The sequence below is a fragment of the Diabrotica virgifera genome, chromosome 7 (genome assembly GCF_917563875.1).
Source record: "Diabrotica virgifera virgifera chromosome 7, PGI_DIABVI_V3a".
Lineage (NCBI taxonomy): Eukaryota > Metazoa > Arthropoda > Insecta > Coleoptera > Chrysomelidae > Diabrotica > Diabrotica virgifera.
In genome coordinates, this window is record NC_065449.1 from 39,928,797 (window position 1) to 41,032,253 (window position 1,103,457).

Consider the following 1,103,457-nt stretch of genomic DNA (forward strand, 5'->3'; position numbering starts at 1 on the left):
TAAGATGCAGGTTATGTTATGTAAACATAAACAATTGTATGTAGTAAATAAAATTAGTTATTAAAATGCAGTACTGCAAGCAAAATACAATTAATTAAATTTACCTTTATATAATAATTGCATATCATATCATATCCAGGGCCGGATTAACACTTTTGCCGCCCATGGGCCAGAGGTCTGCCTGCCGCCCTAGCGGGGGTGCAACACCGGGGGGGGGGTCCGGGGCCCCCCCCCGAAAAAAATTGAAATTTAGAGGCAAAATAACGCATTTTGGGACATTTTCCAGCGCTCAACTGTCTCTTGATATTGTAATGGTTTTAGTACCTCTCATGATGAAAACAAGAAACTATGTCCTAAAATTGCGTTTTATTAATTAAAATAAACTATTTGACAAAACTCCGTTAATTACGAAACCATTTTCTACAACCGTGATATTCCATTACTTAAGATTACAATAATAGTAAATAAAATCGTTGTTGATATTATTTTGTGAAACATCATGCAGCTCGTAATTCCCAAACTCAACAATTCTTTTATAGTTTTATGACTATTTTGGCTGAGAATGATTGATTTGGAGTGAAGTGAAAATTCGGCTTCGTTACTCGGCGACGGCTCACCTGTGAATGTGCCCGCAGGCTTTGAGCCATAATCGGTCATTGCTGTCGATTTATGGGCAAAAACAGGACAGTTAGGAAGGGGCTAAAATTAGTAAAAGGTGTACAGAGTAAGACTGCAAAATAAATGATAATTTCTGTATTGAATATAGGATAATAACAAATATATACAACATCGAAATATAACTGTTCAGAGCATACAAATCACATATCCAAACAAATAACTTACTCACTAAATTAGCTTTGTTAAAGTAAATATAACTTAAAACTTCTTCTTTCTTGCACGTGCATTGGAAAAATCATCAACAACTGCACTGAAATCGAGTTTTGTTGTCAGTTCATGTTCTATGGCTAAAACAGCCAGGCTGACGAGTCGTTCTTGAGTCACTGTTGAACGCAGATAGTTTTTTACTCTTTTCAAGGTCGAAAACGATCTCTCAGCAGAACAGTTTGTAGCAGGAGTTGTCAAAAACATTTTCAAACCAATAGCCACGTTGGGAAACAAGTCCTGTAGATTTTTTTCTATCAAAAATCTGTACAAGTTTGATAGTGAAAAGTCTTTTTCGGCTTCTTTGTAGTTTCCTCGGATCAGAAGTCCTTTCAGATGGATGCACTCGCATATAAACTCTGACTCTTCAATGTCTTCAATATAGATTTTCTGCAAAGACGTCGCGTTAGCAGTAATTTCTTCGGTAGTTAGAGTCTTTAATTTTGTTAGAAATGAAAACTTTGCAACGAAGTCTGTGTACACAGAGATCCTTTTGTCTAACTGAAACTGAAGTGTTTCCACGATGATGTCATAACTTTGTTGAAGACAATTTCCCCTAATGTCATCATCCTCATCATAAGTTCTTTCTTCATCTTCTTCTGAAGATTCATCAAAGAACCTCTTTCTTTTCGCCTTTCTTTTTGGGCGATCAAAATCTTGCTGCACCTGCGGCTGCGTCTCTTGTGGAAGTTCTGGCTCATCGTTCTGTCTCATTTCACCTTGCGCAATTTGCAGTTTTTTTTCGCCCTCTTTCTTATAGTGGGTAAACATGTCTTTCATGTTCATCACATACTCTGTGAGTGAGTTGTACAGGATTACAACGCTGTCCACGGTCATATTTTCAGCCTGGATCTTTTCACTGACTGAATTAAATTTTTGAAGTACATCTCCCCAAAGGGCTGCCATGAAACATGTTTCTAGAGACATTAGTTTTCGCAACAACCCTTTGGCTTTGGATTGTGTCTGTTTGTTTTCATGATTGCTTGAAGTCATGTCTATCAGCGTCTTGACCATGGGTTTGTAGTCTTTATTAAGGCTTTTGCAAGCTTCTTCCCTTGCAGACCATCTTGTAACACTGAGAGACTTCAACGACGTGTTCTTGTCCTTTCCTGTGGCCGTGAAATTTGACAGAAGAAGATTCCACCTGTGCGTAGAAGACGAGAAAAAATTGTACAATCCTTGCAAGAGATCAAAGAAATGTTTTGCAAGAGAACAGCATTCTGCTGCGCTTGATCCCACTAAATTTAGTGAATGCGCTGAACAAGGCACATAAAATATCAAGGGATTCTTTTCTTTAAGTCTTGCCTGCAACCCCGAGTACATTCCTGACATATTTGACGCGTTGTCATAGGACTGTCCCCTACAGTTTTGTATGTCCAATCCTTTCGACTGTAGGAAAGAAAGCACTGAGTTCACTAGTTCTTCACCTGTATGACCTTGATTTTTCATAAATTCAACAAAATGTTCTTCAGGGATTCCCAATTCATTCACATACCTTAATATGAAAGACAATTGATCAATGTGTGTTACATCAGGGGTGGAATCTACTATTATAGAATAGTACTTGCTTTTCTTAGCATCATTCAAAATTGTATCAATAACGGTTTTTGCCATTATTTCGATGAGTTCTTCACAAATGGTTGATGATAGGTATGACTGTTTGCCTTTACCCGCTTTCCCATATTTTTCAATGTGTGCTTTCAAAAATGGATCAAATTCGGCAATCAGCTCCAAGCACATCATATAGTTGCCATTTGAAAAAGAAACAAATTTTTCGTCAGTCCCCCTAAAGGCAAGACCACGCGAGGCAAGTTTTTTTATTACGGCCACCACTCTCTGGAGAACTGCCTTCCAATACCTTATTTCTTCTTCCACTTGGTTTTGTAGAAGCTTATCGATCCTCCCGGCTGCTTCTGCTCTTTGTTTGTATACTATTACACTATTGTAGTGAACGTGCGAGTTTTCATGCTCTTTTATTCTCGCTGATGCATGTTTCCAATCACTGAACCCATTTTCAGTAAACTGAGTAGAGGTCGAACTAAACAATTTGCATGGACCACAGAACAAAGAGCCTAAACTTGGTGAGTAAATCAAGAAATCTCTATTTACAATTTCGCCATTTGCAAGTTTTCTGTCGAATAGCCATTTAGCCAACACTCTTTTCCTGTCTGGATATTGCCTTTCAGATTTTTTAAAATCGCAATCTTTATTTTGATTCCATCCATTTTTAACAAAATATTCCCGCGTCTCTTCATTCACTATCCATAAAGCAGGATCATAATTTGGTTTCAAATGGACAGAAGAGTCAGGTTCAGAGACTGTTAATTGATCTTCAATCTCGTCAACAACAAAAGTTAATTCGGATATAGCTGGTTTGATCTTGTCAGTATCAACACATGACGAAGCTGAAGGTGCTGATGCTGAAGGGGTTGAGGGTGAAGCTGAAGGGGTTGATGCTGAAGCTGAAGGGGTTGATGTTGAAACCGGAGGGGCTGATGCTGAAGCTAAAGGGGTTGATGTTGAAGCTGAAGGGGCTGATGCTGAAGCTGGAGGGGTTGATGTTAAAGCTGAAGGCACTGATGCTGAAGCTGTTGAAGCTGAAGGCGTTAATATGGAACATACTTCTAGTTCTACTTCACAAAATTCTTTGACACTTTCTAAAAGCACTGGTTCTGGTGGCACTGGTAGGTTACTTCTTGTAAAAAATGTATCAAGCTTCGCAGTTTTATTTACAACTTCTGTCAATTTTTTTTTCTTCTCTTCGGCTACTTTTTTGTATTGCCACCCACTGAGCCGTTTGCGTCCATCCATTGGTACAGCTGCTTGTTATAGCATCAATGACATCGGAAGTAAAGGTCTGACTGTAAAAAAAAGAATATCTGTATAATTCAAAACTGTAGTACGATACGACAGGAAAAATGAAGCGAAAAAATGAGGGAAGCGAATTTCCTTCCATTACTTATTCAACTCATTGTGAAACCTATACGTATGGCAACATGCCGAATTACATTTTTCCTTATAGAGAACGGAATTAGCTAGAAAATCGAAATTTGCCTTAACATTTTCAGAAAAATATGCTCTACACGAATTTAAAACATAAAGAAGAATTTTTCCCATACGGGCCCCAAAAACCAAAATTTTGGGGTAAAACCCCCCCAAAAAGGGGGTAAATGTTATGGGATTCTTTTGGCTAAATAACTTAGCCGAGATATTGCAAAAAGGAAAGTGTGTGCGTGTGCCGAATTTGAAGAAAATCGGTCAAAAATTGCGACCGCTACAGCGCGGTCTATATTAACTTACATTACCATTACTATAAACAAATAAATATTTCTTACCTCACAAGTTACAATTTCAAAATGTTACTCCGCTCAAAACAAATTACAAAAACGTTAAACCTAAACAGTTAGACAGACTGCAGTACGTGGAGTTGAGACCAGACAACCGAATGACAATGGCGCGTGGCGGTGATGGAGTTGGTGGGGGGAGGGAAGCGGCAAGGCGACAAGACGCCTGCCATCAGCCAATGCTAGCAACTACTACGATCCCACAACTAAATTTCCCGTGCGTAGCGTACGATACAGACTGCCGCCTCGCCCCTTCGACTCACTTGGATAGAGTGGCGTAGCGTAGTGTACTGCGACACATTACACCGCGCAGAGTGTCGCGTTATAAATAAATAATAAACAATAAAATAGTTTTTTAATATTTAATGCTCAGGTTCACTGGTCTTGATAATCGATAATAAAGCTTTATAATCAATCAAAAATAATTACACTTTTTTTTTCTCAAATCCGCCGCCCCAAAATTTTGCCGCCCTGGGCCGCGGCCCAGTTGGCCCGTGCCTTAATCCGGCCCTGATCATATCATGTCAATATTGTGGAGCAATATATAATTATTCTGCTTCAATGACAGAAGGTATGAAATATACGTCAATTTGACAATTTCAATTGACAATATGAATTATTTAAGATAGTTGCAATATTTCTCCGCGACTCGCGCACGGCCTTTTCTCGTTTCCCTTTCCAAGTACTTGCACACCGCGAATACAGGAACGAGATGAAGTTCTGGATGTAAGTAAAACCGCCAACCCAAATTTAAAGCGTTTTATTGACATTAATCCGGTTTAAATGACGTAAAGCGTGTGGACCTCTGGCTTCAAGTTTACTGACTACTCTATCTCTCTCTCTCTTATCTGTTACGTGCTTTTGTAAATGATTTATGAAGTCAAACTCCACGCTTCAAGCCTAATTATAAATATGTACAATAAAACAAAGAATTGCTACAGTTTAACTTTAACAACATATCTGTGGCAAATAAAGAAAATTGTGGGCTACACCTGCCATATATGCAATAATATTTGAGAAAATTAGAGATACACTCGCGATCATAAAAAGCGGGTCACTCGATGAGTTATTCAAGTTAGATTTCTCGAATTTTCTAAACCTGTTGTCCGATTTGAGAGATTTTTTTAATGTGTTATAGCCTTATTCTTTAACAATATCGCCATAATAATATTGTTGCTAGACAGGTAAATTGTCATTGTATACCGGGTGTAACAATGATACTGGTGTTTTATCCTCAAAGTTCGAAACACCCCGTGGAATGTTTTAGCATAGATAAAATATTGAAATTAAAACTCGATTGTAGCCTTAGGCTTTCTTAACATTTTCTTTTTTGATTTATGTGTTTATGTTGGATAATAAAAACGTTAGGCACCTTAACAACTAACCATGTTCTTCATCAATACAGGGTGTTTATAAATAAGTGCGACAAACTTTAAGTGGCAATTCTGCATGAAAAAATAATGACCGTTTGCTTTATAAACGTATGACCGCAAATTCTTGGGTTTCGAGATACGGGATGTTGAATTTTTTCTTACAAACTGACGATTTATTTATTGCTCTAAAACCGGTTGAGATATGCAAACAAAATTTGGTAGATGTTAAGAAGTAGTTATGGCGCATTTCTGACATACAATTAAGAATTTTATATTCACCATTGGCGTGCATACGGGATGAATCTAAAATGTTTATACCCGTATGCACGCCAATGGTGAATATAGAATTATTAATTGTACGTCAATAAATCCACAATAACTGTATCTTCAAACCTACCAAATTTCATTGGCATATCTCTATTGGTTTTAGAACAATAAATAAATCGTCAGTTTGTAAGAAAAATTTCAACATCCCGTATCTCGGAAACGAAGCATTTGCGGACATATGTTTATAAAGCAAACTGTCATTATTTTTTCATACAGAATTACCCCTTAAAGTTTGTCACACTTATTATTTAGAAACACCCTGTATTGATGAAAAACATGGCTAGTTATTAACGTGCTAACTTTTTCATTATCCAACATAAACAAACAAATCACAAAAGAAAATGTTAAGAGAGCCTAAGGCTACAATTTAGTTTTAATTTCAATATTTTACCTATGCTAAAACATGCCACAGGGTGTTCCGAACTTTTAGGAATAAACACAGTATGATGGTTACACCCGGTATACAATGACAATATACCGGTCTAGCAACAATATTATTATAACGATATTGCTAAAGAATAAGGCTATAACATACTAAAAAAATCACTCAAATCGAACAACAGTTCTAAAAAATTCGAGAAATCTAATTTGAATAACTCATCGAGTGACCCGCTTTTTATGATCGCGAGTGTATATTACACGAGGTAATAAATCCATTGCGATACGCAGTAACGACACTCGCCTTATAAAAAATGTGTTCTGGGAAAGGCCAGATGGAAGGTCTGTAGGGCGGCCTAGAAAAAGGTGGAAAGATGCTGTCAAAGAAGATCTAGAGAAAATGGGAGTGCGACAATGGGAATTAGTGGCACAGGACCGACAAACATGGAAGGAAATAGTAAACGCGGCAAAGACTCACGAAGAGTTGTAGCGCCATTGATGATAATGATGAATAAATCCATTGTTTAATACCTAAATTATATTAAACAAAACGTATGAAAACAACTTGGAAAGCTTTATATTTTGAATAGACTACAATATAAATAGAGTGTACAAACATCGGGCAGTAGGCATAAATCGCCAAACAAGACCAATGTTGAAATTTTCGGTACGTCTAAAATAAAAGCCACAACGTAGTCTCACGCCTCTATTCTAAAAAAAATTACTTTATTTTTATAGTGTTAATACTACAAGAGAAAAATATAGAACATCCAAAATGATTCTTTACGTGTAGAAAAAGAGTTTCTTGTAAACTTATTCAAATTGTTTCAATGATAGGATCTATGATGCGCATTTTAAACTGTATATTAATATTACCTAAAAATTAACTTTGGAAGTAGAAATTTAGAGATGTTAGAATAGTAAGTGTAGAATGTACCTATTCCAAAAATTGCTAATTACTTCGATATTTCCATGTTCGCAAATATAGCAAGACCATTCAAACTTAAAGTATATTATTAGATGTTAGAGTATTGTAATTTTATTTGAATGGTATTAAAAAGCTGTAAATATTATTTTTAAGTGGAACATGTAACACATACGAAATGTACATTTAAATAGAAAAGTATAGTTTTAAGTTTTAGATCGAAACAGATGTAAGAAATTCCCAAATTGTATTTTTTAAATTCGAATAAAATTATTGATACTACCAAATTTGGAGTTTTATTCAAATATATAACACCTTCTTCACCTATCAGTCCTCCGTTATACCCACTATCAAATAGTTTTCCCCAATATCATCTTTAGACCAGGGCGGATCTGTTTTGAGGTGAATGTGAGAGGTGGCATTCGGATTTTTGCAGATAAAGTTAGGTGACAACTTCAATAATTATAATTGACTTATGCTCCGTCTCAAATATGCCCGGAACATTAATACAAAAATTAAAATATCTAAAAATTTCGAAAAACATCGATTTTTTCTATTTTCTTTGCTTATAACTTTAAAACGATTCATTTTGGAACAAAGTTGTACGGAAATAAAATAAAGATAATTTGAATTTTGTATGATATACGGCTGGTTAAAAATGTCTTAAATTATTACCCTTTCTGCAAAATAGCAATAAATACAAAATAGGTGGCAAAATAAGCCTGTTTTTATTCAAAGTTTTTCAGCCACTTTGGTTGCACTTGGAATTTTCTTAATTCGCTTAGAAAATTCTTACAACATACCTAAATCGTCCACCAAATTTCATTAAAATCGACCTGATAGATTTTGCATAATAATATCGCAATCTAATTTTTTTTTAAAAAGTTGAAATTTTTTAAAAACTTTCTGAAGAAAAAGTAGACCATTTAGAAGTTTGCTAATTTTTTTACATATAAAAAGACGCTATAAAGAGGTGGTTCTCTACCCATCTAATACACTTTACAGAATTAAAATCGGATTATTTAAGCGGCCTCAGCACTGTTTTAAAGTTATAAACAATGTTTTGCCTTATAAACAAATACAGTGAGGACGTTTAAGTTGGAATAAATTCATTTTCTTGATAATGGGAGACTCTGGAGATAAATCCCGATATAGATCGATTTTTATTTTTAAATTATAATTTTTTGGCATAAATATCATACTAGTGATGTCATCCATCTGGGTGTGATGACGTAATCTAAATATTGGAATTAATTTAATTTAAATTTTTTTTTAATTCAAACCCTTTATAAATAATTATGTTAATGTTTATATTAGTGAATACAAAATTGAATAGCGTTTCGATCGGGCTATCACACGGCACCTATTCTCATTTAAAACAAATAGTGACGTTATCAATCTCAAACGCCCAGATGGATGACGTCACTAGTATGAGTATGATAGATATACCAAAAAATTAGAATATAAAAATAAAAATCGACCTGTTTCGGGATTTATCTCCAGAGACGCCTATTCTCGAGAAAATTAATTTATGCCAACTCAAACGTTCTCACTGTATTTGTTTATAAGCCAAAAAATTGTTTATAACTTTAAAACAGTGCTGAGGCCGCTTAAATAATCCGGTTTAAATTCTGTAAAGTGTATTAGATAGGTAGAGAACCTCTTTATATGTAAAAAAATTAGCAAACTTTTAAATGCTCTACTTTTTCTTCAGAAAGTTTTTAAAAAATTTGAACTTTTTTAAAAAAATTTAGATTGCAAAATTATTCTGCCAAATCTATCAGGTCGATTTTATTGAAATTTGCTGAACGATTTAAATATTTTGTAATAATTTTCTAAGCGAATTACGAAAGTTCTAAGTGCAAGCAAAGTGGTTGAAAAACATTGAATAAGAACGTGCTTATTTTGCCCCTTTATTTTGTATTTATTGCTATTTTGCAGAAAGGGTAATAATTTAAGACATTTTTAACTAGTCATATATTATACAAAATTCAATTATCTTTTTTTTTTATTTATGTACGGTTACAACCATTTACAGAAAAAAAAAACAATAGATTAAAATATAAATTACAGACAATATAGAGAACAAAAAATACATACTATCAATATAAATAAAATATGTTACCAATACAAATTACACAAATAATCATACTAAGGACATTAATTAGTGTGGTCGGAGGACATAAGCAGACAAGTCACTTTTGAGTTTATTATTATTATTTTTACAGCACAATAAGTCTTAGTTAATGTTTACTAAAACCTGACTCAGGAACTTGCTATAAGTTTGAAAAAGGTCAATGTTAAGGTGCTGGTTTGCTAGTCTGGCAGTTCTAGTGAGGAAGTTGTTAAGACCATAGTTAGTACGGTGGATTGGGTAATGGAAACTAACTGTAGCCCTGGTTGTTCTTAGTGGGACATGAATATTAATTTTTTGAAGAAGCTCTGGAGTTCCAGTTTTTCCATGTAGGATGTTGTAAAAAGTGATGAGATCCCTTCTCTTATGACGAGCAGTGACCGGTGCCATACCCAGGATATTAATATCTGCATCATTGTAGTTGTCCAAGATATTGAGTCTATAGGCAATTTGCTTTAAAAATTTATGTTCAACTAACTGAAGAGCATTAGTATGCACTCCATAAAAAGGAGACCATACACAGGAGGCATACTCAAGATGGGGACGGACCAAGGCACAGTAGAGGGTTTTTAAAGCTGTAATATTTGTGAAGTCCTGGGTGCATCTTCTAATAAAACCAAGCATCTGGAAATCCTTATTAACAACATTCTCCAGATGATGAGAAAGCTGTAAGTTTGTATCAAGGGTGACCCTCCAAGTCTTTAAAAAGGGAACTTCTTTCAAGAGTATAGTGACCAATATTGTAGTCAAAAACAATAGCATTTCTGGAACGGGAAAAAGTCATAGTTTTACATTTAGTTGGAATAAGTTACATGCCATTTCTTTTACACCACTCTAGCAAGTTATTTAAATCGTACTGTAGTTTTTCAAAATCCTCTGGGGATTTAATCACACAGCTTAATTTTAGATCATCAGCAAAGAGCAAAAATAAACTGATTGCGAATCATTCATTTATGTCGTTTATGAAAACTTCTCTCTCAAAGAAAAGTCTCTACGACTTTGTTATAAAATGAATCGTTTTAAAGTTATAATCAAAGAAAGTAGAGAGGACCAAGACAGCATGACATGATGCGGATGAGAAATCTCCTTCGCAGTCGATCGTGGAGGATGACTACAGACCAAACGAATGAAGAGGTTCGCTGAGGGAGAGCAGAGCTTGAATTTGGCTGTAGAGTCATAGGATGCATGGAAAACTATTAAACACAGATTAATATTAAATATGTATATTATATTCGCTATAAATACAAAAATTACAAATAATTACACTATTCTTCGTTTTTAGTCTCAGACTTAGGTTTAACTTTCTTAGCGAATTCAGATAAGTCTCGTCTCATGGAATATGCATCTTCACCATCTGCATAATATTTTGGCTCAATTTCGACAGTTTCAAATTTCAAAGAGTTTTTGTATAGATTTAAAGCGGCGCGATTGCTTTTACGAACATGCAGCGAAACATATTTTGCGTCAAAACATTCGACCATGGCTTCTGAAGCTTGATCCATCAGTTTCTGGGCTAGCCCTAATCGCCTGTGGGATCGCTTCACTGCCAGGGAGGTTATGTGACCATGCTTGAGATCTTCTTGGTCTTCTTCCATTTTTGCTAGGACATAACCAACTATGTTACCTAAAAACGAAACATATTAAAATATAAACGCATATTTTTATATGATAGACAAAAAATACACACACCGGTAAAATTAAAGGAACACCTGGGGAAACACCTGGAAAAATGGGACATGTTTGATGTCATGAATCTCCTCAACCAGTTGTCCGATTTGAGTGATTTTTTTGGTATGTTGTAGCCTTATTATTTAAGAATATCATTGTAATAATATTGTTGCTAGACAGGTAAATGTCATTTTATATCGGGTGTAACAATCATACTGTGTTTTTTCGTTAAAGTTCGGAACAATCTGTGGAATATTCTAGCCTATATAAAATATTGAAATTAAAACTTTATTGTAGCCTTAAGCTTTCTTAACATTCTCTTTTTTTATTCATTTGCTTATGTTGGATAATAAAAAAATTAGGTACTTTAACAACTAGCCATGTTCTTCATCAATACAGGGTGTTTCTAAATGAGTGCGATAAACTTTAAGGGGTAATTCTGCATGAAAAATAATGACAGTTTACTTTATAAACATGTCCGCAAATGCTTCGTTTCCGAGATGCGGGACGTTGAATTTTTTCTTACAAACTGACGACTTATTTATTGCTCTAAAACCGGTTGAGATATGCAAATGAAATTTGGTAGGTTTTAAGAGGTAGTTGTTGCGCATTTTTTGACATACAATTAAGAATTTTATATTCACCATTGGCGTGCATACGGGATATATCTAAAATGTTTATACCTATATGCACGCCAATGGTAAATATAAGATTCTTAATTGTATGCCAAAAAAATGCGCAATAACTACCTCTTAAAACCTACCAAATTGCATTTGCATATCTTAACCGGTTTTAGAGCAATAAATAAATCGTCTGTTTGCAAGAAAAAATTCAACATCCCGTATCTAGGAAACGAAGCATTTGCAGACATATGTTTACAAAGTAAACTGTCATTATTTTTTCATGCAGAATTACCCCTTAAAGTTTATCGCACTCATTTAGAAACACCCTGTATTGATGAAGAACATGGCTAGTTGTTAAAGTACCTAACTTTTTTATTATCCAACATAAGCAAATGAATAAAAAAGAGAATGTTAAGAAAGCTTAAGGCTACAATAAAGTTTTAATTTCAATATTTTATATAGGCTAGAATATTCCACAGGGTGTTACGAACTTTAACGAAAAAACACAGCATGATTGTTACACCCGGTATAAAATGACATTTACCTGTCTAGCAACAATATTATTAAACCGATATTCTTAAATAATAAGGCTACAACATACTAAAAAAATATTCAAATCGGACAACTGGTACAGGAGATTCGAGACATCAAACATGCCCCATTTTTAAGGTGTTCCTTTCATTTTGCCGGTGTGTGTACAAGAAATATACAGTGCTAGTTAAAAGTCCGTACCTCCCCTCGTATCTTTTGAACGGTTATACCTATAACAGTGAAATTTGGTGGGAGGAAATAAACGGACCTAAGCTTCTTAACTAGTCATGACAGGTGACTTAATAGTGACGGATGACTTTACAGCGCCGCTGTGACAGACAATTTTAAATGGGACCTTATGGCAAGTGATACTTCGTTTGAAAGGTATTAAAAATACCTATTCAGTCATACTAATTTTGTTTCAGTTTAAGCTAATTTTGACGAATAAATGAAATAAATATAAAATTGTAGTTTCGCATTTAATTAATAAAAATTAAAAATTCTGCATATGATTACTTGTCAAAAAGGTTGATGTTGACGTAAAAACTACTAGAGAATTGAAAAACGTCAACTTTTTTGACAAAAAAACCATAGGCGAACATTTGAATTTTTATTAATTAAATGCGAAACTACAATATTACATTAATTAAATTTATAAACCAAAATCAAAATCAATTAAAATCCAAAAAAATTAGTATAACTGAATAGGTATTTTGAATACCTTTCAAACGAAGTATCACTTGCCATAAGGTCCCATTTAAAATTATCGGTCACAGTGGCTCTGTAACGTCATCTGTCACTATTACGTCACCTGTCATGACTAGTTAAGAAGTTTACGTCCGTTTATTTTCTCCCTCCAAATTTCACTATTATAGGTATAACCGTTCAAAAGATACGAGGGGGGTACGGACTTTTGACTAGCACTGTATAGAGTAATAACTGGAAGAAATAGGATAGAGGAGGAAAGAAGAAAACCTAAAAGATGAAAGAGATGAGGTAAACAGAACAGACGAGGGTGAAGACGAACCACCAACGATTCTTGCAGTTAACCCGGCATTGGTCGCTAGGTAGCGACCAATGCGCGATAGGTTTGTAAGCGAGTGGTCGCGCATGAGATTTTCTCTCACATATCCAACTGTTGGCTTAAAGTTAAGTTTGGAATTGTCGAACGATTTATAAGATGAAGTTTCATCAACGATAAAGCCAATTCCTGTAAAAAGACACGACGTTCTTCTGTTTTATTATTATCTTTATATACAATGTGACTGGTGATGCCGCCAATATTTAACATTGAAAAATATATATGGTCAGTGGCCATCTAAAACTAACCCGTGAAACAGAATATAGGGTTTTCATTTCATCGAACACATCCACTGCGCCTTTTATTACATTATAAAAGGATATTATTTCAGGTTTTAAGTGAAAAAATAAAATTAATTTTTTACACAGTTGGTGGCGCCAGTGGTCGCGCGATGAGAAAATGTCTCACATGAAGCGCACTGACTCAACAATCTGCTGATTCTAAGTAAACTGAGTCACTATCTGAGAGGACAAGTCTATTAGATTGTCGAGGGAGGATAGTTAGGAGGCTAGAAGTAACTACAGCGCGTATAATTTCCCAGAAAAAAAGTTGTACACAATTTTCTGAAACCGTGAGAGAAAATCTCATATAGCGACCACTACCGGGTTAAAGATGCAGTAAAAACGATTATTAATTAGGTAAAACTTTAAGGGGTTGCTACATTCCAATAGAGATTTAAAAATCTTCCAAATGATATGTTGCAACAGCAACATTTCTATTTAAAAACCTTAATGTTTGTCTTTTACAGTAACGTATTATGCACCATTATTCTGTAAAATCGAATTTCCAAAAAATGTGCTGTACATTGTGAGATGCATGAGGCTTTATCAATTAGTTTTTCAGAATTTTCAGCTATCCAGTTTAGTGTTTTCTTTATTTTTTGTTATTTCTAGTTAGTTCTCTTTAGTCTCTGTGTAAGAAAATGCGAGAAGTAATCTCACGTTGTCTTCATTAAGTTATTACAGTAGACTCTCTCTATAACGAGAACTGAAATGGCGGACTAATTACCTCGTTATAAGCGGATCTCGTTATATTAGACAACAATAATATTGAAATGTTTTGATACCTCTTACGTAGTTTATTAGGTGACTAGTTAGGCCTTACTAAATCCATAGAATACTATCATTTTATAATATACTATACTCTAATATACTATACTATACTATAATATTGCACTTTCGTTTAGAACTTTTTAACCAGAAATAATTTTCTAAGGCACGTCGAATAATATATCGCTTATACTATTTTAGTGATTTTAAAACGGTACTTCCATCTACTACTCAAAAACCTTATTTTTGAGATCTCAAAATTCTCACGTTTTGAGTACAAACTCGCACCCCGTAACAAATACGAAAGTACGCCACTGACAAGAGTCGAAATCGGTAAAAATAAATCGCAAAAAATTTAAAAAGCTCATGCTCAAAAGTGCAAATCTTATATTGCCCTCCCACGCGTATCCTAAACTCGCACCTTTTAAAAAATACGAAAGTACGCCCTTGACAGGATTGAACTCGGCACAAACAAAATTCGGAAAAAATTTAAAAAGCCTAAACCTCATATTGCCCTCCCACATCTATACAAAACTCGCACCCCTGAAAAAATACGAAAGTACGCCCCCAACAGGTTGAAATTGGCCCAAAAAATTCTTAAAAAATTTAAAAGCTTATATCCAAAAGCAGAAACCGCATATTGCCCCCCACACCTTTACAAAACTCGCACCCCTTAAAAAATACAAAAGTACGCCCCTCACAGGGTTGAGATCGGCACAAAAATCCTTAAAAAATTGAAAAAGGTTATATCCAAAAGCACATACCTCATATTGCCACCCCTATGTCTATACAAAACTCGCACCCGTTAAAAAAAGACGAAAGTACGCCACGGGCAGGGTCAAAATTAGCACAAACAAATCGAAATAAATTCAAAAAGCTTTAGTCCAAAAGCACAAACCTCATATTGCCCACCAACATCTAAACAAAACCCGTACCCCATAAAAAATACGAAAGTACTCCCCTGAGAGGGTTAAAATCGGAACAAAAATTCTCAAAAAAATTCAAAAGCTTATATCCAAAAGCACACACCTCATATTGTCCCCCCCACACCTATACAAAACTCGCACCCCTTCAAAAACTCAAAAGTGCGCCCCTTACAGGATTTAAATATGCAAGAAAAAATCGCAAAAAATCAAAAAGCTTAAATTCAAAAACACAAAGCTAATTTTGTATTTTTTTTTGAACATTTCAGCCCTATGCAAAATTCGCACGCCTTAAAAAATCCAAAACGACGCCACTGACAAGGTTAAAACCAGCACAAAAAATTCGCAACAAATTCAAAAAGCTTGTGCGAAAGCACAAAACTATTTCGTGAGTTTTTTGAAAATTTTACACCTCTGCAAAATTCACACCCTAAAACATCCGAAGGGACGCCACTGACAGGGTTAAAATAGACACGAAAAATTCACAAATAATTCAAAAAGCTTAAGTCCAAAAGCACCAACCCCATTTTGTGGTTTTGTTGAAAATGTCCCCATTTCCCCCCTTTTTTCTCCCCATGGATACGCCACTGATTTATACTTGGTTTTTCAAATCCACATCAAACCATTAACAACGATAAAAGTTTGGCCAAAATAATGGAAGCCATACTGGCGGAGCTATGTCATTTTTTCTGTTTCTTTTTTATTTGTTTTACTTTTAATTTTTTTTTGACATTTCCTATCAAAAATTGAAAATTTCGATAAACGTATATTTTTCGCCTCGTCGATGCGCAAATTTTGATGCCTCGCGCGATTCGAAACGTTTCGCCATAAGTTGACAAAGTTGATGAAAAAGTTGACCCCAATTTGGTAGCCAGTATCCACCCCCACCCTTATCTTACGGATCGGAACGTGGTTCTTAGTTGCCTGGCACATAAAAACTGTGAAATATTTTGGCCATTTCTAAAATTTTGCAAACATTTAAAAACTCCGGGTACTTCGAGGGGTGAGTTCGTCATTTTTGGCCATTTCTTCAAAATTCCCCCTTTGCGAATTTTTTGCGCAGCCTCTGTTCGAGCTAGCGGTTCCAGTCAAAAAAGCACACTTATTCCTAACGCTTAGCGTCAAAACGCGCTAAAATTGTTTCGCGTTCGACCAACACACCCCCACCCCTATGAAAAACTCGCTCCCCTTAAAAAAAATAAAGTACGCCTCTGACATGATCGAAGTTGACACGAAAAAATCGCAAAAAATTCAGAAAGCTTAACCAAAAGCACAACAATCTTCGTTTAAAAGCACCCGATTTACGTCCATCTGAAAATTTTTTCCCCTTTTTTGCCATTTTTTTCAATTTTTTCCTGCAACCCGCAAGTTTGCGATTTTTTTGTGACGTCCCTGTTCAAGCTAGCGCACTCCGGTCAGAAGTGACACTAATTCCTAACTCTTGGCTTTAAAACGCGCTCAAATTTTTTCGCCCTTGTCAATCGCACCCTCTCCCCTAAGCAAAACTCGTACCCCTTAAAAAATCTGAAAGCACGCCTTTGACCGAATCGAAATCCGCACCAAAAGTCATCAAACAATTTAAAAAGCTTAACTCAAAAGGCACAAATCTCCAAGCCTCTTACTTCCGAAACTACAAAACTCCCCAATTTGAATTATGTATATAGATAGAAGATAGAAAGGACGCCCCTGATAGGATTAAAATCGGCACGAAAAAATCTCTAATAATTCAAAAAGCTTAAGTATAAAAGTACAATGCTCGTGATGTGTTTGTTTGTTAAATTTAAGCCCTATGGCAAACTCGCACCCCTTAAAAAAATCCGAAACCACGCCACTGACAGGGTTAAAATCGACACAAAAAATCGCCAGAAATTCTAGAAGCTTATGTATAAAAGCACAAACTTCATATTGCCATCCCCACCCCTATTAAAAACTCGCACCCCTTAAAAAATACGAAAGTACGCCCATGGCAAAGTTGAAATCGGTACAAAAATTCTCCAAAAATTTTTAAAAGCTTAAGTCCGGAAGCCGAATCTTTGTATTGCTACTGACACCTATACAAAACCCTCACCCCTTAAAAAATCCGAAACGACGCCACTGACAGGGTTAAAACCGGCACGAAAAATCCGCAAAAAATTCAAAAAGCTTGTCCAAAAGCATAAATCTCATTTTGTGGTTTTTTTTTTAAATTTCACGCCTATGCAAAATTCGCACCCCTAAAAAATCCGCAACCACGCCACTGACAGAATTCAAATTGTCACGAAAAATTCGCAAACAATTCAAAAATCGTAAGTCCAAAAGCATCCATCTGATTTTGAAGTTTTGTTGAAAATATCGCCCTTTTCCCCCCTTTTTTTCCCCATGGATGCGCCACTGATTGAAACTTGGTTTTTCGAATCCGCTACGTCAAACCATTTACAACAATAAAAGATTGACCAAAATCGCAGCTATGGGAGCGGAGCTATGTCATTTTTTCTGTTTTTCTTATTTTTTTTTATTTTTAATTTTTTTTGACATTTCCCATCAAAAATTGAAAATTTCAAAAAACGTATATTTTTCGTCTCGTCGATGCGCAAATTCTGATGTCTCGCGAGATCCGATACGTTTCGCCGTAAGGGTGCTACTGGGCCCTGAACTCAAAAAGTTGACCTCATTTTAGTAGCCACCCTCACCCTTACCGTAGGGGTTGGAAAAAAATCGAAGTTTTGTGGAGTATGGGAACTGTGGGATATTTGGACTATGGTGGAAATTTTACAAAAGTTTGAAAACTCTGGGTACACGAGGGACGACATCGTCATTTTTGGCCATTTCATCAAAATTTCCCCTTTGCAAATTTTTTGTGCAGCCCCTGTTCGATCTATCGGCTCCAGTCGAAAATCACACTTATTTCTAACCCTTAGCGTCAAAACACGCTAAAATTTTATCGCGTTTGACCAACCCACCCCCAACCCCTATGAAGAACTCGCTCCCCTTAAAAAAAGGAAAGTACGCTCCTGGTAGGGAAAAACATTCAAATAAAAAATCGCAAAAAATTAAGAACGGTTAAGTCCAAAAGCACAACATTCTTCTCTGAAAAGCACCCGATTTACGTCCATCTGAAATTTTTTTTCAACTTTTTTGCCCTTTTTTTCAATTTTTTCCTTCAACCCGCAAGTTAGTGATTTTTTTGTGACGCCCCTGTTTGAGCTAGTATTCCCGGGTCAAAAGTGACACTTATTCCTAACCCTTAGCTTTAAAACCCAATGAAATTTTTTCGCCTTTGACAATCGCACCCCCCTCCCCTAAGCAAAACTCGTACCCCTTAAAAAATCCGAAAGCACGCCCCTGACCGAATCGAAGTCCTCACCAAAAATCATCAAAAAATTCAAAAAGCTTAACCCAAAATGCACAAACCTCTCCGCCTCGTACTTCCGGAGCTACAAAAACACCCCAATTGAAATTATGATATATGGACGAATGTACGCCACCGACAGATTCGAAATCGGGAAAAACAAATCGCAAAAAATTCAAAAACCTCAAAGCTCATATCGCCCTCCCACGCCTATACCAAACTTGCACTTATAAAAAATACGAAAATACGTCACCGACAGGGTCGAAATCGCCAAAATAAAATCGCAAAAAAAATAAAGATTAAGTCCAAAAGTGCAAACCTCATATTGCCCTCCCACACGTATCCAAAACTCGCACCCCTTAAAACATCCGAAACCACGCCACTGTCAGGGTTAAAATCGACACAAAAAATTCGCAAAAAATTCAAAAAGCTTAAGGCCAAAAGTACAAACCTCATATTGCCATCCCCACACCTATTCAAAACTCGCACCCCTTTAAAAATACAAAAGTACGCCCACGAAAGGGCTAAAATCGGCACAAAAAATTCTCCAAAATTTTTAAAACTTAAGTCTAACAGCACAAACCTCATATTACTACTTACACACATATATAAAACTCGCACCCTTTAAAAAATACGAAAGTACGCCCATGACAAGTGTTAAAATCGGCACAAAAAATTTTAAAAGCCTAAGTCCAGAAGCAGAAACCTAATATTGCTACTTACACACCTATACAAAACTCGCATCCCTTAAAAAATCCGAAACGACGCCACTGACAGCGGGCACGAAAAATTCGCAAAAAATTGAAAAGCTTAAGTCCAACAGCACAAACTACATATTACCGTCCCCACATCTATTCAAAATTCGCACCCCTTAAAAAAACGAAAGTACGCCCATAACAAGGTTCAAATCGGCACAAAAAATTCTCAAAATTTTTTAAAAGCTTAATTCCAGAAGCATGTACCTCATATTGCTACTTACACGCCTTTGCAAAACTCGCACCCCTAAAAAAATCCACAACAACGCCACTGTCAGGGTTAAAATCGACACAAAAAATAAAAAATTGAAAAAGATTAAAACCGAAAGTAAAAACCTCATTGCAATCCCCACACCTATTCAAAACTCGCACCCCTTAAAAAATACGAAAGTACGCCCATGAAAATTCTAAAATCGGCACAAAAAATTGTCAAAATGTTTTAAAAGCTTAAGTCCAGAAGCGCAAACCTTATATTACTACTTACACACGTATACAAGACACGCACCCTTTAAAAAATTCGAAAGTACGCCCATGACAGTCTTGGAATAGACACAAAAAATTCTTAAAATTTTTTAAAAGGCTAAGTCCAGAAGCACAGACCTCATATTGCTACTTAAACACCTATACAAAACCCGCACCCCTTAAAAAATACGAAACGACGCCACTGACAGGATTAGAAGGGACACGAAAAATTCGCAAAAAGTTTAAAAAGTTTAAGTCCAAAAGCACAAACCTCATATTACCATTCCCATATCTATTCAAAACTCGCACCCCTTAAAAAAACGAAAGTACGCCCATGATAAGGTTGAAATCAGCACAAAAAATTTTCAATTTTTTTTAAAAGCCTAATTCCAAAAGCACCTACCTCATATTGCTACTTACACACCTATACAAAACTCGCTCCCCTTAAAAAACCTAGACGACGCCACTGACAGATTTAAAACTGGCACGAAAAATTCGCAAAAAATTCAAAAAACTTGTCCAAAGGCTGTTATATCTCATTTTATGTTTTTTTTTTTAATTTCACGCCTATGCAAAACTCGCACCCCCTAAAAAAATCCGCAACCACGCCACTGACAGAGTTAAATTCGACATGAAAAATTCGCAAAAAATTCAAAAATCTTAAGTCCAAAAACACCAGTCTCATTTTGAGGTTTTGTTGAAAATATCGCCATTTTCCCCCCTTTTTTCTCCCCATGGATGCGCCACTGATTGAATCTAGGTTTTTCGAATCCGCCACATCAAACCATTTACAACAATAAAAGTTTGGTCAAAATTGAAGCTATAGGAGCGGAGCTATGTCATTTTTTCTTTTTTTTTTAATTTTTTTTTAATTTTTTATTTTTTTGACATTTCCTGTCAAAAATTAAAAATTTTGAAAAACACACATTTTTCGTCTCGTCGACGCGCAAATTTTGATACCTCGCTCGAATCGATACGTTTTGCCATAAGGGCGCTACTGGGGCGTGAAGTCAAAAAAATGGCGCCCCTTTGGTAGCCACCCCCACCCTTACCTTAGTGGTGGGAACGTCATTCGCAGTTGCCTGGTACGTAAGAACTGTGGAATATTTTGGTGATTTCGAAAATTTTGCAAACACTTAAAAACTCCGGGTACTTCGAGGGATGAGTTTGTCATTTTTGGTCATTTCATCAAAATTTCCCCTTTGCAAATTTTTTGTGCCGCCCCTGTTCAATCTAGCCGCTCCAGTCTAAAATCACACTTATTCCTAATGCTTAGCGTCAAAACGCGCTAAAATTTTATCGCGTTAGACCACCCCATCCCCCACCCCTATAAAAAACTCGCTCCCCTTAAAAAAAAGGAAAGTACGCCCCTGGGAGGGATAAATATTCCATCAAAAAATCGCAAAAAATTTAGAAAGCTTAAGTTCAAAAACACAACATTCTTCTTTTAAATCCACCCGATTTACGTCCATCTGAATTTTTTTTTCAACTTTTTTACCCTTTTTTTCTTCAACCCGCAAGTTTGATAATTTTGTGTGACGCCCCTGTTCGAGCTAGCGTCACCGGGTCAAAAGTGACACTTATTCCCAACCCTTGGCTTTAAAACCCAAAGAAATTTTTTCGAATTAGACAATCTCACCCCCAACCCCTAAGCAGAACTCGTACCCCTTAAAAAATCCGAAAGCACGCCCCTGACCGAATCCAAATCCCCACCAAAAATCATCGAAAAATTCAAAAAGCTTAACCCGAAAAGCTCAAATCTCCCCACCTCGTACTTCCGGAGCTACAAAAACGCCCCAATTTGAATTATGTATATAGAGATAGAGATGGTTGACCTGAACAATGGGATGTAAATCGTAAATTTCCTGCAATATTCAATATCGGTCGATATAAAGGAAGAAGTTTATTACAGGCGGTGAAGTTTCTTACAGCACTGGCCTCGATAATAACGCAGATGTTGGACATTTCCATATACAGGCAGTTGGGGTAGTTATTTATAACTGCGCTAAAAAACAGGCAAAGAAACATATTCGATTTCATTTTTCCTCGTTATAACCAAATATACCTCGTTATAGAGGTGTTATAGTTCAATAGGAATTTCATGGGACATCTAGTGTACCTCGTTGTAAGCGAAACCTCGTAATATCAGTGTTTATTATAGAGAGAGTCCACTGTAGTTGGTTTTTTGGGTAATTTTATAATTTCATCAAACATTTTAAACAACCTGAGCAAAGATAGTGATAGTGCTAGATATGATAGATGTCAAAGGGTCTATATGCATTTTTAAATTTACAAACCGTCTCTTCAGAAGCCCTTGCATTTGGAAAATCGTAGCCCTCATGCAACAATTGACTTAATAACAATAAATAAATAAAAATTAAAATTTTCTATTTACTAATTCTATCATTATTCTAATATCGTCAAATTAGTAAAGAATGGGTAAATTCAAAAACAATTTGGGACAGTTAAGTTAATGATCCACTAATTATGGTAGAAATGAACATATTTATCAAAACAAAACAATAAAATAGTTAAGACCTTGAAATCTAGTAGTAAATAGATATGATTGGTTATCCAGTAGTAACCCATTAAAAAGAAATGATTGGTTATAGTAGTTTGTAACAGGCAATATGGTAGATAATTTAGTAATAAATTGTAGAATAAATGTTTTGTTCTACTAAACTAAAGTCTTAACTCAATTGACTCAAATGTGTAAAGGTTGTAGGCTATGTTATTAAAAAATTATGCATATCTAACAATATCAGTCTAGAATGTCTTAATACCTTTTATATTCTTTATTAAAATCATTTTTGGTGGATCAGCCCATTTTTAATTTTAATTTTTTTTTTAATTTCTTTCACAATCTCCGGTGTATTTTCATTTTGATCATTGTTGTCTCCAATGTCTTTCTATTCTTTCACTTCTTTCTTATGTTTTGTACCTCCGTCATTTCAAATTTAGTAATAAATTGTAGAATAAATGTTTTGTTCTACTAAACTAAAGTCTTGTTAACTCAATTGACTCACATGTGTAAAGGTTGTAGGCTATGTTATTAAAAAATTATGCATATCTAACAATATCAGTGTAGAATGTCTTAATACCTTTTATATTCTTTATTAAAATCATTTTTGGTGGATCAGCCCATTTTTAATTTTAATTTTTTTTTTAATTTATTTCACAATCTCCGGTGTATTTTCATTTTGATCAGTATTGTCTTCAATGTCTTTCTATTCTTTCACTTCTTTCTTATGTTTTGTACCTCCGTCTTTTCAAATTCTCTTCCTGGTGGTGTCCATTCCACAATTTCTAACCAAATCTGCCTATTTTCCTCATTATATACCCATAGGATATAATCCTTTGAAATTGAAATAATGGATGCCTTTAATGAGTGCCTTTTATTTGTACCACAATAAAAAAATTTATTGTACTCAGGGCTGGCAAAGCGATAACAGGCCTGCAAGGGATGCACTACAGGCGGGCGTCTATGCTAGTTTTGCAGACGGGCACTTATTAAAATAATTGCATTAATTAAACAGTTAGATCTTATATAAAAACAAAAAAACTGTTGCCACAGTTGAATCAATATTTAAAACACTTTTCAAATGATATACAAGGTGTCCCAAAAAGATTGGTCAAATATTATACCACAGATCCTGGGGACAAAAATAGGTTGATTGAACCTAACTTATCTTAGTACAAATGTGCACATAAAAAAAGTTACAACCCTTTGAAGTTACAAAATGAAAATCAATTATTTCCAATATATCGAAAACTATTAGAGATTTTTTATTGAAAATGGACATGTGGCATTCTTATGGCAGGAACATCTTAAAAAAAATTAAAGTGAAATTTGTGCACCCCATAAAAATTTTATGGGGGTTTTGTTCCCTTAAACTCCCCTAAACTGTTGTGTATGTTTCTATTAAATTATTATTGTAGTATTACTAATCAACACAATATTTTTAAAACTTTTTTGCCGCTTAGTACTTTCTCGAAAAGCCAGTTTTTATCGAGATATTTTGAACATTTGTCAAATCCACCACATATTTTTGTATTTTGTACGATTATAAAGACCTGGTAATAATATGAAAATTTATTTATAATTTACATTTTTAGGTATATTTTAAACCATATTTAACAAAAAGCGACATCTCGATAAAAGGTGCCTTAGCGAAAAAATACTAGGAGGCAAAAAAGTTTTAAAAACACTGTGTTTAACTAATGGTACTGCAATAATAGTTTAATTGGAACGTACACAAACATTTGGGGGGTTTAAAGAAACGAAACTCCCATTAAGATTTTTTGATATATGAAAAAAAAAATATTTTCATTTTGTAACTTCAAAGGGCTTTAACTTTTTTTGTGTGCACTATATTGTACATGGGTGAGGTTCAATCAACCTATTTTTGACCCCAGAATCTGTGGTATAATTTATGACCAATCTTTTCGGGATTGCAACACCTAACATTTCTATTAAAAAAATTATCTTTTTTAAAAATGTTTTTGGTAAATTTCTCATACCAAAAGGTGATAAAAAGCTCATTTTTGTCATTGTTGATAAGGGTGAAATCAAAAACTTGAAGCTGAATTCAGTATGATACTACTGAAGCACTGTGGTGGATGGAATAATGTTTTGATTGCAAAAGTTTAGATCCAATACATTTGTGAAACATGAGATTTCAATGACACTGGGAGGCATTATTTTTTGATACGGATCTTAGTTTTAGAAATGTAATACCAAGACAATGAAATGGGAATCAAAATTTACTACAGACAATGTAATTATTCCTGAAGTCTTCCATAACTGTCAGTTTTATGTGAATTTCAATAAATTAATTTTATTACACATATATTTACATATTCCTCAGGCTTATATTTTGTAATCTTATTACACTGGTAAGTTATCATACACTGCTTTCGTGTCTTTATGCAAATGTGCACTGTTAATTAGAATTTTCTTAGTATGGACATTTTCTTAGTATGGGAGTATGAATCTGTATTAATACAAAGAATACATGAAAATTATTTTTGGATTTGAATTATACAAATGTCGGTCTAGACAGTCCAGTTGACAGAGGCGCAGTCGATCGACAAGTTTAGTGTATTTGCCATCGACGGTTCGAGCTTCATCCAGGTCGTGAAATTAATAAAAGGCCAACGCCATAGTAGAAAATTCAATAGAATCTATGGCTTGGTCTGGAATAACTGGCGTCTGATCGGCCTATTAAGGAGCGGTACAGCAAGGGATAAGGGCTTGAGGCTTGGTGATACTCCTCCATAGACCCCTACCGAAGGGCATTAACGCCTAAGAACGGTGTATATATCTGCCGTGCTTAGCGAAAACGCTGTATCTGCAAAAATCTGAAAAAATTTAATTTGTACTTCTTTCTAACCCAAATGTGCATATCTATCTTATTGGCTTACTAAAAATGACGTAAGTTAAGCCAAAACACATTAAACACACCACATCTTCTGCCGTATCCTGTGTAAATGTATACGAATTCTTAAACAAAAATCGATTTTACTCAAATGTGATGTCTCTGTAGATACAGCGTTTTGGCTAAGCACGGCAGAATATACAGGGTGTTTGGTAAAGAATGGGTCATAGCTTAAGCGTAGATTCCTGAGGCTAAAATAGGTCGATTTAAGCTAACTTAACTTAGTACAACAGTTGATAATAACCGAAATACAGGGTGTCAAACTTTTATTTTATTTATTCTTGAATATTTCCTGACAGGTATGGGATAACAACACAAAATTTGGTAAGCAGCGGTTTTCTGGGATGATAAATTTAAATTTGCCACCAAAAATGATGTATTACCCAGAGGGCGTCACATACGTCTTTCAGTGCTCATTTAATACGTTCAGTCTTTTTTTATCCCCCACTCTACATACTTTTTGAATCAAAACTTTTATTCTCTTAACTCTTAATATTTCTACTTAAAAAAAGTATACTACATTCATCTCGCTAAACTCAACTGTTTTCGAGATAAACGCATTTTAAATCTGCGATACAACATATTTCTGTGCATAATATCATTGTAGTTAGACCCGAAAAATAAACTTGAAACCATAATAATTGTGCCAGTTCTCATATTTATGTGATTGCATCGCAAATTCCATTTGAAGAAATTTGTGATACATTTTTGTAAATTTTTATGGTTTTAAGTTATTTTTCGAGTATAACTACAATGACAATATGCAAAAAATTATGCTGCCTCACAGATTTAAAATGCGTTTATATCGAAAACAGTTGAGTTTAGCGAGATGAATGTAGTATACCTTTTTTAAGTAGAAATATTATAAGAATATAAATTTAGATTCAAAAAGTATATAGAGTGGGGGATAAAAAAAGTGAACATATTAAATGAACACTGAAAGACGTATGTGGCGCCCTCTGGGTAATACATCATTTTTGGTGGCGAATTTAGATTTCTCGTCCAAAAAAAAACCCCCGCTTACCAAATTTCGTGTTGTTATCTCATGCTTGTCAGGAAATATTCAAGAATAAATAAAATAAAAGTTTGACTTTGACACCCTGTATTTCGGTTATTATCATATTTTGTACTAAGGCAAGTTAGTTTAAATCGACCTATTTTAACCTCAGGAATCTAAGGTTAAGCTATGGCCCATTCTTTACCAAAACTCCCTGTATATTATACAAATATACATAACATTAAAATTGTTTACTAATGCATCTGGCAACTTAATGATGTTTCTTTAAATATTCAATTTAAGTCATTGCTTATCTGATAGGAACTTTCCTGGTCTCTGATAATATTGGTTTACTGTAACAATGAAGTACTCCAGAAATTTATCATTTTCAAGAGGGAATTTTCAAAATTTGCAGTTAGAATGCCCTAATTATCAGTATATTGTTATAACTGTGGGGTTAGCACACGAAAGCAGACAAGTTACTTTTTAAGTTTCAATTAAATTTAAAATTGTGATTATGAAAAAGATCACTATTGGATACAGAACTACACATATAACACTTGAATTCTTGTTGTATTTCAGCAGTAGATAATTCCGTAAGTAGTGTAATTCCGAAATATTTCCATTAAGTACTTGTTCAATAGTGATGCCATCAATTTCTCTTTTATATCTGATTGGTTCTTTGCTGATTTCTATTATACATACTTTCAATGGTATTCCATATTTTTCAGACAAGACATACTTCCCTCTAACTTCGACAAGATTTATTGAAAAAAATATTTTAATGTAACCTTCAGACCACAAGATAGACCCAAAATTTTTTATGTAAAAGAGTCCATTTTTCTATGTAAAAAGAAGCACCTAATAGTCCAAAACAGATGCCAAATACCTAAATAACTTCCTACCAATGAATAAGTAAGTATGTAATTAAAAAAATAGCATTATTAAAGGAATTAATCAACTAAGCAAAAAGAGTAGCACTAATGAAGCCAAAGACACAAACAGAAGAGAGAAAAAAAGAGAGATCTCAATTAACATCATTTCCATAAGATTCAACAGCATCTGTTGATATATACCTAGACTACCTAAGATTCACTAATGACATCATGATTATAGCAAACCCATTGCGAGAAACTCACACACAGCTCCCAATATGTCGGCCTAAAAATGAATATGACAACAAAAACACTGACAAACACAGATGACCCCAAACATATAATTATAAATAGTGAGATAGAACAAGTCCATGAATATATCTATCTAGCGAATGTATTAGGTATATATAAATTTAGCGTTTATGAAAAATTTTTCAGTAATAGCTCTTTTATTAGATGTTGAAGCAGCATACGAACAACGTTAATTTAAATATACTATATAACAAAATGATACAAATAGGTCTGCCAGAATGTTTCTGTCAAAAAATAATAAAATTGTATGACTGTAGAAAAATTTATATATCGGTAAATAATAACACATTTCAAGACTAGCGATGGGTGGTTTACCTCAAGGAGGAATATTAAGCTCTTTGTTATATTTAATTTACACTTCTGATATAGAAAAAAATTTTCAACAAAAATTTTAGAATTTGCAGATGATATACCTAGTTATTTATCAAGAAAACATTAAAATAGAAAATGCAGTCAAATCCATTGAAGAAGGAGACAAACATATTAAAATATGGAGTGAATTACATGGACTAAATATCTGATTCCAAAACCAAATTATGTATTTTTACAAGAAAACGAAAAGAAATACCTAATCACATCTTAATAAACAATATCTCCTATCCAGTACAAAGTTATGTTAAATATTTGGGTATTACTCTGGATAGACAGCTTCTCTGGAAAGAACATATAGACCATATAGTTAAAAAAACAGAAAGAGGAATACACCTTCTTCGATTCGTATCACACTTACGTTGGGGAGCAGATCCAAATATTTCTTTGTTGTTATTTAAAAATAATATAAGAGCTATATTCGACTACGGATCAATATTATACAGTGACGCATCACAGTGTCATTTAAATAAAATAGACAAAATCATTAATAAATTCCTTAGATTGTGTATAGGAGCCCTAAGAAGTACACCGATAAATAATCTACAAGTTGAATGCTGTGAAATGCCGATGGATATAAGACTTGACATAAAAATATTGGATAAAAAAGAAAACTCTAAATATAGTAGATTTATATATAAAAATGACAATATATGATAAACAACTTTATAAATATGACATAAACCCAAATTAAAATATTGACTTTAATACTATGGAACAAGTTCAGGTATACTTTTTAAGGGACTATAGCAATTTGCCTCTATCTTTAAGAAAATTAGTGTTTATCTCCGACAGTTCACAAATATTCAAAGATTGTTGTATGCTATATACAGATGCATCAAAAAATATTGAAGGTGTGGGGTGCCTATTGGGATAGCAGTAATAAAATTAGTAAATTGTTTAAACTAAATTCTATTATGAGTATATACACAGCTGAATTAATAGCGATAATGGAAGCACTAAAATATTTATCTAATATAAATCATTCAAAGTTTATAATTTATAGTGACAGTAAAAGTTCTCTAAGTAAAATTAGTGCTATAAATCCTAAATCAAAAGTGAAATACATTGAATTATATATAATAAATAAAATTCAAGAACTTCAGCAACATAGTCCTGTCGCCAGGGGGGGTACAACGGCCTCCTGTATTCAGATGGACTTACCCAAGTTTTTTTGATGTATTTTGACCTGTAGAACACGAATTTTTTGGGTAACAGTTGATCCGCATGTCGATAAGATTGTTATAAAATAAGAAGTTGAGGAAGCACATAACAGCGATTTCTCACAAAACAAAACATTTTTTTTGTATTTTTTGGGCCATTCTTACCAAAAACTGTTCCTACAAATTTTTTCGTAGGATGCATAGTTTTCGAGATAAACGCGGTTGAACTTTCAAAAAATCGAAAAATAGCAATTTTTGAACCCGAATAACTTTTGATTAAAAAATAAAATAGCAATTCTGCTTACCGCATTTGAAAGTTCAAGTCAAATTATATCGGTTAAATTATATCGGTTTTAATTATTGTATTGCTAAAAATTTATTATTTTATTGTTAAAAAAAGCTATAAACACCTAGTGCTTGAGTGATGTTTTCAATGATTTCTCATTTAAAATCGAACGAGTAGGTAGAAGAGGTAAAGTACAAACGGGGCTATTTCTACGTAGCATGCATTAAAACGCATGTATTAGGCACGGGAAACACTATGTGCTTATAGGTTTTTTTAAACAATCAAAAAATAAATTTTTAGCAATGCAAATATTCAAAACAGATATAATTTGACTCAAACTTTTAAAGGCGGTAAGCAGAATTGCTATTTTATTTTTTATTCAAAGGTTATTCGGGTTCAAAAATTGCAATTTTTCGATTTTTTGAAAGTTCAACCGCGTTTATCTCGAAAACTATGCATCCTACGAAAAAATTTGTATTAACATTTTTTGGTTAGAATGACCCAAAAAATTTGTTTTGCGAGAAATCGCTGTTATGTAATTCCTCAACTTCTTTGTTTATAACAATCTTATCGACATCCGGATCAACTGTTACCCAAAAAATTCGTGTTCTACAGGCCAAAATACATAAAAAAAACTTGGGTAAGTCCATCTGAATTAAGAAGGCCGTTGTAACCCCCCTGGCGACAGGACTAACAAGGAAAGTCTGTTAAGTTATCATGGGTTAAAAGCCACTGTGGAATAACTGGAAATGAAATGGTAGATGAATTGGCTAAAAATGCGGTGACACAAGGAGTATTAACACATTATCTTTGTACGTCTACAGATATTGAATCAGATTTATTCAAAGAGCTTAAGAAAGAAAGGTATATTGATGAGAACATACATACAGGAAACCACTACAGATCAATCAGAAACTATATAACAGATAAACCATGGTTTTCTAAAATGGAGTCGACAAAGGATATGACAAGAACCATATGCAGAATGAGATTTAACCACTGTCTTACACCATCATATATATTTAAACTTAATATAGCTGATAGCCCACAATGTATTTGTGGTCAGTTGGGTAACCTACAACACAAAATTTTGACCTGTTCTCTAATTTCTAATCAAGTTAATATGTTTTTAAATCCACTGTATTCTTTGACTGATATCCACCATCCCATTAATTTAAATTATTTATTAACATTAGAAAATAATGAGTTGGTATACCGACTATTGTATAAACATTTTAGATTTTAATCTTAAATTGTAATTGTAAAATGTAGAGTAAGTATTTCTTGTAAATTGTTATATATTAAAAGAAAAAAGAAAAGAAAAAAGATATAAATAAAAAAAAAATAAAAAAGAAAAAGAAATATAAAAAAATAGATACAAAAAAAAATATAAAAAAAATAATAGAAAAAAAATATAAAATAAAAAAAATAAGATAAAAAAATATGTAGATAAAAATGAATGACGAACTTTGACAGTCCATAGTAAAAAGCTTTCCAATTAAGTAGAGGGCTAAAGAAGAATGTTGCAGTTTTTGCTGTGGAACTCTGAGAACATCAATTAGAAAAAAAAAAAATAAAAAAATATATAAAAAATTATTAAAATAAAAATAAATACAAAATTTGTATTAATTGTTTATTAGAGATTAATATTAGTATTAGTTTTAGGATAAGATACGAAAAATGACTAATAAAATAAAAAATAGTAAAATTGGCGAATGGATTTAGTGTCTGCAGTCATATAAACCCAAATAAACAACAATATCTATCTAGGCCAAATACTGAACCTTGAGACAAAGAAAACCAAAGTGCGGAAATCATTAGAAGAGTAAGACTGGCATGGGCGGGATTTTGTAAGTTGGATACAGTCAAACCTGCCATATCCGGATCAATGTGGCGATAGACCGATCCGGATATCAGGACCACTACTTCTTTTATAGTCTCTGAAACGTTTTCTCCTTCATACATTCCAGTAATCAACACCGTCAATAACTTTTGTCGATAGACAAGTTTTATAGATTCTATAATACATTATTTCGCCATCTTTTAGTTCTTCTTTTATTGCATTGTCCAACAGCAGGACTGTCTTTCTCGGTAGATCCGGACGGCGCAGAACCGTCTGGATATGGTAGGTTGTACTGTACTTAAGAACTGCAAAATACCTCAATATTTGAGGAGCAGAGAGTGTTCAACACATAACTCCTTCCTATCATGACCTATAGATGTCAAACATGGACCATAACCAATATGAATAAACTAACCACAACAGAAAGAGCAATGCTAGGTATACGACTATCAGATAAAAAGAGGAACAACTGGGTATAATCAAAAACAAAATTCAAGGATATTTCAACAAAATTTGCCAAACTCAAATGGAGCTTCGCAGGCCACACTGCTAGGCAAAAAGACCAACGTTGGAATGTCACAATACAATATTGGAGACCTTACGAAGGTATACAACCAAGAGGAAGGTCACATATGAGATGGGTAAATGACAAAAACAATAGACAGAACAAAATTGGAAGTACAGTAGAACCCCGTAAATCCGAACCCCACGAATCCGAACTTTCGGCAAATCCGAACCAACGGAAAGTGAAAAAAATTAAAAAATTCAAGACAAAAACTTAAAAACATGTTTATTATACAGAGTAAAGCCAGAAAATTGGACAATGTAGGATTACTAGGACTTTGACATTTAAAATTTCTTAAAAATAAATATTATACTTTAATATATAGGTTTATAAAGTGTTTATAAAGGTTAAACACAAACTTACTTTGGTTCTTTCGTAGTCAACTTGAGTCCAAAAATATTGTCCACACTCTTGCGAGAACGTTTGGCTACTCAAAATCACAATGAAAGCTTTGAACTACTAGTTAAGGCTAACTTTCGGATAATCCGAACTTTTCGGAATCCAAACAGGCTGTCCCCCCAATTAGTTCAGATTTGCGGGGTTCTACTGTACAGTAAAACCTCGATATAACGGACTAATTGGGGGGACGGAATGTCTGTTAAAGCCGAAAGTCCGTTGTATAATAATAGGTTTAAAATCAATTAAAAAATAGTTTTTTGAAATTATGTAGGTACCTACTGTATTTAGATAGAGTATACAAATCTGTAAGTTAAAAAAGGAATAAAGCTTTGTTCTCTACTTTTTTACTTTTCTACTTAAGAGCAAACAGTAGCGATCAACAGGTAGCAATAAACGCGTTCCAAGATTGTGGCTCTAATTTTGAATATTTTGTCGAGATATTTGGCACACATATTTGTAATATAATAAAGAATGGCGGTACAGAGCCCAATTTTAGAAATATGTTAGTATGTGGAAATTACTCTATAACCAAATAAAATATTGAAAAAAGGAGCCTGTACCACCATTAAAAAAGACAAAATAATACACTTTCTTCAAATAAACTTTTTTATCCCGTGCCTAGATTTCGTGTCACATTGAAACTACTAAAAATCGATTTTTTATAACAAGAAATCGAACGTCACTGACTTGGCAACATTTCGCGCCTATGTGTAAACATTATTGTTTTTGATATTATAAACGTCACTGTCAGTGTCAAATTACCGACGCAGTGTTGCCTCACTTTTGAAAGTTCGCAGAATTTTCGCAATCTTGGACAGCGTTTGTTGCTACCTGTTGATCGCTACTGTGTGCTCTTAATTTAAAAACTTTCTGCAATATACTTACTCATTTGGTTGACAAAATTATTCACTGATAAATGGGTTGAATAAGCAATGTATTTTTTGGCAAAACATACAATTAATGTTGCCCTCTTCTGAATTTAGAATACTTTCAGGAGAATTAGCAGGAGCTTTGTTTAAAATCAATAAACATTTTACCTCTTTAGGCGATATTACGAGTTTCTTCTCTTGAAATTTTCTCACTGCAGGTACAAATCCTTTAAAAACTAATTTTTGACAATATCTGTGGTGAACCATGCCCTATTAGAGCTATGAAACGGGCAGATGATGCCATTTGATGATTATATCTTTGGCAATACTAGGTTTACGAGATTTAACAACAATTATAGTAGTCAATCCATGAGATCCATCGGCGTTAGCACAAAGCAGTGATGAGATCCTGTCCTTTTTGTTTTTCCTTTTAGAATTCGTTTTTTCATATTTTTTTGCATTCAATTGTTTTTTACATTCGATCTGATTTTTTGTCCGTTATATCCGAAGTTTGTTAAATAGAGGTCCGTTTTATCGAGGTTTTACTGTATGTTCCTCAGGAAAGAGATTGAAAAACAGAGTTGGAGAGGCCTACATCCATAAATGGAAGATAGAAGGCTAAGAAGACCTGCACTTGATACTTGAAGTAACAGGCTACTTTTTTTTATTATCTTAACAATGTTAAACTTACCTTTTTCGTCTTCAGCTACATAACTTAGTTGGGGCCAACTAAGGCCATGATAAAAGTAATATTTCATCTGATAGTTTTCTGGTAGACATAACAGATTGCAGTGCTGCATGTTCATAAGATCTTCTGGTTTTGCACATCGAATATTCATTTTGAGAAGATAAATCAGTCCTTTCTTGTCCTCTTGAGTTTACTCCTAGTGTTTTTCAATTCCGTAATTGTAGAGTCACTTGCTCCCTTCAACAGTTCTTTAATAAAACGGAATCTACTTAGAATGAGCTTCCAGACAATAAACCATCCTAAAACAATAAAAAATAAAATACTTAATACACAATGCAGCAGTTAGTAACAATTACCAAATAAAACAAACAGTATAACAAGAATAAAACTTGCGACAACCGAGAGAGCAGCCAAAGCAATATCTTTCATTATGTTTAAACACTTAAAAATCTAATTCTTAACTATTACAAAAAGGCAGTGATGTTTATCAGTTCCAACATTTCGCCATTTTGTTCCTAACTAAACATTTAGGTCAAAGGCCGTCACAAGTGCATATTTTTTTTGGAATCAAGTTATATACCTAAATATGATTAGATATTTAAACTCAATGCATTAATGGGTCTTGGAATTAGGCAATTAAGTAATTTGCTACACCACAATTTTCCAAAATACTTTTAAAACCATGAGTTAAATTTTTGACAGATGACATTGATGTTTCAGCATGGTATTTGCAAAATTTTACAGATCGAACTTTAAAAGAATCGAATAATGTTCACAGACAGATATATTATGTGTATAAAAGTTTTCTAAATTTATCTACTTACGAGTAGGAAGTAAAGTGTCCTATTTTAATTTATTAATAATTCTTATTTTTAAGTGTCAGAGCACAGTGTTTAATTTGACTTATTTAAATGAAATGAAATATTAAAATCGAATAGGTATTAGGTATTACAATCGATGTTTCACATCAATCCAAATAATCGATGTTACTTCGTCGCTTTATGTGTTGTCAAAATTAAGGGGTTCAAGTTTATCGCTTCAATTTAATCTGTATGTAGTAGATGAAACTGCGCTAAATAATAATGTAGGAAACAAAGGTTGAACCTCGCAAACTGGCCAAAAGTCCGGTTTTATATTTTTTCTGGTATATCAAGGGGTGCTTATTATGACACTAATTTTTTCTTAAAAAATTTCGCCCCGAAACCCCCATCATTTTCATCCCTTAGGGGGTAATTTGTGGTTTTTGCGAAACGTAGCCATTCCTGTAGGTTTTGCAAAAAAAATTCCCTAACAGAAATATGAAGAGGGCTATATTTCCTACAATTTATTCCCAGACAGCATATGTCTATCACCCACCGTTTAACGGGGGTGGCGCCCCAAAGGTGATAAGTTTTTAAAAAATATGTTTAAAAAAATAATAATTTTTCCCTAACTGTTAAGATTTTAAAGTAACCCCCACGCCACCTCCGTGGGGGCTCGTGTTTAATGTCATTCGATAGATTTTTCAAAAGTTTTGAACAATTTGAATTTTTCAGTTTTTCGATCTGATGTTCATTTTGCGAAATATCGCGGGGTTCTATTTAAAATTTGTTAGCCCCCATACCCTCCATGGGGAGTCGTGTTTGATATCATTTGATAGATTTTTTAAAACTATTAAACACATATTTTTCAAAAATGTATAAACATTTTCAATTTCTTTGCAACACGAAAATGCAGCAGCTGCGTAATACTCTGGTTAAATCGGAGAGTGCAGGAAGAGTCTATACCGGTTTCGGAGGTCTTTTCCCCCTCATCAGTACATAGGCGTAACCAGGATGGTTTTCCCTGCAAGTCTTGAAGCTGAGCTATAAAATATTTGAATTGCACTACTTCATCTTCAATTTCAGAATGAGTACCATCAGGAGAGTTTTCATGTAGAATTGAAGCATACTCCTTTATTTGAGTATCACTCAGTTTTGGAAAAACACACAAAAACACTGAGTTCACTGACACTACACTGTCAACCGACGACTCAGCTCAGTAATTAGCTTATCCAAAATTGGTAGATGCGTGTCAACCTTTAACTTTTCTCCATCCTGTAGAAAAACTTCACTGGAATTAGCATTATCAAAATATAGTTTTCGTGCTGGATTTCGTTTATTCTCGTCGGAATATTAAGAGTATTGTAGATCGAAGGCCTTCTGCTCGTAGTAAGCAAAAATTATCAAAAATTATTAACCAGAGAAGGTTTCCATTGTTTTCAATCTGGTGGGATGTAGAGTACCTAATATTTTTAGTGTTATTTTATGTGCTATTAGATTGAAAACTAATAGTCCAGGGCCGAAAAATAAAAACGGCAAAAAAATCAATACAGGTATTTGAAGGTACTAAATCGTAGGGGGGGACATAGTTAATTAAAGATACATACAGAGGTACTCGTAAATCGACCTCATTTTTTTTATAAACAAAGGTTAAAGTCAGAAAATATTGTTTTTTGACTATAGCATTTTTAGTATCATATTTACAGCAAAAGTTGTTTTATGAAAGTTGTGTATCATAAAAAAAAACGATTATTTTGAATTTTTACAAGTTAAAATCCATAAAGAATTAACCGAGGTAACTGCAAAAAACCACGTTTTTTGCACTATTTTGTAAATGTTAATAACTTTTACCAAATAGGTCGTAAGGAACTTATTATACCTTGATCATGAGGCAATTAAGTGCCTTTATTAGTGTACACAATTTCAAGAAAATCTGTTTGTCAGTTTACGAGTTATGTTAAATGTTTATCCCAGACATCGAATGTTTAAACAATCATTGTTGCCCTAGGAGTATTTTCAGAGCTTTTTGGCAAAGTGCAATGAGTTCTTAAAGACTAAAAGTACTAAGAAAGCTAAAAAAAAAGAATATATTTGTTTCTTAATTGTTGTTGAACAGGTCGATACAAAAATGGTGAGTTTTTCCTTATAAACAATTAGAATATCTTTGTTATTTTTTCTGATAAATAATTATAATTGGTTGTATCAAAAAGCTGTTAAAAAACACACATTAAAAAAGAAAAAAAACAACTTTCTAGGACCAATAATAGTCAAGTTATACTTTTTTTTTTGCAAAATCACATCTCGATTGTTTATAAATATTAAGAGTTGAAATTTTTACAAAATGATAATAAATATCTATATTTTATATTTTAATTGATAAGTACGGAATATCTTCTATTTAAAACGACTAATAACCCTTTAAATTGAAGTTACTCACGCTCTGAGCTGGGACCATGTGATGGGGAATATTGTCGGAGTCCAGTTCCGCGCGTCGAGATTTTGCCATAGAAAGTTCAATTTGGAGCGCTTGAAAATTTTTATATCTCAGCTTCCAGAGAACGTAGAGCCTTCATTTTTTTTAAATGTGGGTAACTCGACGAAAGAATAACAACTAGCTCATTATCATTTACCGGAAAAATCGGAAAATTCTGGTAAATGGACTTTTTTTATTCAACATCCATTTACAATGTTAACACTAATATATTTTGATAAATATTTTCATAAAATATTATAAATTTGTAAATAAATATTAAAATATAATTATAGTATATATCTATTTATATACAGGGTGGTTGTACGGAAAACGACTTGATTTTTCATAGACATATACAGGGCAATTAATACTACAATCGAAAAATAATGTGAATTATACAGGGTGCTACAACAAAGAGTGGTATATCAAAGATATATTTTTTTATGGAACATCCTACAACTGATGAAATTTTTAAATTGCACTTAAAAAATAAGCTAGACTATACCTAAATACAGGATATTTTGATTCATTTAAATTTTTACAAAAATATAAAATTTTAGAAAAAAATAAATATTTACAAATCTAAGAGTCGGTGACAAATTTTTTCTTAGATCTTCATAATAGACTATTCAGCTTTTTTAAACAGATGTTTATTGTGTAACAAAATTTATAATTACTTAATAGTACATTTTAGATTTAAAAACTAATTGAAAACAAAAACCTTCTCAAATTGAAAAAAAAAATTGTGTATAGATTATAATTATTGATCTTCGTTAATTCTACACAGTTTATGTACAGGTTCATTATTTTCTTATTTCTTCAACACTATCCCTAATTTTTTGAAACAAATCTTCTTCAACTTCCACTTTCGTCATCTATAATAACTGTCAAAAGTTGTAGCATCTTTTTTCGCCAGTGTCATCTTTGAAATTTATGCAAAGCTCTTTGAACCTGTACAAAAACTGTGTAGAATTAATGAAGATGAATAATTATAATCTATCTATACATACTTAATGCTTTTTTAATTTGAGAACGTTTTTGTTTTTAATTAATTTTTAAATCTAAAAATGTACGATTAAGTAATTATAAATTTTGTTACAATAAACATCTGTTTAAATATGCTGAATAGTCTATTATGAAGATCCAAGAAAAAAATTGTCACTGATTCTTAGATTTGTAAATACAGTAGACTCGCGATTATCCGAGTCTCGGTTATCCGAGCCCCTCGGTTAACCGAGGCAAAAGTCATAACTGGTGTGTTACAACTTTTAACCTTGGCGCAATTTTGCCCCCTCAAAAAAAGGAATGAAGCTTACGCAAGAATCAATCAAAGACTTTTTTAAACAGTAATATTGATAAGGTAAATGTTTTTATCTTTTATAGACAGTACTGTATTAGTTTTGTCACTAAAATATCCACAGTTATGGTTATTTACGTGTTTTTCTATCAACACAACCAATCTCAGTGTTAACCGAGTTTTTCCGTATCCGAGGTAGTCACGGTCCCAGTTACCTCGGATAATCGCGAGTCTACTGTATTTATTTTTTTTCTAAATCTTTACATTTTTCTTCTTCTTCTTCTCTTCTGAGTCCGACGCTCTTATAGGGCATAAGGACAACGAGAAGAAGAAGATTTTTCTAATAATTGAAATAAATCAAAACACCCTGTACTTAGGTATAGTCTAGATTCTTTTTTAAGGGCAATTTAAAAATTTCATCAGGTGTAGGCTGTTCCATAAAAAAATATATCTTTGATATACCACTCTCTTTTGAAGCACCCTGTATAATTCACATTATTTTTAGATTGCAGTGTTAATGGCCCGGTATATTTTTTATGAAGAAATTTTTTTTTAAATCAAGTCGTTTTCCGTACAGACACCGAGGCGAATAAAATGAACCACCCTGTATATAAATAGGTATATACTATAATTATATTTTAATATTTATTCACAAATTTATAATATTTCATGACAATATTTATGAAATTATATGTGTTACTTAACGTTGTAAATGCATGTTGAATAAAAAAAGAATGTGTGTGTACTTCGTACGGACGTAAGAAGTTATACTTCTATTATATGATTTCAACGAAATTAATATACTTTAAACAGTTTATTTATATTTTATTTAAATATTAAACTAATTTTAATACTTACTACTTCTCAAAATTTTTTATTTAAACAGTGCCAAAAATTAAAATAATAAAAGAATAAAACACACACAAACAAACACATTGAAAAATGCCACAAATGATTTCTGAACAATGTAGGAAAAAATTTTAACTAAATACGTATTTTCTGAAAAAAAAAAATATATAATAAATAACCTTACAATCATAAAATGTATAAAAAAATAAAAGTTTCCATGTGGGTTCGAACCCGCTTATCAGCGCTGTTAGTATTGAAACTCATTCACCTTAAACTTTTACCCACGGAGACCATGTGTCATCATGAGCGAAGATCAACTAACTAAACGGATTAAACTTTTGACGGTTCTGAATTTAACCAAATTATTTTGATTTTGAATTGAAATTATTTAGAATTGAAAGAAATATTAAAATACAACAAAACATAGAGTAAAAAAACAGTATATTAAGTGAATATTGATAGAAATTTTGATGGTAATCAAATTATCTAAATCAAAGCATTACATACTAGTTTGGTAGGTTCTTTTTAAATTTATCAAATAGGTAGATACCTATGAAAATTTTTATTAGGATACTGAAACATTTACAATTATTACGTACCTGTCGCTTTTAAAAACTATTTAAAAAGTCACTACAATATTATAAACTTGCTTTTTTCTCTGCCATCACAACAATTAAAACTAATATAAAAAATAACATTTCAATATACTTGATTAATTAAAACTAATATACACAACATTAATTTGTTTATCCAAAATCTCCATATTGAACAATTATTGACAGATGATTTTAACATCCAATCAGATCCCGTATAACGTTTATACTATACTGTCGGTGTGCGCATGCGCCCAGTAAAATGAAAAATTTACCCTCGTGCCTAACGAAGTATAACTTCAAAAAGTGCATTTTCCAGAATTTTCCGATTTTTCCGGTAAATGAAAATTAGCTAGTTGCTATTCTTTCGTCGAGTTACTCCAATTAAAAAAAAAATGAAGGCTCTACGTTCTCTGGAAGCTGAGATATTGTAAAAATTTTCAAGCGCTCCAAATTGAACTTTCTATAGCAAAATCTCGACGCGCGAAACTGGACTCCGACAATCTTCCCCATCAAACGGTCCCAGCTCAGTCAGCGTGTGTAACTTCACTTTAAACGGTTATTACTCGTTTTAAATAGAAGATATTCCGTACTTATCAATTTAAATATAAAATATAGATATTTATTATCATTCTGTAAAAATTTCAACTCTTAATATTTATAAACAAAACATAACTCGTAACTAACAAATAGATCTTCTTAAAATTTTGTACACTAATAAAGGCACTTAATTTCCTCGAGATCAAGGTACAATAAGTTCCTTACGGCCTTTTTGGTAAAAGTTATTAACAGTTACAAACTAGTGCAAAAACGTGGTTTTTGCAATTATCTCGGTTAATTTTTTATGGATTTTAACTTATAAAAATTCAAATTAATCGTTTTTTTATGATACACAACTTTTGTAAAACAACTTTTGCTGTAAATATGATACTAAAAATGCTATAGGCAAAAAACCATATTTTTTGAATTTGGCCTTCTTTTATAAAAAAATGAGGTCGATTTGCGAGTACCTCTGTATGTATTTTTAATTAACTATATCCATCCTACCATTTAGCACCTTCAAATACCTGTATTGATTTTTACCCTGAAATCGCTCATATTTATTTTTCTACCCTGGTCTATAAGTCTTTTGCTAGCAGTTTTCGTTCGTTGCAATCCGTAACTGCAAGCCGGGGTTTGTCCTGGTTGGGTCAGAGAGAGCAGCATATGTGCCTTCTGATGAGAGACTAATAAGTTTCGAAACCGGTAGAGGTGCTTGTTGCACCCTCTGATTGAACTAGAATATGATGCGGCTGTAGTTTCGTGTTGCAACGAAATTGAAAATGGTTATTCATTTTTGACAAAAATTATCTCTTTGGAATTTTGGGAACTCTAAAAGTGAATTTCGAAACAGAACGGCAGTTTGAAGTGAAATCCCTTCTCTACGTTTGTAATGATTCACTGACAGCGTTGATGCGTTCTAAAATTTGTTGACAAAAACTCCTTCAATATGAATGCTTCTTTTTTTGACATTTATTTTAATAAACACTTAGTCTCACGAACTGTTTCAACTTTCTGATTAGTGTTATCAGCAAGAGTATGAAGAGCAGATTTGAAGGCGGTGTAACCTTTAGACAAAGCTCTTGTTGCATTAGCTCTTGCACTTCATCTAGTGCTGCTTGTTCTGTTATGGACTAGATCGTGGCGAATCGCTTAGTGGAGTTTAATATAAGCATTTGATCATAACTTCCCAACTCTGGGTACCTTACTAACTATTTGATGAACTATGCACCTAACTACATGAAAACAGTCATTCTCTTCCAAAGAACAAAACTAAACTAAGAGGAAATAAGAGGGTAAATGATAAATTTCGCGGGAAACTAGAGCGATAGGCATGGGTAGTGGAGGAGAGGGTAGGGAGGGAGACCCTGCAGACTGACAGTCAGCAGTGGCGACGCGTGACTTTTTCTAAAGTGTTACCAAAACCAGATGCAAAAAATCTTATTTAAAAAAATGAAGATACATATGGCTAAATGTATATATACACTCACCGGCACAAAATTCCTCCACCCAAAATTTTTGATTAAGTTTGACAATCTATAACTTTATTATTTGTACTTCGATTTTCAAGATTCTTGCACGAGTTTGTAGGTACATGTATTAATGTCAATTGCTATTATTCCGGTAACAAAAATTTTTTGCTTAGATGGCATTATACGGGAGTGAATGTAAGCGTTGTTTTTTCTCCTAACTTTAAAAAATTCTGTGGAAAAATTGGAGGGCAGATTTTGTTTCATACCCTTTTTGTATTATCCTGGAGGTATCACTAAGGTCTTGTTTTTTGAATTATGTGAATATCTCTTTTCTTGTAAGAGCTGTAATTAAAAACACTGCTTTGAAGGTTTATTTAATTAAAAATATCAAACGCACTAAAATTAACAAAACAAAACAAATTTAACAAGAAAACAAAACAATTCAATAGCGGTTATGTCCACCTCTTGCAGCAATGACTGCTCGCAATCTGTTTAGCATCTAATAAAGATGTGTTTTCCTTGCTTGGGGAATAGCCCGATATTCCTCTACAAGAGCCATAAATGTACCAACTTTTCTGGAGGCCTAGGATGACGGCAGATAGCTTTTTTATTCATCCCATAAATGCTCAATATGATTGAGATCTGGGCTGCATGCGGGCCATTCTAATCTTATCAATCCAACCTCAATTGTATGAGTCAATCAGTGTTTTTATTTACAAAAAATGGTACAGCTCTTACAAGAAAAAAGATATTCGGATAATTCAAAAAGCAAAATGTTGGTGATGCCTCCGGAAAAATATGACATGACTATGAAACAAAATCAGCTATTCCATTTTTCCACAGAATTTCTTAAAATTAGGAGAAAATACAACGCTTCCTTTCACCCCTGTACAATGACATGCAAGCAAACATTTTTGTTACCGGAATAATAACAAACAATATGAATACATGTACCTACAAACTGGTGCAAGAATCTTGAAAATCGGAGCACAAATAATAAAGTTATAAATTGTCAAACTTAATCAAAAATTTTGGGTGGCGGAATTTTGTGCCGGTGAGTGTAGCTTCAATAATATCATTTTGTATATGACTTGAAACTATCGAAAAAACAGATGTTTCTATATGTTGACAAAATTTTTGATCTTTTTTTTTTGTGGCAATTAATGTTAACAATTCCCCGTAATTGCCTCGATTGTCAGAGTCGTCGCACTCAAAATGATCACGAAACGCTAGTTCTTGTTTGGCCCAAAAACATACAGTATCTCTTATAAGTGTGCTAAGGATATACCATATACCTATCTATTTTTGAACAAACTCATTATGTTTAGCAATATTTGCTTTAAAAGCTTGGTTAAGAGAACTTTTGATTTTTGTTTTGCCAAACTGAATCAAATTGGGTATACATCTTACATGTAGGTAAGAGAGAAATTTCATGTCTCCTTTTTAAAAATTTAACACCATTTAAATCGTGAACCTGGTCCACCCATTTTTCTGTAGAAACCAGAGGAGATGCCCTACAATACAGTATATTTTTCTTGCAACGATAATATAACCAAGGATTTTCACTGTAATAACTAAATTTAAAATATCGAACTACTTTTGTTGATTCCTTTTTTAAATTGTTTTAAATAGGTCTTTCATTTTTAATAATCTCATTTTTTGCTTCAAAATTATACAAGGAGAATTACTTTTCAAGTAGTTGATCGATTAAGAAGCGACACTCATCTATGGTTAACTGCACGCACACTTTTTATAGGTACTCTGTCACCAATTTTAAATTTGGTAACAGCCCTACTGATACACAGCGCGCTTATGCTGTCGCTTCTTCAAAATTTTCAGTCACTACCCGGTCCCGAGCGCCAGCGTGCGTATATTGTCACCAGAAATGAGTCTGGTAACAGAGTATAATAAAGTGCAACGGAGTCACATAAACTCGCCAATATTTTCGTGTCTACGAGTAGTTGGCTATTTAGTGAGATATTTACTGAGTTAGGTACTATTACCACATAATATAATAATATATTTCTATTGGCAAAAATATTGGTAAATAGAATTATTCATCGTCATAAAATATTTATTTGCAAGATTTTTAACTGTTACCAATGGTAACAGTGGTTACATGGACGCTTCGCCAGTGACAGTCAGTACTGTTCCTTCTACCAAACGGCTTCTACATTAGCGACTAATAGTGACTTCTTAGAACATAGGCTTTATATGTCAACAAAAGTATTCTTCTTCTTATTTTTGTATAGACATGACTCTGTTGTCTGTTTTTTCAATGTGCCTCTAGTAAGTTGTTCCATCGTTTTCGTGGTCTTCCCACTGATCGTCTTCCTATTGGGGAACCGTCTCTCGCTCTCCTGACTATCCTATTTGTTGCCATTCGGCTTATATGGTCATTCCATTCTATTCTTCTGTTTCTTACCCAGTTATTAATGTTATACACCTTGCATCTCCGTCGTATATCTGTACTTCTAGTATGTAAACAAAAGTATGCAGTGTAATGTAGTGTAATACGTCCACCACGACTTTTATGGTATTGCGCGATATTTTAATTTCTTAACATAATATGATTTATTTTTCAGTTTTTCTTTAATTATATTTATTATTAATGTTGTTCTGAAGCTATTTTCTTGTGGCATTTTTATAATGAAATATTTTCTATGGGAAATAAGAAATAATTATTATTTTTTCGTTTTGGGCTCTGCGAGGCCCCTTTGGGGCCGAGGCCCCTAGGCAAGTGCCTACTTTGCCTAATGGTTAATCCGGCACTGTTTAAAAGATTCATAACTTTTACTAGAATAAGACTAAAAGCTGAAAGCAGAAACCATTGTCTTCAAAAAAAGTAAGCGATATATAGTGTACAAACTTTAGAAAAAAAAAATAGTAAAACGGACCAGAGTTGTAGCGAGCTAAACGCAAAAAACGTGATTTCATCTTTTTTATTTTTAGGATACAATTGAAATTTGGACAATATACCCTAAATTAAAATTTAAAATAAATTTCATTTTCGTTTTCATCACGGTCAAAAACATAATCTAAGACCAAACTTAGCCATTCACCACCCATGATCAATATCTCGAAAAATAAGCGTTATATTGGGGATTTCTAATGTAGACATTAAAAGTTGCACCATTTTTTTCTATAAAACATTTTGATCTAAAACTTACCAGAAAACTTCTTTGTACTCTCTATTTTAACATAAAGGTGATTAAGAAGCTAAATTTTAAACTTCGTCACATAACTTTTGCGATTAAACTTTGAAATGCACAAATCTGTATATATATATACTTATTTATACAAATATACTGTACATTTACAGTATATTTTACAAATATACTGTAAAAATTTCAGAAAAAAAATATTAAAATAGAACAGAGTTGTAGCGAGGTAAACGCAAAAAACGTTATTTTATTTTTTTGTTAGTTTTAGGGTAAAATTGCAATTTTGACAATGTTCCCCCACACGAAATTTAAAATAAACCTCAAAAATTAAGCTCATTTTCGTTTTCAGCACCATCAAAAACATAGAGTATGACTAAAATTGACCATTCACCTCTCCGTGGTCAGTATCTCGAGAAATAAGCGTTTTTTTTGGGAGTGTTCCACTCGTTTACTGGATGTGCGCCAATGATAAATATAGAAATTTTTAATTGTATATAAACAAAGATTTGTTGCACTTATTTACTAACACCCTGCAACCCAATTTGAAAAAGCTGCACATATGTTGATATGTATAATAATGAAAAGGAAAGAGAACACAGTTTACACACCAAAGTACTGTAAAATTAACGAATATTTACTTTTATGACAACAGCTCCATAGGCGGTAGAAAGTTTATTAAGTTGGTTAGTTCAAGGGTTCTCAATCTGTGGTACATGTACCACTGGTGGTACATATCATTACGTGCGGTGGTACACAAAACGCAAAAACACAGCCAAAATCCAGCATTTGTAGTTAATTAGATTACCTTCATCCATAGGTATTTCAGTTAGGTGGAACCAAAAATAATTTTATAAGAATTTTGTGGTACATGATTCTAAAACATTGAAAACCACTGGGTTAGTTCATACAATGATAAAAATCTTAACACAACGTAGTTAGACCACTACATAGTAAAATTACCACGGTACTGATCGTATCAGCTCTCTAGCTTAGTCGAAAGGGGGACGCTTTAGTACCTCTATGTTAAATTTCTTTGAACCGTGTCATTTTACAAACAACTCACGGGAAAAGTCGCGACGCTTTACAGGACAAGAAAAATAGGGCACAGAAGCCCTAAATTAGGGTTCGGTATTAGCTTAAGGACTGTGGCGTAACTAGTCTGACCTGCGCCCCAATGCAAGTATTCCTCGTGCGCCCCTATTCCCAGACTTATTCTCCACCCCCCTCCCAACCGCCAACGAAACTAACAACGACATTTCTTCAGAGAGAGATTATACAAAGAAATATAACAGTAATTTGACTCCCATATTTGACTTTGACTAACAATCCTGACTCACTTTGAACATTTTTTATGCTTTCAGACCGATGCCCTCTGAAAGCTAGATTACAGGTTGATATTGTTATGATAACATCAAAAATTCTCTTTATTACTTTAACCAGTTTTCTTCTTTGTCATAAAAAAGCATTTTGATATCTCTGTTATTTTTTTCTCATTCCATAAGCGATACATGCATTAATACGGCACTTACTCAATTCGTGGTCTTTAATGTTTGTTGACAGATTTCTCCAATCATTGATCTTCCCCGTAGTCCATGCATTGTTAAAGTTTTTATCAAGTCTGTTAGTGAACAACCAACATGGTTCACAATACACTCCATTAAAAGACGGAGAGTAGCAAAGCCAAAAACGCTCAATTTTTTGACCAGTTTTTGTTTCGAATAAATAATAGTCTTTTGAAAAAGATCTATTTGTTTGAATGTCTTTAGCGAATGGCCTTGAGGTCTACATGGTTCGGAGTTCAAAATACGAGATTTCAGTTCCTTTATTCATATCTTCTGAGAAAAAAGCTATGTCTGTATTCTCTACATTGCAGATTATACCTATGTCATCAGTATTTTCTTGTACTGTACTACTTATGCCAGTTGCTGATGTAGAAGGATATGTAATATTTAAATCAGCAGACTTACTCACGTTTTGGTGGACTTCTGAATTTTGGTTATCGGCAAGAAAATGCAATGCGACGATCTCTTCTATCGTGGATATTTTGTCCCCACGCTCACATTCACTCTCACCAACACCATCGTCACCTGATTGACTTTTAGAAGTATCAGCAAAATCCTGTTTTTTTAAAAACATGTCAATCTTTGGTAGTTTTTTCACTTTTTCATCTTCTTGTTTTTTCCTTTTTCGGAACTCAGCACCACTAGGTCTTTTTCTTTTATTTCCGTTCATTTTGTTCACACTAAATCCACTAAAACGCACAAATAAACGGTCCACTTATTTCAATTGTATAACAAATACACCGACAAAATTTGTTTTGTATTTTTATGTAACAAATAAAGCTACTGAACCGTACGATCTTACAACAAGGACTGACACATGACAGGGACACGTTGTTCTAGTTACTAAAATAATACTAAAATATTTTACCTGAATATCTTTGTAGCTAACAACGATAAATAAACAAAAGCAGTTGTGATGAGAAAGCTATAAACACGATGACTATAATAGTAAACAAAAGAGTCACCAACATTCTGTTGTGACTGAACGGAAGTGAGTGGACCGAATAAAATACCACGAATATTTTTTTACATTTTTCATTTTCGGGAAGCTAAACATTATATTTGCTTCAACATATTTTTTTTTTGCTAAAATTTTTCCAGAATATCAGTTTTTTGCGCCCCCCTACGGCCTGCGCGCCAATGCACTGCATTGGTTGCATTGGCGTTAGTTACGCCACTGCTTAAGGATCATAAACAAATTTTGAGAGAAATTTCGCGATTTCACGTTGCGTTGAATCCCGTCCTTAGTTTTTATCTTTCTCTGTTATATCTTTCTATTTATTTCATCCTACCGCGCCACGTTTCGTTGGAATTCTTTTTAATATTTTTATTAAGAAAAACGAAAAAAAAGAAGAACAGTAAATAATGAAATAATTCTTCCCCGGTTTGCGAAATATTGAGTAAATAAACCGACACAATAGGATTTTAAAGGACCCAATAGAATTCTTGAACATAACACCAGTACCTGTGTACAGGGTTATTCGTTATTCACTATATTTTGACCCCCTGTAAACTACTTCATTTACAGAATTAGAAAAAAAATGTAAAATACAAAAGTTATTCGATTTTTTAATTATGATATTTTGACATATATATCGTACTAGTGACGTCATCCATTTGGGCGTGATGACGTAATCGACTATTTTTTTAAATGGGAATAGGGGTTGAGTGCTAGCTCATTTGAAAGGTTATTCAATTCCCTATTCAGTAATATAAACATTAACATGATTAATTATACAGGATGTCCAAAAATTTTTTTTAAATTAAATTAATTGTCACAAAAAGAAGCATGTATGTAATTTATTTAATTCAAAATACATTCATAAATGTTTATTGACCAAATAAACATTACTTTTCACTTAAATTCAATATTTAAGCTGCCACCCATCTGCATCTTGGCAGTTTGAACATTGAATTTAAGCAAAAATCAATGTTTATTTGTGCAATAAACGTTTATTTCTGTTTTCTAACAGCAGTAAAATGTATTTTAAATTAAATAAATTACATACATTCTTCTTTTTGTGTCAAATAATTTAATTTAAATTTTTTTTTGGACACCCTGTATAATTTATCATGTTAATGTTTATACTACTGAATAGGGAATTGAATAACCTTTCAAATGAGCTAGCACTTAACCCCGATTACCATTAAAAAAATAGTCGATTACGTCATCACGCCCAAATGGATGACGTCACTAGTACGATATATATGTCAAAACATCATAATTTAAAAATCGAATAACTTTAGTATTTTACATTTTTTTCTAATTCTGTAAATAAAGCAGTTTACAGGGTCAAAATATAGTGAATAACCCTGTACATGCCTGTACTTACCAAGTTTCAAATTGTTCTGAAGCTATTTTCTTTTTGCATTTGGAGACCGATTTCGGAAGTGGAAATCGAAAAAATAAAAATATTGAAACCCAAAATTGGGGCTTATCCCAGTAAAAATATTATAAAGTTTTGAATTTTCTTCAGACTTAAGCTTAAGTCATTAAGAACTTTAAGTACTTTTTGTTAAAGAAATAGAAAACACGAAAGTTTGAAAAAAAAAACAATACCAGTTGACCATTGAATCAATAGAAATCTTCCAAAACTTAAGTACAAAGTTTCAAAACTCCAGGAATGTTGCTTTAACCCTCCGTTAGTCGCTATCGGTGTCACACACCGACGACAGAGTTATTCATTCGGGATTTAAAAAATAACTGGTTTTTTCTATCGCCACTTTCTGTACCTCTTCCTATCAACTAACCTCGTGTTAGTATACATTCTAACCTACTTGGGCACAGTTGTACGAGTTTTATAGCTATTTTCGGTGCAAGACTCCGTAGCGACTAACTGTGTGGTTATTATTTTATTGACATAACTTGCAGTTCAGGTAAAGATTTAGCATCTTATTATTGCATTTTATCGGTAAGTTTTGGTCAAACCTTATTTATAGATGTCCTTTGAAGCTGAACAAAAACGTTTTTTGGAATTATGGGAAATGGTTCCTGGCGAATATTTTTATATCACAAATAACAATATGTATATTGTTATACTAGGGTTTTTCATTTTATATCTGTTGTTTTTCAATAAAACATTTTCAGTCATTCCTATACACAATATAAAATATTTGTATGAATTTTATAGCAATAACTATTTTTTTAATTGTCGGTCTCTGACATCGTAGCGACTCTTGATGCTCCGTTTATCCTAGCGACTAACGGAGGGTTAATAAAATAAGGAAAGTAATAAAAAATAATAAAGTAGCAAAATTAATGCACGTATTTCCAGCGGGAAACGTACATACTATACTAATAAAAGATTGATAACATCGAAATTATTAGACAAAGGAACCAGAATGACTATCTACAAAACATTGATTAGACCCGTAGTAACCGATGGTCGTGAAAGCTGGTAATGACGAAAAGGGATGGAGTCAGAACACTTGACAGACAAATAATGAGAAAAGTATATTATGGCCAGGTGCAAGAGAAAGACGGCACATGGAGCATCAGGAGAAACAACAATGTTCTTCTTCTTCTCCTTCTTCTCAACGAAGCCCAACAGTTTTCTTATTGGTAGTTTTAGGATCTCTTCTGGTTCAAACCTCATTTGACCAGTGAAGTCCTGCCTTACATCACCTAGCACACTGTAATGGCATAGTATGTGTATGGCAGTCTCTTCTTCAATTTCGCACTTTCTGCACCATGGTTCATTCACCTTACCTAGTTTGTATAGGTTATTTCTTAAGCGGCAATGTCCAGTCACCATTTCAGTGACCGCTTTGATCTCTCGTTTCTTGAGGTTCATCAAATTGTTAGAGAGTTTTTTATCAATATTCTTGATTATTTTTTAGTCTGGATTTGCCCTTGAGTGGTTCTTCATTTATTTTGACGATTCTTTATCAGCCAATTCTGAACCTCGTTTTTCGTAGCATCTTATTGATGCCACAGAAAGGTTCTGGGCCTTCAAAAGTTTATCTCGAGCCTTGTTTCGCTAACAGATCTGCTCGTTCGTTCCCATGCCCCTTCATGACCCGGCATCCATATTAAAGACACTTTATTGGCTTTTGCCAGGTTATTGAGGAGATCTTTGCAGTTTCTCACCAGTTTTGATTTGGTGATTTGGTGAGAGGGTTCTTTACAGCTAGAATAGCTGATTGGCTATCTGTGTAAATGTTGATTCTCTTAGCTTTAGGGTCTTCATCAATAATTTCATCAATACAGACCACCAAAGCAATAACTTCAGCCTGGAACACCGTAGTATATTGACTAGGCTGTAAGATTAATTGTAGTTACACCTTTGCTCAAAGACTCCTGATCCAGTACCATGGGTAGTTTTAGATCAATCAATGAACCATAATAAGTCCCCATTAATATTTGTGACTTTTTGTTTTCTAGATGGTATAATTGTGTTAATCTTCTCAGTGAAGATTAGTTCTGGTGTCATCATATCTGAGTTCATCATAAAGATGGATTCCTCAAGTATCCCAGTAGTGTCCCAGTAGTGTTTGTGTGGCTATTCAATACATAATTCGGCCTCCAACTATTGTTTGCTTTGAGTCTCAGGATGGTCATAAAGGCTACCGCCGAAATATATAATTTCAGCAGAGGGAGACCTGTGATGGCCTCTAATGAAGCCGTTCCTGTACTATTCAAGGCTCCTGTTATATTTAGAAGCGCTTGTCAACAACAAGGTTAATTAATTGAACGAAGGTTACGATATTGTACAATTTGTGAAAAGTCAAAGACTGTCATGACTGGGACATGTGAAGAGACAAGACGATGAAAAAACAACAGAGAATATTATAATGGAAGCCGATAGGAAGGCGAAAAAAGAAAGACCAAGAACGAGATGGTTGAATGACGTGGAAGACACCTGAAAACCATGAACATAAGACAATGGAGAAGGGCACAAGAGAGATCCGAATGGAAGGACATAGTCAGACAGGCAAAGACCCATCCAGGGTTATGATGCCAAAAGAAGAAAGAAGAAGGACTTGTGCTTTAAGAGTTATCGCACGAATGGACGGAAGGACACACAGAAAACGACACGATTTTATTAATAACTTTTTCGGGCTCTTTATAAACTCCTCTTAATTACTTCTAACAGAGAAGATTATATTTTAAAAGCATTTTCAATATTTAATTTATTTAGCGGCAGATAAAAACAATTTTTATAATCAATGGAAATTTCCTGTGAGTTCAGAGAAATAAGGAAAAAATATCCTGGTGGTGACACAACCCCCTCCAGGCCGAAGCCAAATTTTTTGAGTAGTATGAACATCTAGAATAATAACCTATATGTTTCCTGCAGTCGATTTTGATGATATACATCATGATAAACAAATGCAGATAAAAAAACGGTAAATTTTCGCTTTTTTCGTCTATTACCAAAAAGTTAAGCATTTTAAACAAATTTGAGAGTAAGAAACTCATAAATCTTATAAAAAACTTTAATATAGCTTTCGCTGAATATGTCTATTCTTATTGGTTGCTTAGAAAATTGAAAAATAAATCATAAATTTTGAGTATTCATAAATATTCATAACTTATGTAAAAATTAACTTAGTACCTTCTTATTACACGGAATGCTGAGATTTCTCGTGCTTAAATAATCATACCCTAAATTTCAAAGCAATTGATAAAATAGTTTAAAAGTTATTTAATTTGTTTTTCCCAAATTCATTTTTTTGCAACACTATAAGTCAGAAAATGATGTTAAAGTTATCATACAGTAATACTTTGGCTAGTTTATGAAAGAAGAAGATTTACACTATTAACTTATCAAAAAAAAATGACAAAAAATAATTCTAAATATTGCAAAATTATTTTGCAAGAACATGTGAATTAAAAAAGGGGGGGGGGGGTAGCTTCGTCCCTAATTGTCCTAGGACAATTGTTTTCTTTCTAAATGTGTATAAGAATTCAGTCTTTCTAAATATGAAAAAATAATTTTCCTACGGGTAACGGCTAAATATTTATTCTAATTGTTTATAAGTAATCAAAAGATCGACACGTTTTTGCACAATAATTTTACACTGTTTAAAATTACTTTTGTCATTTTTTTAAATTAGGTTAATAGTATAAATGTTCTTCTTTCATAAACTGTCCGAAATATTACTGTAACCTCATAATTTTCTGACTTATATTGTTGCAAAAAAAATGAATTTGGGATAAACAAATTAAATAACTTTTAAACTATTTTACAAATTACTTTGAAATTTAGGGTATGATTTAAGCACCAGAAGTCTCAGCAATCCATGTAATAAGAAGGTTCTAAGTTAATTATTACATAAGTTATGAATATTTATAGAAACTCAAAATTTATGATTTATTTTGCAATTTTCTAAGCAACCAATAAGGATAGACATATCCAGCGAATGTAATATTGTAGTTTTTTATACGATTTATGAGCTTCTTACTCTCAAGTGTGTTGAAAATGCTTAACTTTTTGGTAATAGACAGAAAAAGCGAAAATTTACCGTTTTTGATCTTCATTTGTTTATAACTATGTATAATGTATATCATCAAACTCGGCTGCAGGAAACATATAGGTTATTATTATAGATGTCCATACTACTGAAAAAATTTGGTTTCGGCCTGGAGGGGGATGTGTCACGAGAAAAATCTTATTTCTCTGGACTATGTTGTTGTTTTGAAACTAGCCGACAGAATTCCAGAATATCTTGAATTACACTGGTAAAAGACAAGAATTTGTAAAAACGTGTTCTTCATCTTAGAAAGGATTTAATAGCAGTTACTCCAAATTAAGAAATGAAAGTATCCTACTACAAGCTGCGAGTTTTTTACTTATCGATTTCGGATATTCGGAACTAGTTTTATATTTCGTAGAACAAGGAAATAAACACAATTTCATTATACGTGACTGGATTACTATCAAGAATAACGGCTCTTTCTAGTATAGAAGGACTACTGGTGTTAGTTTAGTAATCATATAAACAATAAAAGTTGTCATAAACATCCTGCTAAATTTTACTCACACTACAACACAGTATGAATACCTAATAAATTTTTATAAAATATTGAAGGAGTAAGATATTGCTTCAGATGAACTCAGAGACATGTTAACCGTAGACAAGGCTAGTCATATGCCACTCAATGCATCGGGGTGTAACGCCGATATCAAGGACGCCTTTGGTCAATATTCATTTTGAGTCGTCTAGCCATCTTTGTCCGTCATAATATGAGCGGTATCGCTTAGTAAAAAGAGATAGATAGAGCACCGATCGACTGCCGCGCGTTACGCTTTTTTGCTCAGTATGTCTTGTCTACGGTTGGAACCTCTATATACTGTGCTACGGTTAACATGTCTCTGGATGAACTACTAACTACTATTAATTTACTTATGGTATGGGAGCCCAAGCGGGGATTTTGCGCGTTACTTGAGCGCTTCAGAAAATCACATAGAGAGAAAACTTGTACCCCTACCACATCTTCTTCACGTGCCATGTCGACATTGAATGACCGATATTGGCGATCAGCACTGCGAAGGCTTCTCAACAGGACAATTATTGTCCTGCATTTGATATCTCAGTCCATTCACGAATGTTTTTCAACCAAGAAACTTGTTTTTTTCCTACACCTCTACGGCCCTCTATTTTGCCTCCAAGGATCATCTGTAATATTTTATATCGATTTCCGTCACAGATAAGACATTTTCCGGTGTTTTTATTATTTAAATTAACATGTGACATCTATGGTCATTAGCACGAGTTACAGTTTACATGGTAATATATAATATTATAAATTACAAATAGTATAGTTAACATTATTTAACATAAGTAAAAAAAAATCAGTTAACAATAATTATATTTTGTTTAACAGTTGATTCTTCTCGAGGAATTTGATAACCTTGTTGATTTGGTCTGTGCTGTTGAGGACATCTTTGAAGTTAGGACTGATACCAAGGTGTTGGCGTTCTTTGGCATAAAAAGGACAGTCAATAAGTATATGTCTGATTCGGAGAGTAGTATTGCAGTGTTGACATTTTGGTAGTGGCGATGATGTCATCAAATAGCCATGTGTTAGACGGGTGTCCTATACGCAGTCTCCGTACGATTGCCATGTTTTTCCGAGATAAACGAGGGCAGGTAAATAGGTTCACTGAGGGCTTAATTTCATGCAGTGCTGAAGTAATTTTATTCCAGTGAATTTGCCAGGTGGATAGATTGTGCTTCTTCAGTCTAGCTTTTAGATCATTGCAAATTTGTACATTAAGTATGGTATCCATCGATGATGCAGCTTTTTTGGCAAGGCAATCGGATTTTTCGTTACCACTAATCCCAACATGGGATGGTATCCATAATAAAGTGACTTTTGTATTTTGATTTATAAGAAGCTGATAAATGTCATGAATATCTTGGACAAGAGGATGGTTGGTGATTATAGTATTGATGGAGTGTATAGAGGAAAGTGAATCAGTACATATGGCTATGTGTGTGTTTGGATATTTTTGAGCATGTTTGAAAGCAGACAAGATAGCTAGCAGTTCTCCAGTGTGAATACTACACCAAGGAGAAATTTTACAGAGTTCGATAGGCTGTTAAAGAGTAATTAGAGAATATCCAACTCCACTTTCAGATTTTGACGCGTCAGTGTAAAGAACTATGTTATATTTATTTTTGTTTATGAGTTATAGGAAGAGACTTCTTAATGTGTTAACACTGACATCTTTCTTGTTAAATTTCGTGAGGGACATATCATGATGAGGGAGTAGGTTGGTCCAATAGTGATTATTGGAGAATGGTAGTTCTGGTTTCAGCCAAATTTATATCTTTTAATAACGGCTTTTCCGGTGTTTGACAGTCTTTAGTAGTTCTATAGCTTTGTTGACCCTCCTTAATACTTCTTCATTAGTTTTTCTTACTGTCCAAGGTATTTTCAGTGTGGTATTATAATATCACCCTGTACAAAAGATGTTTTATTGAAAGTAAATTGTCCGCCCTTGACCAAGGCCGACGCGTGAGGTTGCAAAGTTCATTCTAATATATAAGTAAACGCCTGATGATATGATACCATTATTATTATTATTGTTATGATTATTGTAATAGTTAGCAGTAACCACGTTTAAGATAGGTCGTGATTATAAACAAGTTATTATGATTTAGTCATCGATATTGTAAACCAAAAATATATGTATTTGAATAGAAATAAGAGTCTTAATTAATTAGAACCAAAGAGGCAATAACATCACACTATTTACGACATGGCGTTCCTGTAAACTAATTGGAGAATCTTCTGTAAGGAACAAAGATGGCGGCACCAGCTTGGAAGTATAGACGGCGAAAATGGACCAGGACCCAGGAACCAAACCCAGTGGAAAAAAGACACGAGTGGTAAAATGTAAGTAAGGAATTTAGTCTATCTTTATTGAAAATGCTTCCCTCGTTTTTATATATACATATTATTATTGAACATTGAATATTTATCTTTGCTGATTTTTGAATAATTTATGAAGTATCGATTTTTTTTAAGAATATCTATGAATTTTGAAACATGAAGTGATTTTTGAATTGAATATTTTTATCAAAGTTTATTATATATGTTTGAATTTTTATTGAATTTTGAATATTTATTGAATTTATTTGAGAAATCTCTATCCGATTTCGATTTTTAGTATGGTTATTTTTGAATATTTTATGGAATATCGAATTTTTACAAAAATGTCTATTGAATTTTGAACTGATTTTGAATTGAATATTTTTATCTAACTTTTGCATAGGCTATTATTAAATTTTTATTGAATTTTTCTCGAATATGTATACTATTATTGAATCTTTATTAGCCAGTTGTTTTATTATTGATATTTATTGAGTATATTTAGTACATTTTAATCGATTCTGTGTTAAATTTTGTATGATATGAACCTGAATTAATAATTTTTTGTGTGATAAATGATTTTTTTTAATGAATAATGATTAGTGATGACATACGTTGATATAAGAGCTTTAAGACAAATATTGCTATAAGCAAGAGATATATTTTTAACGAACCGACCTGATGAGTCGAGATAAGGAATTTGAAGAAGAACTATATAGATTAGAAGAAGAACTAACAATATTATAAGCTAAATATTATGAGGCAACTAGAGATAATAAGAAACCCACTGCTCTTGTCAAATTAGGAAGGTACTAAGTGATTTATAGAAGCTTGAAAGCTTATTAGAGACCCACTCTGTGTTTTGAAGGGTACCTATTTTATTCATAATTATTCGTGAATAAACAATGGCCCCAAAGCAAGAGATTGAGGTTATGAAATATGTAGAAGAATTTGAACCGCATAAAATACCTATTTCGTGTTTTGAGTTAACTATACCACCTCAATGGTGCGTACAGATCAGGGCGAAAATTCGGGTTAATATTGGCGGAGAACTAAGACATCCGAGTGAAACCTCTTTTATTTAGGTAAAACGAAGGTATCGGAGCTAGTATATGAAGTGATGATTATGATGTTATATGAAATGATATATGAGATAAATGATATATGATTGTTATATGAAATATTTATATGAAGATGAACTATGTTCATTGTAGAAGTGCTATTATATGAAGAAAAATGAAGAAATATATAGTTGTAGTACCAGACAAGAAGAAGAAGAGAAAAAAAAGAGAATTTTTATTAAAATATGTGGGAAAAATGAAAGAAGACACAAAAAAAATTGCAAGAAAACAAGCAAAATTAACGACGTTCTACACCTTCGTTGCGGGGTATGCCTCTCAGAGGAAAGGGGGGAAACTTATATGCAAGCGAAAGTTGGTAACAATGCATTTATAGCAGAATACTCAAATCATATGTTTCAGTATTGAATACTTTATAAAAATAAATTATAATAAATTACGGAAAATACGGAATAATTTACGGAATTAATTATAATAAATAAATTAAAATAAATGGTACGGTAAACAATTCTCATTTTTTAATATGTTATTCCTTACAAAAAAACCTTTAATTTAAGCACAAATAATTAAAAATCGTAAATTTGGGTCAAAAGTTATTAACTTTTTAAGAATTCCCATAAGAGCCCATGTTAAAACTTAACTTTGACCCTTAGTAATAATTAAACGGCAAGGTAAAATAATTTTTAAAAAATCAAGTCTTAGTTTTTTGAAGTAAACTATAATATACTAAAATTTCATGCAAATCTTTAATTCTTTGCCGAAGGTGTAGAACGTCGTTAAGAAGATACTAATCAAATAAGTAGCTAATCATTGAATTATATTTAAGAATTAAGCTTAAATTTTTTTTTTGAAATCTCTAAAGTATATATATATATATATATAATCTAAACCTTTCTACCTAACGGTGTAAGGTGTTTAAAAATACATTTCATACATCTACATCATATACAAATCGTCTCCAATCTTGCTTATTCTTGGCCCTTCGTTTCGCTTCAGTCCACGTTGTATTTTTCGTCCTCAGAATTTCTACCACTTCATCGTTCCAGGTTTTCTTTGGTCTCCCTCTTCCTCTCTTGTTTCGTACTTTTGCCTCCCATATGCGTTTTACCTGTCTATCATCGTTCATTCTACACAAATGTCCAAACCATTTAAGTTTATTCCTATCTAATATTTGTGTTATTGGTTCGACTTGTAGTTCTTCTCGCACACTGCTGTTTCTTATTCTATCACGTCTTGTAATTCCTTTTACTTTTCTTAGGTACTTCATGTCCATGGAGTTTATTCTGCTTTTCGATGATGGTGTTAGCACCCAGCTCTCACTACCATAGGTAAGGATTGGCCTGAAGATTGTTTTATATACCATCATCTTTGTCCTGCTGCTTACTTCTCTCTTTCCAATGAATGTTCTGTTTAAGCTGTGGTACATTCTGGACGCCATGGTTATCCTTTCGTTGACTTCTTCTTCTGATCTTCCTCCATTCTCTATTTTCACACCCAAGTATTTATATGTTGTTACTTGTTCTAGTTTCTTGTTATTTATCTCTATATTTACTTGTTTATCTTCATTCCCCATGACCATTATCTTTGTTTTCTCCATGTTTATTTTCATATTTCTCTCTTCCAGCTCCTCTTTCCACATTATTAGGTTCCTTTTGAGGTCATCTTCGCTGTGTGCTAGTAACATCAGGTCGTCTGCAAATGCACATACTGAAATTCCTATAGGTTCTAGTCTGTGGTAACCAATGTGTAATTTGCGTGTCTTTGCTTCCATTACTTTTATGATGTCATCCATGAGTACGATGAATAGTGTGGGGCTCAGTACTCCTCCCTGCTTCAGTCCATCATTTATCTCAAAAGTTTCACAATGGGTATTATCTTTCCTGATGTAGCATTTGTTACGTTTATATAAGCTTTGTATAGCCTGCCTCAGTTTGGGTTCAATATTTCTTCGTTCGAGACTTTCCCATACTTTGTATTGTGAAACTTTATCGAATGCTTTTTCTAAATCTATAAATGCTGCATATACTTCATTTTTAGTAGTTCTCGTTTTTTCTGTTACTTGTTTGATCGTAAAGATGTGGTCTTGGGTACTCCGGCCTTTCCTGAACCCACTTTGTGGTTCTGCTAGGTTGTGTTCAACTATTGAACTAAGTTTTTTGTTTAAAATATATTCGTACGATTTTGACACCACACTTAACAACGTAATACCTCTGTAGTTGCCGCAATTTCTTGTGTCCCCTTTCTTAAAAATGGGCAATATAATTCCTGTTTTCCAATCTTCTGGTACAGTACCCAAGTGCCATGCTTTGTTGAGAATTTCTGTTAACATCTCTACCCCTGACACCCCTAGATTTTTCAGCATCTCTGGTGTGATCTTATCATGGCCTGCTGATTTTCCTACTTTTAGATGCGAGATGGCTTCCAGTACTTCATTCTTATCGATATTTTCGTCTTCGTCGTCGTGTTCTACGTTGGGGGTGGTCGTTTGTTCAGGTGACTCATTACTGGTGGTTGTTCCATTTAGTAGATCTTGGAAATGCTCCTTCCATCTTTTCATAATTTCGTCTTCATCTGTCAGTAGTACATTATCTTTTGATTTGATTTGTCTTATGTTTGGTTGTTTGTCCTTTCGTAGGTTCTTCAAAACTCTGTAGAGTAACTTCTGATTTCCTTGGCTATTTTCTTCTAATTTTGTTCCAAATTCTTCCCAGGATCTCTGTTTGGCTCGGGTTACTAGTTCTTTGACATTAGTACGTTGTTCTTTATATAGCGTGTAATTATTGTCTGTTCTGTCTCCGAGGTATTGTTTCCATAAACTTTTCTTTCTTTTCACTTGATCTTTAATTTCTTCGTTCCACCACCTTGTCTGTTTTATATTTTTATTTACTACTATTGTACCACATGTTTGTTTTGCTGCCTTTAGGATGGTATCCTTAAATTCTAGCCAGAGTTCTTCTAGATTCAGACTTCGCCATATTTGTCTTCTGTTTTCGATGTGTGTTTCTGTAGTGTTTTTATATTGTTCAGCAATCTTTTTGTCTTGTAACTTATAGGATCTAATTGATTCGTTCCTATTCTTGTTCTGGCTTGTCATTTTTGTTATTTCTTGATGGTTATTATCCTCAAGTTTCCACTTAGCTACTAATAAGTAGTGGTCACTGTAGATTTCTGCGCCTCTATTAACTTTCACGTCAGTTATTTCTTTTCGGTTTTGTCTGTTGATTAGTACATAATCTATTATTGATCTTTCATTTCTGCTTCTAACTTCTCTGGTATATTTGTGTATATCTTTGTGCATGTAAAACGTATTCGTTACTATCAAGTTGTTCTCCATGCAAAAATTTATCAATCTATTTCCATTGTTGTTTCTGGTCTCCTCTCCATGCATTCCAATTACATCTATTGTGTCATTTCCTTTTCCTACTCTACTGTTAAAATCTCCCATGATGATTAGTCTGCCATTTACGTTTTCCACTATATCTGTCAGCTCCTCCCAGAAGTCATCTTTTTTACTTGCAACTTCATCTTCACCTGGTCCATATACAATTATTATTGTTGTGTTACTAGTTTGATCTATATTCATTTCAATTTTTAATATTTTCTCAGATATAAATTCCCATCTTGTCATGTGCTTTATATGTTCTTTTGCTATAATGCAACCAACCCCTGCGGCCGCTCGTATCTCTGGTTTTACTCCACTGTATAACAGTAAATGTCCCCCTTCTTGTTCTATGGTTCCCTGTCCTTTCTTTTTTAATTCTGTTACTGCTAGGATGTCTAGTTTGTAACTTTCAAATTCCTGTATGAGTTCTCGTTCTTTATCGTTGATACTTCTGATGTTCCACGTTGCTATTTTCAGTATTTTCATTTTTGTGTTGCTCGTTGTTGTGTCTGTTAAGATCATATCCTTATTCATTTCCTTTTTCGTTGCCATTTGTCGGTCCATTTCTTCGTCTATTATCATCAGTTTTTTGACCCAAATTTTTGTTTGTCCGTAGGTGAGTGTTTTTCTAATCTATTTTCATTTTCAATCCAATCGAATTGTATGTTATCAACCCATAATTTTTTATATCCAATTCTCACTCTTTTTCCTTTATCTCTTTCCTCTGATGCCCTCCTTTTTATTATAGATTGCGTTTCTAGTTCTTTTTTAGTGAGGTCGTGGTCAATATATATTCTCTTATGTGGATGGTTCTTCAGTTTCTTTTTGGCTTCCATTACTCTCAGTTTGTCTCCGAATGATTCTAATTCTATGATGCATTTGTTTTTCCCTATGCTATATACTTCTTTCAGGTCCACTTGCAGTTCTAGCAAATCTGTCATGATACTTTTGGCTTGTTCCTTTAGACGTTTATTACCGACGTTGTCTGTCTCTATACCAGTAATGACAATGTTTTTTCTCTTTTTGTCTCTTTCGTTCTTTTCTACTTTTGTTGCGAGCAGTTCTATGTCTTTTTTCATTCTGAAATTTTCTTCAGTTAAAACTCTGTTCATATCAATTAGTTCTGTTATCTGTTTAGAATTTTCCTGCTTTATTTCCCGAATTTCGGTTATGAGGTTTTCCAACATTTTCATCATTTTATTCAGTTTTTGTTCGCTGTCGTCTCCCATATTTAATTGTACACGATGTTTTATTCAATAATTTACTATTGCTGAATGGTACGCCACTGGTGATAGTAAACACGTGATAAATACGCTCCGTAAGAAAATTTCGAAACAACGAAAACTTACGAGCAGAAAATTGCGAAATTGTGACCATTGGTAAACTGGAACAATAAGCAGTGAATGTGAGTGAAATCAGAAGCTAAAACAAGATAGTAAGTCAAAATCAGTAATCATTAGTAAAAATAGATATAACCTTGAAAGTACGCCGGAATAGATATTCTGACATCCGCACGGTTGAAGTGTGTCAAGTGTCTTACGCCTGACGTACACAGCACAAACAAACGTAACCACAGAACATATTACATATTTGCATCTATTACGCCCATAGAGTAGGCAACACATAAACGCTGATAGCATAGGCAACACACAATTCAGCAATCTCTAAAGTAACGTAAATTATAAATGACTTAAATTTTAAATGTAGATAAGGCATTCAGGTTAAATTTTCGCGGAAAATGGAAGTGTTTGAATTAAGGATAGAAAATATCTTACAATAGTGTTAGTAGATAGTAAGCAAAGGGACACAAAAAGTGAAGTTCTTAGAGAGATTACATTTTTATTATAGGTACAATATTTTAAAGTTAGTAAGGCGTATATAAATAAATCAAAACAAGACTGAAATAATAAGATGAAATAGTAAAGTAACGTTAAATTCTTTTTTTTATATACCATTTTATAGAAGTTTAGGTAATATTTAGCTTAGCTTAGGAAGTATTAAATTCGAGATTTTATTACAATTAGATTAGTTACGGCTTATAGGCACTAAAAGACTATTTAAAAGTTAGGATCAATTTCATTCACTGTGGACACTGTTTTGATGAAGTGAATTAGTGAACGAAAAAAAGGACGAAAAGACACGACGTGAAAGTACGTGAACTAGTGATAGGTTATAAAATACCAGTTTAGTATAGGGAAAATATGAACTTTTGTGTAGAATAGGATTTTTTAACTATATAAGTAATATAAGGTCTATCTCCTAAAAGGCGATGATGGAAAATCAATCTCATTTTAAAAATATGTAATTTTAACAAAACGGGGAGGTGTGGTATTATAATATCACCCTGTACAAAAGATGTTTTATTGAAAGTAAATTGTCCGCCCTTGACCAAGGCCGACGCGTGAGGTTGCAAAGTTCATTCTAATATATAAGTAAACGCCCGATGATATGATACCATTATTATTATTATTATTGTTATGATTATTGTAATAGTTAGCAGTAACCACGTTTAAGATAGGTCGTGATTATAAACAAGTTATTATGATTTAGTCATCGATATGGTAAACCAAAAATATATGTATTTGAATAGAAATAAGAGTTTTAATTAATTGGGACCAGAAGGCAGTAATAACACACATATTTGCGACATCAGCCTCCATCTGTGAATCCAACCCCTACCATAATGGACTCTTAATACAGAGCGTGCGTTGAGGGCAGTCCGTCAAACTAGTAAAAAAAATATATCCTCAGAAAAACTCGAGCGCGTCAGACTAAGCGGGAATTTTCAAGACGCAGTTTAAGACAAGGTAAGTTAAGTAAATCAAGAACAGTGTTTATTTAAAAAATCTGACGATTTGAGCTGTGCGTAAGGAAATGGGCGAGTCGCAAAGTTGTAAAAAAGCGTCATCTTGAAATACTCGAGAGCGATTGATTTGTTTTATTTTGAAGGAAATCTTTTAAGGATTACGGAAAAAATATAATCTGACGATTTTCATGAGGCGATGTAGCTAAAACCATATCCAGTGTGTGTCAAAAGTAGTGTGATGGTGCCCCCCACTCTGCTGGGAGGTCGTGTTTGGTTTCGGGTAACTTTAAAATCTTAAATCTTTTAAGGCAGATTTGGATTCCTTACGTAAAAATATGTAACTTTTATTTGAGACATATTTTCGAATTGTCGATAGATGGCGCTATAATAGAAAAACTAACGATTTTTGACGATTAGATACCTATGACGCATTAGTAACTGTAAATTTAGCCTTCCAGACTCCCCTACTATTATACTGTACAATAATTACATAGCCAAATTAGAACTGGCACATCTGTCGCAAAACGGTTTTTTAAAATGTGTGAATACAATCCTTAATCTTCAATGTAAACGCTTGATATTTTCTCATTAGGATAATCTCTAAAAAATCGCCAAATATTTTTTCTGCAGTCGTTTTGTATGTTAAAAATAATCTTATGTATAAACTTTACTTATGAACTTTTATTAAGAGCAAACAGTAGCGATCAACAGGTAGCAACAAACGCGGTCCAAGATTGCGAAAGTTCTGCGAACTTTCAAAAGTGAGGCAACAGTGCGTAGGTAATTCGACACCGATAGTGACGTTTATACTATCAAAAACAATAATTTTTATACACATAGGCGCGAAATGTTGCCAAGTCAGTGACGTTCGATTTCTTGTTATAAAAAATTCGATTTTTAGTAGTTCCAATGTGACACAAAATCTATGCACGGGATTAAAAAGTTTATTTGAAAAAAGTATATTTTTTTGGCTTTCTTAATGGCAGTACATGCTCCTTTTTTCAATATTTTATTTAGTTATAGAGTAATTTCCACATACTAACATATTTCTAAAATTGGGCTCTGTACCGCCATTCTTTATTATATTACGAATATGTGTGCCAAATATCTCGACAAAATATTCAAAATTAGAGCCGCAATATTGGAACGCGTTTGTTGCTACCTGTTGGTCGCTACTCTTTGCTCTTAAACACTTTAATTATGACAAGCGTTGTCATAATAAAATACAAAGTTGATGTTATTGTCAAAGTCGTTACCTAGCTACCCAAAATCGTCCCGAAAGTAAAAAAAAAGCGCCCGGAAAGTGAAAAAATTAGTCCCGAAAGTAACTACTTTCGGTACGAGTTGTGTAAAATGGTACTTTCGATTTAAAAAAATCATACCGAAAGTTTTATTTTCAGGACGCCTGCAGAAAAAAGGAATTTACGTAACAAGTTCCGAAAGTGATATTTTACGAGACGAGTAATAAGTTTTGTTTGTTAAAAAGAATATATGGATAAACTTTACTTATGAACTTTTATTAAACACTTTAAAGTTATTATCGTGAATTCAACATTAGAAAAATCTACTTATGAATATTAATTAATAACACAATTATAACAATTATTTACATTGATATTTAGTTTCCCTAATCTCATCTGGAATCATTTCGGCTTCACCTTCACTGTTGATTTCCATTTGTTTGAATTGAAAAACGAAAAACTGAACGAAAACACACACGAATCTTAAAAGTCAAGCGTTGTTATAATAAAATACAAAGTTGATGTTATTATCAAAGCCGTTACCTAGCTACCCAAAATCGTCCCGAAAGTAAAAAGAGCGTCCCGAAAGTGAAAAAAAAAATTCCGAAAGTAGCTACTTTCGGTACGAGTTGTGTAAAATGGTACTTTCGATTTAATAAATCATACCGAAAGTTTTATTTTCGGGACGGCTGCAGAAAAATGTATTTTACTAAACAAAAATAAAATAAAAAACGAATTTTCCGGTATATTAATACTACTGCTACTACTACTACTACATAATCTCTTTAATAGAGTAACACACCTTTGGTTTCTCTGTCTACAAGTCTGTCTATCTGCCATTCGTTTTCACTTAAATTTGATTCTGACATTGCTTTACCACTGTTGAGCTGCCCCTCCCCAACTATTTATGAGCTTTCATATAGACTAGGCAGGAATTTAATATTTTAGTTGACTCAGCCTCCCCCCACTACTTAAAAATAGAGTTATTGAATCGATATTTGCAATAGAATTACGAGCTATTTATGAGCTTTCGAATTGATATATTTTAGATTTTTGAGCCCATTCCCTTAACCGCCCAAACAACCCTTTAATTGATTCAATTAAAAAAAAAAAGTGTTGACAAAAATTAAAATAAATATCGTATTGCGGATATAATTCTTATAGCGTATAAATTCTAAGAATAAACTCTTAAAATAAGCGCATTTCAATTATTGAGCTACAACACCTTCGCAAGTAAACCTCCCCACCTTCCCGGCTTAAGAGAGAATTGCACTTTAAATGAATAAAACTAATTATTTTGCGACTACATAGGTTACTTTGCGATTACATAGGTTACCTATCGTTTACTAAAATTCATGAGCTCGCAAAATATGCGCATCTCGATTATTGAATTGCAATTTCTTTTGTATAGTGCAGTCACTGAGGGTAAAAATCAACTATTACCTTCGATTTCGATGAACTTCCATCGATTTTCATGAAAATTGGTGAGTGGTTAGAGAATACCTCAAGAAACAAACGTGATATGGTGCTAACTTGCGCTTTTACCCTGGGGACGGATGCCACCCCATTTCGGGGGTGAAAATTACTTTATTAAAAATAACCCCACAATTCGATAGAGGGACAAATTCTAAGCAAAATTTGTTATTTAAAATTATGAAAATAAATCAATACTTTTTGAGTTATTAAAGACCAAATATTTTAATTTTCGTGAAAAAAATCCATGTTTTAAAGCGGTTTTTCATAAATAACTCAAAAATTGTAAGTTTTCGCAAAAAGTTTTTTCTACCAAAATTGAAGCTAATAAAAAATAAAATAAATTCCTTTTAATATTAATTTAAAGTGAGTTATAGGTAATTTAATGTATATATTTTTAATTAGAATACTCAAATCTAAGGAATCAACCTTAAATAACGGGAAAACAATGGATTTTATAACATACTTACTAAATACTTGTCAAAGTACTTTGAAATACCTAGCAAATGAGCTCCAGAAGAAGTTGATAGCATCAAAATTTATACTCCAAAATTTTTTCCAAAAAGATGTCATGTTTTTTTTTTAGAATAACTCCGTTAATTTTTATATCAGGCTCATTAAAAACTATTTGAAAGGTAATTTCAAGACCTATAAAACTGTATTAGATTTAATCTTTTACATCCTTTATTTTTTTAGGATAATAGGTTACAATGTTCTCGCAGTAAAATTTAGGCTTTAAACGTTTCTATCTTGGTTATTTTGATGCCTACAAAAATAAAGAAAGTAAAAGCTTTGCTAATGAGAAAACTCAAATTTCGTTTTTTATCATTTTTACGTGTATTGAGTATTGTTGGAGTTACATAACATTATTAAAAGAAAATAATTTTGGACAAATTTGAAAAATTATAAGTTTTTTTAAATCATATATTTTTTTTTTCAAAAATATGCATTCTAAACCGGTTAAAATGTTTGAGGTCATTACTTATTACAGGATTCAAAACAAATTATTTTGGACACACTGCATAACTAATTAGGTTAATGCTTAAATTATTGAATAGATAATTAAATAACCTTTCAAATGATCTAGCAAGCTATCCCTAAAAAAATCATAGATTACGTCATCATGCCCAGATGGATGACGTCATTAGTATGATATATATGCCAAAAATCATAAATTAAAAATAAATGTCTAAATTTTCATTATGAATGGGACAGAAAAGATTAAAATATTACAACGAGAACAAAACTTCAACATAAACGCATTTTCAATTAAAATTGTTATTTCTCATTAAACATAAAAGATAACATTACCATTTAACGAGCTATACATGAAAAAGTCAAATATAGACCAGGACATTTAGCACTAAAATCACCAGAATAAATCGATTTTTAAATTAAACTGTATCAATCATTATCAAAGGTCATTGGAATGCCCAATCAGGGCAAACCATCCGCTGTCCTGCGCGTAGCACCAATAATTAATGTTTATTTAAAAAAATTCCTGACGCCGTGATAGTTAACCGATTTTAATTTTGCAAATTGGAAATGAAAGTTACTTTACACTTATATAAGTAAAAAAAATTCAACTTGTTATCTCCTTTATTTTCAGTCCTGTAACATTTTCAAAAAATGAATTTTTTTTGCGAAAGCTGGATTGCAAAATTTATTTTGCAAAATATATTAAACCGATCTTAATGAAATTTACAGTATTGTTTTACTGTATCATATAGTTTTTCTGGATGAAGCATGAAGGTCCTAAGTGTATCATAAATGGTTGAAAAACGTAAAATGCGAATACTTATTTTTGTATGGTTTTTTTTCGCAATTATTGCTATTTTGCAACAAGGGTGACTATTTTTTAAATTTTTAACCAATTCTATATTGTAGAAAATTTAGTTACACAACTTTTATGCTAGTACAACTTTTCTGTGAAATGAGTACTTATTAAGTTATAATCAAAAAACGAAGAGAAAAATCGATTTTTTCCTTAATTTTTTGACATTTTAATTATTTAAACAATGTGCCGCACCTTTTTGAGAGGGAGGATAACTTAAATATTATTATTTGAGCTATTTTTAAGCAATTTCTGCAAAAAAATTTGAGTCACCTCTCAACGTCCAAATGTACTAATATTTTTACAAATGCGCCCTGGTCTACTAGTAAAATACAAATTTTTATTATATCTTTATTGTATCGCAAATTTGAAACGTGACTTTTCATGAGATAAGGTTTATACCCAGTGTAATGTATTTGCATTTTAACATATCATTTTTGTTATTATTTGAATTGAGAAAAATATTTCCGTTGTTTATGGTTCCACCGGTACCCAAACAAATGCGCCTGCAGATTATTTTTCAGAAAAGGGTGTTTTATTAGATTTTATGACTTCTTTCAAAATTCTTTGGAAGCGGTTGTCGTGTAATTTAGTGTTGTACTGATGGCTTAAAGTTTAGAGTTAACAGAAAAAATAATAAATAATAAAAAACATTTACAGACTAAATACAATAGGGGGGTCCATGGACCCGTTGACCCCCCTTCCTGTATCCGCGCCTGTCTCTAGGTGCTGTATTTAAAATTAAATTTATTTTTTCCTTTATGCCCAGGTCTATTAAAATATCTGTCATTTTAATTTTAACTGTGTAGCTTTAAATTTCAAATAATCTATAACAATAACATAATAATAAGTATACGAAACCAGAAGAAAATATATGCTCCGTACAACGTACAACCAACGAAGAACTGATAAAGGGTCGGATAAGAGGATGTCCGGTCGACGTACTCTTTCGCTGGACGTTTCGCTGCCGCTGTCGCTCCTCATAGCTTCTCGCCGTTGACTGCAAGAAGTGGATGGCGGAATCACGTGACCGCTAACCCGCTAACGCTTTCTTCTTTCTTCATTCTGTCGCGAACATTCACGCCGCACAGATACTGTTAGGACAGTGTGAGTTGCGCGAGTTTCAGTGCATATTTTTGTGTTTTTTGTTACATTTGAGTGGATTTTGTTGGGGATTTGCAGTGTGTAGTGGCTAAATATAAGGATTGACAGTTTCTAAGGTAAAGTTTATGTTTAATTACGGTTATTTAAACATGACTTTATTTGACCTTTATTCCATAATGTTGATAAGTATTGCCTTTTAAAATATTTTCAGACTAACAAACAAAATGATACTTGGCATATTTAAACGATAAAGAAATTTTATTTTAATATACCAACCTACTAGTTTGTATAACATTTACCATACATTAAAAAAACAATGATGTCTGAAATAATGACAGATCATTTGCTGTTGATCCGTCTTAATACAAGAAGATGGCAAATTAATATTAATTTTGAATTTTTCTCTATTAGAACTAAATCCCGGGTACCAAAAAAGTTGATTAATACCAAGCTGAAAATTTGTTAATAGCTTAACGGTGTCTAGTCGGACAAATTTTGATGTACGGGAACACTGGACCAGGGGAAGTTTTAATTTTGGACCAGTTTAAAAATTTGGAACGTCAGATTACGAAAACGTCCCATGTATTTTGTCACATCCAATTGATTTGTTAACCTTTCATTAAACTCTCATGCAAAAATCAGACTGCTATTACTAACCAACATGATTTCTGTCATTTGACATGTTCTTCGTGTTCCACTCATTAAAATGCCCAGTTAGTGATAAAAACCAGTCTGATTTTTGCATGAGAGTTTAATGAAATGGTAACAAATCAATTGCAAGTTCTGACAGATAAAATACATACATGGAACGTTTTCGTAGTCTGACGTTCCAAATTTTTAACCTCTTCCACAATTAAAACTTCCCCGGTTCCTTAACCTGTTCCACAATTAAAACTTCCCCTGTTCCAGTGTTCCCGTACATCAAAGTTTGTCCGACTAGACACCGTTAAGCTATTAACAAATTTTCAGCTTGCTATTAATCAACTTTTTTTGGTACGCGGGATCCAGGTCTATATCTTAGTATATATACAGTATATCCACATAGAGCTATACAGAGAGTTTGAACTATATAATATCAACTGAATCAACACAAATTATATCTTTTAATTAAAGTAAAAAAGCCATCAAAAACTTCAACAAATTCAAATACCTACTATTTGCCAGAAAGTATAGTTGTGCTCACTACGGAAAGCAATGGGTTGTATCCTCGCTCCGACCCTTGCTCCCTGATATTAGGTTTGTTCTAGCATCAGTTTCAAACGGTTTGAAACCATCAGCGAATAGTCGACCAGCGCGAGTAGAGGGGATAGCACTGGTGACTGTATTATGTTCTCTCACTGACCAACTGTTTGCTGACGGTTTCGGACTAGTTTGACTGTTTGCTAGGACAAACCTATTTATATTCGTTATATTCGTGAATTCTGGCATTTAAACTAAATACATTATTTTAAATGCGAGAATTCACGAATATAAATACCAGGCAGCAAGGGTCGGAGCGAGGATACAATCCATTGCTCTCCGTAGTGAGCCAACCCTAGAAACCAATGTGCTAAGCTAACAGGGATTATATCTTCTATCATCGCTGCTTGAGATTCTAGAGCACTGCACCAAATGTTCAACGTTTAAATCAGTTTTCCACTTTGTTTGATGATTAAGAAATACCTGTTTATTTATTTATGTATTAATTATGATCTTATGTGAAAAGTCCCAAAGTAAGCATACCTTTTCGTTTACCTTTTTTGCTATTCTCATTACCATCATCATCATTCCTCAACCTCTTGCATCCACTGTTGGATATAGGTCTGCTCCATATTCTTCCATGCATTCATTATTCTAATTGGGAAATAAGCCACAGTTTAAGTTGAAAAAATGATTTTATTTCGACTTCCACTTCGGATGTCGTTATCGAAATACTTAAATACATCCGAAGTGGAAGTCAAAACGTCAATAAAATCATATGTCAACTTGAAATGTGGCTTATTTCGCAATTAGAATAGTAAATTACATAAATGCCACAAAGAAATAGCTTCAGAACAATATTATTCTTCCATCTTTGTGTCTTCTGTATCAAATTTTTCACTGTTTTTCTCAAGTCATCGATCCATCTTTTTGGTGGTCTGCCTCAGTGCCTTTTATCTTTTCTAGGGCTCCATTCTATGAGTCTTTTGGTCCACCTATTAACATTTGAATGTGCTACATGTCCAGCTCATCTCTATTTGGCTTATGCAATTTTTGTTATGACATCTGTCACTTTGGTCCTCCCTCTCATTATCCTTTTTGATACCATATCTCTTCTTGTTATTCCCAACGTTGCTTTTTCAATTTTCCTTTGGATTATTCTCAATTTATTTGCAGAATGTTTACTCAAAGTTATGGTTTCGGAACCATATGTTATTACCGGCAGTATGCATTGGTTATAAACTTTTCTCTTCAAGTAAATCGATCTCATTACCATATAGTTGGTTATTAGAAAATGTCTTTTGTCAATTTTTCTAAATAAAATTTATTTTTAACGTTAGACCACGTTAGATATCGTGGTGGCCACTTAACTTTGTAGGCATTTCCAGATTACTACCTGGAAGACCCTTTGTACCATCTATGTTTTAAAGTCCAAAATCCTAGTTAAAAAAATTCTAGTTTTAAGAGAACAAGTTTATCCCTTTTGGAGTTCCGTTTGCTATCATTCTCCTCCTCATTCCTTGAGCTCTTGTCAGACCATGGTGATACTCTAAATATTGTTAGCTTAGCTTGTTGTTTCCATTGGCTAGAGATCCTGTGTCAGATGGGTGGCTTATGCAGGGATTTTCCAACCAGAGTCTTCATTTGATCTGCTTATGCATGTTGCAGATCTTTTTCTTGGTCATCGGCCTTCTACTATTGCTTCTACTACCAATACTTCCATGATCCTCGTTTTTATGTGGCCAAATTAACTTAGGTTTGCTCGATTTACTGTTTTTTAATAGCCTGTCTTTTATATGAAGCTCTTTCGAAGGCTTCAATCTTACTTCTATCGTTTTTTTGAGAGTCCGTGTTTTAGATGAGTATGTAGCAGTGGGAAAAATAAGAGCATTGATCAATCTCCTCAATCTCCTCTGATCAATTGAGCTTAGCATTCCTTATTATTGTTCGACCTATCCAAGTTTGAATTAATTTAGCTGTTGCGGTTTGGGCCACCGCTAGTCTACGCTAGATTTCTGAAGATCAATTGCCGTTCTTGGTTATCAGGGAGCCCAAGTATGTAAATCTGTCTACTGCTTCGAAATTCACCACTTCGCCACTCGAAATGTGTTCTAACTTTTCCTTTGCACCTTTTCAGGATGTGCATGTTGGTCTATTCATTGTTTTACGATGTTCTAGATTAATTTTTTTAACAATTTTTTATCTTTTTAAGTATTTCTAATTTTAGCCAAATTGTATATAATATTTTATTCTTCTTCTTAGCCTTCTATCGTCCACTGTTAGACAGATGACTCTCCTAACTCCTTCCATCGATCTCTATCCTGAGCAACATAGTTTCAATTTGTTCCTGCTATATTTTAATGTCATATATCCATCTCATCTGTGGTCTTCCTCTTGTTTGTCTACCTTTGTAGGGTTTTCAATGTTGTATTGTGCTGTTCAAATGTTCGTGTTTCTGTCCAACAGTGTAGCCTGCGAAGTTCCATTTGAGTTTGGCAATTTTTGTTGTGAATATTCTCGACTTTCGTTTTTGATCTTACCCAGTTGTTCCTCTTTTTATCTGAAAGTCAAATACCTAACATTGCCCTTTCTGTTGTGGCTATTTGTCTTGGTTAAGGTCCAGGTTGGACATCTATATATTATTATCATGATAGGAACGATGCACTGGTTGAACAGTTTGCTCCTCAAATATTGAGGTATTTTGTGGTTCTTAAGTATCCAAATGAGGTTTACAAAAACTGACTTATGCCAGCCTTGATTTTCTAGGAATTTCCGCACCTTGATTCTCTTTGTCAAATCTGAAAATTTGCCCTTAGTGAATATATTATTGGACTTCTTTTAATCTATGGCCACTTATAGTTAGTTGTACATCTGGGGTCGTCTGTCGTTGTTATCGTTTTTGTCATATTAATTTTTAGGACGACGTATTGGGAGCTGTTTGCGAGTTTCTTCATCATATTTTGTAGCTCCTCCAATGTGTTTACTATAATGACGATGTTGTTAGCAAATCTGAGATGGTTTAACTTGCTGCTATTAACGTTGATACCACATGCTGACTAATTTGTAGTTTGGAGACGTCTTCTAGGACTAAACTACGCTTTTATATCTTTGAACCCTCTTTAGATTATTTCATTATTGTTCCATGTACCCGCTAATCCATACTGAATTGTTAAGCAAAGTTGTCTTTGCTGCCCTTTTTATATATTGTTAAAATGTAAGACTCTTATTTCGACTCTGCCGGCGTTTCAGCTTAATACAGCCCTGGAATAATTGCGTCAGTTGGTGGATGAGCCCGCCTTACTTCCATATTTTTTTTACCCACAGACGAAACAATATTAAACAACATGCAAATAACAGGTTCTTAACTAAAAAACATGAATGTAACATTATTGAATTCGTTTCAAAAACAACTAAACGTGTTTTCGGTACGAGTAATAAAGCCCCACGGATGACGTAAAAACCAGCCTGTCCTTATATTTAAACTTTTTCAATAATCGGTAAAATACAAAGTTAACAAAACAAATTGTGCATTATATTTATAAAAGAGTGGTGCAATTTAAAATATAAAGGCACGTATCCACTACACTTGCTCTTCGGACTCCTGTAACTGCTGCACATAGTGTAAATGTAGTGGATACGGGCCTTTATAGTTTTATGATCGGGGTTCATCTTTTTGTTTTTTTGGGATGCAAAGTTGCCGATAACTTTTTTTCAGGGAAATAGCATAGGCAAATCACATAAACGTTGTTTGGCTATGATTTCTATGTTGAATTTCGGCAAGAATTATGTCCTACAGCTAATCTTAGTTCTTCTTTTTAGCATGCTCCGTAGCTTTCTTCTTCTTCTTGACTACGATCTTGCTCTTTTATTTCCCATTGTTGTGCCCCAATCCTAGATAAATCGGCTTCAACATCATCCTTCCATCTTTTTCTGGGACGGCCTACTGATCTTCTACCGTCTGGTCGTTTAAATATACTGGTTTTAACACTCTGTCTTCCTCTGATCTTACCACATGACCTGCCCATCTGATCCGGTTAGCTTTTATATGTCTGACGATATTTTTAATACCATAAAGAGTCACAAATTCAGCATTATGGCGCCTTTTCCACCCTTCTGCTAATTCTCTTTGAGAACCAAATATCAATCTGAGGACCTTTCTTTCAAATACCAGCAGCTTATTTATTTCCCGCTAATGGATAGTTCCTGTTTCAATTCGATTTGTAACAACTGGGCGAATAATTAACATGTGCAGTCTTAAGTTAAATTTCCTTTTTAGCAGCTTATATCTTAATAATGATGATAGGGAGTATAATGCTTTATTCCTCGCAGTTATCCTTGCTGAGACCTCTTTTCATATGTGGTTGTCATCTATGATTACCGCCCCCCAGATATTTAAACTCGTTTACTACTTCGAAGTTGTGGCTATTAATAGTTATGTTAGTTAAATACCTTAGCAAAATTTTTTTATTATTAAATTGGGGATGACATTGGCTTAATAATAGAGCCACCGGTGATGTTGAATCATAATAAGGATTTACAGAATGTTTCCTGAAAAATTTTAAAATCGAAGAAGTAAAACAAATTGTGTACATTGAATGTATAGTAATACAGTTGTTAAAAATCTTTTTTTATAAAATGGAAATCATAATTAACCAATAAAGTGAATAAATAGTATTTTATTTTTCTTTTGTTCTATTGTCGTCTGACTTCCTTTGATTCGTTGGTGTTTTGCCCATTATTGCTTTGTCCTCTGTTGTGTTAATATGCCCTCTTCTACTTCCAGTTTCTGCTTGTGTTTATATTTTTAATCATTTACGTTTTTACTTGCATATTATTTTTAAAGGATTATAGTATTTTAATTTTAAAAATATTCCCACAGCATTATTTAAAATAATTTTAAATTTATATTGATTATTTAACCAAAAGTTAGCCAGACCATTAGGAATTTAAATTAAAAGGTGACAAATCTAGGCAAATTAAGTCTATAAAATCTCATAATATAACAAACTGGGGACGACTCTAAGCTGAGAGATTCTTTTAGATTTATTCTTAAAAGACTAAAGTTCAAACTGATTCATCTGAGAAAACAGCAGTTGCAAAGAATTTCGCTTGCTAATATATTAACATTTTAAAACAGGTGAGCTTTTGTTTTGTTGTATATTTTATTATGTAGTATACATAACGCTAAATATCAGAATTTAGCAGCAATCATTGGTGTAGCTATTCGAATTTACAATTAGAAATGTCTTTGATGTCGGACCGAAATATTTGACTAGGTCCAGGGCTGCTTTATCCATTAGGCAATATAGGCAGTTGCCTAGGGCGGCACATTGTGAGAGGGCGGCAAAAATACTGTACAAAAAATATTTGTATATACAGTAGAACGTCAATAATCCGGATTAATTGGGACCGGACTCCATCCGGATTATCAAATTATCCGGATTATCGAAATTACCTCAAAAAAAGGCCAGTATACACATTAAAGTACAACAAACGTTTTAAAATTTTATGTTTTCTCTTGTACAGTAAAGTGTCTAGAGGTGAAATTAATCAAAACATTTTTTTATGTTTATACACTGTATTGTAATTAATTTATAATAGCACCATGTGTACAGTAAAAACATCAGACACTATATGGGCTTTTAAAAAAATGTGTAAAATATTTTTGAACTGCGGTAGAGGTTCGTTTTTCGCTGCTAAGTTCTTAATTTATTTTAAAAGAATCAGATATTTGTGCTAGATACAAATCCTGATTATTGACGGTCCGGATTTTTGACATCCGGATTATCGACGTTCTACTGTAAAAATTAAAATCGAATAACAAGTTTCATATAATATGTTCATCCATCAATGAAATAGAAGTGGGCAATCATTTCTAAATAGAATGAAACAAATTGCATTCATAACAAAAATAAAACAAACATAGCATTCTGTTATCTTAACACTATTCATTCAAAAAAGACGGAAGCCATAAATTTAGTGATTATTTGACCGCCGGCAGCTGGGCAAAGGCGGTGGGCCATTGAACACTTCAATATTGCACATTTTGCAGAAACTAAAGTTTTGACTTCTCTACAGTAGGACATCGAGTTAGAGTTGGGATTTTCAAACTGTATTATTACAAGTAGATAAGGTTCGTGTCGTCGCACAGATATACTCCAGGGAAATAAGCAACAAATAGACCATGTTCGGGACACTGAAATATCGAGGTAGCTGTCTACTTTTTTAGTTATTGTTGACTGTTGACCTATATGATGAAAACCTACATGTTTCCTGCCTAGAGTTCGCGTCCGTTTTTTAATTATTAAAAATTTAGTGCAATCAATGCGATTTTTTCCATTTTTGGCACTCAATTAAAAAGCTAAATAGTTGACAAAATTACAAAATTTATTTTTTTAGAACATTGAAGAACCTTCAAAATGACGATTTTTGAAAGTCAAAAAGTTAATTGTTGCTTTGTAAACTGCAAAATAACTGAAAATCGTTATTTACTAATAACTTTTACTAAAACTAACTTAGAACTGTAGTGTTTCACTCAAAGTTGGCTATTATTTGAGACCGATCCATTAATTAGTTTAAAAGTTATTCTATTTGTTTATCCCAGAGACCTTTGTTTTGCAATAACAAATGACAGAAAATAATGAAGATAGGACAATTCTGCGTATGCCAAATGAAAGTAGAAAAGTGATACTATCAAAATGTATTAATAAAAGATAAAAAATTATCTAATATAGTAAAAAATACTAGTTTATAAACATTTAGAATAACTTTAAAAATATTGTCCGTAGAAAACATCTTTTTACATATTCGAAAAGGTGATATTTTACTCGAGTTTTTAAAAATTTAGTTCAAATGGTGACTAGTCATGGTAAGTCAAGGGGGGCTACTGCTTTGATTGCACTAAATTGTTAATTAAAAAACGGACGCGAACTCTAGGCAGGAAACATGTAGGTTTTCATCTATAGGTCAACAATAACGAAAAAAGTTGTCAGCTACCTGGCGGGAGCCGACAAATGCATGAGTTCAAAAACTAAAAAAGCAACTTAAAACTACTATAATTTTCTATATCTTGGGATCTACTCAATGGATTTTGATCTTTCTTCTTTTAATTTGTATGTACTTTTGTGTACATTACAAATAAGCAATTTGTGTAGACATTTATTAATTAGATAATAAACAGTCTAATTTTTTTAAACAATTTTTGAAAAAATAATTTTTTCTCGACCCGGGTACAACGGCCTTCTTATTCAGATGGACTTACCCAAGTTATTTTTATGTGTTTTGTCCCGTAGAACACGAATTTTTTGGTTAACAGTTGATCCGGATGTCGATAATATTGTTATAAACAAAGAACTTGAGTTGTTTTGAAGCTATTTCCTTGTGGCATTTTTATAATTACGTATTTTTTATGGGAAATAAGCCACAATTTTACTAAAAAATGAATTTATTAACGTTTCGAAACCCAAATTGGGTTTCGAAACGTTAATAAATTCATTTTTTAGTAAAATTGTGGCTTATTTCCCATAAAAAATACGTAAAGAACTTGAGGAATTACATAACAGCGATTCTTAGAAAAACAAACCATTTTTTCTATTTTTTTGGGTAATTCTAAGCAAAAAATGTTATTACAAGTTTTTTCGTAGGATGCATAGTTTTTGAGATAAACGCGGTTGAACTTTCAAAATATCGAAAAATTGCAATTTTTGAACCCGAATAACTTTTGATTAAAAAATAAAATAGCAATTCTGCTTACCGCATTTGAAAGTTCATGTCAAATTATACCGGTTTTGATTATTTGCATTGCTAAAAATTCATTTTTTTATTGTTAAACAAAGCTATAAACACATAGTGCTTGAGTAATGTTTTCAATGCATCTCTCATTTACAATCGAATGAGTAGGCGCGCCTACAAACAGGCAATTTCTACGTCATTAAAACGCATGCATTGGGCAAAGGTCAAAACCCTCAAACATACTTATAATAGTAGCATGTAACATTACGCCTGATGTAAAATAAAGAATATTTTTAACACATATCCAAACATTATTTGAAGAACCTAATATTCTTATTTAAATAAAAAATTCTGCTTGCATTTTTTTTTCGCAAAAATGGTACATGTTTGAAGGGCGGCTACTAGAGAATTGCCTAGGGCGTTATTTGACCTAAACGCGGCCCTGACTAGGTCGTGAATAGTAGGAATGTTTTTTTCAGTAGATTTAAATAAAATCAGCCAAACGCTGGAAATTTAACAAAGCATTCTTTGGAAAATAGTAAATTTTTGCTTATATAACTTGACTTAAGAATAAATCGAAAAGTATTAACTTTCATAAAGGACAAAAGTTGCTTAATATTAGCTGATATATATTTATTCCCGGTATTATTTTTAATAAAAAAAATTAACCCCGAGAAGCGTAAAATCACCCTATGTATGTTACAGAGTCAACTTTGAAGTATAGTGTAAATAGCAGTGGCGGCTCGTGATTTTTACAATAGGGGAGGCTATACCTAACTGTAAAATATCTAGACAAATTTACATTAGCAAAAAATGCGCCAAAAAATGTAATTTAAGGCCCCATTTTTTGACCATTTTTTATTTACATTTATATTTACATAATATCATCCTAATTCATAATTTCATGATATCATATCATTTTAAAAATAGTTAGCCTAATTGTAAAAGTTTAATACCAAAGTTTGTGTCGTTTAGTTGTTAACAATTCCATCTATTTGTAAATAGATACCTATGCATATCAAAATAAATACAGATTTGAAGTTTTGCAGTCCATACATAATGAAGCTTCAAATTTTTTAAGATACGATAAATGACCGATATTTTGCTTTGAGTTAGAGATATCGGAAAAAGTTATTTGAGCAAGTTGTTCCAAATATTATTATAACCCCACATACCAAATTTCATAACAAAATTCGCACTTTTAGATTTTTCATTATTTTTAGTCAGGACCCTAAAATTCGTTGTCCCGAGACGCACGCAACCACGCAACGGAGCCGAGAAGCTACTCTGCCTCCCTTGGTATATCTCCGGGCAGCGTGTGACGGCACCGTAGATGCCACTGTTAGGAGACCGGGTCTCCTTAAACCCCTGCTGCGCTGCACGGAGCATTAGCAACGGAGACTGCTGGGCTTCTCGGCTCCGTGCTTGCATCTCGGGATAACCCAGGGTCCTGCCTACAATAATATGTAATAAAACTGAGACGCGATCATGCGTTCTAATGCTAATGCTCCATACGTATGGATAATTAATGATAATATGGAATTTACACGTTGTATAATAGTGAGAGTGATTGCTGTTTTCGCGATTCATGATGTACACTGACAAAACAGTGTAGAGTGTGTAAAAAATTTATGGGGAGGCTGAGCCTCCCTTGCCTCCTCTGACGAGCCGCCACTGGTAAATAGTACCTATGGCCAAATTTTGGTCAAGAATATGGTCTGGTAAATGATCATTTTCTAGACTAAATACCTTTTTTTTCGAATTACCGCGGACTCAAAATTGATTTTGGACCCATGATTCCTTCGCTAATAAGTGTAATAATTTTTTAAAGCCTCCTTTAAGTGATATCTTAAACATAGGCCTGGTGCCATCACTATCATTATTGGGACATCTTGGATATTAGTGCACCCTAACATGTCTGTGTAGATTTTGGCATTGAATCCGACCATCACTTGAAACACCGTTGCCGTATCCTCTATTTTTTCATACTATCACGTTACAATTTTTTGTGATATTATACACGAGCGGGACACCCTCAAAAAAGCGCTTAGTTTTCGAGATACTGACCACGGAGGGGTGAATGGCTAATTTTATTCATACTTTATATTTTCGAGGGTGCTGAAAACGAAAATGAGGTCTACTTTGAATTTTATGTGGCGGAACATTGTCAAAATCGCAATTTTAACCTAAAAATAAAAAAAAAATGAAATCACGTTTTTTGAGTTTACCTCGCTACAACTCTGTTCCATTTTAATATTTTTTTCTGAAATTTTTACAGTATATAGCTCTAACATTTCTGAAGACAAAAGTGCCTGCTTCAAGTTTCTATTCTTATCATGATAAAGGTTATCAATTTTTCAAAGAAAAAGGTGCGGATTTGTGCATTGCAAAGTTTAATCGCAAAAGTTGTGTGACGAAGTTTAAAATTTAGCTTCTTAATCACGTATATTTGAAAGTAGAGAGTACAAAGAAGTTTTGTGGTAAGTTTTAGATCAAAATGTTTTATAGAAAAAAAGTAGTGCAACTTTTAATGTCGAGATTAGAAATCCCCAATATAACGCTTATTTTTTGAGGGACAGACAATCTAGGTCTAATTTCTCACCTTTAGTACTATCCTTGGATTATAAGCTTTCATTTGACACCTCATTTGTCATTCTACCTAGTATAATGACGGAGAAGTAAACGTTCTTATTCTATTATTCTTGTAGGTACATTTAACATTGATTGAAATTATGAAAGAAATGGCATGGCAACACTGTGACGCACAAACATAAGATTCAGCTGTGCGTTACATAGGGTGCACTAATATCCAAGATGTCCCATTATTGTATATTTTAATACAATTATCGTGTAATCTAAAGGTTTTTACAACCTCAAATGTGGCTAGTTTCAACTAATCTTAAGGTGTTTCGCTTATGCTGGTCCAACTGGATCGAAAACTTTTTGAAGATATTTATAATCTATTATGATAATTTTTAAATATTTTATTTAAAAAATCTACCATTATACATTCGAAATTTTTTAATTAATTAGTTTGTAAATACAGAAAGCTATTGAAAGAACCCCATTTGAAAGTCATAAAAATATTAAAAATAACAGCTTAATAGGCTACTGATTATGTATTTTAGAAAGGAACTACAACGTTAACGGGGTTTTATTGTTTCATATAGTCAATGGACTTCTAAATATGAAAAAACCGCGGAGTGCTACCATTTAAAGGGGTGCTTTTTTGAGAAAGGGGTGAATTAGTCCCTAGGCACAGGGCGAATTAGGGTGAGTTCTATGCACGTTTGGTACAAACACGTCTACAGGAAAAATTTTCCAGGTTAAATTTACTATCGAAATACCACATTTTAAAGTCAGAAATATTTTTTTTACAAAAATATATTCAATAGAAAAGCAAGAAAAAAACACGAAAGGTTGCATTTTTGTTTCTTGCCCTATAACTTTTTTCTACGGGGATATAGGTATAGGCATTGCTTCACAGAAAAAAACTTCCATCCTTCTTCTTTAAAATGACGTTTGACGGAAGTCTTTATGGGTTACAGTTTTCAAAATATGATTTTTCAAATTTCGCCACTCACAACAATTTTGGTCCATTTTCCTTGTTACTTCGCAAACATTGTTCTGTAACTTTTTTTACGCAGCTTCAGGTATATGCAGTGTTCCATTTAGTAGGAAGAAAAGTCAATTACCTTTAAAATGGGATATCGTAGAAGGCTGTATGACTATTTTTAAGTAAGATATGGTTTTTCAAAATTTTATACTTTTAATGATTTTTGATTTATTTTACGATTATTTTTAATTTCTCATTATAACTTTTTTATTGTATATTTAGGTATATACATTGTGCAATAAAAAGGAAAGCTTATTTTCTTTACTTTAAAATGGTGTACTGTAAAAAATTCTAGGTATATTTTTAAACAAGATATGCTCTTTCAAAGTTTGACATATACACATGCAATAGGTCCCACTAAGTTGGAACCATATAAAAAATTTTATTATTAACTTTATGAAAAAAATTATTCTTTATAAAATGCTCTGCATAGCCTAAAACCTAAGATGTAATCATCAGATATAAAGTTTTATCAATAGTGTACTAGGTATGTTAAAAAATATGAATTTCGCTCAAGAGTAACGTACCTTCATATTTCATAACATCGAAAAGTGTTAGTAAGAAAAGTTATTTGGAATTAAAAATTATGTTACAGTATGCAATTATATTCTTCTAATTGAAAAAAATTAAAAAAATTAAAATTTTTCTCAAGTTACGGATACCCTTGGATATCCATCGGATATCTTGTTTAAAAATAGTCCTAGAGGTGATTACAATACACCATTTTAAAGTAAAGAAAATAAGCTTTTTTATTTCAGAATGTACATACCTAAATGTACAAGAAAAAAAGTTATAATTAGAAATTTAAAAAATAATCATAAAAAATATCAAAAATAATTAAAAGTATAAAACCTTGAAAAATCATAACTTGTCTAAAAATAGTCGTACGACCTTATACATTAGACCATTTTTAAGGTAATTGAATTCTCTTTCTACTAAATGTAACATTACATATAACTAGAGATCCGTAGAAAAAAGTTACACAACAATGTTTGCGAAATAATGGGGAAAATGGCTCAAAATTTCTGTGAGCGGCAAATTTTGAAAAATCCTATTTCGGAAACTATAAATCCTAGAGACTTCTACTAAACTTTATTTTAAAGAGAAAGGATGAAAGTTATTTTTCGCTGAATCAATGACTATACCTATATCCCTGTGGACAAAAATTATGGGGCAAAAAACAAAATTGATTTCTTTCGTGTTTTTTTCTTGCTTTTCTTTTGAATATATTTTTGTAAAAAAAAATACTTTTGACTTTAAATTACGATATTTCGATAGTAAATTTATCCTGGAACAATTTTCCTGTAGAAGTGTTTGTACCAAAAGTGCATGGAACTCACCTTAATTATTCACCCTGTGCCTAGGGACTAATTCATCCCTTTCTCAAAAACGCACCCATTTAAATGGTAGCACTCCGCGGTATTTTCAAATATGGAGGTCCGTTGACCATATGAGACAATAAAATCCCGTTAACGTTGTAGTTCCTTTTAGCTCTCTAATTTTGAACATCATCAATAGCCTATAAAGTATGTGGACGATTAAGCTTATAGATACATTAAAAAATATTGTATCAAAATAAATAAAAATGTTTACTAGACTTCTGACAAAAAACTAAGATTAAATGTCAGTTACACAATCTTTATATACTAAATATATTTTTAATCCTAATTTATGATTCCATACTTTGTACCTAACAATTAATAAATGTATTTTTTTTATAAAAAACTATAAAACATTTTCTCATAAATAACTTAATTAATATAAATAACATATTAGTGAGTTGAAAAATAAAAGTCACATATATACTGATTTCTTGATAATGTTTTTGTTAAAAGTTTATATTTTATCTCTAATTTATCAAAAATTATATAACAAGCTGTCGAATAGAATGAGAGGAAACTCCACCACACTTTGCAGAACACTGTTGTGATGATAGTATGCTAGCGTCGTGTATATTATAAACAAATACACTTATCAGTACGAAAACAACAGGCCAAAATTTGTGACAGAAAGGGCCAATTTTTTAATTTGTTTCCAATAATTTGTGATCAATAATTTACATTGAATATATCTAATGTTTCCATTATGACGTTTCCATTATAAATAATTAAATATTGTTATCCTGCTACCTCAAGAACAGATACAAGAGCTGCATTTTTCAGAAAATAAAATCAAATAAGTCTTTTTAGGAAATTCTTAGTTTAAAGTTTTTATCTAAAATTTGACAAACAAAAACACTTAATTTACTTTTTTTTAATACATATAATATGCCCTCTATTAGTATAATCGCCCTTTTTCAAGCGAAGGATAAAATTTGAAACAGGTATAGAAAAACCCCAAACAGATATAACCTGATAAGATAATCAAATATAAACTAATATAACCGTATACAAATATTCTCGTCCCAAGAAGTTTTGCTACAACAGCTTTATTGTGGTCTCCAATTCACATAAAAGCACTTAAAAGACCTATGGGACCATAAAACAACGTACTTAAATTTAAAAATGTAACAAATTATACACAGAAGTATTTTTACAGTTTGTTAAGTTCTCTTATACAGTTTAACATGTTACCAATTTATTTCATATTGGAAAAGTAAATTCTTGGCAGCAAAACGATCAGAGTATGACCTTTGATATTATAAAATAAATGATGCCAAATTACTGTTTTTGCTAAATCCATTATATGACCAGCAGATAATTCCATTAACATTCATAGGAAAAATCGATCGGGTTACAAAAATTAAAGTTTATAATTATTGTATTACCAGAGAACGGCAGTTCTCGCCAGTGGCGCACACCCACACCCCCCTACACGCGACACTAAATATATACACGAAATTTCTGATTTTATAAATCTGACTGAATTGAAAATTAGACCAACTCCCATCTTAACGTTTAGGGAAAGACTCACCTATTCATATGTCAACCATCCATTTTGGTCCAAGGGGGTGAATTTACGGCCCTTCCTATTTAGGGTCTATTTTTCGTTCTCGTCCCCAAAACTTCCAAAAAGTTCAAAAATTTATGTCTGAACTTTACGGCTTCTAATAGTACTGATCATTACCTTTCCAACGCATGTCTAATTTTGAAAATCGGTTATACCATTCAAAAGTTAACGAGCTCAGAAATATGACTCAATTTCTAATTAGAAAAGGGAAAATGTTTGGGGATATGTATGTATGTATGTATGTATGTATGTATGTATGTATGTGTGTGGAAAAGTTAAACCGATCTGAATTTTTTTTTCTGTGTTTGAAGAGGGGGTCAGGGCCAATTCAGAACCGGTGTAGTTTGTGACTTTTGACCACCCATAAGCCAGCTATAGGACTTGGTAGGTACAAAATGGCATATTTTTTGGGGGTATATATCTTCGGTTCAAGAAGAGACAGGAGAACCGCAAATACACCACATCAATAGTGTTGAGTTAAGCTTTCAAACGGTTTGTAAGCCGTCAGGATTAGACATACACACGGCTAAGTATAGCCGAAAAACTGAAAAACTAAACTTTGAAAATTTTGGTTTTTCGACAATTACTCAAAATTTCAACCTACGAATTGCGCCAATAACTGAGCGATTGTAGAAGAACTCTAGACAAATCTAACGGTGTGTACCTCATATTTGGGAAAATTCGAATTTTTAAGTTATAGGCTTCATATGTAAATATGATCAAATCTATTATATGGGAAAAACGGTTCAAGATCAATAATTCCTGTAATAGCTTCAGTTATCATACTTGACCTTAAATGCAACAGATACTACTTGTCAATACGTTTCAAACTATGTTTAGTGATAAAAATCGGTTAAGCCGTTAAGAAGTTATTAAGCTACAAAAGTATAATCCAATGAACGATTATTTCCGAAATGGTTTATGTAGTTGTAGTGATTACGACGCTAAATTTGATCTGGCAACGGGCAATCCGAGTTTATTTACCGGCCATCCAAATATTTTTTTTCAATCTACTTCGAATAGAAAAAAAATTTAGTGTACATTCGATGGACACTAGATTATTTGGGAGGTAATGCGACAAAGGCGTGTAATCGAGAAACACTGCATTCAACTTCATACATTTAATTTATAAATAACTTTAAAAAACTCCCGATACAAGAATAAAAAACCGCTAAACGCCGTAATAATGAGTGGCGCATACAATATTTCAGCTACAAAAGATCTGATATTAATATTACGTGGCGCAAAAATGTATTTTCATTTTGATGCAAAACAAAATTCTAGTTTTACTTTAAATGATTTTTCCATAATATTTGCTAAATTTGAAGTAAAGTAAACGCGCCACAAAAGAGTTTCAAAATTCAAACTGTATCAAGGTTACTCTTTTGTGACGCGTTTACTTCAAATTTAGCAAATATTATGGAAAAATCTTTTAAAATAAAACTAGAATTTTGTTTTGCATCAAAATGAAAATACATTTTAGCGCCACGTAATATTCATATCATCTCTTTTGTAGCTGGAATATTGTATGTGCCACTCATTTTTACGGCGTTTAGCGGTTTTTATTCTTGTACAGTATACAGTGATGGGCGGCTAATAACCGGCAAAATAACGTATTGGCAAAATGTGGATTTTTCGGATTGACATAACTTTGGTTTTCTTAATGTTTAAGTTAGATGCCTCTTAATGAGTTGGTCTTAATGCACATTTAAATACACCTTTCTGTAAAAGCAAATATTACCTGATGCAACTTGTAATATTCGAGGAAAGATTTTGTATAACAAATTTATTTTCTGATATACACTTCACACATTTAATGATATACACTTCATTATATTTCTTTTTAGGTTTGAAATCCAATTCATTATTTTTTGAGGATGATAATTAACTTTAAATCTTAATTATATCAATCACACGTTTAGAACATATCTAAGTTACCAAATTAAGAAAGAACGTTCCAAATCTAGATACCGATGGCCTTTGACGATAAGCCGTAGCCTACAAAGAATTTCACAAATTTATAATTTTATATTTATGCAAATATAAATATGTTTCAACTTGACTTAAATATTTACGCAGTGATTTCTTGGATTTCTTCACAAGGATGTTACTGTCTTATCAGTTAAACATGTTTGAACAACCAAGAAAAGAATATTTCACCAGACACTGCAGGTACCTATATAGAAGATTTTTTTATAGTTAAGATATTTTTAAGAGAAAATAATTATTGTGAAATGTAAAAATAGAAAGTTTATTTGTTTAGATTATTAATAAGGATATTAATAATATTAATGTTTTGTTTGTTTATCGCAAGAACATTGTCATAAAACGTTTTGTACAGAAATATATGTTCACTGCTTAGATAGCTCAATACGCTTAGATAGCTGAAATTTTTAAAGTGACCTTCCTTCTGCTGACTATAAGCCTATGTTCTCAACCTACCAAAGCAATAACGTCACCTCTTATAAAAGTCCCTTCATCTGATTTAATAAGGTTTGTAGACGTTGTGTAAAGGCTTAAAAGATGGCAGGCGTATATCCAAGAGATTTTTGGACAAAAGAACGAATACTACTACTAGAAAATGAAAATATCGACAACGGTGTAGACATAAGAAAAGATGAGGTATTGGAACCGATAAAACGAGCAAGGAACAACAAGACAACAGTTGATCAACGACTTCTGATCAAGTACCGGTATAAATAGTAAAGCTAGCAGAATATAAGCAGATTCAGCTTCTTTTCAATATCTTTTAGATTCTTTTCAAAAAAGAAAATCTTTTAAGCGTCTCTTATCTTTTCTTGAAATTTGCAGAAAATTTGTTTTCCAACGAAGACAATTTATCATCAAGAGAAGATAATTTATCATTCACTTCAGAAGTGATCTTCGAGATTTCCAAAGAGGTTTTAGCAGAATTTGAATACTATAGATACTATATATATTATGGCATGTGATACTCGCAATTCTGTCTAAAATATTTAAAAGATGAAATATGGCAATTATTAAAAAAAAGTTGTTTGGCGCCAACTTTAATATTTTATAGTAGATTTTTTTGTGCGGTAATTATCAAATATAAAATAACCTTATATCTTTTGGACATTTTACATGTAATTATTCAGCTAATTATTTATAATTAATTACAAAACCTTGTTTTTGTTCAGTCAGAGATGAAACATAGTTGTAGACTAGGTAATCCATAAATTTAATCACGTCTGTCTACAACTATTTCGAATAAGGTGATAAAATTTTAACATAACATTAATGCTATACCTACTTATGACCCTCATAACATTTTTACCCGACTTTCCTGTACGAAAACCGTGTTGCTCATGTGCTAAGTTTGTGAGCTGATCTTTTGTTTTTGCAAAATTTTAGTTATGTTTCAGGATAGAATTTGATATCTCATTAGTTTTTTGGTTGTTGCTTATCTTCCTTTTTGATACTAAGATTAGTTCTGTCCTACATTCTTCATTGTTAATCAATGTTATTAGTTGATCTGTCATTGCCGTTCCACCACCTTTCAACAACTCATTTGGTATCACATCTTTACAGTTTATGGTAATTTCTGGTGTTTATGGATTTAATGTCTCATTCGATAGTGAATCCATCCATCCCTTTCGATGTGGTTCTGGTCTATTAATTCCTTCGCTCTTTGACCTCTTATAAAGCGCCATATTTCATTTTGTAAACCATGAAAATCATGCTCCAATTCTTTTGAGAAGCATCCCCAGTGTTCTTTTTTAATTCTTCTTGCAGGAGCATGTATTTCAGGTAAGATTTTTTCCCTTGTATTTTTCTTTCATATCTGTACTCTGTACACAACAACACATATTTTCTCTTAGGGAGAGACTTGCTTTCATTTACCTTTCTTTTGTACAGATCTTCATTAGCTGAGTTTAAGATGTTTTCTTTAATTTTTGTCCAGCTTTCATTAACCCCAGCTCCTTGGATGATATATGTGTTTCTGATTTTTTCTGCTATTCTTTTTTGTCATTTTGTTTTGCCATCCTGCAGATTTTCAACTTTTTTATTTTTGTGGTGTACCTATTCTTTAAGTTTATTTTTATGATACATGCCTTTCGATTCGGTTTTTGAATACTACTAGCTTATGATCGCTACCTACCTCTGCTGATGTTAGTGTCCCTATATCCAAAATTTGGGAGTATCTAATTTAATATAAACACTACGGTTTTAAGTTGGTAACAACTTTCTTGTAAAGGTGAAGGAACTGGCAGTGGAAAAGGAAAAAATTTACAAAAAATAGTAGAGCACAGGATCTTCTAATAATAAAAAAATATTTATTAAAAGAGCTAAAAATAGAAAAAAGAATATTTTGTCACATATAGCAATAGGCAATTAATCTTTTAATATATACCAAGTGCAATAAACTATGAAAAGGAAACTAATTATTCGTACTTGTGAAGTATGAAAATTTTGCCCAAGAACTAACTGTTCTTTTCACCAAACCAAAGGCTATACCTTTCTGTAATTTAGACTGTTAAAAATATCTTAGTGAGCGTAGGGGGGAGGGGCACAGGGGACCGCTTAAGGAAATTTGATGTATATGTATTTCTAAAATAAAATTACAAAAAACCAGTAAACTTAACTAATTCTAGTACATACATTACTTTATTGATTTCCAAGCATACATTTGATATTACGAATAGTCACAAAAAATGACAGCCATTTTTTTATGGTTAACACTGGTATTCTGTGCCCCTCAGTACTGGGGCACATAGGACCGTGCTTCTAATAATTAATTTTGAAGTACTTTTGACAAAATAAGCTAAAAATAGTGTGTGTAGAAATTATATATTTTAGAAACTTTACAGTTAGAAAATAAATATTAATTTTTAATGTTTATTTTTCGAATGTTTTATCATTTCCAATGCTTTTGTCATAGTTTATTCTGTCCACGAAGGTTCTGGTCATTTCTTTATGTAGTTTCTTACCATCTAAAAATAACAAACGTATATGATAATATAAAGAAGTAAATAATAAATGAATACAATTATTTTGGAGCACTCAAAACCACCTGTGAGGCAGAGAAGACCGCAAGAGGACCTTTGTGCCCCAACGTAACAAATGAATTTGAATTGGTGCTACACGACTCAACGTTTGTTTACATCTAGTATTATCAGCTTGTTCCATAGTAAAATATTCGTGATTTTATTGGGTAATGGAAGATAATAGTATATAAACAATTACAGGATAATCAGACAATAGAGAAAAAAAGAGCTAAGAACAAAGATGTACACATGGCGTTTATAGACCTTAGGAAGGCATACGACACCGTGCCAAGGAAAGAACTGTACAAAGCAATGACTAAAATAGGGATACCACCTAACCTAACACAGCAATCAAAAACATGTACAGTGGAAATGAAGTAAATATAAAAATCGGAAACAAAGTAGTTGCTAACTTCAAAACAACAAAAGGATTACTACAGGGATGCCCAACGTCACCGACTCTATTTAAAATATTTTTAGAACACGCACTAACAACTTGGAAGACAAAGTGTAGGGGTATGGGAATACCGATAAGGGACGATTATCTCTACACATTGTGTTTCGCAGACGATCAGGTGGTGATGGCTCAAGATGAAGAGGATATCAGTTACATGGTAAGAAAACTAAAAGAGGAATACAAAAAGGTGGGCCTGGAAATACATATGAAGAAAACGGAATACTTAGTAATATCGGAAGAAGACGTAAAAAACTTAGAAGTAGAAGAACAAGTTGAAATAAAAGGAACGAAGAATTTTAAATATTTGGGCTTTATAATGTCGAAAAACGGAACAACAGAAGCAGAAATAAAAAGTAGATTAGCACAAACAAGATCTTGCATCAGACAACTCCATAATGTAATCTGGAATAAGAACATAAAGGGAAAAACAAAAAGAATGATATACCAAACAATAGTAAGAAGCATCATGACATATGCCGCAGAAATTTGGGTCATAAACAAAAAAACCCAAAAAAGCATTCTGGCAACCAAAATGGAATACTGGAGAAGATGCTGTGGTCTCACCAGAAGAGACAGAATAACAAATGAGGAGATAAGGAGAAGAATGCAAGTGGAAAAAGATGCCCTGCAATATATAGACGAGAGAAGACTGAAATGGTACGGCCACGTACGCAGAGCAGAAAACGCTTGGATAAACAAGGTTGCCGAATGGAGCCCAAGAGGAACGAGAAGAAGAGGACGACCGAGAAGATCTTGGAAAAATGAAGTCGACGAAGCCATGTCTAAGAAAGGATTGGAAGACGGAGACTGGGAAGATCGGAAATAATGGAAGTCCTGGCTGACGGAAGGGAAACGGCATTAGCTGTAGACAACCCTATATATATATATATATATATATATATATATATATATATATATATATATATATATATAATTTTAAGTTTCTGTGGGTTGGAGTCAATAAAAAAGGGCTTTTAGAAAACTATTTTATATCTCTCAAGCTTTCGAATGTTAATATATATATATATATATATATATATATATATATACATATATATACAGGGTAATCGCACCTGATTTAGATATAAAATATTACATCACTCACCTTTAAAATCAATATTTTTTTCACAGTGACCTTCACACTACTACGACAATGTTGCAACTGAAATAGAATACGAAGTTCACGACTACCTTGCTATTTTTGGTCATATCCAAAAGGTGGGGCTACCTGTAATGAAACAAAGTGGATGGACCTATGTGCCCCGCCGGTCCCCTGTATCCCCTCCACTCCTACTATTAAGGAGAGAGTCTTCCCGTTGCGTTTTAAGTTATTTAGTAACAACAAAGATCGACGGATTTGGATAGTCTTATTATCTAATTAAAATTCTAATCTGTGATAAGATACTGATTCAAGTTAGATTCTGAGTTATAAGCTCTTGTTTTTTCTTATGTATGTATAATATTTTTTTTTCGGTACATGCTCCAGTACCAGCCTTCAAAAAGATATTAACGAAGGACTGGAACAGTAACCCGTTTACAAGTAACTTCGCCAAAATCTTAACAAACGTATTTATGTAACAATTACATAATATACTGGGTTGGGATAAAGTATGGAACCAGGCAAATACTTTGAAACGAAAAGAACAACATTTATGAAACTTTGCATGCAAGTACAGTGACGCAAAAGGCATCTGTTGCCATAGTTTTTGTTACTACTCCACTTCCGATTTCACCGGAAATACCCTTAACTTATTTAATTTAAATGGGACACCCTATATATTTTTGCGGATTTTAAAAGAACTTGTTATTTTTAATTTATGCATACCAAATTTGGTAGAAAAAATTTGTTAAAAAGTGTCTGTAGATAATTTTTTGTATTAATACAACATAGTAGGAAATAAACGAGTACCATCTATCTATAGTGTAGACTAAAATTGTTGTTTACATGCACTGCATGACTTATTCGAGTTTAGTATAGTAGGTAAAACTGTTACTGAACTAATTGACAGAAATAAGTTGTATTAAAAATGGTTCATTTAAGTGAAAAAGATCGTATTGAAATATTAATGATAATCGGTTATGGTGAATTTTCATTTTTTTTTAAGTGAATTTCCCAAATCGATGGATTGGACGTAGAGAATTCATAGAGCGCCCCGCTCGTTCTTTGGACCTTAACCAGTTAGATTTTTTTGGGGGTTATCTAAAATCACGTGTTTACGTTTGGCGACCAAGATGCTTGCAGGATTTGAGACAAAGAATAATTGATGAATGTGAACTAATACGTTAAGATATTGGTCTAACGTAAATAAATTCTATTTTTTAACTGTAAAGAGACTTATTTCTTATTTTAATAGTTTTTTCTTCCAAACTTGGTATGTATGAATTAAAAATAACAAGTAATTTTAAAATCTGTAAAAATATACAGGGTGTCTCATTTAAAGTAAATAAGTTAAGGGTATTTCCGGTGAAACCGGAAGTGGAGTAGTAACAAAAAATATGGCATTAGATGCCTTTTGCGTTTGTACTTGCATGCAAAGTTTCATAAATATTGTTCTTTTCGTTTCAAAGATATTTGCTTGGTTCCATACTTTATCCCAACTCTGTATAGTAACAATTTTTCCACAGCGTTTTAGAGAAATATAAATAATCGTTGGCCTATTGTGTGCGTTGACTGTGTTTCGATACAGAACGCTTGGCTGATTTAATCATCAGTTGCGCACCTGCTCCACCGCAGATGTCAATTTTGCTGCTGTCCATTTAGATTAACAGTAAACAGGTGTTTCCATTCTATGTAAACTTTATTATAAATAAAATATTGTAGTATACTGACCTTACCAAGAAATCTTTATTAAATAAGTTGTAGACAAACTGTTGGTCTTCAACAGATTAGTGCCGATTTCAGGGTTAAAATTGGCCTATTATTTAATTAAATCATTTTTAGAATACTTTTTCACAAATGAGTCATGATAAATAAAATTTTTCAAGAAAACAAAAGTAATACTAATAGCTAACTAATATCATTCTAATATATTATAAGAAGTATACATAAGTTCAAAACAGTAGCGATCAACAGGTAGCGAAAACGCGTTCCAAGATTGCGGCTGTAATTTTGAATATTTTTTCGAGATATTTGGCACACATATTCATAATATAATAAAGAATGGCGGTACAGAGCCCAATTTGAAAAATATATTAATATGTGGAAATTACTCTGTAATTAAATACAATATTAAAAAAAACAAGCCTGTACCGCCATTAAGAAGAACAAAAAAATACACTTTCTTCAAATAAATTTATTTATCCGATGCCTAGATTTTGTGTCATTTTGGAACTACCACTGAAATAAAAAATTTTAGTGGTTCCAAAATGACACAAAATCTAGGCATCAAATAAAAAAGTTTATTTGAAGAAAGTGTATTTTTTGTTCTTCTTAATGGCGGTACAGGCTCGTTTTTTTAATATTGTATTTAATTACAGAGGAATTTCCATATATTAATATATTTTTCAAATTGGGCTCTGTACCGCCATGCTTTATTATATTACGAATACGTGTGCCAAATATCTCGAAAAAATATTCAAAATTACATCCGCAATCTTTGAACGCGTTTTTGCTACCTGTTGATCGCTACTGTATCACCTTAAGAAACCGAGCAAAATTCGGGTTTAATAAATTCTCTATAACATATGTTTTGGAAGAATTGATCCTTTGTGATAAAATATAAAAATAAATACCAAATCACCAAAGTTATTCATTATTGTACTCATTTGCGGCAGTAAAGTAACACTTTATGGTACTGAAAGAGGAATAACTTTATCTGCCCGCAAATATTAATCAATTTAACCAAGATTGAATGTAAGTAGTCGATAGCAGTAATCGATTATTTATTTGAGTGAACTTAAAATTGATTTACTTTAATAATTAAAAATATTCTACAAAATTTACGTTATTATTAATTAAATTTATGTAAAAAAGTAAAATTCTGTAGTATTTTGTAATTACATTCATGTAAAATAAATCAAAACTTCACTGATTTAGAACATAGAGGTATATAGTGAGCCTTCACTCCGCGCGTCCTGACGACAAGATTTCTTTGACTGGTTTGCGCTATCTCTTTCTAGCACATTGTACCGAGAAACTAAGATGACAGTAAGGTGTGAGTATAGCCACGGAAGAGGAGGACAACTGTCGCAGCTTTACTATGCGTAAGAGTGAAACAACACTAATCCAAAGAAAAAAGATGGTGTCGTCACTTCGCTTTGAATGACACTCTCTCTGTCAATATATACCTCTATTATTTAGTAATTATTTAATATTGATAACTATCGATTAAAAATCGAAAGCGGCCATTATGCAAAAGTCATCTGTCATCACTGTCATATAAATTTTTTATTATTTTTCTTGTATGTTTATACAATAAAAAGATTTAACAAAATATGACTATTTGTTAATGTTTTTTATGGTTGGCGATAAAATTGTGTATGCATCACGTCAGTAAAGACTCTTTATCGAACTCACCTCGCTTGCTCTGCTCGTAATATCAGACTCGTTCGATAAATAATCACTTTACCGACTTTATCCATAAACATCTATTAAAACACTCAAGAAAAAAAACGACGGTTCGGACTTAAATGTCTTATTTTTTTGGTACGCAGAAGCCATACACCAAGTTTCAGACAAGTCGGAGACACAAAATTTTTTTGGATCGCAAATAGATTGTAACTACCCTTCAACTTTTTCTGACATAATTAGTAAATATTAAATGCATAATGTTTGTAATCCACACATTTTTTCGTCAGTGAGGTTTAAGTGGAAACGCCTTTCATTCGATATCAAACTATGGTATAATTTATCAACATTCCAGCGTTAATATTCTTGAATAATGACCAGCTTCTCGATAGTAGCTCTATAAAAATGCTATAACCTATAAATATTTTTTATTAATTGCCGGCAAATTAACGCTTAAGAGCTTAGACTTACTTTGTTGCGATCTTAGTGGCATTAGTCATGCACTATTCTTCTAAACTAAACGATCTTGAAAAGTGTTATAGTATACCTAAATTGACATCAAGTCCTGATCTTTTTATGACTACTACTATTAGCTATTTTGGACGTTTGATAACAGTAACTGATATTTGTTATACGTCATTTAATTTTAATGCCTACAGTGTGGCAAAGCCAAATGGAATAAGTTCATGATTTCGCAAACCGACATTTTTAAGGAAAAATCCTTAAACAGGTAGATTTTATTTTTAAATTATGATTTTTGGCTTATATATATCATATTAGTGACGTCCTCTATCTAGGCGTGATGACGTAATCGATGATTTTTTTTTAAATAAATAGGGGTCGTGTTATAGCTCATTTGAAAGGTTGTTCAATTCTCTATTCAGTAATATAAATATCAACATAATTATTTACACAGGGTGTGAAAAATAATTGTTTTAAATTAAACTAATTTACACAAAAAGAAGAATGTATGTAATTAATTTAATTCAAAATACATTTTACTGAGACATACATTTTTTTCATGATTCTGAGAGCAGTAAAATTTATTTTGAATTGCATAAATTACTCACATTCTTCTTTTTGTGTCAATTACGTTAATTCAAAACATTTTTTTTAAACCCTGTATAAATAATATGTTAATGTTTATATTGCTGAATAGAGAATTGAATAACTTTTCAAATGAGCTAACACACGCCCCTATTCTCATTAGAAAATCATCGATTACGTCATCAAACCTAGGTGGATGACGTCACTAATATAATATACAACCGACCTGGATTTTTTCTTAAAGTTGCTGGTTTATGAAATAATGAATTTATTCCATTTGGCTTTGGCACACTGTAACGTATAATAGATTTATCACCAACAATTTTGAGGTTGTGAAGTCTTGAATTTACAAGTAAAAAAACAAGGGCCATTCATCGAGATAATAAAATCTTATACCTAAGTTGGAAAAATATTTTCGTAAAATTTCATCAGAATTGATTCAGTGGCTTCGGATGTTAGCGTAAACAAACATCGTGAAACTAATTTACCTTTTTAACAAAAAACCCAGTACCTAAAGGGTAACTTTTGTTTGGCTTCAAAGCCCTATTCACTCCATATGTAGGATCATGGGCATTATTTTAGTGGGTTTCTTCTTTAAAATTAAATACGATATGTTCGTGTCAAGACAGCCGTCAGTTCCGGTTGGATGTAACATAAGGTTTGTTCCAACTCGATACAACACCGTTCTTGAATCGTTACGAGCATGCGCAATAACGAATAATTATGCGCAGTAACACATTTTTCATTACTGCGCGGTTCACGAACCGTTCAAGAACGGTTTTGTATCGAGTTGGAACAAACCTTTGATGATAGTATGCGTTGGTACGTACATATTAAGGGTCTTCACAGTTGTGTAAACACCAAGGGTAAAGCTACAAACATTTCGTGCACAAGCATTTTATCATTGTTGTTACAGTGTGGCTTTTTTAATAATAATACGACAATACCTCAAGACATGGTTTATTCGCAAGGAACAAATGAATTTCCTGTATTCGGCTGTATGCCATATATCACATAAATTTTTGTTAAAAAATCCATAAAATATATTTAGTTAAAAACACTCGTTCGGACTAAATCACAAAACGTTTTCGGAATGAATCTATCATCTTCAGTGCTGCTACTAGGTATTCAAGTACATGCTTAAAGGTTAAAATTTCGGGATTAAAGGTTAACATTACATGGTTGTTGATAATTTTACAGGATGTTGAGATTTTGACTAGATTAACTTCATGACAGAACTAAGAACTAAAAAAGGATACCAAATGGAAGAGAAAAACTTAAAATAATCTGCTATGCCGACGATGCAATACTAATCTCTCAAAGTGAAGATGATTTACAACGTATGCTGCACCAATTTAATCGAATAAGATGTAAATTGGAGCTGGAGGGCCAGATAATAGAATAAGTGATGGAGTTTAAATATATAGGCATCACATTATCTAGCTCGAAACAGAAGTGGCATATCAAGCGAATAGAGCAAATAGAGCCGCAAGTTGGCTGAATGACACAATATGGAGAAATAAAAATATTGGTAAAGAAATGAAAGGCAGAATTTACAATCATCAGACCAATAATGACCTAAGCGGCAGAAACACGACCTACATAGGACATAAAAAGCAAATAAAAATTCAACAAAAGTAATCCATAGATTTTCTAGGTTTAAAAATTATGAGACCTGAAAACAAATATATAAACAACCTACGTTTCGCAGATGACACAGCTCTTCTTGCAAATAGTCAAGCAGAGCTGATTGATCTTATACGACTGGTTGAAGACGAAAGTCAAATATTTGGTCTGCAATTAAACATATCAAAGACAAAGATCATGATAGTGGATAGACTACATAACAATCATCCACATATAACCACAATTGATCGGTTTGAGGTTGTGAACTCATACTTATATCTGGGATCATTAATCACAAACACAGGGTCACTACAGGAGGAAATAAAACGTAGATGTGATCTAGCAAAAGTCGCCACAGCAAAAATGACCACAATATGGAAGGACTGTCAAATTTCAAGAGCGTTAAAGATGAGGTTGATCAACTGCTTAATATTCCCAATACTGACTTACGGATGTGAATCTTGGACCCTGAGAAATTCGGAAAGAAGAAAGATAGACGCCACTGAAAAGTTCTGTTGGAGACGAATACTACGAATTCCTTGGACCGACCATAGAACAAATAATTCAATTTTAAGAGAGTTAAAAGTTAGCCAACGACTCTCCAGTAAAGTCCATCTCCAACAATTAAAATACTTTGGACATGTTATGAGAGCCAACACAGAAAACATGGAAAGACTCATTATACAAGGAAAGGTGGAAGGCCGAAGATCACGAGGAAGATCCCCAACAAGATGGATCGATCAGATTACATGAATATGCAAAAGACCTATGCATGCGTTAAAAGAAATGACCAGAGACAGAGATCTTTGGAGACGGACAATACACGACATCACGTCGACCACTACACTCCCTCTGGGGGGTCAGGATTGAAGAGAGAGAGAGAGCAGCAATTCCCATATCAAAAAATAACTTCACGATAGAAATTAATATCGTTAAACAAATATCAGTAAACAATGGTTACAAAGAACAAGCAATAAACAAAATTTGAAATCAAAAACTACAAAACGAAAGCCCTAAAATTAATTTTCCCACCAAAAAAGGAAAAAGCCAATACCTTTTGCTCGATTACATATAAGCAAGATATCAATAAAAATAGCAAACACTGAAAAAAGAAAAGAATAACACCAGTTTCCAGAACTAATATTACCTTAATCAAATATATTAAGAACAACAAGAGCCAAAAAAAACACTTACGACTTACACAGTGGTGTATACAAAATTACATATGGTGACCGCCCAAAAACTTCATTGGTCAAACTGATAGAAACTTTAACAAACGTAGAGCTGAACACAATAGGGCTTCAATAATAGAAAAACAAATTCTATGTACGATTTACCTTCTAGATCTAGACCATAATCATTCATTTAATGATCAATTTAAAATACTCCATATTCAAAAAAATCTTCTAAATTAAAAATAGGTAGAATTTTGAATGTCCAACTTGACAGAAATAGCTCTCTCCTCGCCAACTTATTCAGTTTAAGGCTATACAGTGTAGACGCATAGTAAAAATACATCACTGGAGAAAGGCACTGTGCCGAAACAGTTGTAGTAAAAATAAACTGTAATGTTCTGTAGAAATGTAGAAAACAAAAGTTTTAAGTGATTTATTGTATGCCCTCTAAAATATTTACAGTATCCTGCCAAAGTACGGCTAAATTAACATCCTATATCGTTTCTAATCAGTAACCTTACTACAAAAAGAAGATAAATCACCAACAAATAAAAATTCAATCCATATTCCTATTCATAATCAATTATATACACGTCCTGTATCGTTGAAATCTATTTTACTGCTTATCTCAAATAAGATAACAATAAATTACCATAATTAAATTTTAAGACGCTCAAAAACAACACATTTATCTCTCATATCCATACAGCAATTAAAATGATATATAGATACACGTTTCGAAACCAAGCGTCATCAACCTTGTATGAGTTTCTTTAAATTAAAACATTTTCTAAATTTAACTATTACTCAAAATTTAAGTAAATGATCTCGCAAACATATAATTAACTGAAAAAGATAAACGTTGCTAACGTTTATGTATGAAACTTTTTTTTGGGAAGAGTTTGATCGTGAAATAGTGAAATTAGAAAGTTTATAGGTAAAGATTGTATTCTCTCATTGTCGTATTTACAAAGTCATTTGATTTTTATGATAAATATACATTGTAAAAAAATAGCGTCTTTGGTGCTATTACGTCTAAGTAATTATAGTTTTTTTTATTATATAAGGACCAAAAATAACATATTTTAGCGCAATACATATAAGTTACGTACAGTAATCATGAGAGCGCTAAAATCTGCATTTTGCCCCATGTATACTACAATCGTGTTTTCTATAATAGTCCATTCTTTCACGGTTTTTGCTCTAAATTTTAAAGAACCTCTTGGATTGACATACAATTTGGCATACGCATAGCTAACATGTCATAGAAAAAAAGTGATATGGTGCCGATGTGTGCTTTTGCCCTTTGGGTGACTTTCACCCCCTCTTGGGGGTGAAAAAATATAAGTCTAAAATAAATCCGGAAATGGATAAACTGGCTAATTTTAAGTAACTTTTGTTCTATAGAGCTTTTTCGCCAAGTCAACACTTTTCGAGTTATTTGCGAGTGAATATGTTTATTTTTCAACAAAATTACTACATTTTTAGACGGTTTTTAGGAAATAACTCAAAAAGTAAGTATTTTGTCGAAAAAAACGTTCTTAGCAAAAATATAGCCTGTAAAAAAGTAAAAAAAATGGTGTACGCGTTAGGTCTCTGGACCTCGTAAAACCAGAGTTATAGCCAACGAAAAATGGATTCATATTCACCAAATTTCAAATAGAATACTTCGAAGTGAAATATCCAAAAAATTAAGAACTTTTTGGGGAAACCCATTATAACTTTTTTAAAGTGGTTAAAAAAAGCTTTATTTCTCTCTTTACAAAAAGTTTTTAGCGTTAAATTTAAGCAAGTTACGCTCAAAATAAAGTTGGTCGCTTTTGTTTTGGCAAAAAAAATCGGGAAAACCACCCCCTAATTAGCAACTTAAATGAAATTAATCGTTACCGCTCTACAAATTATTTTATTTATATTGTGTTTATATGATCTGTAAGTTTCATCGATTCAAAGTGCTTATTTTGGAAAAAATTTGGTTTTAAAATAAAATTTTTAAAAATTTTAATTTTGAAAAATATGCTTATTTTCAAAATAACTTAAAATTTGTTAGAGATACCAAAAATCTCGAAAAACAAAAAAAGTCAGCATTACTTTCCTGAATATCATGTATTTTTTTGTTTTTCTGTTAGACAAAAATTGATTGAGATTTGGTGTTTCTAAATTTGCATACATTCGTGATGAGTGACTCGTTCAACCCCTTTTAACTACAGCCCTTTTAAAAATAAGGACTTTGAACCGATGAAACTTACAGATCATATAAACAATACATACACGGGTCAAGAAACTTGTGAAGTCGTAACGATTAAGGTCATTTGAGATACTAATTAGGGGGTGATTTTCCCGATTTGTTTACCAAAAAAAAAAGGGACTAACTTTATTTTGAGCGTAACTTGTTTACTTTTGATGCTAGAAATTTTTTTTATAAAACAAAAATGAAGCTTTTTTAAACACTTTAAATCAGTTTTCTCTGAAATGTGCTTCATTTTTGGTTATTTCACGTTAAAGTGTTCCATTTGGAATTTGACGAATATGAACCTATTTTTAATTAGCTATAACTCTGCTTCTACTAGGTACAGAAACGTGATATATACACCATTTTTTAAAAAATTTTACAGGCTATATTTCTGCTATTAATGTTTTCCGACAAAATACGTACTATTTGAGTTATTTGCAAAAAACCGTCCAAAAGTGTGGTTATTTTGTTGAAAAAATTAACATATTCACTGGCAAATAACTCGAAAAGTATTGACTTAGTGAAAAAACTCTATAGAACAAAAGTTACTTAAAATTAGTCAGTTTATCAATTTCCGGACTTACTTTGGACGAATACTTTTTCACCCCCAAGAGGGGGTGAAACGCACCCCCGGTGCAAAAGCACACATCGGCATAATATCACTTCTTTTCTTTGACTTGTTAGCTAAGTGTATGCCAAATTTCATGTCAATCCAAGCGGTTCTTTAAAATTTAGAAGTTTTGCAATATTTTACCGTTAAAGAACGGATTATAACTCGCGAGAAACACCGAAAGTTTCAACAATTTTGCCGTAAAAAGTAAAAACAAAATATATTATCAAGAAATAATCAGCAAAGAAGGGGACGTTACCTGGGTTGCAAAAGAGACCTCGTTGGAAATATTGCCCGCAAGATTTAAGAAGTTATACAGTGTGTCTGCGTAACTTGGAACCATATGGGAAACTTTATTATTATCAATTTTACAAAAAAGTTATTCTTCATAAACTCCTCTGCATAGTCTAAGACCTAAGATGCAATCGTCAAATATCAAATTTTATTAACAGTTTACGAGGTACCTATGTCAAAAAATATGAATTTCGCTCAATAGTAAAGTACCTTTATATTTAAAAATATCGAAAATTTTTATTAAGAAAAGTTGTCTGAAATTAAAAATTATGTTATAATATGCATACAACTGCAGAACACACCAGAAAGATAAAAGTTAAAAATCTGCAGGATGACCCAAGGTATTTATACCAAAAAATAAAGATTCGGAAACACATATATGATCCACTGCGATGGATTCGAAGAAAGCTGGGCAAAAATTAAAGAAAACATCTTAGTCTCAGCTAAAGAAGCTGTGGTTAAAAGAAAGATAAATAAAAGGAAGTCCCTTCTAAAGCGAAAAACTCCGTGGTTCTATACATACGTGAAAGAGAAATGCAAGAAGAGAAAAAGATTACCTGAAGTATGTGTCAAACAAGACACAACAAGCGTACGAGGATTGAAAGTGAATAAGAAATAAAGCACATGCACTTGTAAGAAGAATTAAAAATGAGCACTAAGAACGGTTCTCAAAAGAACAATAGCATGATTTTTACGGTTTATCAAAAAAATATGGCGCTTTGTAAGAGGTCGAACACTGGAGCTGAAGGCATTAATAAATCCAAAACATGGAAACTAATCCATGTCTACCTAAAAAAGTTATATATAAAGGAACAACAAATGACGTTGAAATCGCAAACATCAGAAATTACCATAAACTAAGAAGTTTCCGTAAAACATGTAATGCAAAAAACACCAAAGAACAAAAAAGCTGCAGGTAAAGAGGGGATTAAATTATTAATACCAATATATTAATTAACAAGATTATAAGGTACAATAAAATGCGAGAACAATGCAGTACAAGCGATCTACTTTTACTTTTCAAACAGCCACAAGTATCAATTTGCTAAATATTTTTAATACTATTTTGAAATTTAAAACTAAAATTTTGCAAGAACAAATAAATCAGCTCATAAACTCAGCAGATCAGCAACAAGGTTTCCATACCGGATGGTCATAAATATACAGATGCAATCATAATTTTTTGTTTTTTTTTATGCCAGATTTGCAATGTCTGTATGCAATGTACAATTCTGTACTAACACTTTGCAAATAATTTAAAAAATGTGATTTTCACTCGATTTATTTAAATTACTTGTACATTAATTAAAATGTGTTAATTAATAAATACAATTTATTATTGTTCAATATATATGTATATGGAGAATTAATTATTTACACCTTAGAATATATTGTGTTAATATTCTGTAAATTTAATGAACCTATAAATTATTTAATTGAATAATAAACCCAATTTTGACTCGGCAATCGATACAAATCTATTATATACCAGCAGTTTCTAATTGTCTTTAACAATTTATATTTTATTTTATAGATATCGTTTAATGAGGTGAATGCTAAACTATATTTTATTGAAAGGAAAACTTTTATAGTCAGGTTTGGGAAAATATACTCTTGGAGTTAGCATGGAATGTATAAATAAACTTCTTCGAGTGTTTCAATAGCAGACAAAAGTAGGGATTCAATTTGTGTTCCATTTAATTGAGTACATTTTAAGAAATCAATGAGAATGATTTTGATCGCCGATCGACCACAAAATTTACACGAATTAAAAATAGAATTAAAATAAATCAACTGAAACAACGGGTTTTGCTCTTTCTATTGAAATGCTTTCCACTATTAATTATTACATCATCATGGCAAAAATTGTTGCCAATATTACCACCATTCAAAGACAACTTCCTCAAAGATAAGAAGCTTACTCAGAATACTAAACTGAAAATTTACAGAATAGAAATTAGACCAGTAATCACATATGGTGCTGAAATAATGTGCCTAACTCAGAAAGATGAAGACATATTGAGGATGCAAGAGAGAAAAGTAATTCGAAGAATAGCAGGCCCACTAAATTTACGTAATGATGAATTTATAAAACTGATGAACTACGAAATAAGCGAACTCCTGAAAGGAGAAGACACAGAGACTCAGATGGATGGGACCATCCATCTGAGTTATCAAGAAAATCAAGGTTATGGTTATCAAGAAAATCACCAAACGAAGACGAGTATCAGATGGGTGCACCAGATAGTTGGAGATCTTAAGAAGATGGGAATTAGAGAATGGGTAATCAGAAGAAAAAACAGGAACGAATAGAGAAATATTGTAGAAGACGTCAAGTCATACAATCTCCAAATGTTAATACGGACGAAATGTTAATCACTGCGCTAGGAGTGTAGATGCCATGATGATGATTGCCACCACACTGCCAACGATTTAAAAATCAGTGTTACTTCGGGAGTAATTGAGCTACCGAAAGACAAAAATCTTCGAGAGATTTTGAAATATGGTGCACGGGAACGGATATTATGGAAATAAAATGTTTTATTTAAAAATAAAATTTTATAGGGAAATAAAAATATTTCTTTTAAAATGTCTGACGAAAAAGTTGTAAATCACGTTTCTAGTTGTACAACGATAAATTAAGAAGATAATGATGACGTAATTGCAATTACTCAAATTGTTTGTCAATTTAGAAAACAATAACTGCGAAACAACTTGGATATAATAACAGCTCACTAATTTAAAATAATCTTTTTTGAAAACAATTTTTTGAGTGGAAATTGAAAAGTCAAAAACAATTATTATAAAATGTAATTTTCATTATGAACATGCTACAAGAAACCAGTTTCAGAACATGTTCTATATTATTTAAGATTACATAATTGGGAATATCTAAAAACCCTTCACACCAAACTTTCAGATATTATGTCAAGTTTCTTTAAAACGCCTACTTGGAACTTTATTTATTTATTTATTTATTTATTTATTTATTTATTTATTTATTTATTTATTTATTTATTCATAGTAAATACAATTGACCTGGCCTCTTGAGACTAATCCTTTCCTGATGGGATTACAGTAGTTGATACACATAATTTTTATTTTAACAGTTTTCTAATTTAATTTAACTAATTAATAATGGCCCTAATCTATTACTAATTCTGAAAATTATAAATTACAAATAATTCTAATAAATAATTCTAATAAACAATTTTAATAAACAATTCTAAACAATTTTAATAAACAAAATATAATTTTTAATTTTTTTTTATTTTAAATTTAAATTTTTTTTGTGAAAATATAATTTTTATAGTGCTTCCAGTTCTCATTCTCAGATGAAAAATGCCAGCACAATTAATCTAAAAATAGTTAGAAATAATTGTAAGTGTAGGTATATTTGACTTGTATAATATTATTCCCAATGGTATTTTATTTTATATTTAATATTAATTTTTTATTATATAAATATTTATTTAGTTATACCATTATTTTACTCCATATTTTTATATATAATTTTACTTTTTGATTTTATAATTTCTTATTCAAATTCATATAGGTTGGATATTTACTTGATTTCTTCTTCGTCTGATATTATATAATTCGAATTGTTTCTTTGATATTATGTCCGCTAAATTATTTAGTGTATATAATTCTTCATTTTGTATTTTTTTTTCTATATTTATGCCAACAAGGTCTCTTCTAATTCTTTGTAATTCTTGTGTATTTGTTTGGCTTTCGCAATTAAATAATATGTGTTCTGGTGTGTATTTCTCCACATTCAAAGTATTCATCATCTTTTAAATTAAATCTATGCAGGTATGTAGGGTACGGACCGTGCCCTGTAATGAAATGTATTAATTCTTTTTTTGGGTTAAAATAATTTGGTATATTATTTAAATTTGGAATAAAATGATAGAGACGTTTTGCTTTAGGAAAATTATCTCATTCGTTTTGCCATTTTCTATATAATATTTCTTCTAATTCTCTTTTTGTTCTTATTTCTATTCCCATTAATTGTATTATTTTTTCATAATTTTCTTTTCTTTGCCAATATGTATCTACATGCACGTTTTTGTGCTTCCAAATGCATGGGCATTACACCAGTCAAGACTGTTAAAGCTGTTGTTTCTGTAGAACTGAAGGCTCCTGTCATTCTAACAAGGAAACCTCTTTGTGCTTTATTTAGTTTTTCAATATTTTTATTATTTGTTAGTCTGCGTGCCCATACACTGGCACCGTACCCTACAATTGAGGCAAGTGTCGTACTCAGGTATACGCGCATATGCTGGAACAGAATTCTATACTCCCTTTGTGTTAGGCTTGCAATGCAATGCATGCCTTTCGCTGCCTTCTCACAGACTCTATTTATATGGTTTCTAAAGAGTCTTGGTTCATCGATTATGATACCAAGATATCTAGTTGTTTTTGTTCTTTTTATTGCTTTCCCTCTTATTTGGATACTTGGATTTCTTTCAAGATTTCCTTTTATGTTGTTTTTGTTTCTGATATAGTTAGTTTAACTTTTTTAATCCATTCATTTATATTTTCAAGGACTCCATTTGATTTTATTTCTAGTTCTCTTCTTGAATTAGCATCTATGATAAGCAGCAAATCATTCGCATGATTCGCTCCCCAGAACTTCAGGATTCACAGCTAACCGTTCCAGCAGTTCTTCTAACATTATGTCCCAAAAAATAGGTCCACACACTGAACCTTGTGTGTTTAGTTATATGTCTCGTTTTTTATCTATTGTACAACTTAAGCTGGCATATCGGTCTTGACAATAGTTTCTGATACTTCCGTACAAGTTTCTGGGGCAATGCATATGTCGAAGTCTTTCGAATAATGCCGGCCACCATAAATTGTCAAAAGCTCCAGAAACATCTATAAAGATCATCAAAACACACTTCTTTGTGCTCTCTTCAATTATATTAAAACATTATAGCATCTTCTGTTGATTTTCCTTCCCTAAAGCCATATTGATTTGGATGAAGTCCAGTTTCGTGTCTTATTTGATTTAGTCTTTTACAAAGTAGTTTTTCACGTACTTTCCCCATTGTATTTAGTAAGCATATTGGTCTATGTCTATAAGATTTAAATAAAGTTGGATCCTTATCTTCTCCTTTACTTATAATTATAACTTCAGCTTGTTTAAAGTTGTTGGGATATAATAAAGTTGATCCGCCTACTTGGAACTACCAAATAATCATCGTGTACAATTTGGTTCATAACCATAACTTCTTCTTCTTCTTCTACGGCACTACAGCCCAAATTGAGCCTTGGCCTCCTTTATTTTTTGCCTCCACCCCTTGACTCCTAAAAGGGCTTGGGCGTCGCTGTTTACTGTGTCTTCCGAGCGCTTTCTTGGCTTTCCAATCGGTCTCTTTCCCTGTATTGTACCATTCAGTGCTCGTTTTGGTAGCCTCATAACCATAACGCATTATCTTTTTTTTTGTAATTATTATAATTTCTAGACAATTCTAGATATAATATTATTGTATATTTAAAAAAAATCTGCATAACGGATACAGGTATGTAAGATCTACAGAAAAGCAACCTAACTGGACTAGTATACTAATAAAACAAGTGACATTTAAAAGAGACAAACATCAATGCCAGCTACTCTTGCAGTTTACTGCTTTTTTTATCGCGTGACATAATATTACATAATTAAGTTTTAACGGCAAAACACAAGACTGCAATTAATTATCATTTGTGTACGATTGCTCACATTAAAAAAAAACAACTGAAAATTGCGCATTTCTCAATTTATAGACAGAAAAACACATGTATATATTATGACTTATGGTCTAGTGACTTTGTGATATCATGTTGTATCTCCTTATATCTGTTATCTGTTAGTGTCAGTTGTAACTTCTTCTATCTGTTACCTTTTAGTGTCAGTTTTGGTTTTACCCTAATATTCCTTTATAGACCAGGGCGGATCTGTTTTGAGGTGGATGTGAGAGGTGGCATTTGGATTTTTGCAGATAAAATTAACAACTTCAGTAATTATAATTGACTTATGCTCCTTCTCAAATATGCGCGGAACATTAATAAAAAAATTAAAATATTTAAAAATTTCGAAAAACATCTATTTTTTTCAATTTTCATTGCTTATAACTTAAAAACGATTCATGTTGGAACAAAGTCGTAGGGAAATAAAATAACGAATAGGGAAATTGAATTTTGTATAATATAAAATATTAAAATTAAAATATATTAAATTATTACCCTTTCAGCAAAATAGCAATAAATACAAAATAAGGGGGCAAAATATGCCTGTTTTATTCAATGTTTTTCAACCACTTTGGTTGCACTTAGAACCTTCGTAATTCGCTTAGAAAATTCTTCTTCTTTTGCCCTTTAATTCGTCCAATTCTGAACATAGGCTTCCCCCAGTTTCCTCCATTCGCTTCTGTTTAGTGCTTTCTGTTTCCAGTGCGTTCCTCCTATCTTTTTAATGTCGTCTCCCCATCTCATCTGGGGTCGTCCTCTTGCTCTCTTTCCTGTCCATGGTCTCCATTGTTGTATCGTGCTATTCCACCTATTGTCCGTTTGTCTAGCGTTATGACCTGCGAAGCTCCATTTTAGCCTGGTTATATGTTGGCCTGCGTCTTTGACTTTTGTTCTATTTCTGACCCAGTTGTTTTGCTTTTTGTCTGTCAATTTTACTCCTAACATTGCTCTCTCCATGGCTCTTTGTGTCTTTATTATTTTATCCATGTTTGCCTTGGTCAAGGTCCATGTTTGGCTTGCGTATGTGAGAATTGGGAGTATGCACTGGTCAAACACTCTTGTTTTTAAGTATTGTTGTATTTTTTTATTCTTTAGGACCCATTTTAATTTTCCAAATCCTGCCCAGGCTAATCTGACCCTTCTTTTTACCTCCGCTGTTTGGTTTTCCTTATTTATTTTTATAATCTGTCCCAAATATATATAATCAGAAAATGTTGTAAGAAAATTCTTACAACATACTTAATCCGTTCACCAAATTTCATTAAAATCGATTTAATAGATTTTGCATAATAATTTTGCAATCTAAATTTTTTTAAAAAAGTTTAAATTTTTAAAAACTTTCTGAACAAAAAGTAGATTATTTAGAAGTTTGCTAATTTTTTCACACATCAAGAGGTGCTCTGTCTATCTAATACACTTTACAGAATTAAAATCGGATTATTTAAGCGGCCTCAGCACTGTTTTAAAGTTATATACAATTTTTTGGCTTATAAACAAATATAGTGAGGACGTTGGAATAAATTCATTTTCTTGCGACTCTGCAGATAAATTCCGAAACAGGTCGATTTTTATATTTAAATTATAATTTTCTGGCATATATATCATACTAGTGACGTCATCCATCTGGGTGTGATGACGTAATCTATGATTTTTTTTTAATGTGAATAGGGGTCGTGTGCTAGCTTATTCGAAAGGTTGTTCAATTATTTATTCATTATTATAGACACTAACATAATTATTTATACAGGGTGCCCAAATTTTTTTTTTAATTAATTGAGAAAAAAGAAGAAAGTATATAATTTATTTAATTCGAAATACATTTTACTGTTGTCCTAAAACAGAAAAAAATGTTTATTTGATAAATAACTGAAAAATGAATTTATTCCAACTCAAACGTCCTCACTGTATCTGTTTATAAACCAAAAAATTGTTTATAACTTCAAAACACTGCTGAGGCCGCTTAAATACTCCAATGTTAGTTCTGTAAAGTGCATTAGATAGGTAGAGCGCGAGCGCCTCCTTATATGTAAAAAAAATAGCACTAATGGTCTTCTTTTTGTTCAGAAAATTTTTGAAAAATTTTAACTTTTTAAAAAAAATTTAGTTTGCAAAATTATTATGCAAAATCTCTATGATTTAGTCGATTTTAATGAAAGGTGGACGATTTAAGTATGTTGTAAGAATTTTCTAAGCGAATTAAGAAGGTCCTAAGTGCAACCAAAGTGGTTGAAAATAAATAAGAATATGCTTAATTTGCCCCCTTATTTTGTATTTATTGCTATTTTGCAGAAAGGTTAATAATTTAAGATATTTTTAACCGGACGAATGTGATACAAAATTCAATTATCTTTATTTTACTTCCCCACTTTTTTCCAAAATGAATCGTTTTAAAGTTATAAGCAAAGAAAGTAGAAAAAAATCGATGTTTTTCGAAATTTTTATATATTTTAATTTTCTTATTAATGTTCCGGTCATATTTGAGGAGCATAAGTCAATTATTATTATTGAAGCTGTCACCTAACTTTATCTGCAAAAATCCGAATGTCACCTCTCACATCCAAAAATAGACGTTTTTTCACAGATCTGCCCTGGTTTTTTCACAGAAATGGCCCGTTATGCTGGTAAAGTTAATAGCACATTCTCCCAATACTTGAAGCACTGTCGAAGACAAGCAAAATTCCGTTTTAACTTATAATATATTTTACATTCATTTAGAATATAGAATATACAATAATTACATATTAGCACAAAAACAGAAAATTGCAAATACTATTGTTTTTAAATTGTACTAATAATCATTTATTCATAAAATAATAACAATAACACTCAACATTTTTCTTAATGAGAAAATAAAAACATATTACCTTACAGCGTACGCATGATATCTGTCGTCGGTATCTTCATTTGGGATGACTGGGTTAATTACTAAAATGTTCAGTGAGCATGATCAGAGGAAGGACGTGTTCCTATGCTTTTTAGATTACGAAAAAGCGTGTGATCGTGTCTAATAGAAGTTAACGCAGATCCTTAAAATACTTGATATAGACCAAAACGACATAAGATGCATTGAAAACTTGTACTGGTATCAAACAACACAATTAAAAATATGCAATTCTATATCCAAACCCATACATATAAGAAGTAGTGTTCAGTGTTCGACAGGGATGTGCGCTTTCTCCTCTTTTATTTAACATTTATTCGGAAGCCACATTTCAAGAGTCTTTGGAAGATGCAGAGATGAGAATCAAAGTGAATGGAGTATTGATCAACAACATACAATATGCTGATAACTGATAATGGTGTCTTAATTTGGGACAACACAGTCGATCCTCAACAACTTGTCACTATAATCGGAGAATATAGTAAGCGAATGGGATTAGAGATTAATACCAAAATGACCAAATTCATGATCATCTCCAGAAACTTGGATGCACTTGAAAACTCCAGCATAACACTGAATACCAAGTCCATTGAAAGAGTAAGCAAATTTAAATACCTGGGAATGTGGCTTTTTGAAGACTGGGCATGGGGCAGGGAAGTAAAATGTCGCATCGAGCAAGCTCGACAAACTTTCATAAAATTCAGGAAGGTGCTATGTATAGTCGGTGCTGCTATATGGCGTAGAGGGCTAGACACTCAAAGCGAGGGATATAAACAGATTAGAAGCCTTCGAAATGTGGCTTTATCGCCGTATCCAGGCGCGGATACAGAGGGGGGTCAACGGGTCCATGGACCCCCTATTGTATTTAGTCGGCCGCATATGAAATGCCTCCCGAAAAAGGGTATCTTACCTGTCGCCAAAAAGGTCACATACGAATTGCCTCCCAAGCTTTAAATAAATTACATGCTTCCAATCTTTATGTGAAGGTGAGACGTTGCCACATCTCCGTCCCTTTGTAAATTTTTGGCAACATTGTTATTTTGTTATTTAATTTATTTTATTTTCAACCCTGATTGTATTAAACATTATTGGCACTAGGCGGTATTTATAAATTTCAACTAACTTATACATATGTAATTAGGTTTATAACCATTATAATATATTTTATAATAAGCAATATTTTTTGTTATTAATAATTTAACAAAAAATGCAAAAACATAATAAATATTTTATAGATTTAAATAACATCACAAAAAACTTATTTGGAAAATATTACAAAATATGTATATAAATATAAAATTACAAAATATTTTTCCACCTGCCTCTATCGAAAGTATACTTTTCCAGACCTGATTGTAGGGAGCAAAGTTGTACTTTTCCTCCCTAGGGAGGAAAAGTAAAAGTGACGTCATGGTATTTCACTCATGAAATATAACTTATTGACGCCCTGTACAATATCTATTTTCTATTACGAAGTATCTATACATTTTAACGTTTATTTATAAAACACCCTGTATTTTGCAGAATGGTAAAAAACAGTAAATTGTTATTTTGATTTAACAATGTTTACATGTTTAATTTGACTTATATTTGACAGTTGACAGTTATATTGTACATACTTGTTAGTTTTAGTTCTAATAAATTTTGTTGGTTAGTTACATAAATAAATTAAGTAAAAATGAAAAAATGACTTGTTATTTGAGGAAGGTGGAAAAACCATATGTATAACATGGGAGTAAAGTGTCTTTTCCTCCCTTGAATGATTACTGCCCTCCGCTACGCGCCGGGCAGTAAACTTCATTCTCGGGAGGAAAAGTTACACTTTCCTCCCTTGTTATACAAATAGCTATTTCCTAAAGTATCCCGCACAAACCTTATGGAAATTAGGTTAGTGAAAATAGTGGATTTCGTTCATACTTGGGGAAATACTCTTTGAAGTATCCTGATAAAAAGTTCTCATGGGCACAACTAAATCGTCTGAAGGATTTTTAAGAGATAGAGGCACAAACTCGGAAAATTATAAGATTTACTGGGTATTCCAATTCCCTGAGTTACTGGTTATCTGGCAACATGTAGAAGTTTGGATCAAGGAAAAGTACTAGTAGTCTAGGATTTTTTCCTGACTATCCAATGGCGACCTTTACTTTGGCCTTGACCTTCAACGGACGTCATCTTCTACAGTTTCGAGGATTTTCGAGGATTAAATTATCGTATTTTCACATCCTTGTGTTTTCACAAATGATTTGCAGGTTTTTTAGTACATGTCCACCGTTTTACTGTATCTTTGGCCAACATTTTTTGAAAACCGAATATAAAACCATCAATTGATAGTAAAGGCTTGCTCTTTTGACTGACATTTATCGTTGATTCCATTATTTCGGATGTTATGACTTAAACACAATTTGATCTTGAAATCGACGAACTGACAAGCTTGAAATAGACAAACTGACTGATGCAGGAACTAATAAACTTTCAAGTATTTATACAACATTTAGCCCATTAGCACAATTTACAAAAGAGAATATAAACAAACAAAAAGATTAAGGTAAAAGTACCTATTCATGGAATTATAAAATGGAATTATAAATATGGGAGAGATTAGAATCGGAATTGGAATTATCCAGAAAAGCTGGATATTAGATTCTCGGGTAACAAGTTTCTTTTCTAAAAAGAAATATGTCGTACTGTGAAATATTTATGTGAAACAAATTTTATGTACACTGCAATAAGAATTAGAAAAATCAAAATAGATAGATACTACCTATTTAAATTATGATTTGGCAACATTGTGTCATTATACAGAGATTAAATAGACAAAATATCAGCCTAAATTATTAACTAAACGGAGACATTTCGATTGTACCTGGGAGGCATTTCATGTATGAAAATATTTACCTGAAAAAGTGGGAGGCATTTCGATAACGCCGATTTAGTCTATAAGTATTTTTTTATTATTTTTTCTGTCAACTCTAAACTTCAAGCGATCAGTAGAACATTAAATATGCACGACAACTGCTTCCACAGAATTGAAAGAAGTCATAAAATCCAATAAAAGCAGCCTTTCCTGAAAAATAAACTGCAGGCACATTTGTTTGGGTACCGATGGAACCATAAACAACGGATATGTCTTTCTCAATTCAAATACATAATAACAAAAACGATATTTAAACACGCAAACACGTAGAAAGGTTAATCTTAACACCTACAATTGGAAAAGGCCATGTTCTGAAGTAAGATCTCGGTCTACTATGGGTCTACTAATGTTGCCGATGGTAATAATAGGCTTATGTTAACGTCAGGTGTCGGACACTGCAGTATTGGTGTAAATATATTTTAACCAGAATTAATTACGTGTGATATAGTCCGTTCTTTAACGGTAAAATATTGCAAAACCTCTAAATTTTAAAGAACCGCGTGGATTGCCATGAAATTTGGCAAACACATAGCTAACAAGTCAAAGAAAAAAGTGATATTGTGCCGATATGTGCTTTTGCCTGGGGGTGGTTTTCACCCCCTCTTGGAGGTGGAAAAATATTCGTCCAAAGAAAGTCAGGAAATGGATAAACTGGCTTATTTTAAGTAACTTTTGTTCTATAGAGTTTTTTCACTAAGTCAATACTTTTCGAGTTATTTGGCTGTGAATATGTTCATTTTTTCAACAAAATAACCACGCTTTAACCAGCCAATAACTCAAATAGTAAGTATTTTGTCGAAAAAACATTCTTAGCAAAAATATAGCCTGTAAAAAATTTAAAAAAATGGTGTATATATCACGTCTCTATACCTAGCAGAAGCAGAGTTATAGCTAATGAAAAATAGGTTCATATTCGTCAAATTCCAAATGGAATACTTAAACGTGAAATAACCAAAAATGAAGCACATTTCGGGGAAAACTCATTAGAACTTATTTAAAGAGTTTAAAAAAAGCTTCATTTTTGTTTTATAAAAAAAATTCTAGCATCAAAATTAAACAAGTTACGCTCAAAATAAAGTTAGTCCCTTTTGGTTTTGGTAAAGAAATCGAGAAAATCACCCCCTAATTAGTATCTTAAATGAACTTAATCGTTACGACTTCACAAGTTTCTTGACTCGTGTATATATTGTTTATATGATCTGTAAGTTTCATCGGTTTAAAGTCCTTATTATTGAAAGGGCTGTAGTTAAAAGGGGTTGAACGAGTCAATTATCACGAATGTATGCAAATTTAGAAACACCAAATCTTAATAAATTTTTGTCAAAACAGAAAAACAAAAAAACACATGATATTCAGAAAAGCAAATCTGACTTTTTTGTTTTTCGAGATTTTTGGTATATCTAACAATTTTTAAGTTATTTTGAAAAAAAAGCATATTTTTCAAAATTTAAACTTTTAAAAATTTTACTTTGAAACCAAATTTTCTCAAAAATAAGCATTTTGAATCAATGAAACTTACAGATCATATAAACACAACATAAGTAAAATAACTTGTGGAGCGGTAACGATTAATTTAATTTAAGTTGCTCATTAGGGGGTGGTCTTCCCGATTTTTTTTGCAAAAACAAAAGGGACCAACTTTATTTTGAGCGTAACTTGCTTAAATTTAATGCTAGAAACTTTTTGTAAAAACAGAAATAAAGCTTTTTTTAAACACTTTAAAAAAGTTATAATAGGTTTTCCCCAAAAAGTGCTTAATTTTGTGGATATTTCAAGTCGAAATATTCTATTTGAAATTTGGTGAATATGAATCTATTTTTCATTGGCTATAACTCTGGTTCTACGAGATCCAGAGACCTAACCACCAATTTTTTTACTTTTTTGTAGGCTATATTTTTACTAAGCACGTTTTTTTCTACAAAATACTTACTTTTTGAGTTATTTGCGAAAAACCGTCTAAAAATGTGGTTATTTTGTTGAAAAATGAACATATTCACTCGCAAATAACTCGAAAAGTGTTGACTTGGCGAAAAAGCTCTATAGAACAAAAGTTACTTAAAATTAGTCAGTTTACCCATTTCCGGACTTATTTTGGACATATATTTTTTCACCTCAATGAGGGGGTGAAAGTCACCCCCAGGGCAAAAGCACAAATCGGCACAATATCACTTTTTTTCTTTGACATGTAAGCTATATGTATGCCAAATTTCATGTGAACACAAGCGGTTCTTTAAAATTTAGAGCAAAAACCGTGAAAGAATGGACTAATACAGGTTCGGCAGCCCCTAATTATAACGGTATCGGTTGCTTTGTGGGTAACGAAAAGTGCAGTGGATCTTTGGATTCTAGTGAATACAGCTTTATAAAAGACATGGACATGGAAAGAATGGACTAATACAGGTTCGGCAGCCCCTAATTATAACGGTATCGGTTGCTTTGTGGGTAACGAAAAGTGCAGTGGATCCTTGGATTCCAGTGAATACAGCTTTATAAAAGACATTAGAATCGGGATACTCAGGACAATTCCAGCTTATGTGGTTAAATAAATTCCCGTCGCTATCTTACAGCAAGAAAGATGAAGGTGCTTAATGCCGTGTGTGTGTTTTATTCGGACCTAAAGAGGGGGTCAAAGCAAAATCGCGTTACAAAACGTAGTTACTAAGTCACTTCGGAAACCCAAGAAAGCGTGTAAAATAATAATGAGCCATTCTGATAATAACTGTCACAAAACGGCTCAATTAAAATGTAACAACTTTAAAAAAGTGTCTGAAAATATGACAGAAAACATTATCTTTCAATTGAATAATGAAGTTGCAAAAACAGTAAACGAAAATCGAATGAAACTTATTTCGATTGTAAAAGCAATATTTTTGTGCGGTCGACAAAACGTTCCTTTAAGAGGGCACATAAATGATGGTTCTATTGAGTTGGAAATGGAACCGTCTGAACTAATCAATAATTCAAACGAAGGCAACTTCAGGGAACTTCTTAAATACAGAGTTGATGCAGGTGATCTTATTCTGGAACACCATCTCAAAAATAATGAGCTCATAGACTGTTGTGGCACTGTTATTGAGAAAAAAATTGTTGAAACGGTTAAGCGAAGCAAATATTTTTCTATTTTGGTAGATGAAACAACTGACATCAGCTCCAATGAACAATTAACATTATGTGTGCGATATGTAGACAAAGAAAAGTACTGTTTAAAAGAAGATATTTTAAGATTAGTAGTGGTGCAGGATTTAACTGGAGAGACATTGTCCAGCGTTATAATATGTAAACTCAGAGACGTAGGGCTAGATATTTCAAATCTTCGTGGGCAATGTTACGATGGCGGAGCTAATATTCCAAGAAAGTTACGTGGTGTGCAAACTCGAAATTTATAACAGCAGCCTTTAGATATGTATATGCACTGTGAATCAGCATTGCATATTTGGGATGAATGAACTTTCCCCTTTGAGAGAGTGTGGGCCGTATCGCCAAATTTGGAATAATAAAGCTGTACTACTCTTAAAATTCAGATGTGTAAGAAATTTTTTGGAAGACACTCCGACGTAGTAAGTCACCTACGGCTTGATAACACGAAAATGGTCCCACCAGAGCTCAATCGTAAGTCTTATGGCTAAATCTGGATAATATAATATTTGCGGGGACAATGAAAATCACAGATTTAGATGCCCTTAAAAGAATCAGCCAAGAACGCCAACTTTTCGAAACCATCAAGAAAAGGAAAACAGCGTATCAGGCTCACATCATACACCAGTCCCTTCAACTTATAATCGAGGGTAAAATTGAAGGCAAGAGGGGAATAGGACGCAAGAAAATGTCCTGGCTCCGAAACATAAGGCAATGGACAGGGATTAACGACATACAATCTCTGATACACATTGCAAGAATCAGAGAGTTAATGAAAAATGTGATCGCTAACATCCATTAGTGGATTTGTAGCTAAAGAAGAAGAACACATGAATTGTTATATCAAAAGGGTCTTCTATAAATAACTTCTTATTAATACTGTAAAAAATTATTTATTTATTAAGCGCAAAGGCCTTGTAGGCCTACGGCTAAAATGTTTACATTTCTGATTACATAAATAATAAATAACTTAATATAACTAACATAACTTTTAAATTGTATTTAATTACACTTCAGTCTTTTTATACACTTCTTCACCACCTCCCACCATCTCCTACTGTCCAATGCTAGTTCTTTCCATCTCTTAATGTTACTTTTCTTCAAATCTTCGTACAAACTGTCCTTCCATCTTTTCCTTGGCCTGCCTTTCCTCCTCTTTTGTATTGGTCTTCGTGAGAGTACCATTTTTGGCATTCGTTTACTTCCCATTCTCTCGATGTGCCCCAAATATCGTATTCTCTGTGCTTTGATCGTCGTCGTGATCGTTGGCTCTTGATATAGTTCTTCCAATTCTTTATTGGTTCTTCTTATCCACTGACCTTCTATTTTCACACCTCCATATATTGCTCTTTGTATTTTTCTCTCCCATCTTTCTAATAGGTCTGCTTCTGACTTTTTGAGCACCCATGTTTCGCATGCGTATGTTACTGTAGGTCTAATACCAGTCTTATAAATTCTTATTTTTGTTTTTCTTGATACGTATTTGGATTTCAATAATGTGCGTAATGCTCCATTTTTTTATTTCCTTTAGCTATTCTTGCCTTTATCTCCCCTTCTTCATGACCATTTTCATCTATTTTGGCTCCCAGGTAAATAATTTCTTTGGCTCTTTTGAACGAGTATGTTTTTCCTCCATCTATTTGTACTATGATGTTATTCTCTTTTTCTTTTTGAATCTCTCCCATTATCATATACTTTGTCTTTCCTTCATTTATTTTAAGTCCGAATTTTTTGGCTTCTGTTATTATGTTCTTCATTAACTTTTGTAGTTCTTTTTTGCTTGTTGATAATAGCATCAAATCATCTGCAAATGCTATGCATTGGTGGACGTTTTTAAATATCGTTTCTTGCATGTTTATTTTGCTTTTCCTGATTATTCCTTCCAATGTTAGATTAAGTGCAGTTGTTGATAGTGGGTCTTCTTGTCGTAATCCTTCCTTGGTTTCAAACTTTTGGATGTATACCCTTTCCAAGCTATTTCGTTTGTTGTGTTTTCCATCGTCATCTTTACCATCCTGACAATTTTACTTGGTATCCCCAATTCTTTCATCAGTTCGTACATCTGCTGTCTGTTTACTGTATCGAAGGCCTGCTTAAAGTCGATGAACAAAGCATATAGTACTGTTTTATGTTCGTAACAGGTAGTCTGTATTTATTTTAAGGCAAATATTTGGTTAGTCGTTGATCCGTTGTTTCTAAAACCTACCTGGTATTATCCCAGTATTTTTTCCGAATATTGACTTAGCCTTTTTCTTATACGTTGTGCCAAGATTTTGTAAACTATTTCTAGTAGTGCGATGCCTCTGTAATTTTCGCATAGCATTCTATCACTTTTTTTATGTATAGGATCCTTGCTATGGTCCTATCTTCTGGCATTTTTTCTACTTCCCATATTCTTTTAATCAGGTCATATATCTCTTTCTGTAGTCTTTTCTCTCCTGATTTTATCATTTCGGCCGATATTTCTCTTATTCCTGGGCTTTTGTTATTTTCCAAGCTCTTTATTTCGTTCTCTGTTTCTTGTTCTGTGGGTATTTCTATTGCTATCTGATCATCTTCAATTTCATGGTTTGTTTCCTTTTGTACTTCGCTCTTATTTAGCAATTCTGTGAAATAGTTTTGCCAGTTTCCCATTATTTTTTCCGGCTCATTTAGCAACATCCCTTTATCATCTCTCAAAATTAAAAATCATCTGTAACAAATTACTAGAGCAATTTACTTTGGTACTTCTTATGCTGTACAGTAGAGTGTAGCGACCATTGGATTTTCAGTGTACCTATAGCGATAATCCAATACAGTCACAAATTCATGAAATATACTTGAGATATGATGTTATTATTTATTGGATAACCTACAACTAAAAAATACATAGAGGTCTTTGGCATCACAGAATTTGTGGTACTCATTAGACAGTTTGTCTACGCTTTCCACTACTGCCCACATTTTGGCTAATTCCGTACATTAGTGTCAAAAATTATAACGGTATTTCATCTCGTCAATTGTTATAATATAGAATGCTTTAACATATCTGCGATCTTAATTGTATGCTAATTTATTAGGTCTATTTACATGAAAAGTCAATAGACAATACAACTGTTTATTAAACGGATAATTACAGATTGTGCTGTTATTTAAAAGTTATTTAAAAAGAGAAAGGAATAAAATATTTAAATATCTTACAGAGTGAAGCAAAATTATAGTTATCACAATGAGTCTGCAGAAATGTATGCAGTATAAACATTTTATAGCATTTCATAGCAATTTTTAATTTATTTTCTGTATGTGGAACAATATCTGAATGAATGTGAACACACCAGATGACACCTCAAAATTATTGGTGCTACAGGATTCTAAATTAAGGTATACACAGTAAGTTATAAAGTAATCTTTTTCTCATAGGCATCTTTCAGTGAGTCACAGTTTTTCGATTTCTTTCTAACGCATTAAATTGTATGTGACAGAAAAAAAGGCACGTCCGTGATTACAGACATTTATAACATTTATTCTAGTTGTCGATAGATGGCGCTATAATCTAAAAAAATTATTTACGAATTATATAATATATCTACGAATATAATCTGTACAATTTATAAGATTATACAAATCAAAGAAAATACCATTTTATAAATGCAATAAACACAATTGATCTGTTTTTATGCCAAATTGCAAATAAAATGTGACAACTGTCAGATTTAAACTAAAATGTCATGTTAGAATGTTATAAATGTGTATTATCACGGACTTACCTTTTTTTCTATCATTTGTGACGCACTGAAAAATGCCTATGAAACTCAATATATAACTGCCTATATCATAACTCAAATTTCTTTTGAAAAAGTACATAATAATAATGTGTTGTAAATCGGTTTAACATATTTAATTCCTAGCTAAGCTCTTTTGATTTACAAAGCTATCTTCAAAGCTACGGTCAAAATTTAAAAGTACCACCAAACAATGATCCCATCCAAGTGATCAGAAAAAAAAATATCTAAAAGACAGCACATTAAGAAACTGTACAAAAAAACACATTAAAATTTTGTTTAGGTACGGGTGCAAGCACCTAACTACATAAGTAAATTGGAGTCATTCAAAATGTGGCTTTACAGACGTATTCTAAAGATTGCTTGGATGGGTAAATCACAAATAAAGACGCACTGGACACAGTAAAAAATTTTGAAAATAGTTAAAAAAGAAAAAACCTGCATCTATAAATATATTCATAAGTAATGAGATTGTACAAGAAACCTACTAGCAAAACACGCATTTTTTAAAAATATTTGAGAATACATCACCTAATTTTCCTATACTTATGTATTTTTTCGTCTACAATTGAATAATTATGTAGACATGCCAATTGCATTTTCCTATTAGTAACTATCTTCATTATAAAATAGTTTCGTGCTGTCTGTAACAAAATGAAATTTTAGTACAAACATACTGTTCTAAAAACGTTAATATTGCTAAAAAGAAAAATTTGCTAACGACAATTTCACTGTTAAGATGTTATTATGCCATTAGCACGTTGTAGTTTGTACTTTACGTTCTGTAAAAAGCACAATGACCTGAATTGTTTCGCCAAACCAATACATTTAGATCTATTTACTTTATTAATAATAAGTCATCATCATAAACGTTTAGTGGGTGTCATATGCGGTTTTGATGTGGGAGATAACAGTTCTGTTAGAATATCCTTTTAGTAATCTTAAGATGAATTAAAAGTATGGTTTAATAGGTACATTAAGATTTGTCAACATAAGTTCAATGCCCGTTGTACTAGGGCGGTCTGAAAAATAATTAGTCTACAAAAAGAAAACGAAAATTTTGGGAAAAGCGGTGATTTATTTTTGAATATAGTTTCCATTTAGCACAGTATACTTACTTAGCGATAAGCGATAACCAACCCGTCTGAAAAATACGTTTTCTCGAGGTCTACAAAGTGGTCTTCCGTAGCGGCGATGAACTCTCATTCGCCATAAATTTCTGCCCGACGACGAATGATTTTTCAAGATGTGAAATAAGTAGAAGTCATACAGGGTCAAATCTGAAAAATACATTGGATGGGATAGCACTTTGTAGCCCAATTCAACCAATTAGGCCATGGCGATGGCGAAGATGTGAGCCGGTGTGTTGTCATTGTGAACGAGCACCTTTTCTTCGCCAATTGGGACTGTTTTTTCTGAAATTCGGCGTCTAATGGCCCAATAATTAGCCATACTAAATATCTGTGACCATTTGACCTTTTCCAGGAAGTGGATATACAGTGGCGTAGCTAGCCCCACAGGGGCCATATATCAAAGTTTGTCGCGGGACCCTTTTTCACGACTGACATGGAATGGTGCTAAAAAATGATCAACAAAAGAAGCAAAAACGCTTGTATAGAATAGAATGGGAATATGCTTTGTTGTCACAGAAAATTTTACAATTTTATGGACAAAGCTTACAAAGAGTCGAAAAAAAAACAATAACAAATACAGTTTACTGAAATTACATAAATCGTCAAAATTATTACAAAATAAAAGATAATAAAATAAAACAAAACAATCTATTGCAAAATTTAAATAAATTGAAAATTACATAATACAACCTTAGGAACTATGTAATAAGTTCTGCATATAACATCCCAATGTAGATAATAATAATAAACCTAGTAAACTCTACGAAAAATAGATTTGAATTGTCGAGACTCATTGTTTGAAAACAGATTCAGTTTTTACAAACCAAGGATGAATGGACATTGAAAATGAGCTTGCACACAGAAGCTCTGTTCTTATGGTATAACGGCGAGCGGACGGCAAGTAGATATACCTAAATATAATTTATAGATAAAGAACAGAATATACGAAAATATACCCAATCAATACACATTGTTACAAATACTCAAAGGTAAATCGATTACAAACATTGCAATTTGGCATTATACATTATACAATGTCTCACACACAGCCAACGGTGAATGCACAATGAAAGGTAGCTTAAAAACAAAGCTCTGTTGTTATAGAATAACGGCGAGCGGCAGAGAATATAAAATAGATAAATATAATTTATAGCTAGTTAAAGAATCCATTACACGAAAATGTCGATAACCAAATAATATACACTGTGTTAATAGTGAAATAATTGTAAACTTTTTTAAAATGGAGCCTTTGTGGATATAGATCACATCTTTTGAAGCTCAGAAGACCGTGATTATCACCTTTCAGGCCGATATAACAATCTTCGCTTTCTTCCGAGCAGGTTTGCGGGATAACGTCCACTGCTTCGACTGTTGCTTGGTCTCTGGTGTATACCAGTGGATCGATGTTTTGTCGACGGTTATGAAACAATGTAGAAATTCCCCTAGATTACGCTTAAACAGCCTCCAACAGTGTTCTGAAGTGGTTTCATGTTTGCGCTTGTTGTCGTGAGTGAGCAAAGACGTCACTCATCGCGCCTACAGCCTTCTTATGCCCAAAATTTTATGTATGATATGACCTACGCGATCTTGTGAGATGCCTACTGTCTCAGCTCTTTCGCAAACCTTCAGTCAGATGTCTGCCGATACCAGATCGTGGATATTTTTCACGATATCTTCCGTGTTAGCCGTTTTCGGGGCACCTGGTCTTGACTCATAATAAACAGACGTGCGACCATGATTAACTCACTTGTAACACAAATAAACTACGTTTATTGCAATAAAATTAAAACATGAACTTAAATATTCATTTATATTTTATTTTAATTATTTATTTCTTCGAATAAAAAACAAAAAAAAATAGTGTTAACTGTTGATGTAGATAAGTGACATGGTTTATTCAGTGAGGCGCAATGTTACTGTATTATTATTGGTTTAACCTTTAACTATATCCCTAACTTATGCCTCACAGTTTATTTACAGTTTTTTAAATTAATTCAGTTATTTTTTCTTCTATAAAAACTCATATCGCCGTTTTTCAAGAATGTAAAAACAGTTATTTTAAAAAGCAAGGTTACCTAATCAAGTATTACATAAATGCGCCGATAAAAATAAATATTAATTATACATTTTAATGGAATTTACCTGTATTGGACACAATAATTGGTGACACCAATACATGACCATAAAAAATCTCAAGGGCTTTGGTAAAATTTACACTGGATTAATAAATATCTCGCAAACGTATTAAGAGTAGTTTAAAAAAATATGGGCTTTAGAAAAGTAGGACAGCAATCGATTTTTGTTTTCTCGTGCAGTCTTCGGTAATTATAGGAAGATATAAACAGTTTATGTATTGTTCTCAAGTTTTGTTCGGTCTTATGGTTTTGTAATTACCGTAGAATGAGTATTGCACATTATAAATCTAAAATTGATTTCCGTTTAATTTTTTGAGCATCTAGTCTCAAAAGCTATTTAGAAAACCTAAATTTAAAACAATAAATTGTACTAAATATACAGGTTGTCCCGAAAAGATTGGTCGTAAATTATACCACACATTCTGGGGTCAAAAATAGTTCGATTGAACCTAACTTACCTTAGTACAAATGTTTTAGCTCATAAAAAAAGTTACAGCCCTTTGAAGTTACAAAATGAAAATCGGTTTTTTTCAGTATATCGAAAACTATCAGAGATTTTTTTATTGAAAATGGACATGTATCATTCTCATGGCAGGAACATCTTAAAACAAAATTATAGTGAAATTTGTCCACCACATAAAAATTTTATGGGGGTTTTGTTCCCTTAAACCCCCAAACTTTTGTGTTCGTTCCAATTAATTCATTATTGTGGTACCATTAGTTAAACACAACGTTTTTAAAACTTTTTGCCTGTTAGTATTTTTTCGATAAGCCAGTTTTTATCGAGATGCGGCTTCTTTTTTAATATACATATTTACATACAAATCTTATGGGGATTTTGTTCCTTTAAATCCCCCAAATGTTTGTGTACGTTCCAATTAAATTATTATTGTGGTACCATTAGTTAAACACAGTTCTTTTAAAATTTTTTGCCTCTTGGTATTTTTTTGATAAGTCACCTTTTATCGAGATGCAGCGTCTTTTTCATACCTAAAAATGTAAATTATAAATAAATTTTCAGATTATTAACAGGTCTATAATCGTACTTAACCATATACAAATATGTGGTGGATTCGACAAATATTCAAAATATCTCGATAAACACTGGCCTATCGAAAAAGTACTAAGAGGCAAAAAAGATGGTGCCACAATAATAATTTAATTAGAGCGTACACAGAAGTTTTTTGGGGGGGGGGGGGTTGAAGGGAACAAAACCCCCATAAAATTTTTATGGGGTTCACAAATTTCACTTTAATTTTTTTTTAAGATGTTTCTGCCATAAGAATGCCACATGTCCATTTTCAATAAAAAAATCTGTAAGAGTTTTCGATATATGAAAAAAAATCGAGTTTCATTTTGTAATTTCAAAGGGCTGTAACTTTTTTTGTGTGCACTATTGTATATAGGTAAGTGAGGTTTAAACAATCTATTTTTGACCCCAGAATCTGTGGTATAATTTATGACCAATCTTTTCGGGACACCCTGTATATTTGTTATACTGTAAACATATTTGTTAGAAGCGAGATTTGTTGCCAGAGAAATCTTTGTAAGCCCAGAACCATTGTCTGGTATCATCAAAGATACGAAGCACAGAAGTGGCTGATAAGGAATCATTAAAAAAAATGAAAAGCCACTTAAGGGTCAATCCAGGATAATAAAAAAATTAAGAATATTGATAAAAAAATCACAATTTAAAATAATTTAATGAACATCAATAAACGAGAGATTTAAGAGGTCAAAAAATGGTGACAACATTGTCGTTAAGGAAAATATCTATAAAAAATAGGTAAGATGAATAAGCCATGGTACAGAAAATGCGAAATGAAAGAAGATACTGCCATACACATGCTATGGTATTGCAACGTGCTAAGTGACAGAATGGATTCAGAAAGCAGTTACTGATAAACTAAGTAATGGACCGGAAGAGATCCTAAACTACTTATTAGGAAACTGTTGGCCCTCGTTGACGCCAATGACCTTAGATTCGTAGACGATGCTGTGGTAATGGATGAATCTGAAGAACATTTACAGACACTAATAAAGTCTTGTCCAAATCGATTGCCAGAATGGGACTGAAATAAACTAACCAAAAATCAAAACTGTAGTTTCTGAATAGGGAAACTACATGCAAAAAAGCGGGAAAATAGTTATCTACGATATTAAACTTCAAAACGTTCTCAGCTGCATATGACTAGAAAGAGAAATAAACACTCAGCTAGACCACAGACCACTCAAAGATATGAGACGCAGTGAAATTTTAAAATAGGTTTTGTAAACACGAAAAAATTTCTATGCCACCCGAAGTCTTCGGATATTAAAGTGCTACGTTTGGTCCTTATAGCTGTATGAATTTAAACCGTGGGCGATGAATCAGCAGGATTTAAATAGGCTCCAAGCGTTTGAAATATGGCTCTACAGACGTTTGCCTAGAATCAGCTGAACCAGAAGAACGATTAACGCAGAAGTCTTAAAGAAAATAAATATCCAGTCACAGGTAGTCCGAACTATTAAGATGAGAAGACGGCTTACCTCGATCATATCATGCTCCACACTGAGTACAAACAGCTACAACAACTAATCTTAAAACTTAATACTAACCTAATACTCGCAGCACAGAATAGAAACAAATTTCTCATAGTCGTCAACCGTAAAAAGATGGCATATGGGAGGAGAATTTCTCACATTCAATAATAAGTGAAAATGCCATTAACATGTCCTTTTAATGTTATTAGTTATCCTTTATACAATATCCAATTTATACAATATACAAAAATTTGGCAGTAAACTTACATATTAAAAATATATTCTTGTTAACCATAAAACTTCAATCAAAATCTATCTATAAGCAAGGTTCCTATAGCCTTTGCCGCTTCTCGAATTTTGACTACCATCGTTTTCTGTCCATCCATTCGTCTTCTTTGATGGCTCTATCTCTCATTATGTGCCGTACATTTTTTTCCCAGGAAACTGAACGTCTTCCCCTTCTTCTTTGTTGTGTAATGTAATTTAAAGCTTTCTTTGGCCATCTATCTTCATTAATTTTGTGACATAGCGTGACCATACCATGCTAGTTGTCTCGTTTCAATTCTATCTACACTGGAATATACAGTATTTGTCCTCCTAATATCTTCGTTCCTGATGTGATCTTTTTTGGATATACTATACGCTCTCCTTAGATAATCCATTTCTACTATTTACTTCTATTATTTTTCTATCTATTTTCATGATCTGCCAAACTTCTGCTCCATAAGTCTTGGCTCTACCAAGGTTCGATAGATTGTCAATTTCGTTTTTTGTCTTACATCTTTAGACCATAGTAGAGAGCTTAGAATGTTTACCGCTTTTTTACCCTGCTGCGTTTTGTTTTCAATGCCTCGATTGGTAGTGCCTTTTTAAAAATAAATCCGGGACATTTTTATATTCTTTACATGTTTTTGTAGTTCTAATTTCTAACTCTGGATCTTCTTCATCATCCCCTATTTTAAGATAGTCTGTCTTTGACATATTCAATTGAGGCCCCATTTTTCATATTCTTTCTTTAGTTTTCTAAACATGTACTTCATGTCTTCCTCCTCAATATAAGATAGCAATCAATATATGATAACAAAATTGTAAGGTAATTACATAGATTACAATCTATCACAACAGACCTTTTTCATAGCACTTAACCTAACCCAACAATTTTTTCTATCCTTAATATACCAAGGATGAAAAATTATCCATTAGTGAACTTCTTTCAAACATTTAATAAATACAACTCATCATTGACAATAAAAACCATTAATTTGTTATAATATACATTCCAATCAAGGTTGCAGTGAAGATGTCCGGTGCTCAAGTACAGTTGGCTGGCGACCTAGTAAAAATATATCTATTAATTAGTTCTAATTGCCCCAAATTTACAAGTTAGGAAAGATGTGATCTTTAAATGAAATATTCTTGAGTATTTCTGTTGCTAATAACTATTGACGGAAATGGGAATAAGGTAGGAGTATAATGAGGAATAATTTATTAAATTATTAATATAATATAATAAATCATATAATAATATAATATATAATAAATATTTTAATACATCGACAACCGGACTATTCGGAATAGCAGCAAGCAAAGTTAGGATAGCCATGCTGATCGCCAGCATCCGGAACGGATAGGCACCTTAAGAAGAAGATAATGAGGAACTTCAATAAGAAAATTAAAAGAAAAAGGAAGTGAGTTCTTGTGACTAGTATATTAAAAATTACACTGAAAAAAAGACTAAAAGAAGTTTAAGTTTAACGGTAGACAAAGTTTACAAGACCTGCAAAGACTCATGAGTAAAATAGTAAAGTGTAGTAGGGAGTACGGACTCTCTCTCAATATCAAAAACACGAAGTTTATGAAAATTAGTAAAAACAACCATAATACTAATGAAATCTTGATAGTAGAGGGCCAGCAGATCGAAAGAGTAAAAAAGTACACTTACCTAGGAACACTTATAACAGAAAATAATGACAATACTGCAAAAATCAAAGTCAGAATCGAAAAAGCACTTTCTAATTTTATGAAAATGAAAAAGGTCCTATGTAGCATAGATTTAACATTAGCTCTTAAAGTACGCCTTACAAAATGTTACGTATACAGTGTACTATACTATGGAGTTGAATCATGGACGTTAAATGTAGAGACAATGAAACGACTTAACGCCTTTGAAATGTGGACCTATAAAATAATTATGAGGGTTTCCTGGGTAGATAGAGTTACGAACAACGAAGTACTGAGAAGAATAGGTAAAGAGAAGGAAGTTGAACTTACAATTAAAGAAAGAAAACTACAGTATCTCGGACGTGTGATGCAGGGCGAGAAGTACGTCATCCTGCGACACATAATGCAAGGAAAGATAGATGGCAGAAGAAGACGAACTTCATGGCTGAAGAACCTGCGAGAATGGTTTGGATGCAGCTCAAAACAACTATTTAGAGCTACTGCATCAAAAATTAAAATAGTTATGATGATTGTCAACCTCCGTAGCGGAGATGGCACCTAAAGAAGAAGAAGAAAGTATTGCTATACTTCGTTCTATAACTTTTATTGAAACGGCAAACAATAGTACAATACTTAATAAATAACCACTTTAACTGAAAGAGAGAACTATTCAAAAATTGAATTACTACTGCTCCTTAAATTGTCAACTTCCTGATTATATACATTTCCCGATGATCCACATCTTACGAGACATTTCTGGATAATTCGATGAAATCTAGAACACTCTAAATTATGAATACTACTTGTTTTTCGTCAGCGAACTTTTTCTATATTATGGAATAAATCTTACCTAACCGTCGTCGTCGTAACACTGCACGTTCCTTTATAGTTATTCTCCTCGAATAACTGGTCTATCAAGGATCGACTGCTGTCAACAGAGTACATTTGGTATGAAACTAATCTCTTGATATGAACTATCTTTGGTTTACTTCTAGGCGAAATCTGGATGCGATAGATTAGGTCGTTTATTTCTGCAGGGCGGGCGGTATACGGGACCACTCAGTTTCGGATAAAGTCCTTTATTATATTTGGGATTGTATATCCATACTCTTTTGAAAGTTGTCCCGGTAGCATCTATGTCGAGCTTGGTCTTGGATCTATCACTTTTACGAACAAATTCAAGGGCCGGTATTTCAACAGCTACTTAAGCTTTTGCTTAGCTAAGCCTCTGTCATAAGTTAAGGAGAAGCTTAAGCTGGGTGCCGTATTTCCATCATTTCCTTAACTAAACTCGTCCTCAACAGTCAAGTTAATTGGTTTGGTACCTCTGAATACGTCAAAATGCCAGATCTAACTGTTCTGTGGTAAAAACCACTACTGTTGACATTTAATTTTATCTCGTCATTTGTCATCTGTGTCAGTCTTATTTTTACTTCACTTAATTTTTGTGTACATGGTAAATGTGTTGTTAGCAAGTTGTTAGTATATTGTGAACATATATTATTATTTTCTCTGGTTATATTTTTTATTGGTATTCTGCATAAGCAATAGATCCATCTTTTAATTTTGTTTATTGGATTTATATTCCTTAAAATGTCAAATTGAAATGTAAGTTTACTTTTGTAAAATAAATATACCAAGCATTGTAGAAATAAATAATTTTCATATTCCTACACCTTCCAAATGGAGTAAGAATTTTATTTTAATAATCGTTAATAATCCAATAATAATGTTATTACGCAAAACTTGGTTTTCAAGATAACTCGAGAATTATTAATCTATAGAAATAACCTTAAAAAACAGAAAACAAATTTTAAGCAAAGGCTTAAACCAACTCCCGCGCGAGCTTAAAATTATTTTGTTTAAGCCTATGCTTAAGCCTCAAATTGAAGTGGAAATACAGGCATCTAGGCTTAAGCTCAGGCTTAAAGTAAGCTTTGGCTTAAGTGCGGTTGGAAATACTGGCCCTACGACCTTTTCCAGTTTCCAAGTTTTCCAAGTACGTCAGGGATGAACGTGCTTCTTCGCAGGAGACAATCTTCCCAAAAATAAGCTCTTGATGAAGCTTTATTTATCGTTCATTGATCATCCGAGAATAACCGGTCGCTTCATGTTAGGAACTTATATAGGCTAGTCGAAAGAAAGGGATCATTCCAATTAAATTCCAAGAGAAAAGTATTCCAATATTTTTGATTATCAGTGATAAACATGGCAAGGTATTGAGAAACAGTCAATACATTTTAAATTAATATGTCTTTCTACCATTCTGTTGATTATGGATACATATTCAGGCGTATTGCGAGTTTTCTTAATATCCAAGATTTTTATCAATTCTTGCCATAATTCTGGATTCAAAAATTTCGTTCTTGATCAGAGTGTACTTATAAAGGAACTCCATGACTAGATATGACGTCTGGTATAAATGCTTTTGTTGCTGTAGTCGCTTCTTGAATAGAAAGGGGTGCTATTTTAGGACATTTTGAAAAATAATTCATTGCGATCATTAAATACTTAATTTCTCTGTGCCTATAGTGGATACGTTTGGATACGTACCTTAAAGGTACGTATTCATACAAGGGTGATCCGCGCTCGGTGTAGCAGCTCATCATAGTGGATACGTTGGTGATCGCCGCTCGGCACTCGCCCTCTTTGATTCAACCGGTTTGCAGTTTATATGTAGGGGAGCGCATGCCGTATCCACTTGAGCAGCTACACCGAACGCGGATCACCCTTGTATGGATACGTACCTTTATATATCTCTCAGTGTAAAGGTGTCTCTAAAATATTCAAGCCAACATGGGCTCTGAACTTGCAACTCTTCAAACCATCTTGAAATTCTTGTAATTGTTGATTTAACACATTGTGTAATATTGACACCTGTTCTCTTACCTTTTCTTTTTTTTTACTTCCATTTTACTCTTATCTGCCAATCGCTAGTTACCCCTTCACATGAACAAAGTTTAGATTTCAGAGTATATTTTCTTCTCTGGGGTCATTTGTGGGAATTATTTCTAATGGAGCTGTGTCACGCTCTTGCGAAAGTCGATTTGACGACCCTCTGGCCTCATACTTTGGTTCTTCTTTCCCTTTGTAGGATAGGTTTCTGCAATTATTTTACCAATGTCCTGTTTTTCGGCAATAAAAATATCACCTGTTGTCATTTTGAGATTTTTGTTGAAGATTTTGCAGTATGCTTAAAATTTGGATATTGGTTATCTACGGTAGTGACTTCCACATTTTCTTGAACCTTTATTTCGTTTCATTTTGGACGAGATCTGTAAATACTTGTCTCTGCTTCATATTTTTGGGCTGAGATTAGTGCTCCATTAATCGTTATGTGATGATGTAATCGGAGAGCTTGCTCTTTTTCAGCATCCTGTCTAAAACTTGAACAAGAGAGATATAACAAGCTACATTTCTTTCTCTGTCCAATCATGCAGCTACGAATTGAAAACTAAGTTTGCCATGTTGTTAGATCATCGAATGTGGGTAGAAAATTCTTCTAGTTATAATTGTGTCTGGTTTATCTATGGAAGATAAGGCTGTCTATTCAGATTGGACATTGGTTACTGAATAGTTATTTTCCTAACAAGTGCAGAAAGTCATTCTTTTCCGCACGCGACTGCAGTTTGCCGAACGACGCGAAGCGGGAGTTCGGCAAGTAGTCGAGTGCGGAAAAGAGACTTTCTGCAAGAGTTAGGAACAATATTTTTTCTAAGAGTTTTTAAAAAATTACCAAATCTTAATCAAATAATTTAATTAATATGAAAATACATATACAAATTAATTATTTGACAAGCTTGTCAAAACCAAACTTTCAATATAATTAGTTAGCATGACGACGATCTTGGTTTCCATGACGATGATTCAAAACGACTGTTATTGTCTACCGATTTGACTTTCGAGTATTATGTCAAAATAATTTTATTTCATCGAATTGTCGAGTTAATTTCATTAAAACAGGAACACAATAAGATATATTTGAAATAAATTAGTAAATAATATCTAAATATTAGTTTATTGCATGTATTATAATTACTTTAAGGCCATATTAACATATCTAAATTAACACGCGTGCGGAAAAGTAAAAACCGCGTGCGGAAAAGTAACACGCGTGCGGAAAAGTGAAACTAACTAAACTAAAATGCGTGCGAGAAAGTAGACATTTTTGCACGCTCGTAGAAAAACATAGATACAGAAGATTGGGTACCCGTTTTTCTTTCTAACTCAGCTATTTGTCTTTCTAAAGTAACCTTTAAATCATATTGTTGCTGTACCTACTATTTTATTTTTTAAATGGATTAGTAATTGTTTTGTTGTTGCACTATTTTATTTCGAAAAGCACACAACTTTTTTGTTGACATGTTTCCTATGCGTATTTCAATATTTCATGACAGTCAAATCGGTTCTTTAAAATCCTGAGAAAATACCGTGAAACAATGGACTAATAGAGAAATATTTCTCCCATTATGGTAAGATTTTGATAAAATGATACCAACTTATCATTCTTTAAAGCAATAAAATTGGGTACAACCTGTCAACTGGAACATAGAACGTCTCTTTATTATAATAGTTACTGGAGTAACAAACTAATAGTACCTATTCTTCAGATGATTTTAGATTTTATGAAATATACTACTCTTTTCTTGAAGTATTATTCAGTAACTGTATATTTGATCTTAAATCTTTCTTACGACCATTTGTCATCTGCTCTAATCAACGGCTTTAGTCGACAACACTTTATACCCTATATATTTCACAGGCGTTATATAAAATTCTAAATTGCACACTGGTAGTTAATGCTATAGAAATTGTATGCAGGAAATGTTGAACCAGTTCAGTTCAGCTGCAGCTTGTATGCATCTTTATCTATAAATTATTAAAAGTCATATTTTCCTAACAAGGGATATCCTTGTCAACATGAATAATCTTCTAGATCCGCCCATACGTAACAATAAATCCAAATCACCGTAATAAATATAGCTACAAGAACGATAAGAACCCCGTATGCTTACATTTTTTTTATTAAATCGAGTGACTTGGCTGAATATCAGTACCGGTCTAGGCTATAGGTACTTTGTTTTCACAACAATAAGATGGCTTTATTTTGAAAACCTTGGGACTAAGTGCCGTTTTAAAATTTTAATTGCTGTTATACATCTCAGAATATTTAAGGCGTATTCCTCTGACATTGTTGCTTTGATTCTATAAGTTGATTGTTTAGTATTTTGGCATTGATTTCCTTGCACCTGCAATTTTATCTGTCTGTTAACCTTCTAGTTGCACTCTTATCGTTATTGCCAGTAATTGTGGTACTTCAATTCTCTTGGAGACATTACCTTTATTGCAGATGTCAAGATATTAGTTGTGATTGGAATTTATTTGTACATAACCATCATCCCCTTTGCCTAGCCCACCAATGATAATGACAAGTTGTACACACGTATGCCACTCGCTTCCATCCATTTTATCTAGCCTTCTCTACTATTTTGTCAGCGCAGGTGCAGAATTAACGCCATCTTTAAATTAATATTTTAGATGCTCTATTTTGTTCTCCTAAGCCTTAAACTTTGCCATAGCCCAGTTTCAAATCTAAGATGAGAAAGGAGGAGGATCAAGAAAGGTACATACTATTCCCTCTTGCAAAGAAGCAACCAGTTATGAAAACGAAACACATTCCTTGGATAGGGACGAACCTTTTAAGACGGCAAAAGAGACATCAAAAGGCAATGAATATATAGAAACCTGGAACGTACTAATCCCATATCGGTTGGGTGCTCTAACTTACTGGTGGTCAAAGAATTTGAATACATAAACATGGACATGGAACCTTATAATAGATTTGGTGGACTGAAGAAGGCATACTAAAACTAATAAATCTGGAGTATTTGTCAGAGGAGCACCAATTCAGCACTGGTCAAATAAAGTCTTGTAGGGTCAGTCATAACCTTCAAACCGTTAACGAAAGGCTCTGTTATATCAGACTAAAAGGACAACTTCATAACTATTCCCTAATTACTGCTCATGCACAGACAAGGAAAAAAAGAGCAAGTAAAAGACAACTAACTTCTTTAATAAACTAGAGGCATGACAAATAATCTTCCCAAATAAGACATGCATATTATCTTGGGAAAGGGAAATAAGAGCAAAAATTGGAAAGGACGCAGCATACAGACCAACAATAGGTAACCATGATGTTAGTAACGATAATGGAACAAGACATGGTTTATAGACGTTGCAGCATCAATAAAAGATAGACCAATAAAATCAACTATGTTTGGACACAATAAAATACACAAAAAAACGTTGGCCTCAAACGACGGCGTTGTGAGAAATGAAACCGATCATGTTCTGGTAGATGCCAGGAGGAGTACTAACTGCATATTCGTAAGAAACCTGAGAGGGGCGAAAGGAGACACGGATCATTTTCTGATTAAAACGAATGTAAGAACAAGAATAACGTTCCAAAAAATCTACTAGTATACAAAACAAAAGTTTTAAAAAGCTGTACAAATAACACTAACACAGACAGAAGATTATTAGGACATATAATCTGCTTTAAGACCTGAAAGAAATGCCTTTATTAACGGTTAAATGACAAATTTCTCACACATCTACATCAAACAAAGAATTATATACAGCTGAAATAGAAAACCAATACTGAGACCATAACAAGGAACAAGGAAAAAGGGCATTGTCAACCAAGGATCAGAAGTGCTACCGGAAATCACAATAGACGAAATAAAACTAGCCAAAAGAAAAGCTAAGAATACCAAATCTTCAGGCGAGGATTCTGTAGTTACTGATGCAAGATGCAATCAAAATCGGAGGCACTTGTCTTCTTAAGAAAATAAAAAACCTTTTTAACATGTGCCTTTTAGATAGTAATATACCCGACAAATAGCACAATGCTAAAGTAATTCTATTGTACAAAAAAGGAGATTCCCATGAATTATAAAATTACAGACCTATAAGCCTTCTTAGTCACTTATACAAACTCCTTACAAGAATAGTAACGAATCGCCTTGAGAAAAAACTTGATTTCTACCAGCCAATGGAGCAAGCGGGATTTCGTACCGGATTTGGAACAAATGATCACATACAGAGCATTAAAACGGTAATAGAAAACACTATCGAATACAATCGACCACTGTTTTGGCTTTTGTAGATTTCCATAAAGCCTTTGACACGGTAGAATTTGACAAAATTCTGGAAGCACTACAAGCATGCCGCATTGACTACGATACACAAGGTTAATTTAAAATACATACAAGAACGCAACTATGTCGGCAGAGGAGTCCGACAGGGCGATACCTTATCGCCTAAACTATTTACCGCAGTACTAGAATATGCTGGTAAAAAACTTAACTGGGAAGAGCGAGGCCTGAATATTGACGATAGAAGATTAACAAATTTGAAATTCGCAGACGACATAGTTTTATTCTCTGACAACCTTAAGGAGATATGTACAATGCTACACGAACTTCAGTTAGTGTGTGAGAGTGTAGGTCTTAAAATAAACATTTCCAAAACAAAATTCATGACAAACCTAGTACCTAGCGGAAATATCAATATTGGAGACAACGAAGTAGAGCTAGTGGAAAAATACATATATCTTGGACACGAAATAAAGATTACAAGAGACAACCAAACATGCGAACTACGAAGAAGAATAAACCTAACATGGGCAGCCTATGGAAAACTCAAAGACATCTTTAAACGCGATATACCAATTTCTTTAAAACGTAAAATATTTGACCAATGTGTGTTGCCTGTGATAACTTATGGTGCCGAAACTTTGACATTGACAGCTACAACTTCTAAAATGCTGCAAATAGCCCAGAGGAAAATGGAAAGGTCAATGCTGAGTATATCGCTTCGTGACCAAGTTAGAAATGAAGACTTAAGACGAAGAACAGGAGTTACCGATTTAATTTCCCGAATTGCCACCCTAAAATGGAACTGGGCCGGACACGTCGCCCGAATCAGTGATGGGAGATGGACGAAGAGATTACTTGAGTGGAGGCCGAGATTAGACAAAAAGAAGTAGAGGTAGACCACCTACTCGTTGGACTGACGATCTCAAGAAAATGTCTAGAAATTGGATGAAAAGTGCTCAAAATAGAGCACAATGGACAAAAATGAGGGAGACCTATGTCCAGCAGTGGTTGCAAAGGGCTGGATGATGATGATGACTGAGACCATACGAAGAAATAATTCAGGCAATTAAAAAACTTAAAAATAGCAATGATCCAAGCAGCGATGGTATACTCGCAGAGTGCTTAATTGTGCTGAAAGCTACAATAAATGAGACAAAATCAGTGTATTAAATACCGTGAAGTAATGTTCCTAAAAACCAACTACAAAGGGTGGCTCCTTATCACCATTCTGATAGAAAGAACCAAAACCTCCACAGAAGAAATCCTTGGGGATAAAACTCGTTATTCTGTTTTTTCATCGTATTAACTCTAACGAACTACGAGCTGGATTAACTAATCCAGAGCGCAGATATTGTTAGATTTGTAAAGTCACAAAAACTAAACTGGCTTCGTCACTTAGAAAGAATGCCAGATAATAATGTAAAAGTAATCTGACGCTCAGAATCCGAATGATCAGATGTTATGTGTTTTCTGTCTTACTGTATGGCTGTGAAACTTGGACAATGTACTCTGAAAAAGAAAAAAAAAATACATGTCTTTGATGTGCATATATACAGACGGATGCTGAGAATTCCATAGGTACAAAAAGTTTATAACAATGAGGTATGTACTTCAGCGCATGAACAAACAAAAGGAATCACTAATAATAATCAAAGAAAGCAAAATACATTACTTGGGCCATGTCTTGAGTGGGGAAAGATATGAAATACTTCAACCATATTAGAAGATAAAGTACAGGACAAAAGATCAGTAGGAAGACGCCAGAACTAGTGGCTGAAAGACCTGAGAAGATGGTTTGACCGCTCATCTGCAGAAATTTTTCGTGCGGCAGTTTTCAAAACTGCAATTGCCATTTGGATCGCCAACCTTAGAAAGGAGACGGTGTAATAATAATAAGAAGAAAACTAATTCACAGATGGAAGCCTCAAGGAAATAGAACAAGGGGAACGCCCTGTAAAAGATGGATAGACGACTTAGAGGAAGATCTTAAAACCATGAACATCGGGCAGTGGCGAAGAAAAGTACCCGACACGGCAGAATGGAAGAACATTGTTAAGCAGACCAAGACTCACAATGGATTGTAGCGCCATTAGCAGAACAAGATTAACTCTAACGAGAATCGTAATATAGGTATATGAAAAATTTCAGCTTCAAAATTGTTTGAAGGCAATAAAATATTTGTTTATACCTAGTACCGACCCTGGATAATGGCAATAAATATCACGTTCCGAAAGCTACGAGCAAACTTATTGTTACGGTCTAGATTGACCCACTTACCAAACAGTCGTAGACGGCAATGGTTTACGTAACCCGTATTTATAATATTGACCAAAAATAGTGAAAACGAGTCCAATAGCAACGACTAAATGTAGTGTAAAGTCTTGGTAAAGTACCAATCAAATTAATTTGCAGTGTGCTCTACTCCCGCTCTGGAGATTCATGAAAAAACTCGTTTGGTCTTAGAAGTACTAACGCTCACTATAAATAACTTCGTTCACGGTTAGTTACTTTGTAATTACGTGGGCGGATCTAGAAGAAAACAAGCATAATATACATACGGTAATACGGTACTAATAGGACATATTTGGCTAAGTACCAAAACAAAATAGCTTTAACATATCGGTACCAATATCTATATATGGTAATTTTAAAGCTTAATTGACAGATTTAAAAATGTTGTGATTCTACTTTTTTGCTAAGCTATTATTGTTAAGAAGAATAATTATTTATGTATAGGGCTGGGGAGCTTTCAAGTTAATGAAGAAGATCTATATCTAATTCTCTTTCTTTCAGCTTCTTCTTATGCTCTATAAAAGGCGTCTGAAATAATTATAACTATTCTCTTATCATTTCCCTACTAGCGTTTTTCGTGTATATGATACCAATCAGTATCAAATTATCTTTATATTTCTGTTTCTATTCTAAACGCCACGTAGCATTTCTTACTTGCCTCTGTTGTCTTTTCTATTATGCATGCAAAGAACTATATTGTCTGTTTGTGCTCTTCGTTTTCTGTAGGATGCTTAATTTGTTTCGACCATATCCTACAAGGTATCTTAGTTTTACTTCTATTATTCTCGGATATATTTTAGTGCCATTTCTGTTAGATATACAGGGTGTCCCGAATTCATCATTTTGTGTGCACTGTGTCACAGTGTGCACTGTTTTATATAGGTAAGTGAGGTTCAATCAACCTATTTTTGACCCCAGAATGCGCGGTATAATTTATGACCAATATTTTCGGGACACCCTGTATAGTTAGACACTTGCTATAGTTGTAATATTGGTGTTAGTAGGTTTTGATGAGGTTTTAAATATCTGCTGTTTATATTTGTTGTCACATGTCTTAATTTTACCTTCAATACTTCGTTTTTGATATCTTTATAGCATCTTGTGTAATATCTACGATATTCTATGTCTTCTGTCATTAACCATTTGTTATGTGCCCTTATTTTCTCTGCTATCTTTATTCTAATATCTTCACTTTACCATTTTTTATATTCTTTCGATCTAATGTTTGTTCTAGATTATCATAAATGTTTGCTAATAGGAAGAGGGTTGGTTCTTTACAAGATATTGGTTCGTTTTAAATTCTGCCTCTATATTATTATAAACTCCGATATCGTATGTAGCCGGGAAGTCTATCTAGATATAATTTGATTGTTGATTTTTGTTATTTTTGCTGGAGTGTAGGCCGATTCCTACACTCTCCTATAGGCTGAGTCCTATATGAAAAGACTGTCAAATGTCAAATGGATTCGAATCGTGGCCCTGAGACAATCAGAAAGAAGAAAGATAAACGCCACTGAAATGTTCTTTTCGAGACGAATGTTAAGAATCCCTGAAACACAGAACAGAAAACATGGAAAGACTTTAGGAAAGACATGGAAAGAAAAATGATTAAACAAGGAAAGGTGGAAGGCCGAAAATCAGGAAGAAGATCCCCAACAAGATGGATCGATCAAATTACAGGAATATGTAAAAGACGTATGCATGAGTTAAAAGAAATGACCAGAGACAGATATCTTTGGAGACGGACAATACATGATATCACGTCGAAAACTACACTCCTTCGAGGGGGTCACGATGAAGAGAGATGCTGAGTCCATGTAATTAGTGACGTATTTCTATGAGCCTATATACATTATCATTTCCATCCTCCTCTCCATACGGCCCGACAACGTCGTCACTTGTTCAATATCATGAATGCCCATTAAAGCTTCCCTAGAAGCAAAAGAGGGTGTTATGCTACAAATCTCCCAATTGGGCGTCAAATCCTTGTGACGACCTGTCGAATTTGAGAGTAGGTACTTACAGCTTACAAGATTTTGGGTGCAGGTGACTGGTTCTGTTGTCTTTTCTTGTGGGAGTGAAATTATACGCTGCATTGAGTTTTTAATGTAATATAATAATTACTAAACTATTATACTGCCGATACTAACAACCTAGATATTAACAACCTATCCGGTACCGAGATCACAATTAAAGAAATTACTAAAGCAATAAATACTTTGAAAGACGGGAAAGCAATTTGACCTGATCAAATTTCTGTTGTTACTCAGATTGTTAGATGAAGAGGGAATTACGATACTTCAAAGATTTTTCAACTAAATCTATAAAAAAGGAAAATTCCCTGTCCAATGGCTTGTATCTACCTTTATCCCTTTGCCAAAAAAGAACAATGCAACGAAGTGTCAAGACCATCGACTGATAAGTTTGATGAGCAATTCTTTAAAAATATTCCTCAAAGTTCTTCACTACAGAATCTCAACAAAATGCGTTAAGGGTATTGGTTGCTCACAATTTGGATTTCGAAAAGGCCTGGGTACCAGGGAAGCACAAGTTGCAACCCAAATGCTAGCTCAGAACTGCTACGATCAAAGGAAAGATGTAATGATGTGCTTTATAGATTATGAAAAAGCATTGATGATCGAGTACAACATTCTAAACTCGTACATATACTAAAACAACTCGACATAGATCAAAAAGACATTCGCTGCATAGAAGCTCTTTACTGGAATCAAACAGCTGCCGTCAAGGTGAATAATTAAACAACGAAAGCGCAAAAAATTCTCAGAGGTGTAAGACAGGGATGCATTCTCTCCCCACTACTGTTCAATCTATATTCAGAAAGTATCTTCCAGGAAGCTCTTGAGGAATGCGAAAGCGGTATTAAAGTAAATGCTACCTGGGTCAATAATATGCGGATGATTCGGTCTTAATAGCAGACAATATAGAAAACCTCCAAAACCTTCTTAATAAAATTGGAGAACATAGCGAGAACATGGGACTTAGCATCAACAGAAAAAAGACGAAGTTCCTTATAATCAGCCGTCAATTATATCAACATCAAAATGCAAGACTAGCATATAACAACCAAGATGTAGAGCGCGTAAGAAAATTTAAGTACCTGGGAACCTGGCTATGTGAGGACTGGATGTCGGATATGGAAATTAAATGTCGGATAGAAAGGGCCAGAAATGCATTCATGAAATTTAGAAACGTCTTTACGAACTCTGACTTTGACCTGAACCTAAGACTAAGATTCACGAAATGCTATATATATGGTCGGTGCTCCTATATGGCATGGAAGGATGGCCTTTAAAAATAAACACAATGAATAAGCTAGAGGCATTTGAGATGTGGATTTATCGACGAATCCTTTAAAGTTCCCTGGACCGCTAGAATAACAAATGAAGAAATCCTGAGAAGAATTGGTACAGAACGACAACTGCTATACACAATTAAACAGAGAAAAACGGCATACCTGGGGAACCTAATTAGAAATGAAAGATACCAGTTTCTGCAAGCCTTAATTGAAGGAAAGATCTAAGGAAGAAGGGGAGTGGGCAGGAAGAAAATGTCATGGATCCGTAATGTCAAATAATGGACAGGACTAAGAAATATAGGGGACCTAATACATACTGCAAGGGATAGAGAAAACTGGTCAAACGTGATCGCGAACATCCATTAGTGGATTGCATAAGACGAAGAAGACTGCCGATTTATTATTAATTTCAATGTGAAAAAAATTATAACTTAATTAAAACGACTTTGCTCTTTTTAACGTGAGCGAAAGAGAATGAAAACTAAACTTTTGGAGTAGAAACGGTAAAAAATACTAAGAGCGAGAGAGCATGGTAGCTTTACCTTTTTCTATAATTTTTTGAAAGGGCGGAAGTGGAAGGGATTTTTCGGAAGTGAGTGGAAGTACGTTTTTTGAGGAACCGGAAGTTATTTGATGGGGAGCGTGGCTTTTGAAAACATAAAAGTATTTAGACATTTATAAATTTTTTATAGTTGGTTTTTCAACACTCCCAACATAAATATTTCCTTTCTGCTGCTGATTTTATCTGAAATTTGACTTAGTTTTTCATCGTGTTTATCTTTAGCGGTAACCGTGTCATCATTCGATGGTTCATAGACCCGTATTATCACTATTTTATCACCTTTTACTATGAGTTCAACATTTATTATGTGGTCATTTACAGCATCCTAGGCTTTCTGCTGACTAACTTATTGTGAATGAATATACGAACGCCAGTCTTTGCTTTCTAATCCTTATTTACACCAGTATATAGATGTATATACTTAATTATCGGTTGTGGTCCCCTGCCTTTCTTTTTCGTTTCAGCAAGAACTTAATTATGTCCATTCGATGAGCGTTTTAACCCTTAAGATACTGAATTAATTTATTTAGAAAATTTTATTTGAGCAGAAATATAAAATATTTCCGATTATAAATTTTTCAAAATAAAAAACAAATACAAAACTAGATAAATGAAAAATCATAATCAAGTTATTCTAGATGAAAATCTATGTTGCACTTGATGCATACTCCCACATTGCACTTGCAACTCATGGTACTCACATATGAACTACAGCATTCATCTGCAAAACGTCTCCTTTTCTTATCAGAAATATAGTCAGATGATCAATTTTATCATAGCATCTATTGTGAGCGGCCGTGGAGTAACGGCATAATCGCTGGCCTCATACGCCAGTGCACGTGGGTTCGAGCCCTGCCAAAGACAAACCATTTTCATTTCCAATAATGACACGAGCCGTCTCACCGTGCCTCGGAGAGCACGTAAAGCCGTCGGTCCCCCTGGGCTAGTGTACATCGGCACTAGTTACTTAAAACAGGAAAACAGGGTTAAAGATGTAAATGGCGCCGGAACTGGCCGAAAAGATCTCCCCAGCAAAAATGCCATACGATATTATTATTATTATAGCATCTATTATGTCCAGTTATGTCCAGCATCAATGTATATAGACCATTATGTCCATAGTTATAGTTATGACCAGCATCAATGCAGGGCCGGACTGGCGCCTAAAAAAGGCGCCAACCCAAATCCTAAAAAAGGCGCCAACCTAATCTCTAAACAAAGGCGCTAAACCTCCCTTCTTTACATCAAACTTTTTTCAAATCCTAGCGCATGTAAAGTAAATAAGTAAATATTACTTGTGATTTTTTTAAATTTAATTTTAATTAAAATCCATAAAGTAATTTCCTATTTTTGTTGGGAATAGTAAATTATATTAAGATACTCTAAAAATATAGCTTCAGTTTCCCAGTATCCCTTTAACTACGTTGAATTTTTTGGTGCTCTGTGGAGACTCCAAACAAATTTTTGAAAAATTTGAGTAATTTTTCAACCGCTTCTACAGAGGAATTTACTGGTTCAAAAACATTTAACAAAAATCATGATTGGTGTTCAATAGAAGTCACTTTTTGAAATTTTTCAAATTTTTAGAGCGCTATGAAACTCTATATAATAGAAGAGCAAACCTCGATAAAAAATCCGCAACCACACGGTGTCAGACGATCCGTGCCTGAGTGGTGAATGACCTAGGTCAGACGACAGCAAACGGAGCCCTCGAAAAACTGACGAAACCCTTTGAAATTCAAGCCTTAGCGTGAGCAAGGGCGCACTGCCTCGCCGGACAGTATAATTCGCCCCTACTCGTGGGAACTATATGGATAAGTATTTAATCACGTAGGAAAAAATAAAACAAAATGAAGGGACAATTGAGCGAGTCACCAGTGGTGATGCAGCTGGAACAAGCTATGAAGGAGATGATAATATGGTGTTCATAAGTAGTGAAGAGAACAAAGGGTAAGTACTCAGCGAAGAAGAAAAGAGGAAGGAGCAGACTTCAGAAAAAGGGGATCTGTTGAAAGAATTCCGGTCAGGGACCTGAAAAAGACGGATCATTCAGCGGAGGCAACCTTGCAAAGGAGCTGAAAGGATAATTAGTGAAACTAATGTTCGACCATACAAATGCGAAAATCAAAATCAAGAATGTGGTAAAAACCTTAAAAGAGTCACCGAAGACATGGAGGGCACTTTCAGAGAAGTCGCCCCACACAGAAGAGAAGTCGCCTGTGTGTCCACACAGAAGAAGAGGTCTTCCCCCAATAACTTGTGAAAGAAAGAGACAAATGATCGCAACGGTCCTGAACTCAGGGGAAAGAGGCTTTTAAAAAATTAACGACACTATAAAGTCGAGTTGGAAGATGATCACTTTACTCTACGGCCGCTAAACCGAGAAGAGGAAATAAACTTGCAGGCGACTTAGTAGTGGTCTTGGAACCTGGGCTGTTAGGTGAGGGGGAAAGGTCCCACGACCTGATCAGGAAAAACCGAAATTGGTTGTATGTACAGGAGATACATACAGATCAGGAGAGATACCTCCAACTTAATTATATGATTACAATTACAAGGTAGAGTCAGAAAAAAGAGAACCGGGGAAACGTCAGAATATTTTTATGGTCCCTGTAGAGAAAGGTGTGACGGAAATGGAAAGGGACAAGACGCTACTGGCAATTATTTCTAAATTGTGGGAAGACATGGAGACACTGGAGACTAGAGAGGCGTCCCTAAGAGTATAGAGGAGGCTACAGAGGTAGGAACCTCAAGAAGCTCCTGGAAGTCGTCTTTATGGGTATGGACCTTCACCTCGCGCTGGAGGAGTATGAACGTAGTGACGCAGAAGGTGATCGTGAAGGGAAGTCGAAAATCCTACGCAGAGTAATCCTCAAGCTAAACTAAAGTAGTGCAGACACGAGGAAGAGTCCAATTGGCGTCAAAAGCGCAAAGAAGACTAGGAACGGGACCTAAACCTCGAAGTGGCACGGAAAGAACATGCTGAGCCTCTAAAGAAGACAATCGTGGCCCGCACGGAGGGAAACGTAATAGAGAACGTCCGGGACTGTCAGGACCAGTGAGACATATTTGATATAGACAGGGATATCACAAAGGAAGAAATCCTGAGACAGGTTCGAAGGTATACCGGCAGCAGAAAATCTCACACATCAAACCTACGTTCGGAGAGAAGTAATAGTGAATCCTTTCTGGACATCTCGCTGGTTTCAACGTCACTTCTAAATACGGTCATAATTTGGACTGTTTTTTAAGAAGAATCGCTCAGTTTACATAAGTATATGAGTTTTGAACTAACGAGCAAACGGAAGAAATGGGAAGATGGGGATATCGATCTAAAAAGGTTTTTTAATGAGGAGGTTTTTTAGAAGGATGCTTTCGGCACAGTATATAGAGGTTCCACAGTAAAACCACTCCTCTGTCGGCGCTTTGATCTCAAGAAGTAATACCGGCAGTACGCCATTGGTAATTCACCAGTGGTGAATGCGGGTTTTCCCTGTTAAAATCCGTACGTCTCCATGCGACTAGCAATGCGAGAGTGGGGCAAAAGCGACTAAGAACATTGCGCGGTCGCCAGGCGCGACTACAGATTTTACTTCCAATTTTTCGGAGAGTGGTTCTACTGTCCCTCTTTATACTGTGCTTTCGGCTTGATTGGTCAGAGATGCGAGGATATGAGTAACATAAACCGTGCTATTTTCGAGCTATGTGTGTTAAATTTTGTTGTATAGTCGGCTCTGAAATTCGCTAGAAAATTTAAACCGAATATAACAAAATTCAGTTTTGCAACATTTTGTGAATCCAAGTCCTCTGATATCAACAAAACCGTAATTTAGTCCAGACAAATTAATATATTTTTTTACCAACAAATATGAGATATTTTAACCAAATAGCGTTTCAAAAATGATGTGTATAATAATTTTAATTCGGTTTCTCTAATGAAATTGGGAAATGAAATTTTTGTCCTTAAAAGTAGAAAAAAAGTTAAATTTGTCTTGCTTAATAATTTACTCTTTAATAATTTTAACTGTACTAATATGCAAGTTGACTACTAATGATTAATTGGATGTTACAATATCGGCAAGCTCTTATTTTTAAAGGCGGCGTATCGAATTTCTTAACATTTATACCAAACATTAAAATGGCCACTTTTTGCACATTCTGACAAAGTTGCGTTTCTACTATGCCCACTGGCTTCATTGTGTAAGATTGTAGGGCGCACCAATCCTATATGTATAATGTAGTTTATTGAGCGTAGAAGACTGCACTCAGATTTTAGGCCAATTGTAAGATGTAACACTCTTATATTGTAATAGAAAGAGCGGATATTGATACCTACGAAAGGCGCCTGAATCGTAAAATTGGTCTTCGACGGCGCCGCGCGTCGCATCTAAGCTATTTGATTATGTATTATCTAATACCTGATACAAGGTTACAAGTTGTATTTTGTTGTACCCACTGGCTTCGTTACTTAGGATTCTGGGCACAACAATCCTATATGTATAATGTAGTTATGGAGCGCAGAAAACTACACATATCTATTATAGGTTAATTGTGGGATGTAACACTGTTTGTATCAAGTATCAGATAATCAAATGGCTTAGATTCAACGCGCAGCTCCCTCGAAGATCATTTTTATAAGTAGGTAATATAAACAGCGGAAATTGATACCTACGAAAGGCGCCCATCACGTAAAAATTATCTTCGAGGGCGCTGCGCGTCGTATCTAAGCTATTTATTACAATAGAACAGCAGATTTTGATACTTACAAAAGGCGGCAGAATCTAAAAATGATCTTCAAGGGCGCTGCGCGTCGTATCTAAGTTATTTATTATAACAGAAACAGCGGAAATTGATAACTACGAAAGGCGCCCCAAATCGTAGGAATGGCTTTCGAGGTCGCCGCGCGTCGTATCTGTGCTATTTGATTCTGATACCTGATACAAGTTATATTTTGTTGTACCCACTGGCTTTATTATATAGGTTTCTGTAGCAGTTTATGTTTCTTCATTAAGTAAAAACAGTTTTTAGGGTAATTTTGCCGCCTAAATTTTGTGTAAAGATTAAAAAAAAAAATTTCAGCGTTTAATTTTTTTAATGGATAGATACTAACGGAGGTAAAAGGCGCACCGGCCCGCGGGCCGGTGGGCCGGCGGCCCAGTCCGGGCCTGCATCAATGTAAATAGAAACCACCACCATTTTTTATAGCAAATTCCTACTTGGTATCTAGCTACATTCTGGTCCATAAGATCAACTTCAACTTTTCTTTCACTAGTTTTTTAGCTTTTGCTTATGATCTGTAAGGCTGAGCCTCGTTAATATCATCATAATATGTCGGAATCTCTTTCACTATTTCGTAAAACAAGTTCAACAGCTGCTCTAAGAATTCTCTCAGACAGCCTGTTAAAATCATTATATTTCTCATCACCAGACTTCTCGTCTGTAAGCACATTCAATTCTGGGGGTTCAGTACCTATATGTATGTATATAGCATCAACGTCAAGCATCTCCAGCGCTTCTTAAAGAGAAAACCCTTATCTGGAAAAAAATACGTTACAATTCTAAAAGTGCCGATTTTTACTCCCATATGTTCCTAGGGTTACATATATGTAACACCAAAAATTAGAGCCATGTTTTACAAAACCAGGATAAAATTTCTAAAAATTTATATTGTCAATAAGAAAAGACATTAACTGATTCTCAATTAAACACACTTTAAACAAAATATAATAAATAAAGAACAGTAAAAATATATTTACTCAAACTTGAGATCAATTTTTACCATAAATAATAAACACCGTCACATAAAACACTCAACTTAATAAACAGGTTATATCAAATCCTCGAACCAACTGCTGAAAACTAGTAAACAAGTGTCCCTTGAAAGTATTGCATCGCCATCTAATTAAAATTAGAATCACTTCCCGAATTTAAGGCTTAATATTTAAGCGGTTTCTGCGTTACATATATGTACCGCTAGGGGTTTAAGGGTTAAGCCGGCCACTCACGATACTGCGGCGTCGTTAAATTTTGTCGAATTCGACTAATTGGCAAAAATTTTGATCGTGTGTGACCGCGCATCTAACAATATATCATCACAATTTTACCACAGAGAGACTGGCCTATCTGCTGCAGTAATGCGGAATTGATATCATGGACGATCTTGCCGAAAGACACTGCAGTACCGTGAGTGATCGGCTTTAGCTCATCTATAACCTCCTTCTTAGCTCATCTTTATTACGTAGTACTTTAATTTTTCAGGTTCCAAAATTCATAATCCTTTTTCGTTTGCCAAGTGGTCTTATGTTAAGTCCATCTGCAATCTTCTCCTTACTAGGAATTTTATCGTGTAACTTTTTAACTGTTATAGCTACCATGCTTTAGCCGATTTGTTACAGTTTTCCAGAGATTTTCATTAGCTACATAGTGTTAACCCATTGCACACCACACATTGTCCAGACGGGCAGACTGCAATTGCGCGCAGCGGTCAGGGTTTCCAACAGGGTGTCTAAGCCAATGGTGCAATTGCGCGCACGTCTTTAAAAAGGTATGCTGTGATTGCGCGCAAAGTCGTAAATTATAGTAAATGGAAGTTTTATTTACTTCTTATTCGTTTTGAACGAAAATTTTGCTAATTTTAAAAAATTAAGATAATAACAAGTGAATACTACATTGAAATAGTTGTGATAAAAAACTAAATAGTGTTTCTTTTATAATTAATATTTATTGTATTAAATAATGTACATATGTAGACATTTAATTTGAACATGCCTTATAACATATAGTTTTAACAAATTCTATTCTGGATATTTCTTTATTTTTAAATTTCTCTATCAAATTTGTTACATATTTTAATGTTCTTTCATAATTAATATTTTTAATTTTTTTTTTGTAAATGTAAGCTATTTAATTGCACATAATTCATTAAAAAATTAATATATTATATATATTATATATTATACAGTACAATTTTCAAAGGAGGAAGACCTAACCCTTCGGTCCAAACCTAACTTTCGGGTATTAGAGCTGCTGATATATACCGCTGCGCGCAATCACAATATACCGTTTTGTTTACCTGCCTTAATCCTTCCGTTGCGCGCAATCACAGCAACCCTCTTAAAGGTAAATTTCAGTACCCCAGGAGGTATCTGACCGCTACGAGCAATCACAAACCACCCGTCCAGACGTCACGAACGTGGACTTAGGAGTAGGTTTTGCTGGGATTTTCTGTTAGTATTGCGGGCATTTTTTAGAGTTTTAGCAGAGCAAAAACTTCAGCAAAATTTGCTATGTCTAAGACCCAAACCAATTTTTGGTTTCGTTTCGTTTGGTTTCGTTTAAGATACATAATATGTTCTTCACCTCTAAAAATAATAACTACACTAAAATCACAATAAAGATGCACCAGAAATAAACAAACCAAGACACGTTGAATGTTACGAGGATCACTTTTAAGTCCTGATTTACAATGTAAAAACTTTGTAGATCATGATTTGGGATTTAAAATGTAGGTATATATATGTACATTGTAAATCATGATTTGGGAGTGCTCCTTGTAACATTCAGCGTGTCTTGATTTGTTTATTTCTAGTGCATCTTTATTGTGATTATAGTATAGTAAAAAACTTTATAATCAGTATAAAACACTTCTTCAGAAGTATCAGGATAACGATTATTCCGTTAACAATTAATAAGTAAACAATTCTTCGTTCCGTTATTCCTGCTTAATGTTTTTGTCGTGATATTGTTAGTGAAAGAGTCGGACGTAAAGGTCGAGGTCAATTAACTATTGAAAATCGTTTAATTATTTACTATTGACGTGTTTTGTGTATCGATTCTTTCGCTAGTTTGAGGTAGTTTTACCTCGATAAATATTTTATTATTCAATAAAGGTGAATTGTACAACGCTGCTCTACTTAATTATATTTGATAAATGAAGAACGACATAAAGGGTAATATATCTAATGGTTTCGAAATTACTACACGAATTATCTTTTAATGGAAATATTACGAAAACTGTTCGATAACTGCAAGGATTAACAAAGACCGAGCAAGGTTTTCAATAAAAACTACATATTTGATTTTTTAATATAGACTCATGATTATTTAGTGCAGTTATTTCAAAGACATTTCAAATTAGCAATATCTTCACAACCGCGATTGTGCATCAGCTTATTGATTACAAATTGCTTACGTTTAATAAACCGCTTACCAGATCCAAAATCAAGAATCTTTGATTCAGATCAGAATTACTTTAGGAGGTTTTCGTATCTCCAAATAAAAAGCCTACATAGCAAATAGAGATTACAGTTGCGGGATCCAGCATCCAGAAATCCAGATGGATCCAGCGCTTTTTTTACATGCTGCATCCAGCAAACCGTGCTGCATCCAGCAACGCGGATCCGTAAACGTGTCAAATTCGAAAAAAGTTACTTAATGTCTTCATTAGCCTTTTTATTCAAAGCCGTTAGTCGGAAACTTGCTATTCTATCGCGCTAGCAGTGTGTAGTTCAGTATGCTGGAAAGTTTCTACAACTTAAAAGTTTAAATAGATAAAGCGTTGATAGATATTGATTCGGCGATAATATTTCCGCTGGCGAGTGGTCAAATCAATGACTTGATCGCCACTCTTTAACCGGTAAAACTGGCTGTAGAAGCTCTTTGGAGAAGAGAGTCCACTTTGATAACGGCCGGCACAACCATGAAATTTGTCTTAGACAAACTAAATAGCCAATACTCGAGCCTTCCTCTAGCCAGGAATCGCGGAACGGCGCCTCTCTGAAATTATAGGTACATTAGTGTACTTACAAAATCCAAAAAAGTATGACGAAGGACTAAGCAATCCTGGTTATTTCCCCATGCCCAAAATGAATGCAATGCGACAAGAGATGAACAATTTGTTGTATAAATAAACAAATGGTTGTGGAACCAGTGCAAGAGGACATAATGGAAGAAGATGGGCCAACTAATCCGGAGCCCGTGAATTTTAATTTAGAACAAGAACTTGAGATTTAATTGAAACGAGAAAGAGAAAAAATTTATAACCAAAAAAAAAACTGGTTCTCTAAAAGATTACAAAAAGATTTTGGAAAAAGAAAGGGCCATTTATGAGACAAAGGGTGAAAGGCGATCATTTGTCCATGGTCCGGATATATGTGCAGTTTGCGGTTTCCTCCGCAACTGGATATATGTGCAGTTCTGTGCGATGTATGTATGTTAGTTAGACGATAGATAAAAAATGTCTTTTAAGGTCTTACTTCCAAAAAACTAAAAAATTCATGTTTCTGTTGTTTATAAATTTAGAATACAGACAAAAAAACATTAAAATCGTGTTTTTATTTTTATTCGATATTTTTCTGGATCCAGCTGGATATAGGCCAATCTTGCAAAAATCCAGCTGGATTGAAAATGCTGCTGGATTGCAATTCATAATAGCGAACAACCGTGAGTACCTACAACATATATGCATTTTCCCCAAACCGACGCAAGACAAATTAATTGCACCATGGCAAAAATAAAATCCACTGACTCTTGTCCAACAATTGACACAAAAGTACCTATTAACACATCGGTAACACCTGCACTACCGTAGATTGAAAATCAAGCCTAATACCCTAAAGGTCTTTTTGTTCTTCTTCTTCTTAGCCTTTTATCTTCCATTTTCGTATATAGGCCTCTCACAACCCTTCCCTCCATCGCTATACTGAGCAATATACTTCCAATTTGTTCCGGCTAGCTCAGCCACCAGACAGCTAGACGGACTATGTGGAATAATAAAATAACAAAAGAAAATAAAAGAAGAAACAATAATAGAAAGTATTGGATTGTACTGGGAAATAAACGAAAGAAACAAATAAAAAGTTAAGGCCGTGGAAATGAACTATTGGAGACAATGTTGCCGGCTCACTAGACTTGATAGGGTGAGAAACGAAGATATTACGAGAGAAATGGAAATTGATCTAGATATAATAGACACAATTAAAGCCAAAACACTCGAGTGGTATGGAAACTTTCAGAGAATGCTTGAACATGGATGACAACTAGAAAAATGGACTCCACCCACTAGAAGAAAACGAGGTAGACCAAGACGATCCTGGAGAGAAGATGTCGAAGATGTTATGACCGCCAGATATCTAAAAACTGAAAATTGCTTCGACAGAAAACTCTGTAAGAAGACTCGCTTATTATTATTATATTATTTGTTCCGGCTATTTTTTTAATGTCATCTACCTATCTCATCAGAAGCTGTAGTCTTCCCCTTGGCAATCTACCTTTGTACGGTGTCCAATGTTCTAATGTGGCATTTTAAGCAGTGTCACCTGTGAAGCTCTATTTGAGTTTGGCAATCTTTGCTGTGATACCTCGACTTTTAGTTTTTGATCTTACCTAGTCCTTTTTCTTTCTATTTGACAGTCTTATAGTTTTGCTGTTTCTGTTGTGATAGGTTTGATCATATTTGAATTAGAGTCTAGGTTTGACATTCATATATCATGATCGGAACGATGCACTGCTCTTTAAGAATCGAGGTATTTTACGGATATTAAATATACAACTGAGTTGCCCAAATCTTGCGCAAGCCAGGCCTCCTCTTCTAGAAATTTCTGCAGTCCTCTACAGTGGTTCTCTTTGTTAAGTTCAAAAATCTGGCCTAGGTAGATATGTATTATTGTGTATCATTTTGTCAATCAAAGATAGAATAAAATTTTTATTTTTTTTAATATAACGCGGGCACATAAATTTGATACACCCTGTATATTGATTTATAACTATTTATTATAAGTTAGTTTTTAAGCAGTGGGTTTATCCTTAATGAGTTATTCCCTGAAGAATTAAAGACATTAGTAAATAAAGTGATATGAATAGACAATTTGTTTCGGGATGATAATTTTAAAACGGTTGCTTTGTTACGTGCGAGGCCAAAAGCCACAGGTAATTATTATATATTTAGAAAAATAATATAGAGAAAGTTGGAATTTTAAGCCTCTTTGTTTAAGCCCCAAGTAAATTTGTAGAATTCCCGAAAAGTAATTATCATGAGTAGAAGTAATTGTTTGGAAGGATGCATGGGTTTTTCGAATGAAAAAAGTGGAATGGGGATGAGAGAAGGTGGAATGTTCAGATAGTGTGGAATAGGAGATTATTATGTGACCGGCATCGGAGAAGAGCAGTCAAAGTTTTCGTGAACAGTTCAGAAGTAAGTACCAGTGGTTGTTAGATAGTGAAGAGTGTAGCTGAAAAGTGGAACGAGAGACAGATCAAATTGAGAAGAAATACCTCTTTGATTCTGTAAAGTCCAAGGGAGAGAATATTATTGTGAGAAAGAGAGGAGAGAATTTTGGAGTTTTTTTAACGAGTACTGGTCAAAAGAGGCCTGGCTCGTGTTTTGGAGAATTAGTTGCTGGTATGCTGTTGGATTGATGCTGAGAACGGAAAGGGCTTTGATGGGTAGCCTAACATAATCAACAAGGAAGAGCTGTTTGTGTCAAGAGGAGACATGTGTGTGAATCAAAAGGTCAGTCAATAATTTATGTGATAGTTTTTCTTTATGTTCAGAAGTTAATTTTTTTGAGTAAAAGCATATGAACTAAGATTCCAATATTTCAAAAATTTAATAGGAAGTATAAGTAGTTTTACGAATATCTAAATTTATTTGTTTAGATTGTTTTATCAATGTTATCAAGAACAAAGCGATAAATATTTGTTGAATTAAAATTAATTTATGTGGTAAACGTTTCATTGACAGTTATGCCAACAGGATTTGATTCATAAATTTTCAGAGTATTGCTTTTCATTATAAAAGATATTTGTATTTGCTTATTTATGGTATTCCTATTTATTTCCTTTTTCCTATTTTATCCCGATAAGGATCAACTAAGAGATACTGAAACCACGAGAAAGGATAAGTATAACCTAAGATAATGTAGTTATTTTTTTGTATGATAAAAAGGCACCCTGAGATTTTTCTTAATTTTATGTATGATTTGCGACAATTGAATAATTAATTAAATAAATACTAATTAATATAAAAGTAAGAGAAAGCATATCATAACAGTATACATATTACTGCACTGATTCTATCTTTAGATAGAAACGAATTTGCAATGTTTATAGCCAAACTTCATTAGTGGAGTCAATACTAGAAGAAGAAGAAGAAGCAAGTTCTATCTCAATTCCATTTCTAATTTTCATTTCAATTCAATTCTACGCATTTTCCTAATTCTTTTGATCTACAAACTATTTATTAATGAATGACTCAATTAATAATTACTCAAAACGGTAAAAAACTCATGATTTTATAAATATTTAAAAACATCCATATTCGTACCGCCAATACTGAAAAACAACTTATTTGTTGATTGGAAAGTGATTCAACACAAAAGGAAATAAAATCAATAATAATGATTTCACTGCTAGTGGCCTAGATTATGTTCACGAAAGTAATATGGTCAATAATTTTTTCAGAAGGAATAATAACAGATGTATTGTACGCCAGCCGTTTATTTTCTTGCTTTGTTTGCTTTAAGGAGTGTAACAAATCGTTTGGAGTAACGGCGAAAATTTCACAGCCCAAAGATATTTATTAATTTAGGTAGAATATTGTAGTAATTGATACTAAAGTCTAACTGGCTAGTGAAAACCCTAATGATGGCTTCTTCATTATCTGCTATTTGTGTACAATACAGTGTGTCACATGTTACTATCTCTAGTGTGTCCCATGTTTGATAAAATTCCCGACGTTTTTTAAGTAAAAATTTTCAATATAATAATTAGACCTTCATCATTATCTTTCGGGGAAAACTTGGGATCAGTGTTCAAATAAAAGGATCTTTTGAACCAAATTCAAGAGTGCCACGTTCTTCTTCTTCTTCTTCTTCTTCTTCTTGTTCTTCTTCTTCTTCTTCTTCTTCTTGTGTAGGCATGACTCTGCCTGTTTTTTAATGTGCCCCTCTGTCTGAATGTCTGAAAATCGTCTCTCACCGTCTTTTACTACTCTATTAAATGGCCTTCGCGGGTAGCGATTTTACAAAATATACCCACTGTCAGCACAAGCTCCGCCTTCTACACATACGTCATCCAGAACTGTAAGTATCCTTACCCGCTATTAACACATGTTACAAAATATACCCGATTCCAGCACATGTGGTGCCATTTGACTCCACTGTGTTTTTGTATTTTAACTAAATCTTTCTATCCATTTATTGTATTGCACATATAATCTATCTCGGTATTATTTCGGTTTAGATTTGTTCGTACGCACACGTTAAAGTTAGCATTATCAGAATATTATTCAATCTCTAATACATCTTCATCGTGCAGTTTTAAATATTTCTCAAATATAATTCAGATATTTTTTGTACGTATTTAGATGAAACGATGACCACCAACAAACTGACGACCACATGTGCTGGAATCTGGTATATTTTGTAGATGTGTTAATAGCGGGTAGCATCTAAACATTCCGTATATATATTTGGCACCTAGGAGTTTTCTATTGGTTCCTTGCGGCACGCGGTCATATTTCAACCAATACGCGGCGAGGTGCCAAACGCATATACGGAATGTTATTCGGTGCGAAATTCATATATGGAATGTTAAAAATATTCGTAGATGGAAAAAGATAATTTTTTATTAGGTCAAAACGGCAAACAGGTGTATGTTTTCAAAAAAACTTTTGATAGTGTGTAAAAAATATTTTATTATCAGCTAAGTACTTTCGACACATAACGTGTCATCATCAGAGCTTTGTCCTCTTATAAAACCTTCATAGAAGAGCAATTGCTAAACAACACAATAAAAAACATCGATACTGGCAAAAGCCACAGATATAGGGTATAATAAGTGAATAAAATCACATCTAAATTCTTTTATTAATTAGTAAGACAACATGGCTGAGTCAAACCATTTTGAGCCCACGTGAACAGCAGATCAGCTGAGGAAGACTGTCCTCAGTTTTTTATTAGTCAGTTAAAAGGAGATTGATTTTAAGATACTTGTTAATGTATTATTAAATAAAAATAAAACAATTATAGTATTTGGAATGTTATTTGGTGCGAAATTCATATGCGGAATGTTAAATATTCGTAGACTAAAAAAGCCGACATTTTACTAAGTCAGTTAAAAAAGACTGATTTTAAAATATTTTGTTAATGTATTATTAAATAAAAATAAAACAAGTATAGCATATGGAATGTTATTTGTGCGAAATTCATATACGAAATGTTAAATGTTCGTAGATAAAAAAAGACGACTATTTTCGTCTGGTAGCACACACCCCTAAACTTCAACAGAACTAACACAATTAAATAGCTGAAACATAAATCTAAACATACTATACAACACGTGCAAGCCATTAAAAATTCTGCGAAAGCGAAATAGTCAAATAAAGAAATAATAAAATCGTTGAAATCTATACCATACCATTCCATTTATAAATTTCGCATCAAATAACATTCCATATAGGTAATAATTGTTTTATTTCACATATTTACAGTCTTCTTTAAGGGGGGGGTATGGTTTGAAATATTTAATTTTTTTTATTATTTCAAGTAAAAGTGCATACTTTCAAGAATACTCTCTAAAAATTTCAAAATAATCGGAGTAAAATTACCAGGGATACAGGGTGTTGAATATCGCTACCTTCGACTCGCGTTGCCGTGGCTTCGCGCCAGCACGCTTGAGCGTAGTGAGAAACGTTAAACAACTGTTCGCCTTCTGTTTTGTAGACTACTCCGCAATTCAAAAAACATATTTCAATGTTCATCACTTTACGATTTGGCAGACAAATAAGAAGATGAAGATGCAGTTGTCAAAACTTTAAACGTATTTTTCTCAAAACTGCTTTTTCAAATGCGGTGGACATTGTAACTGAAAAACTACTTGACCGATATACCTGAAATTTTGCATAGATTTTCTTTAGACATTTCGTGAGGTAACAACGTCGAGATATTTTTCGTTTTCTGCTTATTTTTTGTTCAACAATATTAAATCTCTCGGTTTTCACAAAATTTTTATCAAAAATTTCGTATTTTTGATTTCTGAGTGATACCAAAAATTCAAAAATCATTAAAAATAAAAAAACTCGACGTTATTACCTCGCGAAACTCATAAGCTAATTAAATCTTTTTGAATTTTTTGTTTCATGTGATCCAGTGATGAGTTCTGATGTCCACCGCAAAATCCATTTTTTTTGAGCTGCCTGCCAAAATTTGTCGCCAATGGCCTATTTTTCAATATTTTGGATTGAATTTTTTCTTAAATATTTTTTGAATTGTACTTAATATGTTTGTTTAATTTAAAAATAAAATAGTTCTACTTGATATGGTGATTTCAAACCATACCCTCCCCTTAACTGACTTAAAGTCGTCTTTTTTAGACTACGAATATTTAACATTCCGCATATGAATTTCGCACCAAATAACATTCCAAATACTATAATTATTGTTTTATTTTTATTTTTATTTAATAATACATTAACAAGTATTTTAATCAATCTCCTTTTAATTGCCTCTAATGAAAAGTGTCTTTTTCGGTCTACGAATAATTAACATTCCGTATATGAGCTTCGCACCGAATAACATTACGTATATGCGTTTGGCACCTCGCCACGTATTGGTTGAAATATGACCGCGTGCTGCAAAGAACCAATAGAAAACTCCTAGGTGCCAAATATAGTCGGTTCGCTAAACTCAGACGCAACTGGCTAGATATTTTAGTCGATAATTTTTTTGTTTTTTTGCCAATTTTGCAAAAATTGGCAAAATTACTAACTATCTAGTGATTATTAACTATTTAGTAATTATTTTTTGCCAATTTTAATAAAATTGGGAAAATTACTGACTAAAATATCTAGAAAGTTGCGTCTGAGTTTAGCGAACAGACTATACATATACTGAATGTTTAGATGCTAGCGGCAACGGATACTTCTTTTCTGGATGACGTATTCGTAGAAGGCGGAGCTTGTGCTGAGAGCGGGTATATTTTGTAAAATCGCAACCGGATAAGATGATGAAAAATGCCCTCAACGCGATTTGAATTCCAAATAGGTCACTTTTTAGCAAACACAGAGAAACTCACTAATTAGGCTTTTTAGGTCTTTATTTTTTATCCCAGCCACATCGAGAGCTAGCGAAAAATTTTAAATAAAAAAGTTGTAGCTTTCAAAAAGTTCTATCTGAATTTTTTTTATATTTTGGCAGAAAATTTGAATTTTTAGAAAATTTTTAAAATTTTAATTGAGTGTGAAAAAAAAACTAAGATACTTGTTCTCACAAAAAAATATATAACGTGTATTTTTGCACAATATTTCACCCTGAATTTTTTCAGATTTTTAAAATTGGCGAAATGTACTTTTAAAAATAAAACAACCGCATTTTTTTGTTTTTTGGATACAATTGGTATTGTATCCAAAATTGTATTTGGATTTCAAGCTACTGGGCGTTGAAAAAAAAAATTTACACATTTTTTACGATTTTGCCGAAACCACTGGCAACATTGTAATAAAATTTGGCGGGCTTTCGTCTCAAAATTCAAATTTTCCGCCAAAAATAAAAAAGATCACTATGAATGAGACAAGTCTATCACCATGATTTTGAATCAAAACTAGAGGCTAAAGAATGGTGTGAACCTGGTTTTTCGGTTCAGAAATGAATTCGTGTCCAGAAATCCGTCAAAAGGTGTTAGCGTAAAATTTAATTTTTTGGGACGAGAGAGGAATTTTGTTGGATTACTTGCAAACTAGTAAAAGAATAAATTCTGGACAATATTGTAAACTTTGAGAAAAAATTTCACCTGAAGAAAAATAATTGTGAAAACGAACCCGGTTTGGAGAAGAAAAAAATCCTTTTTCATTGGGACAATGAACCTTGTCACATATGTAAGTATTTTAACGACGGCTAAAATGCATGAATTAAAGTTCGACTTATAGAAACATCCACCTTATTCATTAGATTTGGCTCCTAGCGACTTCCATCTGCATCAATACCTAAAAAAATGTATGCGTGGAAAGCGTTTTTCATCAAATGATGAGTATATAACAGCTGTGGAAGCTGTCCTTGCAGCCCTTCCATATTCTCACTTTAGGGATAAAATTTATAAATTGTAATCTCGTTTGAACAAGTGTATTAATATTTAGGGAGACTATACTGAATAATAAAGTGGTTGATTATATTGGAAGAAATATATTAGTCTACAAATAAATTTAGTCGGTTCAATTCTGGTAGATTTTACGAAAATACATTTTTCTAGTACCATTCCATTCTACACACATATTATATTATTTTCTACTAGTACCTACCATACCATTCTTATTACATATTATTTAAGTAAGATTATTTAACAACCTGTAATTGTAAGTAATAATAAAATATGACTGATTGCCAAGTCTGGTAAGAGCTGTTAAGCTCCATCTTTAGAAGAACGCCTTGACATTTAGTTCATAATAAATATATAATCGTGATCATAATGACTTCAAAGGAATGAGTTTTGTGAAATGTAATAGCCTTTCAATATATTTGAACTCTATCTTAGAATCGGTAATATTTTCTATAGTGTTTGTAAAACAAGAACCTGTAAAATATTAACAATAACGTATTCCATTTATTTCACATTTTATTACATAATATATCTCTGTACCAAGCAAGCAATAAAACAACCAATAATTACAAGACAATAGTTAGAAGGTAAATATGAAACATCCATATTTGTTTTGAATAGCTGTCAAAATAGAATTTTAAAGCATTATAAAGTTTATCCCACTGAAAGTCTAGGGTCTAGATCCAGCATTCTTAATCGACGATTTTCGCTTCTTGTTGGAAGCATCATCAGAGAGGCATAGGTTTGGTGTTCTCTACCCCAAGTGACAAACTACCGAGAGTCGTGCTCGCATTGCAACTGTCTTTATGGAGTAGGTGCCTAGCGATATCTGCTAAATGAAAGACAAAGTTTTTCAACCTAATAAAAATATTTAATAAATATTTTTAATAGTTATGTACCAAGTCAGTAAAGTGGCTCTTTATCGAACGAGGCTTGATATTACGAGAAGAGCGAGGCGAATAACAGACGAGTTCGATAAAGAGTCTTTACTGACGTGGTGCATACAAAATTTTATCGCCAACATCATTTGATTGAAAATCAACTTGAAATTTGAATTCCGATGGTTCGCACCTTAAAGTTGACTACGGAAGAGTTTGGGCTCTGTAATTATTTAAAAATAATATATAATTTATAAAATAAATTGAATAAAAATCTGTCGTTTATTTAACTTCTTTAAAATCTCATTATAACACTACACAATTTTTTTAATTTGATTATCTTCATTATTTCATAAAACTAATCATCTTTAATTTTAATAATCCCTGAATGAAAAACTGGAAATGAAGTACTAAAACCTTGACAGGTTGGATAATGCCAAAATATATTTATCTACAATTTTACTTTCTACAATAATTTGATATTGGTTTTAACACTTACTTGCAATTTACAATTTAAGAACTTTTTAAATTTTAGACGTCATAATAATTTCATGACAGTGCTGACTTGCTGACATAACTTTTGCAAGATGGCCGCTTTCGATTTTTAATCGATAGTTATCAATATTGAATAATTAATGAATTGGTAAATTTTTTATTTATTTTATATGAATATATTTACAAAATACTACAGAATTTCACTTTTTGACATAAATTTAATTGAGAATAACGCAAATTGTGTACAATATTTTTGATAACTAAAGTAAATAAATTTTAAGTTCACTCAAATTCTCGCCATTCGATTACTGCCATCGACCACTTACCACTTACATTCAATCTGGGTTAATTTGATTAATTGCGGCAGGTAAAGTAAAATTCTTCTTTCAGTACAATAAAGTGTTACTTTTCTGCCGCAAATGCGGGCAAATGAGTACAATAAGGAATTACTTTAGTGACGGTTGGCGATAAAAGATATTTAGTTGAAAAACTTATCGACCATTTTTCTGGTGACACCTCCATGGCTTCTAAAAGTTGCAAGCCAGATGGATGCTGCAGTGAAGACAAGAGAGAATTCTAAAAGCTCTAAATATCCATACTACATAAGTAACAAATATGACAGTTTTGTCTTCGCATTGCAGCTGAATAAAAATGGTATACATTTTTAATTCTTTTTGTCTAACCCATTTGAGAAAAAAGGTCATTTTCAAATCGCTGTACAGGAGCTTTTTTAATATTTAGAACGGCTTGTTGATCTACTTCTCTTTCTGAGGTATCAGAGAACAAAGAGATACATTTTTTCATTACATTTCACATGGTGCATTTTGTTTTTTTTTTGTAAAGGTTAAAACGGCGCAGAGGAATTGTTTACAAGGGAAAAATGGTACTTCTTTCTGCATCTATGATTTGAGAGTAAACAATTAAAAATATAAAAGAAACTAATCGTTTTCGTTTTGATTCAATTCGAGTCTCTTGCCATCCTCTGACACCGTGTTTCGGGGTCTCTACCCCTTATCAAAGAGGCTATGCAACGAGACTGAATTGAATCAACTCGAAACGAAGAAGAACTGCATATATTAAAATATCTGCAGCAGAGTGTGGTTAGACTGTCCTCTAACGGGGAATGACAAAATAAATAAAAATAAATTTCGACCACGAGTCAGGATTCTGATAGTACTATCGTATCTCGGTTAACAGAATCCTGACTCGTGGTCGAAACTTATTTTTATTTATTTTGTCATTCCCCGTTAGAGGACAGTCTAACCACACTCTGCTGCAGACATTTTAATATATGCAGTTCTTCTTCGTTTCAAGTTGATTCAATCCAGTCTACTTGCATAGCCTCTTTGATAAGGGGTAGAGACCCCGAAACACGGTGTCAAAGGAAGGCAAGAGACTCGAATTGAATCAAAACGAAGACGATTATTTTCTTTTCTTTTTCATACCTTACTCGGTTTAGAGTACAAAATGACCACGTTTCGTTAAAGTATTCTGAGACGCATTGTTGCAGTGCTCCTCCTAGCGGCGCCGCTTGGTACTATCGTATCTCGGTTAACAGAATCTTGACTCGTGGTCGAAACTTATTTTTATTTATTTTGTCATTCCCCGTTAGAGGACAGTCTAACCACACTCTGCTGCAGATATTTTAATATATGCAGTTCTTCTTCGTTTCGAGTTGATTCAATTCAGTCTACTTGCATAGCCTCTTTGATAAGGGGTAGAGACCCCGAAACACGGTGTCAGAGGATGGCAAGAGACTCGAATTGAATCAAAACGAAAACGATTATTTTCTTTTCTTTTTCATACCTTACTCGGTTCAGAGTACAAAATGACCACGTTTCGTTAAAGTATTCTGAGACGCATTGTTGGAGTGCTCCTCCTAGCGGCGCCGCTTGGTACTATCGGATCTCGGTTAACAGAATCCTGACTCGTGGTCGAAATTTATTTTTGTTTATTTTAATTAAAAATATGCTTTTTTAAAAACATGAAAGTTTGAGACCCTACAAAGAGAATGAGATAAAAAAACCCTCTAAATATTAACAAAGCACAAAATACCTGTACAACCATTTGAACATAACCTTTTTATTTCAAATGGGATAAACAAATACAAACCTACTCGACGGATCGGGCCCATATTTGCACATATTGGTAGGGGAGTTCAGATGAGAATTTTTGCAGTTACTCGAGCGCATCAGATTATCATATGGGGAGAATCCTGATAATACCATGCAGATATACCTCTACCATATACTGGCTCTTAACACAGAGAAGTTCGTTAAGGGAGGCCCGAAAAAAAATCTATCCTTAAAAAGACTCGAAATTGTCAGATTAAGATAAGGTAATTTAAGTACATTGCAAAAAAGTGTATATTTTAAAAATCTGACGATTTGAGCGGGGCGTAAGGAAATGGGTGAGTCAAAAAGTTTCACAAAAAAATCGAACATTTTGCGAAATGAACGTCAGATCCAAAAACTAAAAAATACGCATTGAATATTTTTCAAAACACTGTCGAATGATACTAAACATGACTTCCCACGGAGAGGGGTAGGGGGTAAATTTAAAATTTTAAATATAAACCCCGCGATATATCGCAAAATAAACATCAGATCGAAAAACTGCAAAATACACTTTCAAAATGTTTTTGAAAAATCTATCGAATGGCACTAAACACGACCCCCCATGGAGGTGGTGTGGGGGTTACTTTAAAATCTTAAATGGGACTCCTAAATTTTTATTGCAGATTTCGATTTCACACTTGAAAATAAGCAACGTTTATTCAAGAAATTTTTTCGAATTATGGATAGATGGCGCTATAATCGGAAAAAACGATTGTTGGAAATGGAAAATTAAATTAAAAAATGGTAAGTCCCTACTAAAATGGAAAATTTTACTTATCTTTTTTTAGTTTTAGAACCTACTCTTCACAACCCAATAGGTCCCCATAACGCTCGAGTGACTGCAAATTTTTCATACTTTGCTCCCCTACCAGTAGTAACTATATAAACAATCACTTTGTGAAATATTCTTTAAATATTTTATTGTTTATTTTAATTATTATAAACAATTGAAAAAATCCTGACTTTCGGTTTTAATTTGGTATAATTTTTTTGTTTATAAACGTAATTTAGAAAATCTAATTTTACAGAGCAATGTTTCTAAGAAAATGGTCTGTCAACTTTTTTATCTATACTTATCATCTATTCTATTATATTATATTATATTACTTATATTATATTAATATTCATCTAAATAGGTAGTTTTTTTTATAATATTGAAATGAGTTAATAAAAAAGTACATTTTTTCTATAATGTTAAAAACCATGACGCAGTAAGAATTTCGATACCCATGATATGGTATTTTCTATTGAGTTCCCCCAAGTATTCCAGTTAAAAAATAGCGGCCAGTAATTTTTCGATTTTTCAGGTGCCTATTAAGGTAGGTACGATTCCGACATCGACGGCAGGCGGCAGACTGCAACGGCAGACGGAAGTTGCAGTTGTCACCATGACGACGTCATTACTTTGCACTATTAATTTGTATATTTATTAAAAACTGACCGGCGTCATTTCCTGGGGTATAATAGTTAATTACGATATTATTTGAGCAATGTAAAAGACTAGCAAAAATACGGTTTTAGCCGATAATATACCTAGTTTACATTCATTTATAGTCCAAGTAATAAAGCTTATAATAGCACAAATAAGTAGTTGATAGTCCAAAGATCAAAATCTATATGATGCCGAAAGGCGCTTTTACCACGGGGGTGGTTGCCACCCCATCTCGGGGGTGGAAATTTTTATTATATTTTGACCGCAAAAGTTGGTAAAAACATTCATTCTAAGCAAAAAACGTTCTATACATTTTTTTGATAAAATTTATAGTTTTCGATTTATTCGCTATCGAAAATGTTAGTTTTATATCGAAAAAATAAATGTTTAATTAAGTTAACTAAGTTTTCTGCTAATAACTCCAAAAGTTTTTGTTTTATCAAAACAACTTTACTTAGTAAAAATGTACCTTTTGAAAAAATAAACAAAACCATTTTTTTTTTAATTTTCTTTAAGACCAATAGTAATCGAGCTATACTTTATTATGTTAGCTCTTCTTCGTCAACTGCTAAATATTGTAGTTTCAAAGTCAAAAGACTTTTCGAGGAAAACTTGTTCGAACTAATTTAAAGTATTTAAAAATATCTATCTCCTGAAATTTAAAAAAAGTGTCTAGCTCAAAAATTAAGTGACTTATAATCATAGGCGTAACCAAGATGATCCTAAGGGGTGGTTACAACTGCTGGAAAGGGGGGGTTACAATTACTGGAAGGTCTCTGAGGGGTATGGTGTTAAGCGTATAGAGCTCAAAGTCCATCCCAATTGGGGGGGGGTTATAACTCCCAAAACCCCCCTGGTTACGCCTATGCTTATAATAAAAAGAATGTCATTCCCAATTTTTTTCAGCGAAAAACTGATTGGAAGCAACCCTTAATCACCACCCTAATTAAAATTAGTCATTGGCTTTATTTGATCTTCTTTATTTATGTATTATTCATAGGTTCTAGAAGTTTAACCGGCTTATAATAATTAGTTAAAAAAAATGGAGTTAAAACCGAATAACGAATTTTTGTAGTTTGGAAAAAATGGCTCTTTCTTCAGAATAGAAAGATTAGCAGTAGAGATACAAAAAATAGTTAAATATGAAATTAAAGCTTATTTAATTCCCAAGAACCTGGTTTGAAAAAATTTTTTCTACGGTAAAAATTGAGTGAGCTATTGACAATTAAACCTTGTAATAACATGCAAAAACCACCTTTATGAACCCTTTCGAAATCACCTCTTTTGGCGACTAAGAATTTAAAGAAGATTTAATATTAATGGGCTTATAGATCTTCTACAAACCTACAAAATTCTTTTTTACCAAACTTTCGAAGATAAAAAATAAAAAGCTAACGGCTAAAGATCAATATATTTTTTTGAAAAAAAAAAAAAGGAGAAATGCAATTGGAAGCATAATAATGTAAGTTAGTGGTGTTTTAATTCATTGGCCTTATTCATTCTTCTTTATTTACATATTATTAATAGATTCTAGACTTTGACTGGCTTAGAATGATTAGTTTTTAAATAACTGGAGTTAAAAGCCAATAACGAATTTTTGTAGTTTGGTAAAAAGGCCATTTTCTTCAGAATAGATAGATTAGCATCAGATATACGAAAAAATATTTCAACATGAAATTGTAGGTTATTTAATTCCCAAGAACTTGGTTTGACAAAATTTTTTCTACGGCAAAATTTAGTGAATCGTAAATGAGTATATCGAAAAACATTGATTTTTTCGATATAAAACTAACACTTACGATAGCGAATAAATCGAAAACTATTAATTTTATCAAAAAATGTATAGAAATTTTTTGCTTAGAATGAATATTTTTATAAAATTTTTGCGTTCAAAATATAATAAAATATTTCTACCCCCGAGATGGGGTGGCAACCACCCCCATGGTAAAAGCGCCTTTCGGCAACATATAGATTTTGATCCGTGGACTGCCCACTACTTATTCTTAAATTTTCAAACAAATCGATCCATTCTGTAAAAATTGCGAGGTGAAAAGTTTCGGTTCTTGGACTATTATAGAAGTAAGAAATATATCTTTTTATTAGTGCAAAAAATTACAAATTCTAATATTCTAAATCGTAGTGGTAATCATCGACTGATAAAATAATAACGATAATGCTAAAAATAATTACAATAAGTTAATAAAAATATGATATTGTTCTAATTTGGCGTGATAATAACTTCCGCCGGTATCATCGATTTTTCATCTTAGAAGAAACATACGTTTGAACATCTATCCATTCCGCGAAGATTTTTAATGATACGAGTTAATCATTGTCAATGTCACTTTCACTGACATTAACCTTATATGTGGGTTTGTTCGGTAACTTTCATCTGTTGAAACATTGAAACATTTATAATATTTTTGTTTGTCTGTTTTTTTTTTTAATTTGTAAGGCTGATCTTTAACACTGATTTAAACACTTTGTTTTTAAGACATATTTAATCAATGGAAATTGATTAGAAGATTTAAACAAATCAAATTGTTCATTAATTGATCTATTGAAATTTTCAACTGTATATTATCCAGTAAATAATAAATTAAAAATTAATCTGGGCATTGAAAAAGTGGGTGGGGATTCAAATATAACCATTACTGTTGATTTATAGAAATAATCTAGAATTTTTAATACCTGGGGCACCTACTATTTTCTAATTCTATTTAACTAATTCTATTTAATAATATTACATTATAAATTCTATTTATTTTGGTAAAAATTAACAACTATTTGTTTTTTATTTTGATGTACAATTTTGAAGTCGTCAGAAGTTTTGGTAGCAGCATTTAATTTTGTAGGTATATTTTAATAGTAACTCGAAATAGAAGGAAACTTATTATGTGAACGTTATTACTGGGATATTAAATAGAACACCGTATTACAATACTATGCGATACTTATAAAAGGTCAATCAGTTAGGTCAAATGCCGCATAAAGGATATCTTGGTTAAATTTTCTCAGCAATAACTTTCTCTCTCTCTCTCTCTGTCTCTGTCTCTCTCTCTTTTCTCTCTCTCTCTCTCTCTCTCTCTCTCGCTCTCTCTGTTTTTGCGTCTCAAAGGTGGAATCATTGCATCGCGATGTTTTCCCTTAAATAGGCAGGGTGTTGATATTTTTGGTTTAGAGTTGTGACTGCATAGCTCCACTGAAGACGCATAGATGCTGAAATAGCTATATGGAGATGGGGGTCTAACTCTGAATCAAATCCAAACAAAAACTGCCTTTACTTTTTTAAAATGAAAATTATTGACATAATGAATTATTGAGAATTCCTAAATACATACACTTAACCAAACTTGGAATCACTATGAATTTGAAACGTGTTTCTTTTGAAAACTGTATATGTATTTTAGTTAAAACGATAAGAAGAAGAGTTGCCGTGCTCAAGGACTATATAGCAGGAGAAACTTACGGGATCCCGAGTTAACCAGGCAGCACAAGATTGATTACGTAAATTGATGTTTTCAACACCAAAACTGGAACATTAGAAAATGGAAAAGTGTGCTATTTGCAAACGAATGTAGGGGATATGTAAAATCGAAGCTAGGACAAATAATCCCTGGACAAATAATCCCGGACTAAAAATCCTCACAAATTATCCCTGGACAAAAAATCCCCGGACAGATAATCGCCGGACAAAAAATCCGCACAAAAAATCGCGGACAAATAGTCCCCGCAAATTTTTTTGGACAAAATATCCCCACAAAAAATCCTGGACAAAAAATCCTCAAGAAATATTTGCTGTCGAATAGTTCTCTAAAAAATTATACATGACAAAAAAGTGTGAGTTTTTTCAAAAATCGTGGAAAATATGGGGAATGAGCTAAGGCACCGTTTTCATGACAGACGCTTAACGCGCATTTTGATAACGTGCGATTACAACTACATACATTTTACTTGAGACCGTTTACAACGCGCGTCTTAATGACCTAAAATGCACGTTAGCATGTGAATGGTCTTCAGTAAAATGTATGTATAGTATTTTTACTACAAAAGCGATATTACGTAGGTCAAAATTTTTGACGTAAGAGAACTGTCAAAACATTAGAATGTGACTTTTCATTATTGTCATGTTTTTTATAAACATGGCAATAATCAAAAGTCACATTCTAATGTTTTGACAGTTCTCTTACGTCAAAAATTTTGACCTACGTAATATCGCTTTTGTAGTAAAAATACTATAGTTGTAATCGCGCGTTATCAAAACGCGCATTAAGCGCCTGTCACGAAAACGGGGCTTAGCTCATTCCACATATCTTCCACGATTTTTGAAAAAACACTCTTTTGTCATGTAAAATTTGAGGTTTTCAGCATGGAATTGGAATTCGAAATTTGTTAAAAGGAACAAGGCAACACTCCTTATGGAAAAGTGGTCCCGGTCAAATTTGATGAAAGTTTGGTCAATGATACTTCTTGATGTGTAGATTAAAAAAGTCCATGGCACCTGGGTCTGAATAACTACTATTCTCGAGTTACAGCTTTCTGAAGTTATTGGATTCGGGTGCTCGGTTTACGTTAAGTGCACTAATTTACGGTCAAGTGAACGAAAATATTTATTATTAGAAAAAGAGAAACTCATGTTCTTCATACATACTTGCGTGTTGTATATGAATTTGTGGTCAAAAAGAGTTGGATCGTATTTTAGTCTTCAGAAAACCTCCGAAAAGTCTTCAGAAAACTAAAGAAGTGCGGTATAAAATGTGCTGCTAGATCGATATAAGCACTATCATGTTTTCATGAACGCTTCTCAGTTATACAATACACCAGCAAAACTGCAGTCCGGCTTTATCTGTAGAAAACTAATGAACAGTGGCGGATCTAGGGGGGATAGGGGTAATTCCACCGGTAACATGTTCCAGAATTAATGAAATAACTCTATTTAACGAAAATGAACGAGATGGAGCCATCAAAACACATTTATAACCAAAAAGCGGATAGTGTGACGAAAAGACGTAAGCCCAGAGCACGGGCGCCCATATAAAAAATTTTAGGGGGTGGCAAACGTGAAGATGTTGCACATTATATTTTGTATACTTTGAATAACCCTATATAATTCAAATCACCCGAAAAGCCAGGGGGGTCAGGGCCCCCCCCCTGCCCATGGCCCAGAGTACGATTTAAGGACCAGAGAAGATGAGTTACGGGTGTTAAGAGTACGAAATTGGAAAACCAAGGCGGAGGATAGAATGGAATTGAAGCTGATTCTCGAACAGACCGAGGTCCACCAGGGGTTCTAAAGCTAATGATGATGAGCTTTTTAATACAAAATATTATGGAGAATAATTTTGTAGGGTTATTTTTATAACAACTATAATATTCATACTTAGGTATAATCAGATAGAAGAAATGGTCAATGGAGAAGGCTTCATAATCATGATTTTGCTAACTTTCCTGTTTTCGACTTAGACTACCTAAAAGACCCTACAATTGGGATATATCAAATTAAACTGGCACCATCTTACATACAATATAAAATAATAAGAGAAAATGACGAAGAGTTTCAAATTGATGAGAATATGGATGAACCGGGATTCATAAGAGTTCCAATATTTTCTAGGTTTCGGCAAGCTACAAAACACCAAGTATTCATTTCCTATACGGTTGATGAAGATAATGATGAAGATGAGCCTGTAGAAGAACCGATTAACGGGTACTACTGTACCTGTCAATCTGGTGCGAGAACTGTAGGTACTTGTGCTCATATCACCAGTGTGTTATGGTTTTTAGGCTTTGCAAGACATCAACCCAATGTTAAGTATCCTGATAGGTCGTTAGTTAACACGACATATGATGCATCTAACCGATATCAGCAAAATGTTAACATACGAATAGTCAAAGATGATTTAAACCCGATTTTTCCATAGACAATTGTAATTAATATTTAGCATTTACAAACTACCATTTACTTTGTTTTTTTTGTATTGAAATCAAGTCCATGTTCTCTACCTGTCTTAAATCTGATATGCGGCACAAGTTTTATGTCAATTAATGTATTTTTTTATGTTTCAACAATTTTTTCTATAATTATTCTGGAACATGTTACGAGTGGAATTACCCCATCCCCCTAGATCCGCCACTGTTCAGTAGTTTTCTAAAGATAAGTCGGAACTGTAGTTTTGCTGGTATTCCATAACTGATAAGCATTCATGAAAACATGATAATGCTTATATCGATCTAGCAGCACCTTTTATACCTCACTTCTTTAGTTTTCTGAAGACTTTTCGGAGGTTTTCTGAAGACTAAAATACGATCCAACTATTTTTGACCATGAATTCATATACTACAAGCAAGTATGTATGAAGAACATGAGTTTCTCTTCTTCTAATAATAAATATTTTCGTTCACTTGACCGTAAATTAGTGCACTTAACGTAAACCGAGCACTCGAATCCAATAATTTCAGAAGGCTGTAACTCGAGAATAGTAGTTATTCAGACCCAGGTGCCATGGACTTTTTTAATCTACACATCAAGAAGTATCATTGACCGAACTTTCATCAAATTTGACCGGGACCACTTTTCCATAAGGAGTGTTGCCTGGTCCTTTCGGGAAAACTTTTAGAAAACTATTCGGCAGCAAATATTTCTTGGGGATTTTTTGCCCGGGATTTATTGTGGGGATATTTTGTCCAAAAAAATTTGTGGGAATTATTTGTCCGGGATTTTTTGTGGGGATTTTTTTTCCGGGGATTTTTTGTCCAGGGATAAATTGTGGAGATTTTTTGTCCGGGATTATTTGTCCGGGGAGCATATTTACAGATGCTTGCGTGTGTAGACACCAGGGTGTTGAAATCAGTTAGGGTTTGGAAAAACATCATATTTACACATGCTAGCGCGTGTTGACACCACGGTGTTGAAATCAGTTAGGGTTTGGAAGAACAGTACGTTTACAGACGCTAGCGTGTGTTGACACTAGGGTGTTGAAATCAGTTAGGGTTTGGAGAAACAGTACAGTTACAAATACTAGCAGATTTGGACACCAGAGTGTTGAATCCAGCTAGCTTTTTTAGTAATTAATATACATGCATAAATGCTAACGGCTATTGACTTTGATTTTATATACCTACTGCTGTGGAAAAATATTTAACTGATTTAGGTATTAGTAAATAATTAAACGTTGTTGGGATATAAACAATAATATATTAACACAAAAGAACAAGATAAAAAATAATGTTGCTCTGAAGCTATTTACTTGTGGAATTTTTATAATTAACTATTTAGATGGGAAATTATGCCACAATTAAATTGAAAAAAATAATTTTATTAACGTTTCGATGCCCAAATCGGGTGTCGTTGTCAAAATAAAAATACTACTATATTAAAAAAAATGTTGTTGCTTAGTAAAAAATTCTACTAATAATTTTTTTAATCTGATTCATTTATATTGGCAAGTCATACATATATTAGACATTTTAAAGTATTTTTAAAACCTTTTTATATACTTGGGTTGGTTGGTGTCACGGACTCCGCAAATTTTGTAATCCATTTTAAAAATAGTTCTAGGCTACCTAGACACCTGACATTTTCAAGATAGCTTAGAACTAGCTAACAATGCAATATTTTACTGCTCTTATACAGGGTGATTAATAATTAGTGGGGTGAAGCTCCGTAGATCCGTTATAGTAATGTATAGCGATAAAACTTAATAACAAAAATTGTAGAAAACTTTGAGCTTCACATTACAAAATTAGTTAGAATGTTACAGGGTGTTCGATAATGTAGTGGCAGACCAAGCTTAATTTTTTTAAATAGAACACCCTGTATTTTATTTTATATTCGAAATCTTCGTAACTTTTCGATTACAAAAATATAAATGTTTGGTATGTTATACGGGGTATTTACAAAGTTATCACCAATTTTATATGAAAATCGTAACAAGTTTAACTACCTGTATAAAGAAAAGCAAGCACAAGGTCAATGGTTTGTTGACGTCATATTTTTTTATTTATTGTCAAAATTTTCGTAAATTGTTGTTTTGCTAATTTTCTTTATATTGAATACAGGGTGAGTCAAAACGCAAGTACATTATTTTCTCAGTAATTTTAAATAGGACACCCTGTATTTTATATTATTATCGAAAAGTACCATTACAATACTTTTATATAACATTCCCTATGTGTAAATTTATTAGTTTTCGAGATATTTTCATTTTTCAGAGCAAAATTATTAATAATTACGGGTCTAAATATTTCCAAATTTTAAGTAAGCCATGACTGAATAATTGTCTAAAACTTACAATTTACGATTACTGATTATCAATCTGTAATCAAAGTGGGCTACAATTTTTGTTATTAACTTTTATTACTATATATTACTTATAACGGATCTACAAAGCTTGACCCAACTGACCAATCACACTGTATGGATAAATCGATTTTTTTATTTCAAACTATGTATTTTAAAAATGTGACTAATGCAATGATATTTTAAACTACGTTAATAAATCGATATCTACAAATTGATGGTGCCTCAGTGGCATTAGACTGCAGATCGAGATGTCCCCAGTTGGAACCAGGCTGTTGCGTATCTTTTTTTAATTGTTTTAGTAAATAATTAAAAAAAGACTAAGTTTTCACTCTAATGGCATATAAATCAACATAATGCTATTCTATATCCTACCAGAATGAAAACAATGGAAACTTTCTCTGGTTACACCTCCGAGGCTTCTACAATTTGCAAGCTATACGGATGCTGAGACTAAGGAAGATGAGGGAATCAGGGAGAGCAGCATATGTGCCTCCTGATGAGAGACTAATAAGTTTCGAAACCGGTAGAGGTGTTTGCTGCACTCTCTGATTGGAGTAGAATATGGTTCGGCTGTATTTTCGTTTTGCAACGAAATTGAAAATGGTTATTCATTTTTAAATAATTAAAAGTTTATATACTTAAAATTATATATACCATTTTAAACAACCGTGGTATTATAAAAAATACTATTTTATACTAGTGTAATTTTTGGAATCATAATTAGAAACAACAATTAATAAACCTACTAAAAATTCATATTTTATAAGTTAATTATTCTTTCCAAACATGTTGTATCCTATATATGTACAATAACAAAACCGTGATATTATAAAAAAGTACTTTTTTATTAGAGTGTAATTTTTGAAATTTGAAGCATGTTATCGTTAAATCGTTTATCGTTAAATTATTTTATATTCTTTCCTATAATTAATAAAAAGGTTTTATTATAAAAAAGTTCTTTTTTATAAAAGTGTAATTATTTACTAAACAACAACATTTTTGTTTAATTTATTAGTATGTATTTTGTATTTTGACAACGACACCCGATTTGGACGTCGAAACGTTAATAAAATTATTTTTTTTAATTTAATTGTGGCTTATTTCCCATCTAAATAGTTAATTATAAAAATGCCACAAGCACATAGCTTCAGAACAACATTATTTTTTATGTTGTTTTTTTGTGTTAATATACAGAGAGAGTCTGTAATTTGGAATAAATTCAATATCTCAAATACTAATTGTTTTTTTGAAAAATGTTCAGACCCATCGATTAGTATTTTAAATTGTCATTTATGACATATAATAATAATGTATACAGGGTGTCCCAATTTAGAGATATGACGTCATCATTGATTTCCTTAAAAGGCAATACTGTCATTTTGATAGCTATTTTGATAGGGTGTGTAAAGATATACACAACTGCCGAATTTCAAATTTTTATTCCCTACCGTTTACAAGATAATAAAAAATAACAAAGTTATGAAAAACAAGTAATCAAATAATAATTGAATTTAATAATTATTTCAATTAAGCAAATACTCATAATGTTGTCATATTGTCAATTATTGTCATATTGTCAATGGGCAACGTTATGAGCATTTGCTTAATTGAAATAATTAAATTCAATTATTATTTGATTACTTATTGCTTTTCATAACTTTTTTATTTTTTTAATCAAGTATATTCAAATGGGAAATAAGCCACAATTTTACCTAAAAATGATTTTATTAACGTTTCGACGCCCAAGTCGGGTGTCGTTGTCAAAATACAAAATAATACTAAATAAATAAAAATGCTGTTGCTTAGTAAAAAATTCTTCTAATAATTTATTTAATCTGACTCATTTATATCGGCAATTCAGACACGTATTATACATTTTTTATTTTTTATTATCTTGTTAATGGTAGGGAATGAAAATTTGAAATTTTGCAGTTGTGTATAACTTTATACACCCTATCAAAATAGCTATCAAAATGACAGTGTTGATATTTAAGAAAATCAACGATGACGTCATATATCTAAATTGGGACACCCTGTATACATTATTATTGTATATCAAAAAGGACAATTTGAAATACTAATCGACGGGTCTGAGCATTTTTCAAAAAAACAATTAGTATTTTAATTATTGAATTTATTCCAAATTACAGACCTAACTTTGTTATTTTATATTATCTTGTAAATGGTGGAGAATAAAAATTTGATATTTTGCAGTTGTGTATAACTTTACACACCCTATCAAAATAGCTATCAAAATGACAGTGTTGACATTTAAGAAAATCAATGATGACGTCATATCTCTAAATTGGGACACCCTGTATACATTATTATTGAATGTCAAAAAGGACAATTTGAAATACTAATCGACGGGTCTGAGCATTTTTCAAAAAAACAATTAGTACTTGAGATATTGAATTTATTCCAAATTACACACTCTCTCTGTATTATTGTTTATATCCCAACAACGTTTAATTATTCATTAATACCTAAATCACTTAAATATTTTTCCACAACAGTAGGTATATAAAATCAAAATCAATAGCCGTTAGCATCTATGCATGTATAAGCACTAAAAAAGCTAGCTGGTTTCAACACTCTGGTGTCCAAATCTGTTAGTATTTGTAAATGTACTGTTTTTCCAAACCGTAACTGATTTTAACACCCTAGTGTCAACACACGCTAGCGTCTGTAAACGTACTGTTTTTTCAAACCCTAACTGGTTTCAACACCGTGGTGTCATCACGCGCTAGCATCTGTAAATTTACCGTTTCTCCAAACCCTAACTGATTTCAACACCCTGGTGTCTACACACGCAAGCATCTGTAAATATGCGTCCGGGGATTGTTTGTCCGGACCCCGTAAAATTAGATAATTAACGAATTCATGTACTTAAAGGACGAGGAAGATAAGTAAGAACGGAAACTGAGAGATTTGTTCACAAATATAAAAGAGGAACGGTCATGTTCTGGGGAGGAATTATGACCGGTAAAAAAAGATCCTTTAATGTTCATCCAATCAACTTTAATACCTCGCAATTACGTTGATTTGGTTCTATAACCAGTAGTTAGACTCCAGAGGGGTGTAATGAAAGAAAATTAAATTTAGCTTTATTTCGCTTAAAATAATAAAAAATATCAGATTTCATATCAGTTTGGTTCAGTGTATAAAATCGGTGGCGCCCAAAATCCCGGCAGCAAAAATCCCGACGGCCAAAACACTGACACGCCAGAATCCCGACATGCAACAACCCTCGCATAAGCAAAAATCCCGACCACTACATTTTGAATATTTAATGTTTCCTTTTCAAATGCAATACCAAATCATATTATACAGTATTGAAATTGAAAAATTAATTACTTACTAATAAGTACGGGCACTAATTATTATGTATTTTAAAAGAAAAAATCATTGAACACTTCAGTTTATAATATAAAAGCTATACTTACTGAAATGGAAGGTTGTAAGTGACATGATAATATCTATTATATGAAAGTAAACTTAAATTCAGGATATTATACATATATGTATTATTGGACTATATATTGGCAAAAAAAATAATTTAATTCATATACCCATGTTAGAAATTTTATTTAGAAAATTAGTTCATATTAAATGGTAAATACTTTTGTTTAGTAACAAATAATAAAAAACAGATTAGCCTAATAAAATAAAAAAAAGTCAAAATGTGAATTCGTACAGGTTAAAACAAGTTTTATATCAAAGTTTATATGGGTACAAAACATATTTTCAAGAAAGTATCCAAATCATACAAGGGGATCAATGTTTAAATAATTAAAAAGAGGCCATTTTTGCAAAAAAAAAAATACTTTTTTAACTGCTGAGGTAATTCACCCATTAATGAAAGTCTATGGGATTTTTTTCTGCAAAGTTGAAGGGTAAATATTTCACATAAGACTTACTAAATTAAATTTGACCCCCTATTTATTTAAATAATTGTATATAAATCTTTAAAAACAAATTTGAAAAAAATTATTTTTAGCACATTAAATAAGCACTATAAAATATTTTATTTTACAGACTAAGTTGCGCTATGTTACCACTATAAAGCAAAAAGAATTGGTCAAAAAATATTTAATATTTTTTAAGATATTGAATTTGTTTATTAAATGTTACTATATTTCCAATTGCAAAAACGCGGTTGTTGCCGAAGAAATATTCAGCTGCTTAAGATATCATTATTTTTATTTTTATGTATGTTTTGAATAAATGTATTGATAAATTCAAATTTCAATTAAACTCCCCCTTAAATAGCATTTGAAAATTATTCTAATTTGTTTATAATTTGTTTTTTTAATAACGTCGCGGGGATTAAGTATTTTGAAATGCCGTTTCGATAATTAGGTTCCTGGGAATTTTTTACTAATTAACAAAATTTTTTTTCGTTTTTTCTTCTTCTTTTTTTCTTGGAGTTAAATTACTACGAGCCCTTTTAGGGTTAAATTTTATTAAGAATGTCGAATCTCTGAGTTGTAGATTCTAGACCTAAAAATATTAAGATTTAACTAAAATCTCTTAAATCAAATGTGGCTACTTCCTGAGTTACAGGGTGTTTTATTTAAAAATTTAAAAATTATTGTTACTAAGTATTTTTAAACTATTTGACGTATCCTTATCACACTTTGCAGAAAGTGTGGCTATTATACACTCCACTAAATTGTGATTAATAAACGTTCCTAGCTAGTGCCAGAGGCGTACGACAGGGGATAGTGGATGATTGACCCTTCCCAAATTCTACGCCACTGAGTGAATTACTATTTTAGCGAAATTTTTCGATTCTCCAATACTTTGTATGTAAATAACTTTATTGGTATCGATAAAGTCATCAGTTTGAGAGATATTGGAAGTTTAAAATGAATGAATGAATGAATGAATGAATGAATCAAAATAACTATGCCGTTTCATTTTTAACGTCCAATATCTCGAAAACTAATGACTTAATCGTTACTAGTAAAGAGTATATTATTTACATAGAAAGTATTGGAGAATCTAAAAATTTCGCTAAAATAGTAATTCCCTCAGTGACGTAGAATTTGGGAAGTGTCAACCATTAACTATCCCCTGTCGTACGCCTCTGGTAGTAGCTACAAACTTTTATTTATCACAGTTTAGTGGACTGTATAGTACCCACATTTTTGTCAAGTATGATAAGCATACGTCAAATAGTTTGAAAGTACTTGGTAAAAATAATTTTTAAATTTTTAAATAGAACACCCTGTAACTCATTAAGTCACCACATTTTATTTAAGTGATTTTAGACCAATCTTAATATTTTTAGGTCTAGAATCTACAACTTAGAGATTCAATATTCTTAATGAAACTTAACCCTAAAAGCGCCCGTAGTAATATAACTCCAAGAAAAAAAAAAGAAGAGGAAAAAAAGACAAAAAAATTTGATAAGTAGTGAAAAATTCCCAGAAACTCAATTATCGAAATGGCATTTCAAAATATTTAATACCCGCGACGTGATTAAAAAAACAAATTATAAACAAATTTGAATAATTTCCAAATGCCATTTTGGGGGGAAGTTTAATTGAAATTTGAATTTATCGAAAATATACATAAAAATAAAAATAATAGGATTTAATACAGGTGAATATTTCTTTGGAAACAACCGCGTTTTTGCAATTTAAAATAGAGTAACATTCTTCTTCTTCTTCTTCTTCTTGTAATAGGACTATGTCCTGTTTCTTCTGTTACAGTCTTTGCTGCGATCCGGAGCTCCAACTCTCGTACCATCGTTTTTTGGGTCTTCCTATGGGTCACTTGGTGTTGGGCTTCTGTGTTTTCGCCCAATGCGCCATACGTTCAGGGTCCATCCGATCTACGTGGTCCCTCCACATGCGTCGTCGCGCTCTTGTCCATCTCACTACGTCCTGAACGCCTAGCTCTCTCAATGTGTCTTCGTTTCGTACTCTATCTCTGAGTGTGATACCTCTTATGGATCTTAGTGTTTTCATCTCTGTTGTTCTCATTATCTCTTTGGTCTTTGTTGTCTCGGCCCTTGTCTCAGCTGCGTATGTCAGTACGGGTCTAACACATGTCTTATAAATGCGGACTTTGCTTTCGGTGCTCATATATTTATTCCGTCAGATTATATCCCTCAGGAAATCAGATATTCTCGCTGCTTTCATTGCCTGCTGTTTTGATTCTTGCCACAGATGCCTGTCGCTAGATATTTCCACACCTAAGTATCTGCAATCCCTTACCTGTTCGATTATATGGTCGTCCACTACTAACTTACATCTAATAGGGAACTTGCATAAATTTTTAAATTCGAAAAAAATGTTATAAATCACAACAGAACATAATTTAAAACATGTATCAAAGATAAAAAAAGTTTTGTTTATCTTTCGTTTGGCCCCTAAAGACGATTAAAAATTCAAATTAAAACAGGTGGTCCAAAACGCATCGTGACGTCATATAGTTGTGCATGTACATTCTGCACCAACAAAGTAAACAAAATTGTATATAATTTTAAATTAGACACTATAAACGTCAGTAGAAAATACAGTTATGTAACGTCACAAGCGTTTTTTATCGTTTGAACTATTTTACATTGGCTAAGGGTTCTTCTAAACCAAGGCCAGAAAACAGAAAAAAATATATAGATTTTAAATTATCTTCTAAGTTATTATGAGGTTTTACCGCGTGAAAGTTTGGAAATATTATTTTTAAAGGAAACTGAATAATATTACGTAATACAAAAATGTGTAAGTTCCCTCATAGGTTTGGCATTCGTTTTGACACTGACACTAAGTTTTATAAATATATTTGATAATTTCTATTTCTGATATATTTGAGTGTTTTTAAAATATATTTTTTAAAATGACCGAAGAGGGTTTTTGTAAAGGGCAGTCTGATAACTTAACCTATAGTTGATATGTGTATGGTGGCTACATATTTTCAAAAGAGTGAAAATTTTTCCGTCGGAGAAGTTCGGGGAGTTAAAGCAGATAAGTAAGTACATATATTATGTATATTATACTCCCATTATACCTACTAATTTTATACTGTGATTTTATTCTGATTATTATTCTCATAAGTATTTAACGATAAAACTTAGTAGGTACACACTTCCTATTAAGTATAGTGATAAAAAAATGTCATTACAATATAAATATTGGATAGCAAGCAAATCTTACAGCTTTATATCAGTCCTGACAAATTTATAAATTCAAGTAGTTAAAAGTTGAAATATAATTTAATTTTTACATTGTTTGCAAGATAAAGTTTAAATGTGACAGCGTGTTAAAAAACCAACGATTCTGTGAGTACAAAACTGCATTATTTATATCTAACCATAAAATCAGAAGTTAAAAGGCAATATTTTATCGATTTCAATCCAAATTATCGATTATCGACAACAACTTTTTGCTGATTCAAGTAATTAGGCTGCCGTCTAATTTTGTTAAGAGGCCAGGTCCGGCTTCAGATCCGCTGTTCCAATGCATGTAAATTTTCAACGGGACGATGGCTGAACCGGAATTAGCTACTACTTCACGAAATACACCGACTACGTCACATATCTCTTACTCTCATGCATTAAACAGTTTTAAACATCCTTCAAAAGACCAAGGTATCATACTTTCAACCATACAAGGAATACAAGTTTTCGAATATGTAAAAGCTGTTGGATCAATAGTACAGCCCAAAAACGTTATTTGGGCATCCAGAATCGCAAACAACCGCATCTGCATCTACCTCTCGTCTAAATATATAGTTGACCAATTTCTTAGCTCCCACAAACATGTAATTATTGACGGCAACCAAATTGAAGTAAGAAGTATAATAACTCCTGCCCAGAGATTAATCATATCAAGTGTATGTCCTACTATACCTAATAGCATAATTGAAGACCATCTAAAAACTATGGGTATAAAATCCGTCTCCAACATGACGTTTCTACGAGTAGGCATGCAAGACCCGGAATACAGCCACGTGCTTAGCTTTAGAAGGCAAATCTTCATAAGTCCTTTAGAAAATGCATCGATTCCTGACTCATTCCTAATTTCATTCGACAATACATCATATAGAATATACATTTCCATAGACGGTTTAAACTGCTCCAGATGCAAGACGGTCGGACATCAAGATTCTGACTGTCCTTCTTTATCATCATTAAGTAGTCCAATTAATCAAACGGAAACTGACCATCAAGTGAACGTACTCAACTCTGCCAATAAAGAATATAGCCAGCCAGAAGAACAACCACGGAAAGAACACGAAGAAGGTACCCAGACATTAAAGGAACCGAAACTTAACATCACAAAAAATCACGAATTAACATCAGCCACAAACGACCAAACCACTTCCTTACAAACAAACAAAGAACTACAGATTTCGTCACAACCACAAATATCCCAAGATTCAGTAATTGAAAGCGATAGAAAAATCTCTGAAGCTATTCATGTTACTAAAAGACAAATTTCCACTTCTCCCGAAATCCTTGAAAATGACCTACCTCCTCCCACTACTGAAAAACAAAAAAATAAAAAGCCTAAAACTCAAGATTCTATTCCAGATATTCTCAATGAAATTAAAGAAAAAATTGAAAATAGAATCCCTTCCTTCACACTTTCTTTTCATGAAATATGTGATTTTCTGTCAAATTCCCTTCACTCAAAACATCCTGAACTTATTGCTAAAAATTATTCAAATGAAAGCGATGAAATCAAAGAAATTCTAAACTTTATATATTCTCAAACACAAAATAAAAGTTTAAAAAACAATATTACCAGATTGAAGAAGAAACTACTTCTAAGCAGTCTTTCTTCTACTGACGAAACTGACTACGAATCAAGTTCTCAAGTAAATAGTTAAAATGGCCAATAATACATTCATATTACAGTGGAACCTCAATGGTTATTTTACCCATATAGAATCCATCAAGCTTCTTATAAACGATTATCTTCCTTTAGTCATATGCATAGAAGAAACCCATTTCAAACATCAAAATGTAACATTAAAAAATTATGTTCCTTTTCTAAGAAACCGAGTTACAGATCATTCAAGCGGCGGAACAGCAATTTTCGTAAGGGATGACATAGAGTCAACCGAAATACAACTGCAAACAAACCTGGAAATAGTTGCAGTGTCAGTCACCCACAAAATGAAAATCAATATTTGCAACGTATACTTACCTCATCCTACTGATTTAGATATAACTGAACTAAGCAATGTTTTAAACCAAATTCCACACCCAAAAATAATATTAGGCGATTTTAACTGTCACAACAGTACCTGGGGAAGTAACAAAACCGACAAATGTGGTAATCTCTTAAACAATCTCATCGACAATTTAAATTTAGTGTTACTGAACACTGGCAAATCTACTAGGTTCAATTCATACAATGGTACATTTTCAGCTATAGATCTCTCTTTATGCAGTCCGTCGCTAGCTACTTTATTATACTGGGACACATTGGGGTATTTATATGATAGTGATCATTTCCCTATCACAATAAACATAGATACTAATGATATATTGACTTTTCCAATTCACCAAACATGGAAAATAAAGTCAGCTGACTGGGATTTGTATCGAACACTTATAGAAGGACAAACAAACAACTTTAATTTAACCAATACCGCAAACGAAAATCTGGAACTATTTAATAATATTATTATTTCTGCAGCAACAATCGCAGTGGGAAAAACAAAATCTAGTAAAAGGCAGCCAGTTCCTTGGTGGAATAACGAAATTGCGCAAGCACTTACTTTGTCTAAACACGCTTTCAACGTTTATAAGAAACATAAAACTATCGATAACCTTATAATTTTTAAAAATCTCAGAGCAAAAAGCAGACAATTGATCAAGAAAGGAAAACGAGACAGTTGGAAAAAGTATGTGGCTTCAATTAATCCTTCCACTCCCATAGGCGACATATGGAACAAAGTACGCAGAATAAAAGGAACAAAATACTTCCGAGGCATAGATACGCTATCATACAATAACCAAATGCATTCAAACAAGGTAGCTATTCCAGAAATACTAGCAGATATATATTATGAACTTAATTCTAGTGATTCCAACTATAGCATATCTTTTTTAGAATATAAAAATCTAATGGAATCGTCAAATATACAAATCACCGAGAGCGACAATCCAATAAACAAACCCATAAGTCTTCAAGAATTAGAATTTTGTTTAAGCGCAAAAAATTCGACGCCAGGACCTGATGATATCCACCCTCTTTTCTTACGAAATCTTCCTCTAAATGCAAAACTAATATTAGTTGATATTTTTAATAATATTTTCATTCAGCACGACTTTCCTGATCTATGGTCGCAAGCAACTATAATTACAATCCTTAAATATAATAAACCAAAAGACGATCCAAATTCCTATCGTCCAATCTCACTTACTTGCTGTACCTGCAAACTTTTAGAAAAAATCCTTAATTATCGTCTTAAATGGTATCTCGAAAACAATAACCTAATAAGTATCAGACAAAGTGGATTTCGTACGGGTAGATCCACAACAGACAATCTAATAACCCTTGAATCAGCTGTACATGAATCTTTTCTGCACAATCAAAAACTTATTGCCGTATTTTTTGACATAAGAAAAGCTTTTGACACAACATGGAGACATCTTATACTAAAAACACTTCAAGAATGGAATGTCCAAGGGCATATGTTGTCGTTTATTAAAAATTTTCTAGAAACACGAACTTTTCGAGTTAGAGCCAATGGATTCACATCTTCCAGACGAGTACTGCAAAATGGCACTCCACAAGGATCTACTCTAAGTCCTACACTCTTTCTGATTGCAATAAATAGTATTATACATCAAATAAAGCTGCCTGTATTTACTAGCCTATATGCAGACGACTTAGTCATTTATCTAAAAACAAATAATGTAACTCTGGGATCACATATATTGCAAACGGCCTTACATACAATTGAAAACTGGTCGCAAAACACGGGTTTTATATTTTCTGGCGAAAAGACACGTTATTTAATTTTTAGCAAAAGGAAAGACTATCCTAATATTCAATTAACACTTAACGGAGTTATGCTGAAGCAGTCAGAAGAAATAAATTTCTTAGGATTTCCTTTGGAACGTGACTTAAAATGGAAAAACCACGTAACGAATCTGCAACGTTCTTGCCAATCCAGAATTAACCTACTAAAAATGCTGTCAAATACCTCTTGGGGGGCTGATACAACAACTTTACTTAATCTATATAGATCATTAATAAGAAGTAAATTAGACTACGGCTGTTTATGCTACGATACTGCTAACAAAACATCTTTAAAAAAACTTGACTACATTCAAAATACGTGCTTGAGATTGGTTTTAGGTGCCACAAGAACTAGTCCAGTAAGTAGTTTACAAGTTCTGGCTAATGAACTCCCTTTAAGCCAACGAAGGCAACTTCTATCACTGAATTACGTTGCCAGAATTTCAGCAAAAAAAAGCAACGTAACCTTCTCAACAATATTCTACAGAACAAATATATCTTCTGATCATTACGAAAACATTGCAAGAAATATGCTACCATTTCCTGAGCGAACAAAACGTATTGGTTTTAATTTAGAACAGTTCAGTCTCACTATACCCATTCATGTAAATTTTCCTCCCTGGATGATCAAACCTCCAAAAATAGATATGTCTCTAAAAGATCTCCCTAAACATTCCACACATCCTTTCCTTATCCAGCAAGCTTTTAAAAATTTAATTTTCAAATACCCAACGACTCATCGAATCTTCACTGATGCTTCCAAATGTGATGAAGGACATGCTGCAGCTTATATCTGCGGAAACATCAAGTCTACCGTACGAATCCCAACAAATTGTTGTATATATACCGGAGAACTTACAGCAATTCACCAGGCAATGAAAAAATGTGGTTCTATCCATGAAAGCAAATTTGTGATTATCACCGATTCAATGAGCGCATTACTTGGGATAAAACAGTTATATACAACTCACGCTATTCTTCTCAAAATCAAAGAAGAATTATCTTATCTACAGAATCAACAGAAAGATATTTTCTTCATCTGGGTACCTTCCCATATGGGAATAATTGGCAACGAGGAAGTGGACTCTCTAGCAAGCAATGCAACTACCGACCAAAGTATTTCTATCACAGATCAAATACCTTGGACTGATCACAAAGTAAATATCAAAGGTCATGTCCACAGAACGTGGCAAACTACTTGGGATCAGACTAACAACAAACTAAAAGAATGCCTAAGTCAAGTAGGAACTAAACTCATGTTACCAAGTAATGGAAAAGACCAAGTCATCATCAACCGACTCCGAATAGGACATACGTTACTAACACACAAGCATATCTTCAACAAGGAGGCCGCTCCGATGTGTACCAATTGCAACACGCAACTGACAGTGAAACATATAATTATCGAGTGTCCAGTGTACCAGAAAGAAAGGATCGCGTGTGCTCTTAGTGACAATATTAAAAGTGTACTGACTTCAAACCTAAACTCCTTATTAAATTATCTCAAAATGACTAAACAATACACCAGATTGTAAAGCATTTTTATATAATAATATGTATCTTACTGTTTGTGTATGTCCCCCCGCTAATAACCCTTAGTGGTTGATGCGGGTTTATTTGTGTAAAAAAAAATATAAATATTTTCCCATATTTCGCGACGATGCTGTGGCCAAATACCCAAGTAGGTGGAGGCCAATAAACTAAAGAAGAAGAAGAAGAATATACTTACATATAACCCTCCCACATCACTGATATAACCATATAAAAAACTAATGTAAAACTATGTGACGTCACGGGCCGTCTGAACTACTTTAAAATAAAGAAGACTTAAAATTTGTATTTCTAAGTTATTATGAGTTTTTGAAGCGGGAAATTTTGGAAATCTCATTTTTATACAAAACTGAACATTATTATGTAATAAAAAAAAATGTGCAAGTTCCCCATTGGGTTCCTGGATATTACCATCGATTGGGTTTTCTCTTTGGATAGTGTCAGGTTATACTTTTCGGCGGTTATTTTGAATTTTTGTAGTAGGCGTTGTAAGTAATCTTCGTTCTCGGCTATTAAGATTGCATCATCTGCGTAGCAAAGTATTCTCATGGTTCGGTTACCCATTTTGTATCCCTGATTCATTATGTTAACACTACCTATAACTTCATCCATTATTAAATTAAATAGGCATGGACTGAGGCTGTCCCCTTGTCTAATGCCTGCATTGATTTTGATTTCTTCCGTGAGCCCGTGTGTGGTTTTAATTCGTGTTTTGTTGGATCTATTGAGCTCTTTGATTATGTTTCTATACCTCTGACCTATGTTTTTCTTTTCAAGGATACTGAGCACGTCCTTTAATCGTACTCTGTCGAATGCTTGTTTCAGATCTACAAAGCATGTGAACATGGGCTTGTCGAATTCTATTGATTTCTCAACTAATTGCCGCATTATGATAATAGCGTCTATTGTAGATCTGTTTGGGCGAAAACCCTGTTGTTCTTCCGATACACCGGCTTTCTTATATATTTTTTGGGATAGAATTTTTGTCAATAGTTTTGATGTAGAATTGAGTAGTGTAATTCCTCGGTAGTTCGTAGGATCTGTCTTTACGCCTTTCTTTATAGAAAGTAACATTTAATAAACAAATTCAATATCTTAAAAAATATTAAATGCTTTTGGACCAACTTTTTTTTATTAATACTGATAACATAGCGCAACTTCTCCTGTAAAATATGATATTTTATGGTGCTTATTTAAAACGCTAAAAATAATTTTTTGCAAATTTGTTTCTAAAGTTTTATGTATAATTATTTAAATAAATAGGGGGTCAAATTTAATTTAGTAAGTCTTATGTGAAAGATTTACCCTTCAACTTTGCAGAAAATAATCCTATAGACCTTCATTATTAATTAAATGACCTCAGCAGTTAAAAAAGTAGTTTTTTTTGCAAAAATGACCCCTGTTTAATTATTTAAACAATGATCCCCTTGTATGATTTTGATACTTTCTTGAAAATATCTTTTGTAGCCACCTAAACTTTGATATAAAATTTGTTTCAAACTGTACGAATTTACATTTTGATTTACATGTAGTGTAATTTTATTTTACTAGACTAGATGGCCATAAACAAAAAACCAGAAATAACTGTAATTACGGCATGTGACAAAATAAACAGTACTGAAATTCTTATGCCTCAAATTTGTATGTGTAATGTGCTGAAATGTATTGAGTGGTTTCTGAACATTGTTTTAGTTATAACGTTTGTCAATATCATGTTAATGTTAGATACTTCAGGATGGTTCTCAGTTTTGCAGAAACATTGTTTATAGTGGAGTACTAAATATTTTCGGCCATATGGAAAAGGTCACGAAAACGGCCCAAGCCTAAAATCAATAATGGTTTTAGCAGGACGAGATAACCTGTCACCCTGCCAGTCGAATACTGTGCGATCATTTTTGGAGCTGTCATTCACCAGAACTAACGCTACCAGATGCGTACATATGGGGAATGCTGAAGGGGTCACCGTCTGTCATTTCAGAATTAAGGACTAGAATTAAAGATTTTTTTCATGCCAGAGGCAGTGGCGGATCTAGAAATTTGCCTTGGGAGGGGGAATTTGCCTTAGGTGGGAACTTCCAATGAAAAACCAACCAAAAGACAAAAAAGATAAACTTAGATTACATAAAAGACATATAAATAATATTTATTAGGCATTAAGTTCCCTTAATTTTCCAAACTGGCGTTTATGTTTGAACAATTTTTTTTCTTTATTGTTGGACCTTGTAGGAGTGGAATTTTTCTCATTTTCCCTACCCGTAGATCCGCCACTGGCCAGAGGGCATCTTTAACATCTTTTTTTTTTGGAAATGTGCGTCGTGGTGAATGATGTTTGCAAGACTATATCATGTACATATTATAGATATATAAATAATCATAAACATTTCAATATTCATTTCAGTACTGTTTTTTTTGCCGCATACTGTATATGTTAAAAAGGAGCTTATCAAACCTGTCGGGATTCTGGCGTGTCGGGATTTTGGCCTGTCGGGATTCTGCCGAGTTGGTATTTTGGCCGTCGGGATTTTGGCTGTCAGGTTTTTGGCTGTCGGGATTTTGGGGTAAAATATGTACTCATATCACAAAGACACTCTTCTGAAAGGTGCAATAGATCCAGTGGTTATATTTAACCAGTACATTTCCAGTACAGATAACGCATTTCTCTAAAATAAAACACTGTAAATGAGCCAATACATTTTTATGCAAACGAAATTTTCGATTTGAGCTGCTCTATTAAAGTTGGTATTCTGTATATCAAGGACACTAGCAGATGCCGTTTGTTTGCACTCTATGACTAATATGCTTAATAAAATGCGTATAATTCATGAACACTGGTTAAACGAAAGCAACATGCTTGTTACTGCAAGACCCAGTAATATTATTCTAATAACATCATTAATTTGATTTGCCACTCAGTAATTTTAACGATACGAAACTTGCAATTAAGATTAGTTATGCAAGTGTGTTTTATGAAGGTTTTTTAATAAAAGTTTGCATTTTTTCTCATTAAATTACTCGTGGAATTTCGTAATGTTTCAAAAAGATTGGGAAACTGTACATGAGATGTCAATATAAATATTTTTTGCAAAAACTCTGCGTGATATTGCGTGGGAATTGTAATTAGTTCTTTGGTGAAATTATCTTAACGGAACTACACGATTATTTTATTAAAGTTAATACAGATACAGACTTCGGAAAGAAAGTATAAGTGTATTAGAACTGTATTAGAATCAGAAATGAAGACATATAGCGACGATGGTTAGCCTCAATATTTTAAAATGTTCCCCCCACTGGACTGCTTGTAGCCAGTTTTACTATACTTTTTTCACATTGTCGGTCCATCAAGTCAGTCTCTTTCAGTTCAGTGTCAGCATTTCGCCCCTTTTGGGTTCTTAATACGGCTCCAAAATCTCCTATTATCACTTCTTGTTCGTCTTTTTTCTTTTCGAGTTTGCCATTAAATCTCCCAATATCAGATTTTAATGGACCGGTTCTTGTTTTTTGCTCTATTTTTACCTTTGTAAACACTGATGGGGGCGTACATCTGGAGTATCTTCAGATTGCATCTTTTTAGTTTTAAATTTATATACCCGTACATAATACTGTATGTTTTGTTGTTCTGAAGCTATTTTCTTGTGGCATTTTTATAATCAAATATATTCAAATGGGAAATAAGCCACAATTTTACCTAAAAATTATTCTATTAACGTTTCGACGCCCAAATCGGGTGCCGTTGTCAAAATACAAAATAATACTAAATAAACAAAAATGTTGTTGCTTAGTAAAAAATTCTTCTAATAATTTATTTAATCTGACTCATTTATATCGGCAATTCAGACACGTATTATACATTTTAAAGTAGACGACTTTAAAATGATATTGCCAATATTGATGAGTTGCGTTCCTGGGACGACTTTACTAAAAGATAGTTCATTCGATTACATGAAATCAATCCCAACTCAAGAATATCCGCCACAAAAAATCATAGCATGTGATCTGTCTTTAAAAAGACAACCAAATGCAACGGTGGCACTGAAATTCTCGCGTTAGAGATTCCATAGTAAATCACGAGGGAAAACCAGGAAAAACCTCGTGATACTATCCCGACATCGTAAGTATTTGGGTTTACATTTGGTAGAAAAAGTATAGTATTCTACTCGCATATAATGGCTATTACTCACTCTGATGAATTACAACACTCGCCTACGGCTCGTGATCAACTTCTTGATCGTGAGTAATAGCCATCATTACATGCTCGTTGAATAATATACTATTTTAACACGGTTGTAGAAAAAATTTATTAATAATTTAAAATTTAGTTTGACTTTGACGGATCTGTCAATAAACTCAAACGTAAACAACGTACGCTTTGTTGATACAGACATAATTTATTCTTATTTGAATATAAAGTATCTATATATAATTTGTCTAAAATATACATAATAAATAAATAATAAAATTTTAGAACAAAAACCTAATACTTCGAAGTTAGTTACTGTCCTAATTTATAAGATTAGATTTTTTAAGTTTCAATGATATGTAATATGTAAAATGACTATAAAATTAATTGATACATATATTTTTTCAGGTACGTGTTTCGATGTCTTCATTGTAATTCTTCTAACAATAATGACTGGCCAAATTTTAAAGTGGTAAGTACATTCTCCTTCTTCAAGAGTCACCTCTACAGTTTAAATAATAATAAATACTATGTTTCGTATTGACACCGTTGCAATATTTGTTATTGTAAACTTTGTTTCATGTCATATTGATCTATTTTCAACTTTATTTCCTTGTATTTTAACTTTTATTTATATTTTATTTCCATACAAATATCACTTTATATAGTTTCAAATTTGATTAGTTATCACAACCTTTTTTTAGTTTGTCTTAATACTTTGAGATATCTATTTTATTTTCACACATAATATCCACAATATATTCGATATATTCAAAATTCTTTGTAATATTTTTATGTTTATGTTATATGTTTTTTAAACCTTTTTGCGCTGCCTTATTTTAACTTTTACAATAATCCCATTATCAAATATAACTCGTGGATTCTGTATTGATTTTGAATTAAAAATTTTTATTTTTTCATTTACACATCATTTTTACTGTCCGCGTCCGGTGTTGAGAGTATCCGTAGAAGGGAGTTGAAGGGTACATATTCATATATCGCCAAATGATTTTTGTTTTAAAAACCGTCCGTATAGAGGAGGTGCCCGGCGAAGAGAGTTGTCCGTTAAGAGAGTGTTTACTGTATTATAATTTTTTGTAGAACAATATAGAATTCTGATATATTTTTTTAGTTAGGAGTTAATAATTATAATATGGAAAACCTTACATTTTTTTACAAAAAAGGATAACTTTAATGTAATAAACGGATTTTGGTAAATTTGTGGGTTAGGCCACTTTGCATCTCATAGCCTCATATATAAAATTATAACAACCAAAAACTTGCTGTTGCGCGGACTAGGGACTTGTTTCTGATGTCGTCCACTATAACACAGAGTACGTTTCAAAAGTTCACTAATTAATGGGCTATTATTAAATACGGATCAAAAATGATGTTAAAGACATATCAAACACTATGTGGAAATAAGCCGAAGACTGGGTATAATCGGTAGACAATCAGACTCACGGGTTTACAAATTAAAAACTTATGAATTTTTTATGTGTAGGTAGGTATCTAAGTAGCGCTGAGAAGGAAAGTTGGCATATATTTCCTTTATTAGCATGTCACAACATCGGGAACATCTAATTCATTACCTTTATTACTTATATTGTAAATTTATAGCACATAATTTTTATTTAAACAAAGTGCAATAAATATTAGACAATAAAACACAAAAGAGCCATATTAGTGAACAAGAAACGTTTTCTGGTTTATAGTTGCTAATATTTTTACAACTAACACTAGAGTTTCACATTTCATACTCATAAATAAATCATAAAGGCCGATATTCCATTCTCAAATATAAACGATGCTGTATAATTTTGAAATTTCTCACGCTTATCTTCACGGTTTAAAATGCAGTATTCCATTCTGTTCTTGAATCGATATACTTATGGTGTGCCAACTTTATTGCACAATAAATAAGGCAATTATTGTCTAACGATTCCATTAAAAAACGCATATTATTGCAGTGTATTAGTAGGTACGTCTAATAGCAATTAACTACCTTTCTATTTATCATATTAGATGATTTTTTCTGATAAGAATTAATAAGCTGTTAATTGTCCAATTACAAGCAGATGCAAAAAATAATTCGATCTATCCTTATTTTATAGTGAGTAAGACACAATATCGTTAACACAGGCCACAGCAACAAAACTTAGAGTGTCCCAAAGAAGAATGAAACGGTCAATACTTGGACCTACTCTGAGACAGAGGGTTGGAAACGAGGAAATGAGAAGAAGGACAGGCGTCATAGATGTCATACAGCGAATAGCTTTGCTGAAATGGAATTGGGCGGGCCATGTAGCCAGAATTAAGGACGGGAGGCGGACCCAAAAAATTACAGTGTGGAGACCAAGAGCAGACAGAAGAAGTAGAGATAGACCACCTACACGATGGACAGATGACGTAAAAAGGATTGCTGGAAATTAGTTGCAGGAACTGGGAGAAATTAGGGGACGCCTAAAAGATGATGATGATGAAGACACATTTTTGTAGATGCCACTTATACTGATTGCACATATTAACCCGGTCTATATAGACATTTCAAATAACAAAAATTGCCGGAGAGCCAAATTTTGGTGGAGATCTAGGGTATACCATAACAAATAAAGTTTAAAAAGTCCCCATCGATCCCATGTGTGCGTCAAAAGTTATTCGGGGTCAAAAGTCAAAATTTGAGATTTTTTGGATTTTTTTCGAAAACGGTAAGTTTTATCAAACAAAAACCTTAAACCAAAGTTGTAGATCTTAAAATTCTCTACAAAAATAGTCCTTACTATTTTTTTCCTAAGAGTTGCCATTCCTGAGATATCGCGATTCAAAGAGTCACATTATATATGATATGCACACGTTTTCACACCACCTGCGAGGTAGTGTCCTCGGCGCGTTTTTTTACCGTGGTTTCCCCTGTAGGCCTACTCCACTAACTGTTTTGACAATTTTAGGATAATTTAAGGAAACAATACCGGTCAAGTTCTAGATATTACCTTATTATTGATATTGATTCTTGATATTGCTATTGAATATTAGGTTAGCTATTGTTTTCATTTCTTTAGATATTTTAATCAGATTCATATTCTTGAAAGTCTACTTCAACAGTCAAGTCTTCTTCGATTTCATCTTCTTCCTCTTCCTCTTGCTGGATGTTCAAAAATTGTTCAAATGTGACTGAGTCATTGGTCTCTTCATTAAAATCACAGGAGTCTTCCTCCTGTGATTCTTCCTCCTGTTGTACTAAACTGGACATTTGAGCAAGACTGACCTTGGCAGTTGGTACACACTAGAGAACACAGCAACCCGACTTTTTTACATCCACATTTGGCACTACAACCTTTTTTGCAATTGCAAAAAATAGTGTTAAGGAGTTTTTCTGGAGCAGGTGGGAGTAAGGTTTTAATCGGTTCCAGAGTATTATCTATTAATTTCCAACCCCAGTCTTCTGGATTCAATTCATTGCCTAGCCATGTTTGAACTTGGTAATATACTCGATACAAATGTTGAAAAGCAGATGCTGATGTTGGAGGAAGACATGATAGTTGTACTTGTTTCTTGTTTCGCGTATTTTTTACAAAAGTTAAGTATCGGTATTTATAAAGACAAATAAATTTTTGGAGCTCCATAAACCGCATGAAGAAAGCTGAAAGAAAGCTGAAATGTTAACTGACAAATTAACAGCTGCGAATATTGAAGTGAAACAAGCTAAAAATGACGCAGATCTCCTTATAATTGAGACAGCAATTGAAAAATTTAACACAACAATTGTAGTTGGTGAAGGTGTTGATTTGTTGGTACTGATTACTGCAAGGACTCCAGTAGATAAAGTTATTTATTTTCTGAAACCTGGAAGGGCTCAACAGCGAACAGAGATATATTCTTCATGCGATAACCGGCTGCGACACTACGTCCGCAATGTACAGAAGGGGCAAAACGTCAGTACTTAAATTATTCGAAAAAAAAAAAAAGATTTGACTGACTGCTGTAAAGTTTTTACAGAACTTGATTCTACACCGCAAACAATAATTACGGAAGGAATTCGCTTTCTTCTTGCGGTTTATGGAGCTCCAAAAAATTATTTGTCTTGATATATACCGATACTTAACTTTTGTAAAAAATACGCGAAACAAGAAACAAGTACAACTATCATGTCTTCCTCGAACATCAGCATCTGCTTTTCAACATTTGTATCGAGTATATTATCAAGTTCAAACATGGCTAGGCAATGAACTGAATCCAGAAGACTGGGGTTGGAAATTAATAGATAATACTCTGGAACCGATTAAAACCTTACTCCCACCTGCTCCAGAAAAACTCCTTAACACTATTTTTTGCAATTGCAAAAAAGGTTGTAGTGCCAAATGTGGATGTAAAAAAGTCGGGTTGCTGTGTTCTCTAGTGTGTACCAACTGCCAAGGTCAGTCTTGCTCAAATGTCCAGTTTAGTACAACAGAGGAAGACTCCTGTGATTTTAATGAAGAGACCAATTACTCAGTCACATTTGAATAATTTTTAAACATCCAGCAAGAGGAAGAGGAAGAAGATGAAATCGAAGAAGATTTGACTGTTGAAGTAGACTTTCAAGAATATGAATCTGATTAAAATATCTAAAGAAATCAAAACAATAGCTAACCTAATAATCAATAGCAATATCAATAATCAATATCAATAATAAGGTAATATCTAGAACTTGACCGGTATTGTTTCCTTAAATTATCCTAAAATTGTCAAAACAGTTAGTGGAGTAGGCCTACGGGGGAAACCACGGTAAAAAAACTCGCCGAGGACACTACCTCACAAGTGGTGTGGAAACGTGTGCATATCATGTATAATGTGACTCTTTGAATCGCGATATCTCAGGAATGGCAACTCTTAGGAAAAAAATAGGAAGGACTATTTTTGTAGAGAATTTTAAGATCTACAACTTTGGTTTAAGGTTTTTTTTTGATAAAACTTACCGTTTTCGAAAAAAATCCAAAAAATCTCAAATTTTGACCTTTGACCCCGAATAACTTTTGACGCACACATGGGATCGATGGGGACTTTTTAAACTTTATTTGTTATGGTATACCCTAGCTCTCCACCAAAATTTGGCTCTCCGGCAATTTTTGTTATTTTGCTGTCTAAGTAGGCTAAGCATTTTGATGTCTAAGTTGACCGGATTATATATACCAGTAAGGATCTGCGAAAAAACGTCTATTTTTGGATGTGAGAGGTGGCATTCGGATTTTTGCAGATAAAGTTAGGTGACACCTTCAGTAATAATAATTGACTTATGCTCCTTCTCAAATATGCCCGGAACATTAATAACAAAATTAAAATATTTAAAAATTTCGAAAAACATCGATTTTTTTCTGCTTTCTTTGCTTATAACTTTAAAACGATTCGTTTTGGAACAAAGTCGTAGGGAAATAAAATAAAGATAATTGAATTTTGTATGACATACGAGTGGTAAAAAATGTCTTAAGGTATTACCTTTTCTGCAATATAGTAATAAATACAAAATAAGGGGGCAAAATAAGTCTGTTGCTATTCAATATTTTTTAACGACTTTGGTGGCACTTAGAACCTTAGTAATTCGCTTAGGAAATTCTTTGTAATATACTTAAATCGTATACCAAATTTCATTAAAATCGACCTAATAAATTTTGCATAATAAATTTGCAATCTACAGTCCGAAAAATGAAAGAATACCCATGAACGAATATATAAAATACGCTGTATTTTCCTGTCACCGTGTCACAAAGAAAATTGCGCAGCGCAAGTACATGTAATAATAATTATTACATGTACTTGCGATGGCCAATTTTTTGTATGACACGGTGCCAGGAAAATACAGCGTGTTTTATATGTTCGTTCATGGGTATTCTTTCATATTTCCTACTGTAAATGTTTTTAAAAAAGTTCAAATTTTTTAAAATCTTTCTGAACAAAAAGTTAACCATTTAGAAGTTGGCTAATTTTTTTACATATAAAGAGGTGCTCTACCTATCTAATACACTTTACAGAATTAAAATCGGATTATTTAAAGGGCCCCATCAATGTTTTAAATTTATAAACAATTTTTTGGCTTATAAACAAATAGCTTTGATTAATAATAAAAAAATTAATTTTTAGCAATGCAAATAATTAAAACCGGTATAATTTGACTTAAACTTTCAAATGCTGTCAGCAGAATTGCTATTTTATTGTTTAATCAAACGTTATTCGCGTTCAAAAATTGCAATTTCTCGATTTTTTGAAAGTTCCACCGCGTTAATCTCGAAAACTATGAATCCTACGAAAAAACTTGTGAGAACATTTTTTGCTTAGAATTACCCAAGAAATACAAAAAAATGTTTTAGTCTGCGAAAAATCGATTTTATGTAATTCCTCAAGTTCTTTGTTTATAACATTCTTATCGACATCCGGATCAACTGTTACCCAAAAAATTCGTGTTCTACGGGTCAAAATACATAAAAAAACTTGGGTAAGTCCATCTAAATAAAGGAGCCCGTAGCACCCCCTCCTGGCCACAGCACTAATTTGTTTATAAGCCAAAAAATTGTTTATAACTTTAAAACATTGCTGAGGCTGTTTAAATAATCCGATTTCAATTCTGTAAAGTGCATTAGATAGGTGGAGTGCTTCTTTATATGTAAAAAAATTGACAAATCTTTGTATGTTCTAGTTTTTGTTGTGCAAGATTTTAAAATTTTTTATTTTTTTAAAAAAAGTTTAGATTGCAAAATTATTATGAAAAATCTAGTAAGTCAATTTTAATGAAATTTGGTGTACGGTTTTAGCACATTACAAAAATTTTCAAAGCGAATTAGGAAGGTTCCAAGTGTAACCTAAGTGATGCAAAATCATTGAATAAAGACAGGCTTGTTTTGACCCCTTATTTTATATTTATTGCTATTTTGAAGCAAGGGTGATAAATTAAGACATTTTTAACCAATCTCATCCGATAGAAAATTTAATTATCTTTGTTTTATATGAAGAGGACTTTGTTCTAAAATGAATAGTTTTTAAGTTATAAGCAAAGAAATTAGAAAAAAACGAAATTTTTTGAAATTTTTAAATATTTTATTTTTTTTTATTAATGTTCCGGGCATATTTGACAAGGAACATAAATAAATTATTATTAACGAAGTTATCACCTAACTTTATCCGCAAAAATCTGAATGCCACCTCTCACATCCACCTAAAAACAGATCCTTACTGGTCTAATATTATATTTAAGTAGGAACATTAAATGGAAATAAGAAACAACATTTAAGCGAAAAAATTATTTACTTATAAAAAATATGGCAATATTCGATAATTAAAACAATGAAAAGTAGCTTTCTTGATAAAAAGCAGTTTCAATAAGTTTTTTGTCGTTTGTCATTCTAGTATTTATTCCTTCGGCCCTTATAACAGCCTGTGTGGTGTTAATTAAATTTTGAACATGAAGTGGGTCAAATTTATCTCTGGCAGTTTGGGCGGGGTAGTCGAACTTAAATTCGTCTCCCCAGTATGTTTCATAGATATTCGATTAGATTGAGGTCGGGGCTGAAAGCTGGCCAATTCCTACGGAAAATCCCAACGTCTTCGAAGTATTCATTGAAGATTTTATCACGGTAGGGACGTGCGTTATCGTCAATAAAAATAAAATTACATCACATGAATGGCGCAAAAGGTACAACATACTTATATAAAATTGTAGTTATATACCCCGTTATTGTCGTAGAACCTCCATCCACAAAATTAAACCAGTACGGACCAGTGATATGGAAGGTACGGACATCGGAACTTACACCAGGCCAAACCATAACTGAGTCTCCTTTTTGAGGTTATCTTGTCGACAATATATTTTATTGCATCAGACAAATCGTTCTCCTTGTCTTCTCTAGATTCTTTTCTGGAAAAAAGTATCTATTTATTTATACAGGGTGAGTCATGAGGAACTGTACATATTCCTACCTCGTATAGAGGCTCCTATGGGGAATAACAAATGACCATTAAAAAGTGTCTGCTCCCCTTGTTTAATAATATACAGGGCGAGTTTCGCATTTTGACAGAAATTTATATTCGTCATAATTTTTGAACGGTCAGATCGATGTGTCTCTTATTTTTGTCAATCGTTACACTATTACCACCTAATCAACTGATTTATTCAAACTAGAAAAAAATCAGGTCCGGCCTTAAAAAATTAGTTCGTTTGGGTCTTAGAAAAAATTTCACCCTGTATACGCTTTTTGAAAACTCTAATATGAATTTTACAAATTAGACAAATAGGCAATTAAAATGGCATATTTATTTTTTTCCCCACATGATTACTTAATTTTTTATAAAAAAAATTAAATTTGACTATGAATAATAATTAAAAGTTTGGTAAAGTGAACCATAGATTTAAAAAAATTTACTTTTATTACAAAAATTAATTTTTTTTGAACAAATATTTAATTTATGTTACCACCCAACTAACTGATTTATTCAAACTAGAAAAAAATTAGGCCCGGATTTAAAAAATTATTTCGTTTTGGTCTTTATTACGATTACTTAATTTTTTATTAAAAAATCAAATTTGCCAAAATCGGAATTTTAACCTAAAAATGAAAAAAAAAAAAAGATGAAATCACTTAAATCACTTAAAAGTTATGAATTTAAAAAAATAAAAGGTCTATTTGATCACGTCTATGTTAAACTATAGAGTCCAAAGAGAAGTGTTATGGGGAGTTTTAGATCTAGACGTGCTATAGAAAAAAAAATGGTGAAACTTTTAATTTTAAGAAAAACGTTGTTTATTTTTTTTTATTTTTATGGTAAAATTCCGATTTTGACAAATTTGATTTTTTAATAAAAAATTAAGTAATCGTGTGGGGAAAAATAAGTATGCCATTTTAATTGCCTATTTGTCTAATTTGTAAAATTCATATTAGAGTTCTCAAAAAGCGTATACAGGGTGAAATTTTTTCTAAGACCCAAACGAACTAATTTTTTAAAGCTGGACCTGATTTTTTTCTAGTTTGAATAAATCAGTTGATTGGGTGGTAACATAAATCAAATATTTGTTTAAAAAAATTAATTTTTGTAATAAAAGGTAATTTTTTTTAAATCTATGGTTCACTTTACCAAATTTTTAATTCATAGTCAAATTTGATTTTTTTATAAAAAATTAATTTTTTAAATCTATGGTTCACTTTACCAAATTTTTAATTCATAGTCAAATTTGATTTTTTTATAAAAAATTAAGTAATCGTGTGGGGAAAAAATAAATATGTCATTTTAATTACCTATTTGTCTAAATTGTAAAATTAATATTAGAGTTTTCAAAAAGCGTATACAGGTTGAAATTTTTTTTTTGGGCGAGAAAGACCCAAACGAACTAATTTTTTAAAGGCTGCCCTGATTTTTTTCTAGTTTGAATAAATCAGTTGATTAGGTGGTAATAGTGTAACGATTGACCAAAATAAGAGACACATCGATCTGACCGTTCAAAAATTATGACGAATATAAATTTCTGTCAAAATGCGAAATTCGCCCTGTATATTATTAAACAATGGGAGCAGACACTTTTTAATGGTCATTTGTTATTCCCCATAGGGGCCTCTATTATACGAGGTAGAAGTATGTACAGTTCCTCATGACTCACCCTGTATTTTCAGTGTGTGGAAGGGCAAATGTTTGAGCTGTGTGAGTTTTATTTCGAATATCGTTTATTATGGACAAAGTTTCTTTTGCAACACTTTTATAGATTATCAGACGATTTTGATTGTTAAATTTTTTTAGCGTATTTTACAAGTTTTAAATAGGTTGCCTTGTACTAGATGATATATTCAGTGACAGAGACGTTGGTAGTAAATTTCTTGATGTACAGTAGTAAACGTATATTCTTGGCTGATATGAGTATAGCTTTGGTAGCCCAGGGTTTCTTTGGAAATACTTTCGCTCCCCCAGTATCTATTTAAAAACTTATGCCAATTTTTGCATCAAAGTCTTACATCGTCATCTTAAAATGATTCCATCAAACATTACATTTGCAAATGGACTCTCTACCTAATATAAATCATTAGATATCTAATGTATACAAGAATTTCAAACGTTCTTTGCGGAAAAGTTGTCCTAATGAGACGATCGTCGAGAGAAAACTACGCGAGTCTTTTACGTATATACTTTAGAGAAAAAGTGTGAAACCGATTATTCTCTCTTTAATAATGTTAAATTGACTTTCAAAGCGGTTTTGGTTTTGATATTGTTTGAAAATGAACAGAACGTTTTACATCCTTTATTTGTTTAGACAAAAACAAGTACCGCATGCCGTGCACTATTTATTAACTATTATATTCTTTGTGGTTGGCTCTTTTAATTTGAAAGATTAATATTCAGTAACAAGAAACTCGTAAGTTGTACATAAGAAATTTTGTGGTAACTCATTAAAAGCTCATACCTGTCAAGAATATTTTACTTTCGATATCATCATTTACAGTATTCTTGCAGCTGTAGCTGCAATTATTAGGTGAAAGCGACTAGACACCAGAAAATACGGAAATATTGCAAATTTTTTACGTATAGTTTTTCTCCATTTTCACCTTACGTATGTTATTATTATTCTTAATTAAGCGTATGCCTCGAAAACGAATAGCCATTTGGATGGTAATGTTGATTTCACATTCAGATAGTGTAATATACAGTGTGTGTGTTGAGTAAATGTCTTGTTACTTAGCAAAGTCGTCATTGTTTTTGCAAAGAGACGCTAATTGTATCCGAACGTCTGCAGTCCCTCCGGTGAGTACCGATCCCACAAGGATAGAAACTATTTTCATTTATTAATTTTTAATAAATGAGACATATGGTATTGATCTCTACATATTTTGTAGAGGACATCAGGAAAAATATATTTAATTGGGACATATTTTTGGATTTAGCTTGTTTTTATTTTTTCTTCATTTTTGTTTGAATATTGGTTTTTGAAGTAAGTATTGAAGTGAATGAATGTTCAATTGTTTGACTGGTTTCAGGGTGATTTGTTCAATTTTTTAAAAAAATATAGTGCGACAAATGTTTTATACTTTTATACACGTTGGGGTGGTTTCAACCCTGTAGGGGTTGATTTGTTCATTTTTTTTAAAGTAAAGTGCCAAACATGTTTTTATGGTAAAACTAAAGATAGATTGCAGATTTTCTATGACTGGATGGCTTCGATGAGGTTTTAACCATAAAGGTGTGATTTGTTAATTTTTTTCAATACATAAATTTATGTTTTATAGTAAAACTAAATATTGATTCCGAATTTTATAATTATTTGAGTTAAGGGTGCCTTTGGTGTTGATTTGTTCAGTTTTTTCAAAGAATTTAAAGCGACACATTTATTTTATACTAAAACTAATTACGAATTTTGAATTTGGGGAAAAGTTGTCCTAATGAGACGATCGTCGAGAGAAAACTACGCGAATCTTTTACGTATTATCTTATTATTCTATTACACCTTAGAGAAAAAGTGTGAAACCGATCATTCTCTATTTAATAATGTTGTTAAATTGACTTTCAAAGCGGTTTTTGTTTTGATATTGTTTGCAAATAAACAGAACGTTTTACATCCTTTATTTGTTTAGATAAAAACAAGGGCCGCATGCCGGGCACTATTTATTAACTATTATATTCTTTGTGGTTAGCTCGTTTATTAATAAAATTAAATTGCAAAGATTATTAAGTTATACAGTATCAAGAAACACATAAATAGTACGTAAGAAATTTGTTGGTAATTGACTAAAAGTGTACACCTGTTAAGAATATTTTACTTTCGATATCATTTGCAATATTTTTGCATTTACCGATGCAATTATTAGGTGAAAGCTACTAGACATAAGAAAATACGGAAATATGACATATATTTTAATTTGTTGACAGTTTTTCTTCATCTTCACCTACTACAATGTGGTATGTTAATTATTTATGAATATGCTTTTCTAAATAGTTGACTGCTTGATTGATCTCTACAGGAAATATATTATTGGCAAATATTTTTGGATTTGGGTTAGATTTCTTTTCTTTTATTTTGGTTTCGATAGTTTGTTGGTAGTTTAATTTTTGTGTTGCGCTTTTCTTAATCTTGACACTTTCGGAGAGACACCTTCGTGTATTTGAATACTATTACTTCTTTCTATCCTTTTTATATGGTCATACCAAAAAATTGTCTTTTTCTACATTATTTTATACACTGTTTTTTGTTCAAAAAAGCTCAAATGTCTTTCTGTTAAGTTTCAGTTTTATGCATTGCCTAGTTCATTTTAAAGATACCTATCCATTTAAAAACCATTTTAAAGGAAATTTGAAGTACTATAAAACATATTGAATGCAGTAAAACCTCCTTTAACCGAAATAATTGGAGGGGGGGGGAAGCCGTTTCGGATAACAAGAATTTCGATTAAAAATAACATTGATTTTTGTATTCTTCTTGTGTCAAATTGCATAGTATTCTTGGTCAAAGATAGTATTAAACAATACTATGAGGTGATTTCGTAATGTGTTGTACCTATATTTAACTGCGTTCTTTAGTTGTATGACAGCAAAGTTGACAATGTTGACAAATTAGCATCGAATTGTTTCCGCTTTTCGATAAAAATTTACTTTTTATTGACGAAATTATTGAAAGTGTCAGCCGTCTCGGTTAAATGATGTTTCGGTTAAAAAGGTTTCGGTTAACGGAGGTTTTACTGTACATCAATTCAAGATCTTTAGTGTTTAAAAGGTAAACGGTTAAAGGACGCAAGAAAGGTGATACTTGTGCTATCAACCGAAATTAAAGTATGTAGTGATAGCATAAAAGGTAAAAGCCAACTTTTCCTTTCTCTTTGTGAAGACAGAGAAATCAACTCAACCAGCCACATACACGTGGTATAGTCATATCATGTTTTGAGGTATATCTTGTTTAAATGTCACCCATCGCCAGGGTATAATATATAACACGCCAATGTAAGACTTTTGGTCGGCGTTTTAAGGGTTTTAACCCATGTATTTTTGGTGGCTTAGCATGTAGAGCTTGCTGAGAACACTGATGATGCTCTCTTTAGAGCGAAAACGTTCTGTCTTTTAATATAGCCCTTTATTGGGGTTTTAAATAAATATACCTTTTACATAGAAGATTTTCTTCAATTTTTGTAATTAATGGTATACAGCCAGTTACAGGAAATTTTTCCTTATGGATATTAACTGCTCATTTTTTCTTAAAATATGAGTGATCAATCTTTTTTGCACTGTTATTTTTCTGGTATTTCAAGACCGATTCGAGAATTCACAAAAAATAGTCTACTTTTACCTACCCTATCTTGCTTTGTATTGCAACTAGAACACTTGTGAAAAATAAATCTCTTCGATTTTTTATAAGCTATAAAAATGTTTGTTGCTCTTTTTTTCGTAGACGCATAGTTTTTAAGTTAGGTATTCGCCAGAAACCTTCTGAAAAGATGCCATTTTTTATTGAAAATAATTCAAAAAGTGTTAAGTTAAATAAATTATACACTATATTTAGCTTCGAATTAGGCCTTCTAACAACAACCAGGGTTATTTTCATCATCATCTTCATCATCATCAGTCTCTCTCAATCCACTGCTGGACATAGGCCTCCACTGTTTGTCTCCAAAGTGTTCTATCTTGTGCTTTCTGTATCTAGTTTTTTGTTGTCTTTCGTAAGTCGTCTTGCCATCGTGTTGGTGGTCTTCCTCTGATACATTTATCGGCTCTTGGTCTACATTTCACTAGTTTGCGAGTCCATCTTCCGTCCTTCATTCTGGCAATGTGTCCAGCCCATTTCCATTTTAAGTTACAGCTTCTTTCAATGACGTCTATGACTTTGGTCTTAGCTCGTAGATCTTCGTTTCTAATCCTGTCTCGCAGAGTGGCCCCTATCATTGATCGCTTCATTCTTCAGTTTTTGTACGTTTTTCTTTGTGAGCGATAATGTTTCTGCACCATAGGTCATCACCGGTAGCACGCATTGGTCGAAAACTTTTTCTTCATATTAGTTGGAATCTCACTCTTAAAAACGTTCCTAGCTAAGAGCTCCATATGCTGTCCATCCTTGTATTATTCTTCTGGATACGTCGGTTGTTTGATTGTCCTTACCTATCTTAATTTCGTGACCCAGATATATAATATATTTGTCTACCAGTTCTATGTGTTCATTTTGTGTTTCAAGGTGTTTACTTGGTACCAAGTTCGTCATATATTTTATTTTTGTTGTATTCATTTTTAAGCCTATTTTGTGACAGGCTGTACTAAGTTCTTCCAACATTTTCTTTATTTGTCTCAAATCGTCTGCAATCAGGACTATATCGTCTGCGTAGCTTAGGTGGTGTAGCATCTCTCCGTCGACATTTATTCCTTTGTCACCCCATTCGAAGGTTTGATCGCTTTTTCTAGAGCCGATATAAAAAGTTTAGGTGACAACGTATCACTTTGTCGGATACCTCATTGGATTTTTATTTGGTTGCTGTTAGCGTGTAGTTGTATCGAAGTTGTCGAATTTTTATATATTATTACATATTAGCCTCGAATATCGGCTATCAATGTGGCTCTCGTTTAGTGCTTCTATAACACTGTCGAGTTCTAATGAATCGAATGCTTTGTGGAAATCTATGAATGTTAAAACTAAGGGCTTGTTATATTCTATGGATTTTTCAATGAGTTGTTTTATTGCTTGGAGGTGATCGTTGGTTCAACAGTTTGCTCTGAATCCAGCTTGTTCTCTACTTTGATATAGGTCTAATTTCTTGTCTAATCTTGTGGTGATTACTCTCGTAAAAAGTTTATAAAGATGGTTTAACAGACTGATTGGTCGGCAATTTTTCAGATCAGCTTTTTCTCCTGTTTTGCGCAGAAGAATTGTTTTGGCTCTATTCCATTCAGATGGTATGGATTTCTCTGTCAAACATAGATTAAAGAGATCTTTTATTTGTCTCATTAGAGGTTCACCGCCATTCTTAACAGCCTCGATCACTATTCCATCGTCTCCTGGTTGATTTATTGGATTTCATTTTATTCATCGCTTGTCTTATTTCACTGAGAGTCATTTCTGGCATGAGTTCAGAGGCTTGATTTAATTATTGTTTTGCTTATTGCATCTTTTAGCTGTGTTTGGTTCATCCGTCTGCTTTTATAAAATTCTCCATTGAAGTCTTCTACTATTAAAATAAAAATAAAAATGTATACCTTTTTATTCAGTTGCAATGCGAAGGCAAAACAATCTTACTTTTCAATTAGAATACGGAGTGCAGTCCAGTCCCTTGAATCGCGATTTTCGGCTCTTATTGGAGCCTTCATCGGAAAGAACGTAGGCACTGTTCTCCATATTTTAACTGATTCGCATCGAGAGGTTTTCCCACCCATTGCAACTGAAGTGATAATAGTAGGTGGCTAGCGCCATCTGGCATTGAAAGACGAAGTAGTTTTCAATCCTAATAGTAAATTATTAATATTGAAAATATTAAAAATATTACTAAAAGATTTTTAAATTGAAAACTTATTGGTACACTTTCCTGGTGACACCTCCAAGACTTCTACAATTTGCAAGTCAAATGGATGCTGCAGTGAAGACGAGAGGGAAGGAATTCTACACTATGCAATTCACATCTCCCGTCTGCAGCTGGTAAAGTTCCAACGGAAAAAAGCACCTAGTTACTCTACGGAGTAATACGACTATAAAATAAAAATGTATACCATTTTTATTCAGTTGCAATGCGAAGGCAAAACAATCTTACTTTTCAATTAGAATACGGAGTGCAGTCCAGTCCCTTAAATCGCGATTTTCGGCTCTTATTGGAGCCTTCATCGGAAAGAACGTCGGCACTGTTCTCCATATTTTAACTGATTCGCATCGAGAGGTTTTCTCACCGATTGCAACTGAAGTGATAATAGTAGGTGGCTAGCGCCATCTGGCATTGAAAGACGAAGTAGTTTTCAATCCTAATAGTAAATTATTAATATTGAAAATATTAAAAATATTACTAAAAGATTTTTAAATTGAAAACTTATTGGTACACTTTCCTGGTGACACCTCCAAGACTTCTACAATTTACGAGTCAAATGGATGCTGCAGTGAAGACGAGAGGGAAGGAATTCTACACTATGCAATTCACATCCCCCGTCTGCAGCTGGTAAAGTTCCAACGGAAAAATGCACCTGGTTAGTCTACGGAGTAATACGACTATAAAATAAAAATGTATACCATTTTTATTCAGTGGGTGAGGGTTATTCAGAGGGTGGGAAAACCTCTCGATGCGAATCAGTTAAAATATGGAGAACAGTGCCTACGTTCTTTCCGATGAAGGCTCCAATAAGAGCCGAAAATCGCGATTCAAGGGACTGGACTGCACTCCGTATTCTAATTGAAAAGTAAGATTGTTTTGTCTTCGCATTGCAACTGAATAAAAATGGTATACATTTTTATTTTATAGTCGTATTACTCCGTAGAGTAACTAGGTGCATTTTTCCGTTGGAACTTTACCAGCTGCAGACGGGGGATGTGAATTGCATAGTGTAGAATTCCTTCCCTCTCGTCTTCACTGCAGCATTCATTTGACTTGCAAATTGTAGAAGTCTTGGAGGTGTCACCAGGAAAGTGTACCAATAAGTTTTCAATTTAAAAATCTTTTAGTAATATTTTTAATATTTTCAATATTAATAATTTACTATTAGGATTGAAAACTACTTCGTCTTCTACTATTGTTAAAAGCTCCTCTCTATTTGTTGTTATTTCGCCCTTTTTGTTTTTTAATTTAATGATCTGGCTTTTTCCATTATCTAGTTTTCTTCGCAGACTTTTTAGGTCTTTATTATTTTCTATGGTTTGTTCGATTTTTAGTGTATTATACTTTCTTAAGTCTTTTTTTATTGATTTCTTGACTTCTCTGTTTATTTTTCATTTTTCTTCTTCATTTAGATCATTTCTTTCTGTAATAAGATTTTTTTGTTTCATTAAATTCCTGGTGTCAGTACTAAGTTTTGCTTCGTTCTTATTTCTTGGACAGTGTTTTCTCATGCTTTCTCCAATGGCTTGCGTTATTTTGACCAAAATTAAATTCTACCCCCGAGAAGTGTAAACCGCCCCCCAAGATAAAAGCGTATTTTGGCACAGAGTAGACTTTGTTTTTTGAGTTATTTGCTACTGACTGCGAAAATATTGTCAATTGATTGATAATAAAGTCAGTTGATGCTTTAGGACGGATGAAATACCCTCATTGACTTAACTTATAATTAGAGTTTTCTTTTTTTTTTGTTTGTGTTCTGGCGTTGAACCCTTAGCCACGTAATTACATATTCTTATAACTAGCTCAGGGAGTAATGTGTAGTATGTGTGTTGAGTAAATCTCTTGTTACTTAGTAAAGTCCACTTCATTGTCTTTTGAAAGAGACGCTAATCGTATTCGAACGTCTGCGGTCCCTCAGGTGAGTACCGATCAGTACGCTTTTTAAGATCCATATGAATCAAACCACTAGGAAGACTTTTTAAAAGCGTACAAGGGTCGACCTAGGGTCTTCTTCTTCTTATGGTGCCTATCCGTTACGGATGTTGGACACTAACATGGCTATTCTGACTTTGTTGACTGCTGCCCTGAAAAGTCCGGTAGTGGTTAAGTTAAACCATTTTCGCAGGTTATGCAGCCAGGATATTCTTCTTCGTCCTGGACCTCTTTTCCCATGCACTTTACCTTGAAATATGGTCCGAAGTAGGTCATATCGTTGTTCATTGCGCATTACATGGCCCATGCATTCCAGTTTGCGACGTTTTATGGTTACGACTAGTTCGCGCTCTTTACCCATTCTATGTAGAACTTCTTCGTTGGTAACTCTGTCTATCCAGGAAATCCTCAACATGCGTCTATAGCACCACATCTCAAATGCTTCAAATGAACGGAGAATACAGCACTTTAGTAAACGAATTTTTATTTCCAATTTTATATCGTGATTGTTAAAGACTTTTTTCATTTTGACGAAGGCTGATCTTGCCTTCTCGATCCTTATCTTAATTTCCGTCGATTGGTCCCACTGTTCATTTAGGTTTGCACCCAAATAACAAAAGTTGGTGATTTGTGTTATAGGTTGTTGGTTAACTAGTAATTGACCGGGTGGTATCCTATTTCTCCTTATAACCACGTATTTTGTTTTTTTGATGTTAAAATCAAGCCCAAACCTGCTACTTACTTCTGCCACCCTAGAGACAAGTGTCTGCAGACCTTCAAGACTGTCTGCAAAAATGACAGTATCATCAGCGTATCTTATGTTGTTCAATCGTTCTCCGTTTATAAGTATTCCCTCGTCTATGTCCGTTAGCGCTAGGTTCATAATGTGCTCTGAATATGTATTGAACAATAATGGGGACGATATACATCCCTGTCGCACACCTCTTTTTATCTTTATGTCGTCTGTTAACTGATCCCCTACTCTAACAGCTGCAGTTTGTTCGTAATTGATATTGTTTATTATACGGCGATCTTTGCTGTCTAGACCAATTGAATTTAATATTTTCATCAGTTCGTCATGTTTTATTCTATCGAATGCTTTCTGGAAATCAACCTAGGGTCTAATGGATGAAAAAGAATAAGATATAGATAATCATACAGATAATTTTATAATTTATTTCAAATTTGTCAGATATCTTGGGAACTAGAGATATAGTCCAGACAAATAAGATTTTTCTCGTGACACATCCCCCTCCAGGCCGAAACCAAATTTTTTGAGTAGTATGGACTATCTATATTAATAACCTATATGTTTCCTGCAGCCGCTTTTGATGATATACATAGTTATAAACAAATGAAAATCAAAAAACGATAAATTATCGCTTTTTTCGTCTATTACCAAAAAGTTGAGCATTTTAAACACATTTGAGAGTAAGAAACTCATAAATTGTATAAAAAAACTTCAATATGGCGTCCGCTGAATATATCTATCCTTATTGGTTGCTTAGAAAATTGCAAAATAAATAATAAATTTTGAGTTTTTTTTCGAATATTCATAACTTATGTAAAAATTAACTTAAAGAACCTTCTTATTACACGGAATACTGAGACTTCCTGTGCTTAAATTATATTTTAAATTTCAAAGCACTTGGTCAAATAGTTTAAAAGTTATTTAATTAGTTTATCCCAAATTCATTTTTTTTGCAACATTATAAGTCAGAAAATTATGAGGTTACAGTAATACTTTGACAGTTTATTAAAGAAGAACATTGATACTATTAACTTAATTAAAAAAAAAGGACACAAAATTTTAAACAGTGTAAAATTATTTTGCAAAAACATGTCGATTTTTTGCTTACTTAAAAACGATTAGAATAACTTTTTACCCGTTACCCATAGAAAAATTATTTTTTCATATTTAGAAAGACTGAATTTTTATACACTTTTAGAAAGAAAACAATTGTCCTAGGACAATTGGGGACGAAGTTAGCCCCTCTTTTTTTAATTCACATGTTCTTGCAAACTAATTTTGCAATATTTAGAATTATTTTTTGTCATTTTTTTAATTAAATTAATAGTGTAAATCTTCTTCTTTCATAAACTATCCAAAGTATTACTGTAATTTCATCATTTTCTGACTTATTGTAATAGTATAATTGACATATTGAAATTGTATAGTGTTGCAAAAAAAAAATAATTTGGGATAAACAACTTAAATAACTTTTAAACTATTTGACCAATTGCTTTGAAATTTATCGTATTATTTAAGCACCATAAGTCTCAGCATTCCGTGTAATAATAAGGTTCTAAGTAAAATTTTTACATAAGTTATGAATATTTATAAAAACTCAAAATTTATGATTTATTTTGCAATTTTCTAAGCATCCAATATAGATAGACATATTCCGCGAGCGCCATATTGAAGTTTTTTGTAAGACTTATGAGATTGTTACTCTCAAATTTGTTGAAAATGCTTAACTTTTTGGTAATAGACGAAAAAAGCGAAAAATGACCGTTTTTTGATCTTCATTTGTTTATAACTATGTATGTATATCATCAAAATCGGCTGCAGCAAACATATAGGTTATTATTATAGATGTCCAATGTCCATAATAATAATAATAATAATAATAATACCTTCATGTTCAAGTTCATGAGCAGATTCCTGAGCTTGCCATACAAGAAACTCAACCTGACAATACAGAGCAGGAAAACAACGAGCTATATGATAACCTAGTAAGCGAAATGGCACGTGCTGTACAAGAGTTTAATGGAACAAACCCACTTAGCAGACCACCGCTACCACGAATAAACTCTTGTAAGAGACTAGGTGTGCTGTTACAAATTGTGAACACTGAAGTCCTACCCAATTATGTCGTAGAAGCCCACACATTAGAGTATCTGCACATGCTAATCTACTGTGCAGCAACAGCAATTGCTAATGTAATGGGCATTAAAATCAGAACACGACGGGGTACTAATAATGGAAGGACTGGTAGCAGAACTGCACCCTGGGAAAAAAGACTGCTCGGAAAGATTGAATTGCTGCGTAGGGATATTGGTCAAGTCACAGAATATATACGAGGTGTAAGAAGTACAAGAGTCATCAGGAGAGCTGAAGAAATAATACGGAATACTGCAAGACACTCAAGATACGATCCAGAAAACAACACAGCCCAACAGTGCCTGGATACATTAAAACAAAGACTCTCAGTTTATTCAGGACGACTAAGAAGGTACAAAGTGAGTAACAACCGAAAATCCGACAATGCCCTTTTTGAGGCTGCTGAGAAGGCGTTCTATCGAAAACTCAATTCCACCGTAGAAAATCTCGATAAGTCTTACCCAAGCCAAGAAGAAATTCATGAGTTTTGGGGAAATCAACTTTCCACACCAGCTGCTCTTAACAACAATGCTGGATGGATAGAAGATACGGCACAGAACTGCCAACACTACACTACTACTCTCTACGAACCCTTCACCACTGAAGAAGTCTCAACTATCATCAAAGAGCTTCATAACTGGAAATCTCCTGGACCAGACGGAGTTCAAAACTTTTGGCTCAAGAAGTTTTGGAGTGCTCATGAATGCTTATCAACACTAATTAATCATGTTATTTCTAATCCGCAGGATATACCATCATTCCTAACTCAGGGAACCACTTATTTAATACCGAAGGATCAAAATAACACCCAAGATCCAGCAAAATACCGCCCAATTACTTGTCTTCCAACTTTGTATAAATTGGTCACATCCTGTGTAGCCCGGCGTATCTACCAACACTGTGCTCTGAACAATATCATAGAGCCTCAACAGAAAGGATGCGCTAAGGGTTCCATGGGTTGCAAAGAACAACTTATCATCGACTCAGTCATTTCTAATCAAGCATATTCCAAAAAGAGGAATCTATTTACTGCTTTTATTGATTACAAGAAGGCCTTTGATTCAGTCCCGCATGAATGGCTTATAGATATACTGAGAATATATAAAGTCGATGATAATATAGTGACCTTTTTACAACATATAATGACAGAGTGGAAAACTAGAATTCATTTTCAAATCCCTGGTGAAAGTAACATCGAAACTGAAAATATCGTAATCAGCCGGGGCCTGTTTCAAGGAGATTCGTTGAGTCCTCTGTGGTTCTGTCTAGCTATGAACCCACTATCTCAGCTATTGAACTCCACAGATGCAGGTTTTAGCATCAAAAATAACAACAATGTGGTGGCGAAGCTTAATCATTTATTGTACATGGATTATTTGAAATTAATGGCTTCCACTCGAAACCAACTCGACGAGATGCTAAAAACTGTAGAAACTTTTTCTAATGATATTAGTATGCACTTCGGACTAGATAAGTGCCGTATTTTAAATATAGTCAGAGGAAAAGTACAGCCCGGAGGATTCGATATGCAAAATGGCCAGAACATCGACGCCATGGGTGAAAACGATATGTATAAATATCTTGGAGTAAAGCAAGCGCGGAAAATTGACCATAAACAAATGAAAACAGAGATAACTACTGAGTTTATACGAAGGGTAAAACAGCTGCTTCGCTCACACCTTAACAGTAGAAATTTGTTTAAGGCACTAAACACCTACGCATGTTCCGCGCTTAGCTACTCATTTGGTATTGTTAAGTGGACAAAAACAGATATAGAAGCTCTTCAGCGAAAAGTACGAACACACCTCACAAAGGCACAAAAACACCATCCGAAAAGTGCAGTAGAAAGAACAACATTACCACGGAATCTAGGAGGAAGAGGACTTATGGATATAGGTGAGCAATTAGATAAACAAATTGCTAAGAACTTATTTTCAGATGCAGGCTGAGACATCTACTCTACATCGCGCTATCTGCGCAGTAGATGACACAACACCGATCAAACTGAGGGAACCAGAAATACGCATAAACCACCTTACTAAGGACGAAAAAGTGCGCGCCTGGATGGGTAAACCTCTGCACGGGCGACATCCCAATGAGGTCAGCCAAGATTATGTCGACAATATAGCGTCGAACTACTGGTTGACATCAGGAAAGATGTTCCCTGAGACGGAGGGTTCATTACTGGCCATTCAGGATCAGGTTATACCAACAAGAAATTACCTGAAATATATCATCAAAGACCCTCAGGTTCAAAACGACAGATGCCGATATGGATGTCAAGCCCAAGAAACCATCCAACATCTTACAGGGGGCTGCCAGGCATTTGCTGCAACTGAATACAAGGAACGGCATGACGCAGTGGGAAAAATCCTTCATCAAGAGATAGCTATCAAGCTGGGACTTCTCCAAACAGACCATCTCCCGTATTATCAATACGTCCCTGAGAGTATGCTTGAGGATGGCAACTACAAGCTATACTGGGACCGCACTGTGCTCACAGACCAAACAGTGGCACATAATAGACCAGATCTCGTACTAGTTAATAAATTAACAAGACAAACAACACTAATTGATGTGGCGATACCTAACAACAATAATCTACGTAGTAAATTTACTGAAAAGATCGGCAAGTACAGAGATCTAGAAATTCAAATACGAAGGCAATGGAGAATGGAAAGTACCCAGACGATACCGATTATTATGTCTACTACTGGAGTCATTCCGAAGACCCTCCTCGAAAGCATAAAAAAGCTGGGTCTGAATGAACATCTTTATAAGACCATGCAGAAAGCTGTACTACTCGCGACGGCCAGATGCGTACGAAAATTTCTGGGAGATACACCTGCATTCCAAGTCACCTAGGGCTCGATAACACGGAAAGAGTCCCACCAGAGCTCAATCCTTTTGATACCGTAGGTATCTGGGATGAGTCAATTTTCCCCTTAGAGGGAGTGTGAGCCGTATGGCTAAATCTGGGACGATAATAATACTATACTAATACTACTCACAAAATTTGGTTTCGGCCTGGAGGGGATTGTGTCACTAACAGGATATTTTTTCCTTATTTCTCTGAACTAATATTGCAAATTTCATAATATTTTACATAACACTTTAATATGCATTTCTGAAGTTCATTAGCTTCTGAATACTATCTATAAGGATCAATAACTGTAGAAAGTAAAGCGTTTAGATATTAATATATATATGCTGAGCACTCCTACATGTTTTGTCTACTCAAAAGTTAGATTAATGTGTGAATCGATAAAGTGATCATCTGATTATTATTTTCTATTATTCTAATGAGGTGAGAGTGCCATTAAACATTTTATGTCCAATCGTTTTTAAATAAAATCAGATTAATGTATTTATATGGACCGTTTTTTTTAGAAGTGGGCACTCTATATTTTACGAATTTTTGTTATGTAAGACGACATATGGTATTCGAGCTAAAATTTATAATTTAAATTTGAAATATTGTATAAATTCGAAATTGTAGATTAGTGAGAGCTACAGATATACGTAATAAACCAAAATAAAAAAATTAGTTTCAATAAAAAATGAGACAGTTTTAATTAAGTTTATACGTTTCCGTAAAAAAATCAATAAATTAAATATTATTCTTATTATATATTAGTATAATTATATATTATATTATATATTATATTACATAGTATTATCTTGTAACAATGTAGAACCTTAGTGTACCCGGCACTCAAATTTATTTGTTTGTCCTTTGTTAAGTGTATTTGTAGTTATATGTTAATCTAAGTTGCCACCAAAATATTTTCATAATAAATGACATTCGAGGATACCTTCATTTTATTAACGAAATGCCCCTGAAGATGCTCTAGATAGCGAAAGTATACTTGAGCAAGATTAAATAAATCCAGTGCTCGATATCTGCCTTTGCCTTTGCAAAATTCATATAAACTGCTCGTCAAAAGTTAGGGATATAGAAAATTCTTCTGATTTTCATAGTTGATTTTTTCGCGAACAGACAGCTATTTTTTATTACAGTCTTTTCTTTAGTATTTAAACAGTTGCGCAAAGGTCTACTCAAACTTATTTTTTGTACTTATACCGGGTGGAAGAAAAAAATATGTTTTTCTTGTGTTAAGTTTGAGACACCCTGTAGGGAGAACGAGGTACAAATGTGAGTATACATCACAATAATATTGTAGTCTTATGTTTTGTGAACATGCTGTTGTTTGAATGTCCCTGATATCTTTAACATGTGTTTTAACCGAAACAAAAGTTTGAGACACCTTGTAGGGAGAAAAAGGCACAAAGGTGAGTATACCCCGATATATATTATGTTGTAGTCACATATTTTTTAAATATTTTATTTTTTTAATTTCTCTGTTATCTTTAATAACAAAGAAACTAGACGGTATTACTCTTTAATATGTTTTTCTATGTTTCACATGTGATGTGACGCATGTCGTCAGTTAAAACACATATTAAAGAGTAATATCGTCTAGTTTCTTTGTTATTAAAGATATCAGAGAAATTAAAAAAATAAAATATTCATAAAATATGAGACTACAACAAAATATCGAGGTATACTCACCTTTGTGCCTTTTTCTCCCTACAAGGTGTCTCAAACTTTTGTTTCGGTTAAAACACATGTTAAATTACAAAACCGTCTATTTTTTTATTTCTAAAGATATCAGGGACACTCAAAAAACAAAATATTCACAAAACATAAGACTACAATACGATTTTGATATATACTCCCATTTGTACCTCGTCCTCCCTACAGGGCGTCTCAAACTTAACATAAGAAAAACATTTCTTTTCTTCCACCCGGTATAAGTACAAAAAAAAAAGGTTGAGTATACCTTTAAATAACTGTGTAAATATTTAAGAAAAGTCTAAAATAATATAAAAAAAAATAGTGGAATCCGTTAATCTGTTCACGAAAAAATCTACTATAAAAATTCAGCAGAATTTTCTATATCCCTAACTTTTGACGAGTAGTTTATTCGAGCATTCCACCATTTCCTATTTTAAATTAAATATTATTCTGGATGATGATTCGGCTATAATAGTATATTTGACAAAAAAAAATGGTTGAATAAGTTGAATGGTTGATATAAGGATAATGAAGCTTAGATTCTTTAGATTTGTTTGGATTTTAAGATGGAAGTCTATATTAAAGAGGAAATATATGATTACAAGAAAGTATTTTCTTCCATAACAGTTATAAAAATAACATTAGCATTAAAAGACCAAAGACACATATATATGTTGTCTTTGGTCACATTTTTTGGTATTATATAAGTATACAGGGTGTTTGGTAAAGAATGGGCCATAGCTTAATCTTAGATTTCTGAGGTTAAAATAGGCCGATTTAAGGTAACTTACCTTAGTACAAAGTTTATAATAACCGAGATACAGGGTGTCAAAATTAAACTTTTTTTTTTATTTATTATTGAATATTTCCTGACAGGTATGAGACAACAACATGAAATTTGGTATGTGGGGTTTTTTTGAGTCAAAAAAACTAAATTCCCTACCAAAAATTATGTATTGCCCAGAGGGCGCCACATACGCCTTTTAGCACTCAATTATTACGTTCAATTTTTTTTATCCCTCACTCTGTATAATTTTGACATTAAAATTTGTATTCTCCTATTAGTTTTACTTAAAAAAGTATACTTCTTTCATCTCCCTAAACTCAACCGTTTTCGAGATAAACGCATTTTAACTCTGCGATACACCATCATTTTTAGCATAATATCATTGTAGTAACACCCGAAAAATAAGTTAAAACCATAAAATTATCCAAAAATGTATCGCACTTCAAATGGAATTTGCGATGCAATGACATACATTTGAGAACTGACACATTTATTATGGTTTTAAGTTATTTTTCGGGTGTAACTACAACGATATTATGCTAAAAATTATGGTGTATCGCAGATTTAAAATGCGTTTATCTCGAAAACGGTTGAGTTTAGGGAGATGAAAGAAGTATAACTTTTTTAAGTAAAACTAATAGGAGAATAAAAATTTTAATGTCAAAATTATACAGAGTGAGGGATAAAAAAAATTGAACGTAATAAATGAGTGCTGAAAGGCGTATGTGGCGCCCTCTGGGCAATACATAATTTTTGGTAGGGACTTTAGTTTTCTCGACTCAAAAAACTCCCACATACCACATTTTATGTTATTATCTCATACCTGTCAGGAAATATTCAATAATAAATAAAAAAAAAAAGTTTAACTTTGACACCCTGTATCTCGGTTATTCTAAACTTTGTACTAAGGTAAGTTACCTTAAATCGGCCTATTTTAACCTCAGGAACCTGAGGTTAAGCTATGGCCCATTCTTTACCAAACACCCTGTATATTATATACTTACTTACGTTCAACGAAAAATATTTTTTCTAGAATTATTCTAGACTACTCTGGAAATAAACGACATAAAAAACAAGATCCTTATTTTGGGGGTGTCAAAATTATTTAGCAGCCATGGCATTAAAATAAAAATGAATTCAGATATTTAAAACCAAGATTTGTTCAGAAGAATATAAAGCATTACGATCAATACGTAAAGACGGCTAACTAACGTTATGCTAGTATACAATGTGTCCCAAAAGTAACGTGTAAAATTCAAAATTTTGTTCCCGACAAGGTTTGAAAAAAACAGATCATGGGTCGATTTCTAAATATAAATATTTTTTTAAATCTTTTATGGCTTCCTGTGCCCCATCTATTAACCTGTTTCCCTAGATCGACGAACATGAAGATCTAATTTATAATTTGCTTGTTTTCCTCACAAAAGTTATTGATATTTTAGAGACGTAATAATGCTAGGGGGCCCAAGCAAGGATTTTTGCATTTACTCGAGCGCGTCAGATTATCACATGGGCAGAAACCTTGTACCATGTAAATGTACCCCTACCATATATCGCACCTTGAAAACCATATGGCAATATCTGCAATTTTTTCATGAAATGACCTTTAAATGCAGTCTAATAGGAAAAAAAATCTATTTTTTAATGCTATATAGCTGCATCTGCAAAAAAATTTTAAATTCGGCACCAGAAAGATACGTCCCTATGGCTTTTTTTTAAAATCGATTCTTCTTTTTATAACATCAGGCATTATCTGCAGTTGATGCTCTACGGTTCTAAAATTGAAACAAAAACTCAGATCTATATGGCAATATGTGCAAAATGTGACCCACGCTCGTAAAATAAAAGCAAGATGTGCTAAGGAAAAATCCTTTGAATGCAACAAAACAGAGTGCTGCATAGAGATTTCATTGCAACACTGGAAATAAGCGACAAGACAAGACTATAACAAGTTAATATACAGCGTCGTACTGCAGATGGGTTTATCCCAAAAGAAAAGCGAGAAACTCATAAGAATGGAAAAAGAATCAACGAAGTCGTGAAACAAAACATAATGATTTACATCGAGTCCATTCCTAGAGTGGAATCTCACTACCTAAGGAAACAAACTACCAGATAATTCGTCAGCGATGACAAAACTCTTGCTGATATTCATGGCGATTATATAAAATTTTGCAAAGAAAAAGGTTCGGTGTTCGGAAATTACGCTACGATGATGACCATATTTCACACGGAATTTAATATAGACTTCTTTAAGCCCTAAAATACCTTTGCTTGCTGTGAGAAAGTTACACAAATGAATTAGATAAATCGACATTAGAAAGCCTATAATACTCACCGTCAGGAAGTGGAACTCAATAGGAAAGAGAAATAAATGACTTAAAATCTGCAAATTCCAACAATTGCATCACTTCTTGTTTTGATTTACAATCATTACTACCAACGCGTTCAGGCGAAGTTTCTTTATTTTATTACAAAAGGAGATTATCAACATTATTTAATTTCACAATTTTTTACCTGACCACAAATGCAGGACACTTCTGTCTTTGGTTCGAGCGAATTGCTAATCGTGATTCAAATGAAATAGCGTCGTTCATGTTACAATTTCTGAGGAACCATAACAGGGAAAAAAACTCTCTCTCTTCAATCCTGACCCCCCGGAGGGAGTGTAGTGGTCGACGTAATGTCGTGTATTGTCCGTCTCCAAAGATCTCTGTCTCTGGTCATTTCTTTTAACTCATGCATGGGTCTTTTGCATATTCCCGTACTCAGATAACTACTGTGGGTAAAATAAGAACAAGTACAATATGCAGTACACAAATCGAACATACATAAATTTTTGATAACGGGTCACTCCCAAAATACGGTAGATAACGCGCATTCTTTGATTGAGAAACCAAAAAGAAGGCTTTAAAAGATGACCAATTTACGTGGCTGCGCAATGGTTCACAGTAGTTCAAACAGCGAAAAAACCAGGTGAACCTTATAAAATTAATGAAAGGTGTACATCGGATATACTGGACTTAAAAAAACGATGTAAGGAAATGGGGAATAATTATAACATTGACCAAGAAGGAAATCAGGTCGTCTGGAATGGCATAAGATGAGCTAGGTGGAGAAGACATTTAAAAATAAGTTTCAGGTTAAGGCAAGCTTCAACGATACAGAGTTCAGAACCATTAATATAAGGCAAAGACAACGAGGGATGGTGGCTAATATGGAACTAAGTAAAGCATATTCGCATCCACCAGGAATATGCAATCTCAAAAAACAAGATGTAGACTCTCACTATGTAAGGCTAATCTTATTCAAGAGCACTATCATAGGTTTTAAGCAGATTTACACGTGACCAATGCAACAATAGAAACCGAACAGACAGATTATAATATGCAAGACTTTGATTGAGTGTTAACACTAAAAATTTGTAATAAATAAGTGCAATCTTAAATAAAAAAACTGTTATTTGATATGCATTTTTACTGCGTCATTTGCGAAAATTGATATATTTTTTAAAACCATATGGCCCTATGTGCTAAAATACCTATTTCCTGGAGGAAATTTTATGTACTTCTTAATTCATATAAAAATATGCAAAATTAAAGACAAATATACCAAATATCAGGTTTGTAGCTTAATTTTTGGAACTACAAGAAATAAAATGAACTTTACAAAAACTTAAAATGCTCATAACTCGATACTATGATTTTTGCAGTTACTGCCCTATGGTTTTCAAGGTGCGATATTGGCTCTTAATACAGATGAGTTCGTTAAAGGGGGTTCGAAAAAAAAAATCTCCTTAGAAAAACTCGAAATCGCCAGATTAAGATAAGGTAAGTGTATATATTTCAAAAATCATGACGATTTGAGTAAGGAAATGGGCGAGTCACAGTTTCACAAAAAAGCCAATATTTCGCGAAATGAACGTCAGATCGAAAAACTGAAAAATAGACATATTCAATATTTTTGAAAAATCTATCGAATGACACCAAACACGACCCCCACGGAGGTGGGGTGGAGGCGTTACTTTAAAATCTTAATTAAATAAGAGCCCCCATTTTTTATTTCAGATTTGGATTCCTTGCGTAAAAATAAATAACTTTTATTCGAGACCTTTTTTCGAATTATGGACAGATGGCGCTAGAATCGAAAAAAACAATTGTTGGAAATGAAAAATTAAATTTAAAATGTCCGCCACTTTACGGAAAATTTAACTTAAGTTTTTTGGTTTTAGGACCTACTCTTCACATCCCAATAGGTCCACATAAAGCTCGATTAACTGCAAATTTAGCATACTTTCCTCCCCTACTACAACAAATTTAATTTAAATCAAGCAATAGAATGAACTATAAAGAAATAAATTCTACCACACAGATGCTATACGCTGTAGCTAATTACTCAATATTATTTAAGATTATAATATACTATTCTTAAATCATTTCTATTGATTTCATTATACACAAAGAAATCCCATAAAATCGCTAATGTCCTAAGGATTACATATGGGTAAGGTACTACTACCGTCATTAGTCATAGCGGTACTCTTTGGTGGACTATGAGATAAAGAACAGTTAGATTAAATTATGATCGTAAGTTTTTTACGTATCTGTGATCGTATGAATGCTTTATTGTTCTGTATACGCAATCAGTTGAAACTGTTAAGTAATTGATATGTATAGTTTATAGATTTTTATTACATAATATAGATCAGTGGGATAAGTTTAATATTATTTCCGATAGATTACGGACGTAATATTGTTATTTAATTTAAGGGATCAATGTTAAAACAAATTTATACATATTTAGGTTTTCTTATCAAATAGGAAGAAAGTAGGTCACAACTACTTTTTATTATTATTAAAATTGCTTTTTCTCTCATTTTTTTTTAATCGGCTTTGCCTGTTTTAAAAACGTTATAATCCATATATTTTTTAAAGGCTTCGTTTTTATCTTTTCCATGAAACGTCAGTTATCACGTCCGTGGAGAGTGGACCATGGATCAGTTATTAATTTATATACGCTTAAAGTTGTCACAAAATATTTGTCATGTCCGTGGACCTACTTAATACATTTAAAAATTCGCGAACATATTAAATTACTACAAATGTTTACGAGATGACGAAGCAAGCATAAAACCAAACAAATTGTTAAACGCATCAGTGAAGTTATTTCAACAGGCATTTTGCGTATAAAGAGTGATTTGTTTGGTGAAATCGGTTTCGTCAAGTCCTTTTGTCACATCTGTGGCCCCTAAAAAAATAAATGTAGATTTAGATTTCGATTTTAGGACAACACTGTAACTAAAATATACAAAGCTGATTATATTATCACACAGTCAAAACATTATCTAATTTTAAAAGTGTGATGTGTAGATTGTTCATCATCATTAGTAGCTCGACCACCCTTTTTGGGTCCTGGCTTGTTCTAGGATTTTCCGCCTTTCTGTTCTGTTCCTTGCTTTGTTCTTTCAGTGGGTAATCTCAAGTGTTTTCAGATCTTGTTCCACTTGTTCTATGTATCTAAGTTTGGGTCTTCCCTTTGACCTTCTCCCTACTGGTGTTTGCTTCATAATATGTTTTGGTGTTTCGGTCTCCAACATTCGTTCAACATGGCCCATCCAGCGCAGACGTCCGATCTTTATGGATGTTATGAGGTCGGGTTCGTTGTATGCTGCGTATAGTTCAAAATTATATCTTCTGCGCCATATGTCATTTTCTTTCACCCCCTTATATATGTGTCTAAGGATTTTTCGTTCAAACGTACCTAATAAGTTCTCATCGCTTTTCGACAGTGTCCATGTCTCTGATCCATATATAAGGACCGGTTTTATCAGGGTTTTGTTTATTTTGCATTTGGTTTTTCTCGTGACGTCGTTAGATCTTAGATGTTTAATGAGTCCATTATATGTTTTATTAGCAATATGTATTCTTCTCTTAACTTCTTTGCTGACATTGTTATCTGCGGTAACTAGTGAACCTAGATATGTACAATTTTTTACGCTTTCGATGTTATAGTCTCCTATTGTCAGATTCTGTAGGTTTCTTTGGCCTGTCGATTTGCTGGCCTTTATGTATTTGGTTTTATTTCATTAATATTTAGGACACTGTTTTGTGCCGCTCTTTCTATAGCATTAAATGCTTATATCATTTCTCTTTTGCTTCAAGCTATGATATCAACATCATCTGCAAATGCCAATAATTGTACACTTCTTGTTATTATAGTTCCTCTGGTGTTGACTTTTGACTCTCTAATTATTTTCTCTAATGTGGTGATGTTGAATATAATGCAGGATAGGGCATCTCCCTGTCGTAGACCCGTTCTAACATGGATTGTATCTGTTAGTGCGTTTTGAATTCGAACCCTGCTTTGTACTTTAAGTGTTTCATTTACTATATCAATGAGATGAGTTGGAATATTAAACTCTTTCAGGGCGTTGATCAGAAATTCTCGATGAATACTATCATAGGCACTCTAAAGTCAATGAAGAGATGATGTGTTTCTATATTAAATTCACTAATTTTTCCAAGATTTGTCTCAAATGTGCAGATTGTTAGTAATGTTTTTTTGTCACGCCCGTACGTCACGTCCGTGGATTCTTGTTTTCCACAGACGTGGCAGAATATCCACGGACGTTATTTATTTTATAAGTTAGATTATATTTTATTTTAAAACAGGACCACACGGTAACTAAAATAAATACAAAGCTGATTATATTAAACAATTAAAACATCTTCTTCTAACCTCAAAAATGTAATGTGTAGATTGTTAGTAACGTGTTTTTCGTCATATACGTGGAAGTTACGTCCGTGGATTCTTGTTTTCCACGGACTATATTTCACGGAGCGGAATATCCACTTAGTGGTAAAATCTGCCAATTTATTAAGAATGGTCCATTTATAATATAATCTTCTGATTATTTAGATGCCATTATTATAAGAAGTAAAACGCTTTATTAGATCAGACAGTATATGTTTTTAGTTGGTTGGGAAGGATATAAACGCAGTTTTTTTTTACATAAGTCACATAACATACACATAATTTCACTATGCGTGAGTTTTGGAAAGTAAAATTAAGATTTTATTAAACATTATATTAAAAAAAATTTTAAAATCAGTAGTTTCCTCGTTTTTTCTTATAATATCTCAGCAACTAGTGGTTTTAAAAAAATTTCAAAGCGAAATAAAAGTTGTAATTAAATTTTACATACTATAATAATGTATTTGCAATTCTTAAAAAATGTTATTTTTAAAAAATACTAAAAATCACAAAAATAGTTAACAAAAACCCGTTTTTGGAGATTTTATTTTTTACACTTATATTACACATACTCGTAGGTCCTTAACATGCCGTGAAAGAAATCTTTAGTATATTCAATCATCACAAAAAATTTCAATAAAATCATGAATAAATAGTTTTTGCACAATAATTTTGCAATTTAACTCTTGCTTTCTGAAAAAAGGTAAACATTTTCAAATCTATTTTTTAAAATTAATATTTGTCAATTCAATTAGAAGAGCCTAGGGATATATAGTTGCTTTAGTTTCAAAATTTATAATATTTCTTCTGAAGCAACAAATAAACAAACTTAGTAACAAACAGAAAAAAACCAACGATTGTATTTTAAAAATAATCTGTGAATGAGAAAAGTTTTGGGCGAAAACATCAAGACCATGCTTTTTTAAATTCGCATCACATCCATTTTCCTAACGGGTATTCTCAGGTTAAAGTTAATTTCATGTAATCAAATAAACTGTCCCCCAAAAAAGTCGCCCCAGCAACGTACCTCAGAAATATTGACAATAGTCATAATATTTTTTTGTGAAGAGAGTTTATTAGCAAGCGAGTTGGACGATTGTTTTTGTTTTACTTTCTCAATTAAATCCAAATCTAAAAAACTGTTTCTTACGTGGTTAATTTAGAACAGCGGTTCTCAATCTTTTTGAGTCATGTATCATCTAAAGTTTTTTTTATTATATTTCTATATTTTTAGATTGTATAATCAAGACTTACTATGTACTACTATTTAAGTTTTTGTGTGTTTTGTGTACCACCGCAAATAATGATATGTACCACCAGTGGTACATGTACCACAGATTGAGAACCGCTGATTTAGAATGTTTTCGTGACAATTTTTTCGTCATTACGTGACAAAATCGTAAATTAGATTATAGAACGTTTTGAGGTAATAATATCGCTTTGGCATCGGATTACTTCAGGAACATCTGCTGTATCATATTTATTGTTTATGGAAATGTAACAGACCGCTTGATTTTTTCCTGTTATGAAAATCACCATGATATTGGCGACAGTTATTTGTATCAGTTTTATGTTGGGTTTAAATAGTTTCTTTAATGAACTTTATTAGAGCATGTCGAAGGATATTAAAAGAGTAATGCCTTTGCAAGGATTGTCAGCGCTGTTATGACAAAACATGCTTTATTTAATACAATTTATTTGGACGATTGAAACTAAATAGAATTTTAATTACTTTTGTCATTATACGGTAGTAATAGTTTTCTTAATTTTGAATTACTAATGGAAAACGTCTTAGAATTGCATTTTATTATCATTGCTGTGTAATATTTACTATTCAGGAGAGGTATACGTACAAGGAAGTACTTACTTAAAGAAATACAAGATTGCATCTGTCAAATCCGTAAAATATAAGGTAAACAAAGATCTAAAACAGTGATGATGCCTCTTACCGACTATATGTAAAACTTACTACCCGGACCATGCCTTAAAACTCTGGAAGAGGACGTATAAATACACACCCAAACTTATATGGAATTACCATGTATTTCAAAGTAATATTTATTTCTTTTGAAAAAGCGAGTTATTGTTGCGAAGAATAAAGGTTTTTATTGAAAATAAACAAATCTATAAGACAATCAGATAGTACAGCTCGGTACGGTATAGGTTATTTGCTTGAGTTGCAAATTGAACAAAAATAAATAAACTAACTTTTGCGTCCAAAAACGAAAATATGCCGCATGTGGGGTTAGAAACAGAGCCGTGCGGTACATCTTTTCAATATGATGCAAGTCTTCGAAATGCCGCCCCTTAAATATGATTGAAACTTAACTTTTATTTTTATTAAATGAACCTACACAAAATGAAGGACAACTTTTATTTTAAAGACAAAAACTACTTTAAATTAAATGAAATATGTATTAACATTAAATAAAATTTACAAAAATTACAATTTTGCCCTTCTTTACTGACTTTAATTTTGGAAAACTCGTCAATCACATTGGTTAAAGTAGCAGCTAGTGAGGACTCTATTGAAATGAGTGCTATATTTGTTAGTTTTGTTTGTCTTATAGACTTTAGAAAATAGTTTTTAATAATTTTTAATTTTGAAAAACTTCTTTGCCCACTAGCTACCGAGACAGGGAGTGTTAATAAAATTCTTAGTGGTACAACTATATATGGGTATAAGGAAATTAGGTTATTTTGGCACAAACAGTTCAAAACCTATGTTCAATTTTTCTAGAATATCATTTGACTCTATATATGAATCTTACTCTTTTTCTATTGAAAGTATCGAATGAAGATTCATACAATATTTTTCTAGTGTTTTATCATCTATTTTCCTCCATTAAAATATCATATAAAAATTTAAAATTTTTATTATGAGTTTCTAGAAGCGAAAATCGGCCATTCAAAGAATTAATGGCAATGTCTAAAATATTGATGAAACATTGTTTATTTTAAATTTATCTTCATCCGCTAAGAACTCATCCACAGATTTTTCGTAATCAAATTTGCTATTTTTTCTCCTTGCTCGAATTTCATTTTAAACTGGAAATTCGGAACTTATTTCAAGATTTTCTGCAATTCCATTAACAATAATTTTCATTTGGTCTTAGCCAGATTGTCTGTAACTTTTCATTTTTTCTGTAGTTTCAGACAACATTTTTACACAATCTGACAAATTTATAGTTACATGTTACAACATCTTCAAGACTGAATTTATATGAAATAGCCAAATGCCAAAGAACAACACCACATATAACTTTATAATTTTTAATTTTTAATTAGTAGTTTTTGCTAATCCTCGTGCTTTGACTTTAGTTTCTGGATCTTTGTTGATATCTTCTATTATTTCGAATAAGGCATCATATATTTTACAAAATTTAAATCTTAAAGATTTAAACTTGACTTGATCTAGTAATACTCAACGGTTTTAGAGTTAGTTTGAAACATGTTTTTTCAGAACTTTCCAACGCTTTGTAGAACCAGAAAAAAAGTGCACCTACAACAGTTCTTGTATATCTATCTAATACAAAAAAGGTTCTTGTTTCTATAGAAGAAGACGCTGCGTCAATTATAACTAATGTTAAAGAGTGGCATACGCAGGGCACCTAAAGCGCCTCGGATATTTTTCAAGTAGGTATTCTATTTTGCACACCCTTTCTTATTCCTTTCATATCGGTCCCGTTATCACAGCCTTGTCCTCTAAGCCATTCTAACTCAAGACCTTACTTTTCCCAATTTGTCAAAATAAGTTCCGTTGAACCTTCACTGGTTGTACACTAGCTTCAAAAAAACCAATAAAAAATCCTTCGATATTATTGTAGGTATTTGTTCTGACAAGAATTAAAAGCGACAACTCTTATCGTCAATGCGAGCTGTTCAATATGACTTACGTCTGGGATACAATCGGCGATTATCGAAAAATATTTGGCGATTTTTGTTATTTCGACAATTTTGTTTAAGATAATATTACCCATTAAACTTATCAATTCATCTTGCCTACTGTTGCTTAAATAAGTCACAAACCATGTATCTCTTTGAACTATCCTGATATGTTCTTCCATTACTGGATCAACCTCAGAGAGCAATTATACTAACTTAAAAAAGTTTCCATTATTAGGTAGAAACAAATGATCAGTTGTTCCACGAAAAGCTAAACATTGTGTGGCCAAAAGTCTAATTCTTTTCAAAACTTCTCTCCAATAATATTGCATTATCTATTATTATATTAGATTTTACTGATTATGCCGCCCCCCTTGTGATGCCGCCTGATGCGGCTGCCTCACCGCATCATAGCACGGCCCTGGTTAGAAAACTTACAACGGGGAAATATTATTGGTCTTGTGGAGCAAGTAATGTTCTCAGAGGGACATAGCGGTAGAGCTAGGCGTAACACGTTCTGTCCAAAACCTATGCTAGGTAACAGCAACTACGAAAGCTCAAAAATAAAGCAAGGGAAAGTCTTCAAAAAGTAATAACGGCTCGCCACGATCATTTATTTGTCCAATCAGCTCGAAGACACGCAACCATTTCTCACCTGCAGCTCCAAAGCTCCAAATCCACAAAGTGTAAATTTTCCGGTCCATCTTAAAAAAATTATTAGAACTGAAGTTTTCGTAATACTTTTTATTTTACTTAAAATAAATTTTGCGAGTCAGTGTATGTATTTAAACTTAATTTCACTATTATCATAACCATTACTAATCTATTTAAAAATATTTCATACAATATTTTCACAACAACATTTATTGTGTTGACATTCCTAAATTATCAAAAAGTTATGATAATTGTCACGCAAAAAGATTATCACACAGTATTCGGCTGCATATAAATACGGGTCTGTCTTTTTTTCGATACCGAAGCATGAAGAAATTTGAAATGAAAGCCGACCGCAGCAGGCACGGCAGAAAATTAGCAATTTTCGGGTAACGATTTGTTAAATTGTTTACAGTAATGATAATGATATAAAAACCAATTTTTATTCGACTGTGAAATACACAAATACATAAACGGTTTGAAACGGTATATTGTATTTGTTTATTTTATGTTTGGAAATTACTTTTATCGCCGACCAAAATTGTACAAAATGTGTTCGAAATGAGGTCATTAAACATTAAAATAACGTAAAGCTTGTTTTAGAGTACACATAAATATGTGTTAGAAAAGATTTTCCTAGCCTAGTAACAATGGTTTTTTTACACCTGTTATAGACCTGAATCCCGCGTACCAAAAAACAGTTGATTAATAGCAAGCTGAAAATTTGTTAACAGCTTAACGGTGTCTAGTCGGACAAACTTTGATGCATGGGAACACTGGAACAGGGGAAGTTTTAATTGTGGAACGTGTCATCCTGGCAATTTTACGATTGTGGAAACTAGCAGGTTGTTTTTAGGTTTATTCAATAGCAAACTTTATATAATATATGAGAAAATATTTGTTCGACAGATATGTTGGGCATTTTAGTAGACAAGTCCGACACGTAGACCATGTCAAATGACAGAAATTATATTGGTGGTAAATAGCAGTTTGATTTTTGACTATTAGCTCCGATGATGACGTTTATGTCGAAAGCGCTCAGCTAAAGAAATAAATTATTTACACACTTTGACATACTACATTTTTTATTTCCGTTAAATAAGTGTAAGATCGAATACTTATTGTATTAGATCCGAAGCTGCAGATTTGAACTTCAGTTTAGAAGAAGAAACTATTAAGATTTGTAAGCCTTAAGTTGTAAGACTTTTAAGACTGTTTAAGTGCAGCTAATATTGGAAGCGATCACAACCCAGTACTTGGAAAAATCAGAATAGAGCAACAAAGAAACAGGAAAGAAGACCCTGTTGAATGTGAGACAAGAATAAAGGTAGAACAGCTACGAGACTTGTTAACACGAGATCTATACCAGAGAAGACTGCAAAAAGTACTAAATGAAAACTACATAACACCGGATGAAGACAAAGAAGAAAGTTGGAGGAAGATCAGAGATAATATCAAAATGGCAGCAACGGAAGCACTTGGAGAACGTAAGATAAGTAAACATATACGAAAGAAAAGGAGAACACCATGGTTCTGTGAAGAAATAAAAATAAAATGCCAAAAAAAAAAAGAAAATCTACCTAGAATACAAGTCCAAAAGAACGAGACAAACATATGAAGAATATAAAAGATTACGAAATGAATTAAACTCAATAGTAAGAAGGAAGAAAACAGAACATTGGGAAGCATTTTCAAAAGAGATGGAGCACGACTTTTATGGGATGCAAAAGGAAATAGGGAAAATGATAAGAGGTCAAAGAGCAGAGATGAAGGAATTGATAGAAGTAAAATATATTGATACAAATACATGGACAACTTACCTAAAAAACCTTATCAAACAGCTAGTCACGAAGAACTGGAAATACCAGGATAAGAATCGGATGAGCAAACAGAAATTAAAGAGGAAGATATAAAGAACGCCTTAAAAAAGATGAAAAATCGAAAAGGTCCTGCGAAAGATGGAATAGCTAATGCACTTTTAAAATACGGAGGAGATAGATTTCACAAAGAACTGAATATCCTTATAAGTAAAATACTAAATACAGGAAGATTTCCAGAAGAATGGAGAACCACTCAAATGATAGCGTTATTTAAGAAAGGTGATAGGGCAGACCCCAGTAACTATAGAGGGATAAATTTACTGAGTATGTACTATACTGAAACTCACAGCAAAAATACTTATGGAGGAAATAATGGCGTGCATAAATATATCGGATGAACAACAAGGATTTAGAAGTGGAAGATAATGTAACGATGCAGTTTTTGTGATAAGGCAAATAGCCGAGAAATAATTAAAATATAACAAACCAGCCTTTTTCTGTTTCATAGACCTAGAGAAAGCGTTTTTGATAGAATCCAATTAAAAGATGTGATACAACTACTATATGACATAAAACTGATAGAAAACATATATGTAAGAAATAAAATAGAAATGAAAGTCAACGGAATAATAACATAACCCATAGAAACAAACACATGAATCAGGCAAGGAGATTCACTAAGCCCTCTACTGTTTAACATAATGTTGGATCCAATAATAAAGCAAGTGAAGAAAAAAAGAGGGTACAAAATGGGCAATAGAGAGATAAAAATACTCTGTTACGCTGATGACACAGTAGCAGAGTGCGAAGACGATCTACAAAGATTATTGTACGAGTTCAACATTAACGCAAAACAAATGAATATGAAAATATCAGCCCAAAAAACAAAAAGCTTAGTAATTGCCAAAGAACCAATAAGATACAAATTGGAGTTAGACAATCAAATTATACAACAAGTAATGACTTTCAAATATCTGGGAATTAATCTATCAGCCGACAACAATATTGAAGAAGAGGTAAAATACCAAATAATTAAAGTCAGTAGAACGGCCGGATGCCTAAACGACACAATTTGGAAAAACAAACACCTAAGGTTGAAAACGAGGGCCCGAATATATACAAGTCAGCTATTAGGCCTGTTATGACTTACACGGCCGAAACAAGACCAGCTACAAGCAAAACACGAAGACATCTGGAAACCAACGAAATGAAGAGACAAGTTACCGTTAGGCAGGAGAAGTATATAGGACGCCCAAGGAAAAGATGGAATGACAACTTAGGGGCAGAATGAAAGGCACTGTTGAAGAAAAACAGGCAGTACTGCCTATATAAAAGAAGAAGTAGAAGAAGAAGAAGAAGAAGAAGTTGTTAGACTAAGTTATTAGGCTCAATGATAAGACGGGCTGTTACCTACTTGTAAGAAATATATAGAAATGAAAATAACACGGGGAAAACAAGCCACTCGATGGAGTGATATGGAATAACACTCTAACCAAAGAAAAAAAAATGGATCTTTCAGAGCATAATAATGAATATTATCCTATATGGACCGGAAGTATGGCCAATGGCAACATCAATACGAAATAAAATAAGAACCAAACACAGACTTACTCACAATCATTTAATAAAGCGTTGACGACCGGTTTCGATCTCTACACTATTCAGATCATCTTCAGGTCGGCGTTACAAGTAGTTAAATGCTACAATTAAAGAAAGCCAGAGTTAGAACATTGTCTGGTTGTACAAACGCTAATAGAAAGCCAAAATTTGAAAAGTATGCAACTGTTGACATTTCAGAACAACAAACTGATACATATATATGCACATATATGAGAAACAGATACTCATAAGCATGCATACGCACATGGATATATGCGGTTTATGACTATTTGTTGAACGAGTTGAAATTTTAAAATTTTTTAAAAAACATTAAAAATTATTAAAAAACTTTATTAAAAGTTTTTCTATCAAAAATAATGCTTTCAAAATTCAAAAAATAAATGATAATATCATTTTGATCTACATCTAAACGTCCAACTTATGCTAATAGGATAGCTAGGTGAGGGACAGGGTAAGCGGACATGCTTCGTAGGTCAAAACATAGTGAAATTTGAATGGATCCTGAAGGAAGATGTGTGTTGAGAAACAGAGAAACAGAGAACAACATTCTCTGTTTCTCAACACACATCTTCCTTCAGGACCCATTCAAATTTCACTATGTTTTGACCTACGAAGCATGTCCGCTTACCCTGTCCCTCACCTAGCTATCCTATTAGCATAAGTTGGACGTTTAAATATGTTATCGATGAACTTGCAACACATCCCTTGTAACGGCATGTAAGTAGATCAAAATGATATTATTATTTATTTTTTGAATTTTGAAAGCATTATTTTTGATAGAAAAACTTTTAATAAAGTTTTTTAATAATTTTTAATGTTTTTTAAAATTTCTTTAAAATTTCAACTCGTTCAACAAATAGTCATAAACCGCATACATCCATGTGCGTATGCATGCTTATGAGTATCTGTTTCTCATATGTGTGCATATGTATCAGTTTGTTGTTCTAAAATGTCAACAGTTGCATACTTTTCAAATTTTGGCTTTCTATTAGCATTTGTACAACCATACAATGTTCTAACTCTGGCTTTCTTTAATTGTAGCATTTAACTACTTGTAACGCCGACCTGAAGATGATCTGAATAGTGTAGAGATCGAAACCGGTCGTCAAAGTTTTATTAAATGATTGTGAGTAAGTCTGTGTTTCTTTACTTCATTTAATATGGATTCACATATGCAACCCATTCAATATTTAAAATAAGAACCATTGAACTGAACTTTTTGAGAAGATGTTTACAAATCACTAGAGAGGAAAGAATAGGAACAGAGGAAATATATAACAGAATGCAAGTAGAATTCTCAATTACAAAAATGTTGAAAAACAGAGAGGTGAAGTGGTGTGGGCATGTACAAAAAATGCCAGAGCATAGGTGGCCGGAAAGAATATTGAACTAGGACCCGCTGGGAAGAAGACGGAGAGGAAGACTTGCTACAAGATGGAATACGTACGCAGGAAATGCTATGATGGATAGAGACATCAGAAAAGGTGACTGGTAGAATAGAGTGCTATGGAGGACGAAAGCGGCGTACTCATAATGGAAAAAAGCCAAAGAACAAAGAAGAAGAAAGTGGTACTGCTCCCGATATCCAGATGCGTAAAATATTTTGAGAGATACCCCCTTCAGAACGCAATCTCTTTGATAATGTATGGGATAAGTGAAATTTTCCCTAGAGGAAATGAGTGCCATGCAGTGGCGTGCGGTGACTTTTTCGAAAGGGGAAGCGATTCAATAAGGATATAAAAATATTTTCTTAAGGGTCGAGGGTCGAGCAACTTTCCACCTGATAACACTCTGATGCGCAGGGGCTCTCTATCAGCAAAGTACTTAATTATGTGAGACGTCCTGCGTACAAGGACTCACACACTAAATCCGTGACGCGTGAATGCGTGAGGCACTCTATTCCCGCTATTTCTAGTGACTAGTGGCCTATCATTGGTCTGTATTGCTAGCTCGGGCCTTGAGTCCTCGCGCCGGGCTTGGTTTTCTAAAGAAGAATCATATTTTAAAAAAAATATACTCCGAGGCATTTTCCACAACACACAACTTTCACTAAAATGACACTTATTTATACTCGAGTTCTATTCTCCTATCAACTTCTGATAATTGTTGAATGCAGTCTTTTTTAATGGATAATAGGGCTAACTGTCAAAGTCTGTCTTCGCTTGTTGAATTTCTTTTAAACTCTTAATTTGAAATTTTAATGCATCTTAATACTGCAAAACTTCGTTCAACTGATGCACTTGTGGCTGGGATAGTTAGTAGTACTAATTCACACAACTTGACCACTTCACACAGCGACTTGTTTAAACCAGTAGTTATAAAGAAATCCCAAATTTCTGGGTATTTCTTTATCATTCATGTTAGTTGTTTCATAAATGATACTTAACTGAGAATGCAAAGCTGGGATATCAAAAATTTTCATTATTTAATCGTAATGACATAAATTCCTCTGTGGGAAATTTTGATGAATTATAATTAGAAATATTAAGATTATATATAATTCTACAAATTTTAAATCATTAAAATTTTGAAAGCTAGAATTCATTTGTTGTAGAATATTATCAAAAGGTCTCTTTGTTTCCTCTGTTTTCTCTGTCTCTCTGTCTCCGAAATTATCAATCTTCATTATTTTTCTTTCATGTTCAAACCCCATATGTTCAGTTTTATCCCAAATATTTTTAAACTGCTCTCGTTTTTTTAATTATCGTATTAATAAAGGCATCAATTTGTCTTATACAAAATGCAATACCATTTGATTTCTGTAAAATGTCAAATAAAAGATCAGTAAAAGGAAATATCTCTGCAAAAAATTTAAATCGAAATATTCTTTAAGCGAATGTATGTAATACCTAAGCACCCATTAGCAGCAGTAACAGTCGGAGCATCTCACTTTCGGGAAGGCGATACGACGAGCGCTTCCATGGCATACCAAAATTCGCGCGACTAGTGGCTGCGGTCATTGAACCCTGACCAATTTTAAAAGGGACAACTGCAAGACAAGCGGCGATTTTGAGATGCGCTTCTGCCAGGAGTGGACCAAATAGTTGAATTGTGTGCATATTGAGTTCGTTCGTACGCGATTAATTTTTAATATTTTTCAATGCCTATTGGCTAGGTAATATGTAGATTATTTGGATTAGGGAAAAAATTTTATTATTAAATATTAATTAATAATATATTTTCTTATATCGACGAATAAATAGGGAAGCGGCGCTTCCCCCGCTTCCATGGACCGCACGCCTCTGGTGCCATGTGGTACTGTAGTTACTATTTTGTCTGCACTGTAAACCATTTCTTAGAATTTTTTGTAACTAATTTAAAATCTCACTTTGGAATAAGATTGAGCTTAAAATATTAAGCGGGCTCCACACTCTCGGCGAAGTTACTTCGCCAAAGTTGACCGAAGTCCGAAGTACCTCTCTACACACTCGTTCTACTTCGCGAGAAACACATTTAAACGGTGCGGTACCGACAAAGATCCCTTTGACTCGGACGCACCAGACCGACAGAGAACGGAATTAGAACGAAGCGAGGCAAAGTTGCACAAGGTGGTGGTCTACACTCTCTTACTTGTCGAACCTCGATCTACTTCGGCGAGAGTGTGGAGCTCACATTAGGAGTAGGATACACCTTTTTACATTACTTGACTAAAAACTTAAAATGACGCCGAAGTATAATATTAGCATTATTCCTGCTCCGTATAGTAGCGTTTTGTTTATTAATTAATATGTACTTAAAGTCTTAGCGTAATGTTATTCTAAATCTGAATGCATAAATTTAATCCCATTTAATTACTTTAAAACCTTGAAATCTCTGCTGCCTTCCGGGTAGATTTAGAGAAGAAATATTAATATCGAGTAACTGATATAGTTATGCTTCGATTACTATATTATATCATAAGTGGTTACGGTCTGCAGAGAACTGTTCTTTATTATTTATCAGTTCGAATGAAATTACATACCCGGTTGAGGTAAAATACTAATCATTTCTTAGAGTGGAACCAAATAATATTTATTAATGTGCTAAGAATAACTTTACTATACACGTTGGAAGAAGAGCGTCACATCTCAGAAATAGTTAAAATTGGAAAAAATATAAGGTACATAGATCGATTGATATTATCGTTAATACATATAATAAGATATATGTTTGTTGGTCCTACTAAGTTTTTAGGCCATGCTTCAGCTCACTTGAAGCACTTTTTAGTTTGACTGTACTGCTTGAAAAATGTAGAGACCAGCGCAAAACATTTTTCTATGCTTCATTGATTACCAGAAAGTGTTCGACTGTGTCAAACATACAGAGCTAATAAAATTGTTACAAAGTAGACTGGTAGAACAGACCGACTTAAGATTCTTTAACACCTTGGCTGCGTTACGAGACAAATAGACCTTGTATTACCAAGAAAGACGCTTTCTCTGTAACAGCTATAGTTAACTTAAAGAAAACAGAAACAAATAAGAGTCAGACCATAGAGACTTGAGACTTCTCTGGGGTGGGTTAGAAAACATAAGAAGGAATCATTTTAGTCTGGCCTAAAATGATTTATTCAAAGTAGATTTTAGGAATATCTAACAAACAGGGCGCCAGCAAAAATATGTGAGAATTATAAATTAAATACATATAACTTTATTACCAAAACAGTTACAATGTTGAAATAAAAGAAAAACGATTGACAAAAAGTCACCTCGAAGAGGTTTCAAATAAGTAGGTCCCTAAGGGCTCTTTACATTAGTTTAAAATAAAACGGTTAAATAATTATTTTTATATGACTTGAAGTAATAAAATATTATTTATCTTAGGAACAGATAAATCAGGGTTGGTTGAAGTATCTCTCAAAAAGAACAAATGAATAGTCTTTTCTACGGGAAAGTAGCTAGAAATAATTTTACTAACCTTGCGTTCCCAACAATTGAAAGTCTTTACAACTTTACACCATCAAAATTCTTACAAAGAACCAAAAGAAACAGTTGCATCCAAATAAAAACTCGTTACTTTGCAGTTCGGCAAAAATCAAATCGCAATAAATATGCGACTTCAGCGGACAAAGGTCTCCAACTAATATTTGCAATATAATTCACAGCCTCTATACCAAATTCTGGAAGATCCATGCGGAAGCAACACGTGGTTTTTTTCTTCATTCAAAAAATGGCTAACGAAGGCTTTCACAGAGACTAGATTCTACAATTCAACAAGGAATCGGAAAACTAAGTCCATACTATGTTCCATTTCGTTTGGTATTCCATCCTTACCTGCAGCTTTTCTGTTCTTCAGCTTTTCGAGTGTTTTTCGAACTTATTTCGAACATCTTTGTTTGTGGTCATTTCTGGTGTTTCCGGTTGTATCATCATCATTTGTTCTTCCTCTGCATAGAGCTTTTTTAGATAGTCCATCCATGTATCCTTTTCTATGTGTTTTGGTTCTATAAGTTCCTTTACATCCGCTCTTTCACCTCTTATAAAGCGCCTGTTTTCTTTTGGAGACCATAAAAATCATGTTCCATTTCTTTAGAAAAACGTTCCCAGTGATAATTTTTTATTCTTCTTGCGACTGAATGTGTTTCGTTTGGAATAGGTATCTTGTGGAGTCGCCCTGTAAGCTGTCGACTTTTATCTTGGTGGTGTATTCTGCTGTTTTGTTATCAAGTATATGTGTTTTCATTCTGATTTTGCACAATACCAATTTATGATCGCTTTCTATTTCTGCTGATGTTAGTGTTCTTACATCTAAGATTAGAGACGGGTGTAGCTCTCTATTCGACAGATTATAGTCTGTTATAGATCTTTGTCCTCTAGTGTTTTCAAAAGTATATTTGCATTGTTCTTTGTGAGGGAAAAATGTATTGTCAACTCGTATTTCATTTATGCTGCAGAGGTCCGTCAGAAGGTCTCCGTTTTGATTTCTGATATTTTCATTATATCGCTGTTTTATTCCAGGAACTATGTCATTGCCAACACGGGTATTAAAATCACCCATAATGATTATATATATTCATCATTTGGGATCTCATTTATTGCAGCCTGAATGTGTCCATAGAAGTTTTCTCTTATGGTGGCTTCTCTGTTGTTCTCTGGTGCATAGATTGCTATCACATTCAGAGGTTTCACATCCAGTTTCACTTTTACACTAACCAGTCTTTCGGAGATATATCGGCACTCTTGTACTTGGTGCAAAAATTTTCTGTGGACTAGCAGTTCGACTCCTTCTTTGCCTCTCGTATCTTTTGCAACACCACTGTAAATCATCGGATAGTCATCCAGCATAATTTGACCCTTTCCTTTTTTCTTGGTCTGTTGTAGTGCACATATGTGTATATTTTTTTCTACAAGCTCTTTTGTGATTTCCTGCTCTCTTGTGTTTAGAGACTTCTCACATTCCAAGTACCGATACGAAGTTTATTTTTAGTTTTCCATAAATTCGTTGTCCTTTTTCTCGCTTTGGTCGTCGTAATGAAATCATTCCTGTTCCGAGGCATAATCCTGTTACTATGAGTTGTAGGGTTTTAAAGTCTATCAGTAGGGTGCTAACCTGGCTGTTAGCAATTATATTCATACAAAATTTTACAGATTTAGTAATTAGGTATTCAATATTGATAACAACTATCGATTAAACATCGACACCGGTCACCATGCAAGAACATTGTTCAAAAACATTCATTGTCATACGAAAGTTTTATTTCGTCTAAAATTAAAAAAAAATCATAAATCTTTTAAGTTAGATTAATGAAAATAATGTGTGAAACAATGATTTTGTTAATTCGATTATATTTATATAGGACGGTGATAGATTTACTGATAATTTGCTAGTAAACATATTTATTTAGTTTTATACGATTCATCAATACAATACACAGGAAAGGTAATTGCGGAGAGGTTACAGTTCTTAAACAATGACGTAAATATTAACGTTATTTTTATTTTTGTTAAAATTTTAAGTATTAAAATTAGTTTAATATTTAAATAAAAATACAAATAAACTGTTCAAAATATATTTATTTCGTTGAAATCATAATAATAGAAGTATAATTATTACTCATTAGAAAGATGTAATTAAATAAGTATTAAGTAAATGCTAATGATTTTATGATTAGCGATAAAATTTTGTATGCACCACGTTAGTAAAGACTCTTTATCGAACTCGTCTGTTACTCGCCTCGCTCGTTTCACTCCCTCTTCTCGTAATATCAGACTCGTTCGATAAAGAGTCACTTTACTGACTTGGTACATAAATAACTATTTTAATTCTGGTTATTGTCCCCTCCGTGGCTCAGTGGTAAGAGCGCCTGTCTTTGGATCGAAAAAATCCGAAAGGTTGTGGGTTCGAATCTTACCAGGGTCAGAAATTTTTCATTTATTATAAATTAATAAATGAATATAGTTTCTGTCCTTGTGGGATCGGTACTCACCGGAGGGACCGCAGACGTTCGGATACAATTAGCGTCTCTTTGTAAAGACAGTGACGTTGACTTTGCAAAGTAACAAGACACTTACTCAACATACACACTACACATGACACTAATACTCATGTTGTGACTGGCTGAATGACATAAAGTCCATGCCATTAAAAAAAAAACTCTGGTTATTAATTTCATAGATGGATTTGCTATTCTCTAAATGTATCCGGTACGGAAACGGCAATATTCAAGCAAAGTTCTAATCACGTTAATTACTATTCACAGCAAAATATTTCCGGGATACTTTTAATCATAAATTAGAGGCATGGTATCTATTCTTATTAAGATACCAATATAAAAGTACCTTTGGATATGCTAAATGGTTTGGATTTATGTTTCGATTAATAGACCAGATTAAGAAGAAATTTACGGTTTGAGTAAGATAATTTTATTATCTACTATCCTTATTTAACTGTTATATAATTATGGTTAATTGCTATTATAGCAGATGCTAAAGTGCACTCTAGCTATCTTCGATGTGTTGCCGATTCAAACATTTATTTCTAGGTAATATTATACGGACAAAACTTAAAAAGTCAATATACAGTGAGCCCGTAAAGGTTGAAATAAATTCAGTTTTTCATATATGAGCGTTTTTGTAAATAAATCACAAACCAGGTCGATTTTTATTTTTAAATTAAGATTTTTTGGCATATATATCATACTAGTGACGTCCTCCATCTGGGCGTGATGACGTAATCGATTATTTTTAAATGAGAATAGGCGTCGCGTGATAGCTCATTTTAAACGTTATAAATTCTCTATTCACTAATAGAAACATTAACATAATTGTCGTAAAGGAAAGAGAGACGTATTCACAAACAATTTATTTTACAACTGACGACCGGTTTGGCTGTCTATACTTTGCACAGCATCTTCGGTTCCCGGTTAAAGTAAAATTAAATGCTATAAACAACAAAAAAACCAGAGTTAGTTAAGTGGTCTGGTTTAAATCAAAGGTTAATGATCAAGCCAATATCAAAGTACAGAGTTATTCACTATATTTTGACCCCCCTGTAAACTGCTTTATTTACAGAATTAGAAAAAAATATTAAATGCAAAAGTTATTCGATTTTTAAATTATGATTTTTTGTGACGTCATCCATCTGGGCGTGATGACGTAATCGACTATTTTTTTAAATGGGAATAGGGGTAGTGTGATAGCTCATTTAAAAGTGTATTTAATTCTCTACTCAGTAATATAAACATTAAGATAATTATTTATACAGGGTGTCAAAAATTTTTTTTAATTAAATTAATTGACACAAAAAGAAGAATGCATGTAATTTATTTATTTCAAAATATCTTCTACTGCTGTTAGAAAACAGAAATAAAAGTTTATTGCACAAATTAAGATCGCTTTTTGCTTAAATTCAATGTTTAAACTGCCAAGATTGAACATTGAATTTAAGTGAAAAGTAATGTTTATTTGTTCAATTAACATTTATTTCTGTTTTCTAACAGCAGTAGAATGTATTTTGAATTAAATAAATTACATACACTATTCTTTTTGTGTTAATTAATTTAATTAAAATTTTTTTTTTGGACACCCTGTATAAATAATTATTTTAATGTTTATATTACTGAATAGAGAATTCAATAACCTTTCAAATGAGCTAGCACACGAACCCTATTCTTATTTAAAAAAATAGTCGATTACGTCAGCACGCTCAGATGGATGACGTCACTAGTAAGATATATATGTCAAAAAATCATAATTTAGAAATCGAATAACTTTTGTATTTAACATTTTTTTCTAATTCTGTAAATGAAGCAGTTTACAGGGGGGGGTCAAAATATAGTTAATAACCCTGTACATATATTTATATATACATATAAATACCCACATGTACGTACGTATGGTGTGTAACCCTCACACTCACATTAACATAATTATTTATACAAGGTGTCAAAACAAAAAGTTTTTAATTAAAATACTTGGCACAAAAAGAAGAATGTATGTAATTTATTTAATACAAAATACATTTTTCCACCTACCTCTACCGAAAGTATACATTTCCTGGCCTGATTGTAGGGAGCAAAGTCGTACTTTTCCTCCCTAGGGAGTAAAAGTTCTTTTCCTCCCTAGGGAGGAAAAGTAAAAGTGACGTCATGACATGTCATTGATGAAATAACTTATTGACGCCCTGTACAATATTCTATTATCTATTACGTAAGTATCTATACACTTTAACGTTTATTTATAGAACACCTTTTATTTTGTAGAGTGGTAAAAAACAGTACATTGTTATATTTATTTAACAATGTTTACATTAATAATTTGACTTATACTTGACAGTTGACAGTTATAATATACCTACTTGTTAGTTTTAGTTCTCTAATAAATTTTGTCAGTTAGTTACATAAATAAATTATTTAAAAATGAAAAAATGACTTGCTATTTGAGGAAGGTGGAAAAATCATATGTATAACATGGGAGTAAAGTGCCTTTTCCTCCCTTGAATGATTACTGCCCTACGCGTAGCGGAGAAACTTCATTCCTGGGGAGGAAAAGTAGCACTTTCCTCCCTTGTTACACAAATAGCTATTACTGCTTTCAGAAAACAGGAAAAATGTTTATTTAACAAATAAATTTAGTTTTATATAAATATACTGCGTCTCCAATAAAGATCCTTATAAAACCTTTAAAATAGTACTCCAGATACTAGTGACACGAATTTAGCAGTTTCAGAACATGTCCCTGCCCTGATTTTAATTTGTTTTTATAACATATTCTCACTGTCCCTTTAGCATGTGTATTTTAAACGGTATTATCTAGTATTTAACTATTCATCTATTTTATTTTGGAATCAAATAAAGAAAAAGAAATATATCAGAAAAAACAGAAAAATAAGTCTAAAACCTGTTTTGAATGAAATTTTTTGTGCTGTTATCCTTAGGATCCTATGTGTCATAGGAATAGGATTTATTTTCCGAATGCAATGTTTAAAGTATTATATAAATTGGAAAGAAATCCTTTGTAAAAGGTATAAAATTTTTTTATTAAAAATCCCTTAAAAGGGCTACATCACAACAAAACGTTTTCGATTTTTATAAAAAATCATCATCAGTGTTCGATCTAAAAATAAGTATAACAAACTGGATGCTAGCTGAGCCACAAAAGAAAAATATTTGGGTAAAAACCCTTTACATAAAATATAGATGCCTTAAAAGTGCATACTTCAGTAAAAAGGCCTGTGATGGTCACATGGCAAACAGGATAATGCCCTAAGGTAAGGTATACAGGTTTCCCAACACGTGGGATCCAAATTGAGTTGATCTTGTTGAGGCCTTTTTACTGAAGTATGCACTTTTAAGGCATCTATATTTTATGTAAAGGGTTTTTACCCAAATATTTTTCTTTTGTGGCTCAGCTAGCATCCAGTTTGTTATACTTATTTTTAGATCGAACACTGATGATGATTTTTTATAAAAATCGAAAACGTTTTGTTGTGATGTAGCCCTTTTAAGGGATTTTTAATAAAAAAATTTTATACCTTTTACAAAGGATTTCTTTCCAATTTTGTGATTGATGGTATACAGCCAACTACAGGAAAACCTTTTCTTTTCCTTGTGGATTTTATTATATAAATGCTGTATTCGGGTTTAAATCTGATCTGGGCTTTATGCTGGTCAGTATAATTTTTAAATTGAATCTTATTAAGGTAAGTCTTCACTATGCTAGCGATATGAAGAGGTGCATTAACATCAATATCCAATATAACTTTTAAATGGCAAAACATGATGTTCTTAAATGTTTTAATATACACATCAGTTGGAATTCGCCTAATCACCTACACGTGTTCGGTATGTCCTTTCAAAGCAATACCGCTCCGTAGCACTATGCCGCCACCACCAAAAGTAACGCTCTGTATGAGGTTACAATTAACATACTGTTCGCCAACTCTTCTGTAGACGAAGTTTTGTAAATCTTGCTTCCATATAACGCTATGTCAGATGTAACCTCATACAGAGTGTTAATTTTGGTGGTGGCGGCATAGTGCTGTGGAGTGGTATTTCTTGGAAAGGAGACCCGGTAACGGGCCCCGGTAACAAGTGAAGATTGGGCCCCGCAAAAAGTAAAGAGCGCAAAAAATTGTTTAATTTTTATAAAAAATAAATTTATGAATAAATAATAAATAAAAACAAACATTTCAAATATAAATTTTATTAAATTTTGATTATATTTATAATAGGGAAAACTTTTATAATACAGGTGCTTTTCGAGTTTTCTGATTGGCAAAGATTTCTATATTTTTCAAAAAATCGCATGATTTTACCAAATCATTATCAATGCATCAAGTTGCTAAGAGAGTTAACGGATCCTATTTCATTGTTAGTAGATCTCATAACATTTTTAATGCGAGAAAGACAACTTAGAGAATCTTTCCTCTTCAGCGGGTTAAAAGTGCTTAATTATTATTGCTTAAATAATCTATGACAAAATTAAATATTTTACAGCGAAATATTTCGTCAGGCTCAAAATTATCAGTGGTGTCACTACTAGGCCCAGGCAAATCATCAAAAATTCTGGCAAGCTTCTTGCGCCGTTTTTAGAATAAAACAATAAAATATATTTCAAAATAGAGGTAAATCTCATAGCCGTGTTAATTAAACGCATTATGCACATAAAGTGAAAAGCAAAAAAAAACGGGAAACATTTCTTTGGTCTAGTCGACGCGCGCCGGGCCCCTTACATCGCCGGGCCCCGGTAAAATGTACCGGCTGTACCCCCTCTCGGCGGGCCTGCTTGTGGAGGTGATTGGTTTCATGACAGCTGATATGTACATTAAAAACGTTTTGGAAGATCATGTTTTGCCATTTGCCAGCCATATTGGATAACAAATTCGTGTTAATACACCATGACGCAGGTCTTCATCTCGGTAGAATATTGAATACATACCTTGATCAGATTCAATCTAAAAATTATATTGGCCGCCATTGCCCATATCAAATTTAAATCCGATTATACCATTTATATATGATACCTCAAAACATCACTTTCGGAAAAGAAACCATATTCCTATTACACTGGGAGCAGAACAAAAAATGTATTTCACACGTTAATTTCAAAATATGCCACATTTTTGTCCTTGAGTGTAGATATAAGAAAAGTGATACATAATATAATAAAAACTATACATGTATTTTTTCGTATAAAAAACTTATCCCGCAGTTTAGCTACCACCACTGTAAAAGCAACTCACTCTCCCAGCAGTACAAAGATGGAAATTGTGTAAATATTACCTCTTGCCTTTTAAAACTATAACCTCTGTTGTCGGATCTACGGGCCGTTGAACTCTTTTAACCTATATTCTAGGTAATACGTAACTAGAGTTATTGTATACTGCTAAACTTTTCGTTACATTTACCATTTAGATGTAATTAATAAAATGATACCGCTAATTAATAAGCGTGCTTGTTATTTATACCGTCGATGTCCATTTAATCGTGGGAGTGGTTATCAATGTAATAAATATGTGTAAACAGACTACAAGTATTTAATTAATAAAATAAAACAATTTTTGTACGTATGAAATACGAAATGATATTGCTAATTATCAAGTACGACAATAATTTATTGTTCAAAAATGCTTTATTAGTTTATGGTATCAACACATTAATTTGCTTATTTTTATGTATGTACATCACATTAAGCCTTTTTTATAGGAGTTTCCGACATTGCCTTCTGAATGCCGCCTAGCCAGGATTGTTTCGGCCTTCCTCTCTTCATTCTTTCCCTTGTCGTCCCTTTTAAAATTTGTTTTGGGAGCCTGTCGTCGTCCATTCTTTCTACATGACCATACCAGATCAGTTGTCTCCTTTGAATTTCGTCTATGATGGTTGACTTGACTTCCATTATATTTCTGATTAGGTTATTTTGTATTCTTTCAAGCTTCATAAATATTCTTGAAAAATTTAAACGCAGAATGAACGATTACATTATGACCGAGGGTCGAAAGTCACTTAGAATTAATAAAAGGTTTCTTTTAAAGAAATTTAAATTTTAACAAAATCAGAAAAATGCTCTGCACAAGAGATTTGAAGCTGGAGTTGGAGCTAAGAGTTAGGTTGGATAAGTGCTACGTTTTCTCGACTTTGTTTTATGGTATGGAAGCTTGTATCTTGAATACTGCATCAATGAAAAAACTAGAATCATTAGAGTTGTGGGTGTACAGAATACAGAAGAATTCTGAAAATATCGTGGACAGAACACGTCACAAACAAAGAGGTTCTGAGAAAGATGAATAAAGAAATGGAAATCTTAAATACCATCAAAACAAGAAAATTGGAATATCTCGGACATATTACACGTGGAGAAAGATACAACTTGCTCCAATGTGTTATGTAGGAAAGGATTCAAGGAAAAAGAAGCATAGGGAGATGCAAAATATCACGGTTGCTCAACCTGAGAGAATGGTACGGATGTACAGTCACAATCACTGAACAGTTTACACCTTAATTTTTATATTGTAATACTGTAAAATCGCAGTGTCGTACGGATTTACTGAAAATGTCAAATTTCTTGTCAAAAATTTTAGTGCGTATTGAAAAATAAAATAAGACGTTATTAAAAGCGTCCAAAATGCCGTTTATATCACGCGCAAAACCGAAAGTAATTGCCAAACTCAATAATTTTAACTCAATTTTATTTAAAAAAAATGCCTTTCTATACTTTGTTCCAACGGAAAATGGACCTAGTTACTCTATAGGAGTAATACTAATAAAATAAAAAAATGTATACCATTTTTATTCACCAAGCCATACCTTTACCAAGCTGCAGACGGGGGTTGTGAATTGCATAGTGTAGAATTCCTTCCCTTTGTCTTCAATGCATCATCCATTTGGCTTGCATATTGTAGAAGCCTTGGAGGTGTCACCAGGAAAATAGACCAGTAAGTTTTCAATTTAACAATCTTTTAGTAATATTATAATAATATTTGTAAATATTAATATTATTGCTATTAGGATTGAAAACTACTTCATCTTTCAATTTAGTCCTGTCGCCAGGGGGGGTACAACGGCCTCCTCTATTCAGATGGACTTACCCAAGTTTTTTTTATGTATTTTGACCTGTAGAACACGAATTTTTTGGGTAACAGTTGATCCGGATGTCGATAAGATTGTTATAAACCAAGAAGTTGAGGAATCACATAACAGCGATTTCTAGCAAAACAAAACATTTTTTTGTATTTTTTGGGCCATTTTAACCAAAAAATGTTCCTACAAATTTTTTGGTAGGATGCATAGTTTTCGAGATAAACGCGGTTGAACTTTCAAAAAATCGAAAAATTGGAATTTTTGAACCCGAAAAACTTTTGATTAAAAAATAAAATAGCAATTCTGCTTACCGCATTTGAAAGTTCAAGTCAAATTATATCGGTTTTAATTATTTGTATTGCCAAAAATGTATTATTTTATTGTTAAAACAAAGCTATAAACACCTAGTGCTTGAGTGATGTTTCAATGATTTCTCATTTAAAATCGAACGAGCACGTAGAGGAGGTAAAAGTGCAAGCGGGGTTATTTATAAGTAGCATGCATTAAAACGCATGTATTAGGCACGGGAAACACTATGTGTTTATAGCTTTTTTTTAACAATCAAAAAATAAATTTTTAGCAATGCAAATATTAAAAATAGATATAATTTGACTTAAACTTTTAAAGGCGGTAAGCAGAATTGCTATTTTATTTTTTATTCAAACGATATTCGGGTTCAAAAATTGCAATTTTTCGATTTTTTGAAAGTTCAACCGCTTTTATCTCGAAAACTATGCATCCTACGAAAAAACTTGTAGGAACATTTTTTGGTTAGAATGACCCAAAAAATACAAAAAAATGTTTTGTTTTGCGAGAAATCGCTGTTATGTAATTCCTCAACTTCTTTGTTTATAACAATCTTATCGACATCCGGATCAACTGTTACCCAAAAAATTCGTGTTCTACGGGTCAAAATACATAAAAAAAACTTGGGTAAGTCCATCTGAATTAAGAAGGCCGTTGTACCCCCCCTGGCGACAGGACTAATTGCCAGATGACGCTAGTCACCTAGTCCATTCACGTCAGTTGCGGTGTGGGGGATAAACTCTCGGTGTTGGTCAATTGGAGTATGGAGTAGCAGGCCTACGTTCTCTCCGATGAGACTCCAACAAGAGTCGAAAATCGTCGATTCAGAGGGCTGGACTGCGCTCCGTATTCTAATTGAAAAATAAGATTGTTTTGCCTTCGCATTGCAACTGAATAAAAATGGTATACATTTTTATTTTTATTTTATTAGTATTACTCCTATAGAGTAACTAGGTCCATTTTCCGTTGGAACTTTACCAAGCTGCAGACGGGGGTTGTGAATTGCATAGTGTAGAATTCCTTCCCTTTGTCTTCACTGCAGCATCCATTTGGCTTGCATATTGTAAAAGCCTTGGAGGTGTCACCAGGAAAATAGGCCAATAAGTTTTCAATTTAAAAATCTTTTAGTAATATCATAATAATATTTTTAAATATTATTAATATTGCTATTAGGATTGAAAACTACTTCATCTTTAGATTTATTTTATTTTGATTTTTTAATTTTAATTAACCTATTCTGGGTCCGCCACTGGTAACGTCACTTTGACGTCAAAGGTGCGTTTAAACGAGGTAAAAATTCAAAAAATTTGCCACTGGATATTAAAGGGTGTAAACTATTCAGTGATTGTGACTGTACATCAAATGAACTTTTCAGAGCAGCCGTCTCTAAATTACGAATAGCTATGATGATTGCCGATCTCCGTCGCGGAGATGGCACTTAAAAAAAAAGAAACAAATGCGTTTAAATTTTTCAAAATATTTATTATTTATGTCAGAATTCGAAAAAAATGAATGCATTTAAATAGCATTAGACCAAGATCTTGCGCCTACCCATTTAAATTTTCTCATCTCAATTTTGACTTTTTCAAGCTATGCCAAACTTTTTTAAGACATCTATTTTTATCTATGCAATTCAGTCGACATAATGAAATTAACACCTTTTATTCTTTTTCAGAAGAGGTAGAGAGCGGTTTTAAACAGCTACAACACTACACAAGGTAAGTTCTTTCTTATGCTTTCTTAACAATAATTTCTTTCATTATCTACGTAATAAATTCAATTCATTAATAAATTTTATTAGCTTATGGGTTTTTCGAGGTTTCTTAGTCTTACCTATCGACTTTTGACTTTTTGATATCACTCAGAAGTCAAAACAACGATTTTTTTTTCAAAAAAGGGTGAAAATCAACATATTCATTATTTTTAAACAAAAAATAAGCATAAAACAAAAAATATCTCGACACCGTCTCACCGTTACGTCAAGGAATGTCTAAAGAAACTATATACAAAATTCTAGCTGGGTCGGTCAAGTAGTTTTTGAGTTACTATGTCTACAGCCTTTGAAAAAAGCCGTGTGAGGAAAAAGCGTTTAAAGTATTGTCAACTTTTATAATTAATTTCTTTTTTATCTGTCAAATCGTAAAATGATTCACACCGGAATATCTTTTTGAATTGTGGAATAATTTACAAAAAAAAATGAGAACAGCTGTTAACCGTTGTTCACTACGTTCAAGCGTGCTGGCGCGAACCTGCTCCAAAGCGAGTCGAGGGTAGTGAGAAACAAACAGCTGTGCTCATTTCCTTTTGTAAATTATTCCGCAATTCAAAAACATATTAGTGTGTAGATCACTTTACGATCTGATAGACAAAAAAGAAATTGAAAATAAAAGTTAACAATACTTTAAACGCGTTTTTCTCATAACTGCGTTTTTCCTAGGCAAATATTAGACCGAAAATAGGGACAGTATCATGAATTTTTTCATGATTTTTCCTTATCATTTTCACTAGTAGTACTAACAAGAGAATTTTTCTTTAATGATTAGTTTTGTAATTGTCTTTTAAAAAGACCAATCACATGATATCATTATTTTTTTGTCAAGTAGTCTTAGTAAAAGTTGACGCCATGAAATCTAAAAATATTGAAAATGTCATTCTAAAGTACCTCACTGCAAAATGTAAGATATATAATTAAATTGGTATTATGAATGAGGCAGATATAATAAAAATAAACTATTAGGAGATTTCGTTTATTTTCAATTGGTAAAACGCAACAGTTTTTATTGTTTGTATTATTAAAACTACTTCGGAATATGCTTCTGAAACTATTTTACTATATTTCACGGGAATTATTTACAATTTTCATTGAAAATATGTTCAGATTAAAGTCTTACGTTTAAATAAGGTAATGGTTAATGTCCATGAAATCTTATATACGAATTTTGAGGTAAAAAGCGAAACGTCAAATAATAATTAAATAACCACTAATTACTAGATGACATAAATTCGAACACTCACCGCTATAAGTTCTTTTTTCTACAACCGTGTTAAAAATGCAATTTTTAACACTCCAGGAGCGTTAAAAATGCTACTTTAAAGCACTAGTGCTCTAAAGCACTAGTTAAAATTTTAAGGCACTGCAGTTAAAAGTGAATTGTCAAATTGTGAGACGTCAAAATATTTATATTTCATTTATTAACATTAATATTAAGAGTATAGTCGGAGAGATAGAAGCGGATTTTGTGCGTGATAAGTAATATGGAAAAACTATACGGGGATATGTTGAATTGGTTGTGTACATGACTTTCACCAACGGCCGGAAACCAGAGTTGGGGCCGAGGGTAGTTATAAGGGGTCAAAGTCGCGGTTTTTATTGTTCTTTTTGTGACGCTCATGATCGAGATAGTGCACCAAAATTTGGGAATAAGTAGGTCATGACGTAACTAAGTAAAATCTCTAGGAACGGAACGCTGCGTGGCCGACAAAGGGGTGGGGGTAGGGGTGAATATAAAAAATATAAAGGGTTTTTGCGACGTTAGTGATTGAGATAGTGGACCAAAATTTAGGAATAAGTAGACCATGACATTACTAAGTAAAATCCCCAGAGCCGGAAACCAGAGTGGGGAACGAGGGTAGTTATAAGGGGTCAAATTCGCCGTTTTTGTTATTTTTTTTGTGACGCTCATGATCGAGATAGTGTACCAAAACTTGGGAATAAGTAGGTCATGAGGTAACTAAGTATAATCTCCAGGGGTAGAACGCTGCGTGGCCGAAAAGGGGTGGGGGTAGGTGTGAATATAAAAAATATAAGGGGTTTTTGCGACGTTCTAGATTGAGATAGTGCACCAAAATTTGGGAATAAGTAGACCATGATGTAGCTAAGTAAAATCCCCAGAGCCGGAAACCAGAGTTGGGGATGAGGGTAGTTTTAAGGGGTCAAAGTCGCAGTGTGCATTATTTTTTTTGTGACCTGGCACAACATTTGTCCCCCACGCAGCGTTCCGCCCCTGGAGATTTTACTTAGTAAGGTCATGATCTATTTATTCCCAAATTTTGGTGCACTATCTCGATCACGAACGGCAAAAAAACCCCTATATATTTTTATACTCACCCCTGCCTACCACCCCTTTGTACCCCAAGTAGCGTTCCGCCCCTGGAGATTTTGCTTAGTTACATCATGACCTACTTACTCCCAAATTTTGGTGCACTGTCTCCATCATGACCGCCACAAAAAAAAATAATAAAAACCGCGAATTTTACCCCTTATAACTACCCTCATCCGCCACTCTGGTTTCCGCCTCTGGGGATATTACTTAGTTATATCATGGTCTACTTATTCCCAAATTTTGGTGCACTATCTCAATCACGAACGTCGCAAACAACCCCTTATATTTTTTTATATTTACCCCTGCCCCACCCCTTTGTCGGCCACGCAGCCTTCCACTCCTGGAGATTTTACTTAGTTACGTCATGAAGTACTTATTTCCAAATCTTGGTGCACTATATCGATCATGAGCGTCACAAAAAAAAATAATAAAAAACGGGAATTTGACCCCTTATAACTACCTTCCTCCCCAACTCTGGTTTCCGGCTCTGGGGATTTTACTTACTTATGTCATGGTCTACTTATACCCAAATTTTGGTGCACTATCTCAATCACGAACGTCGCAAAAAGTCCCTTTTATATTTTTTATATTTTTTATATTCACCCCTACCCCCACCCTTTTGTCGGCCATGCAGCGTTGCGCTCCTAGAGATTTTACTTAGGTACATCATGACCTACTTATTCCCAAATTTTGGTGCACTATCTCGATCATGAGCGTCATAAAAAAAATAATAAAAACTGCGACTTTGACCCCTTATAACTACCCTCGGCCCCAACTCTGGTTTCCGGCCGTTGGTGAAAGTCATGTACACAACTAACTTAACTTATCCGCGTATAGTTTTTCCATATTACTTATCACGCACAAAATCCGCTCCCAGCTCTTAGACTAGTACAATTTGCGCAATTTGAAAAAGGTGGGTTAAAAGGTTTTTTAAAATTTAATTTAAACAGTATTATTGCATTTTTAATACGTTTGTAGAAAAAAACTTTTAAAATTTGTTAGAATATACAACAATAAAAGTAGATGTTATTCCATAGTTGTTATGATTAACGTATTGACAGTATAGGCAGTTTTGATGTAATGTCAAGAAAAAGATAAAAATGGCGTGTTCAAGTAAAAGTTTTTGTAGATATTGTCCTGTAATTGAGAATGAATAAATTATAATTGTGAATTGCAGAATTCGCTTCGCTCATTCTGCAAACTTTCACATGCGTGCCTTAAAATTGTACTTTTAACACTTATATCATAAATAACTATTATTCTGAAAATATTTTTTACAATTATATAGGGTAGCATAACAAACCAATGATCAAAATTTCAAAATGATTGAAATAACTTACAGTGTGGCTGAAAAAAAGGCAAAGCTGAGAATTTAACGATCAATTTGTTCTCATCCCAACTGGTGTTCATGTTCTCTAAACCTTGGTTTTGCAATGAACTTGTTAGTGGAGAAGCGGTACCTTAGGTATCCTACACATGACAGGATATCCCTTATGTATATAGGGTCTTAGGGCTATAGACCTTAGTAGGAATTATAAACCACTTAAAAAAAACAATAACCGCACACCGCTTAATTTTGATAAGTACTAAATTTAAGAGTGAAAATTTTTGTTTTACTTTGGTATATTTTAATTAAATATGTGATTTATCTCCATTAAGTACCGTAGATATTTCCCACTCTACAAATTTTTGATACATATAAAGACATCCAAGATCTGATCTATTCCTTAATTTAGTTTACTTTTGTTTGTTTATATGTTTACATTCCAAATATAAATTCAAAAATCTTTAGTTTTTCGGTTGTTTGTTCTATTTTTTACATATAGTGAACCGATCCGCGACGTCCTAAAATTTTTGTACAGAAGAACATTCAGCATTAAACCAATGGTATTCATTATTGGCCATTTATTATAACAATTGGCCATGTTGGTTTTTTTTAATAACTAGCTTAGTCAGCAATTCGTAAGCAAGAACTTTCGTTTTCACCTTTTATAAAAATCCAGTTTCTTTCCAATCATTTTATTTTAGTGCTGTTACGAATATAACGGGGTAAATCCTTGCTGACTCATATGTGTATATGTATTTAAAATATCTCTGAAGGCATCTGATGCATTATACAAAAAGAATTTGGTTACGCAAGGCATTGAACTCAGACCACACCGTGGATATTATTTCAGATAATGATTTTCTAAAAATATGAATATATTTCGTAGAAAATGATAAATTGTATTGTCAAAATTCTTAGGTCTTATCAGTAGTAGTGTTTTTATGGTTCATTTCAGACTTTTATTCTAAATTTAGTATAGTCGCAACATAGGGGGTCCCGTGGACACTTTTAGGTCGCCGCGATTTGAGGGTGGTATTATAGGTTTTTGGGGCCGCTGAATCCAATGGAAGTGGTCTGGAAGCCCAAATGTGGTGCGTTTAATTGTTATTAACAAATTATGGTAAAATTAGGTGTTTTTCAGGAATTATTAGAAGCCCTGTAAATAAACTGCTCAACAAATATACGTCCGGCCATTTATGAAACTCTCCGAAAATAAAAATGTGTCATGAGCATGAATCACACTCGTCTCATTGGCAGGCGGACTTTGAGATTTGTTTAGCAGTGTTTTCTTTTCATGAAACCTGTTTTTCGTTTCATGTTTCTTTGGTGTGCGACTTGCCTTAGAACGAAAACACCGGAATAAATCGATTTTTAAATATAGCACCTATCGACTTACTTATTTGGCTGTAAAAGTTGAAAGAGGATTATGTTAAACATGAAGAGGGTGATGTTGAAGATGAACTGAAATATCTTACCCAATAACAAATTATAAAGCCCTAAAATTTAAAAAGTCCATAAAATCATTGGCAATAAATTCTTTGTAGAAATTTATTTAAAATTAAGCTTCTTTGTATTGTTTTAAAACTGATTTTTGTTCGTAAAAGTTTTCATGAACTTACTAAGAAATTAGTCTTAAAATTCTTTCCGGAAGAAGTACCTATCATATAACACGAGTTATGCGGGTGTGGAGCAGTTTTTTTACGTCCTTGGTATCTCATTCACTCACTACAAATGCAAATCTCTTACAGAAGCAACCTTCAGTCACTTTTTACCAGCACATTACAATACATCCTGCTTTAGATATCGACCAATATATTAGCTGTTTGTAGGTCAACTAAACTGCACAATCAAAGTAAAATATGAAATGGAAACATTTCAATTACCAAGGCTGTATTTATATAAAAAATTAAGAGATGTTTATCTCCGATAGTTGGTAGTAATGGCCAATTGTGAAGGTTTGTATGTAGATGCGGGTCGTCAATGAGTGAATGTTGGATAATAGGAGAAGTGTAAATACTGTAGGCCGAAATAAAGAAGTACATTTTTTAGTTGAAAATAACTTTTTGTTTTTGGGCGATTTAATTTCTTTTTGCAGGGCTCTTAGCCTAATATGTCTTTAATATGACTGCAAATTTGGAAGCAAAAATAACGTACAGGGTCGGACTTAAAAAATTATGTAACGGCGCATTTGAGCTCGTTGCAAATGAAAACTGCCTTAGCTAAAATTGAACTAATATACTCTTTTGGTAGGTTAACTATCCAGAATTCTTCAGTAAAAAGAAATTTTTCAAAATTATCGAATTTAAAAATTATCATTTTTTTATTAAATTAGGAAAATATAACATTTTAACAAATAACACATTTATGAAAAAAGCTGAATAATTTTAAAACTTAAACTAAAATATTATAAACGTATCCCCCATTATTGTTTATCACTTCTTGAAGTCGTCTGCGCCATAAAGTGATAACCCCATTTATTACACCCAGTTCAAAACTGTTCCAAACAAACTGCATTCTTTCTATGAGCTGTTCGATGATTTCAAATTGTTGTCCGTCATACAAATTTTGTTTGAAAATTCCCCAAACTAAATAGTCAACCGGATTTAACTGTGCTGTTAGGTAACCACATCTCTGGCTCAATATAGTACGGACAATTTTCATTCAAGAATATCCTTGTATTGTGGGAAGTGTGCGAAGGAGCATCATCCTGCTGGAGAGTGTAATCATCACATACTTCTTCAATTTCAGGTAATAGGTGCTGCAAGATTTGTTCTTGATATGTTTCTGAACTAAGTTATACCCCGGCATCAACAAAAATCAGACGAGATATTCCCAACATGGATACTGCAACAGAGACCATTACACCTTTTGAGAAATGACTGTTTTCAATTAAAAGATGCTCTAGTGGAATTTCTCTCTTAAATTGTACGTCAGAATATACCCTATTATTTTGGGTATTTCTAGAAGGCCGTAAATAAAACATGTTTTCATCTGAAAACCATATTTTCCTAATGTCTTCACGAGAGCGGAGAATCTTCTTAGTAGCAAATTACATCTTTCCAGTCGTTTTTCTCGTATATTAGCAGTAAGTCTTTGACAGTAAACTTTTTTAAATACTTTAAGATGGCAATCTTCTTCCAATTGATGTGCGGGAAATCCTAGTTTCTTTTGCGATTTTCCTTGTTCCAACAGATTGTCCAGGTTGCATATTTCCTAAAGCAACCCTTACTCTAGCAATATTTTCTTCAGTTCTTGAGGTTCGCTTCCTTCCTCTTCCACTTTTATGTTCAATAGACCCATGGGTTTCACTTAAATGTCTTAAGAACTTTCCTATCGTTTTAATATGCCAATTTTTCTCAGGAAATGCATTTACAAATTTTCTTGCACCATAATTATATTTTTCACGGTAATATTTAATTAATATTCTGTCCCCCCTGTGCTTAAAAGTGGCATTATCATCTGGCCAATTTACTTATTTAACTATAAATGTCAAACAAATTCCATAGCTACATAAGCAGTCATGGCTTACTAAGTAAAATTGACATATCTGAGCGTTTGAGAAATTCTTAAGACATTTACCAAAAATTACTGCTAATATGAGACAAAAACGATGGAAAATATGTAATTTAGTGTTAAGAAGGTTTCGTTCTGGTGAACATTTAGAAAAGTACTCGAATAAGATTTCCTAATTTAAGTAAAAAATAATATTTTACAAATTCGGGATTTTTTAAAATTTTGTGGGGCGTGTTTCTAAACATTATTTAAATAAAAAAAATGATATTTTGCGAATCCGGTAATTTTGAAAAATTTCCTTTTTACTGAAGTGTTCTGAATAGTTAACCTACCAAAAGAGCAAATCAGTTCAATTTTAGCTACGACAGTTTTTATTTGCAACGAGCTCAAATGCACCGTTACATAAATTTTTTTATAAGTCCGACCCTGTACGTTATTTTTGCTTCCAAATTTTCAATCATGTTGAGGACATGTAAGGATATTAGCCTGCAAAAAGAAATGAAATCGCCCAGAAAACAAAAAAGTTATTTTAAACTAAAAAATGTACTCCTTTATTTCGGTCCACAGAGTATACCAGGTTCATAAATATAATGCCTAGACAAAGAAATTATTAACACCTAAAGAACATAAAATTGGCTTACTTCGACTACGTTATCTTCTTTTTTTGGTGCCGAAACCACTACTAAAGGTTGGCTGTAACTGTAACCATTGCAAATTGATCTCTATCTTCTGCTTTTCTGGAAAGCGTCTGTGGGCTTAACCCTGTCCAATCGCGAATGTTTTTCAGTCAGGATATTTGTCGTCTACCAGGACTTCTTTTTCCTTCGATCTTACCCTTCATGATCAGCTGTAATGACTCATACTTGTCATTTCTAAGTCTGTGCCCCAAATATGCTGTTTTTCTCTTTTTAATGGTGGTCAAAAGTTCTCTGTCTCTTCCCATTCTGTGCCACACCATCTCGTTTGTAATATGATCGGTCCACAGTTTTTTCATAATCTCCTGAAAAGCCACATCTCAAAAGCTTCTAGCTTTCTCATTAAGTCAACATTAACAGTCCAAACTTCGACATCATAAAGAAGAATAGAGTGGATATAACATTTTACCATCCGATATCGTATTTGAAAATTGAGTCTTTGGTTACTCAGAAATTTTCTCATCTTAAAAAAACTACTCTTCATTGCTCTATTATTGATTGAATTTCTAATTTCGGATTTAGATCTTCCTTAATCCAGGCTCCTAAGTATGTCTTTTGCCCACTTTTTCGATATCTTCATTTTTTATCTTGATCCATGTTATGGATTACTCTCCTCGGATCCTTGTTATACCCCTCTTGCTGATCACCACGATTTTTGTTTTTTTTGAAGTGAAAACTTATTTAGGCACGTTGTGCGATTTTTGGATAGGGGAAAAAGCATTTAATTCGCGACCGTCATCGCGACTGTCATTGCGACCGTCATCATTTGTACTATATATTATTTGTATGTATATATAAATTGTATAGAAGTATTTAAATTTAAAATAAATGTAAAACCCATTTTACGATGAGGAAAAAGGATTTATTTCGAGACCGTCATCTCTTCAGCGAAATAAATTTTGTACGTATCTATATTATGTATATGTATACATAGATTGTATAGAAGTATTTAAATTTAAAATAAATGTAAAACCTATTTTTGGATTGGATTGATTTATTTCGCGACCGTCATCTCTTCGACGAAATACATTTTTTACGTATATTTATTGTGAAAAACAAAAAGTGAAAACTTCTTGAGGGACGTTGAGCACTTTTTGGATGGGAAAAAAATATTAAAATATTCGACGAAATCAATTTTTGAAATGAAAATTTCTTTAGGGACGTTGTGCACTTTTTAGATGGGGAAAAAGTATTGAATTAGCGACTGTCATCGCGACCGTAATCGCTTCGACAAAATAAATTTTTGAAGTGAAAACTTCTTTAGGGGCGTTGTGCACTTTTTGGATGGAAAAAAGTATTAAATTAGCGAACTTCATCGCTTCGATGAAATAAATTTTTGTAAGTGAAAACTTCTTGAGGGACGTTGTGCACTTTTTGGATGAGGAAAATTATCAAATTATCGACCGTCATTGCTAGAACGAAATAAATTTTTGAAGTGAAAACTTCTTTAGGGACGTTGCGCACTTTTTGGATGGAAAAAAGTATTCAATTAGCAGACTTCATCGCTTCGATGAAATAAATGTTTGACGTGAAAACTTCTTGAGGGACGTTGTGCACTTTTTGGATGGGGAAAATTATTAAATTAGCGACCGTCATTGCTAGAACGAAATACATTTTTGAAGTGAAATCTTCTTTATGAACGTTGTGCACTTTTTGGATGGGGAAAATTATTAAATTAGCGACCGTCATCGCTTCGACGAAATACATTTTTGAAGTGAAAATTTCTTTAGGGACGTTGTGCACTTTTTGGATGGGAAAAAATATTAAATTAGGGAACTTCATCGCTTCGACGAAATAAATTTGTGAATTGGAAACTTCTTTAGGGACGTTGTGCACTTCTTGGACGGGAAAAGTATTGAAATTGCGACCGTCACCACATCGCTGAAATAAATTTTGTACGTATATAATTTATGTGTCTGTACATGTGTCTATACATAAATAGCATAGAGCATACACATCGCGTATATGATATAGGTATAGCACTTCTTTTTGGATGGGGAAAAAGCATAAAGCTCGTAATTTATTTACTATAAGAAGTTTTCACTTCTGTCGGCACTCCCACGAGTGCCTTCATTTTTTTTTGTTTATTGTTAAACCAAACTGTTCTCCAGTATCACAAATTGTGTTTCAGATAATGACTGTATGGTCGGCATAACGAATGATATTTATATTTTCACCACTTATCTTGATTCCTTTTGTGCTGTTTTCAAGTGCTTTTGTAAATAACTCTTCGTTCGGCCACGTTATGCATAATAGTAAATACCGACTTCTACAGTTGATTCTACAAGGCAAGATCGAGAGTAAGAGAGGACCTGGACCTAAAAGTCAACTGATCTATTTCGAGATCTAATGCCAGATGCGTTCTATATTTATTTATTTATTAAACTCAACAGGTTTTGTAGGCCTAGGGCTAAAACGTTTACATTTCTAATTACATTTTATTTTAGTCTTCAAAATTTTATTTAATTACACTTCAGTCTTTTTATACACCACCAACTTCCTTCGTCTCCTTCTATCCAATGCTAGTTCTTTACATCTCTCAATGTTACTTTTCTTTTTGACTTCGTACACACTGTCCTTCCATCTTTTTCTTGACTTGCCTTTCCTTCTCTATTGTATTGATTTTCTTGAGAGTACCAGTTTTGGCATTCTTTTACATCCCATTTGATCGTTGTCGTTATCGTTGGATCTTTATACAGCTCTTCCAATTCTTTATTGGTCCTTCTTCTTCTCCACTGACCTATGTTCAAACCTTCATATATTGCTCGTGGCATTTTTCTCTCCCTCTTTCTTTTCTTTTGCATCTTTCTAAAAGTTCTGTTTCTGACTTTTCAGCACCCATGCTTTGCATGCGTATGTTACTGTAGGTCTGATAACAGTCTTATAAATTCTGATTTTTGTTTTTCGTGATACGTATTTGAATTTCATTAATGTTAGTAATGCTCCATACTTTTATTTCCTTTAGCTATTCTTGACTTTATCTACCCTTTCTTATGACCATTTTGAGCTATTTTGACTCCCTGGTAATTAATTTCTTTGACTCTTTTGAACGGGTATGTTTTTTCTCCATCTATTTGTAATATGATGTTATTCTCTTTGACTTTTTTGATCTTTTCCATTATCATATTTTTGTCTTTTCTTCGTTTATTTATAGGTCCCAATTTTTTGGCTTCTGTTATTATGTTTTTCATTAACTTTTGTAGTTCTTTCCTGCCTTTTGCTTATAGTGTCAGATCATCTGCAAATGCTACTGGCCGTTTTTAAATATCGTTTCTTGCATGTATATTTTGCTTTTCCTGATTATGCCACATGTGTTCTATAGGATTAAAACTAGAATATGGTGGCAGTCTTAAAATTGTATGATCCGTTTTATGTTCTCAAATTTCTCAGTAATTTGCTTTATGTTATTTTCTAATGCTAATCTTAGAAGGAATAATTGATGGATATCTTCTAATAATTAGAAGATATCCATCAATTATCCAAGAATTACTCTTCTACTGGATGGACTTCTAATTCTAATAACAAAACAAAGTAGTAATAACCAACAAAGTTTTTAAATAAATAATTTTTAAAAATATCTAAACAAACTAAGACTTTTGAGTTTGTGTATTTTCCACTGTATTTTAACATTTTAAAAGAATTCATGGACCTCACGGTTTGAGTTTTGCGTATCTACATAATAAACCGTTATTTAATTTGAACTAAACATCGGATACGCTGTTAAAAACCACAGATTAAAACACTTTTCATAATTATACTCATTCACCCAACCAAAAATTTCAATTAAAGGATGATTGCCTTAAACTGTAAACTGTTACACCTTTAGCATATTCACTTTTTACTTAAAAGAATGAAAACTGCAAATAATAACAAGCAAATAATATTCATTCATAATACAGGGTGTCCAGAAACTCTCCCGACAAACGAAGACAGGAGATTCTTCAGATAATTTTAAGATAATTTAACTCAATTCATCTAGTCCAGAAATGCTTCCTATAGAGCTCTTTTAAGATGGTGTTCTGTAATTAGTTTTTTTTTTAAATAGTTCCAGAACGCTTCTATTTAAATAAACGAAAACTGGTACGCCTATTTATCTTCCAGAGATAAATCGAGTTTATCAAATGCAAATTTCTAGTACTAGTCGTAGGCGTCCGTTGTGGGGAGGACAACGGTTATTTTATCGCAAAATTTTTTGTCTTTAACTTTTAAGTATTTTTGATTCTGGATTATTAAATTCCTAGGTATTTTACCACTAAAAGATACTTTTGCTTTAAGTCCGTGGGATATATCGATTTCTAGAAAAATCGATTTGAAAATTTTTCGTTTTTTGAATTTGATAAAAATTTTAAATTTTTTTTTAAAATAAAACGGTATAAAAGAACTAAGTTATCAATCTAATACTACATAATACAACATCCAAAAATGTTATTCTACATCCTACCAGATTGAAAACAATGGGAACCTTCTCTGGTAACACCTCCGAGGCTTCTACAATTTACAAGCCATAACGGATGCTGAGACTAAGGAAGATGAGGGAATTTTACAATTTATAATTCATGTCCCATCTGCTCAGCTCGGTAAAGTTCCAACGAGAATGGTTCCCTTCGTACTCCAATCGGAGTAAACATGTAAATCAAAAATGAATATTCCGATGGGTGAGTTGCGGAATTTAATTAAAAAATGAATATAATAAAACAAACGGTAATTTTATTATTGGAACGAAAATGTGTTTTGTTTAGGTCTCTCGGAAGAAAGGTCGATTGTTAAAAATGAGAGCGTTTGGTGCGACCCAAAGCGGCTGCCTGTCGAGTTGTTACTGAAAAGAAATACCACAACGATTACTGTTATCGTTCTTCCCTTTTGACCAGATGACTGACTAATAAATCATTTATTAGGTCTGGTGTATGCTTTCACAGTTACAACAAAAAACACTCGAATACATAGTGAGTTGTTGACACACTTTATGTGGATGAGAAAACAGATGGTGACAGGTTAAAACCATGTTTTATATTTGAATGTGCATTTCGAATGACTAACGTTGTTTGGTTTTTGAGAAAAAATAAAAGAAATAAGATAATATAATTAGCAGAAATAGTAATTATAGCGTAATGCTATATGAATATCCATTTTCAATTTCGTTGCAACACGAAACTACAGCCGCATCATTATTCCAGTTCAATCAGAGAGTGCAGCAAGCACCTCTACCGGTTTCGAAACTTATTAGTCTTAGTCTCTCATCAGGAGGCACATATGCTGGTCTCTCTGACCCAACTAGGACACACCCCGGCGTGTAGTCACGGATTGCAACGAACGAAATGGCAGTGCCCTAGCGGCAACTGCTATCAATTGTAGAAGCCTGGGAAGTGTTACCAGAGAAGGTTCTCATTGTTTTCAGTCTGGTAGGATGTAGAATAGCATTTTTGGATGTTGTTTTATGTACTATTAGATTGAAAACTTAGTTTTTTGATAGCAATTGCCGCTAGGGCATCCCTGCCATTTCGTTCGTTGCAATATGTGACTTCACGCCGGGGTCTGTCTTAGTTGGATCAGAGAGAGCAGCGTATGTGCCTCCTGATGAGAGTCTAAAAAGTTTCGAAACCGGTAGAGGTGCTTGCTGCACTCTCTGATTGAACTAGAATAATGATGCGGCTGTAGTTTCGTGTTGTAACCAAATTGAAAATGAATATTCATTTTTAAAACGGTATATATTATCGACTTAAACCCAGAGTATTTTTTAGTAGTAGAATATCTCATAATTTATTAATCTAGTGTCAAAAATGCATAAAAGTTAAAGGCGAAAACCATAAAGCGATAAAATAATCATCGACCTACTCAAAACAGATGCCTTTGGCCGGTACTAGAAATTCTCAACAAAAAACTATTTAGAAAAACGAAAACTGGTACGTTTATTTATCTTCCAGAAATGAATCGATTTTATCAGGTTTGTTCGTAGTACGATCCAATCGATCAGAAACCGTTGCCAACCATCAGACGCATGCGCAGTTAACAGTTAGCGCTGCGCAGTTAACAGTTCGAGTTCGTAGACTACGAACGCGCTTGCGTCTGACGGTTGGCAACGGTTGCTGATCGTTCTACGAACAAACCTGATAGGTTTGCAACCGTCTTGCTGATCGTCTGACGGTGCCAACCGTCAGACGCAAGCGCGTTCGTAGTCTACGAACTCGAACTGTTAACTGCGCAGCGCTAACTGTTAACTGCGCATGCGTCTGATGGTTGGCAACGGTTGCTGATCGATTGGATCTTTCTACGAACAAACCTGATAAAATCGATTCATTTCTGGAAGATAAATAAACGTACCAGTTTTCGTTTTTCTAAATAGTTTTTTGTTAATTTTTTTTTCAAATTAAAAAACGAAAAATTTACAAATTGATTTTTCTAGAAAACGGTGTATCATACTTACTTAAAGCAAGAGTACCTTTTAGTACTAAAATATTTCAGAGTTTAATAATCTATTGTCAAAAAATAATTAAAAGTTAAAGACAAAACAGTTATGGAATAAAATAACCGTTGCCCTACGCAAAACGGATGCCTATGTCCGGTACTATAAATTCGCAATTGATGGAATCGATTTATCTCTGGAAGTTAGGCTTACCACTTACTAGTTTTCGTTTTTCTAAATAGAACCGTTCTGGAACTATTTAAAAAATGAATTGCAAGACACCATATTTAAAGAGATCTAGCTCCCTTGGAAGCATTTTAGGACTAGTTGAATTTAGTTAAGTTCGACCATTTTGTGTTTAAGTGACTTTTGAACGAAAAACTCCACTTCAAAGTGAACTACATTTAGTATGTATATATACCAGAGAATGGAAGCAAGTATGTCGGACAAAATGCCTACAAAAAATTGGTTCGTAAACCTACAAAGAATATTTTCTCCTTCAATTAAAACACCAATTTTAGAGGAAAAAATTTAAACATTTTTAATGCATCATTGGAATTTCTTTGGAATTGGGTATAAATAAACTAGGCCATGTTTTACTAAACTTTATTAAATTCAGCTACTATTAACTTTTAATAAGTTGACCTTCCAGCGTAGCCTTTAGGCCAGCACCGCTACTGTTATCCCACGTAACTTTAATTGCTCGCAACTTTTTCAGAGATCTGATCCGATTTTGAGATATAACCTTGGCTGAATTTGTCTGAACAATAAGAGACTTTGAGATGGTACTAGATCGTGAGAATGATGAATGATAGACATAAAAGCGCAAAGAAAGTGATTAACAGCTTCCATTAACTGTTATTGTTAAAGTTTACTTGATTCAATAGTGCAAGGTTAATTTAATAGTAAACCCAAATTACTTCGATGTGATTTAAGGTAAATGTTACAGAGACATGTAGTTCAAGGGTAGTGTAAATAAAGTGTTCAAGTTTTTATTAAAAGCAATAACACAATAATTAATCATATAATTGCATCATAGATCGTTTTCAGCAACAAGTAGGTGTTTAATATTGTGTTATAGCTTTATGTATAAATAATATGTATCTGAATAGTTATTTTATTTTTACAATATTTTTTCTAGGGCCGTACGTTTGGAAAAAAGCAACAAAAATAGAGTTATTTTAATTTTTATTTAGAAGTGAAGATACAAAATAAAAAATTAATTCTTTGACAAGGTTGTCAAAACCAACCTTTCAATATAATGGGTTACCACGACGACGATATTGGTTTCCATGACGACGATTCAAAACTATTGAAATTGTCTACTGATCTGACTTTTAAATATTATGTCAAAATAATTTTATTTCATCGAATTATCGCACTAATTTGATTAAAACATGAACACAATAAGATAAATTTGAAATAAATTAGTAAATAATATCTAAATATTCGTTTATTGCATGTATTATAATATATTATAATGCCATATTACAAGGTATTTTACTTTTTCTACAACCACTATTCAAAGTGCACTTTTCTGCATGGTTTTATGTTAGCAAACTTGATATTTTCTCACAGTATAAGATATTTGACATTAGTGTGCAGAAAAGTGACGTTTCTGTGCCGCAAAGTTCTTTTCTGCACAGTTGACTACCTCATTCTGAGTAACGTTATATTCTGTTTACATCCGTGGACTACCGCATTCTGAATAACGTTATATTCTGTTTACATCCGTGGTTAAACTTTAGACAAATATATAACCTATAAGACAATTATTATATTTAACTATAGCATAGAAACTAAATTATGGATGTTACAACTGTTTTATTTTACAATTTTATTCTTATTAAACATTTTATAATTATCAAATAACCAATAAGGATTTAGCAACCTGTGCAAGAGACGTCGAATGAAGTAGGTTTTGTGTAAATCCGTGACTGCATAAATATAATGTCAATAATGTGTAATAATTGTTTAAATTTAAACAAATAAGGCAGTGCATTAATTTTTTAACTGATTTCTGTGCAATTTATTTAGGTATAAGGAATTTAAATTGATTAGTAGGTATTAATTAAATACAGTTTAAAATTTATCACATAGGTACCTATTATAATTAATCGTCGTTTGGAAATTGTGATTTTTATTTTTAGGAAAAACTGTGCTTGTAGAAAAAATATAGTGTGAAACACGTGCAGAAAGGTAATTTCTCACTCGTTTGAATTGCGGCACTCGCTTGCGCTCGTACCGCAACTTTTCAAACTCGTGAGAAATTAGTACCTTTCTGCACTTGTTGCACAATATACTATTCCCGCACACCGTGCGGGAAAATTTACTTTCACGCACGCCGTGCGGGAAAGTGCAACGTTCGGAAACGAAATGTGTGCGTGAAAGTGGCTCTTTTAGCACGGCCGTAGAAAAAATATTTTTTCTACTAGCGTGCAAAAATGTCTACTTTCGCGCATCCGTTTTTGTTTAGAAAATTTTACTTTTACACACGCGTGTAGATATTTTAATATGGCCTTAAAATAATATAATACATGCAATAAACTAATATTTAGATATTATTTACTATTTTATTTCAAATGTATCTTATTGTGTTCCTGTTTTAATGAAATTAACGCGACCATTCTATGAAATAAAATTATTTTGACATAATATTCGAAAGTCAAATCGGTAGACATTAGGTTTGTTCTAGCAAACAGTCAAACTAGGCAAAAACCGTCGGCCAACAGTTGGTCAGTGAAAAAACATAATACAGTCACCAGTGCTATTCCCTCTACTCGCGCTGGTCCACTATTCGCTGATGGTTTCAAACCGTTTGAAACTGATGCTAGAACAAACCTAATAACAGTCGTTTTGAATCATCGTCATGGAAACCAAGATCGTTGTCATGCTAACTAATTATATTGAAAGTTTGGTTTTGACAACCTTGTCAAAGAATTAATTTGTGTATGTATTTTCATATTAATTAAATTAATTGATTAAGATTTAGTCATTTTTTTAAGACTCGTAGAAAAAATATTGTTCATAGCTCTTGCAGAAAGTCTCTTTTTCGCACTCGACTGCTTGCCGAACTCCCGCTTCGCGTCGTTCGGCAAACTGCAGTCGCGTGCGGAAAAGTATGACTTTCTGCACTTGTTAGGAAAATAACTATTTCGACTACTTTCAGGTAATTGTATGAATTTTCTCACACGGAGATTGTTTGGGATGATTATTTCGATGTAACTTCGATGATTTTGAACCCTTTAAATCGTGACAATTTTACTGTTTTACTCAGTATATTATTTTTGACAAGATGATATTTTCGTCTGGCTTCGTTATGTTATGACAGACAGGACACAATAATTGAATACCCTAATTGAAATTTTTTTGAGTATTTTATATTTTAAGCATTTAAAAAATAGATTATGAAATAATTTACAAACCACAACTTCGTGACTACCAAATTCATTATCTTGATGTTAGTGCTAGCAGCTTTGAAGGATGTCAATGTTGGAGTTACTGGCGGTTCCCCAAAATTGTGCACCATAGGTCGACACAGGTTTGAGGTCTCATACAACAATAATTTGTTGTCAAATGATAATTTAGATTTGCGTCCAATACGCCAATACATCTTGCTAAATTTAAGGCCTAGCTGTTTTCTTATGGTGAATATATGCTTCTTTCAAGGCAGCCGTCGGTGCGTCGGTCGGTCCAAATGCATAATCAGCATGTGGGGGTGGACAGTTATTGATTTTTACTGGTAGACATGTTTCTCTGCGTGAAGTGCATATCGTGCAGATTTCGTTTCATTAACTCTGCTACGACATGTTTTTAGCCAGTTTTGGATTTTGTTAATGTTTGTCTGAGGTTCTTTGAGGCTGAGGCCGGATCGGTGTGAGATGCCAAGACCGCCGTGCCATCAGCGAATGTTGCTACAGTGGGGGTTCTTGCTCTTGGCAGATCAGCTGTATAAAGGAGGAAAAATATTGGTCCCAAGACGCTACCATGAGGAACGCCAGAATATATTGGATGTAATGCAGTAAGTTAACTCCTTTGTTTCACGAAGAAATGTTTATCTGATAGGTATGATTTTGGAAGTAGATGAGATGTATGAGGAGACGTCTCTATGAGGAGACGACCTCCGGGTTTGGGGATCCGTTAGTATTCCATCGCAATTATGAAAGGCATTAGGGTACGGACATACCGAAGATACATGGATGAAATCACCAGTTTTTGGATCATCATATAGATAAAAAAAGACAGTATCTCAGAGAATACCATCACCTATTTAAAGAGCTTAAGAAACAGCACTCAGACAGATTTTATGCTTATATTAGAATGAGTCTGAACACATTTCAGTATATTTATGGTAATCTCCGGAGAATATCACGTGGTTTGAAAACTACCTATAAACTTGTAGTAGATGGGTCCATACGACCATAGGTCGTGAGGGTGAACGAGTGAAACATTCTTGATATATTTGTTTGCTTGAAAATGAAGGTTTGTTTTGACATCGATATAGCGAACGCGACCGCGTCCTCCACCGCGCACTTCCATGTATCTTCATTCTATTAGAATCCACCAAGTTCAAGAAATACATGAAAAATGGATCTACAAAAACTATACGAATAAAACTAACACCGCAAAAATTACCTATTTCCCAGATTACACACTAATCTTTTCATCACATTTTATGAGTTGATTTTTAAGTACTATACGATGTAGAATGCTTCTTATAAGTAAGCTTAAACAGTTTTAAAGACTGTTTCTTGCACTCTGACGTATCGTGAGAATTTGTAATGGTCATGATGCAATAACCGAAAAAAAACGTATGCTAGGAATCTTATTATTTTCTCCACAATAGGCGTTAACTTCGTATCAACGATTAGAGCTTATTAAAAATTGATTACTGTACACGACTTTTGAAAATTACTTTATCATCGTATTATTACCAACAATGGCTTTGCAACTGCAAGCTAATAGCTCAATTACTTTACAGGATTCAGAAGGAAAGAAGCGGTTTTTAACAGCGCCACTAATTAAATATTATTTGTAATAAATTACGTGGACAGGAAAATTATAGTTTATGACGGTAGACTTCTATAACCTTTACAATTTTTGACCAAATTAATATAAAGCTACTTTATTTCTTCTCTAGATAATAGTCATCTTTGATGTACTCATAAATAAATAATTATGGCTGTTCAATAAGTTTTTCCGTACGCTAAGAGAGGACGTTGCTACTAGCTTAATTTTACTTTGTTAGGTTGGTAACTCTTTATATGAACGTGTGTGAAGTTTAGTTTTAATATGTCAATTCATTCTTTGTTTACAAGCCATTTAATATTGGCGTGACAGAGTATTTTTTACAATGGAAACAATCAAGTATCTTGCAGTGGTTGTATTTTTATTTGTGGGAGGTTTAACCCTCGCAGGACCAACCTTTTAGTAGATAAGCCGAGGACCAAGGAGGGTCAATAAATGTCCACACATAAATTAATCAAAAACATAAAATCCTTTATAAAAGGTATATTTGTTAAAATCCCTATACAGGGCTACATCAAAGACAGAACTAGTTTTCAATCGGTTGACCGATCATCATCAGTGCAATTTTAGAATCTACATGCAAGCCACCAAAGTAAAAATAACAGGGTAAAAACCCTTTACAATTGATCCGTCATCGGATAGGGTTTTTACCCTGTTATATTTTTTACTTTGGTGGCTTGCATGTAGATTCTAAGATTGCACTGATGATGATCGGTCAACCGATTGAAAACTAGTTCTGTCTTTGATGTAGCCCTGTATAGGGATTTTAACAAATATACCTTTTATAAAGGATTTTATGTTTTTGTAATGGTATACAGCCAACTACAGGAAATTTTTCCTCGTGGATAATCAAAAACGTGCTTCTTTATTTAAACTAATTTAAAAATAACACTTTTATAATATTCCTAGACGTTAATGGAACAGTTAAAAGATACGAATTTATAATTTACCCGGAGTCTTCGGCTTCAGTGGAATTGGCATCGTCGTAGGATACAGAAACATTTTTGACTTCTTGCTGTGCTTACCGAATACATACTTGCATTTTGAACAAACTATGGCTGTTTTTGCCCACTTATTGGCCGTTTTTCTTTTAGATTTTGCTAATTTGACACATGAATGATATCGTCCCTTTCCATTTTGGGATGGTGTTGAAGGTATTCAAGGGGATTATTTATAGTGCACTCTCAAGTTTTTATAAAAGTATGAGGAAATGAATTAAATTATAGAAATGCTAATTATACCATATAATAGGGCAGTAGTACGCCGACAACTACTAATTATTTGAGATTTTTAGGAACAAAGGTATTTAGAAAATCGGATGTAATGCAATGTTGTGGACACTTTTCAACCCTCTTTGGTCCTTCTAGGGTTAAAAGCAAAGGAAATGTATGAACGAATGTTGAAAGTGTATAAGGACTCTTCGTATTCAATTTGAACAGTAGAAAGATGGGTTGCTGAGTTTAAATGTGGTGGTAAAATTCTTGAAGACGATTCCACGCCAAGGACTTCCAAAAACAGCAACAACACCAGAATTATTTCGAATATTCAGTATAACCGTGTCATCAGCATTTTATAACGTAGGATTTTGAATTTTCTTCCTCCTATAGTTGCTCCACCTCCTTAAAAAATTTACGCATAATGTGTTCACTTTATATATTGAATAGGATCGGAGGATATTATACATCCCTGACGAATCTTTGTCCAGATTTCAATTTGAAATTAAGTGTATCACTTGGGTTAATTTGGATGTCTCTTGATATAACTTTTTCGATATGGTCTTATATAAACACATAATAAGTAAATAATTTATTTACATATCTATAATTTCTTCAAATGTGGTGTTTGACATTAATATGCCACACTGCACATCTGCCACCTATTATTACTAACACGGTTTACTAATGCTTTTTATATTACTCTTGGGTCTAAGTAAAAAGGCAGTGAAGCCCATAGGATGATTATCATACAAATTATCAGGAAATTGTTAAAAGAAAATTAAAACTTCTAACGATGTTAACTTCCTTTTGTTCTTTTAAAGTAGTTTTTTATCTGTGTATAGTTAAATTGTACATCGAAATAGGACAAAGTTATTATAATTGAATAAGTGTATAACTCGCAATACATATCTAATCCAATAGAACTTGAACCGCGTGACTGATTTACGGCTAAAGAAAACTGCATTAATTTTATAACTAAACAAAGTCACCTAGTTCTGTTTCCGTTTGCACAACAATTGCATGTTGTTATCGATATTACTACAGATTTGAATAATAAAAAATACTACTTAATTGTTTCCTTATCGCAATAACGACAAGCTACTTTTGGTAATGTAATAACCCAAGTAGCAGCGAACGGGTTTATTAAGTATTTTAAGAATGCTTTAAAACTGTAGAATTAAACTAAAATTAAAACCATTTGGTTTTTAAGCAGTGCCGGATTTACCACTGGGCCAACTAGGCCGCGGCCTAGGGCAGCAAGCAAAAGGGGGCCGCAGCCTTTTTTTTTTAATTGAATTTTTATTTCCTAAAATTAATTAATAATTACCACTACTGGCAATCGTGTACATTACTTTTGTATATAAACAATACAATCTAATTAAAATAACCAACGTTCATATCAAAACATTCTTGTATTCTTAATATTTTTATTTTTGAGTACCTTAGCCTATTACTATTACAGTTCATATTATTTTTCTTGTTCTTTGACTTATAATGTCTTTCCAACTCGGTCTTTTGTTGTCACCTGTACTTTTCCCCCTGAATGAAACAAATGTTATTTAACTTTAACAATAATTAACTGCAATCCTAATTTATAATATAATAATTTTAGCAATGTTAATATTTTTACAAATAACTGCTGTTTGCTAACCTTTTAAAGTAGGTAGGTATAGTATATTTTTTATAAATATAGAAATTGTTGTAGTAGGGGAGGAAAGTATGCTAAATGTGCAGTTAGTCGAGCGTTATGGAGGAAACCTATTGGGTTGTGAAGATTAGGTCCTAAAACCAAAAAAAGTTAAGTAAAGTTTTCCATTTAAGTGGGGAACTTTCCATTTTTTAATAACAATCGTTTTTTCCGATTATAACGCCATCTATCCATAATTCGGATACATGTTTCGAAAAAAAGTTAGTTATTTTTACGTGAGGAATCCAAATCTACAATAAAAAAATGAGGTCCCTATTTAATATTTTAAAGTAACCTCCCTCCCCACCTACGTGGGTGGTCGTGTTTGGTGTCATTCGATAGATTTTTCAAAAATATTTAATACATGTATTATGCTGTTTTTCGATCTGATGTTGATTTCGCGAAATATCGCGGGATTTATATTTAAAATTTTAAATTTACCCCCACTCCTCTCCGTGGGGATCGCATTTAGTGTCATTCGATAGATTTTAAAAAAATATAGAAGACTTATTTTTTAGTTTTTCGATCTGACGTTTATCTCTCGAAATATTCTCTTTTTTCTTGCGAAACTTTGTGACTCACCCATTTCCTTACCTCAAACCGTCAGATTTTTGAAATATACATTGTTCTGCATGTACTTAACTTCCTTTTTTTCGGGCCTCCCTTTTTATGAACTCCCCTGTATTAAGATCCAATATATGGTAGGGATACATTTACAGGGTACAAAGTTTCTCCCCAGGCCATAATCTGACGCGCTCGAGTAACTGCAAAAATCCCAGCTTGGGCTCCCCTACCATTGAAACTGTTTTGGAATTTTATCCAAATTTGTAAACCAAGAATATTCAATTAGTGAATACAACTTTTCAACCTATTTATGTAGGTACCGTATTCAAATAGAACATCAGTGCCATTTCTCTTCATTTGTGTTATGGTTTGTATGTTGTACCAATTTTAAAAAGTAAAATTAAAATAAACGTTATGTATTAATATGAAATGTGCTTTATGCTTTAATTACATAATCGTGAAGTTATCGGGGGCCGCTAGGGGTAATTTGGCCTAGGGCCGCAAGTATCCTAAATCCGGCACTGTTTTTAAGTAAACCTTAAGGTTGCAATAAACCCGGTTTCAGCATAAAAGGGCTCACACTAAAGGAGGTCAATAAAACCAAAAATAAAAACCTTAAAATTTTGTTTAAAGTAATTATTTAATCTAAGCAACTCTTTTTCAACCTGCCGTGGAGGTACTTTTAAAACCATGTTAAAAGACACTTTAAGTGCACGCAGTTTTATAGCAAACTTAAAAAGATTTCTTAAATGGAGACTTTTAAAGACAATTTACCTATATAATAGCCCGTTATTTAACGGTAAAATATTGCAAAACCTCTAAATTTTAAAGAACCGTTTGGATTGACATGAAATTTGGCATACACATAGCTAACAAGTCAAAGAAAAAAAGTGATATTGTGCCGATATGTGCTTATGCCCTGGGGTGGTTTTCACCCCCTCTTGGGGGTGAAAAAATATTCGTCCACAGAAAGTCAGGAAATGGATAAACTGGCTAATTTTAAGTAACTTTTGTTCTATAGAGTTTTTTCACTAAGTCAATACTTTTCGAGTTATTTTGCAGTGAATATGTTCATTTTTTCAACAAAATAACCACGCTTTTAGACGGTTTTTCGCAAATAACTCAAATAGTAAGTATTTTGTCGAAAAACCATTCTAAAAAAATATAGCCTGTAAAAAATTTAAAAAAATAGTGTATATATCACGTCTCTACACCTAGTAGAAGCAGAGTTATAGCTAATGAAAAATAGGTTCATATTCGTCAAATTCCAAATGGAATACTTTAACGTAAAATATCCAAAAATGAAGCACATTTCGGGGAAAACTCATTACAACTTATTTAAAGTGTTGAAAAAAAATTTTTGTTTCATAAAAAAAATTCTAGCATCAAAATTATACAAGTTACGCTCAAAATTAAGTTAGTCCCTTTTGGTTTTGGTAAAAAAATCGAGAAAATCACCCCCTAATTAGTATCTTAAATGAACTTAATCGTTACGATTTCAAAAATGTCTTAACTCGTGTATATATTGTTTATATTATCTGTAATTTTTATCGGTTCAAAGTCCTTATTATTGAAAGGGCTGTAGTTAAAAGGGGTTGAACGAGTCACTGATCATGAATGTATGCAAAATTAGAAACACCAAATCTCAATCAATTTTTGTCTAACAGAAAAACAAAAAAATACATGATATTCAGAAAAGCAAATCTGACTTTTTTTGTTTTTCGAGATTTTTGGTATCTCTAACAATTTTTAAGTTATTTTGAAAAAAAGCATATTTTTCAAAATCTAAATTTTTAAAAATTTTATCTTGAAGCCAAATTTTTTCAAAAATAGGCACTTTAAATCGATGAAACTTACAGATCATATAAACACAACATAAGTAAAATAATTTGTGGAGCGGTAACGATTAATTTCATTTAAGTTGCTAATTAGGGGGTGGTCTTCCCGATTTTTTTTTGCAAAAACAAAAGGAACCAACTTTATTTTGAGCGTAACTTGCTTAAATTTAATGCTAGAAACTTTTTGAAAAAATAGAAATAAAGCTTTTTTTAAACACTTTAAAAAAGTTATAATGGGGTTTTCCTAAAAAGTGCTTAATTTTTTGGGTATTTCACGTCGAAATATTCTATTTGAAATTTGGTGAATATGAATCTATTTTGCATTAGCTATAACTCTGGTTCTACGAGATGAAGAGACCTAACACGTACACCATTTTTTTTACTTTTTTATATGCTATATTTTTACTAAGAACGTTTTTTTCGACACAATACTTACTTTTTGAGTTATTTGCGAAAAACCGTCTAAAAATGTGATTATTTTGTTGAAAAATGAACATATTCACTCGCAAATAACTCGAAAAGTGTTGACTTGGCGAGAAAGCTCTATAGAACAAAAGTTACTTAAAATTAGTCAGTTTACCCATTTCCGGACTTATTTTGGACATATATTTTTTCACTCCCAAGAGGGCGTAAAAGTCACCCCCAGGGCAAAAGCACACATCGCTACGATATCACTTTTTTTCTTTGACATGTAAGCTATACGTATGCCATACGTATGCTATACGTAAGATTTCATGTCAATCCAAGCGGTTCTTTAAAATTTAGAGCAAAAACCGTGAAAGAATGGACTATAAACATAGACTCTAAATAATTAAAATTATTTTTTAACACCATATACTCCATATATATAGGCCATGTTATGTAGTAGTTATGGTAGGTAGGTACGTATTTGTAACCATAAAATAATAAAAAGTACTTAGTTGTTTCGGACTGTCAAGGTAGAAAAATACTTGCCGAAAATACTTGAAAATACCCAACTTTATTGATAATGTTAACAAAAATAGGTCTAAAAAACTCACGCACCCTGAAATTTCGATTTTTCGACTTTTTGCGATTAAGAAATAATAATAGTAAAAAAAAATTAAATCCGAAAAATATGAATTTAAAAAAAATTATCTACAGTTTTAATGTTCTAATGTTAAAATAAATCGAATTGATTTCTATAAGTCACTTATTTATAATTTTTATATAAGCCTTATATTGTAATCTATCATGGCTTTCAGCTTCTCGAGAAAGCAATATGGCCAAAAACAAAATAAAACTATTTAGTCTATTAACAGAGAATTGTTAAGAGGATCGGTACGTATTTTCGGCTGCAATGCTATTCAAATGGGGATTCATTTTTTTCGAATCCTGAGAAAACTAATAAGTATTTTTGAAAAATTTAAACGCAGAATGAAAGATTACGTTATTAGCGAGGGCCGAAAGTCCCTGAGAACTTCTATAATGTTTATTTTAATAAGTTACAGGGGTGAAAAACTAAGAGAAAATTTAGTGTGATTTTTAGTTTCAAATATATCATTCAAAATAAACTTTTTATTTATTCTAAGGGACTTTCGGCCCTCGGTAATAATTTAGTCTTTCATTCTGCGTTTAAATTTTTCAAAAATATTTATTGGTTTTTTCAGGATTCGAAAAAAATGAACAGAATGCCGTGGTAATATTTTCCAAATTTATCTTTGTCTTACAACGCACTCAGCCGAATATAATATTGTCAGCATATTATATTGTCAGTCAGACACTGACAATCAGTGACAATTTTAAATATTTGACATTGCATCGGGAACATGTTGAGTTATTGATTAAATATTATTGATATATAGTGTATTTGATAAATAATTGATTTAAGACATGAACTTAATAAAAAGTTATTTATTGTGTATTATTTGTGGAAGATCCAAGCAGAGAATACATCAGGATAATATATTCTGTGATCCAAGTATTTTGTTGTTAAAGATGTTCAAAATTGTAAGCGTACCATAACAATATATTATTAAAAAATCACTTTAACACTGTTCCTCTTTTCTCGATTGAGTATTAGCCTTTGTCTTACAAATAAATTATTACAATCACTGAATACATAGTTAGTGAAAAAATTATCAAATTTATTAACTGAATTAATAATTTGCAATTATAAAATAACAGTTATCCAAGAACATTCAAAACCCATCTCTTTAAATTAATGATGACATTTTCAAGTAGAATGACATTCTAGTAATGTTTACATATCCATACCAGTGTGAATTTTACTACACGTAATTTTCCGTGTAAAGACAGAAAAAGTAGGGATACACGTAAAATATTTGCGAATTATGTACCCATAGCCTTAAGACCAAAGGGTTTTATTTTATACTTTTCCAAGAGCATACTACATAAAAGCGTGGTAAAACCGTGCAGTTTTAATGCTACTGTCAATAATGCCACTCGGTTTTAATGTGAATCTAACCATAAAATCGAGGCGTAGGAGTGCTTTGTGTGTTGTATTCTTTGAAAATACGCCGTAATAACCAGTTCGTTTATATTTTAAGTACTTGCGACTTATTTTTTCCATACTAACTGTACTTCCACGTTTTACAACACACTACATCACTGTTTCGCTCTAAAACAAATGGCCGACCATTTTATGCATGAAAGAAGAGGGAATAGTCCAGAAAGCCACTGCGCATCCGCTAGGAAAAATATTCTAATTCGGATTTTTTGCACAATCTTACTCAAAAAGGACTCCTTTTAACAAATTTGCACGTTGCCAGGGCCAAAAGGTGGTCAAAAATTTTTTAAACGTTTTTTTTTTGTTTTTTTCCTAAAATTATTTTTTTGCATGGAACAAAGTCTTTTTTAGGTTTTTTGGACCATTCCAAACAGAAAAGGTCTTTAGTGATTTTTCTCTAAAAATGATAGTTTTTGACATATAAGCGATTAAAAATTGAAAAATTGCGAAATCGGCCATTTTTAACCCTCAAAAACTATGTGAAAAAATTAAAATTTGAATGTTGCCAAAGTAAGTAGATATTCTTTAAACATCGATTCATGAAATCCCGAAGAGTTTTTTGCAATACAATATTCAAAACTCCTTTGTTTTTTAATTGATAATCAAGCGTGCGAGACACTATTTTCCACCGACAGTATGGTGCAAATAAAAGGAATAAATTCGTTATTTCGTAAACCGGCGACTTTAAGGAAAAATCCCGAAACAGGTCGATTTGTATTTTTAAGTTACGATATTATGGCATATATGATATACTAGTGACGTGATCCATCTGGCCGTGATGACGTAATCGATGATTTTTTTAAATGAGAATAGGGGTCACGTGCTAGCTCATTTGAAAGGTTCTTCAATTCTCTATTTAGTAATATAAACATTTATATAATTATTTATACAGGGTGTCCTTCTAATTCTTTTTTATCAGATAATTTAATTTAATAAAAATTTTTTGGACACCCTGTATAAATAATTATGTAAATGTTTACACTACTGAATAGAGAATTGAAGAACCTTTCAAATGAGCTACCACACGACCCCTATTCTGATTTAAAAAAATAATCGATTACGTCATCACGCCCAGACAGATGAAGTCACTAGTATACCATACATGCCACAATATCATAACTTAAAAATAAAAATCGACCTGTTTCGGGTTTTTTTCTTAAAGTAGCCGGTTTACGAAATAACGAATTTATTCCTTTCATTTGCACCATACTGTATACACATGCAACGGTGGAAAATAGTGTCGCGCACGCGTGATTAGGAATTAAAAACAAAGAAGTTTTGAATATTATATTGCAAAAAACTCTTCGAGATTTCATCAATCGATGTTTAAAGAATATCAACCTACCTTGGCAACATTCAAATTTTCAGTTTTTCACATAGTTTTTGATCGTTAAAAATGGCCGATTTCGCAATTTTTCAATTTTTAATCGCTTATATGTCAAAAACTATCATTTTTAGAGAAAAATCACTAAAGACCTTTTCTGTTTGGAATGATCCAAAAAACCTAAAAAAACTTTGTTCCATGCAAAAAAAATAATTTTAGGAAAAAAACAAAAAAAAAAAAAAACGTTTAAAAAATTTTTGACCACCTTTTGGTCCTGGCAACATTCAAATTCGTTAAAAGGAGTCCTTTTTGAGTAAGATTGTGCAAAAAATCCGAATTAGAATATTTTTCCTAGCGAATGCGCAGTGGCTTTCTGGACTAGAATGAGTTTAGTTTTATTATTTCTAACAAGAAGCATAATCTAAATTTAAAATCAAGGTGCAGTAGAAATAAACAAACCAAGACACGTTAAATGCTACTAGGAGCACTCCCGAATGATAATTTTCAATGTATAAACTTTGGAAATCATGATTTGGGATTTACAATGTATATACATTGTAAATTATGATTTGGAAGTGCTCCTAGTAGCATTTAACGTGTCTTGGTTTGTTTATTTCTACTGCATCCTGATTTTAAATTTAGTATAGTTTAGTCTTTACGATAACTAAACTGATTCAGTTAAGACCGTTCGGTTTTAATATAGCCTACAAATTGTCTTTAAGAAAGCAACTTTAAAGATAACTAAAAAAATAATTTTAATGCATATGATTTACTGACATAATAGTCTTGAGATCAAGTAGATTTAATAATAGGTTTTATTAGTCATATTAGGGCAATCTTTAAAACAGCAAAAACTACAACGTTACAAACTAGAATCTAATGAAACCAAACAGTCCTAGAAAACTAAGTAATTTTAAAGTTAACAGAGAATAAACCAATTTAAAACTACAATAAGGCCAATATTATCTATTAAGATTAATTACTCTTATTTGATAATCTTATTAGATATTTAAAACCTAGTGACAAATGCTTAACGGTTTTAAAGTTCTGGCAGTATATCTACAAGGTAACTTTAAAACCATTACCTTCTTATTTACTACAATAAAACCTTTTTAAACATTAAATAAACCTAAAATGTTTTTATTGTGCTACTTGGAAAGGTTCTGAAACAGTTTCCTTGTGGCATGTCTAAGTTAAATATTGTGATTGAGAGACTTGACTCTGTGTTTCACGTGACAAAACGCAAAATTTCTTCAGAATCCTGTAGGGGGGGGGGGTTTCAACTTTGATTCAGTCACTTTTTGACTTTCATAATAATAACTTTTAACCGAGTTATTAAGCCTTGAAAATGGCCATTTTATTGATAATGTTAACAAAAATAGGTCTAAAAAACTCACTGTTTTTCAAATTTTAAATCGAGTATAACTCAACAACAGTCAATTTTAGAGAAAAATTACAAAAGACCTTTTTGGCTCATAATTACCCAAAGAATAAAAAAAAATTATACGAAGTGAAAAAACTGATTTTTTGAAGTAAAAAAATTGATTTTTTGAATTTGTTTAAAAAATTGTTTAAACGATTTTCCGACGGCGGCTCCTCCTGGCACTCTGTATATTTGTTATAAGGAACTCTTTTAAGTGATTTTGTTTGCAACAAAATCGAATCGGAATATGTTACCTAAGGGGGCGACGATACAGCCTGGACTATAAGCTAACAACAAGAATTCAAATACCGGTCTCCAGTTACGTCATGCGATGCGCGAACTCGGACGTATTTGCGCTTCGGGAAGATACTATCTTGTTATTTATACTATCATGGCTAATACCATATCCTCTGGGAGCGTTAGCTATGATTAAAGGTCACGTGGTGCACTCTGTTGACGAGGGAGACGATCTTATGTGTAGGTATGGTTTATGTGTGATTTACAAAAACAAGAGATTATTTAAAATTTTACTATTAATTCCGTGCTAACGCATTGATTCATTACCTAATAGAAATTTGTTATAAATACTCAATATGATCGAATATGTCTGATATAATAAATATAGTTTCAATATAGAAAAATACGAAGAGAATTTAGGGATAACAGCCGAAGTGTGACGTCACGACTGTCATATTATTATTATTATTATCACTTCGTAAACAAAAGTTGAAAAGCCAGGATTTGCGAATCTAAAGCCTTTCTAATTCCTATAAAATTACAATGTTGCTACCTCTGCTGTTTTTTCTGCTTAAGTACCTATAGTGGTTTTAAGATAATACCACCATAACTCGGTCTTAAATTTCTATGAAATATAGGTTTTTAGTGATATTCACCAAGCAAAGATTAGCAGCTTTTTTTGGGGCCCATTGTGTTTTGCATAATAAAAATGATAATGTGCTTTGCCCAGGATTGTAAACACTATAGTGAAAGATGGATATGTAGATTCTTTGTGATTCCAGAAGATCTGATTGAAAAGAAGAGGTGGTCTACCACGGCTTACAAATTGTGCCATCATGAGAAGCACTGTCGAAATGTCATATCCCCTCCATGTGAACCCTCCCAACGTGTAGACACAATATTCACCTTGCCACAAGGAAACAGTTTCAGAAACTTATTATTTAAACACGTTTCATCTATGTTCAAGAACTACTCGTAATACTGATCAACATAATCAGATTAATTATAAGGACGAATTGCCTTCTCCAATAATAATTTGTTTCAGTGTACTAGTTGCGTTACGCTACGTCGACCCTTGGAAAGGAATGCATCGCTACTTTCCAAGTACTGTCTGCTGTTATCGCTACATCGAAATGTCATAGAAATAGCGCAGCGTCGAGTTCATTAGTATTAATAATATTAAATACCAAGTTGCACTTTCAAACACAAGACACGTAGGTAGAATTTGGATTAAATATTACATTTACTATCATATTATTCAATTTTAGAAGCAATCTAGCATTAACTTGTAGTTAAAATAGAATTTATCTATTTTTGAAAACTTTTCATTATACAAGGTGTTACTAAAGAAATGCGACAAACGTCAAGGGGCAATCCTATATGAAAAAATAATTCTAATTAACTGTATGTCCGCAAGTGCTTCGTTTCCCTGATACGGAGTGTTGAAATTTTTCTTAAAAACTGACAATTTATTTCTTCTCCTTCTTCAAGCTGTGTTCGTCCACTGCTGGACATAGACCTCTTCCATTTGCTTCCATCGATTTCTACTCTTGGCAATTATCATCCAGTGCTTACCCGCGAGTTGTTTGATATCATCTGTTCACCTCTTCTGCGGTCTGCTTACTCCTCGCCTGTTCTCCCTTATTTTCCAATTTGTTAATCTCTGTGTCCATTTTTCGGGATTATCTCGGGCAACATGTCCTACCCATTGCCACTTGAGCCTTGCTATCAATTCTTTACAATTTATGTATGTTTCTGAAACTGGTTAGAATTTTTTGACATACAATTAAGAATTTTATATTCATCATTAGCGTAAATACGGATCATTAGCCATTTTTTTAAAGAAAAAAATAGTACATACGCTACTAAAATTAAAAATTATTTTTGAAACCCTCGTTAAATTTGTAACAAAAAAATTTCTTGCTATTTTTCCATAAGAGGTGCCGTTTTTATGAAAAAAAAAATCATAACGTGTACCTTTCATTTCTATCTAATAAGCAGTGGTGTCATGGTGGGGATCGCCGTTCCGACACTGGTTAAGAAAAGAAAAAAAAATAAATAAAATAAAGAATTTAGATTTTGTAAATAAATCACGGAATTTTTGAATTAGGCAAATGCATATACATTTTAAAATATGCAGACGTAACTTGTATTAAAAAAAACATAGAGTAATATTTTATGTACTTGTAAAAAAGTTAAGGAAAGTGCGTTCCTGCACTGCGTATTTTGCCATGACACCACTGCTAGTAAGCTACTGTTCCCATTTATCGGTAATTGTTTTCAACTATTTTACAACATTTAAAAAAGTGGTGGAAACCTTGAATTATCCATCTCTGTCTGTACGTTTGTCTATCTATCAGTAAACACAACTTCGATATTAGAACAGATAGAATGACAAATGATGTGTCGAATGAGTGCGGATGGTATAATCCAAAATGATAATTAAAGGTGAGAAATTTGACCTCGGATTCCGGTTCCAGAGTTGCAACCGGAATTAGTGTTTTTAACTCGCCGAAATAGTACAACCGATATATTATTCGACGCACCTTAACCGGAAGAGAATGAGAACAAATATATATTTGCGGGTACAAAGTTATGACCGAAAATTTGACAAAAATGACACAAAGTTAGTAAAATCGTATACCAGTCGACTTAAAGCTATTGACTTTGTGCTGTTTCACATTATAAGAATTTTGATCGTGCGATGGTTAAAATCTACATAGTGGCTCGAGCAATCATATGGAATATTTCTCCCTCACCGCTTGAAACGTTCGGAGAAGGGCAAGCCACTATGTAAATTTCAACCATCGTACCTTCAAAATTCTTATAATGTGAAACAGCACTTTTTCGGTTCAACTTCGGTCACGTTGGGTGAAAACCTAGGGCTTACGAAGTCCAATTTCTTGGTTTTTCTTCATTATTAAGCTTTTAGTTTGTTATAACATTATTAGAAAGAGTGAGGCACTAGTACAACTACCTCGGCACCATAATAAATGAAGAAAGGAGCAATAACCAAGAGATAAAAGCGCGCATCGGATAAGCTAGATCAATCTTCAACCGTATGAGGGCCTTTTTCAAGAGCCACAACCTTTCTCTTGGTATAAAAGTAAGAATGCTGAGATTCTACGTCTTCTCTGTCCTTTTTTATGGTGTTGAATCATGGGATATGTGTCGAAAATTGGAAGCATCTGAGATGTGGCTATATCGGAGAATTATTAAAATCCCATGGACTGATCGGGTCACAAATGAGGAAGTCCTTAGAAGAATGGGGAAGAACTGAGAGGTACTGACCACCATCAAATCTCGAAAGTTGGAATACTTTGGACACATTATGCGAAATGAATCCAGATATGAACTTCTACAAGTCATTCTGCAAGGAAAAATATTTGAAAAGCGAGGTCCAGGAAGAAGAAGAAAATCCTGGTTCAAGAACCTCAAAACCGGGTTCAACACAACATCTGTGCAGCTTTTCCGCGTTGCTGCAGATAAAGTGAAGATTGCCATGATGATCGCCAATATTCGTCACGGATAGGCACATCAAGATGAAGATATCATTATTGTTACAGATTAACTCTGATTTTTTTTCGTTTACAGAAAAAAAATAGAAAATTTTGCAAATGCGAAATTGTCAGACATGCATTTTATTTATCATCGAAGTAATAGAAGTGGTCGACAACTTTGACGATTGTATGGTGAGATGTATTCAGGACATAGGTTCCATCACTCAATATTTGCTAATCTTCACCAACGTTGGTACCAAAATGGTTCATTTAAGAAACAAAAAACAACATCAACGGTATCCGTCTTAAATTCAATGTGTGGAATGGAAGCTCTACTACCTAGGAACTTTTATGTGCCTAGTTTTTTTCATGTGAATTCTTGATCAAATTTCTCGATCCTAATTTATTCAATGACGTTCTATTTACTAACGAGGCTACTATTAAAAAACGTTGACATATACGAAACTTCCAAACAATCATTTTGTGAAACTTCCAAACAAACCCCCCGTGTGGGGGATAAACTCTCGGTGTTGGTCAATTGTAGTATGGAGTAGCAGGCCTACGTTCTCTCCGATGAGACTCCAACAAGAGTCGAAAATCGTCGATTCAGAGGACTGAACTGCGCTCCGTATTCTAATTGAAAAATAAGATTGTTTTGCCTTTGCATTGCAACTGAATAAAAATGGAATTTTTATTTTATTTTTATATTGGTCGTTACTTCTTTGAGTAACTAGGTCCATTTTCTGTTGGAATTTACCAGCTGAACAGACGGGGTCGTGAATTGTAAGTTTTTGAATTCCCTCTTGTCTTCTTCGCTTCAGCATCCATCTGGCTTGCAAATTTTAGAAGCCATGGAGGTGTTACCAAGAAAATGTACCAATAAGTTTCAATTTAAAAATCTTTTAGTAATATTTTAATATTTTTAAATATTATTAATATTGCTATTAGGATTGAAAACTACTTCATCTTTCAATTGCCACCTAGTCCATTCACGTCAGTTGCGGTGTGGGGGATAAACTCTCGGTCTTGGTCAATTGGAGTATGGAGTAGCAGGCCTACTTTCTCTCCGATGAGACTCCAACAAGAGTCGAAAATCGTCGGTTCAGAGGGCTGGACTGCGCTCCGTATTCTAATTGAAAAATAAGATTGTTTTGCCTTCGCATTGCAACTAAATAAAAATGGAATTTTTATTTTATTTTCCAAACAATCACTTAAGCTGAAGAAAGTCCACATATTATAATCTTTAAAGCTCATTTTCGTTGCATATCTTCTCCCACAACGACTAATTGGCGAATCTTACCTTATTTTCCATAGAAATAATTGCCTATTCTTTTTGAAGAAATTCGTCTACAGATGAGACTACATTCCTTAGCTGTTTATGGTTTAACTATTCTTACATGGTTCATATATGATGGTGCACTTTTAGGATTTAAGTACGCCATCACTTATATACAGTACATATATCCAAATCATTAGGGAGGTAGGAGATTTACATTTTGGGTTTTCTTAAGTCTTTAGTTTATTTCACTCCCTTCAGAAATATTGACGGCCTGAGGAATCACATTATAGCCGGCTGTGAGACAATCAGAAATACACCAGAAATATTAGCCCAAATACTCAATGAGGAGAAGAGTTGAATTTTGTGTCACGTCTGAGGGAGGTTATTATGAACCTTTGTTGTAACTTCGCGCCTAATTAAAATATTTCTGTAGTCTAAAAAAAGTGTTACTTTCTGTGATTGTCCTGGTTCAAAATTATTGTATTAGATAGTTCTCGATAATGTATTAAAGAAATGAAAAACGCGCTTCATTATTTTTTTATATAATATCGGCGCAGCGCCTCAAATGTAAAAAGGCAAGAAAGGTTTTTTTGTCACAAATTGAACGAGAAATTAATAACACAGCTTTTTAAAATTGAGAGAAATTATGAAGGAGTAGAAAAGCGATTTAGTTTAGTGGGAAATATTGTGGGGAATTTTCCCTCGATTAAAGAATAAGGGCAAAGGTCAGCCATTGAGTTACGGCCGCCATCGGACTTCTTTTTATTGTAGAATTTAATTAACTTCGAATACCGCCCATCATTTTTTCCAATTAAACAATAATTTACCAACGATTTTCCTTATTAAGGCACATATTGGATTATTGCACCCTCCTGTAGATTAAATAGACGGTGTATTTATAGATCAGGGCAACACTGTAATAAATCGTTTTTTAAATGCAGTACCTAGAGACTTACAACTTTTTATATTGTGTTTTCAGCATTAAATTGACTCAAATAGATTACTGGGTCAGTTGTTGGGATTGCTAAAAACGAATACCTTATCAGAAACGTCACCCGGAGCACCTGGTGTCTAGGGTCACGTTCTCTGCTGGAGCTTTGAGGGATTCCGGTACTAAATTGATGCAAACAGATTACACGACGGGTTTTTGGGATTATTGACCACGAATACGCCATCAGTACGTCATCTTCTGGAGTTTCAAAGGCCACTGGTAAGGCATGTTATCGTCCGAAGTTTGGAGGGTTTTTGGGGACCAGGTGCACTGGGAGGTCGGTTCCCAGGCAACCAAACTACGTTTTTATAACGTAGATAACACGTCATAAAAATGACCAATTGAGGTGTTTCTATGACGTAGTACTGACGTTGAAAATCACGTGTATTTATCTCATCGATTTGACGTTATAATTGTGACGATTTTAAAACGTCATGGTACCTACGTTTTTTATCACGTCGAAATTGTGACGATTTTCAAACGTCAAAAAGGTGACACTTTTATTCGTCTGTAAATTCACTTACTGTGTCAAATTTAAAAGAACATATAAACTAATAAGTAATTTATTAACAAACTATCCAGCCTAACATCTTAATTTAACGCTGTCCATTAAATCAAAAAGAATCACTAACTCATTGTTGGGAATACCTGTATACGCTAGTACATAAGCGTCACTTTTCTTCACCATCTCATAGCTAAATCGTGTAGACTGCTGAAGCAATCTTAGAAGGCTAAAAATTAATTTAATTAAACTCAATAACACATAATTAGTTCATTAACAGAAAATAAACACCAAACACAAATAAATATAACCTCAAATAGTTGTCAAGAAAAATTACTGCATTAAACTAACTCACTGACCAAAAACGAATAAAAATCTCTTAATTTACATGTTTCTTCAGCTAAATATCTAAATGAAAATTTTTATTTTACCACAGAAGACACAAAGCACGTAAACAATAAATGAGACATTTCTTATGACCATTTAATGTTAGGTACCTACATATACAGGAAGTTGTTTGGAGTCAATAGAAGCTTTAAGCTCCTCCCAATTTGAAATGACACCGTTCTTTAAACGTACTTTAACGTCACGAATCTTACGTATTTAAAATCACCTACAAAAGACGTTTGTATGACGTAATATTCAAACACGTGTATGTATACAGCCAAAAACTGACGTTTCCTCGAAGTTATTAACGTCACTTGGTTGTCTGGGTTCTGATAGCATATTCTTATTAAACGACCTCAAAAACCACCGAAGATAACCCTCAAAACTTCAGATGACGTACCTTACTCGTGGACCTGGGCACCAGGTGCTTCGGTGGTTAGTTCTGATGGCGTATTCGTTTTCAGCGACCCCAAAAACTTCCTAGTAACAAAATCAGGCCCTTAATACACTTATTTTGACATGTTTATGCACTTTTGGGTGCATTTTATGCACTTTTGGGTATATTTTATGCACTTTAAAATGCAACTATGCATTTCTACCGTTTTTCTATACGCTGTGAGCTCGTACGTAGAGGGGATATTTACAAATTCGCGAGCGCCAGTAGTGGCAAGTCTGTAAACGTTTACCGGAAATTTGACATAAATGTCAAAGTGATTAATTTAAAATTAAAATGAAAAACATTAATTATAAAAAATATTAGATGGTAAAAGCTGTGGTATATATTTTTACCTTAAATATACTTACGTTTTAAATACTGAATTTAAGTTTTTTTAATGTTCCATAATATGTAATTATAATTTAATCTAAAAATCTTAGCGCCATCTACACGATAATTGTGAAAGTATCCGAAATAAGAAATTCATATTTTATTAATAGAACGTCAAAATGATTAGCAAAATCTTTAAAAAATCGATTACAATTTAATTACTTTTTTGTGTTTTAAATGTTAAGCGATAACAATTAAATAATAAATTTAAAAATTACCGGTGAAAGTTGAATTAGTAATCCGCTAGGAGCGCCACCAGCGAAGCTCAGAGCGTATACGCTCTGAGCTTCGCTGGTGTCGCTCCTAGCGGAATAGTAATACAACTTTTACCGGTAATTTCTAATTTATTATTTAATTGTTATCGCTTAATATTTATAACGCAAAAAAGTAATTAAATTGTAATCGATTTTTTAAGACTTTGCTAATCATTTTGACGTTCTATTGATGAAATATTAATTTCTTACTTCGGATACTTCCACAATTATCGTGTAGATGGCGCTAAGATTAATAGATTAATTTATAATTACATATTACGGAACATTAAAAAAACTTAAATTCAGTATTTAAAACGTAAGTATATTTAAGGTAAAAATATATACCACAGCTTTGACCAACTAATATTTTTTATAATTAATGTTTTTATTTTTAATTTTAAATTAATCACTTTGACATTTATGTCAAATTTCCGGTAAAGGTTTACAGACTTGTCACTACTGGCGCTCGCGAATTTTTAAATATCCCCTCTACGTACGAGCTCACAGCGTATAGTAGACTTTTTTTCTGACATCATCCTGAACTTAATGCAAAAAGTTGGAAGTCTCTAGGTGCTGTATTTAAAACACGATTTATTTTTTGCTAAATACTAATTTAAAAGAAACGGAAATATAAAATAGGCCCTTAAGTCACCTTTAAAAATTGTGCTTTAAAAATCACATAACCTGAACACTTTGTGAATTGTTTTGCATTTAATTTTTAAATGCTTACTGTCTTAACTAAAATAATCAAATAGTATAATTTCCACCGATCATATTTATTAAGATCAGATAGCAATATATCTCGCTACTATTGACTGTTAAAGACCGTTTGTAAGAGTTATTACATCACAAGACGAGGCTGGCCCGACGACCTGGATCGCCGTCATCATCATAGGTCAACTTTAACCATCGCGCACCACGTCATACGGTTGTTTTTCTTTCTTGCATGACTTGATGCAAACAAAGAGCGGTCTGATGATGGCCGAGCGAAAGATCATTCTTCTGCAACAGTGGAAGAACCGCGTAGCGTCGATAGAGGTGGGCATTGTTATATTAAAGTAGTATTCGTAGGATGGGGAATATAATTATTTTTTGCTTTGCTCTTGAATATAGGTAATTTAATAAAAGATGCATTCGTATTATACAATACTCTAAGTGGTGAGCAAAGTTATTTTACTTACCTTTAACGTATACTTAACTACAATAAACAATGTACGATTTTACTCCTTACCTTGGAAATGTATATGAGAAGTTTCAGTTTTTCTTTAAATCTTTTACACAAATAAGAAATTATAAATAGGAGGCGTAAATAGTAACAATAATTATTTTTCCTACTTTATAATTAAAATCAATTTTGAAAAAAAAATCAGGGTTACGAGTACTTACACTGACTGGGATGTGAAGAGCAGGTACTAAATGTTTTTGACTAGAAATTTATAGTTATTAAGGTACCAAGGGTATTATAAGGATAATAACGCTTGAGGTCAATGGTGTATAGACCGAGGGCCTTCGGCCCGAGGTATATACGTTGACCGAAAGCGTTATTATTATAATACCCGTGGTGCCTTCAACGTTTAATGTCCGACTAAATTATTCTTTATATGCAAAAAATTTGAATGAATTTTGAATGAATTAGTTTTCAAATAAGTACATTTACCAGAAATAGTCGTAACGTAATTGTGGTAACCATAGTTTTACTTAGAGTTTTATTTGTCAACGTGACAGCATTTAACTCGTTATTTAAATTTAATAGGCCCTAGGACGTTATTTTTCAATAACACGCCCTTGGGCGTTATATCGTACTTAAGAGCAAACAGTAGCAACAAACGCGGTCCAAGATTGCGAAAGTTCTGCAAACTTTCAAAAGTCAGGCAACAGTGCTCCGGTAATTCGACAGTGACGTTTATACTATCAGAAACAATAATTTTTATACACATAGGCGCGAAATGTTGCCTAGTCAGTGACGTTCGATTTCTTGTTATAAAAATCGATTTTTAGTAGTTCCAATGTGACACAAAATCTAGGAACGGGATAAAAAAGTTTATTTGAAGAAAGTTTATTTTTTTGTCTTTCTTAATGGCGGTACAGGCTCCTTTTTGTAATATTTTATTTAGTTATAGAGTAATTTCCGTACAGCCATATTTCTGTACCGCCATTCTTTATTATATTACGAATATGTGTGCCAAATACCTCGACAAAATATTCAAAATTACAGCCGCAATCTTGGAACGCGTTTGTTGCTACCTGTTGATCGCTACTGTGTGCTCTTGATAGACTTCGAGATAATGTCATTGTCAATAATGTAGTTTGTCAAATAATAGACCAGTCGGACATTAAAATATTTAAGATTACAACGTTCTTTATCAGCTTAATTAACTGGTATACCTATAAGTCAAAGTACTTAACTGAACATCAAATAAAATTCAGATTAAAGAAAAAATACGAAATCAATGGTGATTTTAACTATTAAAACTAGTTGAAATTAAACGTAAACAAATGCTACTTATGGTAGGGGAGCCCAAGCGGGGATTTTTGCAGTAACTCGAGCGCGTCAGATTATCATATGGGGAGAAACCGGATACCCTGTAGATGTACGTCTACCATATATTGGCTCTAAACACAGGGGCGTTCGTTAAGGGGGGGGGGCGAAAAATAAATCTATCCTTAGAAAAACTTGAAATCGTCAGATTAAGATAAGGTAAGTTAAGTAGAAAAGCGAAGAAAAAATCAGCCGAACACAGTTTGGTTTTCGAAATGCAGTGCGTACAAGAGAGGCTCTATTTAGTATACAAGTGCTATTTCAACGATGTAGAGACGTGAATTGCGATATTTATGCATGTTTCATTGATTACCATAAAGAGTTCGATACAGTAAAGAACGACAAGCTGATGGAGATATTAACCAATATTGGAATTAACACCTGTGATTTAAGGAGTATCAGCAATCTGTACTAGAATCAAACATCATCTATCCGGACAGAGGCAGGAGAATCCGACGATATCAAAATCAAACGTGGGGTCCGTCAGGGATGTATACTATCCCCCCTGCTGTTTAACATCTACTCTTAGGAAATCTTTCAAGAAGCAGTGGATGATGTTGAAGCCGGAATTCGAATTAACGGATAATGTACCAATAATATAAGATACGCAGACGACACTGTGGTATTCGCTGACAGTTCTGAAGCCCTACAGGAGTTAATGAACAGAATCGCGGAGGTCAGTCAGAGATACGGACTTTCACTAAACACTAAGAAAACAAAATGTATGATTATCTCTAAGAACAAACAGCAATTTGGATGAATCAGTGTAAATGGTCAACAAATAGAAAGAGTAAAGACATAACCTACCTTGGTACGAACGTCAATGAAAATTGGGACCATTCTATAGAAATCAAATGTAGGATAGAGAAAGCAAGATCTGCATTTCAAAAAATGGCAAAGTTGTTCAAATGTCATGATTTGTCGATACCCATAAAAGTCAGATTACTACGATGTTATATCTTCCCTATACTGTTGTAAGGAGTTGAGTCGTGGACTCTCACAGACGCCACCTGCAAGAAAATTGAGGCTTTTGAGATGTGGCTTTATCGTCGAATCCTGAAGATATCTTATACCGATCACATTACTAATGAGGGTGTTTTGCTGAGAATGCAAAAAGAAAAAGAGCTGTTAATCAAAATAAAAACAGCCAAAATCGAATACCTCGGTCACATCATAAGGAACAGTGAAAGATATGGACTGCTGCAACTGGTCTTACAGGGAAAAGTAGAGGGAAAGCGAGGACCAGGAAGGCGAAGGATTTCGTAGCTGAAAAATCTACGTACTTGGTTCAACACAACCACTACAAATCTTTTCAGAGCAGCAGTGTGCAAAGTACAGATTGCCATGATGGTCGCCAACATCCGAAACGGATAGGCACTACAAGAAGAAGTTAAGTACATCCAAAACAGTGTATTTTTCAAAAATCTGACGATTTGGGCGGGGCGTTCGGAAATGGGTGATTCACAAAGTTTCACAAGAAAAAAGCGAATATTTCGCAAAATGAACGATAGATCTAAAAACTAAAAAATACGTGCTCAATATTTGTCAAAAATCTATAGAATGATAACAAAGAGGACTCCCCACGATATTTCGTGAAATGAACATCAGGTCGAAAAACTGAAAAATATACTTATTCAATATATTTGAAAAATCTATAGAATGGCACCAAACACGACCCCCCACGGAGGTGGGGTGGGGGGTTACTTTAAAATTTTAAATAGGAGCCCCCATTTTATATTCCAGGTTCGGATTCCTTAGGTAAAAATAAGTAACTTTTATTTGAAACATTTTTTCGAATTATGGATAAATGGCGCTATAATCGGAAAAAACGATTGTTGGAAATGGAAAATTAAATTAAAAAAATGGAAAGTCCCCACTAAAATGGAAAACTTTACTTATCTTTTTTTTGGTTTTAGAACCTACTCTTCACAACCCAAGAAGTCCCCTAAGCGCCCGAGTGACTGCCCATTTAGCATTTTTTCCTCCCCCAGTATTATATATGATTTTCATTATTGCTGTTAGTTTGGGACACTGATGTTTCTGACATTATTATCCACATATCGCACCCTCAGTGCAAGACTGCAGTAACTCAAAACTTTATGAAAATGAAGTAATCATGGAATTCGATTGTAAACATGTATATCTATCCCCTGTAAAACTTTAGTAACTTTCAAATGCTTAATTAGCTAAATATTACAACAACAACAGTTTAACTATTTTGCGTTTTTGACCAAAGTCCCGTGCAAAACTGTTGTAACTCTAATGGAACAGAGTTACAACAGTTTTGCACGGAACATTGCAACGGATTCGATAACAAGCAATAACAAGCAATGAAAAAAGCAAGATATTTGTTATTTTAATATCTATATCTGTGGTGTTTAATTTTAATATACAGCGCGTCTACGTAATCCATTAACGGCTGAGACAATAAACAAAGATTTTCGAGAATAATATATTCATGTAAATTTTATGTCCTTTGTGTGATATTATATTTATTTTCCATAAGATGTGTGCGATGTCGTTTGACCATTTATTTGTTAGATTGGATTAAAACCACATAAATTAAGACTAATTATTTACGACCAAAAAGTATTTTTTCTCATGAAAGGAAAAACAGTTATCTTAAAACTTGTGTATTGACAATACTGAGAGGTCAAAAATATCTATTCTCAGAAAACTTGACAAAGAACAGTCAAAAATTCAAATGGCCAAAAAGAAAGATTTGGTATTCTTATGCCATTCGGGTATGATACCAGAAGCCCACCATAGTTTTTATAAAAATATTTTGGCACAAAATGATGTACGAGAAGAGGACAACAACTACGGTAAAACCTGTCAGCAACGTCCACTACAAATGAAAGAAGTATTGGCCGATATAGAAAGGTGGCCGGTATTGCCAGTTTTTGTAGTCTAGATATACACAATTGGTTTGGGGAGTTTTTAAACTGGCCGTTATTACCTACAGGTGGCCGATGTTGGCAGGTGGCCGGTAACACAGGTTTTACTGTAAAAGTAAATGTGTCTACACTTTTTACAATTTTCTCCGTGCAAAACTGTTGTAACTTTGAAATTCTAATACTAAGTGTGTAGTGATTAACAATTTTTTCCGTGCAAAAGTGTTGTAACTTTGAATTTCCTAATTTTTTTTGCATTAATATTATTTTATTTAAATTTCTGTTTTTGGTTAATGTAATATAGGCTGAAAAGCATGCAAAATCATAATTAAATGTTAATTTTTCTTAAAACTTGTGTCTTATTTCACCGATATTAGCACGAAAATAAACAAAATCGTCTTTATCTCGAAACTTACTTATTTTGACTTACTGCAGTCTTGCACTGAGGGTGCGATATCATCTTGATCTTGGTCTACTTCTTCGTCTAGCTCTTTCGAATTTTTCTAAACAATATGTGAATATTTGAATATTAAATTTTTATTACCCCTTTCTCTCTCTCTCTCTCTCTCGCTCTCTTTCTCTCTTCAGTTCTAACTCTATGGAGGGAGCGTAGTGTAATGTCCCCATGTCGTGTAATGTCCGTTTTCAAAGAACTCTGTCTCTAGTCATTTCTTTTAACCAATGCATAGATCTTTTGCATCTTCCTGTTATTTGGTCGATGCATCTTGTTGGGGATCTTACTTGTGATCTTCACCCTTCTACCTTTCTTTGGATAATGTCTTTCCACGTTTTCGGTGTCTGCTCCCATAACATGTCCAAAGTATTTCATTTATTAGAGATGGACTTTGCCGGAAGGACGTTTGCTAATTTTTAGCTCATTTAAAATTGAATTATTTGTCCTGTGATCAGTTCACCGAATTCGTAACATTCTTTTCCAACAGAACATTTAAGTGACATCTATCTTTCTTCTTTTTGCTTGTCTTATGGTCCAAGATTCACATTGGGATGTCAATACTATTCATAATTTTATTACCAGTAATTACATATACATGTATGGATTCTGTTGCTTTCGTTTTACTTATTGTATGGCTCTAAATTAAATCGATAACACCAGTTTTATTTGTGGTTTATATGGGCTTAGTATTTTTCTGAATAGTTTTCTCTCGAGCAGCGTAAACCTTTTTTCTGCAAAAGAAATAAATATTAATGCTCTTTTTTTACTTTATATTAGATTACTTTATATTAGATTATAATATTGTGTGACAAGATCTGTCAAGTCAAGTTATCTGCGCAGTCCGATAATTGAGTTTTTATTAAATGTATACCATGTGTATAATGCACATAGGGTTTAATTTTACATCTACTATATCTTTTCCTAGGGCAAATTTCCTTATCTAGATTCCCTATGTTCAGAGTACATATCTATGAATCGAATGTATGAATCGAATGAGTAGTATCGAGTGTCGAATGAATGAATTGAAAAGAAAAGTAATTTAAAGCAATGTAAAAGTTGTTTAAAAAGCCATCTTCAGAGCTATAGCCAAATTAAAAAATATATTCCTAATCAAAAGAAATTTCTTCTTTTGATTATTATGTTTATGTTGAGTTTGCTACTTATTTCCGAAAATATATATAATTGGTATTGGTAGACCCTTATTGGTATCCGATATAATTATTACAGCGTCATCTGTAAAGCTGAACGTATTAAATCCTTTCTTCTTCTTCTTCTTTAAGTGCCATCTCCGCGGCGGAGGTCGGCAATCATCATAGTTATTCGTATTTTAGAGATGGCTGCTCTGAAAAGTTCATTTGATGTACATCCGTACCACTCTCTCAGGTTGCGCAGCCACGATATTCTGCGTCGCCCTATGCTTCTCTTTCCTTGAATCTTTCCCTGCATAATCAATTGGAGCAAGCTGTATCTCTCTCCACGTGAAATATGTCCGAGATATTCCAATTTTCTTGTTTTGATGGTATTTAGGATTTCCATTTCTTTATTCATCCTTCTCAGAACCTCTTTGTTTGTAACGTGTTCTGTCCACGATATTTTCAGAATTCTTCTGTACACCCACAGCTCGAATAATTCTAGTTTTTTCATTGATGCAGCATTCAAGGTCCAAGCTTCCATTCCATAAAACAGAGTCGAGAAAACGTAGCACCTAGCCAACCTAACTCTTAGCTCCAACTTCAAATCTCTTGTGCAGAGCACTTTCCTCATTTTGTTAAAATTTGCTCTAGCCTTTTCTATCCTGATTTTGATTTCCTGTAAGTAATCTCCTGTGGAGATGATCATTGTTACAAGGTATGCATATTGATCGACTCGTTCGATATTGGATCCGTTGATGACGAGATTTTCGTTATTTCTGCGACAACACGCATCCCTGTTTCACTCCACGTCTGATTTCGATTTCCTCCGACAGCTGATCGTTAACACGTACTTTTGCTCGTTGCTTATAGTATAAATTCGATATAATCCTGAGGTCATTGTAGTCCAGCTTCCTTGATTCCAGAACATGCATTAATTGTTCATGTCGTACTTTGTCAAATGTTTTATTATAGTCAATAAAACATGCATATATATCTTGATTGACGTCCAGGCACCTTTGTATAAGTATGTTAAGTGAAAAAAGAGCTTCACGAGTTCCCAGGCCTTTGCGAAACCCAAATTGCGTATCATTAATGTCTATGTCTAGTTTATGATATATTCGGTTATGGATGACTTTCAGTAGAAACTTTAGCACATGGGACATCAAACTAATGGTGCGGTAGTCGCCGCATTCTCGTGCGTTTTTCTTTTTAGGGAGGCAAATAAAGATCGACGTCAACCATTCTTTGGGTAATGTGCCTGAGCTATAAATTTTGTTCAAGAGTACCACTAAAATATCAATATGCTGCTCATCTATAATTTTTAAAAGGTCGATAGGAAGCATGTCAGGTCCTGGGCTTTTTCTGTTCTTCATTGTTTTTAACGCATGTATTATTTCTTCCGTTGTAATATATGGATCTATTTCTCCTGAAGTAAGTTCTATGTGTTCCAGGTACCCTCTTTCATCATCGAACAGTTCAGCGATGTATTCTGCCCAACGTTGTACTTTCTCATCGGTCTCTGTTATAGCGACCCCGTGTCTATCCAGAAGTGCACCAGTTAGATTTTAAATCCTTTGGTATTCATTATTTATGCCATTTTGAAAACGGTAACGCCTTCTTTCATTTTATCATTACAAAATTTAAAAATAATTGAACTGACTTATCTCCTTATTTGATTCATATGTGTGTGAGTATTATGTTTATTTTTGTTGCTGTTATTATTTTTGTGGTATTATATGCGTTTATCCTCATATTATTTTTATGGTATAAACGAGTTTTCCTTGTTACAATAGGTATAGTTTATTATCAGTCATATTCTTGATGCTCTTATTGAGTATATTATTTTTGCTTCTAACAATTTTCTTGATCCACCTCTAACATAATATACTTGTTTGATTTATTTCGTTACCGAGGAATAAACAAACATCATTGTGATAATGATGATGACCTTTCCTGTGTAGGTAAATTCCAACTGTTGTTTTATGTACTTATTGCTCTAGGACGGCTACATAGTAACGTACGTTTTTGGAGATGTTGATGCTGGTTAAATAACGGTAGGCAGAAGAACAATCACGTAGGAATGTAAAATATCTTCAGAGTTTATTTTTTGAAGTTTACTTACTTCCTACAATCTTTTAAGCTGAAATATACTAGAGAATACATACTACAAAATCTGGCGAACTACCATTATACTGGTATATATCGGGAAAATAAAAAAGAAACAGAAAAATTATCATCTCATTTTCCTATTATCCTTTGTAGGGGAGTGCAATTAGAACGAAAAGATACAATGTTTCGGAAAAAATCAAACAAGCTTATATTTTTCTAAAACATTTTTTGTTAGTTTATAAATATGTTAAAGTAAAAAGTTCTACTCACAAATTTCGCCGCTAACTGTTTATTAATTGTTTAAACAATAACAATTGTTTTGTATAAATAATGTTAAGAATATGGGTGAATTCAACATTTTATTTTGATATAAAATGTTTTTATTTTAGCTTTAATTATGCTGAACCCGAATTTGACATTACAATTTGCAAATTCAAAATGGCGGATTCAAAATGGCGGATTTTTCCTAAAAATCCTTAAAAAGTAGTTGTAAAATCCGAATTTTTTTTATAAAACGTGTTTGTCTACATATATGTGGATATTTTTGAGAGGTTGCTGAACCTGAATCAAATTTTGATAATTTAAATTATAAAATGTCAGATCCAAAATGGCGGATAACTTAAAAAATAGTTGTAAAATCAAAATTTCTTTACAAAATGTATTTATTTCTACATAATATATTTATTTTTGAGAGCTTTGACAAACCTAACTTAAATGATAACATTATAAACTATAAAATGGCGGATCCAAAATGCGGATTTTCTAAAAAGAACATAAAAGAACATTTTTCTAAAATATTTATTGTCTTTATTTTTAACAGGTTGTTGAATCTGGATTAAAGATTAAAAATTTAAATTTCAAAATGTCGGATCCAAAATGGCGGATATTTAAATGAAGAACAAGTAGAATCCAATCAAACAAATATGGAATTTTATTCTTCAAAAAAAGATAAATAATTTTCACAATAATATTAAAAATTAAAATGTATTAGAAAGAATATTAAAAAAAACAAATTTTCGATTAGAAGGATATAATTACATATTGGAACATAGTTTTTAATTCCAAACAACTTTTCTTTATAAACATTTTCGATATTATGAAATATAAAGGTACTTTACTCTTAAGTGAAATTCATATTTTTTGACATACCTCGTACAAAATTTACAAAATTTGATATTTGATGATTGCATCTTATTTTATATACGATGCAGAGTATTTTATAAAGAATAAGTTTTTTTCGTAAAACTGATATTAAAAAAGTTATCAATAGGTTCCAAGTTACGCAGACATACTGTATAAGAGCTAAAAAAAATTTTTTGTTAATCATTTATTATTGTTGAAGCTTATTATTAAATGTATTTTAGGTAAGTTTTACAGAAAAAAGTTTTGATCACTCTGTATATACATTTTTTCAGCTGGTATTTTTCGGTTTTTTTATTCCATTTTTGTTATCTTTCTAAGTTTTCTCAAAAAGAAACTGTTTATTTCATTTTTAAACTAAAACAATTCAGTGATTTTTAAAGATTACATCCCAAGCTTTAAAAAAATAGCAAAAAAATTGTATTACATTTATTCAAACTTGAGTAATACCGTCTTAAATGGGTGGGAATTCTGTAAAACTACGAAGTTTTTAAATATTACATTTTTTGAGACATCGTATTATTTGAATTAAATTTTTGAGATTTTTTTTGAATAAAACATCGTTTAGTAAGATCATTGAGAGGTAAGTTGTGCAAATTTGAGAGTTTTATAAGTAAAATTGTATTAGTTACACATTTTTAAATCATTTTTAAACAAAATTCATATAAGGCTCACTTTCCGCCCACACCGTACTTATGTCCATACATTTTATTTCTTTATATTACAACCATAAGATAGCTTGTTTCATCTTCTTTCATGTCCAATTTGTAAAATTTCTTTTGATCTATTAGTTAAAGAATTACATTAAAAAAACTCAACCGTGCAATTCTTTCAACGCTAGTTTACAGTGCGCCAATGTGTGTGAGAAGGGTGACTTTAGCGTTATAAATAAAAAATTACAGAAGCTAGAGATTTAATTTTAGAAAAATCTTTATATAAAGTTTTTTTTGTAAAATTTTCTGAGTTTTTCAATGGTCAAATCATCTTTTTTCTAAAAATTATATTTTCGGAGTTATTTAAAAAAACATCTAAATTCGCTGTTCCTTTGTTTAATAAAAAATGAAGCACCAACTTCTCGAGTAGAACTTTTTGATATGTTGTTTATTAAACATTTCTTAATGAAATTACAAAAAGTTTTATCTTGTTTGATTTTTTCCGAAGTGAAAATCTAAATGCACTCCCCTATTGTATCTATTTTTACTTACCATTATAATTTTTCGTCCTGTATTTTTTAATTAGCCTCATTTATTTTGTTAATTTTCATGTTTTTATGCTAAGTTGTTGATATTTTCTAGTTGACATCACTCTCAGAAAATCCTTTGTTTTTCGATGTTCAGTGCTACTGTTGCATCGACTAACCACCCAATATGTTAAGAGGAAGCCCACCACCAGGAGCTGACGAACAACCCCGAATCCAAAACAGGATAATATTCATTGAGGAGGGTAAAAAAATCGAAACAAGGATTTTTAGGTGTGATATTTCCCTTTAGAGTTAATCAACTCATACAAAAGACAATCTTATAAAAAAGGTAAATAGTGCAGGCCCTGGAAGCATTTGAGTATGCAAAACCTGAGGACCGACAACTATGTTCGGATTCTTTTACCTGAGACTTTGAACAATTGAACAATGAAAAACTGAATCTTGGCCGGAGCGATGGTGCCTTGTTCCCCCCCCCCCCCCCCCCCCCTCCGTATGTTAACGGCAGATCAAAAGTGATTTTTCGCAAAAAATACTGTTTTTGTATTTTTTGGGTCATTCTAAGCAAAAAATGTGATTACAAGTTTTTTCGTAAAATGCATAGTTTTCCAGATAAAAGCGGTTAAACTTAAAATAAATCGAAAAATTCCAATTTTTGAACCCGAATAACTTTTGACTAAAAAATAAAATAGCAGTTCTGCTTGCAGCATTTGAAAGTTCAAGTCAAATTATACCCTGTTGGATTATTGGCATTCCTAAAAATTAATTTTTTTTTATGTTAAACAAAGCTATAAACAAACAGTGTTTGAACGTTTTGTCGCATGTTAGCACCGCGCCAAGGAAGTCCTACCTATATAGTCCAGGGTAATAAGGATTTTCTCGGGACACTCAAAGATCCATGCAGCTGACCACTTTTTTAGTTATTTTCGACCTATAGGAAGAAAACCTACCTGTTTCCTGCCTAGAGTTCGCGTTCGTTTTTTAATTATTAACAATTTAGTGCAAAAATCGCGATTTTTTCGATTTTTTGCACCCCATTTAAAAGCTAAATAGTTGACATAAAATTACAAAGTTCAATTTTTTAGAACATTGAGAAACCTTTAAAATGCCGATTTTTAAAAGTTAAAAAGTTAGTTTGTTGCTACGCAAACTGCAAAATAAGTGCAAATCGTTATTTGTTAATAACTTTTACTAAATCTGTCTTAGAACTTTATTGTTTCACCCAAAGTTGGGTATTGGGGTACTTAACAAACCTTTAAAATTTGAGACGGATCCATTAATTAGTTTAACAGTTATTCTATTTGTTTATCCCAGAGACCTTTATTTTGCAATAACATAAGACAGAAAATAATGAAGATAGGTCAATTTTGAGTATGCCAAATGAAAGTAGCAGAGTAATAGTATCAAAATCTATTAAAAAAAGATAAAAAATTAATCAATATAATCAAAAATCCTAATGCCAAATTTTTGAAATTTTGTAGTTTATAAACATTTAGAATAACTTTACAATTATTGTCAGTAGGAACAATCTTTTTATATATTCGGAAAGCTAGTATTTTAACACGAATTTTCATATAAAAAAAATGCCTGGGTTCATTAGGGACAACGTTAGCCATGTGTTTTTTTAATTCACAGCTAATTTGTTTATAATAATTAAGAAATTTCATTGATGCCATTTTAAATAATGGGATTTGTATTTTTTGTTAAAAAATTTGCATAAACATTGTATCATAACAGCACCCTCTACGATTTTTGAAAATTGTAGTTCAAACGGTTACTAGGGGGAACCTACGAATCCACCGAGTTAAAATACTGAAAAAGCAATTTTAAAACTAATACAATTTTCTGTATCTCCGGATGAACTTAATGGATTTTCATCTTTCTTTTTTTAATTCGTATGTAATTTCTACGTACATTACAAATATGCAATTTGTTTATAAATTTATTAATTAATAATTAGTCTAATTTGTTTAAACAATACTTGAAAAAATATTTTTTACAAAAATCTATTTTTTTAATCATAGTATCATTAATGATCGTACAAAAAGGTAAAGTTCACTTTAATCAATAAAATATTTTTATTAGATAATTATTTATTGAAGATCATTTATTTATTAAAGTATACCTTAACTTTTTGTATGATTAATAATGATAGTCTGATTAAAAACATGGATTTCTGGGAAAAAAATATTTTTTTCAAAAATTGTTTAAACAAATTAAACTTTTTATGAATTAATAAATGTCAAATTGCAAATAGACGAATTACATATGTGTAATGTAGAGAAAAATTACATACAAATTAAAAAAAGAAAGATTAAAATATATTCAGCAGATCCCGAGATATAGAAAATGATAGTAGTTTTAAGTTTGCCTTTTTTAGTTTTTGAACTCGTGCATTTGTCGGCTCCCAGCTCCTCCTTCACTTACCACGACTAGTCACCAATTGAACAACATTTTTAAAAATCCGTGTAAAATGCCAACTTTTCGAATATGTAAAATGATTTTTCTACGGACAATATTTTTAAAGTTCTAAATGTTTTTAAACTACAAAATTTAAAAAATTTGGCATTAGTGTTTTTGACTATATTATGAGATAATTGTTTATCTTTTTTTAGTACATTTTGATAGTATCACTGTTCTACTTTCATTTGAGATACGCAGAATTATTGCCTTATCTTCATTATTTTCTGTCTTATGTTATTGCAAAATAAAGGTCTCTGGGATCAACAAATAGAATAACTTTTAAACTAATTAATGGATCGGTCTCAAATTTTGAGGGTTTGTTAAGTACCCCAATACACAACTTTGGGTGAAACACTAAAATTCTAAAGTAGTTTTAGTAAAACTTATTAACAAATAACGATTTTCGCTTATTTTGTAGTTTGCGTAGCAACAAATTAACTTTTTACCTTTCAAAAATCGGCATTTTGAAGCTTTTTCAATGTTCTAAAAAATTAAACTTTGTAATTTTATGTCAACTGTTTAGCTTTTGAATGGGGTGCAAAAAATCGACAAAATCGCGATTTTTGCACTAAATTGTTAATAATTAAAAAACGGACGCGAACTTTAGGCAGGAAACAGGTAGGTTTTCTTCCTATAGGTCTATAATAACTAAAAAAGTAAAAGGGAAGTTCCCTAGGTTGGCTGTATACCATATAGTTAAAAAACTCTAACAAGGAGTAAAACCACTTCTATGTAAATTGGTATATTTATTAAAACTTAAAAAATCCCAATGGATTGAATAAAATATGTCCAATTCAGAACGTTTTCAGACCTATCGGTCCATCATCAGTGAATCTACAATAAAATAAGTAATCCCACTATTAGAATTGAAAGATGGTTGAAATTTTTAAAAAGCTAAAAAAGTGTGGTTAGATTACTTACGTGCATACTTGCTAAATAGCCCCAGAACCAAACAATGGTTGAATTTAAAATTCAATTTACATTATTTAAAAATAATATTAATCAGGCTAAACGCCGATGTTAAAGGATATCGCCTATGGGAACATGGTGAAACCCTACCAAAACCTCAATCAACCATCTTAGGCCAACTTTGACTATAAAGTGTCACAAGTGTGTAAGGAACTGTTTGAAGTGACATTGACAGTAAAGAAAAAGGTAGTCGATTTTCAAAGTTAATAAACCAAAAGGTCATGACCCACAATAAATGATAAAATTTTTTAATATCTGAAAATGTCTAACATTTTAAATCTATTGGTTTTTGAAAAGAAATTGTGATATACAAAATTAATTTAGAATATAAGATTATTTATATTGACTGTATATATATTATTATATTGACTGTTATAGTATACAGTCAATATAAATAATCTTATATTCTAAATTAATTTTGTATATCACAATTTCTTTTCAAAAACCAATAGATTTAAAATGTTAGACATTTTCAGATATTAAATTTTTTTATCATTTATTGTGGGTCATGACCTTTTGGTTAATTAACTTTGAAAATCGACTACCTTTTTCTCTACTGTCAATGTCACTTCAAACAGTTCCTTACACACTTGTGACACTTTATAGTCAAAGTTGGCCTAAGATGGTTGATTGAGGTTTTGGTAGGGTTTCACCATGTTCCCATAGGCGATATCCTTTAACATCGGCGTTTAGCCTGATTAATATTATTTTTAAATAATATAAATTGAATTTTAAATTCAACCATTGTTTGGTTCTGGGGCTATTTAGCAAGTATGCACGTAAGTAATCTAACCACACTTTTTTAGCTTTTTAAAAATTTCAACCATCTTTCAATTCTAATAGTGGGATTACTTATTTTATTGTAGATTCACTGATGATGGACCGATAGGTCTGAAAACGTTCTGAATTGGACATATTTTATTCAATCCATTGGGGTTTTTTAAGTTTTAATAAATATACCAATTTACATAGAAGTGGTTTTACTTCTTGTTAGAGTTTTTTAACTAAAAAAGTATTCAGCTACCTGGATCTTTGAGTGTCCCGAACATGGTCTATTTCTAGCTTATTACCCTGGACTAATAGTCTAATCGCAACATAGGGGGTCCCGTGGACACTTTTAGCTTGCCGCGATTTGATGGTGTATGGATAGTATTTTTATACGCTAAATCGATTGTCACTAGTCGTGATAGCTTAAACCACGTTCCGACTTTGTTATTAATAAATTATGTAGTAAATTCATAATAGAATTACTACACAACAAGCCAAAAAATATCACATGAAAAGAGGAGGTGACCCTAAAAAAGGTTGTTTTTATGATAATTAGCAAGAAAAAGATAACTCTACAAAAAAAGGTTCACTCCACATCAACCAAACCCCAGTAAAAAGAGTAACGTACTTTAACACCTCGGCACCATAGTAAACGGAGAATGGCCCAACAAACATGTGATGAGTTAGATCCACCTTCAACCGGACAGGGGTCTTTTTCAAGAGCCACAAATAGCTCTTGGTATAAAGCATTGCTTCCGGATGAAGCGATGATACGTCTTTTCTGTCCTTTTTATGGTGATGAATCGTGTACCTTGAACGACGATATGTGCAGAAGATTGAAAGAATTTGAGATGTGGCTGCAACGGACAATACTAAAGACCCCGTGGACTTACCGATTCACAAGCGAGAAAGTCCTCAGAAGAATGAAGTAGATCCAGAACCTAGAACTCAGAAACTTATTTCTGACACATTATACGAAGTGAATCCAGATATGCCCTCCTATAAGCCATCCTGCAAGGAAATTTATTTGGAAAGCTAGGTCCAGGAAGAAGAAGAATATACTGGTTAAAGAACCTTACAACTTGGTTCAACACAACATTAGTACAGCTATTCTGTGCTGCTGCAGATAAGATAAAGATTGCCGTGATTATCGCCAACATTCGTCACTATTCTGAAGTATACTTGAATTAAGTGCTTTTGCAGGAAGTGTTAAGGCCTTTATATGCTATACCTTATTGAAAGTTTAGGCCACATGCAAGAAGATAGTTGAGTGGACTTTTGTCCTTTTCAATAATATTAGTAACTTTGCAAAATATCTCATCAATGGCTCTTTCTAAGAATTGACAGCATTATATAAGGTAAAAACAATTATGATTAAGCTAAAATTGGCAAAAAGGACACAATAAATGAAATAAGTCATTTCAAGTAAACCTAGTTTATATACTAGTATTATAATTAAATTTGGAGCTTCTGTAAAGATTATATTCCGTTATCTGAATCATATTCGCATTGCATTTCCCATACATCGTTAACGGTACGGATAAGAATAGGAATCCACTAATGACTAAAATTGACGTCCATAAGACTTAATAATGGTACCTCGAAAAACAAAAACATAAACAAAAACCTAAATATGGGTCATTATCACAACTAAACATTTTATGTACCGTGAAGAGAGCTATGTCAACTAATAAACAAGTTTGCGGTTCGCTTTTTTTGTTAATACCTCATCGTTCAATGTCTTACAATATTACTCAGGTAGTTGACTCCGTAATTGGCTTCCGGATCGGATAATGGAAGTGCGTTTTAAAAGACGATTTACTGCCAGACTGGACGTAATTTCGATTTCAGCGGCACTCCATGTTGAGCAGTAATATATATATGTATAAGAATTAAAAATGTTTAGGTCAGACTACTCATATGGATTTTTTTTTATTATTGTTACAAACGTCATCTGTTTATTTCAAACCATAAACACTTAGAATTTTTGTTGAACAGAATTTTAACATAAGAGTGATCGCCCAGTGTCTGTAACTCTATTGGTTGAATATTTTTCTAACTGGATATACATTACATTGGTACTCATATGGATAATGTTAGGAATCTTTTTGTCAGTCGCATCTCATTTTTAGGACACATGGAAAGTAACAAAGTGATAAAATGTCTACAGCGTGTCTACTTAAGTTAGAAACAAATGGAAAACTTTTTTTTTCTAATTTTACGAAAAAAGTTATACTTCATAAAAAGTTCTGCATGGTCTAAAACCTCGGATTCAACCATCAGATATCAAATCAAATGTTATCTATATTATGCGATATGCGATGTATGCGTATGTCAAAATATGTAAATTTCGCTCAACAGAACAGTATAAAAATCAAATATTAAAAATTGAATTGAATTTAAATTTCGCTCTCAATATTAAAAATTGTTAGTATGAAAAGTTGTTTAGAATTAAAACTATGTTTCAATATGCAACTACCTCCTTCTGATACAGCTATTGTGATAGGTCTGGATCCCGCGTATGAAAAAAAAGTTGATTAATAGCAAGCTGAAAATTTGTTAATAGCTTAAGGGTGTTCAGTCGGATAAACTTTGATATATGGGAACACTGGAACAGGCGCAGTTTTAGTTGTGGAACAGGTTAAAAATTTGGAACGGTCACACTACGAAAACGGCACATTTATTTTGTCCGACAGAACAGACTTAAACTCTCCGAACAGAGATTAAACTCTCATGCAAAAATCAGAACGCTATTTATCACCAAATGGGCGTTTTAATGAGTGGAACATGTAGAATATGTCAAATGACAGGAATTATGACAGGTGATAAATTCAGTCTGATTTTTGCATGAGAGTTTAATCTCTGTTCGGAGAGTTTAAGTCTGTTCTGTCGGACAAAATAAATGTACCGTTTTCGTGGTGTGACCGTTCCAAATTTTTAACCTGTTCCACAATTAAAACTGCCCCTGTTCCAGTGTTCCCATATACCAAAGTTTATCCGACTAGACACCCTTAAGCCGTGACCCGTCAAAATAGCCCGGTCAAAACAGCCCCGTCAAAAAAGCCCCGTCAAAATAGCCCGAACACAAAATAGCCTCGACAAAATAGCCCGCAAACAAAATAGCCCCGACAAAATAGATCGCACACAAAATAGCCCCGGTCAAAACAGCCCCGGCTAAAATAGCCTCGGCTAAAACAGCCTCTTATAAACAATTACATAATTACTTATACAAGGTGTCCAAAAACTTTTTTTTTTAATTTAAATTATTTGACAAAAAGGAAGAATGTATTTAATTTATTTAATTTAAATGCATTTTACTGTTGCCCGAAAACAGAAAAAAATGTTTATATCATAAATTAACATTGATTTTCGCTTAACTTAAATGTTCAAACTTCCAAGAGGCAGGAAAGACAGGACTCGAGTTCTCTGAAAAGACAATTTTTATTTAATGTGGTTAAGATAAACATCTGAATAGAGGATAATTACCATTTCCGAAAAAATGTATTTTTAAGGAATTATTTCATGATGAATTCTGAAGGGAGCTTTTTTTTCGGGGCTATTTTGTCGGGGCTATTTTGTCGCCGGGCTATTATTCCGCGGCTATTTTGTCTGCAGGCTATTTTGTCGGAGCTATTTTGTGTGCGGGATATTACGTCGGGGCTATTTTGTCGGAGCTTTTTTGACGGGGCTATTTTGACGGGGTACCCCTTAAGCTACACACACCGGCAAAATTAGCCGAACACGTTAAAATGGGACATGTTTGATGTCTCGTATTTCATAAACTAGTGGTCCGATTTGAGTGATTCTTTTAGTACGTTATAGCCTTATTATTTAAGAATATCGGTGTAATAATATTGTTGCTAGACAGGTAAATGTCATTTTATACCGGGTGTAACAAGCATACTGTGTTTTTTTCTTAAAGTTCGGAACACCCTGTGGAATATTCCAGCATATATAAAATATTAAAATTAAAACTCGATTGTAGAATTATGCTTTCTTAACATTTTCTTTTTTGATTCATTTGCTTATGTTGGAAAATAAAAAAGTTATGTGCTTTAACAACTAGCCATGTTTTTTATCAAAAAATCCTCATGTAGGGGAGAAAAGTATGCTAAATTTGCAATTACTCGAGCGTTCTTGGGACCTGGAGTGGATTGTAAAGAATGGGTGGTACAACCAAAAAAAGTTAAGTTAAGTTTTCCATAAAGTGTGGGACTCTCCATTTTTCAATTTAATTTTCCATTTCCACCAATCGTTTTTTCCGATTATAGCGCCATTTATCCATAATAGGAAAAAATGTTGCGAATAAAAGTTGCTTATTTTTACGCCAAGGATCCAAATCTGCAATAAAAATTGGGGGCTCCTATTTAATATTTTAATGTAACCCCCGATCCCACCTCCGTGGGGGGTCGTGGTTGGTGCCATTCGGTAGATTTTTGAAAAATATTGAATAGGTGTATTTTGCAGTTTTACGATCTGATGTTCATTTCGCAAAATATCGCAGGGTTCGTATTTATAATTTTTAAATTACCCCCCACCCCTCTTCGTGGGGTGTCACGAGCCTCCACGGAGGTGGGGTAGGGGATTTAATTTAAAATCTTAAATAGGAGCCCCCAATTTTTATTGCAGATTTGGATGCTTTACTTAAAAATAAGCAACTTTTATTCGACATATTTTTTCGGATTATGGATAGATAGCGCTATAATCGGAGAAAAATGATTATTTCAAATGGAAAATTAAATTAAAAAATGAAAAGTCCCCCATTTTATAGAAAACTTAACCTAACCTTTTTCTGATTTTAGCACATACTCTTCACAATCCAATAGGTCCCCATAACGCTCGAGTAACTGCAAATTTAGTATACTTTCCTCCCCTACTATGAGGATTTATTGATGAAAAACATGGATAGTTGTTAACGCACATAACTTTTTTATTATCTCACATAAGTAAATGAATCGAAAAGGAAAATGTTAAGCAAGCCTAAGTCTACAATCTAGTATTAATTCTAATATTTTACATATGCTAGAATATTCCACAGGGTGTTCCAAACTTTAAGAAAAAAACACAGTATGATTGGTACACCCGGTATAAAATGGTATTTACCTGTCTAGCAACAATACTATTACAACGATATTCTTAAATAATAAGGTTATAACTAGTGATGTGAGTTGTAAAATTACATAACTTACGTTACATAAATTACACGTAACTTACGGTAATATTACATGATACCCGTAACTTAATGTAATTTATGTAATTTTTGGAATTTACGTAATTTATGAAATTTAACGTAACTTATGATAAATTTACATAAATTACCGTAATTTATGTAATTACTGGTAAAATTACATATATTATGGCAACTTATGCGCGCGCAATTGTCGTAAGTGCGGTGCGCCGGTGCCGGCGCGCGCGAACCAGTGGGTGCTATTACGCTCGTCGCTCGTTAGTCGTTCCTTAGTCTGAGTCAGGCAGGTTATGTTTACATTTCTGTTATTGTATGTGTAATGTGTATGTATAAGTTAGTTTTCGACTGTTCTTTCTCTATTCATTCACGCAGCGTTGGTTACTTTACATTTATTTATAAGGAAGCACAGAAACTATAAGGTAAGAAATATATTATTTCTACAAACAGCAAAACACGTGCCGGTGATGTCCATAGCAACCTTAGATTGGGAAACACAGGGGCGGGCCTATCGCATATCGACTGTACGTTAAATCTAACGCGCGTCATTTTATATGTGGCTACAGTACTTAATTCTGAATTCGGTTTACCAAGTTTTATTCGATTTTTTAGATTAGTTTACTGTACAATAACTATAAGAATGATAGGAGCAACGGGGTACTTGTGCATGTAGCATGTGTAATTGAATTACACTGACATAACTTACTAAATAAAAAATTTTGATAACGTTGAGGGCAAAATAATGTAGTTGTCCGATCCAGTATTCTGCTTATTCGAATTTCATTAAATTGTTACACAGATTCAATTTTAATCTTTCTTCTATTTAAGGATGCCTAACAATTTTTTATGCCCTCGTGCCCATCAAATACTTTGAAAAATAATGTTTTTTCCCTTCTTAATGTTTAAGTCTACCTGAATATTTTTTTTAGGTCATAAAACATGGTGAAACGTAAGACAGATATCTGGCTTTATTTTGAAGTGTTACCTGCGGGTTCTTCTAATCAAAAGACCATAAATGTGAGGTGTAAATTTTGCAAGAGTGTACATGCAAAAAATGCTACAAGAATGAAATCTCATCTTCAACAATGCACTTATGTGCCGCATATGATAAAACTTAAATTCAATATTTTAACTCCAAAGTCAAAGGGGAATCACTCTAAATTTCCATTTGAAACATCCATGAAAAAGATCACATCGGCAAAATTGGATAACGATAACACTGATGCTGCTTGTACATCATCAACGGTTTCCACAGCATCAACATCTGCTTCTGATAACATTCATGTGGAAACACCTGTTTGCACAAAAATCAACAGAATACAATCATTTTGTGATCGAATGACACACGAACAAAATAACGAATTGAATATTTTGCTTGCTAGAGCTATTTACACCAGTTCAGCACCACATTCAATTACCGAGAATGAAGATTGGAAATTGTTTTTTAAAAAAATTAGACCTTCATACACCTTACCATCGAGATATATGTTATCAAATCGTCTCCTGACCGAAGAGTACGAGCGAGTTGAAGTTCAAGTTAATGATAAAATTAAGCAAGCTGACAATTTATCATTGCAATGCGATGGTTGGTCCAACTTGCGAAATGAAAGTGTAATTAATTTCATTGTTACAACACCCGAACCGTTATTTGTCAAATCAGTACTAACAAAAGCAGAGAAGCATACCGCAGAATATATAACAAAATTAATGGTTGAAGTTCTGGAGGAGTATGGACCTAAAAAATTTTTCGCTATTGTGACTGATAACGCAAAGAATATGAGGAAGGCTGTGAGACAATGTGAAGAGATGTATCCCCATCTTGTATCATACGGCTGTTTAGCGCACACATTACATTTATTGTGCAGCGATATTTTGAAATTATCTTCAATAGAGACACATTTGTCACATATTATACATATCGTTAAAACTATTAACCAGTGTCAAGTACTGAGAGCTCAATTCACAGAAATAAGAAATGAGATGAAGTGTGGAGTGTCTCTTAGCCTACCTGTAAAAACAAGATGGGGTTCACATGTAAAATGTCTTCAAGATCTGACTAAATGCAAGTCCGTCCTACAACGTCTAGCAATATCTCCAGATAAAACAATTCAAGATAGAATACGCAGCGCAAAAGCAAATTTACTTGATGAAGGATTCTGGATAAATTCTAGCGCTCTTGTTGAATTGCTTAAGCCAATTACTGAAGCAATAACACGTCTTGAAGGAGATTCTTCGTCAATTCATTTGGTTTGTGAAACTTTCGCGAAAATCGGTAGTAACATATCTACTCATTTAGAATGCGTGAAACTAACGGATTGCGAAAAAACAGAAGCGATGGATAAATTTATATCAAGGAAGGAATACGCCCTTCAACCGATCCATTTTGCCGCAGACTTACTAAACCCTCGGTCTGTTGGTGCAAATTTATCATCAGCCGAAAGGATTGAAGCGATGAAATACATTACTACTATGTCAACCACGACCACGATAGAGATTGGTGATGAAGGAGTGTCAAAGATTACTGAGGATTTAGGAAACTATTTAGCTAAAACAGACTTTTTTGGCGAAACATTTTTATGGAACATACTCGATAATGTCTCTTTGGTTACATGGTGGAAAGGATTTTGTGGACATTCATGCCTCTCCAAAGTTGCAGTCAGGATATTGACAATGCCGTGCACTTCTGCGGCAACAGAGAGAAGCTTTAGCTCCCAGAGCAGCATTCATACGAAGAGAAGAAATCGCCTAACAACTCAAAGGGCAGCAAATTTAAATTATATACAATATAATTCAAAATTGCTGAAACGTTCACGACAACATCACATACAAAGTCAATATCCTATAGAAGAGACTGTACAGAACAACGTTTCGATAGAAGGTAGAAACTTACAGAAGGAGATAGAAGTAATTGAAAACCATATTTCCGAAGAGGAAGAATTAGACGAGGTAATTTTAAATTTAGGCATTTTTTAGATATGTGATATGTGCATGTGATATATGCAGTTTGCTTCTTTTCCGATTTTCCAATGCATTCCACCGTTTTCGAATAAAAAATTATAAATCTTATGTTTTCAGACAATATCATCATGGCATTCAAATACAACAGGAAATGGAAATTCCGACGATGATTTTAATTTTGCTGACTTTGCAATGACCGATGATGAAATTGATCAAAGAATGGAAACTAGGGAACAGAGACCAGCACGCATTTTGAGACAAAGCAAAGTGAACATTTTAGAAAACGTCTTAATGAAATCGGTAAATTAGTGTAAACACATACATATTTATTGTTTATATTCCAAAATTATCAATTTCAGGGTAAAGGCACAGAACAACCCCAAAAAAAAACGGAAGTCGAGAAGGATACTTCAGATGCCGAAAACAAGGTAGTTAGATCTGTATATATTATATTATAAACCCATTATTTTTACTCTCTATGTTTACACTTTCCTATTTAATTTCAGGATGCAGTTCTGGATTTGCCGGAGATAAAAAAAATTACACAAGGCTCATTGGAAGAGCAAACAATTGAAACTTCGACGTTTTATAACAAGAAGGTCTCCAGTTGTCTGCGAAAAAGGAAGTTGTGATTTATAAAAGCCGCTTAAAACAAAACTAAAGAACCTATGTTTTCATTTCTTTATTATTTGTATGTATTTCTTATCCACTTTTCTTTATTTCATAAGTATGTAGTTACTTTGTGTTTATTATATTCAATATGAATGCAAACAATTGATTTTTTAATACAATGAACATAAATTACATAAGTTACATAAATTACATCTGGTTTGTAATTTTTGGGTAATTTTACACGTGTAACTTACAATTTCTGAAATTACACGTAATTTCACATCGCTAGTTATAACATACTAAAAGAATCACTCAAATCGGACCACTGGTTTATGAAATACGAGACATCAAACATGTCCCATTTTTAACGTGTTCGGCTAATTTTGCCGGTGTGTGTATTAACAAATTTTCAGCTTGCTATTAATCAACTTTTTTTTCATACGCTGGATCCAGACCTAGAACTATAAAGACACTTTCATTTATACTTGAACGAAATTCATATTTTTTTTACATAGCTCGTATAAAATTATAAAATTTGATATACGATGGTTGCATCTTAGGTCTTAGAACATACAGAGAGTTTTATGAGGAAAAACTTTTTTTCGTAAAATTAATAATAAAAGAGTTAAAAGTCAAATAATTCAGGAAATTAAATTCGAAATTATTTATCCTCTGAGATTTTTAAGTTGGAAAAATAAAGCATAACAGAGTGGCGAAATACTCGACAAGGGAAATCTAAATTGCATTTCATCTAAATCATTCTAATCTGAACCATCATTTCTTTTCTTTTATTTTATTTTAATAAAAGATTATTTCATGTGTAATAAATAAAAACGATGTTAGGTGTCCATAATTTGAGAAAATTTTGCAAATTTTTATTTATAAGCATTTAATTGCATATCTGATCATAGTTTTTAATTACAAACAAATTTTCATAATAAGAATTTTCAATATTGAGATAAATAAAGGAACTTTACTCTTGAGCGAAATTCATATTTTTGACATAGATATTTGAATCTTAGGTTTTAGACCCTGAAGAACTTTTTATGGAAAATAACTTCCATTAAAATTAATAATAAAAAGTTTCCCATATGTGTCCAACTTAATGGTAGGGGAGCAAAGTATGCTTAATGTGCAGTGACTCGAGTGTTATGGGGACCTATTGGGTTATGAATATTAGGTCCTAAAACCAAAAAAAGTTAAGTTAAGTTTTCCATAAAGTGGGGACTTTCCCTTGCAAGCCGAAGCTAGGAAGTAAATATTGTCATCCAACTCCCAGCAAATGAAGCAAGAAGTAAATATTATCATCCAACTCCCAGCAAATATTTTTACCTCTGCTACGTTTTGTCTGTGGTGGTGGCATTGGGGTTTCGGTATATTTTAGTGATTTGAATGGATGATCAAATGATATTAATCTAAGAACATGAGGTTCTAGAATTATGGCCTGCAAATAGGTACTACTCATTCGATTCATACATTCGATTCATAGATACTCTGAACATAGGGAATCCAGACAAGGAAATTTGATCTAGGAAAATATATAGTACGTAGATGTAAAATTAAACACTATGTGCATTATACACATGGTATACATTTAATTGTGTGTGTTTGTGTGTTATTGGCACTGGTTTAAGCAACCAACAGTCAAGTCGAAGAATAAAAATAGGGTCTTAATATGGTGGTGTAATTAGATATTCTGTATATTTTAGTGATTCCAGAGGATGATCAAGGCATTTTAGTCAAGAACATGAGGTCCTATAGATGACCTGCAAAGTAGAAGAATAAAAAATAGGTTCTTAAGGTAAATATATGCAAAAATGAATAACCATTTTCAATTTCGTTGCAAAACGAAAATACAGCCGAACCATATTCCAGTCCAATCAGAGAGTGCTGCAAGCACCTCTACCGGTTTCGAAACTCATTAGTCTCTCATCAGGAGGCACATATGCTGCTCTCCCTGATCCAACCAAGAGCACTCAGCACTCTCTGATTGGACTGGAATATGGTTCGGCTGTATTTTCGTTTTGCAACGAAATTGAAAATGGTTATTCATTTTTGATTTACATTTACTCTGTGTGGAGTATGAAGGGAACCAGTCTCGTTGGAACTTTACCGCGCTGAGCAGATGTGACGTGAATTGTAAATTGTAGAATTCCCTCATCTTCCTTAGTCTCAGCATCCGTATGGCTTGCAAATTGTAGAAGCCTCGGAGGTGTAACCAGAGAAGGTTCCCATTGTTTTCATTCTGGTGGGATATGTTATATGCCATTAGAGTGAAAACTTAGTCTTTTGTAAATATATGCGTATAGAAGGCAGAACAGAAACTCTGTACAAATATTTGGGCATCAATTGACATATGATGGGACCCTGGATGAAGCAATAAAAGACAGAAAAATGTAAGGAGGAAATCATAAAAATGGTGAACGGGAGCTGCGAGACAAAAATATCTCCAAATAAAACGAAATATATATTCCAGACCATTATGCTCGGTATGGTCATATGTTTCAGTATTTGGTAAGTTTGACCACTAAAAATAAAAGCAGAAAATACACTTCTAGCCACGGAAGTGGACTTCTGGAGGGGGTCACCTGGAAGAACACGTCAAGAAAGAGTCGAATGAGGATATTCGCAGAAAACACAATGATTGACCACATAAAATACAAACAACTGAGTGGTACGGTCAGTGAAAAAAAATAGAAGTTCGAGTACCAAAGCAGATATTAGACTAGACTCCACAGGAAATGTATAAACTTTGTAAATCAAGAGTTCGGATTTACAATGTATATATGTAAGTTGTAAATCATGATTCGGGAGTGCTCCTTGTAACATTCAACGTGTCTTGGTTTGCTTATTTCTAGTGCATCTTTATTGTGATTTTAGTATAGGGACCCGCAAAATTATCATATCGTTAAAAAATTTGAAAAATGTATATACAACATTGAAATTATTAATAATCTATTTATAGATTCCTTTAATTTGCAGGTAACAAACAAAATAATTTATGCAGTTTGTATTTTAAAAACGGTTTTAACCCTCCGTTAGGCGCGTGGTCTACAATCGTAGACCACTCTCCTTTAAGTTGTCGCCAATTGCATAAAACTGCACATGTGCACATACGCCCCCATCCCGCTTAGTAGCTGTCACTAATACTTCCAACTTACTCTTCAGTTTGCTAAACGCCGCCGATCTGTTTGCATTATTTTTTTACCATTATTCAAAGAGCACTGGTCTACAACCGTAGACCACGCGACTAAGCGCGTTCCAGTTTTTAGTTGTATATAAAGCTAATATGTAGCCTGCTGTGTATATAAAGCTAATAACATAAATGAAAATAAAAGACAAAAGACTAAGTTTTTCAACCTAATAAAAATATTTGTAAATTAAATATTTTTAAAAGATTTTTAATTGAAAAACTTTATTGGCCCATTTCCTGGTGACAACCTCCAAGGCTTCTACAATATGCAAGCCAAATGGATGCTGCAGTGAAGACTAAAGGGAAGGAATTCTACACTATGCAATTCACAACCCCCGTCTGCAGCGTGGTAAAGTTCCAACGGAAAATGGACCTAGTTACTCTATAGGAGTAATACTAATATAAAAATAAAAATGTATACCATTTTTATTCATTCAGTTGCGGTGCGAAACCAAAACTGTCTTAATTTTTACTCAGATCAGAGAGTGCAGCCAGCACTCTTATCGACGATTTCACCTCTTGTTAGAGGTTCATCAGAGACTGCATAGGCTGCATTTCTCTGGCCCAGGTAAAAATCTTCGACATATCCATCTCCCACCGCAACTGACGAGATGGTAGTAGGTGCCTAGCGGCATCTGCTAAATAAAAGGCTAAGTTTTTCAACCTAATAAAAATATTTGTAAATTAAATATTTTTAAAAGATTTTTAATTGAAAAACTTTATTGGCCCATTTCCTGGTGACAACCTCCAAGGCTTCTACAATATGCAAGCCAAATGGATGATGCAGTGAAGACTAAAGGGAAGGAATTCTATACTATGCAATTCACAACCCCCGTCTGCAGCGTGGTAAAGTTCTAACGGAAAATGGACCTAGTTACTCTATAGGAGTAATACTAATATAAAAATAAAAATGTATACCATTTTTATTCATTCAGTTGCGGTGCGAAACCAAAACTGTCTTAATTTTTACTCAGATCAGAGAGTGCAGCCAGCACTCTTATCGACGATTTCACCTCTTGTTAGAGGTTCATCAGAGACTGCATAGGCTGCATTTCTCTGGCCCAGGTAAAAATCTTCGACATATCCATCTCCAGATTCCAGATCATCCAGAAAAACTTAGTCTCTTATTTAGCAGATGCCGCTAGGCACCTACTACCATCTCGTCAGTTGCGGTGGGAGATGGATATGTCGAAGATTTTTACCTGGGCCAGAGAAATGCAGCCTATGCAGTCTCTGATGAACCTCTAACAAGAGGTGAAATCGTCGATAAGAGTGCTGGCTGCACTCTCTGATCTGAGTAAAAATTAAGACAGTTTTGGTTTCGCACCGCAACTGAATGAATAAAAATGGTATACATTTTTATTTTTATATTAGTATTACTCCTATAGAGTAACTAGGTCCATTTTCCGTTGGAACTTTACCACGCTGCAGACGGGGGTTGTGAATTGCATAGTGTAGAATTCCTTCCCTTTAGTCTTCACTGCAGCATCCATTTGGCTTGCATATTGTAGAAGCCTTGGAGGTTGTCACCAGGAAATGGGCCAATAAAGTTTTTCAATTTAAAAATCTTTTAAAAATATTTCATTTACAAATATTTTTATTAGGTTGAAAAACTTAGTCTTTTATTTAGCAGATGCCGCTAGGCACCTACTACCATCTCGTCAGTTGCGGTGGGAGATGGATATGTCGAAGATTTTTACCTGGGCCAGAGAAATGCAGCCTATGCAGTCTCTGATGAACCTCTAACACGAGGTGAAATCGTCGATAAGAGTGCTGGCTGCACTCTCTGATCTGAGTAAAAATTAAGACAGTTTTGGTTTGGCACCGCAACTGAATGAATAAAAATGGTATACATTTTTATTTTTATGGATGAAAATGTTTCAAGAAGCGACTTCATTGAAAACTTAGCATGGGAACTAATCAAACAGCAAATTGAATATGGATCAACTATGCCTTCCCTGCTAAGAGAACTTAGACGACGAGCTCGCGTACTGCTCGGAGTTCAAGAAGTCGTACCCCCTTCCCCTAATATTCCAACAAATTACTTGAGACGAAGTTGTATTTGTGCATGAATTTGCAATATGTCAACAAGAAGGGCATGCCAAAGATGTGACACATTTGCATTTAAGGATCATTTTGGGGATATTTGCACTGAATATTTGACGGACTAAAATTGTGCCACTTTGACCATTTAATAGTTTTGTTCTTTTTTTACTTTTTAGTTCTATTCTTTATCATTTATCCCTATTGGTCATTCTATAAGTTCAAAGATAAAAAATATTTTGTGTTTTTTACTAAATTGAGCTTATTTTTGTGACCATTTTCATTTACTTGCGAATAAAGACCCAAAAAATCATGACTTGGTTTTTAATTTTACCACTGTCAAAATGAGAAAAGCCAAGGAACAAAACTTATCTAACATCAAAGTGCGAACATAAATAAACATGTTATTAACCACTAATTTGTTAATTTTGCCAAAATCCGGTATTATACGACAAAAAACTATTGGTCTACGATCGTAGACCACGCGCCTAAGCTTGTCAGCAATAACGACGCGCCTAACGTAGGGTTTAAACGTATAACGTACAACGGAGAAGTATAACGTATTATTAAATTGTAATACCAGTTTATTTCCATTAAATAGAGTAGATATATAATTACACGAGGAAATAGTTTTAGAGACAAATTTCCACACTACCTTTTTGTTACTAAGAAACATCTTAAGATAATTAAGCATAGTTACGTCAGTAAGATATCAATTCCTACTGGCCAGATCATCTAGGCACATAATTTCCTCACGAAAGCGAAAAGAGTAATAAACTGTAGCCACGCTATAAGCCGTTTATTAGTACAAAAACAAAATTTTAAAGGAGTATTTTATTGCATTCCTGCAACAAAAACATTAATGTAATTCAGTAGCGGTGCAACTCGTTTTCAATCTTGCATAAGTAACAATAACATGAACAAAAAAAAATATTTCATGAGAAAATAGCTTTTATGTTTACTACCATTTTTACTGATTTATCTTTAATTACTTACACACTGAAACACGCAAATGAAGAATTGTGAATCTATTTGTGAATAAGGAATCGAAAATTGCGATAAGTAGGTCATACGTTGAGAAAACAGTGACAAACAAAGTGAAATCGATGTTAAGGAAGAAGGTATCAGACCAAGCCGATCATGAATATACCAAGTTAACATGCTTAGAGTAATCGTTGAACAGTCACAGAAATTCAACTCTCCACTATTGGTATGCTTTGTGAACTTCAAGAGCCTTCGACACACTCACACATATGGCCATATGGACGGCACTAAAGGAACAAAAGAGAATATCAGAAGAAACAATAAATTTCATCGCCGAACTCCATAGTGATACAGAAAGCCAAATCCTACACAACGGCATACGATCTGACGCAGCAACTGTGCCAAACAAAGTAAAATAGGGCATTGTTTTATACCCCCTGCTATCTAATATTGTACTGGACTCCGTACTAACGGAGGTAAACTCGAATAGAGGAATTTACTGGGGATTAACCAAAGGCTGGAAGATCCAGATTACGTTGATTATATATGCTTCTTCTTCTTCTAAAATGCAAGTCTACGTCCAGGGCCTCTTGTGATCTCAATCTTGCCTTGTAGAATCAACTGTAGAAGTCGGTATTTATTATTACGCATAATTTGGCCAAAGTAAGCCAATTTTCTATTCTTTACGGTGTTAATAATTTCTTTGTTATTTCTTAGTCTCTTGAAGAATAGATCTCTATAATCCGAATAGAAAATATATCATAACAAGAGAGAAGAAAACATATGATTAGAAAAGATGAATACATATAAACGATAAAGGCAAAAGTGATGATACAATATTTTAAATGGAAAATAAGCCACAATTTTACTAAAAAAATGATTTTATCTACTCTGTCATATTATGTATAAGTTTTTAGTTTGTGAAAACTGTCATTATAGATAGCAGTGCGTGAAGGATTTAAAGTGTGCGTGAAGTAACCTATTTTAAATGGGTTTTACTTTTTCGCACTGTTTGTAACTTCCGAGTTGTCATGGTGACAATCCTTAACTTTCGCGTTGTCATGGTGACAATTCTTAACTTTCGCGTTGTCATGGTGATGACAATATGAGCAATGAATTACAACAAAAGTTTTGACAGCTTTGTGGTTTGAAAGTAGTTAAAATTTTTAAATGTCAAAGTTCTAAAAATTGTAGAATAGAAATGAATTCCAGTGACGAAGAGTTACAGCTTTTTCTATTTGTTTATCGTAGATAAAATATTGTATGAAACTGTGCGTGAAGTACTTTTTGCGAACTTACGTGATATCGCGTGAGTTCGCAAAAAGCATACTTCACGAACTGTTTCATAAATAACTATTATTAACGGCATCCGATTTGGACGTCGAAACGTTAATAAAATAATTTTTTTTTTAGTAAAATTGTGGCTTATTTCCCATTTAAAATATTTGATTAGAAAAATCCCACAAGGAAATAGCTTCAAAAGTGATGATGATGAAATGTGACACCAGCTTTATTTTATAATGAATACAATTATATCTATAAGCTATGAGAGTGACCAGCTATGATGATAAAAATCGGGGTAATAATGGTGAGGAAGGTAACAATAAATAAATTATGATCGTTATAATAAGGATGAACACCGACAACTTAAAATTGTATTCTAATATAAATAGTATGATATAATTGATCCAAATAATGGCATAACCCAGACATCCAAAGTGAAAGTTATCCTCAAACACCAAATTGTTCTATATGGTCCACATAATGTTCAGAAAAAAGTCACACCATTTTGAGCGTCGGGTTTGGGGGGAGAGGGGGAGAAATCGGTAAATTCGTAGTTTTTTAGGTTTTTCGTCAATATTTCTAAAACTATGCGGTTTAGCATGAACAACCTTCTATTCAAAAATATTCTACATTAAATTTGCAATAAAAAGGTCATATGCATAATCCTTCTAAAATGAACGGTTCCAAAGTTACGGAGGTAGTATAATATAATTGGTCCAAAAAAGGCCTAACCCAGACATCTAAAATAAAAGTTTTTCTCCAACACCAAATTGTTCTATATGGTCCACATATTGTTCAGTAAAAAGTTACACCATTTTGAGGCGTCCGGTTTGGGGGGGGGGGGGGAGATGGGGGACAAGTTGGTAAATTAGTAGTTTTTTACGTTTTTCGTCAATATTTCTAAAACTATGCTTTAGCGTAAGCAATGGTCTGTACAAAAATGTTATACATAAAATTTAAAACAAATAAGGTTCGATACATAATTGTTATAAAATCAACGGTTCCAGAGTTACGGAGGGTGAAAAGTGGAGGTTTTCGATACTTTTTATATTATCTGGGCAATTGATGATGATTTTGGGTGGTGAGGTTGACGTTTCTTCAAGGGATTATCACTAACATATCATCGGCCACTGAAATAGCAAATTTTATTTACAAAACACAATCCTGTTAAATTTCTATAAATTGCCCAAAGAATATAAAAAATATCGAAAACCTCCACTTTTTACCCTCTGTAACTCTGGAACCGTGGATTTTATAACAATTATGTATAGAAACTTTTTTGTTTAATTTTCACATAGAATATTTTTGTATGGAACATTGCTTTTGCTAAAGCATATTTTTAGAAATATTGACGAAAAACCTAAAAAACTACTAATTTGCCGAATTTTCCCCCATCTCCCCCCCAAACCGGACGCTCAAAATGGTGTAACTTTTTACTGAACAATATGTAGACCATATAGAACAATTTGGTGTTGAAGGAAAACTTTTACTTTGGATGTCTGGGTTAGGCCTTTTTTTGGAACAATTATACTATACTACCTCCGTAACTTTTGAACCGTTTATTTTAGAAGGATTATGCATAGGACCTTTTTTATTTGAAATTTAATGTAGAACATTTTTATGTAGAAGTTTATTTATGCTAAACCGCATAGTTTTAGAAATATTGACGAAAAACCTAAAAAACTACGAATTTACCGATTTCTCCCCCTTCTCCCCCCCAAACCCGACGCTCAAAATGGTGTGACTGTGTGACTTTTTTCTGAACATTATGTGGACCATATAGAACAATTTGGTGTTAGATGATAACTTGCACTTTGGATGTCTGGGTTTGGGTCTAGTTATACCATACTAAAAGTATAAAATATTAACAAATGGAAAGCATAGTAAAATTACTATACGTGTATTAATAGAATTTTTGAATTTAATCTGCAATGAAGCAACTAAATTCATAAATACAGTAATATATTTCTATATCTCAAAGAGCTGTATCATTAATATACAATAGTAGCTATTTAGATTTATCCTAGCAACCTTAGTTCTGTAATAATAGAATCCCATTTTATAATCACTACAAGAGTAAAAAGACACAATCAGACGAAAAGGCATGAATTAGCGTTAAGAGCTATTTTTAATGTTTATGTGCAATTTGTAATGGGTATTTTAATGATACCTTCCCGTAACTTAAAGAATGCAAACACTGGTAGCTAAAGAAATAAATAATTGTTATTCGACATCCTTCAAAAGAGATCTGAATTGTAGGTAATTTAGCAGCATGCAAGCGGCCATCTCAGATATATTTACGTTAATAGGTTTCTGTTTCTTTTTTTTTATTTCAATAAAATCATACCATCGCTGAAATATTATATTTGAGAGAAGCATTGATGAATATTAAGGACTGAAGATTATGGTTGATAATAATTAGGATGATAAAAGTATTATACGCAATAAATTGTCTCACTTAAGAAGGTAATACGATCACGTAAGACTTCTAGAGTAGGGTATATCAAAAGGTATTGTACGTCCAGGATTATTTCTCACCTTTAATCCCATATTTGGATTAGAAGCATTCGTTCGACACCTCATTTGTCATTTGATCTGTTCTAATAACTGAGGTGTGGTGTTAACGGACAGACAGACAGACACGGATAATGCAAAGCTTTCATATTTTAATATTGCAAAACTAACATCTTTCCTTTTTCTTAAGAAAATTCTTTCTTATATATCTTTCTCAATATATCAAGCACATTTATGTGAATTTTTTCAAAGCTATGATAGAAATATTTTATTTTTAAATTTAGTAAACATATTAAGTACATATCGAGGAATATTTCAAAAAAAATTAATCCAAAATATTGAAAAATAAGCCATTGGTGACACATTTTGACACGCAGCTCAAAAAATGGATTTTACGGTGGACATCAGAACTCAACACTGGATCATACAAAACAAAAAATTCAAAAAGATTTAATTAGCTTATGAGTTGTACGAGGTAACAACTTTGAGTTTTTTTATTTTTACTGATTTTGAATTTTTGGTATCACACAAAAGTCAAAAATACGAAATTTTTGAAAAAAATTTTGTGAAAATCAAGAGACTCATTATTTTTGAACAAAAAATAAACACAAAACGAAAAATAGCTCGACGTTATTACCTCATGAAATGTCTAAAGAAAATATGTGCAAACTTTCAGGTAGATCGGTCAAGTAGTTTTTCAGTTACAATATCCACCGCATTTGAAAAAGCAGTTTTGAGAAAAATGCTTTGACAACTGCATCTTCATCTTCTTATTTGTCTGCCAAATCGTAAAGTGATGCACATTGGAATATGTTTTTTTACTCGCTGAGTAATCAAAGAAAAGGCGAACAGTTGTTTAACGTTTCTCACTACGCTCAATCGTGCTCGAGTCTCAAAGCGAGTCGAAGGTGGGGATATTTAACACGCTGTATCTCTGGTAATTTTACTCCGATCCACCTGAAATTTTCAGAGAGTATTCTTGAAAGTATGCACCCCCCATCTTAAAGAACAATTATTTCAATTTTTTGAAACTACATGTTTTTTTTGCTTTATTCAAATACTATTTGACATTTTAGCTGCGTTATAGATCTTCAAACAAATAAAGGTTGAGAACCGCTGATCTATACGAAATATCTCTCGAAAATTATTTAAGGCCTAAACTAGCGTGTATAATAATAGACCAGGGCGCATCTGTAAAAATATTAGTATATTTGGATGTTGAGAGGTGACTCATATTTTTTTGTAGAAATCGCTTGAAAATAACTCATATAATAATATTTAAGTTATCCTCCCACTCAAGAAGTCCGAAACATTTGTTTAAATAATCAAAATGTCAAAAAATTAAGGAAAAATTCAATTTTTCTCTTCGCTTTTTGATTATAACTTTAACAGTATTCATTTCCGAGAAAAGTTGTACCGACTTAAAAGTTGCGTAATTAATGCCCGGTTGCACCAACAGATCTTAAGCTTAAGTCGAGAATATCATAAGAATTAATATAATTTAATTATAATATATTACAATAAGAATACCATAATATAATAATAGATATTGATAATAAGGTAAGAATCTAAAATTATGGTGCAACGTAAGTGATACTAAGGAGGCTCTATCTATAAGTAGAGCTTAACTAAGCTGGAGCTTAAGATCTGTTGGTGCAACAAGGCATTAATTTCCTACAATAAAGGAATAGTTAAAAATTTTAAAAATTGTCAGTCTTTTTGCAAAATAGCAATAATTGCGAAAAAACCATAAAAAAACCAGTATTCGAATTTTACGTTTTTCAACCATGTATGCTACACTTAGGACCTTCATATTTCACCCAAAAAAACTTTATGATATAGTAAAACAATACTGTAAATTTTGTTAAGATCGCTTGTCCAGCCGCATAAAAAAATCAATTTTTCAAAATGTTGCAGGACTGAAAATGAAGCAGACATCACGTTAAATTTTTATTTTTGCATATAGAAGAATACTGTACCTTTCATTTTCAATTTTTAAAATTAAAATCGGTTAACTACAACGATATAAGAAATTTTTTTAAATAAACATTAATTTTTGGTGCTACGCGCAGGACAGCTGATACGTTTGCTCTGATTGGGCAATCCAATGGCCTTTGATAATTATTGATAAATTTTAATTTTTAGTACATTTCGATATAAATAAATAGATGTCTTTGTTCATATATTTTTACTTAGAGAATAAAAGTTTATTAGTTTTAAACATATGCAATTGCTTAAACAATATTTCACAAACAATAATCAAATTAGTTTGATTTTTGTGGAATTAAAATATTAAAATACAACAAAATATGGAGCACGAAAATAATATATTAGATAAAGATTGGAAGAAATTTTGGTGGAAATCAACTTGTGTGAATCGAACACAGCTGTCCTGCGCGTAGCACCAAAAATTATTTTTTATTTAAAAAAATTCCTGACGCCGTGTTAGTTAACCGATTTTTAAATTTTGCAAATTACGAATGAAAGGTAGAGTACTGTTCTATATGTAAACAAAATTTCAACTTGCTATCTGCTCTATTTTCAACCCTGCAACATTTTGAAAAAATGAATTTTTTTTGCGAAAGCTGGATTGCAAAATTTATTTTGAAAAACCTATTGAACCGATGAAATGCAATTTTCAGTAATATTTTACTATATTATATTGTTTTTCTGGGTATAATATAGGGGTCCTATGTGTAGTATAATTGGTTGTAAAACGTAAAATGCGAATACTTGTTTTTTATGGTTTTTTCGCAATTATTACTATTTTGCAACAAGGGTGACAAATTTTAAAATTTTTAGCTAATCCTATATTGCAGGAAATTTAATTACGCAACTTTTGTGTTAGTGCAACTTTTCTCGGAAGTGAACACTTTTAAAGTTATAATCAAAAAACGAAGAAAAAAATCGAATTTTTCCTTCATTTTTTGACATTTTGATTATTTAAACAATGTTCCGGACCTTTTTGAGTGGGAGGATAACTCAATTATTATTATATGAGTCATCTCTCAACGTCCATCTCAAAACAGATGCGCCCTGGACTATAATAACAATAAGTTTATCTTAGAATGAAGTTTAAGATTTTGCGCGATGAACTAAATTTAATAAGTTATGTAATTGTGTCTAATAACAAAAAGTGGTTTTGTCGATCGAAATAGCTGTGTTGCTTAATAAGTCTTTTGTTTTTTAATAGAATAGTCGGCATAGTATCGTGATATAATATGTAGCTGTAATCTTTTGTTTGACTTCCTTGTTAAAAAAAATGGGTAGGTAAGCTGAGATCTTGATGATATGAGTGCCTGTAAATTACAAATAATGTAACATTTGTGCAATTTAGTATTTTGGGTAAACATACATTAAGATTTGCAGATAAAAGAAAGACATTGCAGATGCAAAAAAATTTGATTTACTACGTAGGTACTATTTGGACCTTTTTTTATTAAATACAGTACATATGAACAGACATTTATAACAGGCCTTGTAAGTAGGTCTAGGGCTAAAATGTTTACATTTTTGATTACATTTAATTTTAGTCTTAAATTTTTTATTTTAATTACACTTTAGTTTTTTATACACTCCTTCACCACCTCCCTCCACCTCCTTCTTTCCATCTCTCAATGTTACTTTTCTTCGGGTCTTCGTACACGCTGTCCTTCCATCTTTTCCTTGGCCTGCCTTTCCTTCTCTTTTGTATTTGTCTTCGTGAGAGTACCACTTTTGGCATTCTTTTACTTCTTATTCTTTCGATGTGCTCCAAATATCGTATTATCTGTGCTTTCATTGTCGTCGTGATCGTTGGCTCTTTATATAGTTCTTCCAATTCTTTATTGGTTCTTCTTTCCTCTGACCTTCTATTTTCACACCTGCATATTTGCTCTTTGCATTTTTTTCTCCCATCTTTCTTAAAGTCTGTTTCTGACTTTTTCAGTTCCCATATTTCGCATGCTGTAGGTGTAGATCATAACAATCTTATACATTCTGATTTTTGTTTTTCTTAATACGTATTTGAATTTTACGAATGTGCATAATGTTCCATACTTTTTGTTTCCTTTAGCTATTCTTGCCTTTATCTCCCCGTCCTCATGCCCATTTTCATCTATTTTAGCTCACAGGAAATTTATTTCTTTGGTTCTTTTGAACGAGCATGGTTTTTCTCCATCTACACATTTGTACTATGATGTTATTTTCTTTTTCTTTTTTGGATCTCTCCCATTATCATTATATTTTGTCCAAAAAGAGACAAATTTGAACTGTAAACTCGTAAATCAATATTCTTATATAAATTCGAACCACGAGTTTTATTTAAACATGCTACAGTACATTTAATTCATTTGATATAAAAAATAGTTACTTCATGAAATATGTATACTTCATGAAATATGAAACATATATTAAAAATATTTACTTCATAAAAATCAAATATTTAGAACAGAATGTTGGCAACCCTTTATACAATTTTGAGAAGAAGAATTAGACAGCTAACTAGCTTGTTCTGACACTTCTTACTTATTTATTGACGAATTTTAAACACAATGTAGGTAACCCCCAAAAATTTTTTATTATTATTCCTTTCTGTTATCTGATTCAATAATTTATTAAAATTTCTTCACTGCTTATATCATTAAAACATAGTCTAAATTTAAAATCAATTACTTTCATCTGAATATTAATTCCTTTCTTTTCTTTTCTTTTCTTTTCTTTTCTTTTCTTTTCTTTTCTTTTCTTTTCTTTTCTTTTCTTTTCTTTTCTTTTCTTTTCTTTTCTTTTCTTTTCTTTTCTTTTCTTTTCTTTTCTTTTCTTTTCTTTTCTTTTCTTTTCTTTTCTTTTCTTTTCTTTTCTTTTCTTTTCTTTTCTTTTCTTTTCTTTTCTTTTCTTTTCTTTTCTTTTCTTTTCTTTTCTTTTCTTTTCTTTTCTTTTCTTTTCTTTTCTTTTCTTTTCTTTTCTTTTCTTTTCTTTTCTTTTCTTTTCTTTTCTTTTCTTTTCTTTTCTTTTCTTTTCTTTTCTTTTCTTTTCTTTTCTTTTCTTTTCTTTTCTTTTCTATTTCCGCCCTTTAGTTTATATCGCAGTTTCATGTACCTACATTGTTGTCTATCAATTCACATTTATTATTGTTTTATTATATGATTGCTAATACAATCATTTAGCTACAATTTTTAATCTTTCCGACTTTTCATCCCTTATGCGACCACTATTCCTCTCATTAGAACATCAAGGAGTATTGACCTTAACAATTTGGGTTACAGCTGCACGTCCACAGCTAACATACATATTAGATATCAACCCCTTTTTGATCCAAACGTTGTCAGACTTACACTAACATGTACATTAATAAATAGGAGTCTTTTAATAAATATAAATAAAAATCTTTTAATAAATAGAAATAAAAACCTTTAAAACTATCACATATTAAAATTATGTATATGACATTCACTTTGGTCTACTTCACGAACAAAATAACTGGCACATATTTGTTGTTTGTCTTTCACCAACTATCTCATCACCCTCAAGAATTTCCAATTTCCATAAACGTGTTAACCTTTACAACATTCTCCGTCTATTCCACCATATTCCGTTAGCATAACTTAAGCAAAATATCATGTTAATGAATACTCAGGAAGTAGTTCCTTGTAACCGAATGTAAGTACGACACGTTATCATTGCATGATTGCAGACGGCATACATCTGCATGTGTTTGTGAGCTTGGGGACGTTTGTTACCGCCCCGATTGTACATGCATATGTATTTGTCTGCTGTCTTAACTACTCTTATGTATGTTGTTCAATATTGGCTTGATCTTATGGATCTTTAACATCTTTTACAACCAGACATTGTTCTAACTCTGGTTCTTATTTGTAGCATTTAGTGACTTGTAACCGTAGACCTGAAGATGCTCTGCATACTTTAGAGAGCGAAACCGGTCGTCGGAAGTTACAATAAATGATTAAGAGTACGTCTGTTTTTTACTTCATTCAAAATGAACTCTCACATGCAACCCATTCAACATTAAAAAAGAAAATAGATTTAATTTAAATACTAACTGCGTTTATTTTTGTTACAGGTATGTATTCCAGAGTAACCCGTAACCACGTAACTTCCACCGTACCTATAAGTAGGTATTTTTTTGACTATAACTGGCTATAACACTCCTAATATAAGATTATAATATAAGATTAGTCGTTCATTCTGTTAGAGGTCTGTTTCTATTTCTGTACGCTTGAACTATAGAAAACCACTCCGTTACAATTTGATGGGCAAACATATCAAAAGGCGGTACATATGGAGATATAAAATATATCAACATGGAAAGAGTGGAGATATAAGCGCAGTATAGAATAGCCGTCTGCAGAGTCAGAATTACCATGATCATAGATTTTTAGAACATATTTTTTCACTTTTGCTGCCATGGCTGTCAATTTTTTTGTCCAATAATTTAATCTATGAAGTTTCATGAAATTTTAAAATAATTGTTTTTGAAATCGCCGTAGTCTCTCATCACTAAAACAGTAATTTACTCTTTTTGCTTAAAAACCATCTTTATTGTAGAGATTTTAAAACACATCAAACAACTGCCAGCTTTATTAATATAATGGATTTTACAAAACTTTTCAAAAGACGTCAAGCTATTGTTAGTTTTATGAACTAATGTTAAAATCATAGCATTTTATATTTATTGAATTATTTCATTATTGTTTTTATTTCAATTATTTTAATTGTATAAAAGTAGTAACCTTTGCATCTGGGGCTTTTCGTCTTCCTTGTATTACGAGAGATGTCGCTGTTTTGCGTCTCAAAAGGTGAATTCATTGCATCGCGATGTTTTTCCTTAAATAGGCAGGATTTGTTGATTTTTTTTTAGAGTTGTAACTGCATAGCTTCACTGATGATGCATAGATACTGAACTAGCTATATGGAGATGGTGGTCCAACTCGGAATCAATGAAAACACAAACTGCCTTTATCTTTTTCATCTTTACTCAGATTTGAGTACCTGAAACTGCCTTTCGGTCCTTTTCCTAGACGAAAAGAATGTAAATACGTAGCCTAAGTGTCCTTTATTTGCTATCTTCTATATTCGTCGTCTCTTGTGCTTATATATTGTAAAAGCCGGAGATACGGGATGCAGCCAGAAAGCAGTTTCTTAACGAAAAGTCTTGTCGCTGTTTTGCGTCTCAAAAGGTGAATTCATTGCATCGCGATGTTTTCCCTTAAATAGGCAGGATTTGTTGATTTGTTTTAGAGTTGTGACTGCATAGCTTCACTGATGATGCATAGATGCTGAAATAGCTATATAGAGATAGTGGTCCAACTCTGAATCAATGAAAACAAAAACTGGCTTTATCTATTTCAAAAGTATTTCGTCCTATTAGAGGTAAAACTCACTAACTGCACTTTTTTGAGATTTTGACATTTTCATCAATTTGAACTCAATACGGTACTGCCCAGCCCTGGAGAAGTTACTGGGGCTCTAACCCTTCTAATTTCTGAGATAAGTGATGGTACAATTCACTTTCACTAAGTGCATTATTGTGAATTTCGGAGTCAGGGCAAAACTCATTAAAACTTATTATTGCACTAAGTGAATTTTTCCTTACAATCTGGAATGCCGAATGAGTACTTAGTGATTTTTCAAACAATACATTAGATAACAAAGTATTTTGCGCGACTACTATTAAGCAGGAGACTGATGTGTTATATGTACGGTGACCATATGTACTTATTTAAGTAGGACAGTACTTATTTTTAAATATTGTCCTAATGTACTTTAAAACCTTTCTAAGGACACGCGAATGTACTTATTTTTTTCTAAAAAATGAATATTTTTATCTTTTACTACTTTTAAATAAATTTCTTTGTATACTGTTCCAGGTATTGCAGCTTTTGTGTCTTGATGGTTTCCAATATTTCCATTCTTTTGTTGACTCTTCTCATGACTTCGTTGTTTGTTACAGGCTCGGTCCATGCTATCTTCAGGTACCTTCACCCACAGTTCAAATGCTTCCAACTTTTTATAGTCGACGCGTTAATTGACCATGCTTCTATCCCGTAAAGCAGAGTCGAGAAAATATAACACCTTGCCAGCCTAACTCTCAAGTCTTAATTATTTCAGTTCTCTTGCACAAACTACCTTTCTCATTTTATTGAAGTTGGTTCTTGCCTTCTCTATTCGAACTTTAATTTCTTTGGAGTAATCGTTTGTGTGACTAAATATTGTGCCAAGATAGTTGTAGTTTTCAACTTGTTCTAAAGTCAGGCTTTTATCATTACTTTGGGTTTTTGATATCCTCATAAATTTAGTTTTCTTGATATTTACTGATAATCCATATTGTTCTCCATACTCAACTATCTTGTTCATTAGCTTTTGGAGGTCTTGGAGGTTGTCCGCTATTATGATAGTGTCGTCCGCATATCTAATGTTGTTAATTGGCGTTCCATTTAGGTACCTTTATTCCTGCTGTTTCTCCCTCAAGAACTTTTTTCATAATTTCTTCAGAGTATGCATTTAATAGTAGTAGTGACAATACACACCCCTGTCGCAATCCTCTTTTAATTTTGAACTCTTCTGATGTGTGTTTGTTAATGAGTATGTGTGCCTCATCATCATCATCATCATCATCAGCCTCTCTCAATCCACTGCTGGACATAGGCCTCCCCTGTTTGTCTCCAAAGTGTTCTATCTTGTGCTTGCTGTACCCAGTTTTTTGTTGTCCTTCGTAAGTCGTATGTGTGCCTGCTGTTTATAATATAGATTTGTTATAATTCAAAGGTCATTGTATTGTAATTGTTTTGCTTTGAGGACGTCCATTAGGTCTTTGTGGCGGACTTTATCGAAAACCTTGTTGTAATCTATGAAACAGACGTACATATCCTGGTTCACATCCAAGCATCTCTGGATTAGTAATGTAAATCCAAAGTGGGTTTCTTCAATATTCATATCAAGTGTGGTAAATGCGTTTATGAATGATCTTTAAAAACATTTTAAGTGTGTGAGACATCAGGCTTATGGTGCGGTGGTCGTACACAAAACTTCACTGCACAAGTGAAACATTTTTACACAAAATATGTAACCTACCTAGAAAACTATAGTACAAATTTTCATGAATTTAAACTATTCAAAAGCATAGATCTAAAGTGGGCTCCACACTCTCGGCGAAGTTACTTCGCCAAAGTTGACCGAAGTCCGATGTACCCTCTCTACACACTCGTTCTACTTCGCGAGGAAGTGCGATACCGACAAAGATCGCTTTGACCAGACCGACAGAAAACGGAAGTAGAACGAAGTGAGGCAAAGTTACACAAGGTGGCCGTCTACACTTTCATACTTGTTGAACCTCGATCGACTTCGGCGAGAGTGTGGAGCTCGCATAAGAAGTGAAATAACATGCAACGATGTTTGTTATTCTCTCGAAGCTTTTAAATTGTATATCAAGGCAACCATGTTAAACGAAAATCAACTCTTTGACGAACTGGGAATTTTTAAAGACGTGGCTACAAGTGAAAAAATTGCTGAGTGGAACAGAAAAGAAAAAAATAGTCAGGATCGATGGCTTAAAGTTTTCAAGTGTGTAGATCAATTCAAACTGAAAAACTTACAAATATTATGCGAATTTATTTTTTCACTTCCGGGTACTAGTGCGGCTATCGAGTGTTTATTTTCTGTAATAAATAAAATTATTATTGGACGTCGGAAAAGTCACAAATGTCCATATCCACTTTCAAGGCAGCGATGCTGGTGTACGCAAATTATGATGAGACTTGTATGAAATGTTTCATTTACTTCAGTCGAAGCCGGACCTTCTTAAATTAATTTTAAGTTCAGAAAAATATGAATGATGCAAAAAACCGGAAGAAGATGAGGCTATTCCAGGTCTCTCATCTAAAAACTCTTAATTACAGGCTTGTAACTTTTTCAAAGTGAATGTAATGTGTTATATTTAGTTTAATTGATATAATTTTTTATGTTTAGCTACATAGTTCATTTATTTTTATTGTCAAAAAGTTATATTTTCCAATAACAAGATAGTCCTGTCGCCAGGGGGGGTACAACGGCCTCGTTAATTCAGATGGACTTACTCAAGTTTTTTTTATGTATTTTGACCCGTAGAACACGAATTTTTTGGGTAACAGTTGATCCGGATGTCGATAAGATTGTTATATACCAAGAACTTGAGGAATCAAATAACAGCGATTTTTGGCAAAACAAAACAATATTTTGTATTTTGTGGGCCATTTTAAGTAAAAAATATTTCTACAAGTTTTTTCGTAGGATGCACAGTTTTCGAGATAAACGCGGTTGAACTTTAAAAAAATCGAAAAATTGCAATTTTTGAACCCGAATAACTTTTGATTAAAAAGTTTTAAAAAGTTTTAAAAGTTTAAAGTTTAAAGTTTAAGTCAAATTATATCGGTTTTGATTATTTGCATTGGTAAAAATTTATTTTTTTATTGTTTAACAAAGCTATAAACACGTAGGGTTTCCCGTGCTTTTACATGCGTTTTAACGCATGTAACGTAGAAATAGTCTTGATTGCACTAGTACCTATTCTACCTACTCGTTCGATTTTAAATGAGAAATCATAGAAACATCACTCACGCACTAGTTGTTTGTAGCTTTGTTTAACAATAACACAATAAATTTTTAGCAATGCAAATAATCAAAACCGACATAATTTGACTTGAACTTTCAAAGGCGCTAAGCAGAATTGCTATTTTATTTTTTAATCAAAAGTTATTCGGGTTTAAAAATTGCAGTTTTTCGATTTTTTGAAAGTTCAACCGCGTTTATCTCGAAAACTGTGCATCCTACGAAAAAACTTGTAGAAATATTTTTTGCTTAAAATGACCCAAAAAATACAAAATATTGTTTTGTTTTGCCAAAAATCGCTGTTATTTGATTCCTCAAGTTCTTGGTCTATAACAATCTTATCGACATCCGGATCAACTGTTACCCAAAAAATTCGTGTTCTACGGGTCAAAATACATAAAAAAAACTTGGGTAAGTCCATCTGAATTAACGAGGCCGTTGTACCCCCCCTGGCGACAGGACTAAGATACATTTTGCGTTTTTAATACATTTTTGTTTTTTGTACTTTTTTTTCTTTAAAAAGATATGGTCACCGTAGTTATATGGTATCGTTTAAACTGTTCATTATATTTGTGTGCATTTTCTGTTCGGCAATTGATTAAAGAAATATGAGCTTAAATTTTTTTGTAACAGTAATAGCTTACATAAAGGATAACATAATCCATTTTGCGATTAAACAGGCGACTTTTATGGCTGTCATAAATGCCGAAAGAATTGCATTTATTTTAAAGAACGAAACTTATTGCTCATTTTTTAAATAATATACTGTTATTTTGATAGTTTGTGATTTGTAAGTCAGCGAAATTTTATGGAGACAAATTCATTAACTTCTCAATATCCAATAATTGTGTTCAGGGAAAAACTAATCAAGTATAAAGTGTAGTTAGTGAGTTTTACCTCCAGCAGGATATCAATATCCAATAATTGTGTTCATGAAAAAACTCATTAAGTACAAAAATTAATCTATTATTGTATTATATCATAGTTCCTGTGACAAAGCATGGCTGAAAATATCTGTTTTTATTTATTCTTTAAAGTTGCATTAAAAAAATTTTAATAGTTAAGTCAGGTGAATTTTGAAAAACAATTTATACCTTTAAATCGATTTTTCTCCACTTTTTGAAAAGTGTAGTTAGTGAGTTTTACCTCTAATAGGACGATTTGGCACTGAGAAGTTTTATTTATTTAAGACTATCGTGACTAGATAAAATGATATGTATTATATATGGTTGAAGTCGGTTGAACCCAAAAAGGACGCATATGACCAGTGACCAGTACTAGAAATTCGCAGTTGATGGAATCGATTAAGATAATTGAAGCGTCCAGGAGGTATTTAAAATAAACTAATTCCAAGGCGCCATCTTCAAAGAGCCCTTAGGAAGCATTTTCGGATTACATAGGTGAATTGGGTTTAATTGTCTTAAAATTATCTGAGGAATCTACGGTCTTCGCTTGCAGGAGAGTTTTTGGATACCCTGTATATGCTGTTGAATTACAATAAATTTAATTTCTCAACAAATATTGTATGTTCTAGAGGTTAAACACTAAGGAAAAAATGTTCGCAATTTAAAATTTGTTTCATGATGCCGAACTTAACATAATACATAATTAAACATTTACAACATCACTATTAAGTTATATGATGAGGTTTCAAATAAAAAAGCAAATGTATACTATTTCCTGCTAATAACATACACTGAGCATGTTTGTTGTCCGCTATCTATGTCTAACGTAGGCACATATCTGCGCAACGTGTATAATTTTAAATTTTGTGCTTATCAACGCAAAGTATTTTTGTCTCTTCGTTCCTTGTTTTGTTCTTGGTTGTAGGTTCTCGGACGGAACTATGGTTAAGGTTAAATATTTGTGTGGATTACCATTTGGAAAAGTGTAGAAATGGCAGTGCAGTGTTGCCAGTTACATAATTTTTGTCAACACTTAATCGTAATATCGCCATTTGAAACAAATTCATAAACCAGTGGATTCTAAGAAGAAATATATTGGGAGCATCAAAAACATTGCTCAAGGGATAAATTTAGAGGATAAAGAAGATTATAGAAACCATTTAAGAATGTCCAGAAAAAAATTCAACGAACTGCTGTCAAAAGTGAAGGATGCCGTAAAAAAGATACAGCAATATCGCCAAAATTAAAGCTGTAAGTTGCTTTAAGATATATAGCTACAACATATTCATTTGCGACGTTTGCGTCCTTGTACCGAGTGTCTACAAATACCATCTAACATTTTATGAAAGAAGATATGTTAAAAAATTTATTAAAGTATAAGTTTTTTAACAAAAGTAACTAAGTTATAGTCTATTCTATACAGTCTATCTTAATTATATTAGATGACCTTGAGGATTATATCAGAGGTATTAGGATCAAGCATCCAAGTACCTCTCTTCAAAAAGGAGACAAACCGGACCCGGAGAATTACAGAGGAATTAACTTATTAAACACAAGATTAAAATTATCAACCAAAGTGATAACAAACAAACTGAATGACATTATAACATTAGCAGAAGAACAACATGGTTTTAGGTCGGGAGGATCATGCACTGACGCTATATTTATAATGAGGAAAGTTTAAGATAAATGGTTAGAATACAACAAACCGGCATATTTATGTTTCGTTGACCTTAAGAGAGCACTTGGCAAGGTCAAATTAAAGGACGTTATCCATTTGTTATACCTGAGAGAAATATCTATAGGAATAATTAAAACGATCGAAAACATCTACCAGACAAACACAATAAAAGTAAAAGTGAAAGACGAACTAACTGACCCAATTGAAACTGGCAATGGGATAAGACAAGGGTATTCCCTGAGTCCTTTATTGTTTAACCATATCATGGATGAAATGATAAAAAAAGTATAAACCTAAAAAGGACACCAAATGGGACAAATACTGCTTAAAGTAATCTGCTATGCAGACTATGCATTACCTACTAATCTCTTAAAGTGAAGATGACTTACAACGTATGCTGCACCAATTTAATACAACCGCCAGAAAATCCAGTAAGATGTAAATTGGAGCTGGGGAGTCTGATAATAGAACAAGTGATGGTGTTTAAATATCTAGGCATCCCACGATCTAGGTATGGAGATCTCGAAACAGAACAGAAAGATCAAGTGAATAGAGCAAATAGAGCAACAGGTTGCCTGAATGACACTATATGGAAAAATAAAAATATCGGGGAAATAAGAAAGGCATAATTTACAAAACAGTCATCAGACCAATAATGACACACGCGGCTGAAAAACGACCTGACGCAGAGAGGACAAATTTATTGCTCGAAACAGCGGAGATGATAACCTTTCAAAAAATCAATGGTAGGACACTACGGGACAGAGCTAGAAGTACAGATCTACGATTAAGATGCAAGGTAGAGAACATTAATAACTGGATTAGAAACAGAAAAGTAGAGTGGAATGACTACATAAGCCGAATGACAATAAATATAGTTGTAAAGACGGCGAGCAACGGTTCCTCAATATGAAGACGATCAGTGGGAAGACCACGAAAACGATGGAATGACAACTGACTGAAGGCACATTAAAAAACTAGACAGATTCATGTCTATATAAAGAGAAGAAGAAAAAGAAGAAGACTTTGTGAATTTTCCCTGCATTGTTGTATTTAGTGGTAAATGGTTTGAAACTAAATACGATGAATATTTCAGAATCTTTTTGTGTATATTTTCCTTCCATGTTGGTTAAACCTGCTGAAGATTGAGATTGACCATTAGATGTCACAAGGTGAAAACGCTGAAATGACAAAATGTGTACCAGAGCAGCTTTCAGAGTCAACAAATGTTGATTTCTCAGTCCACACATTTCATGACAAGCTTCAACTTAAAAACAATTCGTGGTGATTCAGTACTTGAACAATAAAAATTTGACTGGGTCAATCTTTTCTTGATCAACTAGAAAGTTGATCAATTCCGTTGAAAAAAAGGTCCTTACTGCAGTTTTCATTTAACGTTTTTTGGTCACATAAAATTGATGAACCAAACTTGATTTTTAAAAAATACGCCTTGGTAAAGGTATTAGACAAAAGTATTCCACCAAAGCGTTTTACCTCAGCATTGGAAAATATATTAAAACAGCTCGACTGGGAGGAAAAAGATCTAAACATTGATGGAGTGCGTTTAAATCATTTGAGGTTTGCGGATGACATAGTATTATTTAGAACAGATATCAATAAACTGGAGCAAATCTTGAAGGAATTAAACCAGCAGTCAAATAAAATAGGTCTCAAAATGAATCTTCAGAAAAAAAAATCATGAGTAATTTACAAACTAATGTTGTTATTGACAACGTCAGTCTTGAAAATGTAGAATACTATATATATCTTGGAAATGCCATTAAAATCGGCACAGAAAACTAAACAACCGAAACAAAAAGATGCATACAATCTGATTTCGGTAACTTTCGGCAAGTTAAGTTTTATTTTCAAGAATAAAGATATACCAATACCTTTAAAACGTTAAGTTTATGAAAAATGTATCTTGCCTGTAAGTAGGTACATATGGACTGGACATCATGGTATTTAAAAAGAAAACCTTAGAGCAGCTCAGTAAAACCAAAAGAGGATGGACAAGGCCATGCTAGGGATTAGTTTGAGAGACAGGATTCTAAATATCGACATTCGTGAAAGAACAAAGATTACTAACGTCGCTTAACGTATAGCAAGGCTCAAGTGGTAATGGATCGGGAATGTTTCCCGAGATAATCCCGAGAAATGGACACAGAGATTAACAAACTGGAGACCAAGAGAGAACAGGCGAGGAGTACGCAGACCGCAGAAGAGGTGAACAGGTGATATAAAACAATTCGTAGGCAAGCAGTGGATGAGAATTGTCAAGAGTAGAAATCGATGGAAGCAAATGGAAGAGGCCTATGTCCAGCAGTGGACAAACATGTATAGTAGAAGAAAACTTGATTCGTGAGAACACGCCTTTACTGTAAATTCCGCGTGCATACTTCTTTCTGCTATAATTTGATGACAAAATTTTGTTTATAAATAGTGTGCAACGAACTTGAAAAAACGAGAGTACTAGACGTCATTGCAATTATTTTTTCATTAATTTTAAACACAATTTAGACAAAGGCTAGTTCGCTAACTGTTATATCGTGAAAGTAAAAATTAAAGCGACTACCTGGTATTTAACTTTCATCTTTTAAAGAAGAGTATGTGTATAGATTAAAAACATAGATTAACCATCATAACGTGCTTTACTGTGTGATTTTTTGCAGTGATTTTCTCAGCCTAAATTGGAGACCTTAACCCAAAGATGAAGATGTTAAAATTTAGAAATTAAATTTGTTTTAGATTGTAAAATGAGCACGAATTTGATTCAGAAAATTGGATAATGATACAGTACATTTCCTTGTTCAAAGCAGTAAAAAAATCTTATTAAATTTGTAACTTTCTTAATTAAAATATATTCAAAATAAAAGTAAATATAGAGTGCATCAAAATTCAAATTAGAATGGTTAAAATTTTTATCACGATGGTGCCGTTATATCTATAGAAAATAAAGATAGAGGATTGCAGTGATTCGTGTATTATGAATAATTGAAAGAGAATTAATCAGGAGTCAGGGTAACGAAAAAAATCTATAATCCTACTCAAATACCTGGTAGTAGAGTTAGATTTATAAACGAGGAAGAAACAAAATCGATGTGGGTTGCTAAAAACTGTTAAAATTTTCAACAGAGAGTCCAGATTAATAATTATACCTTTGAGAAAGTCAAAGAATTCACATATAAATAAATAACAAATACGAGAAGCGACAAAGTAAAAAGAAGCATGGCAATAGCAACCAGAACTTTCCACGGTCTTCAACAACATCTGAAAAATAAAAACCACATGGTTCGGCAAATCGGGTCTACGACGTTTCAACGCCGCCAGTTCATCGCCGGCCGATTCATCGCCGGCCCATTCATCGCCGGCCGATTCATCGCCAGTCAGTTAATCGCTATCTAATATATTTCCGAATTTTCGACACTTACATTTATTAGGAATTCTAGGAAATGACCATTCCCGTTTCCATACTTAATCTTTTAATAGACTTTTAAACTTTTATAATATAAAATATATTATAATGATAATCTTTTAAATTTCACGGTCAACATTTCCAACCAAGAGAAACTGTTTCTTAAATTCGAAAAGAACCCAAAATTTCTGTACAAAAATTTAAGGGAAGTAGAAAAGTAAATATAATAATATTTTTTATCTTTTTAATTGTCATAAGTTTTGAACTGAATTTAACGTGTCATCTCCCATAATACAAAATGAACTGACTAACTGGCGATGAAACGGACGGCGATGAAATGGACTAGCGATGAATCGGAGGCGATGAACCCGCGGCGATGAAACGTCCCATTCCGGGCAAATCTCACCCAAAAAGGTAGAAAAGTTTATAGGTATAAGGCCAAAAAACTAAAATCAAAAGCCTTCTAATTTCGTAGTTTAAATCAACTGCATATTATGTACTTTTAGTAAGGTTGGTTTTAAAAGTTTAGTAATTTGAATTAAGTTCTTGAAAGAAAAATATCAAAAACCAGCTATGGTCATTAAAAAATAATTGGAGTGTTACCTAAGTTTAAAAAAATGAAAGAATAACGTAATAACGTGATTAAAAGTTGCTATTTCTATTTATTTTTAAACTACAGCCGATACTAAGCAATAGAATTGATTGCTGATTGAAAAGTGTGCACGACTATTAAACATAGCGGAAAAAGTGTACCAGTGAACAATTTTATACACTATATTCGTGAAACTTACCTATCGGTATCACAGCCATGTTTATCTTAATTATCACTAGCGACAATAATAAGATACCAAGACCACCATAATTGAAATAGACCTGGATCCCGCGTACCAAAAAAGTTGATTATTAGCAAGCTGAAAATTTGTTAAAGCTTAACGGTGTCTAGTCCGACAAACTTTGATGTACTGAAGCAATGGAAGAGGGAAAGTTTTAATTGTGGAACAGGTTAAGAATTTGGAACGTCAGACTACGAAAATGTTCCTTGTATTTTGTCGGACACAACTTGTAATTATTGATTTGTTACCATTTCAATAAACTCTCATGCAAAAATCAGACTGGTGTTAATCACCAACTGGGCAATTTATTGAATGGAACACGAAGAACGTGTCAAATGACAGGTATTATATTATTGATAAATAGCAGTCTGATTTTTCTATGAGAGTTTAAGGCCATCGGTACCTAATTCGCAAATATTTTACGGCTATCCCTACTTTGTCTGTCTTTACACGGCAACTTACGTGTAGTAAAATTCACACTGGTAAGGATATGTAAATATTACTAATAGGATGTCATTCTACTTGACAGTGTCATCATTAACTTTAAAGAGATGCCTTTTGACTGTTCTTGGATAACTGTTATTTGTATAATTGCAAAAATTATTAGTTCAGTTGTTGTTGTTGTTTGTTTGGGTTTATATGGCTGCGGACACTAAATCCATTCGCCAATTTTACTATTTTTATTTTATTAGTCATTTTTTCATATCTTATCCTAAAACTAATACTAATACTAATCTCTAATAAACAATTCTACTAATAAAAAATAATTTTTGTATTTTTTTAAATATTTTTTTTATAATATATATATTTTTTATTTATTCTTTTTTCTAAATGATGTTCTCAGAGTTCCACAGCAAAAACTGCAACATTCTTCTTTAGCCCTCCACTTAATTCGAAAGCTTTTTACTATGAACTGTCCAAGTTCTTCATTCATTTTTATCTACATATTTTTTTTATTATATTTTTTTAAATTATTATATATTTTTTTTCTATTATTTTTTTATATTTTTTTTTGTATATATTTTTGTTTATATTTTTTGTTTTCTTTTTTGTTTTTTTTATTTTTTTTAATTTTTTTTATTTATATTTTTTTTTCTTTTCTTTTTCCTTTTAACATATTATAACAATTTACAAGAAATACTTACTCTATATTTTTTTATAAATGTGATAATTTTTTCACTAACTATGTATTCAGTGATTGTAATAATTTATATGCACAACAAAAACTAATACTCAATCGAGAAAAGGGGAAAAGTATTAAAGTGATTTTTTAATAAATATTGTTACTATGGAATGCTTACAATTTTGAATAACTTTAACAACAAAATTCTTGGCTCACAGAATATATCCTGGTCAATTCTCTGCTTGGATCGTCCATAAATAACAAACAATTAACTTTTTATTAAATTCACGTCTTAAATCAATTATTTATCAAATACACTATCCATTTAATCAACAACTTAAAATATTCCTGATGCCATGTCAACTATTTAAAACTGTGACTGTCTTGTCATCATATTCTATTTGACTCAATGCGTTGTATGACAAAGATAGCGAATGTTCGATTTGGAAATTATCACCAAGGACATGGTGTCCATTTTTTTCGAATCCCGAAAAAACAAATAAATATTTTTAAAAAATTTAAACGCAGAATGAAAGACTAAATTATTATCGAGGGCCAAACGTTCCTTAGAATATATAAAAAGTTTCTTTTGAATAAGATATTTGAAATTAAAAATCACACTACATTTTCGCTTAGTTTTTCACTCCTGTAACTTATTAAAATAAACATTGTAGAAGTTTTCAGGGACTTTCGGCCCTCGGTAAGAACGTAATCTTTCATTCTGCGTTTAAATTTTTCAAAAATACTTATTAGTTTTCTTAGGATTCGAAAAAAATTAATCCCCATTTAAATACCATTGCAGCCGAAAATAGGTACCCATCCCCTTACTGAAACGGTAACAAATCAATTGGAAGTTCTGTTCGACAAAATACATGGGACGTTTTCGTAGTCTGACGTTCCAAATTTTTAAACTGTTCCACAATTAAAACTTCCCCTGTTTCAGTGTTCCCGTACATCAAAGTTTGTCCGACTAGACGCCGTGAACCTATTAACAAATTTTCAGCTTGCTATTAAGCTACTATTTTTTGGTACAGGGGATCTAGGCCTAAAACATAAAAATTTAAAAAGTAAACAAATTATTTGTTTAAAAACTAAAAAAAAACGATTTCTAATTTTGCATTTATGACTAAGTCCTCAAGTATATTAACATAATAATTAAAAGCTAAAAAACCACAAGAAAACATAATTCAGAATATTTGTCTCGATATCACCGAAAGAACCACCCACAAAAACACCTATTGTACATGTTCCTGTGAAGGTTCCTCAAGAATGGTACAACTTTGAAGGTATTCTACTATTCAAAAAGGGAGTCAAAGCGAACATCAAGTATTACCGACCAAAGTACTTACTATCAGATCTGTATAAATTACTAACCAAAATCATCACCAACCAAATGGCGTTTGTGGATTTTCAAAACGCATTCGACTCCATCGAATTGTGTGCTTGAATCTCCAAAAAAAACGTACGTATAGATTCGAGATACATTAGTGTAATTGAAAACACATATCTGAATGCAAATAAAGCTACAGAAACGCACAAAAACGAATTCCACATAACTACAACGGGGAGTGAGACAAGGAGACACCATATCCCCCAAACGGTTCACCCTTGCGCTTGAAGATATTTTTATCAAATCAGAATGGAACAACATGAGTATAAAGATGTAACAAATGTTACAACAATTAAATTAAAATTTCGGGAGTGGTAGACTTAAAAATTAACTACGAGTACAGTTAAAACAAAAATAATGAGCCATGACCAGACAAATATAACATCACAAAACCATATCATAAAAAGTGTTAAAAATTATGTATAGTTGGGCCATGTCATCAAACCGAGAAAAAAAAATCAAGATGATAAAATTATTAAAAGACGAACACAAGTAGCATGGCCATATCCTGAACAACACCTTCATTCAGGAGGTGTTTTTTGTTACCGAAATTAACAAATTTAATTATTTCAAACGTCATGCGTCAGTGGTATATTTTACCAGGATCCCCACACCAGGATCCATCTCACCTTTGTTTCGAGCTTTCTTCTTCATCGTTAAATTCGTTGTATATTTACTTTCAAATATATTCGGTCTGTTACAAAATTTGACCCCCTCCCCCCCCAGACAGAAACCAAGAGCTTCTTCAACATTTAAAAAAACACGTCAATTTCAGAGGGGGACGAATTTTCATGCAAAACTCATGTCCTCAAATCATCAAATCATCAAATCATCAAACACATCATTTGCAAGGTATTTTTTTTTCTCTACACGGCACCATATTTTTTTTTAATTTGCGTAATAAGTTTGAAGATGATTTTGGACTTAACCAATTTATTATAAATTAGTTAAATGCCAAATTATCTTTAAAGTTATCTCGCAAATAAAAAAAAAATAGAGTGTCGTGTAGAGAAAAAAAACCTTTCAAATGATGTACCACTTGACTACATTTGCTAAAAAAAACTGGGTGTTGATGCGAGGCAGTAGGGGGTTACATTTGAGGAAATGAACTTTGCATGAAAGTTCATCCCAATTTCAATACAAATTTAAATGTTTTTTTTAATTGTGATGAAACCCTTGGTTTCTGTGTTTGTGGGGAGGGGGTCAAATTTTGTTGGAACACACTGTATAATATTTTTTTATTTACAGTATTCCGCAAGTTGTAGCGACCCAAATATTAATTATTATTTACTGAAAGTCACCAAATACATATTTAACTAAAACTGTTAGCAACATTAAGATCTAATCACGGAAATGTCGCAAAATTGAATGCATTCTTTCAAGGACATTTAGAGTTTGTCTAACATGTGAGGTAATTATTAGATTATGAAACACCATTGCTTAATTATGTTGTTACTAACAAATTTATCTCTAAATAAATAAACAAGCAGAATGTAGGTGCATTTTAATTATATACCAGTAGTTCAGTTCAACATTGCATGAAGTTTATGTGTGTTTTTTTTTTGTTTTCTTGATTTTTTATCCCAGTCCTAATCTTAACTGCTGTTGTATCTAGTTCCAGAAGCTTGTACTTTAGACATTTTATTGCGTTTTTTCTTTAAAGAAATACATATATCACAAATTAATATTAGAGTTATTCTAATACTGGTCTCAGTTAGAAATAAGTGTAACATTGGTAAAAGCGGTGGAATAAGAGATATTGAGAAACGGTTAATGGTTAATACAAGTAAATACAATTGATAAGTCCAGATCCCTGCATCGTATTCAGAAATGGAAGAGGAAAATTAGAAGCGTGGGCAAGAATAAAGAAAAGGAGAAAGAGGAGAGGCGTAGAGAACTAGATGTAGAAATCATAAATAGTTTATCTCAAATTCACGAAAATTTTAAGTCAGAGAAAAGTCAAATTACTAGCATGAATGAACAACTTAGAGGAACAATTAAACTATATATAGAAAATATAATAAAACACCAACAAAACAATTTAAAATCTAATTTACAAGAAAGCATAGTTGACTTAACTAGAAAGAAAAATTGATACTCAAGATTTCGTATCTAATATTGTTTCAGTGATTAATGTCAAATTTGAACAAACGGCGTCATAATTTTCCATAGCTAAATCCGGCACAATAAGAACTAGTCAAATTTTAAAACCTGAAATTTATCGTTTTCAATTCGAAGCTGCAGCTAGAGAAAATGGCTGGAAATAGCAACCGTTTCTTTTCCACATCCACATTCAATGACATTTTCTTCCTCAACATGCATATAGTTATTTATACCTCTCTCGATTAAAGTTTAGATACAAAACATGACCTTGATTTGCCTATTCGTGACGAATGTTAGTGATCACCATGACAATATTTATCTTCAAAGCTGGACAGATATTGTGTTGAACTAGATTCTGAGGTTTTTTAAACAAGATGTTATTTTTGTTCATGGACCTCGCTTTCCAAATATTTTTCCGAGCAGGATCGCCTTTAGGAGAGCATATCTGGATTCATTTCTCGAAGCTAGAACAAATAATCCCCGGGCAAAAAACGCCCACAAAAAATCCCTGTCGTTGTGTGTGTGTGTGTGTGGTTATGATATTGACTGCGAAACCTAAGGCTTCATTCGCCTAATCATATTTACCTTTGATTTCTTATAACAAAAAATAAAATTTATTAAATTCCCCAACGTTTTTAGACAGAATATCCCCACAAAAAATTCCGGACAAAAAATCCCTTTGCTGCCGAATAGTTCTCTAAAAGTTTTCCTGTGAATGCAATCGACTCAAACGGTTTCAGTCTCAGTGCATAGAGTTATAGTCTGGGCTGATTATCGGAGAATAGGCCATTTTTGGGAAAAGTTATTTACCAGCAATTTTATTGCTGGAATCGAATTATAAGATCCTATATATTAATAATATAGGTATGCAAAGTCCTCAGATAGTGTGCTACTTTTTTTATAAACAAAATGGCGCACGAAAATCGTGTTTTTTTCAATTATCGCTCTATAACTCCGAAGATTTTAACTTTACAACAAAAACACTCAAAAATAAATTCACCGTGATTAAATTCTGCATAGAGACGTGTTTTTCCCGATCTGCTCCGACGAAAATTTTCTTCGGAAAATGCGGGTTTTCCCAACAAAATCTTTAATTTTCAAATAAAATTTTAGATAAGTAATTATGTACCAATAATTAAATAATTTAGTGACTTAAAAGCCTTTTTGGTTTAGATTATAGTTCCAGAAGCTGGTGAAAATTAAACGAATATTTAGCCTCAATTCAATTGTAAATTAATAATTTTGGTCGCAATAATAACCAAAATAATTATGATACACTAATTAAACTTTGAAATCTTATAAAGATGAGATGCCTATTTAACATTTTGTCGACAAAATATAAATTTTTTATTTTTTTGCATAATATTTAAATGTTAAAAAAAATAGTTATAAACAAATTAACGTTTCTCAGAAAGTTTTTATTATATTATAATTTTAAAAAATAGCTAAAATGTGCATTTCAAATATCTTGAAAATGAATGCTTTAAAACTTTTTTGCAACCATTTGCAAAAAAGTTATGAAACGGCAAAATTAACATACGATTACTACGGTGTTTATAATTTTTTTTAATTCTTTAAAAGCGTAGACGTTACTTTAAAGTACAAGCTAATTATGTACAAAAAAATATCGATTATAAGTTTAATGGTTATATTTTAATTAAAGATTATAAATATATTTTTTTGTAATTTACGCGCGCGAAAGTAGAATAATACAGTACTGTAGCTGAAATTTTCACTCGGAGCGACGACCAGCGGCCGCGCGACGTACACTTTTAATAAATAATGTATGCTGCGTGTTAGTCGCTTCGAGTGAACATTTTAGCTCCGACTCTGTATCTGGCCCACTTTTGCGCTAAAAATTACAAAAAAAGTATTTTTAATCTTTGATTAAAATATAACCATTGCACTTATTTTTGACATTCTTTGTGAGTAATTAGATTGTACCATATACTCACTTTTAAGCTTTGAAACAAATAAAACAACTTATAAACAACGGAGAAATCGTATATTTACTTTGCTGTTTCATAACTTCTTTTGCAAATGGTTGGAAAATTTTTTTAAAGCATTCATTTTCAAGACATATGAAATACGCATTTTAAGTATTTTTAAAATTAGAATATAATAAACAATTTCTGAGAAATGTTAATTTGTTTATAACATTTTTTTTAAGTATTTAAAGATTATGCAAAAAATGAAAAATTTATATTTTGTCGACAAAATATGATATAGGCATCACACCTTTATAATCCTTCTAAGTTTCATCAATGTCTCATGATTATTTTGGCTGTTATTGCGACTGTAAATTGTTAATTAACAATTGTTTTATTGCTAAAGTATTCGTTTCATTTCACCGGCTTCTGAATTTATAATCTGTACCAAGAAAGCTTTTATTTCACCAAGCTATATAATTATTGATAAATAATTACTGGCCCAAAAAAATTATTTAAAAATTCAAGATTTTGTTGGGAAAACCCACATTTTCCGAGGAAAATTTTCGTCGGAGCAAATCGGGAAAAACATGCCTCTATGTAGAATTAAATTGGGGTGAATTTTTATTTGAGTGTTTTTGGTGTAAAGTTAAAATCTTCGGAGCTATAGAGCAATAATTGAAAAAAATACGATTTGTCGGCGCAATTTTGTTTATAAAAAAAGTAGCACACTATCTGCGGACTTTTCATACCTATATTGATAATATATAGGATCTTATAATTCGATTCCAGCAATAATATTGCTGGTAAATAACATTTCTTTGTACTTTACTAATTAGACCAGCGTATTATAACTATTTTTTTTTCAAAATTTAAAGATTATGCAAAAAAAAAGAAAAATTTATATTTTGTCGATAAAATATTAAATAAGCATCTCATCTTTATAATCTTTATAAGTTTGATCAATGTATCATGATTATTTTGGTTATTATTGCGATCATAAATTGTTAATTAACAATTGAATTGTTGCTAAAATATTCGCTTAATTTTCACCGGCTTCTGGAATTACAATCTATACCAAGAAAGCTTTGATGTCACTAAGTTATTGAATTATTGATTAATAATTACTTACCTAAAACTTTATTTGAAAATTAGAGTTTTTGTTAGGAAAACCCGCATTTTCCGAGGAAAATTTTCGTCGGAGGAAATCGTGAAAAACATATCTCTATGCAGAATTTAATTGCGGTGAATTTTTATTTGGGTGTTTTTGTTGTAAAATTAAAATCTTCGGAGTTATAGAGCAATAATTGAAAAAAATACGATTTGTCGGCGCCTTTTTGTTAAAAAAAAAAGTAGCACACTATCTGCGGACTTTGCATACTTATATTATTAATATATAGGATCTTTATTTCGATTTCAGCAATAAAATTGCTGGTAAATAACTTTTCCATAAATTTTGCTAATTAGCCCAGGGTATTATAGCAATCGCCATGAGACCGCACGAAAATATTAATTAGCAGTTAATATTAATTGTTATTTCGATTATCAAATTTTGAATTCCAATTCCATGTCGAAAACTTCAAATTTTATATAACAAAAGAGTGTGAGTTTTTCCAAAAACCGTGAAATGGCAATGACCTAAGGCTGTGAGAATCATGTTGTAATTCGCTTAAATCTTTTGCTCACTCTTCTTTGAATAACTATGTTCAAAACATTGTCATTGTTCAAAAAAATTTATGGGGATTATTTGTCCGGGTTTTTTTGTGGGGATTTTTATGGGGATTTTTTGTCCAGGTATTATTTGTCCGGAGATTATTTGTCTGGGGTTCTTTTGTCCAGGGATAATTTGTTAGGATTTTTTGTCCGGGATTATTATTTGTCCGGGGATTATTTGTCCAAACCCCCATATGGCATAAGGTATCTAAAGTGTTGTAACTTTCAAGGTCCACGACTCAAGAAGGACAGAGAAGACTTAGATTCGAAGCATTCTTACCGTAGAGGCATACCAAGAGAAAAATTGTTGCTCTTGAAGAAGACCTCTATCAAGTTGAAGAACAAACCCTTTCTAGAAGGGTTTGGTTAAGTAAGAGTCGACATTTTATTATCTTTTTCCTGCTAATGCTCATAAGCTTGGTCTTTGTTACGTTTATATGGAGTATACCTAAAGATTTTCTGGAACAAATTGGTATACAGATCTTCTTAGATGGACTTAGATGTTGAAATGTAAAAATATTTACATTGATGTTGTCACTAAGAAAAAGTTATTTTAACTGAACTAATCAAGTTCCAAGAGGGTAACGACGTAGAGCCAAATGAAAATTATCTAAGGATAAACGAGGAAATTCCAACGAAAAAAGAAATAGCTGAAGCAATCCGGCACCTAAGGAACAACAAAGCAGCGGGAATGGACGATATCCCAGCAGAACTGGAAAGGGGACACTGAGAGAACCGTGGAGCTAATAGCACCACTATTAGCAGCTATATGAGCTGAAGAAATTCTACCTAAGGAATGGAATAATGGAATTATAGCTTCCAAAAAAGGGCACGTACAGCTATGCGAAAACTGGAGAGGAATATCGCTGTTATGTTCCATAAATAAAATATTAGCATTTATTGTTCATCAAAGAATCAACAATATATGTAATAGACAAAACTCTCAGAAAAGAACAAGCTGGTTTCAGAAGGGGAAGATCCTGTATAGACCAAATTTCGACGGCAAAAATCATCATAGACGAAACTATAGAGAAGAATGTAGCCTTGATAATGGCCTTTATAGACTTTGCTAAAGCCTTCAACAGCATAAAACATACAGCTCTGTGGGAAATCTTAAGGCTAAATAGATTACCTCCTAAGATCATTGGAATAATCAAAATGATGTATCAGCAAACAACATGTCAGGTATTGCATAAACGGCAAATGATAGATAAAATACCAATTGAAGTAGGTTTAAAACAAGGTTGCATACTGTCACCTTTGCTCTTCAATATATGTCTTAATCATATACTGGAAAAAACAATTGAAAGAAAAAATGGGATCCCTTGGAACTACCTTCAGAACAAGAAAATAGCAGATATGGAATACGCAGATGATATCTGTTTCATAGCGAACACAATAGATGATATGAAGAGCATGTTAAGGAAGCTAGAGGTGAAATCGGCAGAAGTGGATCTTAAAATCAACACGAACAAGACAGTAGAGATGAGAACAGGAGTAACTAACTGTGACAAACTATACATCAACCAACAAGAAATAAAACAGGTTCAAGAATTTTGCTACCTAGGCAGTATAATCAGTGCAAAAGGTGGAGCTCAAGCAGATATTAAACAGAGAATACGAAAAGCACAACAAGCCTTTGGAAACCTCGCAAATACGAGTACATGGAGATCAACACAGATCATCCAAAATGCTAATATAAGGCTATTTAATAGTAACTTGAAAACTGTGCTACTTTATGGGACTGAAACATGAGCAATAACTGACGGAAATGTAAATAAAATCCAAGTTTTTGTAAATAGATGTCTACGTAAAATTCTAAAGGTATATTGGCCCAATACCATAACAAATATAGCACTATGGAAAAAAACCAAACAAGAACCCATCAGAACAACAATAAAGAGGAAAAGATGGAACTGGCTGGGACACACACCGAGGAAAAAAAATGCAGACATAACAAAACAGGCACTCAAATGGAATGCAGTAGGACGAAGAAGCAGAGGAAGCCCGACCAAAACATGGAGGAGTACCGTTGAAGAAGACCACAAAAGTATGAAGAAAACCTGGGGAGAAATAGCAACCATGGCCAGAAATAGAGGAGAATGGAGAAGCTTCGTGGATGCCCTATGCTCCTTCACGGAGTAATAGGATTGGATATATATATATATATATATATAATCAAGTAGTAAGGAGGGTGAGAGGCAAGCATTTTCAAAAGAAACATTGGTACTCAAGCTTTCGTATCAAATTTTGTTTCATTAACTAATGTGAAATCTGAACAAATAGCCTCATAACCTTCCATAGCTGAAACAGGTACAATTAAAACTAGCAAAATTTTAAAACCACCCACATTCGATGGTCAAATAGAATGGGAAATTGATCGTTTTCAATTCGAAGCTGCAGCTAGAGGAAATGGCTAGACTGAGAAAGCAATGGCACTTCCTTGTCAGTGTCCTTTCGAGAATAGGCAGCAACCGTCTTGCAATTTCTTCCCCAAGATGAATCAAGTTATACTTACTCGTTTAAGCTTTAGAGAAAAGATATGACCGTCTAAAGCAGATTCCAAAGTCAGCTGAAAGTTCGGAATCAAAAACATAGCGAACACCTGCAAGAATTTGAAGCTGATATTAAAAGTTTATTGCATTTAGCGTACTCTCAGGTAACTAAAAAGTTTCTGGGACAGATGGATATTCAGGCATTCAAAGGTGGTACAGTAGGAAAAATGAAAGGATACCCATGAACGAACGTATAAAACACGCTGTATTTTCCTGTCACCGTGTCAGACAAAAAATTGGCCAGCGCAAGTACATGTAATGATTATTGTTACATGTACTGCACTGGACAATTTTCTTTGTGACACGGTGACAGGAAAATACAGCGTGTTTTATATGTTCGTTCATGGGTATTCTTTCATTTTTCCGACTGTATATAAGATATTATTGAACTGTAATAGCTATTTGTATAACAAGGGAGGAAAAGGCACTTTACTCCCATGTTATACATATGGTTTTTCCACCTTCCTCAAATAACAAGTTATTTTTTCATTTTTACTTAATTTATTTATGAAACTAACCAACAAAATTTATTAGAACTAAAACTAACAGGTAGGTACAATATAACTGTCAACTGTCAAATATAAGTCAAATTATTAATGTAAACATTGTTAAATCAGAATAACAATTTACTGTTTTTACCATTCTGCAAAATACAGAGTGTTTTTAAATAAACGTTAAAATGTATAGGTACTTACGTAATAGAAAATAGATATTGTACAGGGCGTCAATAAGTTATATTTCATGAATGAAATACCATGACGTCACTTTTACTTTTCCTCCCTAGGGAGGAAAAGTACAACTTTGCTCCCTACAATCAGGTCCGGAAAAGTATACTTTCGATAGAGGTAGGTGGAAATAGTTATTTTCCTAACAAGTGCAGAAAGTCATTCTTTTCCGCACGCGACAGCAGTTTGCCGAACGACGCGAAGCGGGAGTTCGGCAAGCAGTCTAATGCGGAAAAGAGACTTTCTGCAAGAGTTAGGAACAATATTTTTTCTAAGCGTCTTTAAAACATTACCAAATCTTAATCAATTAATTTAATTAATATGAAAATACATACACAAATTAATTCTTTGACAAGGTTGTCAAAACCAAACTTTCAATATAATTAGTTAGCATGACGACGATCTTGGTTTCCATGACGATGATTCAAAACGACTGTTATTGTCTACCGATTTGACTTTCGAATATTATGTCAAAATAATTTTATTTCATCGAATTGTCGCGTTAATTTCATTAAAACAGGAACACAATAAGATATATTTGAAATAAATTAGTAAATAATATCTAAATATTAGTTTATTGCATGTATTATAATTACTTTAAGGCCATATTAATACATCTAAATTAACACGCGTGCGGAAAAGTAAAAACCGCGCGCGGAAAAGTAACACGCGTGCGGAAAAGTAACATGCGTGCGGAAAAGTGAAACTTTCTAAACTAAAATGCGTGCGCGAAAGTAGACATTTTTGAACGCTCGTAGAAAAAAATAATTACATGGTTGTTGTCACGAAAACAATATCATTTTCAATGAACTTATCAACGACTACGGAGGGTGATAGGGAAACTTCTGTATAATAAAAATAAGCATGAATCCATGGTGTCGCAAAACTTATGCGTGACATCCTTTTTAAGACACATAAACGTAATAAGGAGAATTTTTTTTATAATAAATAGGAATAATGGCACTTGAAAACAAAATTGTTTAAAATAGTTTATTTATTTTTTACTACGTGTGCCCAATAGTATAAATTGTTCATTAAAAAACCTCTCATGTTTTCTTTTAGAACGAGACTCGATGCAACACGAAGAAAAGTGGAATCTGTTAAAAAAGTTACGAATCATCATCAATTATATCCGTTACCTGCTAATGATATATAAAGAACTATCTACTAGATCTAGTATCTAGATAGATTAGATATCGTTAGAAAAGTATCACGGCTTTTCACATTTTATTTGCAATGGTCATAAATTACATTAGCTTCTCTGAGAAAGAATTAACATAGTTTTATCTCCTTTATCGTATATACGAGGTAATTAAATGGATTCCGAAGCATTTCTCTGAAGTAAACAAACAATAATATGACTTTTTGTTAATTTTAATTTGACATTAAAGGGTTATGTGTTGTGTTAACAGAATTAAAGAGGGGCGAACAAAGAAAATTTCTGATTAGTGCAGGCGGGATATGTCAAAAAGTATACCATAATGGATATTTTCCGTAGGAGTCTATTTTTGGGAACAATATCTGGAAAGGTCGAAAAGTACACCGCACAAACCTTATGGAAATTACGTCCCAGTGGATTTAGTTCATACTTTGGGAAAATACTCTTTGAAGCATTTTGATGAAATGTTCTCATGGGCACAACTCGATCGTATGGAGGATTTTCAGGTATAGAGGCACAAACTCGGAAAATTATAAGATTTACCGGGTATTCCAATTCCCTGGGTTACTAGTTATCTGGCAACATGTAGAAGTTTGGATTAAATAAAAATACTAGTAGTCTAGGATTTTTTCCTGGCTATCCAATGACGACCTTTACTTTGACCTTGATCTTCTAGAGCAGGGGTCACCAATTATATTTCCTGAGGGTCCGTTTCGAAAACCTATGACACTTCCGGGGTCCGGAGTTAACACTACCCGTCTGGTGGTTCCAAATCGGTAAACAAATCAGAAGGGTGCAGTGCGAAATTTTTAGGTAGAAATTGTTTTTAACAGTTTATAAAAAATCCAAAACATCACCTTTTTTGCTCCCGAAAATATGTTTTTACCATTTTTGGGTCATCTTAAATAAAAAAGATTTTCTGTCATTTTTGTCAAAACTTGATAGATTTTAAGTTTTAAGCGATTTATAAACTGAAAAATGAGAAAATAAGCATTTTTGAAGCTTAAAAATTCATGTGTACATTATTATTTTTGCGGTTGTCAAGTGCCTAAATTGAAGTTTAAACATTCAATTTCAAGATTCTGAGAAGTCATCGGGGCTTATTTCAATTTCGACCGTTTGTTTTTATTGGCGTATTTAATTAGCACATTGGCAATAATTAATTGAAAAAATAAATAAATCATTAAGGAAAAAATATGTTATTAATAAATGATAAAATTTTAATAAATGTGAAGTATATGCATTTTTTGCATAAGTACGTATAATAATATGTATAATAAGTGCGACAGAGACAATAGTGCGATAGAGACAATAGAGACATAAGTGAGATAAAGATGTGCGGCGACTTAAAGGTCGAGTGGACTCGCATAATTAACAATTAAAAAACAACGTTAGAATCTTGAAATTGAATTTATAAACTTCAATTTAGGCACTTGGCAACCTGAAAACTAATAATTTACATAGGAGTTTTCAAATCTCGAAAATGCGTAGGTATTTTCACATTTTTCAGATTTTAAATCGCTTTTAACTCGAAAACCATCAACTTTTGAAAAAAAATGACAAGATACCTTTTTTTTAAATACAATTTTCGGGGCTAAAAGGTAATTTTGAATTTGTATAAAAAGATTGCTTTGCCCGGCATCCTGGGCCCCTTCTGATTTGTTTAAGGGGGCATTTTTAAAGAGGAATCCACAAAAAAAAAACGGATCAGAAAATTTGTCATTCTTTACAAAATTAAATTATCAGTGAGAAAAATGACATTTTTTATTATCTACAACCTGTCTGAAGTTTGGAGTGAGTTTGGTGCAACTGATTCTCATTGGAAAGTTGAGATATTCATCTGTTAGCTGAGATTTGTACCGATTTTTAATGAAGTTTATTCTTTTTAAAGTGGCTTCGCACACATAAGTTGAGTCAAACATAATATACAATTTAATGGCCAAACATTTTCAAAATTGCCAAACGCTATTAGGCCAGAGAAATAAGATTTTTCTCGTGACACATACCCCTCCAGGCCAAAGCCAAATTTTTTGAGTAGAATGGACATCTATATTAATAGCCTTTATGTTTTCTGCAGCCGATTTTGATGATATACATAGTTATAAACAAATGAAGATCAAAGAACGGTAAATTTTCGCTTTTTTCGTCTATAACCAAAAAGTTACGCATTTTAAACAAATCTGAGAGTAAGAAGCTCATAAACCGTCTAAAAAAATTCAATATGGCGTTCGCTGAATATGTCTATCCTTATTGGTTGCTTAGAAAATTGCAAAAGAAATCATAAATTTTGAGTTTTTATAAATAATCATAACTTATGCAAAAATTAACTTAGAACCTTCTTATTATACGAATTGCTGAGACTTGTGGATCTTAAATTATATTTTATATTTCAAAGCAATTGGTCAAATAGTTTAAAATTGTTTAATTTGTTTATCCCAAATTCATTTTTTTTGCAACACTATAAGTCAGAAAATTATGAGGTTACAGTAAGACTTCTGACAGTTTATGGAAGAAGAAAATTTATACTATTGACTTAAATAAAAGAAACGACAAAAAGTAATTTTAAACAGTGTAAAATTATTTTGCAAAGACACCTCGAATTTTTGCTTACTTATAAACAATTAGAATAACTTTTTAAGCGTTTCCCGTGAAAAAATTATTTTTTCATATTTGGAAAGATTGAATTTTTATACACATTTAGAAAGAAAAACAATTGTTCTAGGGCAATTAGGGACAAAGTTTTTTTTAATTCCCCTTTTTTTAATTCACATGTTCTTGCAAAATAATTATGCAGTATTTAGAATTATTTTCTGTCATTTCTCTTTAATCAAATTAATAGTATAAATCATCTTCTTTCATAAACTATCCAAAGTATTAATGTAACTTCACCATTTTCTGACTTATAGCGTTGCAAAAAAATTAATTTGAGATAAACAAATTAAATAACTTTTAAACTATTTGACCAATTGCTTTGAAATTTAAAATATAATTTAAGAACCACAAGCCTCAGCAATTCGTGTAATAAGAACGTTCTAAGTTAATTTTGACATAAGTTATGAATATTTATAAAAACTCAAAATTTATGATTTATTTTGCAATTTTCTAAGCAACCAATAAGGATAGACATATTCAGTGAACGCCATATTGAAGTTTTTTATACGATATATGAGTTTCTCACTCTTAAATTTGTTTAAAATACTTAACTTCTTGGTTATAAACGAAAAAAGCAAAAATTTACGGTTTTTTGATTTTCATTTGTTTATATAGGTTATTATTATACATGTCCATACTACCCAAAAAATTGGGTTTCGGCCTGGAGGGGGTTGTGTCACCAACACGATATTTTTTTTCCTTATTTCTCTGAACTATATATGTATTCTGAATTTAATGACCGTCCGCATAAAAGTAGCTCACGGTCCGGATGCGGACCGCGGTCCGCTAATTGGTGACCCGTGTTCTAGAATTTCGAGGGTTTTCAGCATTAAATTGATATAAACAGATTACTCATGGGTTTTTGGGATCGCTAAACACGAATATGCCATCAGAATTGACCTCCGGAACACGTGGTGGCCAGGGCCACTGCAAGGGACGCCATCTTCTAGAGTTTAGATGGTTCTCGGCATTTAATTGCTGCAAATGAAATACTGGAGGGTCTTTTGAGGTGGCTAAACACGAATATGCCACCAGAACCGACTCCCGGAGCACCTGGTTTCCAAGATCAATGAAAGAGGCTCCTGGAGTTTTGATGGTCTTCGGTACTACATTGATGCCAATGAATTACACATAGGTTTTTGGAGTTGCTGAACACGAACACCCCATCAGAACAGACGTCGGAGTACCTGGTGCCTAAGGCATGTCATGCTTTGAAGATTCGAGAGCTTTCGGTACTAAAGTGATGCAAACTGATTACTCACAGGCTTTTGGGGCTGCTAATCGTGAATATGCTATCAGATCCGACCCACGGATCACCTAGTGGCTAAGGCAGGTCTTCTTCTAGAGTTTCGACAGGTTTCGGCATTAAATTGATGCAGATGGGTATTACTCATGGGTTTTTGGGGCTGCTCAACACAAATACGCCATCAGAACAGACACCGGGGTACCTGGTGCCTAAGGCAGGTCATCTTCTGGGGTTTCGGTACTAAATTGATGCAAGCGGATGACTCTTGTGTTTTTGGGGTTGCTAAACACGAATATCACTTAGATAAAATACTCTGGAGTATCTAGTGACCACGATAAATAACACTATCAAAATAGAATATAGTAAATCGATCTTAAAATAAATTAAGCAAAAACATTGTCAGATATGAACTGAGTTTATATTTATAAATAATTAAAACAATTGAATAGCAAAATATAATTATTTTAATAAAAATCTACAAATAGCAAAAAACTTTTCACCAATTTGTACGCTTTCTTTGAACAGAAACTCAGAAAACCTCCGAGTACTCGGTGTATAGCAATCCGTTTGCATCAATTTAGTACCGAAAAATCTCGAAACTGCAGAAGATGACGTGCCTTAGGCGATAGGTGCTCCGGTGTCTGTTCTGATTTCGTATTCGTGTTCAGCAACTCCATCAAGCCAGGAGTAATCCATTCGTATCAATTTAATGCCGAAAATTCTTGAAACTCGAGAAGTTGAATAACCTTAGACACCAGGTGCTCCGTGGGTCGGATCTGATCGCGTATTAGCGTTCAGCGACCCCAAAAACTATGAGTAATCCGTTTTTATCAATTTAATGCCGAAAATCCTCGAAACTCCAGTGATTCGTGGGTCGGATCTGATAGTATATGCTTGTTCAGCAACTCCAAAAATCTAAGAGTAATCCATTCAATTCCTCCACTTGCTTCCTCCGAAATTCCAGGAGATAACCTGCTTTATGCACCAGCTGCTCCTGTGTCTGTGGTGATCACGTATTCATGTTCAGCAACCCCAAATACCTCGTTTGCATTAATGTAGTACCGAAGACCCGCGAAACTCCAGGAGCCCCTTTCATCCGGGAGTCGGTTCTGGTGGCATATTCGTGTTTAGCGACCTCAAAAGACCCTCCAGTAATTCATTTGCATCAATTAAATGCCAAAAACCGTCGAAATTCTAGAAGATGACGTCCCTTGCAGTGGCCCTGGCTACCACGTGTTCCGGAGTTCAATTCTGTGGGCATATTCGTGTTTAGCGATCCCAAAATCCCATGAGTAATCTGTTTCTATTAATTTAATGCCGAAAACCCTCGAAACTCTAGAAGATGACGTCAGTTGAAGCTCAAACTCAAAGTAAAGGTCGCCATGAAGAGAAGTATCCATTCTCAAATGTGGTCTCGAGGTAAGAAAGTAGAAAACTCAAAGAGGTACCACAAAAATGTATATTATAAAAATGTCATACAAGGACGCGTTTCGGCTCTTACCGAGCCATCATCAGCTTGAAATACAGGAGCAAAGTCTAAAACTGTCCTACAATATAAAAAGGAAATTTTTAAGCATGTGGTGATCACGCCCACCTCGGCAAAGGAACTTACCAGACCAGGAAGGAGGAAGAATCTAATAGCTTACATTGTATTGGGTTCTGTAGGTTTCATTCTAAGTTATAAGTAGTGTATTAGACATTAAGGGTATAAAAATTCATTTTAAGATTTAAATGACTTCCTCTTTGAGAGAAACCATCTTGCGAACAGATCAGGTGCAAGGAACTTTTCGGTGAACTGTCAAATTGCTGTCAGTGATTTATAATCAAATATTTTTCAAAATTTTCAACTAGCAACTTTTGCCTTCTATCACTAAAAACGTGTTTGGACACAGAAAAACTTCGTTCTACATCTACTGATGTTATAGGACAATATTTTAATTTAGGCAGTAATCTAATTTGTCAAGTCGTAAGATCTTCAGAAAAGTTGCCTTCAAAAATACGTACAACTTTCCTCAAACAATCGAAGCCCTAATTTTTTTTAAAACATTTTTTAATTTATTTCTAATTGTAATCCCTGTATGTCCGGTAATTTTTTGACAATGAGCAGAAAAAGTGTTAACAAGATTAACCGAATCACTTAATTGTAAATTCCTTTGTTCTAATGACTTTATTAGATCTGGTAAAAAACTAAAATTAACTTTTATGAACATAAGTTCTTTAGCAATTTGTACGTTACTTAAAAGTTCTTGACTTTCAGTTATACACTGCGAGTCATTTTGAATATCTAACACAACGTCTTTTATGGCATCAAAATGATTTGCGTAGAAAATTGCTGCTTTAATCCATGTTCCCCATCTTGTAATTACGGGCTCTGGAGGCAAGTTTACACCTTGTAATTTTTCTTTATACATTTGCACACGTAAAGGTGCTTTCAAAAATACTTTTTTAACGTTTGAAATTAATTTATTGACTAAATCAAATTCACCTCTAAGAACTTCTGCTACTCTGTTTATGCCATGTAGAAGACAAGTGACGTGTACCATATTTGGGTAAAATATTTTCAAATTTTGTCCTACCTTTACTATATACGGAGCGGCATCTGATATAAATATTAAAAAATGTTCACTTTTTATTTATGTTGGCAAAAAGAAAGCAGAGAGTGTTTTCTGAATGAAACGGCTTACAGTCACATTATTGGTTTTCTCCAGTTGTTTTGCAGCTATTAAATAAGGTTTCCCTGGTTCATCCTCTTTTAAGGCGCCGATTATAAGATGCACCATATATCGACCACATGCATCTGTACTTTCATCGACGATTACGTAAAAGGTGTTATCGCTTAAAGAAACTTTAATTTCCTCAATTACTCCATCATACAATGCATTCACATTGCCCTTTCTTAGCGTTGCCTCGTTAGGAATATTGAAGTTACAATCTTTTTGCAAAAATTGCCTAAAATGTATATTTTGTAATTTTTTTAACGGAATGTGTGCTGCCAACAAAGCTTTACACAGGTCTTGATTAAACAAACGTTTTTCTTTTTTGATTCATCTTGATCTTGAACATTTTGAAGAGATGTATGAATGGACTGCTGAACGGGTCCTAATGCAATCTTTTTTAGCTTCAACTTATGAGTAGCAGTTTTTAAATGTTGTTCGACTTGAAACTTCTTCTCACAGAAAATCTGTAAAAGAAAAAAAATGTTCAAGCACCAAAAAGAAATCAATTTTCATACGAGAAGCTGAAGAACAAAAGCGGAATTGTCTACAATTTGATGGATTTTTGTATTTTGATGCTTCTCTCTATGTCCGTCTTTATAGAAGTAAAAGCGAATTTGTCGAATAAAAACACTCTTTCAGAAAAATTTCTTTTATGGGACATGATGCTTTTGTTTGTCAGTTCCTCATTTAAAAAATGAAATGTGAAAATGAATGTAACTTACGATTTTGGAACAGGCCTTGCAAAATACTTTGTCTCCACTTAGCTTTAACTCGGGAAAACACTTTATCCAAGCACGTTTTTGAATGGTAGACATATTTAAATTTAATATATACCAATCACTTCAAAAACACTAAATACGATACAACGTTTACTTTAAATAAATGTTGGCCGGAAACTGACAAAATAAATATTAGACCCTTAAAAGCAGGTAGGTACCTACGACTTGCTACGCTAATAAAATAATATTTTTCTGGGAACACCCATAATTGTTAAATTCAGGTAGTAATGGGAAAGTCCAGATAGATAATAATGAGCGATAGATAGATAAATAACGAGCTCGTTCATATCGAAGTTATAAAATTCCAACTAAGAGAGGAAAATTTTAAACTTTTATATAATTTATTTTTAAAATATGCAAAATAAATCGTGTTTAGCTTAAATATGCAATGTTGTGTTTGTTGTCTGAAAATATGCAATATATGCATCTATATGCACTTTGCATATATTCCGCTCTCTAGAGCTCTTCGATGATAATAGATCCGAAAAACCTTCGTTATCAATGACCACGTTTAGCAATCACATTAGATGAAGTGGAAAAAGCAGTATCACATCCAAAAGATCGCCAGATATTGGCTCTTTTCCTAGACGAAAAGAGAATAGATACGTGACCGTTGTCCTTTCTGCTTTCTTCTATATTCGTCGTCTCCGTGCTTATAAATTGTTAAAGCCGGAGATTCAGGATGCAACCAGAAAGTAGTTTCTTTTGACAAAAAGTCTTAAATTTAAAATATATGGTTTATTATTTTATTTCAATTATTTTTAATTGTTTTATTACAGTAAACTTTGTATCTCAGTCTTTTCGTCTGCCTCCTTTTTAATAAAAATATATTTCGTTATTAGATTATTTCTAACACCTGCACGCCACTGTTTTAAGACGACAATTATTTCACAAACTTTGTTGAAAAAATTAGACCTTCTTACACATCTTTTGATTATGTGGCTACAGTATCAACTGTGAAGAAATATGTGAGGAATGTTTCGTAAGAATCCTCACTAATTAATTGCTCTTACCATATTTGCATTATTTTAGGATTTAATGAAACCAGAATTTGTATAAAAAACAAGAGGAATGTTATGCAATAAGTAGATGGTACTGCTAATGGCAAATCCCCAGAGTATTTATTTATATAGTTTTAAATATTTTAATTAGAAACAGCACATGAGATAATTAGGTGCCAGAAGAAGAGCCATAATTAAAATAGAACTGTAGGAATTTAGAACGGGTTACAAAACATGCCACAAGGAATGCTAGAATTAAAAAGAAAAATATATAAATAACAAAAACAAGACTTCACTTGCAAGAGTTAGATCATTTAAAAGGCATTAAAGATTTTCGATGTTATCTGTCACCATCGCTGTGTCATCGGCATACCTGATGTTATTACTAAATATGCCGTTAAATTTAATACCCTTATTAGAGTCTGCCACTGCTTCTGTGAAGGCTTTTTCGACGTATAAATTGAACAACATTGGAGACAGTATACAACCTTGTCTTACTCCTTTTTTAATTAAGAATTCTTTTGTTTCGTTGAAATTTTGAAGATGTACTGTTACTGTCTGCTTTGAATACAGAATGGCGATAATTCTTATGTATTTCGCATCCAATCCCAGATAATCCAAGACCTAGACCTAGAAGTAAACCTTCTTTAGACTAAGTTTTCAATCTAATAGCACATAAAATAATACTAAAAATATTACTCTACATCCCACCAGATTGAAAACAATTGGAATCTTCTCTGGTTACACCTCCGAGCAGTGCCGGATTAAGGTGGGGCTATGGGACTATTAGCCCCCGGTGGTAAATTTTGAGAGGCGGTACGTCGCTCCCATCACGTTTTAATTCTATATGTGGATATTTCAAATTTATGGGGTCGATTTTCCGAAATAGCATGGTATTGTCCTTTTCATGAGCAGTTTTCAGTGCGTAACAATTGATAGGAAAAAGGGTAAGTCCGTGATAATACACATTTATGACATTTATTCTAACATGACATTTTAGTTAAATCTGACAGTTGTCACATTTTATTTTCAATTTGGAATAAAAACAAATCAAATGTGTTTCTTGCATTTATAAAATGGTATTTTCTTTGAAAGACTTGAAGAAAAGTAACATTGAGAGATGGAAAGAACTAGCATTGGACAGAAGGAGATGGAGAGAGGTGGTGAAGGAGTGTATAAAAAGACTGAAGTGTATTTAAATAAAATTTACAAGTTTTATAAGTTATGTAAGTTATACTAAGTTATTTATTATATTATTTATGTAATCAGAAATGTAAACATTTTAGCCCTAGGCCTACAAGGCCTGTTGCGCTTAATAAATATAATTTTCTTTGATTTGTATAGTCTTATAAATTATACAGATTATATTTGTAGCATTATTATCTAATTAAAAAAAATATTTTTTTATTATGGCGCCATCTATCGACAACTAGAATAATCACCGAACTAGAATAATTACCAAAGTAATCACCGACGTGCCTTTTTTCTGTCACATACAATTTAATGCGTTAGAAAGAAATCGAAAAACTGTGACGCACTGAAAGATGATCATGAGAAAAAGAATATAAACCGATAAGATCCGTGCCTGCGATAGCAGGTCGCACAAAAATACGTTTCATGTTTCCGGGAAATCGGCCAGCGCCACTGCTCCTGGCGGCAGCGTCGCAGCTTGTCCGGCTCCATGTCGTCAGTCGTGTTAGCGCAGTTTTCGAGACCAGTCTCAAATTTTACTTATTTATGAGTGAAGTGTTTTCGTGACGTTTCTAAAAATGAGCGGAAAGGAAGGAGGTGCATTTTGGAAACGACAAAAGTTAGAAAAACAACAAAAATTAAATGCAGTATTAAAAACAAACCCAAGATTCAGCTTTTTTTTACCAAATCCAGACAAGATAGTGTACTAACGAGCACTTCTCTTCAAGACAATCCAATTGCAACAGTTTCAGATGTTTTAGAAGGTAGGTTTATTTGACTGTTTTAGTTACTTTTTTAATAAAATAAAAGTTGCAGCAGGATCTTCATCACGTCAAGATGATTCATCCACAGCAAATTCAGACCCACTTTGTGATATCGAGTTACATCCTGAAAAGAGTTCTCCTGAACGTTAAATTCTAGTCGAAAGTGGTGTTAATCGAGTTGGTTTACAACATCCAAAATTCTGGCCAAGAAATTGTGTAGATGAAGTGCTGAAAGAATTCAAAACACAGGATCTTAATTCTTTAGACTTTCAGTCTTCAAAAAGAAAAATAGGGAAACAAAACAAGTACTGCACTAAATCACTATTCTATAAAATTTTAAAGAATGCTGAAAAAAATTCGGCGTGACTGGTTAGTTTATTCCAAAAGCACAGGCTCCTTATTTTGCTTATATTGTCGACTCTTTTCAAGCGAAAATTGCACTTTTTCCTTTTGTACTGGATTTGATGACTGGAAAAAGGCTAAAGAAAAATGTGACAGTCATGAAAGGTCAGTCGTTCAGTTAGACTTTTAATTTCAAGAAATTCATTAAGTATGCGAAAGATCAACTCACAGTGTTACTTTTGTGATGGAGCTTTTGCATAAAAATAATATAATTGCAACCTTCCCAAACGTAGAAATAGCATTAAGAATCCTCTTATCGTTGATGGTTACTAACGCAACTGGTGAAGTATCATTTTCCACTTTAAAACGGGTCAAAAATTATTTGAGAAATACGATGACGGAAGAAACATTAAATTCGTTGGCTGTTTTAAATATTAATAATGATCTGCTTACAAAATTAGATTTTAGTAAACTCATCGACCTGTTTGCAAGTAGGAAGGAAGTCCAGGAAAATTTGTTTGTAAATAATTATGTTAATTTATTTTCTAAGTTGTGAGTTTGTGTCTTTGTGGCTTTTTTGTATATTTGTAATAAATTACCTAATAATATTAAAATAGTTTTAATGAATTGTTAACCTCAGACGCATCTACACCTACTGGAGAGTGGCGGTATAGTATGACTTAGGCCCGGCGGTCCATGAACAAAATCCGGCACTGCCTCCGAGGCTTCTAAAATTTGCAAGCCATAACGGATGCTGATGTGCCTCCTGATGAGAGACTAATAAGTTTCGAAACCGGTACAGGTGTTTGCTGCACTCTCTGATTGAACTAGAATATAATGCGGCTGTAGTTTCGTGTTGCAACTAAATTGAAAATGGTTATTCATTTTTGATTTACATGTTTACTCTGATTGGAGTACGAAGGGAACCATTCTCGTTGGGACTTTACCTCGCTGAGCAGATGGGACGTGAATTATGAATTGTAAAATTCCCTCATCTTCTTTAGTCTCAGCATCTGTTATGGCTTGCAAATTTTAGAAGCGTCGGAGGTGTAACCAGAGAAGGTTCCCATTGTTTTCAATCTGGTGGGATGTAGAGTAATATTTTTAGTAGTATTTTATGTGCTATTAGATTGAAAACTTAGTCTTTTGCTAGCAGTTACTGCTAGGGCATCCCTGCCATTTCATTCGTTGCAATCCGTAACTGCACGTCCTGGTTGGGTCAGAGAGAGCAGCATATGTGCCTCCTGATGAGAGACTAAGAAGTTTCGAAACCGGTAGAGGTGCTTGCTGCACTCTCTGATTGAACTAGAATATAATGCGGCTGTAGTTTCGTGTTGAAATTAAATTGAAAATGGTTATTCATTTTTGATAATATTTCTTTGTTTCTGCAATACTTTATAGTATTTTTTTAGAGATGTTTTTTTTAAATTTCTTGGTAGAAATATAAGATTATTTGGACAAAAATGTTTAGAATTTGATTGTATTTGCTTTATCCATATTTTTCTCAAAATACTCGAGTCTAATGGAAATCAGTCCAATGGAAAAAATGAGGAAAAGACCAGTCAATAATTGGAAAAATAATCAAATAAAGGACACAAAAAGATGCCAAAAATAGAGGTAGATTAATAAACGTCTGCAAAGATTTTCTACGAAAAAAAAAGAGCATGCGTTGATCTGCCCAGGTCGCCCATATACTACTTTATTATCTTTGTTTCTCTTTTGCGGTAGTTACATTATTAGAAATTTAGAAGCATCCAGTACTCCAAAAGGGTAATGGTTTTAGAGATACGGTCATATTTTTAAACTTACTCTTAATTACATTTATTAGAATCAAATTGACATAGTTCAAGCACAATTGTTTAGTCAGGCACATCTTGGAAGTTGTTTTATATGTTCTAGTATCACTTTAACCACCATTATATTAAAATAAGTAAACTGTTGTCAGGCCCGGTCTGGCCAGGGCGGCTGGTCGGCGATTGCCGAGGGCCTCCGGCTCAAGGGGGCCTCCAAAAGCCAAAAAATTCAAGTAAACAAAAGTTTTTTTGTTATAAAAATTATTTTGTTTTACTGTTTCACAGCGACGTAATACAGCAAAAACAATTTTAAATAAACAATAACCTACTTTTTATTAAATTACAGCTAAGGGTAACCCCTAGGTTACCGAGGTATAATAAAAAAGTAATAGTAAGTCGCTCGGTGCTCGAGGTAGTCACCGATCCCACCGCGCCGCACCGTTCGGCTTAAGCTCAGCGCTCAGCGGTAGTGACTCGACAGCGCCGCTATTGGACTACGCTATTGCTTGGGATTTGGTTCAAACACTGCTTAAACAGATCAATGAAAAAAGAAATGACAAATATTTTGAATTTTTGTACACGAAAACAAAAGAGTATGCGACTGCTGTTAACAGTAAATTGGAAGATAGCAATATTGATTTGGAATTACAATTGGACTTTACGGAAAGAAGAATTTCAAAGAAAAAACGAATGCCTGGGGAACAATCAAGTGATGATGCTCCTGAAATATCAGCAGCTCAACATTTCAAGCATGTATTTTTCAATATGTTAGACTGTGCTAGAACAAGCATAGAAGAAAGATTTTCCCCAAACAGAGAAATTTTAGAGGACTTTTCTTGGTTAAATCCAAGAAAATTTAATGACATAATGACGATTAAAGACTTTCCGGCTGGAGTCCTCTCTTGTATCTCAAAACTTTGCAATGTTGAAAGAAGTATATTATTAATAGAACTTAAACAATTTGCAGATCAGTACAAAAGTTTCATAAAAGTTGTAAACACTCAAGATGAACAGATCCCAGACGAAGAATCAAACAAAGCAAAAGAAATTTTAAAAGACCGTGAACTCGATTCGGAACCTGAATCAGAACAAGACAATTTTCGTGGTTTCTGCAATGACAGCAAAAAATGTTTCAAATGTTTGTCATGTGCCTTCTCAGTTTTTCTTGAACTCTCTGGATCAGGATTGTTCACTAACTTATATGTAGTTTATAAATTTATCCTAACGATACCCGTACACAGGTTACATGTTACATGTGAACAGGTTACATGTGAACGTGTTTTTTCTAAGCTAAAAATAATAAAGAATCGTCTTAGGGCTAGTTTAGGCCAAGACCTTATGTCTAGCCTTATTTTTATGAACATAGAGAGAGACTTGTTTTCTGACATCGACAAAGAAGAAATCATTAATGTCGTGGCCAGTAGTAGTGACGAACTTAAAAGAAAACTGATGGGATAGGCTAAGCAATCGTTGATAAGGCTACTATCACTATGGTAGGAATTTTTGTCGTGTTTATACGGTTAACACATTTTTTTTTTAACTTCTTTATGTAATAATTATTTATGTTATACTTATACTTCTATTACACTAGGCCATATTTTAATATCAACGTACACTAGGGCGTTGCATTAAAGTTTTGTTTAATATAATGCAGCGTTTTTTTGCCTTGTGTTTTTATCGACACTAGGCCATATTTTAGTATCAATGTACACTAGAGTGTTGCAATAAAGTTTTGTTTAATGTAAAATGCAGCGTTTTTTCATTGTGTTTTTATTGTCATGTTAGTAGTTGACCTTTCATTTAACTATCGTTCTGTTTTAGTCAACCATTCTTAAACAGTACTGCATTTAAAATTGATTTTTGAAGTAGTTACATTTATTAATAAATTAAAATTTGGTGCTGATGTAAAGGTAAAATATTTTAATCATTTTAGCCTCTGGATTGTTGATATACAATGTCAATGTCATTTAGAGGTACAGTATTACCTAAAAAAATAGAATCGCTAAGATCTTCAAATTGCATTGTAAAATATTTAGCAATTATTCAATTTCAACCAAATTATTAAAAATTTAAAAGCATTTAAAACCACGTTAGCCGCATGCAGCAAACATAGGCTAACTATTGTTGCCGTGAGAGGACCCCATGGTCCTCGTTCTATTTCCGGGGGGGGGGGGGGGCTCAAATCACCATCTAGCCGAGGGCCTCCAATGGAGCCAGACCGGGCCTGACTGTTGTATGAATATTAAATGTTTCGTCGAATGGAAACTACATAAATTATAATATAAGTGAGCGAACAAATAAAAGTTTACCGAGATCATATCTAGTTAACATTAGAAAACGCTAAAATTACAACTACTAAACACAATCGGTATTAAAACAAGTTTTATTTCAATTCTCATAGATTTACAGTGACATACGGATCTCTTGTCTTCATTAAGAATACCAACAATGATTAACGTGAGTGGTACCTGTAGATGGGAATTACTAACTTTTTACATTATTGTTCATCTTCACTTTTACTTATGGGGTGTAATGATAGATCGCCTCCACGTGGTGCACCCTGGGTAACGCTAAATGGTCTATCAATTTTTGGACGCCAAACTAGCCGCTAAGCTCTCCTGGCAACCAGTACGATAAAGAAAAGCAAGGAAAGGAATCTCCATATAGGAATATGGAAAACTACAAAGGTGTTTATCAACACCATTTGACGAGACGTATCGGACCAACCCTCCGTATATGTCAAATAAACATAGAGGGAATTAGTAGATCAAAATCTGAATTTCTTTCAAAAATACTAATCGAAAATAACGTTGACGTCATAGCTATTCAAGAAACTCACGCACCATCAGAAACCGAGCTTCTTAAGAGGGGTAAAATTCCGGGATATAGCATGATTGGAGCCACTTACAGCAATGTTTACGGAACTGCAACTTACGTGAATAACAGTATACAAAATTCCAAGGTGAAGGACTGCAGCTGCGAAAATAGTGTATCCATAATCTCTACAAAAGTGAATGACATAACCATAAAGAACATCTACAAACCACCATTAACTAAATGGCCAACAAATGTAATCAAAACTGAGGACAACCAACCTACAGTTTACATAGGGGACTTTAACAGTCACCACAACAAATGGGGGTATGAAAACAATGATGAAAATGGGGAAAAACTCCTGGAGTGGGCCGAAGAAAACAATATCCACCTTATCCATAGTCTAAAAGATAAACCTACTTTCTTTTCTAGAAGATGGCGCAAAGGCTACAACCCTGATCTATGCTGGGTTTCGAGTAACTCACAGTTACAACCACTCCCAAGCTCCCGAACTGTACTGCCTAGTTTCCCTCGCAGCCAACATCGACCTGTCATAATCGAAATAGGCATACAAATTTCTATCGTTGAATCCACGCCGAGACCCCGTTGGAATTTTAACAAAGCAAATTGGCCTGAATACACCAAAGAGCTGGACACCTGCATTCGCTTCATTGACCCAAAGGCCAACAATTACCACCGTTTTTTAGGAATGGTTATCTCTATCGCCAAAAAACATATCCCCCGAGGTTTTCGAAAGGAGTACATCCCAGGCTGGACGGAAGAAAGCCAAAAACTATATGAAGAATTTTTGAAATCAGAAGATCCCGAAATCGGTGACAACTTACTCAAGTCACTGGATTCAACTAGACTTAATAAATGGAAATCTACCGTAGAACATATTGATTTCTCCCGTTCCAGTCGGAAGGCATGGGGACTGATCCGCAAACTGGGCGAAGCAAGCAGAGCACAACACTTAAACAAATCAACAATTGAGCCAAATAAGATAGCCAATAGAATAATTGAGAACTCTCGAGCTCCATCTGAGAAAACTCATACATCGATGGTAAAAAAAGCTCTTAAACAACTTAAATCAAATACCCCCACAACATCAGAATACTCACGTGCCTTCTCATTGGATGAAATAAACGAAGCGCTTAACCAAACCAAAACGGGAAAAGCAGCTGGTTTCGATGGAATATATCCTGAGTTTATAGTCCACACTGGTACAAAAACAAGACAATGGCTCAAAGAATTCTTTAGCGACATTGTGACTACAGCTATGCTTCCCCCAGAATTTAAAAGAACAAAAATTATCGCAATCCAGAAGCCTGGCAAAGACAACAAGCTGCCTGAAAGTTACCGGCCTATCGCCTTACTCAGTTGCTGTTATAAATTACTAGAACGACTCTTATATAATAGAATATGTAACACCATTGAGGACGCTGTACCAATTGAGCAAGCTGGATTTAGAAAAGGACGAAGCTGTTGTGACCAAGTGCTGTCCTTAACTACATTCATCGAAGCTGGCTTTGAAAGACGTGAAAAATCTGCCATAACATTTATAGACCTTACGGCTGCCTATGACACTGTGTGGAGAGAGGGCCTTATTTATAAGTTGATGAAAATCATACCCTGTCTCAAAACTTGTCAGCTGATAAACAATCTACTAACTAACAGACTGTTTCAGGTATATATAAATGATGCACGAAGTAGCGTTAGAAAACTTAACAACGGCTTACCTCAAGGCTCAGTGCTAGCTCCTTTATTATTTAACCTTTATACGGCGGATATACCTGAAACAAAATCGAGAAAATTCGCTTATGCAGACGACCTGGCCATTGGCTTCCAAGATAATAGTAAGGAAGCTGGAGAACGAGCTCTAAACGAGGACCTAACTACACTTAGTAACTACTTTAAGAACTGGCGCTTACGTCCTAACACAAGCAAAACTGAAACCTGTCTCTTTCACCTGTCGAACCAACTTGCGGGCGATACCCTCAATGTAACTCTAAATGATGCAGCTATCAAACATAACAACAACCCCAAATATCTAGGCATCACACTTGATAGAACACTCACCTTCAAAAGCCATCTTACAAACGCAGCCGGTAAACTGAGAACAAGAAATAATATAATAACAAAACTTGCTGGAACAACTTGGGGTGCTTCTGCAGATACTCTTCGGACCTCTGCTCTAGCTTTGGTTTTTTCAGTGGCAGAATATTGTGCACCAGTATGGTTAAATAGTGCACATACAAACAAAATCGATGTCCAACTTAATCAAACCATGAGATTAATCACTGGAACAATAAAATCAACCCCAGTGAGATGGCTGCCTACTTTGAGCAATATTGCCCCACCAGATCTACGCCGTACAGCAGCATTAGTGAGAGAGTATCAGAAAATTGTAGCCAACATACAATTACCAATCCATCAAGACATACCAGACATCTCAAAAGAGCACCAGCGACTGAGGTCTAGAAATCCTCCAATCAGAACTGCCCGAACAATTGGTGATTCCTATGATATACAAAGGCAATGGTCCACAAGATGGATGCCAACAATAGCAGCAGACTATATTCAGATATCCACCCCAACCCAGGGTTTCATCGGATCGGGTCTGCCCCGGCCCACCTGGACGAGACTTAATCGCATACGTACCGGACATGGTAAATGTGCTGATTCAGAAAGTCCACAGTGTGATTGTGGATCGCTTAGACAGACCATAAGTCATTGTGTTTCAGATTGCCTAAATCGGGCCTACCGTGGAAACCTCCAGGACTTTGTGGAATGCTCCCCAGATGCAATTGAATGGCTATGTAAATTGGACATTAATATTTAGATTCATTCATTATGTTTTGGTGTTTGAATAATATATGTGTATATGTGTATATATGTGTGTATATATGTATATATGTATAATATATATTATATTTGTGTATTTATCGTACTGAGAAAGTCCATACGCTAAATAAATAAAACTTTTACTTATAGTACCGAGAACAGAATAAAAAAACTTGATTGTTAATAATTAAAGGATACCTCAAGAAAGAAAAGTGATATGGTGCCAGTTTGTAATTTTACCCTGAGGATGGAGGCCACCCCTGCTCAGGCCGTGAAAATTATTTTATTAAAAATAATCCGATAAATCCATAGAGAGATAAATTCTCAGCAAAATTTGTTACAAAAAGTTATTAGAAAAAATCAAAACGTTTTGAGTTATGAAAGATCAAAAATTTTAATCTTTATTGAAAAAAAAACATGAATATTTTAATACAGTTTTTATAAATAACCCAAAAGTTTTACAAAAAGTTATCATTACCCAAATTCATACTTGAAATATCTTGAAATGATTCACATCATTCATTACTTGAAAAACCTATATGAATTATGAATTCATAGTGAGTTATATAAGTCCAGGAACCGAAGATTTTCATCTCATAATTTTTACAGAATGTATCGATTTGCTTGAAAAATTGAGAGTAAGTAGTAGATAGTCCAAGGATCAAAATCTATATGATGCTGAAAGGCGCTTTTACCATGGGGGCGGTTGCCACCCCATTTTGGGGGTGGAAATTTTTTATTACATTTTGACCATAAAAGTTGATAAAAACATTCATTCTAAGCAAAAAATATTCTATACATTTTTTTGATAAAATTAATAGTTTTCGACTTATTCGCTATCGAAAGTGTTAGTTTTACATATTATATCGAAAAAATCAATGTTTTTCGATATACTCGTTTACGATTCACTCAATTTTTGCAGTAGATTTTTTTTAAACCAAGTTCTTGGGAACTAAATAACCTACAATTTCGTATTAAACATTTTTTCATATCTCTGATGCTAATCTTTCTATTCACAACAAAATTGCATTTTTTACCAAACTACAAAAATTCATTATTCGCTTTTAACTCCAGTTTTTAAAAACTAATCATTCTAAGCCAATCAAACTTGTAGAATCTATTAAAAATACATAAATAAAGAAGAGGGAATAAGACCAATGACTAAAAACACCGCCAACATACATTCTTATGCTTCCAATTGGATTTCTCCTTTTTTTTTTCAAAAAAATATATTGATTTTTTAACCGTAACTCTTTTATTTTTTATCTTAAAAAGTTTGGTAAAAAAAGAATTTTGTAGGTTTTTACAAGATCTATAAAACTATTAATATTAAATCTTTTTAAAATCCCCAGTCGAAAAAAGATGTGACTTTGAAAGGGTTGATAAAGATGGTTGTTGTATGTTATTACAAGTTTTGATTGTCAATTGCTCACTTAATTTTGACCGTAGAAAAAATATATGCAAACTAGTGTTTTGAGAATTAAATAGGCTACAATTTAATATTTGAACATTTTTTCGTATATCTTATGGTAATCTTTCTATTCTGAAGAAAATGCCATTTTTTTTCCAAACTACAAAAATTCGTTATTCGCTTTTGACTTAATTTTTTTAAAAACTAATTTTTCTAAGCCGGTCAAACTTCTAAAACCTATTAATAATACATAATAAAGAAGACCAAATAAGGTCAATGACTAATTTTAATTAGGGTGGTGATTAGAGGGTTGCTTCCGATAACTTTTTCGCTGAAAAAAAATAGGTCTGACATTCTTTTCATTATAAGTCACTTAATTTTTGAGCTAGAGACTTTTTTATTTCTAAAAATAGATATTTTTAAATACTTTAAATTAGTTTGAACAAGTTATCCTCGAAAAATGCATAGTTTCCAAGTCTTTTGACTTTGAAACTACAATATATAGCGTTTGATGAAGAAAAGCTAACATATAATAAAGTATAGCTCGATTACTATTGGTCTTAAATAAAATTAAAAAAAAGGGTTTTGTTTATTTTTTCAAAAGCTACATTTTTGTTAGGTAAAGTGGTTTTGATAAAACGAAAACATTTGGAGTTATTAGCAGAAATCTGATTAAAAACATTTTTTTTTTCGATATAAAACTAACACTTTCGATAGCGAATAAATCGAAAACTATTAATGTTATCAAAAAAATGTATAGAACGTTTTTTTTTTAGAATGAATGTTTTTACCAACCTTTGAGCTCAAAATATAATACAAAATTTCCACCACCGGGATGGGGTGGCAACCACCCCCATGGTAAAATCATATAGATTTTGATCCTTGGACTATCAATTACTTATTCTTAAATTTTCAAGCAAATCGTTCAATTCTGCAAAAATTGCGAGGTTTTGTCCTATTTTAAGCTTCATCACTTGGACTAATAATAGCGTTATAGGTAATTTGATGTATATTTATTGTGTTTTTCGGCCAGTACTCAAATCTAAGCATTCAAGCTTAAGAGCATAGACGCAAAATTTGCTTGCAATTCTTTTTCAATTAATTTTTTTCAAATTCTGAAAAAACTAATAAATAATATTATTGAAAATTTTTAACGCAGATTGAAAGATTACATTATTACCGAGAAAACAAAGTCCATAAGAATAAACAAAAGGTTTCTTTTGAATAAGATATTTGAAATTAAAAATTACACTCAACTTTCTCTTTTTTACCCCTGTAACTTATTTAAATAAACATTATAGAGGTTTTCAGGAACTTTCGGTTCTCGGTAATATGGTAATCATTTATTCTGTGTTTAAATTTTTCAAAAATTCTAATCCGTTTTCTCAGGATTCGAAAAAAAAATGAATACATTTAAAAAGTATTACAAGCAAATTTTGCGCATACCCACTTAAATAATGAGAAAATATTGCATTTTATAAAATAAACTTACTAATTACTTGTCAAAATATTTAGAAATGCCTATAAACTACAAGAGATGATGAAAATAAGACTACACTTTCGAATTTTTTAGGAAAAGTAAAAATAAAACATACGCAATTTCCACATTTAATTAGCATACCTAAGTGATGACCTCAAAAATTTTGACCGCTATAGAATTGATATTTTTGAAGAAAAAAAAAAACAAATAATGTAAGCAAATCAGAATTTTTCAAATTTTGGTTAATTTCATGTAACTTTCAAAAATATTTTCTAAAAATGATTTTTAGATGAACCTGATATGATAAAGATTAACGGAGAAAACATTAACATTTTTTTTGAAAAATTTTTGGAGTATACATTTTGAAAATTTTTTGGGGCAACTCCTTCTGAAGCTCATTTGATAGCTATTTCTGAGTACATACTTTGACAAGTATTTTTATAATCATATTTTTGTAATGATAACTTTTTTGTAAAAACTTGTAGTTTTTGAGTTATTCATGAAAAACTACTTTAACAATGCATTTTTTCACGAAAAATTTAAATTTTTGATCTTTAGTAAGTTTATCTTTAATGAGATTTATTTGATTTATTGATTTATTTTAATAACTTTATGTAACAAATTTTGCTTAGAATGTGTCTCTCTATCGATTGGTGGGGTTATTTTTAATAAAATAATTTTCACCACCTAAAAGGGGTGGCATCCACCACCAGGGTAAAAGTGCATATTATCACTATGTCACTTTTGTTTTTTGAGGTATCCTCTAACCACTCACCAATTTTTATGACAAGCGATGGAGGTTCGACGAAATCGGAGGTTATAGTTGATTTTTACGTTCATTCACTGTAGTAAAATAAAAGTTTAACGAGATCGTATCTCATCAACGTTATCGTATCATTAGAAAACATTAAAATTACAACTATTAAACACAATCGGTATTAAGACAAGTTTTATTTCAATTCTCATAGATTTACAGTGACATACGGATCTCTTGTCTTCATTAAGAATACCAACAATGATTAACGTGAGTGGTACCTGCAGAGTCAGAGCCATGTGAATTATTAATTTTTTTACATTATTGTTCATCTTCACTTTTACTTATAGTAACGAGAACAGATTAAAAACTGGATTCATGAATCGACCTTTGTTAGGTCTGAGATAATAAGAGAAAGTGAAGCGACATTTGACCTGGCCTCAATTTGTATTTCATTACAACTTTAAATGGCTTTATAGCAATATGTCAATACAAAGTTATTATCAAATAAGTTTGAATGGAATTGAAGTAACTTATTTATAAAGTGCAAACTAAAATTACTGCAGAAGAATGCACAATGTAAATATAAAGGCAGATAAAACGGATACTATGGTAATTTTAAATTAAAAATATATTATTAATTAAATATTGTAGGTGCCTAAGCTGTTTGATAAATATAATCCAGAACATGAAGTGATATGTAAAATTTACCAGACTAGAAATAACTTCTGAAACATCTGTGACTGATATCTTACTTCCTGAAATCTGTATAAAAGAGTAGGCATTCTTGTTCCGAGGCATAATCCTATTTCTATGGGCTGTATGGTTTTAATGTATATCAGTAGGCCCCCCTCATACTTTATCTGGGTTTGGGACCGGCAATAGTTCTGTCAAGCTACTCGACCCAACAAAACTGCAGGCGATCTCATTGAGCCCTATGCTCTTCAATTTAATTTTCATTTCTTCAATGGATGAAATCATCAAAGGTGTCAACAAATGAAGAGGATACAGAATGGAAAACACAGAAGTAAAAATACTTTTTTACTGCACGCGGAGTATTATCTTGGTTCCGGCAGAGAGAAGAGCATATGGATTTCCTGATGGGTGGCTAGGTAGCTGCGAAACCGGTAGAGATTCTTGCTGTACTCTCTGATTAAACTTAAATATAACACAGGCCTACAGTGTTTTTGGTGCCAAAGTGTTTAGAGCTGATTTTAGGTATATTTGGGGTGCTGATTCCGAATATGGCTTTAGTTTTGCGCTAGCAGCTCTAGTTTTCAAGATAACGTAGGTCATGCCAGCTTTTATGCATTAAAATACGAATATGCTGATATGGATATACTAAATTGAAATTAAAACCACACAATTAAAAAATACGTATATTTTAAGTCATTTCATTATCATCGTCCAGCCCTTTGCGTCCACTGCTGGACATAGGCCTCCCTCATTTTTGTCCATTGTGCTCCATTTTGAGCACTTTGCATCCAATTTCTTGACATTTTTTGAGATCGTCAGTCCAACGAGTAGGGGGTCTTCCTCTACTACTTTTGTCTAATCTCGGCCTCCACTCAAGTAATCTCTTCGTCCACCTCCCATCCCTGATTCGGGCAACGTGCACGGCCCAGTTGCACTTGAGGGTGGCAATTCGGGAAATTACATCGGTAACTCATGTTCTTAGTCTTAATTCTTAATCTCCAACTCGGTCACGAAGCGACATACTCAGCATTGACCTTTTCATTTTCCTCTGAGCTGTTTGCAGCATTTTAGAAGTTGTAGCTGTCAATGTCAAAGTTTCGGCACCATAAGTCACCACAGGCAACACACATTGGTCACATGTTTTACGTTTTAAAGAAATTGGTATATCGCTTTTAAAGATGTCTTTGAGTTTTCCATAGGCTGCCAATGCTAGGTTTATTCTTCTTCGTAGTTCGCATGTTGGGTTGTCTCTTGTGATCTTTATTTCGTGTCCAAAGTATATGTATTTTTCTTCTAGCTCTACTTCGTTGTCTCCAATATTGATATTTCCGCTAGGTAATAGGTTTGTCATGAATTTTATTTTGGAGTTGTTTATTTTAAGACCTACACTGGCACACACTAACTGAAGTTCATGTAGCATTGCACATATCTCCTTGAGGTTGTCAGAGAACAAAACTATGTCGTCTGCGAATTAAGCCATTTAACTACAATAAAACCCTTTGTACAATGAAACAGATATAGTATTTTTACTACAAAAACGTTAGTACGTAGGTCAAAATTTTTGACGTAAGAGAACTGTCAAAACGTTAGAATGTGACTTTTCATTATTGCTATGTTTATTATAAACACGGCAATAATGAAAAGTCACATTCTAATGTTTTGACAGTTCTCTTACGTCAAAAATTTTGACCTACGTAATAACGTTTTTGTAGTAAAAATACTATATACAATTAGTTTTGAGAAAAAACTAACAAAATAGAAAAAAATTTACTTCACGTAACGAAAGCTTCGCTTGCGTTGATTTCCTGGAATGAACTTTAAACAGCCTCTCTTAAAACCCCAGCAAAAATCTGCCACCATATGGGTGTCCATATTCCTTGGTAGCGGTCCTCAATAGTTTTTATCTCTAGGTGAAGTCTCTCATCTTGCTCCTCACTTGTGTCACAAGTTTTCAGGGAAACGGACCAGGTGGCTGTGAAAATAGTTGACTTGATGCTCATATTCCATCCAAGTGATTGGAAGTTATTCAGCAAACGGTTTACCAGCTCAGTATAGTTTTCACTTTTGTGATTTCCCAGAAAATTTTTCATAATGACCACAAATGAAAACCGAGCTTTTTTCTCTTCCTCATTCATTGACCCCACAAAAGCCGGATCCTTTGTAAGAAGTCTGACCTGTGCTCCATCAAATATTCCAGCTTTAAGTTTTTCCATACTTATCTGGGACAGCTTCCTTTCTATGTAGGCGAAGCATGGTCCATGGGCTATGAGCCATTATTAGGTGGAGGCTGAATGGGTTTACAAGTGGTAAATGTATCATTTTAAAAGTTTAAAAATACTCTTCAAGCTGTTTTATTTCCTTATAAAATAGTAATGTAACGACATTAAAGTATTATTTCTTCCATAAATAAGGCATAATACAGTGAAAACAACAAATATATACTGAGGAATAAGTTTAATTAGCAATGCATATTCCTTTGAATAGCATACTCTTCATTATCTCAAATATTAAAACTCTAATTTCGGAATTTGTCATATCCATAAAACTAGAGCTGATACAAAAAAAAACGAAATCCATATTTCGATTTATCGCCCCAAATATAGTAAAAATCAGCTTAAAGATTCACGGCACCAAAACAAATTTTTTTTTCTGTAGGCCTGTGAACATAATACGACTGCAGTTTCGGGTTGCAACGGCATTTAAAATGTATAAACATTCTCAATTTCTTTGCAACACGAAAATGCAGCAGCTGCATAATACTATGGTTAAATCTGAGAGTGCAGGAAGAGTCTATACCGGTTTCGGGGGTTCTTTCCCCCTCATCAGTAGTCCCATATCCTCTCTCAGATTCTTCCACGTATCACACTTTGGGCCTTTCCGAATTGCAAAGAAAGAAATGTCACGAATGAACTAGGGCCATCTACCGAAAAACAAAGTAAGTTATCAATCGAAGTAGCACAGAAAACGACAATAAATATCATCTCCATACCACGAGATTTTCAAAATTTATAAATCTTACAGGATGCCGAGGAAATTAAGATGAGAGAATTTTAAATAATTCACAACTCATCTGCTCAGCGTGTTAAAAGCTCCAACAAGAAAGATTCCTTAATACTCAAACAAGAGAGTAAATGAATTAAAAATGTATAAACATTCTCAATTTCTTTGCAACACGAAAATGCAGCAGCTGCATAATACTATGGTCAAATCTGAGAGTGCAGGAAGAGGGACTACTGATGAGGGGGAACTAACCCCCGAAACCGGTATAGACTCTTCTTGCACTCTCAAATTTGACCATAGTATTATGCAGCTGCTGCATTTTCGTGTTGCAAAGAAATTGAGAATGTTTATACATTTTTAATTCATTTACTCTTTTGTTTGAGTATTAAGGAATCTTTCTTGTTGGAGCTTTTACCACGCTGAACAGATGAGTTGTGAATTATTTAAAATCCTCTCATCTTAATTTTCTCGGCATCCTGTATGATTTATAAATTTTGAAAGTTTAGGAGGTGTATGGAAAAGAAGTGAATATTAAATACAAAAAGGAAATAGACTGTACATTAGTCTCTATCACTCATCGCTATTTATAGTCGGTCTGTATCACTCATGGCAATAAGTACCCTCAATTTTTCAAACAGAGACATAGGTATATGTTTTCCCTTTAAGTTCATCTTATAACATCGACCTAGCGTGGTTTCAAATTTTAATTATAATATCATAATCATGTAACACTAAGGTTTTTTTAAAAAAGAAAATGGGCTAGTTTCAACTACGACTAGAATGTTACACTGATGATGGTCTGATAAAACCAAAAACGTTCTGGGATTTTTGTAATCCAATTGGATAATTTTTTAAAAGTTTTTTAATAAAACATATACTAAAGTCTAATAAGTCAGGAAATGAAATTATTTATCCTCTGAGCTTTTTAAGTTGGAAAAATAAAGCATAACAGAGTGGCGAAATACTCGACAAGGGAAATCTAAATTGCATTTCACGTTCTGTCATTCCCCGTGGTAATAATTTTAGCGAACTATTTCCTTTAATATCCACCAAGAGTGAATAAAGTACAAACTAAAAGAAAAGAAAAGATTGTTCAGATTTGATTACAGTACAGAGCCTCTACTATGTGCTTAGATGATGAAAGCATTTTTTTTCAGTTCAGTGCCTCTACCCAGGTGCTCCAATGAGGAAACGGTTATTCCGAAATACGTATAAGCACATAGTAGAGGCTCTGTACTGTAATCAAATCTTAACCATCTTTTTTTTCTTTTAAAGCATATACTATTTTACATATGAAGTTTTTACGTCTTTTTAAGTTTTTTTAAATTATGGTATACAATCATCTACTGGGATTTTCCCCTTTAATTTTTTACATTTATTTTACTTCTAAATATTATGTTAAATGGGATAAATCACTAATAATTGTAATGATTATTTCATTCATGGGAGATTCTGACCAATAGAAAGCTACAGAAATCTAAATTAAATTGATAATTTTTGATAATTTCCCGTCGTCAAGTATATTACGTCAGATGCCCTTCGTTGCTATGAAAAAATACATTCAGTGACATTAATGACAATTATTGTTTTAAAAATTATTAAAGTGATGACTTTCAACCGTAAAATATTTATAACAACTGTGTGTTTAATTGTACTAATTTGTCCTTACATAAATAAATTACAATAAAATTTTGGTTTTTAACAGTTTTATTCATGAAATAATCGCAACAAATTGCACTCGATCTCTAAAATTAATATAGAATTTTTGCACTCGTGACACTTTGACATAATTTCACTCGCCATCGGCTCGTGAAATTAAAACTGTCAAAGTGTCACTCAGGAAAAATTCAATAATTTTAGAGCTCTTGTGCAATTACTACTGGTAATTACATTTTTAAATAGCGAATGTTTGACGTTTCGATCTCCATTCCCAAAATGGTTTGAAAACGATTTGAGGGGAAATAGAGATAAAACGAAATATAGACCGGAAACTAAATTTTATCTTATTTTATTGATTTAATTTTCTGACAAATTTACCAAGCCCTTTTTTGTACATTCATTTTCTTTGTTGTAATTTCGTTTTAAAAGAAAATAATTCATAATTTGTTCAAAGGATATTCTTATTTTTTAGCTATATTTTGCTGTTTTTAAAACAATCTGTTCGCTGTCCAAGAAAAGGCAAAATTTAAATGGACTCGACTTTTTCTTGATGTAATAAATTCCATAAAAATAAAATTGACATTGGCCCTTATTGTACTCCTACATACAACCGGTAAGAGAAAGTAATGACATTTGACCCGACCCCATTGCTTATTTTGACTGCAATCCAAATTTGTATTGGTGAACGGATGACTATAAAAATCAGACTTCTTGTCTTCAGTATTTTGTAACACAATAAAATTCCTGTATGACATAATCAATTATATCAATTTATTTAGTAAGTCGAAATATACAATAGATACAGTTAGGTATTATTTAATAATTATATAATATGTACTAATTACTTGTTTAGATGTCTTTGTTCACAAGATTAACCTCGATTAATAATTTATATCCTTTTTCTTCTTTAGCTTACAAGAAAAGTATGCTGAAATTCTTTACTACAGGTTAATAAAAAGAAAACGTTGATTTATATTATGGTGTATTCCACGAATATACGACTGTTTTGGATTATCGCGACAACGAATATTTTAGTGTGCAACATAAGAAGTACGAAAGTATTTTGCTCTAATAATTACTCCAATAAACAACAATATAATTTGCAATTTACTTTCGTTCTTCATATTTTGCACAGTAAAATGTTCGATGTCACGATAATCCAAGAGGGTCGTATATTCGTGGAATGGGGTATACTTTCAAAATAATTTAAAGCAATTTAAAGCTAGTTGACAAACTGTTATTTTAAATTATTTTCTATAATTTTCTGTAAAATTGTCTCATTTTTCCTTATCTCATCAAATTAAAAGCAGTTATTAAATACCTGTATCAAAAAGTGTCAGGAAAATGGCTCTTATTTTGCTAATTTCACTATATGGCCTTTAAGGGGGTAGGCGAAAACTACTAACTTGGCTCCAATACTATTTAAATGTATTAATTTTTTTCCGAATCCTAAGAAAACTAGTAAGTATTTTTGAAACATTTAAACGAAGAATGACATATTACATTATTACCGGGGACAGAAATTCCCTGATAAACAAAAAGTTTCTTTTGAATGAAATATTTGAAATTAAAAATCACACTAAATTTTCTCTTTTCTTCACCCCTGTAACTTATTAAAGAAAAGATTATAGAAGTATTCAGGGACTTTCGACCCTCGGTAATAATGTAATCTTTCATTCTGCGTTTAAATTTTTCAAAAATATTTATTAGTTTTCTCAGCATTCGAAAAAAAAGATGTCTTTAAATAGCATTGGACCAAGATTTTGCCCCTACCCAATTAAGTACTCTATCATTTCTATACCCTGTTTTTAAACCAGGAGGAGTAAAGTCAAAAGACGGATTTACACCCAATAAAGTTACTAGAAAAATCTCCAAATACATCTTCTCTTTTGGTTGATCATGTCGGCCCTCAACGGTAAATGCTTTTAATATAAAAGCAGACTAAAAATCTAAAAATTAAAGGAATAACGCAGAAGATATAAAAAATCGTCGACAATCGTTTCATAACAGTGGAGTAAACTTGCCTGAGGTTATAGTCCAGTCAGGTTAGACGAATAACAGGCCTACCTTGCATTAGGACATACCCCAAATTTTATTTTTGTAATCGTTAGGGGGGTCAATAGTAGTGTAAATTTAAAATCTCAACTGAATTCCGTCGTTGCGTTAGCCGCCATCTTGATTTTAAACGAGAACCGTTTTTGCTCAATAGCTCCGCCATTTTCAACTTTTCTACAAAAAGTATAACAACCAAAAGTGTTGAAAATGTAATTTTCTATCATTTTTGTTGTTACAAATTTTTCGTGCCGTCAATATTTTGCGAGTTATGGCGGAAAATAGTGACAGCTAGAGCATAATTGAATTATCTCGTTTATTATCATATCAGTTTTACGATATAAATGTACCTATACAAAAATAGAGAGAATTAAATTCTACACAATTTTGATCTATTTTTTTTTGCTAAAATTAACATTTAAGGTAGTACTTATATGCGGTAGTACTATTATGCTGTAATTGCGCGTGCGTAAGACCGGCTTGATTTTATAGCAATTGTTTTTGTTAAATATCTACGCCATTTTAACTAAAATTGTTACAAATATAATTTCCTACAATTTCTTTTTGACAAATTTTTTCATGCGGTTGATATTTTCCGAGATAAGTGGGAAAATAATAAAACGTGGTGGGGGGAGCATAATTATTGAATTGAATCTTGTTTCCGAGCTATCCCAAATTTTATAATTAAATCCTTTAGGCGAGATCAATAGTAGTGTACATTTAAAATTGCGACTGAATTCCACGGTTACAGTAGCCGCCATATTGATTTTAAAGGAGAACCGGTATTGGCTCTGAGCTTCGCTGGTGGCGCTCCTAGCGATTACTAATTCAACTTTCACCGGTAATTTTTAAATTTATTATTTAATTGTTATCGCTTAACATTTACAACGCAAAAAAGTAATTAAATTGTAATCGATTTTTTTAAGATTTTGCTAATCATTTTGACGTTCTATTGATAAAATATGAATTTCTTACCTCGGATACTTTCACAATTATCGTGTAGATGGCGCTAAGATTTTTAGATTAAATTATAATTACATATTACGGAACATTAAAAAAAACTTAAATTCAGTTTTTAAAACGTAAGTATATTTAAGGTAAAAGTATATACCACAGCTTTGACCAACTAATATTTTTTATAATTAATGTTTTTAATTTTAATTTTAAATTAATCACTTTGATATTTATGTCAAATTTCCGGTAAACGTTTACAGACTTGCCACTACTGGCGCTCGCGAATTTGTAAATATCCCCTCTACGTACGAGCTCACAGCGTATTGCTTAATATCTCCGCCATTTTCAACTTTTCGACAGAAGCGGTAGGAAATAAAATTGTTGGACATGCAATTTCCTACAATTTATATTGCAAAATTTTTTTATCTAATGAATATTTTTCGAATTAAGGAGGAAAATAGTGGAAGCAAAGGGGAAGCATAATTATTGAATTGTCTCATGTATTTGTACATAAACAAAAATAAAGAGAATAATATTTTATACAATTTTTGAAACTTCCAATGAAACACCAACCAAACTAAGTACATAAAAGACATAAATAATAACTTTAATATGCATATGCATTAAGTTCACTTCATTTTATTAACTGGCGGGTTTTATTGGTTGAATTTGTCTGTCGACCTTTTAAGTTTCATGTCAGGTAATATATTTTTATATTCCAACAATTTTTTTAAATCTCGGACCCTGTTGGGGGGAATTTTTCCATCCCCCCCTCGTAGACCCGCCACTGGTTTTCTCAAAAAATTGTAGCAAATCGTAATTGCAACTATTTCAGTCCTTACACTTTTTGTCGAAAAGTTGAAAATGGCGGGGATATTGAACAATAACAATTGCTATGAAATCAATCAGGTCTTACCCTCGCACTTTTACCGCATACGTACTACCTGAATTATTGATTTTATCAAAAAATTTAGAAAAATAAAAATTATACCATATTTAATTCTCTTCATTTTTGTATATCTGCATGTTTGTTGTAAAATTCATAATAAACGAGATAATTCAATAATTGGATAATTATACTCTGACTGTCACTATAATCCCCCCATAACTTGGAAAATATCGACCGCACGGAAAAAAGTATAATAAACGAAATTATAGAGAATAGTATTTTCAACAATTTCAGTGTCTACACTTCTTATCGAAAAGCCGAGAATGGCGGAGATATTGAGCAAAAACGGTTCTCGTTTAAAATCAAGCTGGCGGCTAACAACGGTGAAATTCAGTCGAGATTTTAAATTTACACTACTATTGACCCCCTCTAAAGATTAGAAAAATAAAATTTGGGGCATCTCCTAATGCAAGGTAAAATGCTATCTCGACTAGGTACCTTAAGCTAGCATGGCCACATGAGCAAAACCCAATTTAACCTATGCCATAATTTTTCACCAATTTTTCACTAATTTATTACCACCCTAATAATTTTTCACCCCTTAACCCCACTTCAGGAGAGATGTCACGCTAGCTTAATATTCAAGCTAGCAAAATTCTCGATAAAACGGCATTGCATGAGCGGAATCCAATTTAACCAATGCAATAATTTTTCACCCATATTAAACTAATTTATTACCACCCTAATAATTTTTCACCCCTTAACCCCGCTTCAGGAGAGATGTCACGCTAGCTTAACATTCAAGCTAGCAAAATTCTCGATAAAACGGCATTGCATAAGCGGAATCAAATTTAACCTATGCAATAATTTTTCACCCATGTTAAACTAATTTATTACCACCCTAATAATTTTTCACCCCTTAACCCCGCTTCAGGAGAGATGTCACGCTAGCTTAATATTCAAGCTAGCAAAATTCTCGATAAAACGGCATTGCATGAGCAGAAATTAATTTAACCTATGCAATAATTTTTCACCCATGTTAAACTAATTTATTACCACTCTAATAATTTTTTACCCCTTAACCCCGCTTCAGGAGAGATGTCACGCTAGCTTAATATTCAAGCTAGCAAAATTCTCGATAAAACGGCATTGCATGAGCGGAATCCAATTTAACCTATACTATAATTTTTCACTCATGTTAAACTAATTTATTACCACACTAATAATTTTTCACCCCTTAACCCCGCTTCAGGAGAGATGTCACGCTAGCTTAATATTCAAGCTAGCAAAATTCTCGATAAAACGGCATTGCATGAGTGGAATCCAATTTAACCTATGCAATAATTTTTCACCCATGTTAAACTAATTTATTACCACCCTAATAATTTTTCACCCCTTATCCCTGCTTCAGGAGAGATGTCACGCTAGCTTAATATTCAAGCTAGCAAAATTCTCGATAAAACGGCATTGCATGAGCGGAATCCAATTTAACCTATGCAATAATTTTTCATCCATGTTAAACTAATTTATTACCACCCTAATAATTTTTCACCCCTTCACCCCGCTTCAGGAGAGATGTCACGCTAGCTTAATATTCAAGCTAGCAAAATTCTCGATAAAACGGCATTGCATAAGCGGAATCCAATTTAACCTATGCAATAATTTTTCACCCATGTTAAACTAATTTATTACCACCCTAATAATTTTTCACCCCTTAACCCCGCTTCAGGAGAGATGTCACGCTAGCTTAATATTCAAGCTAGCAAAATTCTCGATAAAACGGCATTGCATGAGCAGAATCCAATTTAACCTATGCAATAATTTTTCACCCATGTTAAACTAATTTATTACCACCCTAATAATTTTTCACCCCTTAACCCCGCTTCAGGAGAGATGTCACGCTAGCTTAATATTCAAGCTAGCAAAATTCTCGATAAAACGGCATTGCATGAGCAAAATCCAATTTAACCTATGCAATAATTTTTCACCCATGTTAAACTAATTTATTACCACCCTAATAATTTTTCACCCCTTATCCCCGCTTCAGGAGAGATGTTACGCTAGCTTAATATTCAAGCTAGCAAAATTCTCGATAAAACGGCATTGCATGAGCGGAATCCAATTTAACCTATGCAATAATTTTTCATCCATGTTAAACTAATTTATGACCACCCTAATAATTTTTCACCCCTTCACCCCGCTTCAGGAGAGATGTCACGCTAGCTTAATATTCAAGCTAGCAAAATTCTCGATAAAACGGCATTGCATAAGCGGAATCCAATTTAACCTATGCAATAATTTTTCACCCATGTTAAACTAATTTATTACCACCCTAATAATTTTTCACCCCTTAACCCCGCTTCAGGAGGGATGTCACGCTAGCTTAATATTCAAGCTAGCAAAATTCTCGATAAAACGGCATTGCATGAGCAGAATCCAATTTAACCTATGCAATAATTTTTCACCCATGTTAAACTAATTTATTACCACCCTAATAATTTTTCACCCCTTAACCCCGCTTCAGGAGAGATGTCACGCTAGCTTAATATTCAAGCTAGCAAAATTCTCGATAAAACGGCATTGCATGAGCAAAATCCAATTTAACCTATGCAATAATTTTTCACCCATGTTAAACTAATTTATTACCACCCTAATAATTTTTCACCCCTTAACCCCGCTTCAGAAGAGATGTCAGGCTAGCTTAATATTCAAGCTAGCAAAATTCTCGATAAAACGGCATTGCATGAGCGGAATCCAATTTAACCTATGCAGTAGTTTTTCACCCATGTTAAACTAATTTATTACCACCCTAATAATTTTTCACCTCTTAACCTTACTCCAGGGGAGATGTTCCGCTAGATTAATATTCAAGCCAGCAGAATTCCAAAAAATGGCACCTCGTGAACGGAATTGTTTATAATAGGTGTTATTACTGATGAAAGAAATTGTCTTTAACAACATTGTGTTTTGTAAATAAAATTTGCTATTTTAGTGGCCGATGGTATGGTAGTGATAAGCCCTTGAAAAACGTCAGCCTCACCACCCAAAATCATCACCTCCACTTTTCACCCTCCTTATTTAACTCCGGAACCGTTGATTTTATAACAATTATGTCATAGGACCTTTTTTTATGGAATTTTGTTAAATTTTATGTAGAACATTTTTGTATAGAACATTGTTTATCCTAAATCATAGATTTAGAAATATTGACGAAAAACGTAAAAAACTACTACTTTACCGACTTCTCCCCCATCTCCCCCATCTCTCCCCGCCCCCCAAACCGGACGCTCAAAATGAACAATATGTGGACCATATAGAACAATTTGGTATAATTTTTTAAAATAAGGACACAAACAATTTTTTTCCATAAGTGGTTTCCACACATTATAATTTCAAAATTTCACCCTGTCTTATTCATAATATACATACATGATGTAGTTCGATGAAATCAGGTTGTTAAGCAACTTTTAAAAGTATAAAAATATATAGGGTGTTTCATTAAAAATAAAGCTTATGGACTATGCTAGACTTGCGTGAATCACCCTGTACAATCAAATTTAGGTTTAAAAAGCGTATATTTATATTTAAAAATGGACGGGTCTTGGCATTTTTTAAAATTGTTTAAAACAAGGACAGAAATAATTTTGTTCCATAAGTGCCTTCCACCCTATACAGGGTGAGTCATGAGTAGGGAGCGGATTTTATGCTAAATGCATACTGCATGCATATTTCTCATATTTGAGAACTTTACTAAATTTTGCATATTTTTAAAGAAACATGCATATTTTTAAAGAAACATGCATATTTTGTGCCTATTTAAAAACATTTAAGTCCAAAAAAAATTTAAAATTTTTTAATTCAACACAAAATATTTCCCCGCACAGGCTGTCGTATGTATATATGAAGGGCTTAATGTGAAACAATGACAAGCCACACATGATTTCAAAACAAGTTAGTGTTATTCTTGGTTAAAGTAATAGTATAACAAGCCACTAACAAATTATCTCAGCCCTTCGTTAATAGATGGCCCGATAAATCTATGGTCACACTATTGCATAGGTCTAGTTTGTCTCTAGTATCTACTCGACATAATGACAAGCCCCATAAAAATGGCGAACATGGGCGGAAGCAATTCGGATAATTATTGAGTTCTGATGATTCTAGCAAGAAAAATAGTAAAGTTGACTTGACATTCGATGGCAGTGACCGTAACCCTGACTATGTACAATCTAGAAGTGACTCAAGTAATGAAAATACAGTGATATGTAATTTTTTCCTAAATGTGGCTTGTCACATTATTACCATTCAAGATTAATATAGTGGCTTGTGACGTGGCTTGTTATATTATTGCATTTGGTTGTAGGATAATGAACAAGGTCCGTCAATAAAAAAGACAAAACCAAATACACCCGTCAAAAATTCCAACAAGTTGATGGAGACAAAGAAATAAACACTGTTTAACACGTATAGGGTTGAAACCACCACGAACTCAGTCAATAATAGAAAATTATGAATCTACATATATCTAAAATTTGGGTATTTATTATTAATGGAATAATGTAACATGCCACATTTTTTTTAAATAAATGCTGTTTTTTCTCGAGTTTCAAGTAATTTTATTATTGTTGTCAACTATGATCTCATAGGGCATGACGCATCGAAATATCTAAACTAAAACAATAAAAGTTGTTACTGGATTTTTTAATATTATTTTTAACATTCAAAGTCAAATATCTCATTTTTACCTTTTTGAGGCTTTTCATTGTTTCACATTAAGCCCTTCATATTAATTCGAGCACTACCTGAAGAGAGACGGCTCATTCTCTGCCTTTCATTTTTTCTTAGAATATACCCGATCTTTACACAAAGTACTTATTTACTAGTGCTTATCGTACGCCGTTAGAAAATTATTGTAGGTTGTAATGATGAAGGATGGTTTACCTGGAAATCCGAATTTTATTTACTTTTATTATATTTAGTAGGTACCTATAATTCTGATAATTCTTTTAAATCCTCTATTGTCAAAAGAATTTACACCTTTCACCATAGTTTTACGAATTTCTAACGGAAATTAACAAGTTATTTTAAATACGCCTTAATTACTTCTATTGATGTTGAAAGGAGTTTTTCAAGTTATAAAAATATTTTATCTGATCAAAGAATATGTTTCCTCGTAAAGAATTTGGAAAAACAAATTTTAGTGAATTATAATCGAAGATAATTTATAGTGATATTGTTGTTTTATTTTAAATAGGTAACTATTGGTAGCAGTTTTTGTGAATAAATTGCATATATAAAAAAATTATTTTATTTGAAAGATAGTAAATAAGATTGCCCCCCCCCCTATAAAAGAACCCCCTAGAATAGAATAGAACAGAAAATTTGTGGTTTCTTGAAATGCGCATTTTTTTAATTTTTGTGCATATCTTGCACATATTTCGTAACTTTTTACCGCATATATATGCGCATATTTCATCAAAATTGATCGAATATAAATCCGCTCCCTAGTCATGAGGAACTGTACATGTGTACATGCTCCTACCTCGTATAGAGGCCCCTATGGGGAATAACAAATGACCTAATAAAAAGTGTCTGCTCCCATTGTTTAATAATATACAGGGCGAGTTTCGCATTTTGACAGAAATTTGTATTCGTCATAATTTTTGAACGGTCAGATCGATGTGTCTCTTATTTTGGTCAATCGTTACACTATTACCACCTAATCAACTGATTTATTCAAACTGGAAAAAAATCAGGCCCGGATTTAAAAAATTAGTTCGTTTTGGTCTTAGAAAAAAATTTCACCCTGTATATGCTTTTTAAAAACTCTAATGTGAATTTTACAAATTAGACAAATAGGCAATTAAAATGGCATATATATTTTTTCCCCACACGGTTACTTAATTTTTTATTAAAAAATCAAATTTGTCAAAATCGGAATTTTAACCCAAAAATGAAAAAAATATATCACAGTTAACTCGCTACAACTTTGTTCCATTTTAATATTTTTTTTTCTAAAATTTTTACAGCACATAATATCTCTTACCATTGTGAAGATTATGAAAATTGTTGTAGACTTTTAGTCTTCTTCTCGTAAAAGTTATGAATTTTAATTTAATAAATGAAAAATGAAAAAATTTAAAATTTATCTATTTGATCACGTCTATGTTAAATTATAGAGTCCAAAGAGAAGTGTTATGGGGAGTTTTAAATCTAGACGTGTTATAGAAAAAAAAAATGGTAAAACTTTTAATTTTAAGAAAAACGTTGTTTAATTTTTTTTATTTTTATGGTAAAATTGCGATTTTGACGAATTTGATTTTTTAATAAAAAATTAAGTAATCGTGTGGGGAAAAAATAAATATGCCATTTTAATTGCCTATTTGTCTAATTTGTAAATTTTTTTCTAAGACCCAAACGAACTAATTTTTTAAAGCCAGACCCGATTTTTTTCTAGTTTGAATAATCAGTTGATTGGGTGGTAACATAAATTACATATTTGTTTAAAAAAAATTAATTTTTGTAATAAAAGATAATTTTTTTAAATCTATGGTTCACTTTACTTTACCAAACTTTTAAAATTCATAGTCAAATTTGATTTTTTTTTATAAAAATTTATGTAATCGTGTGGGGAAAAAAAATATGCCATTTTAATTGCCTATTTGTCTAATTTGTAAAACTCATATTAGAGTTTTCAAAAGCGTATACAGGGTGAAATTTTTTCTAAGACCCAAACGAACTAATTTTTTAAAGCCGGACCTGATTTTTTTCTAGTTTGAATAAATCAGTTGATTAGGTGGTAATAGTGTAACGATTGACCAAAATAAGAGACACATCGATCTGACCGTTCAAAAATTATGACGAATACAAATTTCTGTCAAAATGCAAAACTCGCCCTGTATATTATTAAACAATTAGAGCAGACACTTTTTAATGGTCATTTGTTATACCCCATAGGGGCCTCTATACGAGGTAGGAGTATGTACAGTTCCTCATGACTCATCCTGTATATAATAATATTAGATTAATATTATATTAAGATTTTAGAACAAGAGTCGCCAGAATTTTGCTAAGAATATCCTTAGTGGTTTTTAGAATATCATAAGAATGAAACGTTTATTGGTGTTTATCTCGATATGTATACAATGTGACATTGATTGTTTTTCCCCTGTACTCTATAACTTAGCCTACTTAAGTCAAAATATGAACTACTTAGCAGTACAAATTAATAATTAAGCATTTATACATTAAAATGCAAAAATATTTTGCATTCAGCTAACGCGAATGTGTAGCTTGTGGAATTTTTCCCATTTAGTGTGGTTTTGTTTGTAAAATTATGAGGTTGGTTAACATTAAGTAAAAACTTACCAGAGCCCTTTCTTATTTTACTTATAAATATAGTAGGTATAGTGAAATGTACTACATGTTTTATTTGTAAATAAGCCACAATTCAAGTTAAAAATGAAATTTATTGATGTTTCGACTTCCACTTCGGAAGTCGTCATTGAAATACAAAATATTAATAAATTAAAAATAGTTTGTTTGTGTTGCTTAGTAAAAAAATTCTTCTAAAAATTTAATTTAATCTGGCTTAAACTATAGTATATATTTCTAAATAAAATAGTAAATTTTTTTCAAAAAGATTCCACAAAGAAACAGCTTCAGAATAATATAAAGTACTGTTATGATCTGCTTTTTATTAATTTTATATTAATTATTATTTATCTGATTAATTATTTAATTGTCGCAAAATACATAAAAATGAATAAAAAATCTCAGGGTGCCTTTTTATACTATTAAAAAAATCTAAATTATCTCACGTTATACTTATCTTCTCTCGTGGGTTCAGTATCTCTTAGTTGATCCTAATCGGGATAAAATAGGGAAAAGAAATAAAGCAAAATATTAAAATAAACATACAGAATTATCTTTTATTTGTCAAAATCAATACTCTAAAATCTATCAAACCTAAAACCTGTGGACACAGATGTCCGAATGAAAACTTTACCACTTAAATTTATTATAGTTAAAAAAAACAATTTATCGGTTTGTTCCCGATGACTTTGGTAAAACAAACTAAACAAAACAAATTTTTGTATTCGCAAGATTAGCTATACTTCCTATTTACTTTTAGAAATATTGGAATTTTAATTCATATGCCTTTTACTCAAAATTTTAGTTTCCGAACATAAAAATATCTTTCACATAAGTTGACTGACCTTTTGCTTCACTCACTCTGATGTCTTCTCGTGACCCAAAACAGCTCTCCCTCGTTGACTATGTTAAAGGCTACTCATCAAAGCCCTCTCCGTTCTCCAGCTTCAAAACTATCAGCATACCAGCACCAATTCTCCAACAAGCCGGGTCTCTTTTGACACGTACTCGATTCAAACAAAACTCCAAAAATTCTCTGCTCTCCTTCTCACAATAATACAGAATCAAAGAGGTATTTCGTCTCAATTTGATCTGTCTCTCGTTCCACTTTTCAACACTATTCTCCACTATCAAACAACCACTGGTATTTGCTAACTACTTATCCACCAAAACGTCGACCGCTCCTCAGCGCTGCCAAATAACATACTGACTTCTTTTTCAAACTCTCTCAATCATTCAAACTACCTTTACCCTTCCAACTTGCCAAGAATCAGAAACAATCTTTTCCATTCGACAAACAAACATTCATTTTCAAAATTATTCCGACCATCCTAATTACTTTCGGGGAAACTCTACAACATTTACTCGTGTTGAATAAAGATATTAAAACTCCAAACTTTCTTTTTAAACCACTTTCCCAGAAAGTGATAATTACATCTACCTGTGGATTCTATAGTTCTCGTAATAAACAATCTATTTTCATTTTAAATCTAAATACATCGTCCTTTTCACTTTAATTATTCACAAAAGTCTTTAATGGTTCATCGGAAAGCTCATTAAAAGAGAAATCTACTTACATCCAAACTAAATTCTAATAAATATTTACAGCTCAATATACAGGGTGTATCAAATTTATGTGCCCGCGTTATTTGAAAAAAAATTTAATTTAATTTTCATTTTGCTTTTGATTGATAAATTGAAAACACAATAGTACATACAGTAAAATTGTAAAAAATGATTTTTTTTGTCCTTAAATCTTAAGTTTCCTATACTAACGTGGTTAAAAATTATTCATAGAAGTAAATAAATTTTAATACAGACCCACTTACTACAACAATAGTAGTAGATACAATAGGTAAACATCTGGGTGGTGGTTTTATGACTTTGAAATGCGGAAAGAATAGTATCATAAAATGCATTATTATCGGTACCCTATTATAAAAATTAAGTAATAAATGTTCCAAAGGGCTGTGTTAGCTATATTCAAAATTACATACTTGTTAATTTAAAAATTATTTTACTTTTATACTTATATATCAGTTCATTGTCCGTAGATATATTATACCTATTCGTGTTTTATTCATTATTAATGATAAAATCTAAAAATCAGTTTTTTAGACTGATCTTTTAAAAAATATTGAGAGACGAAAATTGAGTCCTATAACAATAATAATTACAAGAATAAAAAACCGCTAAACGCCGTAAAAATGAGTGGCGCATACAATATTCCAGCTACAAAAGATCTGATATGAATATTACGTGGCGCGACAATGTATTTTCATTTTGATGCAAATCAAAATTCTAGTTTTATTTTAAAAGATTTTTCCATAATATTTGCTCAATTTGAAGTAAAACGCGTCACAAAAGACTAACTTTGATACAGTTTGAATTTTGAAACTCTTTTGTGGCGCGTTTACTTCAAATTTAGCAAATAGGTATTATGGAAAAATCTTTTTCCACCTACCTCTACCGAAAGTATACTTTTCCGGACCTGATTGTAGGGAGCAAAGTTGTACTTTTCCTCCCTAGGGAGGAAAATATTTTTCCTCCCTAGGGAGGAAAAGTAAAAGTGATGTCATGGTATTTCATTCATGAATTATAACTTATTGACGCCCTGTATAATATCTATTTTCTATTACGAAGTATCTATACATTTTAACGTTTATTTATAAAACATCCTGTATTTTGCAGAATGGTAAAAAACAGTAAATTGTTATTTTGATTTAACAATGTTTACATTAATAATTTGACTTATATTTGACAGTTGACAGTTATATTGTACCTACTCGTTGTTTTAGTTCTAATAAATTTTGTTGGTTAGTTCCATAAAGAAATTAAGTAAAAATGAAAAAATGACTTGTTATTTGAGGAAGGTGGAAAACCCATATGTATAACATGGGAGTAAAGTGCCTTTTCCTCCCTTGAATGATTACTGCCCTCCGCTACGCGTCGGGCAGTAAACTTCATTCTCGGGAGGAAAAGTTACACTTTCCTCCCTTGTTATACAAATAGCTATTAAAATAAAACTAGAATTTTGTTTTGCATCGAAATGAAAATACATTGTCGCGCCACGTAATATTCATATCAGATCTTTTGTAGCTGGAATATTGTATGCGCCACTCATTTTTACGGCATTTATCGGTTTTTTATTCTTCAATTGGGAGTTAAGTTATTTATAAATTAAATGTATGAAGTTGAATGCAATGTTTTTCTCGATTACACGTTAAGCTTTATAAATGGTCTACTTTGTCGCATTACCTCCCAAATGACTTAGTGTCCATCGAATTTACACTCAATTTTTTTCTATTCGAAATAGATTGAAAAAAAATATTGGGATGGCGGGTAAATAAACTCTGATTGCCCGTTGCCAGATCAAATTTAGCGTCGTAATCACTACAACTACATAAACCATTTCGAGAATAATCGTTAACTGGATTATACTTCTGTAGCTCAATAACTTCTAAACGGTTTAACCGATTTTGATCACTAAACATGAGTTTGAAACGTATTGACAAGTAGTATCTGATGCATCTAAGGTCAAGTATGCTAACTGATTACAGGAATTATTGAGCTTGAAACCCGTTTTTTCCCATAGATAATAGATTTGGTCATATTTATAAAGCCTGTAACTTAAAAATTCGAATTTTCCCGGATATGGGGTACACATCGTTAGATTCGTCTAGAGTCCTTCTACAAACGCTCAGTTATTTACGCAATTCGTAGATTGAAATTTTTAGTAATTGTCGAAAAACCAAAATTTTCAAAGTTTAGTTTTTCAGTTTTTCGGCTATAATACTGAGCCGTGTGTATGTCTGATCCTGACAGCTCACAGACCATTTGAAATCTGAAATCAACACTATTGATTGGGTGTATTTGCGGTTCTCCTGTATATTCTTGAACTGAAGATATATAGCCCCAAAAAATATACCGTTTTGTACCTACCAAGTCCTATAACTGGCTTATGGATGATCAAAAATCACAAACTACACCGGTTCTGAATCGGCCCTAACCCTCTCTTCAAACACAGAAAAAAAATTCAGATCGGTTTAACTTATCCACACACATACATACATACATACATAGATACATACAATATACACATATACACTTGTACATATCCACAAACATTTTCCCTTTTTTAATTAGAAATTGAGTCATATTTCTGAGCTCGGTAACTTTTGAATGGTATAACCGATTTTCAAAATTAGACATGCGTTGGAAAGGTAATGATCAGTACTATTAGAAGCCGCAAAGCTAGCTTGAATATTAAGCTAGCGTGACATCTCTCCTGAAGCGGGGTTAAGGGGTGAAAAAATATTAGGGTGGTAATAAATTAGTTTAACATGGGTGAAAAACTACTGCATAGGTTAAATTGGATTCCGCTCATGCAATGCCGTTTTATCGAGAATTTTGCTAGCTTGAATATTAAGCTAGCCTGACATCTCTTCTGAAGCGGTGTTAAGGGGTGAAAAATTATTAGGGTGGTAATAAATTAGTTTAACATGGGTGAAAAATTATTGCATAGGTTAAATTGGATTCCGCTCATGCAATGCGGTTTTATCGAGAATTTTGCTAGCTTGAATATTAAGCTAGCCTGACATCTCTTCTGAAGCGGGGTTAAGGGGTGAAAAATTATTAGGGTGGTAATAAATTAGTTTAACACGGGTGAAAAATTATTGCATAGGTTAAATTGGATTCTGCTTATGCAATGCCGTTTTATCGAGAATTTTGCTAGCTTGAATATTAAGCTAGCCTGACATCTCTTCTGAAGCGGTGTTAAGGGGTGAAAAATTATTAGGGTGGTAATAAATTAGTTTAACATGGGTGAAAAATTATTGCATAGGTTAAATTGGATTCCGCTCATGCAATGCGGTTTTATCGAGAATTTTGCTAGCTTGAATATTAAGCTAGCCTGACATCTCTTCTGAAGCGGGGTTAAGGGGTGAAAAATTATTAGGGTGGTAATAAATTAGTTTAACATGGGTGAAAAATTATTGCATAGGTTAAATTGGATTCTGCTTATGCAATGCCGTTTTATCGAGAATTTTGCTAGCTTGAATATTAAGCTAGCGTGACATCTCTCCTGAAGTGGGGTTAAGGGGTGAAAAATTATGAGGGTGGTAATAAATTAGTGAAAAATTGGTGAAAAATTATTGCATAGGTTAAATTGGATTCCGCGCATGCAATGCCGTTTTATCGAGAATTTTGCTAGCTTGAATATTAAGCTAGCGTGACATCTCTCCTGAAGCGGGGCTAAGGGGTGAAAAATTATTAGGGTGGTAATAAATTAGTTTAACATGGGTGAAAAATTATTGCATAGGTTAAATTTGATTCCGCTTATGCAATGCCGTTTTATCGAGAATTTTGCTAGCTTGAATGTTAAGCTAGCGTGACATCTCTCCTGAAGCGGGGTTAAGGGGTGAAAAATTATTAGGGTGGCAATAAATTAGTTTAACATGGGTGAAAAATTATTGCATAGGTTAAATTGGATTCCGCTCATGCAATGCCGTTTTATCGAGAATTTTGCTAGCTTGAATATTAAGCTAGCGTGACATCTCTCCTGAAGCGGGGCTAAGGGGTGAAAAATTATTAGGGTGGTAATAAATTAGTGAAAAATTGGTGAAAAATTATTGCATAGTTTAAATTGGATTCCGCTCATGCAATGCCGTTTTATCGAGAATTTTGCTAGCTTGAATATTAAGCTAGCGTGACATCTCTCCTGAAGCGGGGCTAAGGGGTGAAAAATTATTAGGGTGGTAATAAATTAGTTTAACATGGGTGAAAAATTATTGCATAGGTTAAATTGGATTCCGCTCATGCAATGCCGTTTTATCGAGAATTTTGCTAGCTTGAATATTAAGCTAGCGTGACATCTCTCCTGAAGTGGGGTTCAGGGGTGAAAAATTATTAGGGTGGTAATAAATTAGTGAAAAATTGGTGAAAAATTATGGCATAGGTTAAATTGGGTTTTGCTCATGTGGCCATGCTAGCTTAAGGTACCTATCTCGACTCTGCTATTAGACGAATTACAAATTAAAGCATTACTGAGCGGTAAATCTGAATTACTCATCCTAATTTAAAAAAGGGTTTAATACTATGTATTTTATATATTCATTTTCAATCTTTTAGGTTTAAAACTTTCATATTACGTCTTACACATCTAAAAACATTTCCTCTACAAGAATTTAAATAAAATAGGTCAAACTATTTGAAACAAAAACAAATAAAGCGGTATTCGGAATATAATTATTAATTGCATCATGTATAACAGTAACAACCGTCGATAATTTCTAATTTAGTAGGAAACAAAAAACGGGCGGAAATCTGAAAACAAATAAAAATGATCTTATGGGAAAATCGACTCAAGCGAAAAAAATCCATTAGGGTACCGTTAGAGAAAAAAACAATAGAAAATATGCGTCCTATGTAATTGTCCAATTATATGCCGAAGTGTGTTGAGGTATTTGTTCTAAAATTCCCATAATTTCTTCCGAAATGATCTTATCATTTACCTTTTTAAGCACGTTTTGTACGTATTTAACGTACTTATATTTTTTTACACCGCGCGTCCACAAAAGTTAGTTGTTCACAAGGCAACTGCCAATCAGTAGCCCAGTAAATGAATGGGAAATACGGCGATACCGTGTAATTTTCAGGGGCAACTCCGAATTGCATGACAATTTGGATTTAGGTTTTACCTACCCTCCACTTCAAAGTTGAATTTATGCCGTTGTTTGCTTTTACTTGGGGGGTGACAGTCACCCCTTCACGGCGGCGAAAAAACATACTTTCAATATAAGCCCGGAAATGAATAAATTGAGTGATTATAAGCAACTTTTGTTCTATAGAGTTTTTTATGTAAGTTAATACTTTTCGAGTTATTTGCGATTGAAAATGAATATTCTTCGACAAAAAAAAACTACTTTTTCAGCCGGTTTTCCGCAAATAACTGAAAAAGTAAATATTTTATGGAAAAAATGGTTTTATCAAAAATGTAGCTCAGAAAAAATGAAAGGAGTTGTTTATTCCTGAAGTCTATAGTTCCAGCGAAAACAAAGTTACCTATAGCTTATGAAAAATACGTATTTATTCGTCCAATTCCAAATCTAATATTTTAACGTGAAATAACCAAAAAATTAAACAATTTTAGGGAAAAACTCATTTAAACTTTTTTAAAGTGTTTAAAAAAGCTTTATTTTAATTGATTACAAAAAACTCTAGAACTAAAAATAAGCGACTTACGCTCATAATGTAGGCCCCTTTTTTTTTGGTAAAAAAATCGTGAAAATCTCTCCGTGTTTAGCTCCCCAAATGAAAATATTCGTTACCGCTTTACAAACAATATACATTACTTATCTATTTTTTATATGATCTGACAGTTTTTCAGTTTAATGTGCTTATTTTTGAAAGGGTTATAGTTAAAACGGCTTGAACGAGTCACTGATCACGAGTGTATGCAAAATTTGAACAGACATAATCTTAAACAACTTTTGTCTTACAGAAAAACAAAATGAAACTTTTATTTATAACAGCAAAAGCCACATTTTATTCTTTGAGATTTTTCGTATAATTAATACCTTTTTAGTTATTTTGAAAAAAGGAAATTTTTCCAAAATTATTTAGAATTTTTTTTAGTATAAAACCAACTTTTTTTTAAAAATAAGCACTTGAAACCGTTCAAACTTACAAATCGTATAAAAAATACACATACATTTAGGTAAATGATAAAGCTGTAACAATTAATTTTATTTAGGGGAGTACAGGGAGATTTTCACGATTTTTTTTACCAAAAAAAAGGGCACAACTTTTTTTCAGCGTAACTCGTTTATTTTTGATGCTAGAAAATTTTGTAAAAAACGAAAATAAAGTTTTTTTTAAACACTTTAAAAATGTGTTTATAAGTTTTTCCCGAAAATTGCTTAATTTTTCAATGATTTCACGTTGAAATATTCGATTTGGAATTAGACGAATAATAATGTTGATGATGAATTGGCTGCTGGTATGAGCACATTGTGGAATACTACGAAATAAGGAGTCTAATGCTCATAATCTTTAAAATGTTTTATTAACTACAGTATGTGGGCTGTGTTGCCCACATACTGTAGTTAATAAAACCTTTTAAAGATTATGAGCATTAGACTCCTTATTTCGTAGTATTCTATTGAATAATAATGTATTTTTCATGACCTACAATTTTGCTTGTACTTGGTTTATAGACATTACTCATCAAATTACAAATCATTTTTTTCGTTTTTTTATAAGCTACACTTTTGGCAAGAATATTTTTTTCGATAAAGTATTTACTTTTTGAGGTATTTGCTAAAAACCGTCTGAAAACGTAGTTTTTTTGTCGAAAAAAAAAAACATATTTAATCGAAAATAACTCGAAAAGTATTGGCTTACATAAAAAACTCTATAGAGCAAAAGTTACTTATAATCAGTCAATTTATCGATTTCCGAGATTATTTTGAACACGCGTTTTTTTACCCCTGAGAAGCGGTCACGCCCCCCGAGTAAAAGCAACCAACGGCACAAATTACACTTTAAAGTGGAGGTAAGTAGAACCTAAATCCAAATTTTCATGCAATTCGGAGTTGCCCCTGAAAATTACACTCCAAAACGGTCATTTACTGGCTACACGCAATGTATGATTTATTTCTATGTCACGAAACTAACTTAACACTGTTTCGTGAGATCACGAATTAATAGATCACCAACTAATTACAAAAATTTACTGATTTTAACTCAGAATATTTTCGTTGGTGGTGTGGGTTGTCCAAGGTATCTTCAAGATTCTTCTATAAATACAGAGAGTTTAAAGGCTTCTAACTTATTCATCAGTCATATGTTGAGTGTCCAGGGCTCTGTTCCATACAAAAGTATTGATCACATATTTTATAGCAATGCAGAAAATGATATCTAAGGCTGCTATTAATGCTATTGTTACAAAATAAGCTTTTCATTCTCATAAACCCTTGTCGATAAACCTTTATTCTTGCTATTACTTCTTGTTTATAATCAAGTTGATTGTTGAACCAGCAACCAAGATATTTGTATTGGTTTACGTATTCAAGTTGTTGGTGGTTCACATATATTGGAAGGGGTAAATCATCTATTTTTATGTAAAATAGTCCGACAAACACGATGGTTTAAATATTTTTTCGCTAGCTATTGTAGAAAAAACTGTTTTCGAGAAAATTGCGAAAAGTCTATATTTTCCGATTTTTCCGGATGTATTGGCATTTTCTCGCAAAACTAACTTCAAATTCGGATTCCTGAAGGTACGTGTTTTCAAAAGGTTTTCGTGTCTCTGTCAATTTTAAGCAGTTGGGAATATTTCAGTGGACTATTATTATCTTTTGAATATCTTGAGGTACTCTTCATCTTTTTTGTCAATACACGGGTCTCACATACATAGGTTACTACTGGTCTAATTAATATTCTTCAAATAGCCATTTTTTGTAAAATCTTAGAATCCCAGAATCCCATTAATCTTATTCGTATTAGCAATAATTTCTGGTAGTTGATTTTTTAATTTGCACGTTTATCCAAAACCACAAACCGTACGATAATCTAAATAACAACAAAACATCTAATATTTACTAAAACTCACTCGTTAGTAAAATTTCAATTAAAGTTAATTGAAAAAATGATGCAACAAATAACATTACCTAAGAAATGCAAATACGACTTTTCATGAATGATTTTACCATTTTGTAATTTAAAAAGGAAGAACTAAGCCTTGGTTATTTCTAGACCACTACCCATCACAGAACAGATCACAAGATAGCGTTTATTGCGTGCGGTTTCCTCTTTCCTTGCAACCACTTGAATGGATATAAAAGTGAAATTTTTTGTTTCCTGTAATGTACATTACGCCAATTGTTTTTGACGATCATCTATCATATTCTGCAAATATTTACACTTTCACTTCATTTTTTGATATAATAAATTTTGAAAATTATTGGTAAAACCAATGAAGGAAGAAAAACACTAAGAATTAGCATTCAAGCATTAATCCATTATCTAACATTTTATGTATACCTACTGACCATAGGACACTTTTCTTAGAATAGTTTTTTTTAGTGTGTCGATTAGATAAGATATCCACCGAAAAAAAAGCAGATTGATGTATTGATTTATTGGCAAATATATAATGCAAAGGCTTTTCTTCATACAAAATAAAATTCTTTGTAGGTAACGATGTAATAAATCAGCACTTAACCCACATTCTAAGGTCACATAATTTAGTTTTGATTCTTTTCATGCCAATCTGTCAAATCCATCAATACAAACCTGAATCTATTTATCACTTTGAGGTTACGGCTCATTTCATATTTATTACCATGTTAATAGACGTTATTAGATTAATTATATTTGTTTTAAGTATTTATTAATTTGGAATTAATATAAAGGAGGTCAGTTACCTCATACTAATAGATTTACATAATAATTTTTTATTCATTTATTATTATATAGAATAATTGAATATTAAATTTTCAATAATTATTTCATATTTCCAGACAATCTAATAATATGTATAACAGGGGTGGGCAAATACTTTTAAGCGCGGGCTAAATGGAGTTTTCAAAATGTTTCCCGGGCCGGAGGACTATATCATGTACGTGTACGCTGCGCTGTGCACACGCGAATATTTTTGGTGGAATTTTTTCTCTGCCCAAAAATTTGTTTGACAAAAATACTTCTTCTTCTTTTTGTATAGACATGACTCTGTTTTTTTCAATGTGCCTCCAGTAAGTTGTCATTCCATCGTTTTCGTTGTCTTCTTATTGGGGAGCCGTCTCTCGCCGTCCTTACTACTATCAAAAAATATATGATGAATATATGACTGATCAAAGAATGGAACAGATGGTGACGTTTATTTGTCCCTTGAAAATACCGTAGTCATTGTCAGGCCACATGCACCAACTCAGTTGGTCCACAAATCCCAAAATCCAATATTGAACAAGTGGACAAAAGGATTCTGGATTACGGAAGAGCTAAATCCGAAATCATTATTATTGGAGAGTATCAGACGGGCTTCCGACGGGGAAGATCGACACTGGATCAAATATTCACAGTAAAACAGATCTTGAGCAAAGCATGGGAACACGATATTGATGTTCACAACGTGTTTGTAGACTTCAAACAGGCATACGACTCAGTCAAAAGGAACAAACTATACTATACAGGGTGTCCCGAAAAGATTGGTCATAAATTATACCACAGATTCTGGGGTTAAAAATAGGTTGACTAAACCTCACTTACCTATATACAATAGTGCACACAAAAAAAGTTACAGCCCTTTGAAGTTACAAAATGAAAATCGATTTTTTTTAATATATCGAAAACTCCTACAGGTTTTTTATTGAAAATGGACATGAGGAATCTTTATCATAGCAACATCTTAAAAAAAAATTATAGTGAAATTTGTGTACCCCATAAAAATTTTATGGGGGTTTTGTTCCCTTAAACCTCCCAAACTTTTATGTACGTTCCAATTAAATTATTATTGTGGCACCATTAGTTAAACACAATATTTCTAAAACTTTTTTGCCTCTTAGTACTTTTTTGATAAGCCAGTGTTTATCGAGATATTTTGAATATTTGTCGAATCCACCACCTATTTGTATATGGTTAAGTATGATTATAGACACCTGTTAATAATCTGAAAATTTATTTATAACTTAAATTTTTTGGTATATTTTGAAAAAGAAGCCACATCTCGATAAAAGTTGACTTATCAAAAAAAAGACTAAGAGACAAAAAAGTTTTAAAAACACTGTGTTTAACTAATGGTACCACAATAATAGTTTCATTGGAACGTACACAAACATTTGGGGGGTTTAAAGGAACAAAACCCCCATAAATTTTTTATGTATATATAGTAAATAAGTAGCCGCATCTCGATAAAAACTGGCTTATCGAAAAAATACTAAGAGGCAAAAAAGTTTTAAAAACGTTGTGTTCAACTAGTGGTACCACAATAATGAATTAATTGGAACGTACACAAAAGTTTGGGGGGGTTCAAGGGAACAAAATCCCCATAAATTTTTTATGGGGTGGACAAATTTCACTATAATTTGGTTTTAAGGTGGGCCTGTCATAAGAATGATACACGCCCGTTTTCAATAAAAAATCTTTGAGAGTTTTCGATATATTGAAAAAAATCGATTTTCATTTTGTAACTTCAAAGGGCTGTAACTTTTTTTATGAGCACATTTGTACTAAGGTAAGTTAGGTTCAACCGAACTATTTTTGACCCCAGAATGTGTGTTATAATTTATGACCATTCTTTTCGGGACACCCTATTGGCTGAATTGGCAATACCACACAAGTTAATAAGACTCATTAAAGCCACAATGGATGAAACTCAGGCATGTGTACGAATACAAAACCACCGGACAGACTTTTTTAACATTTCGCAGTGACTAAAACAGGGAGATGGGCTGGCCCCAACATTGTTTAACCTGGCACTGGAGTATGCGGTTAGGCAAATGCAAACTGGACGAGGAAATCTACTGACCAACCGAACGGTTCAACTGGCCGCTTATGCTGATGATATTAATATTATGAGTAGAACATCAACAGGAGCACAGGAAACATATGCAGAGTTAAAAACACAAACAAAAATTCTAGGTCTGGAAATTAACACAGAAAAAACAAAAATAATGACTCCAACGAGAAGAAATATAGTCCCAGAAAACATTATACATGAAGATGACATTGAAACGGTTGAAAAGTTTACATACCTGGGAGTAGAAATATATGCAGACGGATCAGAAGATGGAGAAATAAGGAAGAGAATAACGCAGGCAAACAGAGCTTATTTTGCCCTCTCCCATATATTTCGGTCAAAAAGTGGCCACCGAAATACAAAGATGAGAATCTATAAAACCTTAATTCGACCAATAACATGCTATGGCAGTGAAGTCTGGGTGCTGAAAGAAACATCCAAAAACAAACTCGACACATTCGAAAGGAAAGTACTTAGGAGAATACTAGGACCTGTGAGGGAAAACGGAATCTTCAGAAGTCGATACAACAACGAGCTTTATCAACTTTATAAGGAAACGCCCCTGTCAGACTTCATTAGATTACAAAGATTGCAATGGGCCGGACATGTGATAAGAATGGGAGAGGATAGGCTACCAAAACGAGCACTGAATGCTAGAATGCAAGGAAAGAGACCGGTTGGGAAGCCACGAAAGCGCTGGGAAGACACAGTAAACAGCAACGCACAAGCCCTTTTAGGAGTCCGTGTATGGAGAAGAGCAGCCACAGACAGGCAAGGGTGGAGGCAAAAAATAAAGGAGGCCAAGGCTCAATTTGGGCTGTAGTGCCGTAGAAGAAGAAGAAATCCGAAATCAGAAATTCGATCAAGAATAGGGAAATCAAGAGCAGCCTTTTTGAAGATGAGGAAATTTCTAAGTAACCAAAGACTCAATCTGCAAATCCGATATCCCATGGTAAAATGTTATATCCACTCTATTCTTTTTTATGGTGCCGAAGCAGTGACTGTTAATGTTGACTTAATAAGAAAGCTGAAAGCTCTTGGGATGAGGTTTTTTAGGGTAATTTTAAAAATACCCTGGACCGATCATATTGCGAACGAAATAATGTTGCATAGCATGGGAAGAGATAGAGCTTTTGACCAATATGCTGGCTGAAACCAACACATCACTGCCTCGAAGAGTGAGAAAAGTGTATGTTCAATAAATTATAATATGTAGTATAGTAGGGATATGGTTGCAGCTGTTCAGAATTATAATACTCTCCATTATTTATACAGTGAGCACGTAAAGGTTGGAATAAATTAATTTTCTCGAGAATGGACGACTTTGCAAAAAAATCCCGAAACAGGTCAATTTTTATTTTTAAATTACGACTTTTTGGCATATATATCATACTAGTGACGTCATCCATCTGGGCGTGATGTCGTCATCGATGACTTTTTTAAATGAAAATAGGGGTCCTGTGATAGCTCATTTGAAAGGTAATTCAATTATCTATTCAGTAATATAAGCATTGACATAATTATTTATACAGGGTGTCCAGAAAAAAAAATTTTGAATTAAATTTATTGACATAAAAAGAAGAAAGTATGTAATTTATTTAATTCAAAATACATTTTACTGCTCTCAGAAAACAGAAAAAATGTTTATTTGAAAAATAATCATTGCTTTTCGCTTAAATTAAATGTTCAAACTGTCAAGAGGCAGGTGGATGGATGCTTTAATATTGAATTTAAGCAAAAAACAATATTTATTTATCAAATAAACATTTTTTCCTGTTTTCTGATAGCAGTAAAATGTATTTTGAATTAAATAAATTACACACATTCTTCTTTTTATATAAATAAATTTAATTTAAAAAAAATTTTTTTGGACACCCTGTATAAATAATTATATTAATGTTTATACTGCTAAATAGAGAATTGAATTACCTTTCAAATGAGCTATCACTCAACCCCTACTCTCATTTAAAAAAATCATCGATGACGTCATTACGCCCAGACGGGTGACGTCACTAGTATGATATATATGCCAAAAAGTCGTAATTAAAAAAAAAAGGATGTGTGTGTACTTTGTACGCACGTAAGAAGTTATACTTCTATTATATGATTTAAACGAAATTAATATACTTTTTATTTATATTTTGTTTAAATATTAAACTAATTTATACTTACTACTTCTCAAACATTTTTATTAGAACAGTGCCAAAAATTAAAATAATAAAAGAATAAAACACACACAAACACATTAAACAAGCCACAAATGATATCTGAAAATTAATTGTCGAAAATTTTTTTAACTAAATACGTATTTTCTGAAAATACAATTATATAATAAATATACTTACAATCATAAAATGTATTAAAAAAAAAACAAAAAAGAAAGTTTCTATTGGGACTCGAACCAGCGCTGATAAGAGTGGTTGGTATTGGAATTCACTCGCCTTCTCCGCTTAGCCACGGACACTATGTGTCATTATTTACGAAGATCGACTAACTAAACGGATTAAACTTGTGATATTTTGATATTTTGAAAATTGATCAAATTATTTTAATTTTGAATTGAAATGATTTAGAATTGAAAAAATACAACAAAACATAGAGCAAGAAACCAATATATTAGGTGAATATTGATAGAAATTTTGATGGTAATCAAATTATATAAATAAAAGTATTACATACTATGTATTTTGGCAGATCAAATAGGTAGGTTTATACCCATGATACAATAACAATTATTACGTACCTGTTGCTTTTAAAAACTATTTAAAAGTCACTACAATATTATAAACTTTTTTGTTTCTGTCCTCACAACAATAAAACTAATATATTATACATTTGTTTACCTTTACCTTTACCTCCAAACCACAGCTGCCATATCGGATAATTTTTGACATGTCATTTGAACATCCAATCAGAACAAAGTTATAATGCGCATGCGCCGGGCTGATAGGTTTTAACATATAAAAAAATCACCCTCTATCGCCGGTAAAGAAGTATAACTTCAAAAATTGACCTGTTTCGGAATTTTTTTCCAAAGTTGTTCATTCTCGAGAAAATGAATTTATTCCAACCTTTACGTGCTCAATGTATTTTTCAATATTTATATGAACACTAAGCACACCAATACTGTTGATTTCAACCAAATCGCATAAAACAGTTAAAAAAATCGCTTGCGGGATTTTTCAACGGGCCGGATAAAATAAGCGAAAGGGCCGGATGCGGCCCGCGGGCCGGCTTTTGCCCACCCCTGCTGTATAATAACAATTTTCTTAAGTGTAGGTAAATTCTAAATTGATTTAACTATATATTTATTACGGTATAACAATAAGTTTGAAGATATTTGGAGAGATGGAGAGATTATTTACACAAAAATTCAACGAATACGAAAACACAACAAAACGAAGAACCAAAAGCTATACAAGAAGAGGAAGATTTTGAACAAAACTGGGAAGAAATAAACATGGAAGAGTCGAGGAGAGGTTATCAAGAATTAAGAAATGGAGATCGTTAACATTGATCCTGAAATGGCAAAGTGAATAGGTAAGTAAGGTAAAAAATGGATAATAGAAATCCGGAGAGAGGAATGGAGATTTATTTATTTATTTATAGTACTATACAAATGACTTGGCCTCTTGTGACTAATCCAGATCGTTTCCTGATGGGATTAGAGTATTTTACCTTTTCATAATTTTTACTTTAACAATTTTCTATTTGACTAATTAAGAGGCATGGAGAACACAAAGCATACCAAAAAACTGGAAAAATAATTTAATGTGACCTATTCACAAAAAAGTAGAAAATAGACTGCGAAAATTGTAGGGCCATTTGTTTGTCATCTCTAACTTTTAAACTCTGTAACGAAATAGCGATGGACTACCCCAGCTAATTGAAATAATATTCGAAAATATTACCTCAACTAACCAAGATAGCCATCGTTACACCCTTAGCTTAGCTCAGTCACTCAGGTGTGTGTTCGTCTTGTCCTAACCTCAGATATGAACTATGAAAATTGGAATGGAAGCAAACAAAACATAGTTTTTAACTAATCATGTTTATTGTTCATAAAGATATAATAAATAAAATGACTTAGTAAATTGCATTAACAAATGTATTTAAATTCTTGCCAAAAACTAACAATTCTGGATTATACTTATGGCTTTTGGTAGCTGATGGTATCTTCTTGATGTCGTATGGTACTGCTGCTGGTTCTGCAACGGGCTCTGGGGTTGTAGGTGTTGTATTCCACCAGGCCTACGGATGTTGGTCGTTGCAGTCTTGGTTATGTGGTTGCAGCCCTGATGACATGGTCCTCGTTGTTGTATCGCCGGCGATTTGAGGGTTGTTGAAACTCCCGGAGGGAGAAAAGTGGTTTCTTTCCAAAAAACTATAAAATAGAGACACATATCAATCATCAAGAAGAAAAACCAACGTGTGCCATCTGCCGTTCTAATCGTCAGAAAGAGTAGCAGATGACAAGAATAAATCAAATGAAATTTAGATGAGAATAGTTAAAATTCTGATTACTAAACGTGCATACATGTAAATTAAAAGATAATTATATTTGAAACTAAAATATCAGAACACATGGTCTGACATTGGAAGTTAGGTTAGAAAAAAAAAAACAATATAAAAACTGTTAGATGGAGAAATATAATTACTGTAAGAAATTATTAAAAAAAACTATTTGTAGCTCACCCCAAGAGGAAGATGATTTGTTGAAATAGAAATGATTTATTTTTCGTTTTGGAATTACATGCCTTTTTAAGGATTAATTTTTCCCTTCCAGTGTATGTCAGGGAGTAGGGGGTCAAGTCGATGAAGTGACACTGTCATTGAAAACGACATTTAAAATGACAACCAAGTACTATGAAGTAGCGGCCTGTTCCGTATTGAAAATACAGATATTTGGAGAGTATGAATATACGAGGTATGTTCAGTATGATGATTTAAATGAAAGAGATATATTAAATAGAAGATAATAAAAGAGGGTAATAAAAGAGAGCGCCAACCGATTTTTAAAGGGGAAAATGGGTAAACCAATTAGAAGAAGATAATTATTAATGAAATATTAAAGGAAATAAGGCAAAATAATTATTTAAAAATAAAATATCAAAGATGTGACGTTTGTAACGTTACAACTCTATTCGCTCCGAGCGTTAACAAAGTGTCAAAGCAAAATCGACCGACCTGCTCATGGTGGAGGTTTTTTGAAATTTTATAAGGACGCTTTGTGTATGTTTAAATGAGACATTTAAAAAAATGTCGTGTCACGCTAGTGATATTATGTATTAATATAAACAGAAAATAAAAACGCACTATAAATTCTTCACTTTCCAATATTGATTATCAGTTTGATTTTGTATGCATAACCTCACTATCGCAGTTTATGTCAATAAATATTTATTAACGAAAAAGAAAATATTTCGTTGCACTATAAATTACAGTATAAATTAATAACTAATGAATTCTAACAATTGTATTCGGTTATTATCACTACAAAATAAAATATTCAAGTATAACAAAATAATCCCATAAGACTCAATGTTAAAACGTCCTTACAAAATCTGACAGCGTATCACGTGACTGTACGTAGAGGGGAGACGCACGGAGCCAATACAAGAATAATAGAAAATAGACTACGTACAGCAATAGAGGAAAAAGTGGGCGAGGAACATACTGCATTCAGATATGGAATGGGAACAATAGATAATATTTTTCATCTTGAGAAACATAATAGAAAAAATGAACGACAAATTAGAAGACATAATATACAGATTTAGATTTACAAGACATTTATAGATTTAAATTTGATACAATAGACATAAGAAGATTATGGAAAATCCTAGAAAAGCGAGACGTCCCTAGAAAAATAAGACACTTTCTGCGGAATTGTCATACCCCATATTACTAATATATGCAATCTTAAGATTTGATTATAGCAATAAAATAGCTGGTAAATATCTTTTCCCAAAAATGACAGTTTTTAGATAATTTGCTCAGACTATTAACAAAGGTTGCGGTGGTTGCATAGCCAATAAATCCAATAAACAGGAGGATCAACCCAAATTCTGAGCAGTGTCAAAATGATAACGTTAATATCCCCAGTTGGAAATAATATCGAAATGAATACGAACCGCTATAAATTGCGACTATCATGGCGGAGTCGAAATTAAATTGCGACCTCAAAACTAGCTAGAAATATGAAAGTATCACTCCGACGCCCAAACTGGACGTCAAGAAACTCCTGAGAAAGAAAGAGATTTCACATTTATTACTAGTTTTGATACTTAGACGTTATCAGATTAATTATATTTGTTTTTGGAGCCAGCGGAACCAACTTTCTTTGGAATTTTTCCTAGATGAATAGACGGAATGTGATTGCATATTGTAGAGTCCCTTGTATAAATTTTAAAAGGCAGAGATTAAGGATATAGACCGAAATTGGTTCCACGAAAGATTTTAGATTTTTTGTTTACATCTGGGATTTCTCATTTCTTGTTTTAAATATTTACTAATTCGAAATTAATATAAAGGAGGTCAGTTACCTCATACTAATCGCTTTGCATAATAATTTTTTATTCATTTATTATTATATAGAATTTTCAATAATTATTTCATATTTCCAGGCAATCTAATAATATAACAACCATTTTCTTAAATGTAGGCAAATTCTAAATTGATTTAATTAGATGTTATGATCTAACGAGAAGTTTTTAGAGATAACTGCTACAGCTTCTAACAGTATAATTGCAAGCGTGATGTTCGAAAAAAAATGTACACCTTTCATTTAACTATTACACCAGAAAAAACTTAAGAATTTGTTACGTAACGTTTTCAGCTTCTTCAATTTTGTTCTATATTTAACCTGTACTATACATAAACCCACTATATAAATGAGACATCGAATCAAATATTATTTGTACTTTCTCTAATTTCCTAAAAATATATTGGATAATTTTTTTTTATTTAACAAACACTGATAAAAAGTTAACACTGTAGCGATTTTTTTTGGTAAGTGTGTTTTAAAAACATCATCTGTGACTCCTTGGGATCTTTCTTCCATGAATTGCGGATAATAAAGCAGGTTTATTATGTTTAAAAGTCAGTGGATCAGAGCAGCTGGATGAGATTGGTAGTGATTCTTTTGTTATTAAATATTTGTGTGTTAGGACGATATGGCCAAGCCAATTCTTGGACGGTTAATAATAACTACTTGGTTTCTTCTGTTTGGAGGATGATCCAGGATAGCATTTATTTTTGGGCAGGTTATTACTACTACTACTATATGTTTAACTTTGCAGGGTGGTTTGATCTCATTCGACTTTTGTTTGCCAGTTGCTCTGTTTTTCATTTCCGTAGATATACAGCGAAGATACCTAAAGAAGAGCTGATTCGTTTCCTTTGGTATATATTTGTTTCAATCCCAGCAATGCATTGTTATGACTGTTGTAATGACTGTTATGATACTGCACTTCATCGTTCTACTCTCTTTGAAGAAGTTTAGAGTTTTCAAAATAGCTGTCTCTTCACTATTACAGCTTCGAGATTAGTATTTAATGCAGTTGGCTTAGCTTCTAGATATGTTCTTAGACCTCATGGATTTTCACAAGAGCTATGGCTTTGTAAATAACAAACGTGTTGTGTACTATTTCGGCATGACTCATCTACCTCACCACTGGCCTGTTGTACTACTCTGTTTTTTGGAAAAACATTGACAATTTCAAAGATTTATATTGGTTTGTTTTACAGTTTCTTGAAGACATAAGATCTTAGGGTATAATTAATTAATTAAAATATTTTTATTGTTCTAAATAGGTTTACAAACCTTTATAATTTCACTATAGAAAAAAGGAATCAGGCATGTTAGAATTCCGCTTGAGATAGTAATTCATCTGTATCTCTTGTGATACAGAGATTATTGGGGTTCAGTTTCTTTTTTAAACTAGTGATATTAATTATTTTTAATTTTGAATTACCTCTTTACTCTACCTCTTTAAAATTGTTTACCTCTCAAGAAATACTTCAACGTCAGAATTAACAGATCGACAGATCTACAACAAGTATAAGAAGAAGAACAAGAAGAAGAATTTTGAATTGTGGGTATAACAGTCAACAAAATTAAGGATATCAATTAGTTCGGCAGTTTCATTCGTGTAATCTTTCGTAAGATTGTCGAAATTAGTTCAGGATGTTTGGCAAATAGTGTGTTTTCCAGAAAGTTACATATTTATTTCATTATAGTTTAGGATAAACGGTAGTGGTCTGTTTTCTATTTTGTCTAGAGAAAGCAATATTTTTCTTTGCGAAAATGTTTGGTTGACGTTTTTGACTTTTTGTTTGGTTTGCATACTACGGGAGGATTAAAGATCTGTGAATCGGTCTGTGAGATATGTTGTGAATAACTGGAGAAGATCAAATGAGCCTTTTTAGATGATTGGAGATATTTGTAATAATTGCAGATGGTGTTGTGTCTACTGGAGTATGATTGCCAATTTCCTTAGTTTGTTATGTTTGGATATTAGATACATTTGCCGCAGTTAATATATTTTGGGAAATTTTTGGGCGAGCATTAGATGTGGCTGGATTAGCTCTGTTAGAGTTTTCGGCTTCCTGGTAACCAGTAGTCTTGCATTTTGTACAGGTAAATCTTTCTATAAAAAGTTATAACCGGCAAGTGGTATCGTCACGAGAGATGACAAAATAATGAGGTTTTACATATTTTCTAAAGGTATGATAAATATTTGCCTTATAAAACTCAAGATATAGCTGTATTCGCTTCCAGGCATTAAACGGATTTGTGAGAATGAAGCAGTGAATCAATTATATTTTTAGAAGAAAGATATAAACACTGGTGCCGATCCTGGAAGCAAAAGCATATGATATATGGATCCACTAGTGAACCGATAACTATGATGTACGGCTATAATGTGTTGACAACTCTATATTATGAAATGTGAAGTATGTTTTTTCCTTTTCCTTGAAATGAAGTTTTCTTGGCCATATCTTTCCACGTTGGCCAGGCGGTTTGGAAAATATTCTTTGCAGTGTCACAGCCGGTTGACTGCAAGTGGCGCCTGTGAGTATCTAGAATTAAGTATAAGAGATTCTTAGTTTCCCACATAATTAATCGAATAACGACATTACGGCTGTCGAATGTCATATCCTCAGTTTATTCGAGGTACTTATTTGGTTATGCCTTATTCGCACCTCTCTTAAATATATGCAGGAACGTCCCCTGTCGGCCATTGAGACGCGCGTTTTCAGGGCTGAGGACACCCCCCAGCCTAGTGAGCATGTACTAGTTCGCTCCGGCGGCCAGATTTTAATACCCTACAGAAAAGGGGCATATTTAACTATTTATTTATTTATTTATTGTTTATACATATGACCTGACCTCTAGTGACTAATCCAGGTCTTTTTTTCCTGATGGAATTACAGATTTTTTTTTATATTTTTACATTTTTTACTAAACTACTAAATCTAGAAAAGGGGCATAGGTAAATTCGCTCCGGTCATATATTTCTTTAGAAAATATAGTTGAACAATGGCTTTACTGGGTACTCAATGACTAATAATGAATAGCCAGGGTCAGCGTAAATAGATAATGTTGCCTTAATAAAGCAGGTACTTTGATAAATTTTATTAATAAAATTTAAAAAAAAATATTTCTCAAACTTTGTATTTACCTAACTATAAAACTACTTCTTACTTAAAATATTATTAAAATTATAACGACATTATCACTAAATTATTATTATGTTAGAGCTCATATTCCCTGTTCAATATTTGACGCGATTTTTCCGTGTAAGAAATTATTGCATTATTGCAAGTGATATCTTTCTTTGAAAATATTGGTAATTAGTAGTCTATCTGAACTTTTATGATAAGAAAGGGGAGTGGTGCAAATCTCAACATTATTGCTTTAGTTACGGTTTGAATGTCTTTAGTTCATAATGGAGAAATCTGAAATAAGTGAAATGTTAAGCGAAAAGGGCAAGCCTATGTTGGTTATTGACAATAATTATCAATAACTAATGCCTAAAATTACACTCCAAACGGTCATTTATTGAGCTAAATCTAAATAATCTAATTTCACTGCATCATTATATCTATATAAATATGTAACAACCAATGTTTTATATATTTTCTAAAAACAAAAGTCACAGTATCCATTTTCCTGATATTAATTTTTCTAGAACTTAATAGATAATTACTTAATCGGCTTAACCACGGGAGCGAACTAGTATGTAATTAAGAGGGTTTTTTTGACCTTGGGAGCGAACTAGTGTGCTTCGCGGCCAGTTTGTCTTACTTAAATTACTGAAGGGCCTCCACTTAATTAATATCCCCTTCTCTAGGTAAGCTGAAATCGGACGCGAACTACAGAATTGTATTTAACGTGACGGTTATGATTCTCTAAGAGTAACGCACATATTTCTATTAACAAAAAAAATAACAAAAAAAAAACAGACAATTCACGTGATACCCCATAAAATATCTATTCGTTTTCTGAATCCACCTGTACTTATTTTCACTAGGTATCTCATAAACACTGCTATTAAAGTTAATGAATGCGCATACCTGCTTTCGGTGAATATTCAGAGTCACTAACCGTGAAAATCAGAGACTGTTGTAAAAGTGAGAAAATTGTGAAGACAGAATCAATTATACGAAAGCAAAACTTAACTCATTTAATTGCGCAACGATTGTTACGCAACGAAAAATTAAAGCTCTTTATGACCTTGACTAAACTGTATTAGATTAATAAAAAAAATGTATCTAATGAAACTGTACAGAGATACACTAGACAGATGCGATAAGAAAACAGAACACAGGGAATAAAAAAATAACGCAATGTACTAGGAAACAACATAAGAAATTTGAAAAACAAATCGTAAAATTTACTAATCGGCAGTATTTTTATTAAATATTGGATCATTGATGATGAATTTAATATACAGTGAGCACGTAAAGGTTGGAACAAATTCATTTTTTCATAAATGGGCAATTTTAAAAATAAATCACGAAACAGGTCGATTTTATTTTTAAATTATGATTTTTTGGCATATGTATCATACTAGTGACGTCATCCATCTAGGCGTGATGACGTAATCGATTAGTCTTTTAAATAAGAATCATAGCCTTATATACCTCGTCCAATTTACTTACCGTTGCACGTCATCCGCGCCATAGCCTGTGACACGATACCAACACGAAATATCTAGGCGGTAGGTATGTTCCTCTTTAGAATCATTTTGATTCTAAAAAAGAACACACCCACCGCCTAAATATTTCGTGTTGGTATCGTGTCACAGGCTATGGCGCGGATGACGTGCAACGGTAAGTAAATTGGACGAGGTATATATTATCATAGACAGAGTGTCATTCAGAGCGAAGTGACGACACGTTGTTTCACTCTTAAGCATAGTTAGTAAAGCTGTGACAGTAGTCCTCCCCTTGCGTGTCTATATTCACACTTAATGTCATCTTAGTTCTTTGATACAATGTGCTAGAAAGAGATGCCACAAACCAGTCCAAGAGATCTTGTCGTCAGGAAGCGCGGAGGGTAGGTTCACTCTATGTTAGTATATACCTCTATGATCATCATAGGGGTCGTTTGATAGCTCATTTAAAAGGTTATGCAATTTCCTATCCAGTAATATACACACTAACATATTTATTTATACAGGGATTCCAGAAATTTTTTTTGGATTAAATTGACACAAAAAGATTGTATGTAATTTATTTTACTCAAAATACATTTTACTGCTGCCAGAAAACAGAAAAAATTTTCATTTTAAAAATGTTCATTACATACATTTTAAAAATAGGCATGGCTTTTCGCTTAAATCAAGTATTTAAACTGCTAAGAAGCAGGTGGGTGGCAGCTTTAGTATTGAATTTAAGCGAAGAACAATATTTATTTGTCAAATAAATATTTTCCCCTATTTTCTGACGACAGTAAAATGTATTTCGAATTAAATATATAACATACATTCTTCTGTTTGTCTCAAGGAATTTAATTAAAAATTTTTTTTAGAGCACCTTGTCCAAATAATTATGTTAATGTTCATATTACTTAATAGGTAATTGAATAACCTTTCAAATAAGCTGTCGCACGACCCCTACTCTCATTTAAAAAATCACCGATTACGTCATCACGCCAAGATAGATGACGGCACTAGTCAGACATATACGCCAAAAAATCATAATTTAAAAATAAAAATTGACCTGTTTCGGAATTTTTCCTTAAAGTTACCGGTTTACGAAATAATGAATTTATTCCAACCTTTACGTGCTAACTGTATAGTGTGAGCTTTTAGGTTGGAAAACTTAAACTTTCTGTTTTAGGTACATTATGTCTACAAATGTAGACAAGATAAATGTCTACAAATGTAGAAAAGAATAGTAACGACAGCGCCAAACTATTTGGATACCTAAAAGCTCAACAAAGAAAAGACAGACCAGTACTTAAAATTGACAATAGATCACGGGAAACACACTTCACAGAACTATATAGATGCAAAGAAAGCCCGGAAGAGGAAGTAGACGCATTGGAAGACATTAGAGATAATAAAATAGGTATTCCTACATAATATGATGAATATTTCGACATGATTTAAAAAATGAAACAGAAAAGAACACCTGGCCTAGATGAAACTCCCAATGAGCTAATTAAAAACGGAGGGGAAAAGTTATTAACAAGCATTATATAACTTAATAGTTAGAATATGGGAAGCAGAAGAAATGCCTGAGGATTGGAAAGAAGGCAGAATTATACCAATATTTAAGAAAGGAGAAGTAACAAACTGTAACAACTATAGAGGAATATCTCTACTGGGTACTACATATAAAATTCTAACAGCCCTCATCAAACAAAGACTCCCTCAATTCACAGAGAAAAGAATTAAAGACTACCAGTAAGGATTCAGAGAAGGCAGATCCACTACAGATGCGATCAACATAGTCACACAAACAATCGAAAAATGCCACGAACACAACATAGAACTCCACATCCTCTTCGTAGACTTTAGACAAGACTTGGACTGTATTGGAAGAAATAAATTATTTATTGAAATGAAAAATCAAGATATACCAGCAAAATTAATCAGATTATAAAAATGACCATGGATGGATCTCGAGCTAAAGTAACAACAGAAGAAGGTAGCACAAAATCAATTGCAATAGAAACAGGAGTGCGACAAGGCGATTCCCTGTCAACCACATTATTCAACACAGCAGTAGAAGGAACAGTCAAGACGAGCAAAATTAAAGGAACTATAGCCCACGCCTCAACACAAATAGTTGCATATGCAGATGATTTAGTTCTTATGGGAAGAGACAAGGAAAGATTAAAAGAAGCAGTAACAATCCTGGCAAAAGAAGCACAGCAAAGAGGTCTAGAAATTAACGAAGGAAAAACAAAATATCTACTCTGCTCTAGAATAGAAGATAACAGGACGAAAGAAATCAAAATAGAAAACTACACTTTTGAAAGAGTCCAACAATTTAAATATTTGGGAGTAATAGTGAATGGCAAAAACAAGAGAAGTGGAGAAGTAATGGAACGAATACTAGCAGGCAACAAAACATACTGGAGATATCATAGGCTTATGAAGGACAAGAACTTCTCCAGAAATACAAAACTGAAAATATACAGAGTTGCAATCAGACCTGTAGTTACGTACGCACCTGAGACAATGTGCCTCACGGAAAAAGATGAAGAAAAATTGAGAATATTCTAATGGAAAATCCTCAGACGGATTATGAGCCCGATAAGAATGGACAACGGAGAAATGAGAAGCAGAATGAACTATGAACTAAGAGACATAAAGAAGGGAGAAGATATAGTTAGATTTATTAAAGCACAAAGGCTGAGGTGGCTGGGATACATAGAGAGGAGGAAAACGACCTACTGATTAAGAAGATCACCAGATGGAAACCAGAAACTAAAAGACCAAGGGGAAGACACAGACAGAGATGGGAGGACCAGGTCATGAGAGATATCAAAATTCTGGAAGCGAGAAACTGCAGGGAACTATGCACATATCGAAATGAGTAGAAGAAAATTGTAAGGAAAGCCCAGTCAATACAACAAACTTTGACAACATACAAGTGGAATGCGGGCGCCGCAATGCTGAATTGGTGACTCTATATGGTACTGAAAATATCGTCAGACATATAAAAGCTAATCGGATAAGATGGGCAGGTCATGTAGTAAGATCAGAGGAAGACAGAGTGCTAAAGACAGTGTCCTTCGAGAGACCAGACGGTAGAAGATCAGTGGGCCGTCCCAGAAAAAGATGGAAGGATGATGTTGAAACCGATCTATCTAGGATTGGGGTACAACAATGGCAAATCGAAGCGCAAGATCGCAGACGATGGAGGGCCATAGTGGATGCGGCGAAGACTCACCCCGAGTTGTAAAGCCAGTCAAGAAGAAGAAGAAGTGGAATGCGGAGTGATTCACCGCAATAAGCGAATCAGAGAGCTCTAAGTAAGAGCGGCAAACATTTCACCCGGAATGAAAAGTCCTGATGATGATGGTGTCTACAAATAAAAGACTTATAACGGTATTTATAAAATAAGTAGCGTGTATTTCCTAATGTTTCAACACGTTGATTATTATTATAACCACGTAACAAGCGCAAATTATATCAACAATAAACGCATTACATTTTTATATAAATGGAAAGTAATTTAGTACACTTATATGGAGAATATAATTAATTGTATTTACCGTTCTAATCAGGTGTAAATGGAAAAGCAAAACATTACTATATAATCTAAGAAATTAAAGGATACAGCGGAAAGCATCTCAAAAACTAACTAGGTCACTAGACACTTATTTGTTTCCTGTTTAGTAGTTTTTGCTAGCAGAATCTTCTATAAATAATTGATTTAATGCACATCATTCATCTTGACCATAAATATAAATATTTATATTTAGATGAAAATACAACAACGATATTGAGGTTATTTTTTTGATTGATTGTCTTTTACAAAAGGTTTTTTATTTAATAATTATCTTACTGTTTTAAAACCCAAAACCAATAGATCTAGTTTTCTTAATAATTTTAGTTTATATAATAGCAGTTTTAAGTAGGTATTTTTGCCTGAACTATTTTGATTTTTTCTTTTATCGTTTTTTTCCGTACTAGGTAGAAATCTACGACCCTATAGTGTATAACTAGACCCAAACCCAGACATCCAAAGTGAAAGTTATCCTCTAACACCAAATTGTTCTATATCGGGAAGTCGGTAAATTAGTAGTTTTTTAAGTTTTTCGTCAATATTTCTAAAACTTTGCTTTAGCGTAAACAATTTTCTATACAAAAATGTTCTACATAAAATTTTAAACAAAAAGGTCCTATACATAATTGTTATAAAATCAACGGTTCAAGAGTTACGGAGGGTGAAAAGTGGAGGTTTCGATACTTTTTATATTTTTTTGGGCAATTTCCTACTGATTTTCTTTAACAGGATTGGGTTTTATAAATTAAATTTGCTATTTCAGTGGCTGATGGTATGTTAGTGATAAGCCCTTGAAGAAACGTTAACCTAACCACCCAAAATCATCATCAATTGCCCAAAAAATATAAAAGGTATCGAAAACCTCCACTTTTCACCCTCCGTAACTCTGGAACCGTTGATTTTATAACAATTATGTATAGAACCTTTTTTGTTTTAAATTTTATGTAGAACATTTTTGTATAGAATATTGTTTACGCCAAAGCATAGTTTTAGAAATATTGACGAAAAACATAAAGAAACTACTAATTTACAACGACTTCTCCCCCATCTCCCCCCAAACCGGATGCTCAAAATGGTGTAACCTTTTACTGAACCATATGTGGACCATATAGAACAATTTGGTGTTGGAGAAAAATTTTATTTTTGATGTCTGGGTTAGGCCTTTTTTGGACCAATTATACTATAATACCTCTGTAATTTTGGAACCGTTCATTTTAGAAGAATTATGCATTGGACCTTTTTTATTTCAAATTTAATGTAGAACATTTTTGTATACAAGGTTGTTCATGCTAAACCGCAAAGTTTTAGAAATATTGACGAAAAACGCAAAAAGCTACGAATTTACCGATTTCCCCCCTTTCTCCCCCCAAACCCGACGCTCAAAATGTTGTGACTTTTTTTTTAACATTATGTGGACCATATAGAACAATTTGGTGTTGGAGGAGAACTTTCACTTTTTATGTCTGGGTTATGCCATCTTTTGGATCAATCTTATCATACTACTATATTCCCGACAATTATGCCCCATTGTCATATGTGAACAAGGAGTTTTACAAGATTGAAAAAAGGAAACAACGAAACCACAAATAATTCAGAAATACCCACAAGAGGGGACTCAAATATTACAAAAATACCATAATATGTAAATGGGGAGAGGTTATTGGAAAAATTAAAAATTAAAAATGATAGGAAATAAGTATAACAATGACATCATAACAACATTCAAAACAACCAATGTATCGATATCTATCCTGTCCAAAACAAAACTCAACAACACACAAGAGACATCACAGAACTGCATCTATGAAATACCCTGTGAATTCAACAATTTTTATGTGGTGGAAACTAAAAGACCACTACAATTCAAATTAAACGAAAATATACATCAAAAACAGACACTTCGTCAAATCATAGACAAGTAAACGTGCCTGGAACACTAAGCACAGAGTACAATTACCTACACACACACACACACACACACACACACACACACACACACACACACACACACACACACACACACACACGATACATAATCACATATTACTTATAGTAGGGGAGGAAAGTATGCTAAATTTGCAGTTACTCGAGCGGTATGAGGACTTATTGGGTTGTGAAGATTAGGTCCTAAAACCAAAAAAAGTTAAATAAAGTTTTCCATTTAAGTGGGACCTTTCCATTTTTTAATTTAATTTTCCATTTCCAACAATCGTTTTTTTTTCGATTATAGCGCCATCAATTCGAAAAAATATCTCGAATAAATTTACTTATTCTTAAGTCAGGATTCCAAATCTGCAATAAAAAACGCGGGCTTCTATTTAATATTTTAAAGTAACCCCCCACCCCACCTCGGTGGGGGGCGGTGTTTGTTGTCATTCGATAGATTTTTCAAGAATATTGAATACGCGTATTTTGCAGTTTTTCGATCTGACGTTTATTTCGCGAAATATCGCGGGGTTCCTAATTAAAATTTTAAATTTACCCCCACCCTTTTTTGTGGGGAGTCGTGTTTGGTATCATTCGATAGATTTTTTAAAAATATTTAAAACGTATTTTTTAGTTTTTCGATCTGTTTATCTTGTGAAACTTTGTGATTCACCCATGTCCCTAGGCCCCGCTAAAACCGTCAGATTTTTGAAATATACACTGTTCTGCATGTAATTAACTTACCTTATCTTAATCTGACGATTTCGGGTTTTTCTAGGGATAGATTTTTTTCGGGCCCCACTTCACGAACTCCCCTGTATTAAGATCCAATATATGTTAGGGGTACATTTACAGGGTATAATTTTTCTCCCCATATGATAATCTGATGCGCTTGAGTAACTGCAAGAACCCCGCTTGGGCTCCCCTACCATTAAACACATAATAGAAAAACGCATAATACAAAATAAACAAAAATATAAACAGGTAATACAAAAACACACAAAATAGTCAGAATTTAATATCATTCTGAGGGCACATATATCGCCCTCAAAATTTTTTAACTAAAAATGTGGCTATTTACCTAAAAGATCGAGGCCAGGTAAGTTTAAAAAACATAACTCACATAACTTTTATATTTGTAGCATATTTTTTAAAATATTCTTTTTTGAAAACGTTTTCCGGAGTTGAAATCTAAACGTCAAAAACAGTAAATTCTACGATCTAATTCTCATTAAAATTAATTGTGGCTTAAACTCACAAAAATAGGTATGTATACTATTTGACTTAGAAATGTACGAAAAGAAAGGAAATACCGTGGAACCTCGATAAGTCGGATTAATCCGGACCGAGGTCGATTTGGGTTATCGAAACTCCGGGTTAGCCCGAAAATATTGTAAAAATTAATAAAACACTGTATACTTACAGGTAAACTCCATTAAAATTGCGAAAACATGAAATACATATGAACAATACATCTAAATTGCATACAGTTGTATTAGTCTAAGAGTTAGTGAACCCTGCGACTAACAGTCTTCCTGTAAGGCTAGAAATTTGTATAGTGATAATTCATAGCACACCAAGACTAATAGCCATGACCTGGCAGGCATCAGCCCTGCACGTACACCCTGTACAAATAATTATGTTAATGTTTATATTACTGAATAGAGAATTAAATAACCTTTTAAATGAGCTATCACACAACCCCTACTCTCATTTAAAAAAATCATCGATTACGTCATCACGCCCAGATGGATGACGTCACCAGTATTATATATATGCCAAAAAGTCCTAACAAAAATAAAAATCGACCTGTCTGAGGATTTCTCTTCAAATTTGCCGATTCTCGAGATAATGAATTTATGCCAACTCAAAACGTCCTCACTTATACTATAGTGTCGCGCACGCTTGATTAGCAATTAAAAAACAAAGGGGTTTCCGATATTTTATTGCAAAAAACTCTTCGGGATTTCATCAATCAATGATTAAAGAGTATCTACTTACCTTGGCAATTTTGAAATTTTTAGTTAAATGTCCGATTTAGGGTTAAAAATGGCCGATTTCGCAATTTTCAAAATTTTTAATCGCATATATAAAAAAAACTATTAACTAAAGACCTTTTCTAGAGAAAAATCACTAAAGACCTTTTCTATTCAAAGAATAATTCAAAAAACCTAAAAAAAATTTGTTCGATGCAAAAAAAATAATTTTAGGAAAAACCCCTAATCTTTCCCCTCGCCTGGCAAGGTCTTATGCTGTTCAGAATCGCCTGTCATTGTACACACATCTTACTTACTCAAACACATACTTAAATTTAAACCTTACAGGAGTAAGTTTATTTTACCCCTAAACTATGCACTTTTCGATTCACCTGGTAGATACACGTGCAGGGCTGATGCCTGCCAGGTTTTGTTTTTCGGTCATGGTTTTTAGCCTTGGTGTGCTATGAATTATCACTACACAAATTTCTAGCCTTACAAGAAGACCGTAATAGTCTAAGAGCTAGTGAACCTTTTGACTAACGGTCGTCCTGTAAAGCTAGAAATTTGTAGAGTGATAATCCATAGCACACCAAAGCTAAAAACCATGACCTGGCAGGCCTCAGCGGTGCACGTGTATCTACCAGGTGAATCGAAAAGTGCAAATTTGGGGGGTAAAATAAACTTTCTCCTGTAAGGTTTAAATTTAAGTATGTGTTTGAGTAAGTCATTTAAAAGAAATGTGTAAAATGACAGGCGATTCTGAAGAGCATAAGACCTTGCCAGGCGAGGGGAAAGATTAGGGGTTTTTCCTAAATTTATTTTTTGCATCGAACAATTTTTTTTAAGTTTTTTGAATCATTCCAAACAGAAAAGGTCTTTGGTGATTTTTCTCTTAAGTTAATAGTTTTTGTTATATAAGCGATTGAAAATTTTGAAAATTGCGAAATCGACCATTTTTAACCCCAAATCGGATATTTATCTAAAAATCTCAAAGTTGCCAAGGTAGGTAGATATTCTTTAAACATTGATTGATGAAATCCCAAAGAGTTTTTTGCAATACAATATCGGAAATCCCTTTGTTTTTTAATTGCTAATCAAGCGGACGCTTCACTGTAGTATAAGTGAGGACGTTTGAGTTGGCATAAATTCATTATCTCGAGAATTGGCAAATTTCAAGAGCAATCTTCAGACAGGTCGATTTTTATTTTTAAATTAGGACTTTTTGGCATATATATAATACTAGTGACGTCATCCATCTGAGCGTGATGACGTAATCGATGATTTTTTTAAATGAGAGTAGGGGTTGTGTGATAGCTCATTTGAAAGGTTATTTAATTCTCTATTCACTAATATAAACAATAACATAGTTATTTATACAGGGTGTACAAAAAATTTTTTTTTATTAAATTAACTTTGATTAAATTTGACAAATAGAAGAAAAAATTTTTTTTGTACACCCTGTATAAATAATTATGTTAATGTTTATATTACTGAATAGAGAATTAAATAACCTTTCAAATGAGCTATCACAGAACCCCTACTCTTATTTAAAAAAAAATCGATTACGTCATCACGCCCAGATGGATGACGTCACTAGTATTATATATATACCAAAAAGTCCTAATTCAAAAATAAAAATCGACCTGTCTGAGGATTTCTCTTCAAATTTGCCCATTCTCGAGATAATGAATTTATGCAAGCTCAAACGTCCTCAATTATACTACAGTGTAGCGCCCGCTTGATTAGCAATTAAAAAAACAAAGCGGTTTTCGATATTTTATTGCAAAAAACTCTTCGGGATTTCATCAGTCAATGTTTAAGGAATATCTGCGTACCTTGCCAATATTGAAATTTTTAGATAAATGTCCGATTTGGGTTAAAAATGGCCGATTTCGCAATTTTCAAAATTTTCAATCGCTTATATAACAAAAACTATTAACTTAAGAGAAAAATAACTAAGGACCTTTTCTGTTTGGAATGATTCAAAAAGCCTAAAAAAAATTTGTTCGATGCAAAAAGAATAATTTTAGGAAAAACCCCTAATTTTTTCCCTCGCCTGGCAAGGTCTTATGCTCTTCAGAATCGCCTGTCATTGTACACATTTCTTCTAAATGACTTACTCAAACACATACTTAAATTTAAACCTTACAGGAGAAAGTTTATTTTACCACCTAAATTTGCACTTTTCGATTCACCTGGTAGATACACGTGCACCGCTGAGGCCTGCCAGGTCATGGTTTTTAGCTTTGGTGTGCTATGAATTATCACTCTACAAATTTTTAGCCTTACAGGACGACCGTTAGTCAAAAGGTTCACTAGCTCTTAGACTATAAGTGGGAGGGTTCACTAGCTCTTACGCTATATACAGTATTGTTTATTTCTTGGTAAATAAGAAACTCAGTCAAACTGAAAAAGTGTTTGTTTTGTCTGATGAAAATCGGTCCGGGTTAGCGGGATTTCCGGGTTAGCCGGACTTCCGGGTTATCGAAGGCCGACTTATCGGGGTTTCACTGTATTGTCTTTCTTATTTTTATATGGGCATTCCATTCTTTTCTACTGTTTCTTACCCAGTTATTAATTTTCACATTGCATCTCAGGCGCGTATATCTGTACTTCTAGTCTGTACTATAGTATCTTACCATCGATTTTTCGAAGGGTTTCCGTATATTCTGGTTCTAGTATTCTTTTTGTCCTCTCTCTATTAGGTGATGTTTCAGTCTTATATGTCATTATTGATGAGATGACCTGTTTTGTAAATTCTGCCTTTAATTTTTCTTCCGATATTTTTATTTCTCCATATTGTTTCATTCAAGCAAATTCATAGCAGATAGTGTGATGCCTAGATATTTCAACTCCATCACTTTATCTGACCATCCAGCTCTAATTTAAATCTTAATGGATTTGCTATTATAACCATGCACTTTGTCTTTTTGGGGAAATTAAAATGTTAAATTTTCTAGCGGTTATTTAAGTTGGTGCAGCAAATCATATTTACTTCGAGAGATTAGTATTCCATTGTCTGCATAGCATATTATTTTAAGATGATTTTCTCGCATTTGGTATCCTTTTTAGTTCTTTTTTTTCTTATTATTTCATCCATGATCAGGTTGAAGAATAGAGGACTCATGGAATTCCTCTGTCTTATCCCATTGTCAGCTTCAATTGGGTCAATTAGTTCATCTCCTACTTTTACTTTTATTATGTTGTTTTGGAAGATATCTGGACGAGGATTTATCTACTATACAGGGTGTCCCGAAAAGATTGGTCATAAATTATACCACATATTCTGGGATCAAAAAGAGTTCGATTGAACCTAACTTACCTTAGTACAAATGTGCTCATAAAAAAAGTTACAGCCCTTTGAAGTTACAAAATGAAAATCGATTTTTTTTAATATATCGAAAACTATTAGAGATTTTTTATTGAAAATGGACATGTATCATTCTTATTGCAGGAACATCTTAAAACAAAATTATAGTGAAGTTTGTCTACCATATAAAAATTTTATGGGGGTTTTGTTCCCTTAAACCCCCCCAAACTTTTGTGTACGTTCTAATTAATTCATTATTGTGGTACCATTCGTTAAACACAACGTTTTTAAAACTTTTCTGCCTCTTGGTATTTTTTCGGTAAGCCAGTTTTTATCGAGATGCGGCTTCTTTTTTAATATATTTACATAAAAACTTTATGGGGGTTTTGTTCCTTTAAACCCCCCAAATATCTGTGTACGTTCCAATTAAACTATTATTGTGGTACCATTAGTTTAACATAGTATTTTTAAAACTTTTTTGTCTCTTAGTCTTTTTTTGACAAGTCACCTTTTATCGAGATGTGGCTTCTTTTTCAAAATATACCTAAAAATGTAAATTATAAATAAATTTTCAGATTATTAACAGGTTTCTATAATCGTACTTAACCATATATAAATATGTGGTGGAATCGATAAATATTCAAAATATCTCGATAAACACTGGCTTATCGAAAAAGTACTAAGAGGCAAAAAAGTTTTAAAAACGTTGTGTTTAACTAATGGTATCACAATAATGAATTAATTAGAACGTACACAAAAGTTTGGGGGGTTTAAGGGAACAAAACCCCCATAAAATTTTTATGGGGTAGACAAACTTCACTATAATTTTGTTTTAAGAAGTTTCTGCCATAAGAATGATACATGTCCATTTTCAATAAAACATCTCTAAGAGTTTTCGATATATGAAAAAAAATCGATTTTCATTTTGTAACTTCAAAGGGTTGTAACTTTTTTTGTGTGCAGTATTGTATATAGGTAAATGATGTTCAATCAACCTATTTTTAACCCTAGAATCTGTGGTATAATTTATGACCAATATTTTCGGGACACCCTGTATAATTAAAAATGATGATTTATATCCGAAAGTTTAATGTTACTAGAATGCTTATCTTTAAATGTTTGCTATCAAGTTCCATGCATTTCTCTACAATTTCTTAAATTAACTTTGATACAGTAATTGAATTATATTTCGCATTAAAACCCTTAGGACATTATCTTGTCATCTTATAATTCATTTTGATCTCACTCTTACTCCAACACGCTTTACTTTTACTTTCCAACCAATGTTACTAGCATCGGATACCTTTTTCTCAGGCCAAATGAAAGCAATTTAAATGCGGCTTCTTTGCATATTCTCAAATAGTTCAGTTTACTTTCTCCGGTCTCAGAAAATGCGATAATTATTTTTAATAACAACGTGTTGTTAACACAGACTGGCTGAAAATTGTAATTAATTAACAATGGTGGTAGACCTGCTAGTACATGCGGATATTAATGATTAGGTTTTGACATACATGTAATACTCGTATTGAGTTTACCAGGGCATTTGTTTATTACCCGAGGTTGGTAATGTAAAAATTTACCTATTGGCTGTTTCGTAATTAACATGAAAGCAGTAGTTTAGACTAATTGCCGATATAGTGGAGTCAATGAAGGTGGATATGAGTTATTACCTCAGATTTCGTTGAACCTCCATCGATTTTCATAAAAATTGGTGAGTGGTTAAAGAATACCTCAAGAAACAAAGGTGACATAGTGCCAACTTGCGCTTTTTGCATTTTAGGGGTGAAATACACCCCTTTTTTAAAAATTATTTTTTAGATTTCTGAAAGTGCAGTCACTGTAAGTTTTCACTTCCTATTTTGTTGAACCTTCATCGATTTTCATGAAAATCGGCAAGTAGTTAGAGGATACCTCAAGCAATAAAACATGTATAGCATCAACTTGTGCTTTTGCATTTTAGGGGTGTAATACTTTTTAAATTGTAAAAAATGCAGATTTCCTCATTATGGCGCAAATAATCTCGTTTAATTAAGAAAAATAAATATTTTTTTTATATTTATGTGCATGAATTACGTTTTTTTTAATTTTTCAAACCTTATAGCAACCAAAAATCCGAAAATTAACAAGTCGAAAATCACGAAAACCTTATTCTTCTATATTTCTGAAAGTGTAGTCACTGAATGTTTTCATCCACGATTTCTTTGAACCTTCATCGATTTTCATGAAAATTGTTGATTAGTTAGTTAGGATACTTCAAAAAACAAAAGTGATATGGCACCAAGTTGCGCTTTCTGCATTTTAGGGGTGAAATCCACCTTTTTTTTTAATGATAAAAATGCAGATTTCAGCTTTCTTGCTCAAGCAATCTCGTTTAATTAAGTAAAATAAATATTTTTTTAGATTTACGTGCATGATTTATAATTTTTATTAATTTTTTAAACCTTATAACAACCAAAAAACCTTTTATATTTCCAAAAAGGCAGTCACTGAAGGTTTTCACCCCTGAATTCGTTGAACATCCATCAATTTTCATGAAAATTGGTAAGTAGTTAGAGGATACCTCAAGAAACAAAAATGATCTAGTACCAACTTGCGCTTTAATTCTGGGGGTGGATGTTACCCCTTCTCATGGGTGAACACTATTTTATTAAAAATAACCCCATAATTAGATAGAGGAGTAAATTCTAAGCAAACTTTCTTTTATCAAGTTTATAAATTTTTTATTTAAATAATATTTCACAATTTAATAAAATATTATTGGTACAGTAACACCTGACAATAACGGCCACTAAAAATAGAAAACAATTGGCCGTTATGTAAATGTGGCCGCTAAGGCTAGGTTTCCTTTTCCACAAATACATAAAATATAATTGAAAATTTATTTATTTTAGTAATTAAAGCAAATCTAATTAAATATAATTCTACAAACGAACGGAACATACTAAAACTAAATTCAATTTACTACAATATAAAACAATATCTATACGAAAAAACAACTACAACAAAAACAGAATTTTTGTTTGTTTTACATTTTTTTAGATAAACGAAACATACTAAAACTAATTTAATATAGTTAATACATAATATAAAACAACATACTATAGCTACTACGAAAAATATGCTTATCACTAAAGCATCGTCGTGCTTCCATACTATATTCAACAAAACCTACTTGGTAGGGCCTTTAATTAGATATCGCAAATCACTTTTTTTTTGTGAGACTGGATATAGGACATTTCTCAAGTATGAATTCACATTCATGGTATATCGTTGCTATACACGGATAATAATCTGTGCAATGTTATGGTACAGGCTACGTTAAATATGAAGTAAATGTGGAAGATATACACTGGTTATTCATTTCAATTTAATTTGATTGTTTTTTAATCGTTTACAATATTTAAAATAATTAAAGACATAAAGTTAGGGATTTCAAAAATAAATTCAGTTCTCACTGGCAGGGTGGGAAATAATAAAGTGCCATACAATAGCATTTCATTACAATGCTCATTACAGGCTGCTCCTTTTGAGAAAACTCATACTCTCAAACTTTGAGAAAACACTCATTCAGTTTCGACCAACCCTGTATTAGCTAAATTAAACGTTTTGCTAGATTAATAATTTTTAACAATAATAGATTATATTAAAAATCACTTGAACATAAATTGATTTTCTGATGTCAAATCACTACAATTATACAGGGGGTGAATATTGCTATGAAATTTTGAAAATAAAAACGTCATTATCTTTTAAACTACTTCGTATAACATCACAAAACCTGATATTTTAAGAAATAAAACATAGAGGACAATCCAAAAATGTAAAAATATACAGGGTGTTCCATTAAACAAAAGATAGTTGTGTTTCACCCTGTCAATATGGGTGGCCCTGTATATTTGGAAATGTATTTAAATTCTGATATTATATATGCCCCAATCTCACCTAAATAAACTTTTTTCGTATCTCCTACAACAAACGACTAATTGGACTTCCCACAACCTGTATACATACAAAATCTCCGCTATAAAATTTTTTCAAAGAAAATGTTATTGTTTTTTTTTAAAATAACTCCGTTAAATTTTGAAATATGAGATTTATCCAAAAGCCATTACAAAGCTAAGTAAAGGTTCTATAACACTGTATTAAACATAATTTTCTAAATCCTATATTTTTTTTAAATACAAGGTGAAAGGGCCCCGGTTACATGGTTCTCGCAGTAAAATTTAGGTTTTAAATGTTTCTATCTCGGTTATTTTTTGTCATAAAAAAATATTAAAAAAAGAAAAAGCTTAAATAAAGTTAAAACTAAAATTTTGTTCTCTACCATTTTTTAAGTATATCGAGTATTTTTGGAGTTATTATCAAAAGAAAATAAAATTCACGAAAATTTGAAAAATTCTAATTTTTTTAATCGTATTTTTTTCTCAAAAATATGCATTCTAAACCGGTCAAAATTGTTGAAGTTATTGTTCATGTCAAAATAAATAAAGTTTTAAATGGGTTACTATAAATTTTAATTTTTGTGGAAATGACCTATGTTTCATTTTTCATTCTTCCCTAAAAAATCTGAAAGGGTCCTCTTATTTCCATCATAACTTGCTTAATTTTGATGCTATCGACTTCTTATACAGCTTTTTGATAGTTACCTTTAAGTACTTTAATAAAATGTTTAATATCTATATTTAACAAAATGCATCGTTTTCCTGTTATTTAAGCTTGAATTCTAAGATTTGAGTACTGGCGGAAAAAAAATATACATTCAATTGCATATAATTCACTTTGTATATGTAATAAAGGATTTTTAGAATAAGGAGCTTATTTATTTTTATATTATCTTCGATTTTGGTAATAACAACTTGTTTGCAGAAACGTATGGTTTTTGAGTTATTTATGAAAAACTGCTTTAAAACATGGATTTTTTTCAGGAAAAATCAAAACTTTTGATCTTTAATAACTCAAAAACTATTGATTTATTGAAATAACTCTACATAACAAATTTTACTTATAATTTGTCCCTCTATCGACTAGTGGTATTATTTTTAATAAAATAATTTCCACCCCCGAGAAGGGGTGGCATCCCCCCCCCAGGGTAAAAGCGCAAGTTGGCACCATGTCACCTTTGTTTCTTGAGGTATCCTCTACATACTTACCAATTTTCATGAAAATCGATGGAGGTTCAACGAAATCGGAGGTGAAAACCTTCATTCACTCCACTAATAGGGTTATAATTAACAACTACAACCAGTCCATTGTGTTGATAAATAAAATAGTTAAATCTAGCCCGATGATTAGAAATTTGTGATGGATAAATGAAAGAAAATATCAAGAAATAAAAGTATTTTATTAAATTTGAAATTGGTTTACCGTTATAAGTTTTGTACCCAGTCTTAACTACTTCTTCTACCAGGTTCACATAGATTGCCTAGACTTGTGCATAATTATGGTAAGCGGCAAATTCTCTATCCTTTTTATTTTTTCCGATACGACATATACATAATATGGTATTTTGGCCATCTTTGAATCCCTTCTTTTGAGTGTTTTTCGATTGCTTGTGGAGTTTTGGTGTGTTCTTTCATATATTTATAAATGACGGTGGGTTATCATTTTTTTAAACCATTGTTAGAAGATTTTTTCTTTCTGAAGTATACCTTACACATAAACAAACCAAGTGATAGAGTTTCAATGTATAGGGATCACACTATCTAGCTATGGAAAGCTTGAAACAGAAATGGAAGATATCGATGTGGCAGATAAAAATATCGAAAAAGAACTTAAAGGAAAAAATATCACCTTTTAATATTCACCCTAGGTAGATCAACATTACGTTGAAATCAAGTTGTTAAGGGGGAAAGCGCAAAATATTGATTCAGTGCTATTTAAATGACTACTTTTTGACCGAGGGCCGAAAGTCCCTTAAAATAAATAAAAAGTTACTTTTGAATGAAATATTTGAAATTAAAAATCACACTAAATTTTCTCTTTTTTTTCACCCTTGTAACTTATTAAAATAAACACTATAGAAGTTTTCAAGGACTTTCGGTCCTCGGTAATAATGTAATATTTAATTATGCTTTTAAATTTTTCAAAAATACTTATTATTTTTCTCAGGATTCGAAAAAAAGGAATGCCTTTAAATACCATTGGACGAAGATTTTGCGCCTAACCCCTTAAGCAGCTTTAAAAATAAAAATATATATACAGGGTGTTCCAGCAAAAATAAAGCTTATGGACTGTGCTAGGCTGTCTGAATCATCCCGTGCATTTAAATCTGTTTAAAAATCAGAACTTTTAAACAAAAATCGACGGATCTCAGCGTTCTTTATGATTTTTAAAAATAAGGACAGAAATAGTTTTATTGCATAAGTGGTTTTCACACTGTATAATAAATGATTTCCATAATTTAAACGTTTTTCTCTTAAATTATATATTTGATTCATATTTAAATGTTAGTTTAATTGTTATTAATAATATGTTATTTGTTTCAGCTTAATCAAGTCAATCTACAAGGGTAAGTCATTAATTTAATATAAACAATATTCTTTTGTTTCTAATTCAGTTTATTTCGTCAATTAATTACCTTCTTTTCTAGTAATTTTTCACATATCTATGACCTTGTGTCCATGTAATCAAAATATTTCATTGTGAATTCAATTTGTGAATATTTGTATAAAACCTTAATATTTTTTTGCTGCTGCTGAATTGTTCCTCGTTATTCACTGTTTTTATGTAAATATGAAGAATAAATCTTTTTATTTTTAAGTCTTATATAGAGTGTCCCAAAAGTAGTGGAACGGTCGAATACTTCGCGAACTAAACATCGGATCGAAAAACTGAAAAATAAGTTTTCAATCATTTTCAAAAATCTATCCAATGATACCAAACACCAATCCCCACTACACCCCCTGTAGGTGGGGTGGGGGGTAACTTTAAAATCTTAAATGGAAACCCCCAGTTTTTCTTGCAAATTTGGATTTGTTACGTAAAAGTAGGCAACTTTTATTGAAGACGTTTTTTCGAACTGTGGATAGATGGCGCTATAATTGGGAAAAACGATTTATCCTGATACCATAGGTAAATTATAGAAACGGTCTAATATCTCACGAAATACACTTCCAAATGAGAAACCAAAAAAACAGATTCTTAATCTTTTGTGAAACCTATCGAATAACACCAAACATGACCCTCCAACCCACCCCCTGGATGTGGGGTGGGGGGTAACTTTAAAATCTTAAATAGCAACCCCCACTTTTTATTACATATTCGGATCCGTCATGAAAAATTAAGTAACATTTATTCAAAACATTTTTTAGAATTGTTAATAGATGGCGCCTTAATTGGAAAAATTCGATTTATTAACGCCATCTATCAGTAATTTTAAAAAATGTTTCGAATAAATGTTGCTTAATTTTTTATGACGAATCCGAATCTTTTATGACGAATCCACTTTTTATTGCAGATTCGGATTCGTCATAAAAAATTAAGCAACATTTATTCGAAACATTTTTTAAAATTTCTGATAGATGGCGTTAATAAATCGAATTTTTCCAATTAAGGCGCCATCTATTAACAATTCTAAAAAATGTTTTGAATAAATGTTACTTAATTTTTCATGACGGATCCGAATATGTAATAAAAAGTGGAGGTTGCTATTTAAGATTTTAAACTTACCCCCCACCCCACATTCAGGGGGTGGATTGGAGGGTTATGTTTGGTATTATTCGATAGGTTTTCGAAAAAGATTAAAAATCTGTCTTTTAGTTTCTCATTTGGAAGTGTATTTCGTGAGATATTAGACCGTTTCTATAATTTACCTATGGTATCAGGATAAATCGTTTTTCCCAATTATAGCGCCATCTATCCACAGTTAGAAAAAATGTCTTGAATAAAAGTTGCTTACTTTTATGTACCAAATTAAAATCTGCAATAAAAACTGGGGGTTTCCATTTGAGATTTTAAAGTTACCCCCACCCCACCTCAAGGGGGTGTATTGGGGGTTGGTGTTTGGTGTCATTGGATAGCTTTTTGAAAATTATTGAACACGCATTTTTCAGTTTCTCGATCCGATCTTTAGTTCGCGAAATATTCGACCGTTCCACTACTTTTGGGACACCCTGTATATTAAAATTATGTAAATGATCATTTTCTCATGTTGCTTACACTTTTTCTAACTTGTCTGTATCATACTGCTCAACAGGTATTATTTAGGGCCAAACCAGACGGGCCACTCTGCAGCGTTAGGCAAGCCGCACACCAAAGAAACATGAAACGAAAAACATGAAACATGAAACGTGAAACAAGTTTCATGAAAATAAAACACTGCTTAACAAATCTCAAAGTCCGCCTACCAATGAAACGAGTGTGATTCATGCTCATGACACATTTTTATTTTCGGAGAGTTTCATAAATGGCCGGAAGTATATTTGTTTAGCAGTGTTTTATTTCCATGAAATGTAATTTACGTTTCATGTTTCTTTGATGTGACCTAACTCTGTGAATCCACAGAGTGGCTGAAACAGGCGATTTTCTATCGCCGGCGACTATGCTGCGAAGTGGATCGTTTGGAAGGGTGCGGTGTTTAATTTAGTGGGTGAGAAAAATCAGTAAGTTTAATCAAATGATTAAAAACTTGCCGGCTAATATTTTTTTAAAGTGTGTTCGTCAAAATCAGTGTTGTAATATCCATAGTTTTAGATATTTTATAAAATTTCAACGCTTTTGAAAAAATACCAATAAACTCCATAAATTGAATTAAGAAGAACCAGACAAAAACAGCTATATCACAGAAAGAAGCACATAAAAAATCAACCAGTACATCTGGTATCCTACAGGCGAAAAATAGTTTGATACAACCTAACGACTGAGTGAAAGTGAAAAACATGTTAGCTTTCAACCCCCTTTTAACTGATATCTTATCGTTTTGTTTTCAACGACAAACAATAAAACCTTTTTTGACCTAGGATGAGACCCCACTATTTAACATAAATAAACAAACAATTGTTCAAATGAATCCAATGTATAATAAAATGTAAATATAAATAGAGAAAACATTGCTTATGGGATTTATTCTTTTCGATAGGGCTACCTTCTTTAAAATCAGAAACAAATAATTCAAAGATGACGTCCCACGCTTTTCCTTTTAATGCCCTATAAATATGCCCTCAGGTTCTTGTATCACATATATCCGGTCTGTTTTGCACTTCAGTCAAAAACCGTTCCGAATCAAAATCCATTTTAGGTGCTCACCCTATAAATTCTCGTAAACATCTGCGGCAGCTACAAAAGTGGTCCGTCTGAATGGCGTTTGCCACTAGTGGACGCCACTAGCAGTGGGGCTCGGCGACTGTGGCTGGCCACAGTCGCTCGTCTGGGGTGCGACGTCCACTTCACATAAGAACCCACGGTTTGATCATCGGAAGCTGCTTTGTGGATCCACAGAGTAGCGCTGCAAAGTGGCCCGTCTGTTTTGGGCCTTTTAGTTGCCTCTCATTTTTTTTGTCCTCATTTTTATCCCTTTTGTGGTAGCTTACCTGTTATTATGGTTTCTGTTAGATTTATGGTGAATTATGGGAAAATGGCGAGAAAACCAAAACCTTTATATCCGAAAGAGTGGCCCCAGCTTTTGTCAAATACGGTGAATCATCATTATCATCATCGTCATCATTATCATCATCATCATCATCATCATCATAATCATCATCATCATCATCATCATCATCATAATCCAGCCTTTTGGCCTTTGGATTGGAGAGGCCTTTATTCAACAATTCGAATAGAAAGAAAGGCTATAAAAATCTCTGATTTGCTTTCCAATTGGTAATTATTATTTCAAGATTGTCCTGAAACTATTTCCATGTGGCATCTTATGCAATTTAATATGTTATTTGGAAAATAAGCCACAATTAATTAAGTTTGAAATTAAATTTATTTAACGTTTCGACTTCCACTTCGGAAATCGTAAAAATATTTGATAACGATAACGATCAAGCTCATCCATTGATCTCTCCATTTTACATTGTGTCTTTTTAAATTTTTTTACTGTCCTTTACTATTCCACGTCTTTTATTGTTCCGAATACAGCCCAATTAATACTTATTCGTATGTAGGAGAATTCTCGATTCCTATTAACCCATCGTAAACCAGATTCATCATCAATTTTATTTTCTTTTGTGTGCCAAATTGCCACTATGTGCTTTTTATTTGTAAAATTGTGGAGGTTATAAAAGGAGTATCGACGAGACAGAAGACGATGTCCAAAGATTAACACACATCTTCAATACAACAGCCAAGAAATACAATATGATAATATCAGCAGAAAAAACCAAATGTATGACAACATCTAAATTATAGCCACTACGATGTCAAATCTAAATTGATGGGAAAATAATAAAGCAGGAAGCAAAGTTTAGATATCTGAGAATATATAACCAGTTACGGAGATGTTGAACAGGAAGTACGACAACAAAGCTTAAAAGCAAGTAAAGCGGCAAGATCTCTTAATGACACAATCTGGAAGAACAAACACCTAAGGCAAGACACAAAAGCAAGAATCTATAAGGCAGCAATCAGACCTATATTGACATACACGGCGGAGACAAGACCTGACATATCTAAAACGAGATAACTACTTTTATTTAGAAACAACAGAGATGAAAATACTTGGACGAATATCAGGGAAAAGTCTGTTGGATAGGGAGAGAAGCGAAAACATACGAAGATCATGCAATGTAGAAGACATAAATGGATGGGTGACAAAACGGAAAGAGGAATGGAACGAACACATTAGTAGAATGGCAGAGGATACGATATTACGAATAGCACGAGACCACTATTCGATGGTCACCAAATGGACGAACAAGTATTGGCAGACCAAGAAAAAGATGGTGTGATAACTTAAACAATTTAGGAAGCTAATATTGAATAAGGAACAGGCTTTAAAGCCTACATACAAGATGGAAGAAGAAGAAGAAAATAAAGGGAATAAATTTTTGGACGTTAAAACAAACTATGGATTCTTGACCCACATTCTGCATCTGCAAATTTTTTATTACAAAAGTCTCATTTAAAGGAATCTGAATTGCTATATAATGAAGTCAGTCATGAGAAATCAAATGTAAATTGCAATTAGTGATAGCGGTCTCAAAAAGTGATATAAATCTCCAAGCACAAAGTTTCACTTAAACACGATTAACACCAGTCATTGTGTTATTAACCACAAATTGATAATAATGTCACAATTCTCTCCTAGAATTCGTCAATGCTCATTTACATGCGTGGGCTGACTGGGCGATCCATTTCAATCTCATTTCTCATTCGAAAATAATTGGAAAAAATTGTTCGATTGTTCAGAACGCAATATAGCTGCTGGAGTTCTTTATACCAACTAGTTCCAGCGAAAAGGAAGAATAACTTGGATGTAGCACTATCTTGGTTTCACCGGTGCTACACCTCATTACTGCCGGGACGTTCCTAATTATTTAAAGGGTTAATTAATTAATATTTAAAGGTTATTAATCGCAGGTTTAGTCGAAGGGTTCCAATAAAATGGCCTGCCAGGTCACCAGATTTAACTCCACTTGATATTAATCTCAACTCCAATAGTGAGAAATTTATTTTTTAAAATGAAAATATTATTGTTTAAATTACAATAATAAAATCCTTCAAATGACCTCTTATTCTTTCCATTTAAATGAAAATTATTTTCTTTACTGATAAAAACGTCAAAAAATTGTACTATTTTTGTTGTAATTTTAATGCTTCATCCATTTGGTAGGTACATTTTTTGAAATATTCACTAGTTCTGCATTTGTTTTTCTGCAATTACAGTGCTTTGGTGTATGACGTTGAAGTGTGGCTGGTAAAGAAGATTCAGGAAAAGAAGGTGGAGGTAGCTGAAATGAAAATAAAAAACGGTAGATGTTGGGTAAAACTAGAAGAGACAAGTCTACTTGGTAAGGGAAAGAGCTGGAGAGACTACAGTGTCCAAAATGATTGAAGAACACAGGCTTCAATGATACAACTATCCAGGCCGAAGAATAGAGCTGTTAGAAGCTGACGGAAAGAGAGGTTGAGGAAAACCGAGGAGAGGATGGAGGAAGTGTGTCGCATAGGACTTGAGAGAGAAATGTTTAGGTGAAGAAGACATGACGGATAAAATGAGTGCTGAAAAAGCGTAAGGAAAAGCGCGCAGCAACCCCTGAAAATAGAAAACCTGAGTAAGAAGAAGAAGAAGAAGAATCCGTAATATAATATTATAGCTAAAAAAACGAATGCTATGTTTCTTTAGTATTTCTGAATGCATAAATGTAATTTCTTCTGAATAAAGAAATGTAATTTAATAAAAAGGAATATCAGACTAAAACTAAAAGAAACTACACAGAAAATAGAGAGAGAGAAGCAGTGGTAAAAAACTTAAAACACAATAAAAAAATTAGATCAAACAAGGTAAAGTATTTATTTCACATTTATAATCACAGAACACAACAATAAAAGTGTGGAGGTTAAAACAAAGTAGATATATATCTTTGGCATCTGCAATTTTTTAATTACACAAATCTATTTAAAGTATTCTGAATTTCTCTTTAATGGAGTCGCATATGAAAAAACAAATGCAAAATACCATTAGTGATAGCGATCTCAAAAAGTGATATAAATCTCCAAGCACAAGGTGTCACTCAAACACCATTAACACCAATCAATGTCTTATTAACCACAAATTGATAATAATGTCACAATTCTGTCCTAGAATTCCTCGATGCTCATTTACATGCGTGGGCTGACTGGGCGATCCCTTTCAATCTCATTTCTCATTCGAAAATATTTGGAATACATTGTTTGATTGTTCAGAAGGCAATATAGCTGCTGGAGTTCTATATACCCACTTTAACAGCTTTGCTAATGGTAGTAGCCTCGAGAATACTAAAAATGGTAAGTGTGGGAGTGTCCGTTGCTCTTTGCTATTCAGAGCATCTGTACGTATTATGCGAGTAAAGGTGTCTACACGCCAGTTAGTTCTACAACGTGTTTAACGCATTAATTCTTTGGATTGGTATGTTTTTATTTAAATAGTTTTTATAGTTCCGGCAAAATAAATATTAACAAAAACCTGAGCATATTGACGGATTGCTCGTGCCAGTTCCATCTGTCATATTGGTATATTCAGTTTTTCGATAAATTAAATGACATTACGCTACCAATAAATTAAATGTAACCAAGATATCAGCAAGGGATAATTAGCCCAATAAATGACCGTTTTGGAGTGTAATTTTTAGGGGCAACTCCGAATTGCATGAAATTTTGTATTTAGGTTCTATTCACCCTCCACTTGCAATTGTGCCGTTGGTTGCTTTTACTTGGGGGGTGACAGTCACCCCTTCTCGGGGGTGAAAAAATATACGTTCAAGATAAGACCGGAAGTGGATAAATTTACTAATTTTAAGCAACTTTCGTTCTGTAATGTTTTTTTCAAGTCAATACTTTTTGAGTTATTTGCGATTGAAAATGTTTCTTTTTCGACAAAAAAACTACGTTTTCAGACCGTTCTTCGCAAATAATTCAAAAAGTAACTATATTATCGAAAAAAATTTTCTCAGAAAAAGTGTAGCTTATAAAAAAAAACGAAAAAAATGGTGTATCAGTAAAGTCTCTAAATTGAGTAAAAGCAAAGTTGTAGCTCATGAAAAATACATTATCCGTCTAATCGAATAATTCAACGCGAAATCACCGAAAAATTAAGCACTTTTCGGAAAATAGTACATTGTTTACCGGGTAGGAAAAGCTTAACATTCCTGGACGACTGTGAAGATTGCTAAGTCGAGGCGCAAGCCGAGACTTAGCAACACAGAGTCCAGGAATGTGGCTTTTCCTACGAGGTAAACATACTATTTTTCCGAAAATCGTTTAAAATTCGACAGATATTGATTGATTTAAAGAAAACGCGATAATTTTATTCCCAAATAAATGGTGCTTTGAAATTCCTAATAAAATTACTTGGGTTACTATGGAAACGTATTGAGGTTGAATTGTCAAACTTGACGCTTATAAATTTAATTGCTGGTGTTCTCGAAAGTAAAATGATAAGTGATGATGAAATTTCCATTCCTGGGACTCCTCCAGAGCTGGTTGAGGCAGTGAATACTGCTTCATTAGAATTATTGCCAAAGAAATCAAGAGAAAAGTACGAAAATGCATACAGACGTTTTATGGATTATCGCATGAGTAAAAATACGAGTTCTTTCTCAGAAAATATTGTAATGGCATACTTCCTAGACCTTTGTTTAAAGATGAAATCTTCAACATTATGGGCCAATTATTCAATGCTGAAGTCAACCCTTGCACTTAAACACAATGTAGATATATCTACATACTCAAAACTTCAACACAGAGTCCAGGGATGTGGCTTTTCCTACGAGGTAAACATACTATTTTTCCGCAAATCGTTTAAAATTCGACAGATATTGATTGATTTAAAAAAAAAACGCGATAATTTTATTCCCAAATAAACGTTGCTGAAGGATATATCGAAGAATCGCTTAACAATAAGGTTGAGGTTGCAAATAAAATTTTCACAGTACAAAATATTCAACAAAATGACCCTTCCACCCTGCATGTTGTCCAAAATGTTTCTCATAGTTCTAAGAGTGTTCCTCCAATGTTCAATAATTGTACCAACTGTCAAATTATTGTAAATATAACAAACTGATCTTAAAAATGTATTCAGCAATGACTTGATGTTTTCAAAATATAAATTAATTCCTTATAAGCAATGTGTTTTCTATCATTTATGTAGAACACTAACAACTGTACGGAAATATCATTTCCTTACAGTAAGGAAATGACATTTCCTTACAGTAAGGAAGTCCTGACTTTTTCTTCAAGAAATTTTGACAGGAATGTCAAAATTTCCTGGAGATTTGCGGAAAAGCTTATTAACATTTTTAAAGTATCTAAAAAAAGCTTTATATTTGTTTTTTACAAAAGTTTCTAGCATCAAAAATAAACGAGTTACAGTGACTGAGTTTGCCCATTTTTTGGTAAAAAAAATCTTAAAAACCTTCTTCTATTTAGCAGATTAAATAAAATTAATCGTTACCGCTATACCATTTATTTTAACTATATGTGTATTGTTTATATGATCTGTAAGTTAGATTGATTTAAAGTGCTTCTTTTTGATGAAATTTGGTTTTACAGTAAAAAAATTTTTTTCTAAAATTTTTTGAAAAATGTCCTTTTTTCAAAATAACTTAAAAATTATTAGTGAAAAGAAAAGTCTTATAGAGTAAAAAAATTGTAGGTTTTGCTATTATAAATATGCTAGTTTCATTTTGTTTTTCAGTAAGACAAAAATTGGTTAAGATAGGGCTGTTCAAAATTTGCATACACTCGTGATTAGTGACTTGTTCAAGCTTTTTTAACTATAATCCTTTCAAAAATAAGCACTATAAACCGGTGAGACAGACAGATCATATAAAAAAAGGATAAGTAAGTAAATTGTTTGTAAAACGTTCGCGATTTATTTCATTTGGGGAGCTAAGCACGGGGAGATTTTCATGATTTTTTACCAAAAAAAAAAGAGGGCCAACTATATTTTGAGCGTAACTTGCTTATTTTTAAAGCTAGAAACTTTTGTAAACAATTAGAATAAATCTTTTTGTAAAGACTTTAAAAAAGTTTGAATGAGTTTTTCACGAAAAGTGCTTAATTTTTCCGTGATTTCACCTTAAAATACTCGATTTGGAATTAGACGAATAAAACGTATTTTTCATAAGCTACAACTTTGTTTTTATTCGATTGATAGACTTTACTGATACACCATTTTTTCGGTGTTTTATAAGGTACACTTTTGCTAAGGATATCTGTTTTCATCAAATATTTACTTTTTGAGTTATTTGCGAAAAACCTTCCGAAAACGTAGTTTTTTTGCCGAAAAATAAACATTTTAAATCTAAAATAACTAAAAAAATATTGACTTACATAAGAAAACTCTATAGAACAATAGTTCCTTAAAATCAGTCAATTTATGCATTTCCGGTCTTATTTTGAACGTATGTTTTTCACCACTGAGAAGGGGTGACTGTCACCCCCCAAGTAAAAACAACCAACGGCACAATTTCGACTTTGAAGTAGAACCTAAATCCAAATGTTCATGGAATTTGGAGTTGCCCCTGAAAATTACTGGGCTAAAAAATACTAATGACAGTATAACATCTGCATAACTAAAACATTCCGAATAAATGGAAAAAAATCCATCCTGCTTCATAAAAAAAGGAATAAATTAGGACATTAGGGAATAAAAGGATACAACATAAAATAAAGAGAATGCTTGGAATAATCTTGAGAAATAGGCTAAGAAAGGAGAAAATCTTAGGGAAAGAGGAGAGGAATACATTATCGAAATGTATTATAAGTCAAAAATGGAGGTGGGCGATACGTAACTCAAGAATAAAAGACGGCAGATGGACAAAAACAGTGGCTTGAGTGGAGGCCACTGGCAAACAAGCGAAGCCAGAGAAGATCCCCAAGCCGATGGACTCACGACCTCAAAACTTACTTACACCGTATCCGGAACACCAACAACTTTAAATTCTGTATTTCCAATGGTTGGCCACATAGATGGCCCTGTCATTTGCTATAATTAAGTCTTGTTCTGTGCAGGTCTCTCTCATCTCTGTGCATGATAGTAGATACCGGCTGGTCTGAACCGCGCCACAGTCGCAGGTATCGTCCTCCTGGTATCTCCATTTTTTCAGGTTACTAGCACAACGTGAAACGCCGGTTCTTAGTCTGTTTAGCGCTTTCCAAGTCGGATACGGTAAATTGTGTCCAGCAGCCATTTCCTCCGAGGGAGGAAAATGTGTCGCGGTAGCTGACGCTTGCCATAGGTGTATTCGGCGCGTCTCTGGCGCTTCGGGGATGGATCTTGATGTTTTCAGGAAGCTTTTCCGAGATCTTAGTCTGCTTGGCTGAGTTTGGTGGTCATATAAGGGGTGTCTTCGGTCCGTCTCCTGCTTTTTCCGTTTTACCTCTGACGTGACCTTCCTCCTGATAGGTGGTGGAGCAATTCCAGCAATGGGGTATACCTCTTCGATAGGTGTCGGTTTCAGGCAACCCGATATTATACGGACCGTTTCATTTAGAGCCACGTCGACGTTCTTTGCGTGAGCAGAGTTTGCCCATGCTGGTGCTCCAAACTCCGCGGCCGAAAAACATAATGCCAAGGCAGAAGTGCGGAGAGTGTGTGGTTGTGCTCCCCATTTTGTATTAGTTAGCTTGCGGATGATATTATTTCTGGCACTTACGTTCTTCTTGACATCTTGACAGTGGTATCGGTAAGACAGAGTTCTATCCAGACGGACGCTAAGGTATTTTGGCGTCTTGTTGTGTTCCAGCATCTGACCACGCCATTCCACCTCCAGCGACCTTCGGGCATGCTTGTTTCTCAGGTGGAAAGCACATACCTGGGTTTTTGTGGGATTGGGTTTCAGATGGTTTACGACCTCAAAAGAATTGTTGTTAATTTAATAGCAGAGCAGAAATATATATCTAGAAGATACAAAATATCTAAAAGATGCCTATGGTAAACAATGAACAAATCATGGCTGATTGACAATATGGCTTTAGACAATCACGGCTGAATGATATTTTGAGCTGTGTACGTTAACAGCATTGTATATTATAAATAGATAAAGGAGTTGTTTAGTGTCGTAAGTTCTTCCGTACATTGAAGGATCTATTGTGAATATTCTACAACTAAATGATTTGGATATGAAAACGTTGAATGGGTTGCATATGTGAGTTCATTTTAAATGAAGTAGACAGACAGACGTACTCATAATTTTTTAATTTCACTACGACGACCGGTTTCGATCTCCACAATATACAGATCATCTTCAGGTCGGCGTTACAAGTGAATTAAATGCTACAATTAAAGAAAGCCAGAGTTAGAAGAGTGTCTGCTTGTACTAAAAATGCTAATAGAAAAACAAAATTTTGAGAAGTATGTAAATGTTGACATTTTAGAGCAACAAAGAAATACATAAGCATGCACACCCATGAGCAAACAAGTACTCATAAGCCCGCATACGCAGGTAGATGCATGAGGTTTATGACTATTTGTTAAAATTTTTTTGATCTACTTACATGCCGTTGCAAGGGATGATTTGTTACTGATGAACAAATGTTACTGATGAACTTACAAATCATCCCTTGCAACGGCATGTAAGTAGATCAAAAAATTTTTAACAAATATTGTGCGAATTTATGAGTACTTGTTTGCTCATGGGTGTGCATGCGTATGTATTTGTTTGTTGCTCTAAAATGTCAACATTTACATACTTTTCAAAATTTTGGTTTTCTATTAGCATTTTTAGTACAACCAGACATTGTTCTAACTCTGACTTTAATTGTAGCATTTAATTCACTTGTAAAGCTGACCTGAGGATGATCTGTATATTGTAGAGATCGAAACAGGTCGTCGTAGTGAAATTAAAAGATTGTGAGTACCTATCTTTCTTTACTTTATTTGGATATGCTTTACCACCTACTGTCAAGCTTGTTTTGGATCGAGGCTTTACTTCAAAGATTTCCTGGCTCTGCTGGTTCTAGTCGTTATCTGGACACCTTTCAGTCATCGCAGTTTTTGTTTGTTATTGCCTGGTCCATTTCAGACCCAAAAGGAGTTAGCTCATAAAGAGTGACTTGCCGCTGAGCCCCACATATCTGCAAAAAAGCTAACTTACAGGCCTATGTGACCTAGAGTTGAGTCGTAATTGACTTCTACTCAGTTATGCTTACCTCATTGAGATGCGACCATCACTGAGCGTAAAAGGCCTCCTACCACGATAAATACTCTTTGAAGTTCATAAAGAATTTATCCAAAGAAAAGTGTAACTAACTGTCTGCCATATCCTAACTTCAATAAAAGTTTATCAATATGTAATACTTGGTATTTTATTTTATCACGAATGTCTTAAATAAATAAAATATCTCAGTGCCAAATAGTTTTGAAATAATTCAGTAAATATTGGGACCGTGCAAGTTCGGCAAAGCGACCCCTATTTCTACGCTCTATACTAAAATTCGCACTTTTAATTATATTGGCCAATTATATTAGTCCTGGTTACTGGATAATTGTCAAGGCCATAGTCCAAAAAAATATTAAGAAGAAAAAATAAGATTCAGGTTATGTTATGAAAAAGTCAACAATTGTATGTAGTAAATAAAATTATTTATTAAAATGCAGTACTGCAAGCAAAATAAAATTAATCAAATTTACCTTTATATAATAATTGCATATCATTGCATATTGTGGAGCAATATATAATTTTTCTGCTTCATTGACAGAAGGTATGAAATATACGTCAATTTGACAATTTCAATTGACAATATGAATTATTTAAGATAGTTGCAATATTTCTCCACGACTCGCGCAGGGTCGTTTCTCGTTTCCCCTTCCAAGTACTTGCACACCGCGAATACGATAGAGTGATTTTAAAATTAATTCATAAAAATTAACAATAGCTTGACGTGTATTGTAACATAAACTGTATTAATAACTAAATCTGTAATAATTCGAATAAAGTATAGAGAGAACACAACCAGAGATAACAATTTTCTTCTACTTTTATCCGACACAAGTCCGTTTTTAGTGCAATTATGCCAAACAAATACTTGTTGTGATAGTTTGAAACCGGAATCAGTCACATCGCATTGACTTTGATTCATATAAAATAGTACAGTCGTTATATTCATCACTTAGATGTGCTTATAATATGTACTGTATTACACTGACTATTTCATTCGTAGGAGATTCTGACGAATAGAAAGCTACAGAAATAAAAATTACAGCGATTATTTTATTCATAGGAGATTCTGACCAATGGAAAGCTACAGAAATCTGAATTAATTACGTCAGATGCCCTCCGTTGCTACGAAAAAATACATTCAGTGACATTAATGACAATTAATGTTTTAAAAATTATAAAAGTGATGACTTTCAATCGTCAAATATTTATAAAAACTGTGTGTGTAATGGTACTAATTTGTACTTACATAAATAAATTGCAATACAATTTTGGGTTTGAACAGTTTTATTCATGAAATAATCCCAACAAATTGCACTCGAACTCTGAAATTAATATAGAATTTTTGCTCTCGTGACACTTTGACATAATTTCACTCGCCTTCGGCTCGTGAAATTAAAACTGTCAAAGCGTCACTCGGGAAAAATTCAATAATTTCAGAGCTCTTGTGCAATTACTACTGAAAATTACACTCACCCAATTGTCTACTCGACAATTATCGCTTGATTACAGCGATAATTGCACAGTAGAAATCAAAATTGCACTGTCATGTTTTAATTGTTGAATTTAACAGCCACATACTAACAACAGCTTTGTTGATTTAATATGTAAGTTTGGCATTTCATATATTTGCAAACATTTTTCTATAAAAATATCTCGTTTTGGCACTGAATCTGTAGAGTCAATTAAAGAAACTATTAATAAAACTGAGCCAAAAACTACCTTATTTTCTTCGAGTAATTTTCTCCCTTAATTACATTCGTGCATCAAAATAATCAAATAATTTAACTTTCAAGTGTATTGCCTTTTAAAACCCACTCTTGTTCATTTACAGATTTTAGTTCTTTCGCCAAAATATGAAAATGAACTCTACTAGTTTTTAGGCATTACGCTTTCAAGCAAAATTATCGATAATTTTGATGTTCTTGTGTAATTACCTTCGAAAATTTTTAATTATATCCCGTCGTCAAACATTACGTCAGATGCCCTTCATTGCTACGCAAAAATTAACATTCAGTGACATTAATGACAACTAATGTTTTACAACTTGTCACAGAGAACACCAAGAAACAGGTTTAGCAAATATTCAGGTGAAGATATCAATAAAACATTATTTAAAATGATTTAAGGAGACAGTTTTATTTATTAAATAATCTCAGATAATTACACTCGATCTCTAATATTATCGACTTTTTGCCCTCGTGACACTTTGACATAAATTCTCACATTTAAACTGTCAAAGTGTCACTCGAGAAACAAATTGATAATTTTAGAGCTCTTGTTGAACTACTACTGAAAATACAACATTCAGAAAAACATAACGAATTTTAACGAAATTTTGTCAAAATCTAAAAAAATACTGAATAACCTTTGGATTAGTTGCAGAAATTATGATTTTGCGAGACGACTGTTGCAAAAAGCTGATTCTATTTTTAATCCATACTTAGTATAACAGGAATTTTTACTGTTATTCTCACTTAAAAATAATTGGTTATTAAGGATCCACTGAGCAAATGCTAAAAGAAGCTGAGCTTAAATGGTATAAGATTATAAGCCCGCTGTAAGTCGAAATTAGAGTTTGCTAAATAATTGGTAGATAGGATTAATAAACATCCTTTATACTCTCTTCAAGTTTCGACTGATTGGACTACGGATCAAAGGCTACAACGTCATATAGGTACAGGTTCTATCCAGAAAACGACAGACTGTGAACAAGTTCTCTTTACATACATTTGAGACCTTTTTTTTATTCTACATCAGTGGCAAAGGAATGATTTATAACAACTTTCTCTCCGATTATTTTATCATATAATTCGATTTTTGGCTCTCTACATAGATCCAGAGGATAAAGAACATATCCAGTGGAATTATAAGTTTACTTAAGGGGAGAATTCAAAGACAAATACCGATTTTGTTTGTGAGCCAATGTTGAACGAAGAAAACTTTGGTTTGTCAGAGACGTGATAGAAGACGAGAAATTAAGTTTTATCTAGAAACTGAGGTGATGTTTTCCCAAAGAATTATGGTAGGGGATCTAATTTTATATAGAAGCAGGTTCATTAATATTCCTTGAAAGAAACTAAGCTTAAAGTAGAAAATGACTGTAATATAATTACCAAACATTACCCAAATCATTTATGTTCATTATGAATAGCAGTGACCCAAGAACCCTACCTTGAGGGACTTATTCTATTCAGATCTATGCTTGTTTCTTCTGTTTATATCTAAGTATTTTTGTTTCTTCTGTTTATAGCTATGCTTGTTTCATAATAATTAATCCTCATTTGTTTTACAGCAACAGTCCTATTTATTGTTGTTTTATACTTGCTCCAATCATCTACCTCATCATTTGAAAAATCGAAACCTTTTAAACTCAATACTTTTAACTTCTTTTTATAATGGTAATAGAAACAGTTGCTTTAACATAATCATCATCAAATATTTTTTGTTTATTTTTTTCATTTTTGTTTATATTTATGTGCTATCTTACTTCCTTATGTGAAAATTTATTTATTACATATTTACGACATCTCACGCGAGTTCTATTCGTCTATTGTCTATTTTTTTTATTAATATATTCCACGAACAACTCAAAAAACGTATGTAGGTACTTTACAAGACAGAAATCAATACAATAGAATAACGATCCATTGTATGATCGTGTATCCACTTTCATAGAGCTGTATACTTCGTAAATTATTAGACAATAATGTTTAATGTCTTTACTTTGTTTAATGCTGGGTATACAGATTATTAAAAGAAAATGTAGAAAAAATGTCTAATACTATAAAAAGTACCAAACACCAATTCTTGTTTTATGGTTACGGAAACTGATACTACAGTGTAGGTCTGGATCCCGCGTATGAAAAAAAAGTTGATTAATAGCAAGCTGAAAATTTGTTAATAGCTTAAGGGTGTCTAGTCGGATAACCTTTGATATATGGGAACACTGTAATAGGGGCAGTTTTAATTGTGGAACAGGTTAAAAATTTGGAACGGTCATACCACGAAAACGGCACATTTATTTTGTCCGACACAACAGACTTAAACTCTCCGAACAGAGATTAAACTCTCATGCAAAGATCAGACTGCTATTTATCACCTGTCATAATTCCTGTCATTTGACATATTCTACATATTCCACTCATTAAAACGCCCATTTGGTGATAAATAGCAGTCTGATTTTTGAATGAGAGTTTAATCTCTGTTCGGAGAGTTTAAGTCTGTTCTGTCGGACAAAATATATGTGCCGTTTTCGTGGTCTGACCGTTCCAAATTTTTAACCTGTTCCACAATTAAAACTTCCCTGTTCCAGTGTTCCCATATATCAAAGTTTGTCCGACTAGACACCCTTAAACTATTAACAAATTTTCAGCTTGCTATTAATCAACTTTTTTTTTCATACGCGGGATCCAGACCTAGTGCGTCCATAAAGTACCGCATAAATTCATTATTTCGTAAACCAGCGACTTAAAGGAAAAATCCCGAAATAGGTCGATTTTTATTTTTAATTTACGATTTTTTACAATTACAATAAGATGGAAACCGCCAGAAAAACGGAAAAGAGGAATGCCACCGACCTCCTGGAAACAAGGAATTACAAAAGTCATGTCAGAAAGAAATCTTCAAGAAAGAGTCTGGCTAGATCGACAGGCTTGGCGATAGGGTACCGGAAGGCGTAGAACGATATAGAACCGGTTATATATATATATTGTTGTGATCTTGATTATTGATATGAGATAATATTCTTATATGTCATTTAATTTAATCAATGTATTAATAATAATCTAATTAATTTACCAGATCACATATCAATATGTTTTCAATCTCAGGGCGAATTATAAAATTAATTACTTACTCTCGTGGCTTCTAAGTATTTCTCAATGGTTCCTAATCGGGATAGGGAAGAAAAGAGTAAAATAATACACATATATGGGTTACAATTATAATCAAAATATTGTTTATTTTATTTAAATGGCAATCACTGCTTAATATTTGCTAGATCTTATTTTTCTTAAACATAACATTTACAAATGGGAATCTTATTTCCTTTTGGTTTCCAATTGAAAGTTTTTATTAACATTTAACTATTAGGATTTATTAGCAATAATTCTATTTAAGTTTGATGAAGCTTTTCTGATATTATTTATTATGTTCTTCAATTTATAATGTGGTATTTAATACGAAAAACCCATACATTCATGTCCAAACAAATGAGACTGACCTTTTTCTGGTGAACTGAGAATGTCTTCACACAAGACCCGTTTCCTGCTATCCTTGGCTGCGATCAAAACCTCGTCCTGGCTTTCAGTAATGTTCTCCTTTGAAAACTAGCTCGTATAGCTCTCGTTCGTGCTTCTGTCGTGATGCTGTATTCTACCTTTTTCGAAACTGCAATCAGCTACCGGGACACTCTTGGCTCAAGGAGGTTCTTTTACTCTCAACCTGGCCTACCTCTCGTTCCACGATAGATACTCCACACTCACGGAACTACACCGGCTTTCTCACTCTCCGTACACTACCGTCTACTACTGGACTTCACTTCTCGACAGTTCAAAACATTCTGATCTCTATTTGTCATTCATTCCCCTACTTTCTAAATATCCCTTCCAGATTCACAAATCAACCTTCCACCACCAACTCTCATTCGCAGTCTTCCTCAAAACCAATTTTTAATCTTTCTAAATATGCTTAATGGATTTCAAAGAAAATAGTTAATTCCCATTCTAAAATTACTTTCTACTATTTACAAAATTTAATGACCTATTCTCTATTTCCACTAAGTCTTATTTAGCATCGGCTAATGATCGAACCTTCCGCGAACAACGATAATGACCTATTATCGATTTCACTTGAGTTTTATTTAGCATAGGCTAATGATCGAACCTTCCGCGAACAACGATAATGGTACGCGCCATTCACTTTGTTTTTTCTAAGCGTATTGTCCCGAGTTCCGTAAGCTTTTTCTAATCACTTCTTAAAATTAAATATAACAATTTGTTGTATACAGGTTGTTCTAAATTTATATGCCCGTGGTTGAGAAAATTGAAAATATTTTATATTAAATTGAATTTTGTTTATAATTATCAAATTTTAATTTTCATATCAAATAGAAATATAACAATATATATATATATATATATATATATATATATATATATATATATATATATATATATATATATATATATACGATTTTTTGCACATATATCATACTAGTGACGTCATCCATCCGGGCTTGATGACGTAAGCGATGATTTTTTTAAATGAGAAAAGGGGTCATATGACAGATCATTTGAAAGGGTATTCAATTCTCTCTTCAATAATATAAACATTAACATAATTATTTATACAGGGTGCTAAAAAATTAATTAAATTAATTGAGAAAAAAGAAGAATGTATGTAATTTATTTAATTCAAAATATGTTTCACCGTTGTCAGAAAACAGGAAAATATATTTATTTGAGAAATAAATATTGCTTTTCGCTTAAATTCAATGTTAAAGCTGCCACCCACCTGCCTCTTGGCAATTAGAACATTTCGTTTAATCCAAAATCAATATCCTCGAGGAAAATACACTTCCTGTTTTTCCAAAAATCAATGTTAGTTTGTGAAATAAACATTTTTTTTTGTTTTCTGGCAACAGTAAAACCTATTTTGAATTAAATAAATTACATACATCCTTCTTTATATAGGACAGCATAATATATTTAATGTCATACCGGTTTAATATTGTGTATTTATTACTTAGTTACGAACTACATAATGGTATACTTTATGCCAGCACGGCATAAAGAAGTTATTCCAATAGGAAACAACCAAAATCAAACATTTACGCATTCAGTATTAATTTCTGCCATCCATTGTTGAAATTTAGCGTATTCCTTGTCGTACGTTCCTTTGGATTTTTTTTGGTAACAAATTCTCAGTCGCTTTTTTGGCTTTTTTTAACTATTTCTTCAGAAATATCGAATTTCTCTTGCATTTTGACTTTTTTTGACAATGTCACTTAGAAAAACTTTGTTTACGTTAATAACAAATTGCTAACCAACATCACTTTCCTAACAACGATACTAAACACCTGCTGCGATACAATTATTACATACCTCTAATTAATTAAACTTTAGTTGATGAAATGAACCGGTATGACATAAAGTTTTGTATGCACCACGTGCAGTATTAGATGTTTATACCCTCTGGCGACATATAAACTTGCTAGAGGCCCTCGAGTTTATAACCTTGTCGCCCTTCTCCGTTACTCGCACACGGTGTATGAGACCGGGCCTCTAAATAACTGCCTGTAACTCTGATTGTAGTGCATATTTTCAATTGCTGCTGCATATACCTCTTCAGTCATCAGTCAACTGTGTGTGAAGTCCACGTGCAGTGTAAAAAAGTGTATTGTACTTTTATTATTAGTCAAGACCTATTAATTAGTCAGGTAATTAAAAGTAGTAAGTTTTAATTACTCAGGTAATTTAAGGTCTTTTTCTTATTTTTAATGTTTATATATTTGTTTATTTATATTTAGATATGGATTACGAGAAGGAGAAGCAAAGATTATTAAAATTATTTGATGAAGTATCGACTGAAGAGGAAACGTATGAAAATGATGATTAACAAAGTTACTTTTTGTTAAAGTAATATAATGTTGACACAAACGCATATTTACACAATTATATGATCATATATTCATTAAATAATATAATTGTACAAAATTTTGCAAAAAAAAAATTTTTTCAAATATTGCTGACCCATATTTTTGGACCCGGTCTTCTGCACCGTGCGCGAGTATTCGATCACAAAAAGTTGGCGCGAGTAATGGAAGGTTAAGGTATAAACATCTATTTAGTGCCCTTGATACATAAATAACTACATATTATTATTAAAAAAGTTTAATTTAAAATATAAGATTTATTATAGCTTCTTCCTTTTGTTCTTATTATGGGCTATGTTTTTGACAATTTACCCAGTATAGCTAATACAAAGAATTACGGAATCTCTAAAGAATGAACCCAGAATATTTTAAGCATTTATAGAAATTCAGTGAATCCATGAATAACATTGTAATGTATTATGCACATACAACGCATACTTATGTAAGTCGAGTATTAAATACCTGATATTTTAAATATCATAGTATTTTTAGTTGTCTATTATTTTGTTTTTTAACCATTGGTAATAGTACATATTACAATTTTTCTGTGTTGAAAGTTATCTGAATCTTTTCCGATATAATGTTTAAAAATGATGGTGTTAATTTAATCATCTGAGATACCGCTGCATTTCGGTACAATATTCAAAATCTTTAGAAATCTCAATAATATTCAGAAAGTGACTTGCCACACACAATATCTAGTGGAAATAGTAGGTATATTGTGCAACAAGTGCAGAAAGGTACTAATTTCTCACGAGTTTGAAAAAATTCAAACGAGTGAGAAGTTACTTTTCTGTACGTGTTACACACTATACTTTTTCTACAACCACAGTTTTTGCTAAAAATAAAAATAACAATTTTCAAACGAAGATTTATTATAATAATAAATTATAAACTATATAATATATATAAAAAATATTTCTCACTGCAATGGCCGACTTTTCTGACTGCCTAAGGAATTGTTCGTTTTGAATGTATGTAAGTAGTGAGAGAAGTTGCATATTGTATAGCATCCATAGAAAAAGTTCTTTTCTGCACAGAAACGTCACTTTTCTGCACACTTATGTCATAAATCTTATACTGTGAGAAAATATCAACTTTGTTAACATAAAACTGTACAGAAAAGTGCACTTTGAATAATGGTTGTAAAACTATTTTAAACAAATTCAAAAAATCAATTTCTTCTTTTTTATGTGCTATTAGATTGAAAACTTAGTCTTTTGCTAGCAGTTGCCGCTAGGGCATCCATGTCATTTCGTTCGTTGCAATCCGTGACTGCACGCCGGGGTTTGTTTTGATTGGATCAGGAAGAGCAGCATATGTGCCTCCTGATGAGAGACTAATAAGTTTCGAAACCGGTAGAGGTGCTTGCTGCACTCTCTGATTGGATTAGAATATGATGCGGCTGTATTTTCGTTTTGCAACGAAATTAAAAATGGTTATTCATTTTTTATTTACATGTTTACTCTGTATGTTGTTCTGAAGCTATTTTCTTGTGGCATTTTTCAATTTTAACTATTAATAATGGGAAATAAGCCACAATATTATTAAAAAATAATTTTTATTAACGTTTCGACGCCCAAATCGGGTGCCGTTGTCAAAATACAAAATACTACTAACAGAAACAAAAATGTTGTTGCTTAGTAAAAAAATTCTTCTAATAATTTATTTAATTTGACTCATTTATATCGGAAATTCAGATATATATTGATACATTTAAAAGTAGAAGACTTTAAAATAAAAATACAAAAAAATACAGAAAACACTGGAAAACAAAATCTATAGAACTTTATTCAAATTTAAAAATGATCTAACATACTATCAAAGAAAATTAATGACACCTCATTACAGTAAGTCACCACATTTTTATGAAGTGCCGAAAATTCATAAAGCGAACATACCACTTAGACCCATTTGTAGTACCATCAGTTCTCCTTGTAGTGAACTATCAAAATTTTTATTAAACATTATAAAACCATTTGCTAATAATGATGACACATTTATAAAAAATACAAAACATTTTTTAAACAAATTATCAACTATCGAGATTAATCCAAATAATATTTTAGTAAGTTTTGACATAAACAGTTTATTTACAAATGTGCCATTAGATAAAACTTTAAACATAATCAAAACGAAATTAGAGAATGATGATACATTGACAACTAGGACAAAACTAAATGTATCAGCTATAATGGAGTTATTGACATTATGTACTAATAATACCTATTTTCAACTAGATAATGAATTTTATAAACAAAATTTTGGTCTAGCAATGGGCTCCTCTTTATCTCCATTATTGGCTAATATATTTATGGAGGATTTCGAAACTAATATCATTTCTAAACAAAATTTAAAACCCACTGTATGGTGGAGATATGTAGATGATGTGTTTTCAATATGGCCTCATAGATCAGAATTGTTGGATACATTCCTGAATATTATAAACGATCAAGAAGAGACAATAAAATTTACAATGGAAAAGGAATATAATAACACCCTATCTTTCCTCGATGTTTTAGTCTCAAAGAAGGATACTGGATATGAGACTCAAGTGTATAGAAAACCAACACATACCAACAGATATCTCAATTACAAATCAAATCACAACATCAACGTTAAAAAGGGAATCATTAAATCCTTATATGATAGAGCCAAAATTACTTGTTCTAACGAAAATTCATTTTTAGAAGAAAAACAAGTCTTAACATCTGTTTTATTAAAAAATGATTATCCTTTATCGTTTATAAATAAGGAATTGTCAAGATTGGATCGAATGGAACAGAACAACATAGAACGGGAATAGAAAGAAAATACCACAATTAGTAAGTCAATAGTCGAGTTAGTACATATTTTATATTTTAGTATTACTTATATATCCATGTATTATTGACATTATTTATAATTTAAACAAAATTATAGTAAAGTCAGAATTTGGTATTAATTTTGAGAGTAAATTAAATATAAGACCAAATACTTACGATGTCGGGATAGTATCACGAGATTTTTTTCCTGGTTTTCCTTCGTGATTTACTATGAGATCTCTAACGCGAGAATTTTAATGTCACCGTTGCATGTGGTTGTCTTTTTAAAGACAGATCACATGCTATGATTTTTTTTGTGACGGATATTCTTGAGTTGGGGGTTGATTTCATGTAATCGAATGAACTATCTTTCAGTAAAGTCGTCCCAGGAACGCAACTCATAAATATTGGCAATATCATTTTAAAGTCTTCTACTTTAAAATGTATCAATATGTATCTGAATTGCCGATATAAATGAGTCAAATTAAATAAATTATTAGAAGAATTTTTTTACTAAGCAACAACATTTTTGTTTCTGTTAGTAGTATTTTGTATTTTGACAACGGCACCCGATTTGGGCGTCGAAACGTTAATAAAAATCATTTTTTAATAATATTGTGGCTTATTTCCCATTATTAATAGTTAAAAATGTTTATTCTGATTGGAGTACGAATGGAACCATTCTCGTTGGAACTTTACCGCGCTGAGCAGATGAGACGGGAATTATAAATTCTAAAATTCCCTCATCTTCCTTAGTCTCAGCATCAGTTATAGCTTGCAAATTGTAGAAGCGTCGGAGGTGGAACCAGAGAAGGTTCCCATTATTTTTAATCTGGTGGAATGTAGAGTAACATTATGTTGTTTTATATGCCACTAGATTGAAAACTTAGAATTCTTTTATGTTGGAAGAATATATTGTGTACTATTAACTTGTAAATTTTAATACACTGTAGAAGACACAAAAGAAGTGATTCTGGTTTTTGTTGAATTTTGGTTTATATGCTATTAGTCAGTTCAATGTGTAGCATGTATTTTTCTTATTCGTATAATGTGTTGTTATTATCATGGTATTTTATAATACCTAGTATAAAATTAAAGAAAACACGAAAAATTCGATATTTACAGTCTACCACATGGCTTCTTGAAATTTATTTGCGTACATATAGCATTCTAAATACCCGTCGTTAATTATTTTTGTCTTAAAATATTACAGATAATTGTAATACTAACAAAGAAAATTGTAAATTTATAACTATAATAATTTTTGAACTAATATGAATGAAAGTCTTTTGTTAGAACCAGGATTTTTGTAGTTCCAAAGGTAGTTCTTTCTCCTGTTCCACTAGTTAATATTTATGGATCTCGTAGTTTATTAGCACTGGGAAAAATTTCGCATTTCTGCCATAATTTAGTACCTGAGTCGTGACTGCAGTGACTGTATCATAAAACTAGCGATAGATTCCCAACGAAGAAGTTGAAGGAACGACGGAGACTGCAACTTTTTATAAAAAGTGCACTTAACTACATTCCAGACAAGGGTATATGCATTTCTGAACTACGAATGTACATTATTATTTTTACAGGACGGCTTTAATTTAGATGAGGCTTATATATGCGATAATCCCGACACAGGAGCGTACAGAAAAGATATTAATGGGACGTGGAGGTCTTAATACTCGCTTCGGAAGCTGTGTCGTTATGTTAGCAATTAGATGTTATGATTAATTATACAATAGTTAATGATGTTTAAATATGTTCCGTGCTTTTAAATAAAATTATCAAAAGAAAAGGATAAAATATTTTAATTACATCTAAAAAACCGTACCACAGAGTGAAAGCAAAAAAATTGGAACAATATTTATTTACTTATATCAATAGATCTTGGAGGTTCAGAGTTACAAACCTGCATTATAAAGCTTCTTCGTCTTCTTATGCAATCCACTAATGGATGTTCGCGATCACGTTTGACCATTTTTCTCTATCCCTTGCAGTATGTATTAGGTCTCCTATGTTTCTTAGTCTTGTCCATTGTTTGACATTACGGAGCCATGACATTTTCTTCCTGCCCACTCCTCTTCTTCCTTCGACCTTTCCTTCAATTAAGGTTTGCAGAAACTGGTATCTTTCGTTTCTAATTAGGTGCCCCAGGTATGCCGTTTTTCTCTGTTTAATTGTGCGTAGCAGTTGTTGTTCTGTACCAATTCTTCTCAGGAATTCTTCATTTGTTATTCGTGCGGTCCAGGGAACTTTAAGGATTCGTCGATAAATCCACATCTCAAATGCCTCTAGCTTATTCATTGTGTTTATTTTTAAAGTCCATCCTTCCATGCCATCTAGGAGCACCGACCATAATATAGCATTTCGTGAATCTTAGTCTTAGATTCAGGTCAAAGTCAGAGTTCGTAAAGACGTTTCTGAATTTCATAAATGCACTTCTGGCCTTTTCTATCCGAGATTTAATTTCCATATCCGACATCCAGTCCTCACATAGCCAGATTCCCAGGTACTTACATTTTCGTACGCGCTCTACATCTTGGTTGTTATATGCTAGTCTTACATTTTGATGTTGACATAAATGACGGCTAATTATAAGGAACTTCGTCTTTTTTATGTTGATGCTAAGTTCCATGTTATCGCTATGTTCTCCAATTTTTTTAAAAAGGTTTTGGAGGTCTTCTATATGGTCTGCTATTAAGACCGAATCATCCGCATATCTTATATTATTGACCCAGGTACCATTTACTTTGATGCCGCTTTCGTATTCCTCAAGAGCTTCCTGGAAGATACTTTCTGAATATAGATTTAACAGTAGTGGGGAGAGAATGCATCCCTGTCTTACACCTCTGAGAATTTTTTGAGCTTCCGTTGTTTCATTATCCACCTTGACGACAGCTGTTTGATTCCAGTAAAGAGCTTCTATGCATTATAAAACACAGACAATTAAATCCTTTTTTTCTTGGCTTAAGAATATTCATCCGTTCTGTCCTATTTGATACTTTCTTCCTGCATTGTTTAATTTTCAGGCCATTTAAACCTTTCTTTATATGATATATCCATATTGCAGAGAGGACAACTACGGAAGCAACTTTTGCACTAAATGTTTAGCAACAGAAACATCGAGATCAAGGTAAAGATGCCTTTGCTGCTTTTATTGATTATGAAAAGGAACTTGATACAGTACATCATGCCTGAAAACTGAAAGATCTGCTTAGAGAAAACAAACCTATAGGGGTTAAGAGTATAATACAATTTTTCATAGACAAATATACATAGACAAACATAAAAAATATATTTGCAGAACCGAATCTAGGATTTAAGGATTACAGGACGCAAGAGTACAGGATCTAGTGAATTGGCTCAAAGTACGAAAATAATTTTGAGGAAATTCTTTTTCTTCTTTTTGTATAGACATGACTCTGTCTGTTTTTTCAATGCGCCTTTAGTAAGTTGTCGTTCCATCGTTTTCGTGGTCTTCCCACTGATCGTCTTCCTACTGGGGACCGTCTCTCGCTGTCTTTACTACTCTATTTTGTTGTCATTCGGCTTATGTGGTCGTTCCATTATATTCTTCTATTTCTTACCCAGTTATTAATGTTGTCCATCTTGCATATCTCCATCGTATATCTGTACTTCCAACTCTGTCCCATAGAGTTTTACCATCGATTTTTAGAAGGCTTTTCATCTCTGCTATTTCGAGCAACCTTTTTGTCCTCTCTGTGTCTGGTCGTGTTTCTGCCGCGTATGTCATTATTGGTCTGATGATTGTTTTGTAATTTCTGCCTTTTATTTCTTTTCCGATATTTTTATTTCTCCATATTATGTCATTCAGGCAACCTGCGGCTCTGTTTGCTCTATTAACTTGATCTTCCACTTCAGTTTCTGGTTTGAGGAAATTATGGTGAGAAATAGGATGGGTAGGATTGACTATTTGGGGTTTGTTTTTGAAAAAGACAAAGAAATCTTAGTATTCAAGACACCAATCATTATAATTCTTCTAATTCTTTATCTTTATGTGTCGAAGTTGGAACGTAGGCTTGAACGATCTTTAATGTTATTCTCTTAGTTTTAAAGACGAGGTAGGCTACTCTATGTAATAGATAACGGAGATAGTTTTACTAAAAGAATAATAAGAAGAAGATAGTGACATTTTAAATAAAGAATTTGGCTTTAAAGTAAGTATTATTTTTTTTATTTGACATGTTGGCTGCCGTGTCACAACATTAGTGTCTCATGCTGTTTTCGATAACAGCGTGACACACCTTAGTTGTCTCAGTAGTGTCGAAACGGGAGCCTTGTCGCCCATTATGGCAGCCAACGTGTTAAGAAAAGTTGCATCCACCCGAAGATTAGTTACTAGCGACATATCTGCAATATTTGTAACAATTAAATTTTATGTAGCATGTTTATGCATTTTAACAAGTAATGCTTTTAGGCTATTTGGAAAATTGTAAGAATGTCTTTGGAGTACATATTTAGGACAGTCTGTAAGAAAGTGCTTTATACTATCTACAACACTGCAAGTTTAGCATTTTGGAAGTTCGCTATTTGAGATGAGATAGGCATGAGTATACCTACAGTGTTCAAGTCGTAGCCGTGTAACAATAGCTTGTGATCTTCTACTTCTGGCAATGGAGTTTTAAAGATGTCAGTTTTGATGTTAATTATTTAGAACTGGAGTACACTGTGTAGGAGTAATGCCATTGGAAAATGCCACAAACCTTACGGTGACGACTATATGAGATATTGTCCACAGGAAGTGGATTCTTCTGAAATTTGCTTGAGCTTGGATTAGTTCGACCTTGATCACTTTATCAATGGCGTGTTTATAGACAAGGCGAAAACGGCGGGTCCGTTGGGAAAAATATTCCAGAGATTTTTTTGCATAATCACATTCGTGAGACATCCCAGAATAAGGTTCAAGAAGTCGCCCACGTGAAAAGTGTTTCAATTTTTTTTTTTAACAATTTTTTTTAATACAATTGCAAAAATCAATATTTTGGCTCAGACAATTTTCTAGGTTTTTTGGACCATTCTGGATAAAAAAGGTCTCTTATAATTTTTCTCTAAAGTTGATAGTTTTCGAGTAATAAGCAATTTAAAGTTGAAAAAAACGAAAAATGGCGATTTTCAAGGCTTAATAACTCGGTTAAAAGTTATTATTATGAAAGTCAGAAAGTGACTAAATCAAAGTTTAATGCCCCCCTACAAGATCCTGAAGAAATTTTTGTCATTATTTTATTACTAAGCTGTTATTTTTAAGTAATAATAATGAGCGCCATGCACGTGGTAGGCGGCCGTAAATGTTAGTGCATGTAAGATGCACAATTAGACTGCCGGAGTGGCATCTCTCTCGCACTCAGCATTTACGGCCGGCTACCACGTGCATGGCGCTCAATATTATTACTTAAAAATATCAGTTTAGTAATAAAATAATCACAAAAATTTCTTCAGCATCTTGTAGGGGGGGCCTTAATCTTTGATTTAGTCGCTTTCTGATTTTCATAATAATAACTTTTAACCGAGTTATTAAGCCTTAAAAATCGCCATTTTTAGTTTTTTTCAATTTTAAATTGCTTATAACTCGAAAACGATCAACTTTAGAGAAAAATTATAAGAGACCTTTTTTAGCTAGAATGGTCCAAAAAACCTACAAAAAAATTGTCCGGGCCAAAAATATTGATTTTTGCAATTTTATTAAAAAAAACTGTTAAAAAAAATTTACCCCACTTTTCACGTGGGCGACTTCTTGAACCTTATTCTGGGATGTCTCACGAATGTAATTATGCAAAAAAATCTCATGGGAATATTTTTCCCAACGAACCCGCCGTTTTCGTCTTGTCTATTAGAGTATCAATATAGGAATATAGTCGGAAACGGTTAGACAACAAGGAATGTTTTTAATGTATACATGTTTGATATGTTTAAAAAGAAACGAAAAAGAAAACGAAGATCATTTACAACGCCTACTATAAAAATTTAAAATAACCGCCGAAGTGTATAACTTGACACTATTCACAGACAAAACCCAATCGATGGTAATATCCAAGAACTCAATTAGATGTAAATTAGTAGTGGACGACCATATAATCGAACAGGTAATGGATTGTAGATACTTAGGTGTGGAAATATCTAGCGGCAGGCATCTGTGGCAAGAAACAAAACAGCAGGCAACTGGTGTTCTGAGAGATATAATCTGGCGGAATAAATATTTGAGCACTGAAAGCAAAGTCCGCATTTATAAGGCATGTGTTAGACCCGTACCGACATACACAGCTGAGACAAGGGCCGAGACAACAAAGACCAAACAAATAATGAGAACAACAGAGATGAAAACCCTAAGATCCATAAGAGGTATTACACTCAGGGATAGAATACGAAACGAAGACACATTGAGAGAGCTAGGCGTTCAAGACGTAGCGAGATGGACAAGAGCACCACGACGCATAATGGAGAGACCACGTAGATCGGATGGACCCTGAACATATGGCGCAATGGGCGAAGACAAAGAAGAAGAAGCCCAACACCAGGCGACCCATAGGAAAACCCAAAAAACGATTGTACGAGAGCTGGAGCTCCGGATCTCAGCAGAGACTGTAACAGAAGAAACAGGACATAGTCCTATTACAAGAAGAAGAAGAAGAAATATTTCTGAGGTATAGATGCTGGAATTTTGACTAACTTTTGCTCCGACTACAAATTGTATTGTTGATCTAGAATTGAATTTAGTTCGACTTTAAAAACAATGGGATTCGTTTCATGTTGTATGTAATTAACGCTGTAATAACTTTGGGCTTTTCTATAGTCCAAGGTAGAAGTATTTGTCTTAATTATGTAACTAATTGAAATTTAAAAAAGTAATTTAAAAAACTAATTAAAAAATATTGTGTAGCGCCAATGGACTTAGCACTTAACCTTACTGAATTGTTTTCCTAGAAAGGTAACGAACTTATATTATTAAAGAAAGAACTTTACAATTATTTCAGTGACCACTAGGAAATTATTGTAGTTAAGACACTTTTAATTGACGTTAATTTTATGCATTCTTCTTGTCGGCTGGAATTACTTCACCTTTTAATAACATAACGTTGCGTATATGTACATACCTTTGAATAATTGTCACGACTGGACTATGTTCTCATGCAATTAATATTTTAGCAAGACTAGTTAAGTTAGCTTAAGTGTCAACCCAATTAATACAAGTAATTTAGTTGGAGATTATACAGGATTTTAGGTAAACGATCAATGAAATTGGAAAAAAATCTTTTGTAAAAGGTATAAAATTTTTATTAAAAATCCCTTTAATAATATCGTCTTTAATTTCTTTAATATCATCTTTAATCTTTAATAATCCTACACGATTTATATATACATACACATAATATATAGCATGAGCGATGACGGTCGCGATGATGGTCGCGATGACGGTTGCGAATTTAATGCTTTTTCCCCATCCAAAAAGTGCACAACGTCCCTAAAGACGTTTTCACTTAAAAAAAAAAAACGGAACTCAGACTCATATGATCTGGCTCAACCCTATGGATAACTTATGTACCCTAGGGAAAACCACTAGGTGTCTATGCAGCAATATATGCCATACACAACTTATAAGTGCCGGATGAAGCTTTCGTTCTAAACCGTATCAAAAATCCTTACAACACCCATAATAAAGTAATAAAACAATAATATATAAAGAAATAGGGCATTGTTAAATAAAAAGGATGTTAAATATAATGTTTGTCATAACTAGATAAGTGCAATAATGCAAAAAAGATGAAAATTGTAAAATATAATGATTTACGAACAAAAATTATTGAGATTCAAGACCACTAGAAAAAGTATGGTTTACATTAATATCCTGAATGTGTAAAGAATAATAATAAGGATAAAATAACTCAATAAAAGAGAATAACACGAAAGTTGTCCTTGTCTTTGCCATAGAAGTAAAGTAGTATACAGGGTGAGTCACCACTAACGCGATTAATTACCAGACCGTACCAAACTGACAATGTCATACAATGACATTAATTAACTACATCTGTTGTTTTAAAATCGATTTACAGATTAAGAATTTAAATAATTGTAAATTACGCAAAAACTATGACACCTAGTAAAGGACATCCATATACCATTCGAAAGAGGTAAATTTGTTTAGTATAATTATTTATTAATATACATGGTGTTCTATTTAAAATAAGCATCATATGACACATTGAATACTCCACTAATGAAACTGTAAATTTTGAACACCCTGTAGACAAATGTGTAATAATTAATCATGGAATACATTCAACCAATATCCAACTATTTAGATGTAAAAGTAATGTTTTTATAATTTCGTAAATAACTTGAGAATAAGCCTTATTTTAAAACTTTACATTTTAAGAAAAGTCAACATAACTCAGAACACTCTGTACATAGGTATAGGGAAGCCTTATGAAACTATACCTTATTTTTTGCGGACAAAAAAAAAATTCAATAAAATACAGGGTGTTCCATAAAAAATATGACTTTGATACGCCGCCATTTATTGGAACACCCTGTATATTTCAAAATAATTTTAAAATGTAGCTTTTATCAACTTAAAAACTATTCAATTTAAATTGTTTTTTAATTTTTTTACCATTTCGCTGTAATCTTCCGTCGCGTTAGTGGTGACTCACCCTGTATACCATCCGGACGGAAAGTTCGACGAAAACGACTAAATTTTTGGTAGCTATACAAAATAGGTAATAAATATAAGAAAATAATTGAGAAATGTAAGAATAAATAAAATGTAAATGAAAATAAGTAATAATACAAGATTTAAATGCACTATAGAGTACACAGTAGTACGTACAAGAAGAACGTAGAAAAAAAGTACCTATAATATGACAATGTATATAAAGATTCTCTTGGGTTTTGGAAAGTAACTACAAAATAAGAAAGTAATTAAAGAAGGCTACAAAAAAAAACTGGTTAAATCGAAAAAACAGAATAACATGCCATGTGGAGATTAATACCAAGGTTTATACCATAAAAATAAGCCAAAAAACTATGTAAAAAGTTCCAAAATGTTAAATATACCAATATTTGCAACTGTGAATGTAATTTAAATTATTAACATTATATTATTAATATTATACTGAAATATATGAATATGGTAATACTTTTTAACACAACACATGAAAATTAGAGTTTAATATATAAAAATTAGTCAAAAAAGTACCAAAAAAATTTGGAAAATATATAAATATATAGATTTACTGCAAAAATTGAATATAAAATGAAGTATATGAAAATAGTATTTATTAATGTTTGTATACTTGCCACCAAAATTAAAAAAATTCAAAGTTCAAATCCTCGAATAAGACAAGTAGCGTTGGGCGCCAGTGAAGCGAAACACGATGAACTACCCCAGCTAATTGAAATACCATCCGAAAATAATATTTCAACCAACCAAGATACAGTTGAGTCCGCGAATCTTTACCCGTGCGTCATCATTTAAAGCATACGAAATAAGTCGATGATAAGTCGGAAATTGAAATTTACTAAACGCAACAGAAAGTCACTTACTGTCACTTGCTGATGCGTTTAGTAAATTTCAATTTCCGACTTATCATCGACTTATTTCGTATGCCTTAAATGATGACGCACGGGTAAAGATTCGCGGACTCAACTGTAGCTATCGTTCACCCTAGCTTAGCTCAGTCTCTCAAGGTGTGTGTTGGAATACGATTCTATTTAATTTACTGGTTTCCCTGGTTTGGGAAACATTATTAACCTATGTTCCACATTATTGGTAGATATTGTAACCCGAATAGTAAAAATTTATGCGATGCCCTTCCTAAGTAGTTGTGGTACTATTTATCCTATCATTAATTCAAATCTTGTTGCCTTTTGGGATTGATATTTTATTTGATTACTTAAGTTATTTATTTAGGGGTAGTGGGCTTTATTATTCTTCAATATTGGTTACCTCGTGTTCAGTATTCTCATCATCATAGATTTTGGCTTGATAATTATTTTTCATTTGATGAAATCGGAATCTCCTGCGTTGGTCTTTTTTACGTAGTATGAAGAAAATACTGCTGTTGTATGTAGGTAGGTATATGAATTTATTAAAAGAGTCTTTAAAATTTATCCAAAAGATAATGGAAAATTACAAAAAACACAAAAAGTTTTCGGTCTAAACTGACCATCATCAGTGTGAACGTCCAGTGTACATATATTTGGAGCTAGCTACTTTAGTAAGTGTGAATACTTTTAAATTACATTATTAACATATTTAACATTATGAACTATGCGACATTAAATCGATGTATTAAGATTATTATAAAATATGTGGATGTATTTCATCCTTGCTCGAATGGGGCACGTAGTGCTTAGGTGAGAAGCCACAACCAACTAAAGCTTGTCGCTCACTTAAGCACTTAAAATGCGCCCTAATAATATGTGCACGGTTTTTCGCTTACGTACGGGGAGGTACAGCCATATATATAATAACCTGTAGATTAGGCTAGCTATGGGCCGCTCTGTGCATCGAGGTGTAACGCCGATATCAAGGACGCCATTGGTCAATATTCATTTTGAGTGGTCTAGCCATCTTTGTCCATCATATGAGCGGTATCGCTTAGTAAAAAGAGATAGATAGACCACCGATCGTCTGCCGCGCGTTACGCTTTTTTGCTCAGTATGCCTTGTCTACGGTTAACATGTCTCTGGGTACAGCACGTTGTTAGGCTTGGCATCGAAGGCAATTGGACTTTGAAGGCGTTGAAGTAGGTGTGCAGATACAAGTTGTACGATAGTTTTTGAAGTAATGACTTCTAGTAGCAGTTCAGAAGAAGACTTTGTTGTTGCTTGCGCAATAGCTGAAGAATAAAAACATAATATGGATCGAAAGAGAAAACCTGACAACATTGGATTCATAACATAAATTTCTTCTTCTTGTAGTGCCTATCCGTTTCGGATATTGGCGACCATCATGGCAATCTGCACTTTGCACACTGCTGCTCTGAAAATATTTGTAGTGGTTGTGTTGAACCACGTTCGTAGATTTCTCAGCCAGGAAATCCTTCGCCTTCCTGGTCCTCGCTTTCAAACAATTTGAACAACTTTGCCATTTTTTGAAATGCAGATCTTGCTTTCTCTATCCTACATTTGATTTCTATAGAATGGTCCCAATTTTCATTGACGTTCGTACCAAGGTAGGTGTATGTTTTTACTCTTTCTATTTGTTGACCATTCACACTGATTCGTCCAAATTGCTGTTCATTCTTAGAGATCATCATACATTTGGTTTTCTTAGTGTTTAGTGAAAGTCCGTATCTCAGACTGACTTCTGCGATTCTGCTCATTAACTCCTGTAGGGCTTCAGAACTGTCAGCGAATACCACAGTGCCGTCTGCGTATCTTATGTTATTGATACATTCTCCGTTAATTCTAATTCCGGCTTCAACATCATCCAATGCTTCTTGAAAGATTTCCTCAGAGTAGATGTTAAACAGCAGTGGGGATAGTATACATCCCTGACGGACCCCACGTTTGATTTTGATATCGTCGGATTCTCCTGCCTCTGTCCGGATAGATGATGTTTGATTCCAGTACAGATTGCTGATAATCCTTAAATCACAGGTGTTTATTCCAATATTGGTTAATATCTCCATCACATAAATTTAACTGAAATTTTCTTTCACCAGGTACGTACAGTGCACAAATTCTAAAGATTTTGGTGGGGATGGCGTCTATGGGCAGTATTATAGTCGGTGTATGAGGGAGAAAATATTCGAAATAATGAAATAACAAATTTTATTTTATTTGGAAGGAAGTGGAAATGGAAACGTCAAATGTACTTATTTTAAAGTACAATTGTGGCATATTTCCAATTAAAATAGAACATTCCATGAAGAAAATCGCTTCCAAAATTATCAGTGTCTAGCACAAGCAATTTTTATTAATGGTTTACACTCTCACTAACTACTCTCCTGTAGTCTTTTATAAAATATCTTTGTCATCAATAATAATTATTTCTGGTAGTTATTATTTTGAAAATAGTTCATTCGCAATCACAATTATAGGATGCAACAACAGTTTAATGCGAGCTCCACGCTCTCGCCGAAGTCAGTCGAGGTTCAACAAGTACGAGAGTGTAGACGGTCACCTTGTGTAACTTTGCCTCACTTCGTTCTACTTCCATTCTCTGTCGGTCTGGTCAAAGGGATCTTTGTCGGTATCGCACTTGATCGCGAAGTAGAACGAGTGTGTAGAGAGGGTACTTCGGACTTCGGTTAACTTTGGCGAAGTAACTTCGCCGAGAGTGTGGAGGCCGTTTAACTCTTTAGGATACTATAGTTTTTAAACATGCCAAAATGCTTTAAATGAGATGCGGGATCCACACTCTCGGCGAAGTTACTTCGCCAAAGTTGAGCGAAGTCTGAAGTACCCTCTCTACACACTCGTTGTAGTTCGCGAGGAAGTGCGATACCGACAAAGAGCGGTGCGATACCGACAAAGATTGCTTTGACTCGGACGCGCCAGACCGACAGAAAATGGAAGTAGAACGAAGTCAGGCAAAGTTACACAAGGTGGCCGTCTACACTCTCGTACTTGTTGAACCTCGATCGACTTCGGCGAGAGCGTGGAGCTCGCAAATTTTGACAAACTGTATCAGTTTTCAAAATGTGTAGGAATTTTGTATGTGAAATATATATGTAACATTGACAATAAATAAGCAATTTCTACACTGATAATCATCTCTAATATTTTGAACACGTTTTCTTGAAAACATAATATTGAGGTTCGGTTAAGAATAATTATACAAACTAGGTAATAGTTATATGTACCTAAGAAAGAAATTTCAAATTTCACATAATAAAAATGTCACGTGCCGCATAACAATATTTATATTGCAATAAAAGAAAATAAAATTTTCTTCTATTTAACCGACATCTGAAACAACGACGACGTAACACATTTTAGCTAAAAAAGAAAAGGCAAACAATAAATTGTAGGTCAAACGTTGAATCAATAATAAATTAATGAAGATGTGTGTCCGTGATCATGAACTTACTGTTATGTAAACATTACTATACGATTGATGTGTACGTAGGCATACATGGTGGCACAGACTCTGCTAATCTTATTAGTGATTTAGGTACAGTTGAGTCCATGGTTCTTTACCCGTCCGTCATTAATACCTGACGAGATAAAACACATAATTTTTACCTAGCGCCATTGTCTTCCTGGCCCGGATAGCTCAAGTGGTAAATTTCTGACTTCCATTCAGATAGGACGGGGTTCGATTCCCAGCGCCGGTCGGCGAAATTATCTATATATTTTTAAAAATGTCTATAAACCCCAGTTTATAATGTCGACTCAGCCTAAATAAATGAGTACCTTGGGTAAAACCACAGGTAATAGGCGGTTGAAGCGTAGCACTGGCCCTGTTATCTTCCTTGTATACCGCAGGCCCTAGTAGTTCAGAGAAATAAGGAAAAAAAATATCCTGTTGGTGACACAACCCCCTCCAGGCCGTTACCAAATTTTTTGAGTAGTATGGACATCTATATTAATAACCTATTTGTTTCCTGCAGCCGATTTTGATGATATACATAGTAATAAACAAATGAAGATCAAAAAACGGTAAATTTTCGCTTTTTTCGTCTATAACCAAAAAGTTAAGTAGTTTAAACAAATTTGAGAAGGAGAAACTCATAAATCGCATAAAAAACTTCAATATGGAGTCTGAATATGTCTATCCTTATTGGTTGCTTAGAAAATTGCAAAATAAATAATAAATTTTCAGTTTTTATAAATATTCATAACTTATGTAAAAATTAACTTAGAATGTTATTATTACACGGAATGCTGAGACTTCTGGTGCTTAAATCATACCCTAAGTTTCAAAGTAATTGGTCAAATAGTTTAAAAGGTATTTAATTTGTTTATCCCAAATTAATTTTTTTGCAACGCTGTAAGTCAGAAAATGATGAAGTTACACTAATACTTTGGATAGTTTATGAAAGAAGAAAATTTATACTATTAATTTAATTAAAAAAAAATACAAAAAATGCTGCAAAAGTATTTTGCAAAAACATGTGAATTAAAAAAAGGGGGGGCTAACTTTGTCCCTAATTGTCCTAGGACAATTGTTTTTCTTTCTAAATGTGTATAAAAATTCAGTCTTTCCAAATATGTAAAAATAATTTTTCTACGGGTAACGGTTAAAGAGTTATTCTAATTGTTTTTAAGTAAGCAAAAATCGACGTGTTGCAAAATAATTTTACACTGTTTAAAATTACTTTTTGTCATTTTTTTAAGTAAGTAAATAGTATAAATGTTCTTCTTCCAGAAACTGTCAGAAGTCTTACTGTTAACTCATAATTTTCTGACTTACAGTGTTGCAAAAAGAACGAATTTGGGATAAACAAATTAAATAACTTTTAAACTATTTGACCAATTGCTTTGAAATTTAAAATATATATTAAGCACCAGAAGTCTCAGCAATTTGTGTAATAAGAAGGTTCTAAGTTAATTTTTACATAAGTTATGAATATTTATAAAAACTAACAATTTATGATTTATTTTGCAATTTTCTAAGCAACCAATAAGGATAGACATATTCAGCGAACGCCATATTGAAACTTTTTAGACGATTTATGAGTTTTTTACTCTCAAATTTGTTTAAAATAATTAACTTTTTGGTTATAGACGAAAAAAGCGAAAATTTAACGTTTTTTGATCTTTATTTGTTTATAACTTTGTGTATCATCAAAATCGGCTGCAGGAAATTAAAGGTTATTAATATAGATGTCCATACTACTCAAAAAATTTGGTTTCGGCCTGGAGGGGGATGTGTCACGAGAAAAATCTTATTTCTCTGGACTATAGAGATGGCAGACTACCGTGCTATAATCCCAAAGCCGCATTAGCGGTATAAAAAGGGAGACTATTATTTTTTATTATCATTGTCTTCCGCGCACGAAACTAAAGTCAAACCAGCTACCGCCTGTTATTAAGTAAAGAGACATGTTATTTTTTTGAAAGCTGTAGACTTATTACATCGAATACAGATGTACAAAAAAGACGCTTGAAGATGTTTTCAGACTTTAAGTAGAGTGTGTGACGTTTCTGGTTTGTTTACTTGTAGCTGTCAGCTTTTTGGATTTTTTGTTGTTTTTTGTCACCTTTTTGTATTTAGAAGTTATTTATATTGGATATTCTTAACTAATTTTATATTGGAGTTTGAAATTTTAGGGTAAGTGTATTTTATTTTACTGTTAAGAAGTGATTTTGCTTCAGTTTCCGCAAAAGTGAAAGAAATGACAAAAAAATATTTTATTGAATTTTTGAATGTCTTGAAAGACTTTTACCTCACAAACACAAGAACTCCTTTTAAATTTAATCGAGTCCTTTGAATTAGAAAAAAAGAAATACAATTTAAAATAACACTATTTATTTGATAACGTCAAAATTTATAATATAATCCGTGATCAGAGCAGTGGCCACTTTCTGTCACTTGCTGTTGCGTTTAGTAAATTTGCGACTTATTTCGTATGCTTTAAATGATGACGCATGGGTAAAGAACCATGGACTCAACTGTAACTAGGAGCGGTGCTATAGAGTTAACGAGAAAATATTTAAAGATGAGGTACTAGATACGAGTTAGGTTGTCAAGAAATTAAGGCTTTATGGCTGTTTTGTAATGCTACTTATTTTTCGGGTATATAGACCAAGGCTTATCATGAAAGGTAAAATCGAGGGCCGCAAAGGAATTAGAAGGAGACAGATGTCATGGCTCAAGAAAATTCACGATTGGACAGAAATACACAATGCCAAACAACTATTTCGATTAGATTATGGTAGGGGAGCAAAGTATGCTAAATGTGCAGTCACTCGAGCGTTATGGGGACCTATTGGGTTGTGAAGAGTAGGTTCTGAAAACAAAAAAAGTTAAGTAGAGTTTTTCATTTTAATGGGGAGTTTCCATTTTTTAATTTAATTTTCCATTTCCAACAATCGTTTTTTTTTAGATTATAGCGCCATCTATCCATAATTCGAAAAAATGTCTCAAATAAAAATGGCTTATTTTTACGTAAGGAATCCAAATCTGCAATAAAAATGGCTCCCATTTAAGATTTTAAAGTACCTCCGTGGGGGGTGCTTGGTGCTATTCGATAGATTTTTCAAAAATTTTGAATAAGTGTATTTTACAGTTTTTCGATCTGATGTTCATTTCGCGAAATATCGCGGGATTGGTATTTAAAATTTTAAATTTACCCCCACCCCTCTCCGTGGAAAGTTTGGGACTCACCCATTTCCTTACGCCCCGCTCAAATCGTCAGATTTTTGAAATATGCACTGTTTGGCATGTACTTAACTTACCTTATCTTAATCTGACGATTTCGAGTTTTTCTAAGGCTAGATTTTTTTTCGGTCCCCCTTAACGAACTCCCCTGCATTAAGAGCCAATATATGGTAGAGGTACATCGTCAGGGTACAATGTTTCTCCCCATGTAATAATATGACGCACTCAAGTCACTGCAAAAATCCCCGCTGGGGCTCCCCTACCATTAAGACTGTGAACATCTCGCCAATACAATTGCCAACGTTAACACGGTACCGAAAGAAGAAGATAAATCATGGTCAATTTTTTCGTAAGTCGTATGTTAAAACCTATCGTACTGCTTACTTTACTAAAACTTATTTTGGCTTTATTGGCTTGTCTCACATCTTTTATTCGTAATGAACTCTGGAACCGTGTACTTGTTTTTCCCGGTCTAATGAATGGGTACCATATGTTTTTGGACTCACTTGGTGGCCTCTAAAAAGTGCGCGCTGCCTACAATCTAGAGATTCGCAGTCATGTAATATCTTTTTGATGTGCCTTCAGTTTCTGAGGTTCTTTAAGCAGGATGTTCTTCTTCCTGGACCTCGCATTCAAAATATTTTTCCTTCTGGATGGCTTGTAGGAGAGTATATCTGTAACCGTCCCTAAAGCTGCTGTCAGATAAAAACCATTATATATAATCGGTTCATAATCGGTTCTACGACGTCTTCCAATTCCCAATCGCCATTGTTCTCTATCGTAACACATATCTTTCTTCAAGCCTCTTTCTCTAATTTCCCTATGAATTCCTTCTATCCAGCTTTTCCTAGGTCTTCCTCTTTTCCGTCGTCCTTTTGGTGCCCATCGTAGTACTTGTTTGGGTAATCTGTCGTCTTCCATACGTTGTACGTGGCCAAACCATCTCAGCTGCCTTGTTTTTATATCGTCAATTATTGTATGCTTTACATCCATTTTCTCCAATATTCTTGTATTTCTGATTTTATGTATTCTTGATATACCAGTAGATTTTCTCCAGAAGTACATTTCAGTTTTTCTGAGCATATTTTCGGATTTGTCTTTAAGTGGTCAAACATCGCTGCTATATGTTATAATGCTCTTAACAATGCTGTTATAAATGATCTGTTTATTTTCTTTGGAGATATTTTGGTCCCATAGGATAAAAACCATAACTACCTTCAACTACATTTTCTGAACCTTCGTTAATAATTATTAAAATGTACGTTTTTGGAACTTTAAATAAAAATCAACTTGGTAACAATGCATTACCCTGCAGTACAAACTCATTGAAGGAAAAGCAGTAGACACGTAAAGAGAATACCTTAGAGATCTTAGTATACCAGAGCCTAGAAAAGTCACAATGATGATGACTAAAGTCTAAAACTGAGCGCCCTTTAAACATTGATAGATGAGTGACAAAAGCACAGAGTTAGAAGGAATTACCATAGAATATCTGACTTCCACCAAGAAGCTTATTGGTAATGTTTAATGAAAAGACAGTGTCAGTAAGTGAAACAAGCCATTTCCTTAAATAAGGAATTTAATTTAATAAAGGATTTTTTACAGCATTGTAAGTACAGTATAACGTCGATAATCCGGACGTCAAAAATCCGAATCGTCAATAATCCGGATTTGTATCTAGCAGAAATATCTGATTCTTTTAAAATAAATTAAGAACTTCGCTGCGAAAAACGAACCTCTACCGCAGTTCAAAAATATTTTACACATTTTTTTAAAAGCCCAAATTGTGTCTGATGTTTTACTGTACACATGCTGCTACTATAAATTATGTATATAATTACAATACAGTGTTTTAAACATAAAAAAAGTTTTGATTAATTTCACCTCTAGACACTTTACTGTACAAGAGAAAACATAAAATTTTAAAACGTTTGTTGTACTTTAATGTGTATACTGGCCTTTTTTTAGGTAATTTCGATAATCCGGATAATTTGATAATCCGGATGGGGCCCGGTCCCAATTAATCCGGATTATTGACGTTCTACTGTTTGTTTATTTATATTTTTGCTTCCATGTTTTAAACCCGTTTTGTATATTATGATTTAAACTAATAAAAATGGCATTTTTTCATATCGTATCTATTGTATTCTAACATCTAAGTTCTGGTAACTAGTAAGTAATGAAAATTTGTCTCTAAATTATAACGTAAACTCATACATAACTGATTAACAAAACTTCATAAATAAACAGAGACATCTGGCCGATATTATCTAAGCCTTACAACATCGCGAATTGAAAAATACCAATAATGAATCATAAAAACCGCTCCTAATTTTTAATTGTATATAATTTGATCCACGGAGCTTATTTTATTAGTAAGTATTAGCTATTGAGCGACTTTTAGTTAGGTACAATATGATCGTAAATTACACCTTACATGGTCATGCATTACCTCCGGACTTGCATTCCATGTTATGACAAACTATGATTTATTACAGTATTCAAACACTACACAAGTTGCCGTTCTTAACGTTGGAAAATTGTTAACTCCATTAGTTTTGCTTTGTCGTTTGGTACTTTTATTTCAGAGGATATTTATGCAGCGAAAATAAAATATTTACAATGTTTGATGAAACTGTCATACAATTAATTATATTTAAGGACTCAAGGAAAAAAAATACCAAAGATCAGTAAAATACCTTGTTAAAAAAGCAAAAAGAACAAATTGACACAATGTGGAGAAAAGATCGAAACAAAGAGTAAAGATAATCAAGAGTTCAAAAAAATCAATGAGAAAAGAAAAAATTCATGACATAAAAGACATACACAATGAAGCTGGCGAAATTCTCACAGAGGGAAATGAAATAATGGAGAAACATAGACAAACTCACTGCAGTAAAGAAGAAAACAACTCGTTGGAACAAAGAAGATAAGATGATAATGTAGATTCTATAACCATGAATGAGCTGCAAGAAAGCTATTGCAGAAATGAAAACCGGAATCTCACCAGTGTATGACAGAGTAACAAGTGAAATTATGAAAAAAATAGGACAACATGCAACAGAGGCGCTACTAAACATGTTTTATGCCATATGGAGAGAAGAACAGCTACCAATTGACTGGCAGAAGGCTCAAATAGTACCGATTTATAAAAAGGGTGATAGAGCGGGTTGGAATAACCACAGAGAAATAACGCTCTTAAGTACTGCCATGAAAATATACGAAAAAATATATATTGAACAACAGAATAACCGTAAAAATTGACAACACACATGAGGAATCCCACAGGGGATTCATAAAAAGCAGAATCACCCAAGATGATATATTTATTATCAAACAAATAATAGAAAAATCTCATCAATACGAAAAAAATATGTATCTGCGTATGTAGACCTTCAATAGGCTTTTGACACAGAACAAAGGTGCCCTACATGGTCATGCATTACATCCGGACTTGAATTCCATGTTATGATGACAAACTATGAATTATTACAGTATTCAAACACTACGCAAGTTACCGTTGTGAATGTTGGAAAATTGTTAACTCCATTAGTTTTGCTTTGTCGTTTGGTACTTTTATTTCAGAGGATATTTATATTTTTCGAAGCAATCCGAAAATAAAATATTTACAATGTTTGATTCAAGTCTGATATTAATTTAAACACAAGGACAAAAATCCGACAATAACAATAAATATATTATTACGAAGCAAAATAACGATACTGGAAAGATTTTGGAGAAACTAGAAAAAGACAGTACAAGCAACCAAAAACTATTCTATTAAGTTATAAAAGGTCTACGAGGTAAAAAACAGTAAAGTAACGTCGATAAACAACGCGAACGGGGACCTATTGATAATAGAAGAAACAATAATAAAGAGATGGAAAAAATTTCCATCTTAAAAACTTACAGATGGAAAGAGATAATACTAAAGATTTGCAAAAATCAAAAAGCAATAATGGTAGGGGAGCAAAGTATGCTAAATTTGCAGTCACTCGAGCGTTATGGGGACCTATTGGGTTGTGATTATTAAGTCCTAAAACCAGTGCCGGCGCTAGGGTATAAGGTGCCCGTCTGCAAAACTAGCACAGGCGCCCCCCCCCACACACAGATACTCGTACAACCCCAGCCTCGGAACATTATGTGTGTTCAAATGGAACAGTGAGACCCACATGTCTTGGCATTCGTGAGCCACGAATAAGGAGGCTTTGTACTGAACGTTACCTTAGATGCCCTGGGTAATGGAACATCCTCTGTATTACTTTATATGTTAAACCCCCTGATTTTAGGGGTAGCTAGAAGAGCTTTTCTCGCTATTAATGACTTGATTTTGGACTTGTGTCCTAAAAATGTGTGTTCCGGGCAGCGACTTAAGTCGGTGTCCCGCTATTCGCAAATGTACCCGATAAATAAAGTTCGGTAACAGTTTTATTGGACCCATCATCTGACACAACAACTTCACTTTAACTTTTTTAAGAAATTGGCTAACGGTCGGTTTCATAATCAGTTAAAATGGACTTTCAATTTTAAGCTGGTACCTTTATCAATGTAATTGATATGGGTAACTGTCAACTGTAAAGTGAACTTTAGTTAATGTTCACTTTAAGTTGATTATGAAACCGGGCGTAAGAGAACTGACATTGTTTTTTGTGTCATTTTTTCTTTTTCGGCTTTTTCTTTTTCGATTTGTGCCCTAGATTCCCCGATATTTTTTTGAATCCATTTTTATTTAACTAAATAAAAATAATAACTTAAGCGTAGATTAATAATAGTATGTACCTACTGAGTACTTAACAAATAGAATTTTATATTAATTGAATGCTAATAAATTCTTTAACTGCAGAGTACAACTTACAAACTATTCTGTATTATAATAATCACATGAAATAATACTAAATCTAAAGAGCTCTAAACTAAATTTAAAGTAAAATCTTTATTTTAAATATTATGTTTTTATGGGATTAATACTTAACTTGATACCTATTAATAGGTACATTAAATTAGACAGCCGCGGGCGGCAAGAAAACAGTATCACAATCTTGTTTACTTTACTAGAAATTATGTTTGGTTGAAATATGATATCTTTGACCAATAAACTATATTACTACATGGTAAGAATTATCTGCGGCGTTGCATATTTTTGTATATTATTTGATATGCAAAACTAACAAATACAGATTAGGGTATTATGACGAAATTAAACCACATTTAAAAAAAATGAATTTTTTTATTTTAGTATTTTACATAATACCACAGCAGAAAAAATGCTCATTCTGGCGCCCCCCAAACAGGGGCGCCCGCCTGCAATGCATCCCTTGCAGGCCCGTTATCGCCGGCCCTGCCTAAAACCAAAAAAGTATTGAAAACACAAGTTTTGAGTGTTTTATTGTTTGACCTTTATTATTTATTACATTTATGGATGACATCATAGAAGAATATGAACATGAATAAGTAGAAATAAAAGTGATGGTAACTAGTGTTGCCCAAAATCGGTCTTGGTCTTGCAGTCTTGATCTTGTTCTTGCGTTTCCGCAAGACCAAGACCAAGACCGCCTAATTTGAGCAAGACCAAGACCAAGACTTACCGTGCAAGACTTGAGCAAGAACAAGACTAAGCCTGCGAGACTCTTGCGTCTTGCAGTTAGAACTGAGGGTCGTTTTAGGGAGTATATAAGTTCGGCTATATTATTAGATACTCTATGAGAAATAAAAAAAATTGTAACAAAAATTTTGAAAATTGGACTTTTGCGCATTACGAATAATACCATAAACAGACATAGTGAATCAAAATATCCATTAAAAGAACACTCGACACATTTGACATGTACTCATTCAGAGGTCATTAATATAATGTATAAATAAATTTTTTTAGTACAATATTTCTCAGCAGCCGACTTTTTTGCTCTGAAATTAATTGTCCTGGTTTTGAGAATGGTCTAAACACCAGAAATCTTATCAGTATACATTATTATAGTAAGACTATTATGTACATATTGTTTCTGCTGACTGTGTCCTGTGTTATGAGGTCACTCGGCTAAACGTAAAATTTGCCGAAACAGCGCGGCTATTATTTATAAGTATCATAACCAGACAAAAGTATAGAGATAATGCCGGATATCGTGTACACATAATACCGAAATATTATTTTAACGATATACACTTCTCCAAGAAATTAACTTACCACCTTAAAACCGGGGCATTTTTAATGTCTCAAATTTCCTAAACCTTTTGTCCAATTTAAGTGATTTTTTTAATAGTTCGTCTTATTCTTTATAGATATCGCAGTAATAATATATATTGTTGATAGACAGGTCAATTATTGTCAGTGTCTACCAGGTGTACCAATCAAACTGTGTTTTTTCTCACCCTGTGGAATATTCTAGCATTATGCTAACTTATTATTCTAGCATGGAATAGCATACTGAAATTAAAGCCCAACTATAGCCTCATATTTTCTTAACATTATGTTTTTTCATTCATTCACTTATATTGGATAATAAAAAAGTTACCTACTTTTTTAACTAGCCATGTTTTTCATCAATACAGAATGTTTTTAAATAAGTATGGCAAACTTTAATGGGTAATTCTGCACGAAATAGTAATGACAGTTTGCTTCATAAACGTTTACTTTATAAATGCTTTGTTTACCAAATAGGAGGGGGGGGGGGCGTGAAATTTTTCTTATAAACTGACGATTAATTTATTGCTCTAAAATCGGTTGAGATATGCAAATGAAATTTTGTGGGTTTTAAGAGATAGTTTTAACTTTAGTTAGAACATAGGCAGCGATCACTTAGATCGTGGGTTCAAACCCCACCCGGTGTCAGTTGTTTAGATATTTATTAATTTGGCTAGTCTTTACTATGGCTACGATATTCAATCTTAAAATGTACTTCTCTGTTACGTTGTTCTAACATATGCAATAGGCTAGTGGGCAACTGCGAGACTTGCAAGACTCTTCCTGCAAAACCAAGACCAAGACCGGGAGCGCAATTCCAAGACCAAGACCAGGTGTACTGGCACAAGACCAAGACCAAGACTGTCTAAGTCTCGTCTTGGTCTTGCATTTGGGCAACACTAATGGTAACAGAAAAATACAGAGTGGATATACTAGTCCAGATCGAATGAACAGATAAACATGTAAAAACGTTTGAATACTTAGGAGTGACAATTGAAGAAATTGGTAGGCAAGAAGTAGAGATGAATAAAATAATAAATAAAAAATCCACAAGGAAAAAGCTTTGCTGTAGTTATTAAATAATATAATATTATAAAAATATATGGCCAAAAACCCTTTAAAAGTGATCCGTCAAGGAAACATATATATGAAATATGTGGACTTAAACATGGACGTTCAAAATATTCCATGTAATATGCTCTAGGTACCATCTGAGCTCTAAATCGACTTGTTCACATATTGGCTGTCTGGTGCAACCAGTCACTTGCCAGTTGCCAGTGCAAATATTAGACCAAATACTTACGATGTTGGGATAGTATCACGAGGTTTTTTTCTGGTTTTCCCTCGTGATTTACCATGGAATCTCTAACGCGAGAATTTTACTGTCATTGTTGCATTTGGTTGTCTTTTTAAAGACAGATCACATGCTATGATTTTTTTGTGACGGATATTAGCAACAAAATTTTTGTTTATTTTAGTAGTATTTTGTATTTTGACAACGAATCCCGATTTGAGCTTCTAAACGTTAATAAAATCATTTTTTGGTAAAATTGTGGCTTATTTCCCATTAAAAATAGTTGATTATAAAAATGCCACAAGGAAATAGCTTCAGAACAACATTAATATTAAAATAGTTTTTAATTGAAAACAACTTTTCATAATAACAATTTTCGATATTGTGAAATATAAAAGTACCGTAATGTGGGGTGAATTCGAACGTGTTGTATAAATTCGAACGCCCCGCCTTTATTCCATATTTATTTGAAACAAACGAATATTATCAAGTTTAGCCGAGTGCCTGTAGTACATGCTTGAAGAACACAGTCAATCGAGTACATCGGTTGTAAAAGAACGCTTTTTCACAGGTAGGTAAACTTTTGGTTAATTCTATTATCGTACGCGATATAATATGTATTATCAATTTAGCCATGTGCTGCAAACAAACAATTGCAACTTCGGTTTATCAGGTTCAATTAGGTTGAAACTTTGTACATACATTCTTTTGTGTATCTTGAAGACATTTTATAAATTCTATTGCAAAATAATAACACTGCAATTTACAAAGATTTTTATAGAATATAATTTCATTTCAGTGGGGCGAATTCGAACATGGTAAGGACGTACAAAAAGCGGCTAGGTGCCACGCATTATGGGAATTATACAGAGTCATCATTGGAAAAGGCGCTAAAAGCGATTACAGAAAGAAAAATGACGTATAGGCAAGCTTCAGAGGTATACAATATTCCCATAGCAACACTCTAAAATATTGTTTCGGGGTTCAGAACCTGCGGAATAATTCCATGTGACAGAAGCAGTGTTTTGAATAAACTTCCAAAACTTACCGACGATCAGTCAGCGGAGCAAGAAATTCATATGGCAACAGACTGTTCATCGAGGAAAAAAATTAATGTTGCACCAGGAAAAGGAATCACTACACGTGACTTCAATCAGCCTTCAACTTCAATGGAACAAAGTGTCAGTGAAGAAGAACCTGACAGTGATCAGTAAGGTATGGAGAAAGACAACCTTGATCCAGAGTATAATTGTGAACACGTGAATGACAATAATTTTAATTCTAACGACTTTGTTTTGGTAAAGTTTAAATGCCCTAAAAAAAGATAGGTTCGATTTATTGGCAAAATCACGGAGGTCTTTGAAAATGAGCCTGAACTCTTTCTGATTAATTTTTTGAGACAGAAAAAATCTGAAAAGTTAGACATTTATTTTTATTATCCAGGAGTAAAAGATGAGTCGCTAGTAAACCGAGGTGACATAATAATAAAATTACAATCACTAAAAGACCTCAGAAGGAACCGATGGGCATTTAAAAATTTACCGAAAGAATATAATAAGTTTTTTTTTGTTCCTCTTTTTTTTACAATTATAATAATTTTACTTAGGTAACTAAAAGTAAGCAATTTATTTTTTACTTTAAAATAAACTGTTTTATTTCAAAATGTGTTTTTTGCCCCCAACAACTATTACCCTCCTCCCCCTCCCCTATAGCTATTCTCTTATTCTCTTACTCTGAGCAAGGGAACATTATTTTTTGTCTTTAATTTGTTCGAATTTGCCCAACTGAGGTCTAAATTCACATTTCCGTGTATTTTAAACCTTTGTTCGAATTTACCCCACACACCGGGGCGAATTCGAACAATATTTAATCATAAAAATTATTATGAATATTATTATTTTAATTGATGATTTTGTTTTGTACATATAAGCAAAGGTTTAATAATAATATATTTGGATTTTGGTAAAATTTTAATCTCAAACGTCGTCACAATATTCAAAAAACCCCAAAACCCCGTTCGAATTCACCCCATATTACGGTACTACACTCTAGAGCGAAATTCATTTCATCGCAGGTTTTAGACTGTGCACAACTTTTTATAAAGAATAAATTTTCTTTGTTTTTTTTTTTTTTTTTTTGTAAGCGTTTATTAGCAATCATAATTACATATTATATAAGCTAATTTGATAACAAGTACAATAACATATATCAATGTATTATTGTACACTAAAATGGCGCTATGAGGTACATCACCCAGCGGTTTCACCTCAGTTTCAGCGAAGATCTATGGGCCATAATCTTCGCAATCTTCTGTTGTTTAGTGGCTGCAGTAATGGTAATATTAATTGGTTGGGGTGGTCTTCCAATTTCTCGTGATGTCTGTTGGCTCTTTCTTGAATTACTGTGCTGACTAACGGGATGTTTAGGTCTGTATGAAGGGTTTGGTTGGAAATGTACCACGGGGCATTTGCGATGGTGCGTAGAATTTTTGATTGAGTTCTTTGGATAATTTTTGTGTTTGATTTGCTGGCACAACTCCATAGTTCTATACCGTACGTCCATATAGGTTTGATGACTGTTTTATAAATCAGCAGTTTGTTCTCAATTGAGAGTCGAGATTTTCTACCTATAAGCCAATTTATTTCTTTCACTCTCAACTCAATTTGTTTCTTCTTCTTTAAAATGTGTTGTTTCCAGTTTAATTTAGAATCAAGATGAAGCCCCAGGTATTTGACGATGTTCTGTTGTGGTATGTTGACTTGATTAAGGCTAATATTTGGGCATTGGTCTTTCCTTAGTGTGAAAGTTATATGTGTTGACTTAGTTTCGTTAGCTTTTATCTTCCATTTCTTTAACCACTGTCCAATTTGGTCTAGGTGTTCTTGAAGTTTTAATACTGCAGTTCTTGGATCCTCTTCAGTTGCAAATATTGCTGTGTCATCAGCGAAAGTTCCAATGGTGGTTTGTGGAGAGGTTGGTAAATCGGATGTGTACAGTACATAAAGAAGTGGACCCAATATACTACCTTGTGGGACTCCTGATTGAATTTTGTTACGGTTTGATAGTTCATCCTCCACTTTAGTTTCAAATTCTCTGTGATTTAGATATGATTTTAATAAGTCAAAGTATTTGTTGGGTAGGGATTTTTTGATTTTATAAAGTAATCCTGGGTGCCATACCTTATCAAATGCTTGGCTAATGTCCAGAAAGTCTGCTGTGCAATACTGTTTATTGTCCAAAGCTCTATTAATTACATTTGATATGCGATGGCATTGTTGCACTGTAGAATGACCTTGCCGGAATCCAAATTGGTGTTCTGGGATCCAGTTTTGGAATTCTAGGTCGCTCATAATTCTTTTAAGTAACAGCTTTTCAAGAAGTTTTGACATTATTGGCAGTAGACTTATTGGGCGGTATGATGAAACATCCGTTAAAGCTTTACCAGGTTTCGGTATCATAATTACTTGGGCAATTTTTAGTGATATAGGCCAATAATTAAGTCTTAAGATTGCATTTAATATGTACAATAACTTCATGATACCTTTTTTAGGAAGTTGTTTTAGCATTGTTGCTGTTATGAGATCAGTGCCTGGTGCCTTCTTTTCATTCAAATGATTAATTTCATCTTTGATCTCCTTCGGTGTAATTAAAGTTAGTCGCTCTCGTTGATTAATTGGTAAGGCTAGTTCCTGCTCTACTTCTTGTACTTGGTCATTGTCGTGTGGCTTGAAGACTTCAGTTAGATGTTCAGCAAATAAATCAGCTTTTTCTTTGTTGCTTTTTGCCCATGGTCCTGGTGGTAATGTGTTTTTCCGAATTGGAGGTGAAGTATTTATTGGTTTATTTTTGTTTTTGATTGGTTTCCAGATAGAGTTATCTTGACGCGAAAGGTTTGATACATAGTTTTCAAATGAGTTGTTTCTCATCTGTTCTAGAGCTGTTTTTAAGTTTCTTGTTTTGTTATTATAAACTGTCCTGTCGTCTGGTCTGTGAGTTCTTTGCCAAATTGATCTGGCTTTCTTTGTAAAATTAATAATAAACAAATTCTCCATGTGGTTAGATACACTGTATAAACATAGCATCTTGATTGTATTAAATTAGGTAGTTACAATTTAAAAAAAATAGTGTATAACAAATTGCAAGCAAAAAAATTTTCTTTTTAATCATAAAGCACGATATCGCTACACGACATAGGTATGTACTGTGTCGCCCAGTATATTAATTATTGTATGCAGTCTGGCTACCTAATTCGTATTCTGCTCGTCGCTTACACACTCATCGTCTCTAAGCATGATAATGTAAATAGTTACATGATTATTTTAAGTAATGCGTAAACTCATCTTGGACACATCTCTTCGGAGGAATTATCATGCGCTTTTAAATCAACCACTTCTCTTCTTCTGATTTCTAACGACGATAAAACTAGCTTTATGCTTTTCCATGTCCTCTGTATGATAATGAAATGTGTAAACACATCCCGAGTTTATAGTTGAAGGTAAATCGGTAGCTACACGTACAACCTATCTATTCACTTGGACACGGGTGAATAAGGTTAAGATTAACAAGGAATTAAATCAGTTTACTGGCTTAAAAACTTGTTTTTATATTTGTTGATTACAGACAAGAATTTGATAACGTCACCCATGAAAAAAAGCAGAAGATAAATTTACTTTAAAATTCATTATACAGGGTGATCAACTTCTGTGACAAAGTCCAATATATCTGTTATTATACATCATATGAAAAAAAGTTGTTAATAAAAGTTATAGACACCTTTAATGTACACATTCTAAAATTAGTGAGAAATATACAGGGTCCTCCATAACACGGTGCCAAACCAAAGTTTTGTTTTTTTAAATGAAACACCCTGTATTTTACTAGAAATCTGGTTTCTCTACATTTTTCTGATTCTAGAAATATAACACTTGTCTAGGGTTATACTGAGTGTTTCAAAGTTACGAGTACTTTTATTAAAAAATCATACTGATTTGATCGCCCTGTATGTTTCTAACGGTGTAATATAAACTTATTTTTTTAATGCTTTTTACTGTCAATATTAAAGTAGTTTTGCAACAATGTACAATTTTTTTATAACTACATAAATTGTATACAGGGTAAGTCAAAATGTAAATACAAGATTTTCTTCATAATTGTAAATGGAACACCCTGTATTTTATATTATTATCGAAAAGTTCTATCACTATACTTACATATCTTTTAAATATTCCCTATACCTAAAGTTATTAGTTTTCGAGATATTTTAGTTTTATTGTTGATAACAGCATGTATTACTTAGTTATTAATAACAATACTTTAATTTATTAAAACTTATTAAAAAAACTAAATTAAATAAAAAAAATGTTCAACGTACTTCTTATGTTATAAAAGGTGTTCAAAATGACCTCCCATAAGGTCTACACAAGCCTGGAGACGAGTTTCGAAAGACCTACTGTTGTTTGTAAACATTTGTTGTGTGACACTTTGAAAAGGCGTTTTGAATCCTTATTTTCATATCGTCAACTATTGTTGGAGGTGCCCTATACATTACGTCTTTAATATAACCTCAAAAAAAAGAAGTCACCTTCGTTTAATTCTGGTGATCTGGGTAGCCAGTGAACTGGCCCATCTCTTTCTATCCATCTTTCAGGTAAAAGTTCATCGAGTTCACCGTTGACAAGTGCGCTTTGGTGAGCAGGGGCTCCATCGTGAAGGTTCCCCATATGTTGGCGAATGTTTAATGGTACATTTTCAAGTAGAATAGGTAAATGATTCACTAGAAAATTTAAATAAACCTCACCATTTACCGATTCCTCAAAGAAAAAAGGAACTATAACGTAATTGCCTATGATTCCACCTCAAACATTTTAGGGCCATCTCGTTTGACTATGTGTCTGACCACAGTACGGATTGGTTGTGGAATAATAATGAAAATTTTGTCTGTTTACACTACCATTTTTGTGGAATGTTGCCTTGTCTCCAAAAAAAAAGACAAAATCGAAAAAATCTCTCAGTATAAATATTTGTTTTTGTGACCATTGCCAAAATTGTACTCTTCGCTCGAAATCATCCCCAACAAGTTCCTGATGTAATTGTATATGATATGGGTGCATGTTGTTTTTCTTGAGTATGTTTTGGATAGATCCATAACTTATATCTTGCTCTCTTGTAATATTTTGAATACTTGTATGAGGATTTTCTGTAACAAGCAGTAAAACATTTAATTAATTTTCATCCGTAATAATGATTTTTGTTTTTTCCTTTGCTTCATAAACAGAACCAGTACGATTAAACCTGTCTAATAAGTTGTCAAATGCTCTCTTATTTGGTTGTTGATGCTATGGACACCGTTCCTTATAAATTCTTGTGGCAACTAATGAGTTTTTTAAACACTCTCCTAAAATCCGTATCATGTCTGTCATTTCTTCACGACTAAAATTCATTGTTAGGTAACAATTATAACAAAATGGCAAACAATTATAATCAATAACAAAAGTAAAAACGTACAGATAATTAAAATCTTACATCTGACAGTTCTTGTGTCAATTACTTCAAAGCCACCTTAAACAAGAACTTGCAGCAATTTATAGTGCCCATTTCTTCGCGGAAAATTAATATCATTTTGTTAGTAAATATAAAATTGTCGTTATTGTATAGAATTTACCATAAAATTGGAGAAAAAATAAAATGCAGTCTAATTTTAATTACCTATCATTAACAAACTCATTGGAGGTTCCTAATATTAAGGGTAATTAATTTACCGTAATAAACGTATTTATGAGTTATCAATAATTAAACTAAAATATCTCGAAAACTAATAACTTTAGGTATAGCGAATATTTAAAAGATATGCACGTATAATGAAAGAACTTTTCGATGGTAATATAAAATACAGGGTGTTCCATTTAAAAATATAAAGGAAATCTTTTATTTGCATTTTGACTTATCCTGTATAAAATTTGTGTAGTGATAAAAGAATTGTACGTTGTTGCAAAACTACTTTAATATTGACAGTCAACAACAGTAAAAAAATAAGTTTGTATTATACTGTTAGAATCATACAGGGCGATCAAATCAGTATGATTTTTTGATAAAAGTTCTCATAACTTTGAAATACTCAGTATAACCCTAGACAGGTGTTATATCTTTTTAATCAGAAAAATGTAGAGAAACCAGATTTTGAATCAAATACAGGGTGTTCCATTAACAAAAACAAAACTTTGGTTTGGCACCGTGTTATGGAGGACCCTGTATATTTCTCACTAATTTTAAAATGTGTACATTAAAGGTGTCTATAACTTTTATTAACAACTTTTTTTCATATATTTTATAATAACAGATATATTGGACTTTGTCACAGAAGTTGATCACCCTGTAGAAATACATAAAGGTGTCTAAGTATGAACTTAATAGGCCACATTTTTTCACTGATTTACTCAGGAGTGTAAAGAACCGCTTCGATAGACATGAAATAATTATGGAATATGCATAGGAAACATGCCAAAGAAAAAAAGTTATATAGTCCCAATGTGTGCTTTTGATCCAAGGCCACTCAATTCCACAAATTATTGAGAGACTTATAAAAACCCGACTTATGTCCTTTCTCATTGATAACAACATCTTATACCAAAATCAGTTCGGCTTTTTAACTAATAAATGTACCACTGATGCCATGTTTTCTGTGCTTCATGAGGTTTACCAAGTACTAAACAATAATCTTTATACTGCCACTGTTTTCTGACAGTATGCCAAAGCTTTTGATTGTGTAAATCCCGACATTTTGATTAAAAAAACTAAATTTCTATGGAATTCGAGGTATTTCTTCTAATTGGTTCCAATATTACTTGAATAATAGGAAACAACTAGTTAGAGCAAATGATACTGACTCTAGTCTCAAAAACATTGTATCTGGAGTACCACAAGGTTCAGTATTGGGTCCTATACTGTTCCTTACCTTTATAAATGACATCACTAATTTAAAAATCGATGGAAAAATCTTTCTTTTCGCTGATGATACCAGTATCACTTGGAGCAACTCAAATATTGCATCTCTTCATGCAACTATAACTTCTGATTTACTTACGATAAAAACCTGGTCTGACTCTAATTTACTCTCTTTTGACGTGGATAAGACAGTAGCATTATCCTATAAAAGTGCTCTTCAACGCCTACTTGTTAATAACAGCCAGATCTCTACCGTGGATTCTGTAAAATTTTTTGGTATTTTTTAGACAGTAACCTTAAACGGTCCCTTCATATTACTTGTTAAGTAAGAAACTATTACTTGTTAAGTAAGAAACTCGCAACAGCCTGCTATGCTATAAGATCTGTTTCGAAAGAACTCAATTTAGCATCTTCTAAACTAACATATTTTTCCTTGTTCGGGTCTCATCTTCGATATGGTCTTCCTTTTTGGGGTTCTAGTACAGCTGCCAATTAGATGTTATATTTAAATTACAAAAAAGAAAAATAAGGTATCTGTTTAGCCTCAGAACAACAACACATTGCAGAAGTTACTTCAAAGATCACGGAATTTTATCTCTTCCTTCTTTATATTTTAGAAACTGTTTGCTTAATTCGTAAACACATGCATGTCTTTCCAGCAAGGCCTCTTCATGACTACTCCACCAGAAATTCAACTTTTGATGTCTATTTACCGATCCCGTCCTCTGAGTTAGTAAAGAAATCTATATTATATTCCGCAAAAAACTATACAACCATCTTCCTTTACAACTTAAATCTGCAACATCTTTCCTTAAATTCTGTAAAATGACAAAAGCACATCTATCTAAAAGACCATATTATTCAGTAGAAGAGTTTCTTAACGACTAACAAAGAAATTAAAGTAATGTACAAGTAACCAAACTTATCTACAGTTGAGTCCGCGAATCTTTACCCGTGCGTCATCATTTAAAGCATACGAAATAAGTCGATGATAAGTCGGAAATTGAAATTTACTAAACGCAACAGCAAGTGACAGTAAGTGACTTGCTGTTGCGTTTAGTAAATTTCAATTTCCGACTTATCATCGACTTATTTCGTATGCTTTAAATGATGACGCACGGGTAAAGATTCGCGGACTCAACTGTATATTTGGGTGTCACATGCAGCAGCTTAAACTTATTAGTTCCTATGTATGTCTATAGTTTACTTTATTGTATGTTCACTTTGCAATTTCTATTAATTGTTGCAATATATCGACTTTGTTTTTTTTTCTTTTGTTTACTTTATTAACTTATATTTTGTATTTTTGTATTTTTTATATTGACGATTTATCAAATTTCAGAAAATTGTATTTGTTATTGTTATTGTTATTATTAATTTATTTTTTTGACTTTATATTAAGCTTTGTCCATAAAATTTGTATAATTTTCAGTGACAATAAAGCATATTTCTATTCTATTCTATTCTATTCATACTCGGGGTGAAAATATTTAACTTTTAAATATCTCCCGAAATCGATAGAGAATACATTTTATAGCAAAAAATCTTTTATAGACTTTTCTCAGTAACTTAATATTTTCCAAATTATTCACGTTGAAATTGTTTATTTCCTACCTAAAAAGTATATTCCTTTGGGTGGTTTTCCAAAAATAACTCGAAAATACTACATTTTATCCAAAAAGTCACAACAATAAAACAAGCCTTCAAAATAACAAATCAATGATTCCAAGTTAGCAAAAATGACGGGAATAGATAGGATCACAGCCTAGACCAATTCCCATTTAATTTTTTTTATCGAGAAAACAAGTAGTTGTACCTGGTAAGTCCTAGGGTTTCACCAACCTGTGCGGAAGGAGAACCGGAGGTCGATATTTGAATTCTTCTTATAACTTTGCGTCGACTGATGTACGATTTCACTAATTTTAATTTGCTTCCAACAGTCTATTTTAATTTAAAATTATGTTCTTAAAACTAGAGAGTTATCAAGTAACTCTAGGAGAATACAGTAACGTTATAATAACGTATAAAGTATAAAGTAAAATAACGTTACCGTATTCTCCTAGAGTTACTTGATAGTTCTCTACTAATAACACAAAGATGCTGTTGGTATATTTCCTGGTTTAATAATCCTCATCAATGGTATGGAGTCGTTACAAAAGGATGTGATTTCTACAGGGTGATTCATTAAGAATGTCCAATCTCTGAGTTGTAGATTCTAGACCTCAAAATATTAAGATTTAACCCAAATCACTTATATAAAATGTGCCTCGTTACTGAGTTACAGGGTGTTCTATTTAAAAATTTAATAACCATTTTTACCCAGTACTTTCAAACTATTTGACATATCGTTATCATACTTTGCAGAAAGTGTAGTTGCCGTACACCCTACTAAATTATGATAAACAAACGTTTCTGGCTACTACCAGAGGCGTACGACAGGGGACAGTGTATGGTTTACCCTTCCCAAATTCTACAAAACATTGCTGTTTTAGCACAATATTTCGATTTTCCAATACTTTCTATGTAAATAATATACTCTTCATTCGTAACGGTAAGGTCACTAATTTTCGAGATACAGTAGAACCCCGTAAATCCGAACCCCGCGAATCCGAACTTTCAGTAAATCCGAACCAACGGAAAGTGAAAAAAATTTAAAAATTCAAGACAAAAACTTAAAAACATGTTTATTATACAGAGTAAAGCCAGAAAATTGGACAATGTAGGATTACTAGGACTTTGACATTTAAAATTTCTTAAAAATAAATATTATACGTTAATATATAGGTTTATAAAGTGTTTATAAAGGTTAAGCACAAACTTACTTTGGTTCTCTCGTAGTCAACTTGAGTCCAAAAATATTGTCCACACTCTTGCGAGAACGTTTGGCTACTCAAAATCACAATGAAGGCTTTGAACTACTAGTTAAGGCTAACTTTCGGATAATCCGAACTTTTCGGAATCCGAACAGGCTGTCCCCCCAATTAGTTCGGATTTGCGGGGTTCTACTGTATTTGAAGTTGAAAATTAAACTTTACAGTTATTTTGATTAATGTATTGTGCCCCTTCATTTTTAACTTCAAATATCTCGAAAACTAATGATTTTATCGATACGAATAGACAATATATTATTTTCATAGAAAGTATTGGAGAATCTAAAAATTATGCTGAAAGGGCAATTCCATCAGTGCGTAGAATTTGGGAAGGTTCAACCATTCATTTTCCTCTGTACGCCTCTGGAAATAGCCAGAAACGTTTATTTAACATAAATTAGTAAGGTGTGCAATACCTACACTTTTTGGCAAGTATGATACGGCAATTTCAAATACTTTCAAAGTACTGAGTACAAATAATTTTTAAATAATTTTAAATGTGAGCGGCCGTGGAGTAACGGCAATACGGCTGGCCTCATACGCCAGTGCACTTGGGTTCGAGCCCTGCCAAAGACAAACCATTTTTATTTCCAATAATGACACATTTCCAATACTTGAAACAGTGTTAAAGATGTAAATGGCGCCGGAACTGTCCGAAAGGATCTCCCCGGCAAAAATGCCATACGATATTATTATTATTTATAAAAGTATTTGATATCCTTATCATACGTAGCAGATAGTGTAGATACTGTACAACCTACTAAAATATGTTAAATAAAACTTACTGGCTAGTATCAGAGGCGTACGACAGGGGAAAGTGAATGGTTGACCCTTCCCACATTCTACGCCACTGGCGGAATTACTATTTTGTTGCAATTTTTCGATTCTCCAATACTTTCTATGCAAATAATATACTCTTCATCCGTACCGATAAAATCAAAATCCCTATACCGATCATTAATCAAAATAGCTATGCCGTTTCATTTTCAACTTCAAATATCTCGAAAACTAATGAATTTAACGTTACGAATGAAGAGTATATTACTTACATAGAAAGTATTGGAAAATTGAAATATTGTGCTAAAATAGCAATTTCGCCAGTGGCGTAGAATTTGGGAAGGGTCAATCATTCACTTTCCCCTGTCGTACTCACCTGGTAGTAGCCAGAAAAGTTTATTTATCATAATTTAGTAGCATGTACAGTACCTATATTTTCTGCCAAGTATGACAAGGATATGTCAAATAGTTTTAAAGCCCTGGGTAGAAATAGTTATTAAATTTTTAAATAAAACACCCTGTTACTCAGTAACGAGCCACATTTTATTTAAAGATTTGGATTAAATCTTAATATTTTGAGGTCTAGAATCTACATCTCAAAGATTGGACATTCTTAATAAATTACCCTGTATAGCTATTTATAAAGAATTTTTATAAATTTTTTGTATCCTTTATCTTACTAGTTACTCTTTTGTCTATATTTTTTATTGCCATTACTAGATCCTTAAAAATTATTTTTTATCAACATATTTCTTTTAAAACATTAAAAATCCATATAAAAATAAGTATTTTTATAACACCAACTGTTATTAACGGTAAATAACTAAAAGGATTAAAAACGGCGATTATATGGATTTGGCCATTATGATCGAATCCTTATTTTTTTATTTTAAGCCTTTATACGACAACGATTTATTCTTTGCCATTTTTGTAATTTATGTACGGCCAAGGAGTGGTCCACCAACGCACGGCAGGGTCCTTGCATTGATCTGATCTTACATAGCATTATTTTTATATCGTTATAAACCTGAAAAACAATAAATTTTATAGACATTAATCTTTTTTCTGTATTTATTGGTTTAAGAATTTACAATTTTTATTGTCCATTGCCTACAATATTTTTGATGTTAAAATTACTTTAGATACATACATTCCTGGTCCAAAATATCGGGACACTTGCATTTTGTATGTTTTTGTAAATTATGTATAGGCATTAAGCGGTCTAAAAGGGGGGAAGTAAACATTCATAAGAGAAATCGTTTATTAAAACAATAAAAAAATAAGAAAATAAGAAATAATCATCTCAAATAAGTAGATAATAAGTATCGCAAAAACTTAACATTGTTCGAAAAATTAAAAAAACAGAAATTTTGGTATCTATAGGAATAAAAGGCAGGTTTCGAGCATCTAGTTTATTAAATCTGGCCCAAGTATACTTTCGCTAACTTAGCATCATCAGGGGCATTTCGCCAAGTTAGGAAGATATCCCAGCAAAGTGCAACATTGGCAAGAAATTCTAGAAATTTTTTGAAACTGATAAATACATATAACACACACTGGACAAAGGACAAACAGATTAAAATACAGGTTTTATACAAATACAAAATACAAAAAACAGATTAAATAAAAATTAGGCTACTTAGCAAGTCAAAATGAAAGAAAAATCTCCTTTGTCCAGTGTGTGTTATATTAGACCATGTGGTGAGACCGCTCCCGTCTGAAAAAATTTCTAATTCGGTTTCTTTGTGGATTCCTATTCAAAAATGTCACCTTTAACCAAATCTGAAGGGTGCCGGGCAGAATTTTTGGGCAGAAATTGTTTAAACAATTTTTTGAAACAAATACAAAAGGTCACGTTTTTTTGGTCTAAAACATATATTTTTAGGTTTTTTGTGTCATTCTAAACAAGAAAGGTATCTTGTAATTTTTCTAAAAAATTGATAGTTTTCGACTTATAGGCAATTTAAAATCTGAAAAATGCGAAAATACGCATTTTTGAGGCTTAAAAACTCATATTTAAATCAGTATTTTTGAGGGTTTCAGAAACTTAAATTGAAGATTAAATATTCAGCTTCGAGATTCTGAAGAGTGATCGCGTCTAACCTTCATTTATACCGCTGTTTTTTAATTGTTAATTATTCGTGTTTATACGATTTTTTTGCTGGTGCTATTTCTAAAATCTCATATTTTTAAATTTTTTTCTAGATTCTTTGGTATATTTTAAATAAAATAAGTTTCTTGCGATTACTCTCCAGAATCTTGAAGCTGAATATTTAACCTTCAATTTAAGTTGTTCTGAAGCTATTTTCTTGTGGCATTTTTATAATAAATTATTACTTTTGATGGGAAATAAGCCACAATTTTACCAAAAAAATGATTTTATTAACGTTTCGAAGCCCAAATCGGGTTTCGTTGTCAAAATTCAAAGTACTACTAAAATAAATAAAAATGTTGTTGCTAAGTAAAAAAATTTTTCCAAGAATTTATTTAATCTGACTCATTTATATTGGCAATTCAGACGTATATTATACATTTTAAAGTAGAAAACTTTAAAATGATATCGCCAATATTTATTAATAATATTATATATAAAATTGTGGCTTATTTCCCATTAAAGTAATTTATTTAAATTTAAGTATCTGGCAACATCAAAAATATTAATTTAAATATGAGTTTTTAAGCCTCGAAAATGCGTATTTTCGCATTTTTCAGATTTTATATCACCTATAACTCGAAAATTGTCAAATTTTGAGAAAATTTACAAGATACCTTTCTTGTTAAGAATGACCCACAAAACTTAAAAATATATGGTCCGGAGCAAAAAAACGTGATCTTTTGTATTTGTTAAAAAAAATTGACTAAACAATTTCTTCCCAAAAATTCCGCCCGGCACCCTTCAGATTCGTTTTAAGGGGACATTTTTGAATAGGAATCCACAAAGAAACCGAATCAGAAATTTTTACAGACGGGAGCGGTCTCACCACATGAACTATATGTATTTATCAGTTTCACAAAATTTCTAAAATTTCTTGCCAATGTTGCACTTTGCTGGGATATCTTCCTAATTTGACGAAATGCCCTGATGATGCTAAGTTAGCGAAAGTATACTTACCAGATTTAATAAACTAGATGCTCGAAACCTGCCTTTTATTCTTCAAATTTAGCAAATATTATGGAAAAATCTTTTAAAATAAAACTAGAATTTTGTTTTGCATCAAATGAAAATCCATTTTCGCGCCACGTAACATTCATATCAGATCTTTTGTAGCTGGAATATTTTATGCGCCACTCATTTTTACGGCGTTTAGCGGTTTTTTATTCTTGTATCAGGAGTTTTTCAAAGTTATTTATAAATTAAATGTATGAAGTTGAATGCAATGTTCCTCTATTACACGTCAAGCTTTATAAATGGTCACCTTTGTTGCATTATCTCCCAAATCATCTAGTGTCCATCGAATGTACACTAGATTTTTTTCTATTCGAAATAGATTGAAAAAAAAAATATATTGAGATGGCCGGTAAATGAAGTCGGATTGCCCGTTGCCAGATCAAATTTAGGATTATATTGGATTATACTTTTGTATCTTAATAACTCCTCTAAACGGTTTAACCGATTTTGATCAGTAAACATGAGTTTGAAACGTATTGACCAGTAGTATCTGATGGATCTAAGGTCAAGTATGATAACTGAAGCTATTAGGTACAGGAATTATTTAGCTTTCGAAACCGATTTTCCCACAGAAAATAGATTTTATCATATTTATGAAGCCTATAACCTAAAAATTTGAATTTTCCCGGATATGAGGTATACATCGTTAGATTTATAATGAGTCCTTATACAAACGCGAAGTTATTGGCACAATTCGTACGTTGAAATGTTGAGTAATTGTCGATAAACCAAAATTTTCAAAGTTTAGTTTTTCAGTTTTTTGGCTATACTGAGCCGTGTGTATGTCTGATTCTGACGGCTTGGACACCATTTGAAAGCTTAAGTCAACACTATTGATTTGATATATTTGCGGCTCTCATGCCTCTTCTTGATTCGAATATATATACCCCAAAAAATATGCCGTTTTGTACCTACAAAGTCCTATAGCTGGCTTATGGGTGCTCAAAAGTCACAAACTACACCGGTTCTAAATCGGCCCTGACCCCCTCTTTAAATACGGAGAAAAAATATCAAATCGGTTTAACTTTCAAACACACATACATACATATCCACAAACATTTTCCCGTTTTTAAATAAAAATTGAGTCACATTTCTAAGCTCTATAACTTTTGAATGGTATAACCGATTTTCAAAATTGGACATGCGTTGGAAAGGTAATGATCAGTTCTATTAGAAACCGTAAAGGTTGGACTTAAATTTTCGAAGTTTTTGGGAGTTTTGGGGACCAGAACGAAAAACAGACCCTAAATAGGAAGGGCCATAAAATCGACACCCTTGGACCAAAATGGATGGTTGACATATGAATGGGTGAGTCCTTTTCTGAACTTGAAGATGGGAGTTGGCACAATTTTCAATTCAGTCAGATTTAGAAAATTGAAAATTTCGTGTATATAATAGTGTCGCGTGTAGGGGGGTGTATTTCTGCGCCACTGGCGAGAACTGCCGTTATCTGGTAATCTTTCCGATATAAAACTAACAGCTTCGATAACTAATAAATCGAGAACTATTAATTTTATCAAAAAAATGTATAATGAACATTTTTTGTTTATAATTAATATTTTTACCAGCATTTGCGGTCAAAATATAAAAAAAAATTTCCACCCTCGAGATGAGGTGGCAACTACCCCCTTGGTAAGAGCGTCTTTCGGCATCATATAGATTTTGATCCTTGGACTATCCACTACTTATTGTCAAATTTTTAAACAAATCTGTCCATTCTGTAAAAATTGCGAAGTGAAAAATTTCAGTTCTTGGACTAATTATACCTTTGGAGCTCTATAATTTCTGAACGGCTTACCTGATGTTGATCACTAAACATGAATTTGAAACGTATTGATAAGTAGTATCTGATGCATCCAAGATCAAGTATGATAACTGAACGTATTACAGGAATTATTGAGCTTGAAAAACCGTTTTTCCAAGATATAAGGTATACACCGTTAAAAAATTCGAATTTTCCAAGATATAAGGTATACACCGTTAGACGCGTCCTGAGTCCTTCTACAAACGCTCAGTTATTGGCGCAATTCGTAGGTTGACATTTTGAGTAATTGTCGAAAAACCAAAATTTTCAAAGTTTAATTTTTCAGTTTTTTGGCTATGGTGAGCAGTGCGTATGTCTCAGCTTGATCGCTTAAGGACCATTTGAAAGCTTAAATCAACCCTATTAATTTGGTTTATTTGCGGTTTTCCTGTCTTTTCTTGAACCTAAGATATATACGCCCAAAAAATATGCTATTTTGTATCTACTTAGTCCTCTAGCTAACTTACGGGTAGTCAGAAGTCAAAAATTAGACCGGTTCTGAATCGGCCCTCACACCCTCTTAAAACACAGAAAAAAAAATTCAGATCGGTTTAACTTTTCCACATACATACATACAAACATACATATCCACAAACATTTTCCATTTTTTAAATAAAAATTGAGTCATATTTCTGAGGTCGATAACTTTTGGATGGTACAACCGATTTTCAAAATTAAACATGCGTTGGAAAGGTAATGATCTATGCTATCAGAAGCCGCAAAGGTCGGGCTTAAATTTTTGAAATTTTCGGGAGTTTTGGGGACGAGAACGAAAAACAGGCTTTAAATGGGAAGGGCCGTAAATTCCACACCCTTGGACCAAAATGGAGAATTAACATATGGATGGACGAGTCTTTTCGTAAACTTTAAGATGGGATGTGGCCCAATTTTCCATTCAGTCAGGTTTAGAAAATCGAAAATTTCGTGTATATATAGTGTCGCTTGTAAGGGTGTTGTGCGCCACTGGTGAGAACTGCCGTTCTCTGTGGATACTATTTTAAGTAAAAATATTATGGGAATAAAAGTATTGATTTAAATAGTTATTTATGATAAAAAGTGTTAAAAGTACAATTTTAAGGCACGCATGGGAATGTTTGCAGAATGAGCGAAGCGAATTCTGCAATTCACATGAGTGCCATAAAAATGTACTTTTTAACACGTATATCATACAATATTTTTTCTATAAACGTTATAAATTTATAAAATACAATATTTTTGTTAATTGCTGAAACCATGAAACCTATGACCCGTAAAATGAAGAACTGGTTGTCTACACTCGAGGGGAATGTCTAAAAATTCTTAGCGAAAATAACGAGCGATCCACAATTATTGGGATCAAAGCTAGCCGTGCAAAAAATTACGTATGTCTTGTTTTAATCTGAATTTATATCATTGGTTTATCAATTAATTTTGATTAACATTATAAAACATAAAAATTCAGTCAAAGCCTAACACAGAACTTTAATCAGAAATAAAAAGAATTAACAAAATTATAAGTAACAATAATAAATAAAATCAAACAAACTACATAACTTTTCTTGTTAAGTTGACGTACACTGCAAAGTTGACGTAAACTGGAAAGTATATCTGAATTAAGAATAGACATGTACTGTAAGCTATCTCTGTCGTTCAAAGCCACCTATGGTGACAATAATTTTGGATCACACGTTATTATACAGTTACATAAACTTGTTTTTTTCTACAAACGTGTTAAAAATGCAATAATACAGTTTAAATTAAATTTTAAAAAACCTTTTAAACTTTTTCAAATTGCGCAAGTTGTACGTACTATTAATATTAATATTATTAAATGAAATATAGATATTTTGACGTTTCACAATTTGACAATTGACTTTTAACTGCAGTGCCTTAAAATTTTTAAAGCACTAGTGCTTTAAAGTAGCATTTTTAACGCTCCTATGGAGTGCTAAAAATTGCATTTTTAACACGGTTGTAGAAAAAAGTATGTAGAAGAGTGGGGATAAAAAAATTGAACGTATTAAATGAGCGCTGAAAGACGAATGTGGTGCCCTCTGGGTAATATATATCGTTTTTGGTAGCGAATTTAGACGTCTCCTCCCAAAAAACCACCAGCTTACCAAATTTCGTGTTGCTATCCCATACCTGTCAGGAAATATTCAAGAATCAATAAAATGGTATGCCAAACAATGGGGATACCAGTAGGAGATTCTTATTTGTATACGTTGCTATTTGCTGACGACCAAGTTGTGATTGCTGCTGATAAAGATGACGCCAGTTACATGATTAGAAAATTGAAAGAGGAGTACCAAAAATGGGGTTTGGAAATGAGCATGGAGAAAACTGAATACCTTGTAGTCGGAGGTGATACTGAAGACTTAGAATTAGAAGGGGAATACATAAAAGGATGTGATGAATTTAAATATCTAGGTTCAATTTTTGACAAAAACTCCACATGCGATCAAGATATAGAATATCGAATAAGCCAAGGAAGAAAAGCTATAAAACAGCTAAATGGCATTTGGTGGAGTACAGGACTGCAAAATCAGACAAAGAAAAAAATCTACCAAACTATCGTGGAAGGAATTGTCCTGTACAACTCGGAAGTGTGGGAAGTAAAAGACCGACAAAATAAAAGACTTCAAGCTTTAGAAATGGACGCGCTTAGAAGAAGCTGCAGAATATCTAAACTGCAGCATATCCCAAACGAAGAAATAAAAGAAAGAATGGAAGTAGAAAAGGATATTATAGACAGAATAGAACAAAAAAGATTAATATGGTACGGGCATGTCCAGAGAATGGGACCAACAAGATGGCCCAAGAAAATGATCCAGTATGTACCACCCGAGAGAAGAAAAAGAGGCAGACCGAAGAGAACATGGATACAAGATGTAGAGAAAGCAATGAACAGTAGACAACTCAACGAGGAAGATATTCGTGACCGAAAAGCATGGCGAATAGGATGCGGGAAACGGCGAATGCTGTAGAACACCCGATATATATATCAATAAAATAAAAGTTTAAATTTGACACCCTGTATTTCGGTTATCATCAACTTTCGTACTAAAGTAGATAATAAGTCGACCTATTTTAAGCTCAGGAATTTAAGATTAAGCTATGACCCATTCGTTACCAAACACCCTGTACATTGTAGTATTCTGTCGAATGCCTTCTGAAAATCAGTGAATATGAAAAGTCATAGAGATACCGCATTTGGTCCTATGGTTTATGGTTTTGAAACCTAGGGAATGGTTTAACATATCTCCTGCATCGCTTTAATGAGCTGCCGTCAACAACATTAGTATAGTCAATTCGATAGCCAACATACGAAAATCGAGCATGGCACAGAAAGAAGAAAATTTGCATCTAGTAATCTCTTTCACCAATAGCTGATTTGATCATAACTTATTCGAATATTAAAGATAATATTGACAGTTCATAAAAAGATAAAATAATTACAGGTAACTCAAAAGAAAACACTTTCTACGATATTGAATTACAGAAACACATGTTATATTTTATTACCGTATATAATACATTTTGACAGACATTACGAATCTTTATTGTTGATAGCTGATTTAACTGTTAAATAGAAATCATAAGAGGTGTTGCAATACGCTTAAATAATTTTGATTCCGTTTGTTTGATTTGGCGTGACCCAGATCACCTTCACGTATTTCGAATTATCTACTTCGGTAAATTATAACATTCTAATTAGGTACCTTCTAAACAATATAAAACTGTTAGTCCTGGGGCTGATTTATAGTTGAAAATAGTTTGTATTATATAAAGAAATATAGGACTATTCTCGGTTTACAACTTTATCCGACACCTTCCGACGCCTAACCGCTATTCTTCTCTGTTTAACCATAGACCGTGGAGGGACTTTTCTTTCCTCTAGTTCTTTTTTTAATTCCCTTTCTCCCGCTTATTTTTAGCCTTCCTCTTTTCCTTTTCCCTTGTGCTGTCCAAGTCAAAATCTGTTTAGGGATCCTGTCATCTGGCATTCTTTGTACTAGTGTTGCCCAAAATCGGTCTTGGTCTTGCAGTCTTGGTCTTGTTCTTGCGTTTTAGCAAGACCAAGACCAAGACCAAGACCGTCTTATTTTAGCAAGACCAAGACCAAGACTGACCGTGCAAGACTTGAGCAAGAACAAGACCAAGCCTGCGAGACTCTTGCGTCTTCCAGTTTGAGTGTCGTTTTATGGAATAGTACAGGGTGTAATAAAAATACAGGTCATAAATTTAATCACATATTTTGGGATCAAAAATAGTTCGATTGAACCTAACTTACCTTAGTACAAATGTGCAGATAAAAAAAGTTACAGCCCTTTGAAGTTACAAAATGAAAATCGATTTTTTCCAATATATCGAAAACTATTGGAGATTTTTTATTGAAAATGAACATGTGGCATTCTTAAGGCAGTAGTATCTTAAGAAAAAATTATAGTGAAATTTAGACACCCGATAAAAATTTTATGGGGGTTTGGTTCCTTTAAACCCCCCCAAACTTTTGTGTACGTTTCAATTTGATTATAATTGTAGTACCATTAGTTAAGCACAATGCTTTAAAAACTTCTTTGCCTCTTGGTACTTTTTCCAAAAGTCAGTATTTGTCGAAATATTTTGCATATTATTTGTCAAATCCACCACACATTTGTATATGGCCACATATATGTTATGTTCATCTGTGATATGGCTAAGTACCATTATGAAGATTTGATAATAATAGGAAAATTTATTTATGATTTACATATTTAGGTATATTTTAAACCATATTAAAAAAGAAGTCACATCTCGATAAAATGTGCCTTATCGAAAAAATACACAGAAGCAAAAAAGTTTTAAAAACACTGTGTTTAACTAATGGTATCGCAGTAATAGTTTAATTGGAATATACACAACCATTTGGGAGGTTTAAAGGAACAAAACCCCCATAAAATCTCTACGTAAACATATTAGAAAAGAAGCCGCAACTCGATAAAAACTGCCTTGTCGAAAAAATACTAAGAACCAAAAAAGTTTTAAAAATATTGAATTTAACTAATAGTATCACAATAATAATTTAATTGGAACGTACACAAAAGTTTGGGTGGGTTTAAGGGAATAAAACCCCCATAACATTTTTATGGGGTGCACAAATTTCACTATAATTTTTCTTTAAGATATTCCTGCCATAAAAATGCCACATGTCCATTTTCAATAAAAAATCTCTAATAGTTTTCGATATATTGGAAAAAATCGATTTTCATTTTGTAACTTCAAAGGGCTGTAACTTTTTTATATGCATATTTGTACAGGTTCATTAGAACTATTTTTGGTCCTAGAATAGGTGATTTTATTTATGACCTGTATTTTTGTTACACCCTGTATATTAGTTCGGGTATATGCTTAGAGACTATGAGATACAAAAAAATATGTAACAAAAATTTGGAAAAATGGATTTATCCGCATTATGAACAATACGATGAACATACATACCGAATTAAAAATATGAACACTTATTTATTGGATACGTACTCAGAGGTCATAATAAATTATTATACAATGTAAAAATAAAATATTTCATTCTTTTCTAATATCAGACGACGCCTTCGCTCCGAAATTAATTACAATTGAACAATTGTCTAGATTTTGAGAATAGCAACCTTTCATAAATTAATCTTCTTGTGTTGTGTGTATAACAATATCGCATTGAAACTTTTAAAGAAATATGTCGCCTATAAGGTGATAAAAATATAATACGAATGCCATATTCACTGTTACGGACAACCACTCAATTGTTTTTCCTTATCCATATCGTAAAGACTAAACGTCATACTTTTTGCAGGGTGTGCAATTAGATATTAGATCAATTGGCCAAACAAAAATTTTTGCTGAAAAAGCACTAGATAAGATAATGCCTGGCTACCATATATAGTCCATTCGCGCACGGTAAAATGTTAAAAAACCTTAAAATTAAAAAAAAAAGAGATATTTATTATTATATAAAAAGAGATATTGGCCGATGTGTGATTTTGCCATTGTTTTTTTTATTGTTAATGAAGAACTTATGAGAGGATGGGTGATCGGGCTGCATTAAAAACTAAAAAACAATGTTTAATGTTTTTTAAAATGAAATAAACAAATTACTTATCGACAACTGATAAATAAAGTTTAAACTTCAGTTTAGGCACTTCGAGATTTCGAAAATAATATTTTTTTCTACCTACCTCTACCGAAAGTATACTTTTCCGAACCTGATTGTAGGGAGCAAAGTTGTACTTTTCCTCCCTAGGGAGGAAAAGTAAAAGTAACGTCATATGTCATTCATGAAATATAACTTATTGACGCCCTGTATAATATCTATTTTCTATTACGTAAGTATCTATACATTTTAACATTTATTTATAAAACACTCTGTATTTTGCAGAATGGTAAAAAACAGTAAATTGGTATTTTGATTTAACAATGTTTACATTAATAATTTCTCATATTTGACAGTTGACAGTTATATTGTACCTACTTGTTCGATTTAGTTCTAATAAATTTTGTTGGTTAGTTACATAAAATAAATTAAGTAAAAATGAAAAAATAACTTGTTATTTGAGGAAGGTGGAAAAACCATATGTATAACATGAGAGTAAAGTGCCTTTTCCTCCCTTGGATGATTACTGCCCTCCGCTACGCGTCGGGCAGTAAGCTTCATTCTCGGGAGGAAAAGTAGCACTTTCCTCCCTTGTTATACAAATAGCTATTACTTGTGTTTTTGAGCCTTGAACATCGTCATTTTTCGATTTTTTTCAGTTTTAAATTGTTTATAACTCGGAAACGAATAACTTTAGACAAAAACTACAAAAGACCTTTTCTGTTCCATATGATTCAAAGAACCTAAAATAAATCTGCCACGGCTAAACAATTGATTTTTATAGTTTGTTTAATTTTTTTTTTAAATAAATATAGAAATAACTCAGAAATTACGGCACTTCGGTATAGGAAATATTACATGAAAATTAATTAGTAGTTATTATGGTTCAAAATGCAAAAATATACAGGGTGTTCTATTCGAAATACTAAAGTTCATTATATTTTCAAAAAAACGCAAGATCTGGTAACAATCTGTAATTACCACTATAATATCGGCCGCATTTTACTTTACTCACCAAATTCTATAAAAATCGTTCAAGTCGTTTCCGAGATATTTGAGGCGTTCCATACATAAAACTCACTCTGCATAAATGTTATATAATTAAACTGCATATATTACTTTGTATTAATTCTTGTTAAAAAAAGTCAATCTTAAAATTTTCAACTAAAAGCAAACAAAAATTTTCTTCTAATAATAGTGTCAAAGCTATTGCGTACTGTGTTGTAATTTAATTTGTATTTTATATTTATTTTTTATTTGAATAAATGGCAAATTGTAGAACTCTTTTATTCCATTTCATTTCATATACCTAATGTGAGAGTCCATCAATCCCTTTCTAGACAGATAATGTTCTTTAAAATACAGTCTAGATAAGTTTATGTCATTTGTTGATTTTTTGTGTTTTCACCATGTTTTAGCACATTATGTCAGGTTATTAAATGCAAACGTTTATTAAGAAACAGACTGACTCCCGTGGGACATGGTAGATAGCCCAGTTAGTTAGAGTATAGGCAGGGATAGTTTAGATCGTGGGTTCAAACCCACCTAATGTGAGTTGTTTATTAATAAATAGCAATATGCTAGTGGGTAACTGCGAGACTTGCAAGACTCTTGCTGCAAGACCAAGACCAAGACCAAGACTGGGAGTGCAATACCAAGACCAAGACCAAGACCAGGTGTACTGGTGCAAGACCAAGACCAAGACTGTCCAAGTCTCGTCTTGGTCTTGCATTTGGGCAACACTACTTTGTACACGTCTTTACCATATTACCTAGTTGTTTTTATGTCAACAATTATTGTATGCGTGACTCCCATCATTTCTCATATTCTCTCATTTGGTATCCGATTATCTTCTTGATTCTCCTGCTCTTCTCCAAAAGTCCATTTCGGTTCTTAGTAACCAGGGTCGTATGTGCAATGTTGGGGGCCCCGGGGCAAACGTGACCTGGGGACCCCCTACCGAGAGGTCTGGGGAATTTACCCCCAGCACAAGGGGGTCCGGAAAAATGTTTGATATTTAACTCCTTGAAAGCGCATTTTCCCTCCTGTGTGAACACCACACTCTCTTCTTCCTTTTTTTCAGCACGTCCTGCAATAACTATAAAATTAGCAGCGCTAATGATTACATCTTTATCTGTATCTGACATTGTGGATGGATTATCAACGAATGCGTTCGTTCCCTACAATGTAAATGGTCTTACTATACTTACTATACTTACTATTAGTGATATAACGAATATTCGTATTCGCATTCGCATTCGCGAATATTCGCATATTTTTGCATATTCGCATTCGTATTCGCATTCGCGAAATTTGTGCGAATGTATTGCGAATATAAATATCAGGAAAAAAATAATATCAAGATAATATTAGGTTAATAAAATCAAAATCTATTCACTTCTTATCTTTTTTTACCAAGAAAAGGTAACGTAACCTCGTATAATCACATTATCGGCCTTCACTTTATTTTATTATTTGGTATTATGTAGTAAAATTTAAGATTCAGATTGATTTACACTAAATATCAATTAACTTCTCATTATAAATTTAGAAAACAGTACAAAAATAGAAACAAATTTAAAAAAACTGAATATTCGCATTCGGATCCGCATTCGCGAATGTCGGTAGCTGATATTCGCATTCGCATTCGTATTCGCGAATGTTCAAAAAATGACATTGGTTACATCACTACTTACTATACTTTGTATCGAACGAATAACCAAGCGAACACCTACGAATTCGTACCTGCTTCGTTCGTGTTCGCTTTGATTTAAATGCACCTTACTATAGGCTATTGATTAGGAATATTGATAGGCTATAGGCTATTTTAGAAAGGAACTACAAAGTTAACAGGGTTTTATTGTTTCATATAGTCAATAGACCTCTATGTTTGAAAAAACCTCGGAATTCTACCATTTAAATGGGTGCGTTTTTGAGAAAGGGATGAATTAGTCCCTAGGCACAGGGCGAACTAGGGTGAGTTGTATGCACATTTAGTGCAAACATGTCTGTAGGAAAATTGTTCCAGGTTAAATTTACTATCGAAATATCACATTTTAAAGTCAAAAACAGGTTTTGTTACAAAAATATATCCAAAAGAAAAGCAAGAAAAAAACATGAAAGATAGCAATTTTGTTTTTTGCCCCATAACTTTTTTCCACGGGGAGATAGGTATATGCATTGCTTCACATAAAAAAAAATTTAAATGGCGTTTAGTGGAAGTCCCTGTGATTTAAAATTTTCAAAATATGATTTTTCAAATTTCGCCACTTACAGCGATTTTGGGATATTTTCTTTGTTACTTCGCAAACATTGTTCTGTAACTTTTTTCTTCGCATTTCCAGGTATACGCAATGGAACATTTAGTAGAAAGAGAAGTCAATTATCTTTAAAATGTTCTATCGTAGAAGGCAGTATGGCTATATTTAAGCAAGGTATGGTTTTTCAAAATTTTAGACTTTAAATGATTTTTGATATATTTTAAAATTATTTTTAAATTTCTCATTATAACTTTTTTATTGTATATTTGGGTATATACATTGTGTATTAAAAAGGAAAGCTCATTTTCTTTACTTTAAAATGGTTTTAAATTTACTGTAAAAAATTGTAGGGCTATTTTTAAACAAGATATACTTTTTCAAAATGTGACATATACACATGCAATAGTTGGAACCATAACATGGAAAAATTTTTTTTAGTATTAATTTTATGAGAAAAAGTTATTCTTTATAAAATGCTCTGCTTAGTGTGAAACCTAAAATGCAATCATCAGATATAAAATTTTATTAATAGTGTACGAGGTATGTTAAAAAATATGAATTTGCTCAGGAGTAAAGTACCTTTATATTTCACAATATCGAAAAGTGTTATTAAGAAAAATTATTTGGAATTAAAAATTATATTATTATATGCAATTATATTCTTCTAATTAAAAAAAAAATTAAAAATTTTAAAATTTTTTCAAATTACGGATACTCTTGGATATACTACGGATATCTTGTTTAAGAATAGTCCTAGATTTTTTTGAAATACACCATTTTAAAGTATAGAAAATATGCTGTTTTCTATTGTACAACGTATATTCCTAAATGTACAAGAAAAAAAGTCATAATGTGAAATTTAGAAAATAATCATAAAAAATATCAAAAATCATTAAAAGTATAAAAACTTGAAAAAGCAGAACTTGCTTCAAAATAGTCAAGCAACCTTATACAATGGACCATTTTAAAGGACTCCTCTTTCTAATAAATATACCATTACGTATAATACCTAGAAATGCGTAAAAAAAGTTACAGAACAATGTTTGCGAAATAATGGGGAAAATGGCCCAAAAATGCCGTGAGTGGCGAATTTTGAAAAATCTTATTTCGGAAAATATAAATCCTAGAGACTTCTATTAAACGTCATTTTAAAGATAACGAATGTAAGTTATTTTTTGCTGAAGCAATGTCTATACTTATATCCCCGTGGAAAAAAGTTATGGGGCACAAAACAAAATTGCTTTCTTTCGTGTTGTTTTTTTGCTTTTCTTTTGAATATATTTTTGTAAATAAAAATATTTTTGACTTTAAAATATAATATTTCGATAGTAAATTTCACCTGAAACAATTTTCCTGTAGACGTCTTTGTACCAAAAGTGCATAGCACTCACCCCAATTCACCCTGTGCCTAGGGACTAATTCACCAATTTCTCAAAAACGCACCCATTTAAATGGTAGCACTCCGCGGTTTTTTCAAATCTAGAGGTCCATTGACTATATGAGACAATAAAATCCCGTTAACGTTGTAGTTCCTTTTAGCTCTCTTATTTTGAATATAATCAATAGCCTACTAATGCAGTGTGAGCCAAACACACTCAGTGAAGCTGGTCAGTGTACTGGTGGGACTGATCCTAATGTTCTCATTCTATCTTATCTATACCTTTCTTTTCAATATGTGGTTCCTTTCACGTACCAAGATGTGGTCTGGGGTAAATTGGTTAAGACAAATTAGCTGGGACCTGGGGCCCCTATTCCGGTTACATTTTAATTTTTATTTCTCCAAAATAATTAATTTCCTCATTCACAATTTATATGTTTACGAAAGGTCTTGGGGGCCCCAGCTTAGCCCGGGCCCCCTCTTCCAATGGCATTTTAGGTTTTGTTACGCCGAAATTACTAATTTCCTAAGTAATAATTTAAATTTTTATGTAAAGGTCTCGGGGGCCCCAGCTTAGCTTTAGGGCCCTATTCTGGTCCAATTGCGTTTCAGTCGAAAAAACTACTTTCCCCGGTGAAAAATTTAAAGTATGTTGCGGTCTTTTTAAAAGATCTTTTTAAAATTGTGTTATTTGAAAATATTTCGTTGGAATCGGCTTTTAAAATACATATTTTTACCAAACAGGGGCCCCCTTGGTCTGGGGCCCCGGGGCACTGGCCCGGTTAGTAACATTTTCTTTGTTCTTTGTTTCATCTGACAAACTTCTGCCATATTTGATTATACTTTTAAGTATGGTATTGTATATGAGCTGTTTGTTCGCTTTAGATATTGTTTGGTCTCACAGAATACCATCGAGTTCTATCTTGAGTTACCTTCAGGTCCAGGTACTTGTATATCTCACAGTGTTTAATTTCTAACACATCGTCTAATGAAATGAACTGCTTTGTCCCTCCAATACATATGGCTTCACTTTCAATAGCTTCCGCATCATGTGACTAAAGTCGTCACGATCCTAAGCAATCAGAATTTGGCCATCACCGAAACATAAAGTGTATAATGCTGTCTAGTCATTGAAAGGGATTCCCATCTTCTTCTTGCAGTACCGTCTAATATCGGAGATTGGCTACCATCACAGCAATCTTAACTTTTTCGGCTGCAGCTCTGAACAATTGTATTGAACTGCACCCTTACCACTCCCTTAAATTTCGCCACCAGGAAATCCTCCTACGTCCCACATTTCTCTTTCCCGAGATTATTCCTTGGATTATGGGCCTTAGCAGGGAGTACTTTTCCCCTCTCATTTTGTGGCCTAGACATTCCAGTTGTGGGATATTCCAGGTATTGCAGATATTCCAATGGGATTCCCATGCCATTAAATTTTCTTGTCCACAGCTTGAGTGCTTGTTCCAGAAAATGTTTGAAATGGATAGGCCAAAAACAGCAACCCTGCTTCAGTTCTTTCATGACCTTATATCCCTCAGACATCCATGATCCGGTTTTAATTTTTGCATTCGTTCCATTATAAAGACTTTGTACTGCTTTGATAAGAGCGTGTTGAATGTTGGTTTGCTGTAAGGTTGACCATATATTGATGAGGGGCACACTGTCATAATATACTTTTTGTAAGTCTAGGCACACCAGGTGAACTTCTTTATTGGCGGCTGTGTTTTTCTTAATAACTTTGTAAGCCAGTTATATCTGTATTTTTATTCGTAGTATTTAAATTACAACCGTCACAAAAAAGATCTACATAGTATATTATAAATAAAGGATAAAAAACCGCTAAACGCCTTAAAAATGAGGGGCGCATACAATATTTCAGCTACAAAAGATCTGATATGAATATTACGTGGTGCGAAAATGTATTTTCATTTTGATGTAAAACAAAATTCTAGTTTTATTTTAAAAGATTTTTCCATAATATTTGCTAAATTGATACAGTTTGTAACTTTGATACAGTTTGAATTTTGAAACTCTTTTGTGGCGCGTTTATTTCAAATTTAGCCAATATTATGGAAAAATATTTTAAAATAAAACTAGAATTTTATTTTACATCAAAATGCAAATACATTTTCGCGCCACGTAATATTCATATCAGATCTTTTGTAGCTGGAATATTGTATGCGCCACCCATTTTTAAGACGTTTAGCGGTTGTTTATTCTTGTATCAGGAGTTTTTCAAAGTTATTTATAAATTAAATGTATGAAGTTGAATGCAATGTTCCCCTATTACTCGTTAAGCTTTATAAATGTTCACCTTTGGTGCATTATCTCCCAAATGATCTAGTGTCCATCGAATGTATACTAGATTTTTTCTATTCGAAATAGATTGAAAAAAAAAATATTGAGATGACCGGTAAATGAAGTCATAATCACTACAACTACATAAACCACTTCGGGAATTATTGTCAATTGGATTATACTTTTGTAGCTTAATAACTTCTAAAAAGCTTAACCGATTTTGATCAGTAAACATGAGTTTGAAACGTATTTACCAGTAGTATCTGATGGATCTAAGGTCAAGTATGATAACTGAAGCTATTACGAGAATTATTGAGCTTGAGAAACCGTTTTTCCCTTAGGAAATAGATTTTATGATACTTATGAAGCCTATAACTTAAAAATTCGTATTTTCCCGGATATGACGTATAAAACGTTAGATTCGTCTAGAGTCCTTCTACGAACGCTCAGTTATTGGCGCAATTCGTAGGTTGAAATTTTGATTAATTGTCGAAAAACCAAAATTTTCAATGTATAGTTTTTCAGTTTTTCGGCTATACTGAGCCGTGTGTATGTCTGATCCTGACGGCTTAAACACCATTTGAAAGCCTAACTCAACACTATTGATTTGGTGTATCTGCGGTTCTCCTGTCTCTTCTTGATCCGAGGATATATACCCCCAAAAAATAAGCCGTTTTGTACCTACCAAGTCCTCTAGCTGGCTTATGGGTGATCAAAAGTCACAAACTACACCGGTTCTGAATCGGCCCAGACACCCTCTTCAAACACAGAAAAAAAATTCAAATCGGTTTAACTTTTAAACACACATACTGTTATGATCTGCTTCTTATTAATTTTATATTAATTATTATTTATTTGATTAATTATTTAATTGTCGCAAATCATACATAAAAAATGAATAAAAAAATCTCAGGGTGCCTTTTTATAATATTAAAAAAAATGTCTAAATTATATTACGTTATACTTATCTTCTCTCGTGCTTTCAGTATCTCTTAGTTGATCCTAATCGGGATAAAATAGGGAAAAGAAATAAAGCAAAATATAAAATAAACATACAGAATTGTCTTTTATTTATCAAAATCGATACTCTAAAAATCTATCAAATCTAAAACCTGTGGACACAGATGTCCGAATGAAATTTCTACCATTTAAATTTATTCTAGTTAAAAAAAAAAACAATTTATCGGTTTGTTCCCGATGACTTTGGTACAACAAAATAAACAAAACCAAATTATGTATTCGCAAGAGAAGCTATACTCCCTATTTACTTTCTGAAATATTGGAATTTTAATTCCTACGCTTTTTACTCAAAATTTTAGTTTCCGAACATAAAAATATCTTTCACATAAGTTGACTGACCTTTTGCTTCACTCACTCTGATGTCTTCTCGTGACCCAAAACAGCTCTCCCTCGTTGACTATGTTAAAAGCTACTCATCAAAGCCCTCTCCGTTCTCCAGCTTCAAAACTATCAGCACACCAGCACCAATTCTCCAACAAGCCAGGCCTCTTTTGACCAGTACTCGATTCAAACAAAACTCCAAAAATTCTCTGCTCTCCTTCTCACAATAATACAGAATCAAAGAGGTATTTCGTCTCAATTTGATCTGTCTCTCGTTCCACTTTTCAGCACTATTCTCCACTATCAAACAACCACTGGTACTTGCTAACTATCTATCCACGAAAACGTCGAACTGCTCCTCAGCGATGCCAATAACATAATGCCTTCTTTTTCAAACTCCCTCAATCATTCAAACCACTTTTCCCCTTCCAAATTGCCAAGAATCAGAATCATTTCTCTTTTCCATTCGACAAACAAACAGTCATTCTTTCTAAATTATTCCGATCATCCTAATTACTTTCGGTGAATTCTACAACATTTTTCTTGGGGTGAAACAAAGATATTAAAATTCCAAACTTTCTTTTAAACCATTTTTCTAGAAAATGATAATTACCTCTACCTGTGGATTCTATAGTTCCCGTAATAAACAATCTTTTTCCATTTTAAACCTAAATACATCGTTCTTTTCACTTTAATTATTCACAAAAGTCTTTAATGGTTCATCGGAAAACTCATTAAAAAAGAAATCCACTTACATCCAACTAAATTCTAATAAATATTTACAGATCAATATACAGGGTGTATCAAATTTATGTGCCCGCGTTATTTAAAAAAAATTTAATTTAATTTTCATTTTGCCTTTGATTGATAAAATTGAAAACACAATAATACATACATACATATCCACAAATATTTTCCCTTTTTTAAATAAAAATTGAGTCATACTTCTGAGCTCGGTAACTTTTGAATGGTATAACCGATTATTTTTTAGTACACTACCCTTAGCTCTTCTGTACTCAGAATCAGTGTACTGCGTAATTATAAATTATAAAATAATATGCTCAAAATATCCAGGGGCAAAATCCAAGAAGACGAGAATTATCTGGGTTAATTACGATTCGTTCGTTCGATTTGTTCTTTCATATCTGGCTACATTCAATAGTTAAGCTACTATGTGTGAATCATGAAATAATCATATTTCGTTGAGCAATTGACATAACGTGATGAACAGTCTAACGTCTAACCTGTATTCACTACAGAACTGTAGCACAAATGCGGATCACGATTAGTTGACAAGTAAAACCATTTTTGATTTTATTTATAAATTATGTGACTCAATTAGAAGTAACAAATTTTTTGTATTTTCCTTTTTTGTTTTTGGTATCTTTATTTTTTTTGTTAGAGGGCTTGTTATATCGGTTTATACTACTAACAACTTAGCTTCAGGACTAATGAGAGAGTAGGTAACGATTTTGATGTTTATGATATAACGTTAGTTTCGACATTTTGCTCACAAAAACTTCTCCTGAATTGCCAAATGTGATGTGCAATAATTTAAGCAAATATTTTAGTTCATTATAGATATTTTTGTACAAATATAAAGTTTGAAGTGCAATAAGTATAGCAATGCTAAGGTGTAGAGTGTAGAACATATAATTATGACGTAATATTAACGTCTTATGTATAGTATACTCATAGTATAGTATAGTAGTCAAATGCTTAAAAATATATTAATGGTATAAGTATACCATTTTTAAACCTTAAGGTGACACAGTAGCGATCAACAGGTAGCAAAAACGCGTTCCAAGATTTCGGCTGTAATTTTGAATATTTTTTCGAGATATTTGGCACACTTATTCGTAATATAATAAAGAATGGCGGTACAGAGCCCAATTTGACAAATATATTAATATGTGGAAATTACTCTGTAATTGAATACAATATTAAAAAAACGAGCCTGTACCGCCATTAAGAAGAACAAAAAAATACACTTTCTTCAAATAAACTTTTTTATCCGATGCCTATATTTTGTGTCATTTTGGAACTACTAAAAATGTTTATTTCATTAGTAGTTCCAAAATGACACAAAATCTAGGCATCGGATAAAAAAGTTTATTTGAAGAAAGTGTATTTTTTTGTTCTTCTTAATGGCGGTACAGGCTCGTTTTTTCAAGAATGTATTTAATTACAGAGTAATTTCCACATATTAATATATTTTTCAAATTGGGTTCTGTACCGCCATTCTTTATTATATTACGAATACGTGTGCCAAATATCTCGAAAAAATATTCAAAATTACAGCCGCAATCTTGGAACACGTTTTCGCTACCTGTTGATCGCTACTGTTTCCTCTTTAGCCACACAAGAGAAAATTAAATAATCTTCCAATCATGTGGTTACTTTAAAATTAACTACAATTTTAGATAATGGTATAAAAATATTAAAGTTTTTAGTATAAATAATTACTTTTGGTATAAAATAAAAATTTCAAGCTGTGCGCATAAAAAACCTGACAAAACCTAGTGCAAAAATTAGTGGGCGGAAAAACCCAAATCAAAGGTAATGTACAAAAATATTCCAACTAAGTCATGGTGGTAGAATTTAATAACACCCTTAGAAGTAAAATAAATACCAAACAAAACAAAACACTCAAGTTCATCCCAACGATCAGAAACATCCCTTTTTGATTTTGGTGTCTTTAAAGAGAATATATTGACATTATCGAATCATGCCTTTTAAAGTCTAACAACAATATACAAGCGACTTGTGTAAGATATAATTTAAGTACATTATATAGTCCATCTGTTCAATCACAAAATCCCTTGATTTGTAATCTCACAATTAATCTTAACTTCCTAAATTTTTATAGTTTCACCGGTAGTGCAGTCACTGAAGGTTTTCACCTGCGATTTCGTTGAACCTCCATCGATTTTCATGAAAATTGGTGAGTAATTAGAGGATACCTCAAGGAACAAAGGTGACATGATGCCAACTTGCGCTTATACCCTGGGGGTGGATGCCACCCCTTCTCGTGGGTGAAAATTATTTTATTAAAAATAATACCATAAGTCGATAGAGGAACAAATTATAAGCAAAATTTGTTATATAAAGTTATTAAAATAAATCAACACTTTTTGAAGCTTTTACAAAAAAGTTATTCTTACTAAAATTGAAGATAATAAAAAATTGAATACATTTCTCATATAAAGAACTAAAGTAATGTTAGTTCAAAGTGTTATTGGCAATTGAATGTGTATTTTTTTTCGACCAGTACTCAAATCTAAGAATTCAAGCTTAAATAACGGGAAAATGATGCGATGTATAAAATATTTCTACTAAACATTTGCCAAAGTACTTCGGAATACCTATCAAATGAGCTTCAGAACAAGGTAGTAGCGTCAAAATTAAGCAAGTTATAATGAAAATAAAAGAACCGTTTCGAATTTTTTAGGAAAAAGTGAAAAATAAAACATACGCCATTTCCACAAAAATTAAAATTTATAGTAATCCTTACAAAAACTTCTTTATATTAGCATAAGTAATGTTTTCGATAATTTTGACCGGTTTAGAATGCATATTTTTGAAAAAAAGGTATGATTTAAAAAAATCATAATTTTTAAAATTATTGTAATTCTCATATTCTTTTGATAATAACTCCAAAAATACTCAATATACGTAAAAAATTATGTATAATCCAATTTTAGTTTTCTCTGTGCCAAATATTCTACCTGTTTTACTGTTTCTCTAGGGTAAAAAATAACCGAGATAGAAACGTTTAAATCTTAAATTTTTCTGTGGGAACCATGCAACCGGGGTTATTTAACCTTTTATTTTTTAAAAAGTAAGGGGTTTAAAAGATTAGTTTCAACGTGCTTAAATATCACTTAGAAATAAATTTTAAACAGTCTTTAGATGAACCTGATATCCTAAACACGAACAGAGTTATTAAAAAAAAACAATAACATTTTTTGAAAAAATTTTAAAAGATAAATTTTCAAAAAATTTTGGAGCATAAATTTTAACGCTATCAACATGTTCGGGGCTCATTTAATAGATATTTTTAAGTACTTTGACAAATGTTTAATAAGTTTATTTTCCTGTTATTTTAGCTTGAATACTTAGAGTTTTTTACTCGCCGAAAAAAATATACATTCAATTACCTATAACTCACTGTTAGTTAACGTTAAAAGGTTTTTGTGGTAAGGGGTTTATTTCATTTTTTATTAGCTTTAATTTTGATAATAATAACGTTTTTGTAAAAACTTACACTTTTTGAGTTATTGGTGAAAAACTGGTTAAAACATGCATTTTTCTCAAGAAAAATTAAAATTTTTGATCTTTAATAACTCAAAAAGTTTTGATTTATTTTAATAACTTTATATAACAAATTTTGCTTGAAATTTGTCCCTCTATCGAATTATGGGGTTATTTTTAATACAATAATTTTCACCCGCGAAAATGGGTGGCATCCATCCCCAGGGTAAAAGCGCAAGGTGGCACCATGTCACCTTTATTCCTTGAGATATCCTCTAACCGCTCACCAATTTTCATGCAAATCGATGGAGGTTCAACGAAATCGGAGGTAATAGCTCATATCCACCTTCAGTGACTCCACTACGGGTAAAATTTTGAAACATATCGAGTAATATTTTAATAATTTGAGTCCATTCAACCTGCAAAGTTAATAAATTGCCAAATAATATATCTACTAATTGAACTTCCTAAGTGTTGCATTCAGGTCCTCGATTAAATTGTATTATAAGCTCAGAGTTCAACGTTTGTTACTATAACAGATGCATTAACCTCTGTGCTGAGGTATACATTATTTGTGGAATTATAAAATGGGGATTTGACTGTCATTGGGATTTGATTTAGCTGTCAATAAAACCATTTTTTCTACTCCACGATTCAAACATTTATTTATCATCGTGGATTCGAGAAAAAACGGACACAGGGCATTAAAAAAACAATTCGAACCTGATATTACAGCGAATTGGCCACCATCGAATCCGGTTAATTTACATGTTTTTAAATATTTGATTGGCGACATCTTTGATTTCTTCTATAATTTATGAGTAACATTGCATGCCCAAAACAAAACAAAAATAAATCAACAATTATGTTATCTGATTATTATTCCATGTCTATATTCTTCTAGTCATTCTTACTGAATCCAATGGTTTCTATTTTTTTGTTTAGAAGGTGTACCTATAGGACTATATTAGCTCGACCTTAAAATTTTTCATTACGAATTCACCAATGCAGCTTGTTAATAGAACAATGAACTATCACTACAAAGGCGACAATCTCTGCGTGACATTCCGATGTGTAAATCAGTCTTATTTCTTCGGGAAGTAATACGGAATCGACAAAGAAAAGCAAAAGATATTTAATATCGTAATTGCGACAAGCATCTGCAAAATAGTTTTTATTGAAATTGGCGTAAAAAATAAAAATAAGTACTCTACCTAATATTTTAAAGGAAATGGAAATTGTAAGAATTGCCAGGTTAGTATGTCAGAATCGTTAAAACTGCATTATATTTGAAATGTAAAAAGACGTTACTGTTGTAGACATATCTATTTATATTTACTTACCGGATAATTAGGGGCAATGTGCGAAAACAAAAATATCTCTTTTTGCTAATGTACTTTCTAAGTAAACCGCATCAGCAATTGGCAAGACATTATAATAAATTTTTAAATACATAGTTGTAATGATTATATGTACACAGATAAACATTTGCAACAAAAAGAAAATACAAACATTGCAGATATGATCACCACATATTTGAAAATTTATTTTTAAATTTATTCGACTTTGTCATCTCAAGTAAATCCTAAAAATCTGGATTTGTATGTTTCTCATACAATATTGAAAAAAAAAAAAGATATTGAAGCAGAATAATGGTTGCGTTCGGACGACCACAGCGGCTGACTATCAGCAGAAATCGCTGAGTGTTTGTATTTAGCGCTGATAGGGAAAACTAGACAAAAAGCAAAACAACTGGGTCAGAAATACAACAAAAGTCAAAGACGCAGGTCAACATATAACCAGGCTAAAATGGAGCTTCGCAGGTCATAACGCTAGACAAACGGACAATAGGTGAAATAGCACGATACAACAATGGAGACCATGGACAGGAAAGAGAGAAAGAGGACGACCCCAGATGAGATGGGGAGACGACATTAAAAAGATAGGAGGAACGCACTGGAAACAGAAAGCACTAAACAAAAGCGAATGGAGGAAACTGGGGGAAGCCTATGTTCAGAATTGGACGAATTAAAGGGCAAAAGAAGGGAAAACTTAGTAAATCTCTCAGCGGCTGACTTCCAGCCGTGTCGTCTGAACGCTACCGCTTACTCAGCTGTCCAGCCGCTGTCGTCGTCCGAACGTACCCAATATGTATCTCCTTCTATAGGTACCGTGACCGTATTCAGACGTTGCCGTCATCATGCTTACATACAATTTCCTGACATTGAAGCGTTTTACATGTCTGCTCAAATGGGAACAGGGATAGAACCAACTATAAAAATACTTTGGGTCGAAATGGGGCTAAAGAAGAAGGAACAGGCATATAAAGCTTCTTGCGAGACGGCAGCTCATTTGTTGTGCGGTGGCAGGTCGTGGAATCGTTGGGGGGAGGGTAAGAGGGTTTAAAGAAGACTAACTACCATAACCAAATAAGCAAAGGATACTTACACAGACTTGAGGACTTTCCTACTATTTAAAGAAATTTGGATGCCGTTTGAAAAATCCTCAAAGTCACATATCGAGTACTTACTGGACATATTCTATACTTTTGGGAACCAATTGGGGGACATTCATCTTTGATTCCTCGTTGGGTCAAACTGGGCTATTATTTACCATCCTATGGCTTCTATGCCATTTCTTTTTCTTTACTCTAAAACTTATTTCGCTTGTATTAGACATCTGGTTAATAATTTTCCAAAAAAAAAAAGGTCACAGAAATAAAAATAGGTACATTTTATAATGTTTATTTAAACCTTTAGATTTTATTTATAATTTGAGAATAAATATGTTCTCAAACAGGAAATGAATAATAAAAATAACTATAAATTTTTAACAAGACTTTACCATGGACAATAAAGATTTTACAATCTTTTCTTACTTCCAAAAACACACAAAGTTTATTATTTCACATTATTTTTACATACATAATAACTTTTTAGAGCAGTGTATCAAAACAAAGTTTGACTTATGCTGTCAAGTGAAACGTCACTGCCATTTTATCTAATTTACATAAAACTTGCCGTGAGTCCATGTTGAAAACAAACTATTAAAATATTTAAAACCTTTACCAAATTAATATCCACTTGGAATCTATTTAAAAACCAATATTATTTCATACCTTTTTTTAAAACAAAATCCATCGTCACACGTCACACTTGGAACTTAACCAAAATTTTCCATCGAGGATAAAGGGGAGGCATTCAATTCATAACCAAACAGGAAACAGGATAAGTTGATACCAAATCATAAGTCACATCATGGAATCAGGAATTGAATACAGGGACATGACCATAACATCATAAAAACTGGAAAAGCTTCTCAATACTATAGAATAGCACACTACTTTACCGGCATAACTACGTCACAATACTGTATACTCAATTTTCACATAAATATATCCAATGTAATGGAGTGAAATTTTCTACCAGTATTCCATAATATTTACAGGACAAATTGCAAGTCCTTTTCTTCGTTTACCATAACGAAAAAAGCCAATTTTAAGCCGGAAAGTGCGGTTCTCTGCGAGTCTGTGAGTTCTACGAGAATCGATGTTTACCTTTAAAACATACTTTTAGAACTACTTCTTTTCGGCTGCGTACCTAACCTTCCGAAAATTCCTTACGCGTCAAGCCGATCACTCTTCTCGGCTGAAGGTATTGACCAATCGTCTAAGACAACTTAACGATCTTTCAAAGTTCAGGCCAACAATAACAAAAATGCTTCCCGCTCAAAAGAAAGGGAAATATAACAGAACTTTTCAAGGATTCATTCTAGAATAATGAATGTTTACACAAATAAACAGGGAATTTCCTAACGTTTTTCAATGTTGCGAAATATTGAAATATTTCCAACAGGAGCGGCTTAGGAAATTTTAATGATATATAAACTTGCACAATATATTAGAAAAATAGATATTGTTCTTGGGATAGGATATAAAATTAATGAATGCTATTAACAAAACATTGTAGCAGAAATTTGTAATGCTACAACATCTTGCCTTTTCTATCAGTTACTTCAAGAAATATTTACTATTGTAAAACCCCACCGTTGTCTAATATTATGCAGTCAGGAAAGTATCTTTCGACCAATCCATCCCTTTCCTTCCGCTTTTCCTTTCATAATAAAGCGAAACAGATGGCGTTTACGTCCTCCATAGAAGATAGACGCCACTTAAATATTGTGTTGGAAAAAATGATACGAATTCCTTGGACCGACCATAGGACAAATAATTTAATTTTAAGAGAGCTAAAAGTTAGCCAACGACTCTCCCGTAAAGTCCATCTTCAACAATTAAAATACTTTAGACATGATATGAGAGCAAACACAGAAAACATGGAAAGACTCATTATACAAGGAATGTTGGAAGGCCGAAGCTCACGAGGAAGATCGCCAACAAGATGGATCGATCAAATTACAGGAGTCTACAAAAGAACTATGCATGAGTTTAAAGAAATGACCAAAGACAGAGACCTTTGGAGACGGACAATACACGGCATAACGTCGACCGCTACACTCCCTTCGAGGGCTCAGGATTGAAGAGAGAAGTCCTCGAATTATATGGCCGAAGTCTTCTGTTTTCTCCTCTTTATGATGTTTATGAGCAGACGTTCTAAATTCATCAATTTAAGAGCATCTTCATTGGAAGTCTGCGAAACAAATAATATATTTGGGATTTGTCCATATCACCACAATTAGAGTGACTCTATTTTCTTAAGTATTGCGGTTTTTAATACCCATGCATCACAAACTTATATTAAGATATACCACACGTAAAATCTAAGGACTCTTGGAAATATGCATCGACAGGCTTCTATTATATAAACTTGGTTAAAAGTAGAGTAGTCAGGAACAGAGATACTTAGAGGTGAATGTTGGGAGAGTACGCTTTGTCTTAAAAGTGGTAACCTTAAGGTATTTCTGATAACTTGCTTCACTGACTAGATCTACTAATATCTGATTACTTCTCCGCCTAGTATTACTCCCTCTTGTCTCTCATCCAAAGCATTCTTAAAGATTTCTTCAGAGTACAGATTAAAAAGACTGGTTGACAGAAAACAACCCTGGCATACTCCACGTTTGGTGGATAGTTTTTCAGTACAACTATTCTCCAATCAAAAAGAGTATCATCTTATACCCGGTAGACAGCCTTCTGATCCATGGAACACACAAATACGTTCATTTGGAACTCACAATTTTTTGTAACAGGACGCACATACAAAATAGTGACTCTCCAGTTCCTAGATCATTTCTTAATTTAAATTGCATTTTACCCATTATAGTCCAGGAACTGAAGCTTTTCACCTCGCAATTTTTACAGAATGGACCGATTTGCTTGAAAACTTGAGAACAAGTAGTAGATAGTCCAAGGATTAAAATCTATATAATGCCGAAAGGCGCTTTTACCATGGGGGTGGTTGCCACCCCATCCCGGGGGTGGAAATTTTTAATTATATTTTGACCGCAAAAGTTGATAAAAACATTCATTCTAAGCAAAAAAGATTCTATACATTTTTTTGATAAAATGAATAGTTTTCGATTTATTCGCTATCGAAAGTGTTAGTTTTATATCGAAAAAATAAGTGTTTTTTAATAATATATTAATTTACGATTCACTCAATTCTTGCCGTACAAAAAATTTTCTCAAACCAATTTCTTGGGAATTAAATAACCTACAATTTCATATTTAAACATTTTTTCGTATCTCTGATGCTAATGTTTCTATTCTGAAGAAATCGACATTTTTACTAAACTACAAAAATTCGTTATTCGCTTTTAACTCCAGTTTTTTAAAAACTAATCTTTCTAAGCCAGTCAAACTTCTAGAATCTATTAATAATACATAAATAAAGAAGCATGAATAAGGCCAATGACTAAAAACACCGCCAACTTACATTATTATACTTCTAATTGGATTTCTCCTTTTTTTTTCTAAAAAATATATTGATTTTTTAACCGTAACTTTTCTATTTTTGATTTTAGAAAGTTTGGCAAAAAATAATTTTGTAGGTTTTTATAAGGTCTAGAAGCCTATTAATATTAATTCTTTTTAAAATCCTCAGTCGCAAAAAGAGGTGACTTTGAAGGGGTTGGTAAAGGTGGTTTTTGCATGTTATTACAAGTTTTAATTATCCATAGCTCACTAAAGTTTTGCTGTAGTAAAAATTTTTGCAAACCAGTTTCTTGAGAATTAAATAAGCTACAATTTCATATTTACACATTTTTTCGTATCTCTGATGCTAATCTTTCTATTCTGAAGAAAAGAGCATTTTTTTCCAAACTACAAAAATTCGTTATTCGCTTCTAACTCCATTTTTTTAAAAACTAATCATTCTAAGCCGGTCAAACTTCTAGAGCCTATTAATAATATAAAAATAAAGAAGACCAAATAAGGTTAATGACTAATTTTAATTAGGGTGGTGATTAGGAGGTTGCTTCGGATCACTTTTTCGCTGAAAAAAGTAGGGACTAACATTCTTTTCAATATACGTCACTTAATTTTTGAGCTAAAGACTTTCTTTTTATTTCTGGAGATGGATATTTTCAAATGCTTTAAATTAGTTTGAACAAGTTATCCTCGAAAAATGCATAGTTTTGCCGTTTTTTGACTTTGAAACTACAGCATTTAGCATTTGACCAAGAAGTGCTATCATTTAATAATGTATAGCTCGATTACTATTGGTCTTAAAAAAATTAAAAGAAACGGTTTTGTTTATTGTTTCAAAAGGTACATTTTTGTTAAGTAAAGTTGTTTTGATAAAATGAAAACTTTTGGAGTTATTAGCCGAAAACTTGTTAAAAACATTGATTTTTTCTATATAAAACTAACACTTTCGATAGCGAATAAATCGAAAACTATTAATTTTATGAAAAAAATGTATAGAGCGTTTTTTGCTTAGAATGAAAGTTTTTACTAACTTTTGCGGTCAAAATATAATAAAAAATTTCCACCCCCGAGATGGGGTGACAACCACCCCCATGGTAAAAGCGCCTTTCGGCATCATATAGATTTTGATCCTTGGACTATCCACTACTTATTCTCAAATTTTTAAGCAAATCGATCCATTCTGTAAAAATTGCGAGGTTTTGTCCTATTTTAAGCTTCATTACTTGGACTATTAAAGTACACTAAAAATAAAAATATTAGAAAGATTAAATGACTTTAGCTGTGTGGTAAATATTATACAATATTGAACGATTCAATATTCTTCATATAACTATATAGGGTGAGGCAGATAAAGGGCCTATTAGAAATATCTCGAGAACTAAAGGCAACAGAATCATGAAAATTGGAATGAAGGGGTTTTGAAGAGTGATCTATTTAATGAAAATATTCTCATCTATTTTCTACTTCCGGTTATACCGGAAGTTGTTTATAACTTCGTTTTTTTAAATGGGACTAAACGGGGTATATTTTTACAGTTTTTGATTCTACTCGATGTCTCCTTTCTTAATATATGAGGTTCTATATTATTATACAAGGTAGTTTAAAAGATAATTACGTATTTTTATTAATTTCGTAGCAACTTTCACACCCTGTAAAATTATAGTACTTTGACATCAAAAACTCTATTTACGTTCAGATGATTTCTAATATAGTCTACTATTGTTAAACATTATTAGTATAGCTATATATTGAATTTTAGTATACAGGGTTGGTCAAAACACGGAATGAATATTTTCTGAGTTTTCTTAAATGGAACACCCTGTATTTTAGTATTGTAGTGAAATTATATTTTATGGTACTTTTTTATCTTATAAGCATTCCCTATACCTAACTGCTTTAATTTGTGAGTTATTGGTAATTCAAGCCAAACATTAATTGCACCAAAAAATACGTGAAATTATATTAGGTTGGCCTTGAAAATATTCAGTCACAAATAATTTTTCGGAAATAAATACATATTAATCTAGACTGCTTGTTAAAATTCCCAATAAGGTTGAGCTATCAAAATACTTACGTATTTCAGATTGTTGGTGCGATTAACAATTAAGCACAAATTAAAGCAGTTAGGTATAGGGAATGCTTAAGAAATAAAAAAAGTAACATAAATATCATTTCATTACAATACTAAAATACAGGGTATTCCATTTAAAAAAACTCAGAGAATAGGTACTCATTCCGAGTTTCGACCAACCCTGTATACTAAAATTCAACAATTAGCTATACTAATAATTTCTGACAATAGTAGACTATATTAAAAATCATTTGAACATAAATAATGTTCTTGATGTCAAACTACTCCAATTCTACAGGGTGTGAAAATTGCTACGAAATTAATAAAAAAACCTAATTATCTTTTAAACTACCCTGTATAACAATACAAAACCTCATATTTTAAGAAATAAGACGTCGAGTAGAATCCAAAAATGTAAAAACATACAGGGTGTCCTATTTAAAAAAACGAAGTTATAAGCAACTTCCGGTATAACCGGAAGTAGCAAATAAATGAAAATATTTTCATTAAATAGATCACTCTTCAAAACCCCTTCATGCCAATTTTCATGAGTCTGTCGCCTTTAGTTGTCGAGATATTTCTAATAGGCCCTTTATCTGCCTCACCCTGTATAATTTTCATCTATTATTGCATTAAAAATAATTACAATTAATTTTAGCACAAAAAACTATCCGCTATTAAGAACATTCTCATTACACTCACTTACAGATCAAACAGAAAGACTTTTATGGTTTAACGAACACCACATAAATGTCGTCTACCTGCTTTACAATAAAATCCGTTCTACTTCATTAATTCCAAAAATAATGAAAGTTGTGAAACGTTTAGCACTGCTATCATATATAAATCTTATAATACCGGTTTTTTAACTTTATTATAGATAATTTTCGATCTAATTGGTGGATAGCTAATCTATAAATCAGCCTAATTTTAGCTATTAGCGGACAACCATACCAGTATCCTATAATCAAATCGAAAATGAACAGAGACATTGAAATACCGTTTTAGTGATTTATTTGATTATTTCATTCATAGGAGATTCTGACCAATAGAAAGCTACAGAAATCTAAATTAAATCGATAATTTTTGATAATTTCCCGTCGTAAAGTATATTACGTCAGATGCCCTTCGTTGCTACGAAAAAATACATTCAGTGACATTAATGACAATTAATGTTTTAAAAATTATAAAAGTGATGACATTCTACCGTCAAATTAATATTTATAACAACTGTTTGTTTAATTGTACTAATTTGTACTTACATAAATCAATTACAATAAAATTTTGGTTTTGAACAGTTTTATTCATGAAATAATCGCAACAAATTGCACTCGATCTCTAAAATTAATATAGAATTTTAGAGCTCTTGTGCAATTACTACTGATAATATAATATGAAATATAATATTTTAAATCCAAGAATTTTCGTTAAGAAACTGCTTCCTGACTACATCCTGTATCTCCGGCTTTTACAATATATAAGCACAAGATAAATCGTGAGTTTAAAAAACAGTTAGAAAGATCTGGACAAGAAAATATCGGTCAAAATCTAGATATCATGAATTCCGCCATGGTCACCATAGCAAACGAAGTTTTGAAACCAGAAAAAACCCAATAAAGAAAAAGGATTGGATGACCGATAAAATACTAGACCTTATTCAACAAAGAAGAAATTGGAAAAACAAAGACGAGATTCGGTATAGAGAGATATATCGCAAATAAGATACGAGGTTAAGCGAGCAAAAGAGGACTGGATGGAACAAAGATGTCGTGAAATGGAAGAACAACAAAGAAAACATGACGAGTTTAATATACATAAAAAGCTTAAAGAAATTACCTACACTCAGAGAAAAAGAACTCCTCACTTTATGAGAAACTCCAAAGGTAAAATAATTCTCGACTTGGATGAAAAAAAGGAAGAATGGACTAACTATATAAAAGAGCTCTTTCTGGATACGAGGCCACCACTTAACACCACAAAGTATGCGAATACTGGTCCTAGTATTTTAAAAGCGGAAGTAGAGAAAGCCATCAAACAGAGCAAAAATGGGAAATCTCCAGGCCCTGACCAAATACCATCAGACTGGCTCAAACTTCTGGATGACGACAATGTCTCACAACTAACAAACATTTATAACCATATATACGAGACTGGCATGATGCCACAGATATGGTTAGAGTCTACATTTATTCCACTCCCAAAAAAGCCTAATACATCATCATGTAAAGACTTTAGACAAATTAGTCTCATGAGCCACTCTCTCAAGCTACTTCTTAAGATAATTCTTAATAGAATCAAGCAGAAATGTGAAGAGACAATGGGAAACAAACAATTCGGTTTCAGAGAAGGATTGGGAACAAGGGAAGTTTTGTTCTCAATGTTAACATTACTTCAACGATCATGGGAAGTACAGAAACCAATTTACGTCTGCTTTATAGATTTTGAGAAGGCGTTTGATAGAGTTCAACATAATAGGTTGTTTGAATATCTAGAAATGATTGGAATAGACGATAAAGATCTGAGACTTTTACAACATCTATATTGGTATCAAGAAGCTTCTATTCTGGTAGACGGCAAAGAAACAGACAAAAGCATTCAAAGAGGTGTCAGACAGGGTTGTGTGTTATCCCCAACTTTGTTTAACGTATACTCAGAAATAATTTTTAATGAAGCCTTGGAAGGACAATGTGGAGTTCGAATCGGGGGAGAAACTATTAACAACATCAGATATGCAGACGACACCGCGATCATGGCTGAAAATATCGAAGATCTTCAATTCCTTATAGATCGAGTCACTAGGGAATGCTCCAATAACGGACTTAACATAAATGCAACAAAGACAAAGTTACTTGTGGTTAGTAAACAAGACGTCGGCCCTATGCAACTAATTGTCAATGATGAATCAATAACAAAAGTTAACCATTTTAAATACCTAGGATGTTGGATAAACGAGACACTAAATCCGGATGAAGAAATTAAAACTCGTATAGAAATTGCAAGAGGAGCATTTATGAAACTTAGATCTATTCTGAGCAACTCTCAGCTGAACTTACAACTAAAAATCAAGTTCCTAAAATGTTATGTGTATCCTGTATTACTATATGGATGTGAAACCTGGATCATGAAGGTTAACATGATGAACAAATTAGAAGCCTTTGAGATGTGGTCGTATCGTATAATGTCAGAATATCTTGGGTTCAACGCATTTCAAACAGAAAAGTCTTAAACAGTGTAGGTCAAGGCGAAGGTGACTTAATGAAGATGATAAAAAAGAGAAAACTTGAATATCTGGGGCATATAATGAGAGGTAGCAGATACAGGATGCTGCAGTTAATATTCAATGGAAAGATCGACGGAAAAAGAGGAATTGGTCGAAAGAAATATTCATGGCTCCGAAACCTTCGTCAATGGACTGGCTTATCAGCAGATCAATTGTTACATGCCGCACAAAATCGAGAACGATATCGGCAAATTGTTATGGAAGCTACCCACGCCTAAAAATTTGGGCACGGTACTTAAAGAAGAAGAAGAAGCACAAGAGACGACGAATATAGAAGAAAGCAAATAAAGGACACTTTGGCCATGTATTTGCCTTCTTTTCGTCTAGAAAAAGGACCGAAAGACAGTTTCAGGTACTCAAATCTGAGAGTAAAGATGAAAAAGGCGAAGGCAGTTTTTGTTTTTATTTGATTCAGAGTTGGACCAACATCTCAATATAGCCATTTTAGCATCTATGCATCCTCAGTGAAGCTATGCAGTCACAACTCTGAAACAAATATCAACAGCCCTGCCTATTTAAGGGAAAACATCGCGATGCAATGATTCCACCTTTTGAGACGCAAAACAGCGACATCTCTCGTAATACGAGGAAGACGAAAAGCCCTAGATACAAAGTTTACTACTTTTATACAATTAGAATAATTGAAATAAAAATAATAAACAATATTTTAAATCCAAGACTTTTCGTTAAGAAGAAGGTAAATACGTGGCCAAAGTCTCCTTTATTTGCTTTCTTCTATATTCGTCGTCTCTTGTGCTTATATATTGTAAAAGCCGGAGATACAGGATGCAGCCAAAAAGCAGTTTCTTAACGAAAAGTCTAAACTTCGTATCTAGGGCTTTTAGTCTTCCTAGTATTACGAGAGATGCCGCTGTTTTGCGTCTCAAAAGGTGGAATCATTGCATCGCGATATTTTCCCTTAAATAGGCCGGGTTGTTGATATTTGTTTCAGAGTTGTGACTGCATAGCTTCACTGAGGATGCATAGATGCTGAGATAGCTATATGGAGATGGTGGTCCAACTCTGAATCAAATAAAAACAAAAACTGCCTTTATCTTTATGAAATATAATTTGTGAAATAATTTCTGGAAAGCGTATTCGATCCCCAAATCAAAAGGTAGTGTTGTATCTTGCGGTACAGGATTATTGTGCCGATTTTAACAGGTGAGTCCAGCTGAGGGAACGATTGCACCTGGGTAGGATTTTCGCTGCCTCCCGTGGTAAAGTAATATCTTGATTTCCTCCTTGGGCTACTATACGGTCGTACCGTAATGCATTAAGAGACGAAGTATACTACGTTCACTTCCAAGGTAAGCTAAGACGCCTGATCGTGGGTTTGTCGTGTCGTCGCAGCTTGTCATTGAATGTTACTAAAATAATAAGAACTTCTTTGACTAGTCTGTACTTATACTTAAGGGCTTATATCTCAACAGGATCATCATCATCATCAGCCCATTAAGTCCACTGTAGGACATAAGCCTCCCCTGGTTTCATCCAGAGGGCACAGTCTTGTGTAGTTTGGATCCAATTTTTCGTCCTCTTTCGCCGATATTGGTCTTCCTAGGTTTCGTTCATAAATTCTTGGTCCCCATTTAATTAACTTGCGTGTTCACCTTCCGTTCTTCATACTTGTTACGTGGCCAGCAAATGTCCATTTCAATCTGCAAAGCTCTCTCCAAAACATCTCTAAGTCTGGTTCTGTTTCGCAGGACTTCGTTTGGGATCTAGTCTTTTATTATTACGCCTAGCATTGAACGCTCCATCCATTGACTAGAAAATATTCTCCAAAATAAACGACATTTCAGTAAATAAATAATAATTTCGTTGTAAAACGAAAACAAAAGCCGTCTTATTTTTCGTTAGTTCAGATCTTCAGAGAGCACCAAAAACACTCTGACAGGTTTCAATACTTCTTAGGATTTCCTCAGAGAGCGCAAATTTGATTCTCTCTGAACAACCAAACTTTGGGCCGCCAGCATCTATTCACAACGAAATAAACTGATGGTGTGGGTGTCGCAGCGATATCGGCTAAAAACAAGTGTAGGCTTTACTTTTAATAAAATTTAACATAATATCAAAAATAAAACTATTTCACATTTCAATATTTCTCAAATTTATTTTATAATGATCGGATGGACAAGAGGTCATGAAGGGAAGGCTGAACCACAAGGATCAGGACAATATTATGCTTAGATGGAATAAGGAATGACCGAAGATGGAAAGGTCCAATCGCTTACATTGACGATACGTAGACCACGTTGCTCAGTCGGAAGAGATGTGGGCGTGGTTCTTTGGGTTGGGCTTCTGTTGAAGCAATAAAAGATGTTATATGAATAGATAATTGTACGTGAATAGGGCTACTGGAAAGACAATAGACAAAAAATGGATAGGTAACAATTAACTGATGGTTTGACACTTGGGCTCAAATAAAACGAGAATGGGAAACGAGGTGACCCTAAACACTAGGTGCTTCGGGGGTAGTTCTGATGACGTATTCGTATTTAGCGATCCCAAAAACCTCCAAGATATCTGTTTGCATCAATTGAGTGCAGAAAACCCTCGTCGCTCCAGATGACGTGCCTTAGCAGTAATCCTGGGCACCAGATGTATCGAGAGTCAGTTCTGATTGCGCATTCGTGTTTAGTTACCCCAAAACCCCCTGGATAGTAAATGCTGTTCCTTAATGCACTCATTTTGGCATGTTTATGCACTTTTGAAAGCATGTTATATACTTTAAAGTGCAATTATGCATTTCCACCCATTTTTGTATAATAGACTTTGTTACGGACAAATAAAGATCGAGAGATGTTACTGAATAAATAGAATGAATGTCATTATATTCCACAATATATAATACAAAATTCAGTTAATCTCTCTATCTCGGTTATTTCTGACCCGGTTATTTCTGATCATTAAAACAACCTATAACTACAAATATTTATTGAACATACAATGAAAAACAGAAAGTGAAGCAAAATATTAGAAAAATGTAGTGACTATTGAACTATTCATACTATTAAATATAAAACACTGTAAGACTTAAAAACCATAACTTATCACATACAATACAACCTGATGAATGAAATGTACCCACGTTCAGGAAGAATCAGATATATACCGTAACCATACTATATTAATATAACTAGTACCAAATATAAAGTGAATAATTTATACCATGGAGTGTCAAATACCTACTTCTGCAAGTCTACCTGTGAAATTATATACCCTGTAATTACTCTGTTATAGCTATATCCAGGTGTACAATGGGGGTAGAGGAAGGACTTAGATCTGGACAAAAATGGTAGGTATAGACACACTATCGGATATAAATATGGTATATATAAAATGGTTATGTTGCTACTGTTACCGACTTATCTCTGTTCTTGCTTACGGTCTCGTGGGGGGTGTTCCTGTGGTGGTGACTCTGGTTACAACTAAATACTGGTTTCTAGCTACTAGGTACTAGAAGTGTTGGACAGCCACTAGTCCCAAAGGTTGGCCTATCAAGGAGAGAAAAGGCACTGTCAGTAGGGGCAAGACAGGAGAACACAAAAGACTATACGCTTAGTAATGGCTTTAAAGATATTTACTTGTGATTGTACGTGGCCAACGAATAGGGGTTGTTACCAGGATCTACCCTTAGCGTCGAGGGATGAAAGACAGCCTAGGAAAGACACAGTGCATTAGTCCAAGCATACCACAACGACCAACACTATTGATTATAGTATAAACTTTTAAGATACTCACGTGTTTCAAGCTGAGGTTATGTCACAGTAACTAAACCGAAATTATTTATCCGCACACAAAATTTATAGGTTCAAATCCATCTTAGACGATGGTTTTTCGTAAAACCAACCTATTTTATGGCGGATGAATCTGGATCAGCAAAACACAACTTATATTTTGCAATCCTAGCACTGTCGTCAAGACAAGAATCAAAATGGAAGACCGGATGTCATCCGTCTTTGCTTAATGCCATTCCATCTGAGTTCCAACTCAGACGAACCATTCAAGCACGTAACCACTGATTGATTCAGTTACGTGGCAAGAACCTATGCACAACCTGTGAACGAGAGAAAGACAGCCTATTTCTAGAATCGCAAACTATTCCTAAACAAATCAACAGAACAGAAACTTTTTGCGAACGAAGCAACTGTTTTTAAAAGGACTACCATATGCGTCGTAACCAGGGGGGTTTAAAGTATTTAAGTATCTTTCAGTTTAACATACCTGAATGAATTGTGAAGGTTTAAAAAAACCGTAACAACTTTTTTCCTGACGTCATGCGTCATCCTGAACACAATGCAAAAAGTTGCAAGTCTCTAGTTGCAGTACTTAAAAATCGATTTATTTTGTGCTAAATACCCTGGTCTCATAAGTAAATATTCATAAACTATTAAAATAGTATATTTACTGATAAAACTATATTTCTTTTTTTATCGATTTTTGCATTTTTTACTACAAAATTACCGTCTGCCGCACAAACCTGCCGCATGATTAATAGCTTGAATCTAAAACGTCCCTGATTTTTGTAAAATAAATAACCACTAATTTTCCTATTGAGTCAGCTTGCACGGCACGGCTTATTTATAAATAAAAGAGCGGGATCGCTTGTAAATGCCAGACGTGCGTTGGAGGACCACTCCTCATTGTTCACTTTGCTAATTTACATACCGACTTGCCCTAGTGACATTACATAACTGTACTCTTGATAGTCTTGATTGATCAGAGCGCACGTTTCTCGAAGTACTTCTGGCATGCCATCAATTGTTTGCTTTGTTTATAGACAAGTCGAGTCCTGTTAAGGGATTTTCTCTTGTCATACTTTGTCGAATAGATACGTATGAAAAGTGGCAGCAGGAATGTGATAGGACTCGATACTAAGAGCTTCCTTATTTTTTCTCTGTATGAAACGAGCGATGACGTGACACGTGACTGATTGTTTAATAGCTATGGTTAATTTATTTTGTTTTTTTATGCAAATTAACTATTTAGCCCGATCAGGTAACACAGAATTTTACGAAAACCTCCAAAAAAATAACGGAAGGATGAAAATTTGGAAATAGGTAGTTGAAATTGTCTATTATTATATAAAAAAAGTTTACAATTCTACATCCCCTCCGTTTTACAAAAATTGGGAAATACGGGGTGAACAATGTTTTCTCGTGAGTGAAAAAATATACGTTGAAAATAGGCCCGGAATTGGATAAAATTACTAATTCTAAGTAACTTTTGTTCTATAAAGTTTTTTCACTAAGTCAATACTTTTTGAGTTATTTGCGAGTGAATATGTTCATTTTTAACAAAAAAAATCATGTTTATGGACGGTTTTTCGCAGATAACTCAAAAAGTAAGTACTCTAGCGAAAAAAATACTCTTAGTAAAAATATAGCTTATAAAAAATTGAAAAAAAAGTGTACGCGTGAGGTCTGCAGACCTAGTATAAGCAGAGTTGTAGCTAATGAAAAGTAGGTTCTTCTTCGTCAAATTCCAAATCGAATATTTCAATGTGAAATAACCAAAAAACAGAGCACTTTTCGGGGAAAATTCATTACAACTTTTTTAAAGTGTTTAAAAAAGGTTTATTTTTGTTTTCTACAAAAATTTCTAACATTAAAAATAAGTGAGTTACGCTCAAAATATTGTTGGTCCCTTTTATTTTTTGGTACAAAAATCGCGAAAGTCACCCCCTAATTAGCTTCCCAAATAAAATTAATCGTAACCGCTTCACAAGTTACTTTACTTATGTATTGTTTATATTATCTACAATTTTTATATATCTATATAAAGTTTCATTGGTTCAAAGTGCTCAGTTTTGAAAAAAATTGAGTTTAAAATAAAACATTTTTTTTTAATTTTGAAAAAAATGGAATTTTTCATGGAATTAACTTAAATATTATTAGTAATACCAAAGATCTTAAGGAGTAATAAAATGTACGTTTTGCTTTTCTGAATATTTTTCCTTTTTTGTTTTCTTGTTTTACTAAAATTGATTATGCAATGGCTGTTCAAAATTTGCCTAAACTCGTGATTAGTTACTCGTTCAAGCTATTTTAACTACAGCTTTTTCAAAAATAAGCACTTTGAACCGATGAAAATTACAGATCATATAAATAATACATAAGCAAAGTAACTTGTGAAGTGGTAATGATGAAATTTATTTTGTGATGCTAATTAGGGGGTGATTTTCGCGATTTTTTTACCAAAAAATAAAAGGGACCAACAATGTTTTGAGCGTAACTCACTTACTTTTAATGTTACAAGTTAAAAAAAAATAATTATTTTTTTAAACACTTTAAAAAAGTTCAAATAAATTTCCCCGAAAAGTGCTCCGTTCTTGGGTTATTTCACATTGAAATATTCGATTTGGAATTTTATGAAGGAGAACCTACTTTTCATTAGCTACAACTCTGCTTCTACTGGGTACAGACCTCAAGCATACAACATTTTTTTTTCAGTTTTTTATAAGCTATATTTTTGCTAAGGATATTTTTTCGCTAAAATACTTACTTTTTGAGTTATCTCCGAAAAACCGTCCAAAAACATGTTTTTTTCTGTTAAAAATGAACATATTATTATTCACTTGCAAATAACTCGAAAAGCATTGGCTTGGGGAAAAAATTCTATAGAACAAAAGTTGCTTAGAACTAGTCATTTTATTAAATTCCGGACTTATTTTGAATGTATATTTTTCACCTTCGAGAGGGGGGTATTCCCCTCTATTTTTGAAAAATGAGGGGATGAAGAATTGTAAACTTGTTGTTATATAATAATAGACAATTTTAACTACCTATTCCCAAATTTTCATCCTTACTTTATTTTTTTAGAGGTCAGATTGTTCCTTGATCGGGCTAATTAGGATAGTTAACGAAATATATAGGGTGCCTAGAAACTTTCCTGACAAACGACGACCGGAGATTCCTCAGATAATTTTAAAACAATTTTCTCCAATTGCCAAATAAAAGAGGACTACTTTGGATTAGAAGAAATTAAAGCAGGTATGCCGCAAGGTAGTGTACTAGGACCGTTATTCTACCTATTGTACACCAATTATATTCCAGAACTTGATTAAAGAAAATATGATAGGCACCTTCGCTGATGATCAGCCTATCTTTTTCATTGGTGAAAACCATGACAAGGCTGCAAGAAAACTCCAGATATCAGTGAATAAAATCAATTATTGGACAAAAAAATGGAGAATTAGACTGAATGGTACAAAATCAGTGCATGTCAATTCCACCTATAAAAGAAAGTGATATCAGCCCGTTAGAATATATAACATCCAGGTCCCTGTTGCAGATTCTGCAAAATACCTCGGGTTATATTTGTATAAGAGACTACGTTGGAAAGTTCATATAAAAAAAAGATGAACCCAACTTAAAATTTAGAAAGATATACTGGATGCTTGAAAGAAATTCAAAACTATCCATGGAACAAATTATTAATTTATAAGCAAATATTAAAACCAATATGGACATACGGCGCACAGCTCTGGAGATGCGCCAATAAAAACGACATTGCAGTATTACAAAGGTTTCAAAATAAGGTGCTAATCAGAAGCGTTGATACTCCATGGTATATAAAAAATAGCTGCATCCATCGAGATCTGAAGATTGAAACAGTAGAAAAAAATAACAAGCAAATGTGCCAGTGTGTATGATAAATGTCTACTTCAACATGTGAATATCGAGGCCATCCAACTTCTCGATATCACAGATATAGAAAGAAGGCTTAAGAGGACAGAACCCTTCGAGCTAGTGAAGAGAAAAAGCATAGAGAAAAGTTAGTGTAAAAGCAGAGCATTGTGGGAGTCTAATATACCTGTGTAAAGTGCATATAATATTTCTTTAAGTAAGTTAGTACGTATAGAACCATAGATTTTAAAGTGAACTGTAACAGTTTAGGCTAGAATAGAACTGCTCATTGATCAACATTGATCAGATCGTAGTACAATGTACCCTCAGTTTGTTGGTATATTAATAATAAAAAATACTCAAATTCACCTAGTCCGAAAATGATTCAAGGGAGCTAGAGCTCTTTGAAAATGACCCCTTGTTATAAGTCTTTTACATCCAGAACGTTTTTATTTAGAAAAACGAAAAATAATGAATAGGACTACAAAGTTAATGATAGAGAATTAATGAAGGAGAAGAAGAAGAGAATCCAGAACAAATTATGGGAAAGAATTAAGAGAAGTATGGTAAAATCAGCCGAGAAACCGTAAAAAGCAGAGAAGAAATGAAAAAAAAATAAAAAACATGGTTCGATGACGAATGTAGAAGTCAGTTAAAGGAGCGAAGTAGATTAAGATTTTAGACATTAGACATTATAGACTGAAGACATTAGAATAATCGCAAATTTGTATTGGGGCCAGGCTGCATGTGTTAGGGTTGGGAATCAGTGCTCTGAAGAAGTAAAAATCAAGCGTGGAGTTCGACAAGGCTGTATATTGTCACCAGCGTTGTTTAATATTTACGCTGAAACAATATTAAATGAAGTGTTGGAAAACGCAAAAGAGGGCATCCTCATTAATGGTATGCTTATGAACAATATCAGATACGCAGATGACACCTTGTTAGTGACAGGATCAATTGAACATCTTCAAGCGTTATTGAACCGAATGTTGGCGTTCTGCGCGATATATGGACCCAAACTCAACGCAAGAAAAACAAAGTTTATGGTTTTTAGTAAACAAGTAGCCATAAAAAAATAATAATTATAACGTAACAATCGTTAATGACTCAATTAAACGAGTAAGTTATCTAGAATATCTGGGTACTCATATTAATGAAAGCTGGAAACCTAGTACAGAAATAAAAAGTAGAATTTCCAAAGCAACAACAAGTTTTATGAAATTTAAGAAAATCCTGTGCAGTCATGACCTAAATTTGGAACTTCGCATAAGAGTGGTTCGATGTTATATATTCCTAGTACTACTTTACGCGATTGAAGCATGGACCCTGACAGAATCGCTTTTAAAGACCTAGAAGCATTTGAGATGTGGGTCTACCGCCGTATTCTGAAGATCAGTTGGGTAGAAAGAGTCACAAACGAATGGGTTTTGCAACGATAAAAGTTGCGAAGTAGTGAACACGACTAAAAGGCGCAAATTGGAATACTTTGACCATATAATGCGTCACCCAGAAAAATATGACATACTTCACCTTGTCATGCAAGGTAAAATAATGGGAAAAAAGTGTGGGCCGCCGTACAACTTCTTGGCTTAAAAACCTACGCCAATGGTTTGGGAAAACTAGCACTGAACTATTTCGTGCGGCTGTAAATAAGACAGTGATTGTTAATATGCCGGGCAACATGAGAGCCAACGATCGACAAGCGGTCTCGGCACCTTGAGAAGAAGAAAATTAAGACTAATAATGCTGAAATTAAGATGAAAAGATGCTGAAAGTGAGCTCTGAACAAGGAAAGAGAACTAAAAACATGTTAAGCGAAAAGAACGGAAGATATGATGAAAAACTCTTGGGAAAAAAATAAGGACAGTTACAAAAATAAAATAAATCCATATCAGGGGGCAATAAATGAGAAGAAATAATATTGTGTTAAACCTCTGTTTATGAGAGACAACAAGGTAACAAGTAATAGAAAATGTCTTATGCATGAAATAGAGATTTTAAACATATGGACAGAATATTTCGAACATTTCCTAAATAGACAAAAAAATCTGGAAAATCTAAATACAGAGTCAAATTCAAATCATATAAACGAATGCCTCCCACTAGGGAAGAAATTTAAAATATTACACAGTCCAAAAAATAACAAAAGTCCAAGAAATGACTAAATAACATGAGATGTTCAAATATAGACGAAATTGCATGAGTGAATAAATATAGATAATAATCTAAAAATATGGAATGAATAACAATTACTAAAAGAACGGTCGGGAGCAATAATATGTCCCTGTCACAAAAAAAAAAGATAAAAAAGATAACAGCAAATAACAGGAGCATAGCATTGATAAACCTCGCATACAAAATCGTTTAAAATTAAAATACAAAATACATTTAACAATTCATATCAAACATCATAAATACTAAACCAAACAAAAATATTGGTGATGCATATAAAGAATATACTGTTACAAAACTGACTTTTCTATGATCCTTTAGGTACTAACGTTTAGTTTTAGTTGACTTTATTTATTTTTAATAACTTCTAAGCAAATGAAAAACACTGAACTTATATCTTTTATTTTGCAAACTACGATATCTAATTTAATTATTACACTACGATATCTAATTTATCTAATTACAAATTCAAAAATTATACCGCGCCCGTTACAAATCAAAGTACACCGACGGTTTCAAATTCACAACTATACTATAATTCCAAAAATGTCTATTTATATAGTAATGTACAATTAGTCGACTGATTTCCAGAAAAATCGAAAGGTGAATATTATTTACAGACCAATAAAAAAAGTTTATCTATGGCCTTCTAGATACGCCGATTGTAAACAAGTTTCTTTTATCTCGCCCAGAGAAAGGGTCTCAGACAGTTCGCCGCCAGAAGCTTCCGGAACGAAATAGGCCAGGTTGTGAGCGGCCTATAAATATTGTCAAAATACTAAAAAAAGAAAGGGAGATACAGTTGGTGAATACCAGGAGGGTTTTAGACAAGGAAGAATCACAACAAAATAGATTTTCTTGTAGAAAGTAAAGAGGAAATAATCATTATAAATTACATGCAGAAATGGGATGATGAAAGCAATGGACAAGAAGCAATGTAAGAGAATGGTCAATCAAGCCATGAGCCTACTAGGCTCGACGCACTAATTATTATTGTTATTTTTTTTATAAATTGTTCAAAGTTTGCAGCCCTCTGAAATCTGTCGCCCGGGGTACGTACCCCCAGTTCCGGGCCTGAGTACAAGAATTATTTTTGTGCATCATGTAAATAGCTTAAAAATTTATGCAAAATATGCAAAATATTCATCTTGTTTTTATCAATGTTTTTAACCTTTAGTATATCACCATGTTATTTTGTAAGCTGGTTTTTGTTTTCACATTTTTCTTAAATTAAGTAAATAAGCCCAACAACAACTAACATTCAAAGGTATGCTCGTACATATATTCTAACAATTCTAAATATTACATAGACCTGTTTATAAACAAGTTTATGTGGTTTTATTGTAAAGAACAAAATTGCAAAAGAACGTTTAAGTTTGTGAATTATTTTGCAAACATTTTTTTCAATCACGTGTTTCGTAACATATGTTATTTTTAACTATTACAAAGTTGAACAATACTCATAGAATTTAATCATTACCAGTATCGACGGGATAATTATCTGATAGATGTTAATTTTTTGTTAGTCTGCGATTTTTACCTTATACAAACATTGACAGTGATATAAATGTGAGGTTTCAGTGAATTATCCGGACATGATGGTAAGTTTCTAAGAGAGATTTAGATAGGCGTCATTTCTATGTGTATTCCTTAATTTATTAAGTTAGCCATTTTTATTTTTAATGCACATAAATAGAGTGTTAATAGAAAATAAACGAACACCCAAAAATTGCTTTAGTTTTCGATAAACTCATACCTCTCTAGCTACCTCGTATAAAAAGCAAATCGGTTTTATCCGTTCCACCCAATCCCATATTGTAATTTTGGCTATGCTTGCAAAGCTATTATGGAAACGACAGGTTGTTAGTCTAGGGCGCATCTGTTTTAAGATGGACGTTGAGAGGTGACTCAAATTTTTGTAGAGAAATTGCTTGAAAATAAATCAAATAATAATATTTGAGTTATCCTCCCTTTCAAAAAGGTCCGGAACATTGTTTAAATAATCAAAATGTCAAAAATTGAAAAAAAATTCGATTTTTTTCTTCGTTTTTTGATTATAACTTTAAAAATATTTATTTCCGAGAAAAGTTGTACTGACATAAAAGTTGCGTAATTAAATTTCCTACAATATAGAATTGGTTAAAAATTTGAAAAATAGTCACCCTAGTTGCAAAATAGCAATAATTGCGAAAAATCCATACAAAAACAAGTATTCGCATTTTACGTTTTCCAACCATTTATGCTACACTTAGGACCTTCATATTTCACCAAGAAAAACTTTATGATACAGTTAAACAATAACTGTAAATTTCATTAAGATTGGTTCAATGAATTTTGCAAAATAAATTTTGCAATCCAGCTTTCGCAAAAAAAATTCATTTTTTCAAAATGCTACAGGACTGAAAATAAAGCAGATAGCAAATTGAATTTTTTTTTGCTTATAGAAGTGTACTGTACCTTTCATTTGCAATTTTCAAAATTAAAATCGAATAATTATCACGGCGTCAGAAAATTTTTGAAATAAACAATAATTTTTGGTGCTACGCGCAGGACAGCGGTGTTCGATTCACACAAGTTGATTTCCACCAAAATTTCTTCCAATCTTTATATTATATTATTTTCTTACTCTATATTTGGTTGTATTTTAATATTTTAATTCCACAAAAATCAAACTAATTTTATTATTGTTTGTGAAATATTGTTTAAACAATTGCATATGTTTAAAAATAATAAACTTTTATTTTTTAAGTTAAAATATATGAACAAAGAAAGTTTTTGCTAATAAAAGTGTTATTTCAAAGGATAGAGTATGTGTTTTTATTTTGCAATAAACAAATTTATTTATTTATATCGAAATGTAATGAAAATTAAAATGTATCAATCATTATCAAAGGTCATTAGAATGCCCAATCAGAGCAAACTATCCGCTGTCCTGCGCGTAGCACCAATAATTAATGTTTATTTAAAAAATTCCTGACGCCGTGATGTTAATCGATTTTAATTTTGCAAAATTGCAAATGAAAGGTACAGTACACTTCTATATGCAAAAAAAATTTCAACTTGCTATCTGCTTTATTTTCAGTCCTGTAACATTTTGAAAAAATGAATTTTTTTTACGAAAGCTGGATTGCAAAATTTATTTTGCAAAATCTATTGAACCGATCTTAATGAAATTTACAGTATTGTTTTACTGTATCATAAAGTTTTTCTGAGTGAAATATGAAGGTCCTAAGTGTAGCATAAATGGTTGAAAAACGTAAAATGCCAATACTTGTCTTTGTATGTTTTTTTCACAATTATTGCTATTTTGCAATAAGGGTGACTATTTTTTAAATTTTTAATGAATACTATATTGTAGGAAATTTAATTAGGTAACTTTTATGTCACTACAACTTTTCTCGAAAATGAATACTTTTAAAGTTATAATCAAAAAACCAAGAAAAAATAGAATTTTTCCTTAATTTTTTAACATTTTGATTATTTAAACAATGTTCCGGACCTTTTTGAGAGGGAGGATAACTCAAATATTATTATTTAATTTATTTTCAAGCAATTTCTGCAAAAAAATTTGAGTCACCTCTCAACGTCCAAATGTACTAATATTTTTACAGATGCGCCCTGGTCTATGTGGGCTTATGGATATTTCTTCTACCTCTCTCCTGGCAATTATGTCCCCTTATTTGTTCCTTTTAATACCAATATGTCCAGGTACCCACTGTGGACTGACTTACTTTGTTACTTTTTTAGATCCGAATTAGACAGTTCCAAACTAACATGTTAATTCCTGCAGGCACATCTCTAAAGCTTAAATTTTCTCTTGGAAGATATTATAGTGATTATCTAGAATTTCATTAAGGCTTGTTACGTACAGCATGTAACATAGTAACAAACCTATTTATTTTATGATTATAAATAATTAAATCATATTCACACATATTTATAATTCCATGTGGGATCGGTACCCACCGGAGGGACCGCAAACGATCGAATACAAATAGTGTCTCTTTGGAAAGACAATGAAATCGACTTTACTAAAGAACAAGACGTTTACTCAACATACACACTACACATTACACTATAATCAAAAATTGCGAAAACAACTTTACCATGCCATTGGCCTTGATTGTCGAGGCATTTAAGCTAAATAAAAAAAATATTCACATATTAAGGCTATGGGTACTATCCGACAAGCCAGAGGTGGCGCGTGACCTTGAGCGAAAATACACGGCGACAAATGCAGAATACGAGAAGGTCAGCCGCCAGTACTCGCTTGTCGCATTGTACATAATTCGCAAATATTTTACGTGTATTCCTACTTTTTCTGTCTTTACACGGCAAATTACGTGTAGTAAAATTCACACTGGTATGGATATTTATGTAAACATTACTAGAATGTCATTCTACTTGAAAATGTCATCATTAATTTAAAGAGATGGGTTTTGAATGTTCTTGGATAACTGTTATTTTTATAATTGCAAATTATTAATTCAGTTAATAAATGTGATAATTTTTTCACTAACTATGTATTCAGTGATTGTTATAATTTATTTGTACAACAAAGACTAATACTCAATCGAGAAAAGAGGAAAAGTGTTAAAGTGATTTTTTAATAATATATTGTTATGGAACGCTTACAATTTTGAACATCTTTAACAACAAAATACTTGGATCACATAATATATTATCCTGATGTATTCTCTGCTTGGATCTTCCACAAATAATACACAATAAGTAACTTTTTTATTAAATTCACGTCTTAAATCAATTATTTATCAAATACACTATATATCAATAATATTTAATCAATAACTCAACATATTCCCGATGCAATGTCAAATATTTAAAATTGTCACTGATTGTCAGTGTCTGACTGACAATATATGCTGACAATATTATATTCGGCTGAGTGCGTTGTAAGACAAAGATAGATTTGGAAAATATTACCACGGCATTGTGTTCATTTTTTTCGAATCCTGAAAAAACCAATAAATATTTTTGAAAAATTTAAACGCAGAATGAAAGACTAAATTATTACCGAGGGCCGAAAGTCCCTTAGAATAAATAAAAATGTTATTTTGAATGATATATTTGAAATTAAAAATCACACTAAATTTTCTCTTAGTTTTTCACCCCTGTAACTTATTAAAATAAACATTATAGAAGTTCTCAGAGACTTTCGGCCCTCGCTAATAACGTAATCTTTCATTCTGCGTTTAAATTTTTCAAAAATACTTATTAGTTTTCTCAGGATTCGAAAAAAATGAATCCCCATTTGAATAGCATTGCAGCCGAAAATACGTACCGATCCTCTTAAATTCGTCGCCTTAGTACTAGAACTTGATAACTCCAAAATTGACGTTTTTAAGATAACTAGTTCACAAGGTGTATTTTATTTTCCTCCTAATTGTGGAAAAACTTGATAACTCACTTCAAACGGGTCAAGTATTTATTTATGATTGACGAAAGTTGACAAAACTCAAATGCCCCTAATATTCAGTGCTAAAACTTGACAAGATGAGTTATCAAGCTAGTGTTTAATCGAAATAATCATGAATGAGATGTACACTGAATGCTACAACTAGCTAACTCTAGTTATCTAGTTGTAGCACGTGTTTATCTGAATCCATTGAGCCTACCATGTAATTGCTATCTGTTGAGTCGGTTCATGGTAAAGCAAAAATTCGAGAATTGTTAGCAAATCTGGCAACCTCCATGGTAGAGCGCTAATTTTTATCAAAATAATGCTTAAAATATTAGTATTGTTAAAAAGTTCACTTAGATGCAACTTGGCACGACAGGCTACATTACCAAATGTTAACATCATAATAGTACTAAAAGTTGATAACGTTACTTTTTCATTTTATTTTCCATATTGGAAAACAAATTTGCATTGTATTCCAAATATAAATAGATCAGTATAAATAGATCAGTAGCCAAAAATTTAAGGAAAAGTATTTTAAAGCTGCAGAGTGAATTCCGTAATTACCAACATCATGGTAGCAGCACAAATATCTTTAAAATCTTTAAACCCGTTTATCTCAGAACTACTAATTTCGACTTATCAAGTTATAGTATTAAGGCGACACTATAGTCCAGGAACCGATGCTTTTCGCCTCGCAAATTTTACAGAATGGATCGATTTGCTTGAAAATTTGAGAATAAGTAGTGGATAGTCCAAGGATCAAAATCAATATGATGCCGAAGGGCGCTTTTACCATGAGGGTGGTTGCAACTCCATCTCGGGGGTGGAAATTTTTTATTATATTTTGACCGCAAAAGTTGAATTCCGCATACTAAGCAAAAAATGTTTTATACATTTTTTTGATAAAATTAATAGTTGTCGATTTATTCGCTATCGAAAGTGTTAGTTTTATATCGAAAAAATAAATGTTTTTCGATATATGTACTTATTTAGGATTCACTCAATTTTTGCCGTAGAAAAAATTTTTTCAAACCAAGTTCTTGGAATTAAATAACCTACAATTTCATATTAAAACATTTTTTTGTATATCTGATGCTAATCTTTCTATTGAAGGAAATGGCAGTTTTTACCAAACTACAAAAATTCTTTATTCGCTTTTAACTCCAGTTTTTTAAAAAGTAGTCATTCTAAGCCAGTCAAATTTCTAGAATCTATTAATATTATATAAATAAAGAAGAATGAATAAATCAAATGACTAAAAATATCGCCAACTTACAATATTATTACAGGGTAAAAGCGCAAATTGACATCATGTCACCTTTGTACCTTGTGGTATCCTCTAACTACTTACCAACTTTCATGAAAATCGATAAAGGTTCAACGAAATCGGAGGTGAAAACCTTCAGTAACGGCACTATTAAAACATTGATTTTAATCAATTTTTATTTATTGATATTTTTATTGATTTTATCAAAAAAAATATATAGAACGTTTTTTGCTTAGAATGAATGTTTTTACCAATTTTTGTGGTCAAAATATAATAAAAAAATTCCACCCCGAGATGGGGTGACAACCACCTCCATGCTAAAAGCGCCTTTCGCTGTCATATAGATTTTGATCATTGGACTATCCACTACTTGTTCTCAAATTTTCAAGCAAATCGATCCATTCTGTAAAAATTGCGAGGTTTTGTCCTATTTTAAGCTTCATTACTTGGACTAATATTGTAAACACTGATTTCAGTTATTTTTTGTCTTCGACGTTTATCAAACATTTTTTTACAGTCGCAAAGATCAGTTGCTTTCCAATGAATACTCTATAAGATGTTATACGATGATATACTTATGTAACTTAAAAAATAAGAAAAAAGCATAAAAAAGTACGAATATGTATATTGGAATTGAATTACATTACTAGTTACTGCACGACAAGGGTGGAAAACGTGTTCCAGCCACGTTTTATATAGTGAAAATTTTCCTGCGGAGATATTCTTCAGCAACTGTTGTTGATCAAAAAACAAAAAGAGATGCATGATGCGGCAGTAACAATAGTTTTCTTGTTTTTAGTTTAAGAATTTTAGTTTTTTAAATAATGCCTATTTTTTTAGATTTTGTTAATTTTTAGACTTTACACTTACACTGTAGAGTAAATAAACGAGTAATAAATATGTCAATAATGTTGAATTACATTGTACAACACATTTGCTAGCATTTTGCGATCAGCTTTGCTTAAATAATGCGGGTAGGGTGAAGATTTATAGCAAGATTTTAAAATTTAAAAGTATAAGTGATGAAGTCACAGAAAATTATTGTACAATCATCGTTATTTTTATTTATACTGTTAGAGATAACTAAAAATTGATTTTTCCACAACTAGATGTAACTAACCTAATTGCTTAACGTAATTATAGTAAAAATCTCAGCGTCTTTAATTGATCTTTATGGGATCTTTTATTAAACAATTGCATTGTTCAGTAGTATTCCTAAATTTGTTATTGTAGTGCAGTCACTGAAGGTTTTCACCTCCGATTTCGTTGAACCTCCATCGATTTTCATAAAAATTGGTGAGTAATTAGAGGATACCTCAAGGAACAAGGGTGACATAATACCAACTTGCGCTTTTACCCTGGGGGTGGATGCCACCCCTTCTCGCGGGTGAAAATTATTTTATTAAAAATAATACCATAAGTCGATAGAGGGACAAATTATAAGCAAAATTTTTTATATAAAGTTATTAAAATAAATCAACTTTTTTTGAATTATTAAAGACCGAAGATTTTATTTTTTCGTAAAAAAATGCATGTTTTAAATCGGTTTTTCACATATAAATAAAAAAATATAAGCTTTTGCAAAAAAGTTATTATTACTGAAATTGAAGATAATGAAAAACTGAATACACTCCTCACATAAAAAACTAGACTAATAAGTAAATAGTAACTAGACTTCAAAGTGAGTTATTGGCAATTGAATGTGTATTTTTTTCGACGAGTACTCAAATCTAAGTATTCAAACTTAAATAACGGGAAAACGGTGCAATGTATAAAATATTCCTGCTAAACATGTGCCAAAGTACTTCAGAATACCTATCAAATGAGCTTCAGGACAAGGTAATAGCGTCAAAATTAAGCAAGTTATAATGAAAATAAAAGAACTGTTTCGAATTTTTTAGGAAAAAGTGAAAAATAAAACATACGCCATTTCCACAAAAATTAAAATTTATTGTAATCCTTACAAGAACTTCTTTATATTAGCATAAGTATTGTTTTCGATAATTTTGACCAGTTTAGAATGCATATTTAAAAAAAAGAATATAATTTGAAAAAATCCTAATTTTTAAAATTATTGTAATTCTCATGTTCTTTTGATAATAACTCCAAAAATACTCAATATTCATAAAAAATTATATATAACCAAATTTTAGTTTTTTCTGTGCCAAATATTTGACCTGTTTTACTATTTCTATAAGGTGAAAAATAGCCGAGATAGAAACGTTTAAATCTTAAATTTTGCTCTGGGAACCATGCAACCGGGGTCATTTAACCTTTTATTTTTAAAAAAAGTAAGGGGTTTAAAAGATTAGGTTCAACGTGCTTAAATAGCACTTGGAATTGTCTTTCAAACAGTTTTTACATGAACCTAATATCTTAAACACAAACGGAGTTATTAAAAAAAACAATAACATTTTTTGGAAAAATTTTTAAAAGATAATTTTTGAAAAAATTTTGTATCATAAATTTTAACGCTATCAACATGTTCGGGTGCTCATTTAATAGATATTTTTAAGTAATTTCACAAATGTATAATAAGTTTATGTTATAAAATGCATCAATTTCCCGTTATTTCAGCTTGAATACGAGTTTTTTACTCGCCGAAAAGAATATACATTCAATTACCTATAACTCACTTTTAGTTAACACTAAAAGATTTTTGTAGTAAGGGATTTATTTCATATTTTATTAGCTTCAATTTTGATAATAATAACTTTTTTGCACAAACTTACACTTTTTGAGTTATTGATGAAAAATTGGTTAAAAACATGCATTTTTCTAAGAAAAATTAAAATCTTTGATCTTTAATAACTCAAAAAGTTTTGATTTATTTTAATAACTTTATATAACAAATTTTGCTTGAAATTTTTCCCTCCATCGAATTATGGGGTGATTTTTAATAAAATAATTTTTACCCCCGAGAAGGAGTGGCATCCACCCCCAGGGTAAAAGCGCAAGTTGGCACCATGTCACCTTTGTTCCTTGAGATATCCTATAACCACTGACCAATTTTCATGCAAATCGATGGAGGTTCAACGAAATCGGAGGTAATAGCTCATATCCACCTTCAGTGACTCCACTATTGAGAAATATTTAGTTTATCCAAAGTCTAGTTGTCAGTGTATAAAATATTTGCACAGATAACTTTGTTTTATTACTTAGTTTGCTTATTTAACGTTCTTATTTGTTATTTACAGGTTTCCACATCTGATGTAACAAAAGGTGGAATCTGATGCATGCAGAAGGTAAGTCTGCCAATTTTATTGTAATTCACTAGCTTTTTAACCTTGGGCTCTCCGATGGATGTAAGGGCTCAAATAGGGTACGGGATGCTATCATATGATTTCGGGAGACAGATTCATACACTCGCAAGCCAAGTTAAGGCCGACATCTTCTTCTTCTTTGAGTGCCTCTCCTATCGGAGATTGGATATCATTAGGGCGATTCTAATTTTATTTACTGCTGTTTTGAACAATTCGTTAGTGGTACAGCCAAACCACTCTCTCAAATTTCTCATCCAGGACATTCTTCTACGGCCTGGATTTCTTCGTCCTTGGATTTCTCCTTGCATTATATTTTGTAGAAATGTGTACTTTTGTCCCCTCATCAGGTGGCCTAAGTATTCAAGTTTTCTCTTTTCTATATTCAGTAGAACTTCTGGCTCGTTATTTATTCTGCGTATTACTTCTTCATTTGTAATTTTATCCACCCAACTTATTCATAGTATACGGCGGTAGCACCACATCTCAAAGCTTTCAAGATTTTTAATATTCCTCTGTTTAAGAGTCCATGATTCAACACCGTAGAGCAAAGTACTGAATACATAGCATTTTACATTCTAGTTCGTAGATGCATACTAATATCACGATTACAAAATAATTTTTTTTTCATTTTTATAAAAGTAGACCTGGCAATTTCAGTACGTCTTTTTATCTCGTGATTTTGGTCACCTGTTTCATTGATAAGGGTTCCCAAGTATTTGTATTTGTTTACTTTTTCAAGTTTGGTACCGTTTATTGTGATACTAGTGTCATTTATTGGATTCTTACTGAAGGTCATATATTTGGTTTTTTTTGACGTTCATCCTTATGCCGTAGTTATTACATATCTCATTCATACTTTCAACTAGATGTTGTAGATCTTGCGCTGTTCTTGCCATTATCACATCGGCCGACATCGATGCACTACAATTCGAGATGACCGTTTCATTGTCAGCAACGTGTTGAGAAATCGCTTCTGCACTGCTCCTGAAACTCGTACGCGTCTTTTTAAGGTGAGAAATGTTGGTGTTAGTGAAAGTACAATTAGAAGAAGACTGACAGAAAGAAATCGGTTATAGTGCTCCATGCACTATAACCGAAACAGTGGCTTACCTTGGAGAGTCAATACTGATATGGGCAGGTATTTCTTAGGAAGCTCGTACGGATCTTGTGGTGCACGATGCAGGCAGTGTGACTACTCAAACATACGTGCAAGAAGTTCTTCAAGGCCATATCATGCATTTCGCATCGTTCATTGCTGAAAACTTTAGATTAATGCATGACAATGCCGTGGCCATACCGCAAGAGTCACTTGTGAGTAGCTTAATGAGGTTGGGATTTAAGTTTTAAGTACCATGGCTGGCACGCAATTGAACACATTTGGGACAACCTCAAAAAACGGGTAAGAGCAAGAGTACCAACCCTTCGGAGAGCTCAAGACAGCTGCGGTAGAGAAGTGGCACAATATCCTCTAATCGGTGATCCAGGATATCATAAACGGATTGCCGAATCGTCTCCAAGAAGTCCTAAGGACCAGAGGCGGCAAAACCCATTATTAATACTCATATTTTTTTTAATTAGACTACCACTTTCAAAATTATGTTTGTTTGAACTTTCTCCGAAGATTTTTAAACATTGGATTTTTGCTAAGCATCCCTTGATGAATGACTTTTTTTTTCAAAAATTTTACGCTTTTGTTCTCTTCAAAGGTGTTTTTCACATTATATTTCATAAAATGTGGTCCAAGATTGATAATTTCTGCAAATTGAAAGGAATTAAACAGGTGGGCGAATTTTTTTGCCGGTGAGTATAGTAAGAAATACAGTGATTAGGGCTCTAATAACCGGCAAAATAACGCAAAAGATGAAAAACATATTAAGTTGTGAGATAAAAAGGAATGAAACTAAGAGAGTTGGGGACTTTAGCCATAAAAACATATACATTTACATTCTATTTATTGCTTCCCACCTTTAGACGTATCCGAGGAGTATGTCAACTAAAACTGTCACTGTCACAGTGGCAGTTGCCAAACTCGTCCGATACGTCTAAAGGTGGGAAACAATAAGTAGAATGTAAATTTATAGGTTTTTATCGCTAAATCTCCCACCTCTACTAGTTTTATTTCTTTTTATCTCCCGAATGAATGTGTTTTCCATCTTTTGCGCTATTTTGCCGGTTATTAGCGCGCTCATCACTGTATATGAAGATGAAGACTACAACGTACTGGAAGTAAACGGAACTAGAAATAAATATGCGGCAGTAACCAATATTCTGCCGTGATAAGGTAAAAAGCAGTAAGTGCCAAAATAATGGTTTTGAGTTATTTGTAATTTAAGATTTTTTCTTTCACACAATTTATTATTTCTTTATTTTTAAGCAGAAAAACCTTAAAAACCATTAAAAAATATGCATTAATTTTTGACAAATCAAACAATTGTGTTACTCGTTTTTTGGCTGAAAATTCAGCAGTTACTGCTTTTTGCCCTAATAATGAAGTTGTTTTCTTAAGCACAAATGTAAAATTGTCAGCTTTATGTAAATATCGGTTTTAAAAATAAAACAAAAATGCAGAATAAAGCGGTAGTGTAATCAAATGTATGTAATTCACATTAGAAAAAGAAAAAAGTCTTATAGACTAAGAGCCGCTATAGGTGAAATTTCTTAATAATTTTAGGCACGATGGTAACTTAAATAGTAGAACCTAAAAGAAAAGGTTTGAACACTGTGCCGTCACTTTTCAGTGGCACATGCGTCGACAGTGGCGCATCAAACTTTCCACTTATGGACGGGATAAATAAATTTAAAGGTACCCTCCCTTAATAACAGAATTCATTTTTTTTTATTTTTTTAAGTTCTATGTGATTAACACATAAGATTCAGCGTAATTTTAACCCACCACCCCTTCCCCTGCCCCCACCATCAAAAACTTCATTTTTCGTTTTTATTTTTTTTTGCTGGGATGCAATCAATTTTAAGATTTCAAAAAATTCACACGCATAGTTGTAAAAATTTTTTGAGGTTATGTAAACATAACCTACAGGTCTATAAAAAATAGACGTGTTTTATAAAAGCCTTAACTATGCGTGTGAATTATTTGAAATTTTAAAATTGATTGCATCCCACCAAAAAAAAAATAAAATCGAAAAATAAAGTTTTTGATGGTGGGGCAGGGGAAGGGAGTGGTGGGTTAAAATTACAATGAATCTTATGTCTCAATCACATAGAACTTAAATAAATGAAAAAAATTGAATCCTGGTAGTGAGGGAAGGTATTTTTTAATTTATGTATCCCGTCCATAAGTGCCACTGAAAAGTGACGGCACAGTGTTCAAACCTTTTCTTTTAGGTTCTACTATTTAAGTTATAGGGTCCCGTCGTGCCTAAAATGATTAAGAAATTTCACCTATAGCGGCTCTTAGTCTATTAATTAATTACATAATATTGAAAAAACTTTTCGAAATTTATTAAGTCTTCTACGTCATCTTCTTTTAATGAAAGCCAAAAATGCCGTCTTTTTTCAGGTATGAGAGGGCACAGTTGCGAAATTATACCTTGTTTCTTTTGCGTAGGGACACCTCTACAATTATCGCGTAATTAACTTGGAATTTCTAGTTTATTTTCTGTCATGTATTTATTTTAACGGATGTTAAATAAGGTAATGTTTAAATGGCAGTATCTGAGAAGATACTGCCTTATGTCATGATAATAATCCAAACTTTGAATACAAATGTGAAGGAAAATAGCAGTATCTACTTTACTAAGTAGATACTGCCATTTAAATTCACATTAAAAATTACGTTCGATACTACCCGTTATCATGACATTGATAGTTACTTTGTTAGTTACTGCTTTTTGCCAGTGGTAGTTCTGGTATAAGTTGACTATAAATGTGCACCAAACCCTTTGTAAAAGTAAGAGCAGTTACTACTTAGGTAGGATACATTAATATCTCATTTGTGACAAAAATGTCACTTACTGCCCTTTACCTTAACAGGGTAGTATTGTTGCGGGTACTATTTTTAGGTCAATAATAATGCATTGTGTAATTTACAAACAAATTTGTTATATAAATATCAAACTAGAGATTCTTATCCATAATAATTACTTTTTCCGTGATTAACACTCTTGTTAGTGTCTGCCGATTATGTCGTTAAAGTTCGTTTGCAGATATTATGCCTCGAGGACAATAATATTATTGCATTTATGACTTTGATAGCTTATATTGCAAACGAATGAAAGATATAATTACGATCTTGATTACTTCAACTTTCCCAATTCTTTTTTAATTTATCCGGAAGATAGTTTTGCAATTTTAAGTACATAGTTAATTACAGATTAGTTTTTTGATTCTTGAAAGTTTTTAATGTTCTTACGAGATCTTTTATAAATACGAGCTACAGAGGATGATATACAATAAAATTACAATTAAATATTTTAAATAAACAGCATATATTGTATAAATAACATAATAATTATATTGGCTCTTAGATCCTCTAACGAGTTGTATGTATCAATTTTTTGAATGGGTTTTTAATAAAAAATCCCCACACAAAAGATCACTGCAAAAAATTACCACAAAAAATCCGTATAAATAATTCCCAGACGAATAATCCCCGGACAAAACATCCCCACAAACAATTCTGGACAAATAATACACACACATTTTTTTGGTCAAGATATCCCCACAAAAATCCCGGACAAAAAACCCCCAAGAAATATTTGCTGCCGAATAGTTCTCAAAAGTTTTCCCGTGAACGCAATCGATGCAAATATTTTTCAGCCTCAGTGCACGAGAGTATAGCAATGGCCATCTTCTTCTTCTTTTTCTTCTTTTTGTGCCACAAAATACCACAAAATAATGATTAACAATGAAGATTAAGCATGAACTGTAATTTCGATTTACAAATTACGAATTCCAATTCCATGCCGAAAACTTCAGATTTTACATGACAAAAGAAGGTGAGGTTTTTCAAAAAATGTGGAAAATATGGGGAATTAGCTAAGGCTATGGCAATCATGTTACATTATTCTCCTATAGTTATTTTCCTAACAAGTGCAGAAAGTCATACTTTTCCGCACGCGATTGCAGTTTGCCGAACGAAGCGAAGCGCAGTTCGGCAAGCAGTCGAGTGCGGACAAGAGACTTTCTGCAAGAGTTAGGTACAATATTTTTTCTACGAGCATTTAAAAATGACCAAATTAATTGAATTAATATAAAAATACATACACAAATTAAATCTTTGACAAGGTTGTCAAAACCAAACTTTCTATATAATTGGTTAGCATGACGACGATCTAATAACACCGAACTAAATTCAATGCGGTGCCTAAATACCTATTATGTACAGGTTTTAATATTTTAAAGGCATAGCAACGATGTTAAACAAAGCAATTATTGTCAAGAAGCACGTCACACACTTTAAAATTTATCTTTACTTACGAACTAAAAAATAATTCAGTGATTTAGATGGCATCAAGTGACGAAGAACTACCTCCATCTATACTCGACGTTGTCAATTATCTTAATTTGTTACCGGAAAAATCAGCAAACAGGTACAAGAAAGAATACAATATTTTTATGAGTTGATGTAAAGAAAAAAGTGTAAATAGCTTAAAAGAAGAAGTGTCAGTATTAAAAATTGAAAAAAATGTCAAAATAGGCGATTATTTTAAGTTTACAGCATATTTGAAGAAAAAAGCGTAGGATTCAGTTGTACGTTCAATATAAACATTGTAGCTAATAAATAGATATTATTAAAATTACATATTTTGTATTTGATAATAATAAAATTGTTAAAAAGTTGACTTAATTCTTTGACAATGTTGTCAAAACCAAACTTTCAATATAATTAGTAAGCATGACGACGATCTTGGTTTCCATGACGGTGGATACGCGTGCGGAAAAGTAAAAACCGCGTGCGGAAAAGTAAACCGCGTGCAGAAAAGTAACACGCGTGCGGAAAAGTAAAACTTTCTAAACTAAAATGCGTGCGAGAAAGTAGACATTTTTGCACGCTCGTAGAAAAAATCTTTTTCTCTGTTTTGAATACCTCTGTTAACCCTGCTGTCCCGTTCGAGTCAAGTACACAAATGTACTGTTCGGGTCAATATGACCCAACCATGGTTTACGCTCCTTAATCGAAACAAAATAAGCTAATAGTGATAAATAAAATTTTATTAAACAAAAATTACGGTTAATTAAACAAAAATTATGTTGTTAATGTAAATTAAACCATATTAACAAAAATAAAAGACATTTTTTCTTTCAAATAGCCTAGTAACAAATATCTACAAAAATTTAATTTAGTTTACACCTGGGACAGTAATAAAAAGGATGGATTTTCCAAATATGTTTGTAATATATACAACATAAAATTAGTCCTGTTATCGATTTTAGGGCAAGTTTACAGCGTGCTTGTTTAGCAGGCGGAGTTAGATTGTTCATAGAAGGTTCACTAGGATTCCCATCTTGTCTACTTTTTCCTGCTCGTGTCCTTTTAACCAGTTCGTGAGAGCCTTTAGTTATTGGTATATTTTTTCTGGAAATGATGACTGGTTTCATTAGTTTTTCCCAATTCCTCAAGAAAAAATCCGCCGTTTTCCCAATTTATTGTTATTCCATTGGATATTTATTGATACCCATAACACGAACCCGTTGTAGGCAGAAATGTCCAGCAGAGTAGAAAAAACAATCATTGGCCAGCGATTTATCTCTTCTCACATGTATACGTGCCAATAAGCTAGTCTAGAGTATACACTGCTCCCTTATTGGAATTGTAATCTAAAATAATTTGGGGCTATTTTATTTGATGAAAGTGATGCATGATGCATCGATTCATGGTGTGTCAGGGATTTTGCTAAAAGCTCCGGTTTATTTTACTTATAATCCCCGGCATTGTATCTACTTTGTTGTAGAAGAAGTTGTCCTAAATTTTACGATGTCAAAAAGTTATTACACGTAATATTGTGGGCTTCCAAATCACTACTCAAGTCACACATCATACGCATTCCTGTATAGATCTGCAATTTTAGAGCATAATAAGTTTTTCTGTTCATAATTACAAAAAAAACCCAAACTTTTGTGCAATGTTTCGCTGGCTTGCTTGGAATATACCATTTGAAGGGAGAGCGGCGTCTAAAGGCAACTAGTTGCTTATCGACGGTAACATTTTCATCAGAGTTAAAAAATTTTGGTACATTTTCTACCTATGTTTCATAAATTTCACTTATTGCAGCAGGTTTATCAATACGTCTCCTATCCTGTCTAGTAGTTTTGTTATCAAAACGTATTACTTGCAAACTTTTTGTAAATATATCAAGTGACATTGTTGATTGAAATATACTACGATCTTCATTCCACAAACTTTTATTTGTTTCACCATGGGACTTATAAACTCGAGCTAAAAATAAAACACCAATGTATGCTTGGAAACCAACAACTTTATTCATGTCTTTTCTGTTGGTTCCAAAGGCATGCTGTTTGTCCATGTTGGTCATATTTATAATTTGTTTTGCAACTTCGTCCAGCTATACTACAGTTAATTTTACAAGTTTTAGCTTGCAGAAAACTGTTTTTGTTTACAGACGTATCCGGCTGACAAACACACAGGTACTGCCAATATAGAATACTACCAACTAAACACACATACACAGGTAATTTTTAACGGTTTAAATACGCGGGTCACATTGACCCGAACGTACCCTAGGTAACAATTTCATTTTTATCAAAAAAATCAGGAAGTTGATTGTTTATTTCATATGCAATTAAAAGACCTCATATTAGGTAATAAAGTCACGAAACACCAAATCGTTATGCCGCGTAATAATTTGTAAAATAAGAAATACATTATTTTTTGGGTCAAATAGACCCGAACAGGACAGCAGGGTTAAAAACATGCCTATTCTGCTGGTTCTGAAAACGATAATTTTGATTGTAATGCAAAAAAGCTGTTACAATCCACTAAGCGAGAGTTGGCGGGTGACCTTGCGCAAAAATACACAACGAAAAATAAACAATACGAGAAGGTCACCCGCCAGCTCTCGCTTGTCAGATTGTACTTTTTGGTAAATTTAACCTTAATATTATTTAGTCATCAGCTACAATTAAATGCAAGCAACATTTCAAAATCCTGCTCCAAAAGCTTTCAAAAGCTATGTCAAAAACCTGTGGTCTGTTACAAAATCTTATACTGATATCTGCTCTCTAATGTTGTTTGCAATATATGTACAGCAAGAAAAAAAAAACAATATGCTCCCTCATGCGTCATGGGATCCCAAGTAGAACCGAACGGGTTTATTAAGTCTTTTAAGGATGCTTTAAAACTGTAGAATAAAACTAAAATTAAAACCATTTGGTTTTTAAGTAAACCTTAAGGTTGCAATAAAACCGCTTTCAGCATAAAAGGGCCCACTCTGAAAGAAGTCAATTAAACCAAAAATAAAAACCTTCTTAAAACTTAGTTTTCTTAAGCAACTGGTTTTAAAGCTGCTGTGAAGGTGCTTTTAAAACCATGTTAAAAGACACTTTCAGTGCAGGTAGTTTTATAGCAAACTTAAAAAGGTTTCTTAAATGGAGACTTTTAAAGACAATTTACCATATTTAATGATTCTTTAAACCCATATACTTCCATAAAGGGCAACAAATTTTTACATGCGTTATGATAGGTAGATACGTATTTGTAACTATAAAATAATAAAAAGTACTTGGGTATTTCAGACTGTCAAGATAGAAAAACACTTGCGCACCCAACTTTATTGATAACGTTAACAACATAGGTCTAAATAACTCACGCGCCCTTAAATTCCTGACTTTTGGCGATTAAAAAATAAAAGGAAATAAAAAAAATTTGAATCCGAAAGGTATTAATTTGAAAGGAAAATAATTTTATCTACATTTTTAATGTTTTAATGTTAAAATAAATCAAATTTATGTCTTTAAGTTGCTTATTTATAATTTTTATGTAAGCCTTATATTGTAATCTATCATGGCTTTTAGCATCTCCAGAAAGCAATATGGCCGAAATCCAAATAAAACTATTTAGTCTATCGACAGAGAATTGTTAGGATCAACTGCTTGTACTTTATACCTTTCCAAGAGCATGTATCCTACATAAAAGCAAGGTTGCCTTGGAATTAAAACCGTTTAGTTTTAATGCTGCTGTCAATAATTCCACTCAGTTTTAATGTGAATCTAACCTAAAATCGAGGCGTTGTAGTGCTGTGTGTGTTGTATTTTTCTTGTAAAATGACCAGTTCGTTTATATTTTAAGTACTTGCGACTTATTTCTTCCATACTAACTGTACTTCCACTTTTTACAACACACTGAACCACTGTTTCGCTCTAAAACAAATGGCCGACCATTTTGGACATGAAAGAAGAGGGGATGAGTTTAGTTTTATTGTTTCTAACAAGAAGCATAGTTTAGTCTTTACGATAACCAAATTGATTCAGTTAAAAGCGTTTGGTTTTGATTTAGCCTATTAATTGCTTTTAAGAAATCAACTTTAAAGAAAGCTAAACAAATATTTTTGAGGCATATTTTTTACTGACACAATAGTCTTGAGATCAAGTAGTTTTAATAATAGGTTTTATTAGTCATATTAAGGGAATCTTTAAAATTGCAATAAAACTAAAAGGTCACAAACTAGAATCTAATAAAACCAAACAGTCCGGAAGTTCTTCATAAAACTGATTAGTTTTAAAGTGAACTGTGAATAAACCATTTTAAAACTACAATAAGACAAATTAACTATTAAGATTAATTAGTCTTATTAAATACTCTTATTAGATACTTTAAAACTAGTGACAAATGCTTAACAATTTTAAAGTTTTGGCAGTATATCTACAAGGTAACTTTAAAACCTTACCACAATAAAACCTTTATTAACCTTAAATGAAACTAAAATGTTTTTATTGTGCTACTCGGGAGACCACTATACCACTATGCTTCTACTCTACTATTCCGCACCAAACATTTCTTGGGGATTTTTTGTATAGAATTTTTGGTGGGGATATTTTGACTAAAAAATTTATGGGGATTATTTGTCCGAAATTTTTGTGTGGATTGTTATGAATAATTTGTTGGGATTTTTTGTCCAGGATTATTTGTCCGGGGAATATAATGTCCTAGCCTCTTTTAAATAGGCGAAGAAACAGCAAACATACAAAATGTTTGCAGTTGAATGAATCTCAATGAAACTTTTTGCTTTTAATTTATAAGAGCCTTAGGAAACTTTGTGAACAAAAATGATGATGAAGAAATGAACATTGCCTTATTAAACAAGAAAAATGCATTTTTGAAAATGAATTGCGAGGATATAAAAAATGATAAATTTGTAATTCGGAAATAGTTACCGGAAATGAGTTAAATTTTGCTTCTCGGGGTGTTCTTCGGATCGCTGAACATGCATACGGTGACGGCGATGGTTTTCAAGGAATCTGGTGCTCAGAATGGGCCTTGTCTCCTGGACTGGTGGAAAAGGTAGAGGCCGTCTTTATCTAGTCGTGTTTCGTTTTTGGCCATCAGAGTAAGTGGCACTTTTGTAGTTATTCACCTAAGGGGAGAAGTTTAAAGACACATTCGTTGAATTGTCTGCTTATGAGTTCGTACTTGCCCGGATATCTGACGAGTCAGGGCATAGTGAAACATGTAATATCATATTTATACCGATTCATATACAGAGGATTTAACGAATTGTGCCGTTACACCATTTAATTGTTTGAAAAATCTAAGATTGGCAAGGCTTTTGCGAAGAATATTATTTTCAATATTAAATAATGTCATATCATAAATAACCTTAACAAAATCAAATCACGACAATAATAAATAAGAAGCATATTAATACAAATTATACTAGCAATTTATTATTCAAACATGGTATTACACAATATGTAATAAAAAAATAATTAATTACATTTTGTTTTTAGTTACACTTTGCAATAGAAACAACTAAGCACAGCCACGACCTTTCATAAGTACATTATATGAAGTTCATTTGTACATTTGTGGCTCAGATATTGAGTCAGGTGTAATAATAAACGTTTGGAAAGATTTTATGACACTGTTAATTTTATTATCGTGTTGATTGGTAGTCTAAAAATTTTAAAATTTGGTTAACATAAAAAGCTCCAGGCCGGACAGCAAATTCTAATATTATTTATACAGTAGTCAAATTGGTTAAAATAATAGCCATTTCCTAATAATTACATTACCAGTATATGCTGACGAACTTAACTTTTAACTACACGCGCTAGCGTATTTTGTACGCCACATAAGAATTCTACTGCAGATACATTTAAAAATTTTATTTTTGACCTGGTTTATCTATCCAAAATATCACTGGAATGTGCTTTACAATTGGTTTTAGTTTCGTTATAATCGGCGTTCTGGGAAGATCGTAGTTTACAGTTTATTATTTGTTGTTTCCGGTGGTGGACAATATACGCCACGATTATAATAATATACGTAGTAATATAAGTACATCCATCAATTGTATTTTGGTCATTATGGGACAAAATAAATTTTTCTTTATAAACAATACTTTTTCTCATGTAAAAAATTAGATATCAAAAAAAATTTTATTAGTAATTTTATTTATCATGGAATCAGATTTCAGTTATAAATCCCAATTGGCTTACTGAGAAGGTATTCGCTGATGCCGAATATGGTTTATAACAAACAAATAAGTGTATTTAAAAAAAAAAAAAACAAATTCGCTGTTTTTAAGTGTATTTTATTGTGGCGTATAAAGTATTAAGTGTATTTTATTGTGGCGTATAAAGTACGCCACGCGTGTAGTTACGTAGTAGTTACTTGATGCGCGGGTAGTTAAAGGTTAATGCTTTGATTTAACTTGTTTGCAAATCAATCATTATGTTTGTGGAAACACTCAATGAAACAACTGTGTGTTAATTAATTTTATTATATCAAAGGAAAAATCAAAAATAACAGATGCTCTTTTTTACATACGCTAAAAAATTTTGCTTCACTGAAATTTCTGATTGAACTTTTTGTCAATATTGTCTCTTTGTAACTGCATTTTTTTGGTGCATAAACCAATTTTTTTAAACTCATCATCTGGAAAGACAATTATCTGCAAGTTTGATATTAACTGAACTGTGAAATAAATCGCAATCAATCATAATATCATGACCAAAAGCCGTATTGAAATTTCTAGGAACATTTTCATAAAAATAATGAAACAGGTAATAATCGTAAGATCAGTCTCTTATGAATAAAAATCTTAAGAATGTACATGTTTTTTACTTTGCTTTATGGCCTGGAAGCATGGACTCTCAAACATAACAGTATAAAAATCATGGAGAGTTTCAAAATGTGATGTTATCGACGAATATTAAGAATAAGTTAGGTTGGCTGAGTCACTAATGAACTGAATATATACTACAGTGGAACCTCGATAACTCGAATTAATCGGGACCGCGGCAGACTTGAGTTATCGAAAAGCCGAATTAGTCGGAGAATATGGTAAAAATTAATAAAATACGGTATACTTACAGATAAACTCCGTTATAATTGAAATAACGTGAAATATCTACAGGGTGTTTGGTAAAGAATGAGCCATAGCTAAACCTTAGATTCCTGAGGTTAAAATAGGTAGATTTAAGCTAACTTACCTTAATATAAAAGTTAATAACCGAAATACAGGGTGTCAAAATTAAAATTCTATTTTATTTATTTTTGAATATTTACTGTCAGTCATGGGACAACAACACGAAATTTGGTAAGTGGTGCTGGTACTGTACACCCTACTAAATTATGTTAAACAAACGTTTCCGGCTACTACCAGAGGCGTACGACGGGGGAACGTGAATGGTTGACCCTTCCCAAATTCTACGCCACTGACGGAATTGCTATTTTAGTGCAATTTTTTGATTCTACAGTACTTTCTATGTAAATAACATACTCTTCATAAACGTAACGATAAAGCCATTAGTTTTCGAGATATTTGAAGTTAAAAACCAAGGAGCATATATATATATTAATCAAAATAAGTGTGCCTTTTCATTTTTAACTATAAATATCTCGAAAACTAATGACTTTATCGTTACGAATGAAGAGTATATTATTTGCAAAGAAAGTATTGGAGAATCTAAAAATTATACTAAAATAGCAGTTTCATCAGTGGCTTAGAATTTGGAAGGGTCAACCATTCACTTTCCCCTGTCGTACGCCTCTGGTATTAACCACAAACTATTATTTAACATAATTTAGTAGGGTGTGGTACCTACACTTTCTGCCAAGTACCATAAGGATATGTTAAATAGTTTTATAGTACCGGGCACACATATTTCTTAAAGTTTTGAATAAAGAATAAATTATTAAAAAAAAAGAATACTTTAAAATAATCTGACATATCCGTGTGATACTTGGCAGAAAAGGTAGGCACTGTACACCCTAATAAATTATGTTAAATAATCGTTTCTGGCTACTACCAGAGGCGTACGACAGGGGAAAGTGATTGGTTGACCCTTCCCAAATTCTACGCCACTGGTGAAACTGCTATTTTAGCATAATTTTAGATTCTCCCATACTTTCTATACAAATAATATAGTCTTCGTTCGTAACGATAAAGTCATTATCAAGACCATTTTTTAATAAGAACTTTTTAAATAGTCTTTTAGTCTTTTTTGAACACTGCTAAGACAGTTTGAAATAAATAAAGGAATACAGGTGCCTGTTGTTTCCGATAATCCGAGCCAATGAACGTCGCTCTGCCGCCGTGTGCCATGAGTCATTTGACTATCGTGTAGTTCAAATTGCACAAATACACATTATCTCTCAAATATTATATTACATACATTTTTATTGTTGAAATCTTTGTCTGATGAAAATCGGTCCGCATTAGCCGGACTTCCGGGTTATCGGGGGTCGACTTATTGTGGTTCCACTGTATTCATCATCATCAATGGTGCTATAGCCCTATGAAAGAGCCTCGACCTTCCTAAGTCTATTACGCCAGTCAGTCCTATCCATTGCCAACCGTTGCCAGTTTGCTGCGCCTATTTTTCTCCCATCCTCATCTACACCATCCTTCCATCTAAGTTTTGGCCTACTCCTATTTCTACTTCCCACAGGTTATGACCATAAGGATTCTTCTAGGAGGGTTGTTATGCCGTGATCTTGCTAGATCTCCTGCCCATCTTAGTCCTCCTATTCTTATAAGAGATACTACGTCTTTACCACCAAATATACGTTTAGATCTGTGGTATACCTCGTAGTTGTACCTCCTCTTCCAAATACCATTTTCACAGATGCCACCGAATATTCCTCTCAGGATCCTTCGTTCAACTGTATTAGATTAACGAAACAAAGACAGAAACAATATAAAAATAATGATTTTTTGCAAATCTATTAGGAAATACTCACACATAATGCACACAATCTTTCAACTTTACAATTTGTAAAAGAAACTTTATAAATGCGTAGCATAAATTATTATTAAATTGTTTGATTAAATTGTAAGATTATAATGTAATAATTTAAAATTGTGTTATCAATAATTCATTTCATATGTTATTCAATTTTGTTTCAAACGAAACATAAAAAATATAACAGATATGCCCTTTTTTACATACTCTAAAAAATATATTTTGCGTCACTGGAATTTCTAATTGAACTTTTTGTCAATTGTTTCTTTGTAACTGCATTTCTTTGGTGCATAAACCAATTTTTTTAAACTCATCGTCTGGAAAGACAATTATCTGCAAGTTTGATATTAACTGAACTGTGAAATCAATCGCTTTCACCTATATAAGCAACTTTACATAACACGTTAATCTTTTATTAGTCCAGGCTGTATCGTCGTCCCCGTTAGGTTAAGTATTCCCATTCGATTTGTTTGCACCAACTTACTCAAAACATATAACATTATAACAAATCCACAGGGTGCCAGACGGTACCGTGGTCGAAAAATAATTGTTTTAACAATTTTTTTAAACAAATTCACAAAAATAATTTTTTCACTTCGTGCATTTTTTTTAGATCATTTTGGTCATTCTTAGCAAAACAGGTCTCATGATTTTTCTCTAAAATTGATTGTTGTTGAGTTATACCCGATTTAAAATTTTAAGAACTCGACTTAATAACTCGGTTAAAAGTTGTTATTATGAAAATCAGGAAGTAACCAAATCAAAGTTTAAATTCCTCCCTAAAAGCGGTTATTTTTAATTATCATCAATAAGCGCTAAGCGCGTATTAGGCGGACGTCAATGCTGATTGCCAAAGAGATTCACCATTCCAGCCATCCAATGGTGCATCTCACTCGCACTCACATTGACGGCCGCTTTAATACGCTCTTAGCGCATATTGTTATTTATTAAAAACAACAACTTAGTAATAAAATAAGGACAAACATTTCTTCAGGATCTTGTAGGGGAGGCTTTAAACTTTGAATTGGCGACTTTCTGACGTTCATAATGATAATTTTACTCGACAAGGGTCAATATTAGAGAAAAATCACAAGAGACCTTTTTGGTTCCGAATGACCCAACTGATCTAAAAAAAATTGTGCGAAGTGAAGAAATTGTTTTTGTGAATTTGTTCAAAAATATTGTTTAAACAATTTTTCGACCACGGTACCGCCTGGCACGCTGTGGATTTTGTTATAGGCTCCTCTTTTTGAGGAAGTTTGTGCAAAAAAATCAAATCGGAATAATTTACCTAACGGGGGCGACGACACAGCCCGGACTATTACTTCACAATTTTTACGTTTCATTTTTGTTTTTGATTAAATTTTTTGAATGATGTGATAAAACGACTGAAGGTGTTTTAAATGGCTTTAAATCACTTTCACATCATAAAAAATGGATTGTTAGTAGCTGATTGTATCAAATAATGAATTTTTAACTTTGTGTAGGTAGCAAAATATTTAAAGTTAAATTGGTTATTGATATAATATAGATAAGTTTAATAAATTGGAAGTTTATTTTATTATTAATACCATGTCTATGTAATAATATACCAAATACTAAGTAGGTTTTTATTTAAAACTTAATTTGCAACTTCATGTTAAATAATTTATTTAGTATGAACTACTTTAGTGTGTTTATATATGAAATATTATATCTCAATCCTTCTTTTACATGTTTATCTGTAGTTTCTTTTATGTGTAGTTATCTATGTTTTCCTCCATTAAATTTACCAATTTTCAAATATCCATCAGGCAACCATGATCATTTCCTTACTGAGAAAATTAGTAATACAGTCGAACCCGCTTATTAGAATACCTGTTATAGAAATATCCCGGTTTAAGGAATAGAAATTTGAGGCCCCGAAAGGTTTCTACTAGTAACCAATGATCGGTTATTAGAATAACCCGATTATAGGAATACTTTTGCTTGGCACCAAGGCTATTCCAATAAGCGGATTCTACTTACACATAAGCCACCAAAAAACAAAGAACATACAATCCAGCGGGGATTTTACTCGAGCGCGTCAGATTATCATATGGAGAGAAACTTGGTACTACCTCGCAGATGTACCTCTGACCTCTACCACAGTATATAGAGGTTCCACAGTAAAACCACTCCTCTGTCGGCGCTTTGATCTCAAGAAGTAATACCGGCAGTACGCAATTGGTAATTCACCAGTGGTGGATGCGGGTTTTCCCTGTTAAAATCCGTACGTTTCAATGCGACTAGCAATGCGAGAGTGGGGCAAAAGCGACTAAGAACATTGCGCGGTCGCCATGCGCGACTACAGATTTTACTTCCAATTTTTCGGAGAGTGGTTCTACTGTCCCTCTTTATACTGTGCGTCTACCATATATTGGCTCTTAACACAGGGAAGTTCGTTAAGGGGGGCCCGAAAAAAAAACTATCCTTAAAACTACTCGAAATTATCAGATTAAGATAAGGTAAGTTTAGTACATACAAAAGAGTGTATATTTAAAAAATCTGACGATTTCAGCGGGGCGTTAGGAAAGGTTTCACCCCTATTCAGCGGTTCCCATAAGCGCGGTCCCCGATTGAGCGGTCTCAATACAGCGGTCCCCGTTTCAGCGGTAGCCCGATTCAGCGGTGCCCAATTCAGCGGTCCCCATAAACGCGGTCCCCAATAGAGCGGTCTCAATAAGAAATAATAATATGACAATGATAAGTAATTAGTTTTGTTGTAGGATATTATTTTAACTAATTCTTGTTTGAATATATACAGCGTGTCTACTTGAGTTGGAAACATATGGGAAACTTTTTTATTATTAATTTTACGAAAAAAAGTTATTCTTTATAAAAAGTTCTGCATGCCCCAAAACCTAAGATTCAATTATCAGATATCAAATTTTCTCAATATTATACGAGGTATGTCAAAAAATATGAATTTCGGCTAAGGGTAAAGTACCTTTATTTCTCTCAATATCGAAAATTCTTATTATGAAAAGTTGTTTGGAAATAAAAACCAAGCTCAAATATGTAATTACATGCTTCTAATTGGAAAAAAATATTTTCCAAATTTTTCTCAAATTTATTGATACTAACTTCGTTTTTATTCATTACACATACTATAACTCTTTTATTATTACTTTTACGAAAAAAAGGTATTCTTTATAAAAATCTCTGTATGTCCTAAGACCGAAGATTCAACCAACAGATATGACATTTTATTAATTTTATACGAGTTATGTCAAAAAATATGAATTTCACTCAAGAGTAAAGTACCTTTATTTTTCACAATATTGAAAACGGTTATTAAAAAAGTTGTTTAGAATTAAAAACTATGTGTCAATATGCAATTACATCCTTCTAATTGAAATACTGTGAAATATAAAGGTGCTATATTATTGAGCGAATTTCATATTTTTTGACACACCTCGTATAAAATTAATAAAAGTTGATATATCATGGTTGTGTCTTAGATTTTAGACCATGCAAAGTTTTTTATGAAGAATAACTTTTTTTCGTAAAATGAATAATAAACGAGTTATGATATTTGTAATAATTAAAAACGATGTTGGGTATCCATAAATTTGAGAAAAATATTTTTTTTTTTCAATAAGAAGCATGTAATTGCATATTTCATCTTAGTTTTTAATTCCAAACAACTTTTTATCATAAGAATTTTCGATATTGAGAGAAATAAAGTTACTTTACCCTTAGCCGAAATTCATATTTTTTGACATACCTCGTATAATATTGAGAAAATTTGATATCTGATAATTGAATCTTAGGTTTTGGGGCATGCAGAACTTTTTATAAAGAATAACTTTTTTTCGTAAAATTAATAATAAAAAAGTTTCCCATATGTTTCCAACTCAAGTAGACACGATGTATAGGTAATATCTAAGTATCTGGTATATACCCCAGTTAATAGGGAAAAAAATCATCGATTTCACGTAAAGATGTTCTACAGGGTTTTCAAAGTTTTAAACGGTAGATGAGGGATAACTGATGATAATTCCGTGAAGACGTACAGCTGATTTTGCTTTTTTTTTTAACAATTGGAAAAAATGAAAAAAGCAGTTTTTTTACTATAAAACGTTTCTTGTACATTTTAGAGAAAAATGTTTCAAATAAATGTAGATCTTAAAAAGTTCTTTAATTTGGTGGTAAGCATATTGTAATATATAAACAATTGACCGAGATAATTGCAAAAAACCCTCATTTTTGCAGTAAATTATAAATATTAATAACTTTATTTTTTGCACAATGACGTAAAATTTAATGACTTTAAATCATGTCAATTAATGAGTTATTTAAGTGTGCTAAATTTCAACCAGATCGACCAAATAGTTTATAAGTTATTCAATTTGTTTATCCCAGAGAGCAATTGTTTATACAACTGTTCTTGCCCTACAGTGACTCTGTGAGATATTTAGCAGATCGCAGTCGATTATTTGAGACTTTAATTTTAAGACGTATTAAAAAAATTTTAACATTTTATTGAAATTTTTATTAAAAAAACTGTTTGAAAAAGACCTGATTTTTAGCTTATAAACAATTAGAATAACTTAGATATTTTTTATGTTCCGTGCTTGCATGTAGGCTCAATGAAAATCTGATGAAAAAATTCATAAAAAAAAAGAAAAAATAATTTTATATGACAAACAGAAATCAAGTTAGCATTTATTTTTTAATAAATCATATTTCCGTTGTTCATACAAACTAAGAACTGAAAATTGAACAGATTGTATATGAGAATCTACATTTTATGATCCAGTTTATGAACTGCCTATGCAGTGAAATAATAAAAAGTTGTGACCCTTTAAAATGATGGAAAATCATGGAAAAATCAATTGATTACATTTTTTTTAATTATTGAATTTTACAATTATTTCGTAAGAATTCTGTAAATTTTATTAAATAAAGTATATTATTAAGATAAATATATAATAAAAAATATACATTAAAAAAGAAAAAATAGTTTTATATGACCAGTAGGAATCAAGTTAACATTTGTTTTTTAATAAATCATATTTCAATTGTTTACAAATATTAATAGGTGAAAATTGAACAGATTTTATATAAGAATCTACATTTTATAATCCAATTTATGGATTGTATATGCAGTGAAATAATAAAAAGTAAGGACCCTTTAAAATAATGGAAAATCCCTGAAAAGTAAATTGATTACATTTATTATAAAAGTTATTGAAATTTACAATTATTATTATTTTGTAAGGATTCTGTAAATTTTATTAAATAAAGTATATTAGTTAGATAAATTATATAATAATTATAAATTAATGCAATACATATTTTTTTTTAATTTGATACTCCCTTAATAAAGTAATTTTTGTTTTATTATAATTTTATTCGATGAATCTATTAATATTTGTCTAGGTAAGCATCTAATAAGTATAAATTATATTTTTACATTATTTAATGATGTATGTGTAAGTTCAATAATTAGAATTAAATTTCTGTATTCGTTTTAATAGTAATTTATTTGAATAAATTTATATAATTAAGTACAAAAATTAAAAATAAAAGAATGTTCATGAATTTTAATTTGATTATTCTAGTCAACGTCTACAACTTACAAATTGCTTCTTTGCAAGTTATAGTTCATCTTCTACAAAGTGTATTTATTTCTTTAAATAAATCATCTAACTCAACTTCGTCAAGAATGACTGCAGCGCGATTGAAACATTTTTTTCTCTTCTTCTTCCAGGGTTGTCGGATTTGTCGTACTGGCATCATAAATGACCATCATTAAAAATGCTCGTTGCATAATGTAGTATTATTTTGAAAATACGTAAATAAAACATCAAATTTTTTGCAAATTATTTACCATATTACCCTACTTTTTATGCAATTGCAAAGCTATATATAGGGTGATTTTGGGAAAATTTATTGTTTATTTTATAAAATTCATTTTTTATTGTTAAAACTACTGTCCCCAATAGGGTCCTGTTTTTACTCATTTTCCTGAACGATGCCTCTCAAACGGCATGCTGCAGAACCAAACGCCGCTGAAACGGGTCGGTGGAATCGAGAACCGCCGAAACGGGGACTGCTGAAATGGGTACCGCTGAACCGGGGACTCCTGAAAATGGTCGGTGGAATCGAGAACCGCTGTAACGGGGACTGTTAAAATGGGGTCTTACCTAAGGAAATGGGCGAGTCAAAAGTTTCACAAAAAAAAAGCGAATATTTCGCGAAATGAACGTCAGATCGAGAAACTAAAAAATACGTTTCAATATTTTTCAAAAATCTATCGATTGGTACTAAACATGACCCCCACGAAGAGGGGTGGGGGGTATATTTAAAATTTTAAATACAAACCCCGCGATATTTCGTAAAATAAACATCAGATCGAAAAACTCCAAACTACACTTTCAAAATGTTTTTGAAAAATATATCGAATGGTATCAAACACGAGCCCCCACGGAGGTGGGGTGGGGGGTTACTTTAAAATCTTAAATGGGGCCCCCAAATTATTATTGCAGATTTGGATCCTTTACGTAAAAATAAGCAACTTTTGTTCAATACATTTTTTCGAATTATGGATAGATTGCGCTATAATCGAAAAAAAATGTTTGTTGGAAATGGAAAATTGAATTAAAAAATGGAAAGTACACACTAAAATGGAAAATTTTACTTAACGTTTTTTGGTTTTAGGACCTGATAATCACAACCCAATAGGTCCCCATAACGCTCGAGTGACTGCAAATTTAGCATACTTTGTTCCCCTACCATAAGGGGAATAAACTTATTAAGTATGTGCGAATGAAATCCGACCTGAACAATACACAAAATATAAATGACATGAATACGTATCAGAGATTTGAAAAATGGGGATTTAAGTCTTACTCGCTTAGTTGAATACTTCAATAACATAAACATGAAGATTGTACAGATTTCTTGGCTCTCGGTACCGTTGAATAATAAAGATTATTACTTGACTCGACCTCCATAGATCATCTCAGGAAGTATCATTGTATTACAAGTATAAATTTTCAACCGCTATGATTCGAAAATGAGATATGCACTCAACAGAATAGACGTAAAATTCTAGTACAATAGAATTCCATTTCTAACACAATTTTACATCATAATGGCATTTAAATAACTGGAATATTGCCATCGGTTGTATATTTTAATTATATGCAAGACTATTACGTTATACGTGATGTTCTCGTAAGGAACGTATTGGACATAATTAGAAATTTCATAGAGGATTTACGATGCTACAAGAGAATTTTTTATTAATATGTATATGTTTTTAAATAGACCAGTTGTTTTTGACCTCTAAAAATCGCAGGAACAATCGTAATTTTCCTGAAGATGTCAATTTTGGGACCAAAAAGATGCAAAAAGTTTTTTACTTCTACCCAAGGTCTTTCCTCTAAAACCACCCCATCATAGGGGAGAAAAACGGAAAACACCGATTTACCAATAGGCAGTGTGTACGCCGTAGAAAAATTTTTTGAAACAAGATACGTAGCTGAGGTAATTTTAAGAAAAAATATGTATTAGCACTTTTCATCTAGAATGAACCATTCTCTCAGAAACAACTCTTGCAGCAACCGACGATTTTGAATATCAGTTAGACGCGCGAAATTACTTTTTGAAATCAAATTTGTATCAACTCGACGGTAAAAATTCGATATCTTTTGATCAGAATGTCCTATCGACAAAAATCAAAATGCATTTTGAAGGTAAAGAGTGCATATTTCGTACGCAATGTTTACGTTTTGACGTAAATTAAACCAGTTCCTATAAAGCTGTTAAATAAATAAACTTTACACGATTGTTGCTATTTTTAACAATTCTGATGAGATTAATAAAACGTATCACTTCCATTGACCAATTACTATGAAATTTCCACTGCTAGAACCAAAAATTCAAAACCTATAACATGAAATTTCAATTTTGAGTTTTGAAAACAAATATGCCCAAAAAACGCTGGCATTTGAACTTTCACATTACAAACAATCTAAAACATTTAAAATTGCTTCTTTTTGATTGTACCAGTACATTTTGCAAAATCGCTCAACATCACCTACAAATTTTATCCAATGCCTTCTTCGTGGAAGCATTTTTCGTGAGGTAAGATCATTTTTATTGTGAAAGTTTAAATTGAGTGTGTTTTAGGCATATTTTAAAAACTTCATATTTTTTGCCAAAACTTAAAATTGAAAATTCATGTTATTGTTTTGAAATTTGAAAGTTTCAAAACGTACCACAAGTTTGAATTGATGAGGCTGTAACAATGAAAATTCCATAGCGACAGCTATTAGATTTCCAAATAATTGATTATGTTAAATAAAACTCCAAATCCTCTTTTATGTTTGTAACCTCCGTTGAATATGCTCTCGTCCGTCTCTGGTATAAATTCGAACGCCTTTATTGTTCATCTTAACAAATTACTTACGAGCAAAACATACCAGCACTAGTATCGATATGATGTTCTGTACGATACGAATAGGCAGATTATTTAGGTCACTGCATATTATTTCATAATAAACTATGCTAAAGAGATATTCGTTGTATATTTACACATAAATTAGAGGATTTAAGAAAATGTTCTATTGTAATAGTAAAACGTTCTTGATGATAATAATTTAAATATTCCTCTGAAGCTATTTCCTTGTGGTATCTTAATACCATTTACTATTTTACTGGGAATAAGCCACAATTTTAAAATATGTTTATTTTGATGTTTTGATTTCCACTTACCTAAGAAATATTTCTCAAAATACAAACTAAACAAATTTTGTTTTTCTTCCAATAATTTAATTTCATCTGATTCATTCACATCGACAATTCAGACACATATTATATCTATATTTGTTGCAAATTTCTATACCCTATAGCGCATTTTTTAGTTTTTTTCCAACACTTCTTAATAACTTCATCCAGAACGGAAATAAATAAAAGTGGGCTCAACACTCCACCTTGTCTAACCCCGTCGTTATTAGAAAATTCGCCGGAGATTAAGTTACTTGTCCTGACCTGGTTTTTTGTGTTGACATACAAACTCTTTATTACACTTACAAGTTCTTCATCTACTTCCTTGTTTATCAGGCTTTGCCATATTCCTTCTCTATTGACCATGGCAAACGTCTTTTTCATATCTAAAAACGCCAGGTACAGTGTATCGTTTTTTAACAGTGTTTTTTCAGTAATTTGCTGTAGTGTGAATATATGATCTTGTACGCTGTGTGATGGTCTAAATCCACTTTGTATATCCGCCAGTCGAGGCTCAACTATTTCTCGTAGTTTCTTTTCTAGGATAATTTCGTAGATTTTCAACGCTGAGCAGAGAAGTGATATACCCCTATAATTACTGCACTCTTTCGTGTCTCCCTTTTTGTGTATAGGCAGTATTATTGAAATGTTCCAATCCTCTGGGATTTTTTTGTTTGTCCACGCTAAATTAAGTAGGTCATGTAATTCTTGTTTACCCTGTTGTCCAAGATATTTCAATAATTCAGCATCTATTCCGTCGATCCCTGCTGCTTTACCAACTTTTAGTTTTTCTAGTGCATCTTCAACTTCTTCCATCTTTATTTTAGTTTCATAAACGTCTTCTTGTCCTCTTTCAGGTGTTTCGTCTGTTATCTGTGTGCGATTCTCTGCTGTTGTATTTTCATTGTTTAAAAGTTCCTTGAAATATTCTCTCCACCTTTCTATAATGGGCTCATCCCCAGTTATTATATTTCCGTTTCTATCTTTTATCTGCTGTAGTTTAATTTCCGCTTTACTTCTCATATTCTTTAATACTCTATAAAATAATTTTGTATTTTGGGTACTATTTTCTTCCATAGTTCTTCCAAATTCTTCCCAGGCGTTCTGATTTTCTTGCTTTATCCTTACTTTAACTTTGTTGCGCTGTTCCTTGTATTTATCGTACGCCTCTTGATTTCTTTTTTGTATGTACATTTTCCATAGCCTTTTCTTTTCTCTGACTTCTTTTTTAATATCGTTGTTCCACCAGCTTGTCTGCTTTTTATGATTATTTCTTCTGGTATACCCGCAAACTTGCCCTGCTGTTTCTAATAGTATTGCCTAAAAATTTGCAACAAATAAAAATTGAAGCCTGTGCATTTGCTGATGACATTGTATTAGTTGCAAGAACTGAAAAGGCTCTCGCAGATAACATTAGAATCTGGGCTGAAGAACTAAAAAACTACAACTTAATAATAAATATGGAGAAAACTAAAGTAATGAATAGCCAACAAAGAAGCAACGGTAAATATTGAAATCGAAGGGCAAAAAATCTAGCAAGTAGACCTCTTTAAGTATTTGGGAATAATGTTCAACAACAAAGGTACACAAGAAGATGAAATTGGAACAGAATAAAATTGGCAACGAGAACTTATTATTCACTGTATAAAAATTTCCTAAACAAAAAAGAAATATCGAGGAAAACCAAAATGACAGTATATAAAACTGTACCTATATATGCCAATTACAATATATGGGGCAGAAAACTGGGTACTTAATGACAGACAAAGGAAAAGATTACAAGCTACAGAAATGAGATACTTAAGAAAAGTGGTGGGAGCAAGAAGATTAGACAAAAGAAGAACCGAAGATATAAGACATGAATTACAGGCAAAATCGCTCAACGAAAAAGTTGAAGAAAAGAAGTTAAAATGGGCTGGACACATGATAAGAATGAGTGGTGAGAGTCAAGTGAAAATGACATGGGAGGCCAAAGCAGTGGGTAAAAGCAGGAGGGGCAGACCAAGGAAAAGCTGGAACACTAGTGTAAACGAAGTACTCAAGAAAAGAGGAACATCGTGGCAAGAAGCAAAAGTTTTAGCAGCAGATAGGAAGAAGTGGCGTAAATTTGCAGAGAGTATTATATAAAGGAGGAATCCTGGACACCTAATGGTAAAAGAAGCAACCGATTATGTATGTATGTATATCTATATTTTACAGTAGATGACTTTAAAATGATATTGTCAATATTTTTGACTTGCGTTCCTGGGACGACTTTATTGGAAAATTGTCCATTGGTTTACATGAAACCGACTTTAACTTAAGAATATCTATCAGAAAAATCATAGCATACGATTTGTCTTTAAAAAGACTAAGACATGCAATAATGATAAAAAATGGTAAAAAATATTGTCAATATAACAAAAACAGTTAAAGCTAAATATACCAATAACTGTTAGATTTAGATATAAGAATTTGTTGACAAAACTGTTAGAATAGGTAATTAAAGTTCTTTTTAATTACGTCAATGTACCATTGTACCAATGTACCATTCCATTTAGAAAGTTGAGAAATTTTTTAGTTCGCGTTTTGGATCACAATGTATATTAAATATAATTATATCCACTAAATGTTGAATTTCCTTTCCTACAAAATTTTAGTTGTCAGTTTCAGAGAAGTATTTAGCTTCTTTTGACTCCTGCACCTCCTTTCTTAGACCTCTAATAAGTGCCATATTTCTTTTTGAAAATTGTAAAAATCTTGCTCCAGTTCTTTTGAGGAGCGTTCTAAGTGCTTGTTTTTAATTACATCTTCCTCAGCATACTCCGTTTCCATCTTTCCAATGCATTTTCTTCTCTCTTATTCAGAACCCAACATTCACTACTATACAGTACTATAGGTTTTATCACCGTACTATATAACCGCAATTTTGTTTCTCTTGAGATAAGACTACTTTTTAAAAGTTTGCTCAATGCTCCAACTGCTTGTCTTCCTTTTCTGGAATTCTTTTTTCAATTTCTGGAACTTCATCTCTTTCTCTGTTACAGTGACCCCTAGGTATTCAAATTCTTTCACTTTCTCGAAACAATATTCTTTTCCATCGTTATCTGTTCTAATTTTCAAAACCTGTTCTTAATTTAGTGTATCTCCCATTTCCATAAATTTTGTTTTGTGTTCAAAACTGTTACACTAGTATCTATACTAGGGCAGTCCGATAAGTACTTAGCCTCTCCGCAAGATAGCGCCACTATCGCAAATAAAGTGTACTGTCATTTAATGCGTTCTTGTAGACGGCTAATATAAAAATTTCAACTAAATCTAAATTATAGTATTGTTGTGATTGCGTGTGAAAGTCAGCGTGTCCGCGGATTTTAATAAAATGGAAAAAGAGCAATATCGGTCGGTGATTCGATTCTTGTTTTTGGAAGGGAAATCACGCAGCGAAATCAAAACGCGCTTGGATGCTGTGTACGGTGACTCTTCTCCTTCGAAGGCATTTGTCAAAAATTGGTTTAATGAGTTTCAACATTGACGAAGGTCGGTTTTTGCTGAGCCACGCGTAGTTGCTCCGAAAATGGCTACCACGGAGAATAACGTGACAAAAATCCACGATCTTGTATTGGCAGACCACCGACTGAAGGTGTGCACGATAGCTGATACAGTAGGTATCTCAAAAGATCGCGTAGGACATATCCTGCATGAAATTTTGGGCATGAGAAAGCTGTTGGCGCGATGGGTGCCGCGTTCACTCACTTCAGACAATAAGCGCAACCGTGAGAGCAATTCAGAGCAGTGTTTGACGCTATTTAAGTGTGATCCAAAGGAGTTTTAACATCGTTTCATAACCGTCGATGAAACATAGATTCACTGATATCCACCAGAAACCAAGGAACAGTCGAAAGAGTGGACATCACCCGTTGAACGTGCTCCGAAGAAGGCGAAGATTGTCCAATCGGCCGGAAAGGTGATGGCCAGCATTTTTTGGGATTCACAAGATGTGATATACAGCTACTACCTGGAGAAGGGAAAAACGGTCATATGGCCCTATTATGCCCAATTATTGGGCCGATTCGACGCCAAATTGAAGAAAAAACGACCCCATTAGGCAAAGAAAAAAGTGCTCTTCCACCATGACAACGCACTAGCTCACACCTCCGCCGTCGCCATGGCTAAATTCTCTCCAGTCACCGTATTCTCGAGATTTTGCCCCGTGCGACTACTATTTTGTTTCCAAACTTGAAAAAGACAATCGCTGGGCAGAAATTTAAGTCGAATGAGGTCATCGCTGACACGGAAGTCTATTTTGCAGACCTCGACAAAAAGGTATTTTTCAGATGGGTTGAAGAAGTTGGAGCATAGCTGGGTCAAATGGATAGAGTTACAAGGAGACTATGTAGAGAAATAAATTGCCACTTTTCCAAAATTTTCCTTTTTCTTTTGTAGGCTAAGTACTTATCGGACTGCCCACAATACTCCACATACTTTTCTTGAAGTTAAAAATTCTTCAATTCAAGTAGAAACATTTAATCGACGCTTAAATATCTCAAGCATCCTACAAGTTGATATTTATGTTATGGGTATCAAATAAGGAAGGTATAAAATGTAATGTTGGGTGATCAGTTGAATGTAAATACAACATAACTGTAACGATCCCACACATAACCCTGATCCAAAAGTAAATGTCTGAGGTCAGTCCTCGCCCTCACACACACATATTCTTTTATCTTTTAATAAACTCCGTGTCTACTTTCCAATGATCTTGAAATAAAATTACACAGAAGCTGTAAATATCTTCGTTGCCAAGAAAGGATACATCAAAATATTATATTATTTAAAATAACTTATCTTCTTTGTCTTCTTTTTAAAATGTCTTATTAATTTGCATCCTATTCTTTCCACAGTAGAGATTATTTATCAATGTGTTTCACAAATTTTCTGTTTTAACGATATATTTTATTTCTATTTGTTTCTTATTATTGTTGTGAAGATATTTTCTTGTGGCATCTTAATAAAATTTATTATAATGTATAAACATTTTCAATTTCTTTGCAACACGAAAATGCAGCAGCTGCATAATACTCTGGTTAAATCGGAGAGTGCAGGAAGAGTCAATACCGGTTTCGGTAGTTTTTTCCTCCTCATCAGTAGTCCCATATCCTCTTCTCCCCGATTGTCCCAGGCATCATACTTTGGGCCTTTCCGAATTGCAAAGAACGAAATGTCACGGATGTACTAGAGCAGCGGTTCTCAAACTGTGGTACATGTCCCACTGGTGGTACATCTCATTATTCGCGGTGGTACACAAGACACAAAGAAATTTAAAATAGTAGTGCTTAGTAAGTCTTGATAATACAATCTAAAAATATAGGTGGGACCAAAAATAATAAAAAGAACTGTAGGTGGTACATGACTCAAAAAGTTTGAGAGCCCCTGTACTAGAGCCATCTACCGACAAAAAAGTAAGTCATCAAAAGAAGTAGCACAGAAAACGACAATAAATAACGTTCCCCTACCACCAGATTGACAACAGGTGGAATACTTTCTTTGGTTACAACCTCCCGAGATTTTCAAAAATTAGAAATCATACAGGATGCCGAGGAAATTAAGATGCGAGAATTTTAAATAATTTACAACCCATCTGCTCAGCGTGGTAAAAGTTTCAACAAGAAAGAATCCTTAGTACTCAACAAAAGAGTAAATGAATTAAAATGTATAAACATTTTCAATTTATTTTTTTTTTCTTTGCAACACGAAAATGCAGCAACGGCATAATACTCTGGTTAAATCGGAGAGTGCAGGAAGGGTCTGTACCGGTTTCGGAGGTTTTTTTCCTCCTCGTCAGTAGTCCCATATCCTCTTCTCTCCGATTTCCCCAGGCATCATACTTTGGGCCTTTCCGAATTGCAAAGAAAGTAAGGTTGTAACCAAAGAGAGTATTCCACCTGTCGTCAATCTGGTGGTATGGGTACGATATTGATTGTCGTTTTCTGTGCTGCTTCGATTGATGACTTACTTTGTTTTTCGGTATATGGCTCTAGTACATCCGCGACATTTCGTTCTTTGCAATTCGGAAAGGCCCAAAGTATGATGCCTGGGGAAATCGAAGAGAAGAAGATATGGGACTACTGATGAGGAGGAAAAAACCTCCGAAACCGGTATAGACTCTTCCTGCACTCTCCGATTTAACCAGAGTATTATGCAGCTGCTGCATTTTCGTGTTGGGGAATATTATATAAAAATTAAAGTACGGTCATGGTACTTAGTGATCTAAATAGATAGTGATTTAAAATTTCCTTTTAATATTTCTGAGAAAAGAATGTACTTGCGTTTTGACTCACCCTGAATTCGATATAAATAAAATTAGCAATATCTACCATTCTTAAAAATTTTGAAAATCAACAAAAAATATGGCACCAACAAACTATTGCTGTTGTGCTTATTTTTATATTTACAGGGAGCTGAACTTGTTACGATTTTCATAGAAAATTGTTTATAACTTTGTAAATACTCTGTATAACATAAAAAAAAACCTTTATATTTTTGTGATGAGGAAGTCAAGAAGATTTTGAATATAAAATTAAATGTAGGATGTTCTATTTAAAAAACATCAATTTGGCCAGCCACTATATTATCGAATACCCTGTAACATTTTAACTAATTTTGTAATGTGAAGCTCAAAGTTGGCTACAATTTTTGTTATTAACTTTTATTGCAATCTATTAGTATAGCGGATCTACTGAGCTTTATGACCCTGTATAACCCCATCTTTCAAAATCCTTGGGGGGTTCAAATGGTCTCTCAAATTCAAAATTCAAATAGTGGTGGCTTTTGTGTTTGAACAAATTAGCTGTGTACGTCTTCCAGACATTAGGTATATCACATAATATAGCTTCTAAATTTTATTCTTTTGATTTGATTTCTAACTTTATATTTTTGCTCTCTTTTGCAGCGCTGCACTATAAAATCTCTTGATTTAATATCTTTTTAGTCTCGGAGTAAAATATATAATTTATTCCATATTTCTCTTGGGTATGAATTGGACCTAATTTAAATTTGTCTCCCTGTATAGAAGCTCGACTATCTTTCTAGAATTTGTATGCTTGGTTTCGCACATACAATCGGCAATAATTGTAAAGTTGATTGCTTGAAAATTACTTTTTCTACCTACATTTTTCTCATATCCATTTATCCTAGTTAACGAACTGCCACTGACCTATTACTCCTATTAGTTGTACAGGTGTGCAACTGTACATTATTTCGCATGGATGCAAATTTAGTACCATTAAGCGTCAAAATTGAGACCCGAAAAGATGAATGAGAAAGTTTATACGATTGATCGCATCTATGATTTATGATAGTTACTGAGAACACGCCTTAAATAGGAAAGTGTCGTTTTAATGTGATATTTATGAATGCTTAATTACCAGTGCCAAAAAAGACTATCTACTCTGCATTTAATGCTTTTTTTTATTACGTTAAAATAAGAGAAGTTTATGATGTGTTCGTGGGAAAACGCAATAGTCTACGCGTACATGCTAAAAAAGGGACTGGTAAGTAAAAGAGCTATCCATAGTTTCTTCTTGTTTAAGTATTTGTTAATGTTATACTAGAAATTATAGTCCTTAACTTAATGTAGACACGCGGACGATACAGTAATTCTGTGAGATAATATTGATGGTCTCCAAATTCCGCTTGATCGTATTCACGAAATAGGAGAGGAAATAGGCATCCATTTTTTTTGCACCATATCTCGAATATAATCAACATTTAACAGTACTCGTATTAAAGGTCTTTTCAAGTACTACAAAAGATATTGGTAGCATTATACCCTTAAAATCGACCATTTCTCTATTATTTTAAGTTGAACACACCGATTTAAGCATGCACCAAAAAAATATCTCTTTTCACCTACCATATCTCCTTTTGTATTATCACTTTTTGTGAATAATTAAATCTCCTTTTGTATTATCACTAATAGTTTTTTTCGTTAAATGCATAATTTTTAATAGGTCTGGATCCCGCGTATGAAAAAAAAGTTGATTAATAGCAAGCTGAAAATTTGTTAATAGCTTACGGGTGCCTAGTCGGACAAACTTTGATATATAGGAACACTGGAACAGGAGAAGTTTTAATTGTGGAACAGGTTAAAAATTTGGAACGGTCAGACCACGAAAACGGCACATGTATTTTGTCCGACAGAACAGACTTATACTCTCCGAACAGAGATTAAACTCTCATGCAAAAATCAGACTACTATTCATCACCAAATGGGCATTTTAATGAGTGGAACATGTAGAATATGTCAAATGATAGGAATTATGACAGGTGATAAATAGCAGTCTGATTTTTGCATGAGAGTTTAATCTCTGTTCGGAGAGTTTGTCTATTCTGTCGGACAAAATAAATGTGCCGTTTTCGTTGTCTGGCCGTTCCAAATTTTTAACCTGTTCCACAATTAAAATTGCCCCTGTTCCAGTGTTACCATATATCAAAGTTTATCCGACTAGACACCCTTAAGCTATTAACAAATTTTCAGCTTGCCATTAATCAACTTTTTTTTCATACGCGGGATCCAGACCTATAAGGTATTCTCAAAAAAACCGTCCGAAAAGGTGTAATTTTTTAATGAAAATGGCAAATTTTCAACCAAGAATAACTCAAAAATTACCTATTTAGTTTTCAAAAAAATTATGGAACAGTTTTTGATTAGAAGTAGGTTCTCTAGACAGTTTCGTGGTTTTACGATTTTATCCCTTATGCATTTGAGAGTACTGGAAGATGAAATTAGTAAGGGAGAGTAAAATATATGAAAACTGTGCTAGGAATGTCGGCGTGAAAACTGAATTTTATTTTGTGAAGAAAATTGCATATGCTGCGACGATTTTCTCCCTTATGCCATCTTAGGAGTCGATTGAGTAATATTAATTACATTTTTAAAAAATTTTCGCATAATGGTTCCTGATGCCCCAAGATTGTTAATGATGACCTAAACATGTAATACTAATAGGTCAGTGTCCGTGATTGGCAAATGTCCACTTGAAAATTTGTTAGTTTTCATGATAAGGAACCTGCAAAAAAGACATAAAGAGAAGTTATTGTAGAAGTTGCGGAAGATAAAGAAAATTACAATTTTCAGAAAGTGAAATTGATTTTACTCTAAATTTCTTCTTTCCTTTTTGTTATTTCATATGACATTTTCAGTGCACAATAGCGCATAAGGGATAGAATCGTGGTTGAACTTTGTATTGAAATTCGATGGTTTATGTATATATTACTGGCCAAACCCGATTTCAGGACAAACTAGTTGGGCCTAGGCCAAACTAGTTTGTCCTATCGCGCGTAGGCCAAACTAGTTTGTCCTAGGCCAAGCTAGTTTATCCTGATATAAATACACACACTTCAGGCCAAACTAGTTTATCCTGATATATTAAAGACTCACACTTCAGGATAAACTAGTACGGCCTAGTCTAAACCAATTTGGCCGAGTCGAAAATAATTTAGCAAACATGTAAGGACTTTTCCTTGAGGAGAGTTCCCAAATCACGTCCCATCAGGAATGACAAAAAAAAATTATACATCGATATATTGTATCATATGATACATCGAATTAAGATATTAATACATGCTATAAATCAATATATTCTTGTATATTTAAATAAAATAAAAAATAATAAATAAAAGGATGATGGTTTCTACAAAAATTAAAAGCAAAGATACACTTACGAATAAAATCTAGTACGAATTAATATTGTTTTCACCAATTTTGAAAAAATGTGAAAACGTTGAATTATCCACGTCCGTCTGTCTGTTTGTCCGTGAACTCAACTCCTCCGTCATTATACCAGGTAGAATGACAAATGAGGTGTCAAATGAAAGCTTATAATCCAAGGATGGTACTTATAATTTTAATAAAAATGATTATTTTTTTAAAAACAAAGTATTTTATTCAATTTATTATTTATATTAGGCCGTACTAGTTCGCTAAATTACTTTCTTCTTATTGGCTTTTTCCCATTATGAGTTTGCCGTTTTCGTCTTCCATAGCACTCTATTCGCCCAGTCGCCATCTCGGAGGTCTCTATCTATTATAGCATTATTTCCTATGTGAGTTTTACATCTCACAGCAGGTCATCCTCTCCGTCTTTTCCCCGAAGGTCTCAGTCCGGTAATCTTTTCGGCTACCTGTGCTCCGGCATTCTTTGTACATGCCTGTACCATTTCAGGGCTCTACTTTTACTACCACAACTTTTTTGTAATTGAGCATTCTACTTCTATTCTGTTTCATATTTCCTCTGTTCATATTCTATCCTACCTGGTAATTAGTAGACACGTTCTCATAAACTCCAATTCAACTGTTCTTATCTTATTTCGTATTATTGTTGTCACTGGCCATTCTTCCGCTCATATTCAGCACTATGCCCTGAAAAATCCTTTTTTGTTTTCTTTAGTTAGAGTGTTCTTCCATATGACTCCATGAAGTGCTTTCGTGGTTTGTTTCCCACGTACTATTTTCATTTCTGTATCTTTCATACAAGTGCCATCTCGGTTTATCATTTACCCTAAATACTTAATAAAAGTTTTACAACTCTTAATAGCATCTTCTACACTTAGGTTTAAATCAGCAACCAATCTCTAATCAATTATGTACTTTTGACTTGATTAAATTGGTTTATTCTAGACTAGGCTAAACTAGTTTATCCTGATATAAAAACATACACTTCAGGATAAACTAGTTTGGTCTGAAGTGGGCGTCTTTATATCAGAATAAACAAGTTTGGCCTGAAGTGTGTGTATTTATATCAGGATAAACTAGTTTGGCCTAGGATAAACTAGTTTGTCTTGAAATCGGGTTTGGCTCGTAACATATATAAATATGACCTGTAATGGTCATAAAGTAATATTTTTATGAAAATACTAAACTAGATTATTTACTTTTAATTTTCTATTTATCGACTTTTTAATAACGTAAAAATTTTAAACAACCCATTTAAAAATCTGAGCTGTTATTCGTTTAGTTAAATTGTATTTTACGGTATATTAACGTTTTGACAAATCTATACGACAAAAATAACGAAACGCGGAAATGTTCTAAATCGGGAATAGTTTCAACGTTGCTCACGTGCAAACTCTTTGTATACATCAAATAATGTAGATCTCCTTGAAACTGTCAATGCGGGTTAGGCCCTCCAATTACGTTGGTATTAGAAATAAAAAACTGGGAGTGTAAAGAATGTATTAAAACGTATAAATTTGATTTAGCAAGTAAGACAGTTTTTTGTAAAGATCACACAATACTACAAAGAAAGATTTTTTGTGACAATGGATAATTATTGTTTGCGTAATTAGTATTCAATTTTTTATTCCTCGGTTAAAATTTTTTTCAAAAAAATGTCATAACTACCAAGTATAATTCATTTACAGAAGGATAAGAATCAACAAACACAGCATGGAATGCAAATACCCCCGAAAAAATTTTAATATGGTTCAGAAGCCATTTTCTTGTGGCATCTTAACCCTTAACCACGCACATGCGGTACGCCATGCCCCACCGAAAATATATTTTGTTATAAAAAAAGATAAAGGCAGGTTTTGTTTTTATTTGATTCAAAGTTGTACCACTATCTCCATATAGCTATTTCAGCATCTATGCATCCTCAGTGAAGCTATGCAGTTACAACTCTGAAACAAATACCAACAATACTGCCTACTTCAGGGAAAACATCGCGATGCAATGTTTCTACCTTTTAAAAGGCAAAACAGCGACATCTCTCGTAATATGAGGAAGACGAAAAGCCCTAGATACAATGTTTACTACTTTTATACAATTAGAATAATTGAAATCAAAACAATAAACAATATTTTAAATCCAAGACTTTTCGTAGAGAAACTGCTTTCTGGCTGCATCCTGTATCTCCGGCTTGTACAATATATAAGCACAAAAGGCGACGAATATAGAAGAAAGCAAATAAATGACACTAGCCACGTATTTACCTTCTTTTCGTCTAGGAAAAGGACCGAAAGACAGTTTCAGGTACTCAAATCTGAGTAAAGATGAAAAAGATAAAGGCAGGTTTTATTTTGATTTGATTCAGAGTTGGACCACCATCTCCATATATGTAGCTATTTCAGCATATATGCATCCTCATTGAAGCTGTGCAGTCACAACTCAGAAACAAATATCAACAATCCTGCCTATTTAAGGGAAAACATCTTGTTTATAAAATTTGTTTTATAAAAGATTCCTAGAAAACCATCTGCGTACCTTCAAGTAGTGAGTAATTTTAATTGCTCTCAACTTCGACAGTTTTAGTATGGCTTAGTTTTTGAGCTACGTTGACGTAAAGTTTTCTTGCGGTATCAAGTACCGCATATCAGTGTTTACTTTTTTTATAGTTAAAATCAGTCAATTTCGTATTCTTTAGCTATTAGTATAGCAGCAAGTTCATCCAGTTGTTCTACTGCCAAGCTCTATCAATATTATTTTACTATTTTTTAGTTAGAAATACTAGTTTTTTTGTAATTCAGTTCCAAAGATTTTTTTAGAACCTCCACCATTTCTTTAATATTATGCATGCGTTCATAATTTTCTTGAAAAATAAAGTTTATTTTATTTGGAGCAGTATTTTATTCTACCGCAGTGTGAAGGATCATTCCGTAGTTGATGTAAAAAAATACAGCGATATAAGACAAATTCATATAGAAAACAAACGAGAATAGGCAACGGTATGACATACCGCACGTCAGTGTCTACGTTATGAAACATCCAGGTCAGTAGTTATACTCTGGGCTAATTAGCAAAATTCATGGAAAAGTTATTTACCAGCGATTTTATTGCTGGAATCGAATTATAAGATACTCGATATTAATAATATAGGTATGCAAAGTCCGCAGATAGTGTGCTACTTTTTTTATAAACAAAATGGCGACGACAAATCGTATTTTTTTCAATTATTGCTCTATAACTCCGAAGATTTTAACTTTACAACAAAAACACTCAAATAAAAATTCACCGCAATTAAATTCTGCATAGAGATATGTTCTTCACGATTTGCTCCGACGAAAATTTTCCTCGGGAAATGCGGGTTTTCCTAACAAACACTCTAATTTTCAAATAAAGTTTTAAGTAAGTAATTATTAATCAATAATTAAATAACTTACTGACATCAAAGCTTTCTTGGTATAGATTGTAATTCCAGAAGCCGGTGAAAATTAAACGAATATTTTAGCAACAATTCAATTGTTAATTAACAATTTATGATCGCAATAAAAACCAAAATAATCATGATACATTGATCAAACTTATAAAGATTATAAAGATGAGATGCTTATTTAATATTTTATCGACAAAATATAAATTTTTCTTTTTTTTTGCATAATCTTAAAATTGTGAAAAAAAAAATTATAATACGCTGGTCTAATTAGTAAAGTACAAAGAAAGGTTATTTACCAGCAGTCTTATTGCTGGAATCGAATTATAAGATCCTATATATTATTAATATAGGTATGCAAAGTCCGCAGATAGTGTGCTACTTTTTTTATAAACAAAATGGCGCCGACAAATCGTATTTTTTTTCAATTATTGCTCTATAACTCCGAAGATTTTAACTTTGCACCAAAAACACTCAAATAAAAATTCACCCCAATTTAATTCTACATAGAGGCATGTTTTTGCCGATTTGCTCCGACGAAAATTTTCCTCGAAAAATGTGGGTTTTCCCAACAAAACCTCGAATTTTCAAATAATTTTTTTGGGCCAGTAATTATTTATTAATAATTATATAGCTTAGTGAAATAAAAGCTTTCTTGGTATAGATTATAAATTCAGAAGCCGGTGAAAATGAAACGAATATTTTAGCAACAATTCAATTGTTAATTAACAATTTACAGTCACAATAACAACCAAAATAATCATGAGACATTGATCAAACTTAGAAAGATTATAAAGGTGTGATGCCTATTTAATATTTTGTCGACAAAATATAAATTTTTCATTTTTTTGCATAATCTTTAAATGTTTAAAAAAATTGTTATAAACAAATTAACATTTCTCAGAAATTGTTTATTATATTCTAATTTTAAAAAATACTTAAAATGCGTATTTCATAGGTATTGAAAATGAATGCTTTAAAAAATTTTCCAAACATTTGCAAAAAAGTTATGAAACAGCAAAGTAAATATACGATATCGCCGTTGTTTATAATTTGTTTTAATTGTTTCAAAGCTTAAAAGTGAGTCTATGGTACAATCTAATTACTCACAAAGTATGTCAAAAATTAGTGCAATGGTTATATTTTAATCAAAGATTAAAATTACTTTTTTTTGTAATTTTTAGCGCAAAAGTAGGCCTGATACAGAGTCGGAGCTAAAATGTTCACTCGAAGCGACTGACACGCAGCATACATTATTTATTAAAAGTGTACGTGGCGCTGCCGCCGGTCGTCGCTCCGAGTGAAAATTTTAGCTACAGTACTGTATTATTCTACTTTCGCGCGTGTAAATTACAAAAAAATATATTTATAATCTTTAATTAAAATATAACCATTAAACTTATAGTCGATATTTTTTTTGTAAATAATTAGCTTGTACTTTATACTCACTTCTACGCTTTGAAATAATTAAAAAAATATACAAACACCGTAGTAATCGTATGTTTATTTTGCTGTTTCATAACTTTTTTGCAAATCATTGCAAAAAAGTTTTAAAGCATTTATTTTCAAGATATTTGAATTGCGCATTTTAGCTATTTTTTAAAATTATAATATAATAAAAACTTTCTGAGAAACGTTAATTTGTTTATAACTATTTTTTTAAAACATTTAAGAATTAAGCAAGAAAATTAAAAATTTATATGTTGTCGAGAAAATATTAAATAGGCATCTCATCTTTATAAGATTTCAAAGTTTGATCAGTATATCATAATTATTTTGGTTATTATTGCGACCGTAAATTATCAATTAACAATTGAATTGTTGCTAAAACGTTCGTTTAATTTTCACCAGCTTCTGGAACTATAATCTAAACCAAGAAGGCTTTTAAGTCACCAAATTATTTAATTATTGGTAGATAATTACTTACCTAAAACTTTATTTGAAAATTAAAAATTTTGTTGGGAAAACCCGCATTTTCCAAATAAAATTTTCGTCGCAGCAGATCGGGAAAAACACGTCTCTATGCAGAATTTAATCACGGTGAATTTTTATATAATATTGAGAGCAATAATTGAAAAAAAACACAATTTCGTGCGCCATTTTGTTTATAAAAAAAGTAGCACAGTATCTGAGGAATTTGCATGCCTATATTATTAATATATAGGATCTTATAATTCGATTCCAGCAATAAAATTGCTGGTAAATAACTTTTCCCAAAAATGGCCTTTTCTCCGATAATCAGCCCAGACTATTAAGGTTTAATGCAATCTAGTACCTATTTTAATCGGGAATCAGCCACAATTTTACTTTAAAACTAAGGTTAATTGACATTAATCTTTTGTGTTTTGAGAACGCTTTTCGAAGTGAAAATGGTTAATTAGTTTATTTTTAAAATCCGATAAAATGGCCTTAAAAAATGCTAAAATCTACGCTTTCTTTTGCATTTTTAATTATTGTTTATTTGCGTTTTACAGGGAAAGTAAGCATTTTACGAAAACATCGCATGAATGATTTTTCCCTTAAAATAACCTGAACAATTTTTAAACAAATTATAAAAAAAATAATTTCAAAGAGTAGAAAGAATTTTTATAGGGTTAATCATACATAATATTAATTCATAATTAAATTTTAAATGAAAAATTGAAACTTCATTGATAAACTGTCCATATTTCAGCTCTTTGAACATTTGCGCTGTGACTAAAAAAACACAAAAAAATATCTCACCTGCTATAGGTCGTACAAACTACTTTTTATTAAAAATAGATGTGTTTTTTCATAACCTTTTAGATGATGTATTTTGTTTTATTTTTGTTAAGATAAAAACGGAGCAGACAGTTTCATTGTTTATAGGGCGAAAGGGTACTTTATTTTACATCAATTAATTTATAATTAGTAAACAATTCAAAATAAATATGCTTGTTTGAACATCAAAACTTAAGACTTGACGAAGAGAATGAGACACCTGTACCGCCATTTGAAAATTACCTTTTTTTCTCAAATGAGATAAACAAATTGTTAGGAACTGCTCAACCGATCGGGCTCATCTTCTGCAAAATATAATAAATACACAAAAACTCACATTGTAAAATACGTTTTAAATAATGTTATTGTTTATTTTATTCATCATAAACAATTGAAAATTTTACTTACTTTCGGATTTAATTTGCCATCAATGTTTTGTTTATAAACATTCTTTTAATTTACAAAGTCTAATTTTAATCTCTCATTTTCAGGCTATCTTATATTAAAAGCAAGTATTTTAAAGTATGTTGGTCTGTTGACTGTTATCATCTACAAATAGTAGTTTTTTCACAATATTGAAAACAATGAAAGATGTCTATATTTTTTAAATTTCAATAACAAATCATGATGCAATAAAAATTTTGATACTTATGAGATGGTACGCCTTTTTTATCGATTTCTCCCAAATATTCCATTTTTCTCTGAAAAATGGAGGCCAGTAATTTTTACATTTGTGAAGTGACTTCTCGGCTTCATTTCCTGAGGTATCACTAAAAATTTTCAACTTTTGTCTACATTTATCGCCTCTTTCGGTAGGTTTTATTTTAAGCGGCTACCCCGTGGAATCACCTATGCTCCGGAATATTTTTCCTTTTTACTTAACAAAATATTGGCAAGTCTTTATATGCGATTATATTTGAATTCATATACATATACAGTAAAACCTCCGTTAACCGAAATAATTGGGGAGAAGCCGTTTCGGAAAACCAGAATTTCGGTTAAAAATAACATTGTTTTCTTATTCTTCTTGTATCAAATGACATAGAATTCGTGGTCGAAGTTGGCAAACGCATTGTTGTTTATTATTTAGTTGCGTTATTTAGTTGTGTATTAAAGTAATGTTTACGATGTTGACAAATTAACATCGAATTGTTTCCGTTTTGCGACAAAAATTTAATTTATTGACGAAATTATTGAAACTGTCAGCCGTTTTGGTTAAACGATGTTTCGGTTAAAAAGCTTTCGGTTAACGGAGGTTTTACTGTACATCAAATACAAACAAAAGTGAATTTAACACTTTCTATCAGGCCAAGTTCATTTTAGATATTATTCAACGAGGTGCGGTTATCGACGGTAATCATATGCGTTATCTCTTTATTTGATTTGTTTATAACTAGTAGTATAGACGGTATCTGCCGATCACTTTCTATTCGGTGGAAAATGAAAATAAATAATACTTAAAGTACGCCTGATTTGATGATATTGCATTTTTTAATTGGACAAGTTACTGTCTAGTCTTAAGTGGGTTCCATAATGGCAACAGGTGCTTGTGCAAAACACAAAATTACTTTAGAAAACAACTGTTGCTTTTGAATATGAAGTGTATACTTATTAATGATACTTAATTGTGTCGTAAGAGACGTTACTTGAACATTCTATACTTTGGTGGTGATCTTTTAAAAAAGCGATATGTAAATTTCACGAAATGACGAATGACCTACAGTCGCAGATGATCGTCTAGATATCTCTCCGATGTCATAATAATCATAACAAATTACGAAGATAGTGACAAATAAAGCACGGGGAAAAGCGCAAAATGTCGCCTGTCAAAATTTTCAATGTGCTTTTAAGTATTTTTGAAAAATTTAAACGCAGAATGAAAGATTACGTTATTACCGAGGGCCTAAAGTCTCTTAGAATAAATAAAAATTTCTTTTGCATCAAATATTTTCAATTAAAAATCACACGAAATTTTCTCTTTTATTTTCACCCCTGTAACTAATTAAAATAAACATTATAAAACTCATACAGAAGTAAAAACTTCAAATTGTATACTGGTACAAAATCATTTATTAAAAAAAAAACGATTTTACTTACTTACTTACTTAGTCCTAAGCCTTTCTACCTTTAGGTGTAAGGCTGGTGGAGTTGAGTTTGGCATTGTAGTCTCCATGCTTTCCGATCTTGCGCTAGGTTTCTTGCACTTTCCAATGTCAATCCCTTCTTCTCGACTTCTTTCCTGATTTCATCTACCCACATAACTCTTGGTCTCCCTCTTTTGTTTTTCCCCTGCACTCTCGTTTCGAACACTCGTTTTGTTAGCCTCTCGTTCGACATTCTACACACGTGCCCGAACCATCTAAGTTGTCCTTCTACTATTTTTTCATTGATTGGTTCTAGTTTTAGGTTTTGTCTAATTGTTTCGTTTCGTATTTTGTCTGTCCTTTTTCTGTTTGCTATTTTCCTCAGGAACCTCATTTCCATAGCATTGACTCTGGATTTTTGTCTCCCCGTCAATGTCCATGTCTCGCTGCTATACATGATTGTTGGTCTAACTACTGATTTAACGACTGCCGTTTTTACTTTTTCCGGTATCCCTTTTTTCCCAAAAAATGTTGTTTTCATAGTGTTAAATAAGCTTCCTGTTCGTCCCATTCTCTCGTTTATTTCCATGTCTTGTTTACCATTTGATTCGATTATTACTCCTAGGTATTTAAAATATTCCACTTGCTCTAGTTGTTTCCCGTCTAATTCTATTGCGTGTGTCTTCCTCGTATTTGAAATTATCATTGTTTTTGTTTTCTCTGTATTAATTTTCATATTTATGTTTGATAGTTCTTCTTCTAGGATTTCAAGATTGTTCTGTAAGTCTTCTCTGTTTTCTGCTATCAATACCATGTCGTCTGCAAATAGTAGCTCCGATAGTTGAGTCTGTTTCATTTGCCAGTATCCTAATGTTAGTTTTCTCATTCTTCTCTTGGCTTTCTTTATCGCTTCATCCAGTACCACTGAGAATAGCAGTGGACTCAGCACGCATCCCTGTTTGACGCCTTGACTTGTAGAAAATTCTCTGGATTCCTCGTTATTGGTTCTTACTGTATTTGTATTATTTTTGTACATATCCTTTATTACTTCTATTATGTGTCTGTCGACTCCCCTTTCTGTTAGTGTCTTCCAAACGTCCTTTCTTCGGATTCTGTCAAACGCCTTTTCCAGGTCAATGAAGCACATATGTATCTCTCTATTTTTCTTGATTACCTTCTCACTTACTTGTCTTAATGTGAATATTAGGTCTTGCGTGCTTCTGTCCTTCCTGAATCCACACTGTGTGTCTTCCATAGTTGTTTCTATTTGTGTTTTTATTCTTGTCTCTAGTATTCTTGCTAATACCTTCCCAGGGATACTTGATATGGTGATACCTCGGTAATTATTACAGTTTCTCTTGTCTCCCTTTTTGTGTATTGGTAATATAATGTCTTTCTTCCAGTCCTTTGGTAATTCTGCTCTATTTATGATATCATTCATTAGTTCTTTCATGCTATCCATTCCCTCTGTCCCCATGAATTTTATCATTTCCGGGGTGATATGATCCTTGCCTGGTGCTTTGCCCAGTTTTACTCTTTCTATTGCTTTCTCTAATTCCTCTCTTGTTATGGATTCCACTTGTTGTTCTTCATTCCTTTCTTGTATCTCCCCTATGTTGTCCTTGTCTACATGAGTTAGCTCTTTGAAATGTTCTCTCCATCTTTCCATTATTTGTTTTTCTTCTGTTAGTACGTTTCCATTCTTGTCTTTTATATTCGGCATCGTGTGCTCTTTCTTTTGTCTGAGTTGTTTTAATGCGCTGTAGAAGAGTTTTTGGTTTTCCCTATAATTTTTTGTCATTTTTTGTCCAAATATCTCCCATGACCTTTCCTTTCCTGCTTTCACCGCTATTTTAACCTCTTTCCTTTTTTCTTTATATGCTTCGTAATCTTCCGGGTGTTTTGTGCTTAGGTATCTTTTCCATTTGTCTTTTTTGTTCTTTATTTTCTCTCGTATTTCTTCCGTCCACCATTCTGTTCTCCTCATGTTAGTGTTTGCTATTTTTGCTTTCCCGCAAGTTTCCTCAGCTGCTTTGATTATGCTGGTTTTTAGATATTCCCATTTTTTTTCTATATTTGTATTTTTTGCCCTACCTTTCAAAGTATTATCTAAGTTTTCTTGGAATTTCTTCTTATATATTTCCTCTTTTAATTTGTAACTTTTTATTTTTTCATTTACTACCTTTCTTCTCTTTTCTTCTTTTTCCTCTGTTGTTCTCATTCTCATTATTACTAGATGGTGGTCACTGCCAATCTCCGAGCCTCTTTTCACTTTCGTATCCTGTACTCTTTTCCATTTGTTGCTGCTTACCAAAAAGTAATCTATGATTGATTTTTCGTTTCTGCTGTCTTGTACTCTCGTGTATTTGTGTACTTCTTTATGTTTAAATTTTGTATTTGTTATAACTAGTTTATTCTCCATACATATTTCTATTATTCTTTCACCATTTCTGTTTAGCATTTCTTCTCCTTCTTTTCCCATGCACTCCTCTATTCCGCTGTTGTTGTTTCCGACTCTACCGTTTAGATCTCCCATTACAATTATGTTTTCTTCCCCATTATCAATTTGCATTTGGAGCTCCTCGAAAAATTTATCTTTCTCTTCCTTTCTTGCATCTTCATTTACTCCGTAGGCTGTTATTATTGTCCATATTTCTTCGTCCATCAGTTTAATTTTCACCGATAATATTCTCTGGTTAACATATGTTTCTTCTATAACGTGTTGTAGTCTATTCGGTGCAATTATTATCCCGACTCCTTCTTTTGCTCTCTCTTTTGTATCCGCTCCTACCCAAAGTAACCAATATCCTTTGTGTATTTTCTTAAGACCTTTTCCTTTCATCTTCGTTTCTGTTATTCCTAGTATTTCTATTTTTTGTCTTATCATATCTTCTACCAGTTCTTCCTCTTTTCCATTGATGCTTCTCACATTCCATGTTCCCATTTTTATCTCTCCTTTTTTCTGCAATCTAGCTTTCCCCTTTTTCCTATTTTCATCCTTGTTTACCTTTGCATCATCTTTTTCCCTATCGCTTTTCCCATTCATTGCCTTGGTTGTCATTGTTGTGGGTCCGGTCTCATTATTTTCTTTTAGTTTTTTGAAGTCCCTTCCCCGATATTTCTGTGAGTTAGTATAAGTTTCTCTTTATTATGGTCCCATTTCCACTCCTTTCCATTAATCTCCAGTTTCATATATCCTATCTTCGTAGTATTACCTTTGTCTTTTTCTTCTTTTGCCATTTTCCTAATTTTTGCTTGTATTTCCCTTTCCTTTCTTGTTAAATCTGATTCTATATACACCTTTTGTCCCTGTAGATTTTTCAGTTTTCCTTTGTTTTTTAGTACACTCATCTTATCCGTTAGGTTTTCCATTTCTGCTACAAAGATTTGGTCGCCGATCTTCACCGCTCCTCTCAGTCTGACCTCTAATTTCAGATTTCTTCCTATGAAGTGTTCTACTGACTCCTTTACAGGCTTTCCGTCGGTAGCATCTAGTGTTAGGCCTTTTAATACTATATTATTTCTCCGTCTATCTTTTTCCAATTGTTCTATTCTATTGTTTGCCATTTTTAAACCTTCTTCCAATTTTTCGTTTTTTTCTTTCAGCTCCTTAATATATTCCATCGTTTCTTTTTGGTCTTTCCGTATGGTTCTTATTTCTGCCATCATTTCATCATTTTTCCACATAACTTCCCGCATCATTTTTATCATCTCTTCATTTGTGTCGTTGCTTTTATTCGGTGTTCGTCTCGTCAGGTTACTCTTTTCAAAATATAATTTATCTTCTTTATATTTTTTCTTCTTAGATTCTTCGTCGCCACTATCAGATAGTTCTTCATTCTTTCTATAGGTTTCCTTTCGGATTGTTCCTGTTCCGCCACTGGCCATTTTAAATTAAATGTTAACCTCAGCACTAATATAAATATTATTATTATACACTTAGAAGTTTATTTTTATTTCGCACAAGAACGCTTTTTAAGTTTAACGATTATCGATAACGATAGGTCTTTTAAAAAACCGGTGTTTTTATTGTGATAGGTTTCGAATTCGAAATTACCTTATCGCCAATACACCTGCCACACGACCTCTCGCCTCGCTTGCCAAACTCGAACTCGAACGATTTTACACCAGTCTATAATTTGAAGATTTTTACTTCTGTATGAGTTTTTTAAACTATGGTATATAGCCAAATATTGGGATTTTCCCATTAATTTTAAATATTATAAAAGTTTTCAGGGCCTTTCGACCCTCAGTAACAATGTAGTCCTTTATTCTGCGTTTAAATTTTTCAATAATATTTATTAGTGTTCTTAGGATTCGAAAAAAAAATGAATACATTTAAAACACATTGAACATTTTGACAAGCGACATTTTGCGCCTTTGCCCTTAAAGGAGCCATGTGGGTATACATTCTTCGGTGATTTTTATTTTCATTAAACTGGCATTAGTGTAGAAACATTATTTAGCTTCCATACAAATGTTCTTTCCACACTCTCTGTTCCGACAAAGTACCCAGACAGAGAGTGTGGAAAGTGCTAAGAGAGAAAGGTGTAGGACATAAAATGATACGAATTATCCAGAAAATATATAGTCAGAATGTGAACTCGGTGATTAGTAACAACAATAGATCAAACACTTTCACAGTAACAGGAGGCCTAAGACAAGGCGGAGCTCTTAGCCCAACGCTGTTTATATTGTTTATGGACCAAATAACTAAAAGATGCACAATAGAAAGCAGAAAATGAAATGTTGGACACAGATATCTTCGTAGAGTAGAAATATCAGAAGGAGTGTTTGCAGACGACTTGGTGTTAATTGCAAGAAGTGAAAAAGATTTACAACACAACATTGAAATATGGAACAGAGTATTCATCGAAAATGAAATGGTAATAAACAAAAGCAAGACCAAAGTACTACAGATCGGTGAAGAGAGACAGGAGCTAAGAATAGAAATTGAAGGAACACAAATTGAACAAGTGAAAACTTTCTCTTATCTAGGTGTAATAATTGACCAGGCAGGCACTCAAGATGCTGAAGTAAACAATAGAATAGACAAAACAATAAAGCTGTACCATACAATGAATAAAAAATTTATCAGTAGAAAAGAAATTTCGAGAGAAACAAAAATAAAAGTGTTCAAATCAATCTATAGACCAGTACTAACCTTCGGCAGCGAATCTTGGGTCTTAACAAACCGACAAAAAAGCAAGATCCAAGCCATGGAAATGAAGTTCCTGAGAAGAGTAAAAGGCGTCACTAAATTAGACCGACTACGGAATGTAGACATAAGAAGAGAGTTAAAAATACCATCCACATTGGAGTATATAGAGCAAAGACAATTATGTTGGTGGGGACATCTACAACGAATGAAAGAAACTAGACCAGTTCGAAGAGTATGGGAAGCAAAAATATCAAAAAATAGGAAGAGAGGAAGACCCAGACAAACATGGGATATAGCAATAGGAGCCATTCTGCAAAAGAAAAGATCTAACTGGATAGATGCCAAAGCGATAGCACAAGACATAAAAGAGTGGAAAAAATTTGTATATAGATAACTGATACTTTTATAGAATTAATGAAATTAATTTTAGAAATGTAGAATTAGATGTAAAAGTGTAATTTGTATATTTGTAAGTACCTATGTAAAACTAGATATGTTAATTTGGTAGATTAATGTTGCAACCCTACACCATTGTATGGTAGACGGGATATGATTATATATATATATATATATATATATATATATATATATATATATATATATATATATATATATATATATATATATATATATATACAAATGTTCTTTACTGCAACTAGTTCTTTGCTTTATCTTTAGTGGCTCCTCTTTAGTCTTATTAGATTTAGTTTTAAGCTATACGGCTCACAATCCTCTAACGGGAAAATTCACTCATTCCAAATATCTGAGGAATCAAAAGTATTGAATTCTAGTAAGACTCCTTCCATGTTATCCACATGGACTTTCCCTAGGTAACAAGATATGTTTGATTATGTCCCAAAAGTATTCTTACGCACCTGCAGGTAGACAGTAGTTAGTATAGCTTACTGCAAGGTTATATAATGATTTTAACTCAGACATAGCTATTTTCTGTTTTCTAGGTTTTTCGGGATAACATCAGTAATAAGGAGAATAATAAATACTGTCGGGATCCTTCACATTATGCATTGTACCCTAATTTCTATTTCCAATTCTTTATACTTTGCGATCTTTTCGTTGTATCTATCAAGTAGGTTATTGCTATTAGGTATCGATACATCAATTAGTATTGATTCTATCATGTAATATTGACATCAATTAGTATTGACTGTCTAGTTAAAATATTATTAAATAGTGTCAGGGGTCTGGTTTATAATGCGTTACTGATTGGTCTGTGAATATCGTGCTGTCCTAATATAGTTTGTAGTTGTAATTATCAAGCATACTCACAGATACGTACCTACTGATAATATGTGAGACGGTTGGTTTGGAAAAGTTTCAGGTTGTTAGCTATCTCTTAATGCAGGATATTTTCTTCTGTCATTCCATTCTTTATATTTATTTGCATAAATACACTCAACGAAAAAGGTACGTAATATCAATAAAAATGTTAATTCAGACAACAAACGCAATTCTTAAAATTTGTCCAATTCTTGGTTTTATTGGAACAACAAAGCGATGTTCATCAATTCATTATTTTCGTTAGTTGAGCCAATGTATTACGTTTATTGAATGGACGAACATTCATTATGTATACCATAATATCACTTTATTGATATTACGAACTCAGTTCATTGAGTAAACGAACACTATTTATTGAAACAATGAACTTTCATTATGTATACCATAATCTCACTTTATTGATATTACGAACTCTGTTCATTGAGTCAACGAACACTATTTATTGAAACAACAACGTCGTTAATTGACCGACGAAGACCATTCGTTGTGCCAATGCCAATAACAGTGTTATTTCTCCTAACGTATTTCGTTTATTTCTACAATTATTTCCGTTTATTGTTACAATTAATTCCGTTCATTGGCACAATAAATACGGTTATTCTTACAAGCAATTCTATTCATTCTTACAATCAGTTTCGTTCATTCCTACTATGAACGTATTTTATATTAATTACTGAATGCATTAGCCCAATGTATCATATTAATTGATTAATAATAATTTTATAATCCCCTTTTTTGTCCTTAACCTTTAGGACTTTACACTGTGTGATTTCTCATAATTATTATATCGCTTATACAGTGCACTGGAATAAGTGTTACACTCCCCCCCCCTTATTAACTTATTTATTTTTAGCACATAAGCAAAACGCTCAGACAGGTCGATTTTTAAAATTATCAAAGTATATTATAACATCAATGTTTCGAACTTTACACGATCCCTCTTCAGGTGACAGGCGTAACTTTGATTTTTGAAGTTATACTTCTTTACCGGCGATAGAGGGTGATTTTTTTATATGTTAAAACCTATCAGCCCGGCGCATGCGCATTATAACTTTGTTCTGATTGGATGTTCAAATGACATGTCAAAAATTATCCGATATGGCAGCTGTGGTTTGGAGGTAAAGGTAAAGGTAAACAAATGTATAATATATTAGTTTTATTGTTGTGAGGACAGAAACAAAAAAGTTTATAATATTGTAGTGACTTTTAAATAGTTTTTAAAAGCAACAGGTACGTAATAATTGTTAATGTATCATGGATATAAACCTACCTATTTGATCTGCCAAAATACATAGTATGTAATACTTTTATTTATATAATTTGATTACCATCAAAATTTCTATCAATATTCACCTAATATATTGTTTTTTTTACTGTATGTTTTGTTGTATTTTTTCAATTCTAAATCATTTCAATTCAAAATTAAAATAATTTGATCAATTTTCAAAATATCAAAATATCACAAGTTTAATCCGTTTAGTTAGTCGATCTTCGTAAATAATGACACATAGTGTCCGTGGCTAAGCGGAGAAGGCGAATGAATTCCAATACCAACCGCGCTTATCAGCGCTGGTTCGAGTACCAATAGAAACTTTCTTTTTTGTTTTTTTAATACGTAATTGTATTTTCAGAAAATACGTATTTAGTTAAAAAAATTTTCGACAATTAATGTTCAGAAATCATTTGTGGCTTGTTTAATGTGTTTGTGTGTGTTTTATTCTTTTATTATTTTAATTTTTGGCACTGTTCTAATAAAAATGTTTGAGAAGTAGTAAGTATAAATTAGTTTAATATTTAAACAAAATATAAATAAAAAGTATATTAATTTCGTTTAAATCATATAATAGAAGTATAACTTCTTACGTGCGTACAAAGTACACACACATTCTTTTTTTGAAGTTATACTTCTTTACCGGCGATAGAGGGTGATTTTTTTATATGTTAAAACCTATCAGCCCGGCGCATGCGCATTATAACTTTGTTCTGATTGGATGTTCAAATGACATGTCAAAAATTATCCGATATGGCAGCTGTGGTTTGGAGGTAAAGGTAAAGGTAAACAAATGTATAATATATTAGTTTTATTGTTGTGAGGTCAGAAACAAAAAAGTTTATATTATTGTAGTGACTCTTAAATAGTTTTTAAAAGCAACAGGTACGTAATAATTGTTAATGTATCGTGGGTATAAACCTACCTATTTGATCTGCCAAAATACATAGTATGTAATACTTTTATTTATATAATTTGATTACCATCAAAATTTCTATCAATATTCACCTAATATATTGTTTTTTTACTCTATGTTTTGTTGTATTTTTTCAATTCTAAATCATTTTAATTCAAAATTAAAATAATTTGATCAATTTTCAAAATATCAAAATATCACAAGTTTAATCCGTTTAGTTAGTCGATCTTCGTAAATAATGACACATAGTGTCCGTGGCTAAGCGGAGAAGGCGAATGAATTCCAATACCAACCGCGCTTATCAGCGCTGGTTCGAGTCCCAATAGAAATTTTCTTTTTTGTTTTTTTTTTAATACATTTTATGATTGTAAGTATATTTATTATATAATTGTATTTTCAGAAAATACGTATTTAGTTAAAAAAATTTTCGACAATTAATGTTCAGAAATCATTTGTGGCTTGTTTAATGTGTTTGTGTGTGTTTTATTCTTTTATTATTTTAATTTTTGGCACTGTTCTAATAAAAATGTTTGAGAAGTAGTAAGTATAAATTAGTTTAATATTTAAACAAAATATAAATAAAAAGTATATTAATTTCGTTTAAATCATATAATAGAAGTATAACTTCTTGGGATGTTAAGGGATAGTGATGCGTAAGATATGGCCTCTCCTGTTCAAATGCCAACCTCACCTGCTCGTATGGTGATCTAGATCATGGTCATCTGGTACATCCTGCTAGACAACTAACGAGGCTCTGACGTCCGAGTGTTTGCCGGGATAAGCAATCCACCATTTACTGGCCAACGGCTTCGGGCGGACGAGCTGGTAAATGGAAGGGCACTCTGTTGTCCTGAGACTGGGAAACTGGTCTCAAAGGCGGAAGAACCAAGAAAGTGGTCAACGGCATCAGAATGCAGAAGGCAACGAGAAACCACTGCATTAAAGGTCCTTGATGACATCTCTAGAAAAGCTATCATGGCAAATCCAACTAAAGTGGAAATAGTTACTAATCATGGAATACGGAAGCCAAGATTCGGCAGGGGAGGTGATCCACCTTTAGACCACAGGGCCTCCCAGGTCGTAACCCAGCGAAACCCCTGTGACAGAATTGGAAAAGTGTCTCTAAGAACAGCAGAGTTGATTATTAAAATATGTACCTGGAATGTGAAGACAATGTATCAGGCTGGAAAAATTCATAATACCATTCAAGAAATGACCAGACTCGGAATCGGTATAATGGGCATAAGCGAAATGAGGTGGCCAAATAGTGGTGCTTGTATTGTTGACAACCATATGGTATACCACTCAGGAAATGACGATGGTCAACATATATATGGGGTTGGAATAATCGTGTCTCCCCAATTACGTCAATATGTTACAAATGTTATACCTATTTCTGAAAGATTAATAATAATCCAACTGAATACTAGCCCCGTCAAATTAAATATATTACAAGTGTATGCCCCCACAAGCGATAAACCAGAAGAAGATCTAGAGCAATTCTATGAGTTGTTGATAAAGTCACTTAAACGACTTAAAAAAGAAGATATAACTATCATTATGGGTGACTTCAATGCGAAAATTGGTAAAGGGAGAAGCGGTGAATTCATAGGTGATTTTGGTCTAGGACAGAGAAATGAAAGGGGAGACAGATTAAAACTGTTTGTAGAAGAAGAAGAATTTACAATACTAAACACATTCTTCAAACTACCACCAAAACGCTTGTACACCTGGGTCTCCCCGCAAGATCAACCAGGAAACGTAATACGGAATCAAATTGACTACATAATGGTGAACAAGAGATTCCTTAATGGATGCCTATCGGTTAAGGGTTACCCCGGTGCTGACGTATCATCAGATCATGTTCCTGTTGTTGGTAAATTTAGGTTTAGATTCAAGAAGGTTGCAAAAAAGAACAGCAACAAAAAGTGCGATATGAGAATACTAAAAGATAAGAAAACAAAAGAGACAGTCGCACAGATTCTTTCAGAGAAGCTAATTAATGTGGAGCAAACATATAATGCCGAAGAATCACTCCAAAATATATGTGAAACCTTTAACAACATCAGAGAAGAACATCTAATAGAAAAGAAAGAGATGAGAAAAAGTTGGATGAACGACAATATACTACAACTTATGGAAGAAAGAAGAAAATCAAAAAACAACAAAATAATGTACAACACGATTCAGAGACAAATAAGAACTGAAATAAGAAAGGCCAAAGAAAATTGGTTAAAATCACAGTGTGAAGAAATAGAGTCGTTAGAGCAAAAACATGATACGTTTAACATGCATAAAAAGGTGAAACAAGCAGCTGGTCTTCAGAAATCCAACACAGCTAGCAAATTGCGAGACCAACATGGGAATATTATCACAGACAAAAATCAAGAAATCTGCATATGGACAAAATACATACAGGAACTTTTTGATGATACTAGATCCGAACAACCTCCATCCTACATATGTGATGACCACTTACCAATCACATCAGGTGAAGTGGAAAGAGCAATATCACAACTAAAAGATGGCAAAGCTCCTGGACCTGACAATGCATATGCTGAACTCATAAAACTATTTGACACCGACAATAACGACATATATTTAAGCGGAGTAATACCAAAAGCATGGTTGAAGTCGACGTTTGTTGCTTTACCAAAGAAAACAAAGTCCGTATCCTGCAGTGATTTCCGAACCATCAGCTTAATGAGCCATATTTTAAAGCTATTTCTAAAAATTATACATCAAATGATATATAGACTGTGCGAAGAAAAAATCAGCCGAACACAGTTTGGTTTTCGAAATGCAGTGGGTACAAGAGAGGCTCTATTTAGTATACAAGTGCTATTTCAACGATGTAGAGACGTGAATTGCGATATTTATGCATGTTTCATTGATTACCATAAAGCGTTCGATACAGTAAAGCACGACAAGCTGATGGAGATATTAACCAATATTGGAATAAACACCTGTGATTTAAGGATTATCAGCAATCTGTACTGGAATCAAACATCATCTATCCGGACAGAGGCAGGAGAATCCGACGATATCAAAATCAAACGTGGGGTCCGTCAGGGATGTATACTATCCCCACTGCTGTTTAACATCTACTCTGAGGAAATCTTTCAAGAAACATTGGATGATGTTGAAGCCGGAATTAGAATTAACGGAGAATGTATCAATAACATAAGATACGCAGACGACACTGTGGTATTCGCTGACAGTTCTGAAGCCCTACAGGAGTTAATGAGCAGAATCGCAGAAGTCAGTCAGAGATACGGACTTTCACTAAACACTAAGAAAACCAAATGTATGATGATCTCTAAGAATGAACAGCAATTTGGACGAATCAGTGTGAATGGTCAACAAATAGAAAGAGTAAAAACATACACCTACCTTGGTACGAACGTCAATGAAAATTGGGACCATTCTATAGAAATCAAATGTAGGATAGAGAAAGCAAGATCTGCATTTCAAAAAATGGCAAAGTTGTTCAAATGTCATGATTTGTCGATACCCATAAAAGTCAGATTACTACGATGTTATATATTTCCTATACTGTTGTACGGAGTTGAGTCGTGGACTCTCACAGACGCCACCTGCAAGAAAATTGAGGCTTTTGAGATGTGGCTTTATCGTCGAATCCTGAAGATATCTTATACCGACCACATTACTAATGAGGGTGTTTTGCTGAGAATGAAAAAAGAAAAAGAGCTGTTAATCAAAATAAAAACAGCCAAAATCGAATACCTCGGTCACATCATGAGGAACAGTGAGAGATATGGACTGCTGCAACTGGTCTTGCAGGGAAAAGTAGAGGGAAAGCGAGGACCAGGAAGGCGAAGGATTTCCTGGCTGAAAAATCTACGAACGTGGTTCAACACAACCACTACAAATCTTTTCAGAGCAGCAGTGTGCAAAGTGCAGATTGCCATGATGGTCGCCAACATCCGAAACGGATAGGCACTACAAGAAGAAGATAACTTCTTACGTGCGTACAAAGTACACACACATTCTTTTTTTGAAGTTATACTTCTTTACCGGCGATAGAGGGTGATTTTTTTATATGTTAAAACCTATCAGCCCGGCGCATGCGCATTATAACTTTGTTCTGATTGGATGTTCAAATGACATGTCAAAAATTATCCGATATGGCAGCTGTGGTTTGGAGGTAAAGGTAAAGCTAAACAAATGTATAATATATTAGTTTTATTGTTGTGAGGTCAGAAACAAAAAAGTTTATATTATTGTAGTGACTCTTAAATAGTTTTTAAAAGCAACAGGTACGTAATAATTGTTAATGTATCGTGGGTATAAACCTACCTATTTGATCTGCCAAAATACATAGTATGTAATACTTTTATTTATATAATTTGATTACCATCAAAATATCTATCAATAGTCACCTAATATATTGTTTTTTTACTCTATGTTTTGTTGTATTTTTTCAATTCTAAATCATTTCAATTCAAAATTAAAATAATTTGATCAATTTTCAAAATATATCAAAATATCACAAGTTTAATCCGTTTAGTTAGTCGATCTTCGTAAATAATGACACATAGTGTCTGTGGCTAAGCGGAGAAGGCGAATGAATTCCAATACCAACCGCTCTTATCAGCGCTGGTTCGAGTCCCAATAGAAACTTTCTTTTTTGTTTTTTTTAATACATTTTATGATTGTAAGTATATTTATTATATAATTGTATTTTCAGAAAATACGTATTTAGTTAAAAAAATTTTCGACAATTAATGTTCAGACATCATTTGTGGCTTGTTTAATGTGTTTGTGTGTGTTTTATTCTTTTATTATTTTAATTTTTGGCACTGTTCTAATAAAAATGTTTGAGAAGTAGTAAGTATAAATTAGTTTAATATTTAAACAAAATATAAATAAAAAGTATATTAATTTCGTTTAAATCATATAATAGAAGTATAACTTCTTACGTGCGTACAAAGTACACACACATTCTTTTTTTTAATGGGAAAGTACATCATGTGACAGCTCATTTAAAAGTGTTTGAAATGGTGATTTCAAAAATGTATAACACTTTAACCATTTTTGAGAGCGCAGGGGCAAAATTTCGATCGAATTATTTTTAAACGCATTCATTTTTTTGGAATCCTGAGAAAACTAATAAGTATTTTTGAAAAATTTAACCGCAGAATAAAAGACTACATTATTACTGAGGGCTGAAAGTCCCTTAGAATAAACAAAAAGTTTCTTTTTCACCCCTGTGACTTATTAAAATAATCATTATAGAAGTTCTCAGGGACGTCAGACCCTCGATAATACTGTAATATTTTATTCTGCGTTTAAATTTTCAAAAATACTAATTATTTTTTTATTCAGGATTCGAAAATTCATTTTCAGTTCATCTTATAAATAACATCACAAGAGAATATTAAAAGTAAACACTTACAAACATAAGACACTGACAAGTTTATTTTTAATTAGAATGTTCTCCCGTATTTACCTTATCAGAAAAAACTTACTTTTATTCAAATATAAAAAATAAGTAATATCTTATCCTTATCTTCCTTCTACTACGGACTACACTTGGAAACAAAATGCAATTATTATTCGGCACTTTCAAGGAAAAGACGTTACATTTCAAATGGTCAAGCAAAACATTTATTGTCTCAACAACCACGATTATTGTCACAATTAACGCATTGATTGTGGGAATTAAAGGCAGTAGTAGATTAATTAATGCATTCGTTGGCACAACAATCAGTGTACATCTATTCAATAATCATATATTACTCTACATTAACAACATTTGTACATTGTTTTAATGAAATCTGTACGTTGTCACGATAAACCAAGGTAATTGCTTGTCATCTACGAAATCAAGAACGTGAATTGCTGCCACAATTAACAGTATTTATTAAATATACGAAACTAAATTATTGGCTGAATAAATTGAGTGTTATTGATTAATGTACTCTAGTTATTCTCACAATTATTATTCAATCATTGTGACAATAACCAAGTACATTCGCCAATGTCTAAAAGTTCGTTGAAACAACAAATTAAATTGTTGTGAGAACGAAATACTATTCAATAATCACTGTTAATCAATATTACGAACTAAATTTTTTTGAGTGTACCTTGCAGCCCCCAGTAAATTGTTGTGTGTCTAGTTAATTTATTAACTAGTATGAGATCTGGTTTACTATGTGTCACTGGTTTGCCTGTGAGCACAGTGAGTTTCCAATATATCTTGTAGTTGTCATTTTGAGGCATATTCTCAGGAATGTATTTTGGAATGAATCTTTGGAAAAGGTTCAGATTATTTACTACCTCTTTATCATTTCCAGAAATGCTTTACAGGTCCCGATGACCTGTTGGATGGTTTCTTCGATTTGACATACATATCGGTATTTGTCGTTTTGGATATGAGGCTGTTTGACGATGCATTTCGGGTAATTTTTGGTTGGTATAATGATTCTAATCAAATGTGGCTTGATCCGTAATCCATGTTGGTTCACGATCAAACTAGGCAAACAGAATCAAACTCCAGAGGTAAATAGAAGAATTCCAATGACTTGGCAGCAGTAAGAAGGCTCAGTGATGTGTTGAAAAACAAAAAGACACCAATAAATCTAAAGAAAAAGGGAATTCAACAGTTGCATTCTACCATTTATGACCTATGGAATAGAGACCATGACAGAGGTATCAGCCAATATATTGAGAACGACACAGAGGGCGATTTAATGATCTATGTTAGGAGTAGGTATCTCTGAGGAAACATATATTAGAAGATGAAATGGAACTGGGTAGGACACGTAGCAAGACAAAATATTGAAAGTTGGTCGAGAAATATTGTACATTGGAGACCACGCGTGCACAGTTGTATTAGAGGAATACTACAAAAACGATCTCTAGACAAGATCAAAGCAAAAATTGGAAGAAACTGGCACCAAATAGCACAAACCAGAGAAGGGTGGATAACTCATGGGGGAACCCTTTCTCCAGGAGTGGCTAAAAAAGAAGAAGATAATGATTCTGAATAACGAGTAATAAATCTTTTTCTACAAATGCACACTCCGTTATTCATAATATTTTTAGATTCTTATATCCGACATAAAATATTTTGCTATGTCTTCGATTCAGTGACTTTCATGACGTCTAAAATGATGTTGAAAAGGATTTAGCCTAGAACCCCCTTTTGTCCCAAACCTTTATTAACCGTAAATGGTAGAGTCTCCATGTTGTCTGTTCCGACTCTGTATTTACATTAAAAAATTAAATTGAATTTTTAAGTGAAAACTCTTGTAAGGAAAGAAAAAAAACACTTTTTATTTTATTTGTTTTGAATAATACATATATGCTAACATATAACAATAAAATAAAAAGTAGCATTTACATTATTGTTTTTTTTTTGGTTACATCAATTTAAAACATTATTTAAATTTCTGACAACTTTATAGACAAAGAACTTTCTTAGCGATTCCAATAACCTTGAATGATTTTATACTCATCTTTTTTCGCATCACTTTTGAGTATTTTTTATGAACCATTTCCATACTTTTGATTACAAGTATTTATGACTATATTCCATCTCCTCTTCACCTGAGCCAATAATGTTGATTTTTATTATATTGTTTTACTTGATGTTTATTTATATTTTGGTTTTATCATCCACTCATTAACATGCCACTTAGCAATCTTGCTAATTATATTTTCTGATGCTTCAATTGAACGATTAAATCTTGTACTCTTTGGTACAAAGTATACAAGTGATACAAAGTACAAAGTTTGGTACAAAGGTTGTACTCTCTTGTACTGTGCTTTGGACGGCACGTAAAGCCTTCGGTCCCGGCTACCTACATAAGTAGTTGTTAACACTAAAACCTGGTCCCCGAACAGGGAGAAGTTGGTTTTTTGCGGTTTCCCAACTTCATTGCACAATTATGCCTGTTCGCCCCGAGAAATAGCCGCAACTATTTTCTCACACTTGAACGCTCACTGATCATGCAATGCTCAAAACCACCTCCTGACCGCCGACGAAGACTGCAGGCTTGCCTGTCCAGTGTACAATGGTTTCTAGGGACGGTGGCCGAGGGCAAAGCATGGACAGAACACACATATGTCATCTCTGGAAAGAACACCATATTCCAATCCACACTCTCTTTGGTTTCTAACGGTCAGCTGGAAAACACCGACTAGCATCCTGCAAGCTATTCAAACACTTTGTCCCAGCGCTTTTTCTGACTGTTTGCTTTTGCTACCTACACACACATTCACCACATACTCTGAAGAGGACCACAATCCTAACCAGGGACAAAACAGTGTAATCCTCTCAAATAAAGTTATCCTTTACCTACCCAAAATTTACATTGGCTATCTATCTAAAACTTGAACCACAAGGTTACACGAATTAAAGATGTACAATAAACCAATCCGCTGCAGTAAGAGCAGTTAACAAATGGCATAACCTACCTACTACAATCTTGTTTCACTCTTTGTTTGTTATTATTGGTTTATGTTAGGAGTTGTCTGACAAAAAGACTCCAAATAAAACTGAAAGGCCAATTCTACAAAACTGTCATCAGACCAACTATGAAGTCCGTTACGGAATGTGGGGCAGTTAAGAGAAACAGGAGCAACGAGTGCATGAAAAGGAAAGGAGAATGTTTAGATGGATGTGTGTAGCAGCACCAATGTCTTTTTCCCGTTGTTTCATTTTTACCATTATAATTACTTCTACTACTGAGGTTCAGTCTGTCCAATTCAGTCATGAAGGTACTTTTGAATTAACTTTTTATTGTAATAAATACATCTAGTTTGGCTCTTAATTTGGTTTTCTACTAAAGAAGTAAGTATATTAGCCGCTTTACCGAGTTGTCATTTCTTTATTTTTGTTCAGATAATGCCAACAGGTATATTGTTTGTGGAGGTTGCTATATACATTCGATCACTACTTACAAGAGGTTTAAGTCAGCAGGTTCTAAATACTCTGATCCAGGTATTTGTGTCGTTGACAAACAATTACTATGTAATTACAGACAATACCTTTGTCTGTTTCTTCTGCATTTTCTGCAGTTGTTACAGTGGTTGACTGATCGCCAAGGTAGTAATAATATTTTTGGTAATGAGAAAAAATTCAGGGTAAACAGCAATATACAGGGTTGCTTGACGAACACGAACCAGAGGTATTATTAGGAACTAAGACAATTTTAAAAAACCTAGCGACAGTTTTGAATAAAGAGGGACACATTTTTTTCCTGTATATTATCCATTATTTTCATCCATTATATTCATCCCTAAGGCAGGGTAAGAATCGCCCCAAAAATTTTTAATGGTAATGGGCATCAAATAAGATATGATTTTAAAGCCCTTGGATTTCCCTGTATGCAACTCCAATGAAAAAAAGAATGTGTGTACTTTGTACGCACGTAAGAAGTTATACTTCTATTATATGATTTCAACGAAATCAATAAATATACTTTAAACAGCTTCTCTACTAGTTTCCAAAAATTTTTATTAAAACAATACCAAAAATTAAAAAAATAAAAGAATAAAACACACACAAACACATTGAAAAATGCCACAAATGATTTCTGAACAATAATTGTTGCCAAAAATTTTAATTAAATACGTATTTTCTGAAAAAAAATTATATAATAATATACTTACAATCATAAAATCTATAAAAAAAATAAAAAAATGATATAACTTGCATTGGGCTTGAACCTACTTCCCGTGTATCCCGCCGTACGAGAGTTGAAGTGATTTCAAACTGCACCACCTTCGCGTATACGTCATGTGGGAATATACACAAACTGTGGAACTTTTTGACATTTTGTTTATATGAAATTTTATTAGTTTGATTTTTGTCGAATTAAAATACAACAATATATAGAGTAAGAAAACGATACATTAGATGAAAATTTGTAGAAAGTTTGTTCGTAATTAGATTATGTAAATTAAAGCATTGCCTACTAGGGGTATAGCATATCAAGTACTAGGTAAGTACATTATTTTTTTTACATTTTCCAAATAGTTATGAAAATAATTTTTTATTGGAATACAATTGAAACATTTAGAATTACGTACCTGTGGTTTTTCAAAACTATTTAAAAAGTCACTATAATTATAAATTTGTTTTTATTTCTGTCCTCACAACAATAAAAACTAATATATTATACAACATTTTTGTTTACCGATAACCTCCATATTTAACAATTATTGACAGATCATTTCAGCACCCAATCAGAGCCCGTATAAAGACTAATACCAAACTATCGGTGTGCGCATGCGCGCAGATCAATATAAATTCACCCTCAATCTCAATCGCGCCTAAGGAAGTATAATTCAAAAAATTTAAAACTAATGTAGAGGGAATTGCAAGGACTTTCAAGCGATAACTTATATGACCCCTATTACCACTAAAAAATGTTAGGATCGATTCTTACCCAGACTTAGTCCAAAATAGGGCCCACTTTAACAAAAAATTGATGTGTCGCTGAATTTTTTTAAAATGTCGTAATTCCTGATAACGCCTCCCTTTCGTTTTCGTCTGGCTACCCTGTATGTAAGCACCAAGAATTTTACGGAAATCATTAAAGTACAAAAACATAATTTTATAAAACACAACTATTCAGGATTAAGTTTCATTAAAGTAATTGAAGAATTTAGTCAGTTTTTGTATTATAGAAAGTTAGACACAAATTTCTTAATTAATATAGTGAAAGTTTTATCGATAAGAGTAAAATCAAATGGTTATTAAAATATCTGAGATAAATAAATACACAATATCAATACTATACTAAAATTTAAGATAAACATCTCAGGTGGGATCTTCAGTACATCTTCCGGACTATTAAGTGCTAGACAAGAAGAAAGTTGCTAATTATTTCTTGTTTACCTACTAGAAAAATAATGTTGATCTTATTTTATCACTTGTGGACAAAAACGTATTACATAAGCCAATATTTAACTACATGGACACTTGATTATAACTTTTACACTCCATTTATGGTTTGATACACTACAATCAAGTATACAAAACATGCTCTCGTAATGCAGAGTTTTATTAACTTTTTTTTTTAGAAATTTTTAATGAAACGTTCTTACTAACAATCTGCTGCATGCAGACAAAAGAGTGCTGAGTGTTATGCTATAATTAACATATAAAAACATATTTCTATTATATCATATGCAGCCGCCTCGAAAATCCACGGCTGAACATAGGCCTTTTCCTTGTGAGGCAAACCCATCTATCTTGCTCCGCTCTCATCCGGTATTTATCTTAAAACGTTTTTATATACTTCACTTATTCTTTTTCTTTTTGCCACTGTTAGTACGTTCTTTAAAAGTAAAATATTGCAAAACCTCTAAATTTTAAACAACCACTTCGATTGATATGAAATTTGGCATACACATAGCTAACATGTCAAAGAAAAAAGTGATATTGTGCCGATGTGTGCTTTTGCCCTAGGGGTGAGTTTCACCCCATTTTAGGGATGAAAAATATATGTTCGAAATAAGTCCGGAAATTAATAAAATGACTAATTCTAAGCAACTTTTGTTCTATAAAGTTTTTTCACCAAGTTAATACTTTTCGAGTTATTTGCGAGTGAATATGTTAATTTTTCTACAAAATAACCACGTTTTCAGACGGTTTTTCGCAAACAACTAAAAAAACAAGTATTTGGTCGAAAAAAAAAATTCTTAATGAAAAACATGGTGTGTATATTAGGTAACTATATCTAGTAGAAGCAGAGTTATAGCTAATGAAAATAGCACGTAAAAAAGTGAAAAACATGATGTGTATATTAGGTCACTATATCTAGTAGAAGCAGAGTTATAGCTAATGAAAAATTGGTTCATATTCGTCAAATTCCAAATCGAATATTTTAACGTGCCATAACCAAAAACGAAGCACTTTTTTGGGGAAAACTCATTTTAACTTTTTTAAAGTGTAAAAAAATGCTTATTTTTGTTTTTTTTAATGTTTAACATCATAAGTAAACAAGTTACGCTCAAAATAAAGTTGGTCCCTTTTTTGGTAAGAAATAGGGAAAATCACCCACTAATTAGCATTTATGTATTAATCATATGCTCTGTAAGTTTCATCGGTTCAAAGTCCTTATTTTTGACAGAGCTGTAGTTAAAAGGGCTTGAACGAGTCACTTATCACGAGTGCATGTAAATTTGGAAACACCGAATCTGAACCAATTTTTGTCTTACAGAAAATCAAAAAAATACAAAATATTCAGAAGAGTAAAGCCGACTTTTTTTATTGTTTAAGATTTTTGGTGTCTCTAACAATTATTAAATTATTTTGAAAAAAAAACATTTTTTTTCAAAATAAGCACTTTAAATCGATGAAACTTACAGATCATATAAACATAACATAAGTAAAGTAACTTGTGAAGCGGTAACGATTAATTTCATTTAACTTGCTAATTGGGGGTGATTTCCTGATTTTTTTTTGCCAAAACAAAAGGGACCAACTTTATTTTGAGCGTTACTTGCTTACATTTGATGCTAGAAATTTTTTTATAAAAACAGAAATAAAGCTTTTTTAAACACTTTAAAAAAGTTGTAAGTAATGTGGTTTCCCCAAGAATGCTTCATTATTTGGATATTTCACATTGAATTATTCTATTTGGAATTTTTCGAATATGAACCTATTTTTCATTAGCTATAACTCTGTTTTTGCTAGGTATAGAGACCTAATATATACACCGTTTTTTTCCAATTTTTTATAGGCTATAGTTTTGCTAAGAATATTTTTTTCGACACAATGCTTACGTTTTGAGTTATTTGCGAAAAACCGTCTAAAAACGTGGTTATTTTGTTGAAAAATGGACATATTCACTTGCAAATAACTCGAAAAGTATTGATTTAGTGAAGAAACTCTATAGAACAAAAGTTGCTTAAAATTAGTCAGTTTATCTATTTCGGGACTTATATTGGACATATATTTTTTCACCCCCGAGATGGGGTGAAACTCACCCCAAGGGCAAAAGCACACATCGGCAGCATATCATTTTTTTTTGACATGTTAGTTATGCGTGTGCCAAGTTTCATGTTAATCCAAGCGGTTCTTTAAAATTTACAGCAAAAACCGTGAAAGAATGTACTATGTGTCCAGAAAAATCTTGTAAGTATTCAATTTTAAACATACTTTCAGACTAGCTAGACATCTGAAATTTTCAGAATCACTCAGAACTCAATGAAAATGCAAATTTCAGCAGCTATAACATGGACGCATTGAGTTTTATTTTGAATTTTAAGCCATTTTAAATGAAAATAATGCAACGACATTTAGATCTCGTTGTAAAGTAAGTTAGTCAACAGTGGATATAGCTTAGTGGTAAAGCGTTCAACTGCAGAGCGCTAGGTCCCCGGTTCAAACCCGGGTCTTCCTCATTTTTGTATTTTTTTAGAGTGCTTTAATTAGCATATTAATATTTCATATTTTATTAGCTTAATATAATAGTAACTATATTAAGGTATATTACAATTATTGCTTAGAAATACGTTTCATTAATAATTGCTTGGCCATTTTAAACATTTTCTTTGATTTATATGAGTTAATATATTACAAAATCCTTTTATGACATAGGAATTTAAACAACAAAATAGTTTTTAATTTTATATTGTGCCCTATAAGGCTATAAATAAAAAAAATCTGGTAAGAATTATAAAAAGTTCTTTCGTATAAAAGTGTAACTATTTCGCCTTCTTTCAATCCATCGTGTAGGTGGTCGACCGATACTTCTCTTGTCTACGCTTCGTCTTCATTCCAATAATCCTTTTGTGCATCGACTATCTATCATTCTAGCCATGTCTCCTGTCCCTCTATGCTTAGAAAATGTTAGTAATCTTGGTTTTCTCCAGATCTCTTCGTTTTCTACGTTGTCTCGCTTTATCCATGTCGAATTATTCTTGACTTGAATCACTCCTTTCTTGTCTGTGTGACTCTCAACTTGGTAGCTGAACCTTTTGTTAAGATAAGAGTTATTGTTCTGTATGTCGACATTGGTAGAACGCATTGATTACACACTTTCCTTTTCAAGCATATACAGGGTGGGGATAGTACGACAAAGTCCAATTACTCGTTTGTCGTGAGAGATACGAAAAAAAGTAATTTAGTTAAAAGTTGGGGCACTTATAGGACCATAATTTAAAAATATTTTCAAATATACAGTTAACTTATGTTTTTTAAATGGAACACCCTGTATATTTTTACATTTTTGGATTCTCAATGTTTACTTTCTTAAAATATATGGTTTTGTAATATTATACGAGGTAGTTTAAAAGATAATTACGTTTTTTTGTTAATTTCGTAGCAAAATTTACACCCTGTAGAATTGTAGTGATTTGATATCAAATTCTTATTTTACGTTCAAACGATTTTTTATATAGTCTACTATTGCTAAACATTAACAGTATAGCGAAATGTTAAATTTTAGTATACAGGGTTGGTCGAAACTCGGAATGAGTATTTTCTTAGTTTTCTTAAATAGAACACCCTGTATTTTAGTATTGTAATGAAATGATATTTTATGGTACTTCTTTATTTCTTAAGCATTCCCTATACTTAAGTGCTTTAATTTAAAAGTTATTCGTGATTCCTTAAGCCAAACATTAATTACAAGAAAAATTACGTGAAATTTTATATGGTGCCCGTGAAAATATTCAATCAAAAATAATTTTTCGAAAAAAAAAATGCATCATAATCTGGCCTGATCCTTAATTTATTAATAATGGATAAGATATCCAAATAAATCCGTAGTTAAAATTGTTGGTGCGCAAAATATTAATAAAAACATACAATATTCTACCTAGTCGGCTATGACACTAAATTTCCTTAAAAATTTGATATTATACTATTTTTATAGTTCCAGTTGCTTTGTTACCATTACTAATATGAATTTTTCTAACGAGTAACTGATTAATAAGATTTTTGTGCTAGTGGAGTATAACAAAAATGTGCTAGTTACTAGCAATAAGAATTTTTCATCAGAAATTCCCTGATAGACGACAACTAAGAAAAGAAACGGTTAAAAATATACTAGAACGGTTTCAATGGACTGGACACTTAGATTATGATAAATCTGATCGCAAAAAACTATTGTAAGTGAAGAAAACAGGAAACATAAAATGTAATCCTTAATGTCACTGAGGATCTTCATATTAGTACAACCGTTCTTACAATCTACGTAGTATCTAGTCTGTTGAAATCGTTTTAGTATACTTTCAAAAGGTTCTCTTTTTGTTTGTGGTCTATCAGGAAATTGCTGATGATAACTTTTTATTTCAAGTAGCTCATTTTTGTTATACTCTCCTAGCATAAAGCCATTTTAATCAATTCCTCATTAGAAAAATTATTATTAGTAATGGTAACAAATCAACTGGAATTAAGTATAATGTCAAATGTTTAAGCAAATTTTGTCGACATGTAAGCTATACATATGCCAAATTTCATGTCAATCCAAGCTGTTCTTTAAAATTTAGAGCAAAAACCGTGAAAGAATGGACTATTAGTAATAAACACAGGCATTTAAAATAGCGTCACGTTTTGGCCTAAATGTTCACAAGTAGTTAACTAATATAAATTTGATTATCGCAGTACCATTTTTGGAAGCTTTTTTAATATTCATGAATAACCATATAAAGTACTTGTCTGCCGTGCCTATTTTGTTTATGTGGTGATGTTACTGTACAGTTGTCTATATGTTAAGTTGATGTATACTTAGAAATATTAATTTGATAATGTAATAACCAGTGAATTTGATTTATAGCAACAAAAATTTAAGAAAACGCTGCCTTTGTAAGAAAAAATTTTTATTAAAAAGGGCAGAAATATAATATATTTCTTGAGCCCACACTTAAAATACATTTATTAACTCCCTCATGAGACTTTATTATTCAGTTATTCATCTCGAGTCGGATATCTTTTCTAATACGGAAAATTTTCGGTAGAGGGCCGTTGCTTAAATATATCGGTTTCTAAACTTTTGTGAGTCCGCCAACTGGGGTACTCTAAAAAATTTGTCGGACAATATTATTCTTCTTCTTAAAGTGCCTATCCGTTCCGGCTGTTGGCGATCATCATGGCTATCTTGACCTTGTTTACCGCAGCGCGGAACAGTTCAGTGGTAGTCGTGTTATACCACTTTCGCAAATTTTGAAGCCACGAAATGCGTCTTCTTCCCGGTCCTCTTTTACCATTTTCCTTCCCTTGGAGAATCAGTTGGAGAAAGCGGTAACGTTCTTAATTTCTCATTACATGTCCCTTACATGTCCTAGATATTTTAATTTTTTTGTTTTGATGGTTATGAGAATTTCACACTCTTTCCCCATTCTACGCAGGACTTCCACATTAATAATTCGGTGAACCCAGGATATAGGTATGATGAGCCTATAACACCACATTTCGAAAGCTTCGAGCCGATTCATAGATGCAACAGTAAGTGTCCACGCTTCTATTCCGTAGAGCAGAACTGTGAATATGTAGCATTTCAACAGACGGTATTTTGTTTTTAATGATATGGCTCGACTGTTGAAAATGGGACACATTCTAACGTATGCTGCTTTCGGTTTTATTATTCGCTGTTTAATTTCTGTTGAGTGGTCCCATTGGCTATTTAAATTCGTACCCAGATATGCATATTGCTCAACTCTTTCGATATTTTGTTGGCTGATTGTAAGTTGAGCGTTTCGTATTGGTTTTTTACTAATTGTCATAAATTTGGTCTTCGTTATGTTAAGAGCTAGTCCGTATCTGTTGCTGACTTCTGTTATACGATTTGTTAATATCTGTAAATCATTCAGATTATCGGCAAAGACTATGGTGTAATCTGCATATCTCATGTTATTCAACCATTCACCATTTATTAATTCTCCTCTCGCACAACAGTCTAAAGCTTCTTTAAATACCCCTTCAGAGTAAATATTGAGTAGTAGTGGAGATAAAATACAGCCCTGTGGTACTCCTCGTTCTATTGCAATTTTATCAGTTAACTACTCTACTATTTTGATTTTGGCCGTTTGATTGTAATAAATGTTTCTGATAATTCTTAGATCTTTGTTGTCAATTCCAATTTCTTGCATTAGAGTTATTAATTTTTCATGTTTTACTCTGTCAAATGCTTTCTGGTAATCTATAAAGCATACGTATATATCACAATTTACATCCCTGCATCTCTGAAATAGCACTTGCACAGCAAAAAGGGCCTCCCGTGTTCCCAGAGCATTACGAAATCCGAATTGTGTTCTTGTTAGTTGTTCCTCGCAATTTGTATATATTTTTAGAAATGTTTTAAGTAAATGGCTCATAAGGCTTATAATTCTATAGTCTTCGCACTTTCTCTCATTGAGCTTTTTGGAAGATTTATAAAAGTTGATTCTAGCCATTTTTGGGGAATTATGCCTGTGTCATATATATTGTTAAATATATTTGTCAATAATTTTATGCCGTGGTAGTCCTAAGTTTTAAGAATTCGGATTGAAAATGATCAGGGGCTACTGTTTAACCATCTTTGGTACTTTTGATGGCATACGTTACTTCTTTAACTGTAAGTGGAGGTCCAGATTCGGAATTGGTGTTTGTTGTGATATGATGCCAGTGTTACTTCGTATATCTTGAAAAGTATTTTCCACGTATTTAATTTAAATATCCCTTTTCTGTTCTATTTCCAATACCATGTTTCCCTGATTATCTGTCAGAAATCCAGTGTTCTTGTGTTTATATAAGCCTGCGGCTTCTTTGATCTTTTTATGGAGGTTAAACGAATCATGTTTTTGTTGTAATAACTCTATCTCTGAACATTTCGAGCTTAACCAATTTTCTTTTGCTATTGTAATAGCCCTTTTAATTTCGTTATTTGTTTTGTTGTAGTTATTCTTATTATCTTTAGCCAGTTAATTCTATTACCAGTTAATTGTAAATATTTTTAACAAACAATTTTGCAAAAATCAGCCGTGAGGGTATAAATTGTATGACTCTTTATGATGCGTGTACTCTTATCCATATATGGGGCGCACTATTGAGTCATAAATGATGTTCTTTTACAGGATTTTTTGATAAAAATACTTACAATTTACTGGTAATATTGTCCGAAAAATTTTTAAGGGTCGGTACTCCAGATGTTTGTTTGTTATATTAAAAAACAACCCTTTTGGACTACATAACAGAACGTTTCCGGAATGACAATTTCATCATCAGTGCTGCTTATGAGCCGATGGTTGAGCCACCTAAAATGTTCTTCGATGTAGCCCTAAAGGGTCTTTTTTAATAAATAAACCGTTCATAAAGGATTTTTAAGTTTTATGATTTATGGTACACAGCCGACTACAGGATATGAGAGCTTATAAATAGCTCATAAATCAGGGCTATTTGTTTTTTAATTTTTGCAAGTGTAGGGGGGCAGCTCAACATGGGTGGAAATTCTTTTTCTTGTGGATTTTATAGAAGAGAATAAAAAAGATCTGTAATATCCTTTAGAAGAGATATTCCCCCAAGTTTTATATCTTTTGTAACTATTGTATCATTACCCTGAGCCCTGTTAGTTTTTATTTATTTTTTAGTTTATATTGTATTACATGTTAAGTAATTTCTGCAAAATCCTCAGATTATTTCTTTGTACCATTTCTCTATCGTTTTGATTAATGGTGTTTGTGAATTGTTATGTGTATAATTTAGTGTACAACTCTTCCACTATACCTAGTATTTCCCATCTGTCTGTTATCACATCACTATTTTTATCCCTTTTATCCGTAAGCTGTAAAATTTCTTTTATATTTGTCGCCATTTTTCAGCTACTTAGCTTTATGCTCAAGTTTTGTGTTATACTTTGTACAATTTAGTCATGCTTGGATTCCGTAATATATCTTTTCACATCTTTCGATATGTCTTTATTGAGATTGAGCGCCCAAGTTTTTGGCCAAATGTCCTTATCACTTTCTGTTATTGCCTGCAAGAAGTCAAAATCAAAAACATCAATGCTATTTTTTCAAATATTTTTGTATATTTTGTACATGCAGTGTTTAATAACAAATTCATAAATCAGCTTGTATTACTCACAGTATTTCGTTTTTATTTAATTTTGTGAAAGATTGTGAAAACATTGAAAACTATTTATGAAAATGAATAAATCTATCTTTATAATGAAGTAACTTTTATACTAGTCTAAAAGCTGGGAGCGGATTTTGTGCGTGATAAGTAATATGGAAAAACTATACGGGGATATGTTGAATTAGTTGTGTACATGACTTTCACCAACGACCGGAAACCAGAGTTGGGGCCGAGGGTAGTTTTAAGGGGTCAAAGTCGCGGTTTTTATTATTTTTTTTATGACGCTCATGATCGAGGTAGTGCACCAAAATTTGGGAATAAGTAGGTCATGACGTACCTAAGTAAAATCTCTAAGTGGCCGACAAAGGGGTGGGGGTAGGGGTCAATATAAAAAATATAAGGGGTTTTTTGCGACGTTCGTGATTGAGGTAGTGCACCAAAATTTGGGTATAAGTAGAACATGACATAGATAAGTAAAATCCTTAGAGCCGGAAACCAGAGTGGGGGAGGAAGGTAGTTATAAGGGCTCAAAATCCCGTTTTTATTATTTTTTTTGTGACGCTCATGATGGAGATAGTAGATAGTGCACCAAAATTTGGAAATAAGTAGGTCATGATGTACCTAAGTAATATCTCTAGGGGCGCAACGCTGCGTGGCCGACAAAGGGGTGGGGGTAGGGGTGAATATCAAAATATAAGGGGTTTTTTGCGACGTTCGTGATTGAGGTAGTGCACCAAAATTTGGGTATATGTAGACCATGACATAACTAAGTAATATCCTCAGAGGCGGAAACCAGAGTGGTGGACGAGGGTAGTTATAAGGGGTAAAATTCGCGGTTTTTTATTATTTTTTTTTGTGGCGACATTGATAGAGATAGTGCACCAAAATTTGGGAGTAAGTAGGCCATGACGTAACTAAGTAAATTCTCCAGGGGCGGAACGCTGCTTGGTGTACAAAGGGGTGGTAGGCAGGGGTGAGTTTAAAAATATATGGGGGTTTTTTTGCCGTTCGTGATCGAGATATTGCACCAAAATTTGGGAATAAGTAGATCTTGACATCACTAAGTAAAGTCTCCAGGGGCGGAATGCTGCGTCGGGGGCAAATGTTGTGCCGGGTCACAAAAAAAATACACACTGCGACTTGGACCCCTTAAAACTACCCTCATCTCCAACTCTGGTTTCCGGCTCTGGGGATTTTACTTAGCTAAGTCATGGTCTACTTATTCCCAAATTTTGGTGCACTATCTCAATCTAGCACGTCGCAAAAAAGCCTTATATTTTTTATATTCACACCTACCCCCACCCCTTTATCGGCCCCGCAGCGTTCCACCCCTGGAGATTGTACTTAGTTACCTGATGACCTACTTATTCCCAAATTTTGGCGCACTATCTCGATCATGAGCGTCACAAAAAAAATAATAAAAACGGCGAATTTGACCCGTTAAACTACCCTCGTACCCAACCTCGGGTTTCCGGCTCTGAGGATTTTACTTAGTTATGTCATGGTCTACTTATTCCCAAATTTTGGTGCACTCTCTCAATCACGAACGTCGCAAAAAACCGCTTATATTTTTTGTATTTACCCCTGCCCCACCCCTTTGTCGGCCACGCAGCGTGCCACCCCTGGAGATTTTACTTAGTTACGCTATGCGTCACAAAAAAAATAATAAAAACCGCGACTTTTATAACTACCCTCGGCCCCCACTCTGATTTCCGGCCGTCGGTGAAAGTCATGTACACAACTAATTCAACATATCCCTGTATAGTTTTTCCATATTACTTATCACGCACAAAATCCGCTTCTATCTCTCCGACTATACAGTATCGATAAGTAAAAAGTAACTAAAAACATTCTTTTATATCGAAAATTATAAAAAAATTGGATTAATTTTGATTGAATTTCTACTAAGATTAAAAAAATGGTTTAATATTAAGTATTTACATTCGCCTAGCATATTCATATAATCCTGTCGCCAGGGGGTGTACAACGGCCTTCTTTATTCCGGTATATTGTGATTGCGCGCAGCGGTCAAATACCTCCTGGGGTACTCTACACTCTAATACCCGAAAGTTAGGTTTGGACCGAAGGGTTAGGTCTTCCTTCTTTGAAAATTGTACTGTATAATATATAATATATATAATGTATTAATTTTTTAATTAATTAATTTTTTAAAATTAGCAAAATTTCCGTTCAAAACGAATAAGAAGTAAATAAAACTTAGACACCCTGTTGAGAACCCTGACCGCTGCGCGCAATTGCAATCTGCCCCTTTATTCAGATGAACTTACCCAAGTTTTTTTTATGTATTTTGACCCGTAGAACACGAATTTTTTGGGTAACAGTTGATCCGGATGTCGATAAGATTGTTGTAATCAAAGAACTTGAGGAATTACATAACAGCGATTTTTTTGCAAACCAAAACATTTTTTTGTATTTTTTGGGTAATTCTAAACAAAAAATATTCTTGCAAGTTTTTTCGCAGAATGCATAGTTTTCGAGATAAACGCGGTTAAATTTTCAAAAAATCGAAATGCAATTTTTGAACCCGAATAACTTTTGTTAAACCCCCTCTGTGACTCAGTGGTAAGAGCGCCTATCTTTGGATCGAAAGGTCCGAATGGTCAAGAGTTCGAATCTCACCAGGGTAGAGAATTTTTCGTTTATTATAAATTAATAAATGAAAATAGTTTCTATCCTTGTGGGATCGGTACTTACCCACCGGAGGGACCGCAGACGTTCGGATACAATTAGCGTCTCTTTGCAAATTTGCAAAGACCATGACGTCGACTTTGCAAAGTAACAAGACACTTACTCAACACACACACTACACATTACACTTGGTACATCATTGGAAAAATCTACTGTACCATCACCATGCCATTGGGCATTATTTGTCGATGCATTAGCTAAATAAAAAAAACTTTTGATTAAAAATAAAATAGCAATTCCGCTTACCGCATTTGAAAGTTCAGCTTCTTAGCAGTTTGAACATTTAATTTAAGCGAATAGCAATGTTCATTTTTCAAATAAACATTTTTTTTAACAAAAAATCATTTGTCCAAAAATCAAAATTTAATTTAAAATAAAAATCGGCCTGTTTCGAGATTTATCTCCAAAATCGGCCATTCTCGAAAAAATAAATTTATTCCAACCTAAACGTCCTCACTGTATATGAATAAAATTGTAAATGGCATAAATCCTAAATAAAAGGAAAAGTTTTTCACATTCACAAATTATTTACATATTATTGATCTACAAACGTCTTGTATGTAAATAAATAATTGGTTGTTTCCGAAAAGGTAATCCCTAATAACCCATTGTCGGAACTACGGCAAATAGCCAATATTTTTAAATTGCACTTTCTACCATCCAAGCAACTGAATAGATCATTAGATAGACCAAAAGAACGACACGAGAAAGTTGAGGTACTAAAATCCATAACAAACGTAACAAGCGATGGTACTTAGTGTAAACGGTTACTGTTTGCAAATTTTATCTTTATTTCGATAGTACTTTGGACATTCATTGTCTTAAATGATTGTTTTGCATTTACAATTAGTTTAATTGGTACATGTGTCTAACTGCGTCTTTGCTACCTACTGTTAATTAAGAAAGTGTGGTGTGTATAATTAATTCTGTACAATTAAATTGGTAATTTAATTAGAAATTATCAAGGATAGTATTATGTCTTATCGAAAAACGGGAAATAACAATTTGATTGAAAAATTAACCAGTTCTGTAATAAAATAAAATTTTCTTGTCTTATTGTTATTTATTTATTTTCATTATTTATTATTTTTATATTATTTTATTTTCTTAAATAAGATATTTCTTTTAAATGGGATGGTAAGAAAAATATTTAAAAAACAATATTAGAACTAAAATGAGTTGGCGCAAAATTAAGATAGAACTAAGGAAACAGTTTTTAACGGTCTAATAAAATTTAAGTCTAATATTTGGCAAAATAGATAATAAGCATTGTTTTTAAATTTCTCCTAAGCCAATTTATGATATTCACCATTCTCTTGCTTTTACTGTTGGGTATCAGCTTCCTTACTTACGTTTTTCTATAAGTTTTTATCTCGATCTATACCAGTACCAATCCTCTTTGCAGACATTTATTCTCCTGCTTATTCTAGTACTGGCAATTAAACAAACCTTAATAATTATTATCACTGCCACTTGCATCAGTTGTAAGTTGCTTTATTTTTAACCATTAAAACTTCAGTTACATACATCATAGATGGGTTTATGGCATTTCTGTAAAATTATCTCTTTCATTTTATTGGTATTTTTCTGTCCCACGACACATTATTAGGCTTACTTTTCATAAAAATTTCACCATTTAAAATATTCATAACAATTGAGCATGTATTGTACACAGATGAATAATGAAGGTATTGCTGATTATAATAATATAGCTCAGATAGACGTATACGAGTTATTCAACGCCATATACAGTGATAAGCGCGTTAATAACCGGCAAAACAACGCAAAAGATGTAAAACATATTAAGTTGTGAGATAAAAAGAAATGAAACTAGTAGATGGGAATATTTAGCAATAAAAACCAATAGATTTACAATATATTTATTGTTTCGCACCTTTGGATTTATCTGAGTTTGGCGATTGCCACTGTGACAGTGACAGTTTTAGTTAACATACTCCTCTAATACGTCTAAAGGTGGGAAACAATAAATATAATGTAAGTGTGTAGGTTTTTCACTAAATTTCCCACCTCCACTAGTTTCATTTCTTTTTATCTCACAACTTAATATTATATTTTCCATCTTTTGCGTTATTTTGCCGGTTATTAGCAAGCTCATCACTGTAGAATACTATGTACAGTGCAACATAAAAATGACCTATGACTTTATTCAATGAAGGATCTATATTTTTTTATATATCTCTTTTCAATATCTCTTAGAGCGTGAGAGGATCTTGTTGTTTTAGGAAATGATTCCATAACGTAATGTAATAACCCGGCATTTTGTCCCCCATTCAACCCTGATCTTAATCCCATTGAGTATTTATTGGTATATTGGGATGTTATTGGTCGTCAACTTATTAGCCGACAATCAATAACAAACGCAACAAGCGATAGTACTTGCCGTAAACGGTTGCTGTTTGCAAATTTTAACTTTATTTCGATAGTACTTTGGACATTCATTGTCTTAAATCTAGCAATGATTGTTTTGTACTTACAATTAGTTTAATTGATACATGTGTATAATTGCGTCTTTGCTGCCTACTGTTAATTAAGAAAGTGTGTTGTCTACAATTAACCAGTAGTAATTTAATTAGCAATTATCTAGCAAACATTAGGTCTTGTGGAAAAACGTATTTAATATAAATACTAATAAAATACTTGTTTTGTATGTTATTTTTTTAAAACCCTTTCAGTCACACACCTAGAAAGAGGCATCCAAAAATTATAAAATTTGGTAGATATGCTTGAGAGAGGTAACTAAAACAATAAATAATAAAAAAAAATACTGCCCCTTCATCTGTTTTTTGTTAGGACTTGTACCTCACAAGGTACATGTTGCCTTTAAGGATGTTAAAAAAGCAAAATCAACAAATTAGTATTTAATTTATTCAAATAGTAGAAGTAAATTTATTATTATCATCTAACAAAATACAAAAAAAGAATAGTTGTTTAGAGTATTACTTATTTAGAGCCTATCTATTATAAAAATCGGCAAAACAATTCCTGCCATTTACTTCATCTTCTATAACTTCTTGGTCGTTGTTTGGCTCTTGCTCCAAATCATGATCTAGATCTTGAGAATTAGCCTCTTATTCATCTGAACGAGCACTTTCATTCAAAAATTGAACAATTTCATCATTAGTTTCCATTTGAGTATCATCCTCCCATCCATCATCTTCATCGTCAAGATCCGGATTATCTGAGTCATCGTCATTTTCAAGATAATATATAGTAACTCCAACTCCTCATTGGTTTTTTACTATATTAAGCAATATCTGAAAATAAATATTTCATGAAATAACATGTTTTACACGAGAATATATATTATTCGTTCTGTCACAGAAACATCCTTAGAAGCAGTTTGTACCTCATAAGGTACATCTAATTGAGGTGCCCAGATTACTACTTTGTATCATCTACATTTTAGAAACTAATACATACTATGATAAATTACAGTGTTTACTTACCTATCAAAGATATATCCGCGTTTATTCTCGAAAATACACAGTAAAAATAACATACACAAACTGACTGTCCTAACCTATTGCAAAGGTTACTCAAACGAACTAATTTCAAATCAGGTTATAACTGTCAAGCAAAAACAACATAGCGCGCAGAATGCAGGTGTTTACGAATTAGACATGATATTTGATCTGTAAAATATTTTCTTGAATATAAGTTAATTCCCATTGATGTTTGAAATCATACATAATAAATGTACCTCTTGAGGTACAGTGTGACTGAAAGGGTTAAATTAAGATTTTTACTTCTTTCTATTTTTGAAAATAATTTTCCAATTTTGACTCTGACTACTATTTTCAACGCTACTATCTCGTTAGTTAAATTCATTTAATACTTTTAATAACAATAGGGTACCGCATACTCCTTCCTTCGCCGCACAAATTATCTAGCCACTTTAAATCTCAAAATATTGGACTGATTTGGAGTACGCAGGGAACCATTCTCGTTGGAATTTTACCACGCTGAGCAGATGGGACGTGAAATATAAATTGTAAAATTCCCTCATCTTCCTTAGTCTCAGCATCCGTTATGGCTTGTAAATTGTAAAAGCCTCGGAGGTGTTACCAGAGAAGGTTCCCATTGTTTTCAGTCTGGTAGGATGTAGAGTAACATTTTTTGATGTTGTTTTATGTGCTATTAGAGATTGAAAACTTATGTAGTCTATTGATAATATAAGTTTCTCTCAATTTATATCAATAGCTGCTTAGTCGTCATGTCGGATACAGTAAATTTTATCCAGCAGCAATTTTCTCAGAGGGTGAAAATGTGTTGTGGTAGTTGACGTTTGCCATATGTGTATTCGGTGTGTCTCTGGCTTCGGGGATGGATCTTGATTTTTTCAGAACGCTTTTCCGAGATAATAGTCTGCTTTGCTGGTGGTGTCTGAAGGTCTTAAAGGGGTTGTCTTTGATTATGTAATCTCCTGCTTCTTTCATTCTACCTTTTATATCACCTGTCTTCTGGTAGGTGGTGGAGCAATTCCAGCAACTATGCGGTAGACCTCTTCAATAGACGTTAGTTTCAATCAACCCGATATTATAGGAACCGTTTCATTTAGAGTCACGCCGACATTTTTAGCATGATCAGAGTTTGCTCACACTGCTTCTCCAAAATTAGACCTAAAAATATTATGCTATTGAACTGAAAACTAAATAGATCAATAGATTGACCAAAAGAACGACACGAGAAAGTTGAGGTACTAAATCCATAACAAACGTAACAAGCGATGGTACTTAGCGTAAACGGCGACTGTTTGCAAATTGTATCTGTAGTTTGATGGTACTTTGGACATTCATTGTCTTAAATCTAGCAATGATTGTTTTGTACTTACAATTAGTTTAATTGATACAAGTGTATACTTGCTTCTTTGCTAGCTACTGTTAATTAACCCGGGAGCAGTCGCGCCGTGAGAAAAAATCTCATATTTTATCCTTTTGCGTGATAACTTGATGAACATTTTTTCAACATTGCTTTCCACTCGTAAATGCCTCGAGGAAGATCATAGTAATGCGTAGAATTTTTTTTTATTTTTTTTAATTTTTAAATTCTTTTTGTGGAATTTATGACTTTGGTGAGAACTAATTAGCTTTAAAATTATTAAAAATTAAATATTAAATATTATATTATATTATATTATTAAATAATTATTAAAAATATCAAAAATTAAATTATTAAAAATTAAATATTAAATATTAATACTAATTATATAAAATTTAATTAGGAATTATCTAGCATAGCATTATGACTTGTATAATATATTGATATGTGACTTGTATGCTGCTGAAAAAACGTATTTAGATAAAAGATAAATCATTTTTGTAATAAAATAAAATGTTCTTGTCCCTTATTAGTATAAACAGGGTGAGTCACCACTAACGGGACGGAAGATTACAGCGAAATGGTAAAAGATTTGTAAAAAATTTTAAATGAATAGTTATTAAGTTGACAAAAGCTACATTCTAAAATTATTTTGAAATATGCAGGGTGTCCCAATAAATGGCGACGTATCAAAGTTATATTTTTTCTTATGGAACACCCTGTATTTTATTCCATTTTTTAATTGTCCGCAAGAAATAAGGTACAGTTTCATAAGGCTTCCCTATACCTATGTACAGAGTGTTTTGAGTTATGTTGACTTTTCTTAAAATTTAAAATTTTAGTAGAAGGCTTATTCTCAAGTTATTAAAAAAATTATAAAAAAATTACTTTTAAATTTAAATAGTTGGATACTGTTCGAATGTATTCCATTATTGATTATTACGCAATTATTTACAGATTATTCAAAATTTACAGTTTCATTATTAGATTATTCAATATGTCATATTATCCTTATTTTAAATGGAACACCATGTATATTAATAAAAAATTATACTAAAGAGATTTACCTCTTTCGAATGGTGTATGGATGTCCTATACCTAGGTCTCATAGTTTTTGCGTAATTTGCAATTATTTAAATTCTTAATCGGTAAATCGATTTTAAAACAAAAGATGTAGTTATTTAATGTCATTGTATGACATTGTCATTTTATTACAGTAGGGTCTGTTAATTATCACAAATATAAACATTCGTGTATGATATTCAAATTTAATTGTTCCTAAAAATGAACAAATACGCTATCTCCGAAAACCACCTAGGTCACCAAGATCCAGGATTGACAAAGATGGATTTTTTAAACGGGGTTTTATTCAAAATATTGTATATTATGCTACACTTTCTACTACCTACTCCAAATGATATGCAATTAAGAATTTCGAACTTTTTTGCGTCTACAACACCCTCTATGTTAAATAATGTAAGCAAATCATTTAAAGATAAAATCGCTTGTTGTATTGCACAAGAAAGCAAACATTTTTAACATTTATTGCATAACTGATAATTTTTTACTTATAGTAATTTATGGGTCATTTTGTATTATTTATGTATTTGTTTTAGAAAATTCTTTGTTTCGTTATGTATTTAATTATTTTCAATAACGAAAAAATTTATTTTACAAATCAGCAACTAAAAGTATATATTTTTATTTACAACTACACTCGTTTATACCAACTATGCCAAGATAATTTGTTTAAAAATCGAAAGTGACTCTAAAACAAATATTTTTAAAATCGATTTACCGTTTAGCAAATTGTAAATTACGCAAAAAATATGACTCCTAGTTATAGAAAATCCATATACCATTCGAAAGAGGAACCTTTGTTTAGTATAATCATTTATTAATATACAGTGTTCTATTTAAATTAAACATTATATGACACATTGAATAATCCAATAAAGAAACTGTAAATTTTGAACACCCTGTAAATAAATGGGCAATAATCAATCATGAAACTCATTAATTATAAGATAATTACCAGATCGTACTGTCATGAAATGACAATGCGATACAATGAAATTAATTAACTACGTCTTTTTTTTTTAATGGATTTACAGATTAAGAATTTAAAGAATTGTAAATTACGCAAAAACTATGAGACCTAGGTATAGACATCCATATACCATTCGAAAGAGGTAAATTTGTTTAATATAATTATTTACTAATATACATGGTGTTCTATTTAAAATAAGCATCATATGACACATTGAATGACCCAATAATGAAACTGTGAATTGTGAACAATCCTGTAAATAAATGTTTAATAATCAATCATGGAATTCATTCAACCAATATTCAACTATTTAGATGTAAAAGCAATTTGTTTATAATTTTTTAAATAACTTCAGAATACGCCTTTTTTTAAAAGTCTACATTTTAAGAAAAGTCAACATATCTCAGAACACTCTGTACATAGGTATAGGGAAGCCTTATGAAACTATACCTTATTTTTTACGGAAAATTAAAAAATGCAATAAAATATAGGGTGTTCCGTAAGAAAAAATATATCTTTAATACTCCGCCATTTATTGGAACGCCCTGTATATTTCAAAATAATTTTAAAATATAGCTTTGATCAACTTACAAACTATTAATTTAAAAAAAATTTTCAAATCTTTTACCATTTCACTGTAATCTTCCGTCCCGTTAGTGGTGACTCACCCTGTATATGCTGCAGAACATTACCATCTGATAAAAAAAATGTGATAAATGACCAACTGCTTTCTAACCTCAATTATTACTTAACCACAAGACTAAGAGGAAATTCACCAGTATCTTTTAGTTTCTTCGGTAATAATAAAGAATGGAGGGGAAGAACTAAAAAAAAGGAGGTATGTATAGCCTGATCAAGAGGATATGGGATTAGGAAAATATGCCAAAAGATGTATTATGCCCATACACACAAAAAAAGATATGATTTCCATGTGAAAATTACAGAGGTGTTGCTCTGTTGGATACTTGTTACAAGGTATTAGCCAAGATTGCGAAGAGAGAGATTTAACAGATTTGCTGAAATAAACTAGGTGACTATCAGGCCGATTCATAAATCAAGGACAGATCAGATTTTTACACTAAAAGAAATCCACACTACCTGCTATGAACATCTATGCTATGAAATACGGCATCCCTTCATGCGTTTATCCTAGATTTTAAACAAGGCTATAATAGAATAAGAAATAAAATATATGAAGCACTGAGCTTCTTAGGCATACATGAAAAACTGATTAGTTTAGTAAGAATGACTTTGAATGACACACGAAATCATAATCATGTACAAGTAGTATGGAGAGGATTCCTATCGGATGAATTTAAAGTAAACACAGGTCAAGGGACCAGGAGATCCGTTATTTATGGTGCTTTCTAACTTAGTATTTTAAACGATAATTAGAAATAGCCGAGTTAAAATGACCGGACCCATCTTCAGCAATGAGCATCAATGTCTGGCCTCCGCTGATGATCTTACTGTTCTAACGAAAACAAGAAAATAATTAAGATATGTTATGAAAAGATCAGAAAAGGAGGCAAAATATTTTGACCTAGAAATAAACCAGGAAAAATCAAAGTAGGTACATGATACTCACAAATAAAGAGCAAAACGAAAAGTAAGAGTTTACTTTCATATTTAATGAAACAAGGAAGAGGTTAACCTCTCACTTGAGCATTACCTTGTGCAATTTTCAAGCAAGGATGAAGTACATCCACATGTTAACTTAAAAATCTTAAGGTATCAACTTAATGTCGACTGCTTTTTATTGTATAATGAAACAGTAATGTAATTTAGAGGTTGTTACACCTATTGAAGTGGCTAGTTTCAACTACTTGTACACTGGACGTAAGTAACCACATTTTCTATTTTTTTCAACTGTCAAAATGTCACCCTTTTGCTTTTAATTTAAGTGGTTTACTTATTTCCAGGTTTACACTGATGATGGTCAGTTTGACCGAAAACGTTTTGTACGTTTTCCACTTGCACGTGGATAAATTTTAAGAATTTTAATAAATTCATATACCTATATACAACAAAAGTGTTACTTAACTAAAAGTGTTCTGAAGCTATTTCCTTGTTGCATTTTTATGATTAATTATTTATATGGGAAATAAGCCACAATTAATATGAAAAAAATAATTTTATTAACGTTTCGACGCCCAAATCGGGTGCCGTTGTCAAAATACAAAATATTACTAAAATAAACAAAAGTGTTGTTGCTAAGCAAAAAAATTCTTCTAATAATTTATTTAATCTCACTCATTTATATTGGCAATTCAGACATATATTATACATTTTAAAGTAGAAGACTTTAAAATGATATTGCCAATATTTATGAGTTGCGTTCCTGGGACGACTTACTGAAAGATAGTTCATTCGATTACATGAAATCAACCCCAACTCAAGAACATCCGTCATTTTTACAGACATATCACATGCTATAATTTTTTATGACGGATGTTCTTGTGTTGGGGTTGATTTCATGTAATCGAATGAACTATCTTTCAGTAAGTCGTCCCAGGAACGCAACTCATAAATATTGGCAATATCATTTTAAAGTCTTCTACTTTAAAATGTATAATATATATGTCTGAATTGCCAATACATATAAATGAGTGAGATTAAATAAATTATTAGAAGAATTTTTTTGCTTAGCAACAACACTTTTGTTTATTTTAGTAATATTTTGTATTTTGACAACGGCACCCGATTTGGGCGTCGAAACGTTAATAAAATTATTTTTTTTTCATTTTAATTGTGGCTTATTTCCCATATAAATAATTAATCAAAAGTGTTACTTCATTCCACGTTGTTTTATCGAAGGTATACATCCAACTACAGGGTTTACCCTTTTTAAAGATTTTATTACATAATTGTATTTTTAGCCGTAGACCTTTAAGGTCTGTAGAGTTTTGTAAATAAATAGTATGGACAATGAAAATAAATAAATCTTGGTTTTCCCAAGAGAAACTGAATGTTATTTGTAAAATTGTTCCATGACAATGAATAAAGAAAATATAGCTCTGACACTCCTGAGCAGCTCACGAGATTTTGTCTTGGCGCCTTTTGTCTCTTGTTAGTAAAATGTTAATTTAGCAATTACCGTTAATTCCAATATTTAAAAATACAATTATTCTCTTCGGTATAGATTTTCCCGCAGCACCCACGCTAATTAAACGAGCATGTTTGCCATTTAATGAAAGTGATTCAATTTGACATTGTATAACATAAGCAAAACCGTCCGATTAATTACAGTATGTTCTCACTATATATGTGGTGTAATGAGTAGTGGGTAATAAACTGTAGGATTATTCTAATTTACATTTACAAATAAACTAGTGCAATTCCTCTTACTTTCGTTGGCCACATCGATACAAAGCTGTTGAACGGCGGTCGCCCACAAAAGTAAAAGCTTATACTAATGCCAAGCAAAATGGGTGTGTTATTCTACCAATGTGAAAAAAATTTATAAGATCTTGAGATCTTTGGAGCGAGACGCGAAGAAAGAAATATGAGATTGTTCGTTACTTTTGGGTGAAGGTGATGTTACATTTTGTTTAGAAGTGTCGTTGACTCTCGGATGTATTAGTATTAATTGAATTTTCACTTTCTTTCTTAAAGAACTACAATGTTGTTATACGAAGGAAAAAAGTAATTGCTCGGAAGGTATTTTGAAATAAATTAGAACTATTTTATTTATGCATCAATTATTTATGCATTAATTATAGTATTTTTTTTTATTAGAAAAAGATGCCGCATCCACCAAAAGGTTATTAGCGACGGAACAAAATATAAATAACAAAATTAAACAATTACATATTGTACAAAATGTTTCTGGATCTGAGATAATTAACTTTATTATTGTCACAGGAACAGTTTTGACCTAGAGTCTGTGGTAGAGCGTTTGGGATCTTGTAGCGCTGTCTTTCTTGGTCATATTTACTACATATTGTTAAAAAGTGTTCGACTGCTAATCGGACGTTACACTGATCACATATAGGTGGATTTTTCTTTGTGAATAGGTAAGAGTGCGTTAATCTGGTATGACCTAGACGTAAACGCGTAACCGCAATTTGTTCTCGTCTATTGCGCGACGATGGGAGCCACTGAGACACATTATTTTTAATTTTATTTAGCTTGGAATTAGTTTGAGACCACTCATTTCGCCACAAAAACAACATTTTATTGTTAAAATAAGCTTTTAACTCACTGGAAACACACTTGTCTATCGGCTCTGAAAAATCACTTAAAATTGCCTTTCGTGCGGTCCTGTCACCTTCTTCATTTCCTGTTATTCCGACGTGTGAGGGAACCCATAAAAATTGGACGCTTCTTCCATGTTCATGAGCTTGGGAAAGCTGGTATTTTAGAAACTTTTCAAAAGGATGTTTCGGAAAATATGTATTAATGAGTTTAGAGAGCTAAGGGAATCTGTTATGATCAGGGCTTTTGTGAGTGTAAGCTCGTTAAGAAGTTTCACAGCGCGGTATATGGCGTAGAGTTCAGCTGAATATGTGCTACATGCTGGGGGTAAATAGGTGAAATGTTTTGAATTGTACAACTGATTGGGCTTTAAGTTTGTCTGCTGTAGACAAATAATATCTGGAGAATATTCAGATAAAAGAAGCTGTAGCATAGGGAGACGATGGAAAAGTCCATCAATGTTCCATTGAAGTATCGCGTTGAATGTTGTTAACAGATTCGGAGTTGCAGATGATACTGAACAATTGCCTACAGAAGAGTCACTGTCTAAGTAAGAAATCTCATTCCCTAAATAGTTGTGTAGTTTCTTTTGAAGTTTTGTAAACTTGGTTTTTGTAGATCTATCATTTGCATATTGATAGCTGCTTTGTAAAAGATAGAGTAAACCAGCCATATCAGTTGTAAATTCTTTAACGACGCTAATAGTGTCGGGGGAGCCTCGGACATTATCAATAAGTAAAGACAATTGGTGGTAATTTAAAACGAATGGTGGGGTATGATTATCAATAAAATTTTCAAGAGTTTCCCGTGTAGATTGGACTTTAGATGAGCGCGGTTTTTTTTGTTTAGATGATTTGGGTTTTGCAAACAGATTTTGTGATGATATTACTGAGTCTGAAGGAAGCGTATGGATCTCACCAATACTGCGTTTTAAGGAAGAACTTGCGTTTTCGCAAGTGGTATTAGAGTTTTCACTTAGATGCTGTGGCTTTATTACATTTGGAGGTACTGGAGCAAACTCATTGGTAGTGACAGAAGTCGAGCTTAAGGTTTTATTTGTAAGATTGGTTGAAATGGTTGTTTCAGAAAATTGTGGTGATGTATCAGTTTTATTAGAGTTTTCTGCAGTTGTATCTAATGAAAAAGGTGCTGATAGATTGGAGGATATTGCCTTCGAAGTTTGTGAAAACGATATTGCCGCTGAATGAGGTTGATTGAAAGTGTTGCTATGAGTAGGAGTATTAGTAATTTCTTGGTCATGGAGATTTGTAGGTGTAGGTGATATGCTCGGATTTGATAATGGATAACTTGATGACTGCTGAGTGTTTGGTACCTTGTGTAATATACTTGTTGGATCTGTTGGATTTGGTACTTCATTGTTTGACTCAGTATGAGTTGATTCCGTTACTGAACTGTTATTGCATTGGGATGATATGTGTCCTGTATTTTTGCAAATAAAGCAGGTGAGTGTACCTTGTGACAAAAATATGCGGTGAGGTGTTTGGTCGAAATTTATTAGAATAGAATCTGGAATTGCTGATGTTATAGGGCTTACATAAACTTGCCTCCGAAAGCTCAGTATGTGACTATATTCGGGAAGAGTGGAGCTAATTTTCAGAAATATTATTGGGGAAATAAGCTTTAAACCGATATTCTGTAATTCTTCAACTAATACTTGAGGAGGAATTGACGGGCATACACCAGACAAGACTAGTCTTTCTGCTGGATAGACAAGTCTCCGTGCTGTTACAACTTCGCCGAGTACTTTTATAGAGCCATGTTGTGTCATGAAATTATCTACTACGGTGTTGTTTGCTAAATACATGCAGATTCTATTATGAGATAATCTACATGAAAAAATAATATTTTTTGTGTTGATGATTGTGCCCAAAGGAATTAAATAATCCTGCAGTTTAGCATTATAGATACAACTAAATACAATTGCTTGGATCTTACTCGGAACAGACTGTGAAGCGGCTGAAGCATAACTGTTTGTGATATTTGAACGTTGATTTACTGGACTGGTTAGATCGGAAGGTGTGTTTACATTGTGTAAAGTCATTTTAAGCTGCGGTGGCGAAAGCTTCAGTCCGACTCTGGTAAGTGACAAACCAACCGCATGCTAGCTAACCTCACAAAATGATTGTACGGTGTGTATTTTTCTTATTTGACATTTTCTTTTCAGTAGTAATAACCCAAGGACATTGATAATTGTTCGAAAAAATTTTATAACAGATTTCGACAGCTTGTTGCTTGGAAACAGACCGACGCCGCAGGCGGAGGTCTGTTGCCTGTAAGCAACAAGCTTGAGAAAGTTGTTAAAAAATTTTTGAGCATTTATCAATGTTCGAGGGTTATTCGGATAGAAAATTTTTTGCTGGTTATGAAAAAAAATACAGAGCAGAAACAATTTATTTAAATGTGCAATTAACAAAGGAACAATTAGAAAAATTTAATGAAGATCCAGACATGTTAGTTTCTATAACTGATGAAGATGTATTTCCACTACGCGTGCTGTTAATAATTGTATTATGATGTTCTTCGTCAATGTTCAAGTACGGTTTTATTGAGTTGGGATTGTTATGCAAATTCATATTTTCTATCATTGCAAAAGTCCATAAACGCTTTCCATACAAATTTTTTACTGTAAACAGTATTCTTTGGTATATTTGATTCGATAATTTCATTAATATTCTCATCAGTATTACAACCAAATCGTGACATTTTGAAATATTGAATATTTGAAATGTCAAAATCGAAATGAAACGAAATGTAGGTATCCATAGCTACATGATTGAGTGAAAACAGCCCATGGGATCTGTTTTCAGTATAATGTTGGTTTTGTTGGTTGTATTCAATCAGATGACCACAAATTAATTGATTTCATTGGATTTCTAATTGAGCAAAAAATTTTCAGTAGTAATAACCCAAGGACATTGATAATTGTTCGAAAAAATTTTATAACAGATTTCGAAAGCTTGTTGCTTGGAAACAGACCGACGCCGTAGGCGGAATTCTGTTGCCTGTAAGCAACAAGCTTGAGAAAGTTGTTAAAACATTTTTGAGCATTTATCAATGTTCGAGGGTTATTCGGATAGAAAATTTTTTGCTGGTTATAAAAAAAAAATACAGAGCAGAAACAATTTATTTAAATGTGCAATTAACAAAGGAACAATTAGAAAAATTTAATGAAGATCCAGACATGTTAGTTAATTTCATAATTTCATTAATATTCTCATCAGTATTACAACCAAATCATGACATTTTGAAATATTGAATATTTGAAATGTCAAAATCGAAATGAAACGAAATGTAGGTATCCATAGCTACATGATTGAGTGAAAACAGCCCATGGGATCTGTTTTCAGTATAATGTTGGTTTTATTGGTTGTATTCAATCAGATGACCACAAATTAATTGATTTCATTGGATTTCTAATTGAGCAAAAAATTTTCACAATAATAAACTAATAATTACGTATAGATGACTTACGTAGTAGTATCTAATAGATAAACATAATAATACCACTTGTTTTTAGTAAAAACTAGGAGTACAATATCAGTACAACTTGACCATACCTTGCCAGGCCGGTCTCCTATAGTATTATTATTATGATTAAATATATCGTATAAAAAGTACAAGTGCTTCTGTATCGTTAAGGACGTTTCTTTTATTATTAGCATTGAAACACGTCCCAAGACGAAATTAGTTATTAACAAGACCAATTCATAAAACGTAGTATTATGTCTATATAGGATTAACACAGAATTACTGGTGTATTGAAAGTTTTACTTTCAAATAACTAAGAAATCGAAAAACTTTTCCACTTCAGAAATCGTTACAAAAAAAATTATTTTATAACTTCTGGAAAGATGTATAAATAATCTAATAACACTATAATAGTTTGAAAATTTTTAACCCGGAAATAATTGAGGAAAATGAGTTTATTAGGGGTTTACCATGGGGTTTTTGGGGTTGCTGAATACAAATATCATGACGGCGATGGTCTCCGAGTCACCTTCTTATGGAAATTCGATAAACTCGTTACTCGTTGGGGTTTTGGGGACGCTGATTACGAATATCATGACGGTGATGGTTTTCGACATAGGTAACTGGTAACCAGGACGGGCCATGTCTCCTGGATTTTTGTAGAAATTCGATACAAAATCAGTGTAATCGCGTTAGTCGGAGTTTTTTGGGGGGTTTTATGACGTGGATATTGCATATTTTTTGACATACAATTAAGAATTTAATATTCACCATTGGCGCGCATACGTAGTATGAGGCGTCATATTACCCGTATGCGCGCCAATGGTGAATATTAAATGCTTAATTGTATTCCAAAAAATGATCAATAACTATGTCTTAAAACGCACCAAACTGCATTTGCATATCTCAACCGGTTTTAAAGCAATAAATAAATTGTCAGTGTGTCAGAAAAATTTCAACACCCCCTATCTCCTCCAACCTCCTATAACCTCCAACGAAGCATTTGCGGAAATAAGTTTATAAAGCAAACCGTCATTATTCTTTCATGCAGAATTACCCCTTAAAGTTTGCCAAATTTTTTTAAAAACACCCTGTATTGATAAAAAACATGTCTAGTTGTTAAAGCATCTAACTTTTTTCATCAATCAAAAAACAAAATGTTGACAAAGCATGAGGTTATATTTAGGTTTTAATTTTAATATTTTGTGGTGATGCAAACTTTAAGAAGAAAACACAGTTTGATTCGTACACCCGGTATACAATGAAAATTTACCTGTTTAGCAACAATATTATTATGACGATATTGTCAAGGAATACATGGGCAAGCTATAACATATATTAAAAAAATTACTTAAATCGGACAACAGGTTTAGGAGATATGACAATAAAAATAACCCATTTTTAAGGTGGCCGGTTAATTTCGGCCCAGAGTGTAGTTCAAAAATTACAAACAAACTTATAATGATTAAAAATCCCTAAACTGATGACAAAAATATTTTTTATAATTAAAATATTTTGCAAAGCATTTTCTTCCAAACAAAATATTTTGAATGTACATTATGTAAACATAAAATTTGGATAATTATTTTAAATACATATTTATGTTTTTGTTTAGCACTTAATGTTGATAATTATGAAGTAAATATTTTATGCAATGTGCAATTTCCTACTTTCTTTTCATCTGCTACATATTTCCTTATTTTACTTGACGCCTATACGGATTTAAAAGCGAAATTATTTGATATTAATATGAAAATCAAACAATAAAGAGTATTGCTTTAATATAAATTATTATTGATAATAATTTTTTCCAGCTTATTTTACAAAGATGTGATAAAATCTACAATATTTTAAAACATTTTACTGCGTGGACATGAAAAGCTTTCAGTTCATAATAGTGTAGTCTGTGGGGGGTATTTGACTCCGAATTCCATCCTACTGCATAAAACTTGATATGTTCACCGTATGTAGGAAATAGCTCAAGAAACAAAGTCTACTCTATATCTAATGGCGGTTTTATCTTGGGGGTGGTTCCCACCCCATCTCGGGGGTGGAAAATTTTTTGATCAAAGTAACCACAGAAGAGACTAGAGAGCCTAATTCTAAGCAAAAACTGTTTTTTTTAAACTTAATACTAATACTTTTTGAGTTATTTGTGGTTGAAAATTTGCTATTTTCGTTGAAAAATGACACCTTTTCGGACGGTTTTTTGCGAATACCTTAAAAATTATGCATCTAACGAAAAACTATATAAAATATCTTTGTAGTTTGTGAAAAATTAAAGAGAACTATTTCTTAATAAATCTTCTAGTTATAATACAAAAAGATATATGGTACTTAGGTGACAAAAGAGTTTTTTTTGTGCATGCTCAAATTTTTGTATTCAACTTCAAATAATAGTTCTGAGTTCTGCTGTGAATTCAAATTGAACTTCACTTAGATGTTTTTCTACTTATTTACAGCCTTTTTGGATAAGACAAATCACTATATTTTCAAATAATTTTTTTCTGAGAAGTATTTAGGTCTATTCGCTAATCTTATCTTAAATATGTCAAAAAGTTGTATAATATTTATTACGAATTTGCAATAAATAGAGAACTCAAATAAGCCTGGATCCCGCGCACCAAAAAAAAGTTGATTAACATCAAGCTGAAAATATGTTATTAGCTTAACGGTGTCTCGTCAGAGAAACTGTGATATATAGGAACACTGGAACAGGGGAAGTTTTAATTGAGGAACAGGTTAAAAATTTGGAACGTCAGAATACGAAAGCATCCCATGTATTTTGTCGGGCAGAACTTCCAATTGATTTGTTGCTGTTTCATTAAACTCTCGTGCAAAAATCAGACTGGTATTTATCATCAACTTCTTCTTCTTCTACAGCACTACAGCCCAAATTGAGCCTTGGCCTCCTTTATTTTTTGGCTCCACTTGCCTGTCTGTGGCTATTCTACTCCATACACGGACTCCTAAAAGGGCTTGTGCGTCGCTGTTTACTGTGTCTTCCCAGCGCTTTCGTGGCTTCCCAACCGGTCTCTTTCCTTGAATTCTAGCATTAAGTGCTCGTTTTGGTAGCCTATCCTCTCCCATTCTTATTACATGTCTGGTCCATTGCAATATTTGTATTCTAATGAAGTCTGACAGGGGCGTTTCCTTATAAAGGTGATAAAGCTCGTTGTTGTATCGACTTCTGAAGATTCCGTTTTCCCTCACAGGTCCTAGTATTCTCCTAAGTACTTTCCTTTCGAATGTGTCGAGTTTGTTTTTGGATGTTTCTTTCAGGACCCAGGCTTCACTGCCATAGCATGTTATTGGTCGAATTAAGGTTTTATAGATTCTCATTTTTGTATTTCGGTGGACACTTTTAGACCGAAATATATGGGAGAGGGCAAAATAAGCTCTGTTTGCCTGCGTTGTTCTCTTCCGTATTTCTCCATCTTCTGATCCGTCGGCATATATTTCTACTCCCAGGTATGTAAACTTTTCAACCGTTTCAATGTCATCTTCATGTATAATGTTTTCTGGGACTATATTTCTTCTCGTCTGAGTCATTATTTTTGTTTTTTCTGTGTTAATTTCCAAACCTATCACCAACTGGGCATTTTAATAAGTCCGACACGTAGAACATGTCAAATGACAGGAATTCTGACAGGTGATAAATAGCAGTCTGATTTTTGCATGAGAGTTTAATGAAAGGGTAACAAATCAATTGGAAGTTCTGTCCGACAAAATACATTGGACGTTTTCGTAGTCTGACGTTCAAAATTTTTAACCGGTTCCACAATTAAAACTTCCCCTGTTCCAGCGTTCCCGTACATCAAAGTTTGTCCGACTAGACACTGTAAAGCTGTTAACAAATTTTCAGCTTGCAAAATCAACATTTTTTGGTACGCGCGATCCAGGCCTAAAAGTATATACTACAAATGGATCTCAGTGGGGTATTATTTTTTATATTTTTAGTACTCAATAAACATGAAGTATCCTGCTTTAATGGGGTGTTTTATTTAATTAAATATTATTCTCTTAAATATTCCTTAAATTTAGATTAAATAGCTTGAGATTGCAAATATTTCAAACTATTCCAAAATGTCCATTTTTTTATTTTAAAATCACCATGTCTATTTCGTGACTACCTGTAGATACCAATCTTGAATCTCACATTGACGAGAAAATTACACCTAAAAATACACACATCTTAATTGTTTCGTGCAACCACTCGTTACTGCCGTTCTCCTAAAATAACAGGTTAGTGAATCTTTAATCACACACCATCACCTTTTCAAATCTACCATCTACCTATTGGTTAACCGTTCGTTGCACATAGATTTTAAAGCTGACAAATTTCTAACAACCTTCCAACCTATACCAACGTATAATTTGATCGAAAAGCATCATGATATGGGTAAGTGTGTCATCGCATTGGAGAGATTCCGGCCTGAGGGCTATTTTCAAGTCTAAATGAAGAGAAGAAGCTGCACCTGATCAACAATCAACAAGCGAAAGTGAATCGTTCGGCCAGAAGCGGTTCTTTTACGTTACCCTTAAATGTAAAGAGATTTAACTATAACGATTTTACTTTCATTAATTCAGACGGATACTACGTGGCTGCATCTTAAATAAACATAAAAGATTTATACTACGTTTTCTTTTAGCGCGTCCCTGTCAATTAAAGTTGGCAAAACTAGGCCTCTTTCTTAATTTGAATTTCTTATGAATAATAATTTTTGTTGATTTCGTCTATACAACCTTAAAAATATGCCTCACATCAACTAAGACGATATTTTACCATTTTTTAATAAAAAAAGTAAACCGAAGATTTGTATAGCCTACCTCTTACTATTTGGCCTTTTACTATTTGGTGAATTGGAAAACGGGCCATAGGAAACTTAATGTAAAATTCTAAACTGTTGAATTCCTGCTTCCATAATTATTCTACATCAAAAGACATGAGAAACTATTTGTAGAGGATTGAAATCTTTATTGAAAACAACTGTTAAAATTGTTCTACCAATTAAACACATTCCACAATTTTTTCGAATACAATAAATTTTATCAAAGTATTTGCCAAATTTAGGCCACACACAGTGCAATAATGTGTACGAGTATAAGGTTGCGTTCGGTCACAATGAAATTAACAATATTTTGAACCGTCAGAATTTTTATTTTATCATTTATTGTTTAAAAAACAATAAAGTTGAAAAGATGTCCTCAGTTGAGGAGAAACTAGTAATAATAAAGATGTTTTATTCAGTCAATAGTGTGCGTACTGTCAGAAATAGTAACGTGTGGCCTTACTTTTACGCACCTACTTACTATGGCAAATGTGTTATATTTTCAAAAAATTTTGGAATGTGTTTAAATCGTAGAACAATTTTAACTTTTGATTTTAATACAGATTTCAATTCTCTACAAATATTCTCTCATAACTTTTGACGTAAAATAATTAGGGAAGCAGGAACTCAACAATTTAGAATTTTACATTGAGTTTCCTATGGCCCGTTTTCCAATTCACCACCCGGTATTTGTTTACATTTGTATTTCATAATTTGTAAAATAATCGCTATTTTAAATAACTGAGATAATCTTTAGCCTTGTGTTCCATTTTAGCATCATTATAAACCAGGGTAAAATAACTAGCAATAAAAACAATTAAACCAGACCTCTTTTAGATTAGTCACTCTCACTCAAAGAACTCATAAAAATGTTAATAAGTACCTCCTTCATCTTCTTTTTGTTTAGGTGCCATCTCGGCTACGAAGGTTGGCAATCATTATAGCTATTTTAATGTTTGAGGCAGTAGCTCTAAATAGTTGTTTTGAGCTGCATCCAAACCATTCTCGCAGGTTGTTCAGCCATGAAATTCTTTTCAGCGAGGAGCGAGGTTAATACACCTTGCTCCAATTCCAATGAATTGTTACACCCTAATGTGCTTTTCGATGTTTTAAGTCCTCCCTCCTAAATAACCCTTCTCAAAGCCTCCAACATTTCTTTATTCTTACCTACTAACACGATATCAGCAAAGAGCATTAACCAAAGAGTCCTCTCCTTTAGCTTCTCTGTCAATACATCAATAACAAGGTTAAAAAGGTCTTCACAAACCTTACGCACATCTCAGGAATAATTTTTCTCTCATCTCCATAGCTTTTGTTTAGTAACTGCGTAGTACGCTTTTTCAAGATCTATAAATTTTAAATGCAGCTCATTTTCATCTATAGTCTAGAGCAGGGGTTCCCAACCTTCTAGCAACTGCGTACCACCTGAAATATTTTGAAAATTTTTGCGTACCATCAAACACCGGGGATGGGAACATGAAGAGGAAGGAAGCCCCCTGATCCTATTTTTTTTTAGAAATATATACTAAATTATTTCTAATTCTAATTCTTCTTGGTGTATGACACAATGTGTATTACGGCATTCAGGAGCAATTATCTTTATTGCCCTGTCAATTTACATGACATATGAGATCCTCTGTGGTGTATGATTTAAGTGGTTTGCAGAACAAGAGCTCTTCTATAACTTCTTTATAAAAATCAAATCGAAAAAAATGCAAGTAGCTGTGGTATGTTTATATATCGGTGCTTTCGTCTACTTATGGTGCAAAATATGTGCATTCTTGAAGTTTTAAACTAAGTTGTTCTTCAATATTGGAAGACAAATCAGCATTTCGCCTTCTCACAGTGTTGTTTAACAATGGTATTTTTTAAATTTCTTTAACTGCCTTTTCTCCTAACACAGTTTGGGCCATTTCTACAGCGGCCGGTAGTAAAAGGGTTTCACCTAGTGTGTGGATTTCCATCCTTTGCAATTCTACATCTAACAAAGTAGGATGATTTTATTAAGTTAGTATCATATTTAGATAGCTAGTCATACATTTTTTTTGTTTCTTAAAAAAAGAAGATTATCTTTTAAAGCAATTCGATCAGCTTACCAACCAAATCAGAGTGCTTTGTGTGTTGGTGACGTATCAGCATAGAAGGCTTCAAGCTTTGGTTCGATAGCGTTTCGAAACAAGTAACGCATTGAGGAATAGGATTGTCACTATTGCCACACTTAACTATAAAACCACACTGTAACTAGCTTTCGTGGTATTTCCAATTGGCCTGCGGTTTAAGTTTTTTAACTCTATCCTTTGAAGTACCAGGGCTCACCTAAAACTGCTTCATAGATTATTATGAAAGCACAACTGCACTGGCACTTTCGCAGACAGAGGTCCAGCCCTGCTTAATCGCTTGATTCACACACGTGACGCATACCACCTGAAATCTTCCAGCGTACCACCAGTGGTACGCGTACCATCGGTTGGGAACCCCTGGTCTAGAGAAATAATATTTTTCTCGTGGCACATTACCCTCCAGGCCGAAACTAAGTAGTAGCCCCCTTTTGAGTAGTATGGACATCTATAATAATAACCTATATGTTTCCTGCAGCCCATTTTGATGATATACATAGTTATAAACAAATTAAAATTAAAAAAACAGTACATTTTCGTTTTTTTCGTCTATTACCAAAAAGTTAAGCATTTTAAACAAATATGAGACCAAGAAACTCATAAATCGTATAAAAAACTTCAATATGTCGTTCGCTCAATATGTCTATCCTTATTGGTTGCTTAGAAAATTGCAAAATAAATCATAAATTTTGAGTTTCTATAAATATTCATAACTTATGTAAAAATTAACTTAGAACCTTCTTATTACGCGGACTGCTGAGACTTCTGGTGCTTAAATTATATCCTAAATTTCAAAGCAATTGGTAAAATAGTTTAAAAGTTATTTAATTTGTTTATCCCAAATTCATTTTTTTTCCAACGCTAGAAGTCATAAAATATGAGGTTTGGAAAATTATGAACTTTGGATAGTTTATGCAAGAAGAAGATTAACACTATTAACTTAATTAAAAAAATGACAAAAAGTAATTTTAAACAGTGTAAAATTATTTTACAAAAACATGTCGATTCCTTGCTTACTTATAAACAATTAGAATAACTTTTTAACCGTTACCCGAAGAAAAATTATTTTTCATATTTAAAAAGACTGAATTTTTATACACATTTAGAAAGAAAAACAACTGTCAATTTTGCAATATTTAGAATTATCTTTTGTCATTTTTTTTTAATTAAATTAATATTGTAAATCTTTTTTTTTCATAAACTATCCAAAGTATTACTGTAACTTCATCATTTCTGACGTATAGTTTTGCAAAAAAAATGAATTTGAGATAAACAAATTAAATAACTTTTAAACTATTTCACCAATTGCTTTGAAATGTAGGGTATGATTTAAGCACCAGAAGTCTCAGCAGTCCGTGTAACAAGAAGGTTCTAAGTTAATTTTTACATAAGGTATGAGTATTTATAAAAACTTAAAATTTATGAACTAAAAAGGGATAGTACCCTGGATTGGCTGTATACCTTATAGTTAAACAAACTGGAACATGAAGTAAAAGCCACTTCTATGTAAAAGGTATATTTACTAAAAATTTTTAGAATCCCAATGGATTCAATAAAATGAGTTCATCAGAACGTTTTCAAACCTATCGGTCCATCATCAGTGAATCTAAAATCAAATAAGTAATCCCACTATTAAAATTGAAAAGATGGTTGAAATTGTGAAAGTTAAAAAATGTGGTTATGATTACTTACTTGAATACTTGCAAAATAGCCCCAGAACCAAACAATGGTTGTGATTATAAATAAATCTACATTATGTTGAAATAAATTTAAAATGGCTAAACGCCGATGTTCAGGGATTAAACCTCTGGGAACATGGTAAAACTCTACCCGAGGACCCAATCAACCATCTTCGGTCAACGATGACTACTAAGTGTCAAAGCTATCATCAAAGCATCATCGTTGACCGAAGATGGTTGATTGGGTCCTCGGGTAGAGTTTTACCATGTTCCCAGAGGTTTAATCCCTGAACATCGGCGTTTAGCCATTTTAAATTTATTTCAACATAATGTAGATTTATTTATAATCACAACCATTGTTTGGTTCTGGGGCTATTTTGCAAGTATTTAAGTAAGTAATAATAACCACATTTTTTAACTTTCACAATTTCAACCATCTTTTCAATTTTAATAGTGGGATTACTTATTTGATTTTAGATTCACTGATGATGGACCGATAGGTTTGAAAACGTTCTGATGAACTCATTTTATTGAATCCATTGGGATTCTAAAAATTTTTAGTAAATATACCTTTTACATAGAAGTGGTTTTTACTTCATGTTTCAGTTTGTTTAAAATTTATGATTTATTTTGCAATTTTCTAAGCACTTTATACATATTCAGCGAATGCCATATTGAAGTACTTTATACGATTTATGAGTATTTTACTCTCAAATTTGCTTAAAATGTTTAACTTTTTGGTAATAGATGAAAAAAGCGAAAAGTTACCGTTTTTTGATCTTCATTTGTTTATAATTATGTATATCATTAAAATCGACTGCAGGAAACATATAGGTTATTATTGTAAATGTCCATACTGCTAAAAAAATGTGGTTTCGGCCTGGAGGGGTTTTGTCAAAAACAGGATATTTTTTTTCCTTATTTCTCTGAACTGTATTTGTCTATTAACTGTCTCAAAGCAAACAAGGTATCCTTTGTCCTCCTTCATATGTACGCATGAAGACAAACTGTTCTTCTAAAAAGTTATGATGAAACACGGTTTGAAATAAGAAAATAATGAATAAATAACATGATATTAACTTTTCTTTGACAACATGAAGACTACACGGAAAAAATATTGCAGGAATTAAACTTTTGGCTAAACAGAGTTTTTGGTTTTTGGCTAAACTGGAGAAGTTTAATTTCATCAATTGAATTTGCATGAACAATAATGTATCGAACTTGATATTAAACAATCCAACATATTCACAACGAACTGATAATAATCGAACTTAAGAAATAACCTATTCACAATGCGCAGTCCCAGTATTCTCTAGAAAGAAGTTCTAATCACACTTCAGGTTCCTACTTAGAAAATTTTTCACCAGAAAACTTTATAACACTTTTTTTGGTGCCTACGTATACATCTTTTTACAATACAAAATTTTGAATCACGCACGTAATTTTATTTTCTAACCTCAAACTTACACCAAGCTTTTTGGCCGGAGTTACTGCTCTATTATAATGAGTATCCATTATCCATATTCTAGATGAAAAAGTACTGTACGTACTACTGAAAAATTTTGTTTCGTCTTCCACTAGTTGTGTGTGGGTACAATTTTACGAAATGTGATTATTTTCTTCTCAATAAAAAATGTTGTGTACCCACTCTCGACGTTGTAAATAAAAGCTTTCTGAGATAAACAATTTCAATTTTGACATAAGTGAAATTTATAGAAATTTTAATAGATGAATTGAATATTGTCCCCATTCTCAAGAGAAGTTGAAGTTCTTGTGTGCATTTTTTAAATTATGAATCATTTTCAAAGGCTCTTTGAAGGCTCTTTTTGCAATATAGTCCTGTCGCCAAGGGGGGTACAACGGCCTCCTGTATTCAGATGGACTTATCCAAGTTTTTTTTATGTATTTTGACCTGTAGAACACGAATTTTTTGGGTAACAGTTGATCCGGATGTCGATAAGATTGTTATAAACCAAGAAGTTGAGGAATCACATAACAGCGATTTCTCGCAAAACAAAACATTTTTTTGTATTTTTTGGGCCATTCTAACCAAAAAATGTTCCTACAAATTTTTTCTTAGGATGCATAGTTTTCGAGATACACGCGGTTGAACTTTCAAAAAATCGAAAAATTGCAATTTTTGAACCCGAATAACTTTTGATTAAAAAATAAGATGGCAATTCTGCTTACCGCCTTTAAAAGTTTAAGTAAAATTTTATCTGTATTGAATATTTGCATTGCTAAAAATTTATTGTTTGATTGTTAAAAAAAGCTATAAACACATAGTGTTTCCCGTGCCTAATACGTGCGTTTTAATGTATGCTACGTAGAAATAGCGCCGCTTGCACTTTTACCTCCTCTACCTACTCATTCGATTTTAAATGAGAAATCATTGAAAACATCACTCAAGCACTAAGTGTTTATAGCTTTGTTTTAACAATAAAATAATAAATTTTTAGCAATACAAATAATTAAAACCGATATAATTTGACTTGAACTTTCAAATGCGGTAAGCAGAATTGCTATTTTATTTTTTAATCAAAATTATTCGGGTTCAAAAATTGCAATTTTTCGATTTTTTGAAAGTTCAACCGCGTTTATCTCGAAAACTATGCATCCTACGAAAAAATTTGTAGGAACATTTTTTGGTTAGAAAGGCCCAAAAAATACAAAAAAATGTTTTCTTTTGCAAGAAATCGCTGTTATGTGATTCCTCAACTTCTTGGTTTATAACAATCTTATCGACATCCGGATCAACTGTTACCCAAAAAATTCGTGTTCCACAGGTCAAAATACATAAAAAAATCTTGGGTAAGTCCATCTGAATACAGGAGGCCGTTGTACCCCCCTGGCGACAGGACTAATAATTGAGCAACAAATTCACAGAAGTAACTATCTATACAAACTGATTTTAAAGGATTTTCTACGATTTCTCCGTAAAATTGAGTCAATTCTCCATATAATTTACCGGCCTTCACCTTTAGTATTTAAAATAAAATAGAGATGTAACATTGTTTAGATATGTTTATAAGTGAAAAATGACGTGCAGTATTTTACATATTTTATTTAATAATTATTGTTATCACTAAATTTATCAAAGGCAGTTGTTTGACATCTATATCAAAGAGTGTCCTGTGATAATCGTTACTTCCCTGGTCCATTGACATATTTTGATCATTACCATGTTCTTGTATGAATATAATTTATTAAGCAGATTCACTTCATTCCATACAGTAGAGGCTATTTATGGCTAATAAATTTTATAGCCGTGAAATTATAGAGAAAAATTTATTGCTGATATCAAGAAACGACGATTTTAAAAGTACGACTAATTTACGTATTTTAAATTTGTTTTACATCCAATTCGATCCTTAAGAATGCTTATGTTTCCTGTTAAAATATACATAACAATCGTATTTACAAATAATCATAACCTTAAACAACGGATGTTACAAAAAATAAATAATTATCTCTTGCATTTCATTTCGTTAAAACATTTTAATTTAGATATATTTGCATAGTACTTTATCATTTTTCAAGGTTCAATATTTCCTGTTGTTTCTATAAGTAAAAGTTTTTTATAAGGCGAATTGGATGAACTTACATATTAATCCAATAAAGCCGTTAACTGAATAATATGTATTTAACCATTGAACTTCGCTCTATAAACCGCTTTAGCATAAAAAATTAATAAAACAGAAATCCATCAATATACAATCGATTGCAAAAGTGTTTGTCTTTTTATCCACGAATTTCATGTTTTTCTGCTCCTTAGATCAATTTCTTTTATTTTTTTCCTTTTTTAGCCTATTTCCTTAATTTACTACCGGTAATTTATTTTTAGTCAATCTCCCTGGTTTTGCCGTTGTTCTCGTGAATTTTTCCTAATTGTTTAATTATTGTAATTATTAATTTATTTAATTAATTATTGTAATTATTAATTAATCAAGTAATTAAATCACTTAAAATTAAATATATAATCGTTTTCCAAGGTTACTATTATTTTTAATTTGTAAATATTTAGAATAACGTATTACTTTTTAAACTGAGATATTCTAAGAAGATTAGAGATAAGAAGTAGACTTTTTTTTCTTTAATTCGCAACCAATTTTCTGATAATAATTATCAAGAACATAGTGAGTCTCATTTTAAAGACAAAATCTTTTTTTCTTTCTAAAGACCGACTCCTATTCTACTTTAAGATATTACTTAACTTATTACTTAACTGTAACTCCTTTTTGAGGTATTTTTAGATTAGGAGATTATAAATATATAGGGTTGGGATAAACTACGCAGCTGACTTTGCAACAAAACTTTGCGTGCGTATTTGTAAAACTTTGCATGTGAATAAAACGACTTAACTCATCTGACGCCATATTTTTTGTTTATATTCTACTTCCAGTTTCACCGGAAATACCATCAACTAATTTAATTTAAATGGGACACCCTGGATATTTTTGCGGATTTTAAAACAACTTGTTATTCCTAATTCGGAAAAGCCAAGTTTAGTAGAAAAAATCTAACGGATTAAGGTCCGGAAACCGAGCAGGAAACTATGAATCATATACGTCCAATCCATCGATTTGAAAAATTCGCATTAAAAATGGTATAACCCATTGATAAGAGTGGAGAAACACTCCATCTTGTTGAAACCAAACATTTTGTAGATTTTTTAGGGATTTGAGGGTTAATCGCTTAATTAAAACTGTGTTATGCTTGGAAAAGCCCAATCGTATGCCTATTTTGCAATTGTTTTTCACGGAATCTGTTATAACTGCGGTTCTAATAATCAGACCAAAGTTTACCAAACGCCATTTTGTTCATTTTTTCAAAAGGGACAATTTTCATTTTGGTAAAATTAAATATCTCTAATGGTTTGGGAGATTCAATGAATAAAAAATTATCTGACGGGTTTTCACCCTGGTACCCTTGAAAAATCGAATATGCGAAACAAAAATCATTAAAAAAGTTAAGGTACCGAGGGGACATAAAATAGGTGCATAACCAACCCCCGTCTCCTTGTCCTCTGGACCATAAACCCATAAACCATCTATGTATTTGAAATATTTATGTTCTTCTTTCATCAGAAATCATCAAAATCTTTCTTACCATAAAATCGCCTGTTTCATAAAACAGGGAAATACTATTTGACGTGTAGGATATACATATTTGATATATTTACTTCTAATTAGCAGGTTGATTAATATATATATCTTTTTTTTTTGTTTCAGTAATGCCGCATTCCAAGTACGTTAATGGCTGCTGTGGTTAGCCATGCGATGCGACGGTTCCCAACGACACCACCGGATACGTCGTATTCGTCTTATGCATTTCGGGTAAGAGCATTTGTTGGAAACATAAAACAGTCTAATTTGCTTAACATTATATAGTCCAGGGCGCATCTGTTTTGAGATGGACGTTGAGAGGTGACTCAAATTTTTTTGCAGAAATTGCTTGAAAATAACTCAAATAATAATATTTGAGTTATCCTCCCACTCAAAATGGTCCGGATCATTGTTTAAATAATCAAAATGTCAAAATATGAAGGAAAAATTCGATTTTTTTATTGGTTTTTTGATTATAATTTTAAAACTATTCTTTTCTGAGGAAAGTTGTACTAATATAAAAGTTGCGTAATTAAATTTCCTACAATATAGAATTGGTTAAAAATTTAAAGAATAGTCACCCTTGTTGCAAAATAGCAATAATTGCGAACAAAAAACATACAAAAACAAGTATTCGCATTTTACGTTTTTCTACCATTTATGCTACATTTAAGACCTTCATATTTTACCCAGAAAAACTTTATGATATAGTAAAACCACACTGTAAGTTTCATTAAGATCGGTTTAATAGATTTTGCAAAATAAATTTTGCAATCCAGCTTTCGCAAAAAAATTTCATTTTTTTTAAATGTTGCAGTACTGAAAATAGAGCAGATAGCAAATTGATTTTTTTTTGCTTATAGAAGTGTACTGTACCTTTCATTTGAAAATTGCAAAATTAAAATCGATTAGTTACCACGGCGTCAGGAAATTTTTTAAATAAACATTAATTTTTGGTGCTACGCGCAGGACAGCGGTGTTCGATTCACACAAGTTGATTTCCACCAAAATTTCTTCCAATCTTTATCCAATGTATTATTTTCTTACTCTATATTTTGTTGTATTTTAATATTTTAATTCCACAAAAATCACACTAATTTTATTATTGTTTGTGAAATATTGTTTAAACAATTGCATATGTTTAAAAATAATAAACTTTTATTTTCTAAGTTAAAATATATGAACAAAGAAAGTTTTTGCTAAAAAAAGTGTTATTTCAAAGGATAGAGTATGTGATTTTATTTTGCAATAAACAAATTTATTTATTTGTATCGAAATGTAATAAAAATTAAAATGTATCAGTCATTATCAAAAGTTATTGGAATGCCCAATCAGAGCAAACTATCCGCTGTCCTGCGCGTAGCACCAATAACTAATGTTTATTTAAAACAAGAATGTGTGTGTACTTTGTACGCACGTAAGAAGTTATACTTCTACTACATATAATGTGATTTTTAAGACTATACCAAAAATCTAAAAAAAATAAAAGAATAAAACGCACACAAACACATTGAAAAATGCCACAAAGAAAAAATGATTTCTGGACGATAATAATTGTTGGCAAAAATTTTAAATACGCATTTGCTGAAAAAAAATTATATAACAAATATACTTACATTCATAATATGCATAAAAAAATAAAAAAATAAAACTTGCATCGGGAATTGAACCCTTGAATTTCGTGCCTCTTTGACTCGTAATCGAAGCGTAGACTCACTCGTCCAATCGCACATTATTTATCATGTGGAAAAATACGGTAACTGAACGTTTTACTGTTTGACAATTGTTTTGAAAATTATGTAGTTTAAATTTTGTGGAAGAAAATATAAAAATATAACAAAACAGTAAGAAAACAATATATTAGATGAAGATTGGTAGAACTTTTGTTGGTAATCAAATTAAGTATGTAAATCAAAGCATTACATACCTACTAGATAAATAAATCTACGCCAAAAAATCATAATTTAAAAATAAAAATCGAACCTAATTTGGGATTTCTCTCTAAAATCCGCATTCTTGAGAAAATAAATGTATGTATTTCAACCTAATCCAAATGTATAATTACAATATGATTATAATAAAAACTAGGTACTTACCAAATTAGAATGAGTTTTCCTTGTCCAAAATAGTCCAAAAGTCCAAAAATATAGGTATATGAAAACTATTTAAAAAGGCAGTATAACTATTAACTAACTTTTGTTTGTTGTTTCTTTTCACACAAATTTTAAAACGCAACAACCATAAATAATCTAACTACAGCTGTGCCACAGCCACCATATTGAATAATTTTTGACATGTCATTTGAACATCCAATCAGAACAAAGTTATAATGCGCATGCGCCCGGTCGCTAGGTTTTCCCATATAAAAATTTACCCTCTATCGCCGGTAAAGAAGTATAACTTCAAAAATTCCTGACGCCGTGCCGTGGTAGTTAATCGATTTTAATTTGGCAAATTGGAAATGAAAGGTACAGTACACTTCTTTATTTATCTGCTTAATTTTCAGTCCTGTAACATTTTGAAAAAATGAATTTTTTTTGCGAAAGCTGGATTGCAAAATTTATTTTGCAAAATCTATTAAACCGATCTTAATGAAATTTACAGTATTGTTTTACTGTGTCATAAGTTTTTCTGGGTGAAATATGAAGGTCCTAAGTGTAGCATAAATGGTTGAAAAATGTAAAATGCGAATACTTGTTTTTGTATGTTTTTTTTTCGCAATTATTGCTATTTTGCAACAAGGGTGACCAATTTTTAACCAATTCTGTATTATAGGAAATTGAATTACGCAACTTTTATGTTAGTGCAACTTTTCCCGGAAATGAATACTTTTAAAGTTATAATCAAAAAACGAAAAAAAACCGAATTTTTCCTTCATTTTTTGACATTTTGATTATTTAAACAATGTTCCGGACCTTTTTGAGAGGGAGGATAACTCAAATATTATTATTTGAGTTATTTTCAAGCAATTTCTGCAAAAAATTTGAGTCACCTTTCAACGTCCAAATGTACTAATATTTTTACAGATGCGCCCTGGTCTAATAAGGAAGCTGGCTTAGAAGGCCAGTTAAGAATTTATTGTTTTTGTAAGGGAAGTTAAGATCAGAGGCTATGGGAGAATAGTTTTACGACATGCATGACGATTTGAATTATCTATCCAATCTTTATATAATTTTATTAAGAGTACTGACTGAGTGACCTTTAGAGTCGATATCTTCTTCTTCCTTTTGTATAGATATGACTCTGTCTGTTTTTTCAATGTACCTCTAGTAAGATATCGTTCCATCGTTTTCGTGGTCTTACCACTGATCGTCTTCCTATTGGGGAACCGTCTTTCGCTGTTCTGACTATCCTATTTGTTGTCATTCCATTCTATTCTTCTGTTTCTTACCCAGTTAATAATGTTATACACCTTTCATCTCCGTCGTATATCTGTATTTCTGGCTCTGTCCCATAGAGTATTACCATCGATTTTTCGAAGGGTTTTCATCTCCGATGTGTCGAGCAATCTTTTTGTCCTCTCTGTGTCGGGTCGTGTTTCTACCGCGTATGTCATTATTGGTCTGATGACTGTTTTGTAAATTCTGCCTTTCATTTTTTTTCAGATATTTTTATTTCTCCATATTGTGTCATTCAGGCAACCTGCGGCTCGTTTTGCTCTATTCACTTGATCTTCCATTTCTGTTTCGAGCCTTCCGTATCTAGATAGTGTGATGCCTAGGTATTTAAACTTCATCACTTGTTCTATTATCTGACCTTCCAGCTCCAATTTACATCTTATTGGATCTGCTGTTATAACCATGCATTTTGTCTTTTGTGAGGAAATTAACATGTTGAATTTTCTGGTGATTATGTTGAATTGGTGCAGCGTACGTTGTAAATCATCTTCACTTTGAGGGATTAGTATTGCATCGTCCGCATAGCAGATTATTTTAAGTTGTTTTTCTACAATTTTGTATCCTTTTTTAGTTCTTACTTTTTTTAATATTTCGACCATGATCAGGTTGAAAAAAAAATGACTCAAGGAATCCCCCTGTCTTTCCATTGCCGGCTTCAATTGGGTCAGTTAATTCATCGTCCACTTCAGTTCAGAGCCGATATGGACCACCAAATTCATTATATTTCCTTATCGGGCGATATTGACAATTGCTTTGCCCATGTATATTTTGGGAAAGGTATGATAATTCCCTAAGTGGTATGTACAGTGGAAGAGAAAAGGCTAGTTATAGAAAATTCAGCAAAGAAATAAAAGGAAGATGCAAGTTTGAAACAACAAGCCTATCAAACTATATTTATGTAAAGAAATTGTGAGTCACAATCAAAACAATCAACGAAATTATTTATTTAGGAAAATACGCCACAGAACAAGAGATTTTAACCCTTAAGTACTAACATCTTACATCAATGGCGCAAACACTAACTAACCGCCTGACAGACGGGTTTCACATTTTACTGGTTATTTTTCTTTTGTTAAATATTATAATGCAAAAAAATATTTCGATGACTTACTGAAAGTATTACTTATCTAAAAAACACAGTAATTGATCTAGTTTTTATGTATTTATTAAAATACAAAACATTATAACAAGAATGGAAGGATTGTCTGTGCGACTTTTTATTCCTGAAAAAAAGTGTGATAAAAATGAAACAAATTAAAGAATCTTGATAAAAATTTATAATCGAGTTAAACAAAGAGTAATAAATATGAAAATAAAAATTTTTTTTAAAAATATTAAAACAAAAAAAAACTGACAGGCACTAAAATTTGTACAGTGTAGCAATGGTAGTCAGTGGCAACATTTTCATCACAAATTGATCCCACTTCGTTTACGTCGTCTTCTACCTCATCAAGTCATTTCAAAAGAGTTTCCTCATAGTCTTTATCCCCTTATTTGAACTTTTTGACGAACTGGGGCACATTATGTTTAATGACGAACTGGGCACAAACACTAACACCCCGTCTATTAGACGGAAATCACACTTTGAGTCTAAATATCTTTCGAATAACAACCTGCAGCAAATTGCCGAATTCAATACTAGTAAATAACAACCCAACTTGAAAAGTCATAAACGGATGACCTTCAAATTTTTCTAGGAAGGGAAATATCCCACTTTCAACAAACGATGCCGTCTGAGAGACGGTGTGTTAGTACTTAAGGGTTAATGCCAGAATGTTGAAGTCTGAACTCTAATCAAATACTCAAGATCTGCATTCCCTAAAATAAAACACCTTTATATATACACATACAGCCAGTCTGTTCTCTAATATGGGACAGACGCATGGACAATGAACTTTAGAGCTATGAGGTTACAGACCTTTAAGGTGTGAGTGTTTAGAAGACTCGTGAAAATCCCAATAACAGATTATGTCGCTAACGATGCAGTATTGTGTAAAATATGTCATGATACAGACCTTATTAATATTATCAAGAAAATATATACAGAGTTGGGATAAAGTATGGAACCAAGCAAATATCTTTGAAACGAAAAGAAGAATATTTATGAAGCTTTGCATGCAAGTACAGTGACGCAAAAGGCATCTGAAGCCATATTTTTTGTTACTACTCGACTTCCGGTTTCACCGAAAATACCCTTAACTTATTTACTTTAAATGGGACACCCTGTATATTTTTGCAGATTTTAAAAGAACTTGTTATTTTTAATTCATACATACCAAGTTTGGAAAAAAAACTATTAAAACAAGAAATAAATCTCTTTACAGTTAAAAAATAGGTTAATTTATTTACGTTAAACCAATGATATTAAAAATAAAAAAAAATAATTTCAAATGTTGAAAATGTTTGCTGTTCACCTCCTGACAACGTGAAAGCCTATAAATAAATTCGTGAGTCACTATTTGCAAGATTTCTCCACGTATTAGTTCACATTCATCAATTATTCTTTGTCTCAAATCCTGCAAGCATGTTGGTCGCCTAACGTAAACACGTGATTTTAGATAACCCCAAAGAAAAAAATCTAACGGGTTAAGGTCCGGAGAACGAGCGGACTACTCTATGAATCCTCTACGTCCAATCCATCAATATCGATTATCATTAATATTACAATACGTTCTTTTTCATTTAAATGAACCATTTTTAATACTACTTATTTCTGTCAATTAGTTCAGTAACAGTTTTACCTACTATACTAAATTCAAAAAGTCATGCAGTGCATGTAAACAACAATTTTAGTCTACAGTCTACAGTTAGATGGTACTCGTTTATTTCCTACTGCGTTGTATTAATACAAAAAATGATCTACAGACACTTTTTAACAATTTTTTTCTACCAAATTTGATATGTATGAATTAAAAATGACAAGTTCTTTTAAAATCCGGAAAAATATACAGGGTGTCCCATTTAAATTAAATAAGTTAATGGTATTTCCGGTGAAACCAGAAGTGGAATAGTCACAAAAAATATGACAACAGATGCCTTTTGCGTCACTGTACTTGCATGAAAAGTTTTGTAAATATTATTCTTTTCGTTTCAAAGATATTTGCTTGGTTCCATACTTTATCCCAACCCAGTAAATTATACAGATATAGAATAAAGGAGAAAATTTAAAAAAGCAGTGGTCCAGGTAGAAGAAAATGTTCGCGGTTGAAAATTATCACAGAATGGATGGGTTTTGATACTTAATCCTTATTTACAGCCGCAGAGGATAGAGAAAGATTTGTCAGAATTGTTGCCGATCTTGCCAAACAATACCACGAACTTAAATTCAGAATGCAGGAAATTAATTGACATTGTAGTCCAAAAACGCTGTTATTTTCAGCAGCTTATTCTTATATCAGTATCGAAATAAAAACCCTTTATTTTCATCCATCCCTATTATGATCTAAATATATTAAATATACCAATACTAATTTCTACGCCTTTGACTCTGACACTTTTGAGTTTGTTGGTAGAATGCATTAGGGAATAAGAACCAGTAATCCCTAAGGAAATTTGCCATTATTCCTTAAGGGAATCCATATATAGCATTATACTGCAAAAACTACATAATATAAGGATATTATTCACTTTATAATATATTAGTCGTAGAAAAAGATAAATTAAATGTATTCTTCTTGAATGTCATTGATGTTATTTTTAAATTTAATGTCCACAGAGAACGGCAGTTCTCACCAGTGGCGCACAACACCCCTACATGCGACACTATATATACACGAAATTTTCGATTTTCTAAACCTGACTGAATTGAAAATTGGGCCAAATCCCTTCTTAAAGTTTAGGAAAAGACTCGTCCATTCATATGTCAACCATCAATTTTGGTCCAAGGGTGTGGATTTTACGGCCCTTCCCATTTAAAGCCTGTTTTTCGTTCTCGTCCCCAAAACTCCCAAAAATTTCAAAAATTTAAGCCTCACCTTTGCGGCTTCTGATAGCACAGATAATTACCTTTCCAAAGCATGTTTAATTTTGAAAATCGGTTATACCATTCAAAAGTTATCGAGCTCAGAAATATGACTCAATTTTTATTTAAAAAATGGAAAATGTTTGTGGATATGTATGTATGTATGTATGTATGTATGTATGTATGTATGTATGTATGTGTGTGGAAAAGTTAAACCGATCTGAATTTTCTTTTCTGTGTTTCAAGAGGGTGTGAGGGCCGATTCAGAACCGGTCTAATTTTTGACTTCTGACTACCCTTAAGCCAGCTAGAGGACTAGGTAGATACAAAATAGCATATTTTTTGGGCATATATATCTTAGGTTCAGGGAAAGACAGGAAAACCGCAAACACACCAATAGGATTAAGTTAAGCTTTCAAATGGCACCTAAGCAATTAAGCTGAGACATATACACTGCTCGCCATAGCCAAAAAACTGAAAAATTAAACTTTGAAAATTTTGGTTTTTCGACAATTACTCAAAATTTCAACCTACGAATTGCGCCAATAACTGAGCGTTTGTAGAAGGACTCAGGACGCGTCTAACGGTGTATACGTCATATCTGGGAAAATTCGAATTTTTAAGTTATAGGCTTCAAAAGTATGATCAAATCTATTTTTTATGGAAAAAAACGGTTTTTCAAGCTCAATAATTCCTGTAATACGTTCAGTTATCATACTCGATCTTGGATGCATCAGATACTACTTGTCAATACGTTTCAAATTCATGTTTAGTGATCATCATCAGGTAAGCCGTTCAGAAGTTATAGAGCTCCAAATGTATAATTAGTCCAAGAACTGAAATTTTTCACTTCGCAATTTTTACAGAATGGATAGATTTGCTTGAAAATTTGACAATAAGTAGTGGATAGTCCAAGGATCAAAATCTATATGATGCAGAAAGACGCTTTTACCATGGGGTGGTTGCCACCTCATCTCGAGGGTGGAAATTTTTTATTATATTTTGACCGCAAATGCTGGTAAAAACATTAATTATAAGCAAAAAATGTTCATTATACATTTTTTTAATAAAATTAATAGTTTTCGATTTAGTGGTTATCGAAGCTGTTAGTTTTATATCGAAAAAATTACCAGAGAACGGCAGTTCTCGCCAGTGGCGCAGAAATACACCCCCTACACGCGACACTATTATATACACGAAATTCAAAGTCCAACCTTTGCGGCTTCTAATAGAACTGATCATTACCTTTCCAACGCATGTCTAATTTTGAAAATCGGTTATACCATTCAAAAGTTATAGAGCTTAGAAATGTGACTCAATTTTTATTTAAAAAAGGGAAAATGTTTGTGGATATGTATGTATGTGTGTTTGAAAGTTAAACCGATTTGATATTTTTTCTCTGTGTTTGAAGAGGGGGTCAGGGCCGATTTAGAACCGGTGTAGTTTGTGACTTTTGACCACCCAAAATCCAGCTATAGGACTTGGTAGGTACAAAACGGCATATTTTTTGGAGGTATATATATTCGGATCAAGAAGAGGCAGGAGAACCGCAAATACATCAAATCAATAGTATTGACTTAAGCTTTCAAATGGTATCTAATCCGTCAGGATCAGACATACACACAGCTCAGTATAGCCGAAAAAATGAAAAACTAAACTTTTGAAAATTTTGGTTTTTCGACAATTACTCAACATTTCAACCTACGAATTGCGCCAGAAGGACTCAAGACGAATCTAACGGTGTATACCTTATATCCGGGAAAATTAGAATTTTTTAGGTTATAGGCTTCATCAGTATGATAAAATCTATTTCCTGTGGGAAAAACGGTTTCTCAAGCTCAATAATTCCTGTAATAGCTTCAGTTATCATACTTGACCTTAGATCCATCAGATACTACTGGTCAATACGTTTCAGACTCATGTTTACTGATCAAAATCCGTTAAGCCGCTTAGAAGTTATTAAGCTTCAAAAGTATAATCCAATTAACGATTATTCCCGAAATGGTTTATGTAGTTGTAGTGGTTACGACGCTAAATTTGATCTGGCAACGGGCAATCCGACTTCATTTACCGGCCATCTCAATATTTTTGTTTTAATCTATTTTCGAATAGAAAAAAATCTAGTGTACATTCGATGGATACTAGATCATTTGGGATATAATGCAACAAAGATGACCATTTATAAAGCTTGACGTGTAATAGGGGAACATTGCATTCAACTTCATACATTTAATTTATAAAAAACTTTGAAAAACTCCTGATACAAGAATAAAAAAACCGCTAAACGCCGTAAAAATGAGTGGCGCATAAAATATTCCAGCTAAAAAAGATCTGATATGAATATTACGTGGCGCGAAAATGGATTTTCATTTGATGCAAAACAAAATTCTAGTTTTATTTTAAAATATTTTTCCATAATATTTGCTAAAATTGAAGTAAACGCGCCACAAAAGAGTTTAAAAATTCAAACTGTATCAAAGTTACTCTTTTGTGGCGCGTTTACTTCAAATTTAGCAAATATTATGGAAAAATCTTTTAAAATAAAACTAGAATTTTGTTTTGCATCAAATGAAAATCCATTTTCGCGCCACGTAATATTCATATCAGATCTTTTGTAGCTGGAATATTTTATGCGCCACTCATTTTTACGGCGTTTAGCGGTTTTTTATTCTTGTAGAAATTTACTCAAAGAATGAATCAAATTCAATCAACTCAAAAACTTTATTGCTGATTTTATCGTTAAAATTTGCACTATTAATTGCAATTCTATGTTGAGTTCTCTGCAAATCCAATTTTAATCTTGACGACGGGATATTATCAAAAATTATCACCTTAATTTTCATTTCTATAGCTTTATATTGGTCAGAATGTCCTATGAATGAAATAATCTTAATTTTAATTAACATTTAATTACTTAATTTTGATTATTATTATATTGTAAAAAATAAAACTACTGGATTTTGATAAAAGAACATCGCCCATTTTATTTTAGTCTATTTTGTTCATTACCATTTTATGTTTATTCATTATCATTATTATCCTGGGTAGCGATAAAAGTAATCGCTTTAAAAATTACAAGTTAAATATGAAGTAACTGTGGAAGATATACACTGGTTACTTGTTTCATAACTTGATTGAATTTTTAATTATTTATGAGATTTATACTAATAAAAGATAAAAAGTTTGGGACCTCAAAAATAAAAAATGTTCTCACTAGGGATTCGAACTTATTCGCTGTCAACTTAAAAAATAAATAGACGCGAAGATAGCTGTAGTTTTTAGTGACGTAAATGTAAAGGAGTTTATTATAACTGTATATTATGAAAATAATATTGTTGTTTTTAGTATTTTATTTACAAGTCCATCTCCTTTTTTCACCTTTTAAACCTTCCTTGGATTTCTACAAGTGTTTCAAAATCGAAATTAGCTAGATCGGTTTAGTTATTCTGAAGCTTATCATATTACCCGTATGCACGCTAATGGTGAATATAAAATTCTTAATTTTATGTCAAAAAATCGTAATATCTATCTCTTAGAACCTACCAAATTTCATTTGCATATCTCAACTGGTTTTAAAGCAATAAATAAATCGTCAGTTTGTAAGAAAAAATTCAACATCCCGTGTCTCGGAAACTAAACATTTGTAGCCCAGTAAATGAACGAGAAATTCGGCGATACCGTGTAATTTTCAGGGGCAACTCCGAATTGCAGGAAAATTTGGATTTAGGTTCTACTTACTCTCCACTTCAAAGTTGAAATTGTGCCGTTGGTTGCTTTTACTTGGGGAGTGACAGTCACCTCTTCTCTTGGGTGAAAAAACATACGTTCAAGATAAGACCGAAAATGGATAAATTGACTGATTTTAAGTAACTTTTGTTCTATAGAGTTTTTTACGTAGGTCAATACTTTTCGAGTTATTTGCCATTGAAATGTTGATTTTTCGACAAAAAACTACGTTTTCAGACGGTTTTTAGCAAATAACTCAAAAAGTAAATATTTTATCGAAAAAAATATCTTTCGCAAAAGTGTAGCTTTTAAAAGACCCAAAAAAATGGTGTATCAGTAAAGTCTATCAATCAAATAAAAACAAAGTTGTAGCTCATGAAAAATACGTTCTTATTCGTCTAATTCCAAATCGAATATTTCAAGGTGAAATCACCGAAAAATTAAGCACTTTTCGGGAAAAGCCCACTTCAACTTTTTTAAAGTGTTTATAAAAAGCTTTGTATTAATTGTTAACAAAAGTTTTAGCATTAAAGATAAGCGAATTACGCTAAAAATAAAGTTGGCCCCTTTTTTTTTGTAAAAAATCATGAAAATCTCGCCGTGTTTAGCTCCCCAAATGAAATTAATCGCTACCGCTTTACAAACAATTTACTTACCTATCTATTTTTTATATAATCTGTCAGTCTCACTGGTTTAAAGTGTTTATTTTTAAAATGGTTATAATTGAGAAAGCTTGAAAGGGTCACTAGTCACGAGTGTATGCAAATTTTGAACAGCCATATCTTAACCAATTTTTGTCTTACGGAGAAACAAAATCAAACTAGCATATTTATAATAGCAAAACCTACATTTTTTTACTCTTTACGATTTTTCTTATCACTAATACTTTTTAAGTTATTTTAAAAAAATGAAATTTTTCAAAAGTTTTTAGAAATTTTTTTTTTTTACTATAAAACCAAATGTTTTTAAAAATAAGCACTTCAAACCAATCAAACTTACAGATCATATAAACAATACACATACAGTTAAAATAGATGGTAAAGCCAAACGATTAATGTCATTTAGGGTGCCAAAGAGAGGGAGGTCTTCACGATTTTTTTTACCAAAAAAAATGCACCAACTTTCTTTTTCAGTGTAACTCGTTTATTTTTGATGCTGTAAACTTTTGTAAAAACAAATAATAAGCTTTTTTTCGATACTTTAAAAATATTAATAAGGTTTTCCCGAAAAACGCTTCTTTCTTCGGTGATTTCGCGTTGAATTATTCGATTTGGAATTAGACGAATAAGAACGTATTTTTCGTGAGCTACAACTTTGCTTCTACTCAATTTGTAGACTTTACTGGTACACTATTTTTTCGTTTTTTTTATGGGCTACACTTTTGCTATAAATATTTTTTTCGATAAAATATTTACTTTTGAGTTATTTGGGAAAAACGGTCTGAAAACGTAGTTTTTTTGTCGAAAAATCAACATTTTATATCGCGAATAACTCGAAAAGTATTGAATTACGTAAAAAACTTTATAGAACAAAAGGTGCTTAAAATAAGTTAATTTACCCATTTCCGGCCTTATTTTAAACACGCGTTTTTCACCCCCCGAGAAGGGGTAAATGTCACCCTCAAGTAAAAGCAACCAAAGGCACAAATTCAACTTTGAAGTGGAGGGTAAGTAGAACAAAAATCCAAATTTTCATGCAATTCGGACTTCCCCCTGGAAATTACACTCCAAAACGGTCATTTATTGGGCTATTGCGGACATACGTTTATAAAGCCAACTGTCATTATTTTTTCATATAGAATTACCCCTTAAAGTTTGTCGCACTTATTTAGAAGCACCGTGTATTGATGAAGAGCATGTCTAGTTGTTAAAGTACCTAACTTTTTTATTATCCAACATAAACGAACGAGTCTAAAAACAGAATGTTAAGAGAACCTGAGGCTATAGTTAGCTTTTAATTTCAGTATTTTATAAATGCTAGAATATTCCACACGGTGATGCAAACTTTGGGAAAAAACACAGTTTGATTGGTACACCCGGTATACAATGAAAATTTACCTATTTAGCAACAATATAATTATAGTGGTATTTTAAAAGAATCAGTCTATAACATATTCAAAAAATAACTTAAATCGGCTAACAGGTTTAGGTAATATGAGACATAAAAAATGACCAAATTTTTAAGTATGCCGATTTCTATGCACGTAAGTTTTTTTTTATTGGCTTTAGGATTAGACCATGCGGCCAGAAACAAAGTAAATAGTACATACATAAACATAATATATATCTTATCTAAACTATCTAATTAGTAATCTAGGTTAAGGTTATCTAAGTCTGACCGACCTTTTTGTTAAGAATAGATATAATAAACATTTTATTTTCAAAGTGAATTTTTGCTAAATTAATCTTAATAAAAATTTTGGGATAAGGACAAGGGTCACACTTTTCTCATTCAAGGGTTTTTCTTTTTTCTTAATAATTATTGATTACCTATATACCCACCCCACACGGTAAGGCAGGCATGTAGGCAATCAAAAAGAAAGACATTTAAGGTTACAAGCCTAATCTAGTCATTCTATAACTTAATTTTACAGCCATATAGGAAAAACAAAATAAAATCAAAAATACGTTTATGACTCAGTGCCAAAAGATACATAACATTATAGGGACCGTAAACGTTTAAACTTCTTAAATTTTTTGTAAGAATGTCCGACTGATGTGTGTACTTCTTACAATTAAAAAATATATGATATATATGCACGTATATTAAAAAATATATATGCACGTAAGTTTATTATAAAAAAGATATGAAAAAATATGACGTATTAAACGTCATTTAATGTTTACATATCAATAAACGACCGGGAGAGACTGCGTGACTTGTCGCAATAGTCGCATGAGAGGGGCTTAACAAGCGTTTTGATTACGCGCGATTACAACTACATACATTTTACTTGAGACACATGTTCACATGCTAACGCGCGTTTTAAGTCATTAAAACACGCGTGGAGATGTGAACGGTCTCAAGTAAAATGTATGTAATTGTAATCGCGCGTTATCAAATCGCGCGTTATCAAATCGCGCTTTAAGCGCCTCTTATGCGAACGGGCTCTTAGGCTTTTACAAGATTAGATAGTTACATATTACTTTTTTTTAATAAGTATTTTTTAAGTCGACAGTATTTTCCTATTAGAGAACACATTGCACGTATATTCACTATTTACTTTTGTGTTTTAGGGGGAGAGCAGTAGAGTAGACGGAGAGAGCGCCCTCTCACGTTCAATGCGTTACGCAGATCCGTGGTTATATGGTAGCATACGAGCACCGGGAGGATTTTTTCTAACGCCCGCCTTTGTGCTCTGTGCATGCCCAGACTACATTAACGGTACAAAGAAGTCAAGCAAGAAATCCCCATCACAATGCAAGAAATGCAAAGGAGCGAGACTTCCATTGTCATCGGTAAGTTTTTTTTAATTCTTTAAACAGTTATTTATGAAGCAGTTTGTGAAGTATGCTTTTTGCGAAAGCACGCAATGTTTAGAACACGAGCGACAGCGGAGCGAGTGCTATACTTCGCGTAAGTTCGCAAAAAGTACTTCACGCACAGTTTCATACAATGTTTGATCAAAGGTAATACCACGAGTCCTCTAAATTTATCAAGTAAAATTTAGAGGACGAGTGGTATTTGAAAAGATTATTTTGTGAACCAATATGTATTATTAGTAAATACGGGCATCTGTGAAATATTTTTAAGACAACTAGGATCAATGTCTTAAGTAGGTTATAGATAAATTATTTTATGATTTAAAAATAAACCAATTTATTTATTATATTGTTAATACATAAAAAAACTGTTTAAATCGAAAATGAACATTTATTAAAAACACAATTTTTATAACTAATATGAGATTTTCCAATGTCGTTCGTAACGTATTATGTGAAATTTAGGGTACCTTAAGTTTTATCAGAGAAGAGACTGTTTTATCAAGGAAGAGGCTGTTTTATCAGTATTACACTCAATGATTGGCTAGAATAACGCGTGGTGATTGGCTGAAAAAGCAAAAACGTCAGAATTTGACAGGTGAAAAAAATAATCTACGATAAACAAATAAAAAAACTGTAACTCTTGTAACCGAAACTAGTTTCTGTTCTACAATTTTTAGAACTTTGACATTTAAAAATTCTAACTACTTTCAAACCACAAAACTGTCAAAAGTTTTGTTGTAATTTATTGCTCATATTGTCATCACCATGACAACGCGAAAGTTGAGGGTTTTGATTATATGAAAGTGTGCCAAAAACAGTGCGAAAAAGTAAATCCCATTTAAAATACATTGTTACCTCACGCACACTTTAAACCCTTCACACACTGCTATCTGTATTGACAGTTTTCACAAACTAAAAACTTATACATAATAATATGACATAGAGTAGATAAAATAATTTTTAGAACAGTTTTATTAATTTATAATTTATTCACATTAAACTGTATATAGTATTTAAAGTGTATTAAGAAAAATACTACAAGTAAAACGAATCAAATAATAAAATTTCTTAAAATTTTGATCCTTTGTACCCAAAAAGTTTTAAGGGCAATAGAGTTAATTAACAATTAACTTAATAAAAGTTAAAAATCCTCAAATCGATACAAATTTTTTTTTAAATCTAAATATCTTAAGTTCTATTCACTTTTGATATTGTATCTTTTATAATGGCTTCGATAATTTAATAAACAGCTGTATTCACTAGATTTGTGCTAAATTGATCTGTGCTATTCTATTTAAAAATTGTATTGTGTTTTCAATTTTGAATTAAATCTAAAAGGGGACACTGGTAGAGCTTCTTAAAACAGATGGAACACTACTTGAACGAAACATAAAAAGAAGTATGGGGAAAAATCAGAGATGCCAAAGGAAAGAGATGAATATATTAATAAAAACGAAACACATTCAGAAGTAAACATGGGCAGACTACTTCCGATCACTATTTGCTAAAGGTGGCGATAATGAACAACCATCAACACCTGAAGTTACGAAAAACGAAGAAATAAACATCAAGGAGGGAGAGGTAAAGGAAGCATTGACGAAATTAAAAAAATAGAATCTCACCAGGAGAGGACAAAATCTGTAACGAACTCCTAAAATACGGAGGAGAAGATCTGACTAAACAACTATTGAAACTAATACAAAAAATAATAGAATAAAACAGAATACCACAAGAATCGAGGTCAAGCATCCTAATACCTCTCTTCAAAAAAGGAGACAAATCGGACCCGGAGAATTACAGAGGAATTAACTTATTAAAAACAACATTAAAATTAACAATCAAACTGATAACAAACAAACTTAATGAAATTATAACATTAGCAGAAGAAAACAAGGTTTTAGGTCGGGAAGATCATGCACTGGCGCTATATTTATTATGAGGCAAGTTCAAGAGAAATCGTTAGAATACAATAACCCGGCATATTTATGCTTCGTGGACCTTAAGTAAGCATTTGAGAGGGTCAAATTAAAGGACGTTATCGATTTGTTATACTCAGAAGAGGTACCTCTAGGAATAATTAAAACGATCGAAAACATCTACCAGAACAACACAATAAAAGTAAAAGTAAAGTAGAAGATGAACTAACTGACCCAATTGAAGCTGGCAATGGGATAATACAGGGGGATTCCTTGAGTTCTTTATTGTTCGACCTGATCATGGATGCAATATTAAAAAAAGTAACACCTAAAACAGGATACCAAATGGGTGAAAAACAACTTAAAATACAATACAGACAATACAGGCTATACAGGCTATACAGACAATGCAATACTGATCCCTCAAAGTGAAGATGATCTTTAACGTATGCTGCACCAATTTAACATAACCGCCAGAAAATTTAACATGTTAATTTCCCCAAAAAAGGCAAAATGCATGGTTATAACAGCAAATCCAATAAGATGTAAATTGGAGCTAGAAGGTCAGATAATAGAACAAGTGGTGGAGTTAAAATATCTAGGTATCACACTATCTAGCTACGGAAGGCTTGAAACAAAAATGGAAGATCAAGTGAATAGAGGAAACAGAGCCACAGGTTGCCTAAATGACACAATATGGAGAAATTAAAATGTCGAAAAAGAAATAAAAGGCAGAATTTACAAAACAGTCATCAGTATGTCAATAATGACATACGCGGTAGAAACACGACCCGACACAGAGAGGACGGAAAGATTGCTCGAAACAGCGAAGATAAAAACCCTTCGAAAAATCGATGGTAAGCGTCTATCGGAGAGAGCTAGAAGTACAGATATATGACGGAGATTCAAGGTGGACCAAATTCATAAGTAAGAAACAAAAGAATAGAATGGAACGACTACGTTAACCGAATGAGAACAAATAGTAGTAGTAAGAACAGCAAGAGACGGTTCCCCAATAGGAAGACTATCAATGGGAAGTCCTCGAAAGCAATGGAACGACAACTTACTAGAGGCATATTGAAAAAACAGACAGTCAGAGTCATGTCTATACAAAAGAAGAAGAAGAAGAAAACTATCTAGTTATGGAAATCTAGAAATAGAAGTGAAAGATCAAGTCAGTGAATAGAGCAAACTGGCAATTGAGTTTAAAATGAGTCTTATTAGTACAGTCATTGAAGCTTTTTAGCTCAGAAATTTTTTACGATGAACCGATTTACATGAAATTTTGGAATTAGGCTTACCCTACCCTTAACTTCAAAAGTGATATTGACCCCTCGAACTCTATTTTCATCCTGGGGGTGGTTGCCACCCCTTTTCGGTGGTGGAAATTTTATCTTTTCAAGATAACCTCAGATATCGATAGAAGACCTAATTTTAAGCAAAAAATTGTAGCAGGTAAAAAAATGAACAAATTGGTTGTTTAAAGAGTGTTCTAAGTGCAATATTAAGCGAGATATTGAAAATCAAAGCCGTTTTTTCTTTTTTAATCGATGTATTCAATGCCATCTAGCGGAGAGCGAATAAATTATATGCATGCTAATGAGAAAGAATTTTATAGTGCTTAAACTAAGCTTTAAAATGAGCGCTGTTAAAAGTCTTTTGTACGTAAAATGAGCGAGCTGTAATGAAAAAAAAGGAACATCAAATGTTTTTTTAAATCACGATTTCATAAGTGCCATTTCCACCAAAATTAAAACTAATCGTATTCCGTCTAGAATCAACTTTATTATAAAGAGTTTGATGGATTCTAGCAGTTTCGCTGCTTTGGAACACACATTTTTTGAAAAAATCACGATTTCAAGAAAAAAAAATTTAGAATTAAAAAAAAAAACACTTTCTTTTCATAATATCTCAAAAATAATGAACGATACGTAAAAAAGTATAGTAATAAAAAATAGGTTTTTTTGATAAAAATTTTGGTGTGTTTGCTTTTCCTATCACCCAAAAATTGACGAAAATATGATTGTTTCAAAAGCGCGCGGTAGCGCAACCGCAGTCTCTCTCGAGCATTCTGACCCTTCACCGTTTCAAAATGAAAGGTTTTTCACTACATATTATAATGAAAAAGTTGTAGCTCCTTTAATTACCTTCAAAATGGTTTTTTCTAAGTTGTGATAGCTTCAATATTGAAGTAGTTATGGCCCAAAAACTAGTACTAATTTAATCTAGTACACTTCCACGTAACTTGTAAGTTTATATTTTATTCAATAAATGGTGATTTCTTACTGTATAATTGAATTATTTTTAAATGTATAATCATACATCATATTCGATGTTTTAATTTAGGGGTAGTTTTAAGGGTTAAAGAACTTGAGCATATGATTTTCCAGCATAGCTTTTTCGAGAACGTGGAACGATATTTAAATCATTTTTAGTTTATCAAAAGAAATTTTTTATACAATTTTTAATCGAACGGTTGATTTTAAGGGTTGAAAGGGTTTAACAGATAAATAATGAAGATAAAAAACGTAAAATATTATTTACTCTATATTTAAGCCTTATTGTCAAACCAAATTAATTTTTTGTAAATTTTTTCTATTTAGAGGTTGTTTTTAAGGGATGAAACGGGTTAACAGGATAATTAAGATAGAGAACGTAAAATATCATTTACTCTATATTTAAATCTTTTTATGTCATACTAAATTAATTTTTTGTAAATTTTTTCGATTTAGGGGTTGTTTGCAAGGGTTGTAAGGTTTTCAAGTCGATGAAAATGAGTTTAACATGAGGTTATTGTGTTAGACAACACGTCACAATGTCACTCTTGATTATGAAACACGTTTTCTGGCGATAAGATGGCTTAATGTCAATTTTTCCATTAGAAGTTGTTTTCACCCCTTAAAAATAAAAAACGGAGTTCGGGTCAATGTCACTTTTAGGGTAAGATAAGCCTAATTCCAAAATCTCATGTAAATCGGTTCATAGTAAAAAATTTCGGAGGTAAAAACTTATTTTACGCTTCAATGACTGCACTATATTTTTAATCAGGGTAGAACGTAAAAAAATTAAAAAAATGAAATCTGGGTTTAAGGGCATTTTTTCTATCTAAAGGGGTATACAATACTACATTTATAATTTAATTAATGTGGTCTTGAAAACTTGTCCAATTTTTAATAATTATAAATTAAATTTTATTGTGTCTATTTATAGGTGGAAGCCTCGAAATATGGAACCGTCAGATATTATCCTTCAGAAGCTGTTGCTGCATCCTCCACTCCGGTTCGGGGTGGTACTGTAAGAGTAACTTCTTCCAAACGGCCATCAATCCTGCCATCGCCTGGTGATCCTTACGATTTAGTTAGAAAATCCAGGTTGTCAGTAACGGAAAACACCAATCCTTTCAGAGCACGATCAGTTTCTCCCAGCAAAACCACCGATGGAGATAACAAAAAGAAGCATGGAAAATCAAAAGGTATTTATTAAAAAAATCCACGAAGAAGTAAAATTGGAGACCCTGATGCAAGAAGGGGATAAGTAACAATATGTAAATTTTACAGCAGAAGCAAAAAAAGTTTTATTTTTTAATTGAAAATTTATGTTGTTCATGAAGTAGGGCCGAACTAATACAACAGGTATATATGATTTTGCCGCCATTCTACAGCCAAACAACAATGCTATTAAGGAAACAAAAATTTGGTGCAATAATAGGATAAGTTTAAGCCTTTTTTGTACTGTAGTTTACAGCAGGTGCAAAAAGGGGATAAGTTACATTAAAACCCATTTTCAGAAGAAATACTTTATTATTAAATGTGGAGTACTTATTAATAATAATGAATATAAAATAAAGCAACGCAAATTTTAACAGAAAGTCTACTTCCTATTACCTACATTATTTCCTGCTGTTCGGTTTCTGAAAGTTTTTCTATGCATTTCTTACTACATTTGCAATCATCGCCTTGTTTCCTTTCTGGTACCACTTTTCTCGTTGTCGTAGATTTATAAACTTCACCTCTAGCTCTTTTTATTTTCTGCACATTTCTTTTCCAGCTATGACAGCCCTGGGCACTAAGGCTATCTTCTCCCGGTGAGGGTGGTTATCCCTTATCCGAGGGGTGGAATAATTGATACGCTTACTTGTTGAGTTGGTTTATTTACACTCGCATTAGTATAAGCTGGTAGCACCGCACCCAAAGAACATCTCGTGTAGAAAGAGACACTATCTTTAATGTGGAAATATTACGTCTGATCACCAAAATAGAATGACGAATGTCTCATATAATATTATGAATTCCCTTGTTATAGTTTTACTGTTTATATTTTTAGAAATGCCTATTCAGCATCGACCATGAAAAGTGTTTATAATTGACTCTGCAATTATTAGTTGAATCGTGATCTGGGCTAACAATATTTATATAATCGAATGAAGGTTGTAATATTGTTATGATGACATAAATAACTGAAAGTAATTATTGTAGATAATTACAGGGTGTTTTTAAGATATATCTACTGAGTACAGATGAATTCTTGTACACCTTCCCTTCTTAGGAATTTTCCGACTACGGGGAGGGAAATTTGCAAGTCGTGCTACCAACCCATACTGTGTTGTAATCAATACAAAAAATTTATTTTATATACAAACTTCCTAAGCCTACGCAAATACATAAATAATATAAAATGTTCGTTTAACAACATTGTTTCGTAACACTTGTCACTCACTGTGTTTTCGGATTGTAAGCATATAATCTATTCTTATGTATTTCCTTGATTTTATTGTTTTCTATTCTGATTTTACAATTAACGTTATTTACTTCTGTTATCGTGAAAGGACCTACATAAAGACTATCAAACTTACCATTCTCTTCCCTTTTTACAAGGACTAGGTCTCCTATTTTAAAGTGTTGTGATGTTGTTTTCGGCTTATTTTCTTCTTGTCGCTCTTTTTTGTCCTCATTGCTTTCATTGCTTCTAGTGAGTTGACCTATCGTGTCTACGTATTCTGTGTCCTCTGGTTTCGAAGAAGTGTCCGATATCACGTCTTCTTTGACATGTGTTCTATTCGGTTTGTTAATGTGACATTCATGGCATTGTTTAACGTATTTTCTTACGTCTTTTTCTAAATTTTTCCATCTAAATCTTGCTTTTAGCTTCTTTATTAGTCTATTTTTCTTCAAGTGTCCTCCGAACATCGGGTGATTATGGTATTCTTCTATTAATCTGTGTTTTTCTTTGTCATCTTTTATTGTTTCTGGTACTTCACATATGTATATTTCTATATTCTTCAATTTTTTATTTCCTTCTTTAATAAATTCATCAATTGTGCACATTTTAAAAATAATATCATTTACGTATATTTTTACTTTACGTACTGCATTCTCTACAGCCAGCTTATCAAGCTGTACCAACGCTTGGTTTAAATCGAAATGATTCAATCCTGTGGCTATGCTTTTGCTGCATTTTATTTTGTTTTTGGCCCTAATGCTCAGTCTTGGTGAGATTAGTTCTGCTCCAAAGGACAAAATTGGTAGTCTATGCGCCTCTAAATTATTTAGTACCTTCCTTACTGTCTGTTTGGTGGCTTCTGGCTGTAGTGCGAGTTCACTTTCAGCCTTTGTTTGTCTTGCTTCTTTCTCCTTTTCTTTTGCTTGAGCTCTTGTTATAGCTAGTATATGGGCGTTGTCTATGTATAGGTTTTTTAGTTGATGCAATGTTATTCTTGAAAGGCTGTCTGCGTAGTTACTTTTCCCTGTTATATACTCTATTTCGAAGTCATATTCTTCTAGGTCTAATCTGATCCTCGTGAGTTTTGAGGTTGGTTCTTTCATTGCAAATAGGTGTGTCAAAGGTTTATGGTCTGTTTTTACTTTGAATGTTGGTGCTCCATATAGATAACATTTAAAATAATTAATTCCCCAATGAATCGCTAGTAATTCCTTAACGATTATAGGTTTATTACATTCTCCTTTACTAAAACTTCTTGATGCATATGCTATAGGTAGGTCAATTCCGTTATAATCTTGACTTAGGATTGCTGAACAACTCTCATTGGATGCGTCTGTTGTTAAGATAAACTGTTTGTTGAAATCAGGATATTTTAAAATTGGTGGTTTCGTCAGAGATGCTTTAAGCTTTTTGAATGCTTTTTCACACTCCTCGGTCCACGAAAATTCTACTCCTTTCCTCGATAATTTGTTGAGTGGTCTGCATATTTCCGCAAAATTTTTAATAAAACGTCTGTAATAGTTGCAAAATGCTACAAATCTCTTTGTTTCTTCCGCTGTCTGAGGTGTCGGATATTGTTCAATTACTGCATACTTCGCTTTGTCTGGTGATACTCCCTCTTGAGAAAGATCATGTCCTAAATATGTTACTTCCCTTCTAAAGAATTGACATTTTCCTGGGTTAAGTTTCAAATTGAATTTTCGACATGTCTCAAATGTCTTTTTCAGGTTGTCTAAGTGATGTTTTTCGGATATTCCAATTACTACGATATCGTCCATGTAAAGAAATGCTTTGTCTGGTGTTAATCCTGAAAATGCTATTGACATCATTCTTGAAAAGCTATTTGGGCTTACATTTAATCCAAAAGGTAATCTGGTAAATTGAAATGCTCCATTTTCTGTGCTGAACGATGTGTATTTTCTCGATGATTTTTCTAATGGTATCTGGTGAAAGCCTGACATTAAGTCTATAACTGAAAACCATTTTGCTCTTCCTAGTTGATCTAATATAGAATCTATTCTTGGTAATGGAAATTTGTCTGTAACTATCTTCTTGTTCAGTTGTCTAAAATCTATGCATAATCTCCATGCTTTTCCTCCATCTATAGCTTTTTTCGGTACCAGTACTACTGGACTGTTGTACTCGGATGTAGATGGTTCTATGATTCCTTGGTCTCTTAGGTTTTGTACTTGTCGATTTAATTCCTCTGTTTGCGCATGAGGTGTCCTATAATTCTTGATATATACCGGAGTTTGGTCTTTAACTCTTAGTTTTTGTTCGTAGAAATTGTTACAGGTTAACATATCATGCCTTAGGGCGAATATGTCCGAATATTCCTCGCATAACGATACTAAGTTGTCTCGTATGTATTCTGGTATGTCTAATTTCAGTGATTCTCGTAATTCTTTTTTTCTGTCTTTGCTGTCGTTGACTAGCCTATATATATTGAATAGTTTAATATCCAACGTCCTGATTGTGCTTGCGTCTACATTTACTGTTTCGTACGTTGTGTTCAAAATTTTGATGTATGGATTATTACTTGAAATAATTGCTCTTGCTATGAATATTCCTGGTTGTATTTCTTGCTGTTCCACTATCCTGTCTTTCTTTAACGTTTGAAAAATTTTTACGATTCTGTAAATTTCACATCTAGGCGGTATTATTATGGTGTCATTGTCTATATTATCCAGAATTTTCGTACTAATGTAACAATCGTTGTCCTCTTTAATGTGCATTTTAAGGTTTGCGTAATCTAGTATACATTGAAAGTTAGAAATAAAGTCTCTCCCAATGATTCCGTCTGTTGGAATTGGAAAGTTAGGTTCTACCAATTGAAAGATGTGTTCGAATCGAGTTCCTTTTACTTCGAGTGTTGTCTCAACTTCTCCCATTGTTTGCAACTCTCCTTTAGTGACTCCTTTTATTTTCGCCTTTGTGTTTGGTTTCACCTGTTCCTTCATAAAATCTTGTGAACATTTTAGTATTGAAATGTCAGCTCCTGTGTCTATGATAAAAGTGCTTGTGTTTTCAAGAATTCCTGTTTTCATTCGTACAAAGTTCGTTAGGTTTAGGTCGAAGTTGTAAATGTTATATTTTATTTCTGCCTGTGTGCTTCCAACTTCTTGTTCATTCAAAACCCCAACTGCTGGTTTTCTTGCTCTTCTTGACTGTCCTCTATTTCTAGTAACCTTACGTTCCTGTTACGTCCGCCTCTCTGGTTTCCTCTGTATGTTTGATTGTTAAATTGTCTGTATCCTCTGTTCGAATAATTTCGTTGATTGTCCGTTGCTTCTCCTTCGTTCCGTTGTCCGAAGTTATTTCTTCTTCCTCTGTCATATTTGTTATGGTATCCTCTTCTGTATTGCTGCTGTCCTCTCCTATTCTCGTAGTTTGTCCTATAATTTAAGACTCTTCCTTGTGCATTTTCTTCAGTCGTATCGATCGACAAAAATTTAGATACTACTTCCTGCGGTGATGTAAAGTTACCTGCTTCCAGTATTAGCTTAGCTTTCTCTGCATTAGCGTTTCGTTTCATTGTTGTTACTACAGCTTCGGTCGTATATTTCTTTGCTAAGTCAAGTGGCATTCCTTCCGCTATGTATGCTACTTTTAATTGTTCTGCTAACTCTTCCACTTCAGATGCGTACACTGCTGCATCTCTATGCCCTTGCCTTTTTTTTGCTAATTTGGCTATTAAATTCTTCGGATTATCACCTTTTAATTCTTTCTTTAGTGCTTCAGCTATCCGTGGAATTGTATCTTCTGTGTTTATTAGGTTCCTAGCCTTATTGGTGAGTCGCGTTTTTATTAGCGTTACAGCTGTGTCTTCATGACCTTCTGCCAATTTTCCAAGTAGTTCTAATGCGTCTAAAAATGGTTGTAATTTCCCTGCGCGTCCATCGAACTCGTTGGGCAATATCTTGCTTGCGATATTCAAAAATTCATTGATTGTCAAAGCCATGTTTAATATTGTTATATCTTGTTTTATGTCACCTTTTTTCTCTTTTATTCCGTCGTTAATTATTTCTTCTTCTCCTTCCTCGTCGCTTTTTCCTTCTTCTATTTCCTCATCGCTTTGTTCCTCTTCAACTTCCTTGTCGATTGGTTGATGTATTGAACTTGGAACCACTGTTCTCACATTTACTGCTTGGAATGATCGTATAACTTTGTCTCTGATTTTTCCAAAATATTTGTTGCACGATTCCCTTTGTTTGTCCGAAAGTGCTTCCCAGTTTTTCCTAGTCAATTGTGTGAACTTGTTATAAGCTTTAATTAGCTGTGTCGTTACTTCTTCCTTTATGTCCTTAGATTTCGGAACTTTTTTCTTTAAGACTCTTCTGCTTTGCCTGTCTATTTCTTGTGCAATTTCCTCAACTATTTTGACAAAATCTTCCCACGTAACTTTGTTGCTACTCATTTATACATAATTTTTTTCTTTTTTCCAGCTTCTGCACTTCTTAGCGAAAATATAAATTCGATAGTCTTACGGTGTATATAGATATGTAGTATATAGATATATAGTAAAAAAATATAGAGATAAAATAATACGTCAATATATGGTAAAAATATGTAAAAATTGCAGTAGTAATAAAATTCAAAAATAAATAACGTTATATTAACCCTTGTAAATAAGTAGTTAGAATAATAATTTAAATGTATTATGCATATAGCGTATATTTGTTATATCGTATATTTATTTTGATAGGTATATTTACGATAGCAAATATTAAGATCATAAAAAAATTGCAAAAATTTACTAAAAATCAGTAGTCAAATAATAAATGAATAAAAGTCAGCAAAGATAAAGTATACGTTGATAAATATGTAAAAAATCATATAAAATTGTATCATTGCGTCCTATAATAACTTAATATGAGGGTAAAAAAAATCTTTTTATATTGATAAATATTGGTAATAGAATAGAATAATTAAGTAAAAATAGGTAAACTTGAAACATATATTAATGTAATTAAGGTAGCACATAATGTTTATACTTTATACTTTATATTAATCAGGAAATACCATAAAAATAGCTAATATGGACTTACCACTTTTACACGTCTTTGTTCGTATCACAAGTCCTCGCTGCACGTTCCATAGCATTGTCCATTGTCCATTGTCCCACGATGTTCCATCTCCATACTATTCCCTTTTCAGCTCCGCGTCGGCCTGATGTCTCCATCCATTTTACATACCACACTGTTGTCTAAGGTGGTCTAGGTGCCTGAACATTGACGTGTTTCTTCATACCTGTCCTGTTTACCAGTCCTGAGTTCTTCCCTGGTTCTGGATCGCCATATGACAGCCCTGGGCACTAAGGCTATCTTCTCCCGGTGAGGGTGGTTATCCCTTATCCGAGGGGTGGAATAATTGATACGCTTACTTGTTGAGTTGGTTTATTTACACTCGCATTAGTATAAGCTGGTAGCACCGCACCCAAAGAACATCTCGTGTAGAAAGAGACACTATCTTTAATGTGGAAATATTACGTCTGATCACCAAAATAGAATGACGAATGTCTCATATAATATTATGAATTCCCTTGTTATAGTTTTACTGTTTATATTTTTAGAAATGCCTATTCAGCATCGACCATGAAAAGTGTTTATAATTGACTCTGCAATTATTAGTTGAATCGTGATCTGGGCTAACAATATTTATATAATCGAATGAAGGTTGTAATATGGTTATGATGACATAAATAACTGAAAGTAATTATTGTAGATAATTACAGGGTGTTTTTAAGATATATCTACTGAGTACAGATGAATTCTTGTACACAGCTTTTGGGATCTCTTGTTTTCTTTCGTCCATGTTTATTATTTGCAGCCTCTTTATCAGCGGACTCCTTCTCTTCATATAAATTATTTTCAGATGCACCAGAATCATTCGAAGGCAGAAACTCGCTGCCTGAACTTTGAAATGGTTCATCCTCACTATTTGAACTTATAATAATATCCTATGATCTAGTAATAATAAAAAAATCCTCGATATTTTACTAAACCGTACCTCTCGCACTAGCACTATGTTAACTCTCCAACAGTTTCTCGGTGACTACGTGACTTAGATCGCGTTCGTGGCTCGTGCAGATACCGGTACCTTACCCAATCGCGGCAAGCCACCGGTGCAATAGTGGGACAGAATAACACACATATAAAAATTAATTCAAAATTTGGTGCAAGAACGGGATAAGTTACACATTCCTTATACTGTTCTTGCACCAGACCATACCAGGGGATAAGTTGTTTTCTCTTATAATTTCAGCATCTATTACGTGTACATATACTATACTTGCGCATAAGCACCTATCTCGATTTTGCAGAATTTGGTACTTATCCCCCTTCTTGCACCAGGGTCTTCAATTCCTGTAGCTGGCTGTATATCTTTTCTTTCTATTTTAATGACCTTGACATAGCCAATTGACCAGACTATTTTGTAATTTGTATTCACTGGCTTGTATATCATAACTACGCACAAAAATACTATATCCTTTATAAAAGGTATGTAATTATATAATTATAAAGGCCCCTAAATAAGGAGTTATATCACACAATAGAATATTTTCGGATTAAAAATCTATCCAATAGGGTGCATGCATGAGCCACCAAAATGTTTTGGGTAAAACTCTTTACATGTTAAAATTTTTTAGAATTTACTATATCGTCGCCTTAGTACTATAACTTGATAACTCCAAAATTGACGTTTTTGAGATTACTTGCCTCCATATTGTGTAAAAACTTGATAACTCACTCCAAACGGGTTACTTATTTATTTATTTATTTATTTTTTATTTCGCTAATGCCTCGACAACTAATGGCCATTGGTATGGTAGGTACGGTAAATTTTTGTAGTTAGGTACCTAGTGTCATGTGTAGTGTGTGTGTTGAGTAAGTGTCTTGTTACTTTGCAAAGTTGACGTCATTGTCTTTGCAAAGAGACGCTAATTGTATCCGAACGTCTGCGGTCCCTCCGGTGAGTACCGATCCCACAAGGACAGAAACCATTTTCATTTATTAATTTATAATAAACGAAAAATTTCTGACCCTGGTGAAATTCGAACTCACGACCATTCGGACCTTTTGATTCAAAGGTAGGCGCTCAAATGCCCCTAATATTCAGTGCTAAAACTTGACAACATGAGTTATCAAGTTATTGTTTAATCGAAATAATCGTGAATGCGACATACACTGAATGCTACAATTAGCTAACTCTAGTTATCCAGTTGTAGGACGTGTTTGAAACCATTGAGGCTACCACGTAATTGTTATCTGTTGATTCGGTTTATGTTAATGCAAAAGTTCGAGAATTGTTAGCAGATCTGGCAACCTCCATGGTGGAGGGCTAATTTTCACCAAAATAATGCTTAAAATATTAGTTTCGTTAAAAAGCTCACTTAGATGCAACTTGGCACGGGATGCAACATTACCAAATGTTAACGTTATGGTAGTGCTAAAAGTTGATAACTTTACTTTTTCATGTTATTTTCCATATTGGAAAACAAATTTGCATAGTATTCCTAAATAGATCAGTAGCCAAAAAGTTAAAGAACACTATTTTAGAGCTGCAGAGTGAATTCCGTATTTACCAACATCATGGTAGCAGCACAAATATTTTTAAAATCTTTAAACCCGTTTATCTCAGAACTACTAATTTCGAGTTAAAATTTTGTGATGTTACAAAAATTACTGGATATTGCCCAAAGCAACACAGGACTCTTCTCACGTGGTTGCAATGTAAGGAGGATTGAAACCTCACAGTTGCCTTTCAACTCACATTGCAACCACGTGGGAAAAGTCCTGTGTTTTCTGGGTAATATCCAGGAATATTTGCAATATCACAAAATTTTAACAACAATATGTAGTAAATTCTAAAACTTTTTAACGTTTAAAGGGTTTTTGGCTTTTTTAACACTGATGATGTATTTTTTATCCGAAAACGTTTTGTTATGTGATGTAATCCCTTAATTAGGGACTTTTAAATATACCTCCTACAAAGGACCTAGTAGTTTTGTATTTATTAAACTTATTTTCCAAAGTAAAACCACTAGCAAACATAAACTACACAAAAAAAGAACAAAATTAGGAGGAAGTTAGCAGAATGAAATAACTTCTATTGGAGTAACAACTACTTTGTTTCACATTAACAAAAATATACTACATTTTCTCACCTTTAGGCTTGGACTCTGAAGGGTCAATAAAAATACTAAAAATCAAAAAATATCGTTTAAATAATAGTTCATTCTTTCACGGTTTTTATTAGTAGGTAAGTTAATATTCTCCAAGTTATTCACGTTTGAAATTGTTGGTTTTCTACCTAAAAATGTAGGTTTTTACATGGGTGATTGTTCAAAAATAACTCGACAACAATAATTATTTTTGCCCAAAAAAAGTCATGACGATCAAAAAAAAAATAATAGACCAGAGCGCATCTGTAAAAATATTCGTACATTTGGATGTTGAGAGGTGACGCATATTTTTTTTGCATATATAAGTTTTCAGGGACTTTCGCCCCTCGATAATAATATAATCGTTCATTCTGAGTTTAAATTTTTTTAAAATACTTAGTTTTCTCAGGATTTGAAAAACCTGAATGCATTTAAAACACATTAGCGCGAAATTTTGCGCCTTCGCCCTTAATGATAATTTATGAAAATTATTCTTATTAGGTACAGGTAGCTTTATTTATATATCAACAACCTGCCCTAAATTTTTAACCAATTTGACCTAAACAATTTTAACACGTCTAGATTGGAATAAAACTGGAAAAATTTAATAAAATTTTTCCCATCTTTTCAAAATTACTCTGAAATAAACAGAGATATGGAAAATATTCATGAATATAATAATGTAGTATTTTTTTGCTAGTAATTTCACATTTTTTTTATATTATTATAAATAAAAACTAATTGAGATATTATTGACGTCTAAAATTTACATAAAGTGTGAAAAGTTTCTTTTTTAAAACCCATTAAATTGCATGTTTTAAAAATCAAAGTCTTCAAAAAAGATCAACTTTTCATCTACTCAAAATTCACTACAGTATTAGGTACACTTTGGATCATTTAGATATCTTCAAAATTAAAGTAATTATAGTAAGATAACCATTTACGTTTTACTATCAATTATGAAAAACTCATTAATTTAATTCCTTTTTTGTACACAGAAAATCGTTTTGTTTAGCAGGTTGTAACTTGGGTTGTATAGCCTCAATTAAATATAAAGAAAACATTTGATTTATTATTTTTAAGGGTTTCTTTTTGATTTACTCATTTTCCTTTATAATGAAGTACTTTCGCGTTATTTTTGAAAAACCACCCAAAAACATACATTTCGCAAAGAGGAAATCAACAATTTCTAGTGTGAATAACTGGGAAACTATTAACTTACACAGAAAAGTCAGTGAAAAATTTTTGCTATAAATTGAATTCTCTATCGATTTCGAGAGTTACTTAAGGATTCAATATTTTCTCCCCCGAGAAGGGGTGGCACTCAACCCTGGGGTAAAAGCACACTTTTCTTTTACATATTTCCTATATGAATTTCTATTTTGATGTCAATCATCGAAGAGGTTCTTTTAAAATTCTAAGCAAAAACCGTGAAAGAATAGGTGCTGCTTTATTTTGCTGTGGTATTTTTATGCTGTGTATTTAAAAATTTGTCAAAATTATGAAACGTTTCAGAAACTCTGATGTCTACTTTAATTCATAGATTTCATGAATTATATTGTAATGGTTTTTTACTATAAAATCACTCTTGTGAATGTTTGTTTTAGCTGAAAAACGAATCGAGTCATACAATCTGACCATCGGCCGCAGGTCCATCCTGGAATGTGACATAAACCCTTACGAACTTGTGTCATCCGAAACCTTTGGCCCCAAAGAGAAAGAATCACCGGCAGTCACTTTGGTTAATGGTCAGAGAATTCGGATCCGGCCTTCTGTTTCTGATAGTGAATACGAAGATGTACAGCTCAGGCTATCCACCCCTACAACGAAACCTGCTGCAAAAACTAAGCTGTCCTTAAAGAACATTGTTAAATCCAGCTCACCTATTTTAAGGGATAAGAAAATATTAAATGGAGTAAGTAGAGCCTTTATTTCTAAATGCACCGTAAATATAGTTCTGTAACCGCAGTGGCTGTTAAGTTATGATTTGATATTATTACACTGATTTTTTACCAAGTATTTTATTCTTAATTTTTGTTCTGGTGGTAGGAATATAATTCACTCTACTGAGAGTCCATTACACTCCAATAACAGTTAATGGTGCCGACCCGTGTTTCCGAAAGGTGTTGATTAAACTGAGTAGGTTTGCACTGCTTAACCTCGATTGAAGCAGTCGACATTACACATTTTTCTACCCTACCAATCCGTAATCCGTCTGGCAAACCTGGTGGGATATGCCCAAAACTTCTACAATATAAAAATGTTGATTTTTGGCGAAAGGTACCTCAAGTGAGTAGGAATTTTGTTCCACAATCCCCTATCGAAGTAAAAGCTGCACCATCTGTACCAAGCATTTTGTGAGGAGGGCGCAAGTCGGCATTGAAGAAGAAGAACAGCAAACAACTCTATATAGTAATGTATAACATCCGTTTCATGGCAAAAGATTAAAAACACTCGAACTAAAAGAGGAATTGGTGAATATGAATTGGAGATAATGGAACTATTAGAAGTGAAAAGAAGAGAAGAAGGGTATGTGAACTTACGTAGGCTTATTGCATATTGCCCATACTATAAAGGCAAGGAAGGCTAGACATACAGTGGAGTAGGTTTCTTAATCAATAAAAAAGGATGTGTGTGTACTTTGTACGCACCTAAGAAGTTATACTTCTATTATATAATTTTAACGAGATAAATAATATACTTAACAAGTTAGTTGTATTTTATTTAAATATTAAACTAACTTTTTTACCTACCACTTTCAATAAAATTTTATTAAAACAACCAAAAAAAAAATGAATCATCCGTAATTGGAACCCGGGACCTCTCGATCTCCGATCCAATGCTCTACTAACGTCTAGGATATCATTACCCAACACGGTGACAAATAGACCAAGTGAAGTATAAAAATGTTATACCTAGATATTTTATTATCTTACTACCGAGGAAGACAAATCCAAAGACACAAAAATTTTAATAAATAATATATTTACTAAAAACACTAATATATTCTTTTAATTACTTATTTGCTCTGATATATATATATACCTATCTTGAAAGATTAGCAACGAACTACATACTGTCTGAGAGCATGCGCCAGGGAATTCTAAAATTTCACTCTCGATCGTAAAGAAGTATAACTTCAAAAAGGAAAATTACAAATTCAAATAATTATTAACATCTCGGATAGTGTTAAATATATATGATCTTAAAACTAAATGCACAAACATATTGGGCAGGTTTATGCTGAAAATGCAACTACATAATGATAAAATACATACTTTTCACAAAAAACCTTATAAAAGCTACTGATAATAGCAGAGAACCTAAAATAATAATAATGGTATATTTGAATGCCAAAATTGGAAATTTCGGATTCGGCACAAGCAAGAGAAGAAACTCTTATGGAATTCATGTAAAATGCAAATATGTATGCTATTTATATCTATTTGTTACAAAGAGAAACGTAACAGAAAGTGGATGTGGAACTAATGGAACTACAAAAAAAGAAATTTTACTATTTTCTCTTAAAAAATAAAAGAATATTTAAAGACGTCACAACAATAAACAACGTAACAACTGGTAGTAACAATCGTATAGTTACGACGAAAATAAATATTATCACGAAAGAAGAGGGAAAAAGGATATTTAAAAAATAAGAGATGGGAGAATTCCGAAAGGTCTTAGAGAGAAAGCTCGGATCAGATCCTCCACATAATCAGGACCAAATTGACGATGTGAACAAAAAGATAAATAGAAACCTTCGCGAAGCCGGAGTACAGGTCGCATAAAATAAGAACTAAAGAAGACAAAATTAGCAACGGTACTAAGCAACTAGTGAAGGAAAGAAGACAACTACTAGCTGAAAACAAACTTCATACGCTAGAATACGTAATACAAAATAAGATAATTAGAAAAGTAATGTGATAAAAAATAATGTGATATCAAAAATTGGAACGAGATCTTAACAGAGCAAGCCATAGAAAACAAGAAAGGCTTGAAACGTCTAAGACCAACATTAGATTTTCAGAAAATTATTTAAATTAAAGACACCAATAACAAAGGAGAGAAGGACAAATATAAAATATCTAAGATAGAAAAAGACTTCTACAAAACCGTTTATATCCAGTGAAGCGACCTAATGAATCGACAAAAGAGAACGTTAAAATACAAATAAAAAACGTTGGATCAGAGATATTACCAAATACAGAGGGATTCGAAATAGAACGCGCTTTAAAGGGTCAAAAGGCCAAAATTATGGGAAGATTTACACTCACTTGAAGTTGAGTAGGTTATAATTAATATTTTGAAAGGAATATACATAAACAATATGGCACACATTCGTGTTAGTATTATCTTATAAGAAGTTATATTTCAAACTAAAGGGGTAAGACAAGGATTCAATAATTCCAAAAGGGAACATCTTCTTCTTCTTCTTCCTACTTTATAAATAGGCTCAATGCCTGTTTTACTTCGGTTTTTAGCCTCAGTTGACATTGTCTGACCATCGTTTCCTCGGTCGTCCCAATGATCTTCTTCCATTTGGCGATTTGTCTCTTGCTATTCGTACTATATTTTCTTTCATTCTTTCTATGTGTTGATTCCATTATATTTTTCTTCTTTTGGTCCACATGTTTATTTCTTTTATACCACATCTCGCTCGTTTTTCCTCACTTCTTACTCTGTCACTTAGAGTTTGGTTCGTTACTTTTCGTAAGACTTTCATTTGTGCTATTTCCAACAGTCTTTGTGTTTTCGCCGTATCTGCTCTTGTTTCCGCTGGATACGTCATTATCGGTCTTATTGTTAATTTATATATCCTGGTTTTCGTTTCCATTGTGAGGTATTTGTTTCTCTAGATTGTGTTTTTGAGACATCCTGGTGCTCTGTTCGCCATGTTCACTTGTTTTTGTACTTCTTCTTCCACTTTTTCGTAGCTTGACAGTTTTATTCCCAAGTATTCTGTTTCATCATTTGTTATATTATTTTGTTATTTACGACCAATTTACATCGTCTCGATTCCGCTGATACCACTATCGATTTAGTTTTCTCTGTTGAGATCACCATGTTGTATATCAATCAGAGCCGTGTCTTCGAATTCTTTAATTAATCTTAGTAGGTCATCTTCATTCGGCTGTTATTATGGCGTCGTCGGCGTAGCAGATTATGTTTATTTCCTTTTCTCCCATTCTATATCCTCTCCTTTTTTAACTTTATTTATGATTTCATCCATTATCAGATTAAATATTAATGGGTTCAGCGAATCTCCTTTTCTAATGCCAGTTTCATACTTGATAGGTTGCGATAGCTCTCCCTACTACAGCTTACCATAGCTATCACAGCTTACCTTTATATATATATAAAGATAACATAGGGAACAACAGAAAACATAACAGGCAAAAATAAAATAAATATTAGCATTGGAAGAGCAACTGTGAACTCTGCAGTAACGTATAGAAATGAAGTGTACAGTTTAAATCCGAAGCAAACAGAAAGTTAGACGTAGTAGAGAGTAGAGATGGACCACCTTTAAATAAATATCGAGACGATGTAGTATTACCCTTAGAGTAGGGAAAATTTTACACTTCCATTCTCCCTACTCTAAGGTATTACCAATGACACCATTAGTGATATATTAAATGCGACAGACACGTTAACTGATAAAATATAAAGGATGAGTCTTACGTGGTTTCGATATTTTCTACGGATGAAAGAAAGTAGATGGTCAAGTAGAATATTGAGATGGAATTCGCAAAGAAGACGTTGGAACAGAAAGGCATTGTAGCGCAGTAATTAGGAGGAAGAGAACGCTGTAGACAGGGAAATATGGCGACTAGGTGTGGGAATACGCTGTTAGCTGTTAAAGCCCCTAATTATAGAAAAGGATAAATAAGTATTCCCATTCAAAGAGAGAGATTGAATAGAATTAAGCTATAATAAATGACTTTGGGGCAATTCAATTACATACCATACTTGTTTACTCAGTGTTGAATTGAATTTATAAACCTTTAACGAGGAAACCTAGTTTCTTTATTATTTAAGATATTTATTGTCTTATTTCCACGTAACCCTGGTTTTTCATTTTCACCATCCAGGTTTCTAATTCTGTTCTATATCTTTTGATAACTTTTGCAAAATTTCTTTAGGAATTGTTTTTCTAAAATAAAAAATCTACGGTTTCGTTTTGATTTAAATCTGTCTCCCTCCATCCTCCGATAGTACTATTTCTAGGTCTTTCTGTTGTCAAGGAGGCTCTGATGAAGACTCAAATTTATATCGAAAAACTATGGTCGTGTTGATGTAAATTTGTCTTCCTCAGAGCCTCCTTGACAACAGGTAGACCTAGAAATTGTACTATCGAAGGATGGAGGGAGACAGATTAAAAAAAAAACGAAACCGTAGATTTTCTTACTTTACTAATGCCATACTCTGTATTTACAGAGACTCGTTTCATACGGGTTCTCTAAACCGTAAATTGGAATATTTTCCTATCGGTGCCTTTTGTTATTGTCATACCTAGGTTAAACAGAGAACTTAAATCGAGTTGAAATTCATTTCACTTATTCCCCGTTAGAGGGCGTTCTAACCATACTGCGATATAAATAGTTTTAATTTATATCGAGAAACTACGGTCGTGTTGGTGTAAATTTGTTTTTCTCAGAGCCCCCTTGACAACAGGTAGACCTAGAAATAGTACTATCGGAGGATGGAGGGAGACAGATTTAAATCAAAACGAAACCGTAGATTTTCTTATTTTACTAATGCCATAACTCTGTATTAGAGTACACAGACTCGTTTCATATGGGTTCTGTGAACCGTGAATTGGAATATTTTCCTAATAGTGCCTTTTGGTATTGTCATACCTGGGTTAAACAGAGAACTTTGTGTGTGCTCTTATCAATAGGTTCATTAGAAACCTAATTGTTCTATAATGATATTTAATTAGGTATATTTTCATCAATATCTGTATTTATTTTTTAGGGAGACACACCAAAACAAAGATCGAAAAGCGATTCAATTACATTAATAAATAAAGATAGAGAGCTCCAACAAAAGTTCAAATCTATTTTAAAGAAATCGTCGGAGCGAAGTCCATCACCAATCGAACGAAGTGGATCACTTTTCTATATCCCTCTGCCCAATTCAAAGAAAAAAGTACAATTTCTGGTTAACAATGACTCGAGTTGCGACGAAAATAGCGAAGAAATGATTGAAAATAGTTATGAAAGTGATGACGATAATGTTTTTGAAGAAGCTAAACCAGTGGCAGCGGAGGTAAAGTTAGTCACACCGAAAGAACCGACGGAAACAAGTTTAAGTAAGTATTTTTGTTAATTGTTAAAAAAAATTAAGATATTTAACTTCACAACATTTTTCCCTGAATGTACTATATTTTACATTTTAATTAGTTCTTAGATCAAAGAAAAGACAAAATATACATCTTTTATCGCTTTGTACCTCTTTTGAATCTTCAGATCACTGTGCTATTCTGGACTTCTTGTTCTTCAAGTTCCATCTTCTATCAGAGGCTGAAAATCATCATGGCTATGAAGACCCTGTTAACTTCCGCTCTAAATAGTTCTACACTACTGCACTCGAACCACTCTCTCAAGTTCTTATGCCAGGATTAGATATGTATCAAGTCAAACTAGTTTTATTTTATTCAACAAACTTGACTTGACTTAAAAACCAAACTTTTTTTTAAGTTTGACTTGACTTGATTTCAATATCTTTAGGTTTGACTTGAAATCAAACTTCTTCAAACAGTTTGAAGTTTGAATATCATATTGCGCAACGTGTTTATTTCCAATTCTAATTGAGAGCGTAACGAATTTTGTTTTGACGGATAGGTATGAATCTGCTACTCCGCATATTAGTTTGTAGTTCATATTATTAAGAAGGATATGCTTGGCTTGTTTATTACGTTCGTTTTGAAGTGTGTGCTTTGTGAAATAATATCTGAACCTGAATATTTTTCGGCTCAGAATAAGTATCAGATCAAATTGAGTCTAATTTTGAAGGTATTCCCAGTGCAAAAATTAAGAGAAAAGAATCTACATACTTGTATTATGTAAAAATAAAGAACAGCGTTATAAAATGACAAATAGTGAACTAATTCTTTAAGACGACATTGCAAAGTCGCAAAAAATTCATTAAACCTACTCTATCAAAAATATATTATTTTGTTGTTCCTTCATAAATTTTTGTTAAAGAGGCCGTTCAAGTATTACGAAACGCAATTTTTGAAACTCTTACATCCTCTTTATCCCATCTGAATCTTTTCATCTTTTGTTGTGAAGAAAGGTCCAGCTATTTATTGCAAACACGTGTTACTGTGCTTGATCTGGTTAATACAAATTTTAAGATTTTTTCACTTGAATACTATTGTCCTATTGTAACATGAACGGAGCGTGAGGGGCCAATATAATACAATCCAGGGGTTCTACGTAAAATATAAACGAAAGTTGAAAAGCTGGGAGATTGTGATTCCGTAATTTTTTTATTTAAGTTAAAAAACAATGTTACGTAACGCGCTGTTCGAACCCCCCCCCCCCCGCTGTTTAATACATACAATATATTTGTTTATTATGCAGGTGTTTCATTCCTTGTAACTAAAACGTTATGTAATATGTTTATGAGCTTTGTATGTATTTTGAACATATGTTCGATAATCCGAACAATTTTATAATCCGAACTACACTTGTACCAATTAGTTCGGATTATCGACGCTCTACTTTAATTCGATTGGCACATCATCTGATACAGTAGCTTTGAATTTTTTGTTTTTAATGGCACAAATGACTTCTTTGCCCTCTTTAAATATATTCGTCTTATGCTTTTTTTAGATCCTGTCATTTCTTTAAGTATTTTTGTGTAAAGTATAGCTATCATACTTTTTATCCAGATCTTTAAATTACTTGCATTTGCCGAAGACTCACCTCTCTTTTGCCTCTTGGTTTTTTTGTATGATGTTTCTCTGAATTTCTTCATTTTTATTCAAGACTTTTGCTTTATGTTTTCTTCGTTTTTCCATAAGTTCAAAAATTTCTACTGCCATCCAAAGTTTTCGTTTTTCTACATCCAAAGTGGTTTGAGAAATTCTTTTCCTATTGGCATAATGAAATTTTTCTCATTTTTTGGTCCATTGTTAGGGTTTGATCAATAGTAAGAATTATTCTGGACTATCTGTGGTTAATTCATAGATTCAATCATACACTCATAAGATTTAATCTCTCTATCATACGGTATATGGAGAAAAATTGGCAATATATATTGCAATATTCTAAGAATTTTTCACATTTGCTCGTTTTGATATAAACCTTATGAATTTTTTGCTCATTATATTGATATAATATAGATTCTAATTTTCGTATTTTTTAGATGTTTCAACACCGAAAAAACCAGTGAGTTTGTACCGTAGTCTAAGCGATCGAATGAAAAAAGTTGAGTCGAAAAACCTTTTCCATGATACTATGGCTATTAGGCATCTAAAACAACGAGTAGGTTTAAAAATAGATTTCTCAGACCTTGAGAGATTGGACGGAATTAATCAAAAAATTAAGAAGCTCTGTTTAAAGTCTAGTTCTGCTAGCAAGGCAAATATAAATACACCCTCTGATTCAGGCAATTCATCGCTTGAAAGAAATGAAGATTTGTCTTTAACGAACCTCAACAATCTGATACTACAAGAGCCAATAGAAGTAAATTCAACAACAGATACTGAAACTGACAATGCAGAAACTGACAACACCTCTGCAAGTTCTTTGACATCATTTTCGTCAGATTTGACAGATAATGCAAATAAAATCATGGAAATACCATTAAAAACAGAGGAACCTTCAGAAAAGCTCGATGAAAAAATTGCTTTAGCTAAGTTAGATATGTGTATCAATGAAGCAAAAGTTGAAGTAGTTGTACCAAAAGATGATGTACCACCGATAGTTCCACCCAGGAAAAGAAGCAGTAATAAACAACCTCCGTTAAGCAATTCAATTAAAATTGAGGCAGTTAATACTGAGGTCACCAACAAAACAGTTGTTAAAATAACTACGCCTCCAGCTGTTCACAAAATTCAAATAAAAAATGAATGTTCAGAAGCTCTAAATAATAGCTCATTCAATATTTTGGAAAATGCCCAAAGAAAAACATCAATAATGATAAATGGTGATGATTGTTATTCGACGGTTAATGTAAATGATAATATTCCTTTATATCAATCGTCAGTTGTGGTCAAAGATTCAGTAGGAATAATTCCTATATTCGAGAAACCCGAAAAACAATGCAGTACGATATATATCACAGGATCTTTCGTTCCGTGTGAAAAAGAACCCGAAAAAGTAGAAGAAAAAGCAGATACCAAAGAAACTGAAGTTGAAAAACCTGCTGAAAAAGACTCAGATGTTCTAAGAGAGCTCCTGAAAGACCCTGTTGAGGCAGTAAGGCGTAACTTGGTCCCACATGTCTGTGGTAAATCAGACGTGCCTAGGCGACAGCGCGACAAGAAGTTCCTAAACGTTAAAATACCCAATTTAACGTCTAATTTGTTACCAGAAACGACGTACGAAGACGTTTTCATGAGGCCAAAACCTTATGAGTCAATATGCGATGATTTGTCATCCGAACACAGTTCCTCTACTCAATACGAGTTAATTGATCCAGGATCAGATTGCTATACTGATCATAGCAATCGCAGCTCGGTTACTGAGGAAGAGTTAGCGAATCGTACGAAGTTTTACGAACTACTGGCAGATTCAGGCATCATCGAGGTAACTGAAAATGATGATCATATCTACGAATCTATTAAAGTTAATAATGATCCGATCTACGAAGATATTGAGATACCGCCACCTCTACCTAGCGCTCCACCTCCTGCAAATATTATGGATGATATTAATTTGGACAAAGAATTTACTACTAGGTAAGTGGTATATATTATATGAGTAATTATAAAGTAAAATTTTTAAAAGTTAGGTGATACCTAGTTACTTCTATTTCAAATAAATGAAATAAAAATCTAAAAGATTTCATAAGTTGGAAACAATTTCTCACTTACACATATCCCCTATCCTTCTATAATTTAAAGAAAAAACTAGTACGCCACTGAGATATTTCAAATTAAAAATTATTTTTGAACTCCCTGTTCAATTTCTGACAAACAATCTATCTTCCCGTTTGTTCATACGACGCTTCGTTTTCATGCAAAAAATAAAATATCTTAACACTTACAAGTGTCGTCAACACAAGAAAAACACGTAACTCCATTTTCCATAATTTTTCAGGAAAGCCTGTAACATGTAACATGTAACATTAGGAAAACATGTAACAGCTTTTCTAGTATACATTTTAAAATTAGAAATCTACATTTAAATTACGTATTATTTGTCGGATGGCTAGAATAGGCGATTGGCTAATGGATGGCAGTAAAATCTCATTTTAAGTAAAAATTGGAGTTACGCGGGTTTCTAGTGCCGACGACGATAGATACTTCGTCGGAAACTTTGTAAGCGTTAAAATGTTTTATTTTTTGCATGAAAACGAAGCGTTGCATAAAAAAAAGGGAAGATATATTTTTTATCACAAATTGAACGAGGAATTAAAGAAAGATTTTTGATTTGAAATATTTCAGTGGCGTGCCATTTATATCTTTAAAAAAATTCAGACTAATACCCGTACGTGTGCCAACGGTGAATATAAAATTAATAATTGTATGTAAAAAAATGCGCAATAACTACGTCTTAAAACCCACCAAATTTCATTTGCAGATCTCAAGCGGTTTTAGAGCAATAAATAAATTTAAGAAAATCTACGGTCTCGTTTTGATTAAAATAAAATAAGAGGGCTTATTCCCCGTTAGAGGGCGTTCTATCCATACTGCGATATAAATTATTTTAATTTATATCGACAATCTACGGTCGAAATGGTAAAAATCTGTCTTCCTTAGAGCCTCCTTGACAACAGGTAGACCTAGAAATAGTGCTATCGGGGGATGGAGGAAGACAGATTTTAATCAAAACGAAACCGTAGATTTTCTTATTTTGTTAATGCCATACTCTGCATAGAGTACAAAAACTACTTTCATATGGGCTCTCTGAACCGCAAAGTGGAATGTTTTCCTGGCGGTGCCTTTTGGTATGTTATACCTGGGTTAAGCAGAAAGCTTGAATTGTGTCGAAATTCATTTCAATAAATAAATCGTCAGTTTCTAAGAAAAATTATAATACCCCGTATCTCGGAAACAAGTGAAAATCGAATAACAACATATATGAGTTATTTTTAATTTTTATTATGTATATTATAGTCGTAAAGTTTGGTACGTTCCTCCCCTCAGCCTGTATATATGTTACAGTTTAAGTTGATTCTTAGTTAGAGTTGACTATACCTAGTTCGAGTCAACTCAAACTAAAACGAGCAGTAAGAGCTGATTTGAAAAATTTAATTCAACTTTTAGTAGTTGAAGTAGACTCTTCCTAACCCTTGTTAGTAAAAGTAGAGCGCGGGAAAAATAGAATCAACTCTTACTAGTTTGAGTTGACTATTCCTAAATCGATTCAGTAAATGTAGATCAGAGGTTACCAACCAGTGTGCCACGGCACACTGGTGTGCCCTGAAGTCCCTGTAGGTGTGCCGCGAAATTCACATAACAATACATTATGGTTAACTCATTATATAGGTTATTTACCCAAGTGTGCCGTGGCTGAACGAGTTTTTAAGTTAGTGTGCCTCAAGCTAAAAAAAGTTGGGAACCGCTGATGTAGATTATATGAGTATAATCTCACATACTTTTGATCTATCTACTAATATTGAAACTACTTATTAGGATTTGAACATATCCAGTATCATTTAATTTCTAGAATTGGTTATTTGTTTGAATCAACTCTTACTAAAAGACATTGGGAAGAGTATACTTTTTCTAGTTGGAGTCTACTTGTACTAGTAAATGTTCATTTTATATTTTTTTATAATCAACTTTTACTAAAACCAGCCGTTTAAGTTAACTCGAACTAGGAATAATAGTCAACTCCAACTGGATAATCAACTTGAATTGTAACATATACACAAATAAACAATTTTGAAAAAATCAAAGATAATTATTGTTAATAAATATTTATTTTTTCTTACTATGTTGTAGGTCCATATTTGAGGGAGCCTCCAAATATGACATTCTTAGCTACCTTGTAGATGCAAAAGAGAGAGGTTTAGTTCAAGAAGATGGATACACTTACTTTCCAACAAATGGTACGACTGAAGACGATATTCCTATCTCACAGATGAGCGCGGTTAGTGATTCAAGTGAGGATAACTCGCTTATATTGGCTGGAACGCTCATGGATGAAAAGTTAACAACCCAAAAGGGAGCAGAAGTTGAAAGAAATGATTCCGGAGTTGGTTCAGAAACCAGCAAGAGTTCACTTAGTAAATATAGATCCAAACAAGAGATATTTGCATTGTGCGAGGACTGTGAGGCTTCTCTAGAAGGAGCTAATGGGAACGTTGCTCTTTTATGTAGAAAATGTGTGAAAAAACGGTCAGAAAGGAAAGAAATAATTACCGAAATAGTCGAAACGGAAGAAAAATATAGTAAAGATTTGCAAATTATATTAGAAGAATTTTATCAGCCAATGTTGGTAGCAGGCCTGTTAACACCTGATCAGCTGTCTGCTATATTTTTAAATGTAGAAGAACTTTTAGAAAACAGCCAAGCACTAGCGGAGCGGTTGCGAGATGGTGTTGAAATAGCTGTAGAACAAGGTGACGAAGACCTTCTAACGGTTAACATGGGCAAGCTCTTTCTGGAAGCTATGCCGATGTTACATGCCTTCGAAACTTACTGTGTCCGACAAGGAGCAGCTAGTTTACTCTTAGCAAGCCTGGAAAAAGAAAAAGAGCTCCTAAGAATCTTTCTAAGAGTATCTCAAATGGAAAATACAATGTTAAGGAGAATGAATCTTAACTCTTTTCTTATGGTACCTGTTCAAAGGGTTACAAAGTATCCATTGTTGCTGGCTAGATTATACAAAGTGACACCATCTCATTATGATAACAAAGAGGAACTGAAAGAAGCTCAGCATAAGATTGAGCTACATTTGAACCATATGAATTCACAAACAAAAGACGTACCAAGTAAGTTGTGGAGAAGAATTGGTAGTAGTTCCGGCAGACGATCAAGTTCGGAAATGGATTTAGTTAATATCAAGTTAAGAAAAATAGCTGTGGATGTATTGGAATGGAATCATGAGGAGGCCAAATTTGCCTTAGAAGGAAAACTTTTGTTTACGCAACCCACGGATAATAATTGGAGAAAGGGAAGGACCATCAAGTTAACTCCTATCAATGCGATGCTGGTCATTAATGGAAAGGTGAGGTATATTTATTAAAGCTCTTCTAACCATTTTAAAGTACTTTATCATACTTACCTACTCCGTGGCATTTCGTACCTTCATGAGTTTAAGCCGACTCGACAACATGCCTCCATTCCTCTCTCTTAAGGTCTCCTGATATATTATCTTGCTAACGGAGTCTAGGACGACCACGTGGTCTTCTTTCTGTTGGGACTTCTTCCCATACTAACCTTACTGTTATTTCGTCAGAATGTCCCTTGAGGTGTCCTGCCCATTAGAGTCTACTCATGGGCGTCCGCAGGATCAAAATTAGGGTGGGGTCAGAAAAGTTTTGAAAATAACGTTTTTGAAGCCAAAATTATAACTTAACGCCTTCATACAAAAGTGAAGCAAACTAAATATAATTTAAATATAATTTAAATATTTAAAAAATTTTTAATGCTTTTTACAAAAACGTGATGCAAATTTAACAAGTTTATTTCCTCCTAGATAAGCCTTCGATTTGTGAAGTAAAATAAATTGTCTGTTCCTAAACAATATTATTAAAAACAACAATTTACGCGGATCAATTGTAAATTCTTGTAATACTTTCTCTACAAACTCTTTCTTTTTTGGTAATATTTGTTTCCGATTCTCGACCATTGTATTCCGCAACCATGTTTTTATTCTTCGAAGACTGCTGAACGACCTTTTAACTGTACACGTAATGCAAGGCAATGTTATGAGAATTTCCAGCAATTTTTTTGTTAACGGATGAAAAGTAGTGGACGCTCGAACCAGTTCAAAAATTTCAATAGTGTTTCAGTTGTTTAACTCATTATTAAGGCGTTTTTTATTCCAATATTCTACCCATACTATCTATTTCATCTATTTCATAGTGGTTTAAGGATTGTCTCAGTTCTAATTTAAGGCAATTTAAATCAATTTTTGAAAAATGCTTGGGATGCAGAAGACTCAGGGCGAAGGCTGGCGTATTTTCTTCGGGAAATCGTGTCTCTAGAGAAGATATGATAGAATCCAGATACGGAAAAATCATGGATCGCCTCCATTATTCACTAGGCGTATCAGCTGGTTGATTGCTTCTATGCTGTTGCTTGTTTATAGTTCTAGGGGTAGATAATTCAAAACCGCATTCTTCGGCTATCTTATTGGCTTCATGCAATAAAGTGCTTGTTACGTTATCTGCATTCTGTCTGTGTTTTTAAAAAATGTCCATGATTTGACGAATATGTTCCGCTACCTTTAAAACATTAGTTTGCTCAGATTGTAGGTGGTTGACTCAGTGGCGCATCCAGCAAGATCAAGCATCGTCAACAGGGGGGGCTGATTGGCTAAATTTCTATGAAAAATCATTGAATAAATGAATGTTTTTATAATCTTATTATAATATAACTTGGTTTGAGAGGGGGGCGATCGCCTCTATCTCCCTCCCCTGGATCCGCCACTGGGTTGACTATAGGCTCTCGATATTCAGAATATTTTGCAATCAAAATGACAGCGACAATAAATCCTGACTTGCATGCCGCAGAATGCAACTGATAATAAGATGTTTTTCACCTTCCTCTACCGAAAGTATACTTTTCCTGCCCTAGAAGGACCAACGACGGTTAAAAAGTATCCACAACATTGCATTACATCCGATTTTCTAAATACCTTTTTTCCTAAAAATCTCAAATATTTAGTAGTTGTCAGCGTACTACTGCCCTATTAGATGGCATAATTAGCATTTCTATAATTTATTTCATTTCCTTATACGTTTATAAAAACTTAACAGTGAACTATAAATAATCCCCTTGAATACCTTTAACACCATCCTAAAATGGAAAGGGATTTCCAAAAATCATGATCATGATGTGTCATGTCAATGTCTTGAGTTCATGTGTCAAATTAGCAAAATCTAAAAGAAAAAAGGCCAATAAGTGGGTAAAAACAAGCATAGTTTGTTCAGTATGTACTGACCGACAACTGCTATGCACAATTAAACAGAGAAAAACGGCATACCTGGGGCAACTAATTAGAAACGAAAGATACCAGTTTCTGCAAACCTTAATTGAAGGAAAGATCGAAGGAAGAAGGGGAGTGGGCAGGAACAAAATGTCATGGCTCCGTAATGTCAAACAATGGACAGGACTAAGAAATATAGGAGACCTAATACATACTGCAACGGATAGACAAAAATGGTCAAACGTGACCGCGAACATCCACTAGTGGATTGCATAAGAAGAGAAGAACCACTTTCAGATAGTTCATTGCTTTTTTTACGGTATTTGGCTTCCAATTCGGCAGGTCTCACCTTTATTTATTTTTTAATCTTTTTTTTCTTTAATGTTCTTATTTTTCTCGTCAATTATACACCTAATTTACATTTTACTATTGTAGCCTTCGCCAAATAAAAGTAGTGACAGATCAGAAGAGAATGGTGGTCTATTTTTCTCCAAAACCGGCGTAAGAGAGGCAGCTTTACTACTGGTTCGTGATAAAAATGGCCGATATTCATTGCTAAGAGATCCTCTTTACCTAGACCGATGTGTTATAGCAGCAGATCCCGCTTGGCAAAGTTACTTTGAAGTGCAGGAACTATTAGGGAAGGATACGTTCATATTTAAGGTAAGTATTTTAGTCAAATTATATAGTCAAAGATTGTGTGTGGTTACTTTATATCCAAATACGGTGTAGTGGTCTGCTTTCAAGTGATAACCCTGAGTTATTGACCACCATCAAATATCGAAAGTTAGAATACTTCGGAAAACATTATGCGAAATGAATCCAGATATGCCCTCCTACAAGGCAACCTGCAAGGAAAAGGATTTTGGAAAGCGATGTCTATGAACAAGAAAAACATCCTGGTTAAAGAACCTCACAACCTGGTTCAACAAAACATAGGATAAAGATTGCCGTGATAATCACCAATATTCGTCTCAGATAGGGCTTTTCATCGATTGTCGTTTGTTTGGAGCTTCTTTCAGGTGTCGTATAATATTAATATATCCACGTCATACGTCTTTGGTTTGTATCATTGTTATATACCAATAACGTACGACGTAGATATATTAATATTACATGACACATGAAAGAAGCTCGAAACAAATAACTGTAAATGAAAAGCCTTATAGGCACATCAAGATAAAGATCTACAAGTTGGTTGGGTGGATACCCAAAGCTGATCTGTCGAATATTCCAGAATGAAAACATTTCACGCAGACCCATTTATAGAATAGTAAAGGTGTGCGAACAGGGAATACCAGGTCAGCATCTACCAAAAAGTGAAAGATCACGTGCGTTTACTGCTCAGAGGTCATAGAGATTGGTGAGAAGGGAAAAAGCGAGGGTGAAATATCAACTAGGAGATTGACGCTGACGCGTCAATGCAGATCTTCTGACTGTAGAGGAATGGTCTTAAATATCGATGGAGACATAAGTACCTTAAAAACCTTCAAGGAAAACTACCTCGTGTATCAAGGTGTTGTCGTCAACCCAGGCGAGTACACTTTGCCAATGAAAAAATCATTATTTTAGACGACGAAATGTATTTTTAAAGTAATTCTGAAATGAATGGAAACTTGTCTGGTTCACAATTTCTAACAGGGATGTGTATCTTTTGTGCAAAGAGTGGGGGGTGAAGCTTTGAATAGTCAGAGCTATATTGATAACTGATTTTCCAAATTGCTTTAGTTTGCCCATGTTTTGACAAGGTATAGCCATTTCTCAAGAGATACTCAAAACTGGCTTCGACAACACCACATAGGTAGACTTTGTTTTTTTTTTGTATTTTACCGTCTAGAAAAGTTTATCATAGATATTGAGAAGCCCAAGATGAAACACAATTAAGACGGCGAAATTACGAAAAACTGAGAAAAATTGATTTGATTTTCGTCCAGAACCTCATTAGAAACATTTGAAAAAATTTGCGTATAGTAGAGCAGAATGAGCCGCTCCACATGATTCGACAGTATACTTTATAGTAGGGGAAGAAAGTATGCTAAATGTGCAGTCATTCGAGCGCTTTGGGGACCTATTGGGTTGTAAAGAGTAGTTTCTAAAACCAAAAAAAAGTTAGGTAAAGTTTTCCATTTTAGTGGGGACTTTCCATTTCCAATAATCGTTTTTTCCGATTATAGCGCCATTGATCCATAATTCGAAAAAATATTTCAAATAAAAGTTACTTATTTTTACGTAAGGTAAGGAATCCGAATCTGCAATAAAAAATGGAGGCTCCTATTTAAAATTTTAAAATAACCCCATACCCCACCTCCGTGGGGGGTCGTGTTTGGTGCTATTCGATAGATTTTTTAAACATATTGAATAAGTGTATTTTTCAGTTTTTCGATCTGATGTTCATTTCGCGAAATATCGCGGTATTCGTATTTAAAATTTTAAATTTACCCCCCACCCTCTCCGTGGGGAGTGGTGTTTGGTATCATTCGATAGATTTTTGTCAAATATTGAGCACGTATTTTTTAGTTTTTAGATCTATCGTTCATCTCGCGAAATATTCGCTTTTTTCTTGTGAAAATTTTTCAGATTTTTGAAATATACACTGTCTTGCATGTACTTAACTTACCTTATATTAATCTGACGATTTCGAGTTTCTCTAAGGGTAGATTTTTTTTCACCCCCCCCTTAACGAACTCCCCTGTGTTTAGAGCCAATATGTCGAGGTACATCTACAGAGTACCAGGTTTCTCCCCATATGATAATCTGACGCGCTCGAGTTACTGCAAAAATCCCTTGGGCTCCCCTACCATTATAGGAAAATAAAAAAAATTAAAACCTTATTAAAAAATACTTTGTTATATTTTGTTTTTTTTATTAAGATCCATCCACTGTGTGACTGTATTTTTGACTAATTTCACTTCTATTTTGTAGGCTGAAGACGAAGAACAAACAAGCATGTGGTATAAACAATTACAACACCATGCACAGGGAATGGGAGCTTGGAGAAAACGAAGAAACGCTTTGGCAAATATCATGATCAATGGAATGGGCCTACGTTCTTAAAATCGTCTGAACTCTGGGCTATGATCTCAACAGTCGCAAATGCAAAAGTCATATTGATATACACATTATGTCTGTTAAACTCACTTAAGCTTCTTTGTACTGTATACAAAAAACGTTGAATATAAAAAGGGCGGTAAAAGTAAAGTAAACGCAAAATTAACGCCAAATTTGGGATGATTTATTAAAAATACTTCCTCTGTTGTCTATTCGGGCATTTCTGACCGCCTTTTCCAAAGCTATGTTGAAAAGGAGACACACCAGCGCATCTCCCTGTCGCAGTCCAACATGCTTTTCCAACGCCTTTTGCTTGTTCGCCATGTATTTCGACTTTTCAAACAACTTTACGCATTGTAGCCTTAACCAATCTTATCAGTTTATCGGGAATGTGGAATTCATCTATGGCTTCATACAATTTATTTCTTAGGACACTACTATAGGCCGATCCAAAATATACCAAAATATGGTATGTGTCGATATTGCATTCATTGTTTTTTTTTCTGTATTTGCCTTAGCACAAAGATCTGGTCTGTTTTTGATCAACCAGGCCTAAAACCACTTTGATATTCGCCAAGAAGCTCCTCTGAATATGCACTAAGCCGACCATATAAGATACTCGAAAATATTTTGTATGTGGAAGGAGGGTTATTCCTCTGTAATTTCTACATTCCAATTGATCACCCTTTTTGTATAGCTAGCAAACAATTCCAATACCCCACTCTTCCGTGATTTGTTCCTCGGTAGTAGTACGGGATGCGACAAAACACCTAAAAAATACTAAATCTGCAGGAAGAGGAAGTGATGGTATACCCGTGGAGCTTATTAAAAAAGGAAGTGCTACCCTGAATAATTAAATATATAAAATAATATTGAGAGATTTGAATGAGGAACAGAGGTACACTGATTCAAATATGTCCTCCATATAATAATTCTGCGTTTACTATGAAACGTTTTAGTATTTTTTAATCACCATTTTTAAATTTGTTCTTCGTGTTTTTGCCAACTAAAGACGCATGCATATCTCACATCACTTGTAAGTGTCCCATTAGCGTACCATCCGTATGTAAGTTGTATATATTTACTAGTAATTTAGCTGTGATATTGTGGATTTTCCGGTTGTGGGGTAAACTATATATGTTTTATTTTAACTAGCTTAGATGTATTTAATAATATATGTATTTAAATCCTAATTTAAAAGTAAAATTATTTCTTGTAAAGGAAATTTTTATTTTAGAATAAAACACTCAACGTATTTGTAAGTTTTATTTTTATATGAGTTATTAGTTTACTAGGTATCGATACCCATAAGAATGAGGTTATTGCGATGTTATATCTTTCCTATATTGTTGTATAGAGTTAATTCTTGAATTTTTTTTAGACGTATCCTGCAAGAGAATTGAGGATTTTGAAATGTGACTTTATCGTCTAATCCTGAAGGAATCGTATACCGACCACATTACTAATCAGGGTATTTTGCTGGGAATGCAGAAAGAAAGAGCTGTTAATCACAATAAAAACAGCCCAAATTAAATACCTCGGTCACATCATGAGGAACAGTGAAAGATATGGATTGCTGTAACTAAACTTGCAAGGAAAAGTAGAAGGAAAGCGAGGACCAAGAAGGCGAATGATTTCCTGTCTGAAAAATCTGCGTACGTGGTTCAACACAACAACCACAAATCTTTTTAGAGCAACAGTGTGCAAAGTACAGATTGATATGATAGTCGCCAACATCCGAAACGGATAGGCACTAAAAGAAGAAGAAGATCGGTTTACTGCAGAATGATGCTTATAACATTGGATAGCTTTTTTTCATCTTTAAAGAGGGGTCTGGAATCTTCAAAAGACATCTCAATCCAGAACGGCGCCTGATTGACCTTGGTGCAGGAATTATTGATATTGTACATTTACTCTGTGTGGAGTACTGAAGGGAACCATTCTCGTTAGAACTTTACCGCGCTGAGCAGATGGGACGTGAATTGTAAATTGTAGAATTCCCTCATCTTTCTTAGTCTCAGCATCCGTATGGCTTGCAAATTGTAGAAGCCTCGGAGGTGTAACCAGAGAAGGTTCCCATTGTTTTCATTCTGGTGGGGTGTAGAATAGCATGATGTTGTTTTATATGCCATTAGAGTGAAAACTTAGTCTTTTTGCTAGCAGTTGCCGTTAGGGCATCTATGCCATTTCGTTCGTTGCAATCCGGGACTGCACGCTGGGGTTTGTTTCGGTTGGATCAGGGAGAACAGCATATGTGCCTCCTGATGAGAGACTAATAAGTTTCGAAACCGGTAGGGGTGCTTGCAGCACTCTCTGATTGGACTAGAATATGGTTCGGCTGTGTTTTCGTTTTGCAACGAAATTGAAAATGGTTATTCATTTTTGATACATATAACATTCTAGAAACTTGATTCTTAGTTGTAAGTTCAGCTGAGAATTGCTGAGATCTAAGTTTCATAAATGCTCCTCTTGCAATTTATATATGAGTTTTGATTTCTTCATCCGGATTTATCGTCTCATTCATCCAACATCCTAGGTAGGTACTTAAAATGGTTAACTTTGGTTATCGGTTCATTACTTACTGACAATTAGATGCATAAGCCGACTTCTTGTTTACTAATTACAAGTAACTTTGTTTTTGTTGTATGTATGCTAAGTCTATCTATATACTCGAGACTATAATATAAGACACGATCTATAAGGAATTGATAATCTTCGATACTTTCAGCTATGATCGCGGTGTCATCTGCATATCTAATGTCGTTAATAGTTTTCATTCGTTAAAAATTATTTTTAAGTAAACGTTAAACAAAGTTGGGGACAACACACAACCCTGTCTAACACCTATTTGAATGCAAATTTTGTCTGTTTCTTTGCAGTCTAGCAGAATAGAAGCTTCTTGATTCCAATATAGATGTTGTAAGTCTCAGATATTTTTTAGCTCCTCTCTGTATATATTAAATAGAAGAAACATTGTTTTTTATGGGTAAATGAAGCACGTACTTCAAGTTGAATATTTTATTATTTTCAATTATAGTTGAAACCTCCACAGTGATATAAAATGCACACAGCAGCGGTTTCCTCTTCTAGATAGAACCGACATGTATTATCTTATTTTAAGCCAATATAACTCAAATGCTTATTGAACTACAGCATCCAGTCATCATCATCACCATTAATCGCGTTACGACTCTTCGCGAGTCTTTGAAGCGTTTAATATTGCCTTCCATGTTTGTCGATCCTTTGCCGTTATTTCCCATTGTATTACTCCCATTTTCTCCAGATCTTCTCTGACTGCATCTTTCCATCTTTTTCTAGGCCGTCCTACAGACCTTCTCCCATCTGGCCTTTCCCAAAACACACTATTTATAAGGCGATTGTCGTAAAGAAGTTGTTTTGCACCGGATGGGAAAAGTCACGGAAGTCGTCAGAACAGCTAAAAATCGAAAACTTGAATATTTTGGCCATGTTATGAGATACCCAGATAGATATAATATCATCATCATCATTGGCTCGACAGCCCTTTCTGGGTCTTGGCCTGTTCCAGGATTCTTCTCCACTCTGATCTGTTTCGTGCTTTTTTTCTCCAGTTTTTTATTTTTAAGGTTTTATATCATTTTCTATTTGTTCTAAATATCTCAGCTTCGGTCTTCCTCTTGTTCTTTTTCCTACTGGCATCTGTTTGAACATTTTGTTTGGTATTTCGCCTTCTTCCATTCTTTCTACATGTCCCATCCAACGCAGCCGTCCTATTTTAATGAATGTTATGATATCTGGATCCTCGTATATTTCGTATAGTTCAAAGTTGTACCTTCTTCGCCAAATTCCATTTTCTTTTGTGCCCTTATATATGTGTCGCAAGATTTTTCTTTCAAAGGTGGCTAGCAATGTTTCCTCTCTTTTAGTGAGTGTCCAGGTTTCTGAGCCGTATGTGAGTACCGGCGTAGATATAATATACTCAGTTTAATAATACAAGGCAAGGTAGACGGAAGAAGAGGACCAGGTCGAAGAAGAGGACCAGGTCGAAGAAGAACGTCATGGCTTAAAAACCTGAGAGAATTGTTTAACAGATCCTCTGCATCATCTTTCCGGGCTGCCGTCAACAAAATTAATATAGCCAACGCTCGATAATCGAGCACGGCACATGAAAAAGGAGAAGATTGTCGTTACTGCGTATCACAGGCCCTGCCCATCTGAGTCTATTGGTCTTTATATATCTCACTAGATTTTTCTTTCCGAAGAGATACTCTTTAAAAGAATTAAAAGACGGACGTACTCTCAATCATTTATTGTAACTTCCGACGACCGGTTTCGCTCTCTAAAGTATGCAGAGCATCTTCAGGTCAACGGCCACTAAATGACTCGGATACAAGGAGCTACTACCTCAGTATTCATTAACATGATGTTTCTGCTTAAGTTATGCTAACGGGAAATGGTGGAATAGACGGAGAATGTTGCAAAAGTAAACAAGTTTATGGGAATTCTTGAGGGTGAAGAGATAGTTCGTGAAAAACAACCAACAAATCTGTGCCTGTTATGTTTGTAAAGTAAACTGCAGTGAATGTCATATATACCTACAATTTTTTTTAAAATGTGATGGTTTTAAATATTTTTGTTTCTATTTATTAAAAAATTTTGTTTTTATTTATATTTATTAAAAGACTTCTATTTATTAGTGTATGTGTCGACTCCCGGAGCACCTGGTTTCCAAGGTCAATGAAAGGCGCTCCTGGAGCTTCGAGGTTCTTTGGTACTACAATAATGCAAACGGATTAGTTATAGGTTTTTGGGGTTGCTGAACAAGAATACGTCAGCACAGACACAGGAGCACATGGTGCCCAAGACAGGTTATCTTCTGGAGTTAAACACCTAAGAGTAATCCATTTGATTCCTCCGACACTCCAGAAAATAACCTGTTTTAGGCACCAGGTGCTCCTGTGTCTGAGCTGATCACGTATTCGTGTTCAGCAAACCCAAAAACATATAGCTAATCCGTTTGCATTAATGTAGTACCAAAGACCCTCGAAACTCCAGGAGCTCCTTTCATTGACCTTGGAAACCAGGTGCTCCGGGAGTCAGTTCTGGTGGCATATTCGTGTTTAGCGACCTCAAAATGCCCTCCAGTAATTCATTTGCATCAATTAAATGCCGAAAACCATCGAAACTCTAGAAGATGACGTCCCTTGCAGTGGCCCTGGCAACCACGTCCTCTGGTGGTCAATTCTGATGGCATATTCGTGCTTAGCGATCCCAAATACCCATGAGTAATCTGTTTATATCAATTTAATGCTGAAAACCCTCGAAACTCTAGAAGATGACGTCCGTTGAAGGCACTGACCTTCAACCAAAGTAAAGGTCGCCATTGGATAGCCAGGAAAAAATCCTAGACTACTAGTACTTTTCCTTGATCCAAACTTCTACATGTTGCCAGAAAACCAGTAACTCAGGGAATTGGAATACCCAGTAAATCTTATAATTTTCCGAGTTTGTGCCTCTATATCTTGAAGATCCTTCATACGATCAAGACGTGCCAATGAGAACTTTTTATCAGGATGCTTCAAAGAGCATTTTCCCAAAGTATGAACGAAATCCACTGGGACCTAATTTCCATAAGGTTTGTGCGGGGTACTTTTGGGAAAAACTGTTACAAATGCTAATTACACGTAGAAAGGTGAGAACAAAAAAGGTCTTTCTATTTATATTTAAATGCTCTTTAATATTGTGAAAGATTTTACCTCTTATTTTTTACCTTACCAAAATTATAATGAAAACTAGCACATTAAAATTTTAAAACGTCTCTTCTGAAAATTAGAACTTTTCGACTTGTAACAGTGTTCTTCCAAACCAACGATATATTGTTATAATTTCTTGGCGCTGTTGGGCTTTTATTATTACCATAACTTGTGTCTTTTTTGTGTTAAGGGACAGTCCGTTTTCTTCGCTGACTTCTACCACTCTGCCAACCATTTGTTGTAAATCTTCAATACCTTCAGCTAATAAAATAGTGTCGTCGGCAAACCGTATATTATTGATTGATCGACCATTTGCCGAGTATGCAGAATAGAAAATATACCTAATGGAGAAATCAGAAGAAGTAAACACAGGATAAGAAAAAAAAAACAAACAAATAAATACTTTTTTTGGTAAACGAAGTATACAGGGTGTCCAGAAACTCTACCGACAAATGAAGACAGGAGATTTCTCAGATAATTTTAAGACAATTTAACCCAATTCACCTTGTCCGAAAATGCTTCCTAAGGGAGCTAGAGCTCTTTGAAGATGGCGCCATGTAATTAGTTTTTCTTAAATACCTCCAGAACGCTTCTATTTAGAAAAACGAAAATTTATATACATGTTTACTTTTCAGTAATGAATCGATTCCATCTATTGCGAATTTCTAGTACCAGTCATAGGCGTCCGTTTTAGGTACGGCGACGGTTATTTTATCGCATAACTTTTTGTCTTTAACTTTTAAGCATTTTTGATACTGGATTATTAAATTGCGAAGTATTCTAGTACTAAAAGGTACTCTTACTTTAAGTCGGTAGGACACACCGTTTTCTAGAAAAATCAATTTGAAAGTTTTTAGTTTTGGGAATTTGAAAAAAAAAATTGAAAGAAATAAAAAAAATGTTTTTTACCAACTTAAAGCAAGAGTAACTTTTAGTATTCGAATAACTCATAATTGAATAATCTAGTGTCAAAAATACTTAAAAATTAAAGACAATAAAATTATGCTATAAAATAACTGTTGATCTACCCAAAACGTACGCCTATGACCGGTAGTAGAAATTCGCCATTAATGAAATCGATTAATCTCTGGAAAATAAATAAATGTACCAGTTTTTACCTTTCTAAATAGATTTTTTAAATCTTTTTTTTGACATTCAAAGAACGAAAAATTTTCCAATCGATTTTTCTAGAAAACGGTGTATCCTATCGACTTAAAGTATGAGCACCTTTTAGTACTAGAATATCTAACAATTTAATAATTCAGAGTCAAAAATGCTTAAAAATTAAAGACAAAAAAGTTAGGCGATAAAATAACCGTTGCCCTACCCAAAACGGACGCCTATGACCGGTACTAGAAATTCGCAATAGATGGAATCGATTCATTTCTGGAAAGTAAATGGGCATACCAATTTTCGTTTTTCTAAATAGAAGCGTTCTGGAGGTATTTAAGAAAAACTAATTACATGGCGCCATCTTCAAGGAGCTCTAGCTCCCTTAGGAAGCATTTTCGGACTAGGTGAATTGGGTTAAATTGTCTTAAAATTATCTGAGGAATCTCCTGTCTTCGTTTGTCGGTAGAGTTTCTGGACACCCTGTATTTTTCAAGTTCTATCGGTTATTTATTTTTTTATGACATTTTGCATATTCATAAATAAACTTAAAACTGAAGAAAAACAACAACAGTACTGAAATTTTATTACTGAATGTAGTGCGTTTATAGAACTTGATCCCATTTTAACAGCTTTTACAAGGATCTTCGCAAGGATGACGTTTCGGACAGTCTTCTATTGGTATACACTTATTTTTGTCATCCCTTGCGAATCCCTTTATACAATAACAATCGTCGTTACATCGTACGTTTATAATAGGACAAACCGCTCCTAATGTTTTACACGTGGTTTGACAAGCGCTACCACAATCGTAAAACTCGTTAGGTCTTGTACAATTAATCCAAGTAATACCTGAAAAAGAAGAAGACATATTAAAATTTTTAAGCAAGTAATTTGACTTCGTAAGTTCTAGGTTTTCACACAAAGTGACTGAAAATAGAACCGGAAGTCGATATTTGAACTCTTCGTGTAACTTTGCGTCGATTACTGTAATATTTCACCAATTTTGAGTCATGACTAAACTTTGGGTCGTACAGTGGCGCACCCAGGGGGGTTTTGGGGGTTAAAACCCCTCCCAGGGTATATAAAAAAATATAAAGAATAGTACGAAAATGTAACTTGTCTTTCAGAAACAATACAAAAAAATATCGGTGCCCAAGCGAAGAGGACAAATAATCCCCGAACAAATAAGCCCGGACAAAAAATATCCAGAAATTATCCCTGGACAAAAAATTCCCAGACAAAAAATCCCCGGATAAATAATCCCAGGACAAAAAATCCCGGAAAAATAATCCCCACAAATTTTTTTTGGACAGAATATCCCCACAAAAAAATCGCGGACAAAAAATCCCCAAGAAATATTTGCTGCCGGATAGTTCTCTAAAAATTTTCCCGTTAACGCAATCGACTCAAATTTTTTGTAGCCTCAGTATGTGAGAGCTATAGCAATCGCCATGAAACCGCTTTTCGGCACGAAAATAATGATTAGCAATTAATATTAAGCATGAATTGCAATTTCGATTACCAAATTTCGAATTTTAATTCTATGCTGAAAACTTCAAATTTTACAAGACAAGCGAGTTTGAGTTTTTTCAAAAATCGTGGAAGATATGGGGAATTGGGGAATGCGCTAAGGCTGTCGGAACCATGTTGTAACTATTAGCTTAAATCTTTTACTCACTCTGCTTTGAATAACTATATTTAAAACATTGCCTATTCGTGATTGCCCGAAAACGACAATCTTGATTGGAATGCAAAAAACCTGTTACTTTTTGTAAATTTAACTTCAAAAATATTTAGTTATTATCATCATCAATGGCTCTTCAAACTCTTCGAGTATCCTAGGGAGTGGTTTACTATTGCCTTCCATGTGTCGGCCCTGTGCCACTATTTCCCATTGTCTCACTCCCATTTTTTCCAGATCTTCTCTCACTGCATCTTTCCACCTTTTTCTAGGCCGTCCTACGTTCTACAGACTTTCTCCCATCTGGCCTCTCCCCGAGCAGCTATGTCTGTTTTGATTTTTGGATAAATTTTTCGCATGGCATATTCTAAGGCCAGGTTAAACAACAACGGGGACAACGGATCTCCCTGTCTCAGTCCAGAATTTACGCAGGGAATTGATATTTCCCCACCTCTTCTAACTTGTGCAAAGAAATTACTTAAATACATTTGCGTTAACGCAGTTAGTTTCTTGGGTACGCCCAGCTCGACCATTTTATTCCATAGTGTAGGATGATTAATTGAATAAGCCTGTTTGAAATCTATAAAGATCTGATGCACGTCTTGATTATACTCCCAATCCTTTCAAGCATTTGTCTAATAGTAAATATTTGATCAACAATCGATCTTCCGGGCCTGAAAGCACACTGGAAGTCACCAACTATTTCTTCGGCGTATGTTAGTGTAGTAATCTTTTTAGTAATACATAACGAAAAATATTTAGTCATCAGTTACAATTCACTACAAGCAACATTTCAGAAACCTGCTTCAAAAGTTTTGAAAAGCTATGTCACAAACCTGTTTTCTGCGTTTTCATAACAAAGCTGAACATTCTTAATAGAGCAAACATTTTTCATGGATGCACACAGATAATAGGCAATGTTTTGAACTTAGTTATTCAAGGCAGAGTGTGCAAAAGATTTAAGCGAATAATTATTATAACATGATTTCCACAGCTTTAGCTCATTCCTCATATTTTCCACGATTTTTGAAAAAACTCACACTCATTTGTCATGTAAAATTTGAAGTTTTCGGCATGTAATTGGAATTCGAAATTTGGTAATCGAAATTACAATAATTCATGCTTAATCTTAATTACTTAATCATTGTAGCAAATATTTCATGGAAATTTTTTGTGGGGGATATTTTGTCGAAAAAAATTTGTGGGGATTATTTTTGTCCGGGATTTTTTGTAGGGATTTTTTGACCGGGGATTATTTGTCCGGGGATTTTTTGTCTGGGGATTTTTGTCCAGGGATAATTTGTGGGGATTTTTTGTCAGGGATTATTTGTCCGAAGCCCGCCCAAGCCAACCCCCCATAGAGGAAAATTCTGGGGTAAATGTAAAAGGAAATGGCTTCAAAAGCGGAACTAAAGCTTAAGATTCAAGCTTGACTTTTCAATAAGCTTCCATTAATTTGTCACTTGTACTATTTCTGTGACTCTAATGTAGTTTTTCTAATTTTCTGCGACACTTCCGGTTAGTAGCATTTAACCTGAAATGATATAAAAACCAAAAATATACAGGGTGTTAGTAAATAAGTATGAAATACTTTCAGGGGTAATTCTACATGACAAGATGAGAGTTTGCTCTATAAACGTATGTACGCAAATGCTTCGTTTCCGAGATACGGGGTGTTAAAATTTTTATTTCAAACTGCCAATTTGTTTATTACTCTAAGACCGGTTGAGCTATGAAAATTAAATTTGGTGGGTTTTAAAAGTTAGTTATTGCGCATTTTCTTACATACAAAAAACAATTTTGTCTTCATCATTGGCGCGCCTACGGGTAATGGTCTGAATTTTTTTAAGAAAAAAATAGTACGCCACTGAGATATTTTAAACTAAAAATCATTTTTATATTTAACGTTTCATTTATGATAAAAAACCTTTGTTGTCTTTTTTCATATGGTGCACCGTTTTTATGCAAAAAAATAAAACATCTTCCCGCGTTTTTTCATTTCTTTACATTATCAAGAAATCTCCAATATAATAATACCCTTAGATTAATGAAAACCCCTTCGTAAATCTATGATAATACCAAACCAGAACAATAACAGAAAATATAACTAAAAAGATTTTAACTAGGTGCAAAGCTACAACCAATGTTCAAAATCACCTCCTTTAAATATGACAGAATAATTTTATATTCACCGTTGGCGCGCTTACCGGTAATGGTCTGAATTTTTTTAAAGAAAAAAATAGTACGCCACTGAAATATGTCAAATTAAAAATCATTTTTGAACTCCTTGTTCAATTTACGACAAAAAATCTTTTTGCCATTTTTTCATATTTTTTACAAAAAAATAAAACATCTTAACGCTTACAAATTATTCGAGGTAGTTCCCAAATGCATAGAAACTTATTTCAAATACTTTTTTTTTTTTTTATTTAAACAAAAATGACCCTGCATCAACTACTAAGAGTTATTAGCAGGGGGTACAAACACAAATTACAAGTAGTCGATTTCTTACAATGTATACCTATACAACTTAAACATATTCTATTAAACACTGTAAAATTTAATGTCTTTCAAATATTTCAGCACTTGGTTGAACTGGCAGCTTAGTACATCCTTCATGTTGGTAGAGAGGTTATTTTTCCTTCTTTCTTGGGTGTATGTTTTGCATTCTAACAGAATATGTTTCACAGTAATTTGGATCTTGCAGTTGTGGCAGAAAGGGATGGCTTCTTTATTTATTAAGTGAATATGGGTTGGTATAGTATGTCCTAATCGCAGTCGAGTTATTATCACTTGTTCACAACGTTTGAGTGGGAGTGGTAAGGTGGTGCCGACCGTTTCTATAACCTCTTTTAATTTGTTGGATGTGGAATTTCAGTAATTCTGCCATAAGCTGGTAATATGTTTTTTGATGGAGATTTTATGGTCGTTTCTTGTTAGCATGTTTGACACAGGGATGCTTTCATCTAGTGCAGCTTCATTTGCAAGTTGGTCTACTGCTTCGTTTCTCTTGATTCCCACGTGTGATGGCACCCATAAAAAAATTATTTTTATGTTTATTGTTGATAGTAGTATGAGTTCATTTTTTATTAGCATTATAATTTCATTTGATGGATACAATTGCTGTAAAGCTTTTAGTGTACTTAATGAGTCAGATATTATAATGTAATGAGGTGCGGATTTTCTTCTGCAAACTTTCAGTGCCTCTAAAATAGCCAGTGCTTCTCCAGTAAATATGCTACAATTCAGAGGGAGTCGTATTTTAAAATGGTCTGTTCCATGTATGTAAGCCGCTGCTAGTCCTGATTGAGTTTTTGATGCATCAGTGTAGATATGTTCAGAATTTGGATATAGGGATATTATCTCATGGTATGATTGATGTATTACTGTTGGGTTAGTGGATGTTTTGGGATAGCGAGTAAGGAATGTATTTACAATTGGTGGACTAGTTGACCAAGACGGAAAATTTTGGGTTGGATTTATGATGGCACTAAACTGCTCACAGTCGTAATCACTGAATTTTAATCTTTCATGAAAAGGGAGTGTATTCATAGGTTTATTTTTGTAATTACTGATAGATTTAGGTTTTAAGATATTTGAATGCATGGGATTTTGATGATTTGATGATACACGAGTTGCATAATTTAATGACAATTGTTGCCTTCGTAAGTGTAAAGGTAGTTCGTTAGCTAATACTTGAAGGCTATTGGTTGGGCTAGTTCTAAATGCGCCCAGAGCAATTCTTAGTGACGTTGTTTGAATTGAGTTTAGTTTTTTTAATGTAGTTTTTTTGGCAGTATCATAACATATTGAGCCGTAGTCTAATTTGCTACGTATAAGTGATTGGTATAAGTTTAATAGGGTTCGTGTATCTGCTCCCCACGCACGGTTTGAGAGAATTTTCAGGAGATTTATTCTAGATTGACATTGTTTTTGCAAGGTATGTATATGGCTTTTCCAGTTTAGGGTGCAATCTAGAGTTAACCCCAGGCAATTTATTTCGTTTGTTTCTTTTAGAGTATGTCCATTTAAAGTTAGATTAACGTTCTTTATATTTTTCCGTTTGCTGAATATTATGTACTGTGTTTTTTCAGGAGAAAAATTAAAACCAGTTTTAAGTGACCATTTTTCCAGCGTGTGTAAAAACTTCTGTAGTACTTCAGCAGCACATTCCACACTTCTGCTTTTGTGGTAGATAATCAAGTCGTCTGCGTATAAATTGGCTTTAACCGGTAATCTCATTTCGTCCAAGATGTTATTTATTGCAATGAGAAACAATGTTGGGCTTAAAATGGAGCCTTGAGGAATTCCATTTTCAAGAGATCGTGGACTAGAGTTATAACCGTTAGCTCTTACTTCAATCTGTCTATGAGTTAAAAAATTTTGTATAAAAGCTAGTGTGTGACCTTCAATTTCAAATTTTTGTAGTGTTTTTAAGATGTTATATTTCCATGCAGTGTCGAATGCTTTATTGATATCAATAAAGACAGCTAGTAATTTTTGATTGTGTAAAAATGCTTCATGGATTTCAGACTCAAGCGACACTAAGTTATCGGTAGTGGATCTGTCTTTACGAAAACCACTTTGATAGGGGGATAATAACTTTGAGTTTTCTAGATGCCATACTAATCTGTTATTTATAATCTTTTTCATTAGTTTACACATACTACATGTCAAGGAGATTGGACGATATGACAGGGGATCGTCTTTAGATTTGTTGGGTTTAAGAATTGGGATGATAAATGCATGGCACCATATCTTGGGAAATATATTATTGAAAAATATTGAGTTAAATAGGTCTAGGAGGATAAGTTTAGCTGATTCTGGAAGATTTTTCAAGAAAATAGGTGGGATATCATCTGGACCGGAAGTAGTATTTTTAAGGCAATTTAGAGAATAATCAAATTCTTGTTGAGTTATGATTTCATTTAGGGGCGATTTGCTGTCATGGATTGAAATTTTAAAGGATTCTTCATGATATTTGTATTTAATGAAATTTGAGTTTAGGTTCTATCACTAGAATTTAGTTGATACACATCGGCTAATACGTTAGATATGTCTTTTTTGTCGGTAATAAGATTATTATTGTAAGAAAGAGTATTAATATTGATGTAGTTGTTTGATCCTTTAAGGTTTCGGATCTTTTTCCAGATGGTTTCGATAGGAGTTGAGGGGTTTATTGAGGCAACATAATTATGCCAAGACTCCCTTTTGCTTTTTTTAATTAAATATCGAGTTTTTGCCCTAAGTTTTTTAAATTCCAGGAGATTAGCATCTGTTTTATGTTTTTTAAGAATATTCAGTGCGTGTTTGCTTGCAGATAATGATTTTGCAATCTGATCGTTCCACCAGGGGACCGGTGTCCTATTACAAGTTTTTGTTTTACCGATAGCTTTATGTGCTGCCGATATAATTATATTATTTAATGTAGATATGTTTTTGTCAATATTTCTATATAATGTGAAGTTGTGTAGTTTTTCATCAATATACTGCTGAAAAAGGTCCCAATTAGCGGTTTTTATTTTCCACGTCTGGTAAATTGGATGTGTTGTTTCTTGTTTGTCATTTATGATGTCAATTATGATTGGAAAGTGATCACTGTCATATAAGTATTTTAGTGTCTTCCATTGTAATATAGTTGCCAGTGATGGACTGCATAGTGAAATATCAATAGATGAAAGATTCCCATTGTAGGAATTAAACCTGGTGGGTTCCCCAGTATTCATAAGTATTAGATTTGAATTATTGATTGTGTTTTGTAATAAGTTCCCGCATTTATCTGTTTTTGAACTTCCCCAAGTGGTGTTATGGCAGTTTGTATCCCCTAATAAGATTAGTGGAGGCTGTATCTGATGTAGTAAATTAGTTACCTCTTGTATTTGTCTCTCATGTGGGTGTGGAATATATATATTACAGATGTTTATTTTCATTTTGTATATGACCTGAACTGCAACAGCTTCGAGATTGGTATTTAGATTAATAGGCTTAGCTTCAATATCATTTCTGTCAAAGATAGCCACGCCCCCACTGGCATGTTCTGTACTTCTATTTTTTAGAAAGGGAGTATAATTTTTTAAGTTTATTACAGAATTCTCTTTGAAGTGAGTTTCTTGTATACACAGTATTAGTGGAGAATATTTTTTAATTAATAGTTTGAGTGATTCGAGGTGAGCGAAATACCCATTTGGGTTGCATTGAAGAATTAGTGATTTATCCATCGGATTTTTCGGTCTCTTCCGTTGAAGATGTGTGAGTGGGGTTAAGTTTTTTCTTTAATCTGGTGATGTTGTTTTTTAATTTAGAGTTGTGAGAGTAACAATGAATAAAGTTAAGGATATCTGTTAATTCGGAAGGTTCGTTTGAGTAGTTCTTTGAGATTGTTTCAGGATATTTAGCATGAAGGGTATTAACTAGGAAATCGCATATTTCATTAAAATTTAATGTGAATGGGGGTGACCGGTTTTCAATTTGGTCTTTTATTAATTCTAGAGAACAAATAATGTCGTCGTCAGAGGTTTTAGTTTGTTTTTTAGGTTTTTTTAGTTTATGTGTGATAGGAGCAGCAAAGATTTGTGAGTCTGTTTCTGGGTTATTTTGGTCAATGTCAGGTGAGGATAAGATTTGTCTTTTAACTTGAGTAGATACTTGAGTAGGTTGTTTGTTAATATTAACTGAAGGTTGCAGAGTTACAGTTTCGGCAGGATTATTAATATTATTTAGATTTGATGATGTTGTTTCTTTTGGTGAGGAGGGTAGACTTATGTTTTCTATAGTTTCAGTTATGCTGGCGTTCATTTCCATGTTTTGTTGTGTTTCAGGACCTCTATCCTCTGTTTCATGTGTAGTATTTGGAGAGGTCCCTGAGGGTACGTTTGAGGAGTTAGCAGTTGTTATGATGGGACAATCTGAATCGTTATGTCCAATAGTGTTGCACTTAGAACAGTTTAGTCCATCAATCGAGAGGAATAAACGATAAGTTTTATTGTGAAATACATTGAAGGAGTCAGGAATGGAGGTGTTATCCAAGGGAGAAATAAATATTTGCCTTCTGAAGCTTAGGATGTGGCTATATTCGGTTTCTGGCATACCCACTCTTAGGAAAGTCATCTTGGAAACTGCAGCAATGCCTAATTTTTGTAATTCTGTTTCAATGATATTGTTTGGAATTGAAGGACATGCGTTAGAAATTACAAGTCGTTGTGCTGGTGTGATTAGTCTTCTTATCTCTATTTCTGACTCATTTATGCTAATATATTTGTGGGAATGAAGAAGCATATCGACTATGTTTTTGGTAGAGAGGTAGATACATATTCTGTTGTTTGGAATTCTAGATGCAAACAAGACATTACGTGGACCAACCAGTGATCCAATTGCTACGATGTAATGGTGAATTTTGATGCCTTCTATACTGGAGAGTACTACTGCTTGGTCCTCTGTTGGGTGTTTGAACGTATTTACTACATTGGAATAAGTGTTTTTTGGTGTATTTGGTGTATTTGAAGTAGAAGTAGTCATGTTGTTAATTGAAGTCATTTTTATTTTGTTTCCTGCTTTGCCGCAGGTCCGGTCCTGTCACTGGCCAAAAAACCGGCGTGGATCAGTTCCGAACAGTTCCAAAAAAACCAGTAGGTTGAACTTGATATATAGGTTATATTTACTATTTTAATATCTTATATAAAGGTTTTTTGGTACTCACGTCGGGTTGAGTCGATTGGCATCAACACTGCACTATTATTTGTTGATAGTATTTGAGAATATCAAATTTTTGTTCCGTATTTTACATTTAAAAGTTGAAAAATAACAGAGCGGTTCAAAACGTGGTATAATCATGCCACTGTCAGGGCCGTCTCTCAAATACTTTGTAAACGTTAAGATGTTTTATTTTTTTGAATAAAAACGGCGCCTTATATGAAAAATATTCAAGAATGATTTTTTTGTCGTAACGAGGAATTTAAAAATGATTTTTAATTTGACATGTCTCACTGGCGTACTATTTTTTTCTTTAAAAAAATTCAGACGATTACTTATACGTGCGCCAAGGGTGAATATAAAATTATTCTGTCAACTTTAAAGGAGGTAATTGTGAACATTTGTTGTAGCTTTGCACCTAGTTAAAATCTTTTTAGTAATATTTTCTGTTATTGTTCTAGTTTGGTATTATTCTATTGTATAGTTATTGATAATGTATTAAGAAATGAAAAATACGCGCAAATATGTTTTATTTTTTGCATAAAAACGGTGCACCGTATGAAAAAAAGACAAGAAAGGTTCTTTATCATAAATTAAACGTGGAGTACAAAAATAATTTTTAATTTGAAATAAATATGTCAGTGGTGTACTATTTTTTTTCGTTTGAAATAATTGAGACCATTACCCGTAGGCGCGCCAATGATGAATACAAAATTGCTATTTGCATGTCAAAAATACGCAATAACTACCTTTTAAAACCGACCAAATTTAATTTTCATAACTCAACCGGTCTTAGAGCAAAAAAAAATTGGCAGTTTGAAATAAAAAATTCAACACCCCGTATCTCGAAAACGAAGCATTTGCGGACATACGTTTATCAAGCAAATTGTCATTATTTTTTCATGTAGAATTACCCCTTAAAGTTTTTCATACTTATTTATATATACAGTAGGAAAAATGAAAGATTACCCATGAACGATCATATCAATCACTTATTTGGTGTTTTCCGTCTTTTTCTATAACAAACGTTTGTTATTTATAGAAAAAGACAGCAAATACAAAATAAGTGATTAATGTGATCGTTCATGGGTATTCTTTCAATTTTCCGACTGTATTTGTTCTCATCTTGTTAAGGGACGTCGAATAATATATCGCCTATACTGTTTCGGTGACTTTATAAAACGGTACTTCCGGTTGAAACTCTAAGACTGGAAGTCCGAGGTAAAATTTCTTATCTTTAATACCATCCTTGGGATATAAGATTTCATTCGACACTCAATTTGTCATTCAATCTGTATTAATAACGGATGAGTTATATTCGCGGAAAAACGGACAGTCATGAAACCGGAAGTATATATTTGTCCTCGTCTTGGTAAGGCGCGTCGAATAATATATCGCTTGTACTAATCCGGCGACTTTAAAACATTACTTCCAATTGAATTTCTGAAACTTGAAGTCCGAGGTCAAATTTCTCACATTTATTACCATCCTTGGGTTATAAGCTTTCATTCGACACCCCATTTGTCATTCTGTCTGTATTAATAACGGAGGATTTATATTCGCGGACAGACAGTCATGAAACCGGAAGTACCTATATATATATAAAGTTATATTTCTCGTCTTGCTAAGGCGCGTCGAATAATATATCGCTTGTTCTATTCCAGCGACTTTAAAGAAGTCCTAGGTCAAATTTCTCACATTTATTGCCATCTTTGGGTTATAAGCTTTCATTCGGCACCTCATTTTGTCATTCTTCCTGGTATAATGACGAAGGAGTTGTGTTACGGACGGACGGACGTGGATAATTCAACGTTTTCACATTTTTTTAAAATTGGGTAAAAACAATATTTACATTAAATATCGCTCCTCCGCTCAAACAGTGGTACAATTAAAATAAAATAAAAACAGTTTTATCGCAGCAACAGTTTAATAAAACTACAAAATCCTTTCAAAAAGTGTTACGTAGGTTTTTATCAGCCCAAAGAAGAGGCAGGCTTAATGGCAGGATATGGCACAAATGACCATTTGCATGCCATAAAAATATTAATTAAGTAATGCATCGAGTACAACATATCACTGGTTCAGGTTCTTGCATTTTTCGATTACGAGAAGGCTTTTGATTTTGTGGAGGTTGAAACAGTACTCTAAGCCCTAAATCAAAGCTGACTATATTACAGGTATGTCACTTATCAAAAACATATATCAAAACGCATTATGCAAAAAATTAAGTATACGCAAAAATCCCCGAATAAACTCAAAGTTACACAACGAGCCATGGAACGTGCAATGCTGGACGTGAGCCTTCGAGGCCACAACAAATCAGAACAAACCAACAAATCAGGCACAGATCATGAGTTCAAGACTTCATCGAACGAATCATGACGCTAGTTGTAACTGGACAGGGCACTTAGCTAGAACATAAGGTGGACGGATGAACAAGACGAATCATGTAATGGAGGCCCAGAGACTATAAAAGAAGCCGAGGACGACCACCGACTAGATGGACCGGGGTCCGGACAAATAATCCGCGGACAAATGATCCCGGTCAAAATATTCTAACAAATTATCCCCGAACAAAAAATCCCCGGACAAATAATCCCCACAATTTCTTTTGGATAAAATATCCCCACAAAAAATCCCGGATAAAAAATCCCAAAGAAATATTTGCTGCCGAATAGTTCTCTAAAAGTTTTCCCGAAATTTTACCAAATTTCGAATTCCAATTCCATGCTGAAAACTTCAAAATTAACATGATAAGAGTGAGTTTTTTTAAAAATCGTGGAAGATATGGGCAATGAGCTAAGGCCCGTTCTCTTGACATGCGCTTGATAACGCTCGTTTTGATAACTCCCAATTACAACTACATACATTTTACTTAAGACCATTCACATGCTATCGCGCATTTTAGATCACTAAAATACACTATTATATATAATATAATATACTATTTCAAACATCACATTAGAGAAAATAATTGGAGAGTCAAAAGTCAACACCAGAGGAACAATAATAACAAAAAGTGTACAAATATTGGCATTTGCAGATGATGTTGATATCATAGCTAGAAGCAAAAGAGAAATGATAGAAGCATTTAATGCTTTAGAAAGAGCGGCACAAAAGGGCGGAGTACGCCCAAGGGTGGGTAAAAAATGTCCACCTCGAAAATAGCTAATATATTTATTGAGATTTGTTGGAAATGGATTAAACTTAAGAATCTTATGCTTAATAAACACAGCATCTTCTTAAATATTAATATAAACAATTTACAAACCTTACAAAATTACAATGCAGATTAAAATTAACATACCAGTAAAAGCCATATTCAGATTTGTCCGATTTCCTTCACATTCTTCCTTTCAGCCTCCTCATTGGCGGATAATTATGTCGATAATTTAATTATACGTCGATAATTTTGTATTGATTATGTTCCTACCAACGTGAAATTATAGAGATTATTTCATTCATAGAAGATTCTGACCAATAGAAAGCTACATAAATGCAAATTAAGGTGATAATTTTTGATCATATCCCGTCGTTAAGTATATTACGTCAGATGCCCTTCGTTGCTACGAAAAAATACATTCAGTGACATTAATGACAATTAATGTTTTAAAAATTATATAAGTGATGACTTTAAATCGTCAAATATTTATAAAAACTGTGTACGAATTTGAACTTACATAAATAAATTACAATAAAATTTTGGTTTTGAACAGTTTTATTCATGAAATAATCGCAACAAATTGCACTCGATCTCTGAAATTAATATAGAATTTTTGCTCTCGTGACACCTTTGACATAATTTCACTCGCCTTCGGCTCGTGAAATTAAAACTGTCAAAGTGTCACTCGGGAAAAATTCAATAATTTCAGAGCTCTTGTGCAATTACTACTGAAACTTTTAGTAACAAGTTTTAGCAAGGTTGTACTTTTTATGCTCACCCATATTTAACTTTCAAGATACTACTTATTCAAGATATTACTTTCATTTTCAAAAATATCGGTAAAACCATATTAACATTCGATAAAGGGCTGTATTTTTAACAATAAATAATTTTTGAAAAATTTTTAAACACGTAATAAATATGTTACAAGGGAATACGCATTTAGACCTGGATCCCGCGTAAGAAAAAAAAGTTGATTAATAGCAAGCTGAAAATTTGTTAATAGCTTAACGGTGTCTAGTCGGACAAACATTGATGCACGGGAACACTGAAACAGGGGAAGTTTTAACGGTGGAGCATGATAAACGTGTCGTCCTGACAAGTTTATGATGGTGAAAAATAGCAAGTTGTTTTTAAGTTTATTCAATAGCCAACGTTATATAATATATGAAAAAATGTTTGTCCGACAAAAAGGTTGGGCATTTTAACGAGTCCGACACGTAGAACATGTCACATCACAGGAACTATGTTGGTGATGAATAGCAGTCTGATTTTTGCATGAGAGTTTAATGAAAGGTTAAAAAAGCAATTGGAAGTTCTGTCGGACAAAATAAATAGGAAATTTTCTTAGTCGGGCATTCTAAACATGTAAGATATAGACAAAAATGTTGGTGATAAATAGCAAGCTAATTTTGATTTGTTTATGTACAAATTATATTTTGTAAAGCAAAAAGTTATATGTCGGACAAAAAGTTTGGGCAAATCGAAGGAAATAAATAAAAAACATTTTTTCAGAATGACTTAGTCACATATTGATAAAGCTATTTTAGTTGTATATTATTATTTATATTCACATATTTGCATGTGCATATATATACATGCACACTCCAAAAACAGTGAGGTAACTATCAATGCATGTATATATTGCAAAACAATTATTTTTTTCAATGGAGTCTGTTCTAGATATTTTCAAAATGAAAATAAAAAATGTCAAAGAACATGTGAAAGCAATCTCTTAGGGTTTTCTAATTAGGCGCAACAGAAAGTACGGAAAATTTCCTACAAAAATCGTTGTATACATTTTTTTTTCATACTCAAATCTTAACCCTGTAAACGACATTGAAAAATGTGAAGAGTCTAAAACTTCGGTGCTTATAAGAATAGACGTAAATATGACACATTATGCTTAGAAGTATGTATTAGAAGGCTGCATTTGTCAGTGTGACACTTTGTGCCATACAAAGTAGTATTTGAAAGTACATGGTCTCTAAGTTTCTGTTTGCCACGTGTGTTGGAAATTAAAATTTATATTAACTATGGAGTGTTTTTGTGTCTATTTTTGAGTGTCAACAGTTTAAATTTTAAGTCGCCAAATTAAAAGTGAAACCATTCAACGGAACATTTTTGAGTAATTTTCGAACATTTTACAAAGTTAGTAAAATACTTGGTCATCAATTCAATGAGGTTCAGTTGCCAGATAATTGAAAGTTCTATTGAATATCATTCTTCGTGCTATAATGCTTTGCTTGATTGAAAAAGGGTACCTAAATAAATTATTACTAAAATTGTATAACGTAATTTTTCTCAACTTTCTACAAATGAAATAATAATGTAATTAATATGTCATATGGCAAGAAATAATTTGCTGCCAAAATAAATCGATTCGTTTAAATTTGAAGTTACGATTGCAATTTATTATGAATTATTGTCAAAAGTGACAGTTTTTCTTAAATGGAAATGTATTCATAGACATAAGGGTAGACAGGGAATACACTGCAAAAAGTCGATAGGTGGTCTATCTATCTCTTTTAACCAACCGATCCCGCGCATGTGGCAGACAAAGATAGCTAGACCACTCAATCCATAATATAATTTGCCTGATCTACTATAAATGTATTACAGTGAGGTATCTAAATGATGTTGAGATAAATCGAAAGATATCGATTGTAATTGATTGCAGGTACTTTTGACATAGAATAATCACCCCTTATTGAAATTTCAAAAATTATTTTTTTAAATTGTCCGACTACAAAATCTACCCCTTATTTTTTTCCGACAAGTCATTCTTGGTACGGAATAATTTACTTAATTAAATTTCGTCTTTGTCGGAAAGCTATTTATCACCAGCATTTTTGTCTATATCTTACTTGTTTAGAATGTCCGACTACGAAAACTTCCCATTAATTTTGTCGGACAGAACTTCCAATTGCTTTTTTAACCTTTCATTAAAATCTCATGCAAAAATCAGACTGCTATTCATCACCAACATAATTCCTGTGATGTGACATGTTCTACGTGTCGGACTCGTTAAAATGCCCAACATTTTTGTCGGACAAACATTTTCGCATATATTACATAACGTTGGCTATCGAATAAACTTAAAAACAACTTGCTATTTTTCACAATCATAAACTTGTCAGGACGACACGTTTATCATGCTCCACAATTAAAACTTCCCCTGTTCCAGTGTTCCCGTGCATCAAAGTTTGTCCGACTAGACACCGTTAAGCTATTAACAAATTTTCAGCTTGCTATTAATCAACTTTTCTTTCTTACGCGGGATCCAGGTCAAATTGGGTGGACATTTTTTACCCACCCTTGGGCGTTTAAGGGTTTATGAAATGAAAACCAAATACATGAAGGCCAGCAAATCGACAGGCCAAAGAAACTTACAAAATCTGACAATAGGAGACTATAACATCGAAAGCGTAAAATTTTTTACATACTAGGTTCACTAGTTACCGCCGATAACAATGTCAGCGAAGAAGTTAAGAGAAGAATACATATTGCTAATAAAACATATAATGGATTCATTAAACATCTAAGATCTAACAACATCACGAGAAAAACCAAATGCAAAATATACAAGACCCTGATAAAACCGGTCCTTATATATGGATCAGAGACATGGACACTGACGAAAAGCGATGAGAACTTATTAGGTACGTTTGAACGAAAAATCCTTAGACACATATATAAGGGGGTGAAAGAAAATGACGTATGGCGCAGAAGATATAATTTTGAACTATACGCAGCATACAACGCACCCGACGTCATAACATCCATAAAGATCGGACGTCTGCGCTGGATGGGCCATGTTGAACGAATGTTGGAGACCGAAACACCAAAACACATATAATGAAGTAAACACCAGTAGGGAGAAGGTCAAAGGGAAGACCCAAACTTAGATACATGGAACAAGTGGAACAAGATCTGAAAACACTTGAGATTACCCACTGGAAGAACAAAACAAGGAACAGAACAGAATGGCGGAAAATCCTAGAACAAGCCAGGACCCAAAAAGGGTTGTCGAGCTGCTGATGATGGTGATGATGATACTATTTCAAAACAAATAAATTGAGTTATACAAAATTTATAGCTGTATCTAATAATGTACCTCCAGGTGGCAAACAAGTTCCAGGTGGTGGAGCTAAAGGCACCCTAGGAGTAGTTTCCACTTCGGCAATATAAAACAGTAAAACCACAATAATTAGAGTTAACATCAAATATGACTTCATTGTTGTTGACAGTTCTAAACACGCAGAAGGATTGCACTAAGATACAAAAAAAATATTATCTTTTAAACATATTTGTTACGTATATAAATTACAGTATGCAATAATTGCATTATATAGGATGATTCAATCACAAAACTAATCAAAACGTGAAATTAAACATAGTTTCATGCATCATCTAAAATGATGCTCATTTTCATAGTCCATTCTTTCACGGTTTTTGCTCTAAATTTTAAAGAACCGCTTGGATTGACATGAAATTTGGCATACGTATAGCTTACATGTCAAAGAAAAAAGTGATATTGTGCCGATGTGTGCTTTTGCCCTGGGGGTGACTTTCACCCCCTCTTGGGGGTGAAAAAATATATGTCCAAAATAAATCCGGAAATGGGTAAACTGACTAATTTTAAGTAACTTTTGTTCTATAGAGCTTTTTCGCCAAGTCAACACTTTTCGAGTTATTTGCGAGTGAATATGTTAATTTTTCAACAAAATAACCACATTTTTAGACGGTTTTTCGCAAATAACTCAAAAAGTAAGTACTTTGTCGAAAAAACGCTCATAGCAAAAATATGGCCTATAAAAAAGTAAAAAAAATGGTGTACACGTTAGGTCCCTGGATCTCGTAGAACCAGAGTTATAGCCAATGAAAATATATTCATATTCACCAAATTTCAAATAGAATATTTCGACGTAAAATATCCAAAAAATTAAGCATTTTTTGGGAAAAACTCATTATAACTTTTTTAAAGTGTTTAAAAAAAGCTTTATTTCGGTTTTTACAAAAAGTTTATATCTTTAAATTTAAGCAAGTTACGCTCAAAATAAAGTTGGTCCCTTAGGTTTTTGAAAAAAAAATCGGGAAGACCACCCCCTAATTAGCAACTTAAATTAAATTAATCGTTACCGCTCCACAAATTATTTTACTTGTTGTGTTTATATGATCTGTAAGTTTCATCGATTTAAAGTGCTTATTTTTGAAAAAATTTGGTTTCAAAGTAAAATTTTCAAAAATATAAATTTTGAAAAATATGCTTTTTTTCAAAATATCTTAAAAAGTGTTAGAGATACCAAGAATCTCGAAAAATAAAAAAAGTCAGATTTGCTTTTCTGAATATCATGTATTTTTTGTTTTTCTGTTAGACCAAAATTTATTGAGATTTGGTGTTTCTAAATTTGCATACATTCGTGATCAGTGACTCGTTCAACCCCTTTTAACTAGAGCATTTTCAATAATAAGGAATTTGAACCGATTAAACTTACAGCTCATATAAACAATATATACACGAGTCAAGAAACTTGTCAAGTCGTAACGATTAAGTTCATTTAAGATACTAATTAAGGGGTGATTTTCTCGATTTTTTTACCAAAACCAAAAGGGACTAACTTTATTTTGAGCGTAACTTGTTTAATTTTGATGCTAGAATTTTTTTTATAAAACAAAAATGAAGCTTTTTTTAAACACTTTAAATAAGTTGTAACAAGTTTTCCCCGAAATGTGCTTCATTTTTGGTTATTTCACGTTAAAATATTCCATTTGGAATTTGACGAATATGAACCTATTTTGTATTAGCTATAACTCTGCTTCTGCTAGGTGTAGAGACGTGATATATACACCATATTTTAAAAAATTTTACAGGCTATGTTTTTGCTAAGAACGTTTTTTCGACAAAATACTTACTATTTGTTATTTGCGAAAAACCGTCTAAAAGCGTGGTTATTTTGTTGAAAAAATGAACATATTCACTGCCAAATAACTCGAAAAGTATTGACTTAGTGAAAAAACTCTATAGAGGAAAAGTTACTTAAAATTTGCCAGTTTATACATTTCCTGACTTTCTTTGGACGAATATTTTTTCACCCCCAAGAGGGGGTGAAAACCACCCCCAGGGCAAAAGCACATATCGGCACAATATCACTTTTTTTCTATGACTTATTAGCTATGTGTATGCCAAATTTCATGTCAATCCAAGCGGTTCTTTAAAATTTAGAGGTTTTGCAATATTTTACCGTTAAAGAACGGACTAATAGTTGATTTTTTCATGAACAGATTCCGCTAAATTTTTTAATTATTTTAAATTTTTCTTTGGTATTTACACAGTTGGGCAAAGGTTTCCTCAAACTTCTTTTTTGTACTTAGACCGAGTGGATTTCTTATGTTAAGTTTGAGACACGCTGTAGGGAGCAAAAGGTACAAAGGTTACACCAAAATTATGTTGTAGTCTCATATTTTGAGAACATTTTATTTTTTAGTTTCTCTGATATCTTTAACAACAATGAAACTAGACGATTTAACTCTTTAATAAGTGTTTTAACTGCCATGCTTTATCATACATTAAAATGAAATTATTTCCTATATATACTGCGAAAGAACAAGTGTTCAAACAAAGAAAATCTATGCAATGTACCTCTCGCTATTTAAAGAACCTCCACATAGATACCAAATCCATACCTACTCTCAAGGAAATTCCACCTCACAACATCACAGAGCCTCCATTAAACAATTTCACCTCTCTTATATTGCGCTGTGTATACCGCTTACTTGTTCGACAAATAATTATTAAGGTGTGGACCAGAATTGTTAACGTTATATGCCTTTCGGTTTTTAAAGGTTTGTTAACTGTTATGTTTTATTTCAGTTAAAACACGTCCTATTAAAGAATAAAACCGTCTATTTTCTTTGTTTCTAATGATATCAGACATTCAAAAAACAAAATGTTTACAAAACATAAGATCATTTATAAGCAGTAACATTTAACATTATAAAGAATTACAGACCCATAACTTTACTAAATGTGATGTGTTCTTCTTAACGTGCCCTATCAAGTCCCCTTGACGTTGGCGATTAACATGGCGAAACTGTCTCTGTCTCGAGCTATTCCAAAAAGGTGTTCTGCTTTCTTTATTTCTGTCCACTCCCGGATATTCTTCAACCAAGAGGCCTGCTTTCTACCAATTCCTTTGCGTCCTTCGATTTTACCCTTCATAATAAGTTGAAGAATATTGTACCGGTTTCCCTTTACTACGTGTCCAAAATAGGCCATCTTTCTATACTTGATGTTATCAAGCAGCTCGCGGGTAGCATTTGCTCTCTTAAGGACTGCCACATTTGTCAGCATAGCCGTCCATGGTATTTTCAGAATACGTCTGTGCAGCCACATTTCAAAGGCCTCCAAACGGTTAATGGTGGATATTTTTATTGTCCATGCTTCGACACCATACAAGAGAACTGACCAAATGTAGCATTTAATCATGCGCTTTCGAAGTTGAAGTTGCAAGGTATCATTACAGAAGAATGACCTCATTTTTAAAAATGTTGTGCTGGCTATCTTGATTCTACATTTTATCTCTTTATCTGGATCTAGTTGTTCAGTAATATAGCAACCAAGATATTTAAAACTGGGTACTCATTGAATTATATGACCATCAACATATAACCGTGAATCTTGATGGACCAAACGGCTAAATACCATGTATTTTGTTTTTGAACAGTTTATATTTGGGCCAAACTCTCTTCCCACTGTGTCAATGGCATTTAAAAGGTATTGTAATCCATTCATATCATCACTTAAAATAACTGTATCTTCTGCATATCTGCTTGTATTAATCAGAATTCCATTAACTTTCACACCCCATTCCAAATTATGCAGCGCTTCCTTAAATATTCTATCTGAATATAAATTGAATGAACACTACCGGAAAACTACATGAAACACCGGTGTATATAGTTGCACAGAAATGTATGGAATGATGACCCTTTCATCATTTTATATATTTCCAACTAAATTCACATTCACTTTACGAGTATTAGCCAATGATTTTGATTATTTATTTTTATATTTGTACTCGATTATCCAACATCATTTTATTTAATAATGTTATGGCTTTTCATTTCCTCAGGTAGCCTTACCTCCTTGGCAATGTTAGTTGTAGCCTTGCGACTGCGGGTCTTCTAACAATCTGACCAAAAATGGTAACCTTGCTCCTGTAGTAATCCTTTTACAAGTTTACAAACAACTTTTTTAACTTGCTACACTATACTGACGAAGCCCAAATAGGCCGAAACACCGGTGTATATAGTTGCACAGAAATGTATGGAATGATGACCCTTTCATCATTTTATATATTTCCAACTAAATTCACATTCACTTTACGAGTATTAGCCAATGATTTTGATTATTTATTTTTATATTTGTACTCGATTATCCAACATCATTTTATATATATATATATATATATATATATATATATATATATATATATATATATATATATATATATAAAGGTATTCAGCTAGTGAATTCAGAGGTTGAATCGGTCAATTTAGTTGGCAATTAAATAAAGAAGTCAACTACTTCATTGATATATTGAAAACTTTTCGCTTTACAATTTCGAAAGCTTCATCAGTTCACTAGAAATAAAGGATGAAGTCTATAAGTATAAATAACCTTAACAAAAGTGATATAATACTTACAAAGCAATTTGTAGTATGTTTAAGATGTTAAAACAAAAATTCTACAGATACTACTCATTCTATAACAACAACTTAACGATACACTGCGGAAAAATACACCATGCATTAATGTTCATTGGCTAGTTATTTAATTCGGTGATTTGAATCTCACTGAAGCCTTCATTTGTAGTTGATCACCGTTAGACGAATTAGCGGCAAATGAGATGTTATTTTTCCCTATGCCAAATCCACCCACTGGCCGACGACACGCATGTTTGTAAGATTTATGGCTCAAGCCCTTGAGTAAGAGGTAGAATATTGACTTAACTTATACAGGGGTGTTAGAGAAATTTTTTGTTCGAAGGGTAGAATAATGTGGCAGAATTATTTGAAGCTTTAAATCTCGGAATATGGGTTGTGTTGATTTGTTTGTTATGTAAGATAGGATTTATTATGGCAGAATTATTTGAATCTTTGCATCTCAGAATATGGGTTATGTGGGTTATAAAAAAAATACCGGTGGGCCTGGAAATAGATATGAAAAAACGGACTACTTAGCAATATCGGAAGAAGACGTCATGATTTGGCACTAGATAAGTAGGAATAAAAGGAACGGAATTTTAAATTTGGGTTTTGTAGTGTCGAAAAACGGAACAGCAGGGGCAGAAATAAAAATGAAAAATATATTGGGACAACAGATCTTGCATCAGACAACTCTATAATGATCTGGAATAAGAACATCAAGGGAAAGAACAAAGAAAAATGTGATGTACCTAATAATTGTACGAAGCATCCTGGCATATGCCTCCGAAATTTCGGTCATGAACAAATCAATCCAAAAGCGCATTTCCCAATCGAAATGGAAAACTGGGAAATTGTTGTGGTCTCACAAGAAAGACCAAGTAACAAGCGAGGAGATGAGGAGAGATGCAATGGAAAAATATGCCCTGCAATATAAGGACGAGAGAAGACTGAATGGTACAGTCACGTCTGCGGAGCAGAAAACACATGGATGGCAAGGTTGCAGAATGAAGCCCAAGACGAACAAGAAGAAGAGGACGACCGAGAAAATCTTGGAAAAATGAAGTCGGAGGCTGTGTCTAATAAAGGGATGGAAGACGAAGACTGTGAAGATTGACTACAAGAATTGGAAGTCCTGGCTGACGGAAGGGAAAAAAGCCTGGCTGTAGGCAACACCTTACATATATGTATGAACATACATACACATATACATATATAGACATATATACATATGCACACATATACACACATACACATATGTTGACTTATTTATTGTGTATGATGAGAGAATGGTAAACCTGGCTCAAATTATCGATGTCAGTTCTTTTATTTAAAGCAGATGGATTTTTGAGAATTTCACACATCTCAATGAAGGTGCGTCTTTGATGATTTTGATGTTTGGCGAGTATTTTGACTTTAGTGAAGTCGATATGATGTTTAGTGGAAATGGCATGTTGTGCTAGGGCACAAGAGGGTTTGGACATCCTAATGTCAATTTTGTGTGAAGTAAGTCTACCTAAAAGCGATCGACTAGTCTGGCCTATGTAGGAGGAGTGGCACTCAGCACACGGAATATTGTACACAACATTAGTATGTTCTAAAGTGCTCAATGGAGTTTTGGATTTGGAAAACAACTTTCCGACAGTTTTGGCGTTTTTTAGGGCTATTTTTACGGGTAAATACCACCGGTATTTTTTTTATAACCCACATAACCCATATTCTGAGATGCAAAGATTCAAATAATTTTGCCATAATAAATCCTATCTTACATAACAAACAAATCAACACAACCCATATTCCGAGATTTAAAGCTTCAAATAATTCTGCCACATTATTCTACCCTTCGAACAAAAAATTTCTCTAACACCCCTGTATAAGTTAAGTCAATATTCTACCTCTTACTCAAGGGCTTGAGCCATATATCTTACAAACATGCGTGTCGTCGGCCAGTGGGTGGATTTGGCATAGGGAAAAATAACATCTCATTTGCCGCTAATTCGTCTAACGGTGATCAACTACAAATGAAGGCTTCAGTGAGATTCAAATCACCGAATTAAATAACTAGCCAATGAACATTAATACATGGTGTATTTTTCCGCAGTGTATCGTTAAGTTGTTGTTATAGAATGAGTAGTATCTGTAGAATTTTTGTTTTAAAATCTTAAACATACTACAAATTGCTTTGTAAGTATTATATCACTTTTGTTAAGGTTATTTATACTTATAGACTTCATCCTTTATTTGTAGTGAACTGATGAAGCTTTCGAAATTGTAAAGCGAAACGTTTTCAATATATCAATGAAGTAGTTGACTTCTTTATTTAATTGCCGACTAAATTGACCGATTCAACCTCTGAATTCACTAGCTGAATACCTTTAAATATATATATATATATATATATATATATATATATATATATATATAGTGGTTTGAAGTTTCAGCAATTCGGTCATGTGAAATAAAATTCTATTTGTTATTTCTCAATATTTCGTCACACTTTTGTGACTTCTTCAGGAGAAAACTGTAAATTTATTAAGATTAGAAATTAACAAAAGCTAAATATTTAGTTACTTACAACTATAAGAGTATTAATTTAGATTTTTTTGAACATATCGTAAGGGACATTGACTTAATTTTGATTTTGACATTTATTATTTCGGAGTTATGGTAACTGTAATAAATTTTATTTTCATAGAATATTGTCTGATATTTAAAATTCTTTTTTTAATAATGAATAGGTCAAAGTAAACCAAAGAAAATATTAACGGAATTTTAAGGTGGAAAAGTATGATTAATAGTAGAAAAATTTTAGAAAGGGACTAGAGTATATTAAATTGATCTATAAAATGTAAGTGATGGTACATAGTGAGTTAGTATAAGGCTGATATTTTTAGAAATTAAATAAAAATTAAGATGGATTAATTATTAGATGAATAATTGAGTAATTTGTTTGAATTTTTACACTTTTTGAAAATATTTTAAAGGTTATTTATTATTTAGAATGTTACAGTAGATATTACTCAAATGGTTAGTATCAGTCTTATAATTAATAGATTCTGGAGTTTTGATAATATGTACCATCTCAAGGAAGAGTCGTTTTTTATAATTGTCAACTTGTTCCAAGATTTTTACATTGTTAAAGTCAAATTTATGTCCCGTCTTTAAATGGTGTTGTTTAAATGGTCTTTAAATGGGAAAATTTTTTTTTCTGTTAAATTTTTTACGTAAGGTATTTTTTTGTAAATAACTGGTTGAGGATTATTTATCAAAGCTCTATCACAGGAGTTAGTGTTGTAAATAAGTTTTTTTAAAATGTGTTTTGGGTAGCCATTGTTTAAAAACATCTCAAAAAGTTTATTCAGATTGACATCTAAGAATCTTCGATCACAAATTGTCGTCACTCGATTTTTCATGGATATAATTGTGTTAAATTTTTGATTTCTAGGATGATTTGATTGTCTCACTTTTTAAACCATTTCCAAACATCAAATTAGTCAAGTACAATCCACTTCTAAATTCAAAGTTGTTCTCGAAAACTAAAGCTAATACTCCAAACGGATTAATGAGCAACATAATTTACAAAATAAATTGCATTGAATGTCAAGGTTGTTATATAGGTCAAAGTAAACAGTGGCTTAAGCAACGTGTCACTCAACATAAAAGTGACTGTAATATCAGAAAAAACTGTTGTGCCTTGGTAGAACACCATTTAAAGACGGGACATAAATTTGACTTTGACAATGTAAAAATCTTGGAACAAGTTGAAAATTATAAAAAACGACTCTTCCTTGAGATGGTACATATTATCAAAACTCCAGAATCTATTAATTATAAGACTGATACTAACCATTTGAGTAATATCTACTGTAACATTCTAAATAATAAATAACCTTTAAAATATTTTCAAAAAGTGTAAAAATTCAAACAAATTACTCAATTATTCATCTAATAATTAATCCATCTTAATTTTTATTTAATTTCTAAAAATATCAGCCTTATACTAACTCACTATGTACCATCACTTACATTTTATAGATCAATTTAATATACTCTAGTCCCTTTCTAAAATTTTTCTACTATTAATCATACTTTTCCACCTTAAAATTCCGTTAATATTTTCTTTGGTTTACTTTGACCTATTCATTATTAAAAAAAGAATTTTAAATATCAGACAATATTCTATGAAAATAAAATTTATTACAGTTACCATAACTCCGAAATAATAAATGTCAAAATCAAAATTAAGTCAATGTCCCTTACGATATGTTCAAAAAAATCTAAATTAATACTCTTATAGTTGTAAGTAACTAAATATTTAGCTTTTGTTAATTTCTAATCTTAATAAATTTACAGTTTTCTCCTGAAGAAGTCACAAAAGTGTGACGAAATATTGAGAAATAACAAATAGAATTTTATTTCACATGACCGAATTGCTGAAACTTCAAACCACTATAACACAGTACGGTCGAAAATATTTGTACAAATATATATATATATATATATATATATATATATATATATATATATATATATATATATATATATATATATATATATATATCTAGGGCAAATCACTAGATTAAATAAAGAAAATCAGACCGAAGAAATAAAGCGAAGAATAAGATTGGCCTGGGCATCATTCGGAAAACTGTCTTATATTCTAAAGAACAGAAAATACCCGCCATACCTAAAAACAAGAGTCTTCAATCAATGTATACTCCCTGTTTTAATATATGGCTCTCAGATATGGACGTTTACAAAAGAGAATATGGAAAAAATAGCAAAGACAGGAAGAGCCATGGAAAGACAAATGCTGAACATTAAGCTATCAGGCAGGAAAAGAAACGAATGGATCCGTAACAAAACAAAAGTGAAAGATGTCTACCCAAGTAGCAAATCTTAAATTGAAGTTCGCCGGACACACCCTACGGCAGAAGGATGAAAGATGGACTAAGATGATTATACATTGGAGACCGTGGAACCACAAACGAAAAAGGGGAAGGCCACAGATCCGATGGTCAGATGACCTGAAGAAACACACTGGGTCAAAATGGATGCAAATTGGCCAAGATAGAGAGGCATGGAAGAAGGAATAGGAGGCTTATATCCAAGAATGGATGTTTAGGGCTGATTAGATAGATAGATAAGATCATAGGAGACCTTGTCCTCCCTACAGGATGTTTCAAACTTAACATAAGAAAAACATGTCTTTTCTTCCACTTGGTATAAGTTCAAAAAAGAAGTTTGAGTAAAACTTTGGCCAACTGTGTAAATACCAAAGAAAAATTTAAAACAACCAAAAACATCTGTTAATCTGAGGGGAATCTGTTAATATGTTCACGAAAAAATCAACTACGAAAATGAGAATAATTTTAGTAGGTCTGGATCCCGCGTATGAAAGAAATGTTGATGAAAAACAGCAAAAATGGTAAAGCAGTAGGTCCAGACCAAAACCCAGTAGAAAGCTTAAAATGCATAAATGATGAAACCATAGACATTATCGTAGACTTGTTTACCACAGTGTACAAAACAGGAAACATACCAAATCAATGGTTACTCTCAATCTTTTGTGTTATCCCTAAAAATACAAACGCTAAAGATTGCAGTGAATACAGAACAATATTATCATTAATAAGTCACATTCTCAAATTATTCTTGAAAATAATACATGGTCGTATAAATATAAAACTAGAAGAAGGAATAGATGATAGTCAGTTTGGGTTCAGAAACGGACTAGGAACCAGAAAGGCGTTGTTTGCTTTTAATGTGTTAGCTCAAAGGTGCATGGACATTAATGTGGATGTGCATGTTTGTTACGTTGATTTTGAGAAAGCTTTTGACAAAGTAAGGCATGAAAAATTAGTCCAAATTCTAAAGACAAAAAACATAGACAAAAGGGACTTACGAATAATAACAAATCTTTACTGGAATGAAAGAGCACAAATTGTAATAGATAACGAACCCAGTCCAGAAATTGAAATCAGGAGAGGAGTTCGGTAGGGATGTATTATGTCTCCATTACTCTTTAATGCATATAGTGAAGCCATTTTTGAAGAAGCATTGCTATCTTAAAGTGAAGGAATAATAATTAACGAAAGATCTATTAACAACATAAGATATGCAGATGATATCGTGATTATGGCAAGCTCTGCTGAACAACTCCAACTACTACTAAACAAAACAAACAATTTCTGTGAAGAATATGGACTAAAAATGAATATAAAAAAGACCAAATACATGATAATAACTAAGAAAACAAACATACAAACAAGCGTACATTTGGGAAATGTACCGATAGAAAGGGTTGATAAATACAAATACCTAGGAACCTGGATTTCAGAGAAAAATGATCAAACAACAGAAATAAGGACCAGGATAGAAATAGCAAGAAATTTGTTTGTAAAATTGAAAACAGTTCTCTGCAACAAAGACCTTAGCTTAGAACTGAGAGTAAGAGCTTTGAGATGCTACGTGTTCTCGATACTACAATATGGACTTGAAAGCTGGACATTAAAGCAAGAACACATAAATAAGCTACAGTCATTTGAAATATGGTGTTACAGAAGGATGCTTAGAATAGCATGGACACAGAGGAAAACGAACACGGAAGTATTGCGAGAAATGGTAAAGAATGCGAAATAATAGACACAATAAAAATAAGAAAGTTACAATATCTAGGACACGTAATGAGGGGACTGCGATATGAAATGCTAAGACTGATAATACAGGGAAAGATAAGAGGCGGAAGGAGTATAGGAAGAAGGAGAGTGTCATAGTTAAAGAAATTAAAGGGACTGGTTTAGATGCAGTTCTATAGAACTCTTTAGAGCAGCGGTGGATAGAGTAAAGATAGTGATGATGATATCCAACCTCCGATTAGGAGACGGCACTTGAAGAAGAAGAAGGATCTGTAGTTGATTTGGCCTATTTTGTGGGGGATATTCCAATGGTAAAAGGTTAGACTCGCAATGGAACAAAATTTACCATTATTTATAGATATCGACTTAGCTGATGCATATCAAAGTAAGAAGATTTTATTCGACATACAGGGGGAGTGCAATTTTTAGATTGTTTTATAGAAACAACACTTGGACTGCACTTTTGGGAAAATACTGGACTTTGATTTTGTGCTGGTATTTTTTTAAAATAACGCTGTCTCCAATTTTATATTATTAATGATAAAAGATATTATGGTAGGGGAGTCCAAGCGGACACTTTTGCAGTAACTCGAGCGCGTCAGATTCTCATATGGGGAGAAGCCTGGTACCCTGTAGATGTACTTCTACCATATATTGGCTCTAAACACAGGGGAGTTCCTTAAGGGGGGGGGGGCGAAAAAAAAATCTATCCTTAGAAAAACTCGAAATCGTCAGATTAAGAAAAGTGGGGCGTAAGGAAATGGGTGAGTCACAAAATTTCACAAGAGAAAAGCGAATATTTCGTGAAATGAACGATAGATCTAAAAACTAAAAAATACGTGCTCAATATCTCTCGAAAATCTTTCGAATGATACCAAACATGACTCCCCACGGAAAGGGGTGGGGGGTTAATTTAAAATTTTAAATACGAATCCCGCGATATCTCGCGAAATGAACATCACACCGAAAAACTGAAAAATACACTTATTCAATATGTTTGAAAAATTGATCGAATGGAACCAAACACGACCTCCCACGGAGGGGGTGGGGGTTACTTTAAAATTTTAAATAGAAGCCCCCATTTTTTTATTGCAGATTCGGATTCCTTGCGTAAAAATAAATAACTTTAATTTATAACATTTTTTCGAATTATGGATAAATGACACTATAATCGGGAAAAACGATTATTGGAAATGGAGTACTTTACTTAACTTTTTTGGTTTTAGAACCTACTCTTCACAACCCAACAGGTCCCCAAAGCGCTCGAGTGACTGCACATTTAGCATACTTTCCTCCCCTACTAATACGTATTATGTATAACTCATTGAATCGTCTCTTGGTAGAAATCCTTTTATTTTCATCAAGTAGGTATTAAAGTTTGAATAAAAAGTATCAGAAAATGCTATTTTATTTATCAGTTCATAATTTTTTTTTAACTTCTAAGCATTTTAAATTTAGTCAATATTTTTGAGGCAACATACCGTATATGAGTTACTTCAAATATTTCTAAATATACAAGTTTTCTTCAAACATTAATGCATATTACCTATATGTAAGTTAATGACCAAAAAGTTAGCAGAGATACGTAGAAATATAAATATTTATGGGTACAGATTAATCTACGATACGTGATAAATTTAACTTTCAGACAATGTATATTTTAAATAAAATAAAACAAAATATTTTGTAATATTACACATTTATTATTTAGGCGAGCGGCAGGCACCCCCAAAATGACTATGTAATAACCACGGAGAGGTGAATGGCCAATGTTAGTCATACTGTATGTTTTTGATGGTGCTGAAAACGAAAACGAGGTCTATTTTGAATTTTATGTAAAGGAACATTGTCAAAATCGCAATTTTACAATAAAAATAAAAAAAAAATGAAATCACGTTTTTTGGTTACCTCGCTACAACTTTGTTCCAAGTTTAATCGCAAAAGTTGAGTGACAAAATTTGAAATGTAGTTTTTAATCACGTTTATGTTAAAATATAGAGTACATAGAAGTTTTCTGGGCAGTTTTATATCAAAAGGTTTTATAGAAAAAAAAAATAGTGCAACTTTTAATATTGACATTAGAAATCCCCAAAAGAACACTTATTTTTCGAGATACTGATCATGGGTAATGAATGGCTAATTTTGGTCTTACATTATGTTTTTGACGGTGTTGAAAACAAAAATGAAATTTATTTTAAATTTTATATGGGGAAATATTGTCAAAATCGCAATTTTAACTTAAAAATAAAAAAAAATGAAATCACGCTTTTTTACGTTTAACTCACTACAACTCTGTTCCGTTTTAATATTTTTTTCTGAAATTTTGACAGCATATATTTCTCACCATTGTGAAGACCATGAAATTTCTTGTAGACTTTCAATCTTTCTCTTATAAAAGTTATGAATTTTTTAAAATAAAAAGTGCAGATTCGTATATTGCAAAGTTAAATCGCAAAAATTAACAGACCAAATTTAAAATTTATCTATTTGATTACATTTATGCTAAACTATAGAGTCCAAAAAAGTAAATATGGGGATAAAACGTGATTAATTTTGTTTATTTTGATGGTAAAATTGCGATTTTGACAATGTTCCCCCACCTAAAATTCAAAATAACCTTCATTTTCGTTTTCAGCACCATCAAAACATAAATTAAGACCAAAATTAGCCATTCACCACCCATGGTCAATATATCGAAAAATTAACGGTATTTTGGGGATTTACAACGTCGATGTTAAACGTGGCACCATTTGTCTTCTATAAAAAATTTCGATCTAAAATTTTCAGCAAACTTCTTTGTACTCTACGTTTTAACAAGAATGTAATTGAAAACGTAAATTTTAAATTTTGTCAGTCAACTTTTGCGATTAAACTTTGCAATTAACGAAAATGCACCTTTTACGTTAAAAAATTCATGACCTTTACTGCATATAATATTACTAAAAGCTTAAAACAGATACCATTGTCTTTAGAAAGGTGAGCAACATATGCTGTATAATGTTTTGAAAAAATATTAAAATGGAACAGAGTTGTAGCGAGCTAAAACATAATTTAATTTTTTTTATTTTTAGGGTAAAATTGCGATTTTGACAATATTTCCCCACCTAAAATTTAAACTAAATTTCATTTTCGTTTTCAACACCGCCAAAAACATAGTCACTAACCATGGTCCGTATCTCGAAAAATAAGTGTTATTTTGGGGATATCCCTTATGGTGATATTAAAAGTTGCCCTATTTTGTTTTTCTATAAAACAGTCTGATCTAAAACTTTCCAAAAAACTTTTTTGTACTCTAGGCTTTAACATAAACGCTATTAAAATGCTAAATTTCAAATTTCGTCACTTAACTTTTGCGATTAAACGTTGCAATGCATAAATCTCTACCTTTAACTTTAAAAATTCATAACCTTTATCAGCATAAGACTGACAGCTTGATGCAGGTACCGTTTCCTTCAGAGATGTTAGAACTGTATACTTTAAAAATTTGAGAAAAAAATATTAAAACGGAGCAGAGTTGTAGCGAGGTAAACGCAAAAAATTTTATTTTTAGGATAAAATTGCGATTTTGTAAATGTTTCCCCACATAATATTCAAAATAAATCTCATTTTCGTTTTCAGCATCATCAAAATCATAGAGTATGACTAAAATTTGCCATTCACCTCTCCGGTCAGTCTCTCGAGAAATAAGCGTTTTTTGGGGGGTGTGCCGCTCGTCTAATTACTTTGTTTCACTGGTTCATATCGAGTTTTAGATACGAGGGTAAAATTTGGGACTACCCCAAAATCGCGAAGGCCAAAATACCGACACGCCAGAATCCCGACACGCCAGAATCCCGACAGGTTGGATAAGTTCCTTTTTAATATATTATAATTACATTTATTTCTGTTTTTTTGTTTATGGCCATAAGTATTTACCATTTAATATGAACTAATTTTCTAAATAAAATTTGTAACATGGGTATATGAATTAATTTTTTTTTTGCCAATATATAATCCAATAATATATATAGTCCAGAGAAATAAGATTTTTCTAGTGACACATCCCCCTCCAGGGCGAAACCAAATTTTTTGAGTAGTGTGGACATCTATATTAATAACCTATTTGTTTCCTGCAGCCGATTTTGATGATATCCATAGTTATAAACAAATGAAGATCAAAAAAGGTAAATTTTCGCTTTTCTCGTCGATTACCAAAAAGTTAAGCATTTTAAACAAATTTGAGAGTAAGAAACTCATAAATCGTATAAAAAACTTCAATATGGCGTTCACTGAATATGTCTATCCATATTGGTTGCTTAGAAAATTGCAAAATAAATAAAAAATTTTGAGATTTTATAAATATTCATAACTTATGTAAAAATTAACTTACAACCTTCTTATTACACGGAATGCTGAGACTCCTTGTGCTTAAATTATATTTTAAATTTCAAAGCAAGTGGTCAAACTGTTTAAAATTTATTTAATTTGTTTTCCCAAATTCATTTTTTTGCAACACTATAAGTCAGAAAATGATGAGGTTACAGTAATACTTTGGAACATTTTATGAAAGAAGAACATTTATATTATTAAGTTAATTAAAAATAAATGACAGAAAGTAATTTTAAACAGTGTAAAATTATTTTGCAAAAACATGTCAATTTTTTGCTTACTTATAAACAATTAGAATAACTTTTTAACCGTTACCTGTAGTAAAATTACTTTTTCATATTTAGAAAGACTGATTTTTTACACACATTTAGAAACAAAAAAACTGTCCTAGGACAATTAGGGACGAAGTTAGCCCCCCTTTTTTTTAATTCACATGTTCTTGGAAAATAATTTTGCAATATTTATAATTATTTTTTGTCATTTTTTTTAAATTAAATTAATACTATAAATTTTCTTCTTTCATAAACTATCCAAAGTATTACTGTAGCTTGATCATTTTCTGACTTTTCATAGTGTTGCAAAAAAAATTAATTTGAAATAAACAAATTAAATAACTTTTAAACTATTTGACAAGTTGCTTTGAAATTTAGGGTATACTTTAAGCACCATAAGGCTCAGCATTCCGTGTAATAAGAAAGTTCTAAGATAATTTTTACACAAGTTATGAATATTTATAAAAACTAAAAATTTATGATTTATTTTTCAATTTTCTAAGCAACCAATAAGGATAGACATATTCAGCGAAAGTCATATTGTAGTTTTTTATACGATTTATGAGTTTCTAACTCTCAAATTTGTTTAATATGCTTAACTTTTTGGTAATAGACGAAAAAAGCGAAAATTTATTGTTTTTTGATCTTCATTTGTTTATAACTATGCATGTCATCAAAATCGGCTGCAGGAAACATATGTTATTATTATAGATGTCCACACTACTCAAAAAATTTGGTTTCGGCCTGGAGGGGGTTGTGTCACCAACATGATATTTTTTTCCTTATTTCTCTGAACTAATATTACCTATGTATAATCAAATCCTGAATTCAAATTTATAGATATTATCATGTCAGTTACAACCTTCCATTTCAGTAAGTATAGCTTTTATATTATAAAATGAAGTGTTTTATGGTTTTTTCTTTTAACCCTTATCCGGGCAAGGTGGGCCCGGCGGACCCGAGACGCCAATTCTTTTATCATATACTGATAAAAATTTTTGAAGTTATTCTTCTTTAGGCGCGATTGAGAGTAAAATTTTTCATAAATCTGCGCGCATGCGCACACAGACAGTATGTAGTTCGTTTCTAATATTTTAATATAGTATCTGTATCAGCGCAAATAGGTCATTAAAAGAATATATTAGTGTTTTTAGTAAATGTATTATTTATTATAATTTTTGTGTCTTTGAATTTCGCTTCTTCTGTAGTAAAATAATAAAATATGTAGGTATAACATTTTTATCACGATGCCACTCAATATATTTGTCACCGTGTTGTGTAATTATATCCTAAACTTACGTGTCAATTACAGGAGACTCGGTGGTCTAGTTGTTGAGCGTTCGGTCAGAGATCGAAAGGACCCGGGTTCCAATCCTGGACGATTCATTTTTTTTATTTTTATTTTTGTTTGTTTTAATAAAAAATTTTTGAAAGTGGTAGATAAGAAAGTTATTTTAATATTTAAATAGAATACAAATAACCTATTAAGTATATTTACTTCGTTAAAATTATATAATAGAAGAATAACTTCTTACGTGCATACAAAGTACACACACATTCTTTTTTTTATTGAATTTTATGCATCACTGAATTTGTTTAGAAGTGTGTTTCCTTCAACATAGTCATGAGCTATTCAAAATTTGAAATCATTTTTGAAATTATTGCGTCGAAAGAATATTCTCACGTAAAGGGGCAATACGGGCCTATCGGGCCCTACTTGTATTTATACCTAAAGTCTAAATCTTTGTTACAGAAATTAATCTGACAGTCAGGTAATGTTTTTGTGGATTATGTAAAATACTTTTATGATTCCGGAAATCCAATAATAAAGTCTAAAACATGGTATAAACAATTTAAACATCTCTTTGATGTGAACATTAAAGAGATGCTTGCAATAGGTGTTATATCTCTACTAAAATGAATTATTAGAACTGATAATGATTATTGGAACGTAATAGTATTTTTAGGTAGGTACCTATACATATTTTGAAATAAATAATGCATCTGCTATCAGTCGTTTGAGACCGATGTTAGTGTCGACAACTACTAAGCCAGTAAAATTATATTGAATTACAGTGAAAGTAGATAGTACGCATAAAATGTCCCGAGAACCATTATCTAACCAAGTAGTTGGCATTGAAAGTCACTCTGAAATTGAAGATCATCTTTCGGAAGCAAGTGAAGAGGATGATCAGCAAGTAGTATTGAGTGATAATGAAGAAGAATGTGTAGCTACCAGTTCCCAGATTTCAGAGTGTGTAATTTTTGAAACTAAGGATGGAACTAACTGGAAGGGTCAACCACAACCGACAGGACGTATGCGATCCTGCGACATAATAAAAAGCAAAGTGCACAATGTAATGTTAGACCCTGGTCAAACTGTGGATGATCCTGTCTTGTGGACGAAAAAATTGTGAACGAAATAGTGAAGTGTACAAATAAATAAGCCGAAAAATTCCTGGGGATAGAGAACTGGACATATTGCGACTATACAGAGATATATGCCTTTATTGGACTCCTACTAACTGCAGGGCACCTGAGTGTCAACAATCATAATGTAGATACACTTTGGAGTAAGTTTTATGGCCCTACTATATTTTCTCTTTTATACTCTTTTCTCAGAAGGGTTTTCACACAATAATGAAAGGCAACAACACCGTAATCTTTTTCCCGGGTATGCGTAAATACCAATCCCTCTTTTCAAATAAAATGGCCCATTAGATTTACAAAAGATTTTATTTATTTATTAATTAAGTCTTCTTTGGATCCAAATCTTTATTATTTGTAAATAAATATTTTTTCTACAAAAGTTTTTTTGCATTTCATTATTTTGTGCAAATCCTTCAGGTAGATCGCATTCTCGAGGTAGACCCCATAGGTACTATAGTAGCACCTTTTTTTAATCTAGAGAATTTAAATTTAACTTTAATAAAAAATGAAAAATGAATATTAGACATAATATATGGGTAAATATGAATAGTACATTAAAGAACAGTGGTGGGCCCAACGGACCTGAGTTGCCCGGTTACGTAAGTAAAATGTGTTGCCCGGATAAGAGTTAAAATACCAAATAATTAGTACCCGTACTTATTAGTAAGTAATTAATTTTTCAATTTCAATACTCTAATATAATTTGGTATGGCATTTGAAATGGAAACAATAAATATTCAAAATGTAGTGGTCGGGATTTTTGCTTATGCGAGGATTGTTGCATGTCGGGATTTTGGCCTGTCGGGGTTCTGGAGTGTCGGGATTCTGGCGTGACGATATTTTGGTCGTCGGGATTTTGGCTGTCGGCATTTTGGGCGCCACCGGTAAAATTTATATACTGTATTCATTCCAGCATTAAATTTACTAAAGAACAAAAGTAGAATGTAACAATAGTATTCGTAGAATTAACAAAAATAAATGACAATAACTATTTTCATCATATTTTCTCACCTTTTAAACCTTCCTTGAACTTCTACAACTCTTTTAAAAAAGAAATTAGGTAATTCGATTTAGACATTCTGGAGCTGTTATAAAAAAAGATATATGCTCTGAGCTTCGCTGGTGTCGCTCCTAGCGGATTACTAATGCAACTTTCACCGGTAATTTTTAAATTTATTATTTAATTGTTATCGCTTAATATTTACAACGCAAAAAAGTAATTAAATTGTAATCGATTTTTTAAGATTTTGCTAACCATTTTGACGTTCTATTGATGAAATATTAATTTCTTACTTTGGATACTTTCACAATTATCGTGTAGATGGCGCTAAGATTAATAGATTAATTTATAATTGCATATTACGGAACATTAAAAAAACTTAAATTCAGTATTTAAAACGTAAGTATATTTAAGGTAAAAATATATACAACAGCTTTGACCAACTAATATTTTTTATAATTAATGTTTTTATTTTTAATTTTAAATTAATCACTTTGATATTTATGTCACATTTCAAGTAAAGGTTTACAGACTTGTCACTACTGGCGCTCGCAAAATTTTAAATATTCCCTCTACGTACGAGCTCACAGCGTATAGGTATTAAAATATAATGACGTTTATTAAACGTCATTTAATGTTTACATGTGGAAACCGTACCAGACAGACTGCGTGACTTGCCGCATTAGTATTTTATAAGACTAGATATTGCTTTATTAGTTTTTTATTATCAACATAATAGGATTCTACTTAATTCTGTATGTAATACTAAATTTCTCCTTTATAATAAATATCAATGTATTTTATATTCCTCTTATAGTATTTTCGGGTTTAACTATATGAGTGTTCCCTTACATGTGTGCTTATGAATGATTTTGTCTGTGGTTGAAATTTATATACTTATATTATCAAATATTGGCTTGATATTATAGTATTTGATAACAACGAGACAATGTTCTAACTCTGTTTTTTTATTTGTAGCAATTAGTATACTTTTACCATTGACCTGATAATGCTTTGCACATTTTAGAGAGCGAAACCGGTGGTCGAAAGGTCGAAATAAATCAATAAGTGATTGCTACTACGTCTGTCTTTTACTTCATTTTAAATCGTTTTAAGGGGATGGGTACGAACTTTCGGCTTCAATGCTATTTAAATATGATTAATTTTTTTCGAATCTTGAGAAAACTAATAAGTATGTTTAAAAAATTTAACCGCAGAATGAAAGATTACGTTATTACCGAGGGCCGAAAGTACCTTAAAACTTCTATCATGTGTATTTTAATAAGTTACAGGGGTGAAAAACTAAGAGAAAATTTAGTGTGATTTTTAATTTCAAATATCTGATTCAAAAGAAATTTTTATTCATTCTAAGGGACTTTTAGTCATGTCGCCAGGGGGGGTACAACGGCCTCCTTAATTCAGATGGACTTACCCAAGTTTTTTTTTTTTTATATATTTTGACCCGCAGAATACGAATTTTTTGGGTAACAGTTGATCCGGATGTCGATAAGATTGTTATAGACAAAGAACTTGAGGAATTACATAACAGCGATTTCTCGCAAAACGAAATATCTTTTTGTATTTTTTGGGTCATTTTAAGCAAAAAATATTCCTACAAGTTTTTTCGTAGAATGCATAGTTTTCGAGATAACCGCGGTTGAACTTTCAAAAAATCGAAAAATTGTAATTTTTGAACCCGAATAACTTTTGATTAAAAAATAAAGTAGCAATCCTGCTTACCGCATTTGAAAGTTTAAGTCCAGTATCGTGATAGACTTGCTAGGTACCGCACGTATTTCTATCAACAAAACCAGTGTTAATTACCGATATCGGCTATTAATTATTTAATTTTTACTTTGTAAACTAGTTTAAACTCTTTTTGCGGTAAAGTGTACGGAGTGTAAATAGCTCCCCCTAAATGGGGGAAGCTGTAAATATAAAGACGCCGTTAGGTGCAACGATTAATCAGACAGTGAGTGTAAATAACTCTAAAAGTGATGCGAATTATGAATCGGTCCCCGTACAAGAGATGGATACCACTGCTTGTTCTGAAGCAACAGCTAGAACCAGTCGTCAGCTCATTAGTGATAATGAAAAGGATATTCATAAACAAAACAAAATACCTAAACTTTTTAACCTAAGGAATGGAGATAAGTATAATTTGAATAATATTTGTGTTTATATCGAACGGAAAAATATTCAAAATGGAGGCCGGTTGCATCCATTATTTATTGGAGATTTATTACATAAGAAATTGAACGTTAAGAATATTATTCAAATTCGAAGCGTTGGAAAAAATAGAATAAAAGTTTGTCTAAAAACATGTTCTGATGCCAATGCTTTGGTAAACAATCCTCTTTTATCAGAAAATGATCTTGTAGCGTTTATACCAAATCATTTATTGGAAATTAAGGGTTTGATAAGAGACGTTGATACTCAATACGATACGAAATATATTTTAGATAACATAACATCTCCCGCTACAGTAGTTGATGTTAAACGTACACATCGTAGAATAGAAAAGGATGGTGATATACAGTATGTCCCCAAAAAAACCGTCATTGTAACCTTTGAAGGGAATATTTTACCCAATTATATTTCAATAAATAGTGTTTATTTCTCGGTAGAGCGGTTTTTCAGCAGAATTACTCAATGTTTCCGGTGTCTGCTTTTTGGACACATTTCCGGGAACTGTAAAAAGGTTGAGGAATTGTGCATTAAATGTAGTAACGTAAAAGGCGAAAATCACGTTTGTAACGATTCAGAAATTCGCTGTATATATTGCAAAACTAATGACCATGTTTCCATTTCAAGAAAATGTCCGCATTATGAGAAACAGCGTAAAATTAAGAATATTATGGTTGTGGAGAATATTTCCTTTATTGAAGCAAGAGAAAAATATGAAATGTCTTATTCGGGAATATCTGTCAAAAATAGTTTTTCTATTTTGTCCAACGAAAATTTTCCGCCTTTACCAGCAGTTGAATCCAGGTCTGGAAATTCTAACTCCTTTTTACACTCCAATTTTAATAAAAATAGCAATTATGTTTTGCCCACACATCCTACACGTAGTCCTACCGGCAACAGCAATAAAAAACGTCGAATCTCTAATGACACTCCTCCTCCACAACCGATGTTCCCTTTTCAGTTTGGCCCTAATCAACCACTGCCTCGAAATAATAATCCACCAACTTATCAAGATTTAAATAATAAAAACATTGTAAAGTCAATTGCAGATTTTATAGTTGATTTCTTAAAAAGTATTCATACTATTGAAGATATAAAAAATTTAAATAATGATTTAATTCAAACAAGAATAAATAAAGTGTTGGAGGACACATGTAAAAAGTAACCTTCACTCCATTACTAAAGACATTAAATATTTGTCAGTGGAACGCACGTTCTGCTGTTTCCAATAAAAATAGTTTAATGCATTATCTTGTAAATAATAATATTGATGTGGCAATAATAAGTGAAACATGGTTTAAACCCAACAAAGTATATAGTTTTGTAGGTTATAATGTAATTCGTAAGGATAGACAAGATGGTTTTTCTGGAGTTTGCATTTTGGTCAAAAAATCGATTTCACACCTAGAATTAAGCATAGTTTCCAATTTTAATGTCGACCTTCTTGTTTGTGGTATTAATATTAAATTCAACAATAAAATTTTAAGTATAATTTCCGTTTATAGGGCACCGGACATTAAAACCAACACGACTGATTGGGTAAATATTTTTTCGCAATTTTCAACTCCATGTATTATTGGTGGGGATTTTAACGCGCATCATTCTACCTGGGGATCGCATAAAAACGATTCTATTGGTAAACAACTCATTGAAGCAAGTAATAATTGTGATTTTGTAGTTATGAATACGGGCGAACCTACGTGCATTACCCGGCCAGGCTGCAATGATTCTATGATAGATGTTACCTTTTGCTCCTCGGATGTAGCTAGTGATATAGATTGGGCAGTTTACTCTGACACACTAGGATCGAATCATTTTATGATAAAAATAACTCTTGCAATGCAACAAATTCCGCAGGATATCACAGTTCCGCGATATAGATGGAACCTAAAAGGAGCTAATTGGGAGCAATATAAAGAGATTGTGGAAGACTACTTTTATAATTTTACTGATGCAGAATATCCAACGACCAAAGAAAAATATGCATTCTTAATCAATTGTATAAATAATGCAGCACAAAGAACTTTAAAAGAATACAGACCATTTAAGTGCAAAAATCGAACACCTTCACCTTGGTGGGATGCAGAATGTGACAACATAATTTCTGAAAGAAAACTTTTACTGCGAGTATACAAAGAAACCCCCACAGGAGATAATTTTCTTGCTTACCAAAAATGTATGGCACTTACTAAACGAACATTAAAAGAAAAAGCTAAAAAAAGTTGGATTGAATGGTGTTCCAATCTCAACAAAAATACTCCAGCGAGCATGATATGGAAGCAAGCAAAAAAAATGAATCGTAAAACAATAAACCTGGGTAAGCCACATAATGATGATTTAATAGATGAGTTTTTTAATCATGTAGCTCCCCAGACTGTTCCTTCCACTGTAAATATCGAACAAACGTTCTTAGATAAAAATCATTTTTTGGCAAAAAATTTTCACATTAATGAACTAAATTATGCTTTAATAAATAAAAAATGTACTGCCCCGGGTTTTGATCAAATAAAGTATCCAATGTTAGAGAACCTACCAATTATAGCAAAAAGGTTTCTTCTACAAATTTTTGATGAGATGCTTGCAGGTGAATGCATTGAAGACTTTAGAAAAATTATAATCACACCGATTCCTAAACAAGGTAAAGACCCTAATTTGGCCCATTCGTATAGACCGATTTCTCTGCTATCATGTGTGCAAAAAACTTTCGAACGTATGCTAAAACATAGGCTAGAATGGTGGCTACATAAAAAAGACCTGCTTACGCCCTATCAATTTGCATACAAAAGAGGAGTGGGTACGCTAGATGCACTTACAACCTTAGTAACAAATATTCAAAATAATTTCTCTAGAAATAACTATCTTCCAACAATTTTTATTGATATTGAGAAAGCATATGACACCTTAAGCTTAAATATTTTGAGTAAAAAAATGATTATTGATTTTAATATTCCTAAGGCAATAGTATATGCTATTGTCGGATTATATTCAGAAAGACATGTTTATGTCAGGGATTTTAACAACCATTTATTAGGCCCAAGATATGTTTTTACAGGAATTCCACAAGGAGCTGTCTTAAGTCCTTTGCTTTTCAATTTATACACAGCTGACCTACATAAATTAAAGCTGGAAAAATATCCTTTTAAGATTATCCAATATGCAGATGACTTCAGCATATACTGCGAAACAAAGAAGAGAGATGAAGCTTTTGGATTTTTAATGGATACTTATAATGTCGTAGAAATATGGTTGGAAGAAAATCACCTTCAACTGTCGACCACAAAATCAGTAATGACCATTTTCAGTAGACATAATATTCCCAATATAGAAACATTTATAGTAAAACAGCGAGAAATTCCTTTTAAAAAGGTAGTTAAATATTTGGGCATTATACTGGATCACAAACTCACATGGAAATTTCACATAGAATATATGTTAAATAGATGTGAAAAAGGCCTAAACTTTCTAAAAATGACAACTAAAACTTGGTGGGGAACAGATGTTCAGACTTCCTTACTTTTTTATAGGACGTACATTCGCTCTATCGTAGATTATGGATGTTGGTTATATGGATCTGCCAGCAAGAACTTACTAAACAAATTAAACATATTTATAAACCAGTGTCTGCGGATCTGTATTGGTGCCATGAAGACAACTCCTATTGAGCCCCTTTATGTTGAAGCACTTGAGCCTCCAATTTCTCTTAGAAGACATTTCCTGGCCGAAAAATTTTTACTGAAAATTAAACACCAGAACACCTTCCTTTATAACGAATTAATAAATTTAAACAATTATGATTTAACGAATAAATATTGGATGAAGAAAAACTCTCCAACCCTATGTGAAGCTCTTAGAGAAAACACAGTTTCTGCTGATGAAGCTATTAACTTAAAATCACATACAGATATAAATGATTTTGAAACATTTTTTTATGACGTTAAATTTATTAAACCAAATTATGTAAACACTGGAAGAGCAAATAACAACATTATAACAAGCATCTTATCCAATTGGGATTACCACAGTACTATCTACACGGATGCCTCCAAATCAGAAGACGGTACAGGATGTGCCTTTTACATCCCCATGGAAAAGGTAGAAAAAATGTTCAAATTAAAAGCAAATATTTCCATATTTAGTGCGGAAGCAATTGCCATATATCAAGCCCTAGTTTTTGTTTCTAACAGGGAATCCTCCGTTATTATTGTTACAGATGCGATGTCAGTTCTCACAGCTATTAACCAACCTATTTTTCCAACCACATACTCCAATCCTTATATAATATTAATTAAAAAATTGGTGAAACAATTTAAAGAAAATAAAAAAAATGTGATATTTATATGGGCAAAAGCACACAGTGGGATTAAACATAATGAGCATGTGGACGATTTAGCCAAATTAAGTATTTATTCAGGGGATACCACAGAATATCTACCAAGTATTTCTGATTTGGTTGCCACACGTAAGGCAGCCTTGAAACATAAATGGAGTGACCTATGGTCTGAGTTTTGCTTTACCAACCCAAATAGATACACTTCTTTACACACAACGGTCCCTATTTCACATTGGCATAGAACCTATAATGTCCCTAGGCGTTATATAACAACTATATCTAGGCTAAAATTTGGACATGCTTGCTTTCCTGCGCATCTTGCAAGAATTCATGTTGTTGAGAGTAAAAACTGTGTGGAATGTGGAGTAGAAGGCGACCTAGATCATGTAATCTTTGGTTGTGCCAAAAATAATCTGGAATCCACCTTATTATATAATAATATAGTTCACATTACCGGTAAATCTCCGTTTAACGTTTTATCTGCTCTAGCGACTCAAAATAGATTAATTTACGACTGCATAATCGATTTTTTGGCCAAATGTAATATTTTTCTTTAGATAAAAAAAAAAATAATATAATTTGTTTTTACTGTTTACCTTTGTTTTCTCTCCTTTATATGTTTAATCCTATTTACCGTGGCCTAGTTTTCCTGTGTATGTTTTATATCATAATGTCCTGATGGGCCCCTGGACGTGAAGCGTGTGACCCATGTTAATGTGTATGTATATATATAAATTTTCTCTTTTTTTCACTAATTTTTGAATTGATTTCCAACTTTTAATTTATCTATTCTAGTCTATTTAATTGCAAATAATTCATAAACTTTTTACTGCTCCTAATGAGATTAAAAAAAACATGTAACTGGCTGTATGGCAAACTGCCAAAGCCATTAAAAAAAAAAAAAAAAAAAAAAAAAAAAAAAAAAAAAAGTTTAAGTCAAATTATATCGGTTTTGATTATTTGCATTGCTAAAAATTTATTATTTTATTGTTAAACAAAGTTATAAACGCCTAGTATGTGAGTGATGTTTTCAATGATTTCTCATTTAAAATCGAACGAGTAGGTAGAGTAGCTACAAGTGCAAGCGAGGCAATTTCTACGTAGCATGCGTTAAAACGCATGTATTAGGTACGGGATGTGTTTATAGATTTCTTTAACAATAAAAAAATTAATTTTCAGCAATTCAACTAATCAAAACCGATATAATTTGACTTAAACTTTCAAATGCGGTAAGCAGAATTGCTACTTCATTTTTTAATCAAAAGTTATTCGGGTTCAAAAATTGCAATTTTTCGATTTTTTGAAAGTTCAACCGCGGTTATTCGAAAACTATGCATTCTACGAAAAAACTTGTAGGAATATTTTTTACTTAAAATGAGCCAAAAAATACAAAAAGATGTTTTGTTTTGCGAGAAATCGCTGTTATGTAATTCCTCAAGTTCTTTGTCTATAACAATCTTATCGACATCCGGATCAACTGTTACCCAAAAAATTCGTATTCTACGGGTCAAAATATATAAAAAAAACTTGGGTAAGTCCATCTGAATTAAGGAGGCCGTTGTACCCCCCTGGCGACAGGACTATTTCGGCTCTCGGTAATAAATTAATCTTTCATTCTGCGTTTAAATTTTACAAAAATACTTATTAGTTTTCTCAGGATTCGAAAAAAATAATTACATTTAAAATATATTAAAAATTTTGACAGGCGTCAAAATGTTCCTTTCCTCTTAACAATAATATAAAACGTCTTACCTTGGATATTTACATTTAATTAGGAGAGATACAATTTCTTGTCGCTGATAGTGGAAGGGGTGATCGAAGGCAACGGAAAATGACGTAGCTATATAACATCAAAGAGTGAAACAGCATCCGGTATCCAAAGGCTAATAAGGAACTAATCTCCATAAACATTACCTAAAAAATAAGTAGAATATTAGTAAAAGCCAGTTGCATTTTGGCTGAAAGATCCACTGGAGCATTTGTTTCTTCACTTTCCATAAGTATTTAAATACAGGTTTGAATTATTTTAAATTGAGCCCATGAGAACCAAAATGGCCTAACTGCTGTGAACATTACTTTACATAATCAAAGAAAATGATCAGAGGCTAACAATGTCCCTGCGATTGTTTTAGTTATTCTATGTTGACCAAGAATGACCTCGGTTATCAATTTTTTTTTCTCTTTTAGTATATGAGCTAGTCTTATAAACAATTTATAAACAAAAAGAAACGAAAAGATGGTTCAGATTTGATTACAGTACAGGGCCTCTACTATGTGCTTATACGTATTTCGGAATAACCTTTTCCTCATCGGAGCACCTGGGTAGAGGCACTGAACTGAAATCAAATCCTTTCATCCTTTTCGGGTAATTATCAAAATAATTACCAAATATGCTACTAGCACCATCTATTTCTCAAAAGTCTAATAAGTCAGGAAATAAAATTCAAAATTATTTATCCTCTGAGCTCTTTAAGTTGGAAAAATAAAGCATAACAGAGTATTTCGCCACTCTGTTTTACTTTATTTTTCCAACTTAAAAAGCTCAGAGAATAGATAATTTCGAATTTAATTTCCTGACTTATTAGATTTTTAATTTATAAACAATTAAATTGTTTGTAACAATTTTTTGACCACTCGGATCAAAAGCCACCCTTGAAATTGGTAATGAGCAGCCAAAAATCCATACGAAACCGTTGAATTTGCTCATCAGAATTGAAAAGGCCACGGTGACCTCTATTTGGCGCCTAGAATATGTGGTAGGGGAGCCCAAGCGGGGCTTTTTGCAGTTACTCGAGCGCGTCAGATTATCATATGGCGAGAAACCTGGTACTCTGCAGATGTACCTCTACCATATTGACACTTAACACAGAGGACTTCGTTAAGGGGGAACCGAAACAAAAAAAATCTATCCTTAAAATACTCTAAATTGTCGGATTAAGGTAACGTAAGTTAAGTACATGCAAAAGAGTGCAAATTTAAAAAATGTGACGATTTGAGCGGGGCGTAAGGAAATGGGTGGGTCAAAAATTTTTACAAAAAAAAGCGAATATTTCGCGAAATGAACTTCAGGTCGAAGAACTAAAAAATACACCTTCAATATTTTTCAAAAATCAACCGCATGGTACTAAACATGACCCCCCAGGGAGAGGGGGTGGGGGGTAAATTAAACATTTTAAATACAAACCATGCGATATTTCGCAAAATGAACTTCAGATCGAAAAACAGCAAAATACACTTTCAAAATGTTTCTGAAAAATCTATCGAATGGTACCAAACACCACGCCCCACGGAGGCAGGGTGGGGGGTTACTCTAAAATCTTAAATGGGAACCCCAAATTTTTATTGCAGATTTCGATTTTTTACGTTAAAATAAGCAACTTTTATTCGAGACATTTTTTCGAATTATGGATAGATGGTGCTATAATTGGAAAGAACGATTGTTGGAAATGGAAAATTAAATTAAAAAATGGAAAATTTTACTTAACTTTTTTTGATTTTAGGACCTAATAATCACAACCCAATAGGTCCCCATAACGCTCGAGTGACTGCAAATTTAAGATAGTTTGCTCCCCTACCAATATGTTTGGAAAAGTATGCAGTGTTTATTTAAAGATTTTGCTTTATTAGTTTTTTATATTCAACTTATTTATGATTTTCTAACAAATATCAAATGTATTTTATATTTATCTTATAGTAATTTCGTGTTAAACTATTACAAAATTCTTAAAAAACTTTTTAAGGATCTTGTTCTCTGGAAAGCCTGTCTAATTGTAACATGTTAAACTGGCTTGTATAAGCAATATTCTTCTTCTGATTCCTATCCATTTCGGATGTTAAACAGTTTTCTTAAACCATGTTCTGCAGTTTCGCAGTCATGATATTCTCCTTCTACCGTAACGCGCTTACTTTTGGCTTTACCTTGCAATATGTAGCAGAGAGCAACGGTGCTGATTTCTCATAACGTGTCCCAGATACTGAAATTGTATGCGTTTGGTGGTAAACAAAACCTCTGGTTGTTGCTTCATTCTTCCTAGAACTTTTTTGTTAGTGATCCTTGCTGACAATGATATTCTCAGCATTCTTCTATAAAGCCACATCTTAAATGCTTCAAGTTTCTTAATAGTGATGTCTGTAAGCGTACATGCCTCCGCTCCGTGTAATAATATAGAGAAAATATAACGACAGCTAAAAGGTAAAAATGACTAAGCGACATTTGGCTAACTTTACACTAGAGCGGTTTGTCTTTTACTTAATTTTAAATCGTTATTGTTAATCCTTTCATATATCTCTTAACAATAATATAAAACGTCTTACCTTGGATATTTACATTTAGGTAGGAGAGATAAAATTTGTTGTCGCTGATAGTGGAAGGGGTGATCGAAGGCAACGGGAAATGACGTAGCTATATAGCTTCAAAGAATGAAACAGCATCCGATATCCAAAGGCTAATAAGAAACAAATCTCCAGAAACATCACCTAAAAAATAAGTAGAACATTAGTACAAACCAGTTGCATTTTGGCTGAAAGACCACTGGAGCATTTGTTTGTTCACTTCCCCTAAGTATTTAAAGACAGGCTTCAGTTATTTTAAATTCAGCCCATGAGAACCAGAATGGCCTAACTGCTATAGTCGGTTCGCTAAACTCAGACGCAACTGGCTAGATATTTTAGTCGATAATTTTTTTATTTTTTGCCAATTTTGCAAAAATTTGCAAAATTACTAACTATTTAGTGATTATTAACTATTTAGTAATTATTTTTTGCCAATTTTACTAAAATTGGCAAAATTACCGACTAAATTATCTAGAAAGTTGCGTCTGAGTTTAGCGAACAGACTATATGAACATTATTTTACATAATCAAGGAAAATGATCAGAGGCTAACAATGTGCATGTTTTAGTAATTCTATGTTGACCAAGAATAACCTCGGTCATCAATTTTTTTATCTCTTTTAGTTTATGATCTAGTCTTATTTACAATTTATAAACAATTAAATTGTTTGTAACAATTTTTTGACCACTCGGATCAAAAGCCACCCTCGAAATTGGAAATCAGCAGCCAAAAATCCATATGAAACAGTTGAGTGTGCCCATCAGAATTGAAAAGGCCATGGTGACCTCTATTTGGCGACTACATGGTAGGGGAGCTTAAGCGGGGAATTTTGCAGTTACTCGAGCGCGTCAGATTATCATATGGAGAGAAACCTGGTACCCTGCAGATGTACTTCTACCATAATATGGTATACCATAATATATTATAGCATAATATCACCTTCTACCATAATATATTATATTGGCTCTTAACACAGGAAAGTTCGTTAAGGGGGGCCCAAAAGAAATATCTATCCTCAAAAATACTCGAAATTGTCAGATTAAGATAAGGTAAGTTAAGTACATGCAAAAGAGTGCATATTTCAAAAATCTGACGATTTGAGCGGGGCGTAAGGAAATGGGCGAGTCAAAAAGTTTCACACAAAAAAAGCGAATATTTCGCGAAATGAACGTCAGATCGAAAAGCTTAAAAGTACACCTTCAATGTTTTTCAAAAATCTATCGAATGGTACTAAACATGACCCCACAGGAAGAGGTGTGGGGGTTAATTTAAAATTTTAAATAAAAACCCCGCGATATTAAAATTATCATCAGATCGAAAAACTGCAAAATACACTTTCAAAATGTTTTTGAAAAATCTATCGAATGGTACCAAACACGAATCTTAAATGGGACCCCCAAATTTTTATTGCAGATTTGGATTCTTTACGTAAAAATAAGCAACTTTTATTCGAGATATTTTTTCGAATTATGTATAGATGGCGCTATAATCGGAAAGAAATATTGTTGGAAATGGAAAATTAAATTAAAAAATACAAAGTCCCCACTAAAATGGAAAATTTTACTTAACTTTTTTTTGATTTTAGGACCTAATAATCATAACCCAATAGGTCCCCATAACGCTCGAGTGACTGCAAATTTAGCATACTTTGCTCCCCTACCAATATGTATGGAAAAGTATGCAGTGTTTATTTAAATATTTTGCTTTACTAGTTTTTTATAATCAACAATATTTATGGTTTTCTAACAAATATCAAATGTATTTTTTATATTTGTCTTATAGTATTTTCGTGTTTAACTATTACAAAATTTACTTTTAACAGTACATATTTACCACCCTCTTATATAAAAGCTATTTAGAAAGCTTTGTTATTCTTTGGCTTCATACAAGATGGCAGTGGTAATTGTTCATATTAAAAAATTCACATATTCTCAAAATTCTTAGAAGACTTTTTAAGGATCTTGTTCTTTGGAAAGCGTGTCTAATTGTAACATGTTAAACTGGCTTGTATAAGCAATATTCTTCTTCTGGTCCCAATCCGTTTCGGATGATAAACCGTTTTCTTAAACCATGTTCTCCAGTTTCGCAGTCATGATATTCTCCTTCTACCGTAACTCGCTTACTTTTGGCTCTACCTTGCAATATGTAGCAGGTAGCAACGGTGCTAATTTCTCATAACGTGTCCCAGATACTGCAATTGTATGCGTTTGATGGTAAACAAAATCTGCGGTTCCTTCTTTATTCTTCCTAGAACTTCCTTGTTAGTGATTCTTGCTGACAATGATATTCTCAGCATTCTTCTATAAAGCCACATCTTAAATGCTTCAAGTTTCTTAATAGTGATGTCTGTAAGCGTCCATGCCTCCGCTCCGTATAATAATATAGGGAAAACATAACGACAGCTGAAAGGTAAAAATGACCAAGCGACATTTGGCTAACTTTACACTAGATCAGTTTGTCTTTTACTTAATTTTAAATCGTTATTTTGAACCCTTTCATATATCTCTTAACAATAATATAAAACGTCTTACCTTGGATATTTACATTTAGATAGGAGAGATACAATTTCTTGTCGCTGATAGTGGAAAAGGTGATCGAAGGCAACGGGAAATGACGTAGCTATATAGCTTCAAAGAATGAAACAGCATCCGATATCCAAAGGCTTATAAGAAACTAATCTCCAGAAACATCACCTAAAAATATGTAGAATATTAGTACAAGCCAGTTGCATTTTGGCTGAAAGATCCACTGGAGCATTTGTTTCTTCACTTCCCATGGGTATTTAAAGACAGGCTTCAGTTATTTTAAAATGAGACCATGAGAATGGTCTAACTGCTATGAACATTATTTTACATAATCAAGGAAAATGATCAGAGGTTAACAATGTCCCTGAGATTGATTTAATAATTCTATGTTGACCAATAATAACCTCAGTCATCAATTTTTTTATCTCTTTTAGTTTATGAGCTAGTCTTATAAACAATTTATAAACAATTAAATTGTTTGTAACAATTTTTTGAACACTCGGATCAAAAGCCACCCTCGAAATTGGTAATCAGTAGCCAAAAATCCATACGAAACCGTTGAGTTTGCCCATCAGAATTGAAAGGGCCACGGTGACCTCTATTTAGCGCCTAGACTATAATATGGTAGGGGAGCACAAGCGGGGATTTTTGCAGTTACTCGAGCGCGTCAGATTATCATATGGGGAGAAACCTAGTACCCTGCAGATGTACCTCTACCATATATTGGCTCTTAACACAGAGGGTTATTAAGTTCGTTAAGGGGGGCCCGAGAAAAAAATCTATCCTTAAAAATAATCGAAATTGTCAGATTAAGATAAGGTAAGTTAAGTACATGCAAAAGAGTACATATTTCAAAAATCTGACGATTTGAGCGGGGCGTAAGGAAATGGGTGTGTCAAAAAGTTTCACAAAAAAGCGAATATTTTCCAAAATAAACATCAGATCGAAAAACTGCAAAATACACTTTCAAAATGTTTCTCAATTTGTTGCAGATTTGGATTCTTTACGTAAAAATAAGCAACTTTTATTCGAGACATTTTTTCGAATTATGGATAGATGGCGCTCTAATAGGAAAGATCGATTGTTGGAAATGGAAATTTAAATTAAAAAAATGGAAAGTCCCCACTAAAATGGAAAATTTTACTTAACTTTTTTGGATTTTAAGACCTAATAATCACAACCCAATAGGTCCCCATAACGCTCGAGTTACTACAAAGTTAGCATAGTTTGCTGCCCTACCAATATATTTGGAAAAGTATGCAGTGTTTATTTAAAGATTTTGCTTTATTAGTTTTTTATATTCAACATTACCAGAGAACGGCAGTTCTAGCCAGTGGCGCACACCATCACTTTCTAAATCTGACTGATTTAAAAGATGGGCCAAGTCCCACCTTAAAGTTCAGGAAACGACTCATCCATTGAAATGTCAACCATCCATTTTGGTCCAAAGGTGTGGATTTTACGGCCCTTTCTATTTAGGATCTGTTTTTCGTTCTCGTCCCCAAAACTCCCAAAAACTTCAAAAATTTAAGTCTGATCATTACCTTTCCAACGCATGTCTAATTTTAAAAATCGGTTTACCGTTCAAAAGTTACCGAGCTCAGAAATATGACTCAATTTATATTTAAAAAAGGGAAAATGTTTGTGGATATGTATGTGTGTTTGAAAGTTAAACCGATTTGAATTTTTTTTTCTGTGTTCGAAGAGAGGGCCAGGGTCGATTCAGAACCGGTGTAGTTTGTGACTTTTGACCACTTATAAGCCAGCTAGAGGATTTGGTAGGTACAAAACGGCATATTTTTTGACGGTATATATCTTCGGAACAAGAAGAGACAGGAGAACGGCAAATACACTAGATCAATAGTGTTGAGTTAAGCTTTTAAATGGTGTATCAGCCGTCAGGATCAGACATACACACGGCTCAGTATAGCCGAAAAATCTGAAAAACTATACTTTGAAAATTTTGGTTTTTCGACAATAACTCAAAATTTCAACCTAGGAATTGCGCCAATAACTGAGCTTTTGTAGAAGTACTCTAGATGAATATAACGGTGTATACGTCATATCCGGGAAAATTCGAATTTTTAAGTTATACGCTTCATAAATATGATCAAATCTATTTCCTACAGGAAAAACGGTCTCTCAAGCTCAATAATTCCTGTAATAGCTTCAGTTATCATACTTGACCTTAGATCTATCAGATACTACTGGTAAATACGTTTCAAACTCATGTTTACTGATCAAAATCGGTTAAGCCTTTTAGAAGTTATTAAGCTACAAAATTATAATCCCATTAACGATTATTCACGAAATGGTTTATGTAGTTGTAGTGATTACGACGCTAAATTTGATCTGGCAACGGGCAAACCGACTTCATTTACTGGTCATCTCAATATTTTTTTTTCAATTTATTTCGAATAGAAAAAAATCTAGTGTACTTTCGATGGACCCTAGATCATTTGAGAGATAATGCAACAAAGGTGACCATTTATAAAGCTTAATGAGTAAAAGAGGAACATTGAATTCAACTTCATACATTTAATTTATAAATAACTTTGAAAAACTCCTGATACAAGAATAAAAAACCGCTAAACGCCTTAAAAATGAGTGGCGCATACAATATTCCAGCTACAAAAGATCTGATATGAATATTACGTGCCGCGAAAATGCATTTTCATTTTGATGTAAAACAAAATTCTAGTTTTATTTTAAAATATTTTTCCATAATATTTGCTAAATTTGAAGTAAACGCGCCACAAAAGAGTTTCAAATTTCAAACTATATTAAAGTTACTCTTTTGTGGCGGGTTTACTTCAAATTTAGCAAATATTATGGAAAAATATTTTAAAATGAAACTAGAATTTTGTCTTACATCAAAATGAAAATACATTTTCGCGCCACTTAATATTAATATCAGATCTTTTGTAGCTGGAATATTGTATGCGCCACTCATTTTTAAGGCGTTAAGCGGTTTTTTATTCTTGTATTTATGATTCTCTAACAAATACCAAATGTATTTTATATTTCTCTTATAGTATTTTCGTGTTAAACTATTACAAAATTTACTTTGAACAGTATTTACCACCCTTTCATGTAAAAGCTATTTACAAAGCTTTGTTATTCTGTGGCTTCTTACAAGATGCCAGTGGTACTTGTTCATATTAAAAAATTCATTTATTCTCAAAATTCTTGAAAACTTTTTAATGATCTTGTTCTCTAGAAAGCGTATCTAATTGTTTCATGTTAAACTGGCTTGTATAAGCAATATTCTTCTTCTGGTCCCAATCCGTTTCGGATGATAAACCGTTTTCTTAAACCATGTTCTCCAGTTTCGCAGTCATGATATTCTCCTTCTACCGCAACGCGCTTACTTTTGACTTTACCTTGCAATATGGACTGTAGCAGGGAGTAATGGTGCTGATTTCTCATAACGTGTCCCAGATACTGCAATTGTATGCGTTTGGTGGTAAACAAAATCTCCGGTTCTTTCTTCATTGTTCCTAGAACTTCCTTGTTAGTTATCCTTGTTGACAATGATATTCTCAGCATTTTTCTATAAAGCCACATCTTAAAGGCTTCAAGTTTCTTAACCTTTAACTAACCGCGCAATAAGTTATAACATAACTACACGCGTGGCGTACTTTATACACCACAAGAAAATTAACTTAAAACAACGGATGTGTTTTTTTTTTTTGAAAAAATACACTTGTTGTTTGTTATAAACCTTAATCGGCATCAGCGAATACTTGGAGTTCCTTCTTAGTAAGCCAGTTGGATTTATAACTGAAATCTGATTCCATCATAAATAAAATTACTAATAAAAAATTTTTTGAGATGTGATTTTTTATATGAGAAAAAGATAATAATGTTTATAAAGAAAAATATATTTTGTGGTATAATGACTAAAAAATAATTGAAAAATAAATGTACGTATATTACTACTTATATTACTATAATTGTGGCGTATATCGTCAACCACCGAAAAGAACAAATAATAAATTGTAAGTCACGAACCCAGGACGCCGATTATATCGAAATTAAAACCAGTTGTAAAGCACATTCCAGTGATAGGTTAGATAGATAAACAAAGTCAAAAATTAAATTTTTAAATATATTTGCAGTAGAATTCTTATATTTGGCGTACAAAATACGCCAGCGCGTGTAGTTACAGGTTAATAGTGATGTCTGTAAGCGTCCATGCCTCCGCTCCGTATAATAATATAGAGAAAACTTAACGAAAGCTGAAAGGTAAAAATGACCAAGCGACATTTGGCTAACTTTACACTAGAGGGGTTTGTCTTTTACTTAATTTTAAATCGTTATTGTGAACCCATTTATATATCTCTTAACAATAATATAAAACGTCTTACCTTAGATACTTAAATTTAGATAGGAGAGATTCAAATTTTTGTAGCTGATAGTGGAAGAGGTGATCGAAGGCAACCAGAAATGACGTAGCTATATAACATCAAAGAATGAAGCAACATCCGATATCCAAAGGCTAATAAGAAATTAATCTCCAGAAACATCACCTAAAAAATATGTAGAATATTAGTACAAGCCAGTTGCATTTTGGCTGAAAGATCCACTGGAGCATTTGTTTGTTCACTTCCTATAAGTATTTAAAGACAGTCTTCAGTTATTTTAAATTGAGCCCATGAGTCATACTTCTGAGCTCGATAACTTAATGGTATAACCGATTTTCAAAATTAGACATCCGTTGGAAAGGTAATGATCAGTATTGTCAGAAGCCGTAAAGGTCAGACTTAAATTATTGGGAGTTTTGTGGATGAGGACGAAAAGCAGACCCTAAATGGGAAGGGCCGTAAAATCCACACCCTTGGACCAGAATGGAAAGTTGATATATGGATGGGTGAGTCTTTTCCTAAACTTTAAGATGGGGTTTGGTCCAATTTTCAATTCAGTCAGATTTAGAAAATCAAAAATTTCGTGTACCTATATACAGAGAGAGTCTGTAAAGTGGAATAAATTCAATATCTCAAATACTAATTGTTTTTTTGGAAAATACTCAGACCCGTCGATTAGTATTTCAAATTGTCCTTTTTGACATTCAATAATAATGTATACAGGGTGTCCCAATTTAGAGATATGACGTCATCGTCGATTTTCTTAAATAGAAACACTGTCATTTTGATAGCTAATTTGATAGGGTTTGTAAAGTTATACATAACTGCAAAATATCAAATTTTTATTCTCTACCATTTACAAGATAATAGAAAATAACAAAGTTATATCTGTAATTTGGAATATATTCAATAATTAAAATACTAACTGTTTTTTTGAAAAATGCTCAGACCCGTCGATTAGTATATCAAATTGTCCTTTTTGACATATAATAATAATGTATACAGGGTGTCCCAATTTAGAGATATGACGTCATCGTTGAATTTCTTAAATGGCAACACTGTCATTTTGATAGCTATTTTGATAGGGTGTGTAAAGTTATACACAACTACAAAATTTCAAATTTGTATTCTCTACCATTTAGATGATAATAAAAAACAACAAAGTTATGAAAAAGAAGTAATCAACTAATAATTGAATTTAATTATTTCAATAAATTAAGCAAAAACTCATAATGTTGCCCTCAATCATTGTCAAATTGTCAATGGGCAACGTTATGAGCATTTGCTTAATTGAAACAAATAAATTCAATTATTATTTGATTACTTCTTGTTCTTCATAACTTTCTTATTTTTTATTATCTTGTAAATGGCTGGGAATAAAATTTTGAAATTTTTCAGATGTGTATAACTTTACACACGCTATCAAAATAGCTATCAAAATGATAGTGTTGCCATTTAAGAAAATCAACGATGACGTCATATCTCTAAATTGGGACACCCTGTATACATTATTATCTATTATATGTCAAAAATGACAATTTGATATACTAATCGACGGGTCTGAGCATTTTTCAAAAAAACAGTATTTTAATTATTGAATATATTCCAAATTACAGATATAACTTGGTTATTTTCTATTATCTTGTAAATGGTAGAGAATAAAAATTTGATATTTTGCAGTTATGTATAACTTTACAAACCCTATCAAATTAGCTATCAAAATGACAGTGTTTCCATTTAAGAAAATCGACGATGACGTCATATCTCTAAATTGGGACACCCTGTATACATTTTTATTGAATGTCAAAAAGGACAATTTGAAATACTAATCGACGGGTCTGAGCATTTTCCAAAAAAACAATTAGTATTTGAGATATTGAATTGATTCCACTTTACAGACTCTCTCTGTATAGTGTCGCTTGTAGGGATACTGTTGTTGGGGTTGTGCGCCACTGACGAGAACTGCCGTTCTCTGGTAATGTCGCTTGTAGGGGTATTGTTGTTGGGGTTATGCGCCACTGACGAGGACTGTCGTTCTCTGGTAATAGGATTAGGTGTGTGCCAAATGTTTAAAACAAAGGACACTTTTTGAAATAATTAAATCGTTATTGTGAACCCTTTCACATATCTCTTAACAATATAAAACGTCTTACCTTAGATATTTACATTTATATAGGAGAGATACAATTTCTTGTCGCTGATGTTGGAAGGGGTGATCGAAGGTAACGGGAAATTACGTAGCTGTATAACATCAAATAATGAATTTTTTCATCCTATATCCAAAGGCTAATAAGAAACCAAACTCATCTGAAGAAACATCACCTAAAAAATAAGTAGAATATTATGACAAGCAAGTTTCAATTTTACAAGTTGCAAGTTACATAATAATGGAAAATGATCAGATGCTAACAATGTCCGATTGTTTTAATAATTGTATGCTGACCAAAAGTCATATAAAAACCGGAAGAAATCGACAGCGAAACGGGACCAGAGATCATAATGGAGGAAATCGAACAAGCAATATGAAACGCAAAAAACGGAAAAACTGTAGGTCCAGACGAAATACCTGCGGAATTACTGAAATGTCTAGACGATGAAACTACCTGTACTACTGGATCTGTTTAATAAAGTATATAAAACAGGAAAAACCTCTCAGGAATGGTTGGTGTCCACCTTTGTAACAATACCAAAAACAATATATGCCAAAGATTGTTCGGACTATAGAACAATATCATTAATAAGCCATAACCTTAAAATATTTCTAAAGGTTATTCATTTCATGGAAGATTATACAGAAAGCTCTAATATGATATGGATGATACCCAATTTGGGTTCCGCAAAGGACTTGGAACAAGAGAGGCATTGTTTACGTTTAATGTCCTCTCTCAAACATGCTTAGATATGAACCTGGATATTTATTCATGTTTCATCGACTTCGAAAAAGCGTTCGACAGGGTCCGACATGAAAAACTTATAGAATTATTGAAAAACAGAGATATAGACAGACGAGCTTTACGAATTATCATAAATCTGTATTGGAATCAAAAGGCTAATATAAAGATTGAACAACAAGAATCCGAGAATATTGATATAAAGAGAGGGGTAAGATAGGGTTGTGTTCTGTCGCCGCTACTGTTTAACCTATACAGTGAAGCCATATTTCAGGAAGCGATAGCGGAGCTAAGTGATGGAATCTCTATAAACGGAAGAATTGTAAATAACATAAGATTCGCTGATGACACCGTTATAATGGCAGACACCCTGGAATCGCTACAATAATTGCTAAATAGAATTAGGGATTATTGCATTCGATATGGACTAAAAATAAACAAGAAAAAAACTAAATTTATGATCGTCTCAAAAACAGAACATGGAAATGAAAGGTTAATGATAGAGCAAACCCAAATAGATAAAGTAAAGACCTACAAATATCTGGGAACCTGTGTCGATGACAAAAATGACCAAAACAAAGAAATTAAAGTCCGAATTGAAACTGCAATGCAAGCATTTATAAAAATGAAGACACTGCTTACAAACAAAGATTTTCAGTTGCCTCTCAGATTGACGGCTCTAAGATGCTACATATTTTCTATATTGCAATACGGAATGTAAGCTTGGATATTGAAGAGAGAACACATAAGAAGAATAGAAGCGTTCGAAATGTGGTGTTACAGAAGAATATTGAAAATTCAATGGGTTCAAAGGATTACCAATGTTGAAGTGCTACGACGTTTAAATAAGGAGTTAGAAATTATAAAGAGTATAAAAACTAGAAAATTGGAATCTTTGGGTCATATTACCAGAGGAGAAAAATATGTGTTGCTGAGAATTATTATGCAAGGAAAGATCGAAGGAAGAAGAAGCATAGGAAGAAGACGCATCTCCTGGCTGAGGAACCTTAAAAAATGGCTGTAGTTAATTACAACTGTTCAGAGCAGCAGCCAACAAAGTGACCATAGCCATTATGATTGTCCGATTTTAGTGACTTTTTTAATATGTTATAGCCTTATTCTCTAAGAATATGGATGTAACTAGTAATAGTGTTGCTGAACAGGTAAATGTAATTGTATACCGGGTGTAACTATAATACTGTGTTTTTTCCTGAAAGTTCGTAACACCCTGTGGAATATTCTAGCATTTAAAAAATATTATAATTAAAACTCAATCGTAGCCTTAGCCTTTCTTAACATTCTGGTTTTTGACTCATTCACTTGTGTTGGATAATGAAAAAGTTAGGTTTTTTGACAACTAGCCATCTTATTAATCAATACTGGGTGTTTCTAAATAAGTGCAACAAACTTTAAGGGGCAATTCTGCATGAAAAAAAAAACAGTTTGATTGATAAACATATGTCTGCAAATGCTTCCTTTCCGAGATACCGGATGTTAAATTTTTTCTTACACACTGACGATTTATTTATTGCTCTAAAACCGGTTGAGATATGCAAATAAAATTTAGTGAGTTGTAAGAGTCAGTTATTGCGCATTTTTGACATACAATTATGTATTTTATATTCACCATTGGCGTGCATACGGGTCATATTACCCGGTCATATTACCTGTATGCAAGCCAATGGCGAATATAAAATTTTCAGTTGTCAAAATATGTGAAATAACTACCTCTTAAAACCTACCAAATTTCATTTGCAGATCTTCACCGGTTTAAGAGCAATAAATAAATCGTCAGTTTGTAAGAAAAAATTCAACATCCCGTATCTCGGAAACGAAGCATTGGCGGATATATGTTTATAAAGAAAACCCCTAAACTTTGTCGCACTTATTTAGAAACACCCTGTATTGATGAAGAACATGGCTAGTTGTCAAAGTACCTAACTTTTTCATTATCCAACATAAGTAAATGAGTCAAAAAGCAGAATGTTAAGAAAGGCTATGGCTCCAATCGAGTTTTAATTTCAATATTTTTTAAATGCTAGAATATTCTACAGGAAGTCACAAACTTTCAGGAAATAACACAGCATTACACCTGGTATACAATGACATTTACCTGTTCAGCAACAATATTACTACATCCATATTCTTAGAGAATAAAGTTATAACATATTAAAAAATCACTAAATTGGGTGAACAGGTTTAGGAGATTCGACACATCAAAAATGACCCATTTTTAAGGTATCTCGATTATTTTCGCCAGGAGAGTTGAACAATAAATTTTCTTCAAATAATTTTAAGACAGTTTCCACACCACCCAAGAGGTATGTCTTATGGCTCGTTACTTTTTTTTTAAATGGGTGTTCGCCAAGAGCCATATTGTCCCATTAAATAAACACACCCGTATAACTTCTTCAAATAATCCACAACAACGGCTAAGTGGTTGATGATCTAATGGAACTCTAGTAGTGACCAACCTGTAGAAGAATAAGACGTTAGTACGGATTTAACCTAATATTTTATTTCTTCCTAGAAGCAGTTAAAGACTTGATTAGCAGTTAAAGACTCGCAAAGGTAATGAAATACTTACTGAAAAGTCCATTCAGTTTAAGTGTAAGGAAAATTCCCAAAAAGGGCTACACCTTCCATTAAAACAGTCTTGTTGCAGCTCCCATTCCATTTTTCAAATCTGCCGATAGTTAGATGATTCCCTTCAATGCTATCAAAGAATGTATTAGCGCCGATGATCCTCTGTCTTTGCAAAAAGGAATTTTTTATTGCTGCCGATGTTAAGAAGGTTCAGATCAATTCTATCAAAGAAATTACGAACGCGTGCAAATTAGACGCCAAATTATTTCAAAACTTACTGACGCTGATTTCCCCTGTGTAGTAGACGCCAACTTGTATGAGAATGATTCATCTTTCTTTTTTATTCAAACACATAATTATCTCGATAGATCCCCTCGCTTACCAGTTATATATTCTCAAATTTCAAAGAATACTTACAGGAAATTTCAATCCTTATAGACGTTGTGCCAAATTCTGGAAACGGCTGCAACACACCAGTATAAATTCTTCAAGTAATCCAAAACAGCGGCTAAGTGGTTGAAGACTTGATGAGACTCTAGAAGTGGCCAACCTGTAAAATAATACGATATTAGTGCGGATTTATACTAACATTTAACTTCTCAGACCGTATTGCATTAAACTCTAGTGGGCCACATATCTGTAAGAGAAACACAAACCCACTTCACTCACAACACTTTTTCTCAAAAACACTATCACAAACGAACACAATCACATCCGTATAAATTCTTCAAGTAATCCAAAACAGCGGCTAAGTGGTTAAAGATCTGACGAAACTCTAGAAGTGGCCGACCTGTAAAAGAATAAGATACAGATTGACAGTAACATTTCGTTTCTCCTTAGATCGTCTTGCTTAGCAGCTAAAGACTCACAAACGTAAAGGAATACTTACTAATAAAAGTCCATTCAGCTTAAATGCAAGGCCAATCCCAGAAACGGCTACAACTTCAACTGAAACAATCTGGTTGAAACTCCCATCCCTCTGCCGATAGTTAGATAATTCTCTTCAATGCTATCAAAGAAGGTACTAGCGTTGATCTTCTTCTGTATTTGCAAAAAGGAATTTTTTAATTCGGCCGATGCCAACTAGGTTCAGTTCAATGCTATCAAAAAATTTACGAACGCTGATCTTCTGTGTAGTCGACGCCAACCTGCAGCAGTTATGGTTAGATGTTTCCCTTCAGTGCTATAAGTGAAGGTACAGTGCCGATCATCTTCTGTTTTTCTAAAAAGGAATTTTTAATTCTGCCGATGCTAAACAGGTATAGTCCAATGATATCAAAGAACTTATGAACGCTGATCTTCTGTGTAGTAGACGCCAAGCTGCAGCAGTCATGGTTACATGATTCCCTTCAATGCTATCAAAGAAAGTACTAGCGCCGATCGTCTTCTGTCTTCTGAATTTTTTTAATCTTCCGGTATTTAGAAGGTTCAGTTCAATACAATCAAAGAACTTACTGACGCTGATTTTTTCTGACTAGTAGACGCTAACCTGTAGGAGATTAATTCATGAATTCTTCTTTATCCAAACATATAATTATCTCAGAAGATCTCCTCGCTTACCAGTTATATATTCACAAAATTCAAGGAATATTTACTGCAAGTTTCAATCCGTACAGATGTCGAGCCAAATTCTGGAAAAGGCTGCAACACACCCGTATAAATCCTTCAAGTAATCTAAAACAGCGGCAAAGTGGTTGAAGATCTGATAAGACTCTAAAAGTGGCCAACCTGTAAAAGAATAAGACATTAGTGCGGATTCAAACTAACATTTCACTTCTTTTTAAGCCGTCTTGCTAAGCAGTTAGAGTTTGCCAAACTTAAATGATTACTTACTGAAAAGTCCATTCAGTTTAAATGTAAGGTCAACTCCGGAAACGGCTACACCTTCTTTTGGAACAGATTCTTGTTGCACATCTCATCCCATTTTTCAATTCTGCCTATGGGTAGATGATTTTCTTTAATGCTTTTGCATTAAATTCTAGTGGCCTATATATCTGTAAGAAAAACACAAACCCACTTCACTCACATTTCCTCAAAAACACTATCACAAGCGAACACAACCACACGCGTATAAATTCTTCAAATAATCCAAAACAGCTGCTAAGTGGTTGAAGATCTGGCGAAACTCTACTAGTGGCTGACCTGAAAAAGAATAAGATAATACGGATTTACCCTTACATTTCGTTTCTTCTTAGATTGTCTTGCTTAGCAGTTAAGACTCACAAACCTAAAAGAATACTTACCAATAAAAGTCCATTCAGTTTTTTAAGGCCAATTCCAGGAACGGCTACACCTTCCACTGAAACAGTCTTGTTGCATCTCCCATCCCCATTTTGAAATCTGCCAATAGTTAGATAATTCCCAATAAAGCTATCAAAAAGGTACTAGCGTCGATCATCTTCTGTCTTTGCAAAAAGGAATTTTTTAATTCGGCCCATGATAAGTAGGTTTAGTCCAATGCTATCAAAGAACTTATGAACACTGATCTTCTGGGTAGTAGACGTCAAGCTGCAGCAGTCATGGTTAGATGATTCCCTTCAATGCTATCAAAGAAGGTACTAGCGCTTATTATCTTTTGTCTTTGCAAAAAGGAATTTTTTAATTCGACCGATAATAAGAAGGTAATGTTTAAAGCTATCAAAGAACTTACGGACGCTGATCTTCAATGTAGTAAACGCCAACCTGCAGCAGTCATGGTTAGATGATTTTCTTCAATGATATCAAAGAAGGTACTAGCGCATATCATCTTCTGTCTTCTGAATTTTTAATCTTCCGGTGTTTAGGAGGTTCAGTTCAATGCTATCAAAGAACTTATTGACGCCGGTTTTCCCGTTTCTAGTAGACGCTAACCTGTAGGAGAATAATTTATTACTTGTTTATTCAAACATATAATTATCTCGATAGATCTCCTTGGTTACCAGTTATATATTCTCAAAATTCAAAGAATATTTACTGCAAATGTCAATCCGTACAGATGTCGAGACAAATTCTGGAAAAGGCAGCAACACACTTGTATTAATTCTTCAAGTAATCCAAAACAGCGGCTAAGTGGTTGAAGATAAGATGAGACCCTAGAAGTGGCCAACATGTAAAAGAATAAGATATTAGTGCGGATTTAAACTAACATTATATATCTTTTTCTCAGATCGTCATGCTGAGCAGTTAGAGGTTTCCAAACATAGATGATTACTTACTGAAAAGTTCATTTAGTTTAAATGTAAGGAAAACTCCGGAAACGGCTACAGCTTCTGTGGAAACAGAGTCTTGTTGCATATCTCATTCCATTTTTTAAATCTGCCGATGGCTAGGTGATTTTCTTCAATGCTATCAAAGAATTATTATTGCATTAAATTCTAGTGGCCCATATATCTGTAAGAAAAACACAAACCCACTTCACTCACAACACTTTTTCTCAAAAACACTATCACAAGCGAACACAATCACACCCGCATAAATTCTTCAAGTAATCCAAAACAGCGGCTAAGTGGTTGAAGATCTGACGAAATTCTACTAGTGGCTGACCTGTAAAAGAATAAGATAATACGGATTTATCGTTACATTTCGCTCCTCTTTAGATCGTCTTGCAAAGCTGTTAGAGACTATCAAACGTAAAGGAATACTTATTAATAAAAGTCCATTCAGTTTAAATTTAAGGCCAATTCCAGAAACGGCTACACCTTCTACTGAAACAGTCTTGTTGCATCTCCAATCCCCATTTTGTAATCTGCCGATAGTTAGATAATTCCCAATAATGCTATCAATAAATTACTAGCGTCGATCAGCTTCTGTCTTTGCAAAAAGGAATTTTTTAATTCGGCCGATGCTAAATAGGTTCAGTCCAATGCTATCAAAGAACTTATGAACGCTGATCTTCTGGGTAGTAGACGCCAAGCTGCAACAGTCATGGTTATATGATTCCCTTCAATGCTATCAAAGAAGGTACTAGCTGATTAATTTCTGTCTTTGCAAAAAGCAATTTTTTAATTCGGCCGATGCTAAGAAGGTCAAGTTCGATGCTTTCAAAGAAGTTATGACCGCTTATTTTCAGTGTAGTGCACGCCAACCTGCCGCAGTCATGGTTAGATGATTCCCTTCGATGCTATCAAAGAAGGTACTACCACAGATCATCTTCGATCTTCTGAATTTTTTATCTTCCGGTGCTTAGAAGTTTCAGTTCAATGCCATCAAAGAACTTATTGACGCTGATCTTCCGCTGTCTAGTAGACGCTAACCTGTAGGAGAATAATTCATTACTTGTTTATTCCTTTATTCAAACATATAATTATCTCGATAGATCTCCCCGCTTATCAGCTATATACCCTCAAAATTCAAAGAATATTTACTGCAAATTTTAATCCGTACAGATGTCGAGCCAAATTCTGGGAAAAGGCTGCAACACGCTTTCATTAATTCTTCAAATAATCCAAAACAGCGGCTAAGTGGTTGAAGGTCTGACGAAACTCTACTAGTGACTGACCTGTAAAATAATAAGAAAATACGGATTTACCGTTACATTTCGTTTCTTTTTAGATCGTCTTGCTTAGTTATTAAAGATTCACAAACGTAAACGAATACTTACTAATAAAAGTCCATTCAGTTTAAATTTAAGGCCAATTCCAGAAACGGCTTCACATTCCACTGAAACAGTCTTGTTGCATCTCCCATCCCCATTTTGAAATCTGCCGATAGTTAGATAATGCCCAATAATCCTATCAAAATGGTACTAGCGTCGATCATTTTCTGTCTTTGCAAAAAGGAATTTTTAATTCGGCCGATGCTAAGTAGGTTCAGTCCAATTCTACCAAAGAAATTTTGAACGCTGATCTTCTGGGTAGTAGAAGCCAAGCTGCAGCAGTCATGGTTAGATGGTTCCATTCAATGCTATCAAAGAAGGTACTAGAGCAGATTACCTTCTGTCTTTGCAAAAAGGAATTTTTTAATTCGGCCGATGATAAGAAGGCTATGTTCAATGCTATCCAAAAACTTACGAACGCTGATCTTCAGTGTAGTAAACGCCAACCTGCAACAGTCAGTGTTAGATGATTCCCTTCAATGCTATCAAAGAAGGTACTAGCGCAGATCATCTTCTGTGTTCTGAATTATTTAATCTTCCGGCGTTTAGAAGGTTCAGTTCAATGCTATAAAAGAACTTATTGACGCTGATCTTCCCCTGTCTAGTAGACGCTAACTTGTAGGAGAATAATTCATTACTTATTTATTCATTTATTAAAACATATTTATCTCTATAGATCTCCTCGGTTACCAGTTATATATTCTCAAAATTCAAAGAATACTTACTGCAAATGTCAATCCGTACAGATGTCGAGACAAATTCTGGAAAAGGCAGCAACACACTTGTATTAATTCTTCAAGTAATCCAAAACAGCGGCTAAGTGGTTGAGGATAAGACGAGACTCTAGAAGTGGCCAACCTGTAAAAGAATAAGATATTAGTGCGGATTTAAACTAACATTATATATCTTTTTCTCAGATCGTCATGCTTAGCAGTTAGAGGTTTCCAAACATAGATGATTACTTACTGAAAAGTCCATTTAGTTTAAATGTAAGGAAAACTCCGGAAACGGCTACAGATTCTGTGGAAACAGAGTCTTGTTGCACATCTCATCCCATTTTTTAAATCTGCCCATGGGTAGATGATTTTCTTCAATGCTATCAAAGAATTATTATTGCATTAAATTCTATTGGCCCATATATCTGTAAGAAAAACACAAACCCACTTCACTCACAACACTTTTTCCCAAAAACACTATCACAAGCGAACACAATCACACCCGCATAAATTCTTCAAGTAATCCAAAACAGCAGCTAAGTGGTTGAAGATCTGACGAAATTCTACTAGTGGCTGACCTGTAAAAGAATAAGATAATACGGATTTATCGTTACATTTCGCTCCTCTTTAGATCGTCTTGCATAGCTGTTAAAGACTCTCAAACGTAAAGGAATACTTACTAATAAAAGTCCATTCAGTTTAAATTTAAGGCCAATTCCAGAAACTGCTACACCTTCTACTGAAACAGTCTTGTTGCATTTCCAATCCCCATTTTGTAATCTGCCGATAGTTAGATAATTCCCAATAATGCTATCAATAAAGTACTAGCGTCGATCATCTTCTGTCTTTGCAAAAAGGAATTTTTTAATTCGGCCGATGCTAAGTAAGTTCAGTCCAATGCTATCAAAGAACTTATGAACGCTGACGTTCTGGGTAGTAGACGCCAAGCTGCAGCAGTCATGTTAAGATGATTCCCTTCAATGCTATAAAAGAAGGTACGAGCACAGATCATCTTCGATCTTCTGAATTTTTTATCTTCCGGTGCTTAGAAGTTTCAGTTCAATGCTATCAAAAACTTATTGACGCTGATCTTCCGCTGTCTAGTAGACGCTAACCTGTAGGAGAATAATTCACTACTTGTTTATTCCTTTATTCAAACGTATAATTATCTCGATAGATCTCCCCGCTTATCAGCTATATACCCTCAAAATTCAAAGAATACTTACTGCAAATTTTAATCCGTACAGATGTCGAGCCAAATTCTGGGAAAGGGCTTCAACACGCTTCCATTAATTCTTCAAGTAATTCAAAACAGCGGCTAAGTGGTTGAAGGTCTGACGAAACTCTACTAGTGACTGACCTGTAAAATAATAATATAATACGGATTTACCGTTACATTTCGTTCCTTTTTATATCGTCTTGCTTATCATTTAAAGACTCACAAAAGTAAAGGAATACTTACTAATAAAAGTCCATTCAGTTTAAATTTAAGGCCAATTCCTGAAACGGCTTCACCTTCCACTGATACAGTCTTGTTGCATCTCCCATCCCCATTTTGAAATCTGCCGATAGTTAGATAATGCCCAATAATGCTATCAAAATGGAACTAGCGTCGATCATTTTCTGTCTTTGCAAAAAGGAATTTTTTTATTCGGCCGATGTTAAGTAGGTTCAGTCCAATGCTACCAAAGAAATTTTGAACGCTGATCTTCTGGGTAGTAGACGCCAAGCTGCAGCAGTCATGGTTAGATGATTCCCTTCAATGCTATCAAAGAAGGTACTAGAGCAGATTATCTTCTGTCTTTGCAAAAAGGAATTTTTTAATTCGGCCGATGATAAGAAGGCTATGTTCAATGCTATCAAAAAACTTACGAACGCTTACCTTCAGTGTAGTGCACGCCAACCTGCAGCAGTCATGGTTAGATTATTCCCTTCAATGCTATCAAAGAAGGTACTAGCACAGATCATCTTCTGTGTTCTGAATTATTTAATCTTCCGGTGTTTAGAAGGTTCAGTTCAATGCTATAAAAGAACTTATTGACGCTGATCTTCCCCTGTCTAGTAGACGCTAACCTGTAGGAGAATAATTCATTACTTGTTTATTCCTTTATTCAAACATATAATTATCTCGATAGATCTCCCCGCTTATCAGCTATATATTCTCAAAATTCAAAGAATACTTACTGCAAATTTTAATCCGTACAGATTTCGAGCCAAATTCTGGGAAAAGGCTGCAACACGCTTTCATTAATTCTTCAAGTAATCCGAAACAGCTGCTAAGTGGTTGAAGGTCTGACGAAACTCTACTAGTGACTGACCTGTAAAATAATAATATAATAGGGATTTACCGATACATTTCTTTCCTTTTTAGATCGTCTTGCTTATCATTTAAAGACTCACAAACGTAAAGGAATACTTACTTATAAAAGTCCATTCAGTTTAAATTTAAGACCAATTCCTGAAACGGCTTCACCTTCCACTGAATCAGTCTTGTTGCATCTCACATCCCCATTTTGAAATCTGCCGATAGTTAGATAATGCCCAATAATCCTATCAAAATGGTACTAGCGTCGATCATTTTCTGACTTTGCAAAAGGAATTTTTTAATTCGGCCGATGCTAAGTAGGTTCAGTCCAATGCTACCAAAGAAATTTTGAACGCTGATCTTCTGGGTAGTAGACGCCAAGCTGCAGCAGTCATGGTTAGATGATTTCCTTCAATGCTATCAAAGAAGGTACTAGAGCAGATTTTCTTCTGTCTTTGCAAAAAGGAATTTTTTAATTCGGCCGATGATAAGAAGGCTATGTTCAATGCTATCAAAAACTTACGAACGCTGATCTTCAGTCTAGTAAACGCCAACCTGCAGCAGTCATTGTTAGATGATTCCCTTCAATGCTATCAAAGAAGGTACTAGCGCAGATCATTTATTGTGTTCTGAATTATTTAATCTTCCGGTGTTTAGAAGGTTCAGTTCAATGCTCTCAAAGAACTTATGAACACTGATCTTCAGTGTAGTGCACGCCAACCTGCAGCAGTCATGGTTAGATGATTCCCTTCAATGCTATCAAAGAAGGTACTAGCACAGATCATCTTCGATTTTCTGAATTTTTTATCTTCCGGTGCTTAGAAGTTTCAGTTCAATGCTATCAAAGAACTTATTGACGCTGATCTTCCGCTGTCTAGTAGACGCTAACCTGTAGGAGAATAATTCATTACTTGCTTATTTCTTTATTCAAATATATAATTATCTCGATAGATCTCCCCGCTTATCAGCTATATACCCTCAAAATTCAAAGAATACTTACTGCAAATTTTAATCCGTACAGATGTCGAACCAAATTCTGGGAAAGGGCTGCAACACGCTTCCATTAATTCTTCAAGTAATCCAAAACAGCGGCTAAGTGGTTGCAGATCTGACGAAATTATACTAGTGACTGACCTGTAAAAGAATAAGATAATACGGATTTATCGTTACATTTCGCTCCTCTTTAGATCGTCTTGCATAGCTGTTAGAGACTCTCAAACGTAAAGGAATACTTACTAATAAATTTCCATTCAGTTTAAATTTAAGGCCAATTCGTGAAACGGCTACACCTTCTATTGAAACAGTCTTGTTGCATCTCCAATCCCCATTTTGTAATCTGCCGATAGTTAGATAATGCCCAATAATGCTATCAAAATGGAACTAGCGTCGATCATTTTCTGTCTTTGCAAAAAGGAATTTTTTTATTCGGCCGATGCTAAGTAGGTTCAGTCCAATGCTACCAAAGAAATTTTGTACGCTGATCTTCTGGGTAGTAGACGCCAAGCTGCAGCAGTCATGGTTAGATGATTCCCTTCAATGCTATCAAAGAAGGTACTAGAGCAGATTATCTTCTGTCTTTGCAAAAAGGAATTTTTTAATTCGGCCGATGATATGAAGGCTATGTTCAATGCTATCAAAAAACTTACGAACGCTGACCTTCAGTGTAGTAAAAGCCAACCTGCAGTAGTCAGTGTTAGATGATTCCCTTCAATGCTATCAAAGAATGTACTAGCGCAGATCATGTTCTGTGCTCTGAATTATTTAATCTTTCGGTGTTTAGAAGGTTCAGTTCAATGCTATCAAAGAACTTATTGACGCTGATCTTCCCCTGTCTAGTAGACGCTAACCTGTAGGAGAATAATTCATTACTTATTTATTCATTTATTAAAACATATTTATCTCGATAGATCTCCTCGGTTACCAGTTATATATTCTCAAAATTCAAAGAATACTTACTGCAAATTTTAATCCGTACAGATGTCGAGCCAAATTCTGGAAAAGGCTGAAACACACTTGTATTAATTCTTCAAGTAATCCAAAACAGCGGCTAAGTGGTTGAAGATCCGATGAGACTCTAAAAGTGGCCAACCTGCAAAAGAATAGGATACTAGTGCGGATTTAAACTAACACAATATCTTTTTCACAGTTCGTCATGCTTAGCAGTTAGAGGTTTCCAAACATAAATGATCACTTACTGAAAAGTCCATTTAGTTTAAATATAAGGGAAACTCCGGAAACGGCTACAGCTTCTGTGGAAACAGAGTCTTGTTGCACATCTCATTCCATTTTTTAAATCTGCCGATGGGTAGATGATTTTTTTCAATGCTGTCAAAGAGTTATTATTGCATTAAATTCTAGTGTCCCATATATCTGTAAGAAAAACACATACCCACTTCACTCACAACACTTTTTCTCAAAAACACTATCACGAGCGAACACAATCACACCCGCATAAATTCTTCAAGTAATCCAAAACAGCGGCTAAGTGGTTGAAGATCTGACGAAATTCTACTAGTGGCTGACCTGTAAAAGAATAAGATAATACGGATTTATCGTTACATTTCGCTCCTCTTTAGATCGTCTTGCATAGCTGTTAAAGACTCTCAAAGGTAAAGGAATACTTACTAATAAAAGTCCATTCAGTTTAAATTTAAGGCCAATTCCTGAAACGGCTTCACCTTCCACTGAAACAGTCTTGTTGCATCTCCAATCCCCATTTTGTAATCTGCCGATAGTTAGATAATTCCCAATAATGCTATCAATAAAGTGCTAGCGTCGATCATCTTCTGTCTTTGCAAAAAGGAATTTTTTAATTCGGCCGATGCTTAGTAGGTTCAGTCGAATGCTACAAAGAATTTATGAACCCTGACCTTTTGGTTAGTAGACGCGAAGCTGCAGCAGTCATGGCTATATGATTCCCTTCAATGCTATCAAAGAAGGTACTAGCTCATTATTTTCTGTCTTTGCAAAAAGGAATTTTTTAATTCGGCCAATGCTAAGAAGGTCAAATTCGATGCTTTCAAAGAAGTTATGAACGCTTATCTTCAGTGTAGTGCACACCAACCTGCAGCAGTCATGGTTAGATAATTCCCTTCAATGCTATCAAAGAAGGTACTAGCACAGATCATCTTCGATCTTTTGAATTTTTTAACTTCCGGTGCATAGAAGGTTCAGTTCAATGCTATCAAAAAACTTGTTGACGCTGATCTTCCGCTGTCTAGTAGACGCTAACCTGTAGGAGAATAATTCATTAATTGTTTATTTCTTTATTCAAACATATAATTATCTCGATAGATCTCCCCGCTTATCAGCTATATACCCTCAAAAAAAGTGGTTGAAGGTCTGACGAAACTCTACTAGTGACTGACCTGTAAAATAATAAGATAATACGGATTTACCGTTACATTTCGTTCCTTTTTAGATCATCTCGCTTAGCAGTTAAAGACTCACAAACGTAAAGGAATACTTACTAATAAAATTCCATTCAGTTTAAATTTAAGGCCAATTCCAGAAACGGCTACACCTTCCACTGAAACAGTCTTGTTGCATCTCCAATCCCCATTTTGAAATCTGCCGATAGTTAGATAATGCCCAATAATGCTATCAAACTGGCGCTAGCGTCGATCATTTTCTGTTTTTGCAAAAAGGAATTTTTTAATTCGGCCGATTCTAAGTAGGCTCAGTCCAATGCTACCAAAGAAATTTTGAACGCTGATCTTCTGGGTAGTAGACGCCAAGCTGCAGCAGTCATGGTTAGATGATTCCCTTCAATGCTATCAAAGAAGGTACTAGAGCCGATTATCTTCTGTCTTTGCAAAAAGGTATTTTTTAATTCGGCCGATGATAAGAAGGCTATGTTCGATGCTATCAAAAATCTTACGAACGCTGATCTTCAGTGTAGTAAACGCCAACCTGCAGCAGTCATTGTTAGATGATTCCCTTCAATGCTATCAAAGAAGGTACTAGCGAAGATCATCTTCTGTATTCTGAATTATTTAATCTTCCGGTGTTTAGAAGGTTCAGTTGAATGCTATCAAAGAACTTACGAACGCTGATCTTCTGTGTAGTAGACGCCAACCTGCAGCAGTCATGGTTAAATGATTACCTTCAATGTTATTAAAGAAAATAATAACGCCCATCATCTTCTGTCTTTGCAAAAACGATTTTTTTAATCTTCCGGTGTTAAGAAGGTTCAGTTCAATGCTATCAAAAGAACTTATTGACGCTGATCTTCCTCCGTTTTGTAGACGCTAACCTGTAGGGGAATAATTCATGAATTCTTCTTTATTGAAACATATAATTATCTCGATAGATCTTCTCGCTTACAAGTTATATATTCTCAAAATTCAAAGAATACTTACTGCAAATTTCAATCCGTACAAATATCAAGCCAAATTCTGGAAAAGGCTGTAACACACTCCGGCTGTAACGCCAACTCCGGAAATGTCTACACCTTGTGTTGAAATACGGTCTTGTTGCACATCTCATCCCATTTTCTAATGCTACCGATGGGTAGATGATTCCCTTCAATGCTATCAAATAATTATTATTGCATTAAATTCTAGAAATAAATCTGTAGGAGAATAAATCATTACTTCTTCTTTATTCAAATACATAATTACCTCACTATATCTCCTCACTTACCAGTTAGATATTCTCAAATTTCAAGGAATACTTACTGCAAATTTCAATCCGTACCGATGTCGTGCCTAATTCTTTAAAAGGCTAAACACCCGTATAAATTCTTCAAGTAATCCAAAACAGCGGCTACATTGTTGAAGATCTGACGAAATTCTAGTAGCGGCCAACCTGTAAAAGAACAAGATAATACCGATTTTCGCTTCTTCTTAGATCGTCTTGCTTAGCAGTTAAAGTCTCACAAACCTAAAAAAATACTTACTGAAAAGTCCATTCAGTCGAAACGTACAGCCAATTTCAGGAACGGCTACATTTTCCACTGAAACAGTCTTGTTGCATCTCCCATCCCCATTTTGAAATCTGCTGATAGTTAGGTGATTTCCTTTAATGCTAGCAAAGAAGGTACTAGCGCCGACCATGTTCTGTCTTTGCAAAGAGGAATTTTTTAATTCGACCGATGTTAAGATGGTTCAGTTCAATGCTATCAAAGAACTTCAGAACACCGGTCTTCTTTGTAATAGACGCGAACTCGCAGCAGTCATGGTTAGATGATTCCATTCAATGCTATGAAAGAAGATTCTAGCGCCGATTATCCTCTGTCTTCGCAAAAACGAATTTTTTAATGTTCCGGTGTTTAGAAGGTTCAGTTCAATGCTGCCAAAGAACTTACTGACGCTGATCTTCCTCTGTCTAGTAGACGCTAACCTGTAGGGGAATAATTCATTACTTCTTTTTTATTCAAACTTATCATTAGCTCGATAGATCTCCTCGCTTAGCAGTTATATATTCTGAGTATTTAAAGAATACTTACTGCAAATTTTACTCCGTACAGATGTCGAGACAAATTATGGCAAATGCTGCAACACACCCATATAAATTCTTCAAGTAGACCAAAACAGCGGTTAAGTGGTTGAAGGTCTGACGAAACTACAGCAGTGGCCAACCTGTAAAGGAATAAGACAATACGGATTTACCGTAACAATTCTTTTCTTCTTAGATCGTCTTGCTTAACAGTTAAAGACTCACAAACGTAAAGGAATACTTAATGAAAAGTCCATTCCGTTTAAATGTAAGGCTAATTCCAGAGACGGTACACCTTCCACTGAAACAGTCTTGATGCATCTCCCATACCATTTTCAAATCTGACGATTATTAGATGATTCCCTTCAATGCTATCAAAGAAGGGACTAGCGCCGATCATCTTCTGTCTTCGCAAAAAGATTTTTTTTATTCTCCCGGTGTTTAGAAGGATCAGCTATAAAAAGAACTTACTGACGCTGATATTCTTCTGTCTAGTATAAGCCAACCTGTGAGAGAATATTTCATTACTTCCTTTTTATTCAAACACATAAGTATCTCGATAAATCACGTCGCTTACTAGTTATATATTGTCAAATTTCAAAGAATACTTACTGCAAATTTCAATCCGTACAGATGTACGAAGATACTAACGCCGAATATCTTCTGCATTTGCAAGAAGGATTTTCTACTTATGCCGATGATAAGAAGGCTATGTTCAATGCTATCAAAAAACTTACGAACGCTGATCTTCAGTGTAGTAAACGCCAACCTGCAGCAGTCAGTGTTAGATAATTCCCTTCAATGCTATCAAAGAAGGTACTAGCGCAGATCATGTTCTGTGTTCTGAATTATTTAATCTTCCGGTGTTTAGAAGGTTCAGTTCAATGCTATCAAAGAACCTATTGACGCCGATCTTCCCCTGTCTAGTAGACGCTAACCTGTAGGAGAATAATTCATTACTTATTTATTCATTTATTAAAACATATTTATCTCGATAGATCTCCTCGGTTACCAGTTATATATTCTCAAAATTCAAAGAATACTTACTGCAAATGTCAATCCGTACAGATGTCGAGACAAATTCTGGAAAAGGCAGCAACACACTTGTATTAATTCTTCAAGTAATCCAAAACAGCGGCTAGGTTGTTGAGGATAAGATGAGACTCTAGAAGTGGCCAACCTGTAAAAGAATAAGATATTAGTGCGGATTTAAACTTACATTATATATCTTTTTCTCAGATCGTCATGCTTAGCAGTTAGAGGTTTCCAAACATAGATGATTACTTACTGAAAAGTCCATTTAGTTTAAATGTAAGGAAAACTCCGGAAACGGCTACAGCTTCTGTGGAAACAGAGTCTTGTTGCACATCTCATCCCCTTTTTTAAATCTGCCGATGGGTAGATGATTTTCTTAAATGCTATCAAAGAATTATTATTGCATTAAATTCTAGTGGCCCATATATCTGTAAGAAAAACACAAACCCACTTCACTCACAACACTTTTTCTCAAAAACACTATCACAAGCAAACACAATCACACCCGCATAAATTCTTCAAGTAATCCAAAACAGCGGCTAAGTGGTTGAAGATCTGACGAAATTCTACTAGTGGCTGACCTGTAAAAGAATAAGATAATACGGATTTATCGTTACATTTCGCTCCTCTTTAGATCGTCTTGCATAGCTGTTAAAGACTCTCAAACGTAAAGGAATACTTACTAAAAAAAGTCCATTCAGTTTAAATTTAAGGCCAATTCCAGAAACGGCTACACCTTCTACTGAAACAGACTTGTTGCATCTCCAATCCCCATTTTGTAATCTGCCGATAGTTAGATAATTCCCAATAATGCTATCAATAAAGTACTAGCGTCGATCATCTTCTGTCTTTGCAAAAAGGAATTTTTTAATTCGGCCGATGCTTAGTAGGTTCAGTCCAATGCTATAAAGAACTTATGAACCCTGACCTTCTGGGTAGTAGACGCCAAGCTGCAGCAGTCATGGTTATATGATTCCCATCAATGCTATCAAAGAAGGTACTAGCACAGATCATCTTCGATCTTTTGAATTTTTTAACTTCCGGTGCTTAGAATGTTCAGTTCAATGCTATCAAAGAACTTATTGACGCTGATCTTCCGCTGTCTAGTAGACCCTAACCTGTAGGAGAATAATTCATTACTTGTTTATTCCTTTATTCAAACATATAATTATCTCGATAGATCTCCCCGCTTATCAGCTATATACTCTCAAATTTCAAAGAATACTTACTGCAAATTTTAATCCGTACAGATGTCGAGCCAAATTCTGGGAAAAGGCTGCAACACGCTTTCATTAATTCTTCAAGTAATCCAAAACAGCGGCTAAGTGTTTGAAGGTCTGACGAAACTCTACTAGTGACTGACCTTTAAAATAATAATATAATAGGGATTTACCGTTACATTTCGTTCCTTTTTAGATCGTCTTGCTTATCATTTAAAGACTCACAAACGTAAAGGAATACTTAGTAATAAAAGTCCATTCAGTTTAAATTTAAGGCCAATTCCTGAAACGGCTACACCTTCCACTGAAACAGTCTTGTTACATCTCCCATCCCCATTTTGAAATCTGCCGATAGTTAGATAATGCCCAATAATGCTATCAAAATGATACTAGCGTCGATCATTTTCTGTCTTTGCAAAAAGGAATTTTTTAATTCGGCCGATGCTAAGTAGGTTCAGTCCAATGCTACCAAAGAAATTTTGAACGCTGATCTTCTGGGTAGTAGACGCCAAGCTGCAGCAGTCATGGTTAGATGATTCCCTTCAATGTTATCAAAGAAGGTACTAGAGCAGATTTTCTTTTGTCTTTGCAAAAAGGAATTTTTTAATTCGGCCGATGATAAGAAGGCTATGTTCAATGCTATCAAAAAACTTACGAACGCTGATCTTCAGTGTCGTAAACGCCAACCTGCAGCAGTCATTGTTAGATGATTCCCTTCAATGCTATCAAAAAGGTGCTTGCGCAGATCATCTTCTGTGTTCTGAATTATTTAATCTTCCGGTGTTTAGAAGGTTCAGTTCAATGCTATCAAAGAACTTATGAACACTGATCTTCAGTGTAGTGCACGCCAACCTGCAGCAGTCATGGTTAGATGATTCCCTTCAATGCTATCAAAGAAGGTACTAGCACAGATCATCTTCGATTTTCTGAATTTTTTATCTTCCGGTGCTTATAAGTTTCAGTTCAATGCTATCAAAGGACTTATTGACGCTGATCTTCCGCTGTCTAGTAGACGCTAACCTGTAGGAGAATAATTCATTACTTGTTTATTCCTTTATTCAACATATAATTATCTCGATAGATCTCCCCGCTTATCAGCTATATACCCTCAAAATTCAAAGAATACTTACTGCCAATTTTAATCCGTACAGATGTCGAGCCAAATTCTGGGAAAAGGCTGCAACAAGCTTTCATTAATTCTTCAAGTAATCCAAAACAGCGGCTAAGTGTTTGAAGGTCTGACGAAACTCTACTAGTGACTGACCTGTAAAATAATAATATAATAGGGATTTATCGTTACATTTCGTTCCTTTTTAGATCGTCTTGCTTATCATTTAAAGACTCACAAACGTAAAGGAATACTTAGTAATAAAAGTCCATTCAGTTTAAATGTAAGGCCAATTCCTGAAACGGCTACACCTTCCACTGAAACAGTCTTGTTACATCTCCCATCCCCATTTTGAAATCTGCCGATAGTTAGATAATGCCCAATAATGCTATCAAAATGATACTAGCGTCGATCATTTTCTGTCTTTGCAAAAAGGAATTTTTTAATTCGGCCGATGCTAAGTAGGTTCAGTCCAATGCTAACAAAGAAATTTTGAACGCTGATCTTCTGGGTATTAGACGCCAAGCTGCAGCAGTCATGGTTAGATGATTCCCTTCAATGCTATCAAAGAAGGTACTAGAGCAGATTTTCTTCTGTCTTTGCAAAAAGGAATTTTTTAATTCGGCCGATGATAAGAAGGCTATATTCAATGCTATCAAAAAACTTACGAACGCTGATCTTCAGTGTAGTAAACGCCAACCTGCAGCAGTCATTGTTAGATAATTCCCTTCAATGCTATCAAAGAAGGTACTAGCGCCTATTATCTTTTGTCTTTGCAATAAGGAATTTTTTAATTCGACCGATAATAAGAAGGTAATGTTTAAAGCTATCAAAGAACTTACGAACGTTGATCTTCAGTGTAGTCAACGCCAACCTGCAGCAGTCATTGTTAGATGATTCCCTTCAATGCTATCAAAAAGGTACTTGCGCAGATCATCTTCTGTGTTCTGAATTATTTAATCTTCCGGTGTTTAGAAGTTTCAGTTCAATGCTATCAAAGGACTTATTGACGCTGATCTTCCGCTGTCTAGTAGACGCTAACCTGTAGGAGAATAATTCATTACTTGTTTATTCCTTTATTCAAACATATAATTATCTCGATAGATCTCCCCGCTTATCAGCTATATACCCTCAAAATTCAAAGAATACTTACTGCCAAGTTTAATCCGTACAGATGTCGAGCCAAAGTCTGGAAAAGGGCTGCAACACGCTTCCATCAATTCTTCAAGTAATCCAAAACAGCGGCTAAGTGGTTGAAGGTCTGACGAAACTCTACTAGTGACTGACCTGTAAAATAATAATATAATAGGGATTTATCGTTACATTTCGTTCCTTTTTAGATCGTCTTGCTTATCATTTAAAGACTCACAAACGTAAAGGAATACTTAGTAATAAAAGTCCATTCAGTTTAAATTTAAGGCCAATTCCTGAAACGGCTACACCTTCCACTGAAACAGTCTTGTTACATCTCCCATCCCATTTTGAAATCTGCCGATAGTTAGATAATGCCCAATAATGCTATCAAAATGATACTAGCGTCGATCATTTTCTGTATTTGCAAAAAGGAATTTTTTAATTCGGCCGATGCTAAGTAGGTTCAGTCCAATGCTACCAAAGAAATTTTGAACGCTGATCTTCTGGGTATTAGACGCCAAGCTGCAGCAGTCATGGTTAGATGATTCCCTTCAATGCTATCAAAGAAGTTACTAGAGCAGATTTTCTTCTGTCTTTGCAAAAAGGAATTTTTTAATTCGGCCGATGATAAGAAGGCTATGTTCAATGCTATCAAAAAACTTACGAACGCTGATCTTCAGTGTAGTAAACGCCAGCCTGCAGCAGTCATTGTTAGATTATTCCCTTCAATGCTATAAAAGAAGGTACTAGCGCAGATCATCTTCTGTGTTCTGAAATATTTAATCTTCCGGTGTTTAGAAGGTTCAGTTCAATGCTATCAAAGAACTTATGAACACTGATCTTATGGGTAGTAGACGTCAAGCTGCAGCAGTCATGGTTAGATAATTCCCTTCAATGCTATCAAAGAAGGTACTAGCGCCTATTATCTTTTGTCTTTGCAATAAGGAATTTTTTAATTCGACCGATAATAAGAAGGTAATGTTCAAAGCTATCAAAGAACTTACGAACGTTGATCTTCAGTGTAGTAAACGCCAACCTGCAGCAGTCATGGTTAGATGATTCTCTTCAATGATATCAAAAAAGGTACTAGCGCATATCATCTTCTGTCTTCTGAATTTTTAATCTTCCGGTGTTTAGAAGGTTCAGTTCAATGCTATCAAAGAAATTATTGACGCCGATTTTCCCGTTTCTAGTAGACGCTAACCTGTAGGAGAATAATTTATTACTTGTTTATTCATTTATTCAAACATATAATTATCTCGATAGATCTCCTTGGTTACCAGTAATATATTCTCAAAATTCAAAGAATATTTACTGCAAATGTCAATCCGTACAGACGTCGAGACAAATTCTGGAAAAGGCAGCAACACACTTGTATTAATTCTTCAAGTAATCCAAAACAGCGGCTAAGTGGTTGAAGATAAGATGAGACTCTAGAAGTGGCCAAACTGTAAAAGAATAAGATATTAGTTCGGATTTAAACTAACATTATATATCTTTTTCTCAGATCGTCATGCTTAGCAGTTAGATGACTACTTACTGAAAAGTCCATTTAGTTTAAATGTAAGGAAAACTCCGGAAACGGCTACAGCTTCTGTGGAAACAGAGGCTTGTTGCACATCTCATTCCATTTTTTAAATCTGCCGATGTGTAGATGATTTTCTTCAATGCTATCAAAGAATTATTATTGCATTAAATTCTAGTGGCCCATATATCTGTAAGAAAAACACAAACCCACTTCACTCAAAACACTTTTTCTCAAAAACACTATCACAAGCGAACACAATCACACCCGCATAAATTCTTCAAGTAATCCAAAACAGCGGCTAAGTGGTTGAAGATCTGACGAAATTCTACTAGTGGCTGACCTGTAAAAGAATAAGATAATATGGATTTATCGTTACATTACGCTCCTCTCCCCATTTCCCAATAATGCTATCAATAAAGTACTAGCGTCGATCATCTTCTGTCTTTGCAAAAAGGAATTTTTTAATTCGGCCGATGCTAAGTAGGTTCAGTCCAATGCTATCAAAGAACTTATGAACGTTGACGTTCTGGGTAGTAGACGCCAAGCTGCAGCAGTCATGGTTATATGATTCCCTTCAATGCTATCAAAGAAGGTACTAGCTGATTATTTTCTGTCTCTGCAAAAAAGAATTTTTTAATTCGGCCGATGCTAAGAAGGTCAAGTTCGATGCTTTCAAAAAAGTTATGAACGCTTATCTTCAGTGTAGTGCACGCCAACCTGCAGCAGTCATGGTTAGATGATTCCCTTCAATGCTATCAAAGAAGGTACTAGCACAGATCATCTTCGATCTTCTGAATTTTTTATCTTCCGGTGCTTAGAAGTTTCAGTTCAATGCTATCAAAAACTTATTGACGCTGATCTTCCGCTGTCTAGTAGACGCTAACCTGTAGAAGAATAATTCTTTACTGGTTTATTCCTTTATCGAGACATATAATTATCTCGATAGATCTCCCCGCTTATCAGCTATATACCCTCAAAATTCAAAGAATACTTACTGCAAATTTTAATCCGTACAGATGTCGAGCCAAATTCTGGGAAAGGGCTGCAACACGCTTCCATTAATTCTTCAAGTAATCCAAAACAGCGGCTAAGTGGTTGAAGGTCTGACGAAACTCTACTAGTGACTGACCTGTAAAATAATAATATAATACGGATTTACCGTTACATTTCGTTCCTTTTTAGATCGTCTTGCTTATCATTTAAAGGGTCACAAACGTAAAGGAATACTTACTAATAAAAGTCCATTCAGTTTAAATTTAAGGCCAATTCCTGAAACGGCTTCACCTTCCACTGAAACAGTCTTGTTGCATCTCCCATCCCGATTTTGAAATCTGCCGATAGTTAGATAATGCCCAATAATGCTATCAAAATGGTAATAGCGTCGATCATTTTCTGTCTTTGCAAAAAGGAATTTTTTAATTCGGCCGATGCTAAGTAGGTTCAGTCCAATGCTACCAAAGAAATTTTGGACGCTGATCTTCTGGGTAGTAAAAGCCAAGCTGCAGCAGTCATGGTTAGATGATTCCCTTCAATGCTATCAAAGAAGGTACTAGAGCAGATTATCTCCTGTCTTTGCAAAAAGGAATTTTTTAATTCGGCCGATGATAAGAAGGCTATGTTCAATGCTATCAAAAAACATACGAACGCTGATCTTCAGTGTAGTAAACGCCAACCTGCAGCAGTCAGTGTTAGATGATTCCCTTCAATGCTATCAAAGAAGGTACTAGCGCAGATCATGTTCTGTGTTCTGAATTATTTAATTTTCCGGTGTTTAAAAGGTTCAGTTCAATGCTATCAAAGAACTTATTGACGCTGATCTTCCCCTGTCTAGTAGACGCTAACCTGTAGGAGAATAATTCATTACTTATTTATTCATTTATTAAAACATATTTATCTCGATAGATCTCCTCGGTTACCAGTTATATATTCTCAAAATTCAAAGAATACTTACTGCAAATGTCAATCCGTACAGATGTCGAGACAAATTCTGGAAAAGGCAGCAACACACTTGTATTAATTCTTCAAGTAATCCAAAACAGCGGCTAAGTTGTTGAGGATAAGACGAGACTCTAGAAGTGGCCAACCTGTAAAAGAATGAGATATTAGTGCGGATTTAAACTTACATTATATATCTTTTTCTCAGATCGTCATGCTTAGCAGTTAGAGGTTTCCAAACATAGGTGATTACTTACGGAAAAGTCCATTTAGTTTAAATGTAAGGAAAACTCCGGAAACGGCTACAGCTTCTGTGGAAACAGAGTCTTGTTGCACATCTCATCCCATTTTTTAAATCTGCCGATGGGTAGATGATTTTCTTCAATGCTATCAAAGAATTATTATTGCATTAAATTCTAGTGGCCCATATATCTGTAAGAAAAACACAAACCCACTTCACTCACAACACTTTTTCTCAAAAACACTATCACAAGCGAACACAATCACACCCGCATAAATTCTTCAAGTAATCCAAAACAGCGGCTAAGTGGTTGAAGATCTGACGAAATTCTACTAGTGGCTGACCTGTAAAAGAATAAGATAATACGGATTTATCGTTACATTTCGCTCCTCTTTAGATCGTCTTGCATAGCTGTTAAAGACTCTCAAACGTAAAGGAATACTTACTAAAAAAAGTCCATTCAGTTTAAATTTAAGGCCAATTCCAGAAACGGCTACACCTTATACTGAAACAGACTTGTTGCATCTCCAATCCCCATTTTGTAATCTGCCGATAGTTAGGTAATTCCCAATAATGCTATCAATAATGTACTAGCGTCGATCATCTTCTGTCTTTGCAAAAAGGAATTTTTTAATTCGGCCGATGCTTAGTAGGTTCAGTCCAATGCTATAAAGAACTTATGAACCCTGACCTTCTGGGTAGTAGACGCCAAGCTGCAGCAGTCATGGTTATATGATTCCCTTCAATGCTATCGAAGAAGGTACTAGCTGATTATTTTCTGTCTTTGGAAAAAGGAATTTTTTAATTCGGCCGATGCTAAGAAGGTCAAGTTCGATGCTTTCAAAGAAGTTATGAACGCTTATCTTCAGTGTAGTGCACACCAACCTGCAGCAGTCATGGTTAGATGATTCCCTTCAATGCTATCAAAGAAGGCACTAGCACAGATCATCTTCTGTGTTCTGAATTATTTAATCTTCCGGTGTTTAGAAGTTTCAGTTCAATGCTATCAAAGAACTTATTGACGCTGATTTTCCGCTGTCTAGTAGACGCTAACCTGTAGGAGAATAATTCATTACTTGTTTATTCCTTTATTCAAACATATAATTATCTCGATAGATCTCCCCGCTTATCAGCTATATACCCTCAAAATTCAAAGAATACTTACTGCAAATTTTAATTCGTACAGATGTCGAGCCAAATTCTGGAAAAGGGCTGCAACACGCTTCCATCAATTCTTCAAGTAATCCAAAACAGCGGCTAAGTGGTTGAAGGTCTGACGAAACTCTACTAGTGACTGACCTGTAAAATAATAATATAATAGGGATTTACCGTTACATATCGTTCCTTTTTAGATCGTCTTGCTTATCATTTAAAGACTCACAAAGTTAAAGGAATACTTACTAATAAAAGTCCATTCAGTTTAAATTTAAGGCCAATTCCTGAAACGGCTTCACCTTCCACTGAAACAGTCTTGTTGCATCTCCCATCCCCATTTTGAAATCTGCTGATAGTTAGATAATGCCCAATAATGCTATCAAAATGGTACTAGGGTCGATCATTTTCTGTCTTTGCAAAAAGGAATTTTTTAATTCGGCCGATGCTAAGTAGGTTCAGTTCAATGCTACCAAAGAAATTTTGAACGCTGAACTTCTGGGTAGTAGACGCCAAGCTGCAGCAGTCATGGTTAGATGATTCCCTTCAATGCTATCAAAGAAGGTACTAGAGCAGATTTTCTTCTGTCTTTGCAAAAAGGAATTTTTTAATTCGGCCGATGATAAGAAGGCTATGTTCAATGCTATCCAAAAACTTACGAACGCTGATCTTCAGTGTAGTAAACGCCAACCTGCAGCAGTCATTGTTAGATGATTCCCTTCAATGCTATCAAAGAAGGTACTAGCGCAGATCATCTTCTGTGTTCTGAATTATTTAATCTTCCGGTGTTTAGAAGGTTCAGTTCAATGCTATCAAAGAACTTATGAACACTGATCTTCTGGGTAGTAGACGTCAAGCTGCAGCAGTCATGGTTAGATGATTCCCTTCAATGCTATCAAAGAAGGTACTAGCGCCTATTATCTTTTGTCTTTGCAAAAAGGAATTTTTTAATTCGACCGATCATAAGAAGGTAATCTTTAAAGCTATCAAAGAACTTACGAACGTTGATCTTCAGTGTAGTAAACGCCAACCTGCAGCAGTCATGGTTAGATGATTCTCTTCAATGATATCAAAAAAGGTACTAGCGCATATCATCTTCTGTCTTCTGAATTTTCAATCTTCCGGTGTTTAGAAGGTTCAGTTCAATGCTATCAAAGAAAGCCAAGCTGCAGCAGTCATGGTTAGATGATTCTCTTCAATGCTATCAAAGAAGGTACTAGAGCAGATTTTCTTCTGTCTTTGCAAAAAGGAATTTTTTAATTCGGCCGATGATAAGAAGGCTATGTTCAATGCTATCCAAAAACTTACGAACGCTGATCTTCAGTGTAGTAAACGCCAACCTGCAGCAGTCATTGTTAGATGATTCCCTTCAATGCTATCAAAGAAGGTACCAGCGCAGATCATCTTCTGTGTTCTGAATTATTTAATCTTCCGGTGTTTAGAAGGTTCAGTTCAATGCTATCAAAGAACTTATGAACACTGATCTTCTGGGTAGTAGACGTCAAGCTGCAGCAGTCATGGTTAGATGATTCCCTTCAATGCTATCAAAGAAGGTACCAGCGCAGATCATCTTCTGTGTTCTGAATTATTTAATCTTCCGGCGCTTAGAAGGTTCAGTTCAATGCTATCAAAAAACGCCAAGCTGCAGCAGTCATGGTTAGATGATTCCCTTCAATGCTATCAAAGAAGGTACTAGAGCAGTTTTTCTTCTGTCTTTGCAAAAAGGAATTTTTTAATTCGGCCGATGATAAGAAGGCTATGTTCAATGCTATCCAAAAATTTACGAACGTTGATCTTCAGTGTAGTAAACGCCAACCTGCAGCAGACATTGTTAGATGATTCCCTTCAATGCTATCAAAGAAGGTACTAGCGCAGATCATCTTCTGTGTTCTGAATTATTTAATCTTCCGGTGTTTAGAAGGTTCAGTTCAATGCTATCAAAGAACTTATGAACACTGATCTTCTGGGTAGTAGACGTCAAGCTGCAGCATTCATGGTTAGATGATTTCCTTCAATGCTATCAAACAAGGTACTAGAGCAGTTTTTCTTCTGTCTTTGCAAAAAGGAATTTTTTAATTCGGCCGATGATAAGAAGGCTATGTTCAATGCTATCCAAAAACTTACGAACGCTGATCTTCAGTGTAGTAAACGCCAACCTGCAGCAGTCATTGTTAGATGATTCCCTTCAATGCTATCAAAGAAGGTACCAGCGCATATCATCTTCTGTCTTCTGAATTTTCAATCTTCCGGTGTTTAGATGGTTCAGTTCAATGCTATCAAAGAAAGCCAAGCTGCAGCAGTCATGGTTAGATGATTCTCTTCAATGCTATCAAAGAAGGTACTAGAGCAGATTTTCTTCTGTCTTTGCAAAAAGGAATTTTTTAATTCGGCCGATGATAAGAAGGCTATGTTCAATGCTATCCAAAAACTTACGAACGCTGATCTTCAGTGTAGTAAACGCCAACCTGCAGCAGTCATTGTTAGATGATTCCCTTCAATGCTATCAAAGAAGGTACCAGCGCAGATCATCTTCTGTGTTCTGAATTATTTAATCTTCCGGTGTTTAGAAGGTTCAGTTCAATGCTATCAAAGAACTTACGAACGCTGATCTTCAGTGTAGTAAACGCCAACCTGCAGCAGTCATTGTTAGATGATTCCCTTCAATGCTATCAAAGAAGGTACCAGCGCAGATCATCTTCTGTGTTCTGAATTATTTAATCTTCCGGCGCTTAGAAGGTTCAGTTCAATGCTATCAAAAAACGCCAAGCTGCAGCAGTCATGGTTAGATGATTCCCTTCAATGCTATCAAAGAAGGTACTAGAGCAGTTTTTCTTCTGTCTTTGCAAAAAGGAATTTTTTAATTCGGCCGATGATAAGAAGGCTATGTTCAATGCTATCCAAAAATTTACGAACGCTGATCTTCAGTGTAGTAAACGCCAACCTGCAGCAGACATTGTTAGATGATTCCCTTCAATGCTATCAAAGAAGGTACTAGCGCAGATCATCTTCTGTGTTCTGAATTATTTAATCTTCCGGTGTTTAGAAGGTTCAGTTCAATGCTATCAAAGATCTTATGAACACTGATCTTCTGGGTAGTAGACGTCAAGCTGCAGCAGTCATGGTTAGATGATTCCCTTCAATGCTATCAAAGAAGGTACTAGCGCCTATTACCTTTTGTCTTTGCAAAAAGGAATTTTTTAATTCGACCGATCATAAGAAGGTAATCTTTAAAGCTATCAAAGAACTTACGAACGTTGATCTTCAGTGTAGTGAACGCCAACCTGCAGCAGTCATGGTTAGATGATTCTCTTCAATGATATCAAAAAAGGTACTAGCGCATATCATCTTCTGTCTTCTGAATTTTCAATCTTCCGGTGTTTAGAAGGTTTAGTTCAATGCTATCAAAGAAGGCCAAGCTGCAGCAGTCATGGTTAGATGATTCTCTTCAATGCTATCAAAGAAGGTACTAGAGCAGATTTTCTTCTGTCTTTGCAAAAAGGAATTTTTTAATTCGGCCGATGATAAGAAGGCTATGTTCAATGCTATCCAAAAACTTACGAACGCTGATCTTCAGTGTAGTAAACGCCAACCTGCAGCAGTCATTGTTAGATGATTCCCTTCAATGCTATCAAAGAAGGTACCAGCGCAGATCATCTTCTGTGTTCTGAATTATTTAATCTTCCGGTGTTTAGAAGGTTCAGTTCAATGCTATCAAAGAACTTATGAACACTGATCTTCTGGGTAGTAGACGTCAAGCTGCAGCAGTCATGGTTAGATGATTCCCTTCAATGCTATCAAAGAAGGTACTAGAGCAGATTTTCTTCTGTCTTTGCAAAAAAGAAATTTTTTAATTCGGCCGATGATAAGAAGGCTATGTTCAATGCTATCCAAAAACTTACGAACGCTGATCTTCAGTGTAGTAAACGCCAACCTGCGGCAGTCATTGTTAGATGATTCCCTTCAATGCTATCAAAGAAGGTACTAGCGCCTATTATCTTTTGTCTTTGCAAAAAGGAATTTTTTAGTTCGACCGATCATAAGAAGGTAATCTTTAAAGCTATCAAAGAACTTACGAACGTTGATCTGCAGTGTAGTAAACGCCAACCTGCAGCAGTCATGGTTAGATGATTCTCTTCAATGATATCAAAAAAGGTACTAGCGCATATCATCTTCTGTCTTCTGAATTTTTAATCTTCCGGTGTTTAGATGGTTCAGTTCAATGCTATCAAAGAACGCCAAGCTGCAGCAGTCATGGTTAGATGATTCCCTTCAATGCTATCAAAGAAGGTACTAGAGCAGATTTTCTTTTGTCTTTGCAAAAAGGAATTTTTTAATTCGGCCGATGATAAGAAGGCTATGTTCAATGCTATCAAAAAACTTACGAACGCTGTTCTTCAGTGTCGTAAACGCCAACCTGCAGCAGTCATTGTTAGATGATTCCCTTCAATGCTATCAAAAAGGTACTTGCGCAGATCATCTTCTGTGTTCTGAATTATTTAATCTTCCGGTGTTTAGAAGGTTCAGTTCAATGCTATCAAAGAACTTATGAACACTGATCTTCAGTGTAGTGCACGCCAACCTGCAGCAGTCATGGTTAGATGATTCCCTTCAATGCTATCAAAGAAGGTACTAGCACAGATCATCTTCGATCTTCTGAATTTTTTATCTTCCGGTGCTTAGAAGTTTCAGTTCAATGCTATCAAAGGACTTATTGACGCTGATCTTCCGCTGTCTAGTAGACGCTAACCTGTAGGAGAAAAATTCATTACTTGTTTATTCCTTTATTCAAACATATAATTATCTCGATAGATCTCCCCGCTTATCAGCTATATACCCTCAAAATTCAAAGAATACTTACTGCCAAGTTTAATCCGTACAGATGTCGAGCCAAATTCTGGAAAAGGGCTGCAACACGCTTCCATCAATTCTTCAAGTAATCCAAAACAGCGGCTAAGTGGTTGAAGGTCTGACGAAACTCTACTAGTGACTGACCTGTAAAATAATAATATAATAGGGATTTATCGTTACATTTCGTTGCTTTTTAGATCGTCTTGCTTATCATTTAAAGACTCACAAACGTAAAGGAATACTTAGTAATAAAAGTCCATTCAGTTTAAATTTAAGGCCAATTCCTGAAACGGCTACACCTTCCACTGAAACAGTCTTGTTACATCTCCCATCCCCATTTTGAAATCTGCCGATAGTTAGATAATGCCCAATAATGCTATCAAAATGATACTAGCGTCGATCATTTTCTGTCTTTGCAAAAAGGAATTTTTTAATTCGGCCGATGCTAAGTAGGTTCAGTCCAATGCTACCAAAGAAATTTTGAACGCTGATCTTCTGGGTATTAGACGCCAAGCTGCAGCAGTCATGGTTAGATGATTCCCTTCAATGCTATCAAAGAAGGTACTAGAGCAGATTTTCTTCTGTCTTTGCAAAAAGGAATTTTTTAATTCGGCCGATGATAAGAAGGCTATGTTCAATGCTATCAAAAAACTTACGAACGCTGATCTTCAGTGTAGTAAACGCCAACCTGCAGCAGTCATTGTTAGATTATTCCCTTCAATGCTATAAAAGAAGGTACTATCGCAGATCATCTTCTGTGTTCTCAAATATTTAATCTTCCGGTATTTAGAAGGTTCAGTTCAATGCTATCAAAGAACTTATGAACACTGATCTTATGGGTAGTAGACGTCAAGCTGCAGCAGTCATGGTTAGATAATTCCCTTCAATGCTATCAAAGAAGGTACTAGCGCCTATTATCTTTTGTCTTTGCAATAAGGAATTTTTTAATTCGACCGATAATAAGAAGGTAATGTTCAAAGCTATCAAAGAACTTACGAACGTTGATCTTCAGTGTAGTAAACGCCAACCTGCAGCAGTCATGGTTAGATGATTCTCTTCAATGATATCAAAAAAGGTACTAGCGCATATCATCTTCTGTCTTCTGAATTTTTAATCTTCCGGTGTTTAGAAGGTTCAGTTCAATGCTATCAAAGAAATTATTGACGCCGATTTTCCCGTTTCTAGTAGACGCTAACCTGTAGGAGAATAATTTATTACTTGTTTATTCATTTATTCAAACATATAATTATCTCGATAGATCTCCTTGGTTACCAGTAATATATTCTCAAAATTCAAAGAATACTTACTGCAAATGTCAATCCGTACAGACGTCGAGACAAATTCTGGAAAAGGCAGCAACACACTTGTATTAATTCTTCAAGTAATCCAAAACAGCGGCTAAGTGGTTGAAGATAAGATGAGACTCTAGAAGTGGCCAACCTGTAAAAGAATAAGATATTAGTTCGGATTTAAACTAACATTATATATCTTTTTCTCAGATCGTCATGCTTAGCAGTTAGATGACTACTTACTGAAAAGTCCATTTAGTTTAAATGTAAGGAAAACTCCGGAAACGGCTACAGCTTCTGTGGAAACAGAGTCTTGTTGCACATCTCATTCCATTTTTTAATCTGCCGATGTGTAGATGATTTTCTTCAATGCTATCAAAGAATTATTATTGCATTAAATTCTAGTGGCCCATATATCTGTAAGAAAAACACAAACCCACTTCACTCAAAACACTTTTTCTCAAAAACACTATCACAAGCGAACACAATCACACCCGCATAAATTCTTCAAGTAATCCAAAACAGCGGCTAAGTGGTTGAAGATCTGACGAAATTCTACTAGTGGCTGACCTGTAAAAGAATAAGATAATATGGATTTATCGTTACATTACGCTCCTCTCCCAATTCCCAATAATGCTATCAATAAAGTACTAGCGTCGATCATCTTCTGTCTTTGCAAAAAGGAATTTTTTAATTCGGCCGATGCTAAGTAGGTTCAGTCCAATGCTATCAAAGAACTTATGAACGTTGACGTTCTGGGTAGTAGACGCCAAGCTGCAGCAGTCATGGTTATATGATTCCCTTCAATGCTATCAAAGAAGGTACTAGCTGATTATTTTCTGTCTCTGCAAAAAAGAATTTTTTAATTCGGCCGATGCTAAGAAGGTCAAGTTCGATGCTTTCAAAAAAGTTATGCACGCTTATCTTCAGTGTAGTGCACGCCAACCTGCAGCAGTCATGGTTGTTAGATGATTCCCTTCAATGCTATCAAAGAAGGTACTAGCACAGATCATCTTTGATCTTCTGAATTTTTTATCTTCCGGTGCTTAGAAGTTTCAGTTCAATGCTATCAAAGAACTTATTGACGCTGATCTTCCGCTGTCTAGTAGACGCTAACCTGTAGAAAAATAATTCTTTACTGGTTTATTCCTTTATCGAAACATATAATTATCTCGATAGATCTCCCCGCTTATCAGCTATATACCCTCAAAATTCAAAGAATACTTACTGCAAATTTTAATCCGTACAGATGTCGAGCCAAATTCTGGGAAAGGGCTGCAACACGCTTCCATTAATTCTTCAAGTAATCCAAAACAGCGGCTAAGTGGTTGAAGGTCTGACGAAACTCTACTAGTGACTGACCTGTAAAATAATAATATAATACGGATTTACCGTTACATTTCGTTCCTTTTTAGATCGTCTTGCTTATCATTTAAAGACTCACAAACGTAAAGGAATACTTACTAATAAAAGTCCATTCAGTTTAAATTTAAGGCCAATTCCTGAAACGGCTTCACCTTCCACTGAAACAGTCTTGTTGCATCTCCCATCTCGATTTTGAAATCTGCCGATAGTTAGATAATGCCCAATAATGCTATCAAAATGGTAATAGCGTCGATCATTTTCTGTCTTTGCAAAAAGGAATTTTTTAATTCGGCCGATGCTAAGTAGGTTCAGTCCAATGCTACCAAAGAAATTTTGGACGCTGATCTTCTGGGTAGTAAACGCCAAGCTGCAGCAGTCATGGTTAGATGATTCCCTTCAATGCTATCAAAGAAGGTACTAGAGCAGATTATCTCCTGTCTTTGCAAAAAGGAATTTTTTAATTCGGCCGATGATAAGAAGGCTATGTTCAATGCTATCAAAAAACTTACGAACGCTGATCTTCAGTGTAGTAAACGCCAACCTGCCGCAGTCAGTGTTAGATGATTCCCTTCAATGCTATCAAAGAAGGTACTAGCGCAGATCATGTTCTGTGTTCTGAATTATTTAATTTTCCGGTGTTTAAAAGGTTCAGTTCAATGCTATCAAAGAACTTATTGACGCTGATCTTCTCCTGTCTAGTAGACGCTAACCTGTAGGAGAATAATTCATTACTTATTTATTCATTTATTAAAACATATTTATCTCGATAGATCTCCTCGGTTACCAGTTATATATTCTCAAAATTCAAAGAATACTTACTGCAAATGTCAATCCGTACAGATGTCGAGACAAATTCTGGAAAAGGCAGCAACACACTTGTATTAATTCTTCAAGTAATCCAAAACAGCGGCTAAGTTGTTGAGGATAAGACGAGACTCTAGAAGTGGCCAACCTGTAAAAGAATGAGATATTAGTGCGGATTTAAACTTACATTATATATCTTTTTCTCAGATCGTCATGCTTAGCAGTTAGAGGTTTCCAAACATAGGTGATTACTTACTGAAAAGTCCATTTAGTTTAAATGTAAGGAAAACTCCGGAAACGGCTACAGCTTCTGTGGAAACAGAGTCTTGTTGCACATCTCATCCCATTTTTTAAATCTGCCGATGGGTAGATGATTTTCTTCAATGCTATCAAAGAATTATTATTGCATTAAATTCTAGTGTCCCATATAGCTGTAAGAAAAACACAAACCCACTTCACTCACAACACTTTTTCTCAAAAACACTATCACAAGCGAACACAATCACACCCGCATAAATTCTTCAAGTAATCCAAAACAGCGGCTAAGTGGTTGAAGATCTGACGAAATTCTACTAGTGGCTGACCTGTAAAAGAATAAGATAATACGGATTTATCGTTACATTTCGCTCCTCTTTAGATCGTTTTGGATAGCTGTTAAAGACTCTCAAACGTAAAGGAATACTTACTAAAAAAAGTCCATTCAGTTTAAATTTAAGGCCAATTCCAGAAACGGCTACACCTTCTACTGAAACAGACTTGTTGCATCTCCAATCCCCATTTTGTAATCTGCCGATAGTTAGGTAATTCCCAATAATGCTATCAATAATGTACTAGCGTCGATCATCTTCTGTCTTTGCAAAAAGGAATTTTTTAATTCGGCCGATGCTTAGTAGGTTCAGTCCAATGCTATAAAGAACTTATGAACCCTGACCTTCTGGGTAGTAGACGCCAAGCTGCAGCAGTCATGGTTATATGATTCCCTTCAATGCTATCGAAGAAGGTACTAGCTGATTATTTTCTGTCTTTGGAAAAAGGAATTTTTTAATTCGGCCGATGCTAAGAAGGTCAAGTTCGATGCTTTCAAAGAAGTTATGAACGCTTATCTTCAGTGTAGTGCACACCATCCTGCAGCAGTCATGGTTAGACGATTCCCTTCAATGCTATCAAAGAAGGCACTAGCACAGATCATCTTCTGTGTTCTGAATTATTTAATCTTCCGGTGTTTAGAAGTTTCAGTTCAATGCTATCAAAGAACTTATTGACGCTGATCTTCCGCTGTCTAGTAGACGCTAACCTGTAGGAGAATAATTCATTACTTGTTTATTCCTTTATTCAAACATATAATTATCTCGATAGATCTCCCCGCTTATCAGCTATATACCCTCAAAATTCAAAGAATACTTACTGCAAATTTTAATCCGTACAGATGTCGAGCCAAATTCTGGAAAAGGGCTGCAACACGCTTCCATCAATTCTTCAAGTAATCCAAAACAGCGGCTAAGTGGTTGAAGGTCTGACGAAACTCTACTAGTGACTGACCTGTAAAATAATAATATAATAGGGATTTACCGTTACATATCGTTCCTTTTTAGATCGTCTTGCTTATCATTTAAAGACTCAAAAACTTAAAGGAATACTTACTAATAAAAGTCCATTCAGTTTAAATTTAAGGCCAATTCCTGAAACGGCTTCACCTTCCACTGAAACAGTCTTGTTGCATCTCCCATCCCCATTTTGAAATCTGCTGATAGTTAGATAATGCCCAATAATGCTATCAAAATGGTACTAGGGTCGATCATTTTCTGTCTTTGCAAAAACGAATTTTTTAATTCGGCCGATGCTAAGTAGGTTCAGTTCAATGCTACCAAAGAAATTTTGAACGCTGAACTTCTGGGTAGTAGACGCCAAGCTGCAGCAGTCATGGTTAGATGATTCCCTTCAATGCTATCAAAGAAGGTACTAGAGCAGATTTTCTTCTGTCTTTGCAAAAAGGAATTTTTTAATTCGGCCGATGATAAGAAGGCTATGTTCAATGATATCCAAAAACTTACGAACGCTGATCTTCAGTGTAGTAAACGCCAACCTGCAGCAGTCATTGTTAGATGATTCCCTTCAATGCTATCAAAGAAGGTACTAGCGCAGGTCATCTTCTGTGTTCTGAATTATTTAATCTTCCGGTGCTTAGAAGGTTCAGTTCAATGCTATCAAAAAACGCCAAGCTGCAGCAGTCATGGTTAGATGATTCCTTTCAATGCTATCAAAGAAGGTACTAGAGCAGATTTTCTTCTGTCTTTGCAAAAAGGAATTTTTTAATTCGGCCGATGATAAGAAGGCTATGTTCCATGCTATCCAAAAACTTACGAACGCTGATCTTCAGTGAAGTAAACGCCAACCTGCAGCAGTCATTGTTAGATGATTCCCTTCAATGCTATCAAAGAAGGTACTGGCGCAGATCATCTTCTGTGTTCTGAATTATTTAATCTTCCGGTGTTTAGAAGGTTCAGATCAATGCTATCAAAGAACTTATGAACACTGATCTTCTGGGTAGTAGACGTCAAGCTGCAGCAGTCATGGTTAGATGATTCCCTTCAATGCTATCAAAGAAGGTACTAGCGCCTATTATCTTGTGTCTTTGCAAAAAGGAATTTTTTAATTCGACCGATCATAAGAAGGTAATCTTTAAAGCTATCAAAGAACTTACGAACGTTGATCTTCAGTGTAGTAAACGCCAACCTGCAGCAGTCATGGTTAGATGATTCTCTTCAATGATATCAAAAAAGGTACTAGCGCATATCATCTTCTGTCTTCTGAATTTTTAATCTTCCGGTGTTTAGAAGGTTCAGTTCAATACTATCAAAGAACGCCAAGCTGCAGCAGTCATGGTTAGACGATTCCCTTCAATGCTATCAAAGAAGGTACTAGAGCAGATTTTCTTCTGTCTTTGCAAAAAGGAATTTTTTAATTCGGCCGATGATAAGAAGGCTATGTTCAATGCTATCCAAAAACTTACGAACGCTGATCTTCAGTGTAGTAAACGCCAACTTGCAGCAGTCATTGTTAGATGATTCCCTTCAATGCTATCAAAGAAGGTACCAGCGCAGATTATCTTCTGTGTTCTGAATTATGTAATCTTCCGGTGTTTAGAAGGTTCAGTTCAATGCTATCAAAGAACTTATGAACACTGATCTTCAGTGTAGTGCACGCCAACCTGCAGCAGTCATCGTTAGATGATTCCCTTCAATGCTATCCCAGAAGGTACTAGCACAGATCATCTTCGATTTTCTGAATTTTTTATCTTCCGGTGCTTAGAAGTTTCAGTTCAATGCTATCAAAGAACTTATTGACGCTGATCTTCCGCTGTCTAGTAGACGCTAACCTGTAGGAGAATAATTCATTACTTGTTTATTCCTTTATTCAAATATATAATTATCTCGATAGATCTCCCCGCTTATCAGCTATATACCCTCAAAATTCAAAGAATACTTACTGCAAATTTTAATCCGTACAGATGTCGAGCCAAATTCTGGGAAAGGGCTGCAACACGCTTCCATTAATTCTTCAAGTAATCCAAAACAGCGGCTAAGTGGTTGAAGGTCTGACGAAACTCTACTAGTGACTGACCTGTAAAATAATAATATAATAGGGATTTACCGTTACATTTCGTTCCTTTTTAGATCGTTTTGCTTATCATTTAAAGACTCACAAACGTAAAGGAATACTTACTAATAAAAGTCCATTCAGTTTAAATTTAAGGCCAATTCCTGAAACGGCTTCACCTTCCACTGAAACAGTCTTGTTGCATTTCCCATCCCCATTTTGAAATCTGCCGATACTTAGATAATGCCCAATAATGCTATCAAAATGATACTAGCGTCGATCATTTTCTGTCTTTGCAAAAAGGAATTTTTTAATTCGGCCGATGCTAAGTAGGTTCAGTCCAATGCTACCAAAGAAATTTTGAACGCTGATATTCTGGGTAGTAGACGCCAAGCTGCAGCAGTCATGGTTAGATGATTCCCTTCAATGCTATCAAAGAAGGCAATAGAGCATATTTTCTTCTGTCTTTGCAAAAAGTAATTTTTTAATTCGGCCGATGATAAGAAGGCTATGTTCAATGCTATCAAAAAACTTACGAACGCTGATCTTCAGTGTAGTAATCGCCAACCTGCAGCAGTCATTTTTAGATGATTCCCTTCAATGCTATCAAAGAAGGTACTAGCGCAGATCATCTTCTGTGTTCTGAATTATTTAATCTTCCGGTGTTTAGAAGGTTCAGTTCAACGCTATCAAAGAACTTATGAACACTGATTTTCTGGGTATTAGACGTCAAGCTGCAGCAGTCATGGTTAGATGATTCCTTTCAATGCTATCAAAGAAGGTACTAGCGCCTATTATCTTTTGTCTTTGCAAAAAGGAATTTTTTAATTCGACCGGTAATAAGAAGGTGATGTTCAAAGCTATCAAAGAACTTACGAACGTTGATCTTCAGTGTAGTAAACGCCAACCTGCAGCAGTCATGGTTAGATGATTCTCTTCAATGATATCAAAAAAGGTACTAGCGCATATCATCTTCTGTCTTCTGAATTTTTAATCTTCCGGTGTTTAGAAGGTTCAGTTCAATGCTATCAAAGAAATTATTGACGCCGATTTTCCCGTTTCTAGTAGACGCTAACCTGTAGGAGAATAATTTATTACTTGTTTATTCATTTATTCAAACATATAATTATCTCGATAGATCTCCTTGGTTACCAGTAATATATTCTCAAAATTCAAAGAATACTTACTGCAAATGTTAATCCGTACAGACGTCGAGACAAATTCTGGAAAAGGCAGCAACACACTTGTATTAATTCTTCAAGTAATCCAAAACAGCGGCTAAGTGGTTGAAGATAAGATGAGACTCTAGAAGTGGCCAACCTGTAAAAGAATAAGATATTAGTTCGGATTTAAACTAACATTATATATCTTTTTCTCAGATCGTCATGCTTAGCAGTTAGATGACTACTTACTGAAAAGTCCATTTAGTTTAAATGTAAGGAAAACTCCGGAAACGGCTACAGCTTCTGTGGAAACAGAGTCTTGTTGCACATCTCATTCCATTTTTTAAATCTGCCGATGTGTAGATGATTTTCTTCAATGCTATCAAAGAATTATTATTGCATTAAATTCTAGTGGCACATATATCTGTAAGAAAAACACAAACCCACTTCACTCAAAACACTTTTTCTCAAAAACACTATCACAAGCGAACACAATCACACCCGCATAAATTCTTCAAGTAATCCAAAACAGCGGCTAAGTGGTTGAAGATCTGACGAAATTCTACTAGTGGCTGACCTGTAAAAGAATAAGATAATACGGATTTATCGTTACATTTCGCTCCTCTTTAGATCGTCTTGCATAGCTCTTAAAGACTTTTAAACGTAAAGGAATACTTATTAATAAAATTCCATTCAGTTTTAATTTAAGGCCAATTCCAGAAACGGCTACACCTTCTACTGAAACAGTCTTGTTGCATCTCCAATCCCCATTTTGTAATCTGCCGATAGTTAGATAATTCCCAATAATGCTATCAATAAAGTACTAGCGTCGATCATCTTCTGTCTTTGCAAAGAGGAATTTTTTAATTCGGCCGATGCTAAGTAGGTTCAGTCCAATGCTATCAAAGAACTTATGAACGCTGATCTTCTGGGTAGTAGACGCCAAGCTGCAGCAGTCATGGTTATATGATTTCCTTCAATGCTATCAAAGAAGGTACTAGCTGATTATTTTCTGTCTTTGCAAAAAGGAATTTTTTAATTCGGCCGATGCTAAGAAGGTCAAGTTCGATGCTTTCAAAGAAGTTATGAACGCTTATCTTCAGTGTAGTGGACGCCAACCTGCAGCAGTCATGGTTAGATGATTCCCTTCAATGCTATCAAAGAACTTATTGACGCTGATCTTCCGCTGTCTAGTAGACGCAGACCTGTACGAGAATAATTCATTACTTGTTTATTCCTTTATTCAAACATATAATTATCTCGGTAGATCTCCCCGCTTACCAGCAATCTACTCTCAGAATTCAAAGAATACTTACTGCAAATTTTAATCCGTACAGATATCGAGCCAAATTCTGGAAAAGGCTGCAACACACTTGTATTAATTCTTCAATTCTTCAAGTAATCCAAAACAGCGGCAAAGTGGTTGAAGGTCTGACGAAACTCTACTAGTGACTGACCTGTAAAATAATAAGATAATACGGATTTACCGTTACATTTCGTTCCTTTTTAGATCATCTCGCTTAGCAGTTAAAGACTCACAAACGTAAAGGAATTCTTACTAATAAAATTCCATTCAGTTTAAATTTAAGGCCAATTCCAGAAACGGCTACACCTTCCACTGAAACAGTCTTGTTGCATCTCCAATCCCCATTTTGAAATCTGCCGATAGTTAGATAATGCCCAATAATGCTATCAAACTGGCACTAGCGTCGATCATTTTCGGTTTTTGCAAAAAGGAATTTTTTAATTCGGCCGATTCTACGTAGGCTCAGTCCAATGCTACCAAAGAAATTTTGAACGCTGATCTTCTGGGTAGGAGACGCCAAGCTGCAGCAGTCATGGTTAGATGATTCCCTTCAATGTTATCAAAAAGGTACTAGAGCAGATTTTCTTTTGTCTTTGCAAAAAGGAATTTTTTAATTCGGCCGATGATAAGAAGGCTATGTTCAATGCTATCAAAAAACTTACGAACGCTGATCTTCAGTGTCGTAAACGCCAACCTGCAGCAGTCATTGTTAGATGATTCCCTTCAATGCTATCAAAAAGGTACTTGCGCAGATCATCTTCTGTGTTCTGAATTATTTAATCTTCCGGTGTTTAGAAGGTTCAGTTCAATGCTATCAAAGAACTTATGAACACTGATCTTCAGTGTAGTGCACGCCAACCTGCAGCAGTCATGGTTAGATGATTCTGATACTGCAAATTTTAATCCGTACAGATGTCGAGCCAAATTCTGGGAAAGGGCTGCAACACGCTTCCATTAATTCTTCAAGTAATCCAAAACAGCGGCTAAGTGGTTGAAGGTCTGACGAAACTCTACTAGTGACTGACCTGTAAAATAATAATATAATACGGATTTACCGTTACATTTCGCTCCTCTTTAGATCGTCTTGCATAGCTGTTAAAGACTCTCAAACGTAAAGGAATACTTACTAATAAAAGTCCATTCAGTTTAAATTTAAGGCCAATTCCAGAAACTGCTACACCTTCTACTGAAACAGTCTTGTTGCATTTCCAATCCCCATTTTGTAATCTGCCGATAGTTAGATAATTCCCAATAATGCTATCAATAAAGTACTAGCGTCGATCATCTTCTGTCTTTGCAAAAAGGAATTTTTTAATTCGGCCGATGCTAAGTAAGTTCAGTCCAATGCTATCAAAGAACTTATGAACGCTGACGTTCTGGGTAGTAGACGCCAAGCTGCAGCAGTCATGTTAAGATGATTCCCTTCAATGCTATAAAAGAAGGTACGAGCACAGATCATCTTCGATCTTCTGAATTTTTTATCTTCCGGTGCTTAGAAGTTTCAGTTCAATGCTATCAAAAACTTATTGACGCTGATCTTCCGCTGTCTAGTAGACGCTAACCTGTAGGAGAATAATTCACTACTTGTTTATTCCTTTATTCAAACGTATAATTATCTCGATAGATCTCCCCGCTTATCAGCTATATACCCTCAAAATTCAAAGAATACTTACTGCAAATTTTAATCCGTACAGATGTCGAGCCAAATTCTGGGAAAGGGCTTCAACACGCTTCCATTAATTCTTCAAGAAATTCAAAACAGCGGCTAAGTGGTTGAAGGTCTGACGAAACTCTACTAGTGACTGACCTGTAAAATAATAATATAATACGGATTTACCGTTACATTTCGTTCCTTTTTATATCGTCTTGCTTATCATTTAAAGACTCACAAAAGTAAAGGAATACTTACTAATAAAAGTCCATTCAGTTTAAATTTAAGGCCAATTCCTGAAACGGCTTCACCTTCCACTGATACAGTCTTGTTGCATCTCCCATCCCCATTTTGAAATCTGCCGATAGTTAGATAATGCCCAATAATGCTATCAAAATGGAACTAGCGTCGATCATTTTCTGTCTTTGCAAAAAGGAATTTTTTTATTCGGCCGATGTTAAGTAGGTTCAGTCCAATGCTACCAAAGAAATTTTGAACGCTGATCTTCTGGGTAGTAGACGCCAAGCTGCAGCAGTCATGGTTAGATGATTCCCTTCAATGCTATCAAAGAAGGTACTAGAGCAGATTATCTTCTGTCTTTGCAAAAAGGAATTTTTTAATTCGGCCGATGATAAGAAGGCTATGTTCAATGCTATCAAAAAACTTACGAACGCTTACCTTCAGTGTAGTGCACGCCAACCTGCAGCAGTCATGGTTAGATTATTCCCTTCAATGCTATCAAAGAAGGTACTAGCACAGATCATCTTCTGTGTTCTGAATTATTTAATCTTCCGGTGTTTAGAAGGTTCAGTTCAATGCTATAAAAGAACTTATTGACGCTGATCTTCCCCTGTCTAGTAGACGCTAACCTGTAGGAGAATAATTCATTACTTGTTTATTCCTTTATTCAAACATATAATTATCTCGATAGATCTCCCCGCTTATCAGCTATATATTCTCAAAATTCAAAGAATACTTACTGCAAATTTTAATCCGTACAGATTTCGAGCCAAATTCTGGGAAAAGGCTGCAACACGCTTTCATTAATTCTTCAAGTAATCCGAAACAGCTGCTAAGTGGTTGAAGGTCTGACGAAACTCTACTAGTGACTGACCTGTAAAATAATAATATAATAGGGATTTACCGATACATTTCTTTCCTTTTTAGATCGTCTTGCTTATCATTTAAAGACTCACAAACGTAAAGGAATACTTACTTATAAAAGTCCATTCAGTTTAAATTTAAGACCAATTCCTGAAACGGCTTCACCTTCCACTGAATCAGTCTTGTTGCATCTCACATCCCCATTTTGAAATCTGCCGATAGTTAGATAATGCCCAATAATCCTATCAAAATGGTACTAGCGTCGATCATTTTCTGACTTTGCAAAAGGAATTTTTTAATTCGGCCGATGCTAAGTAGGTTCAGTCCAATGCTACCAAAGAAATTTTGAACGCTGATCTTCTGGGTAGTAGACGCCAAGCTGCAGCAGTCATGGTTAGATGATTTCCTTCAATGCTATCAAAGAAGGTACTAGAGCAGATTTTCTTCTGTCTTTGCAAAAAGGAATTTTTTAATTCGGCCGATGATAAGAAGGCTATGTTCAATGCTATCAAAAACTTACGAACGCTGATCTTCAGTGTAGTAAACGCCAACCTGCAGCAGTCATTGTTAGATGATTCCCTTCAATGCTATCAAAGAAGGTACTAGCGCAGATCATTTATTGTGTTCTGAATTATTTAATCTTCCGGTGTTTAGAAGGTTCAGTTCAATGCTCTCAAAGAACTTATGAACACTGATCTTCAGTGTAGTGCACGCCAACCTGCAGCAGTCATGGTTAGATGATTCCCTTCAATGCTATCAAAGAAGGTACTAGCACAGATCATCTTCGATTTTCTGAATTTTTTATCTTCCGGTGCTTAGAAGTTTCAGTTCAATGCTATCAAAGAACTTATTGACGCTGATCTTCCGCTGTCTAGTAGACGCTAACCTGTAGGAGAATAATTCATTACTTGCTTATTTCTTTATTCAAATATATAATTATCTCGATAGATCTCCCCGCTTATCAGCTATATACCCTCAAAATTCAAAGAATACTTACTGCAAATTTTAATCCGTACAGATGTCGAGCCAAATTCTGGGAAAGGGCTGCAACACGCTTCCATTAATTCTTCAAGTAATCCAAAACAGCGGCTAAGTGGTTGCAGATCTGACGAAATTATACTAGTGACTGACCTGTAAAAGAATAAGATAATACGGATTTATCGTTACATTTCGCTCCTCTTTAGATCGTCTTGCATAGCTGTTAGAGACTCTCAAACGTAAAGGAATACTTACTAATAAATTTCCATTCAGTTTAAATTTAAGGCCAATTCGTGAAACGGCTACACCTTCTATTGAAACAGTCTTGTTGCATCTCCAATCCCCATTTTGTAATCTGCCGATAGTTAGATAATGCCCAATAATGCTATCAAAATGGAACTAGCGTCGATCATTTTCTGTCTTTGCAAAAAGGAATTTTTTTATTCGGCCGATGCTAAGTAGGTTCAGTCCAATGCTACCAAAGAAATTTTGTACGCTGATCTTCTGGGTAGTAGACGCCAAGCTGCAGCAGTCATGGTTAGATGATTCCCTTCAATGCTATCAAAGAAGGTACTAGAGCAGATTATCTTCTGTCTTTGCAAAAAGGAATTTTTTAATTCGGCCGATGATATGAAGGCTATGTTCAATGCTATCAAAAAACTTACGAACGCTGACCTTCAGTGTAGTAAAAGCCAACCTGCAGTAGTCAGTGTTAGATGATTCCCTTCAATGCTATCAAAGAATGTACTAGCGCAGATCATGTTCTGTGCTCTGAATTATTTAATCTTTCGGTGTTTAGAAGGTTCAGTTCAATGCTATCAAAGAACTTATTGACGCTGATCTTCCCCTGTCTAGTAGACGCTAACCTGTAGGAGAATAATTCATTACTTATTTATTCATTTATTAAAACATATTTATCTCGATAGATCTCCTCGGTTACCAGTTATATATTCTCAAAATTCAAAGAATACTTACTGCAAATTTTAATCCGTACAGATGTCGAGCCAAATTCTGGAAAAGGCTGAAACACACTTGTATTAATTCTTCAAGTAATCCAAAACAGCGGCTAAGTGGTTGAAGATCCGATGAGACTCTAAAAGTGGCCAACCTGCAAAAGAATAGGATACTAGTGCGGATTTAAACTAACACAATATCTTTTTCACAGTTCGTCATGCTTAGCAGTTAGAGGTTTCCAAACATAAATGATCACTTACTGAAAAGTCCATTTAGTTTAAATATAAGGGAAACTCCGGAAACGGCTACAGCTTCTGTGGAAACAGAGTCTTGTTGCACATCTCATTCCATTTTTTAAATCTGCCGATGGGTAGATGATTTTTTTCAATGCTGTCAAAGAGTTATTATTGCATTAAATTCTAGTGTCCCATATATCTGTAAGAAAAACACATACCCACTTCACTCACAACACTTTTTCTCAAAAACACTATCACGAGCGAACACAATCACACCTGCATAAATTCTTCAAGTAATCCAAAACAGCGGCTAAGTGGTTGAAGATCTGACGAAATTCTACTAGTGGCTGACCTGTAAAAGAATAAGATAATACGGATTTATCGTTACATTTCGCTCCTCTTTAGATCGTCTTGCATAGCTGTTAAAGACTCTCAAAGGTAAAGGAATACTTACTAATAAAAGTCCATTCAGTTTAAATTTAAGGCCAATTCCTGAAACGGCTTCACCTTTCACTGAAACAGTCTTGTTGCATCTCCAATCCCCATTTTGTAATCTGCCGATAGTTAGATAATTCCCAATAATGCTATCAATAAAGTGCTAGCGTCGATCATCTTCTGTCTTTGCAAAAAGGAATTTTTTAATTCGGCCGATGCTTAGTAGGTTCAGTCGAATGCTACAAAGAATTTATGAACCCTGACCTTTTGGTTAGTAGACGCGAAGCTGCAGCAGTCATGGCTATATGATTCCCTTCAATGCTATCAAAGAAGGTACTAGCTCATTATTTTCTGTCTTTGCAAAAAGGAATTTTTTAATTCGGCCAATGCTAAGAAGGTCAAATTCGATGCTTTCAAAGAAGTTATGAACGCTTATCTTCAGTGTAGTGCACACCAACCTGCAGCAGTCATGGTTAGATAATTCCCTTCAATGCTATCAAAGAAGGTACTAGCACAGATCATCTTCGATCTTTTGAATTTTTTAACTTCCGGTGCATAGAAGGTTCAGTTCAATGCTATCAAAAACTTGTTGACGCTGATCTTCCGCTGTCTAGTAGACGCTAACCTGTAGGAGAATAATTCATTAATTGTTTATTTCTTTATTCAAACATATAATTATCTCGATAGATCTCCCCGCTTATCAGCTATATACCCTCAAAAAAAGTGGTTGAAGGTCTGACGAAACTCTACTAGTGACTGACCTGTAAAATAATAAGATAATACGGATTTACCGTTACATTTCGTTCCTTTTTAGATCATCTCGCTTAGCAGTTAAAGACTCACAAACGTAAAGGAATACTTACTAATAAAATTCCATTCAGTTTAAATTTAAGGCCAATTCCAGAAACGGCTACACCTTCCACTGAAACAGTCTTGTTGCATCTCCAATCCCCATTTTGAAATCTGCCGATAGTTAGATAATGCCCAATAATGCTATCAAACTGGCGCTAGCGTCGATCATTTTCTGTTTTTGCAAAAAGGAATTTTTTAATTCGGCCGATTCTAAGTAGGCTCAGTCCAATGCTACCAAAGAAATTTTGAACGCTGATCTTCTGGGTAGTAGACGCCAAGCTGCAGCAGTCATGGTTAGATGATTCCCTTCAATGCTATCAAAGAAGGTACTAGAGCCGATTATCTTCTGTCTTTGCAAAAAGGTATTTTTTAATTCGGCCGATGATAAGAAGGCTATGTTCGATGCTATCAAAAATCTTACGAACGCTGATCTTCAGTGTAGTAAACGCCAACCTGCAGCAGTCATTGTTAGATGATTCCCTTCAATGCTATCAAAGAAGGTACTAGCGAAGATCATCTTCTGTATTCTGAATTATTTAATCTTCCGGTGTTTAGAAGGTTCAGTTGAATGCTATCAAAGAACTTACGAACGCTGATCTTCTGTGTAGTAGACGCCAACCTGCAGCAGTCATGGTTAAATGATTACCTTCAATGTTATTAAAGAAAATAATAACGCCCATCATCTTCTGTCTTTGCAAAAACGATTTTTTTAATCTTCCGGTGTTAAGAAGGTTCAGTTCAATGCTATCAAAAGAACTTATTGACGCTGATCTTCCTCCGTTTTGTAGACGCTAACCTGTAGGGGAATAATTCATGAATTCTTCTTTATTGAAACATATAATTATCTCGATAGATCTTCTCGCTTACAAGTTATATATTCTCAAAATTCAAAGAATACTTACTGCAAATTTCAATCCGTACAAATATCAAGCCAAATTCTGGAAAAGGCTGTAACACACTCCGGCTGTAACGCCAACTCCGGAAATGTCTACACCTTGTGTTGAAATACGGTCTTGTTGCACATCTCATCCCATTTTCTAATGCTACCGATGGGTAGATGATTCCCTTCAATGCTATCAAATAATTATTATTGCATTAAATTCTAGAAATAAATCTGTAGGAGAATAAATCATTACTTCTTCTTTATTCAAATACATAATTACCTCACTATATCTCCTCACTTACCAGTTAGATATTCTCAAATTTCAAGGAATACTTACTGCAAATTTCAATCCGTACCGATGTCGTGCCTAATTCTTTAAAAGGCTAAACACCCGTATAAATTCTTCAAGTAATCCAAAACAGCGGCTACATTGTTGAAGATCTGACGAAATTCTAGTAGCGGCCAACCTGTAAAAGAACAAGATAATACCGATTTTCGCTTCTTCTTAGATCGTCTTGCTTAGCAGTTAAAGTCTCACAAACCTAAAAAAATACTTACTGAAAAGTCCATTCAGTCGAAACGTACAGCCAATTTCAGGAACGGCTACATTTTCCACTGAAACAGTCTTGTTGCATCTCCCATCCCCATTTTGAAATCTGCTGATAGTTAGGTGATTTCCTTTAATGCTAGCAAAGAAGGTACTAGCGCCGACCATGTTCTGTCTTTGCAAAGAGGAATTTTTTAATTCGACCGATGTTAAGATGGTTCAGTTCAATGCTATCAAAGAACTTCAGAACACTGGTCTTCTTTGTAATAGACGCGAACTCGCAGCAGTCATGGTTAGATGATTCCATTCAATGCTATGAAAGAAGATTCTAGCGCCGATTATCCTCTGTCTTCGCAAAAACGAATTTTTTAATGTTCCGGTGTTTAGAAGGTTCAGTTCAATGCTGCCAAAGAACTTACTGACGCTGATCTTCCTCTGTCTAGTAGACGCTAACCTGTAGGGGAATAATTCATTACTTCTTTTTTATTCAAACTTATCATTAGCTCGATAGATCTCCTCGCTTAGCAGTTATATATTCTGAGTATTTAAAGAATACTTACTGCAAATTTTACTCCGTACAGATGTCGAGACAAATTATGGCAAATGCTGCAACACACCCATATAAATTCTTCAAGTAGACCAAAACAGCGGTTAAGTGGTTGAAGGTCTGACGAAACTACAGCAGTGGCCAACCTGTAAAGGAATAAGACAATACGGATTTACCGTAACAATTCTTTTCTTCTTAGATCGTCTTGCTTAACAGTTAAAGACTCACAAACGTAAAGGAATACTTAATGAAAAGTCCATTCCGTTTAAATGTAAGGCTAATTCCAGAGACGGTACACCTTCCACTGAAACAGTCTTGATGCATCTCCCATACCATTTTCAAATCTGACGATTATTAGATGATTCCCTTCAATGCTATCAAAGAAGGGACTAGCGCCGATCATCTTCTGTCTTCGCAAAAAGATTTTTTTTATTCTCCCGGTGTTTAGAAGGATCAGCTATAAAAAGAACTTACTGACGCTGATATTCTTCTGTCTAGTATAAGCCAACCTGTGAGAGAATATTTCATTACTTCCTTTTTATTCAAACACATAAGTATCTCGATAAATCACGTCGCTTACTAGTTATATATTGTCAAATTTCAAAGAATACTTACTGCAAATTTCAATCCGTACAGATGTACGAAGATACTAACGCCGAATATCTTCTGCATTTGCAAGAAGGATTTTCTACTTATGCCGATGATAAGAAGGCTATGTTCAATGCTATCAAAAAACTTACGAACGCTGATCTTCAGTGTAGTAAACGCCAACCTGCAGCAGTCAGTGTTAGATAATTCCCTTCAATGCTATCAAAGAAGGTACTAGCGCAGATCATGTTCTGTGTTCTGAATTATTTAATCTTCCGGTGTTTAGAAGGTTCAGTTCAATGCTATCAAAGAACCTATTGACGCCGATCTTCCCCTGTCTAGTAGACGCTAACCTGTAGGAGAATAATTCATTACTTATTTATTCATTTATTAAAACATATTTATCTCGATAGATCTCCTCGGTTACCAGTTATATATTCTCAAAATTCAAAGAATACTTACTGCAAATGTCAATCCGTACAGATGTCGAGACAAATTCTGGAAAAGGCAGCAACACACTTGTATTAATTCTTCAAGTAATCCAAAACAGCGGCTAGGTTGTTGAGGATAAGATGAGACTCTAGAAGTGGCCAACCTGTAAAAGAATAAGATATTAGTGCGGATTTAAACTTACATTATATATCTTTTTCTCAGATCGTCATGCTTAGCAGTTAGAGGTTTCCAAACATAGATGATTACTTACTGAAAAGTCCATTTAGTTTAAATGTAAGGAAAACTCCGGAAACGGCTACAGCTTCTGTGGAAACAGAGTCTTGTTGCACATCTCATCCCCTTTTTTAAATCTGCCGATGGGTAGATGATTTTCTTAAATGCTATCAAAGAATTATTATTGCATTAAATTCTAGTGGCCCATATATCTGTAAGAAAAACACAAACCCACTTCACTCACAACACTTTTTCTCAAAAACACTATCACAAGCAAACACAATCACACCCGCATAAATTCTTCAAGTAATCCAAAACAGCGGCTAAGTGGTTGAAGATCTGACGAAATTCTACTAGTGGCTGACCTGTAAAAGAATAAGATAATACGGATTTATCGTTACATTACGCTCCTCTCCCCATTTCCCAATAATGCTATCAATAAAGTACTAGCGTCGATCATCTTCTGTCTTTGCAAAAAGGAATTTTTTAATTCGGCCGATGCTAAGTAGGTTCAGTCCAATGCTATCAAAGAACTTATGAACGTTGACGTTCTGGGTAGTAGACGCCAAGCTGCAGCAGTCATGGTTATATGATTCCCTTCAATGCTATCAAAGAAGGTACTAGCTGATTATTTTCTGTCTCTGCAAAAAAGAATTTTTTAATTCGGCCGATGCTAAGAAGGTCAAGTTCGATGCTTTCAAAAAAGTTATGAACGCTTATCTTCAGTGTAGTGCACGCCAACCTGCAGCAGTCATGGTTAGATGATTCCCTTCAATGCTATCAAAGAAGGTACTAGCACAGATCATCTTCGATCTTCTGAATTTTTTATCTTCCGGTGCTTAGAAGTTTCAGTTCAATGCTATCAAAAACTTATTGACGCTGATCTTCCGCTGTCTAGTAGACGCTAACCTGTAGAAGAATAATTCTTTACTGGTTTATTCCTTTATCGAGACATATAATTATCTCGATAGATCTCCCCGCTTATCAGCTATATACCCTCAAAATTCAAAGAATACTTACTGCAAATTTTAATCCGTACAGATGTCGAGCCAAATTCTGGGAAAGGGCTGCAACACGCTTCCATTAATTCTTCAAGTAATCCAAAACAGCGGCTAAGTGGTTGAAGGTCTGACGAAACTCTACTAGTGACTGACCTGTAAAATAATAATATAATACGGATTTACCGTTACATTTCGTTCCTTTTTAGATCGTCTTGCTTATCATTTAAAGGGTCACAAACGTAAAGGAATACTTACTAATAAAAGTCCATTCAGTTTAAATTTAAGGCCAATTCCTGAAACGGCTTCACCTTCCACTGAAACAGTCTTGTTGCATCTCCCATCCCGATTTTGAAATCTGCCGATAGTTAGATAATGCCCAATAATGCTATCAAAATGGTAATAGCGTCGATCATTTTCTGTCTTTGCAAAAAGGAATTTTTTAATTCGGCCGATGCTAAGTAGGTTCAGTCCAATGCTACCAAAGAAATTTTGGACGCTGATCTTCTGGGTAGTAAAAGCCAAGCTGCAGCAGTCATGGTTAGATGATTCCCTTCAATGCTATCAAAGAAGGTACTAGAGCAGATTATCTCCTGTCTTTGCAAAAAGGAATTTTTTAATTCGGCCGATGATAAGAAGGCTATGTTCAATGCTATCAAAAAACATACGAACGCTGATCTTCAGTGTAGTAAACGCCAACCTGCAGCAGTCAGTGTTAGATGATTCCCTTCAATGCTATCAAAGAAGGTACTAGCGCAGATCATGTTCTGTGTTCTGAATTATTTAATTTTCCGGTGTTTAAAAGGTTCAGTTCAATGCTATCAAAGAACTTATTGACGCTGATCTTCCCCTGTCTAGTAGACGCTAACCTGTAGGAGAATAATTCATTACTTATTTATTCATTTATTAAAACATATTTATCTCGATAGATCTCCTCGGTTACCAGTTATATATTCTCAAAATTCAAAGAATACTTACTGCAAATGTCAATCCGTACAGATGTCGAGACAAATTCTGGAAAAGGCAGCAACACACTTGTATTAATTCTTCAAGTAATCCAAAACAGCGGCTAAGTTGTTGAGGATAAGACGAGACTCTAGAAGTGGCCAACCTGTAAAAGAATGAGATATTAGTGCGGATTTAAACTTACATTATATATCTTTTTCTCAGATCGTCATGCTTAGCAGTTAGAGGTTTCCAAACATAGGTGATTACTTACGGAAAAGTCCATTTAGTTTAAATGTAAGGAAAACTCCGGAAACGGCTACAGCTTCTGTGGAAACAGAGTCTTGTTGCACATCTCATCCCATTTTTTAAATCTGCCGATGGGTAAATGATTTTCTTCAATGCTATCAAAGAATTATTATTGCATTAAATTCTAGTGGCCCATATATCTGTAAGAAAAACACAAACCCACTTCACTCACAACACTTTTTCTCAAAAACACTATCACAAGCGAACACAATCACACCCGCATAAATTCTTCAAGTAATCCAAAACAGCGGCTAAGTGGTTGAAGATCTGACGAAATTCTACTAGTGGCTGACCTGTAAAAGAATAAGATAATACGGATTTATCGTTACATTTCGCTCCTCTTTAGATCGTCTTGCATAGCTGTTAAAGACTCTCAAACGTAAAGGAATACTTACTAAAAAAAGTCCATTCAGTTTAAATTTAAGGCCAATTCCAGAAACGGCTACACCTTATACTGAAACAGACTTGTTGCATCTCCAATCCCCATTTTGTAATCTGCCGATAGTTAGGTAATTCCCAATAATGCTATCAATAATGTACTAGCGTCGATCATCTTCTGTCTTTGCAAAAAGGAATTTTTTAATTCGGCCGATGCTTAGTAGGTTCAGTCCAATGCTATAAAGAACTTATGAACCCTGACCTTCTGGGTAGTAGACGCCAAGCTGCAGCAGTCATGGTTATATGATTCCCTTCAATGCTATCGAAGAAGGTACTAGCTGATTATTTTCTGTCTTTGGAAAAAGGAATTTTTTAATTCGGCCGATGCTAAGAAGGTCAAGTTCGATGCTTTCAAAGAAGTTATGAACGCTTATCTTCAGTGTAGTGCACACCAACCTGCAGCAGTCATGGTTAGATGATTCCCTTCAATGCTATCAAAGAAGGCACTAGCACAGATCATCTTCTGTGTTCTGAATTATTTAATCTTCCGGTGTTTAGAAGTTTCAGTTCAATGCTATCAAAGAACTTATTGACGCTGATTTTCCGCTGTCTAGTAGACGCTAACCTGTAGGAGAATAATTCATTACTTGTTTATTCCTTTATTCAAACATATAATTATCTCGATAGATCTCCCCGCTTATCAGCTATATACCCTCAAAATTCAAAGAATACTTACTGCAAATTTTAATTCGTACAGATGTCGAGCCAAATTCTGGAAAAGGGCTGCAACACGCTTCCATCAATTCTTCAAGTAATCCAAAACAGCGGCTAAGTGGTTGAAGGTCTGACGAAACTCTACTAGTGACTGACCTGTAAAATAATAATATAATAGGGATTTACCGTTACATATCGTTCCTTTTTAGATCGTCTTGCTTATCATTTAAAGACTCACAAAGTTAAAGGAATACTTACTAATAAAAGTCCATTCAGTTTAAATTTAAGGCCAATTCCTGAAACGGCTTCACCTTCCACTGAAACAGTCTTGTTGCATCTCCCATCCCCATTTTGAAATCTGCTGATAGTTAGATAATGCCCAATAATGCTATCAAAATGGTACTAGGGTCGATCATTTTCTGTCTTTGCAAAAAGGAATTTTTTAACTCGGCCGATGCTAAGTAGGTTCAGTTCAATGCTACCAAAGAAATTTTGAACGCTGAACTTCTGGGTAGTAGACGCCAAGCTGCAGCAGTCATGGTTAGATGATTCCCTTCAATGCTATCAAAGAAGGTACTAGAGCAGATTTTCTTCTGTCTTTGCAAAAAGGAATTTTTTAATTCGGCCGATGATAAGAAGGCTATGTTCAATGCTATCCAAAAACTTACGAACGCTGATCTTCAGTGTAGTAAACGCCAACCTGCAGCAGTCATTGTTAGATGATTCCCTTCAATGCTATCAAAGAAGGTACTAGCGCAGATCATCTTCTGTGTTCTGAATTATTTAATCTTCCGGTGTTTAGAAGGTTCAGTTCAATGCTATCAAAGAACTTATGAACACTGATCTTCTGGGTAGTAGACGTCAAGCTGCAGCAGTCATGGTTAGATGATTCCCTTCAATGCTATCAAAGAAGGTACTAGCGCCTATTATCTTTTGTCTTTGCAAAAAGGAATTTTTTAATTCGACCGATCATAAGAAGGTAATCTTTAAAGCTATCAAAGAACTTACGAACGTTGATCTTCAGTGTAGTAAACGCCAACCTGCAGCAGTCATGGTTAGATGATTCTCTTCAATGATATCAAAAAAGGTACTAGCGCATATCATCTTCTGTCTTCTGAATTTTCAATCTTCCGGTGTTTAGAAGGTTCAGTTCAATGCTATCAAAGAAAGCCAAGCTGCAGCAGTCATGGTTAGATGATTCTCTTCAATGCTATCAAAGAAGGTACTAGAGCAGATTTTCTTCTGTCTTTGCAAAAAGGAATTTTTTAATTCGGCCGATGATAAGAAGGCTATGTTCAATGCTATCCAAAAACTTACGAACGCTGATCTTCAGTGTAGTAAACGCCAACCTGCAGCAGTCATTGTTAGATGATTCCCTTCAATGCTATCAAAGAAGGTACCAGCGCAGATCATCTTCTGTGTTCTGAATTATTTAATCTTCCGGTGTTTAGAAGGTTCAGTTCAATGCTATCAAAGAACTTATGAACACTGATCTTCTGGGTAGTAGACGTCAAGCTGCAGCAGTCATGGTTAGATGATTCCCTTCAATGCTATCAAAGAAGGTACCAGCGCAGATCATCTTCTGTGTTCTGAATTATTTAATCTACCGGCGCTTAGAAGGTTCAGTTCAATGCTATCAAAAAACGCCAAGCTGCAGCAGTCATGGTTAGATGATTCCCTTCAATGCTATCAAAGAAGGTACTAGAGCAGTTTTTCTTCTGTCTTTGCAAAAAGGAATTTTTTAATTCGGCCGATGATAAGAAGGCTATGTTCAATGCTATCCAAAAATTTACGAACGTTGATCTTCAGTGTAGTAAACGCCAACCTGCAGCAGACATTGTTAGATGATTCCCTTCAATGCTATCAAAGAAGGTACTAGCGCAGATCATCTTCTGTGTTCTGAATTATTTAATCTTCCGGTGTTTAGAAGGTTCAGTTCAATGCTATCAAAGAACTTATGAACACTGATCTTCTGGGTAGTAGACGTCAAGCTGCAGCATTCATGGTTAGATGATTCCCTTCAATGCTATCAAACAAGGTACTAGAGCAGTTTTTCTTCTGTCTTTGCAAAAAGGAATTTTTTAATTCGGCCGATGATAAGAAGGCTATGTTCAATGCTATCCAAAAATTTACGAACGCTGATCTTCAGTGTAGTAAACGCCAACCTGCAGCAGTCATTGTTAGATGATTCCCTTCAATGCTATCAAAGAAGGTACCAGCGCATATCATCTTCTGTCTTCTGAATTTTCAATCTTCCGGTGTTTAGATGGTTCAGTTCAATGCTATCAAAGAAAGCCAAGCTGCAGCAGTCATGGTTAGATGATTCTCTTCAATGCTATCAAAGAAGGTACTAGAGCAGATTTTCTTCTGTCTTTGCAAAAAGGAATTTTTTAATTCGGCCGATGATAAGAAGGCTATGTTCAATGCTATCCAAAAACTTACGAACGCTGATCTTCAGTGTAGTAAACGCCAACCTGCAGCAGTCATTGTTAGATGATTCCCTTCAATGCTATCAAAGAAGGTACCAGCGCAGATCATCTTCTGTGTTCTGAATTATTTAATCTTCCGGTGTTTAGAAGGTTCAGTTCAATGCTATCAAAGAACTTACGAACGCTGATCTTCAGTGTAGTAAACGCCAACCTGCAGCAGTCATTGTTAGATGATTCCCTTCAATGCTATCAAAGAAGGTACCAGCGCAGATCATCTTCTGTGTTCTGAATTATTTAATCTTCCGGCGCTTAGAAGGTTCAGTTCAATGCTATCAAAAAACGCCAAGCTGCAGCAGTCATGGTTAGATGATTCCCTTCAATGCTATCAAAGAAGGTACTAGAGCAGTTTTTCTTCTGTCTTTGCAAAAAGGAATTTTTTAATTCGGCCGATGATAAGAAGGCTATGTTCAATGCTATCCAAAAATTTACGAACGCTGATCTTCAGTGTAGTAAACGCCAACCTGCAGCAGACATTGTTAGATGATTCCCTTCAATGCTATCAAAGAAGGTACTAGCGCAGATCATCTTCTGTGTTCTGAATTATTTAATCTTCCGGTGTTTAGAAGGTTCAGTTCAATGCTATCAAAGAACTTATGAACACTGATCTTCTGGGTAGTAGACGTCAAGCTGCAGCAGTCATGGTTAGATGATTCCCTTCAATGCTATCAAAGAAGGTACTAGCGCCTATTACCTTTTGTCTTTGCAAAAAGGAATTTTTTAATTCGACCGATCATAAGAAGGTAATCTTTAAAGCTATCAAAGAACTTACGAACGTTGATCTTCAGTGTAGTGAACGCCAACCTGCAGCAGTCATGGTTAGATGATTCTCTTCAATGATATCAAAAAAGGTACTAGCGCATATCATCTTCTGTCTTCTGAATTTTCAATCTTCCGGTGTTTAGAAGGTTTAGTTCAATGCTATCAAAGAAAGCCAAGCTGCAGCAGTCATGGTTAGATGATTCTCTTCAATGCTATCAAAGAAGGTACTAGAACAGATTTTCTTCTGTCTTTGCAAAAAGGAATTTTTTAATTCGGCCGATGATAAGAAGGCTATGTTCAATGCTATCCAAAAACTTACGAACGCTGATCTTCAGTGTAGTAAACGCCAACCTGCAGCAGTCATTGTTAGATGATTCCCTTCAATGCTATCAAAGAAGGTACCAGCGCAGATCATCTTCTGTGTTCTGAATTATTTAATCTTCCGGTGTTTAGAAGGTTCAGTTCAATGCTATCAAAGAACTTATGAACACTGATCTTCTGGGTAGTAGACGTCAAGCTGCAGCAGTCATGGTTAGATGATTCCCTTCAATGCTATCAAAGAAGGTACTAGAGCAGATTTTCTTCTGTCTTTGCAAAAAAGAAATTTTTTAATTCGGCCGATGATAAGAAGGCTATGTTCAATGCTATCCAAAAACTTACGAACGCTGATCTTCAGTGTAGTAAACGCCAACCTGCGGCAGTCATTGTTAGATGATTCCCTTCAATGCTATCAAAGAAGGTACTAGCGCCTATTATCTTTTGTCTTTGCAAAAAGGAATTTTTTAGTTCGACCGATCATAAGAAGGTAATCTTTAAAGCTATCAAAGAACTTACGAACGTTGATCTGCAGTGTAGTAAACGCCAACCTGCAGCAGTCATGGTTAGATGATTCTCTTCAATGATATCAAAAAAGGTACTAGCGCATATCATCTTCTGTCTTCTGAATTTTTAATCTTCCGGTGTTTAGAGGGTTCAGTTCAATGCTATCAAAGAACGCCAAGCTGCAGCAGTCATGGTTAGATGATTCCCTTCAATGCTATCAAAGAAGGTACTAGAGCAGATTTTCTTCTGTCTTTGCAAAAAGGAATTTTTTAATTCGGCCGATGATAAGAAGGCTATGTTCAATGCTATCCAAAAACTTACGAACGCTGATCTTCAGTGTAGTAAACGCCAACCTGCAGCAGTCATTGTTAGATGATTCCCTTCAATGCTATCAAAGAAGGTACTAGCGCAGATCATCTTCTGTGTTCTGAATTATTTAATCTTCCGGTGTTTAGAAGGTTCAGTTCAATGATATCAAAGAACTTATGAACACTGATCTTCAGTGTAGTGCACGCCAACCTGCAGCAGTCATGGTTAGATGATTCCCTTCAATGCTATCAAAGAAGGTACTAGCACAGATCATCTTCGATTTTCTGAATTTTTTATCTTCCGGTGCTTAGAAGTTACAGTTCAATGCTATCAAAGAACTTATTGACGCTGATCTTCCGCTGTCTAGTAGACGCTAACCTGTAGGAGAATAATTCATTACTTGTTTATTCCTTTATCCAAATATATAATTATCTCGATAGATCTCCCCGCTTATCAGCTATATACCCTCAAAATTCAAAGAATACTTACTGCAAATTTTAATCCGTACAGATGTCGAGCCAAATTCTGGGAAAGGGCTGCAACACGCTTCCATTAATTCTTCAAGTAATCCAAAACAGCGGCTAAGTGGTTGAAGGTCTGACGAAACTCTACTACTGACTGACCTGTAAAATAATAATATAATAGGGATTTACCGTTACATTTCGTTCCTTTTTAGATCGTCTTGCTTATCATTTAAAGACTCACAAACGTAAAGGAATACTTACTAATAAAAGTCCATTCAGTTTAAATTTAAGGCCAATTCCTGAAACAGCTTCACCTTCCACTGAAACAGTCTTGTTGCATTTCCCATCCCCATTTTGAAATCTGCCGATACTTAGATAATGCCCAATAATGCTATCAAAATGATACTAGCGTCGATCATTTTCTGTCTTTGCAAAAAGGAATTTTTTAATTCTGCCGATGCTAAGTAGATTCAGTCCAATGCTACCAAAGAAATTTTGAACGCTGATATTCTGGGTAGTAGACGCCAAGCTGCAGCAGTCATGGTTAGATGATTCCCTTCAATGCTATCAAAGAAGGTAATAGAGCATATTTTCTTCTGTCTTTGCAAAAAGTAATTTTTTAATTCGGCCGATGATAAGAAGGCTATGTTCAATGCTATCAAAAAACTTACGAACGCTGATCTTCAGTGTAGTAAACGCCAACCTGCAGCAGTCATTTTTAGATGATTCCCTTCAATGCTATCAAAGAAGGTACTAGCGCAGATCATCTTCTGTGTTCTGAATTATTTAATCTTCCGGTGTTTAGAAGGTTCAGTTCAATGCTATCAAAGAACTTATGAACACTGATTTTCTGGGTATTAGACGTCAAGCTGCAGCAGTCATGGTTAGATGATTCCTTTCAATGCTATCAAAGAAGGTACTAGCGCCTATTATCTTTTGTCTTTGCAAAAAGGAATTTTTTAATTCGACCGATAATAAGAAGGTAATGTTTAAAGCTATCAAAGAACTTACGAACGTTGATCTTCAGTGTAGTAAACGCCAACCTGCAGCAGTCATGGTTAGATGATTCTCTTCAATGATATCAAAAAATGTACTAGCGCATATCATCTTCTGTCTTCTGAATTTTTAATCTTCCGGTGTTTAGAAAGTTCAGTTCAATGCTATCAAAGAACTTATTGACGCCGATTTTCCCGTTTCTAGTAGACGCTAACCTGTAGGAGAATAATTTATTACTTGTTTATTCATTTATTCAAACATATAATTATCTCGATAGATCTCCTTGGTTACCAGTTATATATTCTCAAAATTCAAAGAATATTTACTGCAAATGTCAATCCGTACAGATGTCGAGACAAATTCTGGAAAAGGCAGCAACACACTTGTATTAATTCTTCAAGTAATCCAAAAGAGCGGCTAAGTGGTTGAAGATAAAATGAGACTCTAGAAGTGGCCAAACTGTAAAAGAATAAGATATTAGTGCGGATTTAAACTAACATTATATATCTTTTTCTCAGATCGTCATGCTTAGCAGTTAGAGGTTTCCAAACATAGATGATTACTTACTGAAAAGTCCATTTAGTTTAAATGTAAGCAAAACTCCGGAAACGGCTACAGCTTCTGTGGAAACAGAGTCTGGTTGCACATCTCATCCCATTTTTTAAATCTGCCGATGGGTAGATGAATTTCTTCAATGCTATCAAAGAATTATTATTGCATTAAATTCTAGTGGCCCATATATCTGTAAGAAAAACACAAACCCACTTCAGTCACAACACTTTTTCTCAAAAACACTATCACAAGCGAACACAATCACACCCGCATAAATTCTTCAAGTAATCCAAAACAGCGGCTAAGTGGTTGAAGATCTGACGAAATTCTACTAGTGGCTGACCTGTAAAAGAATAAGATAATACGGATTTATCGTTACATTTCGCTCCTCTTTAGATCATCTTGCATAGCTGTTAAAGACTTTTAAACGTAAAGGAATACTTATTAATAAAATTCCATTCAGTTTTAATTTAAGGCCAATTCCAGAAACGGCTACACCTTCTACTGAAACAGTCTTGTTGCATCTCCAATCCCCATTTTGTAATCTGCCGATAGTTAGATAATTCCCAATAATGCTATCAATAAAGTACTAGCGTCGATCATCTTCTGTCTTTGCAAAGAGGAATTTTTTAATTCGGCCGATGCTAAGTAGGTTCCGTCCAATGCTAACAAAGAACTTATGAACGCTGATCTTCTGGGTAGTAGACGCCAAGCTGCAGCAGTCATGGTTATATGATTTCCTTCAATGCTATCAAAGAAGGTACTAGCTGATTATTTTCTGTCTTTGCAAAAAGGAATTTTTTAATTCGGCCGATGCTAAGAAGGTCAAGTTCGATGCTTTCAAAGAAGTTATGAACGCTTATCTTCAGTGTAGTGGACGCCAACCTGCAGCAGTCATGGTTAGATGATTCCCTTCAATGCTATCAAAGAACTTATTGACGCTGATCTTCCGCTGTCTAGTAGACGCAGACCTGTACGAGAATAATTCATTACTTGTTTATTCCTTTATTCAAACATATAATTATCTCGGTAGATCTCCCCGCTTACCAGCAATCTACTCTCAGAATTCAAAGAATACTTACTGCAAATTTTAATCCGTACAGATATCGAGCCAAATTCTGGAAAAGGCTGCAACACACTTGTATTAATTCTTCAATTCTTCAAGTAATCCAAAACAGCGGCAAAGTGGTTGAAGGTCTGACGAAACTCTACTAGTGACTGACCTGTAAAATAATAAGATAATACGGATTTACCGTTACATTTCGTTCCTTTTTAGATCATCTCGCTTAGCAGTTAAAGACTCACAAACGTAAAGGAATTCTTACTAATAAAATTCCATTCAGTTTAAATTTAAGGCCAATTCCAGAAACGGCTACACCTTCCACTGAAACAGTCTTGTTGCATCTCCAATCCCCATTTTGAAATCTGCCGATAGTTAGATAATGCCCAATAATGCTATCAAACTGGCACTAGCGTCGATCATTTTCGGTTTTTGCAAAAAGGAATTTTTTAATTCGGCCGATTCTACGTAGGCTCAGTCCAATGCTACCAAAGAAATTTTGAACGCTGATCTTCTGGGTAGGAGACGCCAAGCTGCAGCAGTCATGGTTAGATGATTCCCTTCAATGTTATCAAAAAGGTACTAGAGCAGATTTTCTTTTGTCTTTGCAAAAAGGAATTTTTTAATTCGGCCGATGATAAGAAGGCTATGTTCAATGCTATCAAAAAACTTACGAACGCTGATCTTCAGTGTCGTAAACGCCAACCTGCAGCAGTCATTGTTAGATGATTCCCTTCAATGCTATCAAAAAGGTACTTGCGCAGATCATCTTCTGTGTTCTGAATTATTTAATCTTCCGGTGTTTAGAAGGTTCAGTTCAATGCTATCAAAGAACTTATGAACACTGATCTTCAGTGTAGTGCACGCCAACCTGCAGCAGTCATGGTTAGATGATTCCCTTCAATGCTATCAAAGAAGGTACTAGCACAGATCATCTTCGATCTTCTGAATTTTTTATCTTCCGGTGCTTAGAAGTTTCAGTTCAATGCTATCAAAGGACTTATTGACGCTGATCTTCCGCTGTCTAGTAGACGCTAACCTGTAGGAGAAAAATTCATTACTTGTTTATTCCTTTATTCAAACATATAATTATCTCGATAGATCTCCCCGCTTATCAGCTATATACCCTCAAAATTCAAAGAATACTTACTGCCAAGTTTAATCCGTACAGATGTCGAGCCAAATTCTGGAAAAGGGCTGCAACACGCTTCCATCAATTCTTCAAGTAATCCAAAACAGCGGCTAAGTGGTTGAAGGTCTGACGAAACTCTACTAGTGACTGACCTGTAAAATAATAATATAATAGGGATTTATCGTTACATTTCGTTGCTTTTTAGATCGTCTTGCTTATCATTTAAAGACTCACAAACGTAAAGGAATACTTAGTAATAAAAGTCCATTCAGTTTAAATTTAAGGCCAATTCCTGAAACGGCTACACCTTCCACTGAAACAGTCTTGTTACATCTCCCATCCCCATTTTGAAATCTGCCGATAGTTAGATAATGCCCAATAATGCTATCAAAATGATACTAGCGTCGATCATTTTCTGTCTTTGCAAAAAGGAATTTTTTAATTCGGCCGATGCTAAGTAGGTTCAGTCCAATGCTACCAAAGAAATTTTGAACGCTGATCTTCTGGGTATTAGACGCCAAGCTGCAGCAGTCATGGTTAGATGATTCCCTTCAATGCTATCAAAGAAGGTACTAGAGCAGATTTTCTTCTGTCTTTGCAAAAAGGAATTTTTTAATTCGGCCGATGATAAGAAGGCTATGTTCAATGCTATCAAAAAACTTACGAACGCTGATCTTCAGTGTAGTAAACGCCAACCTGCAGCAGTCATTGTTAGATTATTCCCTTCAATGCTATAAAAGAAGGTACTATCGCAGATCATCTTCTGTGTTCTCAAATATTTAATCTTCCGGTATTTAGAAGGTTCAGTTCAATGCTATCAAAGAACTTATGAACACTGATCTTATGGGTAGTAGACGTCAAGCTGCAGCAGTCATGGTTAGATAATTCCCTTCAATGCTATCAAAGAAGGTACTAGCGCCTATTATCTTTTGTCTTTGCAATAAGGAATTTTTTAATTCGACCGATAATAAGAAGGTAATGTTCAAAGCTATCAAAGAACTTACGAACGTTGATCTTCAGTGTAGTAAACGCCAACCTGCAGCAGTCATGGTTAGATGATTCTCTTCAATGATATCAAAAAAGGTACTAGCGCATATCATCTTCTGTCTTCTGAATTTTTAATCTTCCGGTGTTTAGAAGGTTCAGTTCAATGCTATCAAAGAAATTATTGACGCCGATTTTCCCGTTTCTAGTAGACGCTAACCTGTAGGAGAATAATTTATTACTTGTTTATTCATTTATTCAAACATATAATTATCTCGATAGATCTCCTTGGTTACCAGTAATATATTCTCAAAATTCAAAGAATACTTACTGCAAATGTCAATCCGTACAGACGTCGAGACAAATTCTGGAAAAGGCAGCAACACACTTGTATTAATTCTTCAAGTAATCCAAAACAGCGGCTAAGTGGTTGAAGATAAGATGAGACTCTAGAAGTGGCCAACCTGTAAAAGAATAAGATATTAGTTCGGATTTAAACTAACATTATATATCTTTTTCTCAGATCGTCATGCTTAGCAGTTAGATGACTACTTACTGAAAAGTCCATTTAGTTTAAATGTAAGGAAAACTCCGGAAACGGCTACAGCTTCTGTGGAAACAGAGTCTTGTTGCACATCTCATTCCATTTTTTAATCTGCCGATGTGTAGATGATTTTCTTCAATGCTATCAAAGAATTATTATTGCATTAAATTCTAGTGGCCCATATATCTGTAAGAAAAACACAGACCCACTTCACTCAAAACACTTTTTCTCAAAAACACTATCACAAGCGAACACAATCACACCCGCATAAATTCTTCAAGTAATCCAAAACAGCGGCTAAGTGGTTGAAGATCTGACGAAATTCTACTAGTGGCTGACCTGTAAAAGAATAAGATAATATGGATTTATCGTTACATTACGCTCCTCTCCCAATTCCCAATAATGCTATCAATAAAGTACTAGCGTCGATCATCTTCTGTCTTTGCAAAAAGGAATTTTTTAATTCGGCCGATGCTAAGTAGGTTCAGTCCAATGCTATCAAAGAACTTATGAACGTTGACGTTCTGGGTAGTAGACGCCAAGCTGCAGCAGTCATGGCTATATGATTCCCTTCAATGCTATCAAAGAAGGTACTAGCTGATTATTTTCTGTCTCTGCAAAAAAGAATTTTTTAATTCGGCCGATGCTACGAAGGTCAAGTTCGATGCTTTCAAAAAAGTTATGCACGCTTATCTTCAGTGTAGTGCACGCCAACCTGCAGCAGTCATGGTTGTTAGATGATTCCCTTCAATGCTATCAAAGAAGGTACTAGCACAGATCATCTTGGATCTTCTGAATTTTTTATCTTCCGGTGCTTAGAAGTTTCAGTTCAATGCTATCAAAGAACTTATTGACGCTGATCTTCCGCTGTCTAGTAGACGCTAACCTGTAGAAAAATAATTCTTTACTGGTTTATTCCTTTATCGAAACATATAATTATCTCGATAGATCTCCCCGCTTATCAGCTATATACCCTCAAAATTCAAAGAATACTTACTGCAAATTTTAATCCGTACAGATGTCGAGCCAAATTCTGGGAAAGGGCTGCAACACGCTTCCATTAATTCTTCAAGTAATCCAAAACAGCGGCTAAGTGGTTGAAGGTCTGACGAAACTCTACTAGTGATTGACCTGTAAAATAATAATATAATACGGATTTACCGTTACATTTCGTTCCTTTTTAGATCGTCTTGCTTATCATTTAAAGACTCACAAACGTAAAGGAATACTTACTAATAAAAGTCCATTCAGTTTAAATTTAAGGCCAATTCCTGAAACGGCTTCACCTTCCACTGAAACAGTCTTGTTGCATCTCCCATCTCGATTTTGAAATCTGCCGATAGTTAGATAATGCCCAATAATGCTATCAAAATGGTAATAGCGTCGATCATTTTCTGTCTTTGCAAAAAGGAATTTTTTAATTCGGCCGATGCTAAGTAGGTTCAGTCCAATGCTACCAAAGAAATTTTGGACGCTGATCTTCTGGGTAGTAAACGCCAAGCTGCAGCAGTCATGGTTAGATGATTCCCTTCAATGCTATCAAAGAAGGTACTAGAGCAGATTATCTCCTGTCTTTGCAAAAAGGAATTTTTTAATTCGGCCGATGATAAGAAGGCTATGTTCAATGCTATCAAAAAACTTACGAACGCTGATCTTCAGTGTAGTAGACGCCAAGCTGCAGCAGTCATGGTTAGATGATTCCCTTCAATGCTATCAAAGAAGGTAATAGAGCATATTTTCTTCTGTCTTTGCAAAAAGTAATTTTTTAATTCGGCCGATGATAAGAAGGCTATGTTCAATGCTATCAAAAAACTTACGAACGCTGATCTTCAGTGTAGTAATCGCCAACCTGCAGCAGTCATTTTTAGATGATTCCCTTCAATGCTATCAAAGAAGGTACTAGCGCAGATCATCTTCTGTGTTCTGAATTATTTAATCTTCCGGTGTTTAGAAGGTTCAGTTCAACGCTATCAAAGAACTTATGAACACTGATTTTCTGGGTATTAGACGTCAAGCTGCAGCAGTCATGGTTAGATGATTCCTTTCAATGCTATCAAAGAAGGTACTAGCGCCTATTATCTTTTGTCTTTGCAAAAAGGAATTTTTTAATTCGACCGGTAATAAGAAGGTGATGTTCAAAGCTATCAAAGAACTTACGAACGTTGATCTTCAGTGTAGTAAACGCCAACCTGCAGCAGTCATGGTTAGATGATTCTCTTCAATGATATCAAAAAAGGTACTAGCGCATATCATCTTCTGTCTTCTGAATTTTTAATCTTCCGGTGTTTAGAAGGTTCAGTTCAATGCTATCAAAGAAATTATTGACGCCGATTTTCCCGTTTCTAGTAGACGCTAACCTGTAGGAGAATAATTTATTACTTGTTTATTCATTTATTCAAACATATAATTATCTCGATAGATCTCCTTGGTTACCAGTAATATATTCTCAAAATTCAAAGAATACTTACTGCAAATGTTAATCCGTACAGACGTCGAGACAAATTCTGGAAAAGGCAGCAACACACTTGTATTAATTCTTCAAGTAATCCAAAACAGCGGCTAAGTGGTTGAAGATAAGATGAGACTCTAGAAGTGGCCAACCTGTAAAAGAATAAGATATTAGTTCGGATTTAAACTAACATTATATATCTTTTTCTCAGATCGTCATGCTTAGCAGTTAGATGACTACTTACTGAAAAGTCCATTTAGTTTAAATGTAAGGAAAACTCCGGAAACGGCTACAGCTTCTGTGGAAACAGAGTCTTGTTGCACATCTCATTCCATTTTTTAAATCTGCCGATGTGTAGATGATTTTCTTCAATGCTATCAAAGAATTATTATTGCATTAAATTCTAGTGGCACATATATCTGTAAGAAAAACACAAACCCACTTCACTCAAAACACTTTTTCTCAAAAACACTATCACAAGCGAACACAATCACACCCGCATAAATTCTTCAAGTAATCCAAAACAGCGGCTAAGTGGTTGAAGATCTGACGAAATTCTACTAGTGGCTGACCTGTAAAAGAATAAGATAATACGGATTTATCGTTACATTTCGCTCCTCTTTAGATCGTCTTGCATAGCTGTTAAAGACTTTTAAACGTAAAGGAATACTTATTAATAAAATTCCATTCAGTTTTAATTTAAGGCCAATTCCAGAAACGGCTACACCTTCTACTGAAACAGTCTTGTTGCATCTCCAATCCCCATTTTGTAATCTGCCGATAGTTAGATAATTCCCAATAATGCTATCAATAAAGTACTAGCGTCGATCATCTTCTGTCTTTGCAAAGAGGAATTTTTTAATTCGGCCGATGCTAAGTAGGTTCAGTCCAATGCTATCAAAGAACTTATGAACGCTGATCTTCTGGGTAGTAGACGCCAAGCTGCAGCAGTCATGGTTATATGATTTCCTTCAATGCTATCAAAGAAGGTACTAGCTGATTATTTTCTGTCTTTGCAAAAAGGAATTTTTTAATTCGGCCGATGCTAAGAAGGTCAAGTTCGATGCTTTCAAAGAAGTTATGAACGCTTATCTTCAGTGTAGTGGACGCCAACCTGCAGCAGTCATGGTTAGATGATTCCCTTCAATGCTATCAAAGAACTTATTGACGCTGATCTTCCGCTGTCTAGTAGACGCAGACCTGTACGAGAATAATTCATTACTTGTTTATTCCTTTATTCAAACATATAATTATCTCGGTAGATCTCCCCGCTTACCAGCAATCTACTCTCAGAATTCAAAGAATACTTACTGCAAATTTTAATCCGTACAGATATCGAGCCAAATTCTGGAAAAGGCTGCAACACACTTGTATTAATTCTTCAATTCTTCAAGTAATCCAAAACAGCGGCAAAGTGGTTGAAGGTCTGACGAAACTCTACTAGTGACTGACCTGTAAAATAATAAGATAATACGGATTTACCGTTACATTTCGTTCCTTTTTAGATCATCTCGCTTAGCAGTTAAAGACTCACAAACGTAAAGGAATTCTTACTAATAAAATTCCATTCAGTTTAAATTTAAGGCCAATTCCAGAAACGGCTACACCTTCCACTGAAACAGTCTTGTTGCATCTCCAATCCCCATTTTGAAATCTGCCGATAGTTAGATAATGCCCAATAATGCTATCAAACTGGCACTAGCGTCGATCATTTTCGGTTTTTGCAAAAAGGAATTTTTTAATTCGGCCGATTCTACGTAGGCTCAGTCCAATGCTACCAAAGAAATTTTGAACGCTGATCTTCTGGGTAGGAGACGCCAAGCTGCAGCAGTCATGGTTAGATGATTCCCTTCAATGTTATCAAAAAGGTACTAGAGCAGATTTTCTTTTGTCTTTGCAAAAAGGAATTTTTTAATTCGGCCGATGATAAGAAGGCTATGTTCAATGCTATCAAAAAACTTACGAACGCTGATCTTCAGTGTCGTAAACGCCAACCTGCAGCAGTCATTGTTAGATGATTCCCTTCAATGCTATCAAAAAGGTACTTGCGCAGATCATCTTCTGTGTTCTGAATTATTTAATCTTCCGGTGTTTAGAAGGTTCAGTTCAATGCTATCAAAGAACTTATGAACACTGATCTTCAGTGTAGTGCACGCCAACCTGCAGCAGTCATGGTTAGATGATTCCCTTCAATGCTATCAAAGAAGGTACTAGCACAGATCATCTTCGATCTTCTGAATTTTTTATCTTCCGGTGCTTAGAAGTTTCAGTTCAATGCTATCAAAGGCTTATTGACGCTGATCTTCCGCTGTCTAGTAGACGCTAACCTGTAGGAGAATAATTCATTACTTGTTTATTCCTTTATTCAAACATATAATTATCTCGATAGATCTCCCCGCTTATCAGCTATATACCCTCAAAATTCAAAGAATACTTACTGCCAAGTTTAATCCGTACAGATGTCGAGCCAAATTCTGGAAAAAGGCTGCAACACGCTTCTATCAATTCTTCAAGTAATCCAAAACAGCGGCTAAGTGGTTGAAGGTCTGACGAAACTCTACTAGTGACTGACCTGTAAAATAATAATATAATAGGGATTTATCTTTACATTTCGTTGCTTTTTAGATCGTCTTGCTTATCATTTAAAGACTCACAAACGTAAAGGAATACTTAGTAATAAAAGTCCATTCAGTTTAAATTTAAGGCCAATTCCTGAAACGGCTACACCTTCCACTGAAACAGTCTTGTTACATCTCCCATCCCCATTTTGAAATCTGCCGATAGTTAGATAATGCCCAATAATGCTATCAAAATGATACTAGCGTCGATCATTTTCTGTCTTTGCAAAAAGGAATTTTTTAATTCGGCCGATGCTAAGTAGGTTCAGTCCAATGCTACCAAAGAAATTTTGAACGCTGATCTTCTGGGTATTAGACGCCAAGCTGCAGCAGTCATGGTTAGATGATTCCCTTCAATGCTATCAAAGAAGGTACTAGAGCAGATTTTCTTCTGTCTTTGCAAAAAGGAATTTTTTAATTCGGCCGATGATAAGAAGGCTATGTTCAATGCTATCAAAAAACTTACGAACGCTGATCTTCAGTGTAGTAAACGCCAACCTGCAGCAGTCATTGTTAGATTATTCCCTTCAATGCTATAAAAGAAGGTACTATCGCAGATCATCTTCTGTGTTCTGAAATATTTAATCTTCCGGTATTTAGAAGGTTCAGTTCAATGCTATCAAAGAACTTATGAACACTGATCTTATGGGTAGAAGACGTCAAGCTGCAGCAGTCATGGTTAGATAATTCCCTTCAATGCTATCAAAGAAGGTACTAGCGCCTATTATCTTTTGTCTTTGCAATAAGGAATTTTTTAATTCGACCGATAATAAGAAGGTAATGTTCAAAGCTATCAAAGAACTTACGAACGTTGATCTTCAGTGTAGTACACGCCAACCTGCAGCAGTCATGGTTAGATGATTCTCTTCAATGATATCAAAAAAGGTACTAGCGCATATCATCTTCTGTCTTCTGAATTTTTAATCTTCCGGTGTTTAGAAGGTTCAGTTCAATGCTATCAAAGAAATTATTGACGCCGATTTTCCCGTTTCTAGTAGACGCTAACCTGTAGGAGAATAATTTATTACTTGTTTATTCATTTATTCAAACATATAATTATCTCGATAGATCTCCTTGGTTACCAGTAATATATTCTCAAAATTCAAAGAATACTTACTGCAAATGTCAATCCGTACAGACGTCGAGACAAATTCTGGAAAAGGCAGCAACACACTTGTATTAATTCTTCAAGTAATCCAAAACAGCGGCTAAGTGGTTGAAGATAAGATGAGACTCTAGAAGTGGCCAACCTGTAAAAGAATAAGATATTAGTTCGGATTTAAACTAACATTATATATCTTTTTCTCAGATCGTCATGCTTAGCAGTTAGATGACTACTTACTGAAAAGTCCATTTAGTTTAAATGTAAGGAAAACTCCGGAAACGGCTACAGCTTCTGTGGAAACAGAGTCTTGTTGCACATCTCATTCCATTTTTTAAATCTGCCGATGTGTAGATGATTTTCTTCAATGCTATCAAAGAATTATTATTGCATTAAATTCTAGTGGCACATATATCTGTAAGAAAAACACAAACCCACTTCACTCAAAACACTTTTTCTCAAAAACACTATCACAAGCGAACACAATCACACCCGCATAAATTCTTCAAGTAATCCAAAACAGCGGCTAAGTGGTTGAAGATCTGACGAAATTCTACTAGTGGCTGACCTGTAAAAGAATAAGATAATACGGATTTATCGTTACATTTCGCTCCTCTTTAGATCGTCTTGCATAGCTGTTAAAGACTTTTAAACGTAAAGGAATACTTATTAATAAAATTCCATTCAGTTTTAATTTAAGGCCAATTCCAGAAACGGCTACACCTTCTACTGAAACAGTCTTGTTGCATCTCCAATCCCCATTTTGTAATCTGCCGATAGTTAGATAATTCCCAATAATGCTATCAATAAAGTACTAGCGTCGATCATCTTCTGTCTTTGCAAAGAGGAATTTTTTAATTCGGCCGATGCTAAGTAGGTTCAGTCCAATGCTATCAAAGAACTTATGAACGCTGATCTTCTGGGTAGTAGACGCCAAGCTGCAGCAGTCATGGTTATATGATTTCCTTCAATGCTATCAAAGAAGGTACTAGCTGATTATTTTCTGTCTTTGCAAAAAGGAATTTTTTAATTCGGCCGATGCTAAGAAGGTCAAGTTCGATGCTTTCAAAGAAGTTATGAACGCTTATCTTCAGTGTAGTGGACGCCAACCTGCAGCAGTCATGGTTAGATGATTCCCTTCAATGCTATCAAAGAACTTATTGACGCTGATCTTCCGCTGTCTAGTAGACGCAGACCTGTACGAGAATAATTCATTACTTGTTTATTCCTTTATTCAAACATATAATTATCTCGGTAGATCTCCCCGCTTACCAGCAATCTACTCTCAGAATTCAAAGAATACTTACTGCAAATTTTAATCCGTACAGATATCGAGCCAAATTCTGGAAAAGGCTGCAACACACTTGTATTAATTCTTCAATTCTTCAAGTAATCCAAAACAGCGGCAAAGTGGTTGAAGGTCTGACGAAACTCTACTAGTGACTGACCTGTAAAATAATAAGATAATACGGATTTACCGTTACATTTCGTTCCTTTTTAGATCATCTCGCTTAGCAGTTAAAGACTCACAAACGTAAAGGAATTCTTACTAATAAAATTCCATTCAGTTTAAATTTAAGGCCAATTCCAGAAACGGCTACACCTTCCACTGAAACAGTCTTGTTGCATCTCCAATCCCCATTTTGAAATCTGCCGATAGTTAGATAATGCCCAATAATGCTATCAAACTGGCACTAGCGTCGATCATTTTCGGTTTTTGCAAAAAGGAATTTTTTAATTCGGCCGATTCTACGTAGGCTCAGTCCAATGCTACCAAAGAAATTTTGAACGCTGATCTTCTGGGTAGGAGACGCCAAGCTGCAGCAGTCATGGTTAGATGATTCCCTTCAATGTTATCAAAAAGGTACTAGAGCAGATTTTCTTTTGTCTTTGCAAAAAGGAATTTTTTAATTCGGCCGATGATAAGAAGGCTATGTTCAATGCTATCAAAAAACTTACGAACGCTGATCTTCAGTGTCGTAAACGCCAACCTGCAGCAGTCATTGTTAGATGATTCCCTTCAATGCTATCAAAAAGGTACTTGCGCAGATCATCTTCTGTGTTCTGAATTATTTAATCTTCCGGTGTTTAGAAGGTTCAGTTCAATGCTATCAAAGAACTTATGAACACTGATCTTCAGTGTAGTGCACGCCAACCTGCAGCAGTCATGGTTAGATGATTCCCTTCAATGCTATCAAAGAAGGTACTAGCACAGATCATCTTCGATCTTCTGAATTTTTTATCTTCCGGTGCTTAGAAGTTTCAGTTCAATGCTATCAAAGGCTTATTGACGCTGATCTTCCGCTGTCTAGTAGACGCTAACCTGTAGGAGAATAATTCATTACTTGTTTATTCCTTTATTCAAACATATAATTATCTCGATAGATCTCCCCGCTTATCAGCTATATACCCTCAAAATTCAAAGAATACTTACTGCCAAGTTTAATCCGTACAGATGTCGAGCCAAATTCTGGAAAAAGGCTGCAACACGCTTCTATCAATTCTTCAAGTAATCCAAAACAGCGGCTAAGTGGTTGAAGGTCTGACGAAACTCTACTAGTGACTGACCTGTAAAATAATAATATAATAGGGATTTATCTTTACATTTCGTTGCTTTTTAGATCGTCTTGCTTATCATTTAAAGACTCACAAACGTAAAGGAATACTTAGTAATAAAAGTCCATTCAGTTTAAATTTAAGGCCAATTCCTGAAACGGCTACACCTTCCACTGAAACAGTCTTGTTACATCTCCCATCCCCATTTTGAAATCTGCCGATAGTTAGATAATGCCCAATAATGCTATCAAAATGATACTAGCGTCGATCATTTTCTGTCTTTGCAAAAAGGAATTTTTTAATTCGGCCGATGCTAAGTAGGTTCAGTCCAATGCTACCAAAGAAATTTTGAACGCTGATCTTCTGGGTATTAGACGCCAAGCTGCAGCAGTCATGGTTAGATGATTCCCTTCAATGCTATCAAAGAAGGTACTAGAGCAGATTTTCTTCTGTCTTTGCAAAAAGGAATTTTTTAATTCGGCCGATGATAAGAAGGCTATGTTCAATGCTATCAAAAAACTTACGAACGCTGATCTTCAGTGTAGTAAACGCCAACCTGCAGCAGTCATTGTTAGATTATTCCCTTCAATGCTATAAAAGAAGGTACTATCGCAGATCATCTTCTGTGTTCTGAAATATTTAATCTTCCGGTATTTAGAAGGTTCAGTTCAATGCTATCAAAGAACTTATGAACACTGATCTTATGGGTAGAAGACGTCAAGCTGCAGCAGTCATGGTTAGATAATTCCCTTCAATGCTATCAAAGAAGGTACTAGCGCCTATTATCTTTTGTCTTTGCAATAAGGAATTTTTTAATTCGACCGATAATAAGAAGGTAATGTTCAAAGCTATCAAAGAACTTACGAACGTTGATCTTCAGTGTAGTACACGCCAACCTGCAGCAGTCATGGTTAGATGATTCTCTTCAATGATATCAAAAAAGGTACTAGCGCATATCATCTTCTGTCTTCTGAATTTTTAATCTTCCGGTGTTTAGAAGGTTCAGTTCAATGCTATCAAAGAAATTATTGACGCCGATTTTCCCGTTTCTAGTAGACGCTAACCTGTAGGAGAATAATTTATTACTTGTTTATTCATTTATTCAAACATATAATTATCTCGATAGATCTCCTTGGTTACCAGTAATATATTCTCAAAATTCAAAGAATACTTACTGCAAATGTCAATCCGTACAGACGTCGAGACAAATTCTGGAAAAGGCAGCAACACACTTGTATTAATTCTTCAAGTAATCCAAAACAGCGGCTAAGTGGTTGAAGATAAGATGAGACTCTAGAAGTGGCCAACCTGTAAAAGAATAAGATATTAGTTCGGATTTAAACTAACATTATATATCTTTTTCTCAGATCGTCATGCTTAGCAGTTAGATGACTACTTACTGAAAAGTCCATTTAGTTTAAATGTAAGGAAAACTCCGGAAACGGCTACAGCTTCTGTGGAAACAGAGTCTTGTTGCACATCTCATTCCATTTTTTAAATCTGCCGATGTGTAGATGATTTTCTTCAATGCTATCAAAGAATTATTATTGCATTAAATTCTAGTGGCCCATATATCTGTAAGAAAAACACAAACCCACTTCACTCAAAACACTTTTTCTCAAAAACACTATCACAAGCGAACACAATCACACCCGCATAAATTCTTCAAGTAATCCAAAACAGCGGCTAAGTGGTTGAAGATCTGACGAAATTCTACTAGTGGCTGACCTGTAAAAGAATAAGATAATATGGATTTATCGTTACATTACGCTCCTCTCCCAATTCCCAATAATGCTATCAATAAAGTACTAGCGTCGATCATCTTCTGTCTTTGCAAAAAGGAATTTTTTAATTCGGCCGATGCTAAGTAGGTTCAGTCCAATGCTATCAAAGAACTTATGAACGTTGACGTTCTGGGTAGTAGACGCCAAGCTGCAGCAGTCATGGTTATATGATTCCCTTCAATGCTATCAAAGAAGGTACTAGCTGATTATTTTCTGTCTCTGCAAAAAAGAATTTTTTAATTCGGCCGATGCTAAGAAGGTCAAGTTCGATGCTTTCAAAAAAGTTATGCACGCTTATCTTCAGTGTAGTGCACGCCAACCTGCAGCAGTCATGGTTGTTAGATGATTCCCTTCAATGCTATCAAAGAAGGTACTAGCACAGATCATCTTCGATCTTCTGAATTTTTTATCTTCCGGTGCTTAGAAGTTTCAGTTCAATGCTATCAAAGAACTTATTGACGCTGATCTTCCGCTGTCTAGTAGACGCTAACCTGTAGAAAAATAATTCTTTACTGGTTTATTCCTTTATCGAAACATATAATTATCTCGATAGATCTCCCCGCTTATCAGCTATATACCCTCAAAATTCAAAGAATACTTACTGCAAATTTTAATCCGTACAGATGTCGAGCCAAATTCTGGGAAAGGGCTGCAACACGCTTCCATTAATTCTTCAAGTAATCCAAAACAGCGGCTAAGTGGTTGAAGGTCTGACGAAACTCTACTAGTGACTGACCTGTAAAATAATAATATAATACGGATTTACCGTTACATTTCGTTCCTTTTTAGATCGTCTTGCTTATCATTTAAAGACTCACAAACGTAAAGGAATACTTACTAATAAAAGTCAATTCAGTTTAAATTTAAGGCCAATTCCTGAAACGGCTTCACCTTCCACTGAAACAGTCTTGTTGCATCTCCCATCTCGATTTTGAAATCTGCCGATAGTTAGATAATGCCCAATAATGCTATCAAAATGGTAATAGCGTCGATCATTTTCTGTCTTTGCAAAAAGGAATTTTTTAATTCGGCCGATGCTAAGTAGGTTCAGTCCAATGCTACCAAAGAAATTTTGGACGCTGATCTTCTGGGTAGTAAACGCCAAGCTGCAGCAGTCATGGTTAGATGATTCCCTTCAATGCTATCAAAGAAGGTACTAGAGCAGATTATCTCCTGTCTTTGCAAAAAGGAATTTTTTAATTCGGCCGATGATAAGAAGGCTATGTTCAATGCTATCAAAAAACTTACGAACGCTGATCTTCAGTGTAGTAAACGCCAACCTGCAGCAGTCAGTGTTAGATGATTCCCTTCAATGCTATCAAAGAAGGTACTAGCGCAGATCATGTTCTGTGTTCTGAATTATTTAATTTTCCGGTGTTTAAAAGGTTCAGTTCAATGCTATCAAAGAACTTATTGACGCTGATCTTCTCCTGTCTAGTAGACGCTAACCTGTAGGAGAATAATTCATTACTTATTTATTCATTTATTAAAACATATTTATCTCGATAGATCTCCTCGGTTACCAGTTATATATTCTCAAAATTCAAAGAATACTTACTGCAAATGTCAATCCGTACAGATGTCGAGACAAATTCTGGAAAAGGCAGCAACACACTCTTATTAATTCTTCAAGTAATCCAAAACAGCGGCTAAGTTGTTGAGGATAAGACGAGACTCTAGAAGTGGCCAACCTGTAAAAGAATGAGATATTAGTGCGGATTTAAACTTACATTATATATCTTTTTCTCAGATCGTCATGCTTAGCAGTTAGAGGTTTCCAAACATAGGTGATTACTTACTGAAAAGTCCATTTAGTTTAAATGTAAGGAAAACTCCGGAAACGGCTACAGCTTCTGTGGAAACAGAGTCTTGTTGCACATCTCATCCCATTTTTTAAATCTGCCGATGGGTAGATGATTTTCTTCAATGCTATCAAAGAATTATTATTGCATTAAATTCTAGTGGCCCATATAGCTGTAAGAAAAACACAAACCCACTTCACTCACAACACTTTTTCTCAAAAACACTATCACAAGCGAACACAATCACACCCGCATAAATTCTTCAAGTAATCCAAAACAGCGGCTAAGTGGTTGAAGATCTGACGAAATTCTACTAGTGGCTGACCTGTAAAAGAATAAGATAATACGGATTTATCGTTACATTTCGCTCCTCTTTAGATCGTCTTGCATAGCTGTTAAAGACTCTCAAACGTAAAGGAATACTTACTAAAAAAAGTCCATTCAGTTTAAATTTAAGGCCAATTCCAGAAACGGCTACACCTTCTACTGAAACAGACTTGTTGCATCTCCAATCCCCATTTTGTAATCTGCCGATAGTTAGGTAATTCCCAATAATGCTATCAATAATGTACTAGCGTCGATCATCTTCTGTCTTTGCAAAAAGGAATTTTTTAATTCGGCCGATGCTCAGTAGGTTCAGTCCAATGCTATAAAGAACTTATGAACCCTGACCTTCTGGGTAGTAGACGCCAAGCTGCAGCAGTCATGGTTATATGATTCCCTTCAATGCTATCGAAGAAGGTACTAGCTGATTATTTTCTGTCTTTGGAAAAAGGAATTTTTTAATTCGGCCGATGCTAAGAAGGTCAAGTTCGATGCTTTCAAAGAAGTTATGAACGCTTATCTTCAGTGTAGTGCACACCATCCTGCAGCAGTCATGGTTAGATGATTCCCTTCAATGCTATCAAAGAAGGCACTAGCACAGATCGTCTTCTGTGTTCTGAATTATTTAATCTTCCGGTGTTTAGAAGTTTCAGTTCAATGCTATCAAAGAACTTATTGACGCTGATCTTCCGCTGTCTAGTAGACGCTAACCTGTAGGAGAATAATTCATTACTTGTTTATTCCTTTATTCAAACATATAATTATCTCGATAGATCTCCCCGCTTATCAGCTATATACCCTCAAAATTCAAAGAATACTTACTGCAAATTTTAATCCGTACAGATGTCGAGCCAAATTCTGGAAAAGGGCTGCAACACGCTTCCATCAATTCTTCAAGTAATCCAAAACAGCGGCTAAGTGGTTGAAGGTCTGACGAAACTCTACTAGTGACTGACCTGTAAAATAATAATATAATAGGGATTTACCGTTACATATCGTTCCTTTTTAGATCGTCTTGCTTATCATTTAAAGACTCACAAACTTAAAGGAATACTTACTAATAAAAGTCCATTCAGTTTAAATTTAAGGCCAATTCCTGAAACGGCTTCACCTTCCACTGAAACAGTCTTGTTGCATCTCCCATCCCCATTTTGAAATCTGCTGATAGTTAGATAATGCCCAATAATGCTATCAAAATGGTACTAAGGTCGATCATTTTCTGTCTTTGCAAAAACGAATTTTTTAATTCGGCCGATGCTAAGTAGGTTCAGTTCAATGCTACCAAAGAAATTTTGAACGCTGAACTTCTGGGTAGTAGACGCCAAGCTGCAGCAGTCATGGTTAGATGATTCCCTTCAATGCTATCAAAGAAGGTACTAGAGCAGATTTTCTTCTGTCTTTGCAAAAAGGAATTTTTTAATTCGGCCGATGATAAGAAGGCTATGTTCAATGCTATCCAAAAACTTACGAACGCTGATCTTCAGTGTAGTAAACGCCAACCTGCAGCAGTCATTGTTAGATGATTCCCTTCAATGCTATCAAAGAAGGTACTAGCGCAGGTCATCTTCTGTGTTCTGAATTATTTAATCTTCCGGTGCTTAGAAGGTTCAGTTCAATGCTATCAAAAAACGCCAAGCTGCAGCAGTCATGGTTAGATGATTCCTTTCAATGCTATCAAAGAAGGTACTAGAGCAGATTTTCTTCTGTCTTTGCAAAAAGGAATTTTTTAATTCGGCCGATGATAAGAAGGCTATGTTCCATGCTATCCAAAAACTTACGAACGCTGATCTTCAGTGAAGTAAACGCCAACCTGCAGCAGTCATTGTTAGATGATTCCCTTCAATGCTATCAAAGAAGGTACTGGCGCAGATCATCTTCTGTGTTCTGAATTATTTAATCTTCCGGTGTTTAGAAGGTTCAGATCAATGCTATCAAAGAACTTATGAACACTGATCTTCTGGGTAGTAGACGTCAAGCTGCAGCAGTCATGGTTAGATGATTCCCTTCAATGCTATCAAAGAAGGTACTAGAGCAGATTATCTCCTGTCTTTGCAAAAAGGAATTTTTTAATTCGGCCGATGATAAGAAGGCTATGTTCAATGCTATCAAAAAACTTACGAACGCTGATCTTCAGTGTAGTAAACGCCAACCTGCAGCAGTCAGTGTTAGATGATTCCCTTCAATGCTATCAAAGAAGGTACTAGCGCAGATCATGTTCTGTGTTCTGAATTATTTAATTTTCCGGTGTTTAAAAGGTTCAGTTCAATGCTATCAAAGAACTTATTGACGCTGATCTTCTCCTGTCTAGTAGACGCTAACCTGTAGGAGAATAATTCATTACTTATTTATTCATTTATTAAAACATATTTATCTCGATAGATCTCCTCGGTTACCAGTTATATATTCTCAAAATTCAAAGAATACTTACTGCAAATGTCAATCCGTACAGATGTCGAGACAAATTCTGGAAAAGGCAGCAACACACTTGTATTAATTCTTCAAGTAATCCAAAACAGCGGCTAAGTTGTTGAGGATAAGACGAGACTCTAGAAGTGGCCAACCTGTAAAAGAATGAGATATTAGTGCGGATTTAAACTTACATTATATATCTTTTTCTCAGATCGTCATGCTTAGCAGTTAGAGGTTTCCAAACATAGGTGATTACTTACTGAAAAGTCCATTTAGTTTAAATGTAAGGAAAACTCCGGAAACGGCTACAGCTTCTGTGGAAACAGAGTCTTGTTGCACATCTCATCCCATTTTTTAAATCTGCCGATGGGTAGATGATTTTCTTCAATGCTATCAAAGAATTATTATTGCATTAAATTCTAGTGGCCCATATAGCTGTAAGAAAAACACAAACCCACTTCACTCACAACACTTTTTCTCAAAAACACTATCACAAGCGAACACAATCACACCCGCATAAATTCTTCAAGTAATCCAAAACAGCGGCTAAGTGGTTGAAGATCTGACGAAATTCTACTAGTGGCTGACCTGTAAAAGAATAAGATAATACGGATTTATCGTTACATTTCGCTCCTCTTTAGATCGTCTTGCATAGCTGTTAAAGACTCTCAAACGTAAAGGAATACTTACTAAAAAAAGTCCATTCAGTTTAAATTTAAGGCCAATTCCAGAAACGGCTACACCTTCTACTGAAACAGACTTGTTGCATCTCCAATCCCCATTTTGTAATCTGCCGATAGTTAGGTAATTCCCAATAATGCTATCAATAATGTACTAGCGTCGATCATCTTCTGTCTTTGCAAAAAGGAATTTTTTAATTCGGCCGATGCTCAGTAGGTTCAGTCCAATGCTATAAAGAACTTATGAACCCTGACCTTCTGGGTAGTAGACGCCAAGCTGCAGCAGTCATGGTTATATGATTCCCTTCAATGCTATCGAAGAAGGTACTAGCTGATTATTTTCTGTCTTTGGAAAAAGGAATTTTTTAATTCGACCGATGCTAAGAAGGTCAAGTTCGATGCTTTCAAAGAAGTTATGAACGCTTATCTTCAGTGTAGTGCACACCATCCTGCAGCAGTCATGGTTAGATGATTCCCTTCAATGCTATCAAAGAAGGCACTAGCACAGATCGTCTTCTGTGTTCTGAATTATTTAATCTTCCGGTGTTTAGAAGTTTCAGTTCAATGCTATCAAAGAACTTATTGACGCTGATCTTCCGCTGTCTAGTAGACGCTAACCTGTAGGAGAATAATTCATTACTTGTTTATTCCTTTATTCAAACATATAATTATCTCGATAGATCTCCCCGCTTATCAGCTATATACCCTCAAAATTCAAAGAATACTTACTGCAAATTTTAATCCGTACAGATGTCGAGCCAAATTCTGGAAAAGGGCTGCAACACGCTTCCATCAATTCTTCAAGTAATCCAAAACAGCGGCTAAGTGGTTGAAGGTCTGACGAAACTCTACTAGTGACTGACCTGTAAAATAATAATATAATAGGGATTTACCGTTACATATCGTTCCTTTTTAGATCGTCTTGCTTATCATTTAAAGACTCACAAACTTAAAGGAATACTTACTAATAAAAGTCCATTCAGTTTAAATTTAAGGCCAATTCCTGAAACGGCTTCACCTTCCACTGAAACAGTCTTGTTGCATCTCCCATCCCCATTTTGAAATCTGCTGATAGTTAGATAATGCCCAATAATGCTATCAAAATGGTACTAAGGTCGATCATTTTCTGTCTTTGCAAAAACGAATTTTTTAATTCGGCCGATGCTAAGTAGGTTCAGTTCAATGCTACCAAAGAAATTTTGAACGCTGAACTTCTGGGTAGTAGACGCCAAGCTGCAGCAGTCATGGTTAGATGATTCCCTTCAATGCTATCAAAGAAGGTACTAGAGCAGATTTTCTTCTGTCTTTGCAAAAAGGAATTTTTTAATTCGGCCGATGATAAGAAGGCTATGTTCAATGCTATCCAAAAACTTACGAACGCTGATCTTCAGTGTAGTAAACGCCAACCTGCAGCAGTCATTGTTAGATGATTCCCTTCAATGCTATCAAAGAAGGTACTAGCGCAGGTCATCTTCTGTGTTCTGAATTATTTAATCTTCCGGTGCTTAGAAGGTTCAGTTCAATGCTATCAAAAAACGCCAAGCTGCAGCAGTCATGGTTAGATGATTCCTTTCAATGCTATCAAAGAAGGTACTAGAGCAGATTTTCTTCTGTCTTTGCAAAAAGGAATTTTTTAATTCGGCCGATGATAAGAAGGCTATGTTCCATGCTATCCAAAAACTTACGAACGCTGATCTTCAGTGAAGTAAACGCCAACCTGCAGCAGTCATTGTTAGATGATTCCCTTCAATGCTATCAAAGAAGGTACTGGCGCAGATCATCTTCTGTGTTCTGAATTATTTAATCTTCCGGTGTTTAGAAGGTTCAGATCAATGCTATCAAAGAACTTATGAACACTGATCTTCTGGGTAGTAGACGTCAAGCTGCAGCAGTCATGGTTAGATGATTCCCTTCAATGCTATCAAAGAAGGTACTAGCGCCTATTATCTTTTGTCTTTGCAAAAAGGAATTTTTTAATTCGACCGATCATAAGAAGGTAATCTTTAAAGCTATCAAAGAACTTACGAACGTTGATCTTCAGTGTAGTAAACGCCAACCTGCAGCAGTCATGGTTAGATGATTCTCTTCAATGATATCAAAAAAGGTACTAGCGCATATCATCTTCTGTCTTCTGAATTTTTAATCTTCCGGTGTTTAGAAGGTTCAGTTCAATGCTATCAAAGAACGCCAAGCTGCAGCAGTCATGGTTAGATGATTCCCTTCAATGCTATCAAAGAAGGTACTAGAGCAGATTTTCTTCTGTCTTTGCAAAAAGGAATTTTTTAATTCGGCCGATGATAAGAAGGCTATGTTCAATGCTATCCAAAAACTTACGAACGCTGATCTTCAGTGTAGTAAACGCCAACTTGCAGCAGTCATTGTTAGATGATTCCCTTCAATGCTATCAAAGAAGGTACTAGCGCAGATTATCTTCTGTGTTCTGAATTATTTAATCTTCCTGTGTTTAGAAGGTTCAGTTCAATGCTATCAAAGAACTTATGAACACTGATCTTCAGTGTAGTGCACGCCAACCTGCAGCAGTCATCGTTAGATGATTCCCTTCAATGCTATCAAAGAAGGTACTAGAGCAGATTTTCTTCTGTCTTTGCAAAAAAGAAATTTTTTAATTCGGCCGATGATAAGAAGGCTATGTTCAATGCTATCCAAAAACTTACGAACGCTGATCTTCAGTGTAGTAAACGCCAACCTGCAGCAGTCATTGTTAGATGATTCCCTTCAATGCTATCAAAGAAGGTACTAGCGCAGATCATCTTCTGTGTTCTGAATTATTTAATCTTCCGGTGTTTAGAAGGTTCAGTTCAATGCTATCAAAGAAATTATGAACACTGATCTTCAGTGTAGTGCACGCCAACCTGCAGCAGTCATGGTTAGATGATTCTCTTCAATGCTATCAAAGAAGGTACTAGCACAGATCATCTTCGATTTTCTGAATTTTTTATCTTCCGGTGCTTAGAAGTTTCAGTTCAATGCTATCAAAGAACTTATTGACGCTGATCTTCCGCTGTCTAGTAGACGCTAACCTGTAGGAGAATAATTCATTACTTGTTTATTCCTTTATTCAAATATATAATTATCTCGATAGATCTCCCCGCTTATCAGCTATATACCCTCAAAATTCAAAGAATACTTACTGCAAATTTTAATCCGTACAGATGTCGAGCCAAATTCTGGGAAAGGGCTGCAACACGCTTCCATTAATTCTTCAAGTAATCCAAAACAGCGGCTAAGTGGTTGAAGGTCTGACGAAACTCTACTAGTGACTGACCTGTAAAATAATAATATAATAGGGATTTACCGTTACATTTCGTTCCTTTTTAGATCGTCTTGCTTATCATTTAAAGACTCACAAACGTAAAGGAATACTTACTAATAAAAGTCCATTCAGTTTAAATTTAAGGCCAATTCCTGAAACGGCTTCACCTTCCACTGAAACAGTCTTGTTGCATTTCCCATCCCCATTTTGAAATCTGCCGATACTTAGATAATGCCCAATAATGCTATCAAAATGATACTAGCGTCGATCATTTTCTGTCTTTGCAAAAAGGAATTTTTTAATTCGGCCGATGCTAAGTAGGTTCAGTCCAATGCTACCAAAGAAATTTTGAACGCTGATATTCTGGGTAGTAGACGCCAAGCTGCAGCAGTCATGGTTAGATGATTCCCTTCAATGCTATCAAAGAAGGTAATAGAGCATATTTTCTTCTGTCTTTGCAAAAAGTAATTTTTTAATTCGGCCGATGATAAGAAGGCTATGTTCAATGCTATCAAAAAACTTAAGAACGCTGATCTTCAGTGTAGTAATCGCCAACCTGCAGCAGTCATTTTTAGATGATTCCCTTCAATGCTATCAAAGAAGGTACTAGCGCAGATCATCTTCTGTGTTCTGAATTATTTAATCTTCCGGTGTTTAGAAGGTTCAGTTCAACGCTATCAAAGAACTTATGAACACTGATTTTCTGGGTATTAGACGTCAAGCTGCAGCAGTCATGGTTAGATGATTCCTTTCAATGCTATCAAAGAAGGTACTAGCGCCTATTATCTTTTGTCTTTGCAAAAAGGAATTTTTTAATTCGACCGATAATAAGAAGGTGATGTTCAAAGCTATCAAAGAACTTACGAACGTTGATCTTCAGTGTAGTAAACGCCAACCTGCAGCAGTCATGGTTAGATGATTCTCTTCAATGATATCAAAAAAGGTACTAGCGCATATCATCTTCTGTCTTCTGAATTTTTAATCTTCCGGTGTTTAGAAGGTTCAGTTCAATGCTATCAAAGAAATTATTGACGCCGATTTTCCCGTTTCTAGTAGACGCTAACCTGTAGGAGAATAATTTATTACTTGTTTATTCATTTATTCAAACATATAATTATCTCGATAGATCTCCTTGGTTACCAGTAATATATTCTCAAAATTCAAAGAATACTTACTGCAAATGTTAATCCGTACAGACGTCGAGACAAATTCTGGAAAAGGCAGCAACACACTTGTATTAATTCTTCAAGTAATCCAAAACAGCGGCTAAGTGGTTGAAGATAAGATGAGACTCTAGAAGTGGCCAACCTGTAAAAGAATAAGATATTAGTTCGGATTTAAACTAACATTATATATCTTTTTCTCAGATCGTCATGCTTAGCAGTTAGATGACTACTTACTGAAAAGTCCATTTAGTTTAAATGTAAGGAAAACTCCGGAAACGGCTACAGCTTCTGTGGAAACAGAGTCTTGTTGCACATCTCATTCCATTTTTTAAATCTGCCGATGTGTAGATGATTTTCTTCAATGCTATCAAAGAATTATTATTGCATTAAATTCTAGTGGCACATATATCTGTAAGAAAAACACAAACCCACTTCACTCAAAACACTTTTTCTCAAAAACACTATCACAAGCGAACACAATCACACCCGCATAAATTCTTCAAGTAATCCAAAACAGCGGCTAAGTGGTTGAAGATCTGACGAAATTCTACTAGTGGCTGACCTGTAAAAGAATAAGATAATATGGATTTATCGTTACATTACGCTCCTCTTCCCAATTCCCAATAATGCTATCAATAAAGTACTAGCGTCGATCATCTTCTGTCTTTGCAAAAAGGAATTTTTTAATTCGGCCGATGCTAAGTAGGTTCAGTCCAATGCTATCAAAGAACTTATGAACGCTGACGTTCTGGGTAGTAGACGCCAAGCTGCAGCAGTCATGGTTATATGATTCCCTTCAATGCTATCAAAGAAGGTACTAGCTGATTATTTTCTGTCTCTGCAAAAAAGAATTTTTTAATTCGGCCGATGCTAAGAAGGTCAAGTTCGATGCTTTCAAAAAAGTTATGCACGCTTATCTTCAGTGTAGTGCACGCCAACCTGCAGCAGTCATGGTTAGATGATTCCCTTCAATGCTATCAAAGAAGGTACTAGCACAGATCATCTTCGATCTTCTGAATTTTTTATCTTCCGGTGCTTAGAAGTTTCAGTTCAATGCTATCAAAAAACTTATTGACGCTGATCTTCCGCTGTCTAGTAGACGCTAACCTGTAGAAAAATAATTCTTTACTGGTTTATTCCTTTATCGAAACATATAATTATCTCGATAGATCTCCCCGCTTATCAGCTATATACCCTCAAAATTCAAAGAATACTTACTGCAAATTTTAATACGTACAGATGTCGAGCCAAATTCTGGGAAAGGGCTGCAACACGCTTCCATTAATTCTTCAAGTAATTCAAAACAGCGGCTAAGTGGTTGAAGGTCTGACGAAACTCTACTAGTGACTGACCTGTAAAATAATAATATAATACGGATTTACCGTTACATTTCGTTTCTTTTTAGATCGTCTTGCTTATCATTTAAAGACTCACAAACGTAAAGGAATACTTACTAATAAAAGTCCATTCAGTTTAAATTTAAGGCCAATTCCTGAAACGGCTTCACCTTCCACTGAAACAGTCTTGTTGCATCTCCCATCTCGATTTTGAAATCTGCCGATAGTTAGATAATGCCCAATAATGCTATCAAAATGGTAATAGCGTCGATCATTTTCTGTCTTTGCAAAAAGGAATTTTTTAATTCGGCCGATGCTAAGTAGGTTCAGTCCAATGCTACCAAAGAAATTTTGGACGCTGATCTTCTGGGTAGTAAACGCCAAGCTGCAGCAGTCATGGTTAGATGATTCCCTTCAATGCTATCAAAGAAGGTACTAGAGCAGATTATCTCCTGTCTTTGCAAAAAGGAATTTTTTAATTCGGCCGACGATAAGAAGGCTATGTTCAATGCTATCAAAAAACTTACGAACGCTGATCTTCAGTGTAGTAAATGCCAACCTGCAGCAGTCAGTGTTAGATGATTCCCTTCAATGCTATCAAAGAAGGTACTAGCGCAGATCATGTTCTGTGTTCTGAATTATTTAATTTTCCGGTGTTTAAAAGGTTCAGTTCAATGCTATCAAAGAACTTATGGACGCTGATCTTCCCCTGTCTAGTAGACGCTAACCTGTAGGAGAATAATTCATTACTTATTTATTCATTTATTAAAACATATTTATCTCGATAGATCTCCTCGGTTACCAGTTATATATTCTCAAAATTCAAAGAATACTTACTGCAAATGTCAATCCGTACAGATGTCGAGACAAATTCTGGAAAAGGCAGCAACACACTTGTATTAATTCTTCAAGTAATCCAAAACAGCGGCTAAGTTGTTGAGGATAAGACGAGACTCTAGAAGTGGCCAACCTGTAAAAGAATGAGATATTAGTGCGGATTTAAACTTACATTATATATCTTTTTCTCAGATCGTCATGCTTAGCAGTTAGAGGTTTCCAAACATAGGTGATTACTTACTGAAAATCCATTTAGTTTAAATGTAAGGAAAACTCCGGAAACGGCTACAGCTTCTGTGGAAACAGAGTCTTGTTGCACATCTCATCCCATTTTTTAAATCTGCCGATGGGTAGATGATTTTCTTCAATGCTATCAAAGAATTATTATTGCATTAAATTCTAGTGGCCCATATATCTGTAAGAAAAACACAAACCCACTTCACTCACAACACTTTTTCTCAAAAACACTATCACAAACGAACACAATCACACCCGCATAAATTCTTCAAGTAATCCAAAACAGCGGCTAAGTGGTTGAAGATCTGACGAAATTCTACTAGTGGCTGACCTGTAAAAGAATAAGATAATACGGATTTATCGTTACATTTCGCTCCTCTTTAGATCGTCTTGCATAGCTGTTAAAGACTCTCAAACGTAAAGGAATACTTACTAAAAAAAGTCCATTCAGTTTAAATTTAAGGCCAATTCCAGAAACGGCTACACCTTCTACTGAAACAGACTTGTTGCATCTCCAATCCCCATTTTGTAATCTGCCGATAGTTAGGTAATTCCCAATAATGCTATCAATAAAGTACTAGCGTCGATCATCTTCTGTCTTTGCAAAAAGGAATTTTTTAATTCGGCCGATGCTAAGAAGGTCAAGTTCGATGCTTTCAAAGAAGTTATGAACGCTTATCTTCAGTGTAGTGCACACCATCCTGCAGCAGTCATGGTTAGATGATTCCCTTCAATGCTATCAAAGAAGGCACTAGCACAGATCATCTTCTGTGTTCTGAATTATTTAATCTTCCGGTGTTTAGAAGTTTCAGTTCAATGCTATCAAAGAACTTATTGACGCTGATCTTCCGCTGTCTAGTAGACGCTAACCTGTAGGAGAATAATTCATTACTTGTTTATTCCTTTATTCAAACATATAATTATCTCGATAGATCTCCCCGCTTATCAGCTATATACCCTCAAAATTCAAAGAATACTTACTGCAAATTTTAATCCGTACAGATGTCGAGCCAAATTCTGGAAAAGGGCTGCAACACGCTTCCATCAATTCTTCAAGTAATCCAAAACAGCGGCTAAGTGGTTGAAGGTCTGACGAAACTCTACTAGTGACTGACCTGTAAAATAATAATATAATAGGGATTTACCGTTACATATCGTTCCTTTTTAGATCGTCTTGCTTATCATTTAAAGACTCACAAACTTAAAGGAATACTTACTAATAAAAGTCCATTCAGTTTAAATTTAAGGCCAATTCCTGAAACGGCTTCACCTTCCACTGAAACAGTCTTGTTGCATCTCCCATCCCCATTTTGAAATCTGCTGATAGTTAGATAATGCCCAATAATGCTATCAAAATGGTACTAGGGTCGATCATTTTCTGTCTTTGCAAAAACGAATTTTTTAATTCGGCCGATGCTAAGTAGGTTCAGTTCAATGCTACCAAAGAAATTTTGAACGCTGAACTTCTGGGTAGTAGACGCCAAGCTGCAGCAGTCATGGTTAGATGATTCCCTTCAATGCTATCAAAGAAGGTACTAGAGCAGATTTTCTTCTGTCTTTGCAAAAAGGAATTTTTTAATTCGGCCGATGATAAGAAGGCTATGTTCAATGCTATCCAAAAACTTACGAACGCTGATCTTCAGTGTAGTAAACGCCAACCTGCAGCAGTCATTGTTAGATGATTCCCTTCAATGCTATCAAAGAAGGTACTAGCGCAGGTCATCTTCTGTGTTCTGAATTATTTAATCTTCCGGTGCTTAGAAGGTTCAGTTCAATGCTATCAAAAAACGCCAAGCTGCAGCAGTCATGGTTAGATGATTCCTTTCAATGCTATCAAAGAAGGTACTAGAGCAGATTTTCTTCTGTCTTTGCAAAAAGGAATTTTTTAATTCGGCCGATGATAAGAAGGCTATGTTCAATGCTATCCAAAAACTTACGAACGCTGATCTTCAGTGTAGTAAACGCCAACCTGCAGCAGTCATTGTTAGATGATTCCCTTCAATGCTATCAAAGAAGGTACTGGCGCAGATCATTTTCTGTGTTCTGAATTATTTAATCTTCCGGTGTTTAGAAGGTTCAGATCAATGCTATCAAAGAACTTATGAACACTGATCTTCTGGGTAGTAGACGTCAAGCTGCAGCAGTCATGGTTAGATGATTCCCTTCAATGCTATCAAAGAAGGTACTAGCGCCTATTATCTTTTGTCTTTGCAAAAAGGAATTTTTTAATTCGACCGATCATAAGAAGGTAATCTTTAAAGCTATCAAAGAACTTACGAACGTTGATCTTCAGTGTAGTAAACGCCAACCTGCAGCAGTCATGGTTAGATGATTCTCTTCAATGATATCAAAAAAGGTACTAGCGCATATCATCTTCTGTCTTCTGAATTTTTAATCTTCCGGTGTTTAGAAGGTTCAGTTCAATGCTATCAAAGAACGCCAAGCTGCAGCAGTCATGGTTAGATGATTCCCTTCAATGCTATCAAAGAAGGTACTAGAGCAGATTTTCTTCTGTCTTTGCAAAAAGGAATTTTTTAATTCGGCCGATGATAAGAAGGCTATGTTCAATGCTATCCAAAAACTTACGAACGCTGATCTTCAGTGTAGTAAACGCCAACTTGCAGCAGTCATTGTTAGATGATTCCCTTCAATGCTATCAAAGAAGGTACTAGCGCAGATTATCTTCTGTGTTCTGAATTATTTAATCTTCCGGTGTTTAGAAGGTTCAGTTCAATGCTATCAAAGAACTTATGAACACTGATCTTCAGTGTAGTGCACGCCAACCTGCAGCAGTCATCGTTAGATGATTCCCTTCAATGCTATCAAAGAAGGTACTAGAGCAGATTTTCTTCTGTCTTTGCAAAAAAGAAATTTTTTAATTCGGCCGATGATAAGAAGGCTATGTTCAATGCTATCCAAAAACTTACGAACGCTGATCTTCAGTGTAGTAAACGCCAACCTGCAGCAGTCATTGTTAGATGATTCCCTTCAATGCTATCAAAGAAGGTACTAGCGCAGATCATCTTCTGTGTTCTGAATTATTTAATCTTCCGGTGTTTAGAAGGTTCAGTTCAATGCTATCAAAGAAATTATGAACACTGATCTTCAGTGTAGTGCACGCCAACCTGCAGCAGTCATGGTTAGATGATTCCCTTCAATGCTATCAAAGAAGGTACTAGCACAGATCATCTTCGATTTTCTGAATTTTTTATCTTCCGGTGCTTAGAAGTTTCAGTTCAATGCTATCAAAGAACTTATTGACGCTGATCTTCCGCTGTCTAGTAGACGCTAACCTGTAGGAGAATAATTCATTACTTGTTTATTCCTTTATTCAAATATATAATTATCTCGATAGATCTCCCCGCTTATCAGCTATATACCCTCAAAATTCAAAGAATACTTACTGCAAATTTTAATCCGTACAGATGTCGAGCCAAATTCTGGGAAAGGGCTGCAACACGCTTCCATTAATTCTTCAAGTAATCCAAAACAGCGGCTAAGTGGTTGAAGGTCTGACGAAACTCTAATAGTGACTGACCTGTAAAATAATAATATAATAGGGATTTACCGTTACATTTCGTTCCTTTTTAGATCGTCTTGCTTATCACTTAAAGACTCACAAACGTAAAGGAATACTTACTAATAAAAGTCCATTCAGTTTAAATTTAAGGCCAATTCCTGAAACGGCTTCACCTTCCACTGAAACAGTCTTGTTGCATTTCCCATCCCCATTTTGAAATCTGCCGATACTTAGATAATGCCCAATAATGCTATCAAAATGATACTAGCGTCGATCATTTTCTGTCTTTGCAAAAAGGAATTTTTTAATTCGGCCGATGCTAAGTAGGTTCAGTCCAATGCTACCAAAGAAATTTTGAACGCTGATATTCTGGGTAGTAGACGCCAAGCTGCAGCAGTCATGGTTAGATGATTCCCTTCAATGCTATCAAAGAAGGTAATAGAGCATATTTTCTTCTGTCTTTGCAAAAAGTAATTTTTTAATTCGGCCGATGATAAGAAGGCTATGTTCAATGCTATCAAAAAACTTACGAACGCTGATCTTCAGCGTAGTAATCGCCAACCTGCAGCAGTCATTTTTAGATGATTCCCTTCAATGCTATCAAAGAAGGTACTAGCGCAGATCATCTTCTGTGTTCTGAATTATTTAATCTTCCGGTGTTTAGAAGGTTCAGTTCAACGCTATCAAAGAACTTATGAACACTGATTTTCTGGGTATTAGATTTCAAGCTGCAGCAGTCATGGTTAGATGATTCCTTTCAATGCTATCAAAGAAGGTACTAGCGCCTATTATCTTTTGTCTTTGCAAAAAGGAATTTTTTAATTCGACCGATAATAAGAAGGTAATGTTTAAAGCTATCAAAGAACTTACGAACGTTGATCTTCAGTGTAGTAAACGCCAACCTGCAGCAGTCATGGTTAGATGATTCTCTTCAATGATATCAAAAAAGGTGCTAGCGCATATCATCTTCTGTCTTCTGAATTTTTAATCTTCCGGTGTTTAGAAGGTTCAGTTCAATGCTATCAAAGAACTTATTGACGCCGATTTTCCCGTTTCTAGTAGACGCTAACCTGTAGGAGAATAATTTATTACTTGTTTATTCATTTATTCAAACATATAATTATCTCGATAGATCTCCTTGGTTACCAGTTATATATTCTCAAAATTCAAAGAATATTTACTGCAAATGTCAATCCGTACAGATGTCGAGACAAATTCTGGAAAAGGCAGCAACACACTTGTATTAATTCTTCAAGTAATCCAAAACAGCGGCTAAGTGGTTGAAGATAAAATGAGACTCTAGAAGTGGCCAAACTGTAAAAGAATAAGATATTAGTGCGGATTTAAACTAACATTATATATCTTTTTCACAGATCGTCATTCTTAGCAGTTAGAGGTTTCCAAACATAGATGATTACTTACTGAAACGTCCATTTAGTTTAAATGTAAGCAAAACTCCGGAAACGGCTACAGCTTCTGTGGAAACAGAGTCTGGTTGCACATCTCATCCCATTTTTTAAATCTGCCGATGGGTAGATTATTTTCTTCAATGATATCAAAGAATTATTATTGCATTAAATTCTAGTGGCCCATATATCTGTAAGAAAAACACAAACCCACTTCAGTCAGAACACTTTTTCTCAAAAACACTATCACAAGCGAACACAATCACACCCGCATAAATTCTTCAAGTAATCCAAAACAGCGGCTAAGTGGTTGAAGGTCTGACGAAATTCTACTAGTGGCTGACCTGTAAAAGAATAAGATAATACGGATTTATCCTTACATTTCGCTCCTCTTTAGATCGTCTTGCATAGCTGTTAAAGACTTTTAAACGTAAAGGAATACTTACTAATAAAATTCCATTCAGTTTAAATTTAAGGCCAATTCCAGAAACGGCTACACCTTCTACTGAAACAGTCTTGTTGCATCTCCAATCCCCATTTTGTAATCTGCCGATAGTTTGATAATTCCCAATAATGCTAACAATAAAGTACTAGCGTCGATCATCTTCTGTCTTTGCAAAAAGGAATTTTTTAATTCGGCCGATGCTAAGTAGGTTCAGTCCAATGCTATCAAAGAACTTATGAACGCTGATCTTCTGGGTAGTAGACGCCAAGCTGCAGCAGTCATGGTTATATGATTTCCTTCAATGCTATCAAAGAAGGTACTAGCTGATTATTTTCTGTCTTTGCAAAAAGGAATTTTTTAATTCGGCCGATGCTAAGAAGGTCAAGTTCGATGCTTTCAAAGAAGTTTTGAACGCTTATCTTCAGTGTAGTGGACGCCAACCTGCAGCAGTCATGGTTAGATGATTCCCTTCAATGCTATCAAAGAACTTATTGACGCTGATCTTCCGCTGTCTAGTAGACGAAGACCTGTACGAGAATAATTCATTACTTGTTTATTCCTTTATTCAAACATATAATTATCTCCGTAGATCTCCCCGCTTACCAGCAATCTACTCTCAGAATTCAAAGAATACTTACTGCAAATTTTAATCCGTACAGATGTCGAGCCAAATTCTGGAAAAGGCTGCAACACACTTGTATTAATTCTTCAATTCTTCAAGTAATCCAAAACAGCGGCAAAGTGGTTGAAGGTCTGACGAAACTCTACTAGTGACTGACCTGTAAAATAATAAGATAATACGGATTTACCGTTACATTTCGTTCCTTTTTAGATCATCTCGCTTAGCAGTTAAAGACTCACAAACGTAAAGGAATTCTTACTAATAAAATTCCATTCAGTTTAAATTTAAGGCCAATTCCAGAAACGGCTACACCTTCCACTGAAACAGTCTTGTTGCATCTCCAATCCCCATTTTGAAATCTGCCGATAGTTAGATAATGCCCAATAATGCTATCAAACTGGCACTAGCGTCGATCATTTTCGGTTTTTGCAAAAAGAAATTTTTTAATTCGGCCGATTCTACGTAGGCTCAGTCCAATGCTACCAAAGAAATTTTGAACGCTGATCTTCTGGGTAGGAGACGCCAAGCTGCAGCAGTCATGGTTAGATGATTCCCTTCAATGTTATCAAAAAGGTACTAGAGCAGATTTTCTTTTGTCTTTGCAAAAAGGAATTTTTTAATTCGGCCGATGATAAGAAGGCTATGTTCAATGCTATCAAAAAACTTACGAACGCTGATCTTCAGTGTCGTAAACGCCAACCTGCAGCAGTCATTGTTAGATGATTCCCTTCAATGCTATCAAAAAGGTACTTGCGCAGATCATCTTCTGTGTTCTGAATTATTTAATCTTCCGGTGTTTAGAAGGTTCAGTTCAATGCTATCAAAGAACTTATGAACACTGATCTTCAGTGTAGTGCACGCCAACCTGCAGCAGTCATGGTTAGATGATTCCCTTCAATGCTATCAAAGAAGGTACTAGCACAGATCATCTTCGATCTTCTGAATTTTTTATCTTCCGGTGCTTAGAAGTTTCAGTTCAATGCTATCAAAGGACTTATTGACGCTGATCTTCCGCTGTCTAGTAGACGCTAACCTGTAGGAGAATAATTCATTACTTGTTTATTCCTTTATTCAAACATATAATTATCTCGATAGATCTCCCCGCTTATCAGCTATATACCCTCAAAATTCAAAGAATACGTACTGCCAAGTTTAATCCGTACAGATGTCGAGCCAAATTCTGGAAAAGGGCTGCAACACGCTTCCATCAATTCTTCAAGTAATCCAAAACAGCGGCTAAGTGGTTGAAGGTCTGACGAAACTCTACTAGTGACTGACCTGTAAAATAATAATATAATAGGGATTTATCGTTACATTTCGTTCCTTTTTAGATCGTCTTGCTTATCATTTAAAGACTCACAAACGTAAAGGAATACTTAGTAATAAAAGTCCATTCAGTTTAAATTTAAGGCCAATTCCTGAAACGGCTACACCTTCCACTGAAACAGTCTTTTTACATCTCCCATCCCCATTTTGAAATCTGCCGATAGTTAGATAATGCCCAATAATGCTATCAAAATGATACTAGCGTCGATCATTTTCTGTCTTTGCAAAAAGGAATTTTTTAATTCGGCCGATGCTAAGTAGGTTCAGTCCAATGCTACCAAAGAAATTTTGAACGCTGATCTTCTGGGTATTAGACGCCAAGCTACAGCAGTCATGGTTAGATGATTCCCTTCAATGCTATCAAAGAAGGTACTAGAGCAGATTTTCTTCTGTCTTTGCAAAAAGGAATTTTTTAATTCGGCCGATGATAAGAAGGCTATGTTCAATGCTATCAAAAAACTTACGAACGTTGATCTTCAGTGTAGTAAACGCCAACCTGCAGCAGTCATTGTTAGATTATTCCCTTCAATGCTATAAAAGAAGGTACTATCGCATATCATCTTCTGTGTTCTGAAATATTTAATCTTCCGGTATTTAGAAGGTTCAGTTCAATGCTATAAAAGAACTTATGAACACTGATCTTATGGGTAGTAGACGTCAAGCTGCATCAGTCATGGTTAGATAATTCCCTTCAATGCTATCAAAGAAGGTACTAGCGCCTATTATCTTTTGTCTTTGCAATAAGGAATTTTTTAATTCGACCGATAATAAGAAGGTGATGTTCAAAGCTATCAAAGAACTTACGAACGTTGATCTTCAGTGTAGTAAACGCCAACCTGCAGCAGTCATGGTTAGATGATTCTCTTCAATGATATCAAAAAAGGTACTAGCGCATATCATCTTCTGTCTTCTGAATTTTTAATCTTCCGGTGTTTAGAAGGTTCAGTTCAATGCTATCAAAGAAATTATTGACGCCGATTTTCCCGTTTCTAGTAGACGCTAACCTGTAGGAGAATAATTTATTACTTGTTTATTCATTTATTCAAACATATAATTATCTCGATAGATCTCCTTGGTTACCAGTAATATATTCTCAAAATTCAAAGAATACTTACTGCAAATGTTAATCCGTACAGACGTCGAGACAAATTCTGGAAAAGGCAGCAACACACTTGTATTAATTCTTCAAGTAATCCAAAACAGCGGCTAAGTGGTTGAAGATAAGATGAGACTCTAGAAGTGGCCAACCTGTAAAAGAATAAGATATTAGTTCGGATTTAAACTAACATTATATATCTTTTTCTCAGATCGTCATGCTTAGCAGTTAGATGACTACTTACTGAAAAGTCCATTTAGTTTAAATGTAAGGAAAACTCCGGAAACGGCTACAGCTTCTGTGGAAACAGAGTCTTGTTGCACATCTCATTCCATTTTTTAAATCTGCCGATGTGTAGATGATTTTCTTCAATGCTATCAAAGAATTATTATTGCATTAAATTCTAGTGGCACATATATCTGTAAGAAAAACACAAACCCACTTCACTCAAAACACTTTTTCTCAAAAACACTATCACAAGCGAACACAATCACACCCGCATAAATTCTTCAAGTAATCCAAAACAGCGGCTAAGTGGTTGAAGATCTGACGAAATTCTACTAGTGGCTGACCTGTAAAAGAATAAGATAATATGGATTTATCGTTACATTACGCTCCTCTTCCCAATTCCCAATAATGCTATCAATAAAGTACTAGCGTCGATCATCTTCTGTCTTTGCAAAAAGGAATTTTTTAATTCGGTCGATGCTAAGTAGGTTCAGTCCAATGCTATCAAAGAACTTATGAACGTTGACGTTCTGGGTAGTAGACGCCAAGCTGCAGCAGTCATGGTTATATGATTCCCTTCAATGCTATCAAAGAAGGTACTAGCTGATTATTTTCTGTCTCTGCAAAAAAGAATTTTTTAATTCGGCCGATGCTAAGAAGGTCAAGTTCGATGCTTTCAAAAAAGTTATGCACGCTTATCTTCAGTGTAGTGCACGCCAACCTGCAGCAGTCATGGTTAGATGATTCCCTTCAATGCTATCAAAGAAGGTACTAGCACAGATCATCTTCGATCTTCTGAATTTTTTATCTTCCGGTGCTTAGAAGTTTCAGTTCAATGCTATCAAAGAACTTATTGACGCTGATCTTCCGCTGTCTAGTAGACGCTAACCTGTAGAAAAATAATTCTTTACTGGTTTATTCCTTTATCGAAACATATAATTATCTCGATAGATCTCCCCGCTTATCAGCTATATACCCTCAAAATTCAAAGAATACTTACTGCAAATTTTAATACGTACAGATGTCGAGCCAAATTCTGGGAAAGGGCTGCAACACGCTTCCATTAATTCTTCAAGTAATTCAAAACAGCGGCTAAGTGGTTGAAGGTCTGACGAAACTCTACTAGTGACTGACCTGTAAAATAATAATATAATACGGATTTACCGTTACATTTCGTTCCTTTTTAGATCGTCTTGCTTATCATTTAAAGACTCACAAACGTAAAGGAATACTTACTAATAAAAGTCCATTCAGTTTAAATTTAAGGCCAATTCCTGAAACGGCTTCACCTTCCACTGAAACAGTCTTGTTGCATCTCCCATCTCGATTTTGAAATCTGCCGATAGTTAGATAATGCCCAATAATGCTATCAAAATGGTAATAGCGTCGATCATTTTCTGTCTTTGCAAAAAGGAATTTTTTAATTCGGCCGATGCTAAGTAGGTTCAGTCCAATGCTACCAAAGAAATTTTGGACGCTGATCTTCTGGGTAGTAAACGCCAAGCTGCAGCAGTCATGGTTAGATGATTCCCTTCAATGCTATCAAAAAAGGTACTAGAGCAGATTATCTCCTGTCTTTGCAAAAAGGAATTTTTTAATTCGGCCGACGATAAGAAGGCTATGTTCAATGCTATCAAAAAACTTACGAACGCTGATCTTCAGTGTAGTAAATGCCAACCTGCAGCAGTCAGTGTTAGATGATTCCCTTCAATGCTATCAAAGAAGGTACTAGCGCAGATCATGTTCTGTGTTCTGAATTATTTAATTTTCCGGTGTTTAAAAGGTTCAGTTCAATGCTATCAAAGAACTTATGGACGCTGATCTTCCCCTGTCTAGTAGACGCTAACCTGTAGGAGAATAATTCATTACTTATTTATTCATTTATTAAAACATATTTATCTCGATAGATCTCCTCGGTTACCAGTTATATATTCTCAAAATTCAAAGAATACTTACTGCAAATGTCAATCCGTACAGATGTCGAGACAAATTCTGGAAAAGGCAGCAACACACTTGTATTAATTCTTCAAGTAATCCAAAACAGCGGCTAAGTTGTTGAGGATAAGACGAGACTCTAGAAGTGGCCAACCTGTAAAAGAATGAGATATTAGTGCGGATTTAAACCTACATTATATATCTTTTTCTCAGATCGTCATGCTTAGCAGTTAGAGGTTTCCAAACATAGGTGATTACTTACTGAAAATCCATTTAGTTTAAATGTAAGGAAAACTCCGGAAACGGTTACAGCTTCTGTGGAAACAGAGTCTTGTTGCACATCTCATCCCATTTTTTAAATCTGCCGATGGGTAGATGATTTTCTTCAATGCTATCAAAGAATTATTATTGCATTAAATTCTAGTGGCCCATATATCTGTAAGAAAAACACAAACCCACTTCACTCACAACACTTTTTCTCAAAAACACTATCACAAACGAACACAATCACACCCGCATAAATTCTTCAAGTAATCCAAAACAGCGGCTAAGTGGTTGAAGATCTGACGAAATTCTACTAGTGGCTGACCTGTAAAATAATAAGATAATACGGATTTATCGTTACATTTCGCTCCTCTTTAGATCGTCTTGCATAGCTGTTAAAGACTCTCAAACGTAAAGGAATACTTACTAAAAAAAGTCCATTCAGTTTAAATTTAAGGCCAATTCCAGAAACGGCTACACCTTCTACTGAAACAGACTTGTTGCATCTCCAATCCCCATTTTGTAATCTGCCGATAGTTAGGTAATTCCCAATAATGCTATCAATAAAGTACTAGCGTCGATCATCTTCTGTCTTTGCAAAAAGGAATTTTTTAATTCGGCCGATGCTTAGTAGGTTCAGTCCAATGCTATAAAGAACTTATGAACCCTGACCTTCTGGGTAGAAAACGCCAAGCTGCAGCAGTCATGGTTATATGATTCCCTTCAATGCTATCGAAGAAGGTACTAGCTGATTATTTTCTGTCTTTGGAAAAAGGAATTTTTTAATTCGGCCGATGCTAAGAAGGTCAAGTTCGATGCTTTCAAAGAAGTTATGAACGCTTATCTTCAGTGTAGTGCACACCAACCTGCAGCAGTCATGGTTAAATGATTCCCTTCAATGCTATCAAAGAAGGCACTAGCACAGATCATCTTCTGTGTTCTGAATTATTTAATCTTCCGGTGTTTAGAAGTTTCAGTTCAATGCTATCAAAGAACTTATTGACGCTGATCTTCCGCTGTCTAGTAGACGCTAACCTGTAGGAGAATAATTCATTACTTGTTTATTCCTTTATTCAAACATATAATTATCTCGATAGATCTCCCCGCTTATCAGCTATATACCCTCAAAATTCAAAGAATACTTACTGCAAATTTTAATCCGTACAGATGTCGAGCCAAATTCTGGAAAAGGGCTGCAACACGCTTCCATCAATTCTTCAAGTAATCCAAAACAGCGGCTAAGTGGTTGAAGGTCTGACGAAACTCTACTAGTGACTGACCTGTAAAATAATAATATAATAGGGATTTACCGTTACATTTCGTTCCTTTTTAGATCGTCTTGCTTATCATTTAAAGACTCACAAACGTAAAGGAATACTTACTAATAAAAGTCCATTCAGTTTAAATTTAAGGCCAATTCCTGAAACGGCTTCACCTTCCACGGAAACAGTCTTGTTGCATTTCCCATCCCCATTTTGAAATCTGCCGATAGTTAGATAATGCCCAATAATGCTATCAAAATGGTACTAGGGTCGATCATTTTCTGTCTTTGCAAAAACGAATTTTTTAATTCGGCCGATGCTAAGTAGGTTCAGTTCAATGCTACCAAAGAAATTTTGAACGCTGAACTTCTGGGTAGTAGACGCCAAGCTGCAGCAGTCATGGTTAGATGATTCCCTTCAATGCTATCAAAGAAGGTACTAGAGCAGATTTTCTTCTGTCTTTGCAAAAAGGAATTTTTTAATTCGGCCGATGATAAGAAGGCTATGTTCAATGCTATCCAAAAACTTACGAACGCTGATCTTCAGTGTAGCAAACGCCAACCTGCAGCAGTCATTGTTAGATGATTCCCTTCAATGCTATCAAAGAAGGTACTAGCGCAGGTCATCTTCTGTGTTCTGAATTATTTAATCTTCCGGTGCTTAGAAGGTTCAGTTCAATGCTATCAAAAAACGCCAAGCTGCAGCAGTCATGGTTAGATGATTCCCTTCAATGCTATCAAAGAAGGTACTAGAGCAGATTTTCTTCTGTCTTTGCAAAAAGGAATTTTTTAATTCGGCCGATGATAAGAAGGCTATGTTCAATGCTATCCAAAAACTTACGAACGCTGATCTTCAGTGTAGTAAACGCCAACCTGCAGCAGTCATTGTTAGATGATTCCCTTCAATGCTATCAAAGAAGGTACTGGCGCAGATCATCTTCTGTGTTCTGAATTATTTAATCTTCCGGTGTTTAGAAGGTTCAGTTCAATGCTATCAAAGAACTTATGAACACTGATCTTCTGGGTAGTAGACGTCAAGCTGCAGCAGTCATGGTTAGATGATTCCCTATAATGCTATCAAAGAAGGTACTAGCGCCTATTATCTTTTGTCTTTGCAAAAAGGAATTTTTTAATTCGACCGATCATAAGAAGGTAATCTTTAAAGCTATCAAAGAACTTACGAACGTTGATCTTCAGTGTAGTAAACGCCAACCTGCAGCAGTCATGGTTAGATGATTCTCTTCAATGATATCAACAAAGGCACTAGCGCATATCATCTTCTGTCTTCTGAATTTTTTATTTTCCGGTGTTTAGAAGGTTCAGTTCAATGCTATCAAAGAACGCCAAGCTGCAGCAGTCATGGTTAGATGATTCCCTTCAATGCTATCAAAGAAGGTACTAGAGCAGATTTTCTTCTGTCTTTGCAAAAAGGAATTTTTTAATTCGGCCGATGATAAGAAGGCTATGTTCAATGCTATCCAAAAACTTACGAACGCTGATCTTCAGTGTAGTAAACGCCAACCTGCAGCAGTCATTGTTAGATGATTCCCTTCAATGCTATCAAAGAAGGTACTAGCGCAGATTATCTTCTGTGTTCTGAATTATTTAATCTTCCGGTGTTTAGAAGGTTCAGTTCAATGCTATCAAAGAACTTATGAACACTTATCTTCAGTGTAGTGCACGCCAACCTGCAGCAGTCATCGTTAGATGATTCCCTTCAATGCTATCAAAGAAGGTACTAGAGCAGATTTTCTTCTGTCTTTGCAAAAAAGAAATTTTTTAATTCGGCCGATGATAAGAAGGCTATGTTCAATGCTATCCAAAAACTTACGAACGCTGATCTTCAGTGTAGTAAACGCCAACCTGCAGCAGTCATTGTTAGATGATTCCCTTCAATGCTATCAAAGAAGGTACTAGCGCAGATCATCTTCTGTGTTCTGAATTATTTAATCTTCCGGTGTTTAGAAGGTTCAGTTCAATGCTGTCAAAGAACTTATGAACACTGATCTTCAGTGTAGTGCACGCCAACCTGCAGCAGTCATGGTTAGATGATTCCCTTCAATGCTATCAAAGAAGGTACTAGCACAGATCATCTTCGATTTTCTGAATTTTTTATCTTCCGGTGCTTAGAAGTTTCAGTTCAATGCTATCAAAGAACTTATTGACGCTGATCTTCCGCTGTCTAGTAGACGCTAACCTGTAGGAGAATAATTCATTACTTGTTTATTCCTTTATTCAAATATATAATTATCTCGATAGATCTCCCCGCTTATCAGCTATATACCCTCAAAATTCAAAGAATACTTACTGCAAATTTTAATCCGTACAGATGTCGAGCCAAATTCTGGGAAAGGGCTGCAACACGCTTCCATTAATTCTTCAAGTAATCCAAAACAGCGGCTAAGTGGTTGAAGGTCTGACGAAACTCTACTAGTGACTGACCTGTAAAATAATAATATAATAGGGATTTACCGTTACATTTTGTTCCTTTTTAGATCGTCTTGCTTATCATTTAAAGACTCACAAACGTAAAGGAATACTTACTAATAAAAGTCCATTCAGTTTAAATTTAAGGCCAATTCCTGAAACGGCTTCACCTTCCACGGAAACAGTCTTGTTGCATTTCCCATCCCCATTTTGAAATCTGCCGATAGTTAGATAATGCCCAATAATGCTATCAAAATGATACTAGCGTCGATCATTTTCTGTCTTTGCAAAAAGGAATTTTTTAATTCGGCCGATGCTAAGTAGGTTCAGTTCAATGCTACCAAAGAAATTTTGAACGCTGAACTTCTGGGTAGTAGACGCCAAGCTGCAGCAGTCATGGTTAGATGATTCCCGTCAATGCTATCAAAGAAGGTACTAGAGCAGATTTTCTTCTGTCTTTGCAAAAAGGAATTTTTTAATTCGGCCGATGATAAGAAGGCTATGTTCAATGCTATCCAAAAACTTACGAACGCTGATCTTCAGTGTAGCAAACGCCAACCTGCAGCAGTCATTGTTAGATGATTCCCTTCAATGCTATCAAAGAAGGTACTAGCGCAGGTCATCTTCTGTGTTCTGAATTATTTAATCTTCCGGTGCTTAGAAAGTTCAGTTCAATGCTATCAAAAAACGCCAAGCTGCAGCAGTCATGGTTAGATGATTCCCTTCAATGCTATCAAAGAAGGTACTAGAGCAGATTTTCTTCTGTCTTTGCAAAAAGGAATTTTTTAATTCGGCCGATGATAAGAAGGCTATGTTCAATGCTATCCAAAAACTTACGAACGCTGATCTTCAGTGTAGTAAACGCCAACCTGCAGCAGTCATTGTTAGATGATTCCCTTCAATGCTATCAAAGAAGGTACTAGCGCAGATCATGTTCTCTGTTCTGAATTATTTAATTTTCCGGTGTTTAAAAGGTTCAGTTCAATGCTATCAAAGAACTTATTGACGCTGATCTTCCCCTGTCTAGTAGACGCTAACCTGTAGGAGAATAATTCATTACTTATTTATTCATTTATTAAAACATATTTATCTCGATAGATCTCCTCGGTTACCAGTTATATATTCTCAAAATTCAAAGAATACTTACTGCAAATGTCAATCCGTACAGATGTCGAGACAAATTCTGGAAAAGGCAGCAACACACTTGTATTAATTCTTCAAGTAATCCAAAACAGCGGCTAAGTTGTTGAGGATAAGACGAGACTCTAGAAGTGGCCAACCTGTAAAAGAATGAGATATTAGTGCGGATTTAAACTTACATTATATATCTTTTTCTCAGATCGTCATACTTAGCAGTTAGAGGTTTCCAAACATAGGTGATTACTTACTGAAAAGTCCATTTAGTTTAAATGTAAGGAAAACTCCGGAAACGGCTACAGCTTCTGTGGAAACAGAGTCTTATTGCACATCTCATCCCATTTTTTAAATCTGCCGATGGGTAGATGATTTTCTTCAATGCTATCAAAGAATTATTATTGCATTAAATTCTAGTGGCCCATATATCTGTAAGAAAAACACAAACCCACTTCACTCACAACACTTTTTCTCAAAAACACTATCAAAAGCGAACACAATCACACCCGCATAAATTCTTCAAGTAATCCAAAACAGCGGCTAAGTGGTTGAAGATCTGACGAAATTCTACTAGTGGCTGACCTGTAAAAGAATAAGATAATACGGATTTATCGTTACATTTCGCTCCTCTTTAGATCGTCTTGCATAGCTGTTAAAGACTCTCAAACGTAAAGGAATACTTACTAAAAAAAGTCCATTCAGTTTAAATTTAAGGCCAATTCCAGAAACGGCTACACCTTCTACTGAAACAGACTTGCTGCATCTCCAATCCCCATTTTGTAATCTGCCGATAGTTAGGTAATTCCTAATAATGCTATCAATAAAGTACTAGCGTCGATCATCTTCTGTCTTTGCAAAAAGGAATTTTTTAATTCGGCCGATGCTTAGTAGGTTCAGTCCAATGCTATAAAGGACTTATGAACCCTGACCTTCTGGGTAGTAGACGCCAAGCTGCAGCAGTCATGGTTATATGATTCCCTTCAATGCTATCGAAGAAGTTACTAGCTGATTATTTTCTGTCTTTTGAAAAAGGAATTTTTTAATTCGGCCGATGCTAAGAAGGTCAATTTCGATGCTTTCAAAGAAGTTATGAACGCTTATCTTCAGTGTAGTGCACACCAACCTGCAGCAGTCATGGTTAGATGATTCCCTTCAATGCTATCAAAGAAGGCACTAGCACAGATCATCTTCTGTGTTCTGAATTATTTAATCTTCCGGTGTTTAGAAGTTTCAGTTCAATGCTATCAAAGAACTTATTGACGCTGATCTTCCGCTGTCTAGTAGACGCTAACCTGTAGGAGAATAATTCATTACTTGTTTATTCCTTTATTCAAACATATAATTATCTCGATAGATCTCCCCGCTTATCAGCTATATACCCTCAAAATTCAAAGAATACTTACTGCAAATTTTAATCCGTACAGATGTCGAGCCAAATTCTGGAAAAGGGCTGCAACACGCTTCCATCAATTCTTCAAGTAATCCAAAACAGCGGCTAAGTGGTTGAAGGTCTGACGAAACTCTACTAGTGACTGACCTGTAAAATAATAATATAATAGGGATTTACCGTTACATATCGTTCCTTTTTAGATTGTCTTGCTTATCATTTAAAGGCTCACAAACTTAAAGGGATACTTACTAATAAAAGTCCATTCAGTTTAAATTTAAGGCCAATTCCTGAAACGGCTTCACCTTCCACTGAAACAGTCTTGTTGCATCTCCCATCCCCATTTTGAAATCTGCTGATAGTTAGATAATGCCCAATAATGCTATCAAAATGGTACTAGGGTCGATCATTTTCTGTCTTTGCAAAAAGGAATTTTTTAATTCGGCCGATGCTAAGTATGTTCAGTTCAATGCTACCAAAGAAATTTTGAACGCTGAACTTCTGGATAGTAGACGCCAAGCTGCAGCAGTCATGGTTAGATGATTCCCTTCAATGCTATCAAAGAAGGTACTAGAGCAGGTTTTCTTCTGTCTTTGCAAAAAGGAATTTTTTAATTCGGCCGATGATAAGAAGGCTATGTTCAATGCTATCCAAAAACTTACGAACGCTGATCTTCAGTGTAGTAAACGCCAACCTGCAGCAGTCATTGTTAGATGATTCCCTTCAATGCTATCAAAGAAGGTACTAGCGCAGATCATCTTCTGTGTTCTGAATTATTTAATCTTCCGGTGCTTAGAAGGTTCAGTTCAATGCTATCAAAGAACGCCAAGCTGCAGCAGTCATGGTTAGATGATTCCCTTCAATGCTATCAAAGAAGGTACTAGAGCAGATTTTCTTCTGTCTTTGCAAAAAGGAATTTTTTAATTCGGCCGATGATAAGAAGGCTATGTTCAATGCTATCCAAAAACTTACGAACGCTGATCTTCAGTGTAGTAAACGCCAACCTGCAGCAGTCATTGTTAGATGATTCCCTTCAATGCTATCAAAGAAGGTACTAGCGAAGATCATCTTCTGTGTTCTGAATTATTTAATCTTCCGGTGTTTAGAAGGTTCAGTTCAATGCTATCAAAGAACTTATGAACACTGATCTTCTGGGTAGTAGAGGTCAAGCTGCAGCAGTCATGGTTAGATGATTCCCTTCAGTGCTATCAAAGAAGGTACTAGCGCCTATTATCTTTTGTCTTTGCAAAAAGGAATTTTTTAATTCGACCGATCATAAGAAGGTAATCTTTAAAGCTATCAAAGAACTTACGAACGTTGATCTTCAGTGTAGTAAACGCCAACCTGCAGCAGTCATGGTTAGATGATTCTCTTCAATGATATCAAAAAAGGTACTAGCGCATATCATCTTCTGTCTTCTGAATTTTTAATCTTCCGGTGTTTAGAAGGTTCAGTTCAATGCTATCAAAGAACGCCAAGCTGCAGCAGTCATGGTTAGATGATTCCCTTCAATGCTATCAAAGAAGGTACTAGAGCAGATTTTCTTCTGTCTTTGCAAAAAGGAATTTTTTAATTCGGCCGATGATAAGAAGGCTATGTTCAATGCTATCCAAAAACTTACGAACGCTGATCTTCAGTGTAGTAAACGCCAACCTGCAGCAGTCATTGTTAGATGATTCCCTTCAATGCTATCAAAGAAGGTACTAGCGCAAATCATCTTCTGTGTTCTGAATTATTTAATCTTCCGGTGTTTAGATGGTTCAGTTCAATGCTACCAAAGAACTTATGAACACTGATCTTCTGGGTAGTAGACGTCAAGCTGCAGCAGTCATGGTTAGATGATTCCCTTCAATGCTATCAAAGAAGGTACTAGAGCAGATTTTCTTCTGTCTTTGCAAAAAAGAAATTTTTTAATTCGGCCGATGATAAGAAGGCTATGTTCAATGCTATCCAAAAACTTACGAACGCTGATCTTCAGTGTAGTAAACGCCAACCTGCAGCAGTCATTGTTAGATGATTCCCTTCAATGCTATCAAAGAAGGTACTAGCGCAGATCATCTTCTGTGTTCTGAATTATTTAATCTTCCGGTATTTAGAAGGTTCAGTTCAATGCTATCAAAGAACTTATGAACACTGATCTTCAGTGTAGTGCACGCCAACCTGCAGCAGTCATGGTTAGATGATTCCCTTCAATGCTATCAAAGAAGGTACTAGCACAGATCATCTTCGATTTTCTGAATTTTTTATCTTCCGGTGCTTAGAAGTTTCAGTTCAATGCTATCAAAGAACTTATTGACTCTGATCTTCCGCTGTCTAGTAGACGCTAACCTGTAGGAGAATAATTCATTACTTGTTTATTCCTTTATTCAAATATATAATTATCTCGATAGATCTCCCCGCTTATCAGCTATATACCCTCAAAATTCAAAGAATACTTACTGCAAATTTTAAACCGTACAGATATCGAGCCAAATTCTGGGAAAGGGCTGCAACACGCTTCCATTAATTCTTCCAGTAATCCAAAACAGCGGCTAAGTGGTTGAAGGTCTGACGAAACTCTACTAGTGACTGACCTGTAAAATAATAATATAATAGGGATTTACCGTTACATTTCGTTCCTTTTTAGATCGTCTTGCTTATCATTTAAAGACTCACAAACTTAAAGGAATACTTACTAATAAAAGACCATTCAGTTTAAATTTAAGGCCAATTCCTGAAACGGCTTCACCTTCCACTGAAACAGTCTTGTTGCATTTCCCATCCCCATTTTGAAATCTGCCGATAGTTAGATAATGCCCAATAATGCTATCAAAATGATACTAGCGTCGATCATTTTCTGTCTTTGCAAAAAGGAATTTTTTAATTCGGCCGATGCTAAGTAGGTTCAGTCCAATGCTACCAAAGAAATTTTGAACGCTGATATTCTGGGTAGTAGACGCCAAGCTGCAGCAGTCATGATGATAAGAAGGCTATGTTCAATGCTATCAAAAAACTTACGAACGCTGATCTTCAGTGTAGTAAACGGCAACCTGCAGCAGTCATTGTTAGATGATTCCCTTCAATGCTATCAAAGAAGGTACTAGCGAAGATCATCTTCTGTATTCTGAATTATTTAATCTTCCGGTGTTTAGAAGGTTCAGTTCAATGCTATCAAAGAACTTATTGACGCTGGTCTTCCTCTGTCTAATAGACTCTAACTTGTAGGAGAATAATTCAATACTTGTTTATTCACTTATTAAAACATATTTATCTCGATAGATCTCCTGGGTTACCAGTTATATATTCTCAAAATTCAAAGAATACTTACTGCAAATTTGAATCCGTACAGATGTCGAGCCAAATTCTGGAAAAGGCTGCAAGACACTTTTATTAATTCTTCAAGTAATCCAAATCAGCGGATAAGTGGTTGAAGATCCGATGAGACTCTAGAAGTGGCCAAACTGTAAAAGAATAAGATATTAGTGCGGATTTAAACTACCATTATATCTTTTTCACAGATCGTCATGCTTAGCAGTTAGAGATTTCCAAACATAGATGATTACTTACCGAAAAGTCCACTTAGTTTAAATGTAAGGAAAACTCCGGAAACGGCTACAGCTTCTGTGGAAACAGAGTCTTGTTGCACATCTCATCCCATTTTTTAAATCTGCCGATGGGTAGATGATTTTCTTCAATGCTATCAAAGAATTATTATTGCATTAAATTCTAGTGGCCCATATATCTGTAAGAAAAACACAAACCCACTTCACTCACAACACTTTTTCTCTAAAACACTATCACAAGCGAACACAATCACACCCGCATAAATTCTTCAAGTAATCCAAAACAGCGGCTAAGTGGTTGAAGATCTGACGAAATTCTACTAGTGGCTGACCTGTAAAAGAATAAGATAATACGGATTTATCGTTACATTTCGCTCCTCTTTAGATCGTCTTGCATAGCTGTTAAAGACTTTTAAACGTAAAGGAATACTTACTAATAAAAGTCCATTCAGTTTAAATTTAAGGCCAATTCCAGAAACGGCTACACCTTCTACTCAAACAGTCTTGTTGCATCTCCAATCCCCATTTTGTAATCTGCCGATAGTTAGATAATTCCCAATAATGCTATCAATAAAGTACTAGCGTCGATCATCTTCTGTCTTTGCAAAAAGGAATTTTTTAATTCGGCCGATGCTAAGTAGGTTCAGTCCAATGCTATCAAAGAACTTATGAACGCTGATCTTCTGGGTAGTATACGCCAAGCTGCAGCAGTCATGGTTATATGATTCCCTTCAATGCTATCAAAGAAGGTACTAGCTGATTATTTTCTGTCTTTGCAAAAAGGAATTTTTTAATTCGGCCGATGCTAAGAAGGTCAATTTCGATGCTTTCAAAGAAGTTATGAACGCTTATCTTCAGTGTAGTGGACGCCAACCTGCAGCAGTCATGGTTAGATGATTCCCTTCAATGCTATCAAAGAACTTATTGACGCTGATCTTCCGCTGTCTAGTAGACGCAGACCTGTACGAGAATAATTCATTACTTGTTTATTCCATTATTCAAACATATAATTATCTCGGTAGATCTCCCCGCTTACCAGCTATATACTCTCAGAATTCAAAGAATACTTACTGCAAATTTTAATCCGTAGAGATGTCGAGCCAAATTCTGGAAAAGGCTGCAACACACTTGTATTAATTCTTCAATTCTTCAAGTAATCCAAAACAGCAGCAAAGTGGTTGAAGGTCTGACGAAACTCTACTAGTGACTGACCTGTAAAATAATAAGATAATACGGATTTACCGTTACATTTCGTTCCTTTTTAGATCGTCTTGCTTATCATTTAAAGACTCACAAACGTAAAGGAATTCTTACTAATAAAATTCCATTCAGTTTAAATTTAAGGCCAATTCCAGAAACGGCTACACCTTCCACTGAAACAGTCTTGTTGCATCTCCAATCCCCATTTTGAAATCTGCCGATAGTTAGATAATGCCCAATAATGCTATCAAACTGGCACTAGCGTCGATCATTTTCTGTTTTTGCAAAAAGGAATTTTTTAATTCGGCCGATTCTAAGTAGGCTCAGTCCAATGCTACCAAAGAAATTTTGAACGCTGATCTTCTGGGTAGTAGACGCCAAGCTGCAGCAGTCATGGTTAGATGATTCCCTTCAATGCTATCAAAGAAGGTACTAGAGCCGATTATCATCTGTCTTTGCAAAAAGGTATTTTTTAATTCGGCCGATGATAAGAAGGCTATGTTCAATGCTATCAAAAATCTTACGAACGCTGATCTTCAGTGTAGTAAACGCCAACCTGCAGCAGTCATTGTTAGATGATTCCATTCAATGCTATCAAAGAAGGTACTAGCGAAGATCATCTTCTGTATTCTGAATTATTTAATCTTCCGGTGTTTAGAAGGTTCAGTTCAATGCTATCAAAGAACTTATTGACGCTGGTCTTCCCCTGTCTAGTAGACTCTAACTTGTAGGAGAATAATTCATTACTTGTTTATTCACTTATTAAAACATATTTATCTCGATAGATCTCCTGGGTTACCAGTTATACCAGGTTTCCAAACATAGATGATTACTTACTGAAAAGTCCATTTAGTTTAAATGTAAGGAAAACTCCGGAAACGGCTACAGCTTCTGTGGAAACAGAGTCTTGTTGCACATCTCATTCCATTTTTTAAATCTGCCGATGGGTAGATGATTTTTTTCAATGCTGTCAAAGAATTATTATTGCATTAAATTGTAGTGGCCCATATATCTGTAAGAAAAACACAAACCCACATCACTCACAACACTTTTTTTAAAAACACTATCACAAGCGAAAACAATCACACCCGTATAAATTCTTCAAGTAATCCAGAACAGCGGCTAAGTGGTTGAAGATCTGACGAAACTCTACTGGTGGCTGACCTGTAAAAGAATAAGATAATACGGATTTACCGTCACATTTCGTTTCTTCTTAGATCGTCTTGCTTAGCAGTTAAGATTCACAATCGTAAAGAAATACTTACTAATAAAAGTCCGTTTAGTTTAAATTTAAGGCCAATTCCAGAAACGGCTACACCTTCCACTGAAACAGTCTTGTTGCATCTCCCATCCGCATCTTGAAATTTGCCGATAGTTAGATAATTCCCAATAATGCTGTCAAAAAGGTACTAGCGTCGATCATCTTGTGTCTTTGCAAAAAGAAATTTTTTAACTCGGTCGATGCTAAGTAGGTTCAGTCCAATGCTATCGAAGAACTTATGAACGCTGATCTTCTGAATAGTAAACGCCAAGCTGCAGCCGTCATGGTTAGATGATTCCCTTCAATGCTATCAAAGAAGGTACTCGCACAGTTCATCTTCGGTCTTCTGCATTTTTTTTCTTCCGGTGCTTAGAAGGTCCAGTTCCATGCTATCAAAGAACTTATTGACGCTGATCTTCCGCTGTCTAGTAGACGCTAGCCTGTAGGAGAATAATTCATTACTTGTTTATTCCTTTATTCAAACATATAATTATCTCGACACATCTCCCCGCTTACCAGCTATATACTCTTAAAATTCAAAGAATACTTACTGCAAATTTTAATCCGTACAGATGTCGAGCCAAATTCTGGGAAGAGGCTGGAACACGCTTTTATTAATTCTTCAAGTAATCCAAAACAGCGGCTAAGTGGTTGAAGGTCTGACGAAACTCTACTAGTGACTGACCTGTAAAATAATAATATAATAGGGATTTACCGTTACATTTCGTTCCTTTTTAGATCATCTTGCTTAGCAGTTAAAGACTCACAAACGTAAAGGAATACTTAGTAATAAAAGTCCATTCAGTTTAAATTTAAGGCCAATTCCTGAAACGGCTACACCTTCCACTGAAACAGTCTTGTTGCATCTCCCACCCCATTTTGAAATCTGCCGATAGTTAGATAATGCCCAATAATGCTATCAAAATGGCACTAGCGTCGATCATTTTCTGTCTTTGCAAAAAGAAATTTTTTAATTCGGCCGATGCTAAGTAGGTTCAGTCTAATGCTACCAAAGAAATTTTGAACGCTGATCTTCTGATTAGTAGACGCCAAGCTGCAGCAGTCATGGTTAGATGATTCCCTTCAATGCTATCAAAGAAAGTACTAGAGCCGATAATCTTCTGTCTTTGCAAAAAGGAATTTTTTAATTCGGCCGATAATTAGTAGGCTATGTTCAATGCTATCAAAAAACTACGAACGCTGATCTTCAGTGTAGTAAACGCCAACCTGCAGCAGTCACTGTTAGATGATTCCCTTCAATGCTATCAAAGAAGGTACTAGCGCAGATCATCTTCTATGTTCTGAATTATTTAATCTTCCGGTGTTTAGAAGGTTCAGTTCAATGCTATCAAAGAACTTATTGACGCTGATCGTCCCCTGTCTAATAGACGCTAACCTGTAGGAGAATAATTTATTACTTGTTTATTCATTTATTAAAACATATTTTTCTCGATAGATCTCCTCGCTTACCATCTATATATTCTCAAAATTCAAAGAATACTTACTGCAAATTTCAATCCGTACAGATATAGAGCCAAATTCTGGAAGAGGCTGCAGTTGTGGTTGAAGATCGGATGAGACTCTAGAAGTGGCCAACCTGTAAAAGAATAAGATATTAGTGCGGATTTAAACTAACACTATATATTTTTCTCAGATCGTCAGGCTTAGCAGTTAGAGGTTTCCAAACATAAATGATTACTTACTGAAAAGTCCATTTAGTTTAACTGTAAGGCCATCTCCTGAAACGTCTGCAGCTTCTATTGAGACAGAGTTTTTTTGCACATCTCATCCCATTTTTTAAATCTGCCGATGGGTAGATGATTTCCTTTAATGCTCCCAAAGAATTATTATTGCACTAAATTCTAGTGGCCCATATATCTGTACGAAAAACACAAACCCACTTCACTCACAACACTTTTTCTCCAAAACACTATCACAAGCCAACACAATCACACCTGTATAAATTCTTCAAGTAATCCAAAACAGCGGGTAAGTAGTTGAGGATCTGACAAAACTCTACTAGTGGCTGACCTGTAAAAGAATAAGGCAATACGGATCTACCGTTACATTTCGTTTTTCCTAGATCGTCTTGCTTAGGAGTTATAGACTCACAAACGTGAAGGAATACTTACTAATAAAAGTCCATTCAGTTTAGATTTAAGGTCAATTCCAGAAACGGCTACACCTTCCACTGAAACAGTCCGTTTGCATCTCCCATCCCCATTTTGAAATCTGCCGATAGTTAGATAATTCCCAATAATGCTATCAAAAAATACTAGCGTCGAACATCATGCTGAAAAATCAGCGTCGACGCTGATTTTCTGGGTAGTACACGCGATGCCGCAGCAGTCATGGTTAAATGATTCCCTTCAATGCTATCAAAGAAGGTAATAGCGCCGATTATCTTCTGCCTTTGCAATACGGAATTTTTTAATTCGGCCGATGATAAGAAGGTTAAGTTCAATGCTATCAAAGAACTTAGCAACTCTGATCTTCAGTGTAGTAAACGCCAACCTGCAGCAGTCATGGTTAGATGATTCCCTTCAATGCTATCAAAGAAGGTACTAGCGCAGATCATCTTCTGTCTTCTGAAGTTTTTAATCTTCCGTTGTTTAGAAGGTTCAGATCAATGCTATCAAGGAACTTGTGAACGCTGATCTCTTGGGTAGTAGACGCCAAGCTTCAGCAGTCATGGTTAGATGATTCCGTTCAATGCTATCAAAGAGGTTACTAGCGCTGATTATTTTCTCTCTTTGCAAAAAGAATTTTTTTAATTCGGCCGATGATAAGAAGGTTAGGTTCAATGCTATCAAAGAACTTACAAACTCTGATATTCAGTGTAATAAACGCCAGCCTACAGCAGTCATGGTTAGATGATTCCTTTCAATGCTATCAAAGAAGGTGCTAGCGCAAATCGTTTTCTGTCTTTTGAAATTTTTAATCTTCCGGTGTTTAGAAGGTTCAGTTTAATGCTATCAAAAAACTTATGAACGCTGATCTTTTGGGTAGTATACGGCAAGCTCCAGCAGTCATGGTTAGATAATTCCCTTCAATGCTAACAAAGAGGTTACTAGCGCCGATTATTTTCTGTCTTTTCAAAAAGGAATTTTTTAATTCGGCCGAGGATAAGAAGGTTAAGTTCAATGCTATCAAATAAATTACGAAGGCTGATCTTCAGCGTAATAAACGCCAACCTGCAGCAGTCATGGTTAGATGATTCCCTTCAATGTTATCAAAGAAGGTATTAGCGCAGATCATCTTCTATCTTCTGAATTTTTTATTCTTCCGGTATTTAGAAGGTTCAGTTCAATGCTATCAAAGAACTTATTGACGCTGATCTTTCCCTCTCTAGTAGACGCTAACCTGTAGGAGAATAATTCATTACTTTTTTATTCAAACATATAATTATCTCGATAGATCTCCTTGCTTACCAGTTATATATTCTCAAAATTCAAAGAATTCTTACTGCAAATTCCAATCCGTACAGATGTCGAGCCAAATTCTGGAAATGGCTGCTACACACCCGTATAAATTCTTCAAGTAATTCAAAACAGCGGTTAAGTGGTTGAATATCTGACGAAACTCTAGCAGTGGCCGACCTGTAAAAGAATAAGATAATACGGATTTAGCGTAACATTTCGTTTCTTCGTAGATCGTTTTGCTTAGCAGTTATAGACTCACAAACGTAAGGGAATACTTAATAATAAAAGTCCATTCAGTTTAAGTGTAAGGCCAATTCCAGAAACTGCTACACCTTCCACTGAAACGGTCTCGTTGCATCTCCCATCCCCATTTTGAAATCTGCCGACAGTTAGATAATTCCCAATAATGCTATCATAAAGGTACGAGCGTCGATTATCTTCTGTCTTTGCAAAAAGGAATTTTTTAATTCGGCTGATGCTAAGTAGGTTCAGTTGAATGCTATCAAAGAACTTACGAACGCTGATCTTCTGTGTAGTAGACGCCAACCTGCAGCAGTCATGGTTAAATGATTACCTTCAATGTTATTAAAGAAAATAATAACGCCCATCATCTTCTGTCTTTGCAAAAACGATTTTTTTAATCTTCCGGTGTTAAGAAGGTTCAGTTCAATGCTATCAAAGATATTATTGACGCTGATCTTCCTCCGTTTAGTAGACGCTAACCTGTAGGGGAATACTTCATGAATTCTTCTTTATTGAAACATATAATTATCTCGATAGATCTTCTCGCTTACAAGTTATATATTCTCAAAATTCAAAGAATACTTACTGCAAATTTCAATCCGTACAAATATCAAGCCAAATTCTGGAAAAGGCTGTAACACACTCCGGCTCTAACGCCAACTCCGGAAATGTCTACACCTTGTGTTGAAATACGGTCTTGTTGCACATCTCATCCCATTTTCTAATGCTACCGATGGGTAGATGATTCCCTTCAATGCTATCAAATAATTATTATTGCATTAAATTCTAGAAATAAATCTGTAGGAGGATAAATCATTACTTCTTCTTTATTCAAATATATAATTACCTCACTATATCTCCTCACTTACCAGTTAGATATTCTCAAATTTCAAGGAATACTTACTGCAAATTTCAATCCGTACCGATGTCGTGCCAAATTCTTTAAAAGGCTGCACACCCGTATAAATTCTTCAAGTAATCCAAAACAGCGGCTACATTGTTGAAGATCTGACGAAATTCTAGTAGCGGCCAACCTGTAAAAGAACAAGATAATACCGATTTTCCCTTCTTAGATCGTCTTGCTTAGCAGTTAAAGTCTCACAAACCTAAAGAAATACTTACTGAAAAGTCCATTCAGTCGAAACGTAAAGCCAATTTCAGGAACGGCTACATTTTCCACTGAAACGGTCTTGTTGCATCTCCCATCCCCATTTTGAAATCTGCTGATAGTTAGGTGATTTCCTTTAATGCTAGCAAAGAAGGTACTAGCGCCGACCATGTTCTGTCTTTGCAAAGAGGAATTTTTTAATTCGACCGATGTTAAGATGGTTCAGTCCAATGCTATCAAAGAACTTCAGAACACTGGTCTTCTTTGTAATAGACGCGAACTCGCAGCAGTCATGGTTAGATGATTCCATTCAATGCTATCAAAGAAGATTCTAGCGCCGATTATCCTCTGTCTTCGCAAAAACGAATTCTTTAATGTTCCGGTGTTTAGAAGGTTCAGTTTAATGCTGTCAAAGAACTTACTGACGCTGATCTTCCTCTGTCTAGTAGACGCCAACCTGTAGGGGAATAATTCATTACTTCTTTTTTATTCAAACATATAATTATCTCGATAGATCTCCTCGCTTAGCAGTTATATATTCTGAGTATTTAAAGAATACTTACTGCAAATTTTACTCCGTACAGATGTCGAGACAAATTATGGCAAATGCTGCAACACACCCATATAAATTCTTCAAGTAGACCAAAACAGCGGTTAAGTGGTTGAAGATCTTACGAAACTACAGCAGTGGCCAACCTGTAAAGGAATAAGACAATACGGATTTACCGTAACATTTCGTTTCTTCTTAGATCGTCTTGCTTAACAGTTAAAGACTCACAAACGTAAAGGAATACTTAATGAAAAGTCCATTCCGTTTAAATGTAAGGCTAATTCCAGAAACAGTACACCTTCCACTGAAACAGTCTTGATGCATCTCCCATACCATTTTCAAATCTGACGATTATTAGATGATTCCCTTCAATGCTATCAAAGAAGGGACTAGCGCCGATCATCTTCTGTCTTCGCAAAAAGATTTTTTTTTATTCTCCCGGTGTTTAGAAGGATCAGCTATAAAAAGAACTTACTGACGCTGATATTCTTCTGTCTATTATAAGCCAACCTGTGAGAGAATATTTCATTACTTCCTTTTTATTCAAACACATAAATATCTCGATAAATCACGTCGCTTACTAGTTATATATTCTCAAATTTCAAAGAATACTTACTGCAAATTTCAATCCGTACAGATGCACGAAGATACTAACGCCGATTATCTTCTGCATTTGCAAGAAGGATTTTCTACTTATGCCGATGATAAGAAGGTTCAGTTCAATTCTATGAAAGAACTTACTTACGCTGATCTTCTTTTGTGTATACGCTAACCTGTAGGAGAATAATTCATGATTTTTTCTTTATTAAAACACATAATTATCTCGATAGATCCGAAATCCTCAAATCATGATAATTCTCAAATCTCATAGGATACTTACTGCAAGTTTCAATAAGTATAAATTAATTGTTATGCGAAATTATGGAATCGGCCTCACCATCCTTTGCTCGTTGGGACAGCTGGTATAAATAGGCAGATGTATTTGACTCTCGGCTGTATACTCTTGTAAAATTCAATTTTACTTGTCGACAGATGTCACGGATTAAATTCTAGTGGCCCTTATATCTGTAAGAGAATCACAATCCAACTTCACCCACCACACTTTTTCTTAAGAACACTATCACAAAAGGATACAATCACACCCGTATAAGTTCTTCAAGTAATCCACAACAGCGGCTAACTGGTTGAAGGTCTGACGAATCTCTAGTAGTGACCAACCTCTAGAAGAATAAGATATTACAGATTTACACTTACATTTTATTTCTTATTAGATCGTCTTGCTTAGCAGTTAAAAATTCACAAACGTAAACGAATACTTACTGTAAAGTCGATTCAGTCCAAATTTAAGGCCAATTTCAGAAACGGCAACACCATCCAGTGACACAGTCTCCTTGCATCTCCCATTCCATTTTTCCAATCTAGATAGCTAGATGATTCCCTTCAATGCTATCAAACAAGGTACTAGCGCCGATCATCTTCTTGTCTTCGCAAAAACGAAATTTTTAATCTTCCAGCGTTTAGAAAGTTCAGTTCAATAGGGAAGTTTAATTTTATTATCTTATTATTATCGCAAATTTTTCTTTCTGTCGATGGTTAGATGGTTCAGTTCAATGCTACCAAAGGACTGATTATCGTGACTTGTTACTTCCTGCGCAAATCAGCCAATAATTAATTTTATTGTCTTCGTGAAACGAATTTTTCAATCTGCCGATGTTTATACGGTTCAGTTCAATGCTATCAAATGACTGAAAATCGTGAATTTTTTATTGTCTTCGCGAAAATAATTTTTAAATGTGCCGATGTTTAGTTTTATTATTTTCGTAAAAATAAAATTTTAAATCTGTCGATGGTTAGACGGTGCCGTTCAATTCTATCAAAGAACTAACTATCGTGACTTTTCAATTTCTTCGGGAAAAGAATTTTAAAATCGCCGGTATTTAATTTTATTGTGTTTGCGAAAGGAATTTTAAAATCTGTCGATGGCTGGACGGTCCAGTTCAATTCTATCAAAGAACTGACTATCGCGAACAATTGATTTTCTTGAGATAAATAATTCTTAAATCTGCCGGTGTTCAGCTTTATTGTTTTCGCAAAAATGAATTTTTAAATCTGTCGATGGTTAGATGGTTCAGTTCAATGCTATCAAAGAACTGACTATAGCGAATTTTTTATTGTTTTGGGTAAAATAATTTATAAATCTGCTGATGTTTAGCTTTATTATTTTCGCAAAAATGAATTTTTAAACCTGTCGATGGTTAGATGTTTCAGTTCAATGGTATCAAAGAACTGACTATCGCCAATTTTTTATTATCTTCGCGAAAATAATTTCTAATGTGCCGATATTAAGTTTTATTGTCTTCGCAAAAAACAAATTTTAAATATGTCGATTGCTAAATGGTTCAGTTCAATGTTATCAAAGAACTGACTAATCGCGAAATTTTTATTTTCTTCGCGAAAATAATTTTTAAATCTGCCGATGTTTTGTTTTATTGTCTTCGCAAAAAGGAAATTTTAAATCTGCCGTTGGAGAGATGGTTCAGTTCAATGGCATCAAAGAACTGACTATCGCGAATTTTTTATTGTCTTCGGGAAAATAATTTATAAATCTGCCAATGTTTAGTTTTATTGTTTCCGCAAAAATGAATTTTTAAATCGGCCGATAGAGAGACGGTTCAATTCAGAGGTATCAAAGATCTGACTATCTCTAATTTTTTATTGTCTTCGCGAAAACAATTTTTAAATGTGCAGATGTTTAGTTTTATTGTCTTCGCAAATTGAATTTTTAAATCTGCCGATGGAGAGACGGTTCAGTTCAATTCTATCAAAGAACTGACTATCGCTAATTTTTTAATGTCTTCGCGAAAATAATTTTTAAATGTGCAGATGTTTAGTTTTATTGTCTTCGCAAAAAAGAATTTTTAAATCTGTCGAGGGTTAGATGGTTTAGTTCAATGCTGTCAAAGAACTGACAATCGCAAATTTTTTATTGTATTCGCGAAAATAATTTTTAAATCTACCGATGTCTATTTTTATTGTCTTCGCAAAAAGGATTTTTTAAATATGCCGATGGAGGGACGGTACAGTTCAATGGTATCAAAGAACTGACAATCGCCAACTTGTAATTCTTTTCAAGGAAATAATTTTTAAATCTGTCGATGTTTAATTTTATTGTCTTCAGGAAAGCAATTTTTAAATCTGTCGATGTTTAGCGTTATTGTTTACGCAAAAATAAATTTTTAAATTAGTCGATGGTTAGATTGTTCAGTTCAATGTTATCAAAGAACTGACTATCGCGAATTTTTAATTGTCTTCGGTAAATCAATTCTGCCGATGTTTAGCTTTATTGTTTTCGCAAAAATGAATTTTTAAATCTGCCGATGGAGAGTCGGTTCAGTTCAATGCTATCAAAGAATTGACTATAGCGAATTTTTTATTGTCTTCGGGAAAACAATTTTTAAATCTGCCGATGTTTAGCTTTATTGTTTACGCAAAAATAATTTTTTAAATCAGTCGATGGTTAGATAGTTCAGTTCAATGGCATCAAAGAACTGACTATCGCGAATTTTTTATTATCTTCGTGAAAATAATTTTTAAATATGCCGATGATTAGTTTTATTGTCTTCGCAAAAATAATTTTTAATCTGCCGATGTTTAGTTTATTGTTTTCGCAAAAATAAATTTTTAAATCTGCCGATGGAGAGACTGTTCCGTTCAATGCTATCAAAGAACTGACTATCGCGAATTTTTTATTGTCTTCGGGAAAATAATTTTTAAATCTGCCGATGTTAAGCTTTATTTTTTTTCGCAAAAATAAACTTTTATATCTGTCGATGGTTAGACGGTTTGATGGTTCAGTTCAATGGTATCAAGGAACTGACTATCGCGAATTTTATATTGTCTTCCCGAACATAAGTTTTAAATGTGCAGATGTTGAGCTTTTTTTTTTGTTTGCAAAAAAGAAATTTTAAATCTGCCGTTGGAGAGAATGTTCAGTTCAACGGTATGAAAGTACTGATTATCGCGAATTCTTTATTGTCCTGGTGATAATAATTATTAAATGTGCCGATATTAAGCTTTATTGTCGTCCCAAAAAAAGAATTTTTGAATATGTCGATGGTAAGATGGTTAAGCTCAATGCTATCAAACAACTGACTATCGCGAATTATTTATTGTCCGATATCTGCAGATATTGTTGATATCTGCCGATGTTTATTTTATTGTTTTCGCAAAAACGGATTTTTAAATCTGCCGATGGAGAGACGGTTCAGTTCAATTCTATCAAGGAACTGACTATGGCGAATTTTTTATCGTCTTCGGGGAAATAATTTTTTAATCTGCCCATGTTTAGCTTTATTGTTTTCGTAAAAAAAAATTTAAATCTGTCGATTGTTAGATGGTTCAGTTAAATAGTATCAAAGAACTGACTATCGCGAATTTTTTATTTTCTTCGCGAAAATAATTTTTAAATGTGCAGATATTTAGTTTTATTGCCTTGCAAAAATGAATTTTTAAATCTGTCGATGGCTGGATGGTTTAGTTCAAGGTTATCAAAAAACTGACGATCGCGAATTTTTTATATTATTTGCGAAAATAATTTTTAAATCTGCTGATGCCTATTTTTATTGTCTTCGCAAAAAGATTTTTTAAATATGCCGATGGAGAGACGGTTCAGTTCAATGGTGCCAAAAAACTGACTATTGCGAATTTTTTATTATCTTCGCGAAAATAATTATTAAATGTGCCGATGTTTAGTTTTATTGTCTTCACAAAAATAATTTATAAATCTGTCGATTGTTAGATGGTTCGATGGTGCAGTTCAATGCTGTAAAAGAACTGACTATCGTAAATTTTTTATTGTCTTCGCAAAAATGAATTTTTAAATCCGCCATTGGAGAGACGGTTCATTTCAATGCTATCAAAATACAGACTATCGCGAATTTTTTATTGTCTTCGGGAAAATAATTTTTAAATCTGCCGATGTTTAGCTTTATTGTTTTCGCAAAAATAAACTTTTATATCTGTCGATAGTTAGACGGTTTGATGGTTCAGTTTAATGGTATCAAAGAACTGACTATCGCGAATTTTATATTGTCTTCCCGAACATATGTTTTAAATTTGCAGATGTTGAGCTTTTTTTTTTGTTTGCAAAAAAGAAATTTTAAATCTGCCGTTGGAGAGAATGTTCAGTTCAACGGTATGAAAGTACTGATTATCGCGAATTCTTTATTGTCTTGGTGAAAATAATTATTAAATGTGCCGATATTAAGCTTTATTGTCGTCCCAAAAAAAGAATTTTTGAATATGTCGATGGTAGGATGGTTCAGCTCAATGCTATCAAACAACTGACTATCGCGAATTATTTATTGTCCGATATCTGCAGATATTGTTGATATCTGCCAATGTTTATTTTATTGTTTTCGCAAAAATGAATTTCTAAATCTGCCGATGGAGAGACGGTTCAGTTCAATTCTATCAAGGAACTGACTATGGCGAATTTTTTATCGTCTTCGGGGAAATAATTTTTCAATCTGCCCATGTTTAGCTTTATTGTTTTCGTAAAAAAAAATTTTAAATCTGTCGATTGTTAGATGGTTCAGTTAAATAATATCAAAGAACTGACTATAGCGAATTTTTTATTTTCTTCGCGAAAATAATTTTTAAATGTGCAGATGTTTAGTTTTATTGCCTTGCCAAAAAGAATTTTTAAATCTGTCGATGGCTGGATGGTTTAGTTCAATGTTATCAAAAAACTGACGATCGCGAATTTTTTATATTATTTGCGAAAATAATTTTTAAATCTGCTGATGTCCATTTTTATTGTCTTCGCAAAAAGGATTTTTTAAATATGCCGATGGAGAGACGGTTCAGTTTAATGGTGCCAAAAAACTGACTATTGCGAATTTTTTATTATCTTCGCGAAAATAATTTTTAAATGTGCCGATGTTTAGTTTTATTGTCTTCACAAAAATAATTTATAAATCTGTCGATTGTTAGATGGTTCGATGGTGCAGTTCAATGCTGTAAAAGAACTGACTATCGTAAATTTTTTATTGTCTTCGCAAAAATGAATTTTTAAATCCGCCATTGGAGAGACGGTTCATTTCAATGCTATCAAAATACTGACTATCGCGAATTTTTTATTGTCTTCGGGAAAATAATTTTTAAATCTGCTGATGTTTAGCTTTATTGTTTTCGCAAAAATGAATTTTTAAATCTGTCCATGGTTAAATGGTTCACTTCAATGCTATCAAAGAACTGACTATAGCGAACATTTTAATGTCTTCGGGAAAATAATTTGATATCTGCCGATGTTTAGATTATTGTTTTCGCAAAAATGAATTTTTAAACCTGTCGATGGTTAGATGGTTCAGTTCAATGCTATCAAAGAACTGACTATAGCGAATTTTTTATTGTCTTCGGGTAAATAATTTTTAAATCTGCCGATGTTTAGCTTTATTGTTTTCGCAAAAAGGACATTTGAAATCTGTCGATGGTTAGATGGTTCAGTTCAATGGTATCAAAGAACTGACTATCGCCAATTTTTTATTATCTTCGCGAAAATAATTTCTAATGTGCCGATATTAAGTTTTATTGTCTTCGCAAAAAACAAATTTTAAATATGTCGATTGCTAAATGGTTCAATTCAATGTTATCAAAGAACTGACTAATCGCGAAATTTTTATTTTCTTCGCGAAAATAATTTTAAAATCTGCCGATGTTTTGTTTTATTGTCTTCGCAAAAAGGAAATTTTAAATCTGCCGTTGGAGAGATGGTTCAGTTCAATGGCATCAAAGAACTGACTATCGCGAATTTTTTATTGTCTTCGGGAAAATAATTTATAAATCTGCCAATGTTTAGTTTTATTGTTTCCGCAAAAATGAATTTTTAAATCGGCCGATATAGAGACGGTTCAATTCAATGGTATCAAAGATCTGACTATCTCTAACTTTTTATTGTCTTCGCGAAAACAATTTTTAAATGTGCAGATGTTTAGTTTTATTGTCTTCGCAAAAATGAATTTTTAAATCTGCCGATGGAGAGACGGTTCAGTTCAATGCTATCAAAGAACTGACTATCGCTAATTTTTTATTGTCTTCGCGAAAATAATTTTTAAATGTGCAGATGTTTAGTTTTATTGTCTTCGCAAAAAAGAATTTTTAAATCTGTCGAGGGTTAGATGGTTTAGTTCAATGCTGTCAAAGAACTGACAATCGCAAATTTTTTATTGTATTCGCGAAAATAATTTTTAAATCTACCGATGTCTATTTCTATTGTCTTCGCAAAAAGGATTTTTTAAATATGCCGATGGAGGGACGGTTCAGTTCAATGGTATCAAAGAACTGACAATCGCCAACTTATTATTCTTTTCACGGAAATAATTTTTAAATCTGTCGATGTTTAGTTTTATTGTCTTCAGTAAAGCAATTTTTAAATCTGTCGATGTTTAGCGTTATTGTTTACGCAAAAATAAATTTTTAAATTAGTCGATGGTTAGATTGTTGAGTTCAATGTTATCAAAGAACTGACTATCGCGAATTTTTAATTGTCTCGGTAAATCATTTCTGCCGATGTTTAGCTTTATTGTTTTCGCAAAAATGAATTTTTAAATCTGCCGATGGAGAGGCGGTTCAGTTCAATGCTATCAAAGAATTGACTATAGCGAATTTTTTATTGTCTTCGGGGAAAACAATTTTTAAATCTGCCGATGTTTAGCTTTATTGTTTACGCAAAAATAAATTTTTAAATCAGTCGATGGTTAGATAGTTCAGTTCAATGTCATCAAAGAACTGACTATCGCGAATTTTTTATTATCTTCGTGAAAATAATTTTTAAATATGCCGATGATTAGTTTTATTGTCTTCGCAAAAATAATTTTTAATCTGCCGATGTTTAGTTTATTGTTTTCGCAAAAATAAATTTTTAAATCTGCCGATGGAGAGACTGTTCCGTTCAATGCTATCAAAGAACTGACTATCGCGAATTTTTTATTGTCTTCGGGAAAATAATTTTTAAATCTGCCGATGTTTAGCTTTATTGTTTTCGCTAAAATAAACTTTTATATCTGTCGATAGTTAGACGGTTTGATGGTTCAGTTTAATGGTATCAAAGAACTGACTATCGCGAATTTTATATTGTCTTCCCGAACATAAGTTTTAAATTTGCAGATGTTTAGCTTTTTTTTTGTTTGCAAAAAAGAAATTTTAAATCTAACGTTGGAGAGAATGTTCAGTTCAACGGTATGAAAGTACTGACTATCGCGAATTCTTTATTGTCTTGGTGAAAATAATTATTAAATGTGCCGATATTAAGCTTTATTGTCGTCCCAAAAAAAGAATTTTTGAATATGTCGATGGTAAGATGGTTCAGCTCAATGCTATCAAACAACTGACTATCGCGAATTATTTATTGTCCGATATCTGCAGATATTGTTGATATCTGCCGATGTTTAGTTTATTGTTTTCGCAAAAATGAATTTTTAAATCCGTCATTGGAGAGACGGTTCATTTCAATGCTATCAAAATACTGACTATCGCGAATTTTTTATTGTCTTCGGGAAAATAATTTTTAAATCTGCCGATGTTTAGCTTTATTGTTTTCGCAAAAATGAATTTTTAAATCTGTCCATGGTTAAATGGTTCACTTCAATGCTATCAAAGAACTGACTATAGCGAACATTTTATTGTCTTCGGGAAAATAATTTGATATCTGCCGATGTTTAGATTATTGTTTTCGCAAAAATGAATTTTTAAACCTGTCGATGGTTAGATGGTTCAGTTCAATGCTATCAAAGAACTGACTATAGCGAATTTTTTATTGTCTTCGGGTAAATAATTTTTAAATCTGCCGATGTTTAGCTTTATTGTTTTCGCAAAAAGGACATTTGAAATCTGTCGATGGTTAGATGGTTCAGTTCAATGGTATCAAAGAACTGACTATCGCCAATTTTTTATTATCTTCGCGAAAATAATTTCTAATGTGCCGATATTAAGTTTTATTGTCTTGGCAAAAAACAAATTTTAAATATGTCGATTGCTAAATGGTTCAGTTCAATGTTATCAAAGAACTGACTAATCGCGAAATTTTTATTTTCTTCGCGAAAATAATTTTTAAATCTGCCGATGTTTTGTTTTATTGTCTTCGCAAAAAGGAAATTTTAAATCTGCCGTTGGAGAGATGGTTCAGTTCAATGGCATCAAAGAACTGACTATCGCGAATTTTTTATTGTCTTCGGGAAAATAATTTATAAATCTGCCAATGTTTAGTTTTATTGTTTCCGCAAAAATGAATTTTTAAATCGGCCGATAGAGAGACGGTTCAGTTCAATTCTATCAAGGAACTGACTATGGCGAATTTTTTATCGTCTTCGGGGAAAAAATTTTTCAATCTGCCCATGTTTAGCTTTATTGTTTTCGTAAAAAAAAATTTTAAATCTGTCGATTGTTAGATGGTTCAGTTAAATAGTATCAAAGAACTGACTATCGCGAATTTTTTATTTTCTTCGCGAAAATAATTTTTAAATGTGCAGATGTTTAGTTTTATTGCCTTGCAAAAAAGAATTTTTAAATCTGTCGATGGCTGGATGGTTTAGTTCAATGTTATCCAAAATCTGACGATCGCGAATTTTTTATATTATTTGCGAAAATAATTTTTAAATCTGCTGATGTCTATTTTTATTGTCTTCGCAAAAAGGATTTTTTAAATATGCAGATGGAGAGACGGTTCAGTTCAATGGTGCCAAAAAACTGACTATTGCGAATTTTTTATTATCTTCGCGAAAATAATTTTTAAATGTGCCGATGTTTAGTTTTATTGTCTTCACAAAAATAATTTATAAATCTGTCGATTGTTAGATGGTTCGATGGTGCAGTTCAATGCTGTAAAAGAACTGACTATCGTAAATTTTTTATTGTCTTCGCAAAAATGAATTTTTAAATCCGCCATTGGAGAGACGGTTCATTTCAATGCTATCAAAATACTGACTATCGCGAATTTTTTATTGTTTTCGGGAAAATAATTTTTAAATCTGCCGATGTTTAGCTTTATTGTTTTCGCAAAAATGAATTTTTAAATCTGTCCATGGTTAAATGGTTCACTTCAATGCTATCAAAGAACTGACTATCGCCAATTTTTTATTATCTTCGCGAAAATAATTTCTAATGTGCCGATATTAAGTTTTATTGTCTTGGCAAAAAACAAATTTTAAATATGTCGATTGCTAAATGGTTCAGTTCAATGTTATCAAAGAACTGACTAATCGCGAAATTTTTATTTTCTTCGCGAAAATAATTTTTAAATCTGCCGATGTTTTGTTTTATTGTCTTCGCAAAAAGGAAATTTTAAATCTGCCGTTGGAGAGATGGTTCAGTTCAATGGCATCAAAGAACTGACTATCGCGAATTTTTTATTGTCTTCGGGAAAATAATTTATAAATCTGCCAATGTTTAGTTTTATTGTTTCCGCAAAAATGAATTTTTAAATCGGCCGATAGAGAGACGGTTCAATTCAATGATATCAAAGATCTGACTATCTCTAACTTTTTATTGTCTTCGCGAAAACAATTTTTAAATGTGCAGATGCTTAGTTTTATTGTCTTCGCAAAAATGAATTTTTAAATCTGCCGATGGAGAGACGCGTCAGTTCAATGCTATCAAAGAACTGACTATCGCTAATTTTTTATTGTCTTCGCGAAAATAATTTTTAAATGTGCAGATGTTTAGTTTTATTGTCTTCGCAAAAAAGAATTTTTAAATCTGTCGAGGGTTAGATGGTTTAGTTCAATGCTGTCAAAGAACTGACAATCGCAAATTTTTTATTGTATTTGCGAAAATAATTTTTAAATCTACCGATGTCTATTTCTATTGTCTTCGCAAAAAGGATTTTTTAAATATGCCGATGGAGGGACGGTTCAGTTCAATGGTATCAAAGAACTGACTATCGCGAACTTATTATTTTTTTCAGGAAAATAATTTTTAAATCTGTCGATGTTTAGTTTTATTGTCTTCAGGAAAGCAATTTTTAAATCTGTCGATGTTTAGCGTTATTGTTTACGCAAAAATAAATTTTTAAATTAGTCGATGGTTAGATTGTTGAGTTCAATGTTATCAAAGAACTGACTATCGCGAATTTTTAATTGTCTCGGTAAATCATTTCTGCCGATGTTTAGCTTTATTGTTTTCGCAAAAATGAATTTTTAAATCTGCCGATGGAGAGGCGGTTCAGTTCAATGCTATCAAAGAATTGACTATAGCGAATTTTTTATTGTCTTCGGGGAAAACAATTTTTAAATCTGCCGATGTTTTGCTTTATTGTTTACGCAAAAATAAATTTTTAAATCAGTCGATGGTTAGATAGTTCAGTTCAATGGCATCAAAGAACTGACTATCGCGAATTTTTTATTATCTTCGTGAAAATAATTTTTAAATATGCCGATGATTAGTTTTATTGTCTTCGCAAAAATAATTTTTAATCTGCCGATGTTTAGTTTATTGTTTTCGCAAAAATAAATTTTTAAATCTGCCGATGGAGAGAGTGTTCCGTTCAATGCTATCAAAGAACTGACTATCGGGAATTTTTTATTGTCTTCGGGAAAATAATTTTTAAATCTGCCGATGTTTAGCTTTATTGTTTTCGCTAAAATAAACTTTTATATCTGTCGATAGTTAGACGGTTTGATGGTTCAGTTTAATGGTATCAAAGAACTGACTATCGCGAATTTTATATTGTCTTCCCGAACATAAGTTTTAAATTTGCAGATGTTTAGCTTTTTTTTTGTTTGCAAAAAAGAAATTTTAAATCTAACGTTGGAGAGAATGTTCAGTTCAACGGTATGAAAGTACTGACTATCGCGAATTCTTTATTGTCTTGGTGAAAATAGTTATTAAATGTGCCGATATTAAGCTTTATTGTCGGCCCAAAAAAAGAATTTTTGAATATGTCGATGGTAAGATGGTTCAGCTCAATGCTATCAAACAACGGACTATCGCGAATTATTTATTGTCCGATATCTGCAGATATTGTTGATATCTGCCGATGTTTAGTTTATTGTTTTCGCAAAAATGAATTTTTAAATCTGCCGATGGAGAGACGGTTCAGTTCAATTCTATCAAGGAACTGACTATGGCGAATTTTTTATCGTCTTCGGGGAAAAAATTTTTCAATCTGCCCATGTTTAGCTTTATTGTTTTCGTAAAAAAAAATTTTAAATCTGTCGATTGTTAGATGGTTCAGTTAAATAGTATCAAAGAACTGACTATCGCGAATTTTTTATTTTCTTCGCGAAAATAATTTTTAAATGTGCAGATGTTTAGTTTTATTGCCTTGCAAAAAAGAATTTTTAAATCTGTCGATGGCTGGATGGTTTAGTTCAATGTTATCCAAAATCTGACGATCGCGAATTTTTTATATTATTTGCGAAAATAATTTTTAAATCTGCTGATGTCTATTTTTATTGTCTTCGCAAAAAGGATTTTTTAAATATGCAGATGGAGAGACGGTTCAGTTCAATGGTGTCAAAGAACTGACTATCGCGAATTTTTTATTATCTTCGCGAAAATAATTTTTAAATGTGCCGATGTTTAGTTTTATTGTCTTCACAAAAATAATTTATAAATCTGTCGATTGTTAGATGGTTCGATGGTGCAGTTCAATGCTGTAAAAGAACTGACTATCGTAAATTTTTTATTGTCTTCGCAAAAATGAATTTTTAAATCCGCCATTGGAGAGACGGTTCATTTCAATGCTATCAAAATACTGACTATCGCGAATTTTTTATTGTTTTCGGGAAAATAATTTTTAAATCTGCCGATGTTTAGCTTTATTGTTTTCGCAAAAATGAATTTTTAAATCTGTCCATGGTTAAATGGTTCACTTCAATGCTATCAAAGAACTGACTATAGCGAACTTTTTATTGTCTTCGGGAAAATAATTTGATATCTGCCGATGTTTAGTTTATTGTTTTCGCAAAAATGAATTTTTAAATCTGCCGATGGAGAGACGGTTCAGTTCAATGCTATCAAGGAACTGACTATGGCGAATTTTTTATCGTCTTCGGGGAAATAATTTTTAAATCTGCCCATGTTTAGCTTTATTGTTTTCGTAAAAAAAAATTTTAAATCTGTCGATTGTTAGATGGTTCAGTTAAATAGTATCAAAGAACTGACTATCGCGAATTTTTTATTTTCTTCGCGAAAATAATTTTTAAATGTGCAGATATTTAGTTTTATTGCCTTGCAAAAAAGAATTTTTAAATCTGTCGATGGCTGGATGGTTTAGTTCAATGTTATCAAAGAACTGTAGATCGCGAATTTTTTATATTATTTGCGAAAATAATTTTTAAATCTGCTTTTGTCTATTTTTATTGTCTTCGCAAAAAGGATTTTTTAAATATGCCGATGGAGAGACGGTTCAGTTCAATGGTGCCCAAAAACTGACTAGTGCGAATTTTTTATTTTCTTCGCGATAATAATTTTTAAATCTGCCGATATTTAGCTTTATTGTTTTCGCAAAAAAAAATTTTAAATCTGTCGATGGTTAGATGGTTCAGTTCTATAGTATCAAAGAACTGAATATCGCGAATTTTTTATTGTTTTCGCGAAAATAATTTTTAAATGTGCTGATATTAAATTTTATTGTCGTCGCAAAAAAGAATTTTTAAATCTGTCGATGGTAAGATGGTTCAGTTCAATGCTATCAAAGGACTGGCTATCGCGAATATATTATTTTGTTTGCGAAAATAATTTTTACATCTATCGATGTTTTAATTTTATTGTCTTCAGGAAAGCAATATTTAAATCTGCCGATGTTTAGACAGTTTAATTCAATGCTATCAAAAAACTGACTACCGCGACTATTTTGTTGTCTTCGCGAATTAGTGGAGTCAATGAAGGTGGATATGAGTTATTACCTCAGATTTCCTTGAACCTCCATCGATTTTCATAAAAATTGGTGAGTGGTTAAAGGATATCTCAAGGAACAAAGGTGACATAGTGCCCACTTGGGCTTTTTGCATTTTAGGGGTGAAATACACCCCATTTTTAAAATTATTTTTTAGATTTCTGAAAGTGCAGTCACTGTAAGTTTTCACTGCCTATTTCGTTGAACCTTCATCGATTTTCATGAAAATCGGTAACTAGTTAGAGGATACCTGAACAAAAAAAGTTGTATAGCATCAACTTGCGCTTTTGCCTTTTAGGGGTGCAATACACCCCTAATTTTTAAATTGTAATAAATGCAGATTTCCGCATTATGGCGCAAGTAATCTCGTTTAATTAAGAAAAATAAATATTTTTTTTATAATTATGTGCATGAATTAAATTTTTTTTATTTTTCAAACCTTATAGCAACCAAAAATTCCGAAAATTAACAAGTCGAAAATCACGAAAACCTTATTCTTCTATATTTCTGAAAGTGTAGTCACTGAATGTTTCCACCCACGATTTCCTTGAACCTTCATCGATTTTCATGAAAATTGTTGAGTAGTTAGAGGATACCTCAAAAAACAAAAGTGATATGGCACCAAGTTGCGCTTTCTGCATTTTAGGGGTGAAATCCACCTTTTTTTTAATGATAAAATGCAGATTTCAGCATTCTGGCTCAAGCAATCTCGTTTAATTAAGTAAAATAAATATTTTTTTACATTTATGTGCATGCTTTATAATTTTTGTTAATTTTTCAAACCTTATAGGAACCAAAAATCAGAAAATTAGCAAATTGACAATCACGAAAAAAATTATTCTTTTATATCTCCAAAAAGGCAGTCGCTGAAGGTTTTCACCCCTGATTTCGTTGAACCTCCATCAATTTTAATGAAAATTGGTAAGTAGTTAGAGCATACCTCAAGAAACAAAAGTGATGTGGTGCCAACTTGCGTTTTTATCCTGGGGGTGGATGTTACCCCTTCTCATGGGTGAACACTATTTTATTAAAAATAACCCCATAATTAGATAGAGGAGTAAATTCTAAACAAACTTTCTTTTATCAAGTTTACAAATTTTTCATTTAAATAATGTTTCATAATTTAATAAAATATTATTGGTGCAGTAAAACCTGTCAATAACGGCAACTAAAAATAAAAAACAATTGGCCGTTACAGGTCTGGATCCCGCGTATGAAAACAAAGTTGATTAATAGCAAGCTGAAAATTTGTTAATAGCTTAAGGGTGTCTAGTCGAATAAACATAGATATATGGGAACACTGGAATAGGGGCAATTTTAATTGTGGAACAGGTTAAAAATTTGGAACGGCCACACCACGAAAACGGAACATTTATTTTGTCCGACAGAACAGACTTAAACTCTCCTAACAGAGATTAAACTCTCATGCAAAAATCAGACTGCTATTTATCACCTGTCATAATTCCTGTCATTTGACATATTCTACATGTTCCACTTATTAAAACGCCCATTTAGTGATAAATAGCAGTCTGATTTTTGCATGAGAGTTTAATCTCTGTTCGAAGAGTTTAAGTCTGTTCTGTCGGACAAAATAAATGTGCCGTTTTCGTGGTGTGACCCTTCCAAATTTTTAACCTGTTCCACAATTAAAACTGCCCCTGTTCCAGTGTTCCCATATATCAAAGTTTATCCGACTAGACACCCTTAAGCTATTAACAAATTTTCAGCTTGCTATTAATCAACTTTTTTTTCATACGCGGGATCCAGACCTATTATGGAAATGTGGCCACTAATGCTAGGTTTCCTTTTCCACAAATACATAAAATATAATTGAAAATTTATTTATTTTAGTAATTAAAGCCAATCAAATATAATTCTACAAACAAACGGAACATACCTTTCATTAGATATCGCAAATCACTTTGGCTGATTTTGTCTGCATATATATTATGTTTGAGGAATCCCTTTTTTTGCGAGACTGGATATAGGACATTTCTCAAGTATGAGTTCACATTCATGGTATATCGTTGCTATACAGGGATAATAATCTGTGCAATGTTATGGTACAGGCTACGTTAAATATGAAGTAAATGTGGAAGATATACACTGGTTATTCATTTCAATTTAATTTGATTGTTTTTTAATCGTTTACAATATTTAAAATAATTAAAGATATAAAGTTAGTAATTTCAAAAATAAATTCAGTTCTCATTGGCAGGGTGGGAAATAATAAAGTGCCATACAATAGCATTTCATTACAATGCACATTACAGGCATTACAGGCTGCTCCGTTTCAGAAAACTTTTACTCTCAAACTTTGAGAAAACACTCATTCAGTTTCGACCAACCCTGTATTACCTAAAATTAAACGTTTTGCTAGATTAATAATTTTTAACAATAATAGACTATATTAAAAATCACTTGAACATAAATTGATTTTCTGATATCAAATCACTACAATTAGACAGGGGGTGAATATTGCTATGAAATTTGAAAAAAAAAAGTAATTATCTTTTAAACTACTTCGTATAACATCACAAAACCTGATATTTTAAGAAATAAAACATAAAGGAGAATCCAAAAATGTAAAAATATACAGGCTGTTCCATTAAACAAAAGATAATTTTGTTTCACCCTGTCAATATGGGTGGCCCTGTATATTTGGAAATGTATTTAAATTCTGATATTATATATGCCCCAATCTCACCTAAATAAACTTTTTTTATATCTCCTACAACAAACGACTAATTGGACTTCCCACAACCTGTATACATACAAAATCTCCGCTATAAAATTTTTTCAAAGAAAATGTTATTGGATTTTTTTTTTAAATAACTTTGTTAATTTTTGAAATATGAGAATTATCCAAAAACCATTACAAAGCTAAGTGAAAGGTCTATGACACTGTATTAAACATAATTTTGTAAATCCTTTATTTTTTTTTAAATACAAGGTGAAAGGGCCCCGGTTACATGGTTCTCGCAGTAAAATTTACGTTTTAAATGATTCTATCTCGGTTATTTTTTGTCATAAAAAATTATTAAAAAAAGAAGAAGCTTAAACAAAGTTAAAACTAAAATTTTGTTCTCTACTATTTTTTAAGTATATCGAGTATTTTTGGAGTTATTATCAAAAGAAAATGAACTTCACGAAAATTTGAAAAATTCTAATTTTTTTAATCGTATTTTTTTTTCAAAAATATGCGTTCTAAACCGGTCAAAATTGTTGAAGTTATTACTCATTATAAAATAAAAAAAGTTTTAAATGGGTTACTATAAATTTTAATTTTTGTGGAAATGACGTAGGTTTAATTTTTCACTCTTCCCTAAAAAATCTGAAAGGGTCCTCTTATTTCCATCATAACTTGCTTAATTTTGATGCTATCGACTTCTTATATAGCTTTTTGATAGTTACCTTTAAGTACTTTATTAAAATGTTTAGTATCTCTATTTAACAAAGTGCATCGTTTTCCTGTTATTTAAGCTTGAATAATAAGATTTGAGTACTCGCGGAAAAAAATATATATTCAATTGCATATAACTCACTTTGTATATGTAATAAAGGATTTTTCGAATAAGGAGCTTATTTATTTTTATATTATCTTCGATTTTGGTAACGACAACTTTTTTGAAGAAACTTATTGGTTTTGAGTTATTTATGAAAAACTGCTTTAAAACATGGAATTTTTTCAGGAAAAATCAAAACATTTGATCTTTGATAACTCAAAAACTATTGATTTATTGAAATAACTTTATATAACAAATTTTACTTATAATTTATCCCTCTATCGATTAGTGGTATTATTTTTAATAAAATAATTTTCACCCCCGAGAAGGGGTGGCATCCACCCCCAGGGTAAAAGCGCAAGTTGGCACCATGTCACCTTTCTTTCTTGAGGTATCCTCTACATACGTACCAATTTTCATGAAAATCGATGGAGGTTCAACGAAATCGGAGGTGAAAACCTTCATTGACTCCACTAAATATAATTTTTAAATCTGCCGATGTTTAATTTTACAGTCTTCGCAAACAGGAATTTTTAAATCTGCAGATGGAGAGACTGTTCAGTTCAAGCGTATCAAAGAACTGACTATAGCGAATTTTTTATTGTCTTCGCGAAAATAATTTTTAAATATGCAGATGTTTAGTTTTAGTGCCTTCGCAAAAAAGAATTCTTAAATCTGTCGATGGTTAGATGGTTTAGTTCAATGTTATAAAAGAACTGATGATCACGAATTTTTTATTGTATTTGCGAAAAAAATTTATAAATCTGCTGATGTCTATTTTTATTGTCTTCGCAAAAAGGATTTTTTAAATATGCCGATGGGGAGACGGTTCAGTTCAATGGTGTCAAAGAACTGACTATCGCGATTTTTTTATTATCTTCGCAAAAATGAATTTTTAATTATGCCATTGGAGAGACGGTTCATTTCAATGCTATCAAAATAATGAATATCGCGAATTTTTTATTGCCTTCGGGAAAAAAATTTTTAAATCTGCCGATGATTAGCTTTATTGTTTTCGCAAAAATAAATTTTTAAATCTGTCGATGGTTAAATGGTTCACTTCAATGCTATCAAAGAACTGACTATAGCGAACTTTTTATTTTCTTCGGGAAAACAATTTTTAATCTGCCGATGTTTAGTTTATTGTTTTCGCAAAAATGAATTTTTAAATCTGCCGATGGAGAGACGGTTCAATTCAATACTATCAAGGAACTGACTATGGCGAATTTTTTATTGTCTTCTGGAAAATAATTTTTAAATCTGCCGATGTTTAGCTTTATTGTTTTCGCAAAAAATTTTTTAAATCTGTCGATGTTTAGATGGTTCAGTTCAATATTATCAAAGAACTGACTATCGCAAATTTTTTATTACCTTCGCGAAAATAATATTTAAATGTGCCGATGTTTAGTCTTATTGTTTTAGCAAAAATAATTTTTAAATCTGTAGATGGTTAGATGGTTCAATTCAACGCTATCAAAAAACAGACTATAGCGAATTTTTTATTGTATTCGCGAAAATAATTTTTAAATCTGCCGATGTTTAGCTTTATTGTTTTCGCAAAAAAACATTTTAAATCTGTCGATGGTTAGATGGTTCAGTTCTATAATATCAAAGAACTGGATATTGGGAATTTTTTATTGTCTTCGAGAAAATAATTTTTAAATCTGTCGATGGTAAGATGGTTCAGTTCAATGCTATCAAAGGACTGGGTATCGCGAACATATAATTTTTTGCGAAAATAATTTTTACATCTATCGATGTTTTAATTTTATTGTCTTCAGGAAAGCAATATTTAAATCTGCCGATGTTAAGACGGTTCAGTTCAATACTATCAAAAACTGACTATCGCGAATTTATTAATGTTTTCGCGGAAATAACTTTTAAATCTGTCGATGTTTAATTTTACTGTCTTCGGGAGAGCAATTTTTAGATCTGCCGATGTTTAGACGGTTCAATTCAATGCTATCAAAAAAGTGACTACCGCGAATATTTTGTTGTCATTGCGAATATAATTTTTAAATCTGCCGATGTTTAATTTTACAGTCTTCGCAAACAGGAATTTTTAAAAAACCAATACAGAAGTAAAAACTTCGAGATGTATTCTGGTATAAAATCGTTTATTTTTAAAGGGGAATTAGGAATTTTTAAATCTCCAGATGGGGAGACGGTTCAGTTCAAGCGTATCAAAGAACTGACTACAGCGAATTTTTTATTGTCTTCGCGAAAATAATTTTTGAATGTGCAGATGTTTAGTTTTAGTGTCTTCGCAAAAAAGAATTTTTAAATCTGTCGATGGTTAGATGGTTTAGATGTTTAGTTTTATTGTCTTCAGATTCAGATTCAGAGGGTTAAGATCAATGGTTCAAAAAACTGACAACCGCGAATTTTTTATTGTCTTCGGAAAAATAATTTTTAAATCTGCCGATATTAATTTTATTGTTTTCGCTAAAATTAATTTTTATAGCTCTCCATTGTTAGATGGTTTGAAGGTGCAGTTCAATGCTATCAAAGAACTGACTATCGCAAATTTTTTATTGTCTTTGGAAAAATAATTTCTCAATCTGCCGATGTTTAGTTTATTGTTTTCGCAAAGATGAATTTCTAAATCTGCAGATGGAGAGTCGGTTCAGCTCAATGGTATCAAAGAACTAACTATTGCGAATTTTATATTATCTTCGCAAATATAATTTTTATGTGTGGCGATGTCTAGTTTTATTGTCTTCGCAAAAATAATTTTTAAACCTGTCGATTGCTAGATGGTTTGATGGTGCAGTTCAATGTTATCAAAGAACTGACTATGGCAAATTTTTATTGTCTTCTGGAAAATAATTTTTAAATCTGCCGATATTTAGTTTATTGTTTTCGCAAAAATGAATTTTTAAACCTGCCGATGGAGAGACGGTTCAGTTCAATACTATCAATGAACTGACTATGGCAAATTTTTTATTGTCTTCTGGAAAATAATATTTAAATCTGCCGACGTTTAGTTTATTGTTTTCGCAAAAATGAATTTTTAAATCTGCTGATGGAGAGACGGTTCAGTTCAATGCTATCAAAGGACAGACTATCGCGAATTTTTTTTATCTTCGCGAAAATAATTTTTAAATTTGCCGATGTTTCGTTTTATTGTCTTCGCAAAAATAATTTTTAAATCTGTCGATTGTTAGATGGTTTGATGGTGCAGTTCAATGCTATCAAAGAACTGACTATGGCAAATTTTTTATTGTCTTCGGGAAAATAATTTTTAAATCTGCCGATGTTTAGTTTGTTGTTTTCCAAAAATGAATTTTTAAACCTGCCAATGGAGAGACGGTTCAGTTTAATACTATCAATGAACTGACTATGGCAAATTTTTTATTGTCTTCTGGAAAATAATTTTTTAATCTGCCGATGTTTAGTTTATTGTTTTCGCAAAAATGAATTTTTAAATCTGCCGATGGAGAGACGGTTCAGTTCAATGCTATCAAAGAACTGACTATCGCGAATTTTTTTTATCTTCGCGAAAATAGTGTTCGAATCTGCCGATGTTTAGTTTTATTTTCGCAAAAATTATTTTTAAATCTGTAGATTGCTTGATGGTTTGATGGTGCAGTTCAATGCTATCAAAGAACTGAGTATTGAAATTTTTTTATTGTTTTCGGGAAAATAATTTTCAATTCTGCCGATATTTAGATTATTGTTTTCGTAAAAATGAATTTTTAAATCTGCTGATGTCTATTTCCATTGTCTTCGCAAAAAGGATTTTTTAAATATGCCGATGGAGAGACGGTTCAGTTCAATGTTATCAAAGAACTGACTATCGCGAATTTTTTATTATCTTCGCGAAAATAATTTTTAAATGTGCATATGTTTAGTTTTATTGTCTTCGCAAAAATAATTTTTAAATCTGTAGATTGTTTGATGGTGCAGTTCAATGCTATTAAAAAACTGACTATCGCGAATTTTTTATTATCTTAGCGAATATAATTTTTAAATCTGCCTTTGGAGAGACGGTTCAGTTCAATGGTATCAAAGAAATGACTATCGCGAATTTTTTATTGTTTCGCGAACATAATTTTTAAATGTGCAGATGTTTAGTTTTACTGCCTTCGCAAAAAAGAATTTTTAAATCTGCCGATGGAGAGACGGTTCAGTTCAATGCTATCAAAGAACAAACTATCGTGAATTTTTTATTGTCTTCGGGATAATAATTTTTTAATCTGCCGATGGTTAGCTTTATTGTTTTCGCAAAAATAAATTTTAATAGCTGTCGATGGTTAGATAGTTAAATGGTTTAATTCAATGTTATCAAAGAACTGACTATCGCGAATTTTTTATTATCTTCGCAAAAATAATTTTTAAATGTGCCGATGTTCAGTTTTATTGTCTTCGCAAAAATAATTTTTAATTTCTCGATGGTTAGAGGGTTTGATGGTGCAGTTTAATGCTATAAAAGAACTGACCATCGCAACTTTTTTATTGTCTTCGGGAAAATAATTTTTAAATCTGCCGCTGCTGTTTAGTTTATTCTTTTTGCAAAAATAAATTTTTAAATCTGCCGATGGAGAGACGGTTCAGTTCAATATTATCAAATAAATAATTATCGCGAATTTTTTATTGTCTTCGGGAAAATAATTTTTAAATCTGCCGATATTTAACTTTATTGTTTTCGCAAAAATGAATTATTAAATCTGTCTATGGTTAGATGGTTCAATTCAATATTATTAAAGAAGTGATTATCGCGAATTTTATATTATCTTCGGGAAAATAATTTTTAACAGTTCCGATATTTAGTTTTATTTTCTTCGCAAAAATACTTTTAAATATGCAGATGTTTAGTTTTATTGTCTTTGCAAAAAAGAATTTTCAAATCTGTCGATGGCTGGATGGTTCAGTTCAATGCTATCCGAGAACTGACTATCGCGAATTTTTTATTGTATTCGGGAAAATAATTTTTAAATCTGCCGATGTTTAGTTTTATTTTTTTCGCAAAAATGAATTATTAAATCTGTCCATGGAGAGACAGTTCAGTTCAATGTTATCAAACAACCGACTATCGCGAATTTTTTATTTTCTTCGCGAAAATAATATTTAAATGTGCAGAAGTTTAGTTTTATTGTCTTCGCAAAAAAGAATTTTTAAATATGCCGATGGAGAGACGGTTCAGTTCAATGCTATCAAAGAACGGACTATCGCTAATTTTTTATTGTCTTCGCGAAAATAATTTTTAAATGTGCAGATGTTTAATTTTATTATCTTCGCAAAAAAGAATTTTTAAATCTGCCTATGGAGAGACGGTTCAGCTCAATGCTATCAATTAACTGACTATCGCGAATTTTTTATTGTCTTCGGGAAAATAATTTTTAATCTGCCGATGTTTAGTTTTATTTTTTTCGCAAAAATAAATTATTAAATCTGTCCATGGAGAGACAGTTCAGATCAATGGTATCAAACAACCGACTATCGCGAATTTTTTATTGTCTTCCGGAAAATAATTTTTAAATCTCCCGATATTTAGCTTTATTGTTTTCGCAAAAATAAGTTTTTAAATCTGTCGATGGTTAGATGGTTCAGTTCAATGCTATCAAAGAGCGGACTATCGCTAATTTTTTATTGGCTTCGGGAAAATAATTTTTAAATCTGCCGCTGCGCTGTTTAGTTTATTGTTTTCGCAAAAATAAATTGTTAAATCTGCCGATGGAGAGACGGTTTAGTTCAATGCTATCAAATAACTGACAATCGCGAATTTTTAATTGTCTTCGGGATAATAATTTTTAACTGTGCCGATGTTTAGCTTTATTGTTTTCGCAAAAATAAATATTTATATCTGTCGATGGTTAGATGGTTCAGTTCAATGCTATCAAAAATCGGAATATCGCTAATTTTTTATTGTCTTCGGGAAAATAATTTTTAAATCTGCCGCTGTTTAGTTTATTGTTTTCGCAAAAATGAATTTTTAAATCTGCCGATGGAGAGACGGTTCAGATCAATGGTATCAAACAACCGACTATCGCGAATTTTTTATTGTCTTCGCGAAAATAATTTTTAAATGTGCAGATGTTTAATTTTATTGTCTTCGCAAAAAAGAATTTTTAAATTTGCCGATGGAGAGACGGTTCAGTTCAATGCTATCAATTAACTGACTATCGCGAATTTTTTATTGTCTTCGGGAAAATAATTTTTAATCTGCCGATGTTTAGTTTTATTTTTTTCGCAAAAATTAATTATTAAATCTGTCCATGGAGAGACAGTTCATATGAATGGTATCAAACAACCGACTATCGCGAATTTTTTATTGTCTTCGCGAGAATAATTTTTAAATGTGCAGATGTTTAATTTTATTGTCTTCGCAAAAAAGAATTTTAAAATCTGCCGATGGAGAGACGGTTCAATTTAATGCTATCAAAGGACTGACTATCGCGAATTTTTTATTGTCTTCCGGAAAATAATTTTTAAATCTTCCGATATTTAGCTTTATTGTTTTCGCAAAAATAAGTTTTTAAATCTGTCGATGGTTAGATGGTTCAGTTCAATGCTATCAAAGGGCGGACTATCGCTAATTTTTTATTGGCTTCGGGAAAATAATTTTTAAACCTGCCGCTGCGCTGTTTAGTTTATTGTTTTCGCAAAAATGAATTGTTAAATCTGCCGATGGAGAGACGGTTCAGTTCAATGCTATCAAATAACTGACAATCGCGAATTTTTTATTGTCTTCGGGAAAATAATTTTTAACTGCACCGATGTTTAGTTTTATTGTCTTGTCAAAAATACTTTTAAATGTGCCGATGTCTAGTTTTATTGTCTTTGCAAAAAAGAATTTTCAAATCTGTCGATGGCTGGATGGTTCAGTTCAATGCTATCAGAGAACTGACTATCGCGAATTTTTTATTGTCTTCGGGAAAATAATTTTTAAATCTGCCGACCTTTAGTGTTATTGTTTTCGCAAAAATGAATTTTTAAAGCTGTCCATTGTTAGATGGTTTAAGGGTGCAATTCAATGCTATCAAAGAACTGACTATCGCAAATTTTTTATTGTCTTCGGGAAAATAATTTCTAAATCTGCCGATGTTTAGTTTACTGTTTTCGCAAAGATGATTTTTAAATCTGCCGATGGAGAGTCGGTTCAGTTCAATGGTATCAATGAACTGACTATGGCGAATTTTATATTATCTTCGCGAATATAATTTTTAAATGTGGCGATGTCTAGTTTTATTGTCTTCGCAAAAATAATTTTTAAACCTGTCGATTGTTAGATGGTTTGATGGTGCAGTTCAATGCCATCAAAGAACTGACTGTGGCAAATTTTTTATTGTCTTCTGGAAAATAATTTTTAAATCTGCCGATGTTTAGTTTAATGTTTTCGCAAAAATGGATTTTTAAATTTGCCGAAGGAGAGACGGTTCAGTTCAATTCTATCCAAGAACTGACTACCACGAAATTTTTATTTTCTTCGGGATAATAATTTGTTAATCTGCCGATGTTTAGCTTTATTGTTTTCGCAAAAATAAATTTTTATATCTGTCGATGGTTAGATGGTTCAGTTCAATGCTATCAAAGAGCGGACTATCGCTAATTTTTTATTGTCTTCGGGAAAATAATTTTTAAATCTGCCGATATTTAGCTTTATTGTTTTCGCAAAAATAAATTTTTATATCTGTCGATGGTTAGATGGTTCAGTTCAATGCTATCAAAGAGCGGACTATCGCTAGTTTTTTATTGTCTTCGGGAAAATAATTTTTAAATCTGCCGCTGTTTAGTTTTTTGTTTTCGCAAAAATGAATTGTTAAATCTGTCCATGGAGAGACAGTTCAGTTCAATTGTATCAAACAACCGACTATAGCGAAATTTTTGTTTTCTCCGCGAAAATAATTTTTAAATCTACCGATGTCTATTTTTATTGTCTTTTCAAAAAGGATTTTTTAAATATGCCGATGGGGAGACTGTTTATTTCAATGGTATCAAAGATGCTACTATCGCAAACTGATTATTCTTTTCAAGAAAGTAATTTTTAAATCTGTCAATGGTTACTTTTAATGTCTTCAGGAAAGCAATTTTTAATTCTGCCGATGTTTAGACTATTCAGTTCAATGCTATCTAAGAACTGGCTATAGAGAATTTTTTATTTTCTTCGGTAAAATAATTTTTTAATCTGCCGATGTTAATTTTATTGTTTTCCGAAAAAATGAATTTTTAAAGCTGTCAATTGTTAGATGGCTTGAGGGTGCAGTTCAATGCTCCCAAAAAACTGACTATTCCAAATTTTTATTGACTTCGGGAAAATAATTTATAAATCTGCCGATGTTTAGTTTATTGTTTTCGCAAAGATGAATTTTTAAATCTGCCGATGGAGAGACGGTTCAGTTCAATGCTATCAAATAACTGACAATCGCGACATTTTTATTGTCTTCGGGATAATAATTTTTATATCTGCCGATGTTTAGCTTTATTGTTTTCGCAAAAATAAATTTTTATATCTGTCGATGGTTAGATGGTTCAGTTCAATGCTATCAAAGAGCGGACTATCGCTAATTTTTTATTGTCTTCGGGAAAATAATTTTTAAATCTGCCGCTGTTTAGTTTTTTGTTTTCGCAAAAATGAAATGTTAAATCTGACCATGGAGAGACGGTTCAGTTTAATGCTATCAAAAAAACTGACTATCGCGCATTTTTTATTGTCTTCGGGAAAATAATTTTTAAATCTGCCGATGTTTAGTTTTTTTGTTTTCGCAAAAATGAATTCTTAAATCTGTCCATGGAGAGACAGTTTAGTTCAATGGTATCAAACAACCGACTATAGCGAAATTTTTGTTGTCTTCGCGAAAAAAAATTTTTAATTCTGCCGATATCTATTTTTATTGTCTTTTCAAAAAGGATTTTTTAAATGTGCCGATGGGGAGACGGTTTATTTCAATGGTATCAAAGAACCTACTATCGCGAACTGATTATTCTTTTCACGAAAGTAATTTTTAAATCTGTCGATGGTTACTTTTATTGTCTTCAGGAAAGCAATTTTTAATTCTGCCGATGTTTAGACTATTCAGTTCATTGCTATCTAAGAACTGGCTATAGCGAATTTTTTATGGTCTTCGGGAAAATAATTTTTAAATCTGCCGATATTTAGCTTTATTGTTTTCGCAAAAATGAATTATTAAATCTGTCGATGGTTAGATGGTTAGATGGTTCAGTTCAATGGTACTAAAGAACTGACTATCGCGAATTTTTTGTTATCTTCGCGAAAATAATTTTTAACTGTGCCGTGTTTTATTATATTCGCAAAAATACTTTTAAATGTGCAGATGTTTAGTTTTATTTTCTTTGCAAAAAAGAATTTTCAAATCTGTCGATGGCTGGATGGTTCAGTTCAATGCTATCAGACAACTGACTATCGCGAACTTATTATTCTTTTCACGAAAATAATTTTTAAATCTGTCTATGGTTAATTTTATTGTCTTCAGGGAAGCAACTTTTAATTCTGAAGATGTTTAGACTCTTCAGTTCAATGCTATCTAAGAACTGGCTATAGAGAATTTTTTATTTTCATCGGTAAAATAATTTTTTAATATGCCGATGTTAATTTTATTGTTTTCGCAAACATGAATTTTTAAAGCTGTCCATTGTTAGATAGTTTGAGGGTGCAGTTCAATGCTCCCAAAAAACTGACTATCCCAAATTTTTTATTGTCTTCGGGAAAATAATTTATAAATCTGCCGATGTTTAGTTTATTGTTTTCGCAAAGATGAATTTTTAAATCTGCCGATGGAGAGACGGTTCAGTTCAATGCTATCAAACAACAGACAATCGCGAAATTTTTATTGTCATCGGGATAATAATTTTTAAATCTGCCGATGTTTCGCTTTATTGTTTTCGCAAAAATAAATTTTTATATCTGTCGATGGTTAGATGGTTCAGTTCAATGCTATCAAAGAACGGACTATCGCTAATTTTTTATTGTCTTCGGGAAAATAATTTTTAAATCTGCCGCTGTTTAGTTTATTGTTTTCGCAAAAATGAATTTTTAAATCTGCCGATGGAGAGACGGTTCAGTTCAATGCTATCAAATAACTGACAATCGCGAATTTTTTATTGTCTTCGGGAAAATAATTTTTAACTGTGCCGATGTTTAGTTTTATTGTCTTCGCAAAAATACTTTTAAATGTGCCGATGTTTAGTTTTATTGTCTTTGCAAAAAAGAATTTTCAAATCTGTCGATGGCTGGATGGTTCAGTTCAATGCTCTCAGAGAACTGACTATCGCGAATTTTTTATTGTCTTCGGGAAAATAATTTTTAAATCTGCCGATGTTTAGTTTACTGTTTTCGCAAAGATGATTTTTAAATCTGCCGATGGAGAGTCGGTTCAGCTCAATGGCATCAAAGAACTGACTATCGCGAATTTTATATTATCTTCGCGAATATAATTTTTAAATGTGGCGATGTCTAGTTTTATTGTCTTCGCAAAAATAATTTTTAAACCTGTCGATTGTTTGATGGTTTGATGGTGCAGTTCAATGCCATCAAAGAACTGACTGTGGCAAATTTTTTATTGTCCTCTGGAAAAGAATTTTTAAATCTGCCGATGGAGAGACGGTTCAGTTCAATTCTATCAAAGAATTGACTACCGCGAAATTTTTATTGTCTTCGGGATAATAATTTGAAAATCTGCCGATGTTTAGCTTTATTGTTTTCGCAAAAATAAATTTTTATATCTGTCGATGATTAGATGATTCAGTTCAATGCTATCAAAAAACGGACTATCGCTAATTTTTTATTGTCTTCGGGAAAATAATTTTTAAATCTGCCGCTGTTTAGTTTATTGTTTTCGCAAAAATGAATTTTTAAATCTGACCATGGAGAGACGGTTCAGTTTAATGCTATCAAAAACTGACTGTCGCGAATTTATTAAAGTTTTTGCGAAAATAACTTTTAAATCTGTCGATGTTTAATTTTATTGTCTTCAGGAGAGCAATTCTTAAATCTGCCGATGTTTAGACGGTTCAATTCAATGCTATCAAAAAACTGGCTACCGCGAATATTTTGTTGTCTTCGCGAATATAATTTTTAAATCTGCCGATGTTTAATTTTACAGTCTTCGCAAACAGGAATTTTTAAATCTGCAGATGGGAGACTGTTCAGTTAAAGCGTATCAAAGAACTGACTATAGCGAATATTTCATTGTCTTCGCGAAAATAATTTTTAAATATGCAGATGTTTAGTTTTAGTGCCTTCGCAAAAAAGAATTCTTAAATCTGTCGATGGTTAGATGGTTTATTTCAATGTTATCAAAGAACTGATGATCGCAAATTTTTTAATGTATTTGCGAAAATAATTTTTAAATCTGCTGATGTCTATTTTTATTGTCTTCGCAAAAAGGATTTTTTAAATATGCCGATGGGGAGACGGTTCAATTCAATGGTGTCAAAGAACTGACTATCGCGAATTTTTTATTATCTTCACGAAAATAATTTTTAGATGTGCCGATGTTTAGCTTTATTGTCTTCAAAAAAATAATTTTTAAATCTGTCGATTGCTAGATGGTTTGATGGTGCAGTTCAATGCTGTCAAAAATCAGACTATCGCAAATTTTTTATTGTCTTCGCAAAAATGAATTTTTAATTCCGCTATTGGAGAGACGGTTCATTTCAATGCTATCAAAATACTGACTATCGCGAATTTTTTATTGTCTTCGGGAAAATAATTTTTAAATCTGCCGATGTTGAGCTTTATTGTTTTCGCAAAAATGAATTTTTAAATCTGTCGATGGTTAAATGGTTCAATTCAATGCTATCAAGGAACTGACTATGGCGAATTTTTTATTGTCTTCGGGAAAATAACTTTTAAATCTGCCGATGTTTAGCTTTATTGTTTTCGCAAAAAAAATTTTTAAATCTGTCGATGTTTAGATGGTTCAGTTCAATATTATCAAAAAACTGACTATAGCGAAATTTTTATTACCTTCGCGAAAATAATTTTTAAATGTGCCGATGTTTAGTCTTATTGTCTTAGCAAAAATAATTTTTAAATCTGTAGATGGTTAGATGGTTCAACTCAACGCTATCAAAGAACTGACTATCGCGAATTTTTTATTGTATTCGCGAAAGTAATTTTTAAATCTGCCGATGTTTAGCTTTATTGCTTTCGCAAAAAAATTTTTAAATCTGTCGATGGTTAGATGGTTCAGTTCTATAGTATCAAAAAACTGAATATCGCGAATTTTTTATTGTCTTCGCGAAAATAATTTTTAAATGTGCTGATATTAAGTGTTATTGTCGGCGCAAAAAAGAATTTTTAAATCTGACGATGGTAACAGTTCAATGCTATCAAAGGACTGGTATCGCGAACATTTTATTTTGTTTGCGAAAATAATTTTTAGATCTGTCGATGTTTTAATTTTATTGTCTTCAGGAAAGAAATATTTAAATCTGCCGATGTTAAGACGGTTGAGTTCAATGCTATCAAAAACTGACTATCGCGAATTTATTAATTTTTTTGGCGGAAACAACTTTTAAATCTGTCGATGTTTAATTTTACTGTTTTCGGGAGAGCAATTTTTAGATCTGCCGATGTTTAGACGGTTCAATTCAATGCTATCAAAAAAGTGACTACCGCGAATATTTTGTTGTCTTGGCGAATATAATTTTTAAATCTGCCGATGTTTAATTTTACAGTCTTCGCAAACAGGAATTTTTAAATCTGCAGATGGGGAGACAGTTCATTTCAAGCGTATCAAAGAACTGACTATAGCGAATTTTTTATTGTCTTCGCGAAAATAATTTTTAAATTTGCAGATGTTTAGTTTTAGTGTCTTCGAAAAAAAGAATGTTTAAATCTGTCGATGGTTAGATGGTTTATTTCAATGTTATCAAAAAACTGACGATAGCGAATTTTTTATTGTATTTGCGAAAATAATTTTAAAATCTGCTGATGTCTATTTTTATTGTCTCCGCAAAAAGGATTTTTTAAATATGCCGATGGAGAGACGGTTCAGTTCAATGGTGTCAAAGAACTGACTATCGCGAATTTTTTATTATCTTCGCGAAAATAATTTTTAAATGTGCCGATGTTAAGATTTATTGTCTTCGCAAAAAAAAATTTTAAATCTGTCGATGGCTGGATGGTTCAGTTCAATGCTATCAAAGAACTGACTATCGGAAATTTTTTATTGTCTTCGGGAAAATAATTTTTAAATCTGCCAATGTTTAGTTTATTGTTTTCGCAAAAATGAATTTTTAAATCTGCCAATGGAGAGACGGTTCAGTTCAATGCTATCAAAGAACTGACTACCGCGTATATTTTGTTGTCTTCGCGAATATAATTTTTAAATCTGCCGATGTTTAATTTTACAGTCTTCGCAAACAGGAATTTTTAAATCTGCAGATGGAGAGACGGTTCAGTTCAATCGTATCAAAGAACTGACCATAGCGAATTTTTATTGTCTTCGCGAAAATAACTTTTAAATGTGCAGATGTTTAGTTTTATTGCTTTCGCAAAAAAATTTTTAAATCTGTCGACGGTTAGATGATTTAGTTCAATGTTATCAAAGAACTGACGATAGCGAATTTTTTAATGTATTTGCGAATATAATTTTTAAATCTGCTGATGTCTATCTTTATTGTCTTCGCAAAAAATTTTTTTAATAATGCCGATGGAAAGACGGTTCAGTTCAATGATATCAAAGAGCTGACTATCGCGAATTTTTTGTTATCTTCGCGAAAATAATTTTTAAATGCGCCGATGTTTAGTTTTATTGTCTTCGCAAAAAAAAATTTTAAATCTGTCGATGGTTAGATGGTTTAGTTCAATGTTATCAAAGAACTGACCATCGCGAATTTTTTATTGTATTTGCGAAAATAATTTTTAAATCTGCTGATGTCTATTTCTATGGTCTTCGCAAAAAGGATTTTTTAAATATGCCGATGGAGGGACGGTTCAATTCAATGCTATCAAAGTACTGACTATCGCAAATTTTTATGATCTTCGCGAAAATAATTTTTGAATGTGCCGGTGGTTAGTTTTATTGTCTTCGCAAAAATAATTTTTAAATCTGTCGATGGGTAGATGGTTTGATAATGCAGTACAGTGCTATCAAAAAGCTGACCATCGCAAATTTTTTATTGTCTTCGGAAAAATAATTTTTAAATCTGCCGATGTTTAGACGGTTAAGTTCGATGCTATCAAAGAACTGACTACGGCGAATATTTTGTTGTCTTCGCGAATATAATTTTTAAATCTGCCGATATTTAGTTTATTGTTTTCGCAAAAATAAATTTTTAAATCTGCTGATGGAGAGACGGTTCAGTTCAATGCTATCAAATAACTGACTATCGCGAATATTTTATTATCTTCGGGAAATAATTTTTAAATATGTCCATGGTTAGTTTTATTGTCTTCGCAAAAATAATTTTTAAATCTGTCGATGGTTAGATGGTTTGATGGTGCAGTTCAATGCTATCAAAGAGCTGCCCAACGCAAATTTTTTATTGTCTTCGGGAAAATTTTTTTTAAATCTGCCGATGTTTTGTTTACGGTTTTCGCAAAGGACTGATTATCGCGAATTTTTTATTGTTTTCGGGAGAATAATTTTTAGATCTGCCGATGTTTAGCTTTATTGTTTTCTCAAAAATTAATTTTTCAAAAAGTTCAAAACTATGAAAGGACTGACTAACCGCGAATTTTTTAATTGTCTTCGCTAAAAGGAATTTTTAAATCTGCTGTTTGAGGGAAGATTCAGTTCAACGGTGTCAAAGTATTGATTATCGCGAATTTCATATTGTCTTCGCGAAAATAATTTTTAAATGTGCTGATATTAAGTTTTATGGTCGTCGCAAAGAAGAATTTTTAAATCTGTCGATGGTAAGATGGTTCAGTTCAATGCTATCAAAGAACTGACTATCGCGAACATATTATTTTTTTCGCGAAAATAATTGTTTCATCAGTCGATGTTCAATTGTACTTGTCTTCAGGAAAGCAATTTTTAAATCTGCCGATATTTAGACCGTTCAGTTCAATGCTATCAAAAAGCTGACTATCGCTAATCTATTAATGCTTTCGCGAAAATAACTTTTAAATCTGTCGATGTTTTATTTTTTTTTTCTTCAGGAGAGCAATTTTTAAATCTGCCGATGTTTAGACGTTTCAGTTAAATGCTATCTAAGAACTGACCACCGCGAATATTTTATGACTAGCGAATAAAATTTATAAATCTGCCGATGTTTAGTTTATTGTTTTTGCAAAAATGAATTTTTAAATCTTCCGATGGAGGGACCGTTCAGTTCAATGCTATCAAAGAACAGACTATGCGCAAAAATAATTTTTAAATGTGCGATTTTTAGTTTTACTGTCTTTGAAAAAAGTGTTTTTAAATCTGCCGATATCCAATTTTATTGTCTTTAGGAAAGCAGCGTTTAAATCTGCCGATGTTTAGACGGTTCAGTTCAATTGCCGTGTCAATTGTCTTCCCGAAAATATTTTTAAATCTGCCCATGTTTAGTTTTATTGTGTTCGCAAACCGCAATTTTTAAATCTGCCGATGGAGAGACGGTTCAGATCAATGGTATCAAAAAACTGACTACCGCGAATTTTTTATTGTCTTCGGGAAAATAATTTTTAAATCTGCCGATATTAATTTTATCGCAAAAATTAATTTTTAGAGCTGTCCATTGTTAGATGGTTTGAAGGTGCAGTTCAATGCTATCAAAAGACTGACTATCGCAAATTTTTTATTGTCTTCGGAAAAATAATTTCTAAATCTGCCGATGTTTAGTTTATTGTTTTCGCAACGATGAATTTTTAAATCTGCAGATTGAGAGTCGGTTCAGCTCAATGGTATCAAAGGACTAACCATCGCGAATTTTATATTATCTCCGCAAATATAATTTTTAAATGTGGCGATGTCTAGATTTATTGTCTTTGCAAAAATAATTTTTAAACCTGTCGATTGCTAGATGGTTTGATGGTGCAGTTCAATGCTATCAAAGAACTGACTATGGCAAATTTTTTATTGTCTTCGGGAAAATAATTTTTAAATGTGCCGATGTTCAGTTTTATTGTCTTCGCAAAAATAATTTTTAATATCTCGATGGTTAGAGGGTTTGATGGTGCAGTTTAATGCTATAAAAGGACTGACCATCGCAAATTTTTTGTTGTCTTCGGGAAAATAATTTTTAAATCTGCCGCTGTTTAGTTTATTCTTTTCGCAAAAAGGAAATTTTAAATCTGCCGTTGGAAAGGTGGTTCTGTTCTATGATATCAAAGAAATGAGTATCGCCAATTTTTTATTGTTTCGCGAAAATAATTTTAAATGTGCAGATGTTTAGTTTTATTGTCTTCGCAAAAAAGAATTTTTAAATCTGCCGATGGAGAGACGGTTCAGTTCAATGCTATCAAAGAACTGACTATCGCGAATTTTTTATTGTCTTCGGGATAATAATTTTTAAATCTGCCGGTGTTTAGCTTTATTGTTTTCACAAAAATGAATTTTTATATCTGTCGACGGTTAGAGGGTTTGTTGGTGCAATTCAGTGCTATCAAAAACTGACTATCGCAAATTATTTATTGTCTTCGGGAAAATAATTTTTAAATCTGCCGCTGTTTGGTTTATTGTTTTGGCAAAAATGAATTTTTAAATCTGCCGATGGAGAGACGATTCAGTTCAATGTTATCAAATAACTGACTATCGCGAATTTTTTATTATCTTCGCGAAAATAATTTTTAAATGTGCCTATGTTTAGTTTTATTGTCTTCGCAAAAATAATTTTAAATCTCTAGATTGTTTGATGGTTTGATAGTGCAGTTCAATGCTATCAAAAAACTGACTATCGCGAAGTTTTTATGATCTTAGCGAATATAATTTTTAAATCTGCCGATGGAGAGACGGTTCAGTTCAATGTTATCAAATAACTGACTATCGCGAATTTTTTATTGTCTTCGGGAAAATAATTTTTAAATCTGCCGATATTTAGCTTTATTGTTTTCGCAAAAATGAATTATTAAATCTGTCGATGGTAAGATGGTAAGATGGTTCATTTCAATGGTATTAAAGAACTGAATATCGCGAATTTTTTATTGTCTTCAGGAAAATAATTTTTAAATGTGCAGATGCTTAGTTTTATTGTCTTCGCAAAAAAGAATTTTTAAATCTGCCGATGCAGGGACGGTTCAGTTCAATGCTATCAAAGAACTGACTATCGCGAAATTTTTATTGTCTTCGGGAAAATAATTTTTAATCTGCCGATAAAGCTAAACTTCATTGTTTTCGCAAAAATGAATTATTAAATCTGTCGATGGTTAGATGGTTCAATTCAATGGTATTAAAGAACTGATTATCGCGAATTTTTTATTATCTTCACGAAAATAATTCTTAACAGTGCCGATGTTTAGTTTTATTATCTTCGCAAAAATACTTTTAAATGTGCAGATGTTTAGTTTTATTGTCTTTGCAAAAAAGAATTTTCAAATCTGTCGATGGCTGGATGGTTCAATTCAATGCTATCAGAGAACTGTCTATCGCGAATTTTTTATTGTCTTCGCGAAAATAATTTTTAAATGGGCAGATGTTTATTTTTATTGTCTTCGCAAAAATTAATTTTTAAATATGCCGATGGAGAGACGGTTCAGTTCAATTCTATCAAAGAACTGACTACCGCGAAATTTTTATTGTTTTTGGGATAATAATTTGTACATCTGCCGATGTTTAGCTTTACTGTTTTCGCAAAAATAAATTTTTATATCTGTCGATGGTTAGATGGTTCAATTCAATGCTATCAAAGATCGGGACATCGCTAATTTTTTATTGTCTTCGGGAAAATAATTTTCAAATCTGCCAATGTTTAGTTTTATTGTTTTCGCAAAAATGAATTTTTAAATCTGTCCTTGGAGAGACAGTTCACTTCAATGGTATCAAACAACTGAATATAGCGAAATTTTTATTGTCTTCGCGAAAATAATTTTTAATCTGCAGATGTCTATTTTTATTGTCTTTGCAAAAAGCATTTTTTTAATATGCCGATGGGGAGACGGTTCATTTCAATGGTATCAAAGAACCAACTATCGCGAACTGATTATTCTTTCACGAAAATCATTTTTAAACTGCCGATGGTTACTTTTATTGTCTTCAGCAAAGCAATTTTTAATTCTGCCGATGTTTAGATTATTCAGTTCATTGCTATCTAAGAACTGGCTATAGCGAATTTTTTATTGTCTTCGGGAAAATAATTTTTAAATCTGCCGATATTTAGCTTTATTATTTTCGCAAAAATAAATTTTTATATTGGTCGATGGTTAGATGGTTGAGTTCAATGCTATCAAAGAGCGAACTATCACTAATTTCTTATTGTCTTCGGGAAAATAATTTTTAAATCTGCCGCTGCGCTGTTTAGTTTATTGTTTTCGCCAACATGAATTGTTAAATCTGCCGATGGAGAGACGGTTCAGTTTAATGCTATCAAATAACTGACAATCGCGAATTTTTTATTGTCTTCGGGAAAATAATTTTTAACTGTGCCGATGTTTAGTTTTATTGTCTTCGCAAAAATACTTTTAAATGTGCAGATGTTTAGTTTTATTGTCTTCGCAAAAAAAAATTTTTAAATCTGCCGATGGAGAGCCGGTTCAGCTTAATTCTATCAAAGAACTGACTACCGCGAATTTTTGTTGTCTTCGGGATAATAATTTGTAAAACTGCCGATGTTTAGTTTATTGTTTTCGCAAAAATGAATTTTTAAATCTGCCAATGGAGAGACGGTTCAGTTCAATGCTATAAAAGAACTGACTACCGCGTATATTTTGTTGTCTTCGCGAATATAATTTTTAAATCTGCCGATGTTTAATTTTACAGTCTTCGCAAACAGGAATTTTTAAATCTGCAGATGGAGAGACGTTTCAGTTCAATCGTATCAAAGAACTGACCATAGCGAATTTTTTATTGTCTTCGCGAAAATAAATTTTAAATGTGCAGATGTTTAGTTTTATTGCTTTCGCAAAAAAATTTTAAATCTGTCGACGGTTAGATGGTTTAGTTCAATGTTATCAAAGAACTGACGATCGCGAATTTTTTAATGTATTTGCGAAAATAATTTTTAAATGTCCTGATGTCTATTTTTATTGTCTTCGCAAATTTTTTTTTTAAATATGCCGATGGAAAGACGGTTCAGTTCAATGATATCAAAGAACTGACTATCGCGAATTTTTTGTTATCTTCGCGAAAATAATTTTTAAATGCGCCGATGTTTAGTTTTATTGTCTTCGCAAAAAAAAAAAATTAATCTGTCGATGGTTAGATGGTTTAGTTCAATGTTATCAAAGAACTGACCATCTCGAATTTTTTATTGTATTTGCGAAAATAATTTTTATATCTGCTGATGTCTATTTTTATGGTCTTCGCAAAAAGATTTTTTAAATATACCGATGGAAGGACGGTTCAATTCAATGCTATCAAAGTACTGACTATCGCAAATTTTTATGATCTTCGCGAAAATAATTTTTAAATTTGCCGATGGTTAGTTTTATTGTCTTTGCAAAAATAATTTTTAAATCTGTCGATGGGTAGATGGTTTGATAATGCAGTTAAGTGCTATCAAAAAGCTGACCATCGCAAATTTTTTATTGTCTTCGGAAAAATAATTTTTAAATCTGCCGATGTTTAGACGGTTAAGTTCGATGCTATCAAAGAACTGAATACGGCGAATATTTTGTTGTCTTCGCGAATATAATTTTTAAATCTGCCGATGTTTAGTTTTACAGTCTTCGCAAACAGGAATTTTTAAATCTGCAGATGGAGAGACGGTTCAGTTCAATCGTATCAAAGTGCTGACTATCGCAAATTTTTATTGTCTGGGGGAAAATAATTTTTAAATCTGCCGATATTTAGTTTATTGTTTTCGCAAAAATAAATTTTTAAATCTGCCGATGGAGGGACGGTTCAGTTCAATGCTATCAAATAACTGACTATCGCGAATATTTTATTATCTTCGGGAAATAATTTTTAAATATGTCCATGGTCAGTTTTATTGTCTTCGCAAAAATAATTTTTAAATCTGTCGATGGCTGGATGGTTCAGTTCAAAACTATGAAAGAACTGAATAATCGCGAATTTTTTATTGTCTTCGCTAAAAGGAATTTTTAAATCTGCTGTTGGAGGGAAGATTCAGTTCAACAGTATCAAAGTATTGATTATCGCGAATTTCTTATTGTCTTCGCGAAAATAATTTTTAAATGTGCTGATATTAAGTTTTATGGTCGTCGCAAAAAAGAATTTTTAAATCTGTCGATGGTAAGATGGTTCAGTTCAATGCTATCAAAGAACTGACTATCGCGAACATATTATTTTTTTCGCGAAAGTAATTGTTACATCTGTCGATGTTCAATTTTATTGTCTTCAGGAAAGCAATTTTTAAATCTGCCGATGTTTAGACCGTTCAGTTCAATGCTATCAAAAAGCTGACTATCGCTAATGTATTAATGTTTTCGCGAAAATAACTTTTAAATCTGTCGATGTTTTATTTTTTGTCTTCACGAGAGCAATTTTTAAATCTGCCGATGTTTAGACGTTTCAGTTCAATGCTATCTAAAAACTGACCACCGCGAATATTTTATGATCTTAGCGAATAAAATTTTTAAATCTGCCGATGTTTAGTTTATTGTTTTTGCAAAAATGAATTTTTAAATCTTCCGATGGAGGGACGGTTCAGTTCAATGCTATCAAAGAACAGACTATCGCGAATTTTATATTGTCTGCGCAAAAATAATTTTTAAATGTGCCGATTTTTAGTTTTACTGTCTTTGAAAAAAGAGTTTTTAAATCTTCCAGTATCCAATTTTATTGTGTTTAGGAAAGCAACTTTTAAATTTGCCGATGTTTAGACGGTTCAGTTCAATTCTATCTAAGAACTAACTATAGCGATTTTTTATTGTCTTCCCGAAAATATTTTTAAATCTGCCGATGTTTAGTTTTATTGTGTTCGCAAACCGCAATTTTTAAATCTGCCGATGGAGAGACGGTTCAGTTCAATGGTATCAAAGAACTGACTATCGCAAATTTTTTATTGTCTTCGGAAAAATAATTTCTAAATCTGCCGATGTTTAGTTTATTGTTTTCCCAACGATGAATTTTTAAATCTGCAGATGGAGAGTCGGTTCAGCTCAATGGTATCAAGGAACTTACCATCGCGAATTTTATATTATCTTCGCAAATATAATTTTTAAATGTGGCGATGTCTAGTTTTATTGTCTTTGCAAAAATAATTTTTAAACCTGTCGATTGCTAGATGGTTTGATGGTGATGTTCAATGTTATCAAAGAACTGACTATGGCAAATTTTTTATTGTCTTCGGGAAAATAAATTTTAAATCTGCCGATGTTTAGTTTATTGTTTTCGCAAAAATGAATTTTTAAATTTGCCGATGGAGAGACGGTTCAGTTCAATGCTATCAAAGAACTGACTATCGCGAATTTTTTTTAGCTTCGCGAAAATAATTTTCAAATCTGCCGATGTTTAGTTTTATTGTCTTCGCAAAAATAATTTTTAAATCTGTAGATTGTTTGAGGGTTTGATGGTGCAGTTCAATGCTATCAAAGAACTGACTATCGAAAATTTTTTATTGTTTTCGGGAAAATAATTTTCAAATCTGCCGATATTTAGTTAATTGTTTTCGTAAAAATGAATTTTTAAATCTGCTGATGTCTATTTCCATTGTTTTCGCAAATAGGATTTTTTAAATATGCCGATGGAGAGACGGTTCAGTTCAATGTTATCAAAGAACTGACTATCGCGAATTTTTTATTATCTTCGCGAAAATAATTTTTAAATGTGCCTATGTTTAGTTTTATTGTCTTCGCAAAAATAATTTTTAAATCTGTAGATTGTTTGATGGTTTGATTGTGCAGTTCAATGCTATCAAAAAACTGACTATCGCGAAGTTTATATGATCTTACCGAATATAATTTTTAAATCTGCCGATGGAGAGACGGTTAAGTTCAAGGGTATCAAAGAAATGACTATGGCCACTTTTTTATTGTTTCGCGAAAATAATTTTAAATGTGCAGATGTTTAGTTTTATTGTCTTCGCAAAAAAGGATTTTAAATCTGCCGATGGAGAGACGGTTCAGTTCAATGCTATCAAAGAACTAACTATCGCGAATTTTTTATTGTTTTCGGGATAATAATTTTTAAATCTGCCGATGGTTAGCTTTATTGTTTTCGCAAAAATGAATTTTTATAGCTGTCGATGGTTAGATAGTTAGATGGTTCAGTTCAATGGTATCAAAGAACTGACTATCGCGAATTTTTTATCTTCGCAAAAATAATTTTTAAATGTGCCGATGTTCAGTTTTATTGTCTTCGCAAAAATAATTTTTAATATCTCGATGGTTAGAGGGTTTGATGGTGCAGTTTAATGCTATAAAAGGACTGACCATCGCAAATTTTTTGTTGTCTTCGGGAAAATAATTTTTAAATCTGCCGCTGTTTAGTTTATTCTTTTCGCAAAAAGGAAATTTTAAATCTGCCTTTGGAGAGGTGGTTCTGTTCTATGATATCAAAGAAATGACTATCGCCAATTTTTTATTGTTTTGTGAAAATAATTTTAAATGTGCAGATGTTTAGTTTTTTATTGTCTTCGCAAAAAAGAATTTTTAGATCTGCCGATGGAGAGACGGTTCAGTTCAATGCTATCAAAGAACTGACTATCGCGAATTTTTTATTGTCTTCGGGAAAATAATTTTTAAATCTGCCGGTGTTTAGCTTTATTGTTTTCGCAAAAATAAATTTTTATATCTGTCGACGGTTATAGGGTTTGTTGGTGCAATTCAATGCTATCAAAAACTTACTATCGCAAATTTTTTATTGTCTTCGGGAAAATAATTTTTAAATCTGTCGATGTTTAACTTTATTGTTTTTGCAAAAATTAATTATAAATCTGTCGATGGTTAGATGGTTAGATGGTTCATTTTAATGGTATCAAAGAGCTGACTATCGCGAATTTTTTATTGTGTTCGCAAAAATAATTTTTAAGATGCCGATTTTTAGTATTACTGTCTTTGCAAAAAAGGGAATTACTTTTGCCGATGGTTAGACGGTACAATTCAATGCCATCAAAGAACTTACTATTGTGACTTTTCAATTTCTTCGGGAAAAGCATTTTAAAATCTGCCTATATTTAATTTTATTGTGTTTGCGAAAGGAATTTCCAAATCTGTCGATGGCTGGACGGTTCAGTTCAATGCTATCAAAAAACTGACTATTGCGAATTTATTATTGTTTTTGCGAAAATAATTTTTAAATCTGCCTATGTTTAATTTTATTGTCTTCAAAAAAATAGTTTTTAAATCTGTCGATGATTAGACGGTTCAGTTCAATGCTATTAAAGAATTGACTTCTGAGATATTTTTTGCTAAGAGTTTCAAATTATCTAAAAAAATTTGTTCGAAGTGAAAAAATTATTTTTTGAATTTGTTTAAAAAAAATTGTTTAAACAATTTTCGACCACGGCATTGCCAGGTACCCTGCGGATATGTTATAAGGACCTATTTTTGAGTAAATTTGTGCAAAAAAATTGAATCGGGATAATTTCGCTAGCGGGAGCGACGATACTGGCCGATATACTAGGAATTATAATACTTGATGAATGAATGAATGAATGAACGAATGAATGAATGGATGAACGAATAAAAATTTAAAAAGGTAAAATATTCCGATATTAGGATAAAACATAACAGATAAAAATAGTTACGAGATATAATTTCTAATATTCGACATGCCGCCATATTAAAATATTTCAACAAGTGACGCTTTTGGCCAAATACTAATAAAATTAAAATATGGGTTTATCATACTATGGAACAAACAAATTGCAGCGCATTCCAAAAGACAGAAAATACAAAAATTTTCTGTACCAATTAGACATTTTTCGATATTTCTAAAATGTATTTCGCCGGAAGCGTCATCTTAATTTTTCCAGCTTTCAGTAAAATGCCCTGAAACAATGGCGTCTGTTTATGACTTGGAATTGAGATAGATTTTATGGATTTTAAAATCACATATACATTATAATATGACGATTTACGAAATAAATCATGATGTCACTTTAAAAATAGGTCATACATACATAATTTTAGCATAAAATATTTAAATAATATAACAGAGCAACATTTTAAAAATTGCTTGTATGATTTCAATTTTCAGGGACGCCATAGATCAAACATTAGCAAAATTAATTGCCGGTTTATTTAATTTGTAACAAACAAACTGCCGAGCAAACAGAAACACAAAAAAAGAGAAAAACTACAGTAAAAATGATAAATTTTCTTATATTAATTAAAACAGCTCTAACTGAAAAAATATTTATACGACATGATTTAACGGAACAAGAGAACAAAATCCAGAAAAGCCTACAAGAAATAGCAAAAGATAAAAGAAACCAGAACAAAAAGGTTGTAATTTGGTACCAGAAAACATCGATTGATGAAATTCCGAAGAGTTTTTTGCAATACAATATTCAAAACTCCTTTGTTTTTTAATTGCTAATCAAGCGTGCGCGACACTATTTTCCACCGACAGTATGGTGCAAATGAAAGGAATAAATTCGTTATTTCGTAAACCGGCGACTTTGAAGAAAAATCCCGAAATAGGTCGATTTTTATTTTTAAGTTGTGCTATTGTGGCATATATGGTATACTAGTGACGTCATCCGTCTGGGCGTAATGACGTAATCGATGATTTTTTTAAATAAGAATAGGGGTCGTGTGGTAGCTCATATGAAAGGTTCTTCAATTCTCTATTCAGTAATGTAAACATTTACATAATTATTTATACAGGGTGTCCTTCTACTTCTTTTTTTGTCAAATAATTTAATTTAATAAAAAATTTTTGGACACCCTGTATAAATAATTATGTAAATGTTTATATTACTGAATAGAGAATTGAAGAACCTTTCAAATGAGCTAGCAGACGACCCCTATTCTCATTTAAAAAAATCATCGATTACGTCATCACGCCCAGAGAGATGACGTCACTAGTATACCATATATGCTACAATATCATAACTTAAAAATAAAAATCGACATATTTCGGGATTTTTCTTCAAAGTCGCCGGTTTACGAAATATCGAATTTATTCCTTTCATTTGCACCATACTGTCGCATGTCGGTGGAAAATAGTGTCGCGCACGCTTGATTAGCAATTAAAAAACAAAGGAGTTTTGAATATTGTATTGCAAAAAACTCTTCGGAGTTTCATCAACCGATGTTTAAAGAATATCTACCTACCTTGGCAACATTAAAATTTTCAGTTTTTCACATAGTTTTTGAGGGTTAAAAATGGTCAATTGCGCAATTTTACAATTTTTAATCGCTTATATGTCAAAAACTATCATTTTTAGAGAAAAGTCACTAAAGACCTTTTCTGCTTGGAATGATCCAAAAAACCTAAAAAAACTTTGTTCCATGTAAAAAAAATAATTTTAGGAAAAAAACAAAAAAAAACGTTTAAAAAATTTTTGACCACTTTTTGGTCCTGGCAACATGCAAATTTGTTAAAAGGAGTCCTTTTTGAGTAAGATTGTGCAAAAAATCCGAATTAGAATATTTTTCCTAGCGGATGCGCAGTGGCTTTCTGGACTAATAGTATTTACGGGAAAGAACATGATTTAATAGAGGAATTTGAACAAGCACAACTAGATATACTAATAGTATCGGAAACAAAGAAAAAAGGCAAAGGAGAAATTAAACTTAATAAAGGTCATTTGATGATATATAGTGGAGTGGAGAGTAAACAAACAGCTGCAGCCGGAATAGGATGCATAATACATGAAAAACTAATAAATAATGTAAACAAGTGGGAGGCAAATAACGAAAGAATATTAAAAGTAGAACTAACAGGCATAAACAGAGAAAACTGGACAATATTAGCTGTATACGGACCAAGCGAAGACGAGAATTCAGCAATAAAAGATAAATTTTGGGATGAACTAACAAGAATTACAGAAGAATGCAAAGGAAGAATATTAATTGCTGGAGACTTCAACAGCAGAGTTGGTAAACAAGATCACAAATATAGCACAGTAATAGGTACATATGGGGAAGGTACGAGGAACAATAACGGCAAGAGATTGCTTGAATACTGTCAACTACATAATCTAATAATAACTAACACACTCTTCGAACATAAAAATATCCACAAATACACACGGGAAGTTATAGGCAGGGGAGAAAAATCAATAATCGATTATGTAATAGTGGAAAAAGACTATAGGGCAAGCATTACTAACACCAAAGTACGAAGAGGTGCAGAAGTCCATAGTGATCACTATCTGGTGATAACAAAAATTAAACACCTAATTATGAAGAAAGAGGAGCAAAAAATAAATACAGAAAGAAAAGTAGGATTTTAATTAATAAGATCTTACAAGTTGACAGAAGAAAATGTGAGAACTAAATATGAAGAAATAGTAAATCGAGAAATTGAAAAAAGGCTATTAATAATGAGAGATGCAGGTGTGGATCAGTTAATGAATAGTATAAAATAAATTATTATTGAGGCATCCAAGGAGGCTTGCGGCATAAGTAGAACAACTAGCAACAGGAAACAGACATCATGGTGGAATGAACAAATTAAATCAGAAATAAAGGAAAAGAAAAGAAGATGGAAAATATACCTATCAAACAAAAGAACGGAAACGTATTAAAAATATAAAGAACGACGAAAAATAGTCAAAAATATGATAAAAGATGCAAAAGAAGAAAGTTGGAAACAATTCGGGGAAAAAATAGAATCAGATAGTAAAAGCAACCAAAAGTTGTTTTATAAGACCATGAAAACGTTAAGAAGGGGAAAAATATAGTTCAATTGACAATTAAAGACGAAACAGGAAACATTCTGATACAAGAAAAAGAAATAATGGAAAGATGGAAAAGGTATTTTCAAGAACTTTTATCAACCGGAAACGAAACACCACAGTATACCATTAACAGGACAAATACCGGAGAACCCATAGAAGAAACGCAAGACACTGCAATAACATGGGAAGTATTTACACAAGGACTGGTAAAAATGAAAAATGGAAAGTCACCATGGCATGATAAAATAACAACGGAGATGCTCAAATATATGGAAGTACAAGGACAACACATATTATTACAATTAATAACAAGATATGGAAAGCTGAAAAAATACCAGAAGAATGGAAGATCTCGTTGATACTACCCATATTTAAATCTGAAGATATAAAGGAATGCAAAAACTATAGAGGCATAATGCTCTTGTGCTCGGCGATGAAACTGTACGAACAAATATTACAAGAAAAGCTGACAAACATAATGGATACAACATTAGCAGAATCTCAAAGTGGCTTTAGAAAAGGAAGAAGTGTGCAAGATCACATCTTCACCATTAAACAGATCATTGAGGAAACGAAACTCAGAAGAGGAAAAGCATATTTTGCGTTTATCGACTTACAAAAAGCATTTGATCTTGTTCCTCGGCAAAAAGTATGGTCACTCCTGGAACAAAGAGGAATGACAACCAAACTAAGGAAGAATATTGAATGTCTATATAAAAATACGACGAAAATTGTTATAACTAGAAACCTCAAGTCAGAAAATTTTATAACAAAAGATGGGCTAAGACAGGGAGGAGAACTAAGTCCAACATTGTTTACGTTGTTTATGGACGAAATAATTAAAAAATGTAGTCAGAGAACAAAACACCTGTTTGTAGAATACAAAAATTTGCTACCGATCGAAATATCAGAATGTGCTTTTGCAGATGACATCGTTATAATTGCAGCAAAAGAAAAGGACCTACAAGAAAACTTACAAACGTGGAATGAAATATTAGAAGAAAATGGCATGAAACTAAACTTAACAAAAACAAAAGTAATGGTAGTAGCAGAAACTAAAGAAAACCTGAGTATTCAGATCAATGGTATACATATACAACAAGTTACATGCTTCGAATACCTGGGTGTAAAAATTGAAGATTCAGGTCAACAAGGTTTAGAAATCGATAAACGTATAGAAAAAGCAATAAATTCATATTATGCAATGAACACAACTTTTATAGAAAAAAAAGGAAATAGCGCAAAGTACAAAAATGAAAGTATTTAAGGCAATATATAGACCCATACTCACCTTCGGTTGCGAATCGTGGACATTAACAGAGAGGCAGAAGAGCAGAATACAAGCGACGGAAATGAAGAACCGAAGAAGAGCGGGAGGAGTCACAAGTCTTAACATGGTAAGAAATGAGCAGATAAGAGAGGATCTGGAGGTGGAATCAATCATAGAATTCATAGAAAAAGGACAAATAGACGATAGAAAACCGGTCAAAATGATTTGGGAAACGAGAGTAAATATCAAGACGAAGAGAAGAAGACCAAGAGAAATATGGGACCAAGCTATTGGACAAGTTATACAAAAGAGAGGCAAATCCTGGAAAGAAGCAAAAGTATTGGCACAAAATAGAAGTCAGTGGCCTAAATTTGTACACAATATCTAATAAGTTATTATTTGTACACAATATCTAACAAGTTATTATTGTAATCCCGACACCAATATGGTATAAGCGAATTTGATTATACAGTGAGCACGTAAAGGTTGGATTAAATTTATTTTCTCAAGAATGGAAGGCTTTAGAATAAAATCCCGGAATAGATCAATTTTTATTTTTAAATTACGACTTTTTGGAATATGTATTATACTAGTGACGTCACCCTTCTGGGCGTGATGGCGTCATCGATGATTTTTTTAAATGAGAATAGGGCTCGAGTGATAGCTCACTTGAAAGGTAATTCAATTCTATATTCAGTAATATAAACATTAACATAACTATTTATACAGGGTGTCAAAAAAATTTTTTTTTGGATTAAATTTATTGACACAGAAAGAAGAATGTGTGTGATTTCAAAATACATTTTACTGCTATTAGAAAACATGAAAAAATGTTTATTTGATAAATAAATATTGTTTTTTGCTTAAATTCAATATTAAAGCAGCCATCCACTTGCTCTTGACAGTTTGAAATTTAATTTAAGCGAAAACCAATGATTATTTTTCAAATAAACATTTTTTTCTATTTTCTAAGAGCAGTAAAATGTATTTTGAATTAAATAAATAACGTACATTCTTCTTCTTATGTCAATAAATTTAAACAAAAAAAATTTTTTGGATGCCCTCTACAAGTAATTAGTATTAATGTTAATGTTTATATTACTGAATAGAGAATTAAGTTACCTTTCAAATGAGCCATTACACGACCCCTATTCTCATTTAAAAAATCATCGATGACGTCATCACGCCCAGATGGGTGATGTCACTAGTATAATATATATGCCAAAAAGTCGTAATTTAAAAATAAAAATTGACCTGTTTCGGGATTTTTTCCAAAGTCGTCCATTCTCGAGAAAATGAATTTATTGAAACCTTTACGTGCTCACTGTATATACAGGGTGTCCAGAAACTCTACCGACAAATGAAGACAGGAGATTCCTCATATAATTTTAAGACATTTTAACCCAATTCATCTAGTCCGAAAATGCTTCGTAAGGGAGCTAGAGCTCTTTGAAGATGGCGTCTTGTAATTAGTTTTTCTTAAATACATCCAGAACGCTTCTATTTAGAAAAACAACAATTGGTACACATATTTATCTTCCAAAAATAAATCGATTTCATCCATTGTGATTTTCTAGTACCTGTCACAGGCGTCCGTTTTGGGTAGGGCAATGGTTATTTTATCGCATAACTTTTTTGTCTTTAACTTTTAAGCATTTTTGATACTGGATTATTATATTGTGAGATATTCTAGTACTAAAAGGTACTCTTGATTTAAGTCGGTAGGACACACCGTTTTCTAGAAAAATCGATTTGAAAATTTTTCGTTTTTTGAATTTGAAAAAAAATTGAAAATTTTTTTCAAAAAAAGCGGTGTATTTTACCAACTTATAGCAAGAGTTACTTTTATTACTAAAATACGTCACAATTTAATAATCTAAAATCAAAAATCTTAAAAATTAAAGACAACAAAGTTATGCGATAAAATAACGCTTCACCTACCCAAAACGGACGCATATGACCGGTTCTAGAAATTCGCAATTAATGAAATCGATTCGCCTCTGGAATATAAATAAATGTACCAGTTTTCGTTTTTCTAAATGGTTTTTTTTTTGAAATTTTTTTTTGGAATTCAATGAACGAAAAATTTTTAACGGTGTGTTCTACCGACTTAAAGCAAGAGTACCTTTTAGTACTATCATACCTCAAAATTTAATAATCCAGTATCAAAAATGCTTAAAAGTCAAAGACATAAAAGTTATGCCATAAAATAACCTTTGCCCTACCCAAAACCGACGCCTATGACCGGTACTAGAAATTCACAATAAATGTAATCGATTTATCTCTAGAAGATAAATATGAGTACCAATTTTTATTTTTCTAAATAAACGCGTTCTGGAGTTATTTAAGAAAAACCAATTACAAGACGCCATTTTCAAAGGGCTCTAGCTCCCTTAGGAAGCATTTTCGGACTAGAAGAATTGGGTTAAAATGTCTTAAATTTATCTGAGGAATCTCCTGTCTTCGTTTGTCGGTAGAGTTTCTGGACACCCTGTATATATATATATATATATATATATATATATATATATATATATATATATATATATATATATATATATATATATATATATATTGTATATGTACTAAAGTTTTTTAAATATTAACTATACACTTAAATGTTATATACTTTTACATTACGTTGGTTCATGGATAAGGTTTTTTTACTATGTACATCTTATCTGTTGCTACATGTCTTTTTAAGGTAACGCTAGTGCTTTTTTACCTCTCTTTTGGATGTTGTTTCTTATACCACTCTTTTTGTAGATGAACTGATGATGTCTACTGAGCAGTAGACGAAACGTCTTCAATAAATAGATGAAGTAGCTGAATTCTTTGTCTCTTCTTTCACCCACTTGACCGATAAAACCCTACACTTACGAGTGCTCCTTTGTTATATATATATATATATATATATATATATATATATATATATATATTATGAGATTCAAAAAGTGATAAAATCAAGCTTTAAACCCTTTCTTCATCGTCCTGAAGAGATTTTTGTTATTATTTTATTACAAAGCTATTATTTTTAATTATTAAAAATTAGCGCTATAGTCCAGGATGTACCGTCGCCCCCGTTAGTGAAATTATTCCGATTCCATTTTTTTGCAGAAACTTACTCAAAACGAGGCCCTTATAACATATCCACAGGGTGCCGGGCGGTGCCATGGTCGAAAAATTGTCGAAAAACAATTTTTTTTCAGACAAATTCACAAAAATAATTTATTTTATTGCGAACGACTTTTTTTTAGATAATATGGGTTGTTCTGAATAAAAAAGGTCTCCTGTGATTTTTCTCTAAAATTGATTGTTGTCGAGTTATATGGCCATTTTCGCATTTTTCAAATTATATATCGGGTATAACTCGACAACAATCAATTTTAGAATAAATCACAAGAGACCTTTTTTGCTAAGAGTGTCTAAAATTATCTAAAAAAAATTTGTTCGAAGAAAAAAAATTATTTTTGTGAATTTGCTTAAAAAAATTGTTTAAACAATTTTCGACCACGGCACCGCCAGTTACCCTGTGGATATGTTATAAGGACCTCTTTTTGAGTAATTTTGTGCAAAAAAATTAAATCGGAATAATTTCACTAGCGGAAGCGACCATACTGGCCGGTATACTAGGAATTATAATATTTAACGAATGAATGAATGAAGGAATAAAAATTTAAAAAGGTAAAATATTTCAATATTAGGATAAATCATAACAGATAAAAATAATTACGAGATATAATTTCTAATATTCGACATGCCGCCATATTAAAATGTTTCAACAAGTGACACTTTTGGCCAAATATTAATAAAATTAAAATATAGGTTTATCATACTATGGAACAAACAAATTGCAGCGCATTCCAAAAGACAGAAAACAGAAAAAGTTCTGTACAAATTAAACATTTTTCGATATTTTTAAAATGGTTTCCTCCTGAAGCGTCATCTTGATGTTTTCAGCTTTCAGTAAAATGCTCTGAAACAATGGCGTCTGTATATGACTTGGAATTTATCGATTTTATGGATTTTAAAATCACATATTCATATAATATGACGATTTACGAAATAAAAAATGATATTTCTTTGAAAATAGGTGATACACACATAATGTTAGCATAAAATATTCAAATAATATAACAGATTAAAATTTAAAAAAATATTAGATTAATTTCAAATATTCGACATCCCGCATCCCGCCATATTGAAATTTTACAGCAGGGACGCCATAGATCAAACATTAGCAAAATGAATTGCCGGTTTATTTAATTTAAAACAAACAAACTGCCGAGCAAACAGAAAGACAAAAAAAAAAGAGAAAAACTACAGTAAAAATGATAAATTCTCTTATATTAATTAAAACTCTAACTGAAAATTTTACGTTAGATCCTAAAACATTTTTATTTCCTGTAATCGAATATTATATTATAGAAAATAGAATATTACAGATATAATGAAAAAAAAAAGAATTATTGGTGAAATCAACACAAAAACTTTTCAATAACATATAAATACCTGGATTATCCAACGCTGAAATTCAACGCCATTATCAATGTGGTCTCAGCCAATGCATGCAAAAGCAGATTTTAGCTTTCAGGCAAGCCACAGCGACTTTCACAAACTCGAAAAAGTTTCAACGCGAAGAAAAAATACTCTTTTAACAATTTTAAACATAAAAACTATAGAAAGATACAAATTATTCTAATTATTTCTCCCGGCATTTGGCTACTAACTTTTCACCTGTGGCGTCACCTCAGAAATGAAGCCGATTGAGATACTTCCGCCCTCCCGAAAAAATATTATAAAACAATTGCTAATTTCCGTTTGTCAATGACGTATTGTTGACTTTGATTATTAGAAAATTTGAAAATTACATATTCCAATATAAATTATATAAGAAATAATCACCGATATCTCCCTGTATATAAATTATATATAAATTTAACATAATTAGAACAAAAAAATTGTAGGAAAAACTTAAAAATTGTTACTAAAATTTAAAATTAAGCGATATCCCGCCATTTTTTGAATTGTCAAAACATAACGCCCCCAGTAAAGATTTCAAGTATATCATACAGTATCATTAAAAACATAATTTAAATAAAAGGATTCAACTTTAGACATTAAAATTTAGTAGACATTGTGAATTTTCACATATTTTTCAATTTCTCGTTACCAATTTTTTTATCTAATAGCTCTTTCCCCGCTAGAACTTTTTTAAAACAATGGCTGACCACTCCTTCCGGTAAAAATGCGATAATTATCAAGATTGATCGAAAAATTACATTTAGACATCTTTTAATTAGTTAACTGCAGTATTTTTTACCAATTTAATCAATATTTCACATACTGTACTTTTCTAATCTAGTAAAACATTGATCTCCACTTATAACTTAGAATTTATTAAAAAAGAATAGGTACTTTCTATCCCTATAATACCTAGTTTACAAGAAAACTGCCCCCAAAGCTTAAAATGAGAGTAATAAACCTACGATTTACTAAAAGGTTCCAAAAAAAGCTTTGATGAAAAATATTCTAACCGGCAAAATATAAATTAATCATAAACCATGATTATGCAACCAAAAATCCATCGATCTAGTGACCATTAGATAAAGAAATATGTATAAAGAAATCAGACTGAAATGAAATATTGATCAACAATGTAAAAATAAAAATTTTAAAACCATTTACCTCTTAAAAATCCACAGGTAATTTTTCCGCCATCTTGACTATGAAGTATTCATAATTTTCAGTATTTTGAAGTTCTATACTGAAGTTGTATACCACACTGAAAACACTTTCGTATATCACAGATGAGAAAAAACACTTTGAACACCTTAAACAATGATTTGAAATAAAATTTTGGACCTTAAAATACAAATTGGCATATATTTTAAACCGATCATTTGATTGTCGTTTTGGCCGTATGTCTAGACAACAGGAACAAATAATGATATTGCAAATCGGTTAAAAATTGCGCTAAAGACTCTTGTTTCTATTTCTTTCTAATTTGTCTACCAATGACATAAGAGGTATTCGATTATTATTATCGATTTAGCGATCACATATGATATGACATTAAAAAAACGGAATAATCCCTTATTACAAAGTTAATACATATAATTTTTACCTTAAGATTTACAATTTAAAAGTTTTTCATAGATAAGAAGGTTTAATTCAGTTCAAAATATTTTTAAGAGACCGGTTCCTCTGGCCAATCACGTACGTTTCTATGAGACAGGGATAGAATAGTGACATAACTACAGGTGCGTGCGATATGATTTTAAATGAAATAATTTTTATAAACGAATATATTACTCAATAATCTTATTTGTTAATTTTATTTGGTTCTTTATATATGAAATAAAACTTTTGACTGTTAAAACATTCTTCTCCTTTTGGTGCCTATTCGTTTGGAATATTGGCGATAATTCTGGCTATAATTATTTTAATAAATGATGCTTTAAATACATTAGTTGTTGTTATGCAGAACCATTTCCTCAGGTTATTTAACAATGATATCCTTCGTCTCACAATTCCTCGCTTTCCGAATACTTTGCCTTAAAAGATTAACTTCAGTAATATGTATTTAGTGCCGTTTCTTATTAGGTGTCCAAGATATTCTATCTTTCTCCTTTTAATGGTATACATCACCTCTCTTTCTTTCCCTATTCTTCGTAATACGGTCTCGTTGGTTATCTTGTCCGTCCATGATATCCTTAGTATTCGCCTGTATAGTCACATGTCGAAGGCTTCAAGTTTTTCTCCATCGCTTCAGTGAGTGTCCACGATTCAGCTCCGTAGTATAATATTTAGAGGATATAACATCGTAGGAGCCTTACTTTTATCTCCAAATTAAGATTGTGGCTTTTAGAGTTTGGCCATGTTATTGAATGTACTCCTAGCCTTCTGTATTCTACATTTTATTTCTTGTGAGTGATTTCATTGTTCGTTTACTACTGTTCCAAGAAAGGTATACTGTTTTACTCGGTCCACTTGTGTATTCTTGATTAGCAGTTAGGCGTCTCTAATTTTATTTTTGCTGATGATCATAAATTTAGTTTTTGATATATTTACTTGTAGTCCAGTTCTTTCACTACCTTCATTTACTTTGTTTAGTAGTTGCTCTTAACTATTCAAACTGTATGCAAAAATAACTATTCAAATTGTAGCATATCAAAAAAATTGATCGGACTAGTAAAAATGACACTAAATAAATCTACCTGTAAAATTGCTGGCCACGGTCACATTTCAGATCAACTTAAGGTTCCAAAAGGCTTGAGACAGGAATATTTTTGTCCACTACATTATTCAACTTAGTGCTAGAAACTGTAATCAGAAAATGCAGCGTAAAGGCGGAAGAAACAATTATGAAAAATGAGCACCAGTGATTGGCATTTGCTGACGATCTAACGATCTTAGCAAGAACCGCGAATGAATTAAGACAAGTGGTGAAGTGGTGAAGAAAATGGTTGAAGAAGAACAGAAATTTTGATTACAGTTTGAAGACAAAACCAAATGAGGCGTCTAAAAGCCAAGGGGTATAAGTGTAATTTTGGTCGAATTGGAGATAAATACAGTATTAGATAGTCAATACCCATTTTAATGGTTGTGACCAAAGGATACAAGTGAATTTAAAACCAGTCGTAACATCTATGAGTATTTCACCTAACTCCTGAAAATAGCTTGTTTATTATTTGGCAGATATTGGATATTTTTCTTCTTGTAGTTCCTCCTCCTATCGAAAGTTAGCTGTCATCACAGCTATCCGTACCATATTAGCGGCAGCTCTGAAAAGATCTACTGAACTGCAACTATTATACCACTCTCTTAAGTTTCTCAGACAAATAATTCTTGCTATACCTATGGATCTTTTCCCTTTATTTTTGTCCTGCATTATGAGCCTTAATATCTGATATTTCGCACCTTTAGTAATGTGGCCGAAATATTCCAAATATTTCATTCCAATTTTTTAGTAATGCTTGAAATCCCTTGGACTCCAAACAACCAAACACGTGTCATGTATCTCATTTGGCAGCCAAATCATTAATATTTGTTAGATTAGGGGTACAATGTTCGACATTCATTGCATCACATTTTAATGAAGCCGCTTGACACGACCCAAATGTAATTGGATTTCATAATAATAATTACTCGGCATCGTATAACTCCATGAATCTAACGCTCTTCCTTCAATACCATTTTCTTGTCGTGCCTAAATCTCGTTTTCGATTTTCCGACAACAACGCCATTTTAATGACACTACTTGGATCCAAGGAAGTTGGCCAGCGTTCTAGTTAACTTGGATAGAACCTGTGGCTACAAGTGTACTTGGACGAATAGGTGACACAATCAAAGTAGCAAAGTAGATGCTGTTTGTGCCTCCCGTCCATCACAAATTTTACAGAAATTTGCCCTACCAACAACGGGAAGGATAACAAATAGGGTGGTGCGAAAAAAGTCAAGTTGATAATTCCGTATCGCTATAGTGCGGAAAAGTTGCGATTGGTAATTACAAGAAAAACAAAAAAAGAATTATTCAAATCGGACTTTATCTTCCGATCCGCAACGGACCTAAAGATTATAAAAAAATGAAATTTTACCTTATTTTCAAAAAATTTTATTTATCCTTCGAGTACGTTTTATTTATTGCTATAGTAAAACTTATTTACACTTTGCATGATTGAGTACTAAAAAAAATGTTTTACGCATTTGACGGATATTTTCCGATCCCGCAAGGTCAATCAAAATCTACAAAAATTTGAACTTTTTGATAATTTTGAAAAATTAAAAAACATCTGATTTTTTTGTTACATTGTGAAGCTCTTTACTTGTTTAGATATTGTATGACAATATTTAAACTACCCAGATCTCAAAACGAGGGGGTGTTTGCACTTCTAGCTCCACACGCACCCTTCTCTCCAACCAACCAATGAGTGTGTGTTTTTTACATTATTTACATTATGTGCATTTCTTTTTCATCTATTTGTGTCCAGCTCTCAAACACCAACTTTGCATTGTGATTTCTTGGTAAAATCTGGCAGCATGGACCTTGATTTAAGTGTTGTCCTGATGCATCCATTTCTTGATTGAGTCCCATATACATTAGCATTAGACGATGCTTCCGTGGCCAACTTTAGAAACCGCTCATCAGCTGGCTTGTGATAGTTTTGTACATTCCAGTCTGACATGTCGCCCGATGTAGTACAAGGAGTTATATCTTCATTTGAAACTCTTCGAGGAAGTGGTGGAGAAGATAGTTTTGCAACATTCCAGTCTATTATTTTAGTTTAGTCCTGTGCTTCAAAATTTCAAGTAGTAGGGAGAAAGGAAACACATTAGAGAGCTAGGGCGAAGGAGAGTGTTAAAAGCCGAACAGACTAAAGCCAAGGGCAAAAGTATTAAAAATTTCATCCCTCCTACTTTAAATTTTCAAGCACAGGACTACACTGAAATAATAGACTGGAATGTTAAAAAACTATCTCCTCCATCAGTTCCTCGAAGAGTTTCAAATGAAGATATAACTTCTTGCATTACATCGAGAGACATGCCAGACTGGAATGTACAAAACTATCCCTGCCACATGCAAGCTGACGAGCGGTGACTAAAATTGTTCACGGAAGCATCGTCTAATGCTAATGTATGTGGGCCCCAATCAACAGATGGGTTCATCAGGAAAACATTTAAATCAAGGTCCATGTTGCCAGATTTTACCAAGAAAACACAATACAAAGTTAATGTTTAAGAGCTGGACACAAACAGCTGAAAAAGAAATGAAAATATGTACAAAATGTAAAAAACACACACTCATTGGTTGGTTGGAGAGAGAGTGCGTGTGGAGCTAGAAATGCAACCACCACCTCGTTTTGAGTTCCCGGTTGTTTAAATATTGTCATTTTGTTTTTCTTGTAATTACCAATCGCAACTTTTCCGCACTATAACGATAAGGAATTATCATCTTGACTTTTTTCGCACCACCCTAATAACAAATCACAGATCAAGGCATTCTGGATAATATTCAGGGCGATCCCGACTAACCAGACAACTGACTCAAAAGCGATGATGACTTGACTAGTTTAGTTAATTTTAGTGTTTTTCCTACTTTTTGCATTTTATATGCCAAATTTTCACTTTTTTTACAAAAGTTCTTTATTTTGTTAATCATATTATATTTAAAAGAATAAAGATACAACTACAGTCCAAGTATTTAATTGGAAGACAGTGGGTATAAGTGCTGTTTCTTATTCTAAACTGTCTTATAACCTGCTAAGTTTTTTTTAATCTGAATAATTTCCCTATTACATAAAAGTTTTTGAATTTTAAAAAACAAGCGGTAGAATTTAGGAAAGGTTTTAAACTTTAAACTTGATTTTCTCAAAACTACCGAAAATTCACTTGTATCCCTTGGCTTCTACACGCCTTAAATACATATATTCATGGGAGGAAAAGAAGAGAAAAAGAAGAAGTCTTTAGTGTGAGGTATGTAAGTGGTAAATGCCATAGTTTTAAAAAGGTGGACAATTTTAAATACCAGGGTGTAGTATTCGATGAAAATGGAAGAGAGAAATGGGAGCTCGAGGCCATAATAGCAAAAAGGAATAAAAATTAGTCAGTTTAAGAGCCCTAATGAATTTAAAGTACGTTTCTTGACAAGGTAAATTCTAAATATATAAAACAGTTGTTAGACATACAGTAACAATATGTCTGGGAGGAATCGACATTAAATAAGAAAGAAGACGAATCTCTGGAAAGATGAGAAAGAAAAATATTGAGACGCGTTTTCGGAGAAAGAAAGACAGAAGACCGGTGGGAGAGAACAAATAACAAGCTCACCAGGTTCATCAAGTTACAACGAATCAGATGGTTGGAACATGTAGAAAAAATGGCAGCGAACAGAATGTCTAAACTAGATATGACCAGAAAACTAATCGGTCCCAAAAGAAGGTGTAGATTAGGGTGGATCGAAAAACGCGTTTTTTCTGTTATACAATTCTAATAGCGCGGAAAACTTGCGCATATACGTCATTATAAGGGGAAAAACAAAATAAAAAAAAAATTTCAAAATTTGAAATCGCGCAGAAGGCCTAAAGTTACAAATAAAATCAAAATATCGGTAATTTTCAAAAACAGGCAAAAATTACAAAAAAAAACTGTTTGCGTTCTAATAGTGAAAAAAGTGTTAATAAGAGTGTCCTTAATGCATACAAAAGATAATTATATCCATTCCCTTTTAACTGAATTCGCGCAAAAAGCATAAAGTTGCAGGTTGTTTCGTAAAATAACGATATTTCATTATTTTCGACGATTTTTAAACATGTGCCAAAACCATACAAGTTGTATTTTTAATTTGTAATAGTGTAAAAACTATTCAAAAGTAAAGACTATTCAAAATAGCTTTCCTAATCCATAAAAAATACTTTCGGACCTGTTATTCTTTAAGTGTATTCGCGCAATAGGTCTAAAGTGTAGTATACGTAAGTTGTACTGTCCCGTAAAAACGCGGTTTTCGATATCTGATGAGTGTTTTTTAACACATTAAGGTTTGTAATAAGACTATGACAAGTGATTTACAAACAAATTTATTAGCCAACACATCATATTGCAGCTCTCAGATCATTTCAACATTTAATCTGTGCTGAAATGACCCAGGACTCACGACGAGGACGTGGCTGCAAGGCGAGTCCCACCCCCACCCTACCCAACCAACCAACCACGGTGAATGTTATTTACAATATTTTCAGTAATTATTTACTCTGTACTATGTATGTATTTGTTGTAGGCAAAAGGTTATTTACATAGAAGCCCCTTTAAATTCTGACTTTGAATTAAATGTGGGCATCAGCTGCCTTGATTTTAAAGTAGCTCGAATATAATCATCTCGATTTTCATGCCCTCACAATTTTTCTGCTGCCCCTGTAACCAGCTTTACACACCTCTCAACTGACTGGCTGTGGCATGGGAATTTGAGGTATTTATACTCTGGTAAAGTTTTGTCTTTCAATAAAGAAGTAATATGCGCAGTTGGTATCTTGGACAGTAGTGGCGGTGGTGTTAACTTACAGATGACCAATCAATAAGTTCGGTATAGTCGTTTGCACTAAAATTTATTGAAGGTATTTTAAAGTCCCTAACGTATCCTTCAGCTGATGGCTCATTTATGGATTTTAGGATCCTTCTGTAGCCAAGTTCCCTAATGTGTGGTCTTTCATCAATTATTATAGCCAACATCATATTTTCAGGGTGGCAGAAGAATGCGTTCCTTTGAACTACTGGATCAAAGATTTTCTTGATATTGTCCGGTAAATGTCTGGTTGTTTTAACTACCTTCAAAATATGCCTCGGTCCATCTTTCACAGTGTAGTTTTTCTTTATATCAAATCAAACAGGTGCATATGTCTTCACTATGTAATTTGCAAGAGTCTGTAACTCAATTGTTGGAGTAGTTTGGGAGACATATAGTCTTAAAACCCGGTTAGCACAGGTTAGCCATGTGTAGATCCAGAACGGGATGGGTTAATAAAATGGAGGAAGACCTTAAACAGGTCAAGGTGAAGGACCGAAAAAAAAAACACAAAACAGGAGTGAATGGAAAAATATTGTTTATCAGGCCCTTCAGAATAGTTAAGATTTTTGTATATACTTAAGTTTGAGTTTTGTTTAAAATAGTTGTAACTAGTTAATTTTATGATGATGTTTGATAAAACTGACATATATTTTAACTGCCTGTCGTGCTTATAAATAAATGCAATACAAATTTTCCTATATTTAAACAATCCTTTTTCGACCTTTTACCCACCCGTAGGTCCAACAATGAGGACGGTACCTATGCGGTATAGATTTGACATGCGTTCATATTGCGCAAAAACAATTGCCTCTACTATTCTGTCAATGACATAAAGACGTCCACTATTATATATTTAACGATCACATTTTAATATGTGACCTATAAAAGAAGAAGAGTAATCACCTATTACATAGGTCATAATAAGTTATTTTTTAATATTTTTAACTCAAGATTTACAATATAAAATCTTTTCTATAAACGAATAAGTTTCATTTATATCAAAATAATTTTAAAACTGGTCCGGCGCGACGAATCAAGTAGGTTTTGGCAGACAAGGGATTTGCCAAGGTGACATAACAACTAAAGGTGTGTGCTTTATGAACCTAATTGTATTATTTTTTTTTAAATATATTTACTACTCAATACCTTTATCTATTAATGTCTGATTAAAGTTCTTAAAATATATAAAATTATACTTTTGATTTTTAAGAGATAAATTCTTTTAATTAATTTGTGCAAAAGAAATCGTTTTTCTAGTTTTAAAATGTGGCATTATTTGCGTAATGGCCTGTCATAATTGCGCATGCACATGCACAGTTTAGTGATCCTACATTTCCAAATTAATAAATAATTTGTTAAAAAACCAAATAAAAGCCTACTTAAATCTAATAATCTTTTAGTGAGATAAATTTATGTGTACTTCATCAAATAAACTTTTTTTAGAAGTTCTCCAAATAGTCCTGTCGCCAGGGGGGGTACAACGGCCTCCTGTAGTCAGATGGACTTACCCAAGATTTTTTTATGTATTTTGGCCCGTAGAACACGAATTTTTTGGGTAACAGTTGATCCGGATGTCGATAAGATTGTTATAAACAAAGAAGTTGAGGAATTACATAACAGCGATTTCTCTCAAAAAAAAACATTTTTTTGTATTTTTTGGGCCATTCCTATCAAAAAATGTTCCTACGAGTTTTTCCGTAGGATGCATAGTTTTCAAGATAAACGCGGTTAAATTTTCAAAAAATCGAAAAATTGCAATTTTTGAACCCGAATAACTTTTGATTAAAAAATAAAATAGCAATTCTGCTTACCGCATTTGAAAGTTCAAGACAAATTCTATCGGTTTTGAATATATCCATTGCTAAAAATTTATTTGCTTATTGTTAAAAAAAGCTATAAACACATAGTGTTTCCCGTGCCTAATACATGCGTTTTAACGCATGCTACGTAGAAATCGCCTCACCTGGACTTTTACCTACTCTACCTACTCGTTCGATTTTAAATGAGAAATCATTGACAACATCACTCAAACACTAGGTGTTTGTAGCTTGGTTTAGCAATAAAATAATAAATTTTTAGCTACGCATATAACTAAAACCGATATAATTTGACTTGAACTTTCAAATGCGGTAAACAGAATTGCTATTTTATTTTTTAATCAAAAGTTATTCGGGTTCAAAAATTGCAATTTTTCGATTTTTTGAAAGTTCAACCTCGTTTATCTCGAAAACTATGCATCCTACGAAAAAATTTGTAGGAACATTTTTTGGTTAGAATGGCCCAAAAAATACAAAAAAATGTTTTGTTTTGCGAAAAATTACTGGTAAGTAATTCCTCAAGTTCTTTGTTTATAACAAACTTATCGACATCCGGATCAACTGTTACCCACAAAATTCATGTTCTACGGATCAAAATATATAAAAAAAACTTGGGTAAGTCCATCTGAATACAGGAGGCCGTTGTACCCCCCCTGGCGACAGGACTAAAAGGAAATATTGACATGCGCGTTGGTTCCATATTTCCAAATTAAAAAATAGTTTTAATTTATCAAAAAACCAAATAAAATCCTAGTTATTTAAACCCATAATCTTTTAGAAAGATACAATAATTATAATATTTCCTTTTGCACATTAAATTTAAGTTTTTTAGAAGCGCTAACTGGTCAGTAGCTCCAACGCAGAAATTGACCTGCGCGTTTTTGACAAATAATTAGTTCAACGAATGTTATAGACCAGGGCACTTAGTACAAAATAAATCGATTTTTAAATAGAGCTCCTAGAGACTTGCAACTTTTTGCGGTGTGTTTGAGATGATGTCAGGAACAAAGTTTATTATGAAAAAATTTTTGGAAATGTATAGCTGCATTTTAAAGTGAATAAAATGCATCCAAAAATGCATAAACATGTCAAAATAAGTGTATTAAAGGTCATATCCTTTACTTGGGTGTCTTCGGGGTCGCTGACGACGAATACGCCATCAGAATCGACCACAGGAGCACATAGTACCCAGGTTATGGCTAAGGAACGTCATCTGAATTTTTGAGGGTTTCCGGCTCTAAATTGATGGAAACACATAACTTGGGTATTTTTGTGGTCGTTGAACAAGAATACTCAGTCAGAACCGACCTCCGGTGTACCTGGTGCCCAAAACCGTTCCAAACTTCTGAAGATAGCATGCCTTAGTAGTGACCTTGGCAACCAAGTCGTCCGGTGGTCGGTTCTGAAGGCGGATTCGTATTCAGCGACCCCAAAAATCGCCAAGTAATCTATTTGCGTGCGTTCAAAGCCGAGAACCTTGGACACTCCAGAAGATGACGTGCCTTAGCAACGACCGTTGACAGCAGGTGCCCTGGGGGTCAGTTCTGATAACATATTCGTGTTCAGTAACCCCAAAACCCCTCGTGTAATCTATTTGCATCAATTTAGTGCTGAAATCCCCTTGAAACTCCAGAAGATGACGTGACCCTAGAAATCATTGCTCCGATTGTCGATTCGTATTCGTATTCGTTTTCAGAAACCTCAAAAACCGCGCGAGTAATCTATGTGGATCATTTTAATTCCGATAACCCTCGAAACTCTAGAAGATGACGTGCCTTAGAAGCGGCACTGGGCACAAGGTGCTCCGAGGGTCGTTTATGATGGCGCATTCGTGTTCAGCGACTCCAAAAACCTCCAAGTACCTACCTAATTTTTTTGCATCAATTTAGCGCCGAAGTTAATTTTAATTTAGTAACCCTATAACTCGATTGTGCAGTTCTCATTAGATTGGTTATACCCTATGGCACTAATGTCTCAATATATTATAAATTTGTCTATATCTTAATATTAATTAATGTCATAGTTGTTGTTTGTTCTAGTTTAATTCAGTTGTTCGTTGTTTGTTCCATGTTTGTTTTAAGCTTGTATTTTTTGTTAAAACAAATACTTACGTAATGGGGTCCGATGATGGCGTATATAAATATTGTAAGTCTTGAAAAATCTACTTAAGATTGTGACTATTGACTCAAAAACCCCGAGATAATAAATTGCAACTATTTTCATAACGAATATTTTCATAAAACTCCAGGAGATGACGTAGATACCGGGCACCAGGTACCTCGTACAGCGTCGCCGAAGAAATATTCGTATTCAGCGACCTCAAAAACATTGAGATAAAAAATGTCAACGATTTTCATAATGAATTTCCATAAAACTGCAGATGACGACGTTCATACCGGGCACCAGGTACCTCTAAAGTTACGTGTCCAATAAGTTGGTGCTCCGTGTAGCTGATACTCCGTCTACATATAAACTGCCACTGCTTGGATCGCCGAGCAGGAGCACCAACGTATCCACTATGTGGAGCTGCTACACGGAGCACAGAGCACCAACGTAAGGGATACGCACCTTTACAGCTTCGCCGACCCGATATTGCTGTTCAGCGACTTGTATTTTATTAATTTTTACCATGTTCTCAGGCTAACCCGAATTTTCGATATCCCGGATCGGCCCCGGTCCCGGTTAATCCGACTTATCGAGGTTCCACTGTATTGATAATAATTCCATGACTGAATTATTATTTCCATGATTCTTTTCAGAGTTGTGAATTTTTATTTTTTGAACAGTTTTAGATGTACGTTGAAAAATGAATTTTGTACCTACAACAATACAATTTTTATTTATCACTCAAGCGTTCAAGAATTTTTCTAAACCCCTCCTGAATCGAATACAAAATGTTTCATAACGATCCGTCTTACTTTTAAAAAGTTAGAGATTTAGGTGAATTTAGTGCTTTATTTCCTCGCCTATAACTTTACCATTGACATAGTCCCATACGTTAAGCCCTTGATGTGCAAATAATAGAGGACCATACATACATGTAGTGTTTCAAAATTTTTAGTGATTTATTTAAAATAAAGCAAAAATCATGGGCAATAAATACCATAATTTGCACAAAGTATATATACACTGCTCGCTAACATTACCACACAATTTTAAAATTATAATTTCAGTCCTAATAACATTTTTGTTTGTTCTCTGCCCTTTAAGGTTCCTTTTAGAACATCTGAAATAAAAAATTATTTTTTTTATGAAAAATAATTTGAAATAGAAATAATTGAAATTAAGTATTTCAATAAAACTACATACCTAACATCATAATAACTAAATGGCGGAATAGGAAATTTTTAAGTTCAAGAAAGTTAAACTAGTAGCAAGTACATATTACTGTTTGCCAATGGTCTCTCATACTGAGAATTACCGTTCTTATTACAGTTTGAACAATTTGATCCCAAATTTCAATTACTTGCAAAAACAGTTGATTTAATGTTTTTGATGTATTAGGTAGTTGTCGTAGTCGTCTCCCTATGATCTCCCAAACATGTTCTATTGACCTCTTGACGATATTGCTGCACAATTCTTGTAATGTGTTTCCTGGCATTAACACACATAAGCATGAAATTATCCCGAATAAATGGTGCAAATGGCATTACATACTCTTCTGCAATGTATCTGGGGGGATGTCAGCCGTCCGTGATCTATTATCAAATAGATCAAATTAATCCAACCCCACACCATCACCTATCCGCCACCATAGTGTACAGTCCCAACAGTGTTACACTAACGTTCTCCAGGCCTTCCGTACACTTTGTTCCCCCTGTCATCACAAAAAGGGCAGTACCTGGATTCATTGGTGGACAATATTCTTGCCCAATCGTCATTATTCCAAAACATATTCTCCGAACCGTATTCTTCCCCAATCGTCATTATTCCAAACAACAGGTTCAAGAGCAAAACATATTGCCTTCTGTGATCTCTGGTCAATAATGGGCAAGTGGGGTGTCCTTCCTTGGAGCAGGTGGTTTGCGGTAAGTCTTCTCCTTATCGTATTTTGGATGATTCTAAAGTTATAATAATCTTCTTCTTCTTTGTCTTCTTCTTCTTCTTCTTCTTCGCGTGACTAGGATTACTCCTGTTTGTCTGCCTCTTATTCTGTTTCAGTTGTTGTTGACTGTACATTGTCTTTCCACCTTTTCGGTGGCCTTCCAACGGGTCTTCTGCTATACGGCTTTTTGTTTTTACAGATGTTCGCTAATCTATCTGGTTCCATTCGGTTTACATGTTCATTTCAGTTTTTCTTTCTTGTTTTTATCCACCTGTTAACCCGGCACCTGCCACGTGGGGTGCTACCAGCACCCCATAACACATTTTATCAAATATTTGGTATTTCAAGTTTGGTAACCAGGCTGTGCGTCATAGTAGCTTTCTATAATATTATATAGCATAGATATGTTAGTGTTTGAAGTGGTTATTTAGTGTCATTCTGAACTTATAGCTCTAAAGTCGAATTGAAAGTGTGGAACTGCCTTTGTAGGTCATCCTTGTTATCAGCAATTAGTACTGCATCATCGGCATAGCATAGTATCGTGATCTTATGCGCTCCCATGTGGTATCCATGTCGTTTTCTTACTTTGTGAATTATTTGATTAACCATATTGAATAACAATGGACTGAGCAAGTCTTCTTGTTATAATAATCCAAAAATTCATTTTGTAGAGAAGTAGATACTGGTGACAAACCTTTGCCTCAGTGTACGGTCTTGACCGGGCTTCTCAAGTTACTCCCAACAACAAAACGTGGTTGAGTCTTAAAGTGGTTGACTGAGTGACATTAAACCGTTCAGCGAATTCAACTGGACAGTATTGTCTTTTCGCGAAGAGTAACGAGTAACAAAAATTTAAATTTTCTTGCTGCTGGTGGTTCATTTCAAAGGAAAAAACACTTAACAAGTTTGAAAAACGCCTTTGAACATTCAGAACCACGTATTCTACCCCAACTAAGTACGAATTAAAGTGAAGCACAACTAGCATGCTTTGATTTTGTTTGCAAAAAATGATAAAAGTGTCACAGTTTTTTACCAGGAGAAACAGAATACATCGAACTACAAGGAGGAATATGCCAAAGAGACTCGATCAGCCCATTGGTATTCAATATGGTAATGACCAAATAATTCACAAAGTAAGAAAACGACATGGATACCACATGGGAGCGCAAAAAATCACGATATTATGCCATGCCAATGATGCAGTACTTATTGCTTATAATAAGGATGGCCTACAACGGCAGCTCCACACCTTCAATATCACAGCAAACAAACTTAATATGAAAATATCAATGGAGAAAAAGACTAAATGTATACAGAGTGATCAGTAAAGAACCGCGTAAGTGCAAATTAAAAATAGACGGCAAAATTGTAGAACAAGTAATGAAATTCAATTGCCTAGGAGTAGAGATCACTAGTGATAAGAATAATATAAGAACAGAGACCACAAGGCAAGCAGCAAAATCAGCAAAAATACCTAAGTGGTTGCCTCCGAGAAACCATATGAAGAAACAAATATCTGACAACGGAAAGGAAAATAAAAGTATATAAGATAACAATAAGACCAATCCTAATATATTATGTAGCAGAGACAAGGGCCGATACAGGAAAGACGAAACAACAAATCAATAATATCGAAATGAAAGTATTAAGATCAAGAGCGGGCATATCATTAAGAGATAGACAAAGCAACTGAAGTGTACGCGAAAAATGTCAAATTCAAAATATTAACAGGTAGATAAAAACAAGAAAAAAAACTGGAACGAACATGTAAACCGAATGGAACCAGATAGATTAGCAAACATCTGTAAAAACAACAAGCCGTATAGCGAAAAACCCATTGGAAGGGCGCCGAAAAGGTGGAAAGACAATGTACACTTAACAACAACTGAAACATAATAAGAGGAAGATAAACAGGAGTAATCCTAGTTGCACGAAGAAGAAGAAGGAGAAGCTTTTTAACGTTCTTTCGATAAATTTTACAATATACCGGAGGTAACAATAATTGTCCTTCACATTACATTTCGAACATTTGTACTAATTGTAGTGGCATTTTCTGGCCGCTGATCACAGTTTAAAGAAGAAGAATAAGAAAAAAGAAGATATTAGGCTTCTTGACACGTGACGTGGGCACATCACTGTTTTTTTCTGTGCGCGGCTGATCACACGCGTGTTCGAAATAATTTTATAAAAATTGTTAAAAAGCGTTTAAAATGCCAAAAAGGTCATCAAAGAGTGATTGTTTATCCCGAAAGCGGCGGAAATATGAAGAGTTGCAACAGAAATTGGTAAAGTTGAGAGAGAAAATGGATGAAAAGGTATTTATATGATATTTTTTTTGATTTTCTTATGGTAGTTAAATTAAATTTAGCGTGAATAAATAGAGCTATATTTATTAATTATTTACAAAGTGACAATTTTAATCAACTTCAAACATGGAGACTTTTATTTTGTTGTTATCAATATATTTTTCTGTTGCCATAGTACCTGTTTTTTCGCCATCTTCCTGTTCGAATAAAAAACAGGCACTATGTTGCCGGACTGCATTGGTTTTCCTATTAATGTTTATTTCGTAGAAAATGGGTTACCATAAATGACATGCAAAAACGTCACATTTTGCAAAGAAAAATTATATTGTTTGTCTCAATAAGGGTGCCTTGAGGTAGTCCAAAGTAATACAGACTAAATAATTAAGGATATAACAATAAATCAGAGGGTACTTTTAAGTTGCCCAGAAAATCTTTATGATTATGTGACCTGCTTCTATTTCTCAGAGGCACTTTATATTAGCCCAGAAGTATAGAATGGAATATATTTTTATTTAACTAATTTTACATATTTTACTTCGAATTTACATCACAAGAATAGCAAGTTACTTACACAAAATTTGTGTTTGGCTTGTCTTCAAACAATAATACTAGGGGAGCGGGTATGTTTTAATAGCCCAGAAAATCTTTATGATTTATTTGAGATGCTCCTATTTCTTAGGCTCTATTCTATAGCAGCCCAGAAATTTAAAATACAATACATAATATTTATTTAAATATTTTTTTTGTACATTTTACCTTGATTTCACTTTTCAAGCGTAGCAAGTTTACTTACACTAAATTTTTGTTTGGTTTTGTCAAAATATTAAAAATAATATTACAGAAACCATTGTGGAGGTGCATAGCCCGTCAGTTTCACTAAATAATACAGACAATGAGATCCAATGCAATTTGAGCATAATTGAAGATTTTGGGACAAGTGAAGATCTACAACCAGCAGTACTTATTGAGGAGTCGCAACAACAAACAGAAGATTTTTTCATTGGAGGGGTACCTACACAGAAAGAATCTATTTATCTAAATATGATTAACTTAATTGGGGAAGACCCATTAAAAACTAACCTTAATGCTTCTGAAATGTTGCCAGATGTAGCAAAAAGGCTAAACTATTCTCTTTCCACAGGCTTAGACAAAAGTATTGTGGGTAAACTTACAGAAAAATTCTTACCTGCTACAAACTGCGAAAGACTTTGCCCACCTCAGTTGAATTCTGAGGTTTTATCTGCCATAAAAGATAAAAATAAAATTAGGGAAGATAAAACTTGCAAACTATGCAAACAATTTTAGCTGCAAGTATTATGTCCCTTTATAAAGAGGTCGAATTAGGATTAAACAAAAAAAAAAAAAGGAATATCGAAACAATTGCCAATTCCATAAACTTCAATATAGAAGTGTTTTATAAGATGTCCTTGCACAGAAGATTTTTGCTCAGTTCTTCATTAAATTTAAAATTTAAAAAATTATTAGACGAGCAACCTATAGATAAATATTTATTTGGGGAGAATTTGATTGAAATATTGAAAGAAAGCAAAGATACAAGATCGGCAGCTTTTCAAGTCAGCTCTATAATGAAGCCACAAAAAGCCACTTTTTATCCAAAGACCACGCCACAACGCCAAGCTGTTTTTACCACTCAGCATACAACAAGAGTCCTTCCAGAATCTAACAACTTCAATCAGCAGAGTTTAAACTTCAATCCAGCCTCAAACAGACCAAGATTTCGACAAAGCCAGTACCCAAATCATCCTCAACCAACATCGAGATACAAACAGTCGAGCAGACAACAGCACCAAAACCCAACCAGAACAACCAGGAGGTCATACTAAAGTTAAATAAAAAATCAGCAGGAAATGTGGCTAATTATTTTAAAAACCGGAAAAAGATTACTTCAGACATCAAAGTTTTAAGTTGGATCCAAGGTTTTAATATTTTATTTAAAACAACACCGTCTCAAGAGAGAGCACCAAAAGTTTTTCATAGACCAAAATGAGTCGTATGATTTAGCTATAAAGCAATTACTTGATAAGGGAGCTATTTCTCCTTCTTCACATACAAGAGAGCAATTCTTTTCTTCATATTTTCTAGTGCCCAAAAAGGACGAAAGTCATAAATTTGTTTTAAATTTAAAACAGTTAAATTGCTTTATAAAAGCCCCACATTTTAAGTTGGAAGACTATAGGTCAGTTCTCAAGCTCATTTTCAAGGGTTGTTTTATGGCAAAAGTAGATTTACAAGATGCCTATTTTTCTATTCCTCTTCATGAAAATTTAAAAAAATATATTTAAAATTTGAGTACAAAAATATTCTATATCATTTCAACTGCTTACCATTTGGTTTGAATATCTCGCCTTTTATATTTACGAAAACCTTAAAACCAGCCTAAAACAATCTAAAAACAAGAGGCTTTACTTCTGTCATTTTTTTAGATGACACTTTACTGATTTCAAAATCATATTTGAAATTTAAAGAAAATATTATTGAAACTTGTTCTATGTTTTTCCGCCTGGGATTTACTATAAATAAAGAAAAAGTATACTTTCAACCACACAAATTATAACTTTTCTTGGTTTTACGTTTGATTCTAATAAAATGATATATTTTTCTCCTGCCGACAAAAAAGAAAAAATAATTAATAGTATTCAGACCATCAAAAATAAAAGTACATGTATGATAAGATCATTTGCATCTTTAATAGGTCAGTTGGTAGCAGTTTGTCCTTCAGTTAAATATGGAACATTATACTTAAAAAAATTTAGAAAAAGAAAAGTGGCTTGCTCTTTCTAAAACTAATAGTTTTAACACAAAAATGACCATACCTAAATACTTGTAAAACGATTTCAATTGGTGGTTAGGTACATAACATACCAATTAGTGAAAAAAATATATAAAAGAATCTAATGATGTACTTGAAATATTTTGTGATGCATCTATTTTAGCATGGGGAGCATGCGGTAATAATAATAAAACTCATGGTCTTTGGAGTTATGAACAGCGAGAACTACATATAAATGTTCTTGAGTTATTGACAGCATATAATGACTTGAAACCCTTTTCCAAGGAATATAGGAATTGTAATATTTTGCTAAGAATAGATAACACAACAGCTGTATCTTTTATTAACAAGATGGGGAGTGTGTAATACTCTAATCTTAACAACATTTGCAGAGAAATTTGGCAATACTGTGAAAATAGAAATTTAAAATACTTGCATCTTATATCAGTACAAAAGAAAATATTATTGCTGATTCAGAGTCAAGATCTTTGAATATAGGAACAGAGTATTCTTTAAGTGATAATTGTGTTAATATAATTTTTAAGCAGCTTCATATTCCAGAAATCGATTTGTTTGCCACATATCTTAACAAAAAATGTGCAAGGTATGTATCTTGAAAACCTGACCCCGAATCGGAGAAAGTTGATGCCTTCACTATTAGGCCTGGATCCCGCGTATGAAAAAAAAGTTGATTAATAGCAAGCTGAAAATTTGTTAATAGCTTAAGGGTGTCTAGTCGAATAAACTTTGATATGTGTGAACACTGGAACGGGGGCAGTTTTAATTGTGGAACAGGTTAAAAATTTGGAACGGTCACAGCACGAAAACGGCACATTTATTTTGTCCGACAGAACGGATTTAAACTCTTCGAACAGAGCTTAAACTCTCATGAAAAAATCAGACTGCTATTTATCACCAAATGGGCATTTTAATGAGTGGAACATGTAGAATATGTCAAATGACAGGAATTATGACAGGTAATAAATAGCAGTCTGATTTTTGCATGAAAGTTTAATCTCTGTTAGGAGAGTTTAAGTCTGTTCTGTCGGACAAAATAAATGTGGCCGTTTTCGTGCTGTGACCGTTCCAAATTTTTAACCTGTTCCACAATTAAAACTGCCCCTGTTTCAGTGTTCCCATATATCAAAGTTTATTCGACTAGACACCCTTAAGCTATTAACAAATTTTCAGCTTGCTATTAATCAACTTTTTTTCATACGCGGGATCCAGACCTATATAGATTGGCATGGATTAAAATTTTATGCTTTTCCACTACACCTTTTGCTATTATTCCAAGAGTTTTAGAAAAAATCATATGTGACAAAGCAGTAGGAATTGTGGTAGTAGCAGAATGGGCAAATCAGATTTGGTAACCAACCTTTAATAAACTGATATCAGGCAAAAAGATAATTTTATGACCTGATAAAAATTTAATTTTGAACCCTTTTAGGCTTTCATATCCGAGACACCAACATCTTACTCTGACTATCGCATGTTTGTCAGGCAAGATTTTTTAAGAAAAGGTATTCCTGAGCATTCCATCGCAATTGTGATTGCATCTATTACAACAAAAACACTAAATTTACATGATACAGTTTTCAAGAGATGGTGGAGGTATGGTATAGAAAAAATATGGACCCTTTTGTTTATGAATTATCAAATATTATTAATTTTATTAAATATATCGTAGATCAGGATTATACATATATCTCTATAAACATTCATAGAGCTGCATTGGCATTGATAATAGATATACCAGAAAATCATAAAAACATGTTTAAAAAATTTTACAAAGGTATATATAATCTCAAACCTTCATTGCCCAAATATCAATTTACTTGGGACCCTCAACCAGTATTATTTTATTTAGAAACATTATTTCCTCCCACAGGTCTTTCTTTGAAAGAACTTACTTGCAAACTTGTAATGTTGATTGCTCTGACTACAGCTCACAGGTTGCAATCCCTATCTCTAATAAAAATTCAAAATATTTTCATGGATCAAGATAAAATTGCGATTTTGATACCAGATAGGATAAAGACTTCTTCGAAAAATAAAAATCAACCTATTTTAAGATTTCCCTATTTTAAAGAAAAACCACAGTTGTGTGTAGCATCGACTTTATGTCACTATTTAGAGATTTCTAAAAATATTCATCTTCAATCAGAGGACAAGTTGTTTATAACAATAAAAAAACCATATAAAGCAGCATCTACGCAGACTTTGAGTAGATGGCTAAAAGATGTTTTAAAATTATGTAACATAGACACCAATATTTTTAAAGGGTATAGTGTTAGACAAGCATCTACGTCAGCAGGAGCTAGGGCTAGATTAAATAAGTATAGAAACTATTAGAGAGACGGCGGGATGGACAGAAAATTCTCAAGTATTTAATATTTTTTATAATAAACCTCTAGCAAAAGATTACGGACTCTTTGCAAAAACTATATTGTCTGTTTAGTCCATATATGCTTCTGCGTTTGTTTATTGTTTGTTTTACATTTGTAATTATATGTTTATATTATTATTATTACATAAGAACAGTAATTTTCTTATTATTTAAAAACATTACTCTTAATTGTTCTAATATATTCTCTCTTTTTTTGTAAAGTTCCTAATAAAAAAAAATGTAAAGTATCGATTTTTGGATTGCAATGTAGTTTTGTTTAATTATCGCACAATATTGCTTAATCTTTCAACAGCCTACAATTAGTACAAATGTTCGAAATGTAATGTGAAGGACAATTAATTGATTGGTTGACTTACCTGTTAAGGAAGGACAATCATAATTGTCCTATCTTACATTTCGAACATTTGTACGCTCTCTCCCTTTGATTCTTTCGAACCCACCCGTTTTTGTGCGATCAAAATAAAAAAAAAAAAAAACAGTGATGTGCCCACGTCACGTGTCAAGAAGCCTAATATCTTCTTTTTTCTTATTCTTCTTCTTTAAACTGTGATCAGCGGCCAGAAAATGCCACTACAATTAGTACAAATGTTCGAAATGTAAGATAGGACAATTATGATTGTCCTTCCTTAACAGGTAAGTCAACCAATCAATTAATTATATTGTCACAAAAATTGAGACATTAAAGTTCATCAGGATTTTTAAAATTATGTGTTAATTTTGGCGCGCAGTGTATACGAAACCTTCAAAATTGTATGTGTGTTTAAAAATAATGTCTTCTTTTTAAACTTCATACTCGAATTACAACAGAACTTGATCTGTCTCATCTTTATTTTGTAGCAAGAGAGGCACGTGGCGATTGTTTTAGTTCAAGCCGTATGCTCGTCCCCGTTAGGTAAATTATTTTGATTCGTTTTTCTTGTACAAACATACTCAAGAAGAGGTCGGTATAACAAATCCATAGGATGCCAGAAGGTGCCGCGGTCGGAAAATTGTTTAATCATTTTTTTTAAACAAAATCAAAATATTGTTTGAGACTTGTTTGTGAGACCTGTTTGTAAACACACGTTTTATAATTTACGGTCGATTTAAACAAATTACCGCTAAATAAAATCCTTTTAATAGTTAAGTTTTATTAGTGCAGTGACATAAAATACCAAGAACAGCAACTGTGAGTAAATTTTTAATATTAACTGCATCCAGACGATTTTTGTTAGGCTGATTGAGGTTAGATATCAGATACACACGACTGAAAAGTAATTAGCTAGTAAAAACTCGCCTAGCGAAATAAAGAATTTTTAACAACAAAAAGCAGGGTCGGCCTGGGAAAAATGTTTTGGACAATAATTATATTTAACAAAATAACTTAGCAAATTTGAATATTTTAAATAAAATGTCACAACTAACATTTAAAAATCAATCTTCATCCACCAGCACTCACCCAGATAATAATTTAAATAATATGAATACCTCCAACACATCTTATGCAAGCACTGTCTCAAAAAATATCTACAAGTATCCTAACAAAGACCAGGCACTTATCTTCGGCTCCATTCAGGGAGCAAAACTTCAAGATTATCTTCTCCAATTGGGACCTCTGGTAAAACCAATAAACATCATTTTCTGTAGCAGAATTTCACACAACAGAATATGTGTTTATCTAACCAATAAATCACTGGTTGATGAGTTTTTAACTAATCATGGTCAAATTGTTGTCAATAATGAAGTCATCAAAGCAAGACGTCTAATTTCACCAGCAGACAGACTAGTATTATCGAATGTAAGCCCAACGATCCCACACGAAACTCTTGTAACCTTACTGGAAAATATTGGATTAAAATTAGTTTCTCCAATAAACTTTCTTAGAATAGGTGCATCAAATCCAGAATACCAACACATACTCAGCTTCAGAAGACAGGTGTATATCGCTCCTTCCCCAGATATTACCATACCCGAATTCGTAGAAATAACACATGATAATCTATCATATCATATCTTTTTAGCCCTAGACAGTCAACGCTGCTTCACCTGCAAATTATTGGGTCATGTTGCATCCCAATGCCCTTCGGGTAATATTAACCCACATTCCCAACAATCATCACAACCCACACATAATGTTCCAATCTCGTCAATATCTCAACCGGATGAAACATCTCCTAATGACTTAAATTCCCACTCAATAAATAATATTCTACCCGAAAGTTCCTCAGTAGTAGAAAATTGTGCAAAAGTCGCCAATACTGCTTTGATCACATCCAATCTGGTAACAAATCCAGATCACACTGCTCAATCTGAAAATATCCCAACCTGGGACACAACTACTAAATCAACAACTTCATCCGCAACAAAACGAACAGCTGAAGATATGACCCCAGCCACTCCAGAAGAACAAATGCCACCCAATATTTCTACCTTCCCTCTTCCCCAAACAGTCGTTCAGAAAAACAAAAAACCCAAATCTAATACATCAGATCCAGAAATAGAACTTACTGAATCTATTATAAACTATATCGACTCTCATTCTCCTCACTTCATAATCAACAGCCATCAGCTTAAACAGCTCCTAGAAAATACATACGGATCGAGGGATGTTCTTAGCATTGCGGAGGACTTCACAGAAGATATTCCAAAACTAATAGATATGTTAGAAGAACTTCATCCTCACGCAAACACTAAGAAACTAAAAACTCGTGTCACAAGGCTAAAAAAGAAATTACTAAAGCAATCCCAAGATTTAAGTGATACCCAATCTGATATCTCAAATACATCTCAAGATACCCAATAAATACATTCGAGTCATTACTCCAGTGGAACTTAAATGGGTACTATACCCGTTTAAATATGCTACAGCATATCATAGCCCTCCATTCTCTGGACATATTGTGTCTACAAGAAACTCACTTCCGAGACGAAAATGTCCACAAAATGAGGGGATACAATGAATTCTTAAAAACCGAAATGTACAAGTTGCGAGTGGCGGCGTAGCCATTTACGTCTCAAAGAATCTACAAGCAACATAAATTAGAATAAATACAAACCTAGAAGCGATAGCCGTAAAAATTAAAGCACAACTAAATTACACCTTCTGCAACATATACATTCCTCCTGACCATTATTTAATTGAGGATGAACTGGAGTCTCTAGTTAATCAACTTCCAACTCCTTTCATTCTTCTAGGAGATTTTAATGCCCACAATTACTCCTGGGGTTCTCAAAAAACAGACAGAAAGGGACGAATTCTATCAAACATATTCAACATCATGAACATAAGTTTACTGAATGATGGCAGCAATACTAGATTCAATATAGCTACTGGCAATTCTTCTTGCATCGATCTTTCATTATGTAGCCCAACTATTAGTCCTTACCTTGAATGGAGAGTTATGGATGACTTACTAGGCAGTGACCACTTTCCTATAAAATTAACGAATTCAATTATAAAAGACAAAATATCAAACGGAGATAGTATCCATCAGAAATGGAAAATAAAGAAAGCCGACTGGAGCTCTTTCTCAAAAACCATTGAGAATAACATATACAAAATTAATGAGTGGAAGGACGCAAATACAGCAGTAACTCAACTTAACGAAATAATCATAAAAGCAGCTGAATTTTCAATAGGAAAAACAAAACATATCAAGAAATTTAAACCTGTGCCTTGGTGGAATGACGAATGTGCCGAAGCAATACAAAACAGCAAATCTGCTCTAAATAGATGTAGGAGGGAGAAAACCGCAACAAGTATAATTGAATACAAAAAACATAGGGCAAAAGCAAGATATATTACCAACAAAAGTAAAAAAGAGTCATGGAAGAAGTTCGTAGGAAGCATAAACAGAAACACTACAATATCATCGGCATGGAGGAAGATACAAGGTATTTATGGAAGCAAAACTCACCATGTCATTAACCTTCGGAGTACGGAGATTATTTGACTTACTTAGATTACGAAGATGGGTCAAGCGTGACCCATTCTCATTTTATTTATAAGGATGTTTTAAATAGTCAGTATTATTAAACAGTATCTTTAATTCAACAAAAAACAAAAAAAATCCTAAATTATTGTATTTAAATTTTTTAAGATGGTTACTCATGGGCATATTCTAGTTCGCTCCGGCGGCCAGATTTTAATACCTTACAGAAAACGGGCATAGGTAAATTTGCTCCGGCCATATATTTGAATACAGTGGAACCTCGATAAGTCGGATTAATCGAGACTGCGGCCGATCCGAGTTATCGAAAATCCGAGTTAACCGGAGAATATAGTAAAAATTAATAAAACACGGTATACTTACAGATAAACTCCATTATAATTGCAAAAACATGAAGTACATAAAATATGCACAATATGTACATCTAAATTAAGTACAGTTGTATACAGTATTGTTTATTTCTTGGTAAAAAACTTGGTCAAAGTGAAAAAATGTTTGTTTTGTCTGATGAAAATCGGTTCGGGTTAGCCGGACTTCCGGTTATCGGAGGCCGACTTATCGGGGTTCCACTGTACGTATACCCGTAAACAGAGACGGCTGCGATTTACGTGTACCTACAAACATATTGAAAATATTCTTCGAAATCCGAAGACCGGGTCAGGACTGACCCGGCATCATAGATGTTACGTAGAGGAAAAACTGTAATTGGCATGTTCACGAATTATATACGAAAAAATAGATTGAAACAAATAAGGAGAACTTACAATCAATCGGATTTGTAAAAAAATTATTTCATAAAATATTAAGAAATAACTGAATTTCGGGTCACGCTTGACCCAGTCTTCGTACTCCGAAGGTTAAAGCATTAGATTATGACGGCAAACGAATAAACCAAACAAAAGAAATAGGTGAAGCATTCGCAGACTATTATCATAAGCTTTCCATAAACAGAAATATAACTAATGATAACATTGCCCTCCCTACGGAATTCAAAGAGCTGGAAAACCTTAATTCTCTAAACAAGCCACTGACAAAAGAAGAAATGGAGGAATCTCTCTCATCACTAAAAGACAGTTCTTCTGGTCCCGATGACATCCCTCCAGTTTTTCTAAAAAATCTCCCAGAAACGGCGAAACAAATCCTGCTTAATATCTTTAATCACTTGTGGAATAATAGTGACTTCCCCTTAATCTGGAAGAAAGCAACCATCATCCCCATACTTAAATCTAACAAATCTTCACTCTTGCCTGAATCTTACAGGCCAATCTCCCTAACCTGCTCCATGAGTAAATTGCTAGAAAAAATAATCAACAAGAGACTAATATGGTTTTTGGAAACTCACAAATTATTAATTCCCGAACAATCCGGATTTCGACCATCTAGAAGCACACTTGATAACATCATTGACCTAGAAAGTCATATTCATGAAGCATTTGCTACTAAAGATAAATGTCTAGCAATTTATTTTGACATTAATAAAGCCTTTGATTCTACATGCCATAAAATCATCCTAAATAAACTACATCACTGGGGATTCAAAGGCAATATAATCAATTTCATACGCAATTTTTTATCTCAAAGAGAATTCCAAGTCCGAATTTCTGGAACAATATCACCAACCAAGAAACAATTAAACGGCACACCACAAGGATCAATTCTCAGCCCAACTTTATTTTTAATTGCTATGAATGATGTCTTAAAAGATTTAAAGAAACCAGTTGTAGCCAGACTTTACGCAGATGACATGATCGTGTTTATCAAGGGAAGATGTCTTAGCACCATGGCTCAAAGCCTTCAGCAATGCATAACATACTTCGAACGTTGGTCTATAATGTCTGGGTACAATTTCTCCCCAAACAAAACAAATTGCATATTATTCTCAAAAAGAAACATACCAGAGCAGCATCGACCATCAATATTCCTATACAACCAGAAACTAAGCTATACTCCACACATAAATTTTCTGGGCATGATATTCGACGAACGTCTGTCGTGGAAAAATCATATTAAAACACTAACTCTTTCTTGTCAAAAGGGCTTAAATTTATTAAGATGCTTAGCAAACAAGTCTTGGGGATCTGATGGTCTAATGCTGCTAAAAATATACAGAAGCCTTATTCGAGCGAAAATTGATTATGGATGTATTGCATACACATCTGCTCGCCCTTCAATATTAAAATGCTTAGATACTATACACAACACCGCAATAAGAATAATTCTAGGGGCTTACAGGACAACGCCTGTATAAAGCCTATACTGCGAACTGGGCGAACCAGCTCTATCTTTCAGACGACAAATTCTTAGTTTATCCTATGCCTCCAGAATAGCATCAATACCATCAATTCCTGCTCACAAAAACACGTTCTGTAATCGTTTCAAATCAACTTTTCAACATAGCACCTCTCCACCACCCTTCTATGTTAGAATTCACCGGTATATATCAACGTTAAATCTCCAAAATTTCCCCAGAACGTGGTTAATGAATGAACACAGCATTCCTTCATGGATTATCAGAACCCCACATGTAAACACCCAATTGACGAAATATAATAAATACGATACCAATCCACGCCTTATATATCAAAATTATAAACACATAGTCGCAAAATATAAAAATTATACCCACTTATTCACTGATTCGTCTAAGTCTTCCCAAGGTGTAGGAGCAGCAGTATACATAAACAATGAAACCAAATATTTATTTAAGCTTCCCAGCTCATACAGCTTCTTAAATGGTGAACTTTATGCCATATTACAAGCGTTGAAGCACATTTCCAATGCACAAACCAAACACTCCTTAATAATATCTGACTCACTCAATTCACTGAGACTCATACAACAAACCTTCACGAAAAATCCTATACTCATATTAATCAAAGAAATATTACACAGTCTGCATCAAACAGACTCAAAAATAGTTTTTCTATGGGTTCCCTCTCATTCTGGAATCGAGGGAAATGAAAACGCTGATCGTTGGGCTTACACAGCTGCGCAATTACCAACATTGGCAGAACAATCAATTCCAGCCGCAGATACAAAACAATTACTAAAATCAATGACTCTCAATTTATGGAGTGAAAAATGGAAAACATCCACGAGCAAGTTAAGAGACGTTAAAGAAGATACTGGTCCATGGAATCCACATACAACCAACAGATCGAACCAAGTCATCTTATCTCGTCTTCGGTTAGGACACTGTAAACTTACTCATGAGCATCTCATTACCCATACCGAAGCACCAAAATGCAGAAGGTGTAATATACCAGTATGTATCAGTAAAACATGTGCTAACAGAATGTGATGAATTTGCCGCTTACAAACAATCTATATCTGGTTATTCAAACAATATGAAAGACATTCTTAACCTGCAAACCGACTGTAAACCTCTTTTTCAATTCCTTAATAAATGTAATCTAGCAAGTAAGATTTAATTGTACACAATTTCATACTTTTGTAAACTTATTAATTGTATTCTCGTTACCCCGCTGATGACCTTCGTGGTTAATGCGGTTATTTCTAAATAAAAAAAAAAAAATATTGTTTGTTTTTACTTCGGATAATTTTTAGATTCTCTAGGTCATTTTGAACAAAAAATGTATCTTATGATTTTTCTGTAAAATTGATTGTTGTCGAGTTATACGTGATTCAAAATTTGAAAAACGCGAAAATGTCCATTTTTAAGGCTTTATAACTCGGTTTACAATCTCAGTTTTGATATGTCGGTTTTTCCATATAATAGCGTTATATTATTAAAACATCCTACCAGTCTATTTTTCGATTTTTGTACTTGATTTCTCTCTTCTTTGTCCAGGTTTCCGTAACTTGACAATGTAATTCCAAGGTATTTTACTTCATTACTTGCTCAATAATGATACCATCAATTTTTATTTTACATCTGATTGATTCTTCATTGATTACTATTGTTTTAAAAACATGAAGAGAAGTATCCATCACAAAACGCGTCTAAACAAGTCCAATTTTGACCTTTTTAATAATAAAAAACTTTGTGGTAGTTACTTCTTCGAGTTTTTTGTATTTGTTTTATTTATTTCGCTCAACAGGCCATGTGGGCACTGGGCGTGAAATACACAATTACATTTTTTTACTATATACAATATACAATAAAAATTTGTCTATTAAAAATACATTATATAAATATATAAAATATTTCTCATGATCATCTTTCAGTGCGTCACAGTTTTTCGATTTCGTTCTAACGCATTAAATTTTATGTGACAGAAAAAAAGGCACGTCGGTGATTATATTTCGTCGGTGATATTTTTATAACATTTATTCTAGTTATTCTAGTTGTCGATAGATGGCGCCATAATAAAAAAATAATTTTTTTTTAATTAGATAACAATATTACAAATCAAAGAAAATACAATTTTATAAATGCAAGAAACAAATTTGATTTGTTTTTATTCCAAATTGAAAATAAAATGTGACAACTGTCACAGTTAACTAAAATGTCATGTTAGAATAAATGTCATAAATGTGTATTATCACGGACTTACCCTTTTTCCTATCATTTGTTACGCACTGAAAAATGATCATGAAAAGGACAATATATAGCTCTCATTTTAAAGTTCATGGCATATTCTTGTGTTACAATTTCTCTTGCGCTCTTCTTACCACTTTTCTCCATTCTCTTCTACCTAATACCTTGTTTCTCCAGTTATCTATTTTTAATTCACGTAAATCTTCTTGGACGCTGTCAAACCATCTTTTACGGGGTCTTCCTTTCCTTTTTTCCCGACAGGTTTCCTGTTTAATATCATCTTGGTCATTCTGTGATTTTCCAATCTTTGCACATGTCCCAGCCATCTTATTCTATGCGCCTTTATTATTGATTTCTGTTTCCGTATACAGCTCTTCCATCTCTTTATTTGTCCTTCTTCTCTATCCCATTTGTGTATTTATGCCTCCTTAAATTAATCGGAGAATTTTCCTCTCCCATTTTTCTAATCTTTCTTCATCTGCCTTTCTCAAAATCCATAATTCAGCTTCATATACAACCGTAGCTCTTATCACTGTCTTGTAAATTCTTTCTTTTGTTTTTCTTGAAACAAACTTATACTTAATTAGGGATCTCAGCATTCCGTATTTCTGGTTGCCTTTTGTAATTCTGGATTCTATTTCTTTATCTTAATATCCATTTTCCTTTATTTTCACAACAAGGTAGGTAATAGACACTATCAATTTTTATTTTACATCTGATTGGTCCTTCACTGATTACTATTGTTTTAAAAACATGAACAGAAGTATCCATTACATAACGCGTCGAAACTCATCCAGTTTTGACCATTTTAATAATAAAAAACTTTGTGGTACTTCTTCTTCGAGTTTTTTGTACTTTGTTACTATAGTTTTAGTTTTCTGAGAAGAAATTGTCATATTGAATTCTTTTGCTCTTATGTTAAATCTGTGGAGTAATCTTTGCAGACTTTCATGATCTTAGGCTATCAATATTTTGTCGTCTGCGTAGCAGAGTATTCTTACTTCTTTGTCTCCCATTCTATATCCTCTTCTTTTGTTGACGTTTTTGATGATTTCATCCTTAATAAAATTAAAGAGCATAGGAGTCAACGAGTCTACCTGTCTTATTCCGCTGCCTATATAGGTTCTGTAAGTTGTACATCTATTCTGACTCCCATTTTGTTGTTTTGGTAGATATTTTCAATAGTTTTTATGATACGATAACTTGGGGGCCCTCTCTGTTATACAGAAGATGGATTACATATTTGAGTCTTACTCTGTTAATCGCTTTTTTTACGTCAATCAGACATATAAATGTTGGTCTATTATAATCTAGTCATTTCTCAGTAAATTGCTTTACGACGAATATTACTTCTGTACCCAATCTTCCAGTACGAAAACCCTGTTGCTCATCTGCTAAACTTATTCTCTGATTCATTAAGTCTGGTAAAATTTTAGTTGTAAGTTTTGCATACTATTTAACAAGATGATACCTCTGTAGTTTTCTGGCTGCTTTTTATCTTCTTTTTTTGAATAGTCGAATTAGTTCGCTCGTACTTCATTCTTCCGGTATTTTATTGTGTTTTATAATTTTGTTAATTATTGTTGTTAATTTCTGTCATTGCTGCTCCACAATATTTCGGTAATTCGTTTGGTATTCCATCCTTACCTCTAGCTGTTCTAGCACTTTCCTCCCTTGTTATACAAATAGCTATTTCACACCTACTACAGTAGCTAGTTCCAAATATATGTACACTCGACGTTCACACTGAAGATGGACAGTTTAGACCGAAATCGTTTTGTGTTTTTTTGTTATTTTTCATTATTTTTTTTATAAATGTTAATGGAAACTAATCACGAAGCCAAAAACTATGATGATGAGAGTACTCAACATGATGTCACCAATATTGATAAAGGAATAACCTACTACCCCTCAGTAAATAACCAAAGTAATCAAAAAAATATCAATCCCAAAAAGGCGCCAGGATTTGAATTAATAATAGAAGTAATAGTACCAAATTACCTGCATAGACCTTTTTTTAGATAGTCAATCCTTTTATCCTTTTCTATGTGTTTTGGATCCATTAGTTCCAACCGAGTTAAGCCTTGAAAATAGCCATTTTCACGTTTTTTAAATTTTAAATCTCATAACTCGACAACAATCAATTTTAGAGAAAAATCAAAAGATACCTTTTTTGCTCATAATGAACCAAAGAATCTAAAAAAAATATCCGAAGTGAAAAATTTTATATTTTGAATTTGTTAAAAAAAATTGTTTAAACAATTTTCTGACCACGGCACCTCCAGGCACACTCTGTATTTGTTATAAGGATCTCTTTTTCAGTTGTGGCTTCTTTCCCTAAACTTTTGCAAAAAACCAATCTGAATAATTTTCCTAACGGGGACGAGCATACAGCTTCGACTATTTTGACTTGGTGGAAATAGAGAAGTAAATACAGGTTTACTGAATAACCTGTCCCCTATCCGTTTACCGTCGGCAAGTGTAATCTAATTTTAAGGTACAAAAATCGATTTTATAAAAAATCGAAACATCGTATCTTGATGATACATTTTTGTATACGAGGTGTCGGAGATAACTTTTTAAACAACTAAATTGTAAATTCATTAGTACACGAATATAGTGAAGCCTCGCATCTCGCCATTCATCTCGCCGCGATGCTCGATGCGATCGATATTTAAGGGTTTTTAAAGTAAATATTCCACCAACGGTTAGAGCTTTGGAGTTAGTTATTTTTCTAAGCGGTTTTAAATACATAATGTATTTCTACAATTTAAAAAAATTCAAGATATTCTATTTTACGATTCTCCCCTTCATTACTTTCAATTTCCAGCATTCTATCTTTTAATTTTTTAAATGATTAACATTATCATCATTTTTAAAACATTAGTTAGTCATTTCTCTCGCTGTCTTTCTTTTCTTCCATTTTCTAGTGACATTCGCCGTTTTACTAATTTTGCTTACCTATTTTATTTTTAAGAATTTCTATATATCTTAACCAATCTACTTTTTGTCCCATTTATAAAGTTTGTTCTGTTTACATATTATTATTAAACTTTATATTTCTTGATTTTTTCTTCTTCTCCTCCCAATTTCTGTACATATTCCTCCATATATGCAGTGCCGGATTTACCACTAGGCCGACTAGGCCGCGGCCTAGGGCCGCAAGCAAAAGGGGGCCGCAGCGTTTAGTAAAAAAAAACTTTTTTGGGAAAAAAATTTTTACTAATTGAATTGAAATCAGTAAACAATTTTTCAAATAAGAGAATGGCTATTCTACTAAACACGTGGTACGATATTTTACAATGTTTTGACAAGAGTAGCAAAACATTGCAAAAACTGTTACAGTCTTGAATGTGACTTGCAACATACAAATCTCTAAAGGAGTACGCATTGAGTCTGAGAGACAACTTTGATTCCTATGAGAAAAGAGGAAAAGAGTTGTCTAAAAGTGAAACCTATTTTATTGAAATAAAAAGACTCCCTAAAAGAAAAGCTCTCCTTGGCTAAGACAAAGAAGATGAATCCACTGAACCCCACTTTAATGGCAAAGAATACTTAAAGATTAATACATTCAATGTTGTAAATGACACGCTTTATTCAGACTTGAATGAAAGGTCCGAAGTTTATTTCCGAAATTTGGATTTTTAAACAACTTATCGTCAATTTCCAATGAAGAAATCAGGGTAAAAGTTTCTATTTTGACTAAAAAGTATCGAATCGACATGGATGGTGACATTGGAGAAGAGTGTGTACAGTTCAAAGGATTTGTTGAAGGTATATTTGATGAAGAAAGAGAACCTCATGACAAAAAGATCACCACCGAGGAATACCTATACTTTTGGAGTATCTGAAACTCATTCATGAAAAACAGTTAACAACATTATTTCCGAATATGGCCACGGCTTTGCGCATTCTACTAGGCGTGATGACATCTAATGCATCTGGAGAAAGATCATTCAACGTGTTGAAAAGAATCAAAAACTACTTGAGGAACTAGACTTCTGACGAAGATTCTAGATTGTCTAGTTTGGCTAGTTTTGTTTCAAATGCTGAGCTTTTTCAAGCCTTAGACCTTAAAAATTTGGTAAGGATTTTGCAGCCAAAAAAGCCATTAAAGTGAGTGTTTAGATATGATATTTATTATGAGTATGGAGTGGAGTGAGTGTCAATGTTAATCACTAATCCAACTTTATACAAATTAAGAATTTAAGAACATGACATTGACGTTCTTCAGTAGAAGAGAATAATGAATAACGAATTGAACGATCTAGAGCTAGAGGTATATTTGTTGTATTATTTTTATTTTTCAGTATCGTAGCCTATTATTACTAGTACAGTTCATATTATTTTGCTTGTTCTTTTACTTATAATGTCTTTTCAACTCGGCTTTCTAAGTCTTTTGTTGTCATCTGTACTTTTCCCTCGGAATGAAACAAATGGTATTTAATTTTAACAGTTAACTAAAATACTAATTAATAATATAATAATTTTAGCAATATTAATAATTTTACAAATAACTGCTGTTTGCTAACATTTTGAATTATATATTTTCTATCTTCCTCTTAAGGTGCTTTCTCCATTACTGAAGGTTGGCTATAACTACAGCAAATTGCTCTCTATCTTGAGAGGTTTTTAGTATCAAGTGTGTGTCCATACCTATCCAGTCTCTCACGTTCTTCAGCCAGGAGCATTTTCTTCTTCCTGAATCTCTTCTTCCTTCCACTTTCCCTTCCATTATGAATCGTAAAAAGTTGTATCTTTCTCTTCTGTAAATGTCCAAGATAACTAGTTTTTCTGTTTTTTACAATATTTAGGAGTTCTCTCTGAGTTCTCCTTTTTCTCAGCACTTTGTTGTTGGTCACGTGATCTGTCCAAGAGATCTTCAGCATCCTTCGAAAAACCAACATCTCAAAGGCTTCTATAAATATAGAATTCTTTCTATAAATTTTCTTTTTCGAAATTTCTATAAATATAGAAATTGTTGTTAAAGCTGTTTTGGGGCTTTAGCCTTTACAAACCAAGATTATTTAAGTAGTAAATACATTTCAACCTATTTATGTCCGTATTCAAATAGAACATTACAGGCATTTCTATTCATTTATGTTATACTTTGTATTACGAAATTTAAAAAGTAAAATTAAAGTAAAAGTTGTAATTATTACTATTATTATTAGTCTTTGTGCTTTATTACATAATCGTGAAGTTATCGGGGGCCGCTTGGGGTAATTTGGCCTAGGGCCGCAAGTACCCTAAATCCGGCACTGCATATATGGCTCCAACCGTTTCTGCAGATATTTCCAGCTGATCTACTTTGCCTTGAATCTATCTGCACATACCATCAAATTAAACTAAGAATTGGTGATGGCTTCTTCGACCATTACCTGAGTGGAAGTTCATTTTATCTAATAATAAAATAGTGAAAACTTTCGTTTTCAATACTTATAAATTAATGTCACTACAGCAGTGTCCGCAAAGTGCCTTTTTCAAGTGATGTTATTTTACCATGCTCCTATAATTTATAGTCTTAACTGAATAAGTTGATGAGTGAGAAGCTCTTTGTCTAAAGTTGATCATACAGAATTATGTTTTTATTTTTCATTTTTTTTCCAGAGATTCTAATAACGATACCTTAATGCCTTTATTTTGAATACGGATAACTTGAGATAACTTGAAATTGGTCATTAAAATAATGATTATGGCCTAGAAGTTAAAGTGCGTACGTAGCAAATGTTTTTATATTATTGAAAACTATTTGTATTCTGCCAATGTCTGCCATACAGTGTTAGTTAAAGGTTCTACAAGTTTGACCGATGTAAGTTTTTGGGCAATCACCACATGTAAACATATATCTTACCGCCCAAACCCGATTTCAGGACAAACTAGTTTGTCCTAAGCGCGTTAGGCTAAACTAGTATGGCTTAAGCCAAACTAGTTTATCCTATCGCGCGTAGCCCAAACTAGTTTGTCCTAGGCCAAACTAGTTTATCCTGATAAAAATACACACAATTCAGGCCAAACTAGTTTATCCTGATATAATAAAGACTCACTTCAGGATAAACTACTACGGCCAAGTCAAAACCAATTTAGCCGAGTCGAAAGTAATTTACCGAACATGTAAGGACTTTTACATGCGGGGAATTCCCAAATCACGTCCCAACAGGGATGAAAAAAAAATTATACATCGATATATTGTATCGTATGAAACATCGAATGAAGATATTGATACATGCTATAAATCAATTATATTCTTGTATAATTAAATAATATAAAAAATAACAAATAAAAGATGAGGTTTTCGCCAATAATTAAAAGAAGAGATACACTTACGAATAAAATTTAGTAGGAATTAATAACGTCTTCACTAATTTTGAAAAAATGTGAAAACGTTGAATTATCCGCGTCCGTCTGTCCGTCCGTCCGTCTGTCTGTCCGTGAACTCAACTCCTCCGTCATTATACCAGGTAGAATGACAAATTAGGTGTCAACTGAAAGCTTATAATCCAATGATGGTACCAAATGTGAGAAATTTGACCTAGGCTGTCTGTCCGTCCGACCACGAATATAACTCAGTATTATTGTTTGTTTGTTACGAATTTATAATTATAAATTTTAATAAAAATGATTATTTTCCTACGAACAATAGTAGATTATACCACGAGTCAATAATGATGGCTATTATTCCCGAGGAATATTTACGAACCGAGCCGCGTTAGCGGCGAGGGAGTAACATTCCGAGGGAATGAGAGCCATTATTGCGAGTAGTATACTCTACTTTATCTACGACAAATTAATTAATTTAAGATTTTTAATGAACAACTTTATTTGTTAAAAACATTAAAATTAGTAATAGTACAATTAATAAACTGAATTGGTTGAGAATCATCATTAACTTTAGTAGAGTTTTTAATACAAATATTTGGGATCTCGATTGCTGTAGAACAAGAAGATGGTACATTACTGTTTATCTCTTTAGCGATCGTATCTGCTGTAGTTGCCTTGTTTCTCATAGACTGATCAATGTATCCTTCAGCTACCTGTGTTGACTTCCAGCCCCCATGACGCTTTAATCCAGTTAAATCGCCTCCTCCATCAATATAGAGAGTGGCAGATGATCTGCGATAACAATGGCCGGTATAACTTTGAGGATTTGGCAAGTTTAAATATTTGGCAATCTGCCTACCAATATCTGCAAATTTGTTCTTTCCTATACGTTGACATTTAGATTTTTGATAATTTAGAAAGAATGAATTTATCTCAACACAAACTGTCAAATATACTATTCGTTTGACAGTGACACTTTTTGAGGTTGATTATTTTGTTTCCGTGGTGAATTTTGTGATTGTTGTGCCAGAGGGATTAGTAGCTATTAATCCCGCATTATTAATCCCTAAGGGATTATTATATGGCATTACATTGCAAACACCACAAGTATAATACATATATTATGTTATCAGTCGTAGATAAAGTATTTTATTCAATTTATTATTTATATTAAGCCTTACTAGTTCGCTGAATTACTTTCTTCTTCTTGGCTTTTTCCCATTATGAGTTGGCTGTTTCCGTCTTCCATTGCACTCTATTCTTCCAGTCGCCATCTCTGAGGTCTCTATCTATCATAGCATTTTCTATGTGAGTTTTCCATCTCACAGCAGGTCTTCCTCTACGTCTTCCTCCCCGCGGGTCCCAATCCAGTAATATTTTCGGCCACCTGTGCTCCGGCATTCTTTGTACATGCCCTTACCATTTCAGGGCCCTACTTTTACTACCACAACTTTTTTGTAATTGAGCACTCTACTTCTATTCTGTTTCATATTTACCCTGTTCTTTTTCTATCCTACCTGGTGATTTGTAGACACCTTCTCATAAACTCCAATTTAACTGTTCTTATTTTATTTCGTATTATTGTTGTCACTGGTCATTCTTCCACTCTTGTAGGGTAATATTCAGCACTATGCCCTGAAAAATCCTTTTTTGTTTTCTTTAGCTAGAGTGTTCTTCCATATAACTCCATGGAGTGCTTTCGCGGCTTGTTTTCCCCGAATTTTTTTCATTTCTATATCTTTCATACAAGGAGCACCTCGGTTTATCATGTGTCTTCTAAACTTACGTTTAAATCAGCAACCAATCTGTAATAAATTATGTACTTTCGACTAGATTACATTGGATTAGACTAGGCTAAACTAGTTTATCCTGATATAAAAACATACACTTCAGGATAAACCAGTTTGGCCTGAAGTGTGCGTCTTTATATCAGGATAGACTCGTTTGGCCTAAAGTTAGTGTATTTATATCAGGATAAACCAGTTTGACCTAGGACAAACTAGTTTGGCCTACGCGCTATCGGACGTACTAGTTTGGCCTACGCGCGATCGGACGTACTAGTTTGGCTTGAAATCGGGTTTGGCCGGTAACATATATTATATAATATATAATATATGTATTATATATTATACACTACTGTGTAAGTGCTTTCTTCTTTGGCGCTTGTTGTCCTTACCATAGGGCCAGACGAGCGACAATTACAGCGCTGTAAGGGCAGAAAATGAAGCTCGAAAAATGGGTTCTACTCTACAGTGAGTATTAGTGGATAGCCAGAGAGCGCTGTAAATATACTCACTATACTCAGTGTAGAACCCATTTTTCGAGCTTCATTTTACTGCTCTTCTTCTTGTTTGTGTGCCGAGCAGTGGCGGCTCGTGGCTTTAGGGACAGGGTCGGCAAGGTTTTTGTCTCCTCAGATAGGTATACCATCTAATTAAAAGGCTTCAATCATCATAGAAGATTTTTAGTTTTTGTTTTTTTTTATTTATTTTTTTTTGTTTTTTTTTTCACATAGATTTAGAACCTAAACATGTTTATAAATTAACTTTAGTCTATGTTGTTTGGACGTAGCAAAATGGGTTATAACATCATCGTAGAATTTATTAATGTGTTTAAGAGATTTTAATAGTTTTTTCTATTGACATTTGAGAAAGGCTTGACATTGTTTTTTGTTTGTTTTATGGTGTTTCTGGTGTTTCGACAATACGTTTTGACACTTTTGAGACAAGAGAAATCGCGTTCATTTAAGAGGAAACAGTAGCGATCAACAGGTAGCAACAAACGCGTTCCAAGGTTGCGGCTGTAATATAATAAAGAAAGGCGGTACAGAGCCCAATTTCAGAAATATGTTAGTATGTGGAAATTGCTCTATAACTAAATAAAATATTACAAAAAGGTGCCTGTACCGCCATTAAGAAAGACAAAAAATACACTTTCTTCAAATAAACTATTTTATCCCGTGCCTAGATTTTGTGTCACATTGGAACTACCAAAAATTGATATTTTTATAACAAGAAATCGAACGTCACTGACTTGGCAACATTTCGCGCCTATGTATATAAAAATTATTGTTTTTGATAGTATAAACGTCACTGTCAGTGTCGAATCACCGACGCACTGTTGCCTCACTTTTGAAAGTTCGCAGAACTTTCGCAATCTTGGACCGCATTTGGCGCTACCTGTTGATCGCTACTGTATCACCTTAAGGCAAAAGTTGGTAGCACTGAGAGAATTCATGATAATAATTTATTAATTTCGGGAACAGTTTGTTGCAATGAATTGCAGTATACAAAATTATACATATTTTGTAACTTATCCCATCTTCCGAAAATATTTGGATAAGCATATAAAACTTTTAATTAATTTCTTTAGTTGTTTATTTGATTAAAGAATGATGCATAGTTTTAATACACTTGTCTAATAGATATTTTGAAAATTCTTTGGCGTAACTTTTAAATTTTTGCAAATATTAAAAAATTTGCTAATCTTCAAAATTTGAAAAAAGGAGTATCTATTTGCACAAGTAATAATATTATCAAAAATTTCAAAATATACTTGTTTTTCGACATCTGTGTCATAATTTTGTATTTTTTGGCGGTGTTCGGAAATATCAAGCGAATCCAAAACGTCACTGCGTATATATTGAAAATTACTATCTCTGATATTTTTTACCAGCTTTGTTATTCTATTTTTGGAATAAATAATGTCAGTTGACTGATTTTCAACAACATTGAATATCACATCAGTTTGGTTAAACACTTTCTTAAAAATATGTAAAAAAATATTAAAAGAATAATCATTTAGTAAAGTTTTCAAACCGATTGCTTCACGGATCGAGATATCATCACTTGCAAAATTGTCGCCTTTTTAATAAAATAAAATTAAAAACTTCCAAAAGCTGTTTACGAAAATCTGCTACTAATTTCATCTACTTACAAAAGCTACTAATTTCATCCCGAGCGCACTATTAGGCAGGGTACGTGGCTTGCCTGCTGCTGATGTCTGCCCATCACCGATCGGCAGATTGTTTATGTGCCGGACTCTGCCATTCAAATACGGGTGAAATTGTGGTGAAATGTATAATTGGTTGCCTATCGGCTAATATTCCTCAGCGCTTCAAATGGTAGATCTAGGGACGGCATGCCGTCCCTGTCGAAGCAGATCTTATAAAAAAGAATTCACACAATCGCAATCGGATGCATGGCTGGGATTATTAATTTGAAAAGTTTCTTACGCGTAGGGATCACTTAACGTATCGGATTGATCTAAGTCTTTTAAAAACAATGAATAAAATTTAGTCTGTATTATCTCACAGATTTTTTTTTATTTTACAGAAACAAGTATAATCAACTCTGATTAAATTAAATATTTAGAAAATCTACAATTTGTCCATAAGTGTGTGGGTCGGCACTGCCGACCTTGCCGACTCTGACCGGCCGCCACTGGTGCCGAGCTTGTTTTCAAGCGTTGGATATCGTCGTATTAACAGAATGATGAAATGTTTCTCGGTCGGCAGCTATATGAAACAATTCTTCAACCGTTCGACCTGTCCATTGTCTAATGTTACGCAGCCAGGATAGTTGTTTTTTTCCAACCCAGAGTTTCCCTCCGATTTTGCCTTAATGATAAATCTGAGTAAGCAATATTTAGGTCCTCTCATTATATAACCGAAGTATTGACGTATTGAACCTTTCTCATTTTTATGACGTTAATCATGTCTCGTTCTTTGTGCGCATGGTCTCCAGCACACGTTCGTTGCATATGTGTGTTGTCCACGGGATTCTGAGCCTGCGACGGTAACATCACAACTCGAACGCTTCTAATTTGTTGAGATTCTTCACTTTTGTTGTCAAAGCTTCATATCCATAGAACAAAACGGACAAGACGTAGCACTGCAATACTCTTAGACGTGTAAATACAGAACGCCAGATAATAAAGTTCTATTCTGGTCAAAATTTCCTCATCACTTTCAAATCTGCAGTCAATCCAGCTACCCGGATATCTAAAGTGTTCCACCCTTTCCAGGATTTTGTTATCTAATTTTCGTACTGAGTATGTATGGAAACACTCAATTATCTCAAAAACGGCTTGGACGATTTTTATAGATTTTGGTAGGTAGGGGTTTTCTACACTGTGTTTTCTCTGTTTTCTCTATATTATAGTGCTAATTACATTGTTGTCATATTTTCCGTTTTTCTGGAAATCAACACCCTGTATATTTTTTGCGTTTTGAAGTCCTTAAGAAATACTGATTATTATTTATATTATATTCTCTATACCTAAATGCTATAATTTCGAAGTTATTGCTACATTTATTAAAAAAAATTTAACAAATTATAAAAATCCATTTTTTTGGCCCGGATAAACACTATTTTAGGTTGTTTGGATCATTGGGAACAAAAAAGATCTTTTTTCATTTTTCTCTGAAATTAATCGTTTCCGAGTTATAAACAATTTAAAACTGAAAAAAAAATCGAATAATGACGATTTTCAAGGTTCAAGAACCCAAGTAAAAATATAATTTTTATAATTTTAAAGTACCTAAATTCAAGCCCAACTCTTCTTCTAATAGCTTGCCATAAGCTTTTTTGCGTCCTTTTATTGTATAACATTGCTTTTTAATTTTTAATGAAGTGCATATGAGAGGACGGGCGATCGGGCTGCATTAACAACTAAAAGACAATCTTTTAAAATGAAACAATCTCAAATTACTTATCGGTAGCTGATAAAATATGCCTTGAGATTGAATTTGGGTACTTCGCAGTTTTAGAAATAATATTGTTAATTTGTGTTCTTGAACCTTGAAAATCGTCATTATTCGATTTTTTTCAGTTTTAAATTGTTTATAACACGGAAAAGATTAATTGTAGAGAAAAATTACAAAAGATCTTTTTTGTTCCCAATGATCCAAACAACCTAAAACAGTGTTTACCCGGGCCAAAAAAATTGATTTTTATAATTTGTTTAATTTTTTTTTAAATAAATGTAACAATAACTTCGAAATTATGGCATTTAGGTATAGGGAATATAACATCAAAAATAATCGGTATTTCTTAAGCACTTCAAAACGCAAAAAATATACAGGGTGTTGATTTCCAGAAAATCGGAAAATATGACAACAATGTAATTAGCACTATAATATCGGCCGCATTAGAAAACCCCTACCTACCAAAATCTATAAAAATCGTGGAGCCGTTTTCGAGATAATTGAGTGTATCCATACATAAAACTCACTCTGTATATGCGAGAATGTAAGATTTTTATAAAAAATTTGAGCGTGTGACTCATTAAACTGATAAATCGATGGTCGCTACACTGTCTGGTATTTCTTTTCTTGGGAATAGTTACAAATATTGATTCTAACCAGTTGTGTGATAATTTGCCGCTGCTGTATATCTTGTTAAACAAGGAGGTGATAGTCGAAACACTCTCATTATCTAATAGTTCTAACAATTCTGTGGGAATTTCGTCAGGACCAAAAGCCTTCCTTCGTTTAGCTTGATCGATGGCCTGCTGAATTTCTGAGATTAGGATCGGAGAAACTGTATCTGCTAGATAGTATTTCTTCGTTGATTCTTTCTTCTTCTTCTTTAAGTACCGTGCCCAAATTTTTAGGCGAGGGTAACTTTCATAACTTGCCGATATCGTTCTCGATCCTGTGCGGCATGTAACAATTGATCTGCTGATAAGCCAGTCCATTGACGAAAGTTTCGGAGCCATGAATATTTCTTCCGACCAATTCCTCTTTTTTTCCGTCGATCTTTCCATTGAGTATTAACTGTACCATCCTGTATCGGCTACCTCTCATTATATGCCCCAGATATTCACGTTTTCTGTTTTTTATCATCTTGGTTAAATCACCTTCGCCTTGACCTACTCTGTTTAAGACTTCTCTGTTTGAAATGCGTTGAACCCGAGATATTCTGAGCATTCTACGATACGACCACATCTCAAAAGCTTCTAATTTGTTCATTATGTCAACCTTCATGGTCCAGATTTCACATCCATATAGTAATACAGGATACACATAACGTTTTAGGAACTTGATTCTTAGTTTTAAGTTCAGCTGAGAGTTGCTCAGAATAGATCTAAGTTTCATAAATGCTCCTCTTGCAATTTCTATACGAGTTTTAATTTCTTCATCCGGATTTAGTGTCTCGTTTATCCAACATCCTAGGTATTTAAAATGGTTAAATTTTGTTATTGGTTCATCACTGACAATTAGTAGCATAGGGCCGACGTCTTGTTTACTAACCACAGGTAACTTTGTATTTGTTGCATTTATGTTAAGTCCGTTATTGGAGACTCTCTCTAGTGACTCGATCTATAAGGAATTGAAGATCTTCAATATTTTCAGCCATGCTCGCGTTGTCGTCTGCATATCTGATGTTGTTAATAGTTTCTCCCCCGATTCGAACTCCACATTTTCCTTCCAAGGCTTCATTGATTGATTCTTTTTTCATCTTTAAATAATGCTGTTATGTAATTTTCCCATTCGGTGAAGCACTATTTCATATCACATATAATTAATTCTACCACCAGACTCTTGCCTGTAAATTCTGCTTTTGCCTTATAATTCTTTTAGTTTTTTATGCAAGTGGAAGCTGTCGTGTTGTTGCTCCAGTTTCTCAATTTCTACACAGGATTCTTGTAGCCATCGGTCTTTTGCAACTTTAATTCTTTTTCGGATTTCATTGTATTTGTCCCTGTTTATGGATTTGCACTGCCTCCGAACGTCCATTAGATCTAAGATATCCTGTGTCATCCAGTCATTTTTAACTGTTCGTTGTTTTAGAAGCTTTTCTCGAGCTCGGTGATTATTGTCGTTTTCATTTTTTGTTCCCAGCAATCATTTATGTTGTTTGTTTTTGGCATCTTCTGGTTTAATTTCGTGAAAGTTGTTGTTAATTTCTTGAGAAAATTTATTTAGTGCATGGGTCTTGGAGTGCATCTAGTGATATTTTGGAGGTTTTTTGATTTTTCTCAGCGCTCTTACAGAGCTGTAATTGTCGCTCATCTGGCGATAGGCTTAATATATTTGCTGTAGTTGTTTGTCCTGAAGGCTGGTGTTATTCTTTTCTTTTTAATATGTTTGGATAGTTTAGATTCAAATCTCAGTTTGATATTATGAAATTTTTATAAATGTGTGCTCATATTAAAGCACATTATTAAATTAACTTTAAAACAGTGTATCGACTGTGTACTTGCATTATGTCCTATACGATTTTGGACAAATTTTCAGGGGAGAGTAAAAACTATTTTATTTTACGGTCTGGCTTTGCAATTTCCTCCGTGACATAGTCTCTTCTTCATGACAGTTAGGACCGAATGCTTGTTGTTCGGCAGTTAGAACCTAATGAAAGAGTTAAAATTAGCGCCAAATTAAATAATTGGTTATTTGTTACTATATTGCAATAATGTATTTTAGTGGTTAGGTTCCAAGTTTCCTTTTCGTGATCTGAGTAATAATTTTTGAAAAAATATAGTTCAGGTCAAAAGTTTAAAGTGGCCAGATTTGTATGCATTTTAGTATATTATTATTTTTTTTTGGTAAACGTAGTATGAATTTTTAGTTATATTGGTTATTTATGTTTAAGGATTTTTGCACATTCATAAATAAACCTAAAACTGAAAAAAAAACAACAAAATTACTGAAATTTTATTATTAAATGTAGTACATAATATAGAGGTTTTTTCGTTTTTTAACACCATCAGCGGTTACATCTTTTACATGTACTTTGACAAGGACGACGTTTCGGACAATCTTTTATTGGGATGCAGTTATTTTCCGCATCTCTTGCATATCCCTCTATACAATAACAATCGTCGTTACATCGTATGTTTACAATAGGACAAGTTTGGCCTAATGTTGCACATGTAGTTTGACAGGCGCTACCACAAGTGTAATACTCGTTAGGTCTTGTACAATTTTTCCAAGTAATACCTGAAAAGATAAAGAGATATTAAAATTGTGACTAGGACTAGGGCACAGTATAAAGAGGGACAGTAAAACCTCTTCTATGTCGGCACTTTTATCTCAAGAAGTAATACCGGCAGTACGCAATTGGTAATTCACCAGTGGTGGATGCGGGTTTTCCCTGTTAAAACCCGTACGTTTCTACGCGATTAGCAATGCAAGAGTAATGGTCTAGCGACTGGGAACATTGCGCGGTCGCCATACGCGTTGAAATATTTTACTTCCAATTTTTCGGAGAGTAGTTCTACTGTCCCTCTTTATACTGTGATTAGGGTAAGGTACCCTACAAATAATTAAGCGGGAGAAGTGATGGGTAAAGCAGGTACTTAAACCTACAGCGATACGCTTTAATTACTATTTTTGCTAATTTTAATTTTAATAATTTTTCTCAAAACGAAATAATATGGGTCATATAAAAGTCACAGTTAATATAGAAACCAGATGCTAAGAAAGACACGGTTTTACGAAACGAAATGCATCCCTAACCATATGGTTTTTGGTGTGTTCAGTTTAACAAAATGAATTCCCCATAAATTAATTAATATATTAGACCATATGTGTCAACAACACTCACAAACGACATGCATTCGAGACGTTTCTTAAAACTGCAGAAGTGTTTCTGTTTTTAAACGCCAGATCTAAATAATTTATTGCCCTCTTCGGGCCATATTATAGAAAGGCATACATCGATATAATAGTGTTGTGGTTTTAGCCAGTCTCTTCACAGTATGCGAACAATGCAGAAAAACTCTCGGCTCGCTAACAATCGACCCTCTTCCGAGATCTAAGCAAACACCTTTTTTTGTTACCAAAATAAATAAATATTTTACTGTTCGTTTGTCACACTTATTTTTAATATTTCAAATAATCGTTTCCGTCAACATACACCAACGGAACATTATATTGGTGACCCAGACGTGATACAATCAAAAGCAGCTTAGAAATCCCTTATAACGGTCCTTTTCCTGTAGTCAAACGAGGTGACAAGACTTGTGTCATCCGTGTAAATGGAAAAGAAACAACAATTTCCATAGACAGATTGAAGCCAGCGTACGAGCTTCACGAAAGTACCCATCACGAACCAGAAAAAATGACATTATCCAACAAAACAAACAGCAGACCTAAGAGAAAGGCAAGATTTACCGGAAGTTATCAAGAAAGTGTAGGTTAACAGTGAATTCAGTGATTTTTTTTCTCCTCGTATAAACATTGCGTTGTTTTATTTCCTGTTATTTTCAATTTTCATCATATGTATATATTATGTATTATCTATCGTCTTAGTCTCTCAGAGGGGGTATATAGCGATACGCTTTAACTACTATTTTTGCTAATTTTAATTTTAATAATTTTTCTCAAAACGAAATAATATGGGTCATATAAAAGTCACAGTTAATATACAAATCAGATGCTAAGAAAGACACGGTTTTACGAAACGAAATGCATCCCTAACCATATGGTTTTTGGTGTGTTCAGTTTAACAAAATGAATTCCTCATAAATTAATTACCATCTCAGACCATATGTGTCAACAACTCACAAAGGACATGCATTCGAGACGTTTCTTAAAACTGCAGAAGTGTCTCTGTTTTTAAACGCCAGATCTAAATAATTTATTACAGGTGAATAGGGAGAAGTGTACTTTTGAAGTGTGTAAATTAAATACTTCCTAGCTAAGCGCTTTCGGCTTATAAAGCCATCTTCAGAGCTATGCTACAATAAACAGGTCTCTAATGAATAATTAATTTTAGAATTCAAGAGTTTAACTTACGTCAAAAGGTTCAAAATACCACTATGAAGAGAGATGGATCCCATGTATGATATAAAAATACTTCTATTTTTTTATGCAGTTTTTTAATTGATGGAAAAAATTGGAAAAAAAAACCTTGTCTGATTGTTGAAAAATGCTCAACCCAGTTATTGTTTTATGGTCGGAAAAGTTAAAAACATCTAGTACAAGCTTGTAATAGATATTTTTAACAATCACAACGTAAGTAGGTTACGAAATAAGAATCATTTTATATTTCAGTTTGTTCAGAGAGCGTTGAAAGCACCCTAATCTGTTTCAAACCTTATTAGGTTATCATCAAAGAGTGTATATTTGATTAACATGATAGCATGGATGTCGTGGCGACATCTGTTAAAAACAAGTGAAAGTTTTGCTTTAATAAAATTATTAAATAATATTAAAACCAAAAAATTTATTGGTACCAATTTTAACACCAACACCTATGCGGTTTCAAAAATTTGCAAACCAATGAATTATTGGAGCAAATAAAGCTGAGGAAGGTCTAAGAGTTATCTTGAAATCCTGTCCAGAGCGGTAAAATTTCAACGAACAATGGGCCCTTATACTCGGATAGGAGTAAAACCCATACAAGGTGTTAGTAAATAAGTATGAAATATTTTAAGGGCTAATTCTACATGAAAAGTTAATGGCGGTTTGCTCTATAAACATATGTCCGCAAATGCTTAGTTTCCTAGATACGGGGTGTTGAAATGTTAATTTCAAACTTCCAATTTATTTCTTGCTCTAAAACCAGTGAAGCTATGAAAATTAAATTTGGTGAGTTTTAGGAGGTACTTATTATGCATTTTTTGACATACAACTAAAAATTTTGTATTCATCATTGGCGCGCCTACGGGTAATGGTCTTAATTCATTTAAAGAAAAAAATAGTACGCCACTGAGATATTTCGAATTAAAATTTTTTTAAAATTCCACGTCTAATGTTTGATAAAAAATCTTTCTTGCCTTTTTTTCATATGATGCACCGTTGTTATGCAGAAAATTAAAACATATTGGCGCGTATTTATCATTTCTTAATACGTCATCAAGAACTATCCAATATAATAATACTAAACTAGAACAATAACAGAAAATATTACTAATAATATTTCAACTAGGTGCAAAGCTAAAAAAATGTTTTAAATAACCTCCTTTAGAGGTTATAGAAGAATTTTATAGTCATCATTGGCGCGCGTACGGGTAATTGTTTGAATTTTTTTAAGAGAAAAATAGTACGCCACTGAGATATGTCAAATTAAAAACCATTTTTGAATTGCTGGTTTAATTTACGACCAAAAATCTTTCTTACCTTTTTTTCATATGCGGCGCCGTTTTTATGTAAAAAAATAAAACATCTTAACGTTTATAAAGTATTTGAACTAAGTTTCTATGCATATGGAAACTACCGCAAATACTTTGTAAGCGTGAAGATGTTTTATTTTTTTGTATAAAAACGGCGCCTCGCATGAAAAAAAGGTAAGAAAGATTTTTTGTCGTAAATTGAACGAAAAATTCAAAAATGATTTTTATTTTGACATATCTCAGTGGCGTACCATTTTTTTTTTAAAAATTCGAACCATTACCCCTATGCGCGCCAATGATGAATATAAAATTCTTCTATTACCTGTAAAGGAGATCATTTTAAACATTCTTTGCAGCTTTACACCTAGTTGAAATCTTATTAGTAATATTTTCTGTTATTGTTCTAGTATATTATTATATTGGATAGTTCTTGATGATGTATTAAGAAATGAAAAATACGCGCCAAGATGTTTCATTTTTCTGCATAACAACGGTGCATCATATGAAAAAAGGCAAGAAAGGTTTCTTATCAAAAATTAAACGTGGAATTTAAAAATAATTTTTAGTTTGAAATATCTCAGTGGCGTACTATTTTTTTCTTTAAAAAAATTCAGACTATTACCTGTATGCGCGCCAATGATGAATACAAAATTCTTAATTGTATGTCAAAAAATGCGCAATAACTACCTCCTAAAGCTCACCAAGTTTTATTTTCATAGCTCAATTGGTCTTAGAGCAATAAATAAATTGGCAGTTTGAAATAAAAATTTCAACACCCCGTATCTGGCAAACGAAGCATTTGCGGACATATGTTTATAGAGCAAACCGGCATTATTTTTTCATGTAGAATTAGCTCTTAAAATTTTTCGTACTTATTTACTAACACCCTGTATAAATAAATAATCATTTCGTTGTAAAACGAAACCGAAGAAGAGCCGAGAAGAGCCGAAGAAGAGCCGCCTTATATTTCAGTTTTTTCAGTTGCGCTAAAAAAGAGCCTCTGAGGTGTAGATGCATTTTTCATAAAGTTCGTTGCTGGAAAATCTCGGCAGTTTTATAAGTAGAAAAGGGAGTTTTTTTAGAATGTCTGGTAGGCAGTTTTTAGTATATTTTTAGAAAACCTACTCACACCAAGAGAGATTTAAATTACCACTCAAATCAATACGTAAACATCTTCTTCTCGTTGTCCTTATACCCTATAAGAGCGTCGAACTCGTAAATATCGAAAAAGAAAATATAAAATCATTATTAGGATATGAGTCCAAAACAGCTGCTCTCACGAAAATGCATTTCAGGAAGAAAACAACCTGCTTACAACTGTTTTAACAAAACATGACTACCTATTACCATTTTTAAATATTTCATTCCATTATACAGGGTGTCCAGAAACTCTACCGACAACCGAAGACAGGAGATTCTTCAGGTAATTTTAAGATAATTTAACCCAATTCACTTAGTCCGAAAATGCTTCCTAAGGAAGCTAGAGCTCTTTGAAGATGGCGTCTTGTAATTAGTTTTTCTTAAATACCTCCAGAACGCTTCCATTTAGAAAAACAAAAATTCGTACGCGTATTTATCTTCAAGATATAAATCTAATCCATCCATTGCAAATTTCTAGTACCGATCATAGGCGTCCGTTTTGGGTAGGGCAACGGTTATTTTATCGCATAACTTTTTTATCTTTAACTTTTATGCATTTCTGACACTAGATTATTAAATTGTGAAGTATTGTAGTACTAAAAGGTAGTCTTGTTTTAAATCGGTGGGACACACCGTTTTCTAGAAAAATCGATTTGAAAATTTTTCGCTTTGTGAATTAAAAAAAAATTCAAAAAAGAACTGTTTAGAAAGACGAAAACTGGTACATTTATTTATATTTTAGAGATAAATCGATTTCATTAATTTCGAATTTCTAGTACTGATCATAGGCGTCCGTTTTGTGTAGGTCAACAGTTATTTTATTATGGCAGAACTTTTTGTCTTGAATTTTTGAGCATTTTTGCCATTAGATTATTATATTATGAGGTATTCGAGTACTAAAAGTTACTCTTACTTTATGTTGGTAAAATACTTCGTTTTTTGTTGAAAAGTTCTTTCAATTTTTCTTCAAATTCCAAAAACGAAAAACTTTCAAATCGATTTTTCTAGAAAACGGTGTGTCCTACCGACTTAAAGTGAGAGTACCTTTTAGTACTAGAATACCTCACAATTTAATAATCTGGTGTCAAAAATGCATAAAACTTAAGGACAAAAAAGTTATGCGATAAAATACCCGTTGCTCTACCCAAAAGGAAGCCTATGACCGGTTATAGAAATTTACAATGAATTGAATCGATTCATCTCGGAAAAGTAAATATACATACCAATTTTCGTTTTTCTAAATAGAAGCGTTCTGGAGGTATTTAAGAAAAACTAATTTCATGACGCCATCTTCAAAGAGCTCTAGCTCCCTTAGGAAGCATTTTCGGACTAGATAAATTGGGTTAAAATGTCTTAAAATTATATGAGGAATCTCCTGTCTTCGTTTGTCGGTAGAGTTTCTGGACACCCTGTATAGAAGAAAGAAAACAACAAAACAACGCTAGAAAAGCAACCAAGGAACAGTAACAAGAGGGCTTTCCAATTATTGGCTTATCAGAAAAATTAAAAACCATAGAAAAAAATAACAATATAACAACAATATTTAAAACAGCAAATGAAGAGTAAAGGGGAAAAACAAGGAATGTCACTTTTTCATGAATTTTGGCTTTTCTCGCCATGAGGGAGCAAAAACTAAATACTATCGACTAGACAATCGATTCAGAACAATAACCAGAAATATCAGTCTATATGTTATAGTGAAAGCCCGAATTTCAGGCACTCCTAGGTTTGACTAGGCAATCCTCAGGTCTGACTGACGGTCTTAGTCAAAGCCCGAAATAAATTACAGTTTCGGCCTTTGACTAGTCAAACCTAGGAGAGACTGAGTTGGTCAGGCAAAGGTCGAAATTTAATTTTATGAAATCGGGGTTTGACTAGTCAAACACCAATCAGCTATTAAAATGTCGTAATTTGTTAGATTAGGTTTATTAAAACGTAATTTTTTAATTTTAATGTATATTATTTTACAATAAACTATTCTAAATGGGAAATAAGTCACAATTTAACTAAAAAAATGATTTTACTAATTTAGAAATACATATTTTGTATTTTAACAACGACATCCGATTTGGGCGCCGAAACGTTAATAAAATAATTTTTTAGTAAAATGGAGGCTTATTTTTCCCAATTAGAATAGTTTATTACAAAAATGCCACAAGGAAATAGTTTCAGAACAATATTATTTTTATATTGTCGTAATTAAAATAAAATTTGTGTTTATTCTCACATGTTGAGGCATTATGGCATTTATGCCTGGTTGCACCAACAAATCCTAAGCTCCAGCTTAGCTCAGCTCAGCTTATAGATAGGGCCCCTTTAAGTGTCGCTTACGTTGCACCATAATTTTCGATTTTTTAAAATGCAATCCGCGTGGCAATCCATAGTGGCCAGTTGAAAATTGATCCAAGGGTCATTGGTGCAACCCGTATGTTTCGTAAGCTGAGCTTAAGGCACGTCTTAGCTTAAGATCTGTGGTGCAATTAGGCATTAGAGTTGCACAATACGTTACACCTTATACACTTACATAATTTTGATGATAATTTTTTTTGCAATAGCATTTTATATAACCTTGTCCTCCAAATTTAGAATCTTTGTACTAATTTCTCTTAGAGACAGCTTAACGTCTGGAACATTTTCGAAATTAAGAAAATTTTCTTTGCATTCTCTTATTTGATTTCTTTGAAAAAATGTGTTTATTGCTCCGTATCTCGGACCAACTCTATATAAACCGTCAATAATTGTTTTATCCTGTATGATACCCAAAAATTTCGAGCATCTCCTTTGGCTCTATCAAAGCTGGTGATAGGTATTATTACAGTTTTTCCGATCGAAATTGGAGAAATTTTTTTTTTCACTTAATTGTTTCATAGCGTTAGACTTTGCATGAAGACCTTCAATCGCCTTTCCTTTATTTATTTTAATTTTTTCTGTCTGTGCGCAATGCATACATGTAACTTTTCTTTCAAAATCTTCATAGTATGCAATAAGTTTGCTTTTTGACAAATACAACAAAACACATCTGAAGAAGTAATGTGAACTGTGAAAGAAGATATTGCAATCGGAGGAAAACTTAGGATCACCATAATACTAACGAAGCCCCTGGACCGTCGTCACTAGGAGAGGAAGAAAATTGTCAAACAATTCAGCTTTAACGTTCAATGCCATAACGCCTCAACATGTGAGAATAAGCACTCATTTTTTTATTTTTGTTACGACAGAATAAACATTAAAATTAAAAAATGACGTTTTATTAAACGTAATCTAACAAATTACGACATTTTAATAGCTGTTCGGGGTTTGACTAATCAAACCCCGATTTTATAAAATTAAATTTCGGCCTTTGCCTGACCAACTTAGTCTCTCCTAGGTTTGACTAGTCAAACGCCGAAACTGTAATTTATTTCGGGCTTTGACTAAGACCGTCAGTCAGACCTGAGGATTGCCTAGTCAAACCTAGGAGTGCCTGAAATTCGGGCTTTGACTATAACATATATACATTTTTTAAGAATTTGTATCCAGGCGAATGAACGGGATTGTGCGCAAGCCACTGGACAAAAATAAGGAATGTTAGCAGTTTTTTGGTGCTTTATTAAATTAATAACTTAATACATACAGATTAATATTATATTAAGATTATAGACCAATAATTGCTAGAATTCTGCTAAGAATCTCCTAAGTAGGTTTTAGATATCATAAGAATTAAACCTTCATTGGTGTTTATCTCAATATGTATAAAATGTGACATTCCTTGTTTTTTCCCTGTACTCTTCAAATACACTCAGATTATCCAAAAACAAACCCAAAAAAACACAAAAGGGGTTAAAGGACTACATCTATAAAATACCCTGCGCATGCAACAATTTCTATGTGAGAGTAACATAACATAAGACCACTGTGTCAGGATAAACGTGCATGAAATATAATATCAAAAACAGGGACTTTGACAAATCAGAGATTAGCAAATATGCCCAGAATAATGAAAAGATATGCAAAAATATATATATATATATATGCAATGTTGCCTGGGACAATAAAAACTGAGAACAATGGCAATATGCATCAATAAATAATTACCAAATTTTAGAAGAAAAAGGCATGAAAAATAATAGAAAAATCAAAGAAGCAGTCCAATTTTCGGCTATTTCATCAGCTTTAAAACTTGACTGCTGATAGGAAAATTTTGGACCCTCTTTCCAGTAAACTACTCGACTCTCGACTAATGCCTGTTGGACGTCTAACTCTTTAACATTGCGTTTTCTTTCTTTTTGGGTAATTTTGAATGAACTCGCCAATTAGTACGTCCTTTAACGGTAAAATATGGCAAAACCTCTAAATTTTAAAGAACCACTTGGATTGACATGGAAATTTAGCATACATATAGCTAACAAGTCAAAGAAAAAAAGTTATATTGTGCCGATGTGTGCTTTTGCTCTGGGGAAGTCAATACTTTTTGAGTTATTTGTGACTGAATATGTTAATTTTTCAAAAAAATAACCACGTTTTTAGACGGTTTTTCGCAAATAACTCAGAAAGTAAGTATTTTGCCGAAAAAAATATAGCCTGAAATAAAGTAATAAAAATGTTGTATATATAGGGTGTCCCAAAAGTAGTGGAACGGTCGAATATTTCGCGAACTGAACATCGGATCGAAAAACTGAAAAATACGTATTCAATCATTTTCAAAAATCTATCCAATGACACCAAACACCAACCCCCACTACACCCCCTGGAGGTGGGGTAGGGGGTAACTTTAAAATCTCAAATAGAAACCCCTAGTTTTTCTTGCAGATTTGGATTCGTTACGTAAAAGTAAGCAACTTTTACTCAAGACATTTTTTCGAACTGTGGATAGATGGCGCTATAATTGGGAAAAACCATTTATCCTGATACCATAGGTAAATTATAGAAACGGTCTAATATCTCGAGAAATACACTTCCAAATGAGAAACCAAAAAACAAGTTTTTAATATTTTTTGAAAACCTATCGATAAACACCAAAAATGACCCTCCAACCCACCCCCTGGTGACGGGGTGGGGGGTAAATTTAAAATTTTAAATATCAACCCCCACTTTTTATTGCAGATTCGAATTCGTCATGAAAAATTAAGCAACATTTATTCGAAACATTTTTTAAAATTGCTGATAGATGGCGCTAATAAATCCTATTTTTCCAATTAAAGCGCCATCTATCAACAATTCTAAAAAATGTTTCGAATAATTGTTGCTTAATTTTTCATGACGAATTCGAATCTGTAATAAAAAGTGGGGGTTGCTATTTAAGATTTTAAAGTTACTCCCACCCCGTCTCCAGGGGGTGGGTTGGAGGGTCGTGTTTAGTGTTATTCGATAGGTTCTCGAAAAGTATTAAAAACCTTTTTTTTTGGTTTGTCATTTGGAAGTGTATTTCTCGAGATATTAGACCGTTTCGATAATTTATCTATGGTATCAGGATAAATCGTTTTTCTCAATTATAGCGCCATCTATCCACAGTTCGAAAAAATGTCTTGAATAAAAGTTGCTTACTTTTACGTAATGAATCCAAATCTGCAAGAAAAACTAGGGGTTTCCATTTGAGATTTTAAAGTTACCCTCCACCCCACCTTCAGGGGGTGTACTGGGGGTTGGTGTTTGGTGTCATTGGATAGATTTTTGAAAATAATTGAACACGTATTTTTCAGTTTTTCGATCCGATGTTTAGTTCGCGAAATATTCGACCGTTCCACTACTTTTGGGACACCCTGTATATTAGGTCTCTAGACCTAGTAGAAGCAGAGATTTAGCTAAAGAAAAATAGAAATTTTTAAAAGTTTAAATATTCGTCAAATTCCAAATCGAATATTTAAACCGGAAATAATCAAACCACGAAGCACTTTTTGGAAAAACTCATTACAACTTTTATTCGAGACATTTTTCCGAATTATGGATAGATGGCGCTATAAACTAAAAAAACGATTTTTGTAAATGCAAAATTAAATTAAAAATGGCCAAGTCCCCACTAAAATGGAAAACTTTTCTTTTTTTGGTTTTAGGACCTACTCTTCACGACCCAATAGCTCCCCAAAGCGCTCGAGTGACTGCACATTTAGCATACTTTGCTCCCCTACCATTAGTTTTTGAGTTATTTGGGAAAAACCGTCTAAAATCGTGGTTATTTTGTTAAAAAATGATCATATTCACTCACAAATAACTCGAGAAGTATTGACTTAATGAAAATACTTAATGGAACAAAAGTTGCTTAAAATTATTCAGTTTATACATTTCCAGCCATATTTTGGGCGTATGTTTTTTTACCTCCGGGAAGGGGTGAAATCACCACTACCTAGGGCAAAAGCACACATCGGAACAATATCACATTTTTTTTTGATATGTTAGCTATGCGTATGCCAAATTTCATGTCAATTCAAGTGGTTCTTTAAAATTTACAGCAAAAACCGTGAAAGATTGTACTAAATCCTCGATGAAACTATTTTGGTTTTTATAAAATTTGCTCACATGAGCTTGGGAAATTACAAACTGTTTAGCAATTTCGAGTTGATATTCTTCTTCTTCATACGGTGCCTTATCCTTAAGGACATTGACCATTATATTAGCCCATTATTAATCTTATTTGCAGCCGTCCTGAATAGTTCTATGGAGGTCATATTCGTCCATTCTCGTAGATTTTTAAGCCAATAGGTGCGCCTTCTTTGCTATTGATTTCCCTTCGATTATAAGTTAGAACAATTTACACTTTTGATTTCTTAAGATGTGACCAAAATATTGTGTTTTTCGTTATTTTATTATAAGCATAATTATTTCCCTTTCCTTGTTCATTCTCCGCAAGACTTCCGCATTTGTCGTATGGCTCATGTAGGATATCTTGAGTACGATAACATCTTGGGTTCTTTTTGTGTTGCTTCTCTCATTTTCCAAGATTCAACACCATAGACCAAGGTCGAGAAAACATAGCACTTAAGATAAGTAGATAATGAGATACTCAGCTGGCGGTTGCATAGAACATTTTCATCATCATCATCAGCCTCTCTCAGTCCACTGCTGGACACAGATCTCCCCTGTTTGTCTCCAAAGTGTTATATCTTGTGCTTTCTGCATCCAGTTTTTTGTTGTCTTTCGTAAGTTTTCTTGCCATCGTGTTGGTGTTTTTCCTCTGCTACGTTTATCGGCCCTTGGTCTCCCTTCAACTGGTTTGCGAGTGGATCTTCCGTCCTTCATTCTGGCAACGTGTCCAGGCCATCCTTGTATTATTCTTCTGGATAATTCGGTTGTTTGATTGTGTTTACATATCTTAATTTCGTGACCCAGATATATATTTGTCTACCAGTTCTATTTGTCCATTTTGTATCTCAAGATGTTTACTTGGTACTAAGTTCATTATATATTTTGTTTTTGTTATATTCGTTTTTAAGCCTATTTTATGACATGCTGTACTAAGTTCTTCCAACGTTTTCTTTGTTTAATTGAAAAAGACTGTATGACTTATACACACTTCTAAGTAGGTCAAACCGGCAAACTGGTATATGTTCTCAGTAGTAATAACCCAAGGACATTGATAATTGTTCGAAAAAATTTTATAACAGATTTCGAAAGCTTGTTGCTTGGAAACAGACCGACGCCCTAGGCGGAGGTCTGTTGCCTGTAAGCAACAAGCTTGAGAAAGTTGTTAAAAAATTTTTGAGCATTTATCAATGTTCGAGGGTTATTCGGATAGAAAATTTTTTGCTGGTTATGAAAAAAAAATACAGAGCAGAAACAATTTATTTAAATGTGCAATTAACAAAGGAACAATTAGAAAAATTTAATGAAGATCCAGACATGTTAGTTTCTATAACTGATGAAGATGTATTTCCACTACGCATGCTGTTAATAATTTTATTATGATGTTTTATTATAAATAATTTTTATGTATTACAACCAAATCGTGACATTTTGAAATATTGAATATTTGAAATGTCAAAATCGAAATGAAACGAAATGTAGGTATCCATAGCTACATGATTGAGTGAAAACAGCCCATGGGATCTGTTTTCAGTATAATGTTGGTTTTATTGGTTGTATTCAATCAGATGACCACAAATTAATTGATTTCATTGGATTTCTAATTGAGCAAAAAATTTTCACTAGTAATACCACTAGAGGTCAAATTATTTCCGGATATTAATTTGACTTCGCGTGGTATTCGGTAAGAAAATTCCACACCAAATTTGTATTTGAAAATCCAAAGCTGCATGAACAGATTAATAGCGCGCCATAGCTTTGTCAGCAATTATTTAGGCTCTCAAATTCGTAATTTCTACTCATTGTAGTTGCATGGGAATACCATTTCAAGATAGAAAATAGTATATTCTTCAATTTTACATAAGTTTTGAGTAACTACAAGTGATAGAAAATGAATCAAAACTAAATTATGTAAACAAATAAAAACCAGTCTGTCAAAAATGTTCTGTTATTGTAAACGTCAAAAAATTTCCACTATAATTCGCTGTTGGGTACCCCACGAGCAAAAAATTTCCGATAAAATACCTCCGTTGCCATGGTAATCTGTCAAAATAACGTATTTTGATTGGTTCAAAATTACAGGTGTGGAATTTTCAAAGAAATTAAATGTGTGTAAATTTTTTTTATTTTTAATAATCAGCTAAGTACTTTCAACAAGGCTAAGCAATTATATTAAGCTAAGTACTGATGGCAGTTACCATTTGCCATCATCAGAGCTTCCTAAAAGGACATTTAAAATAAGAGATTTCTTATAAACAAAATATTGAAAAAACTTACGTCCTATTATAAATCCTTCATAGAAGAGCAGTTGTTAAAAATCACTTAAAAAATCATGGATACTGGGCAAAAGCCACATATATCGGGTATAAAACCCTTAAAATTATAAAATTTCATATCTAAATTCACATTTAAATTAAAAGAGGATTTAGATGTGAAGTTTTATAATTTTAAGGGTTTTATACCCGATATCTGTGGCTTTTGCCCACTATTCATGATTTTTTATGTGATTTTTAACAATTGCTTTTCTATGAAGGATTTATAATAGGACGTAAGTTCTTTCAATCTTTTGTTTATAAAAAATCTCTTATCTTAAATGTCCTTTTAGGAAGCTCTGATGATGGCACGTAATGTTGAAAGTACTTAGCTGATTATTAAAAATAAATTTTTTTTACACACTCTCAATTTCTTTGAGCACATACACCTCTTTACCTCGTTGACCTTTTTTTTATTTGTCCCAAATCGTCTGCAATCAGGACTATATTATCTGCGTAGCTTAGGTGGTGTAGCCTCTCTCCGTCCACATTTATTCCTTTATCACCCCATTCGAGGGTTTTGATCGCTTTTTCTAGAGCCGATATGAAAAGTTTAGGTGACAACATATCCCCTTGACGGATACCTCTTTGGATTTTTATTTGGTTGCTGTTAGCGTATAATTGTATCGAGCTTGTCGCATTTTTAAATATATTACCTATTATCCTCGAATATCGGCTATCAATGCGGCTCTCGTTTAGTGCTTCTATAACACTGTCGAGTTTTACTGAGTCGAATGCTTTGTGGAAATATACGAATGCTAAAACTAAAAGTTTGTTATATTCTATGCATTTTTCGATGAGTTGTTTTATTGTTTGGAGGTGATCGTTAGTTCCAAAGTTTGCTCTGAATCCAGCTTGTTCTCTACTTTGATATAGGTCTAATTTCTTGTCTAATCTTCTGGTCATTACTCTCGTGAAAATTTATAAAGATGGTTTAACAGATAAATAGAACATTTTGCATTTTGTAAAACAGTGTGCGTTCCTTTTCCAGATGTGTTCTTATCTCTAGTGAGTGGTTCTAAGTTTCATCAAGGTTAGTTTCAAGGTACGTTATTCTTGTTACTCTTTACAGCTCTGTTCCGTCGACATTGACCTTCACCCTTGTGTTTTGGTACTTGCGGATGACCATCGTTTTTGTCTTCTTTGTATTAAACTTCATTCCAAATTCCCTACAGGCAGTTACTCGGTCCATTACGCGTTGAAGTGCCTCAGCATTATCTACCACAATGACCGTGTCATCAGCGTATCGAAGTTTAGTTTTTGTACATTGCCCGTTTATAATTCTACCATCCGAGGTGCCTTCCAAAGCTATCTTAAATCTTTTCAGAGTAAACGTTGAAAGCAAAGGTGACAGGACTCATCCCACTCTTACTCCCTTAAGTTTTTATCGTCGGTATTACATACATGACCTTACTTGGATTTGACGTTACTATTTTTATTTCACATATTCAACTACATTAACTTTTTTTTAAAGTAAGATCCTTTCTTTTTAAATTTGACGATGTCATGATTAACTTGCAAATTTAGACAAATGAAAAATACTCTATGACCTCTGGATATTTCAGGAAGAATCGAATTGGTGCTTATTAACACTACCATGGTGCTGTTAACAAATTAATAGAATATGTATTACGTCACAGACCCTACTAGACATTTACCTGAAATTGATTCTATTAAGAGCTAAATGAAAACGTTTTGGGACTTGAAATTTCTATTGCTTAAACCGGGATTATTATAACCATTATTCTAATAAGAGGGTTCTACTGTATTAAATTTATGCACTTGTTGCGCAATATAGGTATTATATCAAACGTATTAAGTTGAGTTAAACAAAAACAAAATATATATCTATCAAATACCGTACCTCCAGGTGCCAAAGTACTTCCAGGTGGTGGAGTTAAAGGCGTATTAGGTGGTGTAGTAGTAGTTTCCTGTGCTTCAACATAAAATACTGCAACCAGAATAACAGTTAATGTCAAATATGACTTCATTGTTGTTGACAGTTCTAAACCCGCAGAAGGATTGGACTCAAATACAAAAATGTTATTTTTTAAATATATTTGTTATGTATATAAATTACAGGTATGCAATAAATATGTTATATTTATAGGATGATTCAATCACACTACGAGGTAAAGTTAACAAAAACGAAAATTTTATTAAAAAAATTAAAAATTTCGAAATCATCTATAAAAAGAAAATATTCGCTTTCTTTGCATATCCTTCTATCCATTACCCTTCGGATGACCAAGGGGGGTCTGTTATATGACGGTCATGAAATCAGAATAGGCAAGGACAATCAGACTTGCGAATTTCAACGACGAATAACACTTGCTTGAGCGGCGTATGGTTCACTAAGAGACATCTTTAAGAGCAACATCCTGACAGCTATGAAACGGAAGACATTTGATCAATGCGTTCTTCCTATTATGACATACGGAGCAGAAACTCTCACGCTCACAAAAACAACAGCTCTAAAAATGCGAGTGGCACAAAGGCGCATGGAAAGATCGATTCTCGGCGTGACAAAAAAAGACAAAATAAGGAACCAAGACTTAAGGAAAAGAACAGGTATCACTGATGTCGTTGAACGTATAGCCAAGCTGAAATGGAATTGGGCAGGTCACATAGCGCGACTGAAAGACTCAAGATGGACCAGAAAACTAATTGACTGGCGCCCAAGAGAAGACAAACGCAGCAGAGGACGACCACCAACACGCTGGATAGACGACATTAGCCTTATATCCAAGAAATGGCAACAAGAAACACAGAAACCTGCACTCAAAAAAATTTAGTTCGTAATATTGATTAACAGTGATTACTGAATAGTATTTCGTTGTCACAACAATTTAATTTATTGTTTCAACGAACTTTTAGACATTGACGAATGTATTTGGTTATTGTCACAATGATTGAATAATAATTGTGAGAATAACTAGAGTACATTAATCAATAACACTCAATTTATTCAGCCAATAACTTAGTTTCGTATATTTAATAAATACTGTTAATTCTGGCAACAACTCACGTTCTTGATTTCGTAGATGACAAGCAATTACCTTGGTTTATCGTGAAAACGTACAGATTTCATTAAAACAATATACAAATGCTGTTAATATAGAGTAATATATATATGATTATTGAATAGATGTAAATTGATTGTTGTGACAACGAATGCATTAATAAATCTACTACTGCATTTAATACCCACAATCAATGCGGTCATTGTGACAATAATCGTAGTTGTTGAGACAAAAAATGTTTTGCTTGACCATTTGAAAGTTAACGGCTTTTCCTTATCGTGATACCCCTAGCTTCTCTGTGTTACCGAAGTGCCGAACAATGCATTTCGTTTTCAAGTGTAGTCCGTAGTGGAAGGAAGTTTTTGTGTGTCTATTATCGAGAAATTTCGGTCGAATTCTTTTTAAATGTATTCATTTTTTTCGAATCCTGAGAAAACTAATTATTATTTTTGAAAATTTAAATGCAAAATAAAATATTACAGTATTATCGAGGGTCTGAAGTCCCTGAGAACCCCTATAATGATTATTTTAATAAGTCACAGGGTGAAAAAGAAAAAAATTAGTATGATTTTTAATTTCAAATAGGCATACCATTCAACAGAAACTTTTTGTTTATTCTAGGGACTTTCTGCCCTCGGTAATAATGTAATATTTTTGCGGCAACATACCGTATATGAGCCAATTAAAGCATTTCTAAATATATACATTTTCTTCAAACATTTCCGCTGTGTAAATTAATGACCAAAAACAAATTCTGAGATAAGTAGAAATATAAATATTTATGGCGAACAGATTATCTGTGATAAATTTAACTTTCAAACAATATGTATATTTTTGATATTTGTTTATTATTAAAATACTTGATAAATAAATAATTTTTGTTTGATTTATTCTGTTTATGTGATATGCAAATAGCAAACTTCCGTAGTCTTTCCTATATTAAATATTTATTATGGACTCATCAATGGAATTTATAGTTATATATGTCACTGTCCTTAACAGCTTCACAACAGGAAGCGATCACAGAATGATTCGCGCTAGAATAGAAATTAACATCGATAAGGAGAGAAATAAACCCATAAGAAAGAAATAAATAAAAGCATGTAGTATAGTATAGTTGATCCAAAAGATGGCATAACCCAGACATCCAAAGTGAAAGTTATCCTTCAACACCAAATTGTTCTATATGGTTCACACAATGTCCAGAAAAAAGTCACACCATTTTGAGCGTCGGGTTTGGGGGGGGGGAGAGGGGGCAGAAATCGGTAAATTCGTAGTTTTTTAAGTTTTTCGCCAATATTTCTAAAACTATGCGGTTTAGCATGAACAACCCTCTATATAAAATTGTTCTACATTAAATTTGAAATAAAAAAGGCCCTATGCATAATCTTTCTAAAATGAATGGTTATAAAGTTACGGAGGTAGTATAGTATACCTGGTCCAAAAAAAAGGCCTAACCCAAACATCCAAAGTAAAAGTTTTCCTCCAACACCAAAATGTTCTATATGGTCCACATATTGTTCAGTAAAAAGTTACACCATTTTGAGCGTCCGGTTTGGGAGGGAGATGGTAGAGAAGCCGGTAAATTAGTAGTTTTTTACGTATTTCGTCAATATTTCTAAAACTGTGCTTTAGCGTAAACAATGTTATATACAAAAATATTCTACATGAAATTTAAAACAAAAAATGTTCTATAAATAATTGTTATAAAATCAACGGTTCCAGAGTTACGGAGGGTGAAATTCAAGGTTTTCGATACTTTTTATATTTTTTGGGCAATATTTATGATATAACTATACCAAAAACCCAGACATCCAAAGTGAAAGTTATCCTCTAACACCAAATTGTTCTATATGGTCCACATAATGTTCAGAAAAAAGTCACACCATTTTGAGCGTCGGGTTTGGGGGGCGAGGGGGGAGAAACCGATAAATATAAAAAGTATCGAAAATCTTCACTTTTCACCCTCCGTAACTCTGGAACCGTTGATTTTATAACAATTATGTATAGAACCATTCTTGTTTTAAATTTTATGTAGAACATTTTTCTATAGAACATTCCTTACGCTAAAGCATAGTTTTAGAAATATTGACGAAAAACTTAAAAAAAACTACTAATTTACCGACTTCTCCCCCATCTCCCCATCTCCCCCCCCCCAAACCGGACGCTCAAAATGGTGTAACTTTTTACTGAACATAATGTGGACCATATAGAACAATTTGGTGTTGAAGGAAAATTTTACATTGGATGTCTGGGTTAGACCTTTTTTTGGACCAATTATACTATAATACCTTTGTAACTTTGGAACCGTTCATTTTAGAAGGGTTATGCATAGGGCCTTTTTTATTTCAAATTTAATTTAGAACAATTTTGTGTAGAGAGTCGTTCATGCTAAACCGCTTCGTTTTAGAAATATTGACGAGAAACCTAAAAAACTACGAATTTGTAGATTTCTCCCCCTCTCCACGCTCAAAATGGTGTGACTTTTTCTGAACATTATGTGGACCATATAGAACAATTTGGTGTTGGAGGAGAACTTTCACTTTGGATGTCTGGGTTTGGATCTAACTATACCATACTAATGGTCACAACCAAAAAATGAAACAGAGTTTGCTGATCAAATAACTATACATCGACAAAATAGACCCCCTACAGATGATATAAATCAGCTTAATAAAATAATCACTAATATCATAGCAGGAGCTCAAAGAAAATATTGTACAGTTAACAGGAGAGAGGACAGAATCACTGCTAACTGTTGACGAACATCAGGATAGAAATTAAAAAGAATCGAGCATATTAAGCAGTGGCGGCTCGTCAGAGGAGGCAAGGGAGGCTCAGCCTCCCCATAAATTTTTTACACACTCTACACTGTTTTGTTTATCATGAATCGCGAAAACAATAAGCACTCTCACTATTATACAACGTGTAAATTCCATATTATCACTAATTATCCATACGTACGGAGCATTAGCATTAGAACGCATGATCGCGTCTTAGTTCTATTAAATATTATTGTAGGCAGGACCCTGGGTCATCCCGAGATGCATGGACGGAGCCGAGAAGCCCAGCAGTCTCCGTTGCTAATGCTCCGTGCAGCGCAGCAGGCGTTTAAGGAGACCCAGTCTCCTAACAGTGGCATCTACGGCGCCATCACACGCTGCCCGGAGATATACCAAGGGAGTCAGAGTACTTTCTCAGCTCCGTTGCGTGGTTGCGTGCGTCTCGGGACAACGAATTTTAGGGTCCTGACTAAAAATAATGAAAAATCTAAAAGTGCGAATTTTGTTATGAAATTTGGTATGTTGGGTTATAATAATATTTGGAACAACTTGCTCAAATAACTTTTTCCGATATCTCTAACTCAAAGCAAAATATCGGTAATTTATCATGTTTCTGAATTCGCAGTAGGCCGCGTTTAGAATTAAAAAAAATCAGTTGAGTATCTTAAAAAATTTGAAGTTTCATTATGTTATGGACTGCAAAACTTCAAATCTGTATTTATTTTGATATGCCTAGGTATCTATTTACAAATAGATGGAATTGTTAACAAATAAACGACACAAACTTTGGTATTAAACTTTTACAATTAGACTAACTATTTTTAAAATGATATGATATCATGAAATTATGAATTAGGATGATATTATGAAATGTAAATAAAAAATGGTCAAAAAATGGAGCCTTAAATTACATTTTTTGGCGCATTTTTTTGCTAGTGCAAATTTGTCTAGATATTTTTCAGTTAGGTATAGCCTCCCCTATTGTAAAAATCACGAGCCGCCACTGATATTAAGAGCATGAAAATATTGAGAAGGAAATTGACAAACTGCAGGATAGAAATTATCAGACTCAAGGGACAGAATGGCAAACTAACATCCAACAGTAAGGGAGTGCTAGAGATAGTGGAATACTTCTATAAAATACTATATGCAAATAAACTGGACTTAAACTCGACAGTAGGTACATACAGAAAAAAAATTATGAATCAAGGTTCAGAGGATATTCCCGATATATCAACGACTGAAATATGTCATGCTTTAAAGAAAATGAAAAATAACAAAAAACCAGGAGAGGACGGAGTAATGGCAGGCGCGCTAAAAATCGGAGGCTCTGCTCTCATCAGGGCAATCAAACACCTCTTCAATATATGCTTAGACAAAAATGCCATACCAGCTGAATTGAAGAATTCTCATACAAAACTCCTCATATATAAGAAAGGAGATCGAACAAACCTCGAAAACTATAGGCCAGTTACTCTTCTAAACCACCTGTATAAATTATTTGCTCGATTAAGCACTGCCAGAATTGAGAACAAACTAGAAACATGCCAACCAAGAGAACAGGCAGGTCTCCGCCCTGAGTATGGTACAAATGACCATCTAACTTGTCTAAAGGTCCTAATTGAAGAAACTGTGGAGTACAACCGGCCGCTAGTTCTAGTATTTGTTGACTACAAAAAGCCCTTAGCATTATCGACATGGTAGCCATCTTACGAGCTTTGAGAGATTGTAGAATCGACTACCGATATTCTAACATTATTCAACATATATACAGAGTGTTTCTAAATAAGTATGAAAAATTTAAGGGCTAATTCTACATAAAAAATAATGACAGTTTGCTCTATAAACCTAAGTCTGCAAATGCTTCGTTTCCGACATACGGGGTGTTGAAATTTTTGTTTCAAACTGCCAATTTATTTATTACTTTAACACCGGTTGAGCTATGAAAATGAAATTTAGTAGGTTTTAAGAGATAGCTATTGCGCATTTTTTACATACAAATAAGAATTTTGTATTCATTATTGGCGCGCATACTGGTAATGGTCTGAATAAGAAAAAAATAGTGCACCACTGAGATATTCCAAATCAAAATTTATTTTGAAGTTCCACGGTTAATTTATGATAAAAAACCTCTCCTGCCTTATTTTTCATTTCTTTAATACATTATCAAGAATATCTAATAAAACATAATAATATAATAATACGAAAATAACACTAATAAGATTTAAACTAGGCTCAAAGCTACAACAAATGTTCAAAATGACCTCTTTCAGAGGTGACAGAAAAATTTTATATTCATCATTGGCGCGCGTACGGGTAATGGTCTGAATTTTTTTAATGAAAATAATAGTACTCCACTAAGGTATTTTAAATTAAAAAACATTTTTGAATTCCTCGTTCAATTTACGACAAAAAATCTTTCTTGTTTTTTTCTCATATGAGGCGCCGTTTTTATACAAAAAATAATACATCATAAAGCTTACAAAGTATTCGAGGTAGTTTCCATATGCATAGAAACTTATTTCAAATAGGTACCTACTTTGTAAACGTTTTATTTTATTTTTTAGATATTTTACTTTTTTTGCATAAAAACGGCGCCTCATATGAAAAAATGACAAGAAAAATTTTTTGTCGTAAATTGAACGACGAATAATTAAAAAATGGTTTTTAATTTGAACTATTGCGTACTATTATTTTCATTAAAAACTTCAGACCATTACCCGTACGCACGCCAAAGATGAATATAAAATTCTTCTGTCAAAAACGGTGCATCATATGAAAATAAGGCAAAAGAGGTTTTTTATTATAAATTAACCGTGGAATTTAAAAATAGTTTTGAATTTAGAATATCTCAGTGGCGTACTATTTTTTTCTTTTAAAAAATTCAGACTATTACCCGTATGCGCGCCAATGATGAATACACAATTCTTTTGTATTTCAAATGTTTCAAATGTAAATTTGTATATCAAAAAAGGCGCAATAACTACTTTTAATACCCACCAGATTTCATTTTCATACCTCAACCGGTCTTAGAGCAATAAATAAATTGGCAGTTTGAAAGAAAAATTTCAACCCAATGTTCATAAGACCTATATAAGATGTTTCTATAAAACAAACTGTCATTATGGTAGGGGAGCCCAACTGGGGATTTTTGCAGTTACTCGAACGCGTTAGATTATCATATGGGGAGAGACCTGGTACCCTTCAGATGTACCTCTACCATATATTGGCTCTTAACACAGGGGAGTCCGTTAAGAGGGACTCGAAAAAATTAAATCTACCCTTAAAAAAACTCGAAATTATCATATTAAGATAAGGTAAATTAAGTACATGCAAGAGAGCGTATATTTCAAAAATCTGACGATTTGGGCCGGGCGTAAGGAAATGGGTGAGTCCCAAATTTCACATGAAAAAAGCGAATATTTCGCGAATTGAATGACAGATCGAAAAACTTAAAAACATTTGCTCAATATTTTTAAAAATCTATCGAATGGCACCAAACACGACCCCCACGGTGGTGGTGTGAGAGGTTACTTTAAAATCTTAAATAGGAGCCCTCATTTTTTTGCAGGTTTGGATTCATTACGTAAAAAATAAGTAACTTTTATTCGAAACATTTTTTCGAATTATGGATAGGTGGCGTTATAATCGGAAAAAACGATTGTTGGAAATGGAAAATTAAAATAAAAAATGGCAAGCGCCCACCAAAATGGAAAACTTTACTTAAATTTTTTTGGTTTTAGGACCTACTCTTCACAACCCAATAAGTCCCCATCACCCTCGAGTTACTGCACATTTAGCATACTTTGCTCTCCTACTACTATTTTTTTAAGTAGAATTACCCCTGAAATTGTTTCATACTTATTTAGAAACACCCAGTATATAGGTATGAAAATGCCACAACAGCAATAAACCTCCACACCCAAACTCAAAAAATAAAACCAAAAAGGGGAGTTAGGCAAGAAGACAACATGCCACCAAAACTATTCGATGCCGTAATACGGCATGCCTTCCAGATGTTAGAATGGGAAAACAGAGGCTTGAATGTCGAAGGCGAAAGGCTGAATCACCTACGATTTGAAGATGACACAGTTCTAATAACTGATGACTTAAAGGCATCCCACGAAATGCTGCAAGAACTAGGTACAACAAGTTTGCCAAAAAGTAGGGTTGGAAATAAACTTGAAAACTAAAATGATAATTAGCGGACCATTGAAACTAGAAAACTGGCATATAGAAACAGTTGACAAATACATCTATCTGGGCAAGTGAGTACAGACAACCCGACATGCGAATTATCTAAAAGAATAGCTTTAGGATTGGCAGTGTATGCCAAACTAAGAGACGTGTTCTAGGAAAACATCCCAATAAAGCTAAAAGGAAAAGCATTTAACTAGTGCGTACTTCCGGTGCTTACTTATGGAGCTGAAACACTGACATTGACTAAAGCATCAATAAGAAAATTACAAGTAGCACAACCAAAAATGGAAAGATCCATGCTTGGCCCAACTTTGAGAGACAGAATACGAAATGGTGAGTTACGGTGAAGAACTGGATTGGAAGATATCATAAAATGCATTACGAAGTTGAAGTGGAAATGGCCAGGACATGTCGCAAGAAAGAGAGACAACAGATGGACAGAGAAGATTTTAGAGTGGAGGCCAAGGGCAGATAAGCGAAGTCGTGGAAGACCACCTACCAGATGGACCGACGACATTAACTCTCCGGTAGCCACGTCTCATAAAGTTACATTAGTGGACACACTGCGGTACCTAATGCCGCGCATATAAAAAACGGTATTAGATGTTCAAAATATCATAAATTTGTTAGAATAACAAAATAAAATCGTTATTTTTAACATCTTATTGTATGAGTTTAACATAATGTAACGACTCAGGCGCAAAATAAGAAACCAGTAGTCAGTCTTACAATGTAATCTGAACAAAGAAAATGTTTACTTGCACTGAATTTTTTTTTCACTTTGATTTTTTCAAAAAAAAAAATTGAGCAACTCTCACTTCAACGCTCAATATCAAACTGATAAAACACAAAGAAAAAACGATAAAACATTTTAAAGATAGTCACTCGCACAGGTCTAATTAGTTAGGGGGTGTACGAAAGAATATTGGTAAAAATTATCAAAACTTTAAAATGCGGCATGGAGTACAGTGTGGACACCGGAGGGTTAAAAGAAAAGCGACAAACTGGATTGCAGCTGCGCAGGACAGAGAAGGATGGAGTCATCTTGAGAAGGCCTATGTCCGACAGTGGACAAATTTGGTTGTGTGATGATAAATGGGATTTATGCGTTTCGTACTCTTATAAAAAAATTAATAATAGCTGTAAGCATAGGGAAATAAAAAGGTAATGTACGAAGATTATGGATGAATTGACATAAATTATAGACAGTCGGATTTCAATACGAAGTTCAACTACGATTTTATCCCTTAGATAGATAGATATATCCAACCCAAATTATTCCAGTACAGCAATCCAATAGAGCGGTGGATTGGCACTGGAATAATGTGAACCGTGAACCTGCACTGGAATTAACTATTTCAGTGATTAGTCCAGTCTAGTTTACAGGAATGACGGTTTATTTTTCATTCCAGCTCGCTCATTTCAGCGGCAATAAAATGGTCTGAACGGCCCTTGATTATGGTCAATATAATCGTGACCATAATCATTCATCAGCATGGGTGCGTTGTCACTACTCGTATAGTTCAGAGAAATAAGGAAAAAAATATCCTGTTGGTGACACAACCAGTGTAAAAAAAATGAACTTCTGTTGGAGTGATATACTCCAACAGAAGTAATGAAAAACTGATTACTACTTATCACTCAATAGTTGTGTCTATATTGAAAATAGAAATGAAGGGGCTTCAGCGTTGAAGCCAAAGTAGGAAAACAAAAAAAATACTACTTTGCAGTATTTCTGAAGAAAGGGGGATTAGAAGGGATAAAAGTAGAAGTGGGAAGAGACAGAAGCAAACTGAATAGAGTTGGCTAGCAAGAGATGCAAGAAAACCACTTGACACTCAAGGATGGATACGGCTCGTTTGCATGCCTGTCGAAGAACAGTAGCTCTATATAGATAGTAATGATGACTAAAAGATGAAATAATAAAATAATAATAATGTACTGAAGATGAATAATTTCTAAAGACGAACAAGATAAATAAATCTAACAAATCATGGGCGCCATGAAAATGATCTTCGATCATTTTCCCAGGTATCTTATACTGCTGTCACATATTAAATATATCAACCTGTAATAATGAACATAAAGGAGTAATAAAATAAATGATATACAAAATAAGTAAATATTTATTAAAAATAACTACTAGATCTTTGACAATCTCTGAGTTACACAAAGTGTATATCATGTGACTCTAAAATGACATAAGTTATACAAAAAGTTATATTTGAGATAATAATAATGTTACCTGTTAAAAAACTTAAAGGTATAAGTACCTCTTACTAACATATAGTGTACAAAATTACATATGTCTTCTACCAAATGGTTATAGTACGCCTGCTACGTACAACTAAAGGAAACTGACAAAGATGAAAATACTACAAATAAATAATTTGGGATAAACAAATTAATTAATAATTTTTAAACTATTTGACCAATAGTTTTGAAATTTAAAATATAATTTAAGCACAAGAAGTCTTAGCATTCCGTGTAATAAGAAGGTTTTAACTTAATTTTTACATGTTATGAGCATTTATAAAATCTCAAAGTTTATTACTAATAAGGATAGACATATCCAGCGAACGCCAAATTGAAGTTTTTATATATGATTTATGAGTTTCTTATTCTCAAATTTGTTTAGAATGTTCCACTTTTTAGTAATAGACAAAAAAAACTAAAATTTACCGCTTTTTTATCTTCATTTGTTCATAACTATGTACAGTCGGAAAAATGAAAGAATACCTATGATTGAACATATAAAACACGCTGTATTTTCCTGTCACCGTGTCACAAAAAAGATTGGCCAGCGCAAGTACATATAATAATTATTATTACATGTACTTGCGCTGGGCAATTTTCTTTGTGACACGGTGATAGGAAAATACAGCGTGTTTTATATGTTCGTTCATGGGTATTCTTTCATTTTTCCGACTGTATATCATCAAAATCGGCTTAAGGAAATATATAGGTTATTAATATAGATATCCATACTACTTAAAAATTTGGTTTCGGTCTGGAGGGTGATGTGTAACGAGAAAAATTTTATTTCTCTGGACTACTATAGTTTACCAATCTTACAGCTTAACTGGAATAATGCAGACGACATGATCCATTCCAGAAATGTACTGGATTAACTCGCTGAATTACTGGACTGGAAAAATGTAAACCGGGCGTCATGCCTTTCTATGTACTGAAAATGTCAAATGACATAATCAAAAAAAGTAAATTTGAGTTGAACCCGGGTGCGTTTTACTAAAAATCGAATTTTTCCAAGATAACAAATTTTTTGTTTCCACGACCTACCCCTACGCCTTTTTTGTAGGTTTATCGTGAAAACTAGCAAAGTTTCAAGTGGCATGAAAGGAGAAAATCACGGAACCGATCTATTAACATTCCATGTTTAGGACATAATTAACATCCTTAGGGCACTAGTAGCCCTTAAAAGAAAATTCAATTTTCCTAGGAAAATTCCTCAGGAGACCTTATAGCTTTCACATATTTTACTATCCTTGATTTCATATTTCAGTACTCTCAAAGGCACGAGGGATAAAATCGTGGTTAAACTTTGTCGGAAATCTGAAGGTCTGAATTCATTGTATGTAGAGATTAAGCATGGGTTCTGGAAAAAGCATACATTATACCTCATTTACTTCTTAATATACAAGATGTTACAAATGATTGGACGCTTTTTATTTAGTCATATAGTTAAGGGGATGGGCAGAAAGTTCCGGCTCCAATGCTATTTAAATAGGATTCATTTTTTTGTAATCCTGAGAAAACTAATAAATATTTTTGAAAAATTTCTACGCAGAATGAAAGATTACATTCTTACCGAGGGCAGAAAGTTCTAGAAAACTTCTATAATGTTTATTTTAATCAGTTACAGTGGTGATAATCTAAGAGAAATGTAGTCTGATTTTTAATTTCAAATATCTCATTCAAAAGAAACTTTATATTTATTCTAAGGGACTTTCGGCCCTCGATAATAATTTAGTCCTTCTATCTGCGTTTAATTTTTTTTTTAAATATTTATTAGCTTTTTCAGGATTTGAAAAAATGGACCCCATGTCCGTGGTGATATTTGCAAATCGAACATTCGCTATCTTTGTCATACAACGCACTGAGTCAAATAGAATATGATGACAAGACAGTGACAGTTTTAAATATTGGACATGGCATCGGGAATATTTTGAGTTGTTGATTAAATAATATTGATAGTGTATTTGATAAATAATAATTGATTTAACCCAGATATGCCTAAATCTTACTTGAAAATATTTTTTTATATTTTCCTTCAAATTTACTCCTTATATTAAAATAACAAAATCATATTTATCGTTAAAACAAAATATTTTTGAAAAACAAGTAAAAAAAATAGTGTACAAACTATGGTACACCAGGCATATCAACTACTATTAAATTTCAGTGTATGGTATGAAACAAAACATTTAACATGTAAGCCCACGTTGCATTTTGAACACCTCATTTTTTGCTTTATCGTAGCACAAACCACATCGAGTTGGTTTTTCCTGTAGAATTACCAAGTGGTCTAGTCGATCACAGCCAATATCAATGTTTTCATGGGCTGATGGACGACCTCGAGAATAGGAAGCAGGTTTTTTATTTTGTTGTAACATAGATGCGTCTTCTAAATGATAGTTGTTGTATTTTCATTTAAATTTGAATTACCTTATTTACACGAGGAAGGCAAATAGTCCCAACTCTAGTTATTTTGCCTTTTATCGCGATAGAAAAGAGGTTTGCTTTAATGAGTGCAAAAACTGGAGCCTAGTAGTGTTCGTCAAAAGTAAGAGAAGCTAGTGCCTCTACAGCACAGCCATCAACAGCTCGTAAGTTGCCACTCAACCAACGGCTCGCTCGTTTGCCGGTGTAAAAGCCTAGCTGGTAAGGCTTTTTTCGTGTATGGACTTGGTGCAGTGTTAAATGCAGCTGAGGGCCCTCTTGAAGACCAAATGCAGGGATTGAATTGGTAAGTGGACCTCTTTGCGCCTCATTTAATTATTCTATTCCTTTTTTGCTCATGTTTAAGTTTTTTTATTGAACCGGTGTCAAAACTCCTTTAGAAAACAAAGAATCAGCCCCTATTTGAGATCGTAACATCAAAGATCGCACATTTTGGTCACTTCGAACGTGGATATTGTTTTTTGAGGTGTTTTGATAGTCGGTTTTTTAAAGAATTTAAACTTTATTGCTTTTATAATTAATTGTTCAATTATTGTTGGGGTGGCTTGTTTTTCCTCGCTTGTATACAAAATTGCTTGTTAACAATTAATTTTGAATAATATAATAAAATTTGCATTTTGAAATAACGCCCAAAAAACATTGCGTACAGTTTTTGCTTCTTTTCTTGTCTAGCAGGTAATGTCAATTGGTTGACCTTGAATGGTTTTCAGGTATTCAATACACAGAATTTTGTGAGTTTTCAAATTTTAAAGTCCTCGCCTTTACGGCAGCTTGATAAGGATTCTTGTTTTTTGATAAATTTATTAAGTTTAATTGTTTAGGTCATTAAACTTGTAAAATATTAGCTATTTGAATTTATTTATAGTTAAAATTGCGTTCTCTTTATGCCAGTGGCAGCTTGACCAGGGGATCGTTGATTATTTGTATTTTTAATTTTATCGTTGAGTACGTTAAACAAATTTTTATTCTTTTTTCTCCATAATGGCTGATAAATTGAAAAAATATACGTTTCGAAGGAGAATGGCAATGAACGATTTAGAAACGTTATTGCGTTTATCCAATTCTTCTCTTACAGAGGTTCATAAGCAGTCGCTTTTTCGTGTTCGGTACTCAGAGTTAGACGATGTTTTGGAGAGTTTTAATAGAAATCATCAAAACATCGTTACAAATCTTTTGAACTCTGAACCTACGGATGCTCAATTACATTCTGAGGACATTATTCGTTCCCAATTTTTAAATGATTATTATCAGATCAAGGCTAATTTCGCGGATCTCTTTGAAAATGATGATAATAGTCAAAAAATGAGCAAAATATCGCCGCTTCGAATGCAGTACAACCTCCTAGTAATGTTCGCTTGCCGCAGTTAGAATTAGTTAAATTTTCCGGTGAGTTTACGTCAGCAATTACTTTTTTTGACTTGTTCGATGCGCTTGTGCACCGTAGACCTAGCGTTGATGATACGGAAAAATTAACGTATTTGATTCAAAGTTTAGAAGGGCCTCCTTTAAGGTTAGCTAAATCCTTGCCTTTAGCTAGAGAAAATTATGTTAGGATTTATGATAAATTAAAAAATAGGTATTTAAATAAACGTTTGCGTGCAATGGCACATTGGTGCAAAATTGAGGAAGCTCCCGCAACTATGTTTAAGAATTCTGATAGTTATAGTAATTTAATTGATACCTTTTCGGAAAATTTATCAGCTTTAGAAAATTTGGGTTATAAAATTTCGGATTTTGTGTTAGCTTACAAAATTCTCACCAAGCTTGACGAGGAGACTCACCAACGTTTTGAATTATTACATGGGTCTAGTGAAATGCCTACGTTTATTCAATTATCTGATTTCCTAGAAAGTCAATGCATTTCGTTTGACTCATCTTTGTTGTCGCCTTGTTCTCCCAAGGATTCTAATAGAAAAAATAAATCGCCTTCTAAACACAATGCAAATAAAAATGGTTCTAAAGTCAATAATCGCTATAGTTTTTTTTCGAAGCCTATTGCGACGACTTGTTTGTTATGTTCTGCCGATCACCATTTAAAAGATTGTTCTTTATTTTTAAATAAATCTCCTTATGAACGGTACAACGCTTGTAAGAGAATGCGTCTTTGTTTTAAATGTTTAGAAAAACACGATTCTCGTAGTTGTAGTGTCACCTCTCGTTGTTGTCATTGTAATTCATCCCACCATAGTCTTTTACATTTTAAAAGTTCTGAAAGTGCCACTCAAGGCGCTACTTCTGTTGCTGCCGTTCCAACTACTGCTTCTTCTGATGCTCAGGTTAATACTGGAACATTGAGCTCACATGCTGCATCATTAGGTAGTGTTACCTCAAAAAACTCGAGCGTTTTGTTAGCTACTGCTGTGGTAGAAATTATGGATGGTTGTGGATTGTATCAACCTGTTCGAGCTTTAATTGATGGGGGCAGCATGACCTCTTTTGTATCTCAGTCTTGTATTCGTCAGTTAGGTATTAGACATTCTTCTGCTACCTTATCGGTACAAGGTATTGGTGCTATAAAAAGTACAGTGGTTGGTCGAGTTGATCTTCAGATAAAACCTGTCGATAGAGTGGATCCTATTTTTAATTGTGAGGCGTTTGTGTTGCCAAAAATTTGTGAGGACCTACCCGTTGTTAGTTTGGATGTTGGGCATTGTTCTTATATTGCTCATTTAAAGTTGGCAGATCCTCGGTTTCATCTATCTGGTAAGGTGGACTTATTGCTTGGAGCTGATATCTTTTCTCAGTTATTATTAGAAGGTAAAGTTCAAACTCCTAGAGGTATGCCTGATGCTCTTAATACCGTTTTTGGCTATGTCCTTATGGGTCCCTGTAGTTCGGTTCCTATGACATCTGCCACCTCGTTGTTTTGTCACGTGGATCAAATGGTTTCGTTGGAGGAGTCTGTAAAGCAGTTTTGGAGTTTAGAAACTGTTCCTGAAGTAGAATGTTCAGCTCCTGAAGATATTCTTTGTGAGAAAAATTTTGTTGAGAATGTTTGTCGAGACGGCTCTGGTCGTTATACCGTTGCTCTACCTTTCAGGGAATTATCTCCTGTTTTTCCAGGAATGTTTGAGTTAGCTGTAAATCGTTTTCTTTCCTTAGAAAAAAGGCTTTTGAAAAATCCTAGTGTTTATCAGGAATATTGTACCTTTATGAAAGATTATTTGGATTTGCATCATATGGAGCTTGTGTCAGAAACTTCTCGTCCATTATCTTGTTACTATATTCCTCACCATGCTGTATTAAAACCTGATAGTTTGACTACCAAGTTGCGAGTTGTATTTAACGCTTCTGCTCGAATTGGAAATCAGAATTCTCTTAATCAGTGCTTGTTTACTGGAAAGAAACTACAACAAGATATTTTAACTATTTTATTGGGTTTTCGACTTCATAAATATGTCTTATCCACGGATATTAAGCAGATGTATAGGCAGATACGAGTTGAGAAAAGTCATTGTGATTATCAGAGGATTGTTTTTAGATTCTCTCCTGATGAAGAGTTACAGGAATTTCGGCTATTAACAGTAACTTATGGTGTATCGTCTGCTCCTTTTCTTGCTTTAAGGACTTTGTTGCAGCTGAGTGAAGATGAAGGTAGAGAGTTTCCCCTTGCCGCTGAAGTTTTGCGTACGAGTACTTATGTTGACGATATAGTGTGTGGTGGTGATACCTTAGAAATTGCGCTAGATCTTCGGAATGAGTTGATATCCTTGTTATCTCGAGGTCAGTTTGAATTGCGTAAGTGGTCGAGCAATGATATGCGATTATTAGAAGGTCTACCGGAGTCGCATATTGGTAAGAAACCTATTTCCTTTGATGATAATAGTTGTTCGTCACCTCTAAAAATCCTTGGACTTGTATGGAATGCACAGTTGGATTGTTTTTCTTTTGAAGTGACAGCTCTGGACAAATCTTGTACTAAGAGAAGTATGTTGTCTGAATTGGCCCGAGTGTTTGATCCTGTAGGGTTTCTAGCTCCCATGACTTTGTTCACGAAGCACCTTATCCAACGTTTATGGTTGTCCGGAATCGACTGGGATGACTCTCCTCCAGACTCAATTTGTAAAGTTTGGAACCAGTATAAGGAACAACTGTTATCCCTTGCACAGCTTGAAATACCTAGGTGCATGTTCGTGTCCAGGTATATTTGTTGTGAGGTACATGGGTTTTGTGACAGTAGTGAAAAGGGTTATGCCGCTGTTATTTATTTGCGTTTTGTTCTACCAGATGGTCAGGTTTGTGTCTTTTTTGTTTGCGCGAAGTCAAAAGTGGCTCCCATAAGAACTGTAAGCATTCCACGTTTGGAGCTGTCCGCTGCAGTTCTACTATCTAAACTCATGCAGTTTGTAGTTAGAGTATTAGATCCTAAACTTAAAATCGCAAAATTTGTAGCTTGGTCCGATTCTCAGGTAGCTCTAAGTTGGATAAAATCCTCTCCTCATCGTTGGAAAACTTTTGTCTCTAACCGGGTTTCATATATACAGGAACGCCTTTCTCCTAATAGTTGGTTTTATGTTCCTTCTGCTCAGAATCCCGCTGATTTGGCTTCCAGAGGTGTTTTACCTGCTCTAATGTTGGAGCAATCTCATTGGTTTGCAGGTCCTGAGTTTTTGTATAACACCGATCCCATTCCAGACGCTTCCTGTTGCTTTTCTGAGTGTGCTGAAATGTTTGATGAGGAGCGTACGGTAACTTTGGCTTGTGTTAATGATGATAATTTTCTTGAGAATCTATTGAATGACATTTCCGATTTCTCGTTTATACGACGACTTATAGCTTGGATCTTGAGGTTTGCTTGGAATTCAAAATTCCCCAATGATAAGAGAGAAGGTCCCTTAAGTTCAAAGGAACTTTATGAGTCATTGATTATGCTAGTTAAATATACTCAACATCGATATTTTGAAAGGGAGTTCGAGGGAAATGTTTTTTCCAAACCTTTGCGAAAGTTGTCCTGATTTATCGATGATCAAGGAATATTACGGGTTGGAAGTCGTCTTAGATATTTGTCTGTTTCGATTGATAAGAAATTTCCTTGCATCCTACCTCGCGAAAGTCGATTAACTTATTTGCTGATTGATTATTACCATAAACGATACTGTCATGCTGGGCTGCGTACAGTGAGTTTTTTGCTTGCTCAGTCATTTTGGATTTTGTCTCCTAAGCGTGCTATACGCTCGGTTTTGTCAAAATGTATACAGTGTTGGAGGCCCAATCCTAGAAATTATCAACCTCCAATGGGTAAGTTACCCCTAGTTAGAATTTCCCAGGTTAAACCCTTCCTGAATTCAGGTATGGATTTTGGTGGACCGTTTTATGTTGTGATGAATCGCTATCGAGGAGCTAAATCTTGTAAGGTGTTTCTTTGCCTCTTTGTTTGCATGGTCACCAAAGCTCTTTATTTAGAGTTAGCTAGTGATTTATCGAGTGAGACTTTTCTCTCTGCTTTGCAGCGTTTCATAGCTCGTCGTGGTAGGGTTGATAATTTATATTCTGATCGTGGCAGTAATTTTGTTGGCGCTGCTAAATACCTTAACCTCATGAAAAATGCTGCTTCAAATGAAAATATTTCCTTCCATTTTAATGCTGCATCTGCTGCCCACTTTGGCGGTTTATGGGAGGCGGGAATAAAGTCAGTAAAGACGCACCTAGCTCGCGTTATAGGCGATCAGATCTTGTCATATGAGGAACTAAACACGGTCGTAATTCAGATTGAATCGTATCTTAATTCTAGGCCCTTGACCCCTATAAGTTCTGATCCTAATGATTTGTCAGTTCTAACGCCGGGTCATTTTTTAAATCTAGAACCTCTTTCGGCTGTGTTTGAACCTCTTGATGGAGCGTATATTCCTGCATCTCATTTGATGAGATGGAAGTTAATAAATCAAATGCATAAAACTTTTTGGGAACGCTGGAGCAAAGAATATTTGCATACTTTGCATCAGCGCAGTAAATGGACTTCATCCGATAATTTAAAACCTATCGAACTAGGAACGATGGTCCTTATAAAGGATGATAATATCCCTCCGTCGCAATGGCGTTTGGGACGAATCTCCCAAGTATTTCCGGGACAGGATGGAATTATAAGAGTTGCGGATGTTAAGACCACAAAGGGAATTCTTCGACGCCCCCTGGTCAAGCTGTGTCCTCTGCCTATCTAAATAATTCCTTAGTTTTTTTGTTGATCTTGTTATTAGTATGATATTGTTTAATTTTTTTTTGGGATTTATTCCAAAGTGCCATGATTAAAGTTATTTTTTTTTGTTTATTAGCTTGTAATAGTTTTAAAATGCACCATTCAAAGCTGCATTTTGGTGGGGGAGAATGTTGTATTTTCATTTAAATTTGAATTAACTTATTTACACGAGGAAGGCAAATAGTCCCAACTCTAGTTATTTTGCCTTTTATCGCGATAGAAAAGAGGTTTGCTTTAATGAGTGCAAAAACTGGAGCCTAGTAGTGTTCGTCAAAAGTAAGAGAAGCTAGTGCCTCTACAGCACAGCCATCAACAGCTCGTAAGTTGCCACTCAACCAACGGCTCGCTCGTTTGCCGGTGTAAAAGCCTAGCTGGTAAGGCTTTTTTCGTGTATGGACTTGGTGCAGTGTTAAATGCAGCTGAGGGCCCTCTTGAAGACCAAATGCAGGGATTGAATTGGTAAGTGGACCTCTTTGCGCCTCATTTAATTATTCTAAATCTTTTTTGCTCATGTTTAAGTTTTTTTATTGAACCGGTGTCAAAACTCCTTTAGAAAACAAAGAATCAGCCCCTATTTGAGATCGTAACATCAAAGATCGCACAATAGTTATCCAGTTTTCCTCCATGCAAACGATGAAGTTGCCGAAATATGGAACAACCATATCAATGCTTTGATTGATCAATGAAAAATACCATTTTTGGCCGTGAACAGAAATGAGGTAAATACTAATATTTTGGTCACTACAGTCTACTCCGACCATGTTTACATTATACTCATGTACGAGATGGGGTTGTTCTACCTGAAATGATAAATATTACTGGTATTACAGAGGAAGATTGTCTATTTTGTTTCATACCTGGATGGTCTACATTGGTCTTCCATCTGAATATCTTCTGATGCCCAGTGCTAGCTTATTTTTTCTTAGACCCTTTAACCGTTCTTTTTTCTCCCTGCTCTGGTAATCAAATATTATCTTGCGAATCGGATAATAATGCGTCACCAGTATTTTGCAGGTTTATTTCATCAGAAACTTGTAATAATTGCGACCCAGGTAAATTATCCATCAATATTGTATCTTCATCAACAGAGTCTTCGTCTGTTACGACCTCACATGCATTTATTGGAGGCATCAAAGCAATACTGTCTATATTTGCTACTAAATTTTCATCATCTTCTAACATACTAAGCGCATCCTCCAATGAAAACCCCATAAAAATAAAAAGTATGGTATTTTCCTCTCGTACAATATATTGTACACTAAAATCAAATGGCCTAACGCTAGTTACAAAATAGTAATTTATTCAATTTATAAATCTAAATTGAAATACATATGTGTTTTCTACAAGTAACCACAAAACGAATATTTTTTTTGCATACATTATAACAAATATTTACTTACTGAGTAAATCGTATTCGAAATTCGGCCATGTTATAAAAACTGTAAACTTTATTACACAACTATCGCCAAATATTCCAAAGCCAGCAATTACTACTTCCTGGAAGTATTTAGGCGGTTATCAAAAAATATGATCCTCATAAATAATCATGTTAAGATATTTGTGGTGTACAATTTATTGTACGCCAGGTGTATCTGGGTTAAGACGTGAACTTAATAAAAACTTATTTATTGTTTATTATTTATGGAAGATCCAAGCAGAGAATACATCCGGACATATTCTGTGATCCAAGTATTGTGTTGTTAAAGATGTTCAAAATTTTAAGCGTTCCATAGTAACAATATATTATTAAAAAATCACTTTAACACTTTTCGTCTTTTCTCGATTGAGTATTAGTTTTTGTTGTGCAGTATATAAATTATTATAATCACTGAATACATAGTTAGTGAAAAAATTATCATATTTATTAAATGAATTAATAATTTGCAATTATACAACTAACAGTTATCCAAGAACATTCAAAGGCCATCTCTTTAAAGATAACTTTTGATGACATTGTCAAGTAGTAATGTTTACATATCCATACCAGTGAGAATTTTACTACACGTAAATTGCCGCGTAAAGACAGAAAAAGTAGGGATAGCCGTAAAATATTTGTGAATTATGTACCGATTTACTCATCAATTTATATTTAAGTAACTTCCTGATACATCAAAAAATATAAAAACGGAAAGTTTATTCAGCAAAAACTTGCATATAGTTCAATATAATCCTTTTTGTCCATTTTTCAAATTTTAATGGTCGTACCGAAAAAATCCCATTTTTTGGAATTTATTAAAACTCCAACGAAACTGTGAAATTGTAAGTAGGTAAACATTTCCCTGCTAAGTGACCAATTCCATTTTACTGAGGGTACAAACACGTGATATGAAAGTTGCCATAATCGACTATTTTATTTGGTCAACTTTACGAATTTTCGCCGCAGGGATCAGGGTCGGAATTTAGAATGTGTTACATTTCTTATTAAAAATATGCTTTATATTCAGATATTCATGGAAAAAAGCATCCACGATTTTACCTTACTTGAAACTATTTACAGTTGAGTCCATGGTTCCTTAACTGTGCATCATCATTTAAAGCATGCGAAATAAGTCGGAATTTGACTCCACGCAACAGCAAATGACAGAAAGTGGCTACTACTCCGATATTATAAAATTTGACGTTATCAAACGCGATTTGTCCGACGCTCTTATAGGGCATAAGGACAACGAGAAGAAGAAGACGTTATCAAATAAATAGAATGTAAAATGTTAGTTTTGCTTTGCAGAATTACAGAGCTACATTTGAAGTAGCATAATAAATTATTTTAATATCATTAGTGTTTATCGAATTACCTTAACACCGTGAGGATTAAGAGGATGGCTAAGTAAGTAAGTAATGTTTATTATCAATCACTTTTAATATGATTAATAAATAAATAAATAATTTATAAAAAAAATACTTTCTTTTGTCATTTCTTTCACTTTTGCGGAAACTTAAACAAAACCATTCCTCAATTGTGTGAATGAGGTTCTCCATCTTTGTATGTAAATTAATGGCAAAATAAAATACACTTACCCCAAAATTTCAAACCATAATATAAAATTACTTGTGAAAACATCTGTTTGTGTAAAATAGATAACTTCTAAATGCAAACGACAAGGGAAGGGGACAAAAAAAATACAGCAAAAAATCCAACAAACTAAAAGTCACAAGTAAACAAATCAAAAACGTCACAAATTGTACTTAAAAACTAAAAACGTCCCCAAACGTCTTTTTTGTAACTATATATTTTCGATGTACTGAGTCCAGACGGTTCATAAAAATAGCATGTGTTTTTACTTAATAACAGGCGCAGACATCCAATGGACGTACATCTGTGTACATTGGAACGTCCAATGGACGTCCCGCTAAGGTACAATGGACATCCGATGGACGTCCAACGAACGTCCAGAGTTCACAAAATTGGACGTCCATAGAACGTCCGCTACAAACGTACATTGTACGTTGTATTGGAGCTTTCAGTGTACACCTTATGTGCATTCAATGTACGTCTTATGGACATTTGTAGGGCACTTTTCAGAAAGCAATCTAGTATCCATAATTTTGTGAATACATAGCAAAAAGCCTTTATAGGAAATAGTTCCTTATAATACTAAACGTATACTTAAAAATATTACACAAAGACCTTTTTTATTTCTCTTTACTATAACTTCATTATAATATATACTTTATTATAGGAACTTCATTAATACACGACTGCACTTGCACGATAAACAGAAAACACAAATATATCACAGGATGTATTTTCATAAAGACGAGATTCAGATAATGACGCCTTAGAAAGCATGAAGCATGCACATTAAAAGAGGTTTAATCTCTGTTCTGTTTCTGTTCCAAACTATTTTTAGAGTCAGTACCGTTGTTGTATATTACAAGCAGGTTTGCCATTCTGTGAATTATCATAAATAAACCCTCCTTCAGTATTCCACAACAATTAACAGCGATAATCCGCTAAAAGTACCTGCCTAATACCACCTTTCACGACCGATAGCGCGAAGAGTGACAACGTTGTCAAGAAGATTTTCATTTAGTTTGTATTGGGACTTAATATAATAGTCGCGTTTTGTGTAAAATATCCATGGACCACAAATGGATGTCCAATGTACGTTGAAATCAAACGTCCAATGGACGTCCCGTAATGTACGTACATAGTACGTCCAGTTTTGGTCCATGGACGTTTGGACTTTAAATGTACATTATATGGACGTACATCGGACGTTGTGTGCTATATGGGCAGTTTGTCTTTAGTTTCGTGCGTGGAAGACAATGATGCTAGATAAAAAGTATGTGTTTTATCTCGCCAGGTATTAATGACGCACGGGTAAAGAACCAAGGACACAACTGTTTAACACTTCATCATATCTGTGTTATTATTAACCTGTAAAAGAACTATTATAACAGCACTGATAAAGTATAATATCAAACTTCTAGAAAATAGATCCTACTGCTAAGTAGCGTATTAACGTCATTATCTACTCATTTTAGGTTTTTTAAATAAATTTCTCAAACAGTTGTAAAACTCACTTTTTGAGATTTTGACATTTTCAACAATTTTTACTTAACATGGTATTGCCCAGCCGTGGAAAAGTCACCAGGTGATTAAAGCCTTCTAGTCCAGAAACACACACACTGCGCATCCGCTAGGAAAAATATTCTGATTCGGAGTTTTTGCACAATCTTACTCAAAAAGGACCCCTTTTAACAAATTTGAATGTTGCCAGGTCCAAAAGTGGGTCAAAAATTTTTTTAACGTTTTTTTTATATCCTAAAAATTTTTCTTCATATCAAACAAAGTTTTTTTTTAGGTTTTTTGGATCATTCCAAACAGAAAATGTCTTTAACTTTTCTCTAAAGTTAATAGTTTTTGACATATTAGCGATTAAAAATTTAAAAATTGCGAAATCGACCATTTTATCCCTCATAAACTACGTGAAAAACTGAAAATTTCAATGTTGCCAAGGTAGGTAGATATTCTTTAAACATCGGTTGATGAAATCCCGAAAAGTTTTTTTGCAATACAATATCGAAAACTCTTTTGTTTTTTAATTGCTAATCAAGCGTGCGCGACACTATTTTCAACCGTTGCATGTATATGTAATATTCGTAAAAATCTGTGCGGAAAAATATTCTTATTCAATTTTTTTTTTCACCAGCTTGCTTGAAAAGGTTCCCTCTTAACAAATGTTGGCAGAGTCAAAAATGGGTCAATATTTTCCGATTACATCTACAACATGCAACGGTTGAAAATATTATCGTTCCCGCTTGATTAGCAATTAATAAACAAAGAGGTTTTCGATACTGTATTCCAAAAAGCTCTTCGGAATTTCATCAATCGATGCTCATAGAATATCTACGTACCTTGGTAACATTGAAATTTTCGGTTTTTAACATAGCTTTTGAGGGTTAAAAGTGGCTGATTTTGCAATTTTTAAATTTTCAATCGTTTATATTTCAAATTTAGAGGAAAGTAACTTGAGATGTTTTCTATTTGGAATGATCCAAAAACCTAAAAAATTGTCCGATGCAAAGAAATTAGTTTTAGAAAAAAACAAAAAAAACGTTTAAAAAAATTTTTGACTGCCTTTTGATCCTGGCAACATGAAAATTTGTTAAAGGCAGACCTTTTCAAGCAAGATGGTGAAATAAAATTGAATGACAATAATTTTTCTGCACATATTTATGTTTAGGCATATTACATACATACAACGGCTGAAAATAGTGTCGAGATTTTATTAATAGGTCTTTAAAGAATATCTACCTACCTTGGCAACATTGAAATTTTAGTTTTTCATATAGTTTTTGAAGATTAAAAATGGCCAATTTCGCAATTTTTAAATTTCTAATCGCTTATATGTCAAAACCTATCAACTTTAGAGAAAAGTCACTAAAATTCCTTTCTGTTTGCAATGATCCAAGAAATCTAAAGAAACTTTGTTCGATGCAAAAAATAATAATTTTAGGAAAAAAACAAAAAAAACGTTTAAAAAATATTTGACTCACTTTTGGACATGGTAACATGCAAATTTGTTAAAAGGGGTCTTTTTTGAGTAGGATTGTGCAAAAAATCCGATTAAGAATATTTTTCCTAGCGGATGCACAGTGGCCGTCTGGACTATTCTAATGGCTGAGATAATTTACGATACAATAATTATGATACAAAACTCATTAGGAAACTTATTATTGAATTTAGTGAATTTTTTTGACAATCTGGAGTGCCGAATCGGTACTTATTGATCTTTTAAACAGTACATTAACATAAACGTACATCGGGTTCCAGAGTTATCAATATCTGATAGCGAGAGTGAAGAAGACGAGTGAAATTAAAAGTGCATTCACAAGAATTTTTTTCAGCTTATTGTGTAGATTCGCAGTTTTAATTCCCTTAGAGGTTAGTTAATCTCAAAATTGGAAAGAAATCCTTTGTAAAAGGTATAAAAATTTTTTTATTAAAAATCCCTTAAAAGGGCTACATCACAACAAAACGTTTTCGATTTTTATAAAAAATCATCATCAGTGTTCGATAAACTGGATGCTAGCTGAGCCACAAAAGAAAAATATTTGGGTAAAAACCCTTTACATAAAATATAGATGCCTTAAAAGTGCATACTTTAGTAAAAAGGCCTGTGATGGTCACATGGCAAACAGGATAATGCCCTAAGGTAAGGTATACAGGTTTCCCAACACGTGGGATCCAAATTGAGTTGATCACATTTCAATGACTTCAGTTGCCATTAAGTCATTGAAATGTGATCAACTCAATTTGGATCCCACGTGTTGGGAAACCTGTATACCTTACCTTAGGGCATTATCCTGTTTGCCATGTGACCATCACAGGCCTTTTTACTGAAGTATGCACTTTTAAGGCATCTATATTTTATGTAAAGGGTTTTTACCTAAATATTTTTTTTTGTGGCTCAGCTAGCATCCAGTTTATCGAACACTGATGATGATTTTTTATAAAAATCGAAAACGTTTTGTTGTGATGTAGCCCTTTTAAGGGATTTTTAATAAAAAAATTTTTATACCTTTTACAAAGGATTTCTTTCCAATTTTGTGATTGATGGTATACAGCCAACTACAGGAAAACCTTTTTCTTTTCCTTGTGGATTTTGTTAGTTAATCTGTTTTAATTGTAACATTTTGAACTATATTTTATTTTTTATTACTTCTTTTGTTACAAAAATCCACGACGAAAATAAAATTCCTGTAGCTGGCTGTATACCAAAAATCACAAAAAATACAGGATCCTTTGTAAAATGTATATTTAAAAGACCCTAATAAGGGTTATATCACAAAACAAAACTTTTTCGGATTAACAAGTAATCCATCATCAGTGTTAAGCCCTAAAATGATAAGTATAACCTAATTAATAAGAGACAATGTCGTAAAAGTTGGCTAAGGTTAAGATTTGACTAAGGTGATACTTACAATAGCATGCAAGCGTGAGCCACCAAAATGTTATGGGTAAAAACCAATGAACTGTCAATACGGATGGAATAGGCACAAAGACAACTAATGCAGCCACGATACAAGAGAGAGGTCCTAGAGAGAGATAGACAAGGTGGTGGAAACTTTGACAGGCCGTGTAATTTGAGTTGCCTATATCAACTTAAATCGGGGAAATGGACCTCATATTTTTTTAACTGGGCTGATGGGGCAGTATTTCCAAATTTAAATACTTTTTTGTATTTAAATACGTCAGAACTCTCTTCTTCATTTAAAGAAGTACTGGTTTTAATCTGTCTTTTTGTCATTGTCATTAAGTGATACACAATAAAATGACATATATATCATGGCGCAGTTCTAAAACCTACAAAATAGAATATGCCAAAAGCAAAGACTAAAACCAGTACTTCTTTTAATGAAAAAGAGAGTTCTGACGTATTTAAATACAAATAAAGGGATTTAATGCGGTCAGAATGAGAGCAATAGCCAGGGAAAGAGGGAAGATAATCGCCACCTTTCGTAAACAAACAAATTCATAGTGGTAGACGGTAGTTGAAGGTTGTAGTAATAAATATTTTACATCAAAAGACATGAGAGACTATTTGTAGAGGATTGAAATCTAGATTAAAAACAGCTGTTAAAATTGTTCTACAAACATATTCCAAAATTTTGTAAAAAATGTTATTCAGTTTTTAAATTAACATATGCCACAGTTAAGTTAGGCCACACACATTGCAACAACGCCTTTTTCGAATTTAATTCTTTATTATAAAGTGTTCTTTATTATGAAGTGGTGAAACTGATATTAATTCAGCAAATTTATTACTATTACAATGCTATTACCCTTAATAGACCTGTTGGAACCGTTTCCTAAAAGTGTTTATGCATTGTGGGAGTTTAGTTACAATAGAATAAATTGTATGTATATACCTATGTCAAATTATTGAAAAAAAAAAGTAACAATAACATAATCAAGGACTTCTTCACTTTATATAAAACACTAATTTAGCATTTAAACAGTTTTAAAACTATTTAACTCCCAAACACTTTAGGAAAGTAGGTATTTGTTTTGATAAATACAAATAACAATTCTGAAAAGTATTTAAACACCAAGTATGGCACTGTGTACTCTATTTATCCCCTAACTACAAAAAAGTGGTTAAATTTTGAAATATGTACTGCCAATCAGCATTAGGCCTTAGCCAAGTTAAAATATAAGTTAAAATATTCAACGAACTGTAAATACTGATTCAATCGGGTCCATTTATATAGGCAACTCAAATTACACGGCCTGTCAAATTCTCCACCACCTTGTCTGTCTCTCTCTAGGACCTCTCTCTTGTATGTTGGTGTCAATCTTGCTTCACTATTTGAATGGGACATGGCCATTCCATCCGTATTGACAGTTCATTGGTAAAAACCCTTTAAAAGTTATAAGATTTTGTATTATACTACATATTATGTTTAACATAGTTGGATGTTGCAAATATTGCTGGATATTACCCAGGGCAACACAGGACTCTAACCCACGTGGATGTGATGTGAGAGGGATGAACCTTACACATTGAAAATTGAGTGTCAACTGAACTGAAAGGTGAAGAAACTTCAGAAGTATGACAGAGACAAATTGTCAATAGGACATTATGAACTGTTTTGTTACTTCAGCCAATGAATTTAAAATTTATGTTGATGTTAAAAATAAAACATTCGAACTTAAATGTAGAAAATTGTAAAGTATATAATGATTAAATATTATATGAACATGACAATTGATAAATAAGTACTAGGAGTTATGCAGTCAGCAATACATTAGAATGAAGATGTTAAATAAACTTAGAATTATTGAAAAGGCCTCTTACGTATTCACGTCTAGGATATCAGAACACTGATATCCTAGATTCTGATATCCTAGACGTGAATGCGTAAAAGGCCTTTTCAATAATTCTAAGTTTACTTATCATCTTCATTCTAATGTATTGCTGGCTGCATAACTCCTAGTACTTAGTTATCAATTGTCATGTTCATATATTTAATCATTACATATTTTACAATTTTCTACATTTAAGTTCGAATAATTCTAACAACAAAACAGCTCGTAACGTCCTATTGACAATCTGTCTCTGTCATACTTCTAAAGTTCCTTCACCTTTCAGTTCAGTTGACACTCAATTTTCAATATATGAGGTTCATCCCTCTCACATCACATCCACGTGGGTTAGAGTCCTGTGTTGCCCTGGGTAATGTCCAGGAATATTTGCAAAATCCAACTATTTTAAACAGTATAGTATATATAGTATAATATAATATCTTATAAATTTTAAAGGGTTTTTACCAATAACTTTTTGGTGGCTCACGCATGCATGCTATTGTAAGTATGACCTTAGTCAATTCTTAACCTTAGTCAACTTTTATAACATTGTCTCTTATTAATTAGGTTATACTTATCCATTTCAGGTTATATATCATATCATTTTAGGTAATCATAATTTTGTTATACTTAACACTGATGATGGATTACTTGTTAATCCGAAAACGTTTTGTTTTGTGATGTAACCATTATTAGGGTCTTTTAAATATACCTTTTACAAAGGATCCTGTATTTTTTCTTTTGTTACATTTCTTTCATTTTGAATTCCGAAGTCCTGAGGTTACATGGAGACAACTTCATTAACTTCAAAATATCCAACTGTTGTGTTCATGAAATAACTCAATAAGTACAAAAATTAATCGAATGTTTAATAAATCATACTTGTTGCGGCGAAACATGGCATAAAATATCTGTTTTTATTTACTCATTAAAGTGGCATTTAAGAAGTTCCAATATTCAAGTCAGTTGAATTTAGAAAACCATTTGTTCCTTTAGATAGATTCTACTCCACTTTCTGAAAAGTGGAGTTAATGAGTTTTACATCTACTAGTAGCAATAAATTTAATTTTCGAATTAGGCAATGCTTTTAATTTGCCTTCATGAAACGCCTTTGACAAATAATAATGTAAATACGGATTTTGTGCTGGTCAAATTTTACTTTGCTCAAATGTATCGTGAATACGTCTATTGTTAGAGTTGGCTCACTCTAAGGGACCCCAGGGTAGGTTCTAGGGTTTTGAGCGCCCCATGTAAAACAAATTTGGCGACCTTTCATATGAGGATATAAAAAATTTACTGCAAATTAAAAAATAAGTAAGTAAAAAAATGAAAATTTCACAATAAATAACTGTGTAAAAAAATTATTGTTTTACAAAATAATAAAATAGTTATTTATTTACAAGTGATGCAACGTGTGGAATAGCATAGATGTAATATCATAAAAAGAGCACTTGAAGTTCGAGTGACAAAAAAGCTTCTTCTTGTTCTTCTTCTTCTTCTACCTTTTTGTATGTAGGCTTTAAAGCCTGTTTCTTCTTCAATATTAGCCTCCTAAATTGTTTAAGTTATCGCACCATTTTTTTCTTGGTCTGCCAATACTTCTTCGTCTATTTGGTGACTTATCTCGTGCTATTTGTACTATCATAGTCTCTGCCATTCTACTGATGTGTTAGTTCCACTCCTGTTTCCGTTTTGTCACCCATCCATTTATGTTTTCTACATTGCATGATCTTCTTATGTTTTCGCTTCTCTCTCCATCCAGCAGACTCTTCCCTCTGATATTCGTTAGAGTATTTTCATCTCTGTTGTTTCTAGTAGTCTCGTTTTAGATGTGTCAGGTCTTGTCTCCGCCGTGTATGTCAATATAGGTCTAATTACTGCTTTATAGATCCTTTCTTTTGTGCCTTGCCTTAGGTGTTTGTTCTTCCAGATTGTGTCATTAAGAGATCCCGCCGCTTTACTTGCTTTTAAGCTTTGGTGTCGTACTTCTTCTTTAACATCTTCGTAACTGGTTATATCTTTTCCCAGAAATCGAAAACTTGCATCCTGCTTTATTATTTTCCCATCAATTTTGATTTTACATCGTAGTGGGTATATAGATGTTGTTTTACATTTAGTAGACAAAGGAAAATCACTAGGTATATTAATGGCCCCTAAGTATTTTCCAAGAACAATCGTCATATGACACCACCATAATTTCAGAGACTTTAAAAGGCCTTCAAACTTTGTTGAACACTGTCAACAACGAAAGTACTGCAAATGTTGAATTAATATTGAAGACTTAGTACTAAAATTATATAACAAAATTCTAGAAAGTGTAGAACACTTTAGATATCTGGATAGTTGGATTGACTGCAGTGTTGAACTTGATGAAGGAATTCCGACCAGAATAGAACTTGCACTAGAAATTACAGAAAAAGCTATATTAGCTGGAGTTCTGAACTCTGTAGTAGAAGTCTGTCATTGATCACACGTCTAATGGTATTGAAGTGCTACGTCTGCTCCGTTCTGTTGTATGGACGTGAAACCTGGACAACAAAAATAAAAAATCTTACAAATTAGAAGCAGTGTTGTGGTGTTACCGTCGCATGCTCAGAATCCCGTGGACAGCAGAACCACCAACTATGCTAGAGACAAAGAGCGAGAACTGATCAACATCATAAAGATAAGAAAGGTTCAATATTCGGTCATATAATGAGAGGACCTAAATATCGCTAAATCCGGTTAGTAAAACGCCGGGTCGAAAGAACACCATTGTCCTGGCTGCGTAACTTTAGACAACGGACAGGTCGAACGATCGATGAGTTGTTTCATATAGCTGCCGACCTAGAAACATTTCATCAGCTTGCAGTGGCGTAGCTAGCCCCACAGGGGCCCCATATCAAAGTTTATCGCGGGGCCCTTTTCCACCACTGATATGGCATAGTGCTAAAAAAATGTTCAACAAAAGAAGCAATAGGACCGGTACTAGAAATCGTACCAGTTTTCGTTTTTTGTTTTCGTAGTATTTTTTTTTTAAATTTTTCTGAAATTAAAAAAAAAACACAAAATTTTTAAATTACTTAAATCAAGAGTACCTTTTATTACTAAAATACCTCACAATCTAATAATCCAGTGTCAAAAAGGCTTAAAAGTTAAAGACAAAAAAGCCATGTGATAAATTAACCGTTCCCCTACCCAAAACACACGCCTATGACCGGTACTAGAAATTCGCAATTTATTGAGTCGATTTATCTCTGGAAGATAAATGGCCGTACCAGTTTTCGTTTCTCTAAATAGAAGCGTTCTGAGGGTATTTAAAAAAAACTAATTACAAGAAGCCTTCTTCAAAGCTTCTTTAGGAAGCATTTTCGGACTAGGTGACTTGGGTGAAATCTTAATATTTTGAGCAAAATCTACAGTTAAATTATTTCCACTTGTTATTGAGACACTCTGTATATTGCAAAATTTAAATAAATTTCAAATTGGACAACAAACACACAACCTTAGGAATAAATAAGTTCTGCGTATAACACACAAATATAGATAATAATAATAAACCTAATAAACTCTAATAAACCAAAGTCGAAAAATAGATTTGAATTGTTGAGACTCATTGTTTTAAAACGGATTCAGTTTTTAAGCCAAGAACGTAAACAAAGAAGCTCTGTACTTTAACAGCAAGCGACCGGCAAATACATAGATATACCAAAATACAATTTATAGATAAAGAACAATAGTACAGATTACGCGAAAATATTTTGTTATTGTACGATGTTTCAAATATTCAAAGGTAAAGGGATTACATTACAAAATATTGCAATTTGGCATTATACAGTGATAAGCGCGCTAATAACCGGCAAAATAGCACAAAAGATGGAAAACCTATTAAGTTGTGAGATAAAAAGAAATGAAACCAGCCGAGCTGGGAAATTTAGCGATGTTAACCTATACATTTACATTATATGGATTGTATCCCACCTTTAGAAGTATCGCACGAGTTTGGAAACTAATACTGTCACAATGACAGTTTTAGTTGACATACTCCTCTGATACGTGTAAAGGTGGGAAACAGTTAATATAATGTGAATTTATAGGTTGATATCGCTAAATGTCCCAACTCGACTAGTTTCATTTCTTTTTACCTCACAACTTAACACGTTTTCCATTTTTTGTGCTATTTTGCCGGTTATTAGCGCGCTCTGATCACTGTATACAGTATACAGTAATACACTATATACAGTGATGAGCGCGCTAATAACCGGCAAAATAGTGCAAAAAATGGAAAATGTATTAAGTTGTGAGATAAAAAGAAATAAAACTAGTAGAGATAGTAAAATTAGCAATAGTAACATATACATTGAGATTATATTTATTGTTTCCCACCTTTAGACGTATCAGAGGAGTATGTCTACTAAAACTGTCACTTTGACAGTGGCATTTCGCAAACTCATCCGATACGTCTAGAGGTAGGAAACAATCAATATTATAATGTCAATTTTTAAGTAACTATCGCTAGATTTAATACCTCTACTAGGTTCATCCCTTTTTATCTCACAACTTAATATGTTTTCCATCTTTGGCGTTATTTTTCCGGTTATTAGTGCGCTCATCACTGTATACATTATAGAATGTCTCACACACAGCCAACGGTGAATAGACAATAAAAAGTAGCTTGACAACAAGAAAGCTCTGTAGTTTTAGAAAGGCGAGCGGCGGAAACTAGATAGGTACCTATACATAAATATAGTTTATAGTTTAGTCCACAGATAAAGAATCCATTTCACGAAAATGTCGATATCCAAACAATATACACTGTTCAAAGCGTTTTAGTAGTGAAATAATTGTAGGATATTTTGTTCAATTTTTGGAATTATATTTTGTTTCGACATGCCGCTCTGGGGCCCCGTATAATTTATACGGCTGATACGGCGGTAGCTATGCCTCTGTCAGCTTGTTAATACGACGATAGCAAACACTTCAAATCAAACATGGCACAGAAAGAAGAAGCACATTAAAGATTAAAGTACGTAGTGTCTGTAGTAGAGATACTCATTCTAAACACTGATTTATAGAGATTACAAAACATGACAGGTAAACCAAAATTGATGTTTCGGTATATAATTCTTATATCGGTTGATTGCGGTACGTCCCTGAAGTTTGGGCGGATGTATTGTAAATTGAATAACTAATTATCAAAGTTTCCTAACCGATGATGCCCCGTCTTCAGTAACTGATATAAATTAAGATAATTAATCGGAACTGCCACACTAAAGTTAATCACTTTCGGTCTACTCACCAATATACTGGAAATCTAACGCCAAACGCTTCCATCATTTTAATCTGTAGCGTTCGATTTTGGCCATTTTGCGATAAACTATTAAACTAGAAAAAAATATAAACTCTATTTTCTGCACAGGTTAACGACCGTTAACTTATAAGTTTAGCTGGGCAGTATTTTTCATATAGTTTGCATATCAAAGTTTCAAAGTATTTTATTACGTAAACTTTCTCTATAACGAGAACTGAAGTAGCGGACTAATTACCTCGTTATAAGCGGATCTTGTTATATCAGACAACAATAATATTGTGCATACATATGAATACATACTTGCTTTTAATAAAAATGATTTGGTGTAATAAAGACATTTTACATAACCATAATTTAATCTACAAAGACGAATTTAACCGTTTCTCCCTATTGACGGTTCCCAAAGTATGTCACAGCCTTTTCTTTTACTTTTTAAAATAAAATCCTTACCTGTAAATCAGGTTGGAAAGTAAATTTCGTTATTGAATGTTGAAGGATCGTGAGGCGAAGAAATATTTGAAACCCCACTTCCTTCTATGTACTTTTGTGAACCGACAACTAGTCCAGGTAGTGAGGCCTCTCATGTGAGAAAAATGTTCCTGATTCTGTTTCTTTGCGGATTGCTGTTCAAAAATATCCCCTTTAAATAAATATGAGGAGAGCCGGGAGCATTTTTTGACAAAAATTGTTTAAACAATTTTGTTACATAAATTCTAAAAATCACCTTTTTTGCCTTTAATACCTTAGGAGCTTGAAACAGGTTAGCATGTTTATGGCACTCTCTGAATGAATTGAAATATAAGACGTCTCTAGTTTTCGTTTTACAACAAAATTATTATTTATTTTTATTAGTTTACTACTAACAGAGTATGTGAGACCAAGTTTTTGTTGGAATTTTTTCCACGCTGAGCAGGCAGGTAGTGAGATGCAATTCATATATTATCTCCCCTAGCCTTCTTTGTCTCAGCATTCGTATGGTTTGCAAATTATAGAAACCGCGAAGGCGTTACCAGAAACTAGTCTCAATAAAAGTTTTATTTTAATATTATTTTTCAATTTTATTGTAAGTAAGAGTGTAAAATACCTGTAGTCGAGGAAATGAAGCATTTTGGCTCGCAATTTTTTCGTCCAGCATGGATTTACTTGAAATTTTCACAGAAGGTAGGGAATACCTTGAAACCTCTATACTCTGGGTATAGAGATTTTTGAAGAGAAGAACTGACAAGAGGGGGAAAATGAATGAGAAGAGATTTAAGACAAAAAGAAGAGGGGCTTAGCTCAGAAGGACAAATTAAATGGGTAGAGAGACACTAAATCTCAAGTGGGTATTCGGGCTAGCTTCTATACACCGAATATTGGCTTTATGAGAGATACAAAAAGGAAAGGTTTGATAATGAAATTATAGCAACTAGGAAGAAAATGAGACCTGCAAACACAAAAGTGGAAGAAAAATAGATAAGAATGCTAGAGATAAAATAATATCGAGATACAACAAAGAAAGAAGAAGAACAAAGAACGCCAACTCGAACGAACAACTCAGCTCTCAGAACCAAGGAGTTGGACAGGTTCGAGATTTTTGAAGTAAGAACAACAGGAACTCTATGACACTGGTTACAACCACCTGAAATACAAAATACTAAATACTAATCTTGTCTTGCTATATTATATACTGGTAATACAGACTGAAATAAAACATCAACCTTTCTAATAACAAATATATTAACAATAATAACTATATTATACATATATTGACAATGTAATATATAAATCAAAACACAATAACAGTGGGAGTGGGTGGTGTAACGGTCAAACAGGACCAAAAAGCCACTAACTTACAATTAACCACTACACACTGCGCTAAGTAAATGTATTTATCACAAAATCCAAAATCAAAGTCGGTTGGAATAGCAAAAAGGTCTATATAAATGAGTTGGTCAGTGACTCTTTATATATTATACAAAAAAACCTACTAGACGTATTCCCTATTTAAAATCCGCGACAAAATTTTACAACCTGATTCCCTATTAAATTTTAAGATACAATTATTTATGATTATTAAACAAGACCTGATTTTATTTATTTAAACTAACTACTACTTATACTGAATCAAAGAGAAGAAAAAAAAGCAACGACCTAAAACCCTATCTATCACGAAAATATATGTACTCTTCCTGATCGTATGCATACGAAAAGTTTACTAGCAAATATATCTTACCCAAAAGTAAATAATGAAAAAGTAAATAAACTTAGCTTTTACACAACAGCCGGTTAAAAGTAGGGTTGCAAGTCCATAGAGATGAATTCTTTTGGCACGATAACGCTGGTTGGCTGCTGTGGTGAGTAAGTCCTACTGCAAGGTCCTGGGTGAAGATGCTGGTTGTAGTAAAATCAGGTATTATCCAACAAAAACAGCCCACTCTAGGGATAAACCATCACAGAGTGGCTAGCAACCTAACTAGTACATAATTAACGTGATAGAGTCACGTTGTGTGACTAAATAACTAAGTGACGGGATCTAAAATAAAGTTTATTTAATTAGTTATGATGTATTTCAATAACAGTAGCAGTACATACTGAACAGGCCCAAACAAAAACATCAAATATTAGGTACGTTAGGTATTCATATGTCATGTCAAAATTTCTGAAGTTTACTTCAATTCAGACATGACAGGGACGTGCGCATTAGATGGGCGTGACAGAAGGCTGTATAGATACTCGTTAAAACTTTTTATAAATCACAGATAAAAAAACTTAAGTAAAAAGCCTACCGATAAGGTATAAAAGATATTAGAATTTAGGTTTGGACACTAGAAAAAAAACTTGACCTTCAATGTTCTTGGCAAATATTTAAGGATAATATGAGCTATAATATGGAATTTATGTGGTAAATTACTCTAACGAAAGATCTAACTACAATGATGCATTGGATTTCACAACGAAGGAATGAGAGATAAATGTATTATGTACTTACTGAAACAAGGCAGGCACGCCGGAATATCCACTTCTGTTATGCGAAGAAGTCCAAAGAGATGTTTAACTTTGGTTATCTAGTTTTGTAGATGGGATTAGCTGACGCTTGATTTCCTTCTAATTATTTGATTTCCATCGAAAATTTGTTTCAATCCCGTCACTTAAAAGTGAGAATAACCTCACTAGCGGCGCGCCATCCGCCCTTCGAGCCGTTTCCTGACCAACTGCTCTTCAATGTTATCGGAAATCGATTCGTATCGATCCGATAGAAACATGCGCGGTGCTTTCCTCTTGCTTCGCTGCGAAAATAGGCACCTAGGCGATTAAATAGGCGTCTCCAAAGAATTTTCTAGAGGGGTATTTTTAATGAAATTTAATTGAATGAATCGAAAATCGTAATTAATTTTAAATGGTCCGTAGCATAACTGCTAAAACCTCCAAGGATCATTTTCTATATCATGCCGCTGTACGCTAAAACCTCGGGGGTGGTTGCCACCCCATCTCGGGGCGGGAATTTTTTATTACATTTTAATTAGGTAAATCAGTGTAAAAAGTAATTCTAAGAAAAAAATGTTTTTGACATTTTCTTTGTAAAACTACTTTTTTAGAGGATTTCTTGAGAATACCTCGAAAAATATGCCTTTAATCAAAAAAACTGTTGATATCAAAATTGTATCTTTTGGTAGCACAAACCAAATTATTTTACTGTAATATCTTTAAGACCAATACAAACCGAGATACGGCATGTTAAATGTTACCTTTTTTTGTCAAATGCATAATTTGAAATATTCAAAGTAAAATAACGGAAAAAATTTGCATTTTTTGAGGAAAACTTAAATAAGCTTTTTTCAAGTATACATTTTTATACATTTATTTTTTACAAGTATACATTTCAAGTATACAAAAACAAAAATTACCACTAAAATGTTAAACCCGTCTGTTAGGCGGTTAGTTAGTGTTTACGCCATTGACTTAAGATGTTAGTACTTAAGGGTTAAGTATATTAGGTCACATGCCCTTCGTTGCTACGAAAAAATACATTCAGTGACACTAATGACAATTAATGTTTTAAAATTATAAAAGTGATGACTTTCAACCGTCAAATTAATATTTATAACAACTGTTTGTTTAATAATTAAACTAAATTGTACTAATTTGTACTTACATATAATTACAATATAATTTTGGTTTTGAACAGTTTTATTCATGAAATAATCGCAACAAATTGCACCCGATCTCTAAAATTAATATAGAATTTTAGATGTCTTGTGCAATTACTACTGATAATGTCATCATTAACTTTACAGAGATGGCTTTTGAATGTTGTTGGATAACTGTTATTTGTATAATTGCAGATTATTAATTCAGTTAATAAATTATGTGATGATTTGTTCACCAACTATATATTCAGTGATTGTAATAATTTATATGTACAACAAAAACTAATACTCAATCGAGAAAAGAGGAAAAGTGTTAAAGTAAAGTGATTTTAAATAATATATTGTTACTATGGAACGCTTAAAATTTTGAACATTTTTAACAAAAAAAATACTTGGATCACAGAATATATCCTGATGTATTCTCTGCCTGGATCTTCCCTAAATAATAAAAAATAAATAATTTTTATTAAGTTCACGTCTTAAATCAATTATTCATCAAATACACTATCAATATTGTTTAATCAACAACTCAAAATATTCCCGATACCATGTCAAATATTTAAAACTTTTACTGTCTTGTCATCATATTCTATTTGACTCAGTGCGTTGTATGACAAAGATAGCGAATGTTCGATTTGAAAAATATCACCACGGACATGGTGTCCATTTTTTTCGAATCCTGAAAATACTAATAAATATTTTTAAAAAATTTAAACGAATAATGAAAGACTAAATTATTATCGAGGGCCGAAAGTCCCTTAGAATAAATAAAAAGTTTCTTTTAAAGGAGATATTTGAAATTAAAAATCACACTATATTTTCTCTTAGTTTTTCACCCTTTTAATTTATAAAAATAGACATTCTAAACATTATAGAAGTTTTCAGGGACTTTCGGCCCTCGGTAAGAAGGTAATCTTTCATTCTCCATTTAAATTGTTCAAAAATACTTATTAGTTTTCTCAGGATTCGAAAACAATGAATCCCCATTTGAATAGCATTGCAGCCGAAAATACGTACCCATCCCCTTAAAAAAAGGTTCTAAAGCAGAAAAAAATTCGCACGCCACCCTTCAGATTGGTTTAAAGGAACATTTTTGAACAGGAATCCGCAAAGAAAAGGAATCAGTAACATTTTTCATACAGGAACGGCCTCACAACCTGTACTAAACATAACACAACTAAAAAGGTGGAGGAATTTCTGAGGTTTATAGAGATAAAGCCTGTTGCGAAAACTGGTCACGTGCGCGTTACAAAAACTGAGGTTAATATTTTTTATTAAATGTACCTGGCTGATGTGTTGGCATAACAATATTCTTTAGAGAACATGTAAGTATATTTCCTTGTACTTTATTCTTACATGCGTATAAAAAGCATAAAATTATTTAAATACTTATTTCGTAAAGTATTTTTGTTATGGAATTCAGAGTTTTTACCTTAACTTTCCGGCTTTGTATTTGTGCGTTGAAGCTTAAAATAAAAATGTTTTTTTTTTTATTTTAGGTAAGAGAAATAAAAGTGGACGTATTCACAATCAGTTTAATATTACCTTGGACGACCGGTTTTGCATACCACAATTCGCTATAATACATCTTAAGATATCTTAAGACAACTAAACGATGCTGTTACATAGGGATGGGAAAAACCTACCGGTTATAACCTAAAACCAGTTTTTTACTTTACAATAATCGGTTTTTCCGGTTGTTTTTTTTTGTTCCGGTTATAACGGGTATTTCGTTTTAAAGTAATAACCGGTTAAAAACCGGATGAGTTTCCTCTGGAAAAAAGAATGAATACAAGGAAAAAACGCAAATTTTTTTATATATTATGGGATCCATAATCTATCCTCACATATTTCCAACGAAACGTCTATAAGCAGACACAAAAGCATCTATAAGCTACAGCTAATACATATTGTTATGATCTGCTTTCTATTACTTTGATTTTAATTGAGTATTTATTTAATTAATCATTGAATTGACGCAAATCATACATAAACAATTAATAAAAAATCTCAGGGTGCCTTTTTGTCATAAAAATTAACTAAAATTAGCTTAGGTTATACTTATCCTTTCTCGTCATAAATAAATAGAAAAATCATAAATAAGCACATACAAATACCTTTATTATCAAAAGCAATGCTCTGAAAATCTATCAATTAAATCTTGTGGGCATAATTGTCCAAATGAAACTTTTACCATATAATTAATCTAATTTAAAGAATATTTATCGCTTTGTTCCTGATACCATTTATAAAATAAACTAAACAAGCAAATTTCGGTATTTGCAAAACTACTTATATTTTCTAATAAATTATTGAAATGTTGGAACCTTAATTCATATGCTTTTACGCAAATATTTTAACTTTTGATTATAAAGAACACCTGCCACATAAGTTATTGACTGACCTTTTTGATTCACACACAATGACGTCTCCTCTTGACCCAAACAGCTCTTCCTTGTTGATTATGTTAGGCTACCAATCAAAGCCCTCTCCGTTCCCAGCATCAATCCAGCAGCATACCAGCATTTTTTTCTCCAAAACACAAGCCAGGCCGCTTTTGACCAGTACTCGTTCAATAAACTCCAAAACTCTCTCCTCTCTCTCTCAATAATAATCTCCTAAGACCCAAGTATCGTTTTTACTTGGTGTCATAAATAATTTTAATAACTATAGTTCTTGTAACTTACTCTCTTGGACTTTACAGAATCAAAGAGGTTTTTCTTCTCAATTTGATTTGTCTCTCGTTCCACTTTTCAGCTACTCTCCACTATCAAATAACCACTAGTACTTGCTTCTGAACTATACGCGAAAACTTTCGACTTCCTTTCTCGGATACCGACCACACAATCCTTTTTCTTTTCCAAAACTGTCTTAACATTTAAACTTCCCTTTCCCCATTCCAAATTGCCAAGCCACTCAGAAACATTTCTCTTTCCACATTCCGCTTTTTCATTCGAAAAACCAGGCATTCTTTCAAACAATACTTCTACTCATCCTAATCACTTTCCGGAAATTATACAAATACTCTTGTGCTTAAAACAAACAGACTTAAAATTCCAAATCTCTCTACCTTTATTTTTCTAAAAACGAATAATTACAGCTACTTGTGGATTTTACCTTCCCGTAACAAACAATCTTTTTAAATTATAATCCGTAATAAATTGTCATTTCACTTCATTGTATTTACAAATGTCTTTAAGTCTTCAGGGAAAAACTCATTAAGGAGAAACCCACTGCGTAAAAGCTACCTTCTACTAAATAGTTACAAATCAATATAAAGGGTGTATCAAATTTATGTGCCCGCGTTATAATTAAAAATTTAAATTTTTACTCTATCTTTGATTGATAAAGTGCTACATAATAATATATTATATTATTCTTCAAACCTGGTATTGGCTGGACGGTAATCACGAATTGGAACGAAATACTAAACTAATTATTCTAGTATAGATCGACTGTATTCATATCAGTGTGTCAAAATTGAGGATTACTGTAAATATGGAACACAAAGGCCACAAAGCTAAAAGACAATACAAGGTCAAATCTATGTCAACCAACGACCAACAACCAGGATATAAGAGCTATTATCTGAAAAGCTAGATTCACTTTCAACCGGATGAGGGCCTCCTTTAAAAGCCACATCCTCGCTCTTGGTATAAAAGTAAGAATGCAGCGATGCTACGTCTTCTCTGTCCTTTTTATGATGTTGAATCGTGGACCTTCAACGAAGATATGTGCATAAAAATTGAAAGTATTTGAGATATTGCTGTACCAGAAAATACTTAAGATCTCGTGGACTGACGAGTCATAAATGAGGAGGTCTTAAGGAGAATAACGAATAACCGAGACCACCATCAAATCTCGCAAGTTACAATATTTCGGACATAATATGAGAAATGAATCAATATGCCGTTTGTATATCGATTATCTTGGTATCGATAAATTATTTCAATAGTATCGAGACTAATAATATTGATACCGATTCGAATGGAGTGTCGCTAACTGCAATGTAAATGTAACATTGTAACCTAATGATTAAAACATTGTAACCTAATGGGTATTGGCTATTGATTAAAAACCGAACACCGGTTTTTGGTATAACCGGTTTTTTTGACCGGTTATAACCGTCAGGTTAAACCGTAAGTAAAAAAACCGGTATAACGGAAAACCGGTGTTTTCTCAACAACCGCCATCCCTGTCTACAAGGAATGCTCAATAGTCATTGGCTTTACTGCGTTTAGACAAATGTAGATGTTTTCTTGAGGAGAACAGATGGAATAATAACAAGAAAAAGAAAAGTGTACGATGGATGTAGTTGTTTGTCTAAAAGATCTTTGTCATAAATGGACCCTTTTTGTCTAGAGCTTTTCAAAAATTTTCAGAATTTTGGTAACATTGTACGATTTTGTTGGATTCACGGTCACACACGATCAAAATTTTTGCCAATAATTAGTCGAATTAGACAAAATCGAACGAAGCCGTAGTGTCGAGGGTGGTAGGCTTAAGGTAGGTAGACCAAGTCCAAATTTTTAAATGTAGGTATTGTCTTTTTGTCTAGACAAATTTATTCCTGTTTTTTTTTTCAATGTATTTTATATAATTTTAACATTTACATTCATGTACTAAGTACACTTGAGAGCAAAGAAATCGACTCACTCGTTAAATTCTAGTATATGCTTATAGACCAGGGCATTTAGCACAAAATCAATAATTTTTTAAATACAACACCTAGAGACTTGAAGTTTTTTGCATTATCTTCAGGATGATGTCAGGAAAAAAGTCTACTATTCAAAAATGGGTGAAAATGCATAACTGCACTCTAAAGTGCATAAAATGCATCCAAAATTGCATAAATATAAAAATAAAGTCAAAATCAGTATACTAAGAAACAAGATTAATTATCTGGGGGGTTTTTGGGGTCACTGAATAAGATTACGCCATCAGAACTGACGTCCGGATCACCTGGTGCCCAAGGTCACTGTAAGAGACGTCATCTTCTGGAATTTCAATGATTTTCGGCATTAAATCGATGCAAACAGATTACTCACGGGTTTTAGGGGTCGCTAAATACGAATATGCCATTAGAACAGACCTCTTGATCACCTGGTGCCGAAGGTCACTGCAAGGGACGTCATCTTCTGGAGTTTCGAGGGTTTTCGGTATCAAATTGATGCAAACGGATTACTTACGGGTTTTTGAGGTCGTTAAACACGAATATGCCATCAAAACCGACTCCCTGTGCACCTGGAGCCCAAGTTCACTGCAAGGGGCGTCCTCTTCTAGAGTTTGAGAGATTTCGGCAATAAATTGATAAAAATGGATTATTCGGGGAGGGGGGGTTTGAGTCGTTAAACACGAATATGCCATCATAACAGACCACCGGATCACTGCCATGAACGTCATCTTCTGGATTTTCGAGGGTTTTCGGCTTAAAATGGATGCAAATGATTTACTCGGGGGGTTTTTGAGGTCGCCAAACACGAATATGCCATTAGAACAGACCCATGGGGCACCTGGTGACCATGGTCACTGCAAGGGACTGACTGTGCTATTCAATTTTCTTACTTATGTATATATAAAATTTATATAAACTTTATTTATATCTAACAATATTTTTTCTTTATTTATTTCCAGATCGATTTACTATATTCTATTACGACAATGTTATTATGCGTTGGCGTTATTATTGATCATCATAATCACTAGATATTCCAGAATCCTTCATCTAAGTCATACTCGTGTTCACCAACCCCAAAAACCCAAAAGTAATTTGTTTGTATGAGTTTGGTACAGAAAACTTTCGAAACTCAAGAAGATGGCGTGCCCTAGGTACCAGCTGGTCCGGTGTCTCTTCTGATCGCATATTCGTGTCCAGCAACCCCAAAAACCTATAAGTAATCGGTTTGCATCAATATAGTACCGAAAAACCTCGCCCAGAGGATGACGCCTCTTGCAGTGACCGCGGGTACTAGGTGCTACGATGGTCTGTTTTGATCGCATGTTCATGTTTAACGACTTTAAGAAACCCCGAGTAATTCATTTTCATCAATTTAATGACGAAATCCCTCAAAACTTCAGAAGATGACGTCTCTTGCAGTGACCTTGGGCACCAGGTGCACAAGGTGTCGATTTTGATGGCATATTCGTGTTTAGCAACCACAAAAACCCTCCAGTAATCCATTTGCATCAATTAAATGCCGAAAATCTTCGAAACTCCAGAGGATGACGTATCCTAGTATCATCGATCCTCGGCACCAGTTACTCCGAAGCTCAGTTTTGATGACATATTCGTGTTTACCGACCCCAAAAAACCAGTGAGTAATCCGTTCACATCAATTTATTGCCGCAAACATTCGAAACTCCAAAAGATTACGTGCCATAGTAGCGATCTTGGGCACCAGGTTCTCCGAAGTTCAATTCTGATCGTATATTCGTGTTTAGCGACCCCAAAAACCCGTAACTAATCTATTTGCATTAATTTAATACCGAAAGCCCTCGAAACTCCAGAAGATGACGTCTCTTGCAGTGACATTGCGCACCAGGTAATCCGGTGGTCTATTCTGACGATATATTCGTGTTTAGCGACCTCAAAAACCCCCCGAGTAACCCGTTTGCCCAATTTGATACCGAAAACCCTCGAAACCCAAGAAGATGACGTCCCTTGCCGTGACCTTGGGCACCAGGTTATCCAGTGGTCTGTTCTGATGGCAGATTCGTGTTTAACCACCTCAAAAATCCCCGAATAGTCCATTTGCATCAATTTAGTGCCGAAATCCCTTGGAACTCCAGAAGATGACGTGCCTTAGTAGCGACTCTGGGTACCAGGTACTCCGGAGGTCAATTCTGATGGCATATTCGTACTTAGCGACCCCTAAAACCGGCGAGTAACGCATTTTCATCGATTTAATGCCAAAAACCATCGAAACTCCAGAAGATGACGTCTCTTACAGTGGCCTTGGCCACCAGGTGATCCGGAGGTCAGTTTTGATGGCGTAATCGTATTCAGTGACCCCAAAAACCCCCCAAATAATAAATTTTGTTCCTTAGTATACTGATTTTGACTTTATTTTTGTATTTATGCAATTTTGGATGCATTTTATGCACTTTACAGTGCAATTATGCATTTACACCCATTTTTGAATAGTAGACTTTTTTCCTGGCGTCATCCTGAACGCAATGCAAAAAACTGCAGGTCTCTAGGTGCTGTATTTAAAAAAATATTTATTCGGGTGTTTTTAGTGCTAAATGCCCTGGTCTATTAGTAATTTCAGGTTGTGTTTTTTAAACTAAAACAACTAGTGCAAAAAATGCTGTACATTATACAGCTTCCAAAAAATAATTGTTTTATGCAAATTGGCAACGTGTTGTAAACTTCGTATTCTTCTGTATGGCATAGGGAATGCAGCAAACATTGTAACGGGCATGTCCTACGCAATTTAGACCTCTATAAATTTGTCGGTGGTCATCTCAGTCGCTTTTAAAACGTTGACCTGTGTGTACACTTCGAATTGTAGTAAGTGAATATTTTACAAAATGGATACTTCACCTGTAAAGGTGGTCCAGGTATGTCGGCAGTCTCAAGAGCTTACTGTATCTACCAGGAGACCGGTAGCTAAGGCCGACGAAAAGATTCGGGTCGTCGACCTGTAATATAAAGAGGGATGATCGATTTATTGTCCTGAATATCTTACGGAATCGGAAAGTGACAGGAGTTGAGATTCAATAATCACTGAGGAATATTAGAGGTGTCATCGTCACTCAGTGGACAGTTAGTCTAGTAAAATAAAATTTCACTATATGTAAAACAAAATGTAAATTCGTACAGGTTGAAACACATTTTATATCAAAGTTTAGGTGGGTACAAAAGATACTTTTAAGAAAGTATCCAAATCATACAAGGGGATCATTGTTTAAATAATTAAAAAGGGGTCATTTTTGCAAAAAAAATTACTTTTTTAACTGCTGAGGTCATTCAATTACCAATGAAGGTCTATAGGATTATTTTCTGAAAAGCTAAAGGGTTAATCTTTCACATTTAACTTACTAAATTAAATTTGACTCCCTATTTATTTAAATAATTATACATGAAACTTTAAAAGCAAATTTGCAAAAAATTATTTTTAGCGTTTTAAATAAGCACTATAAAATATCTTATTTTACAGGAGAAGTTGCACTATATTATCAGTATTAATAAAAAAAAATTTGTCCAAAAATATTTAATATTTTTTGAGGTATTGAATTTCTTTATTAAATGTTACTCTATTATCAATTGCACAAACGCGGTTGTTGCCAAAGAAATATTCACCTGTATTAAATCTTATTAGTTTTATTTTTATGTATATTTTCGATAAATGTATTGATAAATTCAAATTTCAATTAAACTTCCCCCTAAAATGACATTTGAAAATTATTCAAATTTGTTTATAATTTGTTTTTTTAATAACGTCGCGGGGATTAAATATTTTGAAATGCCGTTTTCATAATTGGGTTTCTGGGAATTTTTCACTAATTAACAAATTTTTTTGTCTTTTTTCCTCTTCTTTTTTTTTTTCTTGGAGTTATATTACTACGGGCCCTTTTAGGGTTAAGTTTCATTAAGAATGTCGAATCTCTAAGTTATAGATTCTAGACCTAAAAATATTAAGATTGGTCTAAAATCAGTTAAATAAAATGTGGCTGGTAACTGAGTTACAGGGTGTTTAATTTAAAAATTAAAAATTATTTTTACCAAGTACTTTCAAACTATTTGACACATCCTTATCATACTTGTCAGAAAGTGTGGGTACTATACAGTCTACTAAATTGTGACAAATAAAAGTTTCTACCTACTACCAGAGACGTACGACAGGGGATAGTTAATGGTTGACCCTTTCCAAATTCTACGCCACCGAGGGAATTACTATTTTAGCGAAATTTTTAGATTCTCCAATACTTTATATGTAAATAATATACTCTTTACTGGTAACGATTAAGTCATCAGTTTTCGAGATATTGGACGTTAAAAATGAAACGGCATAGTTATTTTGATTCATTCATTCATTCATTTTAAACTTCCGATATCTCTCAAACTGATGACTTTATCGATACCAATAAAGTTATTTACATACAAAGTATTGGAGAATCGAAAAATTTCGTTAAAATAGTAATTCACTCAGTGGCGTAGAATTTGGGAAGGGTCAATCATTCACTATCCCCTGTCGTACGCCTCTGGCACTAGCTAGAAACGTTTATTAATCACAATTTAGTAGGGTGTATAATAGCCACACTTTCTGCCAATTATGATAAGGATACGTTAAATAGTTTTAAAGTACTTGGTAACAATAATTTTTAAATTTTTAAATAAAGTAACTCAGTAAGTAGCCACATTTTATTTAAGAGATTTTAGTTAAATCTTAATATTTTTAGGTCTACAATCTAGAACTCATAGACTCGACATTCTTAATAAAATTTAACCCTAAAAGGGCCCGTAGTAATATAACTCCAAGGAAAAAAAGAAGCAGAAAAAACGACAAAAAAATTGTGTTAATTAGTAAAAAATTCCCAGGAACCCAATTATGGAAACGGCATTTTAAAATACTTAATCCCCGCGACGTTATTAAAAAAACAAATTATAAACAAATTTGTATGATTTTCAAATGCCATTTTAGGGGGGAGTTTAATTGAAATTTGAATGTATCCATACAATTATCGACAGTATACATAAAAATAAAAATAATGAGATCTTAAGCAGGTGAATATTTCTTTGGCAACAACCGCGTTTTTGCAATTGAAAATATAGTAACATTTAATAAACAACTTCAATATCTCAAAAAATATTAAATATTTTTTGACCAATTTTTTTTTGCTTAATACTGGTAACGTAGCGCAACTTAGTCTGTAAAATATGATATTTTATAGTGCTTATTTAAAACGCTAAAAATAATTATTTGCGAATTTGTTTTTTAAATTTTATATACAATTATTTAAATAAATAGGGGGTCAAATTTAATTTAGTAAGTCTTATGTGAAAGATTTACCCTTCAGCTTTGTAGAAAAAATCCTATAGACCTTCATTGATAAGTGAATTACCTCAGTAGTTAAAAAAGTGTTTTTTTTTTGCAAAAATTACCACTTTTTAATTATTTAAACAATTGTCCCCTTGTATGATTTGGATACTTTCTTGAAAATATCTTTTATACCCACCTAAACTTTGATATAAAATTTGTTTTAACCTGTACGAATTTACATTTTGACCTTTTTTTATTTTATTAGGCTAAGTTAGGAAAGGCTTTAAGCTTAACCTTTAACTACACGCGCTGGCGTATTTTGTACGCCAGATATAATAATTCTACTGCAAATTTATTTAAAAATTTAATTTTTGACCTTGTTTATCTCTCTAACCCATCACTGGAATGTGCTTTACAATTTGGTTTTAGTTTCGTTATAATCGGCGTTCTGGGAAGATCGTAATTTACAGTTTATTATTTGTTGTTTCCGGTGGTGGACATTATACGCCACAATTATATTAATAATAGTAGTAATATAAGTACATATTTCAATTGTTTTTTAGTCATTATGGCACAAAATATATTTTTCTTTATAAACAGTACTTTTTCTCCTGTCAAAAATCACATTTCAAAAAATTTTTTATTAGTTATTTTATTTATCATGGAATCCAGTTATTCCATGATTCCAGTTATAAATCCCAATTGGCTTACTGAGAAGGAACTCCATGTATTCACTGATGCCGAATAAGGTTTATAACAAACAAAAGTGTACTAAAAAAAATATATATAAACAAATCCGCTGTTTTTAGGTGTATTTTCTTGTGGCGTACAAAGTACGCCACGCGTGTAGTTATGTTATAACTTGATGCGCGGGTAGTTAAAGGTTAAGGATTAACATTAACGTTTCGAACTTTACGCGATCTCTCCTTAGGTACCCAACAAACATTTTAAGTTGATTTAACGTTTCATCAGCTAATTTTAGAAGCTTGCATGTTGAACAAAGGTAGTCGATTAATTTGTTTATGCATCTGTTCAGTTTCTAAACAGGCGAAAAAGGAGAAGATAATCAGCTTAAAGCTGAATAAAGTAGCATTTATAAGCGCTTCTTCAACTTTTATATGGCTATTCATATTGCTACTGTACCACTTCTGCAAAATGAAGAAATACTTATTCAGTTTGTAAACAGCTTTACTTTCAGCCTTTGTTCAGCTGCTTTTGACCAATTTTCACGTGTTATATAATTTGTTTCCTTGCTGAAAAGTAGCTTTTGCAGATATTATACAGTCTATTTTTCAACTCTTCTTCAGCTTTTTATGAATAAAACAAAAATGTTTTTTTTATATATTTATTACGATTTATTATCGACATTAGCTTTCTTTTAACTTCAATTTCACACTTATTTTATTATTTTATTTAAAATCGTAATACTTACTTTTTTTATTTTATAGTGTCTTCTGTGCGATTTGAACTTGCTACCTTTCGATCCATATATCACTGCCTATCCCACTGAGCTAATCTGGCACTTACCAAAAATGTGTATTTTATTGTATAAATGAAAAGCTTTGGAAGCTGAACAACAGCTGAAATAAATTTGAAGAAGCGCTGTTTATTTGTCGAACAAAAGCTGAAAATAATTATCGGAATTTTAGTTGAATAACTTCTGAATACTTGCTACAAAAGTAAACAACGCCACATTCACTAAATTTTAGCTGAATTGAGATTGATTATTAGCAGAACAAAACACTCCTGGGATTTACCGCGAAAATACTGTCTTGTCTGTAAACGGAGATCAAAATTTATTTGTTTTTCCTATTTTTATAGTGATTTTTGCGTAAGTTTTAAGTCAAAATGAATAATTGTAATCCAGGTAAGTACGTTGTTTATTATTTATTCTTTAAGTATATAAAGTGTTTGTAAAAATGGATATTAATAATTATCAATATTATACATTTAAAAAAACATTTATACATTTAAACAAAAATTATGAGAATAAATGTAGCACTTGATAACATTCCCCCTTTTCTTAATTTCTGGCTGTAAACTTGTCTTTTTTGTATCATTGCTCAATATTAAACTTCTTTCGCCAATTCTATTAACAATTTGATGCAAACTGTTATATATTTCCTTGGCGCAATAATTTTTTTAGTTGAAATAATGTATTCTCAAAATGGTACGTAGATATTGTAAAAAGTTGTCCAAATCTATTAACATCATCAACCACATGTTCTAAGTTATAAATGTTGCTTGTAATAAATTGTACGCCATAAATAATCTTAAAATCATCTATATATTTTTCAAACATTAATTGGGCAACCGAACGATTTTCAGCATACATGTCAGAAGAACATATTCTAACAGCAACAAAAAGAAGTAAAAAATGTTTATAAACGTCAGTGTTCAACACATCTTTTAAAATAACAATTCCAATATAATTAAGAAAATTGCGCCATTCTACTCCTTTCCAGTATGCCAGGCAATCTAATCCTCTTGTGGAACGATGAATTTCAGATGGAAGTTTCACAGATATTAAATGTTTGGAGATCCTCTCAATATCACGAGCACATAGCTTACTTGAGAAACCCATAGAACCATCTTTCCATCCTGTTAGACAACGCTTCATCACACCTAGCTCTAAAAGATGTAGTTCATCTGCTACTATAAAATCCTGCACCATGTCAACTTCGGAAATTTTCAAAATTGGTGACTCTTGCCCTTTATGGTGCTTACCATAATGTTTACTTCTGAATTTTGCATCAGTTCTAAGAGGACATTTTATATCAGGAAATACAACAGTTCGAGAAAGATAAGAATATTCGCCTTCAGTAGTGCATTTAAGGCATCCATTAATCCCATTGAAATTGACTACACCTGTAAAATAAACTAGTCAATTTAAGCAATAATTAAAAAAAACAGATACCTTTAATAAATGCCCGTGCAGGTGAATCGCAGATAAAGCATCTAATTTTTATGTGAATCATATGCCCATTAACACAGAGTCCATTTGATTGCAGCCGCTTAACATCCTCAACAAAAGGCTCCAAAAATTCCTTTATATCTAGAGGCTTGTTATTTCCATGGAAAATGCCAACAATCATAGGTTGTATATCAGGCATTTCATATATGCTACATAAAATTGGCCAAAACTGACGTTTGGAACTTTTTTTTATATTGGCAACCCATCTATATTTACATTGAGCTGTATTAACATGTCTTTTGACAAGTTTTTAAAAGTGTTCGTTAGACAAACGTCAAGACCTTGATGCCAATAATATTCTCCACCCTGTATAACTTTACAACTTTTTTTCGTATTTTGTGGCGTTTTTAATAATGTTCTAGCATCGATAAATAAACTAGAATCATACTGTCTCTTGATTATTTGTAGGAGATCTTTTAGAGCTGCATGTGTAATATTATGTCGGATTGCCCAATTTCCTAATTCGGTACTTAAACAAGGCAATAATTGCGTTTCAGTATCTTCTGTTTTAAAAATGTCTTCATCAATAAACTGGTCACCATCATCTGATGTTTCACTGGTTTTCATTAGATTATCGTCAAGATCACTTGATGTGCTAGAAATACACTCCTGTTCTTTAGAACCTATGTAACAAATTATTTTTTATTTAAAATATACTCACAAAATTAAAACAAAATTACCTGATCCTGATGCTGTGTCGTTAGCTTTTGAATGAGAAGAAACACTACTTGGTGCATATAGATTTTTTAAAAACTCTTCATAATTTGAACGGTTTACCTTTAATTTTCGGTAATAATGGCCAGATTTTTTTATTTTTTTTAAATTTTGAATTGATTTTTTATCCATATTTTTTAAATATTAAGTAAAGCACAGTGTATATCTTTTATCTAAATAATTAAAATTATATAGCAAATATAAGCAACTGTATAATACTTAATAATCATCAGCTGCAGAAGCCATTTTTCATCGAACTTAAGTATACACCTTTTGCAACGAATATGAACGATTTAATTAAATTAAGCTCCTTTTCAGCTTTATATCAGCTTTTATAAAGTTGCTGATTAAAAGTACTTACAAAAGTTCTGGACAAGCACTATTTCAGCCCAGAATATAACTGAATAGAGAAGGTTGAATAATGTATTATGAACTGACTTAAATAGCGCTTCCCCAGCCTCTTGTTCAGTTTTTTTTACATTATTGATCAAAAGTAGACAAAAATTCTGCAGCAGCGCTAGTTCAGCTTAGCATTCAGCTGAATAAGAAATGCTGAATACTATAATACAAAGTGCCTTAAATAGCGCTTCTCCAGTCTAATATTCAGCTTAAGTCAATTGGCTGCAAAAGGGCTTACAAATAACCTGAAGCAGTGTTTGTTCGACATATTAAACAGCAAAATAGCTTAAACAGCCTTTGTCACTTTTATGCCACTACTAATCAGCTGCAGTACTCAGTATTTAGCTTGACCAGCTATTATATGTTTGTTGGGTAACTCTCATCATGTGGTACCCCATTTAGAAGATTTTGAAATACTGGTAACAAAAATCTATAATACTTTAATACTTTTTAAGAATGCAGGCGCACAATTTAGATCCAATGCTTTTGAAATAAATCCATCTTTTTCGATCCTGAGAAAACTGATGCGTATTTTTGAAAAATTTAATTGCAGAATAAAAGATTACATTATTACTAAGGGCCGAAAGTCTCTTAGCATAGACAAAAGGTTTCTTTTAAATGATGTATTTGAAATTATAGACCATACCAAATTTTGTCTTATTTTTTACCCCTTTAACATATTAAAATAAATATTATAGAAATTTTCATGGACTTTCTGCTCTCGGTAATAATGTAATCTTCCTGTGTTTAAATTTTTCGAAAATACTTATAAGTAGAGAGCGGAATATATGCAAAGTGCATATAGATGCATATATTGCATATTTTCAGACAACAAACACAACATTGCATATTTAAGCTACTAAACACGATTTATTTTGAATATTTTAAAAATAAATTATATAAAAGTTTAAAATTTTCCTCTCTTAGTTGGAATTTTATAACTTCGATATGAACGAGCTCGTTATTTATCTATCTATCGCTCAATATTATCTATCTGGACTTTTCCATTACCACCTGAATTTAACAATTATGGGTGTTCCCAGAAAAATATTATTTTATTAGCGTAGCAAGTTGTAGGTACCTACCTGCTTTTAAGGGTCTAATATTTATTTTGTCAGTTTCCGGCTAACATTTGTTTAACCCGCCGTTACACGCGTCTTCTATTGTGACGTGGTTGCACGCGTATGAGCGTCGCCCTCACCTACATCAATTCGACTTATTTCGAGAAAGAATGAATGTCAACATGTATAAATATAAAATGGGTTGTACTCACATATTATAGAAAGACTCATAAACCAATTTTTTTTATTAATTTAACAAAACAAAAGTAAAAATAATATAGATCAAAAACAAGTTTTCTTAATTTTCAATTTCAGCAAGCCACTGAAGAAATTAACGTTCTTTACGCGAATTGATTTTACTAAAAATACAAATTAAAATTAACAACTGTTCTGAAGCTATTTCTTTGTGGCATTTATGTAATTAACTATTAATATTTTGTATTTTGATAACGACGTCCGAGGTGGAATTCGAAACGTCAATAAAATTAATTTTTCAAGTTAAATTGTGGCTTATTTCCCAATTAGAATAGGTAAATTTAAAAATGGGTTCTTAACCAGTGGCGCACCTAGAATTTTCCTTTGGGGGGAGGGGGGTTTGCTTGGGCACCGAAAGTTTTTTGTATTATTTGTGAAAGACAAGTTACATTTTCCTACCTTCTTTTATATATATTTCTATATGCTCTGGGTGGGATTTTAACCCCCAAAACTCCCCCCCCTCGGTGTGCCACTGTTCCTAACCTAATCCAAACAATAATATTTTAATTAAACCTACCTAAATATTAAATAAAAACCTAAAAGTTTCTTTGAGATAACAGAAACGTGATTTCACCGTGATTGCACGCGCAGTGAGGAATTCCCTCACCTGAAGAGGGATGTCTCTTCTTTCAACTATCACACAGCACACTCACCGCCTGAAATATTCTATAACTTTTTCATACCCTCTCATGAACCATGCTAAAGGCATTCCTGGGTGCTTAAGGTTATCGTATTAGTTTACACAATTTCATTGCTTATAAACAAATATGGTGAGGGATTCCCTCATAGCGCGTGTAATCGCGGGTTAAAGTAAACGTTGTATCGGATTTAGTGTTTTTAAAGTTATTGGTATATATTAAATTTAAATATGTCTACCATTCAAGAAAGTGCTTGGACAAAGTGAAGACAAAGTATTTTGCAAGGCCTGTTCTAAAATCGTAAGTTACATTCATTTTCACATTTCATTTTTTAAATGAGGAACTGACAAACAAAAGCATCATGTCCCACAAAAGAAATTTTTCTGGAAAGAGTGTTTTTATTCGACAAATTCGCTTTTACTTCTATAAAGACGGACATAGAGAGAAGCATCAAAATACAAATTAGTTTACTGCCTAAATTAAAATATTGTCCTATAACATCAGTAGATATAGAACGAACTTTTTCTGTGTCCAAACACGTTTTTAGTGATAGAAGGCAAAAGTTGCTAGTTGAAAATTTTGAAAAATATTTGATTATAAATTCATACTATAATTTAGATTCTTAATTTAATTATAATATCAGTTTTTGTGTGTAATGTCATTTGTTTTTATGTGAAAAATAAATATGTATTAAACAAATGTAGGTTGAATTTTTTAAACATAAATGTTTATATTTAATATATTGTTTTAGTTTTTAGTATTTTTAATATGCATTTGCATATTTAGACAAATTTAGAAAAAATACCTGCATATTTGTAGTAAAAGTAATCCATATAATATATGCGCATATTTTGGTAATGTTTTCTTGCATATATTCCGCTCTCTACATAAGCTTTCTCAAGATTCGGAAAAAATGAATGTATTTAACCCATTAGCGCCGAGATTAATAAATTATTGATTTTGTATTATTTTTTGCAATATTATTAATGAACTGTGTTTAAATAATAAAAAACTTCATAAAATATTTTTTCTGAGATATTTCAGTTCTGAGATATAAAGTGTTGCCTTAAAGCAACGCTAGGCGCTTACACTACCTAGTTTTTGTTGAAAATATTAAACCAAAAAATTAAAGCATTTGGGATACAGTAAAGTAGGCAATAAAACAAAAATAGATAGTTATTCATAAAAAAATGTAATTCGGTGTGATTAATTATAAAAATTTACACTATCGAGAGTGAAACGGTATAAAACAAGAAGTACATAGTCCAATATCACATTTTAAACACATTGTTCTAAAGATAGATTTACATGTTTTAGACGCACATCTTCTATTTTTCCCATCTGGAATGTACTGTATCAAATGATTGATGGTGTCAAAACGAATGTCATCCGATACTCGGCTATCGACAGATGCTGTCAAAGAAGCCGACGCGACGCGACGGTCTTCCACTTCCTTTACTAAGTACACTATACTTCGCTAAATATGTGCTTACAAGTCTGCTCCCTTCAGCCATTGAGGTTGATTTCGAGGCTCAAGAAGTCTATCTGAAATCCAATTTTTTACTTCAGAATCAAAATTATGGTCACGGCCAGGAATGTCTTCATTCTGTATATAATCTTCCTTCAAACCAATTCTTTCATTGTTTGGTAGTCGTATTTTTGCTCCGGTACGTAATTGACGGGATAAAAGGTTATCTACCAGCCTAAAAATGGTAGGTATTAACATTACATTACACTACTAAGGCCATACGTTTTTATTATAAAAGATTTGTTTATATTATATCACTACATACCCTCCTCCATCTTCATCTCCTGAATCCTCGTCAGTGTCTACATTTGTATCTGGAGGTTCGACAAAAATATCGCCATCTATTAGTTCATCATTATAAATTATATCAAGGGATTGAGCAAGCGAAAAACCTCGTCTAGAACAAACATGATAAAATTTAAAATATAGGTAGTACAAGCGCCTAGCGTTGTTTTAAGGCAACAGCTGGGTTACAACAGGCACTGACAAGTAGTTATTGATCAATTCATATAAATTATTTAAAATTTGTTTTGTTAGAATTATAGTCAACACAAATTTAACATATATAAATAATAAGTTTCATTTATATCGAAATTATGGTACTTACTCAAATCGAGTGTCCATTATTTTCAAGTTCTAATATTATACTCAACTTCAAATGCACCAAACTAACAAACAGTTCTTAACACCGCAAATAGATACTCATAACTTAGTGTGGGCGATTATGGTTGATGGAATTTGCAGGGTCACACCTCTTTTATGACTGTCCTATGACTTCAAGCTCCTCCCAAATACAGGCATGTCTGCCGTTGCTTTAAAGCAACGCACGGCGCTAATGGGTTAAAACGCATCGGACCCAAATTTTGCGCCTTAACTTTTAAAAAGTATTAAAGTACATATTTTTGTATAATTAGTATGTACTAAAGAGTAATGTAATAGAGTACTAAAGCACACATTTTTGTAATCAATTTTTCAAAATCTTTTAAATGAAATATCACATGATGTACATTACCATTAAAAAATCATATTTATGACTGTCACATGAAGAGAGATCGCGTAAAGTTCTAAACATTGATACTATAATAACTATGATTATTTTAAAAATCGACCTGTATTAGAGTTTTGATTATGTGCTAAAATTAAATAAGTTAAAGGAAGGGGGGGGGGGTAATACTTGTTCCAGCGCACTGTAAATTAATATGCATTGAGGAATCAATCCAATTAATACCTATGCATTGATGATATAATCCAGTCTCTACTTATAATAAACAGAAATATCATTCATTTAATCAAGTTTAATTCGTACCAACAATGTTTAGAAACAACATTATTTACTACCACCTACTACTTAATATCAATATAAAACATCACCCCCACGTCATATTTTTTATAGTATTTGCAGTCTATATATACCTATAAACGATTTTAAATTGCTGCGAAATCATTTCAGAATAAGATAAGTTCTTTCTTTAGGAAGTATTTATTTTTATGTGCATGACAGGTTCGAAAACATTTCCTCAAACCTACGCAAAAAGGCAAAGAAACAAAATTTAGCAATCTCGTTTTTACTATATTTTTAAAGAGCGTAAGAAAAATTCTTGATTTTAAAAGCGAATGAAAGCATAAAATGTAGTGGGCGGATAAATACAGGGTGATTCAATGGTCTGATAAAGCTTAACAAAACAGTTGTCAGAAAGGATACTGAACAAGTTATATCCAAAAATTGAAATCTCCACCTGTTTAATAGTTACTTATGATATAAGTGTTAAAAGTACACGTTTAAGGCACGCATGTGAAAGTTACTCGCTATCGCTCATTCTGCAATTCACATGAGTGTCTTAAAAATGTACTTTTTAACACGCATATCATACAATATTTTTTCTACAAACGTAATTACAGGACAATATCTACAAAAACTTTTACTTGAACTTGACACATTCCATTTTTATATTTTTTTTAACATTACATTAAAATTGTCTATACGGTCAATACGAACTGCAGTGCCTTAAAAATATTTTAAAGCACTAGTGCCTTAAAGTAGCATTTTTAACGCTCGTATGGAGTTCTAAAAATTGCAATTTTAAGACGGTTTTAGAAAAAATAATTTTTGATGTTACAGAGTGGTTTATAGTATCGAGGTAGACATATTTAAATAAAATAGCTATAATGTATTTTTTGAGTACTTTCAACTGTTTTACTAGACTATAAAGTAATTTAAAATATTTAAGATATTTTGTTGTGGAACCGCATTACCATGGTAAACCAGGACTTTATTTCTTCTTCTTCTTTAAATGCCGTCTCATTTAAGGAGGTTGGCTATCATTAGCGCTACATTCACCTTTAATAGTGCTGTTGAGCTTTAAACAGTTCAACAGGGTTACAATTATTGTACCACCAATCGTTTCAAATTTTTTAGCTATGACATACATCGTCGATTATGCTTATTCTTTTTCAGTATATTTCCGTGTATAATGATCTGCAGTAACGCTTATCTCTCACCTCTTACGACATGACCCAGATACTGCAACTTTCTTATGTATGCAAGCCAAAGCTCTTAAATCAGGAAAAGAAATACATGCATGTTTCATAGATATGAAAAAAGTTAAAGTACCTATGTCTTCACTTCACTGCAGCATCCATCTTTTTTTATTTTATTAAGTTCCATTTAATTTACAATCAGTTATCACTGGTAACAATAAGTAAATTTTATGACAATTATTAGAAGAACAAATGACATGTAGGAATTCTCTCCAGTGAGAGGCTTCCTTTAACATATAATTAACAAACAAAGTTAATAATGTAGTGGTAAATGTTAATTAATTTTATTTAAATCTGTTTATTAAGTCTGTAGGCTTAAAACGCTTTAGTCGACGCACTTCATCGTTGACATTAAACAGTTCGCGCACTAAGTGATTAGAGTGAGCACTAGTTTTTTTTTGTATTTTTCACTGTACTGTGTGACTTCAGATTTTATGGATTGAACTTGGAGGTCTTTTTCTATTATGTTGTTTGAAACATACCACGGAGCATTGGTTATAATTCGAAGAACTTTATTCTGGAATCTTTGTAGGATTTCTAGGTTTGAATTGCTAGCAGAACCCCATAATTGAATTCCATACGTCCATATTGGCTTCAGCACGGCTTTATATAATATTAAGAGCTTATTTGTGAGATTTAATTGTGATTTCCTGCCAATAAGCCAGTAAAGTTGTCTTAGTTTGAGACCCAATTGTTTTCGTTTTGTAAATATATGTGTTCTCCATGTTAATCTTCTGTCAAGTTGTAAACCTAAATATTTGACTTCATTTCTCTGAGTAATCATTTGATTATTTAATAACATTGCTGGACATATACCTCTTTTTGGTGTAAAGGTAACATGGACTGATTTGGTCTCATTAACTCGAATTTTTAATTTTTTTAACCATGCTTGGATATTATTAAGGCTGGCTTGTAAGTTGCTTGAGGTAGTTACTGGATCATGATGTGAGGCGAGTATTGCAGTGTCATCTGCGAAAGTTGCTGTTACTGTAGTTCTTGAAGTTGGTAGATCTGCAGTAAAAAGCTGGTACAGCATTGGTCCTAACACGCTGCCTTGCGGTACTTCTGATTTTATTTGTTATAATTCTGAATATTCTGAATGATATTTAACTGAAAAGAATCTGTCAGATAAGTAAGACTTTAGAAGTTCATAATACGGATGAGGCAATAGGTTTTTTAGTTTATAGAGTAGACCTTTGTGCCAGACTTTATCATACGCTTGGCTTATGTCAAGAAACGCTGCTGAGCAATATCGCTTATTTTCAAAGTCGTTGCTGAAATGTTTTACTAATCTATGGACTTGCTCTATGGTTCCATGTTCTTATCTAAACCCAAACTGATGTTCTGGTATGAGATTTTTGCTATCTAGTATTGGCTTGATGCTTTTCACTATTAATTTTTCCAGCACTTTGGAAAGCACAGGCAGTAAACTTATTGGCTTATGTGATGTTAATTCCTCTACTTTTTTTCCTGGTTTTGGGATCATAATTATAACTGCCATTTTCAGTTGTTGCGGAACAGCATCCATCTGGCTTGCAAATTTTAGAAGCCTTGGAGGTGTCACCAGGGAAATGGACCAATAAGTTTTCAATGTAAAAATCTTTTAGTAATATTCTTAATATTTTTCAATATTATTAATGTTGCTATTATTAGGATTGAAAACTTTACCTTTCAATTGCCAGATGACGCTAGTCACCTAATCCATACACGTCAGTTGCAATGTGGGGATAAACTTTCAAGGTTTGGTCACTTCGAGCAGGGAGCAGCAGGCCTACGCCTCTCCGATGATGACTCCAATAAGAATCGAAAATCGTCGATTCAGAGGGATGGACTGCGCTCCGTATTCTAATTGAAAAATAAGATTGTTTTGCCTTCGCATTGCAACTGAATAAAAATGATATACATTTTTATTTTAGTTAATATGGAAAAAGCTTTCGACAGAATTCAAAAAGAAGATATTTGGAAAATACCAGAGAAGAGAAAAATTGAACAAGATCTAACAGGGTGCATCCAGAGTTTATACGAAAAAACGAAAAGCTATGTTGTATCCTGAGCACACCTGAATGCAAACACAAATGGAGAAAATATAATGTAGGATATTTGGAGTTGAGAATAACAGAACTACGCTACGCAGACGACCTGGTGATCAATGGGGAGCCAGAAAAACAATTACAAGAAATAAAATCCACGAGGAAAATAAAATTCCTGTAGCTGGCTGTATACCATAAATCACAAAAAATACAAGATCCTTTGTAAAAGGTATATTTAAAATACCCCAATAAGGGTTACATCACAAAACAAAACGTTTTCGGATTAATAAGTAATCCATCATCAATGTTACGCCCTAAAATAGTAAGTATAACCTAATTAATATTAGAAAATATGATAAAAGTTGACTAAGGTTAAGAATTGACACAGACCATACTTACAATAGCATGCATGCGTGAGCCACCAAAACGTTATGGGTGAAAACCCTTTGAAAGTTGTAAGATATTAAATGATACTACAAATTATTGATAATGATGATCGATGTTGCAAATATTTCTGGATATAACCCAGGGCAACACAGGACTCTAACCCACGTGGATATGATTTGCAAGGAATGAACCTTACATATTGAAAATTGAGTGTCAACTGAACTGACAGGTAAAAGAACTTCAGAAATATGTCAGTGACAGATTAGATTGTCAATGCAACGTTATGAACTATTTTGTTACTTCAGCCAATGAAATTTAAAGTTTATGTCGATGTTAAAATTAAACATTATCAAATATCCATATATTGGTGTTAAAACTATATAAAATTATATAGTTAAAGTTGTGTAATATTTGACGATTAAACATATGAATATGTCAATAATTGATAAATAGGTACTACGAGTTATGCAGTCAGCAACAAATTAATCTCGTAATGGTGATATACTCAGAATTTTTTTGAAAGGCCTATTACGCAATGCGTCTAGGATATCAGAATTTGTTTAATATATACAAAATGTACAATTCTAAGATAATGATTAAGGTGTGAGTGTTTTGGTGACTGATAATTTGATCTAAGTTGTTGAGTACAGATGAACTTGAAAAATTGGAAAGTGATGGTATATTTCGTTTGGCTGAAGAAATTTTGTAGTTATGTGCGAAAGAGAATGAGACTAAAAACACTTGATAAGACTGATAACCCAAGAGACTCAACCACAGACCGACCCAAAACGAATGGATGAATAATTCTAACAATAAAAAACTGAAAACGTTTGTTTTCTATACTTCCACAAAATTTATTATATCTAAGTGACTACAGCTGTTTCGGCGGAGTGCCTTTCTCCGCCTTTCTCCGAAAGGCACTCCGCCGAAACAGCTGTAGTCACTTAGATATAATAAATTTTGTGGAAGTATAGAAAACAAACGTTTTCAGTTTTTTATTGTTAGATAAAATGAACTTCCATCAAGTAACGGTCGAATCCATCAATTATGGATGAATAATTATTCATTAAATGATATTATAATAGAAAGAAAAACAAGGAAAGATAAAATAAAAAATCAAACCTTTAGAGAAAATCTGAAAATACACCCAGCTACAACAACAACCGAACAAGGACAACTTAGATGGCTCGGACATGTACTGAGAAGAGGAGAAGAAAAATAGTAAGACAGATATATGAAGCTAGACATATGGGAAGAAAGAAGAGATGAAGACCAAAAAAGACGTGGACAGAAAAGAAGTAAGGGAAGCGGCCGACAAAAGAGGAATAAAATTGGAGGAAACAAAAGCATTTGCCATGGATAGAAGGAAATGGAAGGAAATGTGGAAGAAAACGACGGAGAACCTAACTCCGTAATAACTCACACCGAAAAGTAGACGAGTTCTGGATTAACTAAATACGTAAGTATGCAAGCCAATAAAAAGAGTAAGAAAAAGAAAAATAATTAAATTTTTTTAGTTGTATTTGATATCTTCTTTTCCATGTTCATTCCTTTTGAAACGCCGTTATTAGGAAACTTACCGACTTATTTCTAAAATTCTTCTATAAGCCATCTCAAATTATTCTATTGTATTATTTATGTCATTTTAGAGCATCCAAGTCTCATTCCATGTAACACAGAAAATACATATTATTTAGTATTCGTACTTTGAGACTCAGATCATTGCTTCAAAGTAATTTTGTCATATTATTGAATGTTAAATTATGGGCATTGCTTATACGTGATTCTGTTTATCTTTGGAACATCTTTTAACCTTTTGAAAAAGTTCGTACCTAATCTATAACGGCTCTTGTTGTTTCGTATTTGTAATGGTCAGGAATTCCGCCTCTTTGATATTTAACCCCTTTGCGCCGGACCGTCATACGGCAAGTCGCACCTATATACGGATTCGCGCACCGTTATCAGTTAAAATAAAGTATCACACTAAAACTAATTAAAAGTGGGTTTCCCCATCTCTAGATTAGAGTGAGAACAATCGGATCGAACAAAAATACCTTGAATATGATGCAGACGGCTGCACCGCCGCGCCGCGCCGTATATGGCGAACGCAAACTCATGATGCACTCGTGTGCATCACCGTACGTAGCGGACAGTCAAGCATGATGCACACGGGTGTCTCACCGTATGGAAGGGGTTAACCTTTGGATGACCAAGGGGGGTAAATTTGGACCCTAGCGTATGTTTTTCTTTAATAAATTCAAAAGGAGATATCCCCATATTTTGAAAAAAAATTCCCTATATTTTACGAATAAAAAATATATTCTGAAGTTGATGTTTAGTAAAATACCGTCTATTATGTGGAATTCCAAGTAGTTTTACACTGCGCGTTATCAAAATCTATTTTTAAACTGTGGTGCCTGTTATGTACAAATCATGACATATCTGTCCGCTACAGTTAGTCATTATTATTATTTCCTGGCGTATATTATTATAGTTTCTTAGTATTTTGTGTACATATAAGATATGGCCCGCAAATACCTTACTGAGGCTGAGTTACAGGAAATTGTTACTGCTAGCGATTTTTATGATGACATAGAGGATGGAATAGTATTCTTTTTCTCATGAGCATCTTTCAGTGCGTCACAGTTTTTCGATTTCTTTTTAACGCATTAAATTGTATGTGACAGACAAAAAAGGAACGTCTGTGATTAGAGACATTTATAACATTTATTTTAGTTGTCGATAGATGGCGCTATAATCGAAAAAAAAATTATTTACGAATTATATAATATATCTACGAATGTAATCTGTACAATTTATAAGACTATACAAATCAAACAAAATACCATTTTATAAATGCAATAAACACAATTGATTTGTTTTTCTGCCAAATTGCAAATAAAATGTGAGAACTGTCAGATTTAATTAAAATGTCATGTTAGAATAAATGTTATACGTAAATGTGTATTATCACGGACTAACGTTTTTTTCTATCATTTGTGACGCACTGAAAAATGCTCATTAAAAGGACTTTATCAGAAAACGAGGATGTATTGTTAGATGAAGATTTAAATCCTAAAAATATTCATTCCAGTGTATTAAATAGTGTGATGTTATGCCTTCTGGTCCCAATTAATTAAAACTCAGGTTTTCCGATAACATTATATTTAATTCGAAGTCGATGATTCACTACATAAGTTGTTTACAATATTAACTTGACCTATCTTATACGTGAATACCTTCCAACTACATCGATAATCATAATACTCTTTCCCGACCGAGTTAATGTTTATATACACATTTAAATAATAACAAAACATGACAATTCAATGTTACTTGCGGTTATTGAATCCAAGAACAGATACTACATGGATTAATGACTTTGAATGAGTTTTAAACATCTTTTGTACAGGGTGATATTATAATACCATACCTCCCCGTTTTGTTAAAATTACATATTTTTAAAATGTGATGCTCCTCTTTCCCTTTTACAAAAATGTTTATGGTTACCTAATACTATTTTCAAAAATTAAATTTCCTAACTATCCTAACTAACTGTAACATGGTACGTTTCAGAGTTTTTTTTTATCCTAAAAATTGTTTATTATTATCACTAATTCACTTTCTGTTCCGTCTTGCTTTTTAGTCTTTTCTCCATTCACAAAACAGGGTCCCCATAAAAACAGTGACTAAACCTATCGGGATTTTTAATATAGTCTTTTAGTGCCTATATGCATCTCCTATAAGAAGGGGAATAATCTAATCTACCTAACTAAAAATCTCGTATCTAACTAAAAGTCCTAATCTAAGCTCATATTACTCGAATAAGTAAAAAAAATGTATCCTTTACTCTATTAATAATTCCTATTTCAGTCTTCTTTTGATTTATTTATATACGCCTTAGTAACTTTAAAATATTGTAGCTATAATAAAAATGTAATCTCTCTAAGAACTTCACTTTTTGTGTCCTTTTGCTTACTATCTACTAACACTTATTGTAAGATATTGTCTATCCTTAATTCAAACACTTCCATTTTCCGCGAAAATTTAACCTGAATTCATTATATACAAAAAGTAAGTTATTTATAATTTACGTTACTTTAGAGAAAAAAAAAATTTACAACTTTAATTCTTAGACATAATTATTCAATGATTAGCTACTTATTTGATATTATTCTTAATTCTGCTTGTTTATTTTGACATTTCTGAAAATTTTATGTTTCTTCTTTCATTTTTCCCACATATTTTCCTCTTCTTCTTCTTGTCTGGTACTACAACTCATATAATTCCTTTTTCTTCATATAATAGCACTTCTACAGTGTACATAATTCATCTTCATATACATATTTCATATAACAATCATATATCATTTATCTCATATATCATTTCATATAACATCATAATCATCACTTCATATACTAGCTCCGGTACCTTCGTTTTACCTTAATAAAAGAGGTTTCACTCGGATGTCTTAGTTCTCCGCCAATATTAACCCGAATTTTCGCCCTGATCTGTACGCACCATCTAGGTGGTATAGTTAACGCAAAACACGAAATAGGTATTTTATGCGGTTCAAATTCTTCTAAAAATATCACCACCTCAATCCCTTGCTTTGAGGCCGTTGTTTATTCACGAATAATCATGAATAAAATAGGTACCCTTCAAAACACAGAGTGGGTCTCTAATAAGCGTTCAAGCTTCTATAAATCATTAGTACCTTCCTAATTTGACAAGAGCAGTGGGTTTCTTATTGTCTCTAGTTGCCTCATAATATTTAGCTTATAATATTGTTAGTTCTTCTTCTTATCTATATAGTCCTCCAGATTCTTTATGTCGACTCTTCAGGTCGGTTCGTTAAAAATATATCTCTTGCTTATAGCAATGTTTGTCTTAAAGCTCTTATATCAACGTATGTCATCACTAATCATTATTCATTAAAAAAATATCATTTATCACTCAAAAAAAAATATTAATTCAGGTTCATCTCATACAAAATTTAACACAAAATCGATGAAAATGTATCTATAGAATCAATAAATATCAATAATAAAAACAACTGGCTAATAAAAATTCAATAATAGTATACATATTCGACAAAAATTCAATAAAATTCAAAAATAGCATATGCAAAAGTTAGATAAAAATATTAAAAATCAGTTCATATCTCAAAATTCGATAGAAATTTTTGAAAAAAAAAATCGAGATTCCATAAAATATTCAAAAATAACCGGACTAAAAATCGAAATCGGATAGAGATTTTTCAAATAAATTCAATAAAAATTCAAAATTCAATAATAGCATATATAATAAACTTCGATAAAAATATTCAATTCAAAATCACTTCATGTTTCAAAATTCATAGATATTCTTAAAAAAAAATCGATACTTCATAAATTATTCAGAAATCAGCAAAGATAAATATTCAATGTTCAATAACAATATAAAACGAGGGAAGCATTTTTAATAAAGATAGACATTCTTACTTACATTTTATTTCCACTTTGTCTTTACACTGTCGCTCACTGGGTTTCCTGTCCATCTTCGCCGTCTCCGTTTCCAAGCTGGTGCCGCCATCTCTGCTCCTTTCAGAAGACCTCCTCTAGTCTGCAGGATCGCCATGTATTAAATAGTGTGATGTTATGCCTTCTGGTCCCAATTAATTAAAACTCAGGTTTTCCGATAACATTATATTTAATTCGAAGTCGATGATTCACTACATAAGTTGTTTACAATATTAACTTGACCTATCCTATACGTGAATACCTTCCAACTACATCGATAATCATAATACTCTTTCCCTACCGAGTTAATGTTTATATACACATTTAAATAATAACAAAACATGACAATTCAATGTTACTTGCGGTTATTGAATCCAAGAACAGATACTACATGGATTAATGACTTTGAATGAGTTTTAAACATCTTTTGTACAGGGTGATATTATAATACCATACCAGGTCATTTTTGACCTGGGGTCATTTTTTACCCCCGTTGGTCATCCATGTAACAAAAAAAGGTTGGTCATCGGAAGGTTAAAGTAATTCCGGCCCCTTCACCACTATCTACAATTTTATTTAAGTATCAGAACCTAATATTTTTTAACCGACTATTACCAACGTAGCGATTACTAGCGTATCATCGGCGTGTCTGGTGTTATTTATAGATTCTCCGTTGACTTTAATTCTACTTATTGTTTCCTTTAGTGCTTTCTGAAGTATCTCTTCGGATTATTATAGATAAAACCAGACTTCTTGTAATAGTTCTGGACTAAGAATTTATTCTGGTAGTTCGCTGCCAACTTTTACAGAGCAACTTGATTAAGTTAAAGTTTTTATATTATTCAAACAACTTTCATATCCAGATTTTTATCTTGAAATAGAGCTGTAGGAGGCAATTATATAGTACTTTCCATAGTACCATTATAATTAAATTTTTCTTATATTTTAATGAGAACAAGGAGAGATAACCAAAGTAAGGCAAGTCAAGTCAGATATTTCCATTTAACGAGTTAGATAGAGTTACGAGGGTTGATAGAGTTACGCACAATGAAGTACTGAGAAGAATAGGTGAAGATAAGAAAGTTTAACTTACAATTAAAGAGAGAAAGCGGAGAGAAAGAAGTATCTCGGACATGTGATGCAAGGCGAGGAGTATGGCATCATGCGACTCATATTGCAAGGAAAGATATATGGCAGAAGAAGCATCGAAAGAAGACGAATTTCATGGCTGAAGAACCTGAGAGAATGATTTGGATGCAGCTCAAAACAAATATTTAGAGCTACTGCCTCATAAATTAAAATAGCTATGATAATTGCCAACCTCCGTAGCGGAGATGGCATCTGAAGAAGAAGAAGAATAAACTGAATTTGGCAAAATTTTCCCATTTAATTCATCTATCAAATGAAATTATTAAATGCGAACTTTCAAAAATCTATAGATTGGTCGTAGAGGATTCATAGGGTTGCCTGCTCGTCCGATAGAGGCTCTGGACTTTAATCAGTAAGATTTTTTTCTTCGTGGTTAACTAAAATCACCTGTTTACATTAGGCAATCAACAAAGATTCAGGATTTGAAAAAAAAATTGATGAATGTGATCTAATACTGAAAAGAGTGACATATGAATTCCGAAACAAAGTTACACAGTATCAGGAGGTACTGAAATGAACACGTTATTTTATCCCTGTTTAGGCTTAAGCCTCTTCAGGGTACTGGAAACTTCCTTTCAGGAGTGTAAGGACGATATTGAGAAGGTCGGAAATGTGGACATTAAAATGAGTAAGTGGAGAAGCAAATATGGTAGTGAAGCGGGGGCTTTAGAAGGCTGTGTTGTTGTTTTTTAGCGCAGAAGTTATAGTGGTTAAAGGAGAAGAACTTTTGCCATGAACTTGCCCAAACCAGTGAGGACACTAAGCTGCCACTAATCGGGAACGGCTCTTGGATTCAACGTGTATCGAGGTAAATGGTGAGCACTGTGAACATTGAAAGAGATTTTTTAAATTATTATTCTCGTTGTCTTAATAAATAAATTTAGATTCCTATTTTGGAAGTGTAAAGTGATTAGTTTCTCATTTTAGCAATTTTCTGCCAAACTTAATATGTATGAAAAATAAATAACAAGTCATTTTTTAAACCGTTTTTATATACTTGGCTTGGTTGGTGTCACGGACGCCGCAAATTTTGTAATCCATTTTAAAAATAGTTCTAGGCTACGTAGGTACCTGAAATTTTCAGAATAGCTTTGAACTAGCTAACAATGCAATATTTAACTGCTATTATACAGGGTGATTGATTAGTAGGGTAAAGCTCCGTAGATCCGTTATAGTAATGGATAGCGATAACAGTTAATAACAAAAATTATAGCCAACTTTGAGCTTCACAGTACAAAATTAGTTAAAATTATACAGGGTGTTCGATAACATAGCGGCAGATCAAACTTATAGTTTTTTAAATGGAACACCCTATATTTTATTTTATATTCGAAATCTTCTTAAATTCTCCATTACAAAAATATAAAAGTTTGGTATGTTTTACAGGGTATTTACAAAGTTATAACAAACTTTATATGAAAATCGTAACAAGTTCAACTTCCCGTATAAATAAAAATAAGCACAACGGCAATGGTTTATTGATGCCATATTTTTTTACGTATTGTCAAAATTTTCATAAATATATTCCTGATTTTCTTTATATTGAATACAGGGTGAGTCAAAACGCAAGTACATTATTTTCTCAGTAATTTTAAACGAAATTACTTTAATATATAATATATAACCTTCCCTATATCCAAATTATTAGTTTTGAGATATTTTTAAATTTTCAGAGCAAATTATTAACTACGGGTTTAAATCTTTCCAAATTTTAGGTAAGCCATGACTGAATTTTCTAAAACTGACAATTTACGACTACTGCATGATTATCAATCTGTAATCAAAGTCAGCTACAATTTTTGTTATCTATTACTATAACGGATCTACGGAGCTTTTCCCCACTAACAATCACCCTGAATGGATAAATCGATTTTTTTTTATTTCAAACTATTTTAAAAATGTGACTATGTGACTAATTCAATGATATTTTAAAGTACGTTAATAAATCGATATCTACAAATTGATGGTGTGTCAGTGGCATTAGACTGCAGACCGAGAGTTCCCTAGTTCGAACACGGCTGTTGCGTCTCTTTCTTTAATTTTTTTAATATACCCTATTCCACTAACATACGCCTGTTTTGGATTACTTCGACATCGAATATTTTACTGTGCAAGATAAGAAGAACCAAAGTAAATTGAAAATTACATTGTTGTTTATTGGAATAATTATTAGCGCTCTTTACTTTCGTACTTCTTATGTTGCACAGTAAAATATTCGTTGTCGAAATAATCCAAAAACAGGAGTATGTTCGTGGAATGGCCCATAAATTATTAAAAGTTGATATACTTACTTAAAATTCGTATTTTATAAGTTAATTATTATATATCAATATTATACACACCATTTTAAACAACCGTGGTATTATAAAAAGTACTTTTTTTTATACTAGTGTAATTTTTGGAATTATAATTTTAACAGTTAATATACCTACTAAAAATTCATATTTTATTCTTTCGAAACATGTTGTGTCCTACATACAGTGCGGTGGAATAAGTGTTGCCCCCCCTGTTAACTTGTTTATTTTAATAATATACGCAAAACACTCGGACAGGTCGATTTTTAAACTAACCATAGTATATTATAGCATCAATGTTTCGAACTTTACGCAAACCCTCTTCAGGTGACAGCCATAACTTTGATTTTTTTAAATGGGAAAGTACATCATGTGACAGCTCATTTAAATGCTCTTAAAATACTGAGTTCAAAAATGTATAATACTTTAATCCTAAATTTCGGTCGAATTCTTTCTAAATGCAATCATTTTTTTTCGAATCCTGAAAAAACTAATAAATATTTTTGAAAAATTTAAACGCAGAATGAAATATTACAGTATTCTAGATGGTCCAAAGTCCCCGAGAACTCCTATAATGTTTATTTTAATAAGTCACAGTGGTGGAAAAAAGAGAAAATTTTAATTTCAAATATATCGTTCAAAAGAAACTTTTTGTTTATTCTAAAGGACTGTCAGCCCTCGGTAATAATCTAATCTTTCATTTTGCGTTAAAATTTTTCAAAAACACTTATTAGTTTTCTCAGAATTCGAAAAAATAAATGCGTTTAAAAAGAGTTCGACCGAAATTTTGGGCCTGCGATCTCAAAAAGGATTAAAGTATTATACATTTTTGAAATCAGTATTTTAAAAGCTGTTAAATGAGGTGTCACATGATGTACTTTGCCATTTAAAAAAATCAAAGTTATGCCTGTCACCTCAAGAGGGATCGCGTAAAGTTCGAAACGTTGATGCTATGATATACTATAATTAGTTTAAAAATCGACCTCTCCGAGCGTTTTGCTTATATTCTTAAAATAAACAAGTTAACCGGAGGGGGGGGGTGGGGGTGCAACACTTATTCCACCGCACTGTATAACAAAACCGTGTTATTATAAAAATTACTTTTTATATTATAGTGTAATTTTTGGAATTTTAAGCATTTTATCTCGTCAAATTATTTTATATTCTCTCCTATAAATAATAAAAACGTTTTATTATATAAAAGTTCTTTTTTATAAAAGTGTAATTTTTTGACTTATTTTTATTTACATTTAGGTGCTTGGCAACTATGGCCACTCGCACGGAAGCGATTACAAACCATATTACAGAGGTATAATAGAATTAATAAGTTATTAAAGAGCTCCAGTGGGTTTGCCATAATCTCCTGGTGAATCTGTACGCTTCTGTTTTTAAGTCTTTGGTAATCTGGATATGCGTTTTTGACGTGGTATCTGTTAAAGCAGTTTTAGCATGTAGTCTGGGCTGATTATCGGAGAATAGGCCATTTTTGGGAAAAGTTATTTACCAGCAATTTTATTGCTGGAATCGAAGTCTAAGATCCTATATATTAATAATATAGGTATGCAAAGTCCTCAGATAGTGTGCTACTTTTTTATAAACAAAATGGCGCCCGAAAATCGTGTTTTTTTCAATTATTGCTCTAGAACTCCGAAGATTTTAACTTTACAACAAAAACACTCAAACAAAAATTCACCATGATTAAATTCTGCATAGAGACGTGTTTTTCCCGATCTTCTCGGACGAAAATTTTCCTCGGAAAATGCGGGTTTTCCCAACAAAATCTTTAATTTTCAAATAAAGTTTTAGATAAGTAATTATTCACCAATAACTAAATAATTTGGTGACTTAGAAGCCTTCTTGGTTTAGATTATAGTTCCAGAAGCTGGTGAAAATTAAGCGAATATTTTAGCAACAATTCAATTGTTAATTAATAATTTACGGTGGCAATAATAACCAAAATAATTATGATGCACTGATTAAACTTTGAAATCTTATAAAGATGAGATGCCTATTTAACATTTTGTCAACAAAATATAATTTTTTTATTTTTTTGCATAATCTTTAAATGTTTAAAAAAAATAGTTATAAACAAATTAACGTTTCTCAGAAAGTTTTTATTATATTATAATTTAAAAATAGCTAAAATGCGCATTTCAAATATCTTGAAAATTAATGCTTTAAAACTTTTTTGCAACCATTTGCAAAAAAGTTATGAAACAGCAAAGTAAACATGCGATTACTACGGTGTTAATAATTTTTTTTATTCTTTCAAAGCGTAGAAGTGCGTTTAAAGTACAAGCTAATTATTTATAAAACAATATCCATTATCAGCTTAATGGTTATATTTTAATTAAAGATTATAAATATATTTTTTTGTAATTTACACGCGCGAAAGTAGAATAATACAGTACCATAGCTACTTGCCCACATACACAACTCGCGCGAGTTTAAGCGTGTCAGTCGCTTCGAGTGAACATTTTATCTCCGGCTCTGTATCAAGCCTACTTTCGCGCTAAAAATTACAAAAAAAAGTATTTTTAATCTTTGATTAACATATAACCATTGCACTAATTTTTGACATTCTTTGTGAGTAATTAGATTGTACCATAGACTCACTTTTAAGCTTTGAAACAATTAAAACAAATTATAAACAATGGAGATATCGTATATTTATTTTGCTGTTTCCTAACTTTTTTGCAAATGGTTGGAAAATTTTTTTAAAACATTCATTTTCAAGACCTATGAAATACGCATTTTTAGTATTTTTTAAAATTAGAATATAATAAACAATTTCTAAGAAAGGTTAATTTGTTTATAACAATTTTTTTTAACATATAAAGATTATGCAAAAAAATGAAAAATTTATATTTTGTCGACAAAATATTAAATAGGCATCACACCTTTATAATCTTTCTAAGTTTGTTCAATGTCTCATGATTATTTTGGTTGTTATTGCGACTGTAAATTGTTAATTAACAATTGAATTGTTACTAAAATATTCGTTTCATTTTAACCGGCTTCTGAATTTATAATCTATACCAAGAAAGCTTTTATTTCACCAAGCTATATAATTACTGATAAATAATTACTGGCCCAAAACATTTATTTGAAAATTCCAGATTTTGTTGGGAAAACCCACATTTTCCGAGGAAAATTTTCGTCGGAGCAAATCGGGAAAAACATGCCTCTATGTAGAATTAAATTGGGGTGAATTTTTATTTGAGTATTTTTGGTGTAAAGTTAAAATCTTCGGAGTTATAGAGCAAAAAGTAGCACACTATCTGTGGACTTTGCATACCTATATTAATAATGTATACGATCTTATAATTCGATTAAAGCAATAAAATTGCTGGTAAATAACCTTTCTTTGTACTTTACTAATTAGACCAACGTATTATAACTATTTTTTTTTTCAAAATTTAAAGATTATGCCAAAAAAAGAAAAATTTATATTTTGTCGACAAGCATCTCATCTTTATAATCTTTATAAGTTTGATCAATGTATCATGATTATTTTGGTTATTATTGCGATCGTAAATTGTTAATTAACAATTGAATTGTTGCTAAAATATTTGTTTAATTTTCACCGGCTTCTGGAATTACAATCTATACCAAGAAGTCTTTGATGTCACTAAGTTATTTAATTATTAATTAATAATTACGTACCTAAAACTTTATTTGAAAATTATAGATTTTGTTAGGAAAACCCGCATTTTCCGAGGAAAATTTTCGTCGGAGCAAATCGTGAAAAACATATCTCTATGCAGAATTTAATTGCGGTGAATTTTTATTTGAGTATTTTTGTTGTAAAGTTAAAATCTTTGGAGTTATAGAGCAATAATTGAAAAAAATACGATTTGTCGGCGCCATTTTGTTTATAAAAAAAGTAGCATACTATCTGCGGACTTTGCATACCCATATTATTAATATATAGGATCTTATAATTCGATTCCAGCAATAAAATTGCTGGTAAATAACTTTTCCGTGAATTTTGCTAATTAGCCCAGAGTAATGTTGATCTGCGAGTTCATTGACAGGTATACCCATGTGAGAGGGAATCCATATGAAGGTGAACTTAGTGTTTAATGTAAAAGGGTGGTGATAACAGTGATGGATATTTTGGACAAGGGGATGATCGGTAAATAATTATTGAATGCATAATAAGGAAGCTAGAGAATCTGTACCAATGGCAACATTTATGTTCGGGAGGTTAATGTGCTTAACAGCCTGTAAGATACTATATAATTCTCCAGTATGTGCGCTACACAAAAGAGGAATAAAAGAAGCACAAGTGAGATTATTTTTAGAGGTGACTCTACAGCCAACGCCCAAGTCACTTTTGGAAGCATCGGTGTAAAAAACTTGATCAAATTTGTCCTTATATAGTGGTATCCCTCGAAGTGTTTTAAAAGAGGAAGTTTGGAATTTGTTGCGTTCGTTTCTTGCAGGCATATAATGTTTGGATTAAATTGTGATATTAATTGTTGGATTCTCTCCAGCCGAGGGAAGAACCCATCGCAATTCCACTGAAATAACTTGAATACAAGAAAGAAACAATATACAAAGAGAACTATTCATTACGTGTGCTGTGATTATATACGACATCAGAGGGGTTATCGGAGGAGGCACTTATATTATAATCTTGTGTATCATCGGAAGTAGGCTGTTGTTTTAATTTTTTCGAGATTCTGGTGATACGGTTTTTTTAGTGACCTTTCCTTAGTACCTGTGTGAATCTGTGATAATTCCTTCAGAATACCATATATGTCGGAGGAGAATTTTTGGGCTTCTAGTAGAGGATTGGGGCATCCAAAAGAGTTCTCAAGAAGAGCAATGAGTTGAGTAGAATTGAGTGTAAAATTACCCCGATTTTCTTTGTAAGCCGATTCTATATCGGAGATACCATTAGGCCCCATTAAATAATTCGGTCGAGGATCAGATTTGGCCTTTTTGGCCTGTTTTGTTGGCATCATGAATGTTGAAGGATCTCGAGAAATTGATTGCTCCGGAGTAATGGAAGGAAACAGCATGGTAGGAGTATCAAGAGGAGTGTCAGTAGGGTGTCCTCTTTTTTGTCCTACTGTCAAAATGGGCTCAGTATTAAAGTTATTTTAAAATCTAAAGAAATATACAGCTTACCCCATTCAAATTAAATAAGTTGATGGTGTTTACAGTGGAATCAGAAGTATAGTAGTGACAAATAATATGCCATCAAATTAGCTAGGTGTCATCGTACTTGTAATTTCATGAATAGCGTCTATCTATTTTGTCTCAAAGATATTTAGTTGGTTCCATACTTGATCCTAACTCTGTATATTGCTTATGTATGCTGCTACAGAAAGAATATAACTGTAACAAACGGAAGACAAGCCAATGGTGCATTAAACACGAAACACTTCTCTTTAATTTTACGGCATTAAGAGGCATAGCCTTGTAGTAAAAACGGCTTTCCCTTTATAAATAGGGCTTCTCTGCGTTATAAGTGTTTAGGTTAACTACACTATCAAAACACCCGTTTTATTAGATATTATCTTTTAATTGCCTTTCTGAGCGTTCGATATTATCGCCGAATTTACTCATTCCAGTGTATCTTGTATTGTTCATGTAATGGCTCTACTTTCCATCTGAAAATATTTCCGGTAATATAAAATGATAGGAAGGGGATTCCCACTTTATTTTCTGGAAGGGAAAAAAGTAAAGAAATGTTAAGTATATCAAGTTAATAAAAATTAAGTAAATATGCTCCTATAAAATTTAAGAGTACTTTATACGTAGGACTAAAATAACTACGTACCGAAAGTATTCTGATAGTACGCGAAATTTAATCTATAGATAAAGAGAAAAAAATTTCTTTGTACAAGAATTATAAAGATAAACTATATAGCCCAATCAGGGAATACAAAATTTTACGAAAACCTCCAAAAAAATATAGGAAGGTTGAAAATTTGGAAATAGGTAGTTGAAATTGTCTATTATTATATAAGAAAAAGTTTACAATTCTACATCCCCTCCATTTTACAAAAATTGAGAAATACGGGGTGAAAAATATTTTCTCGTGAGTGAAAAAATATACGTTTAAAATAGGCCCGGAGTTGAATAAAATAACCAATTCTAAGCAACTTTTGTTCTATAAAGTTTTTTCACTAAGTCAATATTTTTCGAGTTATTTGCGAGTGAATATCTTCATTTTTAACAAAGAAAAAAATGTTTATGAACGGTTTTTCGCAGATAACTCCAAAAATTAGTACTAGCGAAAAAATATTCTTAGTAAAAATATAGCTAATAAAAAATTGAAAAAAATGGTGTACGCGTGAGGTTTGCAGACCCAGTATAAGCAGAGTTGTAGCTAATGAAAAGTAGGTTCTTCGTCGTCAAATTCCAAATCAAATATTTCAATGTGAAATAACCAAAAAACAGAGCACTTTTCGGGGAAAATGCATTACAACTTTTTTAAAGTGTTTAAAAAAAGGTTTATTTTTGTTTTAAAAAAAAATCTAACATTAAAAATAAGTGAGCTACGCTCAAAACATTGTTGGTCCCTTATATTTTTTGGTACAAAAATCGCGAAAATCACCCCCTAATTAGCTTCCCAAATAAAATTAATCTTAACCGCTTCACAAGTTACTTTACTTATGTATTGTTTATATTACCTATAAGTTTTATTGGTTCAAAGTGCTCAGTTTTGAAAAAAATTGGGTTTAAAATAAAACATTTTTTTTTTATTTTGTTCATGGAATTAACTTAAAAATTATTAGTAATACCAAAAATTTTAAAGAGTAGGTGATAAAATGTACGTTTTACTTTTCTGAATATTTTTCCTTTTTTGTTTTCTAGTTATATTAAACTTGATTATGCTATGGCTGTTCAAAATTTACCTAAACTCGTGATTAGTTACTCGTTCAAGCCATTTTAACTACAGCTTTTTCAAAAATAAGCACTTTAAACCGATGAAACGTACAGATAATATAAATAATAAATAAGCAAAGTAACTTGTGAAGTGGTAATGAAAAAATTTATTTGTGATGTTAATTATGGGGTGATTTTCGCGATTTTTTTACCAAAAAATAAGAGGGACCAACAATGTTTTGAGCGTAACTCACTTAATTTTAATGTTACAAGTTTTCTAAAAAACAAAAATAATCCTTTTTTAAAAACTTTAAAAAAGTTGAAATGAATTCCCCCGGAAGGTGCTCCTTTTTTTTTTGGTTATTTCACATTTAAATATTCGATTTGGAATTTTATGAAGAAGAACCTACTTTTGATTACCTACAACTCTGCTTCTACTGGGTCTACAGAGCTCAAGCATACACCATTTTTTTCAGTTTTATATAAGCTATATTTTTGCTAAGAATATTTTTTCGCTGAAATACTTACTTTTTGAGTTATCTCTTAAAAACCGTCCAAAAGCAGGTTTTTTTCTGTTAAAAATGAACATATTCACTTGCAAATAACTCGAAAAATATTGACTTAGAGAAAAAACTCTATAGAACAAAAGTTGTTTAGAATTAGTCATTTTATCCAATTCCGGACTTATTTTGAATGTATATTTTTCACCTTCAAGAGGGGGGTATTCCCCTCTATTTTTGAGAAATGGAGGGTATGTAGAATTGTAAACTTTTTCTGATATAATAATAAACAATTTCTTCGTATTAACTACCTATTCCCACATTTTCATCTTTCCTTAATTTTTTTTGGGTCAGATTGTTCTTTGATCAGGCTATTATAGCATTATTACACACTTTAAATATTACAGATAAATTATTAAAATAAGAAACATTTTATACCTATGACATATTATAGCCCGGAAGATAGTGTCAAATTTGACCGGAGCATTTTAGCATGGCTGTTTTTTTATTTAGTTACGTGTTCCAAAGCTTATTAACAAATGATGTGTCAGCTGGCCCAAAACCGGAGCTTTTAGGCAAGAAACAATAAAATATGAAACTAGATGGAAAAACCCTACAACTTATATGTAAAATATTTATCTCCGTGACTTACATCCACAATGGCCTAGAATACCTGGCTCCTGATTTCACCCAGGTGATCCGGGGTCGATTCCCGTCGTCGGATTTTTTTTTGTTTTTAAAATTGACATTTTGATTAGAGAAATAATTATTTTTATAATAACACGTTTTAATTATGGTAGGGGAGCCCAAGCGGAGATTTCTGCAGTTACTCGAGCGCCTCAGACTATCATATGGGGAAAAATCTTGTAACCTTTAAATGTACGTCTACTATATTTTGACTCTTAATACAGGGGAGTTCGTTAAGGGGAGTCTGAAAAAAAATCTATCCTTAGAAAAAATCGAAATTGTCTAATTAAGATAAGGTAATTTAAGTACATGCAAAATAGTGTATCTTTCAAAAATCTGTGGGACGATTTGAGCGGGACGTAAGGAAATGGGCGAATCACAAAACTTCACCAAAAAAAAAAACGAATATTTCGCGAAATGAATATCAGAGCGAAAAACTAAGAAATACGTGTTCAGTATTTTTCAAAAATCTATCCAATGATACCAAACACCACTCACCACGGAGACGGGTGGGGGTAAATTAAGAATTTTAAATACGAATCGATATAGATCGATAAACTGAAAAATACACGTATTCAATATTTTTGAAAAATCTATCTAATGACGCCAAACACGAGCCCCTACGGAGGTGAGGTGGGGGGTTACTTTAAAATTTTAAATAGTTTTGAATTATGTATAAGATCGATCGTTATAATGTTATAATGGTTGTAGAAGGGATGGAGTGTGTACCCGAAGGGGCTTGCGAAGCAAGTTCCTGAGTAATTTATATACTATAGGTTGAATTGTGTATATGTTCGACTTCAATTATGATGGTTGGAGGAGGGATAGAGTGTGTACCGCCTAAGGTACGCTTTCAATCTTATTTTCATGAGCATAATTACAATTTTAATAGTTTTCACTTCTGTCAGCACTCCCCCGAGTACCAGTTTTTTAATTGTTATTCTTTCTTTCTTCTATCTTTCTTTCTCTCCTTACTTGTACCCTATCAGGGTGTCGGATTTGGGATCGCTATTTTAATTTACATTCACCCATCTCTTCCATTCTTTTCTGTTTTCTCTGTGAGTTCTCTGCACTTTTGGTACAAACACGTCTACAGGAAAATTGTTCCAGGGTAAATTTACTATCTAAATAATACATTTTAAAGTCAAAAATATTTTTTTTTATAAAAATATATTTAAAAGAAAAGCAAGAAAAATCCCGAAAGAAAGAAATTTTGTTGCTTGCCCCATAACTTTGGTCCACAGGGATATAGGTATAGGCATTGCTTCAGTGAAAAATACCTTCTATTCTTCCTCTTTAAAATGAAGTTTGTTAAAAGTCTCCAGGATTTACAGTTTTGTGAAATATGATTTTTCAAAATTCGCCACTCACAGCATTTTTGGGCCATTTTCCCCATTATTTCGCAAACATTGTTCTGCAACGTTTTTCTACGCATTTTCAGGTATATACAATGGTACATTTAGTGGGAAGAGAAGTTAATTACCTTTAAAATGGTCTATTGTATAAGACTATACGACTCTTTTTAAACAAGTTATGCTTTATCAAATTTTATACTTTTAATGATTTTTGATATTTTTAATGATTATTTTTTAAATTTCTCATTATGACTTTTTTCTTGTACATTTAGGTATATACATTGTGGAATAAAAAAAACTTATTTTCTTTACTTTAAAATGGCGTATTGCAAAAAATTCTAGGAATATTTTTTAAACAAGATATCCATAGGATATCCAAGAGTATCCGTAATTTGAGAAAAATTATATATTTTTTTAATATTTTTTTCAATTAGAAGAATATAATTGCCTATTATAACATAACTTTTCTTAATAACACTTTTCGATATTGTGAAATATAAAAGTACTTTACTCTTCAGCTAAATTCATATTTTTTAACATACCTCGTACACCGTTGATACAATTGTATATCTGATGATTGCATCTTGCGTTTTAGACTATGCAGAGCATTTTATAAAGAATAATTTTTTCATAAAGGTAATAATTAATAAAAAAGTTTTCCATATGGAACTTAGTGGGACCTATTGTATGTGTATAACATGTCACATTTTGAAAAAGCATATCTTGTTTAAAAATAGTCATAGAAATTTTTACGATACACCATTTTAAGTAACGAAAATAAGCTTTCCTTTTTATTATACAATGTATATACCTAAAGATACAATAAAAAAAGTTATAATGAGAAATTTAAAAATAGTTATATACATATCAAAAATCATTAAAAGTATAAAATTTGAACAACCATATCTTGCTTAAAAATAATTATACAGCCTTCCACAATAGACCATTTTAAAGGTAATTGACCTTTCTTCCCATTAAATGCCACATTGCATATACCTAAAGCTGTGTAGAAAAAAGTTACAGAACAATGTTTGAGAAGTAACAAGAAAAATGGGCCAAAATTGGTGTGAGTGGCGAAATTTGAAACATCATATTATGGAAACTATAAATCATAGAGACTTCTACTAAACGTCATTTTAAAGAGGAAAGATGAAAGTGTTTTTTCTGTAAAGTAATGCCTATACCTATATCCCCTAGTAAAAAGTTATGGGGATAAAAACAAAATTGTTATCTTTCGTGTTTTGTTCTTGCTTTTCTTTTGAATATATTTTTGTAAAAAAAAATATTTTTGACATAAAAATATGACATTTTGATAGTAAATTTAACCTGGAACAATTTTCCTGTAGACGTGTTTGCACCAAAAGTGCATAGAACTCACCCTGTGCCTAGGGACTAATTCACCCTTTTCTCAAAAACGCACCCCTTTAAATGGTAGAACTCCGCGGGTTTTTCATATTTAGAGGTCCATTGACTATACGAAACAATAAAACCCCGTTAACGTTGTAGTTCCTTTCTAAAATACATAATAAATAGCCTATATTTGCTGTATCCATTTTTTTCTTGGTCTGCCTCTTTTTCTTTTTGCAATGTTCCTTGCTTCGTGGACCCTTCTCGTAATTCTGTTTGGTTGGGACTCTTCTCGTAATTGTTATTCATAAGCTCCTATTTCTTATTTTTTCAAATTTGTTTAGATTATTTTTTCTTAACTTCATATTTCTTGATAACTATCTTTTACGAACTTAGATTCGTGGACATAGGTGGTTTTAAGATCTGATACAATAGGTATAGACTGCAAAATAGGAAAAATTTCAGAAGCATTAAAGGACTGTGACCTTACAATGAAAAGTAGGAAAACACCAAGAAGGGTCGTGAGACAATGATCCATAATTTCTTGGTTATCGTTTCCACAAATTAATCTACAAACCATTCGCCAATGTTGACTAGTCTTAAAAATCTCCTTAGCGTAATTTAACCTCTCATTCTTGTTGGTCCTTACGTGAATCCTCCACCCCTTTTCGCAATCAAATCGACAAAGAAATCGTTGACGTGGAATCCCTTCCCGTTAAATAAATAGCAATTATCTCCGGGATATACAGAAATTGTTTCGCACGTCTATCTTGATACTCCTTAGCATCATGCTTTACTTATCCAAATCTGCAATAAAAAATGTGGGCTGCCATTTAAGATTTTAAAGTAACCCCCACCCCACCTTCGTGGGGTGTCGTGTTTGGTGCCATTCGATAGATTTTTTAAAAATATTGAATAAGTGCATTTTTCAGTTTTTCGATCTGTTGTTCATTTCGCGAAATATCGCGGGATTCGTATTTAAAATATTAAATTTACCCTAATCTCTCTCCGTGGGAAGTCGTGTTTGGTATCATGCGATAGTTTTTTGAAAAATATTGAACATGTATTTTTTAGTTTTTCAATCTTTTATTCATTTCGCGAAATATTCGCTTTTTTCTTGTGAAAATTTGGGACTCGCCCATTTCCTTACGTCCCGCTCAAATCGTCAGATTTTTGAATTATACACTATTTTGTATGTCCTTAACTTCCCATATCTTAATCTGACGATTTCGAGTTTTTTTCCTAAGGATAATTTTTTTTCGCCCCCCCGCTTCTTAACGAACTCCCCTGTGTATTAAGAGCCAATATATTATGGTAGAGGTACATTTTCATGGTACAAGGTTTCTCCCCATGTAATAATGTAACGCGCTCGGGTAACTGCAAAAATCCCCGCTTGGGCTCCCCTACCATTTCGGAATAAGAGAGGACATTTCGAACAAAAACTTTATCACTGTATGGACGCCGGAAGTATCAGATTCAACATTTGATCAACTTAAAAATAAGTAACCAGCTGAAAATATTAATTTTAAAACATATTGTTTTAAGTAAGTCAAATCAAATTTTTGACCGGATTTAAAAATTTAATGACTAATGAATAGGGAATTAGAAAAAAAACTAAATCAAAAGAAAAGTCGATAGAAAATAATATAAAGACACATATAACATTAAATTATGGAGGAATATGGCTTTAATTTTGATTTTTTGGCTTATCTTGAAGATGAAAAATACAATACAGAAAACTAAAAAAAGTATCATGAGCGATGTGAGAGTACATTAACTAATTGTGCAACAGGGACATGGAAATGCTGGAAGGAGTTTTTAAGGAAATCACCAGACGTCACAACAATATAAAAGCCACACATAACAATAAATTATTGAGCGATGTGGCTTTAATGTCGAGCTGCGCCACCATCAGCCACAAAAACCACCACGAAAGAAATAATATCACAAAACTATTTAAAATTAAGAAACTGAGATGGTAAAGGGAAAGGCTTGAAGAAGAAAGATTCAGACCCCAAACATGGATATTTATAAAACCGTGTGGCAAGCATAATATAGTAGCTCAAAAACGTATCTTGGGTGATGTGGAAGGACACCAACTGATAGTGGGAATAAGGACATGAAGGAAATTGAACCTGAATGAAGAATGCTGGAAGGAGTTTTTCAGGAAATCTAAGGCTACCAAGTGCTATAAGATTATAATAGAAGTACATTCTTCTTTGCCGATATCAGACTATTGGTAGAAATTTTTAAAGTGAAAACTTCTTTAGTGACGTTGCCTTGTGCACTTTTTAAATGAGTAAATAGCACTGTACTCGCAACCGTCATCTCTCCGGCGGAATATTAGTGATGTATATACTATAGGTTGAATAGGGAACTTGCATATATTTTTAAATATTAAAATAATATTAAAAAATATAAGGTAACATGATCATAAAACGCATGCATGCAACAAAACAAATATTGTTAACCCATAGGCTTATTACGAGACATTGAAAAAGCTATAAAATTCAAATTTCTCCAGAGGCGCGTAAACGGGTCTGACGTCACGACTCACGTCTACCTGCTAGATTTCTATGAGTCGACAACAAAGCCGCTAGGATATTTCGAAATTATTTACAAATTCATTCACATTTACTTAAAACTCTCATGTAGAAGTTGATTGTAAATAAAAGTTCAAAAAAGGTTGTTTTGGGGATTGTATTAATTCCATTTTAATCATATTATTTAATTGGAAATTCCAAGGTATTTTTGTTCTTGTATAGTTCCATAATGAGTATATTTAGTTTCAAACTGAAATTGATCATTTTGAGTGCTAATTTATAAAGTAGTGTTTTTAAATGTATAATATGACTGACTAGGGTTTTTCAAAAAGTTAATCTGACAATCTACAGTAGTTGATTTCTTCATGGTGGCAAATTTTATAAAAGCAGTGAAAGTTATTCTATTGGAGAAATGCGAGAAGGCAAATAAGTAGGTACCTATTATAAGTATTATTAATAAACACGTTTAAATTGTTTATAACAATAGTTTTTAGTTACTCTGACTTTTATTACTAAATGTTTTGTTTATTTTTAAGTTATTTTTATTTTCTTTCTTCTTTGTTGTGAATTTAAAATATTTATAAATTATAGGTTTTAGTTTTGTTTATTACTAAATATTACGATCAGAAGTACATATATTTGGAACATTTAATAACCAATAGACAACCAAATAACCAATGTTACAATGTACAATGCAAAAGTACAGTTGCAAATAATATTTCTATTTAAAAAAAAGTGTGGATTTTGCGAACCAGACACACACTTTAAAAATAACTCAAAATTTACTTATATTTGGATAGAATAGGACGCAGATCTTATCGACAGTTTGATTAGTATAGCACAAGACTTTTGGAGTGTAAATATTTTCCCGCATCTATTTGGATCTGATAATTATTAAAAATAAATGGAATACAAATTTGATAAAATAAAGTTTCATCCATAAAATATTTTTATTTCTTTATGTGAGAATGAAATTCATATTTTAAACTAAATAGATATTTATATATTATAATAAAACATTCTTTCTTTTTCTTTTTATAAGTAATTTTTTAGTAGTATCTATGTACTTACATTTTTTAAGAAATATGATATTAATGTAGGTATTTAATTTTGTTCAAACTTTATAATATAATTTGGCATTTGAGATACCTATGTTGTAAAATAAAAACGTATTTCCCTAAATTAAAAATAATATTATGAATGCATGAAAATCTTTAAAAGATATTATCTGTAGAGTGCACATCTGGCACTAGGCACGTCTGGCATAGTTGGTGACGTCAGACCCAAGCGCGCGCTTTTAAAGTTGTTTGAAACGGTAATTTCGGGCGCGGAATTATAATCAGTTGTTGTACGTACACTATTAATTGTTAAGACGTAATATTTTGAATGTATCATTTTTAAACATAAATTAACAGTTGAGACTTCTGAGCAACAGAGTTGAGACTTCTGAGCTTCACCGATGAGGCATAAGGATGCTGAAATAGCTATATGGAGATGGTGGTCCAACTCTGAATCAAATATAAACAAAACCTGCCTTGATCTTTTTTATCATAAATTAACAATTTTATGCAAAAATATTTTTATGTGCAAGTTCCCTATTGTGTATAAGTTCGACCGAAGTTATAATGGTTGGAGGAGGGATACAGTGCATACCCGAAGGCGCTTGCGAAAAAAGTGCCTGAGGTATATAAGTTCGACCGAAGTTATAATGGTTGGAGAAGAGATATAGTGTGTATCCGAAGGCTCTTGCGAAACAAGCGCCGCGCCGGAGCTACGGTTTCAATCATAATTTCATAAATATACTTCCAATTTCAGAAGTTTTCACTTCTGTCAGCATTTCCCTGAATGCCAGTTTTGTTAATTGTTATTCATAAGCTTCTATTTCTTATTTTTTCAAATTTGTTTAGATTATTTTTTCTAAACTTCATATTTCTTGATAACTATTTTTTACGACCTTATATTCCTGAAAAGAGGTGGTTTTAAGAACTGATACAATAGGTATAGATTTTACAATAGGAAAAATTTCAGAAGCATTGAAGGACTGTGATCTTACAATGAAAAGTAGGAAAACACCAAGAAGTGTCAGAGTAAGATCCATAATTTCTTGGTTATCGTTTCTACAAATTAATCTACGAAACATTCGCCAATGTTGACTAGTCTTTAAAATCTCCTTAATGTAATTTAAACTCCCATTCTTGTTTGTCCTTACGTGAATCCTCCACCCCTTTTCGCAATCAAATCGACAAAGAAATCGTTGACGTGGAATCCCTTCCTGTTAAAACGAAATAGCAATTATCTGCGTGATCTAAAGAAATTGTTTTGCACGTCTGTTTTAGGGTCTGAAAACCGCTTTATATTATTCTGTTTCCTGGAAAATAACAGATAAAGCACATAATTTCGCCGCAAAAGAAATTTGAATTGATTTGTTTTTTGTGTTCTATTGGGGAAATATTTTTATAAAATTTTCAGAGTAATCATGAAAATTCATGTCTGTTTATTCTCCATGAATTTATTTCGGAAGAATTTTTCTTTAACTCAAATTACGCATAACTTTACCTTAAAAAAATTTACACGTTGTATTGAAAATACAGCAAATAATTTGAAAGTTGAGAACTCTAACTTTATATCGCCCGTCCGGAATAAAAATGACGTAACTGCAAAAAGAATTTCTTAAGAGAGCAAAAAAACAATTTTTAAATATTTAAAATGGAGATTAAATGAGAAGTAATCGTCCAGGAGCATCAATATGGCGTTTATTCTTGCAATGGTGACTTTTAGTTTCATCCTTATTGGTTCTAGTTTCATTATCTTAATTTAATCCCTCCAATTTCAACTCTATCTACAGTTGCGTCATTCTTGATCTTAAGATTTTTCTGTACAAAAAAACTATTTTTAAATATTTAGTATGCAGTTTATTTTTGCAGCGATGGCTTTTATTTTCATCCCTTTTCAACCCTATTTACAGTTGCGTCATTATTCATCTAAAACAAGGACTAAAATGGTGCGTATTTCAATATGGATGCAACTACCCTGTATTGGCTCAGCACATAGTTACAGTTCTGTCGCTTATGTATTATCTGTACACAGTAATTTAGAAGTCAATTACCGAATAAACAGGAATTGACAAAAGGACCCCGCACAAACCTTATGGAAAATAGGTCCCAGTGGATTTCGTTCATACTTTGGGAAAATACTCCTTGAAGCATCGTAATAAAAAGTTCTCATGGGCACAACTCAATCGTATGAAGGATTTTCAAGATATAGAGGTCCAAACTCGGAAAATTATTAGATTTACGGGGTATTCCAATTCCGTGAGTTACGGGTTATTTGGCAACATGTAGAAATTTGGATCAAGGAAAGGTGCTAGTAGTCTAGGATTTTTTGGGATAGCAAATCACGAATATGCCATCAGAATTGCCCTCCGGATGACGTGGTGGCCAGGGCCACTGCAAGAGACGTCATCTTCTAGAGTTTCGATGGTTTTCGGAATTTAATTGATGCAAATGGAGGGTTATTGGCTCCATACTGGAGGGTTTTTGAGGTCGCTAAACACGAATATGCCACCAGAACCGACTCCCGGAGCACCTGGTTTCCAAGGTCAATGAAAGGGGCTCCTGGAGTTTCGAGGGTCTTTGGTACTACATCGATGCAAACGGATTAATTATAGGTTTTTGGGGTTGCTGAACACGAACACGTGATCACATTGTGCCGTAGGCCAATGTGATTCGTGAGTCGGATCTGATAGTGTATGCATGTTCAGCAACTGCCAAAACCAAAGAGTAATCCATTTGATTCCTCTGAAACTCCAGAAGATAATCTTTCTTAGGCACCAGGTGCTCCTGTGTCTGTGCTGTTCACGTATTCGTGTTCAGCAACCCCAAAAACCTATAACTAATCCCTTTGCATTAATGTATTACCACAGACACTCGAAACTCCAGGAGCCCCTTTCATTGACCTTGAAAATCAGGTGCTCCGGGAGTCAGTTCTGCTGGCATATTCGTGTATAGCGACCTCGAAAAACTCTCCAGTAATTCATTTGCATCAATTAAATGCCGAAAACCATCGAAACTCTAGAAGATGACGTCCCTTGCAGAGGCCCTGGCCACCACGTCATCCGGAGGGCAATTCTGATGGCATATTCGTGTTTAGCGATCCCAAAAACCCATGAGTAATCTGTTTATATCAATTGAATGCCGAAAACCCTCAAAAATCTAGAAGATGACGTCCGTTGAAGGTCAAGGTCAAAGTAAAGGTCGCCATTGGATAGCTAGGAAAAAATCCTAGACTACTAGTACTTTTCTTTGATCCAAATTTCTACATGTTGCACCCTCAGTGCAAGACTGCAGTAAGTCGAAATAAGTAAGTTTCGAGATAAAGACGATTTTGTTTATTTTCTTGCTATTATCGGTGAAATAAGACACAAGTTTTAAGAAAAATTAACATTTAATTATGATTTTGCATGCTTTTCAGCCTTTATTACATTAACCAAAAATAGAAATTTAAATAAAATAATATCAATGCAAAAAAATTAGGAATTTCAAAGTTACAACACTTTTGCACGGAAAAAATTGTTAATCACTACACATTTAGTATTAGAATTTCAAAGTTACAACAGTTTTGCACGGAGAAAATTGTAAAAAGTGTAGACCCAATGTGTCATAAATGTCATTTATTTTACAGTAAAACCTGTGCTACCGGCCACCTGCCAACATCGGCCACCTGTACTAACGGCCAGTTTAAAAATTCCCCAAACCAATTATGTATATCTAGACTACAAAAACTGGCAATACCGGCCACCTTTCTATATCGGCCAATAGTTCTTTCATTTTTAGTGGCCGTTGCTGACAGGTTTTACCGTAGTTGTTGCTGACAGGTTTTACCGTAGTTGTTGTTCTCTTCTCGTACATCATCTTGTGTCAAAATATTTTTACAGTAAGACCTGTCAATAACGGTCACTAAAAATGACAGAACTATTGGCCAATATAAAAAGGTGGCCGCTAATACCAGGTTTTGTAGTCCACAAATTTTGGTTTGAGGAACTTTGAAACTGGCCGGCTAGTTCAGGTGGCCGTTTTTGACAGGTGGCCGTTAACACAGGTTTTACTGTATCACACAAAGGACATAAGATATACATGAATAGATTGGTCTCGAAAATCTTTGTTTATTGTCTCAGCCGTTAATTGATTACGTAGACATAATATATATGAATAAAATTAAATGCTGTATATTAAAATTAAACACAACAGATATACAGTAAAACCTGTGTTAACGGCAACCTGTCAAAACCGGCCACCTGAACTAGCCGGCCAGTTTCAAAGTTCCCCAAACCAAAATTTGTGGATTTTTATATCGGCCAATATTTCTGTCATTTTTAGTGACATTTAGAAACATTGAAATAATCTACCTAATTCCACTTGAGCTCAATAAGAAAATTTAACAAAGATTTTAATCTTTCAAATATTCAATTACAAAAAAAACATCAAAATTACTTCCAAATTAAGAATATACATATTAGAAAAACAAAATTTACCAAGTAATTTTTATTCAGGGTCCATCGAAGTTCTTCACTCTTGTCTCCTTTTCTATCTACTACCGTTTCCTCAGCGTTCATTATTGTTCTTACTTCTTCGGTAGTTTTCCTTTCCCATCTTGAAATCCTTGCACTTCTGCTTCTTTAAGCAGAACATTACGGATATTCTCCAAGATAATGTTGTTCCCTACACCGGCTATATGGACGAAGGCTTCATGCTAAAACATGATAACGCTCGATCTCACACAGCTCGAATTAGGAAAGATTACCTAGCCAACACCAATATAACAACAATGGACTGAACTCCATTCAGTCTGGATATGAATCCCATCGAGCATCTATTTGAAACGAGTTCGGGTCCGTAATCCAACACCAGTGACAGTGACGGAGCTAACAAATGCATTAGATGAAGAGTTGGAAGCGATTCTTCAGGAATAAGTAAGAAACTTAATAAGGTCGCATGGAGAGTATAATACAATGCAGAGCAGGAGATGCACAGTATTAATTTTGATTAATTCAGATTTTTATGTTGTTTTATTTTCTCTATTACATAATGATTTTCATTCATAACATGTTTTCTCACATTCAGTATTAAGTATAGCGTGCTATGCGGATTGCAGAGCTGGTGCTGGTTGCAAAGTATAAGGATGACTTACAAAGACAACTTTTTTGATTCTACCAAGCATGTCGGCGACTCAACATGACCATATCAACGCAGAAAACAAAATGCATTACCACCTCGAAAGATCCAATTGGATGCAAGCTCGTGGTAGAGGGGAAACCCATTGAACAGCTAAACCAGTTCAAATATCTAGTTGTAGACTTATCAAGTTATTATGACCTAGCAAGAGACCTAAGGGGTCAAATTAACAAGGCCGCTGTCTTGTCCGGATGTTTGAGAATTGTGATCTGGAATAACCTATATATGAGAATGAACAGCAAAGTTAGAATGTATAAAACTTACATCACACTTGTTATAACCTATGGCATTGAATCAAGAGAAGGCACCAATAAAACCAAAAGCATGCTACAAACAGCAGAAATGAAGACACTAGGAGCAATAGGAGGGAAGACAAAAAGATATAGAATACGAAACAACAACATCAGGGAACAATTTAGCGTGCAAGATGTAGTCATATGGGGTAGGCGAAGACGACTAGAATGGTTAAGTCGTGTAAAAAGAATGGAGGAGCATAGACTACCAAGAATTTCGCTAGAAAGAAAACCAGCAGGCAAGCGTCCACCGAGAAGACCACCAAAAAATGCAGAGATAGCTGGCAGTCTACGTCTTAAGAAATACTTCAACGTCGGAATTAACAGATCGACAGATCTACAACTAGTATAAGAAGAAGTGGAATCTTAAGTTATCTTTCTCATGTTCTTTTAGTTACTAATTTTATATTTGTGTATATTTGTGTCATTGCAATGACACAAATGGTGTGAATGGTATGTGGATAGACACTTGTCAAACAGCGTAATAAAAAATTATAACTTATTTTACTTTTGACTCTTAAGTGTAATTTGGTTCTATCCACTGAAATATTTTTAATGTTTCGATATTACGGGTTTCTGTCCGGAAGATGGCCCATAATGAATTTTGTAAGTTAATATACTTTTGAACGGGATCAGCGGTATCTCGTTATAAACAGCTATTTCTTTGATTACTGATTGAAATTGAATCTGTTTATACCTACTAATAAAAGAAAATGCCAATTTTATACACGTAGTGTATCGGTGTTTATCCAGGATCAGCATTAAAACTTCTTCTCTTTTTAGAAAATGCTTATTCTATTTTATCCCATTTTATGGAAAGAAATGTTTGTCAAGTCTAGAGTCATGCCAATATGTATTCATAAAGTGTTCGCCTTTGCATACTGACAATCCTAACTGGATAACACGATTTTACTTTTTCATACCTGATGCAAAAATATGGTCAAGTAAATCATATCATGTTGAAAGTCTAGTAAAAATATCAGGGTAGAACCAGTTTATATAAAATTTCTTTAAAATTCGAAATAACCTCTCTATAAATATAAACCAAATCGCTAAAAAGTTAATGATTACTTATTTTTTATTTTTTTTTATTTAGCTAATGCGTCGACAACTATTGGCCATTGGCATGGTACCCAAGTAGCAATTTTTCGACGCATTGGTTGTCAGTACAAACAAATGCACTGTATACAACGTTGTCCGAGAGCATTTTCAGTTGTTTCGCTAACGTCCCCTACCCCGACTGACATTACGATGTTACAACCTTTAGTTATACGGGCAACTAATTTATTACCATTGTGACAACTACATATCACAGTTCAGTTTTTTCAACAATCGCAACGACTTAAAAATGTTATAATGCTAAACTAATTTACGCCCTGGCCGACTCTCTAGTTGTCTGTCACGTCACTACCCTGTGTTGTTCTAGATGTGTGACACGTTTGCGGCAATTTCCAGAGGAGAAAAAGAATTTACTTTATAACCTTATTTTTTTCTTATTATTATATATTTTATTTTGATGGAAATTTTCGATTTATGTAACAACCTGTTTATTTGTTTTTTTAATAGCTGATTTCCATTCCATTGTTTTATCAGTAGATTTGAGATTTGATCTTTGTATCAGCTTTGGCAGACAGGGTTGCCAGGTCAGTTTTTACTCTTTCAGTAGTTTTGTTTTCACAAAATCAGTAGATTCTTTTTAGGCCATGTAAATACAGTAATACAGTGATATGCACATCCGTCCTAAATGTCCCAAGAGGAATTCCACAAAATTGGAAACCTAATTATTCCAAACCACCAGCTGGTTATTATCTACCATTTTTTAGCTAAAATCTACTAAATCAAAAACTAAAATATACTTAAGGGTTTTTGGGATATATTTGGGATTTTTTATAATAAAAACAACAGCTAACTTAAGGGGGTAGGCGCAAAATGTCGTCTGTTAAAATGTTCAATGTATTTTAAATGTTTTCATTTTTTGCGAATCCTTAGAAAACTAATAAGTATTTTTGAAAAATTTAAACGCACAAAGAAAGATTAGGTTATTACCGAGGACCAAAAGTCCCTGAAAACTTCTATAATGTTTATTTTAATAAGTTACAGGGGTGAAAAAAAGAAAAAATTTAGTGTGACTTTTAATTCCAAATATCTCGTTCAAAAGAAACGTTTTGGTTTTTCTAAATAATGCAGTCTTTCATTCTGCGTTTAAATTTTTCAAAAATACTTATTATAGTTTCCTCATGATTCGAAAAAAATGGATAAAATTCTGTTGAAATATACCAAAAATCTACTAAAAATATTGCCTACTAGAATTTTTTAAAAAATATCAAAAATCTACCAAAAAAGTAGAAATCTACTAAATGTGGCAACGCTGGTAATGAGAATGATACACTTTTGACACTGGTCACATGACCTCTGTCACCCAATAAGAGGGTGCGTTCTAAAATGGTTTTGATAGTCGGTGTGGCCGCGTTTGGTTGGCGATTGTACTTCTAAGTTGTCTTATCCGTCTAAGGTTGGTTATACGGTATTTTTTTAGTAATATTGGTAATATTGTTTAATGCGCCATTTTGGTTTTACTTGAGATTTTTATGATGTAAAGAAAATGAAAACAGAATATAAAAAATGCAGGCATTTTCTGATACCTTTAAAAGCACCATCAATACATTAAATTTATACAGAACACATTTAACATAAATTTTGACTTTTATATTAAAATTAGATTTTTTAAATTTGCATATTTTTTGTCAAAAATGTCATAAAAAAAGGAGCGCGTGTGTTTTTTAAAGGTGAAATATCCATATTTGACGGTAATCTGAGATGCGTTTATAAATTTCACATCAGGTAATAAGTCCTTATGTATTTATATCATATAAATTTAAATACCCAATACGATGTCAAAACAGTTTACTTTTTGGTTTTCGCATTCACCACACAGGTGTTAAAAATACAGGTAAAAAACATAACTAGTCTGACTCCTTGAGCAACCATTGCACGCGCAGGTGCTTTTTATAGTCGCTTCAGTTGTCTTATGCAACGCTTACGAAACGATGTTGCTTAAACAGGAGGTTGTCTAGGCAACGTCAAGACAACTCAAAAATCGTCCACCAAATCAGTGCAGAATAGGGTCGTCTTTTAGGCAATAACAACGTTGTAAGAAAACGTTGCCACGCGGTAGAAAACGTTGTCGCGTCGACAAATTGCTACTTGGGTAGGTACGGTGAATTTTTGCAGTTAGGTACCTAGTGTCATGTGTAGTGGGTGTGTTGAGTAAGTGTCTTGTTACTTTGCAAAGTCGACGTCATTGTTTTTAGAAGACTTTGGTTAATGAATATTAATATTAATTATTCATAATAATAATATTAATATATACTAAATGAAAACCAGATTATCTGCCAATAATTCAACTATAGGATGATGATAAAAAAGTACTATTGTGAGATAATTCAATTTTCCTTACACGACGCGCAACCTTTCACATGAAGGTTGGAGCCCTTACACATGAGCGCTTAAGGCCGTGGTTTATAGTCGGAGAGATAGAAGCGAATCTTGTTCGTGATAAGTAATATGGACAAACTCAATGGGGATATGTTGAATCAGTTTGTTGTGTAGGTACATGACTTTCCCTTACGGACGAAAACCAGAGTGGGAGACGAGAGTAGTTTTAAGGGGTCAAAAGGGGTATTTATTTTTTTTTTGACGCTCATGATGGAGATAGTGCACCAAAATTTGGGAAAAAGGAGACTATGACGTAACTAAGCCAAATAATGAGTGGGCAAAGGGGTGGCGAGCAGGAGTGAATATAAAAGTTGTAAGGGGTTACGTGAAATTTACGTAAGCACTGATGATGATTGGTCAACCAATCGAAAACTAGTTCTGTGATGTAGCCCTTTTTAGGGATTTTAAATATATACCTTTTATAAAGGATTTTATCGTTTTTTGTATTACATGGTATACAGCCAACTACAGGAAAACTTTTTCCTTGTGGATTTTTATATTTTTTTAATTATGAAATAAATATGCAGAATAATATCCGTACTTTTTCGTTCCTGTCGAAGCGAATAAAAATTATTCCTAATTTTTCCCTAGCCACCTTTACATTATCTCGAATGAATAAAAATTTTGTTTCCAATCTAAATTTTCTTTCGAGCTTTTATGAAATACATGTCGTTTAGCATGAAAGTGAAAGGCAGTAATTTTCCTTTTCTTTTATCGCCATAGTAACCATTCAGTAAACGGTCGTAAATTCTTTTTGATATCAGTAAATATCGTGAGGCGTATTTTTTACATGTGGCACAAAGCTTTAGATTTTATATCAGAAAATAATTTGTTTTGTACATATTTGGAAAAGATATTGCCAACAAATATCAAACGCTGAAGTCTAAATGCTTTATTTTATTTAATTGGTATATACCAAAGGATTGTTTATAATATTTCATTATATAAGTATATACAGGGTGACCAGAAACTCTCCTAAAAACGAAAACCGGAGGTTCCTAAAATAATTTGAAGATAATTTAATCCAGTTCATTTAGTTCGAAAGTGCTTCCTAAGAAAGCTACATAGAGCTTTTTGAAAGTGGCGCCTTGTAGTTATTAATTAATCGATTACTGATTTCATCTGTAAGACGTTGTCTTATGAGTACCTTAATTTACTTGAATCGATTTGTATAGGTTGTTCTTCGTTTTATTATTTACATGTTGAGCCTTATTTGGATCACTACTTGGTTATGGTCTGATCCTATGTCCGCACTCGAATATATTTTTGCTGATTGATATAATTGCATTCTTCTATCTTTATCTGACTAATACACAATCTTATGCTTATCTCCACAGCTAACCAGATCGCAAAGTATGAAAACCTCTCTCTATTCATTCTTAACCTCACAGAGTGAGCATAGTGGATATGGTAACGGCATGTATAGTCCATCTCCATAGATAAAGACCTAATCTGGTCATTTATTTTGATTGGTGCATTGGTCTTTTGCTAACTCCTTAACATCAAATAATGCCGATGAAAAGTGGTCTCACGTACTAAGATTATTATTTAAGACGGGTGAGGAAGGGCTACAGGCAAAAAAGATGTGTAAAACTAGAATTGAACAACTTCAAAAACCTTAACAAAACTGGAAGAGAGAAGAAGTGGTAAGGAAAATAAGGAACTTGTTATGAAGAACTACGTAGAGAAATAAGACTAAATAGTAAGGTGGAGAGTGAAAAATGGTTAACGGATCAATTCATTAAAATAGAACACTATGGCAGTGTCAGCTGTTAAAAATAAAGTAGGTAACAAATACCAAAAAAGAGGCGCAATATAAGATACTCAAAGACTCATCGTCAAGCAATCTCATGACAAAGATAAAATTAAATTGTGGAAAGAGATGAATGCATAGATAAGACCGTATATTATAATAACATAATTATAACAAGCAATTAGAAATTTAAAGAACGGGAGACCACTGTGTCCATATGGAACAAACACCTGCTGACTTAATCAAAAAATTTTTGATTAAGTCAGCAGGTGTTTGTACATTTAATGTAATGCTGATGAAACCCTGCGCATTCACCTAAATCTATCCTACAAAATCTACAATATCCCCTAAGATTGGTTATTGTGCACCTTTGCTACACTACCAAAGACATAACACACAACAGGATGTTTATAGTATAGAGAATTGTCTTTAATACGTAACACTTTTAAAACTAATATACTTACAACCGTTTCTACAGAAGACTGGAAGAGGACACAGGTGATACTCAAATCGGATTCAGGAATTCAGGAAATAGGATCCCGCATACCAAAAAAAAGTTTATAAATAGCAAGCTGAAAATTTGTTAATAGCTTAACGGTGTCTAGTCGGACAAATTTTGATGTACAGGAACACCGGAACAGGGGAAGTTTTAACAGTGGAACAGGTTAAAAATTTGGAACGTCAGACTACGAAAACGTTCCATGTATTTTGTTGGACAGAACTTCCAATTGATTTGCTACCCTTTTATTAAACTCTCATGCAAAAATCAGACTGCTATTTATCACCAACAAAATTCCTGTCATTTGACATATTCTACGTGTTGGACTTATTAATATACCCGAAATATCTGTGGAAAAAACATTTTATCATATATTATATAATAGCCAGGGAGGTAGTGTCAAATTTGACCGGAGCATTTTAGCATGGCTGTTTTCTTTTTATTTAGTTAGGTATTCCAAAGCTTATTAATAAATGATGTGTCAGCTGGCCCAAAACCGGGGATTTTAGACAAGAAAAGGTAAAATATGAAACTTGATGGAAAAACGCTACAACTTATATCAAATATTTATCTACGTGACTTACAATTCTTAATAGCCTTGCTGAGTTCTCTCCTAGCTTTCACTCAGGCAATCCGGGTTCAAATCCTGGCGTTGAATTTTTTTTTTTTAAAAATTGACATTTTATTTTGAAAAATAATTATTTTTATAATAAGGGCGTTATTCAGCGGAATACTGGATTTATTGTGTTTTGATTGATTTGCACACTTTCGATAGCTATTTTCTATTGGATATATGTATTCCGTTTGGAAGGAATCGGCTGTAACCACTGGATATATTTCGTGACAAAGCTATTTAGTATTAATTTAACTCGCTCCTCATACAAACAAACATCCATTTTTATATACCTATTATAGAGAACAGGGAAATACTTAGATTGCTATTAAAAATGGGGGTTGGTGATAGAAACGTGAAAAATTAGGGTTGCATGCATCTTTTGGTTCTACATCATATTACATTAGGAAAAAAGAGTTTGTCCAAAAAATAAAAAAAAATGTCGGGAGGGGGTGGGGAGGGCAACCCCCTTTTTCACTTAGATTGGTCGTACTAACTCAGGAAACTTCAGGGGTTCATTTACAACAACTTTGCTTATGAAGGTCAATCATAATATTTATGACCAAATGCATAGTTCTATTTCAAAAGTTCTGTGCATAATTCTATAAAAGACATACAGATTTTTTTATATTGTCTCGTATAAATAATACAAATGTGGTATTATAAAAATAATTATTTTTCAAAATAAAATGTCAATTTTAAAAACAAAAAAAAATTGAACGCCAGGATTTGAACCCGGATTGCCTGAGTGAAAGCTAGGAGAGAAGTCAGCAAGGCTATTAAGAGTTGTAAGTCACATAGATATATATTTGACATAAGTTGTAGCGTTTGTCCATCAAGTTTTATATTTTACCTTTTCTTGTCTAAAATCCCCGGTTTTGGGCCAGCTGACACATCATTTGTTAATAAGCTTTGGAATACCTAACTAAATAAAAAGAAAGCAGCCATGCTAAAATGCTCCGGTCAAATTTGACACTACCTCCCTGGCTATAAAGTTTGCTATTGAATAAACTTAAAAACAACTTGCTAGTTTTCACAATCATAAACTTGTCAGGACGACACTTTCCAATTAAAATCACGTTCCACAATAATTAAAACGTCTCCTGTTCCAGTGTTGCCATACATCAAAGTTTGTCCGATTAGACGCCGTTAAGCTATTAACAAATGTTCAGCTTGTTATTAATAAACTTTTGTTTGGTATGCGGGATCCAGACCTAAAGGGAATGGAAACGAGAGAAACTTGAACAGTTCTTACTTTTCCTATTCTTTTTAAGATAAATATTAAAAAGAGTTATTTATTGATAACTATTAAAACCAAAATTACCAGTCCCGTATCAATTTTTTAAGGTATATATATTATTCACATTTTGCGCATACAGGGTGGGTCAAAGAAAAGAGCCAACCTCGATATTTGGCAATAGTTGTCCGATTTTAAGGAAATGCCGAAACAGGTCGATTTTTATTTTAAAATTACAATATTTTTATATATTACTTCATACTAGTGGCCTCATCCATCTGAGCGTGATGACGTAATAGATGATTTTATTAAATGGGAATAGGGGTCGTGTGGTTGCACATTTGAAACGGTGTTTAATTTTTATACAGTAATATAAACAATAATATCATTAAAAATGAATAACCATTTTCAATAATATCATTATTTATACAGGGTGGCCAAAAAAATAAATTTTGAACTAAATTAATTGACGCAAAAAGAATAATGTATGTAATTTGGCTAATTCAAAATACATTCTTGAAAAAATGTTCAATTGGCAAACAAACATTGCTTTTCGCTTAAACTGGATGTTCAAACTCTCAAGATGTAGCTGGGAGACTGTTTCTGATTTAATTTAAGCGAAAAGAAATGTTTATTTGGAAATAAACATTTTTTCTATTTCCTGACAGCAGTACAATGTATAATTTACATATTGCGTCAATACAAAAAATATTTTTTTCGTCACTCTGTATAAATAATGATTGCAATTAACGGTAAAACTTTAAAACAAGTTCAATACTACAACTGTCTTGGCTCAATAGTTAATCATACAAACGATTACTCCAAAGGAATCGAAGTTCGAATAGAGAAAACAAGAACAAACTTCAATAAAATGAGAAAGGTGCAAGAGAACTGAAATTATACTTAAGAGGTAGGCTGGCAAGATGTTATATTTTCTCGACTCTGCTTTACGGGATAGAAGCATGGACACTTAACGCGTCGACTACTAAAAAGTGGGAAGCATTTGAACTGTGGGTGTTGAGAAGAATCCTGAAGATATCATGGACCGAAACAAACAAAAAAGTCATGAGAAGAGTCAACAAAAGAGTGGAAATATTGGAAACCATCAAGACACGAAAGCTGCAATACCTGGTCAATGTTATCCGTAATGAGACTTACAACATAAATTCAATTAATTATACAAGGGAAAATCCAGTGAAAGAGAAGTGAAGGAAGGAGAAGAATCTCATAGTTGCTTAACCTGAGGGAATGGTACGGATGCACATCAACCGATGCAACATCACATCACCCGAATGCACATCAACCGAAAGCAGCAGCATCTAAGATCAGAATAGCCATTATAACTGCCAATCTCCGTCGCGGAGAAGGTACGTAAAGAAGAAAAATAAATATTGATATTAATGTTTATATTCTTCTTCTTCTTTAGGTGCCGTGTCTGTATTCAGACGTTGGCCGTCATCATGTTTACAATTTCCTGAAATCTCTCTCTATCGGCTGCTGCGCGAAATAATTCTTCTACTGTGCAGCCACACCATTGTCTAATATTACGCAGCCATGAAAGTTTCTTTCGACCAATCCATCTCTTTCCCTCCACTTTTCCTTGTATTATAAGGCGAAGCAGATGGTATTTAGGTCCTCTAATTATATGGCCGAAGTATTCTGTTTTTCTCTTCTTTATGATGCTTATGAGCAGACGTTCCGAATTCATCATTTGAAGAACACCTTCATTGGAAGTGTGCGAAACCCACGATATCTTTAGGATTCGTCGATAGCACCACAATTCGAATGCTTCTATTTTGTTTAGCATTGTGGTTTTTACCGTCCATGTCTCACAACCATACAATAGGATAGACCACACATAACATTTCAGCACCTTCTTTCGAATATTCATCGACAGGTTTCTATTACATAAAACTGGTTTCCAGGTCATAAAAGCCTTCCGTGATATTTCGATCCTAGTTATTATCTCTTCATCAGAGTCACAATTTACATTTAACCAGCTGCCAAGGTACTTGAAATGATTTACCCGTTCTTACTCTCCATCAAGAGAAAGCTGACCTTGATCTATATTAATCTTTCCAACTGCCATCCACTTTGTTTTTGAAATGTTGATTTTAAGGCCTCTCCGATAGCTTGCTTTACTGACTAGATTTAGTAGTGTCTGAAGATCTTGTAAATTTTCAGCAAGAATGGCTGTATCGTCAGCGTATCTAATATTGTTGATTACTTCTCCGCCTAGCCTTACTCCCTCTTGTCTGTCATCCAAAGCCTCCCTAAAGATTTCTTCAGAGTACATATTAAAAAGGGTGGGTGATAAAACACAACCTTGTCGTACTCCACGTTTTATCGGCAGTTTTTCAGCACGACAAATTGCTTATTACCCATTCTAGATTCGCACAGAAGGAATACTCGGAATGTTTTCCTCGTCCAGAAGTTTAAGTAGCTCAACAGGGATTTGATCTGCTCCAGGTGCTTTATTGTTTTTTGCTTGTTGTATTGCGTTTATAACTTCTGACTTCAGTATACTGGGACCTCTGTCTAATTGGTTGTCACAGGTAGTATTTGGAGCATTTTCTCGAGAAGCATCGTCAAAAAGGTCACTGATGTGTCTCTCCCATTCTTTGCACTGTTGTTCGTGATCACAAATTTTTCCGTCTGCGGTTTTAAGTACGTGAGCATTTTTCTGTTTTCTAATTCCGGAGGTATATTTAAGTTTCTTGTGGAGGTTGAAACTGTCGTGCTTTTTTTGGAGGTCTTCTATTTCTTTACATGAATTCTCGAGGCAGGATTCCTTGGCTTGTTTAATTTTTCTTTTTATGAGTTTGTTAATTTCACGGTATTTGATAATATTTATATTTTTGTATTTTCGTCAAACTTCCATCAATTCTAGAATTTCTTGGTTCATCCATTCATTTTTTGCCAACATTGTAGGTGTTTTTAAAGATTCTCTTACGTCCTCTAAAATCGAGTTTTGAATATCGTACCAACATTCGTTAATAGTTCTGTTTTCGTTTGGTATATTTGTTATTCTGTGCATTTTACTATTTATCTGCTGTGCTATGTGTTCGCGCGTTTGGGTGTTTTTAAGGGGGTCGAGATATATCTTACTAGGCTTAGTTAGCTTTGTTAGTTTCTTTAATTTAATTTGTATTTTGGAGCAGAGTAAATTATGATTTGAGTTTATGTCGGCGCCGGGGTAAGTTCTTACATCTTTAATATTGTTCCGAAATCGATGGTTTATTAGGATGTAGTCTATTTGATTCCGTGCTATTTTACCTTGATGTCCATCTTGAGGGGATTTCCACGTGTAGAGACGCCTTTCTGGAAGTTGAAACCAGGTATTTCTAATGACGAAGTCATTTTCTTGGCAGAATTCTATTAGACGCTCACCTCTTTGATTTCTCTCTCCCAAGCCGAACTTTCCGGTGATGTTTTGTGTCATCTTTTGTCCAACTTTAGCGTTAAAGTCTCCCATAATTATTGTTGTTTCGTGTTTCTTTGTTGTTTTTAGCACTTCTTCTATTTGATGGTAGAATTCTCCCATTTTCTGCTCATCTGCATCTGTAGTGGGAGCATAAACTTGGATGATATTTATATTTACAGGTTTAGCATTCAGCTGTATTAAAATTACTCTGTCTGACATTGGGATGAAGTTAGTCACATATTTACTACTATGCTGTTTCATAATTATTGCTACTCCGTTTCGATGCATATGGTCTTGATTTTCAGAAAAATAAACGGCGTATCCGTGTGCTATGAAATTCCCTGTATTTGGCCATCTTGTTTCACATACCCCCATGATAGTAATGTTTAATCTGTCCATTTCAGAGAGCAGATTTCTCAGCTTACCGGCTTCATATAAAGTTGTTACATTCCATGTAGCTATTTTATACGGATTCTTCATTTTCATCTTATGTCTGGTGATGTTTTGCTCACAGGGATTTCGCTGGCTAGCGACCTGGGAAGCCCTGTGGTTTAATTTTGTATTCCTTCCCCTGCCGGATCTTGAGTTCCGCAGCCCATGATCAGTAATGTTATTTGTTTCACTAATTGATTTCATGATAACTTTACTAGGGATTATAATGGGGTGGTTTCCCGTTGCCTTCCCCATCGCAGTGTTTTAGCCGTATCAATCTAATATAGTAATTGTCGCCTAAAAATGTCCGTATTAAACTGTTCCGAAACTTTTTCTCCACTTTAACACAGTATTGAAAATGCTGCTTCCCATTTCCATGTGTTAGATTTTATACTAACCCTAAAATCCGGGGTCGCCACTTCCGCCATCCTCGCCGTACCGAAGGCTTCCCTCTCCGCCGTGGCTGCCGTTGTGGTCTTCATCCGTAACCCTGGACAAGGGACCCTAAGCAGGTACTAGTTTTCCGGGCCAAGAAACACCTGGAATCTGTGGGGGGCAGGGGTTGATTCAGTTTCCCTGATAGGACTATCCAAGGAGTTCCAAGGAGTTCCTACCCACTACCCAATGTTTATATTACTAAATAGAAAATTGAACACCCTTTCAAATGAGCTACAACACGACCCGTATTCCCATTTAAAAAATCATCGATTACGTCATCACGCCCTGATGGATGACGTCACTAGTATGAAAAATATGCCAAAAAATTACAATATAAAAATAAAAATCGAACTGTTTCGGCATTTCCTTAAAATCTACTAACTGCTGCAAATATCGAGATGCATTCTTTTCTTTGGCCCACCCTGTATTTATTTGATATGTATATTTATTTCAGTATTTTATCAAGAATGTTTTAGTAAATTTGAGTTATAAAATAAACTTTAAATATTTTTACTTAATAATTTAAAATCGATAAAATATACTAGTGTATACTACCCTTACTAGCACTCATTGTATTACCCATACATATTGTATAACTTTATTTTATGGTCCTCTTTTCTAAGAAAAAACTCTGAGTAGGAATTAGGGCTTTTCCCTAAACCATTTAAATATAAATGTCTCCTTAGGGTACGATTGTTATTCATTCATGAAATTGCTGCAAATAAAAAAATCATTTTCTTTTATGTTAGGTATATTTAGTACGTTAGCTACATACTACAATGAAAATTTAGCTCAAATTACGACTTTAAATGAATATATTGTAAGGTTTTCATGCAAAATTATTTAACCCTTATCCGGGCAAGGTGGGTCCAACAGGTCCGAAACGCCAAGTCTTTTATCGTAAACTGATAAAAAAATTTTTATTGAGTATTATGCATCACTGAATATGTTTAGAAGTATGTTTCCTTCAACATAGTCATGAGCTATTCAAAATGTTCATTATCATTTTTGACATTATTGCGTCGAAAAAATTTTGTCACGTAAAGGGGCAAACATGCCCGTCGGACCCTATTTGTATTTATACCTAAAGTCTAAATCTTTGTTACAGAAGTTAACCTGGCAGTCAGGTAATGTTTTCGGGGATTATCTTAACCACTTCTATGAATCCGGAAATCCAATAATAAAGTCTAAACCTGTAACAAACAATGTAAACATTTCTTTGATGTGAACATCAAAGAGATGCTTACAATAGGTGTTATATCTATTCTAAATGAATTTTGAAAACTGATAATCATTGTTGGAATTCGATAATATTGTTAGGTAGGTACCTATACATATTTTGAAATAAATAATGCATCTGCTATCAATCATTTGATATCGATGTTAGTGTCGACAACTAAGCTCCTAAAATTAGATTGAATTACAGTGAAAGTAGATAGTGCGAATAAAATGCCTCAAAAACTATTATCAGCTGCAGAACTGCAGGATATTGCTAATAATTTATGAGATTTCAATGATGAAGAATCTCCTGAAGTAGGTGGCATTGAAAGTGACTCTGAAATTCAAGATCATTTTTCGGAAGCAAATGAAGAGGATGGTCAGCAAGTAGTATTGAGTGATAATGAAGAAGAATGTGTAGCTACAAGTTCCCAGATTTCAGAGTGTGTAATTTTTGAATTTGAAACTAAGGATGGAATTAACTGGAAGAGTCAACCACAACCGACAGGACGTATGCGATAACGCACAAAGTAATGTTAGCCCCTGGTCAAAGTGTAGATGATCCTGTTGATTCCTTTTGTTTGTTTGTGGACGAAAAAATTGTGAACGAAATAGTGAAGTGTACAAATGAAGAAGCCAAAAAAGTCCTGAGATAGAGAACTGGAAATATGGCGACTCTAAAGAGCTATATGCATTTATTGGACTATTATGCTACTACTAACTGCAGGGCACCTGAGTGCCACAATCCATAATGTAGATTTACTTTGGAGTAAGTCTTATGGACCTACTATATTTAAAGCTACCATGGGGTTAAAACGATTCAAAAATGTGCTAAGATTTGTTTGATTTGACGATAAGGACACGAGGTCTGAACGAAGAAGGAACGACAAATTAGCAGCAATACGCGATGTGTGGAATCAAGTCAAATAAATCTTTCAGAAATACTACTTACCAGGAAAAAACATAACAGTAGATAATCAACTTGTTATACGTATCGAGGTAGGTGTCGTTTCAAGCAGTATATGCCTTCAAAGCCAGATAAGTAGGGCATGAAAATATGGCAAATCCTTCAGGTAGATCGCACCCTAAAGGTAGACCGCATACTATAGTAGCACCTTTTATTAATCTAGACTATTTAAATTTAACTTTAGTAAAAAATGAAAAAAGAATATTAGAAATATATGGGTAAATATGAATAGTACATTCACGAACAGTGGTGAGCCCAACGGACCCGAGTTGCCCGGTTACGTAAGTAAAATGTGTTGCCCGGATAAGGGTTAAACAAGTTTTGGGTGAATGCGTTTGATTTCAGCAACAAACGAAAATTTTTAGATAAACATTTCCATATCTTGGATGAATTCATATAATATATTCTAAAATATAGTCAAAAGCTTCATCTGATAAACACAATTATTGGGAATTATTCCAGAATTGTTGAAAAAAAATATCACCCGTTTTGGATAATTCTTTAGAACACGTCATAAAAATATTAAATCAGTTACAACATAATATAATAAAAATAAATTTATTTAAAAAATTTTTGAATGAGAATGTTTTTCGGCACTTATATATATTGTTATGATCTGGTTTTTATTACTTTCATATCAATTAGTCTTTATTTGATTACTCCAATTAATTATTTAATTAAATTATCCAATTGTTGCAAATCATACAAAAAAATTAAGAAAAAATTTCAGGGTGCCTTTTTTATAATACAAAAAATTATCTAAATTATCTTATGCTATACTCATCTTCTCTCGTGGCTTCAGTATCTCTTAGTTGATTCTTTTCGGGAGCAAAATAGGAAAGGGTAATAAATAGAAATACATAAATAAGCATAGATAAATATCTTTTATTATCAAAATCAATACTCTAAAAATCGATCAATTAAAACCTGTGGACCTAGCTGTCCGAATGAAATTTTTACCACTTAAATTGATTCTAGTTCAAATAAAAATTTATCGGTTTGTTCCCGATAACTTTGATAAAACAAGCTAAACAAACAAATTTAGGTATTCGCAAAATTATTTATACTTCCTATTTAATTTTTGAAATATTGGAATCTTAATTCATATGCTTTTAGATAAAAGGCATTATATTTAATTTCGATTCAGAGATCATTACCATCTTTCTATGGACCATTTCGAACTCTTTTGTTCTCATCAGGAAAGTATATCCAATGATGCTCATATGCTTTTACTCAAAATTTTAGTTTCCGAACATAAAAAAAGTCTTTCACATAAATTGACTGACCTTTTGCTTCACTCACAATGATGTTTCCTCTTGACCCAAACAGCTCTCCCTTGTTGATTATGTTAGGCTACCCATCAAAGCGCTCTCCGTTCTCAAGCTTCAATCCAGCAGCACACCAGCACTATTTCTCCAAAAAACAACGAGCCAGGCCTCTTTTAACCAGTACTCGATTCAAACAACTCCAAAATTCGCTCCTCTCCTTCTCACAATAATACAGAATCAAAGAGGTATTTCTTCTCAATTTGATCTGTCTCTCGTTCACTTTGCAGCTCCACTCTCCACTATCAAACAACTACTGGTACTTGCTTTTTAACTATCCACGAAAACTTTGACTACTCTTCCGGGATGCCGGTCACATAATGAATTCCTCTTTCCACAACTATCTGAAAATTCAACCTTCTCTCCTTCCCATTCCAAATTGCCAAACCAATCAGAGACATTTCTTCTTCCCCATTCTTTTTTCATTCGAAAAAAAACCCACGCATTCTTTCAAAAATATTCCTACCATCATAATAATTACTTTCGGGAAATTCTACAAAATTTACTCGGGGTTAAACAAAAAGAGATTAAAATTCCAAACTTTCTTTTACATTATTTTCTAAAGATATCATTACCTGTGGCTTTTGGCCTCGTGCATAACAAAGCACCGTTATAATCTCCAAATACCCTGAACAATTATTGTCTATCCATATCACTTTCTTTCCTAATGTCTTCTATTTTTCGGGGAAAAAACTCATTAACGATAAACCACTTCTTAAAAACTACTTATAATAAATAGTTACAAATCAATATACATGGTGTATCAAATTTATGTGCCCGCGTTATATTAAAATTAATAAAGTTTTTTATTCTATCTTTGATTGATAGATTGATACACAATAATATTTACCCATATTATTTCATATAGGTACATGCAACGATTGAAAATAGTGTCCCACTCGTTTGGATATTAATTAAAAAACAAAGGCGTTTTCGATATTGTATTGCAAAAAGCTCTTCGGGATTTCCTCAATAATTGACGTTTAAAGAATCTCTACATACCTTTGCAACATTCAAATTTTCAGTTTTTCATATAGTTTTTGAGGGTTAAATATAGCCGATTTCGCAATTTTTTAATTTTTAATCGCTTATATGTCAAAAACTATCAACTTTAGAGAAAAATCACTAAATACCTTTTCTGTTTAGAATGATAAAAAATAACAATAAAAACTTTGTTCGATGCAAAAAAAATTATTTTAAGAAAAACCAAAAAAAAAATCTAATCGTTCCCCTCGCCTGCCAAGGTCTTATGCTGTTCAGAACAGCCTGTCATTGTACACATTTCTATTAAATGACTTACTCAAACACATACTTAAATTTAAACTTTACAGGAGAAAGTTTATTTTACCCCCTAAAATATCCACCTTTCGATTCACTTGGCAGATGCTTTTGCTTAATCTAATCGTCTGTAATTTTTTTCCCATAATTATCAATAAATAGACTAAATGATATAAAATTTTGAAGCTTACAGAAGTAAATTTGTTTAACTTATTTATTTTACATTTAAAAAAAATAAAAAGGCCGATGAAGTGCAGGGTAGATGTCTGCCAGGTAAGGTTTTTAGCCTTGGTGTGCTATGACTCATCACTCCACAAATTTCTAGCCTTATAGGAAGACCGTTACTCGGAGAGTTCGCTAGCTCTTAGACTATAAGCAGTAGGTTCTAAATATTGTATTTCGAAAAAAAATGTATTGGTAATCAACATTTTCAAAAGTCCGTTATTATATAGTTTAAAAAATGTATATAATTTCAAAAAAATGTGCATTTAAAATAAAATTTTCGAATTTCTCTTGGCCGTATTGGATACACCATTTTGTTTTTCAAAAAAATAATGTTAGATTTAGAATCAGCGACTTTAAGCTACCAAATTTGACAAAAAATTTTGTGTTTTTCCGTGTTTTGATGCTAAATTCGCCATTTTGTTAAAAAAAAATGTCAGATTCGTAATCAGCGATGACGAAAACCCTTCAGTACGAAAGTAATTCCGAAGTGTATGAAGAATATATGCTTTTAAAGGTTCATGACCACCTTTTCGGAATTTGGAACCACAGTGTAGTGGGACTATATTAGTACCTCAAACTCCCCTGCATAATACTAGGGAGACCTAATCGGATTATGGATGTCAGATTCTGGGGTCCTTCTACCGAGAACTGTCATATAAAAAGCGTTTTTATGATAATTGCCTCTATAGCACATCAGTGTGCTATGAAAGTGGGGGTAGGGGTAAATGATAGCCTGGAGAATATTGAGGATCGGAGGAGTGGTCCGTAATTTACTCGGATCAATTCACTCGGATCAATACACTTTCTTCTACTTTTTGTATAGACATGACTCTGTCTGTTTTTTCAATATGCCTCTAGTAAGTTGTCGTTCCATCGTTTTCGTGGTCTTCTCAATGATCATACTCCTATTGGGGAACAGTCTTTCGCTGTCCTGACTACACTATTTGTTGTCATTTCGCTAATGTTGTCATTCCATTCTATTCTCCTGTTTCTTACTCAGTTATTAATGTTATTCACCTTGCATCTTCTTCGTATATCTGTTCTTCTTGCTCCGTCCCATACAGTCTTACCATCGATTTTTCGAAATTGTTTTCATCTCAGCTGTTTCGAGCAATCTTTTTGTCCTCTCTGTGTCGGGTCGTGTTTCTTCCGCGTATGTCACTATTGGTGTGAGTATAGATTTACTATAGGGTATATTTTGTCCATATTGTGTCATTCAGGCAACCTGCGGCTCTGTTTCCTCTACTCACTTGATCTTCCACTTCTGTTTCGAGCCTTCCGTAGGTAGATGGTGTGATGTCTAGATATTTAAACTCCATCACTTGTTCTATTTCCTGACCTTCCAGCTCCAATTTACATCTTATTGGATTTGCTGTTATAATGAATTGTAGTCCGAAATATACTGGAATACAAGTCTCTACAGGTTGGATTAACTACTATAATTGCTTGCTTACTTATTCTAAGATTGTCTCTATGTTTGAGTGGGTATAACAGTGTTGGAGTTATCAGAATAAATTACTATTGCCACTCAAGTTTTTTTTCTTCGATTTTAAGTATAATTCGTTTATATAAAATTGGTCGCATTTTATTTACTTATCACTAGATAGACAGACAACGCAAAATATAATATAATATATTATATATTATATTTATACATTAATTATATAAGTAAACTTGGCACAACCTGTATATCTGTTACGCAAATATGAATTAGTCTGAACAATCAAAGTTTCTGCTAGGTGCATTTTATGTAAATAATTTCTTGTTATATTTGCACTACAGCCCTCATAATGTCTGTAATGTTCATACTGATATATTAGGTATTATCTTTCAGGCACACCCGTTTTGTATAAATTCGCAAAATATATTCAGTGAAAATAGTGGCTGACGTAGGGGTTTGTGCAAATAATATAGTGCTGTTCCAAAAAACAAAAGAATTTCGTCTGTGTTTGCTGATTTATTCATTATTCTGTTTAAATATGTATGCGTTTTTCCGTTTTGTTAGAGTTTTTTTCAAAAGAAAACTAGCGAATTTCAAAGTTTCGTTTAAATAAAAATGTGTAATATTTAAAATTGGTGTGTAGTGAAAAATAATTTAACACATTTCAAACATAATTTTTTATGTTGTAATAATATTCCTGAAGTAGTCATGAAATTAGAAGCTGAAAATTACAATTTCACATCAATGCGGTTATTTATTGATTCTTCTAAAGGAAGTCTAAAAGGTGTCTTTTTGGACAACGGAAATACGTATGCCTAGGTGCGCCTGTTGCTCCTCTATGCTTATCAAAGAGACCTTAACAATACGTACGAAATTTCCATTAGGTTAAGAAAGAATGGCGACCCAATCAAGGATTTGTATTGGAAAAAAATTTGCAGCGTGATGCATCAGTTGATCCAAAATTAGTCCTTGTGCCTCCCCGTCACATACAGTTGGCATTGATTAAGCAGTTTTTCAAGCCTAAATAAACGAGGTGGCTATTTTAAATAGCCGTGAAACAAATCACCTGTACTTTTTGAAGCTATATTGAAAGAAATAATTTTTGTAGGACCTCAAATTCGAAACTTAAAATCGAACAGCCGTTTGTTCTCTAGGTTTCCTTGTAAACAACAAGTTTCCAACTTACAAAGAAGTTGTAGGCAACTTATCCGAAAATTATAAAAAACTGTGATGCAATATGAGCTTCAAATATCATTTTCTGGTTCCCTACGTCGACTATTTTTCGAAAATCTTGGAGCTGTCACCGAGGAACAGGGAGAGAAATTCATTCAGGACATAAAGCAGAAAGAAGATGTGACATTAGAATGATGGATGACTACTGCTGAATCTTGAAGGGGAACTAGCTTACAAAAATCTACATAAAGGAAACTACAAAACGCAGTTTTCAGATTATGTATACTGCATTGTTTTTTTTTGTAAATTACAACTTTTCAGTGGAATTTTTTATTGAATATAATTTTATTAAATATTTCTCAGTATTTTTGCAGTTTTGCAGACACAAAACAAAGCACAAATTGGCCTTATGTGGGAAAGGTACAAGTGATCAGCACACCACATTTACAATAAGACACTTTCCATGTTGACTTCCAATATGGAGTAATAGTTAATTTGGATCTCTACTGCCTAACAACTAATTATAGTAGGGGAGGAAAGTATGCTAAATTTACAGTTAATAGAGCGCTATTGGGTTGTGAAGAGTAGGTCCTAAGACCAAAAAAAGTTAGGTTGAGTTTTCCATAAAGTGAGGAAATTTCCATTTTTTAATTTAATTTTCCATTTCCAACAATGGTTTTTTCCGATTATTGCGCTATCTATCTATCTATAATTCGAAAAAATGTCTCTAATAAAAGTTACTTATTTTTACGTAAGGAATCCAAATCTGAAATAAAAAATGGGGGTTCCTATTTAGGATTTTAAAGTAACCCCACACCACCAGCCTCCGTGGGGAGTCGTATTTGGTGTCATTCGATAGATTTTTCAAAAATATTGAATACTTGTTTTTCAGTTTTTCGATCTGATGTTCATTTCGCAAAATATCGCGGGGTTCGTATTTAAAATTTTAAATTTACCCCACCCCTCTCCGTGGGGGGGTAGTGCTTGGTATCATTCGATAGATTTTTAAAAAATATTGAACACGTATTTTTTTTTCGATCTGACGATCATTTCGCGAAATATTTGCATTTTTTTTTGTGAAACTTTGTGACTCACCCATTTCCTTACGCCCCTCTGAAATCGTCAGATTTTTGAAATATACACTGTTTTGCATGAACTTAACTTACCTTATCTTAATCTGACGATTTCGAGTTTTTCTAAGGATATATTTTTTTTCGGACCCCTCTTAAAGAACTCACCTGTATTAAGAGTCAATATATGGTAGAGGTACATTTACAGGATACAAGGTTTCTCTCCATGTGATAATCTGACACGCTCGAGTAACTGCCAAAATCCCCGCCTGGGCTCCCCTACCATTAGTTTTATAATGATCTACAATGGCTTAATGATCTATAATCTCAGACGGTAGTATGTCTGAGTAGTCTGAGATATCCTCCTCTTTATCTAAGAAGAATGATCTACTACTCAACTACAATATATTGTGCGTTTTCATTATTTCTGCTATCAGAATGTTTGCTGGCTTAACACATGGAGATATGAACGAGTTTTTCTGATTGAGCCGACGAGATATTCGATATACTAACGTTTTCTATTGTTTTAACCCATTTCACAACAACAGAAAATGGTGTAAACCTTGAATTATCCGTGCTTGTCTGTCCATCTGTCTGTCTGTGAATACAACTGCTCCGTTATTAGAACAGATAGAATGAAATGAGAAATGAGGTGTCGAATGAGAGCTTATAACCCAAAGATGGTATTAAAGTAGAGAATCTTGAATGGGTTGCATGTGAGAGTTCATTTTAAATGAAGTAAAAGTCAGACTTCCCTCAAAATTTTATAAAAATACAAAGTTAAAAAAACTGATACCATAAAATTATAAAATTAAAAAAATCAATACAGTTAAAATAAATTAAATAAAATGTAGTGCTCCAGATCAACCCAATTCCCTCATTATCTGTTGTATCGTCCTTTGTCCTGTGTGTTTCTATTTGTTAAATTGTGAGGTGAATTTACTTAATTCGCTATTTATTTATTTATTGACGAAATTTTATAACACAATGTAGGTATACCCGAAAATATAATTTACTACTAATTTCCTTTATCTGGTTCAATTGATTATTAATATTTATCCATATGCTATATCATTTAAAACATAGTTTCAATTCACAACCAATTATTTCGTACTATATTTTAATTCTTATGTTCTATCTATTCCAATTCTCCACCTTTTAATTTATAATGTTTCATTTACCTACATTGTTGATTTAATTCACATTCACTTTTACTTTTATTGCTATTTATTATATGACTGCTAATATAGTATTTTAACTACAATTTTAAGCTTTCCGATCTACCAACTCTTATTCGAACAATAATCCTATACGAACAATACTCGTCAAAGATCAAGTACTGACCTTAACTATTCAGTTTACAACTGCACATCCAGTTCTAACATACACAATAAATACTCGCCACATTTTTGATCCATACGTTGGCAATAATACATTTACTAATAAATAGAATTCTTTTAATATATAGACGTCACGTTGCCTAGCAACCGTCGATTATCCCATTATAAAATTATATTTTGTGACGTCAGTAAAATAGAATTCTATTTGGCGTGCTCTGGGCCCTGGTATAATAGTTTTGATCCTCGAATCGCAAATCCCCCTATCAGCTCAGATCATATTTTACTTATTGCATATGCTAAAGTCAAATTGAATACCAATGGTAAAAAGTTAAACAAAGAGTTCAAATATCGACTTCCGCTCTTCCACTTCTACTTCCGGTCAGGTTGGGTGAAAACCCAGTACTTTCAGAGTTTTATTGCTAGTTTGTTGATAAATCAATAGAATGTTGTTATTTTTTGAAGTGACACTTCTTTACGATCGAGAGTGAAATTTTATAATACCGGGCGCATGCGCACACAGACAGTATGTAGTTCGTTGCTAATCTTTCAAGATATGTATGTATCAGCGCTGTCAGCGCAAATAAGTCATTAAAAGGAGTAATATTATTAGTGTTTTTAGTAAATGTATTATTTATTATAATTTTTGTGTCTTTGGAATAAATTTTGTCTTCCTCGGGAATAAGATATTTTATAATAATAGTAAGTATATTTAAAGTATTTTTGTATACTTCACTTGGTCTATTAAATTTGTCAGTATGTATGAAAAATCTTGTAACCTGTCAAAGCAAAGGGAATATAGCTCAGTGGTCGAGCGTGTGACCGGAGATCGAGAGGTCCCGGGTTCAAATCCCGGACGATTCATATTATTTTTTTTAATTTTTGGTATCGCTTTAATAAAAAAAATTTTAAAAGTAGTAGGTAAGAGAGTTAGTTTAATATTTAAATAAAATGCAAATAACCTGTTAAGTATATTTATTTCTTTGAAATTATATAATAGAAGTGTAACTTCTAACGTGCGTACAATGTACATACACATTATTTTTTAAAAAATATTTTGTATTCTACGGACGAATTCCCTGTTCTATTTTGATTCATTTTTTAAAATTTTTTGCAATAACGTAGAAACATCTTTAATATGTTTACTTTTTATTTAATTTTTAGTGGAATTCGGTGTAAAATTTAATTTAATTTTCCATTTTATTAAATTCTTGCCCTAAGAGATCCCGTACGGTATACGCGATGATTATGTGAATTTTATATCCACCTAAAACCGTGATTTAAACAATAGTAAGTCTTTTACAGCCACTTACCAGGTATATGAATATTTTACAACGTTTGGAAATAACATTACACTTTTATGGCGAGACACCTTTATTTTTATGAATATTTTAATAAAAAAATATACGTCCGATGGAAACATGTGGTAGTCTCATGGGACATTATAAAAAAAGTGTTCATAAATGTTCCTTCGTTCGTTAGACTGATATAATTATTGAAGGGTGTGGTCGTAAGACATGTTAAGAACATTACCTAAGATTTAAATATTTTTGCATAAAAAAGTTGTTAAGTAACCATATTACAGATTTCAATTTTCAAAATTGAGTATTTGACTCATAGATGCCACTACGTCACATCGTTAAAATCTGTTAACTGTCAAATATTATGTTTTTTTGCATGGAAAACCTGTGAACTGCAGTGAGCACGCTATAAGTGTACTTAACAAGTTGCCTGTTTTATTTTGTTTTATGCTTAAAAATGTCGAAAAATAGTGATGTTTCTTCAGAAGAAGAGCCGTTTGAGGGCTTAGATTCGGATCCAAACCATAGTGACGAAGAAGTTTCAATCGAAAGTTCCGATTTAGAATAAGTACCTAAGTTTTTAGGTGAAGATTCTAACACTGCATGTAAAATATGTTAAGTGATGGCGGATACCACGTTTTACTTGCTATTAGTGATATTTATTTATCATATTAGTAAAATCTGTTAAGTGATATGATACATATAACATGTTTTACTTGCAGAAATAGCTAGTACTTGACATTATTTAACATACTAAATTTACATTTTTTTAGAATATTAATGTAAAAAAAGGAAGAAAAATAAAGAGACAGATAAACAGAAAAAAGAAAACCAAAATATTAGAAGATTCTGGAGAGAAATATAAAAAATACAGAGTGAAAAGTGGTGGTGAAGTAAGCAAGAAAGCTGTTGGGCCTCCATCTACATGTAAAATAAAATGTTTTGAGGTAATATCAGCAGATGAGCAATCATTAACAACCGGTCCATGTTTTTATAAAAAAAACTTTGGTGTTATAATTTTAGTGTCCATTGCTGCAACAAGCCAGTTGATGGCTACTTTTTCCTTTGGGACGAATCCATTGCTAAACGAGGATCCGATAAAATTGCTAGTTGCTTAAAGAAATATTTTCATAACTTTGATGTTCGTGGTGATACACTTTATAGTGTATGTGATAACAGGGAACTTGCATAAATTTTTAAATTCGAAAAAAATGTTATAAATCACAACAGAACATAATTTAAAACATGTATCAAAGATAAAAAAGTTTTGTTTGTCTTTCGTTTGGCCCCTAAAGACGATTAAAAATTCAAATTAAAACAGGTGGTCCAAAACGCATCGTGACGTCACTTGGTTTTACATTTACATTTTTCCAATAAAGTAAACAGAATTTTAAATTAGACGTTATAAACGTCAGTAGAAAATACATTTATGTGACGTTACAAGTGTTTTTGATCGTTAGACCTATTCATAGAAAATTTGTACTTTTACAAAATGGTTTTATTTTCAATAGTAAACCTTCGTTCATTTCCTTCAAAAACAGTATAAAACTAAAATTTTAACAAACTGGTATATATTATTACAATGATATACGATAAATGTCATTAGAATATAAATATTTTTGACTTATTCCACGACGATGAGCTTGCCAAATACCCAAGTAGGTGGAGGCCAATAAACTAAAGAAGGAGAAGAAGAATATACCTAAATATAAGGTTGTGTCTAGGTATACGCTAACGTGTACGCAAACAAAAAAGTTAAAGTGTCAGTGATTTCTAATTTTTTATTTGTTTAGTGTTTGTTTTTAAATTAACTACGGAGTGTGGACAATTATTTAGTTCTTTTAATGAGTAAGAACATTTTAAAACAGTACGAAAAAGAAAAGAGACTATAAATTAATATATATTTTTTTTAGTTATAAATGAAATAGTATTACCGTAAAAGATTAAAATAAAAGGAAGACCTAAAGCTTTCACAATAATAATTAACTTGTTCTGAAGCTATTATCCTTGTGGCATTTTTGTAATCAACTATTCTAAATGAGAACTAAGCCACAATTTAACTAAAAAATTGATTTTATTAACGTTTCGACTTATAAACCAGATGTCGTTGTCAAAATACAAAATATTATTAAATTAAACAAAAATTTGTTGCTCAGTAAAAAATTTTTTCTAATAATTTATTTAATCTGACTAATTTTTGTATTTTGACAATGACATTCGATTTGGACGTCTAAACGTTAATAAAATATTTTTTTTAGTTAAATTGTGGCTTATTTTGCATTTAGAATAGTTGATTATAATAATTCACTTACGTATAAAAATTATTTTAACAATATTTTGTACCTACATGTCATGTAAACTAAATACATATAATTATTTTGCTAACCTAAATATATACTTTTATATATACATTGATTTATTACAATTAAGTTTGAAACATCTGAATAGTTCTGCTTCCCTTTCCTTAACAAATATGTTTCTATCAAACAAACACTAAACATATCAAAATAGCATGTACCAAAATATATAGTCACTGCGCCAGCTAAATAATGACGTCACTGGCTTGATGAAGTTTAATTCGCGTCTACCTAACTTTTTTCTTTGCGTACACGTTATCGTGTACCTAGACACAGCGAAATATAACCATAATAAAAACTAATGCAAAACTATGTGACGTCACGGGCCGTTTGAACTACTTTATACCGCAGAAGACTTTAAATATGTATTTCTAAGTTATTACGAGTTTTTGAAGCGTGAAATTTTGGAAATCTCATTTTTAAACAAAACTGAACATTATTATCTAATAAAAAAAAATGTGCAAGTTCCCTACTGCTGTGGCCAAAACAAGAATTGGACTATCGTAGGATTTTGGCTACAACTCCTGGCATCTAAAAGGTTTAAAAAAATAATTCACGTTTTTCCACAAGTAGAGCACACTATGCTAGCTAATGATAAAGATTTTGCATTAGTGGAAAAATTCGTCAAAACTAAGAATGCAGTGTACTCTGCTAGTGAATGGGAAGAAGTTCTGAAAGTAGCCAAAAAGAAAAGACCATTTATTTATTGTATTGCCTCTTAAGCGAGATGATATTTTAAATTTTTTCTGAATTATGAGAAAATTTCAGCAAATCGAATTTTGGAATAAGCAACTCCGTGAAGCTGGAGTTTAATATTAATAACCCTTATATCATGCTTTCTTATGACACATACAATGGAATTCCACAATCCATTAGTCTTAAAGAAAAAGGGGTAGACCTTGTCTCTCACTGGAAGAAGATTTTTATATAAACTTAACTCAAAAGTATCCAGAAGCGTTGCCCATAGAAGAGACAAAACTAGGCCATGTGATGTCATGCTTCCAGTGGATTTCACCAGTACATCATACTTTCTACTATTCACTGAAATCCCAAGATTTAACAGTTTAAAATTATTTTTTATGTTCATTTGTTGTTTAAATTTTGTTCATCCCTTATTTTCTTACAAACTTTACTTAAATAAAGTTATCTTAAACTAAACAATTTTATGCTAACTTGACTCAGTGATTAATAACCTGTTAAGTGTCTTTATAGCTTCTTAACAGATTTTTATTTCCTTAACTAAGACGTATAAAAAACTTGTTAAGTACCATTTTTTTCTAAATTTCTTCTTGTTAAAATTTGAAAAAAATTTAATTTGATAAAAAGCAATGTCTTTTTTAAACGCTTTTATTTAGTTCAATAGTTTGCGTCAAATCTTTAGACGTTAATTTGACTGCCTTTTCTTTAATGCAAATGAATGAAAATTTGCAGACATATGCATTCGCGGGAACAATACACGAATAATCTATAAAAAATTTTTTTTCATGTTTATTAATTGTTTAAATAAAAAAACGATTTTAATGGAATACGCTTAAATTATCTTCTTTTTTACAATGTAAAAACTTGAAACTTCTACGGATTGTATAGCTAATGATATAAACAATACATAATTTCACTTTTTACGTTAATTGTTTACGTTATGCTTCAATAATAAACAGTAAAGTTTCAAATTTTTTGCCGATTTCGACTACTTTTCATGTTAGTACATCATATATTATGTTTTATACATATTTTAATAATCATGACGATATATTTTAATGTTTAAAAGTGTAAGACTAAAAAGTAAAAAATAAAAAAATATGAAAAAAAATTTTTTTAAGAAACGCTTTTCTTTAGTTACGAGTGACTAAAATTAAAAATATTATAAAAAAATCAACTAAATCAAAAAATAAAAAAGAAATTGCAAAAATCTAACACATTCATTAAAGAAAAGCGTGGGGCGAAAACCGTTTATTCGATGGACACGCGCCATGCTTTTCTTTGACGGATGTGTTAGATTTTTTCAATTTTTTTTTTATTTTTTGCTTTTTAGTTGATTTTTTATAATATTTTTAATTTTAGTCACTCATGACTAAAGAAAAGCGTTTCTTAAAAAATTTCTTTTTTCATATTTTTTATATAATATAAGAGCATTATATTTCTAAAATATTTTATTTAACGGCTGATTTCAAAAAAAAAAAGAATATGTGTGTACTTTGTACGCACGCAAGAAGTTATACTTCTATTATATGACTTAAACGAAATTAATATACTTTTTATTTATATTTTGTTTAAATATTAAACTAATTTATACTTACTACTTCCAGTGGTGTCATGGCAAAATTAGCAGTGCGGGAACGCAGTGCCGGAACGCACTGCTAATTTTTGTTTACAAACCTAAATTCTCTATTATTTTTTTTTCTTTTACACAAACTGGAACATGAAGTAAAAACCACTTCTATGTAAAAGGTATATTTACTAAAAATTTTTTTTTTTAGAATCCCAATGGATTCAATGAAATGAGTTCATCAGAACGTTTTCAAACCTATCGGTCCATCATCAGTGATCTAAAATCAAATAAGTAATCCCACTATTAAAATTAAAAAGATGGTTGAAATTGTGAAAGTTAAAAAATGTGGTTATGATTACTTACTTGAATACTTGCAAAATAGCCCCAGAACCAAACAATGGTTGTGATTATAAATAAATCTACATTATGTTGAAATAAATTTAAAATGGCTAAACGCCGATGTTAAAGGATTAAACCTCTGGGAACATGGTGAAACTCTACCCGAGGACCCAATCAACCATCTTCGGTCAACGATGACTACTAAGTGTCAAAGCTATGTAAGGAAATGCTTGATGTGACATTGACAGTTAAGGAAGAAGGTAGTCGATTTTCTAGGAATTTTAAAAAACAAAGTCATGATCCAGAAGAAGATATGTTAAAGCTTTAAATATCTGAAATTGTCTGTTAATTAAATCTATTGTTGTTTAAAATTAAAAGATAATGTGTTTTACAAAATAAAATTATTTTAACTGTAGGTAACTACAAATTGACTGTATCAAATAAAATTAACCTGATCAAAAAATTACAATATGATAAAGTGAGCTGATTAGTAGTAATAACAGAAATAAAATTAAATAAGTGGTGTTATAGAAGAAGTTTTAAATTTTGAAAAGGGATATTATTATATCAAGAAATTTATATGTCCACAGCATGTGTATTGATGGTTGTATAGGTAGTAGGGAAATTATTGTTTGGATGTAGGTGAAAATTAAAAAATTTTATATAGATTGGAGTTAGGATAAAGTCAATCTGATAGTAGAAAATGTGATTCAGGAATGCAATTCTTATGGAAAAATTTTAATGAAATTGAGAAAATTCTTGTGACAAACTGGTGAATATGTAATTGATAATAAATAATTGTAGGAAAAATAGGTTGCCCAGTTGATACAAACTAAAATTTAATTAGTATAGAAAACAATAGGTGTAATGAATGAAATAGAATTAATAAAACAAAATTAAGAGAATGAATATTTATTGTTATAATTTGATTAAAGAATGACTGAGTTTAACTGTGATTAAAGAAATAAAGTGATGAAATGTTAGATGTGAAGATAAAAAATATATTTGGAAAAGGTCAAAGACAAAAAGCAAAGGAGTGTGATGTAGGATCAAAGCATAGGTGAAATGAGTGAAAGAGAAAGATTGGAGAGTTGGGTATGAGGGTTGAACTGAATGAAGAAAAGAAATGAAAGAAGTGTGAAAAGAGGGTATGGTAAATTAATTAGGTTTTGATTAAGAGGAGTTTATGTGGTTAGTAATGATTAGTATGTGTAAGGAGTTTGGAGCCAGTAAGGGAACGAAGAAGATAGTTGACAGTGGGTAAATAGGATGAAGAAGATAGCAGATAGGATAGGAAAAGGGAAGGTATAACAAAGTAATAGGAATTATGAAAATAATTGACGGTGAATGGGGACAAAATTGCGGTTAAGGGATGTTTGTCGGTTAACACAATTGGGACTTTTCTTTAGATCTTTGACAATTTCCAAATCCTCGTATAAGTCTAAACGGAGTGTATTTTTTTGTTGAATGTTGTGTATCAACTGGACCCCATCAGGAATCTTAAGTTCGTGTTTATTGACTTTTAAATGGTGTGAAAAAGCTGAAGTGGTATCTCTCTTACTGTGTTCTGCCGATCGGGTGGAAAGAGATCTATAAGTTCTACCAATGTAGGTAGCATCGCAGTCTGAACAAGAGAGTCTGTATACCCCACTACGGCTCATGTAATGGATAGGGTCTTTGGTGTTAGTTAAGCTTTTATTGAGGGTGTTATTGACTTTAAATGAGATTTTGATGTTATCACAAGAATTAGAAATGATTTGTTTGACTCTTTCAGATAATTTGGAGTTATTAAACGGTAAGGAGGCATAAATTGGAGTAGTTGTGGAAGATGATGAGAAAGCGGATTGTTGAAGTAACTTAAGTTCTCTTTTCTGTTGAAGTTTAAGGATGATGTCTGGGTCATAACCATTGTTAACTGCAATTTGTTTGATGATGTTCAGTTCTTTGTTAAATTCAGTTGTAGATAGAGGAATAGAGTTTAATCTATATATAAAGCTACGAAATGCAGAAAGTTTATGTGAAAGAGGATGGTTAGAAGTGGAATGGATAACGTGATCAGTCTGTGTAGGTTTACGGTAGATACCAAAGTTGAAGTGGTCATCTAGTCTGGTAATAGATATGTCCAAGAAGTTAATGGAGTTAGAAGATTCTAGTTCCATGGTAAAAGTGATTTTAGGATGGATTAGATTGATTTTATGAAGTAAGTTGTGAGCTGAGTCGGAGTTACCAGATATGAGGACTAAAATGTCATCTACATAACGAAACCAATGTAATATCTCTGGATTTTTTGTGATATGATTGGATTCTAAATGATCCATAAAGACATCAGCTAAGAAAGGGGATAAGCAACTTCCCATTGCTAAACCATCTGGTTGTTGATAAAAGTTGTTGTTGAAGACAAAGTAATCTTGAGATAGGCAGATTTTGAGAATGTTTATAATAGATGAAGTGGTAGTGGAGGTCACCGAATTATTTAAAAGAAGCGAGTTGACCAGACTAATCGATTCATTTTTTGGGACTGAAGTGAATAAATTGCTAACATCAAAAGACAGCATGACGATATTCGGATTAAGATTGACAAGTTGAAGTTTTTCAACTAATTGGCGAGAATTCAAAACAGTAAACTGTGGGGTGAAGTTAATAAAATTTTTAATAATGTTAAGAATGAATTTGGATAAAATAGAGACTGGAGTATTGATGAAACTGACAACGGGACGAATGGGATTGTCAACCTTGTGTATCTTTGGTAAACCGTATAACCTGGGAGTGAGTGGATTAGACGGAATTTTGGTGTAAGGTGCTTCATATTCAGAGAAGAAATCAGTAAACTGTTTAAGATTGTTTTTCATTTTTGAAACAAAAGATTTTGAAGGATCAACAGGGAGAAGATTAAAATTATTGTTATTTAGGAAAGATGTGACTTTGTCGATGTATAGTTGTTGGTCTAAAATAACAAGGCAGTTACCCTTATCTGCTTTACTAACCACATAAACTCCTCTTAATCAAAACCTAATTAATTTACCATACCCTCTTTTCACACTTCTTTCATTTCTTTTCTTCATTCAGTTCAACCCTCATACCCAACTCTCCAATCTTTCTCTTTCACTCATTTCACCTATGCTTTGATCCTACATCACACTCCTTTGCTTTTTGTCTTTGACCTTTTCCAAATATATTTTTTATCTTCACATCTAACATTTCATCACTTTATTTCTTTAATCACAGTTAAACTCAGTCATTCTTTAATCAAATTATAACAATAAATATTCATTCTCTTAATTTTGTTTTATTAATTCTATTTCATTCATTACACCTATTGTTTTCTATACTAATTAAATTTTAGTTTGTATCAACTGGGCAACCTATTTTTCCTACAATTATTTATTATCAATTACATATTCACCAGTTTGTCACAAGAATTTTCTCAATTTCATTAAAATTTTTCCATAAGAATTGCATTCCTGAATCACATTTTCTACTATCAGATTGACTTTATCCTAACTCCAATCTATATAAAATTTTTTAATTTTCACCTACATCCAAACAATAATTTCCCTACTACCTATACAACCATCAATACACATGCTGTGGACATATAAATTTCTTGATATAATAATATCCCTTTTCAAAATTTAAAACTTCTTCTATAACACCACTTATTTAATTTTATTTCTGTTATTACTACTAATCAGCTCACTTTATCATATTGTAATTTTTTGATTCGGTTAATTTTATTTGATACAGTCAATTTGTAGTTACCTACAGTTAAAATAATTTTATTTTGTAAAACACATTATCTTTTAATTTTAAACAACAATAGATTTAATTAACAGACAATTTCAGATATTTAAAGCTTTAACATATCTTCTTCTGGATCATGACTTTGTTTTTTAAAATTCCTAGAAAATCGACTACCTTCTTCCTTAACTGTCAATGTCACATCAAGCATTTCCTTACATAGCTTTGACACTTAGTAGTCATCGTTGACCGAAGATGGTTGATTGGGTCCTCGGGTAGAGTTTCACCATGTTCCCAGAGGTTTAATCCTTTAACATCGGCGTTTAGCCATTTTAAATTTATTTCAACATAATGTAGATTTATTTATAATCACAACCATTGTTTGGTTCTGGGGCTATTTTGCAAGTATTCAAGTAAGTAATCATAACCACATTTTTTAACTTTCACAATTTCAACCATCTTTTTAATTTTAATAGTGGGATTACTTATTTGATTTTAGATCACTGATGATGGACCGATAGGTTTGAAAACGTTCTGATGAACTCATTTCATTGAATCCATTGGGATTCTAAAAAAAAAATTTTTAGTAAATATACCTTTTACATAGAAGTGGTTTTTACTTCATGTTCCAGTTTGTTTAACTATAAGGTATACAGCCAATCCAGGGAACTACCCCTTTTTAGTTTTTTTTCTTTTCTTAACCAGTGCGGGAACGGCGTTCCCACGCGTTCCCACACGATGACACCACTGACTACTTCTCAAACATTTTTATTAGAACAGTGCCAAAAATTAAAATAATAAAAGAATAAAACACACACAAACACATTAAACAAGCCACAAATGATGTCTGAACATTAATTGTCGAAAATTTTTTTAACTAAATACGTATTTTCTGAAAATACAATTATATAATAAATTGTTCTAACGAAAATTCATTTTTAGAAGAAAAACAATTGTTAACATCTGTTTTATTAAAAAATGATTATCCTTTATCGTTTATAAATAAGGAATTGACAAGATTAGATCGAATGGAACAGAACAACTTAGAACAGGATCCTACAACATTCACAAGAAATAATACGAGGAAAATAACAATACCATATATAAAAGGACTATCCGAGAAACTTAAAACGATAGGAAATAAATTCAACATTTCAACAACATTCAAAACAACAAACACATTGAGATCTATTCTATCTAAAACTAAACCTAACAATGAACAAGAAAGAACAAAGAATTGCATTTATAGAATACCTTGTGAATGCGAACATTTTTATTTATGTGAAACATCAAGACCATTAAACGTTAGAATAAGTGAACATCAGTCTTATATTAAAAACAGAGAATTTGATAGATCTCAGATATGTCAACACGCATGGGATAATGAACATAGAGTTCAGTGGAGAGATTCAGGTATAGTCCTGAAAGAATCAGATAGTAAAAAGAGAAAAATCAAAGAAGCGGCTCTAATTATGCTAAATGAACCCAATTGTGTCGCAAATTCCTCGGTAGAATGCAGTAGGATGTGGTTACCCATACTGAAAGAGGAAGTCAATAGAAAGAAAATACCACGATTAGTAAGTCAATAACATATCGAGTTAGTACAAATTTTATATTTTAGTATTACTTATTGTATATCTATGTAATATTAATATTATTTATAATTTAAACATATTAAAGTCAGAATTTGGTATTAGTTTTTTGAAGGTAGATTAAATGTAAGACCAAATACTTACGATGTCGGGATAGTATCACGAGGTTTTTTCCTGGTTTTCCCTCGTGATTTACTATGGAATCTCTAACGCGAGAATTTTACTCTCATCGTTGCATTTGGTTGTCTTTTTAAAGACAGATCACATGCTATGATTTTTTGCGACGGATATTCTTGAGTTGGGATTGATTTCATGTAATCGAATGAACTATCTTTTAGTAAAGTCGTCCCAGGAACGCAACTCATAAATATTGGCGATATCATTTTAAAGTCTTCTACTTTAAAATGTATAATATACGTCTGAATTGCCAATATAAATGAGTCAGATTAAATAAATTATTAGAAGAATTTTTTTACTTAGCAACAACATGTTTATTTTATTTTAATAGTATTTTGTATTTTGACAACGAAACCCGATTTGGGCTTCGAAACGTTAATAAATTCATTTTTTAGTAAAATTGTGGCTTATTTCCCATAAAAAATACGTAATATATAATAAATATACCAGCACTGATAAGCGCGATTGGTATTGGAATTCATTCGCCTTCAACGCTTAGCCACGGACACTATGTGTCATTATTTACGAAGATCGACTAACTAAACGGATTAAACTTGTGATATTTTGATATTTTGAAAATTGTCAAATTATTTTAATTTTGAATTCAAATGATTTAGAATTGAAAAAATACAACAAAACATAGAGTAAGAAAACAATATATTAGGTGAATATTGATAGAAATTTTGATGGTAATCAAATTATATAAATAAAAGTATTACATACTATGTATTTTGGCAGATCAAATAGGTAGGTTTATACCCATGATACAATACAATTATTACGTACCTGTTGCTTTTAAAAACTATTTAAAAGTCACTACAATAATATAAACTTTTTTTGTTTCTGTCCTCACAACAATAAAACTAATATATTATGCATTTGTTTACCTTTACCTTTACCTCCAAACCACAACTGTCCTACAGCTGCCATATCGGATAATTTTTGATATGTCATTTGAACATCCAATCAGAACAAAGTTATAATGCGCATGCGCCGGGCTGATAGGTTTTAACATATAAAAATTCACCCTCTATCGCCGGTAAAGAAGTATAACTTCAAAAAATATTTTGTTACTCTTTAGATTCAAAATGTGATATATCAATTTTTTTATTTTGCCACTTAACAAGATTTATGACCGGGCCCTTCAATTTTGATAACTGCTGTACGATGTTTTTACGTTTTTACATTTTCACCTCTGTGCTAACGCTGGCGCTGAATGCTTTTTGTTCTCGGTTTTTATAATATAATATTATGTATTTGTTGTTTTTTGGGTTTATGTATATAATTGCGGCGGACACTAAATCCATTCACCAATTTATACAGGTTATTTCATTAATAATTGTCCATATAGTATCTGGAGAAACCTTAGCACAAAATACGAAGATTTACCCTGAAACACTTAAATAAGATGTGGTTCCTTACTGAGTTACAGGGTGTTTTATCTTGAAATTTAAAAACTATTTTTGCTCAGCATTTTTAAACTATTCGACACATCATTTTCATACTTGGCAGGTAGTATAGGTACTGTACAAACTACTAAACTATGTTAAACAAACGTTTCTGGCTATTACCAGAGGCGTACGTCTGGGGAAAGTGAATGGTTGACCCTTTCCAAATTCTACGGCACTGGCGAAATTGCTATTTTAGTTTAATTTTTGGATTCTCCAATACTTTCTACGAAAATAATATACTATTCATTCGTAACGATAAAGGCAGTAGTTTTCGAGATCTTTGAAGTTAAATATGAAACGACACGGTTATTTTGATTAATGTATTGTGTCGCTTCATTTTTAATTTCAAATATCTCGGAAACTAATCATTTTATCGTTACGAATAAAGAGTATATTATTTACATAAAAAGTATTGCAAAATCAAAAAATTACATTAAAATAGCAATTTCGTCAGTGGCGTAGAATTTGAGAAGGGTCAACCAGCCACTATCCCCTGTCGTACGCCTCTGGTAGTAGCTAGAAACGTTTATTTATCTTAATTTAGTAGGGTGCATAGTACCTACTTTTTCTGCCAAGTACGCCAAATAGTTTTAAAGTACTGGGTATAAAATTTTTTAAATTTTAATCATATGAATCATATAAATTAATTAAAATAACTGTGCCGTTTCATATTTAACTTTAAATATCTCGAAAACGAATGACTTTATCGTTACCAAAGAAGAGTATGTTATTTACGTAGAAAGTATTGGAAAATCTAAAAATAGCACTAAAATAGTAATTACTCCAGTGGCGTAGAATTTGAGAAGGGTCAACCATCCACCATCCCCTGTCGTACGCCTCTGGTAGCAGCTAGAAACGTTTGTTTGACATAATTTAGTAGGGTGTCTAGTAGTCGCACTTTTTGCCAAGTATGAAAAGGATACATCGAATAGTTTTAAAATGCTGAGCAAAAATAATTTTTAAATTTTTAGATAAAACACCCTGTAACTCAGTAAGGAACCACATTTTATTTAAGTGTTTTAGGTTAAATCATCGTATTCTGTGCTAAGGTTTCTCCAGTTACTATATGGACAATTATTAATGAAACACCCTGTATACAGGTACGGAAATTTATTTTCGGAAATTTCAAGACAACGTCTCGATGTTTCATATTGGATTAATTTGTTCCACTGGATACGTTGTACTGGTGCAATATCCAGCTGTAAAGGGATTACAGTCGAATAGATGAAATATTTTTGAAACATCGCGACGTTATATTGGCATTTTCAATGGTTAATTGTAAACCAGAGATCTCAGTTCAGTACAGCGTCCAGTGGAACAAATAAATTAAATATTAAACATCGCGACGCTGTCTTGAAATTTAAACTGATTAATTGCAAATCAAGAATCTAACTTATTACATTGAAAGCCGAAAATAAATTTCCATATGTGTATGTATTTCAGATACATTATTTTTCACAAGGAAAAAATGAATTTTTTGTAATAGGTTGACACCATTCCTCACAAAAACTTGTATTAAAAAATCTTGTATAAGAGCTTGCTTCCATAAGGTTTTGAAAGTGTTTTCAGAAATCAGACTGCTATTTGTCACCTGTCATAATCCCTGTCATTTGACATGTTCTACGTGTCGGACTTATTAAAATGCCCAGTGGATAATAAATACCAATCTGATTTTTGCATGAGGGTTTAAAGAAATAGGTCTGGATCCCGCGTATGAAAAAAAAGTTGATTAATAGCAAGCTGAAAATTTGTTAATAGCTTAAGAGTGTCTAGTCGGATAAACTTTGATATATGGGAACATTGGAACAGGGGCAGTTTTAATTGTGGAACAGGTTAAAAAATTGGAACGGTCACACCACGAAAACGGCACATTTATTTTGTCCGACAGAACAGACTTAAACTCTTCGAACAGAGATTAAACTCTCATGCAAAAATCAGACTGCTATTTATTACCAAATGGGCGTTTTAATGAGTGGAACATGTAGAATATGTCAAATGACAGGAATTATGACAGGTGATAAATAGCAGTCTGATTTTAGCATGAGATTTTAATTTCTGTTCGGAGAGTTTAAGTCTGTTCTGTCGGACAAAATAAATGTGCCGTTTTCGTGGTGTGAACGTTCCAAATTTTTAACCTGTTCCACAATTAAAACTGCTCCTGTTCCAGTGTTCCCATATATCAAAGTTTATCCGACTAGACACCCTTAAGCTATTAACAAATTTTCAGCTTGCTATTAATCAACTTTTTTTTCATACGCGGGATCCAGACCTAAAAGGGTAACAAGTTAATTGGAAGTTCTGTCCGACCAAATACATGTGACGTTTTCGTAGTCTGACGTTTCAAATTTTTAACCTGTTACAATTAAAACTTTCCCTATTACAGTGTTCCGCTACATCAAAGCTTGTCCGACGAGACACCGTTAAGCTATTAAGAAATTTTCAGTTATTATTCATTTAACTTTTTTGGTACGCGGGATCCAGGCCTATATGCAACACACAACACATAAACAAAACACGAACACTTCCTATAAAACACACTATGGACATCCGATAAAAGATCCTATAAAATGATCAGCACCCATGTAACCTAATACAAATTTAATCACATTTAAAGGGCTTTCTCCTTCTTCTTAACGTGCTCTGTCAAGCCCCCTTGACGTTGGCGATTCACACGGCGAAAATGTATCTTAGACCAGGGCATTTAGCACTAAAAACACCCGAATAAATAAATTTTTAAATACAGCACCTAGAGACTTGAAGTTTTTTGCATTATGTTCAGGATGACGCCTGGAAAAAAGTCTACTATTCAAAAATGGGTGAAAATGCATAATTGCACTGTAAAGTGCATAAAACGCATCCAAAACTGCATAAATATAAAAATAAAGTCAAAATCAGTATACTAAGGAACAAAATTTATTATTTGGGGAGTTTTTGGGGTCACTGAATACGATTACGCCATCAGAACTGATCCCCGGATCACCTGGTGCCCAAGGTCACGGCAAGAGACGTCATCTTCTGGAGTTTCGATGGTTTTCGACATTAAATCGATGCAAACGGACTACTCACGAGTTTTAGGGGTAGCTAAATACGAATATGGTATCAGACTTGACCTCCGGAGTACCTGGTGCCCAGAGTCGCTACTAAGGCACGTCATCTTCTGGAGTTTCGAGGGCTTTCGGTATCAAATTGATACAAAGGGACTACTTGCGGGTTTTTGAGGTCGCTAAACACGAATATGCCATCAACACCGACTCCCTATGCACCTGGAGCCCAAGCTCACTGCAAGGAGCATCCTCTTCTGGAGTTTGAGAGGTTTCGGCATTAAATTGATAAAAATGGATTGCTCGGAGATTTTTGAGTCGTTAAACATGAATATGCCCTCAAAACAGATCTCTCGATCACCTGGTGTCCAAGGTAACTACAAAGGACGTCCTCTTCTGGAGTTTCGAGGACTTTCGGTATTAAATTGATGCAAACGGATTACATACGTGTTTTTGGAGTTGGTTAACACGAACATGATATCAGAATTGAACTCCGGAGTATCTGGTGACCAGGATCGCTACTAGGGCACGCCATATTTTGGAGTTTCGAGGGTTTTCGGCATAAAATGGATGCAAGTGGATTAATCGGGGGGTTCTTGAGGTCGTTAAATACGAATATGCCATTAGAACGGAGCACCTGGTGCCCATGGTAACAGCAAGGGACGTCATCTTCTGGAGTTTCGAGAAATTTCGGCATTAAACTGATGGAAATGGATTACTGAGGGGTTCTTGAGGTCGCTAAATACGAATCCCGGAGTTCCTGGTGCCAAAGGTTATTGCTAGGGGCGTCATCTTCTGGAGCTTCGAGTGTCTTCGGTACTAAATTGATGCAAACGGATCTCACCCTCGGAGCACCTGGTATCTAAGGCAGGTCATCTTCTGAAGTTTCGAGGGTTTTCGTCATTCAATTGATGCAAACGGATTACTTACTAATTGGATTTTGGAGTTGTTGAACACGATTGCGTCATCAGAACAGACACCAGAGCACCTGGTGCCTAAGGCACGTTATCTTCTCTAGTTTCGATAGTTTTTTTTAATTCGATAGTTACTTTAATGCCAAAACCACTCAAAACTCCAGAAGAGGACGTCCCTTGCATGACCTTGGACTCCAGGTGCACAGGGGGTCGATTCTGATGGCATATTCGTGTTTAGCGACCTCAAAAATCATCCAGTGATCCACTTGCATCAATTAAATGCCGAAACCCCTCGAATCCCTAGAAGATGACGTGTCTTGGTAGTGACCCTAGGCACCAGGTACTCCGGAGGTCAATTCTTATGGCATGTTCGTGTCTAGCGACCCCAAAAACCCTTTAGTAATCCATTTGCATCAACTAAATGCCGAAAACCCTCGAAACCCCAAAAGATGACTTGCCCTAGTAGTGATCCTGGGCACCAGATACTTTTGAGTTCAGTTCTGATATCATATTCGTTTTAGCCGACCCCAAAATACCCATGAATAATTCGTTTGCATCAATTTAATGCCGAAAACCCTCGAAACTCTAGAAGGTTGCGTGCCTTAGTAGCGATCCTTGGCACCAGGTACTCCGGAATGAATTCAATTCTGATGGTATATTCGTGTTTAGCGACCCCAGAAACCCGTAAGTAATCCGTTTGCATCAATTTAATACCGAAAGCCCTCGAAAGTCCAGAAGATGACGTCCCTTGCAGTGACCTTGGGCACCAGGTGATCCAGAGGTCTGTTCTAATGGCATATTCGTGTGTAATTACCTCAAAAACTTTCCAAATAGTCCAGTTGCATCAATTTAGTGCCGAAATCCCTCGAAACTCCAGAAGATGACGTGCCTTAGTAGCGACCTTGGGCACCAGGTACTCCGGAGGCCAATTCTGATTATATATTAGTACTTAGTGATCCCTAAAAGCTGTGAGTAATCCGTTTGCATCGATCTAATGCCGAAAACCATCGAAACTCCAGAAGATGACGCGACGTCTCTTGTATCGACCTTAGGCACCAGGTGATCGGGGGGTCAGTTCTGATTGCGTAATCGTATTCAGTGACCCCAAAAAACCCCCAAATGATAAAATTTATTCCTTAGTATACTGATTTTGACGTTGTTTTATATTTATGCAATTTTGGATGCATTTTATGCACTTTACAATGCAATTATGCATTTCCACCCATTTTTGAATAGTAGACTTTTTTCCTGACGTCATTCTGAACATAATGCAAAAAACTTTAAGTGTCTAGATGCTGTATTTAAAAATTTATTTATTTTATGCTAAATGCCCTCGTCTATCTGTCTCGAGCTATTCTAAATAGTTGCTCTGCTTTCTTTACTCCTGTCCACTCCCTGATATTCTTCAACCAAGAAGTCTGCTTTCTACCAATTACTCTGCGTCTTTTAAAATTACCCATCATGATGAAGTTGAAGAATATTATATTTGTCTCCCCTTATTTCGTGTACAAAATAGGCCATATTTCTGTATTTGATAGTATCAAGCAGCTCGCGGTCAGCATTTGCTCTCTTACGGACTGCCACATTTGTCAGCATAGTCGTCCATGGTATTGTTTGTATGCGTCTGTGCAGCCACATTTCAAAGGGTTTTCATCCATGCATTTAGTGGCTTTGAACATGTACACCTATAAGCAGCCCTGGAATAACTG

The 1,103,457-nt window shown here is 33.2% G+C and overlaps 5 protein-coding genes across 8 annotated transcripts; 1 reads left to right on the top strand and 4 right to left on the bottom strand.

Moving 5' to 3' along the window:
• Positions 1–10,570: 10,570 nt before the first annotated feature.
• On the bottom strand, positions 10,571–34,527 carry LOC114329404 (N-alpha-acetyltransferase 10). 3 transcript variants are annotated; one of them, XM_028278494.2, is made up of 3 exons: positions 34,412–34,527; positions 33,591–33,886; positions 10,571–10,987 (listed from the first exon to the last, which is right to left on the bottom strand). In XM_028278494.2, exons 2-3 carry the CDS (start codon positions 33,736–33,738, stop codon positions 10,629–10,631), a joined length of 507 nt encoding a protein of 168 aa, XP_028134295.1. In that variant the 5' UTR covers positions 33,739–33,886; positions 34,412–34,527; the 3' UTR covers positions 10,571–10,628. The 3 variants fall into 3 exon arrangements, with proteins under 3 accessions (XP_028134295.1, XP_028134294.1, XP_028134293.1); XM_028278493.2 differs by lacking the exon at positions 34,412–34,527 and adding an exon at positions 34,168–34,325; XM_028278492.2 differs by lacking the exon at positions 34,412–34,527 and adding an exon at positions 33,944–34,299.
• A 33,963-nt stretch (positions 34,528–68,490) lies between these two features.
• LOC114329403 (uncharacterized) lies at positions 68,491–688,726 on the top strand. 2 transcript variants are annotated; one of them, XM_050655973.1, is made up of 13 exons: positions 68,491–68,697; positions 244,406–244,448; positions 426,251–426,273; positions 538,909–538,956; positions 638,901–639,005; positions 653,096–653,317; positions 658,471–658,732; positions 669,751–670,058; positions 675,122–675,458; positions 677,522–679,058; positions 681,270–682,497; positions 684,859–685,086; positions 687,346–688,726. In XM_050655973.1, the coding sequence occupies exons 5-13, from the start codon at positions 638,925–638,927 to the stop codon at positions 687,475–687,477; spliced, it is 4,335 nt and encodes a 1,444-aa protein (XP_050511930.1). In that variant the 5' UTR covers positions 68,491–68,697; positions 244,406–244,448; positions 426,251–426,273; positions 538,909–538,956; positions 638,901–638,924; the 3' UTR covers positions 687,478–688,726. The 2 variants fall into 2 exon arrangements, with proteins under 2 accessions (XP_050511930.1, XP_050511932.1); XM_050655975.1 differs by lacking the exons at positions 68,491–68,697; positions 244,406–244,448; positions 426,251–426,273 and adding an exon at positions 530,515–530,623.
• Positions 688,727–693,628: 4,902 nt separating this feature from the next.
• LOC126887955 (inducible metalloproteinase inhibitor protein-like) lies at positions 693,629–711,104 on the bottom strand. Its single transcript, XM_050655909.1, has 2 exons — positions 710,967–711,104; positions 693,629–695,165 (listed from the first exon to the last, which is right to left on the bottom strand). The coding sequence occupies exons 1-2, from the start codon at positions 711,085–711,087 to the stop codon at positions 694,939–694,941; spliced, it is 348 nt and encodes a 115-aa protein (XP_050511866.1). The 5' UTR covers positions 711,088–711,104; the 3' UTR covers positions 693,629–694,938.
• A 247,287-nt stretch (positions 711,105–958,391) lies between these two features.
• LOC126887912 (inducible metalloproteinase inhibitor protein-like) lies at positions 958,392–973,803 on the bottom strand. Its single transcript, XM_050655836.1, has 2 exons — positions 973,621–973,803; positions 958,392–958,690 (listed from the first exon to the last, which is right to left on the bottom strand). Exons 1-2 carry the CDS (start codon positions 973,745–973,747, stop codon positions 958,458–958,460), a joined length of 360 nt encoding a protein of 119 aa, XP_050511793.1. The 5' UTR covers positions 973,748–973,803; the 3' UTR covers positions 958,392–958,457.
• Positions 973,804–1,023,237: 49,434 nt separating this feature from the next.
• Positions 1,023,238–1,025,764, bottom strand: LOC126887911 (uncharacterized). Its single transcript, XM_050655835.1, has 2 exons — positions 1,024,293–1,025,764; positions 1,023,238–1,024,243 (listed from the first exon to the last, which is right to left on the bottom strand). The coding sequence occupies exons 1-2, from the start codon at positions 1,024,486–1,024,488 to the stop codon at positions 1,023,489–1,023,491; spliced, it is 951 nt and encodes a 316-aa protein (XP_050511792.1). The 5' UTR covers positions 1,024,489–1,025,764; the 3' UTR covers positions 1,023,238–1,023,488.
• Positions 1,025,765–1,103,457: the final 77,693 nt, after the last annotated feature.

Coding starts and splice junctions, on each gene's coding strand:
- LOC114329404 (XM_028278494.2), bottom strand. CDS start 33,738: ATGAATATTCGATGTGCAAAACCAGAAGATCTTATGAACATGCAGCAC. Junction 10,988..33,590: donor TGTAGCTGAAGACGAAAAAG/GTAAGTTTAACA, acceptor TTTCGTTTTTAG/GTAACATAGTTGGTTATGTC.
- LOC126887911 (XM_050655835.1), bottom strand. CDS start 1,024,488: ATGCCTGATATACAACCTATGATTGTTGGCATTTTCCATGGAAATAAC. Junction 1,024,244..1,024,292: donor TGCACGGGCATTTATTAAAG/GTATCTGTTTTT, acceptor TTTATTTTACAG/GTGTAGTCAATTTCAATGGG.
- LOC114329403 (XM_050655973.1), top strand. CDS start 638,925: ATGGCTGCTGTGGTTAGCCATGCGATGCGACGGTTCCCAACGACACCA. Junction 670,059..675,121: donor ATAAGAAAATATTAAATGGA/GTAAGTAGAGCC, acceptor TTTATTTTTTAG/GGAGACACACCAAAACAAAG. Junction 679,059..681,269: donor GACAAAGAATTTACTACTAG/GTAAGTGGTATA, acceptor ACTATGTTGTAG/GTCCATATTTGAGGGAGCCT.
- LOC126887955 (XM_050655909.1), bottom strand. CDS start 711,087: ATGAAGTCATATTTGATGTTAACTCTAATTATTGTGGTTTTACTGTTT. Junction 695,166..710,966: donor AACTTGTTTGCCACCTGGAG/GTACATTATTAG, acceptor CTTCTTTTTCAG/GTATTACTTGGATTAATTGT.
- LOC126887912 (XM_050655836.1), bottom strand. CDS start 973,747: ATGAAGTCATATTTGACATTAACTGTTATTCTGGTTGCAGTATTTTAT. Junction 958,691..973,620: donor AAGTACTTTGGCACCTGGAG/GTACGGTATTTG, acceptor TTATCTTTTCAG/GTATTACTTGGAAAAATTGT.